Source organism: Ambystoma mexicanum, chromosome 7q (assembly GCF_040938575.1).
Source record: "Ambystoma mexicanum isolate Mex_15411 chromosome 7q, UKY_AmexF1_1, whole genome shotgun sequence".
Taxonomy (NCBI): Eukaryota; Metazoa; Chordata; class Amphibia; order Caudata; family Ambystomatidae; genus Ambystoma; species Ambystoma mexicanum.
Window position 1 is genome coordinate 328913266 of NC_090941.1, and position 1153433 is coordinate 330066698.

The window sequence follows — 1153433 nt, forward strand, 5'->3', positions numbered from 1 at the left end:
TCGAACCCCCTGTGCCTCTCAGTAGGGACGATATTTGCCTCGAGGGCCTGAAATCGGAACTTCTGAAGCACAGGTCTCCAGATCCTCTATCCACCGCCTCCTGCTGTACGGCCTCAAATCCTACGTCCCCCTCTAGCGCACCCTTTCCTGCGGTTCTTTATCTCCAGTTACATGGGATGAAACATCACCTAATCCTGGGGCCCTGTAGGACGACTCTCCCAGGCCAAGTGCGCTTCCTGGAGTAGGTCAGGCACGCGTGACGCAGACAGTTGGTGGACACTTTCTCCCTGGGGAACGGTAGCTTGTTCCAACAGGACACTATCCCCCTGTACTCTCCAAAGTGTGACAAAGGGCCCTCGGGCAAGGAGTTTATGGCTCTGTCCACTGAGAGAGCTCCTGGTAGTGCTTCTGGGAGCACCGGCTGGTGGGATGTCATGTTGAGGATTCCCAGGTGGACTATACAGCCCAGCCCCCACTCCAAAGTGTTACATTCATGTCATAAGATGGCGGACCTCACTCGTGGCCCTCAATTTCAGGTCATCTCTTCCTGTGGGGACCAGGCAACTCCCAAAAGTCTGCACTTCACTCTTTGCAGGGGATCAATTGGGGCCCATGCGACCACCTCCGGACCTTCACTCCCCGCTGCATTAGGTTATACCTCCATGTCATGCTTCAGTGCGCAACCTCCAGATTGTGAGCCGCATTCTCAGGGGGCCCATGACCTTACCTCCTCTACTTGGCCCACATTTATTTCACCTCCACTTGACCGTCTATCGGCGTGTTCTCTCCGGCTGTTTGTTTGTTTTATTTATATGGCGCTCCAAACCCAGAGGTAGAAGGGCGCTTAAGAATTTGGTTACAGCGTTGAGAAGTATCTTTGTGTTGCATACTTCGTACAAGTTTATAATATATACATATACATACAGTGATCAATAAACAGAGCATATGCAGTGCGTACAATATACAATTTTCAGTATAAATACAGTGTCTAAGCCAGTTACCGCATGGGTCTGGTGTTAATGGTGGGTGCAGCATCTCAGAGTTCATAAAGCCCTAGAGACTGTGCACCGTTTACCCCCAAGGAGCCAGCCAGGTCTGATGTCTGAGCCTGTGTTCAGGGTAGTTCCTCTTTCTCCAGCCCCCACTCTGATGAGTCTGACAAGACCGCCCCCGCCACTGCCCAAGGAAAGAACCAGCACCTCGCCGCCCAGGTCGAAGCACAGACAGGCCGCCTCAGGGCATCTCTGGAGTGTCCAACACTGACTTGCATGTCTGCTCCTCACATGGAGCTCTCGCTGGGGGGTTAAGGGGGGGAAGAAGATGACCCCCCCTGCACCCAAGGGGATTCAAAGGCAGAGAACTTTCACTAGGGCCCTACCACTTCCATGAAAATGCCTTCCAGGCTGTGATGATGCACCCCTGCAGCAGCACAGACCTAGGCACAGTGGATGATTTAGTCCACTGTGCCCCTGGGTGTCCCACCATAGGGGCAGTGTCCAGTGCACCACCCCATGCGGCAGCGCCACAGGGTATTGCGTTGGCAGCCACCATTGGGGTCTCCAAGCCTCAGCTTTCCCCAGAGCTCCCTCTTGTACCTCACCCCTGCTCGTTGTACTTGGTGAAAGTCAGCAGCGGAACAAGCACCATCTCCTCCCCATAACTAGATGCTGGCGGTGGGCCTCAGAGCATCTGTGCCTCGGAATCTGAGGCAGCATAGACCCTGCACCAGCGGGGCTCTTCTCTGCCTTGCAGCCTCAAGTGTACGTTGCCTGGTCATCTCGGCGGACCAAAGGTTCTCTCGCTCCCGCGGGAACCTGCCACATGGCTAGCTCTGCTTCCCGGCCTCCAAATTGCTCCAAACTTGGACCTTCTTCTCAGGGTGGTAGAAGGGGTGGGGGGGGGGGTTGCAACATCTGGATCAGCACTTCATGGGAGTTAATGGGGGCTCGGGGCCCTTTACAATCCCTCAGTCCGGGAGCATGAGGAAGCTTTATCTTTCCTCCAAGCACCCCCCTGGTGGCCTCAGCAAAACCTTCTACTAAGGTTAAAGGAATAGTGCACTCCCGAGCGTTCATGCATGTAGTGTTAAGCAAACTGAACGATCGTAAAAACATTTCCTGTGCACCTTACCATAGTTTTCCGCACTTTTACACATGCGAAATCAGGCAGCGGGGGCGTGGCCATCTTATGCAAATCTTATCCGTTTATCCATCGCCCTAAGTTTAAGTTCCCCTGCGGCACTAAATCATATCCCCCGCCCCTGAAGCTGACATCACTGTTCCTAACGATATTCTCCACCTATATTCATGACGTTAGTGGGCAGCATAGCCAAACGCCCACAGTCATCACCTACGGCTTAAAGAACCCGGAATATCAACACACATCCTCTTACAGCACACCGCGTCGTAAACTGAATAGAAAACACAATTTTTAAAAGGTAACATTAATACTCTGCAATTTATAATGAGCTTTTATTTCACAATCAACGCTCTTTCGAACGTCAACTGTTTATCATGAGGCACCATCAGCTTGGTGAAGACCCTCGGGAAGAGGTCAATCCGAACGGCAGGACCCGAAACTGAAAGTGCAAGTCGCCAACCGCAAACCTCAGATACTTCTTGTGCTTTGGATGGATCGGCACATGAAAATAAGCGTCCTTGAGGTCGAGAGACACCAACCAGTCCTGAAGTTGAAGGGCCTGGAGGACTTGAGAAAGAGTTACCACCTTGAACTTGTCTTTCCTGAGGAGCTGGTTCAAACCGCGCAAGTCCATGATGGGTCTCAATCCCCCGTCTTTCTTCGAAATCAAAAAATAAGGGGAATACCATCCCTTGTTCCTCTCCGCCACAGGCACCAGTTCTATGGCGCTTTTCACCAGCAGGGATTGAATTTCCTGCGCAAGGAGCGGATCTGGACTCTTCAAAGAGATTCCCTGGTGGATTGTCGTGAGGCCACTGCCGGAAAGGAAGACAGCCGTGGGTATTGATCTCCAGAACCCACACATCTTAAGTAATGGCACGCCATTCCACAAGATGCTGCGCCATCCTTCCCCTAAGTGGAGAAGCATTGGCCTCATGACTGAGCTGAAGCGGCTGCAGCAGTGCCTGAGGGCAAAGAGGCAACTGCTCGCGCGGCCTTAGCACCTCGAGTACCTTGTTTTCCACCTCTGGCACTCCTACGGTTGCCCCTTTGACTTGTAGCTCCTCTCGATTTACTAAAGGACGAGTAATATCGAAAGGAACCTCCCCTCCATTGCTGTCCCCTAGGAAGAAAAGGCAGAGGTTGGCGAACTGCAGCGCCAAACAACTTTGCTGCAGCTTTGGAGGTCTGCAACCTCTCAAGGCTCTCATCAGCCTTGCTGCCAAAAAGATGGTCACCATCAAAGGGCATGATGAGGAGCCGGGCTTGCACATCAGGAGAAAACCCTGACTTCCGCAACCACGCAGACCCGACTGAACGATTCACACATGGCATCCTTGCCGTCCTGCACAATAGCAAGGAAACCATCCCGTTCCTCCCCTTCAGGGATATGATCAGCCGCTAAGGAAATACAGTTCCACAGAGTGCACGTGAAACGAGACAGGCACAAACAGAGTTGGCAGCCTGAAGCACCATACCCCCAGAAGAAAATACCTTCTTCAGCCAGCCGTCAAAACGTTTGTCGTCCCTATCAGGAGGGATGGTAGGGTACGACAACTGCTTTGCTGGGGGGCCTTAGCTGCCTGCACCACCAAACTCTCCAGAGTAGGGTGCCTGTTCAAGTAGCAGGGGTCGCCACTTGCTGGGTGGTATTTCTTCGGCAAGGACTTGCTCACTGTCGGGAGACTCTCTGGAGAAGTCCAAGCCGCAGCCACCCTTCTTCTCTGCAAGGCCATATGGAATGGCAGTACCGGGTCAGTTGGGGGACCTTGGCCGAGGATATCAGTCAGATCATCCTGCTGAAAATCCCCAGGGGGGGTGGGGGCAGACCAGCCCAGGTAATCCGTGACCCTCGACATCAGGCGCCGATAAGAGTCGGCATGCGTGCCAGGCTCAGGCCTACCAAATTCCACCTCCAGAGAGGTGTCGAGCCCACTGGCATCATGCAATGACTGGCGCAGGTCCTCAAGGTGGCTATGACCAGAAAGGAGGCCATCAGGAACCTCTGCAGGAACCTCACCTTCCTCAGACCCCTCATCCACCTCAGAAATAAAATCCAGAGGCTGGAAAGAGGGAACTGAAAAAGGAACAAAGACATGTTTTGTCTGAGCCAGAGCCTTTCTGGGGGGTTCCCCTGTACCACAAGGCATCCCAGACAAAGCCGCCTCGAAAGGCGTCGATGGAATCGGTGTTGAGCGTGGCGCCGAAGCTTCCACGGCGTCGACACAGGCCTCGAGGGCAGAGCCCCGAGTGAGTCTCTCGACAGCCTGGGCGCCGATGGCGTTGACGACTTCCTCAGAGGCGGGGCCTCGAGAGAGTCCGTCGACGACCTCGGCTCCACCGGTGTCGAAGTCTTCCTCGAAGACTGCACAGGTTCTCGCGGTCTCGAGAGTGTCGAGGACCGGGACCTGGACCGGGCATGTCTAGAGCTACCATCCTTGTCGGACCGGGACCTCGAAGGTGCCCGGTGGTCGCGACGACTGCTCGAGCCCAAAGGCGGACGAGCAGTGTCTCTAGCACGGCCACGACCGGGTCCTTAGACGGCGCGGACAGATCGGAGCCCTGCGATTGAAAAATTGCCAACATCTCCTTTCGGAAGGAATCCCATTCCGCAGGAGTGGAATGCTTGTTGGGGCAAGCAACCCGCCGACGGGCGGAGTCCTCGGAAAAGGCCGGGGAAGGCAACCTGTGATAGCGCTTCCTGGAGTGCCTCGACGAGGCAGAGGAATGGCGGGACTGACTCCCAGACCGAGAGCCCCCGGACTCACGACGACGATGCAGAGAGCCGCCCCTCGAATCGTCCGTCGAAAGACCAGTCGAACGCGACTTCCGGGGCTTGGCCACCTTACCGACCGACAGCTTCTTCTTACACTAACGCAAGGCCTTCGATGTGAGTGATTGGCAGTCGACACAGTCGTCCGTATCATGTCCTCCCCGAGGCACCAGAGGCAAGCGTTGTGCGTATCCGTTAGCGACATCTTGGACCCGCACACCCGACACTTATTAAACCCGGACCGCGGGGTGGAAGAAGCCAAAGACATCATGAAAAGTAGAAACGAAGAAACAGGTTCGAAGAAACGAAAGAACAGGATTCAGTAGAATGGAGGCGCGCCGAGATCTCCGAAGCGAACACGGTCGCGGAAAAAATGGAACTGAGGCTATGGGCGTCATGCATCCTACTTATAACATCCGGTGACGTCGGCTCGACGGAGGCCCTCGAGGACAGCGTATCGACGTCATTGACGCAAGATGCAGAAAGATTGGTGATTACTGTCATAAATATGGAATACGTCGGAGGACCCAATCCCCTCGAAATAGAGCTGCTGAACACAGTAGATTTACAGCTGGCCCTTTGCCCAGCATCGGTTGAGCAGACCACGAAAATGTATGAGGTGAGCACAGGTGGCTTGGATTTTCAGGTTAGTGCCTTGTACTACATGAGTCACTATTGCCAATGGCTCCCCGCATATTTTGCCCTTTGCTGCATGCACACATTTCAGCATCAGTATAATCTCCACCAGGCAGCTGTCGAATACAATGTATTTATGCTCCTTTATTAACGAATCGTCCTGCATGATTGTGGATTGTGACTCAACTGTGATGGACATTTAGACCGAACTAGGCAAACTGAAGTCGAGATCTTTGCAAGTTCATCTGACAGTTGCGTTGAATCTTCAGTCTGTGTTAGTTCAGTTTGTGTTATTCGCACATGAATTGGAGAAACCGTCAACAACAAATATTTATTGGGTGGACCTTTTTTGCTGGTGTAGATTGAGTTAAGTGGTCCTCGAGGAAATGCAATGCATCTTCACTATATTCAGTTTCATCTTCATCTTGTAGAGCTCTCACATTGTAGCAATGGTCCAACAACAATTTTGCTGGCTTCGCCAGTCACATTCAATTCATTTTCTGGCCATTGGACATAAGCATCTTGAGTCGGATTATTGACTGGACCACGCTGCGTCTCAAATAGTAGGTGCTCCGTGGTGAAATCTGTTTGGCAAGCTGCATCTTTGGTTTCATTTGTTGTCGGTCTTTATACTTCTTTTCCTTCTGGGACTCTAGGAGATGGGTTATAAAAACATGTACAATGTGAATCACACATACAGCAGATGGCACATTTAATTAAAAAAAACATGTTATGGAGAAAACACCAGACCAAAACTAAAAAGGAAAAAAGTTCATTTGCCCTTGTTTTCTTGATTTTCTGTGAAACCGTGGTCCTCTCTGTAACCACCACAACAGCAAGCTGGTCCACCACCTCTTAACCATGTGCCTTCTCTTCTAATTCCCAACCTTATACACATTGCTTAAATAGAGCATTGATTAAAAAAAAAGAATCAAACATTTTTTAAATTAAAATCTTTCATTGCACACATCACTTACATAACCTTGTAAACAGTGTATGCCATTTAGTCAAAATATACATTAGGATGTTCGCCTGATTGATGGCAAGTGTACTCGATCAGAAATCACTGTGTGAAACATACTGATTCTAATGTTGCCCTCAAACATTTTGCAATGTATTCAGCATCAAGGAGAATTAGTAATGTTGGGACTGACATGATAAAAGTATGAAAGAATGCAAGTTTATATGAATGTCACTGTCTGATAGTATTCCATGTAGGATTTACTTTCATTCTTGGGAACTTTCAGTATGCATACCTCATATTCTGGACCAGCTCCAAAGGATGATGCGATTGTAGTCGAGACACCAGCATCCCCCTGTAACAGTACTTGTTTCAGTATGGATGAAAACCGCGAAATGGAACAGAGACAATGGAACATATAAAAAGAAACACTTCAATGACACAGTGCAAACAACCGACCGGATACATAAACAATTACATATTATTTGAAATTCAAAGCATAATGCATTCTCGTAATTGAAAAGTAAAAAAAAAAAAATGTACCTGGTAGGCGCTAGAAGTTGTTGACGACTCAGGAAAAGAAATGGGTGCAGTTTCTTGCTCCTTCATTTTCAGTGCATTGTCATGAAGTCGCAAAAAGGGAAAATTTGATTTGCATTAGACATGTGGGAATATCCAACCCTTGATAATATGATCTCGTGCAAATCTGTAGGGCTCACCATTGGTATACTGGATGTGTTGTATTGTCGTCACTTGCAAGGGTCTGTGCTCCAGTCAGTATGGTCTCCTAAAAATAAAATAAAAAAATAAAAAGACATGTCAAGCACGCGATTACAAAAAGATTATGCTTCTTTTGAAGGGCATTATCGCATTGTTTTCTATGGTCATAAATCCTTTCTATAATGCTCCATAAACAAGGGACAGATGTGCAGTAAAATGTGGTATAGTTACTAAGTAATACAATATGGTAAATATGCAATTCATCATCCGGGACTCACCTGAGGCAGCGTGTGAACCAATAGAGTTGGAACTGCATTGGGAGCCAATTTATGAGACGTTCTGAGTTAATGCTTTTTGTGGACTGCGATTGGTCATACATATCAGGGGTAAAGTGCAGACTTCAGATGCAGAATTGATTGGCCCTCTTGTCTCCCAAGACAGCCACGACTCTACTTTCAAACTCGTCCACTGGAAATCCACAACGTCGAACCCATTCTCTTATTAAATTGATTGTCGGGAATGTATGCATGATAGTGCCCATACTTTTGACATGGCTCCTAGAACCTCAACCGAAAACCATACAAGCAGGCATTCTTGGAAAATCTGTATTAAAAAAGTACACAATTACTAAAAGATTCCACAGAATACATGAGATTGATGGGATTATATCAAACCTTTCTATAGACATGGCTCGAGAAATATGCTATTCTATATCACTGCTGACACTGACAAAATGTGCTATATATCGAGATCACAACACTTTAAACAGTAGACAATGGTAAAGTCATTTGAGATGAATGAACATTACACTACTAGGTACATTTGTTCAAAATAGATAGAAATTTTGAGATCAGAAAGAGCTGATTAGGTGACCTGCACTTACCTTGACTAACAAACAATAAGATTCAGCAAGCAGGGTAGTTAGTAGCAGGAGAACAGGTAGCACCATCTCAAGTTGACTTACCGTGCTCACAGGATAACTATCAAGAGGTTTATAAAGAATTAGAAAAGTGGGTGTGTATGTCATGCAGAAAAGGGCCCAAACACTGCTGAATGGAGACACTTATGTGGATGAAGGGGTGTGGCCTGCTTCATGGAAGCCATCCTGGAGACACTGGGTCTGGCTATGCCATGTGTACAATGCCCCCTGCGTGGAAGATACCTTTGAAGAGTACATGGTGTTTGGCACCTTGGCTGTTCCCCTCCTGCCAGGACAAGTGAGCGTGTCCTTGATTCAATAAAAAATGGAAACAACTTGTTAGGGAGAATTCTCATCTATGGCGGTTTACCCTCACCTAGTGAGTCCCCCAGCAGCTTTGCTGGACTTCTGGAGTTTATTTGTTTTCCACTTGGTAAGAGAGAGCTTTTCCACCCCTCTTACCTGCGTTTTGCTATGTGTTTCTACCTGTTTTTGTAATTGTGGACTCTGAAGTACACCACTTCAGTAGCCCCCTTCTTTTTGTGTGTCACACAGCACCTTGAGTGCCATGGCACAGGGTTGTCTTTGAGACTTCCCTCGACTCCATTTCTGAGGCGACTACCGTCCCCCAGGAAAGGGTAAAGTTACCATTAACTTTACTTAGTCAATCTACCACAGATCCAGTACACCCCATCTTCCATGGAGTACTGGAAAGGGTTAATTTGAATCCCTTTTTTCGCTCTTACCATTTAGACATGACTGGTGGCAGTGGTATCTACCCTAACTTTTCTACCGCGATTATATTAGATAAACGTGGTACTGTTCTGGGCTATTATATTAGCTTTGAACATAAACCCGCTTGACCAAATCGTCTTTCTTTTGGCTCCGGTTGGGTTTATTCGCCATTTCTTTTTGTTAAAGTCCTTCTTGTGTTTTACTTTCCGCGGCAAACTATGTTCGCCTTCTTTGTTCACTGTCTTTTGGCGAGCTTCTGCTCAGAAGCCCTCCTCAAGGCGCCTGGGTGTCTAGGTGGGCTGAATGTGAGGGAGGGGTGTAGTCACCCCCTGCACAGGGTATCCTAGGAAACCCAAGTCACACCTTGTCATGATTGGCCAGGGTAGGTGTCCGGGCTGGACAACCCCCCCTGTGTAACGCTCACCTGATTCCCACAGAGGCGCTGACCCGTTCTGGACTGCTACCAATTCTTCTACAGTAAAGCGCAGGGCCCGGAAATGGACTGGACTGGCCCTCCCCCGAATCTCGTCTGTCTGGCTCGTAGGATAATTTTTCTGTAGGTGGGAAAGAGGGAGTTAATATCTGCTGGAAAGAGTATCTGCTCCACCCTATCTCCCCCTTCTAAATCCCCTTGTCGCTAGTTCGGTTTTTGTGGGCTCTCACCTTATTTTCTGTAAGGATGAGCCCTCCATCCTGCTTCTGGTGCAGGGGCGCGCTGATTCCAGTTACTTCACTGGGGTATTTAGTGGGCGCGATTCCTCTGGCTGTTCGATCCCACTTCGGGATTGCCGTAAGTATGTAGTCTTTAGATTATATTAAATGTCTTTTCCCCTTCGGGGCCGGGGTCTAGAAAAGGCAGAAAGGCCCTTCTGACCCGAATGGAGGATTGAGTTCAACCTAAATCTGGTAAGTCCTTAGGTGAGTATTCCCTCCTGTATCAAGTCCGATGCTCACCTTCTCCCCTTTTGCAGGAGCCGATTAGCTGCCGGCGTCGAAACCGCTGTTGTTCGTGGTAAGGCCTTGTAAAGGTAAGTGGATTAGGTGTAGCACCGGGTGAAGCGGAGCGCTTCTAATTGTGTCTTTCCCCTTTTTGCAGGTGCCGAGGTGCTGCAAGCTTGGTAGCCGTTTCTGCACGTGGCGCGGCCACGATAAGGTAAGAGAAAGCGGCGCTGCGGCGAGCGTTGTGGTGCGCTGCTAACCTTGTGCTTTTCTTTTGCAGGATTGTCTGAAAAAGGTTTCCCGAGTGCAGGATTCCGGTGAGTAAAGCTTTGGATGCTTGTCTTTTCTCTCCTTTTGTCTTTCAGGTGTTCCAGGAGCCAGGATGCAAGAGCCGACTTGGTGAGCGTCCTGCTGCTGATGCAGAATAACGCGATGCACGTGAATTCCTTTGGGCGTGGTTTAAATAGCAGAGGAGTGCTTCAGGTGAGTATCCTTCCTCCGTCCCCACCCAGGTAAGAAAAAGAGTTCCTGAAGAGGAAAATCGTTCCTCCCAGCCTAAATGGCTGGAGACCTCAGCCAGACTGGATTGCTCTGGGTGAGTAAGCAGCATGGTCTGCCTCAGGTAAGTCCACCCAAGCATTATGACATGTTTTGACCAAATGAGCCTGGCGCCTATGGAGCCAGGACTGAAGCCTTTTATGAGCCTGGCGCCAAAGGCGCCAGGACGTGGTCCAAAGGGCCCCAGTAGCGGTCTGCTGGATCCGGTGATGTGGGTGATCGGTCTGCTTCCGGGGATGCTGGGCCTGGCCTAGCTCCCCGGGAGCAGCCATCATGACACCCTGCTGGGTGATTGACAGCCAGGCTGTGTAAATGGGGGTTTTTCGCATTAAAAGGCAGGTCTCTTGGGCTAGAAGTCAGAGAGTCGCCACTGGAACGACAAGGAACCGAAGAGAAGCGGAGAGAACGACGGCTGCTGCAACTACCCCATCCCGGTGAAGCCCTGCTGCAGTCCTGAGCTATCTTCCCTTCAACGACTTAGAGACGATCCAGTCTGGGGTCTTCTTCCCTTGAGCTTGGTGGGGATAACCAGCTCATCTTCTACAGCCAGAGGATCCTCTTAAACCTGAAGAGCCTCTCCTGTTTTTAAGGAGCGCACCTTTTATTCCTCATCGCTGCTGCCAGCTTCCTCCCTGTGTGGTGCAGACCCCCTTCAGACGTCCTCCTTCACAACGAAGTTCCAGGAATCATGGGTCTGCGGGAAACTAACAGGAACAACTGCCAGGGCACCAGCTGCACCATTGGAACAAGGTACTGTGTTCTACTTGAGGAAACTGGGTGAATCCCTTTTCTTCATTTCCAAGGCTTGCCCTCGTCTTCCCTCCTCCTTATAACCTTTGCTTCCGAACATTGACAATATCTTAGTACTTTTGGCTACGCTGAATCATGAACTGTCTGACTGTGTGATCTTCGGCAACAGGGCCCGGTGTCTCTCGACCCTGGCTCTGGCCCTTTGACTTTTGAACTCCTGTCTGAGTGTTTCTTGATTCTGCCTGCCTAACCAAAATATTGCCTGTGATTTTTGCCTCCAACTCCCTCTGGGTATCTCAAGTGCTAAGTATGTTTTTGCCCCGGTAGCATTTCATGTCACGGATACGTGTTTATTTAGTAGACCGAACTGTCAAAAAGTGATCGCGATCGTATTCGCGGTAACATGTTTTGTTCATGACACCGGTTCATTCAAACACAGGTTACTTACCTTGAGACTTACTGTACAAAGTGAATTGGTTAGTAGTAGTATATTTAACGTGTGGTTTTTTATTTAAGTTTAATAGAAGTGTTGTGTTTATAACGAATGGTTTAAAAATAAATGTACTTATATTTTTCTACCTGAAACCTTGAGTCAGTGTTTGCTTGAGTCACAGTAATTGTGGTCCCTTTGTGTAATCTCTGCTACTGCTCATATACTCTTGAGATAAGCCTGGCTGCTCTGCCACTGCTACCACTCTGACATAGTAGTATGGGCTTGTACCAAAGGTAAAAGTTGTATTGCCACCTGTAGTCTTAATTGTGTGTAGTGGTCCCTAAGGGCACTGCACAGGATTCTGCCTAACACAACTATTCATAAAAGATGAATATTTATTTCGTTGCTGATTTTGATGGCAAAATGTACTACAAATTGTATACTTAGGGTTGCAGCACAGTGTGGGAAAATCCCCTGAACTGACCGCCGTCACTGGGGAATTTGGCTCGAATGGCACCAATGACACAGGTGGGTATTACTCGTCCAACGTGGTATCCAAGAGCCTCCCATGAAGTCACCATGTAAACGCACGATAGGCCACCAGCCTGTACCACCTGTGGAAGAGAAACATACAAACTGTATTTAAATGAACATGATAAGTGTACAAACCTTAGTTGAAAATGCAATCTTGTATCCTATGGCATAGTTGCCAGTACAAATGTGACTTCATGGATCAATCGACTTGGGCTTTAAAGTGTAGGCACATTACAAAAGTGAACACCCATGCAATCCATAACGTTTGGGGGACAGAGAAATATTGTTTCATGGTTGTACGTGAAAGATACATAAGATGACCAGTATGATTTTCCCAAATCACGAGAGATGCATTGAGTTGCCAGAATACATTTATTTGGCAGTGATGGATCAAAGTTACGATAATATAGGAGACAAACCTAAAATGTTAGGTTTCCTAAGTTACATTAGATCTAGAGTACACTTACTCATTACTTGGATTGCGAGGGTGAACTGCGCGAAGTTCGTGCATAAGCACCATCATAATCCTCAAGACGGACCTTATGAGGCAAGCTGCTCTGAAGTCATGCATCTGGGTAATACGTAGCGGCCGTGTCTCATCTTCCGATATGTAGGACAAGCATCCAGAGTTCTCAGCAGCAGCCGTTCTCCTTGGTAGGCATGACCTTGCACCGATTGCAGGCACAATAGGTGGAGACGTCTTCCATGCGACTAGGATCAGGCTCATGATCCGGTAATTCGTCCTCCCCACTGTCCTCCAATACCCCATTGTTTTTGCATCTTTCTCTTTCAACTAATTCCGCTTCAGAATACTTTGGCTCATACTGGTAGGGCTGTATTGTTGCCATTATACGACAATTAAAATCAATAGTAATGCTAGTACTAGTATCGGTTCGCACAGGCTATGTGCAACGAAGATAGCTCAACAGAGCAGAAACGAGTCACAGGATATACAAAAAAAGACAGTGAAACGATTGAAAAAGCAACTCTGATGTTCTCTAATGAGAAGCGGTCTGTTTATACTTGATGAAAGAGACGTCCTGCCATTTCCATGGAGACACGTCATTAGCTGGCGCACAGAGAACGTTGACACGAGACGTACATTCGCATTGTGGAATGGGCCGTACACGACTAGTGATATCAGTTTCAGGGGGTGGGGGAAATGATTTAGTGCTGCCAGGGCAGTTCAACTTAGGGCGATGCGGCAATGGATAAGATTAGCACAAGATGACCGTCCCCGCTGCCCGATTTCACATGTGTAAAAGTGCGGAAAACTATGGTAAGGTGCATAGGAAATGTTTTACGATTGTTCAGTTTGCTTAAAACCCCATGCCCGAATGCTCGGGACAATAACATTTTTGAGCACACTATTCCTTTAAGTAGGAGCCTAAATTGTGCAATAGACACGTTTGCTGATGCCGGGTCGAGGGAGGGAGCTCAGACGACCCCATTGTCCCGTTAAGGAAATACCATGGATACTTTCACTCTTGAAGTGAGTCACAAGCACTGCCAGCAGATTGGTGAAAACCATGGGTGCCAAAGAAAGGCTGAATAGCAGGTCCATATACTGAAATGGGAAGAACCCACTGCAAGCCTCATGCACTTCCTGTGCTTGAGATGTATAGGCACATGGAAGTAAGTGTTTTCAAGCTAACACCAGCTAGTTCTGCCTATTGTGGAGCTGAAGGATCTGGGTTACAGTGATCATCTTGAACTTGTCCTTGCTCAGGTACAAGTTAAGGAGCTGTACATTCATAATAGGAAGCAGGCTCCCAGTCTTTCTTTGGAACCAGCAAATACATAGCATAACAGCCGGTCTCATTAGGAGCAGGAAACCAGCTTTGTGGCACCCTTCCCAAGAAGCAGACAACAATCCTACCAAAAGGAGAGGATTACAGCGGCAGACAGGGGCTGCTAGGGGATGGTCTGGAGAGAGTTGAAGAAAAGTGAGGCAATAACCCTGACGCAGCAACACCCGGAGGATGACCTGTAAAGCCCAAGCCTCGGGCGTGGTGCAATTCCACTACTCTTTAAACAGGAATATTTCTCCCCCCACTGGCATTCAGCGTATGAAGTCCTCTTGAGGGGGGTTTGCATCTGGTGGCGCAGTGGGCACTGCAGCAGTGGTGATGCCCCCTCTCAGAGTGCCACAAACTCTACCATAGCAGGAAGGATGGCATAGCTGTTGCTTATCCAATGATGCCTGGCCTCTGCCCGGGTGGGTGTAGAAAGACCAGGGAGAAACCTCTAGTAACTAGCAGCAATAGACGAGGGCTGTTGAACAACTAATCCCAAGGCTTTGCTGTGGCTTTGGACGACTGGAACATTTGCAAGAAGTCATATGCCTTAGCCCTCAAGTGGCTTGCCCATCAAAAGGAATGTCCTGGAGTTTTAACTGGATGCTTGGAACAAACCATGAAGTCTTCATCGAGGAGTGCCTCTTGATGACTGTAGCCATTGCATGCACCACACTGTGTCCAGGCTAGTCTAAGATCTGATGTGATACCTCTATGCCATTCTTAACAAGGACGTTAAAACATGTCAAGACATCACAGTCCAAAGGGAAATGTGACCAGGGTATGGGATGAGTTCACCACTTGCAGGGCAGGGCTCCAAGAGGTGAACACCTTACGCCCTCAGGCATTGAGCCTCTTGCTTTCCCTGTCAGGAGGGCAAAGCTGGGAAGGGCGAGGTCCTCAGACTGGCAGTAGTGGCCTGCACTACCAAGCTCTCAGGAGAGGGATAAGAGGAGAGCAGATATTGAGACTGCCTTCTCCCAAGACTCGAACAGTGTCTCAACTGCCAATTTGAAAGGCAGTTTCTCTTGGTGGGTCCACCTCCAGGACGTCAGTGAGTTTGAACTGCACTTGGGTCTGGTGGGGGACGACAAGCCCAGTGTGTCCACAACCTTCCCAATTAGCTTTTGGAAAGTGGCTTGAGGCTTCCTGGCAACAGGAGAATGTCCTACTTCGGAGGGGTATCAAGGCCACTGTCCTCTTGCACATCAGTGGTAAGTTACAACCAGGTCCTCTCCTTCAGCATAGAATTCCTCTGGGAAATCTTGCTTCACCCATGAGTCAAGTGGCTCCAACCCAAAAGGAATGCAGTCATCTTCCTTGTCGAAGCTTTCAATCATCCTTGGCCCAACAGAAGGGGGTGTAGTCATGAGGTGCTCCTGCACAAACAGCGTTAAACTATGTGGAGGAGCCTGGCTCGAGGTGCAACTTCTCTGAATCCTTTTCAGTCAGGGCTTAGCCCATCAGCATGCTGTTGTGGTCTCTAGAGAGATTGCTGCTGGCTCATCCAAGCACAGTGGAGCCTGACAGCACCACCAGCACCAAGTTCGAAGAGGCTGACACCTTGGCAAAGATGTCCAATATCTTTAGCTTAAGGTCTCCTATTCCTCTGGGGTAGGGTGGAGGGGAGGGATTGGGTGGGAAACCGTGCCTGCTGGTCCAAATCCTCACAGGAGTTCCTGGATTGGTGTTTAAAGTACCACTCTGGGATCAAGACATTTACAGCACTGCTGCTTCTTTTTCCAAGTCGGACAACAGTATTCCTTTCTGATCTGTTCCAGATCCCAAGAGTTCGAAAGAGTCTTCTTGTCCTTGTGACAAAAGCTGAAAAACTTTGGAACACGCTCCTGCAAGGCTTTTGGATGCATGGATTGGAAAGATCTGCAATCCTGTAGATTGTATTCAGGCAGTAGAGGCAAATCCTGAGGTTGTTGGAGACAATTTGTCTCCCACAATCTGTGCAGGGCTTAAAGTCCAATGTCTTACCGGAGTGGGGAATGACAGTAGAAACGTTCTAGAATGGCATGCTCAAAGCATACTGAATGCACAGAAAAAGGAACTGATGCCCTGGGGCTCAGCACCTTGATATACCCTGGCCCGGACATCATGTATGGCCACAGGGTGCCTAGAGGCATTGAGAGGCGCTGACGGGGAGCTGCGCTCCAACCCCCGATGGTGAAATAATTTCTGAAGGACAGCTTAAAGATGAGGAATCCGTGAGAGAAAGGAATGCATTAGAACAAGTTTGCATGAATCAAACAATAGTGTCAGAAATGAACCAAACAGACATAAGAATGTACTTGCCAATTCATGTCAACCTTAAGCCAAGGCAACCATAAGAAATTGGCAATCTGTCCCCGAAAAGAAAAAGCTACTTGTAAAGGTTCACCAGTTGAATCCCATCCCCAAAAGAACAAGCACCAGGAGTAATAGTTTCATCATCACTTTGTAACATTTGAGAGAGCAAATCATTCAGAGCTACAATGTCAAGACAAAGTAGGAAATGTGGATCACAAAGATCTTGGGCGGGTGTGGTGAAGGAGATAAATATGATCGACCAAAGCAGTTCTCTCTTGCTCTTAAAGGGTGGATTGTTCCAAAACCTCTCCTAAATATTTTTCATACATTCAATATTGCCCTTTTAACCAGGTTTACTTTTCATTTATCAATAAATATGCACCCATATCATAATATCACACAGAACTCAGGACACTGATCACTTAGAAGAGTTGATGATGCAGAGGTTTTCTGACTGGATAGGGATTTAAATATTCTCAGATCATCTATGGCCCATATTATACCATCAGTCTTGATTACCAACAGCAGCAAAGATTTAACAGATACAAAAGTAACAAACAAAATCCAAACACCGGAATATCCAATAGGTGAACCAATATAGCTAGTCCTCTTTCTTTGCTGTCTGCAGCTGCATGTCACATATTACCTTTGTGTTTAATTAAATATTTCATACCATTGGGTGTATTTGCATATTTATCAAAGTTTGAGTTTCTCACCTCACTACATAATGAGCTTTGTGATCCTCAGAGTTAAGTGGATTCCTCTCCTTTCCGGCCCGTGGCACTGTTCTTTGCCCCTCATACAGCTTCACAGTACAGTCCGGTCCGCGCCACCGATCCATGTGGAAAACTGCTAAGAGACAGTGATAGCTGAATTGATGTCTGTGCTTGTAGCATATGTTCCATAAGGGTACAGCTGAATCCTTCGCATGTACAGTAATCTGGAAATCCCAGGGTCCCTCAGGCACAGGTTGACTCTTCCTCTCACAGTAACTGTTATCAGATGTTTTTTAGCAACACTGCCTATAATTCAACAAACAAAGTCCAGGGATTGTGTGCCTCTCCAGAGGAAAAAATAAACAAAAGATTGATTCAATGGTTAGTGCCGCGGTTTAACATACAGTGACGGCATGTTCAAGGAATAGATGCACAGGCTATATGTCTTAAATGGTGAGTATGAGTCTACCATGTGAATGCAACTTGGAAAAATGTCACACAAACACTAAAGGACAATGTATTAAGCCGAGGAGAGTAGGCTGGGACACAAGGCCACACTCCTCCTCTGCAGACTGGGATTGCCCAGCTTTTTTGCTGGATCAGCTGTGCGCATTACGTTCGGGGCACCAGAGTGCCTGAGGAAGTATGCTGCCGTTGGCATAGGAGGCCACGAGGATGAGATGAACAAAATGGCCCCAGCGGTTACCGTGGTAACCAGGAATCAACACGTCCCTTGTCAGAGCTGTCATAGGCCCTGCTGCGCTGCCCGTCCCTCCCCTCCTACTTTAAATGGAGGGGAGGTGCACCGGGAGGCAAAGCCGAGTGAAGGCTGGGAGACAAGGCCACACAGCCTCTCTACAGCTGTCCGCTGCTCGATGCTGTTGGATGCCGTCTGCCAGCCAGGTCAAGTTAAGTATCGTGCTGCAAGCCCGTGCACCACTAGATCCCACTCCTTTACATTTGCGGTAATCCCCACTGCGACACAGCTTGTCCTACCCAAGTCTGCTTTAAGTATAAGAAAGAAGCACCTTCGTGCATACCCCCTCAATGGTTCATCCCTCAGTCACTAGCCTTCTGCTCACGAAAGAAATGCGCGCCTTGGGACCAGGTTCACGCCTTTTCTAAATCATAGTCATGCCCCATCGAATGCCAGACCAGCACATCTCATGTACCACGCTCCATCTCAGGCCAGCGCTTACACAATGCGCAGCCAATATACGCTGCCCTCTGATCTAATCACAGTAGCTAATCACCCAGAGAAGTCCTCTACATCAGAGACCCTCCTGACATTTATGCTGCCCAACCCAGCTGCAAACTACTGTGCACCCTGCACAGACGACAGAGTTGCACCGGATTCCACCTCCTATGAATGCTGCTTGCGTCTCCCCTCTAACATTGCCCAATGCAAATGTCACCAATGCCAAGTCAGACCTGCTTTGTCACTCATTGCACACTAGTTGTGATGTACCTATGCAAATGGGACCCCCCTCTTCCAGGGGTTGCCAGTTGTGATATTGTTATGCCTCATTCCGCCATAATAGGAACCCCCAGTGCCAGAGCCTGCTAACCTTGATCTGCCCTTAACCAAGACTGCCATTGATGGTCACATTGGGCTAGGTATGCTCAACACCCAGGATCCACTAAATGTTATAACTCCAACAAGCACTACTTCCAGGCCCCCACTGGGCGCACACATTAAGTGTGCTATGATTAATACCTGTTCCCTCCCAGCCCATGCATTAGACATCCATGATTTCATCACTAGGAGTAACATTGATCTACTGATACTCAGTGAAACATGGCTGAGTTGAACCTCAGGTCCAGCCATTGCCCTTGCCATATCTGTGTGCTACACCATCTTTCAGAAAGACAGGACCTTCCAAAGAGGGGGAGGGGTATCCCTCATTGTGAAAAATCTTTCTCGATTAGAAGGGTAGAAGGGGAACTTTGCAATAACTGACTACCTTCATCTCAAAGTCAACCCCAAACCTAACTGTACCTTTACACTCTACCTCATCTATTGGCCACAAGGGTCAGCAGTGGATTTCCAAGACGCCATCATCCACGCTCTCTAACAACTTGAAGAAAACGTCCAAATCAGTGCTCCTGGGCGATCTTAACCTAGGGCTCTGTGACCCTAATGATTCCCAAGCAGCTGCCCTGGATAAAGCCCTTTCCTCCCTATGGTTCACTCAAGTTATCACTGAGCCAACCCATATTTAAAGGCCGTACCCGAGAATGGATGGCCCATCATAACTGTACTATCTCGGTCACAGGCATATCCCCTATTCCTTGGTCCGATCACCATTCTATCCAATTTGACCTGAATATTAAGAAAGATCCTTCCAGGGTAGTGACTCCGCTCCCCCCGGCACACACCAGAAGCTTACTAAGGAGAAGATTACTCCCTACCTTATGGTGCCTAACCTTCAGCCCCCTTTCGCGAGTGACCCAGAAACTCTTGCCAGCGTTTACAAATCCAGTATCTCCCAAGCGGTTGATAAATTGCCCCACTGACCATTAGGAAAGCTAAGCGGATCAAGCACTCCAATGCCTGGTTCTCTCAGGAAATTCTTGAGCTACGCGCCAAGAAGAGGATAATGCTGTCGGCCTGGAAAGCTAAACCTAATGACACCTCCAAGGCAGCTTTTCAATCCATCTCAAAGGAGTATAAGGATGCAATAATCTCACTTCCTATAATACTAGGATAGAAAAAGCCAAATCTAGGACTAAAGAAATCATTGCAATTTTTAGAGAGCTGGAGAGTCCCATCACCCCACATCAGACTCTCTTTAAAGATGAAAATTGGTGTAATCGGATCCAAACTGCTATGCTGGAAAAACTAACTACTCTACAAGATAATATATTTGCACATCAACGGGCCTTAAGCCACCGGATAGCTCATGTCCAAAGTACCATGGCCACTGAATCTGGTGAACGCAGACCCTTCGACTTTAAGGACATGACTGAACTAGAAGCCATTGCCCCCCTTAATTCCATTAAACCCACTCATTGCAAAGGGGGACGCCTGTCCTGCACAGTTCATCAAACACTGCACCCCCATCCTGGCCCCCTTTACAGCATTCATTAATGCATCCTTCCAGTCTGGCCATGTCCCAACCGCACTTAAGGAAGCATGAGTACGCCCTCTCCTCAAAATACCCTCACTTGACCGCAACGTCCCAGGGAACTATATACCCATTACTACAGTTACATTCCTATTAAAAATCCTGGACAAAGCAGCCTACCTGCAGGTCCAAAAATTAAGTGATAACAGCCTCCGGCAGTCTGGTTTCCATCCAGGACACGGTACCGAAACTGCATTATTAGACCTAAAAAAATCAAATGGACGACTTCCGAGATGCCGGCAAACCTGCACTCCTGTTGCTCCTTGATTTATCCACAGCATTCAACCAGGTGGACCATAAGACACTTTGCCATCATCTCTCCACTGCCACAAACCTCTCCCCTAAGGCATGTGCTTTGGACACTGTTTCTTCAAGAAAGGGTTATGAAAGTATTTTCTGACTCAGCCTGTGCCAACCCAAGTGACATAAAAAGTGGAGTTCCACAAGATTCCTGCAGATCGCCTACTCTCTATAACCTTTTCACGAGGCCACTGTTCAACATCTTGGATACCCTGGGCATCTCATACACTAACTATGCTAATGATAAGCAGGTGCTCATCCGTCCTACTGGTGATTACAAGTCCGACATGAACACCGTTGATGACATATACCCAACCATCCAATACGGATGGCAGGAAACTGGTTATGTCCTAATAGTGAGAAAACCGAACTTCTGCCGATTGGATCTCCAGACCCCCTGGGTAGATTGGACAAGCAATATAGTTTCCTCCTGCTTGATAATATTCACATCAAGGTATCCTAATCTGTCAGGACACTGGGTGTATTTCTGGACTCTAACCTCACCATGAAAAGGCAGGTTAATGCCATTCCTTCTACCTTAGCATATAATGCCAAATTGCTTAATGCAGCAAGACCCTTTCACTCAGAACAGAACGGTCTCACCGTTGCAAGAGCAATAATTGGCTCCCGACTGGACTACTGTAATGCCCTTTTTATACGGACCTCGGCCAGTAAAATGTCCAAGCTCCAAATAGTACAAAATAATGCGATACGCCGCCCTCGAGGACCTCCTCTGACGGCACTGGATTTTATAAGTAGGACGCACAACGCCCGCAGCCTCAGTTGTAGTTTTTTCCCCAGAACGTGTGGCACCAGTCTTCTGCCAGTCTGACCACACAAAGCCTTGCGGAAACGTAAGCTGCAATCGCATAAGAAATTCTGTAGTGGGGAAGGCAGGGAGGGAGCGATATGGAATAAGTCATCGGACCATCCCATTGAAAGAACATCACCAGGTAAGAGAGTAACTTGTTCTTCGAGGGGATTGGGTCCTCTGACGTATTCCATATCTATGACAAACTCCCAAAGCAGTACCAACTTAAGGAGGTGGGAAAAAGAATTTAGAAGATAGAAATTTAGAATGCCCAATCAAATTGCAGAGTAAAGGACCGCCTTGCCAAAGGCCAGATCCTGCCCACGGATACAATCTAGTGAGTAGTGACGTACAAAAGTATGGACCGAAGCCCAGGTGGCTGCATCACAGATGTGACGAATAGGAACACCTCTCTGCAGGGCAGTAGAGGCAGCCATACCCCTTGTAGAATGGGCCCGCAATCCTATCGGAGGGTCCTTACCCGCCAAGCGGTAACATTCAGAAATTGCCAGGATAATCCATCGAGACAAAGTCTGCTTAGTAACAGCCTGTCCCAAACGCCATCCAGCGTAACCAATAAAGAGTTGATCGTCCACTCTGACACGGGACATGCATGAAATATAAAAGCTCAAAGCTCTCCTAGGATCCAGCCCATGGAGCCTCTCCTCTTCCTTACCAGGATGCGGAGGAGGATAAAACGCCGGAAGAATAACTTTCTGGCTTAAATGAAATTCCGACACCACCTTCGGAAGAAAGGAAGGGTGAACTCTAAGGACAACTCTGTCCTTGTGAAACACAGTGAAGGGTGGCTTAACTGAAAGTGCCTGTAACCCACTCACTCTGCGAGCGGAAGTGACTGCAAATAAAAATACAGTTTTCAGAGTTAACAGTCTCAAAGGGCAGGAATGCAAAGGCTCAAACAGAGCACCCATTAGAAACTTGAGAACAAGGTTCAAATCCCAACCGGGCACCTGGAAAGGTGACAGAGGGAACACATTAGTGAGCCCTTTTAGAAACTGAGAAATTAAAGGAATTTTAAAATAAGAACACTTCAGATGAGCGCTTAAATATGGACAGCGCCGCCAGGTAACCTTTAACGGTACCCACTTGCAGGGCCTTGTGGGCCAAAGAAAGCAAAAAGACAGAACCACAGGAATGTCAAATGAAAAAGGATCCACATTCTTAACCCTGCACCAGTCGCAGAACTTTCTCCAACGGCACTGGTACAGGGACTTTGTTGCCAGCCGTCTGGCCAAAAGAAACACCCCCATCACGTCTTCAGGAAGGTCCCAATCCTTATACCTCAACCTTTCAGAAGCCAAGCATGAAGGTTGAGGGATCTGACCTCTGGATGGAGAACCTGACCCCCCTCCCGTGAGAGCAGATTGTCTCTGTAGGGAAGACTACGTGGAGGGCAGATGGACAAGTCGCGAAGGTCTGGCTACCACGTCCTCCTGGCCCATGCCGGAGCAATGAGGATCAACCGGGAACCGAACCTCCGTAGCACTTGCGGAATGACGGGGACTGGAGGAAACGCGTACAGCAGTGGGAATGACTACTCCACCACTAACGCATCTCCTAAGGCTCCTCTTGGAGGAAATTCCCGCGAGCAGAACCTTTCGCACTTCCGGTTGACACTGGAGGTGAAGAGATCCACTTGAGGGGTCCCCCAAAGGGTGAAGATCTCCAGGAGAATCTTCTGCACCAACTCCCACTCGTGAGAGATCGCGCTGTGCCTGCTCAGAGCGTCTGCCGTCTCGTTTTCTTCACTGGCCAGATGAACTGCAGAGAACAAAATTTTATGCTGGATTGCCCAGAACCAGAGCTGCATCGCCTCCCTGCACAGAGGAAGTGACCCTGCCCCCCCTTTTTGTTGAGGTAGTGCATGGTCACTGTGTTGTTTGTCAGAATCAGGACATTCTTTCCTCGCACAGTTGGCAGAAAAGCCTTCAGGGCAAGCCTGACGGCCCTCAGCTCCAACAGATTGATATGGAGTCTGGACTCCGTCAGAGACCAATGACCGCTGACTATCAACTCGTTGGCATGAGCTCCCCATCCCGTGAGGGATGCGTCCATCACGATCGTCACCTCTGGCCAGGGTAGCCAAAATGGAGCCCCCTTCATCAGATTGCCTTCGACGGCCCACCATAGAAGGTCCTGGGCGACCGAGGGTGGCACCTGAACGGGGTCCGACATCCTGCCGGAGGACTGAGACCACTGGAGCTTGAGTGCCCATTGTAAAGATCTCATCCGCAACCTGGCCTCTGGCACTAGAAGAATGCAGGATGCCATGAGGTCGAGCAATCTCAAGAACTCGAACGCAGGGAGACTCTGGGCATGTTGGAACTTTTGCCCCATCTGCTGAATGTGATGAGCCCTTACCTGGGGAGGAAAACACTGCCCCAGGGATGTGTCGAGCACTGCTCTGATGTACTGGAGCCTCTGAGTTGGCGTCAAGTGGGACTTCTTTAAGTTGAGGGAGAAGCCCAGCTTGTGGAGGCAGTGGCAGGTGACGGACAGATGATCCAGGACTTGCTCGGGAGAGTGTGCTCTGATCAACCAATCGTCCAGGTAGGGGTAGACATGAATCCCCCCTTTCCTGAGATGCGCTGCCACCACTACCATGAGCTTGGTGAAGACCCTCGGGGTGGAGGTCAATCCGAACGGCAGGACCCGAAACTGAAAGTGCTAGTCGCCAACCGCGAACCTCAGGTACTACTTGTGCTTTGGATGGATCGGCACATGAAAATAAGCGTCCTTGAGGTCGAGAGACACCAACCAGTCCTGAAGTTGAAGGGCCTGGAGGACTTGAGAAAGAGTCACCATCTTGAACTTGTCCTTCCTGAGGAGTGTGTTCAAATCGCGCAAGTCTATGATGGGTCACAATCCCTAGTCTTTTTTTGAAATCAAAAAATAAGGGGAATAGCATGCATTGTTCCTCTCCGCTGCAGGCACCAGTTCTATGGCACCCTTCTCCAGCAGGGATTGAATTTCCTGCGCAAGGAGCGGATCCGGACTCTTCAAAGAGAGGTTACCTGCTGGATTGTCGTGAGGCCTCTGCCGGAAAGGAAGACAGTAGCCGTGGGCTATGATCTCCAGAACCAACACATCTGAAGTAATGGCACGCCATTCGACAAGATGCTGCGCCAGCCTTCCCCCAACCGGCAAACCATGGGACATGGCCTCATGACTGAGCTGAAGCGGCGTTGCCTGAGGGCAAAGAGGCAAAAGCCCGAGCGGCCTTGGCACCTCGAGTACCTCGTTTTCCACCACTGGCACTCCTACAGTGGCCCCTTTGCACCACTAGCAGCTCTTTTCACTTTATCAAAGGATGAGTAATAACGAAAGGAACCTCCCCTCCATTGCTGTCCCCTGGGATGAAAAGGCGGAGGTTGGCGAACTGCAGCGCCCAACGACTTCACTGCAGCTTTCGAGGTCTGCAACCTCAAGGCTCTCGTCAGCCTTGCTGCCAAAAAGATGGACAACATCAAAGGGCATGTTGAGGAGCCGGGCTTGCACATCAGGAGCAAACCCCGACTTCCGCAACCACGCAAACCTACGTATTACAGTGCTTGCCGACATGGACCAGCTGACGCAATCTGCCATGTCCAAACCCGATTGAACAGCCTCAAACATGGCACCCTGGTCCATAGTGTTGTATTCAGTGCTTGCAGATGGATGGAATGCATGTTGTATTCAGTGCTTGCAGATGGATGGAATGCATGCGCGTGTTAGAATGTATTGATGTCATCTAGTGACGTGTGTGTGTTCGGGGAGTTGTCAGTTGGTGAATACCTGCCGGGTGGGATAAGCCGGTGTCTGTTCTCCTACATGTTAACTTATCTTGGGAACAATAAAGACGTGTAAAGTAACTTACCTGAGTGCGGAACCTACTTTACTACACATAGCAAGAAAACCATCCCGTTCGTCCCCTTCCGGAATATGTTCAGCCGCTAAGGAAACAGTTCCACAGAGTGTGCGTGAAACGTGACAAGGCACATACGGAGTTGGCAGCCTGAAGAGCCATACCCCCTGAAGAAAACACTTTCTTCGCCCAACCATCGAAACGCTTGTCGTCCCTATCAGGAGGGATGGTAGGATATGACGCCTGCTTTGCTGGGGCCGTAGCCGCCTGCACCACCGAAGTCTCCAGAGTGGGGTGCTTGGTCAAGTAGCAGGGGTCGCTACTGGCTGGGCGGTATTTTCGCGGCAAAGATTTGCCCACTGCCGGAGACTCTCCGGAGCAGTCCAAGCCGCCGCCACCCTCCTCTGTAGAGCTATATGGAACGGCAGTACCGGGTCAGTTGGTGGACCTTGGTCGAGGATATCCGTGAGGTCATCCTGAAGAAAATCCCCTGGGGGAGCAGACCACCCCAAGTTCTCGGTGACCCTTGACATAAGGCGCCGGTACGAGGATTCGGCATGGGTGCCAGGCTCAGGCCTTCAAAACTCCACCTCCGGAGAGGTGTCCAGACCACTGGTGTCGTGCAGTGACTGACTTAGGTCCTCAATCTGACTATGTCCCGAGAGAATCTCATCTGGCACCGTATCAGGAACCATGCCATCATCAGAGCCCTCATCCTCCTCCGAAATGTAATCAAGATGGTGGAAAGTGGGCACAGAATGGGGAACAAAGCAATGCTTGGCCAGAGCCTTTCTAGGGGGTTCCATCGTACCCCGGGGTACCCCCGTCGAAACAGCCTTTAAAGGAGTCGAGTGAATCAGCGTTGAAACCGAACGCGGCGCCGACAGCATCGACACAGGCCTCGAGGGCGGAGCCCCGAGCATGTCCTTCGACAGCTTGGGTGCCGATGGCGTCGACAACTTCCTCGGAGGCGGAGCCTTGATAGAGTCCCTCAACGACCTCGTCGCCACAGGCGTCGACGTCTTCTTCGAAGACATCACAGGTGCACACGGTCTCGAGCGCGTCGAGGACTGGGACCTGGTACGGGCATGACTAGAACGATTCCCCTTGTCCGAGCGGGACCTTTACTGCGAATCGTGCCGACCACCCAAGCCCGAAGGCGTATGAGCGGTGTCTCTAGTACGGTCACGCCCGACCCGACTCAGAGGCGTGGACGGACCGCTGCCCTGCGATTCAAGAATCGCCAGCATTTTCTTACCGAAGAAAGCCCATTCCTCGGGAGTCGCATGCTTGGTGGGATAAGCGACCCGCCGACGGGCGGAGTCCTCGGACGAGGAAGGTGACCAATGATGGCGCTTACGGGAGTGCCTCAAAGAGGCAGAGGAGTGGCGGGACCCACTCTGGGACCGAGACACCCTAGACACCGGAGAGTCGCCCCTCGAATCGTCAGTCGAACCCAGTGGACCTCGACTTCCGGTGCTTGGACACCTTACCGACCGTCCGTTTCTTCTTGCGCTCCCGCAAGTCTTTGGACGCAAGCGACTGGCAGTCGACACAATCATCCGTGTCGTGGGCCTCCCTGAGGCACCAGAGGCAGGCGTCGTGCAAGTCCGTCACCGACATCTTGGACCCGCAGTCCCCGTATTTCCTGAAGCCCAGACGCGGGATGGAAGAAGAGGAAGACATCTCAAAAACTTCGTACAAACGAACAGGTTCGAAGAACCGAAAGAACAGAAATTCCAAAGAGTCGAGGCGCGCCGAGATCTCCGAAGCGAACACGATCGCGGAAAAAACGGAACTGAGGCTACGGGCGGCCTACTTATAACATCCAGTGACGTCGGCTGTCGGAGGAGGTCCTTGAGGGCGGCTCATCGAAGCAGAAACATTTTCCGAAGCAGCACAGCTGTGGTGATTACTGTCATAGATATGGAATACGATGACCCTATGCCCTCGAAAGGATCATCTTTAAAACACTTGCCCTTGTGCACAAAATGTGTCCATAACCGGGCACCTACCTACCTTGTGCAAAAGATAACCAAACTTTATCTCTGCAAGACCCTTTAGAACGGCCTACACCAATCTAATTGCCATCCCTAAAACACACAGAATTCGACTAGGAGACACTATCTTCCCCACCATGGCTGCAACCCATTGGAACTCTCTGCCCCCTCACATCAAGAGGATTGATTCACAACTAGTATTTCGTAAAGCAATAAAGACCAGGCTATTTGTATAACATAGTAATGAATGCTCTTGCTGTTGCTACCGTAAGAGACATTACAGCTGATAAAACCCTAATTTCTATGTTAAACTACCCAGTGTCAGGTGATTCACACTTCTATCAACTTTGCTCTACCGTATGAAATGTTTATGTAAGTTTCCCAAATGAAGTAATGAATTCCCTATGTTCAGAATGCCTATGTATGTAACAACCACAACCATGAACCAAATCTCCTTAAATTGTACCCAAGACAATCATATGCAACAGCGCCTCGATGCCTCTGGGCTGTAATGCGCTTTATAAATGTAAAAAAATTTTAATAAATTAAATTGGCAAAACCATTGATTTCCAAGACTTTCACGCTCTACTCCAATCATATACTACTTGTTATATGAAGCTTGTTCTAGCATATTTTATTTGTATATGCACTATAGAGTGTACATGATTCAAATACAAAAAAAGCTAAAGGAGCATACAAAGATTTTTCAGCACGCCAAAAAGTACAATAAGGTACAAATCCTAATGCAGTATGCCACCATAATTATGAATAAAACGGGATGGCACAAACAAATGTGCCTGGGATCGCACTTAGCAGAACCGTAGAACAAAATTAATAGCCACTAATTATAGTAAATCCCAAATTGACTTTAATAAGAAAAAAGCAGGACACAGGGGAAACTACAAGAGACGCATTTCGCACCGGGTTCTTGTTCACAACACAAGTGAAACGCAATTTACAGCAATTAAATAACATTAACCATGCAAAAACATTTCAGCATCTAGAACGTTCACATAGAAATAGCCAGCACACAAACAGCAGCCATATTGGAATCTAATGAACATTCATCAAGATAGAAAATATTGTCCCCACATCTATGATTGCCGTCTTGATGAACAATGTTCAAAGCTAGATATTGAAATGCATGGCGTATCGGTGCAAAAGAAAAATAATGTATAACGTATGCACCAAAACATAAATGCCCACATCATGGATTCCCTCCAAGGGTGCCCAAATTACTATGAATCAACGTATTCTCATAATAAAGTGCAATGTGCTCAGCTGCCAGAAACTGCATATAAATCAGTCTGTCAATGAGGTAGAAATACATAGCTGCCAACAAAAAAAAAATAAACAGTGAAACAATGACTGACCCAAGTGCTAAATGCAAATAAACAGATCACAGGAATAAATACTGCCGGTGAATCTGAAAGCAGTAAAATCATAATCCAACATTCTGAACAGCCTGAAAAATAAGCACAAGGACCTGGGGACATATTTAATACATGATGGCATTACACTAACAATAACATGCAGTACAAGATAGATGTTAAGACTTTACAATAAAGTGCAAAATGCCCCAATACAAAAAATAAATACATAAAAGGGAATACATACAGCCTATATTCCTGTCAATCGTACCACAACTGCCGCAAGTGTATACATTCTCATAATAAAGTGCGAAGTGCTCAGCTGTTAGAAACAGCAAAAAAATTCAAATAAATCACACTGGCAATAAAGTGCAAAATGCGTAGCTGCCAATGAGTTATAATTATCACTTGGGAAAGTAAAATAATGAGTAATGTAGGAAAGTTTAGTTGAATTATTATTGGGGTTGGTGCAAAAGATACTGCTTTGAGAGAGTTAACCAACAATGGCAAACACTAAATGGAGTTATCCTAAAGGGTGAGACCAGCTCTATCTGGAAAGTGCTAAATAAAGTATGAGATAGCACTGTACCGCAGATTCTGAATGCCATTGGCTGAACTCATCTGGACTCAATTCCTTACCGATTATGTTTGATAGTAGCATGGAAGATCTTAAAAGCCAAACATTAGTGCCTTGGCCTTTAGCAATGACCCAAAATGACATTGCTATAATAAAAACTTAAATAATTCGAGCTTCGGGTCCTAATGGTCTTTCTTCGGCTGTGGTTAAATCTGATCCTCAGACCTGGTCAACTGTGCTGTTTTCTTTATTTAAAAAGGTATGTTATGAGAAATCTATTCCCAAGTCTTGGAAAACTTCCATACTTATTCTGGTTTTTAAAGCCAGGTCTCGTACTAATCCCCAGAATTATAGATCGCTCTCATTATTAGACAGTACGGGCAAGATTTTTGCAGCAAACGTCTTCAAGAACCTCAAAGACAGGTCTAGTTCCACTAACATAGTGCACCCTTTCCAAACAGGTTTTAGGGCTGGTTCTAAAACATCAGACTACTAGATGCTATCTTCGACAGGGCTAAACAACGCAATAACCCTTCGATTTATGTAACATTTGTTGATTTTAGTAGAGCTTTCAATAATGTTAACAGAAATAAACTTTGGGAAGTTTTACGAGATCACAAATGTCCATTATGGTTCCAGGAAATTCTAGTCAAACTGCATCAGAATAACAGTACCCGAATACGACTGGATAATAGGCGGTTACTTGTCGCGCCCAATTGAGATTAATAAGGGCGTGAAACAGGGCTGCTTACTAGCGGCCTTCCTGTTTAATTTATAAATAGTTGAACTGATACGCAGACTAGAAAGATTTACCCAAACCCCAGCTAGATTCCTAACCACAAGAGTCACTGCTCTATTATACGCTGATGATCTTGTGCTCGTGGATCACTCTATACATGGTATGAAAGCCACACCTGGAGCTGGGTCGCTTTTCAGAGGAATACGGAATGACTTAATTTGAAGAAAACCAGTCATGCTTGTATCCTCTAGAAAGATCAATGGGCCAGCAATGTGTGTTAGCTGGGGGAACTATTCAATACACAGATTCATATAAATACTTGGGAGTCAAAAGGGACAGCAAATTAGGGTATACATCATTGATAGTAGGATTACACGCAATCGTCACATAACCATGTTAGTGAGAAAGTTTGTTAAACATTATGCTGGATATACGCTCAAAGGAATAATGTCCCTGTATACTCAGTGGTTCATACCGGTTGTATCTTATGGTCTTGAAGCACCTACTATGCGAAACCTTGCCTGGCTCAATAGGGTTGAAGGATTCTTTTGGCAGACTGTGCTGTGTTTACCGCCTTCATGTCCAATCAACTATATAAGAGCTGAATTTGGCTCGACTTCCTTGAGATCAATAGTACAATACCGCAGAGCCCTTCTCCTATTAAAAGCTTGCTGCCATCCTAAGAGCGAGATGCTGAAAATGATAGAAGATGTAGTTATATTGGAACCCAGTAAGAAAACAGTATCATCCTATGCCACTCTTTGTTTATCCTATGAAAAGCTGAATTGGTCACTTAAATGATCTACGTGTGCTAAATATGAGATAGTAAAAATAGTTTTTAAACAAAGCAAAAAGGAAAGATTGGGAAGATCGTTTTAGTCTATTTAGTTTACTACATAACCTTCAACACATAGGAGGAATTGCTGCTTAAAAGTATCTTGCTCCCCAATCGTACTTGATAGTGTCCATTTCCTAAAGGGCGTAGGTTTCATCTTATGTTGTGTCTTAATCAATTACCAGTTTGAGCAACACATGGAACAAGGTGGAAAATTGCTCCAGACCAAAGTATGTGTCGGATATGTGAGATAGGATCAAATTTGGAAATGGTAAAAACACATTGACCGTGTGTCCGAAACTGGAGGCTGTATATCGATCCTTGTACAGTCAATAGTGCCATCAGTTTGATTTCATTGTCACAGAGCATTTCTGGAACTATTGTTTGAACACCTTCTCACAAGCCATGATAATTGCCCTGTATAACGTCTGGCAGATTGCGTTACCTTGTCTCAATGTTGATGCCCAAATTTAGAATATATATGGATATTATATAGAGATGTCGATATGTGTTATTTTAATATAGCGCTGATGTTTCGTTTTGTGAAACTAGTTCAGCAATTTTAATAAGAGATAAATGTTGATGATGATTTTGGCCTGTTCTTTAAGACTTTAATGGTACAAAGAGATGAGAATTCTGTATTCTGATCATTTGAATATGTATGAATTAGTATGGTAAAAACAAAGAAAGTAGTTGATATTTTATTGTACTATTTTGTTGTAAAAGTTATATTAACGGAAAACAACAATAAATAATGAGTAACCCTAATGCACCATGCAAAAAGCCAGATCAAAGGGATGGTTAATAACCCTGAATACGGTAGCAGTAAAACATAATACAAAGCACTGAAAGCCTGAAAATGAGCATAGTGCTAACCTCAGAAAACACAAATGCAAAATCCCATAACAGTCACAATGACATACAGTACAGGATAAATGCGTGCAAATTAGCAGTGCAAACTGCAAACATCCAAACCAACCACAACATACATATTGGATACAACACTAATACCTGAAGAAAAGTGAAACACAAAAATGTCAGCACAAGAAAATAAAAACAATGAGCCAAATCACAGGACAAATGCAAGTAATGCTCAGGCATCAATAAAGTGTATAATTCTTTGTCAATATTGTGACCGCTAGGAGCTACAGTTTCAAAATCCCATATGGTCCTTGTTTCCAGATGATGTAACTCAAGAGTTCTATCTCCACCTCAGGGGTGCAGGGACACATGCAAAACTCAAGAGAACGTAAAGCCATCCCAACACCCCCCATGAAGTTCGTGAAAGTGTTTGGCAACAGGATGTGCAAAGTCTATGTTCTTTATGGCTAATAAATGTTGTAAGATCCAAATCTTACATTTACAGGTAGTGCTACCCACATACCACTTTTTGCAAAGACAACTTAACAAATAGACCAAAAATTCAGTATTACAGGTGATAATCCCCTAAATAGTGCATGGAATCCTAATTATAGGATTCAAGTAAGTGGAAAGCGAGAGGGCAAATTGACAAGCATTTAGTGGATGTAAAAAAACCTTTTCTTCATTTTTTTAACCATGTACTGCCACCTGCATTACCATTGCTGGGAGATTAAAACTGGAAACAAGTTTATATTTTAAAGCTGGAGCCTTCCTGAAAGTTAAAGATGGATTACTGGGTAGAACATGTGTAAGATATTTGTCAGTTCTAAGTACATGCCAATGCTTGGACATAGTCTTGCTCAAGGATTGGGACTGCACACTGAAAGGGAGAATGAACCTAATGTTTTGTCAAGACTTTTTCCCCTCCTTAGTCAATGCATCAAACTTAAGGTTCTAGCATTGGAAAACACCCCTTCAATTATATTTTTAGGATATCCACGAGATACAAAGCTGGATGCTGCTGCAGAAGTTCCAAATCAAAGGTAGACACATACGAGCAATTTCTGCGTAAGCGAACACTTTATCTGTATGGAATGCTCCTAATACATGTAGCAGGATGATTAACTGTGGTATGTAAAACATTTGAGCTAGTATGAATTCATATTGACAGTAATCTGAAGAACTACATCAGTTAGCCACACATCAAGAAAAACAATATTGGTAAGACTATGGGTCTCCGTGAATTGTACATTGATATTATTCTGATTCAGAACTCGTACTCAATCTAACTAGTCGTCCACATCTCTCCAAATGATAACAAGATTGCCAATAAAATGGAGTCAAGTGATGACATGATCTGCCATAGCTTCATTTTCTGGTGACCAAACAATGATGTTCCCACCAACCCATAGTGAGTTTGGCATACAAGGGGGTTAAACATAGCCCCCATCATTGTTGCTCTTACTTGCCGGTAGTAAGGCTCATTAAAAAGAAAACAGTTAAGCAAAAACATTATTTCAAAATAATTTGTGAATGGCTCAGATAATTCAAATAACGTGTATTAAGAAAAGAGTGTGGCAAGTAGAAGCCCTCTTCACATGGTACCTGATGTACAAGATGCAAACTATGTTTAGTATCCCTTAAGAATGAAGGAAAAGTAAACCAGTGGATTGCGAGCCTCAATGAATTTGGACACATTTTCAAGAAGTGAACCAGAAAAAAAAGGTCTGCCTGGAGGTTTAATAATAGCCTTGTGAATTGTCATGAGAAAATAAATGGTGGGAGTAAAATAAGATGACAAAAATGTGCAGATGTCAAGATCCAAAATGCCTCATGTGGACCATTTCTGAAGCAAAACAGAGATCAAACTATTTCATAAGCCGAATTGATTAAGCAGGACTAATTTAGAACCTTTATCTTACAGTGTGATAACCATGCAAGATTTTGAAATTGTGCCAAAACATTTAATCATTATTTGGACAAATTATTAATTTAGCTTTAGAATGCCTTAGTCGTTTAAGATCAGCAATGACCAAGGCTTAAAATGTCTCCAGACAACCCACCAATATGTGGCAGATTTAATTTGGAATTATAGACATTTAGAACTCCTAGATCAATCTGTATTAACATCAAAATCTGATAAATTAACATTATTAGAATGAAAGGAAGTATCCGCTAAATGAGCCAAATCTGCTAATGTTGGCAAATCCGCAATAGTGCGATTAGTCTTACCAACACGGGACAGACATGAAACATCCTCCTTTGGATTCAGCTTGAAAAATGTATGTTTTAACTTTCTCATATTGATCAAAATCCAACTTAGTTTGAATATAGTCAAAGACTCCTGTGGGAAAAAAATTATATCTCAATAGTAAAAGTTGCATTTGATTGCCAGTCAATTCATGTGTAAACAACTTGCTTGAAAGAGGGGTATATAATTTCCGACCCAGTCTTCCAAATCGTCTCAATCTTTCTGGAGAATTTGTATTCCGCTTGCCCAGTTTGTCTCAACACATTTTCAGCATTGGGAAGAACTTGTTCCCCCCCCCCCCCTCTGTCCCAGCCCCTCCCCCTTTTTTAATCTTGCCATCTTGGAAAAGGAGCCGCATTTCCTGTAAAAAATTCAAACGAGTCAGTGGTTCCTCAGTCTCATTGTTAGAAACATCTGACTCAGTTGAAGAAATGTCACTGGGTGAAGCTGTAGAGGCCTTAGCAATACGGACTAAATTCCTTAATGTGTCAAACCTTTTGGCGAAAGTATAAACGTGTCCCGTTTCGTAGTACAATTTATCCAGCAAAAATGTGCAGTTTACACCAGTTAATTTCCTCTAGATAGGCAATTAGACCCAAAAGATGTGTGGGCAGTTTGGTTCGCTCGTCAGTAGTAGGAATGTCTACATTTATTTTCACTTTCTTCAAGCTGAGTTAGTACGATGGCTCATTCGGAATATTTCACCAATAACAGCTGAACACCCATTGGTTGCCTGACCACATTCCTTAAGCAAAGCTGGGTCCTGAACCTCAAAAGAGGGAGTAATCGTAATGCGCAGCCCATGTGGAATGTGCCCAACAGCTAAATAATTCTGAAGAGAGCACTCGTCCCATCACTTCGAAAGTTTCTTCGAAAATAAAAGTTTTTCAAGTTCCCTTAATAGTGCAATTTCTGAATGGTGGGATAGCTGTATACACAATAGCAACACACAGGTTTGCAATAAGGTTTCAAATACAATAGAACCATGCCGAATTCAATAGTTCAATACATGAATGGTTCACAAACAAATACGATAATATATAAATTGACTTTAGGTCATGTAGACTTTCACCATTGCGATATATATATATATATATATATATATCAGTGAAAATACTTTGTTAAAAGGGACGTTATGGTTCCAAGTACAACCGAAAAACCCCTGAAATTTGCCAGTTATGGTAAGCTAAGCAACCATAACTCACGCCACCACCGTGCATTGCGAAGCCTAACACCCAGGACATCAAAGTTGACATCACAAATGTCATTGATGACATCACATGTGCATTTACCTTTCATGAAAAGTCTGTACAAGGGATTCTTAGTGTAATGTTAACAAAAAGAATTCAAAGATTATTGGAATAAATATCCAGTGCTAATCAGTGCATTAAGCTATGCATTGATATAAATAGCATTCTATTATTAACTTCAATCCAGTATACTAAGGTACTCATGTACAAACATAGGCATTGTGTGCAGCATACATGATGGAGGTGCAATATTCATAAGCTTGCCATGTTGAATAGTGAAATGATAACTATTTTCATATTAGAGTTTTGCGTACAGTGAAACTTGTGATAAGTAGGTAATAAAACCCACTTACTACATAATTGCATTATTATAGACAAATCACAAAGAGAACACCACATACAAATATGAATATATACAAGGGAATTGAATTAAGAAAAAAAACAGCAATAGTAGCAGAAAGTGTTCATAACCTAACTGATTACCTTTATGCAGAGAAACAATTGCTATGTTTCAAAGCTGTTACTTACCCTATCTATATATATCACATGATGTGTCTGAACCCTAAGAAAAATAGTGTGAGTACAACATATAAAAATATGAGCATATACAGGGAAAGTACAGTAATAAAAAAAAATCAAAACAATCAGAAAGTGCTGATAACTGATAATTTTAATGCACAAAAAGGATTGCTGTCTTTCAAGGTTGTGTCTTCCCCTATGTATATGTTTCATATGATACCACTGGACCATAAAGGAATTATTGTAAGAACATACTTGAAGGATAAGTCTACAAATATAGTACATTTACAATTTTTAGTTCCCGACTGTTACTGAAAAAAAATCATGTGGCCTAGATATGTCAGGAAAGGAAAAAAGGGGGCATCAGACATGTGATGTCATCAGTGATGTCATCAATGACATTTGTGATGTCATCTTTGATGTACTGGGTGTTAGGGTTAGCAGTGCACAGTGGTGGCGTGAGTTATGGTTGCTTAGCTTACCGTAACTGGCGAATTTCAGGGGTTTTTCGGTTTTACTTGGAACCATAACGTCCCTTTAACAAAGTTTTTTCACTGAATTTCATAGGTTTTTAATAGCGCAACTTAACCATAACGTCCCTTTAACAAAGTTTTTTCACTGAATTTCATTGGTTTCTATTAGTGCAACGTAACCATAACGCCCTTTTCAATGGATGAAGACCACTAGCATCCTAGGTTCTCAAAGTGGGAACCCGGGGTGGTAAAAAAGATTTTTCTTCCCAAACCGGAACGCCTGCGGCGTCCCGGTGTAGGAAGGAAAATCTTTTACCAAGATGGACACCATGGAAAGGGAAGGCGGGGTGTATAAAGAGAACACAACAGGGTAGGGGGGACCAGGAGGGAGACACGGGGCATGAGAGGGGTGGGGGGCAACAGCAGGGAGACACGGGGCATGAGCAGGGGGTGAGGGGCAACAGAAAGGAGACACAGGCCATGAGCGGGGGGTGGGGGCAACAGCAGGGAGACACGGGGCATGAGCGGGGGTGGGGGGAAACAGTAGGGAGACATGGGGCATGAGCGGGGGGTGGGGGAACATGAGGGAGACACGGGGCATGAGAGAGGGTGGGGGTAACAGAAGAGCGACACGTGGCATGAGCGGGGGGTGGGGGCAACAGGAGGGACACACAGGGCATGACCGGGGGGTGGAGGGCAACAGGAGAGAGACATGGGACATGAACGGGTGGGGGGCAACATGAGACACGGGGCATGAGCGGGGGGGTGGGGGGCAACAGCAGGGAGGCACGGGGCATGAGCGGGGGGTGGGGGAACACGAGGGAGACACGGGGCATGACCGGGGGTGGGGGGCAACAGGAGAGAGACACGGGGCATGAGAGGGGGTGGGGGTAACAGGAGAGAGACATGGGGCATAAGAGGGGGGTGGGGTAACAGGAGGGAGACACGGGGCATGAGCAGGGGGTGGGGGTAACAGGAGGGAGACACCGGGCATGAGCAGGGGGTGGGGGAAACAGCAGGGAGACACGAGGCATGAGCGGGGGTGGGGGGCAACAGCAGGGAGACATGGGGCATGAGCGGGGGTGGGGGGCAACAGCAGGGAGACATGGGGCATTAGCGGGGTGGGGGAACACGAGGGAGACAAGGGGCATGAGAGGAGTGGGGGGCAACAGGAGGGAGACAGAGCATGACCAGGGAGTTGGGGGGCAACAGGAGAGAGACACGGGGCATGACCAAGGGCTGGGGGGTAACAGGAGAGAGCCACGGTGCATGAATGGGGGTGGGGGCAACGAGAGACACAGGGCATGAGCGGGGGTGGGGGCAACAGCAGGGAGATACGGGGCATGAGCGGGGGGTGGGGTAACACGAGGGAGACACGGGGCATGAGCGGGGGGTTGGAGTAACAGGAGAGACACGGGCATGATAAGGTGATGGGGGTAACAGGAGGGAGACACAGGGCATGAGCAGGGGGTGGGGAAACAGCAGGGAGACACGGGGCATGAGCAGGGGGTGAGGGGCAACAGAAAGGAGACATGGGGCATAAGCGGGGGCAACAGGAGAGACAAGGGGCATGAGCGGGGGTGGAGGGCAACAGCAGGGAGACACGGGGCATGAGCGGGGTGGTGGGCAACAGCAGGGAGACATGGGGCATGAGCGGGGGTGGGGGAACACGAGGGAGACACGGGGCATGAGAGGAGTGGGGGTAACAGAAGGGAGACACGGGGCATGAGCGGGGGCGGGGGGCCAACAGGAGGGAGACAGGTCATGACCAGGGGGTTCGGGGGGCAACAGGAGAGAGACACGGGGCATGACCAGGGGGTGGGGGGCAACAGGAGAGAGACAAGGGGCATGTGAGGGGGATGGGGGGTAACAGGAGAGAGAGACACGGGGCATGAACGGGGTGGGGGGGCAACATGAGAGAGACACGGGGCATGAGAAGGGGATGGGGTAACAGGAGGGAGACACGGGGCATGAGCAGGGGGTGGGGAAACAGCAGGGAGACACGGGGCATGAGAGGGGTTGGGGGTAACAGGCGAGAGACACGGGGAATGAGAGGGGGGTGGGGGGTAACAGGAGACACAGGGCATGAGCGAGGGGTGGAGGGGCAACAGCAGGGAGACACGGGGCATGAGAGGGGTGTGGGGGGTAACAGGAGGGAGACATGGGGCATGAGCGGGGGTGAGGGGCAACAGCAGGGAGACACAGGCATGAGCGGGGGGGACCTTCACAACAATAGGTATAATCTACCAAGCAGGAGCCACAACCAATTCAGGGCACTACACTGCATATATAAAAAAGAAATGTGGATGTTTGAATGTAATGGTACCATTACTCTAAAGCAGAGATTACCAGCAAATCTTACAAACGCTTATTTAATGTTCTTAAAACCAAAATTTGATAACTAAACTGTACTTAAACCTTAAGTAAACTTATAGTAAAAAAATATAAACTGTTAGAATATTCCAAAAGTTATCTAACTGCCCAAAGATCCTACAACAACTAATCAGATAAATGAATACCACTAAATTAGAGCAAAAAATAGACAGTTAGAATACGCCAATTGGTATCTAACTGTCCCAAAATTTAACAATATCCAAACAGATAAATCAATACCACTAAAAGATATAAAAAAAATAGACAGAATACGCCTGCTGGTATCTAACTGCTCCAAAATTTTACAATATCCAAACAAATAAACAACATGTTACTGCTCCAAAAAACTGCAACTAGCCAATGTATAAAGCATTAGCCAGAAACAACAAGTGAACACTGAAAACAAACAAACAAACTGTAGCATAACAGAAAAAAGGTTTTTTTTTTTAATCCAACATGGATTTTCTTTTCTCCCACAGACCCAATGATTTTAGCAACAAACACAGAAACTGAGCAAATTGCACAGTACTCTGGTTTGTAATCTACTAAATATGAGGGTCCAAAAAAAAAAAAAAAAAAGAATTGTTGATTATACAATGTAATGAGTCATTACAAAATACTAACGTGCTATTTTCTTTCATCACAGAAATGAACAAGAAATACATGTACTCCAGTTACTAAACCAAACAGTAAGTATATTATAATAAGTACAACCATCGCAGCATATCACACCCATAGTGCCTTATAACTTTGTTCCTTATAAATTTGTTTTTGACTCAAAGTTATAAGCCACTATGAGTGTGATATGCTGCGGTGGTTGTGGCCAGGGCATAGAGTCTTGGGTGCATGGCCAAGGGGCCATGCACCCAAGAGACGCTGCTCTGGCCACAACCGCAGCAGATCGCACCCATAGAGTCAAACATTTCAACTATGGCCTATGGAAACTTTTAATGTCCGCGGACATTACGAGTGTTCTTAGAACACTTTCAACTTGCCAGCGAACAATACCGACAGCGTCCTCAGAACACCCCCGAACAATACGGACAGCGTCTTCAGGACACCCTCTACGAACATTTCAGGACACCGCGAGGGTTCTTAGAACACATTCAACTTGCAAGAGAACAATACGGACAGCGTCCTCAGGACACCCCCATTTTGTTTCTTTGCGAACATTTCAGGACACTGCGAGAGTTCCTAGAACCCATTCAACTTGCCATCAAACAATACGGACAGCGTCCTCAGGACACCCCCATTTTGTTTATTTACGAAGATTTCAGGACACCAAAAGTGTTCTTAGAACACATTCAACTTGCAAGAGCACAATACGGACAGCGTCCTCAGGACACCCCCATTTTGTTTATTTGCGAACATTTCAGGACACCACGAGTGTTCTTAGAACACATTCAACTTACCAGAGAACAATATGGACAGCGTCTTCAGGACACCCCCTACGAACATTTCAGGACACTGCGAGTGTTCTTAGAACAGTTTCAGCTTGCTTGCAAACAAAACGGACACACATTGCGTCCTCAGAACACCCCCCCCATTTAGTTTATTCAGAACATTTCAGAACAGCCATGTTGTCCGCAGACAAATCGAACACAAGAGGGTCCACCACATAAAAAAACAACATTTAACCCATCTCATACTCTCCCACCCTCCCCAAACACTTTTACACACCAACACACTCTACTAAATACACATTTTAAACCAAGTTTCACCGCGCTGTCCGCGGATGTCTGCGAATTCAAGATGGCGGGCGCTACCGAAAATCTGAAGCGCTTCATGCTCCACGCCGTCCAATCAGCGAACACATCGCATGTCCGTGGACATCACGCAAGCCGACTGGCCAATCAGGACACTGCCCGCGGAGCGAACAGGGAAGTGTGTCCGCGGACCAAACACAGATATCACTAATATTTTATGACCACCTTTTTGGTCATTTTAAAAAAAACTACTGGACGGATTTTGTTTCACCAAATCTGCAAAAGCACGCTTTCGGGACCAAGCCGCTACTCCTGGTCCAAATTTGGTGAAAATCCATCCAACGGTTTGGGCTCTAGGCGCGAGCAAAGTTTTTTCCCCATTCAGTCTATAGGAAAAAAAAAGTTTTGGGACCCCCCCTATAACTTTGGCCCCCCTGGACGAATCCTCACCAAACTTGGTAGAAAATTCGAAGTGGGCCATATACTTTTTTTTTTGCAAAGTTTGGTGAGGATTCGTCCAGGGGGAGCGAAGTTATAAGCCGCCCAAAAAGTGCTCTTCCTATGGAAACAGCAACTTAACCATAACTACTTGGCCACTACCGTGGCCATGTAATTAATGTGTATATATATATATATATATATATATATATATATATATATATATATATATAAATAATGAAAAAGCTTTGTTAAAGGGATGTTATGGTTACAAGAAAAACCAAAAAACCTCAGAAATCAGCGAGTTATAGTAAGCTAAGCAACCATAACTCACGCCACCACCATGCATGGCTAAGACTAACACCCAGGACATCAAAGATGACATCACAGGTCATTGATGACATCCCGCTGTAGGACGGACAATCCTTTTCCAAGATTGCCACCGTGGAAAGAGAAGGTGGTGCTCCGTACAGAGCCCCTCTTCCCTTTCTATAGCAGCCTGCAGAACCCTACGACCATATTACCACAAGCACATTTTTTTCCCTTTCAAACCTATCCTACTTTCGAATAACTTTACCACTTAACCAGGTGGACATGGCCACTTAAACACAATTTTTCTTCCGCAACAGGGGATAACAGCTTGGCAGCCCAAGCTATTGGCACAAGCGAAGTGTGTCTGTGTGCGCCCTGATGTCTGCGGGCTTCAGCGTGTTATAAATAACCAGGACTCCAGACCATTATCTTCCATTGCAGCTCTGCAATGGGGGATAAAGGCCATTAGCAACCCTGGTGCCCAAAGCGGGAAGCTTGGGTGCTAAAAAAAATAGATTTTTCTTCCTGTGCCGCTGTAGGAAGGACAATCCTTTTCCAAGATGGCCACCATGGAAAGAGAAGGTGGGGCTGCGTACAGAGTGTCGGGGTGAAACACCACGTTTTTTGGCTTCTTATGGCCATATCCATTCCATCCTTATCACCCCCACCTCTCCAGAGATTGACTGTTTAACAAGTGCAAGTTGCTTTTTTTTTTATTTTTGTTTTTTAAATCGGTGTGCTGTCCGCGGACCCTAAAAAAGTCTGCGAATCCAAGACAGCAGGTGTCACAGAAACCAACGCATTTCACGTTTTCTCACCACCCAATCAGCGGCCGCGTCCCGATGTCAGTGGATCACGCAAAAGTCAGCAAATTTTTCTGGGCCAATCAGAGGCCAGTTCGCGGACCAAACAGGGAAACGGATCACTAATTTTTTTGCCTTACGTTTTGGTCGTAAAAAAAAAAAAAAAACTACGTTACTGGCAGGATTTACACCAAATTAACAAAAGCACGCTTTCGGGACCAAGCCGCCACTCCTGCCGCAAATTTGGTGAAAATCCCCCCCCTACAACTTTTTCCCCCTTGAGGAAACCTCCCCAAACTTGGCAACAAAAAAAAAACTGAGTGGGCCAACTACTTTTTTTGCAAAGTTTGGCGAGGATTCGTCCACAGAGAGCGAAGTTATAAGGCGCCCAAAAAGTGCAAGTGCTCTTCCTATGAGTTGAGCAACTTAACCATAACTACTGGCCAGCTACCGCAGATAAATATATATATATATATATATATATATATTATCTATTTGCTGGTTAGCCAATCTGGCCACCTAATATTCTGGTCTCTTGTAGGTCTGGCCACCTAATACTCCAATCCCCAGTAAGCAGACACGTGTTTTCGCCCAACAGAGGGCTTCTTTAAGGCTATAGTGGATATACTTACAGCAGCATTGTCAGCCGGTGGTTCATCCAACAGAAAAACCTTTTAATGTGGTTTGAACAAGCCTAATATGAGCCTCTGCACTCACCATAAAATGCTGATTATTCCAACATGTGACAAAAAAAATTCAAAACTTTATTGAAGTCAGAAAGATAATTGTTATCCCTCCACTTCTCCTCACCCAGCTCCTAGGCTGGTTTTCCTTCAGCCGTGGCACACTTCAAATTATTTCAGAGTTCAAAGATGCTTCTGGGCAGATGCTGTTGCACCAAGTAATACTTTCTTCTTCAGGGATTGAACTTAACTTGAAGGTCTGCTGTTTTCATATTGCTGTTGCTTTAGCAGCTCATCAGCAGAGAAAGACTGATTGCATAGCAGTTGCAGGTTATTTCGTAGAGCCGTAAACTACAGTGCCTACTAATTGTTCCCTTGCTGGGGACTTCTGGTCTTTGTAGTTTTTTCTGTGACTTCAATCAATGTTAAATCTTTGCTACTGCTGGAAAAAAAGTAATATTGAAAGCATAATAAACCCCACTATGCCTTTACAAAATTTGATTTTACATTGCAACTACACAATCGCAATCCATTTCTCAGGTAAAGCGAGTAAAAAAAAACATTATGGGGGAAAAATCGGCTCATCTTTATTGCGATAAATAGGACTGCCATGATACTATTTACACCTCACATAAGAAAAATCACAACAATCATTTTGCTATTAAAAATGAACAAATTTGAATTTTGAAAACAAATGTTAACTCTAATGCACTCATTATGTAGCTGCAAATGAACAAGATCCTTCAAGTATTAACGCACAATTTAATCAGCACAGCTAGCCTGTACGAATGCTGTGCATTGGTCTACAGAACATTAACTACGTTTCAATACCCCATGATAAACACATTTCATCTGAATATGCATTAACCAGCAGTGTGAACAATTAATGACCTGAACATTATACTTTCAAAAACGTGTGTTTTTGCAATAAAACGGATGTTACATGGGTAGTGATGAAACAGTTAAATAGTAGCTGAAAACACTGACAAACTTTAAAAGTGCACCACAACTTTAGAAAAGAGCACTGACAAAAATAGTAATATTTGTAAGGTTCTGTTGGGAGAATTAAAGTTACAAGACAACTAGAATTCAAATTCACACCACAAAGGCCCTGCAGGTGGTGGTTTCAGCTGTACTGTCTAGAGATTGCCTATTGGTTTCAAGGTCCAATATGTTTTCCTTTAATTTCATAATGCACAAAATATTGATGAGAAACTTTAAAAAATTGAGGTACACGCGGTTTCATAATTTTTCATAAAAATTTAAAATACAAACAGTACCATTTGAAGCTTGATTAATGAACATGGGTAATTTTACATACATTTCATTTATCAATAAATAGGGGGCAATGTCATAATATCGCACACCACGCTGAAGGTTTTATGAACGCGGGCAAATGCTCCCTTAGGCACCAAAAACAAAAAGCACAAATAAAGCAAATAATTACCAAGGAAAAAGATGTATAGTCATGGTGCTCAAAAGAACCACAATTATGTTAGTTTTGCATCAAATGATAACCACATCATTGGTGTAAACGTAATGCCACATGCTAAACCATACAATTAAATAGCATTTTTTTTTAAAGGTCCAGGAACATGACCGTTTCCAAAGATAATTGATTGCAGTTGATAAAAAAATATCTTCAATAATGCTATGCTAGACAAATCGGGAAATACTGCCCCTCACCCTTAAAAAGAGCAATTAAACAGTTATACAAAACAAGGTATTACTCGATGGGTAACATTTTTTTTATTTAAAACAACCCAATTGATAAAATATTTTAGACTAAAACATTAATAGGAAAACCTGTGTTGGGAACAGTCGGAAAATAGAAGAAATCACTTGTATTGGTGTTAGGTTTAAAGTGTCGACAGCAGAGTCGGGCGCACTCACAAACACTTGTAAATCATTGAATAGGACATTAGTGAAAATACTGGGCTACGAAATGCAGCAACCTTCACTCAAGTACATTCTTTCTATTTTAACAGCGTTGATGAATGTTCGTTTGTCAATGCAAGATGTACTATTGCTTTGTTGTTGAGACGTCCATATTTTGCGGCATAAAATTAGATTTCACATCTAGAATTGTTGATGGGCTGTGTATTCGTGCTGCAAAACAAAAACAGCAAATTGCGCAATAAAATTATAAACCAATTTTGTTACAATTAAATCTTGGCTTGAGACAGTTTTGTGTTCGCTTTTTGATAAAACCTTGTTTCGAACTTTTACTTTGGATAAAATGGTTACCACAGTCACTCCAAAAATGACAACCTAGTGTGTTACTCCACATACCAACATGATTTGTCACATCTCAAGGCATAAAATAAGCAGTGTCGCATAGCAATTTGCTATGCAGTTCTGTTCATTTGCTAATTAAACTGACACTTGTGTAGCACAGCTTGCTATTTAAATTTCCCTGTTCAATAAAAGCACATCTCACCCTGCATTTCTCGCTTGCCCTCAGGGCTCTCCCCACCCTCTTTTCCCTGTCCACTGCAAGTTCAAATGGGCTAATGGCGAGAGACTGCAGCAGTAATAATCTCCTCCACTCTTAAAAGTAGCAAAGGCCCTAAACAGGTTTAAGTACCACAGATGATGGCTCTGAGTACCAATGGTGATAAATACCACGTTCATGGGTGTACAGCACTGTGCTTGGGTCTATCTGGCTTGGGGTTGAAGTTATTAGCAGCCCTGACCTTCCCCGAGAGTGGTATTTAACGCTATATTGAAAATCACAGGCAAGAGCGACATTGTCCACCTGAAGTTGACAATTACCCTGCCTGCCGCAACACTATACTACATACTTAGTCTCAGGCTGTGACTTTCCTTTAACATTGTGAACTTTTTCATTCATGAAACATTTGAACTTCTCCTTACAGAGCAAATCATGGGCCAAACACTTGGGTCAAACAATATACAGACACCACCCTGTGCAACACCGACGGTAGCAGCTGCACAGAGTCTTGCACTGAAATCCTGTTTTCAGAGCCTTTTTATCATAATAATAATGATAATAATAATTTGGCACTTGTATAGCGCTACGAACCCTCCGGTATCTGAGTGCTGCTTATTATACCCACGGTGTGTGGTGCTCTTGGTGCTCATTTATCGACCTAGGAAGGATGAAAGGCTGAGTTTGGCCCCGCCGGGATTCAAACCCGCGTTAGCAGGCTCTGCACGGATGTCAAAGCGAGCACTCTACTCGCTGTGCCACTTGACCGGCTATATCTATCTTTATGTCTTGGTTACAAATAACTTCTGGTGACAGTACAAAATAGCTAATCAAATAAGCATGTTTGCTTATCAAGAAATGTTTAATTAGCAAACTCTGCTAATCAATTTTTGAAAACTAATTTATGCCTTGCATCTACATAGCACAGGAAAACTGCACAAATACTCCCAAAAAAATATATGACAGCGTTGTCCAACTAGGTGATGTATGTGCCTTATGTTTATCAAGTTACATTTTTTTTTACTGAACAAAAGAATCGACTAAGCGTAGGGATGTTCATAATTTAGGCGCACGTAAAGTAAAATACCACAACAAAAACAGGCACTCGGGGCACGAAGTGGATAGAATGACATGTGATCTAGAGGAAATATCGAAGCCTACATGGAAAACGTATAATTTGCTAGATGTTAGCCTTAGTGCAACAAACTCGCTAACTGTATAACCGCCATTGCCACTTACCACATCAGACCACAGTTCTACCCCCATTTGAAAAGGCACCACCTGCCTTCTTCCCACACAGGCCTTCTGCATCATCCCAAATCTTATTGTTGCTGTGGCAATCACCCCAACAAATTCAATAAGTACTTCTCCAAACGAACACTAACCCCTAATCTTAATTTAGATGCCTCCAAAAAGGGATTGCCCAAGAGCTAAAAGAAGCTGTGACGAGAATTTGATTAGAAACAAGTAGTTAGCAGATAAAATGCGTTCATATGGTTTACCAAAACTGAAGTGCGATGGCTTGAGGGTTTTAAATGATTATAGTTGTTCAGCCTGCCGGGCCATTACAGATGGTGAAAGGTCATATGCCTAGTAGGCTCGGGCCCACCACAAAAAGGGGCAGTCCAATCCAAATCTTGAGTGTTGCCCAGATAAATGCCTATGGTTATGATCTATTCAAAACATTCCAGCCATCACCTTTTAGTTTTAATTCGGTCCCCCAGGGTGGGATTGGTTGCACAGATGTGGGTCCTGAGCCAGCTGGGCCTATAAGCCAAGCTAAATATCACTGATGACGCTCAATGAGGCTGAAACATATCTGGCATTGCTTGTGGTCTTGTACAGAAGGGATGTGACCTAGCAATTCGGGCTGGACTGACCCTTTTGGGGTGGGGGCAAGCCTGATTTGCATATGGCCTGCCCCTTCTGTAACAACTTTCCAGTCTGATAGACGATAATCTGGAGGGTTTCCCCAATTAATGCTTGTGGTTATGATTAATACAAAACTTTCTAGCCTTCACCTTTTAGTTTCACTTATGAGATGTACCAGGAAAACAATTTTAAAACGCTTTCAAGAGCGCCTTGCCAGGCTAACTCAACTTGAAAGGAGATTTCCCTAATATCTTAACTGTGTAATCACCTGCAAGGAAAACTTCTAATAAACACAGAAACTGTTGTACTTACACTATTAGGGCAGAAAGCGATCTGGGTTTTTGCCCACTAACTTAGTGGATTTGAAAAAGATTGTTCTTACTTCCAAGTTTTTTTTGTTTTAACCTTTTTCTAACACGATGTTAATGTTAAAGGATATTTGTACCGCGCACCATCACCACTGGAGTGGTCCCCTGGCGCCCTTGCAGATCTGAAAAGGAAAGGGGGTGGAGGGTGAGTTAGTGGGAACGAATGGGATAAGTGCAAGAGAGCAGTGATGTTGGCAGCATCAGTTTGGTTAACACTGTTCGCTGAGCTTGGGGTGCTTTCCGGTTGGAAGCCATCATGTGCTGTTGTGCAAAGCTGTGTGTGGTTTGTTTTGTTGTTGCGGTGTAGTAAAGTTTGTGCGGTTTGTTTTGCTTTAGGGTTGTGGTTGGTTAGAGTTTGAGAGGTGTATGCAGAGGGCTGAAATTGTTAGTGGTTTGGTTATTGGCCTCTATCTAGAAGTGATTTGAGATAATTTTCCACGTTCTTTCTAGATGTCGCAAATATCTCCGCATTTCTATCTAGATCCGGCACTGGCTAAAATTTACAATCTTATCTATACATGACGCACGCCAATATTCTCAATTATATCCAAATGTGGCACTGGCTCACCTTCAAAATCCTGTCTAGATGCGAAGCAAGCCAGCATTCAGAATTCTATCTAAATGTGGCATTGGTAATATTCCCAATGCAGTCTAGATGTGGCAATGGCTAATATTCACTATTCTATCTAGATGTGGCACTGGCCGATATTCACAACCCTATCGAGATACGATGCAGGCTAATGTTCACAATTCTATCTAAGTGTGGCACTTGCTAACATTCACAATTCTAAGTGTGGCACTTGCTAACATTCACAATTCTAAGTGTGGCACTTGCTAACATTCACAATTCTAAGTGTGGCACTTGCTAACATTCCCAATCCTATCTAGATGCGACGCAGGCTAGTGTTCAAATTTTATCTAGCTGTTAAGCAGGTTGGTGTCAATGTCCTGGTCTGCTATGTTCTGAGGGCAGGCAAAGTGGCAGGGCTTCTGGTGTAGAGTGATTGCTCTACTCCCCACCCAGGCCACACCTACTTTGATGGTTGCGGCTGGCCGCATCTGCCGACACAATCTGCAGCCGCCTCAGTGGGAGCCGCCCTTTGCCTTGGGCCCTTAGCCGTAGGGGCTGCACGGGCAGCGGGCTGCCCTGGGAAGGACAGTCGTGACCAGGTGGATGTACCAATCAGGGGAGGTGGGAAGGCTGGGAGGCGAGAGGCAGAGGGCGGGACTGGGAGAAAGCCAGCCACAAACAAAGGACTACACCACAGGGACTGCATAATCTACATGCAGGCCAGCACAGAAAAACAGGGTCAGAAGCTACAAAAACACAAGAGACACCCATCACAATACCACAAGTTGGTAAAAAAAAAAACGATTGAAAAAAAACCACCTAAACCCTTGTCACGAGAGGACATGAAACATGCCAAAAAAGGATTACAATCAATGTACAACCGCTCACTAATCATCAACCAGCCCCTAAAGCTGTTGACCCAAGTGGTTTCCCTACCAGATCCTTCGAGATTGCGGTCCAGACGACAAAGGGAAAATGGCTCCAGGTGAGCTGCCCCAAATGGCCCATACGTTTATAATTATAATATATTCCTCTCTCCACTCCTCTCTCCTGAGTGATCACTTTCTCCTCTCCTCCCAGCTCACCCTCCCTACCCCCTCAGGCAAAGCCACCCTCATCACTGCCACCTTCCTTCACGGTCATCCGACCCATGAAGCGCGTGTCAGTCAAGGCTTTTGCTGCCACCTTCTCGCCCCTCCTCCTCCTTCGGTTGAATCCCACCCTGATACAGCCCTCTCCACTCTGCTATATCTGATACTCTTGATATCCTTGCACCTGTCATGAGAATCCGCCTGAAGCCCAAAGCCAAATGTAACTCCTGGTATGACTCGGATCTCGTTACCCTTAAACGCAATTGCAGGGTGGCAGAGAGGAAATGGCATGCTTCATGTTCATCCCCTGACAAACTGGCCTGCCGCCTGCTCCAAAGGCAATACCGGCTCTCTGTTCTCACCAAAAACAGAGCCCTTATCCAAGCCCGCATCTCCGTGGCATCTAACAATTCGGCCGAACTCTTTAAAATCTGCAAGGAGCTGGCCAACCCTGCTGCCGTCTCTACCTCTCCTGTCCCCTCCCAGGCCCTCTGCACGGCACTGGCCTCTCACTTCATTTCAAAAACTCAGGACATCCTGTCCTCACTCTCCTCCTGTCACCTCCCCTCCTCTATTCCCTGCCCCTCCTCTGGCCCTTCTGCAGCCACCCCTCCTCTCTCCTTCGCTGCCTTTCCCCTTTTCTCTGCTGACGAGGTTTCGAGACAAGTCCGATCTATGAAAGTCTCGTCAAAACAGGTCCACCCCTGTTCCTCCAAAACTATCAAGGACCACATCGACTCCTTGGCTCCTGCCCTTGCTGACTTCTGCAATCACTCCTTCGCCTCTGGAGTTTTCCCATCCCCTCTCAAGCACTCCCTTGTGCACCCCCTTCTTAAGAAACCCTCTTCCAACCCTTCCTGCCCAGCTAACTATCGCCCAAACTCTATCACTCCCTTCATGGGCATGCTCCAGGAGAAACTGGCCATCGCCATGCTGAATCTGTTGGTAGTCTCCATGACCATCAGTCTGGCCTCAGAGCTGCCAGAAGCACGGAAACTACCCTCCTGAACATCCGTGCAGACCTGCTCTTGAACCTTGACTCGAACATTCCATGTGTTCTCATTTTGCTTGATCTCTCTTCTGCCTTTGATACTGTCAACCATAGCATCCTGCTCAACCGTCTCCGTGATAACCTGGGTATCACTGGTCAGGCTCTGGCGTGGTTGACCTCTTTCCTCTCCAATCGACCCTCCCAGGTCCAACTGGGGCCTTTCCTCTCTGACATCTTTTTCTCTACCTGTGGTGTCCCCCAGGGATCTAACCTCCCTGGCTTTTCAACCAGTATCTGGCACTTCTCGCCCACCGCATCGCCGCTCTCTGCCCCAACTTTCAGTGCTATGCGGATGATACCCAGCTCATCTTCAGGCTACCCTCGGCCTCCTCTTCTCCTTCCCTCATCTCTGTCTTTCTGCTATCCAGCAATGGTGTGCCGCCAACGATCTCTGCCTTAATGCCAGTAAGACTGAGATTCTACTCATCGGCACACCCACTCCCTCCTTCCCTGCAGCTCTCTGGCTGGCCTCTCTTGGCCCTCTTCCCGCTCCTACCTGCAAGGCAAGAAACCTTGGGGTCATCTTCGACTCTACACTCTCCTTCTCTACTCACATATCCGACGTCTCTAAGAAGTCACACTACCAGCTGCACCTCCTCAGAGGTATCCTTCCTTTCCTCTCCTTCCCCCAGACGCTCACTGTCTCTAGAGCCCTGGTTCTCTCAAAGCTGGACTACTGTAACAGCCTCCATCTAAATCTACCCGCCTCTACTCTCCGCCCTTTGCAACTCATCCAGAACAGGACTGCGAGACTTATCCTTGGCCTCAAGCCCAGGGACTGTTTCTCTCCAGGACTGAAATCACAACACTGGCCCCCAGTGACCACGAGGATCAAGTTCAAAACCCTCTGCATTGTCCACAAGGCCGTCTGGGGCCTTGGGCCAAAACACCTTCAACTCTCTCTTCCTAAATATCTTCCTTCTCGAGCTCTTCGCTCATCTGCCTCCAACTCCCTAAGGGTCAGCCGCTTCTCCAAACAACAAGTTGGGGGCAGATCTCGCCTCTGCAGGGGCCTCCCTCTGGAACAGCCTTCCTGCCTCCTTGAAACTTGAGGACAACCATCTCCGGTTCCGGAAGCACCTCAAAACCTTCCTCTTTGCCTCCGCTTTCTCTCCCCCTCTCCCCTGCTAAAATTACTGAAACTGCACTGAATCTGCAACTGGGCCACTCACCGCTCTCGGTCCCTGCCCAGCCACTCTCCCCTGCACTGCCTCCCGGGCAACCCCTGCACTGCGGGACTGTGTCTGTATCCCTACAGCCCCCCTTCCCTAGCACTTGTCTGCACTTACCTCGCACTTGCCACCAGTTGGCCCTTTTTATAAGGAAAAAGTTACTTACCTGTAACTGTTGTTCTCCAGCATGGGTCTGGCATGGATTCACATGCTCATGAATATTCCCCGTCGTCAGGCTGGGAATCCTCGGTAAAGAAAAAACCAGTATCAGTTTCGATTCTGATCTGTCTTTCCTAGTAATAACCAATCACTGGTCTCTGCGTCATACTGACCACAGCCAATGACTGCCCTCTACCTAAGCACTGCCTCTGGCAGCCATCTTCAGATTTGGAAGCACGTGAAGTGGCAGTATGACCAAGTGAAGAGCCGCAGAGGGGTAGGCGGGAGGGTTCGCATGTGAATCCATGCCAGACCCATGCTGGAGAACAACAGTTACAGGTAAGTAACTTGTTCCTTCTCCGGGATGGGGTCTGGCATGGATTCACATGCTCATGAATAAAGAATACATAGCAGTACACACATGCACAACCACGGGAGGTGGCAAAGGCTCAACATTAAGCATTACATCAAACTCAACATTAAGCATCTTACCTCCTCACCAGGCTCACCTCAGGCGAACAGGTTGCGCAGCACTGCTTGGCCGACCCTGGACTCCTCCCTGGAATCCTGATCGACGCAGTAGAATTTCGTGAAGGTGTGCGTCGACCTCCACGTAGCAGCCCTGCATATGTCCAGCAGGGGCACACCAGAAAGGAACGCCGTGGTAGCTGCGATCGCTCTAGTGGAATGGGCTCTCGGACGGCCAGGCAGCGGTCAGTTTGCCAACCGATGACAGTACATGATACAGCCGGAGAGCCATCTGGAAATGGAAGCCTTCGAGAGAGCCTTCCCCTGATTGACAGGACCAAGATTCACAAAGAGTTGTGACGTCTTCCGAAAACACTTCGTGCGGTCCACGTAGAACTTCAGCGCTCTAGCCACATCCAGCGAGTGCAAAGTCCTCTCAGCCGGCGACGAAGGCGACGGGAAGAACACAGGCAACACCAAGGGTTCGTTGAGATGGAAGTCCGACGGTACCTTGGGCATGAAGGAGGGGTGCGTCCTAAGCACTACACTCGTGTCGTGAAAAGTCAAGTACGGGGCCTTGCAGGAAAGGGCCTGGATCTCTCCCACCCGTCGTGCGGAGGTGATGGCCACAAGAAACGCTGTTTTCCACGACAGAAACTTCAACGTGGCCGAGTGCAGAGGCTCGAACGGAGGTCCCATGAGCTTGGTCAGCACCACGTTGAGCTCCCACGCCGGGGCCGGAGCCTTCACCGGCGGGAACGATCTGAACAGTCCCTTCATGAACTCTTTCACCAGACGATGAGACCACAAGGACGTCCGGCCCGTGGTCCTGGTGTATCGGGAGATCGCAGCAAGATGAATCTTGATGGACGCGCGTGCCAGTCCAGCTTTGGCCAGCGTCGGCAGGTACGGCAGTACCTGGGGGGCCGTAATCCGTAGAGGGTTAATCTTCTGTGCGTGGCACCAGACAGAGCATTTAAGAGTCGAGGACGCCCTGGCCTTTGCAAGAACCTCTCTGCAGTCGGCCGGTATGTCGTATCCTCCAAACTCTAGCGCTGCAGGAGCCAGGCCTGCAAGTTCAGCGGTTTCGGGTCGTGGTGGAGGATGGCGCCTCCTTCCCTGGAGAGTAGATCCGCGTCCACCGGCAGCCTGATTGGTGGGGACGCTGATAAGTCCAGAAGGTCCGGGAACCATATCTGCCTCGGCCACGCAGGTGCGACGAGGATCATCCTGCACCGTGACCTCTTGAGCTGGTTGACGAGCCGGATTAGCAGTGGCAAAGGAGGGAACGTGTAGAGGAACAGGCCCTCCCAGGGGAACGAGAAAGCATCGCCCATGCTCCTCGCCTGGGGAAACCTGCTGGCGAACCTCCGGCACTTGGAGTTCGTCGCCGTTGCAAACAGGTCGATCTGGGGTGTGCCCTACCGTCGGAAGAGGCGATCCACTAGATCCTGCCGTAGTTCCCACTCGTGGCACGAGCGCAGCTCCCTGCTGAGTGAGTCGGCGATGGTGTTTTTTATCCCTGCCAGATGAAACAGCACCAGAAACATCCTTTGGGCGACGGCCCAATGCCACAGGTCCTGCGCCTCCTTGGACAGTGCTGGGGACCTGGTTCCGCCCTGTTTCCTGATGTAAAACATGGTGGTGGTGGTGTCGTCGGTGAAGATCCTCACCACCTTGCCCTTGAGGGACGGAAGGAAGGACCTGAGGGCCCAGAACACTGCACGGAGCTCCAGGACGTTGATATGGAGGGACTTCTCCGTCGGGAGCCCGAGGCCTCTCGCGTGCAGATTTTCGGTGTGCGCTCCCCACCCTTCCAGGGAGGCATCCGTGGTCACTGTCTCCTGGTGGTCTGGGGTCTGGAAGTCCATGCCCGCCGTCAGATGCGCGCGGGTGCCCCACCACCTGACCGCTCGGCGGAAACTCTCGTCGAGTGTGATCCTCTCCTCGAAGCCGCCCGTCGTTTAGATCTAGCACACGTCCAGGAACTCCTGCAACGGGCGCATCCGGAGCCTGCACATGGGAATGAGGTAGATGCAAGAAGACATCATTCCGAGGAGGGACTTGATGGACCTCACCTTGGCCGCGTAGGAAACCAACATCCGCTGTACCTTGCCCAGGATGGACCTGGTCCTTTCCTCCGACGGGGAGGCCAGAAGGGACACTGTGTCGAGCTTCGCTCCCAGAAACAGTGCGTTTTGCGCGGGTACCAGGTGGGACTTGGCGTAATTCACGGAGAATCCCAGGTCCGTGAGAAGCTGGACGGTCCTTGCCGTGTGCTCCACGGCGAGCTCCCTCGTCTTGGCTCGGATGAGCCAGTCGTCCAGGTAGGGGTAGACGTGGATCCCCTCGCGGCGTAGCTGCGCCGCGACCGGTGCAAGGCACTTGGTAAATACCCTGGGTGCCGACCGTAGTCCGAAGGGGAGGGCTCTGAACTGGTAGTGACACCCTTGGACCACAAACCTGAGGAATTTTCGGTGCCCCCTTAGGATGGGAATATGGAAGTAGGCATCCTCCAAATCCAACGACGACAGGAAGTCTCCTTCCTCCAGCTGACCCAGGACGTGCTGGAGGGTAACCATCCGGAACTTCTGCGCCTTGATGAACTTGTTCAGACGTCGCAGGTCTAGGATGGGGCGCCATCCTCCCGTCTTCTTCTTCACGAGGAAGTATCTCGAGTAAACTCCGGAGCCCCGAAGCCTCTTTGGGACGAGTTTGATGGCGCCCTTCCTGAGCAACACCTTTACCTCCAGGAGAAGCTGAGGGATGTGAAGCTCTTTCCTGGCCACGGGGGGGACGCGCGGGCACCTTCTTTGAAACTCTAGCGCGTGGCCCCGGGCTAAGGCGTCCAGCACCCGACGGTCGGTGGAGATGAACTCCCACACGCTGACGAAGCCCGCCAGCCGGCCTCCCACCGGGGTGCTTCGGTGGGGGCCCGACCCCACGGCCGGTTCAATCCTGTTTCGACGAGGCTTTGCCGCCTTGACCTCCTTGGCAACGACGGCGGGGTCCGCCAGACTTGCCTCGTCCTCTGTAGGCCTCCTGAGACGACGAGCGGGCCGCTTGACGGTAGGTGGAGAAACCGCCGCCGGAACCTTTGGAGGCGCCCTTGCCTCCACTGCTCCGAAAGGGCGTCCGTCGTTGCAGAACCCCAAGGGCCCGGGCCATCTCAGTGTCCGCTTTAATGGCCTGGAGGGAATCGTCCACTGTTTTCCCAAACAGGTTGTTCCCATCGAACGGCATGTCCAGGACTCTGGTCTGTACGTCTTGACGGAAGTCCGTAGCCTTGAGCCATCCACGCCGCCTAAGGCACACGCCGTTGCCCAACCGCGAAACCCAGTGTCGGCGATGTCCGTCGCAATAGTGATGGCGTGGTCCGACGCCACCTCACCTTCCTGTAGGATCTCCAGGGCATCCGCCCTCTTGTCGTCCGGTAGGAAGTCCAGCAGGGGAGCCAGTCTGTACCATAGCTCCCTGTCGTAGCGGGCCACGATAGCCAAGGGGTTGGCCGCTTTGATCGTCGTCACTGCCGACGAGATGACCCTGCGTCCCATCGCGTCCAATTTCTTTCCCTCGCCGTCCGGTGGGGAAGTCGATGTGGAGGCCGCACACCCCCCCGCGCTTTCTTCCTGGCCGCCGCAGAGACGACGGAGTCCGGGGTAGGCTGCGCCCGGAGGCACAGGGGGGCCGCGTCCGGGACCTGGTACTTCTTCTCGTACCGGTCTCTTCTAGCTGGCGTCGTGGAAGGGTTCTTGAGGAGGGCGAGGCCCTCATCCCAAATGTCGTCCAGTAGAGGCACCGCGAGGACCGTCTTCCTCTTGGCCTCGCGCCATTGATAAAGGAATCCTTCCTTTTTCTTCTCCTCAGGGCAGAGCTGGAAAAGCTCGGATGCCCTGGTGATCATGGAGTGGAACGATCCAATCTCGTAGGGCGGAGAAGCCCTGGTGGCAGGTGACGACGGGAGATCCTCGTCGTATACCTCGTCGTCCGTACCCGTCGCTGCCGTGTCAGTCCCCGTATCATCCCCTCGGGTGGACAGGGAGGTGGGCTGGACGGGTCGCGACGGCTGAAAAGGAGGTGGAGGGTGAATCCTTCTCTTCTTGGGCGGGGGAACACCCGAAGGTCCCGGTTCAGGATCCCCCGACGGGAGAGGTTCCTCCGTCGGCAACGGTAGTCTCGTCCTTATCTCTGAGCTTAAGGACTGTATAGCCAACAAAATGGCCGCCGAGTTGTCTTGCGGCGCTGGCAGAGGGGAATCCGACGGGCGATCAGGGGCCCCGTCGTCACCCTCGACGCTGTCGTCGTCACCTGCATCGGGATCCATCCCGACGGGCCGGTCTTCATCCACGCCAAGGCTGTGGCTTAAGACCTCGATCAGCTCTTCCTCTGAGGCCGAATCTACGACGACGCCCTGCCCCCCCCCCCTTTTTCTTCCCCGCCGGGGATTTCACGGGGGTCCTATCGATGGGCACAAAAGAGGACTCCCTCCCAGGTGGCAGGGAGACTCTGAGCCCCAAGGTCGCCACCACTGGTGTAGCCTCCACAGGCTGAGCCAGGGCCGCCGCGACAGTATCGATAGAGGGCTTGGCCGGATGGATTAAGGCCTTCACCACCTTAGGTGCGCTCACCGCCTTATCCTTGAGGGGGGGGGGGGGACACTGCCTCGCTCCCCCTCCGATGGGGCCTTCGAGCTCGACCGGGGCCTCTCCAGGAGCTTCACCGGGTGCTCGCCCTTCCTCTTACCCGACCCAAAGCGTTGGCTCGTGGCTGAAGGTGCCGGGGAGGGTGCGCCCTGCCTGGCGCCCGTAGAGCCCGACCGTTCGGCGCTCCCGGTGCCAGCGGACTCGCGGTGCTTGGCCTTGTGTTGGACCCCCGTCGCCGGGGCGTCCTCAAAGGTCTTAGAAGACCGCTCCGATTTCTTCCTCTTCTTCTCGCCTGACGGGCTCTTCCCTTCCAGCCAGTTGGCGAGGCGTTGGTGGCGGTGCTTCATGGTCCGCTCCGACATATTGCCGCAAAACGCACAGTCCTTCGCCACGTGCGTCTTGTCCTCATGTAAGCAGTTGAGACAAAAGGAGTGTTCGTCCTCCTTAAAGACGTTCTGCAGCTGGCATCCAGGGCAGACCCTGAACAGCTTTCCGGGCGTCGAGCTTCCCTTCTCCTGGGCCATGTCCGGGCCTGAGAAGCTTCTGGAGTCCTCAAAACGTAGCTCGACGAAATCTTCACCCTTAAGGGGCGCAGACTAATCCGACACGGGTCCCCGTTGATCAGATGGAGTCGGTGGAGCTTGAGGCTCTTTTGACCGGAAAAAACGAAGTTTTTGAGAAAAAACATGAAAAAATAGCACTAACGCTCGAGAGCAATAGCACGAGGATCCCAACACATGAACGTGCGGTAAAAATCTGAAGATGGCTGCCAGAGGCGGTGCTTAGGTAGAGGGCGGTCATTGGCTGTGGTCAGTATGACGCAGAGACCAGTGATTGGTTATTACTACGAAAGACAGATCAGAAACGAAACTGATACTGGTTTTTTCTTTACCGAGGATTCCCAGCCTGACGACGGGGAATATTCATGAGCATGTGAATCCATGCCAGACCCCATGCTGGAGAATGTTTGCTTATAACCCTGTACTGCACTTTCCCTTCTCCCTTTCCCCTTTTCCCTTTCCCTCTACCCCTGCACTTGCGCGATTTGAATGACACCTGGCCTAGTAGGATCGTTGTCTGTCTCCTCCTTGTCCCACCCCCTGCCTCGTCACGCCTTGAAACACTTGTGTATAGGCGCGTTACAAATGCCATATCATATAAGGGCATGGGTGCTTTCTTACACTCCATAGTTGCCTCTTGGTGATTCGATCCCCCTGAAAGTGTTTTGTGTAGTAGGGTGGTGGCAGCTGTGAATTAGTTTTGGATTCTCCGGGGTTGCAGTCCTTTTTACCATATTAGTAGACCAACGTGGTAGACATTCTATCAAGTTTTGCTATTGGGTTTCCAACAGCATCTAGTGGTGAACTGGGACCGAATTAGGCTCAATACATTACACCAAATTTTACCAGATTTTTGGGTGACCATATAGGACGATTTCGGACCGTTTTAACCCTTTCACTCCGATGCAAAATTACTCTACTTTTATAGTGTGCCAAATCACCACTCTAGTCATTTCAAAGTGCATGATCCTTGACCATTTGGGAGGAGAGCAGGAAGAGGTGAGGGAGAATTACGCACAGGGAAATGCTTTTATGTTGGGATGGATGCATGTTGGTTCATATTAGAACAATTGTCTTATGGAAAAAGTTGCAAATTGATATACATGTTGAGATAGCATAATCATTGGGATTCCAAGGCAGAAATATGAATTAAAGTTTGGGAGGGCTTAGGTGTATGAGGGGCTCAAGAACAGGTATGGGCAAACCTGATAGAAGTGTAGGCTTAATATTTTTTGCGGAATAAATGTACACATTACCACAGATATTTTCCAAATAGTAATTCTGTGATTGCCAAGCCATTCTCTAAAAGTGGCCTTATCCACAAGCAGACGAGTTAGAAAGGTGAATGTTGATGGGAGGCAGAAGAGAACGAGGGAAGGCAGGGATAAAATAAGCTCGGAGCAAACCATGTCTTGAACATAATCTTACATTTCATTCAAAGGCTTTCTTCTAAGCAAGAGCTATTTGGTAATAAGAAGTACCAGATGTTCATTTGAATTGGGAGGGTAAATAGTCTTAAATATTTTTTTTTTTTATTAATTCAGTTGGGTTCGATCGCGCTTCATCCAGCCTCTTTGCATGGGACTGTTTTTCGAACCAGTGCTGCTCAGCCTTGTCTTGCTTCCAAGGCAACCATGTTGCCCCCTGAGCTATCCTCCTGGCCCCTCCCGGATTTGTTGACGAGTCGCTGCCAGAGCTAACAAAACTGAGACCTAGTGAGCTGGCTCTAATGAAGTCCTAGTTAAACAAGTGATTCAGAGTTGAAAAGCTTCCAGTATTCCAGTTCTCAGCATAAAACACGGTTCTGTGAAGCCAAGGCGTTCGTTTTGATCTTACTTTACATTTGAGATGTGTGTGGCAGTTAGCCACTTCGCTCGGTTCAGTTTTGCTAAAAGTAAAGATAAGAAATCTGGGAACCAGACTTCGAGGAGTCGTCGTCATCTACTTTGCCTGTATAAGAATGCCACCAAACGCAGTTTAACGTATATAGTTACTTATTACACAAATTAAATATTACAAATGCATGCTTACAATGATAATTCGATAGGTACTAGTTATTATGAATAAACCTACAAGTGATGCATACATATTGTAAGTGATGCGTCCAATATAAAAGATAACTAGCGCAAAGCCGTTATTTATTCTATTGATTTAAACCTAAAAGCCATGTATCAAACACATTGTGGTGGGAGGATGGTTATAGAAAAGCACTTTTGTGGATAGTAGGGAAATCACTCTACGAAGTGTATAGGGTGATTAACAAAATGAATCGGATTAAAATGTTACAGGTAACTGTTAAACATAGCAAGCAGTGCTGAAATGCACAAGTATAATAATATATAGCGTTATCTCTAATGTATTATTCGGCATGCAGAGAAAGTTTTTCTGTTCATTTCAAGAACATGTGGCGAACCAATATTAAATAATACAGTTTTATCAACCGTTGAATCTAAACAAGTTGCCCTAACCACTGAATATAGCAAGGATTGACTGAATTATAAAATGAGTTGGTAATATATTGAACAATCGGTGAACTATGAGAAACACAAGGGTATTCACTCCGAAACCCCCTGGATCCTCTTCTCAGGTAGACAGGGAAAGGCCATCACTCTTGGATCCCGACCCTGGGGGCGGAGGGGCGAGGAAGGATCACCTGGATGGAGGGTCCTTGGGGATTGGGAGTGCGGTGCACACAGGTGAGATATGGTATCCCCTTTCCCTATTGACGAACAACCTAACCTTCCCCACATTGTAAGCCATTTCACCTCATGTGACACTTGACAGTACTGAGACAAGGAAGAGGCAACTAAGAGTGATGAACACAGCCATGTCACCACTTTAGAACTGGGACGAGCAAGATGCCTGCAAGTTTTGTGAAGGTCAGGCATGTCCCCTTAATCATAGTCGGGCAATCTCAATTGAGAAAGCACACCTGCAATCTGTTAAATGGTTGCAGGTGTATAAAATGAGAGGCAGAGAACAGGGAGGCCTGTGGGCGGGAGTCTGACAGGGGACCTTATTTGAGAGGAGGCGAGCCGTTAGAGGGAATGGCTGTGAGTCGGTCTGCCGTTTCCAGAATGCTGAGAACTGCTGAGAGCAGTTGTCTCATAAAGCATGGCGTGGGAGCTGGGGCTCGTTGGGGTAGAGAGAGGGCAGAGAAGGGAGCCATGTGGTGAGGCCGTCCCCTTAAACGAAAGTGCTTGTTCTCCTGTGTTGGTGAGCAGAAACAGGAGTGTCCGAGGGGCAGATGTTGGACCCCTATCATCATAAGCAGATGTTTGTGTGTTGCTGTGAAAGTTATTGATGGGACCGGTGAGTTTCTGACAGATGAGAAACCCAGTATAACTTGGTGCGCGAGTGCATTAGCAGGAACATTTCCATTGTTGAAGTTTGAGAAGGAAAACTTTGTAGAGTGTTCGTGTGTCTCAGACAAAACACATGCATATTAAATACCAAACTGAATGGAAACTTAATTAAACGGCATGAATGCACATTTAACGCTGAATTAAACAAAACTCTGAAGTTAAGCATATTAAGTGTGGAATGGAATAAAACTATGGCCCAAGCAAATAAAGAGAACAGCCAAGGTGCCTATGTGCAAACAAATTATGGAAAAGGGGTAACGTGTGACCGTGTCATAAGAAGGTGGGGTGCAAACAAAATACCCTCAAAGTGAACTTTTATGAATGAATGCAGTACATCAAGGTCAAAGAGGTGTACGACACGTGATGGCAGAACCACGAGGCTGACAAAGAGAAGCCAGGAGTGTAAATGAGCACATAAAGCTTAGAGGCCCATAAAGAGTATCTAAGTGAAAGTTACCTGGTGCGCCGGAGCCAGTGTCAAAGAACCTATGTGGGATGAAGAGCCCAGGAATCCTGGTTGCGCGACCTGTGATGGCTGGACCATGAGGTCTGACAACTGCGCATATACCAGTGAGCCATGAATGTTGAAAACCAAGCACATTGTGGTGGTGAAGTTAAAGTCTTGGGGAAGGGAACCCTGAGACATGAGGCGCTACATTTGTTGTCTTGAGAACGGAGACTCGAGACCTTTTTGTGTTTGAACTATGTTGCTTGGAGCTTGGGGAAGGGAACCCCGACGATTATTAGGAACTATAACCTTGAACTTGAGAAAAGTAATCTTAAGACTTTTGTGGAACTATCTTACACTTTGGGAAGGAGAGCTGTGAGCTGGAAGAAGCTCAGAACTTTGAGTTAAACACCATTTCTTTTATTATTGACATCCCTACACGTCGTTTAGCTTTAGTTGGTTTTGGACACAGGCTTAAGTTGGGATGGTCCTCTGGCCAGGGATCCTTTTTGCCTCTCCAGGCCTCCCCAAAACATTGTGCTTGCTTTTTCGACTCCTAGATCCACCCCACTGGCGGCGCCTGCTCCCAAGGTAAGTCTGTCGAGGGTTTGCATTCCTGTTCTGTCAAGGATTGTGTTGACTGGGTAGATGTTGCCATGGTGTAAGCTGTGTGCTTGGTCTTCCAGGCACTGCCTGGGACTGTGTTGTGGTTCAGGTGGGGGTTGACGCAGTGTGGGCCATGTGCTTGCTTTCTGGGGCACACGCCTGGATATATACGCATCAGCTGGTATTTGTGTTGAGGTTCGGCCGGGTGCTGCAGTGCGGGTTGAGGGTTTGGCTTTCCAGGTTGTTTCTGTTCCTCACATATCCCCAACAATCGGTCAGGAGAAGGAGTGGCAGAGAAAGTCAACTTGAGCCATCTATCGGCACGGCATGTGAATAGCTGAGAAGGAATATGGCTGGAGAGCCAGGAACTAATGAAGAATCTTGATGTCGCAAAGCTATCGCAAAGGGGCATGGTCGGTGACCAGAGTGCAGTAACGCCGAAGTAAGTAGTAACGCAAGTACTGGAGAGCCCACTTGATCACCAAGCACTGTTTTAATGATGGCATAATGCCCTTTGTGTGGCAAAAGTTTCCTGTTGGTGAAGGGAATGGGCTGTTCTACACCTTGAACTTAAGAGCACAGCCCCCAAGCATATATTCAGTGAATCCATATGTAGATGGACAAAGAGGCAGTCATGCACTGCCCTGGCGTCTCTTGATTTTTTTCGAACGCCGTCTCCATTCCTTCAGAGGCTCTTCTGGCCCTATCCAATTTCTTAACTGCTGGATCTGTGTATGCTCCAGTCAGATTTTGGCACCATTGCCATCAGGCAATATCACGGACTAGACTGATTCGATTATTCCCCCCGCCCCCTCTCCCCATGGTCTTCACTTGGTTCTCTTTCTCAGCTACTAGAGCCTCAGGAATCCTGTATGATCGCAACTGAACAATGCTTCCTGGCTGCTTTTTAAAGGGATGATTGAACAAGTTAGTTTGTCCAGGATTAGCAGAGTAGATGTCCTTGAAGATCTTTAGTAGATTCTTCAGTTCATGCTCTTTCTCTGGTCTAGTGCCTAGTTGAGGCCTTCTTTGGTGATCTCCGAGGTTTCTGGATGCCTATCTGGCAGAGGGGCAGTTTCCTCTGGACAAATGAGGGCACAGGTGGGGGAAGGTTCATGCCATTTCTTAAGCAGGTTTACATGATAAGTCTGCACTGTGTTCGTCAGTCTGGTGCACATACGTCACAGGCAAGGGCTACTGTGAAACAAACAGCGGCTGTTTTAGCTTGTACCAGGATACCAACCAGCTATCAATGGGGATGCAATATTTATAACTTAAGCTACGAAGAATTCTTGGATGTTGTAGGTTGTCAGACCCACCCCCCTTTTGCACGTGCATTGTATATAAAATTCAGGATGAATACTTTGAGTGTGGCCAAATGAAAACACCAATGGAAGGTCAATGGAACAAGTCCCTCTCCAATGTGTGGTTTAGATGAACAGCCCAGAAGTCATTTTGTGCTCCACGTGTTGGTTTTAAAGATTTGATCATTAGAAACCTGAAGCAGACACCAAATTATTTTAAGGTGCGTGGTCCTGTGCAAGTCATCACAGGCCTTAAATGTTGTATACTTTATTGCAAAAACCGTACACCGAACCTGAGGAACTATTGGTTGAAAGGGGCATCTTTGAGTCCAGAGAACCAAATTCAATGCATTTTTAAGAAGAGTATAATGCTTATTGTATATTATTTTGCACAGTGCATTATTAAGAATATTGATCTTGATTGATTTGTTCTACATGTCTATGTACTGTATTGTACGTACTTTGACACCCAGCATTGGTTGCTAGAAGAATTTAAGCACTCTCACCGAGGAATGTCCTTAGTTGTTATAAAGTTAAGGATCCATCTGTATTACTATGGTGACAATGTTAGGTATTAATAGATGTTTTTAATTTGATGTGATTGTATTATTGTAGGTTTTACCTAAACGATTTTTATATTGAATAAAAGACTAATGAATAATAGATGTGTCACAGGTCCTATGGCTTTCAATGTCATATGGACGGTAACCGCACCGTAACTTTCTCCCCGGACTGGAAGGTGCTTAGTCGGGTTCCTTTATTGTAGTAGCGTTCCTGTTGAGCCTGCTGTAGGTTTGTTTGGGCTATATCCTGCAGCTTGCTGAGATGATCTGCCAGGTTGTGAGCATATTTGGTTAGAATTGCTTCTGCACAGGATTGTTCTTCCCACTCCTCTCTTAATATGGCCAAAAGGGAACGGGGAATTTTTCCGACCAGCTCAAATGGGGCAAAGCAGGTAAGTAGATGACTGCAGTGTGTTTCGTAGGGTCATCAACATCAGAGTGAGTAATCAGTCCCAATTGCAGTCTCCTGGTCCAAAGGAGAGGAGGGATGACGATCAACCAATCGGGGCCCAAGTGAATTTCCCATCCACCCGGCCTCGCCAACAGATAAAATAAGGTTGTGCTGTCTTTAGCAATCTTAAGACCATCCACTTCTGATAGTGTTTTGTATGCCCCTATCTCCATTGGTTCAGCTGTGCTCTCCTAGAGCACACGCTGGCTATCACCAGTTTCCACAGTCGTACCAATGAGGAGTTTTAGGAAAGGCCTCCGGGACCTGTAGCATCAGGCCCCTTGATTCGCAATGTTTCAGTCTTTGGGGGGGACCCCGCCGGGCACTTCAAGGGGCAGGTGGAATGCTCTCCATAGGAGGGGTCTGGGTGTCAAGCTTGGCAGAGCAACACTGGACCTTATCACGCTGTGTGGTGAAAAGATGTGTCTGGCCCAGGCCTTTTGGTAGGCTGAGGTTATATCTATTATGTGGCTTTGGCCACACTAGGCCAATGATGTTCGGCCCATCGCTGAATGGGCAAGTGACTAAATGAATTCTTCTAAAATAATCATGTAGACTATTTCCGCTGCTACACTGGGAGTTTTGCACCCACTTCTGAGCGATATGACATGCATTACTCACCGTAATAGCATTTCCGATGATTCTATCTTCTTGGTTTCACATGCTGTGCATATAGTCCGACGCCCAGTGGTAACCGCAGAGTATTGCATCTTGTCTTTTGAAAATCGAAAGGTGACGTCGACATGGGTGTGCCCGTAACACTATCCCTAACGCGGCGTGTAGAGTACCCAAAATCCCTCACGCGTCGAGGTCCCTCTGATTGTATTTTTTCTGCCATGAGGGAGCCCAATGACTATCATGAGTGAGTACATAAAAGAGAAAGTAGTAAGACGCCTATGTTCCTTCCACTCGAGCGGGGAGGCGCATGTGAATCTAAGCAGATACAATCACCAGAAATGCATGTCTTCTGATGCTGGTTAATCTGCTTAGAATCACATGCTGGTCATAGACTAGCGAGCAGTACCCAGAGCTGGGTAGTGAGAAGGAACAGTAGTGAAAAGAGGTCTTAATACTGCTTGTCCCACCTGAGAATCAGATCTAGAATGAGTGTCTTGTAGTAATAGTGTTTTGTAAAGGTGTGTACAGAACTCCAGGTTGCTGCTTTGCAAATGGACTCTAGGGGAACATTTACAATGAAAGCTATGGAAGTCCCAGTGCCGCGAGTAGAACGTGCTCTAGGCTTGAAGGGCATTTCTCTCTTAGCAAGAGAGAAACAGAGTGTGATGCATTTGACAATCCACCTTGAGATGGCTGATTTAGAGACAGGATCCCCTTCAGTACCAGCTGCCACTGAAACAAAAAATTGGTTTGTTTTCCTCAGTGGTCTAGTTCTTTCCAGGTAAAGCATGACTGCCCTGCGCACAACTAATGTGTGTAGGCTTCTTCGGCCACATTAGTGGGATTCTGGAAGAAAGTTGGCAGTTCTATAGATTGGTTCACATGGAACTTGGAAATAAATGTAGGTGCAAATCGAGGGAGAGTGCGCAGAACCACCTTCTCTGAACTGTAACAAAAGGGTCTAGAACTGAAAGGGCCTGTAGTTCACCACTCTCCTTATAGAAGTGATAGCAACTAGGAAGGCTGTTTTATAGGTAAGATCTTTGAGACTTTCCTTATGCATAGGCTCAAAAGGACCTCAAATCTAGTCAATACCACATGTAGGTCCCATCAGGGAGCCGGGAGCCAGGTTAGAAATGGGTGGGGGTGAATCCTTTTAACCTCTTGCATGAAAGTTTAATAACTGGTATTTTCCACCACAACACCGTCTTGTTGTGATGTAGTGTAGGCTGAGAAAGCAGTTAAGAAAACCTTCAGGGAATTAAAAACAAGGCCTGAGTCTAGAAGGTGAGTCAGGTACAACACAATGTGAATAGGAGAGCAGTCCATAGGATTGACACCCTTGGAATTGCACCAGATAACAAGGCGCATCCATTTACTGGAGTAGCAATATCGCGTGTTCGGTTTCCTCGCCTCCCTAAGTATGTCCCATGCATCTCTGAGGGAGTTGTAGGTGCCTGAACTTAAGACCTCAGGAGCCAAGCCGCTAAATTCAGTGTTTGCGGGCATGGGTGAAGAGTCTCACACTTGTCCTGAGATAACATGTTGTACGGGCAAGGCAATTTCATTGGGGGAGATAGGGACATCTCCATCAGATGAGAGAATTAGGGTTGGCAGGCCCACATGGGGGCCACCATTATCATGACTGGTTCCTGGTGCATCTTGTGCACGATCTTGTTGAGTAGGAGAGTTGGGGGAAAAGCGTAAACAAATTTCCCTGACCATGTTACCCAGAGACCCATCCCCTTCGATCGGTTCTGGGGATACCCGGAGGCGTAATCTTGGCATCGAGCGTTCTACAGAGTTGCAAACAAGTCGATCTTTGGGAGACCCCATTGTGCGAAAACGTTGGAGACAATGTCTTCGTATAGTCGCCATTCGTACTCTACGGGCAGTGGGAAGTCTCTGCTGCGCACGTCCGCTAGAAGATTAAGTTCCCTTGGAACGTGTAGAGATAACAGGAACATCCTGTGTTTGAGAGCCCATTTCCAAATGTTCTGGGGCAGCTTGGATAGCCCTGGAGAGTGTGTGCCCCCTTGCTTGTTCAAGTAATACGTGGCTGTGGTGCTGTCCATGAGAATCATGACGGTCTTCCCCCGTAAAAGGCTTTCAGTGCTTTGAATACGGCCAATAGCTCCAACAGATTTATGTGGTTGGATGCCACTTCTGGGGACCACATACCGTGCGGTGTCTGTTGAAGCAGGTGAGCCCCCCACCCTGTGAGAATTGCATCTGTCGTGAGAGCGGCTTCAACTGCGGGGGTGGTGAAGGTTTTCCCCTTCAAGAGGTTTTCCCTCGACCACCACTGCAGAGAGAGAATGAGGGCTGGCGAGACAAACGCGTTTAAGAGTCAATAGGGGCATGCACTGGATCAAAGCGCTGGTGGCGCTCGTGCTCGTGGTGGCCCTTCTAGTTCTGATCGCTCTGAATGTGAAGCTTATCGTCGACTACACTGGTTGATAACTCTTCCCTCACTGGAGAGTCCGAGCTCCAGACCCACTCACCTGATTTCACCAATTAGAACCCACTGGAGACCAGTGTGTTCGTTTTGAAGGTTGGACCCTAAAGAAAAGTGTGATGGGATCTCATTGAAAGCTGACCGCGCAAGAAATTAAGTCTACAAGAAGACTGATACGATTGTGCATTTAATTGAATGTTGTGTAAATTTTACCCCTGAAGAATTTCCTTCTCAATAGTGTGTAAGGAATGAAACATGTCGGGTATGGTATGGATGTGGTATGAAAGTAAGCATGATTTTTAGGAAGAATAAGTGAAAGGTTTTTATGGACTGGGTTGCTTGTCTCGACGATAGGGGTGAGCAACTTGTAGATCCAGGTTAAGAGATGAATTTTTGTTAATTGTTAAATGGTCAACTGTTACATGAGATTAAATGTACACAACGATAGTGCATGGTAATGGTGCAGATATTGTGATCAGAAATAGTCCTTTTTAAAAAAGATTAAAAAAATTGGAACTGTGAAGAAAAGAAAAAAAAAAGTTTTTTACTGTTGAAATATGAAAAATAAAATACTATTTTTTGATACAATGTGGTGTAGTATGAGAATTTAATGGCTATTAACCTCATACAGTAAGGTTCAACCAAATATGGACTTGGGGAAGCAAGGGACCGAGTGAACATTGTGTATTGTTTAAGAGTTCTGTTTATAGAGGGCTGTTCACTATCGGTCATAGGAAATATTACCTCTAGTCTCTCTTAAGCTTGTGTGGCGAGACAACCACCAGATCTTCTCATTGTCCGCTGGCCTGACACCACTGGCTGTTAAGCCACTCTTGCATTGGACGCATGTGCAGATGCGCGTGAAGAAGTAAATGCAGGACACCATCATTCCCAACAGTCGCATGGATTTGCGTACCGTCACCTCTCGATGGCTACATATTGAGGGATCTGAAACATATTTTGAACCCTCTGGCTGGACGGGGAGACGAGGCCGTATTCTGCCCGAATTAGAGCCCCTAGGAACTATTAGACTTGACTTGGGTCCAGGCTGGATTTCTTCTCGTTGATGGAGAATCCCAGGCTGAATAATAGGTCTATCGTCTTTTGGGTATTGAACAGGCATGTTCCGAAGGAATCCCCTGTTATGAGCCAGTCGTCGAAGTAACGGTAAACTGGAACAGATTCTCTGCACAGGTTCGCTGCTGCCACTGCCAGTACCTTTTTAAACACCATTGGCGCTGAGGCAATGCCAAAAGGGATTACTTTGAACTGATAGTGCTTGTTCTCTATCATGAACCTTAGGTATTTTCTGTGTGCCGGCAACATTGGAATATGAAAGTATGCATCTTTCATATGCAGTGTTTCCATGTAATCCCCCTGTTTCTGCAGAGGGATTACCGCCTGCAACGTGACCATATGAAACTTTTGAGGTTTGACAAATTTGTTCACTGGGCGCAAGTCTAGCACAGGACACATGGTGAGATCCTTTTTGGGTACAATGAAGTGCACTGACTAAATACCCTTGTTTACCTGTAGAAGGGGGACGACTTCTATGGCACCCTTTTCCTGCAGGATCTCAACCTCTTGCAACAGGATGCGTATGTGTTCCGGCATCAGGCATCTTTATTTTGGCAGTCTGAATTGAGGTGGTCGGCAAAATTCTATGCAGTACCCGTGGGCGACGGTCTTGAGCACCCACTGGTCTGATGTTATCCCCTCCATGAAAGGGACGAGAGCCTCCCCCTCTCTGTTGTGAAGGCCTTTGGGTAATCTGGATTAAGGTGTGAGAGTCTCATGGTCCTTCTCAGTCGTCTCAAGCGCTTTGCCCACAGCCTTGCCGAACAAGTTGGTATCTTCAACTGGCTTGTTTATTAAGACTGCTTGAGTTTCAGGCTTAAAACCAGAGTTTCTCAGCCAGGCGTGCCGTTTTGGTAGTGTACCCTGAGCCAATGTTCTTCCCGCTGTTTCAGCAGCGTCCAAAGTGTTCTTAAGACTGTTGTGGATGATTTGCTTGCCTTTGTACACCATCGCGAGCAGTTTAGCCAACATTGGTTCGGGTTACCTCTTGAAGACCTTCTTGCAGCAAATTCCACTGTACATCGGAGTAGTTAGCCACCAGAGTGGTGGTGTTGGCTATTCGGGTGGAGACTGCAGCAGCAGTCGTAATCCTTTTTGCCAGTCCATACAACTTTGTGCCTTCTTTATCAGCTGGTACCTCACCTGTACACAGGGGGACACCTGCCCTCTTTCTCGTAGTCTTAACTACCAGGGAATCTGGAGTGACATGCCCTTTAATGTAAAGGGGGTCAGTAGGAGAAGGGTAAAACAACTTCTCTACCCTGGGATTAACCGCCCTGGTCTGGTGTTACCAATGAAGGTGCCAGATGTCTCTTGATACAGTTCAGTAAGGGAATGGCCTGACTGGCAGGAGGCTTTTCCTTCAGTATGTCCTCTACAAAATCCGAATCCTGCACAGCCTTCTGTGTGGCGATTTGGACATTTTCAGCCGCCTTCTTTAAGATGGCGTTAAAATTACTTTGATTATTCACCGGCGAGGCCTACCGGGCCAGAGTGGTAGGAGGGGAATCCATACACAGAGTGTCAGGGACCAGAGTAGGAGTAGGAGACACCCAAGGTTGATTATCAACCAGATGGCTGTCCTCCCAATTGTCCATGGGATCAGCAGGATTATCAATAGGGTGCCCAAAGGGATCATCATCCTGTATGTAGGCATTGAAAGGAACTTCGTCATCAGTAAGGTCAAACACGTTCTCCTCATGAGGATCCTCAAAGGTCCTCTGAAACTTAGCCATAGGCATATAAGGAAGCTCCTCACGAGGCCACTTGGGAGCAAACCTCTCTGAAAAATCAACAAACTTCTCCAGTCTGTCCATGCACCCCTCAAATTCTCCCTGGTCTACGATGATGAACCAGAGTCGTCCAGGGGAGGAAAGGGGTGTTCTAGATGATCATCCTCTTCAGAACAGCATGATTTACCTTCTAAATTCTTGGATAAATACAGGGCTCTCAGAGTACTCTTTTCGAGATTCCGGGCATAGTGACGTGTCTCAAAATGCGTCTTTCGGCCGTTCTTTCTGTTTCGACTGTTCCTTTTGTTTAACCGCCAAAGCTTTCCACACAATACTATCAGGGTTTGTAGGAGGTGTGACGGTTGAGCCGGTGGCTGCGTGGTAGATTTCAGTGCCACTGGGGCCCTTAAGCGGTATCAGAGCCTTCTTCTGAAGCATCTCGACGTCCACGTGTGATTTGGTGCTAGCACCCTTACTTTTGGATTGCCCAGACGCATGCCGCTGTTGCGGGGAGGATGGCAATCATGAGGATAAGCGAGCACCGCCTAAGTACTTGTCGTGCCCGATGGCGCTTTGGAACGCTTCGACTGGACTGCCAAAGCAGCACCGTGGGTTGTGTGCTGTGTGAGATTCAGACATTCAGAGTCTGTCAAGGGAAACAGTATTTTCATAATTGAATTACTACAACTAATACTGTTTAACAAGTATTTTAGATACAGAGGAACTTTAAGCTCAGGCATCAGGAACCACAATGGGATCTGATATGGTCCCCTCATATGCTAATGAATTCATGTACTTGTTTGAGAAGAAATATGTTCTAGACCACTCTAACTGGTCAGACAAAATCCTATTTTGGCGATGTTACATTAACATTTTTTGCGTGTGGGGAGGCACTAGGACTAAACTCCGTGAGTTTCTACTATTCCTCAATAATGTACACCCAAGAATTAAATTCACCATGAAAGTTGGAAGTCCCATTATCCATTTTCTAGATGTTCAGGTTCAAACTGTTAATGATCAAATTGTAACAGATATTTACCATAAAACTACAGAGGTCAATAACCTACTACATTTTACAACTGTACATCCCAGATCAATGACAAAGTTTACTGCAAAGCCAAATTTTGAGACTGAAAAGGATCATTTCTGACACCATTACATTCCAACTAGAACGCAACCATTTTGAAGAAAGATTTGCAGAGAGGCTATTCTAAAGAGGTCTTCGAAGAGGCTGTTGAAATGGCAAACTTAGTTGACAGAGAATCCCTTCTACACGATTGAAAACCCCCTGAGGATATTCCACCGTTACGTCTCCAAATATTCAAGACAGAGTGCCCACATCTCTAGGATCATCAAAAGACATTAGAAATGCTTACACTTAGATTCCCAATTAATAAGATTATGCCCTAATCCACCCATGATGGCATATCAAAACGGGGGTAACTTGAGGGACAGACTGGTTCGGGCTGAAAAACCTCCTGCAGAAACTCAAAGGTTGATCAGAACACGAAAGAAGGGTACTTTTCCCAGTCTCTTGTGTAGCAATTGTAACAACGTTATTAAGAGTGGCACCATATCGCATCCCCACACTAGGGAAAAGATGGCGCCAAGAGACTATGCCACCTGTGCTACATCAGGGGTTATTTATTGCATCAAATGCCCCTGTGGACTTCACAAACAGCAAGGGAACATCAAGTACGCGCTCTAAGTAGCGCTGTTTGCTGGTCCGGAACGCTGCCCCTGCTTGAGGACGTTGTGGGACAGATGCGCTTTCATCTAAATGTGGACTTCTTTCTTTGAACTACAACTGTATTTATATACTGTACTTTAATAGGATATCCACTATAATATATCCCAATATATATCATATACATCCTCTATATTTACCAACTTTTACCTTCTTTGTAGGTGACTCCGCCCCTTTTCCCTAGAAACCCTCATCTACTCACACCCGCGCGCATCTGCGCGCGCGCATCAAGTACGCATTCTAAGTAGCGCTGTTAGCTGGTTGTCAGTTGCTACCAATTACTCAAAATTGTGCAAAAGGGAGGGAACTCGGAAAGGGAGTGATTAATTGTTGTCCATTGTCTGCCCGGTTACATATCCATTCAGCCATTTGTTCGATGACTTTGCTTAATTGTTGTTCATTGTCTGCCCGGTTACATATCCATTCAGCCATTTGTTCGTTGACTCTGCTACCTATATATGTGTTGTGGAACTGGTTAGCACACACACTGCTTCTATTCTATTACTGTCAATGCGCTTATAACTTTAAATTCAAAACGCCACTCACCACCATTACCTCCTCTTTGAGCTCACTACGTTGTGCTACTGTTGATGCAAATATGGCAAGCGGATTAAGAAGTGTCAAGGGAAAACTACTCACCTCTTTCCCACTCTCAGCCAGTAACAGACTCGCTTGTATGCCTTGGGAAAACCGCATATATTGAACCAGCAGCTTCTGAAGCTCACGCTGTGACACCTCTTAAAGAAGAGTTACCCACGTCCTGTCCTGCTGCACATACTGTTCAAGTACATGCGCAGAGAAATTCACCGATCCCCATACACCCTCAGTCTCACGCATCTTCTGTATCTCCCATTTCTCCTCCCTCCATTAGCCCCGAAGTACGTAAGGCCATTGACGATTTCAAAAGCTGTTCTGAATCACCTCTGGCCCTCGAGACTGATAAAAGGCAATTTGATCTAACAATGGAGAAGTTAGACAAGGCTGTTTGTCGCTCTATTGGCACCTTGACACCAATAGTATTTAATTCAGTAAAAAAGCGCATGGCCTTTCAATCGCACTTACCGCATCACTCAAAGTCTTTTGGATATGAGTATTGAACTTGTTGATGATATAAATAAAGAGGAACTTCCATCGCAAATCACCTTTTCTCCTGAACCAGTGTTAACATATGACAAATCTGCTCACCCATCACCATTCCCCTGGTTCCTTCCCTATGATTATTCGGATCTTAGATTTACTTGACAAAGGCCATGATCTGACTCGCCTTGAACTGAAGGACATTAAATCAATGCTCTTACTCATGTCCTCAAAGATGGATCGCAACAAAGGGTTCATTATAGCAGCCGAAACACTAAACGATCTTAATCCAGAACCTACTTTAAACCATCCATCTGTGACTAATCCGATGCTAAAAAAAAATAAAAACATCCAGTGTTGTCTTGAACAAACTCCTATATCTTCTTTATCCACCATGGAAGCATCGATAAATCCTGTTACATGCAAATGTCAAAATCTTTCAAACGAGCTAACAGCCATAGAAAAAATGAATACTATCATAACACTATATACCCCAATAGCTACCCGTTCCAAAAATGGCCCCGATAGCCCAACTGCTCTGCTCAAAGTACTTGAAAAAAATGCAGTCAGACCCACAGGAACACCCTCCGACTGAGAACCCTCCTGGTTTTATGTCTCGGAGAGCTAAAAAACTCCATCAAAGGGCTATTAAAAGGAACGCTAAAAGAAGAAACTATGTACTAACGAAAGGCTCCGATTTACAAACTGATCCAATTAATCAGCCTCCATCTATTAGTGTTGAAACATCAACAGATGAGGATCACATAGATCTTCGGCAACTTTCAAAAGAAAGTCAAGAAGCCTTAATTTTATCTATAAAACCCAATTTGAAACTAACCGATGAACCAACAAATACTTCAAAAACGTCGACGATGCCTGCTAAAGTAAACTCTCAAGAGATTAAACCTGTTGACTCCGACAGTAAAGAAATGGAAACAAATCCTAATGAGTTTAACGACGTACCAACATCAACTAAACGAAGAAATAAAAAAATAATGTGATATCAAAAAATTCACCTGTGTGCTTGGAGCCCCCAAATGAGCAGGTCTCGACACAACTGACGGGAGTTAAATCGAACCTGGCCAATTATTTCCCAATATGTGGCAGAATTCGAACTACCCATCATGACGATACTCTGTCTTTGGATCCTTCAATCACTGCAATGACAAAAACCTATAGTGAAGCCTGCACAAAATTCTAATTCGGTTCCAATCTCTACAGGAACAACCGACCTCCCTAACACCATTGGTCGAGAAAATGAGCTACCTGCACCTCCACTGTTACCTTGATTTAACAAGGGGGTCCTGGGAGTCCCTCTGCCAGACATTAGTCCTGGTTACGAGAGACTTAGCCAGAGTCTTTAGCTCACTATCTTTCACAGAGAAGAAATATCCCAAACATATCAGTCTTTGTCCTGCCCTGGGGCAGTCCAGCACGGAAATGCTAGGCAATTCTCCTCTGAACAAGAGTACCAACAGCATCCCCAGACACGTGTTTCGGTCTGGTTGGACCTCATCAGTAGGGTGGATCTGTGCCTCTCTAAGAATAGTGAGCAAGGGGTCCACGTCTGGATTCCCCATTTAAGTAACTTTGGGTCTCACCCTAAGTTACTAGGGGAATCCAGACGTGGACCCCTTGCTCACTATTCTTAGAGAGGCACAGCTCCTCCCTACTGATGAGGTCCAACCAGACCGAAACACGTGTCTGGGGATGCTGTTGGTACTCTTGTTCAGAGGAGAATTGCCTAGCATTTCGGTGCTGGACTGCCCCAGGGCAGGACAAAGACTGATACGTTTAGGATATTTCTTCTCTGTGAAAGATAGTGAGCTAAAGACTCTGGGTAAGTCTCTCGCAACCAGGACTAATGTCTGGCAGAGAGACTCCCAGGACCTCCCTTGTCAACCTCCACTGTTACCAGCACAAATACCATCCTTACATTTGAGCAACGCAAACTATCAAGCTACCACCATCTGCTCTTTTCAAGCCTAGTATTGAATCCAACTGTTCCATTATCGGGACTGGTAAAATAGATCTCTCCAGTATAGCTCGACCTGAGGTAGTAGTCAATGGCCTAGGAAAGGCAACATTACTTTCATTGTTACCTTCCATGGACTCACTTTCTCTGATCACAATCAGGATCTGCATATTGCACTTCCATCCTCTGATCAGAACTGTACACTGGTGCAGATATGTTTCAGAACCTCAAACTTCTACAATGCTAACTCATCACGACATCCTAGACATCCTGAGGAAAGAACTCAGAGATCCATGAAAGCTAATCCTGATAACGAACTACCAAGTGGAAATTCGATCAATACGACTAATCACGTCCCTTCTTCTGATAATGCCTCTGACCCTCACATAAAATCATTTGATCGCATACTTGAAACGCCAGAATACACTATACTGAAAAACATCATCTTATAGGATTCGAAGGAAAGCGTGACTTACTTGGCACTAATCGTATTAACCGAGCCTGCCTCTTGACACTCTTTAGTCGAATCCCCCCAACTACGGATGTTTAAATCAGAAGACATCCTGAGAGTATCTTTATCCACGGAAAACAACTACCGTGCTGTGTGTTACTTGTCTTCTGAGGCTCTCAAGAAATACCTATGGTTTAATAGGGAAGGCATCAAAGAAGAAGGCATTGTTCTAAATTCAATGGAAAATGAACAAGAAGCAATGACATTCATCCAGTATTAATGTGCTCAGGCTTTCATCGCCGACTCACAATCTATTGCACAATCTAAAACTAATGAGGTTGGAAATGGAGCTATTAATGAACTGATTAAAGCAGGCATTTCACATAACCTCCCGTGGCTTGCTCCAATGCTTAACTCTTTCTTCAAATCTAAGGACTTACTGTCCACATCGTAACTCCCTATAAAAACTTCCCTATCTTTTCAATTTTGGAATTCGTGTGGATTCCTCAATCTTATGAAATGGCATTCAATGTTAGACTGCCTTAATCGTCCATCAATAATAATGATCCAAGAAACTATGAAAACTACTGCCTTTTCTCTACTTGATTATACAACGTATTGCATCCCTGCCATACAAACTTCTGCTGGGCGCCCCTTTCGGAGGTATCTTGATAGCAGTAGACAATGCCTTAATGTTCAATTCGAAAATTGTTTGGACGGCTAACAATCTGCTTGCGATACTGCTAGAGACAAATATCCATGGGTATAGTTACTTAATTGTTATTACAATTTATTGGAATCCGGTCCATACTTCGATCGAAGAGATGATTGATATAGTTGAGAACTGTTTAGAATTTGTAACTCATGAATATGAAAACATTGAAATAATACTAGGCGGAGACTTTAACTGTGACTGCAGGGCTAATAATGAGCTTAGCGGCTCTACAAGCAACTCACTATCGAAACGTAGAGGCACAATATGGAGGACCTTTTTAAAAGATTGGGATCTGGATATTATTGCACCTGATCAAAAATCAAATTGGACCACATGGTCAAGAGATGCAAAAACCTCCACGATTGACTTTATATTTGTCACTCACAGTTTGCTTATAACATCACTACCTCTAAAAATCACTAAGATGCCATTTGGAGATCAAGCACAGCTATTGGGCAATCTAAAACTCAACTTCTCCATCACAGCAGTTGATCCTTCTAATATGCTGTGCGAAATAGATCGTCCACAAATCTCCCTTAGATGGACTCAAGCTCTATGCAAACAATTCATACAATATGTAAAGTTGGCTATTGCAAACCGCCACATTATTGAAGGAATCTCTGAGTGCTATCGAACAGCTTTATGCTGAAATAATCCATGAAGCATTACTACACTTCAGTAAAAAAAAAAACAAAATGTATCATCAAAAATCGGCACCTATTTGACCCCCTCTGTAAAACACAGAAGTGGGCAAAAAAATAAGGCCCTAAGAGCTTTGAAAAAAAACAACCAACTCCACCGTGAAATGTATTTAACACAGCGAAATCGTATTGTAGCTTCATACAAACAAAATCTAAAACAGATAAGGTTACGAAGAAACAATGAACTTAATTGTAATCTTTTTAGAGCCATAACAGCTCACAACACACGAACCATCTGGCGAAAAATTAAAAGCAATAACGCCCAAGTGTCACTCTCAACGCCCAACGCTATATCTGAATCCATTTGGCACTCCTATATCACAAACAAATTTCGGATACCAGACCAATTTTTGAATATTTCCACTACTCCACTAATTTATCAAGATCTTCCATGTTTAAACTGGACTTTTGCCGATATTAAGTGGGCTATATCCAAACTTACCTATTCTAGATCAGCTGGTCCTGATGGCTTCCCTCCATGCCTGTATAAAGCGGACCCGGATCTATGGGCAATGATCATAAATATCAAATTTCAGGCCATTCTTAACTCGGGAATAATTCCTGCTTCATGGCTTTCGGCTAACATACCGATATTTAAAAAGGGAGATGCTGCCCTGACACAGAATTACCGGCCCATTGCCTTAATTGACACTGTAGCGAAACTATTTGCAATTCTCCTTCACGATCTTGAAAAACATATCGAAATGCACAAACTATACTCCAAATACCAAACTGGGTTCAGGAAAGGAATGAGCACCTTGCTTAATGCCATGATAATGGCATTTGCCATCACAGGAGCAAAAAAAGCAACATCGAATCCGGTTTACATCGCCCTCATCAATATGTCTTCAGCTTTCGACACTGTGATACAGAACTTATTGTGGGCTAAACTAACTGAAATGGGAATTCCTCCGGTGCTAATTTATTGGTTTATAGCGCTACACACCAATACTTGTTATAAAATCAAGCTTACTTCAGAAGGGCGTACAACAAACCTATCACCACTGAAATAGGCTTAAAGCAAGGTTGCAATTTAGCCGCTACCTTTTTCAATTTATATCTTGCAGATCTTGACAAAGGATGGGATGCAAAAAATGTGTTCTCTGTGAAAATCGGCCTTATTCGTTTAAAATGGCTCGCCTTCGCAGATATTATACTATTTGATCCCACTCCGGCAGGCCTTCATATCAAACTACGGTTATTTGAAGAATTTGCAATAGCACATAACTTAACGCCCAATCCTGCTAAAACAGCAGTAATGAAATTTGGCGTCCAGAAGCGAACTGGAAAGTTCCAATGGCATATTATACGAACTACCATCCCCTCTATTGTAGAAACGATCTACCTAGGGTATTACTTATCAGAGAAAAATTCCATCAAATTGTGGACTGATCATCTAAATAATAAAATTAGACCACTCACATCGCAGTTAAAAGTAATATATGTGAAATACTGCAAGTTCTCAATAACTCCTTTTATCGAGTTTCTTACGTTGAAAATTGAAAGCGTTATCCTCTATTCGCTCGATGTAGGTCTGGTTGAAATGGGTACGATCTTGGACCAACTGCAAGGGACAGCCTTGAAACGTGCTATGTCCCTTCCAATGTCATTACCCAATGCAGTTCTAAGGCATGAGCTGGGTCTAGTAGCGTTATCCACTCACTGAAAATGGCGACTAACAAATTTTGCGAAAATTATCTATCCTAGGGCAAATTCCCTATATGTTGAGATGAAGCAAACAATTGATCTAATGCCAACGACCTCGATGGTCCAATATTTGACAAGAATACATGTTATTCTCAATGAGGCCAATATCACAGTGGATGACGTTCATACTAGACTTGCATATGCTAAAAAAAGCTGTTTGAACTTGATTGGTGCATAACCATCAATCAAATAGGATCTTACAAACTCTATAAGGAATATTACCTATTCACACAAAAACGTATACCGAGATATGATCACATTGTGTTATTTCCTTGTAACCATACCCGTAAGGTCTTCCTACTGTTCAAATTTAATCTGTTAGATACCAAAGAAAGAATTTCGAATTGGGCTGGTTACAAGATGAATGTTGTAAATAAGCATTGCAGATTTCCTACCTGTACTGAAACTATCGAAACACTAAAGCATCTGATTTTATACTGCCCTCATTTTAAACATCAAAGAACTGTTTTACTTATGGAATTTGTAAACATCAATTTTACTGATTGCTTGGTATTTCTTTGGGCCAGAATGATGCAAGACAATCATAAACCTCTTATATATGCATTAACAAGTCTATGTAAATCGATAGAAAAGGAACTAGACAACTATGCTAACATCATTGCTTGATAAACTAAATAGGCTAATTCACCAATTCAGGTGAAGTGATATACTATCGATGTTACATTCCAAACCTGTGTATGTTTGTATCTTTATTCCTTTCCCTTTTCCTTTGCAAAATTCAAATTTTGTCCTTTGTTATAGGAAATGTTTTATAATGACATTTTTATCGAATGATGATTTTAAATTCAGGTGTTAAGTATATTGCAATGTTTATTTAACATTTTTATTTAACATTGCTATTTTGTAAAGATGTTGTTACTTTGTAATAGAATCAAGCACAAATAAAAGTAAAAAAAAAAACAGCAAGGGAACTTTGGTTGGAGCACAAATCCAATATTCTCACGTACAATAGCAAATCACCTGTTGCAAGACATTTTAACATCAAACACCATAACATCACAACTAAGATTTCTGATACCGGAAGTAGTAAAAAAAAAATTAAAATTCAAAATTAAAAGAGAATCATACGGGTGGAGATACCACTAAACGACTATTCTATTACAAATAGAATGTATTGGATAGAACGTCTGACACATTGTTCCCAAAACAGCTCAATGAGGAATTTAGACTACAATGTTTCTTGTAACCTCATGATTGACAGGGCCAGCACAGAAATAGGCTATGGGGTAGTTACATAGAAATATCCTAATGATGTAAATTTGTAATGAAAGATCACATGAGTTATTCTAGAATACTATCCCCCAATTACATAGGGGGACACACTCCTTTGTTTGTATTTACTCCTTTTTTTTGGTTATTATTTTTCAAATGATTTATTTTTACACTGTTTGAAATATTATTAGAAGCTTAACAGCTCGATGCCCATCTGTTTGGTAAATCCATTTTGTGATTTTTTTTGTTTAAAGTTAACAGGGATGTGTTAAGGAATCAAGTACTACCACATTCTTGTTCAATATGTACATTATTTTTGTTTAGACCGATATGTACAGAATACATGAAATGTAATCAATGAGATTGGTATCATTCCTCCTAACACATACTATCTAAGGAGCAGGCAACTATGGACTTTTCACATCTTTTGAACTTACTTTCACGGTCTATTTAACATATGCTCCATATTTTCTCTACATTGTCCTTTGAGCCTTCTACTCTGCGGTCACATGAACGGCAAGATCTATCACAACAGTACGTCTTCTGTGTTCACGGATGGGGACATTGTGCGGTTCCCATTCTTTATTGTCCTTTGTCGAGTTTCGTTTTACTTTACGGTCATATGATCGGCAGGATTTATTACAATAGTCTGTTTTCTATCTTTATGCATCGGGACGCTGGGCAGGCCCCATTTAGATTGACACTTCCGGCTCGAATTCGAACCGGCGTTGTATCTGTGACAGTGCTTCTCAGTCCAGCTGGGAAATCCTTTAGCAGTGTCTAACCTCTCATTCTGGAGAGTCCCTACACTAATGACCTACTGTTTGTTGTTTCCAATAGATACATTTCATCGCCATTGAGTTGTATGTTTGTCTTTCACGTTTACCCCATAGTGAATTACGAACGCTATGAGACAGTGTTTATCTGAGCATTTGATAGAGTCGGAGGAACAGTGTGCCCTTGGTACATATGAAATGGTGTCTTCTGACGCAAGATTTACAGTGTATGGATACACTTTCTGACTCAAGCAATTCAAATAGGTATATAAACATTGACGCACATTTTTGAAGAACATTCCTTTTTTTTTTACTTCTTTTTATTGTTTTCATCATATAAACAGAACAAATCATCATCAAATTGACCCCCCGCCTCAATCCTCCCCTCCAACTTCTGCCATAGCGCCCGTGGATCCTCTCGTCCCGTTCTTCCCCTTCCAGTCGATTAACCATATATGTCCAACAGCTTGAGTATGTGAAGGCACCACTGTTCTCTGAACTCCGCTTTCAAATAGGCCAATGTCTCACCTCAGTCAGCTGAGAAACTCCCCAACTTATTGTTGGCCGCATACGTTGCCCATTCCATCGAGACTATGTTCCACATTTTCCCTAACCAATCTTGCTCCGTTGGGATGGTTGGGCTCTTCCACTTCTGTGTAATAAGGGCCATCGCTGCAAGGGTGAAAATAACTTTCGCCTTAGTACTCCCTCCCCTCTCCACCCCCTGGTGCCTGCTTCCCCGATAAGATCTCCCGGGGATCTTGACTGACCCCCTCCCCTAGAGTCTGAGACTGAGCTTGTGCGATATCACACCGAAGGGCCTAATAACGGGGCAGTCCCACCAAATAGGAGCTGCTGTAACTTCTGCCCTGCAGCCTCTCCAGCAATCCCCCGAGGTAGCTGGGTACATCGCTCGCAGGCGGGCCGGGGTATAGTGCCAGCCGTAGATATACTTGTACCAGGCCTCCTACACTGGACCGCTTTTGCCACCTTCGGAATCATCCTCCACAACCTCTCACCGGTCCGCTTTCCATTCTAGCCCCCAGTTGCTGATCCCATCCCCTCATATAGGCCCAATTAGCCTTTGGGCCTGCGTTCTCTCGAAGCCTGTAAAGGTCCGAGATCAAACCTCTGGACCCCTCGTGCGTCAGGAGAAACCTTTCAAACTGCGTTAGGTCGCGTACAGCAGCCTTCCATACCTCCGCCGACATAACCCAGTGTCTAATCTGGAAGTATCTGTGCCTTTGTCCCTCGCCCACCCCGAACTCCTGCTTGCATTCCTCAAACGTTTTCACCTTTTGGTCGCGGAACATGTCCCTAACTGTCCTACATCCCCCCCTCCCACTTCAGGAACGCCCCTTTCTTCAACCCCGGCGTGAAGTCCCCGTTATTGAAGATGGGGGTAAACTGAGATGGAAAGGTTGTGATCCCTTGCCTCTCCACCGTGCTGTCCCAGATATCCACCATTCCCTTTGTTATGGCGCTCAGGTAGAGGTGAGGCGGTCTCAACCGTCGTGGGAGCCATAGTACCTCCGCCAGGTGATGTCTGGCTACTGCTCTGTCCATTTTCACCCAATGCTTATTGTAGTCCTCCGCAAACCATTCCCCAATTACCCGGAGCTGTGCAACCTCATAATAACGGTGGAAGTCGGGAAGAGCCAGGCCTCCCTCCCCCCTGGATGCTACCAGTAGTCATCTGGACAAGCGCAGTCTCTTGCCCTCCCAAATAAACTCCTTAACCGCCCTGTCTAATTCCTTAAAGAAGCTTGTCGGAACAGATAGCGGAATAGCCTGAAATAGATAAAGCACGTGGGGGAGAACCATCATTTTCAGGACTGCTCCCCTCCCCAACCAGGATATTCTTAGGGCGCTCCACTTCCTTATGTCTTTTTTAATTGGCGTTAACGTGGGGGCACAGTTCGCTCTGTACCACCCCGCCAGAGAAGGGGTGATCCTGATCCCCAAATATCTTAACTTGCCGAGACTCCACTTGAACGGGGAAATTGCCCTCAACTCCTCGACCTCATTCTCCCCTAGGGACAAGTTCATCAGTTCCGACTTCTGTAAATTGACCCGCTGACTTGATAACTCCCCGAATTTGGCCAGCAGTTCCATGCTTGCCTTAATTGACTCCGTTGGGTTCGTCAACATGAGCAGCATATCATCGGCAAATGTCGCCACTTTATGCTGACATCCCCCAAATGGTATACCCTGGATATTGTCCGTCTCTCGTATGGCCAGGAGAAGGGGGCTCCAAATATATCGCGTATAGCATCGGGGAAAGGGGGAACCCCCGTTTCGTCCCCCGCCTTAGATTAATTGGGCGAGACATCTCTCCATTAACTAAGATGCGCGACGTGGGATTCTTATGATTTGCTCTGACCATATTAATGAACCCTGTCCCCAATCCCATCTTTTCCATAACTTGAAACAGGAACGACCACTCCACCCGATCAAATGCCTTTCGGCGTCTAGCGCTAGGAGGATCGCAGGAGTGGTCGTCTTCTGTGTAGTTTCCACCATGTGGGCCACCCGCCTAATATTGTCAGCGGTCAGCCTCCCTATCACGAACCACGTCTGGTCTTGGTGGAAAGGTGCTTCTCCAGGCATTTCACCAATATTTTAGTGAAAATGTTCACCTCTGTTTATAAGGGGGATAGGTCGATAAGATGTGCATTCCTCCGGATCCTTATTTGCTTTATAAATAAGTGTTGTTTTGGCCTCTTCCATCGAGGGGGTAATGCTTCCCCTGGACCCAAACGTATTCAATAATTGCGTTAGATGCGGAACCAGTAGGTGGGAGTAGGTTTTGTAAAAGGAAGCTGGGTAGCCGCCTGGGCCCGGGGCCTTATTGCAGGAGAGTGACATTATGATAGCTCTTACCTCGTCCTCTGCGATAGCCCGACCCAACTCCTCCACATCCTCCCGAGATAGTGTGGGAGGGGCAAAGCCCCCAAAAATTCCCTCTGTGGCCGAGGCTGCGGGTTCTGTGAAGAATACAGAGCTTCATAAAATTCGGCTAACCTCCCCTTTATCTCTTCTGTCCGGGTGAGTCTCTCTCCCCTCATGGCCATTATAACATTCTGTTCCCTACTTCCCCTCAAAAGGCGAGCCAAGAGTGAATCTCCCTTTTTGGCCTTTGCATAACATTTTTGCCTGACCCTCAGCATCGCCCTTTCCACCTTTTTGGTCCTTAAGATCCCCAGTTGGCCTTCTGCTAACCTATATTCCCTGTATAGCTTCCTTGTGGGGGTCTCCCTCACTCGCATCCTCAACCTCCCTTTCCAGCTGAATTTTCAGCCCTCTCATTTGCCTATTTCTCTCCGTCTTCAGAGCAATGAGTTTCCCCCTCAGAGTAGCCTTGAACAGATCCCACCTTGTGGCAAGGCTCGTGCCCGAGGTATTGTTCCTCTCGAAAAGATCCCAGATCTTGCTTCCGATATCCTCCCGCATTAACTGATCCCTCAGGAGTTCCCCAGGAACTTCCAACTCCACACCCACGGCCTTCGCCTCCCCAGCTGCAACTTCATCTGCACAACTTTGTGGTCAGCAATCCCCATGGGGCCAGTCTGAACAGACTCCACGCCCCTAGATCAGGATTGCAGACACACAAATAGTCAATTCTTGATTATGTTCTATTAACGTCTGAGTGGAACGTGAACCCCCCTATCCCCAAAATTCCCTCCAGACGTCGCAATCCAGCTTCCTCCCACCGCTACCCCCTGCCCCCTTCATGCTGAGTTTGGTCGCACCGCCTGTCCCAAGCTAGATTGAAGTCCATCAATATTACTTGTCCCCTCGCAGAATCCTCCAACGTGCCCCTTCCTGAATGCCAGAGCTACACCTCCCTTCTTTGTAGGACCAGATGCAAATAATATCTGTGAGAAGCCCTTCAGCCACAAGCGGCTCTGGTCCTTCAGTAAATGGGTCTCTTGCAGTGCCAGCACATCTGGCTTATGGGACCTGGTGAATTGCTCCAGTTTTTTTTCCATTTAAGGGGGGAGTTTAGCCCCCTTACATTATGTGTTAGCCACCTAAAGACTGGGCTGAAGTCCAGTGCGCCTCCCTTGCCCATCTCCCCCGCTCCCCCTCCGGGTCTGCCCTGGGTCCCCCCCCCTCCTCCTGCGGGTATGTTTATCCCCTCCCTCTCCTCCTCTGCCCCCCTACCTCTGTCCTCCTGTTCAACAGAGCCTGTGCTGCTCCCTCGGATGCTATGGCTCCCCCCATTCATCCCCCACTCCCCCCCCCTCTCCATCTCCCACCCTGAATCCCCAATTTATTTAGGGTGAGATCGTCCCCACCCCCTCTCCTACTACCTCTCCCCAGACACACCTGTCCTTGCCCGTTCCAGGATGTTTTCAACTCCATCCTCCTAGGCCCTCGTGAAAAGCCCCTGTTCCTACCACCCTCCGAAGAGCCTTCTACCGGGATTCAAGTCACCCAGACACCCCCGTGCCACTGCCGCCCTTCCCCTCTTTGGTACCACCTGTCGTCCCCGCAGCGCTGTCTTCCTCCTCCCCAGTTCCTCCCACTCCCCCACTGTGGTCCATTCCCACCGTCTGCCTCTCTCCCTTTGCCTACCTCGGGTTGGCAGCACCCTCCCCCCATTTTCCAGTTCTAGTTGAATTATACCGGCTGCCTCCTGGCGGGTAGTTGCACGCCTCTGGCTCCCTTCCCACTCAAACACCAATCCAAATGAAAAAAAACATTTGTACTTTATCCCTTTCTTGGCCAGCTCCTTCACGACTGGGCCCATACTTCTTTTCAGCAACATGCTAGTGGCCAGATCCTTTATAGAGAACTGGTTCGCTGTCTAGCCGCTCTTAACACAGCCTCTTCTACCGAGCGAAAGCCGCCAACACATCTCGTGGTCTGGTGTTAGATCCTCCCGGGGTCCGGCCCACCCTGTGGACCCTGTCCAGCTCAATCGCACCCAGGGATTCCTAGCCCAGGAGCCCCGCGTAGACCCGCTGGATCTCTTCCTTCAATTGTCTGTCCGTGACAGTCTACGGTAGCGATATAACCCTGATGTTAACACTTCGGGATCTGTTCTCCAGATCCTCCACCACTGCTTCCATGCTGTTACGACCCTTACCCCAAACCCCCCACTGGTAAGTCAACCTGCCAGGTAAGGTCAGGGCTCGGGGCTCCATTAAGGCCTTGGAGGCCTTACATCCTTTCCCAAGACTCTCTTGGAGTCAGTCCTGGCGCCTTTGGCGCCCGGCTCATATTCAGTATGGAGAACATCTTTGAATGGGGACTACTTTTCCTTCGGCCAGCAGTCAACATGGAGGCACTCACATAGCCTAGTTCCCAAGAATTAAGCTATGCGATATAGTGTTTTGGGTGTTTTGGCCTGGAACTACTTTACCTGGACTACTTTGCTGGGAGGCTATTTAAACCACACCCAGGCAACAGAACACGCTTTGCGTTACTCTGCAGCGTAACGCTCACCATGTCCAGTGTCCTTGATGCCAGCGATCCTTGGAGCAACAAGCCTGCAGAGGAGGAAAGAACATTAATAGAATCTTACCTGCGAACTCCATCCTGTTATCCGCCAGACGTTTGTTCCAGATTCTGCTTGCTTGCGGGCCCCATCTATCCAGTGAACTGCATCTTCTGGGTATCGCATACTTACCGGAACGAAACAGCCTGAAAAGGAGAAGGAGAAAGACAACCTTAGAAAAGGTATACTCACGGCATGATAAAAGCCACGAACATCACAAGAACCTCACCTGGCTAGTCACCTCTTGGCCGGCCTCGTTCCGGAACACCACGCCCGCCGGAGAAGAACATTGCGAACTGTAAGGAAAGAAAACACAGGTTAGCAAATACAAGGTGAAGCAGCGCCACGCATATCGCATTACTTACCGGATTGCTCTCGCGCCATCCATTACCGGCGGTGCTCAATCCAACCAGCACGTCACACCGAATCTCCCGCATGCCTAGGGAAAAAGAAAAGACATTATTAAGCACAGAAAGAAAGGAAGGCAAGAACAGTACTATACAAAGACTGCTGCAGTAATACCTACCTTAAAGATACTTGAATGGGCACGCACCCTTGAAGTAACTCGATCGCCACGCCCCTGTAGAGTACTCACCCCTGTTAAGAAGGCAGGACGGAGAGCACACCTAATACTGCAACAAGGCTCGACTTCCATCGAAGACACCACCCGGGATCGGGGAGAGGGTTCCAGGCGTATAGCAACCAACCAGGGCTGAGTGGCATCCCTGTGGATACTAGGTGAGCGTAACATATTCCTCGTTGCAATGTCCAATCGGTCTATGGCCTCACTGTTTGCCATGGTGTCCTTTTCACACTCCTGGAGGCCTCTTTCCAGTAGATCAGTCCTTTGCCCCAGCTGGGCCGTTTCTTGCCGCAGTTCTTCTAATGCCGCATTGAGGTGTAACGCTCACCTGGTTCCCACGGAGGCGCGGCGTCGAAGGCGCAGAACTCTGAAGATGGACAGGAAGGGCCCCTCTATTCTGGCTTCCCTGGCTCGTTGGATACCCTCCTGTGCGTGAAAAGGGAGTATTACCAACTATGGAACAATGCTCAAGCCTCCCACTCCCTTCCAACCCTCCACGATACCTCCTCCACGATTCCCTGTGAAGCCTCACCTTAGGGTTTGGAAGGATGAGCTCTCCATCCTGCTTCTGATGCAGGGGCGCGTTGAAACCCAGTTACTTCACTGGATTGAGGATTGATGGGAGTTCAGGTAAGCTTGACTGTTCAGGTAAGGCGCTGTAAAAGTTCTGTTCAAAAGTTCAAGCTTAATAATAATGTTCGTTGTCTAATTGCAGCAAGCGCTAATGCTCATGTCTTTTTCCCCTTAGGGGCCGGGGTTCGGAGTGCCGGAGATATGGCGCCGACCCGAAGTGAAACAGTTCTGGATGAGCGCTCAGGTAATGTCTTTGCATTCGCTCATTCAATGTCTTTGTCTTTTTTCCCCATAGGGGCCGGGGTCCGGAGATGCCAGGAAGCGGCAGGACCCGAAATGCAGTGGGAATAATCCAACAGGTAAGACTTAAAAGGAAACTGAGCTTTCCTTATTCCTTTTCTCCCTCTCACCTTTGTTCTTGTCTTTTTTCCTCTAGGCGCCGGGGCGTAGCTGAATCCGGAAGATCGCTGCTGAAGATGGAAGCGCCTTGCAAAGGTGAGTAAAATGCAGCGCTGCAGCGATCGAAACGAAATGCCGTTAAAATGATGTCTTCCTTTTCAGGGCCGTTGGAGAAATGACTGCGGGATGCAGATTTAGCAGGTAAGGGCTTTTCTTCTCCTATTCTCTTACTTTCTCCCCTTGCAGGTGTTCCAGGGTGCTGGCAGGCGTGGCTGAAGTCAGGATGCTGGAGCTCACACGGTGAGCGTCCAGCTGCTAGGTGCAGAACAACGCGAAGCATGTGTGGCTGTTCGGGTGGGATTTAAATAGCCTTGGAAGAAGTTCCTGGTATGTATCCTTCCACCAATCAGGTATGTATCCTTCCCCGACCACACCCGGGTGGTGAAGTAGTCCTACAGGTTAAGTAGTCCCATTCAGGCCTCAAGAGGGCCTGGATGAAGCAGCAAGGTCTGCATCAGGTAAGTGTGCACCCAAGCACTTAAACACATATCCTCTTCTATGAGCCTGGCGCCTAAGGCGCCAGGACTGAGTCCAAAGGGCCCCGACTTGGGCCCGCTGAGACTTCCCTGGGGAAAATGATGTCTGCCTCTGGGGTTGCTGGGCCCGGCCTGGCTCCTTAGAGGTAGGCATCATGACAGTACCCCCCCCCTCAAGGCCCCTCCCAAGGTCTTTTCCTCCGGGGGTTTTGGTTTGTGCGGGAATCTTCGATGGAATCTTTGAATTAATCGTGGTGCGTGAACATAGTTACTGGGTTCCCAAGATCTTTCCTGAGGTCCATATCCTTTCCAATCAACAAGATAGAAGAGTTTCGACTTAACTATCTTGGAATCTAAAATGTCTTTCACTTCGAATTCTAATTCTCCATCAATTTGGACAGGGCCTGGGGGCTCAGACAGTCTGGTTCCAGGTTGTACTGGTTTTAGAAGAGATGCGTGAAAAACGGGATGAATCCGCATGTTGGATGGTAAATCGAGTTTAAAGGCCACTGGGTTGATAATAGCTTTGATGGGGTAAGGCCCAATGAATATGGGATTAAAAGTTCGCTGACCCTTGAGGGGTAGATGTTTAGTTGCTAGCCATACCTGATCTCCTACTTGGTAAGGAGGAGTTTTACTTCGGTGCAAATCAGCGTTTTCTTTATACTGTTTCTTGGCTTGCTGTAAGTGGGTTGTAGCTTCTTTGAAGGGTTGGGTTATTGTGGAATGTAGGTGATTTACTGCAGGCATCTCCAGGGTCAGAGGTGGATCTAGGTCAGAGGTCCGAGGATGGTGACCATACAGGGTATAAAAAGGAGTCTGTCCGGTTCCAGAATGCACTGAATTGTTGTATGCATATTCTGCAATCCAAAGGATGTCCTTCCAATTCAACTCGGATTGGTGTAACATGCACCGCAGATATTGCTCGAGAGTCTGATTGGTTCTCTCGGTTTGTCCGTCGGTCTGGGGGTGGTGGCTGGTGGATAACCGCACGTCTATTTGTGCTAGTTGGCAACATTTCTTCCAAAAGTGGGAGATAAATTGACTTCCACGGTCTGAGACTAATTGTTACAGAATACTCGAGTCTAGGTCTAGGTTCAATGGATCTTTAAGAACCCCCGATAAATAGGTCTGGAGGTCTTACCTGAGCAGACTGATATGTTCAACGGGAAGCAAATGCTGAACTCAAGAATCTCCCCGACCCATGCGTCAACCTCTCAACTGGTAGGGAAACCCAGAGTAAGAGGTACGCACCAGTCAGGGAAACCCTCTGGGGAAGAAAACCCTGGTCGAGCGCCGGATCCGAAGATTGGAGCGTGGTTTGCAGGTTGATGACGCCTATTCGATCGTGGTGTAGAGTATTGGAAGACTGCTTCTGGAGCGGGAAGAAATGAGAAGCGAAGTAAGGAATAGCAGAGCTATAGGAAGAGGATAAAAAACAGGAAAGAGACTAATTCCCCTGACCTCTTAACCAGCCGGATTGTAAATACCAGAAGAGAAGCTGAGAATATGAGGAACGGAGAGGGCGACTGGAACACAAGTCTGTCAGAAGAAAGTAAAGGTGAGTAAGCCCGCAAAGGCAATTCCTACAATACCTGAAGACAGATTCAGAAAGGGACTGGGACGGGAGTATTTAATGTTACCCAGAATGTAGTGACTCGAGGCAGCGTTTCCGAATGAGACGCGAGATGAATCCGGGGGATTTGTGTAAACAAAGAATGCTGAAAGGAGAATCTGGAATATTAAGAGGAGAGGGGTTAGTATTGATCAGAGGTAAGAGAGTTATGCTGAAGATTTGAGATTGCCTGGTTGCGAACTCACGGAGCATCCACTAGTACAGTAGCGACGCGAAGAGCTGGAAGTCTCTGTGTCCTATGAAGAGTCACGTGAGCGGTACGCCGTACCTCTGGCGAACGTGAGAGGACTGGAACGGTGATAGCGGAATCGTCCGTGCTGCGATCCACCATCTTGAAGGTACTTTTCCGAATGGAGCCACAGAGCCGGCTTCTAGACCAAAGGGACCAGCGCTTCGTGAGTGTAACAGTATGCCCCCTTCTCCTGGGGGGCGACCCCGGCTTCCCAGGATGTAACCTAAAGAAACGTCGGATCAGACGTGGAGCATGAACACCTGAGGCAGGCTCCCAAGTCCTTTCTGCAGGGGAGTACCCCTTCCAGTCCACCAAGAACTGTAGTTTCCCCCTCCGATAACGGGAGTCACAGATACAGGCGACTTCATATTCTGGGCCAGCATCAGTAGAGACAGGAGGAGGAGGGGTACAGTCCGACCGGTGAAAACGGTCCGGTACTGTCAACCGTATCTGGGAGAGATGAAAAACAGGATGGATCCGGGACCAAGACGAGGGCAATTCGAGCTTAACTGCCGCAGAACCGACCATCGATAGGATCCTGAAAGGACCGAAGAACCTAGGGGATAGCTTAGAAGGGACCAAATGCCGGGGAAGAAAGCGAGAAGCCAACCAAACAGTATCTCCCGGGCTTAAAGGTGGGACGTCTTGGCGATGTTTATCAGAAGTCCGCTTGGCCCTATCTTGAGCCATACGTAAAGAGACTTTGGCCAATTTATGTCCTTCTTGTATTTCAGAAATGAGGCCATCCACTCCTGGACAGTTAGAAGGGGATACAGCGACAGAAGGAACAAAGGACGGATGAAAACCATAAGTACAATGGAAAGGGCTAGTATGAAGGGCTGTATGAAGGGCATTGTTGTATGCAAATTCAGCTAAGGGCAACAAGTCCAACCAATTGTCTTGGGCTGCTGATACGAAACACCGTAGATAGGTCTCCAAGGTTTGGTTAAGGCGTTCTGTCTGTCCGTTCGTCTGTGGGTGGTACCCCGAGCTGAGAGCCCGCTTGATTCCCAAGACATGGCAAACCTTTTCCCAAACTCTGGAGGTATATTGAGGGCCTCTATCGGAGACCACAGTGTCTGGTAGACCATGTCTGGAGAAGATTTCCGAAAGAAAAATCTTAGACATCTCCCCAGCCCCCGGCAGCTTGTTCAAGGGGGTAAAATGTGCCAACTTTGTAAGATAATCTATGGTGACCATTATAGCGGTCTTGTTGAGAGAGGGAGGAAGATCTACTATAAAGTCGGTAGAAATCACTTGCCAAGGTTTCTCTGGAATAGGCATCCGGGTGAGCAGCCCCAAAGGTGGGGTCCTGGGATTCTTGGATTGGGAACAAACGATGCAGGCTGCTACATAATCCTGTACATCATTGCGGACTTCTGGCCACCAAAAATACCTTAGTACTAGGTCTAAAGTGCCTTGAACGCCTCGATGCCCAGCGGCCCGAGAGTCATGACACATTCGTAATACTTCATGCTGCAGCTCTGAAGTAGGGATAAAAACTTGTGATTTGTGAAAAAAGAAAGAATCGTTCTGGGTAAGATGATAAGTGCTGGCTGTCTTCTTGCAGGCGTCTAGGTTAGAGACCGATGCAGTCCTCAATTCACTCAAGAAGTCGGTGATGACAGCGATGAATCTTGCTTTGGGAAACAATCGTTCAGAGCAGAAGTGGGGGACAGGAACGTCCTTGCGAGAGAGAGCATCCGCCCTCTGGTTTTGCTTTCCTGGAAGTATGGTAAATTCGATCCGGAATGGAAGGAAGAAGTACGCCCAACGTGCCTGTCGACTGTTGGTTGTCTGAGCGTTCTGTAGGACCCTAAGATTTTGATGGTCTGTGCGTACCACTATAGAAAAAGGAGAACCAAGTAGTAAGTGTCTCCACTCTTCAAACGCCCTTTTTATAGCCAGCAATTCTTTTTCGAGCACCGAGTAGTTAAGTTCTGAGGCACTGAAAGTTTTAGAAAGATATGCAACTGGTCTTTCATCTCCTTGGTCGGTTTGTTGAAGTAAGACTGCGCCGAGAGCATGATGAGATGCATCCGTTTCCACAAAAAACTGTTTGTTCTGATCGGGGGTTATCAAACAGGATGCAGAGGTGAATAAGGATTTAAGAGTCTGAAATGCGAATTCGGTGGATTTATCCCATATAAATGGAATTCCCTTCTTTAACAGCCGAGTAAGAGGCAGAATAATATCCGAAAAGTTAGGGATGAATTTCCTATAAAAATTAGCAAACCCTAAAAAACGTTGAATCTCCTTAACGTTAGAAGGTATAGGCCATTCAACCACTGCAGAGATCTTTCTTGGATCCATAGAAATGCCTTGGGCCGACATAACAAACCCGAGATAGGTAACCTGTCTTTGGTGAAATTCGCATTTAGATGCTTTACAGTAAAGCTGATTTGACTGCAGTCGTTCGAGTACAGTTTTTACATGTGTCAGGTGTTCTTCTTGAGAGTGGGAGTATACTAAGATGTCATCTAGATAGATGATTACAAAATGGAATAGAATATCTGCGAATAGATGGTCCATGAAACGCTGGAACACAGCAGGCGCGTTCACCAATCCAAAGGGCATGACGTGATACTCGAAATGCCCAAATGGGGTTCGAAATGCTGTCTTCCATTCGTCACCAGGGGCAATGCGGATGAGATGGTAAGCTCCGCGAAGGTCCAGCTTAGTATAAAAGGAAGCTCCTCGAACTGCCTCCAGGATGTCAGGGATTAACGGCATGGGATATTTGTCTGCCACTGTGATCTTGTTAAGACCCCTGTAGTCGATACAAGGTCGAAGTTCATCGGTCTCCTTCTTTGGGATGAAGAAGAGTGTGATGATTCCAAATGTGTTTCTCATCCTCCACCCGACATCCAACATGGCCGCCGATTCTGTAGCCAGAAATCGCCCACTCCGTGATCCTGAGGAAACCAATTCCAAGATGGCCGCCGCAGCGGTAACCATCGCAAACGCACAGCACAGGCTAGTTGTTCTCTCCCAGGAAGCCTCTCAATCTTCCACCTTAACTTCCTGTTTACCTCCTTATAACCCAGCAACTTCAGAAGGAAGAGGCGTTGCTACTCTCACAGGAGCCGGCACACGCTTCGTAAGTCCGCTTGCTAGAATTACGAAAAGCTCTCTCTTCCAAACAATTCCTCTACTCCATACTCACGTTCTTGTTTTCCTCTCCTCCCTTTGATTTCAGAAGGTATTACGGAACCCTTCTTTTTCATTTCCGGGATCGGATTTTCATCTAAGCACGCTTAGAACCGGAATCCTCTTCATACCTCCTTCTAGTGAGTTCCTAGGTACAATCTGTGGTCCATCTTGTTTTCGGTGATCAGACTTCGGCTCTTCATTCTTCATCCTTCCTTTCTAGCGATATCCTGTTGGAATTCTTTGGACGCTTCTTTTCTACTCAGGCTGGCTCAAAAAAGACTTGAAAGAGAAAGGGTAGGGTTACCTCCTTATCCATCCCGCTATTTCAGGACTATATTCATTTATCCTAATCTTATGGGTTCTCTCTTTCTACCATTATAGAATCACTTACCTTTTACTTTCCAACGGAGATCCTTTACCTCTCCGCACTCTTCCTGTTAGACGCATGGTAAGCTTCTAAAACCTTTCTATAGGTATTCTTTTTTTCACCAGACTATCAGGATTAACTGTGTTTCTTTTACTTACTACATGTAGCCCAGTAACTAAAACAACTCGCCTAAATCAGCAGGAAATCAGCCAGAAGAATACCCAGATCAACTTTCCTCGCCTGGTCTTCACAGGGAAACAACGTACCCCAGCAGCTCTTCAAGGGTTTTATTCCCCACGAGGGTTTCCCTCAGGGTTTCACTGAGGACAAGCTCTTGCAGGTCCTTTGAGAAATCCTCAGGAGAATTTCTCTTATTCTTCAAAGGATCACACCTATTCGTAGAAACACCAGGGGTTCCTCGGGTACCTGTTCATCCTGCAAGATCCCAGGTAGGTGGTCTTTGCTTCTTTTCCAGAGTATTTTGGAACAAATTTGTTGTCGATTCTTAAACAACCATAATAGTCATAACAGTTAGCAACGCCCGAGTGTACATTTGTTCCTTTTACGCTGGGCAAGAGGCATAAGAATCACAAATCATGGATTCACAACAGCAGCAACAGCAACAGCAAATCCAACAGCTGATTGCTGCCGTTCAATCCTTAACTACTGAAGTACAGCAGTTAAAACATGAGAATAATTCCTTAAGACAACTCCAACAGCAAACGGCCCAACAGGCTGCAGCCCCTCGTACCCCACACTGCTCAGAAGTTCCTCCAGGACCCTTACCTGGAGGACAGTTTGATGGTAACCCGCATAAGGTTAAGGAGTTCTTAGACTCCTGTACTGTGCAATTTGCCTTTAAAGCAGCGTATTTTCATACCGATAGAGATCGTGTGGGATATATGGTCGCACAAATGACTGGACCAGCACTGGCTTGGGCCACACCATTAATCACTAACAATAATCCCATTTTAGATTCTCATACTGCATTTTGCAATAGCATCCGTACCATGTTTGGCCGTCAAGAGATTCGTGTGGCTTCACAGGAACACCTCCTAGATCTAAAACAAGGAAGTTTAGACATTTTGGCTTATATAACCAAATTCAAGCAGATGGCAAGTGAAACCACATGGTCAGATGACGCTCAAGTCACACTCTTCAGAAGGGGATTATCTGAAGACCTCAAAGACGAGGTGTCTCGGGTCCCACGCCCCACTACACTATCTGAATTCATTGCATTGGTAATGCAAATTGATTACCGCATGAAGGAAAGAGTACTAGAGAGAAAGAAGGGAAGGAATACACGAATTACGTTCGCTCCTTCTTCCCGTTCACAGTCTAACGATGAACCTATGCAATTGGGTACAACAGCTCGAGGTCCTTTGACTCCCGAAGAAAGAAACCGTAGGAGGACCTTGGGTTTATGTATGTACTGCGGTTCGAATAACCACATGGTACAGGATTGCCCAATTACACCACCTAGGCGTTCGGGAAACGCCAGCTCCCGGCCGTAAGAGGAACCACGGTACGGGAACCAGCATGTAAACAAGGTTCCTCTCCAACATCCTTCTCATCCTTCTGTACCAGTCAGAGTAATTCTCAGATGGTGGTACTCATGGTATCCTTCTCTTTTGGTAATCGTCTGCTTCAAAACATACCAGCTCTAGTGGACAGTGGAGCAGCCGGAAATTTTATTGATGATCAATGGGCCATTTCACACGGTATTCCTAGGTCCTCAAAGGTAGAGCCCATTCCAGTGGAAAGTGTGGATGGTAGTCCCTTGATTTCCGGGCCCATCAAGGATCATACCAACCCCTTCATGATGATCATCTCAACTCATCAAGAGATTCTTACATTGGACATTATTCGAACAGCCCATCATCCGGTAATTCTAGGATTACCGTGGTTAAAGAAACATAACCCGTTTATTAACTGGACAGCTGGATCTTTCTTTCTGGGATCTGAATACTGTATCACCCATTGTGTCAAGAATCAGCAAACGGTGAGGGTTGATTCGGCTCCAGTACCCTTGAACAACCAATGGGTAACCTCTCTTAACCAGGTTTCTGGTCTTCCAGAATGTTATCATAAATTCCAGGAAGTTTTCTCTGTCTCAGAATACACTCAACTACCCCCTCACCGTAGGGATGACTGTTCAATTGAGCTGGTTCCTGACCAGCCATTACCTTTTGGACGAATGTACATCTTGTCTGAGAACGAAAAGGAGGTTCTTCGTGAATATCTCAGAACCCATCTAAAAAATGGACTGATTACCGAATCCACGAAGATTGGAGCGTGGTTTGCAGGTTGATGACGCCTATTCGATCGTGGTGTAGAGTATTGGAAGACTGCTTCTGGAGAGGGAAGAAATGAGAAGCGAAGTAAGGAATAGCAGAGCTATAGGAAGAGGATAAAAAACAGGAAAGAGACTAATTCCCCTGATCTCTTAACCAGCCGGATTGTAAATACCAGAAGAGAAGCTGAGAATATGAGGAACGGAGAGGGCGACTGGAACACAAGTCTGTCAGAAGAAAGTAAAGGTGAGTAAGCCCGCAAAGGCAATTCCTACAATACCTGAAGACAGATTCAGAAAGGGACTGGGACGGGAGTATTTAATGTTACCCAGAATGTAGTGACTCGAGGCAGCGTTTCCGAATGAGACGCGAGATGAATCCGGGGGATTTGTGTAAACAAAGAATGCTGAAAGGAGAATCTGGAATATTAAGAGGAGAGGGGTTAGTATTGATCAGAGGTAAGAGAGTTATGCTGAAGATTTGAGATTGCCTGGTTGCGAACTCACGGAGCATCCACTAGTACAGTAGCGACGCGAAGAGCTGGAAGTCTCTGTGTCCTATGAAGAGTCACGTGAGCGGTACGCCGTACCTCTGGCGAACGTGAGAGGACTGGAACGGTGATAGCGGAATCGTCCGTGCTGCGATCCACCATCTTGAAGGTACTTTTCCGAATGGAGCCACAGAGCCGGCTTCTAGACCAAAGGGACCAGCGCTTCGTGAGTGTAACACTAATATGGAAGGGAAATCATGTAACCGCACTATATTTTCCATAAATTCCTTGGCCAAGGTGGAAGCTGACGGCAATCCTTTTAAAGGGATAAAATGGGCCATTTTGGAGAATAGATCCACTATTACGAGAATCGTGTTGTAACCACCACAAGGAGGCAGGTCAGTTACAAAGTCCATTGACAAGGTGTGCCAAGGTGCTGGTGGAATGTCCAAAGGTTGAAGTAGGCCGGCTGGCCTTTTCTTTTGACTCTTATTTTGGGCACAGATTCCGCAAGACAACACAAATGACTTTATGTCTTTTCTCCAAGAAGGCCACCAGAAGTGGCGTTTGATCTTTTCTTCTGTTTTCGCGATACCAGGGTGTCCTTCCATTAATGATTCATGATGACGGGTAATGACAAGTTCCTGCAATTCTTTACTTGGCAGAAATAACCGCTCTTGGAAGTAGGGTAAATCATCCTTAACGGTGTAGTGAGGACCCTTTTGACTCCATTCCAGTAAGGCAGAAGAGTCAAAAAGCTGTTTTACTTGAGCTTGTATGTCCTCAATGGTTTGCAATGAAGTCAAGCCCAGAATTCTTTGTTCCGGTATGATTGGCACAGGTTCTAAACTCGAATTGGGTTCTTCCATGCCTATCCGGGATAAGGCATCTGCCTTACCATTCTTGCAGCCAGGGCGATAGGTAATTACAAAATCAAATTCCGCAAAAAATAAAGCCCATCGGAGTTGTCGCGAAGATTGAGCTTTGGCCGTCTTTAAATACTGCAAATTTCTGTGGTCCGTAATTACGGTGATGGTGTGTCTTGCACCGAGAAGATAGTGACGCCAAGCCTTGAAAGCTGATTTAATAGCCAGTAGTTCTTTGTCGGTAATTGCGTAATTGAGTTCAGGTGGAGAGAATTTTCTGGACCAAAAGGCTACATGGTGTAGTTGGTTAGTTTCTGTGTCTCTTTGCGACAGGACAGCTCCCATGGCCGAACTAGATGCATCGGTTTCCACGATGTAAGGGAGATCTGGGCGCGGGTGCTTCAATACAGGTGCAGAGGTGAATTTGGTTTTCAGGTCCTGAAAGGCTTGTTCAGCCTCAAGAGTCCATTCAAAGCGTTTGTTTTTCTTTAGGAGAGCTGTGATGGGTTGAACAGTTCGAGAAAATTCCGGGATGAACCTTCGATAGAAATTGGCAAAGCCAAGCATGCTTTGCACTCCCTTCACAGAGCTAGGAGATGGCCATTTGAGAATGGCGTCCACTTTCCGCGAGTCCATTCGGATTCCTTGAGGTGTCAGGATGAATCCGAGAAACTCCACTTCTGTGGTATGAAAAACGCATTTTTCGAGCTTGGCAAATAATTTGTGCTGGCGCAATTTCTCAAGAACTGCCCTAACATGGTTTCTGTGATCAGATTCTGAGGAGGAATACACCAGGATGTCGTCAATATAAACGATGACACAAACATCGATAAGTTCCCGACGAACATCATTCATGAAGTACTGAAAGGCGGCAGGTGCGTTGCACAAACCGAAGGGCATTACTTGATATTCGAAGAGCCCAAATTTGGTGCGGAATGCAGTCTTCCACTCGTCGCCCTCTTTTATACGTACCAGGTGGTAAGCTCCTCGGAGATCTAGCTTGGTGTACACACGAGCATCTTTTACTTGGTCGATAAGCTCAGGTATCAGGGGCAAAGGGTAACGATTCTTAATCGTTATCTGATTTAGGGCGCGGTAGTCAATACAGGCCCTAAGGTCTCCTTCCTTTTTAGGTACGAAGAACAAAGCGGAAGAGACTGGTGACTTTGATGGGCGAATGAAACCATTGGCCAGGTATTGATCCAAATACTGGCGCAAATGCAGGTTCTCAGGTTCAGTAAGAGCATAAATCCTACTACAAGGTAGTTGTGCATTGGGTACCAAGTCGATTTGGCAATCGTAAGACCGATGGGGAGGTAAGGTGTTAGTCTGCTCTTTCTGAAAAACGTCTTGGAATTCTTGGTATTCAGATGGTAGCTGTACAGGGGTGGAAGTTACAGAGGCTAGACCCATAGCAGGATTCCTTGGGTAACAGGTTGGTTCACAATCAGGAAAAGTTATCTTCTTTGATCGCCAGTCTATTCTCGGATTATGTGTTTCTAACCAAGGGATTCCAAGAAGTACTTGAAATTGTGGGGCCTTGATCACATCAAACACGATTGCTTCCCGATGTCCGTCCTGACCCACCAGAGTGATTTCAACTGTGGAATGCGTTACAGGCCCTGAGGCTATTTCGGTTCCATCAACTGTAGTAATTACATCTTGGGTTACTTTCGGGCGGAGAGGAAGCTTAATCCTGGAAGCCAATTCACGGTCTATGTAATTTCCAATAGCTCCACTGTCTATGTATGCTTTTATAGCATGCAACTGCTGAGGCTGTTTTGGGTTCACAAGCACCATTGGCATGACAAAATGCGAGGTCAAAGAGTTTGTTTTCAAGCTCGGCAAGCGGACCCCTACGCTTGTCGGGCTGAGTCGTTTCCCGAACCAGGTGTCAATAACTCGTTATCAGTGGCTCCAACCACCTTCTTGGGTGGTTTAACTGGACAACTTTGAAGAAAGTGACCGGAAGTTCCGCAATACAGACAAAGTTGCATTTGTCGCCTTCTCCCTCGTTCCTTCTGCGTTAATGGTCCTTTAACACTGCTAATTTGCATAGGTTCGGAAACGTCAGTACTCTTGGAGTTAACGTGGGTCTTGATAGGTACTCTGGTTTCATACTTGAGCCGATCTGCTTTTCTATTTTGAAGTCTGTGATCAAGTTGAACCACTAAGTCTATGTAGTCTGCGCAGGCCTGGGGTGGATCTACTATCTGAGCTATAACATCTTTAAGCTCTCCGCGCAGGCCTCGATGAAACAATGTGATCCTTTTATTTTCAGGCCATCCGGTTTCCACAACTAGTCTATTAAAGGTGGCGATATAGGACAAAAGATCCTGATTACCTTGTCGTAAGGATAGCAGTTTGTTGTCAAGGGCCTGTCCCTGCGAGTGTCGAGCGAACAATCTTTCCATGCTGGCCTGGAAGCCCTGGAAATCCCGGAGAATGGGATCATCCTGATTTACCAATGGAATAGACCAATCGGCAGCACAGCCACTGAGGTAAGATAGTACAAAGGCTACTTTGGTCTGGTCGTTGGGGAAGGCCCCGGGCCTGCATAAAAAGTGTAAACGGCATTGGTTCATAAAAACGGCATATTTCTTGGGATCCCCCGCAAAACGTTCCGGCGGGGCCAAAGGCATGTGTCCAGGTAGATTGATTTGTACCGGGTTATTCGAACCCATCGTTGTAGAAATATCTCCGGAAACAGGTAAAGGAGTGTGCTCTGCCTGGCCCTGCAATAACCTTTTGGCCAGATCATCAGTTCTTTCCTTGGATAGGATTAGTTCCCTTCTGAGAGCATTAGTCTCCTGGCGGGCTGAGTGCACTTCTGCCCGTAATTCCCCTAAAAGATGGGCCAGCTGATCTGTCTCGGAAGTCTCCATAGCGCCCAGGTGGGAAATTGTGGTAAGGCTTCGCGTTCTGTAACGCTCACCTGGTTCCCACGGAGGCGCGGCGTCGAAGGCGCAGAACTCTGAAGATGGACAGGAAGGGCCCCTCTATTCTGGCTTCCCTGGCTCGTTGGATACCCTCCTGTGCGTGAAAAGGGAGTATTACCAACTGTGGAACAATGCTCAAGCCTCCCACTCCCTTCCAACCCTCCACGATACCTCCTCCACGATTCCCCGTGAAGCCTCACCTTAGGGTTTGGAAGGATGAGCTCTCCATCCTGCTTCTGATGCAGGGGCGCGTTGAAACCCAGTTACTTCACTGGATTGAGGATTGATGGGAGTTCAGGTAAGCTTGACTGTTCAGGTAAGGCGCTGTAAAAGTTCTGTTCAAAAGTTCAAGCTTAATAATAATGTTCGTTGTCTAATTGCAGCAAGCGCTAATGCTTATGTCTTTTTCCCCTAAGGGGCCGGGGTTCGGAGTGCCGGAGATATGGCGCCGACCCGAAGTGAAACAGTTCTGGATGAGCGCTCAGGTAATGTCTTTGCATTCGCTCATTCAATGTCTTTGTCTTTTTTCCCCATAGGGGCCGGGGATGCCAGGAAGCGGCAGGACCCGAAATGCAGTGGGAATAATCCAACAGGTAAGACTTAAAAGGAAACTGAGCTTTCCTTATTCCTTTTCTCCCTCTCACCTTCGTTCTTGTCTTTTTTCCTCTAGGTGCCGGGGCGTAGCTGAATCCGGAAGATCGCTGCTGAAGATGGAAGCGCCTTGCAAAGGTGAGTAAAATGCAGCGCTGCAGCGATCGAAACGAAATGCCGTTAAAATGATGTCTTCCTTTTCAGGGCCGTTGGAGAAATGACTCGGGGATGCAGATTTAGCAGGTAAGGGCTTTTCTTCTCCTATTCTCTTCCTTTCTCCCCTTGCAAGTGTTCCAGGGTGCTGGCAGGCGTGGCTGAAGTCAGGATGCAGGAGCTGACACGGTGAGCGTCCAGCTGCTAGGTGCAGAACAACGCAAAGCATGTGTGGCTGTTCGGGTGGGATTTAAATAGCCTTGGAAGAAGTTCCTGGTATGTATCCTTCCACCAATCAGGTATGTATCCTTCCCCGACCACACCCAGGTGGTGAAGTAGTCCTACAGGTTAAGTAGTCCCATTCAGGCCTCAAGAGGGCCTGGATGAAGCAGCAAGGTCTGCATCAGGTAAGTGTGCACCCAAGCACTTAAACACATATCCTCTTCTATGAGCCTGGCGCCTAAGGCGCCAGGACTGAGTCCAAAGGGCCCCGACTTGGGCCCGCTGAGACTTCCCTGGGGAAAATGATGTCTGCCTCTGGGGTTGCTGGGCCCGGCCTGGCTCCTTAGAGGTAGGCATCATGACATGAGGTCGCTCCTCAGCATTTGGAATTGTTCTTGAAAGTTTTAGCCAGGGACTCCCTCAAGTTCTGCATTTCCCCCCTAACGTCTTGTCTAGTCAACTGCGGCAGTTCCTCAGCTCCTTCCTTGTCCCGTCCTTTCGGTTGTCCACCCCCCTTTTACCAGAGTCCTTGTTCTCCATTGTGGGCCAAAGCGCAATCAATGTTCCCTGGGGCTCGCCCACGAGATGACCAGCCTTCCCTGTCCTCGACTTTGGAAGACATCTATGGTAGGCCCGCCCCGTGACTCAACTGCGTCGCTCACAGACGATCGGGGCCAATGCAGTCTCCTCAGTTGCTTGGGGGCCTCTCATTTCACGTATGCAGTGTCCTCCTCACTGTGGGTGGCCGTCTCAGCCACTATGCCATATTGCACAGCATCCTCCAGCGGGCTTCCACTCGCCCCCACCTTCCGGGCCCGTGGGCCGCTCCTTCCTGGTCGCCCAGTCCTCGCCATTCCTAAGACGGGGTGCCACTATGTACCTGCTTGTTGAGCTTGGCTCTCTTCAATCTCCTGGCCTCCCCGCCTGTGTAGGCCCGGGTGTATGCTCCACCGCCTGCCTATGGTGTCTGGAGTTGTTCCAGTACAGCTGCTGCACCCCTAGATCTCCTACATTAAGAGAGGGGTTTAAACATCCTCTTCGCTGTTGTGTGATCTGCTGGGGCCCCTCCCTCGTTAGAGGGCCTCACTGTTCTCCGGGCCTCTCCTCTCTCTCCCCTTGAGTGGGGATCTATCGCTCGGCAGGGGCCTACACTCTTGCCGCCGCCACCTCTCACCTCCACTACTGCTGCTGGTACTCACCTTCCCTGCAGCTCCTCTGGGGGCACCCCACACACCTTCCTTCCTCTGGGGCTCACACTCCACACTTGCTCCGCTATTCTTTTCGCTCCCCTCCTTCTCCCCACTGTGCTCCTCACCTTAGCTTCGGTGTTGCGCCCGATCCGGGGGGTTGGGGGGTATTCGGGAGGGAGGAGCCTCCAAGCCTTGTCCACTGCTCTCCCCCTTTATCTGTTTACTGCTACTCTCCAGGGTCTGCCGCCCTCAGAACGCTCCACGCCATGTCGCGGGGCTCCTCCAGCAGCCCTCCCCTGGCCTCCGCGCTGAACACTCTTCCGGGGGGTGGGCCCACTCCTCCAGTCCGTTTTCCTCCACAGGCGCTGCCAGGGCTCCAGTGTGCCGCCACGGGCTCATCCTTTGGTTCTCCCCAGGAATCCCGTTACCCGAGGCCTCGCTTCACCCAGGGGGCAGGGAAGGGTTTACCGCGCCTCCTGTCCATGCACTGCCGATGGCGCCGCCGGAGCCGCAATGCGCCACCAAGGGCTCCTCTACTGGGCCATCCGAGGAGTCCTTCCCCCTGAACTTGCGTCTCGCTGCTCCGCCTGGGGGGAGGGAGGAGTTTCCCACTCCTCCGAACCGCGTCTCACTGGAGGCACCACAGGGGTCCTGGTGCACCGCGGGCTCCTCCGCTGGTCTCCCCAGTGCTTTCTTCCTCCAACGACCTAAGCCTTGGTACTGGGGGGGGGGGTGGGGCCGCCCGGACCAGGCCACAGTCACGGAGCTACCGTCGGCATGTCTACTCAGTGCCGGCGGCCATCTTGGAATGCTCAAACATTCCTTTTTTGATCAATACATCTGTGCTCACAAGGTGTCTGCTTTTGTTTTGACACAAATTCAGTGTTATAGTTGACTGATCTTGGTTTTCATGAAGCGGACTTTATTTCTTTACACTGTATGGAGAGAAGGTTTGATATATAGTCTTTCAGTTATGATGTATGTAATGTGAAAGTGCATATTATCAATTGAGAAATGTTGTACTATAAGTTGTTTGAACAGTTCTTCATTTATATCTACAATTATCTTTTCTGCTTCTGAAAAGGGGTCGTTAGCCCGAAACTCGTTAAGCAGCTCAATACATGAAGAGTTTATGGATGAGCATCTGGAAATCTACGTGTGAAAAATATTTTGTTATAATAAAAACATTTCTTTTGATTACGAGATACATCATTGACACTATAATGTAAATGATTGGCTGTTATTACAACATAGAAGTGTGCAGGGGACTTTAGTCATAATCATAGGACACCATCTATACTGCATGCCATTATCTATCCAGGAGTCAATTGCGATACTGGTCCGGGTTTACATTGTCCTGTGCACAGTACATTTCTACTAAGTTGGGTTGCTCATGCCCAGTTGAGCTGCACACGCGTGCTGCTCTTTACGCCCCTGAAGCTCAGTCTTATACGGGTTGATTTAGGTGGCACTTTCAAGTTGGGGTGGGCAGTGTGTTGGGGGGCTGGTGTAATGTTATTGTGGTTTCTGTTCCACAGTTATTTATTATATCAGTGAGGTGCTATGGCCGCCAGACCCGGTTATCACCTACGGCAGGATACACCCTGCGTAAAATGAACTGTAATCTTTTTTCTTTTTACAATAAACTTTTTAATTGTTTTCAAATTAAAAAACAACCAAATACCATTGCTTGACATAATATCTCTAAGAAATTACCAACAACGCAGGTGAGGGCCCAAAGAAAGTCCCAAACGGCTATAAAATGTCAAGGAATACCAGATAAGACAAAGCATTACTTACCGTAAAAGCATTCCTGATGGTTGTATCTGCTTAGATTCACATGCTGTGCATAGGTCCGACATCCAGTGGTCACTGCGGAGTATTGCATTTTGTTTTTCGTAGTTGAAAAGGGGACGTCGACAAGGCGTGTCTGTGACACTATCCCTATAGTGACGTGCGTTGTACCCACAATCCCTCACGCGTCGAGGTCCCTCTGTTTGTATTTTTCTGCCCTGAGGGAGCCTTCTAGACGTGAGTGAGTACAGAAAAGAGAAATATATAGAAAAGGATGTCTATGTTCCTTCCATCCGAGCAGGGAGGAAGGGTGGGCGCATGTGAATCTAAGCAGATACAACCATCAGAAATGCTTTTACGGTAAGTAATGCATTGTCTTCTGATGTTTGTTAATCTGCTTAGAATTACATGCTGTGCATAGACTAGCGAGCAGTACCCGGAGTTGGCGGTGGGTTATGAGAAGGAACAGTAGAGAAAAGATGTCTTAAAACTGCCTGTCCCACCTGGGAGTCAGATCTAGAGTGTGTATCTAGACAGTAGTGTTTTGTAAAGGTGTGCACAGAACTCCAGGTAGTCGCTTTGCAGATGGACTCAGGGGAACATTTGCAATTAATGCTATGGAAGCCCCAGTGCCTCGAGTGGAATGTGCTCTTGGCTTGAAGGGTAGTTCTCTCTTAGCAAGAGTGTAACAGAGAGTGATGCATTGAACAATCCATCTAGATATAGTGGACTTTGAAACTGCATCTCCTTCTCTTCCTGCTGCCACCGAGACAAAGAACTGATTAGTCTTTCTCAGTGGTCTGGTTCTTTCCATGTAGAACATGACAGCTCTGCGTACATCCAGTGTATGCAGACTTTTTTCTCCCAAGCTGGAAGGGTTTTGAAAGAACGTTGGTAGTTCTATTGACTGGATTACATGAAATTTGGATATGAATTTTGGTGCAAACCTTGGGTGTGTGCGTAGAATCACTTTATCTTTGTGAACTGTTACGAAGGGGTCTAGTACAGAAAGAGCCTGTAGTTCACTTACTCTCCTAATGGAGGTGACAGCTATTAGGAAAGCAGTCTTAAGAGTGAGGTCTTTAAGAGTTGCCTTGTGCATGGGTTCGAAAGGAGGGCCCATGAGTCTTGAAAGTACCACATTTAGGCCCCATCCGGGAGCTGGGTTAGCTATTGGAGGATGTATTCTCTTTACTCCCTCCATGAAGGCCTTGATAACTGGTATCTTCCACCACGACACTTTAAGTTGGGAAGTGGTGTATGCAGAAAGTGCCGCTAGGTGGACCTTAATGGAATTGAACACTAGACCTGAATCCAGTAAATGGGTCAAGTATAGGACAATGTTAGTGGGAGAGCAATCAACTGGCTTGATGTTCTTAATTCTACAACAGATGACAAATCTTTTCCACTTGCTAGAATAGCAGTGGCGAGTATTCGGTTTTCTGGATTCCCTGAGGATGTCCATACATCTTTGCGGGAGTTGTAAATGTCCAAATTCTACGATCTCAGGAGCCAGGCTGCTAAGTTCATGGTCTGAGGGCATGGGTGCAGTGTCCTGCCCTTGTCCTGTGACAGCATGTTGTACGGGCAGGGAAGTTTCACTGGGGGAGATAGGGACATCTCCATCAAGTGAGCGAACCATGGCTGCTGGGCCCACATTGGGGCCACTAGTATCATGGTAACCTGCTCGTGGTGCATCTTGTGCACCACCTTGTTGAGAAGGGGAGTCGGGGGGGAAAGGCGTAAACAAATTTCCCTGACCATTGAATCGACAGACCGTTCCCCTTGGACTGGTTCTGGGGGTACCTGGAGGCGTAACTTTGGCATTGTGAGTTTTCTATAGTTGCGAACAGGTCTATTTCCGGGAATCCCCATTGCGTGAAGACGTCTAAGACGATGTCTTTGTGCAATTGCCATTCGTACTCTTCGGGCAGGGGGAAGTCTCTGCTGAGCTTGTCTGCTAGCATGACTACATGTTGTGATAGAAGGAACATGTAGTGTTTGAGAGCCCACTTCCATATATTCTGGCACAGCTTGGACAGTCCTGGAGAGTGAGTGCCCCCTTGCTTGTTGAGGCAGTACATGGCTGTGGTGCTGTCTGTGAGGACCATCACTGTCTTTCCTTGTAGGTGTTTCTGAAAGTCTTTTAGTGCTGTGAACACCGCTAGAAGTTCCAGCAGGTTTATATGCTTGGATGCTAAACTCAGAGTCCACGCTCCGTGAGCAGTCAGATGGGATAGGTGAGCCCCCCATCCCGTGAGGGATGCGTCTGTGGTTAGAGTGGCTTCCACTGCGGGTGTGGCAAAAGTCTTCCCTAACAACAGGTTTTCTTTTGTCCACCACCGCAGCAAGAGAACTAAGGCCTGCGAGACCACCACTAGATCGTCCCATTGTCCGCTGGCCTGACACCACTGGCTGTTGAGCCACTCCTGCATTGGGCGCAGGCGCGCGTGAGGTACCAAATAAATACATGACGCCATCATCCCTAGCAAGCGCATAGCCTTGCGTACTGTCACCTCTTGACCTGCTACATAATGGGGGATCTGAAACAGCATGTTTTGGAACCTCTCGTTGGAGGGGAAGACGAGGCCTTCCTTTGTTTGAATTAGAGCCCCTAAAAATTGTTTGACTTGGCTGGGGTTTAAGCTGGACTTCTTTTCGTTGATGGAGAAGCCCAGTTGGTACAAAAGGTGTACGGTCTTTTGGGTATTGGAGAAGCATGTCTCGTAAGAATCCCCGGTTATGAGCCAGTCGTCGAGGTAAGGGTATATTGGGATGGATAGCCTGCGCAGGTGGGCCGCTGCTACTGCCAGTACTTTTGTGAATACCCTCGGTGCAGAAGCTATCCCGAAGGGTAGTACTCTGAATTGGTAGTGTTTGTTCCCTATCTTGAACCTGAGGCATTTCCTGTGTGCTGGCAACATTAAAATATGAAAGTATGCATCTTTCATGTCTAGCGTTGTCATGTAATCCCCTTGTGATAACAGTGGGATTACTTCCTGCAAGGTCACCATACGAAACTTTTGGGGTTTGACAAAGTTGTTCGCTGGGTGCAGATCTAATACAGGGCGCATGGTTAGGTCCTTTTTGGGTACAAGGAAGTACACTGAATAAATACCTTCTGTTACCTGAGATAGGGGGACAGCTTCTATAGCTTCTTTCAGTAGTTCTTCTACTTCTTGAAGAAGAATGGTGTGGTGTTCCGGTGTTATGCGTTGGTTCCATGGGGGTCTGTACTTCGGGGAACCGTTGAATTCTATGCAGTATCCGTGGGCTATGGTGGATAGTACCCAGCGGTCTGACGATATTCCCTCCCATGCTGATAGGAACGATGTTAACCGGCCCCCGACCGGTGATGCATGGGAGGGGACCCGAATCTTCGGGTCATTTGTTGGTATTGGTTGTGGAACCTCTGGGGCTGGAGCCGCGACCTCTTCCTCTGCCACGCCGTTGGCCTCTTTGACTGAACTGGGTGCTACCCTGGTTCGAGGGCCAGTTGGTAGCAGAGTAAAATTGTTGTTGGTTCTGCTGCTGGCGTTGGCCACGAAAGGAGCGTCTATTGCCATAGCCGCGTCTGTTAGGGGGCCTAGAAATTTGGTCAAGAGTCTTGATGGTATCAAACTCTTTCTTCGCATGTTCTAGGGCCTCATCAACTGCTTTTCCAAACAGATGTGTCTGTTCTATGGGCTTATTTATGAGGGAGGCTTGGGTTTCTGGCTTAAAACCTGAATTGCTTAGCCAGACATGGCGTTTGAGAAGTATTCCCCGAACCAGGGAGCGGCCAGCCGTCTCAGCGGCATCTAGGGAGTTCTTCACGATGCCCTGGTTTATAAGCGTTCCCTCTGATATTACAGATAACAGGCGTGAACGCAGGGGTTCAGGTGCGTCCTCTGCTTCGCTGCGCAGCTTGCTCCACTGTGCATCTGCGTAGCTAGCTAGTAGGGAATTGTTATTAGCAATTCTAGTAGAGAAGGTGGCGGAGGTCGTGATTCTTTTCCCCAGTGCGTAGAGCTTCTTGCCCTCCTTGTCAGGTTGTGCTTCACTAGTGGATAGTGGTACCCCCGCTCTTTTTCTTGTATTCGTAACTACAAGGGAGTCCGGAATAGAATGTCCTCTGATGTACAAAGGGTCAGAGGATGAAGGGCTGAAGAGCTTTTCTATTCTAGGGTTGACCCCTCTCACTAAGGCTGGATTGGAAAGGGAAGGAGATAATCTTCTCTTAATAGAAGCCAGGAGCGGAATAGACTGGCTAACAGGGGCTTTTTCTTTGATAACTTTTTCTACAAAGTCTATGTCAGGAAGAGTTTCCCCTGTGTCTATCTCAAAATGCGCTGCTGCCTTGCACAATAGTGCATTGAGTGAAGGTTGGTCATCTATGGGAGAGGAGTTCCCAATATGTGAATCCTTGAGAGGAGAAGGGAGAAAGGCATCGGGGTCTGAGTGCACTGAAGGGGATTGCCAAGGCTGCACTGACGGGGATTGCCAGGGCTGCGAGGTAGCTGTATCTTCTTCAAAAGCTCCTGCAGTAGTGTAAAGATCTTCTTCAAACCCCTCTTCCTCATGTTCTTCCTCTCCACCCAAACACTCCTCATCTTCCTGTAGGTATTGCTCCTCCTCAGTGAGGTCATATACATCTGTGGAAGGGGGAAACAGCCTAGGAATCTTGACTCTAGGGTCATCCTGGGGCCATTCTCTTTGTCTTCTGTGAGTGGGTGGGTCTTGGCTTCCCAGAAACCTTTCCATCTTCTCCATGCAAGAATGGAGTCTTTCAAGGGTCTCATGGGGTACCCCTGAATAGTCTAAAGGGGGGAAATCAGTGTTTTCACCCTCAAAACGCTTAGAACGCTCCCACCATGTCGAGGAGAGGTTTCCGTCTCCCTCTGAAAAGCCCTCCGGTAGTTCAGAAGTGCCCTTAGATGAAAGGGGCTGTTCCTGGCTACTTTTGTGCTTTTTCGGCGCGGTATTCGACGTTTGTTTCGTCGTCCGCGTACGTTTGTCTTCGGAGACAATTCTCGCTAGGCTCTCGACAACGAGTTTGTCCGTCGAGGGCTCTGTTGTCGACGTTGCCTGCGTTGCGCGTTGTTCGACGGCCGCTCTATGGAGCGTTACGTCGGATGATTTTGGGGTAGCGCCCGTGTTTGATGAAAGCCCAATCGCTGGTCGCGGCTGCGTTTGCGGGTGGGGCTTGAGACCTTTACGGTCAGAGGTAGACGCCGGAGTACCCTGCGTCCCCTTCGGCGCTGATGGATCCTTCGTCCTCGACGAAGAAGAGCCGTGGGTTGTGTGTTTAGTTTTATGGGGTCTATGTGCGTCCTTGTCGCCGGGGTGTTCATCCCCATAAGCAGGGCGTGAGCCGAGCCCGTCGGGGCCGGGGACGGACATCGAGGAGCGCGAGCGCTCCTTCTGGGGGTTCATGACTTCCGTGACGGACGTCGAGTTATCACCCTCCTCGTCACTTTCTGTAACAGCGGCGGCGGGTGAGGAAACTGACTTCGACATAGCGTAGTCCGCCCACCTCTTGACCTTTCGTTCTTTGAGAGTTCTTGGTTTCAAGAGCTTGCAGGCCGCGCAGCTGTCCTCTTTATGATCGAGGGGCAAGCAACGATTACAGAGCTTGTGTTTATCCTTCCAAGTGTATTTGCCCCTACAGCGTGGGCAAAACTTAAAAGGTGTCCTCTCCATAGCTGAGGCAATAATAGCTGGTGATAACAACCCCAAGGGAAAGATAGGGGAGAAAGAAAGACATTCTCAAAGAGAAGATAAAAGTTCGAACCCCCACTCTCCCTACTGTATGTTGGCCGTCGAGGCCAGGCCACATGTTCGGCAGCGCCGAAGAATCTCCTCCGCCTCTTCCCCTCCGTCGAGAAGTTGTTCGGCGGAGAAACAGCTTCACAGCTAACGTCGAGGGGAGGGATCGTTAACAATATAATAAGTATAATTAAGGACCGAGGTCCGTGGTAAGTATTAGCAATGTCTCTCTAGGAGCTCCGCGAAAGGCGACCAGAAGCTGGGCGGAAAAAAACAATCTGAGGGACCTCGACGCGTGAGGGATTGTGGGTACAACGCACGTCACTATAGGGATAGTGTTAGACACGCCTTGTCGACGTCCCCTTTTCGACTACGAAAAACAAAATGCAATACTCCGCAGTGACCACTGGATCTCGGACCTATGCACAGCATGTGATTCTAAGCAGATTAACAAACATCAGAAATATACATACTTCCTTCGGCCCTCCCCATCCCGTTCACCCCAAACTTTGCGGACAACCACGTGCATGGTAGAAGCACTTCTACAGGGCTATTAACATGGCTACTTCAGCTGACCATCAAGCAACCCAGGGACATTCCGCAGCGACCCACAGTGAACTTTTTTTTGTTCATCGACCCCAACACTATGGACAAAAACACCTTTGCGCATTTGGTAAACGCAACCTCCCCCCCATATTCCCAAGAGCACAAATTTCATGTCTCTTGGGACCTCCGAACCCAATACAACAGACAGCTTGTCGATACATTTTGCCCTGAAAAGTTAGATTTGAGAACACTCGATAATGTGTGGAAAAATGTGCTCCCTGGTTTCCCGCATCGTAAAAAACAATCACGGTCTTTCTTCCCCCATTCATAAAGCATCGTGCAAGAGTAGTAGACACGATGTAGGATCTTGTATTACATGAGACAAAGCCTGGTGGACAGTCAAATCCTCCTGGGGAACATCAACGCCGCCACCCACTCCTCAGGGTCCAGAGAACTTGCATCCAGTTAAGATCAGTCGCTGAGGCGGTTCAATTCCTTGGCCCCAAAGGCAGACAATACTTGATAAAGAGAGAACGTTAACTTGGTCTCAATGTGTGCAGGGAGCATATTAGCCTTCAGGGGACTGCACTGAGGAACGTTGTTAAAGGATGAGAACTGTAATCTCATAGCATGTGTCAGCTGCATATACCTAAAGTGCACACTGCTCAGGAGACCGAATACCACCTGTAAAGACTCAAGGGAAGAAGAGATCCCTCACACACCACATCTGCTATGGTTAAGATGCCATGGTTCTCCCCAAGTACTAAAATGACCCATCTTGAGAAGCTCTGGAAGATGAGATGTTCCAGAGCGGCAGATCTAGAGTGGGTCTCCCACCCCATCCAATGTGCCTGTACGCCTCATCCCATAATGGCTGTATATGTCGTACCATATGGGGGAATGCAGCCCTAATCCCGCTTGCACCCTGGATCACGTGCACAGGAGTGCTACCCACCATCCAACCCTTCTCCGATGCAATGTAAAGTAACCTGGGGTCCCCATGCAGCCAATCATTCACCGCTCATAACTGCGGCGCCCAGTAGTATTGTTACGAGCTGTGTAGGCTAATGCCCCACTCTCCCACACCAAAGCGCTGTACGTATTTCAGGACAATGCGCGCCTTCAGCCCCACACCCAATAAAAGCTCACCAAGATCTATGTCAATCCTTACAAAAAACTCTGTGGACCAGGAGAGGGGCGTTTTGCAGCATGTACAGAGATTTGGATAGAGAGCATCTTAAACAGGGCTGCTTGGCCCAGCAAATTCTGAGAAAGGGACTGACAATGCATCAATATCAGACACAAGTTTAACGTGAGAAACTCAGGTAGATGACAACCCAACTGGTTGCCAAAATATCTAAACCCCATTGTGGAGATCTGGTAGGGGCAGTCCCGAGGAACTGCTGCGTCCCCGCTGCCCCCAGACCTCTTTCTGGGAAAGAGAACCCATTTCTGCCAGTTTACTTTAAGACCACTGACCACCTGATAGTCATTTCGGATTTGCGTCACTGCATGGCAGGAGACAGAGGGATTACCCATGTAGATCAGTAGATCATCCACATACAGTAACCCCCCTCCTCAAGGCCATTTAAATCCCTCCCAGTCGGGGCTCGATCTAAGCTCCACAGCAAGTGGTTCCACTGTCAGAGTGAAGAGAGTGGAGAGAGGGGACAGCTCTGCCTTGTCTGTCATAAGGGGAATGTCCACGAGGAGATCCCTTTAACAGTAACCCCTGCCACTGGTAAGTTATACAGCAGACGTGCCCAACTCAAGAAATTCTCCCCATACCTTTCATAATTCCCAACAAGGAATCCCAGTGTACTGAATCAAAATCCTTCTCGAAATCCAATGAGAGGAGAGCTAGGTGACCCGAGATCGTGGAGGCTTGACTTATAGCCATATGCCATATGCACTCCACACAGATTCATACGTGTGGATTTGGAAGGCATAGGACTCTATAAACCCCAATAAGCAGCTTGCCAGAACCATTTATAAGTGAAATCGGCCTATATGAGGCACAATATTCTGTTTTTTACCTGCTTTGGGGAGAACTACAATACATGCTTTCCACGGGTCCAGGCCAAGGAATCCCTTCTGCCTACTCCACAGAAATAAACGATTTAGTGGCCCAACAACCGCGTCTACCAGTCTCTTCCAGACCGCCACTGGGAAACCATTCGGGCCCGGGGACTCCACTGATTGAAGCAGGGAAATAGCTGTTACTATTTCTTTCTCTGGAACTTCTACTTCCAAACCCAGTTTCTGCTGTTCTGTCAACTGTAGAAGGATTGCTAGGTTGATGACCCTGGGCCTATCGTACCAGGGCTGTTGCCTCAGAGGACTGCATAAGGACTCTTAGTATGCAGAAAAAGCATTAGCAACAATAGCGTCTTCTGTCAGAAACTTTTCAGTATCATTCTACAGAGCTCTCACATGATTGTTACCCTCCTTTCCAGCAACTCTGTCCACAGACCATTAATGGAAAAGTATACCAAGGTAGTGCATCCAAAACCTCAGGGAAACCCAAGAAATAATTTGTCTCCATACCGGTGAGCGCTTTTATAGCCCTCTTAAGTGCAATGAGTAATGGTGAGTGATCCAACACCCCTCTAGCCAAGAACATTGCAGAGAGGAGCCTATGATTGCTACCCTGTGGGATGAAAATATAGTCTAGGCCGGAAATAGAGGAATGGAAATCTGAAAAGAATGAAAATCCTTTTCCCCAGCATGCAACAGACTCCAAGTGTCCATCAAACCCATTGCCATAGCAAAAGAGCACAAAAGTGGGCGAATTCGGGTTTCTGCTACCTACATGGGACCTGTCCAACCCTGTGTCCATGATATCGTTAAAGCTCCCCCCATGACACTCTGCCCCAAAGACCCATGAGTCAGCACTATGCATTTCTGGAGATCATTAAGTAACTACAGCGCGAGAGGAGACGGTGCGTAAATCGGCACTATCCCACAGATGGCTCCCCAAATTAACAACCTGGACCAGTACAAACCTCCACCTGAGGTCCCAGCGCAACTCAATGAGTGTAAAGGGAACCCTCTTGTGTATAAAGATAAAGGTGCTCACCTCCGCCCGGCAAATGTGGCGTGAAAGGCTGTTTATTGTTGCTTCTCATGACAAACTAAAAATTCATCCCTGCTATATGAGTCTCTGTAAAAAAGGCAAACTATTGCGAATATATGTTGAGAGACTGCAGTACCAGCCTACGCTTGAAACTGGAGCACAGCTCACTCACATTCCACGTTAGTAAGGTCACTCCCTTGCCTCCCCGAAAAAGCAATATCAAAGACCATGTAATGAAAGAGCCCCCACCTAATTGGGAGTAAAATAAATACCTTCCACACTGAAACCTCAACCATCCCAGCCAAGAAATGTAAAACAAAAAAGTAACAACGTCCCAACCCACCCCCCGCACTTCACCTACAACTCTGAATCACCAGTCACCCTAACTCTGTGCAGAACATACACGGACTAATTGAATCAACCATGTGCAGAAAGTCTGCTGAGGAAGCTAGTGCACAATAGAACGCATCTCTGGGCGCTCTGTGGCTCAGATGTCAAACTTGTTGGAGTTACATCCGCAATAAGAGTTAAACATTTCAGATACAGCTAATATCAAAGGTAACACGTTGCAAAGTGTCAACCATCATCCACGCGCATAGGGGGGGGCGTTGCCAGAGTCCTCTGGAATTGCTGGTTCGTGCAATTACAATGGGGCCGAAGATGGAATATGTTCCAGCACCTGTCGCTATGCTGCCTTCCGTGGTGTGGAGACTAATGCAGGCTGGATAGGAGTCTCAAACCATTTCCGTGCTGCCTGTGGATTCTTGAAGAGTTGAGTCTTCGCCCCATGATATACTTTGTCATATTGAAGCAAAGGACTGTTGTGCCCGCTGTACCTCCCTGTTATAATCTGGAAACAATCCAATTCGGATCCATTAAACGTGATCAGTGCGGTGGCCTTCCCCATTTGTAACAGAGTGTCTCTATCCATAATTCAAGAGCCTTGTGATTACCATGCATGGATGGGAGCGCAGTATGAGCCTGTGCGGTATGGGCCTGCATGTAGGAATTCGATGGGCTCTTACTATTGTGAAGAAATTGGACAGTTTCTTTGGCACCATGAGGTCAGAAAGCCATTGTTTCCGTCAGAGATCCATGCAGGCGTCCCAGCTTTCTCCGGCAGCCCTAAAATACAAAGGTCAGGACCTCCCCTCACTAGTACTGCCCGGCTTTCCAGGGATTTAAGCTTCTGGGATACTGACACCACTTGTTTCTCCATCGTTGCAGAATCCTCCGTATCAGATATCCGCTGTTCAGCTTCCCCCACCCGCGTAAATAACTTAAGGAGACCTCAGAGGACAACCGGTCAACGTTCTCCACTGAAGATCGAGACTCAGCAGTAGCCCCCATAATGTCCCTAAGCTATACAGATCCTGGGTAGTAGCCCTGACAATAGGGATGCTCGGGGCAGCAGGCTGCCAAGATGTAAGACTACTCACCGCAAACTGGTCTGCAAGCCTTCGCCGCTGCTGCCCTGTTTATTGAAAAGACCAACTCCCTAGTACAGAGGTCATCCTGTAATGATTGAGGTTCCCCTGCTGTGTTGTCATTATTGCTTAAATGTAAGACAGCATGTGTCATATTCCAGTCTCACCAGATGTGAAAAGTTACTTATTTCTGCCGCCAATGTAACTTTGAATCGCTGTCCAGTTCTGAATGCTGCACACTTGATGCTCTTTTATAACGAGGACGGTTAATATTGTCGCCAGCACCACGGTAGCTGCAGAGCCAAGTGAGTGAGAACCAAAACGAAGGAAGGACGAGAAGTTCTGTTAAGTACCTGTGAGGAACCTGAGGGCGGCCTCACTTCTTTTCCCCCTGTATCATCCTCTCAGGTGGTTAGGTAAAGGCCATCGCTTTTGAATCCTGACCCTGGGAGTGGGTGGGGGGGATTGGTATGCGAGGGAGGATCAACTGGGTGGAGGGAACTTTGGGAGTGGAGAGATGACGTCCTTGGTGGAGACATTTCCTTTCCATAATTAAACCTCCATCGCAAAAACCTTCATAGGCTATTGTCTGCCCTTTCCCTGTCCTTCCCCCAAGAATCAACAGTATTCTGAGACAATGAAGAGACCAACTTGAGCAACACATCATTCTAACACACACCCATATAGACCTCAACGGAGTACTGAGACGAGTAGGACAACAGCAAGAGCAGGGCAGGACTACTGCTTGAGCGGTGAGCGTTCTAATACTTTTTGGTACAATCATGATGACGGGAACTTAAGGCGGAAGCCTTACAGAGAACGAGATGAGTCGGAAGAGCCAGAAGACCCAAGCTACTCCTCACTGATGAGGCCCAAAAAGAGTGAAACATGTTTGAGGATGCTTGTGGTCTTGTGCAGAAGGGATGTGGCCAAATATTTGACCGTATGGCCCAGTTGACCGAATTTAGGCTATACGAAATGATTGTACAGCCAAACATTCTGTGAACTAAGCCATACGGTTCCATTATAGTGAACAAGGGGAATAGGGGTTGCTGGGGTGTCCCCCTCTCCTCTTGCTCACTATAATGGGAACGAGGGTTGCAGGGGTGTGCCCCACTTCCGGGACATTGGAAGCAGGGTACTTTATTATGAAGAAAAAAAAAAGAATGACTTTTTTAAAAACAGAAAGGGACCCCGCGTTGTCAGTTCTAACCCGCGCTGCAAGGACGAAACTGACACCGCAGGGTCAAAATGAAGGCAGACTATGAAAGGTAAGCGTGGGGATGTATTGGGGGCAAGAGTGGCATGGATTAGTTGATTTTGGCTGCTGCAAAATTCGGTTCACAGCAAAATTGACAACGGTCAATTCCGCCACAAACAATTATGCCACGGTCAAATCATACCAATCCTGCATATGGTCTTTGCCCTTTTGTACTGGCTTGGCAAAGAACGGTGGTCTGGAGGGTTGCCCGGAGCAATGCCAGAAGTTAGGATTAATTCTAAGCCATCATCTTGTTTTGCAAGAGCCAGGACAATACACAGACAAGTGCATGGTGGCCAACTAAGCCACTGTACAGTGTCAGGAGAGTATGACACAGGTGAATAAACCAAGCATCACTGTCGAATGGAAGCAGTGGCACATTGTTGATGGGAAGCAGTCCAGAAGGGGTATTGGTTGCGTGACCTGTAAGGGGTGGACCGTGTGGTCCGACAACTGCACCTAGACTGAGGGCACCTGTATGGAAAAGCCACAAAGTGTTTTTCAACAACCTCTTATGTGATTTTTAAGTTAAGAAACAGACCTGCCTATGTGAATTAGCGAAGAGTGCCAATATCCGAAAAGCTGGGAAGTATCCCAATGAACCGTGTGTTTTTTTGGAAAGCTGCAAGATTTTAACGCTTGGGGAAGGGAACCTTGATGCCTTGCGAACTGTTTTGAACTTGAGGAAGCTGATTACAAGCCAAGAGCTGGAAGAAGCTCTGAACTTTATTTTGAACACTGCTCATTTTGATGCTGACATCCATACACATTGTATACAGTTAGTTGTGAGGGCCAGTATAGGTTTTGGACACAGACCGACATTTGATTTGGACTGCCTGACACAGACTATCCTTACCTTTCTTTAGGTAGGGATATTGCAACTTACCATAGGGTAAGTTAGGCCTCAATCCATCCTGCCTTTTGAGTTGATCAAGCTTTTTGTGAATCAAACAAACTTGAACCTGTAGTCTGCGTCTACTTCATGATGCATTCACATCTACACAGACCAGACCTCAGATGTGAACCAGCGATTGACACCAGGTCCAACATGAGTGGGCAAGAGACCACCACCCTCCGCAGGTAGGCAAGCATTTATTTGAATGTAAACTTATGGGGCGCTTTGAAAAAAATTGTACACATGGGACAGTTTGCTAGTAAACTAACTAAAGGCTGCATTATTATAATTTTTTTTAAATGTGCAACTTGAAAATTCATGCAGTAGCAGTAAGGAGACCGGACATCATGGCATGTCCATGCGAAGCAGACACATTTAGTTGAAATAGCATGCATTGTGTGCTATAGTCATTGTGAAACCTTTCCCTCGCCTACAAGAACAAGGTATTCATACCAGAGTTAGAAGGGATATTGCAAATTAGCTAATTTTGAGAACTAGCATTAAATGCAACTTTTTGATTTTGTGTTACAGATGTGGATTTTTGTTTACCTCCGATTTCTTCTTCGAAAATAAGATAACGCTGTTTCAGTCCATGACGAACATTTCATTGCAAACGGGAACAGAAACAGGATATATTTTGTAGGGCATTGAAGCACACATTTGATTGAGCCTCCAATGTACAGTATCTACTGGTTGTATGTTTTGTTGAATAATGACGTTTGTAATAAAGTTATGGATGTAAATGAATGAGTGAGGGATGACCTACGAGAGGTATTTGCAATAACATGACGTATGAAATGCTTGTCATGATTTTAGACTTAGTTGTGCATTAATTATTGTATCAATTATTTTAATAAAGATTTTTATATGTTCCTGATGTAAATATAAGTTGTCCCATCTTCACATATCAAAAGAGATCCGACCCTTCTGTTGTGTTTGTCAATGTTATGGAAACAGTCTTAACAAGAAAAAAAAAAGATAATTTGGCTAAGGCAGAGAAAGCACTTATTGCCTTACAGTCAATACTTCCTGAGGCTAAAACCTTCTTTCCCAGTTTGTCCAACTTCTTGCTCTCACGGTCTGGCATTAGAGAAGGGAATGTGGAAGTTTTTAGGCTGGCCATCACAACCTGCACCACCAAGCTCTCAAGAGAGTCACAGGTGGACAGAAAAGCGGGGTCAAAATGTGCTGGATGGTACTTCTTCGCCAGGTCCCGGTCAACTGTGGGGGTGGAGGCAGGTTTATAACATCGTAACTTCTACTGCTGGGTTAAAAGGCGGCAAAGGTATCCTTGCGTGGACCTTTATTGAGGGTGTCCATAACTTTGAACTGAACCTTTGGCCTCGAAGGGGTTGGCGAGCTCAGGGTCTTTGACACCTTGGCCACCACTCACTGAATGAAGCCCATGTATTCCCCTGGAGTTGGCGCTGGTAAAACGTCCAACTCTGGGTATGTGTGAAGACCAGTGACAACCTGCAACAGCCCCTCTCCTTCACAACAGAACTCCTCCAGGAAGTCCCCTCACTTCTCTAGGGCACAGGGGTTCCATCCCAAAAGGGATGGAGCCTCCATCTTCAAAGATTTTCCCATCTTAGACATGAAGGCCCCCATAGGAAGCAGAGCGAATTCCATAGAAGTCTTGGCATTAACTTTTTTTATTTTCTTTTTATTTGTGTTTGGTTATACAAAACATTATACAAAATAGTTCTTACTAGTAATTCATATTAATACACAGATAAAGGAAGAATGAAAAAAGATATACAATGTATGGACATTAAAACATAATATCACAGTAGTGCTACAAGCCAGATGACACATTTCAGTCTTTTTTTCTTTTTCCCTTACTTGTCTTTTCACACATGATATAAAAAGAAAATTAAAAAATTCCATTTGAGTGTCAAAGTTCAAGGGAGCTGCAAACATTTTAAGATCTTTCTAAACTTCAAATAGAGAGGGAATGGAGGAAAAAAGGGAAAAAAATGGGAGAGAGTGAGGAAAGTAAATTCCCCCATAGCAGCAGTTAGTATTTATTGGTGGTGTTATTACCTCATTAGGTTCCGTTACTTATTTAAAAAAAACTGAACTACAGCTATGGTAAGGGCTGTGTCATAACCAGAGATCATTCTATCCCAAAACATTTGAGACTACACCATCCTCTCTAGCTGTGAATCTGGCAAAAAGAGAATCTCAGTTGCCAGATACCCTCACATTCCAACAAAACATGTTTCAAACTTTGCTTTTGCAGTGTGGTACATGTATCGCATAGTTTAATAGCTACGTCCCTCTCCCCTCTTATGTCGAGGATTTCTCCAGTGTGGTCTAGGTTAAGGGGAATTCTCAAATAGTACTTTCTAATTCTCCATTCCCAGCATTTACAAAGGAGAGATGGAAAAAGGGGACGCTGGCCATTCGATGCCTGAAGGTGGAGTTTCAGTACAGTGTTGGGTTTTCACACAGGCGCTGGGGCTGAGCCCTTAGGTGTGCGGTCATTGTTCTTTGCAGGATCCCCGTGGGCTTAACCAAGCACAGTGGGTCCAAATGGAGACAGGATACTGACACCTCCAATAATTCCATTTGGGCAGAGAAGTATCGAACTACACACTTATTTATTAGGCTTTTAAAATACACACCAAGCAATGGTAAGTATTATCACACAACTATCAAATACATATATACATTCATTATTGGGGGGCTCTGAAGAGAACCTGTGCACTTTACCTTTAAGACAGTTAAACAAGAAGCTAATCATAAGCAACACTTTCAATAACTGTGTGGTAAAGCAGGAGTAAGAAAAACCGATTCAAAACCAGTAAACATAGGTTAAATACTCAAGTATAGAAATACAGTTAAACACTTATTACTAATCCTCGAATTGAACCCCAACCCTTGGTAAGTCCATTCTTGAGATGAAATGGAGCCTAATGCCTTAGAGTCACTGATTTGACAAGTAACATTGTTCAGGTAGGTTTACTATTGGATTGTGCAATGGCAGAGGTTGCAATTAAGTGTTGCAGAAATCAGGAAAAATTCAGGCAAGTATCTCTCCCAGTACCACCAACATACATAAGGCTCAGCGGAGTGGGAGTCCTTATAGTGCTAGAACTTAATACCCATGAAACCCTATGGAGGAGGGGAGTGTGGGGCAGAAACGGGTATGTCAACTCCCCCCCCCCCACTCCAATTTTCCAAGAGACTACTTCAGAAGTTACGGAATACACTGGGCCTACTTCAATGCTTGGCCCGGTTGGGGGAGGTCCAAAGGTTGAGGGTGCAGAGGTAGTTAACTGACATGGGATTTAGTTTTGGTTGGTCACAATAACTGTATTAGGGTGCCAGCTGACCACCCTTGACAGGACAGGTAGAAGACATCTGCACAGCAGATGACTACAGGAGGCCTACATGAACAAAGATGGGATTCAACAGGATTCACTACAATCAGGCTGTGACAGGCGATCTTCGGTTAGCGAACAAAGGAGCATGCCTTCTTTTGGGACTCGAATGCTCAAAATGCAGGTGCAGTGGACTTTTAGCCTCAACTGAAGATAATCCAAGTTCCAAGGATGCACTCGGAACAGTGAAAGCTGCAGCAAGGTAGTCCAGGAGAGAGCTGGTCAGTCCACCTAGTGATCCAGGGACACTACTAAAGACTCAGCAGGTACGTTCATCTGGCAGGGGTTGAGACTGGTTGTTCCCACCTGTCGAAGCACTGCGGAGGACCTTTGTGAGATCAGGACAGGGGAGCAGAGTTTCACCAGGACTTGACCTCTGGCAATGCTAGCAAGTTGCCCACAAGTCTTCAGCGGACTGTACTTCTTCATAAGGTCTTAGCTCCAATGATGATCTGACTACAGGAATCCTCCTTGTATGCAGGATTTGGACTGGAGTAGCCACCAGGTCCATCAATGGTAAGGATCTGCACCATTCAAACTGGCAGAATCTGTGCAATCAGACAGCCACTGGCCACACATTCTACCCTGAAACAGACACTCTGGCTTGAAAATCGATTGGCACCAGACATTCCCAGCCCCCATATCCAGCAACACACAGACTGACGCTTTGCCTTGAAAAACAGAGGCTTTGCCCAGGAAAGGCCTTTCCATGTGTTAGTTCAGGGCGCAAGAGTTCGGGGGAAAAAGCCAAAAGAACTAAGTGGCCAAATGACAGGCAAAAACCTGGTGGCCTGGCCATTTTATAGAGAGTATATGGTGCAGTGTATAGCATTGTGTGGTCAAATGCAAATGTGCACAAGGGAAAGGTCAAAAACATGCTAGAACAAATCTGCTGCCCCCAGCCCATCCTGGACACATTGTATTTGTAACAACAAAGTTATAAAAGTTTAAGTTAGAAGAATACAAAGTATCCTAACTGCACTTCACTTTAAAGGTGATGTGTTCAGCTTTAAAAATACAACTAAATTAACTAAGGTCGACAGTCTCCCAGTACTGTTAGTCTTATGGACTGAACAGTTTCACCAAATAAATGGGTGCAAAGCAAGAGAAGTAAAGCCATGGGCTTACTTGCATCCAAAACGTCAGGGTAAATGTCAAATAGCAAAAACAAATTATATACACTTTAAATGGTTTTAGCAGTGATTAATAAATCAGGGAGACATTGCTCTAACAAAAGAAAACATTTTGTTACAAAACATCTTTGTAACCATTTGAGTTAGGTTGAAAATTCATTTTTGGTTCCCCTTTTGCCAACTTTAGTAGACCCCAAGGCAGTTTGGTGCCCTGACTTTTTCAAAAGACTCAGAGAAGAATATAAAAAATACAGTTGTAGTCTAAGTAGCATAGGAGGTCACAAGGTCTGGCTACTGTAGAAATCACCATTTTGGCACTGGTTGAGTTTCCTCACACAGGAAGTGGGTAAAAAACACAGGATGATGGCATGTGTATACTTCTATTTTGGTTGCTACACACTGTAGCTTTTGTACTGCAATGGTAGCCACTTGCTCTCTGAAAAGAGCAAAATGGCAACCATGTTTTTTAAGTCCTGTGAACCCAGCTATTTGATTTTAACCCTCTGGATGCAACATAAACAGTACAGTAGATTACAATCAGCGTCTACACAGGTGAGTTATTACAAACACAGCAATTCACTTCAGAACCCAGACAATAAAGCATCTGATGAACACAAGATACAGTTCTCCCTGGCAAATCATAACCACAAACAGTTCCATTGGACCGTTAATCGGTAAGGGGACTGTTGGCTAGGTAGGTTTTAAATTCGGACCATGCATCACTAGGACGGGCTGTGGGAGGTAATGCTGCTATATACACAACTCCTCTGAGCTTTGGGCCCAGGTGAGTGCTAGCAACCACGCTTTACTATTGGGCGAGATGTTACTCTTCCATCTTTGCAATGAACAAGTTACTTCTTACCTTGTAACGTTCTTTCGATGGGATGTTCCTCCGACGTATTCCTTATCTTAGATATCTCCTTCCAGCTCTGCTGGCCTCGGAAATTTTTTCTCTAGAGGGCGCTGCGCGTCGACATCCGCCGAGTCGATGTCCCTCGACAGCCGCCGTATCGACGTCGACGTCATCCTGCCTATAAAGGCCGCTCGCAGCGTCCGTTGCTCAGTTCCGTTTTGTAGCCCACAGTATTTCTGTCTGGACTACACTAATCACCCTGAAGGAGCGTAAGCTGTAACAACAAGGGAAGTAGAACTGCGGGGATGGATGGGAGGGTCGATAAGGAATACGTCGGAAGAACATCCCATCGAAAGAACATTACAAGGTAAGAAGTAACTTGTTCTTCGAAGGGATTGTGTCCTCCGACATATTCCTTATCTTAGATAGGCTCCCATATCAGTATTCTATTATTGGAGGTGGGAGTACTGACTTCATGCTGCCTTCTATTGATGAATAGAGTGCAATACTGCCCTTCCAAACCTAGTCTCTTGACTGGAGGAGGAATCCAAGTTGTAAAATCGTGTAAAGGTATGGACGGACGACCATGTGGCGGCCGCACAAATGTCTTTAACCGGCACTCCTCTTTTGAGGGCCGATGAAGCTGCAATACCTCTGGTCGAATGAGCCCTAAGGTTTTGAGGGGGCTCTTTTCCTGCCAGTTTATAACATTCCAAAATGGCTAGAATGATCCATCTGGAAATGGTCTGCTTAGTTATCGGTAACCCCAGCTTGTGACCTGTGTAGCCTACAAACAGCTGGTCTGCTTGTCTTATCCTGGCCAGTCTATTGATGTAAAAACTTAAAGCCCTTTTAGGGTCCGGCCTGTGTAACCTCTCTTCCTCTTTCCCCGGATGAGGAGGAGGAGGATAGAAAGATGGCAGGGTAATCTTCTGAGTGATATGGAATTCAGAAACCACCTTTGGGAGGAAATTAGGCTTCACTTGCAGGACAACTGTCTTTGTGAAAGATTGTACGATGGGGTTTACAAGAAAGAGCTTGTAACTCGCTCACCCTTCTAGCAGATGTAAGTGCTATTAATAAAACAGTTTTAAGGGTAAGAAATCTTAACAAACAAGAATGGAGTGTTTCGAAAGGTGTGCCCATCAGGAAAGTTAAGACTAAGTTTAAATCCCATAGGGGAACCTGGAATGGTCTTGGGGGATAAACGTTGGTTAACCCCTTTAGACACTGTATTACCAAGGGTAACTTGAAATAGGATGGTGCTTCCGCAGTGCGCTTAAAGATGGATAGCGCTGCGCGATAGCCCTTAATGGTGCCAACTTGAAGGCCTGAATTCGCCAAATAAGAGTAGGAAGGACAAAACCATTGGTGTACCACATGAAAAAGGGTTGATATTCTTTTCTCTACACCAGCTGCAAAATCTGTTCCAACGGCAGCGGTATAAAGACTTTGTTGCTGGCCTCCTTGCCGAAAGCAACACCTCCATAACATCATCAGGGAGGTCCCAATCCTTGTACCTCAGCCTTTCAGAAGCCAAGTGTGAAGGTTGAGGGTTTTGATGTCTGGATGGAGAACCTGACCTCCCTTCTGTGAGAGCAGGTTCTCTCTGAGTGGAAGTCGAATTGGAGGGCAGATGGACAAGTCTAGAAGGTCCGGGTACCACGTTCTCCTGGCCCAATCCGGGGCAATTAGGATCATGGTTTTCCGGAATCTTCTCAACCTCCTGATCATTTGAGGAATGACAGGGACCGGTGGGAACGCGTATAGAAGTGGAAACTCCCAGTCCACTATGAATGCGTCTCCCAGAGCTGCTCTCGGGGGAAAGTCCCTTGAGCAGAACAGGTCGCACTTCCTGTTGACACTGGTGGCGAACAGATCCACCTGAGGGGTTCCCCAAAGGGACTTCCTGAGCTAGTTCCCACTCGTGGGAGACTGTGCTCTGCCTGCTCAGAGCATCCGCTGTCAAGTTCTTCTCTCCGGCTAGGTGAACTGCCGATAGAGATTCCTTCTTGGATTGCCCAAAACCAGAGCTGCATCGCCTCTCTGCACAGAGGTAGTGATCCTACGCCTCCTTTTTTGTTGAGGTAATGCATGGCCACTGTGTTGTCCGTCATTATCAGGACATTCTTTCCTTGTACAGATGGCAGAAAAGCCTTCAGCGCAAGTCTGATGGCCCTCAGCTCTAACAGGTTGATGTGTAGTCTGGACTCCGATGGAGACCAACGACCGCTGATTGTCAAGTCATTGGCATGGGCTCCCCACCCCATGAGTGAGGCATCCGTGACTACTGTTATCTCCGGCCAAGGTTGCCAAAACTGCTCTCCTTTCAGAATGTTCTCCTGACAGGCCCACCACTGAAGGTCTCGAGCCACCCTGTCGGGAACCTGAAGAAGATCTGTCATTCTTCCTGAGAATTGTGACCACTGTGTCCTCAGTGCCCACTGGAGAGATCTCATTCTTAGGCGAGCCTCTGGCACTAGGAAAATGCAGGATGCCATGAGGCCTAGCAACCTCAAAAAGTCGAAGGCTGGGAGACGTTGGGCATTTTGGAACTTGGTAACCATCTGTAGAATATCTTGAGCCCTCACCTCTGGTGGCGAGGCTTTTCCTAGGGAAGTGTCCAGGATCGCTCCGATGAACTGAAGTCTCTGTGATGGTATCATTTGTGACTTCTTTAAATTGAGGGAGAAGCCCAGTCTGTGAAGGGAGTGGCAAACGTGATTTAGCTGGATCTGAGCTTGTTCCGAAGATACGGCCCTGATCAACCAATCGTCTAGGTAGGGGTAGAGGTGAATCCCTTCCCTCAGACTTGCCGCCACTACCGACATTAACTTGGTGAAGACCCTCGCGGCGGAGATCAACCCAAATGGCAGTACCCGAAATTGATGAGTTGCCAATTGCGAACCTCAGGTATTTCCTCTGTTTGAGATGGATAGGCACATGGAAATAAGCGTCCTGGAGGTCCAGAGATACCAACCAGTCCTGGAACTGAAGGGCCTGAAGGATCTGAGAAAGAGTTACCATCTTGAATTTGTCTTTCCTGAGGAATTTGTTCAATTCTCGCAAGTCCAAGATGGGTCTCAGTCCTCCGTCTTTCTTTGGAATGAGAAAGTAAGGGGAGTACCAGCCCTTGTTCCTCTCCGCTACAGGTACCGGTTCTATGGCACCTTTCTCTAGCAGGTCTAAAATTTCCTGCAAGAGGAGCAGATCTGGAGTTTTCTGAGAGCTGATCCCCGGTGGTTGACTCTGAGGTATGCGTAGGAGAGGCAGGCAGTAACCTTGGACAACTGTTTCCAATGCCCAAGCATCTGACATGATAGCCTGCCATTCCGCCAGATGTTGAGTTAACCTGCCTCCTACAGGTGTCCTGTGAGGGAAGTCCTCAGAGTGGTTTTGGGGCGGCTGATGCAGATGGCAATGGTAAAGAGGCACCTGCTGTTGCTGCGGCTTTTGAATATCTACCCGGTCCACCTCGGGTAGTTCTTTGTCCCCTTTGAGCCGGTCGTCCTCTACCTCTTCCGAATGCGGAGTAGAAGCGAAAGGACTTGCCCCTCGCAGAGGTTCCTGTGGGACGAAAAGGTGTCTGACGGATTGCAGCGCCTAGGGATTTTGTTGCTGCTTTTGATGTCTGCAGTTTTTCTAAACTGTCATCCGCCTTTTTCCCCAAACAAAGAAGAGCCATCGAATGGCATGTTCAAGAGCCTGGCTTACACATCTGGGGCAAAACCAGACTTTCTCAACCAAGCGAATCTCCTGGTTGTTGTACTTGCCGCCATTGCTCTGCTGATACCGTCAGCCGAATTAATGCCCGTCTGGAGGGATTCGCACATAGCGTCTTTACCGTCCTGTATGATATTTAGGAACGCCTCCCTTTCTTCTCCCTCTGGGATGCAGTCAGCCGCTGTAGAAGCACACTCCCAAAGTGTATGGCTGAATCTAGCAAGGGTGCAAGTAGCATTAACAGATTTTAACGCCATGCTACATGCCGAAAAAACTTTCTTTGCCATAGCATCATATTTCTTATCGTCCCTGTCCTGTGGGACGGTAGGGTAAGCAGTCTTGACGTCAGTAGAAGATGCTGCCTGTACCACCAGACTTTCTGGGGATGGGTGTTTTGACAAAAACTCTGGGTCTGCAGAAGATCCCCTGTATTTTGTAGACAGCTTTTTATTTACTGCCGGGACGACATCTGGGGTTTCCCAGTTCGTCATAATCTTCCTCTGAAGAGCTTTATGAAAGGGCACCACAGGATCCTCCTGTGGACCTTTGTCAAGAATATCCGTGAGGTCATCTTGTTGGAAAGCCTGTGAAGGTGTTGACCACCCCATAAATTCTGTGATCCTGGCCATTAAGGCTCTATAGGGGGTTTCAGCATGCTCCCCCGGGTCTGGTCTAGAAAACTCCACCTCAGGGGAAGTGTCTAACCCACTTGCCTCATGTAAGGAATCATGAAGATCCTTTAACCTGCATTCTTCTGAGGATAACTCCTCTCTAACTGGGGTTGCAGGTCCCTGCAAATCAAATGTGTCTTCCTGTTCAGATAGTTCTCCGTCTTCCAAAATTGAGGACATAGTTCTCAATTGTTCTGAACTCACAAAGGGTGTAAAACCCATCTCCAAGGCAGAGGGTGCCAAACTTGTCATAATCGGCCTCGAAAACGTCAACGCCGACATCGAAGGCTTCGGGCGTGGCGTTGAAAACAAAGGCGGAGGCCTCGAGGTCCTCTATAGAATTGGGATTCTGCTCGAGGAAGTCGACAATCTCGACGCCATCGAGGACCTGGGGATAGTCACTGGGTGCGTCGTAACCGTGACTTTCCTTGGCGTTGACGCCGGTGTCGAAGATTGTGTCGAAGGTCCCTTCGACAACGACGTTGAGGACACCGACCTCGGCGTCGATGGAACCTTCGTCGACGGAACCTTCGAAGAAGGTTTCGAGGTCATAGCTTTACTCGAGGGTTCGTGACGCGCTCGAGAAGCTTCCTTCGCCGGGTACTGTGACTCACTGCGTTTTTGACCTTTGGGTCTTTCGACCAGAGCATCGCTCTCGGCAGTCTTCGAGGGGGTCGGGGCCGCTTTCTCGAAGACGCTCATCATATTTTTGCGGAATTCCTCCCATTCAGCCCGGGAACTATGTTTCGTGGGGCAAGGGATTCTCTTAGGAGAAACAGACGAAGAGGAGGACGGAGAAGGGGATCTTCGACGTCTCCTCTTTGAGTGCTTCGATCTCGAGGAGTGACGGGACCCACTCCAAGACCTGGAGCGTGAATGGTGACGAGGAGACGAATGTCTCTACTTCGTCGAGGAAGAAGAAGCTTTTGAAGTCTTACCTTTCTCCAGCTTCCCCCTACGCTCCTTCAGGGCCTGTAACGCTCACCTGATTCTCGCAGAGGCGCCGGTCTTGACTGGGCGACTACCGTATCTTCAAAGGTGATGTGTAGCACCCGGTTGGCTCTTTGGGCTGGACCTCTGTGCACTGTATGCCTGACGTGTAGAGTAAGATGTCTGCAGATAGAAAATATGGGGTTAATGAACTGGGGTTATTGGGGTGTCCCTATCTCTTTCCTCTTCTCCTCTCCTGTAGACCCCCAAAGGTTAACGCTCTCACCTTAGGTAAGTGAATGCCGAGCTCTCCATCTGCCTCGGGGCAGGGTGCTGTAACCAGTTTCTTCACTGGATAGGTAGCGCAGGCCTCTTGACTTCAGAGGACTGCTGTCCGTCGTTTACTGCACGAACGGTAAGTTTCGAGTCATTCAAATGTCTTTAAAGTCTTTAGTAATGAGGTCTCTTGTTTTGCAGGGTTCCGGCGATGGCGGATGACGGGCTGAAGTGAGTTGAAGATGGAGCCCGTGTGATGAATAGAAGCGCCTGGAAGCACGTAAGTAAGCGCTTGTTGCCTGCTTCACTATGCGCTCTAACTGTCTTTTTATTTTGCAGGAACGAGTTCGGAGCGGCTGCAGGGTGCCGGAATACCCACTGGATTAGATGTGGAAAGGAGTAATGGCACGTGAGTATTAAAGTTCCCCAATGTCTTTAAACGCACCTTGTTTTGTCTTTCAGATGCGGGATGCAGCGCCGAAGGCCTCCGGAGCGTGCGAAGAGTTGGTAAACTTTTGTCTTTCAGATGCCGGAATGCAGTGTGAAGACCTCCGGAGCGCACGAAGAGTAGGTAAGCCTTTGCCTTTCAGATGCCGGAATGCTAACCTGTTCTTTCTTGTCTTTATAGGTGTTGCTGAAGACTGGATTCAGGATGGTAAGCCTTTGCCTTTCAGATGCCGGAATGCTAACCTGTTCTTTCTTGTCTTTATAGGTGTTGCTGAAGACTGGATTCAGGATGGCAAGCCTTTTTCCTTAGGCCCAGGACCGGATGCAGAAGACACGATGAGCGTTCTGCTGCAGAGGTTGCAGAATAACACAAAGCAAGATTCATCCACCGGGTGTGGTTTAAATAGCCTCCTGTAGTGCTTAGGTGTCTCCTTCCACAGCCACGCCTAAGTAAGAAAAGAGTTCCTGGTAAGAAAAGAGTTCCTGCCTTCCAGAAGAGTTCCAGTGTTCTGAATCTAGGGAGTGGCTCCAGCCCCACCCAACAGGAAAAGTAGTTCCAAACAGAAGAGGATCAGAGGCTCAACTGGCAGGCAAGTAAGCAGCAGGGTCTGCTGAAGGTAAGTCCACCCAAGCATTATGAGCCCGGCGCTTCCAGCGCTGGGACTGGGCATATTTATGAGCCTGGTGCCACTGGCGCCAGGACTGGGTCCAAAAGGTCCCAATTGGGACTGGTTGGCACTCGGAACCTGGGTTATGGATCTGCTTCCAAGGGAGTTGGGAAAACCCTGACCTTTTGGAAGCAGAGATCATGACAGGGCCTTAGCTGTCATGGACATACAGTCCTCGCACTCCGAACAATGGTGTTCAGCTCCCAAACACCACAGACAAACTCTGTGAGGGTCAGTCAGCGACATCTTTTTACCACAATCTCGGCGTTTTTTGAAGCCGGACCGAGGGGTCGTCAGTTCCGACGAGGAAGCCATCGAGTACGGATCGACTATCTCGAGGTAAATATCTACGAAACTGAGCAACGGTATTCCGAGGCACTGAGTAAGCGAGGAAAAACGGAACTGAGCAACGGACGCTGCGCGCGGCCTTTATAGGCAGGATGACGTCGACACGGCGGCTGTCGAGGGACATCGACTCGACGGACGTCGACGCGCAGCACCCTTTAGAGAAAAATTTTCCGAGGCCAGCAGAGCTGGAAGGAGATATCTAAGATAAGGAATACGTCGGAGGACACAATCCCTTCGAAATACATCTTTTGGCCAGCATGCAACCTGTATTCACAAATGAACAGTCTATTCTCTTAGTTGCGAAGTTCTCCCACACACCCAGGGGGGAACGTTCCAACAGATTGTCAACAACCTCAGACAGAGACTTTAACACAGAGTCCCAGAACGCCTCCAGATGACTACAGGACCAGAACACGTGCATATGGTCAACCTGGGCACAGTGTTCTACTGCTTAGTACATTCTACTCAGTTTCATGGGGTTAGAATACAATCTGTTCAATAATTTATATTTCCTAGATCTAAATCTAAAATTTAGATTAACATTATTGGTATGTACACACATGTGCTTCCATTGAGCATCAGATAGTTAAATCGCTACTTTTCCGGACCAGCTGTTCCAAGCACCTTAGGACAGGGGCGGTCGTTTGTTCAAAAGCATTTTGTATAATGTCAAAAGGAGCTGTTGGCTGCCACTGGAGATGGCAATATATACCACTTCTTCAGTTTCAGGGGGTGGGGGTTCAGCTGGTAAACCCGGCCATTGTGCCCTAACAGCCGCATGTATTCTGTAATATTGTATAAGTTCCACCCCTGTGCCGACATGTTCCTGACGCTAGGTTAGTGGAGAAATAAATGTCTCATCTGGAAACAGATCGGCCCTTGCCCCGTTACATAGCCGACCCAAATGTGCTACCACCGCAGCGTCCTATGTAGGTCCAAGACCTGGGAACCTCCACAGCAGAAGCCATCTATAGTAGTCCGATCTACCTGCCGCTAAACGCTTCAGTATGACATGGGGAGGGGGGTTTACATCTTCTTGTCATACCAGTGCGACGCCAACTGGGCCTGTGGCGCCACCCACTATAGCTCGAGGTGTGGAGTTGCAAACCCCCCCCTTGTCAAAAGAGGGGATCATATCAATCCACTTTTTCCGGACCGAGTGCCATAAAAATTGTGCGCATTACCCATGCATTCTAGCGAAGAAGGGCTTGCCAGGCCAAACTGGAACATTAGCAAATATGTAGTTTGGGGACTAACACCATCTTTACCAAGGCCAATTTGCCAGCAATCGTGAGTGGCATTGCCCCCCCCCCCGTCCCAATCTGTTCAATCTGCCCTTCTCATAGCCCTCCGCCGCCAGATAGTTATTCAGAAGGGTGGATTTCGAACCGGTGACCATCACACCCAGATATTTAATCCCGTTCAGGGACCACCGGAAAAGATACATGCCATATGGTTTATTAGTACAATTGGTCGGCTGGAACAGCTCCGATTTTGTGCAGTTTATTGTGCACCTGGAAAAACCACCCAGCTGTATTATGCACCGGAGAATCGGATCTAGCTTCGCCTGTGGGTTCCTTACGTGTAATAGCAATAGTACGTCATCCACATATAGCGAAAGAATCTCGGGAAAACCGCTGAGGTGAATACCTGTGACGGGCACGGATCATGTCCGCCATTGCTTCAATGACTAGGCCGAAAAGGATCGGGGAGAGTGGGCAGCCCTGCCAGATGCCCAAACCCAGTACAAAGGGTTCCGACACACATGAATTGACCAAAACTCTGGCCGATGGACATGTATACAGCAGCTTGATATAGAGAAGCATTTCTGGCCCAATGCCCATCTTTTCAAGCACCAACCACAGGTATTCCCACAAGACCATGTCATGGGCTTTTTCAGCATCGACTGTCACAACCACCGCCTGTGCACCGGGTCTATTCTGGCTATCACATTGAACAAGCGCCTAATATTGAGCTACGTGGATCTACCTGGGCCAAAGCCCGCCTGATCGTCATGGCTTAGGTGGGGCATCAAAGGGAGAAGCTTAATCGCAAGAGCCTTAGCAAATATTTTGTTATCCACATTCATGAGTGAGAGGGGACTGTAGGACCCTACACTCATTGCTCGGCTTGTCAGGTTTGAATAGGATGGTTAGAGGTGCATTGCGTAGGGATGCGGGTAGGGTGGACTAGTGAAGTGCCTCCTCCCATGCCTCCAAGAGCAAAGGGACCATCAGGGCGGCATGTTCTTGATAGAAATCTGACAAGTCATCTGGGACTGGGGCCTTACCTCTGGGCAAGTCAGTAACTACTGAGAAGATCTCCTCCATGGATAGGGGGATCTCAAGGATCTCCCTGGTTTGGGTTTTAAGACGCTACTAGGGTATCCCCTCAAGAAGGGAATGTATGGCCTGCGGACCGTGCAGAGGGGTTGAGGCATAAAGATCGTAGAAGTCACAGAATACATTGAGTATCTCTTGGTCAGCCCTTTTGGGATTCCCACATGCATCAACGATGCAGTCCACTTGGGTACGACCACATTCTACTTTTGCCAGTCTAGCCAGCATCCTCCCAGGTCTCTCCCCTTCCCCATACTTCCTGGCTGCTTGTGGCCAAGAGAAGTAACAAACCTCCCTCAGGGCATGAGCTTCGAACCGCTCATCCAATTTGCCTCCGACCACAAACCACCCTGAGCTTTCACCCTCACTAGAGACTTGCTTGTGACTTACCCCAAGAATGGTCAACCTGATGAACAAGCCCCCGTGAACTTGGGTGTGCCGCACACCAGCCCCTCGCCCGCCGCCACAATTACGAACAATATATTCACCTATGAAGACTGTGGTAGTTAGTTAGTTAATTTGTTTTAGTTTGTTTGTTGTGTTACCGTTTGATGGTTGTGTTGTATTCATATAAATGCCAATAAAATACTTTAAAAAAAAAAATGAGCTTCGAACTGCTCAAATTCAGAACGAATTTGCGCCAATATATGCGGATCTGGGAGTCGGGAATACTCCACCTCTAAGGACTTTAGCTTGGTTTTGCACCGGTGTAGGTCACCCCTGATGGCTTTCAAAACCATGGCTTCTCTGGAGATCGACATCCCCCTGATTTAGACCTTGAAGGCTTCCCACCTCACACCAGCTGAGGTTGCACCGCTGTGTCACATGCAAAGAAGGTCTCTATATCCGACCTAATTTCGGCCTTAAAGACTATGTCCTTCAGTGCTTCCGTTTTAAAACGGCAAGAGCAGCAGTACAACAGGGTTACGTCCGTTTTCAGCATCAGTACCACTGGGGAATGGTCAGAAGGGTTGCAGGGAAGAATTACAATGTCTACAACCCTGCCCATCATTGACCCAGATATCAGACACATCAATTCAGGGAGACATGTCATGCACCGAGGAGTAGAATGTATAATCTCGCACAAGCGGGTGCAAGTGGCCCCCAATTTCAGATGCTCCATGTGGGCCACAAGCTATCGAGCCGCCTTTGACTGGGGCCTGGGAGTTACACTCATCCTGTCCATGGTCTGGTCAAGGATCAAATTCATACCCCGCCATAGGATCGCGACCCCTACATAGCCAGTAAGTATTGCTGCCATCCCATCATAGAATTCTGGTGAGTCAACGTTTGGAACATACGTGTTCACCAGTAATAACTTGCTCCCTTCGAGGACACATTGAAGGACATATCTCCCCCTGGGTTCCAGATACTTCTGTAAGGTGAATTCCATAGATTTATGGTTTCCATCCCTCCTCAAACAAAATGTTCAACAGGCACTTAACCACTTGGCAGGATCTGTTTCTGGTACAGATACCAATTCCCACCATCACTGCCCTCCCCCAACCTTCAGTGTGAAATCCCACCCCAGCCCCACAACCACTGTCCCCTCAAAATGGGCCACAAGAACCTGCAATGTGTCAACATTAACTAAGCAGCTGCTATGGGTCCAACTGCTGCCGTATCAGTCTGCCTCCTAACAATAACAGGATCAAATATCAATATATATAGGTGGGGCGGTAGATTACACTTTAGGTGCTATGTACTCCCCCCGACAGGCGGAAGTAACTGACATGCAGCCAAAATCGGTCCGATCAGCCCGGCTGCTGCGCGACCGCATTAACCTTCTCTTGATCCGGGGTCAGTATCTGAGATTCAATAAACTTCACTGCCTCATTAGGGACCATCAAAAATACAATTTGTCCGGGAATTAGAATTTCAGCCAGGCTGGAAACAGCATTGCATATTGTATGTTACGATCATGCAACATTTTTATGACCCCAATAAACTGGCGCCTCTCCTATTGTACTGAGAGAAAAATCTGGATAGTCGGAGCCTAAGCGCAATTCCTTCTTGACCCTGGTGAGGCAGAGTAGATGGTCTGTCACGATAACTCAGGATCTTTGCGATAATGGGGCGAGGAAAGTCCCCCAGCTTTTGGCTGGGGCTGGGTAGACTCGCTCAACTGCAAAAAAAGGGGAACAACATCGGGTCACCTAGTAAATCTTTGAGGAGATTCTCCACAGCCTGTTCCATGCCCCCCGTAAATGCATCTTCAGGGACCCCCACAATTCTTATGTTCCTCCTTGATCGTGATTTCAGGTCATGACATTTATTCTTTACTACTTCCTTAGCCAGGTTTGCCGCCGTGACTTGAAGCCCCTGCACTGTGTCTTCCGTCATCCCAATCCTTGCTTCCGCCTCAGTAATACACACACCCTCCTTTGCCAGTTGTGTGCGCATGGATGCCACGTTAGCAGTGATGTCGTCCAACTTCCCATGGACTGCCGCAAAGCACTTGGCCATGGCTTCCATCATGTGCATGAGGTCCGCAGGTGGTGCAATAATGGGTTAGACCCGATCAGGCTGAGAGCTAGATAAGCAAACAGGGTCTTCCTGGGAGGCCACTTTGGCAAATTTGTCCATGGCCCCTGTTTTCTTCCCGCTGCCAGCACCTCTGGTCATGATGGGCAAAAATGAAAAACCTGCGCCGGAAGGAGCACAGGTGTGGCAGTTTAGTGAGGAACCCCACCAACCGCCCTCTTTGTCCATGTACCTCAACCAGGTCCCAGACCAGATTCACCCACAGCTAGGGGATAGGAGCACTCCCTCAGTGACTACGGCAGGTCGCCCATACAGTCTTACTCCAGCCGCCACACATCAAGTAGGCATCCAATTGTGTAGTATACAGCCCCTGGCGAATCTGAGACCAAGTGGTCAATGCAGCCCGGGCAGCACCCCCGATCCGGTAACGTCCCTTTATTTGGCACGTTAAATTTAGCCGTTTTGTGACTGTAACCTCCAGTTTTACAATATTTCAGTTAGCCCATTATCTGAGGTAGGGCACTGTGTGGCCTGAGGGCCAAGGCATGTGGGCCCAGTAGCAGGCAGGAGCGCTGGTTGTTGCTGCCACACACTCCCAGCCAGCGGTGCGCCAACAGGTGCCACCCGCCCCTAGGGGCCTGCCACTTGCCACCAATGTTAGTACTTTAACACCAGCTTCACTGCGTAGGTGCGGCCAACGCCGCCAACACAATCAGAGGCGCAAGTCGGCACCAAGCCGCAGGCTCCCACATTGGCCCTTAGTCAACGCAGCCCGGTGCGATGCTTTGTTGAAGTCTGCCCCCAACAGCGAGGTCTGTGCAAAGAAGGTTTCGGCCACCCGCCTGGTCTGTGCAGTGCTGCACCAGAAAGTATCTGCGGCCCAGTCATTGCTCCTCAGCCGCCAAACTCAAGATGGCACAGCACATGCCTAGCTCCTCCTCCGCTGTCGCCGCTCACACTGAGCGTTTCACTCAGCTGGAGAGCACCATACACAGGTTTTCAGCAATAAGGATTAAATAATACCTTCTCCAGCAGCAGTTTTGTCGGCCCGAATTGCGCAGCCGATATATTGCGCAGCCAATATACTGAGCAGCCATCTTGTCGGCTGCTCAACAGCACCCCCCACTACGTGAGTTCTAACAAAGAGCTCACATGTTCCTCTGTGAAAATTTGATCCAGACACCAATCAACACCCTATTTGGCTGTCCAAGTGTATGGTTGCCAAAACTTTGAATGGCATACAGATGGTGCTTAGGGGGCTAGGACAGGCCACAGCCCTTTAAGTGAAGATCTGTATAAACACTAGAGCCAATCTTATGCCTTATGATTCCGCAGGCATAGCGTGACCCCTTCAGTGTTGTGCCATCCCCTAACGCTCCAGATTCATGGATGCCACTGGAACAGAATTTGGAGTCTTTCCTCAAAGCCAAACTAGTTGCTGCCTTTGCATGAATGCCTTATTTATCTTCAAGGTCCAGACCTCTACTGATGTCCTTCCTTGAGGGACCATCCAGGACCCCAACATTCAGTCCTTTGTTCTGCCCAAGCAGCTTTTGGCCTTTCTAAGGGTCATCGTTGAGCTTCCTCGCTGCTGATGTTGCGTACAACATTTCATGGATCAATTGAAGGGAGTCTTGCAACGTTACAGATATCACATACCAAGCAATTGTCATGGCCTCTGGTTGCAGACCCTGCTAAAAGAGCCTGCATTGAGACCAGAACTAAATCCTGACACCAGAACCAACCTATGTTAAGTGTGACGCCTGGACTTGGACCTCTTAAAGCAGACTGGCCCCCATCCTGGGAGTCTTTAGCCTTCCATCCCATCACTGGCCGGATCTTCTGTGTCTGCGGGCTGTACATGTAGTCCTTCCTGGGAACCCAAAATGCAATTTAAACTGCATCCCAAATCTTCGGTTTTCTAGGTCTTTCTTTTAAGAGCTTTTGCTTGTTGAACCAGGGCCTGGATCCTCTTTTTGGGGTCCTTGATCCTCATCAGCCTGAAAGTTGCCACATCTGCAGTTCTCCCTGCATTCTGGCTACTTGCACTTGCCTCTTACCCATAACTAGGAGGGATTACTGACTCTGACCTGTTCATTTCTATGCACAAACATTCTTAAACTGTATAAATACATAAGGAACAAGTTTTGTTCTCCAGCATGGGTCTGGCATGGATTCACATGCTCATGAATATTCCCTGTCAGGATGGGAATACTCAGTAAAAGAAAAATCGGTTTCACTTTCACTTTAAAACTGTATTTCTCCTTTAAACCAATCATTGTGCTCTGGGTCATACTGCCCCCATCCAATGACAATTGTCTCCCTAAGCCCCTCCACTGGCATCCATCTTCAGATTTGGTAAGCACGTAGTGGCAGTACGAACAAGAGCCACAGAGGGGACGGAGGGAACGGAGGGAGGGCTCACATGTGAACCCATGACAGACCCATGCTGGAGAACAATGGTTACAGGTATGTAACTTGTTCCTTCTCCAGCATGGGGTCTGGCATGGATTCACATGCTCATGAATAACGAATACATAGCAGTACAACATTAAACAATGGGAGGTGGTAAGGCTCAAAAGAAGCAATCAACTCTTACCTCTGGAACAGACTCACCTCAAGTGAACAGGTTGCATAGCACTGTTTGGCGACTCTAAACTTCTCCCTGGAATCCCTGTCGACAGTAGAATTTTGTGAAGGTGAAGGTGTGCGTGGACCTCCAAGTAGCCGCCCTGCAGTATCTGTAAAAGATAGTGAGCTAAAGACTCTGGGTAAGTCTCTCGTAACCAGGACTAATGTCTGGCAGAGGGACTCCCAGGACCCCCCCCATGTTAATTTGCATATTTAGGTGACTTTGGGTCTCACCCTTAGTTAATAGGGGAATCCAGACGTGGACCCCTTGCTCACTATTCTTAGAGAGGCACAGATCCACCCTACTGATGAGGTCCAACCAGACCGAAACACGTGTCTGGGGTTTCTGTTGGTACTCTTGTTCAGAGGAGAATTGCCTAGCATTTCGGTGCTGGACTGCCCCAGGGCAGGACAAAGACTGATATGTTTGGGATATTTCTTCTCTGTGAAAGATAGTGAGCTAAAGACTCTGGGCAAGTCTCTCGTAACCAGGACTAATGTCTGGCAGAGGGACTCCCAGCAATCAGCAGGGGCACACCAGACAGGTACCCCATTGGCGCAGCAATCGCTCAGGTGGAGTTTGCTCTCGGACGGCTGGGTAGCGGTCGGTTCGCCAACCGATGACAGTGCATGATGCAGCCGGAGAGCTACCTTGAGATGGAAGCCTTGGACAAAGCCTTCCCATGGTTCACAGGACCGAAGTCTTCTGGAGACTTGTGCATGCCATGTAGAACTTCAAGGCACAAGCAACGTCCAGCGAGTGCAAGGCTCTTTTATCCGGTGACAAAGGCTTTGGGGAAAAAAACGGTTAACACCAAAGGGTTGTTGTGGCGGAATTCCAACAGAAACTTCAGCATAAAAAAAGGGGGTGCGTCTGCAGCACCACCCATGATTGGTGGGAAGTCAGGTATGGCTGTATGCAGGATGTCTGGATCTCACCTACCCTCCTGGCAGAGGTGACGACCCCAAGGAAAGCCGTTTTCCACATGAGTAACAAGAGGGGCCTGATGCATAAGCTCAAAGGGGGGACCACCCCCCATCCCCCATGAGCCTCAACACCAGTTTGAGTTCAAATGCCGGGGCAGGAGTCTTCACCGGCGGGAACGATCGAAATAGTCCTTTGAGGAACTCCTAGATAAATCTGTGAGAACAAAGTGAAGATCTTCCTGGAGAGCTGGTGTAGCGAAAGATAGCCGCCAGATGTACTTTGATAGAGGCATGTGCCAGTCCGACCTTAGCCAAGGAGAGAATGTATGGAAGAATCTGCAGGGCTGTGACCTAATCTTCCGATACCACGTAGCGAAAGTCTTCCACTAGTGACCATAGTACATCGAGGACGCCTTGGCCTCGGCGAGGACCTCCCTAGAGCCCTCATGCAACTTAAAACATCCAAACTCTATGGCTGCAGGAGCCAAGCCCTCTAATTCAGTGACCCTGGGTTGTGGTGAAGGATTGCGCCTCCTTCGGAGAAACATCCGGAACCATTGGCATCTTGACTGGAGGCAACGCGGACTGGCTGAGGTGGACAGGGTAACAAAACAGGATTTCCATTCCCAAGACCGATAGAGTTCGTGCAGGCGGTACCAGTTTCCCCGCTATTGCCTCTTCACATTGGAACACTCTACATACGCACATTAGGCCGAATGATTCTCACATAGCCTTCCGCAAAGCAATTAAAACTAGATTATTTGTATGATTGTACCCTGTACCTGCTCCCATCACAATAGCTTGCCAATGTGAATGTGAGCACCAGTTGAAAACTTACATGATCACTCGCTGTATATACCAATGTTGTAACTACCTATGTATTCATTCATTCAACATGTATCTGTAACTAAAAATCTATACTGTTGGGCCGCTTTCAATGTAACCCTGAGCCAAGCCTTCTTACATGTTCCTGTAACAGCGCCTCAATGCCTCTGGGCTGTAGCGCGCTCTAAAAATTAAATAAATAAATCTGCCTCGGCCATGCCGGGGCGAGGAGTATCATCCTGCATTGGCCCTGGCCCTATCGGAGTGTGTTGATGACTCGTAGCAGGAGAGGCAGCAGAGGAAATGCATACAGAAACAGACCTTACCATGGGAAGGAGAAGCCGTCCTCCTGGCTCCTTGGTTGGTGTAATCTGTTGGCAAACTTTTGGCATTTGGAGTTTGCCACCATCACAAACAGATCGACCTAGGGCCTGCCCCACTTGAAAATGCGGTATACCTGGTCCTGCCGAAGTTCACACTTATCGCAGGAGCGTAATTCCTTGCTGAGGGAGTCTGAGATGGTGTTCTTGACTCTCGCTGGGTGAAGAGGAACATCTCTTGTCGGACGGCCCAGCACCACAAGTCCTGCGCTTCCTTGGAGAGCGCTGGGGATCAAGTGCCCCCTTGTTTCCTTATGTAGAACATTGTGGTGTTGTCTGAAGATCCACACCACCTTGCCCTTCAGAGACTGAAGGAACAACGTGAGGGCCCAGAACACTACCCGTAGCTCAAGGATGTTGATCTGGAGATCCTTCTCTTCCGGCAGCCATAGGTGTGGGCTCCCCAGCCTTCCAGGGAAGCGTCCATGGTGAGTCACCTGGTATGGAGGGTTTTGAAACCCTGTGCCCTGGGCGATGTTGGAGCGGATGCCCCACCACCTTATCACCCGATAAAACTCCCCTCGTCGAGCGGGATATTGTCCGCGAAGCTATCGGGCACCTGTATCCAGTGAGCGTACAGGAACTACTGAAGAGGTTGCATCTGTAACCAGCAGAGCCGTATAAGGTAGATGTAGGATGACATCATGCAGAGCAACGACTTGATGGTCCGCACCATGGCAGTTTTCATCAACAACAGCTGCTGTGCCTACCCTTGAACGGCCGCTACCCTCTCCTCCGAGGGTGGCACCAGGCTGGACACCATATGGAGTCTATCTCCTAGGAACTGCACGTTCTGCGATGGTGTCAAGCAGGATTTCTATAGATGGAGAATCCCAGATCCGTCAGCAGCTAGACGGTCACCTCTGTTTCCGACAGCCAACTCTCGCAGGCGGGCCCGGATGAGCCAGTAGTAGAGGTATGGGTATACGGTTCTACCCCGTAGAGGCAGATAGGCCACCATCAGTGGCAGGCACTCTGTGAAAACTCTGGGGGCCGACTTGAAGCCGAAAGGTAGGGCCTTGAACTGGTAGTGCAGGCCCTGCACTACGAAGCGTAGAAACTTTCAGTGTTTCATGTGAATGGGGACGTGGAAGTAGGCGTCCTCCAGGTCCAGCAACATCAAGAAGTCTTTTTTCCAGTTGCCCGAGCATGTGTTGCAACGCGACCATCTTGAATTCTTGGGACTTTAGGTATTTGTTGAGACGTCGCAGGTCTAGAAGGGGCCTCCAGCCCCCGGAATTCTTTCTGACCAAAACGTATCTGGAATACACTCCGGAGCCCCTGTAGAAGTAGCTCCATTGCCCTCTTGTTCAGCCCTGATGAGGTTTCTAGACAAGTCTGATCTATGTACGACTTGTCAAAACAGGTTCTTCCCTGTTCATCCAAAACCATCAAGGACCACATGGACACCCTCGCTCCAGCCTTGGGGGACTTCTGCCACCACTGTTCCGGCACTGGAACCTTCCCTCACACCAACCCCCTGAAGCACTCTTGTGCACCCTCTTCTCAAGAAACCCTCAGCCGACCCCTCCTGTCCAGCCAACTATGTCTGATCTCCATTACTCCTTTCCTGGGCAAACTCTTGGAAAAGCAGGCCATCTCCCAGCTGAACCGCCACACTGAGTCCGTTGGTTGTCTCCATGCCCATCAGTCTGGCTTCAGAGCAGCCAGAAGCACGGTAACTGCTCTCCGGATTATCTGTGAAGACCAGCTCTCCCACCTTGATGCAAACCACCCATCTGTCCTCATTCTACTCAATCTCTCTTCTGCTTTTGATAAGGTCAAACATGCCATCCTGCTCAACCGGCTCTGTGATACTTTGGGTATCACCGATCAGGCCCTGGCCTGGCTGACCTCCTTCCTCTCTGACTGACCATTCCCAGGTCCAACTTGGGTCCTTCCCCTCTCCTCTATCTCACTCTCTACCTGTGGTGTATCCCAGGGGTCTAATCCTTCTCCCTGAATTTTCAGCCAATACCATAGCTGCACTCTGCTCCAACTTTCAGTGCTATGCGGATGACACTCAGCTGGCTTTCAGGCTCCCCTCAGCCACCTCTTCACCCTCTCTTTTCCCAGCATGTCCGTCTGCAATCCAGGAGTGGTGTGTCGCCAATGAGCTCTGCCTTAATGCCAGTAAGACGTACATCCTCATCGGCTCACCACCACCTTCCGTTCCTGTTCATCTCTGGCCGCCCACTCTGGACCCTCTTCTTGTCCCACCTGTGAGGCAAAGAACCTCTGGGTCATCTTCGACTCCACACCCTCCTCACATCTCTGACGTCTCTAAGAAGTCAAACTACCAACAGCACCTCCTCAGAGGTATGCTTCCTTTCCTCACCTTCCCCCAGAAGATCATTGTCTCCAGAGCTCTGGTTCTCTCTAGGCTGGATTACTGCAACATCCTATTTCTAAATCTACCTGCCTACTATCCGTCCTCTACAACTCATCCAGAACAGGACTGCAAGACTTGTCCTTGGGCTCAAGCCCAGGGATCGCATCTCTCCAGCCCTGAAATCTCTCCATTGGCTCCCAGTGGTGGCAAGGCTCAAGTTCAAGACGCTCTGCATTGTCGGCAAGGCTTTCTGGGGCTTGGGACCACAATACCTTCAACTCTCACTTTGGAAATATCTTCCAACTCTAGCTCTTCGCTCCGCCAACTCCTTGAGGGTCAGTCGCTTCTCCAAGCAATGAGTTGGGGACAGATTTCTTTCTTTGGCTGGCACCTTCCTCTGGAACAGCCTCCCTGCCTCTCTGAAACTTTGAGCAGAACCATCTCTGGTTCCGGCAGCACCTCAAGACATTCCTCTTTGCTCCTGCCTTCTCTCTTGCTCTCCCCTGCTGATCTCCTGTACCCTCAGAACTCGGGCATAGGTCCCTGCCTGTCCAGTTGCACACCGCACTGCCTCCTGGCATCCCTTGCACTTGTGGTCTGTATCTGTAACCCTAAAGTCCCCTTCCTGCACTTATTAGAGACATATTGTTTGTACTTTTCACACTCATACTTGCCACCTCTTGGCTGTACTACTTGTATTGATTCCATGACCTGCACTTGCCAAACCCCCCCCCCCCCCCCGGCACTTCCCACTCCCCTGCACATCTCAATGTCACTAGGTCTAGTAAAATGGTTGTTTTTTTGTTCTCCCTCTGTTCTACCCCTCTCTTGCCTCGTCGCTCCTTGAAACACTTGTGTATAGGCATGTTATGAATGCCAAATCATAATGGCCCATACCTCCTCTAAGCTGAGGGATGTGCTGCTCTTGACAAGCCACCAAGGGATCCGCAGACACCTGCGCTGAAACTCCAGGGTATGTCCTTGGGAGAGAGGGTCCAGCACCCATCTGTCGGTGGTGATCTTTTCTCACTTGCTGACGAAACTCGTCAGCCGGCCTCCCACCAGGGTGCTGGGTGGGGGCCCGACGTTCGAGTCGTTTCAGTCTTGCTTTGGCGCCAGCATCCTGCCCTGCGGGCGACGCTGTCCTCTGCCACTGTAGGCCTGGGAACGGCCACTGTAGGCTTCCTGAGCCGTGAATCTGGAAGGCTGACGGTACGATGAAGAGAAACCTTTTTAAGACCTGCTAGACTTTCCTCTGGAGGAGCGAAAATAAGAGTGGTGCTGCTGGAGGGTGCCCAGGGAACAGGCTGTCTATCTGCCTTGATGGCCTGTAGGAACTCGTCGACTACCTTCCCAAAAAGGTTATCTCCGCCAAAAGGCATGCCCAGTACCTCCACTTGGACCTCCTGGCGGAAATTCGTGGCCTTCATCCAGCCTTGGCGACAAAGGCAGACACTGTTACGCTCACCTGGCTCCCACAGGGGCGTCAGTCGGACCCGGACTGCTACAGCCTCCACCCACGTGATGCGTAGTGCAGCGATGACTGACCGGATCTGCCCTCCTAATCTTGTCTGCTTGACCCGTAGAAATATTCTCCTGCAAGTGGAGGGATGGATCTAGCCACTTGTGGATTCAAGTGATAGCACCCCCACTGTCCTCCCCACTAATCACCTCTGAAGTGCCCTCTCAGCAATCTCACCTTATATTCTTGAAGGATGAGCCCTCCATCCTGCGAAGTACGTAGGGGCGCGTTGATGACCAGTTACTTCACTGGCCTGAAGATATTGGAAGAGTTGTAGACGAATCCTGACTCCAAAAGGTCCTGGCGAAGAACCGTAAATATATAGTTCGTAAGAGTTCCAAATGTCTGGAATTCACTCCTGTCCAATTCCTCTTTTTATCTTGCAGCCTTGACCCAATAAGAAGATTGACAGCTGGAATTGCTCCGGTAAAGGTCTGTTACACCCAACACTGTCCGGTAAATAATGGCAAGGGTTAAACTTGCTGCTTTCTCCTTTTCTTACAGGTGTGGCATAAGAAGATGTGGCGTGCTCATGAATAATACCTCCGGCGGTAAAATCAGTTAAGCATATGGCGGCTAAAGAGATTGTCTCTGTCTGTTCTCTCTGCTCACCTTGTTGTTTCTTGTCTCCCTTAGGTGCCGGGATTCGGCGATGTAAAGATGGAGACAGGGCCGGATCGAAGAGATGCTGCGTGGAACGGTGAGTATGGCGCGGCACTGCTGCTGGCGATGCGACTCGTTTTAAAACAAAGTCTTTCCTCTGGTTTGAAGATGCGATGAATCCGGGATCAGGTAAGGAATCAGGTAATACTCTTGTTCTAACCTTTGCTTCTTTCCTTCTTTCTAGGTATTCCAGGTTTGAGGCGGGCGTGGCAGAAGGCTGGATGCTGCTGCTGGCACAGTGAACGTAACGCTGCTGGATGCAGAATAACGCAAAGCGTGTGCTGCTTTTCGGGCGTGGTTTAAATAGCCCCCAAAGTAGTCCCAGGTAGGTGTTCCTCCCCGACCACACCAGAGTAACAAAATAGTCCCTAAGGTAAAGTAGTCCCTTCCAGGCCTCACATGGGGTTGGATCTCTTGCACCATGGTCTGAACAGGTAAGTGTGCACCTATGAGCCTGGCGCCATAGGCGCCAGGACTGAACCCAGAAAGCCCCTAGCAGGGGTTGCTGGGTTTTCTCAAGGCAACATGATGCCTGCTCCCGGGGCTGATGAAAGCCCGGGGGTATGCATCATGACACACTGTTCGCCATCTGCCAGAACCCTGTGTCAGCAATGTCCAGCACCACTGTGGTGGTGTGATCCGACGCTACCTCCCCTTCCTGGAAGAGAGCGATTGCCTCCATCTTGTCGTCGGGGAGGAACTCCGAAATCGGCCCAGCCTGTACCTGGATAGGATCGCCAGTGCGTTGGCCGCCTTGGTGGTGGATGCCACAGTGTAAATCACCTTCCTTCCCATGGCGTCCATCTTCTTCCCCTCGCTGTACGGAGCGACTGAAGACGAGGACAGGTAGCCTGCTGTAACCACCAAATCCGGCAATGGTTCCAATCCCAGGCACTTGGGTGTGGATTCCGGCACCCTGTACTACTTCTCCAGCCTATCCAGTTTTCCCGGAGGCGTGCATGGGTTCTTCAAGAGTGCTAGGCCCTCCTCCCACACGCCATCCAGAAGGGTCACCGCCATAATTGTCTTCGTCTTGGCTTTGCACCTCGGTTACAAGAAACTCTCCTTCCTGGGTTCTTCGGGCAGAAGCTGGAATAGCTCGGAGGCTCTGGCGATCATGGAATGGAATGACCCCACCTCGTCCGGTGGGGACAACCTAGGCCAGTGGTCTTCAAAATTCTTTGGCCAGGGCCCCCCTGAGCAAAATTTGGGCAGGTCGGGACCCCCCAGAAATGCCAAATGGACAGTATATATTGCGCGCCGTCACCTGCTCCCATCAAAGTCGCTGGGCTCCCTCATCCCACTCCTACCCAGTCGCTGGTCTCTCCCCACCCCATCACACACCCAGGGCTCTCCCCACTCTGCTCCCATCACTATCCCATGGTTCCCGCCCATTGTGCTCCCACCATAGTCCCTCGGTTCCCCCATCCCGTTCCCAACACAGTCTGAGGGCCAGTGGCGGCTGGTGAATCTTTTTTAAGTGGAGGGGCATTAAGGGGAGGTTCGGGGGGTTTCCCCCTGTGAATTTTTTTTTAAATAATAGGTTAAAATGTTGCATTGTAGAGCATACTTTTAACAAAAAATGGGTAAATAGCCAAACAGTTTGCAATTGTTGCTGGGAGTCCAGGGGGCAGGCATTGATATTTTATTTCTATCGCGCTCGTACACAAGTGTTTCAGAGCGTGACAAGGCAAGGGAGGGGAACAGAGGAGAATAAAACAGCGATCTTACTAGGCCCAGTGACATTGAGAACGCGCAAGTGTGAGGGGAAAAGTGCATGGAAGGGGGGAGAAGTGGAAAGTGCGAAGCAGAGGAGAAACAGATAAATAACAATAAATAAATAATAAAGGCAACAAACAGTGGTAGTGCAGCCAGCAATTTGCAAGTGCTACGTTTAAGGCAGCAGACAGGGTAGGTCTGATAAGTGCAGGAAGAAAGATGGTTCTCCTCAAGTTTTAGAGTGGCAGGGCGCTGTTCCAGAGGGAGGCCCCAGCCGAAGACGGAGATCTACCCCCAGCTCGTTTCTTTGATAAACGACTGACCCTGAGGGAGTTGGAGGTAGAGGAGTGAAGAGCTCGAGAGGGGAGGTATTTGCGGAGGAATAGCTGAAGGTATTTTGGACCCAGGCCCCAGAAAGCCTTGTGGACAAGGCAGAGGGTTTTGAATGATAGATGTCCGGTAAAAAGATACCATCCCTGTCCCCTGGGCCCCACTGGTCCTAACACAATGAACATGATTATGTGTATATGCAAGGCGCTGCACATTCATACAGCAATCACTATCATTCACATGAGCATCCATCACCATACACTCACTCATAACGCATCCATACACATGTTTAAATAAAAACAATGAACATAAACGTACCTTCTGCATTGGCCTGTGTGTGGGTGCTGAAACGGCCTGCTCCAGCTGCTCTGTCCGTATGTGCGAGGAGGCGCAGGAGCTCCCCCTCGGACATACAGACATGCAGTGCCCCAGCCAGCATTTCCAATGAGCTATGCAATGCTGGCGAAGCAAAACGCCCCAGCACTTGCATGGCTCAGTGAGCATGTGCGGCTGGGGAACTAAACTGAACTGTCAAAGGGAAACAGTGTTTCCCTTTGACAGTTCAGCCAGCCCAGGAGCACTCCATTAGCTGGATAAAGCAGCTGAGGGAGTGCTCACTGTTTCACTGGGCTGGCTCCTTAGCTCCTCCATAATGGGTGAGGGGCCACTGGGTGGGCGCCTCTTGCCATTATGGATGAGCCGCCAGGCTCGGACAGGCCTATAGGGCAATGTCTGTACCAAAAATGTAAAATGGGCTTCATAACTACTCTGGCGGTAGCTGTGCCGGTAAAACCGGCACGGCTGCCACTGGAGTTGCATCCGGGTCTGGCACCCGCGAATGGGCAATTACTAGGTCATGCCGAGTTAGGCGGACATGATAATTGCCCTTTCGAAGGTGCCGGTAGATCCCCATTCCCATTTGAGCCCCATATGGCTCAAATGGGAATGGGGAGCTCGGATGCACCGGCACCGTTAATAATGGTGCTGGTGCATCCGACGAGCTGAGGTCAGACCTGGCGGGGGCTGTCAAGCACCCACGAGCACAACTCTTACTATGGCGGAACGGTAGCAATGGTGCCGGTAGCTTACCAGCACCGTTGTTACTGGTCCGCCATAGTAGTAATGAGGCCCAGTCTGTGACTAAAGGAATGAATATCCATTTACAACTGTGGGCCACTTTTTCATTGTTGCCTGAGACAGTTTCATGCTTCAGCCCGCCCATGTGGGCCACCCCTGCCCATTTCTTCCAATCTAAAAAAAAAAAAAAAAAAAAAAAATCTTTTTTCATGCTGAGCTCTCAGGGCCCCCCTGGGATGCACCCGCGGACCCCTAGGGGGTCGCGACCCACAGTTTGAATACCACTGACCTAGGCTGCGGATACCCCGCAGCGCCAATATCGTAGTCTGTCGTATCCATCCCCATACCCATGTCTGGGTCTGCTGGAGAAGAGGGGGCCCGACATGGTTGTGGAGGATGAAATGGGGACATTGGATGACACTTTCTTCTTCGCTGGCGGCTAATCAGGGTGTGGGGGGCCATAGGAACAGGGCCCTGTGGCATCCTCTTCTGGATCTCTGACATCAAGGGGTGGAGGGTCGACAGGATGTCCAGAGGCAAAACCGTTGGCTGGGCTGGCGTGATCAGAACACTAAATCCCATGCCGTCGTCGTCCTCCTCCTCCTCTTCCATGTCCTCATGGACCGTGTGTAAGGACTCCAGTTCCTAGTCATCCGTGGACAAAACCTCCATGGTTGGGCCACAGCCTGGGACTGATTCTGGGCCTCCTTGCTCCACCCTATTTTCCACCCCGAGGGCAGGAACCGGGTTCTGAGACTGTGCCCCCTTCTCTGGTGTGCCAGCAGACTTTGCCAAAGCCACTGCAGCGGTTTCGTGCCTCGGGGCAGGGATATCTTCTGCACTGCGGGTGCTACCTTCACAGGGTGAGCCCCCTTAACCTTCGTGAGAGCAGTCCCCATCTATCGTAAACTAAGTCGTATCCTGTGCCGATTGCGTCTTTGTGGGCAGTTCGGCCTTCTCCCTCTGCAGCTTCGTGGGCTCCTCCCGCAGTATAGCAGGGATCGAGTTCCTTTTTGAGGAGCTCGATTGCCAGCTGGTAATGGAGGCAGAGGGTGAGGTTGATCGTGCCCTGTACACCGTGGGACCCACTTTGCAGCAACCCCAGTGGACCCGGACTTGCGGTTCTTTGTCTGGTCTTGGGCGCCCACAGATAAGGCACCCTTAAAGGACTTAGAAGACCGCTCCTCAGACAAGCCAGTCCTGGGAGAGGCATGACCCTGCATGGAGCACGGGGCAGAGGCCTTGGCATTACGCCACAAGGCAAGTCTACAGTGCCTATCCTTTGTCGTCTTCTTGGAGAAACCGAGGCATATCTCGCATTTTCCTTCCTTTTTGGATTTGGATGCAGGCACTAGAGGCATTGCCGTGCTCGTCTTCAACAAACATTCCGTAGCCTAAACTTGGTGCAGGACCTGATGAGGGATCTTCCTTCTGCTCAGCATTGGTCGGAGGGCGCAAAGTAGGCCTGATGGCCATCTGATAACTTGACTTTCTTCGCCCTTGAGTGGTGTCGAAATTCACCAACAACGGATCCCCGCTGTCTGCAGATGAAGAGTGCACACAGACTCTTTCAGAACAAAAATAAAACCTTTTTCAGGCAAAAACACAAAAAAACGTAGAAGTAGCTCGCAGAGCAAACTCTAGGACTCCCAACACTGAAGCGTGTGGTAAAAATGCTGCCAGGGGAGGAGCTTAGGGAGAGGACAGTCATAGGATGGGGGCAGTATGACCCAGAGGACAGTGATTGATTTAACAGAGAAATACAGTTTATAAGTGAAACTGAAACAGTTTTTCTTTTACCAAGGATTCCCAGCCTGACAGAGAATATTCATGAGCATGTGAATCCATGCCAGACCCCATGCTGGAGAACAAAATGTTATTTGTAAACTTGGCTTTCATATGTGTAGATAGTGGTTATAATTCTTAGGGAATAAGTACTGTTTTATTGATCTTACGCGTTTCTATTTTTACCATATCTAGCTGTGCTTGCAGATCTCTCGGATGCACTTTGCATAAAGAGTACATTTGCAGTATTATACTGCTTGGACCTTCCTTTGTGTGCTAGTTTGAGTGTAATCGCTGCTTTAAGACTAGCTCTCACACCTCCCGAGTGACGCCAGCCTCCTCGGTCACAGTTCCCACTGGAGTCAGGAATATCTCATCAGAAATCCTGGTTTAACTCTACTGAGGGCTTCTGAAGATCAGCCTGTAGAGAACTTCTAGAGACTCACCCTAACAATTTCATTGGGAGGATACAACATATACTTAATGCAATTAAGCATTTTTGGGTATTTAACATGTTTTCCGTGCCTAGACTCAAAGTCAGAAGTGCTAGTAGTGGCATGATTTTCACTTAGACCCGAGTCTAGAAAATGTTTGTACATCATCGTCACCATCACATTTTCAGCAAGTATATGACCCAACAGCTACATACCGTTTTTGTTAACTCTGTAGAATGGCAGTTCGTTGCCAGACTTCCATGCTGAAACATTGTGTGCAGTTTGGCTACATGACCTACATGCTGTTGATTTAAGGGAGAGTGGAATGTTGTCTAGTGATTGCATCTCCAACAGTTGATTATTGCCATCAAAAGTAGGAAGTTCCTATAAAAAAATAAATAAAGTCATTAGATTTGTTTTACTTTCTTTAATGTCAACTCTCAAGAAGCCTTTTTAATTACTTTGATCAGTAGCGATAACTAACCACACAGATCAAATGGCTAGCAGTTCTTATTGCAGCACAGTGAAAGAGTACAGAAAACACAAATCACTTTCTTCAGTAATGTTTTTTTGAGACATTCACGCTTTACCAAAGAGATTCCTCACCTTATAAAAACTGTAGATGCACACGAGGTTCCTAAGGCTTAAGCGGAAAAGGTGTTGGTAAGATATTCAGATTTATGATAAATCTTCCTTACCTGTGTCAACACCAGAAAATTTAGCTTGGACTTGGTAGGAATCCTATCCCCTCTCTCACCTAGTCTTTTACTCTTTATGGGTGACCTGTTTATGTCTCTCCATAGTGTCTTGTTGGAGTTATAGTTTCCTATAACTTTTGGGCTTAGGCTGGGTTGCCCCTTTGAGCTCCCCTGTTAATTTCTCTTTCATGTACTTGGGTGAACTATTGTTCCCAAGTACTAAAGAGGGATTTTCATCCCCCTTTACTTTTTATATAGTGAGCCAATACACCCCATCGTATGTGAAGTGCTGGGGGGTTACATGCTTACTTACCTGTAGCATTTTTCTTACAATGGCAAGTTTACTTGAATGGCTGGTGGCAGTGGTTTTACCTTAATGACGTTTACTTTTATTACTCGCAGGATGTTAAATCAGCCTCAGTAATGTCAAAAATGGTAGGCTCCTTTTTTCGCCATTTCTTGTTTGCTTGTAGTTTCTGAAAGTCCTCCCCTACAATTCTAGGTGGGAACGACCACCGTAGAAGCTTTTGTCTTCAGCTGGAATCCTTTGTATTTCCTACCCAGGCTCCAGCGTGTCTGGGAAGGCAGGAATCGAGGGTGGGGGGACTTTCTCCAAAACACTGCTGCCCTTTGTCGTCAACCTTGCCTGAAAAGAACCCTATCTCAATGGGGGGCTGGCTGTCCTTATTGGGCAGCCAGACCGCCCCTTTCTGTAAACTGCAGGGAGAGATTGCAGAAGCTGTACTGTAAGTTCCTGATAAATACTCCGAACCTGGAAGCTGCTGACAAGTCAACCACTGGAGCTGAAATCAAAGAGGAAAATTAAGAAAAGTCGGCTGCATCGATTTCCAGAGACCGGAGAGCCTTCTGTGTAACTGGAGCCTGCTGTAACCCTTCCTTCCAATTGACCTGGGGGGTACAGAACGCAACAGCTCCTACCCAGAGGCTGGTGGGATCCACTGGTTTCAAGAAGACCTGCATTTTGAGCCATTCCACAACGTGCTGCGACCTTTTTGAGCTGCAGTACCCCCAATACCCTGGGACCTCGAGCCATTGTGCAGTGCATGGTGTTGCAAAGTCTGAATCCATCCGAAACTTTGGTGGCCTCCTCCTGGCTCTCCAGAGACACGATTCGAATCCCTGAAGTCCAATCACCAGAGTGCAGTACCGAGCAGGTGAAGAGAATCAGACCAGCAATATTAGTTCATCTGGCTGCTGTAAAAAGGCACCAAATCCACACAGCCATGAGAATACATGAAGTATATGTTGCTGGAGGCATCCGCTGATGACTGCTGTCGCAAGTTCCCATCCAGTGTCCAGTTCTTTCGTCTCTAAACCAAGAATCGAGAGACTGGGTCCTGTGCTGCTGGATCCTGAAGGCATCCACTCTAAAGCTCTTAACTCCTAAGGTACAGTGTGGGCTTGGGTAATACTTACCTTACATCTGATGTGCATCCTGTGAGGCTGAGTGGGTGATTTGTGTTGTTGGGAGTTTGCCCATACCACTTGCACAGGCCTATTGCTGGAACACACATAGGGAGCCACCTCAGAAGTCCTTGAACACTAACTTTGAAAGTGAATACTTATTTGTTTAAAGAAGATCTCCTATGGAACTTTGACTTTCCTGCAACTGAACCATATCTCAACCTTCTTACACCATGCACCTAGACCACTAGGGTGCCGCTTCTGCCTGTGAGCGAACTTACGCAAAAGGCTAGGGAAGGACTGGATAAGAAAATGATTCTGTCTTGAACAGTATAACAAGAATTATTGTCGTAACTGTATCTCTGTGAAAGAAGTAGGTACAAAGTGTCCTTAAGTTATACTTACCTTTGAGTTGCATTGTGCCCCCTAAAATGTATATAAGTAAGTTACTTTGAATGGTGTTTCACCCCTTCTGAAAAGCAATACGACTTGGTACGGTTTTAACATTTCTTCACTGAATCAGTGTAAAAGCTTACCAAATAGAGTTTACCTACCTTGAATAACATGGTATTCTTCTTAAAGTGTAATGGGGGTTTGCTTTCCCTGGTTCACTCCGTGCATTCCAAAATAGTTACTGTGTGTTCATACTTGTCATTGAGTAGCTTAAGGCCCCTGCAGAAAGTATATGAGTTGTTTTACTAGCTCTGACCAGAGTTCTAAAAAGTAATGTTGCAAGGTGTATACTTGTAACTGGGTTGGTTTATTATGCAAGTTCATAACTGAGTATCACTGCATGATTGACAGGGTCTACTATCCTTGAAATACTGATTTTATTCAAAACTTATATCTAACCTGGTCTTATTCCCCAAGAATATTATATTACTATCCTGAATGTATAACCTTAGGTTTGACTCACCTTGACTTGATTCATGCTCTTCTAAATAGGGTTATACCTTTGTTTGCATACCACAGGTATTGAATTTGTTTTTATCATTGTGTGCATATGATGTGCTAGTACTTACTTATCCCACGATTTATCTGGGCCTACTTGTATTTAAATAAACCATTTATTTTTACAATACATAGTTTTTCATTGTTTCTTAGGACCATATGTATGCTACAATTTCTTTGTACCAATGTACAGCTCTCTCTCCCGCCTAAGATAAGCCTGGTTGCTCTGTCCATGCTACCACATTCTCAGTTGGGACAGCCTTATACTAAGAGTAGAGCTTATGTACAGCCTGAGATGTACGGTTTTATGAAGCCCTTGGTTGGACTTTAGAAAAAAACTGTCCTAACACAAGGCTCTGAAAGTGACGTCTGAAGTGTTTACGTTTAGCTGGCCCATAACACAGCTCTATCCAATTTGTAGCTGCTCCATAGAGACCAAAGTAACAGTAGAACACTCTTTAACAGACAATGAAACTATGCAGATGGTTAAAGGAGCAATACACACACAGCAGGACACACTACTTAATTCTCGCCAACAAAAAAACGGATCTCAACTGCGCCACCAATACAAATACGGTAGAGCGACCACCTCATACTATCCACAAGACATTCATTTATTTTCAAAAATTGATTAGCATAGTTTGCTAATTAAAATGTTCTTGATTAGCAAACACACCCCTTTGATCAGAAATGTTGTACTATTATTTTTAATGTCATCAGAAGTTATTCGGATCCAAAACATCAAATGAGCATCAATACAATACAGCATTTTTTTGTACCGCTGAAGGAACAAGTTACTTACCTGTAACTGTTGTTCTCCAGCATGGGTCTGGCATGGATTCACATGCTCATGAATATTCCCCGTCGTCAGGCTGGGAATCCTCGGTAAAGAAAAAAACAGTATCAGTTTCGTTTCTGATCTGTCTTTCGTAGTAATAACCAATCACTGGTCTCTGCGTCATACTGACCACAGCCAATGACTGCCCTCTACCTAAGCACCGCCTCTGGCAGCCATCTTCAGATTTGGAAGCACGTGAAGTGGCAGTATGACCAAGTGAAGAGCCGTAGAGGGGTAGGCGGGAGGGTTCGCATGTGAATCCATGCCAGACCCATGCTGGAGAACAACAGTTACAGGTAAGTAACTTGTTCCTTCTCCAGCATGGGGTCTGGCATGGATTCACATGCTCATGAATAAAGAATACATAGCAGTACACATGCACAACCACGGGAGGTGGCAAAGGCTCAACATTAAGCATTACATCAAACTCAACATTAAGCATCTTACCTCCTCACCAGGCTCACCTCAGGCGAACAGGTTGCGCAGCACTGCTTGGCCGACCCTGGACTCCTCCCTGGAATCCCGATCGACGCAGTAGAATTTCGTGAAGGTGTGCGTCGACCTCCACGTAGCAGCCCTGCATATGTCCAGCAGGGGCACCCCAGACAGGAACGCCGTGGTAGCTGCGATCGCTCTGGTGGAATGGGCTCTCGGACGGCCAGACAGCGGTCGGTTTGCCAACCGATGACAGTACATGATACAGCCGGAGAGCCATCTGGAAATGGAAGCCTTCGAGAGAGCCTTCCCCTGATTGACAGGTCCAAAGTTCACAAAGAGTTGTGACGTCTTCCGAAAACACTTAGTGCGGTCCACGTTGAACTTCAGCGCTCTAGCCACATCCAGCGAGTGCAAAGTCCTCTCAGCCGGCGACGAAGGCGACGGGAAGAACACAGGCAACACCAAGGGTTCGTTGAGATGGAAGTCCGACGGTACCTTGGGCATGAAGGAGGGGTGCGTCCTGAGCACTACCCTCGTGTCGTGAAAAGTCAAGTACGGGGCCTTGCAGGAAAGGGCCTGGATCCCTCCCACCCGTCGTGCGGAGGTGATGGCCACAAGAAACGCTGTTTTCCACGACAGAAACTTCAACGGGGCCGAGTGCAGAGGCTCGAACGGAGGTCCCATGAGCTTGGTCAGCACCACGTTGAGCTCCCACGCCGGGGCCGGCGCCTTCAACGGCGGGAACGATCTGAACAGTCCCTTCATGAACTCTTTCACCAGACGATGAGACCACAGGGACGTCCGGCCCGTGGTTCTGGTGTATCGGGAGATCGCAGCAAGATGAATCTTGATGGACGCGTGTGCCAGTCCAGCTTTGGCCAGCATCAGCAGGTAAGGCAGTACCTGGGGAGCCGTAATCCGTAGAGGGTTAATTTTCTGTGTGTGGCACCAGACAGAGAACCTCTTCCATTTGTGTCCGTAGCATTTAAGAGTCGAGGACGCCCTGGCCTTTGCAAGAACCTCTCTGCAGTCGGCCGGTATGTCGTATCCTCCAAACTCTAGCGCTGCAGGAGCCAGGCCTGCAAGTTCAGCGATTTCGGGTCGTGGTGGAGGATGGCGCCTCCTTCCCTGGAGAGTAGATCCGCGTCCACCGGCAGCTTGATTGGAGGGGACGCTGACAAGTCCAGAAGGTCTGGGAACCATATCTGCCTCGGCCACGCAGGTGCGACGAGGATCATCCTGCACCGTGACCTCTTGAGCTGGTTGACGAGCCGGATTAGCAGTGGCAAAGGAGGGAACGCGTAGAGGAACAGGCCCTCCTAGGGGAATGAGAAAGCATCGCTCATGCTCCTCGCCTGGGGAAACCTGCTGGCGAACCTCCGGCACTTGGAGTTCGTCGTCGTCGCGAACAGGTCGATCTGGGGTGTGCCCCACCGTCAGAAGAGGCGATCCACTAGATCCTGCCATAGTTCCCACTCGTGGCACGAGCGCAGCTCCCTGCTGAGTGAGTCGGCGATGGTGTTTTTTATCCCTGCCAGATGAAACGGCACCAGAAACATCCTTTGGGCGACTGCCCAATAACAGGTCCTGCGCCTCCTTGGACAGTGCTGGGGACCTGGTTCCGCCCTGTTTCCTGATGTAAAACATGGTGGTGGTGTTGTCGGTGAAGATCCTCACCACCTTGACCTTGAGGGACGGAAGGAAGGACCTGAGGGCCCAGAACACCGCACGGAGCTCCAGGACGTTGATATGGAGGGACTTCTCCGTCGGGAGCCAGAGGCCTCTCGCATGCAGATTTTCGGTGTGCGCTCCCCACCCTTCCAGGGAGGCATCCGTGGTCACTGTCTCCTGGTGGTCTGGGGTCTGGAAGTCCATGCCCGCCGTCAGATGTGCGCGGGTGCCCCACCACCGGACCGCTCGGCGGAAACTCTCGTCGAGTGTGATCCTATCCTCGAAGCCGCCCGTCGTTTGGATCCAGCGCGCGTCCAGGAACTCCTGCAATGGGCGCATCCGGAGCCTGCACATGGGAATGAGGTAGATGCAAGAGGACATCATTCCGAGGAGGGACTTGATGGACCTCACCGTGGCCGCCTCGGAAACCAACATCCGCTGTACCTTGCCCAGGATGGACCTGGTCCTTTCCTCCGACGGGGAGGCCAGAAGGGACACTGTGTCGAGCTTCGCTCCCAGAAACAGTGCGTTTTGCGCGGGTACCAGGTGGGACTTGGCGTAGTTCACGGAGAATCCCAGGTCCGTGAGAAGTTGGACGGTCCTTGCCGTGTGGTCCACGGCGAGCTCCCTCTTCTTGGCTCGGATGAGCCAGTCGTCCAGGTAGGGGTAGACGTGGATCCCCTCGCGGCGCAGCTGCGCCGCCACCGGTGCAAGGCACTTGGTAAATACCCTGGGTGCCGACCATAGTCCGAAGGGTAGGGCTTTGAACTGGTAGTGACACCCTTGGACCACAAACCTGAGGAATTTTCGGTGCCCCTTTAGGATGGGAATATGGAAGTAGGCATCTTCCAAATCCAACGACGACAGGAAGTCTCCATCCTCCAGCTGACCCAGGACGTGCTGGAGGGTGACCATCCGGAACTTCTGCGCCTTGATGAACTTGTTCAGACGTCGCAGGTCTAGGATAGGGCGCCATCCTCCCGTCTTCTTCTTCACGAGGAAGTATCTTGAGTAAACTCCGGAGCCCCGAAGCCTCTTTGGGACGAGTTCGATGGCGCCCTTCCTGAGCAACCCCTTTACCTCCAGGAGAAGCTGAGGGACGTGAAGCTCTCTCCTGGCCACGGGGGGACGCGCGGGCACCTTCTTTGAAACTCGAGCGCGTGGCCCCGGGCCAAGGCGTCCAGCACCCAACGGTCGGTGAAGATGGACTGCCACACGCTGCGGAAGCTCGCCAGCCGGCCTCCCACCGGGGTGCTTCGGTGGGGGCCCGACCCCACGGCCGGTTCAATCCTGTTTCGACGAGGCTTCGCCGCCTTGACCTCCTTGGCGACGACGGCGGGGTCCTCCAGACTTGCCTCGTCCTCTGTAGGCCTCCTGAGACGACGAGGGGGCCGCTTGACGGTAGGTAGAGAAACCGCCGCCGGAACCTTTGGAGGCACCCTTGCCTCCGCTGCTCCGAAAGGGCGTCCGTCGTTGATGTAGAACCCCAAGGGCCCGGGCCGTCTCAGTGTCCGCTTTAATGGCCTGAAGGGAATCGTCCACTGTTTTCCCAAACAGGTTGTTCCCATCGAACGGCATGTCCAGGACTCTGGTCTGTACGTCTTGACGGAAGTCCGTAGCCTTGAGCCATCCACGCCGCCTAAGGCACACGCCGTTGCCCAACTGGCGAAATCCAGTGTCGGCGATGTCCGTCGCAATAGTGATGGCGTGGTCCGACGCCACCTCACCTTCCTGTAGGATCTCTAGGGCATCCGCCGTCTTGTCGTCCGGTAGGAAGTCCAGCAGGGGAGCCAGTTTGTACCATAGCTCCCTGTCGTAGCGGGCCACGATAGCCAAGGCGTTGGCCGCTTTAATCGTCGTCGCTGCAGACGAGATGACCCTGCGTCCCATAGCGTCCAATTTCTTTCCCACGCCGTCCGGTGGGGAAGTCGATGTGGAGGCCGCACCCCCCCCCGCTTTCTTCCTGGCCGCCGCGGAGACGACGGAGTCCGGGGTAGGCTGCGCCCGGAGGCACAGGGGGGCCGCGTCCGGGACCCGGTACTTCTTTTCGTACCGGTCTCTTCTAGCTGGCGTCGTGGAAGGGTTCTTGAGGAGGGCGAGGCCCTCATCCCAAATGTCTTCCAGTAGAGGCACCGCGAGGACCGTCTTCCTCTTGGCCTCGCGCCGTTGATAAAGGAATCCTTCCTTTTTCTTCTCCTCAGAGCAGAGTTGGAAAAGCTCGGATGCCCTGGCGATCATGGAGTGGAACGATCCAATCTCGTCGGACGGAGAGGCCCTGGTGGGAGGTGACGACAGGAGATCCTCGTCATATACCTCGTCGTCCGTACCCGTCGCTGCCGTGTCAGTCCCCGTATCATCCCCTCGGGTGGACGGGGAGGAGGGCTGGACGGGTCGCGACGGCTGAAAAGGAGGTGGAGGGTGAATCCTTCTTTTCTTGGGAGGGGGAACACCCGAAGGTCCCGGTTCAGGATCCCCCGACGGGAGAGGCTCCTCCGTCGGCAACGGTAGTCTCGTCCTTATCTCTGAGCATAAGGACTGTATAGCCAACAAAATGGCCGCCGAGTTGTCTTGCGGCGCTGGCAGAGGGGAATCCGACGGGCGATCAGGGGCCCCGTCGGCACCCTCGACGCTGTCGTCGTCACCTGCGTCGGGATCCATCCCGACGGGCCGGTCTTCATCCACGCCAAGGCCGTGGCTTAAGACCTCGATCAGCTCTTCCTCTGAAGCCGAATCTACGACGACGCCCTGCCCCCCCTTTTTCTTCCCCGCCGGGGATTTCACGGGGGTCCTATCGATGGGCACAAAAGAGGACTCCCTCCGAGGTGGCAGGGAGACTCTGAGCCCCGAGGTCGCCACCACAGGTGTAGCCTCCACAGGCTGAGCCAGGGCCGCCGCGACAGTATCGATAGAGGGCTTGGCCGGATGGATTAAGGCCTTCACCACCTTAGGTGCGCTCACCGCCTTATCCTTGAGGGGGGGGACACTGCCTGCTCCCCCTCCGATGGGGCCTTCGAGCTCGACCGGGGCCTCGCCAGGAGCTTCGCCGGGTGCTCGCCCTTCCTCTTACCCGACCCAGAGCGTTGGCTCGTGGCTGAAGGTGCCGGGGAGGGTGCGCCCTGCCTGGCGCCCGTAGAGCCCGACCGTTCGGCGCTCCCGCTGCCAGCGGACTCGCGGTGCTTGGCCTTGTGTTGGACCCCCATCGCCGGGGCGTCCTCAAAGGTCTTAGAAGACCGCTCGGATTTCTTCCTCTTCTTCTCGCCTGACGGGCTCTTCCCTTCCAGCCAGTTGGCGCGGCGTTGGTGGCGGTCCTTCATGGTCCGCTCCGACATATTGCCGCAAAACGCACAGTCCTTCTCCACGTGCGTCTTGTCCTCATGTAAGCAGTAGAGACAAATGGAGTGTTCGTCCTCTTTAAAGACGTTCTGCAGCTGGCATCCAGGGCAGACCCTGAACAGCTTTCCGGGCGTCGAGCTTCCCTTCTCCTGGGCCATGTCCGGGCCTGAGAAGCTTCTGGAGTCCTCCAAACGTAGCTCGATGAAATCTTCACCCTTGAGGGGCGCAGACGAATCCGACACGGGTCCCCGTTGATCGGATGGAGAGCCGGTGGAGCTTGAGGCTCTTTTGACCGGAAAAAACGAAGTTTTGAGAAAAAAACGTGAAAAAATAGCACTAACGCTCGAGAGCAATAGCACGAGGATCCCAACACATGAACGTGCGGTAAAAATCTGAAGATGGCTGCCAGAGGCGGTGCTTAGGTAGAGGGAAGTCATTGGCTGTGGTCAGTATGACGCAGAGACCAGTGATTGGTTATTACTACGAAAGACAGATCAGAAACTAAACTGATACTGGTTTTTTCTTTACCGAGGATTCCCAGCCTGACGACGGGGAATATTCATGAGCATGTGAATCCTTGCCAGACCCCATGCTGGAGAAGTAAGAAATTAGTCAGACGAATTAGGTCTTGCAAATTCTTTAAAATTCCAGTAGACCTGCAGGTTAATTTAGTGTACCTACTCTACTTAAAAGAAATGCACTAGGCCCATCACAAAGGGTGACAAAAAATGTGAATACACCTTCTGTAAAATGGTGCATGTCATCACAAACTCACTTTGTTTGGCACACTGCTACCACCCAGAAGCCAGCTATACACAGTGAAACTTCCTTTGATATTTACTGCATAAAAAAAGTAAATGTTACATCAAAGTTTCAAACATCCCCTGCAAATGGTACTCGCCATTCATAAAATCTACTGGACTATGCCAGTGAGTGGACTTTGCAAGCTCTGGCTGAGTGTCTATAAAATGTAAAAGGTTGGCTACATCAATGGACACAAATAGATTTGATAAAAAGGCTCTGAAAACAATTTGGCCAGCTCTTTCTCAGAGGTGCCAATATATAATTCAACCATAATCATAGAGCAACGCAAGCTCTGGAGGCTAACTACAGTGTGTGATATTGCAGTAGATGTGTTGATTTATAGTCTAGATGAAACAATTGGTCATTCTTTTGCATAAACATCTAGTTAGCCTTGTGTATTCATTATGTAAGAGGAAAGTAAGAGACTAAGCAGAGTAGTAGGTGTAGCAGGCAGAGAACCGGTCAAAATAGGTGGAATATTGTACTCTGCTGCAGTCACACTTTCAGAGTAACTGGTATAGAACCGCTCATGCATTGAGCACCAGTTGCACAAGTGCAACCAGCAGGTCAGGTCACATTAGATTTGAAATTAGAAGCAGTTGGCCGTATGACCATGTACATTTTCAAAAGTGTTCAGTCATCAATGTGATGCATCTTCCCAACAAAATAAAATCTAGTCGACAGATTTAGATACACTAACCTAAACTTTAGTGTAAAGCATGGAGACAATGCAGTGTTTTACAGAAGCAATAATGCAGTTCTGCATTATGCAACAACTTACATTGTTAGGAATGAAATTGAATGACCATTTCTTTTTTCAAATAAGATTTATTAATGGATTGTCATAGTTGAATAATAACAGTACATAGTTGCACATTCACTTATTACACTGCTCTCCACGACAGTATTTGAGAAATTTTCCGCCCCACTCCCTTCCTGAACCAGTCAACAAAATTACCCCACCCCGTTCCAGTCCCCCTACCCCTACCCCCCTTTGAACAAAATGGCTCTCAGTTTTGAGTAGTGTCCAGCTGACTGGAACCAGCCATGGCAGGTTCCTACTTTAACTCCTCCCTCGTTTGGTTTAGAGTTTGTTCTCCGCATTCGCCGAGTTTCTTCATATTCCTACCCTCCCGTTCCCATCTCACCTGCCCACAGTGTCTTCCCCTTCCACTGCCCCTGCATCCCCCTTCTTGATTCCTGGTCTGCTTCCGAGCGAGGACTCTCGGGGTCATATCTTTCTTAGAAGGGCGCCCCATTCCATGGCCCTCGAGGGTGTCTGTCTGTCTGTCTGTGTGTCTCTCTCTCTCTCTCATATATATATATATATATATATATATATATATATATATATATATATATATATATATATATATATATATATATATATATATATCAAGGGCTTTGGCAGCCCATTGCTTTTTTCACTAGTGAGTTCTGCTCTTTTCCAGCCTCCTGCTAAACAGGCCCTGGCCGCCAACAGTAGGAAGTGTGGCATGTGTGGGAGCTTAACCCAGTCCCCTTCCAATACCTCTATCCCAAATAGTACCAGGAGGGGATCCAGTTGCCTATCCACCCTTTCCAGGTTCCTCACCTATCCCATGATTTCCTTGCAGTATCTCTGCACCCTTTCACACACCCACCACATGTGCCAGTAGTCTGCTCTCAACCCACAATTTCCTCCAGCAGTGGGGGTCTGCTCACAGGTACATCTGTGAGAGCCTTGCTGGGTCCCACTGCCACCCGACAAGAGTTTTAGCCCATGTAGTTTGTATTGGCAGGCCACTGATGTGCGGTGCACATTCTCACAAAGCCTTTGCCACTGCTCATCCTCCATCTCCATGTCCCTCTCCCACTTCATCCTGTGTGTCTCTATAACCCCTCCCTGTGCATCTAATAAAGTCTGGTACACTTGGAGATGAAACCCTTCGTCCCCTTTCCTGCATCCAGTACCTTCTCTGTGCGTGTCAGTTCCCTTTGCAGGTCTTCCTTCCAGTTCTCTGACATCAGTACTCCTTTGAGGTGCAGGTATTTAAATACCGAGATCCCTTTCCCTCCCAAATGTTCTTCCAGCTCATTCAGTTCTATAAACACATCTTTCCTTAAGACCTGGCCCACTCTTTCCACCCCGCTCTCAAACTGGTCTTGGAATCAGAGCGGGCCCAGGATCCTATGTACTCTTAACTTTTGTGTGGCGGCTTCTCGTGGTGCCCATAGCCATTCTAGTGTGACTGGCCGAAAGAGGTGGTTCTCAATGCCCACCCATTGCTTTTGTTCATCTACCCTTAAGTGGGGGACTAGAGCTCTGAAATGGGCTGCCCTGTAGTATGTGCACATTTCAGGTAGCCCCTCTCCTCCCTTTTCAGTGGGTTGTACCAGTGGTCTATAATCTACTCTAGGTTTCTTTCCCTGCCAGAGGAAGTATAGGTATAGTACTCTAGGGAGGAGGACCATTTTGAGTGCATTCAGTCGTCCTAGCCATGAGATGGTAAGTTTCAACCAGGTATCTAGCTCCTCAAAGAGCCGGTGCATTGGGGCGGGGGGAGTCTTACCCTCGTATAGTTTGCCCAATTTTCTAGGTATCTTTACTCCAAGGTACTTAAAGCCAGTACCCTCTACCTGTATCCAAAACCCTTACCAATCTGTCTCATGTCCCTCCGTTGTCTCCCCCAGAGGGAGGAGGATCGATTTATTTACGTTTACCTTGAAGCCTGATAAGCGTCCATGCCCTTCTACCACCTGGAGCACCCTCGGCACGGTTTCCTTCACTTCTGAGAGGTATATCATAATATCATCCACATACATTCTTAGTTTATGCGACTCCTCACCCACCTCTATTGCCCTTATGTGTGCGTCCCTGTGGAATTCCTCCCCCAAGGGTTCCATTGAAAGAGCACAAAGTAGGGGGATAAAGGGCCGCCCTGTCTCGTGCCCCTACTGATCACAAGTTCTCTGGATATTACCCCATTCACTACGACCCTTGCCGTCCGCCCCAAGTAGGTGGCCCCAATTGTGCTACACATTCTGTCCCCCAATCTTATTTTCCTCAGTACTGCAAACAGGAACCCCCATTCGACACAGTCAAAAGCTTTTTCCGCGTCTAAGCTCAGCAGTGCATAGTCCCCTGAGATCCCTACAACATGTTCCATGAGGTCTAAGGTTTTCCTTACCGTGTCTGGGCCCGGTCTACCTGCTATAAACCCTATCTGGTCTGGGGGAATAATTTGTGGCAACTTCTCAAGGCGTGTTGCTATGATGTGTGTGAATTTTTTTCTCATCTACGTTCAGGAGCGAGATAGGGCGGTATGAGACACATTGAGTGGGGTCTCTACCCTCCTTAGGGATTACCAATATCAGCGCTTTGCTAAAGGTGTCTGGAGCCTCTCCCGCCTCCAAGATGTGGTTATACAGTTGGAGCATGTGCCGAGACAGGATTCCCAAGTACTTTTTATAGAATCCGATAGTGAATCCGTCTTCCCCCGGGACTTTAATAGGAAGACACTAAATTCCTCCTCCGTTGTTATAGGGCCCGCCAGGTGTTCCACCTCCAGACTCGTAATTTTGGCCCTGTCTATCCTGCCTAAATATTCTCCCACAGCTATATCTCCCCAGTCGGCTTTGGATTTGTATAGGGTCACATAATATTGGGCGACGCCCTCTGCCATCTCCTTGGGAGCACCTCATGTGTCCCCTGTGGGGTTCTTAAGACAAGTTACCCATCTCTCTGCCCTCTGTGCTCAAAGTCTTGCGGCCAGTAGTGCATCTGCCTTATCTCCCTTCTCGTAGTATTTCCGTTTGAGGTATCTCAATTTACACAGTTTACTCCATCCCCAGAGCCATTAGTTCCGTTCTTTTGGTGAGTATCTCCTCTCCAATCCCATCTATATTCCACTCCGTTGCATACATCTTCTCTTCTCCTTCCACTATCCCTTTCCTCAACTTATCTCCTCTTAGATTCCTCTCCCTTTTGCGTCTCGCCCCCTCTCTAATGAGTAGACGCCTCCAGGTCGCTTTTCCTGCATCCCAGACCATCCCTTTACTCACTTCCCCAATATCATTCAATTTAAAGTATTCAGTGATTGCCTCCCCCAGTTGGTCTGCAAAGAGGGGGTCTTTCCAGAGCTTTCGTTACAACTCCAACTACTGTCTGGTCTGTAGAGCCCTCCGACATCTAGGGACATGAGGAACATGTCATGGTCAGTCCAGTCAGAATGTATACCCCTCTTCCCTCGGGTGTTGCACTCTCCACACCTCTATTAGACCTTGTGTCTCAATCATTTGTCCCAGGTACCCAGGTATACCCTCCATCTCCCCCCGCACTGTGCTCCCGTCAGGCCTTCTGTCCCTGGTTTCATCTGCCCAAGAGTCAAAATCTCCCCCTATTATGTACAAATTGGCTTCCTGCTCCTGTATTGCATTGAGCGCATTTGATATGAAGTGTGCTTGTCCCTGGTTGGGTGCGTACAGCACTGCCAGAATCACCCTCGCCCCTTCAAGGGTTCCCTTCAGTATCAGCAGTCTCCCTCCCAGCAGGCGGGTAGCCATACAGTCCCGCAGCTTAAATTGCTTATGCAGTACTATACCGACCCCCCCCTTCTTGGAGTCTCCCCATGCCTGCCCAGTTGGCTTGGCCTATCCCTGTCCCTCATAACGTTTGTTCTTCTCCATTTACTAAACAAGTCTCCTGCAGGAAGAACACGTCTAGGGTTGCCTTGCGGAATTCTCTAGCTACCAGTGATCTTTAGGTTGGGGAGATTAGACCTTTCACATTCACTGTCCCCACCACCAGACCCCTTCCAGCTTCACCGCTCCCCATAGCAAAGGCACCTCCTCCCCCATCTCTCCTTCATCCGTTTGGTGTATGACTATTCTTTCATCACCCCCATTATCTTGGGGGATCATTTCCTCATCGGTGCTGTCACTATCCTTGGAGCCATAACCTTGATATATACACCCCACAACAACACTTTAACCTGTAACAACTGTAACTGAAGTTCTGTAAGAGTCTTGGAGGTTCCCTTTCTCTCACCGAGGGCCACTTTTGGGCAAAGGTGTTCACCTCCACCTGGCAATTTCTTATTCGTACTTGTGTTTTCATTCCAGAGTACCAGTTGCCCACTCTTCTCTCATTTCGGTCCTTCTCTCGAGTCGTTCTCCTGCAAGTGTTCCGGCATTTTGAACATCTTGTGGGGTGAAGGTCCATTCAGCCTCATATTTTATGCCCGTCTGACCCCCTCCTCCTCCTCTCTGGCCCAGGCCCTGCGCTCGGTCCATTTCTGCTCATAACAGGTCCTTCAGTGTCCACCAATACCAACTCTGCATCCGATGTGAGGTGTTCTCAGGCCTGCTCCTCCTCCTGTGCACACATTATGCGGTATTCCACTGAGTCCACTTCAAACTGCTGCGAGAACGGGTATCCCCATCTAAATCTGATCCCCTTTACTTGGAGACATTTTGTGAGTGGCCTACAGGCTCTGCAGCAGGAGAGAGTGAGGTTGGACAGGTCCTGATATATCGCCACCGTGGAGCCTTCAAAGTCAAGTTGCCTCTGCTCTTTTGGCAAGAAACAAAGATTAGGTGAAAACCCAATCATACAGCCGCTCTCTGGAATCCCATACTGGGTTCTGTATTAGTTGTAATTTCACTATGTATAGTTCCTTCGATCCAATTCTTGAAAAAATACAAAAGTCAAATATATAGTGATTTTTCAATGTTGAAAATTATTTTATAGAAAGAAGTGACTAGTAGCCACCAAAATTGTTCTTCGTGAGGAAGAGATTGCCATAAACCACTCTATCTGTAGACTTATATTGTGCCAATGCATTTCGGAATATAACAAATTCCTTCATCAGGGCAAGTCTAAAACAATAAACACATAACATTCACATGCAATTGTGCCAACCATCCCAAGATTAATATCCATATAGAATAATTCCCATATTTGAAACAACGTAAGTATATAAATATCAGTATGAACAGTCATCATCCAAATAGTTGAAAAAATATGAAGGTAAACACATACCCGACAATGTAATGAGCCGGATCAGAAGGCAGGTCAAAAGATATAAAATAAGAAACAAATCAGTACAAAGGCAAGTAAAGTTATCCTATAACAAAATGGAGGGAATCGGGTCCATTACCTGATGTAGGTGAGTAATGGCGAAATCTATGTTTCAGAGGTCAGGCTGCTCCACCGTGTACGGCGAGCAGGTGCTGTGAATGGTAAAGTGAATATATATAAAGGACCTATCCAAAGTGTAGCTAAACGCTAAATAGAAATAAACAGGCGTGGATTGTAACTCACCATATGTAAAGAACGAAGCGGAGAAGTTCTCTCAGCGTCTGCTCAAAGCAGACTGTCTTCGTTGCATCGGCGCGTTGCCGAGCAACCTGGTTTAATAAGACACGTGATTTAAGGCAGAATGTCCTCCTTGCATCGGTGCGCAGCCGAGCAACTCAGTTGTGTAAGACACGTGATCACGGCTCTATGAACACGAGCCGCGACCCGTGTCCGAGAACTGGTCAATAAACTAAATATGATCAAAATATCTAATTACTGGACCTCCTGGGGCAGTAATGATAAAAGTCATCGCCTAAGAATCAAAAAAGAAATAAGTAGTCTTTCATCCATGGACATAGAAAAAATACTAAGATTGAATGAACCCATTTGGATAAAAGTAATGGCTGTTATATGAACACCTCAGATGAGGCTATACTAATTATGAACGTGCCTAAGTAGGATGGATGAAGCCTAGGGAGAAACCCTAGGGCTGTACCTTATATTAATAGTATGTGCCTTAATGCCGCTAGTGGTGTCGTCTAGACAGACGGCACCTCGGGTCCTGGGGGAACTCCAGGATGCGCAGCATGCAGGACATCTGTTAAACATGGGAAACATCTCTTATTCATATACATTCAAGTGACCCTCAACATTCAGGTCATATGCGTACTGGTGTCAATCTAAACCAAATGATGCTAAATACAATGTAAGAAAACAATTAGAGAAAACAATTAGAGAAAACAATTAGAGAAAACAGTGAAAGTTGATCTCCTCATTTAACCCATTGGGTGCCAGACTGCCAAGTTTGTCAATCCAATATGTCTCTCTGCGACTCAAACGTTGGCATAAATCCTCATGAGGGCTATTCTTGGTTAAAGCTTCCAAAATCACAAATTTTATTTGGGACACGTTATGTCCATTGGCCATCCAATGTCGTGCCACAGCTGAATTGATGTTTGCATTACGAATACAAGATCGGTGTTCACCCCACCTCAACTTGGCTGTTCGGGTTGACTGTCCCACATAAAATTTCCCACACAGGCATTTAATGCCGTAGATGATATTACTACTGTCACATGTGGCAAAAGTCTTAAGCATAATCTTCCGGCCCGTCCTTGGATGGTTAATGGAGTTTCCTTTAATAACAAAATTACAGTTGACACACTGTAAACAAGGATATGTCCCAGTTCGCTGTGTCATAGGTTCCCTGACTGTAGGTTTCGTCTGCACCAGTTCATCCGTTAGGTTCCTACTGCGTTGGTATGCAAAGATTGGTTTTTCACTAAAAATATCTTGAACTCGAATATCATTCTTGAAAATCTCCCAATGTTTCATAATAGTTTTCTTGATTTTGTTACTTTGCGTAGAGAACTTGGATACAAATACTGGTGACTTCAATTCTCTCTTACTTTTGGGATTCTGTTCTGATAATAGAGTCTCTCGTGATATGGCATCAACTCTGTCAGATGCCCGATCGAGTTCACCCTGTTTATATCCCCGGGCCAGAAATTTTTCTTTCATTTCCATCTGTTGCATTCTGTAGTCTTCAGGATCACTCACTATTTTCTTGACCCTAAGTAATTGGCTGTATGGTAGATTCTTCAGTAGGCTCGGCTGATGGAAGCTGAGTCGGTGCAGGAGATTATTCCGATCAGTCTCTTTCCGAAACAGTGAAGTGCTGTAGCTAGTGAGTTGCTTTCTGACTTGTACATCAAGGAATGTTATGATTTCATATGAGATCTCTCTAGTGAACTGTACCCTTTGGTCGATGCTGTTTAGATACACAAAAAATGTTTCAAAAGACTCTCTGGTTCCTTTCCAAATTCCAAAGATGTCGTCTATGTATCTCGTCCAGATGCGGATGTCCTTGTTCCATTCCTATTTATTCAATACATGGTCTGTTTCAAATTTATACATGAAACTGTTGGCATATGAGGGTGCCATGGTAGCTCCCATTGAAGTCCCTGCAGTTTGTAGAAAAAATTGGTTGCCATATTGAAAATAGGAGTTCTCAGCAACGAATTGTAATAATGCCAGTATGAATTCCTTCTGGGCACGTATCTCGGGTGCTTTCAGTAACAGCCATTCTACAGCCTCTATCCCCAGGTCGTGGGGTATAGAGGTGTATAAACTCTTCACGTCTATAGTAAACAGATCTTCAGGCAAAGGTGTCAATGAGCTAAGCTTTTGCAGGAAGTGGGTGGTATCTCTTGTGTAGGTGTTGGTCTCTTGTATCAATGGCTGTAGGAAGAAATCTATATAGATCCCTAAAGGTTGGTTGATGCTCTCTATCCCTGCAACAACTGGTCTACCTGGTGGTTTGATGGCATCTTTATGGATTTTTGGCAGCGTATAGAAATTAGGTATTCTAGGATGTTCTTTCAAGAGAAATTTTTGTGTATGCTTGTTGATCCAATCCAATTCAAATGCTTTATCTAGGAGGCTCTTCAAATTCTGTTTAATCGAAAGGGTGGGATCATGGTCCAAACTAGCATATGTAGTCTGGTCTTGGAGCTGTCTTCTACATTCAGCATCATAGTCACATGTATTCTGAATAACCAAGGCCCCTCCCTTATCTGCAGGACGAATGGTAATACTCTTGTCACTAAACAGGTCTCTAATCATTCTCATCTCGTGTGGTTTTAAGTTCCTGTACGGAGGATTTCTATAGCTGATACGTTCAAGGTCCCGAGTGACTAGTCTCTGGAATATTTCTATGGATGGTACTGTAATGGGTGGAACAAACCCACTTTTGACTCTAAATTCTTGAAAGTCTGGAATCTCGGTCGGACTCTCTTGTGTCTCCAATTCGTTAAAGAAGACTAAGTTTACGAACAAACTTGTATAGTTCTATCTTCGTGTCAAACAAGGTGGTACCGTAAGTCGGTACGAAACTGAGACCTTTCTGTAGAGTCTCTTTCTCTGCCTTGTTGAGTCGCCTCCCCGAAATGTTAACGACTAACTTTTCTTCTGCTGTAATCTCGTTAGGGGTTTGTTTCTTGTGTTGCCTCCTCCCCCTGCGGGTTCTTTTCGGCGGGCGCCTAAAAATGATACAGCAGACGGAGCTCGTGCCAAAGGGCTTGTTGTCTGTGCAAGGTTCTCTGTGGTTTGTTCTGCTGGATTTCAGACTCTCTCTGGGCTTCTGAATCGGAACTGGAGGTATTGTCGGATGTGTATCCAAAAGGTTTCTTTGGTGCTACTCGGCCGTATTTGTCCATCCAGGTGTATACCTCGTCATTGATATAATCATAGGTATCTCTCTTGAATTTTTTAATCTTCTTTTGCTCCAATTCAGACTGGTAGTTCTCAAGTTTAGTGTTAATCTCTAGTAGTATGGTGTCATATTCCTCTCTTCCAAGTGTATCAACTAATTCCTTCTCTATCTCCTGAATTTCTGTACCCAGGGCTGTTAAATTCTTTGATAACTCTTGGATAGTTAGCAAGATGAGGTCCAGTGAACATTTATTCAGTATAGATTCCCACCTTCGAACAAACTCTCTACTCTCTTTGCACAAGGTCGGTCGGAGCTGTATGCGAAGCCCCCTTGGGATGCGTTGGTTTTTGAAATATCGTCCGAGGGTAATTGCGTGTAATTTCCTGTTTATCTCCTTTCGTATAAGATACTCTAATTGTTTAATTCGTTTTGCTGTTTTGGCCTGTTGAGAACTTCTGTCTTGCCCTTCAGCGCAGAAGTTTTGCTACAATGGAGCATGGCCCGCTGTCATGATCTCTGCTTCCAAAAGGTCAGGACTTACGCAACTCCCTTGGAAGCAGACCCATAACCCAGGTTCCGAGTGCCAATGGGGACCTTTTGGACCCTGTCCTGGCGCCAGTGGCACCAGGCTCATAAATATGCCCAGTCCCAGCGCTGGAGGCGCCGGGCTCATAATGCTGGGGTGGACTTACCTGCAGCAGACCATGCTGCTTACTTACCTGCCAGTTGAGCCTCTGATCCTCTTCTGTTTGGGACTACTTTTCCTGTTGGGTGGGGCAGGAGCCACTCCCTAGGTTCAGAACACTGGGACTCTTCTGGAAAGCAGGAACTCTTTCTTCTAGGCGAGGCTGTGGAAGGAGACACCTAAGCACTACAGGAGGCTATTTAAACCACACCCGATGGATGAATCTTGCTTTGCGTTATTCTGCATCCTCTGCAGCAGAACGCTCATCGTGTCTTGTGCATCTGATCCTGGGCCTAAGGGAAAAAGGCTTACCTTCCTGAATCCAGTCTTCAGCAACACCTATAAAGACAAGAAAGAACAGGTTAGCACTACGGTCTTCAGTGACAGCGCATCTCTTACCTGGTCCATTGGCTGTCACCAACGCCTCGCGCTGCATTCCGGCATCTGAAAGACAAAAGAAGGTCCGTTTAAAGACATTGGATAACTTTAATACTCACGTGCCATTACTCCTTCCCACGCCGAACCCAGTGGGTTTTCCGGCACCCTTCGGCAGCTCCGAACTTGTACCTGCAAGATAAAAGGACAGTTAGTCCGCATCGTGAAGCAGGCAACAAGCGCTTACTTACGTGCTTCCAGGCGCTTCTATTCCTCACACGGGTTCCATCCTCAACTCACTTCGGCCCGTCATCCGCCATCGCCGGAACCCTGCAAAACAAGAGACATCATTACAAAAGACTTTTAAAGACATTTGAAATGCTCGGAACTTACCGTTCGTGCAGTAAACGACGGACAGCAGTCCTCTCAAGTCAAGAGGCCTGCACCCTTATCCAGTGAAGAAACTGGTTACGGCACCCTGCCCCGAGGCAGATGGAGAGCACGGCGTTCACTTACCTAAGGTGAGAGCGTTAACCTTTGGGGTTCTACTTGAGAAGAGAAAGGGAAGAAGAGAGAGACACCCAATAACCCAGTTCATTTCATTAATCCCATATTTTCTATCTGCAGACATCTTACTCTTCGAGTCAGACATACAGGGCACAGAGGTCCAGCCCAAAGAGCCAACCGTGTGTTACACATCACCTTTGAAGATCCGGTAATCGCCCAGTCAAGACCGGCGCCTCTGCGGGAATCAGGTGAGCGTTACACCCGCTCCCGTATGGTCTACCTCCTCTCAGTGCCCTTTCAAGCTGCACTTGCTTTCTGCCGTTTGCCTCAAACAGATGGTGTACCAGGGCGTGGACCTTCTCCTCCACTTGTCTCTGGGTCTCGCTCGCTGTTCCTTTCAGGCCCAATATTCTTATTTTGTTCCGTCGCTCCATATTTTCAAAGTCATCTATTTTCAATATGACTTCCTCTTTTGGGAGTTCCAGTTCGGTTGTTCTGGCGTCAAGTCTCATTTCGACCAAGTCCGCATTCAATTGGTTATGTTCTAGGCCTTCCACTTTGCCTTCGACTGCTGTCATTCAGCCAATTAGGTCAGTGAGTGAGGCCTGTAGATCCCCTCTGAGGGCTTTGATTTCAGAAATGATGTAAACTATGTCCTCTTTTGTTGAAAACAGACATGTCAGTTCCTGCCGTTGCTCTCAAGTACTTTTTCTGCTTCTACCACCATCGGCCTAGGCCGAAGGGTCATGCTGGGCACCTCTATTCCACTCCCATGTGACTATGGGCGTCTCTCCTGTCTCCCTGTACAGCTGCTAAACTCTCTTCATCCTTCACTTCTCTCAGTTGTTCCCGGGGAGGGATTTTTGCTCCCCAGCCTGCTCCTTCCACAGGGCCCTTGGGAAGCTCCTTGGTCCACTTAGTGGTCGCTTTCTGTGCAGACTCCTCTCTTCCCACCGCTACAGCAGTCTGGGATTCTATCCCTTTATGAGGTCGTTATCAACTTGGGTCGGGCTTCAGCTTCCGTTACACCTCGTCCCCTCTTTTCTGGCAGCAGGTTTGTGTGGTCAGAGGGTCCTTGATCTCCGATATTACCACTGTTCACCCTCCGTTCACTACTTCCACGCGTCTGGCGCTTTAGGTGGCTGCTTTTACCTGGGGACTGGGTCCTTATTTAACCTGGGAAGTATGTTTCGGCTTTGCACTACTGCTCTTCAGTCCATCGCTGTGCATCCCGGCCTGTTACTGCCTTCTGCATATGTAGCGTGTGTTTCTGTAGCTACCTGATGCTGGTACAGGGTTCCCTGTCCCTGCTCTGTCTTCTTGGACTGTCTTTCACTGGTTTAGGCACTGTGTAAACTATTAGGCCTGTCCGCTCCTCCTTCCACACTTGTTTTCTCCGGTGTTGCGCAGCTCCAGTGCCGGCAGTGGTCGACTGTTCCTGCGTAGTCTTTTTTTTCATATTTTAGTTACGGTGGCTGGGTTAACTCATCAATGGTCTCTCCCTGTGCTGTGCTATCCGCAGCATTGTTCCTAAGCGGGGGGGGAGGCTCTGCCCTCCTTTCTGCTTGCGGTCCCGCTGGGCCTGTGGGCTCTGCCTCACTCTCCTTCCTTTCACTTCACTGTCCTGGTGCTGGCTTAGGGTGGATCGGGTGTGGGGGGCCGGCAGGGGTGTGCTGCAGCGATATGGGTTGTGCCATGTTTCACTACAGCAGGTTGCACTCAGATCTGGTGGCCTCTCCTCGCTCAGTCCGCAGTGCTATACCTGGGAGGGGCGCTATACCTGGGAGGGGCGCTATACCTGGGAGGGGCGCTATACCTGGGAGGGGCGCTATACCTGGGAGGGGCGCTATACCTGCTTTCGGGGCGGCGCTCACCTCCGGTCTTCCTCTTTGCCTGGTGCACCGCCTATCTGCTCCTCAGTCTCGCATTTGCATGGCTTGCGGGGACCTTCTCCTGCTTCCCTCACCCGCAATTGAGACCGAAGTTCTGTTCCCGATCCTGCGGGAGCCTTGGCTGGTTCCGCCATGCTTTTCTGCCTTACCAGCCTCATTTCTCGGCTCCCGCGTGAATTCGGCTCCTCCATCCTTTCTCTCTGGGGTCACCGCCTCTACACGCTATGGCCGGAACTTTGTGGTTTAGTTTCTCGTTCTGCACTCCGTATGTGTTTGCCCACTGCCGTTCTTGTACGTTTATCTGGGTATTTTCATGGTTTTTCAAGGATTGTGCACATTCTCATTGCTTTACTGCCGGGGGGAAGCGGTAGCCACACATTTAAGCAGCTTCCATCTCTGCGCCACCTAGCGGTTTCCTGCATGACCATTTTTAATAAAGGTACACATACTGGTCTTTGCCACAGAGAATAGATCTTTGCCAAAGAGGATATTGTTAGCTTAGTAAAAGTATCATCCAGATTACTTCCGGTATTCTAATGTTTGAAGAAAAAGAAAAAAAAAATCTTGCCCAACAGGTGTTTGGCACTTAATGTTAGGGAGAATTCTTACTTATGGCTAATTTAGCTTACCTATAGAGTCCCCCAGCAGCTTTGCTGGATCTGAAGGGTTATTTCTTTTTACCTGCTAAGAGTGAGACTCTTTTTCCCACTCTCAGGCATCTTTGCTATGTGTGTTCTAGGCTATTTTTGTGTTTAATGCCTATGGGATCTTTTTCTCTCACCCATAGGAACCATCTTTATGCACATGTGTCGCACATCACCCTCCGTGCAGTGATACAGGGGTGTCGTAGCGACCCCCAAACAGACTCCATACCCTGGGGCTGACTGCCGTCTCCCAGGCCATGTAAAGTCCCCATTGACTTTACTAGTCAATCTCTATGAACTAAACCAGTACAACCATCTTAATATGGAAGTACTGGAAGGGGTTAATAGTTTTTCCCCCCCATGTTCATTTTCGAGAGGGTACCTTAAAGTCCCCCTCTACAAAGTTTCTGGCTGGTGGCAGTGGTTACTGCCTTTTATATTCGACCGCAAATATTTCCCTATGGGATTTTCCCATTGTTCGAGGCCAACACTTTTACTGACAGCCTCTAACATACCGCCGGTTTATTTTTATTAACTTTACTCCGGTAGGTTTTATTTGCCAGAACTTTGATATAACTTCTTTCTCGAGTCTTACTCCATATTCCTAACCCAGGTCGGGGATCCTTTGTTCGCTCTTTTGGCGGGCTTCTACCAAGAAGCCCTCCTTTCGGCACCTCTGAGTCTGGGGTGGGTCTGTTTGGGAGGGGGAGTAGAACCCCTGGACAGAGTTGCCACAGCAACTCAGGTCGCACTCTAACCTGATAGGCTGGAGGGTCTCCCGCCAAGAAGACCACTCCACTGTGTGAGTGACAGCTAGGCTGTATGAATGGGTCTCTTTCTGCATAAAAGCGGGGTCCTGAGGACTGGAAGAGCAAGATGTCGGAAGAGCAAGACGTCGCCACTGGAACTACGGAACCGAAGGGGAGAGAAGCCACAGACCGCTTTAGCATCTACACCACTGGTTAAGCCCTGCCGGATCGTCTCACCACTTTTCTTCCACACGACCAGAGGAGATCTTCAGCGAAAGAGCCTCCTTCCCTTGAGCTGGTGGGGTCAACTAGTTCACCTATCACTTCCTCGGACCTGTCTTGGTCGAATCGACAGAGCTCCGCACTTGGAGACCGGATAGCCAGGCAGCTATCGACCAGGACCCCGATTAAAAGGAGCGTACCTTTTAAACTTCGTTTGGCAGCACAGCGGCTGGTTTCATCCCTGGGTAGTGCAGCGACTCGAACCTTCCTTCACGACAAGAGACCCTCTTCCTCTGTTGGACCCCTCGACCTGCAGGAACAACTGCCAGCGCAGGAGCCACTTCTTCACGTTTAAGGTACATTGTTCCGCCAGGCTGCCCTTTCTCCGTGGTAGCCCTAAAGGCGTTTGAAATCCTTTAACTACTTGTGAGGTCGGCTGCCCTCTCTCTTAACATTGTCTTTCGCCTCGCATCTACCTCTTCAATATTTTTCTACTAAAGACTTGACTGCAGCTACAAGAATATTTTTGCTCCTAAGCGCTTGGTTCCGTACCACTGACTCTGGCCCAGGCCTATTGACCCTGGCTGATTTGTTAGATCTGCTCTCACTAGATTGGTTTTCAATGAGAAATGTGTTGATGCACCTAAATCTTCTAAACCCCTCTTCATTCCTACTGTTTTAACTTGTGGAGTGCCATTTTGCTCAGTTTTCATTCACTTATCTTTCTGCTAAAGTGTTACTGTGCATTACTTGTTCACAAAACTTGAGGGAAGTATTGCTATGCTAGGGGGCGTCTGAAGATATTTCAGTTGAACTTGTGCTTTCCCTCCCTTTTGTTAAATTGTTAGAGTGCCATTTGTAGTTGGTTTTCACTGTGCCGTTTTGCTCAGTTTTCACTCTACCGCAAACTTGTCTACAATTGAATAGAGAGTTGTATATGCTTTTCTTTGACTAAACTTAATTTACTTTATCAACTGTGATCTATGTGTTGAAACTAGATGTGTATAGAATAAATGTATTCTCTTTTTGATACAAAGCTTTGGTCAGTGTTTCCTTGCTCCATAGTACTGTACTGCCTATTGTGTGAACCCTGAATACTGCTCATCTCCCTCTTGAGATAAGTCTGACTGCTCAGCCACAGCTACCAACTAAATCTTTGTGGTACAGACTGATGCCAAAGGTGATTTATTGCTCTCACCTGTAGTACTAATCTGGTGTAGTGCTCCGTAAGGGAACTGCACTGGATTCTGCCTAACACTTAAGAGGGAAGATGACTACTATTGCACTCTCTCCATTAGCCCCTTTGAACTTGCAGTGAACAAAGAGGGTTGCGAGAGCATTGAGAGCCAGAGAGGAATTCCGGGTGAACGGTGCTTTTATTTAACAGGGTAACTTAAATATCTAACTTTGCTACCCACTTTTAATTAGCAAACCTACAGAATTGCATAGCAAATTGCTATGCGACACTGCTTATTTTATGCCTTACATTCGTGATCCAACTACCAGCCAAAGCACACAAACAGCCCAAAAAGCTCCCCGCGATCTGGAAAAGAAATGGTAATATCATAAAAAGTAGTAACTTATGAACAACTGGAATCTCTAAACCATCAACTGCAAACCTGGACGGAAACGACCCAGACGAAAAGAGACTTAATCCAGTAACAGATTGCTGAAACAATTGACAGCATCTCCCCTGAAAAACCCTCCATCCCATCACAAAAGAAAGCAGTGGCAAGATGGTGTACACCACACCCCAATACAATTAAAAAACAACCTGGAAACTTGAACTACAATTGAGGAAAAACTATGACCACGCAAAAGGTGCACCTGTTCCCATGAGGTACCGTACTAGACTAAGGAGAGAGATGGGAGCATCCTAGGATAAACCACAGATAGAGGGCATTCCAGTTAAAGGGGAAAAGAGTGGTGACCAAATCGATAAACCACAGGGTCCGGGGAGTTCTAGGGCACAAGGAAGAGCACTCCCCATTTCCCCCAATGGGGCCTAGGGAGGCGATGGTGGCTCCACACCAGGACATGCCAGTGGACAAAGCACTGTAGACACCCATTAGTCTAAACACAGGCGGGGGGGAAGGTTTAGGGGGTGGAAGAGGCATCACCACTAAACAGCCCTGCTGAGAATCCACAACTCTGCACATAATATGCGAGGGAGACCACAATGCACGACACTGACGGGGACACATGCCACAGGTGGACAAAGCAGAGGTGGTACTGTTGAGCGCCACCACTAACCAACCCACAAAAAAAAACTCATCCCTCGGTTAACACCTCTCAAACTCTAAATAAAACACTATCCTACCTATACGGCACAACAAACCGCATGCACGTCACTACACTGCAACAACGAAATAAACCACACAGCCTCGCACAACAGAACATGACAACTACCGACCAAGAAAATCACACCTACGCTCAACAGACAGTGTAAACCGAACTGAAAACAGCACACCACAGCTTTCTTGTGCTTTTTCCCAGCTCAGTCCTACTAACTTACCCTAGCCCCCTGCTATTCAGATCCGCCAGAGGACCACTCAGGTGGTGATAGTGCGTGGTATAAATATCCTTTAACATAACGTAATAAAATAAAGACTCACAGGGTTATGGTCGATAAGGATTTTTTGCGAGAAAGATTTTATAGGTTGAGAACGAATTCCTATTTTTGGGAATTCTAGGACCACTTTCTAGGAACCCACAACCTTTCTCTTTTTCCGATCATGGACCTATTTTTGGTGGCCCAAGGGCCTTCTCCTGTTACTCCTTGCCATTGTAACCTTATTTGTCTTACTTAAGGTATATGGTACTAGGTTGCCCATAAGGCTCCCAAGTCTTTCCTCTGAGGGACCCCATGTTTGCCCTATGATTTCATCACCAACAATTGGTTTTAGAGAGTAGGTTGGTGGCAGCTGTACTTTAGTATTAGCTTCACCAATGGTGCAAGCCATTTTACTGCATTGATAGCCCAATGTACCTTTTGGTAGCAATTGGGCACAAGTGCATTTTAGTTTGAAATCCTACCCTCTGACCTTTTTTTGTAGTTTACAGCTCCCTTTGCTCAGTGCAAACACTGGGTAGTCTTAAAATTGCCGTTCTGACCATGCAGGCTCTTTCTGAGCCCACAATGGCAGCCTCTATGTTGGTTAAGTCCCTGAGCTCTTCCTTTTACTTCTTGTGGGGTTGGTCTTTGCCAGGTGGCAGTCCTACAGACCAGCTATAAGGGTTCATTATCTGATCCTTTGCTCCCAGGCTGCACTAGAGATTGGTGGGCTTGCTTTTAACCAGCATTTTCTTGCCGTAGTATTTAGGCTATGCATGGTCCCTGCTGCTATCAGTTTCCTGTTCTGTTGCTTGGAGGAAGCGGTCTGCTGACCTACTTAAGGAGATTTGTCAACCGATTCCAGCATTTTCCCCATTTAAAGCACTTAATTGTGATACTGATGGAGTACTTGCATGGGGATATCCCGGTCTTGGATTTTCTGCCTCTGGAGGTCCCATTCTAGGCTTCCCACATCTGCTAGGTCAAGCCCTCCACATTGGAACCGTTGCCATGGCCATTTACCACTGCCACCCACTGCTTACCACCAGAATCTTAGGTTTGAGAGTGAGTCACTGACGCCATCCACAAGGGGGTTAAGGCTTCCAAACCCTGGTAGATTCTCAGCTTGGGATGTCAGAGGGCACCTCCAATTATTATCACAGTCCTCGGATAGTCTCCTGTTGTGCTGCTTCTTATTTTGTCTTCCACGATACGTAGGTGGCAGTCTTAGCAGGTTACATAGACTTCTAGTCTTCATAGGCTTTTTTTTTTCAATACTTCAAGGTTGAAGGTAGACATTGTAGGAAGACCCTTTGTTCCTTTCCTTGGCTGATGAGATCATCACTGGCTCAGGGTGGCAAGACCGTGGGTGCCAAATCCTTGAAAGCACACATACGAAAGAATGTTTTAATGTCCCTGGAGCAGTCTTCATCAAGTACTTAACTCTGGTTTCTAGGCTGGGGGATTATTTGAGATACTCTCACTCTGAGGACCCCATGGACCAGGGTTGAGCTTGTTTGGCGTTAAATCTACTGTATTTCTCGCAGAGTCTATAGGGGGTTCTCCTGCTCTGCTACATCTTCCCCTGGGGCTTCTGAAAGTTCTGAATCTCTTTTATGGGATTTTGTCTGACCTTCTCTGGTTTTTGGCCACGGAAACCACACATGTAGGGTACAATGGACTTCACACCATTAAAGCAAATGGTCTTTTGAATTTCCTCCCATTGTTTCTCATGGAACCTTCAACCTGCTCTGTAACTCTCCTAAATGGGCTATTTACCTGCCACTGGACATTTTTCCTTTACCCAAAAGGGGTTCACTGTGCTCTGGACCGAGAAAAATCATTTTAGTACTTACTCTGCATTTCTCTAATGGTGAATGCATTTTAACATTGTAGTTCATTTTGGTGACACTAAATAGTTTCTCTGAAATATATTGCTAAAGTAACTAGTACTTCAATGTGATCTTAATTCTTTGAAGCCTTTGGCTACAGTTTGAAAATGTTTTCTACCCTCTGTGGCTAGGATTATCATGTGTATGTGTATCATTTTTTTAAACAGTGCCATGGAGAGCAAGAAATTAACATGTAGTGTTAGTAAAGGCCTTCAGGATTTTTAGAATATTGTTCCTGTTGGTAAAACTGTCTGGGTCCCGTTACTGCCTACCCCAACCTACATGAGTTAGGTGCTGACCACTAGGTCTGGGGTCTTCCACATCACTGGGTGTCGGCTGTGTATTTAGGACACTGCAGGCCCCAAGAGGTCTTTACCTGCTTGTTAGTTTGTGTGGTTATGTGTTCTCCTCACTCCCCTGTTAATTCATGGTGGGTGTTGTGATGAATCTGATGAGGTCATTTCTCCTTTCCAGGGGATAGCCTCACCACATGTGGCCAGGGAACGGCGGCAGCTCCCTTATCCTAAACCTGGGGTTGGCTATACCAGGTAGGATAACATGAGGAAAGGCTACCCTCAAGGGGGGAGGACAGGCATCATTAGATGAGACGTGGTATCCCCCTTTCCCGTTTAGGGGCAGTCCCTCCATTACTCATGCCATGATGGCATATGGTAGTAATCCCCTTAAACAATTTACAAAGTCTGCTGACAGAATATTTCAATACCCATCCTTTGTAATTACTGAGACGAGGAAGAGGCATGGTGGAAAGAGCACCAGAAACAGCAAGCCAACACAGCGGTCTAGTGTTAGGAAGAGAGAGAGCAGAGAGGGGAGACACAAGGGAGAGGGGAGACAGAGGGGAGTGGGCAGAGAGAGGGGAGTGGGCAGAGAGAGGGGAGTGGGCAGAGAGAGGGGAGGGGGGGAAAGAGGGGGGGAAAGAGGGGGGAAAGGGAGGGGGAGAGAGAGGGGGGGGAGAGAGGGGGGGTGAGGGGGGGGGGAGAGAGGGGGGGTGAGGGGGGGGGAGAGAGGGGGGGAGAGAGGGGGGGAGAGATAAGAGAGGAGGAGAGAGAGAAGAGAGGGGAGAGGGAGAGAGAGGAGACCAACATATGCGGATGCTGAGCAGAACATGAAAGAAACACAGAGAAAGACAGCAGCGAGGCTGGCGCAAGTGAGAGAACCTTCCAACTTTATTCCGACACCGGTCAGAATCCAGAAAACAGACAAAACGGGGACCGCAGCACAAAGGTTCTCACCGAGACTGAGCACAGTGATCGAGCCAACGGAACTGCCATCTTTAATACCTACAGGCAGACGAAGCATACCGAAAGCAGAGGAAGGCAGTGCAAAGGCTAACTGGCTAAATCGATGCCTTGCGAACTAGGAGTAAGGACAGATGCGAGGAGTACCCGAACCGCACTGTGAGCACAGAGAGCTAGTAGGGAACCGCAGCGCCTAGTGTTGAATGCTGTGTCGAAATTGAAGGAACAAACAGTGTTGAACAATGGGTCAGGGAACGTCTTAGAAGGCGGAGGGAAGCCAAGTACGAACTTTGTTACTAAAAGGGCACTGGCCCAAACGTGTAGATATAAAGATATGGATGAGAGAGAGTGAAGAGAGAAAGTATGGCAGGCTAGTGAACCAAGCTGTGTACAATTTGGAGTCAACCAGGAGAAGGATATCATTCCTCCTAAGGTAATCCAAAGGGAGGAATGTACATTCTGGAGCTGTGACCAAGTCCTGGCAGGCGAGTATACCAGGTAAAGCCAAGTGAAATCAAGTGTGTGGAATAAACTGCAAAAGAGAATCACAAAGATTAATGCCCTTAGGATTTTGAGCTACAATGATGGTGAAAGAGAACCTGGCAGGAGAGTATACCAAGTATTATGAGAGTCCGAGACCCACACCTAAATTGTGGTATCTTGAAAAGAGAATCCCAAGGAAGACTAATGCCCTTAGGATTTTGAATTGCATCAAATGTGGAAAAAACCTGGGGAAGTGAGTCATTTCCCCAGGAGTGGACTGCTATACCAGGAGGAGGGGGTTATTCTCTTGGGTTATAAGGAACTGGAATATTCTTTTAACTTGTTTTGGTGAAGAGGAACCTGGGGAAGGGAGTAATTACCTGGAACTTTGAACATCCTGTTGGAATTATTTTCGGATGTATACTGTTTATTGAACATGCATATGTGTGCACTTTCAGAGCCAAAGACCTTAGCACCCTTGGAGAGGTTTTTAGAATGAGAGGGCTAGGATAGGATTTCGGAGATAGGAAACTTGTGTTTTGGATATCTTGACAAAGGACAGACTTCGTTTTGGTTGAGTTAGGGAAATACCTCAGATTAGGGACTATGAGGTATTTTCCAACCCCTTTATTCTTTAAATAAAAGTTTGTACACCAAGGATAAGTCCTGTGTCCAGATCTCATTCCTGCTTCCTCACAGTATCTCTATGTGGTAGTAGGCCCACATATAGGCAGTGGGGTAAGGAGAATCCTCCCTGCTGGCGGGGTCAGGATTCCCATGCTTTGACCATTTTCTGGGCTGTTTTACCTCAGCTTCAGGTCTTTATTGCCTCAGACTCCTGCCTTGGTATTGAGGCAGAGGCAACCTGGAAGGGTATAAGAACCAAAATACCATGCCTCATCTGCTCGTCTGGGACATCCTCGGTTGCCCTCACCAGAGTTTTTATTATTATTATGGTATTTGAGCGCAGACCTAGCTTCCAGAAGCAAAGGAGCACTTTACAGAGGAATGGTATACAAGAATACAGATAGATAACAGAGCGCTTTTCAGGAGGTATACAACAGCACAGATGCATAACGAGTGCTTCTCAGAGGTAGCAAATATACAACGGGGCGGGGGATACAGACTGGCACAAAGGAGGGGTACAGCAAGTGTTACCTCTTGTGGGACCGTAGGCTGTCATAGTTTGTCCTTCAAGCTGCCAGAACCTCCTTACTGTCCACACGGAGCCACCACTTGTAAAGACCGGAGGGGGAGGAGGGGGTCTGTACTTTCGCTCTCTATATGGTAGAGGAGAGACACAGAGAACCCCAGCCAAGATTCTCTATTATTGGTATCGTGGTCGAGCAATCAAGGCCTAGCTTCTCAGGAGGTGATGCAAGCTGGTTCTTAAGTACAGTGTAGTCCCCAAGCACCCACAAAGAAAGGTCCACACACTGTATCGGTTAAAACACAGTCTTTATATAATTTATATTCAAGGTCAAGTACACTATCACGATAACTCACTTTGTACTCAGAAATCAACAATGGTAAATATATACAGTTCTAAAGTGGTACCACTAACGTTCTCAGATCTCATTAAAGTGCATACGGTCAGAATGACACAGATCAAAATAAAGAGGAAACCAGCAGTAGAGAGGAATGAAAGCAAGACGGTTGAGCAATTGGCAGAATACTGCTCCCGCTACCTAGACACAATTCTGTGTGGAGATTTCCCCCCCCCCCTGGGCAACCTGTAGAAGAAAGATACAAGCCCAGTCCATATATAGTTCACACTAGACTTTCCAATAGTTTTGCAACCCCAAAGTACCTGGCGTAGCATTTCGCGTCGGGGAATCGACGGCCCTTCTTGAGTGTCCTCCCTTTCAGGCAGGAGTCACGGGTCGAACGTCTGACTAAGAACAGGTGGAGCTACGACAGTGAAGTGGCTGCGTCGTTCCTAGCGGTGCTCGTTGACGGGGAAGTGTAAACGTCCTGCAAAGAAGAGGCGTGCAGGCCACCTCGATGTCAATAGTTTTGGACCGCAAAGAGTTAAATAACTGCGGCCCAGCAAGGGCGTCGAGTCGTCGGCGTCTGTGGTCTTTGGGTGGCAGGAAACCCACTGGTGGATGCTTCTCGGCGCGTCGATGGTCAGGCCTTCTCCAGCAGGATACAACGCGACGATGCGGACGAGAGCATCCTTGGATCAATGAAGGTTCTTACGTAAACGGGAGCACAGCGGCTAGAGGTCGACGACGGCGGTTGTCGACAGTGGCAGACAACGGTCCGGGTGCTTCTCCTTGGAGTTCTGCAGAAGTACCTGTATCAGGTCAGCAGCCTGTCGAAGGTCTGTCTACCAGGGAGCTTTGGCAAAGATCAGCTGTGCACGATGGTCCTTCATAGCTCGGGAAAATGGCACCTTACCAGGTCCTCTCTGGGTCAGTCCTTGGAGACACAGCAGCTTTCAGATTGTGAAGGAGAGCAACAGCAATTCTTCTCGTCCAGCAGGGCTTCAAGATCAAGCTTGCATTATCCAGTTACTCGTCGTGGTGGACATCAGCTTCTGAACACAATTCCTAGCAGTGAGAGGTCCCCAGATATACTGTTGATCTCCCATTCATTCTGCTGGGTCACACTCAAGCATCCAATCACGACTAAGGGCATTCATGCAGGCAGGCAGCCAATCAGGCACATAGAGCATTCAAGCAATTCATTTCTCTCCAGACACTCACAACAAGTTGTGTATTGGGACAAGTACTGAGCCATTCAACACTCCACACTGCATTCATACCGGTTTCGGGCAGGGCGGTCTCAGTCATTGTGGCAAACACCAGATACTAGACACACACAACATAGAATGCATATTCGTCACACACTCCATTCACCCGGGTCCCACCCACAGGCGCACCCACAACATACAGACGTTCGGAAGGCTCCAGCCAGTCTGGTCGGCACTTCCCCACACTACCATATATGGAACTTCCACCCAACAGCCAGTCAGGGGGAAGGACAGAGGCAGGGCTTCCCGGGACTTTGGGAAGATCAAGGTAACAGGTGATGGAAGGTGATGGAAGGCAAGAAGCCATGGGGGCCATTTTGTCTGCATCCAGAATCTACCGATTCCAATGACAGGGCCTGGGCATCCCAAATTATACACTAGGGGCACAGGGTTGTACCCTCACCCAGGGGTGCCATAAGGGTATCCCATGGGTCTGTTCAGCAAACCAAAAGAGAGTTGCACCGCCAGAAGTCCCACATGAACTCCTGCTCGAAAACACGACAGAACACACGATAAAAAGCAGTAAAGGACAACGATACGGAGGCCCTGTCCTTCCGATGGACTTCCAACATCACACCGCTGTCATGTCAAGTCTAGCTGGTGGGTCCTACTTTAAGTATGAGGATTGTTCTTTTTGGCTCACAGGGTCGTTGGTGCGGGGTTCAAGTCCCTAGGTGACCAGATCCATTAACTTGCTCTGCAATAGAGCTGTACTCAACAGGTTTCATTTTCCTGGAACGACCAGGAGTAGTTCCTGCTGGGTCCTTGGGTTATTCTCGCAACATACCCTTAGGGGTCACCATGGTTTGTGGTTGAAGATTTCTGCAGGTGTCCTTCATTCATGTTTTCCTATTTGTTTTTGATGGGGATGGCTCCTGCTTGGCTGCATCTCTTCCTGGGACTGCTAGGTCTCAAACTTGGCGCTCGATAAATTCAAGGGAGTTTTCTCTGGTGTTACCTGGGGTTGGTCGCTGCCCTTTCCGCACCTGTGGAAACTGGCACTTAGCTGGATTTTCAGAACAAATGCAGAACTACCGACAGTTTTTTCATGCATTGCTTATGGAACTTTGAACACTTACATGGAACTCTTCCCAAAGTGGCTTTTACAGGAACTTAACCTGGATGTCAAGATTTTCCTGGGTCCCACTGGGTTTGTGGAGTTTTAGCTTGTGTTCCTAATTTTCTTCGGTATGACACGCATTACCTACCGTAAAAGCATTTCTGATTGTATCTGCTTAGATTCACATGCTGTGCATATAGTCCGACATCCAGTGGTAACTGTGGAGTGTTGCATCTTGTCTTTCGAGAATTGAAAAGGGGACGTCGACATGGGCAGGCCTGTAACACTATCCCTACGTGACGTGTAGTGTACCCAATATCCTTCACGCATCGGGGTCCCTCCGATTGTATTTTTTCGGCCGTGAGGGAGCTTTATGACTATTGTGAGTGAATACAGAAAAGAGAGAAAGTAGTAAGACGTCTATGTTCCTTCCATCCGAGCGGGGTGGAAGGGTGGGCGCATGTGAATCTTAGCAGATACAATCATCAGAAGAACAAGTTACTTTCTTACCTGGTAACGTTCTTTCGATGGGATTTTCCTCCGACGTATTCCACATCTATGACAGTAATCACCACAGCTGTGCTGCTTCGGAAAAAATGTTGGCGTCTGCGTCCTGCGTCGATACGCTGTCCCTCGAGGGCCTCCGTCGAGTGCCGACATCACCGGATGTTATATGTAGGATGCACGACACCCATAGCCTCAGTTGTAGTTCTTTCCCGAGAACGTGTGCCACCAATCTTCTACCAGCATGACTACAGAAAGCCTTGCGGAAACGTAAGCTGTAATCACATAAGAAATTCTGTAGAGGGGCTGGCTGGGAGGGTGCAATATGTCAGAGAAACATCCCATCGAAAGAACGTTACCAGGTAAGAAAGTAACTTGTTCTTCTCGGGGATTGTGTCCTCCGACGTATTCCACATCTATGATAGACTCCCCAGGCAGTACCAACATATGGAGGTGGGAAAAGAATTTAGAATTTTAGAATGCCCAATCAAATTGCAGAATAGAGGACCACCTTACCAAAGGCCAAATCTTGCCCATGGATAGAACCCAGGGAGAAGTGTTTTACAAAAGTATGGACAGAGGCCCATGTGGCTGCTTCACAAATATTACGAATGGGAACACCCCTCTGCAGAGCAGTGGAGGCAGCAACACCCCTAGTAGAATGAGCCTGTATGCCCACCGGAGGGTCCTTACCCGCCAGACGGCAGCATTCAGAGATTGTCAAGATGATCCAACGGGACAGGTTCTGTTTAGAACCAGCTTGACCCAAACGCGTTCCAGCGTATCCTACAAATAGCCGATCGTCCACTCTGAACCGGGACATGCGAGAGATGTAGAAACTTAAAGCTCCCCTAGGATCCAACCTATGGAGCCTCTCCTCTTCCTTACCAGGATGCGGAGGAGGATAGAACACCGGAAGAACTACCTTCTGGCTCAAATTAAATTCCGACACAACCTTCGGAAGAAAGGAAGGACGAACCCTAAGGACAACCCTGTCCTTATGGAACACCGTGAAAGGTGGCTTGGCGGATAGTGCCTGCAACTCACTCACTCTGCGAGCGGAAGTAACCGCAACTAAAAATACAGTCTTAAAGGACAACAGTCTCAATGGACAAGAATGTAAGGGCTCAAACGGAACTCCCATAAGGAATTTTAAAAACGAAGTTCAAATCCCAACTAGTCCCCTCGAAAGGTGACGGAGGAAACACATTAGGTAGCCCTTTCAGAAACTGAGAAATCAAAGGAATCTTAAAATAAGAACACTCCTCAGACGAGTGCTTAAATATGGACAGCGCTGCCAGGTAACCCTTAATGGTACCCACTTGAAGGCCCTTGTGGGCTAATGAAAGCAAAAAAGACAGAACCACAGGAATTGAACACCGAAAAGGATCCACATTCTGTACCCTGCACCAGTCGCAGAACTTTCTCCAAGGGCAACTGTACAGGGATTTTGTTGCGGGCCTTCTGGCCGAAAGCAACACCTCCATCACGTCTTCAGGGAGGTCCCAATCCTTATACCTCAGCCTTTCATATGCCAAGCATGAAGGCTGAGAGACCTGACCTCTGGATGGAGAACCCGACCCCCCTCCTGTGAGAGCAGATCGTCTCGGTAGGGAAGACAGCGTGGAGGGAAGATGGACATGTCGAGAAGGTCCGGGTACCACGCTCTCCTGGCCCACGCCGGAGCAATGAGGATCATTCGGGAACTGAACCTCGGTAAGCTCTGCAACACTTGCGGAATGACAGACTGGAGGAAACGCGTACAGCAGTGGGAAGGACCACTCCACTACGAACGCGCCCCCTAAGGCTCCTTTTGGAGGAAATTCCTGCAAGCAGAATCTTTAGCATTTCTGGTTGACACTGGTGGCAAAGAGATCCACTTGTGGGGTCCCCAAAGGGCGAAGATCTCCAAAAGAACTTCCTGAGCCAGCTCACTCCTGAGAGACCGTGCTCTGCTGGCTCAGAGGGACCACCGCCACGTTTTCGTCTCCGGCCAGATCAACTGCTGAGATCGATCTTTCCTGCTGGATGGCCCAGAACCAGAGCTGCATCGCCTCTATGCACAGTGGGAGAGATCCTGCCCCCCCCCCTTTTTGTTGAGGTAGTGCATGGCCACTGTATTGTCCATCATAATCGGGACACTCTTCCCCTACACAGACGGCAGAAATCCTTCAGGGCTAACCCGACAGCCCTCAGCTCCAACAGATGGATATGGAGTCTGGACTCTGACGGAGACCAACGACTGCTGTCAACTCCTAGGCATGAGCTCACCATTCCGTGAGGGATGCGTCGTCACAATCGTTCCCTCTGCCCAGGGTAGCCAAAACGGAGCCCCCTTCATCAGATTGCCTTCCACAGAAGATCCTGGGTGAGGACTGCAACCGTTGGATCTTGAGAGCCCACTGCAGAGATCTCATCCGCAGCCTGGCCTCTGGCACCAGTAGAATGCAGGATGCCATGACGAGCAACCTCTGGAACTCGGAACGCTGGGAGACTCTGGGCATGTTGAAACTTGTTGTCCACTATCTGCAGAATGTGACGAGCCCTCACCTGGGGAGGCAAACACTGCCCCAGGGATGTGTCGAGCACTGCTTCGATGGACTGGAGCAGGACTTGGCTACTAGGTGTCAAATGAGACTTCTTTAAATTGAGGGAGAAGCCCAGCCTGTGAAGGGATTGACAGGCGACCGACAGATGGTCCAGGGCTTGCTCGGGAGAGCACGCCCTGATCAACCAATCGTCCAGGTAGGGGTAGACGTGAATCCCCTTTCCTGAGATACTCTGCCACCACCATTAGCTTGGTGAACACCCTCGGGCCGAGGTCAATCCGAACGGCAGAACCCAAAACTGAAAATGCGAGTCGCCAACAGCGAACCTCAGGTACTTCCTGTGCTTGGGATGAATCGGCACATGAAAGTAAGCAACCTTGAGGTCGAGAGATGCCAACCAGTCCTGAAGTTGAAGGGCCTGGAGAGAGAGTAACCATCTTGAACTTGTCCTTCCTGAGGAGCTTGTTCAAACCACACAAGTCCATGATGGGTCTCAATCCCCCGTCTTTTTTCCGGATCAAAAAATATGGGGAATACCATCCCTTGTTCCTCTCTGCTACAGTCACCAGTTCTATGGTGCCTTTCTCCAGCAGGGATTTGATTTCCTGCGCAAGGAGCGGATCCAGATTCTTCAAAGAGCTTCTCCGGTGGATTGTCGTGAGGCCTCTGCCGAAAAGGAAGACAGTAGCCGTGGGCTATGATCTCCAGAACCCACACATCTGAAGGAATGGCACGCCATTCCAATAGATGCTGTGCCAACCTTCCCCCAACCGGCGAACCATGGGACATGGCCTCAGGACTGAGTTGAAGCCGCTTGCTTCAGTGCCTGAGGGCAAAGAGGCAACTGCCTGAGGGCAAAGAGGCAACTGCCCGAGCGGCTTTTGCACCTTGAGTACATGGTTTTCCACCTCTGGTACACCTACGTTGGCTCCTTTGACTGGCAGCTCCCCTCGATCTACCAAATGAAAAGTAGTATCGAAAGGAACCTCCCCTCCATTGCTGTCCCCTAGGATGAAAAGGCGGAGGTTGACGTACTGCGGCGACTTCGCTGCAGCTTTGGAGGTCTGCAACCTCTCAAGGCTCTAGTCAGCCTTGCAGCCAAAAAGATGGTCCCCAGCAAAGGGCATGTTGAGAAGCCGGGACTGTACATCAGGAACAAACCCCGACATCTGCAACCACGCAAACCTGCGCATCACGATGCTCGCCGCCGTGGACCGGCTGACAGTCTGCCACGTTCAGACCCGACTGAACGGATTCAGACATGGCATCCTTGCCACCTGAACGAGGGCAATAAAACCATCCTGTTCCTCCCTTTCGGGAATATGTTCAGCCGCCAAAGAAACAATTCCACAGAGTGAGAGTGAATCTTGCCAAGGTACAAACGGAGTTGGCTGCCTTTAAAGCCATACCCCCAGATGAAAACACTTTCTTCGCCCAACCGTCAAATCGCTTGTCGCCCCTATCCGGAGGGCTGGTAGGGTACGCAGCCTGCTTTGCTGGGGCTGTAGTCGCCTGCACCACCAAACTCTCTGAAGTGGTCATGATGCCTACCCCCGGGGATCCAGATCAAGTCCAGCAACCCCGGAAGCAGGCATCAAGTTATTCCAAGCAAGCCCAACAACCCCTGCTAGGGGCTATTTGGGTGCAGTCCTGGCGTCTATGGCGCCAGGCTCATATGGAGAGTCAGTCGTGGCGCCATAGGGGCCAGGCTCATAGATTAAAACTTACCTGATGCAGACCATGCTGCAAGAGCTCCAAGCCAAAAGAGGCTTGGAAGGGGCTACTTTACCTAGGGACTATTTTTTTTACTCGGGTGGGGTTGAGGAGGAATACTTACCTGGGACTACTTTGGAGGCTATTTAAATCACGCCCGAAGAGCAGCACACGCTTCGCGTTATTCTGCATCCAGCAGCGTAACGCTCAACGTGCCTGCAAGTCTGCATCCAGTCTTCTGCCACGCCCGCCTCGAGTCTGGAGCTCCTAGAAAGAGGGAGAAAGAAGGAGAAAAGGTTAGAACAAGAGCAATACCTTTAATCCTTACCTGAATTCCCGATCCACTGCGCCTTCGAGCTGGAAGAAGGAACAAGTTACTTACCTGTAACTGTTGTTCTCCAGCATGGGTCTGGCATGGATTCACATGCTCATGAATATTCCCTGTCAGGCCGGGAATCCTCGGTATAGAAAAAAAAAAAAGTATCAGTTTCGTTTCTGATCTGTCTTTCTTAGTAGTAACCAATCACTGGTCTCTGGGTCATACTGCCCCCAGCCAATGACTGCCCTCTCCCTAAGCCCCACCCCTGGCAGCCATCCTCAGATTTGGTAGTACGTAAAGTGGCAATATGACCAAGTGAAGAGCCGCAGAGGGGTAGGCGGGAGGGTTCGCATGTGAATCCATGCCAGACCCATGCTGGAGAACAACAGTTACAGGTAAGTAACTTGTTCCTTCTCCAGCATGGGGTCTGGCATGGATTCACATGCTCATGAATATAAGAATACATAGCAGTACAAACATGCACAACCACGGCAGGTGGCAAAAAGGCTCAATATCAAGCAATACAACAACTCAACATTAAGCAACTCTTACCTCCTCACCAGGCTCACCTTAGGCGAACAGGTTGCGCAGCACTGCCTGGCCGACTCTGGACTCCTCCCTGGAATCCCGGTCGACGCAGTAGAATCTCGTGAAGGTATGCGTCGACCTCCACGTAGCAGCCCTGCAGATGTCCAGCAGGGGCACACCAGACAGGAACGCCGTGGTAGCAGCGATCGCCCTGGTCAAATGGGCTCTCTGGCAGCCTGGCAACGGTCGGTTTGCGAACCGGTGACAGTGCATGATGCAGCCGGAGAGTCATCTGGAAATGGAAGTCTTCCAGAGAGCCTTCCCTTGATTCACAGGTACAAATTTCACAAACAGCTGTGATGTCTTCCGAAAACTCTTTGTGCGGTCCACGTAGAACTTCAGCGCTCTAGCTATATCTAGTGGGTGCAGAGTCCTCTCAGCCGGCGACGAAGGCGACGGGAAGAAAACTGGCAAAACCAAGGGCTCGTTGAGGTGGAAGTCCGACGGCACCTTGGGCATGAAGGAGGGGTGTGTCCTCAGCACCACCCTCGTGTCGTGAAAAGTCAAGTATGGAGGCTTGCCAGATAGGGCCTGGATCTCTCCCACTCGTCGTGCAGAGGTGATGGCCACGAGGAATGCTGTCTTCCACGACAGAAACTTCAACAGCACTGAATGCATAGGCTTGAATGGGGCCCCCATGAGCCTAGTCAGCACCACGTTGAGCTCCCACGCCGGGGCAGGGGCCTTCACCGGCGGGAACGATCGGAACAGTCCTTTCATAAATTCCTTCACCAGCCGATGAGACTACAAGGACGCCCGTCCTGTAGTTCTGGTGTAACGTGAGACGGCAGCCAGATGCACCTTGATGGAAGCGTGAGATAGGCCAGCCTTGGCCAAGGACAGTAGTTACAGCAATACTTGAGGGGCTGTAATCCGCAGAGGGTTAATCTTCTGTGCACGGCACCAGACAGAGAACCTCTTCCATTTATGTCCGTAGCACTTGAGAGTTGAGGATGCCCTGGCCTTTGCAAGAACCTCTCTGCAGTCGGCCGGGATGTCGTATCCCCCACACTCTAGTGCTGCAGGAGCCAGGCCTGCAAGTTCAGCGACCCTGGTTCGTGATGAAGAATGGCGCCTCCTTCTCTGGAGAGAAGATCCGCGTCTGTCAGCAGCTTGACTGGTGTGGACGCTGACAAGTCCAGAATGTCCGGGAACCAGAACTGTCTCGGCCACGCCGGTGCGACGAGGATCATCCTGCACCGGGACCTCTTGAGCTGGTTGACGAGCCGGAGTAGCAACGGCGGGAACTCATAAAGGAATAGGCCGTCCCAGGGGAACGAGAAAGCATCGCCCATGCTCCTCAGCTGGGGAAACCTGCTGGCGAACCTCTGGCACTTGGAGTTCGCCGCCGTCATGAAGAGAACGATCTTGGGTTCACCCCATCGTCGGAAGAGTCGATCCACTTGATCCTGGCGCAGTTCCCACTCGTGGCACGAGCGTAGCCCTCTGCTGAGTGAGTCGGCGATGGTGTTTCTTATCCCTGCCAGATGAAAGGGTACCAGAAACATCCCCTGGGCGATGGCCCAATGCCACAGATCCTGGGCTTCCTTGGATAGGGCAGGGGATCTGATTCCGCCATGCTTCCGAATGTAAAACATTGTGGTGGTGTTGTCGGTGAAGATCCTCACCACCTTGTCCTTGAGGGACGGGAGGAAAGACCGGAGGGCCCGGAACACTGCACGGATTTAACGCTCACCTGGCTCCCACGGAGGCGCTGGTCTGGGTTGCTGTGGCCTCTTCAAGCGTGATGCGCAGAATTCGGACCACCGATTGAACAGGACCCCCAAATCTTGCTTGTCTGGCCCGTAGGAATATCCTTCTGCAGATGAGAAAGGGGATTAACTGTCTGTTGAATAGTGTGCTTGCTCCCCCCTTTCCCCCTTCGTTCTCCTCTGACTTCCTCCAAAAACCCCCGGTTTAAGCTCACCTTATGGTTTGGAAGGATGAACTCTCCATCCTGCTTCTAGTGCAGGGGCGCGCGTTCGTCCAGTTACTTCACTGGTTTTCAGAATGGCGCTGGCAAATCCACTTGACTTTTCTGAGCGATACACCGTAAGTATGAAGATGCTAAAGTTCAAGTGTGAGCCTCCTTTAATGTTGTTTCTCCTAACCTGTGATCTGTCCTTTATTTCAGGTGCAGAACCAAGGCGATGCGTTGAGGGGTTAAATTGCCGGTGGTAAAATCAGGTGAGTTAGTGATGAGGGCGACCCCTCTAAATGTCTTTATAATTCCCCAGTAATGTCTTTTGTCCTTTCCCCATAGGGGCCGGGGTGCGGTACCTGCCAAAGATGCGGCGCCGACCCGAGATGTGGAATGGTTCACCAAGAAAAGCCGGTAAGTAATATGGCTGAAAATTCGGCCTTCCTCTTGTGTTCCCTTGCTCACCTTTTGTCTCTTCTTCTCTCCCCTAGGTGCAGAGATGTGGCGACTGGTGCTGAGAGCCACGATGGAGCCGAGCGGCGTCTCGGGAACAGGTGATTGAAGCGCGGCGTGCAGCGAGCAACGCAGTGCTTTTAAATGAAAGTCCTCCTTCAGGAATGCTGGCGTGAAGATTCCGGATGCAGGTAAGAAGGTTGAATAAGTTCTTGGTTTTCACCTTTCTCTTGTCTTCTTTCCTTACAGGTGTTCCAGGTTCGAGGCGGGCGTGGCTGGAGTTCAGGTGCAGGAGCTGACACGGTGAGCGTTCAGCTGCTGGGATGCAGAACAACGCGAACCACGTGTGGCTGTCCGGGCGTGGCTTAAATAGCCTTGGAAGAAGTTCCAGGTGAGTATTCTTCCACAGCCCCACCCAAGTAACAAAATAGTTCCCTCAGAAAAATAGTCCCTCCTAAGCCTCATTTGGCTTGGTTCTTCATGCAGCATGGTCTGCATCAGGTGAGTGTGCAGCATGGTCTGCTTCAGGTAAGTGCACCAAACACTTCCCCTTATGAACCTGGTGCCTATGGCGCCAGGACTGATGTCCAACATGAGCCTGGCGCCAGGACAGAGTCCAAAGAGCCCCTATAAAGGGCTGCTGGGCTTTTACCCGGGGGCGTGATGCCTGCTCCCGGGGGTGCTGGGCCTGGCACTCCCCGGGTAGGCATCATGACAACGGAGCTCCAAGATGTTGATTTGGAGTGTCTTCTCCTCCAAAGGCCGTCAGATGAGAGCGGGAAACCCACCATCGTATCCCCTGACGGAATGCTTCAGCGAGCGGGATCCTGTCCTCGAAGCTGCCCGTCGACTGGATCCAGTGGGCGTCGAGGAATTCTTGCAAGGGCCGCATCCGAAGTCTGCAGTGGCGCACGAGATAAATGCAGGAGGACATCATTCCGAGGAGGGATTTGATAGACCTCACTCTGGCCACGTCCGTGGCCAGCAGACGTTGCACCTTTCCCAGGATGGTCCTGATTCTTTCCTCCGACGGAGAGGCCAGTCGTGCCACTGTGTCGAGCTGTGCTCCCAGAAACAGGGCGACTTGCGACGGGACCAGGTGGGATTTTGGAAAGTTGATGGAGAATCCCTGGTCCGTGAGCAGCTGGACGGTCTTCGCAGTATGTTCTACGGAGAGCTCCCTTGTCCTTGCCCGTATGAGCCAGTCGTCCAGGTAGGGGTAGACGTGGATCCCCTGTAGGCGCAGCCGCGCCGCCTCCGGTGCTAGGCACTTGGTGACCACCCTGGGTGCCGATTTTAAAACGAACGGGAGGGCCTTGAACTGGTAGTGCCTCCCTTGGACCACAAATCTGAGGAACTTTCAGTGTCTCTTTAGAATCGGGATGTGAAAGTACACATCCTCCAAGTCCAACCACGACAGGAAATCGCCCTCCTCCAGCTGTCCCAGCACGTGCTGAAGGGTGACCATCCGGAACTTCTGTGCCTTGATGTACCTGTTCAGTCGTCGGAGGTCCAGGATGGGACGCCATCCTCCTGTCTTCTTTACGGGGAAGTACCTTGAGTAAACTCCGGAGCCCTGAAGCCTCTTTGGAACAAGCTTGATGGCACCTTTTCTGATCATCGCCCTTACTTCCAACAGCAGTTGAGGGACGTGATTTTCCTTCCTGGCCACGGGAGGAAAGCGGGGGCACTTCTTCTGGAACTCGAGGAAACCGGTGTTGGCGATGTCCGTAGCCACCGTAATGGCGTGGTCCAAAGCAATCTCACCTTCCTGTAAGATTTCCAGGGCTTCGGCCCTCTTGGCGTCCAGAAGGAAGTCCAACAGAGGGGGCAATCTTGAACCACAACTCCCCCCGCTTTCTTCTTGGCGACCGCCAAAACGACCGAATCCGGGGTAGGTTGCGCCCCAAGGCAGAAGGGGGCAGCGTTGGGGACCCGGTACTTCTTCTCGTACCGGTCCCTCTTTGCAGGTGCCATGGTAGGGTTCTTGAGGTCGAGCCCCTCATCCCAGATGTCATCAAGAAGCGGTACGGCGAGGACCGTCTTCCTTTTAGCCTCGCGCCGTTGGTAAAGGAACCCTTCCTTCTTTTCTTCGGGGCAGAGCTGGAAGAGCTTGGATGCCCTGGAAATCATGGCATGGAAGGATCAAATCTCGTCGGGCGGGGACGTCCGGGCAGGGGGCGACGGGGGGGGGGGGACACGTTCCGTCGTCGCCTCCGTCGTCATCCGTACCTGTCGTAGTCGTGTCCATGCCTGTATCCTCCCCGTGGGTAGTAGACTGGGGGGGAAGGCAGAGAAGGCCGCAGAGGCGGGAGAGGTGGCCTAGGATGCATCGTTCTCCTCTTAAGCGGTGGACTCTCCGAAGGTCCTGGCTCCGGTTCCCTCGTCGGGTCTGGCTCAGGTACCTCCGTTGGGGGAAGGGGCAACCTAGTCCTCATCTCCGAGCATAAGGACTGAATGGCTGACAAAATGGCCGCCGAGGTGTCCTGCGGCGCCGGAAACGACGGGAGAGAGGGCTCTTGAGGAGCTTAGTCTGCGACACCGTCGCCCTCGTCTGGATCCCCTCCCAATGGGCTGGGCCTCTTCCACGACTTGGATGAGCTTCTCTTCAGAGGTCGTGTCCGTATCCACGATGGCCACCAGCCCCTCCCCCACCCTTTCCAACGAGGACTTCGTTGGTGTCTTCTCGATGTGCCTGAAAGACGACTCCCTCTGCGGTGGCAGGGAGACTCTGGCTCCTGAGGGCGCCTCCACTGGTGTAGCCTCCACAGGCTGAGCCAGGGCCGCGGCGACATCCTCAATCGAGGTCTTAGCAGGGTGAATTAAGGCCGACGTCACCTTCTGTACGCCTGGGGCCTTCACCTTGAGGAGAGGGTCCGAGCCTCGCACCCCCTCTGCCGGAATCTTCAAGATCGACCGGGGCCTCTCCAGAAGCTTCGCCGGGTTCTCGAACTTCCTCTTACCCGAGCCAGAGCGTTGGCTCGTGGATGATGGCGCCGGGGAGGGTGCGCCCTGCCTGGCAGCCAAGGAGCCAGACTGTTCGGCGCTCCCGGTGCCCGCAGACTCGTGGTGCTTAGCCTTTTGTTGGGCCCCCGTCGCCGGGGCACCCTCACAGGACTTAGAAGACCGCTCGGACTTCTTTTTCTTCTTCTCGCCTGACGGGCTCTTCCCTTCCAGCCAGTTGGCGAGACGGAGGTGGCGATCCTTCATGGTCCGCCCCGACATATTCCCACAAAACGCGCAGTCTTTCTCCTTGTGCGTCTTGTCCTCATGGAGACAGTAGAGGCGTAACGAATGCTCGTCCTCCTTGAAAACGTTCTGAAGCTGGCATCCAGGGCAGGTCCTGAACAGCTTACCGGGCGTCGAGATTCCTTTCTCCTGGGCCATGACCGGAAAGGCCTCGGAACTTCTGGAAACCTCCAAAAGCGTAACTCAACGAAATCTTCACCCTTGAGGGGCGTAGAAACTCCGAAACGGATCCCCGTTGATCGGATGTAGACACGGTGGAGCTTGAGGCTCTATTTAACCGAAAAATGAGAAAATCTCCTGAAAAAAGTGCAAAAACGCAGCAAAAGCTCGAGAGCTACAGCACAAGGACTCCCAACACTTGAACGTGCGGTAAAAATCTGAGGATGGCTGCCAGGGGCAGGGCTTAGGGAGAGGGCAGTCATTGGCTGGGGGCAGTATGACCCAGAGACCAGTGATTGGTTACTACTAAGAAAGACAGATCAGAAACGAAACTGATACTGATTTTTTCTATACCGAGGATTCCCGGCCTGACGACAGGGAATATTCATGAGCATGTGAATCCATGCCAGACCCCATGCTGGAGAAAGAAGTTATTTTATGTGCGTCGCCTGCTGCAGCGTCGCGCTGAACTCACCGGCCTTCGCAGCATCTTCACTATCCACCGCATCCTTCTGCATGTTCCCGCCGCACTCCGGCACCTAAGGGGAACACAAGAACAGCAAGGTGAGCCAAGGGTATAAATAGAGGCAATATTAGTTACCCCCCACAGACTTACCTGATTTTATCGCCGGGGGTACTATTCCTCTTCACGGGTCGGCGCAGCCTCCACCGCATCTTCGCCGCACCCCGGCCCCTAAGGGGAAACAAAAGGACAGCAAGGTGAAACAAAGGGACAGACAAGGGGAATTATCCTTACCACAATACTTACCTAATTTTACCGCCGGAGGCATTATTCCCCGAGACTTCATAATTTCTCTAAGCACCTGAATAAGGGAGAAAGCAACAGGTTACATACTGACATTATTTTATCGAACTGTGTTGGATAATACAAATCCTTACCTGAATGTTACCGGTTGCCACAAGGAACTCTTCGCTAGGGTCAAGCTGCAACCTGCAAGGAATCGGACAAGAGTGAAAGCAGACATTTCAACTCTTACGAACTATATACTTACGGCGTCTCGCCGGAAATCTCAGAGTCAATATTGTTCTGGAATTCACCAATTTCTTCGAACCAGTGAAGCAACTGGTTATCTACGCGCCCCTGCGCTCAATGCAGGATGGAAAGCTCATCTTTCCAAACCATCAGGTGAGACTATAAGAGGGGACATTAAAGGTGATCAGTGGGGAGAACAGAGGGGGTGGGGGGGTTAACACTCAACTCCACGGGTGGTTAATTCCCTTTCTCCATTTGCAGAAGAATACTCCTACGGGCCAAGCAAACGTAGCTAGGTGGGCCAGTCCAGTGTCATCTCGGCACTACGCTTCACATTGGTGGAGACCACAGCTGTCCATTTCAGATCGACGCCCCTGTGGGAGCCAGGTGAGCGTAACAGGAGTGGAGTATGTAGACAAGTAGCAGGGGTCGCCACTGGCTGGGCAGTATTTTTTCGGTAGCGTCCAAGCCGCCGCCACCCTTCTTTGTAAGGCCATATGAAATGGCAGCACCGGGTCAGTGGGTGGACCTTAGTCCAAAATATCTGTCAGGTCACCCTGCAGAAAATCCACAGGTGGAGCAGACCACCCCAAGTACTCCAGTCACCCTCGACATGAGACGCCAGGTACGATGACTCGGCGTGTGCGCCAGGCTCAGGCCTGCCAAACTCAACCTCCAGAGAGGTGTTCAAACCACTGGCGTCATGTTAGGATTGACGCAGGTTTTCCAACTGGCTATGACCTGATAACAGGTCATCAGGAACCTCACAAGGAACAAACCCTTCCACATCTGACCCTTCATCCACCTCTGAGATGTAATCCAAAGGCTGGAATAAATCACTGGATGAGGGTACAGAAAAAGGCTCAAACACAGGCCTCACTGATTTACTCAGGGCCTTCCTCAGGGTTTCCACCGGTCTCCGGGGCACCTCCGATAAAGCCTCCTCAAAAGGTGGCGACGGAATGGCGGTGGAGCGAGGCGCTGACGGCTTCGACAACAGCTTCGAGGCCGGAGCCCTAAGCTTGTCCTTTGACGGCTTCGGCGCCGATGGCGTTGATGACTTCCTCGGAGGCGGAGCCTCAAGAGAGCCCCTCAACGGACATGGAGCCAATGGTGTCGATGCCTTCTTAGAAGGCTTCACAGCTCCCGATGATCGTGCCGACCGCCCGAGACCGAAGGCGTGCGAGCGGTGGCCTTAGCGCGTTCCTTGCGGGCCTCTCTCGAAGGAGCAGCCGGAACAGAGCCCTGCGATTCGAAAATCGCCATCATCTCCTTGCGAAATGCGTCCCATTCCGCCAGAGATGAATGCTTGTTGGGACAAGCTACCCGCCGTCTGGCAGAGTCCTCGGACGAGGAAGGCGACTGGTGACGGCACTTCCGAGAGTGCCTAGAAGAGGCAGAGGAATGGCGGGAACCACTCCTGGACCGTGACCCCCCCCTGGACTTACGCCGACGCGGAGAGTCGCCCCTCGAATCATCGGTCAAAAGCCCAGCGGATTTCAATTTACGGGGTTTGGAAACCCTACCTACAGATAACTTTCCTCCGCTCCTGCAAGGCCTTCGACGTCAAAGACTGGCATTCACCACAGTCATTGGTGGCGTGGTCCTCGCTGAGGCACCAGAGGCTGAGGTCGTGAGAGTCCATAAGCAACATCTTGGAGCCGCAGTTGCGGCACTTCTTTAAGCCCGACCTAAGGGTAGAAGACGACGAAGACATGATTCTCACAAAAAACCAAGTACGAAGAACCGATTCAACAGGGGAAGAACCGAGGCGCGCTGAGATTCCAAAACGATCACGTTCGTGGAAAAAACGCAACTGAGGCTAGGGCCATCGTGCGTCCTACATATAACATCCAGTGAAGTTGGCGCTCAACGGAGGCCCTCGAGGGACAGCGTATCGATGTCATCGACATAGGCCGCAGTACAATTTTCCGAAGCAGCACAGCTGTGGTGATTACTGTCATAGATGTGGAATACGTCGGAGGACACAATCCCCTCGAAATGCTGTTACGGTAAGTAATGCATGTCTTCTGATGTTTGTTAATCTGCGTAGAATCACATGCTCTGCATAGACTAGTGATCAGTACCCGGAGTTGGAGGTGGGTTGTGAGAAGCAACAGTAGTGAAAAGATGTCTTGGTACTGCCTGTCTCACCTGAGACTCAGACCTAGAGAGTGTCTAGGCAATAGTGTTTTGTAAAGGTGTGTAAAGAACACCAGTTTGCCACTTTGCAAATAGACTCAAGGGGAACATTTGCAATGAATGCTATGGAAGCCCCAGTGCCGCGAGTAGAATGTGCTCTAGGCTTGAAGGGCAGTTCTCGCACCTAGAGATAGTGTATTTGGAGACCGCATCTCCTCCTCTTCCTGCCGCCACTGAAACGAAAAAATGATTAGTATTTCTTAGTGGTCGAGTTCTTTCCATGTAGAGCATGACTGCTCTGCGTACATCAAGCGTGTGCAGGCTTCTTTCTCCCATGCTTGAAGGGTTTTGAAAGAACGTTGGTAGTTCTATTGATTGGTTCACATGGAACTTAGAAATTAATTTAGGCGCAAACGTAGGGCAAGTGCGTAGTACCACCTTATCTTTGTGAACTGTTACAAAGGGATCTGGGACTGAGTGCTTGTAGTTCACTTACTCTCCCAATAGAGGTAATAGCTATTAAAAATTAAGTCTTGTAGGTGAGATCTTTAAGACTCGCTCTGTGCATGGGCTCGAAGGGACGCCCTATAAGTCTAGTGTAAGTCTAGTCAACACCACGTTTAGGTCTCATCGTGGAGCTGGGTTAGAAACGGGAGGGTGAATTCTTTTCACTCCCTCCGTGAAAGCCTCAATAACTGGTATCTTCCACCACAACACTTTCTGTTGTGATGTAGTGTAGGCTGAAAGCGCAGCTAAGTGAACCTTTAGAGAGTTAAAGACCAAGCCAGAGTCAACTAAATGAGTTAGGTACAAAACAATGTGTGTGGGAGAGCAGTTAATCAGGTTAATGCTCTTTGAGTTGCACCAGATGACAAACCGTTTCTACTTACTGGAATAGCAATATCGATTGTTCGGTTTTCTTGCCTTCCTGAGAATGTCCATACATCTCTGAGGGAGCTGCAGGTGCCCAAAACTCTATGATTTAAGGAGCCAGACCGCTAAGTTCAATGTCTGCGGGCATGGGTGAAGCGTCTCTCCTTTGTCTTGTGACAACATGTACGGGCAAGGCCGTTTCACTGGAGGAGGTAGGGAAATCTCCATCAGATGATCGAAACAGGGTTGGCGGGCCCACGTATGGGCTATCAGTATCATCATGACTGGTTCCTGGTGCATCCTGTGCACTATTTTCTTGAGAAGGGGAGTCTAAAGCGTAAACAAATTTCCCTGACCATGTTATCCAGAGTCCGTTCCCCTTGGAACGGTTCTGGGGGTACCTGGAGGCGTAATCTTGGCATTGAGCATTCTCCAGAGTTGAGAACAAGTCGACCTCTGGGAAGCCCCATTCTGCAAAAACGTTGGAGATGATGTCTTTGTGTAATCCCCATTCGTACTCCATGGGCAGCGGGAAATCTCTGCAGAGTACGTCTGCTAGAAGATTGAGTTCCCCTGGAACATGTGATACATGTGAACATGTTTGAGAGCCCACTTCCAAAGGTTCTGTGACAGTTTGGACGGTGTCCAGACAAATGGTCGAATAAAAACTGGTCGAAATTAATTTGGTCGAAAAAATATGGTCGAATTACAATTATCTCGAAATGCATTTTGGTCGTTAGTATTTTTTTTGGTCGAAATGCAGTAAACTAAATATGTAATTATATATATGTATTGTGCTTGTCTAATTGCGTTAAACATTGTACATTGTAATTAAAATATTGTACTCCAATACAATGTGTATTTGTAAATTTTTTATTTATTTTTATTTCTTAATACAATTCTTTAGTGATATTTGATAAATAAATAAATATTTGCAATGTAATTTAAAATGAACTAGGTATAACTGTGTTTCCAACTTTTACCGCTAGATGGGGCTATTTCACTATTATTTACTGCTATTGTAAATTCAACTTTCCTAAACTTTGTAACGCATGACGTCGTACGTACGCGACGTAGACGCCATTTTAGAAGTTCCTTCGTTCCTGTTGGATGCATGCTGCCCGCGCTCCGGACCTGCTTATGGATTATTATTTTTTTTTACTGGATGGATTTCAATGGTTTTTTTTTCTCCTGGTTGGATTTTATTGCGTCGGATCGTCTTTTTGATGGGTTTTTTAATGGATCTGCTTTTTTCACCAACTGATGTTTTTTTTTTGCAAGTTCCGGATCACAGTGTTTATTTGGATTTTAAATGCGATTTTCACTTTCTGGATGCATCCTTTCGTTTCGTTTCCTGGATGGATGTTCAAAAGGACTTGGTGGATTTTACATTGGATTTTTGCCGTCTTTTTGTACTTTTTTCATGGATTTTTTTTCGATGGAGTGATGCATCAGCGGATTCGGTGGATTTTATATGGATTTTTTGCTTTCTGGATGTATGCTTTCTTGCATTGAACCGGAGTTCTCTGTTTGGTGAGTTCATTCAATTTTTCTTTAACATTTTAGATTATATGCTACTGTTTCAAGATATTGTATTGGCTCAGTTTTATCAAAATTTTGAACTATGCTCGATATCCTCTCTTCATGGTCTCTGTATTTTCTTTTTGCCATTTGTCGGTTTTCGAGTGACAGTGTCTGGGACACCTTTATTTCTTGTAAATTTTGTTCTTTTTTCAGACTTTTAAGGAAGTGCCATAATGTTGGGTTGTGTGAATTAAATTCTTTATTTATCCTGCTGTGCCATCCCTCCTGTACGTTGTTCGTTCTTGGGGTTTTCTTAATGACCGATGTGTAGCAATTCCAATTTTTAATTTCATATTTCCCTTTGCGCCTTGTTCCATGTCGTGTAAGTTGCCCAATCCATGTGTTTTCCATGTAGTCTAGTAATGTGCTTAACTGTTCGTCATGATTAGTATAGTAACTAGAAGCAATCAAAGTGTCATAATACGTAGAAACCATGTCCTCTCTTACAAATGCTAATGCGTATAATCGTTTGATTTGGTGCTGAAATTCGGTATCACTTATGTACAATGTTCTTAACCCTAATTTTTGAATTCTTTTCCACACTGATTGACTAAAATGAAAAAAGCACCCTTGAATATGTGTCTCATTATATACTTTAGCAAAAGCGTTCATTTGTCCCTGTTCATAGTCCATGATCATAGTTTCCGGGTATTTTTCAGGCATTGATTCGTGTATTAATTTATATAAACAGCTGTACATTTCTTCGGTTTTTCCTGGCATTAAAACGTAGATTAGAGGTGTTACGGTTTCATTTACTGTGCCGTGGACGCTATAAAATTGTTGAAATGGAGTTGGGCAGGTTTTGAATGTAGCGTCCCCATGCCAAGTCTTCGAATTGCCTAAATGTGTTAAGTTTTGAAAAGTAGTAAAAACTAACATTTTTTCCTTTTTAAATTCCAAAGTTTTCCATAAAAAATGCTCTCCCCTTTCAGTTATCTGTAATACCTCTGGTATAACCATATTTTCATAACTTACTGGTGCCATGGGTAAGTTTTCCTTCTGTTGTTTTTGGCGATTTATAGTGCGTTTTATAGTTGTCGTGTTTGGCATCTGTGCCGTTATATGTAGTGGCAAACTTTCATACGCCTTGTTAACCTGAGAAGTCGATGCTTCATTTGTATTTTTCTCAACATTTTCTTTCAATATGTTCAGTGTTTTCTTTATGAAAACCTCCGTATTGTCCGGCATGTGGTTATGTTCGCACGTTAAATGTATGTTTTCGCCAACCGTAATCGCCCTTCCTTTGCAGTTATTTTTTCTGTACTCTTTACATTTCCAGTAGTTTCTTTCCTGCTTTGTGCTTTCTTTATTGTATATGTAGCCTTCATGTGTTAACTGATCGGCGCCTCTTTGTGATTTTACGAATTCCATTTTTCTCTCGCAAGTAGTATCTGAAATAGCAAAATATTAAAATGATTTTAAATAATTCACTTGTTTTTCGGTACATGAGTTTGTAATTATAACTTTGCCACGTCAAAAATGCAAAATCGAATATATATATGTGCCGAAAAAAATGTGTGATTACTTATTCAATTGGTCGGAAGGTTCGTATTTCTATAAAAAAATGTATTAAAAAAACAGGGGGTTGGGGGGGGGAACCCCCCCATTAGTAATATGAAATTGTGTGAACCACTATGCAATTTGTTTATTTAACGTGTGTAACTCACCGCTGTTTTATGTACGTATACGTTGTACCAGCGAACGTTTTTATCAGCTGTGCTCTCTGTCACCTTCATGAAGTACTGACAGTTTGTTTTTAACCGTCATCTGTGGTCACCGGTGTAACATGAGGTTCTTTACTCGTGTGTCTATTTTTTTTCCTGTGAACCTTTTCTATGTTCATGCCATCTGTAGCTCGCGCATATGCTTCTCATATTAGTCACTCGTTTGTCGACCATTTCATTTTCGATAATTTGTTTTCGACCTATTGACCTATTTACATTATTTATATCTGTTGTCGACCATTTGGTTTTCGATCAGTTTCATTCGATCAGTTTGTTTTTCGACCATTTTTTTTCGACGAAATGACTGGCAACCAGTTTGGACAGCCCTCCAGAGTGAGTGCCCCCCTGTTTGTTCAAATACTACATGGCCGTGGTGATGTCTGAGGATCAGGACCGTCTTTCCTTGCAGTTGTGTCTGGGAAGCTTGTAGTGCTTTAAACACTGCCAACAGTTCCAACAGGTTTATGTGGTTGGATGCTATGTCTGACGACCAAACTCGCTGTTTGTTGAAGCAGATGAGGTCCCCACCCTGTGAGAGATGTATCTGTAGTTAGAGTGGCTTCCACTGCGGGGGTGGTGAAGTATTTCCATTACAAGAGGTTGTCATTCGACCACCACCGCAGCGAGAGAATGAGGGCTGGCGAGACCACCACTAGATCGTCCCATTGTCCGCTGGCCTGACACCACTGGCTGTTGAGCCATTCCTGCATTGGACGCATGCGCAAGCGTGCGTGAGGAACCAAGTAAATACATGACGCCATCATTCCTAACAGTCGCATAGCCCTGCGTAACGTCACCTCTCGACTGGCTACATATTGAAGGATTTGAAACAGCATGTTTTGGACCCTCCCGTTGGAGGGGAAGACGAGGCCGTCCTTTGTTCGAATTAAAGCCCCTAGAAACTGCTTGATCTGACTGGGGTCTAGGCTGGATTTTTTCGCGTTGATAGAGAATCCCAGACTGAATAAAACATCCATCGTCTTTTGAGTATTTAACAGACAGGTTTCATAAGAGTCCCCTGTTATGAGCCAATCGTTGAGGTAAGGATAGACCGGGATGGATTGCCTGCGCAGATGTGCTGTTGCCACCGCTAGTACCTTTGTAAATACCCTTGGTGCAGATGCTATGCCGAAGGGTAGTACCTTAAACTGATGATGCTGGTCTTGGATCATAATGAGGTATTTTCTGTGCTCTGGCAACATTGAAATATGAAAGTATACATCTTTCATGTCCAGTGTTGCCATGAATTCCCCTGTGATAGCAGGGGAATTACTTCCTGCAGAGTGACCATGCAGAACTTTTGTGGCTTTACAAATTTGTTCGCTGGGCGCAGATCTAATATCGGGCGCATGGTTAGATCCTTTTTGGGTACAAGGAAGTACACTGAATAAATATCTTTTACCTGTGACAGAGGTACAACCTCTATGGCTCCCTTTTCTTGTAGTGTCTCGACTTCCTGAAGGATACGAAGATGGTCTAGTGTCAGTCGTCTTGCTCGTGGAGGTCTGAATGTTGGGGACCAGTTGAACTCTATACAGTACCCATGGGCCACGGTCTTTAGCACCCACTGGTCTGTAGTTATCCCCTCCCATGCCTGAAGGAACTATGTTAGCCGGCCCCTGACCGGGGAGGCATGGGAGGGGACCAGAATCTTCGGGTCATTTTGAACCTGAGGCCAGGGAGCCTCTGGGGTTAGAGTTCCAGCCCCTTCCTTTCCCTTGACACAGACCCCTCTGGGGATACAGGGTGGTGTATCCGCTGGTTTCCTGTGGAGAGGACCAATTGTTTCCCGAGGTGTACTGTTGTTGAGGGAAGCGTTGGCCATGAAAAAGCCGTCTGGACCCAGATCCTCGTCTTGAGGGTCTTTGTGTAATTTGGTCTAGCCTTTTCAGGTGTCCTGCTCCTTTTTTGCAGTCTTGAGGGCCTAGTCGACCAATTTTCGAAACAGGTTGGATTCTTCCAAGGGTTTATTTATAAGTGACGCTTGTGTCTCTGGCTTGAACCCAGAGTTCCTTAGCCACGCGTGTCTCTTCAGGAGTGTGCCCCGAGCCAGAGGTCGACCAGCTGTTTCGGCGGAATCCAAAGTGTTTTTAAGTATGCTTTGGTTCATTTGTCTGCCCTCAGTCACTGTGGCCAGGAGACGAGTTTGAAGTGGTTTGGTAACCTCCTGTAGGCCGCCTTGTAGCAAGGTCCGCGTAATAAGGTGGTATTGTTGGTAATACGTGTTTAAAAAGCTGCTGTGGCTGTGACCCTCTTTCCAAGGGCATAAAGTCTTTTACCTTCTTTATCAGGGGGTTCCTCGTCAGTTGACAGAGGGACACCTGCCCTTTTTCTTGTAGTGGTCGCCACCAGAGAGTCTGGGGTGGAGGGACCTCTGATATAAAGGGGGTCTGAGGGAGAAGGACGAAAGAGCTTTTCTATCCTCAGATTAAGACCTCTTGTAAGAGCAGGTGTTGATAAGGAGGGAGCCAGATGTTTTTTAATTGAATTGAGGAGAGGAATAGCCTGACTGGCCGGTGGCTTCTCTTTGAGGATGTCCGCCACAAAGTCAGCTTCAGGGACTGCTTCATCTGTGGCAATTCTGAAGTGTTCAGCTGCTTGGAGTGGTCTGGGGGGAATCCAAACACAGGGCATCAGGATCTGGAGACTGCCATGGCTGAGGGTCACCCATATTCAGGTTTCCCCCCCACCCCTCTATGAGATCATGCATGTCCTCAGGATTGGTGAATTGATCATCATCCTGAGTGTCTGCAGGAATCTCCTCCTCAGTGAGTTCATAGGTGTATATATCCAAGAGTCTTGGGAATTTTTGCTACAGGGTCCAAAGGGCTCCCATGCCGTGGTCTTTTAGGCGTGGGTTGCTCTGAACGGGTACCAACCCTGTCCAGCCTTTCCATACAATTTTCAAACTTCTCTCTAGTCCAAACAGAAGACCTAGAATGATCTAGAGGTGGAAAAGGATCTTGAAAATGCTCTTCTGTCATAAAACATTGAGATTTTAGTCTCAAATTCAAAGACATCCCTTCCTCGCTGTCCGAAAACTACTCCTGAGGGACCGACAGAGGTGGTGCGTCCCTGTGGCATTCTTTCGTCTTAGGGGAGGGTTCCGGTACCCCCTTAGGCTATCCTTGGATTTCAATGGATCCTTGGCCTTTTCTGTAGGCCTCATAGAATCTCTTGACTGCCGTTTATGAGAGTCGGTGGAAACTTTTCTCACTATGTTGTCGGCAACGTCCTCCGCAGACGGGAGGCGCGTAGCCTCTGCCTGCGATTGTGAAGGAGCCGTTTTCGGCAGAGCCGGGGCCTTGTCGTCGGCGGATGCCTTCTTTGGCGGTGCTGGGGCCTTGTCTTCGGCAAATGCCTTCTTCGGCGGAGCCAGAACCCTGTCGTCGCCGGACACCTTTGGATGCGTCTCGACGGAACTCAGGATATTAGAGATTGCGCCCTTTGTCTTTGATGGCCCGGTAGCAAGGCGCATATACGGCTGCGGGGAGGGCTGCCTATCCAGACAGTCGGCAGGTGCCACCAGAACTTCCGGTGTACACGTTGGCACCGAGGTCATCTTCGACTTGGTCGAAGATTAACTTGAGGTTGTGTGCTTAGTGCTATGTAACTGTTCGTCTTTGTTGCGGGGGTGTACCTTCCCCATTGCAGTGCCTGGCTGTTACGCTCCGGCAGCGCTGTTCTTGCCAGTCTCCCTCGGCAGTTACACCGGCTCAGACCGTCCAGGGAAAGACATTGCTGTGGCAGCGTTATCGGTTTCCATGGAGACTGTATGGACGTCGGCATCAGTATCGGCCGTGTCAGCTGACACGTGCAATAGGCACTACGCGTACACCGATGCCCCGCCCCTTTCCGTCTTAATCCAGTTCCTCTCGGGGCTCGGTGCTGCTAATTGTAGTCTACACATACTCTTACGTGTTTAGCCCTCGAACTAAATTCCTTCTTCAAACCTTCCAACTTAGTTTCCCAGGTTTTCGACTTTGCCTTCCACTCGGACTGTTCACGGATTGCCCTGCTGATTTTGGTTCTACACACTGTTCCGACTCGGAACGTTTCCTGGATTGTTGACGGCTGTCAGAAGTCGTTTTCCTATGCTCTGTAGCCTTTTGGTTCCTTCCACAAGGGCTGCATCGGAACATTCATCGCCTGACACTAATTGCTTTCAGTAAGTGTGTCTTCATTTCTAGTTGTCATAATTTCCTGTGATTTGCTTCTTGGATAAACACTGCCTACTCCCGCTGTGAAGAAAAATACTTTTGCTTGGACATTGTGTTGGATTTGTACTCTTATCTTACAAGTGTAGTTCAGGACGCTTTCCAGTTACCTGCACCAACCCGTACCTAGTGCATCCCTCGTGCCGTTCGGGTGGTTCCTCCCTTACTAACTGTCCTGTTTATTATTTTCTCCTGTCGTGTCCCTTTCAACTGGATTTCTCTCTTGGCTCCTCAACCATCTCCTTCCAGGTCAGTTGTGCATTCCCTAGGGGCTCAAGGGGAGTCCTTAACTCAGTAAAGCTAGTTCCTTATTGTCCTTTGCATTGTTCTTTTAGGCTCTGTATCTACTCTGCTACTCCAACCAACTTGTTATTCAGGTATTCATGAATAGTTGATTGTCTTACAATTATTATTCTTATCCTTACCGCTTATAACCCTTTCTGTGGTTTTTCAGCTGTTGGTCTAGCGGTGTATGTGTCACCCCGCTCTTTTATTTGATTGATACCTCTGTCTGTCTTAACACAGCAGAGGGATACATCATAGAAAAGAGCCCCTCTTTTGAGGAAGCCTGATTTACTAAAAACAGGGTAGCTGAGGTCGAGACTGGTTGCTCCGAGAGTTCCACAACTTCTGTTTTCGAGATCCGGTTTCAATCTTCCGAATCTTGGTGTGGTGAGTAACACTGGCGGGGTCGGGGACAGACTATGTGGAGCGGAAGCGCTCCGTCGAAAGGTCAACTTCTTACCTTGTAACGTTCTTTCGATGGGATGTTCCTCCGACGTATTCCTTATCTTAGATATCTCCTTCCAGCTTTGCTGGCCTCGGAAAATTTTTCTCTAGAGGGCGCTGCGCGTCGACGTCCGCCGAGTCGATGTCCCTCGACAGCCGCCGTATCGACGTCATCCTGCCTATAAAGGCCGCGCGCAGCGTCCGTTGCTCAGTTCCTTTTTGTAGCCCACAGTTCTTCTGTCTGGACTAGACTAATCACCCTGAAGGAGCTGCAACCACAAGGGAAGTAGTAATGCGGGGAAGGATGGGAGGGTCGATAAGGAATACGTTGGAGGAACATCCCATCGAAAGAACGTTACAAGGTAAGAAGTAACTTGTTCTTCGAAGGGATTGTGTCCTCCGACGTATTCCTTATCTTAGATAGGCTCCCATAGCAGTATTTTGTTATTGGAGGTGGGAGTACTGACTTCATGCTTTCTTTTATTGATGAATAGAGTGCAATACTGCCCTTCCAAACCTAGTCTCTTGACTGGAGGAGGAATCCAAGTTGTAAAATCGTGTAAAGGTATGGACGGACGACCATGTGGCAGCCGCACATATGTCTTTAACCGGCACCCCTCTTTTGAGGGCCGATGAAGCTGCAATACCTCTGGTCGAATGAGCCCTAAGATTTTGAGGGGGCTCTTTCCCTGCCAGTTTATAACATTCCAAAATGGCTAGAATGATCCATCTGGAAATGGTCTGCTTAGTTATCGGTAACCCCAGCTTGTGACCTGCATAGCCTACAAACTGCTGGTCTGCTTGTCTTATCCTGGCCAGTCTACTGATGTAAAAACTTAAAGCCCTTCTAGGGTCCAGCCTGTGTAACCTCTCTTCCTCTTTCCCCGGATGAGGAGGAGGATAGAAAGATGGCAGGGTAATCTTCTGAGTGATATGGAATTCAGAAACCACCTTTGGGAGGAAATTAGGCTTCACTTGCAGGACAACTTTGTCTTTGTGAAAGATTGTATGAGGGGGTTTACAAGAAAGAGCTTGTAACTCGCTCACCCTTCTAGCAGATGTAAGTGCTATTAATAAAACAGTTTTAAGGGTAAGAAATCTTAACAAGAATGGAGTGGTTCGAAAGGTGTGCCCATCAGGAAAGTTAGGACTAAGTTTAAATCCCATAGGGGAACCTGGAATGGTCTTGGGGGATAAACGTTAGTTAACACCTTTAGAAACTGTATTACCAAGGGTAACTTGAAATAGGATGGTTCTTCCGCAGTGCGCTTAAAGATGGATAGCGCTGCGAGATAGCCCTTAATGGTGCCAACTTGAAGGCGTGAATTCGCCAAATAGAGTAGGAAGGACAAAACCATTGCTGTACCACATGAGGGGTCGATATTCTTTTCTCTACACCAGCTGCAAAATCTGTTCCAACGGCAGCGGTATAAAGACTTTGTTGCTGGCCTCCTTGCCGAAAGCAACACCTCCATAACATCATTAGGGAGGTCCCAATCCTTGTACCTCAGCCTTTCAGAAGCCAAGCGTGAAGGTTGAGGGTTTTGATGTCTGGATGGAGAACCTGACCTCCCTTCTGTGAGAGTAGATTCTCTCTGAGTGGAAGTCGAATTGGAGGGCAGATAGACAAGTCTAGAAGGTCCGGGTACCACGTTCTCCTGGCCCAATCCGGGGCAATTAGGATCATGGTTTTCCGGAATCTTCTCAAACTCCTGATCATTTGAGGAATGACAGGGACCGGTGGGAACGCGTACAGAAGCGGAAACTCCCAGTCCACTATGAACGCGTCTCCCAGAGCTCCTCTCGGGGGAAATTCCCTTGAACAGAACAGATCGCACTTCCTGTTGACACTGGTGGTGAACAGATCCACCTGAGGGGTTCCCCAAAGGGCAAAGATCTCTTGAAGGACTTCCTGAGCTAGTTCCCACTCGTGGGAGACTGCGCTCTGCCTGCTCAGAGCGTCCGCTGTCATGTTCTTCTCTCCGGCTAGGTGAACTGCCGATAGAGAGATCCCTTCTTGGATTGCCCAAAACCAGAGCTGCATCGCCTCTCTGCACAGGGGTAGTGATCCTACGCCTCCTCTTTTGTTGAGGTAATGCATGGCCACTGTGTTGTCCGTCATTATCAGGACATTCTTCCCTTGTACAGCTGGCAGGAATGCCTTCAGCGCAAGTCTGATGGCCCTCAGCTCAAACAGGTTGATATGTAGTCTGGACTCCGATGGAGACCAACAACCGCTGATGGTCAAGTCGTTGGCGTGGGCTCCCCACCCCGTGAGTGAGGCATCCGTGACTACTGTCATCTCCGGCCAGGGTTGCCAAAACTGTTCTCCTTTCAGAACGTTCTCCTGACAGGCCCACCACTGAAGGTCTCGAGCCACCCTGTCGGGAACCTGAAGAAGATCTGTCATTCTTCCTGAGAATTGTGACCACTGAGTCCTCAGTGCCCACTGGAGGGATCTCATTCTCAGGTGAGCCTCTGGCACTAGGAAAAAGCAGGATGCCATGAGGCCTAGCAACCTCAAAAAGTCGAAGGCTGAGAGACGTTGGACATTTTGGAACTTGGTAACCATCTGTAGAATATCTTGAGCCCTCACCTCTGGTGGCGAGGCTTTTCCCAGGGAAGTGTCCAGGATCGCTCCGATGAACTGGAGTCTCTGCGATGGTATCATTTGTGACTTCTTTAAATTGAGGGAGAAGCCCAGTCTGTGAAGGGAGTGGCAAACGTGATTTAGCTGGATCTGAGCTTGTTCCGTAGATACAGCCCTGATCAACCAATCGTCCAGGTAGGGGAAGACGTGAATCCCTTCCCTCCTTAGACTTGCCGCCACTACCGACATTAACTTGGTGAAGACCCTCGGGGCGGAGGTCAGCCCAAATGTCAGCACTCGAAGTTGATAATGAGAGTTGCCAATTGCGAACCTCAGGTATTTCCTGTGTTTGAGATGGATAGGCACATGGAAATAAGCATCCTGAAGGTCCAGAGATACCAACCAGTCCTAGAACTGAAGGGCCTGAAGGATCTGAGAAAGAGTTACCATCTTGAATTTGTCTTTCCTGAGGAATTTGTTCAATTCTCGCAAGTCCAAGATGGGTCTCAGTCCTCCGTCTTTCTTTGGAATGAGAAAGTAAGGGGAGTACCAGCCCTTGTTCCTCTCCGCTACAGGTACCGGTACCGGTTCTATGGCACCTTTCTCTAGCAGGTCTAAAATTTCCTGCAAGAGGAGCGGATCTGGAGCTTTCTGAGAGCTGATCCCCGGTGTATGACTCTGAGGTATGCGTAGGAGAGGCAGGCAGTTACCATGGGCAACTGTTTCCAATGCCCAAGCATCTGACGTGATAACCTGTCATTCCGCCAGATGTTGAGTTAACCTGCCTCCTACAGGTGTCTTGTGAGGGAAGTCCTCAGAGTGGTTTTGGGGCGGCTGATGCAGATGGTAAAGAGGCACCTGCTGTTGCTGCGGCTTTTGAATATCTACCCCGTCCACCTCAGGTAGTTCCTCTTTGTCCCCTTAGAACCGGTCGTCCTCTACCTCTTCCGAATGCGGAGTAGAAGCGAAAGGACTTGTCCCTCGCAGAGGTTCCTGTGGGACGAAAAGGTGTCTGACGGATTGCAGCGCCTAGGGATTATGCTGCTGCCTTTGATGTTTGCAGTTTTTCTAAACTGTCATCCGCCTTTTTCCCAAACAAAGAAGAGCCATCGAATGGCATGTTCAAGAGCCTGGCTTGCACATCTGGGGCAAAACCAGACTTTCTCAACCAAGCGAATCTCCTGGTTGTTGTACTTGCCGCCATTGCTCTGCTGATACGGTCAGCCGAATCAATGCCCGTCTGGAGGGATTCGCACATAGAGTCTTTACCGTCCTGTATGATATTTAGGAACGCCTCCCTTTCTTCTCACTCCGGGATGCAGTCAGCCGCTGTAGAAGCACACTCCCAAAGTGTACGGCTGAATCTAGCAAGGGTGCAAGTGGCATTAACAGATTTTAACGCCATGCTACATGCCGAAAAAACTTTCTTTGCCATAGCAACATATTTCTTATCGTCCCTGTCCTGTGGGACGGTGGGGTAAGCAGTCTTGACATCAGTAGAAGATGCTGCTTGTACCACCAGACTTTCTGGGGATGGGTGTTTTGACAAAAACTCCGGGTCTGCAGAAGATAGCCTGTATTTAGTAGAAAGTTTTTTATTTACTGCCGGAACGACACCTGGGGTTTCCCAGTTCGTCATGATTTTCCTCTGAAGAGCTTTATGAAAGGGCACTACAGGATCCTCCTGTGGACCTTTATCAAGAATATCTGTAAGGTCATCTTGTTGGAAAGCCTGTGAAGGTGTTGACCACCCCATAAATTCTGTGATCCTGGCCATTAAGGCTCTATAGGGGGTTTCAGCATGCTCCCCGGGTCTGGCCTAGCGAACTCCACCTCAGGGGAAGTGTCTAACCCACTTGCCTCATGTAAGGAATCATGGAGATCCTTTAAACTGCGTTCTTCTGAGGATAACCCTCTTGAACTGGGGTTGCAGGTCCCTGCAACTCAAATGTGTCTTCTTGTTCAGATAGTTCTCCCTCTTCAATAATTGAGGACATAGTTCTCAATTGTTCTGAACTCAAAGGGTGTGAAACCCATCTCCAAGGCAGAGGGTGCCAAACTTGTTGTAATTGGCCTCGAAAACGCTGATGTCGTCGATGCCGACATCGAAGGCTTCGGGCGTGGCGTCGAAAACGGAGGCGGAGGCCTCGAGGTCCTCGATAGAATTGGGATTCTGCTCAAGGAAGTCGATAATCTCGATGCCATGGAGGACCTGGGGATAGCCACTGGGTGCGTTGCAACCGTGACTTTCCTTGGCGTCGACGCCGGTGTCGAAGATGGCGTCGAGTCGACAGACCCGTGTGTCGAAGGTCCCTTCGACAACGGCGTCGACGGAACCTTCGAAGAAGGTTTTGAGGTCATAGCCTTACTCGAGGGTTCGTGACGCGCTCGAGAAGCTTCCTTCGCCGGGTACTGCGACTCGCGGTGTTTTTGACCTTCGGGTCTTTCGACCAGAGCATCGCTCTCGGCAGTCTTCGAGGGGGTCGAGGCCGCTTTCTCGAAGACGCTCATCATATTTTTGCAGAATTCCTCCCATTCAGCCCAGGAACTATGTTTCTTGGGGCAAGGGATTCTCTTAGGAGAAACAGAGGAAGAGGAGGACGGAGAAGGGGATCTTCGACGTCTGCTCTTTGAGTGCTTCGATCTTGAGGAGTGATGGGACCCACTCCGAGACCTGGAGCGCGAATGGTGACGAGGAGACGAATGTCTCGACTTTGTCAAGGAAGAAGAAGCTTTTGAAGTCTTACCTTTCTCCAGCTTCCCCCTACGCTCCTTCAGGGCCTTAGCTGTCATGGACATACAGTCCTCGCACTCTGAACAATGGTTCCCAAACACCACAGACAAACTCTGAGGGTCAGTCAGCGACATCTTTTTCCCACAGTCTCTGCATTTTTTTTTTAAACCGGACCGAGGGGTTGTCGGTTCCGACGAGGAAGCCATCGAGTATGGATCGAATATCTCGAGGTAAATAGGATAAATTGTCTAAGAAACTGAGCAATGATATTCCGAGGCACTGAGTAAGCGCGAAAAAACGGAACTGAACAACGGACGCTGCGCGCGGCCTTTATAGGCAGGATGACATCGACGTCGATACGGCGGCTGTCGAGGGACATCGGTCTGCGGACGTCGACGCGCAGCGCCCTAGAGAAAAATTTTCCAACGCCAGCAAAGCTGGAAGGATATATCTAAGATAAGGAATACGTCGGAGGACACAATCCCTTCGAAATGGTTTATTTAAATACAAGTAGGCCCAGCTAAATCAAGGGAAAATAAGTACCATCACATATAAACACAACTATAAAAACCAATGCAATACTTGGGGGAAACCACCCAAAGTATAACCTTATTCAGAATGCTATCAGCTATTCTTGGGGAGTAAAACCAGATAAGATATAATGTTAGAATACAGTCAGTAATTCAAGGGTAGTAGACCCCGTCGGTCATGCAGTGACAGTTCTGAAATCACATAATAAACAAACCCTGTTACAAGTATACTCCTTGCAACATTACTTTTTAGAACTCAGTTCTGCGCTAGTAAATCAACTCATTTACTTTCTGGAGGGGCCTTAAGCGACTCGAGGAGAAGTATGAACACTAGAATGCACTAGGCAAATTAAGGGAATGCAAATCTCAATGACACTAAGAATGACACAATGTATTTCAAGGCAAGCAATTGACACTATTTTCCAAATGCTCTAGGCAGTTTCAGGAGAGGCACAACTCAGTGTGACAAGTTTAGAAGAGCAGCAGCTATTCAAGGTAAGTAACCATATATTTTTTAAGAGGGGCTTCAAGCAACTCCTAAGACGAGTATTAGCTTCACAACTGTTTTAGGTCTGTATAAATGTATGAAGCAGACCAGGAGGAGCAAAACCCAATTACACTTTAAGAAGAATACAACGTTATTCAAGATAGGTAAACCCTAATGGTAAGCTTTTACACTTATTCAGTTCAGTTAAGTAATAATAAAACAGTACCAAAACGTTTTACTCTTCAGAAGGGGGGGGGGGGACCGTTCAAAGTAAGTAATTTATATGCTTTTTAGAGGGCACAATGCAACTCAAAGATATTACTTAAGGACACTTTGTAACTACTTCTTTCACAGAGATACCGTTACCAAACTGTTTCTTTCAGCAAGTAAGTACTGTTACACTTGTTAGACTTTTCAAGACTGATGCCTTTTCTTATCCAGTCCTTCCCTAGTCTATTGCACAAGTTCTCCAAGAGGCTGAAGTGGGACCCTAGTGGTCTAGATGCCAGCTGTAGGCAGGGTGAGATAGGTTTCAGTTGCAGGAAAGTCAATGTTCCATAGGAGATCTTCTTAAACAAGTAAGTATTCACTTTCAGATTTAGTTAAAGTGTTCAGGGACTTCTGAGAAGGCTCCCTATATGCGTTCTAGCAAGTGGTATGGGAAAACACCCAACTACATGAATCACCCACCTATCCTCACAGGATGCACACCAGACTTAAGGCAAGTAATACCCAAGCCCACACAGTACCTTAGGAGAAAAGAAGCGCTTTACACCCTAATGATTGTCTTGAATAGGTCAAGTCCCTGATGTTGGCAGAAAACCCAAACTTCAATGCTGCCAAAACTGAAATTTTCCTTTGTTCATCTGGCTAGGCCAGGGAAGTGATTCACTCTGGTTCAGCTACTTTGAGCAAGGATGGTACCTTTCCATTGGTAGTTTATTCACCCTGTTCTTTTTTTTGTTTAAATATTTTTATTGATTTTCGGTATAAAACCATATAACCATTAACAATCCAGAATTTCATTTTGTACAACTCAATAGAACATTCATATCACGACAATTCTTCAACATTTCATGTGCTCAACATCAATATCAGCGTTGAATAATAAAGTGTACAATGCATAATTTCTTGGTGCGTTCATTTGGTATAAGAAAGGGGAGTAAAAAAAAAAGGGGGGGATTAATTCACTAAGTTGAGTTCATTGGGTCAATTATCTCTTTTAACCAGACTACACCATAAATTCATTGAGGAGTAGGAGATGTCAACAATTCATTAACACAGTTACCATTGCTGCATCTCCTCCACTCAAAGTGTGTAAATGCAAAGTTAATGTGGAAACGGTGCAATACAAGAATTGATAAAGTGCTCTAAGAGTTGTGGTTGGAAGTACATATGTTCTTTATCAGAGACAAAGTCTAGAAAGGGATGCCAGATCTTCCGGAATCTCGAGAGTTTCCCATCCATTGCTACTGTAAGTTTTTCTAAACCCAACAATTCCTATAATTTTAACCACCAGTATGCTAGATGTGGGCCTTCCACCGTTTTCCAAAATCTAGCTCTAGTGATACAGGCATCCACTAATAAGTGGGAGATTAGGCTTGCTTTATGCCCTGACATAGTAAAGGACCCATCTTCTGGGGCATCCCCTAGCAGGAACACCCTAGGGTCCATAGGGAGCAAGGAGCCCGTGATTTCCTTAATTCTAGATCTCACATCTGGCCAATATGATTGGATAATCCGGCAGTGCCACCACATATGAGCCATGTCCCCCAGTTGTATATACCGAAAGCGTTCCGTTTCTGGGAGCCCAAACTTTTCTTTGCATGCCTGGAAAGTCAATGGTTCCTGGTCTACGTACAGATCTCTCACGCACAGCGGTTTGTCTCGGCACCAGGTTCGGTACGCTGTGGGCGCAAGACCTGGGGTGAAAGCCGGATTTTGGGTGACAGGAGACAGTGGCCCTAGGCCTAATGGGATACCCCTCTCTGATCGTGCTTTATCCCAACTCATCAGGGTGGACAAGGTGGTTGGTAGTATTCCAGTCCTAAAAGTACGTGCTTCTTTCTGAAGGAATGGAAGATGAGCCAAAGGAAGTGCGGCAGCGGCTTGTTCTATCTCTAGCCATTTGGGAGGGTCTGGGGAGTCTCTCCAGGAGAGCATCACAGCTACCTGCGCAGCTCTGTGATAGCGTGGTAATGAGGGAGGACCTAGTCCTCCTAACATTCTCCCCCTTGACAAGAGTTTGCCAGGAATACGTGGCTTCTTCTTCCAGATAAACTGGTATATCTCCTTTTGGGGATTTATAACTTCAAATTCTGGGATGGCTTTTGGTAAGGAGTGAAAGGCGTATAATAATTTCGGGAGAAGTGTCATCTTAACCGCATGAATACGGCCCAGCCACGAAATTTCCTGAGAGTCCCATCGCTGCAACCATTCCTTCAGTTCTTTAAACAAGGGGGGGGGAGGGATGTTCACCCTGTAGAGGCCCGCATATGTTGGGGTCAGCTTTACCCCCAAATATGGAATCTCCATTGGAGACCAGGGGAAATTCGTCAGTGTTCGCAACTCCTCTAGTCTGCCAGAGTCTTCAGACAGGGGCATATCCACCGATTTAGCAGGATTTATCCTGAAGCCAGATATCACGGCAAATTGGTTTAAGAGACCAAAGAGGGGCGGGAGTGTGTGGGGGGAATCCCGTAGGAAGCAAAGTAGATCATCCGCGTATAGCGCGATTTTATGGAACTGCCCCCCCACCTCAAAGCCTCGGATGCATTCTAACATGTTGGGCAAAAGGCTCCATTGCTAAAGCAAATATCGACAGGGACAAAGGACAGCCCTGCCTCGTGCCCTTGGCTGATTCAATTAGGGGAGTCCAGTTCCTATTTACTTTAATTTTAGTCGAGGGAATTTGAAAATTTGAGATTATTAGTCTGGAGAATTCCGGGCCAAAACCAAACCCCTTTAGCACTAATTCCAGGTACCCCCAGGACATACTATCGAAAGCCCTATGGGCGTCCAGGGACAGGATAGAAAAGTCACCTGGGATCTTTGGGGCAAGGGCAATTAGGTTAATGGCACGGTGTATGTTGTCATAGGTGGATCGATTATATATAAAGCCTGTCTGATCATTAGTTATCAATGACGGGAGAACCGGGCCCAGGTGGTTCACTATTATTTTCCCCAACAATTTGGCATCCATGTTTAATAATGCAATAGGCCTGTATGAGGCACAATCTGTAGGGTCTTTCCCAGGTTTCAACACTAGTGTCGTAGCTGATTCCGCCATAGATGTCGTGACCACCCCCGCCCTCCATACTGAGTTGAACAATTTTGTTAAATGGGGGGTTAATTCCTCCCGAAAGGTTTTATAAAACTTATTGGTAAAACCATCTGGCCCTGGAGCCTTACCCACTGGGAGGGAGCGGATTGCCCTCTGTCTCCTCCAAGGTTATTGGGGCCTCAAGACATTCCAGAAACTCTGCAGATATCTGTGGAAGGTCAGCCTTCTTAATAAATTCCCCAGCTAATTGTGGGTCAGTTATATGGGCGGCCGAGTGGTTCCTGAAGAATTCCTCCACAATTCAAAGTTTCCCTGATTCAGTGAAAACCTGTCTCCCCCTGTATCTTTTAGAGCATCTATATGGTTGCGCTTTATCTGCTGTCGAAGTTTGGCTGCCAACAAACGATTAGCCTTGTTTCCTTTAGAATAGTAGCACTGTTTTGTGCGCATTATACCTAAGGCTGCTCGGCTCATATGGTGGGCTTCAAGAGCTTTCTGTGCTATGCGGACCTCTCTAAGTGCCCATCTAGAGGGCTCCCTTCTATGTGCCTCTTCCGTTCCGTGGACCTGCGTCTCCAAATGTGACTGGGTCTGTCTGTGGACTCTACTACGTTCAATTGTTTGAGTTATGACCTGACTCCTGATGACCGCTTTCGCCGCATCCCACACTGTCGCATATTCCAGCTCCTCCGTATCATTATCTGCAAAATATTGATCTATACAATCAGCAATGCGGGAGCGGGCCTGAGCATCTAATAACAGCATCAGCTGGTATGAGCCGAGTCGCTGCTTGAGATCCACCAAACAAGGATTGATCAACCCCAGTCTCCCAGGCAAAGCCACCGGCCTTGGTCGAGCTTTTCCAAACCTGGCGATCTCTCATTGGAATAAACTGCCTTGCAGCCTTAGACTGGAAAGCAATATTCAACTCTTCAGGAAGCAATTGAAGACCTTTCTCTTCAAATAACTAGGCTTCTACTACATCATATTGGGTCGCTACTTTTACTTCCCCTCTCCTTTCTTTTGTGTTGTCCTGTGAATCTCTGGTCCCGGAGTCTTTTCGTCGCGCCCTGATGCTTGCGAGCTTCGGCGCGTAATAAATAAATAAATAAAATAAACACAAGTTTATTCAGCCGCCAGGTTCGAGGAGGTACTGGAGACACGTCAGGCGGAGACATGGAGATCAATACTGGGGCATGATCAGATAGAGCTTTTGGGAGGATCTCTACTTCCATGACATGGGGGATAAGGGTATCAGAAAGGAGAAACATGTCCAGCCTAGAAAACCCTCTGTGTACGGGAGAGAAGAAAGTATAGTCCCGCTCACCCTGGTGAAAAAATCTCCATCCCTCAATCAACGAATGTTCCCTAAGGAGAGAGGTCAGTGTCCACCATATTCTTCCTGTCTGTTGGGATTGGAGGGAGGGACTTGTCCTCCAAAGGGTTATCCACCGTGTTAAAATCACCCCCAATTATAAGGTCACCCTCAGCATGCTCATTCAGCATTCCCGATACAGCGGCAAAAAACTGATGTTGGTTGACATTTGGTGCATACAGTGATAATAGGGTCACCCTCTTTCCATATAGTGTGGCTATCGCTAGAACGTATCTTCCCCCCCTCTATCCAACCAAGATCTATGAATTGTCTACGGGGTCCCCTTACGAATAAGAACTACACCACATTTCTTTGTCCCCGAAGAGGCGCAGAGCTTGGTTGGGTACAGTTTATCATTCAGGCGAAATTCATCCGCCGGCAACAGATGTGTTTCCTGTAGGAATATTACTGTAGGATTATATGTCGCCAGCCTGTGAAATAACGCCCTTCTCTTAATCAGGGAATTTAGGCCCTGGACATTGAGGGTCAAACCGATTATATTTGGTGTCATTATCTCAGTATACTCCCCTGCAGTACACATCTTTAACATGGGTAGCTGTTACACACCATCTTCCCCTCAGCACACTCCCAGCCCAGGTCTGAGGCCCAAAATGTGACTTTCAATAAAAAAATTCAGATCACCCCAGCTGAGCCACCCATCAAAGCACTCTGTAGATATTGCAGGTTTGAAACCGATGTTATACAGATTGCCCCATCACTGGTAGCCTCCACCCGAGGCAAACTCAACCTTAGTGTACCAAAATAGGGAAAAATGATAAGTTTTGGAAGACAACCAAATCAAAAGAAAAACAAATAAGAAAACAGGTTGCACTGTTGAACAATATACTGTAACATCTCGAAGTGTAATAAACCAGAAGTTGCAAGTGGCTTTCGTTAACCTCAACTTCCATTGAAACCATTGTTAACCTTCAACAATTTGTGCGTTTTAAGACTTAGGGCCCCCACTTTGAACACTGTGTGCAGTCCCGCACATTGCATTAGCCCCCCTCAAAGATGATCTCTCTTACAATTATCCAGAGTCACGAATCCCATCAGGGACCCGAACAAGGCCGCATGGCCCTTAGTTCTATCCCGCAGGAGCAGGCTCACTAGTATTTCTCAAACCTGCCAGGATTCCAAACCGCTCCGGGCTGTGTCAATCATTCGGGTTACAGTTCCACCTCCACGTGTTCTCTAGTAAGGCTGAGGGTGCGCCCCTGTTTCAGATTTATTTCCATTCGCCTTCAGACAGGGGCTTCGTCCACTTGCGGGAGGTTAGGTGAGTTAGAGCGGCTGTCTGGGCTGTTTAGGGACAGACTGGTCTGACCCTCAGCCGTAGCTCGTTCACTGTGAGAGGTGGGACTGCCTACTCGCCTCCAGCCCCTAGGCTTCCTTCTTCTGTCTGACGAGGCAAATCGCAGGCTGGGATCTTTATTTGGAAGAGCCTCAGTATCCAGCGTGGATATCGCAGTAGTCTCCATCATCAATTCCCTCGCTTCGATCTCCGTAGAGATCACATAGTGTTGGTTGCGGAAGTTAAAGAGCAGTTTACAGGGGAACCCCCAGCGGCAGTGGACTTTCTGGGACTGAAGCCATGTGGCAACTTTTTGGAGATGGCGACGGCAGGCTAAAGTATATAGGGAGAGATCCTGGAACAGGCAAACCATAACACCTCGAAACTGAACAGATTCTGTTTTCCTGGCCGCCATCATAATCTCTTCTTTTTGGCGGAAGTAGTGGACTCTGGTGAGGACCTCTGGGAGAAGATTCCTTCTCTGCTGTATAGAAGAGTACACGCGGTGGGTTCTGTCCAGTATCAAGGTGTCAGAGGAGGACAGCTCCAGAAGACCTCGAAACAGGTTGCTAACATATTCTAGAAAATCTTGATCAGTAATGTGGCGGGGAATACCTCAAATGTGCACATTATTGCGCCAATATCTATTTTCGAGGTCCGCCTGTTTGGCCCAGATCTCCTCGAGATGGTCCTCAATCACTCGAACTCGTTCCGAGAGCACCTCCGTGTCATATGTTAACTCGCAGGTAGTGTCCTCTAGGTCGTTCACTCTGGTCTCAATACCGCTTAGATGGGAGGTGAGTTCTGCTAAAGACTTGGCCAGTGTGTCCTCAGAGGTAGTTATCTCAGTCTTGATGTCCTCCGTGATCTCCTGTTTGAGTGCCCTCAGCATAACTTCTAAATCTGATCTAGAGAGGGCCATGTCCGCTATAGGATCTGTAGTAGGGGCTGGGTCAATGTCCACTGATATTGTATGCTTTTGGGGTTTAGGAGCCGCTTGGGATGTCAAGAGAGTCTTTATATCTGGCACTTGGATCCCTCTTTTTAGATCCCCGCCTTGGGCATAGCTGGGGAAGCGGATCTCGAATCTCCAGATGGAACGTTACGAGAGGGCCGAGGGTTCTCAAAGTCAGCATCCAGCATTAAACGCACAGAGGGACGTGCAGCAAAGCGGGGGACCTTTATAAGGCCCACCGACGGCCGACACAGGCAGAGCTCATGAAGCCCAGCAGCCTCCGCGGGCACTACCTCTCCGCTTATCACAGGGCGCTCCGGCTCCGCTTATCGTAGCGAGCAGAAGCCCAGCGCCAGTCCCCAAAGCCCACTCCTTCTCCGGATGCAGCGGTCGGAGTTCGCCTCCCCCTCCAATGGGGCGGGGGCTCTCCTCAAGTCCCGAAACAGCACCGACTGTCCCTCCGGGTGCTCAGCTCCGCACCACCCGTCCCTCCTGCGCTAGGGTCAGAGGGCGGAATCTCACCTTGCAGAAAGGCCATGGTTATTGGGCTCCGATGCAGGGCCCGAAGGTCCGCACCGCTCGCCAACACCAGCGGGCTCCAGTCTTCTCGGCCCCACTCCTCGTCTGCGGCCGCTCACAGCCTCCGTCTTCCTGCACTGATTCAGGGCTCGATCCGCTCCTCCTCCGGAGCCTCTGTTACGCCGACCAAAGGGCGAGGAGGATCTCCTTCCCGCCAAGAGCGCAAGCGGGCAGCTGAATGAGGCCCCCCGAGGGTAATGGAACCCAAGTCTCACCGTCCCAGCAGTGGCCCGGGCTGCGTCGCAGGCACTCTTCCCGTCAAGAGGCAGGGGGGGGCTCTCAGGGTCTCCTCGTCCCAAAGCAGAGGGTCACAGCTCGAAGCAACTGAGTCTCCTCCAGTGTAGCGAAATGGCGAAAGTGCTGCCATCTTGATTGCGGCCGTTGTCGCCAGGGGGGTTCTAGCTTGTCTCGGCGAGTTCATCCGCTCCCTTGCTCAGTTTGTTCGGAACCACGATCCATGGGGTCCTGGCCACCTTTGTCTTCAGTTCTGTGCGCTTGGAGGCAATACCAATGCACAAGACTGCTTAAATAACGCTTAGAAGGGGGCCCATCGGCAGAGCTCACAGCAGACACGTCTTCGTGTGCTGCCTAGCCACGCCCCCCAGTTTATTCACCCTGTTCGAACGGCAAGGTGTCCTAGAAAGTGCATATGCCAAAATAAATAAATAAATCACATACTGCACGTTTACTGATTTCTTTGCCAGATTAAAACGTTTATTCTGGCTGACCTTTTTTGTTCTGTGATTCAGGCTCTTGTACTTTTCCATATTGATGGGGGAATCACTTTAAAAAAAATATATTCTTTCATAGCACAGCTGGTTTTGCAGCAGATGCCAAATAATTGTCCTGCATTTCCCCAATTCTTGCCTCACTTCACTGGCCCCAAACAAAGTCTCATATGCCTTTAAAGTTCTGCTGTGCAGCTTTTAAGATTTTTCACCTGCAACAACCATCCTACAAGGCAGTGCAGCTTTAGATCTCTAAGCTTGCAGAATACATGCAGCGAATCCTTTGCGCCCACCTAGATATTCCCTGTGGGAGAAAGGAATCGGCATACAAGCATGGCTTTTCCAGCAGTATAAATCACAATAGCATAACATCTTTGGAATATCCTTTTTCTACATTTGCATGTTGCACCCTACATTTTCTTTTCCTAAATTGGGTGTTAACAATGAGCTTATTATCTTCTGTGTTTTAGTCCACGTTTTTAGTCTCTATTTTGAGATTGTATATTAAAAGTATTTGATCAGATTCCAAGATGGCCGCCAAGAGTAGAGGAGTGAGAAGCGGGTGCTCCTCCTGCTTGCCTCCGGGAAAAAGATCTGATGAGCCCGTCCCCCACTTTGCAGATAAAAAGTACCACATTGCTTCTCATAACCCCAGTCACTGTGGAGAAACTCTACTCAAACAAAAGGAACGTCAATAACAGACCTCGACCACCGTGAGGAGCTTCTTGGGCATGGCGAGCAGAACGCAGTGCAACGCCCACGGGAGCAAAACTGATCCGAAACCTAATCCAGCAGCCGCCTTGGGAGTCCCCGACCCAGCATATACTTTGGGTCTCGTCGTTGGTTGCGGAGCGGGTGACAGACTGTCACACAAAAACTTTAGGGATGGTGACTACATTTTACTGGGATCTGCGAACCTCGACTCCCGGTCACCGGAAGGAGCATGCCCCATTGACAAAAGGGGTGAGGCCATAGAAACTACCAGCCCACCGATGGCTGTGCATGATTTTGAGTAGAGCCTCAACGATTGACCGCACGATAGTTCCACTATGTGGAAGCAAGGGTAGGAACGTGGACTATAGGACATCAACAGCAGGCAGGTAGGCTGCTAAGCACCCAGTATAAGTCAGCCTTTATATTTAGGGCGAGCATAGGTGGCGAGAAAGACAAGAGTGTGCAAGCAATAGAGAGGTACTATTACTAACAAAGTCGAGCCCCACGAGCAACGGACCCATATTTTCCTTTGTCAAAATCTTTATTGAAATATTGATTAAACATTAAATTCATCAAATATCACTGCAAGTGGCAACATGGTTAATCTCAAAAGCCATGAATCAACAATCTAATTCAGCATCTTTTGCAATTCATCAGTTATATCGACTTTGGGACTATGTGCAAAAAGGCTAAATTCATAGTTTGTCACTGCAATTGCAACAATTAATCTCTCAAACAATGCATCAACATTTAATTTTAACATCTTTGTAATTCATCAAGTAAATAGAATTTCATAAACCTCCTCTGGGAATAGGATAATATAGCTTAACATTCTGTAGCACTCTTAAATACGAAAAAACGGGAAAAAGAAAAAATAAAAAAAAATACCCAAAGTTGCCAACAGTTCACCGCGTACCCCTATGAGGAGCTGTATCTCTCCCACTACCAGAGTTCAGTCTTTTGGCTACTTTCATCATGTCAGGGGCGTGTCAGGGCTGGAAAAGGTACTTAATCTAGGCTGGAAAAACATATGTTCTTTTTCTGCAACGTTATCCAAAAATGGGCCCCAGATGCGTGAGAATTTGGGCGTCTGTCCTATCGCAGCTGTTAGTTTGTCCACTCCAAGGAGTTCCCAAGCCTTTACCCACCAGTATGCTATATGAGGACCCTCTATTTCCTTTCAAAATCGAGCCCGTGTAAGGCAGGCCGCCATAAGTAAATTGGGTAATCAGACGAGCATAAGGGCCAGAGCGGGGGGTAAGACCCATCATCTGGTGTGTCACCTAACAGCATTACTAGCGGGTCCATGGGGAGCAGGATTCCACATATGTCCTTGATCTTTGACCTAATCTCCAACCAATACGTTTGGATGACAGGACAGTGCCACCACAAGTGACCCAGATCTCCCTTCGCCCCGCAGCCGTATCAGCACATATCCGGATATTACGGGTTTATCGCGTGCAGCCTCTGCGGGGAGAAATACCAACCATAGCAGATCTTTAGTGCACATTCCCTCACAGCCGTGCAATCTAGAGGACCTATGTGCTCTATCCCAGATTCTTTGCCATGACTCTGGGGGTATCTCAATTCCCAGTTCTCTCTCGCATGCCAACATGTAAGGGAGTTTCTCATCTTCTGGGATGTTTTCTAGGAGGCGATAGCAAGTTGCTACTCTATGAGTTTTGGCCTTCCGAGACTGTTAATTCTAGGCCTGAGGGGGGCCTAGTGGCAGCCTTTTTGGTGGTCGGATTGGTGATCCAATGCTGTAATTGTATGTATCTAAATCTCTCGGTCTCTGGGAGGTTAAACTTCTCCTTGCATTGGGCAAAGGTCAGTGGGACATTGTCAGCATAGAGTTCCTGCAGTCTCGGGGGTCCTTCTCTTGACCAGTTTTGATAGTAGTTGGCCTGGAGCCCAGGGGTGAAAGCCAGATTCCGCGTGATTAGGGAGAGGGGTCCTAATCCAGGGGGGAATCCCCTTAACTTGCACTGTCTGTCCCAACAACGAAGGGTTGACCGCATAGTCAGAAGGAGGGGCTTCTGAGAGGCACACGCCTCTTGTGGGATGAAGGGGAGATTAGAGAGGGGAGCTCCAGAAAACAGTTGCTTAATGTCCTGCCACTTGGAGGGAGAGGGGGGAGGGTTCAACTGGGTTAGTCCAGCTCAAGATAGGGGCAATTTGGGTTGCTCGGTAATATCTTAAAATAAAGGGGAGCCCAAGGCCTCCTAGCTGCCTGCCCTGAGTGAGTATCTTACGCTGAATTCTAGGTGTCTTCCGCTGCCAGATAAAAGGACTTATCTCTTTCTGCAAGTTTAGTAAGTCTTGCTCTGGAATTAGCACAGGGAGCACCTGCAACGTGTAAAGGAGCCTAGGGAGCAAGGTCATTTTAACTGCGCTGATGCGCCCCAGCCATGATATCTCTTGAAGGGCCCACTTGTGTAAAGATTCCTTGTCATCTTTTAGTAGAGGAGGGATGTTGGTTTTCACTAGGCTCAAGTAGGTCGGGGTCAGGTGCGCCCCAAGATACGTAATTTTGGAGCTTTCCCATCTAAGGGAGTAGGTGTTCTGTAAGGCATTGAACACATGTGGCGATTCAGACAAATTCAAGCCTATCGATTTTGTCATATTTATCGTGAATCCAGAGATCCCCGCAAATCAGTCAAGCAGATTCATAAGCGGGGGGGACCGAAGCCCGAGCCTCCCTTAGGAAACAGAGCACACTGTCTGCATAAAGTGCAACTTTGTGGCATTGGTCTCCCACCTCGAACCCCTGAATTGCTGGCTATGTTGGGCTAAGGGTTCCATCGCTAGTGCAAAAACCAGTGGTGATAGGGGACACCCTTGCCTGGTCCCCCTACCAAGGACTAATTGCAAATACTCCTAAGACATGCTATCGAATGCCCTATGGGCGTCTAGGGATAGCAGGAATAGGAGACCCGGAACTGAGGGGGCCACGGCTGTCGGATCCATTGCTCTGTGAATGTTGTCGTGGGCAGACCGAGCCTGGATACAGCCCGTCTGGTCCCCATCAGTGCAGGTAAGATTTCCCTCAATCGCAGCGCTATGATCTTGCTAAACAGCTTATCCTCTGTATTGAGCAAGGCTATGGGCCGGTAGGATGAGCATTCTGCCGGGTCCTTCCCTGGCTTCAGAATTAGGGTTGTGTTCGATTCTGCCATGGACTGTGTAACAGTACCTGTTTCCCAGCATGCATTAAATAGCTTCGTGAGATGCGGTGTGAGCTCTTTACAGAAGGTTTCATAAAACTTATTTGTGAAGCCGTCTGGGCCCAGAGCCTTGCCAATAGGGAGTGATTTAATAGCTAGTTCAACTTCCTCAGCGGATATTGGATCTTCTAAGGGCTCTTGTAAGGATTTCGGCAGTTGTGGCAAGTCTGCCGTGGCTATGAATTCCTTGGCGGATTGTGAGTCACCCCCGTGTGTGAGGCCGCGTGTTCCCTCAAGAATTCTTCGACAATATGGCATTTGCCCTCTTCAGAGGAGGTGCTTTTGCCTTTCTTATCCCGCAGGAAGTCTATCCTATTTTGTCGTGTCCGTTTCCCTAGCTTAGCTGCTAGTAGTTTATTAGCCTTGTTTCCCTTAGTATAAAAAAAATTGTTTGGTACGCACCATGCAGTAGGCCGCCCTCCCCATATGGTGTGCCTCAAGCGCTTTCTTAGCCATTCCCAGATCCCTCAATTAGCGCTGTGAGGGTTTCTTCTTGTGTGTCTGCTCTAGTCTACGGGCTTCCCCCTCCAACTGTTCTTGTAGTAATCTCCTGGCCCTCCCCCGTTGTGCTGCCTGTTCGATAAAGTGTCCTCTCTAATCACTGCTTTGCTTGCCTCCCAGACCGGGCCCCAGCTCACATCGTCAGTGTCGTTCTCTGTAGTATAGTTCCATGGATTCTCGAATATGGGCACAGATCACCGGGTCCTTTAGGAGGAAGTCATTTAATCTCCAGGGGGGGGTCTCATGGGGAGAGTAGCTTGTGAGGGAGCTATAGTTAATAGAACGGGAGTGATCTGCAAGCGCCTCAGGGAGAATATCTACATCCACCACATCTTGGATGAGGGAATCCGAGATAAGAAACATATCCAATCTTGAGAATCCCCCATGAACAGCTGAGGAATAGGTATAGTTCCTCTCATCTTGATGGCAGTACCTCCACACTTATCAAAGAGTGTTCTTTCAGCAGAGAGGTAAGAGCCCTGAAGTTGTTCCTGTCATTTAATGTCGACGGGAGCGTCTCGTCAACCGGGGGGGTTAATCACAGCATTAAAATCCCTGCCAAAAACCACTTCCCCCTCTGCATGCTAAAGTAAGGCTTTAGACAATTTCATAAAAGACAGATCTTGTTTAGCGTTTGGGGCATATATAGAGACCAGTGTGATTTTACGACCAACAAGCATGGCGTTGATTAACAGGAACCTCCCCTCCTCATCCCGTACCACTCCTAAGGTTTTAAGGGAAATCCCCTTGCGCACCAGGATGGCAACCCCTCGTTTCTTCAGTCCACTTAAGACAAAGAATTTGGTGGGGTAGAGCCTATCATTGAGGCGGAATTCATCTGCCAGTCGTAAATGGGTCTCCTGAAGAAATAGAAATGATGCATCCAGCGACCCTAGTCTATGAAAGAGTGCTTTCCGTTTCAAGGGGGAGTTCAGGCCTTGCACATTAAGGGAGATACACCTAAAACTCGGGGTTGCCAAAGTACAGTCTCACAGGTTTTCGCTTTAAATGGGCCCACTCAAGAGGCGCAGGGGCCGGGTACAGTCAGGCAAATCATTGCAGTGTAACCTGTAAAAGGTCTGTGGCCAGTGAAAAAATAACACCAACTTAATGGCTTCAGGTTAAACTCAAGAAAATAATTTAAGTAATAACAGACAAAATTAAATAACCAAGCTACTTTCATCAAGGATTGTGCTGTTCCCACACGCAGAGTCAACTTTAACCAGGTATGCAGTATGTCGGGCGCCATCCACTCAGGCGCACAAGCCGGTTACCATATGGAAATTTCCATTGCCCTTAAGTACAACCAAACAAAGTATACAGGGGCGTTGGGGAGCTGCATAACGTACAAATGTGTGTTGAGATAATCCAGTCTCCCCGTGGTCTCTCGGCACAAGGCTGAAGATAGGGCGCTCGTGGGTGTGTCAAAGGAGAGGGAAAGAAGAGACATTCAGAGGCCCAAAATCCCCAACCTGGCCACAGGGAGTTTGCTTCGCCAATAAGTGTCGGGGGCCTGGTAGAGACCCACGAGTTGGTTGTATCTTCTCATTGAGGGACATTAATATTCACTGCAGTCAGGTCAGGTGGCCGCCCAGCCCTCCTCCGGATTCTGGGCCGGTGTTTCCTCTGGGATAGTGGTTGTTTATTCTCGACCAAGTTCCTGGCCCTGATTCGTCACAGATTGGTGCCGCTGCCGGGTTTTCCCTTATCCAGTTTTCGGCAAGGGGTGTGGAGTAGTCGCATCCCTATTCTGATTGTGCGGGTTCAGATCACCGTTATCAGACGCCTCCAACATCAGGCTTCTTGCTTCTTCTTCAGAGGAAATTACATAATGTTGACTGTGAAGGTCAAAGATCAGCTTGCAGGGAAACCCCCAGCGATCGCGGATCCTCTGGGTTCTTAGCCAGGATGCTACCCTCTGCAGTCGCCGTCTGCTCCGCCTGAGTGTAGGGGGCCACGTCCTGGAAAAGTTGAATCTTCGTGCCTTGGAATTGTATAGAATCTGAATTCCTGGCTGCCGCCATGATCGCTTCTTTCTGGCGAAAAAAAGTACCCTAGTTAGCACATCTGGTATCAGATTCTTTTTAAGCTGAGCTGAAGAGTGTACCCGGTGGGTTCCATTTAGCTGTAGTTCCTCATTTGGCAAGAGGTCGAGAAGGGATCTGAACAGTGTCTCTACATATTCAGCTAGATCCTGGTCGGGGACCTGTCGGGGGACACCACAGAGGCGCACATTATTCCGTCTCGACCTATTTTCCAAGTCGGCCTGCTTTGCCCATATATCCTCGAGCTGCTCCTCTATGGCCTTCACCCTTTCTGCTAGGACCTCATGGTTATGGGATTGTTCACAAGATGAGTTTTCCAGGTCGTTAACCCTGGATTCTATCCCCCCAAGTTGGGAGGTAAGGTATGCGAGGGACTGGGCCAAAGAGTCTTTAGAGGTCTTATTTCTTCTTTAATCTCTTGGGTAATGTCCTGTTTAAAGGGTCTGAGCATTCCCTCGAATTCCTCTCTGGACATCGCCATGTTTGGGGTCAGTTTTGGAGATGGAACCGGGTGAACCTCGGCCGCGCCCGTGTGTGTGGGTCCACAGGCTGTGACGCCAGGTAGGCCTGAATGAGGTGTCCCTTCTTCTTTTACTGCTGTTTTGGGCATCCCTTGGGACGGTTGTTGGGGTCACCTACGTCGCTGGGGGAACGTGAGGCGAGAAATGTGCAGGGTCAGCCTCTTATGTTTTGATATAAAGTGATCCGATAGGCCCTGCAAAGGCTAAAAGGTCTCCCACCATGTTCTTATAAGGATTTTGTTTCAGGCCCTTGGGAGATCCTCGAGGTCTCTTCAGTGTTGAGGGTATTCCCTTGATAGGAGAGGGGGTTCAATTCCCTGCCCGGGGTGTTGCAGCTCTCACCAGGGTTCTGTTCCAGGTAGGCTTCCACGTTGTGGATGCCAGCCGTGTAGTGGGGACTGCCGCTCCTCTTTCACGGCATCCCCGCACCTCTCCACCAAGCTCCAGCCCGGCGAGGAGAAGGTTCTGGGGTCCCCACTCAAGGACAGGTCGGTGTCATCGGGGGCCTTCTCAGCCCCTCCGGCTTCGCTGAATGCCACAGCTCGTGGAGGAGTTCTCGCTCAGGTCCGCCGGCTCCCTGGAGCTCCGACGTTTATCATACGCTCCGCACCGAGCGGGCTCCCAGGGGCGGCGCTGAGCAGCAGGGACCGGCAAGCAGGACAGAGCCCCTCGCTCGTCTCGACTCTCCAGAGTCTCCAGAGCTCCGGCACCCCAACTCTGTCAGAGGGGCCGCCCTGCCTCCAGACCGGCCGGCGTGCGGCCTTCGCTTGCGGCGCTGCTCCTCCCCCTCTTCAAGGCTCTCCGTCAGCGGGCTCCCCCATCCCAGCCAAGCTGCTGCGGTCTCCCGAGGATCTCGGCGGGGGCCGCTGGAAGCTCCCGCCATGCTGCAGCTCCGGATATTTAGGTCAAGGGAGTCCCAGCACCGGAGCGGCGATCCCCTCTCTTAGCGGCTGCTGCGGATGGCGTGCGCCACCATTTTCTTCTCTGTCGCCGCCGGAGTTCACCATCAAATTTACTGCTCCATATGGTGCGTTTTGGTCCACAAAGTTCACCGCTGCATTGGTACTTCTTCAGAATCACCCACAGGGTGATTTCAGGGAGGAATTTTGATGTAAAGGCTGTAAAGTTTCATGGCTTGGGCACCTTGAAGAGGAGTTCAAGGGAAACAGCTGCATGGTGTGCTGCCTAGCCACGCCCCCGACCCATATTATAAAAGAATGATCAGCAATTATGACTTGTGAGGCTCTAGCAATAATAGCACACATCGAAAGCTTTAAGTGCACCCATCTACGAGGAAAGAATACATTGTAATTCTATCATTGAGGAGGATCTCCCTGAGAAGTTATTATATGACGGCTGACAGATCTCACTTAACAACTAAGGAACAGCGGACCCAGGAAAAACATGGGGGAGGAGATCAACACCACAAGGCAACTGCCATTTGTACAATTGGGTCAAAACGCAAGCATGGACAAGTGAAGATCTAGGCACAAGCTGAATTTTGGTTCCTATCATAGTATTCAAAGATATCGGGGGTAAACCCAGGTACAGTGACTGGAGGAATTTATCAGCGAACTGGAGAAAGATCACAGAATTGCTGCTAGAAGTGAGTATACAGTCATAATAGCTGTATGGTAGGAGAACAACGTGGCATCTCACAGTAGTGGTTACTAAAAGATAACAAATGAACTTTTAACGGGTGCATGTATATGTTTTGCTTGAGAACAGTGAGAAAGGCACAAGTGTACAAATTGTGAGCGGACTCTATCACTCCCCTCAACAATTGCAGCAATTCAGCTCGAGACTCAAATCAACTATACAAGTTGAGGATATAGTGAGCAACTTGCGACTATAGATCCCCCATACAAATGTCCTGCAATAAAACTAAAGAATCCACCCCCAAGACGCATAAGAAAAAACAGGAGGGGGCTCTTTAAAACTATGGCCACAAAGAAGGGGGGGGGAATAGGGGTCTAACCAAGGGATGTCCGACAACTCATCCAGAAGCTGGTCTGGCTTCAGTACCAAAGACGCCATCGGAGCGAGATTCAACAGAAAAAATTAAGCAATGGTTTAATGACTTTAAGGATCAAATGATGGAAACGCTTCAATCTCAACTCGCCCTCATAAGAACTGAACTCGCACAATCCCTACAGGAGGTGAAAAGTGATAAATAACCTTGCGGAACAAGTACAAACAAATCAGACGGCGATCCAAGAAATAGCAGAAGACACTTGAAAAATAGATCTACTGACTGATCAGTTGTCAATGGCGACTCAAAATTTTGAATTACAACTGGAGGGCCTAGAAAATAGATCGAGAAGATCCAACACCAGGTTAAACTACTTCCGGAAATGATTGAGGACAGGGAATTGAGATCAACTATGCAACAGGTGTGCGTTGACCTAATGGATTTGGAAAAGGGAGAAGATGTCCCGATCGACTGTATACATCGGGTACGTCCGAAACATAAAGAGCCAGGAGCAAGACCTAGGTATGTGGTTGCTGCAATTCAAAAATCTGATCAGAAAGAGGCTATGAAGAAATTACCAATAAGGTTAATGGTACAGAAATTCAACAATTCCAAGACGTAGCACAAGAAACCTTATTGAAGCGATGGGTCCAGTGGTACAAGCCCCAATTAAAAACCAGGTTTGTTATAGATGAACATTTTCCTTTGAACTCTTAAACATCGGATGGACAGCAGCATCGGGTCATGTCATGCGAAGGTTTGCGGATGTTGAAAATGGCAGACGAAAGGAATCAGCAAAAAGACACTCTTAAAGTTCAACAAAAAGGGAGAATCAGATGATGGAATGGACTAAACCATCTTGAGATAAAACATTGTGAGAAGGTTTCGAAGGAATTGATGACTGAATACAACTTCCACGGCTGCAGTGAGGGATGTGTAATTTTGTTAATAGTGGTATTATGTGTAATAACTACAAAGATTGAATTTTGCAGTGTCAAGGGGGTGGATGGAAATGCTGAAGGGGGAAAGATGTTTCAGTTGGAGACGGCAGGAGATAGGTACATTCTCAGTGCTTGGAATCAGGGGGTGCAGGGTAGAGGTAGACCTGCACAACTAAACTCCAGCTGTGAAGTGGGGCTCGGCCTCCACGGTATGATATGTGAAAGGATAGGAAATATGTTGGGCTTGACTGGGGAGAAGGGAAGGAACGGGGGTAAGTTAGAGAGGGTTTGGGGTTGTGTTGGGGGGAAAACTTTCAGAGGGTTAGGGATTCTAGGGTTGGGGGCAATGGAGGTGTGGGGGGGTGGTCAGCTCCAAAAGTATGAATGGTGTAATTCTACTGTTTCCATGTAATAATTTTCCCGCCAAAAAAAAAAAGTCTGACAAAAAAGTCAGTTTTTTGTGGAGACATTACACTGAACATGCAGGGACACCCCTGCAACACCCGACATGTTTAAATGTTTTTTTTACAAGGGGAGCAGGGCGCAACCCGTCCCCATACATGTCACCATGCCAATGGCTTTTCCCGGTGACATTATGTATGGTGACATTATTACCAGATACCATTTCACTCAGATGGGAGGAATGAGAACTTTACAAGTCCTGTCCTTGAATATAAGGGGCTTGAATTCCCTGGTCAAAAGACATTAAGTTGTATAGTTCTTGAATCGGGAGAAACCTGATTATAGTGGCGTTTCAGGAGACACAAGTGTCAATGGGAGATGCAAATAAGCTTAAATTATACGGTTACTCACATATTGTTCAATCCAATGACAAGGGAAAGACGGGAGGTGTTTTAATAGATTTCAAAAGTTGGGTAGGTCAGACCAAATTGGCACAAGAAAACGATAAAGAGGGTACATACTTAAAATACAGCTGGGCAGAATGCTCTACACGATTGCAACGATTTATGCTCCAAATATGAGGCAAGGTGTGTTTTTACAACAAGTAATAGGTCAACTAGAACGGTCGGTTTGCAGAGGGACAAATCATTCTCGTGGGGGATTTTAATATGGCTTGGGATCCCCAGATTGACAGGAGCAAGGTAACTCAGACATTACAACAACCCCAATGCAAAAACAACAAAAAAATCTATGGCTGGCCTATCGTTGGTAGATGCTTGGAGAGAAACTCAGAGTGGGGACAAGGGGTATACATTTTACTCATCAGTATATCGGACATTCTCAAGGATAGATTATGTGTGGGTCTCTATGTCATTGTTGGGGAGAATACAACAGATGGAAATGGGCCAAAACACTTTATCCGACCATGCACCATTAAAATTAATAATTGCACACGGAAATGAAGGGTCAGGGATAGGGCGATGGAAATTCCAGGAGCAAATAATCAAAGACCAGGTGATGGGTGAAGAGATTTGTGAAAAGATTAAAGAATATTTTTAACTAAATGGGGCTCAGGATACCCTTGATAAGTGGGTTTAGGATACTTTCAAAGCGACCATAAGGGGTGAACTTATCGCAAAAAAATCTCAAAGGGATAAAGTATTACTAGTAGCCCAGCATGAGCAGAAGACCCAAATAAAATCAGTTATGAAGGGAAATGGTAAAAAAAAATCAAGGGGTACGAATTTGGAAAAAATACAGGTAATTTCGAGGCCAATTACATTTATTACAAGCAAGGCACGCAGATAAGGCCCTGTTATACTATTATATTTAAGGCAGCATTACTATATTAAAGCTAACAAGGCCAATTCCCTGCTGGCACGCCAGTTACAAATGAAGGATGAAGCTAGAACCATCTGTACCATCGAATCAGCACATAATAGATGCTTTTACTGAGTACTACTCAGCCCTATATACGTCGGATTATCCTGATCCCGAAGTGCAAAAGGCATGCCTGGAAAAATGCCAGTTAAACTAGAATTAGCTGACAGGGAAGAGTTGGAGGGTCAAATAACACCAAAGGAAGTTCGAGAAGCTAAAAAGTAATTGCCCCTTGACAAGGCACAGGGACCAGATGTTTTTACGGCAGTATTTTACAAGGCTTACATTGAAGACTTAACCCCAGTTTTGACTTCACTATTTAATTCTTTCTGGCGTGAGGGTATCATTACACCCTCAGTGGAAGCAGCAAAGGTGGTACTCTTCCCAAAGCCAGGGAAGGATAGGACCCAATGTGGTTCCGACCGACCCATCGCTCTCATCAATATTGATGCTAAGTTATATACTAAAATACTGGCAACTAGATTGGGAAGACTAGTACCTTTGCCGATAGATTCCGATCAATCTGGGTTTGTGACGAATAGACAAACGTTTGACAACACTTGACGGATGGCCCATTGGATAGAAAAAATAAATAAGGTGGAACTAACAGCAGGGGTATTAACGCTAGACGCCAAGAAGGCGTACGACCAAGTTGAATGGTCCTTATTATTCTTAACAATGGAACATATGGGATTCAGTACAGGGTTCCTGCAAATGGTAAAAGCAAACTATCAAACCCTGAATTTGCGATTAGCTATCAATGGGGATCTTTCCAAAGAGATTTGTGTTATGAAAGGGACCAAACAGGGGTGCCCGTAATACGCGATTTTATATGCATTACATCTCGAGCCATTACTGTCTAAAATTAAAGAGGAGAAAATCAAAAGGGATTCAATTTGGGGGAGAAGAGCATAAAGTTATGGCCTTTGCAGATGACCTATTGCTGACATTAGTGGATACATCTTTACCAGCTTTAACAGCAGAGTTGACACAATTTGGTGAAGTAGCAGGCCTAAGAATTAATATGCAAAAATTAATAATCATGAAGTTTCAGAAGAGGAAAATTACAGACCAGAGGGAAAGCCTCGACAAACAATTTATAGTAACAAAACATGGTATGAGATACCTGGGTATACAATTATCAGACTCCTTCGAGTCGACGTACAGAGCAAACCATCTCCCTCTCCTGGTGTCAATCAAACATTGGCTTAAAGAACTAAACTTTATGACAATATCGTGGATGAGAAGAATAAATGTAATTTAAATGATGATTCTCCTAAGGCTGTTGTACTTTTTCCAAGCATTGCTGAATATGGTTCCACAGAACTTCTTTAAGGAATTTAAGATTTTGAGGGAATATATTTGGCAAGGCAAGAAAACCAGAGTTGCCTGGAAGTTATTAACCTCAGTACAAATAGGGGTACCTAATTTTCTGATCTACAATCAGGCTGCCTAATTGGAGATTATTAGGGAATGGTTCGAAGGGGAATCATAGAAGATTTGGGAACAAATGGACAGAGCAGTAGTTGGTAAACCCCCCAGGAAGTGTTATGGTGTCAAAAACAGGATTGTCCTGTTTATATGTATGGAAGTAAAATAACAGCGTTGATAGCCCAGATATGGGATACAGTGGTGCGACAAGCATGTATTACCACATTTCTCTCTCCTTTCTCACATCTCTTTAGTAACTCCCAGTTTACTGTGGGATTAGAACAGAATGCATTTAAGCAATGGGAGGAAGTGGGATGTTCGAAGATGGGTGATATGTTTGAAGGAAAGGAGATTAGAACTTTCCAGCAATGCAAACAGGCATTCTTATTGAACGAAAATGAAAGATTAAGATATGCTCAACTACACCACTGGCTGATGGGTAACAAACATCACATAAGGGATTCATCTGCTTTCAAGACGTACATTATTACTAATGCGGGAGACAGGCATATGGTGGGGGCACTATATAGGATAGTAGGAGAGAACTTTAGTCGAATACAATGGAGTTATGGGAAGTTGTGGGAGAAGCAGGAAGCAAAGTGAGTGGGCACCACTACGGAGTGAATTCACTTATTTCTGGTCTTCAAAATTTGTAATTGGAAAAGATCCTTTCAAAAAATATTCGTGCATAAAACTTATGAAGGAGCAGGCTGTAAAAGGTTTGGAGACACCCAAGCCAAGAAAACAAGTGAAGCAAGAGACAAGGTAAACTACCAAGTCATACGGCCACTCTCTAGTGTACCCAACCTGGGTAGTGGTTCCTTTCAATTTGAACTAGCACAAATCTTGTATCGGTTTCAAATCTCAAAGAAATTCGAAGAATCCGTTATTTTTTCAAAATCATATTTATCTGCAACAATGATAAACGTCAAAAAAATTAATAGTCACTAATAATTTCTTAGTGAGGAAGAGTTTGCCACAATTGACTAATCAATCAGACCAAGTTATGCCAATGCATTTCGGAAAAAAATCCTTCATCAGGGCCAGTCTAACCATGATTCATACCAAAACATGTATTAAGTTAGCAGTGCAGAATAAAAACAATGCAGGAAAAACAATACGAAGAAACAATTGTAAGAAATTATAGTGGTAAAATACATAAAATGGAAAATAAAAATAAAAAACATACAAACAATTCGTGGTTGCAGTAGCAGAAGAAGAAAAAAAAAAGAAAGCAAAAATGACTAAATCAATCGCTATAGCCCAACAGTATGTGTGTATATAACCATAACCATAGGTATGGTGCCAAGAAGTAATAAATTACCTGGGGCAGGTGGATATAAGGTAACACGTGGCAAACTAAAGTGAGGCTTGTCAGATGGTGACCAAATGAGCTGTCCGATATAAATCAGCGCAGTTTGTAAGCCTGCAACGCAATCCCTGTAAGCAGGAAAAAACCTATTAGTGTCAGTAAATGGCATCCGTGGTTAAAAAGAGCTAGGAGGAGTAAAATGGGCTCACCGTCTGGAAAGCAGGAGCGGAGCAGTTCTCTCAAGGTCTGCAAGCAGCAGACTGCCGTCCTCAAATCGGCGCGTTGCCGAGGCAACGTGCATAAATACGACAATTGACGCGCTCAAAGGACGCACTAGAAACTAAGGCAGTATTCCGGCCCTAGGGCTTGGATTAAGAGCTAAAATTTAATTATCAGGTCTCCTAGTGTGTTAACAGAAAAATAGGTGATGAAAATAACACTAAATGTAAAAATATCATAGGGAATAGAAAGAGAAGAAATACTGAATTGTGCACAGGCCAAAGGGCTAAAGCATGGCTAGATAAAATAATTATAGGGCCTCTCCAGGAAAAAAGTGGAATAATCAGAGTAAAAATACAAAAATTAGACAGTGAATACAAAAGAAATACTATGGTTGGAAAACATACTAGTAAACAAAAAAAGGCAGATAGAGAACCATTCATAGCATCAAACCTCGCTGCTACTGGTGTCGTCAAACAGGCGACACCTTGGGTCCTAGACACAAGGTCCAGGAAATGCAGCGTTTAGGTCAAAAGTGGTATACATCCTGCAACAGTGTACATGATTCGTAGTATCAAGTGGTGGTACCATGGGTCCAAGTTTAACATTATGATACATTACTATAAACCTTCACATTCAATAGGCCCAGGTCACACTATATCAAGTGTGCTCAGGAACATATCAAATAACAGTGAGTGTAACCAGAAATCACAGAAAACAATGATAATTGATCTCCTCGTTGAGTCCATGAGGTGTCAAGCTGCTGAGTTTGTCTATCCAGAAGGTCTCCCTACGGTTGAGCCGTTGGCCCAAGTCTTCATGTGGACTGTTTTTCACCAGTACCTCTAGGATAACAAATCTTATTTGTGTCACATTGTGTCTATTCTCAGCCCAATGCCGTGCTACGGCCGAGTTGGTATTAGCATTTCGAATGCAGGATCGGTGTTCATTCCACCTTGTCTTTACTGTTCTTGTCGATTGCCCAACATGAAATTTGCCGCATGGGCACTTAATGCCGTAGATAGTGTTGATGCTGTCACAGGTATCAAATGTCTTGAGCGGAATCTTCTCCCCTGTTCTGGGGTGATTGATGGTGTTGCCCTTAATGACAGAGTTACAGTTAACGCAATGGAGACAAGGAAATGTTGCCGTACATGGAGTTGTTGGTCCTTTGGGTGAAGGTTTCGTCTGAACCAATTCATCTCTCAGGTTCCTACTGCGTTGGGTAGGCAAACACCGGTAATTCACTGAACAAACTCTGTACTCTGATGTCATTTTTGAAGATCCCTCAGTGTTTTCTGATGGTTTTCTTAATTTTGTTATTCTGAACGGAGAATTTAGATACGTATACCGGTGACTTCAATTCTCTTGCTTTTGAGATTTTGAGTCGATAGTAGGGTCTCATGTGACAGGGCGGTAACCCTGGCAGATGCCATCTCCAGTTCATCATTTTTATAGCCCCGTGAAAGAAATGTCTCTTTCATCTCCATCTGTTGTGTCAGACAGTCCTCAGGATCACTCACTATCTTTTTGACTCGGAACAGTTGGCTGTATGGCAGATTTCCGAGTAGGCTGGGTTGGTGAAAGCTGAGACGGTGTAGAAGGTTATTGCGATCCGTTGTTTTGCGAAACAGAAGTACTGTAGCCAGTTGTTTGTTTTTTAACCAGGACATCCAGGAAGGTGATAGTGTCGTGCGAGATCTCTCTTGTGAATTGGATCCGTTGGTCTATGTTATTGAGGTATTCAAAAAAGATCTCAAAGGATTCCTTGGTACCTTTCCACACTCCAAAGATATCATCAATGTACCGCGTCCACAGGCGGATACCCTTGTTCCATTCCTGTTTACTTAATACATTATCAGTCTCAAACTTGTGCATAAAACAATTGGCGTATGTGGGTGCCATGGTGGCCCCCATTGACGTCCCTGAGGTCTGCAAGTAGAATTGGGTAATATATTGGAAGTACGAATTCTCAGCGATAAACTGTAGGAGAGCTAGTATGAATTCCTTCTGCACTCGGATTTACGATGTCTCTAACAGTAGCCATTCAACTGATTCAATCCCCAAATCGTGTGGTATAGAGGTGTACAAGCTCCTTACATCGATGGTGAACATCAAATCGTCCTGTTGAGGCGTGATGGAATTAAGTTTCTGCAGGAAATGGTAGTGTCACGGGTGTAAGTGGAAGTTTGTTGGATTAAAGGCTGCAAAAAGAAATCAATGTAAACACCCAGAGGTTGGTTAATACTCTCCATCCCTGCAACAATAGGTCTGCCTGGTGGTTTGGTACTATCCTTGTGGATCTTCGGTAACGTGTAAAAGTTTGGGATTCTAGGATGGGTTTTCAGGAGAAATGTATGTGTATGCTCATTGATCCATTCAAGTTCAAGTGCTTTAGCCAGTAGGCTTTCCAAATTTTTTTGATGGAAAGTGTAGGGTCATGGTCCAAAGGGGCATGTGTGGTGTGATCTCGGAACTGTTGGGTGCATTCAGCATCGTATTCAATTGTGTTCTGGATAACCAAGGCACCCCCCTTGTCAGCAGGGCGGATGGTGATGTCTTTGTCGCTAAACAGATCCCTTATTAGTCTCATCTCGTGGGGTTTGAGATTCCTATGTGGAGGAGTTTTGTAGCTGATACGTTCCAAATCACGGGTTACTAATTTCTGGAAAATGTCAATAGATGGAACTGTGATAGGTGGGACAACCCCGCTTTTTATTCAGAATTCCTGGAAATCCGGGGTCTTAACCGGACTGTCTTGGGTTTCCAATTCTTCAAAAAAGACCTCAAGTTTAAGTTTTCTAACAAACTTATAAAGTTCGATCTTTGTGTCAAACAAGGTGGTTCCGTAAGTGGGTAAGAAACTAAGACTTTTTTGAAGCGTATCTTCCTCGGACTTGCTTAATCTCCTCTCAGATATGTTAATAACTAAGTTTTCTTTTGCTGCAGTCTTGTATGGGGTTTGTTTTTTATGTTTCCTCCTCCCCCTGCGGGTTCTTTTCGACGGGCGCCTGAAAAAGCTGAAGTGGAAGGTACTTGTGATGAGGGACTTGTTGTTCGAACTGGATCGTCTGTAGTTTGTTCAGTTGCCGTTTCCGAGTTTCTCTGGGCCTCTGAATCAGAGCTGGAGGTGTTGTCTGATGTGTTCTTAAACAGTTTCTTAGGTGCTACTGGGCCATATCTTTCCATCCATGTATACATCTCTTCGTTGATATAGTCATAGGTGTCACGTTTACATTTTTTAACCTTCTTCTGTTCAAGCTCTGATTTGTAGTCTTCAAGCTTCGTATTGAACTCTAAAAGTATGATTCCTAGTGAACCAACTAGCTCTTTTTCTATATCCTGAATCTCTTCACTGAGCGTCGTTAGATTCTTGAAGAGTTCTTGGATAGTTAATAGGATGAGATCCAAAGAACATTTATTCAGTATAGCCTCCCATCTGCGGACAAACTCCTTGCTTTCCTTTCAAAGAGTTGGTCAAAGCTGTATACGTAGACCTCTTGGGATACGTTGGTTTTTAAAGTATTGGCCGAGAGTAATTGCATGCAATTTTCTATTAATCTCGTTGCGTATAAGGTACTCTAACGGTTTGATACGTTTGGCTGGATCCTTGGGCGCAGTTCCATGGGCACCAATAGATGTTTCGCTAATGAGTTCGAGAACGGCAGATGCTTCCTCAGATGTGAAACCTAAAGTTTCTGCGCACTTATTTGATAATCCTTCGATATCTTCAAACCACATGTTCTTTCATGTATTTATGGAGATTATAAAATGTGTGCCTCCACTGCTGTGTGTCTCACCAAAAATGGGGAAGGAAAGAAGCAGGAAGCAAAGTGAGTGGGCACCACTACGGAGTGAATTCACTTATTTCTGGTCTTCAAAATTTGTAATTCGAAAAGATCTTTTCAGAAAAATATTTGTGCATAAAACTTATGAAGGAGCTGGCTGTAAAAGGTTTGGAGACACCCAAGCCAAGAAAACAAGTGAAGCAAGAGACAAGGTAAACTACCAAGTCATACAGCCGCTCTCTAGTGTACCCAACCTGGGTAGTGGTTCCTTTCAAGATTTGGGAGAAGGACATGGGTATTGCAATGTCAGAGTCTCAGTGGTTGGAGGTTTGGAAGGGAATCCCAAAATTGATGCGGGCAATTCAAATACAGAAATGTGGGTGAAAGTGAAGGTTCAATGGCACTGAACGCCCGATAAGTGGCACAAGTTCTATACAAATGTTTCAGATGAATGTTGGGGGGATGCAAAGAAAAAGGAAGTGGGGTACATATTTGGTGGGATTGTCCGAAAATTAAACCCTTCTGGGGAAAAGTGAACAAAGCTATGCACAAGATATTTGGCCTCCAGATACGAAGAGGCATAGGTGAATCAATGCTGGGTTTGGGTGATGTTTTGGAGATTTTAACCGAAAAGGAACAAAGGAAAGCCTATATATTATATCGTCGGTGGCCGCAGTGTCAATTATAGCGCAAAAATGGAAGCAACTTGAGACCCCATCAGAACAAGAGTGTTAACAAAAAATCTGCCATTATATCTCCCTAGAGTGGGTCACCTATGTCGTACAATGGGACCAAAAGAACTTCAAGAAGAATTGGGAGTTTGTTTTAGACTTTCTGAACAAAGACTTCCGTGAAAACTGGAGCCCGCAAAGGTGACGGATTTTGGACTTATTTAATTAAAGAGCACACCATCTGGATTGTCAAATATTATGTACATCAAAGGTAGCTGTCCGGGTGAGGGAGGTTAGGTGGGAAGGGAGCTTGGGGCGGAGAAGGGTGATTGTATTTTTCGGTTTTATTTGGGAGGTTCTGTAACAAATGAATACTAATAAAATACTTTTTTTAAAAATCGTATTTTTATCATAAATTGTACCGACCTACACATGCCATGAGGCAAGGATCGCACTATATCAAATGTATTAAATAAATACAAAGTAGAGCGGCAGGCCTACCAAGTAGGCAAAGAGAAGCATGTTTAAAGAAGCACATACCTATGGGCCCTACTGTATCTTTAAGTGCTGTTGGCCTGAGTAAGATATGGCCACTATTAAGGGGGCTGCCATCTAAACTAGTTGACTATTACATTTATAAATGAGTGTTATGTTGGCTTTTTTTGAATACATGAGTTTTCTTTTGGTGTATGATACAGCTGAAATTGCGTTTGTGGTCCTTTAATAATGTTGTTCTTTAGATGTATAAGGATATTAGTACACATTTGTGTATGCTTTTTTGTGCTTTAGAGATGTTGCATTATGTGAAATTATCTATTTGTCTTAATCCATTTTCTAATGAATTCTTGCCACACCAATTGAAAATAAAATAAATGTATTCATTCGGCAGTGTGATTTATACTCCAGTGAGGTTAATGACAGACCTTATTAGAGAAAGTGTGAAGATTAACGCTCAGTATGATTTATCCCATACTACACAAAGTTTTCAGTTTTTTATTTTACACAGTTTCCCGTTTGTGTGTCTTAGTCATTGGGAATCCTACCCTACCATTCACACCATGATCACGGACAGCAAAGGCTTGAGGGTTCATTTTATGGGCCAGAGCTCTGGTATGTTCATGTGTAGAGCCTTTTCTTGAAATCACAAGCCTTTTCCCATCAGATTGTCCAACTCTGTGCCCCACCCCAAGAGGAAGGAGCCTGTTGTGGCAACGCCAAGCAAGGACAAACGCCATATATGAATGTGGTTCAACAAATAGCTTTATGAGCTATTTATTCAGGAAAGGGGGTAGAATACACCATATATAGGGTCTAGGAGACAGTCATGATAAGGTAGATTCTAAATTAAACAGTGTCAGGTTTGTGTCAAATTAAAGTGGGGCTTTTTCCAAATGTCCAATACCTACCGAGGACAGTGTGTCAATCCAGGTTCTTAACCTACTATTACATGTCCTCGCCCCTCCTTGGGGCACCCTATTGTACTACAAAGAAAAGTCCAAACAGCATGGCCAACAGAAAACTCCAAAGCAATCTTAACAAGTCTCATGACTACTCTAAGCTGTCAACACAAAATGTTGTACGATTTATACAACAAGAATGTTTACTTCAAGTCTCTCTGCGTCCCTCGGTTCAATCACCCCCCCTGCCCCCCCACCGACCCCCAGTACCACCTCACTCAGGGTCCATTTCAGGCAGATACAAATTAGGTCACTACCCACCCATGGTTACCTCTGGTCAAGGAAGCACTTCACATTGAGGCCCCATTCTTAGCACAGGAACATACTCTAGGTCCACCCCTCTCTTCGAGCAGAGTCTTGTAGGCTCTAGGTACGCCCTTTCCAGAGGAGCTGCTGCAGACTGGCTAACACATGGACTACCTCTTCCCAGGTAGTAAGATTCAGGTGTATTCAGGGATGGTTTGGAAGCATCTCTGCTTCTTTCCAGACATCTCCATTTCTCCCCTACTTGCCCGCTCTTGAATAGAGCTTCCTTGGAACTGGTATTTATTTTGGCCCTTCGCTGTTTAGTTGGTCCCATTATTGTACTACCCCTTAATTAATGTTTAAATCTCGGTAGTGGGCTAGCCTTACATCGGTTAATTGGGAGATTTCCCTCACTTTCCACATCTACATACACGTCTTGCAACCATCTTGAAATTCCTATTTCGTGCAAGGGCTTCCTCAGCTCTCTGTGTGCACCGGAGAGTGATCTACAGCTTCTGGTGGCAGCTCTGCCCAACCACAAAGACAGCAGTCATCCAACCCTTCAGTTTGTAAGTATTTCTGGCGTTTTGTTTGCAAACGCTATGCCGGATAACCATTGTGATTTTCTATCAGTCGCTGCCATGCATATAACAGATGGAGCAGCTGTTGTGTTATGCTCCTGCTTTCTTCCGGATACTAAAGCAGCACTAGGCAAGTTTGCCCGAGAGTGGTGTTCTGGCTCTTGCACATAAAGTCCCAATATTATTCCCTTCGGGTCTTTAGGAGCCGGTATATTTAACACTTTTCTGGGTGGAATACCATGGCTTGGTAGGGAGCCTGCAGGATCTTGCTACTTCCACATTCACGGAGGCCTATCAGGTAACAGTCATACCATCCCAGTCAATAGCAGCTTGCACCCTCACATGACTAGATGGAGTTCTTGCAACTCAAACTGTCCAAAGGGTTTAAGTCGATAATGGGCTTTGAAATTGCATACTGTTAGAAAACATTCATCTTTTTACAACTTTGCATCCATAGATTCTATGCACACCCTTTCTTAAACCGATTCCGACTTTTTGAAGAGAAGTAAAGCCTACAGCTTCCGTTTTGCTCATTTGTTATGGGGAAACTGATCAGTACTTAGGACTATCAGTACTGGAAAACTAGGTTTCCATTTTGAATTCTTGTACATTTTAACATTGCACACAGCACCTTAAAGTGCAGTGGGGATACTTTTTTTTTATCACTGTAGCCTTTTACACTTGGGATTTTTTGATTGCTTGTATATGTGCTTAAAGACAAGCTGGTGGAAGCAGATACATTTTTACAATGTTTTGCATTATTGTGAGTTTGCACATTTGTGCAAGATTTTCGCTTGTTCTTTGGTCATTGTTTGGCCTTCTTCCTGTCTTGCCAGATCTGGAAATCCCTTATAAGATCATGCACTTGCTGGGAAGGCTGCTGCTTTCAAAGGATAGTGCTGCCTTTGTGTGTATGTGACCCAGGAAGGGGGGTATAGCCGAGCATTACAGTGAACAAGTGGAGCAGGGATTGCGGGGGTGTCCACACACCCTTCTTCACTGTAATGGCCCAGGGGTGTCCCCCGCTTTCCTAATTATAAAGTAAGAAAAAGAAAAAAAGAACGACCCTGTGGTGCCAGTTCCCAATCACAGAAGTGAAGGGATCAGGTGTTGCAGGGACAAAATAGGTCGCACACAGCGAAGTGTGCCCATGAGGGGGTAAGTAAGGGGGTGGGTAGAGTGGGTTATTTGAAATGGCCAAGGGAGGAAAAAAGTTATTTTCGAAATAATTACTTTCATTTTTTTCTCCGTGGGTCCCTTCAGCTTCGAACAAATATCAGTAAATCCTAAGACTAGTGGAACCAACTTGTCTCGATGCCTTCTCAAGGATCGAGCTGTCATGAGCCTTCTGACGTGTCCCTGGACCATCCGGTGGACTGACCAGCTGTCTCGTGGGCTACTTTGCCAGAACCATTGCCGCCTTTAATTGGACTAATCAGCTGGTCTGTCATTCTTCGATGACTAGTGGTGTCAAAATCTACCTTTCGGAGGTATGACTTCGAGAGGGAAATTGAGACTGCTCTGCAAGGTACATTTCCAAATAGCTGTGGTAAGATCCGTTTTTCATTGTTAGCATACTATATGGAAATTAGTCAGTAATGATTCATCTTTCCCACGACTTATTATCCCCATTTCACCCTCACAGATGTTTCTGAAAAAAAAAACCTACATTTCTTACTATACCTTCATGTATTGAATAGAAGGTAAGGCAGCACTTTTTAAATTTATATTGACTAGTACTATTTTAATTAGGCTAACTCAACTGACTATATATTTTCTCTTACACACAGATTACTCCAGTGGTGCTAAGAAACGTTTTTAATTTGGGAGCTTCCAAGATTACAAGGTAGCGATTTTGACCTACTTATAACTTCTTGAATTTCAACTGACATATTAGGATTACATAAATCACATCTTTATTATATAGTCTCTTTACCTATTCAGATTTAATTTGAATGATTCAACTCTGTTGGGATTTTGGAGTTCAATCATTACCTTGAAGTCAAATTAAATTATTACAAACAGGCTTAAAAAATATATTTTAACATGGATACCTATATGGGTCCTAAATCAATTTTTTTCTTTAAAAACAGGCATTTTGAATTTTGCTCCTGAAGGGATTTGTCCCGAAACACGTTGAGCCATGAATGGCAAGATTGTACTGAACTCCATAAAAGACTTACTTTTTACTATATTAATATACAACCAAACTAATCATGTCCATTCAAATGTGTCAAAATAAAACACAGTGTTTACCATTATAGTGTGCATGGGACATCCCTACCTTTAGGATACTTATTTTTTCGTAAGGTACAAGAAGAATTCCAGAGTGACAAACAGGATAATGGTGCTCTCCAGGCCTTCTTGACAAGATCTTAATTGACAAGTCAACCAGATTGGGATAGATAATATCTCTTTATGCTGATGATACCTTGCTTGATATCTGCAACCCGAAAGATAATCTAGAGCCTATTATGGCAGACATTCATGTGTTCCCTGAATATTCCGGGTATAAGATCAATGTCTCAAAATCTTAACTGTTTCCATTAACCCCCAGTACTGGAGATCTATCTGATATAAGTGGGTTTAAATGGTCCCCTGAACATGTCCGCTACCTAGGAATTGTATCCAGAGATAAAAACACGCTATGCGCAGAAAACAATGGTGAACGCTTGCAGACCCTAACCACTAAACTACAACTGTGGTCCAAGCTCCCCATTTCCCTATATGGCCGAGTAGCCCTCCTTAAAATGGTAGTCCTCCCCAAACTGCTGTAGTGTTTTAGCAACATTCCAGTTTGGCCTGGAAAAGCCTTCTTTTCGAAGCCTCAATCACTCACCACATCTTTTGTTTGGGGAGGAAAGACAGCCAGATTGAAATGGGCCAAACTAGTGGAACTTCCGAGTTATATTATTTAGTTTCCCAGGCACAATTCACTAAACACTGGTTTGATCCCAATGGCACAGCCACACACATCCCTTTAGAGAAATCTGCTGCTTCCCCTGCCGATGTACGATCGGTCATCTTTTGCCGTAAGCACAAAGACCCTTGTGAATTTGACCCGATAAGCACCACTACACATGCATGGTCCAAAATATCAAAGAAGATTGGATTGGCGACCCCATATGATCCGGAAATCCCACTGTGGGACCAAATAAACAATTTAAAATGCATGATATGTTTCCGTACATTCTATGAACTGGGGGACTTTGTTGAAGCGGTGAGAGATGGCCAGCTCAAACGATTCCAGTTCCACCGGATGAAGGCCGCATTTGCTTCTAAATGGCCAACATTCCCCATGGAACCCCCTACCCACGAATGCATAAGGGCCATAACAATAGCCAAAGGGAAAAAGAAAGGGGTCTCAATATTATATACCCTGGTTCAATCGCATTCTACTTCATGTAACACTATTAAGGAGGCCTGGGAACAGGACTTAATTCTGGACTACGACTAATCCAATTTAAAATACTCAACCAACTGCACTACACCCCAGCGAAGTTAGCCAAATTTGTGAACGGTTGCACAGGTAGATGGTTAAAATGTGATTCAGCGAATGCAGATGCATACCACATGTACTGGGCGTGCCCCTCAGTGGCAACATTTTGGGGGTGAAGTTGCACACATCCTTGAGGAAATCACATCAATTCCTGCATCCCGCCTCCCCATTGAAATACCTGTTTGGGGACATTGGTATGGTGGCAGAGATCACTAGTAGGCTATTTAATATTGCATGTCTGATTGCAAAACGTTCCATCTTTAAGTGCTGGAAATCCGTTAATGCACCTAGCAGGGAAGAGTTCCTTAAGGACCTCACGATGGTGAATGAATGTGAGGAACAATTTGTATTGACTAGATCATCAACCTGTCGGCACAAAGACATCTGGGCGCCATTCCGATTCTATCTATGTAATATGCTATCGGACAATGACTATCTCTTTTCTTCCACAGGACACGTTAATTTGTCTCTTCATTTAGGTTCAAGATTTTCCCTTCACTCAATGTCCACTCTATCTTGACTGATTTGAGTTTGAGGGTTCCAGTATTGATTCTCACTCTCCATTTATTCTTAACACCATATCTCTACTGGGACGAGCATGAGCGTTCAAGTAATGATCATCATTCTCCTAAGGTACTCTTGATATTACTCGTCTCGACTTGGACGAGTATAAGCGTTCCGGCAAATATCATCGGTACACATCCCAGGTCTTCTGCTCTTCCAGTTACCTGGAGAGTGTCAAATGGGCTTCTAACAGGCTGGGACCCTCTTCGTGGATTGTCAGGTTGGCTTCTCGTTTTGGTTTCTTCTTCGTTCGATTCGCTCTGCAGTACCTTAATGGAAGTGGCGTCAGCATTGTTCCCAGACCCCCAGGTCCACCACGACTTGCTTGTGGTCATGACACCACTTGTCTCTTGCTCAGGATGCCTTTCGTCCACCTCGGTCTCTCACACGTCAGAAGCTGTTCTCAGATGGGTAAACCCCCTTTTGGCGCGGCCGTTTCGCCGCGGGCCGGTTCGGCGCGGCCAGTTGGCCGCAGCGGCCAGTTCGCCGCACCCATTTCAGCGCGGGAGCCTTTCTGGCGCCGCCGATTTGGCGCGAGGGACGTTTGGACGTGGCTGACATTGCAGCCACATCTAAACTCCCTCACGCCAAATTTAAAAGCATAATTATTTTCAAATGTAGCACGTTGACAGGAACTGTGCCCGACAACGTGTTGCATTTGAAAATAATTTGGGGTCAAGTGACTGGCGTGAAGTGTAGTATTTTTTATTGTGATTTTCCCAAATGCTTTATTATTATTTTTTTATTAGACTGTTCAATTATGCGAGTTAAATATGCAACTTTTGGTGCCTCAGGTACAAGGCCAGTTTGGTCTTGTGGTTAAGTTCCAAGCCTCACAATCTTGCAGGCCATGGTTCGTGGCTGGGATAAAGCTTTTAATTTTATTCTATTTGGAAAAAAAAATAATGTAATATTTTGCAAATAGAATTAAATTAAAAGCTTTAGCCCAGCCACGAACCATGGCCTGTAAGATTGTGAGGCTTGGAACTTATCCACAAGACCAAACTGGCCTTCTGCCTGGGGCTGCAAAAGTTACATATTTAACCCCCATGATTGAACAGTCTAATAAAAAAAAAATAATAAAGCATTTGGGCAATTCACAATAAAAAAGAACCCTCTGCCCACTAACACCCCCCTCCTCCCACCACCTGCCAGCTACCACCTCTAACCCCCTGCCAGCTACCACCTCTCTCCTCCACTCCCTGCCCACTACCACCTCCCACCACCTGCCAGCTACCACCTCTAACCCCCTGCCAGCTACCACCTCTCCTCCACCCCCTGCCCACTACCACCTCCCACCACCTGCCAGCTACCACTACCACCTCCTGCTTCCCACCCCCTGCCCACTACCACCTCCCCCCTCCAACTCCTGCCAGCTACCACCTCTAACCCTCTGCCAGCTACCACCTCTCTCCTCCACCCCCTGCCCACTACTACCTCCCACCACCTGCCAGCTACCACCTCGCTCCTCCACCCCCTGCCCCCTACCACCTCCCTCCTCCCACCACCTGCCAGCTACCACCTCTCTCCTCCACCCCCTGCCCACTACCACCTCCCACCACCTGCCAGCTACCACCTCGCTCCTCCACCCCCTGCCCACTACCACCCCTCTCCCAGATTTGCTGGAGGTAGTGGCCTTGCGTTAAGTTCTCTACCCCAGAGTCTTGCAGGCCATGGTTTGTGGATAAACTGAACCTTTCGTTAATTTCCCCTTTTAAATAAAAATAATGTGATATTTTGCAAAATAGAACAGCCCAGCCACGAACCATGGCCAGCAAGATTGTGGGTCTTGGAACTTAACCACAAGACCAAACTGGCCTTGTCCCTGGGCAGCAAAAGTTATATATTTAACTCCCATGATTGAAGAATTGATAAAAAATAATAAAGCATTTATATTAAATTCACAATACATTTAAAAATACTGAACCGGCAGAATCTCCCCAAACCCCTATGATAATCTCCCCAAAACCCTGCACCCCGCGCCTAAACAGAATATCCCCAAACCCCTATACGAATCTCCCCCAACACCCCCACCCCGCGCCAAAACATCCCCGCGGCCAAACGTCGCAGCACCGAATTGGGCGCGCCCAATTGGCTCCTGCGCCGAATCGGTCGCGGCGAATCGGCCCGCGCCAAACTGGCGGCGCCTAATCGTCCTGCTCCGTCTCAGACTGCTCATCGGATGCCACAGGTTCAAGTTTCCTACAGAGCAACCAGGCTTATTTTAGGAAGGAGAGAAGGCTGTAGGTCAGTACAAAGAAATTGTAGCATACATATGGTCCAAAGAAACACTGTGTATTGTACAAATAATGGTTTATTATAAATACATGTAGGTAGAGATAAATATTTGGGAAAGTAAGTGCTGTTACATATTATATAAACACAATCATAAAAACCAACTCAATACTTATAGTATACAAACCAAAGTATAACCTAATTTAGAAAAGCATTCAGCAATCAAGGTGAGTCAAACCTAAAGTTATACATTCAGAATGGCAATATGCTATTCTTGGGGGAATAAGTCCAGGTTTGTTACTTTTAGATTACATTAAATAATTCAAGGGCAGTACACTATTGGTCCCAATATACAGCGGTATTCAGTTACATGATCACTTAATTAGGCCATCACTGTTACAAGTCTATTTGGCAACATATGTAACTTTCTTCTGTTAAGAATGGATACAGTTACAACTGTAGAACACAGCTCAGAGCGAGTAATGTAACTCATAGTTTCTAGAGGGGCATTCAGCTATTCATGGGCAAGTAAGAACCTAGTGAAAATATTTTAGACGTGCACTAAATAATTCGGGAAAAGCACAACCCAGTTACACTTTTAAGAATGGCAGCAGCTATTAAATTAAACCTATTGGTGTTAAACGGGAAATCATATTGTGCCTCCTTTTAATTTATATTGGCCTAAGCCTAGTTGCTCTATGAAGAAAACCACGTTGCAAAGTTCCGACTTTGGATCAACTTTGCCACCATTTTAGAATCATCTGCCATTTTGATTTCTGTTCGTATGATTCTCTGTTCTAAAATGATGGACTGTGTTTTCAACTTGCAACCAAGCCTCCCGACCTTTGAGTTACGTTAATGTTTAGATTGTGAAAAACCCGACTGTTTAGACTGAGCAAAGAGACCTTGTGCTCCGTATGAACTGCCGATTGAGTATTGTCAGCGCACATAAGATTCATCCCTGTGTAAACGTTGGGACAATGCAGAGTAAATCTCAAGCATGGACACAAGCCGAACTACATTGTGAAGGGATATAGATTAAGGCTTACAGCAGATCCGAGAATATACATCACCATTGTAACATTGAGGCAAATGCAAACTCATGTAATCCTTCTGCATATTATTGTATAAGCTGTATGTGAACAAGGCACAAACTCAAGACCACAGATTATTAACATGTAGAGGGGCTGGACAATATTGCTGAAATTGTATAAAAACACAAATCTTTAGATGTCCAGCACTCTCTCTCCTCTCTTTGACGGGCTGGTACTCATTGCGGGGTGTTGAGAGCCAGATCGCTATCTGTATCTATGTTTCTTTGTAAACTGCGCAGAATAAAAGATCTGTGAATCTTTGTAGTCCGTGTTTGGTGCATTTCCTTTTGTGGTACTAGCCTCGATATTTCCTTGTTTTAACATTGGTAGATAAATGTATTACGCTATTTCTATTACAGGAATAGTCAGTTTAACCAATGATACTTTTCAGACGTGTAGTATACAATTCTAAGTAGATATTGTAGCAGAATTAGAAAAGCAACCAACATTTCAAAGTAAGTAAAGACCCACATACTTTCCAGAGGAGCAGTTAAGCAACTCTAGAATAAGTAAGAACTCCAAGACTGTTTTAGAAATGCACTAAAGCAGATAAAGGGAAACAAAATCCAATAACACATTTAGAAGAGCACACAGCTATTGACGATGGCCAAATCCTATTGGTAAACTATTCCACTCATTCACTTTAGAAATGACTAGCTGATGTTCCCGGTGTTGCCCGGACTTTCATTCCCTCATAGGTACAAGCAACTCTGCAAAGTTTGGTGCAGATTGGTGAAACCTTGTGGAATTGCATAGGGAACATACTCAAAGCCACAAACCCACACCCACATTTTCACTTTTGCTGAAATCCGGGGCAAGAGGTGGGGTGACCAGATGTTATCTAGCCAGTAACGTTGAGGGTCCTAACAGGTGACTGCAAAATTTGGTGCAGATTGGTGAAAGAGTGTGGAATTGTACTTCCATACTTTTTAAAGGAGCAACAAGCAACTTAAAAGGGAAGTATCAACTTCAAGGATGCTTTGTAATTTATTCTGTATACGAAACAACGTTGCTTACTAGCCGTTAGGGAGATTTATCTGTTTTATGCTTAATCCCCTCTCCTAGAGAGGCCCCCAACACTTTTTTCTGGACTTCTGGACATTTTTATTTATTTCCTGAATGAGGGGAGCCATTTCCCCACTCATTAATTCTCATTTGCTCTGACTTTTTGGGAACTCTGTTCTTCTGTGTTACCGTGATGCATGGAGTCTGCTTTCCTTCATATATCTTAAAGGAATCTGTGTTGCACGTTTGCAGCACACAGCACCCCATGTGCAGTGTTGCAGGGAACCCTTAGGGTTCTCCTTTTTAATACGTCTTTTATATTTACTTAGAACTAGTGTTCTTAAGGAAAGAGGGATACTTTGTAGAGGAGTGAATGGGAAATCTGAATAAAAGGTGAGGTTCCTGAGGCAGAAGGCAAGTCGATCACTGGAACAGAAGATTCGTACCTGAAAGCGACCAGACTCGCCTGCAGACCCTTCCAGTTACCATGAAGCAGCCACTTCTGTCTTGACCCATTTTCTTATCGACAGAGGAGCTCCGAAGAGGTCACCTTCCCTCTGGCTGGTGGGACCAACCAGCCTTAAGGCGAACTGCAGATCAAGCCATCCCACCACGTGCTGTGATCTTCCAGGGCTGCAAACTGCAAATACCAGGGGACCTCTGACCCATTTGCAGTGCAATGTCTTTGCGAGGCCGAATCCGTTCAGAAGTTCAGTGTGCTCCATTTGGACCTCGAGTGGCACAATCCCACTCATCTACGTCCCACAGAGAATCGAATAAGATCGACTGGGTGATAACCGTCCTTTGTTGCAGCCGAAAAATACGTGCCAAAACTACAGGCCGATCCGGGAGACATAAGAAATCCGTACTGAGGGGCAGCTGCTGCAGCATCCCATTCAGGCTACTTTCTTTCGTCACCAGACTGAGGAATCAGGAGACTCGGTATGTCGCCGCTGCATAGGTGAGAATCCAGCTTGGTTTATTTCTTCTAACCTAAGGTACTGTGGGGCTAGAAGTACCTTAAGTGGAAGAGTCGCTCCACTGTAACTGGAGTGAGATACAAGGTGTTTGGGTGTTCACCCATACCTCTGGCCCTGGCTTTACAGCTTGTATCCTTCAGGGTGTTTTCGCAGGGTCCCTATTTGTGTTATCTTGCTAAGCATTTTATTCTAGTGATTAAAGTATCCTGAGGAACTTTGCCTTTCCAACTGCTACATAACACTTTTATTCCACTTCAAAACTGACTTTTTGCGAGTTCGAGATAGGACTTCCAAAGCGTTGGAAGCCTTGAAAAGTGTTACTAGAACATGTACTTAAGTGTGTATAACCATCCCTTTATCTTCCTACAGACTTTGTCTGCTGTGATTTTACTGAATTAATGAAATTACTGTTCATCTGTAAATCAATTCAAGTGCGCAGCAGTAACGATAATATAGTGGAACTGTCATTAGTGTCATTCTCTGTAACAATTGCAATCGCCAGCAACTACTATTGAAGCAGTCACTCATGAAAAGTATTGTTATTAATTCCTATGTGTTGGTTACATGAAATACCTACCATGCGTATGCAAAACAAATATTTTGATGTAACTTTCAGTGTGTTGGAGTTGATTTGGGCAATTGCATCAACTGGGTTCAGTGTACTTACCTACAGCTCCCATCCTCCTCCTAAGATAAGCCTGGCTGCTCTGCTATTCTACTAGATCCTTTGGGTAGTACAGATTTATACTAAGAGTTGGGGACCTGTAAACTAAGGGATAGTTTTATAGAGTCCTACCTCAAGTGGACTTTAGGAAAGCTCCCCTGACACCAGCACATTTATAAGTAGGTACTTTCAATACCTGTTATAAAATCAAGACAGAAGCCTTATTTTTTTTTTCAAGATAGACATTTTATTTATTATTAACCAAAGAAATAACAATTAGACATCGGTATTGACATAAGCTTAAAATGGCATAGTTCATTGTAGTGATAATAAAGTCATAAAATTAAGGTACATTTCATTGTGTTGCTTGGCCGAGAAACCGGGTGTGGTTGAGGAGAGCTCCGTGCGGGGTGGAGGAGGTTGGGGGGGGGGGGGGCGGGGGGTGCGTGCCTCAATGTGCGATTCAGTCTAGCCAGCCGGCCCTGGGTGGCTATTGCGTGTTGCGTGAGGGCCGGACGCGTTCTGAATAGTCCATGAATGGGGCCCAGGTGTTCGGAAGGGATTGAGCTTGCCCAGGCACAGTGCAATGATTCTTTCTGCTATGACGATGTCCCAGCACTTGGGATAGAGGGACCCTCAGGGTGCTTCCAGAGACGGGCGAGGGCTATCTTGGTCGCTGTTGGTATGTGTGCGCACAAGCGGGCTGCATTTCCTGACAGCGGCAGGTTCCCCCCCAGCCCCCCCCCCCCCAAGTCTCCCAGCAGAATGATTCCGGGGTCCCATGGGATATTGAGACCTGTGATTCCTTGGACATACATCAGTACCCCTTCCCAGTAGTGCGCAATCCCACAGGAGATGGGATAGCGTTCTGTCCTGCAGACAGCCCCTCCAGCAGTTCGGTGATGGGCTTACGCAGAAGCCTTATCTTTTAAAGTCATTCCCTTTTCTAGAGCATGAGTTTTCTCAGTGGCAGAAGAGGGACCCAAGTGGTCTTGCAGTTGCAGAAAAGTCAGCGTTCCAGAAGATTTCTCTTCAAACAAGTAATTATCAGCTTCACAGTTAGTGAAAAGTGTTCAGGGACTTCATAGAAGACTACCTGTATGCGTTCCAGCATTAGGCCTGGGCGGATGGTATGGGCAAACAACCAAACCACACGTATCACCCACTCAGCCACACAGGATTCACGCAAGGCTTGAGGTAAGCCTTACCCAAGCCAAAACAGTACCTTGTCAAAGATGAGTTTATGTGTCGGATGTCTTCACGCTGCAGCAGCCCAGGACTCGGTACCTGGATTCTTGGTTGGGAGACTGAAGAAATGGGCACTAAAGGGGAAACTGGCACCAGCAGTCGAGAGGAGAGGCTTCCAACAAAGGATTCTTCAAGGCTTCTAGCGGCTCTGCAGTTTTGGCACCCTTTTACAGGTACCTGATGAAGCATGAATATTGTTGGTCGGATTCTCTTCACAAATCTGGTCCTGCACTCTGGTGGGGGGACTTCAGGGATACAAACCAGGTCTCTGGAGCTCCAGCAGGAGTCCACCAAAGTTTCGTCAAGAATCGGACATTGGAAGACCATGCACCTCACTCAGGCCCGGGGTCCTTGTGTATTGGCGGTTTGCAGCCCACCAAGGTCGCAGTTCGTCGAGGGATGGCTCGAAATGCAGATCTTCTTGAGACAAGTCTAGTAGATCTCACCAGCCTCTCGGTAGGAGTCATTTTCAGGAGCCCCCAGGTCACTTGAAAATAACGGTTAAAACAGGCTACAGTTACACAGCAGGGTCTCCGGCCGCTGGAATTTGTTTCTGCCATCTTTTCTTCATTTTCCTCTTTGGATTTGGTTCCAGTGGTCCACTTAGCAGTTGCTAGGATTGGTCTTTTATACAGGAACTACACTTCATAACTTCTGCAAACTCTCCCTGCAGTTTACAGAAAGGGACGGCTGGCTGTCCAATCAGGACAGCCAGCTCCCCAGTGGGAACTGGCTCTTTTCAGGCAGACTGGAAGACAAAGGGCTGCAGAGTTTAGGACTGCACCCTTGCTTCCGACCACCACAAACACTCTGGGAGCCTCAGTGGGAAACACAAAGGGTTCCCGCCAAAAACAAAACTTCAACCAGGATCTTTCCCGCCTAGGATGGCAGAAGACGGCCCACGAAACAACAAGCATACTTAAAAATGGCTAAAAAGAAGGAACCCACTATTCTAGCAGAAAGGTGATCCTCCTGTGCATTACTGTGGCAGATTTGACAGCCTGCGAGAAATATGACTAAAAAGTCATTAAGGAATAATCACTGCCACCAGCCATTCAAGTTATCTTCCAATTGTAACAATCATTTTACCAGGACAGGATGAAGGGGATACAGTGCATCTCCCCAGCACTCCACATAATGTGGGGTGTGCTGGTCTCACTTATAAAATTTTAACGGGGATGGGAATCCCACTTTACTCTTGGGAACAGTAGTTCACCCAAGCTATCAAGAGAAATTAAAAAGCGAAGCCCAAAGCCAACCCAGCAACACTGCACATAAGAGGCTATGTGTGCCACAGTAAATTATAAAAAGCCCAAAAGTTAAAGGGAACTATAATTCCATATGCACACTATGGAGAGACATTTAAAGAGTAAAACACAAGGTGAGAGGGGAGGCGGGGGGATGAAGACAAATAATCAACAAACCTTTCCCTTAGTTGATTAATCTTTGGAACACTAGAATTCACCTGAACCGCTGTTGAGGGTAGTCTGCCCCAAAGTCTTCTGTCAGAGGTGAAGACAGAGCACTCCAATGCAGAGGCAAGCTCTTCTCCCCAACCATGCCAAGGGCCTATTTGGGATGACAAGCTGGCTGGTCAGGGATTACTGCAACAGAGGTACTGGCACGAGGACCTGTGCACTGGAGGTGATCAAATCCTGCAGGTGATCTGTACAAAACCTCCTGGTTGGGAAGGACAGAAGAAATGACTCACTGTGCCCAAGGCCCTGGACTAGGTCTCCCAATGACCGCAAAGCCTGGAAAGCAACCATTTTAATGCCTCAAGAGGCATTCTGAGCCGGCTCAAATGTGCTGAACACATTTCAAGCCGCTACAGGAGCAGCGGTGTCACCTTTGCTACTTCAGGAATTCACTTACCTGCTCTTCAAGCAGTCTCAACGCTATTTGATCCATTGACGCGCATTGCACAGTCTTGATTCAAACGCCTGCTATAATTGTATAAGTTTGAATACTCTTTTAGACATAATCTACCAGTTTCCCCAAATAGGTCCTTGCTCTGGTACAGCAAGCCTGGCACATAAGCTTGAACCTCAGACCTGAAGGAAGCGGACTAATCGTAGGCCTACCAAAACAGAGCCAGATAGAACAGGTGATGAAATAAGATGTCAACTGTGCAATCAATGGTAGAGTTAGAAGTGGTTTTCCCCACTATCACAACGCGTCTGGTCTATTCGTATGAATCTTGAAGATGTTGCATAACATGTGGTTACTGTCATCACACTAGCTGCCCTGGTTATAGGCTGTGGCAGAGGCTTTTCGACCCATGGTCTCGAGGGTCCAGCCTTCTTTATCTGGAAGTTGTCACAGAAAGCAGGACAACAAAGGACTTTAAACTAAGACTGGGTTTAGGCTTCAGGTTTACTGCACACAATAGAAGGATGGGAGTAAGTTCTTAAAAGAGAATCAGGTCTTTAAGCAAAGCATACGTTTCAAGAAAAACACACAAGCTTAGAGACCGCTTCCCATAAAAGGACAGCAGTCTTCAGTTCAAGTGTCTTGGGTTGCGTCAGTTTAGTCTGGGTTGTCCACCCTAAAAGGATTACACAAATTCACTCATAATTTTCCTGGGTACTTCAGGACCCTGGACCCATTTTGCAAAGGTTACTAGAAGCATGGACGCTCCTGTGGTTGGGTCGCTGTACGTCGAGATGAATATTTCCTCCCCATGCTGCAGTTACCTGTTGTCTTGCCCACAAGCAATGACAGTTTGCACGATTCAGGTTTCCTGGTAGAAGTCCTCAATGGGCCACCTGGTCTCAGTACCATAGAGCAAGGATCATTCCCTTTGGTGGGATTGCCCATCCCACTAGATTCTAAAATAGCTTTCTGCTTACTGAGCTCTTGCACCCAGTGCATGCTAGCTCAAGCCCCACTGCTCTCAGCTCTTGCTTATCAGCACCCTTCACATCCATTTGTTCTAGTTAGGAAAGATTTATCTTTTAGCAACTTTCCTCTACATTCATGGATCCTCCAAACTTTTTGCTTTTGTTTTTCATCCCGACCTATCTTTTTACAGTATTCAGGTTCACTCCACTGTGCTTCTGCTCACATATCGCGAAAACGATAAGTCTTCAGGCTGCCAGTACTGGGAAACTGTTTCCCTTAGTCTTGACTTTGTTGCTTTTTTTGGTAGCTTTTTATCATTGCACAATGCATCTTAAAATGCAGTGATATGGGGTTTCTTTTTGTATGACCATAGACTACACTTGAAGGTATTTATTGGTTGCCTAAGATCTGTTAAGGGACAAACTGGTGGCAGCAGGTACTTTTTCCTGCATTTTTGGTTAGCCTTACTGCATTTGCTACTACTGTGTTTGGCTACCAACACTGGCTAGTGTCCCAAACATGGGCGTGCCACACAGCATTGAGGTTTGTGACTTTAACAGTACGCATATTTCTGTTAAGGCCGAGAGGATGTGTATTTGAATAACATAGTATGACATGGGGCATGCCAATGTACGTTTCAACAATACAGTAGATGCCAAAGTATATTTGTTATTTTCACATATTCTCATTACATTATTGGTTTCTTTTGGTTCCGCCCCCTCCCATTTTTCTTCTTTTCTAACCTCTTTCGATTAATTTTGTTCACACTTTCATCTGGATACTTGATATGGAATTTACTTGGTTCTTCTTTGTGTTAATTAATACCAATATGCTCAATTGTTTATGCTGATGTAATATCTTGATTAGAGATTGAACTATTTGCCTTGAAAGACAGAGGAGGTCGAAACACGTGTCAGCATAGTTCTTGTTTACCAATGACCATGGAATAAATACCGACATTTCAAACGACTCATGTTGATCAGTACTGTTATGTTATATTATCTATTTCGTAAATATCAGCGCATGCACATGAAAGAATCTTGTAATCTGTTTTGTCACATTAGGCAGCGGTAGCCTAGAGTTCCATAGTCTGCAAGTGAAAACAGATTTGACATATCTTCTCCTCACCCACTTCTCTAGCCACAGCCCCATTCATACCTTGTTTACCCAAACTTACTGGCCATGCCACATGGTTTGTCATTTGTTCCTTGGCCTTTTTGCCTTTCAGCCTTCTCCCTGACCTGCCAGGTGAAGATAATCCTTTTATGGTCATGCACTGCCTGGGAAAAGCCTGGCTTTTTGCAGACTAGTGCAGGGCTTGGGTGTGCGGTCACACAAAATGGATGGAAACCGTCTGTTGCCAATCGACATACTGGTGCCTGAATGTCTGGCTTGTATGCTTGCATAAGACCCACAGTGGTCCCTGATTAGTCCACTGCGGGTGTGCATGCGTGGGGCAGGTCTTGCCATTGGAGGGCTGAGTTTGATCACTCACCTGCCTTTGGAATAAGAATGCGTGTCCTACAGTCATTCCAGGAAATCAGAAGAGGAACCAAGTATCCTATGCAGATGTGAAGACGGAAGGAAGACCTATGGATGATCCCTGATTAGGCTGGCAACCAACTCCTGCTGAAGTCCCAGTGAAGCCCGATCGGGCTGCTGATCCCAGAAGACTCTTGTTGGTGCTTCGACCTGCTGGACCGGTGGGAACAACTGTTCCAGATGTCTCCAGGTGGCCAAGCCAATAGAACTGACCTCTTCAGAAGTGTCGGGCCATCAAATGTACTGACCAACTAAATAATTGGGCTACCACGATAGGAGCAGTGTGGTTCCACGGTTTGTTCTACAGAGGTCTTATCACCCAAACGTTGCAATTCCAACATCAAAGGGGCTGGAGATACAAGGCTAACTTCGACCATGACAACTCTGTCCCCTCCAGTCGCCCTGTAATGGTGACACTCACAGAAACTGCTTTTCTGCATCCTGTCGTGTGCGGAGAGGAGGCCTGTACCCGAGTGAGCTACATTCTTCCACTGGAACATGTTGCGCCAGCATCTGTGACCAGCCGGGAACTCACTTGAACCTGCACTTCCTGGGCACCGACATCCAGAAGAACCAGGGGAAAAAAGCGTCCAACAATCATCGGAATCCATACCAAGTGAAACTGGAGTACAGGGGCGAGTTACAGTTGTATTTACTGGAACTCCCATCTCCCCTTTTAAAGGTGTTCCTACTTTTGAAACTTTTACTTCAGTTTGGCTTTGCCACTGCTTGTTGGCGCAAGCACTCCAAAAGCTACGGACAGTTTTATTCTCTAGAATACTATCTTACCTAACTTTTGGACCCATCTCCACGTCTCCAGGAACCCTCTCCCAACTTTTTCCCCCCCGACTTACAAAACAGGGTTGGACTTATAAAGTTAGGATTATAAATAGTGTAGACAGTTGCTGCTATCTCCAATATTTGCCGTTCGTTTCAGGTATTGGGGGTTGCAGTTTCAGGTGATGGGAGAAGTTATTGGATTGTTCTACACCAACTACAGTGACTGTACATATGTTGAATAGTATTTTAGTATTGTGTGATAATATTACTTGCTAGTAGACATTTTCATGTGTTTTCTGGGCCTACAATAAATGGGTTACTTTTAAAATTAACTGTCTAAGTGTAATCCTTGGCATTGTACTGCCTTGATTAATTGTGGACCTCCGACCACACTCATCTCCTGAGATTTTAGCCTTGGCCTCTCTCTCCATGCTACCTTGATTGGTTTGGCTAAAATCCTAGAAGTTGCTCCCTGTTCACAGCCCAGAGTTTAGAAATCCATTCTAACAGTCCTTTTAGCTTGGCCAATATCTGGTATGCTTTCCTGGACCCCTCTGGCCACTGCTTCCTACTTGAAGACCTTCCTCCAGCTTTGTTAGGGAGGTTTTTCCTAAAGCGCTCTGGGTAGGGTTTGAAGACCAAATCAGTAATGTGTGCATATGGTGTCCACCAAGTTTGTCCAAACTCTCAAAATGGTATTCGTGATCGAGAAGTAGGGTTTCACTTGTGGGAGAATAAATGGTTGGCATCAACATATGGTCAATTCAACACAACAAAATAATCCACATAGCATATGTTAATGTTAAAGGACATTTGTACCGCGCACTATCACCACCGGAGTGGTCCACTGGCGCTCTGGTGGATCCGGAAAAGGAAAAGGGGGTGGGGGGGTCGGCGTGAGCTAGTAGGACTGAGCAGGAAAAGTGCAAGAGAGCAGTGATGTGCCGTTGGTAGCTTCAGTTCGGTTAACACCGTTCGCTGAGCTTGAGTGTGCTTTTTCGGTTGGTAGCCGTCATGCTCTGTTGTGCAGAGGCTATGTGCGATTTGTTTTGTTGCGCTGTAGTGAAGTTTGTGCATTTTGCTGTGGTTTAGAGGTGCGGTTGTGTTTGGTTAGAGTTTGAGAGGCGTATGCAGAAAGGTGAGATTTGTAGAGGGTTGGTTAGTGGCATCGCTATCTAGATGTGATGCATGCTAATTTCCAAATTCTTACCAGATGTGCGTGAATAACTACATTTCTATCTAAATGTGGCACAGTCCAACACTTGCGATCCTATCAGGATACGATGCAAGCTAACCTTCAACAATTCTATCTGAATGCGGCACTGGCTAATATTCATACTCCTGTCTGGATGCAACGTAAGCTAATATTCACAGTTCTTTCTCGCTGTGGCCCTGGTTAATTTTCACAGTTCTATCTGCATGAGGCAGTGGCAAGTATTCACAATCCTGTCTTGATGCAACGCAAGCTAATATTCACAGTCCTATCTGCACAAGGCATTGGCTAGTATTCACAATCCTGTCTAATATTCCTCCCTGTCCTTCCACCTCCTTGCCTCTCCTTGAAGTCTGGAACCTACTTTCTTCAAAACTTCCTCAAGGTAAAACTCACTGTAGATTTGTATAAATGGGCAGGTTACATTATTGGAGTAATCTGTTTGGAGTAAGCCGCTTGGGCCCTATTGGGAATTAACCTAGGTGAGTGAGTGACGATGGGTAGGCCCTCCTTCCTTTGAGTTGTGTCTTATGGTACCCATTTCACTTGTTGCCACCAAACAGCTCTGAGGCTTCAAAAGGTAGACCCCTCCAATTGAAACACAATTTTAATCACCTAAAAAAGGACATGTATAATAGCTCAATGTCCAACAAAATTGAAACGCAGAAATATGCAGTAAAAAAACTAAACACACATAATAGAGCTGCCACTCAAAGAAGGTGAACTCAAATCAAGTTTACACACACCAACCATTTGCCTGAAACTGAATTAATCACAGTTACAAAGACACACACAACAAATTGCACCCCATTTAGGGGGCTATAGACCCAGATAGAAGCTCAGGGGCTACAACTAAAAAGGTTAGCTAGCCCTTAGTCCCGACATTAGTGTAGCCCCACATCTTTTCCAGACCTATCAACACCCCTGGTCTCCTATGCTGCATCCAGAATAGGAATGGTTGGGATTGTGTCCCTCTGATTTTATTTCAACCAGGAAGATGCATTTCTTGCTGCAACAACTTGCAGGTAAAACATTTTTTAAACAAGGAGGGACAATGCCTCAGCTACAATCTGGTGGAAAGATGCCAGGTCATCTGGCAGAGGCGTTCTATATTGAGAGTTAACTCTACTCATGTTAGGGTTTACAAAATCCTTCCACTTACCTCCTGCTACTGGATCCACTGCCAGAAACTTCCATTCCTCCCGCTCCTCCGAAACAGTTTCACCTATTTTATAGGCGTAAATGTGGTTATTGGATTCCTCCCACAAAGACGATTAATGAAATTGTAGACCTTTTCATAATATTACGAGAGTAATGAGGCTTGAGGGGGATATGGTCACTGCACCCCTTGGTTTGCAATCAATTATAGGCTGCAATAAGGATGTGTGTTGGCCCCTCTACTATTTTCCATCTATATCAACACACTGAATGGCACATTGTTGGACACTAAAGCAGACGTTCCCAGGGTTGGTGGAACCTTCATACCCATGCTGGCCTACATAGAGGACACCCTACTCATTGTCCGAACACCAAAATCTCTACATGTATTGATAAATAAATATACTGAGTTCATGAATGCATTTGACATGCATGTCAATTCTGCCAAGTCGGCTATATTAGTGCGTTGAATAGCTAGGTGGTGTGAAGGCATCATGAAGTAATGCACAGACAACAGATTCACTTTTTCTAAAGTAAAGGATTAATTTCTTATTTGTCAGGATTGAGTAAGGCCTAACTTGCCCTATGCTAAGGTGGGATTTCCCTACCTAAAGAAACTAAGGCTAGTCTTTGTCGTTAAGTTCACCTCCAACGTCCGTCTGTCCAAAACCCATACTTTCCCTCACAACTAAAGACATACAATATGTAGTGATGTCAGCAACCAAAGAAACAGTGTTCAAAATAAAGCACTTCTCTTTGGCTTGCGTTTCAGCCCCTTTCCCAAGTTCAAACACAAAAGATGTCGGGATTCACTTCCCAAAGTTCAATCACAGTTCCAAAAGGCCACAGGGTTCCCTTCCCCAAGAAGGTAGCTCTTTTAGCTTCCCCATCAGTCAGTTCTCTTGACTTACAATAAGTATTTCAAACCTACTTTGCAACCTTTCAGGCTTTTCAACAATTCACTTAGCTTGCTCTTTTTCTTTAATACTGGATAGGTACAACAGCTTCAGCTTAACTTGAATGTTCCTGGTTCACTCCAAGTAGGGGTTACACAGTCTAGCCACAGTTGTCGGAAAACACGGTCCACCCACTACAGGTCACACAAGCGATAACCCTTGACACCGTTATATTCACTTGTACTCAATGGACTATCTCACCAACACAGGCTCCGTCTTTGAACCAGTGTCAATTGTCCAGTTGCAGTTATTTTTGTTCTTGGCAGTTTCTTGCCTCTGCCATAAAGTGACTTTCACACCATTCACGTTGTGGGGTGTTTTCCTTGCCACAAGCTTGCTTTCACACTTCACAATAAGCGTATAATTTGCTTTTCCACTTGCTTCATCAGCCCTTCTTACTGGCTTTCATTTGGTTCATATTTTCACATTGTCCATCAATGCTTTTTACTTGCTTTCACTGTATTCAAAATTGCACATCACTTTCATTTCACTTACGCAGTACTTTGATATACTTTGCATAACATTTCTTTAGTTCGGTATTCAATAATGCATGAAACACTCTGCAGACCATTTGACATTCACAAATCTTTCCTTTGGTCTCCCGACCCTTTAATCATTAGTTTTCATCTCATTAGCATCTCCTTGTGCCCAAACCCAGCCCCTGGAGCTCCCCAGCGTGACTATTCCTTCTCAGTCACTCACCAGTATCCAGCAGCTCCTCCAGGTGCCTTCAGTTTTCTCTTCTGCAGTCTCTTGCTCCCCTTTCACTCACAAGGAGCTCAAACGAGCAGCGCTTTCCTCTTCTGAACCTTCCTGCTGCTCCTGGCGAATCCCTGGAGTCTTAAATGTCCCCTAGCTCCAGTGGGGAACACACAGCACTGGATTCTGCAGGGCTCCCGACGACCACACTGCCAGTCTAGGTTGCAATGTCTTTCTCGCTCTTACAGCGCTCAGCGCCCTTTCACATGCCACTCTCCAGCCTGCTCTGTACCAGGTTGCTGTGTCCTTCTCCCCAAGCAGGTTTCTTCCTCCAGGCGGGACTCGCCTCTTGCTTGCTTGAACTGGCTGCAGGTTTAAGTCCTTAGCCTGACCCCAATTAGTGGGACATGCATGCAAAAGGGTAGGGGGAGGGCAGGGTGCACTCTGACATTTTCCTGTATTAACAATAGAAGGTGGATGTAGGTCTAACTTGCTCAAATGAGAAGGTGTCCTGACTGATCACTTCTTTATCCATTTATACTGATGACATATCAGAGGGTAATTTTTGACAGAAGAAAAAGGTGGGGTTTGACAATATTCTACAAAGATTTCTTGGACGGAAGCTTAATCGGTAAAAGCTCATTGGAAATCCTGTCGTCTGATGACATCATTTCCCGAATCCACAAGGCGATCCTACCTAGCATATCCACCCCCAGCGATGGCCTTTCCCTAGCCACCTGAGAAGACGATCCAAGGAGAGTAGATGGGAGGATACCACCAGGTTCCTCAGTGGTTGAAGTAATTACCTATGACTAATAATGGGAACGTCATTCCTAGAGTGAGTTTGACTATCTAGGTATTCTCAAGTTTCCTTTCACCAAAACCACACTGGGTGAAACAAGGGACACTTATGAAACAAGCACTAAGGGGGATCGTTTGTTTTGAAAAAAATGCATAGAACCCAACCCATTGATATATCATCTAGGATTCATACAACAGACAGCAAAGCTACAGTGAAATATGGGGCTGCTTTGTGGGGTTTTGACCAGATACAAGATATACAAATATTGGAAAACTCCTCAAACATTTTTTGGGGATTATATAAATCAGCCCCAAGCTTTGAAGTACATAGAGAGTTGGGTTTAAAACTATCTTCAAGATGCGCTGACCCTTGACACCGGCCTTCTTTGGCTTCATATACGGGCAAATCCTCACACATCTTGACACAATTCCTATTACCAAAGTGGGGCGAAAACAGGGGCAGAGAATATACACTGGCTTACACATGTTAAACAACTTCTCCATAAAATAAATGGTGACAGTTATTTTAATAACCCAACTCAAATTTCACCTCCGATACATACATATCTTGTAAGGCATTTGAAAGACTGTCTATAACTATAGACAATCTATTGAGCTAAACCTTTCCTCCATTCAAAGACATCTGACATTTGTTCAACCTAAAGTTCAAGACTACCTTCTATTATCGATAGAAGCCTGATAACTCAAGCTTGCTTTAATTGTATACACTTGGAAAATGTGTTGACAGTTACAGCTGGCGTTTGGACTGACCAAAGATGCACACGGTTTAATAGAGATACTGAAGATCTTGCCCATTTCTTGTTTTTCTGTCCATTGTATGCGCATATTGGAGCAAAAACCTTATTGCCTCGCCCAGCCTTATTTTAGATCATGAAAGCTGGCCCATGGTCCATTGGTACCATGGGCCCTTTTATTATTATATTAAAACAAGCTTGGATATTAACGAATTTGGCGACTAACTTTTATAAAAAGAGACATTACTTTTAGAAAGATTTTCAACTATTGTTATCTTTTTACCAATTTTATTTGGTTTCATGTGAATATCGCATGGAAAAAGTTTCCAGATAGGCAACTTTTTTCCTGGCCCCTAAAATGCTTTCCCCAAATATTCTAGGAGGGTTATAATTTTATATTATGAACTCCCATCGTATAATATTTGGGGAAAGTGTGATTTTAATGAGAGTGTATTTTTGGGAAATTATGCCCCAGGGGCCATCTCCCAGGCGACTATCACTGGACACCTTTTATTCATAGTTTATACAGCACAGCTGTTTACTTAGTTCCCACTTTTTTTACATTGGATGCTTTTGCACTTTTTCAAACTAATTGCAAATTATGTCATATGTATAACCTGTTTTTATATTTAGTTTTCTAATGTTTATATTACACATGGTACTTTTGCATAAAAAACAAATTCTCACTTGAAATAAAACGAAATGCGCACGCAGTACAGCTGCACAGAAAAAGTAATTAGCTTGCCCATAATGCATATTCGGATTACGATGTTAAAACTCAAAATTAAGGCCACCAGGGGGTGCGCTGATGGAAGCAGTAGCTGCGTAGCTCTCCCGCATCAGGGCCCTGAAAAGTGGAATGAGCCCCCACTTACAGGCCTCCCCAATGCCTAGACTTTACCCCCAGCAAGGTATACCCAGGCGGCAACCGTGGACGAAAGAACGGTGGAAATTGGCCCGATTCCGTGGAGACTGGAGCAAGAACGCCACAAGCAGTAACAAAAAAGTTTCACACTGTTGCTGGTGCCTCGGGAGAGGGACACAGCGAAGTGGGGAGCCGGCTCGTATGAGGAGAGAGGCTGAAGCGAGAGGGACTGAGGAGCCGCCGGGATTGGAGGGAAGGCGACCCAGCCTCCGCCTCCCCCAGCGGGTTGGCCAAAGGAGAGAGGAATGAAGGCGGTGAGGACCCCCGCCCAGCTGTCAGCTGGGCAGCCGCCCGAGGAAGGGGTTTCCTCCATCGAAGCAGCAGTGGGACCGGCGGCACGCTCCGGGCCGCCGACGTCTGAGGAGGTCTGCAGGAGTTCAGAACATGGGGGACGGAAGAGCCGTCGAGACTGGAGGGGAGGCGACCCCTTGCCCCCTCCTCCCCAACCCCCTTGACGTGTTGGCCCAAGGGGAGAGGAGTTGGGGTGGAGAGGATGCCCCCATCCGCAGAAACGAGCAAGGAAGGGGATGGGGTGAGTAGGGCTGAGCCCAAGCGAGCCCTGTAAGGGGCCCCCACTGCATAGTAAAGTGAGCGTGAGGCCCTGTGAACAATTCAGAGGCAGGTGGTTCCTCTCTGGAGGACCTAGGGATTGTGGAGCCTGTGTCTAGGCCCACATAAGGCCCCCCCACCCGTGGGGTGAAGCACTAACACTGATAAGCAGGTGCCAACATAGCCTGATACAAGGCGTTATACGAAGGAGGGGGACTTCCAAGAAAACCAGCAGGACAAAGAGGGGAGGATAAAGTAAACTAGGGCCATTTAGAAAGAAGAGGCCCTCCCACCCCCACGGGGGCCCTGGTGCACAGCGCTGTGCCCTTCCGGTGGTGAAGATGACAGCCCTCCCTCCCCGGCCAGTCGAGGACTCCGTTGGGTGGCCATAGGGGAGGTCCCAACCCCCCCATCGTTAGAAGCGACCCACAAGAGGTGCCTGCGGCATCCACCCTGCCGGGGCTTGAGATGGGCAGAACCTTGAGAGCCCAGAACATCTGGGGAGCATCTGCAGAGGTGTGGGCCCCCCGGGTGCGCTCCCGGGGCGTGTGCCAGCCTCGAGAGGGTCCCACAGCACAGCTTCTACCCACTGAGGGAAGCAGCCACACGGTGTAGGAAGAGAGGACGCCACAAGGGAAGAGGGCTGTGTCTGAGTGCACCCTACTCCCCCTTTCCAAGCCCTGTGGAACCCTGGCAGGGCTATACGCAACTGGGCAGGGTGAGGGCCCACAGGATTCACTCCTGGGGGTGTGCCCGCCCTATTGAGAAGCCAGTTGCCTAGTCTCGTACACCTAGGGGAAGAGTACGGGAATAGATGATAACCCAACCACCCAAAACCGAGTAAGGAAAAAGTTGGCTGCAGCACCCAACCCCCCCCCCCTCCCATACAACGAACATTCAGTGGATCCGGACGGTAAGATCAAAAAGACAGCGACTGAGTCAGGCGACGGCGAGCGTGCCCTTGGAAGGGAGCGAGCTGGTCCTCAATAACAAGGAAGACAAATCACGAGGGAACTGGGATTGCGCTATGCCCGCATAGCACATTCCCTTGTCCCCGCTCATGGACTGGAGGGCAAAACTGGAATACTTCGAGTACCAGAAATCACAGGTAGGGAGTGCAAAATCCAACCCCCGCATAACAGAGGAAGGGAGCGACACCCTGTCCACCAAGCAAGATATTACCTGCTTTCTGGAAGAGATTAGAGGAATGAGGGCAAACATTGGCGGGAAAGTAGACAGAATAAATGTGAGAATTGACAACATGAACGAGAGGTTACAGGAGGTCTAACATAATCAGACAGCCCTCGATACTTTGGAAACACAGATGGACATGAGGTTAGCGGAATTGGAGAGGAGGGAGGGCGAGGTAGCCCTAAAGATGGACGATTTCGAAAATCGAGAGAGAAATAACAACCTGAGGTTTTTTGGGATTATGGAAAAAGAAGGTGAAACAGAAGGAGACCTGCAGAGAACCATTCATGAGGTGGTCAAAATGATGTTTGGTGATGAAAACATGGATGAGCCCCAAATTGAGAATGTCCATAGGGCAGGAGCGGCTCGGCGGGGCCCCCGCTCGCACGGTTCCACAACTACCCAGATAGACAAAAAATACTCAAGAGGGTTGAGCTCTGTGACCCTAGGTGCCAGGAAGGTGGCAATATATCAAGATTTATGAGCACTTACCCTGGCTAAGAGGCACCTATGTGCCCCCTCACAAAGTGGCTTAACGAGAAGGGGGCGAGATATCGCTGGGGGTTTCCTTTCTCCATATCCTTTGATGTCGAGGGCTACAATTACAAACTGGTGACTGAGGAAGATATAAGGAGCGTTCCATAACATTTTTTGGGCTAAGACAAAGGCCAGGAAGACAGATGTTGGAGCATAGTAGTAAAGTCCCGGGATCGAGAACATTTAGGATGCTTGGATCGCCCCAGGTGGGCCCCTCCTGAGCCATGAGACCAGTGGGGGAGTATTGTATAGTGTTTCCATGTTTAAGAAGGGGGTGGAGTAAGATCTGTGGGTGAAGTAGACATAGATAGTAGAAAGAACAGTGTTGGGCCTCGTACTATAGAGCTTGGTTGAGTCGGTCCGAGAAGGGGGAGGTCCGCTGGTGATGCAATCTCGTCTGGGGAGATGGTTCCGGGCTGGATTGTATCCAGAGATGGGTGGGGGTGTCAGAGGGATTGGGGATCGGGAGAAGAGGGGTTTATGTTAAAAATGTGCACGTTCTATGTGACTCCCTCCACCCGGCACCTGAAGGAGACATGCCATTCACTTTCTACTCTGCGGTCCATGATTCTTTCTCTCATATCGACTTGATCTTGGTGGACGTGACACAGAGATCAGGTCTTACAATCCTGAGTAACACGGATGCCATGGTTGGATCATATGGTAGCAATTTTGGTTGACACAGGGGTACTGAAAAATCCCTGGGGGAATTTGAGATGCAACAATTTCCTGCTAAAGGGTAAAGTGGTGCAACATGAATTGCTTAGGGGGAATCAAGGAGTACTTCCTGTTCAACAACATGGGAGAGGTGGGGATTCAATCTGTTTGGGATGGTTTTAAGGCAACCATAAGAGAGACCCAGATGAGAATAGGCTCAGAGACAAAGAGAGAAAGGGAGGAGAAGATGGTTAAGCTCCATAGGAAAACAGGAGATGCAACCGGTAGGGGCAATATATTTTACTCACCAAGGCGAAAGAGCTCGGACGATACAAGACCCAGCTGAAAGCAATATTGATGCAGGATACAGAAATAAAACTCCTGTTCCTGAAACAGAAATATCACAAGAGGGGGGGGGGGAGGATCCTGGCATGGAGAATGAGGGAAGAGAAAAAGAGTAGGATGATTGGGGTTATTAGGACAGAGGATAATAGGTCCCTATAGGAAGCCCAGAGTATAGGAAGTGAATTTGTAGAGTATGATAGAACCCTCAACTCGTCGGAATGGGGGGCATGAGACCCAAATAGATGAGATATTGAAAAGGCTACCAATTCCAGGGCTCCCCTAAGAGATAGCGGAAAACCTAGAGAATCCTATAACCGTAGAGTAAGTCACGTCAGCCATCGCAGGAATTAAATTGGTGTCTGCCCTGGGGGAGGATGGATTTACAATAAAATGTGCTAAACTATTTAGATCCCTGCTAGCTCCATGTTTAGTTAAGGTATTCAATGTGTGCTTGGGAGGGCAAACCCCTCCCATACACAATGATAGCAGCAGTAATTGTGATTCCAAAGGAAGGGAAGGATCCTACCAGATGCTGCTCCTATAGGCCCATTTCCCTCCTTAACAGTGATGTGAAGATATTGACAAAAGTCCTAGGAACAAGACTGGAGGAGGGGGGGGGTGTATGCCGCTATTAGTACATGGGGACCAGGTGGGATTTATAAGGGGAAGGCAAGGATCAGACAACATTAGGAAGACACTCAACACGATTCATGGGGCACAGATGGGAGGCCTGGATCCAGGTTTAGTGACGCTGGACTCGGAAAAGGCCTTTAATAGGGTTGAGAGGCCATTTATAATGAAGGTCCTGGGGAGGATGGGGCTGGGAGCAAACTTCCTAAAATGTGTGACAGAACTATAAAACAGTCAAAGAGCGAAGGTTTGGATAAATGGGGGACTTTCAGAGACCTTTGAACTCCCGAGAGGGACAAGGCAGGGATGTCCCCTCTCACCGCTACTGTACGCCCTTGCTATGGAACTGTTGGCAATTGCAATCCGAATGAATAACCAGATCAAGGGTATCGTGGGGGGAGAACTAGAATGTAGAATCTAGCTGTTTGCGGACGATATATTGGCTTACTTCACAAACATTCAGGTTTCGCTTCCAGCCCTGATGGCCCAGATTGTTGAATATGGCTGCCTCTTGGGGCTCAAAATTAATGTGGGTAAATCTGCTATCCTGCCACTAATGGCATGTAGGCCCCTCCTAGACACGAAAAAGAGTTACCTGGGTCTGATGGTTAATCAGAGAAGCCTTCAATACCTGGGCATATGGGTAACAAGGAATCTAAGAGAAATGGTGGCAGCTAATTATAATCCCTTCTACACTCCGTTCACGGCAGACGAAGAGGTGGCTCCCTTTGATACTGACCTGGTACGGAAAGATGACCTCTATAAAAATGAAGGTCCTCCCCAGACTGTTATACCAGTTTGCAGCCATACCGAGTCAACTCCCACAAAAGTTTTTCGTAAAACTTACAGGAGAACTCCGCAGATTAAATGGGGAAATAAGACCCCAGGGTGAAAATGGCAACCCTTACTCTTCCAAGGGACAAGGGGGGATTTGGGTTCCTGGACATCCGCCTGTATTACAAGGCGGCACAAATCATAGGCATGCTGGAACATATGAGGGAAGATCTGAGGACATACTGGACCTACTTGGAGGATCTGGCAGCGCATCCCCTGAAGGTTAGAGACTACTTTTGGTCTCCACCCAGATCAATACTGGAACGCATGCAGTCCCCTCCTACGTTGTGAGTTTTTTGGTCAGTCTGGCGGGACTCCATAGATGCACAGGGTTATATATAGTGGCCATCCCCCAAGTCCTAAATATGGGGGCCACTGTTTGAGATGGGGTGCCAGGGATTCAAGCACTCACAGAGGTGGTCAGATGCAAGACTTGAGAGGGTGGGGCAATTCTTCAAGGGAAGGCGCTTTCAGGAATGGGGTCAGGTGCGCGACATACTGGGAAGGGACTCAATTACAATATTTGAATCTCTCTGTATTAAGGGTATCCTGGCAGACCCAAAATGGGGGCAAGAGGTGGCCAGAGCATTAACACCAGTGGAAAAGGTTCTAGACCAGGCAGTGTCAAGGAAGGATATACTGTCCAAACTATACATGGCTATGAATGAGACCAGCCTACAGGGGAGGCAAACTTTCCAGAGATATTGGGTGGAGTTAGTGGGTGAAGAGATCACTCAGGAGGAATTGGCACAAATATGTAGAGTGGTCTTCCAGGGGGGAGGGGGTCACCTCTACGGTAGAACAGAACTTCAAACTGTTATTGGGATGGCACAGGGACCCAGTGAAATTGTCCAAAATGTTTGCGCGAGTATCTCCTCTTTGCCCTAGGGGTTGCGGTAACCGGAGAACCCTGGGCCACCTGTGGTGGCGATGTCCCAAGTACAAGTGTTTTGGAAAGAGGTGCTGAGCTGGATGGAAGAGGTAACAGGCATAGGATTAGACCTTGACCCACTGCAGTGGCTACTGGGGCGCCCGCAAAAAGATAGGGTGGAACAGAGACTTCTGAAGATGTGGGAAGCCATGTTAAGAGCTGGGAGGCTGGCCATAGCCCAATGGTGGAAAAAGGAAACGCTTCCTACGAAAGGGGTATGGGAAGGAAAAGTGCAAAACATGATGGTTATGGAAGAGCTCACTGCGGTGGTGAATGACGGAATGGAAGAATTTCATGCCGAGTGGTCTGCCCTACTTCTCAAATGGGGGCTGAGGAAGGTAGCCAAGTAGACCTATCCAGAGGGTGTGTGGAGTGGAATGGGGAATAGTGGGAGGGGAGGACGTGGGGGGGGGGGGCTGGAAGGGAGCCAACAAGGGCTAATATATAGACATTTTGAGGACCTTTGGATCTGAGACAATGAAAGAGGCAACTTGTACCACTGAACAAACATTTTGTTAGACAAGGGGTTGGGGGTAGTGGGAGGGTGAGGAGGGATTGAGTGATCTAAACTGTTCTTGCCAAAGTTGGTTACACTTGTAATTGTTGGTTATATTGAAAATGTCTGATCCTCCTATAAATGCTAATAAAATCAAGTTTAAAAAACAAAAAACAAAATAATCAGTTTTAAACAGTGCAGTACAAAGCAGGGTGCATCAACCTGTAGCTTCTACATTTTTGCTAGTCCGTACCGCAAAGTACGGCTAATCGGCACCACCTTGAACTAAGTTCCAGTGAGCTTCTCTAAATTTTCTTGTGCTCCACTCATCACCGCCTCAAGTCTCTCAAATATTAGCACCAGAAATGTTGTCAGTGCCTGCGTGAGTGACAGATGGGCAGTCGCCATGAGCCTATGCCATAGATCTACAGCTATGATCTCAACCGGAGAATTAATAAAGGGTTCAAAGGTTGGGATCGTCCGATCCCAACAGCCTTGGGCAATGCATCACCAGATGCTGCACAGTCACAACTCCATAGGAATCCCCAATTTGGGCCCAATTAAATCTAATGTCGGTAGGCAGAAATTGAAATACCAACCTTGAAGTTTTGCAGTGGGAAAGCTTTGTACATACAATCTGACTTCCCTCGTTGGTAGGTACAATAATTCTTGCCCTCTTTGATATATGATATTTATTTATTTTTATTTTTTGAATTTGTAAAACGCACAAACAGCCCGCAGACATCGAGGGGCTGAATCAAAGCTTAAGGAGGCGTGCTTAAGGGTTACAGAGAAGCCGCCCTAGAAGGAACTTAATTACATTTTGGTAGTTACATGTTACAGTATATTGCAGGTTTTAAGAAATCAAACAAAGAGGTTGGTCTTGATGGCTTTACGGAAGAAAGTGTGGGATTCAATGGCTCTGAGGTGGGGAGGGAGCGCATTCCAAAGGGTGGGGGCAACTGAAGGGAAGCTCGAGCCGCCCGCACGCACTTTGTGAGTCCTAGGGACAGACAAGAGGTTAGAGTATTGTGATCTGGATGGTTTGTGCAAGGGGGGTTTGATAATCCTACGAGTTGGGTAGGGAGGAGCAAGGTTATGTAGACATTTGTGAGTCAGGGCCAGGGCTTTGAAGATAATTCTTTGTTTAACAGGAAGCCAGTGTACTTGGCTTCTGAGTTCAGAGATGTGGTCTTTACGGGAAAGAGTGGCGTCTCTGAGTGCGTTATTTTGAACAGTTTGGAGTTTAGCGATATTCTTGGCAGTGGTATCAATGAATAAGGCATTACAATCGAGTCTCGAGCCAACGATGGCCCTTAGCAATGGTGAGGTAGTTTTGTTGGGACAGGAATGGTCGGGTAGCATTGATAAGTTTGGAGTAATAGGCGGACGTGGAGGTTATGGCATTGATCTGTCTGTTCATGGACATGTCTGGTTCTAGATACACTCCAAGGGTTTTGATGGACGGTGAAACAGTGATAGGGATATTGTCAATGACGAAGGAGGAGTACTGTTTGTTCAACTTAGAGTGGATGGCGAGCCAACCAGCAGGAGCTGGAATGGCATTTATAATGCGCCTATAGACAAGTGTTTCAAGGCGCGACGAGGCAAGGGAGGGGGAACAGAGGGAAGACTGACAACGATCCTACTAGGCCAAGTGTCATTCAGATCGCGCAAGTGCATGGAAAGGGGGTAGGTGGAAAGTGCAGGGGGGCGGGGGGGTCGAACGGTGAGGGGACAGTGCAGTACATGGGAAAATAGAATAAAAAACAATAAGTAAAAGTACGGCCAGCAGGTGGCAAGGGTAAGTGCAGATATCAGGTGTCTAGTGCTGGTAGTGGGACTGTAGGGAAACTGAAAACAGTCCCCAAGTGCAGGGTTTGCCAGGAAGGCAGTGCAGGTGTGCGGGAGAAGGGACCAGGGACTGAGATCAGAGGGTGGCCAGATAACAAGTGCAGTTTCAGTTAGGAAGTCAGCAGGGTAGAGGAGGAGAAGAAGCAAAAGCAAAGAAAGGTTTTGAGGTGATTCCGGAACCGGAGATGATTCTCCTCAAGTTTCAGGGAGGCTGTTCCAGAGGGAGGACCCAGCCGAAGAAAGATCTACCACCAACTTGTTACTTGGAGAAGCGACTGACCTTGAGGGAGTTGGAGGCGGATGAGCGAAGAGCTCAAGAAGGAAGATATTTAGGAAGGGAGTTGAAGGCATAGAGGACCAAGGCCCCAGAAGGCCTTGTGGACAATGCAGAGGGTTTTGAACTTAATCCTTGCAGCCACTGGGAGCCAGTGCACAGATTTCAGTCCTGGAGAGATACGATCCCTGGGCTTGAGGCCATGGACAAGTCTCGCAGTCCTGTTCTGGATGAGTTTGAGGGCAGAGAGTAGAAGCAGGCAGATTTAGAAAGAGGCTGTTGCAATAGGTGGGAGCAGGAAAATGGCCAAGAGAGGCCAGCCAGAGAGTGACGGGAAAGGAGGAAGCGGGTGTGCGGATGAGGAGAATCTGGGTCTTACTAGCATTAAGGCAGAGATCATTGGCAGAACACCACTCCTGGATGGCGGACAGTCAGAGATGAGGGAGGGAGAAGAGGTGGATGAGGGTAGCCTGAAAATTAGCGGAGTGTCATCCGCATAGCACTGGAAGTTGGGGCAGAGCGCGGCAATCCGGTGGGCAAGAAGTGCCAGGTATTGGTTGAACAGCCAGGGAGAGAGGTTAGACCCCTGGGGGACACCACAGGTAGAGATTAAGGAGAGGAAGGGCCCAAGTTGAACCTGGGAGGGTCGATCAGAGAGGAAAGAAGTCAGCCATGCCAGGGCCAGACCAGTGATCCCCAGGTTATCACAGAGACGGTTGAGCAGGATGGCATGGTTGACTGCGTCAAAGGCAGAGGAGAGATCAATTAAGATGAGCTCACATGGGGTGTTGGAATCAAGGATGGAGAGAAGGTCTTCACGGATGTTCAGGAGAGCAGTTTCCCTGCTTCTGGCAGCTCTGAGCCGGACTGATGATCATGGAGACAACCAACAGATTCACTGTGAAGATTGAGCTGGGTGATGGCCAGCTTTTCTAAGAGTTTGCCCAGGAAAGGGGTGATGGAGATTGGGCGATAGCCGGGCAGGACGAGTCGGTAGAGGGTTTCTTAAGAAGAGGGTGCACAAAGGAGTGCTTCAGGGGGGAGAAGGGAAGACTCCAGTGGCAAAGGGGTGGTTGCAGAAGTCGGCCAGGGCAGGAGCCAGGGAGTCGATGTGGTCCTTGATGGTTTTGGAGGAACTGGGATGAACCTGTTTTGACGAGACATTCATAGATCGGACTTGTGACTTGTCTAGAAACCTTGTCTGGGGAGAACAGGGGAAAGGCAGAGAAGGAGGGAGGAGAGGTGGGCGAAGAAAGGCCAGAGGAAGAGCAGGGAGTAGAGGGAGGAAGGGGAGAGACGGAGAGAGAGAGAGGATATATCTTTTTAGTCGCCTATATTTTGTCAGTCTGCTATGTTGTCCCATCTTAACCCATTTTTAATATATTGCTGCTTAGTTGCTTTGCGATATGGTATGTTGAATTTCTTTTTGTACACTTTTATCGCAATCTGCTGAATAAAGTTGATTTGACGATTAAGGTTTTCTTCCAAGAACCTAGCCAAAGGTTTGGAGCCTATGTGTTAACAGTGTGTGTTCCAATAATGTGGAGATGCATGCTCCTTCAAAGGGTTGTTTGTAGACAGCAGACTTATGTTGGCTGTAAGTACCATCTCTAATGCACGCTCTGTTTCGATCACCATAAATGCACATTTTCTTGGGAATTTTTAGAGGCTTTCATTTGTGACTGCATGAAGTCTTGTTAAAAAGATCATCCTCCACAACCTTGCGGTGTCCAGCGCTCAATTGCATAATGTCCTGTGAAGGTAGCAGAAGCTTCATCTCAACCTCCGATACTTGAGGCCTGACAAATAGCTAATCTGCAAGAAAACAGACAAATCCCTTAACACCTCTGTGTTGATAGTGGTGGCGATTATCTTGTGGATGTGCACCGATGCACAGCTAAGCAGTAGATGACAAAGCTGCTACTGATGGGGATTTTTCCATCATTAAGGGCTATGTAAGGGTGTAAGAGTAGCCACAGGCTGCTAAAATGGCCTGGGGGTGGGGGGAGGGAGACAGAGGTCAAACCTGAAGTAGGATGGGGGGATTTAATTTTTTCCTACTCATTCATTCTTGTGAGGAACGTGCTTCCTTAGAATTTCAATTTCTGGAATGAGGAAGCTATTGCAGCTCTAACAGACTCCTCAGCTGAAGAGGGTATGCCCCAATCCAAGGAGTGTTAACAGGAGTCTTATCCAATCTCAGCGTTTTGTGGGAAAGTCTCGTGTAAGTTGCAAACTGTTGCAGTGTTGGAGTTGCAGACAACAGATGCAATCAGTATGAGGCTCTTTTGCAGAAGAGTCTTTTTCTAGATTAAAAGCGATTTTTATTTATTTTTCGCTCCCATTTTCAGATATGGATAGATTATGTTTAAAGGGAGTCAAGCGGAGGCTGCAGCAAACCACCACCATGCAGGAGCACAGCAGGCAGCTAAATATTGCAAATCTGTTTCTGAAATAGGAGAAAAGATATAGCTCAAAAGTGCTCAGGACTCCTCCTCTGTGCAGGACATGGAGTAAAGTATCAGAAAAAGGATTACAGAGAATTCAGAGGTGGAAAAGGGACCAAAAGGAGAACTATAGGTGAAAACTATTTTGTACATGATCATGCAATTTATGTAACAAGGATTCGCAGGCTGATGGGGAAAGATCAAATGTTGGGGATCAAATGTTGGGGAAGAAGGTATTATCTGTGCACAATGGACATCAGAAAGACTTCTTACATAAGCATGAAACCTGCAAACAAGAAACTTTAATGAAATTTGATAAAAGTAATATTTGTTACAAATTACATACCTTTGTTTTTACGTGTCGACATTTGTTCTGAACCTCGCAGATATGCATTTCACTTTCTCTGCAACTGCTTTCGGATCCAATTCCATCCATGATACTAGAAGCACAAGCCTGAGTATTGTAACCACTGTCCACCTAAGGGGAAAAAGCTGATCTAATCAACAGATATCTTAACAACAAATACAAACAGCTGCAAACCTAGAATATCAAGACATTAGAATGACATAGGCGTTAAAGTAGGTTCTTACAGGTTAATCTATTTCCACCAGTGACATATTCCTTGAATAATGCGGCATTGCTTTCTGGCAGCACAGAAAAGACCAATATTATTTACCAGTCACAGTCTTTCTGAAGCTTATATCGGCTTAGAATCACATGCATTGCAAAATCTGCCATCTAGTGGTCGGCTTGGAGTAGAACAGTTGTTTTTTCGAAGTAGAAAAAATAATAAAAAGCGTACAAAGGGGCATTAATGTCACACTATCCCTTATCCCAAGTGTACAGGTACCCATAATCCCTCATACGTTGTCTTCTCAGATGGTTGCTTTTTCTGCCTGATGCTTGTGAAGGTTGTGCATAATTTGTTGTTCCGTACTCCTACGGTGAGGCAGGAAGGGCACATTTGATTTTAAGCAGATACAAGTTTCAGAAGGGACTAGTTTCTTACCTGTAACGCCATTTCTCCAGCGTTGGTATCTTTCATGGATTCACATGCTGTGAATATTTCCGGTCGTCAGGCTGGGAGGCCTCAGTAACTTTAACATAGTGTTTTCCTAAGGAAAACTTCGACACTTTAGTGTCCTATCAACGTTATTTTTGGGTGCTGCAGGCTACACCAATAGGATGTCTGGTATAAATAGTCCCGCCCCTGCAGCTTCACTTCAGATTTTAACCTCCCAATTAGAGGAAACCCAAACCAAGGTTTGCCTGCAGTGGTGGCCGCTGGTCGCATGTGAATCCATGAAAGTTACCAACGCTTGAGAAATGGAGCTACAGGTAAGAAACTACTCCCTTCTCCAGCATTGGATCCTTCATGGATTCACATGCTGTGAATACATTATATAGCAGTATGACAACATGGAGGTGCATGAAAGGAAAACCACACCCCCTGCCCAAAAACATGACAAAGAAATCAACAAAATGACATGTACCCCAGGCATGATAAACACAGTAAGGCAAAAACCAAATAAAACAACCCCTGAGGCTGCAGGGCCTATCCTTACTGAAACAGGCGTTGGAGGACTGCCCGCCCAACCTGCACATCTTCCACATGCTGCTGCCTCAGACAGTGCCTGGTGAAGATATGCAGCACCGCCCAGGAAGCCGCCTGGCAAATGTCCATGAGTGGTATACCAGACCATAGCGACACTGATGACGCAGTGGACTGTGTAGAATGGGCCCTAGGAGTTCCCTTCAAAGTTTGCCAGCTTTTGCGTGACAAAATGAAACTGTAGAGGAGACCCCACGGGAAAGTTCTTGCTTGGAAATAGACAGCCCCTTGTTGGAGGGACCAAATGCCACAAACCGCTGTTTCGACCTCCGGAAGTCTTGCATACGGTTCAGATAAAACTTCAATGCCCTCTAAACGTCCAGAGAATGCAGGGCTTTTTCTGCCGGCGTGGACGCATTAGCAAAGAACGAGGGTAAGGCAATGGAAGCAAGTTTGTGAAACGCTGAAGGCACTTTCGGGATAAAGTGCAGATTAGTAGCTAGGAGAACCTTATCTCTCAAATCTCAGATACGGCAGGTCAATGACCAGTGCCTGCAATTCTGACACCTGTCTGGCCGACCTGATCGCAACTAGAAATGCAACTTTCCACAAGAGGAACTTCAAGGAAGCCGTCGACATGGGTTCAAACGGTGGTTTCACCAGAGCAGAAAGAACCACATTGAGGCTCCACACCGGTGCAAACCTCGTCTCTGGGGGAAATGTTCGAAACAGTCCTTTCAGAAAAAGAAAAGGTTTAACCAACCGATCACTAAACAGTGGAGTAGCATGGCGCCGTCTTGTGAACCTGGAAACCGCCGCCAAATGCACCTTAATTAATGATAACGCCAGGCCCCCTTGCGCAACATGAAACAAGTACGGGAGAATCTGGGCCAGAGAGATGTACAATGGCTTTACCTCTTGGTGCCCCTCACAACAGGCACAGAACCATGCCTACTTAGGAACATACGACACATTGGTAGAAGGGGCCCTTGCCGCTTCCAGGATCAGACGACACTCCTGCGAGATACCTAGATTACCAAACTCAGCGTGGTCAGGAGCCACGCAGCCAGGCTGAGATGCTGGATCGTGATGCCACACTGCCTTCGTCCTGCGACAGGAGATCCTGGTCCGCTCCTCGACGAAACGGCTCTTCCACCGCTAGATTAAGGAGATCTGAGAACCACGTCTGCCTGGGCCAGAATGGGGCTATCGAAAATCACTCTGCACTGATACTTGCGCACCCACTGGATCGTTCTCCGAATCAGTGGAAACGCATACGCGAAGAGGCCCGTCCACGGCAACAAATCCCCATTGACTCCGGTTGAGCCATTCTGCTGGCAAACCCGGACACTGCTTGTTTTCCAGTGTGGAGAACAAGTCCAGCAGGGGGAGACCCCAATTTTCGGAACATTCTTGCACCCTGCTCCTTCACCCGCCACTCGTGCAGCTGACTGGTGTCTCTGCTGAGCGCGTCTGCCTGGACATTCATAACCCCTGACAGATGGAAAGCTACAATATGGATCCCCTGAGCCAGGGACCAATGCCAGATCTCCCGAGCCTCCTTGGACAGGATACGGAATGCGTGCCACCCTGCTTCCTCAAATAGAACATCGTGGTGGTATTGTCCGTCAACACCCGCACCACTGCTCTTCTAAAGCGGGGGAGAAACGACTTCAGAGCCCAGTGCACCGCTCTCAACTTCCAGCCCGTTGATATGCAACAATAGTCCACAGGTCTTGTACCTGTGACTTGTGAAGGCACGCCCCCCAACCCCACCTGGGAAGCATCTCCCACGATCGTGAACTGAAACTCTGGTTCCAGCAGGGGCTTGCCCTGTACGAGATTGTCTGTGCAAGTCCACCACCGACCCCCGACTACCTATCTGCGAGGAATTCCTGCACTGGTCTCATGAACAGGTGGCAATTTGGATTGAGTGGAATGCAAGACGCCATGGCTCCCAACAGCGACATGGGTAACAGTAACTTCAGACCGAGACCACCGTACCACGGCCCCACTCGCCAGCTTTGGACTGCAACTTCACCACTCCTTCCCTGGAAGGTTTCACCAGATTGTCCTGGTTAAGAAACTGAGCCCTGAGAAACACCAACTCCCTTGACAGCGTCAAATAGGATTTTCTGAAGTTGACGGCGAATCCCAGCTGTTGCAACAGGACCATGGTCGCCATAAGAGACTCCCTTGTCTGTTCCGGCAACAGACCCGTTACCAAGCAATCGCCCAGGTAGGGGTACACTTGATGGCCTTCCCTGCAGAGGAAGGCAGCCACCGGAGCCAGGCACTTTGTGAATGTCCTGGAAGGCTACTTCAGGCCAAACTGAAGGACACAGAACTGGTAATGATCCTCCCCGACCACAAATCGAAGGAACTTGGTGTTTTTGCCTCATTGGGATGTGAAAGTAGGCGGCTTCCAGATCCAATGACGCCAGGAACTTGCCCGGTTGCACCGAGCGGATGACATCCTGAAGTGTGAGCATCTTGAAATTCAGGCATTGCAGATTCTTGTTTACCACCTCCTGCCGCAAGACTGGAAGATGCGGTTGCGCCACATACACAGACAGAATGGGGACGAGAGGACACCGAAACTCCACTGAGTGCCTGAGACGTACTGTATCCAGCACCCAACGGTCTGAAGTGATAAATTGGCACTAGTCGATATGGTTCGCCACCCTGCCCACCAGCAGATTGCCCATATGGCAGTCATTGTTGAGACTACGACTGCCTCCTTTTAGCAGCCGAGGCGGGTGTACCCTGCTTACGCTGTGCTTGAGTCTCTGCTCTTTTGAGCAGACTGGAACGAGCAACTGTAGCCTTGAGATGAATAGCTGGAGCGCCCGTAACCTCTGTCTTGGGAGGCGGCAACCCGGGCATTACCAGAGGCTCCACAATAGGCCAGAAATGAACAAAAAGAGCAGCCACTCTGCAGGGAACCTAAAGACTTTTCCGTCACAGTACCCTCTTTCATCCCCTTCAGGGCTTCGTCGATCCTTTTCCACGAAAAAGTGTTCACCCTCACATGGCATATCAACGACGTTATGCTGGACTTCTGGGCGAAAATCTGTGCACCTCAGTCAAGCCTGCCATCGGAGTACAACACCATTATTGATTTGCTTAACCCCCTCCTCCCTCACGAACCAGCAGCATTGCCTCCTTGTGGTGTTGCTCCGGCAGATGATCAAGTATCAGGGCCAACCTGTGCCACATCTTGTCATACCTGGCCATAATAGCCAAGGAACCTGCAGCTTTCACCGTGGTAGCCCCCACAATCAGGACCTTCTTCCCAAATGCGTCCTACTTTCTGTCTTGACTGTCCGGGGGGTAACATTTGTGTTGGCTTCTGGCCTTACGGCTAGCAGCTGCCGAACCTCCGACTCGGGCATGGGTTGTGACACGAGACATTTGGGGGTTTATTCGGGAGCCATTAACTTCTTTTCCAGTCTGCCCTTCACCGCAGGTTCAGAAAAGGGGTGTTGCATTGTGCGCAGACCCTCCTGCCAAACGTGGTCCCGAATCGGAACCGAGAAGACCGCCTTCTGTCGCTTTCCCAAATGGTCGAAGAGAAAACAGTCTTTATGTCGTTCTTCAGGACCCAGGCCAAACTCCTGACACGCTTTTGCCTTCATGGCGTGGAACGCCCCAACATCATCCGGTGGAGACGGTTGAGCTGGGCTACTATGCTGTCCCTGCTCAGGATCCGTAACCCATGCATCGTCCCTCATTGGTGATGAAGACACCGTCGACAGGGTATCACGCGCAGCACTCTCCTGATCAGAGTCCGGCAATTCCCCTTCTTCAGGATGACTTCATGGATGGTCCAACCAAACCGGCAATGGCAACCGCGCCAGAGGCAACTTCCTAGGGGCGTCACCAGGCACACTCAACCACCGGAGCCAACGGGCTCTGAGGCGATGGAAGCCTTGCATCCAGTTGTCCAACGACTGCAAGGATAGCAGGAACTGTCGATTCACCAACGGGTAAAGGGGCGGAACGGCCCCCACCATACTTGACGTAGACGGGCGTGCACCTTGTAGGCACAGAGACGATGGATTGAAAATCAGCTCCTGTTCCTCCTCCATTCCCGAGGAAACCGAATACGCAGCGGATCCTGTTGTAGAATGTCCACTGGAAGCATGGGCCCAAAGCCGGCAGATTGCCACGGACTTCCCGTTGGCAACAAGCCCTCCGAATTTATTTGCGCCGATGACAACAGTGGACCACTGTCAGTCACTGCCGTGGACGGAGCCGACGACACCACCGTCGATGACGGAAGAGCAGACTGTACCACCCTCGTCGAAGAGGGAACATCAGTCGACGACACACTAGTCATCGGAACCGACTCCACAGGCTTAGCCTTCTCCAGTGAAGCAGACTTTTTGGAAGAACCGGAACGGTGCTTCGACAAGTACAGGCTGGACGATGATCTATGATGATCTTTAGAAGAGCTTCGAGGGGGAACACTCCCTCTGCTTTTCCTGGCCTCTGTATGACGCTGCCTTCTTCTCGGGCCTACCACTGGACCCCTTTGACTTGTTGGCCAATCTGACTTGGACAGCGAGGCCACTTTTGAATGCTGTGACCTGGACGTAGAGGACTTGCTACCTCTCCCCACCTCTGTTGCTTCTTAGCGGGGGTTCTGCCGATGCCGCCCGTCGGTGTGCAGAGGCCTTTCCTGCCGTCACCGAAGACTGGCCCCCCAGGGCCGAACCCACCTCCGAAGCCGGGTAAGTGCCCTCGTTCAGCTAAAAGATGAGCCGGTGGTTGTGGTCCTCTTCTGCGAAAACCCTTGGCATATCTCGCAGGCATCTGTCGAATGATGGGGGTACAGACACTAGAGACAATCCGTATGACAATCCCCTTCGAAGACCTTCTTTAGGCCGCAGGTAGCACCAGGCCTAAACAGCGATTTTATTCTGGGTCACAGATGACATACTGGCCGGATACGAAAAAGCATGTGCAAAACACGAAGAGAAACACAAGGTGATCCCAAAAGTTTGGAGACGGTTGAAATCTGAAGGGAAGCCGCAGGGCTATTTATACCAGACGTCCTATTGGCATAGCCTGCAGCACCCAAAAAGAAAGTTGATAGGACACTAAAGTGTCAAAGTTTTCCATAGGAAAATGACAAGTTAAAGTTACCGAGGTTTCCCAGTCGGACGACAGGAAATATTCACAGCATGTGAATCCATGAAAGATCCAATGCTGGAGAACAAGTTACTTACCAATTGGTAACGTTCGTTCGACTGGATGTTCCTCCAATGCATTCCACATCTTTGACAGACTCCCAAAGCAGTACCAGTAAATGGAGGAGGGAAAAGAATTTAGAATACCCAATTAGATTGAGGAATAAAGAACCGCCTTCCCAAAGGGCAGATTCTGACCATGGATTGTATCCAGGGAATAATGTATGGATTGGAGCCCAAGTAGTGGCATCACAAATATTCCTAATCGGAACACCCCGCTGGAGGGCAGAGGAAGTAGCCACGCCCCTAGTAGAATGAGCTCTCAACCCTTCAGGAGGGTCTTTACCTGCCAACCGGTAAAACTAATGGTAAGGATAATCCACCTGGACAAGGTCCGTTTGGTAATAGCCTGGCCCAATCAGTATCCAGCATATCCTACAAAGAGTTGATCGTCCACTCGGACCCTGGTCATCCTAGAAATTTAAGAGCTCTCCTAGGATCCAACCGATGGAGATTCTCTTCTTCCTTACCAGGAGGAGGGTAGAAAGATGGAAGAACTACCTTCTGACTCAAATGATATTCAGAGACTACCTTAGGTAGAAAAGAAGGACGTAATCGCAGTACAACCCTGTCCTTGTGAAACACAGTAAAGGGTGGCTTAGCTGAAAGTGCCTGCAATTCACTCTGCGAGTGGAAGTAACCGCCACCAAGAACACAGTCTTGAAGGACAGTAATTTCAAAGGACAAGAGTGCAAAGGTTCAAACAGAGCACCTATGAGAAATCTCGAAACCAAATTCAAATCCCAAACCGGCACCCGGAAAGGGGATGGCAGGAATACATTAGTCAGTCCTTTAAGAAACTGAGAAATCAAAGGAATCTTAAAATAAGAACATTCTTCAGACGAGCGTTTAAAGATAGACAGCGCCGCCAGGTAACCTTTAATGGTACCCACTTGAAGGCCTCTGTGGGCCAAAGAAAGCTAGAAAGAAAACCATAGGACTGAAAACCATAGCACTGAAAAGGATCAACATTGTGATCCCTGCACCAGTCGCAGAACTTACACCAATGGCAACGGGACAGGGATTTTGTTGCAGGCTGCCTCACATGGCATATCAGGCTGCCTGGCCTAAAGCAACACCTCCATCGCGTCATCTGGGAGGTCCCAATCCCTATACCACAACCTTTCAGATACCAAACATGAAGGTTGAGAGTCTTGACCTCTGGATGGAGAACCTGACACCAAATCCCCCCACCCCCAGCTCCCCACCCTCACGAGAGAGCAGATCCTCTTGGCGGGGAAGACGGCATGGAGGGCAGATGGACATTTCCAGAAGGTCCGGGTACCATGCTCCTGGCCCAATCCGGAGCAATGAGGATCATGTGGGAACCGAACCTCCGTAACCTCTGCAACACTTGAGGAATGACGGGGACTGGAGGAAACGCATACAGCAGTGGGAATGACCAATCCACCACAAACGCGTCTCCTAAGGCTCCTCTTGGAGGAAATCCCCTTGAGCAGAATATCTCGCACTTCCGGTTGACACTGGTGGCGAAGAGATCCACTTGCGGGATTCCTTAAATGGCAAAGATTTCCTGAAAGACTTCCTGAGCCAACTCCCACTCGTGAGAGGCCGTGCTCTGCCTGCTCAGAGCATCCCTCCTTAAGCACACCCTTGTGCACCCTCTTCCTAAGAAACCCTCTTCCGAACCCTCCTGCCCGGCTAACTATCGCCCAATCTCCATCACTCCCTTCCTGGGCAAGCTCATGGAGAAACTGGCCATCTCCCAGCTTTATCTCCATGCTGAATCTGTTGGTAGTCTTCATGACCAACAGTCTGGCTTCAGAGCTGCCAGAAGCACGGAAACTGCTCTCCTGAACATCCGTGAGGACCTGCTCTCAAACCTTGACTAACACTAACAATCCTGCTCAACCGTCTCCGTGATAACCTGGGCATCACTGGTCGGGCTCTGGCGTGGCTGACCACTTTCCTCTCCAATCGACCCTCCCACGTCCAACTGGGGACCTTCCTCTCCGACATCTTTTTCTCTACCTGTGGTGTACCCCAGGGATCTAACCTTTCTCCCTGGCTGTTCAACCAGTATCTGGCACTCCTTGGCCACCGCATCGCCGCTCTCTGCCCCAACTTTCAGTGCTATGCGGATGATACCAAGCTCATTTTCAGGCTACCCTCGGCCTCCTCCTCTCCTTCCCTCATCTCTGACTGTCTGCTATCCAGGAATGGTGTGCCGCCAATGACCTCTGCCTGAATGCCAGTAAGACTGAGATTCTACTCATCGGCACACCCACTCCCTCCTTCTCTGCAGCTCTCTGGCCAGCCTCTCTTGGCCCTCTTCCTGCTCCTACCTGCAAGGCAAAAAACCTCGGGGTCGTCTTCGACTCCACACTCTCCTTCTCTCCTCACATATCTGACGTCTCCAAGAAGTCACACTACCAGCTGTACCTCCTCAGAGGTATTCTTCCTTTCCTTCCCTTCCCCCAGAAGCCCACTGTCTCCAGAGCCCTGGTTCTCTCGAAGCTGGACTATTGCAACAGCCTCTATCTAAATCTGCCTGCCTCTACTCTCCGCCCTCTGCAACTCATCCAGAACAGGACTGCGAGACTTGTCCTTGGCCTCAAGCCCAAGTACCGTATCTCTCCAGGACTGAAATCTTTACACTGGCTCCCAGTGGCTGCGAGGATTAAGTTAAAACCCCTCTGCATTGTGCACAAGGCCTTCTGGGGGCTGGGGCCAAAATACCTTCAACTCTCTCTTAATAAATATCTTCCTTCTCGAGCTCTTGGGGGTAGATCTCTCTCCGCGGCAGGGGCCTCCCTCTGGAACAGCCTTCCTGCCTCCCTGAAACTTGAGGAGAACCATCTCTGGTTCCAGAAGCACCTCAAAACCTTACTCTTTGCTTCTGCTTTCTCTCCCCTGCTAAATTACTGAAGCTGCACTGAATCTGCAACTGGGCCACTCTCACCGATCTCGGTCCTCGGCCCAGCCACTCTCCCCTTGCACTGCCTCCCTGGCAACCCCTGCACTGCGGGACTGTGTCTGTATCCCTACAGCCCCCCTTCCCAGCACTTGTCTGCACTTACATTGCACTTGCCACCAGCTGGCCCTTATTATTTTTCTTGTGTTCTACTAACCCTGTACTGCACTTTCCCCTCTCCCTTTCCCTTGCACTTTTCCCTTCCCCTCTACCCATGCACTTGCGCGACCTGGAGGCCAAAACCGGCCTCACCGACTTCGTGGATCCTCCGAGGAAGGCCACATCGATGTCTGGGTACTCCAACGGCAAATTGAGAAAAAATCGCCAAAGGCGCCAATAGTGCCGAAGGCTTAGACGTCGAGAGAGTGGACAATCTCGACTTTGGGAGCGCCGAAGGCATCGATACAGGTGCCGACAGCGCCGTAGGCTGATACGACGGCAAAGCGTCGATGCCGGCCCAAGCCCGCAATAAGTTGCTGCTGTCTCGCAGGAGACGAGGCCCGAGACCTAGAAACACATCTCTTGCGACCTTTTGATTCCTTGTCTATATGGGACCTCGACGGCTCCCGATGAGTGTCGTGTTGCCAACCCGAGCCCAAAGGCGTGCAAGTCACATAACAAGACCGATACAGGCTGGCTTCGTCAGAAGGCACAACCGAACCAGTGTCCAGAGATTGAAAAATCGCCATCATAGATTTCTTGGACGCTGCCCATTCCTCTGGAGACAAGGACTTTGTAGGGCACATAACCGTCCTCTTCCGAAGAGGACAGGGAAGGCGACCGGTGACGGCACGTACGCAAGTGCCGGGACGAGGAAGACGAGTGGCGGGAACCACTGTGGTACCGAGATCCCCGTGATTCCTTCCGACACGGAGAGTCGCCCCTCAAGTCATCGGTGGAAACCCCCTTGGACTTGGAAGTCCGGGACTTAACAGGGTTCGAGTGCCTACCTACCTGGAGCTTCCCCTTCTGCAAGGCCTTTGCAGTCAGCGACGGGCATTTTCGAGCAGTCGTCGGTGTTGTGCGACTCGCCGAGGGACCACAAACAAATGCGGTGGGGGTCTGTGAGCGACATCTTAGACTTGCAGTCCCGGCAGGTCTTGAAACCGGACCGCAGAGTTGGAGGGGTCGAAGAGAAAGACATCTTCAATGAAGAAAACACACGAGGTGCACCAAGTCTCACAAAGTTAACAGGTTCGTGGAAAAAAAAAAAAGTAACAAGTTACTTACCTGTAACTGTTGTTCTCCAGCATGGGTCTGGTGGATTCACATGCTCATGAATATTCCCCGTCTTCAGGCTGGGAATCCTCGGTAAAGAAAAAAATCAGTATCAGTTTCATTTCTGATCTGTCTTTCTTAGTAGTAACCAATCACTGATCTCTGGGTCATACTGCCCCCAGCCAATGACTGCCCTCACCCTAAGCCCCTCCCCTGGCAGCCATCCTAAGATTTGGTAGCACGTAAAGTGGCAGTATGACCAAGTGAAGAGCCGCAGAGGGGAAGGAGGGAGGGTTCGCATGTGAATACATGCCAGACCCATGCTGAAGAACAACAGTTACAGGTAAGTAACTTGTTCCTTCTCCAGCATGGGGTCTGGCATGGATTCACATGCTCATGAATATAAGAATACATAGCAGTATACACATGCACAACCACAGGAGGTGGCAACAGGCTCAACATTAAGCAATACAACAATTCAACATTAAGCATCTCTTACCTCCTCACCATGCTCACCTTAAGCTAACAGGTTGCGCAGCACTGCTTGGCCGACCCTGGACTCCTCCCTGGAGTCCCGATCGATGCAGTAGAATCTTGTGAAGGTGTGCGTCGACCTCCACGTAGCAGCCCTGCAGATGTATTTATTCGGATTTGTATTTATTTATTTGTATTGCGCACCTTGCCCGGAGGCTTGCGGGCGCATGTTTAGTAGGCAGTTACAAGTTGCAGAGGAGAAGTTACAGGTTCCAGGAGAAGAGGATAACAGTTACATAGGTAGTGATACAGCATAACATGAACGGTGAAAATGACAATGATACAGTATAACATAACGGGTGAAAATGACATAGATAATAACAAAGTAGCAGTACCCAAGGTTACAGTAGAAGGGTACGCGCTGTGAGCAGTTACAAATTTACAAGATGTCTTGTTCCCGTAACCAAAGTTTAGCTTTGGTTTTGAATACGTGGCAAAGCGGAATGTTCCTTAGTGCATTGGGGAGTGAGTTCCAGAGCTTGGCAGCAAGGACCGGAAAACTTGACCCTCCTGCCGAGCGTAATTTGAAGCTGGGGATGTCCAAAGTGTGCACCTGGGCAGCTCTCAAGGGTCTGGTGGCTGTGTGATGCGAGAAACGTGATATTAAGTAGGCTGGAGCTGCATTGTTCAGCAGGGGCACACCAGACAGGAACACCGTGGTAGCAGCGATCGCTCTGGTCGAATGGGCTCTCAGACGGCCGGGCAGCGGTCGGTTTGCCAACCGGTGACAGTGCATGATGCAGCCGGAGAGCCACCTGGAAATCGAAGCCTTCGAGAGAGCCTTCGCTTGATTCACAGGTCCAAAGTTCACAAACAGCTGTGATGTCATCTGAAAACACTTCGTGCGGACCACGTAGAACTTCAGCACTCTAGCTACGTCCAGCGAGTGCAGAGCCCTCTCGGCCTGCGACAAAGGCGACGGGAAGAAAACTGGCAACACCAAGGGCTCGTTGAGGTGGAAGTCCGAGAGCACCTTGGGCATGAAGGAGGGGTGCGTCCTCAGCACCACCCTCGTGTCGTGAAAAGTCAATTATGGAGGCTTGCAAGATAGGGCCTGGATCTCTCCCACTCGTCGTGCAGAGGTGATGGCCACGAGATATGCTGTCTTCCCGACACGAACTTCAACAGCGCCGAATGCATAGGCTCGAATGGAGCCCCCCATGAGCCTGGTCAGCACCACGTTGAGCTCCCACGCCGGGGCAGGGGCCTTCACCGGCGGGAACGATCGGAATAGTCCCTTCATAAATTCCTTCACCAGGCGATGAGACCACAAGGATGCCCGTACTGTAGTTCTGGTGTATCGGCAGATGGCAGCCAGATGTATCTTGATGGAGGCGTGAGCCAGTCCAGCTTTGGCCAGCGACAGTAGGTACGGCAATACTTGAGGGGCCGTAATCCGCAGAGGGTTAATCTTCTGTGCACGGCACCAGACAGAGAACCTCTTCCACTTATGTCCGTAGCACTTGAGAGTTGAGGACGCCCTGGCTTTTGCAATGACCCCTCTGCAGTCAGCCGGGATATCGTACCCTCCAAACTCTAGTGCTGCAGGAGCCAAGCCTGCAAGTTCAGCGACTCCGGGTCGTAATGAAGAATGGCGCCTCCTTCTCTGGAGGGAAGATCCATTCTCCACGTGCGTCTTGTCCTCATGAAGGCAGTAGAGACATCTCTAATGCTCGTCCTCATTGAAAACATTTTGCAATCCGCATCCCGGGCAGCTCCTGAACAGCTTCGATCCGGGCGTCGAGCTTCCCCTGTCCTGGGCCATGTCCGTTGAGGTAGGCCTCAGATCTTCTGGAATCCTCCAAGAAGCATAACTCGACGAAAACTTCACCCTTGAGGGGCGTAGAAGAATTCCAAAACGGGTCCCCGTTATCAGAAGTAGAAACGGTGGAGCTTGAGGCTCGATTAAACTGAAAAAATGACAAAATCTCCTGAAAAAGCGCGAAAACGCAGTAAAAGCTCGAGAGCTAAAGCACGAGGACTCCCAACACTTGAACGTGCGGTAAAAATCTGAGGATGGCCGCCAGGGGAGGGGCTTAGGGAGAGGGCAGTCATTGGCTGGGAGCAGTATGACCCAGAGATCAGTGATTGGTTACTACCAAGAAAGACAGATCAGAAATGAAACTGATTTTTTTCTTTACCGAGGATTCCTAGCCTGATGACAGGGAATATTCATGAGCATGTGAATCCATGCCAGGCCCCATGCTGGAGAACTGAGGCTACGGGCGCCCTGTGCGGCGTCCTTATAATATCCTGCAACATCGTCCTCAACGGAGGCCCTCGAGGGACATGGACCCGATGCAGGACGCCCTCTGCCGAAAAAGTTTCCGAATTGCACAGCTGTGGACATTACCTGTCAAAGATGTGGAATGTGTTGGAGGACACAATCCATTCGAAAGACCATTATTGGCAAGTAATATTTGTCTTCTGAAGCTTGTGAATCTGCTTAGATTCACATACTTTGTATATATAGCAACCAGTACCTGAAGCAGAGGTGGGTGAGTTGGGACAGTTGAAAAAAGATGCTTAAGTACTGCCTATCCCACCTGTGAGTTTGACCTTGCCTGTATGTCGACACAGTAGTGTTGGGTGAACTGAGCTCCATGTTGCCGCTTTGCAGATTTCTTCGTGGTAAATGGACTATAAATGCCAGTGTAGCCCCTGTGCTGCATGTGAAGTTTGCCTTATGTTGAACGGTAGTGTCTTTTCTAATAGCAGATACACTTCACAATCCATCTTGAAATAGTGGCCTCGGTAACTGAGTCACCCTCCCTACCAGTAGCAAAGCACACAAAGAATTCCCTTGTTTTGCATATTTATTTTGCCCTTTGTAGGTAGAACCAGACTTCTACCCTTTTCCACTCCTTTGAGGGTTTTGAAAAATGATGCAAGTTTAATGGATTGGTTAACACAAAATTTTGATATGAATTTAGGTGAGAATAACATGGGTGCTTTGTTCTTACGAATGGGAAGGAAAAGGCTCAGTTACTGATAATGTCTGTTGTTCACTAACCCCTCTCATAGATGGGACCACTATGAGGAAGGCCACTTTGTAAGAGGTCCCTTAGTGTGGCTTTATGCATAGGCTCAAAAGGTGCAGTCTGTGCAGCACAATACTTAGGTCCCACCCCGGCAGTGGGTGAACCACTGGATGATGCAATCGTTCAACTCCCTTCATGAAAGCCTTAACCACCAGTACTCTCCACCAGGATATATTTCGTTGTCAAGTGGTAAAAGCTGCTAGTGCTGATAAGTGTACTTTCAGTGATTTATATGCAAGACACAAGTTAAGAAGGTAAAGTAGGTAGACAGCAATGTTTGTAGGGGTGCATTCAATGGGGTTAATATTGTCCCTCTTGTACCATATCACAAATCGTTTTCCATTTGGTGCAGTAGCAGTGTCTCGCGTTTGGTTTTCATGCCTCCGTTAGTATTTCCATACACCTTGTCATGTATGGGCACTCGTTCCTTTCCAAACCACGGGCTCGTGTCCCTTTAAGAAGCACGAAACCTGGTGCCTGGAAACTGGCATGGTAACGCTGGCGTCCGCTCTACTCCTCCCACGGTCCACGCAGAGTAGCGCGCCGCGTTGTCATGTGACTTGCCTCCTTATTAGCACCTCCTTCACCTAGATTGGTGCTTCTGATTGCTGATTAGTGGCGTTTCAAAATCTGTTCAGTGGTTTTTCCTTGTATCTTGTTCATTCTGTTCCTGTCCTTGTTACCCTGTTTTCCCCCCTTCAGTTTCTGATTTCCTTGGCTTCTCGACGCGGACTGCTTATTGGATTGCTCTTCCTTAACGCTTTGCCTTGATTTGCCTCGTCTCGTGCCTTGACCACAGACCGTTACTGGACTTCCCCCCCTTGCCTGCTCCTTGGATGCCACGTTACTTCAGGCCAGACCTCGTCTGCATACGCTTTTCCACTTTCGGATTGTCCCTGGAACTTCTGGTTTTCTCTCGATAACTTGGACCTTTTGGAGTTTAGAATTGGTACACGGACTAGAGACTCCTTGTGTGTACTATCGTCCTCGTGCCTTCGGGTCAGGGTGTTATTAAGCGCCCTCGTGCCGTCGGATTAGGTTTGGACTGCTTTCTTTGTGGATTGCTTGGAACTTAACTACGCGTGCCCACCCTCTCCTGCGACAGAACCACCGGTAAGAGGCAAACCTTTTCTATTAAGTCTGGGGGGGAGAAGGGAGGTGGCTTTTGTATCCTATGCTAACCATTACCTGTGGGGTACGACTACTGGGACTGCCTTTTTGCCTTGTTTGGTTGTTGAATCTTTTTGGCGCAACGCAAACTCAAACCTTGCTGCTGTGGTGTGTTGTTATATCTCACATTTGCAGGTCTGGCCTCAAATTGCTGTTGTGTTACCCACCTCCAGTCCTCCTTTGACATACAGCGTCTCCACCTGTGTTGTTCCATTGGTACCCCTGGATTTCCATCGGCATCCATTCTTTTCTCCAATTGATCGCTCTGGTTCTTTCTAAAACAAAACCAGAGGGGCACATTGGGAAGACTAATTCATCGGCTACACTACGTGGGCAATCTGGCATCTGACACACCTCAGAAGTAATTTTAAATGACCAAATTCTATGCACTCCGGAGCCATGCTGAGAAGTTCAGTATTTGCGTGAGGTTATATATTGGGTTTAGTTTGAGTGGAGGCTGCCTCGCCATCTTTAGGAGATGAGGATACCAGGTTTGCCTGACCGACATTGGTGCAATTATAATTGTTGTTGTGCTCTTTTATAGTAGTTTGTGGATTACCTTGCGTAGTACTGGTGTCAGAGGCTGTAGAGGGAGGAAAGTGTAACAATAAATCTACTGGTGGCTATCCCCACATTTTGAAGAATAGATTGTGTGGCCTTGCATTTACTTCCCACTTGTGATTCTGCTGAAAGGATCTGTTCAGACTGTCCATCAGGTGGTTCTCCTCCCCTGGGACGTTTTGCGCCTATGTGAATTCTGCTTCGGATATACCATTGCCATATTTCCTGTGCTAGTAGTGTTGACAGTGTTAGGGAATGAGTTCCTCACTGTTTATGTATGCAATAGCTGAGGTGTTGTCTGTGTTGATTACCACACTCTTGTTGCATAGCCTTGTTTGTAAAGCTAGCTGTGCCATCTTTATTGCTAAGATCTTTAGGATGTCTGTGTGGTCTTTGTCCATGTGCCTTGCGCCATGAGTTCCTGAAATGGGCCCCCAGCCCAACATCGAAGCATTGGTTATTGTCACCTGAATTATTGGTAATTTGAAGGGCCTACATTTTAAGAGGTTCTCTCCTTTGTCCACTACTGCCGCTTGCTTCTTCTGCCAAGGTGAGTGCGAGTGACTTGTGACCGATAGAGCAATACTACATACCAGCAGAAAAACAACAAAATGCTAGATTTGAGGGAGGAAATGGCAAATCACTTAACTACCCTTGACTCTAATTTCCGCGTTGCAATCGATTCTTGGGGTTCTAGTCTTAACTTCCCACAGGAAGGTGATTCATTTGAAGAGATTCTTCCGCAAGACTCGACCGCTTTAACTGCATTCGATACGGCACAGAGAGCCTCTTCCATGATTGATTGTAATCACACATCTCACGCTCTACCACCTATCCCAGACTTGGCGCGCAAACTTTTCCTGCTCTCTGTGCCCCGAAATAGCACTACTCTGTCCGCCGATGCCACAAATATTTTGAAGAAAGTGGAGGGAGGCTTGCCAACTAAACGACGGGTAGCTGAAACCATTCTGTCTGCCGGTGTAGAGAATATGTTGAACACCACAGATGGAGCATCTCAAAAAGCTTTTGAAATATGGACACCTGCAACAACCAAACAGGACTACTCGATGAGTAACGACAGTACCCCTGTCAGCTCCTCGCCTATTAGATCTCGCGTGCTTACCAATAGCATACGTGCAGAGACCTGTACACCTATTGACCAAGGAGAAGTTTGAGGATTTTTTCCCTTTGACTGCTCCAAGGAGCGTTAAAAAAAGGTTGGGTGAAAGCGCGGCACGATTGTCTCTCGATATTGTAGAAAACTAGGCTCTCGTGTATGACCAGCAAAAAAGAAATGCGGTCTTTGAAACTTGCAAGCAAAATGACTATCGAACGAAATGTCATCAATTCCCGTCAAGCAATAAGACTACCACTCCTAAATCAAAAGTGCTATTGCCACCAGTAGAGCGGAATGTCTTAAATTCTACTAAGCAACGAGTAAGGGAACTATCACATCGGGCTCTTCCAGATACTCTTCTACCTCTAGCAGGTTCCCATGAGACAGATGAAATTGCACAGTCATATTTCCATGGATTTGCCTCCATACCAACGAACAATCTTGGTGACCCTGTCCAATCATCCTCTGACAGAAAACCGAGCTTCATGGAAAGATTCACCCACACAGCAAATCTTAAATGGGGAAAAAATACAGGTGAAACACTCCTTACTCCAACATTGATGGACTTACAAAACACAGTGATGGGTTCCTTAACAATCTTTTTAGCTCCATTCCTAATCCTAAAGATATACAAGACCTTTAGCGACACCATGAAAGATCAGGCGACTTTATTAGCCATGGTCCATTCAAAACAAATATACTTGTAAGCATTTGTGACAAAAATGCAATCTTGCCTCGATAGAGAGGCAGAACCGACAGCTCAATGGCAAGCTAGACTCTGACTTAGCAAGCGGAGAACATGCGGAGAAAACAAGAATGCGGACCTCGATCTTGGATATGATGAATGTGCTACGCTGTGAAAGACAATACCCCAAGTCAGAATCCATCTTTGAAACGCCATATAGAAGACCATCACTTCTTGTTCAATACACCTACTGTAAATATACAAGAATTAGCTCAGATCCCAACCAAACCCAACCAGAAACAAAGTACAAGCTCCTGTTAGTTGAATGAGAACAATTATTATTCGACCAAATCCACATCCATGGACTAGAACTTTACAGACTCTGGACACTTCTTAACATCCTACCTTAGTGGAGCCTGTTGTACACGACTTATCGAGACTCGGATGCTCCCCTGGATGCTAGACAGGGAGAAATCCAGATTTCTTCGATCTGCTCAGACAATCTAACCTCTTTGTTGCAACAAATGGATCAAGAGGTGGAGACATCAGATGTACTGAATAAGCAACTTTATACCATCTTTGAGAAAAGAACCTCTAATAGTAAAGGCGTGAATCCACCAGATAAGAAATCAAACAAAAAAATCCACCTAGAAGTATACCAAGCATAGGACAAACTCATCAAGAGCCTTTTTACGCACTCTAAGAGTCCCAGCAGAGAAGCAACACATACTCTCCAAACCAATACAGATGAATAAGAAGGAACACTCTGCCTCAATCACAAGAAGAAAAATCAGACAAAAATAAACGTACTGATGAAGAATTGGAACAGAGCTATCATGGACTTATCTTTATATCTATCAGAAGAAGAACATGAAGTCACTCCTGTGCAAAACCCTCAAATTTCTGTAGAAGAAATTTCAGAAGACGACTTGGAACCATCAAATCTAGTCGGTTGTTTCGGCTTCCAGAGACAAAGTTTCTCATGTTAAATCAAACGCGCCTGAAAGCGCTTAATGAAGAAGAACCACCAGAGAGGAAAACTCCTACTCAAAAAACCAAAGAACCAAGTATAAACTTTACAGATTTTGAGCTAATGAGACCTTCACGGCTACCCTGCACCGTAGTAATTTAACGCATACTTAAATCATCAGATGGCCTGATTTTAAACCGCACCAACGTAATCAAGCTTCTGCAATTCATTCCTGAAATGAAACATCTAGATTCTAGAGACATTAAAATCATCCAGTTTGTGGAAGAAAAAAGAAACAACTGTGTGATTGTACACCTCTTCTCAACTGCAGTGAAAACAGCAATTCTTAACCAGAGTGATGCTTTCCTCCCATTAACCATTATCATACAAGAAAACACTGGTGCCTTTAGTGACTAAGGAATCAATGAGACAGGGAAGGGTAGCACCTGACCGACGAAATGCAGTTATCCCATCCAAATGACGACTTACCCAAGATCAGCCTCAAAGAACCTGAACGATTCTGCAAACTATTAGTGAATTTTGATAATGGAGACCATAAGACCCATAGATCAGTCAGGTTGGCAGACAATATCATGCCACGCAGAGACTTTAATTATACCAACATACAGGCTGGACAAAGAACAGTGACCCAGGTAGACTACCAGCCAGGAATTTCTGGGCTCGTCCACTGAAATTGTGCTGTTCGAACATACAAGGTTTCTCTCATTTGTTCGCAGAAGTTAATGGAGTGCTGCAGATGTATGATATTGTCTGCTTTCAAGAAACGTGGATCCAGACGTTACAGGCAGGATGGGTATTTTTCTTATTTAGGAGGAAAAATTGGGCGACCATCTTCAGGATTGCTCACCTTATTAAAGTCAGCCAGAAACTTAGAAGTCAAAGAGGAGTTGAGCCCTAACCCTTTACTCAAATTGTGGTTATCTTGAAAATGTCATTGAATAAGGAATCAGCTAAACATCTGGATATTTGCAACCTGTATTGGAATCCTGCAGGCATTAATGACTATTTATCAAGACGCTCCTCTCGATAGATGATTTACAAATACAATACAAAAATCTCCAACTTATCGTATGTGGAGATTTAAATATCCATCTTTGATAATGCCGGGACCTTGATACAAACTCACAGGTTGCCTAAGAAAGCCCAACTATGGATGAAAGAACTTCAAGCATGATCTATTTTTTTGATCAATTGTCAGCTTCCAGAAGATATTTCCCCCAACTCCTACTTATCAGAAGGGGAATTCCCTTGTGTATCTGGATTACATCTTTTCTGTGAAACTGATTTCAGAGCTCCATACCTTGAAAGTTAGTCTAACTTCAAAAAGTGACCAGCACCTACTGGCATTAGCCTAGAAACACAATCAAAGCGGCTTGACTCCAAATAAATGGCCGACATTGCAGCTCACTAATGGGCAAAACAGTCCTCGAATCCATGCTTCAGATATACCGATCATGACAGCAAAGTTCCTAAATTGTCCCAAAAGCGGCACAGAGGGGCTAGATTATGATTAATGTTGATTCCTTGCAAAACTACTGAATCAAAAAAATCCAAAACGGCTCATACCTTAACCCATACTTACAATGGGGAATTGGTTGATGAGAGGAAAAAATATTGATTGGACACAAGAAAATAGAAATAATGTCATTTGAAAGACTGGCTTCTGCTCATTTGGAAAAGAAATTATAAGTGACTCACCGTAGTGACTAACGTACTCATATAGTCCTGCCTCCATACTGCATGGACGTTCCTTCCAAGGGACGGGAGACGGAACCTTTTTCACCAGAAAAAACCTTCCCCTTAAAATTTAGAGGCACGAAGGGGTGTGGCCCTCAGAGCATGTGCTGCCCTGACTGCGCCCTCCGGCGCCACACCTCAGTCCCCATAGAGGCGTTGACAATAGATTAACATTACCTAATGACACCAGTTTTATTAGGGTTGGGGGGGAACATATGGAGGAAAGGGGACTCATCTACTCTTACGTCCTGTCCCCTTTCCTCCATACGGCATGGGCGATTACAACTGAATATAGCCCCAGGGTGGAGAGGAGACCCTCCCCCTCCTTAAGCAAAAAGCTTCCCGAGAACAGCCTGTCCGAAGGCCGCATCATATCTAGAGCCGGAGTCTAAACAGTAGTGCTTTCAGAAAGCCGAAGGGGTGGCCCATGTGGCCGCCCTGCTTATGACCTGCCAGGGGACAAGCCGCTAGAAAGCGATGGCTGTTGCCATGGCTCTGACCGCACGGGCCTGCATCTTGGCTGGCAGTGGCTTATGCTGTCCCTAATAGGCATCTTTGATGGCCGAGACCATCCAACGGCTATGGAGGCCTGATACGCCAGTCTTGATCCGCCAAAGGTGACAAAAAGTGCGTCTAACATGCGGAAGAACTTGGCCCTGCCTAAATAGAATTTCAGGGCACGTCCGACATCAAGGCAGTGCAGAACTCTCTGTGCTTCGTCTTTGGGCTCAGCAAAAAAACGTAGGCAGCACCATTTCTTTGTTCAAATGGAATGCAGAAGGCACCTTATGTAGGGATGCAGGGTGTGTCTGTAGGACTACCTTGTCCCTGTGAAATGTAGTATATGACTCTGAGGCAACCAGCGCCTGGATTTTGCTGATTCTGCGAGCCAAAGTGAGGCCAATTAACAAGGCCGCCTTAATGGTGACCAGCCTGATGTCCGCGGACGACATTGGTTCAAATGGTTTGTGTGCCAGGGCACTCAAGACTATGTTGAGGTGCCACATGGGGTGCGGCCTCTTGATGGGCGGGTAGAGCCTGGCGAGTCCCATCAAATGTTTGACAATTGAGTTGGAAGAGGAAAAGATCTCCTCCTCCGAGTTTCAGTACGCCCCAATGGCTGCCAGGTAGGCGCAGTAAGTGTCCACCTGCACGCCAGAATGGGCGAGGTGTGCCGAAAAGGAGAGCACGTCGTCCAGGGTACATACAGGGGATTGATACCCTTAGAGTCTGCCCAGTGGCAGAACCTGGTCCACTTGCTCTCATTCTCGGCCCAGGTAGACTTTTTCCTGGCGCCCTATATGATCTCCAGATTAGCCTGGGAAATGCTGAGGTGACCTAGTGTGACCTGTATAGGAACCAAGCTGTGAGGGCTAGTTTCTGTGGAGCAGGGTGGATGACTCTGCCCCCCCCCTCCGGCTGCGCCAGAAGATGTGCTGGGCCCGTCGGGAGGCTAATGGGGGGGGGGGGGGAGCCTTTCCGAGAGGCTGAGCAGCTCCAAGAACGATGGCCTGGCTGGCCACCATGGTGCTATTAGACTGATGCAGACGTGGCAAATGTCCTTGATCTTGCATATCACCCTGTTTATCGGCAGAAAGGCGAATGTGGTGATTCCGTCCCACCGGATCTGGAATGCACCGCCCAGGGAACCCGGGCCCCGACCATGCCAGGAGGCGAATAATTGGCACCCGAGGGTGTCCCCATTTGTAGAAGTTCTTCTGCAGTACTAGGTTGTTCAACTGCCACTTTCTGTCCGCTCCCAGTCTGCGGAGCCTATCTGCCTCCAGGTTGGATTCCCCCGGCAGGTGGACAGCCATGAGGTAGATGTTCTCCAGGGCCAATTCCGACATGCTGACTGCCAGTCTGCACTGTGGGGGAGGGGGGTGAGCTGGTACCTCCCTGCTTGTTGAAATAGAACATGCTGGTTGAGTTGTCAGTCTGAATGAGAACGACCTTTCCCTCGATAACCGGGAGGAAGGCTTGGAGTGTCAGCCAGATGGCCTTTAGTTCCAGCCAAATGATGTGGTACTCCTGCCAGGTCCAGGTGCCATGGACGCAGTGGTTGTCCAGGGTGCCCCCCCCCCAACCCTTGAGAGAGGAGTCTGTGGTGATGGTGACCTGTGGGGTAGGCTGCCGAAAAGGCTTGCCGGTCCACAGGTTGCAGTGCCTGGACCACCATGTGAGGTCCGGGTGAAGCAACAGAGGAACGTTGATCATCTCTGACTGAGAGCCCCGTTCCTGGTTCCAAGATGCTGCAAAGTGCAGTTGTATCCTCCTCACCCTGAGTCTCGTGTGGGGGCCGGCCAAGAGGACTGCTGCCATGAGACCCAGTAGGTGTTGGTACCACCAGGCCGAGGTCACTTCTCTGCTGAGGAAGTGCACCGTGGCCCTCTTGATGGCCGTGATCATGTCCTCCGAGGGGAAATCTTTCTCGGAGCATGTGTCCCAAATGAGGCCCAAGAAGGTCAGACTCTGTGTAGGCTGCAGCTGCGACTTCTTGAGGTTGAGTGAAAAACCCAACTTGTGCAGTGTGTTGATAAGAGCGTGGGAAGTGTGTTGCACCGCTTCCGGAGATGTCGCCCTGACGAGCCAATCATCGAGGTACGGGTAAATGTGTGGTGGCCCTGCTACCCGAGGAGAGCAGGCACAGTATTCATCAGCCTGGTAAAGACTCTGGGGGCCGAGTTGAGTCAGAAAGGAAGCACCTTGTACTGAAAATGGTAGCCCATGATCCTGAATCGTAGAAACGAATGAGAAGACTGCTAGATCGGGACGAGTAAGTACGCGTCCTTCAGATCCAGGCAGCACATCCAGCCTCTCTTGCACAATGTCTCTGCTATCAAACCTGGCGTAACCAACTTGAATGTTTGTATAGGTAGGGCGAGGTTGAGGGTGGGAAGGTCCAGCACAACTCAGGCCCGCCAGGTTCTTTTTCTGAATGGCAAACAACCTGGAGTAAAAGCCCAAGCCTCGCTGGGACTTCCGCCACTGCCTGGCTCTCGATGAGCAACTGGATCTCTGCCAAAAGAGTTGCTGTCCTAACCTGTGGGAGTGGAGAGGAAGAGGAAGAAGAGACTGGGAAAGGGAGGCGGTACCCCGTGGATACTACACAGGATCCAGGGTCCCGTGAAATTCTGGCACCAAAAATGTGCATGGAGAGCAAGCCTGCCCCCCCCCCCCAGCCCCTCCTCCCACTGGAGACACGTTTGCCCGAAGGGGCTCGTCATGGCTTCTTTCCCTCTGAGGCTGTTGCGGAGGAGGGGGAACTGGAAAAAGCCTTTGCCCCACCCACCTTTTTGTTTGCGCCGATGCTGGGTCGGCGAACGGTCAGGCTGCCTGGACGCTCTTGGAAGCAGCAGAACCCTCCGTACGTACGCCCCTTGTCAGAGCGCTGCTGTGACTGTGTACGTTTTGAGCGTGGTCTTTGTAAGGATGGCCAAAGACTTGGCCGTTTGGGAGCAGTTTATCTTTGTCCAGCTCCTCATCGATTGTGGAGCGGAAGAGGTCACTGAATTTTTAGCACGGAGCCAGGCCGTTCTTCTCATGTCCGTGGCAATGCAGATGGCATGGCCAGAGGTGTATGTGGGCCATGGTGGACTATATAATGTCTTGTGCCACCATCTTGGCCTCTGCCAGTCCCGCCTTGAATCGTGATTGGCTCTGTGTACGGAAGCTCGGAGGAAATCCGCCATTTCTCACCAGAGCATCTGGTTAACGGCTGCCAGCATGCATCCACAGTGGCTTGAAGAAGATGCAGGGACATGTTGGAATACAGCTTCTTCCCATACGCCTCGAAGAACTTCTACTCCTTGCCTAGCAGAGCCGCAGGAGGAGGAGGAGGATGACTGAGGCTTGAAGTATAGTGATGCCGAAGCGATCACCGAGGAGTGTGGCTGAGGGTGGGCCGATATCAAGAGTATCCCCCCTCCATCTGCCTGTACTTGGCATCCAGGCGTTTATTCACCGGCTGGAGCGAGTGAGGCTTGAGCCAACCCTTCTTTCCCAAGGCAACTATGTCTTTCTGCATCAGGATCCCCGTTTTGGAAACGGAACGTAGCGCGAGGACTTCTGCAAGGAGCCCCTCTGCTGGTTGCTCGACCTCGGGTTGAGGAAGGCCCAAGTACTCTGCCTACCCTGCAAGACGTTTGTGGAAGGACTTGGCTGAAGATGGTGTGTCGGGGTACTCCTCATCTGTGTCCACCTGAGGGTCAGGTTGGTCCGGCATCGGAGGAGGGGTGCTGGGAGCCGAGGGATGAGACCGAACTCAGAGGCTGCAGCGGCAGCTGGAACAGAAGCGCCTGTACAATCGGTTGAGGGCCGGATCGGGCTCCTGCAGCCCCGGAGCCATTGGCGGGAGCACGTCCCTGATAGCGTCCCCGAGGATGACTCCCATCTGAGGAGATTTCTCTGAGACCGAGGAACCTTTCAAAGAACCTGTCTTCGCAGGCCGGAGTGGTGGTACGCGATATTGACAGGGTAGCAAGCGGATGCTGGAGCCGTTGCGTGCCATGCCCGAATGTACGCAGCAGGTACCTGCCTTGCGCGAAGGAAGGGTAAGCTGTAGGCCACATACCTGGTTGACACCAGTCCCACCTTGACACGTTCCTCTGCCTGCTGCCTGCCCTGGAGAGGTGTCGGCGGGATGTCTGGAATGTCTGACACGGTGGCCATTTTGTCGAGCTGCCCCCCACGTGCTTGCATCGTGTTGCTCGGCTCACTGGGCCCCGCCCTGTCCAGGACTCTGTAGTGTGGATCATGGGGCCTACCCTGTTCCTCAGGCCGAGGCCCGGTAGGCGTTGCACCCTCGACAGATCTGCCGGGAGAACTACGGATAGGCGTTCTGCCGGTACTAGGGCGTAGCCCCACGAGTGAAGACCCGGTAAAAGAACCTTCCAGTCCCTCAGCATTGTCACCTGGAGGATCCACTGACAACCTCGGCCTGCCGGCCGATAGCTGATTCGCCCACGGTTCTTGTGCTGGTACCAGGACCTGAGCGGTCCCTCCCATGCGGGCGAGTCCTTGGGAAGGAGTCTCCCTTGCGGGGTGCGCTGGAAAAGAGCAGCCCTGCCTTGGGCTTGGATCGATGATAGACAAAGACCTTTATGTCCTTTTGAGGTGATCTCTGGAAGATCTCCGTCCACCTGGCTAGTCTGTTCTTCAGAGATCTCGAGGAGAGCATGCTGCATGCGGTACAAGCTTGCCAGCTGTGGTCTGGTCCAAGGCAACGTAGGCAGAGGGCGTGGGGGTCTTTAGTCGGAACGAGCCCGTCTCAGGAAGGACACCTGCTGAACCCTGTAGAAGTCGACATGCGCCAGAGAGGAGTGTGACGCCGGAGGACAGAGTACCTGAATGATTAAAAAGACAAAAAAGACAAAAGAGAAGAAGTATCCACGCGTGGAATTGCATGGCCGAAGCCAAACGCAGGAGCACTGGTGATTTTGGCCTGTTCCTGTCGACGCGGAAAAGGGGACTGAGTTATGGCGCCGGAGGGTGGAGTCAGGGCAGCGCATGCTCCCAGGGCCACACCCACGCACGCCTCTAAATTTAAAGGGGAAGGTTTTTTCTGGTGAAAAAGGTTCCGTCTCCCGTCCCTTGGAAGGGACGCCAATGCAGTATGGAGGTAAGGGGACGGGACGTAAGTAGAAATAATAAAACTGCCTCCTCATGTCCAAGGCACACTGACTCCAACTAGATGCAGAGATGATGCTTAAAACATTGGGTAATCAGAATACCCGTGAACCTTGGGCTCAATTGAATGGCCAAAAAAGACCATCTCTGTCTTTAACTGCGGCAGTCCCCGAAGAAGAATGGGTCACTAATTTCTGTGCATTATATGCAAAGAGAGCTAATGGAGAAGTTTTCCAGGAAAATAGCACAACCATAAAATGGAACAACAAATGGGACAGAGATGACATTTTGACGCTAATAAAACGTAATACATCACAGGCACAGACCTTTTAGTAGCCATATGGTCCTATACATAGCCAGGTTGATTCAGGTTAGACTCTCGATTCAAAGCACTTTATCAAAGAATATGAAACCGTGGAATAGCCTTAAGCAGGGATGCCCTCTGGCGGCAATACACATAATATATTATACATGGCCGTGGAAAGGAACAATATGAATACCAACTGGCTTTCCACAACAGGAGTTGGTTTCTTTAAATGTACCAGGTGTAAGATTTGCAAATACGCAAGGAATTGCAAAAGCTATGTGCATCCAATATTGAAACATCTGGTCCATATCAATAGCAAAACTACATGTGAATCAGAACTGGTGGTGTATGTCTTAATGTGCCCATGTCTTAAATGGTACGTGCGGAGTACCAAATGTAAGCTCAAAGAACGGAACCTGCAACACGTTAGAGCTATTACTAACAGGGACTGCACTTACCCCATGGCAAAACATTTCTCTGAAACTCATAATGCCGATCCAGCCTATCTAACATTTCTCGGCATACATAAGGTTATTGCAGGTCCCACGGGAGGTGATAATGAGAGAACACTCTGACAAGAAGAGACTACATTTATTTTAGACTTTGAGAGCAAGACCCCGGTGGGGCACAACATTGATGAGGAGCTCTACACCTTTTTGGTGACATAAGGACTATACTTAATATGATATAGTAACCCCAATCAGCTCATCAATCTTAATGATCCTACATTGTAACCTTATGTGTTTGACCACTTGTGCAAAGTTTTCTTTCTTTCCTTTTTTACTCATCACTCTATCTTTCACTTTTTATGGTGACTTACAATATGACTCAAAATCTTAATTTACTTGGCAAACCAGTGTACACAAGGGGCATTTATATTCATGACCACACGATTTTAGCATGTTATCTGAGCAGTGGTATCTTTTATACATCTTTTAGATATCTGATGTTTTTACAATAGTGCGATTACAAATGTATTTTAGTGTTAGGACTCTGTTATTCTTTGTCTTATATATGCACATGGCACTTTAGAACATACTTCTTTTTTATACCCATTTCGACACTACTATGCTTAAAATAGCAACTATAGGATTGTATTATTGCAAACTTATTATTTGAGGTAGATCCTATGTATGTGATTCTGTAAGAAATTTGGTTTTTAGTGTTGTATTATGTAATTTTGAATGTATCAAAGCAGTTTAGAGAACGTCAGTAGCTTGCACTATGCACTTTATACTATGACAATGTTGTTCTTTTTAATGTGAAATTATCCCTATCATAAGAATGCCTTTTTTGCACATAAAAATATCTATGTATACTGAAATATCCTTGAATACATTAGGTATGCACTATGTACTTTATAATTTTACAACACTGTCCATTAATTGAGACACTAATTTGAATCACATACATATATCTCCATGATTATGGTGATACATATATGTAATGACTACCTTGGTCTGTAAACATTTTTTGCAGATTTTAATGCTTTATACAATTTCTGTCATGGCTCAGGATAGCGATCGTTCCATGTCTATGCACTTGGCAAATATTTTTTCTTAAAAATCATTTATGATGATGAATTCACCAATTTCAAAGTGATTTTGTGAACATATCCCTGGCATCCAATTTGGAGAAATGTCTCATTTTTTAAAAAAAGTAGGTCCATAACACCATACTAACGTGTAGAGTGCACGACCAGGCTCTGCTTTTTTACCACCGACCGAGCAATATGCAATTGTCCAGTTTGTAAATACTAAAATCTAAAGACTAGAAATTGTGTTTTCATTACTTTTGTTTAAAAGTCATGTTTTACTTGTGCAATACAAACTAATCAGGTTTATTGGGCGTTGCTTTACGTGATTAGTAATGAGACCTAGTAGCCCAAGTCAAAATGGCTTACAGCCATCATGTTGATTTTGTAAGTCACCTTTTCTCTGTGTTCACTGAGGTGTGTTTTTTTTTTTTTATAAAAACGATCTTCCTGTGGGTGATGAGTGACTGAACAAGCCACTGGGTAGTGGCGAAACGCATCAGGCTGCCGTCTGGCAAGAAACTCTCACTGGGCAAATCTAATGGATTTTTTAACTGCTGCAAATGAAAAATAAAGGTTGTTTTATAACATACAACCAGTGTTGCAGTGTTTGCTGTTGGCTGCCCGTGATTACCATCTGCCATTTGGAACACACTTGTGTGTGGAGTGCTGCTCGCCTGAACAGTGTCTTTTGATGCCATTCTCATTTGAAATAAATATATATATATATATATATATATATATATATATATCCTGAATACTACTCAAGGAGATGCAAGAACACATCCACCGATTTTAAATAGCACAGCTGTACTCTGGATGATCTATGCAAATGACCTAGTTTTTCTGGACAAAATGCTGATTGGTCTGCAACAGAGTTTCAGAGCCCTACTTTAGTATTTTGAAGAAAAAGGCTGATCTGTCAGCTTTGCAAATACCCAAACCCTATCTTTTTACAATCTTCAAAGCCGAAACAAAGACATTTTCCTTGTTCTTGGGAGCTACCAAGCTGATGAAAGTCAAAACTATTAAATATTTAGGAGTCTGTATTAACTAATCTCTGGATGAACATGAGTGGGGAGATGCCCAATGCACAAAAGTTCGCTCTTTAGGTCGACAAACCCTTTTCTTAAACAAAGTTTGGGAAACTCCTTACGCGCAGTATTACTCTTATCGCCAGAAAGTGATTCCGATTCTGTCATTTGGGGCAGAGGCTGCCTTGAACCTATCATGGAAGATATGGGATCATTTAGAAGGAGTATTTTGGATGAAAGTCCTCTGTTTACCCAAAGCTTTTCCAACTCCATGGAAAAGGTTTGAACTTGCTATCCAATCAATCCACTCAATTTTGGGGAGGTCAATGGACCTCTCTCGGAAAATACTCTGAGGAAGATGTTCTCCCACTGGGCATTTTGAGATCAAGCCCTAATAAGCAACAAAATGAAATTATGAATCTTTGGAAGACCAGATGCTCTAAGTGCTTAGAAGCCTTAGATTCCTCGGAAGAAGTCTTAACAAATCCCACATTGGTTAAAAAGAAAATCCAGTAGAATGATTTCTAGCAATAAACCAATTGCCTCTGTATTTGTACACATTCCTGTGTCCAAAGTTCAGAGACTTGTTTCTACGTCTAAGACTGAATCTTCTCCCGATTAGGGAAGTATTGGCATATTGGAACCAACTAAATTGGAAGCCGAACTGTTGTTGATTTGGTCTTGATCTTAATCAACAGGAATTGCGCTGTCATTTTGATGGAATGCAATGCTCTTTCTCAGATCAGACTTAAATATCGGGATGTGTTTCAATCCGGAACAGTCTTTCTCAATCCAGATGACCGTTGGACTTCTTTGCTATTGGGCGAACAAAAATAATTTATTTTTAGGATCCTGCAATTTTGGTTAGAGCCAACTACCTTAAAGAACTTTCTTTTATGATGGGAACATTTTTGTACTAAACCAAGAAATTGTGATGAGATTAAGTAAAAGGTTTGTAATAAACCAAAGTACTAATAATAATTTGAAAAAAAATTACAGAGCATTTACCACCTCCTTGGAAACAACCACTATATCGTCCCATTGGCCTGAAACATGGGACTGTTGTCTTGACATCCACCATTGCTGGTTTCTCATGTTAGACTTGCATTTGGTACTATGTATATGCATGATGCCACCACACCAAACAACCTTATGACTTTACTCACCATTACCCCGGCTCCTGTCTTTAAGCAAGGTATCAAGAGGAGAAATGCTTGTACCCTGTCTGGGGATTTTTTATGTATTGTGTATTTGTAAAGTGCCTTTAAAACAAATTGTGCTTCTAGGTGCCACATGGCCCAAAATATGGGTGGGTGAGCAAGGGCGCGAAAGACAACAAAAACGATCCTAATACGCCTTGTGACATTCGGATCGTGCAAGTGCAGTAACAAGAAGTACGTGGGAGAAGGGGGCGGGGAGTGCCGGTCAGCTGTAAGTGAAGTGATGGGGTGGGAGGGGAAGTGCAGGGCAAAGAGTGCAAGAGAAAAAAGGGGATAGAGGAGGGAGGGGGGGAAGCCACAAGGGGTAGGCAAGTGCTCAGGAGATGCCATGAGGGCAAGTACGGGGAACTGCATGAGATAAAGGGTGAGAGGACCCACATGCTAAATGCGAGGAAAGGGTGGACTGAGCAGGGGACTTCGAGTCCCGTAGAACTCAGAGGGAACCAGGTAGCCAGTCACTAAGGCAGAGGGTGTGTCAGCAGGGGAGAGGGAAGGAAAGAGAAAAGGAGGGTCCGGAGGAGCTTCTGGAATTTAAGGAGATCCGGCTTAAGCATAAGAGGTGTAGGGAGACCATTCCAGGGGGAGGCTCCTGCGGAGGAGGACAGATCTACCCCCCCTCCTCTCCCCCACTCTCTGCTTTGAGAAGCATCTGATCTGCAGAGTTCGAGCTAGAAGACCAAAAGGCTCTAGCAGGGAGGTATTTAGGAAGAGGGAGTTGGATGTAGCAGGGTCTCAGCCCCCGGAAAGCCTTGCGGCTGACAGAGGGTCTTAAACTTGATCCTATCAGCAACCAGGAGCCAGTGAAGATATTTTAGGGCTGGAGAGATGCAGTCCCTCGGCTTGAGGTCAAGGATAAGTCTTGCAGTCCTATTCTAGATTAGTTGAAGCAGGTGAAGGGAGGATAAAGGAAGATGGAGTAAGAGGCTGTTGCAGTAGTCCAGCCTAGAGAGAAATAGAGCTATGGAGACTGAGTTTTTGGAAGAAGGTGAGTAAAGTCGGAAGGCCTCTGAGGAGGTGCAGCCGATTGTGTGCTTTCTTGCAAGGTCTGCAATGTGAAGAGAGAAGGGGCGAGGGGAGTCAAAGATGACACCAATGTTTTTAGCCACAAAAGAGGGTGAGGGGAGGGGACCCATAAAGGGCAGCCTGAGGGTGGGAGGGAGCTAAGGTCCCAATGAAAAGGATCTCTGTCCTACTGGCAATTAAGGAAGAGATCATTAGCAGCACAGCAAGCCTGAATAGCAGTCAGTCAGGGATGAGAGAGGAAGTAGAGGGAAGTCTGAAGGAGAGGTGTGCGTCATCTGCATAATAGTGGAAGCAACGAGAGAAGGAGATCAGATGGGTCAACAGGGCAAGGTAGACATTGAAGAGCCACAGCGAGATGAGAGCTTTGAGGGATGCCACAGGTGGAGAGTGTGATAGGGGAGAGAAAAGGGCCTGGAAAGGACAGTCGCAGAGAAACAAGGTCAGCCTGTCAAGTGCCAGACCGGTGATGTCAAGTGTGCCACAGAGCTGATTTGACACGGTCAGACATGCCACCCTGACTAAGGCAGAGGAAAGATCCAGAAGGCTAAGAACAGATGAAGAGATGGAATCCAGATTTGAGAGCAAGTGTTCACGGGTGTTCAGCAGAGTAGCTTCTGTGCCTCTGGCAGCTCTGAAGCCACACTGGTGGTTGTGGAAACAACCAACAGATTCAGTGTGTTGATTAGTTGGGAGATGGTCATCTTCTCCAGGAGTTTGCCCAGGAAGGTGGTAATGTAGACAAGACTGTAGTCAGCCGGGCAGTAGGGGTCAGCAGAGGGCTTTTGGAGGAGAGGATGCACAAGGGAGTAGCAGGAAGGAGCCAGTGGGAAAGGAGTGATTACAGAAATCTACCAAGGCTGGCGCAAGGGAGGCAATGGTGTCCTCGATAGATGTGGAGGAGCAGGAGAGCACTGGTTTGGAGGAGACTTTCAAAGAGCGGACTTGTCTAGAGACCTCATGCAGGGCTATGGGCAAGAAAGAGGAGAGCAAAGGGGGGTGGCGAGGGAGGCAAGGGGAGGATTCAGAGCTGGGGAGGGAGGACAGGATGTCCTAAATTCTGTTTATGAAGTGAGAGGCCAGTGAAGTTCAGAGGGCCACAGAAAGGAGGGCAGAAGTGGAGACTGCCTCAGGATAGGCAAGTTCCTTGTAGATGTTAAACGGTTCGCAAAGTGGCAAGTTTGAATCATGTTCAGTGAACTGTGAATGAGCGGTGATAAAGTGTTAAAGGGAGACCAGCTGCAGAGGCAAACCGGCACCACGTGGGTGCTGACTCGTGCAACACTGGTCGATTCCCATCAGAGCGAAACAGGTACCAGAAGGCCAACAAAATAGGTCAAGTGGTCATACTGAGGGTCAAGCAAAAATCCCTGTACAATTGAAAAGTCTTTGATCTACAAGCTGTTAAGAAAAAGCCAGGGAAGTGAATCCTGCATTGAGAGAAAACAAGCGAAGTGAATCCCACCAAGATTGAACTGTGTAAAAGAGACTGCAAGAGTGAACCCAATCGATTGATGCCAGTGAAGAGGGCAAAGTCTAAAGTCCCAAGAAACTGTTGACAGACGTGAACCCGACCGAGGGATGTGCACTATGAACTGTTTGAAAAGACATTGAGAAACCAAGGGAAGTGAATCCCGCAAAAGAGAGAAGAGCACGCCATAGTAAACCCAGAGGAGGGAGGCTAAAAGAGGGTTCAGAGCCCGAACAAGGGAGATCCAGGGGTGAAGCTATCACCCAAAGAGCATTGGGAAAACAACTTATATAATTTATGGAATACGAACTGAGAAGTGTCAGCGCCCAGAAGAGGGGGACCCAACGGCTGAAGAATCCTCACCCTAAAGTGAAGCCAGGAAACAAACTGTCATTTCATTGAAAGAACTTTTGTTTGTTATTTTGTAAACCTATCGGGCCCTAGGAATCAGAAGGAACACCACGGAAGGCCACGATACTGATAGGAACTGTTTTGGGGACCCAGATCCGGAAGACGGAGATCCAGAGGGTGAAAGAGTTATCACCCAAAAGCGCACGGAACAGGGGTCAGCGCCCAGAAGATGGGGACCCAGGGGTGAGTCCCTCACACAAAGAACATTTAAATCTTAACTTTATTTTGTTCTTTTCCGACCCTCGAAGGCAAGAGACTTTTTGTACAAGAGACTTGGCCATCGAGGCTCCTAATAAACTGGAACAGAACTGCCAACTCGTACTGGGAATGCTCGAGTGTGCGGTTCTCTAAGATCCCACCTTACCCTGTGCTTGAAGCGTGGGGAAGGAAGATTGAGGCTATCACCTCCTGACATTATTTTAGAACACTTCCTTTTCTTCTGAAAACTATCCCACACCCTTTTTGTATAGTTGTAAGGTTTGGCAATAGGTTTCTTAGTATAGGCCCTTTTATTTGACACAACACAACTAGGACTGCCTTATTTTTCATTTGATGGTCGACTCTTGCTCCCATCTTAGATTTAGGTTTAGATTAGGCATTTTATCAACCTGCATAAAGTATTAATTGTTCAATAAACACCCTTGAGCTGTGATCACTTGTGTCTGTCTTACTTGTTGACATCATGAGTTCCTTACAGGTGGTGCCAGGCTTAAACTTTGTCTCGTTTATGGTGAACCCTAACTGAAAAAGTAAGTCTAACACTTGAGTGTTTTGTAGGCATCTGTCTCTGATTCCCCGGTTATGAGCCAGTCTTCCAGGTAAGGGTAAACAGGAATGTATTTCCTACGGTGGTCGGCTGCCACCACCACTAGCAAATTAGTGAACACACAAGGTACAAATGCGATCACAAAAGGAAGTACCTGGAACTGGTAGTGCATTTTAGGAATTTCCTGTGCAAGTGGAACATGGAAATATGAAAGTATGCCTCTTTCATGTCCAGTGTTGTCATGAACATTTCCCATTTTCAAAGCGGGATGACTTCTTGAAAGATGGTCCTCCTGAATTTGAGGCTTTCAGAATTTGTTAGTTGGCCTTAAATCAAACACTGGTCTCATTGTTTTGTCTTTCTTTTTGTAGGATTTCCTCGTGTTCCTGCGGCAGCTTTGTTGCATGGTGGTAATTTCCTGGAGATCCTCCAATTTCGATACAATATCCCCCTCTGTACTGTGTCTAGCACCCACTGATCTGATGTAATCCCCTCCTATTGAATGATGTTATACGACCCCCCATGGGGGGGGTTGCTTGAGAGGATGTGGATGCTGACGTCACTACTTAGAGGCAGAGGATGTGCCCCTATAGGTCTGTCCTTTCCCTCTGGGTTTATCTCTACAGGTGGACAGGTAGGAGTGTTACTGTTGGTTTCCTGAAAACCAGTTGGAGCCCTGATTTTGTGTGAAGTGACCTTGTGGTTGAGCAAAAGATCAAAGGACCACCAATTTGAACCCCCCCACGCAAGACCTGCCTCACATTTGCCCTAGTGATTAGAGTGTGTTATGGTCCTCGTTTGCTCTTTCCAGAGTTCTCTCAACTTGTTTCCCAACCAGGCACGCTTCCTCAATGGGTTTGTCTAGCAATTTGGCCTGCGTTTCAGGCTCGAAGCCTGAGACTCTTAGCCATGCATGATGTTTTATCACTGTTGCCCCTGCAATATTTTGGCCTACTGTATCCGCTGCATCATGTTTTTAAATAATTGTGTTTGCTGACACCGCCCTCTTCAATAGTTTCCCTAAAAGATGACTGTACATATGTGGTGACATGCTTTAGCAAGTCCTCCATGTCATCTCACAGTGCCCGGTTGCATCTGGATATGAATGCTGCAGCATTCATGATTCTTCGATTGTAAGCCGCATTTGTTGGTCCCTTCCTTCCAAAATTGTATAGTCGCCTACTCTCCTTATCTAGGGGATATTCTGTATTGGTCATCAGCATTCATCCTCTTTCTAGTGGTAGTGACCACTAGCGAATCTGGTTTCAGTGGACGCTTGATGTATGGTAGGTCTGAATTGAAAGGTTTGTTTTCTCCACCCTTGCGTTCACTGGTTTTATAGAGACTGGTTTTTACAAGCAACGTGTTGACCCCTCTTTTTAATGGCTGCTAGAAGAGGGATGCAATGTGTCACCATCTTTTTCTCTTCCAAAATATCCTCTATAAAGTCCTTCTCATAAGCCTCTTCTGTGAAAATGCCAAGCCTTTCAGCAGCTCTTTGTAAAATATCTGAATAAAGGAAATTGCCCTCTGTTGGTGTAGAGGATACTCGGGATTCTAGTGTGGGGAAGGTATTAAATATTCATCAGGGTCCACATCTTGAAACACCCGGTGAGTGTGTCAGCAGTACCCTCAAACTCCTCCTGCTCAGTGAGGTTTTCAGATTTCAGTTCCCCCTAGGGTAGAACCTTTATGCCTTTTTGAGGGTGGTTCCTCCCCTGCCCTAGTTACCCTTTTTCCGTTAGTTTCCTAGCTTACCATGTAAGCCATCATTTTCGGCAGGCTCTTATTTCCTGCATTGGCCATTAGTTTTCATGTTTCAGTGTTGGTTCTGATGCAGTAGAAGTCAGATTAGAACATTTTCCAAGAAATGGCAGCGCCGACGTCACGCATGTTGGATAAGTTTCAACATAAGGTTCCGTCCTCTATATCTATTAACGTTTTCCGTTTCAACGTCTGAGTTTTCTCCACCGGCATTGAATGTGTGAAATGGTAGGTGTTGTCTGTTTCGATAGACCTTTCTGTGGGGTCGACTGTTTCGAAGAATGTTGAGTCTTGTCGCTAACCGGGTGTGTAGTGTCCTTTAGCCTTAAGTGACGAAGTCAGGGACTCAAAGCTTTTGCTACACTCATGGTGGTTTTATGCTAGAGTCTTTGCAGTTTCTAGATTGGCACGGTTTATTCTCCATAACTCACCCTGAGGAATCTTACTGCCAACAGGTGGCAGAAAAAAAAACGAACAATCTGGGGAGTCGACAACTCACAAGTGATTATGGTACCCGTACACGCAGTGTGACCGGAACACCCCTGTTGATGCCCCCTTTTTTCGACTTCGGTTACACACCAAGCCAACCACTATATGGCAGACTATGCAAAGCATGTGAACGTAAGCAGATTTAAGATCATGGCTGTTTAACAATTTTGGGCCAACTCAAATCTTCCAAAAGTGAAAATAATGAATGGAATTTCTTTTATTTAATTGCCTATTTATATGATCTATTTTGTGTGTATAGTGTATCAGTCAAACCTATTGCCTTAGAAATACAGTTATTACAAATAGTATCATAATGTGCAAGATTATTGATTTAACCAATTCACATTTATAAAAAAAATGTGAAAAAAGGATTCACAAGCCCATGAAATGAGGCACTGCCTTTTTAATCTAAAATAACAAGCTCTCTTTTGTTGCATGTTCAAGGTTCTTCCACCAGGCATTAGAGCAGGGGCCTGCAATCTTTGGCTCTCCAGATGTCTTGGAATACAACTCCTATGATTCACAGTTGCCAAACATGCTCGGTAGGGTTCATAGGAGTGTAAGGAAGGCATGGAATCAATAATAAGACAGACAAGGCGTCTCGTATGGGAAACATCAGGCGCATCGTGGGCTCATTTATATGAGGGAAACTGCTGATAAAACAAACATTGAAAATTAATTGGCTTAAGGATAAACCATATTGAAAAATCATCGTTATTACACTGGAATACAACTATAGGACAGCTCTCCTGATGAGTCACTGGTAAGATTGGTGAAACGTGTGTTGAGAGAGAGTAAATTGAGACAGTTAATTAACACATTGACAATTTTATATGGCAAAAATAAAACTGAAAAAGGTGAAAAGCATTTGAATATTTTTTTAAATAAGCAACCCAGTTGGTGCATAAGGACAATTCCTTTTGATTTAAAAGTGTTTTTGCTATGAGGCAGTCTTAATAGCGGTATATACCTTTGCTTGACAACTGATGACAAATACAATACTGTGGACTCGCCGTGGAAAGCTTCTTTTGACTGAAAAACTTAAGATGGAGAAGTGACCACAGTTCAAGGGCGTTTATTGAACTTTAACAAGGGTGTGCCATCAAATAATAATAATGCAGGCCTAGTGGAGTCTCGGCAAAATAAAAGGGCCTATACTAAAACTATTGCCAATCCTTACCTCTAAATACAAATAGTGTGGGTAGAGATGAGGAAAAAGAAAGTAGTGATCACAAAATGATATGTCGGGATGTTCAGGCCGTTGGCCTCCCTTCCTCACGTTTTCAGCATGGGACAAGGCGGTTCATCAGCAAAGCATACACTCTGGCTTCTACGGCACGAGGATCCAGTTCCATTACCAGCATTAGGGCCTTCTGTACCCAAATTTCTTTACTCATCAAAGTCTCTTGACTCAGAGGGCCTGATGTATAAAAAACAAAACAAAGTTATTTTCCTCTCACAAGTATTAAATTCGGACAATTCACTCTTCACCCTGGATCCCCCTCTTCCAGGCTCAGATCCCGTTACAATGTTCAGAGAATATTCTTTTTTCAGATGACTCCCGGTTCACCCTGGATCCCCCTCAGCCAGGCTCAGATCTTCCCTCTTATACAATTAGTCTCCCTCAGCCGGGCTCAGACCAATTTCAGTTCGCATCAAACTATTGAAGACTTTCGAATGTGCAACAGGGTTTAGCTTGACCCATTGCAGGACCACTTAGATTCCACAATTTACAATTGCCACCTCTCAGATGTATACCTAACGGAGAACTTTGAATGCACTCCCACGTGGTGCCAGACCACTCCATATGGTATCTGTATTAGCTTCAAAAGTTTAGTCACTTCTTGGATGGTCAATTATATTTGGATTGCTTATCACATACGCTTCACACACTGTTCTCTTCAGATTTCTTCATACAATGTTGCCGCTTGCAATCTTGGTTCTAACACAGACCGGTCTGCTATTAGTCTCCCAGACTCACCAGCTGTTTAGTTGTAAGAGCCAAGGACAGTACCACGGCAGCAATCGCTCCTCCCCGCCATTAGTTATCGATGCAGAGAGCCCCGGGTACCTCCGGCACACAATGCCCCTTTCTTCAGCTTTAATTCCAGGTCTTATGTTTCTTGTTCTCGAGAGCTCGTGAAAGTAGCAGTTTTTCTCCAAAAAGGTCAAGAGCACTTCCTCCTTGCACAACCCCATGGTCTTGCCGTCTTTCTCCTCATATTAAACTGTCATTTAATACCGATAGTCTCTTCCACACTTCTTTGAATGACCTTTCTGTTTTGAAGGGGGTGCCATGGGTGTTTTTTTCTAAGGACTCCGCAGTAGGTTCTATACCTGCGCTGATGAACCTCAGTTCCTGCGAACGTCTGCCTGCGATTTAAGCTGAGCTGCTGAGGTGGGACCTCTTACTTTTAAGTTGATTTCTGCTTTTGTTTATTGGACTGATTCTGCGGCAACCCGCGTGCATTCCTCTTCATATACAGACTCTGTCTCCCAGTCTTCGCCGCCATTGTGGGTATTGCAAGTTAAAATGCATATGCCCATGCCTATATGAAAGTGGCTGTTTGCTGCTACCCCATTGGTGACTGTTGATTTTATATCTTGGAGCAAATTGGGAACTGTGTGTTACAGCATTATTCTTTGTTTTGTTCCCCTGTTGACTGCGGATTATATATTTGAGCCAATGGGGACATTACACAGAGTGGTGAAATTCTTTTACTCATCTGCATCTGGGTATTGAACTACGAACAATGAAACTCCGGAGTAAATTGAAGGGCAATAAAAAGAACGGAAGTGGTAAAGGAGATGCAGCCATGGTGGAAATAAGTGCTCAGACTATTGCCTCAAAATAAAAATAAAAAGATTACAGATTTCTTTGGGGGACAACCGGTTGTGGTTGAAATTCATGCCGAGCCTGTTGACCTAGGTCAACCCTTTAGTGAGGTTGCCTGTACCTCGGCAGAATTTGATAACTCGCTTTTAAATCTGTGCTTCATCTGGAAGGTTAAATTTCCAATATGGAGCGTTTAAGATCGGCAGGGACTTCATCTAGCAACAAAAATCCCTCTACCTTGGACTTGTGTGCTCCGACTGATGTATCCGCTAATATAAATGTGCCTGCTTCGGACAGACTCTCTTGCTCTCCCTGACTCACGGGCCTTGTGGATGGCTCTATTGGTGCTAGTGTTGAAAGCCAAGATCATATTCCTCTAAGTAGTAGTCATGAATGTGCAAATTGTACTTTTGGAAACAAATTTAAGGAGCTTGATGTACATATTACGGCGACTAGTTTTGCCCTAAAAATGATGCTAAAGTTGTGCCATAATATTGCCTGTCTAGTTGGAAAAAAGTGCAGAAATGCTTAAAGGTATGGTGAATGAGAATATAGCAGCAGGATCTAAGGTGCCTATGGCTTCAAAAGTAGTTTTACAGCTGAAAACTAATACTGCGACTCTGCCCCACTAATTTAGAGTCTACATTGGTGGAGATTATGGCAGGGAGTGATTGGGAGAGTATGGAGCTCTGTCAAAAAGGGAGAGGAGAATGAAGGAAGCAAAAACTAGTGGCTGAGTCTAAATTAAATCAGCCTCTAGATGGTTTGGAGGGTGAAAAAACAGATCCTCTAAATAAACAATCTGTCTAAACGAGAAGAAAGAGGGCAGTTAGAAATGCCAAAAGGATGGCCCTTAAAACGAGCAACCTTACAACATAGCTGATTGGGTCATCAACAAATAAACAAAAGGCTAAGAATAATCCCACTTTGCCTGCTATCGAAAGTTTGGATGAAGAATCCAGTTTTAGTTCCTTGGTTCAAACTGACACTACTCTTGATCGTAGTATTGTGTCAGACAAACCCCCCCCCCAAAATTAAGATCACAGGTTTTGCCCAGGAAGTGCCTACGGTACTAACCAATAAGTATATTCACTATAATATTTGAAAAGATAACCGATACCAGTATTATTCGGAAATCTTGTAGGATGTCTGACATCACACCAGTGTTCAAGAATGATCCTTGTAATCTCCCTGAGAATTATCGCCTTTTGGCGTTAACAGATGTACCGAGTAAAATCTTCTGTACACCGATTCTCAGAGATAAATGCTTGGATTAATAGTGAGAACATATTGGATAAGGCCCAAACAGGGTTTCGTAAAGGCTGCTACACTAATGATAACATTGTTAACACCCTGATTGAGCAAGCCAATGGATTGGATGAGCCCCCTTTATACATGTTGTTCGTGGATTTTACTTCCGCATTTGACATGGTTGATCGTACAAAGTTATGGGCTAAACTTAAATTACTTGGCATGACTAAACATCTTTAAATGAGGACAATACAGCCAGGGTCCGGCTAAATAATTTAGGCTTAATAGCCTCCATATCAGCCAGAAAGGGTATCAGGCAGGGTTGTGCCCGGGCCCCTATACTATTTGTTTATGGCTGGCTTTGGGGGTATTTTTTAAGGAAAAATGTAATGCGCTCCCAAGAATCAGAACCTTTACGGTTGGGTGAATTGGCTATGCCGATGACCTCATATTTGAGAACACCTGTATCGGCATTTGCCATACTGCCAAGGCTGTCTGAATATGCTGACATAAATGGTCTAAAAATACATTTGGCTAAAATCCAAATTATGGTTGTTGGCCATAAATGTTGTAAACACTGTTATCCCATGTCTGTCCTCTGGGTGATATAAAAAAAAAGTAAACTGGTATAAATATTTAAGCCATGAGGTTTGCTCCGAGAGTAAAAGAGTAAATGAAAGGGTAGAACAGAACAAATGAGTAAAGATACTGTCCGTCCACTTTGACTGCAATGATGTCTTTTTCAAAGAGAACGGCAGGATATAATTAGGCATCCTTAACATCTATAAACAGACACTTTCTGCTGCCTTTCTATATGCACTAGAGACATTTTACTCAAACTTGTCTGCGTGGGCCGATATTACTGAGGATATTATTTGGAGAAGACTACTGGGGCTTGCGAATTATACTCCTATTCAGGCAGTCCGACTTGAGATGGGTCTCATCTCTTTGTCTGCTCTTATTGAATATAATAGAGCTAAGCTGTACATCATTTGCCCATCCCGATTCCCTTCTGTTCATCCTCTGGGCTTTCTTGGAGGGTGGTAAAGCTGGGGCATTGAATACATTTCAGGAAAGAAACCTATATTTTTTTGGGAAAACAGGATGGACTCCGTATTGGGAGTATAGTGAAGGAGTATTGGTTAAATCAGTGTCTAGAGAAATGGGACTGGGTTATGAGCCACGATAAGGTGGCACATACGAGATCTTTGGGTTCCTTCTCTAGGGTGGTTTTTGAGTACAAAAGCCGCAAATGTATCTGAAACCTCTGCCTTCCACATGCGACACGAATAATATTTCTTGATATAAGGCTCAATCGTTTGGAAATACTTGAGATTAAGGGTGCATGGACTGGTATCCCGGTTGAGAAGAGGAGGTGTGGACTTTGCCTTGATGGCCATTCGATTGAATCGGCCAGACATGTACTAACATGCTGCCCAAAAATGAGCCCGGTATATGAAAGCAATTTTGCCAAGTTTGAGAATGATCTGGAGTATATTACCAGTGAAACTATCGGGCGGAGATGTTTGTCTGGCCATAACAAATGCCTTCCTATCGCCATTACTCCGGTCTGGAAGAGTGTTAATAGCTACTTGCGTAAATATGAAGAAGTGAAACTGTTAGTAGATGTAGGATCCTCTGAGGTGGTGATGTTTGATGTAACTTTGAAATTTGTATGTGAATGACACTTTCTAATGTGACATTCTATTTATATAGAGGAGTCTTATGATATGTTTTTTCCTCAACTCCCTTTTTAAAAAAAAAATATTCTGTGATCATATTTTATAATGTGTTCTGAGCATGTTTCCTCTTATTTTAATGTAGGTACATATTTATACTTGGACTTCTGTTATAGTTGTACAACTAGATACACAAAATAACTGCCATCATGGAACTGTTGCTTCCTCGTGTGTTTCGCCTTGCTCAGAGTGCACTTTCATGCTCTGCTTTTTATCCGTGTAGGGAAGTGTGATGGGAGTCAGGTGTGTGTAATTATCAGCAATTGCCTGACCCTTGTGTTGGAACATGTCAGGTATAGAGCTCGGGTGTTAGTCTGTTTTCTCTCAAAGTGAGCTGTCCATGGGAAAGGGTTTGTGTCGGGAAAGGGGGCGGTGGGTTGAGTTCGTAATTATACTACCTGGTAGGATGGGGAAAATGTGTTACAAGGAAGGGGATACTGCGTCTCACCATCTGGTGTCCCACTCCGCGAAGACCCCTCACGTAGGTACCACACTGGTTCACCCCCAGGAACTGGATCCAAAAACGATGGCTGTGTCCTGGCCACCTGGATGACAGATCGCCAGGGACTAGCAAATGAGCCACCTTCTGGTTTCTCACAGGAGTATACGTCCAAAGCATCTGCAGTCAAAGTTTGTAGACACCTGCATTCAAGCATGTCTGGAAAGACGTGGTGTTTCTTGATAAAACTAAGATCGCTCCCATAACATGTGATAATTAGTACATGCCCCCCCACAATCATGCTGGTTAGTCATGTGCCAAACCCAGTTAAAAAAAAAAAGCTACCAATGGCAGAAAGTCCTGGACTCACTATTCCATCCATTTTAGTTGTTTGCTTTGGATATTCCTAATATGAACATTACTAGGAAGAAGTGCCCTAGCACTTTTCAAGGTTGGAGAACAAGCTCAGCGCTCAAGAGTAATGGCTTCACCAAACTCCCACTCTTTCCATTTTACATCCACCGAGATACATTTAACTCAATTCTCTCATCTGTTAGCAACTAAGGGTATACTACGGCCAGAATGGAGGTGAGGGGCCATGAGGTTGGTCATAGAACGTAGGTGGCTGAAATAGTACATGTACACAACTTACAAAATTGAGCAACTCTTACTCCCTACCATTGCAAAGTCCTCTTAATAACTGTTAATAACTGTGCGCTACTATTCACAAAAATGCAAAATGGGAAACGGGTCAGAAAATGTCAAAACAAAGCAATCTAGCCAAACCTATCCAAGCATAGCCTCAATGAATGAGAGATTGGGCCCCAAGACTAAAGTCTACAGCATAATGCTTGCAAATTCATGGTTGTTTTTTACGGTTTCATCGTTTATAGAAGGTTTCCATCATAAAAGTTGCATTTAAGATGTTGTTTATGGGGTCTTGCGAGAGAGCCGCCGGGCCTGGCGTAGGGTGGCGGACTTGCCGGGGAAAGTCTGAGACTATCGGAGAAGGCGGCCGGTTTCCGCCCGCGGCCTGGTGGAGTGTGGGGATCGGGCGCTTCCCCTGCGGCGGGCTTGTCAGTGTGGCTGCGCCAGTGCTTCCTGGGCTGTGCTGCCTCTGGGGATAAGAGGTGGGCGGACTGTGGAGGTGTGTGAGGTCGCCCGGCGGGAGCCCCGGGAAGGGCTGTGGACGAGGTTGGGGAAGCTCAGTACGCAGCCTGGGCCCCCAGCGGGGGGGAGGAGAGGCTGCTTCGCGTGCCGATTGTTCGGGCCTGAAGCTGTGCAGAAAGGATTCCGGGCACCGTGTGTGGTCTGCAACTTGCATCCATATCTTGGACATAGTACAGTGGAGAGCACCAATCATCACACTGTTGTTCTTGCGGTCTGCAATGGTCTGGGACTCTGAGGCTTGGTGTGGACTGGCACCCTAGGATGCAAGTGATCTTTTCAGCACTGCAATTTGGATCTGTATGCTGCGTTTGTGCTCGGCTCGGGGGGGGCACTGTGGCAGGGCTGGTCGTTAAGACACATCTGGGGTTCACAATTGCCCTGACTTCCAGGGGATCTGTGCGAGTTCTAGTTTGGTCCTCCGGACGAATACTGGTGTCTCCGGCACTCGGGATGCTTGGGTATACGTGGACTGGCTGCAGGCGGACCAGGCTTCTGTCTGGGGTTGCGGACACCCTGCCCCTGAAGGCGTAGGGGGGGGCTCAGGTGGAGACCCCTGTGGACTGGGGGAACGGCTGTATCTTCATAGGAGCCAGCGAGGAAGGTATTCGGCTTGGCCGCAAGGTGAACTGGGAGAGTGGTAGCGGTTGGAGGGGGGTCTGGTGTCCTTGGCCTCAACACAGGGGATTGCTTTGGTGACCTGTTTGCCTGTGTATAATGTCCAAGTCCAGCAAAGGGGGCAAGCAGCAGTCGAAACTGCACTTTGAGTCGGCCACTCCAGCCAAAAACAGCGACCAATGGATAACGCAGCGGGGGCTGAGCCGGACCCTGCGACGGGGTTTCAAGATATAAAAGTTATGTTTACGCAGCTGCAATAAGGGATACAATCCTTAGATGGAAAACTGGACACGCTCACCTGCAAAGTAGACCACATGCAGGTACGCCTGGATAAACATGGGGAGAGGCTGCACGAAGCGGAGGGGCGAATATCCGGAGTGGAGGATGTGGCAGCCTCAGTCTCGGGAGAGATGTCTGGTCAGGAAGGCGCTGAGGGAGCTCAAGGAAAGGCAGGAGGACCTTGAATCGAGATCCCGCAGAAACAATGTAAGGATTATCGGTTTACCCGAGTCGGTGGGCCAGGGGAGCTTGGAGTGCCTGGTGGAGGATATCCTGCGTGAGGCACTGGGGTCTGAGGGTTTCTCCCCGCTGTGCATAGTAGAAAGGGCTCACAGGATACCGAGTGGGAAAAGACCAGTCGCAGGGGCCCCTCCGCGTCCATTGATTGCCCGGTTAGTGAATTACCGGGATAGAGATGTGGCTCGCCGCAAGGCAAGGGAGAAAGGTACGATGTCCTATAAGGGCGACGTGATAACGTTTTCCCCAGACTTTTCAGACAAGGTGCAAGCGGCTAGAAAAACATTCATGGATGTGAAAAGGAGGCTGCGGGACAAGAATATAAAGTACGCTATGTTGTATCCGGCCAAGCTGTGGGTTGTGCATGGGGGAAAAGGTGTTTTTTTCTAACCCCGGATGAAGCCGCCTCCTTTCTTGATATGATGCCGAACTCTCCCAAGACAAGGAAGGAAAACAAATTACTGTAATGGGGGGTGAATGCGTTGGATGCGGGTGGCCACGCAGCATTTGGAGCTTGAGACTGCTAGGAGACTAGGCTCCTGGTTGGTGCGGGGGAGGGTCAGGCTCGTAGTCGCCCTCTGAGCGAAAGCAGCTTGTGCACATGTTGGGGGTATTACAAGTGCTGGAAATTTGGGGTATCCAGTGGGGAAGGGTGAGGGCTTTAGGTATGATGCATTTGAAGGGTGGGGGGTATGGGAGGAGGATTCACCGACGAGTTGGGGAGTTGATGGTAGGGATGGGGATGGGGGAGGGGGGTGTGGGTTCTGCGGGGTGCCATGTGGAGGGGTGTTGGTAGGCATCAAAATGTTCCCTGATGGCAACGCTGAATTGTATGACATGGAACGTCAGGGGCCTTAATGGCCAACCTAAATCCCGAAAGGTTTTACAATATTTGAGGAGACACTGTGTGGAGGTGGCCTTCCTCCAGGAGACTCATCTGACGCCTGCCACGGAGTCCAAATTCGGTAGGAGCTAGGGGTGTCATAGGTATTTGTCCTCCTATTCCTCTTACACGAGGGGTGTTTGCATTTTAGTGCACAGGTCGGTGGGCTTTAGACTAACGGTGGTGGTGAAGGATCAGGAGGGCAGGGGCCTACTGGTACAGGGGATTATCCGAGGGAAGCCCTATACCTTGGTGTGTTACTATGGACCCAACACTGATACTACAGATTCGCTAGATTGGGTGGAAAGACTGTTGGGTGCGCTCCCTGACGGGGAAATTTGGGCGGGGGATTTTAATTCCGTTTTAGACCCTACCCGGGATCGGGCAGGCAATACGGCACGCTCAAATAGCTTTACTGCCGAATTTTATAAATGTTTTGTTGATAAACTGGCTCCATACTCATTGCGAGTGTATCAGGAGGCGGTGTCGGTGGGCCGGCTGCTGGACTCTCTTAGAGAGGCCGGGTGGTGGTATTATTAAAACCAGGGAAGCCTGGAGGCGATTGTTCCTCTTACCGCAGATTTCGCTCATCAATTTAGATAATAAGACCTTGGCGAAAATTATAGCGACCCGGCTGGCACCCTTGATGTCGATACTAGTGAGGGCTGATCAGGCGGGTTTTGTACCCGGTCGGTCAACCTCGTTCGGGCTGCGGACGGAAGATGTTTGGTTTGATGTATGCGCTCCTGAAGGACGATCCGGTGGTGGCGGTGTTGTTGGACGACGCTAAGGCTTTTGATTCTGTTGAGTGGCCCTTTTTGTTTACGGTTTTGCGTAGGATTGGTTTGGGGGGGGGGGAATTCTTTATTTCATTGGTGTCGCTGTTGTATACTAATCCAGTAGCCAGGGTGAGGGTGAATGGGCTGACCACGGGGCTGATATCACTTGAGCGGGGGACTCGCCAGGGCTGTCCCCTATCCCCTCTGTTTGCCCTGGCGATTGAACCGTGGGCTGAGAAGGTACGGGATCAACATTTGCATCGGGGAGTTCAGTTGCACACACATAGGGTGGCGATTTCGCTTTACGCGGACAACATGGTCCTATTTGTTCGGTCACCAAGGGATCAACCTGGATCCCATTATGGTAGATGTGCAGCAGTTTGGCGAAGTCTCAGGACTTAAGGTGAATACCAACAAATCGGTCATATTCCCGTTGACGGGTGGATCGAGTCAATTCCAGGACGCCTGGGGATTTCAGTGGGAGCTGACCAGTACCCGCTATTTGGGGGTCACTGAGGCTAGGGAGGAGGAGGTGGTGTTTCGTAGGAATTATGGCGAGGCTCTTGAGTTGGCAAAATCGGCGATGGGACTCCCTTTCGATTAACCTGTTTGGCAGAATCGCTCTTGTTAAAATGTCCATTCTGCCCAAGCTATTGTATGGGTTTCTTAATGTGCCTGTTAAGGTACCCCAGAGGTATTTTCGGGATCTCCGCTCGCTGGTGTCGAAATTTATCTGGGCCGGTAAGAGGGCCCGTGTTTCCTGGGCTAAGCTCGCAGCACCCGTTCGGGAGGGGGGACTAGCATTACCGGACCTGGAACTGTTTTATATAGTAGCGCAGGCTAGTTTTCTCCGTTATTGGTATGGTATGGCAGCGGAGCGTCGCTATGTGGAGATAGAGGTCAATCGCGTCACCAGCTCTGCTACGGTCGATTATTCTGACTGCTCCGGCCCGTTCGCAGGCGCCGAGGAATCTGGTGGAGTTAACATGTAGAGCCTGGTCCCTCTTGGAACGTATATGTCTATGGGCGGGCTTCTTTATTCACCTGAGCTGCAGGTTATATTTATTCCTGGAGTTCCCTTGACCAGCGAGGCTAGGTACGTGGCAATGGTGAAGAGGCTGGGCGTAACTAAATTTGGGGATCTGTTTCCGAAGGGATTGTTTGTTACACTTGACCAATTGAAAGAGAGGGGGACCCTCTTGGGCTTAGATTTTTTTTTTGTATTAAGGTTGTGGGTATCGCTGCAACAGCTGTTTCCCTCCTTCCCTGAGTCATCCCCAGTAGCTGTAATGCTTGATAAAGTGGTTGGGGGGGGTATTGGGCGACGTGTCCTCTCGGGTTGTATGCAATGGGCTTGAGGAATAGATTGGGAGCTGGGACATCGTCCCGGGAACTGTGGGAGAGGACATTGAGCAAGGAAATACCGGTGGCCACTTGGGATTATTGCTGTGAAATGACACGTAAACGGGCTATTGATACAAATTTCAAACTGATCCATTTCAAGTTCCTGCACCAATGTTATTACACCCCAGCTCAGTTGAAGAATATTTTCCCCAGAGGTCGGGGGATTGCATCAGGTGTGGGAGTGAGGGCACAGGGTTCCTTCATGTGGCCTGGGAATACGGGGAGCTTGAGACTTCTGGAAACAGGCGTTTGTTGTGATTGGGGCTATTGTGGCGCAGTTGATCTTGCCGGATCCTGTAATGGCTCTGCTGCGTTATACCAAGCAGATACCTAAGGCGACCAGGAAGCCGATAGGTCTTCTGATCCTGGCTAAAAGCTGAGTGGCCATGGGCTGGGGTAAAAAGCAGAGTCCAACAATCGCCCAATGGTCTGCTGATATTTTATACTGTAATGATATGGAGACTAAGTGGAGTGCAATGAAAGGACCGAGCTGGGCGGACAGGCAGATGTGGGATGCGTATACGATATATCTTATTCAACAATCCACTGATTGGGGTTCGGACCCTATATCACCACAGGACGATTTGCTCAGCCAGCCTGGTGGGAAGGTATCCGGTCGTTAATTGCTGGTGATTGCGCCATGGGTGGCCCGGGGTAAGTGGGTGTAGGTTATGGGCCTGCAGTTGCAGAGGAGACTGGACAGAGACTGTACCGGGCTCGGTACCCTAGAGCGGGTTGGCTGTGGACGATTAATTTATCCCACACATTGTGTCTTATTTGCCTCTGAGGAGTGCTTTGTTAAGAGGGGACTCTACACCTATACGTCAGGGGGGAGGTGGGAGGGTGGGAGGTTTTGGTGGTTTGCATTGCTTGTAAAATCTTAAGAAAGTTAACAAAAAAAATGTTGAGATAAAATGTAATCTTTTTATAAAGCAACAAGCCAAAATGTAAAGTCTTCATTGCAGGTGTCTTGCATTTGACATGGAAGCACGTTTTCTGCTGATAGACAGCAGCGTCTATCAACGCAAGAAAGCAATAACGGCTTTATCCCAGGCTACATGCACACACATTCCCGCAAGTTAAGTGTCCTGTTGGGAATGAACCTCCAAAACCCAGAAGATAACCAAGTGGGCTATGGGCTGTATAGTAGGGTTAATTTGTCTCGGTCCAAAGAACCATAAAGTGACAAATAGCCTCAACAGGTGATGCACTTCTTTAAATATGTCAAAAAGAGACCCCCTCCCCCATATGTATAAATTATAAAAGTTATTTCTGAACCTAATATACGAGTAATAGAAACACGGAAGCAAATTTGATTCAGGTGAAACTAAACAATGAAGGCCCTACACCAATTGGGCATTTGCCCACATTCAATAAGATAGGGTAATTGCAGTCCCAAACCCCTGCCAAAAAATCACTCCCCCTCCCCAAGAAAGATTTTCAGAACCAGCCCTGCAAGACCACCCTAGTTGATGAACAGAGTAAGAAATACTTGGGTCTAGCCAAATTCTATCAAGTATCAAGGTAGTGTAGCACTGCAGTAATGCAATACTTCCAGATTATTGGGGGTGATGTACTAGTACAATGGGCCACACCCCAAAACCTCAAATAAATCAAATTAGACAGAAGAACAAAAATATATGAGCCCCCTATCCCTCAAGAAGTCCTTCTCTGAAAGGTAAACAGGCCTACTGCCCCAGAAAGAGTCAATGTCACAGGAAAGCACCTTTTGCAGGGAGCTGGAAGTCTTTGAACGTGAAGAACAAGCACTGGGAAAGTCAAAAGGTAAGTTAATGTTTCAGAAACAAGGTAAATCATCTAGCTTAAGGGTACCCGCCACGCCACAAACTCACCACTACGGGGAAACCAAGCCTAGGGGGCGGGGAGAGTATGTTGGTCTAGAACGCCACTGATCATGACCAGACAAGAGAATCAGGGTGGGGGCGATATAGTTATGTAATATTCATCCCCCAGCTCAGGGCCTATGAGGGACCATCCCTACAATCTTCCAAAACACTGGCCCAATTTACTTGAGTTGTTGGTCCATTGGCAGGGGGGGGTCCAGTGGCTGTGGTAGTTTTGTTTTCGGCATTGGGTATGGGTTCAGCCAGACTGTTTCTGCGCTCTGGTGAGACGGTTCCTTATGTCTTGAAGCAGGATGGCCCAGGCACCTCAGGATGACTAGGACTACAGGTCCCACAACATGAGAACCCCAGCGCAAGTACATCCCAATCAGGGTGGCAAGAAGACCCTCTTTGTGAAGAGACTGCTCTAGAAAGGCCACGCTTCGCGTTGGAAAGCAGCAGCTGCCCGAATATGAGACTTGGGCCACAAATAGTTCAACCGTGAAGTTCCAAGTTAAAATTTGGAACCAGGACATTGCACCAAAGAAGCTCGTCCGCCCATTGGATGTTCCGAGATGCTTCTGAAGTCAGGATCTTCATGGAAGGGTTCAGACAGGGTGGTCCCACCGGCCCAAGGATTGAAGCATCATTGAGGGTCGTCGTGAGATTGATGCTGAGAGTCCGAGCTTTATCCAGACTTGGCTGGAACCAATGCTGGGTGTATTCAGCAGTTTTTGGATCTTCAACACAAAGCTACCTCTTCTTCAGGGTCTAGGCTCCAGTCACAGTCTGGTGAACAGCTGCAAGTCTCCCTTTTATCCCAAATTTGGACTGGGGGTTATCCCAGTCGACCAATGTTAAGTATCTGCACCATTCAGACTGGCAAGGGTTGTCCAGTCATGGAGAGCCCATCTAGCCCCACATTCGCCCAGCAGCGGCCATCCCAGGCTGGATTGGGACAAGATGGTCCCATCCTCGATTTCTGGTCAAGATGCACATACCTACACTTTGCCTGGGAACTCAAAGCAGGAGTCCACAAAAGTGTAAACCATAAATGGCATTTCCAGAAACAAAAGAGCAGGAAGAGGGTCAAGAGACAAGACGGCGAAAGGACAGGGTGAAAAACGCACTGTACTTTTAATTATATGGTATTCAAAATTATATTATGCAGTAAAGCATAAACATATACGCGAGTAAAACGAAAAACATGATGGAAAAGTATCCACTGCCAACAGCGCATCCTGTATACATCTCAAAAGTAACAAATGTTATCAAAGAAAAAGGGGACACATAGTACAACTGCAGCACTTCAATGTAAGGTGATCTGTGTTCCACTAAAAAACAGGCTGTATTTGCATGCTGTTTTTCGCTCTGTTTCTTGTAACTAAGTAAGCGCTGCTTGCAACAGTGCCACGATGCCAGAGGGCCTCTTTGTGCGCTTTATAAATGTAAAAAATAAATAGTAATCTCGCAAAGTGGACAGAGTCCACCTGCACTTGTAACAATAAGGGCTGACCAGTGCCCCACCTCCAAATGTTGTCTTGACAGGGTCCAAGCCATGGCAAAAAGTTGGGGGTTTCACGGATGTCAATGGAGGATACGTTGCAGAAAGAGAAATCTTTTGTAACAGTGTGGCATGTTTAATGTCCAGGAGGCGATCCATCATATTTATGCTTCATCCCCTCTCCTAGACAGCCAGCACTTTTGCTGGACTTCCGGACCTTTTTCTTTCTATTTCCTGTGTTTTACTGTTACCATGAAGTCTACTTTCGTCCATATCTCTTTTAAGGCATCTGTGTTTTACTTTTGCAGCACACAGCTCCTTATGGGCAGTGATGCTGGGAACCCTTTGGGTTCTCCTTTGAGATGCTTTTCCTTATCCTTACTAACTACAGTTCTCAAGGATAGAGGGATACTTTTTATCCCTCCTAAAATGTTATACTATGAGAGATTGGCACACACTACCTTAAGTGGTGTGCCACGGGGATACTTAGTATCCACCTTCTCTCTGCTCTTGCTCCTATGACTTCTTAGTCACAAACTACCCTTTAGTTATGGCTGGTGGATGTGTTCTACCAACTATTTTGCTATTGTTTACCACAGACTGTATTCACAGTCTCAGTTGTGCATAATAGGGTCACCTATGTTCTAACATGGCAATACCTTTCTTTTTCTCTCCATTTCTAGCATGGTTGTACTTTGCTAGCCCTTCTACCAATCTGGGGGCTAGGGGGTTTGTGTGTGTGTGCTTTGCCTCTGATGGGAACCCTTGGGTGTCCCCGCCTAGGCTCCAGTGTGTCTGGGCAGGCAGGAAGTGGGGGAGGAGTTATCCACTTCGCTGCCCTGTGTCTGTCCGAGCGCCTGAATGGAACCAGTGCCCACTGGGGAACTGGCTGCCCCGATTGGACAGCCACCTGCCTCTTATTGTAAAATGCTGTGAGACTGCAGAGGAGTGTGCTGAAAGTGAATAAAAGGTGGGGTTCTTGAGGTGAAAGGCAAGTCGACCACTGGAAACTGAAGTAACCGAAGACTACCAGAGACGCCTGCAGACCCTTTGCATCACTGAAGCAACCACTGCTGTCCTGACCCAGATGTCTACACCACAGAGGATCTCCGAAGAGACCACTTCCCTTTGGCTGGTGGGACCAACCAGCCCTGAGACGAACTGCAATTTGAGCCATCTCCTGAGGTGCGGTGCCTTTCCAGAGCAGCAGACCGCGAACACCAGGAGACCTCTGAACCATTTGCAGTACAATGTCTTTGCAAGGCCAAATCCGTCCAAGTCTTTGCCGAGCTTAAGAAACATGATCTAACTCATCGAACTCCCCTCACCAGAGTGTAGGAATCGAAGATCGACTGGGAGAATCGTGTCCTTTGTTGGCACTGCAAAAAAAGGCACCAAAACCGCACACTGGCCAGAGAAGAAGAAGAAATCTGTGCCCAGGGTCCTCTCTCGAGACTGCTGCTGAGGCATCGCATTCACTTCCTTTCATCACCAGACTGCGGAATCAGGAGACCAGGTCCGTCGCTGCTGCACAGAGGAGAATCCAGCTACAAGCATTTCTTCTAACTTAATATACTGTGGGGTGAAAGGTATTGCTTACCTTGAACAGAGAAGTCGCTCCAGAGTGTTGGAAAGTGTGAAGACGTGTCCAGGGTATCCATTCTTACCTCTGACCCAAGCTGCCGGCTGGTGTCCATTTAGTGAGACTTTTAACAGGGTCTCCATCATTGTTTTAACTCTTCTAGCATCTTGCCCTAGAGACTGAAAGTATCCGCTGGAACTTTTGCTGTTCTGCTGCTTCGGAAGACTTTGAGCCCTCTCCAAACTGACTTATGCATATAGTTAGGGAATCAGACTTTAAAAGCTTTTGATTGCTAAGAAAACAACTCTAGAACATTAAGCTCTGCTACTGTAGGACTAACCAACCTTTTCCCTTCCTAAAAGACTATCTTTGTTAACTAAATACAATTACTATATATCTTTGTCTTAACGCAAGTGTGCGGTTGTACCAATAATATGGTAGAACTGTCATTAGTGTCAAACTAACAATTCTACTGTGAGCAACTATCACTGAAGCAGTGGCCTTATAAATACTTTTCAAAGTATTCCTAAGTGGCTTCGTGATTTGAACTAAGTATCTTTCTGACTTCCTTGTGTAAATATAATAAATGACATATTTACATATAACTTTACAAGTGTGTTTCTTTGGACTACTTTAATAACTGGGTTCAGTGTACTTACCTACAGCTCACATCTTCCTCCTATGATAAGCCTGACTGCTCTGCCAAACTACCAAGGTTCCTTGAGTAGTACAAGCTTATACTAAGAGTTGGGGACCTGTATGCCAAAAGGGATAGTTTTATGAAGTCTTACCTCAAGTGGACTTTAGGAAAATTCGCCCAAAAAAGGGCTTGAACTCAATAACCAAATAACTGTGCTTCAGCATGAGGCTCCACACCTGGATAGGCTTTCTTATAAAGTAAGAAAGAATTAAAGGCAGAGAAACTGAAATAGGCTCAGAATATAGCTCTGAATGGGTGAATTTGGGACAGAGCAAAAAAGAGAAACTTAAGCGGTCGACTGTCGGGCTCAGGTGCAAGTATGCAACTCAATCACACATTTAAGTAATGGAGAACTTAATTGGTGCGTGAAATGTTTTTCTATGCAGCCAACTAAAAACCCTGTCAGATGGGTGCCACAACAAAAACAGAATCAGCCACCAGTTTCGTTTGGGGCCAGGCCGACAAAATGGTTCTCATTGGAAAGCACTGTCCAGAGTATCTGCCAGAAAAGCCTTTGTATTCTGGAAGTAACCAAAATAAGGCCACCTAGATTGCTTTAAAATTTCAACCACTGCATCTGCAGAGCCCAGTCCAACAACAAGAAAAATGCACAATTGTAAGCAGTGTAGGAATTGTGAAGCCAGAATCTGAGCATCTAGTTGCATCAGAGACTGCTTGACAGACTGCTGTGATGTGGTAAGGCCTTCTCAGCCTGAATGTCCACTATCACAACCTAACATTTAACCTGTTGCAGGAACATAGAGGACCTTTTTGAAATCCAGAGAGAAACCCAAGTATTGGAGGTTGCAAGTCTTCCTGGGATCTTAAAAAACCTGATCTGCCAACTCAGCCTTGATCAGGCAGTTGGCCACAAAAGGGGGACATGTGAATACTCTCCCTCTTCAGGTGAGCTGTCCCCTCCACAAAAACCTTTGTATGGACGGGCAGGAATGTTGTGCTTTACGTAAATAAAGTGGTAGACAAACCCTCTAAAAGACATAGGTGCCTCTTGTGTGTCACATGGAGGGGCATGTGCATCTTGGAAGTCCACACAAAGTAGTACTGAACAACCTGGGCCTAGAGGTCCCTATAATCATCTCTTATCTGCTGTTGTCTGCTGCTGCGGCTGGGAACTGCTCCTTCTTTCAATTGTGCTTACCTTGAGACTCTGTATCCGAAATCCATCACACGCTCCAAATCGCGTAAGAATGTCAGCTGACAGCAGTTGAAGTGAGCGAGCATTAGACCAGAGCCTCGTACATTGTCACGTGACTGGCGTCACGTGGCCCTTGTTGGACACTCCCCCGGATCACCGGCATATAATCAGAGCAGCGCGACCCTTGCAGCGTGAAGCCCGCATGGAGATAAGGGTGCGCTGTTGTCTGCGGCTGGTTTCGGCGGTAAGTGCTTGATTTCTTGAGGTGATTCTTGCAAAACAGATATATTAGAGACTCGTCTGTTGTCTCTGACCGTAATATCTATGGAACCGTCTAAACCCAGAACTAGACTGCAAGGGATGTTAGAGGAATCCACAGCCCAAATGAGCAAAATCCCCATTTATCATATGACACCCGGAGAAGTCACTCCAATAGATCGCCCCAATGAACCAATAAGAACTGAAAGCTGTAAAGAAATAGCAAATTTAGAAACCATACCTAAAATTGTAGATTCTACTGTACTGTCACCTCGGAAATGTCTATCGCCGAAACAAGATATTCTGATGTCAAATCATGAAATAGAATTGAAAATCACAAGTGAAAATAACACTATAAAATCTATTAAACTGATTGTTTACGCAAAGGATGTTGCTCCCCTCCAAAACAGTTGCTCACTGAAATCAAAGCAAATGGGTATAGTTAACATGCAAGACAATTTGGCATGGGTTCACACAATTCCTTCTGCGGCTATACTACTGCCAGTGCAATCTATACCTAAAATGCCTCAAAAACCGACAGAAGATGCCAGTTGCTTCACGCCATCGTCACAAGATCGAGCAAAAGCAGCAAAATCACACTGGCAGTCAACATACTTGCCAACGTTCTCAAGAAACAATGATCATAACAAACCTATAGCAGTCAGAATCGCTCGTCTATCTCTTGATATCACGGAGCTAGACGCTATTATGGGTTCTCAGGAAAAAAGAAAAAGTATTCAGTGGAGTATTTACACCGAACCCACTGAGCACTATTGACACATCTACATCAATTGTACAATCAAGATCTCAAAATGATTCTTTGGAAACTCAACAAAGACTGCCCACGACAATGTTCGACCTACAAAACACACTAGTGGCGGTATTATCTACTGCAATGATTCCATTTCTAAAGATTCAAGAATATATGGTCGATTCCACAAAAGATCAAGCAACGTTGCTAGCGATAATGACTAAACAAACTTACCTGTAAACTTTTACAAACACCATCCAGGAACGCCTAAAACATGAAGCAGAAACATCTAGATGGTGGCAAATGCGATTAGCAGAACAAGCAAGAGTGGATCGATTAGATAAACAGAATCTTTTGGAACTGTCTCATCAATTACCAAAAAATTGATTGATCACAAAGCAAAAAAAAATTACAAACGACAGACCAAAAACCATATGCAACAAATCAAACACAAACTGAGATTTCAAATAATGCAGATGTTATGAAATTGGATCAAAGCACACAATATGAAATTCAGTCAGTTTTGACTGTACCAAGTATTTTGACAATACCGACACTGCAGGATAATGTTGAACCACCTTCTTGCACTCCGTTTGACATCTTTGATCTTTCAAAACGTGGGATAGTCGGTCAAGAAATAAACAAACCGAAGAATAAGAAACTTACAAAAAACCCTCAAAACGGTTCTCGTGCATTCCGCAGGAAAATGCAGTCAGTTCAGAAACTGTTACCGGAAGGGTCAAAAAAGAACAATGACAAAATTGCGAACAAAAAAAAGTGTACACAACAAACGTCTCAAAAATTAAAAATGTCAAATGCACAAAAAATGTTGCTATTGTAGACAAGCAAGCATTGTTGGAACCATTGGACGCGCTGTTGGAGGTAATCAACCAAGAAACGCTTTGGTATAGAATTTACCGGATCGCAATGATAGATTTATCAACTGCCGATGATGTAAGTGAGTGTAACTCAATCTCATTAAACTCACAAGATGCCACTTTGATCATCGTTGACGAATGTCAAGCTACAGTGATAGATCAATCTCAAAGCAAACATGACGAAGAAGATGTTTCAAGTAACCTCTCCTTCGAATATTCAACAGAATCCAATGATGAATCTTGGTCATCAGCCGATACGCATGCTGACACCATTGACAACAAAAACCCTACGGCTCATTCAAGTTCTTTATTAGTTAGACCAATTTTCCAAAACCTGTCGAAGGCTTCTTGTGCCTATAGAATAGCAGCGTTTTCGACTACATCAAACACAGAAGAGCCGGTAATAATGAACAGATATAACATTCTACGATTGTTCAAAGCTATTCCTCAACTGACTAAAATCAATTCTGATGACCTAGAAGTAGTATTGTTTCCAAACAAACGATATATGGAAGAATCACATATTCAATTTTACAAACAAGACACAATGCAACGTGTCTTAGCAACCAGACATCAGTTGCTAACATTGGGTTTTGAAATAGAAGAAATTTGTTTTAAGACTGGTGGCCGACAAAAAAGCAAAGAACCTTGCATTATTCAGGCAACAGGCACTTAACAACAATCTAGAACACTGCAGTGATAAGATATGCGCAAAATGCAAATGATTCAAGAACAAAGTTGCAGGCACAAGATTAAACACACACCCAAATTCTATGGCGTGATTATCGTGAGACATCACAGCACAAAACAAACTTGACGGTCGATCAAAGTGAAAGGAAAACTTACCTATAACAACTAAATGGTAATGATTTCCAAGAGAGTAAAATATCTTTATGCTCTTGGAATACGAGAGGACAAACATCTCCTTGAAAAACATTTCATCATGCTTGGATGATTTGGACATCATCTGCCTCCAGGAAACTTGGCTGAGCAATGAGGTAATATGCGATGGGTATAGTACCTTAATGAACCCAGCAATACCCTGACAACAGGGAAGACCAGCAACTGGAATGTTGATACTAATAAAATGACTGCCGGCGTGGAGAATAATCTCAAGTAAGAACATACATCCATGGGCACAATACTTAACTATTAGAATGTCAACAGAGAATAATAACGAAGTGTCTTTGCCTAAGGCTGCTGATCTTATATCCATCTTTAACATCTATTGGAATCCAAACGCTGTGTCAGACAAGATTCATAGATTCAATTTGTGAAGAAATTGACAACCTGGCCTTTTCCAATACTGGAATTGAATTCATTATAGCAGGAGACTTCAATTTTCATCTCTTTAATAAAGGAGGTGATAACTTAGCCCCTAGCGAGATGTCAAGTAGAGCAAAATAATTGACTAAAGAAGTAAATCTTCGAAACATCTTTCTGAGTGAACAACCACTAAATAGCAAAGGTAAACCACTACTGACATGGTCATGAGAAAAGTCCAATTCAACTATTGATTATATTTATATATCAGAAGGGATTCGAAAAGTAATAACGTCGACTGGCAACTCGATGCAGCCGGACAGTGATCACCATTTGATACAGATTGAATGGGCTATTCATGCAATAAATGACCAACGAATTACTCTGCCTGAACTTGAACTTAACGGGCTGAATAGACTCCGAATAAAACATCAAATATTGGAAATATTCTCAATCTTTGAAGATGCACCAATTCAAGACAAACACATAGAATTATGGATGGATCTTTGAAAAATATCAACAAGTGGGATCAAACCAGAGACAAAAAAAAAAACTCATTCCCATTATTTTAACATGGAAATTCAAACGATAAAAAAGCAACACCATAAATGCTTGCGAAGACAGAGAAAAAAAGAGGGAATTAAACTTTGAATTTGAAATAAAAAAAAGGAAAAACACAAGTATTCCAATGCAATAAAATAAATTCAAGCCTCCATAAAGCAGAATGATGCAGAAGCAATTTTGAAAGCACTGAATCAAAAAATTATGCGGCAACTATGGTCCCTGTTGAATGGCTCAGCCATATCACAAAATATGATTCAAGAAGTAGAAGTAGATAGATGGGTGAATCACTTTTCAACTTTATATAAAAAGACACTACAACCAGACACAAATGAAATAGAAAAAGATGATAATCCATGGGATCTTAATTGGGATATAAAAGAGATTATTAGTACTATCAAGTCACTCAACTCTTCGCGAGCCCCAGGCCCTGATGGCTTAGCAAACAGTAATTTAAAAGCAGCGTCAGAAGAGTGGGCTAAATTCTTTGTTTTCCTTTTAAGATTAATACAAAAGACGAAAGAGATTCCTCATACGTGGACAACAGCTGTTCTGATTCCGATCTATAAGGCAGGAGATCAAAAAAATCCGGCTAATTACAGACCGATAGCCTTATTAGATCCCCTGGGAAAATTATTTGCTGGTTACCTCCAAAAAAACCTGAATGCATGGGCAATAGATCACGACAAAAAAGCTAAAAGACAAACAGGCTTTGTAAATAGAATAGGCACGAATGTCAACCTTTTGTTGAAGAATATGATAAAATCATGAAGCAATGGCAAAATCATACCAAGTATATGCAATCTTTATAGATTTAAGGACTGCTTTTGATTCAGTCAATAGGCAATTACTATGGGTTAAACTAAGATCTTGGGGATGCCCTTAAACATTCTAAATCCAATAAAACAGGTATATTCGAACACCTCGATATGCGTCCGACTCACGAAGGACGGAAGAGTGACAGAATCCATTCCTACTGGGAATGGGTTAAAACAACGGTGTCCCTTAGCCGCGTGCCTCTACAATCTCTTTACCTATGACTTTGGTGATAAAATTCAAAATAACATGGGCAATCCACCAAAGCTCAACAGTGAAGCCATTCAAACATTAATTTATGCTGACATTATTATCCTAGATAAAACTGTGAAAGGACTTCAACAAACAGTGAACAAAGCCCAAATCTACATGACAGAGAATAACTTACAAATTAACATCGACAAACTAGAATAATGAAACTTACTACCCAAAAAAAATAAGTTCCAATATAATATAAAGATTCAACTAGAAAATAAAGTGGTCATGGCAACCAAAACAACAAAATATCTAGGTGTTTTAATTAATCCTTCAGCGAATGAAGCAGAATGGAAACATATTGAGGAGAAAGCGAGATCTGTGGCAAAATAAGGACGCTTCCTTCACTTAAAATATGGGACATATTCAGCAAAAGCCACAATTTTGCTCTATAAACAAAAAGTAATTCCAATCTTCACATATGCGAGTGAGTCACTCATTAATCAACTAATGAGATGGCCCTATTAAGAAGCAATATTTTGGAGGAAAATCCTTGCATCGCCTAATGCATTTTCTATTCATAGAATATGATTTGAATTAGCTTTACAATATGTCCAATCCATAGTACTGTGGAAACAAATGGATTTGTTAAGAAAAATAATTTCCGAGTAAATAATACCAGCGTTGGAAATCTTGAAGGAAAATAAAAACATTTCAGACATCTGCTCTCTTGAAATGGTCTATTGAGATCAAATCGAAAATAAGAGATTGCGGAAGAAATGTTGATTAATAGACCGCAGTATGCAAAACGGAAAGTTCAAATGAATGACTGGATAAGAACCGTAGAGGAACAGAAACAATATAAACGACATCTTCATGCAGAAACTGAAGTAAGAGCACTTTATGAATTACCATCATACCTGTCACAGTTTCCGTGTTGTCATACCCGTGATCTTTTTTTACGTTTTCGATTAAATATAGTGCCCACCCGAGACTACCTATCTTTGATAGATAAAACAGACACCAGGCCCTCGGTTTGTCGATTTTGCAAAGATCGAACCAGAGTGGAAACTATTTCATTTGATTATGGTTTGCCCAGCTCTAAAAGCAAAAAGAATTATACAGAGACTTCTTCAAAATTTCGGGAAAACAGTCGACTACCGAGGAAAGATGGGAAGAACTTCTTGAAGGCAAAAATCAACGTCTTATATTCACGGTGATTACATTTTGGAGTGAGTTCACTAAAGAACCTTAGATGAACAGTAAGAATATATTTTTCTAAACCTTTTGGAAAAGTGTATGTAAATATAAATGAAAGGTTTGTCAAATCAAACAAAGCATTTTAATTAAAAAAAAAAAATCTCTGCGTGGCGCCTCGCACTCTTCGATCGCGTGTGCCTCTGCGCCACTTCTATCCTTGACTTTGCTCGTGCTGCACGTCCACGACTTGCATGTTCCCTTGCAACCTCTGATCGGTTGTGCCTCAGCGCATCTTTCATCCTTGCATGTTCATGCTGCGCTTCATGGCCCTGCGTAGTTCCTCGCAATCCTGTGTTTGCGTGTGCCTCAGCGCCCTTTCCATCCTTCGCTACGCTCACGCCTGCGCATCCAGTGCTCACGTGGTGCCTTGCATTCCTCGATCGCGTGTCCCTCCCCCTTCCATTCTTGCCACGCACACGCCTGTGTGTCCTTAGACTGTGTGGTCCCTTGCAACTCTCGATCACATGTGCCTTGTGCCCTACCTTCTCCAGCTCGCCAGCAACCACGACCCCCCCTCCCCTGGGTGTCCTTACTCCCCTGCGGGTCTTTACCCACCTTCACCTGCCATAGCCTCCGTCCCAGCTGCTTTCCTGCCCATTGGTGTATTGCTCTGTGGTCTGCTGTGCTCTTCCTTCTACGTTTTCTTCGACTGCTCTGGCCTGATCCTTCTTCTAGGTTTTCTTTCGTCGAATGCTCGGTTTCTTGTTGCCCTGGTAACCGGATTGTTATTCGCCTTACTGTTGTGCTCTTCCTTCCAAGCTTTGTCTCATTCAGTTTAAATATTTTCTACTTGTTTTTGTCTCGTTCCATCTCGTCTGCTTGTACCCCCCTGTGTACGCCCTGTGTCCCCCCATACTTCTTTCCGCACTCCTCACCCCCTCCTTTCTCTTGCCTCTTTCTCCCACCTCCTCTATAGTTCTCTCTGTTTCACCTTACTGTTTCTCTATTGACTATCCTGCCCTTCTCAATACGTCTGGTAGGAAGAAGTTCAAAAAAGATATCCTGGTGTCCTACACAGGACCCCCTATCGCTGATAGCTATACCAGTGCTTCCTCAAGACAGAGCCTCACCAACATCCTCTGTCGTTCCTTCGCCAGACCATGTGGTCTCTGTGCTCTCTCCTTTTTCCAACTCTCCAATTAATGGTGGCACCCGGTGGGAGGCCCTCCTGGCCCCCTTCCACTCCTCGAAGGTCATCATTAACGTTTACCTGAATGGCACCGTCTTGGTCCAAGGCCCTCCGGCCAAACACCTCCTCTTTGATAGACGCTTCCTGGGCCTTATCAATTTCCTTTCTTCTCCTGCTGCACCCTCTCTCCCTTCTTCGGCTTCCTTGCCTCCCCCCCTCTGCCACATCTTTGGCACCCTCATCATTGGCTCCCTCGCCTTCTCCTTCCTCTCCCGTCCTCCTTCAGGCTCCTTATACACCTCCGCAGGGAGTACCTTTGATTTGTACCCCTCCCCGGAAGTATTTCAAGGGTGGCAACCTGTTCCGTATTGCCACTGTCGTTCAGCTGTCAGACACTCCTCCAACATCGGCCGTCTCCTGGAAGAACTCGACCTAGATGACCTTGGTCTCACTGAGACATGGTTCACGGCCCGCTCCGTCACGAGCTTTGACATTCTCCTCCATGATGGCTACAAAATTCTCTCTGCACCCAGATCCAACCGTTCCGGTGGCGGTGAAGCCTTGATCTTCTCGGAGTGAATTCCTGCATCCATCATTCCTATGCAGGCCTACGCCTCTTTCAAAGGCCTTGTTTTCAGGGTCTCCACTCTCCTGACCACTCTCTCATCATGGCTACTATCTACCAGCCACCTGGTCAGAACACCTCCTTCCTCTTCAAGTGGGCGGACCTCTCCTCCTCCCTCCTGGCCTCGACCACACAACACCTCCTCCTTGGAGACTTCAACATCCACCTGGATGCTTCCTGTCCATCCTCTGGGCTCTTTTGCGACCACTGCAACTCTCGCTCTCCTTCTATTCTACCCTCTGGCCCGATTCACTCTGCAGGGCACACTGTGGGTGTTTTGATCTCCTCAGACCTGCCCCTCTATAACCCTCTCACCATTTCTCTCCCTCTCCCACCCTCCCCCACCCCTCAGGCCGTGCCAACCCACACACTGCCACCAACCTTCTCGATCATCCGACCCATGAAGCATGCGTCTCTCACCCTCCTCTACCTCTGGCTGACTCACATCCTGATACAGCCCTTTCCATGCTCCACTCTTCTATCTCTGATACTCTTTATGTACTTGCCCCGGTCATGAGGATCCGCTTGAAGCCGAAAACCAAGGGCAACTCCTGGTAAAACTCAGACCTAGTCACCCTTAAACGCAGGTGTAGGGTGGCTGAGAGGAAATGGCTGGCATCTTGTGCATCCTCTGACAAACTGGCCTGCCGCCTGCTCCAATACGAGAGACTGTCCGAACAAAGAAGAGAGCCCACATTCAAGCCCGTGTCTCTGCGGCATTCAACAACTCTTCTAAACTCTTTAAAATCTGCAAGGAGCTGGCCAATCCTCCTGCAATCTCTACTTCTCCTGTCCCCGCCCAGGCCCTCTGCATGGTCCTGGCTTCCCATTTCACTTCTAAAACCCAGGACATCCTGCCCCCCCCCCCCACACCCCTCGCCCTCTCCTCCTCTTCCCTCTTCTCTCTTCGCTACCCCCAGCCCCTCTGCAACCACCTCTCCTCCCTCTTTCTCTTCCTTTCCTCTGTTCTACACTGACGAGATTTCGAGACAGGTTTGATCTATGAAAGCCTTGTCAAAACAGGTTCTTCCCTGTTCATCCAAAAACATTAAGGACAACATTGACACCCTCGCTCCTGCTCTGGCCAACGTCTGCAACCACTCCTTTGCAGCTGGAGCCTCCCCTCCCACCCCCCGAAGCACTCTTGTGGACCCTCTTCTTAAGAAACCCACTGCCTATCCCTCCCGCCCGGCTAACTATCGCCCGATCACTCCTTTCCTTGGCAAACCACTCCTTTCCTTGGCAAACTACTGGAAAAGCAGGCCATCTCCCAGCTGAAACTCCACACTGATAATGTTAGTTGTCTCCATGACCATCAGTCTGGATTCAGAGCAGCCAGAAGCACGGAAACTGCTCTCCTGGACATCCATGAAGACCTGCTCCACTATCTGGATTCTAATCTCTCCTCTGTCCTCATCCTACTCGATCTGTCTTCTACCTTTGACACTGTCAACCATGCCATCCTGCTCAACCGTCTGAGATCACCTGTGCATCACCGATCAGGCCCTGGCCTGGCTGACCCCTTTCCTCTCCAACCGACCCTCCCAGGTCCAACTTGGGTCATTCCTTTCCTCCATCTCCCTCTCCACTTGTGTTCCTCAGGGGTCTAACCTCTCTCCCTGGCTCTTCAACCAATACCTGGCACCCCTTGCCCACTGCATTGCTGCTCTTTGCTCCAACTTTTAGTGCTATGCTGACGACACTTAGCTCGTTTTCAGGCTCGCCTCTGCCACCTCCACTCCCTCTCTCATCGCTGTGTCTCCAATCCAGGAGTGGTGTGCCACCAACTTCCTCTGCCTTAATGCCAGTAAGAGATCCTTCTCATCGGCACTCCTGCACCTTCCTTTACTGTCACTCTGGCTGGCATCCCTTAGCCCTCTTCCTGCTCCCACCTGTGAGGCTAAGAACCTCTGGGTCATAGTCTACTACACACTCCTTTTCATCACACATCTCCGACGTCTCTAAGAAGTCAAACTACCAAATGCACCTTCTCAGAGGTATTCCTCCTTTCCTCTCCTCCCCCCCCCCCAGAAGCTCACTGGTTCTCTCTAGGCTGAATTACTGCAACAGCCTTTTTCAAAATGTGCCTGCTACTACTCTCTGCCCTCTGAAACTCATCCAGAACAGGACTGCGAGACATGTCTGTGGCCTCAAGCCCAGGGATCACATCTCTCCAGCCCTGAAATCTCTTCAATGGCTCCCAGTGGCTGCAAGGATTAAGTTCAAGACCCTCTGCATTGTCCACAAGGCCTTCTGGGGCCTGGGTCTGCAATACCTTTAACTCTTGCTTCGGAAATTCCTTCCAACTCGAGCTCTTCGCTCCTCCTTCTCCTACTTAGTCAGGCTCAGTCGCGTCTCCAAGCAACAAGTTGGTGGTAGATCTCTTTCCTCGGCTGGGGCCTCCCTCTGGAACAGCCTCTCTGAAACTTGAGGAGAACCATCTTCGGTTCCGGAAGAACCTCTAGACCTTCCTCTTTGCTTCTGCCTTCCCTCTTCCTCTCCCCTGCTGATCTCCATCTGCAATGGGCACGTGGCCACCTTTTGAATTTGGGTACAGATCCCTGCCCACCCAGTTGCACACTCGCACTGCCACCTGGCAACCCTTGTACTTGGGTCTGTATCTGCAACCCTACGGTACCCTTACCTGCACTTATTAGACACCCATAGTCTGTGCTTAATTCTTGCACTTGCCATCTGCTGTCCGCTCTACCTGTTTGGATCATGTGTTCAGCACTGTCCACTCCTCCCTTGTACTCTCCCCCTTCATTCTCCCCTACACTTGTGCGTTCTCAATGTCCCTGGGCTTAGTAAGATCGTTGGTTTTGTCTTCCCATTTACCCCTTCCTTGCCTCGTTGCGCCCTGAAACACTTGTGCATGGGCGTGGTATAATATATCACGATAAATTACATCACAGGGGTGGATATACCAAAGCCCAGGAATTATCAGAAGATAACTACTAAACAAAGGTCTTATTGAACATGAGCTTTCAAACCTTTTGAGTCCCTGGTGGTTTTTCTCACCGCTGAGAGAAGGCGGGAGCTCATTTCAGAGGCTGGCCACTGCAGCAAGTTTTCGCAGTTTTTTTTTTTTTATTGAGCCCGCCAGTAAGGGACCAGGGGCGAGAGAAAGCATTCTCGCTGGGCAATACCTAGTCACTTTGTGCTGAACGTAAACTGGGCCCAAGCCCCAGTAAGCCTGATGAATGATGCAAAGTGTCTTGAAAGAGATCTAGGTACCTGTTGGGAGCCAAAGGCTCGATTAGAGAGCAGGGGAAATGTGAGAGCTGGATCCAACCCAAGGACAAGCCTAGCTACCTTGATTTGAATGACTTTCAACAAGTGTAGGAAATTTAGGGTGGCCCAGTAAAAGACTATTACAGTAATGAATTTGGAAAAGGATCAGAGCCCTGGTAACTTCGACCTTGTGGTAGAAGATAAGGAAAGGTAGGAGCGCTTACAAATGTGTAGTTGGTGGGCACTTTTATTTAGAGACTGGACCTTAGGGGCAAAGGAGTGGGAGCCATCAAACATGAGGAGGTTCATACTTGCTGGGACTGGAAAGTGCAGAAGGCGCATGGAGGAGCACATGTACATTTCCTTTTTTACTGAATTGAGGTATAGCTCAATGGAAGACCTCCAGCTCGGGACACAAGTAATGAAGGCATCATCAAACTGGAAGAAAAAGAGGGATCTCCACCCAACTTGAAAGTGATCCGACAGTCATCTGCAGGTCTGAAAAGTGCAGTGAAAAGAGGCAATGAGCTCAGCAAAGCGTTGAAGTTAAGTATTGATGATGGGACCGTGTGGAGCTTTGCGGTACCCCACAGTCGGATCTTAGGTTCACAGAGAAAAAAGCCTGATCTGTCTCAGAGGATGGAGGAGAACCACTTTCAAGCATGGTTGATTGATGGCGAAGACTCTGTCAAAGGCACAGAACAAATAGAGAGGAATGAGGACAGCCGGTTGGATGTAGGTATGGTAGGAGGATATCATCATATATTTAGAGGAGAACAGAATCTGTATCCCTAGCAGGTCAGAACCCCGATTGGTAATGTGAAATAGCCATTCTCAAGGACTTTGCCCATGATCAATGGGTTGGTGGTTCATTAGATTAATCGGATCATCAGAAGGGTTTTTGATAAGGGGGAAGATGTGCATCTTTTGTTCTCGAGGGAAGATACCAGCTTAGAAGGAGCTGCTACACAAGGCAGTTTGCTAATGATCCAGGACAACCATCTTGAAGCAGGAATTTGCAGAGTGGACCACTAGGATAAGTGACAGTGTAGGTTGCGATGCTTGTCTTGATTAGGTTGACCTTGGCATAGAAGGAAGACAATCTCTCAGGCAGGGAATGCAATGGGGCTGGTAGAACATTCTGTACATCATCTGTCGAGACTTGTTCGTAACAGGAGTGAAGAGTTTGTTCAAGGCAGACTTTTCTTTTTAATGGTGGTGCAATATTCATTTAAGTAGCAAAGGCAGGCTACCTTGTAGTTCATATATTTAGGTTTATATCAACAGTATTCAAGAGCTCTGTAGGTTCTCTTCATGGTAGCCAGGTCTGTGTTAAACTATTACATTTACTGAAGGGGTTTGCTCTACTTAATAACCAACAGTGACCTCACTGTGGAGGTGGTCAGGCAGGATATGGAGAGGAGAGAGAAAAAACATCTGCAGGACTAGTGCAAGGGGCGGTAAACGGGTCTTACGATGAGTACTTTAGCACCAGTGACCACGTTAATAAGCAGAGATTTTTCCAGCATAGTCCAACAGGTACAGAGTAACATGTGGTCAATACAGAAGTCTTAGTTACTTACCTGTAACTGTATTTCTCCAGCATTGGTATCTTTCATATGTAGCAAGATAAACGTTGAGAGATCATATTGGGGCTCAGAAGGCTGTATTCATTAGAAAAAAATGAATATGTACATTCGCTAATTACTTACAAATCAAATTTAGGACATGATTTCTTGGTCACCAAAGTAAAGTCTTATTTATTCTGTATTGTTTCATGAAACAAAAAACAGCCGACACGTGTTTCGACCAATTTTGTCGTTCTCATGGCTGATGAACTTGTTGGAAGTAAACAATGTTACAGATAAATGGAATTAACAGAAAAAAAGCAAATTATTAAAATGTAAAACAAATAAAAAATGAAAATAAATCAAGGAAACATTTAAGAAAAATTTGCCATACCACATAGGATGTCACATACGGAGGGGACCCACATCGTGGAACAAAAGTTTACAAATGGTTGAAAGAGAATGACATGTATTTAGAATAATGTGCTTATATTTTGGCATATAGCAAAGTCAACAATATTCTTATGCAATCCTGCCTCAAAAGTATCTCACATTAGATGATATAAGCACAGTATTCTAACTACATGTAATTCTCTTTCAACCATTTTGAAACCTTTTGTTCTACGATGTGGGTCCCCTCCGTATGCAACATCCTATGTGGACATTTTTCTTAAATGTTTCCTTGATTTATTTTCGTGTTTTATATTTTAATGATTTTTTTTGTTCTGTTAATTCCATTTCACCCAAGCTGTTGATAAAGTCGCCCCTCTTACCTTAAAAAAACCAAAAAAACCAAGCACGCCAACACATGGTTCACCCAAGAACTAATGGCATTTCGTGCCAAAAAGAGGGCAGCACTCGCCACCTGGAAAAAACACCCCACGGATGCTTCCAAAGCAGCCTTCAAATCTCAAGAAACTACAAAATCTCCGTCATTCAGGCCAAGGCAGCCTCCTTTAACACCAGAATTTCAAACGCAAAATCAGTGACGAAAGAAATCTTCTCCATTTTTAGGGAGCTCGCGTCTCCTGCTCCCCCCACCCCCCCCACCAACCATGCTAAAGTGACAACATGGTGCAATAAGATTCAAACAGCCATGCTGGACAAACTTGTAACATTGCATACCAAAATCCTAAACCACCAAAAAGCCCTTTCCGACCTACTACCCAAACCTCACGACACGGCACCTGACTATCCCAGAGAGCCCCACTCCAGTGTTGAACTTCAGGGATATGAGTGAATCGGAGGTCAATGCTCTCCTCAATTCCATCAAAGCCTCGAACTGTAAAGGGGATGCCTGTCCAGCTCAGGTCATCAAAGACACTGCATCATCTCTCACCCCATTCATCAATGCTTTTATCAACTCCTCCTTCTAGACAGGCCGTGTCCCTCGGACACTCAAAGCAGCATGGGTCCACCCGCTCTTGAAAAAAACGTCACTCGACCCACTTGTCCCAGGGAACTACAGGCCTATCACCACTGTGCCGTTCTTACTAACAATTCTGGACAAAGCAGCCTATCTGCAATTCCAAGAATTTATCAAGAACAACCACCTCCTCGGTCTGCGGCAATCCAGATTCCGACCTAGGCCTGGCACGGAAACTGCCTTGCTCGACTTAAAAAATCAATGGACGTCTCGGAGACATTGGCAAACCCGCGCCCCTTCTCATACTGGACCTATCCGCTGCTTTCGATCTGGTGGATCATCAGACCTTATGTCACCACCTCTCCACCGCAGCCAACTTCTCCCCGAGCGCCTGTACCTGGATAACCCCCTTTCTGAAGGACAGTCATGAAGGTTTTCTCTGAATCTTCTTGTGCCAACCCGAGTTTCATCAAATGCGGGGTCCCGCAGGGCTCTTGCATTGCCCCCACACTCTACAACCTTTTCACAAGGCCACTATTCAAAATCCTGGACTCACTGGGCATTTCATACACCAACTATGCGGATGATACCCAGGTGTTGATCCCCCTCTCAGGTGACTACCTGGCCGACCATGACACCCTCAATGCCATCTACTCTACAATCCAATCCTGGATGGCAGAGAACTGGCTATGTCTCAATAGTGAGAAGACCGAACTTCTGTTAATCGGATCCTCATGTACCTTGGGAAAATTGGCCAAGCAATACTTTTCCTTTACTGTTGACAACATCCCTATTGCGGTTTCCAAAGTCATCAAGACTTTGGGTGTGTACATTGAACCTGACCTAAACATGAATAGGCAGGTCAATGCTGTCGCCTCTGCATCAGCGTACCACTCCAAACTTCTCAATGCAGCCAGACCGTTCCTCACCCAAGAGAACTGCCTCATTATTGCTAGGGCGATCATTGGCTCTAGGATTGACTACTGCAATGTGCTTTTTGTAGGGACCTCTCCCAAAAACCTGGCCAAACTCCAACTAGCTCAAAACAATGCCCTGAGAGCTGCTTCGGGCATTTTTAGATATGACCCCATTTCGGAAATCAGGAGAAAGGTTCATTGGCTTCCAGTCAAGGAAAGGATTGTTTTCAAAACACTGGCCTTGACGCACAAATGCCTTCACGGGTTGGCACCACCCTACCTAGCCCACAGAATTATCCCCCACACCACTTCCAGACCATCAAGAACGGCCTATGCCAACAGAATAACGGCGCCCATCACACACAAATTGCGGGCAGGTGGCACGAGCTTCCATAACATGGCTGCCACCTACTGGAACGCTCTCCCACCGGAACTTTGTCAGATTGACTCTTACGCAGCCTTCAGGAAAGCTATCAAGACTAGGCTCTTTGTATGACATGTCTTCTTGGGCACAGCCATAAGCGACTGCACACACTGTATGCTTCCTTGTAATTTTTGATGTAATTAATTACTATGTATTTGCTCACTATGCACCAAGTACTTTTGTGGGGCCGAATTCTTGTAAGCCTGAATCATGCCTTCATCCATGTCCTTCACAGCGCCTCGATGCCCGAGGGCTGTAGTGCGCTTTATAAATAAATAAATTTCATCTGTAACATCGTTTACTTCCAACCAATTAATCAGCCTTGAGAACGACCAAATTTGTCAAAACACTTGTCGGCTGTTTTTTGTTTCGTGAAACAATAGAATAAATAAGACTACTTTGGAGACCAAGAAATCATACGTCAAATTTGATTTATAAGTAATTAGTGAATGAACGTAAAATGTTTTTTCTAATGAATACAGCCTTCCGAGCGCGAATATTATCTCTCAACGTTTATCTTGCTACATTTATATCATATGAACCTTTGGGTGGGTTCATTGTTTTGAGATTTTTCGCTGCCAAGTTTCAATCATTTTGGACATGGGAGATTAGCGCACAGTACTACAGTATATAACCCATGTTCTTCGGATAACTGTTTGGTATCTTTCATAAATTCAGATGCTTGAATATTCCCAGTCTGAAATCCTCGGTGATAAAACTTAAAACATTTTTTTAAGATATACACATTGCTACATAGCCGATTATGGCCTATGAGCCATTCTATTGTGTAGTCCCTTCACCTCACTTTGGTCTTATGGCCCCAACCAATGAGGTGGCAGGGCCTAAGCTCTGCCCCTAGCAGCCATCTTCAGATTTTGAACCATAGAGAATACAGTAAGATGGATGCCGAGCATAGGAGCAACCTCTCAGGGGAGGCGGGCGCATGTGAATTTATGAAAGATACCAATGCTGGAGAAATACAATTACATGTAAGTAACTAAGACTACTCCAGCATTGGATCTTTCATAGATTCAGATGCTTAAATAGAATACCAAGCAGTTAAAACATGTGACCATCATATACATATATGCATAAATACAGAAAACATATTCTGATCAAACCTTTACCATGCAGCAACACAACGGTTACATACTTTGGGAAAGGTGGGAAAAGGAGGCTGATCCTACCTTATTCAAAGAGACGGCAGAGCACTGCCTGTCCAACTGCAATTTCTTTGTTGGTATATTCAGTCAGGCAGTAGTGTTTTGCGAACGTGTGCAGAGTGCTCCATGTGGCGGCTCTGCATATGTCCTTCAAGGCCACCCATGCATGGAATGCTGTTGATGCCAGCCTCCCTCTGGTGGAGTGCACTGATGGTGATCTAGTTAGAGGGTCGCCTTTCATCGGATGACAGTGAGTGATACAGGATGACACCCAGAGTGCCAGAATTTGTTTAGAGATATGCTTTCCCTTGGTACGGCCAGAGAAAGCAATGAACAGTCTGTTTGAGGCGCAGAACTCCTTTGTTCTCTGCAAGTAAAACTTCAGAACTATCGCAACGTCCAGAGAGTGTAATGCTCTTTCTGCTTCAGAAGTGTCATTCTGGAAAAAGGTTGGCAAAACAACGCGTTCAGCAATTGTCATTTCCGACAGTACCTTGGGAAGGAACTTAGGATGTGGCCTTCAGAGGACACAATCCTCCTAGAACAAAGTAAACAGAGGTTCAGAGGACAAAGCGTGCAACCCACTGATCCTTCTGGCTGATGTGATGGCTATCAAAAAGGCTGTTTTCCAAGACAAGAACTTTAAGTCGCATCTGTGTATGGGTTCGAAGGGAGGTTCCATGAGGGCTGTCAAGATAGTATTCAGGCTCCAGTTCGGAACTGGCGTGGGCGAAGGAGGATAAGTACGCATCAGCCCTTTCAGAAACACTTTAACCGCCGGCAAAGAGAGCAAGAATTGCATCTCTGGAGTTGTTGTGTACGCCACTATGGCTGACAAATGGACCTTGATGGCGGACAATGAAAGCCCTGTTTTAGGTAGGCACAATAAGTAGGTTAGAACTTGGTCCACCGAAACGGTGAGAGGATCGAGGGCAGCTCTCTCGCACCACTTGGAAAATCGAGTCCACTTCGTGGTGTAGGTGACTCGTGTCGACGGGGCCCTCACGGCGATGGTAGCTTAAGATTCATGAGTTTGCGCTGCTCAGGAACCATGCCTTGAGAGATAGGCTCCTCGGGTCGTGGTGGAGGACCTTGCTGTTCTGTTGAGTCAACAGATATTGATACGCCTTGAGGCGAATCGGGGCCGTCGGGAGAGATGCTTCAGAGTAGAGTACCAGACTTGTTGCGCCCAATCCAGCGCAATTAGGATCATTGAACAATTCTGTTCCTTCAGTCTGCGCAGTACCCTCGCAATGAAGGGAATGGGGGGGGGGGGGGAGGCATAGAGGAACCTTCCTGTCCAAGCCACTGGGAACACGTTTCCCAGTGATCGATACTCCAGGTACCTCAAGGCAAACCTTCGGCACTTCTTGTTGTCCTTGGTGGCAAAGAGGTCGATCTGCGGATGGTCCCATAAGGCAAAAATCCGCTGGATTTCTTTTTCGTCCAGCTCCCACTTGTGCGACAACGTGTATTCCCTGCTTAGCTTGTCCGCTAGGACATTGTCCACTCCTGGAAGATGTTCTGCTTTGATTTGCACCCCGTGGTGCAAGGCCCATGCCCATAGCCTTTGGGCTTCTTGTGACAGGATCTCTGACCTCATGCCTCCCTGCTTGTGTGTGTAGTGCATGGAGGTTGTGTTTGCCTGGACTCCGAGTACCTGTCCAGCTACCACCGGTAGGAAAGCCTTCAGCGCCCACCTTATGGCCCTGAGCTCTAACACATTGATGTGGAGTTGGGACTCTTGCGCCGACCAAGTGCCCTTGGTTTGGAGGTCCGCAAGGTGAGCAACCCAGCTGATAATGATGTGTCCGTCCTCAGCAGAAGGGTCGATGTTGGTGCTTGAAACGGCATCCCTTGTTGAAGATTCCGCTGAACATTCCATCATAAAAGAGCCTTGTGTAACGTCCATGGAATCTGGATGACATCCTCCCAACATCCGATAACTTGTTTCCATTGGTGGTCCAGGGCCTCCTGAACCGGTCTCATGCGAAGCCTGCAATTTGGTATGAGGAATATGCACAAGGACATCATGCCCAGAAGGGATTTGTAAGAACGTACCGATGTTGTCTGTTTCTCCAAGATGCACGAGGGTGAGCGTAAAATCGCTGCTACCCTTTCTGCCGATGGTTTCACCCTGTGAATGCTGGTATCGAACTCAGCGCCCAGGAAGAGAGCTGTCCAGCTGGGAACGGGGCAGGACTTCTTGTTGTTTAAGGAGAAACCTAACCCTTTTAGAAGGTTGATCGTCCTTAAAACTGCTGAGCGAGCCCTTGTGGCGGAACATGCTTTTATCAACCAGTCGTCCAAGTATGGGAAGACGTCCGTTCCTGTCCTCCTGAGCTTTGCAGCTACTGGTGCCAAGCATTTTGTGAAAACTCTCAGAGCTGATCCCGAACGGGAGCATTCGGAACTGAAAATTAAGCTCTCCCACCGTGAGCCTGAGGCACTGTCTGTGAGCTGGATGGATCAGTGTATGGAAGTAAGCGTCCTCCAAGTCTAAAGTTGCCAAGGAAGCACTACTTGCAATGCTACCATCTTGAATGTTATGCGTTTGATATATTTGTTGAGCGCCCTCAGGTCCAAGATGGGTCTCCATTGTCAGTTTTTATTTCTGAAGAAGAAGCGGGAGTAGAAACCTTTTGCCCTCTGGGGGTATGGCACCAGCTCTACCGCTGCTTTCTGGAGCAGTTTTTGAACATGACCTGTTTTAACATGTGCACCCTGCGCAAAGATGGAGGCAGGGAAGTAGGATGGTCTAGAAATTCTAAGGTGTGACCCTCTCTGATCACATGCAACACCCATTTATCCGATGTAATTGACTGCCAGTGTTGGAAGAACTGGCTTACCCTTCCCCCCCACCGGGGTGACACGTTGAGGGGACAGAATCGGACAGTCAGTTTTGTTTGCCTTGTGACTTCCCCTGGGCGGAGCCACGCCTGCCTTTATGGGAGTGTCTGTTGGAGGATTGATACTTGTTCTCTTGGTACGTGCTAACTTGCGCCTTCTGAACATAAGAGGAGCGGCTGTACCCTCTGTATTTAGAAGATGAGCCCCTAAAGTCCTTGTGCTTGTCCTTTAAAGAACCGATGGCTCGGGCCGTGTCTGTGTCCGATTTGATTCCCTTCAGGTGGTTGTCTATTTTCTTCCCGAAGAGCTCTTGTCCATCAAAGGGCAGGTCTAATATCTGCGCTTGGACTTCAGGCCTGAAATTAGTAGCCTTCATCCAGGCCTGCCTTCCGAGTACTGTGCCATGGGCCATCTGTCTGAAGCCCGATTCGGCCACATCAACCGCTGCATCGATCATATGATCAGAGGTTGCTTCACCATCAGTGATTATCGATTTAGCCTCTTCTTGAAGCTCTGGTGTTAACTGCTTAGCCAATTTGGACATACGTAGCCAAAGCTCGCGATCATATCTCGCAGTCATGGCCATCGCAATACCCGCTCTGATGGTAAGTGACGCCGAAGCAGATAACTTCTTGCCCATGGCTTCTAGCTTACGCCTGTCCTTGTCTGGTGGTGCTGACAGCAGCGAAGCGGGATTGGCAAGCTTCTTTCTAGCCGCAACTGTGATAACAGAGTCCGGTTTGTATGACCTCAAGCAAAGCGGCGCAGACTCAGGCGCTTTATATTTCTTCTCTGGTCTGGACACCAGAGCCGGGGGAAACAAGGGCATAGATGAGATCTTGGATCCGGACTCCCAGATGGTGTCAAGGAGCGGAATAGTGGTAATCGCCCTCCTGCGTTTGTCCCTGTGCTCAAAGCACCAATTTCTTTTCCTCTGATGTAACCTGAATTTTGAACAATTCTGCAGCCTTGCCAATTATGGTGTGGAAAGAAACCAGATCATCCGGAGGTGAAGCATCTCCTGGAGAATCTCTCCTCCTGGGCTTCTCGACGATGTACTCGTCCCACTCACTGGCTGTGTCAGGCTCCATTGTAATTTCGCCTTCTTCTGGATCAGAGAATTCTCTAAACGGATCCTCCTGCCAATCCAAGACTGAAACAGAGGATGGCACTGTCATGATGCCTACCCCCAGGGATCCGGATCAAGTCCAGCAGCCCCGGAAGCAGGCATCAAGTTATTCCAAGCAAGCCCAACAACCTCTGCTAGGGGCCATTTGGGTGCAGTCCTGGCATCTTTGGCATCTATGGCTCATATGTAGAGTCAGACCTGGCGCCATATGCTTGGCGGCACTATCTTCTCAGTGCCAGGCATACCATTACTGTGATCACCGATCATCGGAACTTACAGTATTTAAAGACAGCCAAGGCCCAATCATCATGCCAACTCCGATGGGCATTATTCATTGCCGAGTTCGATTTCGTGATAACCTATCAACCAGGTTGCAAGAACGGTAAAGCAGACACCTTATCCCGAATAGGGATGGGAGAGGCAGAAGTGAACCCAGAACCAGTACCTATAATTTCCGAACAAAGGATTCTTGGCATGACTACTCTCAGACACTAGAGGACATTCAGGTAAAGATCCAGCAACTCTGATTCCACAGCCCTGCGGGACTGGGTAAAGAAAGGCCCGGACTACTCTGTCACCAATGACCTGCCTTATTACCAAGGCAGCTATTTCTGCCACACAAGGAACTACAAGAGCTAGTCATTTCCCATTATCATGACACCCTAATGGCGGGGCACCCAGGTTTCGCAAAGACTGAAGCTAAAATTAAGAAACAATTCTGGTGGCCCACCTGGCGAAAGGATATTAAATCATTTGTAATGTCTTGTGGGATTTGCGCCCAAAACAAAAGTCAGAAGAGAAAACCAGCTGGACTCTTACAACCTTTGGACATTCCGCCTACACCATGGCACACCTTATCGTTAGACTTTATTACTGATCTACCTCCATGCAATGGTTTTAACACCATTCTAGTTATTGTGAATCTTTTTTCCAAGATAGCCCACTTTATTCCTTTAAAAGGGTTACCTTCAGCTTCAATCCTGGCCAAGGAGTTCCTCGAAAACATTGTTCGCATACATGGATTTCCGTCCGTATTGGTCTCTGACCGGGGCGGTGAATTCATTTCACATTTTTGGAGGAAATGTCAATTGGCGCGAATCGATGTGAGGTTATCGACCAGTCACCACCCCCAAACTGATGATCAAATGGAGAGGACCAACCACACTCTTGAACAATACCTGCGTTGTATGTTACATCAGACAGAGTAATTGGAAAGACATTCTTTGGATCGCCGAATATGCATACAATAATTCAGTACATTCTGGAACTGGACAAAGCCCCTTTTAAACTTTATATGGGCATCATCCTCGAACCTCAGACCTTGACTCACCCCAACACTTGGAAATGCCCGCAGTGGACCATCTGCACGCTACGATTACACAAGCCTTTAAGGAAGCAACTGCACATTTAAAACAAGTGAAAGAAAAATACAAGAAAAATGCTGATCGGCATAGAAGTGATACTCCACAATACCAGATAGGGGACCAAGTATGGTTGGCCACAAAACACATACCTCTAAAGGGAACACTGACCTTTAACCCCAGATATTTGGGACCTTACTCTATTAAGGCCATTATCAACCCAGTGGCCGTCAAGTTGGACTTACCTGCTAATATGCGAATTCACCCAGTCTTTCATGTGTCACTTTTGAAACCAGTGCACCCAGGGACATTACTAACCAAGCCACCAGACCCCATCCTTATAGACGGGGAACCCGAGTTTAAGGTTAAGAACATCCTGTACTCCAAGCTGGTGAAGTCAAAGCTTTTTTATTTAAATCGACTGGAAAGGTTACGGACCACAGGAAAGGTCAAGGGAACCTAGTGACCACGTTTATGCACCCCGATTGGTGAAAAAATTCCCCCGAGATTTCCCAGACAAAAGCAAACCACGGGGAGGAACGACTTTAGGAGGGGCCTTGGGAGGGGGTGCTGTCATGATGCCTACCCCCGGGGATCCAGATCAAGTCCAGCAGCCCCGGAAGCAGGCATCACGTTATTCCAAGCAAGCCCAACAACCCCTGCTAGGGGCCATTTGGGTGCAGTCCTGGCGTCTATGGCACCAGGCTCATAGATTAAAACTTACCTGATGCAGACCATGCTGCAAACTTACCTGATGCAGACCATGCTGCAAGAGCTCCAAGCCAAAAGAGGCTTGGAAGGGACTACTTTACCTAGGGACTATTTTTTTACTCTGGTCGGGGAGGAATACTTACCTGGGACTACTTTGGAGGCTATTTAAACCATGCCCGAAGAGCAGCACACACGTCGCGTTATTCTGCATCCAGCAGCGTAACGCTCACTGTGCCTGCAAGTCTGCATCCAGTCTTCTGCCACGCCTGCCTCGAGTCTGGAGCTCCTAGAAAAAGGGAGAAAGAAGGAGAAAAGGTTAGAACAAGAGCAATACCTTTGAACCTTAGATGAATTCCAGATCCACCGCGCCTTTGAGCTGGAAGAAAGAAGTTATTTTATGCGCGTTGCCTCGCCTGCTGCAACGCCGCGCTGACCTCACCTGCCTTCGCAGCATCTTCACTATTCACTGCATCCTTCTGCATGTTCCCGCCGCACTCCGGCACCTAAGGGGAACACAAGAACAGCAAGGTGAGCCAAGGGAATAAACAGAGGCAATATTAGTTACCCCCCATATACTTACCTGATTTTACCGCCGGGGGTACTATTCCTCTCCACGGGTCGGCGCAGCCTCCACCGCATCTTCGCCGTACCCCAGCCCCTAAGGGGAAACATAAGGACAGCAAGGAGAAACAAAGGGACAAAGAAGGGGAAATCCTCCTCATCACAATAGACTTACCCAATTTTACCGCCGGAGGCATTATTCCCCGTAACTTCATAATTTCTCTCAGCACCTGAATAAGGAAGAAAGCAACAGGTTACATACTGGCATTATTTTATCGAACTGTGTTGGATAATACAAATCCCTACCTGAATGTTACCGGTTGCCACGAGGAACTCTTCGCTAGGGTCAAGCTGCAACCTGCAAGGAATCGGACAAGAGTGAAAGTCAGACATTTGAACTCTTACGAACTATATACCTACGGCATCTTGCCGGAAATCTCAGAGTCAATATTGTTCTGGAACTCACCCATTCCTTCGAACTAGTGAAGCAACTGGTTATCTACGCGCCCCTGCGCTCAATGCAGGATGGAGAGCTCATCTTTCCAAACCATCAGGTGAGACTATAAGAGGGGACATTAAAGGTGATCAGTGGGGAGAACAGTGGGGGTGGGGGTTAACGCTCAACTCCACGGGTGGTTAATTCCCTTTCTCCATTTGCAGAAGAATACTCCTACGGGCCAAGCAAACGAAGCTAGGTGGGCCAGTCCAGTCTGTCATCTCGGCACTACGCATCACATTGGTGGAGACCGCAGCTGTCCAGTTCAGATCTACGCCCCTGTGGGATCCAGGTGAGCGTAACAGGCACCATTGTGGGATCCCTATCCGGAGATCGCAGTCTATGCGATGATGGTGGTGATGGGACCCTTGTCAGTGAAGCACTGCAAGTCCTGCTCCTAGACCTTCGAGGAGGTTCAGATGATCGTGCCCTCTTCTGAGGTCTACTCCTATGAGGTGAACTTCTTGATGTGCCTTGAGTTGGAGACGTGTCTGTCTGACGGGTTTCCGGTTCTAAGGGATCAGACAGCCTGCTCTGCTCCCTTTGACGCCTGTAGAACTAATCCATGATCCTCTGTACGGACAACATCAGTATCGGGTCATGAGGGTAGTCGGCAGCCCTCTACGGAAGAGGCTAAGGGAGACTGCTGCATCTGAAAATTCCTCCTGGATAATTACATCAGGAAGCTCTGCCATGTCCCCCAAAGGAGAAACTTGTGCTACCATTGGTTCAGCATCTTCAGCAGCCTCAAGGAAACTGTCCTCAATGACAGGTGTCACCCTGGCGTGAGTGGAAGGTGCCTCAGGCTCCAATTCCTCGGTGCTCGATGGTACTTTCGTCGACGAGCGTCCCGCCGATGGTAGTTCCATCAACGAACGCGGCTTGGATGGTTTCTCCCCCGTCAACGAGTGTTCCCTCGACGAATGTGTTTTGGTCGCTCCCCCGTCGACGAGTGCTCCGTGGACAAGCGTTTCGTGGAGTGCTTTGCGGACGAATGGCGTTTCCTTCATGGACAACTGTTTCGTGGACGATAAATCCGATGACAAGGATCTTGCCGTAGACTATGTCTTATGTGTAATTGTCGTCGATGAGGGTTTCGTCGACGGTGTGGCCGGCGACGGGCCTTTAAGCTTCACATCGCTCGTGGACGGTTTGCCCGACGACAAATGTCCCCCCCGTCCCCTCCTGGCTTTTTGCAAACTCCTCCTTACCTTTGGAGGTAGATTTGGCTGATGAATGACTTTCTGGCTCGAGGAGTCCAGTGGAGGTAGCGTTAGGCAGAAACCTGTGCAGTTCCCTTAAGGAACACTGCAAAAGATTTAAGACTACAGGTATAGCAGTAAACCCACTTGGTAGCAGTCTGTACCACCCAGATTTACCTGGTAGCTGTGGCTGAGCAGTCAGACTTCCCTCAAGAAGAGTTAGGCAGTATGCAAAGTATACACAATATGTACTCAGACACAATAGCACAAGCAAACACTGACCAGAGCTTGGTTTCAAAAGTATATAGTTATTTATTTTCAAGAACACATAAGTTGAAAACACTCTAGCAAAATATAGTAAAACACTCCAAACACAGTTATATGGAAAGCAGTCCCAATCCTTATTCCTATCTAGACAACTCTAGGTTAACACCACATAATTCAAACAGAGGTGAGCGCTTAACGTTAGATGACACTCTAGTAGGTAAAAAGAAGGGAGGGAGAAGGAGCAGAATTAGGATAAACACACCACTCTAAGGTTAAGAACACTTTTTGTAAGCTCAAAGAAGCACAAAGTTACAGGTGAGCAAAAGTCACTAAGCAGGGCCCACTCTTAGAGCAGACAGAGCGAAAACGTGCCCAAGATCACACAGTTGGTAGGGATTCAGAGTCTTGCAAAAGAGTTCGGAAAAGAGTTAGAGAGGCTTAGAAAGTTTAGCCAAAGTGTCCCAGGCAATCCCAGGATCGAAAGCCGGGGGCTAAAACTACCCCGTACAGTCGGTGGCAAGGGAAGCCAGGCGGAACACGGTACCTTAACGGAAAGGATCCTGCAGCGGGGGCAGTTGTTCCAGGCAGTGGCAGCAAGGCTCGACGTCGGTCAGGGGAGAAGAAGATCTCGCTGAAGAGCAGAAGAAGAAGGTCGTTGCACTGCCCGGGAAGAAACCAGCCGCGGAGTCCTCCGGTTAAAGGGTTGTACCGACTTTTGCGGTTGGGGTAAAAAGTGGTGGGTATTCCGGTTGCCGGGGTGCTTGTCACTGGCAAGGCGGCCACGAGATACCTCGAAGAGCGGAAAGAAGGTGAAAACTGGTTGTCCCCACCAGTCAAGGGAAGGAGCCACTCCGTTAAGAGTTCTCCTCGGTCGTCGGGAAAAGTGGTGAGATGGTTCAGCAGGGCTCCACCGGCGGTGTCGTCGTAGCAGATCAGCTCAGCTCGTCCCTCGTTGGATTCTTAGGTCCTGTGGCGACTTCTGAAGTTCCAGTCCCCAAAGCCCTGCTTTTATGCAGCAAACCCCCATTCACCCAGCCTAGCTGTCACTCAAACATGCTAAGTGGTGAGCCGGCCGGCTCACCACTTGGGCCAATCAGGACGGAGTGCGACTTGAGTTACCTAGGTAACTCAGTCCAGGGTGCCTAAATCCCCCTCCACCCCTCCTAAGTACCCCAGACAGAGTGGCACCACTTTGGAGGTCTTCTGTGGAGAAGCCCGCCAAAAGTGGGACAAAGGGCTCCACTTTGGGTCAGAGTTACAGAGGCGAATTCCAACGCCATTTTAGCATCAAGTTTTGGCAAAAAATCCCAACCGGAGTTATAATAATAAATATATAAACCGGCGGTATGTTTAAGGCTACCGTAAATAAATAATTAAATGTGTTAGCCTAAAACAATGGGAAATCCCATAGGAAAATATTCGCGGTCGAATATAAAACGTAGTTTCCACTGCCACCAGCCAAAACTCGATCAGGGGGGACGGAGACGTGCCCCCTCGACTAACAGACCCTGGGGCAATCGAATTGCCCCAGCCAGTACATCCACAATATGATGGTTTGTACTGGTTCTGTTCAGGATTTAAGACTAGTAAAGTCTTTGGTGACTTTACATGTCCTGGGAGACAGTAGTCAGTCCCAGGGTATGGAGTCTATGTTGGGGAGTCCCTAGGACACCCCTGGGTTACGGCACAGAGGGTGCTGTGTAACCCACATCACAAAAATATATGAGGCCCTATGGAGTAAAAGACCCCATAGCCCATTCAACACAAGGTTTAACCAAGAAAACACACTTCAACATGCCCAAGAGTGAGGGTAAAAGAGTCTCACTCTTGGCAGGAGAAAAAAAAAGAAACCCTAGAAATCCAGCAAAGCTGCTGGGGGACTCACTAGGTAGGGAAATTCAGCCTAAACAGAGAATTCTCCCTAACAGGTAGAAAGGGTATCAACTCCAGCTTCCTCTTACTTTTGGACATGGGAGAGGAACTCCTTTCCACTGAAGAGGACCTTCTCTTCGAAGTTTGCCTCTCGGATGGAATGCTGGATTGGACAGGAGCTGTTCTGACAGACTCTTCGTCCGAAGATTGATCCCTGGCCTCCAGATGTAAAAGAAGTCTTCTGTCCGTGTCCTGAAGAGTCTTGTTGGAAAATGTCTTGCAACTATCGCATTTCTGACGGATACAAGCAGTAAATGCAATGTTCAGGGGGGTCCTTCATGTAGACTAACTTCATCTTGCACCTCGTGCAGTCCCTGAACAGGGAAGGCTTCTTAACAGCCTGAGATACAGCCATTGAACAGAAAGGGAGATCATATGGCAAAGGCATGTAAAGTTGACCAAATCGTAGCCTGGCAAAAGTTAAAGACTGGCCCTCCCATCTGCACGCCAGAAGTAGCAGATATCCTTCTAGCGGAGTCTGCCCGAAGGCCTTCTGGAAACCTCTTGTCCACTAAAGAGTAGCAATACACAATGCAGAGCATGATCCAGTGAGTCTGTTTTGCAACTGCCTTACCAAGTTTCATCCCTGTGTAGCTGACGAGAAGCTGGTGGTCTTTCCTGAACTCTCTGGTCCTAGCCACATAGAAGATAAAGGATCTCTTTGGATCATGTCTATGAAGTCTCTGTTCCTCCTTAGAAGGGCTAGGAGGAGGGTAGAACACTGCAGGTTGTATTTTTGCATTTTCTGCAACAGATGAAACGCCACAATGACTTTCTGCAAAAAAGATAGTCTTACCTTTTTTCCTCGAAAAGACGAGTTAAGAAGGCTTGCAGGAGAGGCCTGTGACTCACTCTTTTTGCAGACGTTTTTGCTACAAGAAAGACTTTCAAGTTGGAAGCCTAAGAGGACACGAAGGGATTGGTTATCCCACCAAGATAGTTAGGGCTGTTAAGGTCCCAGGAAGGACCTATGAGTTGTACAAGTGTAAACATGAACTAACCCTCTGGTCAACTGCATGATAGTGGGGAGTAATTAGTAAAAGCCCTGTTCTGGTGTGCATTTAAACACTTAAAAGTGCTGCTAGGTAGCCCTTAACAGTTGATATTTGCACACTCTGCTGGGCCAGGGAGCACAGAAAAAGCACCAAACATGTACTACATGGAAAAGGGACAAAAACTCAGACAACAATAAATCAAGAATCTTTTCCAGTGGCAGCTGTAAATATCCTTTGTGACTGAAGGAAATACCTTCAATAAATCATTTGACAATCCCATTCCATGTACCTCAGTCTTGCAGCAGCCAATAACATAAGGATCTGAGAAGCCAACGTAAGGATATCCCCCCTCAAGTGAGCCTCTGGCACAAAGAAGGAACAAGTTACTTACCTGTAACAGTTCTCCAGCATGGGTCTGGCATGGATTCACATGCTCATGAATATTCCCTGTCATCAGGCTGGGAATCCCCGGTAAAGAATGAAATCAGTTTCGTTTCTGATCTGTCTTTCTTAGTAGTAACCAATCACTGGTGTCTGGGTCATACTGCCCCCAGCCAATGACTGCCCTCTCCCTAAGCCCCGCCCCTGGAAGCCATCCTCAGATTTGGTAGCACATAAAGTGGCAGTATGACCAAGTGAAGAGCCGCAGAGGGGTAGGAGGGAGAGTTTGCATGTGAATCCATGCCAGACCCATGCTGGAGAACAACAGTTACAGGTAAGTAACTTGTTCCTTCGCCAGCATGGGGTCTGGCATGGATTCACATGCTCATGAATATAAGAATAGATAGCAGTACACACATGCACAACCACGGGCGGTGGCAAAGGCTCAACATTAAGCAACTCTTACCTCCTCACCAGGCCCACCTTCAGGCCAACAGGTTCCGCAGCAATGCTTGGCCGACTCTGGACTCCTCCCTGAAATCCTGGTCGATGCAGTAGAATCTCGTGAAGGTGTGCGTCGACCTCCACGTAGCAGCCCTGCAGATGTCCAGCAGGGACACACCAGGTAAGAACGCGTGGTAGCAGCGATCGCTCTGGTCGAATGGGCTCTCGGACGGCTAGGCAACGGTCGGTTTGCCAACCGGTGACAGTGCATGATGCAGCCAGAGAGCCATCTGGAAATGGAAGCCTTCGAGAGGGCCTTCCCTTGGTGCACAAGTCCAAAGTTCACAAACAGCTGTGACGTCTTCTGAAAACTCTTCGTGCGGTCCACGTAGAACTTCAGCGCTCTAGCTACATCCAGCAAGTGCAAAGTCCTCTCGGCCGGTGACAAAGGCGACGGGAAGAAAACTGGTAACACCAAGGGCTCGTTGAGGTGGAGGTCCGAAAGCACCTTGGGCATAAAGGAGGGGTGCGTCCTCAGCACCACCCTCGTCTCGTGAAAAGTCAAGTATGGAGGCTTGCAGGATAGGGCCTGGATCTCTCCCACTCGTCGTGCGGAGTTAATGGCCACAAGAAATGCCGTCTTCCAGGACAAGAACTACAACGGTGCCGAAAGCAGAGGCGCGAATGGCGGCCCCATGAGCCTGGTCAGCACCACGTTGAGCTCCCACCCCGGGGCCGGAGCCTTCAGTGGCAGGAACAAACAGTACAGTCCTTTCATTAATTCCTTCACCAGTCGATGAGACCACAGGGATGGCCGTCCTGTAGTTCTGGTGTATTGGGAAATCGCTGCCAGGTGTATCTTGATGGAAGCATGCGCTAGTCCCGCCTTGGCGGGCGACAGTAGGTACGGTAGCACCTGAGGAGCCGTAATCCATAGGGGGGTAATCTTCTGTGCACAGCACCAAACAGAGAACCTCTTCCACTTGTGTCCGTAGCACTTGAGAGTTGAGGACGCCCTGGCCTTTGCAAGAACCTCCTTGCAGTCCGCCGGGATAGCGTACCCTCCAAACTCTAGTGCTGCAGGAGCCAGGGGAACGAGAAAGCATCGCCCATGCTCCTCGGCTGGGGAAACCTGCTGGCAAACCTCTGGCACTCTGAGTTCGTCGCCGTTGCAAACAGGTGGATCTGGGGTTTGCCCCATCGCTGGAAGAGTAGATCCACTTGATCCTGGCGTAGTTCCCACTCGTGGGACGAGCGCAGCTCCCTGCTGAGTGAGTCGGCGATGGTTTTTTTTTTATCCCTGCTAGATGAAAGGGCACCAGAAACATCCCCTGGGCAACGGCCCAATGCCACAGATCCTGGGCTTCCTTGGATAGGGCTGGGGGATCTGGTTCCTCCCTGCTTCCGGATGTAGAACATTGTGGTGGTGTTGTCGGTGATGATCCTTACGACCCTGACCTTGAGGGACAGGAGGAATGGCCTGAGGGCCCAGAACACTGCTCGGAGCTCCAGTTTGTTGATGTGGTGCAGCCTCTCCTCCGGGAGCCAAAGGCCTCTCGCGTGAAGATCTCCGGTGTGCGCGCCCCACCCCTCCAGGGAGGCATCTGTCGTCACGGTCACCTGGTGTGCTGGGGTCTGAAAGTCCGTGCCCACCGCGAGATGCGCACGGGTGCCGCACCACCGGATTGCTTGGCGGAAAACCATGTTGAGCACGATCCTGTCCACGAAGCTGCCCGCCGCTTGCATCCAACGGCCGTCGAACTCCTGTAGGGGACGCATCCGAAGCCTGCACAGGCACACCAGGTAGATGCACGAGGACATCATTCCGAGAAGGGACTTGATGGACCTCACCCTGGCCAAGTCCGTGGCCAGCAGACGCTGCACCTTGCCCAGGATGGCCTTCGTCCTTTCCTCTGACGGCGAGGCCAATCGCGCTGTGTTGAGCTTGGTTCCAGAAACAGTGCAACCTGACCAGGTGGGATTTGGGGAAGTTGATGGAGAATCCCAGGTCTGTGAGCAGCCGGATGGTCTTCGCTGTGTGTTCGACGGCGAGTTCCCTTGTCCTTGCTCGGATGAGCCAATCGTCCAGGTAGGGGTAGACGTGGATCCCCTGCAGGCACAGCCACGCCGCCACCGGTGCTAGGCACTTGGTGAATACCCTGGGCACCGACATCAATCCGAATCGGAGGGCCTTGAACTGGTAGTGCCGTCCTTGGACTACGAACCTGAGAAACTTTCGGTGCCCTTTTAGAATGGGGATGTGAAAGTACGCATCTTCCAAATCCTACGACGATAAGTTAGTTGACGCAGGTCCAGGATGGGACGCCATCCTCCTGTCTTCTTTCTGATGAGGAAGTATCTCGAGTATACTCCGGAGCCCCGGAGCCTCCTTGGGACGAGCTCGATGGCTCCTTTGAGCATCGCCCTTTCCTCTAACAGCAGTTGAGGGACGTGGTTTTCCTTCCTGGCCACGGGAGGAATGCGGGGACACTTTAGAAATTTGAGAGTGTGCCCGTGGGCCAGGGCATCCAGCACCCATCGATGGGTGGAGATGCACTCCCATGTGCTGACGAACTTCGTCAGCCGGCCTCCCACCAGGGTGCTCCGGTGGGGGACCGACGCAACGGCCGGTTCAATCTTGCTTGGCAGCGGCCTTGGCCTCCCTGGCGACAATGGCGAGATCCACCTGACGCTTGTCCCCTGTAGGCTTCCTGCGACGAGGAGCGGGCCGCCTGACAGTATGTCGAGGAACCGGCGCCGAATCCTTTGGAGGCACCTTGCTTGCCTCCGGAGTTCCGAAAGGACGGCCGTCGTTGCTGCAGAACTCCCAAAGCCCGAGCCGTCTCTGTGTCGGTCTTGATGGCCTGCAGTGACTCATCCACTGTCTTTCCAAACAGATTGTTCCCGTCGAAGGGCATGTCCAAAACCTTGACTTGCACGTCTTGGCGGAAATCTGTCACCTTGAGCAACCCCCGCCGTCGAAGGCAAACGCTGTTGCACAACTGGCAGAAACCGGTGTCGGCAATGTCCGTGGCTACCGTTATGGCGTGGTCCGACGCCACCTCACCTTCCTGTAGGATCGCCAGGGCCTCCCCCCTCTTGTCATCCGGTAGGAAGTCCAACAGGGGGGCGATCTTGTACCACAACTCCCTGTCGTAGCGGGCCACAATAGCTAGGGCGTTGGCCACCTTAATCGTCGTCGCTGCCGACGCGATGACTTGTCGTCCCATGGCATCTAGTTTATTTCCTTCACCGTCCGGTGGGGAAGTAGAAGTTGAGGCCGATGCCACCCCACCCCCTCCCTCCCTCCCTCCCCGCTTGCTACTTGGCTGCCACCGAGACGACCGAATCCGGGGTCTGTTGTGCCCTAAGGCACAAGGGGGCGGCCTCGGGGACCCGGTACTTCTTTTCGTACCGGTCCCTCTTGGCAGGTGTCATGGACGGGTTCTTCAGAAGAACAAGTCCCTCGTCCCAGATGTCATCCAGCAACGGCACCGCGAAGACCATCTTCCTTTTGGCCTTGCGCAGTTGGTAGAGGAATCCTTCATTTCTTCCTTCTGTTCTTCGGGGTAGAGCTGGAAAAGCTTGGATGCCCTGCCAATCATGGCGTGGAAGGAGCCAATTTCGTCGGACGGGGAGGCCCGAGGAGGTGGTGGTGGGAGGTCCGTCCCGTCACCACCGTCGTCGTCATCCGTCCCCGTCGTGGCCTCATCTGTTCACGTGTCATCCCCAGGGATAGGGGAAGGAGCAGGAGAAGGAGACAACGGCTGAGAAGGCCACGAGGGCTGGAAGGGTGGGGGTGGATGAACTCTCCTCTTGTTTGGAGGGCTTCCCGACAGGTCCGGTTCCGCTGGGTCATCCGTTGGGGGTAGGGGCAATCTTGTCCTTATCACCGTGCATAAGGTTTGGATTGCCATCAAAATGACCACCGAGTTGTCTTATGGCTCGGGTTGCGACGGGGACGTTGGTTGCTCCTCATCCACGGGAGCCTCGACATTATTACATGGAACCCATGAGGCCTGGCAAATAAAGAAAGTCTGAGTATTGGCTTTCTAGAAATTCATGACCATTTGCCTGATGTTCAAAACCCTGTGCTTGGGAGGAAAAACCTTCCCCAAGTGGGAGTTTCAGACAACTGTGAATAACTGGAGCATTTGTGAAGGTGTTATCTGAGACTTCTTGCAGTTATGGGGCAGTCCAAACTAGGTAGGAGATGGTCAAGTGCCTCCCCCGGAGAATGAGCTCTGAAGAGCCAATCAGCCAGGTGGGGGAATATGTGTACACACCCTTTCCAGAGACTCGCTTCCTGAATCAACATCTTAGTGAAGACCTTCACAGTGAGGGTTAGGCTGAAAGGCAGGACCCGAAACTGGTAATCGCTGCTGCCGATCTTGAACTTCAGGTGCTTTGAATATATTGGTACATGAAAATAAAAGTCCAGAGGGTCCAATGACACCAACCGATACTGCGACTCTAGAGCCTGGAGGACCTGTGCCAAGGTCACTATCTTGAATTGGAGTTTCCTGAGGAACTTTAAGTCCTCAGGCCCTCCTTTGCCACCGGAAAGAAATGAGAGTAACACTCTTGGCCTTTCTCTGCCCAAGTCATCAGCTCCCTTCTAAAGAAAACAGCCAGATAGCAGATCTGCAGGAGGAGGTGATCTTGGAAGGATGCAAAGAAAACCCAAATGTTAAGGAGCGCAACTATATTTAGTAAAAAATTATTGTGATTTGATAGAGGGTGCAGGGGAGAAATACAACAATGGAACTAGGATGAGGACAATGAAGACAGTGTCCACAACTTGTGGAACACTCATGTCCCCTGCACACCTATCAGACTGTATGACAGTCAAACCTTAAGAATGTATCAACTAAAATGATCAGCGGTCCTGTAGAAAAGACCAGTATTCTTCAGAAACAGATGTTTTCTCTTTGTGCACATCTGCACAGTAATCTACAAGCTAAATAAAGAGTAGTCTACTTTAGTAGGGTATGTTTATGCATAATTACAAGTTAAGAAATTGTGCAAGGAGTGTCATGGCATATCCAAATAATCATTCACCTGGTATAAGTTAAGGTCAGACAGTCCAAGCTGTTCACATGTGTTTCATAGTGTAAGATAGTGTAAGATAGTTGTGTATTTCTCAGGCGGGAATGTAAATCCTGGTAAGTAAAATGAGATCTGTGCAAAAGAATAATAGTATGATAGTCTTACCTACAAAGAAAGTCATAATATATATTCTCAGAACAGTTTAGAAGATAGACTAGTTAATGACGAAATCCCTGTCTGAGGGGTATTCAGATATTGTAAAAAAAATTGTAAAACCTCTACCGGAGTGCAGAAAAATGTTCAAAATCTGTGGAAAATGCAGAGGTATTCTGACAGTGACTACACTATCATCACGCTGTAAAGGGCCTTTAGTCAGTCAATTAAAATAAAGTGAGGTAAACTCTCATATCCATGTAAAAAAGTGTTAACTTGCTTGAATTAGTGAATCTGATGGTCCCCACTCTTACCTTGTTAGCCGCCGTCTAACCAAGATTAAAAATGCACCGTTGGAGATGCCAGAAGGCATGTCCAAAATGGCAGCCTAATTTGAATGCATCAGCGAATGACGCCACCACGCAATGACGTCATATGTTTAGATTAGTGCAGAAGATGCACGCTTTAGTGATTCGTGAACGTCTTCAAGTATTAGTACTGAGATAATGAAGGGGAGGTCAGGCTGCAAGGATTTTAACACCTGTGTCGAAAAATGGTATACTTGACATTCAAGGATGCCGCCAATCAGGACAGAAATCTACATGTGTGGTACTTTTTTTTGTTAAAAGTAAAAAGTTATAGGTGTGTACCACTTACTAATAGGAAATGGTCACATGAAATAGGTGGTCATAAACCCTCACATCCAAATGTCTGGTATTTGTAAAAAAAGATTTAGGTGTGTACCACTTGCTGGTAGCAGGTCACATGAAATAGTTGGCCATAAACCCTCATTTGAGTGAATATATGGGTAACCTAACTTATCTGAGCTATCTTTCACCTGGGCTATGCAAAAAAAAAATAGCTGCCTTGCAAACCACAGGTTAGAACAATTTTATAATGTCTAAATAGCGTTTAGTGTGCAATAAGTACAAAGAGGAAAAAGTAAAGCAGAGTCAAAGACTTCTCCAGTTGAATGATTCTGTGGAAGAGGCCTTATTTACATTCTAGTGGTCTTTGTCTTGACATCAACATAGCAAATTAATTTATTTAGTCATTTGTAGAGCGCACCAAACCCGAAGGCATCAAGTCGCTGGTTACATGAAGCACAGATTGGATATTATCTTAGTAAACTATCCAGCTTTGTACATTTGTACTTAGTTACAGTGGGGGAATCAAGGCGCAGGTTACATGAATATTGGGTTTTACCTTAAAACTGTTGCAAGCTTCGTACAGTTTGACTTAGTTACAGTGAGCTTCATCCCGCAGAAGCGGACGCTTGTGGGTGTTCTACATCTTGTATCAAGAGCCAGGTTTTGAGACCTTTTTGGAAGGACCAGTAGGGTGATTCTGATCTCAAGTGGGGCAGGAGTGCGTTCCAGAATTTGGTTGCGATCACCGGGACGCTGTAAGCCCCTGCTTTTTGAATCTCGGGGTGGTTATAAGGTGGGATTGGGAGGATCTGGTAGGTCTGTTAGTCTGGGCTTACTTGAATTTGTTGGACAGGTATCTCTGGGCAGTATATGACAGGCGTGTGCCAAGGTCAGGGTTTTGAACTGAATTTGATTGCGAATGGGGGGGCCAATGCACGTTTCATTTGACAGAAGAGATGTGTTCATTTTTAGGGATGGTGAGGGCTGCTCTGAGAGCATTGCTTTGAATGATCTGTAGTTTGTTGATGTTGCCCTTGGATGTTCCTGCAAAGAGGGCATTACAATAATCTAATCTGGACACGATGAGGGCACTAGCTAGCGTGATGCAGCTGTCGGTGGATAGAAAAGGTCTACCAGCGTTGATGAGCCTGGCTGTGTAGGCTGAGGTTATGGCATTGACCTGTTGGAAAAGGGCGAGGGAGGAGTCCAGATAAAACCTTTGAAGTTTAACTTCTTTGAAGACAGGGATCGAATTTCCGTTGATCATGAATGTAGTGTAGGCACTGGTTTGTTAGGGAGGTTTTGGGAGCCGATAAGCAATAATTCAATTTTCTCATCTTTCAGGCACTTGGAGCGAAAGGCCATCCAGGTTTGGATAATTTGGTATGTTGAGTTTAGAGAGATGGAGTCAGTGGCGCAGTTGCCTGTTATGGGAAGAAGGATGTGGGTGTTGTCTGCGTAATTAGTGTTGAAGATACCCATCGAGTCAAGGAGGTCGAAGAGAGGCGTTGTAAAGATGTTGTAAAGTGTGGTGTGCGACGCAGGAGCCTTGAGTGACACCACAGGAGACTAAGGCTGGGGGAGGGAGGACTGGGGGGTGGCTGAGGCTGTTGGCAAAAACACCCTCATGGTTCTATTGGACAAGAAGGATTCCATCAAGGTTAAAGCTTTAGGGAGAAGTTGGCTGATGAGACAAGGTACTGGCAAAGAATGTTATGATCCACCAAATCGAAGGCGGCAGAGAGGTCTAACAGGAGGAGGAGGAGGAAGGCTAGTTTGCCCTTGTTTTTTGATTCATCCATTTGGATTTCAAGGTTGAGGAGAGCAGATGCAGTCCCGTGTCCTGGGCAGAAGCCCAATTGACGCAGCGCTAGGAGATTGTAGGTTTGAAGATACTTTTGGATCTATTACTACGCTACTTTGTCCAGAATTTTGAGCAGGAAAGGGATGGTTGTGATGGGGCAATAGTTGGTCGGTATGCTCGTGTCGAGTGTTAGCTTCTTTAGAAGCAGGAGGACCCATGCGTCTGAGATTGGTGGGCACTGTTCCTGTGGTGAATGAAATGTTGATAAGGGAGGCGAGAAAGGGAGCTAATTCGTTGGCGCCGTCTTTGATGACAGCTGCCTGGCAGATGTCGCCTTGACATATCAAAGGTTTAAGGCCTTTGATGATTTTGGCAACTTCGAGGTCGGATACTTTAGAAAATTCAAAATGGGTGTGTACCATCAACTGGCGACACCAGGGATTGTACAGAAGTGTGCCACTGGATATGAGTTTTTTTTTTATTATGATTTTGGAGCGAGGAGATTTAATCTATTAGAGCGTTTTGGATGTTAACACACCATGTGCTGTCTTTGTGACAGCTGACGGTGGGAGGGGGGGGGGGGGCACTGGTGACTCAAGCTCTCAATATGGCAAAATAGCTTTTTTGTTCCAGATCTTGATTTAGCAATCCTCTCGTTATAAGAGGCAGTTTTTGCTTGGTGTATAGCTTGTTTGCAGGTTTTACAAATAACAGTGAAACAGGCTTTATTAGTGTCTGATGGGCCTAATATTAATATTTACCATCTGAGTACAACGTCTTTCATCTCAATGCACAATTCCACGCAGATCAGATGCCTTAATAGACAAGTTTAAAGAAAAGCCCCCAAATAAAAATCCTCATCCATCCCATTCGGGGTAAGGCTGTCCAGTTTCTCTATCCAGTAGAGTTCCCCCTGGTCTAGCTTCCTAACCAGGTCACCTCCTCTGTGGTTTTTGGACTGCCTCCAGGATAGGGAGTTTCAGATTACACCGGTCTTTTAGGGCCAACTGAAAATCCACAAGAACAACAATAATAACTGTTGGGGAGATGTATCCACTTTATGCCTCATCTCCTAGTGAGACCCCCAGCACTTTTTGCTGGACTTCTGGACTCTTTTTTGTAATATCCTGAATGAATGGAGCTTTTTTTTTCTCCATTCTTATATGCTCTGAATTTTGGAACTCTGTTCTCTGTTTTACCTTTGCCATGGAGTTTACTTTCCTCCATATCTCTTAAGTCAGCTGTGTTTTACTGTTGCATCACACAGCACCTTATGGGCAGTGTCGCTGGGAACACTTTAGGGCGGTCTCTTTTGAGATTCTTTTCTTTATCCTTAATTACTACTGCTTTTAAGGATAGAGGGATACTTTGTGTCCCTCCTAGAACTTTATACTATTTGAGATTGGCACACACCACCTTAAGTAGAGTGCCAAGGCGATACCTAGTATCCCCTATTCTATCTACTCCTGTAACTTTTTAGTCAAATAAACAACCTAGTTATGGCTGGTGGCAGTGGACGTGTTCTACCAACTATTTTATTTTTGTTTACCGCAGACTGTACTTACAGTCTCAGTTGTGCACAATAGGGTCACCTATATCCGAACATGGTGGCGCCATTCTTTTTTTCACCATTTCTAGTGTGCTTGTTCTTTGTTGGCTCTTGTACCATTCTCCCATACCTTGGGTGTCCTTGCCTAGGCTCCAGTGTTTGGGCAGGCAGGAAGCGGGAGAGCAGTTATTCACTCCCCTGCTATTGTTCTGCCCGAGTGCCTGAATGGAACCAGTGCCCACTGAGGATCTGCTGTTCTGATTGAAAAGCCACCCACCCCTTTCTGTAAACTGCTGAGAGAGATTGGAGAGGGGTATATGCTGAAACAGAATAGGGAGATGACGTTCCTGACGTGAAAGGCATCTAGACCACAGGAACTTAAAGTAACCGAAGAAGACGAGACGCCTGCATACACTTTGCAACACTGAAGCGACCACTGCTGTCCTGACACCATTTTCTATGTGACAGAGGAGCTTCTAAGAGGACGACTCCTTCCCTTTGGCAGGTGCGACCAACCAGCCCTGAGACGAACTGCGAACTGAGCCATCTCCCGAGGTGCTATGCCTTTCTAGAGTTGCAGACCGCGAATACCAGGAGACCTCTGCCCCATTTGCAGTGCGTCTTGCCGAGGCTGAATCCGTCCAAGTCTTTGCAGAGCTCCAGGTGAACCTCCACAGACATGATCAGACTCATCCAAGCCCCTTCACCAGTGTGCAGGACTCCAGGAATCTAAGATCGTCTGGGCAAACACTGTCCTTTGTTGGTGCTGAGAAAAAGGCACCAAAACCGCAGACTAACCAGAGAAGATGAAGAAATCCGTGCCAGAGGTAGCTCCCTCGAGACTGCTGCTGAGACATCCCATTCAGAGTCCTTCCTTTCAACACCAGACCGAGGAATCAGAACACCGGGTCCGTCGCTGCTGCAGAGAAAATAATCCAGCCACAAACATTTCTTCTAACCTAAGGTTCTGTGGGGTGGAACGGTATTGTTTACTTTTAACCAAGAAGTCGCTCCAGGCTGTTATAGTACGTGAAGAGGTATCCAGGGTGTCCACCCAAGTTGCCAGCTTGTGTCTCTTTAGTGAGTCCTTTAACAGGGTCTCCAACATTGTGTTATTTCTTCAAGCATCCTTACCTAGAGACAAACTATCCACAGCAGCTTTGGCTGTTCTGCTGCTTCGTAAGACTTAGCCCTCTCTGAACCGACTTTTGTATACAGTTAGGGACCGGACTTTAAAAGCTTTAGTACGCTAAGAAAATACCTCTAGAACGTTAAGCTCTGCCCTACTGTATGACCAACCAACCCTTTTCCGCCCTAAAATGTGTTTTTGCTAACAAAATTCAATTAATGTATATCCTTGTCTTAAAGCGGGTGCTCAGTTGTATCAATGATACGGTAGTTGTATCAATGATACGGTAGAACGGTCAAACTAACAATTGTCATGACGCATTTAAATTAGGTAGCTATTTTGGACATGCCTTCTGGCATCTCCAACACGGCATTTTTAGTTTTGGTTAGATGGCGGCTAAAAAGGTAAGCGAGGGTACCATCAGATTCACTAATTCAGGCAAGTTAACATTTTTTAAATGGATATGACAGTTCACCTCACTATTTTAATTCACCGACTATGGGCCCTTTACAGCGTGATGACATTCTAGTCACTGTCTGAATAACTCATTTTCTACAGATTGTGAACATTTTTCTGCACTCTGGTAGGGGTTTACAATACCAGATTCCCCCTGCATACCGCTGAGACAAGGATTTCGTTACTAACGGCTCTATTTCTTCTATAATGATCTGAATATATATATATATATATATACACATATATACACATATATACACATATATACACACACACACAACCGTCTGCCCCTGACCTACACCAGGTGAATGGTTTTTTCGATATACCATGACAGACTCATTGGGCAATTTCTTAACTTGTAATTATGCATCAACATACCCTACCTAAAGTACGCTTTATAGCTTGTAGGTTACTGTGTGGATGTGCACAAAGAAAACTCGATTGATAGCTCCTGAGGAAGTCAATTTGAAAATAAATGTTTTAGAAAAAAGGCCGAGGAGCGAGGCGTAGGGCCACCGAGTGGGGAGGAAATCACTCTGTGTCCCAAACCAAAAACTCCCAAAACTGCCCCAGCCGCCAGTACCAGCCATGAGCCAGTTTTGGGTGTAGCAGTTAACATTCCACTAAGCAGCCTGAACTCGCAGCCACCAACCTGCCTTACGACCACCTGCCCGCATATCACCGCTCGGGGTCCTAAGTCGCCGACCCGGATCCTCGTGGAGGCCGTGGCGGCGCGGAGGTCGCCCGGGGAGGAGCTAGCGGGGAGTGGGGAAGCAGACGCCTGGCCGTCAGAGAGACCGAGCACGGACGAAGAAACTGTCGGTAGCCCAGCAGAGGGCCGGGAATGTGAGGAAGATCTGCCAGGAGGGCCGAGCACGCCAGCCGAAGACGGCGTCGGGCCTGGGCTTGAAGTTCGAACAAGGGTGAGGGTGGGAGAGGGAGAAGGAGAGGGGAGAGACTTCAAAGCGGTCGGCTTGCCGGCAGCTGAGGAGCGCCCGAGCGACACGCAGGGAGCGCCAGCGGCAGGCAGCGAAGAGAGCAGGCGGCCAGCACTGTCGGTGCTGGCAATGGTGCACGCCCCTGCCCAAGGGACTAACAGTGACTTTCTGCCTGGCTCCCAGGAAGGAGGAGAGGGGACAGCTGATTCCACAGAACTGAGATTGGGCACATCTAATCCACCCAGAGTCAAAGCCAAGAGAAAAAGAAATGAGAATGCACGCTCTTGGGCCTCCAAAATAAGGACGAAGGAAGGCACAGGTCACCGCAGACTGCCTCGAGCGAAGCCATATAAAAATCAAGAGGCAGCGGAGGTGGATCAATCTCCACAAAAGACACCAGAGATTAAAACTACAAGAAAACCACCAGTAACTCAGTCTAAAATACTACTTTAAGCCATCTTCAGCACATAGAAGTAGAAACACTGTGGAACTGTCAGACACGGAAATCCTCCAAGCATTACAGGATTGCTGGCCGCAGGCGAAATGCCGGAGAATAGACGATACATCAAGATTGCCCACCAAGGCGCAGCCTGTCGCATATATGAGCCCTCCCTCAGAAGGGACTGCAGGAAGGACAGGGCAGCCCGGCGGCCCCGAGACAACGCAGGAAGACAACCATAGAAAAGAAAGGGCCTGGGCGACACAAGCTAACGAAGAGGAAGGCCTAGGAAAGGTCTCCTCTTTAGAGGCGATCGTATTAGACCCTGAAGAGACTTCCGAAGAGACACGAAATGGAGAGTACCCGAGCCCAGTGGTGGAAGACACACAAAGATGGGGAAGCGGTGGAACCCACACCTAACATCTACGGGTCACACGTAATCGATCCCGCATCAGAGTCAACAGACGTGAGCACGGATGCAGAACGAGAGAAAGGTGAACCCACACTCCAACAAGCAGAACTTAGACGGACAGCCACAGTATCCATTGGTGAAAAAAGCCCTTGTAAGGGGGAGGGTCTCTTAACCCCGAGGAGCCCGTGGCCGTCTGCCCCTCCATCTGAGGGGGCCCAATTGCACCCGGGCGGCGACATAACTGATCAGGGGAGCAGGGAAACATGGAATAGTCCAATAACAGGACCCTCAACTAGCAACATCCCAAGGTACACGGGATCGGCAAGAGCCTCTGCAGTGAACGAAAATCAAAGAAGGCCAACGGACTCTTCTTGCTCAGAGTCCGGGCCAGGGTACAAAAAGCAGCACAAAGTGCTAGAAACCCCTGCAAAAACAAGAACATCGACTTCGTCAAATCATACAGGCGCTGAAACCCCTTCAAAAAAAGCAGACATTCTGGCAATTATGTCAACAACAACAATTGCTTTGGCGCCCTTTATGAAGCTTTACGAGGCCATGAGTGACAACTTAAAAGATCTCAGCACAACACAAGCCATGATGTATAGCAAACTGATATTTCTAGAGGCTTATACCATGGCCAGAGATAAAGGCTCTCCCAATCCACCTACCGAGACAAGTATACCAATCCTGACAACGGAGCAGAACATAACTACAACAGTCTCAAAGAGGCATGCAGTATCCACCGCGACGCAAACAGACATAACTATAGATCTGACCAGTGACATCGGTCAGGACCAAGAGAAAGAACCACACTTAAAGAGACCTCAGACAGGCCTCGACAAGCAGGTGCAGGGGCGGGGCGGTGAAACCTCCAAAGAGAATAGTCAAGCCCAAGAAGCCCCAAGCAAACCCCATAAGAAGCAAACTCAATTTTTTAAACAGTCAACCGGAAAAGCAAAAGGCTCAACTGTGCTCAGTTACCTGATCGAGAAAGAACCCCCCTCATCAACAACAGCGATGAAAGCCAGGCCTCCCACTAAGCAAAATAAAAAACAGCAGGGGGCCGAAACGAGACAGAAGACCCCAGCCCAACAACCGTCCACCACAAGTGGGAGCCCTAAACCCGGAACAGCGGTGAGCTCGCCCAAATCTGCTGAAGACTTCCTTGAAGATGACTCAATGATGAACATGAGCCAACACCTGGACGAAGAGCCAACCCAAGTACAAAACGAGTGTGCTCCGCTCATGGCAACAAGAGACATCCATAGGGAGACACACACGGGCACAGGGTTCAACTTTGAGGATGAAGCATTTAGCTCAGAATTCCTAACACTCGAGGATCGCTGTAAGAAATTGAATAAAAGGGCGCAGTGGAGAGCAAAGAGCCCGAGGGGATCAGCGAGCAAGGGCAACCAGGAGTCTACAAACCCTCCACACGAGAAAGAAAACCGACACGTGTCCAAGCCCCAAAGTCATACTTCTGCCTATGCAGAGCCGCACTACACAAGCAAAACGAGCCTCCGACCTAGCACAGATTCTTGGAAACAGAAAGCGCCGCACTTCACCTCCAAGACGGAAAAATACCACAAGGATGAAAAAAACACAAAGGAAGAAATGGATACTGAAGCTGGAGCAGATCCCTGGAAACGATGACGAGGTAGTACTAAACAGAGGCGCGGTGCTAGAACTACTGAGCTTCGTGCCTAATCTCAGATCTATAAACACGAAAGACCTGCTGATAGTAGACCCCAGCCAGAGCCAGCACAAATCCATCTCACATCTCTACGTGGCTTCCAAATCTGTGTTTCGTCTCCTGATAGCCGAAACGAAAGCTTTGCTGAAACTTGGATACGACATCATAGAATCAACTAGATCAACACGGTTCAACCGACCAAGCCCAAAACGCGATCATTCAGCTGCTCTGGAAACGAGAAGCCCCTCATCAAAACATTGTCAGTACACAAAAAACCATCGGCACGAGACAAGAGGGGAAAAATCAAATCATAGATACGAGCCACAAACTACTACTAAGGAGAAGGCCTACAAGGACCAGGGAGGCGGGAAAGCGCCGGCAAGAATAAGCCAAGAACAAAATAACAGAAAAATGGACCTCACGATTACAAAAACGATCTTGGCAGACCAAATACAACCTTCGCTGAGGCACAACTCGAGACTCAACCTAGTCCTGGGTCCAGAGTCGTGGTTATCCAAAGCACCGACTGGTGCACCAAGGAAATAGCAATCCAAGTACCATGAGTCCGGTTCAGCCTTCACGACCGTCAAGAAAGCTGAGAGATCCTGCATCCGACTAGGCTCATGGAACACCAGGGGACACTCGCATCTAACGCGACCAGGAGTCATTGAACTACGAGATTATGACTTTCTATGTCTACAGGAAACCTGGCTCACAGAGGTCCCGACACTTGAGGGATACGAAATCATCCTCTCACCGGCCACAAAAGGACAAACAGGACGTCCATCCTCTGGAATATTGACAGCATGTCGTCAAGGCTGTGGCTTTTCACTCGACGCCACGCTATTTAGCAGTCCCTCCATTCTGATGACCAAAGCAGTTCAGACTGATCGCGAAGAACACCCAGCCAACCAGCTACGGGAGCCACTGATCATCATAAATACGTATTGGAATCCAGCTGGAATCAGTGACGCATCCTTTCTGGAACAAATGGAAAGAGCGATCGATGATGTACTGTCGGCCCAGTTAAACCCTAACCTCGTGATCTGTGGAGACATCAATGCCACATGCCAGTCCTCAGACAAATTCACTTCCCGTTTGGACAAGAACAGCCCGGGTGCGAAGAGAGGAGTCCAGTGGACGAATTTGATGAACTCTTATGAACTCCATAACCTGGACGCAGCCTTTCCAGACCCAAAACGGCTGCCGACTTGGGCAAGGCGAGAAGCGAACGCCACAATAGACCACATATTTGTGTCCACGCCGTTGTTGGCAGTGATAAGTTCTTTTGACGTGATCAATGCGCCGGCTAGTGACCACAACTTGCTGGTGACAGTTTGGTCAACAACACAGGTGGAAAGAGACTACGCGTTGCCACAGCTCTCCACGAATAACCAGCGAACAAGAGTGAAAATATCGGCTAAAGCAATAAAAGAACTAGGACACAAATACCAGGCACAGGCAGAACGGGGGACAAGCGAGCAGATCGACTACTTACCTTTATTGGTCGCATACAAAGTCAAGGCCACCAACAGAGCCAATCACAACTGCTCGCACCACAGATTTGACAACATCGTGGTGCTAAAACGCAAGGAGATGAGAAGGCTAAAACGACAAGCTAAAGTGAGAGGAACTGCGGCAGCAATAACCGAGGCAGCAGAGGGGTGCCGACAGTACAAAAACTGGCTCAAAAACTATCGCCTGACCCTATATCAACAGGACTCAGAAGCTATTCTGAAAACAATAGTATCCAACAACAGCAGAGAGTTCTGGAGCCTCCTGAATGCAACACACTCTGACGGAAAAACTGCTTTTATTTCAAACATCGGCGAAGCTACCTGGGTACAATTCTTCAGCGCATTGTGTAGGAAGTCCGAAGAAGAGCAAACAGAGAAGCTGGCAAAGACACCATTACCATGGATCAGAGTGGATGACATCGAGGACATCACAACACAAATTAAGAGACTGAAAAACTCCCGGGCCCCAGGCCCTGACGGCATCTCGAACGTTGACCTGAAGTCCTTCGAGGAAAATTGGGCCCCCCTTCTCAGTAAAATCTTTCAAAGATGTGCCCAACTACAATCTATTCCTCCATCATGGAAAACGGCCACAGTCGTTCCAATTTACAAGAAGGGAGATAAAGAAGATCCAAAAAACTACAGGCCGATCGCCCTTCTCGACTGTATTGGTAAAGTGTTTGGTTCTCTCATTCTGAGAGAATTCAACAACTGGGCCAAAACGGCGGGTTGCCATGACTACCTACAAACAGGTTTTAAAAAAGGACTGGGCACAGCAGCCAACATACTGATGCTCAGCGTGTTCAAAGGGAAAGTGTTGGAGGGTGGACCGCGACTTTACCTAATCTTCATCGACCTCACCCAGGCGTTTGACAAGGTGGAGCGCCCGCGGCTCTGGCAGAAACTCAAAACCTGGGGCTGCCCTACCCCGATCCTGGAGCCGATCAAAGCACTGTACACCGGCACCACCATGCGAGTAAGATTAAACCAACACGGCCTCCTGTCCCCAGCGATTCCAACCGCCAGAGGGGTGAAACAGGGGTGCCCTTTGGCCCCGGCCCTATTTATCTCCTTCCTGGGGGACCTGCAAACAACGTTCGAAGAAGTCCACTGCTTCCCACCAAAGTTGGGCGATACACACGTGAATAGAATTCTATACGCAGACGACCTGGTCCTCCTAGACCACACTGTCGTGGGCCTACAGCGGCAACTAAAGGAACTCTCGGAATACATGGCTGACAACAAATTGGAGATAAACGAAAAAAAGACAAAATTTATGATCCGGTCTACAAAACCAAAGAAGGTGGAAAAAACCGCTCTGTTCTTGGGAAAGCAGCGTGTCGAAAAAGTCGCCGAATTTAGATACCTTGGAGTGACACTCGATGGCTCAAGAAATGAATTAGCAATGCAAGCCCACCTCAAAAGAACAACGAAAAAGCTGATTGCACAAGCCAAAGCAATTAACAGAAAATTTGGTCGCTTCTCCCTAATTCCTGTTGTAGACTTCTACAAGAAAAAGGTTATTCCGACCTTGACCTACGGCGTCAACGCCCTTCCGAATTTACCCACTGTTGTGTGGCCGAGACTGGAAGCGATGTTTTGGAGAGGGACACTGGGTCTCCCTAATTCCACCTCGGTGACCGTCATAAGGAAGGAACTCAGCCTACTATCACTCGAGGGAACAGTGAAATCCAGCATGTTTATGCTTTACCGCAAAACCAGAATTTCGCCTGACCCATCAATTTACAATCTAATCAAGAAAGAATGTGAAAACGGCCAAAGTAAATTGCTAAACCGTTGGACAAAAATAAACCAGGCTCTGCTGGCTATGACAGAGTGCGACGAAGAGACACTTGTCAGAAACCCTACAAAAATTCATAACAAGCTGAAAGAAATCGACTGGATCCATACCAACGAGGCAGCTCTAAAGAACAAACTGACACAGCACCTCCCGCCAAACAGCAGAAGATTCAACGATTTACAACCGTACATCAAAAAGTTCCCTTCTAGACACGCTCGCGATTTAATAATGAGAGCGCGGCTAAACCTCCTGTTAACTAACGAAATTTTAGCATCAGAGGGCTTTCCCTATCGAACGAGTGCCGATTCTGCAAAACGCCAGGAACAATAGAATCGATTAGGCATTTGCTCTTAGCATGTCCTCGCACAGCCAGGATCCGAACAGTCTACCTGTCGAAGATCTTTTCGGAGCACACTTTAAGCGACCAGGACGTTTGTTGGTCCAGACTGATGGCCGGAGATAGACCCTCGTGGCGGCTGGCCACCTACAAAATGTTGGTCTATATAAACACTGAACTTCTCAGCCGACCGGTCCGTCCAACGACCTTCGATGAGTTCCGGCCTCAACACAATTCAACATAATACAATACAATACTTCTCCCGTTTTAATCATCACCGATGACACTACAGCTTCGCACTGAAAATGAAAAGTCTTCTATTGTAAAAATCTTATTGATTAAAAGCAATAAAAAAAAAAGTTTCTAAAAAAAAAAAAATTATATATATATATATATATATATATATATATATATATATATATATATATATATGTTGTTATGATCTTGATTAAAATGTTATTTGATTGAATTCATAACCATCTGTTTCTGAAGAATACTGGTCTTGCCTATAGGACCATTCATAATTTAGTTGATACATTCATAAGGTTGGACTGTCATACAGTCCGATAGCTGTATGAAAGGATGGCAATACTCTTTGGCCTTCATCTATCGGAACCATGCGCCCGAAGTGATGGCAAACCATTCTCCAGAAATCAGCGCCAGCCGTTCCCCTATTGAAGAGTCCTAAAAGAACACCTCAAATCAGCAAAAAAAGAGGCAAACGAACAGTAGAAGATGTGGACAGAGCTTCATTTCCAACCCTGCATCTCCCAGGTCTTGTGTAACCCTGTTTTAACAGTATGCCCGGTCCTGCCTCTACCCATTTGGTTATTAGGCATTTGGCCATTAGGGTCTTCGTGGGCTGAGGGTTTAAATCTCTGGGTGACAAGACCCTTCATTTCTCGATGTATAAAGCAGCATTTGCTTACCAGGTTGTTCAGACGTCCTGTAGCAGTTTTTCAGGAAGTAAAGCTGCAAGTACTTTCTTCTTGGTCCTAGGTTGGGAAGATGTTCCTGATAATCAACTCGAAAGGTCCCTGCACTAAACAAAGGGCACCCCCCCCAAAAAAAGAAATGGCAGATCGCAGGATTGAAAAGTACACATCTGTGTCCCCTACGGATACCAAAAAAAGATATATTGGGCTACCAATGCAGTAAAATGGCTTGCATCCCTAGTGAAGCTAAAACTAAAGTACAGGCACCCCCAAACGACTCATAAAACCAACATAGGGTGATGCACTGTAGGGCACAAATAGCTTGGCTGAGTGGCACCGCTGGAACTGGGTGCCTTCGGGGCAACTGAAAAACCATATACCTAAAGTAGTGTAAATAGGGTTGCACTGGCAGGGGGGGACTTCTCGAGAAGTACTTCTAGCCACCAAAAGTTAAGTTAGTGATCCAATAAAATTAGAAGGGGCGGGGGGGGGGGGGGTGCGAATCAGAAATTAGGGGGCCTTACGAAAAGGCCCTAGAATCCTCAAACACAGGATTTCTGTCTTAACACAGGCACACAAGGCATTCATGGCTTTTAGAGCAATGCTCCCAGAGGCAAATGCCTTTTTTGCCATGAAATATATCTTTTTAACACCACTCGGGAAGTAATATATGGAAAACTGCAGCAGACTTCCCCTTCTAAGCTCTTGGCGATGGGATGTTTTGACAGAAAATATGGATATGATTCAGATGTGCGCTTTTAAACCAGCTCCTTATCAACCACAGGAAGTGAACATGGGTTATACACAGGACCATAATGTTCAGAGCAGCATTGAACAGTAAAAGGTCCTTTTTCAAGGATATTAGTGAGATAGGACTACGCAATAGTCCTTGACGGAGCACCCTATGTGAGAAACTGTGCCACCTTTAATGAGGATTAACATTTTTAAAAACCTGAAAATAAATAAATATATATATATATATATATATATATATATATATATATATATATATATATATATATATATATATATATATATATATATATATGACAATGCATTACTTACCGTAAAAGCATTTCTGATGGTTGTATCTGCTTAGATTCACATGCTGTGCATAGGTCCGACATCCAGTGGTCACTGCGGGGTATTGCATTTTGTTTTTCGTAGTCGAAAAGGGGACGTCGACAAGGCGTGTCTGTAACACTATCCCTATAGTGACGTGTGTTGTACCCACAATCCCTCATGCGTCGAGGTCCCTCTGTTTGTATTTTTCTGCCCTGAGGGAGCCTTCTAGACGTGAGTGAGTACAGAAAAGAGAGAAATATAGAAAGATGTCTATGTTCCTTCCATCCAAGCGGGGAGGAAGGGTGGGCGCATGTGAATCTAAGCAGATACAACCATCAGAAATGCTTTTACGGTAAGTAATGCATTGTCTTCTGATGTTTGTTAATCTGCTTAGAATCACATGCTGTGCATAGACTAGCGAGCAGTACCCGGAGTTGGCGGTGGGTTATGAGAAGGAACAGTAGATAAAAGATGTCTTAATACTGCCTGTCCCACCTGGGAGTCAGATCTAGAGTGTGCATCTAGACAGTAGTGTTTTGTAAAGGTGTGCACAGAACTCCAGGTAGCCGCTTTGCAGATGGACTCAAGGGGAACATTTGCAATGAATGCTATGGACGCCCCCGTGCCACGAGTAGAATGTGCTCTTGGCCTAAAGGGCAGTTCTCTCTTAGCAAGAGTATAGCAGAGAGTGATGCATTGAACAATCCATCTAGAAATAGTGGACTTTGAAACTGCATCCCCTTCTCTTCCTGCTGCCACCGAGACGAAGAACTGATTAGGCTTCCTCAGTAGTCTGGTTCTTTCCATGTAGAACATGACCGCCCTGCGGACATCTAGTGTGTGCAGAGTCCTTTCTCCCAAGTTGGAAGGATTTTGAAAGAACGCTGGTAGTTCTATAGACTGGTTTACGTGGAATTTTGAGATGAATTTTGGAGCAAACCTTGGGTGAGTGCGTAGAACCACTTTATCTTTGTGAACTGTAACAAAGGGGTCTAGAACAGAAAGAGCCTGTAGTTCACTTACTCTCCTGATGGAGGTGATAGCTATTAGAAAAGCAGTCTTAAGAGTGAGGTCTTTAAGAGATGCTTTGTGCATGGGTTCAAATGGTGAGCCCATGAGTTTGGTAAGTACCAGGTTAAGGTCCCATCCAGGAGCTGGGTCAGCTATCGGGGGTGTATTCTCTTTATTCCCTCCATGAAGGCCTTTATAACAGGGATCTTCCACCACGACACTTTGAGTTGGGAAGTGGTGTATGCAGAAAGTGCCGCTAGGTGGACTTTAATGGAATTGAACACTAGACCTGAATCCAATAAGTGGGTCAGGTATAGAATAATATGTGTGGGAGAGCAGTCAATTGGGTTGATGCTCTTTCCTCTGCACCAAATGACAAATCTCTTCCATTTGCTAGAATAGCAGTGGCGAGTGTTAGGTTTTCTGGCTTCCCTGAGGATGTCCATGCATCTCTGCGGGAGCTGTAGATGTCCAAATTCTATGATCTCAGGAGCCAGGCTGCTAAGTTCATGTTCTGGGGGCATGGATGCAGAGTCCTGCCCCTGTCTTGTGACAGCATGTTGTACGGGCAGGGGAGTTTCACTGGGGGAGATGGAGACATCTCCATCAAGTGAGCGAACCATGGCTGTCGGGCCCACATTGGAGCCACCAGTATCATGGTTACTTGTTCCTGGTGCATCTTGTGCACTACCTTGTTGAGAAGGGGAGTCGGGGGGAAAAGCGTAAACAAATCTCCCTGACCATTGAATCGACAGACCGTTCCCCTTGGATTGGTTCTGGGGGTACCTGTAGGCGTAACTTTGGCATTGTGAGTTCTCCAGGGTTGCGAATAGGTCTATTTCTGGGAACCCCCATTGCGTGAAGACGTCGAAGACGATGTCTTCGTGCAGTCGCCATTCGTACTCTTCGGGCAGGGGGAAATCTCTGCTGAGTTTGTCTGCCAGCAGATTGAGTTCCCCTGGTACATGTTGTGACAGAAGGAACATATTCTGTTTGAGAGCCCACTTCCATATGTTTTGGGCCAGTTTGGACAGTCCTGGAGAGTGGGTTCCCCCCTGCTTGTTGATGTAATACATGGCTGTGGTGCTGTCTGTAAGGACCATCACTGTCCTGCCTTGTAGGTGTTCCTTGAAGGCTTTTAGCGCCTTGAACACTGCTAGTAGTTCCAGAAGATTGATGTGTTTGGATGCTACGTTCGGAGTCCACTCTCCGTGAGCAGTTTGATGGGATAGGTGAGCCCCCCATCCTGTGAGGGATGCGTCTGTGGTTAGAGTGGCTTCCGCCGCGGGTGTGGCAAAGGGTTTCCTTTTTCTAGGTTTTCTTTTGTCCACCATCGTAGCGAGAGAACTAAGGCCTGCGAGACCACCACCAGGTCGTCCCATAGTCCGCTGGCCTGACACCACTGGCTGTTGAGCCACTCCTGCATTGGGCGCATGCGCAGGCGCGCGTTAGGGACCAAATAAATACACAACGCCATCATGCCTAGCAAGCGCATTGCTTTGCGTACCGTCACCTCTCGACCGGTCACATATTGAGGGATCTGAAACAACATGTTTTGGACCCTCTCTTTGGAGGGGAAGACGAGGCCGTCCTTTGTTTGAATTAGAGCCCCTAGGAATTGTTTGATTTGGCTGGGGTCTAGGCTGGACTTCTTTTCGTTGATGGAGAAGCCCAACTGGAACAAAAGGTCTACCGTCTTTTGGGTATTGGAGAAGCATGTTTCGTAAGAATCCCCTGTTATGAGCCAGTCGTCGAGGTATGGGTAAACTGGGATGGACAACCTGCGCAGGTGGACCGCTGCCACTGTCAGTACCTTCGTGAATACCCTCGGTGCTGATGCTATGCCGAAGGGTAGCACTCTGAACTGGTAGTGTTTGCCCTCTATCATGAACCGGAGGTATTTTCTGTGCGCTGGCAACATTAAAATATGAAAGTATGCATCTTTCATGTCCAATGTTGTCATGTAATCTCCCTGTGATAGCAGTGGGATCACTTCCTGTAGGGTCACCATACGAAACTTTTGGGGTTTGATGAACTTGTTCGCTGGGCGCAGACCTAATACAGGGCGCATGGTTAGATCCTTTTTGGGTACAAGGAAGTACACTGAATAAATACCTTCCGTTACCTGAGATAGAGGCACGACCTCTATGGCTCCTTTTTCCAGCAGTTGTTGTACTTCTTGTAGAAGGATGGCAAGATGTTCCGGTGACATGCGTCGTCCCCTCGGGGGTTTGTATGTTGGGGAACTGTTGAATTCGATGCAGTATCCGTGGGCTACGGTGGAAAGTACCCAGCGGTCTGACGTTATACCCTCCCATGCTGGAAGAAAGGATGTTATCCGGCCCCCGACCGGTGTTGCATGGGAGGGGACGCGAATCTTCGCATCACTTGGTGTGGTTAGGGGCTTGGGAACCTCTGGGGGTGGACCCTCGCCCTCTTCCTTTGCCCCGGCGCTGTCCTCTTTGGCTGTACTGGCCACTATTGGTCTGGAAATTGGCTGCTGGTTTTGTTGTTGGCGTTGGCCACGAAAAAAGCGTTTGTTGCCATAGCCGCGCCTGGTAGAGGGCTTAGAGATTTGGTCAAGAGTCTTGATAGTATCAAACTCTTTTTTTAGCCATCTCCAGAGCCTCATCCACCGCTTTCCCGAAGAGGTTTGAGTCTTCAACAGGTTTATTTATTAAAGACGCCTGTGTCTCCGGTTTGAACCCTGAGTTGCGCAGCCATACGTGTCGTTTTAGGACTATTCCCTGAACTAGGGAACGTCCCGCAGTTTCTGCCGCATCCAGAGAGCTCTTTACAATACTCTGGTTGACCTGGGTTCCTTCGCCAATAGTTGAAAGCAGGCGTGTACGTAATGGTTCCGGCGCTTCTTCGGCGTCTTTGCGCAGTTTGGCCCACTGCGTGTCCGCATAGCTAGCGAGCAAAGAATTGTTGTTGGCAATTCTTGCCGAAAAGGCGGCCGAGGATGTAACTCTTTTTGCAAGGGCATATAACCGCTTGCCCTCCTTGTCAGGTGGTGCCTCACTGGTGGAAAGTGGTACCCCTGCCCTCTTTCTTGTGTTGGTTACTACCAGGGAATCCGGAATGGAATGTCCCCTGATGTACAGCGGGTCTGAGGGTGAAGGAGTGAAAAGTTTTTCAATTCTAGGATTGACCCCTCTGATTAGTGCGGGTGTGGACAGCGAAGGGATGATTCTTCTCTTCACCGAAGCGAGGAGGGGAATTGTCTGACTGACCGGGGGTTTCTCCTTAATTACCCTTTCTACGAAGTCTAATTCAGGGGAGAGCTCCCCAGTGTCCAGTTCGAAGTGTGCTGCTGCTCTGCGCAACAGGGCATTAAATGTGGGTTGATCGTCAATGGGAGACGTGTTTCTAACAGGTGAATTGTCAGGAGGATTTAGGTTCAGGACATCAGTGTCGGAATATATTGATGGGGATTGCCAGGGGTGAGAAGGTCCTTCTTCTGGATTTTCTCCGATGCCTTCTCCTACCGAGTCTGGGCTGTCTTCCAGACCTTCCTCCTGGTTCCGTCCCTCTTCCTCGTCCATAAAATCATCCTCCTCCTCAAAATAATGTTCTTCCCCAGTGAGGTCATACACACTATGGAAGTCTGAGGCTGTGTCCTGGTGGGGATTGACTAATCTTGGAATTTTTGCCCTGGGGTCCTCCTGAGGCCCTTCTCTTATTCTCTTTGGAGTGGGAGGGTTTTGGGAATTCATAAACCTCTCCATTCTTTCCATGCAGAGATGGAGCCTTTCCATGGTTTCATGGGGTACCCCTGAGCGGTCTAGCGGGGAAAAATTGGTGTCTTGTAGCTGAAAACGGCTCGACCTCCCACAATGTCGAGGAAAGTGTCCCGTCGCCCTCCGAAAAGCCTTCAGGTGTGCTGGGAATCCCTTTGACTGAAGGAGAACGCCCCTGTGTTTTCGGCGTGTCTTTCGACCTTTGCGTAGCGCTTGACGTGTCTTTCGGCGTACGCTTGTGGGCGTCGGCTACCACGATCCTCGCCAAGCTCTCAGCGACTCGTTTGTCAGCGGAGAGCTGTGGTTTTGACGTTATGGGTGTCGAACGCTCTACGGCGGCCTGCGCTTTCTGCTGATGCGCTCCGGCCGGCGATTTGGGGGCGGCGCCCTTATTTGCCGAAAGCCCAGTCGCTGGTCGCGGCTGCGAGAGGGGCTTCGAACCCGAACGGTCCGAGGAGGCCGCCGGTGAAACCTGCGTCTCCTTGGGCGCTGATGCTCTCTTTGCCTTCGGCAAAGAAGAGCCATGGGTTGTGTGCTTATGTGTGGTCTTGTGTGCGTCAATGTCGCCGGGGTGTTCATCCCCATAAGCAGGGCGTGAGCCGAGCCCGTCGGGGCCGGGGACAGACGACGAAGCGCGTGTGCGCTCTCTAGGGGGGGTTTTCGACTTCCGTAGCGGAGGTTGTGGTATCACGTTCCTCGTCACTGTCGGAGGTAGCGACGGTGGGTGGAGCGTCGGCCTTCGACATAGCGTAGGCCGCCCACCTCTTGACCCTACGGTCTTTTAGAGTCTCCGGCTTAAGAAGCCGACAAGCCGTGCAACCTTCCTCCTTGTGATCGAGGGGCAAGCAGCGGTTACACCGTGAATGCTTGTCCTTCCAAGTAAACTTGCCCTTGCAAAGCGGGCAAAAACTAAAGGGTGTCCTCTCCATAGCCGAGGCAATAAAACGTGATAACCACCCCAAGGGAAAGGAAGGGGAAAAGGAAAGGCATTCTCAGAAAAGAATTAGAGATGTCCCACGACCCCCACTCTCCCTACTGTATTTGGCCTGCGAGGCCAGGCCACGTGTTCGGCAAAGCCGAAGGATCTCCTCCGCTCGTACCCTCCGTCGAAGATCTTGCTCGGCGGAGACAGCTTCACAACAGTGTCGAGGGGAGGATCGATATGTTCTATATTCATATAGGAAAACGACCAAAGGTCGAGGAGATGAAATCTGCAATGTCTCTCGAGGAGCTCTGCGTAAAGGCGACCAGTAGCTGTGCGGAAAAAAACAATCTGAGGGACCTCGACGCGTGAGGGATTGTGGGTACAACACACGTCACTATAGGGATAGTGTTACAGACACGCCTTGTCGACGTCCCCTTTTCGACTACGAAAAACAAAATGCAATACTCCGCAGTGACCACTGGATGTCCGACCTATGCACAGCATGTGATTCTAAGCAGATTAACAAACATCAGAAATATATATATTTGTAATTGGCTTCACAATATCCAAACATATATATATATATATTTTAATCAAGTGTTACAAGATGCTGCAAGTAGGCACAGCTATTAGTTTCATATAAATATTCATGAAAATACCATGATGGAGAATTAAAGTAATGCATATTGTTCTTTATTTAAAACGAGCAAGGACGAGACAAAAACCACCTGAAAAAGTAAAGACAAAAGGCTCTTGGATGCAACACAATCCCGTATTACAATGAAAATCTTACCTGAATACTGCTGCTTTCGCATGGTATCACACTGCTTTCAGCTAGAGGCGACAAGCACATATGAGAGTTTTCAGCACTTAGCCTAATTCCAGTTATAAAGCTAGTCGTTGGCATACATTCAATGCCAGCTGTCTCTTTTACCCAGATGGCATCCTCTTCCACCTCTACCGGGTCAACCATGTCCACAGTGTTGTTCTCCTTTAAAGCGTCAATGTTCTGCAGTGATACTGAGCCGTGCTCGCCATTATCAGACTGCAGTGCTGTGATGAATTGTACTTCCATCCCCAGTGGTGCAAGACAAGCGAACCCATTCGTACTATTCACCTGCTGCAGGTCTGCTGGAGCATCACGCGGCATTGTCTCTTCTGGCAAAGAGTTCTCTTTATCCGCTTCTTCATGATAGCAAAGCGCCGAAGGTACACGGATATTAGTCCGATACTGGGCAGATCCTCGACATGACCTGGGTCTCAGGGGGAAAAAGCTTTTTATTGGTGAACAGCCATGAATGTAAGGACTTCCGGAATGTGAGCTTGTACTACAGCTTGGCACAGAAAAGACATCAGGGGATGTGAAAGTCAGCTTTCTCTGCTCTGTGCCTACAACAGAAAAAATAAAATAGGCACAATCTGAACATTAATAATGGACATACAATTCATTATTGCTTTAGGTTTAATGCATGTATGAAAAATAAACTCAGAAAATTGAACAGAACTATCCACTAGCAAACATCACCTATGGGCTCTCATACAGTGTCCATTCAATCTAACGGACACCAGGTGCGAGGATGGTAGACCAGTTTTAGGAGGGTGGACAAAGCATTATACTGTACATGTTCACACCCATGTCACTACGTGTTCATATGACATGCTGCGTATTTTGTTTTTTACCACATACATACAATGGATCAACAGACGATTTAAAACCAATTTGAGGTTCTCTGGTCACTTTTATTCTCGTTATCAAAGGGATTAGGATTGACAACTGATAGTGATGGGTTTTGAAACTGCACAATAGACAGCTTGTCATTTTACCAGATTCTCTGCTTCTTTTAGGACTGCGATCCTCAGTTCGGCTCCCTCCTCCTCAGTTTGAAAATTGCTCCCAGACTATTTATTCATCAGTCTCTAGGAATCCATCAAACACTTTCTTGGCTGGATGAGTCATGTTTCACATTAGCAGTCCTGGACTTTGCTACCACTACAGGGGTCGTGCGTCAGAAAATGCTTGAACTCCAAGGTACTACCAGGCCTCCCAAATTACTAGAAATCCGCAATAGAGCCACAGGGCGAGTAATTTAGTTTACACAATCTACCTAGAGAAATGCACTTGCCTCATGGTGACAGGTGACAAACTTATTTACCAGTCCTTTTGGTAAAATGGTGCACGTCACCGTAAGCACACGTCATATTTGGTGCAATGCTGCCACCCACAGGCCAGCCATGCACAGTGAAACTTTTTTTTTTACCATTTACTGCAAACAAGGTTTATTTGCAGTAAATGTCAAATAAAAATTGGTATTCGCCATTCATAAAATCTCATTGTCAATGAGAGTGGGCTGCTTTTGCAAGCCCCACTGCAAACTTTACCCTCCTGTTCGTTCTCTGGTGAAAAAACCGTTCAAATTAGGGTTGAACGAGGAGTCATCTCCCTTCTTCTCTCATCTCTAATGTAGACATGGTCTGTTTCCCTTCCTCCCAGTACTTGGCTCGCTTTCACATTCCCTTCCTGCCCGCGTTGTTTGTGCCCTCATCCTCGCTCGCACTTCTTCCTGCTCCTTCCCTCCGCCCCTCTCCTCCCTGATGCTTTGCCACCTCTCAGAAGTTTATTCTCTTCCTCCCCATTCACGCTCCGAAGAGGCTTTACCGCCTTGCATTACTCTTTATATACATAGCTCTCAACCATTTGTGTCACAAAGGCGGGTGAAAACACCCGATTTTATTTTTGGCGGGTGAGAGGCCCATTGAAATGAATGGGCATGCAGGAGGCTTGACGGGTGAGTCAACTGTTTAGAAGGCGGGTGACACCCGCCAAAAGCGTGTGAGTTGAGAGCTATGTATATATAAACACACACACGTTCCTTCCACTACCTCTCTCTCTGATCTGTGCTCTGCCTTCCTCTTTGCTCAACTGGCTCCGAGCTCTCCAACAGCTCTTCCAACTCGGAGCACTCTTCTTTTGGTTGACTTATTATCTACTCTGCTTTTTAAATGCGAGTGCGAGAAGTATTTCAGGCGTTTCCTCTAATCCCTGTTGGAACCGGCACTTTTGCAATCAGCGAAGTCTGTCAACTGTTTCTACCAAAGTGGATGCTGGAGAGGCTGTACTTCCCATACATAGTTCAATCCTCGCGCAGCGGGCGGAGTGTTTCAGGTGTTTGGAGGGGGTGTGGGTGAGGTTTCCCCAGACTGCCGAGTTAGCTTTTAAGGACCGGCTTATCATTATGGATATACCATCCGCGTCCCACACTCTACTGTGACTAATATTCACCAGCTTCTCTGCCCCAAGTCAACTTGTATTTGCAGCCGCCCAGATTCCAGCACTATTATTTTACGTAAAAGCCTCCTATTGTCTCCACTATTGGTCCATCAGTCTGTTGTCTCTTGATACGTTCTGAGCAAAGTGTTTTGCGCTTTCATTAATTTTCTGGACACTGGATGTTGGGACGTGGGGTCCCAGAAACAGGGATAGCTGTGCCCCCATCTAATTAAGGAACTAGAATTAACTAGTTGTGTGCCTGGTGTTTCGGTGAACGTTGGAGGGGTGGAGTTGTGGAGGAGGTGCAATGGAGATACAGTTTTTAGAGCCTCCGCGCCCCCAAAACGCTGTTTGTGAGGGTGATTAATCCGCTTACTCCGAATTTTGATCCCCAAACTATTTATATCAACCGGAACATCCTACACCGGACCGTCTAGTATGTCTGGATTATAATGGAGTACTTCATGTGCTCCGTAATGCCTTGGCAAAGACTGTTACCGCAAGATGCTGGCATGTTCACAAAAATGGAAATGGTGGCCAAATATTTGAGTAATAAGATCTGTGAAGGTGAGAGAGAACTGATGAACTTGAACAATACTCTGAACATTTATCAATTAAAACTGCCCACATCCTTTGTGGAAATTATTTGCAGGACATTTGAACAAGGAAGGACACTGCTGTCACCATCCTCCCCTAGAAAACTAATCAATACCCGGGCTAGTACGTGTACCGTCCAACTTGAGGTGTCTGCCCAGAATTGTTCAGAGGAGTCATGTACATTGTATCATGTTGATGTGGAGGATTGGATAAAATGCCCCCATAAAGACCTCATCACTGATGTATCCATGCTGGGGCCCATCATCTCCCATGAGCAAGCAAAACAGGTTTGGCTGTCTCTGGGCGGGTTGAGTGACTGGCATGGGACAAACAAGAGAATGTTTGTCTGTTTAGAACTCTAGTGGCTGTAGCAGAATCTTCCCTGAATCCGCAAAATAAGGCTCACTCTGAATTTCTAGGCCCTCTACAGCTTGGTTTCCCAGTTTCCATGCCATCAGTAGCGTAGAAGAGACACTTTCTCCTTCCCTGTGCCCCCGTGTCTATACTCAATGGATAGAGGTCGTGAATTGGTATAATATGAGATCAGATGTTCGACATTCCTTAAAAGAACTCTTGACAAAAATGTCTAACTTGGAACGTTTTATTCTGGATTCTAAACTCACCATCTCAGTTACCTAAGCTTGCTAAATTGTCCGAGTGTCAGTGTAAAGATTCTGTTGGAAATGTAAACCCTCAACTTCAATTAGGTCTTTGGGTGGGGGGGGGGGGGTGAGGTGGTTTGGGGGTTTTCCAAGGGCTATAGCCTTGAGCAATGGAAAGACCTTACCTAAGGGAACCCAAACGGAAAAATTGCCCTCAAAATCACTGAATGTTATCTCTTTGGCAGAGCAGAATTTTGACCAAAGATCAAGCCAGGCCCTTAATAAGCCTCCAACCTATTTGGAGGATAGGAGTTTGATGGCGGGAGAGTTGGTCTCGGATCAGCAAGTTAATGAGGTCTCTGATGATAAGCCCATGGCTCTGCAGAAAAGAAAAAAAAATACATTTAAAAAAAAAAAAAGAAATCTTACCAAAAAATCTACCAGGGGTTCCTGTCGTTTTTTTTGCGGAAACTATCAGTTGTCTGTTTAAAAAAAAAAACGATGCAACAGAGCAAGAGGGTGCTAAAGGAAACAATACTATTGAATCTGCTAAAGTGGATGTGTGTGGGGTGACCAGGGTAAGGCGCTTTGAGGCATGGAAAGTTAATGAGGTAAGGATATGAACTACTGACGTGGTGAATGCTGCGGTTAATATGGAACTTTAGGTAACCCCAACCTAAGGTTAAACAAGAAAACAACTATTGTTCCATAAACATGCATTGTCACACGACACATTACAATGAGTCTCGTCAGATCAGAATATCCGTAGTATTTTATTCTGTGGTCGATACTGTAATTGCCGACAAGTGTTTCGACCAAAGAATAAAATCCTATGGATATTCTGATCGGACTAGACTCATTGTAATGTGTCATTTTACAGTGCATGTTTATGGAACAATAGTTTGTTTTCTTTTTGCATCTGCTATTTCACCTGCTGTTGGGAAAAAAAGGAGGCAAAAGGAACAAGTTACTTATCTGTAACTGTTCTCCAGCATGGGTCTGGCATGGATTCACATGCTCATGAATATTCCCCGTCAGGCTGGGCATCCTCGGTAAAGAAAAAAAACCAGTATCAGTTTTGTTTCTGATCTTTCTTTCTTAGTAGTAACCACTCACTGGTCTCTGGGTCATACTGCCCCCAGCCAATGACTGCCCGCTCCCTAAGCCCCGCCCTCGGCAGCCATCCTCAGATTTGGTAGTACGTAAAGTGGCAGTATGACCAAGTGAAGAGCCACAGAAGGGACGGAGGGAGGGTTTGCATGTGACTCCATGATGGACCCATGCTGGAGAACAACAGTTACATGTAAGTAACTTGTTCCTTCTCCAGCATGGGTCTGGCATGGATTCACATGCTCATGAATATAAGAATACATAGCAGTACACACATACACAACCACGGGAGGTGGCAATGCTCAACATTAAGCATTACAAAAAAACTCAACATTAAGCATCTCTTACCTCCTCACCAGACTCACCTTAAGCAAACGGATTGCGCAGCACTGCCTGGCCGACTCTGGACTCCTCGCTGGAATCCCGGTCGACGCAGTAGAATCTCGTGAAGGTGTGCGTCGACCTCCACGTAGCAGCCCTGCAGATGGCCAGCAGGGGCACACCAGACAAGAACACTGTGGTAGCAGCGATCGCTCTGGTCGAATGGGCTCTCTGACGGCCGGGCAACAGTCGGTTTGCCAACCGATGACAGTGCATGATGCAGCCGGAGAGCCATCTGGAAATTGAAGCCTTCGAGAGGGCCTTCCCTTGGTTCAAAGTTCACAAACAGCTGTGATGTCTTCAGAAAACTCTTCGTTCGGTCCACGTAGAACTTCAGCGCTCTAGCTACATCCAGCGAGTGCAAAGTCCTCTCGGCCGGCGACTAAGGCGACGGGAAAAAGACTGGTAACACCAAGGGCTTGCTGAGATGGAAAAAGTCAAGTATGGAGGCTTGCAGGAAAGGGCCTGAATCTCTCCCACGCGTCGTGCATAGGTGATGGCCACAAGGAACGCCGTCTTCCACGACAAACTTCAACGGAGCCGAATGCAAGAGCTCAAATGGCAGGCCCATGAGCCTTGTCAGCACCACGTTGAGTTCCCACGCCGGGGCTGGAGCCTTCACCAGCGGGAACGATCGGAACAGTCCTTTCATAAACTCCTTCACCAGGCGATGAGACCACAGGGATGACCTTCCTGCAGGTCTGGTGTACCGGGAAATCGCTGCCAGATGTATCTTGATGGAAACGTGAGCTAGTCCAGCTTTGGCCAGTGACAGTATGTATGGTAGTACTTGAGGGGCTGTAATCCGTAGAGGGTTAATCTTCTGTGCACGGCACCAGACAGAGAACCTCTTCCACTTATGTCCGTAGCACTTGAGAGTTGGATGCCCTGTCCTTTGCAAGAACCTCTCTGCAGTCAGCCGGGATATCGTACCCTCCAAACTCTAGTGCTGCAGGAGCCAGGCCTGCAAGTTCAGCGACTCCGGGTTGTGATGAAGAATGGCGCCTCCTTCTCGGGATAGAAGATCTGCGTCCGTCGACAGTTTGACTGCTGGGGACGCTGACAAGTCCAGAAGGTCTGGGAACCATATCTGTCTCGGCCACCTCAGTGCGACGAGGATCATCCTGCACCGGGACCTCTTGAGTTGGTTGATGAGCCTGAGCAGCAACGGCGGGAACGCATACAGGAACAGGCCGTCCCAGGGGAACGAGAAAGCATTGCAAATGCTCCTTGGCTGGGGGAACCTGCTGGCGAACCTCTGGCACTTGGAGTTCGTCGCCTTCGCAAACAGGTCGATTTGGGGTTTCCCCATCGCCGGAAGAGTTGATCCACTTGATCCTGGCATAGTTCCCACTTGTGGCAAGAGCGCAGCTCCCTGCTGAGCGAGTCGGCGATGGTGTTTTTTATCCCTGCTAGATGAAAAGGCACCAGAAACATCCCCTGGGCAACTGCCCAGTGCCACAGATCCTGGGCCTCCTTGGATAGGGCTGGGGATCTGGTTCCTCCTTGCTTTCGGATGTAGAACATTGTGGCGGTGTTGTCGGTGAAGATCCTCACCACCTTGCCCTTGAGGGACGGGAGGAATGACTTGAGGGCCCAGAACACTGCTCGGAGCTCTAGTATGATGTGGGGTGGCCTCTCCTCCGGGAGCCACAGGCCTCTCACGTGAAGATCTCCGGTGTGCGCTCCCCACCCCTTCAGGGAGGCATACGTTGTCACAGTCACCTGGTATGCTGGGGTCAGAAAGTCTGTGCCCGCGGCGAGATGCGCGCGGGTGCCCCACCATCGAATTGCCTGGCAGAATATTGTCTGGCGGAATACTTCGTTGAGCGAGATCTTGTCCTCAAAGCTGTCCGTCGCTTGTGCCCAACGAGCGTCGAGGAACTCCTGCAGAGGATGCATCCGAAGCCTGCCCAGGCGCACCAGATAGATGCAAGAGGACATCATCCCAAGAAAAGACTTGATGGATCTCACTCTGGCCACGTCCGTGGCCAGCAGACGCTGTACCTTGCCCAGGATGGCCTGCGTTCTTTCCTTCGACGGCGAGGACAACTGCGCTACTGTATCGAGCTTGGTTCCCAGAAACAGTGTGACCTGAACGGAACCAGGTGGGATTTGGGACAATTGATGGAGAATCCCAGGTCCGTGAGCAGCCGGACGGTGTTTGCCGTGTGTTCGACGGCGAGTTCCCTTGTCCGTGCTCGGATGAGCCAGTCGTCCAGGCATGCCCCCCCTGCAGGCGCAGCCGCGCCGCAACTGGTGCTAGGCACTTGGTGAACACCCTGGGCGCCGACTTCAATCCGAATGGGAGGGCCTTGAACTGGTAGTGCCACCCTTGGACTACGAACCTGAAAAATCTTTGGTGTCCTTTTAAGATGGGGATGTGAAAGTACGCATCCTCGAGATCCAACAATGCTAGGAAGTCGCCTTCCTCCAGCTGTCCCAGCACGTGCTGGAGGGTGACCATCCGGAACTTCTGTGCCTTGATGTATTTGTTTAGCCGACGCAAGTCCAGGATGGGACGCCAACCTCCTGTCTTCTTTCTGAAGAGGACGTATCTTGAGTATACTCCGGAGCCCCAGAGCCTCTTTGGGACGAGCTTGATGGCTCCTTTCTTGAGCATCACCCTTACCTCGAACAGCAGTTGAGGGATGTGGTTTTCCTTCCTGGCCACGGGAGGAATTCGGGGGCACTTCTTTAGAAATTCCAGAGTGGGCCAGGGCATCCAGCACCCAACGGTCGCTGGAGATGGACTTCCACACGCTGATGAACCTTGTCAGCCGGCCTCCCACCGGGGTGCTTCTGTGGAGGCCCGACGCGACGGCCGGTTCAGTCTTGCTTGGAAGCGGCCTTGCCGCCCTGGCGACGACGGCGAGATCCACCAGACTTGCCCCGTCCCCTGTAGGCTTCTTGCGACGAGGAGCGGGCCGCTTGACGGTAGGTCGAGGAGCCGCCGCCGAATCCTTTGGAGGCACCTTGCTTGCCTCCGGAGTTCCGAAAGGGCGGCCACCGTTACTGCAGAACTCCCAAGGCCCGAGCCGTCTTAGTGTCGGTCTTGATGGCCTGCAGCGACTCATCCACACTCTTTCCAAACAGATTGTTCCCATTTAAGGGCATGTCCAAAACCTTGGCTTGCACGTCCTGGCGGAAATCCGTCGCCTCGAGCCACCCCCGCCGTCGAAGACCAACGCTGTTGCCCAACTGGCAGAAACCGGTGTCGACAATGTCCGTGGCCACAGTTATGGCGTGGTCCGACACCACCGCACCCTCCTGTAGGATCGCCAGGGCCTCTGCCCTCTTGTCTTATGGAAGTTCTACATGGGGGCGATCTTGTACCAAAATTCCCTGTCGTAGTGGGCCACGATCGCTAGGGCGTTGGCTGCCTTAATCGTTGTTGCTGCCGACGAGATGACTCGTCCCACGGCGTCCAGCTTCTTTCCCTCGCCGTCCGATGGGGAAGTTGAGGATGAAGCCGATGCCCCCCTCCAGCCCCCCCCCCCCCTCTTTCTTCGTGGCCACCGGTGAGACGACCAAATCCGGGGTCAGCTGCCCCCTAAGGCACAACGGGGTGGCGTCGGGGACCCAGTACTTCTTCTCGTACCGGTCCCTCTTGGCAGGTGTCATGGATGGGTTCTTGAGGATGGCAAGTCCCTTGTCCCAGATGTCATCCAGCAATGGCACAGGAAGCCTTCCTTCTCCTCAGGGCAGAGTTGAAAAAGCTCGGATGCCCTGCCAATCATGGCGTGGAAGGAGCCAATCTCGTCGGGCAGGGACGCCCGAGGAATCGGAGACGGGAGGCCAGTCCCGTCGTCACCCGCCCCCCCCGTGGCCGTGTCGGTTCCCGTGTCGTCCCTCAGGATCGGGGAAGGCTACAAAGGCTGAAAAGGCCGTGAGGGCTGAAGGGGCACTGGATGAATTCTCCTCTTGTTCAGAGGGCTTCCATAAGGCTTAGATTGCCGTCAAAATGGCCACCGAGTTGTCCTGAGGCTCGGGTTGTGACAGGCGTGCCGGGAGCGACGGTTGTTCCTCCACCGGAACCTTGTCGTCGTTGCCACCCTCGCTCTCGTCGTCCCCCTCCTCGGGATTACTCCCGTGGGGCTGGGCCTCTTCCAAATTCTCATCAGTTCCTCCTCGGAGGTCGTGTCTGTAACGGCCACCACCCCCCCCTCTTTCCTCCGGGGTTTTCACGAGGGTCTTCACAATGGGCTTAAAAGAGGATTCCCTCCGCGGAGGCAGGGAAACTCTGGGCCCCGAGGTCGCCTCCACTGGGAAAGCCTCCACAGGCTTCACCAGGGCCACAGTGACTCCCTTGATAGAGGCCTTAGCCTGGTGAATCAAGGCCTTCACCACCTAGGGCGCGCTTGAGGCCTTCACCTTAGGGGGAGGGTCACTGCCTCGCTCCCCCTCGGCCGGTTCCTCCGAGTTCGACCGGGGCCTCTCCAGAAGCTTAGCCGGGTTCTCAGATGTCCTCTTCCCTGAGCCAGAGCGTTGGCTCGTGGTTGATGCCGTCGGTGAAGGTGCGCCCTGCCTGGCAACTGAGGAGCCCGACCGCTAGGCGTTCCCGGTGCCCGTGGATTCGCAGTGCTTTGCCTTTTGTTGGACCCCCGTCGCCGGGGCGCCCTCACAGGACTTAGACCGCTCGGACTACTACTTCTCACCTGCTGGGCTCTTGCCTTCCAGCCAGTTGGAGACGGGTCCGGCGATCCCTCATCGTCCGATCCGACATGTTAAAGCAAAACACACAGTCCTTCTCCACGTGTGTTTTGTCCTCGTGGAGGCAGTAAAGGCATTTCGAATGCTCGTCCTCCTTGAACACATTGTGTAGGTTGCATCCAGGGCAGATCCTGAACAGTTTGCCGGGAGTCGAGCTTCCCTTCTCCTGGGCCATGTTCTTCTCGTCTACGAGGTAGCCCTTAGAAACTTCTGGAATCCTCCAAGAAGCGTAACTCGATGAAAAATTCACCCTTGAGGGGCGTAGATAAATCCGAAACGGGTCCCAGTTGATTGGAAGTAGAAACGGTGGAGCTTGAGGCTCGATTAAACCGAAAAATTAGATAAATCTCTTTGGAAAAACGCAAAACGCAGTAAAAGCTCGAGAGCTATAGCACGAGGACTCCCAACACTTCAGCGCGCAGTAAAAATCTGAGGATGGCTGCCGAGGGCGGGGCTTAGGGAGAGGGCAGTCATTGGCTGTGGGCAGTATGATCCAGAGACCACTGATTGGTTACTACTAAGAAAGACAGATCAGAAACGAAACTGATACTGATTTTTTCTTTACCGAGGATTCCCAGCCTGACGACAGGGAATATTCATGAGCATGTGAATCCATGCCAGACCCCATGCTGGAGAAACATTGATTAGCAATGTAACGAAGAAATCCACGAAAAAGGGCCTAAAAGCCAAAACAAACTCACTGCCAGTGGAAAAAGGGGTAATCTTAACATTTTTTAAATCTGTAAAAACGGAATGAATCCCTGGATCTGAGTATTCTCACGATCCGTTAAATCTCATAAAATGGGGATGAAAGTATAAATGAATATCGGGACAAGGGGCTTTTGTCTGATCTCGAGGAGGAAGCTTCGAGTATAAAATTTAAAAGCATAAACGCATCCCTAGAATCCACTGCATGCAAATTTGTTCCTGGAAATATTTGTGACCGTGAGACGAGTATTAAACCTATGGTTCAAGTTGAAGATACATTTGTACCCAAAGGTTCCTTTAAGTCTGAGAGAATGAACACTTACCCCAAGGATGGGTCGTCCTTTGTGGCTGTACCCAATCAAGGTGTGGAGAACGTTTTTCCTGCATTTCTGTCACTGGAAGAAATAAGGAGATTAGTGCCTGAGAAACCCGGGTGTGAGAAACTAAAAGAGGGAAAGGTGACCAAAAGATCTCTTGGTGACCTAGCAAAGGGGGACACACATGTAGCCTCTGAAATGACCAATGGGAAAGGAAAAATGAACTGGCCACATAAAAAGTTATACTTTCTAGAAGTGAAAAGAAAATTTAAAGTGCGAGAATTTCTTCACCTGAATAGATCTTGTGTTGGCTCTACTTGAAATGACAAAATCAAAAAGGTAGTCAAATCTGGTGATTTAGTCCAGGTTCAATTTAGCTACCCAGGGAAAATTGATACAGTGAGGCTGAGATGTAAATCCGAACTAATTAGAAACTAAGTACTGGCTGAAAGTCAGGCCTTTATAGAACTGGGATATGAGTTGTATTCTTGGGAGGAGGGAGTGAGCAGTGGCAAGGGTGACCATTTGGTGGAAAGTACAGAACTACTGGTCGTTAAAGTTAATTGTGAAGATTAAAGCCCCAGTAGGATGGCAAACGTGTCAGGTCCCAACAGAACCGTTACGCATGATTGGCCATCGATATTGAATACTTTGCATACGAAGAGTGGTGGGGTGATGGCAGATTTGGAGGTAAAAACTTTCAAATCTTTACAGGAAACATGGATTTTAGATCAACCAATATTAGAAGGGTACACTGTTTGCTATGAACCAGCACGAAAAAAGGGCCGACGGGAAGGCCTGTTGTATGCTGTTCGCAATGATCGTAACCTGTTAATGGAAAACTCCTGCTGGAATAAAAGGACACTAGCGGGTAATTTAAGAAGGCAGGGGAAGGGGGAAGCTGCACCACGTTTGTTTGGTATTGAACGTCTATTTGAATTCCAATTCAGATGATTTAATAACATTTTTAGCTAGAATAGATTGTATGATGGAGACACACGGACAGAGGATAGCAGCTGTATACTTTTAGGTGATTTGAATAGCGAATGTCTACATGAGAAATATTACTTGGGACAGCATGCAAAGGCTGGGGAAGCCCGGGAAAAGGGGCGTATGAGGAAAGAAGTTTTGGGAACTTATTTTAATCAACAGCAATGTTAAGGGAGATGTTCCCTCAAAATTAACAAGGAAGTCTGAGGGTGGGCGTTCGACCCTAGATTATATTTTTTATCAAGCGGAATCCTTGATGCTTGTAGATATGGGGGGGAACGACCACTGTTTGACCTTTGTGCTCCAATGGAGAATTTAATATGCACCTATCTTTAACGACTTGTGTGTTAAAATAAGTGGTAGAAACAGAGTCCTCTGGAGAAAAACATTTGCATACAGGTTTAATACCATTATGGCAGAGTGTTTACTACTAAGAAACAGAGAAATACGAACCCCTTTGAGATTTGCCCCATTTATTCAAGATACCCTAATGGGTTTGATCCCCTTTAATAGGCTTGATGGATGTGGGAGATTTGATTTTAAACACTGATAACGAAAAGAAAAATGATTGATGACAGATTAGGGCAATTAGGAAAATGAGTGTTTAGGTTTTCCAAAAAAAGTAAAGCTTGAATATGCCAACTGGGTGAACGCAAAGCGACACCTGAAGTATCAGCATGATGCAGAGAGAATGTTAGCCTCTATGAATGAGTAAAATGAGGCCTCTTTTTGGTTCCTAATAAAAGAGAAGAGCTCACAATGGTCATTGTAGGCCAATCCCATTGCGGCCAATATTTGGGTTGACTTCTTTTCAAGACTCTATGAGGATGTTGCCTGTATAGCTGTGGGGCATAAAGAGGTCTTCAGAACGACCATAATTGATTGGGAGTGATTCAATATCATTCTAGTGGAAGTTCACTCAACTATTATGAGATACAAGAATTTGAACGCTTCAAGTCAGGAAGTCCTGTCAAATCTCACTTTAAAATTGGACCCTGTCTTGTGGTCACATCCACTCCTGGAGGTAATCAATAATGTGAGAAAACCGAGGATAATTTCTTTGACGTGCGAGAGGCCATGTTGATACTCATAAGGCATGCAACAGACTGGACCCAATCAATTACCGCCCAATATCTTTACTGTACAGTTCATACAAGATCTTCTCTTTGGTGTTGAACTACCTCCGCAATGAAACAATACCTATGTGAAGTGAAATTTACCAGTCTGGCTTCAAATAGGGTGTGAATGTCTCACTGAATTGCTTTACCATCTCGCTTGTGATGAGACAGGTGAAGGAAGATTGGAGACTGATATTTGCCGCCTTTTTAGATATAAAAAAAGCATTCAACTGTCAATCGTGGCCTTTTGTGGTCCAAACTAAAGTCCCAAGGCTGTCCACTCCCTGTACTAGGCATGTTAAGAGCCCTACACGAAGAAGACTTAGCGTGAGGTTGGATGGCAACAGGAATTCTTCGGGTTGGATAAAGCGTGAGCGGTGTGTGCGCCAAGGATGCGTTTTGGCCCCTTTCCTCTTTAATGCCTATATAGCAGACCTGGGCAGCTCCTTGGTACAGGTGAATATTGATCTGCCGAAACTTGGAAATTTGGCTATACCATACCTTCTGTACGCAGATTACCTGGTTTTATAAGATTATACTCCAGTAGGTCTCCAGAGAGAAGCTGTGAATGTGTACTTTAAGGAGATGGGTTTGGAGATAGATTATGACGCCAAGTCCAAAATTATTGTCCTAGATAAAGAAAAAAAAGATAATTACCTTATCTGGTAACGTTCTTTCGATGGGATGTTCCTCCGACGTATTACACATTTATGACATGTAATGACCACAGCTGTGCTGCTTCGGAAATTTGGAATTCCGACACAACCTTCGGAAGAAAAGAAGGCCGTACCTACAGGACAACCCTGTCCTTATGGAAAACAGTAAAGGGTGGCTTGGCGGAAAGTGCCTGCAACTCACTCGCTCGGCGAGCAGAAGTAACCGCGACTAAAAACACAGTTTTAAAGGACAACAGTCGCAAGGGAAAAGAATGTAAGGGCTCAAACGGAGCTGGCTTTAGGAATTTAAAAACCAAATTCAAATCCCATCCCGGCACCTGGAAAAGCGACAGTGGAAACACATTAGTTAGCCCTTTTAGAAACTGAGAAATCAAAGGGATCTTAAAATAAGAACATTCCTCAGACGAGCGCTTAAATATGGACAGCGCCACCAGGTAACCCTTAATGGTACCCACTTGCAGGCCCTTGTAAGCTAAAGAAAGCAAAAAAATACAAAACCAAAGGAATGGAACATAGGAAAGGATCCACATTCTGTACCCTGCACCAGTCACAGAACTTACTCCAACGGCAACGGTACAGGGATTTCGTTGCGGGCCTTCTGGCCGAAAGTAACACCTCCATCATGTCTTCGGGGAGGTCCCAATCCTTATACCTCAACCTTTCAGATACCAAGCATGAAGGCTGATAGCCTTGACCTCTGGATGGAGAACCCGACCCCCCTCCCGTGAGAGCAGATCGTCTCAGTAGGGAAGACGGCGTGGCGGGCAGATGGACATTTCTAGAAGGTCCGGGTACCATGCTCTCCTGGCCCATGTCGGAGAAATGAGGATCATCCGGGAACTGAACCTCAGTAACATCTGCAACACTTGCGGAATGATGGGGACTGGAGGAAACGCGTACAGCAATGGAAAGGACCACTTCACTACGAACGCGTCCCCTAAGGCTCCTCTTGGAGGGAATTCCCGCAAGCAGAATCTATCGCACTTCCGGTTGACACTGGTGGCGAAGAGATCCACTCGTGGGCTTCCCCAGAGGGCGAAGATCTCCACCAGAACTCCTGAGCCAGCACCCACTCGTGAGAGACCGAGCTCTGCCTGCTCAGAGCGTCTGCTGCTGCGTTTTCGTCTCCTGCCAGATGAACTGCCGAGATTGAAATTTCCTGCTAGATGGCCCAGAACCAGAGCTGGATCGCCTCACTGCACAACGGGAGTGACCCTGCTCCCCCTTTTTTGTTGAGGTAGTGCTTGGCCACCGTATTGTCTGTCATAATCAGGACATTTTTCCCCCGCACAGATGGTGGAAAAGCCTTCAGGGCTAGCCTGATGACCCTCAGCTCGAACAGATTGATCTGGAGTCTGGACTCCGACGGAGACCAACGTCCGCTGACTGTCAACTCGTTGGCATGAGCTCCCCAACCTGTGAGGGATGCGTCCGTCACGATCGTCACCTCCGGCCATGGTTGCCAAAATGGTGCTCCCTTCATCAGATTGCCTTTGTCGGCCCATCACAGAAGATCCTGGGCGATCGAGGTCAGAATCTGAACGGGATCCAACATCCTGCCGGAGAACTGCGACCACTGCATCTTGAGAGCCCACTGCAGCGATCTCATCCGCAGCCTGGCTTCTGGCACCAGGAAAATGCAGGATGCCATGAGGCCGAGCAACCTCAAGAATTCAAACGCCAGGAGACTCTGGGCACGTTGAAACTGGTCTACCATCTGCAGAATTTGATGAGCCCTCACCTGGGGAGGCGAACACTGCCCCAGGGATGTGTCGAGCACTGCTCCGATGTACTGGAGCCGCTGGGTAGGTGTCAAATGGGACTTCTTCAAATTGGGGGAGAAGCCCAGCTTGTGAAGGGAGTGGCAGGTGACAGACAGATGATCCAGGGCTTGCTAGGGAGAGCGCGCCCTGATCAACCAATCGTCCAGGTAGGGTTAGACGTGAATCCCCCCCCCTTTCCCGAGATTCACTGTCACCACCACCATCAGCTTGGTGAAGACCCTCGGGGAGGAGGTCAATCCGAACGGCAGGACCCAAACCTGAAAATGTGAGTCGCCAACCACGAACCTAAGTTACTTCCTGTGCTTTGGATGAATGGGCACATAAAACTAAGCATCCTTATGTCTAGAGACACCAACCAATCCTGAAGTTGAAGGGCCTGGAGGACTTGAGAAAGAGTTACCATCTTGAACTTGTCCTTCCTGAGGAGCTTGTTCAACCAACGCAAGTCCCTGATGGGTCTTAATCCCCAGTCTTTTTTCGGGATCAAAAAATAAGGGGAATACCATCCCTTGTTCCTCTCCGCTACAGGCACCAGATCTATGGTGCCTTTCTCCAGCAGGGATAGGATTTCATGCGCAAGAAGCGGATCTGGATGATTCAAAGAGCTTCCCCGGTGGATTGTCGCGAGGCCTCTGCCGGAAGGGAAGACAGTAGCCGTGGGCTATGATCTCCAGAACCCACACATCTGAAGTAATGGCACGCCATTCTCCAAGATGCTGTTCAAGTCTGCCCCCAACCGGCGAACCATGGGACATGGCCTCATGACTGAGCGGACGCGGCTGCAGCAGTGCCTGAGGGCAAAGAGGCAAATGCCCGAACGGCTTTGGCACCTCGAGTACCTTGCTTTCCACCACTGGTACTCCTACGGTGGCCCCTTCGACTGGCAGCTCCTCTCGATCTACCAAAGGTAGAGTACCACCGAAAGGAACCTCCCCTCCATTGCTGTCCCCTAGGACAAAAAAGCAGAGGTTGGCATACTGCAGCGCTCAAAGACTTTGTCGCAGCTTTGGAGGTCTGCAACCTCTCAAGGCTCTCGTCAGTCTTGCTGCCAAACAGATGAACACCATAAAAGGGCATGTTCAGAAGCCGGAATTGCACATCAAGAGCAAACCCCGACTTTCACAACCACGCAAACCTGCGTATCACGGTGCTCGCAGCCATGGACCGGCTGACACAGTCTGCCGTGTCCAAACCCGACTGAACTGATTCGCAAATGGCATCCTTGCAGTCTTGCACGAGGGCTAGAAAACCATCCCGTTCTTCCCCTTCGGGAATATGCTCAGCCGCCAGAGATGCACAGTTCCACAGAGTGTGAGTGAATCTCGCCAAGGCACAAGTGGAGTTGGCCGACTTCAACGCCATACCCCCAGATGAAAATACCTTCTTCGCCCAATCACCAAAGCGCTTATCGTTCCTATCAGGAGGGATGGTAGGGTACGCAGCCTGCTTTGAGGGGGCCGTAGCCGCCTGCACCACCAAACTCTCTGGAGTAGGGTGCGTCGATAAGTAGCAGGGGTCACTACTGGCTTGGACGGTATTTTTCCGGAAGCGACTTAACTGCCAGGACTCTCCGGAGCAGTCCAAGCCGCTACCACCCTCCTTTGCAAAGCCATGTGAAATGGCAACACCGGGTCTGTGGGTGGACCTTAGTCCAGGCTGTCCGTTAGATCATCCTGATCGAAATCAACAGGTGGAGCAGACCCCCCCCCCTCCCCAACAAGTATTCAGTTACCCTTCACATGAGACGCCTATGGGAGGATTCGGCAGGCGTCCCAGGCTCAGGCCTGCCAAACTCCACCTCCGGAGAGGTGTCAAGACCACTGGCGTCATGCAAGGACTGACTGTGTTCCTCCATCTGACTGTGCCCCCGACAAAAGGTCATCAGGGACAGCAGGAGGCACAGCCATCTCCTCCTCTTCAGACCCTTCCTCCACCTCTGAAATATACTCCAAAGGTTGGAACAAATCCAATCTGGGAGGAGGAACAGAGTAGGGCTCAAAAACAGGCCTCACTGACTTACTGAGAGCCGTCCTCGGAGGTTCCACAGTCCTCCGGGGCACCTCCAGCAAATCCTCCACAAATGGCGTTGAGGGAATCGACACCGACCGAGGCGCCAACGGCGTCAACAACTTCAAGGGCGGAGCCCCGAGAGTGTTCCTCTAAGGAAACGGCGTCGACGCTTTCTTCAAAGGCTTCACAGGTTGACGGTCTCGATGGCGTCAAGGACCCAGACCTGGCATGGCTATGGCTATCTCCCTTTTCCGAGCGGGACCTCAAAGGCTCCCGATGATCGCGCCAACCTTCCGATCCCGAAGGTGTGCGAGTGGTGGACCGACCCCGTTCCCTGCTGTCTTCTTTCGAATGCACGGACGGAACCGAGCCTTGCGATTTGAAAATCGCCATCATCTGCTGGCGGAATGCATCCCATTTGGCCGGCAACGAAGACTTGGTAGGACAAGTCCACCGTCTGGTGGAGACCTCATCCGACGGGATAGGCAACCGGTGACGGCGCTTCCTAGAATGCCTCGACGAGGCAGAGGAATGGTGGGAACCACTTCTAGACCGGGACTGCCTGGATTTTCGCCGACTAGGAGTGTCCCCCCTTCGAGTCATCGGTCAAAAGCCCAGCGGACTTTGATTTATGGGGCTTAGACACCCTATCTACCTTCAATTTCTTCTTACGTTCCAGCAAGGCCTTAGACATCAGGGACTGGCAATCCTCGCAGTCGTCGGTGGTGTGGCTTTCACTGAGGAACCAGAGGCAGATGTCATGAGGGTCCGTGATTGATATCTTCGAACCGAAGTCCTGATACTTTTTAGAGCCCGACTTCCGGGTAGTAGAAGACGAAGACATCGCTATCAAAGAGAAGAAACTAGCGCGCCGAGATTCCGAAGCATACACGCCGTGCGTCCTATACATAACATCCAGTGATGCTGACCCTCGACGGAGGCCCTCGAGGGACAACGGATCGTCATCGACGCAGGACGCCCTCTGTCGAAATTTTCCAAAGCAGCACAGCTGTGGTCATTACCTGTCATAGATGTGTAATACGTCGGAGGACAATCGCCTCGAAGGAAGGAGACTAAGAAATTTTAGTGGCGGATTAACGTCCAAAAACTAGCACAAGTTCAATCTTTGAAATACCTAGGAGTTTCTAATTGTAGCACCAAGAAACTCTATGAACAATGCTCAGTAACTAAGACAGCATTAATTCCTTCATCACAGTTAAAACTACTGGACGGAAAATTCGGGCGGTTCTCTGTCCTCCCACTAAAAGTAAAAGATCATTCCTCGGGTCATCCACAGTGATGAAGGAGGTTTTAATGAGGAATAGTGGCCTCTTTCAAGGGTAAGATTTGGCGCAGAATACTTTCCTTGCCCCAAGGTAACCCAGTACCAGCTTTAAGACACATACTGGGTCTTACCACAATCCAGACGATGAGACTGGAGAAACCTGCAATTGTACAGAAGCTTTCTTTTGCCTCTGGCCAGATCTCAGTTTGTGGAGCTACAAGGTATGTTATCTTCAGGTAGTTGTAAACCCCTGCAATTATGGGCAGAAAATTGTACTAAAATGATGGTGCATGGTTGTATTACTGAGGAAATATTGTGTAGCCCAAACACAGCAAAGAAGCACCTTTTTGAAGAAGATTAATCAGATAATAGGCTTTGGCTAACCACTTCTAGAGTCTTTGATTACATCTATGATATAATATCTGTGGGCTCCATGAATGTAATATTGCAAAAATATCCTTGAAATTAAGACGAGCCTGGTTATACCTAAGGCTGAATCTGTTTAACACTCAAAGTGAAAGGGGCACGTGAAAACATGGCCCAGAGTGAGCGATTGTGCCGTCTCTGCGCTACCAAGGTTGAATCCCTACACCACCTTGTAGTAGTGTGCTCTCAATTTTCTAATCTATGGGTTAAAACATTTGCCAAATATCTACCATGTGAAATGCTTGTATTACCAGAAAGAATATGGCACACCCTACTCAGTGACATGCCAATATCCATGATTGCTGCTATGAGATTTCTATATATGATATTCACTGATCAATTGTGTTTTTATAGTAAAATTAGGTGAAAACAAATGATGATTTTTACCCATTCTCTTTAATGTCTAGGAAATATGTTTGACTTTTAAGAGACACTACATGTAGGATGATTTTAAAATGGGGATGATGAACTCTGACATGTTTTTTTTCTTCCCTTCTCTTAAAGTGTGCCCTTTTTATCCTTTATTCTTAAGCCTGTTGGGTGATGATAGATCATTTTGCTGCTATATGCACACTTTTCGATTTTTGATCTGTTTTGTGTAGCGTTTTTGTGTGCATTGCTTGACTGTGTGAAAAGTTTGATTTTAAATTATAACAAATCAAAGAGTTTATGAATAGGAAACCTTTGACAGCTGTGCATTGATCAAGAGCTGGCCTTTGTATTGGTGAGGTGAGCTGAGTAAATTACAATTTCCACATGAGTGTTCGCACAATGCGGGTCAGGCAAGCAAGGGATATGGATATATATGGATATATATATATATATATATATACATACACACACATACATACATGGGCAGTCTGCCATCCTTGAGTCAAGTGGCCTTTCCTTAATGGCCAACCCCCTAATGGGAAAGATTTTTCTTTTTGCAACTTTCCCTCCATAGTTTTCTATGGAACCCCATTCTTTTTGCTTTGTTTTTTATCTTGCCCTAATTTTTTGAAGGAAAGTAAAGCCTTCATCTTCGCTTCCATTGCTATTTGCTCATGTGTTATGGGGAAATCGACTAGTTCTTCAGACTGTCAGTACTAAGAAACGTTGTTTCTCTTTTGAATTCCTGTATCTTTACATTGCACCCAGCACCTTATAGTGCAGTGCAATGGGGACACTTTGTATGCCCCTAACATTTAAGATTTGGGATGTTTGGTTACTTTTATATATGCCTAAAGACAAACTGGTGGCAGCAGTTACATTATTACCATTGTTGCTTCGTTTTTCCTGTGCCGCGAGAGGTTTGCTTGTTCTTTGGCAATGTTGTAGTTTGGACCTCCGTCTGCCTTCTTAGGTAAGGAAATCCCTTATAAGGTAGTGCACTTGGCCGGGAAAGCTGCTGATTTTGCAGGCTAGTGGGCCTTTGCATGTGTGTGCCACAGGAAAAGGGCTGGGACTGTCCAGTTAAAGTCCACATCCCTGGTGCCAGAAAGTCTGCTGCTGGGGAGGATGTGAAACCAGTTTCTGTATCCGATTGGGCAACTACTGGCTGTTTGAATGGTACAGATCCTTTTCATTGATGAGCTGGGACTTCTTTCAGCTCCCGTTTTGGATAAGCGGAGGACTTCTGCATCCATTGTCCAGATCTACATGGCCGAAACATGTCTGGCATTTGTTGCATTTCTGTGCATAGGGGCCCTGGCCTAACAGTTCAGGCTGCGCTGCTCCCTTTGGTGGCAGTACCCGACTGATTTGCATATGGATGGACCACCTTTGCAATAGTGCAGATGGGCTACAAACAATGGTGTGGAAGGTTGCCCAGAGCAATGCCAGTGGTTCAGATTAATTCAAAACCTTCCACCCATCACTTTTCTGGTTACAGATCTACTTTGGAGCAAATAATTCTTTGAAGAGCAGCCCGTTGAGAATTCAAGGTCAATTTCTGTAGTGGACAAGCATCCCCTCCAGTGAGTGGTCTCCACACAATCCATCGTGACCCCTGGGAAAATCAGTCAGGGGGTAAGTACGCATACCTGTCCCTGCCCCCCCCCCCGTCCTCCTTAGGATAACATTGGGTAAAAAGCCCTTTGTCTCCTATCTTCCTGTTACTTACTTATGGTCGTCAGACCCGGGTCAAGTATCATGTCCCTGGGTTAGCCTTGGGTCAGAAAAAGAGTAAAACTTACCAGTCTTTGAACAAATTGTTGCTACACTTTGAAATACTGTTGAACTGTTTTGAATCACTACCACAAGCCCATTGCATCCCTTTAGAGAATACCTTCCTGAGAGAAATATTGTATTGGAACCTGTGACTTTTGGGAACTAGACCTCATACAGCTTAGGGCAGGACTTCTGAAGTAAAGGGAATTTTACTTTTGATTGTCCTAATCATTTTCCCTACATCTGTTTATTTACCGGTTTCAACATCTCCCTGCTTACAAGCACAGTGCTAGGGGCACAATAACAAGACAGACCACTGGGAGGGTACCGACTAAGTGGGGCTGAAGAAGCAGAGGTAGGAAAAGTCAATTAACTAGGCTACGTTGGCTGACTGATAATATACCATCATAACCCCTGCTCACAAAAAAAGCCACATTGAAAGACGATAAGGTAGGCAGATGTCGTGGATATACCATCCTGAGGACTACTGCAACAGACAAGTGTTGTGTTTTTGAGTAGAGGGTGCTAGGTAGGTGAAACCTCCCTGCAGCCCAAACAATAAGGTCAGAAAGACTCATCGGGGTGCTGGGATATTAAAGGCTACTTATCAGTAATGAAAGGGGCCCACCAGAGCGTGAACATGGTGAAGAGCTCTACAGGAGTGGAGGTAGTCTGATAGCAAACCACACAATGACAAGCAGATATGGAGAATTGTTTTGAGGAATCCTCAAAAAAAAGTTCATGCATTGTGTCAGAACTTTACATTGAACTGGCAGATGAGCTGAAACCGGTTCAGAAGGTGCACTGAGAGTAAAAGGTTTTGAGAACTGAAAAAAAAAATACAAAATATGGGCGCCTAACATACAAATACTCCACGAGAAGACAATCACTCAAACAGGTACTCTCGATGGAGCTTAAGTGGAAAGACCTGGAAAACAAGTTGCAACAGACTATTCAAATTAAAGACTTGGAAGGAACTAAAGGCCCAAACATTAAAATGTTTTTAACATCTCTTTGCCTGCATTGGAATATTCCAGCAGACACCAAAATGGACTGGGGGCACAAAGACGCCACAAACATCCTGCAGACTGCGAAACGCAATTGCAAAACATCACAGGTATGCACAAAAAATGTCATCTTGTCAGCATGAAATAGGACTACGATCTCACAAAGATTAAACATACTCCAGTCTTCTAGTAAATCCCAATGACCATTCTCTCAAATGATGAGCGAAATGAGACCAGTAACAAACAAACCTGTAGCAAGACCAGATTGCTCTAAGGGGACACACATGTTGGGGCTAGATATTTGCAACAAAGATAAAAATCATCATGCCACCAATGGTCTCCTCTTTGTGTAGAAACAGGATTATTGCCCCTTACAGGTTTTCCCTTTTGGGGAAGTTCATGTATATCATGTTGCAGTTTCTATTGTCTTCTATCAAGGGGTTAGGTGGAGGGGTCTTTTTTCTCTGTACCTTTTGCTAGCCTTCCAGGCTAGCCTTTCCTTTTTCTGCCCTTCTTGGAGGAGTCTGGACTGGTCTTCATCCTCCAGCAGAACTAGTATCTGGCGGAAGCTTTGCAGGTACGGCACAAATGTGCTGATAACAGGTCTGGACTCCTGTGAGCAAATCGTCCCGGTAGGGAGTGAATCTTATCTCTCCTGAGATGACCTGCCAACAGTTTGGTGAAGAACCTGGTTGCTGAGGAAAGGTCGAACGTCAAAGGCAGACACTGCCTGACACAAAAATATTGTTCTTCCAATCTAGGAACACAGAGGGTAAATGAATGGGCCACAAACCCTCCGTAGAAGCCTGCATGACCACATTTTTCCAGCAACAGATGTGTAGGAAGGAAGCCTGAATCTGAGGGCCATGGAAGATACTTTCGGGCAAGGTCTAAGTTCACAGCAGGGATAGAAGCCAGCTTCTCCCGAACAGTCAAACTGAGGGGTTGCCAATGCTATGTTGAATGAACATGGTCTGCCGTGGAAGACGCCCAGCCAAGAGATCTGGAAGGTCATCCTGGACATTCACCTTAGTGGGGGCAGACAACCCAAGTGTTTTCACCACTTCTACAATTGTCTTCTGGAAAGAACAACGAGAACTGCCAGGCACTAGTGTATGAAGAATGTCCATCTCTGGGGACGTATCTAAGGCAGAGGCCGCGTGCAGATCTGTAGCCATTCTACCAGACCCTCCCCTATGGCGTGGAACTCCTGAGCAAAGTCCTCAGCCCCACGAGAGTAATGGGTTCCAACCCAAAAGAGATGTGGTCTGCTTGCTTATCTAAGATATTGGACATCTTTGATAGGAACTTCCCCCCTCCAGAGGGACGCACTCATGTAAGATAAAGGTGCCTGGCACTGAGGCCTCAACACCAGAGGGCAGAGCAAGGCAGGCTCCACAGATGGACCCACAGAGTCAGCACGTGTGCAGTTGCGCTCCAAAGACCTGTCTTCTAAGTCAAGCACAGTGGGTCCTGTAGATTCCTCAGAAGCCACCAGGGATTTGGCAAAGATGTAAAGCACCTGCTTCCCGAAATGCTGCCACTCTTCTGGAGAATAGGATTGTGTTGGGAAAATGGTACTTGCAACAACAGAGCAGAGCGCTCTGAGGCATCCCTTGAGCAGGTGTAAAGACTCAGTTTCTTGGAGGATGGCAAAAGAATTGAGTGTAGAGCAATCATTGGGGGAGCACAACCTCTCCTCGGACTGCTGCTTCATGTCTTTTCTGATGCGAGACTGCTCCTATAGGCACTTCCACTGCAGCCTTATTAGACTCCACCTGGGGACTTAGGTGTTCCCTTACCACCTTTGCAGTAGTAGGTGAAGAGCTTTGCAAAATGCTGCCGGGGGGCCTTGCATGGACTGACGGGAACTGCAATCCTGTGTTGTGGTCCTCCCTGAGGCAGTAGAGACATTCCATGTGAGGTGTTTACACCGAAATTAGCCTCTGGCAATCCAGGCAGGGTTTGAAGCCAGAGGCGATCAGAGGTTTAGGGAACACTCAGGAAACTTTGCAAAGCTAATTGGCATTCCCAAAACATACGGCATGCACAGAGAAGTCATGGGCGGGGTAGCTGGATATATTCTGGCCCAGACGTCACATTCAGCGCCTGGGTTTGTGTACCCTGTGGGTTGACAAAATTCAAAAGATAGCTTGTGCTGGAAATATTCAAGATGAGGAACGTCACAGATGGCCTCAAGAACACACTAATTCTTGAACATAGTTTGAAGGTTTTTATAGAGATAATTGTAAAGGGACTCACTAAGGGTTGTCCCCCTCTTGTCTTTCTCGGGCGGTTCCCTTTCTAGCCCAGACGGATCCCTACTGAGCAGTAACCCCTACAGTCTACCACTTTACTGGCTGGTAGTGATGGCGTAAGGGGGAACACCCTTTCTCAACCTCAGGGAAAAATATGGGCAAATCCAAACCTATCCCCCGCAATACGATAGTAGAAGAGATGCCTTGCAGATACTCGGGTCACACTGTCATTTTTGTTGGACACTTTGCTTACTCAACTTTATTTTGGTTTTGAGATACAAAGTATACGAATAACAAATGAAGCCAGCGTTGCAGCAACCATCACTTAAATTAAGTAACAAGCCAGTAGGGGACTAGGGAGTGGAGAGAGGGAGCGCTATAAAACCATGGAATGCAGGTGTATTAGAGAAACACTTGTCATAGGGCCGGTCCACCGGGCACTGCCCCGGCTGCAAGTCTGGCCCTGATGTTCTAGCCTTCCTGGTCCTACTCTCCTCACACTGTCTCTCCATCTCGCTCTTCTCTTCGGTCCCTCCGATGTGCTCTTGCTCTACTCACCACACTACTACCACAACACCTCCCACACCTCCTTCTACAGTCGCCCAGCTACTCTAATAGTCTCGCTCACTCACCTGGTAGTCCTCCCTTGAGCTCACCTGAACAAACCATACCTTCTCGTTTCCTGTGCCCCTTTTCATACTTTCCAGTTCCTCTCAATTGGCTCCCTCACTCATGTTTTTCACAGAGTAAACTGCTGATTTCTCTTTCCTCAAGGGCCAGGTTACAGGTATGCAAGACTATATGAGCATTACGGCGCACCTCGTCTTCGTAAGCAGGTCTGGCAGCATTTGGAAATGGCAGCCCGCTCAATGTATAGACAATTTTAGGGTTTGTGTCAGATTTAAACTGAGTTACCAGATGGCTGGTTTGATACATGGACCGTGGTGTGGGCCTGCTGAAAGTATAATCAGGATTGCAGTCTGGATTGTTTGTTAGACACATGTATCGTTTAGGACACTTCTTTGAGCATTGGGCTTTTAGAATTCTTAAAGGTTTTATCTTATGAGATTATGCATTTTAACTAAATGTTCTTAAACGTTCTGATTGTCTTGGTGTAATGGTTTTAAAAAAACCTGCAATTACATTTTGTTAATGGACTTTTTGATTAAGTGGATGCAATGATTTTTAAAGTATTATCGTATCGTGTTAATGTGGCATTCACCTCCGTGGCAGGGGGCAGATGACCGCTAATGGGCCGCCAACCCCTTGGCAAGGTAGGCACGACCGACTCGAGGGCCTCGGCAAGGGCTGTGGCCCGCTAACGGCCATGTCAGCCCCCCACCAATGGGTGAAAGCCATTTGCACTACGGGATTTCACTGGGCTGCGAATGGTTCTATTTTTTACTCTGTCTGGAGATGACCTCAACATGGAGTGCAAAAGCCCATCTGCCGATGGAAAAAAGAAGGTACAAAAAGGGCCACCGGCACTAAAATGGGAAAAGGGACTATGTCCCTTTAGAGATATAGGCAGCCAAAAAAACCATGGCCGCCGTCATCAAAAAAGGGACCTAGTCCATTATCTATTTCATGCCGTGGGTGCAGGCAGCGATTGTAGAATTGCATCCGGGAAAGGCAGATGGTGATTGGTCAATCTGTCTGATCTCGGTATGCAGCAATTATAACGAATAGCAAACTAACTAATACCATTCTAACAAAGCTAAAATAACTAATTTGGAAAAAAACAAAAAAGAAAAGGGTTTAGAGAGGAGATTGTGATTTTGGGGGTGGGTGAAAGTATCAAGAACAAAAAAAGGGGAGGGTTTGAAGGGGGGAACCCCCAAAACCAACAAAAAGGATTTAGTTATTTTGGAATTTGTTATTGGATTCCTTATAATCCCATGTAACCGTCCATCTTGGGTGGGAATGTACTTTCTCTCCAGTGTATTTGATGCTGCAAAAGGTTTGTAGTAAACCATAAATATAAATTAGTCTGGGTCCTGTAGAGCCTGCTTTGCTAGCTGGATGTGTGGGTAGTACAGTGGTACTGTCGTTCCTCGCCAGCTCTCCCACTTGGGTTGGTCACTCTCTCCACCGCCAGGACTTCTGGGTGATATAATCATGCGGAACAAACAGAAAGAAACTGGCCAGCATTGTGCAATACAGGTATGAGGCAAGAAAGGATGGTACTTATTTAAGTCATGCAGACACAAGTAGGAGAGACTGGGGTCCAGGTCCTTGACCCTGCCACAGGAATTGGTGGGAGGAAGGAATCCATTATACATTCAGTTATAGCCTAAGATAATGGATCAAGAGTAGCTCAGATAGCTTTTCTTAAGTGAGAAATCTAATTTCAGGTTGCTAGGGACACATTTTAGGGCCTCCCCACGCATATATTTTTTCCCCTTATGTGTTTTGGATCATTGACTTCTTTTGGCGGACAGAGGCACTTCTCCTGAAGTCCCCCTGTCAATTAAGTTCTTCTTTACCTTAAAGTGTATGGTTCAGGGTTGCCCCTAAGGCGCCTAGTCCCAGGAGTGCATCTCAGGTCCCTCATTTTTGCCCTAAGGTGATTTTATCACACTACACAGGTTTTAGGGAGTAGGGTTGGCAGCAGTTAGACTTCAGTTTTGGCTTCATGAGGGATGCTAGTCTTAACCGCATTGGTAGCCAAATGTACCTTGTTAGCAGGAATTGGTGTACCAATGGACTTTTTTTTAAAGCCTGATCTTGGCCATTTTGTATTTGAGGTGGCCTTAATATGATTGTTCTGACCCTTTAGGTTCTTTCTAAGCCTGCAATGATAGCCTTGGTTTAGGCCAGTATAGGTCTCTGGGCTCTCCCTCCACTTCCTGTGGGAGATGGCTATGGCTAAGCGGCCATACCACTGACTAACCACAATGGTCATCTGACCCTTTTCCCAGAGCTCCCTCTAGCGATTTGGCCAGACATCATTTGTAGTGGTATTTGGGCTCTGTCCTGCTCCTCTTGCAACTTTGCTTCTGAAACTTGAAGGTGGCAGGTCTGCTGATGGAGTTTTACTGTGCTTAATGTTGTTTTTGCTCTTTTTCAAGCCCTCAATTGGTGACAATTGCCAAATGCATTCGCCTGAATTTATCCTGGGTTGTTTTTTGTTTGCCTCTGAAGCTCTTATATGGGCTTCCTGAAGACTCCTGCTGACTCTCCACATATGCTGAGTCGAGACCTCCTGGCTGGGTCTGTTTTCTGAGACCTTTATCGCCGTTTCACATGAGGATCTTCCACTTGGCTGTGGGTCGCTGCTGGTGTCCAAAGGGATTTGTGAGGCTTCCTCATCCCGCCAGTTCTTCAGGTTAGGATGTACGAGGGTGCCTCTAGGAGTTCTACCCATCCTGGAATTGTTTGCTGCTGTGCTGCCTTCAACTTTTGTCCACAGAGTCACAGGGTGCCATCTTTGCAAGTTCCCACATTTTCCTAGCAAGTCTTCTAGCCGAGTTTTCCACTTCAGGCTTAAAGTGAAGGCCCTTTGTTAATGTTCTTGGTTTTCTGTATTATTACATGTTTAGGGTGAGAGCCCTAGGTGATCAAAGCCTAGAAACCGCACCCAATGAAAGAAGCCCTATACTTAGTGGGTTGTTTCATGGTCCTGGAGTAGTTTTCACAAACTGCCAATGTAAGTATATACCTTTAGGTCCTGGGGTGAACAATAACTCTGATACTCACCCTCAGAGGACCCTTTGGTCCAAAGCAGAGATTCTTTGGAGGAGGATCTCTACCACACCCTGTATAGACTTCTATTGGGGTTCTTCTATCCTGCTTCTTCCTCTGAGGTTTCTGGTCTGTCCAACCTGTGGAACACTTCTGTGGCTCTCCATGTGGTTAGCAATGGAATCCGCACCTGTGGGGTAGTACTGACTTACCTCCACTAAAGTGGATGGCCCATTGACTTCCCTCCCTTTATTTCCTATGGAACCTCCAACCTGCTTGGGAACTCTGTAAAATAGGCTCTGGGGTACCCACCAGCCCTTTGACATTTTTATTGCATCTACAACGGGTTCAGTGAGTTCTGGACCAAGTATTAGGATTTTGGTACTTAGTTTTGCTTTTGAATCCATTTTAAAGTCATGCTCTGAATTTCGCCAATGGGACTGTATTTTTACATTGTAGCTAATCCTGGTGACACTAAATATTTTTCCCCGAAAAGTATGACTAAAAGGTAGGTTTTTAAAATGTCTCTATAATCCTTGGACACCCTTGGCTTGAAAGGTGTTCCTGCTCCTCAAAGCTTGGATTTATTATCATGTGTGCAATAACATTCACTTCAATATTATGCCCTAGAAATACCAAATAAATGTTAAGTATTGCTATAAACCTTAGGGACTTTTAGTATACGAATCTCCTCACTGAAAATTGTCTCCCTTTTTCTCCCATCCACTACCTTATTTGTTAAGTGCTGACCACCAGTTCCTCCTCCACATATACCAGGGGTGGGTTGCATCTGTAGGACACTGCACACACGTGTAGAGGCCCATTACCTGCTTCTTAGGTTTTGTGGTTCTTTTAGCTGCCATCATCCCCTGTTCATTTATGTTGGGCGTTTACCTGCAGTAGTGGATCCATATATAGACAGAGGGGGATTAGGAGAGTTCTGTTTAGACACTTAGTGTTTTTTATAATGTACTTGGTATCTTATTAAGTACTTATTTTGACCGGGTGGATTTTGATACGGGCCTTAAATTATATTTTATTTCAGTATATCAGTGTAGTGTATTTTCTAGAGGTGTGTGGACTAAATTGTAACGCTCACCTGATTCTCGCAGAGGCGCCGGTCTTGACTGGGCGACTACCGTATCTTCAAAGGTGATGTGTAGCACCCGGTTGGCTCTTTGGGCTGGACCTCTGTGCACTGTATGCCTGACGTGTAGAGTAAGATGTCTGCAGATAGAAAATATGGGGTTAATGAACTGGGGTTATTGGGGTGTCCCTATCTCTTTCCTCTTCTCCTCTCCTGTAGACCCCCAAAGGTTAACGCTCTCACCTTAGGTAAGTGAATGCCGAGCTCTCCATCTGCCTCGGGGCAGGGTGCTGTAGCCAGTTTCTGTACTGGATAGGTAGCGCAGGCCTCTTGACTACAGAGGACTGCTGTCCGTCGTTTACTGCACGAACGGTAAGTTTCGAGTCATTCAAATGTCTTTTTAAAGTCTTTAGTAATGATGTCTCTTGTTTTGCAGGGTTCCGGCGATGGCGGATGACGGGCTGAAGTGAGTTGAAGATGGAGCCCGTGTGATGAATAGAAGCGCCTGGAAGCACGTGAGTAAGCGCTTGTTGCCTGCTTCACGATGCGCTCTAACTGTCTTTATTTTGCAGGTACGAGTCCGGAGCGGCTGCAGGGTGCCGGAATACCCACTGGATTAGATGTGGAAAGGAGTAATGGCACGTGAGTATTAAAGTTCCCCAATGTCTTTAAACGCACCTTGTTTTGTCTTTCAGATGCGGATGCAGCGCCGAAGGCCTCCGGAGCGTGCGAAGAGTTGGTAGGCTTTTGTCTTTCAGATGCCGGAATGCAGTATGAAGACCTCCGGAGCGCACGAAGAGTAGGTAAGCCTTTGCCTTTCAGATGCCGGAATGCAGTGTGAAGACCTCCAGAGCGCACGAAGAGTAGGTAAGCCTTTGCCTTTCAGATGCCGGAATGCTAACCTGTTCTTTCTTGTCTTTATAGGTGTTGCTGAAGACTGGATTCAGGATGGTAAGCCTTTTTCCTTAGGCCCAGGACTGGATGCAGAAGACACGATGAGCGTCCTGCTGCAGAGGGTGCAGAATAACGCAAAGCAAGATTCATCCACCGGTTGTGGTTTAAATAGCCTCCTGTAGTGCTTAGGTGTCTCCTTCCACAGCCACGCCTAAGTAAGAAAAGAGTTCCTGGTAAGAAAAGAGTTCCTGCCTTCCAGAAGAGTTCCAGTGTTCTAATTCTAGGGAGTGGCTCCAGCCCCACCCAACAGGAAAAGTAGTTCCAAACAGAAGAGGATCAGAGGCTCAACTGGCAGGCAAGTAAGCAGCATGGTCTGCTGCAGGTAAGTCCACCCAAACATTATGAGCCCGGCGCTTCCAGCGCTGGGACTGGGCATATTTATGAGCCTGGTGCCACTGGCGCCAGGACTGGGTCCAAAAGGTCCCAATTGGGACTGGTTGGCACTCGGAACCTGGGTTATGGATCTGCTTCCAAGGGAGTTGGGAAAACCCTGACCTTTTGGAAGCAGAGATCATGACATAAATGTTCTTGTGTCAGACTTCTACCCTTACCTGAGAGTAAATCCTGGTCAGTCTGCCCCTGTTACCAACCATCAAATATTTTCTGCTTCCCTTTTTGTCAGGTGTGTTTGCCCCAATTAGTGCTAGTAGTTGTAGTGCCCTCACCAGAGGGTGGTACAAAAACTGCCCTAAAAGCTTCACATATGGGTTTCACAGACAAAGTCTGAAACGAGATAAGAGGGAGTCTATGAGTACAGTAGGATGGGATAGGAAGGTAGAGGGGGATGGCATTTGAGGTTTAGCATGCTAGGTCCAACATGATGGGTGCGGGTAGGGTTCTTGGGTAAATTAAGTCGGAATCCTAGATTATCCCCAAAATGACCAACACCCCAAAGCACACTTTCCATCAGTTTGAAAATATATTGTTTCTTCCCACAATACTTGAGCAGCATGTTTGGATGTTCCACATATCCTCATTGTACTGGTGCGAATAAGATTGAAGGATCAGCTCAAATAATCAATTTAATCCTAAAAAGGGTCTCCATTCCATTATCCAGGGAATGAGGACATGATACCTCCTCATGGAGAGTAGGCCTGGTGGTATATTTATTCAATGTATGTCTACTACACAAAGACCAAATCTGCTTCAAACCTAAGTTACTCGTAGATCTTCATGGCTTCTGCTCACACTAAAATGTGGTGCTGCGGGTGCTATAATTAGGCAATAAGCCCAGAGCAAGGGGACATTACTGTGTCTGGTAATGCCCCCAGGGGCCATGCGAGGGCCTCCAGGAAGGCCCTGGGGGCATTATACTTGATGCAGTAATGCACCCTCTCCCCCCTCCACTCCCAGCTCAGGGCTTATTGCCTTTAGTATTCTGTGGTGAAAAGCCCCAGGATACTAATAGTTTTGTACCGCGTTAAGATCTTCGCTGCTTTGGTTCTGTAATGAACGCGGCAGTTGCCGTATGCATTAGTCTGGAAAGACTAGAGTGGGTTTTCAGGTTCATTGATCTGGAGCGGCAGGGAGCCATGTTGGAAGGAATGCTTCCTGCCACTCCATAGCAGACTCATTTTTAAAAAAAGCTGCATTTAAGTAAAAAGTATGAGATTCAGGTTGGATTCAGATTTCTTTTAATGTAGATCTGCCCCCATGTTAATTTAATCACAGATTAAACTGTGGATCCGTAGTACGTGAGGCGACAAGAGAAGAAATGGCAGCCGAGATGATAAAACTCTCAGCGGACCGGGAAGGAATGCTCGGAGCGGTCATGTGCCAGACGCAATGACGGGAGATTCATTAGCTGCGAGGTAAGGCTTGGAAAGGCACCAATGGGTGCGTGGACGTGTGAGAAAATAGGCAGCCGGGGGAACTAATGCTCCATAAGGCCTACCTTCATCATAAGAAATGATAAAAGCATCAAGTTAATCATTCTCAAAGGAACAATTAACTAGAGACAGCAGACGCACTAACATACGGCCTCAAAACCAATCAAGAGGCCTTTCTATACATAGAGCCTACCAGAATTTTCAAACGAGGGTCTGGTGGAGGATGGCTCCTTAGGCCAGAAATGTCTTTGTCAACTGAGATGGTCCACCAGACCTTTTTCTTGGCTTTTTGGTTTCCAATCTTATTTTTGTCAACAATGAGACCATTGCAAAGACTCACTGAAGCCCAACTCCCTTTTCTAATATGCTGCTCTGACTGCCAATAAAGCTACCAGAGCAGGGATATTTTCAAAGTGACCCACCCACCCAGAAAAGTCAGAGTTGCAGGCTGGCGGAAACTATGTACTTTTTATTTTGTTGTACTGAGTTAAGAAACAGTTTCTGACCATAGTGCCTAATGTACTTGGTCCATAGCCCCCTTTCTGCCCTACTAAATGGGATACCTCGTCCCACTGGGATGGGACCAGAGTTTTTTTGTATTGCAAAAAAACTTTTCCTTTAAACGTATGCCAGCCCACGCTGACTCCGCCACTACTTTTTTCCCCGCTCATCTGAACAGAGTTAGCCAGGGGGGTGGAGGGAGGGTCGCATGGAGGAAAGGGGACTATGGACTAGGTGTACAGTAGTCACTACGGTGGAGTAACTATTTCTTACTCCTGCATCCCATCCACTTTCCTCCATACTGACTGATGGGAGATTTCATGGCACACTCACAGTGGAGTTTAACTGGGAGCAAACAAGTTTTGCACGACTACCTGACCAAATCTGGCATCAGCCCTGGAACTGGTATCCAAACAATAGTGCTTGAAATAGGCTGGCTGTGAGAGCCACAACAGCCCTGCTGCTAACTTCTCATGAAAAGTGATTTTGAAAAGCTACAGCAACGGCTTTTGCTCTCATTGTGTGTGCATGTATATCCTTAGGCTGAGTCGGCTTCTGATGGTAGGAACAGTAGTTATAGGCAGATAAGCCCCCAAGTGATAGTGGCCTTCAAAGCATTGCAGCCTGGGTTGTCCTTTCTCCTAAAGATGAAACTTAACCTCCAAGACCTTTCTTCTGCTGTCCTGTGGAGAGAGAGAGAGGTCTGGTTGTCAACCATCAACCAGGGCCATTGCTTAAAAATATAGAAAGAAATACACTGCTTAGATTTAAACCACAATGGAAACAGATAAGGCCATGCCTTTTCTTTCAGCAGAAGTGACCTTGAGGTCACAATTCCCATAGTATGTCGATTAGTGTTACTGCCTGGGCCATTACAGGCCAAGAAGGGAGTGGTGAACATAAACATGAGCCAGTCTCTGGTTGATCACATGCAACGTAAGAGAACAAAGGGTAAGGCTGGAGTTTAATTAATAGAAAAATACATTATTGCATAAAAAGGGGAGCGTATATGCCACAATGGCCATTCCAGACTTTTAGTAAAGGTGACAGTAACCTCCTTTGAACCATGACAAAACGGTTTTGGTGTGATAAACCTAATTAAAGTTATTGATAAAAATTTGAATGTTGGTGCGAGGGTGAAGGACAAAATTAACATGGGAACTATCAAGTGGCATATTTTTCACTGATACGGCTCCTGAGTAAATTAAGATAAAACGTATCTCTGCATAGGAAGGGCGTGCCAACTTTAGACTATCATCTGATTTGCCTTAAAATGTAGTTCTTAAAAATATATCCATATATGTAAAGATTTGAAAAATTAGGACTCTTGCCATGTTGATAGATTTGTAGAGTTCGGAACATGCCGAGCACACATGTCAGTTTGGGATGACAAAGCTTTCTCCTCCCACAGTTTTCCTAACTCACACCCCTCATTCTTGTCCTATTAGCACACAGGTGGGAGGTGGGTAGAGAAAACCAACCAACCCCTTTTGCAGGAATCAAGACAAGTGTGTGATGTCATTTGCCCTATAAAGAAACCAGTTTTCATTAGAACTGGGCCTTTTCACTTATTCCAAGAGGCAACCTGCTGCTGAACTCTTGCGTGAAACATCCAACCAGAGATGCCCCAAATCATGCATTGGAGACAGGGATCAGGAGACACAGAAGCTGACTGGGACCCCTTTGAGGATTCAGCGGTGACTATGCTTGACTTACACCCTTGCTGTCCCAGAGGTGCACTGCTGTTCCCTGATGCTCATTACAAGGCATCTCCTGTAAGTAATACTATCCCCAAAGCCATAGATTGTGAAGGCCCTGCATTTTCAAGCAATTTTTTAGTTATTTACCCATAGCAACATATCCTGCTGTCTGCGTAGATCCTTAGCATATTTAATTAAAGTAAATCAATTAATTCCCCTATAAAATCACAGGACGTGTTGTGTTAGCATTCGAAACCAGCAAGCTCTTTCAAGTGCGCTTTGATCCGGTATAGACAAAGATTTCCAAAAATAATTAATCCCAAAACCTTGTTTCCACGTGACTGTGCAGAGTGCAAAACAAAATTCCCCATTGATCCCCTTCATTTTAAATCAGAAGTGTAAAGCTTTGCATTTCCTTTGCATGCGTGGTAAAAAAACAAACAAAATTGCGCCTTTGTTCCCATTGTGCGCTGACCAAAACCACAAAGCCCTGCCTGTTCTTTTTAAGTGTGGCAAAACCAATTTTCTCATCACTTTTCTTTCCCTCATACAAAATACAGTGATATCACTTTGGGGCCTGAGGCTGACCCTTATTATGTATGTTCAACCACACCTCATCTGGTTAATAAGTAAAAAAAAAAAAAAACGATTTTGCCCTTTGAATCCCTTTTTCCAAAGAGTGTATTTTATAAGAATCCCAAAACGATTCTCCCATTTTGTTCCCACTCTCTGCCACTGGCCTTCAATTCAGAGGTGCAAAGTCTAATTGACTTTTGGAGGGTGGGGGTTGCTGGGAGAAAAGTATAACCAAATCAGCCATCACAGTCTTCAATTGTTCTTTTCCTGTATTGGTGGGTGATTTGAAAAGAAATCTGCAGGAAATAGTGACTGCATATTTCAGCATTATCTCTGTGTTGGTGCCGTTACGGAGGTCATTTTTGTTCTTGTGTTGCCACAGCATTGGTGGCTGATGTTAGTCTATTTGTAAAATTTGGTTTAAATAAATTAATAAACTATATTCTTACTACACACCGGCCTGCTTCCTAGTAAATTGTTGTACCAGGTATTTGTTGGGGTTGGGTGCGAGACGGGTTGAGGCATTACCAAAAAGGAACTTGAAACAAAATCAGTGATTTCTCGTGCGCCATTTTGATTGGGAGGAAAGGAACTCCCCAAGTTGAGTGTGACCGCATAATAAACCGTGACAGTGCAGACGCAGCAGGCCTACCAAATGTATGTGAACCACTGGATTAGCCGTGGAGAAGGACAACCGGGGTTCTGGTACACCCCAGTAGCCATCAAGTAGGTGCCATAGATTTAACCAAGAAGCCTGAAGATACCAGGTGCGAGATGAAGGTAAGTACCTCCAAGCCGCTTGAGAGGGTAGGGTGTTAATTCTGTGGTAAATCGTGGTGCTGTGACCTCCACAAGAGACTCACCCTGGACCACCTGGCGGTGCTAGCAGTGCTGCCGGATGAAGAGGGACAACAACAGCAGTGGCGCAGCAGCGCACAGCACATAGAGCATGCCTGTGCTCGAACACCAGGAGCCGGGACGGTGGCGTGCTCCACTCTGAGGGATGGTACTGGATGAGAGATACTGGCAAAGGCACGCTGCAGTATAGAGGAAAGGCCCTAGCCTTATTCTTCGGCAGTGCTAGTACAACTTCAGGACGTTTGCAACACCATAGAACATGTGGGAGGACCAAGTTTGAATCCCCATAGAGGAACAGAGGAATGTAAGGGTACACCTAAGTTTAATAAGATAAAAACCTGAGCCCCAATGATCAGAAAAATATTTTTTCTAATTATAGGCCCAAGATAAAAAAAATTATAAAGGAAATAAAGCAAGTGCAATCGTGATTAACACAGAATTAGAACTGGCAATCAGGAGAGCGAGAGACCAACACGAGATCTAGAGGGGAAACACCCTGTCAGCCAATACAGTAAGCAGGGCTTTCCTCCAATCAGCAGCCAACAGGGTGAGGAGTCCAGTTATAAAAGCAGAGCCAGCTCACTCTGAACATCTCAGTCAACGACAAGCTCCCTGCACTTCTCTCCAGATGGTGGGGAAGGGAAGAGGAGCTGTATCATGAAGGAGGAGTTGCTGCCTGGGTGAAGGAGCCTAGATTAGCCTGAAGCACTGCCTTCCTGGAAGCAGTCTCAAGAGCCTGCAGGAAACTGATTGGCCCAGGGGGAAGGAGAGGACCCCCCTAGCCCCCCACCAAAGCCTAAACTTGGAAGAGATGACCTGCCAGAGAAGAGGAGGAGGATACCAACTGACCCAGGTGGGGAAGAAGGGTAGTACCCCTGCAGCCCACCTAAGACCAAAAGGGTGGAGAGCGGACCTGCTTTAGAAGAGGCTAAGGCAACATTTCGATGAGGCCCTGGTAGAGTGACCAGGACAGAAGCAAGTCCCCTGCAGTGAGGGGCCAAGATTAAGAGAAAAGGGCCACCGAGTAAGAGGTGGGAATCTTCTCTGTCACACCAAGAGGAGTACTGAAGACACTTTGTTCTGGAGTATTGCGCACAGTTAGGAAAGGCCCCACTGCTGGAAGATGGATGCAGAGCCAGGGGATTTATCTCCCACTTGTGGTTGTCATGGTGCAACCTGCTGATGAGATCCGCTTATTTGTTCATAACATGCAGTGGCAGACCCAGGGATGTGTGGAGGGGGTTGGGGGATTTAGGGTGAGGGTAGCTGCCCCCCACTGGTGCCCACTGAGCCCCCAGTCTCCCCCTGGGCACTAATTAAGGATTTCGTGTTTATGCTATTTATTTTTCTGCCATTTCCATCTGTATTTATCCATATTTATTTTTTGGCCTTTTCTTCTGTATTTATCCACCTTTATTTTTTGTCATATAAAAAGGATTAACAACTAGTATTTTTCTGCATTTATTCTAATTAAAAATGCATTTATTAAAGCACACATGCAGCCATAATGGAAAGAAATGCGAGCTGCATTTTTTCTAGAACAACAAACGGTTACTCCTGTTACGGCTGCTGCCTTAAGATACATGCTGTCAGCAATTTACAAAGTTTAATGCAATTTGTATAAAACTGTTACACTCTCCATGCTGCCAATCTGCATTGCGATTAACCAGACAGAAAGACCTGGTTTTCATTTTGTTTCCATTTTTATAAATAAATACAGACAGAAGATTGATTTCTGTCTGCATTTATGCGTAAAAATCAGTACAAACAGAAAACTGGAAGCCTTACCTATAATCCACCCCGCGGCACAGCAAGTTGCCCTCTGCTACCGAGAACCCCTGCCAGATGGCTTACACCGAGCAGTAGATAGTCTGCCAGGCCCATTCCCAGATCAATGAGGACTGATGACATAGCAAAGGGGACCTCATACCACCCCCCTTGCTTGTTGAAATAGAACATCATGGAGCTGTCCATTTGCATCAGGACTGATTTCATACAGATGTTCGGCAAGAACGCTCTTAGTGCATACAAGATGGCTTGCATTTCCAATGCATGTGTGTGTTGTGTCCTCTCCCGCTCGGACCACAGCCTGTGGGCTTTCAGGTCCCCCAAGGTAGCTCCCCACCAGCTGAGGGACGAGCCTGCTTGGTAGGACAATCTCAGCCAGAGGCTCTGTTAGGGAAAAATCTCTGTAAGGCTAATTTCCCAAACCTAGTGAGTCCCCCAACAGCTTTCCTAGATTTTTGGGGTTTATTTTTGTCTCCTGCTAAGGGTGAGACTCTTTTTCTCCCACTCTTAGACATGATTTGAGGTGTTCCTTTGACTTTGTATGTGTTTTATGGGCTATGGGGTCCTTTACCCCATAGGGCTTCATGTGTTTTTGGTATGTGGGTTACACAGCACCCTCCGTGCAGTAACCCAGGGGTGTCGTAGCGACCCGCAAACATAGACTCAATACCCTGGGACTGACTACTGTCTCCCAGGGCATGTAAAGTCACCATTGGTTTTACTAGTCTCAAATTGTGAACAGAACCAGTACAAACCATCATATTGTGGACGTACTGGTCGGGGCAATTCGATTGCCCCGGGGTCTGTTGTTCGAGGGGGCACTGTCCAGTCCCCCCCCCCCCCCACGACGAGTTTAGGCTGGTGGCAGTGGATACCATTTTTTATATTCGACTGCGAATATATTCCTATGGGATTTTCCCATTGTTCGAGGCTACCACTTTTTATTATAGACTCGAACATACCGCCGGGTTATTAAATTAATATAAATTCACAGGTTGGTATTTTTTGCCGAAACCTGGTTCCAAAATGGCGTTTGTGTTCGCTTCTGTCGAGCCCTTTGTTCCACTTTTTGGCGGGCTTCTCCACAGAAGCCTCCAAATGTGGTGCCACTCTGTCTGGGTACCACAGTGGGTGTGGGAGGGGGTTTAGGCACCCTGGACTGAGTTGCCTCGGCAACTCAAGTCGCACTCGTGTGATTGGCCCAAGTGATGAGCCGCCCGGCTCACCACTTAGCATGTTTGAGTGACAGCTAGGCTGAATGAATGGGGGGTTTCTGCATAAAAGCAGAGCTTTGGCGACTGGAACTTCAGAAGTCGCCACAGGACCTAAAGAATCAGAGGAGGGAGAAGCAGAGCCGACTGCAACAACGACACCACCGGTGGAGCCCTGCTGGACCGTCTCACCACTTTTCCCCGACGACAGAGGAGATCTCCAGTCCGGAGAGTCTTCTTCCTTTGACTGGTGGGGATAACTAGTTTGCCCGTCTTTTCGCCTTCCTGGACCATCTCGTGGCCGCCTTGCCCGTGCCAAGCACCCCGGCAACCGGAATACCAAGGTTTACGACTACCGTGAAGAAAAGGGTAGTACCTTGTAACCCGGGAAACTCCGCGGCTGGTTTCTTCCCTGGCAGTGCAACGACCTTCATCTTTCCTCCACGTCGAGACCTCCTCTTCCTCTGGACGGAACAACGACTTGCACCCGCTGCCAGGAACAACTGCCTCCGCTGGAGCGTTCTTCCCATCTCAGGTACTGTGTCCTGCCTGGCTTCCCTTGCGACAGGTCGTTCGGGGTGACAGTAAATCCTCGACTTTCTAACCTGGGTTAGCCTGGGGCCTGTTAACTAACTTTTCCTGACTTGATCTCAATCCTTAGCGAACCATTTACAAAGACTCTTTGGGCATAACCCCACTGTGTGATCCTGGACACATTTCGCTTGCTCTAAGAGTGGGCCTGGCGTTTGAACTTCCTTGCTCTCCAGTAGACTTTGCCTAACCTGCCTCACTGTGGTTCTTTGAAAAGTATTGAAATTTGTGTGCTTTCATAACTTTGCCTTTTCCCTCCCTTTTTCTATAACTTATTAGAGTGCCATCTGATGTTAAGCGCTCACCTCTGTCTGAAAATAAGTGGTGTTTCTCATTAAGACTTGTCTAATAAGTAATTAGGGATATAGATATATATATATATATAGTAGTGACTGTGTTGAATTTACTTACCTCTTTTTGTGCTAGTGTAATTTACAAGTGTGTCTTTAAATAAAAAATTATATACTTTTACACCAAAGCTCTGGTCAGTGTTTGCTTGTGCTACTGTATCTCTGTACCTATTGTGTATACTCTATATACTGCCTAACTCATCTTGAGAGAAGTCTGACTGCTCAGCCACAGCTACCAGGTAAATCTGGGTGGCCAGACTGCTACCAATTTGGTTTACTGCCAACCACCTGTAGTCCTAAATCTTTTGCAGTGGTCCCTAAGGGAACTGCACATGTTTCTGCCTAACGGGCTCCCTGATGGGGACTCTTTGCAACAGATTCCTCATCTCATCTTCAATCTGTCGTGAACGACACAGAGGACGCATGCAACCATAACTCCCACAGTTTCTGGTAGAACCGTGACGTAGTTGCATTCCAGGAAAGAAAAAGCCCCACTGTCAAATGAATATCCAAAAAGCGCTGGGGTAAAGGGAAAACCTTGGATGTCTTCGAATCTCAGACAAAACCCAGGAAGGTTTAAGTAACTTGGCTGTAACAATTGTTCTCCAACATGGGTCTGGCATGGTTTCACATGCTCATGAATATTCCTCGTCAGGCTAGGAATCCTCGATAAAAGAAAACAGTTTCACTTTCACTTTAAAACTGTATTTTTTCTTTAATCCAATCACTGTCCTCTGGGGGTCATACTGCCCCCCTCATCCAATGACACTCCTCTTCCTACGCCCCACCTCTGGCAGCCATCTTCAGATTTGGTAAGCATGTAAAGCGGCAGTATGACCAAGAGCCGCAGAGGGGCCAAAGGGCGGGTTTGCATGAGAATCCATGCTAGAGAACAATAGTTACAGGTAAGTAACTTAAACCTTCTCCAGCATGGGATCAGGCATGGATTCACATGCTTATGAATAACGAATAAACAGCAGTACCATATTACACTAACACGGGAGGTGGCAAGGCTCAACAGAAGCAATTAACACTTACCCCTGGAACAGACTCACCTCAAGCGAATAAGTTGCGTAGCACTGCATGGCCAACTCTGGATTCCTCAGTGGAATCCCCGCAGACGCAGTAGAACTTTGTGAAGGTATGCGTGGACCTCCACGTTGCAGCTCTGCAGATGTCAAGCAAGGGCACATCAGAAAGGAATGCAGTTGTCGCAGTGATCGCTCTGGTGGAATGGGCTCTTGGACAGCCCGGCACAGGCCTGTTTGCAAGCCGATGACATGATGCAACCGGAGAGCCACCTTGAAATGGAAACTTTGGACAAGGCCTTCCCATGGTTCACAGGACCAAAGTTCACAAACAATTGAAGTCTTCCGAAAACTCTTTGTGCGTGTTACATAGAATTTCAAGGTACAAGCGATGTCGAGCGAATGCAAGGCGCTCTCCGCCGGCAGGTGAAGGTTTCGGGAAGAAAACCAGCAACACCAAGGGCTTGTTGAGGTGGAATTCAGACAGAACCTTCAGCATGAGGGAGGAGTGGGTACGCAGTAGCACCCTCGATTCGAGGAAAGTCCGATATGGTTGCTTGCAGGATAGGGTCTGGATATCACCCACACGTCTGGCAGAGGTGATGGCCACAAGGAAAGCAGTTTTCCACAAGAGAAAATTGAGAGGAGCTTGATGCACAGGTTCAAAAGTTGACCCCATGAGCCTCGTCAGGACCATGGAGTTCCCATGCCGGGGCAGGAGCCTTCACCGGCGGGAAAGATTTGAAAAGCCCCTTGAGGAACTCCTTGACGAGTCTCTGGGACCACAACGAGGATCTACCCGGGGACCTAGTGTAGCGTGAGATGGCCGCCAAGTGCATCTTGATGGATGCGTGGGCCAGTCCAGTTTTTGCCAAGGACAGCAAGTATTGAAGAATCTGTGAAGCCGATACTATCAGAGGGGTAATCTTCTGCAACTGGCACCACACAGCAAACCGCTTCCACTTATGGCCGTGGCAGTCGACGGCGCCCTGGCTTTGGCACTCCCCCCCTCCCCCCCTGCAGTCCTCTGGCAACTCAACATCCAAACTCTAAGGCTGCTGCAGTCATGCCCTCAGGCTCAACGATCCTGAGTTGTGATGAAGGATTGCACCTCCCACTCTGGTGAGCAGATCTGGAAGTACCTGCAACTTGCCTGAGGACTACGCCGACAGGCTGAGAAGGTCCGGATACCAAATCTGCCTCGGCCACGCCAGGGCAATGAGTATCATCTTGCATCAACATGTCTGAGTGTGTTGATGACACGTAGCAGGAGAGCAAACGGGGGGAAAAGCATACAGAAACATACATTGCCACGTGAAGGAGAACGCGTCCCCCAAGCTCCTCGGTTGGTGGAATCTGCTGGCAAACGTCTGGCATTTGGAGTTTGCCGCTGTGGCAAAAAGATTGATTTGGGGTCTGCCCCATTTGACCAACAGGCGGTCCACCTGATCCTGACGAAGTTCCCACTCGTGGCAGGAGCGCAATTCCCTGCTGAGGGAGTCTGCAATGGTGTTCTTGATGCCTGCCATGTGGAGAGGGACGAGGAACAAACCCTGCCTGATGGCCCAATGCAACGAGTCCTGAGCTTCCCTGGAGAGCGCTGGGGTATCGAGTGCCCCCTTACTTCCTGATGTGAAACATGGTGGTGGTGTTGTACGTGAAGATCCTCACCACCTTGCCCTTCAGAGACGGTTGGAAAGACTTGAGGGCCCAGAACACTGCCTGTAGCTCCAGGATGTTGATGTGCAGATCATTTTCCTCTGGAAGCCACAGACCTCTGGCATGTAGAAGTCTGGTGTGAGCCCCCCCTCTCCCCGCCAACCTTCCAGAGAGGCGTCCGTGGTGACAGTCTCCTGGTATGGCAAGGTATGAAATCCCACCCCCTGGGCGATGTGGGAGCACCCCCCCACCACTATCGCCTGCCGGATCTCCTCGTTGAGGGATCTGGTCCACAAAACTCCCTGACACTTGTATCCAAACGTGCATCCAAGAATTCCTGTAGGGGTCGCATCTGCAACCTGCAGAGATGGACAAGGTAGATGCAGGACAACAAAATGCCCAGCAACGACTTGATGGGCCGCGCCGTGGCGGTCTTCGCCCACGACAATCGCTGCACCTTCCCTTGAATGGCTGCTAGCCTCTCTGTGGGTGATGCCAGACAAGCCACCGTGTTCAGTCTGGCACCGAGGAACAGCACATTCTACGATGGCGTTAAGCAGGACTTCTAATAGTTTACGGAGAATCCCAGCTAGGTCTATAGTCGAACGTCTCCTTTATGTGCTAGTTGGCCAGTTCCCGACAGCGGGCGCTTATTAGCCAATTGTCCATGTACGATCATACGTGTATGCCCTGCAGATGGGCCGCCCACCGGGACCAGGCATTTTGTAAACATTCTTGGGGCAGATTTCAAGCCAAATGGTAGGGCCGTGAATTAGTAGTGTTGGCCTTGCCCCACGAACCGTAGGAACATTTCATGCTTCCTGTGGATGGGGACCTGGAAATACGCATCCTCTAGGTCCAACACATCAGGAAATCCCCTTACTCCAGTTAGCCAAGCACGTGCTGCAATGTGACCACCCTGAATTTTTGAGACTGCAGGTACTTGTTCAGACGGCGCAGGTCCAGGCTGGGTCTCCGACCCCATGTCTTGTTCTTACCAGAAAGTATCTGGAAAAGACTCCACCGGAGCCGTTGGGGAACTCTCATCGCTCCTTTCCGTAACATTGCTCGCACTTCTTCCAGAAGCTGAGGGATGTGAAGCTCCCGACAGGGAACCAGTGGAATATGTGGGCACCTGCGTTGGAACTCCATGGTGTGTCCCTGGACAAGAGCGTCTAGCACCCATCTCTCAGTCACGATCATTCTCTCACTGACAAACCTCATCAGCCTGCCTCCCACCGAGTGGGGGCCCCGATGTCCTGGCTGGTTCAGGCTTGCTTGGGCACCCTGCGGGTGACGGCAACGCTGACCGCTACCGTAGGCCTGGGAGCGACCCCTGTAGGCTTCCTGCATGGAGGATCAGGGAGGTTGCCTGTACGATGTGGAGAATCCCTTGGATGATTTGCTCGATTTACCCCTGAAGGAGCAAAAAGACGACGAGCAATGCTGCTGAAGAGAGCCAAGGGAATGTGCCATCTCTGTATGTGTCTTTATGGCTTTAAGGGATTTGTCAACCGCCTTCCCGAACCGATTTTCTCTGTGAAAGGGCATGTCCAGCACCTTCGCATGAAAGTCCTGACAAAAGTTAGTGGCCTTGAACCATCCCTGCCGACGGAAACCTGTGTCGGCGATGTCCACTGCCACAGTAATGGCATGGTCCGAAGGCACCTCCCGAGGGCGAGAGCTTCCATTTACTTGTCGTTGGGGAGGAATTCCAGGATAGGGCCCAGCTTGTACCAAAGCTTACGGTCGTATCAGGCCAAGAAAGCCAGATTTGCCGCCTTGATCGTGGATCACGCATTGTAAATGACTCTTCCCCCATGGCGTCCATCTTCTTCCCCTCGTTGTCCGGGGAACTGGTGAAGCCAGGTTAGCCGAAGGTTTCCTTGCGGCAGCCCACACTACACAGTCTGGCGACTGTTTAAGTACTTGGGCGCGGAGTCCGGCACCCTATATTTCTTCGCCAACACGTCTTGTTTGGTTGGAGCCGTTCATGGGTTCTTGATGAGGGCTCGGCCTTCCTCCCAAATGTCGTCCACAAAGGGTACAGCCATGATAGTCTTCCTCTTGGACTCTCGTAGCTGATACAAGAAGCCCTCTTTCTTGGTTTCCTCAGGCACCAGCTGGAACAGGTTGGAGGCCCTGGAGATAGAGTGGAACGATCCCATCTCGTCTGGTGGATAGACTATGAGCGACGTCCAGGTGCAGTGATTCGTCTTCCGGGACGAAATCCTCAACTTCGTCTGTTTCCGTGGCCGTCTCCATAAAAGTGTCCGTATTGGGGTCTGCTGGTGGAGTCGGCACCTGACGTGGTGGAGGAGGCTTATGTGGAGGCTTCGGATGATGCTTTTTATTACGCGTAGGCTGATCAGGGGCCTGCGGCACCAGAGGTGTTGGTGCTGGGGGCAACCTCTGCTGGATCTCTGTCTCACTAGTGTGTAGAGCCCCTTGGCTGCGGAGGGAACGATTGAGTGCTATGCCCTGTGCGCCGCCATCCTCGTGGACCGTATGGACGGATTCGTCGTTGTCTGTGGATAAAATTGCCCATCACTTTAATGCAAAACTTGGAGGGCTGTTTTGGGGCCTACTTGCACCATACTCCCCAATGGTTTTGAACAGGGATCTGGACCGCTGTCTCCCCCCCCCCAGGGGTGCTTGCATCCTTAACTGCTGCCTCAGTAGCCATGTCGTGCCTTTGAGGCAGGGATACCCTTTGCGCCGTAGGAGCACCCTCGTCGGATCGGCACCTGTTGCCGTGGTCTTCACAGCAGGTGTTGACGAAGTGGTCGACGAGGACTTTGGTTGTGCCGGTTGAGCCTGCTTGGGCTGTGCAGCCTTCTTCCTCTGGCCTAGGCTTTGCTGAAAGGGAGCAGCTGGTATCTGGCCTCCAACATTTTGTTCATCGGCTTAAGGCATTGAGGTTTTCCCCAAAAATGTCTATATCTCAGCAAGGACATCTTTTGCAAAGGTAGCCCCGATCTGTTTGAGGAACGTAGGGCCAAAATCTGACAGCACACTGGCCTCTGGCTGAGTCTGCTCAGGCTGAGGCACACCCACGAAGTCAGCCAAACATATCATTCTTTCATGGAAAGCCTTGATGGAACGAGGGTCCTCTTCCACTGTATTGCAATCAGAACCTGTGTCTTATGTGTCCCGATTGCCCTGGTCTATAATAACAGCAGCTGATGTTTTTGGGGCCTCCAATGTTGGTGTAGGCAGAGGCTGCACTGCCGGTGGGAGCAGCGCTGCCAGCTGTGGCAGTGAGAATGGGACAAGATGTGGCAAAGCCGGGGCCTGTGTGCCAAACTGAGGCAGTGGCAAAGGGCGCCGTCGGTGGGGCAGGAGCGGTGGGGCTATTTATTGAGGCATCAGCTCCCGTATGAGCCCCTTGAAATATTCTGTCAAAGTCCCAGATGTTAGGATAGTCTGGAATGGATCATTAACAAAAATGTGTCCTCTTGCGCAGCCGTCGCAGAAGACAAAGTTGAAGCGTCCAAGTGTGGGTAGCATGCATCCTATTGACTGGTGCTACTGGTATCCCGTACAGTTGCTGTGGCTGATAATTCCACAAGGGTGAAGGCATAGCGGGCTAGGCTGGATAAGCCATGCTCTGCAGTGCCGGATTCCATGCAGTCTTCAGTACCAATGACTTGTGAGCGTCCAATGGCCGTAAAGCAATTGGAGGCGTTACGCTCACCTGGTCTCTGCGGGGACGTTGGGGGCACGGTTGGAGCCCTCCCTGGACTTGGCTCCCCTGGATCAGCCTCTTTCCCCAGCTGCTGCAGTGTGGGTTGCTCTGGTTGCTGGCACTGCCCTTGGGAGAAGACAAGAGGCAGTGAGAATGCTGCGGTTGAATTGTGATCCCCCTCGAACCCTTTGTTCCAGAATGAGGTGAGCATGCGTTTTCCCATATAGTCTCACCTGTTTTCTTGTAAGGATGAGCCCTCCATCCTGCTTATCATCGGGGGCGTCGTTGATGGGCCTAGTTGCTTGACTGGTCCGTGTGCGTGGCGGCCCAGACTGGCTGTGACCGAACCACTTGAAGGTAAGTGTTCGTAACAATGATTATTGTCCGTAACAAATATTATTGTCTGTATCCTTTTGCAATGTCTTTTCCCCAATGATTATTGTCCGTTACTCTTGTAATGTCTCCCCAATAGGTGTAAAGATGGCCATGCGGAGTTGCAGTGCTGGAAGCAAGTCCAAATGGTGCCAGAGGGGATTGAGCGGTCCCCACTTAGAAGGCAAGTAGGGTTTCAAGATTGTATGAAAGGCTTATGTGTGGCGCGGCCAAGCGTTAAGATGTTCATGCAGTTTCGAACCTTGTGCGTTCCTTTTCTCTTGCAGGGATGGCCTGGCGGCGTCTGATGGAGAGCGTCTATCCAAAGACCTGCCGGCGGGTGCAAGATTGATGGGTGGATGGATGGATCCGTGAGGATGCTGGGCGAGAGCAAGACTCCAGCGTAATTGGACGCTCGGAACAGGTGAGGATGCGCCCCGACTCTGATGACTCGGGAATCAGGTAAGATGCAATGCGCTGCAGGCAATGGGATTGCAGAGACAGGTAAGATGCGCGCTGAAGATGCAGTGTTGGAATCGGGTAAGCTGCGCTTCGAGCGATGGTGTGGCTGTAGTCAGGTAGGTGCGCGCTGAAGAGGATGTTCCGGAACATGAGATGCGTGCTGAGATGATGATGAGCTGGAAACAGGTAAGAGCTTCAAACGGCAGTAAGTGTTACGCTGCAGACAGCAGACTAATGCGAAGCACCTGCATGCGGGTGGGGCTGGCTTAAATAGCCTAGCCCCAGCCACTCCCCTTTAGCCCCGCCTTGTGGCTCAACCATGTCACTCCCACAGACTTCTGCATGTGCCTTCCAATGCTTAATGGCCACGCGTGGCTTGGATGCACGTTCCCTAGACACAAAGTGTGCAGAGCACACTTTATGAGCCTGGTGCCAAAGGGCGCCAGGACTGGGTCCATTTGGACCCTTTGGATGATGAAGGTAATGGCCCTTGACTAGTGGCCATGACAAGAGGTCTGTCCCTTGCAGGTGGGGTCTGGCTGCTGGCTCGCCCGGGAACTAAGACACGGGGGACCACACTGTCCCCTCACTGTTTCTGGAGTGGTCTGGAACCGTTGCAGCATGGGCCTTAGTCCCAATTTTACCTGTCCAGCACAGCCCATTACTTTGGGGTCCACTATTTTGGATTTAGAGGACTGCACCCAGCTCGCCAGCATTTTAGGTCTCAGCACGTGGACAGCTTTGGTAAGGACACACAGGCTACTGTGTCAATGTGGTGACCTGAGTCAAAGGTGTTTGATGACCCTCTATCGAGGCTGTCGACAAGAGCTAGTGGAGTGTCTGACCTATGTCCAGAAGGCACCACCGTACTCTGGCTAGATCACTGGTAGCTCTTGCCTCCTCAGGCAATTACCTGGCGTTATGACTGACGAGTCCTCGACCCGTAAACCGGTAACTACTCCAAAAGGCCCTGAAGAGCACTTGGCTGGCCTGTAATGGGCTTCGTAGAGTCCTTGACTCGTGGGTCAGTACTAGCTTTTACAACCTCATGGGAGACCTCGGTATGGTGAGCAGGGTCCGCCCACCCAAAACCACCACGGAAAAGGAGTCGGCTGGGCAGGATGACTGCAAAAGGATAGAACTTACATGAGCAGGCGTGAGGATCTGACCCCTTGTGTTCCCACAAAGTCCTCAATCCGGCAAGGAGGAGAGTCTCTGAAGAAGGGAACTTCCTGCCAGAAAAGGAGCAACGAAAACCAATCACCACCGGTGGGCATGACATTGAGCTAGGCTAGCGTACAAAAAAATAATATTATGGAAAGTAGCGACAACAAACAAAACACATCGCAGCAGGTGCACGGTGTCCAGTCCCATTGAGCGGTAGAAAGGACTTGCGAGGGGACTGAGCCAGCATGGGTGGCCATTCTCTGCATGCATTAATGTAAAGGGAAATGTTTTACCGCAGTGCAAAAAAATGCTATGGTCCTGTGCCCGTGGGACAAGGTATCCCATCAGTATGGAGGAAACAAGATGGGACGTAGGAGTATGCCAGGTTTGCTGCTAAGGTGGGCATGTGTTCATTGATAAAGGAGGGAAAAGGCTATTGTGTGAACGGTCCATTGTCTTTGTGATACTTAGTGTTTCACAGAAGGGGAACCGCCATATTGTCACTTTTGCATACGTGAGCTCAAAACGGCCTTCATACATGAATGAAATTCGCGACTGTGGTGAACCAGAAGAAGTCGGACTATGACTAAGCATGTTCAAAAGGTTTTATTTCAATAAAAAGACAAAAGACCATCTAGCCCAAATGCTCACTAAAACCAAACTAAGGGTGCTCGTCAAATGTCCAAATACATGTAGTCGTCCGTCCAAAACTTACTTGTTATCTGGCTCCACCACTAAGAAAAAAGAAAATGGCCAAGATAATGGCCTCTCCACCCGGCTTTGCTTGACCAAACTAATTCGGGGTTCTCCCAAAAAAGGGTTTTTAAAATGTTCAAAATTTAGTTCTTCAATCTACAGGTTTTTTAGGGCAAGTCATAAGTCTTCCCACATATCCAACACTGTTTTTTTTAAAGGGAAAAAGGATTTTTTAGTGCGATTACACTATCCTTGCTCTTCTATTTGATAGTGTTCTTGTTTAGAGTGTATGCTATGGAACCCTCCAGGTTCTCTCTGGTCCCAGTTATTTCCTTATTGTTTGTATTTTTAGGGCCCCCCAAACCCTCTTGCCCTTTGATGTGCATACTTAAGCAGGGTCTTCTTTGGGTCTCTGCCCGTGTCCAGTATTCGGTTTCTTTGGCTCCAATTGCCCTCTAGGTTTCCCTAGCATTGGATGTAAATGTCAGTTCGAGGGCTCCCCAAAGTCCTCAAATATATTGTTGCTACGGGCCTTGGTTGGGCATCTGGCCGTGGGTCCTGTAACCCTTTTGGCTTTTGCAACTCTCTGGGACAATGCTGCTCGCCCCGCTCCCTCGTGTTATCTTCTTGGGAGTGTCCACTTCCCTTTTCCGACCCGGCTTTGCAGTCGGCACACTTGTAATGCGGAGGTCGGTGATCCCATCCCTCAGTGGCGGTCTAGTTTAGGCATTGGTTAACGGGCCCCTGGCCCACCACAGTTCAGGTGGGTCACACCACCAGTCACGACTGACTCTCCCGCCTCAGTCTCGTTCGCGGCTCTGGCTTTGTTGCGGCTAGCCTTCCTATTTTTTTTTTTATCAATCTTCTCGCTCTCAATGCTACCGCCGGCTCTAGGGCCTACCGTTGCTCTGCTCCATGAGGACGTCTCCTCATCAGAGGCTCACTTCTGCGTGGGATTCTCTATCCTCCATTTAGGGTTCTTGGACTTTTTAGGTTTCGTTACCAATAACGAAAAGGGTGTGAGAAATTATATCCAGAGCTGGCGGCATTCGCAGACAGTTAAAGGCGACCCTGGAGGCACATGAAGCAGAGATCACCCGCATGGAATCCACCTCAGACATCTCTCCAGAGGTTGAGGGGAAACAAAGTAGCACGAGAAAAATGTCAGAAGTCCTGGGACAGATTGGAGAAATTTGACTTTGCAACATATGCCACTAGATCCCACAAAGAGTCAGACAAACCGGGCAGATTGCTGGCCTGGCTGTGCAGGCGAGAACACCCCAAACACCTGCCTACGGAGATAAGGGACGAAGAAGGAGTATCCCACAAGACGCAAATGCGGATCAACGAGGCATTCGCTAAATTCTACTCAAAACTGTACGCTCATGAAGCCCAGATACCCACCGCGGCATTAATAGAAACCCTACAGGAGATAGGCCTACCCCAAATATCCAGCGAGCAGAGAGACGAACTGGAGTTGGAGATCACTGCCGAAGATGTGAGAGGCTATCGGGTCGCTCGCCACCAACAAGGCCCCTGGTAGCGACGGCCTTCTGCCGGAATTTCATAAAACATGAATCTATTCTCACCCCCATCCTGCACGAAGTTTACCAGGAGGCCTACGCAAACGGGATCTTGCCCAACACTATGATAGAGACTATAATCATCCCCATGCTAAAGCCGCACAAACCACCCACTGATTTTGACTCCTATCGACCTCTGGCCATGCTAAATTATGACAGCAAGAGTCTCACCTCGATATTGGCCAGCAGACTTGCTAGAGTGATGGGGTCCATAATTCACGAATTCGTTCCCGGACGCAACACCGCAGCTAACCTGAGGAGGCTACAGCGATATTGTCACTTGATGCCATCAAGGCCTTCGACTCCATCTATTGGGAGTGGCTTGTGGAGGTCTTGAGGAATTTTGGTTTTGGTAAGGGATTCATTAGATGGATCCAGGTACTCTACAATTCTCCAACGGCCAGGGTCAAGACAGGCAGAACATTCTCGGAATCCTGGGAAATACAGAGGGGTACGAGAGAGGGATGCCCACTCTCGCCCATGCTGTATATACTGGGTCTAGAACCGATCGTCATATACTTCCGGCAACAGTTCTTCGATGCTGGCATTAAGGTGGGCAATGTCTATAATATAATATTATATTATATGCAGATGACGTCCTTCTCTACCTAAGGAACCCCGAGATCAATGCACCGACAGCACTGGAGGTACTTGATAACTTTGCGAAATACTCTGGAATACAGTTTAGCAGACACAAATCCTCTGCACTCCCTCTAGCCAGATTGCGAGACATTCCAACAAACGATCTCCCGCCTACAGGGATAAAGTGGCAACTAGACAAGTTCTGGTACCTAGGAATCAATGTGGGCCACACTCCGCAGCTCACACATGAGCACAACACTGAAGTTGCAGTCACCAACCTCCGGCGATCTATAAAATTCTGGTCCAAACTCCCACTAGCGATGGTGGGAAGAGCGGCGATTGCCAAAATGATAATTCTCCCCTGATTCCTGTACTTCTTTGTGAACATTTCCCACTATGTTCCGCCGCACTTCTTCAAGAAACTAGAGGCTATCATCGGGGACTTTCTGTGGGGCCCCCACAGGCACAGACTGTCACTGGCCACGTTAACTCTGCCACATAAAGAGGGAGGAATAAAACTCCCCGATCTCCAGCTCTACTACCTCCCCGCCCAGCTCAGCCATATCACGAAGTGGTTGTCAGATGAACCATCAGCCGAATTAGGGCTACTGAAGCAATATCATATCACCCTAATCCCCAAAGAAACTCTATGGTACCCTCTCCGGCAACCCTTGGACATCCCCCTAATCGTTGAGCTCGGCAGGAAGATATGGGCCAGGACCTGCTACATAAGGAAGGTGAAACACCTGTACTCTCCTGACAACCCTATAATGGTTGATGTGTGCAAAACGAAGGCAGAGCTCCCCATAGCTAGGAGATGGGAAGAAGCTGACATATACACGTGGGGGGACTTGTTCAGAAAAGGGGGATTCAGGGACTTTGAGTCGCTACAGGACAATGAAGGACTATCCAAGGGCCAATTCCTCTGGTACCACAGGCTCAAACAGGCCGCCAAGAAGCAGTGGAACAGCTGGCCAGAGGAACCCACCCCGGATCCGCTGCTGCAGGAACTGCATGACCTCTCGGATGGATGGAGACCAATCTCCAGGCTTTACAACAAGATCATCGATAAACCTAATCCCAAAGGAATGGCACTGAAGGCGAGATGGGAAGCAGATCTTGAAACACCACTCACCGATAAGGAATGGGAGACGGCATTAATATACCCCAAGAAAGTGTCGAGAAAAGATTTGGTCAAGTACAACTGAATGTCCTTTACCGGACATACATGACTCCTCAAAGGGTTGCTTCATTCAACGAGGTGGTCTCACCGGTGTGCCCATGGTGCGGGAACGACAAGGTGGATATGATCCACAAGTTCTGGACCTGTACTAGGGCGATGTCACTCTGGTCCAAAGCTAAACAGTCTTGCAAGGACTCTGGAATGGAAAGGTACGACTGGACACCCGGAGAATGTCTACTAGGAACTTACCCCAGACCAAGTAAACTCAAACATATTGTGAAGTTGATGGACATTTCATGTATATTAGTTAAAAGAACCATAGCAATGGACTGGAAGACACCTGCAGGTCCCAGGCATGAACGGTGGTGAAACGAAATGGCGAGATGGACGGCTGCCGAAACCAGAGCCTGGCAGGAAGGAACCATAACCAGTGGGGACGTCGCAAGTGGCACTCTGGACTCCTGAAAGGCCCTCCTGAGAGACATGCGCTTCAACGCAGACCATAAGCCTGCCTGAGAACCCATAACGCTTTGTAGTACTGATCTCTTGCACCATCACAGAGTCGATGCCCCCTGAAACTGTTTCCCCTCACTTCCCGAGTAACCAGTATTTCGTTTTTCACACGCCATCCCGGATTCTAACCGTATCACCACACGAAGACTGTTGTTTATGATGTTGTTCTCTCTTTTTTGTTTTAGTTCGTAAGTTTGTATTGCTTTATTTTTGCCCCAAAACCAATAAAATACTTAAAAAAATAAAATAAATAACGAAAGGGGTGTGTTGCTCCTTTTTGGCTATTGGGTTCAGGTGCAATCCAGCATTACCTGAAGCCAAAGAGATTGAAGTAATGTCACGGCTATTTGAATTCAAAACAGAAGTAACATCAGTCCTTTTGATTCACATATATGCAGACAATGTATTCTAGATGGGGAGCTCCTTGTAGGAATAGAAGTCCTTGTCAGCTAGAGAGGAATCACTCCCCAGTGAGGTTCCCATTTTCCCAGACCCATAGGGAGGGTCTTGCTGACCAGCGTTACCTCCATAGCCTCAAAGGGGGTGGGTCCATTCTGGGGAGAAGGGATGAATAGTCAAGATTTGTCACAAGACTCTCACCTAGCCTAAATGAGATGTCTCAATACACAACCCTGTATGTGTGCCCACAAACGCAAGAGTGAGGCTTGCCGTTCCTGATTGGGAGGTAAGGGAAACTTTGAATCTTTCACAGGTGACTGGAGGGATGCAGTTCTCCCAGCCCTCTGTGTGCATGTTCAGTTAAATAGGCGCCTGTACTGCACTCGTCACCACTCTAGTGGTGTTGCAGCACTGAGGCTTGTCCTGGTAGCATTTTAAAGTCTCAAGCAATGAGTCAGAACCTACCTGGAAATGCATCCTGGTAGCTGGAAGAAGTCACAGATGCTTTCTCGCTATACGCTCTCGACTGGACTCCTGATAGCAAAGATCTGTCTCTCTCAGTGTAGACTGCTCTTGATTCAGGATCTTCCTCCCTTTAATACGATGAAAACCACTGTACCCGCCATATCAGCAGTGTGTGCTATGAGGGGTCAGAAATGCGAAACAGACACAAAGGTATAGGTTTCTCAAAGTTTGCCATTTTATTAAATAAGGGGTGAGAAATGCCCATCTTGCCCTTTCCTAACAAGGATGTCCTTGCCTAGCAAACTAAAACTAAAAAAAAAATGACCTAGTGTCCACAATGTTTCTGACCGTCACACGAATACACAACAAAATTATACAAGGAATGTTTGGCTGTCTTCAGTTCAACACAACAATATACCAATCCAAACTGCAAGGTTTTTATAAAGTATTCCTTGTGACCAGTGTTGCACTCCCTTCCCCCTGAATCAATTCAGGAATACCCTGAGCAAAGTTCTGATTCAACAAGGTTCTGTTCGGTGTAACACAAAAGTCTTTTCCATTCACTGCATCCTTCCACTTAGTAAACGTATATTTCACAGATGCTCGGTCGACAATCAACACAGTCGTTAACCTCCACAATATTAAACTTGGTAGGGGCAATGTCTCTCCTTCACTCTTCTGTAGCCTTTTAGCAATGCAGGTTACAGGTTTCCCCCAGTTGGTGTCCAATACAAAGAGAGTTGCTCCCCTGCTGCCTTTGTCCTGCTTTACTTGTTCGGTATTCAAATTAGCTTCTGCTAATAGTCTTGTTTCGAGCGCCCCGGGGTCACCTGTAGTCTCAGGCCAATTTACCGGTCTTCTCTGGCACCTCCTTTTCACTCACTGGTGCTACGGAAGATCTGCTGTTGTCTGGCCACTCTTCTACCAGCTCCCACATAACTGTTAGTTCTTCGGTGGAGCTCCGACAGCTCTGTGGGGGTCTCCGCTTCCACCTCTTCACCGCAGCGCACAAACGCTGCTTCCTGCTGCGCGCTCTCTCTGCACTGCCACACGCCTTCTCCCAAGTTGGCTTCAGCTGGTGCCGCTCCTGCTTTCACGGCAAACCCTGTATTCTGAGCTGCTGCTACCACTACTACTCCTTCAGCGTCTCCTTCCCTCAGCTGCAACTAATGTCTGAAGGGGTACAGTTGGCCAATTATGCAGACGATACCCAGATTGCGATTGAGTTGTCTGGTCTATATCACAAGGACATGGAGAGGGTCAATGACATCATTAAGGCCATTCAATCTTGGATGGCAATACATTCCCAGTCCTTAAATAATGCAAAAACAGAGCTGCTAATCCTTGGTACCCAACAAAAGTTGAAAAAATTACTTGCTGACCGTAGTGAGTAACATACTCCTAATCCAGTCTTCTTTCCTCCATACTGTATGGGCGTCCCTCACCAGGGACGGGAAACTGAACATTTTTCACCAGAAACATTTTTCTTCCCTCTTAAATTTAGATGCACGTGAGGGCACAGTCCTGGGAGCATTCACTCCCCTGACTCCGCCCACCAGCACCACTCCTTAGTCCTCTAACGCATGGACAAAATTATGATTGCCTAATGACACCGAGATGCTACGGGGGAGGATGGTGGGATGTATGGAGAACAGGGATATGGACTAGGAGTAAGTTAGTCACTACGGTGATTAAATTATTATTACTCCTATGTCCCGTACCCTTTCCTCCATACTGTATGTGCGATTACAACTGAATGCAGCCCCAGGGAGGAGGGTTGCCCCTCTTAAGAAAACACATTTTCAAAACTGCCTGGCTGAATGCCGCGTCAGACCTGGCGCTGGCATCCAAGCAGTACTGGTTGCAAAAGGCAGAGGGGGTAGCCCACGTAGCCGCCTTGCCGATAGTCTGCCATAGTATACCTCGTTCAGGTGAAAGGAGAAGACTACCTTAGGAAGAAAAGCAGGGTGCGTTCTAAGCACCACCTTGTCCCAGATATTGTATAGGGCTTTGAAGCCACCAGGGCCTGAATTTCACTGATACGGCGTGCCAATGTAAGGCCCATCCGCAGGGCCATCTTAATGGTACCCAGTCTGATGTCCGCGGATGCCATGGGATCGAATGGTCTGTGCGCCAGAGTGCCGAGAACCATGTTAAGGTCCCAGACCGGATGTGGGCGTTTGACAGGTCGATATAACCTGGTTAGACCCGCCAGGAGTCTCTTAACCACCAGATTGGAGGATGAAAAGATAGTCACGAGAGTTCTTGTAGGCCCCTGTAACCGTCAGATACATACGGCATGTGTCTACCTGCACACCTGAATGAGCCAGATGCGCTGAGAAAGACAGGACATCGTCCAGCGAGCATGTTAATGGATCTTTGTTTTTGCCGATAGAGAAAACCTGGCACACTTGCTCCTGTATTGACTCATGGTGGAGTCACTTCTAGCCCCCCTGTATGATAGGCAGGTTATCCAGTGCCAGGTGCAGATACTTCAGGGCAATCTGTTCAGGAACCAAGCTGCAAGGGCTAACTTCTACTGAGCAGGGTGAACCAAGGTTGCCCTCCCCCCCCCCCCATGCTGGGAGAGTAAGTGGACTGGGCCCAGCGGGAGGTGTACTGGGGGCTGATCCGACAGACTGAGAAGTTGCAAGAAGCAGGGTCTTGCTGGCCACCATGGCACTATCAGGACGAGCCGAAGGCTCCAAGACTCCCCGACTTTGCAGATTACCTTGTGAACCAGGGGAGAGGGGCACTCTTAGTTGTCCATCCCCAGCCTGGTGAGCCTGTCCGCCTCCAGGTTGTATTCCCCAGGAAGGCGGACCACTGACAGATGTCGATCGAAAACTTGCAGAGAGGTGGGGACCTGGTACCGCCCTGCTTGTTGATTTAACACATGCAGGTGGAACTGTCTGTTTGCATGCAGACCCATTTGTTGCTGATCATGGGGAGAAAGGCCTTGAGAGCAAGCCAAATGGCCATCATCTCGAGCCAGTTGATGTACCCCCATCAGACTGTCCTGTTGGAGATGCTGTGGTATACCGACTGGCTCCGCCTGAGAGCACTTCCCCCCCCCTTCCTTCTCCCCCTGCGTGCTCTCAATGTCACTGGGCCTAGTAAGATCGTTGTTTTGTCTTCCCTTGTTCCCCTCCCTTGCCTCGTCGTGCTCTGAAACACTTGTGTATGAGCGCAAACCAAATAAAATATATCAGAGACCTCCTGATTCCAGGAAGCTGAGAAGTGAAGTTGCAGCCTCCTCATCTTGAGCCACATATGCGCAACAGCGAGGAGACATGCTACCATTTTTCACAGCCAGTGTTGGTACCACCAGGCTGAGGTTACAGCTCTGCTGAGGAAATGCCTCCTGGCCTTTTTGATTTCTGCGGTCTTGTCCGTTGAGGGGAAGATCTTCTTGGTCCTCGTAGCCCATATAAGACCCAGAAATGTCAGAGTCTGAGTGGGCAGTAGTTGTGACTTTTTGAGATTGATAGAAAATCTCAGATTGTATAGTGCATGCATGAGAGCAGAGGCCATGTGATGTACTGCCTCCGGGGATCCCGCCCCGACTAGCTAGTCGTCGAGGTATGGATAAATGTGGTGGCCTTGCGCATTGAGTTGAGCTGCCATTGCGTTCATTAACCTTGTAAAGACCCTTGGGCCGAGTTGAGTCCAAAGGGTAGAACCGTTCTGGAAGTGAAAACCCATGATCCTGAACTGTAGGAAGGACCAATGGGGTTCTCAAATCAAGACGTGCAGGTAAGCATCCTTCTGATTCAGGGAGCACATCCAGTCTCCTGCGCACAAAGTCTCTGCAATGAAGGCTAGGGTAACCATCTTGAGCTTTTGGAGGTTAAGGGAGAGGTTCAAGGAAGAAGGGTCCAACACAACTCTCAGGCCAGCCTGGTTCTTTCTGTATATGGCTAATATCTGGGAATAGAAGCCCCTGCCTCGCTGAGAAGCTGGAACTTCCACCTCCTGGATCGCCACGAGCAAGCGCATTTCCACAAACAGAGTGGTGTTCCAATCTGCAGAAGTGGAGGGGAGGAAGGAGGAAACAGGAATTGGTAGCCGTAAGCCTGAGGACACCACTGAGAGGATCCACGGGTTTGCAAACTTTGTCCTTCAGGAGTGTACGTGAAGGGCAAGCCTGCCCCCACCGGAGTCTTGTGGATACGGATTGCCCTGTCACAACTTCTTTCCCTCCGAGACTGGTGCTGAGGAGGGGGACTGGAAAAAACCCTTGCTAGCCGCCTTTTGCTGTTTGCGCCTGTGTTTGCTCGGAGACCTGTCAGGCTGCTTCGAACGTCTGTCCTGGAAGCCCCTAAAGTCTCCAAAGGCCCAACCCCTTGTCTGAACGCTAGTGAGCCTGGCTGTAGGTCTTGAAAGTGGATTTTGTTAAAATAGACAAGGATTTAGCTGTTTGGGAGCCATTATTTTTCTTGTCTAGTTCCTAGTCTGTCTTAGAGTCGAACAAGTGGCACTCCTCAAACGGCAGGTCGAGGATGCAATCCTGCACATCTGGGTTGAAATTTGTCACCTTGAGGCGTCAATGTGAGCCACCGTAAACTATGTCCTGGGCTACAATTTTGGCCTCTGCCAACCCTGCCTTAAACCGTGCCTGGCTGTGGGCAGGAAGCTCAGGAAGGAAATCTGCGATCTCCCGCCACAACTTTTGATCAACATGGCATCAGCGTTGGCCTGACGCAGGTGGAGTGTGGCATTAGAGTAGATTGTTTTCCAAACGACTCCAACAACTTTTCCACCTTGCCCAGGAGTGAAGTAGCGGATGCAGCGGAGGAAGACTGCGGTTTGGAATATAGCAATGCGCTACTATAACAGAGGAATGTGGTTAAAGGTGCACCGACAATAAGAGAGAATCCACCTCCGTCTGCCTGTGTTTGGCGTCCAGGCGATTGTTGCTAGGCTGGGTGGAGTGTGCACATCTTTCTGAAGTGTGATACCAGTTCTCGTAGGAGGACGAAGTGAAAGTACTTCAGCCAGGACCCCCGCCTCAGGTATCCCTCAGCCGCAGGCAGAGCAACCAAAGTACTCTGCCAGACCCGCCAGCCTCATGGAATGCTTTAGCCGACGATGGTGTGTCTGGATCTTCCACCTAGTCCATGTCTGCCACGGTGACCTGCAGATCTGGGGGTACAGGAGGAGTGCTGGGCGCAGACATGGAGCCGGGGATTGAGCTACCGTGATTGGAGCAGGCATGGGAGTCCAGGGCTGAGCTGGACCCAAGGCCTGTACACCAGTTGGAGCTGGAGGCAGTATCTCCTTTATTACATCCCCGAGGATGGTACTCATCTGTTGCGATCTCTTGAGGGTGATAAACCTTTCGAAGAACCTATTCTTGCAAGCAGGCACCTGATGGTGTAGGGTTGCCTGAGGGCGTAGGGGCCGGGCCCTGAGGCTGCAGTGTCCTGGGCGGTTTCCTGTCTCCCCAGACTGGGGGATACATAGCTCCCCTGCGAAGCGGAGGGTTAAGACGTCGACCAGGTAACAGGAGTTGCCCAACCCCATCTGGATGTGCGCTCCCCTGCTAGATCTACGTGCTGAAAAGGTGCCGGGTGAGCCGCTATTTTGTCTTGCTCGGTGCTTGAGGCATGGGGCTTGCTGAGCTGGGTCCAGTCTCCACCTGCATGTTGAATAGTGAAGGCTGGGACCTTCGCTGCACCTCAGGTCGAGACCTGGGAGGCGGAGTGCCCCCAGCCATGGTGCTGGTAGAGCCGAGTACAGGAGACCTCTCGTACATGGATCCGGTAGTAGGGCAAAGCCCCTCGGGTCGGAGCCCGGTAACAGAGCCCTGCGGCCCCTCAGTGGTGGTACTGCTAGGATCTTTCTACCCACTGGCCGGTAGCTAGTGTAGCCTCGTTCCATTGCTGGTTTTAGGACATGGGAGGTCCCTCCTGTTTGGGCGCTTCCCGGGGAAGGAGTCGCCCTTACGGAGTACAGAGGAGAACAGAGCACCAACCTTGGGCCTGGTCTTCCTCATCACGTATGCTTTGACGTCCTCTGGAAGTGATCTTTCACAGAGCTCTCTCCACCTGGCCAACCAAATCTTCAGGGCGCGCAGTGTCAAGGCGTTGCACGCAGTACAGCCATTCCAGCTGTGGTCTGGCCCAAGGCACCGGAGGCATAGTGAGCGAGGGTTGGATGTAGGGAGGGAACCTTTGCATGCCGTACACCTGCTGAAACCCACTGTTGTCGACATGTGCTGGGGAGGAGTGTGGCACCAGAGAGAGCAGTACTTGACAATTAGAAGAGACAACTTCTTCCAGGGAAGAGCGCGTGGAATTACAAGGCCAGAGGACTAATGCAGGAGCGCTGGTGAAAGCGGTCCATTCCTGTCGACGTGGAAAAGTGGACTGAGGAGTGGCGCCGGTGAGCAGAGTCCGGGCAGTTCATGCTCTCGGGGCCATGCCTCTGCGCGCATCGAAATTTAAAGGGGAAGACCATTTTTTCTGGTGAAAAAGGTTCCGTTTCCCGTCCCTAGCGAGGGCCGCCCATACAGTATGGAGTAAAGGGGCAGGACGTAGGAGTAACTTGACATACGTTAAAAAAGGAACAAGTTACTTACCTGTAACTGTTGTTCTCCAGCATGGGTCTGGCATGGATTCACATGCTCATGAATATTCCCTGTTGTCAGGCTGGGAATCCTCCGTAAAGAAAAAAATCAGTTTTGTTTCTGATCTGTCTTTCTCAGTAATAACCAATCACTGGTCTCTGGGTCATACTGCCCCCAGCCAATGACTGCCCTCTCCCTAAGCCCCGCCTCTGGCAGCCATCCTCAGATTCGGTAGCACGCAAAGTGGCAGTATGACCAAGTGAAGAGCCGTAGAGGGGCAGGAGGGAGGGTTCGGATGCGAGTCCATGCCAGACCCATGCTGGAGAACAACAGTTACAGGTAAGTAACTTGTTCCTTCTCCAGCATGGGGTATGGCATGGATTCACATGCTCATGAATATAAGAATACATAGCAGTACACATGCACAACCACGGGAGATGGCAAGGCTCAAGATTAAGCATTACATAAAACTCAACATTAAGCATCTCTTACCCCCCCCCCCCCCAACCAGGCTCACCTTAAGCGAACAGGTTGCGCAGCACTGCCTGGCTGACTCTGGACTCCTCCCTGGAATCCCGGTCGACGCAGTAGAATCTCGTGAAGGTGTGCGTCGACCTCCATGTAGCAGCCCTGCAGATGTCCAGCAGGGGCACACCAGACAAGAACGCCGTGGTAGCAGCGATCGCTCTGGTCGATTGGGCTCTCGGACGGCCGGGCAACGGTCAGTTTGCCAACCGATGACAATGCATGATGCAGCCAGAAAGCCATCTGGAAATGGAAGCGTTCGAGAGAGCCTTCCCTTGGTTCACAGGTCCAAAGTTCACAAACAGCTGTGATGTCTTCCGAAAACTCTTCGTTCGGTCCACGTAGAACTTAAGCGCTCTAGCCACATCCAGCGAGTGCAAAGTCCTCTCGGCCGGAAACTAAGGCGACTGGAAGAAAACAGGTAGCACCAAGGGCTTGTTGGGGTGGAAGTCAGACGGCACCTTGGGCATAAACGAGGGGCGCGTCCTCAGCACCACCCTTGTGTCGTGAAAAGTCAAGCATGGAGGCTTGTAGGATAGGGCCTGGATCTCTCCCACTGGCTGTGCGCAGGTGATGGCCACAAGAAACGCAGTCTTCCACGACAGGAATTTCAGCGGTGCCGAATGCAGGGGCTCGAATGGCGCCCCCATGAGCCTGGTCAGCACCACGTTGAGTTCCCATGCCGGGGCCTTCACCGGTGGGAACGATCGGAACAGTCCCTTCATAAATTCCTTCACCAGGCGATGGGACCACAAGGACGCCCGTCCTGTGGTTCTGGTGTATCGGGAGATCGCAGCCAGATGCATCTTGATGGAGGCATGAGCCAGTCCAGCCTTGGCCAGCGACAGTAGGTACGGCAGCACTTGAGGGGCCGTAATCCGTAGAGGGTTAATCTTCTGTGCACGGCACCAGACAGAGAACCTCTTCCACTTATGTCCGTAGCACGAGAGTTGAGGATGCCCTGGCCTTTGCAAGGACCTCTCTGCAGTCAGCCGGGATATCGTACCCTCCAAACTCTAGCGCTGCAGGAGCCAGGCCTGCAAGTTCAGCGACTCCGGTTCGTGATGAAGTATGGCGCCTCCTTCTCTGGAGAGAAGATTCGCGTCTGCCGGCAGCTTGACTGGTGGGGACGCTGACAAGTCCAGAAGGTCTGGGAAACAGATCTGCCTCGGCCACGCTGGTGCTACCAGGATCATCCTGCACCGGGACCTCTTGCGCTGGTTGACAAGTCGGAGCAGCAACGACAACGGAGGGAACGCATAAAGGAACAGGCCTTCCCAGGGGAACGAAAAAGCATCGCCCATGCTCCTCAGCTGGGGAAACCTGCTGGCGAACCTCTGGCACTTGGAGTTCGTCGCTGTGGTGAACAGGTCGATCTCGGGTTTTCCCCATTGTCGGAAGAGTCGATCCACTTGATCCTGACATAGTTCCCACTCGTGGCTCGAGCGCAGCTCCCTGCTGAGTGAGTCGGCGATGGTGTTTTTTTATCCCTGCCAGATGAAAGGGCACCAGAAACATCCCTTGGGCGATGGCCCAATGCCACAGATCCTGGGCTTCCTTGGAGAGGGCTGGGGATCTGGTTCCTCCCTGCTTCCGGATGTAGAAAGTCGTGGTGGTGTTATCGGTGAAGATTCTCACCACCTTGCCCTTGAGGGATGGGAGAAAGGACCTGAGGGCCCAGAACACTGCACGGAGCTCCAGGATGTTGATGTGGAGCGTCTTCTCCTCCGGGAGCAAAGGCCTCTCACGTGAAGTTCTCCGGTGTGCGCTCCCCACCCTTGCAGGGAGGCATCCGTCGTCACCGTTATCTGGTGGGATGGGGTCTGAAAGTCTGTGCCCGCCGTCAGATGAGCGCGGGTGCCCCACCACTTGATCGCTCGTCGGAAGGTCTCATTGAGCGGGATCCTGTCCTCGAAGCTGCCCGTCGCTTGGATCCAGCGGGAGTCGAGGAACTCTTGCAGAGGGCGAATCCGAAGCCTGCTCTAGGGCCTCGGCTCTCTTGTCATCCGGTAGGAAGTCCAACAGGGGGGGCGATCTTGAACCATAACTCCCTGTCGTAGCGGGCCACGATCGCGAGGGCGTTTGCCGCCTTAATCGTTGTTGCCGCCGACGAGATAACTCGTCGTCCCATTGCGTCTAGCTTCTTCCCTTCGCCGTCCGGCGGGGAAGTTGACGCTGAGACCAACGCCCCCCGCCCCCGTTTTCTTCTTGGTCGCCGCTGAGATGACCGAGTCCTGAGTAGGTTGTGCCCTAAGGCACAGAGGGGCCGCGCTTCGGGGACCCGGTACTACTTCTTGTACCGATCCTTCTTGGCAGGCGTCGTAGAAGGGTTCTTGAGAAGGGTGAGACCCTCGTCCCAGATGTCATCCAGCAGAGGCACGGCGAGGACTGACTTCCTCCTGGCCTCGCGCCGTTGGTAAAGGAAACCTTCCTTCTCCTTGGAGCAGAGCTGAAAAAGCTTGGATGCCCTGGCAATCATTGCGTGGAAAGATCCGATCTCATCGGACGAAGAGGCCCGGGCTGGTGATGGGAGCTCCGTCCCGTCGTCACCGCCGTCGGTACCTGCCGTGGCCGTGTATATGGCTGTGTCTGTTCCTGTGTCATTCCCAGGGACGGGGGACATGGGTAAAGGACGAGCAGGCTGCGAGGGCTGAGAAGGCGGGGCTGGGTGGATCCGTCTTCTCTTGTTCGGGGGGCTTCCCGCCAGGACCGGCTCTGGTTCCTCCGCCGGACCTGGTACCGGGTCCTCTGTGGGTGGTAAGGGCAATCTCGTCCTTATCTCTGAACATAAGGATTGTATCGCCAACAAAATGGCCGCCGACTGACTAGGACCCTCGCCATTGCCGGCCTTTCATCGTCACCCTCGTCGGGATCCCTCCCGTGGGGACAGGCCTCCTCGATGCCCTCGTCGAGGCCCTCTAGGACTTCTGCCAACTCCTCCTCGGATGTTGTGTCTGTGTCCACAATGGCCACCGCCCCCCCCCTCTTTTTCCGCCGGGGTCTTCACGGGGGTCTTTGATAGGTCTGAAAGAGGCTTCCCTCCGCAGAGGCAGGGAGACTCTGGGCTCCGAGGTCGCCTCCACTGGTGTAGCCTCCACAGGCTGCGCCAGGGCTGCCGCGACTCCCTCGATAGAGGCCTTGGCCGGGTGAATCAAGACCTTCGCCGCCTTAGGCGCGTTTGAGGCCTTCACCTTGGGGGGAGGGGAATGTCACCGCCTCGCTCCCTCTCGGCCAAATCCTTCGAGATCGGCCGGGGCCTCTCCAGAGGCTTACCTAGGATCTCGGATTTCCTTTTCCCCGAACCAGAGCATTGGCTCGTGGTTGATGGTGCCGGAGAAGGCGCGCCCTGTCTGGCAGCCCAAGAGCTCGACCGTTCGGCGCTCTCGGTGCCCGCGGTGCTTTGCCTTCTGTTGGGCCCCCCGTCGCCGGGGCGCCCTCACAGGACTTAGAAGACCGCTCGGACGACTTCTTCTCACCTGACGGACTCCTTCCTTCCAGCCATTTGGAGAGACGATGGTGTCGGTCCCTGATGGTCTGTTCTGACATGTTCCTGCAAAACGCACAGTCCTTCTCCCCGTGCGTTTTGTCCTCATGAAGGCAGTAGAGACATTTCAAATGCTCGCCCTCCTTGAACACATTCTGTAGCTGGCATCCAGGGCAGACCCTTAACAGTTTTCCGGGCGTCGAGCTTCCTTTCTCCTGGGCCATGTTCGGGTAGGCCGCAGAAACCTCTGGAATCCTCCAAGAAGCGTAACTCGACAAAATCTTAACCCTTGAGGGGAGTAGAAAAATCCTACATGGATCCCTGTTAATCGGATGTAGAGACGGTGGAGCTTGAGGGTCTATTTGAACTAAAAATTAGAAATTCTCTTTGAAAAAGTGCGAAAACGCAGCAAAAGCTCGAGAGCTAAGCACGAGGACTCCCAACACTTGAGCGTGCGGTAAAAATCTGAAGATGGCTGCCAGAGGCGGGGCTTAGGGAGAGGGCAGTCATTGGCTGGGGGCAGTATGACCCAGAGACCAGTGATTGGTTACTACTGAGAAAGAGATCAGAAACGAAACTGATACTGATTTTTTTCTTTACCGAGGATTCCCAGCCTGACGACGGGGAATATTCATGAGGATGTGAATCCATGCCAGACCCCATGCTGGAGAAGTTTATGATTGCAGGTAATGTTATTAAAGTGTCTGATTTTGTTAAAATCATGGGAGTCGTCTTTGATTTGCACTTATTTTTTAAGAGAAATGTCTCATCGCAAATCTTCTTGCTCCTTTTACGGTCATTTGTTGTAGCAGATCCACCCTTAAGAAAAGAGCCTCGATTGCTGCTTCCATTAGAAATACAAAATGTCATTATTGTAAATAGCCGGCTTGTTGTTATTTCCCAAACCAACATACGTAATCTGCAGGTGACACAAAATGGAACAGTGCGGGCTGTATGTGGATTGAATCATCGATCACATGTAGCTGAGGCAGGCAGAAATTTGCACTGGCTTCCAGTTGCCCAGAGAATCCAGTTTATGGGCTGTCTTGGTATTTAAGTGCCTCAAAGATTAAGCCCCAGCATACTTTCAGCTCGTGTTAAAACCTCATTTAGGCGAACTTTACATTCCAACAAAAATGTCATGCTTTTTGAACCTAAAGTTACTCTTAAAAAGATTGGTGCCGCAAGTTTCAATGCATGGGCTCGGGAACGCACTCCCTCCAGATCTTAGAGGTTGTGCTACAACTGCCCAATTCAAGAAACATCTAAAGACACTTCTACTTGATAAAGGAATAGGTTAATGTACCTGTCTGTTCGGCTGTTTGATCTAAGCGTGCCGGCTCCAGCATTCTTTTTGTTTTGTATTTTGTGAGCACCGCGAGCCACTTGTGCGAGTGTGCGCTATATAAGATTTGTATAGATAGTTTAAATGTCCCGCTCACTTGCCTCACACTACAACTAGACCACTCATTAGGTTTAATGACACCTGTGATTCTCATTGACTCAGATTCCCTCTTCCTCATCCCAGTAGCACAGGCATTATGGGCCATGAAGTCCATAGTGGCTTTGGTCTTTTAATATTCATTTAGTTTTAACTGCTTTGTGAACCGAGATTTGTCAGTTTTAGGGGAGGTTGTAAAAAAGAGTTTGTTTTTATTTATGTAGTTGTAACGCGCCGAAAGCTCGCAAGCATCAGGGCGCGACAGAGACACAGACGGGAAGTTCACAGGACAGTACGAAGAGAAAATAAAAGGAGGAAGAAAATAGGCTCTATATGAGAACCAGCGTGGCGGAAAAGCTAATTATTTGAAGAGTGTGATCTTCAACTGTTTCCTGAATGCTTAAGTATTGCTGTCAAGTCTGAGATTGCCGGGTAACTCATTCCAGTGGAAAATGGCCTTCCTGGGAAATGCTCGACCTAGGCCTGTGGATTTACTAGGGTAGCTAGATTTGAGCAGTCCTTGTTTTGCGGATCTTAAGCTCCGGCTCGGCTCGTACCAGCTGAATACCTTCTTCAGGAACGCCGGGGCCGTTCCGTATAGACAACGATGAACACGTGTCAATGATTTGAAAATAATACGTTCCCTCACTGCTAGTCAGTGGAGGTCGTTTGAGTCTCAGCTCCTAGTGATGACTGTAAGTAGATGTCGAGGGTTTTGACTTTGTTTGACACTGTGATGAAGAGTCGTTTATACAGAACGAGGAGTAGTCTGGGCCTAGGTTATTTAAGACTTTTGCAGTGCCAAATGTCATAAGCTCAGACTTGGAGCTATTCAGGCACATCCAATGTGTTATCATCCAGTTTTCTATTGTATTGTAAATGGCGGATAATCTGTCATTATCGGCGTTGTGGTTACCACTTCGCTCCAGAATGAGCTGTGTGTCATCTGCAAAGTTAGTAAAAAAAAAAAGATCCCCAGCTGTGAGAGAAGGGTGCAGAGACAATGGATATACAAATTGAAAAGCAGTAGGGAAAAACTGTCTCCTTGCGGAACACCACAATCCACTGGTTTATGATTAGTGGAATGTCCTCCAAGTGATTTTAGAGTTCCTATCCTCCAAAAAGGATGATACCCATTCGATAGCATCTTGCGAACAATTTCCAGCTGTACTTAGTGCCTCTCAGAGCTTCCCGTGATCTAACAAATCGAAAGCAGCCGAGAGGTCCAAAAGGATTAGTAAACCTGCCTTTCCTTTCTTTGTCAAGAATACCAAGCATTTTAGTTTGCAAATCCAACAGTGATGATTCAGTGCTATGCGCACTTCTAAAGCTTGATTGTTGCGGGTGTAAAAGGCTATGTTGGTCTATGTATTCTTATAACTGTTTTGTTGTGATTTTATCGAGTACTTTTAATAGGAATTTACAGTTTGTAATAGGCCTGAGGTTTGTCGGGTCTTGTTGGTCCAGTCCAGGTTTTTTCACCAGGGGAGTGAATGACTATTTTTATTCCTTTCCGATCCCTAAAAGAAGCATTTGTCATACGGCATAGAAAAGGGACAAAGATTTCTGCATTATCTAGGATGAGTTTAGGAGGTAAGATGTTTCCAGAACAAGTAGTGCAGTTAATGGATGATAGAGTATCCAGCAGGTCTTCAGCCGAAACTTGCGAGAATGTAAATTTGGGAATGTTGGGCTCTAGATTCACTTCATTAGGTTGATGCAAGTGTAATGAATCTATTACTTTACAGTTAATTATGTTGTTATCTCTAGCTTTTTTGATTTTATTTGAGAAAGCCGTTTGGACTAGTTCGCAGTCGACCATGGTTGGTTGGAATGGCGAAGAAAGCGTAGGTGGCTTTTCGAAGGATTTTAGAATTTGAAACAGTTTGCCGGTAGAATTTGAGGCACCAACGATTTGATCATTATAGTAATTCTTTTGGGGGCGTGGCCTGGAGCTCATGGCGAGTGGAAGCTGAGTCGCCGTGCTCCGGCCGAGACGCCGTATCTTGATCCTTTTGCCTGCCTGAAATCACACCTGAGACAGAAAGAACCGGTTCCGAGGGAAGGAGAACCGACCCCGGACACAATCCTGTGGTTTTCTCCCGGGTTCGGACCTCCAGACCCACGGATGCTCCCCAGCAGAGCCCCTCCCCCCCACTACTGGCAGGACCCAAGATGGCGGCCATCTCTTGAAGCCGGTGCCGGAGGAAAACGCTAGCCGCCTTCACAGCGAAGCCGATCCACAAGCTGTCGCCACGACCGAAACAAGGAGGAGCCGCCTCCCCCTCCACCCGGGTCCGATCTTCTGTTGCTGCATCGACCGACCGGGGACAACCGGGCGCTCCCGTCCCAGGAGACTGGGCCCGGGCCCAGGGCTACGGCACCGTGAGTGGACACGCTGACCCCTTGGTGCGGAGAGCCCCGCCATCGACAGCAAAAGAAGGTGGAGGTGAGGAGAGCACTGGGTGAGGGCATAAACCAATTGAACATGTGCTGTTGTATGCCCCTCCGAGAGCTTGAACACTGATCCCGCGAAAAACGGACCACCCCACCCCCGGAACCATAAGCTCCCCCAGGCCGCACACCAAAATCACTGGGCTGGTGGGGGCATTTCTGAGGAGGTGACGTCCACTACCATCTACCCACACACAACCAAGTGGCGTTTCTGAACACCCCTCATCATGGCGGCCAGGAATAAGACGAAAACAAGCACCATGGACACATATGTATCTGCTAAAGTGAAAACTCCTCTGCAGCCGCGCACTTCCACCCCCGAACCTCCCCAAGCAAAACCGGCGGACTCCCCCGAAAACCAAGCCCAGGTACTGGAGGCAATTGCATCACTGCGCACATTTATAGATTCCAGAATCGGGGAGTTCAAATCCGAGCTACAACTCATGCGCCAGGATGCCAGCAACCTAACAGAAAGAGTGACCACTGCCGAAACAACCATAAGAGACGTCAGACGACACAGCGGAGCTGAAAGCTAAGGTGCTGGACCTGGAACGGAAGGTGTTCACACTTGAGGCCAGGGCTGGGGAGACTGAGGGCTGGGCCAGACGCGCCAACATCAGAGTACTTGGGGTCCCGGAAGGAAGCGAGGGCTCGAATCCGACAGCCTATATAGAATCCCTGATACAACAGGAGGTGGGTGCTGGAAGACTAACGCAAGGATTCTCGATCGAAAGGGCGCATAGATCACTTCAGAAGAGACCCCTGCCGGGCTCACATCCTCGCCCTATAATCGCTAAAGTACTCAACTTCCAGGATAGAGGGACCATCCTCCGGCACCAGAGAGGAGGGCCTCATTGAACGCGGGAGCTCCAGGATCACAATCTACCCCGATTACACCCCGAAAGTCCAACGGGAGAGGAACTCATTTGTGCCGATTAAAGCCCGGCTCAGGCAACTGAACCTGAAGTACATGCTGCTATACCCCTCCAGACTGAAAGTGATCCACAAGGGGAGGGCGATCTTCCTGGAATCCCCAGCAACTGCAGACATGTGGCTGGAAGACAACAATCTAGCCGCAGAAAACTGAAGAATCCCCTGCGCTTGAGGCATGGACGAATCCATGACTCATAAAGCTAACTCAAACGTAAGGCAAATGACCAAAGAGAAAGTAAAATCACCCAACAGTTAGCTACGTAGATGCAGCCCTCACTCGGCCCACGCCAGGCACAGAGCTCTACCCCCACGAACAGTTCGGGACAGGCCAGTTGCCTGACCGACCTCCCTCGTGCCAGACACCCGGATGGGTCCTGACGGTACGAGAGCGCCTGAGCACCAGCAGGAACTTGTCATTGCTGGGCGCACCATTTCCGGTTTTGTTACTCGTTTTGTTCACACCACAGTCCTCGAAATATTAAGAGAGGGGAAGCATGAGACCAGAGGTCCTCGGGGCCGAGGATGAGAAAACACCAGAACCCAGGGGGAAAGCCTCACCACCTGGAGAAAGGGCCGCCCCGTGAAAACTAGGGCGTCCGGAAAGATGAAACCAAGACACCAACTCAATGGCACTCCAACTTAAGTGATGACGTGGAATGTGAGGGGTATGGGCACGTACCTGAGAAGGAATCGGATCCACTCTTACCTGCGTAGGAAAAAGGTATCGATGGCGATGCTTCAAGAAACTCACCTCACGGAAGAATCCATGGCCAAATTATCCGAAAGATGGGGTGGGATCGGAAGAGGGGCGCCATACTCCAAATTTGCTAGAGGAGTGTTCACGTGGGGGAACCCGACTGTGCCCTTCCAGCTACTGGACTATGAAGCCGACAAAGAGGGCAGATATCTAATACTATGGGGAACTATCGAATCCACGCCAGTCTGCCTGGTGAACTCATACTTTCCGCAACACGGAATACCCTCACACCTCGAAATGCTCAGTGCTAAAATGATTCTTCGCAGAGAGAGTGCCTTCATATGGGGTGGCGACTTCAATTGCATTAGGAACGGAGCTATGGACAGATCAGACCCCTTCCCCCGTCTTTTAAATAACTCTGCATCTAACGTGCTAAACACCACAATAGAGCAGCTCGACCTAGTGGACATCTGGAGGGACAACATCGCACCGAGAGGTGCTATTCTTATTACTCGGCCCCGCACAAGGTCCATACGAGGATAGACTATTTGTTCATAGACCGTGAGCTGGCTCAACAAGTAGACTCCACATTGTATCTAGGCAGAACCATATTCAATCATTCACCGCTGATTATGCAATAGGCTCCTAGAGGACCCAGACCGCCAATCCCGCTATGGAGAATGCCACCGGCAGCACTCACAGACCACGCATTTAAGGAGGAACTTGGTGCTAAACTTGAGGAATATCTAGACATTAATACAGGCTCAGTGTCAAGTTGGAGCACACTATGGGAGGCCATGAAGGTTGTGACACGGGGAGAAGTCATATCCGGAGCTGGTGGCATCCGCAAGCATCTGAAGTTGGAACTGGAGAATAAGATTACACACCTGGAATCTGAAATCGACATCATGCCGGACGCTGAAACAGAACTGAAGGGCACCCAGGAGGAATGCCTTTTGGCCTGGAATAGACTGTCTAAATTCGACTACACGACCTACATAGCCAGGGCACACAAAGAAGCAGATAAACCTGGTAGAATGTTGGCCTGGCTATGCAAACGCGAGTTCCCAAGACACCTCCCAACTGAAATAACTGACGAAAGGGGGACAACCCACAGGACGCAACAAGATATTAACTCTGCATTTGCGGCCTTCTACTCCAAATTGTATGCCCACGACACCAAAATACCAGTGGAGGATATAAGGGCTACACTGCCTGAGATTGAGCTCCCAAGACTGACGGAGGCCCAAAGCGAGCTACTGGACACGGAAATCACTCCAGTAGACGTGACGGAGGCGATTAGATCGCTATCCACCTGCAAGACCCCCGGAAGTGACGGGCTTCCGCCAGAATTCTATAAAGTGTATGAAGCGACCCTCGCCCCAATACTCCACAAGGTGTATATGGAGGCATACGAAAATGGAATCCTACCCAACTCCATGAAAGCAACAATTATCATCCCCATACTTAAACCCAACAAACCTGTCGACAACTGTGAATCATACCGCCCAATCACCATGCTAAACTATGACTGCAAGATCCTGACCACAATTCTGGCTAAGAGGCTGGCGAGGGTGGTAGGAACCCTGATTAACGAGGACCAGAATGGTTTCGTTCCAGGACGCAATACTACCGCAAACCTGAGGAGGCTCCAACCCATCATGGCAGAGACCTATGATCGAGATGAGGACCTAGCAGTGCTATCGCTAGACGCTATAAAAGCCTTCGATTCCATCTACTGGGAGTGGCTGATCGAAGTGCTAAGGGAATTTGGCTTTGGCGAGGGCTTTGTGAAATGGGTAGAGGTATTGTACAATACACCGGCAGCGAGAGTGAAGACTGGAGGGACGGTGTCCGAAGCCTGGGCGATACAGCGGGGCACGAGGCAAGGATGCCCGTTGTCCCTGATGTTATACATACTGGGCCTGGAGCCAGTAGCTGCCTATTTCAGGAAACAACACTTCGACGCGGGCATTGAGCTGGGCAGTGACCATGCCATAATATCCATGTATGCAGACGACGTCCTCCTGTATTTGAATAACCCTCAGCTCAATGCACAAGTCGCGTTGGACATCCTAGACAACTATGCCCGATACTCTGGGATACCATTTAGCAAGCTAAAGTCGTGTGCGTTCCCACTGGCCAGACTCAGAGGTCTGGATAAGTCTGACCTTCCAGACGTCGGGATACAATGGCAATTAGAGAAGTTTAAGTACCTGGGAATCGAAGTGTGTCATACCCCTGCGCTCACGCATGAACACAACACTGAAAAAGCAGTAGGTGCCCTCTGCAAATCCATGAACTTTTGGTCGAAGCTACCACTGGCAGTAATGGGCAGAGCGGCAATAGTCACGATGATAGTTCTCCCCCGTTTCTTATATCACTTCACGAACGTCTGTTTCTACATCAGACCTCCCTTCTTCAAGAAACTGGACTCTAATCAAGGACTTCATATGGGGGTCATCCAGACACAAGCTCTCTTTACCTACACTTACGCTCCCGTACAGGGAAGGAGGGATACAACTACCCAATCTGCAAAGGTACTATCTAGCTGCACAGCTCAGCCACGTGACGAAATGGCTCTCCGATGACCCGTCAGCTGAAGTGGGGCTCCTGCGACCTCCAAGCTATTCCCCAAAGAAATGCTTTGGAATCCGACGAAACAAACATCCGCAGTTCCCATGATTGTCACCCTGGGCAGGCAGATATGGGCCAGAACTGGCTTCCTTCAACAATTAAAACATCCCTACAATCCCAACACCCCATTCTGGCGGATGTATGCAAAACTCAAGCAGACTTAGCGACAGCCAGGAAATGGGAGAGAGCCGGAATCTACACATGGGGTGACCTGTTTGAAGACGGCATGTTCAGAGAACTTGAATCGCTACAAGCTAATGAAGGCATCTCGAACACCCAATTCCTGTGGTACCACCGCCTCAAGCGGACAGCCAGGACACAATGCCCTGTCTCGCCAGAGGAACCCCCCACGGGACCCCCTCCTCCAGGAGATGTACGATCTAGCAGACGGTTGGAAGCCGGTCTCCCGCTTATACATCAAACTGAATGATAGACCCAATCCAAAAAGCGCATCCCTGAGACAAAAATGGGAAACCAAATTAGGGACCACACTAACTGACAGTGAATGGGAGCGAATACTACTATACCCCAAAGAGGTGTCGAGGAACATTAGATTCAAACAAGTTCAACTGAATGTGCTATACAGAACATACATGACCCCACTAAGAGTTGCTACCTTTAACAAACAAGCATCACCGAACTGCCCCTGGTGCGGAAATGAAAAAGCGGACATGATCCACATGTTCTGGACCTGCACCAAAACGGCGAAATTCTGGTCCATGGTGGAAAGCACTTGCACCAAAGCGGGACTCAAGATATGAGTGGAACCCAAATGAATGCTTACTGGGAGCCCATCCCAGACTCAGCAAATACAAACACCTGGTCAAACTAATGGACCTAGCCTGCATCCTCGCAAAAAGGTCCATAGCTATGGCATGGAAATAACCAGGGGGCCCGAGGCATGGACGTTGGCTTAAGGACCTGGAAAAGTGGACAGAGGCAGAGATCAGAGCCTGGCAGGATGGAATCCACTCAAACGATGATGACTCCAATGACACCCTAGAATCATGGAAGGCCCTGTTGCGCGATATCCAATATGCTTCGGATCACAAACCCCCCTGAGCTCTCACCCCTGCCAGAGACTTGCCTGGGGTTTACCCCCAAGAATGGACAACCCGGAAACCCATCCCCCGTGACCTTGGGTACACCGACTACCGGCCCCTCTCCCCCTCACCACAACTAAGAACAATATGTTGAGCTATGAAGACTCTGGTAGTTAATTAGTTGTTTGTTATGTTACCGTTTGATGGTTATTATGTACTTATATAAATGCCAATAATATACTTTTTTAAAAAAAAGTAATTCTTTTTAACTTCTGTCAGTTTGGCTCTGTACAGGAGGTTGCATTTTTTCCAATTTTCTTTGTTTTGTTCAGAGGGGGTTTTATGCCATTTTCTTTTTCTTTTCGCTGTTTTGAGTGTACTCAATTCGGCCGTATACCAGTTTTGGTGGTTTGGGTTTGGACAGACTTGTTTGTTCTTAAGTGGGGCCTGTCTATCTAGTAAGTCCTGGAAGTGGTTACCGAAAGTGAGAGTGATAAGATCACAAGGATCCTCATCAGAAGTTTTGTTCATAATATGTGTAATTCCTTCTTTTAGAATGTCTGGTGTGATTTTCTTGAGATTCCTACTTTGGATGGTTCTTGGGGAATTGTCAAAGTAGTCGGTCTTGAATTTTAAACAGTGTAGCTTCAAATTTTGTAATGGTCCGACCAGATGCAAGGTAGGGTGTTTGTCACTGTTCGTTGAACATTGTTAACAATCCAGTCGAGTTGGTTACCAGAATAAATAGTGGGGCCCTTGTTTGCTATGGAGTAATTGATGTTTTCCAGGTTTTTTTTCCAAGGCTTATAGCATCCTCATCGCTGGGGTTTCCCTCACCATAGGGTTAGAGCACCTATTAGTACAGTTCCCGTGTTGGTTCCTTTTAGGTTCTTTAAAATGTGGCGGAGTTCATAATTGAATTCTGAGGTTAATGATGGGGGCCTGTATACGGTGAGGAGGTTGATGCAGTGATTGTGAGAGGGCGTAAGTTTAAGGTGAAGGACCTTGCAACCAGTACATTGAATTCTGTTAGTGAATACATTTAAATTCTGTTTTGCTATTATGGCTACACCTCCTCCCTTTCCTGTCGTTCTGTTCTCAAAGTAAATGTTATAATTTGGAGGGACTGCACTATCAATGGTTGGGCCTGTAGGTTCGTGTAACCACTCCTCAATAAGACATAAGATGTCCAGATTGTCATCAAGGATATAGTCATGTACGTGTTGAGTGTTTATTCAGTGATCTTGTGTTTAAAAGTGCAATTTTTAGGTTATCTATTTCCGGACAAGGGGGTATTTTTAAGTTGGTAGCTGGCTCGGTTTCACTTAAACTGATATAGTGAGAATGTGTTTCAGTCGGTGAAATAGCTGTGTTTTGTTCCTTGCCTGAGATGGATGACTAGGTGATGTGTCTTTGTTGCATAGAAAACCTTTAACTAATTGTTCATTTTGCAATTTGTTAGCTTTAGAGAGCAGCTGCAATCAATTGAGGTAACCCATTTCTTACGTGTCTTGTTTACCCTGTGTAGAGGAAAAATGGGCAAAGTGGGTAGCCGACAGCCAATGTCCATCGTAGACTGGCTTCGTCCCCGAAGCGCCGGCGCTGAAGCGCCGACGTATTCTTTTCAGTAGCACAAGGGCTGCTGGGAATTGTAGTGAAATATAGTTGCAAGTTCAAGTTTCAATGCAAAGATTCAGCAAAAGGTATGTTTTAAAGCAAACGGCTGAAATATAGTATAGGTTCAGCTCACGCTAGTGTCAAACACACGCAACTGAGCGTTCCAAACTGCTAAATGCAATCAGACAAAAAAAGTCATGCAGCGTAATTAGGGTGTTTTTTCTTAAATGCGGCAAGGTCTAATACTTAGCAACACATTCTTGTTGTGATTTACTCTTGGGAGTTAGGACCTCCATTTAAGACCATCATAATTACAGGTGGTCATATTTACTTCCTGAACTCCCAAGGTACCAACTTTATTCTGTTTAGCAGATTGTTTAAAGCATGTGCTTTGAGTAGTTATATGGGATGGACTTGTACACCGACAGCATGCCATTAAGTAATCAGGAATTATGGGAGCTCATCCTCAGAAGATTAATACTGACTCTCTCCTAAAGGAGTCACAACTTCCCCGACAGCCATCTCCTACCATGTGATACTCCCTCATGTTACCACCCCCAGGATTAGGATCAGGTAGCGGCTGCCTTCCCCTGGCCACTTGGGAGGAGACTTTAGGCTCTGGTTCCGTGATGACTCTGCAGGATTCGTCACAGTGCGCTCCTCTGGATGTGTACATTACGGGAATAGGAGCAGGAGTCACAGTTGCTCTGCTGGAACCCTAACAGCATTTTTTCCTCCTGTTTAAAATTGAGCAAATGCTCCATCATGAGACTCACTGAACAGAACCTCCAAGTGGTCCTTCCTTAAAGCAAACTTCCTGTTCCGGGTCCTGCCCTCCTGCCCCCCTGGACCAACTGACAGATCTGGGACTCACATGGGCTCCGTGCAGATTCCCCTTGTGGGATTTGATGGCACGGACAGAGGGACCCTCGCAACATACCGGGCCCACTGGGAAGCCAAAGGAGTAGCTCACATCAGGGATTTGAGGAGCAGAACAATGGGTGGATTTCCAAAATTTGATGGAGGAGAATGACATACATGGGGCCAGTTCATACTACACAACAGAATAGTTCAGGCAATTGCGACCAGGAATGGTCCAGAGTCCTGCAATACCCCAAGAAAGTGTCCAGGAATGCAAGATTTAGGCAGGCACAGTTATAACTCATGCATAGGTCTTTTTCAGGGAAGAGACAAGCAAAGGACACACCTGGCTAAGATGAAGGATTTGGTGCGCATTCTGGCAAAGCGCCGCATAGCAATGGCATGGAACTCCAGTTCGGGTCCAGGTCCAAGCATAGACTTAAGGTGGGCCGACATCAACAAATGGTCGGTAGCAGAGACAGTGGTGGGGACAAGGGCGGTGCAGAGGGGAGAGGGGGGGAAAGCGGACATAAGATACTTGCATGGAACTCCCTGATACAGGACTTATTTGGACAAAGGGAAGAGAGCAGCACAGATGACCCCCGGAGTACTGGAAGATGCATAAGAGAACTAGCAAACAAGCAGAGTATCCCCGACAAGAAAGAGCAAATGATATAGACCTGAGGCTGGACAGGATGTGAGGCCACTCATCAGTGTAGCACGGCCACAGAACTGCACCATGACGAAGGATGACGCAGGGCGGAATCCACAAAGGAGTGCCAGAGTGATTATGTTTTTGTTGTTGGTTAATGTTGTAAAACTAAGTTTAAAAAAAAAAAAAATTCACAAAACCTCTTGCTTTTCACCATTTAGGGCTTCCTGGTAAAGACGCAGTTGCCGGACCATACAGTCCACCCATCACAGGTCACGCAACCAGAGGCCCTGTGTTTCTCCTTGATACAATTTGAAATGACTGATCTTCACAGCGGGGAACTGCCAGGTCTTGGCGCAAAAGTCAGAAAACATTGCCCACGCCCCCCATTACAGGCCGTGGAATCATAAGCTCTCCCTTGGCCTTGTGCAACTCCTCCACAGCCTCTTCAGGATTCTGAATTAAAACTTACATTCTCCTTAATTGCTGCAACACTTTTGTGTGTCAATCTTTTGCTTTTCCCATTAACCTGTCACATTGGTTTATCAACCCATTTGCTTTAATTCTTCAGTGCTGCTTCCACCCAGTCTACCTACCTGGTCAGTATTGTGTCCCAATGTTCATTCAGTACTTATTATATCTTGGTTTAGATTCAGAAAGTACTTTTCATTTTGTTCAGGATTCAATATTGTGCAATTTCCTTCAAACAGCACGTTCAGTTAGTCATTCAATATAGTTCAGCTTCATTCATTTTTATGAACCGCTACTTGCCAGCGGTTCTCTGGAGAGTGTGCCAGTGTTTCTGTCCTCTGACGCTCACCGGCTTTTCGCGTGTCTCCTTCGGCGGTCCCTGCTGCTCCCGCTAATCTTCTTGACAGCTGGGATGCAGGCTGCTTCGTCTCCACTTCTGTGCCGGGCACTTTCTTGCACACGCCGGCCTCTGGAACAGCTGTGGATTGCAGCCGTTCTGCTTTTCAGTAGTGCAACAGTTCCAGCTGTCCGCCTTCTATTTCCCCAGGCTCTCGGTCCTGCACCCACCACGCTACTCGTTCACTCCGGGTCGTGCAGGCCACCCGGGATCATTGCCAGTCACCTGACCTCCTGGTCTCGTTCCACCAAAGCAGCTCTCTCCTCACATGGATTTGGGCTCCAGCTTTTATACACCTGAGCCTTGTTAAGGGGCATCAGGTGTATCTTGTTGACCGATATTGCCCGAACTTCACAAAAACAATTACTGGGCCATGCCTGATTTTTAGTAATAGATGCCTCCATATCCCTCTTCTTCGCCCCGTTACTAGAAAGGCGTTTCATATAGGAAATGTGCATTACTCCTAGTCCCTTCTTCGTCTCAGTACTAGGTAGGAGTGACTAGGGGTGAAAAGGGAAGTATGCGCTGGGATTGTGTATAACCCATAAAGGCTGAGTGAGGGTAAGGTAGGCGAGTACTGGGAAAGGGAGGATGGGGGAAGATACCATGTCTAGCCTTCAGGTGCTCTCTCCCAAATTCCCAAGCACCCTCCACCCAGTTGATCCTCCCTCACTTGTCCACTTGCAGGGTCGGGATCCAAAAGCGACTGCTCTTCCCTGGCCACCTGAACAGAAGATCCCCGGGGGAATAAATGTGAGAGCACCTTCAGGTTTCTCACAGTAAGTAATTTGTTCTTTTAATGGACTGTGTTCTCCCACATATCCCTCATCTTTGATAGACTCCCATACTAATATGTAAGATGGTGGTGGGAAAGAGAATTTTTTTGATTTATGCTGAGCAAAACAGCCTTTCCACACTTCACCTCCTGACCCGATACTGAATCCAGGAAGTAATGCTTGGTAAAAGAATGATGCAACGACCACGTTGCATCACTAGAAATGTCCTGCACCTGTGTTCCACTTCTCTAGTGAAATGTGCTCTCAAACCAACAGGGACTTCCTTGCCTGCTGAATTGTAACATTCAGTGATATATAAGATAATGCAACAAAATATGGTCTGTTTGGAAACCAGCATATACAACAAAGAGCTGGTCATCCAGTTTTATTTTAGCAAACTTGTTGATATAGAAGTGCAACGCCTTTTTAGATCAAAGTAGCGTAGCCTCTCTTCCTACTTGGAAGGATGAGGAGGTGGATAAATATTAGGCAGAACGAACTTCTGCGCCAGGTGAAATTCAGAAACCACCTTAAGGAGAAAAGAGGGGTGAACCCTCAAAGCCACTTTTCCCTTGTAAAGGGCCATAAAAGGAGATTTGGTAGATAAGGCCTGAAGCTTGCGGGCTGAAGTGATCTCTGTTAAAAAGACAGTCTTAAGAGGCAGCACCCTTAAAGGACAGACATGGAGCCCACCTTGAGGCATTTTAAAACCAAATTAAGATCCCAAACTGGGACAATAAATGGAACAGGAGGAAAAATGGTCGTTAGTCCCTTCAGGACCTGAATAAGAACCCTGTTCCTGCAGCTGCTTAAAGATAAACGCTCCCAGATATCCCTTTGCAGTAGAAACCTGCAGCCCTTGATGTGCTAAATGCAGTAAAAAAATAAAAAAAATAAATAAACACTACTGAAGGGGTTTCACAAGAAACATTTTCAAGATCTCTAGCTTTACACCAGCTGAAAAACGTGCGTGTTCCAACAGCAGCGATACAGAGCTTTAGTTGCTGGCGTTCTGGTCAATAGCACAACAAGAAAGGGAGGCTAAACCACAAATTAATTTAACATTGACCTGACAAAAAGTGGCATCAACATTAAACACAAAAGGCACAGTACAGGTCTCCAGTTTCACAAGAAGATTTTCAATTCTCAAGGGAAGAATTGTTGTAATCAAAATATATATTTTTGTTTAGCCGAATGGACTGCAAAATGTTTATTTTAACAAAACATTAAACATTCGACATAGACAAACAAATTGCACATGTATCTCCATTGTAGAGATGCACCGCCTGGTGCAAAATGCAAAATAGACAAATCCCAAACCAAAAGAACCAAAGCAAGCGGAGGAAAGAACGGGATAGCCACCACAGTACTGCCGACAGGTACCAGTGCACTAAATCAATAAGTTGTGGCCAAGAAAGAAAGGAAAGCAATCATCAGCCCTAACAGAAGATACACCTTAGGCCACACTTTTGTGAAAAAGTGTCTAAAATACAACATCCACTTTAACCCATAATCTAAAAATGTTAGGATTTTAAAAAACAAAAACAAATGCCAACTCTAGTTTCGGCTTGACTGACCAGACATGTTTCCAAGGGCCAAGCCTTCCTCAGGGAAAAAAAAGGGGAGGATAAAACACTTGGGTGGGAGTTGAACGCCTGTTGGAGATGCAAAAAACAGTGATTGGAATGGACATTCACCAGAGGACAATGGATCAAACTATAAAACAAATCATACTTAATTAGTTTATGTATTTCTTGAAATGTCTTCTCTTTCCTCAACAAGTACATAAATATTTGTCACAACCAAATATTCAAGTTTCCTTTATCCTTCTTTGGCAGCGTTGCCAAAGCGCTCTGGTGTCCCAGTTCCCCACTGTAGGAGTCACAGGTTTCTCGTGGCGTTCTTCGGTTCCTCTGGGGTAAACGGGAAGCAGGGAGGTGTCCCATCTCCACCGCACAGGCTTGGTTCGGCGGCTTCAACGTCCTTCGCAGCACCCACTTGCCTCCTGATCCTCTCAATCTTTGGGCGGTGCAGATGCTGCTCCCAGGTTCCCATGAGCAAGTCTACTTTCCTTCCTCCTATGGTCTCCACCTGGCGAACCGGCTCTCAAAGTCCTCGGTCTTCTGCCTTCTCCCTGAGCCGGCTGGCTCCACAGACATCTTGGTTCAGCGGTCTGTCAAACACAAAGGGCGAAACTTCCCCAAACAGCGTTTCTCCCCTGTCAGCTAGTTAGCGTTTTTTGAATGGTCTCCCTATTGTACTTTTCGCCTTTGCTTATCCTCATCACTCCAGTCAGCTTTTTCATCACAGTACTTTCACATGCATGGAAATGACAGTCAGGACCAAGTGGCTGTTTGGCTGGATTCGCTGCGTGCTCCTCGTTTCAGCGCAGTTCTCAAGAGGATGCCCCTCCCGGGTTGAAACGCAGCAAATTCCTTGGGAAACAACCATCTGCAAATATACTTTGTTTCCTTCACCTCAAGAGTTGTGGACTTTACATCTGGACTTTATGCATGGACTTACAGCTATTTTCACTTATACTCCTTCGTTTCCTCACAGCGTCCTTGACGCTCTCTGGGCCCCACCCCCCACTACCCATCAGTCCTACTTTGGTTCACTTGCTTGCGCACCTCAAGTGGACTAAGTGGTTGTTTGGCTGTTCGGGTGGGCGGGTGAGGCGAGTGAGCTAGTAGCATTCCTGTTTGATGACTTGCTTTTATGATCCACCAATTCTGATTTATACTGTGTACTTTACAATCTCAAAGCTGGCGTTTGGTTTGATTAATCCACGCTGTTTTGTAAATTTGCGAAAGGTTGACCTTGTTACATGCTTATCTGAAGCCAGTAAGTGCAAAGCTGATAAGTATAACTTATACGAAAAGCTCAGCTACGAAGGCCTGAGTATAGACTAACAAGTTACTTTCTTACCTGGTAACGTTCTTTCGATGGGATGGTCCGATGACGTATTTCATATCTATGACAGGTAATGTCCACAGCTGTGCTGCTTCGGAAAATCTTTGGCGTCTGCGTCCTGCGTCGATGAGCCGTCCCCGAGGACCTCCTCCGACGGCCGACGTCACCCGATGTGATAAGTAGGACGCACGACGGCAATAGCCTCAGTTATAGTTTTTTCCCAGAACGTGTGCCACCAGTTTTCTGCCAGTATGACCACACAAGGCCTTGCGGAACGCAAGCTGCAATCGCAAAAGAAATTCTGCAGCTGGGAAGGCAGGGAGGGAGCGATATGGAATACGTCGTCAGACCATCCCATCGAAAGAACGTTACAAGGTAAGAAAGTAACTTGTTCTTCGAGGGGATTGGGTCCTCCGACGTATTCCATATCTACGACAGACTCCCAAAGCAGTACCAAGCAAGGAGGTGGGAAAGAATTTAGAATACAAATTTAGCATGCCCAATCAAATTGCGGAATAGAGAACTGCCTTACCAAAGGCCAGAGCCTGCCCTCTGATGGAATCGAGGGAGTAGTGACGTACAAAAGTATGTACTGAAGCCCAGGTGGCTGCATCACAGATGTGACGAATAGGAACTCCCCTCGGCAGAGCAGTAGACGCAGCCACTCCCCTGGTAGAATGGGCCCCCAAGCCAGCCGGAGGATCCTTACCCGCAAAGCGGTAACAATCGGAGATAGCTAAAATAATCCAACGAGACAGTCTGTTTCGTCACAGCTTGTCCCAAACGCTTTCCAGCGTAACCAATGAAAAGTTGATCGTCCACTCTGACCCGGGACATGCGCGAAATATAAAAGCTCAACACTCTCCTAAGATCAAGCCTATGGAGCCTCTCCTCTTCCTTACCAGGATGAAGAGGAGGATAGAACGCCGGAAGAACAACCTTCTGGCTCAAATGAAATTCCGAAACCACCTTCGGAAGTAAAGAAGGACGAACTCTAAGGACAACCCTGTCCTTATGAAACACAGTGAAGGGTGGCTTAACTGAAAGTGCCTGTAACTCACTCTGCGAGCGGAAGTAACCGCAACCAAAAACACAGTTTTCAGAGTTAACAGCCTCAAAGGGAAAGAATGTAAAGGCTCAAACGGAGCACCCATAAGAAACTTAAGAACAAGGTTCAAATCCCAACCTGGCACCAGAAAAGGTGACGGAGGGAACACATTAGTGAGCCCTTTCAAAAACTGCGAAATGAAAGGAATTTTAAAATAGGAACACTTCAGACTAGCGCTTAAATATGGACAGCGCCGCCAGGTAACCTTTAATGGTCCCCACTTGCAAGCCCCTGTGGGCCAAAGAAAGCAAAAAAGACAGAACCATGGGAATGTCACATTCAAAAGGATCCACATTCTGAACTCTGCAGCAGTCGCAGAACTTTCTCCAACGGCAACGGTACAGAGACTTAGTTGCCGGCCGCCTGGTCGAGAGCAACACCTCCATCACGTCTTCAGGGAGGTCCCAATCCTTATACCTCAACCTTTCAGAAGCCAAGCGTGAAGATTGAGGGATCGGACCTCTGGATGGAGAACCTGACCCCCCCCCCTCCCGTGAGAGCAGATCGTCTCGGTAGGGAAGACGACGTGGAGGGCAGATGGACAAGTCTAGAAGGTCCAGGTACCACGTCCTCCGGGCCCACGCCGGAGCAATGAGGATCATCCGGGAACCGAACCCCCGCAGCACTTGCGGGATGACGGGGACTGGAGGAAACGCGTAAAGCAGTGGGAATGACCACTCCACCACGAACGCGTCTAAGGCTCCTTTTGGAGGAAATTCCTGCAAGCAAAACCTTTCGCACTTCCAGTTGACACTGGAGGCGAAGAGATCCACTTTAGGGGTCCCCCAAAGGGCAAAGATCTCCAGGAGAATCTCCTGAGCCACCTCCCACTCGTGAGAGATCGAGCTCTGCCTGCTCAGAGCGTCCGCCGTCTCGTTGTCGTCTCCGGCCAGATGAACAGCCGAGATCGAAACTTCCTGCTGGATGGCCCAGAACTCGAGCTGCATCGCCTCCCTGCACAGCGGAAGTGACCCTGCCCCCACCTTTTTGTTGAGGTAGTGCATGGCCACCGTGTTATCCGTTAGAATCAGGACACTCTTTCCGCGCACAGTCGGCAGAAAAGCCTTCAGGGCTAGCCTGACGACCCTCAGCTCCAACAGATTGATATGGAGCCTGGACTCTGACGGAGACCAACGACCGTTGACTGTCAACTCGTTGGCATGAGCTCCCCATCCCGTGAGGGATGCGTCCGTCACGATCGTCACCTCTGGCCAGGGCATCCAAAATGGGGCCCCCTTCATCAGATTCCCCTCGACGGCCCACCACAGAAGGTCCCGGACTACCGAGGACGGCACCTGAACAGGGTCCGACAGCCTGCCGGAGGACTGAGACCACTGGAGCTTGAGTGCCCACTGCAAAGATCTCATCTGCAGATGAGCCTCTGGCACCAGAAGAATGCAGGATGCCATGAGGCCGAGCAGTCTCAAGAACTCGGACGCTGGGAGATCCTGAGCAAATTGAAACTTGTTCACCATCTGCTGAATGTGAAGAGCCCTTACCTGAGGAGGAAAACACTGCCCCAGGGACGTGTCGAGCACTGCTCCGATGTACTGGAGCCACTGCGTTGGTGTCATATAGGACTTCTTTAAATTGAGGGAGAAGCCCAGCCTGTGAAGGGAGTGGCAGGTGACGGACAGATGATCCAGGACTTGCTCGGGAGAGCTCCCCCTGATAAACCAATCGTCCAGGTAGGGGTAGACGTGAATCCCCCCCTTTCCTGAGATGCGCTGCCACCACCACCATGAGCTTGGTGAAAACTCTCGGGGCGGAGGTCAATCCGAACGGCAGGACCCGAAACTGAAAGTGCGAGTCGCCAACCGCGAACCTCAGGTACTTCTTGTGCTTGGGATGAATCGGCACATGGAAGTAAGCATCCTTGAGGTCGAGAGACACCAACTAGTCCTGAAGTTGAAGGGCCTGGAGGACTTGAGAAAGTCACCATCTTGAACTTGTCCTTCCTGAGGAGTTTGTTCAAACCTGGGTCTCAATCCCCCGTCTTTCTTCCATATAAAAAAATAAGGGGAATACCATCCCTTGTTCCTCTCCGCTACAGGCACCAGTTCTATGGCGCCTTTCTCCAGCAGGGCTTGAATTTCCTGCGCAAGGAGCGGATCTGGACTCTTCAAAGAGAGGCTCCCTGGTGGATTGTCGTGAGGCCTCTGCCGAAAAGGAAGACATGAGCCGTTGGTTATGATCTCCAGAACCCACACATCTGAAGTAATGGCTTGCCACTCTACAAGATGATGCGCCAGCCTTCCCCCAACCGGCGAACCATGGGACCTGGGCCTCATGACTGGCAAAGGGAAAAGAGGCAACTGCCCGAGCGGCCTTGGCACCTCGAGTACCTTTGTTTCCACCTCTGGCACTCTTACGATGGCCTCTTTGACTGCTAGCTCCCCTCGCTTTACTGAAGGACGAATAATAGCGAAAGGAACCTCCCCTCCATTGCTGTCCCCTAGGACGAAAAGGCGGAGGTTGGCGAACTGCAGCGCCCAACGACTTCGCTGCAGCTTTGGAGGTCTGCAACCTCTCAAGGCTCTCGTCAGCCTTGCTGCCAAAATGGTGTTCACCGTCAAAGGGCATGTTGAGGAGCCGGGACTGCACATCAGGAGCAAACCAGACGTCCGCAACCACGCAAACCTGCGCATTACGGTGCTCGCCACCATGGACCGTAATCCGCCAAGTCCAAACCCGACTGAACGGCCTCACACATGGCATCCTTGCCATCTGAACCATAGCAAGGAAACCATCCCGTTTGTCCCCTTCGGGAATATGTTCAGCCGCTAATGCAACACAGTTCCACAGAGTGTGTGTGACAAGGCACATATGGAGTTGGCCGCCTGAAGCGCCATACCCCCCGAAGAAAACACTTTCTTCGCCCAGCCGTCAAAATGTTTGTCGTCCCTATCCGGAGGGATGGTAGGATACGACGCCTGCTTTGCCGGGGCCGTAGCCGCCTGCACCACCAAACTCTCCGGAGTGGGGTGCCTAGACAAGTAGCAGGGGTCGCTACTGGCTGGACGGTATTTTCGCGACAAAGACTTGCCCACTGCCGGGAGACTCTCCGGAGCAGTCCAAGCCGCCGCCACCCTTCTCTGCAGAGCCATATGAAAAGGCAAAACCAGGTCAGTGGGTGGACCGAGATCAAGGATGTCCGTGAGATCATCCTGAACGAACTCCCCTGGGGAAGCTGACCAACCCAAGTACTCGGTAACCCGAGACATAAGGCGCCAATATGAAGAATCGGCATGACTGCCAGGCTCCGGCCTACAAAACTCCACCTCCGGAGAGGTGTCTAGTCCACTGGCATCATGCAGCCACTGCCGCAGGTCATCAAACTGACTATGGCCCGAGATAAGTTCATCGGGAACCGGAACCAAGCCTCCATCAGAGCCTTCATCACCCTCAGAAATGTACTCCAGGTGGGGAGAGGAAGACCACTGGGGACCAAAGCAGTGCCTGGCCTTAGCCAGAGCCTTTCTAGGGGCAAACCCCGTGCCACGGGGCCCCTCCGACACCACCGCCTCAAAAGGCGTCGAGGGCGCAGAACGAGTCGGCGTCGACAGAAAAGGCGTCTATGTCGAGCGAATCAGCGTCGACGTCAGCTGCAGCGCCGCCAGCATCAGCGGCATCGACACAGGCCTCGAAGCCTGAGCTCCGAACGTGTCTCTCGACGACCTATGCGCCGACGGCGTAGATGACCCCCTCAGAGGCAGAGCCTCGAGAGAAATCGTCGACGACCTCTGCGCCACAGGCATCGACGTCTTCTTCGAAGACAGGACAGGTTCACGCGGTCTCAAGCGCGTCGAGGACCGGGACCTGGAACGGGCATAGCGAGAAAGGCTACCCTTGTCCGAGCGGGACCTCTCCCGCGAGCCGTGCCAACCACCCGAGCCCGAAGGCGTACGAGCGGTGTCTCTCGACCGGTGCCGACCAACCCCACTCGGAGGCGCGGACGGACCGGTGCCCTGCGATTCAAGAATCGCTAGCATCTGCTTCCCGAAGGAAGCCCATTCCTCCGGTGTCGCTTGCATGGAGGAATAAGCGACCCGCCGACGGGCGGAGTCTTCGGAAGAGGACGGGGAAGGCAACATATGCCGGCGCTTCCGGGAATGCCTCGAAGAGGCGGAGGAGTGGCGAGATCGACTCCTGGAAGGAGACCCACAGGACTTCCGACGATGACGCGGAGAGTCGCCCCTTGAGTCATCCGTCGAAAGCCCCGCAGACCTCGACTTCCGGGGCTAAGACACCCAGCCTACCGACAGTTTCTTCTTGCGTTCCTGCAAGGCCTTTGCCGTGAGCGACTGGCAGTCGACAAAGTCGTCCGTATCGTGGGCCTCCCCAAGGCACCAGAGGCAGGCGTCGTGCGGGTCCGTGACCGACATCTTGGACCCACAGTCCCCGTAGTTCTTGAAGCCCGGACGTGGGGTAGAAGATGAGAAAGACATCGCCACGAACAGGTCTTCACACAAACCGAACAGGTTCAACAAACCGAGAATTGAAAACAGCAAACTCCGAGTCGAGGCGTACCGAGATTCAAGAAGCGAACACGTTCGCGGAAAAAACTGAACTGAGGCTATGGGTGTCGTGCGTCCTACTTATCACATCGGGTGACGTCGGCCGTCGGAGCAGATCCTCGGGGACGGCGCATCGACGCAGACGCCAAAGATTTTCCGAAGCAGCACAGCTGTGGACATTACCTGTCATAGATATGGAATACGTCAGAGGACCCAATCCCCTCGAACTAATGATTAGACTGCTGAACACCTCTGATTCTACCACGTAATGGTGAAAAACTTGGGAAACGTCTTCAAGACGGAGCCCAAAACAAACTGCCTGTCAGCAATCCAACAATCTGAAGTATTGACAAGGCTGAAAATTCTTCACCAGCTGGAATAGATGAACAGGCTGGCATGGACGAACAATCTCATCATACCAGCTAAATTGGCACCTGGCACAAAAACATCTATTCATGCTATACCCATCCTAACTTCAGTACACACTGCGATCGGGCAGCCTCAAGCAATAACTCGCAATGACTCTGCGATTGAGCCATCCGCCACTGCTAAGCCACATGTAAAACCCTTATCTGATGTACCGATTAATGACAACAACTTACTTGGAATTTCATGTGAAGGTTGTCATTCCCATAACGGATACATCTTTAGTGGCACCTGCGGTACTAGTGGAATTACACAAATGAATACGTCTGTCCAATGGGCCTTCGACTCCGGTCTCAAGTTCCCACAGATTCTGGGAACAAGTTCATTTTCATGTGACAGCTGCATCTCATCAAAAACAACCTACCATGAATAGGGATGAGGAGCTAATGGTTCCCTTGGGACCCCCCTCAGCTCAATGCAAGTTCTCCTATGTCTGAAGTGATAGCTAGCACTAAGGAGGCAACTTACCCACAATCACCAGTATTATCACATGGTTTGCAGTATCCAAATCTGCTAGCAGAAACAAGTTTTCCTAATTCATCCCTCCCACTATATCCATTGGAGGATACGCTTATTGATTTAAATGAACAAGAACTTCAAAATGTTCCTGTTCTAACACGAATACGTAACTTACTAGACAGAGGAAATGAGCATAACCATAGAGCCGTTAATGCCCTCACTCTACACATCTCTGATATTTTGATTAAACTAAGCAAAATAGAGGGTTTTACGGTTTTAAGAAAAATGCCACTCTTTTTGGGTGACCCAGTCATCTAAAGTTTACTTCCCTCAAAAGAGGCATGAAGTAGCTTCTATTAACACCCAAGCACAGTACACGCAAAATACACCATTTATGGAAGTTCAGGAACCTCCGCTTAAAACTTTTGCCCAAATATTACAACAAAAGCACATGCCAAATATGATCAGTGCTATATTTCAGCCATTATATGGAAGTTACTAAACTTCAGCACGAGCGGATCTTGGTCTTAGAAAACATTCTATTTAAGGCAAATACCCCTCGATTTATTCAATGGGGAACAAGTACCAAGCAACTTAAACAGTGAAACGGTTGTAGATACTCCTGACAGCCCTTCAGCTTTAACGGATCTAATAGACTGTAATGCCGTATTAGAAAATGATCCACAATCACCGCCATAGGAAGAAACCTTGCAGGGTGGAGCCCAACAGAACATCCAATTCATGTCACGTAAAGCGAAAAAACTAATGGCGCAAAAAAGGGCGCCTCCAAGCCAAGCTGCCAAATATGAACTCTTCAGGTTCCTTACCTCTTAAAGCCAAACCCAAAAACTTGCCAAGTATAAAAATTAGAGGGCATAATAACACTATAAAAAAGAAAAAAAAAAACGATCGGACAAATCCCATCAGAGGATGCTGTTAGACAAACAAAACTCAGCCAAAGAAGCAGATGAGCTTGTCCCCACCCCCATATCAAGCGAGTGGGAACTTGTCAAAAGGGCCACTAACTAGATGTCCAAAATCCAGTAATTCGATTGGCTGATGTAACAATTCAACAAAACGGAGAGCCCAGTCAGTTGCTGATACAAACACATTTACTCAAATTCTTTGAGAAAACTGAAAAGAAAAAGACTACAGTGTCTTCTCAAACAATGCACTAAGCCTTCCTCCCGTCATAGTTCAGCTTAGCGGTACTACAGGTCTTGGATAATATCAAAGAAAATACTGCAAATGGATCTAACCAGTCCCTGTTGCAGGTCATTCTGCTTCTCAGGAGCAGGTTCTGCCTTGTGTAACTTTGCCAACACAGGATAAGAAGCCTACAGACAGCCTCTGAATCTATTTGAGGCCCTGTTGCCCCTCCCATAACACCAGAAGAGATCTGGTCAGAGATTAAACTGGTGCTAAGATGGGGTGCAAATCGAACCAAGAAGGAAAAAGCCAATACAAACCGATCATCACTTGTGAGAATCTTTTAAATTCCAGCATTACGGAACTTGATTTCAGATGATGTCGACTGGATTAAACTTCCCTGATTTCCCAATAATCGAATGCTCTGCAAACTTCAGACACTTATTATAGCAAAGCTATTATGGGAGTATGAAACTTAACTTAAAGCCTAAAAAAAAATCAAATCAAGTTATTTGCGTTTCAATCCAGGCAGGAGGCGATAAATGTTACCGAATTTCAACCACCGGTGCCGTCCCCGACCATTAAATTAAATTTAACTGACCAACACATCTGTTTTGAATGATAAAATAAGGGAACAATGTGAATCAGTTTCTCAAATATTTAATGGGTTGGCTCCGTTAGAACCCCTTATAAGATCCATAGCCAATGCCTATCCACAGGTAGAAAAATCATAAAATAGCTTATTGTCATGCTCATGGAATTGCTGTGGCTTTAATAATCTGTTTGCATGGTTTACTTCACTGGCCCTAGAAGACCATCAAGCTCTTTTTCTATTACAAGAAACAATGTCAATAGAATAATTGAATAAAACAGCAAATGTAAGCCTCTGCTGAAATACTGGCAATTGAAGTTTCACTTCACTCTCCCTCAATTCACACTATTTTGGTTGTTTCCTTGTACTGGAACCCCGGATTGATGCTTTTACACTCAATGATACATAAATTGAACGCAGTTCTCACTGGGGTTTTCATTAGGAATCCAAATGTAGAAATCATAATTGGTGAGGATTTTAATTCAACACTGGAGCCAGACATTGCAACAAAAGCGGTTAGAAAAAGCAACCAGCATTCCATTATTTCACATGAGAGAGGCTTACTTTGAGTTCAGTTTTTAAATGAGTCGGACATCCATTTGGTACCTTTGAAGTCCAACATGACGCAAACTACTTGGCACTGGGGGAATTATAGCTCCTGCATAAACTACATTGTGCTCTCCCGCACCTTAGCAGGGAAATCTAGTCCTTGTTCCATCTACAACCCTAATACAAGTGATCATTGTATTTTAAAATGTTCCATTGACATCACAATTCCGATATAACGTGCCATACCAACACTGGAGCTATCAGTTATTGACAGACATATGCTGTCCATACGGTGGAAGCCCTCGTGTGTAGGCAATCGCGATCTTTTGATCACGGATGAGTTACATATGCCAAATGAGGAGTATATATTCTCTGAGACATGGAACGAGCAGATGATTCGGCAACATCTAAGCCAATAAGCACTTTCTAAAAATCTTTCTAACTTCTGTTGATCAGAACACATTTAGTTCAGCAATTAATATACTGAAACGTCATAAAAATGCATTGATTCGCACTCTAAATACAACAGATGTGAATTGTGCTGCCTAAAAAGATGCAAAGAAAGCAATCTTATCGAGATTTAAAAATGACATTAAAACCCTCAAATTTGACCAACATCTACGAAAGAATCAAAACATGATTAACTTGTTATGTAAAAGAAAGACCTGAGAAACGTGGGCTCTTCTTAGGAATCCAATGGGTAAACCATCTCTTGACCTACAAGCATCCATTAGTGGTCACATGTGGGTAGAGTACTTTCAAAATAAATGCTCTTTGCCACAGATTTATGACCTTTCAGATACAGTAATTAACCCCCTCTATGCTTCCTTCTTGTCCGTGGAAAATTGAGGATGTGTTTGTAGTTATCAAGAAAATCAAATACTCTAAGGCGGCAGGCCCTGATGGCCTCCCGCCATGTGTTTTAAAAGATGATCCTTACGTTTTGGCTGTTTTGAAGCGCCATTCTGATTACATTTTCCACTCAAGGAAGATTCCAGAATCTTGGGCGTCATCCATAATCGTACAATTGCATAAAAGGGGTTCCATAGGAAGTCCAGTGCATTTTTGACCAATCGCAGTAAAGGGTTTTACGTCCCTAGTACTTAATGATCTGAATCAATTTATTTCTACCTATCAAATTCTTTCACGCTTTCAAACAGGATTTAGGAAATCGAAAGGCACTCAGTTGAATGGAACTATGCTATTGCACATCTTGGCATCATTCCACGAGTCAAAACAAAAAACAGCTATTTTTATGGCCCTAGTCCATCTATCTACAGCATTTGATATTGTTATTAGAGGTTATTAGAGGTCTCTTGTGGGAAAAAAGGGTTTCACATTCTGCCTCACATTATTGCAATGATTGCCCTTTTACACAACCGTACCAATTACAGGGTGAGAATCGATCAAACTGGGTTATTAACTGACCCGATTCCCACTGAGATTGGCGTAAAACAGGGATGCAACTTAGCAGCCATACTGTTTAACTTATATCTCGCTGATATAGATGCACTGTGGTCAAGCCTTGATCCACTCCTGGTAAAACTAGTAGCACTTTGCGTAAATTGGCTCACCTTTGCCGACAAAAAAATTACACCATTTTTGTAAATTCTGTGACCAACACAATCTGATCCCTAACCCTGTTAAATCAAATATATTGGTCTTCACAAATAAAAGAAAGGTTATGACATACAAGTGGAGCCTTGAGAGCAGTCCAATTCAGTGTTCATTTGGTGCATTATATTTAGGGTATGATCTGACCAACACCAAGTCCATCTCAAAATGGCACAATTCCATAAACATCAAAATTGCCCCGCTAATAGCCCAGATGCTATCTTTCACAAGCTCTGTAGATTTTCCATATTACCCCTCATAGGATTCTACCTATTAAAAGATAGAAGCAATAATTCTGCATGGCCTTGATCTTTGTCCCTTATCAATCGGTGTTGTCCTTAATAAACTCCAAGGCATAATTTGGAAGAATGTTTTATACTTACCTACATTTTTTCCTAATGCAATAATTACACATGAACTTGGACTGTTCTCCTTGGCGTCCAAACCCGCATGGAGAAGACTAGGCAATCTCGCAAAAATGTTACAGCCCCCTCAAAATTCGCTATATGAGGACCTAGCAGTGATGCGGTTTAGTGGTAATTCTGCATCTCTAATCTTATACTATAATCAAATGCTAACGATCTTAGATACAATCTCAATGAGTCCAGGTGATTTGATAACGCGCCCCCAGATTGTAAAAAACAAATTGTATCAACGTGACTGGGCACGGACATCAGATCGAATTGGTAGCTACAAGTCCTAGTATGCAAAATTCAGACAAACAAAAACCCTACCTCCCTTACATAATTCAGCTGCCATGCAGTCAAGTGAGGAGACTATACATATGCGATTCAGACTTATCCTATACTAAAGAACGCATAAAACATTGGAAATATAGTACTGGTGCATTGAATGACGGTATTTGTAGATTTTGTGGAACTGACCTGGAACTTGAAACATTGAAGCATTTGACTATATTGCAGCTTTTCTTCTCATGACAGGGAGTTGTTTTTGAGACAATCTGTAAGATGTGAGTCATTGTCTCCTTTAGAAACACTCTGGATGCATAGTATGTGGGGGAACAGCAAAACACCGATTCTAGCACTAGGTCGTCTTTTAATGATTATTGAAACTAAACTCGGCTCATGGGAAGGCTGTACCGAGACAGAAGTTGGAGACATGCTGAGCAACTCGGTATAGAGGCTTCATCTATCTCAATAGATGCTATCGGTCTAACAATGGGGAGCAAAATCTTTAACCATCTGAATGCATGTTACTACATTTTAAGGGGCTTGGTAAGACTACATTAGGCTATTAAGACCAATTAACTAATAGGTCAGATGAACAAGTTACTTCTTACCTTGTAACGTTCTTTCGACGGGATGTTCCTCCGACGTATTCCTCATCTTAGATATCTCCTTCCAGCTCTGCTGGCCTCGGAAAATTTTTCTCTAGAGGGCGCTGCGCGTCGACGTCCTTCGAGTCGATGTCCCTCGACAGCCGCCGTATCGACGTTCAACGTCATCCTGCCTATAAAGGCCGCGCGCAGCGTCCGTTGCTCAGTTCCGTTTTGTAGCCCACAGTATTACTGTCTGGACCAGACTAATCACCCTGAAGGAGCGTAAGCTGCAACCACAAGCGAAGTAGAACTGCGGGGATGGATGGGAGGGTCGATGAGGAATAAGGAAATCTACCCCTGCAAGACAGCTCTCTTTGTCCAAAATGAAAAAGACTGTCGAAATATGAAATCCATGCGGACATCCGTAAATACTGCAAGGATTTTGACCCAGAGTCTGAAGATTTATCTGACCAACAAGCAGTGCTGCCCGTGCCCCTAGCTGGCGAGCCGCCTCTGCCTGAACTGCCAGTGAAACCCTCCGATGCTAATTGTTCACCAAAAGAGCTATCAAAGTCAGCGTCTCCTTTGTCACATCTATAGCCCACGGATAGCATGTTACTGGACTCCAACTAATCTGCATTCTGTTTTAGTTCCTTCATTGGAGGTACAGCAGCATGAGGGTGAACGGGTTGTGATTGATATTGATGCACCTACTTCGAGTTTCAATAATGAGGTAAACCATCACAATTTATCAAGGTCACCTGTCCTGTTTTTGGACACAAGTCATTCTTCTATTAGTTTTATCACATCTTACACTGCGCCAACTCTGCGCAAAGTAGGAGAGATGTCGGGTGCCCAAAGGTCTCCCAACCCAGACTCAATTTCAAAAGTGCTTGAGATCACCTTTACTACCATGAACCTAGCACTACAAACAATGACCAAACTTTTTGAAACTCTAGAGGGGAAAATGTGCGTACAACATACACAAATAGAACAAATCCTGCAGTGGCAACGGGAAACTTCAGTCCTTCTGTAAAAGAACCGGATGTGCCACGTGGAAAATTTAGAAATCTGGCCAATATTGGTGTCTCAGTGTTCAGACACCTCTTGAACCATTCCCAAAAATATCAAGTCATTCCGCTGTTCCTACGATCCAGGGCCCTATTCAAGAAGTTTGCTCCAATATAAAATCCATGGAGGCTCCCGCAAACTCACCCTTAGTCATCTCTCACGATTCTCAGTTGGCTTTAACCAAACTGACCTCTGATTCTCAGAAAACACTGACAAAATCCACTAAAAACAAAAAAACTGCATACACCATTTTTTACAAAGCCAAAACAGTAGTTACTGATTTACCACACGTGTCCAATCTTCCAAAAAATCAGAAGATCCAATAAAAAAAAGTGGATCCAAAACTAAGCAATTTTTCAAAGCTTTACCGATGCCAAATGTAGCGAAGAACTTAATTTCATTTTCCAAAGCAATATCTAAAAAGTACCACAGACTTGATTTGGCTAAAAAGGTGAGCACTTCCACATTTCAGTGGATAACAAGGTTATAACATATGCACCATTAGATAGCCTAGTGGAAGAAGCCACAAAACTACAATCCCTTCGGCTCTGCAAACAAGCGCTCAATTACAGTCCAGCGATTCTCAAGCTCAACAGCGAAGAGAGATTCGCAAAGCTGTAGACGTTTACATGTCTGAACGCCTGCCATCCAATAAATCTCTCGGTACCAGATCTAATATAAATTTAAAAGTGTCAAAGACAGCAATTGGTTGCGATTCTGCCATTTTGACAAATCAACATAATCATAACTAAGGTGTAACAAATATTTATAACAAGGTCAAGGGGCCACCTCTGACAGCGGAAGCGTCTAAACCTACTAACCAGCAGTGTAATCCTGATGTGTGTGAGGTAGTTCCCTCTGACCCCCTGGAATCTAAAGACCGTGTGTCTGCATTAATGAGTTCGAGCGAAGTCATTCAATTACTTCAGACTTCATTGGTGGGGCTCATGAATCCTGTAGAATTGGAGGCGTCCTTTTTCCTCCATCTTTGAAGCGGCCTGCGACTTATACTTTGACTTTAACCTGTCGCCCTGCACCGCAATATGTGCTGAACAGACGCGCGGCCTTAGCAATCTTCTCGGACCTGCCCCAATTGGAAGACATTAGGTCATCTGACATTGCCCGTTTTGAATTTCCGAAAAACAGATTTGTTTCAGCCATAAAACCCTGGATAAACTCTAGAGTTGTGCAGAACACCATGTGGCTAGCTAAAGAAGCTCTTTACAATTTGGGCTTTGTTATTGCAGTGGAAGTTGCCCAAAATGTGCAATTATACCCAAAACTGAATCCATCTAGTGGAAAGGTGTCCAATCCCATTTCCACCAATAGAGCTGTCACCCAAATACAATCAGTTGAATGTTCATGCTCCCGAGCTCATACTCAAAAGTAGCCAATATAGTTTGAATTTACAGGTAGCTGTGCGGTAGTCAGTTGGAACACGAGAGGTTTTAAGCATTTAGTGGTCAGTGTTCAGGATGTTGAGAATTATGATTCCGGTGCAGAGTCCAGTCTGCCTCCAGCTTCTGTTGCAAATTGTTTTGTCTTGAGGAGCTGCACTACGTGATCAGTCCTCTTTCTATCACTATTGGGTCTGCCTTCAAATACCCCTCCAGCGCGCGGAGCGGACTCCGGTGCAGAGTCCAGTCTGCCTCCAGTCCGCCTTCGCCGCTGAAGATCTGTGAATCTCTGACTGCTGGTAAGAGTCAATTATGGTACCTGATATTCGCCCACAGACACGGCAAACATTGAATGCTCGTATTCGCGGCAAGCTTCCTTTTTCAACTGAACCCGCGATGTCAGCTGCTAGCGTTTCCACCAACATTTCCCCTCCTCTCTCCCCTCTCACCGGGTCTTCTCTTTCTTCCCCCGTTCCTGTACCTCCTCTCTCTCCCGTCCTTGCTCGTCCATGTTCTCCCTCTTTACCCCTCTTGGCTCAATCTGTGACAGTAATTCCCCCCCGTTGGTCTCTCACTACCTGATGCTGGCGAAATCAAAGCACCAATTATCGCGGTATATATAGCCGATGTGTTGGCTGACGCAGTGCAGGATCAGAATGTGCTTCACCAAACACTGACCAATGATTTGCACACAAAGCCGGGAAGCACTGCTGTAATCAACGTATCTAAGTTGAATGAAAGTGCTGACACACTTGCAGTATTGGACATTGCCAATCAGTCACTGGCTAACGTATGTTGCGGCGAAATCGAAGTAGTCTAACAAATTGTGACGGCTGAATGTTCCGACTCAGAACCCAAATTCTAATGAGCCGGCTAACGCTTCAAATGACATTTCAAAGGCAGCGAAACTGAATATAGCACCACCTCAATCAAATCCGTTTACACTCTCGAATGTGAATCATGGACCCCAGACACTAGAGTCAACTGTGTTGGTGGAAATTGATACTGCATCCTTTTTATCCCCGTTTGATGTAGCAGACACAGATCTCTTGGCCTTAAAATTACCAAATGGGTCAGGAACTCTGACAAACTTTTCCTTTGTTCCACCAACAATTAGAGAAAAAAAACAACTCTTCAGTCAGAGGATTGCTATTGGGAACATGGTCTCTAAAGACAGACGTGCAAAGCAGAGACTCAGCACGTCCATTGGAAACTCTTGGTCTTCTGACTAACATTCCCTCCCGTCCAATTAATAGCCATAAAAATCATCTGGGAGTGGATCTGGCTGGACGAGAAGCGCGGCTGACGGAGCGGTTGACAGCTGACTATCAAGCTGTAAAAAACAAACTAATCAATAGTTTTTCTATGGCTACGTAAAATACATCAATTGCAAAAGAAAAGCAGACTAGCAACAGCGAGAATGGAGTAAAGTCCGTTCACAAAACGTCACACTTAAATCATGGACGAGTACCCCGCATCAAAAAGATGCTCAGAGTACACTAAATACTGACATTGCCTCGTCGAGAAACTCATACTCAAGCTCCTCAAAGGAACAGACTGAAAACTTATGATATCATAGCAACACAAAAGCAGCTCATCAATTCCATAGAAATGAACGACGTTCAACCAAATAGGACGAACCGTGTATCCTAGAGTCCGAGTCAGACACTCAAAGAGAATCTGTCAGTGGCAGCTGGGATACAGATTCATAACAATGTTCTAGCGGCCACATCTTTAGCCTTAATCCCATTCATCAAACTCTACAAGACCTTAAAATAGACTGTAAATGACCAAAATGCCTTGATACACAACCTAATAAATAAAGTCTCGTCACTGGAAGAACATAATACTCATCTATTGACTAGAGTTGAACGTGAAGCCGAGATCTCTTTTCAATGGCAAAATCGCCTAGGAGATCTTGCCATGAAAGACCACACGGACAAAAACGATCAAATGGAGGCGATTTTGGAAATAATGAAGTGGTGTCGGCACTCCTTCTCAATAAATATCGCGGCCAGTGTTGGTCCCTCAAATGAGACGAATCTACAATGTTCAGAAAGAACAAATGCAAAGACAAGAAAAACCGTAATTCCACGCGGACCAACCAACACTGCAATGTGCACCACTGCCCCTGATCAGAGTCTTGATACACCTCAAATCGCTGAAGCGAATAACGTGGCCACTGTGATATCCGATCCACAAGTTGTACCCACAACAGAAGATCAGTCTGACTGTAATCAATCAAGTAAAGTACAACCTGGATCAGATGTGCCACCGCGAAACACCATTTCCCTGGTGGTTGTTGTGGAGAAGAATCAAAACATAAATGAAGCTACTGTACCTCTTCCTAAAGGAAATGTGAACACCTTTGGTATTTTTACTGGGGCTGCAAAAGCTATCGTTACCACGGCTCCGTTCAAACTGTGTACAAAACCTAAAAAAGCCCCTGGTAATAAACAAATAGCGAACAAGAGGACCACAAACACGAGCAAAGCTCGAACGAAAACCAAACAGTTTGTGAGGAATCTTTCCACGCCTCAAAAGCTTGGTCTCTTCTCGCGTAACGCATTGAACGCTCAACAGGATGAGCCAGAAAGTGTGCCACTTCGAAAATCAGCGTCGAAAGAAATACCAAAATCAAATGCGACAGAAATATCAAATCCTAATAAAAGGCGAAGAATTGAATCTCACTCTGGTTCGAACATGACTGATTTAAGTGTCACTGACTTATGTGATATTTCCACATACTCAGTTGGATCTGAGGAACGCGAGCAGCCAGTACAGGTGGCTAAAAGTGTTCGTCCCGTCATAAAGAGGTCTCATAGCATGAGGAAAACTCACCAACTACATAACACCAAAGCCGGTGTAAATAACAAGCCAGCAATGACTAAACTCCAATCCCTCGTGTGAGAGTTCACAAAGTCACAAACAGATGATGGATAAAGTTGGTGCCCATCCAAAAAGATTGATTTCAACAAAGCTAAATCCTAAGATGACGACGGCTCAATTGAAAAAGCATGGGCTAACAAACCTAAAAGAAATTACGCCTTTGAAATCGGCACTGAAACAAAAGCTTTGGAGAATCAGACTCGTGAATATTTCCTCCGATGCAAACAAAGTGAATCTAAATCGCAAAAATGTGATGCGGTTGCTACATAACTTTCCATCTCTAAGAACGATAACACCCAATGACATTGCCATTGTGGAATACATCACTGAGGACTCTCTGAATATGGTCTACTTGCACATAAACTCTCAGGCAGTCGAAAATGCTTTACTCGCAGACAGAGACGAACTGCTGTCGTACAGTTTTGATTTGACATTAGAAGCCAAACAACTGAGAGAAGGAAGTGCCAAAGCAGTGCCACATGATCGGGAGCAAACTCCCGAACAGAGACGAGAAGCTCTAAGAAAACAATTTAACATAAAGGAAGGAACAGTTGGCAATCAAAAAGCCTCCCTTAAATCTGCTTCACAAAATATTTCCAACTGAGCTTAGCTATCGCAATCCATCAAGGAAGACGTGAACGTGCTACTATCATGGAACACAAGAGGTTTTCGGCATTTGTTCCAGAATTTTGAAGCTTCTCTGGAAAACAATTTTGCAGTATGTCTCCATGAGACATGGCCGCGGGAAGTACCTTCCAGAGATGGGTATTCGATAGTTTTGAATCCGGCCGGAAAAAAAATCAGTTTGGTCGACCGTTCTCTGGACTATTGACCATGATAAACAACGCCTCCGGATGGGACATTCTGCAGTCTTCCTCTCCAAATCTGTTTGTGCAGGGAACAACTCTCCAAAACAAATGTGGACCCAGTGCATCGATTAAGTATTTGCTGCTGATTAATATTTACTGGAACACAGCAATCTCCTTACGTCACTTTATACAATCGATAACAAAATTGATCGATGACCGTATGGAACAGCTGTCTGAGCTACAAGTGATAGTGTGTAGCGATCTGAACTTTTCGTGGTTTAATGACCACAGATCCATGATATAATATAAGCATCAAGCACTCGCCACCTGTAGAGACTATCAATTCCAGTGAGCAATGAATGCCAGGAACTGTCATATGTTAAACGGTCAAACAAAAGGTGATTGTCCCCCTAACTATACATGGCAGCGTGATGGCCGTGAAAAAATCATTGATTACTTTTGGGCATCAAATACTATGCCAAACGAGATCGTACAGTTGAAGATTCAGAAATCAACACTTAGCGATCACAATCTACTCGAACTAACTGTAAAGGCGTCTTCGTCCACTAAGGAAGAGCGATTCCCTCAGCCAGTCGAGGTAAACCAACGAGGTAACCGAGTAAAAATAAACACTAAGCAAATGAAGAGAATAAACAATATGATGTCCTCAGAAGATGTGACACCATTCGACAAATTAAACTGCACTGCTCTGTTGGTAGACTTTCAAACAAAGTTCAACCATCCAAACAGTAGCATATACATAAAAAAAATACGAATTTAGTGCAATGGTGTCCCAAAAAAAACAAATCAATTGCAACGTGACATGAGAAAATTAAAAAAAAGGCTCAGACCCAAATAAATTGACGCAAATGAAAAATTTTAAGGCGAAATATCGTAACTGGTTGAAATGTTTTGTAACTATGAGAGACCAAGAGTGAGGTGAGCAAATGCTAAAGCTAATTGTCATCAGACAAAGGAGTTATGGAATATCATAAACAAAGCTATATTCCAGAATGCTAAGATCCATCATGGTATTTCTAAGGCCAGTTGGGAACAACACTTTGCTAAGGTTTTTGGAATTATTGTAAACCAGAAGAGCGATTAAATGGCCGCAGTCGTCCATTCCTGGAATGTAATCGAATCAAGAAAGGACATATCAACATCAATTAAACATCTAAAAAACTCTCGAGCAGCTGGACCTGACGGCCTAACCAACGTCTTACTAAAAGCAAATAATGACATTGGACAACCTTTATCACCTGTTTCGAGCGATAGCTAGCACAAAGTCGATCACCGACTCTTGGAACTCTGCTATCATAGTTCCTATTTTCAAAAAAGGCAGCCGCGATGACCCGGTGAACTACTGTCCAATTGCCCTATTGGACATTGTGGGCAAGATTTTTGCGTCCTTTTTACAGCAGAAGCTGTCAAAGTGGGCTATTACTTCGATATACGTCAGACAGTTTTCACTAAGGGCGTTGGAACAGAAGTGAACCTGACTATACTAAATCTATTGAAACTTGAAGCTATGAAACAAGGCAAAAATCTGTTTATCGCATTTGACATGAAACAAGCGTTCGATACACTTCACCGATTAAAATTGTGGGAAAAATTGAAGAGCTGATCATGTCCGCTTGAATTATTGCAGCCAATAATGGCTCTTCATAAAGAAACTTCGATTAGAGTGCGAATCAACGAGGCTGGTGAGCTCACTGAGGAAATAAGTACCCACAAGGGAGTTAAACAGGGATGTCCCCTGGCTGCCCTTCTATTCAAATTATTTATATCAGATGTTTCTGAAGCTTTTTCTCAGACACAATGTTTTCCTCCAAAGATCAACAGTCACAGTATCAGTTGGACAATATATGCGGACGATATCGTCCTAATGGACTCAACACCAATTGGCCTTCAGAGACTTCTATTGGCTTTAGACAAATATTTAAGTGACACCTCTCTGCAAATCAACGTGGAGAAGACCAAGATAATGTCAATTGGAAACACCTCAAAAAGACTAGTCAAAATCTTCAGATGAAAACTTGCGGAAGTACAGCTACAACACGTACCAACTGTTCGATATCTGGGCATTCTATTCAATACATCAATTAGAGAACATGAATGGATGTCCGACCTTAAACAACATATGTTGACCTTTTCACTGCAAGGGGCTAAGCTTCATGCCGAATATGGGAAGTTCACTCTAAAACCGGTATTAACTTTCTACATTCAAAAAGTGATCCCATCGATAACATTCGGAGCTGAGGCCGGCTGGAATTTAGATCATCATCTATGGTCAACCCTTGAAGGTCTGTTTTGGAGACGTATTCTCAAGCTTCCAAAAGGTGTCTCAATGATTTCCATAAGGTACGAATTGGGAATTGAATCCATGTACAACATCGTTGTTTCGAAGTCAGTGGCGATGCTATGGAAGATGTCGCTAACGGAGCTGGCACCGGCATACCAAATTATTTCAACGGCGAGCCAAACGCAATATCGTGGCATTCTGCAAAATTGGTCTATCAGACTAAAAATTATCCTAAAAATTGTAGATATAAAATGGGAAACACTCATATCAACGCCCCAAATCGCCAAACAGAAACTAAGAAAATGGAACTGGATTCAAAACTTGGAACAAAGAAATCTTCTGTCTTCGTCGATTGACCTTGGGACTTTAACTAACTGTTTGGATCAACTGCCTAGATACCTTCATACATTTCTCCGCCGGGGCTTTCGTGGGGGTTCTTTCGATGGGCTTGAAAGATGCCTCCCTCCAAGGTGGCAGGGAGACTCTGGGCCCAGAGGCCTCTACCACAGGTGTAACCTCTGCAGGCTGCGAAAGGGGTTGGCGCGACGTCCTCGATAGAGGCCTTGGCTGGGTGAATCAAGGCCTTAGTCACCGACTGCGTGCTTGTGGCCTTCACCTTGAGGGGAGGGCTCCCCGCCTCGCTCCTTCTCAGCTGAAATCTTCGAGATCGACCGGGGCCTCTCCAGAAGCTTGGCCGGGTTCTCGGATTTCCTCTTACCCGAGCCAGAGCGTTGGCTCGTGGTTGATGGCGCCGGGGAGGATGCGCCCTGCCTGGCAGCCGAGGAGCCTGACCGTTCAGCGCTCCCGGTGCCCGAGGACTCGCAGTGCTTAGCCTTCTGTGGGGCTCCTGTCGCTGGGGTGCCCTCACAGGACTTAAGACCGCTCGGATTTCTTCTTTTTCTTCTCACCTGACGGGCTCTTTCCCTCCAGCCAGTTGTCGAAATGAAGATGGCGGTCCCTCATGGTCCGCTCCGTCATGTTCCCGCAAAACGCACAGTCCTCCTCCACGTGCGTTTTGTCCTCGTGAAGACATTAGAGGCATAAGGAATGCTCGTCTTCCTTGAACACATTCTGCAGCTGGCATCCAGGGCAGGCCCTGAACAGCTTCCGGGGCGTCGAGCTCCCTTTCTCCTGGGGCATGTCCGGGGTAGGCCTCAGAAACTTCTGGAATCCTCCAAAAGCGTCGTTCGACGAAATCTTCACCCTTGAGTGGCCTAGAAACGTCCGAAACGGATCCCCGTTGATCGGATGTAAAGACGGAGGAGCTTGGGGCTCAAATTAACCGAAAAATGAGAAATTCTCTTTGAAAAAGCACAAAAACGCAGTACAGCTCGAGAGCTAAAGCACGAGGACACCTAACACTTGAATGTGCGGTAAAAATCTGAGGGCTTAGGGAGAGGGCAGTCATTGGCTGTGGGCAGTATGACTCAGATCAGCGATTGGTTACTACTAGGAAAGAGATCAGAAATTGATATTGATTTTTTTCTGTACCGAGGATTCCCAGCCTGACGACGGGGAATATTCATGAGCATGTGAATCCGTGCCAGACCCCATGCTGTAGAAGAGTCGCTAACATCGATAATAATCTCTGTAGATTCTGTGAACAATCAGTGAAACATCTGATCACAGAATGTCATAATTTAACGCAGTCACGAAACCGCCACCTTGGATCGTTTGCCCCGGTAGATGAAGACATGGACAAATGGTGGTATTAGATTTTGTCTGGTACCAATGTACCTCTCACATGTGCAGTATGTGATTTTTTGGAAAACAATCGGAGAGGAACTGTCGTAATTAGGAAATGGTTTTTCCTTATGTACATTCATGTTAATGTCAAGATCGTTTTCGCGATGTTTTCTTGTGTGTTGGTGTGAAAGTTGGAACTGGTTTTTTCTTCATTGTAATTGAAGTTTATATATAAACTAATTGTTACAATTAAAATAAAAATAATAATAAAAAAAATGATTTTGTAATGCTTCAAGAAACCTGGCTCCTGAATACTCCTTTGTTAGATCATTATGATGTTTTTCTAAATGCTGCCACCAAGTCGGTGAATGGTCGCCCGACATCAGGCCGCCTTACCGCCATCAAAATTAATGTGGGAGCTGCTTCGGTACAATGGCCCTTTGCTAATGGATTCATACAAATGGTTAAAGTCACAACATTGTTGCATGTATATGCTCTATCAATTTGTATTGGAACCCTGCATTTCAGACTCGCGATTCATTGAGGATCTTTATGATCTAATGCTTACAGTCTCACAAGACAAGTCAATTAAGTACACCCTCATTGCAGGTGATTTAAATCTGAATTGTGTGGGTAAAGTAACACCAAAGTCTACCCTGAGACTGGAAATGTGGAACAAATTTATGAAGTTTCATGACATGGTAATGCTCAATGGTTCCTGCTCAACTGACATGCAAGCAAAACCGACGTGGTGTCGGGGCGGTTCCTCTGCCTGGATTGACTATATTTATTTAAGTGCTTCCCTTTTTCCATCAGTTAATGAGTTTCAGATTGTGAATTCCCATCAGTGATCACGAACAATTGACTGTCAAATGGATGACCAGTGTAGCCCCTATGAATGTAGAGAGGGCTGCATCTCTAACGAGCTTATCCACGAATGCAAGCGGTAACAGGCTGTGATATTCAGACCAACATCTGTATGACTATCACAATTTTTTGCTACATCGTCTATCTTTAATAGACCATGGTCTTCCTTTAGATACCTCATATTACACAAAGATGCAGTGTTTTCTAGCTGGCAAGCCTAGAAATGTAACACATTTGAGCCAGCCTCTGCATCATTATGATAACGAACTAAAATTAAGAAAAAACAAGTTTAGGGCGGAGAAAAGAGACATCTTAAAGCTACCTGTGGAAACAAGAAGTCTTGCTCTCACCAGGGTTAAGACCAGATATAAAAATTGATTAAGAGCTAGATGGGCTTCGCTATATCAAGAAGACGGTTTATATATATGCTAAAACTGATACAATCTAAAAACACAAAGATAACATGGGCCATCATAAACGGCATTCACAAAGGGCCGCAAGGAATCATCTAAGCTAACAGTGTAACTGAAAGCAATTGGATCGCTCACTTTACTAGTCTTTATGCTCATCCGGTAAATAATGCGAGTCCCGATGTCCTTACTCTCCCCACAAAATTCCATCTAAAATTCGACCTTCTTGATATACAACTATGTATTAAATCACCCAGCCGTTCGAGAGCTTGCGGCCCGGACGGTCTTTGCAACTTTGTATTAAAACAGAACCAGACTTTATGGGCCCAAATTCTTTTCAATATTTTCTCGTTAGTGAATAAATCACAAAGCATCCCCCAATCCTGGAGACACACTGTAACAGTCCCTATATACAAAAAGGGAGATCGCCAGGCCCCAACCAGCTATCGCCCGATAGCATTGCTGGATACTCTGGGTAAAATCTTCTCGCGCATCCTCTTAAAAGAGCTTAATCGGTGGACTACCAACATGCACCAGCTCGACCCCTTCCAAGCGGGACTTGTAACTGGTGTTGGCACCATTCCAAATATCATGATACTTAATCTCATCAAAACGAAATATGCAAATCGTGGCCAAAGTCTTTATTTAGCATTTGTAGATTTTAGAGTTGCATTCCACTCCATTGATCGTCTATTGCTCCATCAGAAGTTAAGCAACTACAATTGCCCTCCCTCACTCTTCGCTTTAATTATGGTTTTGCATACTCACACATTCATGCAAGTGAGGTTAACATTGGATGGGCTCCTGTCTTCTTATATTCGAACTCAAAGAGGACTTAAGCAGGGGAGCATTTTGGCATCAACATTATTTAACCTCTTCGTATTAGATATCGGATATGCTTTTCAAGACGCCATCTGTGATGCCCCAAAATTAGGTATGCATACAATTAGCTATCTTTTATATGCAGACAACCTAATCCTTCTCTCACAAACACCTATTGGTCTGCAAAATAGGTTATACACGTTAGATGTCTATGCATCATCAAACAATATAGTCATAAATACTTCTAAAACACAAGTCCTGGTGTGTAAAACTAAATCCAAGTCTAGCGCCAAATCTTTCCAATGGCATTTGGGAATAGAAAAACTTAAATTACAATGTACAAATATTTGGGAGTGACTATTACAAACTCATTGAGAATTAACAATGGCGCAACAGAACTACAACAGAAGTTGCAATCACTAATCAACCAAGCCAAGCTTTTAACGTATACATTTGAAAAATTCTCGTATACCCACATTGCAATGTTTTATAAACAGAAAGTGGTACCAATAATCACGTATGGTGTGGAAGTCTTAGTTACTTACCTGTAACTGTATTTCTCCAGCATTGGTATCTTTCATAGATTCAGATGCTTGAATATTCCCCGTCGTCAGACTGGGAATCCTCGGTGATAAATTAAATACATTTTTTTTTTAAATATATATAAATATATACACACTGCCACCTAGCAGTGCATGTGCATAGCCCATTATAGCCTATGAGCCACTTCATTGTGTAGTCCCTCCACCTCACTTTGGTCCTTTATGGCCCCAGCCAATGAGGTGGCAGGGCTTAAGCTCCGCCCCCGGCAGCCATCTTCAGATTTTGAACCGTAGAGATTACAGTATGATGGATGCCGAGCATAGGAGCAGCCTCTCAGGGGAGGCGGGCGGGCGCATGTGAATCTATGAAAGATACCAATGCTGGAGAAATACAGTTACAGGTAAGTAACTAAGACTTCTCCAGCATTGGATCTTTCATAGATTCAGATGCTTGAATAGAATACCAAGCAGTTAAAACATGCCACCATTATAAACAGATATGCATAATTACAGAAAAACATTTCTGATCAAACCTTTACCATGCAGCAACACAACGGTTACATAATTCGGGAAAGGTGGGAAAGGAGGCTGGTCCTACCTTATACAAAGAGATGGCGGAGCACTGCCTGTCCAACTGCAGTTTCTTTGTTGGTATCTTCAGTCAGGCAGTAGTGTTTCGCGAAAGTATGCAGAGTGCTCCACGTGGCAGCTCTGCATATGTCTTTCAAGGCCACCCCTGCGTGGAATGCTGTTGACGCCGCCCTTCCTCTGGTGGAGTGCGCAGACGGCGGTCTAGTTAAAGGGTCGCCTTTCAGCTGATGACAGTGGGTGATGCAGGACGATACCCAGCGTGCCAGGCTTTGTTTGGATATATGTTGGCCCTTGGTACAGCCAGAGAAGGAAATGAATAGCCGGTTTGAGGAGCGGAACTCCTTGGTTCTTTGCAAGTAAAACTTCAACACCCTAGAAACGTCTAGAGAGTGTAATGTCCTTTCCGCTTCCGAAGCGTGATTCTGGAAGAAGGTTGGTAAAACAATGCGCTCAGTGAACGACATCTCCGAAAGTACCTTGGGGAGGAACTTAGGGTGAGGCCTCAAGATGACGCGGTCCTTCTGGAACAAGGTAAACGGAGGTTCCGAAGACAAAGCTTGCAACTCACTGATGCTTCTGGCCGATGTGATGGCTACCAGGAAGGATGTCTTCCAGGACAAGAATTTCATATCGCATCTATGTATGGGCTCGAAGGGAGGTTGCATGAGGGCTGTTAAGACTGTGTTGAGGCTCCAGTCCGGAACTGGTGTAGGTGTAGGCGGATAAGTACGCATCAGCCCTTTCAGGAAGATCTTGATCGCTGGTAAGGAGAGTAAGGCTTGCGTCTCCGCGGTTACTGTGTAGGCCGCTATGGCTGACAGATGGACCTTGATAGAGGACAGTGAGAGCCCTGATTTAGCCAGGTGCAACAAGAAGGCAGAATTGGATCAACCGAGGCCGTGAGGGGATCGATCGCAGAGGTCTCGCACCATTTGGAAAACCTGGTCCATTTTCTGGTGTAGGTGAGTTGCGTGGACGGGGCTCTAGCGGCCCTGATGATATCCCAGCATTCTGATGATAACTTTAGGTGCATCAGTTTACGCTGCTCAGGAACCATGCTTTGAGGGATAGGCTCCTCGGGTCGTGGTGGAGGACCTTGCGGTTCTGTTGTGTCAGTAGATATTGATGTGATTTGAGACGAATCGGGGTTTTGCAGGATAGATGTCTCAGCGTCGGGTACCAGACTTGCCGTGCCCAATCGGGTGCAATAAGAATCAAGGAACAATCCTGTTCTTTCACCCTGCGAAGTACCCTCGACATGAGGGGAATGGGTGGGAAGGCGTAGAGGAGCTTCCCCGACCAATCCACTGAGAACGCGTCTCCCAGCGATTGGTGCTCGGGGTATCTTGACGCAAATCTCTTGCATTTTTTGTTGTTCCTGGTGGCAAAAAGGTCGATCTGCGGATGGCCCCATAAGGCAAATATCCGTCAGGTTTCTCTGTCGTCCAACTCCCACTCGTGTGACGCTGTGTATTCTCTGCTTAATCTGTCCGCTAGGACATTGTCTACTCCTGGAAGGTGCTCTGCCCTGATCTGTATCCCGTAGCGCAAGGCCCATGCCCATAGCTGTTGGGCTTCTTGCGACAGAATCTGAGACCTCGTGCCTCCCTGCTTGTTTGTATAGTGCATGGAGGTCGTGTTGTCTGTCTGGACCGTAAAAACTTGACCAGCTATAACCGGTAGGAAGGCTTTCAGCGCCAACCTTACGGCCCTGAGCTCCAACACGTTGATGTGGAGCTGGGACTCTTTGCCGACCAAGATCCCTTGGTTTGGAGGTCCGCAAGATGAGCGCCCCAGCCTGATAAGGAAGCGTCCGTCCGCAGCAGGAGGGTCGATGTCGGTGCTTGAAACGGTATTCCCTGTAGAAGATTCCTCGGAGCGTTCCACCATCGAAGGGCCTTGTGCAACGTCGATGGAATCTGGACAATGTCTTCCCAGCATCCGAAAGCTTGTTTCCATTGGTGGTCCAGAGCTTCCTGAACCGGCCTCATGCGAAGCCTGCAGTTCGGTATGAGGAATATGCATGATGACATCATGCCCAATAGGGATTTGTAAGAGAGTACAGATGTTGTCTCTTTCTGTAGGAAGTTCGAAGTTAAGCGTAGAATCTCTGCTATTCTCTCTGTGGATGGTCTCACTCTGGGAATGCTGGAGTCGAGCTCGGCTCCCAGGAAGAGAGCTACCTTGCTGGGAACGAGGCAGGACTTCGTCTGGTTGATGGAGAAACCTAACTCTTTTAGGAGGTTGACCGTCCTCGACACTGCCGAACGAGCCTTTGCAGCTGAACTTGCCTTTATCAGCCAATCGTCCAGGTATGGAAAAACGTCCGTTCCTGCTCTCCTGAGACTTGCCGCTACCGGTGCCAGGCATTTCGTGAAAACTCTTGGCGCCGATTTTAGACCGAACGGAAGCACTTGAAACTGAAAGTGGAGCCCTCCCACTGTGAACCTGAGGAACTGCCTGTGTGCTGGATGGATCAGAATGTGGAAGTATGCATCCTCCAAGTCTAAAGTGGCCAAGAAGTCGTGCTTGTTTAACCAAGGTAGCACCCCTTGTAGAGCTACCATCTTGAAAGTTATGCGCTTGATGAACTTGTTGAGAGCCCTCAGGTCCAAGATGGGCCTCCATTGACCGTTTTTCTTTCTGACGAGGAAGAATCGGGAGTAGAAACCTTTTCCCCTCTGAGAATAGGGTACTGGTTCTACTGCTGCCTTCTCGAGCAGTTTTTGCACTTCGGACATGACCTGTCTTAGCATATGCACTCTGCGGGGAGTTGGAGACAGGGAAGGAGGTTGGTCCAGAAATTCGAAGGTGTGACCCTTTCGGATCACCTGTAACACCCATTTGTCCGATGTAATTGACCACCAGCGCTGGAAAAACTGGCTCACCCTTCCCCCCCACCGGGGCGTGGCGAAGGGGGGTGGGGGGGGAGAAGATTGGTCGTCAGTTCTGCTTGCCTTGCAACTTCCCTTGGGCGGAGCCACGTCTGCCTCTATGGGCGTATCTGTTGGATGACTGATATTTATTGGCTTGGTACGTGCCGCCTTGTGCTTTTTGACCATAGGAGGAACGACTGTATCCCCTGAACTTGGAAGATGAACCTCTAAAGGGACGAAAAGACCGATGGTCCTTACTTTTGTCCTTTAAAGAACTGATGTCTCTGGCTGTGTCAGTGTCGGTCTTGATTGCCTTCAAATGGTCGTCTATCTTTTTCCCAAAGAGATCTTGGCCGTCAAATGGCATGTCTAGTATCTGCGCCTGAACTTCAGGTCTAAAGTTAGTAGCCTTCATCCAGGCCTGCCTTCTGAGCACTGTGCCGTGCGCCATCTGCCTGAAGCCTGATTCGGCCACATCAACTGCTGCGTCGATCATGTGATCCGATGTTGCTTCACCATCCGCGATTATGGATTTTGCCTCCTCCTGGAGCTCCGGTGGTAATTGTTTCGCCAAGTTAGACATGCGGAGCCAAAGCTCGCGATCGAATCTTGCGGTCATGGCCAGTGCATTACCCACTCTGATTGCAAGTGATGCAGAAGATGATACTTTCCTGCCCATGGCTTCCAATTTACGTCCGTCCTTATCCGGTGGGGCCGACAACGGTGAGGAGGGGTTGGCGAGTTTCTTTCTGGCCACCACTGTAATAACTGAGTCCGGTTTCGTATGACCCCTTAAACAAAGCGGTGCCGAATCCGGAGCTTTATATTTCTTTTCTGGCCTGGACACCAACGATAAGGGCGTAGATAGGATCTTGGATCCGGAATCCCAGATGGTATCGAGGAGGGGAATTGTGGTCATTGTCCTCCTTCGTTTGTCCCTGTGCTCGTAGAGCACTGATTGCCTTTCCTCCGAAGAAACCTGAATTTTAAACAGTTCTGCGGCTTTACCTATTATGGTGTGGAAAGAGACGAGATCATCCGGTGGTGAGGCCTTGCCCGGCGAGTCTCTCCTCCTGGGCTTTTCGACGACGTAGTCATCCCAATCACTGGGTGCGTCTGGCTCCTGAGTAATTTCTCCTACTTCTGGTTCCGAAAATTCACCAAAAGGATCCTCCTGCCAGTCTGATACCGAGATGGTGGACGGTACCATGGTGGGATCTACGTCCAGAGATCGCGGTCTGTGCGATGACTGTGGTGACGGGACTCTTGTAGGTGAAGCACTGTGGGTGCTGCTCCTCGGTCTTCGAGCAGGTGATCTCATCCGTTTTTGCGGTCTACTCCTGTAAGGAGAGCAACCCGATGTGCCTGGAATCGGGGATGACGCTCTAGGAATGGGATTAATCGGAATTTGCTTCTCCCTTTGCCGTTTGTAAAATTCTTCTACAATCCTCTGCACGGATAACATGAGCACCGGGTCATGAGGATATTCGGATTCTCCCGTGGAAGGGTGCCAAGGAGGGCTGTATTGTTTCGGTAAGGGACCGATGGACTCTTCCACCACTTCCGCATCGGAGAATTCTTCCTGAAGAATTATATCCGGAAGTTCTGCCATGTGCCCCAAAGGTGAAAATTGCTGCACCAGAGGTTCAGTTACAGTATTCTTCTCAATGATATTGCTTGTAATGACAGGAGCTTCAAGAGTGAGAGGCAGTAATTCCTCTGTAACTGCCGAAATTTGCGGTGCCTCTGAAGGCGTTATGGATGATGTTATCCTCGTCGACGACTGAGATTTTCTCGTCGACGAGGGCTTCGCCGCCGACCGAGATTGTCCCGTCGACGACTGAGATTGTCCCGTCGACGAAGGCTTCGCTGTCGACTGAGATTTTCCCGTCGACGAGGGATTCGTTGACGAATGTGGAGTGTGTTCCGTGGACGACTGCGTCATGGACGAATGCTTCGTGGACGAGTGGTGTTTCTTGCTCGTCGACGATTGCTTCGCGGTCGACATGTCCGCTGACGATGATCTAACTGTCGACGATGTCTTAAGCGTCGTCGTTGCTGGTTTCGTCGACGGTATGGCCGATGACGGGCCTTTACCTTTCCCTTCATTCGTGGGCGGTTTACCCGCCGACGACTGCCCCCCCGCGTTTTTTGCAAACTCCTCCTTACCTCTGGAGGCAGATTTTGCTGACTTTTTCTGGCTTGACAGGTCAACTGGAGGCAGAAAGGGTATCAATTCCAGCTTCCTCTTTTTGGATTTGGAAGAGGAACTCCTTTCCACTGAAGAGGCCCTTCTCTTTGAAGTTTGCCTCTCAGATGGAATGCTGGATTGGACAGGAGCTGTTCTGACAGACTCTTCGTCCGAAGATTGATCCCTGGATTCCAGGTATGAAAGGAGTCTTCTATGCCTGTCATGAAGGGTCTTGGTGGAAAAAGTTTTACAAATCTCGCATTTTTTAATGTCATGTGGGTACAGACAATAAATGCAATGCTCGTGGGGGTCCTTGTAGTAAACCAATTTCTTCTTGCACCTTGTGCAGTCCCTGAACAGGGAAGGCTTCCTGACAGCCTGAGGTGCCTCCATTCCTGAAGAGAAGTTCAGTCGACGATTTTGAGAGGAAAACAACAAGTTTTGCCACCAAGGTTAATTGGAAAGAAAGCCCCTAAGAAGGGGAACAAGATGGAATATATTTTACAAATATATTCCACACAAAAGTAGAAAGAATTTGAAAAAGCTCAGAGAGCTTGAGGATTCCCTGTGTCTGATAGACTGCGGTGAAAAATCTGAAGATGGCTGCCGGGGACGGAGCTTAAGCCCTGCCACCTCATTGGCTGGGGCCATAAAGGACCAAAGTGAGGTTGAGGTGGAGGGACTACACAATGAAGTGGCTCATAGGCTATAATGGGCTATGTACATGCCCTGCTAGGTGGCAGTGTGTATATATATATATATATATATATATATATATGATACATTACTCACCGTAATCGTATTTCTGATGCTTGTATCTGCTTAGATTCACATGCTGTGCATAGGCCGACATCTAGTGGAAGCTGCGGAGTATTACAGTTTGTTTTTCGAAAGTCGAAAAAGGGCGTCGACACAGGGCGTGCCAGTAATACTATCCCTAGTGTGACGTCCACTGTACCCATGATCCCTCACGCGTCTAGGATCCCCAGATTGTGTTTTTCCTGACATGAGGTAGCATGAGGAGTAGCGTGAGTACAGATAGTCCAAGCAGATAGACAGAAAGGTAAGACTACAAGCAACCATGCGCCTTCTCTCGGAGGGGAGGAAGGGTGGGTCGCATGTGAATCTAAGCAGATACAAGCATCAGAAATACGATTACGGTGAGTAATGTATCCCTTCTGAGGCTTGTGGAATCTGCTTAGATCACATGCTGTGCATAGATTAGTGAGCAGTACCAGAAGAAGGAGGTGGGATGTGAGAAGGGTCATGAGCAAACAGGTGTCTTAGAACCGCTTGTCCCACTTGTGTATCTGTCTTGGAATGAGTGTCAATGCAGTAATGCTGAGTAAAAGTGTGAATAGAGCTCCAAGTAGCTGCTTTGCAAATGGTGTCGAGGGGAACATTTGCAATGAAAGCCAGAGTGGCCCCAATGCCTCTAGTAGAGTGGGCCCTTGGTGTAAACGGCAGAGTCTTTTCAGAAAGAGAGTAACACAGCTGTATACAGTTGATAATCCACTTAGAGATAGCGCCCTTAGAGACGCGATCCCCCTCTCTGCCTGTAGCTACGGAGACAAACGGTTGATCTGTTTTCCTTAGCGGTCTGGTTTTATTTACATAGTATAAGACCGCCCTACGCACATCTAGGGTGTGTAGTTTCACCTCAGCCGAGCTTTGTGGGTTTTGGAAGAAAGCCGGAAGCTCGATGGACTGGTTTACATGGAACTTGGATATGAATTTAGGTGAGAACCTAGGGTGTGTGCGTAAAACCAGTTTGTCCTTGTGGATAGTAAAGAAAGGATCTTGCACTGACAGAGCCTGAATTTCACTGACCCTTCTTATGGAGGTAATGGCTACTAAGAAGGCCGTTTTATAAATCAGGTGTTTGAGACTACTTTTATGCATGGGTTCGAAGGGGGGCCCCATGAGCTTAGCTAGCACCACGTTGAGGTCCCATCCTGGCGGTGGGTTCGAAATAGGAGGGTGAAGTCTCTTTACTCCTTCCATGAAGGCTTTAACCACTGGTACTTTCCACCACGAGACCCTGTTATGGGATGTGGTGTAAGCCGAGAGGGCTGCCAGGTGTACTTTCAGAGAGTTAAAAACCAACCCTGCATCCAGCAGGTGGAGCATGTATGTTACAACGTTGGAAGGAGTGCAATCAACCGGGTTGATTTGTTTATTCTGGCACCAGATAACGAATCTTTTCCACTTGTCAAAGTAACAGTGTCTTGTATTTGGTTTCCTGGACTCTTTTAGAATGTCCATACACCTCTGTGGTAATTTGAGATGTCCAAACTCTATGACTTCAGGAGCCATGCTGCTAGGTTCATAGAGTTGGGTTTCTGATGCAGTGTTTGACCTTGTTGCTGGGACAGAAGGTTGTACCAGGCTGGGAGTCTGATGGGGTTGCACACCGCCATCCTGCGTAGGTGTGGAAACCATGGTTGTCTCGCCCACATGGGAGCAACTAGGATGAGCGTCATTGATTCCTTGTTCATCTTGCACACCACCTTCCTGATGAGGAGTTGGTGGAAAAGCGTACGCAAACCTCCCTGACCAGTTCATCCACAGGGCATTCCCCTGGGAGTCCGTTTGGGGGAACCTGGATGCAAATCCTGGGCATTGTTTGTTTTCGCTTGTGGCGAATAGGTCTATAGTGGGGAAACCCCACTGAGAGAAGAGATGTTCTACTACGTCTCTGTGAAGGACCCATTCGTGTTCTTCTGGGAGGGGGTCTCTGCTTAGAGCATCCGCTAGGGAATTGAGCTCCCCTGGAACATGTTGCGATGACAGGAAGATGTTCCGTCTGAGTGCCCATATCCATATTTTCTGGGCAAGCTTGGACAGATTTGGCGAACGAGTCCCTCCTTGCTTGTTCAGATAGAACATGGCTGTCGTGCTGTCCGTCCTGATTTGCACCGACAAGTTCAGTGGATGGGGCTCGAACGCCTGCAGCGCTCGGAATACTGCCAGAAGCTCTAGCAGATTGATGCGGTTCTTGGCTACTGAGTGAGACCAGAGACCCTGCGCTGTGTGGTGGAGATGGTGAGCTCCCCAACCAGTCAGGCATGCGTCTGTAGTAACCACTGCCTGTACTTCGGGATCGTAAAAGGGTTTCCCCTTTGCTATATTCTCTCTTGTCCACCAGTGTAGGCTCTGTACGAGTGTTGGCGAAACGACCACTAGATCGTCCCACTGACCACTTGCCTGAGACCACTGTTTCGCCAACCATTCCTGCATGGGACGCATGCGCAGACGCGCGTGGGGGACCAGGTAAATGCATGACGCCATCATGCCCAGTAACCGCATAGCTTTGCGTACTGTTATCTGTTGACCTGACTGATAATGCGGAATTTGCAGAAGTATATTCCGAATTCTTTCTTCCGAAGGGAAGGTCAATTCTCTCTGAGTATCTAGGATCGCTCCTAGAAACTGTTTTGAGGTGCTTGGCACCAGACTTGACTTCTTCTCGTTGATAGAGAAGCCTAATTAGTGGAGGAGGTCGATAGTCCTCTGAATGTTTGATCTGCAGATTCCTGGGGTTTCCCCCGTTATGAGCCAGTCGTCTAGATAAGGGTACACTGGGATTGCCTCCCTGCGTAGGTGTGCAGCTGCCACTGCCAGTACCTTGGTGAATACCCTTGGTGCTGAAGCTATCCCGAAGGGCAGTACCTTGAATTGGTAGTGGCGACTGTCCACCTTGAAGCGCAAGTATTTTCTGTGCGCCGGGAGCATGGAAATATGAAAATAGGCATCTTTCATATCCAAGGTTGCCATGTAATCCCCCTTTTTTAGGAGTGGGATTACCTCTTGTAGCGTGGTCATACGGAATTTTTGGGGCTTGACATACTTGTTGGCAGGCCGTAAGTCCAATACTGGGCGCATTGTTAAATCTTTCTTTGGCACAAGGAAGTAAGTTGAATAGATACCCTTGTTTACCTGGTGTCCTGGGACGAGTTCTATCGCGTCCTTTAGGAGCAGATTGTAGACTTCCTCGAGGAGGATCTTTTGATGTTCCAAAGAGTGGACCTTTTGTCTTGGAGGGTGGTTTCGGGGACGTTGCAGTAATTCTATACAGTACCCCTTGGATACTGTCGACAGCACCCATCTGTCGGATGTTATCCCTTCCCATGCCTGGGTGAAGCTGGATATTCGTCCCCCTACTGGGGTTGCATGGGAAGGGACCCTGAAATGAGCGTCACTGCTTCGGTGGAGGCGTGCCGCCTCCTTTACTGGGGCTGCCTCTGCCTCTACCACGTCCTCTTCTACTAGCCCATACCCCTGGGTAGACTGTTATGAGTTGGTGTTCCACTGTGTACCCTGGGTGTGGGAATAGCTATTACCTCTATTGGAATTTTGGCCGCGGGGGCGACGAAAATTGCCGTTCCCTCTTTGGTTAGGTGGTTTAGTAGTTAACTGGCCAAGGGATTTGAGGGTGTCGAATTCCTCCTTAGCGTTTTTTAGTGCGTCCTCGACTGCCTTTCCAAACAGGAGATCACTTTCCACTGGTTTGTCTAAGAGTGCAGCTTGTGTTTCTGCTCTGAATCCCGACTGCCTCAACCAAGCATGTCTTTTGATGACAGTCCCCTCTGCTATAATTCTACCCGCATTGTCTGCGGCGTCTAAAGTTGCTTTTAAAATGCAGCCTGAGACGTTTCTTCCCTCTGCACAAATGCGAGCTAGCTGGCCTTTAAGGGGTTCGGGAGCGGAATCTATTAGTGCTGCCACTTCTTCCCACTGATGGCAGTTGTAGCTGGCCAACAGTGTGGTGGAATTCGCGATTCTGGTTTGGTAGGCTGCCGTGGAAGCTACTTTTCTACCAAAACCATAGAGTTTCTTACTTTCCTTGTCGGGGGGAGCCTCCGAGGAAGATAATGGGGTTCCAGCTCTCTTGCGAGTGTTAGTTACGACTAGAGAGTCTGACTTAAGTTGGCCTCTAATATATAGAGGGTCCGACTGGGCTGCTTTAAACAGCTTCTCTACTCTCGGGTTTACAGGTCTTGTCAAGTTTGGGTTGACAAGGGATGGTGCTATTCTGCGTTGAATAGATTTCAGGATGGGAATGGTCTGGGCTACTGTCTTCCTTTCCCCTATTAGTTCCTCCGCGAAGTCCCTCTCTTCTTGGACACCTTGTGTGTCTATGTGGAAGTGGTTAGCTGCCCGAGAGAGCAGTTCATTTAGGAGGGGCTGATTATCTATTGGGGAATCAGACACTGGGGCTTCCCTTTCGACTGGTGAGTCCATTCTGAAAATATCTGGGCTATTTTCTGGCTCATCCTCGTCTTCGTCCTCCCCGTAATAGTCTGACACTGCGAGATCTTCTGGTGTCTCAAAATCCTGGCCCTCTATAAGGGAAGAGTCTCCTTGGCCTGTAGGGAAAAGGCAAGAATAGGGTTGGACCTCGAAGAGTTCTGAAGCCTTTACTGGTGTCTCGACCCGGGGCCTTTTATTTGAAGGGATAGGGTCCCTTGAACCTGAGGGAGAAGATTCCTGAGGGTTTAAAGCTATTAGTTGGTCAGGGTGTCTTTCGAAGAAATTTGCTAAGGAGGACATCCTTGACATTACTCTGTCAATGTCCTCGCATGACCAGAGTTTAGAGCTTGGGGTGACCCTGCTGGAACTCTCTAAGGACTGTCCCTGAGAAGACTTGGACGGGGAAGTCAGTTCTATTGTTGTGGGGGATTGCAAGGGTTGTTTCCTTTGTTGCTTACCCCCTTCCCCGTGGGTGGAAGTGTGTTTACCCTTTCCCCTATCTTTCGACGCCTGGCGTCGAGGATCGGATGTGGAATCCCTGTGTTGCGAACTAGGCTTCGAAACTGGGCCCTCCTCACTCCCAAGAGATGTACCCTTTCCCTGGGGTGTGGGCTGGGGATGGAAGCCGTGTTCGTCTCCGGGCGAGTGATCTTCCGTGATGTTAATGGGCGAGGCACTCTGTGCAAGTGTGGAGGCTTGCTTGACGTCGTGCGGCGACCTCGACCGGGACCGCCCAGAGGACGTCCTTTCGGACCGCTCCTTTTGTGCCTCTTTCCGAGGTTTCGACGACGTCGAATCTCGGGTGGGTTTTTTGTGTTTAGTGTGTGTATGTGTAACGCTCTTGTCGCCGGGGGACTTCCCCATAGTCGCCGGGACGGACGACCTTCCGAGGCCGGGGACGTGCGTTAGGCTGTCTTTCGACGCCTTGGTGCCCTCGCCGTCCGAAAGTCCGGCGTCGCTGAAGGTACCCTCCGCCTCCATAGCTGCTAGCTTGGCGTGGTGGGCCCAACGCTTGGTGGAGCGGTCCTTAAGAGTTTTTGTCTTAAACCTGCTACAGGCCCTGCAACCCGCCTCGGGGTGGTCTCTGGGCAGGCAAAGGTTGCACGTAGCGTGCTTATCTACCCAAGGGTATTTTTTATTACACTTGGGGCAAAACTGAAAGGGCGTACCCTCCATACGCGCCTGTGGGCAGCGGGCAAGTGTGTGTAGGTAAGAAGGTGTTTCTAACCGAGTGTGGAAGTGTACCACCCCCCACTCTCCCTACTGTAGGGCCGAGGCCAGCGGCCCAGGCCCGAGCCGAGGCGGAAGCCTCAAGGCCCAATCCGTCGGGTTTCGACGTTGATCTCCTCCCCGGTTCGGCGTCGAGATGCTGGTCGACGTAGGGGTGAGAAAATGGGGCAAATTAGAATTAGTTTTAAGTGTAAATATGGCAAAGCCAGGGAACTCCGATGAAGTGCTTCCGACCAGAATGGCGGAAAAAAACAATCTGGGGATCCTAGACGCGTGAGGGATCATGGGTACAGTGGACGTCACACTAGGGATAGTATTACTGGCACGCCCTGTGTCGACGCCCTTTTTCGACTTTCGAAAAACTGTAATACTCCGCAGCTTCCACTAGATGTCGGCCTATGCACAGCATGTGATCTAAGCAGATTCCACAAGCCTCAGAAATATATATATATATATTTAAAAAAAAAAATTATTATTATTATATTTATCACCGAGGATTCCCAGTCTGACGACAGGGAATATTCAAGCATCTGAATCTATGAAAGATCCAATGCTGGAGAAACATCATTGCCCCGAGAACGTGAATTTTGGGATGTCATCGAAGCCAAATTTTGGAAGAAAATCTTGCTATTACTGATGTGAACATCACAAGGGATGGTACATTTTGAAGTTGGCTTACCTTCATTACATTCCCAAGTCAAATGAAAAAGATTCGCGCTCCTTAGAAAACGCTTATTAAATCTTACATCAGTAAATGTAGTAGGTATGCTAGCTCGTTATTTAACATCCTCTAATGGCTCTTTTTCCAGCAGATGGCTCCAGAACACTCGAAATATTCTTGCTGATGCTAACACCCCTTTGGTAAACGCTCCTTTTCAAGCCCGCCAGAGCTAAAACGAAATTGTTTCAAATTGATTGGATCAACACTATTGACCAATGCTCACTTGCAAAGGATTTTGATATTATTCTATTTGTCCACAAAAAATTAGGAACCATGGCTGGCTATCTCCTCAAATCCGCAGTGAATACGTACGCTTCAGATTTAACCTCTGGGACACAGGAGAAGTTTTAGTAAAAAGGAAGCTTATTCCAGAAAATCAGAATTTCTGTGGGTGGTGTAAATTACAATCTCAGAAAGAAACGTTACAACATTGTCTAATAGAATGCCCCAATTTAGCAGCTTTGCGAAAAAATACTTCGCGAGGGCGACACTCTCCTTACTCCCTATGAACCAGACTCAAGCTTGGCAATGGCTATTGACCAACACTAATCTGTCTGTCCGAATTGCAAGTGTTCAATTTCTTAATGCATTATTTAAAACTGAAGGAAAAAGGGCCATTATTATATTGAAAGTGTTTTTTCGTTTTTTGTTTTTGACTTTGATCCCTGGGTTTCAAGATTTTGTAAAAAATATCCGTTTTATATGTTCTCTATCTGATTTTTATGTATTTGATCTGTTCTTTACATCGACGACTTAGTTTTAATTTCGTAAGGAGATATTAATGTGTTAATCAGACTTGTAAATAATAAGGTATTTGTTTTGAAAGGTTCAATATTTTGAACAAACCAAATAATAAAAAAATATGTCAGGTCATCCTTTTCATATACAGAAAACGGGTCTTCCCCAGCCCAGGTATTCTGTCACCTTACCCATGAAAGACCTGTATGACACATCTGCATGTGCAGAAGGTTCTCGGGCGGCAAAATCAATCTGAGGTGAGGTATCAAGCCCCCTAGCATCCTTCAAAAAACCTACTAGGTACTGTAATCTTCATATTGGGAGCTCCAAACTCCCAGCCAAACAGAATTACCGTCCTCAAAAATCAAGCCCGTGCACTTAAAGTCCTTTCTTGCAAGAGGTCTGTAATCCTTCAACAAATCCAAAGACGTCAATGGCTTCGACTTAGATGGTCTTGGCATCGAAGAAGTTGACGTGACTTCCGTCAAAGGAGTTGAGGGTGGAGGCTTGGGATTCGGTACGCCTTGCGCCTTCTTAGGCTTCGGTACATCTCGCACCTTAGAGACTCAATGCTTCGAGGAAGCTTTACTTTCTTGGCCGGGCTCGTAGACACATGAGCAGAAGCTTCAACTGACTCCCTGTTGGCCTTATGAGGCGCAATGGGGTCTTAAACCGCCTTTGGCTTTTTTGAAGGAGCTGCCTTCTCAAAAACCATCATTTGGAGGCGAACTTCCTCCCATTTGACTTTTGACACCGACTTACCAGAGAAACTTAAGTGTTTTCTAGCAGGTGAGGTGTCCAGAGAAAAAGAGTGAGGTCTACAAGGCCTCCTCTTCAACTTTATGTGAGGCTGACGATGACTTGTGTCAAGCAACTGAGCACGTACTATGTTTGGAGCGCTTTTTCTCCTGCCGAGGCAAGATACCCCTCAAGCTTCTCTAGTCAGAAGATCTTTTCTTGAAAGGAGTAGTAGAAGGAGACTTTGATGGGGGCCTACCCAGGATGAGCTTCCCCTTTCTCTCCTTTAAGGTCTTAACTGGCATGAGCCGCAATCATCGATTGTGATCGGTTCCAAGACAACGAAGGCATAGCCGATGCGGATCGGTGATAGACCTCTTCAACCCACAATCGGTACACTTTTTAAACACTGTCTTCAGAGTAAACATCTTTGATGAAAGGGATAAACTCAATACGAAAAAAATCAGAGGCAATTTTGACCCGTTTAGAAGCATGCAGAGCATGTGGAAAAACAGTACTGAGGAAACAGGCATGAAGGAAGCTGCCATGGGACGTCAAGTCGACAGCACACTGCGCCCTCAGCTGAGAAAAGATTTCCTCAACTGCACGCAGGATATCTGAGAATATCAAAGATAAGAAATACGTGGGAGAACACAATCGATTAGAAAGTCTTTTCTTTGAACACTCAGGTTCTTAGCTTGAAATAGTTCATATCAAAAACAGTGGGTCATTGAAGTTTATCAGAAAATCCTAAAGAAAAACAGTTGTGTGGTTCAGCTACAACCCTCATGGTGGTTCCTGTTTATTTTATGCGTTCGTTACCTCCTCTCTAGGGCATATATTTTGTATTCAGCCTTTCAGGGTGGTTTGCTCGCTGTCCGGGTTCTAGTAGCTCCCACTGGGTCTTGTGTTCCATTTCATCTTCTTTGCACCTTTCTTCAGGTACTCCGGACCACCTTTTCCTTTATTTCTCTTTCATAGACTTAGGCTTCTCCTACAATGCTCCACAGAGCTTAGCCGCCCTGCTACCTCTCCTTGTTTTGACCCGCATACCTGTGCTCTCGCAGGGCCCAATGTTGGGGGAGGCAGCAAGTCCTTCTGGCTTGGCACCGTTCTTCTCGGTTCGCAGGTTTCCTCAGTATTTTCTTGGGTAACGTGTTTCAGCCCTGTCGGTCGGCCACTGCACAGAGTGTCTTTCCCAGAGACCTCAGGGATCAGAATCCTCAGTGTTCCTTAAATTGAGTTGAGCAGGCTCTCTGAAACTATATATACATTGTGGTCCTGGCTCCAGACAACCTCAGCTCTGCGTGGCAAAAAGCAGCTCCTGCTCTGCGCAGGCTCGCTCGTGCTGGCATCCTTCCAGAAGTAGGAATGGTCAAGCATTTTCACAAGTTCTATCCAGAGCCCAGGTAGGACACCTGTGAGCTTGGAAATGGTTTGGTCTAGGTACAGGTCCCAGGCACCTCAATCCATATACTGAGTGATGTCATGAATCTGAGCTGGTGATCCAGGATTGGATAACCACTCATTTTGAATGGAACAAGTCTCCAGATAACTGGGATGGGGTAGTCCCCAACCCAGCTTTTTATATATTTGGGGAGATTTTGGAGCCATTCAAGAGTCGACCACTGGAAATAGAACCTGCGGCACCAAGGAAATTAAGAAGACTGCTGCAACCACCAATGCCAAAGCCCACCTCAATAAGGGGAAGCCTTTATAGGTTTTTCCCTCCCTTGAGCTGGCAGGCATTATTGGTGTTACTCTTACCTGGTCTTTGCAGGAGCGCCTGGAGCCTCAGGATGGTCGATACTGCTAGGGCGTCTGGTTGAAGCTGTCTGTAGGGACTGCACCTAATGTGAGGGAACAGATATCAGCTTATGAATCTTCTCCCAGCCTCTCCCTAATTCCCTTAGTGTCACAATGGGTGCTCAGCTCACCTGAGAGTATAAGATGATGGGCTCTCCGTTCTGTCAATCGCAGGGGTGCCAATGTACACTACCAGTTTCCTCACTGGTACTCAAGTCCAGGCCGGCTGTGGCTCAAGGGTGCACCTTAACTGCCCTTTAGTGGATAAGGCCTGGCATAGTGGCCAAATAGGGTTCAGTGACCTTGTATTGAGCTAATAGTTTTGTCCACGCTGTTCTGTGCTGTCTTGCGTGTTCCCACGCTGTTCTGAGTTGCTCCACAAGAACCTGGGCACTGGTAAAGTCTTAAAGGGAATTGCGTGATGCTCCCTGTATGCGGAGCACGTGCTTCCCTGCGTTTAAATCAGCTGCTTGCTGTCAAGGTTCGGCTAACGGAGCGGCTTGCTGTCAGTGCTTGAGGCAAGACTTTATGGGTAAGCTCTGTGGAATGCACTGCTTACGGTATACTTTTATTGATATTTTATTTCTATCGCACTCGTACACAAGTGTTTCAGAGCGCGACAAGGCAAGGGAGGGGAACAGGGGAGAACAAAACAGCGATCTTACTAGGCCCAGTGACATTGAGAATGCCCAAGTGCATGGGAGAGGGGGGAGGGGAAAAGTGCATGGAAGGGGGGAAGAAGTGGAAAGTGCGAAGCAGAGGAGAAACAGATAAATAACAATAAATAATAAAGGCAACAAACAGTGGTAATGCAGCCAGCAATTTGCAAGGGCTAGGTTTAAGGCAGCAGACAGGGTAGGTCTGATAAGTGCAGGAAGAAAAAGGGGGGGCTGTATGGGTACAGATACAGACCCCAGTGCAAGGGGTGGCCTGGAGGCATTGCGGGAGGGTGGCAGGAGGAGCAGGTACCTGGGCCCGAAGGACAGAGGGTGGCCAGGTGCATGGTGCCAAGAGATAACAGATCAGCAGGGGAGAGGGGGAGCGAAGGCAGAAGAAAAGAGGAAGGTCTTGAGGTGCTTCCGGAACCGAAGATGGTTCTCCTCCAGTTTTAGAGTGGCAGGAAGGCTCTTCCAGAGGGAGGCTCCAGCCGAAGACAGATCTACCCCCAGCTTGTTTCTTAGAAAACCGACTGACCCTGAGGGAGTTGGAGGTAGAGGAGCGAAGAGCTCGAGAGGGGAGGTATTTGCAGAGGGATAGCTGAAGGTATTTTGGATCCAGCCTCCAGAAAGCCTTGTGGACAATGCAGAGGGTTTTGAATTTAATCCTTGCATCCACTGGGAGCCAGTGGAGAGATTTCAGAGCTGGAGAGATACGATCCCAGTGCTTGAGGCCAAGGACAAGTCTCGCAGTACTGTTCTGGATTAGTTGCAGAGGGCGGAGAGTAGAGGCAGTTAGATTTAGAAAGAGGCTGTTACAATAGTCCAAGCTAGAGAGAACCAGAGCTTGGTATACCATGAGTTTCTGGGGGGAAGGAGAGGAAAGGCAGAGTACCTCTGAGGAGGTACAGTCGCAAATTTGACTTTTTAGAGACTTGGTTTGAGCAATCTACTGTGTGCGCGTTGGCTGCGCTCTGTGTGCTTGCCCGTCAGCTTGCCTGCTAAAGTTGTCTTTGCTTCTCTTTTCAGGAGTGCCGGTCTGATGAGGGATGGTGAGCCGACGCTGCTGCGGGTGGATCTGGAGCTCAGAAGCAAAGGGAAGTGAGCGGGATGACGGATGAAACGCAGGAAATGCCGCCAGAGGTGCAACAGGATTCAAGAGTTCTATGCAACATCAAAAGGTAAGTCTAGAGTTCTCCAATGAATGCTTCACCCCTCATATGCTGTTTCTTGTATTTCCATGTCAGAGACTCGCCGGTAAGAGTTACCCTGCATTAGAAGAATAACGCAAAGCACGGATAAAAGTCTGGGTGTGGCTTATATAGACAGCTACTCCCCCCCAACTATCAAAGCACCCTCCACATGATATCTATGGCCTGCTGATCGGCCATCTTAAGTGAACCAGGAAGTCCATAGCAACCTCATACCTACAATGTCTAATTGGGATAAATGCCAGGTGCACCAGGAATGAGCCCAACTTGCCCTCATACCAGTCTTCATGGGCCTGAGAATAACGCAACCTATCCCTAAATGGTGAAGGGGCGTGTACCTGCAGGATAGTTCTGTTGTAGTCATGACAATTGGTTTACCAGCTATGGGCTCCTTCTTGAAACTTGTTGGACACAAAAGTACGCCTTATGTGCTGGTCCATTGGTGGCTTTAGGTTGGGCATCTTGGCTCATTGCACTGCTGCTGCTCTTCAATACCAGGCTGAGTTAGTCTGCTGGAGTCAAGTCCCTTAGTCCATCGGTTCTGCACGCAGGCACTGGCTCAGTCATGTTGAGAGTTGCATCTTCAGCCATTCTTCACCTCTGCACCCATAACCCCTGGGCTGGCTTGCTTGCAACCTTAAGGAAAGAGTGGTCTCTCCCAAGTCCTCTGTCCTACCTTCAGTTGCTTATCTTTCTCTTAGAGGCACCTGGGGCTTGCTTGCATAGCCTTTTTGCTTCCGTCCTTGGACAGCAACTCTGAGGGAGATTTGTCTAAAGCCCGCTAAGGAAAACAGAGTGTCCACCAAGGTAGACCAGCGCTCTCTCAATTGGTAACTGTTAAGAGCATTTGCCTTAAGCCCTGTGGTCAGGTCCTTTAGGTGCATCTTCCTGACTTGGGTACTATTAGTGATTCTTTCAAGCTCACCATGCTAAGTGTTAGTTGTGACAGAACAACCTGAGCCTAACTCTCAGGAGGTGGAGTAGGAAAGTTAATATGTACAGCATACACTTTTCATTAACATGAAATGAGAGAATGTCCAACACTATAGTTTTATAAAGTTACAATATTTATAATAAAAAAGGCAAGAGATGAATTGCTACACTTACAGGCAAGTAAACTTATAACATGTGTCATAACGGCCAGGGAAGTGAAACAGTTTCAAGAGTTCTTAGATTTCAGTTAAGAATCTTTTCTAAAAGTAGAAATTTTGAAGCAAGCAACACTTTTCTCATCTAGGCCGGAAAGTTGAGAAGAAACAGAGGACCAGCTGCGCAGAGTTGGGGCAGTCTTTGGGAAGAAAGCTACCTTCCACGAAAGTGTCTCAGTGAGCAGCTTGAGGTTGTGTAGAGTGAGAACCACAGAAAACATGATAATTGAGTCTAGGATGGAGAAAACAAAGAAAAGGTTCAACAGAAGCACTGGAGAGCCAGGAGAGAAAAACCCTGGGAATTAAAACAGCAGTATTGCAGAAAAGGGGCACCAGTTTCTGAATCTTGCAATGCAGGCACCATCAGCTTCAGGGCGACTAGGCATTAGAGCAGGGATCCAGTTGTTCCCACTAGTTCAGGCAAAACAAACCCTGCAGTATGTTTCTTCCGAAGAGGCAGAGCTTCACCATCAGCTTTGGTGTAGCGTCTTGTGTAGGGCTTCATCTCATCGAGCAGCAAGTCCTCCAGGAATCCAGGCACAGGCTTCTAGATGGACAGTGACTGGGTAAGGGAGTCTGCTTTTATCTACCTCGTGAGGCAGTAAGTGAACAGCACCCAATCACACATCAAGAATCATTCAAACCAAGGTGTGGTCAGCCAATGTCTACAAATGCATCCAGGTATTCTGAAAGGGCCTCCCACACAAAGGAATAAAACCACATTACCCAAGACAGGGATCTGTATATGCCAGTACTGTTTTCAGGCCGACTACAAACCCCAGTTATGGGGATACAGGCTTCCAGTGGCCATGTCCTCTCAAATACAGAGAGTATGTTTATAAGGGATAAGGGATAGTCATGTGACTTTTCCGGACTTCGAGCCAAACCAAGACCAGCACCCTTTTGGGAAATGGATGAGGGGGTTTAAACTGATTCAGCCAGGTAGATTCCACCCAGTAGAGCTTAACCAAATTATAAATAAAGCAGGGGTACCTTCTTTGGGACACAATGGGGTACCACTGCTTTAGGAGTCATAATGTCTCTTAAGGCAGAGCAGATACAAACAGAGCCACACTCTCATTTTGGCTTTGGATTAAGCCTGGCTGAGTGAAAAACAACCCAGAAAAGCCAGCAAAAAGTACAGGGGCTACCTCATTAGGTAAAAAGCTGCATTTCTAGCAACCAATGTCAGTCTTCACTCATAAGGAGGGATGGACTGGCAGCTAGTTACATTTATGCATGACAGATGCTTAAGAGAGGACACTACTGCCATAAACTGAAAAATATAACACTATTATGTTATCGGTTAAGACAATTCCACTTTTGAGAATCCGGATGATCCTTTAGGGACCCTTTGAATTTTTGCTTTTCCCCTGCTTATTTGTTAGGATCTCTGATCTATTCTTGTGGCGAGAGGAGCCCATTTACCCCTGCCCTTACCACTGCACATCTTTTAGACCCAGGATTGGTTTTAGGGGGTAGGCTGGTTGCAGCTGTAATTTAGTTTTAGCTTAACCCAGGGTGCAAGCCAATTTACTGTGTGGGTAACCCAATGTACCTCTTTGGTAGCCATTGGTGTACTAATGTCCTGATCGCTGCCATTTTGTTTTAGGGTCTTCCTTTGTTGAGGGAAAACACAAGGCAGACCTAAAATGCTGGTTTTGCACACAAGGGCCCTCGTTATAACACCGGCGGTAACCAATGGCGCTATTAGCACCATGGTTGCTGCCGGTTTTGTAACGAGTCCGCCATGGTGCAATGGGGAATTACCACCCCATTCTAAGGTTGGCGGGGCGGTAATTCCCCATGTACCATTGGCCCTTCCACATTCCCATTTTTGCCCCATAGGGCTCAATGGGAATGGGGAAGGCGGTAATTACGGTACCGCAAATTGCGGTACCGTAATTACCTCCAAGGTCCCTTTGCGGGTCCCTACTTTAACTTCTGGTCCAGACCAGCCGTTAAGGTCAGGAGCCGCAAAGGGACCTAGTAATTAGGCGCTAAGGGGTTAACGGCGCTGCAGCCTTTTACGGCGCCATTAACCCCTTAGCGCCAGGGTCGTAATGAGGCCCAAGGTCTCTTTCCAACACCAGCCTTGAACCCTCTATAGTGGTTTGAGCTGTTCTTAGATTAGTTCCTGACCTGGAGTCAGCATTTCACATCCTATGGGGTGGTCTTGTGCGAGTGTCAGTTTTACGGGCCTACCAGATTGCCTGGACGCCTAACCCTTTGTACTCCACTCCTTAGTGTAATCGGTGGGTGGGCTTAGGCCAGCCCCTGTGAGTGTGGGTAAACCTAGGGGAGACCATGATCATACATTTAATTCTGATCAGATGTTCTTGGAAAATTATACCTGTGGGAGGATTCCTGCTATTTGTAGGCCATTGCTGCATTTTAAGGACCAAATCTGGACATACTGGCTGGATACAGTGTCCTGGACTGATCTCCAGTGCTCATTTGCGGCAGCTAGATTTCCTTTCTGGGAATCCCTCATCCTGCTGACCCCATTTGTTGGCTGGGCCAGGCCTTTCATGCTGGGACCGCCTTCAGGCTGTTTGCCACCTCCAACCCCCCTCAACACTGCTTTTGGAAGCTGATGTTGCCTGGAAGGCTATTGAGACCCTAATACCCCACCAACATTTGCTCCTCTGGTCCATCCTGGGTCAACCCCTGCGTAGTCCAGCCACTGGAACCTGCTTTGCCAGGTTCTCCCACTTTTCTGGAGTCATTCTCACTGTTGCTTTTGTTTCTGGCTTGAGGTTCCCACTCGTAGGAAAGGCGATTGCTAATTTCCAAGCTCATAGGCATGAGATGTGCGTAGAAAGGGTTCCTTCATCTGCCAGGCAGAGTGCAATAAGGGGGAAGTCAGCACTGCTGCTTCTTCTTATCCTTATTGGCCTCACAGGACAGACTCTTCTGGCTCCATGGCCTTTTCTGCACGACAATGCGTTCAGTGGAAGCCAAAGGCTCCAAAGAAGCCAGTGGAATGGAGGTTTTCCTGCTCTAACAAAGAGTGATGAAGACCTTTGCGTTAAGTTCAATTGCCAATAACTGCAATGATCGGTCATCAAGTCCAAAATGTAGTTCTTGAGACTAGAGAATATTTTTAAGATGAGGAATTTGTGCAAGGAAAGAATCCATTGTAAACAGATTTGAAAAGAAGTAAAAAAAATATGTATTATCGTTAACTTTGAGATGTAAACTGTATGGAGAAGACAAGTTCTAAATGAAAAATAAAACCACTTTAGCGGTATTCCGCCTACTAAAAAATATGTTTGATATAAAGAAACAAATATTCTTAAATCTGTTGTAAATTCTACAAGGAAATGCCAAAATATTGATTTCATACCTGTTGGTGTTCTTCCCAATTGTTGAGCTATCGGAGAGACCGTAGGCGACGCAATGTTGCAGGGAGATCGCTCCAGAAACGTAGGGCTATTTGTGCTTCCAAAGCTATATGCTCGGCTTCCTCCCTGAATCGGACTAGATGAAAAGTGACCCTAACAGAAATAAACAGTCCACATTTATCACAATGACACCATTAAAACAATCAGCTAAAATGGGTTAAGAATTGGTGAGAGGTTACATTCTTAATGGAATATCTCTCTTAACCCATTGTAATTTAAAGCAAAGTCTTTCTTTTTTGTTTAATAATTTTTTATTGATCATTTAATAGTAATAACAGTGCAACAATGATTAGATCAATCTATTGATCGGTTTAACATGAATAAGTGAAATTACCAGTAACAAGGGTATTACACCAATGTAATACAAATAAAGTGGTCAGCGAGATAGATGATCTAACCAGCATGTGATAATTATGAATGGACGAACAAGGAGAGGACATACAAGAACAAAGAGGGAACAGAGGGAGAAGGGGAGGGGTGTTCTGAGTATACAAAATTGGGTATATGAATATACATGTAATCAAATATTTGGAACATTAAAGCAATAGATATTCACGAACCATGCGTTGACATATTGTGGAAGGAGAGATATTCAGTAAAAAGGGACCATTTAACATGTTTGAATATCATATAAAGACTCGTTGTCATACATTGTTCTAATCTGTGAATGTGACACATTGTTCCACCAACCGTTTACTGGTAAATTTTTGGATTCTTTCCAGTTGGCTGTAAAGAGTTTAGTGGCGACTGCGATAAATCAATTGTAGAGATTATAGGCGGGATGTGTTTTTTTCCCCCATTTTCGAGGGCAATGCTCCCTAGGAGAGAGTATGTTTGAGAATGTTAGGGGTAGATGGACCTTGAAAATGATGTTCAGGAGAGACCACACATCTCACCAGAATGATTGAACTAAGGGGCACTGAAAAAACATATGATAGTATGATCCATAGGTGTCACTACAAGTCCACAGCTTACATCTGAGAGAAACCTAGTTTTCAACAGACGCATTGGGGTTATGAAGGTGCTGTGGAGAAAGAAAAATAAATGTGATATATTGGCTGCAGTGCAGATGGTTTTTACCCTAGACGAGAGTAATTCCCAGGTAATGTCATCAAACCGCTTCCCATAATCTGTTTCCCATTGAACTTGGATAGACAATCTGTCAGAGAGTTCTTGGCACCTAATAGTTTATAAAATTAAGCCGCTGTGACGTTGGGAGAAGAGGTCATGAGCAGGATTCTTGTGGGGTTTGGAGTGAGCTTATTCTGGGTGAAATTATCAAAACTGTTGAGGCAAGCATTAACTCATTTGTTATAGTAGCTAATGTCTGATGAATGTAAGGAGTATTTTCTTTTGAGATTTTGGAAGGATTCCCAGCCTGTAGTATGATAAATTTGATGAATTAATCTAATACCCTTGTTGATCCAGGACTTCCTGTAAAGTGTTGTTATTGTGTGCGACAGGTGTGTTATTCCATAAAAAAGGTGAACATTAAGACAGCGAGCAAGTAGGTTGGAATAAGAAGGTTCTGAGGGCAGAAACAGCAGCCTTGATCGGTACGGAAGCTTAGAAGATCGAGATCTGAATATATATATATACCAGATCTTGTGTTTTGATATGCGTCATTAATTCCCTTTCAAGAACAAACCAGGAGAGAAGGTCTTCTACTTCAGAGGGGGTGAGCCAAATACATGATGGTTTAATTAGGAATGCATCGTGGTAGGATTTAAAGTCTGGAAATTTGATACCACCGTGCTCAAAAGGGGGCTCTAAGCTTACTGAAGGCAATTATTTTGTTTTTGCCGACACCCAATAAAATGTTGAGTAGGATAGAGTTGATTGCTGAAAAGAAGGATATGGGGAGCGGAATAGAGAGCATTTGTAAGTGATAAAGATTGATGGTGACATCATCATCTTGATAGTTTTCAAGACGTCCCCACCAAGAAAGATATAAGGGTGACGAGAGGGAGGTAAGTTCCTGGAGTCTAAGAAGAAGAGATGAAGAGTTCAGTTTAATAGTGAGCTTAGTGGAAGAGGCACAAATAAGGCCAATGTACTTGAGTGAGTTGTCAAAGCATTTGAAGCCGAACAAACCAATCTCATGTTTGAGGCAGAATGAGTCAAGAGGTAAGATCTCGGATTTATCTTGATTTCATTTTTATCCAGAGGCTAAAGAAAAATCATTTTAGACTGACAGTAAACCTGGAATATGAACTTTTGGGTTTTTTAAGAGAACAAGAATATCATTGGCGTATGCCCCTATTTTGAATTCTTGTTGGCTAAAAGTTACTCCTGTGATCTGAGTGTAGTTTCTTATACGTTGTAATACAAGCAATACAGGAGATCGGTCATCAGGACCAGGTGCTCTGATTTTTTTTTGAGATCCTTAATACCTGGAGTTATTTCATGGGTGGCTATGTGGCAATCAAGGCTACTGAGATCTACCTGGGGATAGGAGTCTCTTAATATTTTGAAAGAAAGAGCAGGTTATCAGGAGTGGTAGTGGTAGTAGTGTCCAGGGAGTAAAGTTCAGAGTAAAAGGTCTTGAATACTTCAAGAATCCCATCAGAGTTAATAATGGTGGTGCCCATATTGTTTTTGATATGCGAGATGAAGGTTTTCTCTTTGTGTGATTTGAGGCAAGAGGCAAGAGCTTTCCCAGCTTTATCAGAGTTTTGATATATCTTGTATTTTAATCTTAGTATGGTATTAGATGCCCATTCTCTAAGTTTCTTATTGATTTGTCTACGTAATAAGACAGAGGCGGATTGGTAGTATGTTTTCTCGATTTTAGAGTTCAAGAACAAAAACGTCCAATTCCTTTTTGTATTCTCTCTTCCGTCTACTAACGTACTGAATAACATGGCCTCTCAGTGCTGTTTAAATGAGTCCCAATTATTACCGATCGAGGTGTCTTCATCCTCGTTAATCACAAAGAACTGCGGCTGAAAGCTGTTAAATGACTCAATAAATTGATCATTTTATAGGAGTAGATTTTGTTTCCCAAATATACTTTATTGGTGAATTTGCATTTTTTACAACATGCAAAGTCAATCTCACATTTTTCAATAAACTTTCACCATATGAATTTTCTATTTTCTCCCCACCTCCCCCAACAACTTTTAACTCCATCTCCCCACACCCCACCCTCTACCCCTTCTGCAGTTACATCTTGTGTAGCTCTGGGACTGCCTTATCAGGGATTCCTTTGGAGCCTATATTCCAGCTCCTGCATTAGTCCATTCCGCCATTTGCTTAGAGTCCTCCTACCATGGTCACACATGGGGTCTATACCCCCTCCTCATGGTCTAGATTGGGGCACATCAGTATTGCTTGTTCCCTCTTCCCCCCGATGTCCAGCGCGAGCCACTCCTCTCCACCATCACACTGCCTATTCACAACCAGGCTGCTCCAGCCACGCCTTTCCCGCTAGGCCCCCCCCCTCCGATTCCCCATGTCCTCCCTTTCACTTTCCATCTGTGGCCTCTCCAGGTCGTACTTCTCTAGAAAGCCGCCCATTCCATTGCCTTTGTCGGGGTCAGGTTGTTTATTTGTCTCGTTAGTTGCTCCATCCTGTACATGTCTAGGGCTTTCGAGGCCCATTCTCTCATTTGGGAGCCCCTCTCTCTTACATCCCCCTACTGGACATGCCCTGGCCGCCAGCAGCAGATAATGTGGCACATGTTGGCATTTCACCCAGTCCCCTGCCACAGTCTCCATTTCAAACAGTACTAGTAGGGGGTCCAGCCACCTGTTCACTTCCTGCAGGCCCTGTAGCCACCACAGGATCTCCTTCCAGTGCTTCTGCACCTTCTTGCAACCTTACCACATGTGCCAGTAGTCCGCCATGTGCCCACATTTCCTCCAGCAGTGGGGATCCGCCCCTGGGAACATCTTAGATATCCTCACCTGGTCCCATTGCCACCTATACAGAAGTTTGAGCCTGTGTAATTTATATTGGCAAGACACCGATATACAGTGTGCACTTGCACAACCTTTCCCACTGTTCTGTCTCCATTTCCAGCCCCAGGTCACGCTCCCATTTCTTCTTAAATATATCAATTACTCCCCCATGCACCTCCAATAATGCCCAATACATTCTGGAAATGAGTCCCCTTGTTCCCCTCTCTGCGTATGGTATTCTCGCTGTACGCTTCAGCTCTCTTTGCAGCTCGCTCTCTCATGGCACGGTATGCGGTCTCGTATCGGGGGGGAGGCGGAGAGAGGTGCGGGGGCATATGTGACTTAGCGATGACGACCAGGTTGTAACTCCCACCATATCCCTTTTGACCCTCTGCAACCTCCAGAGTGGGCCTAGAATCCTGTGTGTGTCAGGGCTAAATCCAAAACCAAACCAAGACAAGGGACACAGAGGTGTGGTAGGGGATTGCGACGCCTAGACAGGGTCTAAGGAATGTGCCTAGGAAGTAGAAGCCATATAAGAGACTGCTTTGCCGCTGTTAGGGAGAATTCTCTTAAGGCTAATTTCCCAAACCTAGTGAGCCCCCCCAGCAGCTTTGCTGGATTTTTGGGGTTTATTTTTTTCTCCTGCTAAGAGTGAAACTCTTTTCCTCCCACTCTTAGACATGATTTGAGGTGTTCCTTTGACTTTGTATGTGTTCTATGGGCTATGGGGTCCTTTTCCTCATAGGGTTTCATGTGTTTTTGATATGTGGGTTACATGGCACCCTCCGTGCAGTAACCCAGGGGTGTCTTAGCGACCCCCAAACATAGACTCCATAGTCTGGGACTGACTACTGTATCCCAGGGCATGTAAAGTCACCATTGGCTTTACTAGTCTCAAATTGTGAACCGAACCAGTACAAACCATCATATTGTGGACGTACTGGTCGGGGCAATTCGATGTTACGCTCACCTGGCTCCCACAGAGGCGTTGATCTGGACTGGACTGCTGCGGTCTCCCCAAATGTGACGCGTAGGGCCGAGATGACGGACTGGACTGGCCCACCTAACTTCGTTTGCTTGGCCCGTAGGAATATTCTTCTGCAAGTGGAGAAAGGGAATTAACCACCCGTGGAGTTGAGCGTAAATTCCCCCCACCCCGCTGTTCTCCCCACTGATCACCTTGGATGTTCCCTCTTATAGTCTCACCTGATGATTTGAAAAGATGAGCTCTCCATCCTGCATTGAGCGCAGGGGCGCGTAGATAACCAGTTGCTTCACTGGCTCGAAGAAATTGGTGAGTTCCAGGACAATATTGACTCCGATATTCCCGGCAAGACGCCGTAAGTATGTAGTTCGTAAGAGTTCAAATGCCCTACTTTCACTTTTGTCCGATTCCTTGCAGGTTGCAGCTTGACCCTATTGAAGAGTTCCTCGTGGCAACCGGTAATGTTCTGGTAAGGATTTGTATTATCCAACACAGTTCGATAAAATAATGTCCATATGTAACCTGTTGCTTTCTCCCTTATTCAGGCGCTGAGAGAAAGTATGAAGTCTCGGGGAATAATGCCTCCGGCGGTAAAATCAGGTAAGTCTTTTGTGGTGAGGAGGGTTCCCCTTGTTAGTCCTTTTGTTTCCCCTTAGGGCCCGGGGTTCGGCTAGGATGCAGTGGAAGCTGTGCCGACCCGTGAAGAAGAATAAATACCCCCGGTGGTAAAATCAGGTAAGTCTATGGGGGGTATTCCTCTGTGTATTCCCTTGGCACACCTTGCTGTTCTTGTCTTCTCCTTAGGTGCCGGAGTGCGGCGGTAACACGCAGGAGGATGCGGTGAAATGTGAAGATGCTGCGAAGGCCGGTGAGTTCAGCGCGGCGCTGCAGCAGGCGAGGCGACGCGCATAAAATAACTTCTTTCTTCCAGCTCGAAGGCGCGATGGATCGGGAATTCAGGTATGGATCAGAGATATTGCTCTCGTTCTAACCTTTTCTCCTTCCTCTCTTTTTCTAGGAGCTCCAAACTCGAGGCGGGCGTGGCAGAAGACTGGATGCAGGAAAGGAAAGGCGTGTATTACTACCTGCCAACCCTTAGTGCACTCCAGAGGGAATAAAATCCCAAAACGTATTAGTGTTGCAGGCACGTGGGCTATAGGAAGGTTCCCACTGCTTGCAATTCAGATTTTGACTGAAGGTATGATTTCTTTTTTTAGGTTTTAAATTCCTAAGGTACGAGGTGGTTAGGCAAGGTGTACAGTCACCGCTTCACTGTTGTGTTATATCCAACAATAGTATTTTACTTTTTTGGATTCAATTCACAGGGTGTCACAATTTCGCAAATCCGTTATTTGATACAAAATATTACAACCTTAGTGAAAGTAGAAAAACCCTTCATGGGTTATTTTAATCAAAATATATAGTTTTTTTCTTTTTTTTCTCAAAGCCTTATTGTTAAATACATTCTAAATCATAAAACTTTGTTTTCATACATGAATTCACCAAATCCCTTTTTGGGTAATGACAAAATAAAGTAAGACAAATTTCTTGGTTAAAGTCACCAAACCAAACTAGTATCAAGATTTATCAGTGTGTTGCCAACACGTTTCGGACTTTTCTGACAGTCCATCTTCAGGGCTAATGACACTATTTGTTCCAACAATACATGTGTTTCTTGAATTCAATTCCTACGATAAAAACAGACAATATTTTCACTATTAGTGTTTCATCACTTATTCAAAAAAATGGGAAACTCAACAGTAAGAAATAACTTGAAAGGTTGCCTTTCAGACAATTCAAAACATTACTTTTAACGCACCTTTTTCTATTGCCTCTGGCACCTTGCTTCCTGATTCTTTGACACTATCTTGTTGATAGGTTAAATACACCTAATCTGCTCTGTGTGTGAACAATTGTACTTCAAGGAGAATTCTTCTCAAAGAGTTTCTAGAAAAAAACCAACAGGGGGAGATTATTTTTTGGATACTTGGTAGGCTCCACTGAGAATTATATTTGCAAGTTATAAAAGTGAACCGCTATGTGTTAGTAGAGTAGATCCAGGGGTATACTATTCCCCCATAATGTTAATCTGGCTGTATTCTTTTAACTAGATGCACATTGTGCATACTATTTATCTAGTCAAATGATGTAGGGACCAGGGCTGCGCCTGTTAAATCTGTTCTAAATATCTTTCTCACCTCTAGGTGCAGCGTGTGGGTGCCTTGTAAGTCCTTGGGTATCCGGAGCATCGAGCGGAGCTCTTCGGTTCGTAGCCTTGCCTGGTGGTAACTGTTCTAAATAGTGTGGGGAGCCTGTGCGCATGCCCGTGAGCGGACCGGGCCGCTTACTATTCGCGCATGCGCACGGTGGAAGTTCGTGTCTAGTCTGACTTCGTGTGCGCGTGGGCGGGCTGTGCCACTGATTCCACGCGCATGTGTGTCGACAGGAGCTCGGTCCGATTTCGTTTGGGCATGCGCGGGTGCATTGTGTGAACCTCTGTTGCGCAGATGATGTGCCCGTCTAATCGCAACTCGGTTCAGGACCACTGTGCCTCCACGCATGCGTATGCATACCTGATGTATCTCGGGGAGGGGCGAGCCCTATGCTGACTTGCAGTTTAGTGAGCCGGTACTTGCTAGGTAAGGCATCTTATCCCATCCATTTGGGAAGATAGGATAAATTAATATGGTCAATCTCGAAAAAATGACATATATTTTTTATAAAAGAAGGTTCTGCCAAAAATCTGTATCATAGAGCCACAGTGTGAATGAGTGGGGAGTGACGCAGACAGCTAGTCTGCTTGGGTCCCCTTTCATTCCACACTGTGGCTGAAACGTGACACGATAGTCTCTCTCCTGCCTCTCTGCTACCTGAAAGACCTGTTGTTTCAACATTTTAACAAGTTGGTCTCTGCCAATTAGATGGCTCACATTCTGTGTGGTTTATGAGCCAAATTTTGCTTTTGCATATAATCAAACGTGGCTGACATCAAGGCATTTTAGACATGTACATTAGTCAGTTGGAATTACAAAGTTAGGTGCCCGGAGGTAGGGTAGAGTATATTTAACAGAAGAGACATCTGTACATTTACATACTTGTGACCCGAAACATGCATACATTCAAACATAACACATTAGATCAAACTCTATGTTCATGCCTCTAGGGCTAAGGCAGTCAAGGGTGTCAATCCATATTATCTCCCTCTGGTGGAGAGTTCTTAGCATGTCTCCGCCTCTAGGGCCAAGTTTTACATGTTCGAGTATAACACATTTCATTTGTGCTACCGAGTGTCTAGCTTCTGAGAAGTGTGTGGCCACGGGTGATTTCTGACTTTTTGTTCTGATGTTAGACTTATGCTCTGACCATCTGGTTTTTACTTTTCTGGTGGTCATGCCCACATAGAATAGGCCACAAGGACACTTGAGTCCATAAATGACATTTGATGCATCACACGTGCATGAGTGTTTCAAGGGGATAGGTTTTCCTGTGTATGGGTGGCTGATGGTATTGCCTTTTAATATATTGTCACAATGTTGGCAGTTGTGGCAGGGGACAGTACCCTTGAATGTAGTTTTTCCGGTTCCCATGGTAGTTATGTCTGCTTTAATCAGGCTGTTACGTAAGGATTTATTGTTCCTGTACGCGAACGTTGGTATATCTGGGAAGAGTTGTAGCAATTTCGGATCCATTTGGAGCAGGTGCCAATGTTTCTGAAAAATCCTTTTGATCCTCTTACTCTGGGTGGAGTATGTCGTAACGTATACCAATTTCTGTTGATCTTGGTTGGTTCTGGGAGTAAGTAGAGTATCCCTTTGGGTTGAGTTAACTTTGTCTTTGATTTCAGAAATTAGATTTCTATCATATCCTCTCTCGATAAACTTTGTTTGTAAGGTTGATGATTGTCTGGAGAATTCTGACATTTCAGAGATGTTTCGCCTGTATCGTAAAAATTGGCTCAACGGTACACTATCCAGTGTTCTTTGAGGATGAAAGCTTGTTGCTAGTAGTAAGTTGTTCCTGTCTGTCTCCTTTGTGAAGATCCTTGTTTCTAGTTTTCCTTCTTTCGCGTAGATTTCGACATCAAGGAAGTGTATTCTAGAGTCACTAGTGACTGATGTAAACTTGATTCTGGGGTTCATTAGGTTCATCATGGTAAAGAATTGTTCCAACTCGTCTGCTGGACCTGTCCAGATACCGAAGATGTCATCAATGTATCGTGTGTAGAGTGATAGGTGTCGAGACCATCTTGGGGGGGTGAGGACATTTTCATACTCTAGGTAAAACATGAATATATTAGCATAGCATGGTGCCATGGCGGCTCCCATGCTGGTTCCTGATACTTGTAAGAAATAGCGCTCTCCAAATTTGAAAAAATTGTTCATTAGAACCAATTTTAATAAAGTCAGTACAAACACTCGATCTGCCTTGCAATCTGCTGTTCTTAGGAGCATCCACTCTACTGCCTCTAGACCGGTCTCATGGGTGATATTAGTATAGAGGGATGTGACATCCATGGTGAAGAGCATGTCACGGCCCGCTACAAATTCAACATTTTGTAGTTTTTGTAAAAAATGTGTTGTATCTTTTAGATACGTCTCTGTGTTCTGAATCAAAGGTTGCAGTATTCGGTCCAGATACTGTGCTAGGGGTTCTAAGATGCTATTTGTAGCTGCAATGATTGGTCGACTTGGTGGTTTCAATAATCTTTTGTGAATTTTAGGCAGTATGTATAGTACTGGCATAATTGGATGTTTGTTGTTAAGGAACTTATGCGTTTTCTCCGAGATTTTGCCCATTTCTTCAGCTTCGTCGAGAGTTTCCTCGATTAGTGTCATGATCTGATTTGTAGGGTCGGAGTTGATTTCAATATAAGTTTCTGTGTCGGCCAGTTGTCTCTCAATTTCCTCCAGATAATCGCTCTTGTCCATTAAGACTAGCGCGCCTCCCTTATCAGCGGGTTTGAAGATTATCGTCTGGTTGTCCAATAGATTTTTTAGAGTCTGCTTTTGCCATTTCGAGAAATTCCCATAGCCCCTGTTCTTGAATTCCAGTTTTTTGAGGTCTTGGAGTATCATTTTTTCGAAAGTAGAGAGCACATGGTTCTGTACTTGAGGATAAAAATGGCTTTTTGGATTAAACTCAAGAAATTCTGGTGTTTCTTTAGGGTCTTGATCTTCTTCGAGGTCATCGAAAAATATTTTTAATTTCATTTTCCTCAATAGTCTAAAGAAGTCTATTTTTTCTTTCAGAAGTGTGCTGTTGCTCTGGGGGACAAAGGACAGACCTTTGCGGAGTACCCGAAGTTCTGGGTGAGTCAGGGTGTGTGACGAGATATTGATTACTAGGTCTTTTTCTGGGTCTTCTTCCTTTGCGCGTTTCTTCTTTTGTCCACGTCTTGTTGGCCTATTTCTAAAAAAGGCGTTTCTTCTGTAGATGGTATTTCTTCCTGTGGGACAGTTGGTTGGGAGGTTTCTGGTATCACTGTTGGATCCATTTCTGTACTTGATGCATCTGAGGTTGTAACTTCGGCTTGTGGTGTGGCTGGTTTCAGTACCTGTCCCTGGTATGGCTTGTTCGGACGTTGTCCATAGTATTCCTGCCATGTGTACACTATGTCCAACTTATAATCAAGTGTATCCCTGCGAAATTTACGTATCTTCTTGGTTTCTAATTCCTGTTTGTATTTCTGTAGTTTCTGGTTGGTGTCGTCCAACACTTCTTTGAGTTGGTCCTCTGTGTAGCATTTACTTAGTGAATTTTTAAGGATTTCCACGTCTTCACTTAGTGTTTTCAGATTCTGTGCCAATTCTTCAATGGTGAGAAGTATGAGGTCCAATGAGCATTTGTTTAAAATCTGGCGCCACCTCTTCACAAAAGTGGGGTTTTCCTTGCATAAGGTTGGTTCCAAGTTGACTCTAAGGCCACGAGGTATTCTCTGTGCCTTATAATAACGTGCTAAGGTAGAGGCGTGTAGTTTCAAGTTAATTTCACGTCTTATTTTCCACTCTAATTGTCTAATGAGTGCCTCTGGTTTCTCTGATGTGGTTAGGTCTTCGGTCGTTAGTTTGATTAATGCTAAGATGCGTTTTGCTTCTTCTTCACTGAAGCCTAATGTTTCGGCTCTTCTGTCTGTACTTTGTTCGATTTTGTTGAAAGACATGCTGTTTAGGTGGATTACTGGATGGTTAAGTGTGTGTGCTCTCCCAAGAATCGTGGCCGATGGAACAACAAGAAGACTGGATGCAGACTTGCAGGCACGGTGAGCGTTACGCTGCTGGATGCAGAATAACGCGAAGCGTGTGCTGCTCTTCGGGCATGGTTTAAATAGCCTCCAAAGTAGTCCCAGGTAAATATTCCTCCCGAGCCCCACCCGAGTAAAAAAATAGTCCCTAGGTTAAATAGTCCCTTCCAAGCCTCGTTTGGCTTGGAGCTCTTGCAGCATGGTCTGCATCAGGTAAGTTTGCAGCATGGTCTGCATCAGGTAAGTTTTAATCTATGAGCCTGGCACCAGGACTGACTCTCCATATGAGCCTGGCGCCATAGGCGCCAGGACTGCACCCAAATAGCCCCTAGCAGAGGTTGTTGGGCTTGCTTGGAGTAACTCGATGCCTGCTTCCGGGGTTGCTGGACTTGGTCTGGGTCCCCGGGGGTGGGCATCATGACATTCGATTGCCCTGGGGTCTGTTGTTCGAGGGGGGCACTGTCCAGTCCCCCCCCAACCGAGTTTTGGCTGGTGGCAGTGGATACTACTTTCTATATTCGACCGCAAATATATTCCTATGGGATTTTCCCATTGTTCGAGGCTACCACTTTTTAAAATCGCCTCAAACATACCGCCGGTTTATTAAATTGATATAAATTCACCGGTTGGTATTTTTTTATTCCAAAATGGGGTTTGTGTTTGCTTCTGTGACTCCAACCCAAGTCGAGCCCTTTGTTCCACTTTTTGGCGGGCTTCTCCACAGAAGCCTCCAAAAGTGGTGCCACTCTGTCTGGGTACCACAGGGGGTGGCGGAGGGGGTTTAGGCACCCTGGACTGAGTTGCCTCGGCAACTCAAGTCGCACTCTTGTGTGATTGGCCCAAGTGCTGAGCCGCCTGGCTCACCACTTAGCATGTTAGAGTGACAGCTAGGCTGAATGAATGGGGGTTTTCTGCATAAAAGCAGGGCTTTGGGGACTGGAACTTCAGAAGTCGCCACAGGACCTAAAGAATCCGAGGAGGAACAAGCTGAGCCGACCTGCAACGACGACACCACCGGTGGAGCCCTGCTGAACCGTCTCACCACTTTTCCCGACGACAGAGGAGATCTCCAGCCCGGAGAGTCTTCTTCCTTTGACTGGTGGGGATAACTAGTTTGCCTGTCTTTTCGCCTTCCTGGACCATCTCGTGGCCGCCTTACCCGTGCCAAGCACCCCGGCATACCACGGTTTACCACTACCGCGAAGAAAAGGGTTGTATCTTGTAACCGGGAAACTCCGTGGCTGGTTTCTTCCCTGGCAGCGCAACGACCTTCAGCTTTCCTCCACGTCGAGACCTCCTCTTCCTCTGGACGAAACACCGACTTGCACCCGCTGCCAGGAACAACTGCCCCTGCGGGAGCGTTCTTCCCACTTGCAGGTACTGTGTCCCGTCTGGCTTGCCTTGCGACAGATCGTTCGGGATGACAGTAAATCCTCGACTTTCTAACCTGGGTTAGCCTGGGACCTGTTAACTAACCTTTCCGGACTTGATCTCAATCTTTTTGTGAACTATTTACAAAGACTCTTTGGGCATAACCCCACTGTGTGATCCTGGACACATTTCGCTTGCTCTCTCTAAGAGTGGGCCTGGCATTTGAACTTCCTTGCTCTCCAGTAGACTTTGCCTGACCTGCCTCACTGTGGTTCTTTGATAAGTATTGAAATTTTTGTGCTTTCATAACTCTGCTTTTTCCCCTCCCTTTTTAATAACTTATTAGAGTGCCATTTTATGTTAAGCGCTCACCTCTGTCAGAAATTAAGTGGTGTTTCTCATTTAGACTTGTCTAATAAGTAATCAGGGTTGTATATATATAATAGTGACTGTGTTGAATTTACTTACCTCTCTTTGTGCTAGAGTAATTTACAAGTGTGTCTTTAAATAAATAATTATATACTTTTACACCAAAGCTCTGGTCATTGTTTGCTTGTGCTACTTTATCCCTGACCCTTTTGTGTATACTCTATATACTGCCTAACTCATCTTGAGAGAAGTCTGACTGCTCAGCCACAGCTACCAGGTAAATCTGGGTGGTACAGACTGCTACCAATTGGGTTTACTGCCAACCACCTGTAGTCCTAAATCTTTTGCAGTGGTCCCTAAGGTAACTGCACAGGTTTCTGCCTAACACCCCCTTACGTAGGAAAGCAGCTATTAAAAACTACATTTCCCAGCTGAAGCTGCCTCCCAACTACAATCCCCAGCATGCCTGTGGTCGCTATGGACCAATCAGGAGCCGAGCCGGGTGTGGCGCACCTACGCGCATGCGCAAGCCCCGAGGCATGGGGCTTGCACTTGAGACTTCAGGGAGAGAGGACGTGCAGACTGCAGCTCCAGCCAAATCACTCGTGAGGGGCCCAGCCCCATCGGAGAACTAGCCCACCCCCTCGCTCTCACAAGATAAGTCCATTTTACTTCTTGGGAATCAGAGGGATCGGGGGAGAAGCGCAGTGGGCCATCGCTCGCCCATCCCAAAGCCCCTGCGCCATCCAAAGAGATAAGTGGGGGTGTTTATCACGCACCGCCATATCACGCTTGCATTATTGTGGGGAGTAAAAAAAGTGTTTGGAAATACCTGCACCAAACCTCTGTGTTCCCACCTCCTGGGACCTGAAAAGCAAGGCGTACATGCGGCGAAAACAAACGTGGCGATTGCCCGCGGCGGTCTGAAGTAAGGCCACTGTGGGAGACCAGCACTGGCAGTCACATTATCAGGCATAAGAGGAAACACCCTGAAAAGAGTGGCGCAACCTTGGCATAACCATCCATGCACGATACTGCGCACGGATGGGCGCAAATGAACGTTGTATAGTGTGAATGTGAATGGCGCATGAGTCTGAATGCTACCAGAACTTAGGACAAATGTTAACATGTGTCATTTCTTTTAGCTTGCACCGGCTGTGAAACTCTACGGACCTGCCACAGGACTTGACGGCTCCACCACGAACTGGACACTGAAAGCCAGAGCTAAGTTTGCATACTGAATAATAATGCTGTTTATTTGTGGACTGATCTATGTGCATGGGTTAGACATTTAGGGTTAACCAGTGAGGGGGCTAATTCCTAGCAATGTGGTATTGATGTGCAAATAGCTACTTGGTACCAAGTACATCAAAAGTGTGCAATAGTCAGCCCTTTCCCTAAAATCCCCCTTCCAACCCACAACCTCCACCTCATCCTCAATCTGGTTTTCCTAACGCCTCCCAACCTATCCAATCATCGAGACCCTAACCCTCCTTCCCTGCTCTGGTCTAGGTCGCCTGTGTAAGCTTTGACTTGCAGGCTCCACGACCATAGTGGAGGTGGTTGGTATTGCGTCGCTCCTGTGCCTTGGACCAGAGTGCCTTGACAGTGTGAAAGAACCCTTCTAGGAGCTGCCTTCGCCAGTGCCCAGACCCATTCTCCCAGCGTGACTAGCCTAAATAGGTGGTTCCATATGCCTACCCATTGCTTATCTCTGTCCATTCGCAGACGAGGAATCGGGGCTCTGAATTGGGCTGCTCTGTAGTAAGTGCACATCTCAGTTAGCCCCACTCCACCTCTCTCTTTGGGTTGCACCTCTAGCCTGTAGACAACCCTTTCTTTCTTCCCTTGCCACAGAAACCTTACTGTGCTCTCCTTCAGTTCTGCAAAATGTGAATCAGGCAACTCTATTGGCAGCGCCTGGTATAGGTAGAACACACTAGGGAGAAACATCTTTTTTTGGGCGTTTAACCTTCCTAGCCAGGAGATCGTTCATTTAGCCCACGTTTCTAGCTCACTGAAGAGTCTGTGCAATAACGGAGGGAAGTTCCACTCATGAGTTCTCCAGGTATTTTATGCTGTCCCTTTCCACTGGTATCCCTAGTTCTGCCCACTCCCCGCTTTGCTCTCCTGTTTGCACCTGTTGGGGGAGGAGAGTGGATTTACTGACGTTCACCTTAAAACCCGATACCTTCCCATAATCTTCGAGTGCCCCCTGTACTGATCCCGCCACCCGCGAGAGGTATAGTAGTATATCATCAGCGTGCATGCTTAGTTTCTGGCCGTCTACCCCCACCCTAATCCCCTTTACCTGGTCGTCCTCATTTTTTTCCCCCCAGTGGTTCCATTGTCAATCCGAATAATGAGGGCGATAGCGTACATCCCTGCCTAGTACCTCTGCTTAGCTCGAACTCCCTTGACTTTGTCCTGTTCACAACCTCCTGTGCCGTGGGTCCCGAGTAGATTGCCCCAATCACGCGACACATTCTCCCATCCCTACCTTTCGTAATATAGCGAAGAGGAAGCCCCACTCGACCCCATCTGAGGCCTTTCCCGCGTCCAATCTTAATAGTGCCTGCCCCCCCAGTTTCCCTTAATATGATCCATGAGATCTAGTGTCTTCCGAATCGCACTGGTGCCCAGTCTACCCGCTACATACCCCATTTGATCCGGGAGCACTATGCGGGGTAATTTCACCTCAAATCGTGTTTCTAGGATTCTCAAATATTTTCTCAACCACATTAAAATGCCAGATGGGGCGGTATGACGAGCATTGGGCCGGGGGGGTCCCTCCCCTCTTCGGGATCACTGATATGAAGAGCTTTACTGAATGTTGCTGGCGCCTGCCCAGGGTCTAGAATGTGATTGTAGAACTTCACCATATGCTGTGATAGGACCCCTGCATACTTTCTCTAGAACCCTATGGTATATCAGCCCTCCCCCGGAGCCTTTCCGCTAGGGAGACGCGATATTGCGTCCTGCACCTCTTCCGCAGTTATAGGACTCTCCAGATCCTCCACCTCTGGGCATGTGAGTTTAGTCATATCGACTCCCCTCAAGTATTCCCCCTCTACATTTTCCTCACCAGGGGCTTCAGACTTGTATAGTGCTTCAAAGTATCGAGCGAAGCCTTCAGCAATATCTTTTGGCGAGACTCGGTCTCCCCCTTCGGGCCTCCCAAAGTGGACACCCATCTCTCCGCTCTCTGCGCCCGTAGCCTTGTTGCCAGTAACACAACTACCTTATCCCCCTTTTCATAGTATTTCTGCTTAAGGTAGCTCAATTCCCATACCGTTTCTCCCATCCCCAGAGCTTTCAGCTCCACCCTCTTTGATAGCAACTCTTCCCTAATCTCGTCTACTTACCCATCTGTAGCCTGTGCATCCTTTCCTCAGTTATCTCTTTTCACAGTCTTTCTTCCCTCAGTCCCCTCTACCTTTTCTTCTTAGCCCCCTCCCTGATCAGGAAGCCACTCAAGTTGCTTTCCCCACATCCCAGACCACCCCTGTGCGTACATCCCCGGTATCATTTAATTCAATGTATTTCATTACTGCCTTGGTTAGCTGGTCTGCAAAGAGTAGTTCTCCTCAGAGTGATTCACTACAACGCCAGGTACCCTCTGGTCTGTGAGGACCTTCTTCATCCAGGGTCATAATCACCATATCATGATCAGTCCGACCCATTGGCTTGATATTACTACTCATCACCCTCGAGCTCCTGATCCTTGTTTATGAGAAGGTAGTCAAATCCTGGTGTATGTTTTGTGCGGTGCGGAGAAAAAAGTGAAGCCCTCTTCCCGTGGGTGCCGATTTCTCCACACATCTACTAGGCCGCGCGTCTCCATAGCCCTTCAGAGGTGCCCCACCTTGTCTACATCTTTTTCCCGGCCCTTCACCCTTCGCCTTCCTGTCTCAGGTTTCATTTGTCCATGAATTAAAATCCCCTCCTATGATGTACACGTCTGCATCGAGCCCTTGTATTGTATTAAATGCTTTAAGTAAGAATTCTGCTTGCCCCTGGTTGTATAGGAACCTATGTGATATTTGGGCACCGGAATGGTTGTGTCTGTTTAGCTAGAAACTGGGATATTAGGACACCAGGAAGTGTGTCGGGGTGTTAGAAACAGGTACCTTAGAGCAAGGGGGAAGTGTCAAGAAATGAAATGAAATGCAAGCAACGAATGGCCATGGGTAGAGAGAAGCTGGCAGCAAGGGCCGGGCTCAACCGGAGGTGTCCACCAAACGCGGACGGTGGGAGGGTAGGGAGCTTGGGGAAGGGGGGGCATACCTAGGAAGCCTCACACAGCGTAGAAGAATCTGTGGTGTGGTGAATTCACAGATCGCCTGTATGATAACTCCTTGACTTTATGCAAAATAAAGCACATCTAGCGAGGCTTTGCGGATCTCCCTCACAACTAGGGTCCTCTTCGTTGGGGAGTTAAGACCTTTCACGTGTGCCCAACACCAGACCCTTCTTAGCTTCACCTTTCCACATTGTGGTTGTACCCCCCCGCCCTAGTTGTCCACCTTCGCATTGGTTAAGGACTCTCCCCTGTTTTCATCTGCCTTCACACGGAATCCATTTTCACCTTGGCTGATGTGTGCTTCCCTGGAGCCAACCCCTTCTTCAAAACCGCAACTTAACTTTATAACTATTCGTAACCCTAACTTGTTGTGTAGAGTAAGTCTGAGAGGTACTCTCTCTCACAGAGGGCCACTTTGGCGCGAGGTCTTTTACCCACCTACAGCAATTAATCTGCGTTTCTTTATCTACCCGGTATGGTCTTGCGGCGGAAGTGTTCCAGAAGGACGGATCATGGTTGCAGTTAGAAGCGGCGGTCCAAAGGTAGTGCAGGACGAAGGTACGAAATATGACGGTTACAGCAGTAAAGGGTGGAGGCCTGTGGGCGAGGGCTGGCGCGTGGCCGATCGTTAAGATCAAGGCAGGGACAGAAGGTGGGCCGCGCAGAGTCCCGTGTCGAACATGAATGGGGCCTCGTTGTATGGGTACGGATGCGGAAAGGCAGCATGGTCACATGTTTGGCACGGGCAGCAGCGAGGGCGCCGATGGGACGCAGGCTGCGCCTAGCATATGCACAAGAGGCCACCTGAGGGGGGGCCATGGTAAATTTAGCAGGGTCGCTGCATCTTGGGCGCCGGGGGTCGGGCACAGCTGATGGTCCAACGAAGCCCCGGGAGGCATGGGGTGCAGCGGAAAGGAGAAATGCATTCAGGTTGCGAAGCCGGGCACGTGCGACGGTCCAGATCAGGGGCCACCTCCTGACTGCCTCAACCGACACGTGAAACATACTGAACCTGCAGTCTTTACGGTCATAACTCCCCCATGGCCATACTAACCCCATCCTAGGGAACCTGCTATGCGCATACACCACAAACGTGGTGAAATACATTGTCTGGCCACCATGCAGGTTACTGCCCCATGACTAATGTAGGTGATCGTAACTGAACACCTTCCGCCCATGCGGGAGCTGAACCGAATCATAATACCCCACACACGTTCTAGCTCCTCCATCCATGCTGCAACCCGTTGCGTTGCCCCTCTTGATGCCACTGGAACGTGGTACCTCTCCCCGATAGAAATTAAGCCACACAAACGTAACTAATAAACTGATGGTGATACCCTCAGCCACGGATGCCGACCATCCTGCATCAGGTGAAGCCTGACATTTTGAATAAGTGGCACACCAACAACCGTCTGCTTCCCCCAAGCTGGATTTATCACACATGTGTCCCTCTTTAAGTGTAACCGCTCGGGGCACCTTGGTTACCGTTTCCCCTTCATATGGACATACCTCTACACGCTATTGTGCACTAAAAGCCTGTTCCTCTAATAAACTTGCAGTTACTGAATGGTAACATCGCTTCTGGAACAATTGTCAGATTGGCCCAAAAGTTTTATTTCCAAATGGTATCACGCATAATAATCGATTTTAGCGTGCACAATTCCCCTATCCCTACAACATTTTTTAAACACACCAGTGCCCTAGAAACCGTTTGTTTGTTAAAACCAAAAGGGCCATCCACCAAGCTATGCGCGTCCTCAAGGAACTCCCTTTCTCCTGCATACCTAATGTGCAGCCTAGCGCCATATAGCCGACAATTTAGCCCCACGACCGCACTGGGAATGAAATAGTAAAGCGCCCTATGCACAAAGGGTAACATGGAGTGTACATCGTAGAGGCCTACCTTCACAACACAACAACGACTGTCCGCTACCCCAAGATGAATTTAGAAATCATTTAAAAAATGTATCAACCCGCATTATAAATGCACCAAATGCGCAGACGCATTTTTCTCATGAACCAAGCCGCACGTTCTAATTTAATCACCACTTGAAGTCACTGTTTGCTTCAACTCCACACAGTCATCCCCATCCGTTCCTCATCAACTTCTGAAACTGCATGTTACGAGGACCGGCATCCTAGTTCACATTCACAATCACCCATGACATGGTCCCCCAATCAGCACCCGCTGATTTATGAAACACCTCGTGTGTGGCGAAGGTCATCGCTCAAGCCCCTTGCAACCTTTCTCATATTCGCGGCAAAAAAGACTTGCTTGATACCAGTGGTGCTCCACGTACCTGTGGACCGCATAGGGCGACATCTTCACAACTTAATTTAAGATGTTGCCCCGCGGTGATACAGTGTGACTGGATAATTCCAAAATCGCACATTACAACAGCGCAGGGTCATTTCGGTAACTCATGTCATGTACTAATTTGCGATTCTATGAGCTGTTTATATTAGAAGTGCTCCATAGATTTACCACGGACTGCATTTCAGCAACCTGTGCGGGGTAATTACATAATTTCATGCCTTGCAATACTGCAGCCTTCACACATTCCTTTCCCCAGAGTCTTGTTCCAGCCATTGTTCGAATGTCGTGGGCATTTTAGGAGGTGATGGTCCATTTACTTGCATGCATTTCCTCTCTGTTGGCCCTCTTCTCCTCCTTTGTGGCCCTGGCGCCGGTCTCATTCTTTCTCCACTTGTGGATGGTCCTTGGGGGCTCCTTGGGGTGGCGTCAATATCTGCTGTGAGGTGACACAGGGCCTGCTCTGCTTCTTCTGCTGATGTTACACGGTAGTCCACCCCTTCCACCTCAAATTGCAGTGAGAAGGGATAGCCCCACCTACACCCAATTTCTTTTTCTCAACCACTTTGTGAGGGGCCTAAAGTCTCTGCGCCTGGCGGGTGTGAGGTTTGAGAGATCTTCGTATATCATGACTATTGAGCCTTCGAAGTCCACTTCCCGTTGTTGCTTAGCCATGTTCAGGACGTCCATTCCGTCTTTGCAGCTCAGGAATATGGCCACTATGGAGAGGGGGCCATTTCCATAGGGTTTACCTCCTCGGTGCGCTCTTTCAAATTGCACAGTCTTTCCCCCTTCCACTAAGAGTTGATGCACTAGAGTCTGGATCTTTTCCTCCACTTGTCTCTGGCCGTTTCTTTCAACCCTAGTATCCTTATGTTATTGAGTCTTTCTCGGTTTTCCAAATCATCCATTTTAAGCATCACTTCCTCTTCCCCCCAAAGCTCCAGCTCTGCCATCCTGGCGTCCAGCCTCATTTCCACCATGTCTGCATTGAGTTGGTTGTGTTTAAGCCCATCGACTTTGCTCTCCACTGTGGTCATTCTGCCAGACAGGTCGGCTAGTGAGGCTTGTATGTCCCCTCTGAGAGCCTTGATTTCGGCCACGATTTGTCCAGAGTCCTTTTTTGTTGAAAACAATTGTGGGGGTGGAGGTGCACCGCTTGTTAGAACTGAAGTAATTTATACAGTTTCAGAAAAAGCAACTTCAGAATATCTGTTTAGGGATTACCAAGGGGTATTTAGATAATATTTCAGGTGCAGGCGGGCTAGAGTCACAAGACCACTTGGGACAAAAATAATGTACAAAACCGAAACTGGGTATTGTTATGCAGTAAGCCCAAATGCACTCCAAATGGAACCCAAGTTCAAATGTTCAATTATTGTCATACGTAGATTTTTGCAAATTCATAAAAATAACATAAGCCAGTCTTTTTCTGGAATAATAAACGTTATTCTGTACTGTTTACGGTAGGCCATTCAATGTAAATTGGCCATTTGTCGCACCTCGATTCCCTGATTGTGGCATCGTGCCATCCATTTCTCTCCTGCCTTCCGGTGTGGGTGCCCCCTTTATCTTATAGTGCGTGACCCCTCCTTCCATTTCCTTGAGTTTTCTCCTTTCTGCTCTCCCATTCTTCTCTGTGGGTTTCTGATCTGGTTTCTCCTCACCTGCTTATGGTCTCGAGCCCCACCACCCTTCTCCAGCTGTGGCAGTTCCCCTCTCCCTTTTGCGTCAGTGCGCTCTCTCACCGCTCCGCCAGTGTTCGGATACCTCCCGTTTTCACCACTTCGCTTGCCAGTGCTTTCCTATGCCTCCTTAGGTTGCGCAGTGGTTATGCCCTCTGCACTGGTTTACAGTCTGCATTCTCTACTGCCCGGGCCTCTGCCCCTCGTGTTTTACTTCAGAGGTATTGGGTAGCTGCTCTTGCCGAGCCCCCAGCTTTTTCCTCCCACTGCTTCTGTACCTCGTATGATCAGCAGGGTTTGAGATTACCAGGGTTATTTCGGCTCCGCTCCGGTGCAGTGCTGCAGTGTTCTCCATCAGTTTACTTCTGAGACTCAGTTTCTGCTGTGCACTTCTTTTCAGGCCTCTGTTCAGGCTAGGGGATTTTTTTCCACTGTATTCCTCTCAGTCGCCTATTAGGCTCATCCAACTCTTTTTACTTGTCCCGTTGACTGGCGGCCTTCCCAGGTCCGGGGAGCCCAGTTGGAGTGTCCCCGCTATCCTCTCAGCGTCTATCCACCCTTTTCTACCTTCTTCACTGCTTCTATGTGGGGCTGGCTTTGCCACTGGTTGGTCTATCCTGGCCTGCTGTACAGATTGCGACGTTCCCTCCCTGCAGAGTCTCTAAATCGTTAATGGCCTGTACCTGTGGGCCTCAAAATTTCACAGCAGATGTGGCATACTTGCACTGCTCACCCAAGTTCAATCGGGCCCCAGGGAAGCATTCATCTAACTGTGCATTGTCCTCTGTGAGTGGGTAGGGGGACGGTTGCCCCTACTTTATGAGGCTGTTGGGCCTTCAGTGGTCAGTGCACTTAGGTTGCGCCACTCAGGTCGGGTTGCCCCCTAGAGAGCGTGTATTCCTTTGGCTCTTGTCCCGCCCCCATTGCGTGGGTTTTCTCCACTGTCGATGGGCTGGGGTTCCATCGTGCCAATTATTTGCTTCCCCCGGTTACACCACTCCCTGGGGCCTTACTCAGTAGGCTGCCGTCTCGGGCACGTTTATCTGGGCTCTAGCAGCGGGTCCAATCATACCTGAATTATCCATTGGCTGCTCCGTCCTTGCTCCGGGCTCCTCCCTCGGCACCCGCTTCGCCCACTCCGCTGCAGGGCCACGTCGCCACCACAGAGGTTGCTTGTTCCTTCCCTTCTGTCCGGCTGCTCCTCCAGTGTTGCCTTCGCTTCGTTGCAGCGTTTCCTGGCCGACTCGCTGTACCTCACTGTATCCCTCTCTAACCAGCGAGGTGCCCTTCCGGTTTTCTGCTTGGGGGCCTGTATTCAGTGTCGGAACTGGAGGTACACGCCTTTCTGGCTTGCCCTGTTCTCCCAGGGGTCGCTGCTACGTTTCCTCGCCACATATAAACCTTCTGCACACCCGGTGCGGGACCCGGCCTCACCACGCAGTTGCGTCAGTCACCGACTCCAGGCCGCTCCTCTGCTTTCCTTTTAGGCGGGCCCCGCCTACTCTGTGCTGCCAGATTCTCTCCTGCCGTCCATTTTCCTCGCTTCTTTTTCCGCCTCACTGACTCTTCTCGTCATCGCCTCCTCACAGATGTGTTTAAGCACACATTCACTGGGTAAATTCTCTATCATTGCCGTTTTGATGGAGGGAGCGGGTACTACGTGCCCATGCAGCCATCTTCTCCTGCACCCCCTAGTGGTACAGCAGTAGATTATTAAAGCACCATCTGCTGGAGCGTTTGTGGATATTAAGAAAGTCGAAGGTGGCAACAGGGGCATGATCAGATATAACTATGTTGCCAATACGAGAGTCGAGAATAGTGTGAGACAGTGATTTGGTAGCAAAGATAGTCTAGCCGTGAGGAGGAGTCATGGGGCAGTGAGTGAAACGTGAAGTCAAAGTCTGTGGGGTTTGAAAGTCTCTGTGTATCTACCAAACCTGTCTGAAATACAGCAGATGAATGAGTCGTGGAATTGGAGCTTTGGAAGACACATTTGGATCTCCTGTCCATGAATGGTGTTAGGCAGAATCCTGTGCAGTTCCCTTAAGGAGCAATACAGAAGATTAGGACTACAAGTATATGCAAGAAATCCCCTTTGGTATCAGTCTGTACCACACAGATTTAGTTGGTAGCTGTTGCTAAGCAGTCAGACTTACCTCAAAAGGGAGCTGAGCAGTATTCAGGGTTTACACATTAGGGCCTCAGTACTATGGAACAAGGAAACACTGTCCAAAGCTTTGTATCAAAAAGAATATATGTATTTGTTTTACACACTCTGATGTTCACACACAAATCACTATTACTAAAGCAAGTTAAATCAGTCCAGAAAAGTATTCACAACTCCCTATTTAAATTGTAGACAAGTTTGAGCAAGAGTGAAAACTGAGCAAACCGGCACAGCACAGTGAAAACCAAGCAGAAATGGCAGTCTAACAATTTCTCAAAAGGGAGGGAAAGGACAAGTTATACAGGTTTAGACTTTTTAACACACCAGCAACACTTCCCAAGTAGATTGTGAACACGTTAGGCAAGGCAGTACTTTAGCATATGCATTACTGAGGTGAAAACCGAGCAAAATGACACTTCACAAGTTTAAAAAAGGGGGAGGAAAAGGTGGTTATAAGCGTTAGGTGCACCAACACATTTCTAGGTGAGAAGCAATCTAGAGAAGGCAGTTGTAACAGATTTAGCCAGAGTCAATAGGCCTGTGCCAGTGTCAATGGGACAAGGCAAGGTGCCCAGGATCAAACTGTTCTAGTAGCTGCAGTCAAGTCTTTGTTTAACGATTCGAAAAGGCGGTTGCAGAAGATGAAAGACAATGTTAGATGATAGGGGCGGCCAACCCAGTAGGTAAGTAAAGGATTTAAAACATCTTTAGCGATACCAAACGGAACGGGAGGCCTGGCGGAACAATGTACCTTTAAAGTAGAAGAGGCTCCTGCGGTGGCGGTAGTTCCTGGAAGTTCCTGCAGTTCGGGAGATCCATCAGAGGAAGAGAGGCTCTCGTCGTGGAGGAAGGTTCGAGTTACTGCACTGCCCAGGGATGAAACCAGCCGTGATGCTACCAAAACGAATAAAAGGTACGCTCCTTTAAATCGTGGTCCTGGTGGACTGGTGCCTGGCTATCCGGTCTCCGAGTGCAGGGCACCGGTGATTCGACCAAGTCCGGTCCTGGAAGGCGATTGGCAAACTGGTTGGCCCAACCAGCTCAAGGGAAGAAGACTCTTGCAGGGGAAGAGCTTCTTAAGTCGTTGGAGAAAAGTGGTGAGGATCTGCAGCGGGGCTTCACCGGTGGTTCAGTCGTTGCAGAGGTCTTCAGCTTCTCTCCTCTACGGTTTCTTAGTTCCAGTGGCGAAGTCTTGTCCTCCAGTCCTCAGGACCCTGCTTTTATGCAGCAAGACCCCATTCATACGGCCTAGCTGTCACTCACACAGTGGGGTGGCTCTCCTGGCGGCAGAACACCCCAGCATATCGGGGCAGAGTGCGACTTAGATTGCGTAGGCAACCCTATCCAGCGTGCCTATTCCCCCTCCCACACATTCTGTCTACCCCAGACTCAGTGACGCCGATAGGAGGGCTTCTGTGCAGAAGCCCGCCAAAAGGACGAACAAAGGATCCCCGACATGGGTTAGGATAATAGAGAAAGACACGAGAAAGAAATATTAAAGTTCTGGCAATAAAAACCTACTGGAGTAAAGTTAATATAAAAATAAACCAGCGGTATGTTAGAGGCCGTCAGTAAAAAAAGGTAGCCTCCAACAATGGGAAAATCCCATAGGGAAATATTTGCGGTAGAATATTTACGGTAGTAACCATTGCCACCAGCCAGAAACTTTTGAGAGAGGGACTGTACGGTACCCCCTTGAAAATGAACGTGGAGGAAAAACTATTAACCCTTTCCAGTACTTCCATAGTAAGATGGGTTGTACTGGTTTAGTTCATAGGTATTTACTAGTAAAGTCAATGTGGACTTTACATGCCTTGGGAGACAGTAGTCAGTCCCAGGGTATGAAGTCTATGTCTGGGGGTCGCTACGGCAGCCCTGTGGTATGGCACAGAGGGTGCTGTGTACCACACATGTTAAAAAGATGATTCCTATGAGGGTGAGAAAAACCCCATAGACCATAAGCACACAAAATAGCCTAAAATACACACTAGCAATCTGTCCAAGAGTGGGGAAAAAAGGGTCTCGCTCTTAGCAGGAGAAAAAAATAAACCCTTCAAATCCAGCAAAGCTGCTGGGGGACTCTATAGGTAAGGGAAATTAGCCTTTGAAGAGAATTCTCCCCAACAAATGGCTCAAGAACATTGTTAAATCACCACATACAATCTAACCTCACGAACCTGGTTGTAAGATGTTTTCTTTCACCAAGTCCCAGAAATTAGGATCTGGACCGGTGGGACCATATATATTAATGATAGATCGAACATTGGCCACAATCTGCAGCTTAACCCACACCCACTGCTCATCGTTGCAGTCTTTTGGTCAGTGATCTTGTGGGGGAGGTTCTTATTGATGAGTATGGGGACACCATTTTTCTTTGCAGGGGCAGGGCTGGCAATTACATCTTGGACTCGGAGATTTAAGTTTCGTTGATTTGATCATAGAGAGGTGGGTTTCCTGGATGCAGGCAACAGAGCTACCAAGTCTTTTACGATGTGAGAGAACTTTACACCCATTAATGAGATTCTTGATCCCTTTCCCTTTCCAGGATTTACATTTAAATCCTTTCATTAACTACTACAGATGTTTAAAAGGAAAATATGAACAATACATGTAAAACATAGCAATTGAATAGGAGCAATATCCATCGCAGAATCATAAGCATGTAAATGTTTTGGTGTGCATAACATGCTGCTTGAGAGGCAACTCAACACATATGGAGGATACACAAGGAAACTGGGGAGACAAACAGACCCGACATTTATGTAAACATACCAGAGGAATAGGAAATCGAGAGAAAGTTAAGAGTTAAAAGTGCCATCAAGTGGGAGATAAGATAGATGTCAGAACATACCGAGAAATTAACCACTTGACACTGGCTCTGGCCTATTGACTCTTGTATTTCTGTCCACGAAGTGTTCTCTGATTCCGTCTGCCCTGACAAAAGTATTGCTTATGATTTATCCATCAACTCTCTCTGGTTAACTCAGGTGCTAAGTGTGTTTTTGCCCCGGTAACATTTCTTGCTGTGGATACGCGTTTCTTTACTAAGACTGAACTGTCATTACTGTCAAAAAAGTAATCGCACATGTATTCCGGTAACAGATTTTGATTCACAAAATCTTCTCTGTTAAAACATAGGGTACTTACGTTGAGTTATACTGTACCAAGTGAATTGGTTGTGTGCAGTGTATTTTACATGTGGTTTTGAATTTATAGAAGTGTTGTGTTTATAACAAATGGTTTAAAAATAAATGTACTTATATTTTTTTACCCGAAACCTTGAGTTAGTGTTTGCTAGAGTCACAGTAATTGTGGTCCCTTTGTGTAATCTCTGCTACTGCTCATATACTCTTGAGATAAGCCTGGCTGCTCCGCTACCACTACCACTTTAACAGAATAGTACAGGCTTGTACCAAAGGTGAACTTGTAGTCTTAATTTCGTGTAGTGGTCCCTAAGGGCACTGCACAGGATTCTGCCTAACACCGTCACCTCTCGACTGGCTACATATTGAGGGATTTGAAACAGCATGTTTTGGACCCTCTGGTTGGAGAGGGAAGATGAAGCCGTCCTTTGTTCGAATTAGAGCCCCTAGGAACTGTTTGACCTGACTGGGGACTAGGCTGGATTTCTTCTCGATGGAGAATCCCAGACTGAATAAAAGTTCTATAGTTCTTTGGTTATTTGACAGACATGTTTCGTAGGAGTCCACCGTTTTGAGCCCTTCGTCGAGGTAAGAATAAACTGGAATGGATTGCCTGCGCAGGTGTGCTGCTGCCAGTACCTTTGTAAATACCCTTGGTGCAGAGGCTATGCCGAAGGGTAATACTTTGAACTGACAGTGCTTGTCTTGTATCATGAATCTGAGGTATTTTCTGTGCGCCAGCAAAATGGAAATATGAAAGTATGCATCTTTCATGTCCAATGTTGCCATGTAATCTCCCGTGTGAGCAGGGGAATTACCTCTTGCAGAGTGACAATACAAAGCTTTTGGGGCTTCACAAATGTGTTCGCTTGATGCAAATCTAGTCCCCAGGGATCTAATCTCTCTCCCTGGCTTTTCAACCAGTATCTGGCACTTCTTGCCCACCGCATCGCCGCCCTCTGCCCCAACTTTCAGTGCTATGCGGACGATACCCAGCTCATTTTCAGGCTACCCTCGGCCTCCTCCTCTCCTGCCCTCATCTCTGACTGTCTGCTATCCAGGAATGGTGTGCTGCCAACGAACTCCGCCTTAATGCTAGTAAGACTGAGATTCTACTCATCGGCACACCCACTCCCTCCTTCCCTGCAGCTCCATGGCCAGCCTCTCTTGGGCCTCTTCCTGCTCCTACCTGCAAGGCAAAAAACCTCGGGGTCATCTTTGACTCCACACTCTCCTTCTCTCCTCATATATCTGACGTCTCTAAGAAGTCACACTACCAGCTGCACCTCCTTAGAGGTATTCTTCCCTTCCGCTCCTTCCCCCAGAAGCTCACTGTCTCCAGAGCCCTGGTTCTCTCGAAGCTGGACTAATGTAACAGTCTCTATCTTAATCTGCCTGCTTCCACTCTCCGCCCTCTGCAACTCATCCAGAACAGAACTGCGAGACTTGTCATTGGCCTCAAGCCCAGGTACCGTATCTCTCCAGGACTGAAATCTCTACACTGGCTCCCAGTGGCTGCGAGGATTAAGTTCAAAACCCTCTGCATTGTCCACAAGGCCTTCTGGGGCCTGGGGCCTAAATACCTGCAACTCTCTCTTCCTAAATATCTTCCTTCCCGAGCCCTTTGCTCATCCGTCTCCAACTCCCTCAGGGTCAGCCGCTTCTCGAAGCAACGAGCTGGGGGTAGATCTCTCTCCGCGGCAGGAGCCTCCCCCTGGAACAGCCTTCCTGCCTCCCTGAAACTTGAGGAGAACCATCTCCGTTTCCGGAAGCACCTCAAAACCTTCCTCTTTGCTTCTGCTTTCTCTCTCCCTCTCCCCTGCTAATTCTTCACTAAATTCTGCACTGAATCTGAAACTTGGCCTCTCTCACCGACCTCGGTCCTGGGCCCAGCCACTCTCCACTTGCACTGCCTCCCTGGCAACCCCTGCACTGCGGGACTGTTCTCTGTATCCCTACAGCCCCCCCTTCCCAGAACTTACCTTGCACTTGCCACCAGCTGGCTCTATTTATTTATTTATCTATTTATTTCTATTCTACTTACCTTGTACTGCACTTTTCCCTTCCCCCTACCCCTGCACTTGCGCGGTCTGAATGACACCTGGCCTAGTAGGATCGTTGTCTGTCCTCCCCCTGTTCCCCCCTCCCTGCCTCGTCGCGCCTTGAAACATTTGTGTATAGGCGCGTTACAAATGCCATATATCATACAGGGCGCATGGTGAGATCCTTTTTGGGTATAAGGAAGTACACTGAATAAATACAGTTGTTTACCTGTAGAAGAGGTTCGACCTCTGGCACCCTTTTCCTGCAGGGTTTCGACCTCTTGTAGCAGGATCCGCAGATGTTCTGGCGTCTTGCTGGTGGCGGTCTGAACTGGGGGGGGTCTGGCAGAATTCTATACAGAACCCGTAGGCAACGGTCTTTAGCACCCACAGGTCTGTAGTTATTCCCTGCTGCAGGGAACTGCAGGTAATTTCCAGCCTGAGGAGCCTCAAGGGGTAGAATTCCGACCCCTTCCATTACCAAGTCGTTGCCCCCTTGCGGGATATGGGGTGGTGTAGCTGCTGGTTCCTTGGAGAGAGGACCAGTTATTTCGAGAGCCGTATTAATTTTGAGGGAAACGTTGGCCACGAAAGCAACGTCTATTCCCGCTCCCCCTTCTTTGTAAAGGTATCTGGGTGATCTGATCCAGAGTCTTAAGGGTTTCATGCTCCTTTACAGTTTCGAGGGCTTCATCCACTGCCTTTCTAAATAAATTAGTTTCTTCCACTGGTTTATTTAAAGTGAAGCTTGTGTTTCTGGGTTGAAACCAGAGTTCCTTAGCCATGTGTGCTTTTTCAGGAGGGTACCCTGAGCCAAAGACCTTCCGGCTGTCTATGCTGCATCCAAAGTATTTAGCATAATTTGGTTAACTTGCCTGCCCTCTACCACTGTTGAGAGCAGACAGACTTGCAGCGGTTCAGGGACTTCTTGAAGGCCCTCCTCTACCTTGGCCCATTGTGCATCCGCATAGCTGGCCAACAAAGTTGTATTGTTTGCGAGGCAAATGGAGTAAGCTGTTGCTGCTGCAGTGATCCTTTTCCCCAGAGCGTAAAGTCTCTTAGGCTCCTTGTCAGGGGGTGCCTCCCCGGTAGATAGGGGACACCCTGCTCTTTTCCTGGTAGTTGTCATAACCAGTGAATCTGGAGTAGAATGACCCCTGATGTAGATGGGGTCAGAGGGGGAGGGTCGAAAGTTTTTTTTACCTTCGCATTCACTGCTCTAGTAAGTGCAGGTGTCAATAAAGAAGGGGCCAATCGCTTCTGGATTGAGTTTAGTAGAGGAATAGCTTGGCTGGCAGGTGGTTTTTCTTTTAAAATGTCATCCACAAAATCAGCCTCCGGAACGGCCACCTGAGTAGCAATGTTGAACTGTTCCGCTGCTTTCCTCAATATGGCGTTGAAAGCCATTTAATCGCCAACTGGGGAGGCCTGTTGAGTGGGGGTGGTTGGAGGGGAGTCCAAGCACAAGGCATCAGGTTCTGGTGTTGGAGTTGGTGACTGCCAGGGGCGAGGATCAATGGGGTCTGGGTCTACTCCACAACCCTCAGTGGGGTCTAAATGAACCTCCCCAGAGCCAGCAAAGAGATCTTCATCTTGAGCTTCCTCCTCAGTGAGGTCATGAATATATTCCTCTTCTTCATCTTGAATAGGGTTAAAGGCACTCTGCAGCTTAGCCACAGGGAGGGGGGATTTTCCTCCCTAGATCTCTTGGGTGTGGATTTCTCAAAGAGTTCCACAAACCTCTCTAGCTTGTCCATGCATCCTTCAAATTTTTCTCTGGTCCAATCAGATGAACCATAGAGGTCCAGGGGTAGAAAGGGCTCTTCTAGTGGATCTTCTATGTGCAACTGTCAAGATTTCTCCTTTAACATCGAAGAAATCCCTTCAGGAGCTTCCGAAAAGTCTTCCCGGGGTTCCGACGGTTGACGCGTGTCCTTTTGTTGGTCTGAGGGCCTTCCATAGGTTTTCCGGTAAATTCTTCGGCCCATCTCTGGATTTCGACAAATCCCAGCGCTTGTCCTTGGGTTTCGATGAATCCTTGGACCGATGCTTCTGAGAATTTGCCGAAATGATCCTGGCAATGCTTTCGGTAATCACATCAGAATCGGGAAGTTCTAAAGGTCGGGCCTCTGGTCGCACGACTGCTTTCGGCGGAACGGGGGCCTTTTCAGCCGTGGACGCTTTCTTTCGATGCGTCTCGACAGATTCCTGAGTATTGAAGGCAGTGCCCTTCGATTTAGAGGGCCCAGTCGCAAGATGCTTCTGCAGTTGCCGGGAGTGCTGCTGATTCTGATGGTCGGCAGGCAGGCCCGAAGTTATCGGTGTGCCCGTTGGCGCTATGGATTGTTTCGACTGTCGAAGACGTCCCCTGGGTTGTGTTTTTAGTGTGTAAAACGTGTGCGTCTTTGTGGCTGGGGTGTCCCCATAGCAGGACCTGAGGAGTCTTGCCTAGCGGGGCCGGGGACAGACGGCACGGAACGAGAGTGCTCTGCCGAGAGGTCAATTGCCTCGGAATAGGAGGCTTGTTAGTCCCTCAGCCCCTCGTCAGAATCGGCGGTAGTTGCAGCGTGAGAGCTAGACTTAGCCTGTGACATTCCGTAGGCCGCCCACCACTTAACACAGCGCTACTTCAAAGTTTTCAGGCGCAGGAGCTTGCAGGCCGCACAAACCGCCTCGTTGTGGTTAAGGGCCAAACACTGATTACATTTACGGTGTTTATCTTTCCAAGGGAATTTGGCCTTACAAGAAGGACAAAACCTAAATGGAGTCCTCTGCATAGCTGAGGGAGAAGAAAGTGACGGAGACCCAGTGAACAAAGAGGAAAGGGAAAGGCATTCCCAGAAAGGGAAATGTCCACCCAGACCCCACTCTCCCTACTGTGTGGCCGGCCAGAAGGCCCGGCCACTTCTCTGGACGAGCTCTGCATAAGGCAACCAGTATGCTGGGGGGAAAAGAACAATCTGAGGGACCTCGACGCTTGAGGGGTTTTGGGTACACTAGACGTCACGTTAGGGATAATGTAACCGGCACGCCCATGTTGACGTCCCCTTTCGATTCTCGAAAGACAAGATGCAATACTCTGCTTTGATCACTGGATGTCGGACTATACGCACAGCATGTGATTCTAAGCAGATTAACAAGCATCAGAAATGCTATTACGGTGAGTAATGCATGTCTTCTGATGCTTGTTAATCTGCTTATAATCACATGCTGTGCAGAGACTAGCGAGCAGTACCTAGAGTTGGATTTGGGTTGTGAGAAGGAACAGTAGTGAAAAGATGTCTTAGTACTGCTTGTCCCACCTGAGAATCAGACCTAGAACGAGTGTCTAGGCAATAGTGTTTTGTAAAGGTGTGTAAAGAACTCCAGGTTGCCGAATTGCAAATGGACTCTAAGGGAATATTTGCAATGAATGCTATGGAAGCCCCAGTGCCTCGAGTAGTATGTGTTCTAGGCTTGAAGGGTAGTTCTCTCTTAGCAAGAGAGAAACAAAGTGTGATGCATTTGACTATCCACCTGAGATAGCTGACTTAGAGGATCAGGATCCCCTGCTCTACCAGCTGCTACTGAAATGAAAAATTGGTTGGTCTTCCTCAGTGGTTTTGTTCTTTCCAGGTAGAACATGACTGCCCTGCGCACATCTAATGTTTGTAGGCTTCCTTCAGCCATGTTAGTGGGGTTCTGAAAGAAAGTGGGCAGTTCTATTGACTGGTTCACAAGGAACTTGGAAATAAATGTAGGCCCAAATCGAGGTGAGTGCGCAGAACCACCTTATATCTGTGGACAGTAACAAAAGGGTCTACTACTGAAGAGGCCTGTAGTCCACTAACCCTTCTAACATAAGTGATGGCCACTAGGGAGGCGGTCTTAGAGGTAAGGTATTTTAGACTTGCCTTGTGCATAGGCTCAAAGGGGGGACCCCATGAGTCTAGTCAGAACCACATTTAAGTCCCATTCGGGAGACGGCTTTGAAATGGGGGGGATGAATACTCTTAACCCCTTCCATGAAAGCCTTGATAATTTGTATTTTCCACCATGACACCTTTTGTTTTGACGTAGTGTAGGCTGAGAGAGCAGCCAAGTGAACTTTTAGGGAATTACAAACCAGTGGTCAGGTACAATACAATGTGATTATGAGAGCAGTCAATGGGATTGACGCCCTTGGCATTACACCAGATGAACAAGTTACTCTCTTACCTGGCAATCTTCGATGGGATGGTCCGACGACGTATTCCATATCTATGACGGTAATCACCACAGCTGTGCTGCTTCGGAAAATCTTTCTGCGTCCTGCGTCGATGACGTCGATACGCTGTCCTCGAGGGCCTCTGTCGGGCCGACATCACCGGATGTTATAAGTAGGACGCGCAACACCCGTAGCCTCAGTTGTAGTTTTTTCCCCAGAACGTGTGGCACCAATCTTCTGCCAGTATGACCACAGAAAGCCTTGCGGAAACGTAAGCTGCAATCGCATAAGAAATTCTGTAGCGGGGAAGGCAGGGACGGAGCGATATGGAATACGTCGTCGGACCATCCCATCGAAAGAACGTTACCAGGTAAGAGAGTAACTTGTTCTTCAAGAGGATTGGGTCCTCTGACGTATTCCATATCTATGACAGACTCCCAAAGCAGTACCAACGTAAGGAGGTGGGAAAAGAATTTAGAATATACAAATTTAGAATGCCCAATCACAGTGCAGAGTAAAGGACCGCCTTGCCAAATGCCAGATCCTGTCCATGGATAGAATCTAGGGACTAGTGACGTACAAAAGTATGGCCCGAAGCCCAAGTGGCTGCTTCACAGATGTTACGAATAGGAACACCCCTCTGCAGGGCAGTAGAGGCAGCCATACCCCTAGCCGAATGGGTCCGTAAACCTACTGGAGGGTCCTTACCCGCCAGGCGGTAACATTCAGAAATTGCTAAGATAATCCCTCTAGACAAAGTCTGCTTCGTCACAGTGTTAGGCAGAAACCTGTGCAGTTCCCTCTGGGACCACTGCAAAAGATTTGAGACTACAGGTGTTTGGCAGTAAACCCACTTGGTAGCAGTCTGTACCACACAGATTCACTTGGTAGCTGTGGCTGAGCAGTCAGACTTCCCTCAAGAAGAGTTAGCAGTATACAGAGTATTCACAATAGGTCAAAAGAACATAGTAGAACAAGCAAACACTGACCAGAGCTTGGTGTAAAAGAGATAATTATTTATTTAAAACCACATCTAATAAAAACACACAGGCACTAATATTAAGCAGTTCAAAAACACGGTCACTAAAAGATATACACTCCCTTAAAAGAATATTAGACAAGTCTTAAGTAAAGCTCCACTTATTTTCAGACAGCGGTGAGCGCTTAACGCAGATGGCACTCTAATAATTCGTTTTAAAAGGGAGAGAAAAGCAGGATATAAATTGAAACAGATCCCAACACTTTCACAAGAACACAGCAAGAGAGGAAGGCAGAGTCAAACCGTGAAATTAGAGTTCAGAAAGCCGGATCCACTTTGAGGATCAGAACGAAATGTGTCCAAGGTGTCACGGTTAAAAAAGTGCACAAAAGTCTCGAAAAGGTTCAGAAAGAGTTGGACCAAAAGAAAGGGGACCAGTTAGATGGTCAAGGCGGCCAGGCCAGTCCAGAAAGTTAAGGGATTATTATTACCTTGTAGCAATCTTTAGAAAGGGAGGCCTGACGGACACGGTACCTTAAAGTGGCGAGAATACTCCAGCGGGGGCAGTTGTTCCTGGCAGCGGATGCAAGTCGGTGCTTCGTCTGGAGGAAGAGAGGATCTCGTCGGGGAGGAAGACAGGAGTCCGTTGCACTGCCAGGGAAGAAACCAGCCGCAGAGTTCTCAGTTAAAAGGAGCGGACCTTTGGATCGCGGTCCAGTGGTAAGTGGCTATCCGGTTGCCGGGGTGCTTGGCACGGGCAATTCGACCACAAGACGTCCTGGGATGTGAGGAAAAGAAGGTAAACTGGTTGTGCCCACCAGTCAGGGGAAGAAGACTCTCCAGCAAGGAGATCTTCTCTGTCGTCGGGAAGTGGTGAGTTGGTTCTGCAGGGCTCCACCAGTGGTGTCGTCGTAGCAGGTCGGCTCAGCTTCTCCCTCGTTGGATTCTCAGGTCCTGTGGCGACTTCTGAAGTTACAGTCCCCAAAGCCCTGCTTTTATGCAGCACACCCCCATTCACTCAGCCTAGATTTCAATCAAACATGCTAAGTGGTAAGCCGGCCGGCTCACCACTTGGGCCAATCACACAAGAGTGCAACTTGAGTTACCAAGGTAACTCAGTCCAGGGTGCCTAAAGCCCCTCCCACACCCCCTGTGGTACCCAGACAGAGTGGCACCACTTTTGGAGGCTTCTGTGGAGAAGCCCGCCAAAAGTGGAACAAAAGGCTCGACTTGGGTTGGAGTCACAGAAGAGAACAGAAACGCCATTTTAGAATCGAGTCCTGGCAGAAAATACCAACCAGCGAATTAATATTGAATAAATAAACCGGCAGTATGTTCGAGGCTATGAGAATTAAATGATTAAAGTTGGTAGCCTCGAACAATGGGAAAATCCCATAGGGATAGGTTTGCAGTCGAATATAAAAAGTAGTATCCACTGCGACCAGCCAAAACGCAATCAGGGGGGACGCAGACGTGCCCCCTCGACTAACAGACCCCGGGGCAATTGAATTGCCCCGACCAGTATGTCCACAATATGATGGTTTGTACTGGTTTCTGTTCATAATTTGGGACTAGTAAGCCAATGGTGACTTTACATGCCCTGGGAGACAGTAGTCAGTCCCAGGGTATGGAGTCTATGGTGGGGTGTCACTATGACACCCTTGTGTCACTGCACAGAGGGTGCTGTGTAACACACATAGTAAAAACACATGAGACCCTATGGAGTAAAGGACCCCATAGGCCATAAAACACATTAGCAGTCAAAGGAAAACTATAAATCATGTCCAAAAGTGTGAGAAAAAGAGTCTCACTCTTGGCAGGATGGAAAAAAACAAACTCCAGAAATCCAGCAAAGCTGCTGGGGGACTCACTAGGTTAGGAAATTCAGCCTAAACAGACAATTCTCCCTAACACACAGCTTGTCCCAAACGCCTTCCAGCGTAACCAATAAAGAGCTGATCGTCCACTCTGACCCGGGATATGCGTGAAATGTACAAACTTAAAGCTCTCCTAGGATCGAACCTATGGAGCCTCTCCTCGTCCTTACCAGGATGCGGAGGAGGATAAAATGCCAGAAGAATGACCTTCTGGCTCAAATGAAAATCCGACACAACTTTCGAAACTGTCCTTATGAAACACAGTGAAGGGTGGCTTAACTGAAAGTGCCTGTAACTCAATCACTCTGCGAGCCGAAGTAACCGCAATCAAAAGTTTTCAGGGTTAACAGTCTCAAAGGACAAGACTGTAAAGGCTCAAATGGAGCACCCATTAGAAACTTGGGAACAAGGTTCAAATCACACCCGGGCACCTGGAAAGGTGACGGAGGAAACACATTAGTGAGCCCTTTCAGAAACTGAGAAATGAATTAAAGGGATTTTAAAATAAGAACACTCAGACGAGCGCTTAAATATGGACAGCGTCGACCAAATAACCTTTAATGGTACCCACTTGCAAGCCCCTGTGGGCTAAAGAAAGCAAAAAAGACAGAACTACAGGAATGTCACATGAAAAAGGATCCACATTCTTAACCCTGCACCAGTCGCAGAACTTTCTCCAACGGCAATGGTACAGGGACTTTGTTGCCAGCCGCCTGGCCGAAAGCAACACCTCCATCACGTCTTCAGGGAGGTCCCAATCTTTATACCTCAACCTTTCAGAAGCCAAGCGTGAAGGTTGAGGGATCTGACCTCTGGATGGAGAACCTGACCCCCCCCTCCCGTCACAGCAGATGACTTGGTAGGGAAGACGACGTGGAGGGCATATGGACAAGTCGAGAAGGTCCGGGTACCACGTCCTCTGGGCCCATGCCAGAGCAATGAGGATCCGCCGGGAACCGAACCTCCGCAGCACTTGCGGGATGACGGGGACTGGAGGAAACGCGTACAGCAGTGGGAAGGACCACTCCACCACAAACGGGTCTCCCAAGGCTCCTCTTGGAGGAAATTCCCACGAGCAGAATCGCACTTCCGGTTGACACTGGAGGCGAAGAGATCCACTTGAGGGGTCCCTCAAAGGGTGAAGGATCTCCAGGAGAATCTCCTGAGCCAACTCCCACTCGTGAGATCACGCTCTGCCTGCTCAGAGCGTCCGCTGTCTCGTTTTCGTCTCCGGCCAGATGAACTGCCGAGATCGAAATTTACTGCTGGATGGCCCAGAACCAGAGCTGCATCGCCTCCCTGCATAGAGGAAGTGACCCTGCCCCCACCCTTTTTGTTGAGGTAGTGCATGGCCACTGTTGTCCGTCAGAATCGGGACATTCTTTCCTCGCACAGTCGGCAGAAAAGCCTTCAGGGCAAGCCTGACGGCCCTCAGCTCCAACAGATTGATATGGAGTGTGGACTCCGATGGAGACCAACGACCGCCGACTGTCAGCTCGTTGGCATGAGCTCCCCATCCCGCGAGGGACGCGTCCGTCAGGATCGTCACCTCTGGCCAGGGCAGCCAAAACGGAGCCCCCCTCATCAGATTGCCTTCGACGGCCCACCACCGAAGGTCCTGGGCGACTGGGGGCAGCACCTGAACGGAGTCCGACATCATGCCAGAGGACTGACCACTGGAGCTTGAGAGCCCACTGCAAAGATCTCATCCGCAATCTGGCCTCTGGCACCAGAAGAATGCAGGAGGCCATGAGGCCGAGCAACCTCAAGAACTAACACTGGGCATGTTGAAACTTGTGCACCATCTGCTGAATGTGGTGAGCCCTCACCTGGGGAGGAAAACACTGCCCCAGGGTTGGCGAACTGCAGCGCCCAACAACTTCGCTGCATCTTTCGAGGTCTGCAACCTCTCAAGACTCATCAGCCTTGCTGCCAAAAAGATGGTCACCATCAAAGGGCATGTTGAGGAGCCGGGCTTGCACATCAGGAGCAAAACCCGACTTCCGCAACCACGCAAACCTGCATATTACGGTGCTCGCCGCCATGGACCGACTGACACAATCAACCATGTCCAGACCCGACTGAACAGATCACACATTACATCCGTGCCATCCTGCACGATAGCAAGGAAACCATCCCGTTCCTCCACTTCGGGAATATGATCAGCCGCTAGGTAAATACAGTTCCAGAGAGTGCGTGAAACGAGACAAGGCACAAACGGAGTTGGCAGTCAGAAGCGCCATACCCCCAGAAGAAAATGGCTTCTTCGCCCAGCCGTCAAAACGTTTGTCGTCCCCATCAGGAGGGATGGTAGGGTACGCCTCCTGCTTTGCCGGGGCTGTAGCCACCTGCACCACCAAACTCTCCGGAGTAGGGTGCATGGTCAAGTAGCAGGGGTTGCCACTGGCTGGGCGATATTTCCTCAGCAAGGACTTGCTCACTGCCGGGAGACTCTCTGGAGCAGTCCAAGCCGCAGCCACCCTGCTCTGCAAGGCCATATGGAATGGCAGCAACGGGTCAGTTGGAGGACCTTGGTCCAGGATATCAGTCAGATCATCCTGCTGCAAATCCCCAGGGGGGGGGCAGACCACCCCAGGTAATCCGTGACCCTTGACATGAGGCGCCGGTATGAGGATTCGGCATGCGTGCCAAGCTCCGGCCGATCAAACTCCACCTCTGGAGATGTGTCTAGACCACTGGCGTCGTGCAGCGACTGATGCAGGTCCTCAAGTTGACTATGACCAGAAACAATGTCATCAGGAACCTCACCTTCCTCAGACCCCTCATCCACCTCAGAAATATAATCCATAGGCTGGAAGGAGGGTACAGAAAAAGGCACAAAGACATGTTTAGCCTTGGCCAGCGCCATTCTGGGGGTTGCCACCGTGCCACGGGGTACCTCCTACAAGGACGCCTCGAAAGGCGTCGAGGGAATCTGTGTCGACGTCGAGCGCGGCACCGACAGCTTCGACACAGGCCTTGAGGGCAGTGCCCCGAGCGCGTCTCTCAACAGCCTGGGCGACATGGTCGAGGTCTTCCCCGAAGACTTCACAGGTTCTCACGGTCTCAAGGGCGTTGAGGACCGGGACCTGGAACGGGCATGTCTAGAGCGACCATCCTTGTCCGACCGGGACCTCGAAGGCGCCCGGTGGTTGCGACGACTGCTGGAACCCGAAGGCGTACGAGCGGAGTCTCAGATGGCGCGGACGGACCGGAGCCCTGCGATTGAAAAATCGCCAACACCTCCTTTCGGAAGGAATCCCATTCCTCAGGAGTGGAATGCTTTTTGGGACAAGCAACCTGTCGATGGGCGGAGTCCCCGGAAGAGAACGAGGAAGGCAACCTGTGACAGCGCTTCCTGGAGTGCCTCGAAGAGGCAGAGGAATGGCGGGACCGACTCCCAGACCGAGAACTCCCAGACTCTCAACGACGATGCAGAGAGTCGCCCCTCGAATCGTCAGTCGAAAGACCAGTGGAATGCGACTTCCGGGGCTCGGCCACCTTACCGACCGACAGCTTTTTCTTACGCTCCCGCAAGGCCTTCGATGTGAGCGATTGGCAGTCGACACAGTCGTCCGTATCATGGTCCTCCCCGAGGCACCAGAGGCAAGCGTCATGCGTATCCATGAGCGACATCTTGGACCCGCACACCCGACACTTCTTAAACCCGGACCGCGGGGTGGAAGAAGCCGAAGACGACATACAATAGCAATGAAGAAACGGGGTCGAAGAACTGAAAGAACAGGATTCAGTAGAATCGAGGTGTGCTGAGATCTCCGAAGCGAACACGTTCGCAGAAAAAATGGAACTGAGGCTACGGGCGTCATGCGTCCTACTTATAACATCCGGTGACGTCAGCTCGACGGAGGCCCTCGAGGACAGCGTATCGACATCATCGACGCAGAAAGATTTTACAAAGCAGCACAGCTGTGGTGATTACTGTCAGATATGGAATACGTCGGAGGACCCAATCCCCTCGAAAAAGTATTTCCATTTACTGGAATAGCAATACCGGGTGTTGGGTTTTTGTCGCTTCCCTGAGTATGTCCATACATCTGAGGGAGTTGAAGGTGTCTGAACTCTATGACCTCAGGAGCCAAGTCGCTAAATTCAGAGTTTGCAGGCATGGGTGCAGTGTTTCTCCCCTGTCCTGCGATAACATGTTGTACGGGCAGGGCAGTTTCATAGGAGGGGAGAGGGACATCTCCATCGGATTAGAGAACCTTGCTTGGCGGGCACACATGCGGGCCACCAATATGGTGACTGGTTCCTGTGCATCTTGTGCACAATCTTGTTGAGTACGGGAGTTTTGGGGGTCTCAGGGGGAGAATCTTAAACAAAATTTCACCGACCATGCTATCTAGAGTCCGTTCCGCTTGGAGCGGGTGTGTGTGTACCTGGAGGCGTAATCTTGGCATTGGGCGTTCTTCAGAGTTGAGAACAAGTCGATCTCTGGGAAACCCCATTCTGCGAAAACGTTGGAGATGATGTCTTCGCCATTCGTACTCTACAGGCAGTGGGAAATATCTGCTGAGCATGTCTGCCAGAAGATTGAGTTCCCGGAAGGCATTGGGACAACAAACAGCCTGTGTTTGAAAGCTCATATCCAAATGTTTTGGGACAGTTTGGATAGCCCTGGAGAGTGTGCCCCCTTGTTTGTTCAGGTAGTACATGGCTGTGGTGCTGTGTGTCAAGATCAGGACTGCCTTCCCCTGTAACTGTGTCTGCAAGGCTTTCAGTGCTTTGAATACTGCTAATAGCTCCATAAGATTATATGGTTGGACGCTACTTATGGAGACCACGGGCCATACGCCATCTGCTGAAGCAGGTGAGCCACCCACCCCGTGAACGATGCATCAGTCGTGAGAGTGGCTTCTACTGCGGGGGTGGTGAAGGTTTTCCCCTTCAAGAGATTTTCCCTAGACCACCACTGCAGAGAGAGAACAAGGGCTGGCGAGCCAACTGTCATATCTTCCCATTGCCTGCTGGCCTGACACCACTGGCTGTTGAACCACTCTTGCATAGAACGCAGACGCGCGTGAGGAATTAAGTAAATGCAGGAAGCCATCATCCCCAATAGTCGCATGGCTTTGCGTACCGTCACTTCCCGACTGGATACATATTGAGGGATCTGAAACAGCAGTTTTTAAACCCTCTCGTTGGAGGGGAAGACGAGGTCGTCTTTCGTCCGAATTAGAGCCCCTAGAAACCGTTTTACTTGACTGAGGTCTAGGCTGGATTTCTTCTTGATGGAGAATCCCAGACTGAATAAGAGGTCTATTGTCCCAGTGTTCAATAGGCATGTTTCGTAGGACTCCCCTGTTATGAGCCAGTCGTCGAGGTAAGGGTAAACTGGGACTGATAGTCTGCGCAGGTGTGCTGCCGCTACTGCCAGTACCTTCGTAAACACCCTCAGTGCTGAGGGAATGCCGAAGGGGAGTACTTTGAACAGACAGCGCTTGTCCTCTATCATGAACCAGGTATTTTCTGTGCGCTGGCAACATTGAAATATGAAAGTATGCATCCTTCATGTCCAGTGTTGCCATGTAATCCCCCTGTTTCAACGACGGGATTACTTCCTGTAAGGAACAAGTTACTTACCTGTAACTGTTGTTCTCCAGCATGGGTCTGGCATGGATTCACATGCTCATGAATATTCCCCGTCGTCAGGCTGGGAATCCTCGGTAAAGAAAAAACCAGTATCGGTTTCGTTTCTGATCTGTCTTTCGTAGTAATAACCAATCACTGGTCTCTGCGTCATACTGACCACAGCCAATGACTGCCCTCTACCTAAGCACCGCCTCTGGCAGCCATCTTCAGATTTGGAAGCACCTGAAGTGGCAGTATGACCAAGTGAAGAGCCGCAGAGGGGTAGGCGGGAGGGTTCGCATGTGAATCCATGCCAGACCCATGCTGGAGAACAACAGTTACAGGTAAGTAACTTGTTCCTTCTCCAGCATGGGGTCTGGCATGGATTCACATGCTCATGAATAAAGAATACATAGCAGTACACACATGCACAACCACGGGAGGTGGCAAAGGCTCAACATTAAGCATTACATCAAACTCAACATTAAGCATCTTACCTCCTCACCAGGCTCACCTCAGGCGAACAGGTTGCGCAGCACTGCTTGGCCGACCCTGGACTCCTCCCTGGAATCCCGATCGACGCAGTAGAATTTCGTGAAGGTGTGCATCGACCTCCACGTAGCAGCCCTGCATATGTCCAGCAGGGGCACATCAGAAAGGAACGCCGTGGTAGCTGCGAGCGCTCTGGTGGAATGGGCTCTCGGACGGCCAGGCAGCGGTCGGTTTGCCAACCGATGACAGTACATGATACAGCCGGAGAGCCATCTGGAAATGGAAGCCTTCGAGAGAGCCTTCCCCTGATTGACAGGTCCAAAGTTCACAAAGAGTTGTGACGTCTTCCGAAAACACTTTGTGCGGTCCCACGTAGAACTTCAGCGCTCTAGCCACATCCAGCGAGTGCAAAGTCCTCTCAGCCGGCGACAAAGGCGACGGGAAGAACACAGGCAACACCAAGGGTTCGTTGAGATGGAAGTCCGACGGTACCTTGGGCATGAAGGAGGGGTGCGTCCTGAGCACTACCCTCGTGTCGTGAAAAGTCAAGTACGGGGCCTTGCAGGAAAGGGCCTGGATCTCTCCCACCCGTCGTGCGGAGGTGATGGCCACAAGAAACGCTGTTTTCCACGACAGAAACTTCAACGGGGCCGAGTGCAGAGGCTCGAACGGAGGTCCCATGAGCTTGGTCAGCACCATGTTGAGCTCCCACGCCGGGGCCGGAGCCTTCACCGGCGGGGACGATCTGAACAGTCCCTTCATGAACTCTTTCACCAGACGATGAGACCACAGGGACGTCCGCCCCGTGGTTCTGGTGTATCGGGAGATCGCAGCAAGATGAATCTTGATGGACGCGTGTGCCAGTCCAGCTTTGGCCAGCGTCAGCAGGTACAGCAGTACCTGGGGAGCCGTAATCCGTAGAGGGTTAATCTTCTGTGCGTGGCACCAGACAGAGAACCTCTTCCATTTGTGTCCGTAGCATTTAAGAGTCGAGGACGCCCTGGCCTTTGCAAGAACCTCTCTGCAGTCGGCCGGTATGTCGTATCCTCCAAACTCTATCGCTGCAGGAGCCAGGCCTGCAAGTTCAGCGATTTCGGATCGTGGTGGAGGATGGCGCCTCCTTCCCTGGAGAGTAGATCCGCGTCCACCGGCAGCTTGAATGGCGGGGACGTTGACAAGTCCAGAAGGTGCGGGAACCATATCTGCCTCGGCCACGCAGGTGCGACGAGGATCATCCTGCACCGTGACCTCTTGAGCTGGTTGACGAGCCGGATTAGCAGTGGGAAAGGAGGGAACGCGTAGAGGAACAGGCCCTCCCAGGGGAACGAGAAAGCATCGCCCATGCTCCTCGCCTGGGGAAACCTGCTGGCGAATCTCCGGCACTTGGAGTTCGTCGCCGTCGCGAACAGGTCGATCTGGGGTGTGCCCCACCGTCGGAAGAGGCGATCCACTAGATCCTGCCGTAGTTCCCACTCGTGGCACGAGCGCAGCTCCCTGCTGAGTGAGTCGGCGATGGTGTTTTTTTATCCCTGCCAGATGAAACGGCACCAGAAACATCCTTTGGGCGACGGCCCAATGCCACAGGTCCTGCGCTTCCTTGGACAGTGCTGGGGACCTGGTTCCGCCCTTTTTCCTGATGTAAAACATGGTGGTGGTGTTGTCGGTGAAGATCCTCACCACCTTGCCCTTGAGGGACGGAAGGAAGGACCTGAGGGCCCAGAACACTGCACGGAGCTCCAGGACGTTGATATGGAGGGACTTCTCCGTCGGGAGCCAGAGGCCTCTCGCGTGCAGATTTTCGGTGTGCGCTCCCCACCCTTCCAGGGAGGCATCCGTGGTCACTGTCTCCTGGTGGTCTGGGGTCCGGAAGTCCATGCCCGCCGTCAGATGCGCGCGGGTGCCCCACCACCGGACCGCTCGGCGGAAACTCTCGTCGAATGTGATCCTCTCCTCTAAGCCGCCCGTCGTTTGGATCCAGCGCGCGTCCAGGAACTCCTGCAACGGGCGCATCCGGAGTCTGCACATGGGAATGAGGTAGATGCAAGAAGGCATCATTCCGAGGAGGGACTTGATGGACCTCACCTTGGCCGCGTCGGAAGCCAACATCCGCTGTACCTTGCCCAGGATGGACCTGGTCCTTTCCTCCGACGGGGAGGCCAGAAGGGACACTGTGTCGAGCTTCGCTCCCAGAAACAGTGCGTTTTGCGCGGGTACCAGGTGGGACTTGGCGTAGTTCACGGAGAATCCCAGGTCCGTGAGAAGTTGGACGGTCCTTGCCGTGTGCTCCACGGCGAGCTCCCTCGTCTTGGCTCGGATGAGCCAGTCGTCCAGGTAGGGGTAGACGTGGATCCCCTCGCGGCGCAGCTGAGCCGCCACCGGTGCAAGGCACTTGGTAAATACCCTGGGTGCCGACCGTAGTCCGAAGGGGAGGGCTTTGAACTGGTAGTGACGCCCTTGGACCACAAATCTGAGGAATTTTCGGTGCCCCTTTAGGATGGGAATATGGAAGTAGGCATCCTCCAAATCCAACGACGACAGGAAGTCTCCTTCCTCCAGCTGACCCAGGACGTGCTGGAGGGTGACCATCCAGAACTTCTGTGCCTTGATGAACTTGTTCAGACATCGCAGCTTTGCCGCCTTGACCTCCTTGGCGATGACAGCGGGGTCCTCCAGACTTGCCTCGTCCTCTGTAGGCCTCTTGAGACGATGAGCAGGCCGCTTGACGGTAGGTAGAGAAACCGCCGCCGGAATCTTTGGAGGCGCCCTTGCCTCCGCTGCTCCGAAAGGGCGTCCGTCGTTGCTGTAGAACCCCAAGGGCCCGGGCCGTCTCAGTGTCCGCTTTAATGGCCTGAAGGGAATCGTCCACTGTTTTCCCAAACAGGTTGTTCCCATCGAACGGCATGTCCAGGACTCTGGTCTGTATGTCTTGACGGAAGTCCGTAGCCTTGAGCCATCCACGCCGCCTAAGGCACACGCCGTTGCCCAACTGGCGAAACCCAGTGTCGGCGATGTCCGTCGCAATAGTGATGGCGTGGTCCGACGCCACCTCACCTTCCTGTAGGATCTCCAGGGCATCCGCCCTCTTGTCGTCCAGTAGGAAGTCCAGCAGGGGAGCCAGTTTGTACCATAGCTCCCTGTCGTAGCGGGCCACGATAGCCAAGGCGTTGGCCGCTTTAATCGTCGTCGCTGCAGACGAGATGACCCTGCGTCCCATAGCGTCCAATTTCTTTCCCTCGCCGTCCGGTGGGGAAGTCGAAGTGGAGGCCGCACCCCCCCCACTTTCTTCCTGGCTGCCGCGGACGGAGACGACGGAGTCTGGGGTAGGCTGCGCCCGGAGGCACAGGGGGGCCGCGTCCGGGACCCGGTACTTCTTTTCGTACCGGTCACTTCTAGCTGGCGTCGTGGAAGGGTTCTTGAGGAGGGCGAGGCCCTCATCCCAAATGTCGTCCAGTAGAGGCACCGCGAGGACCGTCTTCCTCTTTGCCTCGCGCCTTTGATAAAGGAATCCTTCCTTTTTCTTCTACTCAGGGCAGAGTTGGAAAAGCTCGGATGCCCTGGCGATCATGGAGTGGAACGATCCAATCTCGTCGGGCGGAGAGGCCCTGGTGGGAGGTGACGACGGGAGATCCTCGTCGTATACCTCGTCGTCCGTACCCGTCGCTGCCGTGTCAGTCCCCGTATCATCCCCTCGGGTGGACGGGGAGGAGGGCTGGATGGGTCGCGACAGCTGAAAAGGAGGTGGAGGGTGAATCCTTCTTTTCTTGGGAGGGGGAACACCCGAAGGTCCTGGTTCAGGATCCCCCGACGGGAGAGGCTCCTCCATCGGCAACGGTAGTCTCGTCCTTATCTCTGAGCATAAGGACTGTATAGCCAACAAAATGGCCGCCGAGTTGTCTTGCGGCGCTGGCAGAGGGGAATCCGACGGGCGATCAGGGGCCCCGTCGGCACTCTCGACGCTGTCATCGTCACCTGCGTCGGGCTCCATCCCGACGGGCCGGTCTTCATCCACGCCAAGGCCGTGGCTTAAGACCTCGATCAGCTCTTCCTCTGAAGCCGAATCTACGACGACGCCCTGACCCCTGTTTTTCTTCCCCGCCGGGGATTTCACGGGGGTCCTATCGATGGGCACAAAAGAGGACTCCCTCCGAGGTGGCAGGGAGACTCTGAGCCCTGAGGTCGCCACCACTGGTGTAGCCTCCACAGGCTGAGCCAGGGCCGCCTCGACAGTATCGATAGAGGGCTTGGCCGGATGGATTAAGGCCTTCACCACCTTAGGTGCGCTCACCGACTTATCCTTGAGGGGGGGGGGGAACACTGCCTCGCTCCCCCTCCGATGGGGCCTTCGAGCTCGACCGGGGCCTCTCCAGGAGCTTCGCCGGGTGCTCGCCCTTCCTCTTACCCGACCCAGAGCGTTGGCTGGAGGGTGCGCCCTGCCCGACCGTTCGGCGCTCCCGGTGCCAGCGGACTCGCGGTGCTTGGCCTTGTGTTGGACCCCCGTCGCCGGGGCGTCCTCAAAGGTCTTAGAAGACCGCTCCGATTTCTTCCTTTTCTTCTCGCCTGACGGGCTCTTCCCTTCCAGCCAGTTGGCGAGGCGTTGGTGGCGGTCCTTCACGGTCCGCTCTGACATATTGCCGCAAAACGCACAGTCCTTCTCCACATGCGTCTTGTCCTCATGTAAGCAGTAGAGACAAAAGGAGTGTTCGTCCTCCTTAAAGACGTTCTGCAGCTGGCATCCAGGGCAGACCCTGAACAGCTTCCCGGGCGTCGAGCTTCCCTTCTCCTGGGCCATGTCCGGGCCTGAGAAGCTTCTGGAGTCCTCCAAACGTAGCTCGACGAAATCTTCACCCTTGAGGGGCGCAGACGAATCCGACACGGGTCCCCGTTGATCGGATGGAGAGTCGGTGGAGCTTGAGGCTCTTTTGACCGGAAAAAACGAAGTTTTGAGAAAAAAACGTGAAAAATTAGCACTAACGCTCGAGAGCAATAGCACGAGGATCCCAACACATGAACGTGCGGTAAAAATCTGAAGATGGCTGCCAGAGGCGGTGCTTAGGTAGAGGGCAGTCATTGGCTGTGGTCAGTATGACGCAGAGACCAGTGATTGGTTATTACTACGAAAGACAGATCAGAAACGAAACTGATACTGGTTTTTTCTTTACCGAGGATTCCCAGCCTGACGACGGGGAATATTCATGAGCATGTGAATCCATGCCAGACCCCATGCTGGAGAAAGTGACCATATAAAAACTTTGAGTTTTGACAAACTTAATGGGTGCAAGTTTAGCACAGGGCGCATGGTGAGATCCTTTTTGGGTACAAGGTAGTATACGGAATAAATACCCTTGTTTACCTCTGGAAAAGAGATGGCTTCTATGGCATCTTTTCCTACAAGGGTCTGCACCTCTTGCAGTAGGATTTGCAGGTGGTCCGGTTTCAGGCGTCTTGATCTTGGCTGTCTGAATTGGGGTGGTCGGGCAAATTCTATACAGTACCCGTGGGCTACCGTCTTTAGTATCCACTTGTCTGAAGGTATCCCCTCCCATGCAGTAAGGAAAGATGTTATACGCCACCCGACCGGGGTTGCATGGGAGGAGACCTGGATCCGCAGGTCATTTTTGACCAGAGGCCGGGGCACCTCTGGGGTAGGAACCTCGTCCTCTACCTTTCCCACGCTGCTGTCCTTTGGATGGATGAGTGGCAGAAGTATAAGACCCTTGTCCCGAATTCCAATTTCCTGCATTATACTGGTTCTGGGAAAAACGAGATTGGCCACGAAAATGCTGGTGGGAGCCGCTTCCTCTCTGAGGAGAGGATTTTCTGGTTAATCTGTTGAAGGGACTTGAGTTTCTCATGCTCTTTCTTGGCTGTTTCAAGAGCATCGTCCACTGCCTTGCCAAACAGGTTGGTCTCCTCAGCGGGTTTGTTAATCAGTGCTGCTTGGGTCTCTGGCTTGAAACCAGAGTTCCTTAGCCATGCATGTCTCTTGAGCAAGGTACTTTGTGCCAGGGTTCTCCCGCTGTGTCAGCAGCGTCCAGAGTGTTTTTGAGCACATTCTGGTTCACCTGCTTGCATTCGAAAACAATGGCGAGCAACTTGGTGGTTGGAGGTTCTGGCACTCCCTGAAGGTCTTCTTGTAGAAGGTTCCAGTGGACATCCGCATAGCTGGCCAATAGCATGGTGTCATTTGTTATACGGGTGGTAAAACGCAGCAGCCGTTGATATTCTTTTGCCCAGTGCATAAAGTCTCTTGGATTCCTTATCGGGTGGTGCCTCTCCTGTAGACAGGGGAACACCAGCCCGTTTTCTAGTGGTGGTAACCACTAACAAATCCGGAGTGGCATGACCCTTGATATAGGCAGGGCCGGTTGGAGAAGACCGAAACAGCTTCTCCACCCTAGGGTTCACCGCACTGGCCAGGGCCGGCGGCAAAGAAGGTGCCGACCTCCTCTTGATGGAGTTCAACAAGGGGATGGACTGGCTGGTTTTTCTTTCGAGTATATCCTCCACAAAATCAGAATCTGGTAAGGCCTCTTGAGTGGCGATCTGAAAGTGGTCAGCCGCCTTCTTCAAGATGGCGTTGAACACCATCTGGTCGTCCACTGGGGAGGCTTGCCAAGCCGGAGTGGAGGGGGGGGAAGGGGAAATCTAAGCACAGGACATAGGTGTCCTGGGTGGGAGTAGGGGACGTCTAGAGTTGAGCATCAACCTGACGGCTGTCCTCCCAATTGTCCATAAAACCCATCCGATCATCCACATTGTAGTTTTCTAGAAAGGTGGCATCTTCATGCTGATCATAAGTGTCCATAACATCCTCATCTGGGAGGACACAAGTAAACTCCTCATGTGGACCCTACAGGGTCCTTTGAAACTTAGATACAGGAGTAGAAGGAAAGTCCTCGAGGTCTCTTGGGAACAAGGGCCTCAGAATAAGAGGCACATTTTTCTAATCTGTCCATACATCCCTCAAATTTCTCCCTGGTCCATGAGGATGAATCAGAGGGGTCCAGGGTAGGAAAGGGTTCATCTTCTACACCGACGTCGAGATTTTCCCCCCAATGTGCCTGACAAAGGCACAGGACTCTCAACGTAGTCCTGGCAGGGTTCGGGCGCTGTGGAGTGTCGATCGACACGTCTCTGCCGTTCTTTGTTCTTCGCTGCCTCCTTCGAAAGCTCCTTCAGTTTAACTGCTGAAGTAATCCTCACAATGCTTTCGGCAATGGTAGGAGAATTCAGGCAGTCTACCGGCTGAACAGGAGGCTGAGCGGTGCTTTTCGACGCCACCGGATGAACCAGGGGGCTGAGCGATGGATTTTGCTGCTGCCCGGGCCGGCCTGAATCGATGTCTGCGCATCCTCCTGGAGCACCTCGACGTCTCCGTGTCTTATAATGTTAGCACCCTTTACTTTGCCCAGTTGCAGGCTGCGACTGCGGTTGTGGGGAAGGCTTCCGATCATAGGATCCCGTCAGAGATTTTGACGGTTCCGTTGGCGCTTTGGTACGCTTCGACATAGCCGCCGAAGCAGAACCTTGGGTTGTGTATTATGATCGTGTGCACCCCTGTCGCAGGGTGTTTTCCCCATAGTGTGAATCACGTCAGGCCTGGTGGCATTGGGGACGGGCGTTGTGGACAGAGAGCGGTCCGCAGTTAGGTCAATGGCTTCCGACACGCAGGCCTGGTCATTGCTAGTTGCCCCCTCACTTTCGGCAGTTGCAACAGCGGGGGAAGAACATTCGGGCTGCGACATCCCGGAGGCCGCCCACCACTTGAAGCGGCTCTCCTTAAGAGTCTTGGGTGCAGGAGTCTACAGGCCGCGCAACTTGCTTCTTTGTAGTCAAAAATCTGCGACAGTCTCGGTGTGGTTTCACAGGATTCAATCGTCAGTGACTTAACGGGAATAACGACAAAGTCGATAATAATGACAACGCTATCTCTATGCAACAGCTCCGCATTAGGGCGACCAGTAATCAGGGTGGAAAAAACAATCCGAGGGACCTCGGCGCATGAGGCATTTTGGGTACACTACATGTCACGATGGGGATAGTGTTACAGACACGCCTACGCAGACGTCCCCTTTCGATCCTCGAAAGGCAAGATGCAATACTCTGCGGTTACCACTGGATGTCAGAACATATGCACAGCATGTGATTCTAAGCAGATTAACAAGCATCAGAATATTTATTAATTTCCACTTTATTTGGTGCTAATTGTTTTCTGCCCAGAATGTGGCGTATGCAAGAGGCCCGACTCCAGAGAAGAGCGGTGTTGCCTGAAGAGGTTGCTGAGATTCTCTTCAGCTGTGTCAGCTGTTGTCGAGCTCAGGAACAATAAAGTCGGCGAAAATGCCAGTAATACTGAAGAGAGTCGTATCTCTTGAAGCCTCGAAAGAAATGCAATTTCCTGCTATAATTTACCTTTTAAAATAGTTAGCGGAGTGCCGCGGGCATTTACGGAAAGGTGTTGCGGGCGGGAGGTACAGGATAAGGCAGCCATTAGTCTCAGCGTCAAACCACGCACCCAGCAAAGTCCTTTTCAACTTGGTGAATCAACTGCTGAATTTGGTGTAAGTTTAAAATCGGCTTCAAGATATTTTATTAAGCAATTAATTTGCAATGGAGCTGGTCAGGTCTGCTTCTTTGTCATGTGATAAAACCACCTTATTAATAGCAGACTGGGAATTAATTATAAGTTTCAGAGAATTTACCAATGAGAGAATCTAGCACTCCAACCAGGATCCCAGATTAGGAAATGATCCGCTTAGAAAATAGTCAACAATCTGATTTTGTAGAAGATGCCAAACACTTTTTATGGTGTCCGGCATTGATCACTGTTTTCCACCAGTTATGCCTAGTTCATTAAACTGATAGTGTAAGGTCTTGCTGATTTGTTTAAAGCCTAAACATTTACACCACTGCAGGATATCCATTCATTTGGTAATATTAGCAATAAGCAGTATATCAGAATCTGTAACTCAATTCAAAGAACATTGGAAGAGTTTTAGAATCGTATAACCCTTTTTGGCACAACTAAACATTTATTTTCTCACTAAGCTGCTGCTCATAGTAATAGTGCTAAAATGTTTAGAAAAATAAACTCCTAAAGTGGAACAATTAAAACTGATAATCTGCAGGGAGCATTATACACAAAGAAGGGCAAACACTTCTTACTGAGCCTGGTGTTAACATTGGACTTCTGCACCGGACTGGTGACAGATCTACTGCACAGATAACATCAAGCTGCGTTGGACTCTTATCACACACTACTTCTTGGGGAGAAGGAGGTGATGAACACTCAGATCCACTTCCATTTCCATCCAGAAACAACTTGCGTCTAAGCGACGAGGAGCTTAGGCTCTCTTGAGATTGGTCAGCATTTTCATCAGATTTAAAATATTCACCTGACAAAATGAAAATAATTGAATTTTAGTTAACCACCAACCAAAAAGTTTTAAAAACAAGGAACAAACTAAATTCTAGCACAAGGTCTGAGCAGAAGTATTTTTTTTATGTCTTTATTACCATTTAGATAAACCTAACAATCAACTCCCCCACATCCGCCCTCCCAGCTATCCTTCATATCTGTCAACACATGTAATCTGTCCATCAATGCACATTCCCAGTCCTATTCCTCCAAGCATCATCCCTTCCCTTCTCTTGTTGTAGCCTTCCAACAGCTGTCCCACCCTTCCGAGTAGAAGTCTTTAAAGTTGGTACTACCATTTAAAATACGTACAACTTCTTTCGATCAGTCGATTAGTCAGATACAAATTAATTAGGTTAAAAACTGCTCAGGCATCAGAAATGACTAAATTAGCACCAAAAAAAAAGCATAAATAAAAAACATATCTTTGAACTGGTTTCAGCCTGCTCACCCACAATTGCAGGCAACAAATTGTCAAATTAAGTTCAAGTAAGGAAAAAACTATTTCTTCCTACAATTAGTTTTGTTAGAAGAATCAGTTACAAATTCACTGTACATTAGAGAAACATTCGAGAAACATTCAAATACTGTCAATTTGTTTTATTTCAGTGGGTTGGTACAAGATTCAAAGGAAACATACCCAATATGGCTTCTAAATTAAAATCCAAGGGCAGCGATAGCAGCGTCTGACAAGCAACTAAAAATAAAAATGATAATCATGAGCGTCAATATATCTATTGTAATAGATCAATTTCACAAACGCAAACAAAATTACACTAGAATAGTCCGAGTTACTCCTTTAAGATTAACCTACTACATAGATCACTAACTGAATCCCAAACAGCCCCCATGACGCAAAGGAAGGGTAGGTTACTTACCTGAAATTATAGTGCTTCGGGTCAGACTGCAAAAACAATAATAATCCATTCTCTTTTTAAAACAAAAAAGCTTTCGAAAATAAAGTAGCTCATGGAGCAGTCTGTGCCTTGGAAAGAAATCCTGCAACCGATTTGCCTTGTGTAGACAAAGGAATTTTTTAATCAATGCACATTAGTTAGCTTAGCACCTTATAAGTACAGCCCAGGGGCAACCTTTCAATAGAGTCTATACCGGTGACATCAAGGTAGGAGGGTTTAAAAAAAAAATTAAAAAATGCAGGCGGTGATAAGATACTTTTTTCCACTACAGTTAACACTAAAGCAAAACTATGCGAGTTTTTTGCACCACTTTCCTTCCACTGACAGCTATTTTGCTGACATGAAATCTAACCAGACTTTAGAGGTACACAAAGACTTTTTCCAGTGCAAGGAAACTGTCTCCTTTCATGATTTACTGTCTTAATATAGAACACAACTCGACAGAGGATTGTGGCATGGGTAATAAGTATCCCTTTTTCATTTATTTTCTGTGACATTCATTTTACCTTTGTGATGTGCCTCTGAACGGCTAGCGGCAGAGAACAGGGCTCTTCCGATGAATTTTTCTGTACAATGCTATTTTGAGTATCATATATTCAAAATTGCTGTTCTATGTGGTTTAAATCCTGCCCTTTGGTCATCTTGAATTTTTCCCTGCCCTCTCAGGTGAGGAAGTGCCATATAAGGGCATGTAAGGGCATGTACTTTGGGGGAGGGTGTGGGGGGGGGTCTTGCTCAGTTTTCCTGGGTTCATGCTTTGTATGTCTATGTCTGAACTGGCCAAAATGGCGGTTGGGACCGTATAGTCCCTATTAACTTTTCAGCCAGAGGAAGTCTGTCGGAAAATAAATGCAGGGATTGTAGTGGCCCATGATTGGACAGACCTTACCGGTTCAATAATGCAGTTCCTTTCCATTGGTAGGCTGGGGGAGCAGCCAGTCCAAATTTTTAAGATAAGAGGATTCTTACAGCCGTTTCCTAGGTGGACGTTTGGAGCCAAGCATCCAAAGAAGAACCTGCGCTGAAGACCCGGAAGAGTGCTGCCGTGGACAATAATTATTGCCAAAGCCATATCCTGATCACAGAAGAACTTTGTACTTCGGACTGGCCGGTCCAACCAGCTCCATGGCCTAACCCAATGTCTGAAGTGTCCCGGAACTATCCTGTGGGCCAGCCCAGTGTTGACAAAGCCTCTACTGCATCAGTGGCCATCTCGAATTGGAGCTTGGTACTCTGCAGGTCGTCAACTTGTGGCCCAATATGGTATCTGCTGATATTGCTTCTCTCCAGGACTAAGAGTGGCCTTCCTAGAGTCCAACTTTCACTGTAGTCATGAATCTTACCTTCTGACCCCCCCCGCCCCGGGTTACTTTGTTGCTGGAGGCCTGACTTCACGTTGTGGGACCCACTGTGGCTTCTGTCGTGAGGTGTCGGACCTGTCCAGCTGCAAATCTGTCAGAGCCATCCCAGAACCAGAGATCAAACATCTGCATAGCTGGACCCATTCCCAGCACAGTCTTCGGCCACTGCCCCTGCAACACCAGGTCCTCAATCAACAGAACCAATAGTAGAATCAACTGTCATCACAAACAATTAGAGGAATGGTCACTTGGAAAATCTGTTTAAGGGGCATGTGTTTACAGTCACAGAAGGCCTCAAGAACAAACAAACTTCTAGATGAGTTCAATGGGTTTTATTTCCAGTTTCGCAATGGGCCCTGTGGCTGTCCTCTCTCCAACATAGGGAAGGGAAGTCCCCACCCTAAACCAGGCTTCCCTCGACCCCAGACTGGTTCTAGTGATCGCTAATTCCTACTATCTAAAAAGGTATTGGTCTATAAGCAATTGCCTAAACACAACTGCCTTCTTGGTCTAGACTACTTCCGCAGATAATCTAGGTAACACCTATCAAGAACCCCTGTTGGATATGCCTTGCAATGGATCTGGCCACTTGCCCGAGTTTCCACACAGTTGTACTCCATTCCCTGTCATTTTACTCTGTCGGCTTCACTACACTCTCCTCCCCCTCTTCTCCATCCATTATCTGTCCCTCCGATGGTATCACTCGCGCCCAACTCTCTACTACATCTCCTCTGCTACTACTGTCCCGTCTCTACCCCACAACTCTCTCCGACACTCTCCCCACACACATTCCTCCCATCTCCACTCCACTACTTTCCCTCCACACCACTACGACTCCCTCCTCTACTCTACCACTCCTCACACAACTACTATTCCACCTGTCTGCCCAATCACCTTCCTTTCACTACCTTAGTCACCCTTCACTCAGTCGCTACTCGTACTTTTACTTCCACACCTTACATGCACACTCGTAACACGTACCACTTCTTCCACCAGCCAATATCCCACCTTCTTTATAAACTGTCTCCATGCTCTTTTCCACTGCCCTTCCTCCTTCTGGTCTCTTGGTCCGACGCATCCTCTCCTAACCCAAGCAACCCACACCTTTGTTTCCTGTTGCTGCTTCTATTCTCCCTTGGTTCTCACTTTCTGGTTCCCTGGGCCAATCTCTCCCTGCCTTCACTGTCGGGGTGGTGTTACACATCAGAAAACATAGAAGGGGGTTTAAACACTGCCCCTTTATCTTGTGCAGGCCCGCCACGATCATCATAGGCGGCATACTATGATCAAGGTTCCAGTTTGTGTGACGGTCTAAGTTCTTGGTCTGGCTGTCTTTGTTAGAGTCGTTCTGCAGCTGCTACCGATAAGTAGTTGCTCTGTCTCAAGTGACAGATGGTCTTGTGTCGAAACACTTCTTCGTAGCTATGGAGCAGGTAATCGTGTTTTTGTAAAGAGTGGATGCCAGGATTCTGGATGCAGACAATTGGTTTGGTTGTGTTTTCTGTGTCATGCAGTGGTTCCATGGTGTTATGCTGCTGGTTGGGGTGTGTGGATACCCGGCACTCCCTCGAGAAGCTTTTGTGGGCTGTTGTCTCTTCGGTCTACCACTGGGTTTGCTGGCAGCTATAGTTCCCTGGAATAAAAAGAGAAGCTAGCCAGCATTTGGGAATGGAAGCATGAGGTGATTCGGAGTGGAAAGGTACAATTTTCAATCACACAAGAACATAGTGCTATGCTTCCATTGACTACCTCCCTGTCAAATTACCAACTGCAGGGTGTGTGGAAACAAACTAGAGTCTGTCCACTTTCAGGTGGAGAATACCCTGGACATGCACTGCCACTGGAAAAAAGGGGTTTGCCGAAGCCCAGCACCAAAGCTGCACGGCCACCATGAGCAGCAGGCAACTGTCGGTTTCTCCTTGCTTGTTCACTTATAACACTGCAGTGGTCTTTCCCGGCCTTTACTTTGAAAACGTTATGCTCTTTCTTCCTGTGTAGATCAAAGGCTGTGCACCTGGAAAGCACTGCAATGGACCATCCAACCAAACTCTGAAGCATCAATTTTCAGAAATATGAGGGGAATGTGTCCAGAAGGTGACCCAGAGGAATTCAAAACGGAAGAGATTTTAGGTGGTGTTGGGAAACCTGCTGCAGCATGTAACGATTTTCTTGAAGTTGCTACCACTAAATGGATAGCTGAAACTGGAAATCCCAAAGGATAAGAGATGAATACCTGAGGCCTTGGATCGTGGTTCTTGTAAGAAAAACCTTGATTGTCCCACTAATGGTAACAAGTTCATCCAATGAAGAGTCCAGAACTGAGACTAGCATGGCACTTTATAGTTCACTAAAAACCCTGGAATAAACTGAGCACCACACACCTTCTGAACATGCTCCAAAAGAAGGGTTCTGTAAGGGGTGTTTATCAACCTGCCATCCACATAGGGATACAAGTGAATCCCCTAAAGCTTGAGATGTGCTGCCACTGGAGGACCTTGGTACAGACCCTTTAGGCATCTTTCAAATCGAAAGACATTTATACAAATAATTATGTATTCCCATTGTAAAACTCAGGCACTTACATATTCTCCTCTGGAAAAAGCATTGTAATTAGGCAACAAAAAGATCAAGACACCACCAGTTCTCTTCTTGAAGAGGCTCAAAGGGATCTGGAATCTTTACCACGTGGAAGGTTTTCAACCGAAAGAAAAGATTTAGAAATTACAAGTCCAGAATGAGTTCTATTTGATGATCAAAAAGTCCCGGGAATAACATCCCCAGTCACATTTGTGGACCAGAACATCCTCTATGGCATCTGGAGCGAAAGGACATTTGACTCCTGAGGAGGCTGGAGATCACTGTCTGATAAGAAGGCAATCCAGTGGAGCTTGTTTTAATTTCTCAATTCGTCCATGCCTTCAAAGCATACATCCAAGTTGAGGTGCAGATGTTAGAAGTGGACCTAACAGTTTGCAGGTCTGACTTGCACTGTTGCATGACCTTGCCCGTTTGGTGAAAACAATGTTTTCCTATCAAATGGCAGGTCCAAACCTTCGCCTGCATGTCAGAATAAGTTGGACGCCTTAATAAAGGCATGGCATCACATTAACACCCTGTGAAACATGCCCAAATCCACCATATCTCTGCAAATGGATAGTTACTGCAACAAGGTCTCCCCTTTGTCTGATTTAAAACAAAGAAAAGTCTGCAGACACATTTATCCATCTCTTCAAGAATTTGTGGCGAGAAGCAGGATAAACTATAGGACATTTTTCATCTGCTTTAGAGCCAAGCTAGAGTTCTGTTTTTCCCTCAATATGCTATGCTCTGTTGCCATATCAAAAGGTATGGGATACATGGGGTGCACTGACATTAATTTTCCCCAAAAGAAACAGACCAGATGACTCAGCTGACAAATTGTTTTGAACCATCATAGGTCCCTTTTTAGAAGACTTGAATTTAACATCCAAGCCCTTGGGTTAGGGTAGGAACAGTAAAGTGCTTTTTCTTAGATAGAGCAGCTGATTCAACAAACTTACGGGAGCAGGAGGGGGCGAAGGAGGAAGACTCCTTAAATCAGATTTCAGCCAACAGCTCCAGGCCCGAAGTATTTTCTGGGAGAGCTAAAACCTTTCACCAGCAGGCCTCTGTACACGTTCCTGGTCAGCTAGAACTGCTCCCTTTGGAAGGCCCTCAGACACATTTGGCAGCAAAGGTCCAATAGGAAGATGGCAGAGAAGTTTTGGGACCAGTTGAAAAGGCTGGGCTGAAGTTGTGTCGCTGAACTGGACTGCCAAATGGTGCAGAAATCGGACGCCAACTAGGAGGATGTCAAGACATACACCGACCTCAGATCAGCAATGGAAAGCCATGGGTTAGCATTAACAAAATAGAACGAGGGCTGGAGGGGACATCTGGAAAATCAGAGGTTAAGACATTGCAGCTAGTGCTGGCTGTGAATAATCACAGGCTAGTGGCTATGGTGTTGAGACAGTTTTAAAAAACATTCTCAGCTAAGGATCTAGTAAGAAGCAAACTAAAGGTGCAACCAGTTTACGCTCTAGTCTTCCAATCTCTCAACGGTAACTGCAAATGAGTTATCGTGGGACTCAGCAGAGGTAGGTGTGAAGAACAGTTAACAAAGGCAAAGTCTGTTTAGGAACAGAGATCCACACAGGCAAGTACATAAATACACCATTTATAAAGGCACACAATCAACACACTACTGAGGCGATGTATGCCCTGAGGTGGTGGGCCGATCCTGTAAGTAACATGCCGCCGTCCAAGTTTAGGGCACATCAGGCAGCTTGGAGCATGGGCCAACACTACCAGTGTCAGCCTGCGTGACGTGCCGCCTGATTGGCTGGCTTCCCGCATAGGGTGCTAATGGTAACTAAAGTCACTATATAAAAAAGCATGCACCAGTTTCCAAACCTCAAAATGGGGTACCTACCACTGTAGAATGCAACAGTTCAGTTAGAATGTATACTGTAAATGGCAAAAGTGGGGCACAGATCTAGCTCTCAACATATACCGGACTGACACCCACACACGCTAAGATGATCACAATATTTATTGTAAGAGAGTAATAACAAAGAAACAAGAGACAAATGATGCATAACATATGAGAATATCATACGTCCCTAGTTGTGTCTAATCAACCCACTGATCAATGGAGAAAAAAAGAAAAAACAGCAGAGAGGCGATGCTACTGTGCACGCCTGGCCAACCGCGAACAAACACCTACACCTGAAAGATTCCCTGGTATGCCTAACACACGTTTACATTTTTTATAAACATATTTGGTAAACATTCCTCTGCTGGCAAAATATGGCCCAATCTCTTAAAGCTGGTCCCTCTCCATGCAGAAAAAACTTCTACAAAATCATAACATCTCAATTTCTCATGAAGATATGAGATGTACTACAGACGGGGAAAAACATGCTTTCAGCTACACTGAAAGCATACAGGTGTTCAACTCTAGCGGACTCTCAAAGTTCAGAATGCCTAGCCTACTACAATGCAATTCAATGGAAAGGAGGATGTGAAAAGAGATGCAAGGTATCTTGACACCCTGACTCTGACTTCCAACACCAGACACCACGGGACATGGAATCAATGGGGACAATGAGGCTCAATGTAGGCCTTGTTTTAGAAGGCACACCATTGTGGGTTGGAGGCTACCGGGTTTGAGGCTTCCAGTGATGGTTAGGGCAGGCTCAGGCAGAGACCACAGGACAGGGTAAAGACTGCCCAAATTTGGTCACAGGAGAATCTCATCAGGCACAGAAGATGGGAGCAACCATGGTTTGATTCAGGACATGGTCGGCAGGCTCTCACGAGCAGCAAAGTCAGACCTCAGGTTCCAGCAGGTTCCTACTCGTGGGAGCAGCAAGTTGTTAAGATCTGAGCAGAGCTGTGATGATTCCATTCCAGCAACAAACCAATAAGGGGTGCAGTCCAATACTAGTCAGGTCATGCCAAATGCAAGCACAGAGACAACACAGAACTTCCAACAGCGCTGGATGCAGAGCACGGCTTCAGACTGGTTGGTCCACCAAAAGTGCAAAGCAGGAAGGCACCCTATTCAAGTCTTCCCAGATGAGCTGATGGCAGGTGTCCGAAACACAAGGGTTGGTTTACCCAATGCTTGTTGCAGCAGTCCACCAGGTCTCGGTTGGTCCTTTGGCTTAAGATGCCTGCATTTGTTGTAGACTCAAATGGTTCCAGGTCCTCCGCTTTTATCCAGATCTCAGTCCCTTCCGTAAGTGGGGGCTTGCCACCCCCACCGCAATGAAGGTAACTGCAACATTCATACAGATGGAGACTGAGAGTCAGCCTGCGACTTTACATTTTATCTAGCAACAGGACGTACCTAGGCTGAAGTTTTGTATGGGACCAGATACTACCAAAACGCAGTTTCAGTCAGTGCCCTCTCTTGCAAGTGGGCATGTCCTTATTTGGCAATTTCCCATATGAGAAGTGTTAGGAAAGATTTCCCGTAGGTGCAATTTTCCCTCCTTTTTGAACCCCCCCCCCCCCAAACTTTTTGCTTCGAGTACCTAACCTGACTTTCCTGTGGAGCACAGCCTTCAGCTGCCCTCCTCTGGGCTTTCGCTCATTTGTTTTGGGGAAACTGACACATCCATGAGGCTGTCCTGGGAAACCATGTTTCCCTTATTCTTCGACTTTGTGAACATTTCTTGGCAACATTTTATCTATGTGCCAAGTACCTTACAGTAATACGCATGGGGCCATTTTGTTTTATGCCCCTAGCCACCCTATAAGGATTTTTTGGTGTTTGTACAAGTGTGCCTAGGACGAACGGGTGGCAGCAGTTTACTTTTATAGACGTTTTACTTCATTTTTATGGACCATACCTAGTTTACCGCGTTTGCCCCAAGACTCTGGCCAGTGCCGAAAATGGTTGTGCCACGAAATCTTCTGTTCTGTCCTTTGGCCATTTTGTCTCTTTGCTTCCTCAGGTCGCGAGACCTGGATATTCCTAATTTGGGCATGCAGCCTCTCTCGGAAAAAAAAAATCAACTTTCGCAGGTTCCTGCATGTCACGTGTGTGCTAGTGCCCAGGAAGAGGGTTGGGACTGTAAGGTCCCAATCCACACTACTGGTGCCAGTATGTCTGTCTGGTAGGCCTGAATGACTGAAACCACCGTGGGCCACAATTGGCCCACATCTGGCATGCATGCAAGAGAGCAGATCTTCCATTGGCTATCTATTTTAGCGTGAACCAAATCTTGGATAAGATAAGGGGCTCTGCATCCATTCCAGGTTGATCTACTGAGGTTCACACTGAACCTCATAAGGAGCTTAGTATCCTCAACAAGAAAGCAGGCTTGAGGAACCGCTGGCGACGTACTTGGAAGGTTTGGCACCCTGACACCGCTGTTGTTCCGTCTGACCCGTTTCTTCATCGTACCAAGAAAGCCTGCAAGGGCGCTTCACCCCTTTGGAGTAGTGGGAACAACTACTCTCGGCTTCTCCTACTTACCCTAGAAAAGAGCCTCTTCAGAAGCGTTTTTTGGGCCATCTAGTGAACTGACCGTTCGAACCCAGGGTAGCGCACAAGAACGCCGTCGTCCCAAGTTGAGACTTGAGACGCTGGGAATCGCCAGCTTGTGGACATAAGCCCTCTCCCACCAATACCCGTCCTAGCTCCTCTGGGTCGTGATTTACAAGAGTGCACCACGCCGCAAGCATTTGAGGTTCCTGCATCGCCCCGCTGTGGTGACCATCGGTGAAAGTGCCTGCATTTCTCGACGCCCGGGTGCTGAGACATGCTGCACCGGAACTATCCTTCCTTGAAGGGCTGACAAAAAGCAAACATCCTGCCATGGCCGATCATCCTGTACCGCAGCTGCTGAAAGCCGGCGCGTCCTGAAACTGCAGCGTTAACACCTACAGGCGAAGTGGGCTAGACTGCCAAAGTTTGGTCCGGACTGGGTCGAGGGTCAGTGAGTACTTTCCTAACTTACCGGTGGCCTCCTGGCACATCCATTCATTCATTAATTTTTACGCATGAGTGGCCCTCAAAAGATAATCACCTTGGCTGGGATAGCTTGCGCTCCCCAGCTATTCCTGAACTCCAAAAGTCGCTCTATCTGCAAGGGTTGACCCTCTTCCAGGAATAGGAACTTATTCTTCATCACCTCAAACTCTTTCTAGAGCAGCTACAGCCCCATGAAGAGGTCCCGCTGTTTCGTTTACGCACGACTGCGTATTGTTAATACACAACTGTACTTTGAGCGCTAGGCTCCTCTCTTCGTAGGGCTGGACTACATAAATTAGGGATTGTTGATGAAGGACTGCCCAAACTGATATCTGTGTTGATTTAATCCCTTTCTGTTACAGGTTGTGGTTATTTTCTCCCCCTTACCCCCATCATCAGCCTTAGGCTGATCGCATTATTGTATACATGTTAGATAGTGAATGATCGTGTGTGGTATTGTTTCTTCATAACTGTGGTTTAATTGTGTTTTGATTATAAAGGCCTATAATAACTGTATTTTTGATATACATCTGCCCAAGGGTAATCTGTGGAGTTTTACTGCGTGCTCATTGTGGGCTTCTGATCACTCAGACCCCCCTGAGACTTAGCCTTGACCGCCTACCAAGCTACCGCAGATTGGTCTGGTTCGTCCAGAAGGTTCCCCTGATCCACTAAACTAGGGTGGCCTCCTAAACTTCTGCCCACCAGGTCAGAGTTTAGAAATCAAGGTTAACAAGAAGGAGGACATCTAGCACAAACGATGGCACATAAAAAAAGGTCTTGTATCACGAAAAACAGCCATTTTGTGTCTATGGTTCAAAAGTGTGGCAGTGAGAAGGAGGACGCAGACACGGATGGCATTTCAGCTGATTTTATTAAACAATGAAAAGGCCCATCTTTCCCTATTGCGATGGGGTATACCCTGCCTATATATAAATAACTAAGGTGCTCATCAGTAGGGTACCAAAAAAAATTAAACAAAACAAAAAAAAAAAACACACCAAGTCTGCTGTCCAAAAACTAATACTACTGACCCTACCACTATTCCACCCAAAAATAAAGTCAGGAGAATGTCTCCCTTCTCCTGATGGTCTTTTGCAGAATTCTCCTTTGCTTCAAGGATATTGCTAGTAGGCTACTTTTAAACCGTCTTGTGTCACCTCCTGTGCAAGTTCTTGCAGCTCTTTCATAAGGTCTTTAGGTTTTCCTTGTTCCCTCCGGATTGACTTCCAGGAGTCCCGTGTAGCCCTGTCTTCTCCTTTGTCCTAGGCCGATATGCCTTTTGGATTTTTTCAACAGACACCTTATGGAGAGAATCTGCTTTGGACGAATCCCGAGATGTCACTTCACCACGGGGGGCGGGGGGAGGGGGTGTTGCCTTCCCATGAGGCCAGGCTGGTGAGGGGTGGTACTCAGCTGGGGGGATCTCATGGGAAGAGGGAGAATATCTCAGGAGAACACAGTATTATTCACCCATACCCTATACACCCCTTCACTCCTCAAGCCCCACTCCCATCATAAACTCTTACATTGAGAGTAGGTCCATGTACTTCTGTAACATTTAAGATTGACATTCAAAAAAAGAATGGGACGAAGATCTTTAAGAACCCAGAGGGCTTGCCTGATCCAAGTACTGGGACGAGGTGGTCCGTAGGAGGAATAGGGACTGAGATGACGACTACAGCTACAGGTATTGCCATTGCGACAGGGTGGAGCCTGTGCCATAAAAGTGAGACAGAAGGACGACTACTGGTCTTTAGCCTGCGGTGAACCCAGGAGTTTTGAATCGCGTCCACAGAAAGAACCAGGCAGAGCGGCAGATGCAGGCGAGCAGAATGGAAGTCCAGAGGAGGTTGAGCTAGAAGTCCCGACAGTGTGGTGGCACATTGACCAGGTCGAACGGGCGGTCTGGTGACAGTCAAGACCATGAAGAAGAGAAGAGGAGCGCGGACACAAACTGACGACCGACGAGGAACGCCGGTGCTACCGTCGAGACATCTGATCCCAGGAAGAACCAGAGAGCTACCCGATTCCCGTGATGGGAACAGGGAAGTTTGGGAGGTCCGGTATGGACACGAGGCAGGCTGCGAGAGGGTCTTGCATCCAAAGAATACTTCCTCGGCCCAGTGGCCCAATGAAAACCACAGACTACCAGAGAAGGGTCTGGGACCCGAATGTGAAGATTAAGTCGGTGGAGAAGGGAAATGCATTGAGTACCACACTGTGGTCTGGGGCCCATATCAGAATCCTCTTAAGAGCCATCTATCTTGTGGAAGAACTTAGTGTAAGTCAATGTATTCATTTTTCTCTGACCGTTAGGAACGCTGTTCATTGTGTTACTTTATTTTATGGAGACATGCTTTCCTCCATACCTTTTTAAAGGATCTGCGTTTCATTTATGCAGCACACAGCAGTGTATGTGCAGTGCTGCAGAGAGCCCTTTGGGTTCTCCTTTTTATATTCTTTTATTTCTCCCGAAGAGGGATTGGGAAGTTTGCCCCCCTCCTATAAAATACATGACACGGAAGAAGGCCAGGAGACACTGATCACCCATACTATTTTGGACCAATTCCCAGTGCTCCAATGATCGACAAGTATGTCAAGCGGTACCCCCTCAGCCAGCCCTATAGACGAAATGCATAACAGATCTACCCCAGAGTGGAAAAGGCGCCCCTGGTTGCAATTAAAGACACCTCAATTGACAGTATTGATTAAGCACCAAGAAGCCACGTTACTGACGTCGATGGAGACACCACGACAGCAGTGTTAGACATGAAGCACACGTGCCATCCGCACTTCGGTACACGCACTTGAATACATGAAGAACACAAGCATACATTTGTATAGTTGGAGGACAGATACGTATACATACTGTCATTGCTTTTATTATTTTGCCATGAGCTAAATGCAGCAACGCAGAAACCGCAAGAAGCAAGAGATCCTGAACAGAGCTAGCAGATGCTTCCATGCAAATAAATTTATGGGACTCCAGGAGCACCTATGGGACCTGACAGAACCAAGTGTGGCTAACCTATGGAGAATAAACAATAGCACGAACATTGTAGAAGCCGCATTATGGTTTAGGAAACTTACAGCAGGACACAGGCCTCGAGGCAAGAGCTGAGCTGACTTCAGGCTGGACAATAGCAAACGTGTGAGACAGGACTCGTCGCCAAGGCCACCAGATATGGATGACATTCCATTCCCTGAACAGTAGCACCAGCTGTAGTACATGCAAATAATTCCTCATAATTCAGAGCTGCTCCAAATCATGGTCTCGGAACACGTGACCCGGCCGACGCAGACAATGAACAGCAACCAGCGCTGAGAAAGGGAGCAGATTTCACGCTACCAGACAGAATCTTGCAACAAAGATGCTACAATGTGAGACAAGTGTTGCACTGAGCAAAAATGCACTCAGACTAAGGTGGTACACACAAGTTACAATGCAGACACAGTCATTCTTGTTACCTTGAAAAGGTGCACCAAGAGAGGAGAACCTTTGCAGATCCCAGGGGACGTCATCTCTAGCTAATCACAGTTTAGTATCCTAGGGGTGGGTAGTAATGGGCAAGAACCAATGGTAAGACCTTCACACTGCAACATTGTTATAGATATTGACTTGGGGATGGACCAGGCCAGCCACCTGACATGGGAGAGCAAGTAGAACAACATATAGGCAACCATATAGGTTATTAGGCTCCTGACGACCAATCCCAGATGTCGATAGGTTTTCTAGCAAAGGGCCCAGGATGTAGTGTCACTCTGATGTCATTTGGGTACAAAACTGGCCTGCGAGCCAGAAAATTGAGACGTTGATGGATTTCTTCGGTCCCTGTATTTCTTTTTGTAATAAACCGCAGTTTGAACTTGCCGTTTGACTGAATCCTCAGTTTGCCCTGTGGAAGGTGTTGGGCCTTTCGAGAGTCTGCAAACTCCTAGTGGCCCTATGGTATACCTGGGAGTTTGTCCCAACAAGTTGGTAGAAGAGGAGGGTTGGCTGCGCCAGCCCGGCACCAAGTCATCTCCTTCACTGCCAAACCGGAGAGGCTGCGGGACCCTCTAATATTTCGAGAAGACGGGAAAACGTGTGTCCGTTTACAGGTTGTCTGGAGCCCCTTGTGAATCATTCTGCCCAATGTCAGCGAGTTGTCCAGGCAACCCAGGACAGGGAAGCGAGCGCCTTGACGGGGAGCTGGCAGCCGAGCAGCGCTAGCAAACTATGGAACGTAGGTATTGATCCAGTCTAGTGGCAACTGTGGGTGTGAAGGAGGGTACTGAGTATTGTTTAGTAGTGTTATAGTGAGTAGGGGCGGAAGCAGAGATAGAAGTCCTTTTTCTATCTTCAGGGCACATTCGGTCTTAAAGGTAAAAGGTTCTGGTGAATAACCTAGACTATTGACTCAAGGGCTTGGATGACAAAATTTATGTAAATAAGGTATTCCTGTGGGTTGGGCGTTTTAGCTCGGGTCATAGATGGCGGTATCCCTGTGAGGGTTCGCAAGGGAGCTAGCCTAGCTTGTGAAAGGTGAGTCGACTGTGTAAGTCTCCTAGAGTGAGGCATTTCACATGTTACGCGACGCAGCATGTGGAGTTCGATCACAAGAGAATATTGGTATACTCTGCCTGGAGCGAAGGAAGACCACTGTGGGTTTTTTGTGTGGTTTGTGAGTAACAGGCTATTACTGTGTGCGCGCAATATTTTATTTTCCTATGTTGTTCTCGTAGCTTGGCGACATCACCCTTAGATTTACATATAAAACACAGAGTTGGAGACGGTGAGGAGCTAGTATTGAGAACATGAGATTGGTAGACGAGGTGAATGAGCGGAGGTGCGCCGAAGGCGCATGTGTAAGATTGTGGGTGTGCCAGAGGAGGCGGTGGTTGTAAAGGCAGGGCGGTGTGCGGAGCACTCCTGATAAGTTGTGGAGCCAGAGAGGCTCATAGAAATTGAAAAATATCATCATTGCATTGTGACTTTTTATCCGTAAACAGCGGATTAACGAAACCCTCGACTTGACGTCAGGTAAAAGGTATTGAGATGCACCAGGGCAAGTGGAAGGGGACGGGGGGGCAGGAAACAGCCGTTCAGCATTTGTGTAAGACATTTGCCCCTCACAGAGAAAATATATGTAAATATAGCATGGAATGGTCCAAAAGTACAGATGGGAAATTGAGTTTCTCCAAAGACGTGCAGCAATCACCATTGACACACATACAGGATACCTATAAGGGCAGAAATTGACCAAACGCATGGCCATATTCGAGTTGTGGCGCATGTTTCAGGAGTAAGAGGGGGATGCCGCGAGAAGTCAGTGGATGCTAAGCCAGCAGGAGGTGAAGGACCAAGGGACCCATCCTTCTGCACCTCCACCGGCCCCTCCAAGTGTAGCATCCAATGATAGACGATTAACAGGGAATGTATCCAATGAAGGAACTAAGGGAAGCAAAGTAATATTCAAATCGGGCATACAAGCCACCACCATAAACCAAGGAGGAGAAGCCGAAAGGCGTAGGGAAGCCAGCTAGTGATTCAGGGGCGAGCAGTGAGGCGCAACAGCGCGCAAAGGAGGAGGATGATGATGGCATAAGCGCAAACAAATGGATAGCAGCGCAGGTACTTTTGAAGCTTCAAGGGAAGACAAAACGGAGAGGCAGAAGAGGCGACTGAGGCAATAGAAAGCCTGAAGAGGGACAGCAACACAACAGATTTGGCAAAACTAATGGACAAGGAGGATGAAAGGGAGAAGGCCAGGGAGGTGTGAGAAGAGCGCAAGGACAGACAGAAGCAGAGAGGAGAAACTGGAGCGGAAGGACAGGGAATGAAGACAGGAGGAAGAGAGGGCACACTTGGAAAGGGAGCGGGAAGAAAGAATCGAGAGAGATCTCAAGGAAAGGAAGAGAGAAGAAAGGGAGATGAGGGAGAAGAGGGAAAGGGAACTGGAAAGAGCAAAAAAAATGGAGAGGGAGAGATAAAACAGGAAACACAAGTTAGCAGAGAGAGAACAGAGAAAGTCGCAGTTGGCCAGATTGGCAAGGGAACGAGCGCGGAGGGAGGACGACGAGCGAGCAATAAGGGCGGTGAAGACACAGGCAGCACTGGATAGGGAAAGGAATAGATTTGAGGAGGACAGACTGACAGAACCACAGATAGCACAAACTCTCGGGGCAGGAGCGCAAATGAGGAAGATGGAACAGGCCTAGGAGCCTGGGCAGGAGGCAGCAGGGGCAACATGGATCTTAGCATGAAGCCCAACACAGACTTGACATCGAGAAGACCGTTTCACAATTTTTTGTAGCAACATGGATGGACACGGGGTCTGAAAAAGAGGACAAAAATAGTGGGGATGAAAGGGGGGGAGCAGTACCAATCATAGTCCACGGGAACGGGGACAAACGGGTGTCATGGGAGCACAGGACACATACACAGGGAGAAGAGGGGGGGTGACCCAGACAACAGACTGGTGACTTTCACCTCAAACAGCACCTATGTTAACAGACTAGAAAGGGTGGGGGTGGGGGGGGGGGGGGGGGGGGTGTGTGTGTGTGTGTGTGTGTGTGTGTGTGTGTGTGTGTGTGTGTGTGTGTGTGTGTGTGTGTGTGTGTGTGTGTGTGTGTGTGTGTGTGTGTGTGTGTGTGTGTGTGTGTGTGTGTATATATATATATATATATATATATATATATATATATATATATATAGAGGAGACAGCCATAGCTTGTTCAAGAGGACATTTGTCTCGAGCTTATGACGATAACAGGAGCGCCTATATTGGAACAAGCAGATATATGTGAAGACATTGAGGACGAGAGGGGACATCAACAAATTAGATTAACCCGAAGGACACATGAGAAGGTGACAGCATACACACAGATGCCTCTATTGGAGAGAGGAGGGGCGAGACCTCAGTATGTGCCATGGAAGCACACTGACAAGGAAAATGTGAAGTGTAAATTATCATCATTGAGCACGGGAGCTGGTAAATGGATTTATGAGATGGAGAAAATGACAGCTGGCCATAGGCTAGCAGCGGGTGACATAAAGGGACTGTTTGTATCGATATTAGGAGAAGCAGCTGATGTATGGAGGACGACGGGGTTCCCAGGGGTGACAACACAGAAGACAGCACACAACTAGGCGTCATTTGCAAACTGCAGGGCAGCAGTATGGCCAGCCTTAAGGACAATACCCAGACACATCAGACATTGTGGCAATTACGTCACGTAAGATGAAAGAAGATGAATATCCTGTGCAGTATATCCAGGAGATGCAAGAGCATTGGCGCCTCGAAACTCGAGAGCCTTGGGAGGGACAAAAAAGTAGCAATTCCTTACCACACATTAGTGCAGGGACTACTAGAGCCAGTTCAGATGAATTTGAAGAAACTGGTGGAGGTGGAAGCAAAAGGATGGCCAGAGATACAGCTCACAATCATGTATCATTGTAGACTAGCAGGAGAAGGTTAATCAAAAAGCAGAAGACAGGAAGGCAGATGAAGCGAAATTAGTACAGAGGAAGCTATCAAAGTATGCAATGGAAGGGACGGTTATAACCAGACCCACCCCACAGACACAGCAGCAGATGCAGCATCAGCCACCACAACAGTTCGCACCACCCATGGGGGGGAGGGTACATGGGGCGGGGCAGCCCACAGCAGGGTTTTCGAGTAAGGGGAGGATTACAAAGGGTACAAAGGGGGCGTGGCTTCAGGCATAGTTGCATCACTATTAAGGCGGGGTTTCCAGGAGGATTTCGGGGACATGGACAACAGATGCAGCAGAACCCAGGAGACTTTTCGGGGGGTTTTCAAGGACAAGGGAGGGAGCCACCACACTGCTGGACCTGTGGGCAGCTAGGGCACATCAAGGCTATGCCGATTTAGAGGGACAACAGAATTGTGGAGAGCAGGGCCAGCAGCCATTTCAAGGGGGCAAGAAGATTATTATGTACAGGACCAACAGCCACAAGGACAGATGCAGGGTACATATCAACAGATGCCACAAGCACAGCTGCATGTACCATAGATGCCAGCACCACTACCACATTATTTACAAGCACCACAGATCAGAGGGAGCACACAACAGCTAGCACAAATACAGACTGTTGATTCACCAGCACTCGCAGACACAGTGGCGACAGTACCCGTCAGGCGACTGGGAGGAGTTACCATGGTAGAGAACAACCCCTTCACAGGAAATGGATTGTCCATGTACCAACAATAGGACAGCCCACAGACAAACTTCATGTGTCCCATCCTGTCGGTCACACCCAACCCTGTGGAGGAACCTCGCATAGGGGTGGCGATACGTGACAAAACTTTTTCCTTTCTTGTTGACACTGGATCGACTAGGTCAAGCATTAGGGAAGGAAAATTTACTTTGTCAGGTGAGGTCATGAACACTCAAGGATTCTCTGGGGCTCGAGAAGTAGTTCCTTTTATTGATAACATCTCACCATCTATAGGAGATCATGACTTATCATTACCTCTACTTTATTCTCAACAGACACCTGTAAATATATTGGGACGAGACATGAGCAGAATAAACATGTCAATTTCATCCACAAACAAGGGCATAGTGTGCTCAACACAAAGCATATGCATGTTAAATGTAAGGCAGATAATTCAAGCCTATTGTGGACGTACAGCACAGAGGGTGGTGCCAGTAGACCCAGAGATGTCTCGATATGGGACTAACATTCCCATTACATGGATGGCAGGCATTGCAGAAAAGGTGTGGCGAGATCCAAACTAATACCTGTTCAGGCCAGAAACACCATTGGACGAGCCAGAAGGAACGATAGTGTCCATAGAAATAGAGGCAGTGTTGGCAAGAGAGGATTGGATTGCAGTACACGAGATGGATGACACTGGGAGGGCATGGAGAGCAATAACTGTAGTTGCAAAAGGGTGCAGGCAGTTGCAAAAGGGTGCAGGCTGACTACAGTGACAGATTAACTATTTCAGGAAGAGACAGGAACTGGAGATGGTGTTCGAAATGAGTAAAACCTACTGGTTACAGATACACTACAGAGCAGTGCCACAGAGAATGGCGATGGAGGTGCCTCCCTTATTCTGGGAGGAGGACATGATATGGCATTTATAACGCGCCTATACACACAAGTGTTTCACGGCATGACCAGGCAAGGAAGGGGGAAGACAGACAGTGATCTTACTAGGCCAAGTGACATTGAGAAAGCGCAAGTGCAGGGGAGACATGGCCAAAGTACCGCTGTCATGATGCCTACCCCCAGGCATCCGGACCAAGTCCATCAGCCCCGGCAGCAGGCATCTAGACATTTAGTAAAACCTCAGCAGCCCCGGCTAGGGGCTATCTCGGTTCAGTCCTGGAGCCTTAGGCGCCAGGCTCATAGTCATTATTTACCTCAGGCAGACCATGCTGCAAATGACTCCAATCCAACATGAAGCCTGAAAGGGACTATTTTACTACAGGGACTATTTTTTACTCGGGTGTGGTTCTAGGGACTTCTTACCTGGGACTACTTTTGAGGCTATTTAAACCATGCCCGACCAGCAACACACGCTTCGCGTTATTCTGCATCCGGCAGCGTAACGTTCACCGTGCCTGCAAGTCAGCTTCCAGACCTCTGCCACGCCCATCCTGAATCCGGAGCTCCTAGAGAGAAAGGAAAGTAGAGGCAAGGTTAGAAAACAAACTTTATTCCAGTTTCTCACCGGATTCCGGAACCATCACGTCTCAGCACCTGGAAAGGACATTCTTTCTACACGCGTCGCATCGCCAGCTGCAGCGCCGCGTCATACTCACCAGTCCTCACAGCACCTTTCGATCCGGCGCTGCCTCCATCATTTCTTTGCCAGGCTCTGGCATCTGGGAACAAAAGAAATAACCAATTGAGCCGAGAGAGCCAACAAATACAATCTCTTTTACCACCATAGACTTACCTGATTTACCACCGGAGGCATTATTCTTCAACTCTTCACATCTTCAAACGCTGCATCTGAAAACGGAGAGCAAACGCGTTAAATACATGCATCATTTACCGGACAGCATTGGGTTATACAGACTCTTACCTGAACGCCATCTACCGCCACAAGACCATCTTTTCTCGAACTCCACTGCAACATAAGAAAGGAATGGGACAAGAGTGAACATCGACATATTGAACTCTATACTTACTGGTCTTTGCCAGGAACCTCAGAGTCAACTCTCGTCCGGAACTCCCCAACGCCTTTTAACCAGTGAAGCAACTGGTGTCTACGCACCCCTGCAATCCACGCAGGATGGAGAGCTCATCTTTCAAGAATATAAGGTGAGAGTGCTGGAAGGGGATTTCGGAGGCGATTAGTGGGGAGAGCAGGGAGGTGCCATCACTAGAATCCACGGGTGGCTAAATTCCTCCCTCCACCTGCAGGAGAATCCTTCTGCGGGTCAAGCTGACGAGATTAGGAGGGCCAGTCCAGTCGGTCATCTCTGCACTATTCATCACATTGGTGGAGGCCGCAGCAGTCCGGGTCCGACCGATGCCCCTGTGGGAGCCAGGTGAGCGTAACAACCCAGCAGTTTATGGAACACAAGCCCTTCTGAGGTGGGGTGCATAAAGAGCATAGGAGGGGTGAAGATTAAACTGAAACCAGAGCTATTTGCCAAGAGCAAAACAATACCCCCTAACCAACGAGGCAGATGAGGGCATTTATGAGAATTACAGCCCCGATTGAGAAAGGCATTCTGGTACCATCCGAATCCCCATGTAACACAGCAGTGCACCCTGTTCGCAAGGCAGATGGGGGATTCTGGCGTTTTATTCAGGATTTAAGACCTCTTAACCATATTGTAGAAGCACAGTATCCTCTAGCTGCAAACCCTGAACGACAGTAGCCCCGGCTGCAGTAAATGCAAATAATTCAGAGCTGCACAGCTCCAAATCATGGTCTCGGAACACATGACCCGGCCGACGCAGACAATGGACAGCAACCAACGCTAAGAAAGGGAATCGAACTCAAGCTACCAGACAGAAGCTTGCAACAAAGATGCTACAATGTGAGACAAGTGTTGCACTGAGCAAAAGAGCACTCTCAGACTAAGGTGGTCCCCAGAAATTACAATGCAGACAGTCATTCTTGTTACCTTGAAAAGGTACACCAAGAGCTGAGAACCTTTGCAGATCCCAGGCCTGGGGATGTCAGCTCTAGCCAATCGAGTTTAGTATCTTAGGGATTGATAGCAATGGGCATGAACCAGTGGTAAGACCCTCACACTGCAACATTGTTCTAGATTGTGACTTGGGGATGGACGAGGCCAGCTCCCAGACATGGGAGAGCCAGTAACAAATAAGCAGCCATATACGTTATTAGGTTCCTAACGGCCAATCCCAGATGGTGATAGTTTTTTTTGGATAAGGGTCCAGGTTGAAGCGTCACTCTGATGTCATCTGGGTACAAAACTGGCCTGCGAGCCAGAAGATGTTGAGACGTCCATGTATTTCTTCAGTCCCTGTACTGATCCCTGTTTTTCTTTTGTATTAAACCACAGTTTGAACTTGTCGTTTGCTGAGTCCTCCGCAGAAGGTGTTGGGCCTTCCGAGAGTCTGCAAACTCCAAGTGGCTCTCCAGCATACCTGGGAGTTTGTCCAAACACTCCTTCAGAAACACTTATCAAGGTTAGGATACTTTATCCTTCTTAGCTTTTCCTTCAGAGAGATCAGCACACCACACTAGGTGGAGTGCTAAAGGGTTACCCAGTATTCCCTTTATCTCTGCTCCTGTGACATTTATGTTACAATAACAACCCTATATTTATGGCTGCTGGCAGTGGACGTGTTCTACCGACTTTTGTGCTATTTTTCCCTGCAGGCTGTATTCACAGCTGCAGCTACGCACAGGAGGGCCCACCATTGTTCCAACATGGTGCCTCCTTTATTTTTTCACCATTTCATGTGTGGTTGGTTCTTTCTTGGCCCTTCTACCACCCTGGGAGGGGGAGGTCTCGATTTGAGTTTTTTCTTCCACGGGAACCCTTTGTGTAGCCCGTCAAGGCTCCAGTGCGTCTGCGAAAGCAGCAAGCATTGGAGGATTCCAAAACACTGCTATCCTGTGTCTTCTGGTGCGCCTGAAAGGGTTTATGGTCATTGCATCGAATTCCTTGCATTCAAATGCATTTGCATTGAATTTATTCCATCTAAAAAATGTATATCGAATCCATTTTCTTTTTTTGGGGGGACCCCCAACCAAGCCACTGATTTTAACCCTTTAAAATCCTCCTGAACAAAAATTAACCCTTTACCCCCCAAAAACATGCATTCAATGCATTTTTTAGATAGAAAAAATTTGATAAAATGGCATTAGATGCAATGACCAGATGCCCCTGAAAGGAACCAGTTCCCACAGGGGGGGCTGGCTGTCCTTGTTGGACAGCCACTCGCCAGTTTCTGTAAACCGCAGGGAGAGTTTGCAGAGGGTGAGTGTATGAAATCCTAATAAAAGGTTAGGTTCCTGAGGCAGAAGGCAAGTCGACCACTGGAAGAGAAGATCTGAAGACAACAACCAGAGGTGCCTGCAGCCCCATGCAGTAACTGAAAAGACCACTGCTGTCCTGACCCCGTTTTGGAATCGACAGAGTAGCTCCAAAAAGGACTCCATCCCTGTAGTTGTTGATACCAACTAGTCACTAGACGACCTGGTGAACGAGACATTCTCCGAAGTGCTGCGACCTTCCTGGGCTGAAAACAGCCAATACCAGGGGACTGCCGACCCAATTGCAGTGCATGGTCTTCCTGTGAACAAATCTTCCCAGAACTTCGATGAGTTCTAGTTGCACCTCCAGAGGCAAGATCCCCCTTCTCAAAGTCCTCTCATCAGAGTGCAGGACCGAAGGAATTGAGGAGGATTGGCCAGGTTGTAAACATTCATCCTTGGAACCCATACAAAGGCACCAAAACTGCAGACCGACATGGGCATACGAAGAATTACATGCAGAGTCCCTTCTCTCAACTGCTGCGGAATCCCTTGCAGGAACCCTCATTTCGTCACCAGGACCAAGGAAACAGAATACCGGGTCAATCGCTGCAGCACTGTGAAACAACCCAGCTGCTGCAGCTTCATCACTCCTCAGGTACTGTGGGACTCTGGGTACCTCAAGCCATTTTGTCGCTCCTGTGCTGACGTGCTGATTCCGGTGTTTCGGTGTTGACCCATACCGATCCTCCAGGCCTAATGCTTGTGCGTTTATAGGGACCCTTTTCCAAGGTCCCGGATAACTTTCTGACCAACAAAAGCAGCCTATTGGTAATCCAAGCATCTTTTGGAACCTGACCTTTTCTGCTGCTGTGACTTATCTACATTCCCTCCAAACTGACTAACAAACTCAGAACTAGTTAGGGATGGACTGCTAAAGCTGAAAAGTCTTACATGTCAATGAAAGTATTAAACTGCTATTGCTGGTGCCGACTAACCCTTTTTATTCCTACAACAGAACATTTTCTGAGCCACTATAACAAGTGATGTTACTTACCATTGAACTATGTTCATGTACTGTATATTTCCTTACTAATGTTTACTCACCTACAGTATTGCTCGTGTTTAGTGTGTGTTGATTAGTTGAAATAGTACTTACCCGAATATAACTTTGCCTTGTGTATATAAAATAAATGTCTATTTTACTATGTTTGTATAAGGTAAGGCAAGGAACCCTCTTTTTTTTTATAAGGGGGCTTGACTCCAGAGGGTAAGGCGAAAGTTTTGAGAAAAGAGTGGAGTCAGCAGCTACCCTGGTCATTGATGCTTTATGTTAAGAGCTAATAAATATGTGCTAATTTAGCTCCACTGCCTCCCAAAAAAGAATCCTACCAAAGCGTCAATGACCAGGGTAGCTGCTGACTCCACTCTTTTCTCAAAATATTTTACTATAACTCCAAGTGTGTCAGAGCTTCTTTGGGCCTATGTATTTACTGAATTCATTGTGAACAGAGGATAGCACAGGGGCAACGCGCTGGTCTTGAAAGCAAGACCACGCAGAGCAACAGAGGTTCAAATCTGGGATCCGCGCTTAGAAACCAAACTCAGGTACGGTATTAGGCGCGTTATTAAAAAAAGAAACAATTAAAATAAATACTTTACAGCTCACATCCTCCTCCTAATAAAAGCCTTCTACCAAACCTTTGGGTAGTACAGACTTATACGAAGAGTTGGGTCCTGTATACCAAGGGATAGTTTTATAGCATCGCACCCGTTGGTAGACTTTAGGAAAACTCCCCTAACACTCAGTAGCACTCACTTCAGTCACTCCTTACACACTCAGACTCACTTGCCACACTAACATGCACACTCACACGGTAGTACCACTTTCTCTCTAGCAATACTCACCTCCAGAAATCACCTCCCTACCCAGCTATTCCTTTCTCCCTTCTGCTGGTTGCTTGGTCTTCCACCTCCTACTCTGATCTAACCCAGATAACCCACACTTTCTGTGGTATCCTTATATTTGCCTCCCTCTCTTGGCATTGGTTTGCTGTCCCTGGTCAATCTTGCGCTTCCTTCCCCACCCGGGAGTGTTGTAACCACCAAACATTTCAAGTAGCTTTCTTGGTGCAGATCCACCACTGTACAACCATGGTGTGCTAAGCAGAACATATTTCGTGTTCACATCCGGGGGACGGGTTTGGGATGCTCCCACGATACGTCCTATGTTGAAGCAGAGTTTTCCCCCAAAAATAATTCCTTCTAGTCTAGTGCGTCCTTTGGCCATTGCGGGTGCTTGCCGCCATCATTCGGCTGCACTGCTGGTTCCTCTGCCATCCACATGGAACAGCTTTTGCAGCATCTCAGTCCCCGCTTGCTTTCCTTGCTCGCCATGTGTATGCTAAAGAATGGTGCTTAGGGTTTTTGGTGGTCGAGTGTTCCTTCATATGCAACTGATGTGGGGCTCTGGAGATGGACTTTCTCTTGCCTCCTTTTTTGGCTTTGAGGTGTTTTTCTGAAACAAACAAAAGAACACTGGCAAGCATCTTGTATAAGGAGGCATGGCAACAGTTACGTGGGGTCTGCTTAGGAACAGACTGGCGCAAGGGGAGGGCAGGAATCGGGGTCCTTTCAACTGCCCCGTCCCCTCAGGGCTAGGACTGGCACTGGTTTTCTTCCTGATGGGCCGGCCACCCACAGCCGAGAGAAGTTAACACCCCCTCTTGACAAGGCCAGGTTACCGGCCATAGTTAAAAAATGGACTTGTATAAGTCCCCATAAGGCCATAGGCAGTCCAGCGAGGTACCCTGGGTGACATTCAAAGACCAGGATAATGCAAATACGCATTTTTAAGAACACTTGTGAGGCACCACAACAGAACGTCTTATTTTATACTCTGTTCATTCTATGGAAGTCTGAATTATTTGGAGCAGGCCACAAGATGACAGGACCACTGCAGCACCAGCTTTCCACGAGTACAACAATCTTTTTGCCATTACACACTGCTCCACAATGCCTAACAAACATGGAGCTGCATCATCGCAGAAAGTGGACCTGTAGATACATCTGCTTGCAGTAGGCATTCAATATGACCATTCTAATCACCTCTCACCCCCCCAACCCCGCACATACACCCACACCTAGATTCAGATGCTTTCTCGCAGGGTAATGGGGCTGTAATAAGGTTGTAGGCAGAGGTAAGGAAATGCAGCATTAGTCTAGGCATGGACTAGCACCTTGGGGGCAATAGGGCAATGCTCTTATGTGCAGGCCCAACAGCTAAAGTATGCAATTTGTGTTGGTCAGAGTGGTCCAATTTGATCAGTTGCTTCATTGTGCAGCTAGTAGATTTGATCAGTATTCTTCTCAGTCTGTCACAAAGGGAACAAAACACTGACAGTCTTGGGCTAGCACAGTGCACCTTTGGGGGAAGCTTTTTTTTTTTAGCACTGGCTGACAAACGAGCATATCACAAATGAGGGACCTGGATTAAGTAAATGGTATTTGTATTTTCTTTTACAGACAAGACTTGACTTGCTAACATTAATATTTTATTTGCCAGAAATGTAATGGTGTTCTGGTGAAATAATGGCCTGTTGTGATACTTTTCCAGGTTTGGTGGTCTATATGGGGCAAACTAAGTGACACACTTGCTCAGGTTATCGTTTTGTTGAGGAATCATACTTTAAAGTGCACAACGGATAAATAAGTGGAATGCATGCCCAACTATGCTTTGCTTGAGTGCAATCAATGGAAAGATTTTTTATGAGCCCTTAACCCCTTAACTGCCATGGGTTTCCCCCCCCCAGTGCCAAGGGCTTTTTATTAATTTCAGTATTTCACCGAGCAAAATATTCCAACTTTTTCTCCTTCATTAACCCCTTAAGTGCCACCGACGAGCCGGCTCGTCGGTGGCAACCTGGAGGGGTTTCCACTGACGAGCCGGCTCGTCGCTGGCATTTAAGGGTTTAAATAAATACTGAAATATACACAAATCTCAGACCTTGCTGAAAATTCTTAGGTGTAGATCCCCATAGCTGCCTGTAAAGTAGCTCAGCCTTACTGAATGTTGCTCAGTTATTGGTCTCTTAAACTTGCACCTAGAAATGCCAAAGAATTTCCCAAGAATTACATGAGAGAAATGGCAACCACTGCCCCACCCGTAAAGCTGTGTTTAAAGCTCAATTTAAGGCTAATCTTGCTAGCCTCCCCCCCGCCCTGCTTATGAGGATCCAAACTGCATTTGTCAAAGTTCTTCAAGGTGAGGCTCAGAAGAAACTCCAAAACCCTTGGTAAATGTTGTTCCGATATAGCAAGCTTTGAGCAATGTTCCTGATCTTTTAAGTTTTAAAAAAAAGTTTTTATTTAAATATCTAAGACATTGGGGCAGAGCCCTCAAATTCTGCAAGTACCATGATTGCAAATGAATGTAAACACTGTTGAAAGTTAATTTTGCAATTACTGTTAATTGCAGGCCCCATTTGTCATTTTATGTGCATTATAATTTATGTTGCATTCATGTTACCAGCACAGGACTACTGATATGCTGTTCAAATATCTGTTGTGGCTCACCATTTCACTTTATTTCACAATATTCTTCATCCCCCATATGAGAATGCGGACCCCCTGATTTAATCGGTTCCTATTAAGTGTACATGCCCCTTCAAAGCAGCTGATCTACACAGTGTCTCATGCTGGGGAACGTGCATCTGGTGCTGTCCTGCTCGTTCTGTGCCAGAATTGTTGCAATATCTTTATGGATCCACCTTCAAAACAAGGCAGGTCATGGGAAGTCATCCAGTGCCACATTCAACAGTTTGCCCATAACAGCCGACAATCTGACATGGGCTGTCCGTATGGTGCCCGGGGAGGGTGGTGGAAGTTTGTTCGTACCTGCAGGAAAGCCCTCCCCAAGATGTCAGATTTCTTGGGGACCGTCCCGTTAGACACTGGTAGCCTCTGAGCTTACCAAAGTACATGGTAGAGCCACTTGCAATACTTCAGCGGCAGCAACACTTTTCCACCCTGAAAGGTTTACTGCAGGGCACCAAGACCTTTTTTCTGCTCCGGTCATGCCAGTTTTGTGGGTGGTTCATTAGTCTCCAGCAAAATATCCAGAACAAGCAGAGCTGGTTTCTTCGGTCCCTCATTTGGTGGCTGAGCAGTTCTCCTTCCATAAATCCTTTTTCAGTATTGTAGGCTCCGGGGTCATACAAGATACCATGGCTCTGCCCGAGAGCTTCATCCTCCATGGATACAGTGATGTCTAGTACTGGAGTCTCACAAGAGGAAGCACGACACCAAGCCTACCAGCCCTGACTCACTGGTGCCAAATTCCTAGTTTCTGAAGAAGAGGCAACACAAGACAAGTGGAAGTCCAAAATCACCGTTCCTCCTTTGTGGACACCACTTCATCTCCGATACAAGACCTGGTACTGGTGGATGCATCTTCAGTTCTTGAAAGGCCAGAGCATTCACTTATCGTTATCATGGACCTTCTTTCACAAACTGCCTAGATTATTGCTTCTATAATGGGGTACAAGCCACCTTCAGTGGAGTGCTGCAAGGGGAAAGGGGGGGGGGGGGGCTTTTATTTTTCTTTAAGTAAAATCTCACTTTTGGGATGTGTACTGAACAGGCTGGCGGGGCAGTACAAAGCCATGCACCTTTAATTTTTACCAGGATAATGTCTTTTGTGTCATAGTTGAGAACTGGAATGTAACATTTTTTAAGTGGGGCTGTAATATTCTAAGAAGGAGCGTCGTCTTTAAGCTTGAAAGAAGGGAAAATACCAGATACTTTAAAGGCAGAAGACCAAAGTGAATCAGAGGGATAAAATACTCAAAACGAGAGAATTATATGAAGTAAAGGCAAGTGAAAGCCTACAAGAGCCACAAATCGAATCCCCCAAGGAGAGGGAGAACATTAATGGTCAAAAAAGCTGTAAGGGTGCAGAAGGAGGAGGCCAACGCATAGGTGGCATGGTGATTGCGATAGACTTTTTTTTTTACTAATAAAAAAGAGAAAACCATAGCTTTCCCCAACTCAGAGGGGTTTCCCTGCCTCATCTAAAACACTAAGGGTTCTGTCAGAATGTGTGTGTAAATCAAAAGTCGACAGGCCTGTGTCACAAACCAAGCTTCTGTCCGCTACACTTAAAACTGAACTAGAGATGAACCAGATCACCCTCCCTAACCTCTTCCCCCTCTACCCTCCCCTGTCCCCACTTTCCCCCTCCTCCGAATAAATTGTTCTACATATTGTTCTAATGACTTGTTTCATGTTTGTAAATATGCCCCGCTCACTTTTGTACCTGTTATACTGTAAAGCGCTTTGGCTTAAAGCGCTATATAAGTTCAATAAACAAAGTAAATCTTCTTGGTACAGAACAATGACTCCCTTCTTCTGTACTGGTGATAGAAGTCAACTTCTTAAAGGAATGACCCTCTTCCCCAGTTCAAAATTGTCTGTATCAGAACGTCTTTATAACTTTGGTTACCAGGAGAAGGATTCCCTTTTCCTGGTATCTTTTACTTAGTTTCACAGTTGAACATTAACAAGGTGGAATGACTCTGTTGTAATGTATGTCTCCCTCTTATCCCCGAGTGTGGTGATGTTGGTTTAGAGTACACGCTATTCTGTGATGTCACTATGGAGTGTTAGTGTGATCTGAATGTATGTTCCAAGGGGGACAGTTTGAGAAGGAGAGCTGGCCAAGAAGGATGTGCCAGTGTTTGCTGTTACTATATTGAACAATAAACCCACAGTAACTTACCTGCTGGCTCAGGGTGTCTTTCTGTGGGACCACAATACTTCACTGGCGACGAGCATGGGATCCGGTCATGGAGGGGGCAGCAGCTGAGCAGTACACCACCCTCCAAGTATCAAAGTCCTGGGTTTCAGTTGGCAGTGCAGCTCTGAGTACGGACCGGAATTGTGGCACAGCAGGCCGGGCAGTGCTGAATGAAGGTGGCTCTATGACGGTTGGAGCAGGGGCCCGGATGGCGTGCGGTCCTGTATACTGAGTTGGAAGTATGTCCGACTGCAGTGGCGTCTGAGTGTCCACACTTAGCCTGTTCTGCTGGGGTGCACAAGAGCTTCTCTGCCAGGAACTGTTGGTGAGCAGAAGAGTTTTATGCTCGGCCAGTGGTGCAGCTGGAGGCCGGGTGATCCACTCAGCTTGGCGAGGAGGAACACCGTGATTGCAGTGGACACATGGCGGGGCTGGATTAAATATGCGGCCGCAACCGCAACATTATTGGTGAGGAGTGCCCGCGGCATGGAGAGCGCCTATGTGGAGGTTTCTCAGCGTTTGTGTATCCGAACTGGATGCCTATATGGAGGGCGTCGGGGATGTGTTAGGAGCACAGAGAACGTACTCGCGTTGTTTCAGTTGCCGGAAGAGAACCACGTCGGTCCGGCAACCAGGGCAAGTTAAGTTCTGCATCGGCAAGGGGATTGTGGACTGGGGAGAAGAGGACCCCAGCAGCGGGATGTCCGGGAAGTGCGCAGACCACCCTGAGACGCTGTGTGAACTGTCATCAGGATCACGTAGCGAAGAGGATTCAGAGGATAGCGTTCTCATTCACCGAGGCGGAGGAAGGACTTTGCCTGGGTTTTGTGAGTGGAGTTAGTGTTTTCGGAGCCCTGGAGGAGCGGCATGTGGCAGCCCGATGCGAGGAGGACGTTCTAATGTTCGCCGGACTTGTGCTGTAGCAGTAAGGCCAGTGTGGGTGGTGTCACATGTATGTGTTGTGGCCTCCATGTGCAGATCTAGTAATTTAGTCACGTGTGTCGGGCCGGTATGGGAGTGCATGTTTATGTTGTGGCCCGTGTTGCGTCCCTTAAAGGAGAATATTAACTGAAAGTTAAAACAATGTACATTCATTATAGTGTAATGTTTTTCTTTCAGGAGAGGTTTGGAGTGCGGCGTTGGAAGAGAAGTTCCTCTTTTATGTAATGGTGAAATTTATTACAATGTAATTGAGGGCGGTTGCAGTTTCAGAACTTGTGGGGGAAGATGTTTTAATTGGTCAACATGGAACTAGGATTTCGGGTTCTACCTAGTTTCTGAGACAATCTTTTCAAAAGTCGTCAGTGAGAGCACTCAGCTGTGTTGAAGGACCTTTCTATTTAGCTGTGTTCTCACAAATATCTGTCCTTGTGTATGAGGTGTGTGAGTGGGCGGGTGTTGAGAGTGTTTGTTTCATACCATGTTAGGGTATGACTATGACAAATTTGGCAGCCTGGTGGGTACTAGGGGTCCCATATTATTGTAATGGTGATGTACCATGGTGTTGTGGTGGCAGTGTAGTGACTGTCGTTGTGGTGTTAGTGCTGTACTGTGTGTATGGTTATGTTAGAATTGGCAGCTTAGTTTTGTTCTGGGGTCCCATATTTTTAGAATGGTATGCCGCAATGGCAGTTTGGCTGGGACCAGGGGTCCTGTTGGGGGGTTGGTGTAGTGTTATGGTGCAGTAGAGGAGTACTGCAGTTGTTTCGTTGCATTTTGGCAGGGACTAGGGGTCCTGCTTGTGTGGAAGAGTACTGTAGGCGCAGTTAGGGGTGCTATAACGCATTTTGGCTGGGACTAGGTGTCTCGTATTGTGTGGTGCTTTATTGGGGTGTGGTTTGACGCCATCAGGTTAGGAGTCGGTTGGTCTTGGGTGTGTTGTGTTCTGTGTTGAGAGCAGTTTCAGGGACTGATACATGTAAGTTCTGCATGTTGTTGCTCCGTTGAGCTGGGTTAGTGCCTGGGGGTGGCAGCCAGGGTGGAAGGTTGTTGGTGCACAGATGGGTGTTGTCAGTTAGTGTAATGTACTTTTGTGGGCCGCTGGGGTGTGGCATGCTCCAGGTTTCAAGTGGCAGCTTGAAACTAGTTGAGTTCATTATTAATTGTTTTTGTTCCTCAAGTGTTTTTCCAGTTCAGTTTTTTTGATTGATTATTTATATAGTGCTTATACACAATGTGTTTCAGGGGAGGTGTTAACCCTTACTCCATTTCGGTGGTTCTTTTGTGTTGTGATTTTGGGGGAACGGAGTGGAGTTGATTGTATTGTTTGGCATGGTATTGTTTGGGTTTAGAACCATTTTGTGTGCTTCGTGGGGTTTTATTGTTGTAGCTCAGTGTTTTCAGTGCGCTTTTATGCATGTGTAGGGCATTCTATGTTGGTGCCCATTGGTGGTATTTTGGGTGTGAATGGGCTCCATGCGACCGTTTCCTAGGGTTGGGTCATGTGTCCATTTGGCGTTCTTGTGTTGTTGGTGCAGGTACGTGGTGGCCACACGTATTTGTAGGGCTGTATGGGTGTAGAATTGTACTAAGTGCGGGAGTAGGAATGTACTAATTGCTTAAAATTCTCTAGGCGTTCAGAAAGGAAAGGAGGGAGAGGTGTTATAATGTAGGTCTCCCTCTTATGCCCGAGTGTGGTGATGTCAGTGTAGAGTGCATGCTATTCTGTGATGTCACTATGGAGTGCTAGTGTTGTGATCTAAATGTATGTTCCAAGGGGGACATTTGGAGAAGGAGAGCTGGCTAAGAAGGACGTGCCAGTGTTTGCTGTTTCTATCTTGAACAATAAACCCACAGTAACTTACCTGCTGGCTCAGGGTGTCTTTCTGTGGCACCATGATACTTCAGACTCCCTTCCCCTAGTCTAGACTCTTGTAGCCTCAAACACACAGTTCTCGAATGTTAGAATGGTCCATGACCCTGGATTCTCCTCTTTGATTGGACTCACTTGGTATCCCTTTCTACCAAGTGCTGTGATGAGAGCGATGACTTGTTCTTACTGATTTTTGGGTCACAGACCAGAGTTTCTCCCTCTTTGGTTTGACCCTCTTGATTCACTGTCCTACCAAGTAGGACTGCGAAGAAGATACCTTCCTTCTTGATTTGGGTTTCAGCCATGGTTCCTCTGACTCTTTGGTTTGGCCAACTTGGCTTATCCTTTAAGAAGGATAAAAAGTTTCTTAACCTTGATAAGAATTACTGTTAAGGAGAAATAAAAGAATATAAAAAGGAGAACCCAACGGGCTCACAGCAACACTGCACATAGCGTGTTGTGTGCTGCAAAAGTGAGAAACAGATGCTTTTAAAAAGGTATGGAGGAAAGCATGTCTCCATAAAATAAAGTAACACAATGAAAAGGGTTCCCCGGGTCCCAGCAAAATGAATTAATGGGGGGGAGGGGGATCTCCACTCATTCAGGAGAGCAAGACAAAGGCCAGAATACCAGCAAAACGTGCTGGGGGTCTCAATAGGAAAGGGGATCAATCAAAAAAACGGATCATTATCCCCAACACTGAGCGGAAGGAGGGGGTCTGAGAAGTAGCAGTAGTTGGAAGGAGCAAGTAATGATATGGAGGTGGGAATATAAAGTCAGATAGCAGGTAATAACATCAAAGGGTGGAGACACGTGAGCAAGTTACCACAGGGTTCAGCGCGCGGTATAAACTAAACTAAACGTCAGGGGACAGGAGTTAGAAGGGAAGAAAGAGGGTGAAGGAGAGCAGCAGGAGGACAAGAGGCAAGGGTGAGCGTCTTAGACCTAACAGGGTGTATTGGAAGGTACCCGTTACCACAAACAACTGGTTAAAGTAGGGAAAGTTAGGAAGCCACTTAGAGGTTCATCATTCTGTATATACTAAGCTGTGTTAGGGGACACCTATCTTTGGAAGAAGTGCAAAAATAAGACGAGAAACGGATTGCCTTGGGGCCCACGAAAAAATAAATTACAAAAAAATAAAAAGGTAAAATCCGTTGACCAACCAACCACATCAAAGCTGGAGTGATTCTTGTGTCATGTGTGACATAACTCAAACCTGAAAAACAGAAGGTAGGAAAACTACCTATATTTTGTAAGTTTTATAAGCAATACCTACAGGAACATTTGTGAAGTAAGATTTCTGTCGTCACGCAGATTTTATCGATTGTTCCAGGGTTATGCCAGCTGTTGCTCACTACGCAGAATAGCATGTGCAAAACATTAAGTGAGCATATTCTTTTATGTTTGGCACTATAGATTGCCAAGCAACATTTTAGGGGCTGTGAGCAAGACAGGCTGAGCATAATGGCTCTAAACCATATGGCATGCGGCAACCGCAGGAAACTCATTTTTTGCAAAAAAATCAATTGAATACTGAATGTTTTTTCTTTTATAGAACTAGGGAAAGGGCAAAGCAAACGGAAGAAACTGTAAACCCAGTTTATTTCGGACACAAAAAGTACTGAAAAACCGAAAGAAACAGAACACAAAAATGCAATGCAAGAACGGCTCGCCGACCAGACTGCTAGTCGGAAAACTAATAACGGCACTTGTGGCACAGAGCAGTTATCTAGTAGATTGCCAGTACATGGGTGCATAACCGAGGATTTGCCTACCAGGGGGTTCTGTATTCTAACTTGTATTGCTCCTCTAAGTAGCATCTTTAGAGCACTTCAACTGCGTCCTCTCGCGCAGGATCCTGTCTCCCAAACAAGTTGGTGAAAGAAGGCGAGCCCAATGAACGAAATAATACTCCAGTTAATAGAAGAGTGAAGGGTCAACTTCTGCCATGGAAAAGATCAACCTGCCAAAAGTTGAGGTGAGAAGAACTCTCCCACCGTGAATTTAAAAAGGCCTTGGATACACACCAGTTGCCAAAACATTTAGTACATGCGGGTAGAATCAGAGACGATGCAAAGTCTGTATCAAAGTTTACAAGAAAATGACAGACGGTGTGGGACTGAGCATCTTCGTTTCAACTAGGTTTGTGTTAGTTCTAATTCTTCAAAAAAGGTGCAGAATTTTACTAAAGCTTTTTTTACTACATAGCTTGCTTTTCAGTTGTGCTTTTTGCGGCAGAGGATTGGAGGACATTAAAGAAAGGTAGGCAACGGTTTAACATGATGCAACCTCCTGTCTGCATCAAATGGTGTCCTTTTCACCACAGAAGTACCAGCCAGATAGCAAAGAACAAGTTACTTTCTTACCTGGTAACGTTCTTGCGATGGGATGGTCCGACGACGTATTCCATATCTATGACATGTAATCAGCACAGCTGTGGTGATTACATGTCATAGATATGGAATACGTCGGAGGACCCAATCCCCTCGAAGATGTAATACAGTTGTTCTAAAAAACATTATCAAAATACAAATTAAAAACTCACCATTATTTTTTCCAGATTGCACAACTGGGTCCTTTTTATTTGGAGATTCCTTATAAAAATCGACACCTGTAGAGAGATTGATAATAAACGCTAGAGTTATATTCACTTGTAACTCAAAAGAACATTACTGTATAGCTATATTTGATACCAAACTGTTGGCACACAGTACTCTGAGCATACACGTGTATACGTGTTTCCTTGAACTATCAGTTATAGAAAAATAAGCATTTATTTTATATACACTGAAGCTTATAATCTTTAAGTAAGGCAAGTACTAGCACACAGTAGTATTAAACACATAATATATGCAATATAAAAGGATAAAGAATACTTTAGAACCCTTAATGTAACAAAAAAGTGGTAGAAACATCTGGAACAAGTATGCAAACTATAGACCAACTTGTATAACTTTAGTTAACCCCTGCTTAACCAATCTTAAAAAGTACAACCCTATTCTAGACGAGTCACACAGTTAAGAGCTGAGGAAGGGAAGGCAGGCAGGCAGTAGACAAGGCAGAGTCTCTGAAGAGTTCTTCAAGTTTACAGGTGAGTAACAGTTAAGCTTCTTTTGTAAAGAGCACAAAGAGTTGTCCACACCAATGTAGCTCAAAGGACGCCTAGGAGGGGATGCAAGTAACAGCTTCACTGCAACCCTTCGAAGCACAGGAACAACAAAGCAGGTCCCAGGTAAGTATTAGGGGCTGAACAGTACTTTATCAGTGAAGAAGCTTGTGCAGCAGGATGATCCCCAAGGAGCGGCGACAGCACAGAGTCCCGTTTCAGGTTGTTGCTCTCGAGTAGTTGGACACTGAGGGTGCCGAGTTAAGAGATGGACTCAGTGGTGGCATGTTTTTGTCTATAAACCTTTATTTATGAGGTTGGAAAATACCCATCTTCCCTACCTCGAAAGAAACTAAAGGGTCGGTCAGGATGTCAAATAGAAGTCCACTGTTATGTCCAAACACATTTCCTGCCCTTACACTATGAACTAAAAATAAGGTGAGAGGTGAATCCCTTCAAAGTTCCTTAATAAAACAAAGCTCCAAGGGGGGAGGGCTGGCTAGCAAGCCATGCGATAAGTAAGCTCTTCACCACACTCCTAAATGATCCGGCCCAAAGAAGAGGATCTCACAGCAGTTATGAGCCATGTGTCAGGGTATCAACAACGGAATACATAGAGAATGCAGAGTAGGACTGTGAACAAGAATCAGAGCCGGGATACAAGGTAACTCTCTGCAGCGAGCGAGCCTGGTGGCGTGTACAGTGAAGCAACATGGCGGCGGTCCAGGGTAGGAGATGCCCTGCTTGTTGCAACATCAAGACCCTCAGAAAACACCAGCGCTGCATGCTGCACCAGGTGGACTGACCCGAAATCGTGCGTGTTAGCAGCGGGACAAGAGTCGCTGTGGCGATACCTGAGGGACAGCGCCGGAGGACCGTCACGGGAGCCCGATACAGTGCAAGGAGCCACGGCAGTGCCTGCGCAAGCCAACCACGCAGTGTGTCAGGGGAGCCTGCAGGACTGCAACTGAAAACGGAACAGCTACAGTTAATGGCAGTGGATCCTCCCATATAGTTGCGACGCAAGGCAGCAATCCAGGGGCATGATTGCACACAGCAGCTAGGCAGCGAAACAGGAGATCAGCAGCCTGGATTTTTCGGCGACAGCAGTCTGGAGAGACAAGGACCTGTCCGCTCATGTTGCATGCAGAGGAATATACACCACTAAGGCATGTCATTAACAACACAAAGCCTGCAATACACAGGAAGCAAAGTGACATATGCAGTAGCGCAGCGCTGCAGCAGCATTTAGGCAGTGGCATAGGACAGCAGTGGCAGATACAGCGTCCCCCGCCTTGCAGACTAAATAAGTAAAGGCACTGATCCAACTGCAGGAACACTGCCATATGAAGCAATAGCCACGGGGAAGCTGGAAATCAGCACTGCGAAGCAGGTCAGACACTACTGGCACTAACAGGTGGATGCTGCCACAGCTGAATTATCTGGCTGTGTGTATAAACAAGGGCAGGACACATCCTGCCACCCGCAAGGCCATAGCATCCGGACGCAAGGTAGCGATCACTGCGTCCCGGGGGCAGGCTGTGCAAACAACAAAGCGGGCCCCCACTTGGGGCTAAACAGAGCAGGAAAACCGGACAACATTGTATGCTAGAGAGGGATGGAGACTCACGCTGCAGGCATCTGAAAGGAGGCCAAGTGACCACCAGGAAGCGGTGCAGGAAACATGGCGGCCAGACAACCCAAAAATAAGCTTAAGCAGCCCACCCTAGACACATTTGCGGCTCTCTCAAACACTAGTGTGCACACGAAGACGGGGCCGCCAGGACAGCACTCACCACTGGAGCGGACCCAAGAGGATCAGCAAATACTTGCGGCAATAGCAGCTCTGAAAATTGCACCAGAAGCAAAGATGGACATTATCAGTATTGATATGAATGTCCTACGGCAGGATGTCAGGGCGCTGGCAGATCGCCCTGGCACACTGGAAAAACAAGTGAGCGCGAACACCACAGATTTGACAAGGACCACAAAAAACATTGATACTACAACAACAAATAAAGAACTGGGAAGGGTGCATGCAGAAGGACGCGCAGGAAGGAATAATGTACGTATTATCGGGCTGCTGGAGGGAGAAGGTACAAACCCAACCAACTTTGTGGAAAACATGTTACACGACATAGGTCCTGGAAACCTGTCTCATGGCTTCACAGCAGAGCGTACTCAAAGCTCTTACCAGGAGACCACCTCCCGGAACCCCACCACGGCCCATCATAGCCCGCATATTAAATTATAAGGACCAGGAAAGAATTCTTAAACATTTCAGAAAAGGAGGCACGATACTAAAAGCATCAGCGAGAATCGCAGTGTTCGCGGACTACACCCAGCAGGTGCAAAGACAAAGGATGCAGTTCAACATGGCGAAGAAGCGACTCTGAGGCCGGCCTACAGTATATGTTGCTCTAGCCAGCAAGGCTAAAAATAATGCATAATGGTCGTACAAGGTTCTTCGATACCTCGGAGGATTCACAAACATGGATGGATGCCGAAAACCTACAATCGAAGATGGACGGCCAGGTAGAAGCCAAGGCAGACGTGTAAACGAGATCTGACAGGCTGGGCAATCCCATGGAACAATGGCATGATATATCAAACACAGTCAATGCTCCGATACCATACTTTGGCGACACCACCCCTGGGAACTCAGGAGTACCATACTCAGATCCTAGGCTACAAAAAACAGGGGACAAAGAAGCAACCTTTACCCACAGTAGTTTGGTTGACCAGGATACTAGCTGTTACGTATCCAGCTGCCGCAATCTCTGGACACTGGACGAAGATACTAGTGCAAAGGTAAGAAGGGGGCATGCCAGAGCCTGAGGAATTGAGCTGGGTGTAAGTTGGGACTGGGGTAATTAGCAGGGGAGGGAGGGTCAGTTGGGAGACAGCCTATGTAACCGAATAGTGCGCAGATGTTTGGACCATACCATGGCTTCGGCAGACTTGAAAAAGCTCCATTGCTAGGTGAACTCAAAGTAGCCTCTTGGAATGTAAGAGACCTAAATAGCTACATTAAGAGGAACAGAGTGAAGACATACCTACACCGCCAAAAAATAGATGTAGCGCTCCTACAGGTGAGACGCATCCACCCCCTGCGGCTAAAACTAAAACACCTTATTATGGGGGCTTGGCTTAGTGGATCTATGGCGAGAGCGCCACCCAGGTGACTCGGGATACTCACACTATGCAGCCCCACAAAACTTTTCACTATGTTAGATTTATTTACAGGAGCAGAAACCTCAAGAGAGATGCCTTCAGCAGAATATAAGGCGAGGGTACCATCGGATCACTCCCAGTTAATAGTATCATGGCGCGCTCTACCACCTAGAGCGTGCATCCCAACCTGTAAGATAAGGAGAGGCCCTGTAAGATGAATTCTGGGAACATCTCAGAGAGGGGATTAAAGAGCAATTCAAATACAATACTGGTAGCGTCTGCTCAGACGCTATGGGAGGCCTTCAAAGTAGTAATCAGAGGCATAGCAATAGCCAAAGTAGGAGGTATACGAGCTGCAGTAGTAAAAGAAATAGAAGCGGAAGAGAATAGATAGAGAAGGAGATCAGAAAGTATATTCGAGAGGGACCGTTTGGGGCATGAATGTTTAAAGCACTGGGACAGGTCAGCTACCCTGAATTATACTAAATACATAGAAAGACAACATGCGATGGGAGACAAGCCAGGGCGCTTGCTGGAGTAGCTATATAGAAATAAATCGAAGCGTGAGCTAATATAGGAAGTAAAAGACCAAAATGGAATAGCACATGCGACACAAGGGATAAATACCTGCTTCCTTAAATACTACCAGGGGTTATATGCAGATCCGGCAGGGACACAACCGGGGACATAGAAGTTCTAGCATACATAGTCCTTCCAAAATTAGACAAGGACACAGCGGCACAGTTAGAAGCACACAGAATGCTGGAGGCGATGGGAATGATTGTTAGAGAGCTACCAACAGGGAAGACACCAGGGATGGATGGGATACCCAGCGAGTTCTATAAAGAGTATGGGGAGGAGGTCCTGCCCTCGAAGTTAGTAACTTAACTATTAACGAGGCATTTGACAAGGAATCTCTTCCGCTGTCGCTGAGAGAATCCCCAATCATACCACTGCTGAAACCAAAAAAGCCTGACACAGGCTGCGGCTCGAATAGACCCCTGCCGCTTTTCAACCAAGATGGTAGGATATTAACAGCCCTGTTGGCTAGCAGGCTTAAATGAGTGATAGCCAGGTTGGTATACCCAGATCAAACAGGATACGTCCCAAATAGGAATATCACAGGAAACCTTCGTAAATGACACCATGTCATAGACCAGACCAATGATTGCAGTAACCTCTACGCTATAGCTTCATTAGATGCAGTGAAAGCCTTTGACTCGGTCAGATGGCCATGGCTGTTTTCTACGCTAGAGAACTATGGCATAGGCCCTACATACATACAGTGGGTGCGTCTTTTGTACAATAAGCCAGTGGCCAGAGTACAAATGGGCAACCTGATTTCGGAGCAATATATTAGCCCTAGAAACTCTAGCAGTGTAACTACGGGAGGAACACGGGGAAGCGGCCATTGATAAACAACAGGGGACTGGGGGGGGGGCACTTTATTTCCCTGTATGCCGATGACATGCTCATTTACTTACAAAATCCAGAGACCAACTTGCAATACATTTTGGATGCATTGGAGCGATATGCAGCGATCTCAGCTATTACAGTTAGTGAAAACAAATCATGTCTATTCCCATTAGCGGGGTACACAAGGTAGAAGCCAAGTACATTACTGGTGCTGCCGGTGCAATGGGCGACAGAAAAGTTGAAATATCTGGGGGTGGACATATATCACGACCCCAAAATAGAATACTTCATAATGCAGACATGGCCCACATGTTTTGGGCTTGCCCGGGGATACATCAATTCTGGACAGAAATAGCATTTATGCTGGCAAGGGCAGATATAATACTAGATGTGGAGTCACCAACGGCCTGCCTACTGGGCATATTCGTGCACCCGAAGAAGAGGAAGCGCATTAGCAAACTGAAAGACCTTGCATACATCCTGGCTAAGCACAGGATAGCAATGAGCTGGAAGGCAAGCAGACAAGAGGTGAAGGTGTTGTGGAAAGACATCCAGAAATGGGCACGAGCTGAGAGGTATGGCAAGATCCTGCCCAACGGGGTCAAAGTGAGCAAAGCACAGATTTGAATTCATTGAGACAATTGCTGCGCGAACTGCAGGCTTCAGTGGCAACTGCTACTAAAACACAAGTGGGAGCCAATTAAATCCATTAAGGAGCGTGAGACCGCTGCATGTGAACAGGATTTACGCACACAAGGTCAACAAGAGACATGGGAACATAGGCTGGGGGAGGGCAGGAGTTTGGGGAGGGAGGGGTACGCAACACTACTCATAAGTACATTGTCAAATGCAAAAGATGACTGTACTTTGAGTGTTTGTTTGAAAACCAATACAACAAACAAGTTCCAAAAGGTGCACAAACTAAAGTTCAATTTGGGTTTGCCTTGCCTTTCAATGTAGTCAGTTTCATATATCCAAATGGTTCACCAGACTTGACGTTAGGGGGGGTGACTCCCCCCTCTCCCCCCTAACCTTTCCAGAGCCAGAGTGCTAAGGGCAACAAATCCTCTTCCCCTGGTCATTTCCATTTTAACATTGGCTAAGAGGATGCCTCCCTCCTCTTAGCTCTCACAAAGTCCTCAATCCACAGCCCTGGCATACTTTTCTGTCAGGGGGCGTCCCTCCTCTCTTAATGTATGGGTCCCAAACCCATGTCTCAGTTCCACCTTTGGCAGACCTGGCTCACTCGTCTTCCATGTACTGTGACTATGAGGATCATGAGTACAGCTCTCCTCAAGAGAGGAGAGTCCCACATTCACCTCCTTATGTTGCTAAATGTCTACTACTTCTTCCACTTCAAACACTTTTACTTCTGTAGACTTAAACAAGTATTTGCCCCTTTTAAGTATTAAACTGCGGTTTCCCAAACCTTTTATGGGCCCCCAACCCTTGTCTCAGGTTTTGTAATGCTGTACTTTGGTTGGGGTGCTAGGTCTCCTTGTGCCTTCCTGCTCCCACCTCCCCCTGCGTAACTTTATACTTAGTCCACAAGGGTCCTGGGCCTAAGTCGTTCTGGTAAGAGTCTAGGGCTTCTAAGGTTTTCCTTCAGCGGCTTCAACAGTTGCTCTCTTCCAGTGAGTGAGTCTCCTGGTTACCTCAGTCCCTTGAAGAGTGTTGATTGTCCAGGGTCTTCACAGAGAGCGACTCCAGGCTTCCTCAGTTCCCCACAGACGGCCGGGGACTAAGGGTTCCCCTTCTCTTTGGATATGGTAGTGGTCCAAGCCCCTTCTGCTCCTGCACATGATTCCGGTTCACTGTACCTACAGGGAAGGCTTGATAATACTTCCTGGTTCTCTTCCTTCATTTCCATTGGGAGGGAACCAATAGTAAATCAGCAACCACTAGAATGTTTAAAGTGGTTTGTGGAGGTAATCCGTGTTCCTTTTTTCTTCTCCCTCGTGTCAGTACCTACAAGGCAATCTACAGGAAGGAAGGTTGCCTGCTTCCTCGTACCAGTACTTTTTAGAGCAACGGCAGGATGGCCACCATTCATGAATTTATTAGGGAGGAGGTTTCTAGGGCCAGGATATCTAGGGATAGGTTTCAGGATATCATAAGAAGTTCCTAGCCCTTTCGGAGTGATGATAGCTTGTGCTTCGTCGCAACACCCAGCAGAAGATAGTAGCAGCACTGGCTCGCAGGCGCCTTTCTCAAGGCTTGAGGGACGGTTGTCATGCAGTAGACTTTTCTCCGGTTCTTAATCCTAGTCTCGGCCGAGGGGACTTTCAAGGGCAGGGTCCAGTCTCTGGAGTTTCAGGAGGATGCCTGCAAAGTTTCGGACGAAACTGCACGTTGGTGGACGTTGCACAGCAAAATGACACAGGACCCCAAGTTTTGGTGAATTGCGGGCCGGGGAGATAGCAGCTCTTCCACGGAGGGCGCAAAATGCAGTTTATCATGGGACTGGTTATGCCCACCAGTCCAAGGAACGACGCAATCTGCTTCAGGCTTCCCTGTCGCACAGAATTTGAGGTCGGGACTGCAGCCATTACGCAGACAGCTCTGGGGGTTGCTGGCAGTGGCTGCAGATGTCCTCCTTTGGAACTTCAATTCCAGTGGTCGACAGTTTCTGCTCCAGGACCCTTGTCTTTTATGCAAGAAAACTGGCTGAGCCCACCAATCACAACACATGCATTCAAACTTGGGGGCTGGGTGTCCAAAGGGGACCGCCAGCCTCCCAGCACAAACTGGTTCCAGGCACAGCGCAGGACAAAGACCAGGGGAGTTGTGTCACCTCCACCATTTCCTGTCCTCTCAGGCACTCGGAGAGCCTTGGCAGGCTTTCCAAAGGAAGCCAGCATTAGGCTGCCATCTTAACAGTAGCACACACCTCACAGTACTGCACATAAGTATGTGCATCCACTGGAATGAGTGCTTGGTGAGGTGTTGAAAGATGCATGTTTGAGAGGTTAGCGAAATTGGAGAATTGTAGCGGCATTCCGAGCAGACACGGGGATCGGGTTCCAGAGAGTGGGTGCATGACAAGAGGATTGTCTGCGGGTCCTCTCTTTGCGGACAAGTTGTGAATCAAGCCGGTTGGTCGATTTGCTGTGCAAGCAGCTTGTGCCACCAGATATGTGGAGCTTACCCACAGGTACGCAGGTGTGCTTCTCACGACTGCTTTGTAGATATATGCAGTCTTGAACAGTATCTTGGCTTGGCATGGAAGCCAATGTAGGTAGCATAGGATGGGGGTAATTCTGATACATTTCAGTGCTCCTGTAATAAAACATGCTGCAGAGTGGTGGACTGTTTTTAGGGAAGCCAAGTGAGCAGCTGGGAGCCCTATCAGGAGAACATTTTCACCATAGTTGTTTGCGACAACAAGGGCCTGCACAACAGTCTGGAGGTCCTGCGGCGGGATGAAGGGTTTGACTTTTCAAAGGGTAGAGATTAAGAGCCAGCTTATTTGGGCCCTCTTGGCTATATGTTTCTGGAAGGACAGGTTGCTGTCCATGGTGAAGCCTAAGGATGTTGCTGAGTCAAAGTTGTGGATCAAGTCCTTCTAGGAACATATCATTGAGCCATTGTTGGACATGTTTTTTAGCGGGCGGACAGAGGAGGACAGATTCCGTCTTGGATGGGTTTAGTTTTGTTTGAGGTAGGCAGTTGAAATCCAGGACTGGATGATGGCTAATTAATCGCGGAGACTAATGATGTCCTGCACGCTGTTTACTCATGTACAACTGAGTATTGTCTGCATGTTGGTGGATGACTATATTGGGATCTTTGAGGAGAGTGCCCAAAGGCTCAATGTAAAGGTTCAAAAGGATTGGTGAGAGGATAGAGCATTGTGGGATTCTGCAGGACACCTGCAGTCTGTTAGAACGCAACTAGTTCCAGTGAACAGCCTGGTGTCCGCCTAAGAGGTAGGAGGTTAACCAATTCCGGACAGTGCCAGAGAATCGCATCCTGTCAGCAAGGAGGTAGAGAGGGATGCAGTGGTCGCCTGCAGCCGGGAAGACAAGGAGGCATATGCCGCTCTTATCTATGATTTGGAGGGCCTCATCCACCACTTTGATAGTGGCTGTGTCTATGCTACACAACCCTAACATATGTAGTTGTGAAGCAACTACTTTTCCCAAGATTTTGCCAATAAACGGGTTGGTTCGTAATGGGTCTGTAGTTGGCTAGGTCGTCTGGATATGGAGTTGGTTTTTTCAAAGGAGGTCGTATGAGACCAGTTTTGAGGGTTTCCGAGAATTATCTTTCTGCGAGGGAGGCATTTATGATGCTGAGGAGCGCAGAGTCCGTCAATTGTTTAATGATGGTTGGGGTAATTATATCGTAAGAGTAGATTTGAGAGAGGCAATTATTTTTAAGAGATCCGGGGGGAAAGGGGAGATAATTCAGTCCAGAGGGGCTGTGTGCATGCAGGGGTGCAGGGGGATTCTAAAGATGTGAGGTTTATTCAATGGTCTCTCAGATTTTGTCCATTTCTGTAATAATAAATCTGTTTCCATCGCATTTCTTCCGAGATACTGGTCCCTCGGGGTCGGATGAGGGTTTGGTACAATGCTTTACTAGTTCAAAGAGGGCTTTGCTCCTGTTGGCGGCTGCTGCAGTGCTGGTGGAGTAGTAAGCAGCTTTGGCCTCTGTAATCAAGAGTCCTACGGTTTGTGCTGAAAGATTTGAGGTTGGTGAGGTCTCCAGAGTTATGGTTTTTGCGCCGCAGTTTGTCTAGGGATCCGATTGAGCGCTGGTTGCAGGCTAGCTCGGGGTGTACCATGGGGCGGATGGTTTGATCTTTGGCCGCAGGATTTTAGGGGGGGGGCATGAGTGTTCACCAGTTTCATAGCCGAGTTGCTTAATAGTTCCAGAATGCTCAAGGCATTCCCTGTGGTGGGGAAGTCTATAAAGTTTGCTTTCAGCTCATTGTCCGGGAAGGTTTATTTATTTTTTTTTATTTACAATTCATGCATTTTACAACAGTTCTAAATCATTCCCCCCCACCTTCAGTAATCGCAAACAGTCAGTGTAGATCTAAAAATCTTCCCCAGATGTTCTCAAATTGTGCACTCTTTTTCTAGTGCTTGTATATTATCCTTTCCTTATCTGCAGGTTTTGACATTCCATCTTACCAACATTCCTCCTTGGGAGATGCCCTTGATTTCCACAATCCTAATACCAGTTTTTTCACCATCATGGAACCCCTAAACAACCACATTCTTTGGGACACACATAAGTTGTCCAACTTTTCATCATCGCCGAAGATTAAAGTAAAAAAAAAAAAAAAGAAAAATTGTAGTCCAGGGAGAGCCCCCGTACATTTTTGAAAATAGTGCAAATTATTCCCCAGAAATCTCTCACGCTGACACATTCCCAAAGCATATCCTCTAATGTTCCCACTCTGTGAGAGCAGCCCCAGCAACTATCCGTGTCAGACATTCCTCTTTTGTATAACCTCTCTGGTGTCCAGTAGACCCTGTTTTAAGATCCTAATCGGTCGCTATCTTTCCCTAAAGCTCACAGACAAGAAACACCTTCTTACATACATTTGCCCAACGCTCCAATGTCATTTCACATGGTATTCTTCTCATCCATTCCTCTAACAAGTCGGTATTGCATGTTGCCCTAGACCCAACCAGTTCATAGTATTTGCTTGCCACATGACACTCAATTTTGGCCTGTGCATTGAAACGCTTGAAATCAGCCCCCCCCTTCCGCTGAGACGTCTCCAATAGCCCTCTTCAGTTTTAGGAAATCACGTTGCGTCCAATTCCGTATCCGACAAGTTGCTCGTATTTGATCTAAAGTCATCCACCTACCCTTTCATCTGTGGTCTCCAATCCATTGCACTCCTCCGATAAACCAATCCAGCCAGAACAGGGTCTCAACATGCTCCCTTATTTCAGGGTTGTACCAAAAGGATGAGCCAAGACCATTTTAAGACCATTGACCTCCTTCCCCCCACCCCCATAAGGAAAGTTTCAATAATTTCCACCCCTCCAGATCCTGTTTAAGGTCCACAGGCAAAACCTTGTCTGCCAAACACCCAAGTACTTCAGCTTCTCTCAACACCATTTGAATCCAGAGTCCTCTTAGTATTCGCTGTAAGCGGCATTGCCTCAGACTTTGTCCAATTGATCTTATAACCAGAACTAATATTCAAGTTCGCTACCAGCCCCATCAATTTCAGGAGCGATACCTCCAGATCTCTCAACACCAGCAATAAGTCATCTGCATAAAGCCACAAAAAACATAAGAACAGGGACACCAGGTATATCACACTCCAGTCATACCTGGTCAACACCAATGTATATGGGGTAAAAAAAAAAAAAAAAAAAAAAAAAAGGAGGCCAGAGTTTATATGATTCTGTAATGGGAAATGCAAGGTAACAAGACTGTCTATTGGTAACAAATAATCACATCTAATCAAAACCAGACAACGATATGTTAGAACATGAAAGAATTCAATTCACATCCTGTATGTCAATTATATGGTAAATGTATTACTCTTAAAACAATCCATTAATGGAATATTAAAAATTTGCAAAGTGCAATTTGTAAAACACGATAATTGTCCAACACACATCTGTTGTAGATAGTAAATGTCTGATACAATAAATGTAACAAAATACAAAGAAAAAGAAAAACTGCATACACCTCTAAAAACGCTCACACACATTCACACAGCATACCCATAACCAAATAATCACCTAAATCGAATTAAACAAAATTAATGGCAATTGGAAATAAAACAAGCATGAAATTCATATCTAAATTCAGCTATTAACAAATCCTGAATATAATACTCCAGAAAAACAAAACAGTTAAATACATTGATACCATAACTAGATCGGTTTCTTTTTATATCCGCCCCAATCTTCTATTGTGTGGAAATTCGTCAAGGGTTGGTTGACATAAAAGTCTTCAGGTAATAACAATTCTTAACAATTGCTGTACAACAGTCATGTATCTTGGATTTCACCTATATGTGTAAAAGAAGCATAATATTACTGAACTGTGATTATTAAAACAGTTCAGACTGCTCAACACAATGCTATCAATGCGTCATGGGCAAATGGTCAAAGGACCAAATCAAGGAACTCGCACTCACCCTATAGACAATTCATTAGTCTTGCTCGTGGAATAGAAGTAATACAAATGTCTTTGTGGTACTGGAATGATGTCATACAAGCCACAGTGTGTCCAAAGGGGGGTTGGTAAGGTAGTTTACAACAGGACAAACATGAGCCAAAAAAATAATAAAAGGATAAGAAAAAAAGAAAAGTATAAGAGAAAATCATCCAGTGTTACCTCTTATAAACTAATCATAAGTCAACATAGAGAGTGTAGTACAAAGCACTCAATAAGAGTGAATGGTCAATTCTAAAAATCGAATACTCGCACTAAAAATTGTCACATGAACCACATAGACCACAATGGTTGGTTCATAAAAACTTGGGAACCGAATTCGCAGTCATGGGCTACTGGTAAGTCACCAATCACAAATCCTGGTCTTGACCATGTGCAAACTAAAACATCAATAAACGCACCAGTCCATCAGTACCTCTGACCATTATTCCAGGTAAATTACTGGCCGCCTAATACCGATAATCCATTGGTGCTCCAGTCCGAAAGCTTACTTGTGAATGGTATCCTGGGCCAGACAGATAAGGAGTCTCGGTAATCCTTAATGCTCTGGAAACTAAATGTGTCTCGTAGGAGTGCTAAATGCAGTTGTGGTCCAGTCAGTGCTGCAAGAGGACACAACAGGCAATCAATTGCTGTGCAGGTGTGAAGCTTGTTGCATGTACAGAACAGAAAATATATCTTTCGGGTGTGTAATATTAATACGCTCCGTATCTATACCAAAGTGAATGCACATGCCGCCTGGTAATTGTTATATAGTCGGGTCCGGTACTGATACGGCTAACGCCAGTCCACCAGCTCTTATCGGATATAGTCTAAGGGTATCAACATAACTGTATGCGAATTAGGGCACTGCAGCTCATTCCATTGGCAGACCAAAACACAAACTATTATTATGGTTCACCTACCCGTCGGTGAAGCCATATAAGTTAAAGCCACATCGTAGCTCTTACCAGGCATCTTGCTGTGGGGATCGGCACCATACTTAGTCACAAATCCATACCATCACAGTGATTAGAGGACGGACTTCGAAACTTGTTTAAATATAGTCCCCTCCTCCAATGAGAGACTCCCTCAGTCGTCTCGTTTTAATGGCAGTCATGATACTGGCGCACCTGCCACTGGTACCTGGATGTCTCAGACAATTCCAGTCACGCTTACTTCTCTTCCATCAATATTCTCTGTCCAGAACGCTAGGGACACTACAATGGGGGTAGCAGTATCGTTGTCAATTCACATATAGACTACCAATAGACTATTCAAAATCAGTGGTGGACATCATAGAAATTCAAAGAATGTATAGGCGTCCAGATATATTTTTGGGAGGAAAAAGGGAAGGAACTGCTAGATACTTCATCATACACATGCCATCATCACCAGCCTCTATGGAAACCAGGCCACCTGTTCATTCAGACAGACCATATGGCTTTTTGTGAGAAATATCCATCTCATTTCTTCCTTCAATAAGGTTTTCTCGTCTGTGCTCATATTATTGGAAGTACAAACTTTTTTCAAGATGGACCATGTCAATTCCTCACATCCATGGTTGTTTGACACAAAGTGTCCAACCATCGGAGCTGTCATTACTTTGTTTCTGATACAACTCTTATGTTCGCCGATTGGCAAAACTGAACGAAAAATAAAAATTCCAATGTATAATTTGTGTCACGGGCACCAAATCGCGTAAACACCACCACCCGTGTTGCATTTCGCAAATGGTTTCTGCTGCCATGGTCTCGTAAGGCCAATGTCTACACTTGTACTTTGAGTTTGGGGGCAACATTTGCACATGCCACAAGGGGCATGTCCGCCTGTTTTTTTCACGCCCCATTGTTCTGTAATGGTTTGTTGTGAAATAGACCCATTAGAAATATCATTGATGGTCACCAATTTCTTCAAGTTTCTTCCTCGTTTGAAGGCACATCTTGGGCCCAGAATCGGATTGGTCCCTTTTAACATATGCCAATTCCTTTTCATAATCCTGATGACTTTATTCGAAAGAGGATGAGAAGTTCTCCCAAATAGCAATCCGTCTGATTCTTGAAGGGGCAATTTTTTCTTGTATTCCAACAAGGCGCCACAATGATTATTGGTGGCCTTCTTCAGAGACTGTTTGACAATTTTCCTGGGATACCCTCTGCAGATCGGATTCTTGCTCAAGGTTTCTGCAGCATCCAGGAACACATTTCTATTGGTGCTGTTCCGTTTCAACCTAAGAAATTGCCCAAAAGGCAGGTTTTCTCTTAGAGTTTTCAGATGAAAACTGTCTTATCTCAGCAAAGAATTCCTGTTGGTTTGTGGAAAGGTCTTATTTCAAAAGTGTTAGTGTTTGTATTAGCCACAGTGTTTAAGTCTACAAAATCTATCTTGTGCCTATTATAACGAATAGTACATTTGCGGAAGGGATCGATCCCATTCAGCCAGTCAAAAAAAGCCAAAAGTTCTACTTCAACTCTGTGCCAAATCACCAGCACATCATCGATGCATCTCTTCGAGAGGGTTTGTGATGTAGAAATAAATTGGTTACACAAAAAATGCTCTTCTGTTCTACACAGTCAACGTAAAGATTGGCTAATGTGGGAGCCACTGCTGACCCCAAGGCAGTGCCATGAATTTGTTGGTAAAAGTTATTGTTAAACTTGAAGTAATTTTCTGTCAGCAAAATCATAGTGCACCAAAGTATAAATGAGTTTGGCCTGACATCTGACTCTTTTTGCAAATAGCAATTCCTCAATCGTGTCCAGCGTGGCCATCTCAGAAATGTTGGTCTACAGGCATACTATATCAAGTGTCACTAGTATATCCTCCGTCATTAAACTGGAAGTTCTCAATAAGATTAGTAAAACTTGTGGCATCGTGTGTATATGATGTAATTTCTTTCATATATCCTTTCAGAAAAGAATCGGCACATTTTGCCAGTGGTTCTAGTAATGAGTTAGTGCCAGAGACAATAGGTCTTCCCGGAGGATGGATAAGAGCCTTATGTACCTTGGATAGAATGTAAAATTGAGGTATGCTTGGATCAATTTTGACCAAGTACTCTGCTTCTTTTTTTAGTTATCCACTTTCTTTCCCTAGCTTTTTCTATTTATTTGCTATGCGGGACTTGAGGCGGATAGTCTGATCACTTGCCAAAAGCTATCTATCACATTCTGTGATGTAATCTACGTGGTCTGCATAAAGCCACCATTTTTGACTGACTATGCCGTATCTTATTCCTTGTATTTTTTCCTCTTCTCAAATTGCAGTGGCTAGAGTATCGATAGCAATCACAAACTATAGTGGTGACAATGGGCACCCCTGTCTGGTGCCACGTTCTAATACAAAAGACTCAGACCCGATTCCGTTTGTTCCCACATCCACAGTAGGGGTACAGCAGCATTCCCCAATTAACATGACTCCCCAGAATCCATCCTTTCTCGTACAGCATATAAATGGTCCCAGTTAACCAAATTAAACGCTTTATCTGCATCCAATTAAAAAGTTGCATCATCATCACTTCCATCATCAATGTTATCGTTTGTAGTAGCCTTCTCCTATGGTTTGCGCATGTCGCCCCTTTACGAAACCCATCTGGCTTGTGTGAATCAACCATGGCAGCAATATTTCTAATCTGCTGGCTTGTTTTAGCCAGAACTTTATTATCTGCATTCAGCAGGCTAACGGGTCGATAGTTTGAAGGTAACGTTTGATCTCTATCCTTCATCATCAATGAAATGGACACGTGACAGGTCGTCTGTTGTAAGACCCCAGTGGCCAACAAAGCCTTCTACATCTCGCCCAAAAGTCAGAATACTGAATCCGGCATAACCCGGCAAAACTCCATAAGAAGCCCATCTGGTCCTGGGCACCTCACCGAATTCAGGGACAAGGCGGATTCTTTCAATTGCTCTAAAGTAAAATAATCTTCCAGGGATGGCCACTCTATGTCAGACAGTTTCTTTAGGTGTAAATCTTCACCAAATCCCAGCATGTTTCCGGATACAGTATTCTCAGAGTAAAGAACTTTATAATATAAATTATCATGAAGACTTAATTTATCTCTTTTGGGCTGATAGTTATGGTGCCATCAGATTTAGCAATTAAAGGGATTGCTCTCTCCACTTCTTGTTTCCGTAAGCGATGAGCTAAACATTGGTCACATTTTTCACCCTTAATACACAAGTGTATGTTCTGCTTTCTCCAATTTTTTTTTTTTTTTATTAAAGTAACTTTTAGGGTGACTTAGTTCCCAAACTTTCTAACTTTTTGGATTTTGCATCACTTCCTGCTCATTTTTTAATCTGTAAATCCAACTCATGGGTATCTGTGGTGGGTTTTCTTTTCAGACTACTGGACAACCAGATCAGTAGACCTCTCATGGAGCACTTGAAGGCGGCCCAGACCAACCTCCGTTTCTGCTCTCCCATGTGGTTCTCTTCAATGAAGTGGTTTGCTTTGCTAATAATCTTCTCCACAAACTACTACTCCTCCACCAAAAGCAAGGCGTTCATTCTCCATGTTGATTCCCTTGCAGCACTGAAACACAAGGCCAAAGTCATCTCCAATGGAGCATGATCCTCTAAATGGATATGCCTAATCACGGCCCCATTATAGTTTGATGTTGCAAATCCCGCCGACAGTAGCATATTAATCCTTGAATAAGTTTTGTGGGCACTCAAAACTCATCTCTAGTAGGAGGTTGAAGTGTCCAAGTGTGAACTATGTTGTGTTCCTTGAGCAAGTTATTTAAGGCAGCTGATTGGCCGCTTTTTAACCGTACTGAAGAGTTATTACTTCTGTCCACCATACGGTCCATTATATTGAAGTCCCCTCCCAGTATATTATTCATGTTATTCAAATTCTGTAATGTCTAGGCAACGTATCTGAAGAATGATCCATAATCCACTGTTGGAGCGTAGATGTTACATAGAGTCAGAACTTCTCCTTGAATATTCATCAATAGCATTACCAGTGTGTCCTCCTTATACCAGTATTGCTTCAGCACCTGAATTGCAAGATTCTTCCGAATTAGAATAGCTACACCATGTGATAGTGAGTTAAATGAAGAGCCATATACTTTTCCAACCCATCCCTTCCTCAACTTATCCGTCTACTCTTGCGTCGGGTGCCTCTCCTGTAACAGGCACACATCCGCCTTAAGATTCAAGTGACTAAGTATCTGTTTCCGCTTTAGAGGACTATTGTTTCCCTTTACGTTCCTGGAGATGAATCGCAATTCATACTGTACAGTAGCCATATTTGCGTCATGTGGGAATCCCCAGAGGATACCAACCTGGTCTGCAATGTGCAAAATAAAAGAATTAGTCCACACCCTCTTACGGTAGTACTGGCCTGAAGATGCACCAACCTAAGAAGAAAAAACATTCAAATAACACCCCCCTGCCCCCCCCGGCTCCCTCCACCGGGAACGAGTTTGAAGGAGTAGTGTTGAATGAACAGGGTTTACAAAAGTGCAGCCAACATTTTAGGCAAATGGTGACCCAGTTGTGTCCCTTACCGCAGCTGCAAAGGCAGCCTGCAACAAAGGCCCACATGTCATGCAAAAAGGTACACTGCCACCAGCCTGTCAGGTGAACATGTAACAGTAAGGGAGACAAGTTACCCCTCAGCACTCCACATAAGGAGGGGTGTGCTGATCTCACAAAATAAAATGCATGAGGGACAAAAGGGTGTCCCCCCCCTTCCCTGGTAACTTGTGTTAACACAGGTAAAGTAAAAAGGAAAGCTCAAGGAGCTTCCAGCAACACTGCACAGAAAGTGCAGTGTGCTGCAATAATAAACTGTAGATGCCAGAAAACATGGAGGAAAGTACCAAACAGGTAAAGAATAAAGTTCCCAAGGTTAAGATAAAAGAATAGGTGAGTGTGGAAAAAGGTTCCCACTCACTCAGGAGAATCAGTCCAAAAAAACAATAGTCCAGCAATAATACTGGGGAGCTCACAAAGTGGGGAGAATTTCACTCAAGGAGGAACATCTACCAACACAAACTAAGAAATATAAGAATCTAATGTTATTGCTTACACTTGATAGGTCATGCATCCTTAGTCCACACCAGCCAAGCCCCTACCACCTGAACTGCATCAATAAGACTCCCACACTCTCCCAGTTTCATACCAATAAATCCCACAAGATTGATTAGTCTATGCGTCTCTGCATTTGTTAAGTACAAGGTAATCAAGCAAATAATCAAGGATGTTGTGATAAAACAACAGCCCTACAGCACTTTGATAGACTGTGGTGTCTGACAATGCATTGCCTTTGGAGGAATTGTGTGCCATGACCATGTTTCACGCCTGAAGTGCAGGTGGGGATTTTCTCATTTATTGCCCCTGGACGAACTAGGGAAGTTGACCAGAATGTCAGTGGGAGCAAGTGAGGGGTGGCCAGGTATCGCGCCTGGTTGAACGGTTAGGGTTGGCCATTCATGGTACTTGTACCAATTGTGAAGGTTTAGCACATGGCACCATATTTGTGAAGATTCACTGTGCTCTCCACCTGGAAGAGATTGTAACTATAGCCCATGTTCTACTAGTGGTAATTTGTATTGCTAACAATATGTTTCAGCTGAATAGAATCAGAGGATGACACTTCCTAAACCAACAAGTGCATCTACAACAAATCTCCATCAGAGTTTCTAGATACGTATAAACGCACCACTTGGTGGACACTGACTGCAGACATGGCTACCCGCACACATCGGAATACAGCAACGACTACAACTAATTCTGTCTCACTGGTCACAATTGTTCTGCCTACTCACACCAGACTATGCCTCCACCCTACCCACACTACAATGGATACTATAGAAATAAGCAGAACCTAAAAGCTGAACGCCTCACCCCAATCTTGAAGGAAGCCTTATCCACCAATATCGCCTCCATGGACAACCCAAATAACCTTGCAGGCCTCTATCATAACTGTCTCAAAACTACTATTGACACCTTAGCGCCACTCAGAACTAAAACACGACGTCCAGACAAACGCACACATTTCTGGTTAAACGAAAGAACTCGTACTACTCAGACGCAACAAAGGAGCCCTGGAACATATCCACAAAAAGACCCTCTCCCCTGACTCTTCCAAAGCATTCATAGAAGCCAAAATCTACGAAGTAGCCATGATAACGCACAAAGCAAATGCCCTGAATACCCGCATTAGTAACGCGTCCTCAAACACCAAAGAGATTTTCACAATACTGAACTGGAAAACCCTGTTCCATCCTACACTCCAGTTACCTCTAGTAAAGCCTGGTGTACTACTATACAAAATGCCCTACCATCCAAAATACAATTACTCCAAGGTAAAATCTCAGCCAAAAGAAAGCTCTTGGCCAACAAGAACGCCCTACTGCCCCCATCAACTTTAGATCGTTCCAGCAAGATCACCAACACCCAATTCAAATTGACTCCAGTATGTCAAGACCAAGTGATAGACACCATCTCCAATCTAAAACCCTCAAATTTTAAAGGAGACAGCTTCCCAGCACACCTAGTTAAATTGTGCGCTCCCACGCTTACTCCCATCACCACCAAATTTGTCAATGCCTCACTCACCCCAAATACTGTCCCCACCAGTATCAAAGAAACCTGGGTGACCCCTCTCCTAAAAAATACCCTGGACACAACAGTTCCCACAAATTACCACCCCATAACTGTTCCTTTTTTGCTAAAAATCATTGACAAGACAGACTATGCACAAATACAAACCCGCCTCGAAAAAACCATCTCCTAGGAGCCAGCCAATCTGATTTTAGGCCTAACCACAGTACTGAAACAGCACTTCTGGATCTTAAAATCCAGATGGACTCCATAAGGGACGCAGGCAAACTCTGTATTCTTTTACTATTAGATTTGTCAGCTGTATTCAATCTAGTGGATCACAACAAACTATGCGCCACTTTGACAAACTATTTCCAATTCTCACATGAAGCCACCCTCTGGGTCAAATCCTTCTTTGCTGAGCGTACTTCCTGAGTCACCATTGGTAAGGAAGCTGCAAATCCTATTCCAGTACCAATAGAAGTCCCACAAGGCTCCTACTAGTAACCCACTCTTTAAAAAGCTTACACCAAGCTACTATTCGCTGCTCTGGATGCCATGGGGGTCAACTCTGCAAACTTCACCGATGACAAACAGATCCTTATTCTCATAACTGGGGACTATGAACAGGATACCAACATGATCAACAAAATATATGTGATAATTCAAAACTGGATGGCTATTAACAGCCTTTGCCTTAATGAGAAGACCGATTCTTATTGTGGGTTCCCTGGCTAAAATCAATGCCCTCTATTCTGATCACTCCGTAATCAACATTGATGGAAAGTCCATTCCAGTCCTAAAGCAGGTTAAAACCCTAGACGTCCACCTAGATGCAAATCTAACAATGACTAAACACAGGAAAGTCCTTTCATCGGCCACGTCCTATACACCTAAACTTATTGCATTAAGCCGCCAATTCCTCACGCCACAAAAATATATTAGCCCGTGCCCTCTTCTTATCGAAGCTAGACTATTGCAATGCACTACTAGGCACCGCGAATGCCAACCTAGCCAAACTACAATTGTTGCAAAATAAAGCTCTGCGAGCGGCCCTAGGACTAACAAAATCTGACCACATCTCCGACATCCGACATTAGGAGCGAAGCCCACTGGCTTCCCATCAAAGCCAGAATCATCTTCAAAACACTGTCACCCACAAATGTCTTGCTAAGAAGGCCGGGATAAGCTACCAAGGAGTTGGGTGGTCCTCTTTTTTTCAGGGGCTGTGTGGATAAGGACCAAAATATTGTGATCTGTAAACATAGTCCACAAAACAGCTACCCCCTCCTTCACACACACCAGGTGTGATAATCCACACTAAGCAAGAATAGAGAACGTTCTTAATTTAGACAGAGGTACATGATCTTATAAAATACATATTTAAATATCTACAAAAAATCATTTGTAAACATACAAAAAGACATAAAACAAAAAACACAGTTTGATGTTTACCAAAATGCATAATCACAAAACATATCTAACCTAGACACGTCGCATGTTCTTCTCAAAGTAAGAGTGAGGTTAGTATAGGGAAGTGAGAGGTATAGTTGTAATGGTCAACCCTCTAAATTCTCTTCCTCAATTTAGATCTTATATATCTATATGTCAACACTTAATGGTGTTTCTGGGTCCAGAAAGAGAACCCCATGTTTGAATAAGTTTAAATAAAGTGATCTAATGGACCCATCTTCAGGACACTTCTCAGTGGTACAACTTGATCAGAAATGACATGCTGCATGGCATCTATTCTTGTTCATATGGCCAGCTAAAAAAACAAAACAAAAGTATTGGTTTCTAAAAACTACAGGTACCATCATCCTGTCTCCAACTCTTGCGTGGTGGATATATATCACTAACCTTCAATTTCTTTGATGGCAGCGACATTGTTACACACTGCAGGGAAAATATGAATGTATATTTTAATTTTTACACTGCACCTTTCTACTATGGCATTTTTCAAGTAGATTGTCTTCTTGATATCTAATTCAAGTACGACCATAATATTAATGATAGCATTTTATTATTTGTCCAGATTACACGTTTTTTGTTGCGTTTTTACATCGATATTAGGATAAATCAATGACCTTGACCACGAGGAATACATCCTCGTTTATTATTCTCTGCCGTGGATCATTTCACTGTCACTTCCTCAGTTGGAACTTATTGCGCACTTTGGAATCTTATGTTCACTTTCAGGAATATTATATATATATATATATATATATATATATATATATATATATATATATATATATACACAATGAAAAAACTTTGTTAAAGGGACGTTATGGTTCCAAGTAAAACCGAAAAACCTTTGAAATTCTCAAGTTATGGTAAGCTAAGCAACCATAACTCGCGCCACCATCGTGCACTGCTAAGCCTAACACCCAGGACAAAGATGACATCACAAATGTCACCGATGACATCACATGTGCATTTACCTTTCATGAAAAGTCTGTACAAGGGATTCTTAGTGTAATGTTAAAAAAGTGTCAAGGATTTTTGGAATAAATATCAAGTGCTAATTAGTGCATTAAGCTATGCATCGATATAAATAGCATTCTATTGTTAACTTCAATCCAGTATACGAAGGTACTCATGTAGAAACATAGGCCTTGTGTGCAGCATACATGATGGAGGTGCAATATTCATAAACTTGCCATGTTGAATAGTGAAATAACTGTTTTCTTATTTGAGTTTTGCGTACTGTGAAACATGTGATTGTAGGTAATAAAACCCACTTACTACATAATTGCATTATTAAAGACTAAACACAAAGACAACACCACATACAAATACGAATATATATGTGGGATGTATTTACCCATGCATCCGAGCCGTACCTCAAAACTGTGCAGTATTGACATGGAAAACATCATGATGGCCAGAGTTTCCCAGAAAATGCCCAGGGAAATGCATGAAGAATAGGCTGTCACCCATTTTTGCCGATGTTATGGGCACAGAAGGGCACTGCCTAAAAACCCCATTGGACTACCCGCACAGTAGTCTGAAACCATTGGGAATGGCAATGCTGATTGCCAAAAGCCACCTAGAATTGTGGGGAATTCATTTCTTAAATCCCAAAAATGGGATCAGTACCAGTACTCACCACTATCCAAAAGTCGGCGTTTTAAAACCACCAGACTTTTTTGTGTAAAACTGAATGAACCCAAAATAGGCCAAAGAAAGACTTACTGAGAGGTGGATCCAATGTAAAGTTATATTCTGAAGTGACTTGAAGGTTTATAACAAGACTGGCTGAGCTGTGGATTTCAGCAGTTTAAGTAAATTTGGACTGAAGGACACTAAAAATTTAAATGTTTAAAAGAAATGAGTGACCTATTTCTGAGTGTCACATAGGTTGCAATTGTTTAAATGTCATAGTTTTGAACTTAGAATCAGCATTCTAGCTGCATATGTAAAAAAAATGTCTTGACTTAAACTGGGGAACAAAAAGTGACATTTTATCTGAAACCTGGCTTAAGGAATTGAATTCTGCCCACCAGCTACCCCCGACAGGAGATGAAACTTGAGTCACAGCTGTGTTCCCAGGCCTATCTGCCTTTTGCTGGCCACACTAAGGATATGCCATCTCTCTGATAATTGAATTAAGGGGAGCCCCACAGAATACAGGAGCTCTGAACAAAGCCCTCTCCTGACTCAGGCAAAGGTTTTATTACGGGGGCTGTAAAAGTAGCTTCCTCCTGAAGCAAAGGGGAGGAGCACTGCCTGTGAGAGCAAGCTGGCTTGGCAGAACTGAAAAAACCAGAAATTCAACCTTGTGCTGGAGGAAAACCACACCCCTTTGGGGCCAGAACATAACTTTAAAAAGATGGATCATTCATAGAGCGGACATGTGAAAATTGTATAAATGACACCATAATTCTTGTGATTTTTCTGCCCACATTTTAAGAGGTTTTTAGAACCGGTGGCATGTTCAGGGGGGTTTTAGCGGAAAAGAGGATATTACTCAAAATGTGTGCATGTGAAAAATCTGACACTTCATCAACTAATGTCCATACTCCTTGCGCACATGTGTATAAATTTGGGTCAATGTCAGAAATTGCAAAATCCGTTAAAAAGTGAAATATGTGCCATTTCTCAATGCAAGCTCTTAGAAACATCAGATTTGGGACAGAGTATACCTCATGTGATCTGTGACATGGGTATGTAATTTCAAACAACTGTGTAACTGTGAAATATGTGTTTTGATCATATATAGATTTGGGTGCACAGATGACAGGGGAGTTTTTTCAAGAGATCATAAATGGCTGACATCACTCTGACACAACTTAGCTCCCCCAATCAGGGGAGAAATGAAAGCTGGACCAATGACAAGTGGAGAGGGGCTGGCTAGTGATGCTGCTCACACACACCCATTTTGAAAACACATAAAAGCAGACAGGCAGGACAGATAGGGACCTTCAAATCCATTTGCTGCGGGACGCTCTGCTGGAAAATCCATACTTTACCTCCATCAATCTTTAGAGAAAGCTGTGCAGAAAGATCCAGACTTTAAATCCCTCAATCTTCAGAATCCAGAGAGAGAGCTGATCCAGACCACTGTTAGCAGAACCAGAGAGAGCAGACCCAGATCACTGAAGTGCAGAGACCAGAGTCCAGTTTAAAACCTGACCAGATCCATGACGAGGCCCATTTCACTCAAGAATATAGTGTGAGTACCTAGAAAACTGTGCAGAACCAATCTCTTAGTTAAAATAATATAATTCAATCCTATTTTAATCTAAGTAGAACTGTCTCCTAACTGTCAACTGTCATTTGTAAAGCTGTCACATTTTCTAGTTGCAAGCTGCACTTGTCTTTTTGAACTTTAAAATTTCAAATCTGAAAAACGACCTTTATTTAAATCGCTCATATCTCCGCGACCGTTTGTGCTAGAGACTTGCAGTAACTTTCATCTGGAAGCTGAGATCCTAGGCTTTCCTAGGACACCAACACGATATTGCTAGCCCTTGTAGTTCCTCTGTAATCGCACCAGACGCATTCGCGAATTTTACCGCGATTTGCAAATTTCTCCACTTGCAAAAAGATAGCTGCTTGCCTTCCATTTGCCAAAAATTCGTTTAACCTACCAATTACTCCTAGATCCTTGCTAAAGTGAGCCTGGACTAATATTAACTTGATTTCACTCACCCTGAACCTCCTAGAGGGAATTAAAAGCATTTTAACATATTTTCACTCCATTGCCAGCACATATCAAAGCATTTTGACTGTGTTTTAAACTTCTGTAGTCTAAGTTGCTGGGGTGAACTGAATCACATTTAATTGCATTTCTGAGAACTGTGTGCCTTCCTTCCATTTCCTTGCATTGCATTGCATAAAAGGGGGGGGTGAATTGTACAAGAAAGTGATTACATTGTCTTTGCTGAAATCCTATCAAGTTATTTTCTTTACTGCATTTCATTCCACATTGCACCCATTTGAAACCATAAAAGTATTGTTGCTATCTTATCCATTTCATGTCAACTCCTTAGTGGTTATCAAGAAGTGTGCTAGTGCCAGATTCTCCGTTGTTAATCTTTATCATACCAGATTAAGTGTGATATCCAATTATTAATTTATTATAAAGCGTGATATAATATATATTGTTTAAATTATCAAATAAACCTTTTAACTTGCAAAACAGAACTACTTCTTGGCTCAGTGGGGTCAGGGGGATTCCAACAGAGGGGTGTTATATAGGGGTAGTCATCCAGAACGCATGAACTAGACAAAGATATATCAATAAGGGTTTTCATTCAGTATTCTAGACTAGGCGTTGACTTGGCTGTAGCGCTGAATTGAATCCTCTTACAAATACAAGGAAATAGAAGTTAAAAAAAAACAGCAGTAGTAGCAGAAAGTGTTCATAACCTAACTGATTACCTTTGTGCAGAGAAATGATTGCTCCGTTTCTAAGCTGTTACTTACGCTATGTGTATATATATCACATGTTGTGCTTGGACCCTAAGGTAAATAGTGTGAGTACAACATATAAAAATAGGAGCATATACAGGGAAAGTACAGTAAGAAAAAAACATCAGAACTATCAGAAAGTGCTGATAACTACTGATTATTTTAATGTACAAAAAGGATTGCTGTCTTTCAAGGTTGTGTCTTCCCCTATGTATATGTTTCATATGATATAACTGGACCATAAGGTAATTATTGTAAGAACATACTTTAAGGATAAGTCTACACATATAGTACTTTTATAATTCTTAGTTCCCAACTGTTACTGAAGAAAAACATGTGACCTAGATATGTCAGTAAAGAATAAAGGGGGAGCCAGACATGTTATGTCATCAGTGATGTCATCAATGACATTTGTGATCTTTGATGTCCTGGGTGTTATGCTTAGCAGTGCATGATGGTGGCGCGAGTTATGGTTGCTTAGCTTACCATAACTTGTGAATTTCAAGGGCTTTTCAGTTTTACTTGGAACTAAAAGATCCCTTTAACAACATTTTTTCACTGAATTTCATAGGTTTTTATTAGTGCAACTTAACCATAACGTCCTTTCCAATGGTTGAAGACCACTAGCATCCTAGGTTCTCAAAGTGGGAACCCCGGGTGGTAAAAAAAAGGTTTTTCTTCCCAAACCGGAACGCCTGCGGCGTCCCAGTGTAGGAGGGAAAATCTTTTACCAAGATGGACACCATGGAAAGGGAAGGCGGGGTGTATAAAGAGAACACAGCAGGGCATCGGCAGGGGGTGGGGGGTGGGGGGGACCAGGAGAGAGACACGGGGCATGAGCAGGGGGTGGGGGGAACAGGGGAGAGACACAGGGCATGACCGGGGGGAGGGGGGTGATCAGGGGAGAGACACAGGGCATGAGCGGGGGTGGGGGGTACAGGGGAGAGGCATGAGCGGGGGTGGAGGGAACAAGAGAGACACGGGGCATGACCAGGGGGGTGAGGGGGGGGAAACAGGGAGGAGAAACAGGAGAGAGAGACGGGGCATGAGCGGGGGGTGGGGGAACAGGGGAGAGACAGGGGGCATGAGCAGGGGGTGGGGGGAACAGGGGAGAGACACAGGGCATGACCGGGGGGAGGGGGGTGATCAGGGGAGAGACACAGGGCATGAGCGGGGGTGGGGGGGGTACAGGGGAGAGGCATGAGCGGGGGTGGAGGGAACAAGAGAGACACGGGGCATGACCAGGGGGGTGAGGGGGGGGGAACAGGGGGGGGAAACAGGGGAGAGAGATGGGGCATGAGCGGGGGGTGGGGGAACAGGGGAGAGACAGGGGCATGAGCAGGGGGTGGGGGCAACAGCACAGATACGGGGCATGAGCGGGGGGCAACACGAGGTAGACACGGGGCATGAGCGGGGTTGGGGGAACACGAGGGAGACATGGGGCATGAGCGGGGGGTGGGGGAACACGAGGCATGAGCGGGGGTGGGGGTACAGGAGGGAGACAGGGCATGAGCAGGGGGTGGGGGTAACACGAGGGAGACACAGGGCATGAGCAGGGGTGGGGGGGTACAGGAGGGAGACAGGGCATGAGCGGGGGCACACGAGGGAGACACGGAGCATGAGCGGGGGCACACGAGGGAGATAGGGGCATGAGCGGGGGTGGGGGGTACAGGAGGGAGACACGGGGCATGAGTGGGGGGGTGCGTGGAAGACGAGGGACACGGGGCATGAGCGGAGGTGGGGGAACACGAGGGAGACACGGGGCATGATCGGGGGTGGGAGCACACGAGGGAGACACGGGGCATGAACGGGGGTGGGGGGAACAGGGGAGACACGGGGCATGAACCGGGTGGGGGAAAAGGAGGGGGACACTGGCATGAGCAGGGGGTGGGGGGAACGGGAGCGAGACACGGGCCATGAGCGGGGTGTGGGGGGGGAACGGGAGAGACACACTGGCCATGAGGGGGGGTGGGGGAAAAGGAGGGGGACATGGGGCATGAGCAGGAGGTGGGGGGGAACAGAGGAAACACGGGGCATGAGCAGGGGGTGGGGGGAACGGGAGGGAGACACAGTCATGAGCGGGGTGTGGGGGCGAACGGGAGAGAGACACGGGCCATGAGCAGGGGGTGGGGGGAACGGGAGAGACACGGGGCATGAGCGGGGGGTGGGGGGAACGGGAGAGACACGGGGCATGAGCGAGGGGTGGGGGGGAACAGGGGAGACACGGGGCATGAGCAGCAGGTGGGGGAAAAGGAGGGGGACACGGGCATGAGCAGGGGGTGGGGGGGAACAGGGGAAACACGGGGCATGAGCAGGGGGTGGGGGGAACGGGAGGGAGACACGGGCCATGAGCGGGGTGTGGGGGGGAACGGGAGAGAGACACTGGCCATGAGCGGGAGGTGGGGGGAACGGGAGAGTCACGGGGCATGAGCGGGGGGTGGGGGGGAACGGGAGAGACACGGGGCAAGAGCGGGGGGTGGGGGGAACGGGAGGAAGACAGAGCTTACTATGCAGCGCTCTGATGCAAGCGATAAACATAGATGCCGGGCGTCTCCCACAATATGAAGCACTGCACGCTTCACTGCAGCCAATAGGAAAGCACGTCAGATGTCTGCGGACATCATGCAAGCCGCTTGCCCAAACCCCATCCTGTCCGCGGAGCGAACAGGGAAGTGTGTCCGCAAAGTGGACACAGATATCACTAATTTTTTCACTTACATTTTTGTCATTTTTAAAAATAAAAAAAAAACTACTGGACGGATTTACACCAAATTAAAAAAAAAAAGGACGCTTTTGGGACCAAGCCGGCGCTCCCGCCACAAATTTGGTGTAAATTCGTCCAGCGGTTTGGGCTGTAGGCGTGAGCACAGTTTTTTCCCATTAGGTCTATGGGGAAAAAAATAAGTTTTGTGTCCCCCTCTATAACTTTGCCCTCCCTCTCCCCCCATGGACCAAACCTCACCAAACTTTGCAAAAATATTCAGAGTGGGCCATATACTTTTTTGCAAAGTTTGGTGAGGATTCGTCCAGGGGGAGCAAAGATATAAGCCGCCCAAAAAGTCCTTGTAGGGCATGCGTCTGGCGCAGAGGGATCGTGAGCCAGCCGCCATTCAGGCGCATTTGCAGCCGTGGCGCAGTGAACATCCAGCAGTGCCAGTTACGCCCCCAAGAATGCCCCTTGTGCCAGAAAAAGCCATAGAAATCCCCAATACGGCACAAAGGGTGGCGCTAACCCTGGCCCAGCGTACAGGCCCCCTACACTGCAATCATGTGAAAAACTACATGTACCCTGCTCGCGGCAGCCAAAACGTGTGAAAATATCCAAGCACACCCCCTTGAATACCCGTACCCTGCACGCGGCAGCCAAAACACGTGAAAAGGCTGTGCGTGTGGTGACAGGTGTTGGTGTCCCCCCCTGTGATGTGGGCTCCCTGCCAGGTCACGTGAAAAGTGCACTCGCCCACCCCGGAATACATGTACCCCACTCGCGCCAGCCAAATCGCTTGAAAAGCACGCTCGCGCACCCCCTGATTTGTGCACCCACATGGTGAGGAGCCGCGTGCATTCCCTGAAGGCAGCCGAACCCAAAGGGGACCACCCATCACCCCTGGCCATGCCCCGCAGGCAGCCCATCACCCCGGACCATGACCCGCAGGCAGCCCACACCACAGGGGACCACCCAATACCCCTGGCCATGACCTGCTGGCAGCCCACATGGCACCATGCACATGCAAGCCCCAGCTCATGACCCCCCCACCCCACCAGTGATAGGCTCCTGCCAGCAGGCCCCGACTCATGTCCACCCAACCAACACATTGTCACTACATACATGCATGTAGCAAATGTCCACCCAAATGCCACCCCACGCTGCCCCCACAGTGCAACTCCACACCCATCCATTGTCCCCACTTCCCAGTACAGGCCCCATGGCATGTCATTCACAGAAGCACACATGCATGCACCCAAAGACATGCCCAACATGGCTACACAGCAGCAACACATGACTGAGGCAATGACGACTGACAAATGCACCAAACTAATGAGAGCAGACAACACAAATATGTGAACTGATGAAAATGTATAAAAAAATTAAATCAACCAAACGAAAAGCAACCATGCCAAGGAAAAATAATGAATGTGAACATAACTGAAATACAAAATCCATAAAAAGTGTGATCCCAAAAAAATGCAAATCCTCAAAGTGGTCCATGTCCAGAAACAAAAAATCTGAATCCAAAGTGTAAAAAAAATAAAAAAAGCATTCCATCATGGGTGTGAAAAAAACATAAGAAAATCTGTAGTTCCAGTACTAATGACAATGACAGTTCTTGGGGTCCATGATCCCAAAACCAAATGAAACCTAGCGAAAACCCTACAAAATACAACTATGTACAAAATGTGGAGCAATATCCATCGACTCCAAAATAAAAATAAAGGAAACCTAAGACTAATAAACTATATACAATGGCGGCGGGCTAGTCCTATGGCTCACCGTTCTTACCAAGAGTCTTGGCTAGGGCATCATCGAACTCTGAGTCTATGTCCCGGAGGCGGGACTGGGCTGTGTCCTTGAGGGCTCGCAGGGACAGTGACATGCTCTCTACCAACTCCCTGCGAATCTCCTCGAGAAACTGTGCCCGACTCAATGCCCGCCCCATGGAGTTCTCCGCCCTGACCATGGTGAGCCGTGCCCTCTGCCTGCCCGCTGCCGCTCTGCATCCATTTGCTGGCCCATCCGCTGCCACACGAAGACATATGGCCCAGGGTCCTCCTGCCCTTTGGCCGATGCCTGCCCCAAGTCCGGACGCCTCCTACGTGGAGCCTGTGCTGCTGGCTTGATGACATCTGCCTGTGCCACCAGGACTGGCTCCGGGAGGCCGACGGCCCCCAGGGCTGTCGTGGACGTGCCCTGCTGGAATTGCCTGTACATCCTGCAATGCCAGGGATCCTGTTGATTGGGTGACCACCTCTGCTGAACCTCCTACTCCCGACTGTGGCAGGGATGTGATCTCCACCAGCCTGGCCACGATGGATGAGGAAGGTCCACAGGGTGCCCTGGTGGCATCTGGGCCGGAAGACGGCATGGAGGACAACTGGCGCATAGTGGGTGCAGAGAAGGAGAGGATTGCAAGAGCGGCCAGCACATGGAACCTGGCGACAATGAGCCATCCTAGCCAGCTCATGATGGCACACAGCTGTTAGTGATGATGTGCGTTGTCCTTCCTGGAATCACGCGTGTGTGCATCGCGACACTGACTAGGACGGGCTCAACCCCGTCACGGATCGCTTTGTCCACAGGTAGAGGAAGGGCAGTTGACGTGGACACATCCTCTACCTGCGGACGGGCCTGGAATGAGGCATCCCTGCTGGTGCAGAGTGATGCAGTCACAGAATCAGGGACAGGATTACGCACAGGTACCTCCGCTGCAACCTGTGCTCCCTCCGGCCCCTGGGCTGCACCACTTGCACCAGTGGAATCACCCCCGCCAGGCCCCACGTGTGGATCTAATGCGGCCTCCTCCTCCTACAGACCGACCACCCACCTGGATGCCTCCGCATTGTCTCACACATTGTCCTGCCCCTGTGGGTTCTCACTTGCCCCTTTTGCTGCAGAGGAGCCCACTCCCAACCTTGGCCTCTAAAGCCTCCTGTCGGCAGCTGTGGTCGTAGTGGCGGACGCAGCACCAGTCCCCTCGCTCCCAGAAGATGGCATAACCTGGGAGGGTGACTGGGCCTTGCGTCTCTGGCCGGTGGAGGCATCCCTGACGCTCTGATCCACAGCGCTGTCTCCGCCCTTTTCTTCACTCGCCGCTGTGGAAAGGGAGACATTGAACACAAGCACCAGGGTAGAGAACGTAAGTCTGCTAGACAAAGCAAATGCACATGAGTGGCCCCGTCATATGTCATAGCCATCATCACCTTGCACAACACAAGTGTCCTTGCAAGCAACACACATTCACTGCACAGTCATGCATCTGTCCGTGTCCACCTATCACAGTGCAATCATGGACAGCTAGGCCACAACAGTCAATGCACGCATCGAGATGTGCATGTGTCATGCATCCATGGCGTTTCCCAGTCTCACACTCACCACTCAGTAACATGTACATGTACACCATGTATGTCCATGAGGGTTACATCAGCACAGCCACGACGATATGTTTTGGTTTTCTCCAAACAGCCAAGAATCCTTTCAGAGGGGGCGACAGATTTAGCCCTTCGGAAATTAGAATAATGCATTTTCCGTCTGAATTTAATGAAACAAGGTTTAAAGATTGCAATCGAATGGAACCTTTTTTTCCAGATAGAATCCTTTACAACCATAACACCTATAGACTTCGATGTTGTTAACCACCTCCTGTAATACAGGGTTCAATACTACTGCCGAAATTGGTTGAAAAAATATGACCAGGACCCTCATATATTAGTGAAATACAATTTTGTACCAAACCCTTCTCTTCTGGTGTGGCACATTAACTAATAATGTACAACTGTTTATGTATCTCCTATGCAGTATAATGTACCACCAGCAAGAATGAAACAGTAGCACATCAAAACTGTGTGCCCTGTCATTGCTATTTATGTACAGCTATTCATATGTGACTTAATATAGCTCCATCTATAATGAAAAAGTGACACATCCACTTTATGTGCCCTGTATGTGTTAAAAAATGTAAAAATGTAAAAAAATACACAATTGTTCAGGCGGCTTGCTATGTAATTCAATGTACTTCCAACAACAATTAAACATTCCGTAGCAGCGCAGTTTACTCATGATTTAACTGTTTTGTACTAGCAAAACCCTTGTTATCAATTGTGTTTCACTGGCTATACAATTAAGGCACCCAATCCCGGAAGTTCCTTTAACATAACACCCAGTGCTCTGCGTACGTGCACTGCTCTTTCTCAAAGTATCTCTCAAGTCAAAGCATTACCAACCATGCATGTACGTCTTTTCCTCTGATTGTGTTTACACGTCGCATCCCGCGGCTATTAAGCACGCACGCGCGACGACCAGTTCACTGTTCTGCAAGTCACCCAACAGCTCGCTAGATGTACAGACGCTCCGATCCCTGTGACTAGGTAAGATCAGTTCACTGGCTCACCCAGATGTTACGAGCCCTAGGAACCCCACCATCCTGGTTATTACTTGCGCGTTCTAGACACAGGAACACCCACTGGTATAAACCGTTTTTCTAGAATCAGACAGTAATAATTTCGGTTTACCCTCTGTGCACCATTCTACCGGCTAACCCTCTGTAGTGCTCAATCACGGTCATCTCTTTAAATCCTCACTCGGCTCAGTTTTATCAGAGCTTTCCATTCTGCACATCGTGTATCTTGTGCTCACTAGCCCATTAAATAGCATCCAGAAATCGGCTCATTTTTATCAGAGCATTCACGATGCATGTTTCATACTCTAGTGCTCCCTAGCTTATTAACTAGCAACCAACTCTTCTCCCACTCTGAGCACCTACAATCCAGCGTGTCACCCAAATAAAGACATGCACTAGCTTTACTTACCCAGACGCTTCGGTTTCTATTTTCTGTATGGAAGGATAGGTCAAAGAGATCCCCCTCCCCTGCAGTCCCCTCCTTGTGATGTCTATGTCTCGTCAGGGGATCCCCTGCCACCAGGCCCCAGGTGGTGGGTGGACCACTGGCCGACACATTGACCAAACGTACTGTATTAGGCTAGGTCCTGGAAACCATTTTGAAAACCAGAACGCCATCTTAAGACATGATTCCTCGTGCACTGCAGCACGGCCCCCACCTTCAGAGAGTCCTCGCCTGCCCCTGTTGCCTCCGCTCCCTGGCAGATCCGCTGAAAGCCCGTTCCCACGAACAGTAGGACATGAGCTAGTGTTAGAGCAAACACTATCTTTCACCTTCCGCAGTGCATCATTATCCTCAGCGTGACCCGGGTAGCGGGGCTGGTTTGGAAAATAACTAAATTGTGCTTGATGAAACAAAAGCCTTGATCTTATACCAAGAAACTGTTTATACAGATATGTATACATATAAATATATATTGCATTAAAATGATATTTCTTCTGCACGACCCCCTTGCCAAAAATCTACAAACACTAAGAATGGAAGAATGTGTTGTTGTGTGACAAAATGGTCATGATACTCAAAACCCCTCAGTTATGTGCAAACACTCAGTGCCCCTGCCCTCCTACTATGTGCTCCTCTAGGGGTAATGTAAAGAGAGTGATTTCAAGTCCTTATGCCATGATTACCCTGATGCTGCTAGAGTGCAAAGGAACACAAGCGCGACAGTATTGTTAGCCCATGCAAAATGTTTAAAAAGGTACATGGAATGCCATCAAATGTGAATGTACGTGTTTAACGTGTATTACTGCTGTCAACCATACTGGTCTGTTGCTCCTGCGTGCTCCACCAACCCTAATGCTACCTCACGTATCCTGTTTACCATATAATGCAAGAGCTGCTAATTTTGCAAATACTTACCCTGTAGTGATTAATAGAAATGTTGATATAGTTAACATGTTTTGAAATTACTATGTACTGGTGCAAAGAATAAAGACGTGTTACCCTTTAGAAAACCAATAAGCATTATACATTAGGCGAATCCCTTCGTTTTCAATATAATTTGCAGCATACGAGAAGAATATCATCGTGGGCATATCCAAGGTCACCTCCCCTCCCTTCCCTTCCCATTGAAGCCTGCCAGAGAAAGCAAAAGGCCCGAGCTACACCGCCTCACCTCCCCCAATACGGCTGGAGCCGCTTCAAGCATTCATGTTCCCCCGCACCTCACATGGCCACAAACAGCCACCTGAATTATTTACAGCCCAGCAGCAAAATCCGGCCATAACCAGAGGCCAGAGGTGCACCCTCATGGGTCCCACGACCCATGAGGGGGACAATGTTGGTCCCGGCTCCTTACACTGAGGCAGCTGTGGTGCTTGGTCCTGGCAACAGCACCCAGCAGCCACTGCCTGCAGTGAGATCTTTGGACATTATGCCATTCCCTGCCTCCAGTGGCCAGTACACCTGCACTTCAGCCCCTACAGACTGGAGTGGCGTAAGCCAATCTGGGTCCGCACCACCTCTCAAGAGGAAGACCCGTGCTCTTGTGGAACAGGCTGGGATCCCAGACACGGCTGGACCCTCCGGCATGTCAAGGAAGCAGATTTTCAATAATGTGGAACTGGACGCACTTGTGGGCTACGTGTCGGAACACGGCCGCCACATGCTGGTGATGGCAGGGTCAAAACTACTCCTGCTCAGCGTAGGGCCCACTGGCAGTGCATCGCGTACCACATTAGTTCCTTGGGATTTGTGAAGCACACGGCTGATTGCTCGAAGCGTTGGAATGACCTCAAACGCTGAGCTAAAAATAAACTGGCTTCTAATTACACCTCTACTCTGCTGACTGGCAGTGGGTCACCACCAGAGGAGGATGAACTCACAGAACATGAGGCAATCGCTGGAGAGTTCCTCGCAGAGGATCAGATCCAAGGCGTGGGAGACCTCCCAGATCTTGAGACAATGTCCGGTGAGTATCCATGCGTGTGTCCAGACCATGTGTATGTTGCTTGGGTGATGTGTTGTGATCGAGTGCCAGCAGGCTATGTAGTCATAACTGCCACATGTGAACCATGTAGTGCCTCCAAGCCACTGCCGGCCTTGGGTTTCACTGTATCCCTACTAACCACTGCAAACACACTGCACACGATGACTGCACTTGCCCTTAAACTGCCATCAAGACACGACATTGTAATTACGGTTTTTATCTCTTTATTGACTGCTGAGGACCTAGACATGTACTAGACCCGCTCACTTCAGAGCCTTGTTTCAACCTTCAACATGCCAATTGACTTGTGGCATGTCAAAGTGACCTACCATTGATGTATCCATGTGCCTCCCATCACTGTATTTCAACACACTGGCGTTGTTGCAGAATGTGACACATGTTTTGTCACACTCTTTTGCATGTTCTGTTTGATGAAATGCAGTTTACATGGATGGGGGATAGTAGTCAGTTCTGCCATGGCTATGCTACGTGCCATCGATGTGCTGGCATCTGTCATGTTTGTGGATGGTCCATGCCACTCAGGCATGTGTGACGCAGGTGCTATGAACCATGCAGCACGTGTTGCTTTTCCATTTTAGACTAATCAGTGTCTGATTCCAGGGTCCTCTTCCACTTCATTGCCACTGCATGCATGGCTGAGTTTGTGTCATGTGTGACATGTCTGATTAATGTATTGGATGTCAACATTGTGATGCCTATGTGTGTGGGCTATGCGGTTCACGTATGTGTTCATGACCTCTTTCATTTTGTGCAGTTATGAGGCACTGGAAGCTGAGGAGGAGGAGATGGCGCAGGGGCAGGAGTACTCGGAGCCCCAACCAAGCACCAGTGGAGGACGTGGGGTTGTGCCGCACAAGAATCCATTACTCCTACAGACCATCCTGTCCACGGGTGTCTGAGTACACCTTTGAGGATCTCTATGGCTCAGGTGCTGAATCAGACATTGACACATGTCCCGTCGCAGGTGAGTGTTTCTGGCAGGGATGCTGTTCTGTCCAACGCACCTGCACTGGGGGTAGACCCCTCAATGGCCCATTCAGTGTTGGAATGTCCACCTGTGGCGGTTACGGTTGCAGGTTCACACTCCACACCATTTTCTCCTGGGGCAGCAGATCAAAGGAGGAATGCAGTGCTGCAGCCACAGGCAGCGACAGCACAGCAAGGTGCATGTCTCCTTGGGCCCGACAGGTGTCGTGTCTGGCAATGCAGTGGCCGTGCACCACCGGGCAATACTGTGTGGGAGAAATCCATTTATGCCATTGCACAGCAACAGGGCGCATCATGTGAGATGATGGCTCAGGCTGTGGAAGGGGTGGCCATTTCCATTCTCCCCTCCGAAAGGCAGGTGGAGCTCCAGCAGCAGGCAACGCGGTACACGTGCTGCTCACACAGACGGGACATGTTGGCCCGCCAACAGGGACCGACGGGCTGAACTGGGGCTCTGCGCACAGCCATATCTGCAGAGGCACAGGCCCACAGGGATGTCCTGATGGAAGATAACAGCTCCCTCAGAGCTACTCTGTGTGCACTTGAGATGGCCCGCAGGAGAAGGTCAGAACAGCAGCTGGAGCAGCTGACATCTCTGCTGAGCTCCAGGCAACCCGTGAGGAGATCCGTGCATCAAGTGAGGCCTTGCAGGCAGAACTCTCTGCTACACGTGAGGTGCTGCAAGGGGACCTCCGGACCATCATCCTGCAGAACCAAACCTTTCAAACCTGCATGCTTGTTGCCATGGAGGAGCATGCCAGGGTTTTGCGTGGTCTGCCTCCCGTACCACGCACACCTTCTCATATTGCACCAGAGGGTGATGACAGCGACGGCAGTTCTCCCACTATCGGCTCGCCTTGCAGGCCATGAGCCCATGGAGGGATTTTTTTTTCCTCAACATCCACGCATGTGGGTGTTGAGGTTCATCCACCTCCCCTCCCAGAGCCCCCCCACCCACCCTGGTCAACCATGGCCATTTTTTTCTCTCTATTGTGCCTTCACGTAACAGTGTGGGGCATCCAAAGGCATCCATTGCGTGTTCCAGCTGGGCCCATACAGGCTTGTCTTGTGTTTGAGCCTTGGGGTCCAGACACATATGCCACTGCTGCTTCCCCTTTACATGGGCTTGCAGGGAGGGCACCGTGTGACAGTAACTTACACAGAGGCATTGGGCTTCCATTAGTTGTGTGGCCAGTCTGTAGTCCAAACTGTGTACACACCCCTAGTGGGGATCCCCAATGGTTTCTCCACTGCATGGTTGATATGTATATTGTATTTAATATTGCTCATTATGCATATTTACATGTTGCTTCTTCATATGTTACCTTGCCCGTCTCCATTGCAGATGCAGTTCATGCTGTATGCAGTACCCTTAATATAGGAGGGAATCCCATAGGTACCACACACGTGGTTGCTCTATCTTATATTGGGTAGTAAGAACTAGTGTAAACAGAAGATGGATAGCTCCTTTCAACAGTTATCAACATTAAACATTAACTGTTCTTTATCATTCAATTAAGATTTTATTGGGATATAAAACAAATCATTTATCAACATTACTTTTAAAACACTATGAAAAATATTTTACTTGAACTGTGACATACTTCGTCTATTGGACTAGGCTCCGATCTACACAAGATCGGTATTCAGTAGGGTTTGAAAACGTCAAATTTGACAACAAACAAAATTGTCAGAAACTTGACAGATATAGTCTCAACAGTTATATCATGAACCATTGTCTAATGCTCTACACATGCTTCAGTTCTCTTTGATAGTCAGCAGAACTTTCATCAGGAGAAATGTCACTTGTTAATCTTAAAAACCGTAATCACAAAATATACTCTGATTGCATAGTGCTGAAGCAATCCTCCAGCTTATTACAAACAGTGTGCTCTCTATTATCTTCTTAGTTTAAAACCGTTGTAACTGGTTTAATCTGTGGAGTTCGAGAGAGGTAGACTTGCATAAAGCGCTAGATGTCTTCTCTTCGGTCTGTTTCCCTCAAATATGTAGGGATACTCGACCTGTGATCTTTACTCAAGGCATCAGTTAGGTTGATCCACTGGCGGTAGGGTGTGGCACCGTCACATTGAGAACCCTACTTAGTGGGTCTTCTGTCTTCTTTACTCTGACCTAAAGGTATTCTGTACTGTTCGAAATACTAGGAAGCGTGTAGTTAATCTCGGAATTTATTTCGAGTCGCTTGCCCCTCGGTAACTCAGTGAGACCACGACCCGGAGCTCTTTCCGTTACTTTCACTCGCGTCGGATTCCTCAATGCTATCATCATGGCGGTACTTAATTGAATGATAACGAACAGTTAATGTTTAATGTTGATAACTGTTGAAAGGCGCCATCTATCTTCCGTTTACACTAGTATGCAGGACCCTGCCACATTTACCTACCAGTAACACACTGAAGATGGGCGGGTTCAATGTGGTGGTTTTGTCAGATTGTGACACTTGGGCTATTGTGATTGGTCACTGTCTGACGTTGCCACTGTTGGGTGCTGTATTCATGATTAGTCATGCTGGAAAGTATATGTTCATGTGTGCAGTTTCATTTTCATATGTGAGAGGGAATGGTCTGTGGCCCGTTTCCATTTGTGACGGTGCACTTTGTGACAGTTGGGTCATGTGTTGTGCATTTATTTGGTTGCTTTCACATTGCATGCCATGTAGTGTCGGGCGGGTGTTATGGGGTTTGGGAGGGGTTAGGTGACATACCAGTATTAGGGTGTGCTGTTTTGCAAGGGGGTAGTCCATTATGCAGCATGACGGTGTGGCTTTTGGTCACACAGCACTGGGTTTCTTTAAGTAGCTACAATGTAGCACTTCCAGGGACACTATCAGGGTAGTAAGGTTGTGACAATTGACTGTCCCTTTCTCATTATCGATTGTCACCTGGTATGTGCCAGGCCTGTGTGCACTCAGCAGGGGTGGGATTTTAGGTGAAAAATGTAGCCACGAGCTGGGTACGGGCTACCTCGCCACGTGCCCTTTCCCCTCCCATGCGCAGCGGCCGTGCGTGTGGTTGGGGAAGTGGGGGCACCACCATGTCCACCGGTACGCCCCGCCGGATTGAAACGTTGTGCAGGACACATGCTGCCACAATGTTCCTGCACACTACTGGGGGCGCATATAGCAGCTGGCCACCATACTCAAGGGAGTGGAACAGTGACTTGAGCACTCCCAATGTGCGTCCACTATGCCGCGGGTTGCAATATGGGCTGCGTTGTATCTTACCTCGGGTGGTGTGGTGAGGTTCCGTATTAACATCATCATGTAGGTGCTCGGAGGGTAGGCACTGTCCCCTGGGGAGGTGAGAATGGTTGTGATTAGTTGGGTTTTGCCATTTCTCTGTGACATGCATGTGCACAGGCATTTGTACTCACCAATGAGCCCTGTGTCGCCGTGCCTCCCAGCTTCCAGGTCCTGGTTTAGGGGTGACATTCTGAATATGAAACTATCATGGGTGGCCCCTGGATAGTTTGCGTAAACAGAGGTGATTATTCCCTTGGCATTACATACCACCTGCACGTTGAGGGAATTCCAGTGCTTGCGATAGATGTGCTCAGTGGCCCTAGGTGGACGTAAAGCCACATGGGTGCAATCAATGGCACCAAGCACTTTGGGGAAATGTGCCACCTTGTAAAAGTCCTGGACCACGGTCTGCCTTTCTGCAGGTGTTCTGGGCATGTATATGTGCCTGCGGACTGAGGGGCGTGCAGTCATGATTGCCAACACCTGGTGTAGGCAGCGTGACTGCGTGGGCCGTGAGACGCCCCCAACTATGGCAGTTGTCCGCTGAAATGACCCAGTGGGCAAAAAATGCAGTACATTGAGCACCTTTTCCAACAGGCTCAGTGCTTGGGAGCACAGGGTGGGTGATGTGAGGTCATCCTCCCACTCAACAACCAGGTCTAGGATGATATGAGGTGGAAACCTGTACCTGCCATAGACCTGGTCATCAGGCATCATAAAATAAAGCTGGTCCAGGGTAAACAAAAATGTGGGGCCTGGCCATCCTCCTGCAGTGTCCTACGACCACTGCTGCGAGGAACGGTACATTAATCGTATGACTGGTCCTGCACATTGGTCCGCAGAAGCTGCTGAGCCCCCACAGTCCCCCACAGCTGTGCAGTCAACTACTGAATAAAACAGCAGAAGTCTTAACAACCCCAAGGGAAAGGGGGCGTGGAGAACACAGGTTACACTTCTAGTAGTTGAGTACCTGCAAAGGATAAAAACAAATAATGTTATTACCTTCGTCACTTAATTCGGTTTCCCACTTTAAGTTCCCCCTGAAAACTAGAAGAGCTGCAGACCCGAGTAGAAGTTTCTTCAAAAGTTGATGTGCGGAAGTCCATTGGAAACTTCTTTGATTCAATTTAACTTGAGTTCACTTTAGATTCATAAATCCAGTGTAAATTGTTCATGAAGTTACTGGAGAGAACCTTTGTTGAATATCTTTGACTGATGAATGTAAAACATTTATTTCATCCTGAAAAGAAATTGTTTTCTTTAAATAGGAAATTATGAATTAGTTAATTGTTCTATTACTTCAATGAGTTCATTTTCCTAGTGAACTAGAGATCAAATTGTTCTGTTTTCTGTAAAGCTTGAAAAATATATTAATGACTTTTTCTTATATTAGAGCACAAGTTTCTTCTGTAGATTCAAAGATTGAAATGTTTACTTAACTTCTTGTCTTCACACAAATTGCTTTGGATGATTGCGCATGCATAAGAAACTATTTTATTTCACAAGTGTATGGCGAATTCACTCGACATCACTAAACGAGTACACTACTCCAAAAATACATGCGCGCGTCGAGCAATAAACCCACTCAACTGCACGCTATGTACTAGTCCAACACGCATGCGTGCGGCGAGTACTAGAACTTACTCGACGGCACGCAGGAGAAACACTTTTCAATTGAACATGCACGCAACGAGTATAACTCAATGCACTCCTAATATTCACGAGGATACTGATCCTCTAAGACAATTACATGCGCAGCTGCATAGGATGATTGCAGTCACTATCGCTACGCACATGCTTACTGAGACGCTCTCTACTGGGCATGCGCGAACAAGTACTTCGCTAATAGTTTCACGCGTAACCCAAGTTAGTTCTTTATAATCATAAATGTTCTGAACTCTAAGGTTACATTTAGTTTTTAAACAAAAATATACAGTTTCAGTAAAATTTTGAACTTAAAAGCAGCGCCGTTTTACCTAAACTAAATTTATATTTTAAAGGTTAAAAAAATGAACAGTTCCTTGACTGACTGGAGTCTTATTGGAAATAAAGGACTGTCTCTTCTTTAGTGAAACCAGAGCGCTGCGCTCCCACCAATCTGCATAACTTGTCCCATGAAGATCTGACTTCAATCCCGTTTCTTGAGCATCTCCTGATCACCATCATATCAGAATAACATAGGCCATAACTCATAACAGTAAACACAGGTCCTTCATGATGAAGGTTGGACAATGAAAGGCAGTTTAGAATCCTGTAATTGCCACCATGTCACCTCGTCTTCCAATCATCTTGCAGTATCTTGATAGTCAATCATTTCCCTGCTTCATTCCCTCCTTCCTTCCCTCCCTCCATGCTGGATTGGGAATGTCTCCCTGAGAGATAGTTAAGGATCACATAACACAGAAAACAAGAAGCAATGAAAGAAGCAGCATAAAAGAAGCACAGCATGAAACCCGAGAACCAGATCTAGGTAAAGAAACAAGGGAAAAAGAAACCCGACATCGTAGCAGTATGAGCTGGTTTGTTTGCGAACACTTATGCTGCGCGGGGGCGCTTATGCCAGCTTTCGCCTGGCATACGTGTTTCCGTCTTAGCGCGTCTTTTGTGGCACGCAGGTTTTCCCTGTTTGATTCCATGAGTCGTGTTCTCAACACGTGTGGGCTTTGCGAGGATTTTTCGCAGCGGTTTTTCACCCACCCCCCATAATGCCCACATTTTCACATGTTGTTCCCCATTCCGCGTGATCCACCTCCTTTTTAGGTGTGTGCGCGCTGGATGGTGTGCGCCTTCACTGGGCGTCGCGCGCACATTCTTCGGGATGTCGCAATGACATGTGCCACACGCGGATTTGGCACAGGTCCCAGGTAAGCCACGCGCAGCGCCTTCCATGAATCGCCAAACGGGCGCATGCACGGGTTTCGCACGCTTGCGCCCCCGTTTTCGGCGCACATTAATTACCCTCATAATCACAGTAGTGCTGCCATCAGGATTGGTGAGCCAGTAGACAGAAGTTCTACTAACAAGTTTAAGCCCATCTTAAATAGCAAGGGTTAACAACTAAAAGCCTATTGCTTCGAAGAGCAATTACACAAAATGTGTATAAAGCCATGGATTAAAAAGGTAAAATCGTTACAATTCACCAGCTGGATTGCTCTCTTCTATCCTCTAGTGCACATCTGGGTCCATTTGTCTTGGCCTGAGAACTGCATGGAGCAGCAGAGGTATTTTTAAAGTGCTTTGCCTAGACGTACCACACCACAGTGCTTAACCACACAGAAAATTATTAGAAGCTATCCTAACGACAATAAACCATGGCCCCTGCTGGCTAGCCAAGGCCAGGAAAAGAAAAACATGAATATGGGCAAATAGGCTTAATTGGCCCTCAAAATACATAAGCAAGCATAAATGAAGAATTTGGGAAAGAAATTGGTGAAGTGATACTTATGGGACCAGTAAGAAGATTCACTCTGCTTTGGTAAATGTTTTAGAATGGCTGCTGATGCTGCATTTTCTTTAAGCCAGTTGGGAGACTTTTCCACGTCTGTGGTTCAATTCTTCCTGCCAACGCTGCTTCTCACATAGGATCTGCTCAGTGTTTCAGCTTCTCTTTGGGGTATGCTTTACAGGGTGAATTCGGGCTGATCTAAACCCCACCAATTTTACTGACTGTCAATACTGACCAGGGGTGCATACGTGTCTAATCTTATTTCTCTATCTTTTTAGCAGGCAAGACCAACCTTTACATGCACAAAAGCATTATGAGCTAAATCAAGCCTTTCAATGGAGACAGGAGTGTGTTTGTGGGAGCAACACTTTAAAGTAGTTCGTAGTTTAAATAAATTCAGACAAGCAGCTTGCAAGGGGTTCAGTCCCAGTTTACATAAAATGCGAGTTTCGCCTATTCAAGCTAAGCTAACTGTTCTGAGGTGAAAGTGGCCCACAAAGACTGTCACCTTTGGCTCCCAATGCCAGGATAGTGCATTCAACGACTGCCCAGTTGTGGATCCACCCGCTGGACTTGTGGCCCATGAGGACATATGGAGCAAATAAATTAATGAGAAAGACCCCTGCATTCCAGACAAGTTAAATTCAAAGAAATATATAGGAGTCCAAAAGTAACATCCTGCCCCTCTGGCGTGAGAACCTATGTTTTTCCAATTTCCCCTCCTTTGTTAATCCACCCAACCTTTTCCTTGATGCAGCTTCATCTAAAAAGGTCTCAATAGAGGACCCAACCCCCATTGTTCCTCAGTTAGTTCCTCAGGAACACACTATACCAGAGTTTCCAGCAATGCTAGTGCAGGGAACTTTGGGGTTCCCATCCCTCAAACAGGTACTCACCTGAACATTGACTCTGAGGCACTGAATTAGTTATTTACCTGCTGGGGAAGGACCGATCAAGTGCAGCATCTGCCACAACTTATGACTAGAGGGCAATGATGCTCCAGTGAGGACAAAGCACCCCAGAATAAAATGCAGTAAGGATCCTTGAGGAAGGCCAGCTGCACCAGCCTAAATCAGGATTTCCCATGAAGGAGTAGGCCCATCAGAGCAGCAACAGTGCAGGCAGCAACAGCACCAGCTTCAAAAGGTCCAGGAGCTTATTGAGGTGCGGATAGGGCTACAAAGGAGGATCCAGCCCCTGCCCTGTACCAAGAGGAAGAGTCTGAAATGGGAATAGCCTAAACAAGCTGAAGCTCTGATCCTCTTGGAGTCAATAACAAAGGCTTCTAGCAAGAAATCCTCAACAAAACCTATCCAGTACTCGCGCATGATTGCAGGTAGGTTCTGTGGAACGAATCCCTGATACACACAAGCACAAGGCTGGGTGCTACCCAAACAAAATCACTTGTGCACTAAAAGCTAGCCAATCAGAACTTAATATGGATGCTAAAATATTTACTAGGGTACTGTAATCAGCTGGACAAATAGATTGGTGATTTGATTGATCACTCCCAGGTCGGGTTCATGCGGGAGAGACTTATGACCACATCAGAACCATCATAGACATTTTGGGACTCCCAAAGAATGAGGTGGGAAAAATGTCTATTGATCTTTATGGATGCAGAGAAAGCATTAGATTGTGTTAATATGGAAATTCCTAGACTCTACATTGATCAAGATGGGGTTTGGAAATACATTTTTGAGAGCAGTTAAAGCCTTACACAAATAATTGGTGTCAGAGAATGGGTGAATGGGGAACTTTCATCTCCTTTCCCTTTATCTAGAGGCACTAGGAAGGGATGTCCACTGTCCCCTTTCCTCTTTAACCTGGCACTAGAACCCCTTGTGACAAACAGGAACATTGAATTTGAGGTCCAAGGGTGGGAGATAGTGAAATCAAAGTTCTGTGCTATGCAGATGACATATCAGGCCACAAAATTAACTGGGGGAAGTCGGTGATCTTTCCTCCACGCAGTGACTTGGATGCTTGGAACTGTCAATGGACTAACAAGTGCGAGACTTGGGAGTTTACCTTGTGTGGGATCTGAAGAGGATAGTGGGTTTTAATATAGTCAAATTGATAGAGGTTCAACGAGATGTGCAAAAATGTACTCGCTTAACACTTAATATTTGGGCCAAAATCAACGCAATTAAGATGGTGCTTTTGCTCAAACTTCTCTATATTATTCAATTGCTCCCCATTAAATTTCCAAAGAAGGTCCTTAGACGTATTGACAAAGTCTTTCAGAATTTCCAATGGGGAGAGGGCAAGAGGCCTGGGATTCTGCAAGAGGGGGTTTTGGGTATCCCAATCTGCAACATTATCACAAGGGATTTATATTGAAAACGTTATTACTTTATTTCACTGAGTGGGATAATTGCATGCCATCAAGGATGTCTATAGAAAAAACTAAAATGTTCACTGTATTCCTTGCGAGATGTATACTCTATGGTGAAAAATACCCATCGTAGCCACAAAACTGAGGCAATTAGAGACAATTATTTCATGGATGGCCAGTTGTGGCTAAAATGTATGGATTCATTATGGAACATACTCGTGGTACAACCCAAGACTACAAATTGAGAATAAGACCTTGTGCTGGTGGAGCTGGTTGATGAGTTTTAAGAGTGACACACGTTTGGAACGATAGGCGGATCGTTCCTTTTGACTCTCTAAGAAGCGACTTTGGTTTAGGGAAGAGGGAACAAAGGCGTTTTACAGAGTTGGAGTCTCTTCTTACGCAGAGACAGATGATGCTAAATGGACCAATGCAAGATAAACCGGTGGCCTGTAATATATTTAACTCGCCACCACATATGGTTTCAACATTCCTCAGAATGATGCCTATTGAGGTCTCATGTATTGCCTCTTGGGAAAAATTACGGCAAGCATGAATGAAAGTGCTGGGCAAGGACATAACCGTAAAAGAATTGGATATTTTATTATGAGTGGGTACAAGATCAAAGATGGATTTGAATCTGCGAACCGTTTGTTAGAGGATTTTGTGTAGTCTATATTGGACTCCAGTACAGATGCTTGATTTAGGTATGACAAATGAGGAATCTTGCTGGGGATGTGGCCATAGGGTAGGTATCCTGTCACACATGTTACGGGACTGCCCAAAAGCGACCGATTTTTGGGGGGCCGGGGTACGTTCTGGAGAGGCTGGACACAATTTTGGGAATAGGGTTTCCTAGATCACCTTATCCTGTAATCCTGCTCTCAGATACCGGGAGATGTAATGTAGCTCAAGACTATGGAAGCTGGACAAATAAGGCGCTGGTGATGGCCCCTAAGAGAATCTTTAGGGTTGGAAACAAGAAAAAAAGCCAAAAGGTAGAGGGAGGTTTGTCTGATTTGCAGACAATGTCCAGTTATGAGAAACTCCTGCTACAAAAGCAGAAACGAGATGATGAATATTTGGAGATAAAGGGTGTATTCAATTAACTGTATAATTGAGGCTAATCTATCATTGCAACAGTTGGATGAATTGGGGTGAATGCGTGATTTGTGAAGATGTGAGTGAATAGGGTAATAGTATGCGAGTTGTGTTGTATTGTCTATACATGTTTGTTTTGTGTTGTAGTTTCTCTCTCACAGATGCACAAATGCACACACCAACACTTGCCTAAGCCCCAGCAACTTTCCTCTCCAAGCTCAGTCGTGCCAGTCAGCCCCTGTGCGCACTTGTGGGCGTCACAGGGGCTGACAGTTCGATTTAGAAAGACGACTCTGAGCAGCGTTTCTAAATAGGTCATTTCAGAGGAACAAGTTACTTTCTTACCTGGTAACGTTCTTTCGATGGGATGGTCCGACTACGTATTCCATATCTATGACATGTAATCACCACAGCTGTGCTGCTTCGGAAACTTTTCGGCGTCTGCGTCCGACGTCGATGCGCCGTCGTCGAGGACCTCCTCCGACGTCATCCGATGTGATAAGTAGGACGCACGACGCCCATAGCCTCAGTTGTAGTTTTTTCCCCCAGAACGTGTGACATAAGTCAACTGCCAGTCAGACACAAAGCCTTGCGGAAAGGAAGCTGCAATCGCAAAAGAAATTCTGCAGCGGGGAAGGCAGGGCGGGAGCGATATGGAATACGTCGTCGGACCATCCCATCGAAAGAACGTTACCAGGTAAGAAAGTAACTTGTTCTTCGAGGGGATTGGGTCCTCCGACGTATTCCATATCTATGACAGACTCCCAAAGCAGTACCAAAGCAAGGAGGAGGGAAAGAATTTAGAATCAAAATATAGAATAGCCAATCAAATAGAGCAAAGGACCGCCTTGCCAAAGGCCAGATCCTGTGCTCGGATGGAATCAAGGGAATAGTGACGTACAAATGTATGTACTGAAGCCCAGGTGGCTGCATCACAGATGTAGCGAATAGGAACACCCCTCTGCAGGGCAGTAGACGCAGCCATACCCCTGGTAGAATGGGCCCGCAAGCCAGCCGGTGGGTCCTTACCCGCCAAGCGGTAGCACTCCGAGATGGCCAAAATAATCCAGCGAGACAAAGTCTGCTTCGTCACAGCTTGCCCCAAACGCTTTCCAGCGTAACCAATAAAGAGTTGATCATCCACTCTGACCCGGGACATGCGTGAAACATAAAAGCTTAAAGCTCTCCTAGGATCAAGCCTATGGAGCCTCTCCTCTTCCTTACCAGAATGCAGAGGAGGATAGAATGCCGGAAGAACAACCTTCTGGGCCAAATGAAATTCCGTCACTACCTTCGGAAGAAAAGAAGGACGAACTCTAAGGACAACCCTGTCCTTGTGAAATACAGTGAAGGGAGGCTTAACTGAAAGTGCCTGTAACTCACTCACTCTGCGAGCGGAAGTAACCGCAACTAAAAACACAGTTTTCAGAGTTAACAGCCTCAAAGGGCAAGAATGTAAAGGCTCAAACGGAGCACCCATAAGAAACTTAAGAACAAGGTTTAAATCCCAACCGGGCACCAGGAAAGGTGACGGAGGGAACACATTAGTGAGCCCTTTCAGGAACTATGAAATCAAAGGGATTTTAAAGTAAGAACACTCTTCAGACGAGCGCTTAAAGATGGACAGCGCCGCCAGGTAACCCTTAACGGTTAACGGTACCCACTTGCAAGCCCCTGTGGGCCAAAGAAAGTAAAAAAGACAGAACCATGGGGATGTCACATGCAAAAGGATCGACATTCTGAACTCTGCACCAGTCGCAGAACTTACGCCAACGGTACAGAGACTTTGTTGCTGGCCTTCGGGCCGAAAGCAACACCTCCATCACATCCTCAGGGAGGTCCCAATCCTTATACCTCAACCTTTCAGAAGCCAAGCGTGAAGGTTGAGGGATCTGGCCTCTGGATGGAGAACCTGACCCCCCTCCCGTGAGAGCAGATCGTCTCGGTAGGGAAGACGACGTGGAGGGCAGATGGATAAGTCGAGAAGGTCCGGGTACCATGTCCTCCGAGCCCACGCCGGGGCAATGAGGATCATCCGGGAACCGAACTTCCGTAACCTCCGCAGCACTTGCGGGATGACGGGGACTGGAGGAAACGCGTACAGCAGCGGGAAGGACCACTCCACCACGAACGCGTCTCCTAAGGCTCCTTTTGGAGGAAATTCCCACGAGCAAAACCTTTCGCACTTCCGGTTGACCCTGGAGGCGAAGAGATCCACTTGAGGGGTCCCCCAAAGGGCGAAGATCTCCAGGAGAATCTCCTGAGCCAACTCCCACTCGTGAGAGATCGCGCTCTGCCTGCTCAGAGCGTCCGCCGTCACGTTTTCGGCTCCGGCCAGATGAACTGCAGAGATCGGAACTTCCTGCTGGATGGCCCAGAACTCGAGCTGCATCGCCTCCCTGCACAGAGGAAGTGACCCTGCCCCCCCCCCCTTTTTGTTGAGGTAGTGCATGGCCACTGTGTTGTCCGTCAGGATCAGGACATTCTTCCCTCGCACAGACGGCAGAAAAGCCTTCAGGGCTAGCCTGACGGCCCTCAGCTCCAACAGATTGATATGGAGTCTGGACTCCGACGGAGACCAACGACCGCTGACTGTCAGCCCGTTGGCATGAGCTCCCCATCCCGTGAGGGATGCATCCGTCACGATCGTCACCTCCGGCCAGGGAAGCCAAAATGGAGCCCCCCTCATCAAGTTGCCTTCGACGGCCCACCACAGAAGGTCCCGGGCGACCGAGGACGGCACCTGAATCGAGTCCGACATCCTGCCGGAGGACTGCGACCATTGCGTCTTGAGTGCCCACTGCAAAGATCTCATCCGCAGGCGAGCCTCTGGCACCAGAAGAATGCAGGATGCCATGAGGCCGAGCAACCTCAAGAACTCGAACGCTGGGAGCGTCTGGGCATGCTGAAACTTGTACACCATCTGCTGAATGTGAAGAGCCCTCACCTGGGGAGGAAAACACAGCCCCAGGGAAGTGTCGAGCACTGCTCCGATGTACTGGAGCCGCTGTGTTGGCATCAAATGGGACTTCTTTAAATTGAGGGAGAAGCCCAGCCTGTGAAGGGAGCGACAGGTGACCGATAGATGATCCAGGACTTGCTCGGGAGAGCTCCCCCTGATCAACCAATCGTCCAGGTAGGGGTAGACGTGAATCCCCCCTTGCCTGAGATGCGCTGCCACCACCACCATGAGCTTGGTGAAAACCCTCGGGGCGGAGGTCAATCCGAACGGCAGGACCCGAAACTGAAAGTGCGAGTCGCCAACCGCGAACCTCAGGTACTTCTTGTGCTTGGGATGGATCGGCACATGGAAGTAAGCATCCTTGAGGTCGAGTGACACCAACCAGTCCTGAAGCTGAAGGGCCTGGAGGACTTGAGAGAGAGTAACCATCTTGAACTTGTCCTTCCTGAGGAGTTTGTTCAAACCGCGCAAGTCCATGATGGGTCTCAATCCCCCGTCTTTCTTCGAAACCAAAAAATAAGGGGAATACCATCCCTTGTTCCTCTCCGCTACAGGCACTAGTTCTATGGCGCCTTTCTCCAGCAGGGCTTGAATTTCCTGCGCAAGGAGCGGATCCGGACTCTGCAAAGAGAGGTTCCCCGGTGGATTGTCGCGAGGCCTATGCCGAAAGGGAAGGAACAAGTAACTGTTGTTCTCCAGCATGGGTCTGGCATGGATTCACATGCTCATGAATATTCCCCGTCGTCAGGCTGGGAATCCTCGGTAAAGAAAAAACCAGTATCAGTTTCGTTTCTGATCTGTCTTTCGTAGTAATAACCAATCACTGGTCTCTGCGTCATACTGACCACAGCCAATGACTGCCCTCTACCTAAGCACCGCCTCCGGCAGCCATCTTCAGATTTGGAAGCACGTGAAGTGGCAGTATGACCAAGTGAAGAGCCGCAGAGGGGTAGGCGGGAGGGTTCGCATGTGAATCCATGCCAGACCCATGCTGGAAAACAACAGTTACAGGTAAGTAACTTGTTCCTTCTCCAGCATGGGGTCTGGCATGGATTCACATGCTCATGAATAAAGAATACATAGCAGTACACATGCACAACCACGGGAGGTGGCAAAGGCTCAACATTAAGCATCACATCAACTCAACATTAAGCATCTTACCTCCTCACCAGGCTCACCTCAGGCGAACAGGTTGCGCAGCACTGCTTGGCCGACCCTGGACTCCTCCCTGGAATCCCGGTCGACGCAGTAGAATTTCGTGAAGGTGTGCGTCGACCTCCACGTAGCAGCCCTGCATATGTCCAGCAGGGGCACACCAGATAGGAACGCCGTGGTAGCTGCGATCGCTCTGGTGGAATGGGCTCTCGGACGGCCAGGCAGCGGTCGGTTTGCCAACCGGTGACAGTACATGATACAGCCGGAGAGCCATCTGGAGATGGAAGCCTTAGAGAGAGCCTTCCCCTGATTGACCGGTCCAAAGTTCACAAAGAGTTGTGACGTCTTCCGAAAACCCTTCGTGCGGTCCACGTAGAACTTCAGCGCTCTAGCTACATCCAGCGAGTGCAAAGTCCTCTCAGCCGGCGACGAAGGCGACGGGAAGAACACAGGCAACACCAAGGGTTCGTTGAGATGGAAGTCCGACGGTACCTTGGGCATGAAGGAGGGGTGCGTCCTGAGCACTACCCTCGTGTCGTGGAAAGTCAAGTACGGGGCCTTGCAGGAAAGGGCCTGGATCTCTCCCACTCGTCGTGCGGAGGTGATGGCCACAAGAAAAGCTGTTTTCCACGATAGAAACTTCAACGGAGCCAAGTGCAGAGGCTCGAACGGAGGTCCCATGAGCTTGGTCAGCACCACGTTGAGCTCCCACGCCGGGGCCGGAGCCTTCACCGGCGGGAACGATCTGAACAGTCCCTTCATGAACTCTTTCACCAGACGATGAGACCACAAGGACGTCCGCCCCGTGGTTCTGGTGTATCGGGAGATCGCAGCAAGATGAATCTTGATGGACGCGTGTGCCAGACCAGCCTTGGCCAGCGTCAGCAGGTACGGCAGTACTTGGGGAGCCGTAATCCGTAGAGGGTTAATCTTCTGTGCCTGGCACCAGACAGAGAACCTCTTCCATTTGTGTCCGTAGCATTTAAGAGTCGAGGACGCCCTGGCCTTTGCAAGAACCTCTCTGCAATCGGCCGGTATGTCGTATCCTCCAAACTCTAGCGCTGCAGGAGCCAGGCCTGCAAGTTCAGCGACTTCGGATCGTGGTGGAGGATGGCGCCTCCTACCCTGGAGAGTAGATCCGCGTCCGCCGGCAGCTTGATCGGCGGGGACGCTGACAAGTCCAGAAGGTCCGGGAACCATATCTGCCTCGGCCACGCAGGTGCGACGAGGATCATCCTGCACCGTGACCTCTTGAGCTGGTTGACGAGCCGGATTAGCAGAGGCAAGGGAGGGAACGCGTAGAGGAACAGGCCCTCCCAGGGGAACGAGAAAGCATCGCCCATGCTCCTCGTCTGGGGAAACCTGCTGGCGAACCTCCGGCACTTGGTGTTCGTCGCCGTCGCGAACAGGTCGATCTGGGGTGTGCCCCACCGTCGGAAGAGGCGATCCACCAGATCCTGCCGTAGTTCCCACTCGTGGCACGAGCGCAGCTCCCTGCTGAGTGAGTCGGCGATGGTGTTTTTTATCCCTGCCAGATGAAATGGCACCAGAAAAATCCCTTGGGCGACGGCCCAATGCCACAGGTCCTGCGCCTCCTTGGACAGCGCTGGGGACCTGGTTCCGCCCTGTTTCCTGATGTAAAACATGGTGGTGGTGTTGTCGGTGAAGATCCTCACCACCTTACCCTTGAGGGACGGAAGGAAGGACCTGAGGGCCCAAAACACTGCACGGAGCTCCAGGACGTTGATATGCAGGGACTTCTCCGTCGGGAGCCAGAGTCCCCTTGCGTGCAGATTTTCGGTGTGCGCTCCCCACCCTTCCAGGGAGGCATCCGTGGTCACAGTCTCCTGGTGGGCTGGGGTCTGGAAGTCCATGCCCGCCGTCAGATGCGCGCGGGTGCCCCACCACTGTATCGCTCGTCGGAAACTCTCGTCGAGCTTGATCCTTTCCTCGAAGCTGCCCGTCGTCTGGATCCAGCGCGCATCCAGGAATTCTTGCAACGGGCGCATCCGGAGCCTGCACATGGAAATGAGGTAGATGCAGGAAGACATCATCCCGAGGAGGGACTTGATGGACCTCACTTTGGCCGCGTCGGCCACCAACATCCGTTACACCTTGCCCAAGATGGTCCTGGTCCTCTCCTCCGACGGGGAGGCCAGACGGGACACTGTGTCGAGCCTCGCTCCCAGAAACAGTGCGACTTGCGCGGGCACCAGGTAGGATTTGGCGTAGTTCACGGAGAATCCCAGGTCCGTGAGGAGTTGGACGGTCCTTGCCGTGTGGACCACGGCGAGCTCCCTCGTCTTGGCGCGGATGAGCCAGTCGTCCAGGTAGGGGTAGACGTGAATCCTCTCGCGGCGCAGCTGCGCCGCCACCGGTGCGAGGCACTTGGTGAATACCCTGGGTGCCGACCGTAGTCCGAAGGGAAGGGCTTTGAACTGGTAGTGACACCCTTGGACCACGAATCTGAGGAATTTTCGGTGCCCCTTTAGGATGGGAATGTGGAAGTAGGCATCCTCCAAATCCAACGACGATAGGAAGTCTCCTTCCTCCAGCTGACCCAGGACGTGCTGGAGGGTGACCATCCGGAACTTCTGCGCCTTGATGAACTTGTTCAGACGTCGCAGGTCTAGGATGGGGCGCCATCCTCCCGTCTTCTTCTTCACGAGGAAGTATCTCGAGTAGACTCCGGAGCCCCGAAGCCTCTTTGGGACGAGTTCGATGGCGCCCTTTCTGAGCATCGCCTTTACCTCCAGGAGAAGTTGAGGGACGTGAAGTTCTTTCCTGGCCACGGGGGGGGACGCGCGGGCACCTTCTTTGAAACTCGAGCGCGTGGCCCCGGGCCAGGGCGTCCAGCACCCAACGGTCGGTGGAGATGGACTCCCACACGCTGACGAAGCCCGCCAGCCGGCCTCCCACCGGGGTGCTTCGGTGGGGGCCCGATCCCACGGCCGGTTCAATCCTGCTTGGACGCGGCCTTGCCGCCTTGACCTCCTTGGCGACGACGGCGGGGTCCGCTAGACTTGCCTCGTCCTCTGTAGGCCTCTTGCGACGACGAGCGGGCCGCTTGACGGTAGGAAGCGAAACCGCCGCCGGAACCTTTTCAGGCGCCCTTGCCTCCGCCGCTCCGAAAGGGCGTCCGTCGTTGCTGCAGGACTCCAAGGGCCCGGGCCGTCTCAGTATCCGTCTTGATGGCCTGAAGGGAATCGTCCACTGTCTTGCCAAACAGGTTGTTCCCGTCGAAGGGCATGTCCAGGACTCTGGTCTGGACGTCCTGCCGGAAGTCCGTAGCTTTGAGCCATCCACGACGTCGAAGGCAAACGCCGTTGCCCAGCTGGCGGAACCCAGTGTCGGCGATGTCCGTCGCCACGGTGATGGCGTGGTCCGAGGCCACCTCACCTTCCTGCAGGATCTCCAGGGCCTCCGCCCTCTTGTCGTCCGGCAGAAAATCCAGCAGGGGAGCTATCTTGTACCAGAGCTCCCTGTCGTAGCGGGCCACGATAGCCAAGGCGTTGGCCGCTTTAATCGTCGTCGCTGCCGACGAGATGACTCTACGTCCCATAGCATCCAATTTCTTTCCCTCGCGGTCCGGCGGGGAAGTCGATGTGGAGGCCGCACCCCCCCCGCTTTCTTCCTGGCTGCCGCGGAGACGACGGAATCCGGGGTAGGCTGCGCCCGGAGGCATAGGGGGGGCCGTGTCAGGGACCCGGTACTTTTTCTCGTACCGGTCTCTTCTAGCTGGCGTCGTGGAAGGGTTCTTGAGGAGGGAAAGGCCCTCATCCCAAATGTCGTCCAACAGAGGCACTGCGAGGACCGTCTTCCTCTTGGCCTCGCGCCGCTGATAAAGGAAGCCTTCCTTTTTCTTCTCCTCAGGGCAGAGTTGGAAAAGCTCGGAAGCCCTGGAGATCATGGAGTGGAAAGATCCGATCTCGTCAGGCGGAGAAGCCCTGGTGGGAGGCGACGACGGAATATCCTCGTCGTATGCCTCGTCGTCCGTACCCGTCGCTGCCGTGTCCGTCCCCGTATCATCCCCTCGGGTGGACGGGGAGGAGGGCTGGACGGGGCGCGACGGTTGAATCCATCCACCACCAAAGGAGGTGGTGGATGGATCCTTCTTTTCTTGGTAGGGGGAACACCAGAAGGTCCCGGTTCTGGATCCCCCGACGGGAGAGGTTCCTCCGTCGGTAACGGTAGCCTCGTCCTTATCTCGGAGCATAAGGACTGTATGGCCAACAAAATGGCCGCCGAGTTGTCTTGCGGCGCTGGCAGAGGGGAATCCGACGGGCGAGCAGGGGCCCCGTCGGAATCCTCGACGATGTCGTCGTCGTCGTCGTCACCTGCGTCGGGGTCCATTCCGACGGGCTGGCCTTGTTCCACGCCTAGGCCGTGGCTTAAGACCTCGATCAGCTCCTCTTCTGAGGTTGAGGCCGAATCTACGACGACGCCCTGCCCCCCCTTCTTCCCCACGGAGGGTTTCACGGGGGTCCTATCGATGGGCACAAAAGAAGACTCCCTCCGAGGAGGCAGGGAGATTCTGGGCCCTGAGGTCGCCACCACTGGTGCAGCCTCCACAGGCTGAGCCAGGGCCGCCGCGACCGTTTCGATAGAGGGCTTGGTCGGATGGATCAAGGCCTTCACCACCTTAGGTGCGCTCACCGCCTTATCCTTGAGGGAGGGGGCACTGCCACGCTCCTCCTCTGCCTTAGAGCTCGACCGGGGCCTCTCCAGGAGCTTCGCCGGGTGCTCGGCCTTCCTCTTACCCGACCCAGAGCGTTGGCTCGTGGTTGATGGTGCCGGGGAGGGTGCGCCCTGCCTGGCGCCCGTAGAGCCCGACCGTTCGGCGCTCCCGGTGCCAGCGGACTCGCGGTGCTTGGCCTTATGTTGGGCCCCCGTCGCCGGGGCGCTCTCAAAGGTCTTAGAAGACCGCTCGGATTTCTTCTTCTTCTCGCCAGACGGGCTCTTACCCTCCAGCCAGTTGGCGAGACGTTGATGACGGTCCTTCATGGTCCGTTCCGACATGTTGCCGCAAAACGCACAGTCCTTCTCCACGTGCGTTTTGTCCTCATGAAGGCAGTAAAGGCAGAAAGAGTGTTCGTCCTCCTTAAAGACGTTCTGCAGCTGGCATCCAGGGCAGACCCTGAACAGCTTTCCGGGCGTCGAGCTTCCCTTCTCCTGGGCCATCTCCGAGACCGGGCCTGAGAAGCTTCTGGAGTCCTCCGAAGTGTAGCTCGACGAAATCTTCACCCTTGAGGGGCACAGACGAATCCGACACGGGTCCCCGTTGATCGGATGTAGGATCGGTGGAGCTTGAGGCTCTTTTGACCGAAAGAATCGAAGTTTTTTTGAAAAAGCGCGAAAAAATAGCACTAACGCTCGAGAGCAATAGCACGAGGATCCCAACACATGAACGTGCGGTAAAAATGTGAAGATGGCTGCCCGGAGGCGGTGCTTAGGTAGAGGGCAGTCATTGGCTGTGGTCAGTATGACGCAGAGACCAGTGATTGGTTATTACTACGAAAGACAGATCAGAAACGAAACTGATACTGGTTTTTTCTTTACCGAGGATTCCCAGCCTGACGACGGGGAATATTCATGAGCATGTGAATCCATGCCAGACCCCATGCTGGAGAAGACAGTAGCCATGGGTTATGATCTCCAGAACCCACACATCTGAAGTAATGGCTTGCCACTCTACAAGATGCTGCGCCAGCCTTCCCCCAACCGGCGAACCATGGGACATGGCCTCACGACTGAGTGGGAGCGGCTGCGGCGTTACCTGAGGGCAAAGAGGCAACTGCCCGAGCGGCCTTGGCACCACGGGTACCCTGTCGTCCACCTCAGGTACCCCTGCGTTGGCCTCTGACTGCCAGCTCCTCTCGCTTTACTGAAGGATGAGTAATAGCGAAAGGAACCACCCCTCCACTGCTGTCCCCTAGGACGAAAAGGCAGAGGTTGGCGAACTGCAGCGCCCAACAACTTCGATGCAGCTTTTGAGGTCTGCAACCTCTCAAGCCTCTCGTCAGCCTTGCTGCCAAAAAGGTGTTCACCGTCAAAGGGCATGTTGAGGAGCCGGGACTGCACATCAGGAGCAAACCCCGACTTCCGCAACCACGCAAACCTGCGTATCACGGTGCTCGCCGCCATGGACCTACTGACGCATTCAGCTAAGTCCAAACCCGACTGACCGGACTCACACATGGAATCCTTACCATCCTGGACCATAGCAAGGAAACCATCCCGTTCGTCCCCTTCGGGAATATGTTCAGCCGCTAACGCAACACAGTTCCACAGAGTGTGCGTGAAACGCGACAAGGCACAAATGGAGTTGGCCGCCTGAAGCGCCATACCACCAGAAGAAAACACTTTCTTCGTCCAGCCATCAAAACGTTTGTCGTCCCTATCAGGAGGGATGGTAGGGTACGACGCCTGCTTCTCCGGGGCCGTGGCCGCCTGCACCACCAAACTCTCCGGAGTGGGGTGCCTGGTCAAGTAGCAGGGGTCGCCACTGGCTGGACGGTATTTTCGCGACAAGGATCTGCCCACTGCCGGGAGACTCTCCGGAGCAGTCCAAGCCGCCGCCACCCTTCTCTGTAAAGCCATATGGAACGGCAGAACCGGGTCAGTTGGGGGACCAACATCAAGGATGTCTGTCAGATCATCCTGCACAAACTCCCCTGGGGGAGCAGACCATCCCAAGTACTCAGAAACCCTAGCCATAAGGCGCCGGTACGAGGAATCAGCATGAGAGCCAGGCTCAGGCCTACAAAACTCCACCTCCGGAGAGGTGTCCAGTCCACTGGCATCATGCAGTGACTGTCTCAACTCGTCAAACGGACTATGGCCCGAGACAATTTCATCCGGAACCTGACTAGGAACCAGGCCATCAGAATCCTCATCCGCCTCTGAAATATAGTCCAGGTGGCGAAAAGAAGGCACTCGAGAGTGCTTGCTCTTAACCAGAGCCTTCCTAGGGGGTCCACCCGTGCCCTGGGGTACCTCCGACACGAAAGGCGTCGATGGCGTCGAGCGAATCGGCGCCAGCGTCGAGAGAACCGGCATCGGCGCCGAGAGGATCGGCGTCGACGTCAGATGCAGCGCCTCCAGAATCGGCGGCGTCGACACAGCCCTCGAGGCCGGAGCCCCGAGCGTGTCCCTCGACGACCTGAGCGTCGATGGCATCGACGACTTCCTCGGAGCCAGAGCCTCGAGAAAGCCTGTCGACGCCACAGACGTCGATGCCTTCTTCGAAGACCTCACAGGTGCACACGGTCTCGAACGCGTCGAGGACCGGGACCTGGAACGGATACGTCGAGAACGAGTCCCCTTGTCCGAACGGGACCTCTCCCGTGACTCGTGCCGACCACTCTTGCGAGCGGTGTCTCTCGACCTCACACGACCGACCCCACTCGGGGGCGCGGACGGCTGAGTACCCTGCGACTCAAGAATCGCTAGCATCTTCTTCCCGAAGGAAGCCCATTCCTCCGGCGTCGCACGGCTGGAGGGGTAAGCGACGTGCCGGGCAGAGCCCTCCGAAGAGGACCTGGAAGACGACCGGTGTCGGCGCTTCCGAGAATGCCTCGAAGAGGCTGAGGAGTGGCGAGACCTACTCCTAGAAGGAGACCCACGAGACTTCTGACGATGACACGGAGAGTCTCCCCTCGAATCATCCGTCGAAAGCCCCGCAGACTTCGACTTCCGGGGCTTGGACACCCGACCTACCGACAACTTCTTACGTTCGCGTAAGGCTTTGGACGTGAGCGACTGGCAGTCGATACAGTCATCCGTGTCGTGGGCCTCCCCGAGGCACCAGAGGCAGGCGTCGTGCGAGTCCGTCACCGACATCTTGGACCCACACTCCCCGCACTTCTTGAAAGCCGGACGCGGGGTCAAAGACGAAGTAGACATCTTCAGAAGGATTTTCACAAACGAACAGGTTCGAAGAACCGAGAAGAACAGAACTCCAAAGAGTCGAGGCGTTTAAACCGAGAAACACGAAGCAACACGTTCGCGGAAAAAACGGAACTGAGGCTATGGGCGTCGTGCGTCCTACTTATCACATCGGATGACGTCGGAGGAGGTCCTCGACGACGGCGCATCGACGTCATCGACGCAGGACGCAGACGCCGAAAAGTTTCCGAAGCAGCACAGCTGTGGTGATTACATGTCATAGATATGGAATACGTCGGAGGACCCAATCCCCTCGAAATCACTTTTTAGCATGAGATTTCTTCACTTCGTACCCAATGGATGCCATTTACTCAAAGGACCTATTGTGGGCCCTGGAGAGACCATGAAAGTGAAAAAGATCAAAAGAGCGTTCATCACTAACACATCCAAGGTGCGGCCACAAACAAATGGTTAGGTCATAGGACTTTGTAGTCAGTTTGCTCCTATTCAGAAACAAGCGTCTAACCAAAAGCAGCCAAGAGAACAAGCATGCACACTTTTGCAAGGGGTTTCCGGCCAGTACTGCAAAAGTCAATGTCAAAGTATCCTCCAGTGTCGAAATTACATTACTTTATACAAGTCAATTACGTCAGCTTATCTCCTCCTCTTGCACTCATAAGGATGGTGACTTTCTTGTCCAAGTCTCTGAATAGTCATGTACCACAGATCGACAGCTCTGTGGCTGAGGGAGGTTTTGACACTATCTGAACTTTGCATTATAGGTCTCTTTCCCTATCTTTGCTTTGGGCCACTCTCATAGGAAGATCTCGCTGGCCCTGGTGGGCCATGATGGAAAAGTGAAACCATGCGCCTCCCAGAACGGCCTTTACCTATCACCTTCCTAGTTTTCTCCTCGTCTTCAGCCACAAGATTGCAATCTCAAACCACCTTCTGCTAATACACTCTCTGCTGGACTAATGTGGAACCCACCATTCTGGTCTCTGGGCCTACCCCTCTCCTGGTCCCTGAAGGTTTGATGCCATCACTCAAGAGTTTCTGCTTTCTCCTCCATCTCCCACCTCCCAGATCTTTGACTTCCTCTGGAGTCACAACCAGCAGCTTCAGCAAGTTTATTCATTTGCTCCCTTCTCCCATCACCAAACCTCTCCCTCTGGCCTGTTTCTTCCTTTCCATTGCCTCCTTAGGCTCACCTTTGTCGTCCTCTGTTGTCTGTCCACTACTCTTTCTGGCAGATGTAAGCTCACTCGCTTGATTATCTGTTCCTCTTCAAAAAGGAATTACTCTTCTCACTTTCTTCCCAGATAATCTTACGCTCTGTACACTTCAGGCATTCCTTCTGTTACTCTCTCTTCCTGCCAATAAACTCAACCCCTCCAAGACCGAATTCCTATACCCAGACATACATATCTAGCTGTCAACCATGAATCTGAAAGTCTCTCGGGTTCAACATAGACAAACACCTTTCCTTCAAGACACACATAGCTAAGAACACTCAGCCAGCTTGCATCATCTCTCCCTCCTGCGGAATTAAGCCCTTCCTACTTCTGGACAGCTTTAGATAGACTGTTCAAGCATTGGTCCTATCCCACCTGGATTAGGGGCAATAACTGCCTCGAAAGCATCCAGTCGTCCTCTTTTGTGCCCCAGAGAAGTGTCCTACACACGGCCGCATGCGTCATCAAGGGTCTACGCAGATACAACCACATCCCCCTGGCCCTCACTGGCTCCGAATGCACGTACAAATTACTGTCAAGTCCTGCTGCATCACCTATAAAGGCAGTCGGCCTCAAGTCACCCATCTACCTAGAGGAGAAACTCTGCATCTGTCGGACAGCTTACCACCAGAAGCCACGACGCGTGCAGACTTTAAATCCACTGCTGCAAAAAGGAAAAGACCACAAAACAAGCCTTCTCTGTCTATGCCCCAAGACTATGACAACTCCTCCCCGTCAGCATCAGGCTCGCCCCTAGAGTCCTAAAATTCAGAAAAGAACTCAAGACCCACCTCTTCAAGAAGTCTCTCGTCTTCAACAACTAGGCCATTGCATTGCCCCCCCCCCACGCACCACCTGACTCGCTAGACTCTGTCTGCCCTCTCCTCCCCGCCCATCACAGTTGTCCAGAAGGACTGTGGATAGAATTTCCATACTTGGCTCTACCAACACAATCCCGGCCAAGGAAGCTGTAGAACAGACTTTGCGGTTTTGTAATGAAATGATAACTGGGAGACATGCACTGTGAAGGGACGATAATGTGAGGCGGACAACTGCATGTGTTTTTTTTCTACACAATTGGACATTTTATTAAGAAACAAATAATAAAAACTTGCTAATCCTACTCTATCAGGGAATTCCCTGCCTGGTCTAAAGGTGAAGGGAATAACTCCTAACATGAACAAATAGCACTCACACTAAACACAACATGCAAAGGAAATCATAAACATAAAAGGATAAACCGTATTTAACCAGTATTTTGGTTGACCTTTGCCTGTCCTCTGTAAATCCGTTCCCCAGGGTGTTTCAAACTCAATTCTCCAAATGTTCAAAGGAAAAGAAAAAAGTCCTGAACCAGTTCTTATGAGTTCTGAGTCAATACGAAAAGTTCATTAAACAAAAATCCACTGGTAACAGTTCTTCAGCTTTCACTTTAAAAGATTAAAAGATTGCCTTCCAAGTTCAGCCAAATAAATGGCGCCAATGGGAATTCTGGACATCCTCTTTCCAAGATTAATAGCCACAGTTCAAAGATTAGGTTAACAACTTCTTCAACAACTTTAAGACCTCTGAAGTACATTTGGAATAATTGTCAGGATTCTTCTTTTGGGTTGCTTCTTTCCTCTTTATAACCACTACTACTATTGTCACAGTGGGAACAGTCTTTGTTCCACAGTATACTACTACTTCAACCAACTTCAATGTGACCTCCACTGACTGTTTATACACCAGTTCAGGTACTTCTGCTTCTTATACAACTGTGTACTTCAGAATTATTAGGCAAATAACTACTCTGACCTCTACAGGTAGGCAAGGCACTTTTCTATACTCCAAGAAAAAGGCAGCCCCTTTGCCTTCAGTCTGCATTACTGCCACAGGTATATCCTGCAACTGCTTCAAGCCTGGCTTTCTCTCAATTTCAACAGTCCTCATCATTACAGATTATCTTCTTCTGCACAACTCTTCTACAAGCACCCAACTCCCTTCACAAGCTTTGTTCACACCTTCTTGGTTCCAGTAACTACCCTGAAGTTGTATTGCCACTCTTCCAGTTTCAGGTATTAATGCCAGCCTTGTATCAGAGGACGGCGAACCTTTAACAACCTTGTAGAATACATGGATAGTTCTTAATAGGACTCGTTTCACTTTGGAAAGGTTTTGTCTCTTGGCATGGCCAATGCTTGTTCCAGTCAATACAACTTCTGGACCTAAAGAGTAAATGTTCCAAATACTACAAGGTTCAGTCTTCAAAGGAAAAACAGTTCACGTATAAGCGACCACTCTTTCAAGTATGTTTTTAACTTGATACCAGCGATTGTATTCCTGTTCAATATCACAGAGACGATTTCAGACTCCTTTAAGGAAATACAATTGGCTACATGCGACCTTCCTTTGATGCTGCATTTCTTGTAACACTTTTGGAAGTCAACATTATGTTTTTGGAACTGTTTATAACAGGCATTCCCCTTTAATGAGAGACAGGCAACCACTCCGGCAACAATAAATCACTTGACAATGGAAATAATAGGCTTTTCTTCTTAAGCATGTACTATTGCTTTCACCAATAGTGCACGTGATACATTTCCATTATGAAAAGGAACTTCCATAACAACAAACAGTTGATACTCGCTTTAGAACTTATGCAAGTTCCTTCTGAGCTGGTAACAGTGATAGTCAATATTTGCTGAGTGAACCTGAATGTCAAGCTTCACTCACTGGCTAAAGAAACAGTGCGGTTGCGGGCTGCTTCACTTTCCTGACTTCAACTGCTACTACTACTACTACTACTACTACTTCTGGCACTCTTGGGACCCACGCCTCTGCAGAACGGGTGTCTCTGGCCTGGCCACGCTAATTGTCCCTCGGCTTGCCTTCTACTATGGGCCTCAGGCTTCAGCACGGTCACGGCTCTGCAATCACAGCTACGGGGTGCACATGGAGAAAGCTCCACTCTCAAGTCTTCCACAGTGCAGCCACGGCAATGCAGGGTTGAAGACCACAGGACCAGCATCCTTTCTGTAATGACACTTCCTTGTGAATTGCCTCTCTCCTCTCCTGCTGCAGCCTTTAATGCCTCACAGTTTGTGCAATTAGCTTCAGGTGTGAGCCATGGATTTCAATCGCCTGACCTGTGCAAAGGCTGGTAGGCTTAATTGCCTGACTACATCTATATGCCTCTTCAGCCCTCTTCTTCGTCAGTCCCTATAGGATTCTGGGACATGTAGTTTTTCTTTACGAAAGTCAGGGTTGTCTACTTCTTGAATATCTTTAAGGGTAGATTTAATTCCCTTAGTAATTGTAAAAGAGGGGTTGTATGTTTTATCTGTGCTAGAGGAAGAGGATTTAGAGAAGACACCATTGCCACCATTGCTTGTAATGTACCTTTGATATTGAGGAGGACATTTAGGAACCAAAAAGATTCTCTCTTGGTGTAGTATGCTTTGGTGTTACAACTTTAGGTTTTAACATTTTAGTTTAAATAGGGGGCTTAAAGACATTAAAATGACAGTTCAGCCAAAACCTCTTCTAGTACAGTGGTAAAAGTCACCCCGTTAGAGGAAAAATACTTTGTCTCATCCCACGGAATCTCCTTACTTCCCTGGGCCTTCATGGTTACATGTCTTTATAACAACATATTTAATAACAAATGCACATATCCTGAAGCAATGTTAATGAAAAAAACGTTTCCCAGCCCTAAAAACCCAACCGTTTCCCCACAATATTTAACCCTTTACCCCACCCCCACATACATTTTCGTTATGGTTGGTCTTAACATTTTCAGTATATGTGCATGTCTTCATAAACATTTAGTTATTCTCTCGACTCAGGTCATTCTGCCGCAGTACATCACCCCCAGGGTTGGGATCAGGAAGAGTATGCCTACCCCTGACCACCTGGGAGGAGACTCTAGACAGGGTTTCAGTTGGGGGGGGGGGGATCTGCAGGAGTCTTCACAGCACCCAGGCTCCTCGAACCCTGATCAAGAAAAACACCCGGCAAGTCCAGGCAGTTGGGGACTACTAGGGAAATTTGTGTACAACCCTCTTGTTAGGGTTGTGTAACCAGCAAACCTAAAGGCGGTATAGTGCTTTGCCCTGAACGCAAAGACCTGACTCTCTTAAGGTATAAGATGTGAAAGAGCAGAAATTCGCAACTCAAAAAGAGTGAGGAAGGCTGGTAGTGAAGTTTATTCCACACAGTTCATGTCACAGGTGGCACAAGGAAAAATCGTAGACAGTTAAAGGGTTTTGGGATGAATCCTTGGATAGCGTCCATTCTCATGGGGCCAGTGCGGTGTGGCCACAGTCCAATAAACCCCCTGGGGGGGGCGCAACGTGGGAGGATCGCACGAGGAGGGAAACCTCTTATGGGACGAGAGACGACATTCTAGGGAGAACACAGTATTCACCTACTCCATCACAACCTCCCTCACCCCATTACCCTATTCAGGATCTCATAGTCCCCTACAGTTCCATTTACCTGTGCAAGGCAGACATTTCTACCTCCTTAACAAGTACTGAGACAAGGAAGAGAAGGGACTACCCTTGTGAATCATGTAGACAGACATAAGAATGTCAGTACCTCAGTGAGCCATAGCAAGATGGCAGAGCGATGAGGAACACTCCAGAGAAACAACAAACAGTCCAGTCAATCTGGGCAATTGATTACAATGTGCACTTTAAAGGAAAGCATGGACTAGTCATTTCGACCAGCCCTCCCTGGAGAAACTAGGAAGTTCAAGGAAGCTGGAGAAGGAAGAAGCTGGAGAAGAATGGACTGGGACGTCGCAAGAAAGGAAAGAGTCCATGAGCGGGCTGGTATTGAACAGACACAAAAGAAAGACGGAAGAAGAAAGTGAGGCCGAACAACAAGGGAAGCAGAAGTTCGGCCGCCAGGAGAGACGCTGCCCCTGCGGAGCCGCTGCAGACCGAAGGCAAGCGGGCAACGGCAGGGAAACCACAAGGCTGACAGCAAGGGAGTTGAGCCCAGACACCGCCGCAGAGATGGGAAAAAGGTATGTGGGAGGTCAGGAAGGCACAGAGGGCCCAAGCCAGTGGGACAAAAGTTGACAAACACAGAAAAGCTGCCTATATAGCCCAGGGGGCCCCTGGGCAAAAACCATATCGGGCTGCAGCGGCATCTAGAGTGCTCCTCTTAGTCACAGTACCTTGCAGAAGAGTATACCAGGTAGACTACCCAAAGTATCAAAACATGCAAGTGTGACCCACATCCATAACATATCAAGGCATCAAGAGTGCTCACAATACCTGGCAAGAGGGTACACCAGGTAGGGCAAGCAGAGAAACAGTTGTTCATCATTGTAAAACCTGGTAGTGAAGCCGCCGAGGTAGTCAATCGACAAAACAAGCGAAGAAGCAAAAGAAGCCAAATACCTCTTCATCGGTGCAGTTCTTGAAGAGAAGAATAAACCAGCAGGAGGGAGTCATAAGCAATTGCGAACACAAAGAAAGGCAGGGAAAGACGTCCTTTTTCCTGGAACCTTACCATGAACTAGCAAAACCCTCCGTCCAGAAGGACCTCACAGTAACGTTATCTTTAGTTGGATACAAGTCTTAGTGACAGAAGTAGGTTTGACACAATAGTTGACTTTTTTTGATTTGCTGGACATTCTGACATTACCTCATTTCTCATTTGAGGTAGGGAAACACCTTTGCAATAGGGATAGCTAAGTTTTCCCCTTTTGATAATAAACGTTTATAGCCAAAAGCATGCCACCTTTGCTCCAGTCTCTTACTTCTGCACCATTACGTTTTTTTATTTTCAGAACAGAAAATGGAGTTGCTAAAGGCCATACTAATCTCTCTGTTCGCGACAGACTCTCCCTATCCCAGCCATCCCTCAACCCCAGCATGGAATCTTGAAATTGATAACCCCCATCTGGAAAGCTGTCCGTCTAGTTGTGTCAAGTCTTCTCTCTTTAACACACCTGGGAAACAATGTAGGTGGCCCCTGACCCAAGTTCTTCAAAGTAGTATAATAATGTGAAAAACCAGAGGGTGTTTCGCAACCTAATACCCGGGGATCCCAAACCCAGGTGGCCAGGGAAGGGCAATCGATTTTGGGTACAGACCCTGGGGGCGGACTAACGAGGGAGGATCACCTGGGTGGGAAGTCCTCGGGGAGTAGAGAAGAGCCATGGACATGGTTAGACATGGTATCCCCTTTCCCAACCACTGCCATTTGGGATAGGGATTTCCCTATCCCTACTTATTTTCTGGGACACTACAACTCTCATGATCCATACCCTCTCTATGCTGACAAAGCTACCGAGCCAAAGATGAGGATTGAGGCTATGAAGATTACCCCTAGCACTTCCCAATGGCCCTGCCCCATTAATCAAGTCAGGCACTCCATTTCAATCACACACCTGCCATACATTAGTTATCCGTGTGAGGATAAAGGTGGAGCACAGAGGCACACTGAGCGAGGCTGGGTACGAGAAGGAACAGCTCTTCCTGAGCTGCCACAAACCAGGCAGTGGAGATCGGAAGGTCAAGGGGCTGTTCCAATGCTGAGAGAAGCGTTAGAAATCCAGGCACACAAACCGTATTTCCAAAATGCCACAAAGGTTCGCAAAGTGAGGCCAAGAAAATGGAGCGAGCCTTCCTTCCAAGTATTCTAAGATTGCCTGTTCTCCTCCCGGGTGAACGACAGAGTTGGGGAGGAGCAGATGAGTCATTGGTTAAGACCTTAATAGTCGCATTCCAGTCAAAGAAGAAAAAACCGAGATAAACACAACCAGTGACTTACCAAATTAAACAAAAGTCTGGTTTGTGTTGCAAGCGCGTGAAACCATATCAAGCAAAGGTTACGCGAACAAAGTTAACCGCGTGAACGATTGGATTGTTGAAAGCAACGTAGGTTATTACAAAGTAACAGAGTGGTCCTGCGGAGGAGAATCGCATTATCGAAAGTCTCGGTGAAATGTGTTTAAACTAACGCGAAGCAAAAGACAGAAAGCTGTGAAATATTTTGAAAGCGTGTTGTTAACAAAGAAATGGAAGGCGTGAGCCTAGCGAGGGAAGCCTATGAAAGTTTTTGAAAGTAACTACAAACACTAGAAAGCTTTAGTATGTTTAGAAATCACATGTGAACTGTGAATCATATTGAACAGGACGAAGTGGTCATGCATAGGAGTATCTAAAAACTGTGCAGTCTTGAAAGTCTGACACTAATGAGATAACGAGAAGAAACAAGGGGAAGGGAACCCTATAAAGTGAATATTGAGAACCAGAGTCATGAAGTGAAAATAGAAGACTAGCGCCCGATTGAGGGAAGCCAAAGTGAAAGTGTCTTATGAAGAAAGGGATTGTAAACCTGAGCCCAACCGAGACAAACCTGCGTGAATTATAAAGTGATTACAAAGTGAACTGTACAGAGCCAAGACAGACTCGAGCCCTAAGGAGGGAAGATGGAGTGAACTGTACCAGAGTGAAAGTGTTAAGAAAGACCCAGGCTTGGTTAAGAGAAACCCGAGGAGTCTGTGAGAAAATGTTGAACTGTATTTGCGAGTTAAGGCAGAAACTGTTTTGAACTGAGAAACGCTGGATGCCTGAGAATGAACTGTTGAATCGTACCAGCAAGCCAAAGTGTGTCACATTGAGAGAACTGTGCCATACATGTATCTTTTTCTTAACTCTTGAGACCCTGTGCCTTGAACGTGGGGACGGGAGTCATCACCTGCTTATAAAAGCCATTCTGACTTTCTTATTGCAACACCATTTTCTTTTGAAGCATATTCCCATTTCCCACCCGGCGAGAGAAAAAGATAGCAGCGCTTAACACGCTTAATAGTAATCATGTACATTGCTAATTTGGAATTTGTATACGTTTTCTAAATAAAACAATGATTTTCTCTCCCCCCACTCTGCAAAGGGAACTAGGGTTGTCATACGCATGAAGTAATTTTAGTTTTTTATCCATATCATGGCAGCACCTGCAGACAAGTCTGCCTAATCTGCAGCTCGAGCTCATTTTCTTCTACGAGATGGCTATAGTTACTACTTACCAATTTATGGACAGCCAAGTTAGCTGCCTCGAATGAGGCAGTTGCATCATATTCAGGACTATTTATGAGGAGACCTGCATACCTATTGGAGGACTAATGTCACATGTTAGTGACCTCTGAATGAACTTTAAGTGAAGTCCCCTGGGAAATGGAGTTCTTGTTTTTTCCCCAGAGACTAATAGGCATGGCCGAATGTGTTTATTATGTTTTTTTCATATGTATTGTGTTTTATTATATTTTGAAGTGTACCTTCTTTATGCATATTACCTGCTGCGCTCAGGTACACAAAAAATATCTTGCTGCTGAGCTTTCTTTACTAGTTTGATTAAAGAAAGAAGCACAATGCTCGCCTCTTTGTCTTTAATAGAATTAAGATGGTCTAGTAAGCTATTATGGAAAATCTTTATTCTAGACTCTTTCCACTCCGTGCCGCTTTATGCTTTTTCTTTCACCAGCTCCGTTTCATTTAGCCGCATGCTCCAGAGTCTACCTCTCTCTTTCACAAGACTCACAAGGGCAGCAGCGCAGTGACGAGCGGTCCCTTCCGATTATGCGGGCCCGAGGTCAGGGTCTCAACACCTGCCCCTCAGATACCTTTGGGGCCAGCTCTTTGGAGACAAAGCTCACTAGCCATGCTGCAGCCCCTCAGAAATACTGGGCCTGGGTCTCGGCACGCAGTTCTCCTTGGGGCCGTAGAAGCTGCTGGTCTCTGCACTGTGGCTTGTCTGGTCCAAACAGCGTCCCGAGCTCGCTCAAAAACCTGTGTAGGACCACACCTTTTATAGTTGGAAAACCAGTCAAGTGGAGTCCGGTGTGAGTTATCATTGGTAAATGCCCGACTAACAATGGGACAGCTTAAGTTCTTTCTACAGCCGGCTTCCCTTATACTCACCATATTATTCCTATGGGAAATCTTCATCACTCCTGGTTGCCTCTTCCTCGTCCCAGTATTTGTTGGCAATGTGGAGGGGGTAACAGAACGGTTTTGAAGATAGGCTTATTTCCCCCTATTCTATCAGTGAACCGACCATGAACAAAGGGAAATACTTTGGCCTGATTTTCCCTCAAGGGGTTGGTTATCCCCTTCCATATTCCCGATTGTTAAGGATGAGATTAGATTTAGGGAAAATAAAACCTGGTGAGGGGAATCGACGTATCCCATGAAGGCATCCAGGACTTCCTCTTCCTCCTCCCCTGTTGCCCCGTCAGAATAACCGCGTCTCGCCTGGGGCATTCCCACAAAGGGGGCCCTGGATTCTACTACCCAGGTGATCCACCCTTGCTTGTCCACCCCCAGAGCTGGCCCTCCCCTGGCCACCTGAATAGAGGACTCTAGGAGTCTTAATTGGAGAATACCCCTAGGTTTCTCAATGTCTCGGCAGGATGCCAGAACAAGGGCATATCTTTGTACTGCTGACTCCCCTACTCTTCACATTTGACTTGGATACCTCCGTCACCATGACAACAATACCACTACCAATGATTGGACTATAGCACCCCCTACCGTACACCTATTATACTAACACACCTCCATAAGCTTAATTGTGAAAACCACCATAAATCCTTAATGCAAACACGCCAGGATAGTAGGTTGAAACCCATAGACAGTAAGTTGCTCTATTTGGTATATTATGGAAATGCACTTGAAGCAGCAGTGTTTTCGAAAGAGCAAACGCAAATCGCAGTAAGAATGGAGTCCTAACATTAGGTATTACTTGAAACAAAGCAATAGCCACAATAGTCCAAATAACCATAACCTCGTGACTGCTGTTCGCTTAAGGATGCATGCAAATTAAATATACCACACCGTTTGTGTCAGCAGCAGAATTGCAGACTTGTCCAGCACCGGTATGGATGCCAGCAGAAGACAGAATTGCAATAAAGCCAGGAAGCAGGGCAAGGAGCCCGGCTGCTTTCCTTGTAATCTGATCTGCTGCCATAAAACATACATATACGCACGTGTAAATCAAGCTGGTGCTAAACCCTCTGCTGTGGGCAAGCCACTGGACCTCGAATCACTGAACTGTGCAGAGTTTCATCTGTAAATTGTGAAAGCCAAAGGGGCTATATTATATGCCAGTGGACAGTGCTAGAAATGGAAATTATCTCCACCCTGGCCACAATATGGGTTCATAACCTAACTTCAGGAACGTTTAAAGCAGTAAAAAGGAATCAATTCCAATACACTTACACAATGGGGCTGGGAGGATAGCTCATCGGCAATGTACTCTGTGTAAGAAAACCGGGCATCCATCCCTCTCTCCATCCCCCTCTCCCTCTCCCTCTCCCTCTCCCCCTCCCCTCCCCTCGCCCCCCCCTCCCCCCCCCAGGGCACAGCCATCGCCTTTGAATACAGACCCTGGGGGTGGACCAGTGCAGGAGGATCACATGGGTGAGGGGTCTTCGAGGAGTAGGGGTGAGGCAGCCGATGGTGTGACACAGTATTCCCCCCTATTTTGTTTATCCAACCCATCCTATGTTTTAGGATGCTCCGAGGTCCCAACTCCCCGCCCCACTTTTTAAACAAACACTGGGCTGAGGAAAAGGGTGACAGAGTAACATTAACTTTCACACATCGTATTGGACAAGTCCCACTAATTGGGTCAGGCAAATTCAGGCACTTGATTCTAAGTGCATACACCGGATACCAATTGCTCTCCTCACACAAATAAAAAGGCATAAAAACCAAAGAGTTCCCTACTGGAGGTCGTGGACTCGGACAGGCCGAGTAAGACACGTGGAGGAGGCCCGATCCCCACAAGTGAAGACTACATTGTGTTTCAAGGATGCCAGCGACCCTTCCGGGTGAATGGCAGAGTTGGGACGTGAGGCCACGTCTGTGGTACTAACCTTGACTCGTGAACCGGGAATTGCAAAACCAAGAAGAGACGCACATAGCCGGTGAGTTGGCAAGCGACCTAAAAGACCAGTGTGTGTTAAAGTTCGAAGTAGAAACTTTATATCGCAAGTGAAGGCTGCACACATGTGAATGAAACGCAAGGAAAGGCAGACCTGTGAATGCACTTTGAAGTAAAAGATAGCTGCGAAAACAGCAATACTTAGTAACTGAGTGGTCGGGCGAAAGGAAATAGGTCAGTCTCCATGAAAAGTAAATTGTTGGAAGCGATAAAGCGTATGAACAGCAAAAGGGAAACCAAGAAGTTTAACTCCTAGAGAAGGGGAAAGTGAAAGTTGAACTGTAAACTTTGAATTGAAGTGGTCCGTAAAGAAAGCCACGCACATTTGAAAGTCTTTGACATCTGAAAGTAGTCAAAGCCTGAAAGATGGGGATCCTGAGTGAAATAAGCTTGGGGAAGAGAGCCCCTCCTTGCAAGTTTGTGTTTAACTTTTTCATGAAAGGTCTATGCCTGACAGAGGGGTCCTACGTGAACTTTTTGGTTTAAACATTTTCTAAGTCCAGAAAAAAGACAAACGTGGATGGCCAGATCGGCCTCGATCCACGTTTTAGAACAGTTTATTGTGTTGGAAGTCGAGCCAGAGTGCGTCATCCTGCCTACAGCGACATCCTTACTCTGCGAGGTCCAACGTGGGGAGGAAGCTGGTTCAACCACATTTATTCAATAGAACACTGATTTTTCCTTTTGCATACATTTTTCCTTTCTACACCTTTTTGTATAAGAGATAAGGCAGGCATTAGGTTTTGTTAGCATAGGCCATTTTGATTAGGACTGCACTATTTATTATTTGATGGTCAAGACTAGTCCCATCTTAGTTATAGGGCAAAATAGGAGTTTCTCCAACCCCAACAATTTAATAAAGGTTTTACAAACTGTACCCAATATGTCAGTGTCATACTTGTGATACCATGCCTCCCCTACATCTGTCTTAGTTGAACAACAACACTGATGATCGATTCAAACCCCACTTCAGCACTTCAAAACTGGGTGGTGATTAATCGATTCAAATAAAATACCAGTGTTGATCACATTCCCCTGAGAAAAATAAAAATTACAGGGGGGTCTTTATGTAGATTTGTTTCGGAATTTACCGAAAATTGGAAACCCTATGTATAATCCATCTTCAGTGAGATTTTGGTTGATGTGTCGCCTGAGAATCGCATTGACTAAGTGCACCGCATCGGCCCATAATTACCTTGTCTGAATGCTAGTCCAAGAGACACATTCACTGCACTGTCTTCTTATACACAAAAGGAGAACATCTTAATGGTAGCGAGGAAAGGGGATACCTATCCTATGTGACAAATTGCAAGGTGTTGTCACTCCTCCATGGGCGAAACCTTTCCCGCAAGGCTAGGAAGGTGTAGCTGCTACCCAATAGTCCCCCTAGAGCTGGTTTAATGCGGGAGGATCTCATGGAGAGGAAGGACGATCACCTAGGGTGGAGCACGTTGAGCCACGTCACTCCCCAACATTCCCTACCAAGCCATTTCACCGAGTAGGCCATTTATTTTTTTGTAGCACATGGAATATTGCCAGAACAGAACATACTGAAACGAGGAATAATACAGCAATCATGAAGAGTGACCAGATCTTAAATACTGCTACAGGGGTGGCTCAATGTAGGCATGGGGAATGCTAAAGAGACATTATCTGCAGTTGTTTTGATGCTGTGCCAGGGCAGAGTCCCCAAGATAAAAAAGGAAAGAAGAGGGATGAAAGAAAGTAGGATTGCAGGGAAGCAAGGAGCTTGCTGAAGCTGTGAGTTTCTAACTCCGAGTGAGGGCTAGAAGAAAGGCTGTGTAAGGGATGCCGGCAGCTAGCTGCGAGAGTCCATTGTGCGCCTGAGAGAAGCAGACCCCAACTGCGAGGCTGAAGGGACGAGGCGTGATCGTAACCACGCAGAGCGTCACCTCCTAGAGCAGAGCCAAGACCGCAAGGAGCAGAGGGCCCCGAAGGTGCACCAAGACTGCTGAAGCAGAGAAGAGCAGCGGAAGCCGCCAACAATAAACCAGGACTAGTGACATGCAGCATCCCATGAGAAGGTAAAGGGAGGCATGGGACACCCAGTAGGGGTACAGGGGAGACGGACACAACATAATGTTCCTCACCCCTGTGGTAGTTATAGGACTCTTGGGGAACAGATCTACCTAAAGCGTATAAGGGAGGATCTCCCTCGTCCTAGTAATAATGAAATAGCTAATGGACACTGGAAGAGTCAACCAAGCATCCAAGGAGAACCTCCTTGTCGCAGTGGCACTAATAAATAAGCCCACCAACTACCAGAGAATTGTCTGGAACAACAACAAAAAGGAACTGAGCATCCGAGGAGAACTTACTCTTTGCAGTGGCAAACATAAGCACAATGACCAGCAGAGCAGGGTCTGGTATGTGGATACAAGGGATCTGAGAACCAGAGGAGAGGCAAAGAGAAGACCATTGACCAGCAGAGAAGGGTTTGGGGCTTTGCTGGTACAGAGAGCGGAAAAACATACAGCATGTTGAAAGACACAAAAATTATTTTTTTCAAATACCAGGAGAAGGCAGTCATTCTCCTGGGGACAGCACACAACCCCTTTGAACATATTCAAAAGATGCTAGTGGAAGACAGTCATTGCCCTACCTTATTGTTAAGTGTGCAAACCAGTATCATGAGAAGGGAGTTATTCTCCTGGTCCAGAATGTGGAGTTGTGCAGAGATTGTGTGGAACCTGCAAGTCAGAGGAAGGGAGTCAACCTCACCCCGCCCCACCCCACCGCCCACCGCCTCCAGCAATCTTTTTTCAAGAGAACATTCTTTTGAACATCCCCCGAATACCAGGAGAAGGAACTTTCTTTTGGATTATATTAGTCTTTAGTTGTAGTGTAAAGGACAGAAGTAGGTTGTGACACAGGACAGTGGACTTTGATTTTGAAGGATCCTTTAGCATTAGTATGAGGCAAGGAAACCCCTCTTAGATTATAGTGAGGGTCTTTTTCATAAATAAAAGTCTATAACCACCACCTTGCCACCTTTGTGTCCGCTTCCTTTCTCAACACCCTTACACCAAGTGAATTGAAAACCGGTCCAATTATATTAGGATTTGGTAGCGAGCACTCGCCATAAACGCAGAGAAATGAACCCATTGGTGACAGAACTTTGGGGGAAGAGAACAGGTATAGATGGACCTTTGCGTTTGTCCACCTGTGTACATGTAAGGGAGCTCAGCTACGCATTACAATTCCTTAGGAAGGAGCAAGCCTTTTGTGATAGGAATAGGTAGAGAATGACATGACACGTATGGAAGACTAGGATTTGGGAGTGGTCTTCAGTGGCAACAAGCACACAGAAGGGCCCCTTGGGGTCCCTCCAACCAAACTCATTTATTTTATCTATGTAGAGGGCTCGGGAGGAAGGGCACAGGGAATAAGGCTGCTGTAAGAAGGGAACATAGTTGCGGTCAGAGGAAAGGTGTTGGATAGGTAGAGGTAGAGGTTGGAAAAGGAGCACTGTACATGGCTCAGGTGCAGGCTAGTGATGGGCGCCTGATGAATCTACATTTACACACAGGACTATAGGAATGGGTGATCGACGAGGCCTTTGAGCGTCTGTTCACTCCTGGGCTGTTTCTGGGAAAGGGACAATATACCTAAAGTTTTGCGTTTTTAATGTTTGCATTTTATTTTATTTTTTGTTCAGGGCATGGAGGATGTTAACTAGTGTACAGGAGGGCGGAGCGACCTTTGACGGGCCAATGGGATCAGGCTCACCCTCCAGTACTTTTAAGACTAGATAGCTGCACCTTGAGGAGGATTGGGTGCAGGATTCTCTTACTCCAACACCAATCAATAAGGACAACTCAGTAGTTTGGCAAAGGGAAGTCAGTTTAATGACAAGTACAAAAAACGGGGAAACAATGGAAATCAACAGTGATGCGATCGCCCTTCTCGCTTCAACTCCCAAATTCTTCATTCAAACAGCAATTCTTATAGGCAAAATTCGTCATCATTTGACGTATAAAACTCAAAGTTTGTCATGCAATTCTATTGGTTGGAAAAGGTAACTTAAGTATAGGTGCTTTATCTGTATATGGTAACAGAGCGTGAGGATTGGATAACTTATCGGGTGGGCGTCTATGTCCATCCCTCTACATCACTCGTGATGGACGTCACTACAAGTACAACGTCTCATTGGTTCTACTAGCTATAGGACCCCAGATTATTTGGTCCATTTTGATTGGGTAAGTTACACCCCTAGACATAAATCTCCATTTTAATTAGCAGCATGCAGAATGGACACCCAGATGCGGTGTGCCCCAAGATTCACCCTGCCTCCCTTTCATCAATCAGTACCTTAGGGCTATGTGTCAATTAGTTGGCTGAGGATGGCCTCGAAACTGTAGCTTCTCATCAGGAAAAGTTATGGCATCCTCGGGTTCTGGGTGACATCAGACGTTGGTACCTCTTTGCGCCTGGCTGGTCACGTGTCAGTTCACTGTGAATATGCTTCATTTTCCTTCTTTTCGTGTATTTGATTCTTCCATTAGCCTTGCCACCTGCCTGGGGCCTCCTTATCTCGACCTTCACGGGGCAGGCTGATATGCTCTGGAGTTTCGGTTCTTCGATGTTGCCGCTCTCCTCCCTTCCTTAGGTTGACCTCGAATTCCCAGGCTTGAAGCTGCTTCATGCTCAGTTTCGATTCTGCTCTTTCCTTCTGGCTTTAGCTGGAATATGAATTTCGGCCTGGTTGGCCCCTTGCTGCCTGGGCTTAATTCTGCTTTTTTAAATGGAGTCACACTTGTATAATGTGCTTTTGAGGTAGATATATAGTTGGCGCTTGCCGCTCTATTCCTCTACTAAGCATAGCAAGCTGTACTGTTTTCTTAGCTTCTTGTGTTCCAAGCTTCTTTACAGGTGTTAGCTGGTTGAATACTTCCATTCCGTTTTACAGTTACGTTTACTTATATTTCGACAGCGCCTCTTCTTCTAAGTCCATTACTTCTCTATTTATAACTTTTCGTCTTTGAGTGTCATCTTTTGGTTGTCGTTTCGTTCATCTGTGAGTCTGTACGGGCCCTTGGGTCATCATCACTCACCTTCCATTAAGGCTCTTTGGGTCTCTTCGGGGACAGTCTGTAAGTAGTCTTCATTTCCTGTTAACTGCTGGTACGGTTGTCTCAGTGGGTACCGTGCAGCCCATGGTTGTCTGGTTGTAGGAACTTCAACAGGTATTTCTCTTCTGCTGGGCACTGGGCAGAGTCCTAGTGCTGCTCTCTGTTGGTTTATTTGTTCCTCATATGTCACATATCTTGGCGAGTATGTTCCTGGTACCTCAAAATGGGGGGCTGGAGTGCAGGCCGTATCTGGGACCTCCTCTACACTAGCAGTGACAATGGGACGGGAGGAGGGCCTAGCTTCAGCAATCTGACAATACACAGGATCTGGGGGTCGTGGGAAGGAGGAAAACATCTAATTCATGGGACGGGCCCCCCGAAAAAAATACTACATTATGTGCAATATTCAAGGTCCTTGGCCAAAATATTAGGGGACTGAACTCACCCAGCTAAGAGGAAAAAGCTGGGCTTCATGCTGGGAGACGGGAAACTTGATTTGGTGGTTGTCCAAGAGATCCATCTACTCATGTGGCACATGGGCAAAGTGTTGTTTAGGCACTACATTCACATTTACCATGCCAGGGCACAAAACAAAGCAGCAGTGGTATTATTGGCAATCAGGGAGGGATCCAGAATAGGGGTAGCAAAGGTAATGAAAGAGAGGGACGCTTTCTTGCATTAGAAAAGGGACCTGGAATGGGAGCCCAATCACAATTGCTACGATATGCTCACCGAATACCAGCAAAATGTTTGTGCAAGAACGCTTAACCATATAAGAAGAATTTGCGAAGGGTGAGGTTATTTTGGTTGAGGATTGTATACTTTTTTGGTCTTCACCCCTTGAAAGGAGCGCATGGAGAATCTCCGGAGTGCAGCCGCTTCAAGGGCTTTGAAGGCGGCTATGGAGTTGATGTCGCTCGGGCATGCTTGGAGGGAAGTACAGTTGATGGTTACAGTACATCATGAGCATGGTACAATACAATTTGTGTTTACATTACCAATTTACGAACACCACAACTCTCTCAGGCCATTACTACAGATCGGATGATGAGGCATCACTCTCAGCATCGTCCTGCGTACCACTGAGATACCGGCGTACAGAGCCCAAAAGTCCTTTGGCCTACATACAGTTGCGACCCCTCCAACCTAATTCCTGTGTTGAAATCAAGTATCTGAGCCAAGACTGAATGGACAAGGTCTGCTTAGTTTTCCAGCAAGTTAGAATGTTCCGTTTGGCGACTGCGCCTGCCACCGAGAAGAGCCTATGCAATTTGATTGGAACATTTCCGATGTCACCTAAAAAGTATTTCAAGGTTGTGGCCGGGATTGGCATATCCAAAATGTCGCCGAGTGTTACGGACACTTCCTCCCAAAATTGCCTAATCGGGGGCATGACCAATACATATGTAGCGAGTCTGCTTGCGGGGAAATCACATTTCGAGGCGAGAGCTTGTTTGGTATGATCAAATTTGTTAAATCTTACTGCGTGTGATATGTAGACGGATCAGCACCTTGAATTGTATTAGCCTGAAATTGGCGCAGAGAGATATATCCTTGGTGAATTGGCAGTATTTTCGTCTATAGTTATATTCAAGGAGCAGGATGGTTTTCTACTTCAGTGTCCATGAGATGCACTAGAGGATAGATCATATTTAAATCACAGCTCTGTTGCAAGGGAGAATACGGCAAGCCAATATAGGTACCATTGCTCTCTCAAACTACACTGCTATTACTTTAAAAGTTTGGCACACTGCTACTAAGGAGGAGAGTATAGAATTGGGGCTTCCCAAATGAAATCAGATGAGGAACAGATTAAAAAGATAAAGGAAAGGATTCAAAGATTCTCGTAGGAAAACAACAACACAAACCTCCAAGTGTTACATGGGATGCGTTTGAGGCAGTTTTCAGGAGATGCCAATTTCCATGAAAGCCCAAATTATTAAACAGATGAGAGGTAATGGAACAAGACCTGGAGGTAGAACTGAAAGACAAGCAGAAGCTCTTTGAGCTTTCTCAAGTTTTTCCTAGATGGATTTCTGAGGGATAGCAGGTCAAATTGGAGAATATTAGGCAGATGGGAGAACTGAAAAGGCCCCTTCATACACTAAGCAACCTTTTACGTGAATAATAAGGTGGACAGCTTATTGGCCGAGACCCTCAGAGGGGCACCAAGATGATCAAGATGCTCTCTGACAGGCAGGGTTATGCAATAGACATGTTCGCCAAATTCTATGGTTTGCGATACAGGTCCAATTACCCAATAGCGGAGGATCAAATTATTTTGTAACAATTCCCATACCACAGATTGACTACGCTAACAGGGAAAGGTTAGAGAACGAAATGACTGAGGTCAAAGTCCAGGAGGTCATAAAACAGCTTCAGCTCAATGAGGCTGTGGGACCAGACTGTTTTCCATCCCTTTTTGGTTTTTATTAGGAAGTTAATCAACTTACTGTTCCCCACGTTGTCCCCCTCCCCCCCCTATATAACTCGTTCCATTTCTCGGGGGCAAAAACAGCTACGATTGAGGAAGCTAAGGTAGTGCTTATCCCCAAACCAACCAAAGACCCCTCCAGGTGCGGGTCGTACCACCTTATAGCTCCGATCAACAGATGACAAAATATATACAAAAGATGTCAAACATGGATCCTCTCCTGCCAGAGCTGATCCCACCAGACCAATCTGTTTTCATACGGGGATGCCAAACATTTGAAAATATGAGTAGAGCCGCTCACCTGACTGAAAAAGTGGAGAAAAGGAACACTCACGCAATCTTTCTCTCACTAGGCTCGGAGAAGGCGTTTGATCCTTCATGTTTGGCATCCTAAACATATGAGGTTTGGGGGTCAATTTAGACAAAGGATACAGGCTCACTATGTCTCCCCTTCAATTAATTTAAAAAAAAAAAAAACACCTCTCCAAATGGTCCCCACTTTCAATCTCCTGGCTATGCAGAATAGCAGAGATGAAGATGGTTGAATTGCCCAGGGTGGTGGTCTAAGTCGTAGGCCCTACTGGTGCCCACCCATTTTTTTCAAAACTCTGACAAAGCTAGCATTGATATGATGCGATAGGTTTATAACGCGCTTAATACCCAGAGGTTTCTAAGCGTGGACCCCAGGGATCGAACCTGTGGTGCTCTGCGTCATCTTGCTTCCAAGGCGAGCACTTTGCCCCTGAGCTATCCTCCCTCCCAACTTTATATGGAAGAGGAAAAGACTGAGGGCCGACGGCAGAGTTCTGATGGCCTATAGAGGAGGGTTGGCCTTTCTGAACTTTAAAGCTTACTATGAGGCGGCTCAGATTAGGCTTATGAAATAATGGTTTGGCAAGAGAGATGGGAAAATATGGGTCAAGATGGACGGAGTGGTGATAGCTCAGCCACTAGGCAACGTATTATGGCTTCCGAAAGCCAATTGCTGTGAGGAACCTGAGGGCATCCTCACTTCTACTTCCCCGTGGTCTTCCTCTAAGGTGGCCTGGGAAAGGCCATCGTTCTTGGATCCTGACCCTGGGGGTGGATATGCAAGGGAGGATCACCTGGGTGTCGGGAAATTGGGGAGTAAGGAGATTAGGTCTTTGGGTGAGACATGGTATCCCCTTTTGCTCATCAAAAGGCACCCCATATTTCCCCTGCCTTTGTAGGTTGTCAGTCTTTGCCTCTTTCTTACACACAAAATGTCTCACAGCCATTTCACTTTAAGACCGGGACGAGGAGGCAGCAACTGGGAGCTATGCACACTTCTTCATTCACACCACTTTGGTACTGAGACGAGGAAGGCCCATTGTATGGAGGAGGCCCCCTGTAAATCCCATTGTAATAGCCCAGCATGTCCAGCTAATAGGCTTAGTGAAGATCTTGCACCTGCAACCATTTAACAAGGAATGTGTGCATCAAAGGAACGGCCACCCACTAATGGGAGAGAAACAGCCTGGAGAGAAGGACGCAATGAACAGAAGTGTAGTGGGCTGTAGAGGAACCGGCTGGAAGGAAGCCGTGCTGAGCAGGAGTGTGCAAAAAAACGCCAAGGATGGCTGTGAGAAGGTAGAGAAGCCAGAGTTCCCCGTGCCCATAGCAGGAGCTGTGGGACACTGAAGTCTCCTGATCGCCGCAGGTAGCTTCCGCTGTGGAAGAGCAGAGCTACGTGCAGCAAGACTCGACGGTGAGCACTACTCGCTGTGACTCCTGTGAGAACAAGCAGTGAAAAAAGAAGACGGAGAAACCAGACACCTGGAGGAGCGGCAGCATACTGGTGGGTGTAAAGAATGAACACTCATTCCAGGGCTCTACATAGGCTGGAAGCAGGCATATTTGAACACTGAACAAACTGAAAATTATTACAATTACTAAGGAAGACCAAATACCGAATTTTTGAATGTTGAACAAGCTGAAAAGTGGTATAAGTACTTTTGAGAGAGCAAAAAGCATTATTGAATACCGAACTGAAGGAAAGATGTGATGAGCATATTCTAATACAGCAGAAGACAAAAGCAAGTGATCAGCATGTATGAACAAAGTGAAAAGCAAGTGATGAGCACTTGTGAAAGAAAGGTGGTGGAATAAAGGTTGAAGATGCACATTGTGGCAAAGCCAAAAGACTGCCAAGCATCATCAGAAAGAATACAGAAGCATAACAAAGTGCCAAGGGTCATTGGTTGCGTGACCTGTGATGGGAGGACCGTGTGGTCTGACAACTGCGTCTAGACTGAGTTACCTCTGCTTGAAAAGAGCCAAGGAAAGCAAATATAAAGAAGCTGTATTTTATAGCAGTTGCTGAAGTGTATGATAAATATGAGAGAGCAATCTATGTGAACTATTGAAAAGCCTGAATGATTAAGAAATTGAACTGGAACTGTTTTGAAATCAAGGAGATTTGAACGGATTGTGTTACAGCTGGAAGAGAGGACTTCTTGGGGAAGGGAACCCTGAGACTTTGTGATGAACCCTTGTGGAAGGGAACCCTGAGACCTTTTGGAACTGTTTTGAACTGTGGAAGGGGAAGCTGAAGTTGAGCCTGAAGCTGGAAGAAGCTTGGAACTTTATTTTGAACACTATTTATTTTGCTGCCGACATCCCTACACATTGTATAGATTTAGTTGGGAGGGCAAGTATAGGTTTTGGACACAGACACACATTTGAGTTGAAATTACTGACACAAGACTATCCTTATTTTATTTAGGCAGTGTGAAGGCATCATGAAGTACGACACAGAAAACAGACTTAACATTCAAAATAAGATTTGTATTAACTTAATTGTCAGGCTGGTTGAAGGCCTAACTTGCCTTATGCTAAGGTGGGATTTCCCTACCTGAACGAAACGAAGGAAAGTCTGAACCAAAGAATTCAATTTAAAAGTCTGTGTCCAAAACGTATCCTTGCCCTCACAACTACAATTAACCAATGAGTATGGATGTCGCAGTCAAAGAAAATGGTGTTCAACTTCAAGTGTCGAACTTCTTCCAACTCACAGCTTACTTTCAGCTCTCCTTCGTCACGTACAAGAAAGTTCCATTAAAAAGTCCAAGTTCAGGGCAGCACAGTTCTTAACCAATCCTTGGGATTCTCTTCCCCAAAGGTCAAGTAACACAATCCAAAAGCAAAAGGGGGACTTCACATTCCACTCTCACACAATAAAGGCGGTTGTTGTAAGCCTCAGGGCTGCCTTCCTCAAGACTTCAATTCCACTGCCTATACTTGTTATAGTCTTTTCAAAGGAATATTTCGACAGGTCGACCTGACCACCTTTCTGGCCCACTTTGCCAGCTCGGTTGCAGTTGTTTCCTTATGCTGTGGTTTAGAGTTCTTCTGGTTTACTATGCAGGGCTCTCTGGTCTAGGCGCAGTTGTTAAACTACACGGTCCACCCATCACGTAACCAGTGGCCCAGGACTCCTTTGAAAACACACAGGTTTACTTGGCACTGGCTTCTGTGCATCAAGTCACCGTCAAATGGCTCCTTTTGTTGGCCTCTCGGCTTTGGGGTTATTTTGCACTTCCTTGGCTTCTCCGCATGGCGCTGCCACCATGTGTCTTCTCCCCCAACCCTACTCCTGCGAAGCTGTGGCCTTGGTCCTTTTGTTGGCCTAGGGTACCTCTTGCCTTTGGGATAATCTGACACTTCTTTTGGCTTTTCCTTATTAGCCTTGTGGCCCTCCACCATGTGTTACTCACCCCCTGCCAAGCTGTAGCCTTGCCACAGTGCATTCACTCACAAAAGGTTCACTGGCTTCCAATGTGCACTTTTATTGTTCAAGATTTTAAAGTTCTATTCAGTTCAGGGTTCAATGTGCACCTTTATATATCAATATTTAAATATCCCTTTTGATCGGGAATCAATGAGCCTTTAGTTGCTCAAAGTAACATTTCTCACTAGCTCGGTATTCAAAACCACATCATGGTTTCTATACTGTAGACAGGAGTTCATTCGTGGAAGCCTCACTCCCCTCCCAACACTCACCGGCCTTCTGTACATTACCGGCACGATCTCCACTCACCAGCCTTGTGATTCTCTCTGCACGCTGGTAGCTCCAGTGCCTCGATCAGCACGTGGGAAGCATCCTCACTGCTCCTGCTTCACGGCAGCTCCTGCTGCGCGTTCAGGGATCTGGAAGTTCCCAGGTTTGGAGAAGTCACACAACCCACTTGCTTCGGGTCCCCCAAGTCTGCTGGGTGTCTTGCCGACATCCTGGCTTGTGCTGCTCAAGTTCCACCATGCTGCCTATTCACACGTTGCTCCCCACCTTGCACGCCTTCTCTCCTCCCCTGGCTGCTTCATTTGATTTTCATTTATACACCTGCAGCCCATGACAGGCTGCAGGTGTGGTCGACTCATTAGTCCTGTCTGACGATAAGAGGGACATGCCTGATCCTCACACCTCTTAGTAGGCATTGTCCTCGTCTCATTCCCAAAGTGGTGAAAAGAGGTAATCCTCTCTGCTCTTGATGGTTTCTTCGTCCCAGTATTGTCAAGTGTTATTTGTAGAAGATGGAGGGGCATTGGCTTATAATAGCCCATAAAGGTTGGGGGGAGCATTTTGTTGGTTGTCAGAGTAAGGGGGATACCATGTCTCGCCCAAGGGCACCCCACTCCCAATCTAAGGACCTTCCACCCAGGTGATCCTCCCTCGCTTCTCTGGCCCCAGGATCACTTTCCAAAAGCAATGGCCTTTCCCTGGCCACCTACCTAGAGGGTGCAAGGGGAGTAGGAGTGAGAAGACCCTCGGGTTTCTCACAGTAGTGAAATCCCACCTTAGTATAGAGCAAGTTAGGCCTTACTCCATCCTGATATTTAAGAACAATAAACGATTTAGAAAGTTGAATCTGTCGTCACTATGCCTTCACATTGCCCAATGAACTTTGTGAGAGCCAAGTCACGAGGTTAGTTGGAGAGGTATGGGATTCCCAGATCAAAAAATATGGTACTACTTGGTTTCCCTCACCATTTCACTCCAATATTCAGGAATCCACAATTTTACCCAGTATTTCGCATTGGGGGCGTTCTGTGCTTGGAGATAAGGAGGGAAAATCAGATCCTTCAACAGCTGTCAGCAGGCATTTAATTTCATCGAAAAGGAATGACATCAGTTGAGACATTGGGTGCTGAGCCCTGTCAAAGAAGTAGTGCTTCGAACGCTCACACCCTTTCGAGAATGTTTTGACATCCCATTCGGGGTGAAAGGATAGAGAACGGCCCTATACAAATTGTTCCTCAAAAGGTAAACCAAAAGATGACTGGTCCTACATGACCAAATGGCAGGAGGATCTGAACCAAAGTACCTCAAGGGGCCAGTGGTAAGAACTGTGGAAAAACATCCCTAAACTTAGACAGGCAATAATGCTGCTGCATTGGCATTACACTGCAGCAAAACTGTACAATATATATGCACATTCCTCAGATAAATATTGCAGGGGGTGTGGAGAGAGGGGGAATTGGTTGCACATTTGGTGGAGTTGCCCAAAATTGGGGGAATTCTGTGAGGGGATACACAATGCCATGCAACTCATTTATAAAGGACCACCCGATATTTCACGGAATGCTTGCCTATTTGGGAGCCGGCGTTAAGACCTCCAGACAAACCACTTAGAACGGAGTTAAGATTATGCTAATCGCTGCACTGCAGGTGATTGCCCAGAGGTAGAAAGGTGCAAGGGTATCTATCCCACAGCACATGAGTGGCTATGGACATTTTGGCGCTTGGTGCTGCTAGAATGGATGACGTACACAAAACAAGAATATGTCGGTTTCTGCACTACGTGGAGCCCGGTAATGCCGTATTTGAAGGTTGATTTCAGAGCTCCGTGTGTCCTCAGACTTACTGGTGGACATTCAATAATTTCTAGACAGGCTTGATACTCGGTGCCCTTATATTGCTGCTATGGAGAGCTGGGGTTGGAGGGGAGGTTTAGAAGGGGGTCAATTTGTTTTGTTGTCTTTTGTGATGTTTGCTTAGAAATACAAAGAAAAACGGAATAATAAGATGTTAAAAAGAAAGGCAAAACAGTAGGAATCTGCAAAGAAAAACCTTCTGCAGGTCAGCAGAATTCCAAGTTCCAGAAGAGAGCAGAGAGTGGGCACAGACCAAGCAGAGCCTTAAGTATCCATGCAAAAACAGTCTTGCCAGAGGCCAGCCCATCAGTTACTGGAGAGGGTTGGGAGCAAAGAGTCAGAAGACCAACCATTCATTGTTTATTACGAAAAGAATAAAGAAACACTATCTAGTTTTTAATAAAAAAGGCATTTCCAAGATATAACTGTTAATGCTTGCAATTAGATGCTTGATCTAGAACTGTTTGTAAAGATTTGGTCATTCTTTTATTTCTTCATTTTATTATGCCTTTCAAGTGATTGTGATACTGTCTTCATAGCAATAGAGGTTTTCGGGACAATACTTGCCTGCCTGTAAATGTTTCACATTCTTTACATTATTGAACAATAACCCTAACAGGTTTGACTATATTTGAAGTGTCTCTCTTTGCTAATGTGTGCAGTTTAATCTGGTTCTACTCTTGTGAAGTTTATTTATTGTTTGCTTTTTAGGCACTTATACAATGAGAAAATGTTGTTTCAAAGCGTCCACAGGGCAGGGAGGGAGCAGGGGAGGGAAATACATTACAACACATTATTTAAGAACAGAGGGGGAGGGACGAACCTACTATGCCTTGTGAGTATTTAGAACATGCAAGTGCAGAAAGGCAGAGGGAAGAGGTGGCAAGTGCTGGGCAGGGTCCATGCTTGAGGGAGAGCCATAGACTTAGTTCTAGGAATGTTGAGTGCTACATGGCCTGGACCTCGGGAGGTGCAAGTGTGAGCCTCCAGAGCAAAGGGTGTGTAGATGCTAAGTGCTGTGGATAGACAGGAGCTGGGAAGAATTGGTGTGGGAGGTCAAGGCCATTCAGGATGCATAAGGGCAAAGTACAGTGATTCAGCAACTGTGGGATTGGCAGAGTAGAGAAGGCGGGAAAGAGGAAGATTTTAAGGAGCTTCCAGAATTTGAGGAAATCCTGCTCAAGGCGCAGAGGGAGGGGTGGACTGCTAAGCAAAATGCTTTACACACAGTTGGTGCCAGAGGAAGGAAGTAGTCCAGAGAAAGAGTATTTAGTGAGATATAGTTGTGGATAGTGTGGTCCCTGAACCCAGACAGACTTGTAGATGATGCAGAGGAATTTGCATTTAATCTGTGCAGCAACCGAGAGCCAGTGAATACTTTTTAGTGCAGGCGAGATGCCATCCATGGGCCTAAGGCCAAGGATAAGTTTGCTGCCCTATTCTGGATAAACTGGAGGGGGTTGAAGAGGGAATGTTCAGGAGGAGGCTGTTACAGTAGTCCAGTTTAGAGGGAACCAGGGCTTGAGTCACATTGAGCCTCCGAGGGAAAGTGAGAAAAGGTAAAATTCCTTTGAGAAGGAAGAGCTAATAGTTGGACTTCTTGGCAATGTCCTAGGTGTGAAAGATGAAGGAGAGAGATAAGATGAAGATGACTCCAAGGTTTCTAGCTTCAGTTGAAGGCAAAGGGAGAGAGCCCAAGGAGGAAGGCCAGAGTGAGGGGAAGACGGAGGGAGCAGGGGTCCCAATGGGAAGGATCTCAATTTTACAGGCGTGGAGGTAGAGATCATTGGAGGCGCACCAGGACTGGATGAAAGGTAGGCAAGTCTGGGTTGATGGAGGGTGCAAGAGGGTCAGCAGGGAGTCTGAAGAAGAGCTGTGTGTTGTCTGAGTAACACTGGAAGTTGGAGGAGATGAGGCAGGCACGGAAGATGTTAAAGAGCTAGAGGGGGCGGGGGTGGGGAGGAGGCAGTATTAGAGCCCTGGGGGACATCACAGATGGAGATGGAAGTAGGAGAGGAGAAGGGGTCCAGTGCGACTTGGGAGGAGCGGTTAGTAAGGAAAGAGGATAGCCAATCTAGTGCCCGTTCCGGGATACCAAGTGCATCATTGAGCCTTTGTAGGAGGATGGAATGGTTTACGGTTTCAAATGCAGAAGAGAGATCAAGAAAGATGAGGACAGCTGGAGAGTTGAGTACAGAGATGCGATCAGTTCTTCACTGGTGTTCAAAAGAGCAGTTTGTGCCTCTGGATGCTCGGAATCCAGATGGATGGTCATGGAGGCCATCAACAAGTTCAGTGTGAGAGTGGAGTTTAGGCGAGGCCAGTTTCTCAAGCAGCTTCCCTAGGAAGGGGGTGATTGAGATAGGGCGACAGCTGGCAGGGCAGGTAGGATCAGAGGATGGTTTTTTCAGGAGTGGACACACCAGGGAGTGCTTGAGGGGCAGAGGGGGAAGGATCCAGTGACGAAAGAGTGCATAAATCAGCGAGAGCAGGGGCAAGAGCGCCAATTATATCCTTGCTGTCCTGGAGGAACAAGGCAAGACCGGTTTAGAAGAGACCTTCATGGAATGGAAAGCTCTAGTAACTTCTTGAGGTGCAAACAGGAGAGCAGAAGGCAGAGGAGGGAGGGGAGGGTTTGGTGTGGGGGCGGTGTAGGATGGGAGGGAGTGTAGAAAGGGAGGTCAGAATGTCCTGAGATTTGTGGCAAAAAGTGAGGCCAATGTATTGCAGAGGGCCTGGGAAGGGGAGGAGGAGACTGCGGAGAGGTTGGCTAGTTCCCTGCAGATTTCGAAAAGTTCAGCCGAGTTATTGGATGCGCCGGAGACCCATGTCTGGTTGTGGGCTCTTTTCTTTGCACGGATGGCCAGTCTCTATTGCCTTTGGAGCGGGTGGCATGCCAGTTTGTCAGAGGATGAGCCTGAAGTAAGCCACTTCCGTTCTGCTGCCCTGCAATTACATTTCAGGGCTGCAAGTTTGGTGTCGTACCAAGTGTTACGCTTTGAGGCAGGTTTCAGACACATACTCAAGACTGGGGCAAGAATGTCAAGAGTGTTGGTGATAGAAAGATATATATTGCTGAGGGCGGTGTCGGAGGTAGAGTCAGAGGTGGGCGGGTGAGGGGAGATGAAGGTGGAGGCAAAGGCTGCTGCAGTCACTCGTTTCGTTGGGCGGACATTAGAGAACGAGATTGGTGGGACCTTTGGGGGGACGGTCAACAGGCCAATGGGCCGAACATGTGAGGAGAGGAGAGGAGAGAGTGGTCTGACCACGAGAGCGGGGTGACTGCTGGGGGTTGGGGAAGAGAGACAGGTCAGAGTGAATGAGGGCATCAAGAGTGTCCAGGTGTGTGGGTTGGCCAGGAAGGGAGAATGAAGAGGGACAGCAAAGTGCAGAGTTCAGTGAATAGAGTGGATGCAGGGCCAGGGGAGTACAGTTGAATGTTGAAATCACCCAGGAGGAGAAGGTTAGAGGTGGAGGAAAGTAAAGAAGAACAGAAGTCGGCCCATTCAGAAAGGAATAGGGAGGTGCGCCTGGAGGCCGGTAGATGGTAGCAATGGTTAGGGTGGTGTTGGGAGAGGTGACCAACTTACAGACTAGGCATTCAAAACAGGAGTAGGGCTGATGGAGGCAGGAACTCACTCAGGGAAGATTAAAGCAATCCCCCACAAGCACAATGAGGTCGAGGCTTGGAGATGATCTTGAAGCCATCAGGGAGTGACTGAGCTTGCATTAAACCAAGTCTCTGTAAGAGCAAGAATGTCAAGGTCAATGTCTTCAAGGAGACGGATGTCAGGAGTGTTTGCTGGCTGAGCGGGCATTAAGAGTAGACAGGTGCAGGTGGTCAGTGCTTTTGAAGGTTTTCTGATGTGGGGTACAGGGGCGTGGTACACCAATGAAGGGGATGTTGAGAGAGTAGCAGGTTGAAGGAGGAAAGTTAATGAGAGAAGGCAGGATGCAGTCGAAGAGAAGGAGGTTGGGTTGAGGACCCTGAACCAGAATGGTGCCAGTGTGATACATTAACAAAACAAGGAGAGGATGTGAAACCGGCCAAGAGGATTTCCCACTTGGTTCTACTGTTAATAGAGGAGATTGTGGAAGGAGATAGGGTGGAGATGAGATAGGGGGTTCAGGGGGGGGGGTCCAAAGATCAAGAGGTGGGACAGAGAAAAGGCTATCAGTGAAAACCTCTCTAGAGGATGCACCGACATAGGTGTCTGCAATGGGAAGTCCAGGGTTTGCACTCAGGATGTCTTTTTTGTGCTTTTTCCTACCGGACTTGCAGAGGGATGGGGGATAGGTGATAGTGTAGCAGTTCGAGAATATGGGCGAGATGGAGAGAGCCATAGAAAGACCGAGAATTAGCCAAGGAATGAGGGAGGAGTGGCAGCACCGCACAGTTCTGGCTCAACTCACTAGGTGGCCTAGTAGAATATGTCGAAGAGAATAAGAGACAGACTCACTTTCATGACTGCAGGAGTCGTGGGAAGCATTCATAGCAGTGATGGCAGTCAAGTAACCTGTCCAGGGGATGGATCATAGAGTTGTGTGTCTGTGGCTGTCCAGGCCCGGACACTAGCATACAGGGCTTTAGGTGGGGGCCGGCTGGATTCTTGGCCAGCAGGTAGCCCAATCACAGACGAGCAGACCCCTGGGCAGGCTCTCCAGTGGAGGTTGCAACGGCGTCTGCCATGATTGAAGGTGGCCGGGATCCTGTGAAATGGTGTTAAACCAGGAATAATGCTGCTGTGTGCTGCAGTGTTCTCACATTACGGAGCATTTCTATTTTTATTTTAAAAATTAATTACACTGTTGTGGCAATCTGCCAGAGTTTTTGTCGCAATCCTAGTGCACTGCCTGACTTAGTCCCCACAATAGCCTCCTCGGATGGTTGTCCTTGGGGAATGGAATTATGGACTGCCACCATCATGTAGTTTGATGAGATCTGTTGTGTCACTATAATACTGACCTTTCGAGTTTAGCATATTACTTGGGGATATTACTGGGAGGCCCGGTTCTTATTTTGTTTTGTGTTTTTTTAATCTATTTAGATTATATGCTGATTCAAAGCGAATAGGCTCATTACTTAATGTGACTGGAGCAACTCTATGCCTAGGTTTATTACTCTCCTGTTTTTGTTATGTTTTTTGTTCTACTTGCCGCTATAGTCCTGTGGTCATAAAACTACTGTTTATAGTACTTTTTCCTTTGAGTTCTGCATGGCATGACGTTCCGAAGTTGGTGGTTTGCATTATGCCGGTTGGTCTCAGGGCCAAGATGTGGGATCTTGAGGCGACTATGCAGCTGTATTTTCACTGTCGCTGTGGCGAATCATTGATGTTATATAAATCTTTTTGTGCCATTGAGGCATGTTTCCTTATTATATTTCATTGGGTGTATTTAAGTCCTGTTGGCAATTTTGATTTTTTTTTGTAGGATAATATTGTATTAGGTGTACTATTTGGAACAAGTTTTTTACTTTTATTATATTATTTTGTCTTTTGTGCAGATTGGTATTTTTGTGTTTTTTTTGGGTGAATCACAACATATGTATAACTCTACACATGAAACTAGGAAATTTTCTAGCATGATGCGTTTTATTTCTGGTTATGGTTTATTGAGATTTGAGCTAGAGGCACAGCGCGGAGCACTGAGTGCCGAATTGTTGCATTATAGATTTTGCACTGAAATGTACCAAATTTCTTTTCATTACCCATACATCTTGGGAGTCTGTCAATTGACTTATTTTTGTAGCGTTACTATACAGACTAATTTAATACTTCAATGTTACCCCATCTATATATTCTGTGTTTGTTTGATCTAGATGGAATTTCATGAGTTTCTAAAACTCAAAATGCATCGGAAAAGCAAAGTTATCCTGCTCATCTTGTACAAGAAATCTTTCATTGCTCGGTTATACAAATAGGACAGAAATCATGATTAATAAGATTGATTTACTATACATTTTATGTAATACGATTGGAATAAATGGACCCTTATGTTACCCAAGTTTATACTCTACAGTACTTTCCTCTTTTGAAGGAGAACTATGGGCAGTGTGCAACAATTGTCCACATCCATTCCTCGATGCAGCCTTTTTAGATATGTTGCTCTAGGTCTTGGACCCATTTGTTTGCCTCCCTCCCCCTTAAACGCATTAGACACAAACTTCTTTGTTAAATTGTTGTGAATATTGGACTTCTTGTAAATACGGTGAGCAGGGATACCCCTCGCCTCCCTTTTTCTGTGGTCAGTATGGAAGCTTCTTAGTCTAGACCACCCTCACAAGGAGCACCCAGGAACCTACACTACACAAATGGAGGCTGCCAGGTGGGCTCACAAAGGGGTCCCTAAAACACAAACTGGCCAAGAGCAGGACCCACACCCCAGTTATATCACATTTTATCTCAATTTCTTTTTCCACCAACATGATTAAATTATGATCCTCATGAAACATTTATCTCCAGGATTACAAATCGAAAACAAATGTAAACACTTCATTATTCTCATAGTATCATAAAAACAGTGGTTCCAACAGCACATCACAGTATTGAACAGCTTGCTCCTGTTGCATGCTACAGCCTCCTTTAGGACGTGCGCCACACCCCAGAGTGGCCCCCAATCTGATTCTAGGGATAGGACCAGCATGAGCAGCTACAGCTAGTCTCTGCAGAGCTTCAATGTAGTTCAACAAGGTTCAGCCCAGCAGTTCTCTTTAGGAGGCAGCTCACAAGTTGTAGTCTTGTTCGTCCGCCGTGATGGTCTGTAAATATGATCGAAAGACACCCCAGTCGATAATTCCTACAGGTGTATTGCCTGTAGGCTTCTCGAGTATTGCGCCATGGCATGTGTTTTTGGGCGAGGAGGCTGACCACCAGTTAAGGGTCACTTTGCCAAAATTGGAGCTATGGCTTCCATTCTTTGGTATTTCTTAGATAATGCGACATCCCAATAAACACGTTTTGATGTCAGGCACAAACTCCATCTCTAACATCTCAGAAAGTAGACACTACCTCAGCCCATAATCTGCCCACTTCTCTACAGTTCCAAGCCATATGAATGAAACCAGATACATCCATTCTACAACTTGGGCACTCGCCCAGGGCAGTGGGATCCAATTTTCGGATACGGCTCTGAGTGTAGTATACACGGTATGTATGCACATGTATGCCCACACCCGGCTGTTAATTTCCTCACCAACATCCTCCCAACCCCCATATGTACTCCTAGAGCCCCCAAGACCCATCAGCCCTCTAGTCTCACACCAGTTTGTACAGCTGAGAGACAGATTACACTGCAGGTCCTCAGCTGTGAAAAGTGTCAGGACTGGGCCACTCTCCAGAGTGATCGTGAAGGGACAGTGTGTTTGAACTCCTTTCATATTCTGGTGTATAACATCTGATAAATGAGTGTTCCTAACTATCTCTGAGAATTCTTCTTTTGAAAGAAAAGTGTTATTCCTGAACCAATGCTCAACCCTAACTATGCCAGTTTAGGCAGTTCCCAATGCACACCCCCATTAAAGAGCTGACATCCCTTTTATAATTTTTAATTATATGTTCATAGGGGAGGGAATGTGGTCTTTGAAATGTGCTGTTCACTTGGCTGAGTGCGATCCGAGCAGCATTTACTGTGTGTGCAGGTTCTTGCAGGTGTCTTGTCTGGCATACCATCGATGCAAATTTCAATGGGGCGACAATGGCTCTCTCCAGAGCCACATGCTCAGAGTAAAGCCCTTGACCATACCAAGGCTTAATGTGACTCATATGGGCCACCAAATTGAATATCCCCAAGTCCGGGACTCCCAAGCCTCCTTTCCTGACTGGCCCTCCCCACATTAATCTCGACTGTTTACCTGCCCAGATCAGTTTCAACATTAGGGTTTGCAGATTTTCCAGGTATTCCCTAGGTAATCTGATTGGTCCGTTTAAAAATAAATTTGTTTAGAGAGCACGATCATCTTAATAAACGTTCTAGAAATCATGGAGCGTGCAAGCTGAATCCAAGTGTTGACTTCATGCGCTAAGGTATTTAGCGTCTGTCTGTCCGTGTCTCTCCGTCTCCGTCCGTGTGTCTCCGTCTCCCCGTCTCCGTCCGTGTGTCTCCGTCTCCCCGTCTCCATCCGTGTGTCTCCGTCTCCCCGTCTCCGTCCGTGTGTGTGTGTCTCCGTCTCTATTTCTCCAAGATATTCTGCCCCATTCGGACACCATCTGCATCCGTGACTCACTGGGGGTTTGAGAGCCTGCACAGTCGCCAGTAGCAGCTAGGATCCTGTTAATTTTCAACCCAGAATACTTGCCAAATTCCATTGACGTGGACATTATTGACCCTATGTTGCAGTCGAGTTTCTGCAAGTAGATGAGCAGGTAATCTGCAAACAAAGACAGGAGTACCCTGTACTGGGTGATCTCCAGCCCTTTAAGATGAGTAGCAATACCCTGAAGATGGATGGGGATACATACTTCATTCATACATCAATAATCAAACCACTCTGGTAGTTGGCATCCCCTAAAACAGGGAGCACAAGGACTTAAACGGACGTCTCAGCGCAAATTCTCTCAATTCATCTTAAAAAACTTATATAGCTAAAAATTGTCATTGATGCAGTTTACCTACGTATTACTAACGGCATCCTACATGGCAAACTACAAAAACCTACTGAAGAAAGTGATTGGGTCTAAAGGAATATCTAGGTGCAAGTTCTATACTAGTATGGGAAAATGAATGAAAGTAATTGGTTTCTCATCAGGTGGGGCAACTAAACCCTCCCATCAAAATGGCCACTTGGAACATTAGTAAATACACAACGTCCCATTGGTTCTACAAATTATAGGACCCCTAAATACATGGTCCCCTTCAATTGGTTGGCACTTTAACCGTCAGTACTTTTCCACCTGCGTCTAGCAGCACGCAGATGGGATCTCCAGGTGCTGGTGAGTTCGTCTAAAACAGAGCTTCCCACCAATTAACATATCCATCTATCATCACCTCAGTGGTCTGCTGGCAATTAAGACTTTCTTGTCCTTGGGAGTGTTCTTAGCTCTGGAGAATTCAGGGACGTGAAGCCACGCTCTGCCCTCATGCATAGGTGTGATAGTCCTGTTTGTCCAACTTCATCTGTCTCCAAGTGACTGAAGACCACAAACTCAAGCCTCTAGTATATTAAAATAATACTATTTTCCAATAGACCTCCGACGTCTTGTTTTGTTCATGCCTTCTGAACAGGAGCTTGTTTTTTCACATGATTGTGTATCAAAGGTCAGTTCACTTCAGCCTGATAAGACCTTGGCTTCATAGCTTATCCAGTCTCACCTTTCTGAGATTCACTTGGTAATTCATTTGTTTTCTTACTGCGACACACTGAAAACCTTGGTCCCAAGATGTCACTTATGCTTGATACTTTCTTGATGCCTTCTAGAATATTTGAATTCTCTTGTCTCTGCATCTCTTCTATGTACTTCAGCTCAACTGCATGACGTCACCATTTGTCTTGATCATTCATTTGCTCTGCTTCTTCCGGGATTTCATTCAAATGGCCATCATATTTTCTCATATGTAGGTATGGTTTTCCCAATGGGAACCTTGCTTCAAGGATTCTCTTTGGTATGGGTATTCTTAATGGTACCGCATGTGTCTCATACTCTGGCTCCCAACATCAAGGCAATATGGGTGAAGTGGTTGCGGTGGGGGTACTAGGCTCCTTCCCTACAACCCTTTTAGAATTGTATTCCCCTGTGGATGTGCTCCGACCTTAGGATGCAAGCTAACGGTTCTATTGCCAGTGCGAATATATTGGTGACAGAGGACAGCCTGGTCGTGTGCCACGATGCAGCTGAACTGTGAGCGACAGCACACCATTAATTACAATTTTGGCTCATTGCTTACAGTATAATAATCTGACCAATGATAAGAGGCTTTCTCCTATCCCCATAAGGGTCAAGATAGTAGAGAAGAATTTCCAGTTTTTTGAGACAAATGCTTTGTCTGCATCCAGAAACATTGCAGTGGCTTGGACTTAAGGGCAATTTGAGTAAGAATGGGAAACGGGTGGCAGAGATTCTTTTGCGTTAACCTACCTATTGATCAACACCTGTGTGTTGCACTATTTTACTATGGAAATGCTTACTAGCAAAGAACAAGTTACTTACCAACTGGTAATGTTCTTTCGACTGGATGTTCCTCCAACGTATTCCACATCTTTGACAAGTAATGTCCACAGCTGTACACTTCGGAAACTTTCGGCAGAATGAGTCCTGCGACAATGACTTCGGGTCGATGTCCCTCGAAGGCGAAGTCACAGGATGTTATAAATAGGACGCACGGTGCCCGTAGCCTCAGTAAGTTTTTTCCCTCAGAACATGTGGCACCAGTCTCATGCCTGATTGACTGCACTTAGCCTTGCAGAAACGGAAGCTGCAATCGCATAGGAAATTCTCCTGAGGGGCAGGCTGGGAGGGCGATCTGGAATACGTTGTCCGCCAACGTTTTCCACATCTTTGACAGACTCCCAAAGCAGTACCAGTAAATGGAGGACGGAAAAGAATTTAGAGTACGCAATTAGATTGCTGAATAAAGAACCGCATTCCCAAAGGCCATATCCTGACCATGGATTGTATCCAGGGAATAATGTTTAACAAAGGTGTGGATGGAAGCCCATGTAGCGGCATCACAAATATTCCTAATAGGAATACCCTGCTGGAGGGCGGTGGAAGTAGCCACGCCCCTAGTGGAATGAGCTCTCAACCCTTCAAGAGGGTCCTTACCCGCCAATCGGTAACACTCCATAATGGTAAGGATAATCCACCTGGACAAGGTCGGTTTGGTAACAGCCTGGCCCAATCGGTGTCCAGCATATCCTACAAAGAGTTGATTGTCCACTCTGACCCAGGACATCATAGAAATGTAAAAGCTCAGAGCTCTCCTAGGATCCAACCGATGGAGTCGCTCCTCTTCCTTACCAGGATGCGGTGAAGGGTAAAAAGATGGAAGACCCACCTTTTGACTCAAATGATATTCAGATACTACCTTGGGTAGAAAAGAAGGACGTACTCTCAGTACAACCCTGTCCTTGTGAAACACAGTAAAGGGTGGCTTAGATGAAAGTGCTGCAATTCACTCACTCTGCGAGCGGAAGTAACCGCAACCAAGAACACAGTCTTGAAGGACAGTAATCTCAAAAGGTCAAACGGAGCACCCATGAGAAATTTCAAAACCAAATTCAAATCCCAAACCGGCACATGGAAAGGAGACAGCGGGAATACACTGGGAAATCAAAGGAATCTTAAAGTAAGAACATTCTTCAGACGAGTGCTTAAATATAGACAGCGCCACCAGGTAACCCTTAATGGTACCCACTTGAAGGCACCTGTGGGCCAAAGAAAGTAAGAAAGACAAAACCATAGGTATGGAGCACTGAAAAGGATCAACATTGTGATTTCTGCACCAGTCGCAGAACTTAAGCCAACGGCACAGGGATTCAGTTCCAGGCCGTCTAGCCAAAAGCTACACCTCCATCACGTCATATGGGAGGTCCCAATCCTTATACCTCAAGCTTTCAGATACCAAAACGTGAAAGTTGAGATTCTTGACCTCTGGATGGAGAACCTGACCCTCCATCCCTCCCTCCCTCCCTCCCTCCCTCCCTCCCTCTTTCCTCCAGAGCAGATCCTCTCGGTAGAGAAGACAGCGTGAAAGGCAGATGGACATTTCTAGAAAGTCTGGGTACCACGCTCTCCTGGCCCAATCCAGAGCAATGAGGATCATGTGGGAACCGAACCTCTGCAACACTGAGGAATGATGGGGATTGGAGGAAACACGTACAGCAGTGGAAATAACCAATCCACCATGAACGAGTCTCCTAAGGCTCCTCTTGGAGGAAATTCCCTTGAGAAGAGTCTCTTGCACTTCTGGTTGACACTGGTGGCGAAGAGATCCACTTGCGGGGTTCCACAAAAGGCCAAGACCTCCTGAAGGACTTCCTGAGCCAACTCCCACTCGTGGGAGACCGTGCTCTGCCTGAAGGCAAAGAGGCAGCTGCCTGAGCGGCTGCAGCACCACGATTTCCCAGACCACAATGGCTACTTTTTGCAGGCCCCTTGACTGCCCGTCTCGTTTTACCAAAAGAGGAAGAGTAACGAAAAGAACCTCCCCTCCACTGCTGTCCCCTAGGACGAAAAGGCGGAGGTTGACGCACCGCAGCGCTTAAGGATTTCGCTGCAGCTGGGGGGCGCTGTTGCGCACAATCAAGATGGCCGCCTGATTTCGGAGCTCCCGCTCCACCGCAAGATCCGTATCTAATACATCCGTCTGTAGGCCGTTTTAGGGGCAGTGAGGCGGCTCTAGCAACATACTGGGTGGCCGGGCACAACGTGTGAAAATCCTGGTGGAAAAAGGCTTCAATCCTTCAAGTTATGGCCGTGTGAAGTTTGACCGCCGCCTATCGCTGTGTAGATCCGGCGGCCGGAACCACGCGTATTCACCCAGGCGCCGGGGCTGTGGAGGAGCCGCAGGCCGCAGGAGCCTCGCGTGGCGGTTTCACGCCTGATCGGGGTCTGGCTGAGACCAGTGGAGGCGGCGAGAGCTGCGGATCCTTACCTCTGCTCGGGCTTGCGGTGCTGTGCTGCGAGCGGGCAGCAGAGGATAAAATTAAGAAGTGCGAACTGCTGCCTCCTTGGTGCGACGTCTGAGCAGGATCAAGGACGGATCCTGATCGGAGATGCGTACGCCCGGCTCCCTTGCAGGGACTTGGCACACTCTGAGGTACCGGAGGGCAGGCGGGTGTGAGCATCGGGTACATGCCTAGCACTGGTGCCCCCAACTCCTCCCCCCTGGCCGTGACTCGCCCGGTGTGGACGCTCGGGGACCGCTGATCTCCGCCGAGGGCAGCTGCCATTCCTTCCGATGGAAGAAACATCCTGGGTTCTGTGACGGCAGAGCCCGACGGACGTGGATGGGCGCTGCGTCAGCCTGCGGGGAGAAGTGCTGACCTCCCGGGTACTCGTGCATTCTAACGGGATCCCCGGCATCGCGAGTCAACACTTCCTGACTGACCTGAGGGACATGGGGAGCAGCCTCGGGGCCTTCAACTCCTGGAAACCGGGGTACGTACCGGTAATACACGTGTACTACAAGCACGGCCGAGGAATAATATGATAACAGACTGTATACGTGGCAGAACACAGTCCATCCGAGCTAACGAGCGCTGGTGCACTCCTAAGTGAGGCGAAGCACAGAAACATTTAAACCTTCACTTTTACCTGAACAAGTTAAGCTCTAGGGGACGGGGGGGGGGGGCTGCCTCCATACCAACACTCCTACCCGAGATAGACATACACTGCTCTTTGCTGACATGGGGGAACCACATCCAAGACCCCTGGAAGTAAAAAGAAGGGCCCGATGGACACTTACACGAACACTCAGAGCCAGAATGCTACGGCCATTCACCCAGAACCCGGAGGGACTGGGGAACATGACGACAAATTAGCGATGTTGGTACAGAATGGGTTCTTGGAAGTAAATGTGAAGCTGGACGAAATAGTGGCAACCATAGGCTCCATGAGGACCAGGATCGACAAGGAAAGCGCTCTAGTTACAGAAACTGAAAATAGAATATCCGTCAATGAAGACACTATAGCTCGCCATACCCAAGATATATCCCAGATCAAGGAAACAAATAGTAAATTGCAAAAAAGTGCGAATACCTTGAATCCCGATCGAGAAGGAACAACGTACGTGTGGTCGGCCTGTCGGAATCCTTTGGGAAGAACCAAATGGAGAAGAAACTGGAGGAGCTTTTCAAATCCTTATTTGTTCCTGATGCATTTTCAGAACATTTCTTGATTCAAAGGGCTATTCATACGCTAGCGCCTACCCCCAAGCCTTGGGCACCTCCACGTACAATAATTGCCCGTCTCCTGAACTATAGAGACAGAGGCACGATTCTTCGACTAGCTAGGGAGGCCGGCACGCTTCAATTTGAGGAAAACCGAATACATATCTATCCAGACTTCTCAGCTGCGGTTCAGGCGAGCAGACGATCATACAAACCTGTAAAGAAACTCTTGAAAGCTCGCCAAATCACATATGCCCTAATATTCTGAGCAAAAATGAGGATTCAACATGCTGGGAGAGCACACTTTTTTAAAAAAAATTATTTTTTAAAACCCCACCGATGCCCTAGCAGGCATAGAATCCTCCATACCCCTGTCTCCTCTGGGAGGCAGACCTACTCAGAACAGACCCTGTTCAGCTGAGATGTAAGGTTGCATAGATTTGTCCGAACTTCTCTGCAGTCTAGTTTCTGGCCTGTGATTATTTAGTACTATAGACGGCCTCACAATCTTATGAGCAGGTGGGGCGCTGGAGGGACGGAATCTTCGGCCATGTGAGGCAACATGTCCACCCCTGGAATGCTCCACAAGTTGCAGTGGGAACACTGTCAAGTTGGGGGAGACGGTGAGGGAGGGGGGGCTGGTTGAAGGGAACCCAGTAAGTTGTTGTCGTTATGCAGCCCTGTAGTTTGAAGCGGGCACTGGGTTTCATGTTGCGAAACCCAGTCTTGGTAAGGGGAGGGGAGAACCAGGCTGTTGTTTAACGGTTAATAAAGTGGTCTCTGAGATGCTGGCGCAATGCATGTTCCACGAGAAGTACACTACTACAATATGTGACATCCGATCATTTCTCTGTAAATGTTGGTTGCGGTCTGAAAATGAAGCTGCTGTCATGGAATGTTAGGGGTCTAAACAATCTATCTAAAACTAGGAAGGTGGGGAACTACATTACCAGACATGGTGCCCAGATTGTCATGTTGCAAGAGACGCACACCATGGATAATACTAATGAATGCATAATGCCTGGTTGGGGCAAATCAAGGTTCTATATGAATTACTCATCCCAGTCCAGAGGGGTCGTCACCTTAATACACCCAGGGTTGGGATTCAAACTGGAAAGCCAGAAAATTGACCCCCTTGGTAGGTATGTCATTGTGTGGGGTGAGATCACGGACGACAAATATTACTGGTCAACACGTATGGTCCTAACATTGATGACCCAGCTTTTTATACCGATGTATATCAGATAATCACTTCCATTGATGTGTCCACCATAATGTGGGGGGGGGGGGGGGGGGATTTCTAAAGGGATAGTCTAGTAAAACATTTTATGGTGCTGTACGTGGAGGACGGGGACCGGAGAACAGAGTAGGAAAGCTGCAGCTTTCCCCCCGTGGGGAGCCCGAGAGCCCCAAATGGGAAATCAGCTGTAGGCAGAAACACCGCGGCATGTAAACACAACCGTGTTGTGTTTCTGCCTGCCTTGGCTTTCACTTTGGGTCTCCGGTGCTCCCCTGGAGGAGCACCGGAGACCCAAAGTGATAGCCACAGCAGGCAGAAACACAACACGGTTGTGTTTGAAAACGCTGCGTTTTTTCTTACCGAGTTTCTCAGGCTCCTTCGAGCCGGAGGAGCGTGAGAAACTCGGAAAGAAAAACTGCAGCATTTTCAAACACAACTTTGTATTTATGTTTGCGGTCGCTTCAAAAGCGACCGCAAACATAAATACAACGTTTTTAAAGCTGCGGTTTTATTTCTAAGTTTTCCGGGCTCCCGGAAAACTAAAAAAAACACAGCTAGTGCTTATTTTTTTAAAAAAAAAAATGGCACTTACCGAGATTCAGCTGCAGCTTTCCTGCTCTGGTCTCCGGTCCCCGTCCTCCGCGTACAGCACCAATGAAGGAAAAGCCACCCAGCGGTAGCTTTTGTTTACTACAGCTGGCTGGCTTTTCCTTCATTAGTGCCGCAAAAGCAAAAGCCAGCACAGGCGGGCATCGATTTCACAAAATGGATGCGCCCATGTGCTTGCTTTTGCGAATTTTGAGCTTCAATAGCTCAAAATTTTACATAGGAAGTTTTAAAAAAAAAAAAGTGCTAGTATTTTTTTAATGTTGCCTATCTATTTTTAAAATACATTTTTTTACTAGACTATCCCTTTAATGTTGCTCTCAACTCCAGGCTAGACAGGTCCAGTACAACTATAAGGCCACCCAGCAAAACGGTCCTTAACTTACAAAATATCCTACCTCAACTCTCGCTTAAAGATGCCTGGCGGGTGCTCCACCCAGAAAGTAGAGGATATTCATACTACTCTTCGGTACACGATTCGCAGTCTAGAATTGACTACTGGTTTGTCTCCCCCGCTGTACTTACTGCGGTGCAGACATGCGAGATATTGCCCCGCACACTGTCTGATCATTCCCCGATTGTGATTGAGATTGATTTTCGTGACTGCCCCAGACCTATCAAAAGATGGAGAATGCCCGGATGGTTGCGCTGTGATGCCGGGGTCGTGGAAGGATTGCACATTGAAATTGCAGAGTTCCTAGACAGGAACATAGGCTCTGTTGACATACTCTCCACGGTATGGGAATCTTTGAAAGTATGGGTAAGGGAAACCCTATTGTCCAAATCAGTGGGACTCCTTAAAGGGGTCTTAGCCAAACTAACCCAAACTGAACTCAAACTGGGGGAATTGGAGGGGGTTTATGCTCAGACACAAGACAAGGCAACATTGGCTGAGATACAGACATTTGCAAGAATATGGTAGGCTGGCCACTAGGGAGTTGCAATATATGGCTGCCCCGATTCGCGCCCATAGATACGGCGAGGGTAACAAGGCTGGCAGGACGCCATCTAATCTATTGAACCAGGATAGACATCCCAACCGGATCACGAGCATACAGACGCCACAGGGGGAGGCCCTTCTGGGTGAACAGGAAATCAACATTGAGTTTGCTAAATTCTATCAGCAATTATATAGTAACAAGGATACCAAAACATCCACCGAAATTAAACATACTTAGAATCACTGAGGTTGCCTACACTCACCGATGAGGCACGACTGGCCATGGACCAGCCTGTTACAGCTGAGGAAATCATCGAGGCGATTAAAGACTTGGCTTCCAATAAAGCTCCAGGATCCGACGGAATAGGAGCTGAATTCTACAAGGAATTCCACGAAGAACCAGTACCTGTGCTGTTGCAGATGTGGGAGGAATCACTGCAGAGCAAAACACTGCCCCCCACAATGAGGGAGGCCATTATAACCGTGCTCCCTAAACCCCGGCGTCCACCACAGGACATTTCGTCCTATAGGCCGCTCCCCTTATTAAACACTGACGCCAAGATATTTGCCAAAGTGTTGGCCAACAGGCTTCTGCCTGAGGTCCCGAACCTTGTACACCCTGATCAAAACGGGTTTATCCCAACCAGGTTCACGGCCCTCAACCTCCGCAGACTCTTTGGGATTATGGCTCAGATATGGCTCAGATAGATCCGGAGGACAGCAGTGGCCGTATCCTTGGATGCCGAAAAGGCCTTTGATTGGGTGTCATGGGCCTATTTGTTGGCGGTGCTGGAGGCGTTTGGGATCGGTCTTCATTTTATTGCATATGTGAAATTGCTATACACGGAACCTGGGGCGCGAGTGCTGAACAATCAAACTATCTCTGATCGGTTCCTGTTGGGGAGAGGCACCAGGCAGGGCTGCCCATTTTCACCTACATTGTTCGCACTGACAATAGAACCTATGGCGATTGCGATCAGGCTTAGACACTCGGAAAGGGGTATTAATTTGAAGGGTGCCACCCAGCTGATATCTTTATACGCGAACGACACCCTTCTGTATGTTCGCGAGCCGGAAAACAATATCACTCCCCTTATGACTGAGATTCAAGAATTTACTGCCCACTCGGGATACTCCATAAATAAGGCCAAGTGCGAGGTATTCCCACTTACACCAACAACCATATGCCCCAACTCTATATATGGACTCAAGTGGTCTGCAGAGTGCATTAGATACCTGGGAATAGTGGTCTCGAGGAATAAACACGCTTTACACAGACAACCACGAAAATACACTTCAAGCCCCGAGCACTAAATTGCTCTTGTGAGACCGCCTCCCGATATCACTGCATGGAAGAGTAGCGGTCCTTAAAATGATAGTTCTACCCAAGCTGCTATATCTTTTTGTTAATATCCCCATATGGCCGGGCCGGCTCTTTTTCAATAGGCTTAGGTTAATGGCGACAACCTTTGTTTGGAATGGAAAAACCCCTAGAATAGGGTGGGGGAAAAACTGATTGAGCCATATTCCTCTGGAGGAATAGCCGCACCCGATTTTGAGTTATACTATTACACGGCCTAAGCCCAATTTTCGAGGTACTGGTATGACGAACCTACTAGGCACCCACACACAGATAGAAACACTCACCACACACCGTACTAATATAAAGTCTGATATTTGGCACATGCTATATAGATACATGTGAGTTCAACCCGGTGAGTTGTACAGTTGGTGCATGGAAAACCATATTTAAAAAACTGGGTGTTGTGTCCCCCTATAACCCAAAGGTTCCCCAGTGGAACTACCCTGGCATACCACCTACACATGACGGCGTCTTACGGGAGGCCTGGGATCCCAATGAAGAGATGAAGATGGGTGACCTATTCGTTGATGGGAGGTTCGCGACCCAGCATGAAATTACAAGAGCTTTTGGCAGGGGTCCGCTTAGGGTGCTGCAACATCATCATATGCGATCAGCCTTTCAGAGACACTGGTCATCCTTCCCAGAGGAACCCCCTACTCATCCCTGTATACAGCTGGTAACATCCGGTGATAAACTGGGGATATCAGGACTATATGCTGCGGCCCAAACACACTCCCCCTCGACTAACATGGTTAAAGCCAAATGGGAGAGGGATCTGCAGAACTCCATAGATGACCAGACCTGGGAAAGGTACTGCTCACTCACTAAATGAGTCTCCCTAAATGCTGGCCTGCGTCTAATTCAGTTCAAAATTGTAAATAGACTACACTTTACTCCAGTTAAAATAGCACAGTTTGTACCGGATGGGTCGGGAGAATGTCCCAAATGCAAGGCAGATGGGGCGGGTGCATTTCATATGTATTGGGGGTGTCCGATAGTGGCAGGTTTCTGGAAGGAGGTGGCGGAGAGGTTAGAGGAAATCACACAAGTTCCCCCTGCACTAACCCCGCAAAAATACTTGTTTGGAGACATAGGCAAATGCTCTGAAAGGACCAGAAGACTGTTTAACGTTTCATGTGCAGTGGCTAAAAAAATGCATTTTTACAACAGTGGAAGAGTACTGGGCCGCCCACCATGAGACATTTTCTTAAGGAACTAACATATGTTAATGAAGCTGAAGAGCAGTTTGTCATCACACAACCATCGACAAGCAGGCCCAAAGACATATGGGAGCCCTTCAGAATGTACTTGTGTGATATGATCCCAGAGGAAGATGATACTGTGTAACCCTGATGTCTATTATATATGTATTCAATCTGATGTTTCTGTAATGTTGTAACGATGTAACTGAGCTATGTATCTCTTAATCACTAATAGAAAGTTAAAAAAAAAGATTTCGCTGCAGCTTTTGAGGTCTGCAACCACTCATGGCTCAACAAATGTGCGCCATCAAAGGGCATGTTCAGAAGACGGGCCTGCACATCTGGAGCAAACCGAGACTTCCGCAACCACGCAAATCTGCGCATAACAGTGCTCACAGCCATGGACCGGCTTACACTGCCGGCCGTATCCAAACCCGACTGAAGGTATTCACACATCGCATCCTTGCCATCCTGATAGAGAGCAAGGAACCCATCCCTTTCTTTCCCCTTGGGAATATGCTCAGCCGCTAAAGAAACAATTCCACAGAGTGTGTGAAAACCTTGCCAAGGCACACTTCGAGTGGCCGATTTCAAGGCCATGCTCCCAGCAGAAAATACCTTCCGGGCCCAACAGTCAAAGCACTTGGCGACCCAATCCGGAGTAATGGTAGGGTACGCCGCCTGCCTCGGGGTGGCCATAGCCGCCTGACCCACCAAACTCTCGGGAGTGGAGTGAGTAGATAAAAAGCTGAGGTCGCTAATGGAAAAAAATATTTCTTGGTCAAAGACTTAACAGCTGGAAGAGATTACGGGGACTGCCAAGCAGCTGCCACCCTTTTCTGTAAGGCAAGATGAAATGGCAAAACCGAGTCAGAGGACGGACCTTGATCCAAGATGTCCATTAGATCATCCTGCACTAAGTCTTCAGGAGGACTGGATCAGCCCAGATACTCCGAAACCCACGCCATGAGCCTCCTGTATGAAGACTCTGCATGAGCCCCAGGCTCAGGTCTTCCAAACTCCACTTCCGGGGAAGTGTCCAACCCACTGGCACCATGGAGGGTCTGCCTCAACTCCTCCAACTTTCTCCAGAAAAATGTGGAGCTTCATCAAGTTCACCAGGGTCCTCAAACTCAGACCTTTCCTCCTCTTCATAAATGTCAGCCAGAGGGAGTTGAAACCCAGGTCTGATGACAGAAGAGGGCCTGGAGTCCAAAACTGGCCTCAGACTTCCTTGCAGGATCCACAATATCCAGGTACTCCAAAAGGCAAATTGCGAGATAAAATCCCTTAATGCTCAGATATCGCTGAAGGCTTCGACGTCGAGTGCATCGACATCGTGACCGCCGAAGGCTTCGACATCGACACAGGCGCCGATGGTACCGTGGGCTGGTACGATGGTAAAGCGTCGACGTCCGAGTCAGACGGACACGGCGTCGACCAAGTCGACGCCAGCATCGAGCCCTCAGTAGGTTGCTGGGGACGAGGACCGAGACTAAGAGACTCTTGGGGCTCTTTGAATCCTTGTCCGTACGGGACCTCGAAGGCTCCCGATGCGAGTCGCATCGCGGACCCGAGCCCGAAGACATGCGAGTCACGGTACGAGACCGATCCTGGCCGGCTCCCTGAGAAGGCATGACCGGACCCGTGCCCTGCGATTGAAAAAAAATGACTAACATCGATTCTTTAAACGCAGCCCATTCCTCCGGAGTCGAGGACTTCGTTGGGCACGTAACCTTCCTCGAGGCAACATCCTCCGAGTAGGACGGGGAAGGCGATGGATGACATCGCTTCCTAGAGTGCCGGGACGAGGAAGAAGAGTGGCGGAAACCACTCCGGGACCGAGATCCCCAGGACTCCTTCCAACGTGGAGAGTCGCCCCTCGAGTCTTCAGTGGAAACCCCTTAAGACGTGGATTTGAATGTATGGGACTTAATAGGCTTAGATCCTTAACCTACCTCAAGCTTTCCCTTCCGCAAGTTCTTGAAAGTCAGCGACTGGCATTTTCAGCAGTCGTCTGTGTCGTGCGACTCACCCAGGCACCACAAACAAATGCCAGCAGGTTTTGAAGCCAGACTGCGGAGTCGGAGGGGTCGAAGAGAAAGACATTGTAACGATGAACACACAAGGCGCGCAGAGTCTCACGAAGTGAACCCGTTCGCTGGAAAAAACGGAACTGAGGCTACAGGCGCCATGCGTCCTATTTGTAACATCCTGTGACATCGCCCTGGACCAAGGCCTTCGCGGAAAATTGACAAGACGTCATCGACGCAGGACACCCTCTGCTGAAAAAGTTTCCGAAGTGCTCAGCTGTGGAAGTTACATGTCAAAGTTGTGGAATACATTGGAGGACACAATCCATTCGAACAATCTGTACTTGTGCCATGTCTGATGGGCTTCCGATCTAGATGAAACTCTGCGAGAGAGCCACAACTTTCCACCATGGACTGGAGGTTCGCCCACTCAGTGGTTGATGTATGCAGATGATACAGTCCATAAGGACTGTACACCCAATTGGATTTCAGCGCTCAATGCGCTCCAGAGCTATGCCACCATCAACCAACTTGTCATTAATACAGCTAAAACAAAAAGGCAATGATTGTTGGTCGCAGGAGCAGAGGGAAAAGCCCCTTTGTTTGGAAACTTGAAAATTCCGCACTAGAAGTGGTCGAGAAATATGTACATCTGGTTTTTGCCATTTATGCAGTCCCAACCAACATGGGGTAGGAGGAGCAGGTTATGACAAAAACTATGCGCAAGGGGTCTGCGATTAGACGCTATGTGGCCATCCATGGCGGGAATAACAGAGGGGCTGCTGGTTGTGTATACCTCTAGCATTGTTCCCGGGTTAACCAACAGATTGGAACTGCTTTCAGAATCTCAGGATGGATGGAAAAATTAGAGGGGAATATCCTAATCTTGGGGGTCCCCAGCTCAGTTCTGGTAGAGGCCAGCCGCCTGAACTGGGCTTGCAATCACTGTGGGCCTGCTGGTGCGTAAAATGCAGCCAGCTATATCTTTCTTTGACTACTGCCCTTAACAATGGCCGAACACTTGCAGGACTGCTATGCGCCAGGTTCCAAGCACCTTTGTTCCAACTCATTGCTGTTCTTTTTAAAGGAATGGTTCGCCCAAAAATTTTTATTTCAAAAATAGATGGGCAATATAAAAAAAAAAAAGATTGGCTTTTTGAAGTCCCTATGTAAAATTTGGAGCAATTCAAGCTCAAAAATTGAAAAAGCAAGCACATGGGCGCATCCATTTTGTGAAATGGCTGCCCGCCTGTGCTGGCTTTTGCTTTAGCGGCACGAAGAAGGAAAAGCCAGCCAGCTGTAGTAAACAAAAGCCACCACTGGGTGGCTTTTCCTTCATTGGTGTCGGGACTCGGAGGACGCAGACCGGAGACTACAGGCAGAAAAGCTGCAGCTGCATCTCGGTAAGTGCTATTTATTTATTTTTTAAAATAAGCACTAAGCTGCGTTTTTTTTTCTAAGTTTTCCGGGCTGGAGGAGCCCGGAAAACTTAGAAATAAAACCGCAGCTTTAAAAACGTTGTATTTATGTTTGCGGTCGCTTTTGAAGCGACCGCAAAACATAAATACAACGTTACTGTGTTTGAAAACGCTGCGTTTTTTCTTTCTGAGTTTCTCAGGCTCCTCCGAGCCTGAGAAACTCAAAGAAAAACCGCAGCGTTTTCAAACACAACCGCGTTGTGTTTCTGCCTAAATCTCTTTTCCCATTTGGGGCTTTAGGGCTCCCCATGGGGAGCCCTAGAGCCCCAAATGGGAAAGCAGATTAGGCAGAAACACTGCGGCATGTAAACACAAGCGTGTTGTGTTTCTGCTTGCCTTGGCTTTCACTTTGGGTCTCCGGTGCTCCCATGGGGGAGCACCAGAGACCCAAAGTGATAGCCACGGCAGGCAGAAACACAACACGGTTGTGTTTGAAAACGCTGCGGTTTTTCTTTGAGTTTCTCAGGCTCCTCCAAGCCGGAGGAGCCTGAGAAACTTAGAAAGAAAAACCGCAGCATTTTCAAACACAATAATGTTGTATTTATGTTTGCGGTCGCTTCAAAAGCGACCGCAAACATAAATACAACGTTTTTAAAGCTGCGGTTTTATTTCTAAGTTTTTCGGGCTCCTCCAGCCAGGAAAACTTAGAAAAAAAACGCAGCTAGTGCTTATTTTAAACATTAAATAAATAGCACTTACCGAGATGCAGCTGCAGCTTTTCTGCCTGTAGTCTCCGGTCCGCGTCCTCCGAGTCCCGGCACCAATGAAGGAAAAGCAACCCAGTGGTAGCTTTGGTTTACCACAGCTGGCTGGCTTTTCCTTCATTAGTGCCGCAAAAGCCAAAGCGAGCACAGCGGCGGGCATCCATTTCACAAAATGGATGCCCCCCATGTGCTATCTTTGAGCTTGAATTGCTCAAAATTTTACATAGGGACTTCGAAAAAAAAAAAATGCCAATCGTTTTTTTTTATATTGCCCATCTATTTTTGAAATAACATTTTTTGGGCGAACCATTCCTTTAAAGCCAACTGCATGTGTGCACTTCAGAAATATTCACTTCGATGCAGATATTAGTTCTGTTTCGCCTGCAGGAATGATTGGTCCTGATGCGTTTAATAAATGGAGATCGAAAACACAAGTTTAGGATAGAGGGTGCAAAGTTAGTCCCCTTAGTAAGGAAAAAAAAAAGGTATGTAGAAGTATAGCAGATAAGGATTTTTGATCAACAAGCCTTGTACCTATGTGATTAAGACCTGCAGTAGAGATCTAAGGAAATTGGCCAGCTACCTGCGCTATATTACCGATTTATGAATATACTGGGGCCTGGATTAAGGTCCCCTATGACAAGAGGTTATGTATGCAGTGCCGAGATTGAGACAGCTAGACATGCATTAACACAGTGCCCCTATCTAAATTACCAATACCAAAAGGGATACCATACCTTAGTATCGCAAACAAGTAAACTCGATGGTGAGCAATTTGGGAGCGCATTGACAGGTGCTGCCTCATTGGTGACCACTAGTGCAGCATACTACAGATGGAAGGAGGCATTGGAAATGATGGGGCAGCCGTACCTGATTTCTTTCAAATTAGATCTCCATGCAAATCACGAAGTAGGACATCAGTCTCCTCTTTCCCTCCTTTTTAATAATGTCTTTTTAACATATATTATGCATTGAATGTACTGCTATGAGAAATGTTTATATTTTATTATTATTATCTATTTCATTCTATTTGTGCTTCAGGTTGTTTTTTTTATTAACCAAAAGCGCGCACAAAAAAAAGAAGAATGCAGCTACCCAACGCACTGGCTGCACACATACGGAGAGCACCCAAGCCCTTATACTACCCTTATACGACATGGACTACGGTCCCCGAGGGCGTTCAGCATACAGTGCTTTGAGATCCTACCAATGGTATATAAAGCCTATACAAATGCACAATAACATAACTACTTCAAAGCATAGCGTTCTCTGCAGGGCTACTTGATTATCCAACGTTGAAGGCGTGGTCAGCATGGGCTTCGGGTCCTTTGAGCTTTGATTTAACTATGACAACACTTTCTAGAGTGGAAGTGGTGGCTGAGTCATAGGTTTGACACCGCCTTTCCCATTTTGGTGCAGCATCTGGTCCATTGACAAATACAGCTACGATTAACAATGTGAATACACTCCATTGGAGTGCAGGCACTGCAGCAGTGGCACCAGAGAACACAAACGTTACAGGTATCTTTTCAGATGTTACTATGTATGTGTCACTTTTTAGGTCGCAACAGTGACCAGGTCACACAAGGCTTTCGGAAAACAATGGTTTGGAACTTCTGGCTTGGTTTAGCTTACTGTTGTGCCTTAGGCCTTGGCCTCTGTGGTGGCACTGCATAGTGAACGGCCAAGCACGGCATTCCTGAGAGTCAGGGATCCTACAGAGCTTGCGACTCTGCTTTGCCAAGAACGTCAGAGGAAGGGATTGCCAGCTCTCTGCATGTTTGCAGCTCAGTACCGGCAGATACGGGGTTTCGCATTAAGAAAAGTTCCTGGAGAAGGGCGGGGAGCAACAGAGGTTTAGCACAATCCCCATTTGGGTTTGTGTCGACTTCTATGCTCTGGGGCCCTTCCCTGATGAGCCCTCATCCTTAATGTGTCACACCTGGGGATAAATCGAGTAAGCCAGGCCAGGGAACGTTTAACAATACTGCACACTTTATAGAGGATCGAACTTGGGTCTGAGAAAATATGTTTCCCATATAATCGTTTTGATTCACTAAAATCTGCAACAGACTACCTCGACCTACAAACCCCATTGGATCAACCACGGGGCTTGGAAAGTGCAATTTGGTCCTAAAGCAGCAATTAAACTGACGTTCTTAGCCATGATCCAAAACAAACCAATCATTTCGTGCCTTATTTTTCAAGGCACTAATGCATACACATTAAAGCACATATGTATGCACACACCAAAGTCATGCAAATGCTGACACAGTCTTCATGTATTAATTTGCATATTAGGCATACAGCAACAATCAACGTTTTTAGCATGTTAAAGTGTTTTCATCGGCCACCAACTTGTCCAATATTTTTTACTTTGTTTTTTTACTACTGAAACTGGATGCTGGTTTGGAGGACAGGCAATATTGGATCAGGATGGGAGGACCACTTGGGAGTGCGGTGAAAACATGCATAACCTTAAACAGCACTACTAAAAACTTCGAATATTCAATGGAGGTACTGAAATAAAATGTTTGATGTGAATAAGAAAAATGCAGGTTATCAGGATACACCAGTAAGCAGTAGCCATCTATGGAGAACAAGGAGCTGGTACATTATTCCATTCCAGAAATATAACTTCTACGAGATGCAACCTAAAACCTTTTGTTCATCATAGATGTCAAATTATTCTTTAAAATGTATTCTAGGTGTAAGCTAATACTTTGAATACACATTGACAACACACAGACAATGGCAAATAGAAATTTTGGCATGGCAGTAGCTGGCATAAGGGGTCCAATGTAGCTAGCATAAGGGGTCCAATGTAGCTCCTTATAGCGGTTGCCATCAAGCTAACCAATCTCTCCTAGGTTGCAGGTAAAGCTAAATAGCTTCCCGCAACTTCAAAGCCTTCGATGCTTCGTTAATAATCAAGGTTGTCCATTTTTCCACTACTACATTTGCAGATGAAGGGAACATTTAAGTGATACATTTAGAAACATCTAGATTTGTGATAACATTTGAGTGGGAAACTTACATTTAGTTGAGTGGAACTGTGAAATTTGTTTCCCTTCGTGCCGTGTCCAAGGAGAAGGAACTATGATACTTTTGGTAAAGAACTAAAGAAACCAAAAAAAAAGCAGAGTGGATATCAAAATATTATTACATGATCTGAAAGTCTTCAAAGAAGAAAGGACATTTACAGGGGCAGTGGAAATGTGAAGTGGATTTTGTCTCGATAAGGGAAGATTTTTAGAAATGTACAGCAGATTCTCAGACTCGAGCCAGGGAGCCGTTGTGTCCACACTACCTTTAAGAATGTAACCGATGGATCAAGTAATGAAGGTCCAATTAATTGTAGGGATGGCGCAACAGAGGTGCAGGATGGGTGCAGAAGTGAGCACCTACAAAATTAGTCTCACAGGGAAGTCACATGGCCAAGTCTATTCATTGTGGTAGATAACCTGCACTGCCAGCCACGAATCTGACTGACGTGTAGTGTGCGAATCTACTCATGGTCACAAACGCATGTGTTAATGAGAGGAGAGTACATGGGCAAGAATGATATCCGCAGAAAAAGTCAAAAAGAAAACATCGACTTTCGAAATTCTTTTTAGCAACCCTTTTGCCAATTGTGGGGACTTTTTTTTTATAGAAATAGGGTTGGGGTAGGAAATAGTTAAAGTAGGGGAGGAACCCCAAACAAACGTGGTCATTTCGAAATTCGTTGTTTTCAATTATATCTGGCAGAACCACTGATCACAACACCAAGAGATGAATAAATATGCACTAAGGTGGCACTAGATCAAAGAAATAATACACAAATTGCCAAAGCATGGGTTTGTACCAATGGGACAGAAACGAAACATTACAGAGGGCTTGACTTATAAACATTCAGGAATGGTTAAAAATTAATCAGTGAGTGCAGAGTAAGGTGTGTGCTGCCGTTTTAGGATTTACAGTGGCAAGCATTTAAACATCCATGCAGGCATTAAGCCTTTTCTTGCACACCTTTAGCAAACTAGAAAACAATTACAGATTTTGGCTGCCCGTAATGAAATGTAGCCCTGCAGAAAATTATACTTAAGAGCTCCAGAATTATATGCAGTACCCTTTGGGAACACCACACACAATTAAGACTACAAGTGACCGTACAAATTCACCTTTGGTACAAGCCTGTACTACACAGTAAAGTGGTAGCAATGGCTGAGCAGCCAGACTTATCTCAAGAGCAAGTGAGCAGTATCAAATAGTTACACAAAGGACAGCAATTACTATGATTCAAACAAACACTGACTCAAGGTTTCCAAGTAAAAGAATATACTTTTATTTACTCTTTAGTTATATAACATTTCACTATCATAAAGCAGTTTGAAAATCACAATCTTAATACACCACACCACTCCCAATAAGTTCCAGACATGTTAAGCTCACAAAATGAAGTGGGAGCACAATGGCACCCCAGCAATTTAAAAGGGAGGGAAAGACAAAGTTAATAGAAATTGAACCACACCACACCAACAGGTAAGTACTCAGGGCAATTTAGCAAGAGGAACTACAGTGATAGAATCAGGTAGAAAAGGCTTAGGGCCTAAGTCAATGGGTCAAAAGTCTTTTGCTCAAGATCGCACGGTTCAGGGTAGTTCGCAGTAAAGTTCGTGCCACAGATTCCGGACGAGTTTGGTTGGCAGAAAAGTTAGTTCACAGAGAAAAGGACAAGCCCTCGGATTGGAGAAAGATTTCAAACACTTTCACTGCAGTTGAATGAAACTAACAACTGGATTTGCACAGTACCTTAAAACGGAGAATAAGCTGTAGCTGAGGCGGACGTTCAGGGTAGTTCCTGCAGGCTCACGGTTCCTGAAGCGACTGGCGGATTGACAAGGAGGAAGACTGGAGGGTCCTGCACTACTGCCCAGGGAAGAAACCAGCAGCAGAGAGAAACAACGAATAAAAGGTGCGCTCCTTAAAACCCAAGCAGGGTCCGATCTTCTTGGCTATCCGGCCCACTGTAGCTCTGTACAGCGATTTCGACCAGAGGAGGCGTCCTGGCTTGCAGTTTGGGCGAACTGGTTGGTCCCACCAGCTCAAGGGAAGAAGTTTCCTGGAGGATCTTCTCTGTCGTCGGATTCTGAAGATTCGGACCTGCAGCAGGGCTTCACTGGGCGGTTCAGTCGTTGAAGGGGTCTTCTTCCATCAGCTCCTCGTTGGTTCTTTTGTTCCAGTGGCGACTCTGCCTTTCCAGTCCCAGAGACCTGCTTTTTATGCAGTTTTCCCCCATTCACACAGCTTGGTGGCTTGTCCTGGCAAGTACAGTCACCCAGCCAATCAAACAGGAGTGTGACTTGGGTTACCAAGGGAACCCATGGCAGGGGTCCCAAGACCCCTACCTCACATCCTGCCTACCCAGACTTTCAGGCACCTTAAGGAGGGCTTCTGTGCAGAAGGCCGTGAAAAGATCGTGAGCAAAGGGACCAAACCTGGTTTGGCGCGCAGAGTAAAACACGAGAAAGACTAACAAAAAGAAATAGCGAATAAACCCAGCCGGAGCCGAAATAAAATATATTTGGTCAAGCGGGTTTATATTCCAAGCTAATAAAATAGCCTAAAACAATACCATGGTTATATAAGATAACCGCGGTTTGAAAAATAGGGTAGTTACCACTGCCACCAGCCAAGTCTTGATGAAAAGGGAGCGAAACAGTGCTCCAAGAGAAACAGACAAAAAGGGACAAGAATTAACCCTTTCCAATACTCCATGTAAAATGGGTTGTACTGGGTCTGTGACTTAAAGAGACTACATAAAGTTAATGGAATTTTTAGATGTTTCTGGGAGACAGTAGTCAGTCCCAGAAAAATGGAGTCAGTGGGAAGTCTAAAAGACAACCCTCTGTCACTGCACTGAAGGCGCTGTGTAACATAATTATGCTCATGGAGTAGGTGAGGCTCCAGAGCCCAAGATCACACAAATGGTAACACACACAGCTTAACACATGTAAGAGTGGGAAACAAGGCTCACACTCATACAAGGTGAAAAAAATAAACCCTAGAAATCCAGCAAAACTGCTGAAGGACTCATTAGGTAAGGGAAAATCAGCCATTTGAGAATTCTCCCCAACAGCTGCTCCCCCTTACCAAACTGAACATTTTTCAAACATTCTAAAACATTTCAAGGAACAAAACGACTTGCCTCTCGCCAATGCTCTTCCGGTTATTCCTTCCTAGCACAGATTCTTCATATGTGATATTCCATCTGCAGCAGCGTCTGGTTTCAGACATTTTTCCCGTATCCCAGTGCACAGCACGGCTACACCCTGCGCAGTTGTGTGCCCAATATGATGCCAGGGCCAGTATATATTGAGCCAAAGTGCCCTATGACCTCTGCTCCGCCTTTACACCTCAGCACTTAACAGTTTGAAGAATGGCAGGAAAACACTAGGTGCCATCTGCCAAGTCGGGAGTAGGTTAAGAGGTGATGAGGAATATGTGGGATCAAAGACTAATCCATCAGAAAGAACATTACCAAGAGGTGTTCTTCAAATGGAATCCCCCATCCCCCACACACATATTCCTCATCTATGATATACCACCATAGCAGTACAGAATTCTGGAGAAGGAAAAAGAATGAGAACCACCACCTACACCAGAAAACTCTGAGACCGCTCGGCTAAAGCTAACGTCCTGACCGGACAGGGAATCCAGGAAGTAATGTTTGGCAAACGTGTGCAAAGAAGCCCATGTGGCTGTTTGACAGATGTTCAAAGCAGGAATCCCCCCTCTGCAGGGCAGAGGTGGCAGCCAGCCCTCTATTGGAATGAGCCAGATCGTAGCATTCCATTCCAAGATGCAGACGTTGATCTATCGAAAGGGACTGTTTAGTTACAGGTCTGCCAAAACGAGCCCCAGCATAACCCACAAAGAGATGATCATCCTTCCAGACATCTCTCGTCTGAGAAACACAGTAGCAGAGAGCCTGTAAGGGTGAGGTAGAGGGAAGAACACAGGAACATGGATCTTATGGTAGATGAATATCCAACACAACTTTGGGCAGGAAGGACAGCCTTACTCTCAAAGTCATCTTCTCCTTGTAAAACACCCAGTATGAAGGCTTAATAGGCAACGCCTGGATCCCACTCCCTCGTCTCGCAAAGTGATGGCCACCAGGAAAATCACCTTAAGCGTGTGCAATCTTAACGAACTTTAAACACTGGGGCTCTTTTGGAGCACATATGAGGACCGTCAAAACTAAATTCAAATCCCACGCAGGAACAACAAACCGACATGTGAGAAACTGGTTGCACAAACCACACAAAAACAGCATAACAGAGGGGATTGTGAAGATAGAGCCATGTTCACAGGGTCTCTTAAAAACCAAAATGGTTGCCAAATACCCCTTCATAGTACCAATCTTCAGGGCCATTCCAGCAAAGCAAAGCAGTAAATTGAGAACAGAGGAATAAGGACAAATTAAAGTCCAGACCTCCCACCCTACACCAAACCAAAACCTTATGCCACTTGAACACAAATGGATTTGACAGCTGGAATTTGAGTTGAAACAAGTACATCCAGGATATCTTGCGACAAGACCCACTCCTTATATCGAAGCCTCTCAGCAGCCAAGCCTGAAATTTCCGACTGCTGAAGCTCGGATGGAGGACACGTTACCCCCTGCCCTCCCAAGTGGGAGAGTAGGTCCACCCTCACACATGGAGATGCCAATGAGGGGAGGTGGGCATGTCCAGAAGCTCCAGGAACCATGTATTCTAGTCCAAAGCAATCAGAATTAACATTAACCTTGAGAACTAGCGGGATGACCAGTAAAGACAGAAATGCATAGAGGAGATCAAATTTCCATTTGCCCATTAATTCATACCAGAGCTTCCTGTCGAGAATACCCGGTTCCATGTTTTAATATCACCACAAAAATATCGCCATATTTTTGCGCTATATTGACCCATGGACCCTGCGGGGGACACCCCCGCATTATTTTAAATATGAGGGGGCACCCCCGCTTCCATAAAATATCTTCCCCAAAAATATCGCCTATGGCGAGACAAACGGCTATATGAACGGCAATATTTTTGGTGGAGATATTTTGTAGGGATACTGAATACCCTCTAGAACAAACCAACTCACACTTCTGGTCACATTGAAAGTGAAAAAGTCCACTTGAGTTTTCCTCAAAGAGAAGATCACCTTTAGAACTTCCTGGCATAAAAGGCACTTGTGGGAGGTGGAAGGGTGTAGAAATAGGAGAATAGCCCACAGGTGGCATGCTTTTGGTTATAGGCTTTTATAAATGAGGAAAATAAAAGAACACCCTGCCTGACCCTAGTTCTAAGAAGGGTTTCCCTGCCTCAACCAATACTAAGGAATCTGTCAGGATGTCAGTCTAAAGCAAAAGAGTTCACTGTCCTGTGTCCAAAACCTATTTCTGACCTTTACACTGGAAACCCAACTAAGAAAAATATATGGCCTCCTTGGTGCAGAAGAAGGTCTTCCTTCTTCTGGATGACAGCCAAAATTAGAGGATTCAGAAACTAAATATTCTAAAAAATAGCAAATGTTTTTCTAAAAGGATTCCTTGGGTTAGGTTTTCCAGCAAGGAACTCTGAACAAAAAGTCTTGCATCTCCACAGTGTTAGGGGGATGACTCCCTCCCCCCCTTTGCCTGTTTCACATTTTCTCAATGCCAGGACAAGTGCTTTTCTTCTCTCCTGGCCTCTTTGCCAATGCTCACTGTGCCAAGGGAATGACCCCATTATCTTGGCTCTTTTGCACTGTTCAACACCACCAGAGGGTATTTCTCCCTTCCCATGGTTTCTGGCCAGTTCTTCACAGTGTTCACCAAGGTCACAGCCCACCTGGTTCACTATCCTGCTAGGTACTGTGCCTTTACGGGTTGATCTCGGAGGCAGTTCATTATGGTCTCTTCTGGTTTCCCAGGACCGATACCCGGTTCACTATCCTCCCAGGTATTTCCTTTGTTGAGTCCCAGACCCTCTTGCCATTGGCTTCTTTTTCCCCCTTCAGTCCCAGACCACTCTGTATGGCTTTCTTTCATGCGAGATCTAGGCAGCACTAGTGTCCAACTCGGCCAGGACTAGCACGAAGAAGAGTTCCATGTATTAATAAGGTTGTCACTTCTTACTGGGTGCGGGTCCCAGACCTGCATTTCAATATGGCATGGTCCATCTGAGTTTCCAGGAAGCCTCCCGGTTTCCCAATCTTTCTGTGGCAGCTCATCGGTCTTGTTTGCAGCTTCTGGTTCTCTCGCCTCTGCTGCGGCACCTCCTCCTCTGCCTAGACTCTAGGACTGTTTCGCAGTGGCTTCCTACTTTTGGGCGGCATGCTTAGAGTGGATGACCCACTGAAGATCCTTCGTCCAGCTGGTTGCCTGAGCTCTTGCTTCCTTCTACTCAACCATGGAAGATATGTCAGGGACACTTTTGCAGTTTGTTGCACTTTTTGCATCCCAGTCCCTCTAGCAGCACACAAAGCTTGGATCTTCATCTCGGTTCGGATTTCCCTCTTCTATTTCAGGTATGTTCTGACCAATCAAAAGTCTCAAGACTAGACCGCTCACAATGGTTTCTGAAGGTGATCTTCATTCTTCCGCTCTTCTCCCTCGTCACAGTACTGATCTTGCATACTCTCAATGGGCCTCTCCTTCGTCTCAGTCCGTAGTGGATACAAGTCACTTTTGGAGTTGTGATGAATCCTGCAGAGTCATCACTATACCCCAGCATAAAGCCTCCTCCCATGTGCCTAGAGGAAGGCAGCCGCTACCTGATCCTAACCCTGGGTGTGGTAACATGAGGGAGGATCCCATGGGCAGAGACGGTTGTCATGGGAAAGTAGTGACTCTGCTAGGAGAGATGCAGTATTCATCTTCGGAGGATGAAATTTCCTTAATAGCCAAACACCTAATGGCATGCTGTTAATGTACAAATTCCTCTCCTAGAATTACTCAAAGCAGACTATGACAAATCTGCTAAACAACAAAGTTGATATATTGGAGGCTCAGGAAGTAAATATGACAACCTCGAATTGCTCGGATTCCGCCTTATGCCAAGGTTCCAAACCCAAGGGCAGATTACACAGCCTCCCATAACCTCGACAACTCAGTGCGCAAATCAGCTGAAATTAACTAAAAAATAAAGACTAAAAACATTATGGACTTCAGAACCCATAATGTTTGTGGTACTGGGACGAGGAAGAGGGACTCAGTTGATGGAGATTAAAAGTAACATGAGTGGTCTAGTTGTAAAATGGAGCACCCGAGCAGGACATTTAAATTCAGGTCTGCTTTTCAGGTGAGGGAAGGAGACACTGGAGTGGTAGAAGCAGCAGCAGAATTAAATGTGGGACAAACAGAAGAAGCAGCAGCCGACGCGAGAGAAGCAGCGTGGCTGTGCAGAAAACGCGCAGCTGGAAGCAGCAGTGAGGAAAGCTAAGCAATGTGGAAGAAGAGCTCCCAGCATGCCGTGAACTGCTCCAGTCGAGAAGCAGAACCGGAAACCACACCCGAGAGGTCAGAGCTCCCAGGAGGACTGCACTTACTGCGGCAGTCATTCCGGAGCTGGCAGCAGCAGAGGAAGACCCGAGGCGATCCTCTGCAGTACCCGCGAGTGAGATGGAGATGCAAATGAAGAGCAGCAAGCTGGCCGGAGAGCCCGGGGAGATCGCAAGCAAGCGGATGGCGAGCCAGCAAGAGCGGGGGGCAAGCCAGCAATAGGGGGGCAAGCCAGCAAGAGAGGGGGGGCGAGCCAGCAAGAGAGGGCGGGGGGCGAGTCAGCAAGAGGGGAGAGAAGAGAGAACAAGAACGAGAGTGTGACTCGGGCCACTCTATTCAACTGGTGAGCAGCGGGGGATGGGGCCTGAAACACCACACCATTTCAGGCCACAAAGGACACCCTGATAGGACAATTAACAAAATACCCAGGGGAAAGTGGGGAGGGTGGGGGTATTTCACAGATGGGACTAACTGGCAGGAATGGGGAATTACATAGGGAGAAAAAAACAATAGCGTTGCAATAGAATCAAGTAACGTACAGTACAAATATATATGCACAGTAGTTTTAATACAAGGCAGTGTTGCATTTAAGAGTAGGCCTAAATCCTCACAGGCCGTGTCGAAGACACAAAACAATGAGGCTTGAATACCTTGTTTACCCATTGCATTTATATTGCCAGGCGCGGCAAGAAACGTGCACGTACACCCACATTAATCAGGCTTTTGAACTATTAGGAGGGAATGCACAGCTGAACAGACGAGGGGCTGCGTCGTAGCATGAAGGTCAGACTCTTGGGAAACAAGGCAGAGGTCCCATGTTGGCAGAACATGAAGATTTAAGACACTAGCGCCCCAGAACGATGGTCATACTATTTGAACTACCAGATGTGGAGGAAAGTGGGTCCTAAATCCTTCACAAATTGGATTAGTGGGACACTAGGTTTACTCTTGGGGGGGTGGAGGAGGACTGATAAAGAGGAAAGCAGAGTATATGATCTATGATTTGTGCCAGGGAAAGCCAAGAGGGATCCCCTTACAGTGGGGAGGGCATGATGTGGGCGCCAACATTTCTGGGATGAGAAAAGGGATGCTTTGTTAGCAAGGACCAGACTGGCCTTGAAGTCCACCGCAGAGTTCATGTAGACATGTAGATAATGAGGTGTACATCACGTGTTCGGATTTAAGGCAAGGTGGTGCCAGTTGAAGGCAATTAATTATTCTGCAGTGATTCAAGATGTACAAGAATGCTACCCACGTGAGGCGGCTAGGGATGAGAAGACAGTGAAACCAATCGGGGAATGTGATTAGCATGTCCATAGGCGGTAGCCAAAGCAGGTGGCGGATTAATACTGATAGAGTGCATCACACCTGTGACAATTTTTGTGTTTATAATGTGAGTTTTGTACAAAGGACGGCAGAGAGCTCTACGGCAGTGGAATCAGAATACCCTATCGCCTTATTTTCTTTTTGCAAAATAAAAGCTGTCGACTTTTTCGAAAAAGGGTGCACCTAGCCTTTTCTCTAGTGGGTTATATTTCTTTGGTCTGAAGGCTGGGGAGTTGACCTACACGAACAGAAATGGTACCATTTATGTTCCCCAGTCTTACACCACAAGTTGTGATGGCAAAAGGTCCCAAGAAACAGTTTACTAGCGTTACTCAATGTGCATTGTTTTCAGACAAGCTAAATATTTATACTTACCAACCACTTGCAGCAAGCACAATTCGGCATTGCAAACCTGCCCAAAACCACTTTTCCCATTTCCAATTTCTTTTCATAAGGTGCAGAGTCTATTCAAAACCTGTAGTATCATAAAACGAGTAATACATAGCCATTTGCTTGAGGTACCCCAACTCATTTATTTATTGGGTATGTATATCACACTTAGTACTAGACACCTCCAGCAAGGCATAAATTAGTTTTAAAAAATGGATTAGCAGAGTTTGCAAAATAAAGCAAACAAACCCAATTGATGCACAATTGTGTACTAATATTTTTAGTGTCACCTGAAGTTATTTGTATCCAAGATAACAAAAGAGCAACAATACAGCAGTCTTCTGTACCGCTGAAGTAAGACATTAGTGAGAGGAGTCGGGGCTTGCAAATTCTTTGAAATTCTGCTAGACCTGTAGGTCAAGTAACTCAGTTTACTTGCTCGGCCTAAGAGACACAAACTCGACCCATGGCAACAGATGAAAACAAATTTAAATGCGCTGTCTGTAAAATGGTGCATGTTACCACAAAGACTTTGTTTGGCACGCTGCTGCCACCCAGAAGCCAGTCATGCACAGTGAAACTTACATTTACTGCAAACAAAGTAAAAGTTACATAAAGGTTTTGAACACCCCCTGCAAATGGTACTCACCCATCATAAAATCTACTTGACTATTCGAGTGGGTAAAAAGACTTTGCAAGCCCTGAATGAGGGTCTGTAAAATGTAAAAGGATAGCTGTATGAATGGACACACACAAATAGATATGATAAAAAGGCTCTGAAAACAGTTTGGCTAGCTCTTTCCTGCAGGTGGTAGCATATAATGTAATCAGGATTATAGAGCAAAGCGAGCTCGGTGGCTAACTGCAGTGTATGGTAGTGCAGTAGATCTGTCGAAGTACAGGCTGGATGGAACTATTGTTCACAACTTTGCATAAACATCTAGATCGCTTTCTGTATTCATTATGTAAGAGGAAAGAAAGTATGACACTAAGCAGAGTGGGTGGCGTAGCAGGCAGAGTACTGGGCAAACTAAGAGGAATATTGCAGTTTGCGGCCATCTCACTTTCAGGGTACCTGGTATAAAGCACAAGGTGATCTAGAATCAAGGGCATGAGATCAGCTCATAGGTTGAGCACCAGCTGCAGATGTATGCAACCAGCAAGCTACAGAACTAGGTTTGCCATCAAAAGCAAGTGTGATCATGTACATTTTCTAAAGTGTTTACTGTCAATATGGTGCATCTTCCCAACAAAATGAAATCTAGTTTGACACTGAGATTTAGATACACTAACCTGACTTTACTGAAAAGAGTGGAGAGGATGCAGTGTTTTACAATATCAATATTGTGATTATGCATTATGTAAAAACTTACATTTTTAGGAATGGAATTGCATGACAAAAAAAAATTCAAAACACTCATGCTAGTCTTTGCCGGAAAGGATATAGTTAGCTTAATAAAAGTATTATCCCCGTTACTTCTGGCTTGCAATTCTTTGAAAAAGAAATTCTTGCCTAGCACTCCCACACTGGCCTTTAGTACTTAACAGTGGATGAGATTATTTTGGCTGCACTCACTATCCCTTAGCCCCTTTGAACTTGCAGCGAACAGAGATAAGAGGGTGAAGGGAGCCCACATGGTCAAGAGAAGATTGCAAGGCAAGCTGTGCTTTCATTGAACAGGGTAACTTATATAGCTAGCTTTGCCACACAAGTGTGAATGTTATTAGCACACCTACAGAATTGCACAGCAAATTGCTATGCGAAACTGCTTATTTTATGCCTTGACCGGACAGAAGTTAAAACCCATGCAGGGAAATTATCCTGAAAGCGCTATGAAAGAAATATGGGCACAAATGCACAGACAATCACTGAAAAACAAAAACAAGAAAATAAAAGCGAACAAGTCACCTCTTCAATGGCTCTTTGCTTCCTTTCCTCCATTTCCTTATCTATACTAAACAGATAGAAAAAAAGTGCAGTATCAGTCACGGTTATATATTATCTTTTTGGAAGATGCGTACATTTACATTTTTAATAAAATCCACAGCAAGCATCCTTAAGAAAAAGACAATAGGTCAAACATGTACTTGGAGAAAGTTTGGCTAGCTATGCATACTAGTCCTCTATGGGATCAAATATCCTTGGTCTACTTGATATTAACCAGGAAAAACCAAAAAGAACAAAGCAAACAGAATTCTGGTGAAATGGCAAAAAGGACATAAAAATACAAGTATCCGAATCAATGGCAAGGACTAACATACAGCTAGGAACTGAAGAATGTTTGTATGAAAAAGCACAAAAGAAGTGCACATATACCTTAAAAGCAGCACCTTAAGCTCACAACAGGTGAAGATGGAAGAGGAAAATTATGTTCTTCTCGAACTCAAAATAAACCATGCTAAAACAGACGAATTGTTAACATTCCATAAGATTTCTTTTGAAAAAAGCAGATGAAGTAATTTCTTACCAGTGACTCCAGTTATCCAGGATTGGTATCTTTCATAGATTCACACACTCTGAATATTCCCAGTCAGGCTGGGAATCCTGAGTTACTTCCAACTTTACAGTAAAGAAACAAATTGCCTAATGAAGACTATCCAGCTTGTTTAGGGCCATTTTGCTACGAGCCAATGGGATGTCTAGTGTTGAGCTACACCCCTGGAGGCCATGTTCAGATTCTAACCAGGCAGATAGCAAACACTTATATACACATCTCCCGCTCCGCCAGGTGGAGCCTTTACCTGGAGGTCTGAGAAGGTTGCATTTGAACCTATGAAAGGTACCAATGCAGGAGAACTGGAGTTGCAGCTAAGAAACATACTCCTTAGCTAGCACTGGATCTTCCATAGGTTCATATACTTTGAATAGATTTGAAAGCAGTGTGCCCACAATAAGGCTCATCTTATTAGAACAGTGGCTGTAGCAAAGCTCACTCCTGTGTTGGGGAGTACGGGAATGTTGGGGATTACAGCAATGTTGGAGAATACATCCAACGGCCTCAACATGCGCTAAAGTACAAGCTGCAAAAGTCACTATGAAAAAAGGTACACAGTGTAGAAGCAAGCAGACCCATATGAATAAGGCTTTTCTGCACAAGCCCAACAAGGCAGTAGCAGCCATGATTTATTGAGCCATAAAGCATGCACCTTATAGATGAACATACCATGTGTTCCTAAGCAGATACAGCATCATTTAACATTAGTTAGGGAAACTTTGAATAAGTATTCATAGTGATAACGAATGACTAATCCTTTACATTCACTGAATACACAGTACATGTAGGCCTCGAGATCTAGCTAGCCATCCTGAAGCATGAAAACCCCCTACCCCCGCAGCAGAAAACATTAGCCAGGCCCTTGCAGAGAGACGCACACATTTGAAGTTACACATTCAGAGTAAAAGATTGGGTAAGGCAAAGGGGGTGGGGGTGAAGGGGAGTGGGACGGCAAGCATTTTCCCAGGCCCGAGTTGTGGAAGTGAGGTAATGAACGACCAACAAAGTTATCAGACCCCGGAGCTAAAGGACAAGAAACTGCACACTGATTGGTCAAAACACATCAGCTTAGCTGGGTTTCCAAGCCTCTATTCAAAAGATGCACCAGTTTATGTTTGAATGGCCTGCCTAAGAACATATCAGAAATTAAAGTTAGTCACTGTAGTGACTAGAGCACTCAGTCCTTAGTCCCATTTCCTCCATCCTTGTGGCGTCCCGCAACATGGGGACGGTACCAGAACCTTTGGCAGCGAAAAATTTAGCTTCCCCTTTAAATTTAGTCCGGGGTGCTGCCCTTAGCGTGGCAACGCCCCTCAATGCTATGAAAATGGAGAAAATGAGAGTGCACAGCTGCTTGAGTTGTTTGTTGTATGCTTGTCTTAATGATTCTTCTTGCAATTGGATGTTTATTAGTGGGGTGCAGCCCACTGTCCAGTTCCACCATGTAAGGCACTAACAGGTAAACTGAAAAGAAGAGACCTAGGCTCATTAGCCTTCGGTGTGGGCCGCACACCCCGTTTACCCACTATGGGTTTAAACACTTATTTTGTACTTGAAGTATACACTTTGAGGCCGTTATAACTATTTAGCTTTGGATTTATTTTTGAGAATAAGCTGTATCTTCGTATCATCAAGTTAGTGTTTATACTTCTTCAATTAGGCTAATACTATAGCCGAGGCAAACAGTGAATTAATGGGCTAATGCATTTCAGAACCGATTCCTTCTTCAGAGCCCGCTCATAATTTCTATTAGAATATATTCAAATGTTCATTTCATGTTGAACGTTACACAATTGACAAATCATATGTCCCTATAGAAATAAAACATAACATCATTTCATGTATGACAACAATTCACACAGGGCGCCCACAAATACAAATAAACATATAACAAATAAAAAGAGAAAAATAGAAAAGATTGAAAACATGGATACTTCAAAAATGAATGAAATAACTAAATTAGTCAGGGTCTATCTTGGGATCGCCAATTCGTTTTACATGTGTTCCACCACTTTACAAATGGTTTGCAACGTTTGTTATATCCTCTCCATGCATTTATATGTCTGAATCACTAAACGAGTTATATACCATTTCAGCTGTGTTTAGTAACTATATCGTGTGTGACCATATGTGTTTACACAAAACTCACAACCATGCAGTGCGTCCCCTAATGTAATCTTTAGACAATATATCATTTATATGAGTTAGTATGCTCGTGACTATGTGCGTTTCCATATATTTCCGAATCACTAACCTGTTTGCCGTACAATCTCATCCTTGTGAGAAATACCATGTTCTGTGGTTCGTGTTGTGCAACTATACCGCAATTGATTAAAATTAGAATTGTTTATATTATCATTTAGCTTATCCCCAGAATCCACTCGATCTAATTTTTAGGTTGACTGTCCAAATCCCCAAACTCAAGTGCGATTGTGAGTATTTCCCCATCCCATAGCCACACATAGCCTACCCCATCTTGATACTTTGTTCCACTTTTTAAATAATCCTATAAATACCCTAATTCCTTGTTAAAACTGTCAGAATTCTCTGTGCATCTTGTCATTGATCGGCAAGCGTTAGCGCCACTTTTCTATTAATTTCCGTCTTGCATAGATCAAAAGTCCTTAGTCATTTTTGGAATAATCAAATTAAATTCCCACAAAGTTGAATGCGGGGTGAAAAGGTGGTTGTTGCGAATCAATCTTGGAACGTACCGTGTCTTTCTTTAACAGTACAGTCTAGATAATTTAGTTTAAGTAAAACTTGCCACTCCTTTTTAACCTTTTAACTGCCATGGGTCCCCCCCTCACCCCCCCAGTGCCAAGGCCTTTTTTGGTGATTTTGGTATTTTGCCATTCAATGCCTTCTAACGTTTTCTGTTTCATTAACCGCTTAAGTGCAAAGGACGAGGTATCTCGTCCTTGGCACTTGGAAGAGAAAAATTGGTTTTAACCCCGTAACTGCTTTATTTTACCGAAACTGAACCTCATTCCACCTTGAAAATCTCATCGAATTCTTCAGCTAGTCACTCTTTCACTTCCATAGTGTCCTTGTGATGTGCATCTATCCCCCAGCCTAATAACCACATTCCGAGTCTGTGTATTTCACCCGTTTTTATAAGACAAACGTTTTTGACATTTAAAACTGAAAGAGAAAATTGCAACTTTTCAACGTGTGAATGTGGCTGCACGGTTTTCATTTCAAGTTGCTTTTTGAACTGTATTCCTTTTGTGATACCTTACCTTATAGTTGCTTGTGATATAACATCCCTGAGACTGATCAAACATATGTACATTATTTAAACACAAACAATTAATTGTCAAAATCCAAGTGTCATTTTAGGCCTGCTTCTTTCGATCCACTCAGAATTCGATTAATTGGAGTTTGAGGGAACATTGCAGGGGGAAACCTTAACTTGGGTGCCATCTATCCAAATTGAAAAAGTGTTCCTATTCACTAGTGCTTTGGATATGTTCTTGTATAAGGTTACCCAAGTGTATTTCAGTGGTTTTCACTGTAATTATCACCCCATTGGTGACTGCTGCCCAATATAAAAATGGTGCGATTTTCTTTTAAATTAAAATAAATAAATGTTGTGTTATCACCCACCGGCCTGGTTCATGTTCCATTGTGACATGGGGTATTTGTAAAAGGGGTTGTGAGACGGGTTGGTATACGCTTAATTTGAATTCGTCGAAAAGCAAGAAAAAGCATTCTTATCGAGCGCTACATCTAAGGCTAAGGGTGAAGGTCTGGGTCCGGTGTGCGACGCCCGACTGGAATCCTTCACAAATCAGTTTGCCCATGGTTGTATACGCCTCCGAGATGGTCTGGACCATCCACTGGGCGATGGAAGCTTTGGAAGACTGGGAGATGTGCCCCTAAACATGATGAACAATGCCTCAGACTTCCTGAAGGATTTAGTCAAAAGAGGTAGAACTTGAGGACTCTCTTTAGGTCCAAGGAATGTAAAGCCCTTGCGGCATCTGACTGCGGATTCTGAAAGAACACCAGCAGGCAGTTCTCCCGATTCAGATGGAAGGGAATAGTTTCTTACCTGTAAATCCATTTCTCCAGCATTGGTATCTTTCATGGATTCACATGCTTAGAATATTCCCCGTCGTCAGGCTGGGAATCCCCGGTACATTATATAGACCCTTTCCCGTAGGAAAACTTTCGACGCTTATGCGTCCTATCCACCTCGTTTTGTATCATGCGTGCCCGCGCCGTCGGGACGCCATGATATAAATACAGGACCCGCCCCCGCGCTCCCTCAGATTTCGGCCCCCAAAGTAGTGGGGGAACCAGTTTGCATGGCCAGGGGAGGCAGGCGGGCGCATGTGAATACATGAAAGATACCAATGCTGGAGAAATGGAGTTACAGGTAAGAAACTATTCCCTTCTCCAGCATTGGATCTTTCATGGATTCACATGCTTAGAATAGATTACATAGCAGTACCATCCCGAAAAGAGGAGGCGTGCATGCAAACTCACATACTTTCCTCACAATGCCAGTTCCCTATGGTTGTATACCCATCGGCAATAGTTAACAGAGAACGAACAATATTCAATCATAATTGCAACCAGATCAAACCCCTCAACCGGGGCTTACCTTATTGGAATAGGTGTCGAAGCACCGCCTGTCCCATCCGAGTATCTTCGGCATGTTGTTGTGACAGGCAGTAATGGCGGGTAAAAGTGTGTGTAGCCGCCCAGGTAACCGCCATGCAGATGTCCCGCAGAGGGACTCCAGACCACAGCGCCGTCTACTATGCCGCCGCTCTAGTGGAATGAGCTCTTGGGCGTCGCAGAAGAGGCTTCCCAGCCTTGGAATGGCAGTACGAAATGGTAGACGATCGCCATCTTGACAGTCCTTGCTTTGAAATGGCTTTGCCTTTAGCACCCAGACCATAGGCCATGAACGATTGCCTCGTTTCCCTGAAAGTTTGCGTGCGATGAAGATAAAACTTGAGAGCCCTCTTCACGTCTAATGTGTGTAACGTGCGCTCCGCTCCCGAGCATGGCTCTGGAAAAAACGTAGGTAAGACAATAGAGGAATGTTTATGGAACACTGAAGGCGCTTTCGGTATGAACTGTGGGTTAGTGGCAAGGACCACCTTGTTCTTGAAAAATCTTAAGTATGGTGGGTCTACCATTAGAGCTTGGATTTCCGAAATACGTCGGGCTGAAGTGATGGCCACCAGGAAGGCCAATTTCCACGACAAAAACTTTAGAGACGATGATGACATTGGTTCAAAAGGAGGTTTCATAAGAGACGCTAACACCAGATTGAGGCTCCACACCAGAGGAAATCTCTTCTCGGGAGGGAAACTCCTGAACAAACCTTTAAGGAAGTGCTTAATCAGGCGGTCGCTGAATAATGGTGCGGAATGCCGTTGACGCGTAAACCTGGAGATGGCGGCCAGGTGTACTTTTATCGACGACACCGATAAGCCCTTTTGAGCTAAGAACAGCAAGTATGGAAGGAGCTGTTCTGGCGTAATCGACTGCGGAACCAAACCTGGTTGATCCACACACCACTGACAGAAACTCCTCCATTTGTACGAGTAAGAAGTGTTTGTGGAAGGTGCTCTTGCCGCTTGCAGAATACAACGACACTCCTTCGGAATCGTTAGCCGACCAAATTCGGCGAAGTTAGGAGCCAGGCCGTCAACTTGAGGCTGTCCGTGTCGTGATGCCAAACGGTACCCTCCTGTCGAGACAGAAGGTTGGGGATCTTCCTGAACCTCATTGGCTCCGCCGCCGCTATGTGCAGCAGGTCTGAAAACCACACCTGTCTGGCCCAATACGGGGCCACCAGAATCACCCGACATGGGTACTTGAGGATCCATTGCAACGTCCTCCGGATAAGAGGAAATGGAGGGAATGCGTACAGGAATTTGTTCGTCCATGGGAAGGAAAACGCATCCCCCAGTGAGCCCTGCTGAGGCCATCTGCTTGCATACTGCGGGCATTTCCTGTTGTCCTTCGTCGCGAACAGATCGATGGAAGGATGTCCCCACTTCTTGAATACATGTTGCAGTTGCTGGTCGTTCAGCACCCATTCGTGAACTTGGTTCATTTCCCTGCTGAGGGCATCTGCCTCCACATTTCTCACACCTGGCAGGTGGAACGCCAAGATTAGCATGTGTTGCAGGGCCCAATGCCAGATTTTCTGTGCCTCCATCGACAGGGACCTGGAACCTGTTCCTCCTTGTTTCCGTAAGTAAAACATTGTAGTCGTGTTGTCCGTCATGACACGCACCACAGAGTCTCTCAGTTGAGGAAGAAAAGATTTTAGAGCCCACCGCACTGCTCTCAGTTCTAGCAGGTTGATATGCAGGGAGGACTCTTGTAACGACCACCGGCCTTGTACTTGTAACGTCTCCAGATGAGCTCCCCATCCGCTCAGCGATGCATCCGTCACCACCGTCTTCTGGAACTCCGGTTCCACCAGAGGCATTCCTTTCGTTAGATGAGTAGAAACTCTCCACCAGCGGAGTGCTTGTACCAGTTGTTCGTCGATGACCAGTCGATCGGACCAGCGACCTTGGCTCTGCGTCCAACGGTCCGCTAGAAATTCCTGGCAAGGTCTCAAACAGACGGCAGTTGTTTATCAACGGAATGCAGGACGACATGGTCCCTAGCAGGGACATGTATTTGCGCACCGACACCCTGGTACCGCATCTCCATTCCGACTCCTTGCTTTGTAGCTTCTGTATTCTTTCGCTGGATGGTCTTACAAGGCTTGTGTGCGTATGAAACTCCGCTCCTAGAAAGACCAAGGTCCTCGAAGGCTCTACGGAGGACTTGCTGAAGTTTATCGCGAAGCCCAGTTCCTGTAAGAGGGACATCGTGGCCTCCAGACTGTTTCGAGTTTGTTCCATGGACGAGCCTCTGACCAGCCAGTCTAAATATGGATAGACATGGTGACCGTCCTTCCTTAAATGGGCCGCTATGGGGGCCAAGCACTTGGTGAACGTCCTGGGGGAGGACTTGAGACCGAATGGGAGGACCTTGAACTGAAAATGCTTTCGCCCGACGACTAACCTTAAATATCTCCTGTGTCGTGGACGTATTGGGATATGAAAATATGCGTCCTGAAGATCTAGCGACGACAGATAATCCATGGGTTGCACTGACCTGATAACCTCCTGGAGTTTTAGCATTTTGAATTTTGAGCTCTTTAGCCATTTGTTGAGTACCCTCAGGTCGAGAATGGGCCTCCATTTTCCATTTGGCTTCTTGACTACGAAGAACCGGGAATAAACCCCTCGTCCTTCCTGTGCCACAGGAACCCGTTCTACCGATCCTTTTTGGAGCATAAGCGCCACCTCTTGTCTTAGAACCCGAAGGTGGGGCTGGGCCGAAAACACTGGCGGAAGACTTGGAGGCTTGTTTTTGAATTGCAGCGCATGACCCATGCGAACCGTGTCCAGAACCCATCGATCTGTGGTGATGCATTCCCATTGGTCGATATGATGAGAGACTCGACCCCCCAGGACGTTCCGAAGGCCGTCATTGGTTGCTGGTTTGCTTGTCCTTCGTCGACGAGGGACCCGAGCTTCATCGTCTGGAGGCTTGATTATCTCTGCCTCTACGTGCCGACTGGGATGCCCGTCTGTAACCTTGTGAGGAGTATGAGGGCCTGTTAAATCCACGGTCCCTAGAGGCTCCAAAGCGGGAGTTTCCGGAGGCACCCCTGAAGGGGCGAAAAGAGCGAAAACTTCTACCTGTCTGGAGGGCGCCAAGAGACCTAGCGGTATCCGTGTCTTCCTTCATCCCCTTCAAGGCTTCATCAACCTTGTCTCCAAACAGATGTTCTCCTTCACATGGCATGTCTAGAACTTTGTACTGGACTTCAGGTCTAAAAGTAGTACATTTGAGCCACGCTTGTCGACGAAGTACTACGCCATGATTGATTTGTTTGAACCCCGACTCTGCTAGGTCCACCCCAATATTAATTGCATGGTTCGAGGCCTCCTCACCATCCCGTACTAGTAACATGGCTGCTTTGCGATGTTCTTCCGGCAGGTGTTCTAGGATAGGGGCTATTTTATGCCACATCTCCCTATCGTAACGCGATACAATCGCCAAGGAGTTGGCTGCTCTTACCGTCGTGGCGCCGACTGAGAGCACCTTTTTCCCGAAGGCGTCCTGTCTCCTTGCCTCGCTTTCTGGTGGGGTTGAACATTTTTGCTGTACTCTGGCCTTCCTAGCCGCTGCCGCCGATACCACAGAGTCTGACAGTGGCTGTGATGTTAGACATTTTGGAGTGGACTCCGGAGCTTTAAACTTTTTCTCAATACGCCCCTTAATAGCCGGTTCCGAGAACGGATGACGCATCGTCTTGAGGCCTTCTTGCCATACGTGGTCCAGGATTGGGATGGCAAATACCGATTTCCTCCTTTGACCCATGTGATCAAAAAGAAAACAATCTTTATTTTGCTCCTCAGGAATTAAGCCGAACTCGGAACACGCTTTCCCCATCATTGCATGGAAGGCTCCCACATCATCCGGAGGAGATGGTTGTGCCTGGCTCCTCGTAGACTCTACCTCTACATCCGAATTCCATGTTGGGTCTCTCGACGGTGACAGGGAGATGTCCGACCCTGAGTCACCTCGTATAGAATCGGACTCCGATAGCTCACCCTCCTCCTGCACTCGAGGACGATCCTTCACCACCTGGGAGGCCGAAGGGCTTTTGGTCGTCGTGCGAGCTGCTTGAGCTTGTTAGTCGACGGAAGGTGCAGAAAATATCGACGATGAAGTGCCAGGCTGAGGGATCTGCGTATCCAGACGCTGCAGGAGCTTCTGAAGTGTATTAAGCACATCCAGAGACAAAACCGTCTGGGGGGTCAGCAACGTAGAGGATAGAGGGACCACACCTCCACTCGCACTCGTCGTCAACGTATTGGAAGGCCGTAGGCCCAAGTCCGACGGCTGCATAACCATGTCACCTTCTCCTTCCACCGACGACCCCGGCAAGGCCGTGTCTTGCAGCAGGACCTCAGGGGGGGCCGGGTCACAAACCTCTGGCTGCCAGGCCATAAATTGAGTCCCCGTCGACGAAGGAATCCCCACCGCTGCTGCCTGAATAGTAATAGGCATCGTCAGCGATACCGGGGTCGACGAGCAAGTCGCCGGCACCGAGCCTTTAGACTTCGTAGCAGATTTCGTTGCTGACTTCCCTGCTGAAGCGTCTCGACTCACGGAAGACCTAGGACGGTCCCCTGAGGAGGATTTTGATGCCGCTTGCCTCTCCGTCTTAGAGGATGAGGAGGAGGACTTTTTGTGTGATGAGGAAGACCCAGCATACTTCCCCGCATGCTTGTCCGCAGGGCATTTTTCGACAGGCCTCACCTTCTTCGAGGGAGGTTCCGACTTGCTCCTGGAGGCCGTGGAGCCAACTTCTGATGCCGGGTAGGCACCCCCTCCGTCATTAAGCCAGTCGACCAACCTTCTTTTCCGGTCTTTAAGGGTTTTTTGGGAGAAACCCTGGCATATCTCACATGTATTCGCCGTGTGGTGCGGGTGGAGACAGTAGATACAATCCATGTGGGCATCACCTTCATAGACTTTTTTGAGTCCACATGTCGCACAAGGACGAAATAAAGCTTTTCCAGACATTCTTTTTTTTTTTTCCAAAACGTAAACTTCGCCGAAGCGAAAACACAACCTAACTTCAATTAGCAGTAACCGCGAGGATCCCACTACTTTGAAAGACGGTTGAAATCTGGGGAGCGCGGGGGTGGGTCCTGTATTTATATCATGGCGTCCTGACGGCGCGGGCACGCATGATACAAAACGAGGTGGATAGGACGCATAAGCGTCGAAAAAGTTTTCCTACGGGAAAGGGTCTATATAATGTACCGGGGATTCCCAGCCTGACGACGGGGAATATTCTAAGCATGTGAATCCATGAAAGATCCAATGCTGGAGAATGGAGGGACCACCTTGGGCAAAAAGTGTGGATGAGTGTGCAAGATGACCTTGTCGTTATGAAACACAGTGAAGGGCTTGCATGATGATAAAGCCTGCAGCTTGCTGACCCTGTGTGCCTAAGTCAACACCACCTGCAATACTGTCTTCAGAGTCACCTGTCTGATGTCCACCAAGGCCATCGGCTCAAAGGACTTAAGCTGCAAGGCCACCAGAAGCACATTAACGTCCCAGACCGGATCCGGCTTGTGTACCGGAGGGAAGAGTCTTAACCACTGGGTTGGCCCATGAAAAATGCACTCTCGAGATTTCTGGTATGCCCCAATGGCTGCCATATAGCTGCGGCAGGTATCCACCTGCACTCCGGAGTTATTTTGACTTTTGAAAGTCTTCAGGTGAGGCGTGAAACATTTGGGGGGGACGGTCCTTTTGTGAGGTTTCAGGACATGAGGGGGTGAGAGGAATTAGTGTTTCCTTAAGCCACAAGTCTAAGGATTCGATGGTCAAGGGTCTACCACAGGTCAGCGCTGCTGGGTGACAGAGTAGCATGGCTTAGGCTAGGTCGGGAAGTACCTTGACTGTTCCAGCATTTATGATCAAAAGTGGGCACAGGGGGAGCCGTGGGAGGATGGGCTGGTGTGTGGATAGAGAAAGGGATGGCAAAGTGGTCTGTCCTGATAGGGACTGGATATAGAGACTAGGTCTTAGGAGCTGAAGATCGCATTAAGGGTGTGAGCACCAGAGTGAGTTGGACCAGTGGTATGTCGGGAGAGGTTGAGTGCTTCAAGACCGACGTCCAGAGGTTGGGTCATGGGGTTGTTGGGCATATCGAACAGATATTGAAATCTCCCAATAGTGTGAGATTGGGCGATTTACCTGAATGGTAGCTTATTGAGTCAGATATTTTTGGCAAAATGTCTGGTCATATCCAGGTTGTCTGTATATGAGTAGGAAGCTGCGAGTGTTGATGGTAGCGAGAGTTTTACTAGAAAGGATTCACAGGTAGCATTGCATGTCCGAGTTTCTACGAGTGAGATGGAGAAACAAGGATTGTAGAGGATTGCAACTCTGCCACCTCTTGTTATGTTGTGGGCGATAAGAGTAGCCAGAGGGAAGGCCTTGTGCACGACTGGTGCAAAGTCGGAGAACCAGGTTTCAATGATAAAAATGAGGTCAGGATTGATAGGCGGTCAAAAATGCTGTGTGTTTCTCGCCACGGAGCGGGCACTGAAAAGGACGCATGCAACTTCATGAGGGGAGGTGATTTTCATGACGCTCGTCGATGGGAGTGCTCGGTGGACATGGGAGGTGTGGTAGGATCAGACTGGGTGGTTGAGACTGAGGGGGCTAGTGGAGGATCTGGATGCATGTACTCTGAGGGTCAGGTGAGTGCTTTAGTTCGATGGGGAGTGGGAAGAATAGGCGGGCAGTGGTAGGTATGCGAGAGATGTGGTGGGAAGGATCAGGGGGAAGGGTGGTGAGTGGTGCACGTGTAGTATGAGGGGTTAGGCAAGTTGTTTATGGTTCGAGTCTGGAGAGCGCTAGGGGTTTAGGTCTACTGGGTGAGCGGTCGAGTACAAGGGGGTGGAGACGGAGGGAGAGAGGGTCTGATGGTAGGGGTGGGAAAGGATGGGAGGTTGACCGATGGAGAAGTGGGGAGGTATGGAAAGACTAGGGAGAGGGCTGGTCACCCTTTCCACATTTTGTGGGTTTGGCTGTCTGAGGGGTGTGAGAGGGTAGGAGGGTCAGGAGTGAGAAGAGGATGAAGTAACTGTTTTAGAATGGGCAAGACGTATTACTTTCAGAGAAGGGAAAGCTTATGAAGGGGGAGATTGGTGGGTGGGGGTCAAGTAGGAGCTGGGGGGGAAGAGGGCAGTGTGGGAGGTAAGGTGAGGGGGTATCGCAGGTGGGGTTGGGAGGCAGTGCAGAGTTTGTGGGGTGCGGTTGTCCTCGAGGGATCGCGCGGTCAAGGGGACGCTGGGTTTTCGAGGGAGAGGTGTTGGGAGAGAGGAAGTGTGGGACTGAGGTGGGAGGCGTGGATGGGGAGCGTGTTGGTAGAGGGATGACTGTTGGAGTGACGCGTAGCTCTATACGAGTGGGTTTGTGTTAGTGTGGGTGTCAGAGGGGGATTGGCTGTGGCAGGGAGGGCTTGAGGTGGGGCGGTGGCAGCGCGGGGTTCGATCTGAGGGAGGAGTTCCTGAGTGAGCACAGAGATGCTCCGGTAGTGGCGGGAGACTCAGGATGTTTGGAGCGCCAGAGATCTCCTCTGGCTTGTGAGTTTCATGTTGCGCAGGGTGTATGACAGGGATTGGGGGGGGGGGGGGTCGTACTCCATAGATGCCAGGGGGTAGAAGGAGGACAATATGTCCAGGTGGGTTGAGGTTTGGGGAATGAGCGTTTGAGGACGCCAGAGTGCTCCTCTGATCTTACAGTTAGAGGTAGAATGATGATTGGGTGGGCAAGGGGGGGCTCAGAGTATCAGTGTTTGGGGGGGTCATAGGTGGCGACCCGATGTGCGATATAGGGGGGGTTCATTAAGTTAGGTGCTAGAGCGGAGGTTATGCGCTGGTATGGGGGAGTGGTTATAGTGCAGAAAGGGCAGGGATGGGGGGTTCGGAGAGGAGGTCTATGTTGATATGGTATCTCCATCCGGGAGGGGAGGTCAGTCGCGGTCGGATGGAGTAGTCTAGCAGCAGAGCAATATGGGGGTCAGAGTGGCTGCTCGTCCAGAGGGCAGTGACAGGAGGTATCTTTGGCGCGGTACCAAGACTAAGATGGCAGGGAGGTGTGCTGAGTGGTAATACAATAACAGAACCTAGAATTTTGAGCCACCTGGATAAAGAGAGAAAGGGCGTAATATGGGTGGACCACAGTAAATGCAAAGGCAATAGATGTAATAGCAGCACCTAGATTTGGGGACACCTGGGTAAAGGGAGAAAGGGCCTAACACAGGGAACAACGGTAAGCGCAAAAGCAGTAGATTTAATAGCAGCACCTAGATGTGGGTCACCTGGATAGAGGGAGAAAAGGGCCTAACGCGGGGCAATTACAGTAAATGTAAAAGCAGCGCCTAGATTTGAGACACCTGGAATAGAGGGAGCAATGGCCTAACACGGGGCAAAACGGGAAATCCAATGACAGTAAATGTAATAACCCTAGGTGTAATAGCAGCACCTAGATTTGGAACACCTGGATAGAGGGAGAAAAGGGCCTAACGCGGGGGGCGGTACCGAGTACAATAGCAGTAGTAACAGAAACACAAAAGGCAGGTGGTAATCTGAAAGACTGTTTTAAATTTCTGGATAGTGCTAGCTGGCCCTGTCAGGCAAATTTTGATGTGAGGCTGTCTGTCTCAGTGCCATTGACTGGGACAGTCAGGCTAGATGTGAGAGGCTTTTGTGTGCCAGGGGTACAATCTGCTCAAAGCAATGTTAGGCTTAGGGTGATCAGAGAACAATAGATCTCTGGATTAGATAGTACATGGCTAGGGGTTACAGGCTAATTTCATGCAGAATATGGGTATTGGCAGGTGGTCACAATGAAGTTCAACGAGCTTGTACACTTCACAGGAGCAGCAGGTGTAGGTCTCTTACCTGGTCGGACGCTGCTGGTTGCAGGCACCACATGCTAACATGGGCCACCACGGTCTGGAACTGTCACTTCAGGAGCTGGTGTCCTTCGCCTTGGGGGCTGCAAGGGCTCCCCTGGGTGTGTGTGCTCTAAGTGGGTTACTGAAGACCAATTAGGTGAGGTGGGGGCAGGATGTGAGGCGGAAGGGAAATGAGGAAGTGGGGCTGGAAGAGATTGCAAGGGGAGCGCGATTGGGGGCTAAAAAAATATATATATCTAAACAAGCAAATGGGGCCCAGGAGGCTCAGCACTGCCCCGCAGACGCAAAGAAAAAAGTGTAATATTGTATTTTATCTTTTCTCTTGTCACTTTACTTATTTGTGCATTTCTTTTTTTTATTTGTGTTGGAGAATAAAGTGATGTGTAGACCCATTTAGTGATTTATTAACAGTGTAAATATTTGAGTCGAGGGACATTTTTTAAGCACACTTAAGTTTAACCTGCATGCGTTTTTAAGGCTTAATAAAAAGTATATTTTTAAACTTCTGTGGGCTGGCTTCACTGCCATGATCCTGAAGACTCTCCAAGACGAACCCGAGAATATTCACCACGGGACTGTAGGCAAGCGCACTGATTCAGTCTCCCAACACATGGAAAGCTCTAAAGACCGTGCTGCCTCGACTTCTGAGACTACACCAGCAAACTCAGCTTGCCAGCCCTCCTCCTGTGGCTGGCTCCTCCCTGGCAGAGTTGAACATTTTTTTCAACAGCTGTTCTTCCTTGGAGTCATCAAGCTGACCCCATCCTCGCTAAGGGCGACACTGAAACCATCAAACACTGGAAACCACAGGTATCCTTCTGATTCTCGGTCTTCACCCACTAACCTGGAAATCTCCATATCGACAATAATCACACTTCCTAAAGATCTCTGGGGTCCCTTCAGCATTAGTGTAACGTTGAGAAGACTTTCACAAACCCATTACTGCAGCAATTTGTTTCCAGAAGAACTTGGATACTGAAAGTATTTGGTTAAAATCAATACTTACATGATACATTGTGAGCTCTGTTTTACTTGCCTGGTAAGTATTATTTTGCTCTGTCTTTTCTTAATATGAAAATTTTTTCCAAAAAATCTAGTGTGTGGACCTACTTGTGCTTTTTCTCCAAAGTGGGAGCCCCCCCCCCCTCACGAGGCTAGGCAGGTGAGCCCACTCGCAAAACACCCTCCGATAGAGGTAATGGCAAGTGGGACCTCACTGAGAGAGAATCCCCCCTCCCTATTGGGGATAAGGACTCCCGTTCCCAAGAGGAACTCTAGAGAACCTGGCAAAGGATGATCTTTAAGACTTCCTTATAACAATATCTGTGAAGAAAAAGCCAATGTGTTATTGCCAACCTACAATGGAAAAAAATCCTTGATAACTCCTGTTCCACTGAAACGAAGAAGATGATGTATGGAGGTGACCATCATCCACCAAAGAAGGACAGAAAGGACCAGATTCCTATGCATATGCTACATCAATCAAAAATGGGGAGGAACCTGGGGAAATGAAAACAGCCTGCGAACTACAATCAGAGACACACGCTTGCCAAAGAGAGCAGCAACAGACCTGACACGCAGCGTCCTACAGTTGTGAAGAACGGAGAAGTATCAGTTGTACCACTAACGGTAGCAAGGATGCCAAACGGACTGAAGCAAGACGCACAGCATCCCGAAGCCAAGGAGGAGGAGGAAGCTGCAGAGATTGGTGGTCATGACCACGGAAGGTCCGTGGTGGATCAGGGATCCAGATAACACTAAGACCATTCAACATATGCCAGTACCCGATATACCGGAGCACCATCCAAGACGAATGAAGGAAGACTAAACAGATGCGAGAATACAAGACACCCAACTGAGAGGAAAGGAAGCCGATCCTCACCAAACGAGAAACCCACTGATGTTAACCCTAAAAGCTGAAGGTTATTGGGATAATGGGAGACTTTGGGGCGAGAGAACGATTTTTGGAGTGTGCATACTCGTCACAATCAAGAGAAAGAAAAGCTAATAAGAGTGAATGAGAATAATTGAGTCCTCTTTGAGGGGTCAGAAATGTGAGGCGGACGGAGGGGGCGCTGTTGCACGCAACTAAGATGACCGCCTGATCGGAGCGCTCCGATCCCACGAAAATCCTATATATAAATAAATCCTTTTTGGAGCTGCGGAGAGAAGAAACTACTACACCGTCTGTTTCCCGTATTCCTGCTGCACATTGTGTGCAAATCCTTCTCGAAACCGCGGAGTTCGCAGCTCCCTTTGGACTAAAGGCTTGTCCAGTGGACCGCGAGCCGCCCCTGGACTCCAGGAGAATCCTACGCCAGACCGAGGCGCCGTCATCAGCACAAGGCTGCATGGGGGAGGAGCGCCGATCACCGCGGTGCAGCCCCACAGCACGGGCCTGAGGTCGGACCGTGTGTGCAGGCATCAGGACCCAGGGTGGACGGGGGATGGTCTGTGGTTCCGGCCCACCTTCCGGATAACGACTGGGTCGGCACACCATCTCTCACACAGGGCCCCAGCCGACTCAGGCCTCGGGTCTGCCGCCGAGCGAGCCTTCGTCCGACGTTGCGAGAGCAGGTGAGAGATGTAAAAGCGTGCGGACCCAGATACATTGACTGTGTCACGAAGTAAAGTTTGAAGAATCCTTTCTTTACTGGCTGCCACTCAGAGACAGTGTTAACGTGGGGGGACACAATACATCCGTGAAGTGAACTGGGCATTGTACTAAACCTGCAAGCTTCGGTGTGGGTTCTCCAGAGGGCACCGCCCCACCGCTGGTCACCGCTGAGGGGGCCCACACAAGACTATTGACCCCTTAACACAGCCCACGCTGCCGGAGGATGTTTGAGATCCGTAGCAGGGCCCCCCCCCCCCCCCAACGCAATTGGCCTGATTGCGCAGAGTTCTGGTCGCGCCAGGGAGCTGGGCATCCAGCGCCACGAAGACCAGGGCGCGGGGTACGAGCGCGGGAGGTGGCGTGACAAAGTCGGTGGGCCGCTCTGTGCCTGTGTGGGGACGGACCGATGGTGACGGCAGTGAAGCTCTAATACGAAGACTTGTGACATCAAAAACACAGGAACGCCGTCACCACTTGCTGCAAAGGACCTGAACCAGTATTTGCTTCGACCCGAGCTCAGCCTCAATTCAGTTTAATGCTCAAGTTACCCGCCTGTAGCTACCACCTATAGGAATCCGAAACACTGCCAAGCGTGACCAGTATGAGAACACTGCCACCACTAGCTGCACAATACCCGAACCAGCATATGCAGCGGCCTGAGCTCGGCCTCAATCCAAGTTAATACTCTGGTTAACCGCTCTTACAACAGACGCGGCCCTCGCCTGCAGCTACCACTGATAAGAACCCGATATACACTGCGGGGCGGGACAGTGGGGAGCATTCCCTCTCCGCAGAACAACCGAGGACCCGTGTGGCAACATCATATACCAGACATAAGATTCGGTACACTGGTACCCAACAGGTTGCACAATATAGTCATTAACGTTGTTCTGTACAGGCTATACTAATCCTGTGTGGACTGGCCTGACCCGCGTCATCGACCCTTGCTCTGCACGGGCGACTCATGGGCGCAACAAGGAAAAAAAGCACATGCGTGAAAGAAACTGGCCCAATGGACTCCTATGCCAGCTCACAACCTCAGGGGATGCCGGCCGCCATAACCATGGGGGATGACAATCCTGCTGGGATTGAGCATGACGACAGAGAAGACCGCCTAATGACCATGGTACAGAACGGCTTCATGGAAGTGAACGTCAAGCTGGACGATATTGTTTCAACTATCTGCTCCCTTAAGGCTAGAGTGGAAAAGGAGAGCACTTGCGTTACAGAAGCTGAGAACAGAATCAGCACAAATGAAGATATGATAACACAACATGGTCGAGACATAGCACAGCTGAAAGGGGAACTGCGTAAGACTCAAGAAAAATGCGATGACCTGGAATCTCGATCTAGAAGAAACAATATCCGTATGTCATGATGCCTACCCCCGGGCAGCTGGACCAATCCCATCCGCCCAGGAAGCAGGCATCCGGACATCTGTTTAAACCTCAGAAGCCCCGGCTAGGGGCTATCTGGGTTCAGTCCTGGCGCCTTAGGCACCAGGCTCATAGTAGAAATCAGTCCTGGCGCCTAAGGCGACAGGCTCATAGTCATAACTTACCTCAGGCAGACCATGCTGCACACGCATCCAGGCCAACGTGAGACCTGGAGGGTCTATTTTTTCCACAAGGACTACTTTTCACTTGGGTGTGGTTCTAGGGACTTCTTACCTGAGACTACTTTCAAAGCTATTTAAACCACGCCTGATCTTCAACACACGCTTCGCGTTATTCTGCATTTAGCAGCGTAACGCTCACCGTGTCAGCAAACCTGCATCCAGCCTTCTGCCACGCCCGCCTCGAACACGGAGCCCGTAGGAGAGAAAGGAAAATAGAAGAAGAGGTTAGATTACAGACATTAATCCGATTCCTCACCCGATTTCGGATCCTGCATCACTCCGAGCCTGGAGGGACATTCTTCCAACTTGCGTCGCATCCCAGCTGCAGCGCCGCTCCATTTTCACCAGCCCACAGCATCTCCGACTCGGCGCTGCCTCCGTCACTTTTTCGGTGATTTTCAACACTTGGGGAAAACACAAGAAAAAGCAAGGTGAGCCTAAAGAGACTAAAAAGACAATCACTTATATTACAAGACTTACCCGATTATCACCGGAGGCTTTATCCTTCAATACGCCGCATCTAGGAAAAAGGAAAAGACCGTGAGCTAATATCACGCACCTTTACAGGACAGTTTGGGTAATACATACTCTTACCTAAACGCCGCCAGCAATCTCCAGACAGAATTTGCCGCCGCAAATCAACAGGGGAGAGCAAGAGTGAACTTTGGACATTTTGAACTCTTCAAAAACTTGGCAAATTCAGGACTCAATAATCGTCCAGAATCCCAACACCTAAACCAGTGAAGTAACCGGTATCTACGTGCCCCTGCATGCCACGCAGAATGGAGAGCTCACCAATCAAAAATATAAGGAGAATATGTCTACGAGTCAAGCTTACAAGTCTGAGGGGGTCCGTCCAGACTGTCATCTTTGCCCTACGCTTCACACTGGTGGAGGCCGCAGCTGTCCGGGTTCGATCTACGCCCCTGTGGGAACCAGGTGAGCGTAACACCGTATTGTCGGCATTCCAGAATCTTTCTGCAAGGGTCCGATGAAGCGACAAGTAGAGGTCCTTTTGAAAACTCTTCTGGGCACGGAATCCTTTTCTAACCACTTTCTCGTTGAGAGGGCTCACCGCACCCTAGCGCCGCCACCCAAGCCTGGGGCGCCACCGCGCACAATTATCGTGTGCCTCCTGAACTATAGGGACAGGGATACGGTCCTAAAACTTTCAAGGGAAAAAGGCTCCCTGCAATATGAGGGAAACAGAGTCCACATTTATCCGGATTTTTTGACCAGAGTCCAAATGCAACGCAGATCCTATGAACAAGGCAAAAAAGCTTCTGAGGTTGCGGCATGTCCCATACACCCTCATCTTCCCGGCGAAACTACGGATTCAAAATGGAGGCAGGTCGCATTTCTTTGAGACCCCTGCGGAAGCCATAGCGTACATTGAGGCGTCCATCCACATTCCTCCCAAAGAACATCCACGAGATCGTAACAGGCCACCACGACCGGGAGATGACGTCCCGGACTTAGCCGACTGAAATGGATTTAGGGAAACATACTTACTCAAGCTGTGAAGACGTCTCTCCCGAGAGCAACGGCTCCAATTGATATTGTTTGAAAAGGGTGGGATCGTGAGCCTCTACTGATGGAGGCCCTGCGACTGCAACTAGCGACCCTCAGGAAAGTTCCACAGGTTATGGGGAAAGGGTTACATCATCAGGTTGGGGTTGATGGTGGGGGTAGGGTACAAAGTTTTGCCACGGTTGGCAACAGTTCTAAAGTGCAGAGACGGGTTGCATCGGGTTCAACTGTTAAGGTTGGTGGCGTAAGCGAATCACTTCGCACATATAGTAACAGAATACCATGGTACTGGGTAAACTTCTTTCATGGAATATCCGGGGTCTAAACAACCCGATTAAGGCCAGGAAAATCGCAGCATACATGACCAGACATAACCCCCAGATCGTGTTACTGCAAGAAACTCATGCACTGGGGCAGGTCTGTTCCAATTTCCTCCCTAGATGGGGTGCATTGCGATATTATACGGAATACTCCTCCCAATCCAGAGGGGTCCTAACCCTAATACATAAGAATCTGGGCTTCCGTATCCAGGACGCTAAAACGGACGCACAAGGGAGATATGTTGCAATCTGGGGCGAGTTGGCGGGACAGAAGATGGTTATAGTTAACACGTATGGCCCCAACATAGAAGACCCTGAATTCTGCAATGCTATATATAATATGTTGGTTGAGGCGGAGGATGCGGTGGTGATTTGGGGAGGAGATTTTAATACAATCCTTGACACGACCCTCGACAGGTCTACAACTTCTCATAGAACCTTGACCAAAACCGCATTAGCTATTCAACCAATAATGCAACAGATTACTATTGTAGACATCTGGCGAGAACTACATCCCCAAGAACAGCGCTTTACTTTCTATTCATCAGTGCATGACTCTGAATCTCGAATTGATTACTGGCTTATCAGCTCAACACTCACGAACATGGTCCAGCACTGCGAGATGTACCCCTGTACCCTCTCGGATCACTCCCCTGTGTCAATTACTTTGGGTATCAGCAAAGCTGCCTCCAGGGCTAGACGCTGGAAAATGCCCCCTGTTCTACTTCGAGACCCTAATGTTTGCGAATCACTGCACACTAAAATAGAGGAATTTTTTCAACTAAATGAGGGGTCGGTAGACCGGTGCGCCACACTGTGGGAAACATTTAAAGTATAGGTACGGGGTGCAATTATGGCCAAAACTACGGTCTGCTGAAGGCAGTTAGGCAAGAGTTGGACACAATGGAGGCCAAACTTGAGCTCCTGGAGTTTGAATACACCTGTACACATAGTAAAGAGGCCCTTCTGGATATTCACACTACATTGGCAGAATTTAATACACTTGCTGCAAGGGAGGTACAATACATGGCTGCCCCGGTCCGAGCTTGTAGATGCGGGGAAAGCAATAAAGCAGGGAGATTCCTAGCCCAGATGCTTAGGGCCGAACACGGCCATCCCCCTATAGCAACAATCCAGACACCTAGTGGCGACAGTCAATGGTGACCAAGAAATTAATGATATGTTTGCTGCATTCTATAAATCACTATATTCCAATAGGGACACCAAAACTAAAGAAGGAATAGTGGAGTATCTGAACGTGATTGATCTCCCAACCCTGACTCTGGAGACACGCATGATATTAGACACCCCCATATCACTCGAGGAAATTATAGAGGCAATGAAAGCATTAACATCTGGTAAAGCCCCCGGTCCCGACGGTCTATGTGCCAAATTATACAAAGAATTCCATGACATACGAGCCCCGGTCTTACTGAAAGTGTGGGAAGAGGCGATGGAGTGCGGCATACTGCCAGACACCATGCGAGAGGCAGTGATAACGGTTCTTCTTAAACCCTGTAGACACCCCTCAGGACATGGGGCCATACAGACCCCTCTCACTCATTAATACCGATGCGAAGATTTTCGCAAAGGTCCTAGCTACCAGGCTCCTGCCCTATATGCCTATATTGGTGCATCCCGACCAGGCTGGCTTTATACCAGCAAGGTCCACTGCTCTTAATCTGCGCAGACTCTTTGGAGTGATGACACATATGGACCCAGCGGCGGATGCGGTGGCGGCGTCCCTTGATGCCGAGAAAGCTTTTGACTGTCTCCTGGGTCTATCTGTTTCTGGTCCTTGAGAGATTTGGGCTGGGAAGACACTTTGTGTCAGGTTACTGTACACTTGCCCGGGAGCGAAGGTACTAACTAATCAAACCATGTCATCCCTGTTTCGCCTGGGTAGAGGCACTAGACAGGGCTGCCCCTTCTCCCCAATCCTTTTTGCACTTACAATAGAACCCATGGCTGAATATGTCCAACAAAACCATGCATGTAGAGGTCTTCGTATGACTGGGAGATCACAAATCATTTCCTTATATGCGGATGACACCCTACTATATATTAGGAACCTGGAAGTAAATCTAGCACCAATTATGGCTGAGGTTAAGAGGTCCTCTGAATACTCGGGGTACAGGGTTAATGTTTCTAAGTCAGAACTGTTTCCGCTTACACCTAAAACTAGAGATATGTCAGACACACAGGGATTCAAATGGTCACCAACACACATCCGTTACTTGGGGATCAGGGTATCGAGAAACGGGAGTACATTGCTCGCAGAAAATCATGGTGAAGTCCTACTATCCCTAACAGTTAAACTACAAGTCTGGAACAAGCTCCCACTATCCCTGTATGGGCGAATATCGTTACTTAAGATGATAGTGCTACCCAAACTCCTATACCTTTTTTGCAACATACCGATTTGGCCGGGCAGAACATTCTTCACCAAACTCCCCAAACTTTGTATGGGGAGGGAAGACGCCCAGGTTAAAGTGGTCCAAAATGACAGAACCCTTTGCAAAAAGTGGGATTGCAGCACCAGACTTTGAACTTGATTACCTAACGTCACAGGCACACTTCGCGAGACACTTGTTCAACCCAGAGGACACAGCACCACACATTACCCTGGAAAGATTTGCGGCATCCCCCTCAGACCAGCGAGCGGTTACGTTTGACCTTAATCGTAAAAGTCACGTGCAAATATGATGCTGTAAGCGCCACTGCGCATGCATGGTCCAGGATATATAAGAGACTTGCCATTACAACCCCGTATGACCCGGAGGTGCCATTGTGGAACTTCCCAGGCATAAGCCCCACATTTGATAAGGCATTTCAGGGTACCTGGGACCCACAGAAGCAATTTAGAATGCGAGACAAGTTCCCGGAAGGGAGATACTGTGCATTAGACGATTTTGTCAGAGCAGTGGGTGGAGATCACCTTATGCGATTTCAGTTTCACAGGATGAAATCTGCCATCACCGCCAAATGGCCCTCCTTCCCAGAAGAGCCACCCACACACGAATGTATTGCAGCCATGACGGAACCAGGGGAACACAGGAAAAGTCTGTCTGCACTATACAGCCTTGTTCAGATGCACTCCAAGCCATGCAAGAACATTAAAGGGACCTGGGAACGAAATCTGGGTGTGGAGCTGTGTGAAACCACATGGTTGAGATATTGCCAGTTGACTAAATGTGTATCCATGAACTCAGGGCTACGTCTCATTCAGTTTAAAGTTCTAAACCAGTTGCACTACACCTCAGCCAAGTTAGCTAAGTTTGTGCAGGGCCACACGGGAAAATGCCCTAAATGTGATGCCCCTAACGCAGACTCCTATCATATGTATTGGGCTTGCCGCCGATAACTAAATTCGGGGGGGAGGTGGCAGAGATTCTGGAAGACATTTCGGCAATACCTGCTACACCTTCCCCACGGAAATACCTTTTTGGGGATATTGGTAAGGCTGCAACTACCACTAGACGATTGCTCAATTTAGCATGTGTGGTTGCGAAACGAAATATACTGAAATGTTGGAAGTCCATAGATCCTCCCAGGCGACTGGACTTTTTGAAAGACCTGTCGATGTCAATGAACTTGAACAATTATTACATTGCCATCGAGATGCAGCCCCAAAGACACATGGACGCTGTTCAGACTCTAATATGTTATCTGATGAAGAGGACAATCCATCGTCACCGCTCTAGTACTGTCAAACAAAGTGCAAATGTGTAGTGTATACTGTAAATGTTCATCTATGTTATATCATGGTGGGATTCCCTAGCCGCTGGCCAGTTTGGTCTTGTTGTACCCCTCTCTGAAAAAAATTAAAAATAAATTAAAGAAATGTGAGGCAGACAACTTTTAGATGACATCTCAAAGTTTGCCATTTTATGAACTCATAAGCCTCACTCGATCCCTACTCTGATGAGCATTTCCTTGCCCAACTTGAACTAAGGAAAGTATTCTAACAGAGAATCTCTGATCCTCACACGTATGCATAAAATACACAAGAAAATATATATATGGCAATTCACAACAACGATATTCTGTTATGAATTCACAGTCTTTTAGAAACCTCTGTGATCTTCCCTTCCCCAGGTTTTAAGTTGGATTCAGTGTCATTGTTCAACAAAAAGAAACAAGGACATCCAGGTTTGCAACAAAGTTCCACTTTAGTTGTTAACACCTTCAACTTGTCAGCAGAAAAGTTCCAGTAATCTAATGTCCAAAATGAAAGCCTCTTTTCCTTAGAACAGATATTTTAGTCAAACAAATAGCATCAATGATATTCTGGGTCAGGATGTTTTTGTTACAACTCCATAAATGTCAAAGACACACAGCTTCTTAACATCAGCTTTTTCGGGTGTGCTGTCGAGCAGCCGGTGTATGGATACACGAGTCTACGGGGTAGTTTTAGCCCCCGGCTTTCGATCCTGGGATTGCCTGGGACACTTTGGCTAAACTTTCTAAGCCTCTCTAACTCTTTTCCGAACTCTTTTGCAAGACTCTGAATCCCTACCAACTGTGTGATCTTGGGCACGTTTTCGCTCTGTCTGCTCTAAGAGTGGGCCCTGCTTAGTGACTTTTGCTCACCTGTGACTTTGTGCTTCTTTGAGCTTACAAAAAGTGTTCTTAACCCTAGAGTGGTGTGTTTATCCTAATTCTGCTCCTTCTCCCTCCCTTCTTTTTACCTACTAGAGTGTCATCTAACGTTAAGCGCTCACCTCTGTTTGAATTATGTGGTGTTAACCTAGAGATGTCTAGATAGGAATAAGGATTGGGACTGCTTTCCATATAACTGTGTTTGGAGTGTTTTACTATATTTTGCTAGAGTGTTTTCAACTTATGTGTTCTTGAAAATAAATAACTATATACTTTTGAAACCAAGCTCTGGTCAGTGTTTGCTTGTGCTATTGTGTCTGAGTACATATTGTGTATACTTTGCATACTGCCTAACTCTTCTTGAGGGAAGTCTGACTGCTCAGCCACAGCTACCAGGTAAATCTGGGTGGTGCAGACTGCTACCAAGTGGGTTTACTGCTATACCTGTAGTCTTAAATCTTTTGCAGTGTTCCCCAAGGGAACTGCACAGGTTTCTGCCTAACAAAGCCCGGAGGACAAAGTAAGAAGGCCAGCAATGTGGCACTGAACTCAGGCCAGTGATCAGGCCCTGGTGGGGCCCACAGCAGTTGGGCGTGATGGAGGCCTGGGGAGGGTACTTGGAGGAATAAGTGACAGTGCCACGGCTTCACAGCCAGTGGGCCCAGAGAGAGAGTCAGGCTTGGAGATCACCCCTGGACTGGCCTGGCCACGGCATAGCACTGCTCACCTGACTGTGGTAAGGTGGTGTTAAACAGTGTTTGGGGATTTGCATTGACCGCTGGCACGGTCTGCTTAGGGCCAATGCATATTGGGACTCAATCTGCGGAGTGGTGTACGCAAGGGATGTTGAAGGACAAGATGCGGAAGGTAGCTACCCAGAACAAAATGCACTGCTACACAGCAAGTGGCCCTCCCCTCCCCCCACCCCACCCCGTGTTGCATGAACCGCTGGCAGCCAGCCCTGGTGCGGTGGGTGGTGATCCCCAGCTCTCGCTCATGGATGTATTAAGCGCGATTGAGGACTCCAGATCCTCCTTGTAGGGGACAATTGACAGCCTGATATCCGAGGTGTCCTTCCTGCGGCAACACCTCTGCCAGCTTTTCCTCGCAAGTGGGGGAGGCAGAACAGCGCATCTCTCCGAAGACGCTCACTCAAGAGGATGGAGAAGCAGCTGACGACCGCCTCACAAACTCATGTCTTGGAGAGCAGAGCAGGACAGCGAAGGACGTTTGAGGCACAACAATCTAGGTACCCATGGGCTGCCATAGAGGGAGGACGGGCCCAGCATGGAACATTGTCCTGGAATGATGGCTAGCAGACCTGATGGCGCAGAAGAAAGTTTCAAATTTCTTTTCTATATAACGAGCCCACTGGGTTTCGGATGGGTCGCCCTGTCCCTGGTGCTCCACCACGCACTTTCATTGCACGGCTACTCAACTTCAGGGAACCGGACACTATCCTGCACATGGCCAGGGCAATGGGCCTGATCACATACAACGGAACAGCATTGGTTTCTTCCCGGATTATACAACAGGAGGCCCGCCAATCCTTTGACCCGGTCAAGAAGAAACTGTTGTCTCTCGGCATCAAGTATGCCCTCTTCTTCGCAGCACGGTTCAAGGTGTACTACAATGGAGCGGTCCACTTGTTTCATAATCCCAAGGACACATGGGACTGGTCGGAAACATACGTTTTGTCAGAGCCTCTGTCCAGATTGCCGAGAGATTGCCCCAAATGGTGCCCTGAGCGGGGGTCCTTCCCGGTTCGGTGGGAGCCTGAGGTGTTGGACCCACCCGAAAATACTGGCAATGCTCCTGACCGCAGAGGCACTGGGTGAGGGGGAGGGAGTTGTTCCCACTGTCCCCACCCTGCCCCCCCCCGACATGTTTGACTGTGGTATTCAGCCAGTTGCCAAAGGTTTGACGCCTACATCTGAAACCTTTGTTCACGGTGCGGCCCGAGCAGGGGTTTCGATGAGGATTTGGCTGTTCTTGCAACTACCCTGTTCATGGTTAAATGGGTGTTTTCGTGCTCCGTTAACAATGGGTTCAGGCAACAGGTGCTTCTGGTTGGGGAGAGTGCACGAGGGTACAGGCAGGTGTGGGTTATTGGGGAAGGTGGAGGGGGGTGTGGGTGTAAAGTTGGGTGGATGGGTAGTATTTTTGGAAGCTTTGGTTTCTGGTTGCTTTGATTGGGTCACAACTTTCACAAGTGAATGCACAGTGGTTGGTGCTGTCTTCCATGTTGCCACTGTGCAGTTAGGTGCCGGATGCTAGGGCACTCACCTCTGCTTACATGGATGACGCATCAGTGAAAGCGCTCAAGTACCTCAACTGGAACGTCAACTTGCTTTGCCCGGGTATCAAAAGAAGATTGGTCCTGCAATTCCTCAATAGGTGCATCCCTGATGTAGCCCTTCTCACTAACACACATGACGGGGTCAACATGCACACTCTTTGAAAGATCACACTACAGAACCACATTCCACTCTGGCTTCTCTATGGGGGCCGGGAGAGTTGTGGATTTGATTCATAAGCGCCTTCCCCTCAAGCTGTGGTCGATGCAGCAGGATCACAGAGGCAGGTTTGTTCTACTAATCTGCGAATTATGGGGTACCACCATTGACATACTGGCAGTGTACGCCCCTACACCACTGTTAGCAGAACTGCTAGATGATATTCAGGGTACACTAACGAAATCATCAAGCGGACCTGTGGATCCTTGGTGGGGACTTCAATGTAGTCATGGCTGTGACCCTAGAATGTTGCACCTGGGGCGGAGGAGTCCTGGTCCCACTACAAAACTGTCAGTCTTCTCAGGCGCAGTGGGCTTTACTGATGTCCGGCAGGACTTAAACCTGCAAGAATGCGGATACTCATTTCACTCCGCAGCCGATGCCTCACCATCATGGTTGGACTACTTCTTGCTTCCCCTGCAAGATGCACATAAGGTGATCTCTGCATAGTTCCTTGCCCATGGGGTCTCGGACCACTTGCCGCTGCTAAACTAGGTCCACAGTGACAAAATAGTGCATGCCTCAAGCTGGCATCTAAATGGGTATTATTTGGGTTGCCCCAAATTCATAGACTGCCTAATGTCCAAAGCCACTGAATACTTCAGCCTCAATACCGGCTCGGTGGAAACCCCTGCGACACTCTAGGAAGGATACAAAAGGGTTCTTCGAGGAGAAATGATCTTGTGGGGGGCTGCCTGCTAGAAAACTCACCTTCAATGGGTATGTGATTTTGAAGATGAGGCCGAATATCTTATTTTAGGCCCTCTCCAGGCACAATCACTCTTCAAGGCCAGAGATGCACTGCACAATATTTCCCCGGATTATGCCAAACAGGGCCACTGGGAGTCGCGCCCTACATAATTGGCGCCAATTGAATGTGCCTCCCCGGCTATAGTGTCATTGCTGTGCACCTATGCAGGAACACTTCAAAAACGCAGGTTTCAAACTCACAGTATGTCACAAACAAACAGTCAGCAAGCTGATCTTTTTCCATCCAGCCATCCATCCATCCATCCATCCATCCATCTGTTCAACGCCCATGATTCTATAACTGTGCATGCTGCCGAGCGATCTAAATTGCGGGCTGCTCTATATCACCTCCCAGTTAATCCAAAAACTGTTAAAGAAATTATTCGCTGTGTCCTGGATTCCCTGGACAGGGACAATTATTGACAATATACTCCATTGAAATCAATCAAATGGACCTGTTGGAATACGCATAGATATTGTTCATTTTTGGTCTACCCCAGGATTTGTCCTTTATTGCTTCTTGCAGAGTCTTTATCCTACAAGAAACCTGGACAACGAATCCTGTCGCACTTGAGGACTACACCATTCCACATCACCCGGCTACCCGTGGGTCTAGGGATTGGCCAGCAGGAGGCCTTGTAATAGGAGCACAATCTGCCTTCGAGCTAAAACACTTTGGTGATAACCCCATTTTCCCGCATATCCTGCTGCACATTTTTTTCTGACCCTCACTCATCCCTGATCATTAACGTATATAACCCTCCAGGAGCACCTGCCACTGCTCTATCCAGCACTCGATTGACAACATTGTTAATAGCATTATATTGGCAGGTGATTTAAAGGCCTCTTCCTTACATCTATTTACTTACCCTGATGACTAACATGAAGTTTGTTGGACAACAAACGTTCCATTAGCTGGGGGGGATTTCGGGCTGGGTCAAACTTTTCAACACACTACCTACTATGCCTAAATCATAAAATACAAACAGGTCCCGCCATGCATGGACAAAGCTTTGGGTATCAAGTGGCATCTTGTGGATCGTGTTCACCTCCCTAAGTCACTATGCTTCTTTATCTTGGAACCTTCAATTTCCCTCTTGTTGTATCCCCTACATTACCTCTTCCATTACCATAAATACTCAGAGGAACCTATCATTTGGAGCGACAAGAATGTTTCTAACATTACTAATTGTGTGCACACAAACGAAACACTTGTTCTTTGGCTGGGGACGCACAACTGGAACCTCCACTTTTGATGCAACTACTGAGAAAGTTGTTGCACCTAGACTATCGTATAGCAGTAGGTTTGACACACAAACATGCCATATTCAACATAGCAATCCAACAGGCCAAGAAGGCCCATTGTAAGAAGTGCATTACCATTCATCGCAATCCCATAACCCAATGAATCAAAAAAAGAAACGTATAACGCATGAACACACTATAGAAGAACTGGTTCAGAAGACATACATTCTCCATCACTAACGCCGATTGGAAATTTCTCTTTGGCGTAGCAATGATAATACAAAATTCTGTTTGATGGAGAGAACTTCATTAATGGGCAGGCCTTACAAGAAATAAATCCCATCTGCGAATCCTTGGCTATTTCTGAGATCCATTATAATTCCTCTGTTCCTTCTATGAAGACTGGTTCTTATGTGACCTCGGCATTCCTTTTGTCGGGCTTTGAAAGCGAGGACATCCTCTCCATAATTCAAACTCATAACATTTCCGGCACTCTCAGTCCCGACTCGCTGGCAAGTGTTGTTATGAAAGGAAACTCAATTTTGGGCCTGTGTGCTGGAGCATCTTTTTTTTTACAACATCTTAAGTAGCGGCTGCATACCTATGAGCTGGCGGAAAGCAATTGTATTGCTCGTTTTTAAAAAAGGGTAATCGCACCAACTCCCAGGATTATAGATACTTGGCAATGCTTGACACCAACCAGAAAATATTTACTGCCATTTTATGAAAAAACATTCCCGTTGGGCCCTAGATAAAGGACTGCTCTCCCCTTTGAAAACAGGCTTCCGTAAAGGGCACAGCCCCTTACACAATCTTTGTGCACTTTACTGTATTATGGTGCAATGTAAGAGCAAAGAAAAGCGTAAACTATCTCTCCTTCATAGATTTTACGAAGGCATTCGATACGGTGTCTCACCCTTCATTTAGGAATAAATGAACGGACTGGGGAATAGATCCCTATTTTTTTTTTTTTAAACCACAGCACATAACTGATGTGGTGGTTGCTATACGCACCAATCGGGAGGGGGAATATCACGCAGGAAATCCCCGTGAATATCGGCCTGAAACAGGGGTGCCCGTTAGCCCCCTTACTTACTTACTCTGCATGTGGCTGACATGGGTATTCACATCAAACCGGCATGCAATTCCCTCCTCCCCCATCCCCATCCCCATCCCCACCCCTCTATTGGCAGCTCCAGACCCATGGCTCGGATATGCCAAGGACACAATTTGTCTGGACCAAACTCATCTGACTGCAGCACTCATTGGATGCCCTGTCCTCCTACACCACCGTAAAACATTTGAAAGATAATGTCATGAAAATCCTAAATATTGGTAGCAAATCAAAAGTATCAGAGTATCATTGGACGTTAAACGGTGGCCATCTGGAAAGGGTGGACAGATCTAGCTACATAGGCACCCCAATCAGCTAATTTCTCTCAGCTGACTTCTGTGGTGATTTCATTCGACCTAAAATCTTAAAGAAATGTCACCATTTTAAGAGATTCATTCGTAAAAAGGGGGACCACAACATTGAAGGGTTGACTGATTTATCATAGGAGCATTCATTCTCACAGGGCTTCTTTATGGCTTGGCAGTATTAACATAATCCAAATTGACCTGGGTGGGGATATTTGAAGGCAAGCTCTTGCGTTCCACTTTGGGACGCCCCCGCTCCGCGCCGGTTGAGGCCATTTGGACTGAATTGGGGGTACCATATGTCCGTTCACTATGGCTCCATCAATGCTGTAGCCTTTATTTTCATATCGTGGTCTGCCCCCGCCTCACCCAGCCACCCTATAGGCTACAAGGTGGGTGCTGAAGGCCTCCTTATACCTCCCTCCTTCACCCCGCTGGGGCCCCCTAGCCTACCCAGCTACTTGCAATTCGCCTAGAGGGCCCTGTTACAGCTAAAGCTAGTATGCCTACACTGGGGCCCGCCTTGCTCCCCCCCCCAGCTTACTTGCCCACTGTGCCTGGGGCCTCCGTGGCATTCTCTGGACCTCCCACTCGTTGCGCTCCCCACCTGCTCCTGAGCTTAGCCGATTGGGAGCCTAGTAAGCCAATGGGGTGTACAACGACAGAGAGCTGAGCCTCCGATTTCACGGCCCCAACGGATATCTTCTGCAGCTTCCCTTCCTTCAAGGGCCTCCCACTACTGGACCGTGACCGGAGGGGTGCCCCTGAGGGGGAGGGCCTCATTCTTTCAATATACATAACCATAGACAACGCCGTCTCTTCGCCCTGGTGGGCCCCCCCCACCCAACCTACTTCTAGCTCAAGCCCAGCGTGCCCAAACATACCTCTAAGCGGCACTACTGCACAGGAGCTTACCCGACTTCCCCCGGCTCGCTCTGTCCATTGTGCTTGCGTCTGCAGCGCTGCGCCTGCGGAGTCCATCACTAAATAGCCCGACGGGCTGCTCCTCGCCCACGGTCTCTCCGCTATCACTGCCCAACCATAGACTGATCACCTCCAACCGTTTGGGCCAAATACTAGTACCACCAAACTTGAGCTATCTACGCGTTGCATCCTCTGGCCTGTTGCCATCCCCTGTACGAGACGCCTGGCTCGCGGCCGCCACCAACCCATCAAGCTAGGTGCTGCTCTCCACCAGAGCAATGTCCAACAGATCGCAGGGGGCTGGCAAGGTAGGCGCCATGGACAAGTTCATCAAGGCGGCGCCCAAGGCAGACCAGGCATCCTCCTCTGCAACACAAGAAGACAGTGATGTTATGCCGGACCCCCCGCATTCGGACTTGACCGCGATGGAGTCCAAGGCCAAAAACTTTGCGGCTTTCCATGAAAATCTGGATGATATCAATGCGAATGTAGCCTCCTTAAGAGCTAAACTCGACCATCATGGGTCCAGGATTGCTGAGGTGGAGCAAAGAATAGGAACCAATGAGGACAATGTTCATACCCTACAAAACACAGTCACTGAGCTTGTCCGTGACATGAAACAGGTCAAAGCTAAGTGCGATGACCTCGAATCAAGGTCGCACAGAAATAACATTTGCATACTAGGGGTCCCTGAATCCGCGTTAAAAGGTCGTATGGCACTCGCGGTCAAACAACTTCTCAAAGACCTCCTCGGCAACCCCGAGCTCTCACCATTCTTCACAATTGAAAGAGCACATCGCTCACTGGCACCACGGCCTAAACCAGGTGACTTCCCCAGACCAATAATTGCTAAACTGCTGAGTTATAAAGACAGAAATCACATACTCCGCCTGGCCAGAGAGAAGGGGGGAGTTAAGGCTGGACTCACAAATCATTAGGATTTTCCCCGACTTTTCGGTGGGGGTGCAGATGGAGCGACGCCAATTCGGACGTGTGAAAAAAATGCTGAGACACAGGAAAATTGAATACGCTATGCTCTTTCCGGCTCGCCTAAAATTCACCCACTGCAACAAACTACTTTTTCACATTCCCAGAAGAGGCAGTCAAATTTATTGAGGCGCACATCCCCCTGGTGGATCCCCCAGAGGAACCTATAGACAGCGACTAATACAAGGACTCCCGACCCCCTACTGTGGACCTCAACGGCTGTGACCAACCTATCGACTCCCTCCCCGGTGGGTCGATGATCCCCCCTCCCCCTCTCGGTCCTACTTTGGGCCTAACATTGGCCATACACCAGCGAATCAAGAACACAACCTTTGTGAGGGGATACATCCTCAATTCCCCAGACACTAACATTACACGCTGGGCCTGATCTTCGAAAAGCCAAGCCGCGCTGCAATACACTGGCTTAGGCCAATTTCTGCTTAGTTCTCTCTACCTAATAACATAATTGTTCTTCTTTGTAACCCGAGTTTCATTTGCCGTTTAACAGATTGTTGATGTTTCATCATAATATGTCTCAACAAATGTGGGTCAGACAGCAGCAGCAGCAGCCCCCACTGCAGCTGCAATGCCTTTTAAGGCGGAGTATCTACGTTTAAGCCCCTGTTGGGCTATGGTTCAAGCGTCGCCGAGTTGGGGATTGCACGCAGTTGGTTGCTCCCAGGGTGGGTACTATCACACTGCTAGTTTGCACTGGGTGGTGAGGGTGGGGGGCTGACAGGTTGGGGAATGTTGCACAAAAAGCGGCAGGAGGGTAATGACGGGCTTTAAGGAAAGGCATTGTATCGCCTTCACAGCACACATGGCGCTAGACTGAGACAAATCCTATACCTGGGATGTTCCATAACTGATCAGCATGGCTATTAAAATGATGACTTGGAACGTTCGGGGATTGTCAAATTTCACAAAGTCCCGTAGGATCACGGCATATGCACAAAGGCATGCAATAAAGGTACTCCTACTGCAGGAGACACATGCTCTGAAACTCCTACCATTAAACCTAGCTCAAAACTGGGGCCCCAACAGGTTCTATACTCAATACTCCACTCAAGCCAGGGGAGTCCTCACTCTTATCCATAAGTCGCTAAAATTCAAACTCCACACATCTCACATCGACACAGAAGGTAGATATGTGATTCTCCACTGCACTCTGGCTAACGAAGAATGCTTGCTCATTAACACTTATGCACCCAACACAGATTTCCCTGAATTCATTGACGCTGTGACTGCTATCCTCATAAGCTATGTGGAAGCCCCCATCATATGGGGGATGGGGACACATGAACCTTATACTCGACAATGTCCTGGACAGAACAACCACTACTTGCAGGGTCGCAACTCGAGGTGCCAAGCGGCTCCATACACATATGAGCTCCCTTAATTTATACGATGAGTGGAGAACGCTCCATCCCCAGGTAAGAGACTATACCTTCTACTCGACAGTGCATGATAGCTCCTCAAGAATAGATATGTTCCTCCTATCGGGCTGTCCAGTGGGCAGGGTTTGGGAGGCCAAGATCCTCCCACGCACACTCTGACCACTCTCCTGTGAGGTTACAAATCCAATTGGGTAACACACCGACGGTTCGACCCGCCTGGCGCTTCAAATCTAAAGCTCTATCTGACATGGTCTTTAAGGCTGAGATCCTGGCGGACAAACTCGTTCTTTGAGAATAAAACGCCCGACACACCCAAAGGGACTCGATGGGAGGCATTTAAAGTATACATCAGGGGGATGTGCACCTCGAGGGAGGTGGGGGTCCTCAAAGCCATCAGGCACGCCCTAAGCAACTCCAAAACCAAGCTCAAAACCATAGAAAAGGAACAAGCTTCCACTCCAGCAATCCTAGCAAAGATCAGAACAGAACTGGAGCTGTTTGAGTCCCATGCCCTGAGCGAGGTGTGATATTATTCCCGCCCCGTCGCAGCCCATAGGTATGGTGAGGGGGATAGACCTGGTAGAACCCTGGCTAAATTGGTGCGTGTGGAAGGAGGCAGGACCCGAATAGATACCATTCTAGACGGGCAGGGCATAAGACATTGGTCGGACCAAGCTATCATTGACACCTTTGCTAACTTTTATGCCAATCTTTATGGCCCCCAGCCTGAACACACTGCCCATGATCTGGACGACCTGCTAGAACACATTCCTATGACCCTCATCTCCCAGAACACCAAGGAACAACTAGATGGCCCGTTCACCTTAGATGAGACAGTCCAGGTAATTTCAGACCTCCCAAAGAACAAGGCCTCTACCAGGAACATGTTACCATTTTAGCACCCATATTGTATGGGGTCTGGACCGAATCACTCCGGTTAACCACCTCCCTCCCTCCCTTCCTCCCTAAGGGAAGCTCTTATAACCGTCCTCCCCAAACCAGGGAAACCCCCAGATGAATGTGGCTCCTACAGGCCCCTATCACTCATCAACACGGACATGAAGATCTTTTCCAAGATAATTGCCAATAGATTCCTCCCGTTCATGCCCCATGTGGTCCATGCTGACCAAAGTGGATTTGTCCCCAGCCGTTCTACTACAATTAATATCTGCCGTCTATTCAATGTGATGTCCAGAATAGATCCGAAGGCTGATGCATTGGCGGTCACACTAGACGCCCAGAAGGCATTCGACTTGGTCTCTTGGCAATACCTATGGGCCGTGCTGGAGAAGATGGGAGTGGGACCGAATATGATCTCCTATATAAAACTACTATATACAGGACCAGTGGCCAGGGTGCTGGCCAACTCAAATGTGTCCTCTCCCTTTGCACTACACAGGGATACCAAACAGGGTTGTCCATTCTCCCCCATCCTTTTTGCACTCGCCATTGAACCCATGGCAGACCACCTCCGTGATCGTCACACCGGCAAAGGTATCCGATTACAAGACGCACCGAAAATCATCTCACTGTATGCTGATTATGTACTCTTATACGTCAGAATCCCCTCTACATTCCTAGACCCGATAATTTGTGACATAACAAAAATAGGTACATACTCGGGTTTTACCATTAACTACTTCAAATCAGAAATATTCCCTCTCACTACAGCAACCCAGCAACCGTCCTGCGAATTCCCCCTGCGTTGGTCCCCTGGTGGAATCAGGTACCTCGGGGTGCAAGTGTCACTAACCAAAGCTTCATTGCTGGTGGACAACTATGAGTCAACGGCACGGCTCATTGAATCCAAGATGCTCAAATGGTGCAACCTCCCACTGTCCCTTGCGGGCAGACTGTCCCTAATAAAAATGATTGCGGTTCCCAAGCTCCTCTATATCTTTTCCAATGTGCCTGTACCGAGAAACTACATTCGGCGTGCGCCCAATTCCTCTGGCACTCTGGAGCTGTCCGCAGGAAGTGGCAACATATGACCCCATCCTATGAAAAAGGGGGTTTCACAGCCCCAGATTTAAAGCTATACTGGAAAGTGGCACAGGCCCAACATGCCACACACTGGGACAATCACATTAATGCGCCTCCTCACGTCAAATTAGAGAAAATGGCAGGCGACGGGACCAATATCATGACCTTATTACTGTACTGCACATTCCAGACAGACGCCCCATCAGACCCTGTGGCCACTACAACCAGAGCATGGAATAATATTCTGCACTCTAAACAAGAGCATGGCCCATACTATAAATGGCTTCCCATGTCGCAATTTCCAGGACTCTCTCCTACATTCGACCAACACTTCCTGCGACACTGGGAAGACCAGGGCTACCGGGCTCTGGCTGACCTATACCCCGACGGGAAATTTATCACCCCTCAAAAATGGCGGCACAGGCATTCCAACTCTGTGCTTGAACTACTACAATACTTCAGGCTGAGAGCGGCGGTCTGGGCTCCTATCCGAAGGAGCCCCCCCGACACACCAGAACTCCAATATATAGCCAACTCCTCAGGGAGCAAGGGCATAATATCCTCTCTGAATAAAATGCAACTGGAAAACCTGGAGGATGCATCCCTTAAACCACGGGAAGCGTGGGCCAGGGAGCTGTAAATGGAAATCACTGATGAGATGTGGAGCAAAACCTGTGCACGCACGCATAAAGTCTCCCTCAGTGCCAGAGTCCGTTGCATACAATATAAACTCAACAGGCTTTACTATACACCGCACAAAGTAGCAAGATTGACACACGCCCGACTCGCACATGCCCGAAATGTAAACACGAAGAGGCTGATCATATATATATATATGTTTTGGTCCTGTGCTGCGCTAAAGGTGTTTTGGAAGGAAGTGACAAAAGCGCTCTCGGAGATGGTTGGGTCCCCGGTAGACCTGGACCCATTGGCCTTGTTGTTCGGAATGTGGGCTGGGGAAAAGGGAAAAATAAATTTCAAAGTTCTTAAATGTGAGTGCTATAGTTGCCAAAAGAAGCATACTACAATGCTGGAAGCGCCGCACCCCACCCTCCCTTGAGATGTGGTGGAAAGCCCTCACGTGGATACAAACGTGTGAGGAAGAGTATATTGGATCCCTCCCCTTGCCATCCCGCCCAAAAAATGTGTGGACTGAATTTTGCAGCTATTTGAACAATAGAGACGAAGTTGGATGGAGCTCCACTCCCCCGCCCGAGCTGCCCGACCCACCATAGGCGCTGGGCGCTTCGCGACCCTTCGAGATGTCAGTCCTCCACCCTTCCCAATCTGAGCAGTTTGTAATTGCTATGATGTAATACCTATGTGTGAAACTGTGATGCTTGTTTGCCTCTGTGTAACTTAAGCTGTACCCGTCTTAACTTTCTGCCAATAAACAAGTTTCAAAAATAAATAACCTTACCTCTCTCCAAAAACCACCTTGCCATTGCAAGAGCTACAGTAGGAGCGAAGCTCGACTACTGCAACGTCCTATTTCTAGGCACCTCCACCAAAAACCTAAAAAACTTCAAACCACACAAAACACTAACACTGAGGACCTCCCTCAGCATCCCTAAAAGAGAACACAATATCCGAAGCAAGACGAAACACACACTGGCCCCCCTTTAGAGAGCGTATGCTCTTCAAATCACTCTCCATCATCCACGCCTGCCTTGCGCTAACAGCACCACCGTACCTCAGAACGATCCTCAGACAGCTCCACCAGACCCAAACGCACCCAACACTGCAACAGACTCTCCGTCCGAACCTTCAAAAGACAAAAAGCTGGTGGATCCAGATTCAGTGTTCTTGCACCTAAGAACTGGAACGCTCTACCACCGGCCCTCAGAAAAGAACACTCCAGCACCACCTTCCGTAAGGCCCTCAAAACACAACTTTTCCAATAACATTCCAATGAACCTATGCCAATATGGCATATAGACTTAGAGAATGTCACAGTGATCAACACCTCATCCTATCCTGTACTCTGTATACTAATCCATCTCATGAATATTATGTTTACTAAACCACTATGTAAATCTATCCCTGTATAGATACGACTGTACCCTGTATGGATACGACTGCACCAGACTCAGAAATGTAATGTCAATGTATTAAACTGTATCCGCAACCAAACCTCCTTGTAACAGCGCCACGATGCCCCTTGGCGCTTTATAAATCCAAATAAATAAATGGGAGCACAGTCTCAACAGTAGCTCCAAAAACATGTCAGAATTACTTGTAGAGCACGCCACAAGAGAGCATAAGCAGATAACGGAACAAATAGAAGAAATCAAAAAGGACATCAAGGAGACCAAGTGATTGGAAGTGACCAAAGAAATAAACTTCCAAAAAATGCATGAGATATTAAAAGAATATCAAGATGAGATCAAATTAAAAAATTACATAAATTCTTTAGGGCCGAGCAGGATTATAGGGAAGCCGAGTTTACAGATTTCAAGAAAAAGTCAATCAGTACATGAAGCCAACTTTTAAGGGAAGCACCCCAATACATCATCTGCGAGTTCTGAGGTAGACTCAGACACTGAAAAGGAACCATTGGAGGAAGGGGACAAGAATAAGAACAAGGAACGCTCAGGCTTCCTCAACCAAATTCGAAGGTATAAAAAAGGAACAAGAACAATCAATACTAAACAGGTCTGTTTTCGGTTAACAGCACAACAAGACAAGAGCCAACATTTACAAGGAGGAGAGGAAGGAGGGGGAGTGGTTGACAGCGGGAATCCAGATGCTTTGGGAGACTACAGACGCTTAACGAGGGCGAGCGCCCGGGAAGCGGAAAAGAGGACAAATAAACAACCTTGTAACAAATTTATCGGACAGGTCCCTTACAGATGATGAGATCTCCTTATTGAACAAAGGATTGTCTTTCGCACCGACGTGCAACTTTAACATGATTGACACACAAATTGACCTATTCAAATTTGTCAGCAAATTAAAACTCAAAAATACTTTGCGACAGCAGCAAGCAGACAACAAGTAAATGTTGAACCCATTGAAAAAAGTTCATGATCAATTATGGACATAGAAAACATACGTATTCTAAAGAATTGAGGAAACTTAATCTGATGAAATACATGAGACATTACATGAATTACATATAACACCAGTGGGCCTAATTCAAGGAGGAACTGAAACAAAAGTCTAAATGTACACCTCAGTTTGCACCTGACAATATGATTGAAGTCTTTTACAAAGCAACAATAAGACATCAATAATCTTAAAGAAAAAAAGAAAAGCAACAAGACAACGGACTTCAGGCACAATTTAACTCCGAATGAACGCAAAGCACTTGAAGATCTTAAGAATGACACCCAAATAGTAATTAAGGAAGCAGATAAGGTGGCAACATCATTATAATGAACAGGCAGGATTATATATTTATGGCTAATAATCACTTAACACCACCAGACTGTTAAGAGGAAGTACTCGGCAATCACAAAAAAGTATAATGAAATCCATGGAGGAATCAATTGGTAACTGGCACAAGAAGGGCCTAATCACGGACAATGAAAAAAAGATTTTACATGTCAAGCAGCCCATTTTTCCAACTATATATTTTCTGCCAAAAGTGCACAAGGCAGTCGACACAATCCCAGAAGGACGTCCAATAGTGAGTGGCATAGGATGGGCCACTAAGAAACTAGCAGAGTACATTGATCAAGTTTTACAGCCTAGGCGCCGGAGCTAAAAGCTTACATCAAGGACACAACTTACACAATCAGGATAATTGAAGAAATTGTCTGGAAGCCAAAATACCTCTTACCCAGCAGGGATGTACGAGCCCTCTAAACATTAACACGATGCAGCAGTACAGACCATTGATTACGTATTTAGGAATGACTCCGTCTCACACTACCATTTTGTACAAATGATCAAAGAAATGCTGACAGCAACATTGGAATTTAATATTTTTGTTTTCGACAACCAATACTATCATCAGAAAAGAGGCATTGCTATGGGTAGGAAATACACCCCCGCCAACTTATTCATGGGCATGTACGAGGATCAACTTGTATACAAGGACCAAGCATTTAAAGAACAAGTGGTCTTATGGGCCAGACAAATAGATGTTCTCTTAATTTGGAATGGCACAGCTGACGAATTAGAGTAATTCAGAATCAGAATGAATCACAATGAACTGGGTGTGGAACTTACAGGCCAAAGCAGCAATTCAAGAATAAACTTTTTTGAATTAACAATATACATCAAGGACGGAGCAGTGTACACACAAACTTACAGGAAGGAAACAGAGGTGAATTCAACGTTACATGCAACAAGTTGCCATCACAAACCAGTAAAATGTAATGTACCAACAGGAGAGCTTATTAGAGCCAGAAGGAACTGTAAAGACCCAAAAACATTGGCCAAAGAGTGATCTACTTTACAGCAGATTCAGAGAAAGGATATTCGTCAAGTTGCATCCTTTCGGCCAGTCAGAAGGCATTGAATATGACCAGAGAGCAAACACTTCTAACCAAAGACAAGGGTTCAACTCAGAATTTTGATAAAAATCAGATTTATCCCAACATTGTGTGTGGACAATCACGATTTGATTCAAATTTTGAAACGCAACTCGCACCTTTTGAAGTTAGACCCCCCCATTTAGCTGAATTCATTGAAATCAGCCAAGACTAATTTTCAGAAAGGCTAAGACCATCAAAATGAACCTTAGTCCATCATTACTTCCCAAGACACAGACTAAAGCCAAGGACACCTGGTTGCACAAAGAAGTGTCAGGATTCAGGAAACGTGGATCATGCACTATGTGTAATTACGCACACAAGAGTACAACAGCTTTTCAAGACAGACGGAGAACCAAAATTACGATTCGTGAGAACTAACTGCAGATCCAAATAGGCAGTTTATGCATTAATGTGTATGCCGGCACATACACATTGGAAGCACCATTCGAGAAATCAGAACCAGAATCCGGGAACATATTTCCACAATAGGTAGCCAAGATGCAGCGTTACCTTTGGCCCACCATTGGCAACAGATGCATCAAATGGACATTAAACAAGACATAAGATTTATTGGACTTCAGAAGGTCAAAGATGGAAGACGAGGAGGAAATCTAGAGACTCTTAAGAAAAGCAGAAGCTCACTTAATATGTAAATTTAGATAAATAGAATTTGGATTAAACCAAGATAATGAAATGGTGCATTTTTTGTAACTGTGTAGACAGGGTCATCACTGAGGAAAAACATTACAACATTTCTTTATTTTCAAATATAAAGGATTGTACCAGACTCAGTGCATTCCCCCCATCTACTAATGTGTTTCAATTCTTATGCGCTGAAAATTCTTATGCGCTGAAATTTTATTCATATACTTACCAACAATTGACATATTATTAGGCTTATGATCAGTTTTTCTTTGAATTGTTAATTTATGAGTGAATAGTTGGATTACATGATTATGTGGGCCGCAGTTCGTCTTTACATGGACCATCAATTGACATTTTACTATGCTTACACCTAGTATTCTTTAAATTGTTATTCTAAAAGTGCAATGTCAAATTATATGTTCTATTATTTGGTTAAAAAGTTTGGTCATTTTACATTCATTTAAATACACATACTTCATGCAAACAAACGGTGCAAACAGCAACGTAATGTTTATTTAATTGATCGAACATTTAGGAACTAAGATTTCATTGGTACGGGGGCGTGGCTTGGAAGCCATGTGAGAGGACGCGCTCTTGGGAGAGCTCCCGGAGATCCTACATTCATCCTGTGCAATAGTGCATTGGTTCTAACTCCCGCAGGCCAGAAACGAGAGTAACCGTCCATGAATGTGAGCTGCACAACTACTGAAGAGCTGAAACCTCCACAAGTCCGGCAACGGTAGATAAATACCATCGAAGTTCCTGGAGTCGCGGACCGGACGGAGAGAAAATGGCGGCCACACCGGACAATGGAGGGGACACAAACGTGTTGAAAGGTACACCCTCGAGATGATCGGCGGCGACGCGGGCGGTGTAGGCCGTGGAGATAAAGATAAGCCTTTGGGAGAGCGTCGGCGCGTCTCTGTGGGCACCGATGACCCAACGTGGGCCTGGGAAACGGTCGGCGACGGTCGGCGGTCGGCACTAGGACCCGCCTGAGCTGACCGGTGTAACGGACCAGGTGCTCTGGCCCTGACCTTTGGGGGACACTCGGATAGCGGCTGATCCCACGACGGGGTCGCGTGTACGGGCCCACGGCATACAGTGGCTGTGGAATGGCGAATAAGGCCGTCAGACAGAGAGCAAAACAGCCCACATTGGACGAGTTTACCAAGACACCGACGGGCCCAGAGAGTGTTCGGACTAAGGAGAAGCCACCCATGGCCGCGGCTAGCCCAAATCAGGACGTGTTAGCTGCTCTCGCTGAACTGAAAGCGGACTTGAAAAGCGCTTGGGAGGCCAAGCTCGAAATGGTGGTGGCGGACTTGAAAACAGCGCTCGACCTCAAAGTCGGAGAAGTTCGGGAGGAGGTGAACCTGCTCCGACAGGATGTGAAGGCCCTATCGGAGCGCACAGAGAGTCTGGAAAAGGAGGGCAGCGCCAACACGGCAGATTGTGCCTCACACAAGGCCGAACTGCATATTTTGGAACAGAAAGTACGCAACTTGGAGAACAGGGCCGAAGAAGCGGAGGGGCGCGTCCGAAGGAACAATATCCGTGTTGTGGGCATCCCGGAAGGATTGGAGGGTCATAACCCCACGGACTTTATTGAAAATATGTTGCTCCAAGAGATCACCGGGGGTGCGCTGTCGCAGGGTTTTGCGGTGGAGCGAGCACATAGAGCACTGGCTAGGAGGCCTCCACCGGGCGGTCCGCCCAGGCCAATGATAGCCAAAATCCTTAACTACCGTGACCGGGAAAGGATTTTAGAGCATTTTCGTAAAGGTGGAACCATCAAAAGGGGGGAGGCCACTATAACGGCCTACCCAGACTACACCATGATGGTGCAGAGGAGTCGGATGAACTTCGGGGCGGTCAAGAGAAGACTGAGAGACGCAGGGAAGAAATATATGCTCCTCTACCCGGCCAAATTAAAGGTGATCCACAATAATAGATCCCTGTTTTTTGAATCACCGGAGGAAGCCATGGGTTGGCTGGACATGCAGGGCAGCCCCCAGGAGTCGGGGGTCCAGGCGGATGAAGGTGGCAATGAGAGATAAGTGCTCTGTGACGAGAGAGGGTGTTGCCGGAGACTGTGGGATTTGACTATAGCTATTGCTGTGGCCTGGGGAGGCCGGGCTTGGAACCGGAACTGGATGTTAAATGCACTGTTTGCGTCGTAATTGTTGTCATACAAGGGAGCCTTTCGGGGCTGGTCCAATCACCCCCGTTTAGTATTTCTTAGTTAAGTGGCCGCTAGGGCGACTTTACCCTACTGGGCTCTGGGTGTAACAGCCGGAACTAGATGTGGGGGGGCCTGAGTTCCCGGGATGGAGCTGGGCAACAGTTGGGGAGGGAGTTGGGGGGGAGGGGATGGGCAGGGGGAATGGGGGGTGTGGGGGTAGTTGGGGTGTACATAGTGTTGGGAGGTTTTAATGGGATCGCGAGCCTGGAGGGAAGATTTTGGATGAGACTTCTGGATAGCATGAACGAGCGGGGATGGTCGGGAGGGAGAGTGCAAGATATCAGTACATCATGGGGGAGCTAAAATTGCTGACATGGAACGTCAGGGGCCTCAATAGCTATCTTAAACGGAACAAAGTTATGTTGTACTTGAGGCGACAAAAGATAGACGTCGCATTACTGCAAGAGACGCATTTGACCCGAGACAAACTAGAGCTGGTGAAGAAAAAGTGGGGTGGAACGGTGGTAGGATCCGCGTACTCAGCTTATGCTAGAGGCGTGCTGATCTGGGTGGCGCCGCATGTCCCGTTTCAACTGCAGCAGGAACTTGTGGATACTGATGGGCGTCTGGCCATGATGAGAGGGGTAGTCGAGAACAGAGTGATGTGTGTAGTGAACAAGTATGCCCCGAACAAGGGCACGGCAGAGTACTTCCGGACCATGAGTACCAACTTGAGCTGGTGTGTGGGGAGTGCGGTGTTCTGGGGAGGGGATTTTAACTGTGTGTTGAACCCGGGGATGGACAGATCCGACGATAAGGTGATTAGGCCCGCCCCGGCAGCCCGGGCGCTGCGGACGCTGTTGCGGGACTTTGAGCTCGAGGACGTGTGGAGGACCAAGCACCCCAATGAGAGACAGTACTCGCATTACTCGGCCCCGCAGCGGTTGCACACTAGGCTAGACTATATTTTTGCCACGTCGGACGTCTTGGTGGATGTGTCTAGTGCGGAATATAGAGCGAGGGTCCTCTCGGACCACTCGCCTATGGTGGTGGGATGGCAATATGGCCGCCCCAGAGCGCGGATCCCGACGTGGCGCCTGCGCGCAGAGGCGCTTAAAGACCAGGCTTTTAGGGAAGACATGCGGGAGGAAATAGTTAGCTATTTCGATACCAACACTGGCAGCGTTGACTCGGCGGGGACTCTGTGGGAGGCCTTTAAGGTTGTGGTACGAGGGGTGGCGATTGCTAAATCGAAAGGTTTGCAGAATGGGGCCCTGGTCGATTTACAGAAGGCGGAGAGAGAGCTGGAAAAGGCGCTGAAGAGCGAGCATATAGATAACGAGCTGGTGCTTAAACTGCAGCAGCAGTGTACAGAACATTGGGGGAGGCTCTGTAATCTAAATTACAAAAAGTATATTGAGAGGCAACATGCGGGAGGAGATAAAACGGGTCGTCTTTTGGCATGGTTATATAAAAGAGAAACCCCGAGTCCCCCGATTAGGACAATAATTAGAGAAGATGGGGAGCAGATAGATACCCAGGAGGGTGTCAATGAGGAATTCGTAAATTACTATAAAGCATTGTATGGGGATCCGGGCGGCGGCGACCGGGAGGAAATGTTAGAGACCCTGCAAGATATTGGGCTGCCCAAGATAAGCACGGAGGAGAGAGAGGAACTAGATGCCCCAATAACACTAGGGGAGTTGGAGGCGGTCGTCCGGCAGCTACCCACTAGCAAGACCCCAGGAACGGACGGCCTGCCAAGTGAATTTTATAAAACTTTTGGAGCGGAGGTACTCCCCCCGATGCTTGATATGCTCAATGAGGCGTTCGAGAAGGGGAGGCTGCCGGAATCGCTCAGGGAAGCGATTATTGTACCGCTCCCTAAGCCTAACAAGCTCGGGCATAGTTGTGGGTCGTACAGACCAATATCTATGCTGAATCAGGACAGCAAAATACTTACGGCTGTCCTGGCCAACAGACTGCGGAGGGTGATAGGCAAACTGATACACCCGGACCAAACGGGATATGTCCCGGGGAGGAACATTGCCCAAAACCATAGACGACTCCACCGGGTGATTGAAATGGGATCTAACAGCGATGGGGAAATGGCGATAGTGTTGTTGGACGCTGTTAAAGCCTTCGACTCGGTTAACTGGAAGTGGCTGCTGGCGGCCCTGAGAGAATACGGACTGGGACCAGGATATATTAGATGGGCGGAGCTGCTGTACAGCGCTCCGCTGGCTAGAGTTCGGACGGGCATGATTATATCCGAGAGATGGCAGCTTAGTAGAGGCACTAGACAGGGGTGTCCTTGGTCCCCGATGTTGTATATCCTGGCCCTGGAGCCTTTGGCACTGTACTTGCGGCAGCAGTATGATATCGTGGGCATTGAGGTGGGGGGAGAAAACCATCTGATATCCCTGTATGCGGATGACTGGTTATTGTATTTGAGTCATCCGGAGGAGAATTTACAATGTATCCTGGACGTGATGGGGAGATATGCGAGGTTGTCGGGCATAGCGGTCAACCCCCAGAAATCGTACATTTTCCCGTTGGGCTGCTATAGGGGTATTCCCACGGAGCGGCTGCCGGTGCTCCAGGTGCCCTGGTCAGTCAATACATTCCGTTACCTGGGAATAGATATCTACCATACGGTGGAGGAAGAACACAAGTGTAACACGGAGATGGCTGTTGAGAAGATACGCGCATGTATGAGCTTTTGGCAGAAGTTGCCCCTGGCGATGATGGGGCGTGGGGCGATGATTAAGATGGTAGTTCTGCCTAGGCTGCTACATTACTTTAGCAATATCCCATACATGATCCCTAAGGGCTTTTTCACTAAAATAAATGGGGTTTGCAGAGAGTTTCTGTGGCATGGTACTCGCAACAGTAGCGCTCTGGAAGTTACAGAACTTTCATGAAAAGGGGGGAGTCAAACTCCCAAACTTTGAGGCGTATTACATAGCAAGCCAACTACAGTTTGTGTCTAAATGGCTGTCCGATGAGGAAACCCCAGAACTTAGACTATTCGGGCAAGATTGTGCCCCATTATTCCTAAAGGAGGTCATTTGGTTGCCCGAGGCTGTCACGAGAAGGTACCCGGCGATGGTGAAGCTGGGGTGGAAGGTGTGGAGACGGGCATGTACAATGATGGGTGACCCACTTCCGTGTTCCCCGCAAATCCCACTGGTGGCCCTGGCGGGGGTGGATGGACAGCTGAGGGGGATTATTAGGGCCTATTGGGAATCGGTGGGGTTGGTGACATTGGGCGATGTGTGGCAGGAGGGTGCCATTAAGGGGTTTGTAGAACTTAGCGAGGAGACTGGATTGCACGAAGGCCAATATGTTACATACCATAGATTGGGGAGGAAAATTCGGGAACTGTGGCCTGAGAATTCCGTGGCAGATGATTCGGAGGTTACGATGGCAGGGATATATGATACAACGGAAGGGGGACATGAAATTTCTAGGCTGTATGAGATGGTGATGTCGAAAGTGGGGAAGGAACTGACAAGCCTACGATTGGAATGGGAGAGCGAGGTGGGGATCGCAATGGGAGATGGTACGTGGGAACGGGCTTTGGGGTACCACAGGAAAGTGTCTCGAAATGCCAGACTGCAGCAAATACAACTGTACGTTACGCACAGAGCGTACATGACCCCCCTGAGGATATCCAAATTTCGGAATGCAGGCAGACAGGCGTGCCCCAAATGCGACGAAGAAAATGCGGACATGACGCATATGTTTTGGGCGTGCCCAGTGATAGAGGGGTTCTGGAAGGAGGTGGCTCGCAAGCTGAGAGAGAGAGGGGTCACGCTTGCCATAGACACCGCCTGGGTATGCCTTTTGGGTGGGTTTCCCAGACCTCGGCAGCAGAAACATGCAAGCAAACTGAAAGACTTAGCGTATGTGCTGGCCAAACGACGAATTGCCATGGGCTGGAAAAAATGTAGCAAGCCACGGGTTGAGGCGTGGTGGAATGACCTACAGAAATGGGCGGAGGCTGAGACAGCGGTGTGGCAGGAGGCGAGTTGTATGTCTTGGGAGGAGGAACTGGGCTCTCTGATGGCATGGAAGGCATGGATATCCTGCATATTCGGGACAGGGGTTTCGGGAGATCCAGATGATGATGAGGCTCGCTCATGTGTAACAGAAGCGGAATAAGACATGGAAATGGCTCGCGGGGGGAGGGATCTGGGGAGTAGTGCGCACTAATGCTTAAATGTTTATTGGAATATTGTTCATGGCACTGCTGTTTGGTTTGTATTGTTGTTTGAGTTGGAAAATTAATAAAAATCTATTTAAAAAAAAGATTTCATTGGTACACTTAATCACTACTACTACGTCGGGCCATTACATCAATTTGGGCATTTTTCATTGAAATACACAACCAATTCATCATATGAGCCCAAAACATGGCGGCCGTTGTGGCCGCGATGTAGAAAGGAAAGTAGGACTCAATTCATTACCATGACAGCGATTATCAACACTAACGCGGCACCCGGCTTGGCGTTCCATACTGAGAAAGCAGACACGAGTGAAGGAAACACTGCACTTTGCAGGTAAGCTCTTGTAAACCCGTCTACGTGACCACATTGGTCCAACATTGACACCGAACATTAGATATCAACCTACGGGAATATAGAGTAAAATCGAGCAACACCCGAAACCAATTCGTTTTTATATTTCATACGGTGAACACACGCGGACAGCATCAGATGAGAGGCTTACTGGCTGCTCACGTTTTGCAATAAACCAAATGTTATTTTCACTGAATACACGTTAAACAGGCGTTTTTATATTTTAAGAGAAGATTAGATCAGCGGCTTGCTCACAATAGAATTGGATAACGAAAATCACAGAAACAAACGGGTCACCGGGGTACTTATAGATTCTTTTATTTGGATTCCGAAAAAAACAAGGGGATTATTTTCTGGACATTAATGGAGACCTACTTTTTAGAAGTGAATGTGGAATATTGGCAAGACATTTTTGGATGATATAAAAAGCCATACTTTACAGGTGGGATTCAAACCCAGAAATTCAAGAAAGTGACTACCATTATCTTCGGTGTTACACTTGCACACGAAAATTCATGGTAACAGAACCTTTCTTCTATATTGAAAAATGGAATGCACTTATTCTTGGAGAAATTATTGCATCAGGAAAGGATAGAATGATTAATTGGAAGACATTTTGCATAATTAAAAAGTTACAAACATGATGTAAATTTTATCATTAACAGTGAATCAATTGTACTGGTAGTGAAAATGTTTATTTTGGCACAGGCATGGTGATAATTTACATGCATATAACTTTGGCTTTCTTGCGTCTTCTCTCCCTTCCTTCCAATCGTACCCATCACCCCTCCGTATTCCCTGTCCACACATACCACCAATTGTTTGTTTATATTGCCTTGTACATTTTTAGTGAACATGAGATATGCCCTGTTTTGAAAAAGGCTCAGGTAGAGCCGAAACACGCGTCACTAGAAGGGCTCTCCCTCTGGAGATGTAGGATTTTTTGAACGCTTAACTTGTTCAATAACATAATACAGAATTTTGCAACTGAAACCAAACAAGTGTGGCGCAGACATTTTGTGGAACACCAACATATTCTTTGTGAAGAGAGGACCTACCAACACCACCTCACTAAAAGCCCCAGACTAAGGCCATATTATCTATAGAGCAACTCCAGCTACATATCCAACATGAATTTTATCAAAACCAAACTATTCTGGAGCAGCATCTTTGGGGCCGAATCTATTGTAATATCGGCGGTGGCTTCCCACGTCTGGAAAGATTTCCTCACCCTGAGGAATCCTTTGGAAGTTTGAGACAGAGGATACATTTTACTTTTAGCTTGCCACAGTTCTCAATCTGCTTGGTTTTTCTTCCCTTTCAGCGAATTCTTGGTATCTACTTATTATACATATTAGCCATTATAAATATCAACCTATGTCAATACAGGTTGTAATTTATTTGTGGTAATCCATTTGGTCTATTGATATTTAGTATTGTGATTTTTTTTATGTGCCCAAGATTTGCATAATTATAACCAATGTGCAATTTAACAAAATAATTGTGGTTAGCAGGCGTGTGTTCAGATGACTGATGCAAGTTGAGGGAGGCGTGCAGGATGTGGGAGTCACGGGTTCTATGTTTGGAGATGTGCTTGGGTGCCTGTAGTGTGTGCGAGAGAGTTGGTGGGTCGGCTGGGGACGGGGTATTGGTGAAGGCTAATCGAGCGATACTGGAGGACGGGAAGGCAGAGGTACAGGATGGTCTGGAGAACAGGGGAGTCACTGCGAGTAGGGTGGGGATGTGCAGGTGTTGTGGGTAATGAGTCTCTTGAAAGTAGTGTGGGGGTGTTGAGCGTGGGTGTGTGGCTGGGAGTGAGTGGGGGGTTATTTCTCTGGAAAGCAGGATGGGTCAGGTGGGAGAGTGGTGGGTGTGTAGGAGTGGGTTGGCCAGTGGGTTTGCGTGCCAGAGTGCTCCTCTGGACAGAGTTGGATGGCGTGGTGAGGGTGGGTGGGCCAGTGGGGAGGCGATGTATTTTTCTGGAAGGAAGTGCCTGTGTAGAGGGTGAGTCAGGGGAATGGGTGGGGTAGTTGACTGGGCCTCTGGTGTGCCAGAAAGCCCCCTGGACTGTAAATTGGTTGCCATGGTAGGTACAGGTGACCTCCGATATGATATATATGGCATTTATAACGCGCCCATACACAAGTGTTTCAAGGTGCGGCAAGGGAGAGGGAGAACATGGGTAAGACAGACAACGATCTTACTAGGCAAGGTGCCATTGAGATTGCGCAAGTGCAGGGTAGGGGGGGAAAAGGGAGTGCAGGGGGTTAGTGGGCAGTGCATTACATAGGAGAACAGTAAAATAAGACAATAACGACAATAGATAAAAAGTGCAGCCAGCTGGTGGCAAGTGCTGATAGGGAGCTGTAGGGATACAGGGAGTCCCCAAGTGCAAGAGTTGCCAGGGGGCATTGCAGGTGTGCAACTGGCGGGGAGGGAACATGGGCACAAGACCAGAGGGTAGCCAGGTGACCAGTGCAGTTTCAGCCAGGAGATCAGCAGGGGAAGAGGTGGAGGGCGAGCAATAGCAAAGAGGAAGGTCTTGAGGTGCTTCTGAAGCGGAGATGGTTCTCCTCAAGTGTCAGAGAGGCAGGTAGGATGTTCCAGAGGGAGGCCCCAGCAGAAGAAAGATCTACCACCAACTTGTTGCTTGGAGAAGCGACTAACCCTGAGGGAGTTTGAGGCGGATGAACGAAGAGCTAGAGAAGGAAGATATTTAGGAAGAGAGAGTTGAAGGTATTGAGGCCCCAGAAGGCCCTGTGGACAATGCAGAGTGTTTTGAACTTAATCCTCGCCGCCACAGGGAGCCAGTTCAGAGATTTCAGTCCTGGAGAGATACGATCCCTGTGCTGGACGTCAAGGACAGGACTTGCAGTCCTGTTTTGGATAAGATGCAGAGGGCGGAGAGTAGAGGCAGGCAGATTTAGAAAGAGGCTGTTACAGTAGTCCAGCCTAGAGAGAACCAGAGCTCTGGAGACAGTGGCTTCTGAGGGAAGGAGAGGAAAGTAAGAATACCTCAGAGGAGGTGCAGCTGGTAGTGTGACTTCGAAACGTCAGAGCTGTGAGGAGATAAGGAATGTGTGAAATCGAAGATGACCCTGAAGTTTTTAGCCTCACAGGTGGGAGAAGGCAGAGGGCCAAGAGAGACCGGCCAGAGAGTGACAGGAAAGGAGGGAATAGGTGTGCCGATGAGGAGAATCTCGGTTTTACTGGCATTAAGACAGATCAATGGCGGCACACCACTCCTGGATAGCAGACAGTCTGAGATGAGAGAAGAGATGGCGGAATGGAGCCTGAAAATTAGTCCAGTGTCATCCGCATAGCACTGAAAGTTGGGGCAGAGATCGGCAATGCAGTGGGCAAGAAGTGCCAGGTATTGGTTGAACAGCCACTGAGAGAGGTTAAAGCCCTGGGGAACACCACAGGTCGAGATAGAGGAGAGGAAGGACCCAAGTTGGACCACATAGTGTCGATCGGAGAGGAAAGAAGTTAGCCAAGCCAGGGCCTGATCAGTGATACCCAGGTTATCACAGACTGTTGAGCAGGATGGCATGGTTGACCGTGTCAAAGGCAAAAGAGAGATCAAGATGAGGACACAGGGGGTGTTGAAATCATGGTTGGAGAGCAGGTCTTCACAGATGTTCAGGAGAGCAGTTTCCGTGCTTCTGGCAGCTCTGAAGCCAGACTGATGGTCATGGAGACAACCAACAGATTCAGTGCGAAGATTAAGCTGGGAGATGGCCAGCTTTTCCAGGAGTTTGCCAAGGAAAGGAGTGTAGGAGATTAGGAGATAGTTAGCCAGGCAGGAGGGGTCGGCAGAGGGTTTCTTAAGAAGAGGGTGCACAAGGGAGTGCTTCAGCGGGGTAAGGGAATACTCCAGTGGCGAAGGAATGGTTGCAGAAGTCAGCCAGAGCAGGAGCAAGGGTGTCAATGTGGTCCTTGATAGTTTGAGGAACAGGGGAGAACCTGTTTTGTTGGGACTTTCATAGATAGGACTTGTTTAGAAACCTCATCTGGAGAGAACAGGGGAAAGGAAGAGAAGGAGGGAAATGTGGCGGAAGAAGGGCCAGGGGAAGAGCAGGGGGTAGAGGGAGGAGGGGGAGAAGAGAGCGGACAGGATGTCCTGAGTTTTTGAGATGAAATGACAAGCCAGAAGGATTGGCCAGCTCCTTGCAGATTTTAAAGAGTTAGGCCAAGTTGTTAGATGCCGCAGAGATGCAGGCTTGGATGTGGGCTCTCTTAGTGCGGACAGAGCCGGTATTGGCTTTGGAGAAGGTGGCAGGCCAGTTTGTCAGGATGTACCTCAAGCACGCCATTTCCTCTCGGCCAAGTTGTACCAAGAGTTGCACTGGGCTTTGGGCTTCAAGCAGATCCTCATGACAGGGGCAAGAACATCAAGAGTATCAGATATAGCAGAGTGGAGCACGGAAGGGCTGTGTTAGGGTGCGAGTCAGCCAAGGTGGGAGATGGGGGGGGGGGGGAGAAAGTGGCGGCGAAAGCCTCATCTGACACACGCTTCATGGGTCGGATAACCGAGAAGGTAGGTGGCAGTGCTGGTGTTGGCTTGACCTGAGGGGTAGAGAGGGTGAGCTGGGAAGAAAGGAGAAAGTGATCACTCCAGGAGAGAGGAGTGTTGAGAGCGATAGAAAGGGGAAGGTTTGAAGAGATCAGAACATCCAAAGTGTGCCCTGCAGAGTGAGTCGGGCCAGAGTGAGAGTCTCGGAGGTTGCAAAAGAGTCCAGAGGAAGGACAGGAAGGATCCAGGTGGATGTTGAAGTCTCCAAGAAGGAGGAGTTGAGTGGTCGAGACCAGGAGGGAAGAAGAGATGTCTGCCCACTCAGAGGAAGGAGATCTGACCAGGTGGCCCGATAGATGGTAGCCACAGTAAGGGAATGGCCAGAGGAGAGAGCCTGCAAACTATGCATTCGAAAGATGATTAGGCCTGTGTAGGAATGACAGAGGCAGGAATCCACTCGGGGAAGATCAGTGCTACACCCTCTCTGTAACGGTTGGATATGGGCGTGGATGGGATCTTGTAGCCACCAGGGAGGAGAGTGTCAAAGCTCGTGACAGAGATGGCCGTGAACCATGTCTCCGTAAAACAGAGGACATCGAGGTCAAGTTCCTGTAGGAGGTGGCAGATGTCAGATGAGTGTTTCACAGCTGAGCAAGAGTTTAGAGTGGCAATATGGACAAGGTTGCCGTCCTTGAAAGACTTCCGGGTAGGGGTACAAATCAGGGGTACGCCCTGCAGAGGAAGCTCGAGGGGGGGGCAGAAGAGGAAGGAGATGGCAAGGTAGCCAAGGATAGTACAGCCGTAGGAGGCAAGAAAGCCGTGGAGGGAGGAGAGTAGACCGCAGGTCAATAAAGAAATTGAAGAGGCGCAGGAAGTGTATCAAACAGGAGAAGGTTGGCTTGAGGGCCTTGGACCAAGACGGTACCATTCAAGTAAACATTAATGATTACCTAGAGGAGTGGAAGGAGGCCAGGAGGGCCTCCCACCGTGTGCCCCCATTAATGAGAGAAGAAGAGAAAGGAGAGAGCACAGAGACCACTCTGAGCTATATGCACTACAGGGTAGGTTCAGGTAAAAATTAGATGCACTAGAAAGTAACATTCGAAAATACGGCTAGATGCAATACAAGGCTAAAATCAAAAGTCAACAAATGCAGTGGTCTACGGTCATCTGAAATGTGACATGAGAGTATGCATGGGTTCACAAAACTGGAGAGTAGAACAATGGAAGACTAATACTGCTACTTACTATGTTGTTGGTGGTAGTTTTGTCTGGCTTGGCCACACAGGGAACTAGAGCCGCTTCTGGATGGAGCTGCCCTTTGCTGTAGCCCTTCGCTGGCTGCCCAGGCAAGGCTGCCCTGGGTGCACCTTTGAAGACAGGTCATCCGGTCACGTGACTATGGGAGGCTGGGGGGCAGGTGGGAGAATAGAGCAGAGAGGGAGGACAGAGGGTGGCAATGGGAGAAGGGAGTTGGAGGGAGCTGGAAACAGAGAAAGGAAAGAAGGAAAGAAACAAGATGGATGGCAGGGAGTTCCGACAAAGGGCACAAACGCGTAATAGAGGGTCAACAGCATTTACCAAGGGCGGATGGCTGCGGGAAGTGTGTTGAATGGCAGCAGCCCATCTTCGTAGCAAATCCTCCAGCAATCTAGATAAGAATCAACTGATTTAAGGAAAGCAGTGTCTCCCCTAGATATACACATTCACTCATCGGCTGGACTAAGCTAGCCCTTCAATCACACAAATGGCAGACACAAAATTGTAAATCAGGCTGTCCTAAAAATTGCTAAGCACTTCGGGTCCACCCACACTGGATGTGAACTGGGGCTCTCTGGAGTAGGAAACCAGCCCAGGCCAGTTTAAACCACTGCGGAGAAAAGCCCATGTTTGCACAACACCCATTTTAGACCTGCTTTGTGATCCTCACAGAAAAAGATGCTCGGTTAGATTTTTATTTCTATGCTAAATCTCCATCACCCGAGAGATCCCCAGAACATTTCGCTGGATTTGTGGATTCTTTTTCTTTGTTCCCGAGTGAGTGGGAACCTTTTTCTGCACTCACCCTTTCTTTTACTCTTTTCATGGGTGTCATTTTGCTGACTCTTTATAGTGCATTTTCGATAACATCCTTTATGGGCATCTACATTTATTCATTGCAGCACATAGCACTTTGTGCCGTGCTGGCCCTTGGCTTCGCTTTTTATTCTCTCTGGATTTACATTTTATGAACTACTGTTCCCAAGGGTAGAACGGGATTTCCATCCCCTTTACATTTCATACAGTGACACCAGCACACCACACCTTATGTCAAGTGCTGGGGAGATGCATAGTATTGCCTTTCTCATGGCTCCAGTAACATTTCTGTTACAGTGGCAAGCTAACTCTTATGGCTGGTGGCAGTGGACATACTTTAATGACTTGTGTTACTACACGCAGGCTGTAAAACCAGCCGCAGTAATGCACGAAGGGTCACCATTATGCTCAAATGGTGGCTATTTTCTTTTTTTGCCATTTGTAGTCTGCTTGTCCTTTTTTAGGTCTTCTGCTGCTGTGTGGGAGGTCCTGTAGAACCCTTTGTGTAGACCGCTGAGGCTCCAGAGTGTCTGTGAAAGCAGGAAGTGAGGGAGGAGTCCAGAACTCTGCAGTCCTTGGTCTTCTGATGTGCCTGAGCGACCACCAGTCGGGGGCCGACTTTCCAGATTGAACAGCCACAGACCCCTTTCTGTGAACTGCAGGGAGAGTTTGCAGAAGTTGTGTGTGGGTTCCCGTAGAACTGTCAGAATCTAGAAGTTGAAGACAAGTCAACCACTGGAGCGGAATCCGAAGAGGAAGAAGAGACGGTGGCTGTAGCGGATTCCAGCAACCAGCGATGCCTGCTGTTTAACCAAAGCCTGTTCTGACCCTTTCTTTCATGCGACCTAAGAGTTCCGAAGACTACTCCAACCCAGAGACTGTCGAGTCCCTTCAGTCTTGAGAAGACTTGCAAAACGAGCCATCCCACGACGTGCTGTGAACTTCCTGAGCTCCAAAACCGCCAATACCATGGGACCTCGAGCCCCAGTGCTGTGCAACATCGTCCGAAGTCAGATTCTTAATGAAACTTGGGTGGACTCCTGCTGAAGCTCCAGAGACATGATCTGAATTTCTTAAGTGCCTCACCAGAGTGCTGGACCGAGAGAGTAAAGAGAATCCGACCAGCGACAACAGTCATTCATGTGGTACCTTTAAAAGGGCACCAAATTACCAGAGCCAAGAGAAGCACCAAAGATTACTTAGTTGGGAGCCTTTTCTGTCGAGTGCTACTGCAAATTCCAATCCAGCGACTGTTCTTTCATCAACCCGACCAAGAATCCAAAGACTGGGTCCTGTACTACTGCATAGGTCAGGCGTCAGTCTACAAGCTCTTCTTCACTGCTGAGGTAATGTGTAGGCTTTGGTAATACTTAACTAAATTCTTGTGTCAATCCTGTGTGGCTGAGGAAATTTTTCGTGCGTTTGGGAGCTTACCCAGGCCCAATGCTGACACAGTCTTTTAAAAAGTCCCTGAACACTTTCTACTACATCTTAAAGGCATGGTCTAGTAAAAAATGTTATTGTCCCTACGGGTCGGCCATGTTTTTTTAAGCCTAAGTGGCTCGATTTTAGAAAACTTTCCTATGGACCATACCCGAATTTTCGTCCATTAAACGCATGCGAAAACAGGCACCAGGGAGCCGCCATTTTGTGATAATCCTATCACTTGCCGCATCACCCTGGCTGACCTGCTTTTGCGATACTAAATCAATGCCCCTGAGCCTGACATTATCCAAACATTCATATTCCCCGCCTCTCTCCGTGACGTTACTGTGCTGCGTAGGCAAACGCGCCCAGTCGTCTTCTACGCGACTTCACACAGAACCCGAAAACCAACACAGACCATCTCACAACACAGCGCGCCACAATTCCGAATATGAAACTGTAATTTAAAATCAAACAGCAACACGGTACATTTGGTAAAGTACAATTATTATACATTAAATGTTTAGAGAATATTCAGCAATTGCCATATGAACTCCGAAAGCCATTTATTTTCTTTTAACTGTATCCGCAATGGTACACAGTGTGTTGCTTTTCGTTAAAAGAAGCACTTTGGAAGCACGGTGAACCGCAAGACTGTTCCATCAACTAGGCACCAGTCCATTGTAAAGGTTGATATGTTGCTTCTAGCCACTAGTACAGCGTAAGGGCATGTGGGCCCTTGGCGATCGTCCCATAAAATTGTCAGTGTGCTCCAGTTGTTCACACGAAGCTGCAGGTGTCTCACGAAGAAACCGTCTGCCGGTGTCTCAAACCGATGACAGTAGCAGAAGGGGACCAAATACCTGTTATGAAAACAAAAAAATTATAATTAGTCTCGCCAGCCGATCTTCATTAATATTACTCATTTTATTTATTACAGCCGATCAGAAACTATTTGCTTGCAAGGATAGTTCAATGGAGTATGTTCGGCTCTAAAATCAATGCGAAAAGTAACAAAATAAATCGAGGCCAACACACAATGATAAACGACAGTCTACATGCGTGTGGAATGATATGATATATGATATGGCATTTGTAACGCGCCTATACACAAGTGTTTCAAGGCGCGACGAGGCAGGTGGGGAACAAGGGCAGACAGACAACGATCCTACTAGGCCAGGTGTCTTTCTGATCGCGCATGGGGAAGGGGGGAGGGGGTAAAAGTGCTGTACATGGTTAGTCGAATACAAGATAAATAATAGGGCCAGCTGGTGGCAAGTGCAAGTTAAATGCTGGGAGAAGGGGCTGAAGGATACAGAGACAGTCCCGTAGTGCAGGTAGGCAGTGCAGGGAAAAGTGGCTGGGCCAAGGACCGAGATCGGCGAGACCAGTGGACCTGCATGCCCATGTGCCCACTACGAACACGTTTTCCTTGCTTTTCCTAGCTCTTCATTCATTCATTTATTCATGCATCCATTCATTAAATCTTCAATCCGGTATAAAAGCGTCTAAAGATTTACTCACATTATATTTGAAATTTCCATTGTGTCTCTTCGGAATGCAGTCTGTAAAACGGACCGTGCTCTTGACAACGATTTTTCGTATACTGAACTAAAATGAAACTCGGTCTAGTTTCTGAATTTTCTGCCTTATCGTCTCTTATGTTATTGCGCACCCCCTTCAAATGTAGTTCTTTCGGCATGGCCCTGTCTCAAGGTCAAAAAACAATAGACCCTTATACTTCCAGTGCGACTTGTGGGCCTCTTCTGGGCGCGAGCTGAAAATCAAAGCCGCTGTCCTTCGCATTCTTTCTTTGCAACATCACGTAGTAAAGGCATCTGTGAGAACTTGAAGTTTAGAATCCCTCTATGTAGTGCGCCTCAATGTGCAAATGCAAACTGGCTTCTCTCCCAAATGCCACGGCCCGCTTGGCGCGTTCTAAGGCTCCCAATTTTGTCCCCGTTGTCTGCGAGCTTTGCAGCCCAAATGGAGACATTTAATTTTTGGCGGAAGGTCAGGGAAAGTATAAAGTACCACAGGAGTTGAGTTAAAAGTGAGATTTATTGTTTGTTTGTTTTATTATTTGCAGTACGCAAGCCTCCCCTCCGTTAACAGTGCGCAGCATTTACATTTACATGAGATGAGACATGAGAAAAATATATACATACACATATGTGAGGTGAATAGAGAGAATTCAAAGATGACACCCAGCTTGTTCGCCACCCATGATGGTGAAGGTAGGGGTTAGGGTTAGCATACTTTGTATGTACACTGTACAATAACATTTATTTACAAAAAGACAATCGTATTACAATTATTTAAACTGGAATTTGTACTTCACAACCAGCTGTGCTTCGGGTGGGCATGGCACAGTTGCAATGTTCCGTGGCAATGGATCACTGCTCTGCACAGAAACGTCCACAATTCCATATCTGTGCTTCTCTAACACAGCAACAATAAGGCCTTTCACAAAGTCGAACTGCATTTCATCATAGAATGGTTTGAAAACACCTTAGTGTAGCGAGGCATCCTTACTTTACCCCTAGTCCTAGATTGTTCACGTCCGACATTGCTGTTATGGGCCAAGACCGCTAGTAGAGTGCGATGTTTTATGCCCCGAAAGCTAAAATGCAAGCGCTTTGGCCTGTACTTTAGGCACATATTGTGGAACACCTCCAAATCTCCTGTGTGACAGAATTCTGTCAGTCCTCTCAAACCTCTTGATAGAGTTTTGTCGAAAACAATCTTCTCAATGGCTTAGTGCGTCGGTGAAGATGGAATCAACCACTTCTTTTTCCGTGCCTCCTCTGGGGACAAAGGGCCATGTTCACATTGGTGGAAATGTTGATTTTCTGTCCAGCGGTGAACGTTGGTACAGTGGTGCATCAGTGACCGCCATTTTTCAAGTAGTATTTCCACTGACCCTTCACAGGTTTTTGAGCTCCACCAAAGATGGTTGGTGATAGAATGGGACCACTGCAAAATACTTTTTTCCTGCAGCCGAGATTTTCTTACTGATTGATTTAGCAAGATGCCATACGTCAAATTGATGATTAATATGTGGGAACTGCTCTCTCACTGTCTTGGCAATTGAAACGTGTCTGTCCGTGGCTATGAGGTTGATGTGCATTCCCCTCGATTGTAGATATTCCACTGATTTTATAAATCCTAGTTTCTCCATGGCCACTGAGGATGTACATTGTGTTACCTGCACAACCACCAAACTCACAATTTTCTTACTATCCATGTCCTGAAAGTGGTAGGTGCAGTACTTGGCAGAAAATCCAGGGCTGTCGCACTGTCCATCGCCAGCTAGCCTGAAACGTTTCCCTTCGAATGTACTTACTAGAGAGAATTGTTCAATTTTCCAAGCATCACTAATGGCCGGAAACAGATAATCACATTGGTATATGTAGTACAGCGATTTAGAAATGAAATGGAGTCCCACAAACTGAAAGAAAGCCTCTAACTTTCTAAAACTGGAGCCACTAAAAAGAGATGCAGCTGCACATAGTAGATTGCCTGCTGGCATTTTCCCCAGCATCGTTTGTGCAGACCATGAGAACCTATGATTTAATCTACAGGCAGCATTTATTTTGACGTTACTGGCTTTTATTTGACGAGTCACATCAATCAATGGCTTCCCACATACTTTCCCTCTAACGGAATGCACGCATTTCAGCATACTTATAAATTCCATCAAACAACTGTCGAATACAATGTATTTGCTCTCTTTCATTAGACTGTCATCCTGCGTCAACGTTGTTTCGGCCTGCAACGTTGCGGAGATTTCAACACATTGGAAAGTAACATCGCCGATATCAAGTTCTGATGCGTCTATGGATGCTGCGGCTGGTTCATTCTCTGTCATTTCGACATCTATTACTTCAAAATTGATGGGAGAACACAACAATGTCGACAGGTTTTTGGGTGGCAAATTTTTGGTGGGTGTAGATTGTGTGAATTGATCTACAACTACTTCAGAGCTATCTTCAATACATTCAATAGCATCTTTTTGTGGTGGTGCGGTCGCACCTTAGCAATTGTCCAATGCAACTTTGCTGTATTCTCCAAACACAGTTAATTCATGTTCTGGCCATTGGACATGAGCATCTCGAGCCTGAACACGCCTCAATTAATAGTTCCTCCATAGTGTACATGGTCTGGCAAGCAACATCTCATTTGCTTCACTGTCAGTGTATGTATAGTTCTGACACCCACGGGTAACTGGAGGAGAGATTGAAAAGGGATGTTCAGTTTAAACACAAGATAAAGTGTAGTCCAATTGACTGGAAAAAAACATAATAGTCCCCAGCACAAACATTTTTTTAAAGTTATAAACTGTTTGTAACTAACCTTTTTTGTTATTTTTTCTTTGCAACTTTTTTGACTCGACCAACATCTGCACGCTGTAGCTCCGATTCGTATCCGCATGTCTCCCCTTCCTCTTGCGCTGCAACGGCTACATTTTCTGTATCCGCATAGACAGCACGGAATGAGGCTCCATCGTCTCCCTGAAAACATAGTACTTTCATTACTATGTATCAAAATATTGTTAGCATAAACCACATGTGAGGACGAACACACAGGTACATCTCAATAGCCAAACACGATTTAAACATTGTGTGCAACAATCAAATGACAAGTATTCGACCAGTGATGATCTATTTTGATGAAGCCGTCAGTATCCATACCTCTGGCTCTGCATGGACTGCCATGAATGGTTGTATTGGAGAGGAGGCATCCGCATCTCCCTGAAACACAGTACTTGCATTAGTATGCTTTTCAATATTGGAAACACAACACACACTTGGGGTCGACGGCACAGGTACATATAAAGAGATAACCACAAATGATGCATTGTCCAAAAGAATCAAGGAAAATCCAAATATGATCACATTTCATCGACTTATTTCAACGATTCGTTTACATCTGCATCATCTAAATGAGATGTTGTGATTGTGGTGGAAGCTCCGTCGTCTCCCTGAAACACAGCACTTGCGTTAATAGGGAAGAAAGTATAGCAAATGGAATCACGTTATATGATCACGCATGATGGAGCTGTCAGTATCCATACCTCGTGCTGCTGAAGAATATCTATGGATGTTGCAAATGTAGTGCGCACTTCCGAAAGCTGTTGCGCCGATTCATATACGCATGGTACCGCTTCCACTTCCCCTGGAATTACTTGAATGTCAGGCTCCGCATCAAGTGCAGGGGTTGTCGCTCCATCAACTGCCTGAAACATAGTACTTGCATTAGTGAGGATTACAATAGTGAAAACACAACACACCCCTGGGGTCGACAGCACAGGTACATATCCACGGATAACCACGAATGAAACATTGTGTAGAACAATCAAACGACAAGAATTCCAGCTCTGATGATGACGATCGATGGAGCTGTCAGTATCCATACCTCCTGCTGGTGAAGAACATCTAGAAATGTTGTAGATGTGGTGGACGCTTCAGCATCTCCCTGAAAGACAGTACTTGCATTGGTATGGATAACACCAATTATAACTGAAAACAAACACCAGTGGACGATAACTAAGGTGTTTATCAATTGGAAAGCACTAACCAAACATTCGGTAAAATAATTACACGATAGAATAAAACTATTACTTGACATGCATAAAACAAGTCTGTAGCGGATTAGCCTAGTAAGATTACCTGATACGCGCTAGAAGTGGTTGATAGGATGTAGAATGTTCTTGCTTCAGATCCAAGGGATAGTCAAGAAGTTGTAAAGGTAAATTAATGATTGATAATGAAATGCCAATATTAAAAATAGCCATGTAAGGCGACAGAAAACTTGACTCATATCAATATCGAAATTATTACAAGGGATAGAACACCTACAATATCAATTAATCCATTCGGCTACCTACACACTACCGCAAGGCCTAAAGCTAAATCCGGACACTTGACTCATCGGTGGCGGAATCTGGACGAATAGAGTGGGAATAGCGTTTTAGCAATTTCTGTGTCGTTCGCCGTTTATTCTTCTTTGTTAGCCAAGATGTTGTGTACATGTCCAAGGAAAAGTGTCGGCTGCAGATGCGGTATCGATCACCCCTCTTGTCCTGTAAGACTTGTTGGACTCTACTTTTCAGCTCATCCAGTGGATATCCACAATGTCTGACCCATTCTCTTATTCGATCAACAGTTTTCGGGAATACATGCATTGTAGCCTTCAGAGTTCGCATGGGTCTTCGAAGGGCAACCGCTAATCGAACAGGCAGGCATTGTTGATAAATCTGAAGAGTAAATATCGATATTATTATACAATCTTCAAGAATAAAGATTTGATACAAAAGTAAATGAATCATACAATGATCAATGCAAGGTTTGTTTTGGTCACAGGAACTATACCAGTTCATTATGTGCGGCTTAGTATTTGCATAAGTTGCAGAAATGTATAAATGATGTGACTAAAATCTGAACATGTGACTCGTCCCTTGGATGTTCTGTCTTGCACGAGAAGGAAACATGCTTACATTATAGACTGGACCCCCGAAGGTTGCAATTCGATGACAATAGACAGATGAAAATAAATAGATCTATTGATAGCATAGCAATGTAAACTCAAGTCAATAGCAATGAGACCAATGAACATAGCACTATTGTGTACTCTACTCGCAAATAGATAGAAATTTAAAAATCTGCGAAATATGACTAGGATACATGGCCTTACCTTGACCAACAAACAGTTGGATTCAGCAAGCAGAGCAGTATGTTGCAGGAGAATAGGTGGGTGGCCACAGGTAGCACACTGATGGGTTTGCTCTAAGCGGTCACAGAGGTTCACGGATAGCACAACGACGAGCAGATTAGCGTAGATCTCAGTGGTTGCCAGGTAGCACGTTCAGGAGTTGACTTGCAAAGCACAAAGATGTTCTCATGAGACATATCAAGTGGTTTATAAAGTATTAGAAACAGGGGTGCGTTTGTGAATGAATGACGTATGTATGTCGTGGTATTAGGGGGGCGGCCTGCTTCAAGGAGAGGCCTGGCTGGAGACACGGGGTCTGAGGAGGCCATGTGACCGATGGCCCCTTGGCGTGGGATACCTTTTGAAGTGTACATGTAGTTTGGCACCTTGGCCGTTCGCGCCCGTGACAGCCCCCCATGCCAGCGCTCATCCCCGGGTGCGAACCGCCTTTGATAGTATATTGTTGCTTATCAATAACAAATGCCACATACCGGAGATTCTTGTGAGCACAGACCCACACTTCAACCGGTGTATTATAGTGGTCAAGACCCCAAGGCCTGTATAATCCAAATGAATTGTTAGTATAGCTATATGTGTGACTTTTATAGAGACATAACCTACTGAAAGACTTTGAACAAGTGGTATTTAGTGCATGCATTATCGAGAATATGATATTAGCTTAGATAGTGACCACCCTGCTTCACAGCGACCAGACCTTCATCCATTCGTAGCACAGATGTCTGACGTCCATCCTAGAATGGAGACACACTTGATTCATTTAAAAAATCGAAACAACCGTTGTTAAAATATATGTGGTGTTTTATTTTGTATCTTATTCTCATGACACAAAAATACAAGACTTTATAGATTATACAGGTCAGGTTGCAGCACAGCGGAAAAAATCCCCTGTACTGACCGCTGTCACTCGGGAACGTTTCTCTTATGGCACGAACAGCACAGGCGGGCATCACTCTTCGAACGCGGTGTCCAAGACTCCCGTGGAGCCACCATGTAAAGGAACGATAGGCCACCAGCCTGTACCACCTGTGAAAAGTAATGAAACAAACTGTTTTTAAATGACCAAGATAAGTTTAATAAATGTTTGTTGTCAATGACAATTCTTGTAACTAATGGCATTCTGCACGGACAAATGCTATCTAGACAATGCAAACTATTGAGACTTTCATGCGTTACTATGATATGAACATATAATTTTGGATATAGTAGAAGACCATGAAATAGGAGTGGCATGACAAGCAGAGTATACTTACTCGGATTACGAGGACAAACAGTTGCAAGAAGTTCGTGCATAAGCACCATCATTATTCTCAACACGGCCCGTGTGAGGCAGGATGCCCTGAAGTCTGGCAGCTCAGTGATGCATTGCGGTCGTGGCTCGCCTTCCGAAATGTAGGCCAGGCATCCCGAGTTTTCTCGGCAGCAGCAGTTCTCCTCCTCGGTTGGCATTAGCTCGCACCGATTGCATGTGCACCAGGTGGAGATGCCGTCCATGCGACTAGGCCCAGGCTTTTCATCTGTTGATTCGTCCTGCCAACTGCCGTCCGAATCCCCATCGTTTTCGCGTGCTTCCCTTTCCAGTAGTTCCTCCTCGGTATACTCAGGCTCGTACATATAGGGCATTATTGTAGCCATTGTGTGGTAAACAAAGTAAAATAATTTACTGAGATGGTACAGGTGTTCACACGGGCTACAAGCGGCGAAGGTAGCTGACCAGAGCACAGAAACAAGTCACAAAATACTCTAAGTAACACAGAGGGAGGAATGGAATCGAAAATCTGCTGCTGTGTGTTGTGAAACGGTCTGTTTATACCTATTGAGGAAAGAGGCGTCCTGCCATTTCCATGGCGACACGTCATTAGCTGAAGCGCAGCGAATGTTGACACAAGACGTGCTTTGGCGTTGGGAAATGGGCGGTACGAGTCTGCTGATGACAAGCTCAGGGGCGGGGGAATTGATTTAGTGCCGCAGAAGCAGGTCAGCCAGGGCGATGCGGCAAGTGATAGGATTATCACAAAATGGCGGCTCCCTGGTGCCTGTTTTCGCGTGCGTTTAATGGACGAAAACTCGGGTAAGGTCCATAGGAAGGTTTTCTAAAATCGAGCCACTTAGGCTTAAAAAAACATGGCCGACCCGTAGGGACAATAAACATTTTTACTAGACCATGCCTTTAAGTCTGTACTTACTTGTCCGACAAGATCTCCCCTGCAACTCTGGACTTTCCTGCATCTGAGCCCTATCCTGACCTGCCTACTGTTGGCTCCTAGATCACACCAAGGTCCCTTTTCTGCCTCCGAGATCACTCTGCCTTAGAATAGGGAAGGACTCAAGTACAAGGACTCCGACTCAAAAATGTAACACGTGTTGCAAAGTACTTGCTTGTAAAGGTGCTATTGTGTAAATTTGATTCCTTTAACAGAATAAATTACGTGTCGCTAAATTCTTACTTGCGTTGGAGTGGCTTGTTGCCCCTTTGAAAGTATAAGAAGCTATTTGCTTACCTTTGAATTGTGTTCCACTCTTCTAGAAAGTAATTTTTTTTTTTTTATTAAGTGTATTTGGTTTATTACAAACCTTTCACCATCAATAAAACATTTCATTTTACAAAGAGATCTGTCATAGCCAGTCAACATCAAGCAGATAAAAAAAAAATTGGATTAATTCACAATACAATGTTCAATAAAATATTTACAACAACACTGCACGGTGAGTCCTTTTATCCATTTCAGTTCAGTTTTTGTGATGCGTTTCCTTCATCAATAAGGTCTAGCCTTTTTAGTGTGTTTTCCAGAAATGTGACTGTTATGAAATTTATTTTTGAAGATTGGCAGGCATAGATTTTGCTCCACCATTTTTCTGCATCTAGGCCGCATAAGTCAGTGATGTTACTGGTTAAGTATAAATTTCGCAGTTCTCTCAGTTCTGTGCAAAATAGCACTAAGTGATGTAGTGATTCTTCACCTTTGTTGCACAGTCTGCACTTTGTACATATTTTTTCTCTAGTATATCTTGCCTTTGTTGTTTTGTTTCGCAAGGTATTTAACCTGAAGCGTAATAACAGATCTCTTTGTTTGGGGTTCGGAAACTTTCTCATAATCTGGTATGATAGTCATCGCCCCACAGTTAGATTTCAAGAGTGTGTGCGTTTTTGACCGAGCTCTTTCCATTTCAGTTTTCGACCAGTCCTCAGCCCAAAGTGCTCTCTTTATAGCTATCGGGTTTTCTGCTAAAGTTTGGGCTTTGAGGGTAAATTCTGTCAGAGTTTGTTCATTTTCTCGTTTCCAATCTTCTACCACTTTTTCTTCATAGTTGTTAAATTTTGTAAATAATTCGAATTGGGGCGGCATTGTATTATTCGTTATCTTTCTATACAACATTAGTTTATTGTAACAAATGTGTATATATAACGATGTTAGTCCCAGTTCGTGTCTAATTACCGTCATTGGAGTAGCTTTTGGTATCGGTAAGATTTTTTTCCAGAACAAACCTTCGAGCGTGGTCCAAAACTTCTCTGGGATATTCATACAGGTTTCTGCTCCGTATATCAATGTCGGAATTACTTTCAATCTGTAAAACGTGATCACTGGTCGAAGGGAGAATTTTCCATATCTTTTATTGATAATGGACGCTTGAGCTGTTAGCTGTTTTGTCTTTGCCTTTAACATCCTTTTCCAGGGGTCTTCGTTTTTTATCCCACTTATTTGTGCTCCCAGATATCTCATTTCGTCACATGGTTTTATCCAGGTTTCATTTACTTTCCATTCTTCGTTTTTTGTCTTTTTCCATCTTTTATCACCGAATATTAGTATTTCGGTTTTTTCTGCGTTTATTTCTAGGTCATTGTTTTCTATATATTTTTCGACCTGATTTAAAGCTCTCTGCAGACCAATTTGTGTATGATCTAAAATTATCAGGTCGTCTGCATAAAGCAGGTGGTTGATTGGTCTGCAATTCAATTTCGGTGGAAAAGTCCTGCTATTTCCAAAGCAGTGTTGTAGGTCTTCAATGTAAAAGCAAAACAAAGTAGCTGCTAACGGGCATCCTTGTTTAAGGCCTTTTGTTGTTTTTATCTCCTTAGATAGATTACCGTCTTGATCTAATTTGACTCTCATTGAGGTTTTAGCGTACAGTTCTTTGATAGCTTTCAGGAGATCTGTCGGGCAGCCTTTCGAGGCCAGTTTTTCCCAGAGGCGGCTTCTTTTCACACTGTCAAATGCTTGCCTTAAATCAATACTGACTGTGTACAGTTTTTGTTTATTTGTATAGGCTCTTCTTTTCATCAGTCCTAGAATTAGCAGATTTAAGTTGCATCCCACGTTCTCAACAAAACCTGATTGTCTTTTATCATATATATTAGAATCCTTAATCCACGTTTTCAATTGTTTTAACAGGAGGGTGGCAAAGATTTTCCCAACACAATCTAATAGGGCAATTGGCCGATAGTTTTTCGGGTCCATCCTATTGCCTTTTTTGAAGATCGGGACAATAATGGCCGATTTCCATGATTTTGGTATTTGTCCCTGTTTCACAATCCTCTTAAAGAGTCTTTCGCAGAAAGTTGCCCATTTTTCTGGGTCTTCTTTTAGCACTGCATTTGATAGACCATCAGGTCCTGGAGCTCTCGAGGAGCTTGCTCTTAAGATTAGGGACTTTATCTCTTCCTTATCGAAATGGATTTCCCAGGGGCATGGTCTTTCTTCTTTGGTATTATTTTCCATAACCAGCGTTTTTGGTTCGTTAAACAATTTTGCAAAATGCTCAGTCCATACGGCTTCTGATATTGGATTCATGAGCGCTACTGTTGATTGTTTATCATTTAGTAAGTCCCATAATGTCCTGCTATTTGCATTGGATATTGCTTTCTGCATTGCTTCAGCATCTTGTTGTAGCAGTTGTGCTTTATGGGCTTTCTGCCACTTTTTGTATTTTTGTTTTCTTTTTTGTATCATTGCTTTCGTGTCTTTGTTCTTTCCATTTTTTAATGCACGTAGATCTTTTCTTAATAATCTCTTTTCTCTCGCTACTACTGGGTCATATACATGTAGTTTTTTAGTTCTTAGTTTTAGGTATTTTCCAGAGTATTGTCTAAATATCTGTAGCGATGTATCATATTCTACAGACTTTTTTTCTTTGGATTGCCACTTTTCTAGATTTTCTAATACAGCGTCAAAGTCACTTTTTTTCAACCTTAATCGATTTAGGCCATGTTCTAACTCTATTTTTACGTTCCATTTTTGCTTTATTCGGGTTTCCCAGTGTAGAAATTCGGCGATGATTGGTTCATGATCGCTATAGTTTGAAGGTGTTATTTTGAAACTTTGGATTTTCGTTAATAACCGTTCACACACAAACATGTAATCTAGTGTGTTGCTTGCAATGCCATTTGACCAGGTCTTTGCTGGCGGTATATCTCCATTCGTGTTCCCATTTAATCTATGTAATCTCCTTACATCCATTTCTTCATTCCATTTTTTTCCACGTTTGCATTTTTGGTCATTTTTTTGGTTTGTATCATGTTGGGTTGCTTTATTTTCTTCAAAGCAATCTGCATTAAGGTCACCACAGATGATTATATTTAGGTCTTTGTATGCTTCTATTTTTTCGTCTAAGCATTCCGTTATTTGATCTATGAAGCATTCACTTTCGATGTTTTGGGGGTTCCAATAGACATTCAATATTAGCATTATTTGCTTAACTTTTGAGGCTTCGAGCTGGAAATTTATGACTGTTGCCTGTATATACGGGTTAATATTCTTGGATTCGATTACTTTTATTTCTGACCCGTTTTTGATTAATGTTAGGAGACCTGCAGACGGTCTTCCAAGTGCACTTCCTTTGGCGGGGTTGCATAGCACAGTGAATCCTTCCTTAAATGGGGCAATTTTTAACCATGATTCTTGTATACATATTATGTCTAGCTCGTTTAGGGATGGATTGAAATCATTAAAGAGGTGGCTGTGACCTCTGGTGTTCCAGCTTCCTATTTTCCATCGATCAGTGTAAGCTTTTTTGGATGGCTATAATTTTGGTTTAGTAGCAAGGGTGCCAGCTAGCCAATTCCAATATTTCGGGTCCTCTTTTGTTGTTTGTTGGGGATTTATTGATTCACTTGTTATTTGGGTTCTTCTTATGGTTATTTTTATTTTGTTTAAATGCTCTTTTTCGTGCTTTTGAATCTGATCTTCATTTCCATTTCTTTTTAGTATTCCATTTGATGGTTCCGTGGTTAAATATATTGTGTTTTTGCTTCCACCTGGATCACTCTGATCATACTGGTAGTTCTCTCTCTGATTTGACTTTCTATTTTCAATTTTCGATTTAATGTGGTGTGCTTCTTCATCTTCCGAGAATTTCCTCTCAAAAAGCACAGTTTTACTTTTTTCACTGGTTTCTGGTTTATCATTGGTGTTTTGGTAGTCTACTGGTTCTGAGATTTTAAAGCCCAGTACTCGAAAGTTCTCATGTGCCTCTAGCATAATAGTGGCGAGCAGCACCGAGTTCGTCGTAATTTCTACCAGGTCGACACGCGTTTCTTCAGGGAAGCTTACTGTCAATATTTCTTCTGATTTTATTGTTTTCAGTTGTGGAATCTATTGTAAAAGTTTCATTACTGCTGATCTATTGAGTATCAGACCATCCGAATTTCTTACTATTTTTTCGAGTATTACAACCCTATTTTTCGGTGGTTTAGGTTTTTGTTTCATCCATTTATGCTTTATGTCGGTAGTTCTAGCGTTTCTTTGTTTGTCGCTCAAAAGCCAGTTCTCTTTTCTTATTTCATTTTGTTGTGTATTGTTCGAATTCAACAGTTGTACAAATTTTTTTGTGGAGAGCATTCATTCATTTCTTTTGGTTTGGAGTATTTTGCTGTACATTTTTTTAATTTTTCACTTAGGGTTAGAAAATCTTCTTTATTCACCACCCTAGGATCAATGCATACTTCTTCAGCTTCATAAATATTGTAATCCGTTATTACTCTTTCCTGTATTTCGTTTGTATATCCAAATCCGTCGTCATAAACAGAGCAATCTATGAGTTCTTGGATAGTTCCATCATGTGAATTGTCGTTTTCTGAAGATACAGAGACTGTTTGGCTTTTTTCTAAGGTCAACTGAGGGTGGTTCTCTATTAGTTTGCTGCATAGTATGGTATTATGCAACTCTTCTTCTGTTGTATCTTTTGTGTTTCGCAAGCAGCTCCTCGGCCCGCTAGTCTTCTTCTTTTCTTTGAGGGTCGTATTTTTTGTTTTGCATGTGCTTTTTTGGCCTTTCTTTTGTGTGATATTTATATTTGCTACTTCTGTCTTCTTGCTTGTATTAGAATAAAATATACGAAAAGCACTTGTTTCCACTTTTCCCGCATTTTCCATTGTTTTCCCAGCAGTCTCGGATGTAATATTTTGGCTCCTTTCATTCTCGATCTGTGTTTGTTTCGGGATTAATCTCATTTTTGAGGGCATAGAATCTTGGGCTTCATGATCTCCATGTTCCTCGGACTGTGTTAGTTCCAGTCCGGACACAGATGGAGCATGGTGAACTTCTCTTTGCTCTTCATGTGTATACTCTCCTGTTTTTGAATCAGTCCTGATCAGGTGGAGAGCTAAGGTTGTGATGATTTCTCGAATCCCTTCTAGAAAATGTTTATCGGTTTTTGCGTCTTGCAATAAATCAATCAGTGTCTTTAGGACCACTCCCTCCATTTCTTTCTCGCGACTTCGCTTTTCTTAAATATGATCGATGACTGATTCCACGTAGATCAGTTTGCTGTTCATTAGGGCAATCATTGTCGATTGATCTCGTTGGTTTTCAGTTAAAGTTTCATATAATTTTAGGAAAGGAGCCATAGTTATCGATACAGATGCTATGATTGCTTCCTGTGCCTCTTTTAACCACTTTTTTTCATTTGTCGTTCCATAATTAATACCATTTTTTCGTCTTTGTAAGATTTTTCCATTCTTCATATTTCTCTCATTTGAGCTGTATTCCGATGAGGTCGACGAATTTTCCTCTGAGGACGTCAATTCTTTTGTGCTTTTTTTTGTGTTTGGTGAAAAATTTTTGATGTGGTCTTGTAGTGCTTTTATTTCTGAGGCACGTTGTTTATTTATCTCTCTCTCTTCAAAAGGCCGTTGTCTGTGATTTTCTGTTTCAGACGTGACTAATTATGTTATCGCTGTTCGTGGGTACTTTAGTTGTTGTACTTAATGGATCTTTCAGATTATTATTAATTGAATTTTCCAGAGTATTGTTCTCTGGTGAGTGCATTCGAGGGCGTTTGGAGGCCCAGGACTCGGTTTGTACATTTCCACCGCCTTGTTTTGCTATATTTTCTTTCCGACTTATTTCGTATAGACTTTCTTTTGCATTAATGCTCATGGCATCAAGTTTCCCTACAGATGGATTTTCTTTCTGAGTATCTATGATCATCTCTGCTGTGTTTGATAATAGGTCATCATCTGTTATTTCGGAGGTCACGTTTCTTATAAGTGGAGTGTCATTTTCCTTTGACACAGTTTTTGAAATGTAGCTTTCATGTGTATTTTTGTTCGGTTGAATTTTGCCACTATTTCTGGCTTCGCTCATTTCTGGAGGGGCAGGTTTTCTATTGAAATGCCATCTTAGCGTACCAATCTCGGATGTAGAGTAGCATCTTTTTTTTGTCTGTTTCTTTAGATTTTGTAAATTGTGCGATTCTAAACCTTTCTCTTGATCATCCTCTGCACCAGTATTCATCCTTTTTATGCTGGTGCTTTTTTTTTGAACTTCAACTTGTGTTTTGGGGACTTTATTTTTGTTCGATTCGTTTGAAAGTGTGGGGCTAAAGGTGACTGCCTGGTTTCCCTCAGGGGCCAGCTGTTTGGCCATGGCGCGCTGGTTGCAGGGGCTCAACTGCCCTAATCCTCCCGTGGAAGCACACCCTTCAGCTGGGCCTTCCACGTCTCCAGACAACAGAGGGTTAACTCTGTTCTCTGTGCGTTCTGCATCCGCAGTCCACTCAGGCTCCCAGCAGTCTCCACCCACAGTCAGGAGTAGCTCTCCCGGCTCCTTGCTTCCGCGAGTCTCAGCGCTCGCTCCTCTCGTGTCACCTGCTCCCTCCCACCACGGGGCCGCGGCGGAGCACGGAGCTCCAGCACCCTCGCCCGTTCCACAGTTCGGCTCCCCCCGCCCGCGGCACGCCGCATTGGGGCCGCTGCCATCCGCGCCCGCCATCGGCTCGGCGCGTGCAGGCGACTCCTGCACCCCGCCCACTTCGGCCCCCCCGCACCATCCATCGCGCTGGTAGCTCCGGACATCAATCACGCACCATCCATCGCGGGGGGGGGGGGCAGAATCACAATGGCAGCCACACGTCTCCCCAGGGCCCAGCAGCGACTCCCCAGTCACCGTACAAGCGCTCAGCAGCGGCGATGAACAGTCACCCGATGGGATGGGCGAAAACATCTCATTTGTGAGTGTCTTACTTGTCAATTTACATTGTTTATTGGAATGTGGATCTACTGGCAATTTTTTACATTGCTTTCCAATGTTTTTAACAGCTATCTTTGGATTAGCTGAACTGAATGTGGTGACTAATAATGAGTTAAAGGGCTGTTTCTCACCCAGGTCGTCTAATGCACGTACCTTGCTCCGTGTTCTTGGATGTAATTCTCCTGATGTTTCAGGGTCCATTTGTTCACACATCGGCGAACACTCGGCAAACACTCCGCTATGCTCCGCGTCTGTGGGTGGTTCTTATGGGTTCCAGGTGTAGAAACAAAGAACAGACTCCAGAGCAGACTCTAGCAGAGAGTATGAGTAACAGGGATTCTCCTTCTTCTTTGCTGCCAAACACTCGGCAAACACTCCGCACTCCGAAAGTAATTATAATGGTATTTATTATTCCTGAAATAGAAGTGTAAAAGTCTACCGGATTTACTCACCTTGAATAGCTGCTGCCATTCTAAAAGTGTACCCCTGGGATTTGCTTACCCTGAACTGCTAAGTTCCTTAAAAAAAAAGTTCACTTATCCTAGAGTTGCATTCTGCCCCTCTGGAAAGTATACACAGTTCCTCACTAACCTTAGAATTGTGTTCCACTCCTCTGAAAAGTATCATTGGTATAACGGACTTTCCTGTAATAGACATTGTGTTAGAGTTCATGACGAATAGGGTTTTAATCACCTTGAATAGCTTCTTGCCATTCTAAATGTGTAGCACAAGTTCCTATTTATCAGTGAGTAGCAGACTGCCCCTCTGAAAACAAGTTATTTACTTACCTACCTTTAAACTGTGTTGCAGAAAGTAATTTGTGTGCAAGTGTATCGATTCTGAAAGAATAAAACAGATTAATGTAGGCAAGAGGCCAGGTATACTTGTAACATTGTTGGTATAACTATAGTATTCCTGAAACAGAATAACACTATAGGTTATTACCATTAGGATCTGCTCCCTTGAATTACAGGGTCCCATTCTAAAAAGTCTACTAATGTTGACATTCTAAATATATCATTAGGTTTTACTCACCTTAAATTGCACACTGCTCTTTGGAATAAAGGTTTATACTTTCGTTTGCATACCCTAAGTATTGTGTTGGTTTGTATGATTTTGTTTATGGATGATAATAGTACTTGCCTTTCTAAAGAAGTCTCTTTGCCTGTGTATTTATTTAATAAAGAAACACGTTATTTTTATTGTGTATAAGTGATTATTTCGCCACACACACACACAGGCTGCTCAGTCATTGCTACCAAATATCTCGGGTGGTACAGTTTAAGAGCTGGGGTTCCTGTATTACTGAAGGTATAGTTTTATAACGCCCTGGGAGGACTTTAGAAAAACTATCCTAACAAAAGGGATGGCAAGACACAAAATGGCTGGGAGTCATACATACATTTAACTGCCAATATATTCAGTCCTCATGCATCCAAGTGAAGCAAAAATAAATTACAGTCGTCACCCGCTTACTCCACAACACCATCGTAGGGTGATAGATTCAGGCCAAAATGTGATGTTTAAAAGCACTCTTGCCATAGGAGCCATTTAGGGTACCATATGACAGCACATCAAAAGATTCTGCTCTGGCAGGAGGCCTTCAGTAGACCCTATGACTACAATTAATAAGAGCCAAGTAATTCAACAGGAAAATAAAAACATTTAGCTGTCCCATAAAGTGGGACTGCAGAACCTTCAAATATTCACTATTGAAATTTGGAGGTCTGCTTTGACTCATGGCAAGCCAGAGGTAGGACTCGAGCCAGAGGACATCATGCAACTTCAAGTTTATTTAAATGAAAGAAAATGCCTCACTTTCCCTACTGCAAAGAGGGGATTAACTCCCTAGAAAACTAAAAACTAAGGTGCTCACCCAATACCAGAATAACCAAAAACAGTCCTCCGTCCTAACCTGTCCAACTAACTTGCCCTACCACTACACCAAAACAAACAAAATAAAAGAAGCAGGTTTTCACCCTCAGGTCGATCAACACTTCCCACCTGACAAACTTCGTTCAGACTCTTTCTCGTAAAAATTTGTCAGAGGACATGGTTCCTTGTAAGGGTTGTGTAAAACAGTTCTCACAAAGAAAAGTTAGTTCATATAAATATTTCCTTCAGAAAAAAAACAAACAGTCACTAAATCCTTATTCATTGAAGCTTTCATCCAGTGGCTTGTTTCGCATCTCTCCCCAAGACTGACGTATTCTGGGGCCCAACCTTCCTCAGTCAAGGTTCTCCACTCCTGGGTAGCATGGATCTTACATTTCTTAATTCAGTGTTCTCTTGACTTTCCATATTATCAGAGTTTCTCTTTTAGGACCCCTCCTCTCTGCTCTAGGCTATTTGCGGGCTCTCTAGCCCCTGGATTAGCCTTACAGCCAGGGTTTGCGTGCCTTTTATTATGGCGATTTATCATTTTTATGCTTCATCCCCCTCTCCTAGCGAGAGATCTCCTGTACATTTTGCTTGACTTAGGGACATTTTTTCTTTCTAGCCTGAAAGAGGGGAGACTTTTCCCCTGTTGTAGCTCCCATTTTATGTGCAGTGTTGCTGGGAAACCTTTGAGATTACTTCACTATCCTTAAAGGAATGGTTGGGTAAAAATGTTTTATTGCCCCTACGGGTCGGCCATGTGTTTTTAAGCCTAAAGCGCTTGATTTTAGAAAGATTTCCGCATGGACCTTACCCGAGTTTTCGTCCATTAAACGCACGTGAAAACAGGCATCAGGGACCTGCCATTTTGTGATAATCCTATCATTTCCCATCGCCCTGGCTGACCTGCTTTTGCGGCACTAAATCATATCCCCCGCCACTGAGCCTGTCATCAGCAGACGCGTACCGCCCATTTCACAACGCCAAAGCACGTCTCGTGTCAACATTCGCTGCGCTTCAGCTAATGACGTGTCGCCATGGAAATGGCAGGACGCCTCTTTCCTCAATAAGTATAAACAGACCGTTTCACAATGCACAGCAGCAGATTTTCGATTCCATTCCTCTCTGTTACTTTGAGTATTCTGTGACTCGTTTCTGTGCTCTGGTCAGCTACCTTTGTTGCTTGTAGCCCGTGTGAACAGAGACCAGTACCACCGCTATAAATTATTTTAGTTTGTTTATCACACAATGGGCCTCATTACGACCCAGGCGGTAAGTTACCGCCTGGGTCGTACCTTTACCACCATGGCGTAAACTACGTTTGGTAAGTCCGCCACCACGCCATGGTGGTTGGCGGACTTACCGCCCCATTCCGAGGTTGGCGGGGCGGTAAGTCCCCAATCCCCATTTACCCTTCCCCATTCCCATTTTTGCCCCATAGGGCATAATGGGAGTGGGGAAGGCGTTAATTACGCCACCGTAAATTACGGTGGCGTAATTAACAACAAGGTCCCTTAGCGCCATGGATTTTAACACCTGCTTAAAGCAGGTGTTAAATCCTCCATGGCGCTAAGGGACCTCGGAATCAGGCGGTAAGGGTCGGCGCTGTTTACGCCGCCGTAAAACCCTTACCGCCTGGGTCGTAATGAGGCCCAATGGCTACAATAATGCCCTACATGTACGAGCCCGAGTATACCGAGGAGGAACTACTGGAAAGGGAAACACGCGAAAACGATGGGGCTTCGGACAGCAGATGGGAGGACGATTCAACAGCTGAAGAGCCTGGACCTAGTCGCATGGACGGTGTTTCCACCTGGTGCACATGCAATCGGTGCGAGCTAATGCCAACCGAGGACGAGAACTGCTGCTGCTGTGAAAACTCGGGATGCCTGGCCTACATTTCGGAAGGCGAGCCACGACCGCAATGCATCACCGAGCTGTCAGACTTCCGTGCAGCCTGCCTCACACGGTCCGTGTTGAGGATAATGATGGTGCTTATGCACGAACTTCGCGCAACTATTCGTCCTCGTAATCCGAGTAACGAGTAAGTATACTCTGCTTGTCATGCCACTCCCATTTCATGGTCTTCTACTATATCCAAAATTACATGTACATATCATTGTAACGCATGAAAGTCGTTCAATAGTGTGCAGTGTCTAGATATCATTTGTCCGAGTAGAATGCCATTAGTTACAAGAATTGTCATTGACAACAAACGTTTATTAAACTTATCTTGTTCATTTAAAAACAGTTTGTATCATTCTTTTTCACAGGTGGTACCGGCTGGTGGCCTATCGTTCCTTTGCATGGTGGCTTCATGGGAGGCTTGGACACCGCGTTCGAAGAGTAATACCCGCCTGTGCCGTTCGTTCCATAAGAGAAACGTTCCCGAGTGACAGCGGTCAGTACAGGGGATTTTCTCTCGCTGTGCTGCAACCTGACCTGTACAATGTGTAAAGTCTTGTATTTTTGTGCCCTCAAAATAAGATACAAAATAAAACGCCACATATATTTTAACAACGGTTGTTTCGATTTTTTAAATGAATCAAGTGTGTCTCCATTCAAGGATAGACGTCAAACATCTGTGCTCCGAATGGGTGAAGGTCAGGTCGCTGTGAAGCAGGGTGGTCACTATCTAAGCTAACATAATATATTCTCAATAATGCATGCACTAAATAACACTTGTTCAAAGTCTTTCAGTCTGTTATTTCTCTATAAAAGTCACATCTATACTATCAATCAACATTGGATTATACAGGCCTTAGGTTAAGGGTCTTGACCACTATAATACACTGTTTGAAGTGTGGGTCTGCGCTCACAAGAATCTCCGGTATATGGAATTTGTTATTGATAGGCAACGATATACTGCAGTAGGGGTCTAATGATAGTTGGGGATCTGCTAGGTGGGCATCATGGCGTGGTCAGTGGTCTGGCACATGAAGAGAATACCTTGCAGGGACACAGGGTCAGAATGGCAGCAAGTCTCCCCTGGCGAGGGTGCGTGGGCAAGGACACGTTTGTGGAGATGAACGAGCTATGTGCTTAGTTCAGGCTGATTCACATGCAGGACAGTAATCTCAGAGAAGAGTGATGCGTTACATTTATTAGCTGTTGCAAATACCTCTGGAGTTTTCCAATCAGAGTGGGAACGAGGGTGGGGGCCATGTGCTCGGCGCAGTGATGCCTGGTCACCAAGATGGAGTGGAAAGGGGGTACAAAAATGGATGCCGTGTCCTGCTCAGTGGTCCCATCTACACGAATGTCAACCAAAGTTATCACAACATAAGGGCAAGGGGCGAACTCACTACTGGAGGCACTTGGTCCGAGATTCTACTGAAGTAAAGGAGAGGGGCCTGATGGCCCCTCGCTCCCACACACTTGCCTGCATGCCCACCAGCCCATCCATCCCACCCCCCTCTATCAAAGGCGGTTCGTACCCTGGGATGAGCGCTGGCATGAGGGGCTGTCACAGGCGCAAACGGCCAAGGTGCCAAACAGCATGTACACTTCAAAAGGTATCCCACGCCCAGGGGCCATCGCTCACATGGCCTCCTCAGACCCCGTGTCTCCAGGCAGGCCGCCCCCCTGCAAACCACATAATACCACGACATACACACGTCATTCATTCACAAACACACCCTGTTTCTAATACTTTATAAACCACTTGATGTGTCTCATGAGAACATCTTTGTGCTTTGCAAGTCAACTCCTGAACCTTCTACCGGAGAATCACTGAGATCTATGATAATCTGCTCGTCGTCGTGCTATCTGTGATCGCTTCGAGCAAACTCGTCAGTGTGCTACCTGTGGCCATCTACCTGTTCTGCAACATACTGCTCGGCCTGCTGAATCCAACTGTTTGTTGGTCAAGGTAAGGCCATGTATCCTAGTCATATTTCGGTCATTTTTACATTTCTATCTATTTGCAATTATAGTACCCAATAGTGCTATGGTCATTGGTCTTAATGCTATTGACTTGAGTTTCAATTGTTATGCTATCAATAGATCCATTTATTTTCATCTGTGTCAATTGTCATCGAATTGCATCCTTCGGGGGTCCAGTCTATAATGTAAGCATGTTTCCTTTTCGTGCAAGACAGAACATCCAAGGGATGAGTCACATGTTCAGAGTTTAGTCACATCATTTAAAAAATGTCTGTAATTTATGCAAATACTAAGCCGCACATGATGAACTGGTATAGTTCCGGCGACCAAAAGAAACCTTGCATTGAACATGGTATGGTTCATTTACTTTATGACATTTTTATTCATCAATGTTTTATAATAATCTTGATATTTACTTTTCAGAATTTTCAACAATGCCTGCCTATTCGATTAGCGGTTGCCCTTCGAAGACCCATGCTAAATCTGAAGGCACTACAATGCATGTATTCCCGAAAACTGTTGATCGAATAAGAAAATGGGTCAGACATTGCGGATATCCACTGGATGAGCTGGAAAGTAGAGTCCAACAAGTCTTAGAGGACAAGAGGGGTGATCGATACCGCATCTGCAGCCGGCACTTTTCCTCGAACATGTACGCCACATCTTGGGTAACAAAGAAGAATAAACGGCGAATGAGACGTAAATTGCTCGCAAACAATATTCCAACTCTATTCGTCCACATTCCGCCACTGGTGAGTCAAGTGTCCGGATTTAGCTTTAGGCCTTGCAGTAGTGTGTAGGTAGCCAAATGGATTAATTGAAAGGTGTTGTGTCCCTTGTAGTACTCCCTTGAAATACTTTCGATATTGATATGAGTGTATAGCTTTTTGAATAATGACATTTATCAATAAATTATATTTCATTTTATAAACCCCAAAGGAAATCTATTTATGGGCACAGGGAACTGTACCATACTGCGCATTTTCAATAGCATTATTATCAAGTATTCTGTCGGTTTACATGGCAATTTTTTAATATTTGCATTTCATTATCAAACAATAATTTACCTTTACAACTGCTTGACTATCCACTGAATCTGAAGCAAGAACATTCTACATCCGTGACGTGCCCGCAGTTATCAACCACTTCTAGCGCTTATCAGGTAATCATACTTGGCTATTCCGCTACAGACTTGTTTTATCCATGTCAAGTAATAGTTTTTATGTATCATGTGATTATTTTACCAATTGTTTGGTTAGTGCTTTCCAATTGATATACACCTTCGTTGTCGTCCCCTGGGGTTTGTTTTCAGTTATAATTAGTGTTATCCATACTAATGCAAGTACTGTCTTTCAGGAAGATGCTGAAGCGTCCTACACATTGACAACAGCCCCAGATGTTCTTCAGCAGCACGAGGTATGGATACCGACAGCTCCAACGACGTGATCATCAGGACTGAAACACTTGTCGTTTGGTTGTTTTACACCATGTTTCATTCGTGGTTAGCCATTGATATGTACCTGTGCGGTCGACCCCAAGCTAGTGTTATGTTTTCAATATTGTAATCCTTAATAATGCAAATACTATGTTTCAAGCAGTTGTTGAAGCGTCAACCCACGCACTTGATGCGGGGCCTGACATTCAAGTAATTCCAGGGGAAGCGGGACCATGCGGATACGAATCGGCACAACAGCTTTCGGAAGTGCGCACCACATTTACAACATCCATAGATATTCTTCAGCAGCACGAGGTATGGATACTGACAGCTCCATCGAGTGTGATCATATAACATGATCACATTTTCTATACTTTATTCCCTATTAACGCAAGTTCGGTGTTTCAGGGAGACGATGGAGCTTCCACTACAATCACAAGATCCCATTTAGAGGATGCAGATGTAAAGAAATCGGAGAAATAAGTCTATTAAATCTGATCATATTTAAATATTCCTTGATTCTTTTAGACAATGCAACATTTGTGGTTATCTCTTTAGACCTACCTATGCCGTCGACCCCAAGTGTGTGTTATGTTTAAAATATTGAAAACCATACTAAACACAAGTACTGTGTTCAGGGAGTTGCTGATACCTCCTCTTCAATACAATCATTCGGGGCAGTCCATGCAGAGCCAGAGGTATGGATTCTGACAGCTCCATCGAACTAGGTCATCGGAGCTCGAATACTTGTCATTTGATTGTTCCACACAATGTTTAAATCGTGTTTGGCTATTGAGATGTACCTGTGTGTTCGTCCTCACGTGTGTTTTATGCTAATAATATTTTAATACACAGTAATGAAAATACTATGTTTCGGGAGTCGATGGAGCCTCATTCCGTGCTGTCTATGCGGATACAGAAAATATAGCCGTTGCAGCGCAAGAGGAAGGGGAGACATGCGGATACGAATTGGAGCAACAGCGTGCAGATATTGAAGGTCGAGTCAAAAAAGTTGCAAAGAAAAGAAACAAAAATAAGGTTAGTTACAAACAGTTCATAACTTTAGAAATGTTTTTGTGCTGGGACTATATTATGTTTTTTACCAGTCAATTGTACTATACTTTATCATGTGTTTAAACTGAACATCCCTTTTCCAATCTATCCTCTATTTACCCGTGGGTATCCGAACTATACATACACAGACAGTGAAGCGAATGAGAGATGTTGCTTGCCAGACCATTTACACTATGGAGGAACTATTAATTCAGACGCCGCGTGTTGAGACTCGAGATGCTCATGTCCAATGGCCAGAACATGAAATGAATGTGTCCGGAGAATCCAGCAAAGTTGTATTAGACCATTGCTACAGTGCGACCGCACCACCACAACATGATACTGGATGTATTGAAGATAGCTCTGAAGTAGTCGCAGATCAATTCACACAATCTACACCCGCCAAAAAATTGCCACCAAAAAAAGCTGTCGACATTGTTGTGTTCTCCCATCAATGTTGAAGTAGCAGATGTTGAAATGACAGAATGAACCAGTAGCAGCATTCACCAACGCATCAGAACTTGATAGCAGCGACATTTCTTTTAAATGTGGTGATATGTCCTCAACGTCACAGGCCGAAACAACTTTGACGCCGGATGACAGTCTAATGAAAGAGGGCAAATACATAGTATTCGACAGTTGTTTGATGAATATTATAAGTATGCTGAAATGTGGGCATTCCGTTAGAGGGAAAGTATGTGGGAAGCCATCGATTCATGTCACGTGTCAAAAAAAAGGCAGTAACGTCAAAATAAATGCCGCCTGTAGATTAAATCATACGTTCTCATGGTCTGCACAACTGATGCTGGGGAAACTGCCAGCAGGCAATCTACTGTGTGCAGCTGCATCACTTTTTAGTGGGTCCAGTTTTAGAAAGTTAGAGTCTTTCTTTCAGTTTGTGGGACTCCATTTCATTTAAAAAAACGCAGTACTACAAAGACCAACATGATTATCTGTTTCCGGCCATTAGTGATGCTTGGAAAATTTAACAATTGTCTCTAGTAAGTACATTCGAAGGCAAACGATTCAGGCTAGCCGGCGATGGACAGTGCGACAGCCCTGGATTTTCTGCCAAGTACTGCACCTACCACTTTCAGGACATGGATAGTAAGAAAATTGTGAGTTTGGTGGTCTTGCAGGTAACACAATGTACATCCTCAGTGGCCATGGAGAAACTAGGATTAATAAAATCAGTGGAATATCTACAATCGAGAGGAATGCACATCGACCTCATAGCCACGGACAGACACGTTTCAATTGCCAAGACAAAGAGAGCAGTTCCCACATATTAAACATCAATTTGACGTATGGCATCTTGCTAAATCAATCAATAAGAAAATCTCGGCTGAAGGGGAAAAAAAAGGTTTGGAAAGTATTTCAGAGTGGTCCCAGTCTATCAGCAACCATCTTTGGTGGAGCTCCAAAACGTGAAGGGTCAGTGGAACTACTACTTGAAAAATGGCGGTCACTGATGCGCCACTGTACCAACGTGCACTGCTGGTCAGAAAACCTATATTTCCACCAATGTGAATATGGCCCTTTGTCCCCAGTGGAGGCACGGAAGAAGAAGTGGTTGATTCCATCTTCACCGACACACAAAGCCATTGAGAAGATTGTTTTCGATAAAACTCTATCAAGAAATTTGAGTGGACTGACAAAATTCTGTCACACAGGAGGTTTGGAGATGTTCCACAATATGTGCCTAAAGTACAGGCCAAAGCGCTTGCATTTCAACATAAAGGGCATGAGACATAGGACTCTACTTGCCGTCTTGGCCCATAACGAGAATCTCAGCCGTGAACAATCTAGGACTACGGGTAATGTAAGGATGCCTCGCTACACTAGGGCCTTTTCAAGAAGAAGCAAGCAATGGATGATCAAACCAGTCTATGAGGAAATGGAGTTAGACTTTGTCAAAAGCCTTATTGTTGCTGTATTAGAGAAGCACAGATATGGAATTTTGAAAGTTTCTGTGCAGAGCACTGATCCATTGCCACCAAACATTGCAACTGTGCCATGTCCACCCAAAGGAGAGCTGGTTGTGAAGTACAAATCCCTGTGTAAATAATTGTAATACGATTGTCTTTTTGTAAATAAATGTTATTGTACAGTGTAAATACAAAGTATGCTAACCCTAACCCCTACCTTCACCATCTTGGGTGGCGAACATCCTGGGTGTCATCTTTGAATTCTCTCTCTATTCACCTCATATGGCTGACCTTGTCTATATGTGTATATATATATATTTTTGTTGATGTAACTAATTTTCGCAATCTCATGTAAATGCTGCGCACTGTTAACCAAGGGGAGGCTTGCGTATTGCAAATAATAAAACAAACCTCACTTTCAACTCAACTCCTCGGGTACTTTATACTTTCCCGGACCTTCCCTAAAAATTAAATGTCTACATAGTTATGGTTCTTTGGGGCTGCAAAGCTCGCAGACGAGGACAAAATTGGGGGCCTTAGAACGCGCCAAGCGAGCCGTTGCAGATGGGAGAGAAGCCAGTTCGCATTTGCACGTTGAGGAGCAGTACATAGATGGAGTTCTCACAGATGGCTTTACTACGGGATGCAAAGAAAGAATGTATGCTTATTTCTAGTGAAGGTCAGCGGCTTTGATTTTCAGCTCGCGGCCTGAAGAGGCCCACAACTCGCACTGGCAGTATAAGGGTCTATTGTATTTTGACCTTGAGAGACAGGGACCATGCCGAAAAAACTTCATTTGAAGGGAGGGTTGAAGGGGGGGTGCAATAACGCAAGAGACAATAAGGCAGAACATTCTGAAACTAGACCGAGTTTCATGTTAGTTCAGTATACGAAAAATCGTTGTCAAGAGCACAGTTGGATTTAAGGACTGCATTACGCAGAACCACAATGGAAATTGCAAATATAATGTAAGTAACTCTTTAGACACTTTTATACCGGAATGAAGAATTAATGAATGGATGCATGAATAAATGAATGAATGAAGAGCTAGGAAAACGTTTGTGGGATCGTCCTTGTAGCGGGCACACGGGCATGCAGGTCCACATTCCACACGCATTTAGACAAACAGTTGTTTCTCATTGTGTGCTAACCTCGATTTATTTTGTTACTTTTCGCATTGATTTTAGAGCTGAACATACTCCATTGCACTATCCTTGCAAGCAAATAGTTTCAGATCGGCCGAAAGAAATAATGAATAATATTAATAAAGATCGGCTGGCGAGACTAATTATAATTTTTATGTTTTCAAAACAGGTATATCCGACCCTACTGCTACTGCCACCAGTTTCAGACCCCGGCAGACGGCTTCTTCAACCACCAGCTGCAGCTTCTTGTCAACAACGGCACCACTTTGACGATCTTATGGGACGATCGCCAAGGGCCCAATATGCCCTTCCGCGGTAGTAGCGGCTAGAAGCAACATATCAACCTTTACGCTGGCCTAGTGCCTAGTTGATGGAACAGCCTTGTGGTTCACCGTGCGACCAAAGTGCTTCTTTTAACGAAAACCAACACCCTGTGTACCATTAAGGAACAGCGTGTGACTCACGATAAAACGGAACAGTTTTTGCGGATAGAGATGGAAGAAAATAAATGGCATTCCGAGTTAATATGGAAATTGCTGAATATTCTATAAACATTTAATGTCAAATAAATGTACTTTACCAAATGTACCGTGTTGCGGTTTGATTTGAAAGTACAGTTTCATATTCCGAATTGTGGCACGCTGTGTTGCGAGTTGATCTGTGTTGGTTTCCGGGTTCTGTGTGAAGTCGCATAGAAGACGACTGAGCGCGTTTGCCTACGCAGCACAGTAACGTCACGGAGAGAGGTGGGGAATATGAATGTTTTGATAATGTCAGGCTCAGGGGCGGGGGATATCATTTAGTGCCGCAAAAGCAGGTCAGCCAGGACGATGCGGCAAGTGATAGGATTATCACAAAATGGCAGCTCCCTGATGCCTGTTTTCGCATGCGTTTAATGGATGAAAACACGGGTAAGGTCCAATGGAAATTTTTCTAAAAATCGTAGGGGCAATAAAAAAAATTTACTGAACCATTCCTTTAACTACTGTTCTTAAGGAGAGGGATACTTAGTATCCCGCCTAAAACGTTATACTTTGCAAGATTAGCACACACCACCTTATGTGGAGTGCTAAGGAGATACCTAGTATCGCCCTTCTCTGTGCTCCTGTGACTTTCTAGTCACAGGGACAACCCTACAGTTATGGCAGGTGGCAGAGGACGTGTTCTACAAACTATTGTTCAATTATTTTACCGCAGACGCACGTCTGTGCGTCTATGTGTGCGTGTGTGTGCGCACGTGTTTGCCTTTGGAGGGAAACCTTGCGTGTCCGCACCTAGGCTCCACTGTGTCTGCAGAGGCAGGAAGTGGGAGAGGTTTTTTTGACTCCCCTGCCAGAGTGCCTGAATGAAACCAGTTCCCACTGGTGGGCTGGCTGTTCTGATTAGACAGCCACCCGTCCGTTCTGTAAAATGCTGAGAGTTTGCAGAGGAGTGTGGTAAAACCGAATAAAAGGTGAGGTTCCTGAGGTGAAAGGCAAGTCGACAACTGGGACAGAAGATCGCAAGCTGAAGATATACCTGCAGACATTTCCAGTACCCGTGAAGCGACCACTGCTGTCCTGACTCCATTTTCTCATTGACAGAGTTCGGAAGAGGACAACTCCTTCCCATTGGCTGGTGGGACCAACCAGCCCCGAGACAAATTACAAATTGAGCCATCTCCTGAGGTGCTGTGCCTTTCCAGAGCTGCAGCCCGTGAATACCAGGAGACCGCTGACTCTTTTGCAGTGCAACGTCTTTGCGAGGCAGAATCCACTCAGAACTTGGTGAGCTCAACAATGCACAGGGTCGCCATTCGGAATGGTGGGCTCCTTTTTTGCCATTTTTCATTTGCTTGTCGTTTCTTGGGTCTTTTGCCATCCTAGGCATGAAAGGTACCCTGACGTTTTGTCTTTGGCGGGAAGCCTTTGTTTCTCCTACTGATGCTCCAGAATGTCTGCAAAGGCTGAAAACAAGGAGGAGTCCAAAACTCTGCAGCCCTTTGTCTTCTAGCTTGCCTCAAAGGAAACAGTTTCCTCTGGGGGGGCTGGCTGTCCTGATTGAACAGCCAGCCACCCCGTTCCGTAAACTGCAGGTAGTTTGCATATGTTATGCTGTAGTTCCTGATAAATAGTCCGATCCTGGAAGCTCCAGACAAGTCAAACACTGGAACCAAATCCAAAGAGGAAGATGAAGATTAAAGAAAAAGACGGCTGTAATGATTCCAGCGACGGGAGAGCTTGTGTTGTAACCAGAGCCTGTATTAACTCTTCCTTCCAAGCGACCTGGCAGTTCCATGAACGGCGGCTCCTGCCAAGAGGCTGGTGAGACCAACTAGTATCAAGAAGATCTGCATCAATCAATCAATCAATTTTGAGCCATCCCTCGACGAGCTGCGACCTTGCAGGCTGCAAACTGCCAATACCCAGGGACCTTGAGCCAGTGTGCGGTGCATGGTCTTCCCAAGTCATATTCCTGACAAAACATTGGTGGACTACTGCTGGCGCTCCAGAGACACGATTTGAATACCTGAAGTCCCCTCAGAAGAGTGCAGGAACGAGAGAGTGACGAGAATCCGACCAGCGATATTCGTTCTTCATAAGGTACCTGTAAAAGGGCACCAAATCGGCAGAGCTGTTAGAAGCCTTGAAGAATCCTTTGTTGGAAGCCTCTCATGTCGACTGCTACTGCCAGTTTCCCTTCAGTGTCCATTTCTTCAGTCTCCAGAACAAGAATCCAAGGACCGGGTCCTGTGCTGCTGCTTCAGGAAGACAACCATCTCCCAGCTCTTCTTCTTAGCTGAGGTAATTTGTTGGCTTGGTTAATACTTACCTCAAGTCTGGTCGATCCTGTGTGGCTGAGTGGGTGATTCGTGTGTTTGGGAGTTTGCCCATACCATTCGCCCATTTTCAACTCTGGAATGCCTATAGGGAGCCTTCTGTGAAGTCCCTGAACACTTTCAACTAACTCAAGTTAATGTTTGCAGAGATATTCTCTGGAACCCAGACTTTCCTGCATCTGAACCCTATCAGGACCTGCCTTCAGCTGGCTCTTACACCACTGGAGTCCCTTTTCTGCCTCAGAAAACGAATGCTTGAGAATAGGGAAAGACTCTAAAAGATAAGGCTTCTGATATGATAAGTCTGAAAAGTATGTTCTTGCTAAAGATGTTAGTGGGGTAACTATCTCTGGAATAAGTTACAAAGCATCCTTATGTTAAAACTTGCCTTTAAGTTGCTTTTAGCTCCTTTAAAAAGTATATAACTTACTTTAAATTGTGTTTTTGCACTTTTGAAAAGTAATGTGTTGGTACTATTTAATCCTTTCTAAAAAGGAATGTGTGTAAAAGCATACCAATGGTTTACCTACCTTTAATACTTGTGTGCTCTTCTTAAAGTGTACTATTGGGTTTTGCTCCCCCTGATCTGCTTTAGAGCATTTCTAAAACAGTCTTTAAGTTCTTACTTGTCTTAAGAGTTGCATTCTGCCCCTCTAAAAAGCATATAAGTCGTTACCTTAAACTGCAGATTGCCTGCTAGAGATCTTACTTAACCGAATTTTAACCTACACTTCTGAAAAGTATACTTGGTTAAACTGCCTATTCCTGTATTAGTAATAGTGTAAACGTTTATATGCCAATAGGTTATACTGACCTTGAATAGCTGTTGCTCTTCTTAAACTATAACACTGGGTTATGCTTTCCATTAACTACTTTAGTGCACTTCTAAAATGGTTTACTGTGTTCATATTTATCCCCGATTAGCCTAATGCCACTCTAGAAAGTATAGGAGTTAGTTCCCTTACTAGCTCTGAACTGTGTTCTTAAAAGTAATACTTGTGGTGAAACTGTACCCATTCATAATAGAAGAAAGTTACATATGTTGCAAAAAATACTTGTAACAGTATTGGTCTAATCAAGTGATTCTGGATCTGAATAATACTTGGTTAGGACCAGTAGCTGCCCTTGAATTACTTATTCGATTCTAAAAGTCTACCTACTGTGGGTTTACCCACCAAGAGTTGCTTAAAGGGGAAGTTCACTCAAAAATTTGATGGTCTCAAAAGATGGGCCAAAAGAAAAAAAATGTATAAAAAATATTTTTAAAGAAAGTTCCTATATAAATTTTGAGGAAATGAGGAGAAAGGTTTTGACATGGGGGCATCCATTGTGTGTAATGAAGCAGACTCCTCTGTTCATGTAAAGCTCTGCTCTGGCGGCAATAATCAAGCAAAAGCCCCCTACTGGGAGCTTTTGCTTACTGCTGCCAGAGAGCAGAGCTTAACATGGAGAGGAGGCTGCCACAGTGTTTACAATTGCCTTGGCTTTCATTTTACATTTTCTGTGCTCCCCAAGCCTTGGAAGCACAGAAAACGTAAAATGAAAAGGCACAGCAATTATAAATACTTTGCCAGCCGCCGCCAGAGTTTTCATAATTGCTGAGACTTTCTTTTCTAGTTTCCCCGAGCACGTGAAACTGAAATAAACGAAAGTCGAGGCAATTATGAATACTCTGCCGGCGGCCGACAAAGTATTCAGAATTGCCTGGACTTTCTCTTTAAGTCTCCCGGCTTCCCCATTGTTGTAAATGCAATTGCAGGCACTTTGGTTTCGAGCCAGGAGAGACTGGGAGACTTGAAACGAAAGTGCCTGCAATTAAAATAACGTTTTTATGATTGCTGTGGCTATGTTGAAGTCTCCCGAGACACTGCAATCATAAATACAATTCTGTTGCATTTATAATTGCCTGGATTTTCGCTTTAAGTTTCAAGGGCTTCCCCAGCTGAGGGGAGCACGGGAAAGCAGTAAACCAAAGAAGCACTCACCAGCAAGGCAGGAAAGAGCCCGAGAGCATTCTCTGCTCTCCGGCTGTAATAAGCAAAAGCTCCCATTAGGGGGCTCTCACTTCATTTTGGCTTTAAGAGCAGAGCACATCACAAGCACAGGAGGCTCATTAATTTCACAAAATGCATGCCTCCTAGTGCTTGACATTTTTGACTTTGAGCCTCATATGCTCAAAATTTTACATAGGAACTAGTTTTAAAAATATTTTGTATATATATATTATGGCCCATCTTTTGAGACAATAACATTGTCCCCTTTAATGCTCAACCCACATTGAACTGCTTATTGATATTCTTAACAAAATTATACTTTATATTGTATAACATATGTATTGAATTGGTTTTTACGATTGTGCCTATATAATCTGTAACATTACTTACCTTTCCAAAGATTTGTCTTTACCTACATGTATTCATAATAAATCATTAGGTTTACAATATATAGTGTTTCTTTGTACCATATCTATGCTTCAATTTCTTTGAACTCATCTACATCTCTCTTGCTCCCAAGGTAAGCATGGCTGCTCGATCTACGCTACCAAATATATTCAGGTGGTACAGCCTTATACCAAGAGTGGAGCCTCATGTAAGGTTTTATAAAGTCCTTAGTTGGACTTTAGAAAAACTGTTCCAACATAGTACTTAACTTTAGCTTAGTGTATATGTAAAATAAACCAATATTTCTATATATATTTAGTGGGTCAGTGTTTCTTTAGGCCTATGTGTATACCCGAAGCTCTTTGTACCACCTACAGCCCTGTTCTCCCTACTTAGATTAGGCATGGCTGCTCAGACATTGCTACTAACATACTTGTTTGGTTCAGGCCTATACTAAGAGTTGGAGCCCTGGACCCAAGTGCACGTTTTCACAAGTCCTACCATTGGTGGACTTTTGTCAAACTTTCTAACTTGCACTCATAAAAGTAATTTTTCACTTTCTCTTAAAAGGAGAACTCAAAAGGAAATGTAAAGTTTACAAACCTATTCAATTGGAGATTTTAGGCACACCTTACTATGAAGTTGTCTAAGCTTCAAAATCTCAGCCAAACTCGATATTAATTTATAAAAAAAATGAACCATAAGCTTAACACTTACGATGCTTCAAGCATTTGAATAAGCAGAACACTAGTAATGTATATTACAATCAAAAGGATACAAATAAGTAGAAGATGGTTAATGTCCTATATGAATACACAAAAAGGTGCATACAATAGGGCACTATGTATGTGCAAGTAAAGGCATAGTGCAAAGCAAAAGAACTCCCATAGTGAAACTACCACAAATATCTGAATAAAGAAAATGTGCAATATCACAAGTATAAGCACACAAGCCCCCCCCCCACCCTTCCCCGGGCATGATAATCTGTCCTCATTGCCATGGCTTCCTACTCATCCTCCCCTCAGTCCCTTATTGCCCCAGCATCATTATTACAGTCCATTACGCCTACATCGTTCATCCTTGCCACAGTGCGTCCATCATTACAGTGCGTCCATCATCTTCGTCACAGTCCCTCATTACCACCGGATCTACTCCTATTCACAATGCCAGACTATGCTCACACCTTCCCACCTCATCACAAGCCCTCATAACCCTAACCCTGGTATACCTCCTCTTCATAGCAGTACCTGTTAACCCCAGCATAGCCCATCCCTCATCACAGTTCCACAAATGTTAAATTACATATGTAAGAATAGGTCGTTTTAGTCAGTCATATGCGCAGAAACATTATGAAATCCCTAAAGTTATAAAAAACCTTTGAAATTCAATGAAAAAACACCATTAAAAAAGGAACATTATTGGTGGCTTTAAGGAAGAATTTCATTTTTTTGTTGGTACCCATATATTTCATAAGACTGTTTCTCTACAGCCCAGGTGAGAGGCACTCCCCCGTTCCACAGAGAATTACCAGGAAACCAGTTTTCTTGTGTAGAACAATGTCTTCTTTATTCAACAAGTCATGCACATAACAATTACATACCTTCTGGGGACAGTAATTTCAGACTTTGTGAATGCATATTCTGCTTTTTTGTCTTTTCATCTCTGGGTTCCTTAATTTTTGTTCACTTTTTTTCAAATTTTTTTACTTTTTAACTTCCTGCTTTACATGACTTGCCATGGGCAATTTCTATTAATCCATCTTTCATTTTCTAATTTTAACTTAGATGGATAATGTTCATGCCTATATACAATGAGATTGGTAACTATCTCGGTTCCCATTTCCTCTCTTCCTAGGTCTCTGCCTCTCTATAGATTCAAATTTTTCTTTTCATTTCTCTCCGTTTCTCTTTTATTCGGTATCTATAAGGATGAGGCAGCAGCCTGGTGTGGGGACAGTTATTGGGGTCTCCATTTTTTCTCTTTTATGCACTTAAGGTGATCTTGTTTTAATGGAGAGACATGTGACAGGTTTTTTTTTTTTTTTAAAGTAAGAAACTATGGCATTGTTACAGCAATTTCTTTTGACAGTGTAAAGTTGTATTTTCTAAATCAGAGATAGATTTGTATGATATAGTATGCCTTTCATATATGAACCAATACTGTTTTGAACATTAGCTTCTATTGATAGCGAGATAGTAACACAACAAATTTGGGACTACTAATGTGTTATTTCCATACAGACAGATCGAGATATATATATATATATATGTTTTCAGAATAGTTTGCTAATCTATATCGAACCGGTAATGTCTAAGTTGATAGTCTTCTCTGTTAAATAGACATATGAATATACAGGCATTACGGTCTGTCCAATGCCACTGCTCAGGGAGTTATAGCGACTTTAGCCATTGTATACACTATGCTTGGACAGTTGCCAGATATCTTCCTGATATTTTCCTTTGATAACTCCAAAAAAGAGACTGGTTAGCCATAAATAGAAGAGATTGGGCCACTAACATAGGAATTTCATTGATAATGATTAGGGTGAGTCCATGGAGATTCAACGCACGCACCCACAAGAGATAAACGGAGCATACATGTGACAACAAATAAAACAGATGCATTAAGCATTTTATAAATTAATGAGCACTATGCACTTTAATGTTGCTGTATTTTGCACAAGTTGCACTAGACACTGAGCGAAATGCATGCACAAGGCACTTTACAAAGCTTGTGATTATGTTGAACTATGTATGTTCCTTTTTATACAATTTTGTATAAATTTGATCTACATTTTAACATTCTAGTGGGGGTGTGTTAAAGAAATTGAAAGTGTTACGTATTAAAACTGTTATTTTATCCGTTCCAAAATGGCCGATATGTTCACAGTTACCTGCTCAGTCCATCTTTTGTGTCAATTTTATGTCAAACTTCCTGTCACATGAAGTATTTTAACAATATGGTGTTTGTGTATCACTTGTTGTGATCAAGCGGTGAGGTTTATTTTTTTATTTTGGAGCTTGTGTGACGACTCTTGAGGTATCGTCACTGCTTTAGATGGGGGAAGGCCATTTTTCCAGCAGGACCGGGAGGTGAGGCAGCTACCAGATAGTGGTACTCCGTGGCAGGATCTCATGGAAAGGGACGGAGGACCCCATTGAGAGCAGTGACCACTCCCGGAGAATGCAGTGTCCCTGCGCCCCCCACCCAAAAGAACCCTCCTCTTCCCCCATTACTGGTTACTTCAATGTGCTAGTAGCACCTCCCCAATGCGAACCACTGGGACGAGGAAGAGACCAAGAGGGATGATGATCACTTGTCAGAACGATAACACGCGTTTAAGTCTCCCAGACGCTTCCATTGGTCCCCTGATGTAGGAGAGGGAACAAAACGATGGGATCTTCAACTTCGGTCCAGCACGGACCAAGGACTCAGCGAGGCCCACGCAGGCTCAGCATGCAGACTCTGCAGACAGTGTCCAGGAAGGCAGGACGCCTTCAGAAGCATTCGTAGAAGCCTCGCGACTCAAGAGGCAGACCGGAGGGGAAGCAGGAGACTCAACGGTAACCGAGGCTGCTGGTGTGTAAATATAACTGCAAGGAAGGGACGCGAAAGACCGAGTGAAGTCCCGAGAAGCCAGGAAAGCTGCCAAGCTAGAGGGCAACGGTTCAGACCGTACAGATGGCTGGTCACAGGGCTGGGGAGACCCAGAGAATGAGAGGGGACCCAAGCAAAGCAGGAACGCAATAACCAGAGAGGCAGAGTAACCTAATAAAGTGAGTCTGGGACCCACTCAACAAAGGCATACCCCTACCAGTAGCTAAGGGGAACACAAACTTTACAAACATAATTGGCATAAAGAGCCCTAGGCATGGGAGTAAACCAAAGCTGTGGATTAAAGGACGATACGGGGTACAACAGCCAGTAAAGGGGGTCTGACACCCACATAAGTTAAGCATACAGAGACGACAAAAAAGGGGAACACGAACTGGGCAAACATCAGTGACCGGCACAGACCTTGTCAGGAGAGTAAACCAAGGCTGAGGAAGGAACAGACTAAACAAGAACATTGTGAACCATCAGGTGAAAAGGATCTGGGACCCAGGCTGGGGAAGAATACTGCATGTTACATATAATATAGAAACTGCATGTACAAGGGAGACGAATACCTTGGCAGAAGAGAAAGACAAGGCTCTGGGTGGGAGCAAATACTGGGAGAGAGAACTGTGAAGCCAACAGCGTGGCGTACCCGACTTGGCAGGAGAGGGCACCAAGGCGAAGGGTACTGAAACTAGGGTCCGGGACCCTCAAACCTGCTTGGCCAAGGTGACCAGGCTATTCTCTTTTTTTGCAGGATCTGGGAGGCCGGCCTATCAGGGAAAGATAAAGACTATTATTTTTCATATAGTAAAGAAACAGATACTAAGTTGGATAAAGCTGGAAAGACTCTGGGAAAAGGGAGACAAACCCTTGAATTAATTGTAACATTTGTTTGCTTTTCTACAAACTTTTGTTGTGAACTACAAAGCAGTCAGACCTTTCCCTTTGCACCTTTTGTTGAGTTGAGCTTGTGGGGGATAGGTTAGGATTTGGACACAGGGCTGCACACTTTTTGACACGGACAGTTTCGTTAGCTAGTTTTGTTGAGGTAGGGAAACAACTCTTAATGACAGGGCTAGTTCGAATTTCCTCCAATCCCACCTTCTCGGTTATTAATACAAGTCTTTGACAATAAACATGCCACCTTTGTGTCCGTCTCTTACTTCTAGACCCTCACACTTTTACATATGTACTCATATACACAGATCTCAGTGGTACCCACAGCTAAATACCTCCCCAGGTTTCTCAACCTAAGGGTACTGGTGCAATTTATATTTATTTTTCCGTCTCCTTCAAGGAAGAGGATGCAGAAAATAGCTCATCACTTTGGCGTAGGGGGCATACAGGGCCAGTAACTGCCCATTAACCTTAGCCTCTACAAACAAGTTAGGAAAACATACAAATAGATTGCAATAATAAAATGGTCTAATTCAATAAAACAAGGATAGAGGTGAACTTACTGGGCATGACTTAAATATAAAGTCTGACGATGAACATCTTCTGGATCAATGTCTACAGGATTATGTGTTGCAATTTGATCGATAGACCATCGGAATTTCAGAGGAGTCTAAACAAAGTTAAGACAGGTCACAGCTTAAATAAGTTACAAAAAATATTTGCATTGCAGTAACATGTCAAGGATGCACCATTTTAAAAAGATGAAGAAATCCATTGCGCCTCCAGCAGGTTCAAACAATTCAAACTTTTGCTCTATGGATTTCTATCCATAACATTTCACATTTATACAGAAAGTAGTCTTAAATGTTATATATTACATATTATTTGAAAATAACGACATTTAATGCGACCAGCTCAGTAGTCTGACCTAGTTAGAAGGATGTGGGAACCCATCTCAGCCTGGGGTGGCAGGCCTGCCAGGGTGGAAACCAGAGCAAGTTCTACCCCAGAGGTGCAAGGCGACAGCCATTTTTCAACGCAGGCAGCCATTACCCAGGCACAATATTATCTCCCTTTTTATACACTTTGATACCCGTAACATTGACCTGGGAGGGGGGGGGGGTGGAGAGAGACAGGGCGAGATTGGCCCAGAGAAGCAGACAAATGGGAGAAGGAAACAAGAGGAGGGGCGAAGAAGGAGACAGGAAGAAAGTCGTTTTGGGTTGTTCAGTTGAGATCAGAAGTGAAGGAGCCGGCAGACCGAGACACCCGAAGTGGGAAGGATAGAGGACAGGAGTGTGGAGAGGTTTTACAGAAAAGGTCATTTTGGTTAGTGAGAGCAAGTAGTATTGTGTGGTGCATGTAAGAGGGTGATTCAGTGTTACTGAAGCGCAGAAGATGCGTGAAAGATGGACGAGGAGTGAATGGGGAGGGAGCAGAAGGCGGGTGGAAAGGGGAAGAGTAGCAGCGCAGAGGGGAGAGTAGTTCTGGAGTGGACAGGGGAGACTAGTAGTTAAGTGGGGGAACAGAGTAGCTGGAAAGGAGGGCGTAATATTGGAGGGTAGAATGAAGTCATACATGGGAAAGGGACAATGGAGGACGATGCAAAAGGAGAGATCAAAGTGGGGGGGGGGGTGGTCGAGTTGGATGAACGAGACTAGCAAGATGAGAATACAGTGGTCGGGAAACCTAGTAAGAACAACATCAGTGTGTGAAAGATGACAGATTGGTTCTCGAGTGAGTGGAAAGCACAATCCGACAAGTCCTGTAGAACTAACCTTAGAAGTCCCAGAGGAAGGTTAGATGGAGAAGGTGGCTATCTTTAAGAGAGAAAGGACTTAGTAAGGGGGTAAATAAAAGCATTGGATACTAACTTGGGGAATAGGGATGCATCGATTAGTGAGTGAGGGGCGGCCTTTACAGCCGTTCAAGAATTTTAATAAAAACTCTTGAACCATGACTGACAGTGTGTGTTATTAAGGGCATCTGTGACATTAAACAGTAACTTGCTTTATCCACAGAGTAAAATAAAAATTATAATAATGGGTGCAACAGATTGGGGATTCATCTTTCCATAGGGACGGCAGGTCCCATCAGAGGCTTTTTTAGCATAAAATGCAATTGCAACTAAGGCACAAGATTTCAATTTGGAAACTACGCCAACACCTGAATGTCACTTTTATGCTGCTGCTGTTGCTACCGGGCCCTTCACTTCACACCCCCCTTGTAGGCAGATTTACTCCCCATACCCCACCACGTGACCTCCACCCTCCATGACCTTGCCGCCTGTGTCCAGCATTAGGGAGTTTTTGTTCTAAAGTCCACCCAAAGACTCTCTACTTGGCAATACAGAGCTCCAACTTCTAGTATAAGGCTGTACCGCTCAAGGTAAGTAGCAATGGCAGAGCAGCCAGGCTTTTCTTAGGAGGGAGTGTGGCCTGTAGGAAGGTGCAAAGGTAGCATACATATGGCCCAATGAGACACTTCTACACTGATGTATTGTAGAAAGAATGGATATATATATGTATACATATACACACACAGATAGATATACATATATACACACACAAAGGCAAAGAGAATACTTCAAAAAGATAAGTACTATGATAAGTCAAAAATACAATAATTATAAAATTTTGAATAGCAGCATGCATTTCAAGGGGAGTAAAACCACATTAGTAGACTTTTGGAATGACAGTATGTAAATCAAGGTAAGCAGACCCTATTGATAATAAACTATGCAACTTATGCAGTTACAGGAATAATATAAAATGTTACCATTAAGTCCACCCCCTACCCCCCCAATCTCCCAACATCCTCTGCTCAGGTGGCCAAGGAAAGCCCATCGCTCTTGGATCCGCACCCTGGGGTGGAGGAGACTTCGGGAGTGGACAAGAGGATGTCCTTAGGTGAGACACTGTATTCCCCATTCCCTTTTCACAATGAACCATCAGTCCAAGCAGCCTTTATAGGGTACCCTAAACCCTTCCCCTTTCCTTCCTTTTAAAAGCACCCTCTGAAATGCCATTATTATACTGGAACAAGGGAAAGATCAACTAGAAGGACCCCTTTTTGGCCAGGTTAAACACACATTAACCTCCTCTTAATACAGAGAAATATCAGATCAAAGACAAGGAAGAACAACTGGGAGTTATGCACCATTCCAGCCTTTACCTCTTTCTTACACACAAAATGTCCCACGGCCATTCCCTTTAAGACTGGGACGAGGCGGAGGCAACTGGAAGTTATGCATACATCCATACATCCATCCATCCATTCATTCATTCATTCACACCACTTTGATATTGAGACAAGGAAGAGGACAATGGAGGAGTACCATTGCAGTAGCCAGGCCCGTTAAGCTAATAGGCTTAATTATGGTCAGACAAAATAACTAAAGGACGTGCACCAGCAATCAGTTAACAGGCCCCAGGTGCATGAAATGGGAAACCGCCAGGGAAACGGAGAGAAACACGCTTGGAGAAAAGGACGTGACTGGCAGACGTGGAGCAGGCTGGAGAAGGGCTGGCGGGAAGGATGTTGTGTGCGGCAGAAGGGTGAAAGACACCAGGCCCGAACAGGCCGCCAGAGGGTCGAGACACCTGCAGTCCCCTTTGCGGTATGTCCACTGCCAAAGCTGTGGGACACAGAAGTTTCTCGATTGCTGCAATAAGGTTAGACGGCGGCGATTGCTGCTCGCTGGGGCTCCCAAGTAGCACAGGCAGAGCGAAAGGAAGCCGGAAAGGAGAAAAAAACGCCCAGAGGAGCGGCTGCAATCGGCGAGTTTAATGAAGGGAACACTCATACAGGGGTGCTCCGGGGACTGGCGTTAGGTAAGATTTTCATAGTAATGATAAATGTTCCTGACCTGTGTCAAACCCAGATCTTTTTGATTTTACTGGTGGATTATTTTTCCTTATACCGCTGTGAGTGGGAACCTTTTTCCACACTCAGAAAATTGGGTTTCATTTTTAAGACTCTTCATAGTGTCTTTTAAAAGTTATCCTCTTTGACACCTTTTTGGCAATAGGTGCCTATTGTTGCTGGGTTGCCCCAACTTCCTCTGGCTAACCTTGTGAGAACTATAGTTAACCAACTATAGAAAGGATCTCAGGATCTCTTACATTTTATTAGGTGAGACCAGCATCCCCAACCTTATGTGGAGTGCTGGAGAGATACGGAGTATCCCGATTCTCATTTTTTATAAATGTATTGTTATTCGGTTAACAAGTAACCTTCAACAAACACAATTAAAGTAAAAAAACTAATTAATTTCATTTGTAAAAAATTAAATTTAAAAAAAGCAAAAAACTAAACTAAAAGAATGCATTGCAGTAAGTATTCAAGTGTTTCGCAAAGAGTTAAAACTTTAGTGAACTAACCATTATGTCTAACAATTAGTCCTTTCACATCCATCTAAAACTTCTTTAAAAATGAATCGTGGCAGTCATCGATTTGTTGCATCCATAAGACTTCATAATCAACTGCCATACTCTACCGGCATGAATCTGAATGTATGGGTGGCCTAAGTGGCCAAAATATGACATTTGTTTCCCCTCTAGAGATTTACAGTGCAATAATATGAGGCTTAACGTCTCAAACTCCTCAGAGTTAGCACAAAATCTGCATACTCTTTGCTCTCCCTGAACTTTGCTCCTTGCCCCCATAACTTTATTTGTGTCTATCAAATTTAGCCGTAGTCTCCTCACCTTTGACTACCATAGTGCACTAGGGGATCTGCGCAAATATTCTGAGGAAATTCTGGCTGGTCTGGCGTCAACAGGTCAGCATACAGATGAAAAGTTCTGACCTTGCTGATTGTGTCTATCCAGTCCCATTCCCTTAGCTTCCTTTTCAGTTTGGTTAGATAGTAGCATAACTTATCTTTCGAAGCAACCCAAGAATTCTTAAGCGACAGTTGGTTCGATAGCCACCAGATTGACCCTGCTTGGCAGAAATTATCTTCATTAATGATAGGTGCTTCCGCTAAAGGTGAAATTTTATGAAAGTCTGCCCCAACTCATAGTGGATTACTGCCGTTTGGTAGGTGCAAGACCTTCCTCCAAAAGAGGCCCTCTCAATCCACCAGAAGTGGCAAGCCCCAATTCTCTCTCCCATTAGTTATTGATGCAACAACCTTTGCCCTGTAGAACTCAAGGACCGGAATCAGGGAAAAATTGCCAAATTTCCGGTTTCCAGCACAAGCTTGAGTTGCCAGCTTGAAGATCTTGGATCGCTGATGAACTTGGAGCTCAGTTTCTTTTGAAGTTCAGATATTTTACATCCCAAATATCAAGAATGTGATACCCTTGCCAGGGGCAAAACACCCAATAGTCCAATGGACGCTTGCATATTTTTGCTTCATTCCTGGCCTTAATATCAATATCTGTGATTTTATTACGTTAGTGCTCAATTGATTGAATTCAGCGTATTTGGCCAGGTTATCAAGCTTGCGCTGCAATCCGATTGGCGTGTAATAAAAAGCACACTGGCATTGGCAAAAAGCAAGTAATCCAGACGCGCTGTGGTGAAGTTTGGCGAAAAGCTACATGTACCTTCAAAGATCTCGGCAAGGTCTGATTGAAAAAGGCAAATGGCAAAGGGGCCAGAACGCAACCCTGTTTCAGGCCACGCGTTATAAAGATAGGAGAATATAGCTTTCCCTGAGAGTTCAATCACACTCTGATGGAGGCGTCTGCATGGAGTGCTATCAAGATCTGGGCATCCCCATTGTCTTAGCTTTGTCCATAGACGTGTTGGATCAATACTAATCAAATGCCATTTCAAAGTCAATAAGCGCCATATAGATGGGTCTTGCCCTCGCTGTTTAAGAGACCTAAGATGAACAAGTTTGCATTTGTTCCTGCGCCTTTCCTGAACCCTGTTTGAAACGCACCTAGTATGTCCGCACCCTGCACCCAGTTTGTTAGATCTTTCAACACTACAGATGCATAGATTTTTGCTGGGATGTCAAGTAGCACTATGGGTCTATACTTAAGGCTAGCCAGCATTGTACCTTTTTAAAATTTGGTACAATGATGGATTGAGTCCAGGTTTTTGGTATAGTGGCCGATGATGTAACATTCCTGAAGGCTAGACGCAATATATGCCCCCAGAGGTGGGGGTTAAGTTTGAGGACTGCATTTGACAGGCCGTTCGGCCCTGCGGCTCACGAGTTGTTACTCTGACGTATAAGAGAGCTTATTTGGCTGAGAATGCTAAGTGCCAAGAATCGCATGAAGGTTTCGAGCAATAGCTTTCCTCCCCAGGTACACCCGTGTATACTTTCATGAAATGGTCGATCCATCCTTGTTCGCCTATGTGGTTAATTAGGCAGATGATTGGGTCACCAAGTTGTTGATTGCTCGACAAAAGGAGGATACATCTTTTGAATCCACCAGTTGCAGTCTCTTTTGGGTATCCAACATTGCTTTATACTCAATTATGAAAGCAAAGCCATTGTCTATATTTACACCAGAGCGCTTTTCTTGGCGAACGCTCTGGTGCAGGGCACAGTTTAAGCGCCCGTCTCAATTCCCTTTGTGGGATGTTTTAACCCACTAGGCTCTGCCCTGCGGCATAACTGTGTGCTGGTGGCACCAGAATCAGCGAAATGGCCGGAAAAGCCCTATGCGCGCCAAACCTATTAAAATTGAGTGTTGAAACCGGAAAAGATGGCTGCCAATCTACTTTGCTTGTTGTCAGTGGTGAAAGGAGACCACACTGCTGAAACCTGTCACTGGGCTGCCTACCAAGGAAAAATGGAAACTGCATGAAAGGCAGTGCTTTATTGCAAGAAACCCAGAAATTGCTCTTAAATCCCTTTTTCTTGGTTCCTGAAAATACAGATTACCGGATCAAAACACCACAAAACACCCAATACCTTTGCTGGGTGTTACCCGCCACTTCACTTGAGCAATCAATATAAACCCATAATGTCAGGAAAAGTGGAATCTATCATCAGAATATCCACAGTCAAAAGTGTGCTTGCCTGTGAAAATCTGTCAAAAATTGGCGCAATACCAACGGCCACCTGTATGACAGCTCTCATTTATTGCATCAGAAGCTTAAACTTATGCAATTGAAATCAAATGGCTGGAAATTAAGTGACCTGGTATCAATAGTAATATAGGTTGTAACTATACAATCTCCATGATTTAGAGACTGGAATTAGAGTTGCCCGTTTTAAAAAGTTTTATTTTCAAAGAAAAATGTAACAAAACTGACTTAAAGTAGCCTGACTCACAAAACTACAAAGCACATTCCCCACTGAGCAAGGCACCGCCCTTCTGCTCTCTGGCCCAGGAACTCACATTCAGGTGTTGATTAAGAGGGGAGGGGCACTGGTGCTGCTCCTGGAGGAGACTATGAACCTTCCTTGCCTGAAAGAATATGCAGATTGGAAGAGTCAAGAGTGGCCTCTGCCAGAGGAAGAAGGCAGTGATTGCTCTTGAGCCACAAGAAACCTTTGGAGGCGGGGATAGACATTTTTGTGTATTGTCAACGCACAGAAAGCATATTTCTAAAAAGACTGACAAACGACTGTGCGAATTTGTAAAAATTGTAAAATTACAGTATGGTTAATGTGAACTTTTTTGGGCACATTTTAAAAGGACCCAGAACTCTGTGCGATGTTCTGAGACAGCACAGTGAAAATTCTGGTTTTGTAGCAATTGTATTCATGTCAGAAGCACAAAACTTCATACGATTATGCCCATATACAATGCGCACATATGTATAAAATTGTGGACAAAACCGATATGTCCCGGATAAAAAGTGTGAAAAATTGTCCAATCCAGACCCAAGACCTCACAGCTATGGGATTTGGAAGAATATGTGCTCCAACAAATATGTGATCTATGTATGTCATTGGCATAAAGATTGTACACATGAAAATATGCTTATCAAAAATAGATTATGTGCAAAAGGCAAAGGGGAGGTATTCCCCGTCTCATAAACCGCATCGTCATGGTGACACTCTGTTTTCCCCTCCAATCAAGGGAGAGAGCAGACTTTAGCCAATGGACTACCTAGGGGGTGCGCCTAGGATAATTCAGCTTACCCACCCCTTTATGAAACACATAAATAGAGACAGTTTGGGACCTAGAAAACACACTGATCCATCCACCATCTCGAGACTGGCGAAGAACTTTGAAGGAGATACATCCATACTCCTTGTTCCAGACTCCAAAAACTTTGCAAGCAGAAAGTCCCATTTCCACAGCATAGCTGAACCACTTTCAGCTGGGCCTAACTTTCAGAACCCATCCCTCAATTTAAGGGGAAACCAAAAAGAGCAGCCAGACTGTGCTGTAGCTGCTTGCCTGCCCAAGGAATCATTTTCATAACCAGAAGGGCAGATTAAACCCAGTCGGTGCCGGGCCGTGCAGACCAGAGAGCCATTGCAGCTCCAGTCCAGTCCTGCCGTGTGGAGTCTGGAACAAGGAGTATGGATGTATCTCCTTCAAAGTGCTTCACAAATCTCGAGATGGTGGATGGATCAGTGTTCGCTCTCCTTCCATCTATTTATATTGCATATTGGGGGGATTGAAGAGTGTGCAGGGGAAATAGTAACTACATTGCCATTTGATTTGAACATACCCAAAGTATTATTTCTGTGCTGCATTATTTTCCCCATCATTGCTCCTTGTGATTAAAGAGATTGTTAGTGTGACATTACCTCATTGGTGGTCATTGGTGTCATGACCCTTGCCCCTGGCCCTCACTGGCAAGTCAGCCTTCCAGTTAGGGCCAGGCCAAAGGCCTTAAAACCTCATCCAAGACTCTTGGAGTCAGTCCTGGCGCCTTTGGCGCCAGGCTCATAACCATCATGAAGACCAACATTAGAATGGGACTATTTACTTGGGACTATTTAACTTGGGGGGGGGGGGAGGGGGGTTCAGGCAACATGGAGGCACAGACATAGCTCAGTTACAAGGAACTGAGCTATGCGATCTAGTCTTTTGGGTGTGGCAGGCCTGGGACTATTTTACCTGGACTACTTTACCTGAGACTATTTAAACCACACCCAAACAGCAGAACGTGCTTTGCGTTATTCTGCTGTGGGCAGCGTAACCCTCACCAGTTCTTTGATGCCAGCTTACCTGAAACGAAGGACCTGCAGAGAGAGAAAGAACACTACAAAACTTACCTGTAACAATCCATCGCCGACTTCAGTTCCACTCACCTGAAGGTACGAACTCAATCATCCGGCACTGCATGCATCCTGGAATGCCATAACCTGGAAAGAGGAGAAAGAAACACAGCATTAGTAAGCGTTTACTCACGTTTCCTTCCGAATGAAGAAAGCCACACAATTCTTACCTGGGTAGTCATCTCCTGGTCAGTATCATTGCTGGAACATTACGGCGCGCGGCGAGGAACAACGCAACCTGCAAGGAGAGAAAAGACACAGGTTAGCAATATAAAAGGCGAAACAGCGCCGCACATCGTGCATGACTCACCGGACAGCATCGCGCACACCATGCTTTCGCCTACCGGACCATGCTCATCTTCAAACTTCATGACCACTCCAAAATACCTTTCCAGACCTAAAAGGGAAGAAGCAAGACATTATTCGACCTAAGAGGAACATAAGAACTTCGTAGGTTTGCTGCTTTACAGTCTTTATATGGAGTCGCAGCAGGCCTGGATTCCTACAGGGGGGGGGGCTTGCACCAGTGAAGTAACTTGTTCACTGCTCGCCCCCCACATCTACGCGCCCCTGCCACGAGGAGCAGGACAGAGAATCTACCTTCTACAATATTAAGGTGAGGAGAGGGCCCAAGGGGGAGGAAGGAGTTGAGGCCAAGGAAGGTGGGAAAACAATAAGACAATCTGGTATTGGATCCAGCTCTCCTATATTGCAGATCCATCTTTAACCAGAGGCCTTACCAAGGGACCGGGAGAGGGTTTGAGTGCGCAAATCATCCAACCAGGGCTGGGTGGCGTCCCCGTGGATACCAGGTGTGCGTAACAATTGTATACCCATTAAAATATTGTGATATATATATATATATATTGTGAAATCTATAAAATAAATATTTTTAACTTTGCAAACCAGCCCGATTCCTGGTTCAGTGTGACCGGGGGGCGGGGGATTAAAAGAGGGGCGTGAGATAAGTGGTACATCGTTCAGAAATGAAATAACAGACACAAATAAATAATTAAGGGTTTCAGTTGCACATTACATGCTAGGCATTGACTTAGGTGAAGTGCGGATTGAAATCACTTACACCTTTTCCTTGCTTGCACAATGGGGTCAAAGGTGTGATTTTTTAAGATTAAGCCTTTATTTCCAGGCTGGGGCATTTCTTTGTAGGCCTGTCTAAGACATCTTTACAAGGGGTGGTTAACAGGGCCTGCTCCAGTTTTTCAAGTGGAAACAAGCGATAGAGGATACCGTGGAACTTCGCGAGACTCCCCACGTTCCCGGTTTGGCCTCCATTTCGTGATCATATAATTTGACCTTCTCTCCCAGTTTCACCACCTGTAACTCTAGGGATAATGATCACTGAGGTCCGATTTGAATATTGACATTGATTTTACAAGTTGCAGCATTTCACCAGTCGCGAAAAAGTAATCCAAGATGCTGGTGGAGCTACCACGATGCCAAGTAGGATTCGGTGGCATGTCACCTGTTGTCACACCATTCAACACATTCAGATCCCAGGCACTTATTAGCTTCAACCATGCATTCCCCCGCTTCTTAACCATAACAGTAGCGTCTAGACAAGGAGCATTTAGGTTGCCACATAGCAAGATGGAATTTCCACTATTGGCCTCCTGCCACTCAAATCAAATCCTACATAGCCCCAAGAAAGAGTTCATTTGTTATTGCATTTGGATTCCAGTAAAGGTTAATCACTAGAGTGGAGGACATGTTAGCATACAGGGACCTATTCCAAGTCAAATGGACTTCTTGGATAAAGACATTCCGGTGGCATTTGGAACTGCAGTTATGACAATGTCATTTCGAATGGCCAGTCTGCCCTTAGGGCCTTTGATTGCCAGGTTGAACAAACACTGGATTCCATCTACACTGGGGGGCTCGAGGAGCCAACATTCCCGGATGCAAAAGAGGTCGGCCTCAAGGATTGGTGAAATTCATAAAGATAATAAATTAGCATAACCTCTAGAGTCCAATGACAAGCATTTAATTGATACAAACAAGGCTGGTGTATTCAAATTTGGTTGCTAGTTATTGCATGCGTTCAAGCACGCCGCCACCCAATTCCCGTCCACATCATCCCCATCATCCATATTTCCCATTGAGTGAGTTAACAGCGAGTCTCTCTGTCGAACCGTCACTTGGACAGGTGATCGTTAAAATCGGTTGAAGTTATGCTGCTCTTACAGGCTCAGTAATGGAATTAACGGCATAAATAGTCATAGCAGGGAGGGTGGTAGAAAGATGTTGAGACCCCACATACAATGTTATGGAAAAGCCCCACGATTCCAATTGGGCCGAGGCTGCCAAGACCTGGTTCAAGACTAGCCATTTATGTTACAAGGAAAAACTTGCCTTTAATGGCTGGTGACAGTGAACCTTTTCATTAGTTCAGTGCACCTTTACCGAGGGCTGTTTCCACAGCCCCAGTAAAGGCACCAATGGGTGCTCATTTTACCAAAATGACCCTGGTCGTCTTTTTTCACCATTTTAGTGTTCCTTGTTCTTTCTTGTTCCTTTCCCTGACATCCAGGGCGGGAAATTCCTTAGTGTGACATTTTTCTTTCTTCGACCAGAGTCCTGTGGACTCCACGCCCAGGCTCCAGACTGTCTGTGAAGGCAGCAAGCAAGGGATTAGTCCAAAACTCTGCAGCCCTTCGTCTTCCATCCTGAGTGTGAGATTTCTGTTCAAACTGGAAGGCTGGCTATCCTGAAAGGATTTCCAACTCCCCCCCCTGCACTCCCCCAAGTTTGAATGTTGCAAGGCTGTTTGGCTGGATTCCTGCATACAAGTCTGAACCTGGAAGCTGAAGAGGTAGTCGACCACTGGAACCAAAACCCAAAGAGGAAGATTAAGACTTCAAGGCTGAAATGAGTTCCAGCACAACCGGAAATCCTGCTGTGTAACCGGAGCCTCCTGTAGCCCTTCCTTCCAATCGACCTGGAGACTCCGAAAATGATGACCCCAAGCCTCGTGAGACCCACTAGACTCAGAAGACCTGCATTTTGAGCCATTCCATGCTATGCTGCGACCTTGCAGGGCTGCAATACCCCCAATACCCTGGGACCTCGAGCCATTGTGCAGTGGCACGGTTCTCCAAATCTTGCAGAGACTTAGTGGGCATCCTGCTGGATCTCCAGAGGCAAGATTCCAGTCGGAAAAGTTCCCTCACCAGAGTGCTCGACCTTGCAAACCCCGAGAATCTGACCAGTGATATTCTGTCTTCTTCTGTGCTTCTGAAAAAGAAGCCAAAGCCACAGAGCCGTATCCAGCCGCAGAGAGCACTTTGCCTAGAGCCTTCCCCGTTGATGCCTGCTACAAAGTCCCTTCTCTGAGGTCCTGTTTTCAGTCACCACGACAAGGAATCCACCGACCAGGTTTTTGGCTGCAGAAACCGATGTCGTCCTGCTGCAAAATCCTCTGTGCTGAGGTACTGCGCTGGCTTGGGTATTTACTTACCTTAAGTGTCTTGTGATTCCTGTGTAGTTTTGGGGTATTGTCTGTGATTCGGAGTCTTCTCATCCAGTGCACCCAGGCCCCTGCTGGAATCCTCCTAGGGCGTCTTCTGTGAAGCCCCTGGACCCCCAACATACTCTAAAGTAAAATATTCACTGGTTTGAATACCATGGACCTTTGCTACTTAAGAACCTATCCTGACACTGCCTGTTGGACACTAGACCCTAGTGCTCCGCCCACCCTCCCACACCCCTTCTGCCACTGAGAACACTCATGCTCCAAGAATAAGGGCAAGACTTTTAAAGGATTTGGTCTTTTACCTAGAAAAGAGAATAAGTGTTTAAAAGTTACTTACTTGTAAAGGAGTTGGTTGGTAACTAACAGAGTGAACAGTTAAAGTTATTACTTGGGGGCGTGGCCTGGAGCGCCAACGACGTGGACACTCGTTTGATGGCCTTCGCAGTATAATACTGCTTTCCCGAGATATGGTACCCCTCCTTGAGGCATTTTGGTCGCCCGAGCTTAGGCAGGTCCGAAGCGGACGTTGGCGTGGTGGCGAGGGGCTGGAGCCCCGGGAAGACCCAGTCTGAGCTAACTGAGCACTGAAGACCCGCCGCTGTGTCAACCCAAGATGGCGGGTATGACCGACTTCAGCAAACTCCCGCATATGAAGACCCGACAGCAAGACTTAATAGGGTAGCCATGCCGCTGTGTCTCGTCTGGACCACAAAGCCTCTCCTGCTCCTAACACCATCTCCGGGCCGAAGGAGGATTGTACGCGATTACGATTCGGGAAGACAGACACTGCAGCAGACGGATCGGCGTGTCCGGGATCCCGTATTTACTACAGACAGGACATTTTACCCTTAGGTCCAATTTACGGTTTCTCTGGGAGAATGTCAGGTGCAACCCAAAAGGGAAAAGACAAGCTACTTCATCAGCTGGGACTCTGCCTCATCCCACTTGGGTTAGCAGCCGGATAGACGACACTCATACACGAAGTGTGTCGATTCTGATCAAAGGAGAGAATTCATATTTAATCTCAACCCGTTTGTTTACAGCCATCGATTGTTTTTTTTGGCCACAGGAAGGGCATCTCTACAAAACAGTGGACCACCTCAGGTTGTCTGCGACACACCAGCAGACAGGCTCTGCCTTCATACCATATGAGGATACAACTTTTTATCGACATGAGCATGTGGTGAGACAAGACCGCCACTCTTTGACAATCCGGACCGTTTTTAAGGGGAATATATCTCCTGTAGTCCTCTCTTCACAACTCCATGAAAATAAGATTGGAATTATCGCAAAATTCAACTTCTCTGGTCCTTGACCAGACCAGACCAGTACTATAGTACTTAACCACTGCCTTTCTGTGCAAGTTTCATTTGTATGCTCGCCCCTGATGAATTTCCAAGGATTAATTCCCCGAATAGATTAGGAAAGAAACATGTTGGGCTTTTTTTTAGCATGGTTTTGGATTTTGTTGTGTGTGTGAATGAATATATGAGCAATTGATTGGAACGAATGAGTATTAGTGGAGGAGTGATGATTTTATCAAGTATGATTATGTGATGTTGCACGACACAAGCCACTTTACTATCCAGCCCCACATTTTTTTGGGTCTCGACTATGGATCTGTTTTTGCACACACTTCTGCAGTGAAGTTTGATCTAGTATTTAATTAGCTCTATGATCACACCTGCCTGTAAGAGACTGAACTGTTTACATGACTAATGTGATATGTACTTTTGTAAAATACTAATTAAAATATGTATTTTTCTAGACCTAATAGTAATGTCTTATTCAATGTTGAATGTTGGTTGAAGTCTGAGGACATGAGTTAACCCTTCCCAGTACTGATAGAAAGCGGCATTTCAGAGTCACAAGCTCTATTTTCTACTATACAAGTAGACATCCAGGGCTCTATTTTCTACTATACAAGGGTTAAGCCCCTTTTTTTGAGGGTCTGCTTGAGACTCCATTTGATTTCCCTCAACCTCTCTGTGTTTTGAAGTGGCTCTCCCCCGGAGCCTACTACTGCCGCGGCCATTCTCCCTTCCCCTGCCAGCTTTTGCTGAGGCGAGGCGCTGCGGCTCTCAGCTCTAAGGTATCGCCGCAGCAGACTGTGCCGCCGACTGGACGGTGCGCCCCTGGCTCTTGGTCATCATTGCTGATCAGCCCACAGAGAGGCCCGGGGCCATTGGGGGGATGGGAGGGCCCGGGCCTCGTTAGAGGGCCGCCACCACCTACTCACAGTACAGCACAGCATCACGGACAGCCTTACCTGCTTCGGCAGCACCATCCCGGGCCGCACCAGGCGGCTGGAGCAGTTGGGGGGTCCACTGGGATCCACGGACTCTCAGCAGTGAGACATGCAGCCGGAGCATCTGCCCGAGTCATGCAGCTGGTCCCCCCCCCCCCCCCCCCCCCCCCCCCCCCCAAGAGCCCACATCCATTCCTGGGGCGCCCGGGCCCATTCCACAGCCTCCGCCCCTTGTGCTTAGTCAGCCTGGTGCTCCTCATCAACAACAGCTGTAGCAGGTGATTAGGATCATTACCCACTCCCCCTGTGGACTTTGGACCCTCAGCCCTAGCAAAACAAAGCACAAGAAAGCTGTGGCCAGCACTGCCCCCGCTTCTCTAGACCACTGGGCTCTCCCTCCTCCCCACTAGCTTGATGGAGATCCGTGCTGCCACGCAGGCAGCAGGTGCAGCCATCTAATGGAAACCCTTCCCTCGTGAGACTAACAGCAACTCCTCTCTCAAGGCTGCCTCTGTTTCCTGGGGTGCCCCGGCCCACGTATCAGCCCCCTCTCTCTATGCTGGGTGGCCCAGTGAGTCCTGCCCACAGCAGCAGCTATATCAGGTGGTGGGGGTCCTCCCCCATAGCCCCCACCCCCGCCTTGTGATTCTGCCTCTAAATCCCACCTGACCGCATCAGCATACCTCAGGGCTCCTCAGCCCTGAGTGAAGTGGAGTTGTAAAAAAGACCTGGCCCACGTGTCCCTACCTTCCTTCACCCTGAGGGTCACTGAACTCTCCCTCCCACTATTCTGGCTCCACCATGGCCACATAATCTAAAACCACCAAAAACCCAGACATTGCCACGATGCTACTCACTGCCGACAAGGGTAAGAAGCTCGATCCCCCTAAAATCACGCCTCAAAAGACCCCGGATGACAGAGGGTCCCTGGCTACTAAGGAAGACATTCAAGCTTTTATGGCAGACATCAAATCGGAATTTAGATCATGCATGACTGAACTCACCACAAAACTAGAACGGTCCGACCAGAGGGTCACAGAGGCAGAACAGCGACTATGGGAGGTGGAGGACCGATTTCAGGACCATGCTGCCACCCTGGGGGAGATTCAGCTGGCGATCCAGTCCCTGCAGGAAAAATGCGAGATCCTCGAATTTAAACAAGACGACCTTGAGAACAGGGCTCAGTGCAACAATCTCCAAATTCAGTGAATTCCATCCTCAGTCACAGACAAAGACCTAGCCGAATATGTGGGGGACTTCTTCCAATCTCTCCTCCCGCAACTGGACAAACCCCAATTGTTATTAGACCGCACTCATAGGCTGCGCCCACGACGAGGGGTAGAATCATAATTTCCCCCCCCCCACCGATGTTATAACAAGAGTACACTTTTACACCACAAAGGAGGCCATCTCAGCAATAAGTCGCTCTAAAGACGAACTGTCCTTCCAGGGTTCTCCCCTTCAGATTTACCAGGATCTATCCGTCCTCACACTACAAAAGAGAAGATCCCTCCGCCCATTGACTCTTCCTACAGGATCACCAGATCCGATACAGATGGCTGTTCCTGACTGCACTCCAATTCTCCTACAAAGACTCCCTTCGGAAAATCAGCCATCTCGAAGACGCCAAAAGGATCCTGCACTCTGGCTCGCCTGGGGATGCTGCTGAGCCGGTCTCTGCGGGCACGAGAGGCAGCTCCCCCACCTCCTCGCCAAAACCCAGCCGAACAACCGGGTCTAGAGTATAGAGGGCCAGAAGGAAAAGATGACCCATGGTGATTGCATATGAACTGGGGGGGGAGAACGGTGGACTCCTGGTCGCTGTGGAGCGGGAAAGAGCTAAGGTGCCTCCGGGCCAGCTCCGAGCTTACTGGGTGGGGCCCAGCATTTACCCCCCCTTCCTCCCGTTCAACCCGCCTCTCTGATGGGGTTTTGCCATTCCCAAAGCGAACAGTTGCTAATAGTGTCTGTGGGCCCCCCACGGCTCATGCCTTTTTCCAAGATACATACCATCTATTAGTTCTTGGAATAGAACACGATTTTGGTTACTTGCCTTGGCCATGTTGGCTGAGGGCTCTGTTTTGGCCCGGTTGGCAAGGGGGGGGTGCCAGTCCCTAACTTACACCCCCCCACCGGTTAAAGTTCCGGTCTCCCGTTGGAGGCCAGTTTAAATCCCCAAGGACAGGGTGCAATACCGCTGCGGACCCCACCCCCTGCCAAGGGGGTGGCTGATCCACTTCCGCTCCGACCCCGCCATCCCGATTCCGCATCAGCTGAGAAACCCACCCCGGACTGCCAGACCCTGAGATTTGTTTCCCTCAATATCAATGGTCTGAACTCTTCACCCCCCTCCCCCCCCCCCCCCCCCCCCCCCAAATGCAAATCTATGCTACAGACACTGCAAGATGAAAACGCTGCAGTGGCGCTTCTACAGAAAACTCATCTATTGCCAGCAGACATTGGGCGGTTACGATCCAGATCCTTCCCACTGCAATACGTCGCATCAGGCGTTACCGGGGGGAGGGGTGGGAGGGCACAGCAGTCTTCTTTGCAAAAGGACTGGACCCTCAGATTTTGGGTACAAAACTATGCCCCGAAGGACGATATGTGGCAGTTAAATGCCTTCTGCTAGGTCAGCTGTATACTTTCACGTCTGTGTATGCTCCCAACGATGGACAATCCGCTTTCTACGACTCACTAGGTCCTATTCTCTCCTCCTTTGTCGAAGGTCAAACGGTGATTAGAGGGGTAACTTTAACGGAGTCCCAGGCCCCACTATGGACAGGTTGCATCCCCCCTCCCCAAAGACTTTAATACAGCACTGGCTCTTTTATGCCGCTTTAGAACCTTAGAGGTGGTAGACTCGTAGCGCGTGCTTCACCCCACTAAAAAGGATTTCTCCTTTTATTCCTTTGTACATAGGACCTTTTCAAGGATCAACCTCTTCCTGACATCTCCTCAACTACTAACGTACATCAATGAGGAGTCCATCGGAACTAGGACCCTATCCGATCACGCATCGATAATCCTGGAGCTCTGAGCGTGTCTTCCACCCCCCAACTCACCCCGAAGATGGGCCCTATACAACCCCATGCTCAACGAAATGCTGCTGAGAGACTCAGTCGCTACAACGATTCAGAACTTTAGGTAAAGCCCAAGCGCAGACACCTCGCCAGCAAACACCTAGGACGCCATGAAAGCTGTGGTCCGCGGGGAACTAATAGCTCATGGTGCGGCATATCATAGAAGTAAACGACAGACCCGCCTGGCCCTTGAAGCAGACCTACAGGAAGCCGAAAGAATACACAAACTAAAAGGCTGGACGCCAAAGACCTAACGGGCCGTCCGCACAGCCCGACAGAATCTAGAAGCCCACTACGCCGAACACACAGCACACCTCATGCCTAAAGCCAGACAGTTTTACTATGCTAAGAATAATAAAGCAAATAAACGGTTGGTGGCTAAATTAGCTAAGGCAAGGAGGAGCAACACAATCCTAGGTCTGCAAGACCAAGGGGCGTAATTCATTACACCGAGCAAGAAAAACAGCAGCTAGCGGCAGCCCACCTGGCCCAGGTAATGTCTGCACTCCCACAAGACCAAAGGGAATACTTGCAGGAGACAAGGGTTCCCCCTGCTGAAAACCTCGGTCTGAGGTAACCTGGATGCCTTAATCATGAGGGAGGAGGTTGAAGACGCCATAAAATCCCGAGCTTCTGGCCCCGATGGATTCTCCACCAGATTTTACAAGACTTTTCAGCGCCAACTAACCGCCCCTCTGTTGGATCTCTAACTCTTTTATAGAGTCAGGTACTGTGACCTCCTCCATGCAAGAGTCAATCACCATTCTCCTACCCAAACCAGGGAGACACACCCCCCCCCCGCCCCCCCCCCCCCAAGGACCCAGCCTCTTCTAGATCCATTGCCCTAGCCAACTACCTGTCCCCGAAAGCTCTCCTTAGAATTAATGGCTTGCGCTCTGCTCCAATACCTCCGACCTGTGGAACTAGGCAGGGATGTCCACTAACCCTGCTTCTCTCCGCGCTCGTCATGGACCCCTTGGCCCAAAAATAATCAGACTGAAAGATAACATTGAAGGATTCCGGGTTGGCACTTCCCAACACAAAATAGCCCTCTATCAGGATGACGTTCTGCTCACTATCTCGAAAGCCGATTCCTCGTTAATGCACACCCTCACAGAAATAGATTATGGGAGGGTCACGGGGTTCTCCATCAACTTTGATAAATCAGTGGACATGGGAATCGGCCTAACCTCGGGTGAACGCGAGTCCCTGGCCCCGGTATGCTCAGTCAAATGGGAGGAGAAGGCGATTTCCTACCTAGGAATCCAGCTCCCCGCACACCCAAGGGAAGTTTATTGTGTAAACTTCCCCACGCTGTTCAAAGAGCTGGAATCGGACCTGAAGCGATGGGCACCACTGGAAATCTTGCTAATGGGGAGTATCACAGCATGCAAGATGGACCTTCTGCCCAGGTTTCTGTATGCCTGCACCTCCCTTCCCGTCAAGATTCCGCCACCAGCACTCCGGGGACTTCAGGAGGTCTATGCTCCGATTCGTCTGGAGGGGTAGAAGAGCTAGGATCCCCCTAAAAACGATGTTAGGTAGCCCCCGGCTGGGAGGCCTAGGAGTCCCTGACCTACAGAGCTAGCAGGTGGTGGCACAGCTAGAGCCCACCCATGCCTGGCTCATGTCCTCGGGCCGTCCTAGATGGGTCGAACTAGAGCAATCCCGCCTGCCCCACCCCCTGCAATTTCTTCCATACATTCCGCCCCTGCTACGGCGACACTGGAACACTTTACTGGCATCCAGAAAACATACGCTTTATGTCTGGGACGTGGCCCTAAAGCGCAAGGGGATTCAGAGGGGTCTTGGGCCATTCTCCCGAGTCTTCCATAACCTGATAACCTGGCTTTCTCACACGGAGCCTGCCCCCGAAATTTCAAGAGCTAGATCGCTGGGGGCCTCGAGACCCTGGTCCAACTTTTTATGGGAGGCCTCCCCTGCACTTTTGGACAATATAAGAAACTTTCCGGCTGGAGGAAACGGACAGGTTTTCCTACGCCCAACTCCGCCACTGGTGCTCACATCCACTAACCCTTCAGGCAGCAACCCGCACCCCCCCCCCCCCTGAATTGACCCTAAAAGATCTGCCGGCCCAGGGTAAGATTTCCACTTTGTACAGACGCTTCCTAAGGGACTTTCTTACCTCCAAAACTCTATAGATGGCGCAGTGGGAGACTGATCTAGGACACCCCATAGAGGACCAATCCTGGGTGGACATTTGGACCCGGACACACTCGTCATCCTCTTGCGTCACCAACAGGAAATGCGCATACAAACTCCTATTACGCTGGTACTAGCCCCCCACCCCACCCTTCGGCTACATCATATGAACCGGACGTTAGACCCCGCCTGCTAGAGACTCTCCGGTTAACCAGAGTTGTTCTTCCATATGTGGTGGGCATGCCCCAAAGTGCAACTATTCTGGAAACAATGCTTAGCCACCATCGAAAGTATCACTCGGGTCACTATCCCACTGGAACGTGAGCCTATTCTCCTGGAGTCCCCGGTCCCGGGGAGCTACTCGAAATCTGGGAAAAGGGCCAAATTGCTGACCCAATGTCTTCTGGCAGCGAGAATAGTGATCGCCCGTTCATGATTCTGTGGTGGGGGAAGATGTGGGCCATCCTGGTGGCGGAGAAGGTAACGGCCGGCCAAGGCAGGCCTACTACACTGCTTTCAAAACGTCTGGGCCCCATTCCTGGACTTCGACAGAGTTCTCAGCCCTGACTTTTAAACCCTAGGGAACTAGAAGTGTCTTGGACATCAAGGGGCCCCCTCAGGGGGCAATAGGAGCTGAAGGGAAGGCGGAGGAGGCAATTTGCTGAGATTCAGATCTAAAAGTAACTATTGGTTTTGACTTCCTTAGAACTCCGGGTAGGTGTTCCAAATAAGGTTATATGCTTTGTCTGTGCACCTTCAAGCATAGTGTTGAGTCTTTTCTATAATTGTGGTTATATATAATGCGATCGTACTCACTCCCCCCCCACCCCCCCAAGATGTATCTGGGCCTACTTGTATTTCATAGTAGTGTAGATGTTTCTTTGGACCATGTGTATTACAATTTCATTTGCACTGATTCTACAGCACTCTCTCCCTCCTAAAATAAGCCTGGATGCTCCATCTACGGTACCCTGAATTCAGGTGCTATTTCAGAGTGCTGGACCGAGATATCAAGGCGTTATCGTTCGGACGACAACCGTTCATCTGTTGTCTTGAAAAGGGTGCCAAAATCAGAGCCGCGAGATGCAATGAAGAATCCTTTGCTTGGAGCCTTCCACTTCGTCTGAAGAACAAGCACCCAGAGACTCTGGTCCTGTATCCACTCCTGTTTTTTTCTTCTTTGCATTCCGGGACTTGTAGTCTGAGTTTTATAATGGAGAAAAGTGGAACTACAAACCCCAGAATGCAAAGAAAAAAAACAGGACTGGTTAAGCAGCTACAGATTGGAATGGGTCATGTTGGCAAGTATCCTAACTCAAGTCTGTACTTGTTGGACGAGAAATACCCGCAATCTGACTTTACTGCATCTGTGCCTATCCTGACTGCCTACTGTTGGCCACTGGAACACCAGTGCCCCCTTCTGCATCTGAGAACACTCATGCCCTAGAACAGGGAAGGACTTCTAAAGTACAAGGCCCCCGTTTAGAAAATAGAACAAGTAGTGTTGCAAAGTACTTTCTTGCCATGTATTAGTGCTGTAACTCGTCTCTGAAACGGTTCTTACTTACCTGTGAATTGCTTACTGCCATTCTGAAAAGTATACATGCACACCATTGGCCCAAAATGGTGGAGATAGATATATATGTATATATATCTATCTCCACCATTTTGGGCCAATGGTGTGCATTAATAGGGCTCAGAGTACAGCCTACAGGTAAAAGCAACAATTCGGTAGAACACATTCACTGCCACCCGCCATTGAGGCATGCTGGTCTCTGTAGCAGAAATGTTACAGGAGCAGTGAAAACAGGGATACAGTGTACCTCTGAGCACTTCACATAAGGTGGGCTGTGCGGATCTCACAATATTAAGTGTAGAAAGGATAAAAAGGATCCCTCTACTGCAAGGTTGTAGGATTAAGAGACAGACACATGGGTGACATGTTAATTGGCAGAGACTTATTAGTAACAAAACAAGTGGTGGTTGGATGAAATCCTAACTAGCCTTACCTCGAAGAGGGGTTTCCCTGCCTCAATAAAACTAGCGAATGAAACTGTCAGAATGTCCAAAGTAAAGTTTGCTGTCCTGTGTTCAAATCCTAACCTACCCCTCACAAGCTAAACTCAACATAAGGTGACAAGGGAAGTCTGACGATCTGCAGTGCAAAACAAAAGTTCCAAAAAGGTGTATAAAAGCAAGCAAAAGTTCCACAAGACTGAAGGGGTGGACTTCATTCCACAGCCTTGGTTTACTCACAAGGTATCTGCAAAGTTTGTATTCCCCTTTGCTACTGGTCAGGGTATGCCTCTGTGTTATGGGTTCAGGTCCTCTTCACTAGGTCGCGGTGAGTATTCCTTCTGTTCCCCGATTTGGGCGTTTAATTCTCTCTGGGTCTGCCCAAACCTGGGACCAGCCATCCTTGTACCTGTAGGGCCTTGTCATCACTATCCGGCTGTTCGCGGGTCTCCCAGGAACGACTTCTCTGTTTCAGCTGGGCATTCCCCTGTCTTCTGTGCCTCTCCTCTGTCTGAAGTTCAGCAGCGATTTCCTTTCACTCCAGTGGCCTCAGTCACCAGCAGGTAAGATTCCTCTTCTCCGGTCTGCCTTCCGTGTTGCGGACCTTCTGCAAGTAAGTTTCCCCCTCAGACACCGTCTGCCTCTCTGCTTTGCTAGCTACGCGTACCTGGGCACTTTCCTGGATCATGCTGAGCCGACAACAAAGACGCCATAATTCTCTTCCCTCGGTGCCTTTGGATGGCAGCTGACCAATAGGATTATTTCAAAGACTAGAAATCATAACTTTGTTCTTGACAGTGATCTTCATTACTCGCATCATCTTACTCGCCCCAGTAGTTCTTGTCCAAGCTATATTGCAAAAACATATGGGGACATTGTGAAGCGTGGAATTGGATGAGTTTTGAGAGAAGGTGGGATGGTCAAAGGGATACGGAGTTCTCCCGAGACAGTCACTACTCTCGATGGGGTCCTCCATCCCCTTGAGAACCTTCTGCTTAGTACCACCGCCAGGGGGACTATCGGGTAGCAGCCTCACCTTTCTGACCTCATGGGAAGGGGCTCTCCCATCTGAAACAGTGACGGTATGAAGAGGCACACAAATGACTCCCATAGCTAGAGTCGCACGCACAAAAACACACACACACACACACACACACACACACACTTGGATGTAAGCAGTCCATGGTGCAGGCCACTGCTACCCCCTCCCCCTCCCCCCCACTCTTTAAAACAAAGTGGTCCACGACATCCCTGCCCTAAATATGGGTGAAAGGGTGCCTGTGGGGGCAGGCAGCCACTGCTGCAGGCCAGTCTCAAGAACAGTGTGTGTATGAGTTTTTGGGCAAAAGAATGTGCAAATGTTCACTTGCAATGTTGGTGAAATTAGGCCTCAACGCGTGTTGAGTGGTGCAACTTTGATGATAGCCTGAAACCAAGTAAAGCATTTGTTGCTCTTAAGTTGCAAATAATCATATAGCAGAAAACAACTTAAAATACCACTTCTACTCCTGAAAGTTCACTGAAATAGTCTTCTGATATTGCCTGCCTCCTCAACAAAAACAAAACTCCTTTCATGGATGCTGAGAAAGCGGTACACCCAGCAGCCATAGATACGTGCATAAGAATGTCTACTGACAGACATCTCCTGTGCGTCTGTGTGCAGTTACATGAGACAACAGACATCCAAAAGAAGCACATTTAATAACCTATTCCAAGTACTGTTATGTCATAACAATACTAAACGACTTTTTATTTTTAAAACAGAGTAAGCCACAGTCAAAGGCCCCAAATATATTTGAAATTTTAAACAATTGCCCGAGTGACCACAGCTTGAAGACGCATGTGTAGGAATCTCTACAGATGGTTCGCCTTCAATGTGTGGAGATAGGACAGGATTGAAGATCAAAGTGTTGGCAGCAGCTCCACATATTGCCTGGACAAAATGCATAATGCAATGTGAATAACTTGCTGCTAGAACATGGACACAGAACGTGTGTCTGTGCAGAGGTCTGCTGTGAAAATTGTTAAAGCCATCAAACGCAGCCCACAAGATCATGCCTCTGCTATCTTGGGTGCAGAAATTGGGGCTGAGCAGCATGGTTTGCTCTTTTACACAAAAGCGATATGCATATCCAGGGAAATTAACTAAGGAATGAAGGGCTGCAATTTGCTCTAGGTTCGGACACCTTCAAATCAAACCAGCTGTGGAACCCCGCTTGCTTGCGCCCTTGCCATACCTTGCAGATGTCTGATAAAAATAATTGCCTCAATGTGTTCGCAGAGACACAATAGCACTCGTTTTACCATGAATAATAAAGCTTTTGCATTCAAGAGGAAGTTGCACGGCCTGGAAAGATCACGAAGAGAAATTACTTTTGGTAATGTTCTTTCCGATTGATGTTCCTCCACCGACGGATTCGCCTTCTAGGAATGCCCATCTCCAGTCCCGCTGCTCATAAGAGATCATAGATGAGCAATCAACTAGAAACAGGGTACCATGCCATTCCATTCCTGTGTTGAACAGAGGCGTTGGGTAGATTTTTTATTTTTATGCCAAATCTCCTTCAACTAGGAGTCCCCCAGCACGTTTTGCTAGTACTTGTGGGTTTTTTGTCTATGTTGTTGAGTGACTGGGCACCCCCCCAACTCAACCATTCTTTTGAGTCCCTTTTGTGTCTTTTTGCACTTTACTCTTAAGAGTCATGCTTTCCTCAAACGTTTTGAGCATTTTTTATTTACTTCTTCAGCACACTGCACTTTCTGTGCAGTGTTGCTAGGGAGCCCCTTAGGACTTCCCTTTTCGTTTGATTTTCCTTTGCAGGAACACATGGTTCCCCAGGGTACGGGGGTACTTTTTATCCTTTCCACATTATATATATTGAGAGATCAGCAAACACCACCTTATTTGGAGTACTGAGGGTTTACACTGTATCCCCTTTCCATCTGCTCCTCTAACATTTGTTACAGTGACAGGCATACCCGAATGGCTGATGCAGTGGACGTGTCCTACCGACTTGTGTGCAATTTTTACTCGCAGGCTGTGATCACAGCCCTGGTAATGCACAGAAGGGTCAATATTGAGCCTAAGTGGGGAGTTTTCTTTTTGAGCCATTTCTTGGTTGCTGTCTTTTACTGTTCTTTTTTCTGCTGTGCTCGGTGGGGGAGGTCCTGGTTTGACTTTTGTCTTCAGCAGGAATCCTTTGAAAAGATTGCCAAGGCACCAGAGTGTCTGTGACGATAGGGAGCAGGGGAAGTTCCCGACACTCTGTTGGTCTGTCTCTTCTGGCATGTCTGGCTCAAACTAGTTCCAACTGGGAGGCTGGCTGTCCTGAAAAGTACAACCACACCCCCACCCCCTAAAGTTCAAAGGTGGCATGACTGTTGATTGGCTGGGTTCCTGGATAAACAGGCGAGGATCCTGAGGCTGAGGGAGAGTAGAGCACTGGAACTAAAAATGAAGAGAAAGAAAAGTAGACTATGTCTGTAGCTACTTCCAGCGACCGGAGATGCCAGCTGAGTAACCACTGCTATGCTGACCCTTTCTTGAATGCAACAGAGGAGCTCCAAAGAGGACTCCATACCTTGGGCTGGTGGGAACAATCAGCCTTGGGATAACCTGAATTTTAAGCCATCCCATCACGACCTGTGACCTTCCTGGGCTGCAAACCGCCAATACCATGGGGCCTGCGACCAATTTGCTGTACATCATCTTGCCACAAACAAATTCTCCTGAAACTGTGGTCGACTCCTTGCGGAACTCGAGCAACAGTATTCCAATCCTCAAAGTCCCCTCATCAGAGTGCAGGACCAAGCAAGCAAGGAGTATCGACCAGACAGTAACTGCTCTTCATTGGTGTCTGTGACAAGGCTAAGCGCCACACTAAGAGGTTGAGGGTAATTACAAAACCAACAAGCGAACCCTCAATAAAAAGAGGGGAACTCTTTAATATATAACAAAACAAGCTTGTGGTTTTGGAGATGTTTGTTATTAAGGGGAAGACATTCACAAAATTCAACACATAAAACAGCATTAACCAGAGCATAACTCCACATAGAACTAAAAAACATTTAAATTTTTTTCCAACTTCCAATAAAAATCATACCAAAACACAAGTGTTACACAATATGCTAGTATTTCATTAAACTAGTAAACATTCTGGGTCCAAGGTGGACTTGTACAATACACATTTCTTGAGCAATCTCTACACATAGCTTGCTCCTGTGACAAGGTGCCAAAACCAAAGACCTGCATTGGAGCATGAAGAATCCTTTGCTGAGGGGTCAACTGCTGCTGCAAAACCCCTTCCAGGGTCCCTCCTTTCGTCACTGCCACCAAGGAACAGGCGACCGGGTCTACAGCTGCAGCATCGTAAAGGCGTCCAGCTTCATCATCTTCAACAGCTCCTCAGGTACTGTGGGAATCTTGGTAATAATTACCTCAAGTCTTTGTCGCTTCTTTACTGCTGAGTGCTGATTGCAATGTTTGAGTGTTCACCCGTACACGTTTGCCCAGGCCCAACGCGTGTGTTCCTTCAGGGAGCCTTCTGCGAAGTCCGTGAACGTTTTACCAACAAAAGCTTGCTACTACTTGTAACTGAAGAATCCTCTAGAACTTAGCCTTTTCTTCAGCAGTACCTTAAGGCCTCTGAAAGTATTACAAGTCTTAAAAAGTGCTTACCTGCTTTTGTTGGCATCGTTCATTCCTTTTATTCTACAAAGTCTACTGCAAAATGGTTTTTACGGACCTTGCATTGCATACAACCATTCTATAAGTCTTTTACACTGCAGTTTTACTTACCAGAAGTATTGCATTGATTTTCTATTGCCTTTGAAAATTGTGAACGTACTTACCTTTCTGAAGAATTCTCTTTGCCTGTGTGTATATAAAATAAACCATTTGTGTATAAAGCACAGTGTGTGCAAGTGTTTGTTTGGACCATATGTATGCTATACTTTCTTTGTGCCTTCCTGCAGCACTCTCTCCTTCCTAAGACTAAGCCCGACTGCTCAGCCATTTCTACAAACCTCGTGTGGTACAGGCCTGTACTAGTAGGTGGAGATCTGTAAGTGGAGATCTGTATTGCCAAGGGTACAGTTTTATAAATTCCTTTTGGTAGGGGAATTTTAGAAAAAAAAACTCCCTAATAAGAGGCAATTGAGTAAACTGAATAGAACCTCTTGCGTGTCTTGGTGCCAATCAAAGTCACTTGAAATCATTGAGGGGTCAGTTCGATAAATATTTCCCAGAGGAAAATTCGGCCATGCATTACTAGGTGATGTTTTCTGGCAGAGGAAGGGATGCATCAAAAGGTTGACATTCAAGAGGAACAGATTGAGCTTCAGGCTAACACACTAAAATCTGAACTTTAGAACATGCCCGGGAATGTTGAGGACCAATGGAGGGAATTTGGGTACTCTCTTACGTTATCACTGTAATATTATACGAAGATACTCTTGAATCTACAAGATTTTCTTTTTCCTGTGTGTACCATGTATATGTGCAATGCTAAAAAAAAAAAAAAACTACCGGACCATCGGACAGTTAAGAAGGCGGCGAGGCCGTCTGGTGAACTGGAGCAGGTGGAGGGATAAGGCAATCCATATCTGTGGGCATGCAGATAAGCGGAGCGCAGTGGACGGGTCAGAGAGTGAAGCGCTCCTCGCCCAGCTGGGATACCTCTCGGCAGCAGTGGAGGCAGTGAGCAGCCGGCGGATAGTGCTGGTGGCCCCGGCAGCAGTGAAATAGGGTGCTACACAAGGCAACCTCCAACTTTCCCCCCTGCCGAATAACCTACCCCCCACCCCAACAAGCCGAGACACGTGTGGCCGTCCTGGCCCTGGTGGCTGAAAACACTGGAGAGCAGCAAAATTTCCCAATACAGGGCACATACTGAAAACTGGGGGCCCTGAAGGAGACACTGGGATTCGGGCAACAAACTGGGTAAAGGGTCAGCCACGGTGGGAGCCGGAGTTTAAGGGAGTAATCCCCCCCCCCCGACCCCCGCTCCCCTCAGAGGAACCCAAGGGTGGTAGTGACATACTGAAACGGTGGGCTCTGGAGGATACTGTGCCACACAATATGAAGGTTGACAGATGACCAGTGCCTGGCGTGCTGAAGAGGAGGTGCAGACATTTGGCACCCAGTCCCACAGCTGAGGGCACACGTCACGGGCAGCTGCAGGCCAGCGGACGTGTTTATGGTCGGGTGAGTGGCGAGCCCAGTCAACAGCATAGTGGATACACCAGAGAATCAACTGAGTGCAAGAACTATCCTGCCTGGCGCAGCCAGCAAGCATGGTGAATCCTAAGAACAGGCTAAAATCGATACGTTGGCAAAATCCCCAGCAATGGTTGACACTCCCTCGGGTACCACTACACTGGATGCTCCACCCTCCTAAATCATGAAGGACAGCACAGACACGCTGGGTACAAAAATATATGCCCTCACCATCAAAATCGATATTTCGCCATACAGATAAAAAAGCTGTGCGGTAGAATGTCCAAAGCCGAACAGAAGATTAGTGATGGGGAAGACAATTTCAACGATGCAGAAAGAGATAGCACACCAACAAATGGTAAAGAAAGTAGTGGCCAAAACCGATGACATGGAAGGGAGATCCAGACAAAATCAGCAAATACTGGAGAACCAGAGAGAATGGCTAAAAACATGGAGAAATTTGTGGGAAAACTGCCACTAGACATACTGGAAGGGGTGCCTGTCTCGTCTCATGACGTAGAGGTTACATAGCTCCCTGGCTCAAAGTCTCCCCCTCCCCCCACGGGCCTCCATACGATCTAGAATAGCAAGAATATTCTGCTATAGGACAGACGTGCAGTGAGAAGGGGGACTTGAAATTTGGGTTGGCAACAATTACATCTTCCCAGATTTTAGTCCACGTGTGCAAGAGCAGAGGAAGACCTTCCAAGAGGTCAAAACTGGCCTGCGCAAAAAAAGGTAATATGCCATGCTGTATCCAGCGAAAAATGCTAATTATGATAAGAAGACTATATTCTTCACGGACCCTAGAGCAGCTGAGAGGTTGGAAATGGAATTGCCCTGATACAAGATGTTCACAGCCAAGATCTCCATGCTGACAAGGCGGCTATGGGGCAGACTACTTATTCAATTTTACACTGCTGCGATGTGCACAATGGTATGCACATACAAATTCTACGTAAGGGCCGGGACCTGCTGTGCCTTACATGCAAGAGAAAACGTATGCGATACTACCTGTCACAAGGAGCTGTAGCAGTCGACAATTGTTCCTCATTTATGCAGTATCTGCATGTGTTAACCTGTTTGAGTGTTGAGCTTATTGGAGGGGAAGCTAGCCGGTATGAACTTCTGGCGTGGGTGGTTGCAGGGATTGTACGGGGGGGGGGGGGGAATTGTTTCTACGCGGTGTTCACGATAGATCCTCATACGAATGACATAGCTACATTACCCGATAATACCAAGGAAAATGGTGCTGCTCCTATACCAGGAGGAAAGGGGTAAGATATGAAATGGGGCACAGACTGGTGTATACATATATTCATATAATTGTTGATCCTTTTTCTGGGACCATACTTTGGGGCAAAGTAGTTTCTCGCTTATGGGTCCTCGATCGTGGGAACTCCCTTCCACCTAAGGTATGTCAAACTGAATCATGTCTATTTTTAGAATAAAATGGAACATATCCGTTTAAGTAAATTCCTCTGCCCGTCTAAAGCAAGTAATTAACACCTATGTGACCTCTGATCTACATTTTGTTTCCACCTGCACACAGATGCAGGTTCTGCCAAGTACCCCAAGGGGATATGGGTGGCCTTGCGGCAGCTGCAGCGTATGGAGAAGGGGACAGGCCTAGCAGGACATTGGTGTGGGCGATTAGACAAGAAAAAGAACGTGAGTATTGTGGAGGTGGACGATGGGACGGGAAAGATGGTCATGGATAACCAGTGTTAATGCCATATTTCTGAATTATTACACCTCTCAAACGCAAGCCGGAAAACGAGAGGTGGGGGAATTCCTGGATATGGTGGCCCGCGGATGGTTAGACACAGAGCAGGAGATTGCCCTGAATGACCCTCTGACGGAAGAGGAACTGAGACAGGTGATAACTTCTTGCCTAATAGTAAGGCACCTGGGATGGATTGCATAACGGCTGCATCATATAAAGGATTTGCTGAGATACTTATACCTCATTTGATTGTTATCTATGAAGCTGCACTTGGGATGTGCGTGCTGCCCGAGTCCACTAGAACCACCCTGGTGGCAATCCTTTTAAAACCTAACAAAGCTCCTGCAAACTGTGCCTCCTACAGGACTCTGTCCAAATACGGATAATAAAAAACCGGCGCGGCTCTTAGCGGACATACGGTTACCCTACATGGCAGCATTGGTCCTTCCGGAAAACAAGCAGGATTTATCCCTGATGGATCAGCACAGAACAACTTTTGACGGCTGTTCACTGTGATGCATAATATAGATGACGAATTACCAGTTATAGTGGCCTCCCTTGACGCCGAGAAGGCTTTTGACTCAGTGGAATGGCCATTCATATTTGAGGTCTTGCACAGGTCTGGTCTGGGGTTGGTGTTTCTACGATGGGTATGACTGCTTTATTCCTCACCTAGGGCAAAGATATTAACAAACGAGGTGGTTTCTGATACCATATCACAGACCAGGGGGAACAACGGAGGGTTATACCCGGTCCCCCATTTTTTTCGCCCTGGCCATGGTACCTCTAGCGTGCTACTAAGCCCATATGGGAGTGAAGATATACTTGCATGTCTCAGTTACATCTCCCTATGTGAAGGACATATTATATGTCAAGAAACCCAAGCAGACCCTGTAACCCATGGTTCAAGTGGTACAGTACTTTGATTTTGAGGCCAGATAGCTCACCAATCAAGTTTGACGTGCTCCTTTAACACCCGGAACACGGCAAGTAGATATCGGCGAGGCTTTTAGGTGGTGTCCTTAGGGCATCAAATATCTTGGTATAACAGTACCATCATCAATTGCGTCTCTATATACTGAATATTACTTGAGCATTTGGAGAGTAGGCTGAAGCCTGGATTCTCATCCTTTATCTCAGGCTGCAAGGATCTCTTCAGCCAAGATGCTTATAGTTCTCAAAATCCTATATACATTTTTTTAATAATGTCCCGATACCCCAAGCCAACTTTTGGACACGACTAAAACGGATGTTGGTCAGACTGGTGTGGGCAGGCAAACAAGCTAGGATCATTTATGTTCTCACACAATCTTATGAAAAAGGCGTACTGGACTACCCAGATAAGTTTATATATTACTTGGCAGCCCAGATACAATACAGTGTGAGGTGGTCGTTCCAATCCCCTGAATTGGATCATGTAGTATTAGAGAGGGGAACCACATACCCAGATCTGAAAACGATTCTAATGGGGAAGAGAAGACTAGTTGAAAAACGGGTGCAACGAGTGGATAACACTTGCAGAGCATGGGTCAGAGTTGCGGCCCTGACAGGGGAGAAATATTTATATGCGGCCAGCTATTCTATATAGCGGGTACATGGTTTGGGGGTGACATACAAAATCTCTTAAAAATTAATTTTGAGCGACTATGGATTTACACCCGAGAGATAGGATACATGAAGGGAGATTCATTACATGGAAGCAGTTGAAGGGGCAAGGAGAGTGCAACGCTATCACCATGCTATTGTTTTATAGATTTAGGGAGGTGCTGCGGGCCAGACGGTGATGCTATGCAGGTGAACCCGCGATATCCCAGCTAGCACAATATGTGGTAGAACCACCTAGGTATACACAAATTGTATCTTCTATACAAAATGAAAAAAACTTTGAGAGTAGAAAGGGTGACTAAGTCTAGGTTAAAATGGAATGGGTCATTGGGAATGGTCCTGTCTGATCACAGTGGAGAATAGCATGCATGCCGACACAATGGTTATCTATGAATAATAGATTTGGACTGATTCACTTGAAACACCTGCAAATACATTGCACTCAACTACTGTTCGAGAAGTGTTATCCCGACAGAGAAGTGCAACGTAATAGATGCTCTCAGGACCGGTGGTTTTTATAGATGTGGTATGAGAGTATATTTACGTATGCATATTCTGGGCACAAATCATATCAGTTATGGGTGTGAGGGTTTCACATCAGTTACAGAAAATCCTGGGGCATGGCTACTGGCTATCTTTGAGGTTGGGAGCCGAGAGGATAAACTACTGCTCGGTATGGCCTGTATTGTGGCAGGTTATCCAATTGCTAGGACATGGCTAAAACAACATGCCCCAGTTTTCAGGAATGGTGGTATCGTATAAATGATTATGAGACAAGTGAGACACAGTATGCCCCGATGTTGCCGAAAAGGAGGAGGCCTTAGGAAATTTGGGGCCAGTTTAGGGAACATAGCAGTGGCACAAGGAGAGCTAGATAGTATGGACGATGGACTGGCTAATGCCACAGAGAACACTGTCCTGGATACCCAAGTAATGGGGTAGCATATGACAGAACTGTTCTATTTACTCGGGTGGGAGTCAGACAGGGTCATCAAGGAAGGAGGGGCACACTGTGTGGGGGAATGGATATTGGGCTACAAATTATGATTACGGAAATGTGAATGCTGTGTATTGGTGTTGGTTATATGAATTATGATGCAACAAAGAAAAAAACAAATAAATGTAAATAAAATGGAAGCCTTTACCTTGGGGTTTCGGAGCACATAAGGTTGATGATGCCCCATAAGAAAAATAATTGTAAAATGTTTTCTGTAATTTGTGACCAGGTGCATGCACGGCTTAAATATATAAAAATAAAGGGTGCACCCCCTTTAAATTTATCTTGTAAATTTATCATCATATGTTTGGATAAGGGTTTACTATTTTTTAGGCAATAGCCTCGATTTTTTTATATTGAACAGTTTTTAAATGACATCACTTGTGAACTGTTAAACACTTGTAAAGTCTCCATAAATAACATGCAAATTTCCCCTACATTGTGGTCCTCTTTTTACATACTTTACTGTTACTTTTAATACGACTTCCCCCCCCCATTTTAAAGTACTGGACTTTCTGTGAATATTTCTGAATAGCAGAATATTTCAGTAAATACAGTGTGTGGACTTACCTTTATTCTGTGTGTATGCGTGAATAGCTGTATACCATGATCCTCCCATAGGACCTCCTAAAAGTGAACTTGGGCTTCTCCGACACATTTAACATTGGGCGAATACAGGTTTGTGGTCCAAAGCAGTCACCAGAGGACACTCAAAAAATCTTAAGAGCAAGAATGGCAGCACAGTACCAGCAGTGTTCTTGCCTAAAGAACACCCTAAAGGAGCACATGCTATCAAGTGAAAACATGCAATGCCACAGCTCGCCTTCAAAGCAGTCTAAATGTCTTACCGCAGCTGATTTGCAGGCTTTAAAGATGGTAGGGCTGGATACAATTGGTTCATGCAGACTGTAGCAATCGCTTGGACTTTCAAAAGGATTGAGAACTGCAGTCCAGTCAGCAGACTCTGGCGTCGTCCGGTCACTAGGTTCTTTAGTATCACTCATCCTTGAAAATGTTCAGACGCACGTCCTTCAAGCTCAATGCAGATTCCCTAGAAAAAAACAATACGTTTTTAAATCTCATTTGTCAAGCAACTCCCCTACTTGAACAAAAAAATAATAACTACTAATAGTTCTATTGTGCACTGAACAAACAGAATAACCGCAAGGCGCTTTGAAGAATCACAGGGACATTGCAAGCTGCAAAGGCACTGTAAGGAAACAGGAGTGGGGAAGGCTTACCAAGGCCACATGAATCTTCTCTCCTGCTTCCTTGTGTCCTGTGGGATGTATTGACCCACTCCGCTATACTATGCGGCATCACTCTGCTAGTTATGGTGCAAGAAACAGCAATAATGGCGGCAAAACTCTTGTGCGCGCCAAAATCCTTCAAAACCGCGTTCCTCTACACACAAAGAGATGGATGCGCAACCTGCCACCCATGGTGCATGTGTGGGGGAAATGGAGCACACCCTGCAGAAAATGTGCCAGTGGGCTCCATGACAGGCAAACAGAGTGCAGAGGGAGAAGCAGCGCTTTGCAAATGAAGCTCAAAAATGTGCCTGTATATTACATTTATTTTGTGCTAAAAACTCCAAAATGCCTGTACTCAACCCTTTTCAACATTCAAAATCTTGCTTGGCACTAAAATTCAGAAGTCATGAAGCATGGTGAATGTAAAAAGCCTGTGGATGAAAGCCCCTGTCAAAATCTGGGTGCAGCACTCTGGGCTGCCTGTGAATGACAGCCCTGTCAGATGAGCTCTCCTGATGAAACTTCAAAGTATCTAAAATACAAGGCTGCCGGATTAACAAACATAAAAGGATTGTTGCTGAAAGTAATACAGATCTCATTGTGTTTTTGATCCCATAGGTTTAAAGCTAAGAAAGTAATTTATTCATGTCATTTGATGCAACAAGTTTGGTTTCTGCTGGATTTTAAGAAATTAAGAATAAATTAGCCTGGCTGGGCCTGCAAGGAGTGGAAAAACAGGTTTCTCACAAGGGGAGGGAAATCCTCTCAGCAGAAATTCACTGGTAGATTATAATTGTGCGTTAGGCCAGACTTTTGTCTACAGCCAGAGAATGAACAATGGCAGATCCTCCAGCCCAGGAAACAGACGCGTGAAGGGGTTGTAAACTGCTCCTTGAAGGAATTCCCAAAGGAAGGGGCTACGCCTTGATCTCCAGAGAAAGACAAAGGGCGGACCATTTAAGTAGTGAAAAATGTAAAAGTAAAAAAAAAAAAAAGACAGATTTGTTAGTCTAATTTTTGATTTTACGTTTGAAGAGGCGGTGGCACTAACATATTCTGGACAGGAATGGCAATATATGTGGTTTTATGTGAACTGTATTAATGCTAGAATTGTTACATTTTGCACAAACCACTATGGTAAACACAAACATGTGTGGAAATTTGCAGAGAGTTTGGAAAATGTGTTCATGGCGAAATGGACAAAAGTCTACAGAAAGGTGAAACAAGATCCCACAGCTGCAGGATTTTGAGGAACGCTACCACATTAAATATGGAATCATTTTGTGTGATTTTTGTAGACGGTACCAATGTATAAATATGTATTTAAGACAAAATTCGATTTTAATATTAGTGGCTAGGGGAGGTTTCGAAGGACTGTAAAAGCAAACCATAAATGTGACATCATCCGTCCTTGACCCAATCACTCAGATGCAAGGCGGAGATGAGGTCCTGATCCAATACCAGTTCACAGGGGCAGACTAAGTTAAGCCGGCCCATACACCCATTTTGTGATGTCATTTGAAAGGATAAAGACAACTGACAACACATAGGGGGACTGACTGACTCTCCCGATTCCAGCGAAGCACTTTGTTCCAACATTCTACATCCAGCCTTTAACATCCTTCCAGATCCAGATGCCAAGAATCTTGCCAAGCAGTAGCTGAACCATTTTCAGCAAGGCCTCTATCCTCAAACCTATTCTCACAACCCAGAGAAGCGCTGTGGTGTGGGAAATCATCAAGGAACTAGCATCCTGAAATTATCTGGTTTGCTACCATAAGGATTGCCTGATGAACTCGCCATCCCGCTGATTGAAATACCCAGAAACAAGAAGGGCAGATCCAGTGCAAATCCGGTGACTGGCCTAGCTGATCCAGTCCCGCGCCTGATGTCCTCTCCTTCCTTGATAGACCCAATCCATTGACCAGAACCGTGACTGTCCAAAAATCTTAAATCCCTGTGGATTGCGAGTATTAATAGGACACTAGATAACTATTGTATACCTTTCTTATCTTGTTCTACAATCTCTGAACTATCCCTACTTTCATAAAATAAACAGTGTCAAAATCTATAGTGCCATCTTATTCTGTCTAGTTGCAAAAAAGGGCTTTTTCATAGTCATCTTTATTGTGTAACTCGGATCCATAATCCCACTTTGAGTCTTTGGACTGGTGCAGCCGGGAAAGTGATGGGGATCTGTTACTGAAGTCATGAATCAGTCTCAGAACTTACTGTACCCCGACTTGGTCGCCCAGCCAAACGCTCTAGTCTTGAGTAAAATCACAAGCCATATTTTCCGATTCTAAACTGAAGTCTTATCCAAATCTCGTGTATTTTCGAAAAACCACCCTTACTAAAAACTCCAGAACTCCCTCAAATTTTAAGATAGAAATGAAATTTCAACACCCACTTGTACCTAACATCCTTAGCCATCTCTAGAACCCAAAACGCGATTGACCCGTTATATCAACAATCGCATAAGAAACAGTTTGCCGCAAATTGACATTGAGAAAATTGAAAGCTAATTCACCCGTGTAACCTTATATCCCACTTTGACTTGATTTCAAATGTTTTCTTTTGATTAAATCATTGCTTTTGTTTGCCTGCATCTGTTCAAAGCAGCTCCCATAGAAATGTATAATAATTTAAGCATTTTAGACCACATTTGGTGTTTTTTGCTCAGCCAATCTCAAAGCCATCCTGACAGTTGAAGTAAATTCCGTTTTGCTCGTGTTTAAAGGTGGGAGTGATATTCTGTTTGATCTGTGTTATTTCTGAGTACCCGATCTCTCCTCACATCTATTAAATTGCCTGTTGGTGGGTTGAGGGATGTTGCAGGTAGGACCCTTAATCATAGTGCTATCTGTTCAAAACCAATTCAAAATTTCTTTGCTGCATTTGTTTCTGTGCTCATTACTGGATTCCTAGGCTCTTAAAGATATTATTCAGTGTTCGGTCACCCCATTGGTGATTGTTGTTACCTATTAAAACATTGTGATTAAATTCTGAATACATAAATATTTACCTTTGCAAAACTAACCGATTCCTGGTTCAGTGCGACTGGGGGGGGTCTCAGGAGAAGGGTGTGATATGAGTGGTATATCATTCAGAATACTGAACTTATAGATAAAAATAAATAAGTGTTTCATTTGCGCACTACATGCTGGGCGAGACTTGAAATCACTTACAGTCCCTCTATTGAAGCCATTCATTCAACCACTCAAAGGCAGGGTTTTAAAAAAAGAACTTATGTGGGGTCCCACCAAAAGATAGTAGTGCTTATATTTTCTATTAAAAACTCCCTCACAGTGGCTGCTTTAATGAGCTGTGGCAGAATACTTTACTCCAGCAGCAGGAAATTATGTTCTGAAAGTAGAAATCAGAGTCTTCGGCAATGTTTCAAGCAAAAATCAACTAGGGTGCATCAAGTACGACTGAACTGTCAAAATAACATCACTGGTGTCAAAAACTTGTTTGCAAAGGTCAGTAAATGGCTCCTAGACACCACGGCTCCTCTACAACCAATCATTGTCCTTTGGGTCATACTGCTCCCAGCCAATGACACTCGTCCTCCTAAGCTCCACCCCTGGTGACCATCTTCAGATTTGGTAGCACAAGTAAAGTGTCAATATGAACAAAGAAGAGCCACAGAGAGGAAAGGAGGGTGGGCTTCACATGGGAATCCATGCCAGATCCATTCTGGAGAACAGGAGTTACAGGTAAGTAACTTTTCCTTCTCCAGCATGCTCATGAATTCAATTACACAGCAGTACATAAACAACCACTGGAGGTGGCAAGGCTCAACAGAAGCAATACACTTTCCCCTGGAACAGACCCACCTCAAGCAATCAGGTTGTATAGCATTGCTTGGCCAACCCAGGACTCTTCCCTGGAATACCTTTCAACGCAGTAGAATCTCATGAAGGTGTGGGTGGACCTCCACATAGCAGCCCTGCAGATGCTGAGCAGGGTAACACCAGAGAGAAAAGCAGCCCTCGCTGCGATGGCTCTGGTGGAATGAGCTCTCGGGCAGCCCGGAAGAGGTCTGCTGGCTAGACGATGACAGTACAGGACAGCCCGAGAGCCACCTGGAAATGGAAGCCTTAGACAACGGCCATCCCGTGTCCCACAGGTCCAAAATTGACAAACAATTAAAATGTCTTCTGAAAAATCCATTTGTGCGTGCCACATAAAACTTCAAAGTGAAAAAAAGGAAGATACTCTGAGGCGCAGGCAATATAGAATATCAGTATTCCAGTCAATAAATTACTGCCCAATGAGGTCAGCTTAATTTTTTATTTTATACACAAATTATGAAAATATCACCAATGTGACTATTGTATATCACCACCAAATCATAACAGGCTGCAATAGTTATATACAGGTAAAAATAAACTGATATCTTGTCAAATATAAAAGGAACAAGTTACTTACCTGTAACTGTTGTTCTCCAGCATGGGTCTGGCATGGATTCACATGTTCATGAATATTCCCCGTCGTCAGGCCGGGAATCCTCGGTATAGAAGAAAAAAAAAAAAGATTCAGTATCAGTTTCGTTTCTGATCTGTCTTTCTTAGTAGTAATCAATCACTGGTCTCTGGGTCATACTGCCTCCAGCCAATGACTGCCCTCTACCTAAGCCCCGCCTCTGGCAGCCATCCTCAGATTTGGTAGCACGTAAAGTGGCAATATGACTATGACCAAGTGAAGAGCCGCAGAGGGGTAGGCGGGAGGGTTCGCATGGGAATCCAGGCTAGACCCATGCTGGAGAACAACAGTTACAGGTAAGTAACTTGTTCCTTCTCCAGCATGGGGTCTGGCATGGATTCACATGCTCATGAATAAGAGAATACATAGCAGTACACACATGCACAACCACGGGAGGTGGCAAAAGGCTCAACATTAAGCAATACAACAACTCAACATTAAGCATCTCTTACCTCCTCACCAGGCTCACCTTAAGCAAACAAGTTGCGCAGCACTGCTTGGCCGACCCTGGACTCCTCCCTGGAGTCCGGATCGGCACAGTAGAATCTTTTGAAGGTGTGCGTCGACCTCCACGTCACAGCCCTGCAGATGTCCAGAAGGGGCACACCAGACAAGAACGCCGTGGTAGCAGCGATCGTTCTGGTCGAATGGGCTCTCGGACGGCCAGGCAGCGGTCGGTTTGCCAACCGGTGACAGTGCAAGATGCAGCCGGAGAGCCCTCTGGAAAGGGAAGTCTTTGAGAGAGCGTTCCCTTGATTCACAGTCCCAAAGTTCACAAACAGCTGTGATGTCTTCCGAAAACTCTTCGCGCGGTCCACGTAGAACTTCAGCGCTCTAGCTACGTCCAGCAAGTGCAAAGTCCTTTCAGCCGGCGACGAAGGAGACGGGAAGAAAACTGACAACACCAAGGGTTCATTGAGGTGGAAGTCCGACGGCACCTTGGGCATGAAGGAGGGGTGCGTCCTCAGCACCACCCTCGTGTCGTGAAACGTCAAGTATGGCGGCTTGCAAAATAGGGCCTGGATCTCTCCCACTCGTCGTGCGGAGGTGATGGCTACGAGAAACGCTGTCTTCCACGACAGAAACTTCAACGGTGCCGAATGCATAGGCTCAAATGGGCCCCCCCCCCCATGAGCCTGTCAGCACCACGTTGAGCTCCCACGCCGGGGCAGGGGCCTTCACCGGCGGGAATGATCTGAACAATCCCTTCATAAATTCCTTCACCAGTCGATGAGACCACAAGGACGCCCGTCCTGTAGTTCTGGTGTATCGTGAGATGGCGGCCAGATGCATCTTGATGGAAGCGTGAGCTAGTCCAGCCTTGGCCAATGACAGTAGGTACAGCAATACTTGAGGGGCCGTAATCCGCAGAGGGTTAATCTTCTGTGCACGGCACCAGACAGAGAACCTCTTCCATTTATGTCCGTAGCACGAGAGTTGAGGACGCCCTGGCCTTTGCAAGAACCTCTCTGCAGTCGGCCGGGATGTCGTACCCTCCAAACTAGTGCTGCAGGAGCCAGGCCTGCAAGTTCAGCGACTCCGGGTTGTGGTGAAGAATGGTGCCCCCTCCTCTGGAGGGAAGGTCTGCGTCCGTCGGCAGCTTGACTGGTGTGGACGTTGACAAGTCCAGAAGGTCCGGGAACCAGATCGGTCTCGGCCACGCCGGTGCGACGAGGATCATCCTGCACCGGGACCTCTTGAGCTGGTTGATGAGCCGGAGCAGCAATGGCAGCGGAGGGAACACAAAGAAATAGGCCGTCCCAGGGGAATGAGAAAGCATCGCCCAGGCTCCTCGGCTCGGGGAACCTGCTGGCGAACCTCCGGCACTTGGAATTCATCGCCGTCGCAAAGAGATTGATTTGGGGTTCGCCCCATCGTCGGAAGAGTCGATCCACTTGATCCTGGCGTAGTTCCCACTCGTGGCACGAGCGCAGCTCTCTGCTGAGCGAGTCGGCGATCGTGTTTTTTATTCCTGCCCGATGAAGAGGCACCAGAAACATCCCTTGGGTGACGGCCCAATGCCACAGATCCTGGGCTTCCTTGTATAGGGCAGGCGGATCTGGTTCCGCCCTGCTTCCTGATGTAGAACATCGTGGTGGTGTTGTCGGTGAAGATACTCACCACCTTGCCCTTGAGGGACGGAAGAAAAGACCTGAGGGCCCAGAACACTGCGCGGGGCTCCAAGATGTTGATGTGGAGTGACTTCTCCTCCGGGAGCCAAAGGCCTCTCGCGTGAAGATCTCCGGAGTGCGCTCCCCAACCTTCCAGGGAGGCATACGTCACCACCGTCACCTGGTGAGCTGGGGTCTGAAAGTCTGTGCCCGCCGACAGATGAGAGCGGGTACCCCACCACCCTGACTGGATCGCCTTACGGAACGTCTCGGAGAGGGATCCTGTCCTCGAAGCTGCCCTTCGACTGGACCCAGCGGGGGTCGAGGAACTCTTGTAAGGGGCACATCCGAAGCCTGCAAAGGCGCACCAGATAGATGCAGGAGGACATCATCCCGAGGAGGGACTTGATAGATCTTACCCTGGCCATGTCCGTGGCCAGCAGACGCTGCACCTTGCCCAGAATGGTCCTGGTCCTTTCCTCCGATGGCGAAGCCAGCCGCGGCACTGTGTCGAGCTTGGCTCCCAGAAACAGTGCGACGGAACCAGGTGGGATTTTGGAAAGTTGATGGAGAATCCCAGGTCCGTGAGCAGCTGGATGGTCTTCGCAGTGTGCTCCACGGCGAGCTCCCTTGTCCTTGCCCGGATGAGCCAGTCGTCCAGGTAGGGGTAGACGTGGATCCCCTGTAGGTGCAGCCGCGCCGCCACCGGTGCGTGGCACTTGGTGAACACCCTGGGTGCCGACTTCAATCCGAACGGGAGGGCCTTGAACTGGTAGTGCCGCCCTTGGACCACGAACCTGAGGAACTTTCGGTGTCTTTTTAGAATGGGGATGTGGAAGTATGCATCCTCCCAAGTCCAACGACGACAGGAAATCGCCCTTCTCCAGCTGTCCCAGCACGTGCTGGAGGGTGACCATCCGGAACTTCTGTGCCTTGATGTACTTGTTCAGTCGTCGCAGGTCCAGGTGGGGCGCCATCCTCCTGTCTTCTTTTTTACGAGGAAGTACCTTGAGTAAACTCCGAAGCCCCGAAGCCTCTTTGGGGCGAGCTCGATGGCACCCTTCTTGAGCATCGCCCTTACTTCCAACAGTAGTTGAGGGATGTGATTTTCCTTCCTGGCCACGGGTGGAACACGAGGGCACTCCTTCTGAAACTCGAGGGCGTGCCCTTGGGCCAGGGCATCCAGCACCCAACGGTCGGTGGAGATGGACTCCCACACTCTGACGAACCTCGCCAGCCGGCCTCCCACTGGGGTTCTTCGGCGGGGGCCCGACCCCACGGTCGGTTCAATCTTGTTTGGAGGCCGCCTTGCCTCCTTGACCTCCCTGTCGACGACGACGGGCACCACCTGACTTGCCGCGTCCCCTGTAGGCTTCCTGGGACGAAGATCTTGGCGCTTGGCGGTACGTGGAGGAGCCACTGCCGGATCCCTTGGAGGCACCTTGTCTGCCTCCGGAGCTCTGAAAGGACGGCCGTCGTCGTTGGAGCACTCCCAGTGCCCGGGCAGTCTCTGTGTCTGTCTTGATGGCCTGAAGGGACTCATCAACCGCCTTCCCAAACAGGTTGTTCCCGTTGAAGGGCATGTCCAAAACCTTGGTTTGTACGTCCTGGCGGAAATCTGTCGCCTTGAGCCATCCTCGTCGTCTCAGGCAAACGCCCTTGCCCAACTGACGGAAACTGGTGTCGGTGAAGTCCGTTGCCACCGTGATGGCGTGGTCCGAAGCAATCTCACCTTCCTGTAGGATTTCAAGGACCTCAGCCCTTTTGGCGTCCGGAAGGAAGTCCAACAGAGGGGCGATTTTGAACCACAACTCCCTGTCGTAGCGGGCTACGATAGCCAGGGCGTTGGCCGCCTTGATAGTCGTCGCTGCGGATGAGATGACCCGTCGTCCCATCGTGTCCAGCTTCCTGCCCTCGCCGTCCGGCAGGGAAGTTGATGCCGAGGCCGATGCCCCCACAGCTTTCTTCTTTGCCGCCGCCGAGACGACCGAATCCGGGGTAGGTTGCGTCCGAAGGCACAAGGGGGCAGCGTCGGGGACACGGTACTTCTTCTCGTACCGGTCCCTCTTTGCCGGCGCCGTGGCAGGGTTCTTGAGGACGAGCCCCTCATCCCAGATGTCATCAAGAAGTGGTACGGCGAGGACCGTCTTCCTTTTAGCCTCGCACCGTTGGTAAAGGAACCCTTCCTTCTTCTCTTCTGGGCAGAGCTGGAAGAGCTCGGATGCCCTGGAAATCATGGCATGAAAGGATCCAATCTGGTCAGGCGGGGACGCCCGAGCAGGGGGCGACGGGGAACACGTCCCGTCGTCGCCTCTGTCGTCATCTGTACCTGTCGTAGCCGTGTCCGTGCCTGCATCATCCCCGTGGGTAGTAGACCGGGGGGGAGAGGGAGGGAGAGCGGGCCGCAGAGGTGGGAGAGGTGGCGTAGGATGCGTCGTCCTCCGCTTATGCGGTGGACTTTCCGAAGGTCTCGGCTCCGGTTCACCCGTCGGGTCTGGCTCAGGTACCTCCATCGGGGGGAGGGGCAACCGTGTCCTTATCTCCGAGCATAAGGACTGAATCGCTGACAAAAAGGCCGCCGAAGTGTCCTGCGGCGCCGGAAACGACAGGCACAAGGGCTCTTGAGGAACCTCGTCGGCGACACCGTCGCTCTCGTCGTCGGGATCCCTCCCGATGGGCTGGGCCTCTTCCACAACTTCGATGAGCTCTTCTCCAGAGGTCGTATCCTTATCCTTATCCACGATGGCCACCTGCCCCTTCCCCACTTTTTCCAATGAGGACTTCGTGGGGGTCTTCTCAATGGGCCTGAGACTACTCCCTCCGCGGTGGCAGGGAGACTCTGGGTCCTGAGGTCACCTCCACTGGCGTAGCCTCCACAGGCTGAGCCAGGGCCGCTGCGACATCCTCAATCTAGGTCTTAGCAGGGTGAATTAAGGCCATCGTCACCTTCTGTACGCCTGGGGCCTTCACCTTGGGGGGGATGGGGGGGGAGGTCCGAGCCTTGCCCCCCCCCCCTCTGCCGGAATCTTCGAGATCGACCGGGGCCTCTCCAGAAGCTTCGCCAGGTTCTCGGACTTCCTCTTACCCGAGCCAGAGCGCTGGCTCATGGTTGATGGCGCCGGGAAGGATGCGCCCTGCCTGGCAGCCAAGAAGCCCGACCGTTCGGTGCTCCCGGGCCCCGTGGACTCGCGGTGCTTGTTCTTTTGTTGGGCCCCCGTCGCCGGGGCGCCCTCACAGGACAAAAGACTGCTCGGACTTCTTTTTCTTCTTCTCGCCTGACGGGCCAGTTGGCGAGACGGAGGTGGCGATCCTTCATGGTCCGCTACGACAGGTTCCCACAAAACATTCTGAAGCTGGCATCCAGGGTAGGTCCTGAACAGCTTCCCGGGCGTCGAGCTTCCTTTCTCCTAGGCCATGTCCGGGGTAGGCCTCGGAACTTCTGGAATCCTCCAAAAGCGTATCTCGGCGAAATCTTCACCCTTGAGGGGCGTAGAAAACTCTGAAATGGATCCCCGTTGATCGGATGTAGAAACGGTGGCGCTTGAGGCTCTATTTAACCGAAAAATGAGAAAAATCTCCTGAAAAAGCGCAAAAACGCAGTAAAAGCTCGAGAGCTACAGCACGAGGACTCCCAACACTTGAACGTGCGGTAAAAATCTGAGGATGGCTGCCAGAGGCGGGGCCTAGGGAGAGGGCAGTCATTGGCTGGGGGCAGTATGACCCAGAGAGCAGTGATTGGTTACTACTTTTTTTCTTTATTTTCGTTCAGTTTTTACAAACTTTTTGAAAACTTTTTAGACACTTTAACTTATTAAAAACACTTTTAGAATACATAAAATTGAGTCCAAAAACAAAAATAGGAAGTACAACTAAATGGCAAACTTTCTCTTATCTTAGCGCAAATGGACCTTGGTATATCTCCATTCGGGAGATTCCTCTAATTCTTGTTTATTTCTGTACTCTTTACACCTTCTGTTTTCAGATCTATGCGTATATAATAAATGGCTTTCTTGTTCAGTGTCTTCACTATTCACCAAGTCAATCGTTTGCAATTGTCTTATCCTCGCAATATGGAGAAGTCTCCTCCAACCGAATTTGCATTTGATCAAGGAATCGCATTGTTGCAATCAGCAGGGATTTACTTTGGCCAATGTGAAGATGTATCCACCATTCTTCCAGACCATACGACAGGACTAGACTCCTCTCCTTCCTTAAGCAATTTTCTCATTGAACTTTAAGTTCGGGGCAACGCAGGACCAGATGTTTTAAGTTTTCGTCTTCCTCCGCGCAGAAACTACATTTAGAGTTTCCAGCCGCAATCTTCCTTCGATGGATTAGGATCTCTTTGGTTTCATAAATGTGTAGGCGAAATTTTAAGTATAGTCTTCGTAATCGTTTACATGGTGATAGCGTTAGATATTTCGCATGGTGTTGCGTCTTTTGGCTTCAGGTGGAGTGTTTAGCATACACATTTGCGAAGATCTTTTTTCGTTGATTTCTATCCAGTCCCAGTCTAATAGTTTTCGTTTTACTAGATCTGGATTCTGCCATAAAGTATCTTCGTCTGAACCCAATTGTGCTAGAATTTCTTTGAACTGGCGCTTCCACTCACACAATGCTGATTTTCCTTGTCCTTTGTCTTCTATCAAGAATTTAACGGAGGGTAAGTTTGCTACTTCGTGTGTTTTCCTGAACAGAGCCAGTTTGTTCCAGGTGATTCTCGCGTTAAGAGTAGAGATTCCCATCTCAAACAGTACACATGCTGTAGGTGTGCTTAGTGGGATCTGGAGAATCCTTTTCCAAAAGATGCTTTCGCAACGGGCCCATATTTTGTAATCACACCCAAACATATTCTCGGCACCATAGGTGAGAATTGGGCTTACTTTACTTTGGTAAAATCTTCTTACCGCTTCATAAGAAAATTTGCCATATTTTTGCTGTAAAATGGTACCCTGTGCTGTTAATAATTTGCAGCTATTTAGTTTTTTTTATCATTGGGGTGTCATTTATGCTGGAGTTAATCATGGTTCCTAAATATCTTGTGTGCGGCACCTTGTTTAATTTATTTGTTCCTATTGACAAAGTTTTTTTTTTTTTTTACTTGCAGTTCTTCCTCTTTGGTTTTCCACTTCTAAAATCTCTGATTTGGCCACATTGACCTCAAGACCCAAGTCTTCATCAAAAGTTCTTAGTGCTGTAAGTTTTCTTTGGAGCCCTATGGGTGTCTGGTCTATAATTACCATGTCATCCGCATACATGATATGATTTATTGGGACTCCATTTATGAGCGCCAGAAATGAAACAACAGATGACAGTGCTGTTCCAACTTCCGATATATAAAAGTTAAACAAGGTAGCTCCCAACGGGAACCCTTGTTTCACACCCCTCTCCGTTGGTATGGGATTGGTTAGATTTCCTTCACGATCTAGTCTCACCTGTATATAGGTGTCGGAGTATAGATCTTTAATAGCATGGGTGAGGCTTGTGTTGCATCCTCTTTCTTTGAGTTTTTCCCATAAGGTTTCTCTGTCTACACCATCGAAGGCATTCGCCATGTCGATAAAGGCCAGGTATATTTTACGTCCTGGTCTGATGGCATCGATTTTTAGCAGGTTCAATATCAACAAGTTTACACTACAGCTTACATCTTTGACAAAGCCCGACTGGCGTTCATCATATACTTTATTTTGGTGGATCCACGTGGTCAGTTGAGCTAGCAGCATCGATGCAAACACTTTACCCACTACATCGAGTAGGGCTATTGGGCAGTAGTTCGAGGGCTCTGTGCGGATGCCCTTCTTGTAAATCGGAACGATAATCCCCGATTTCCATGTCTCAGGGATTTTCCCTTCCTTTTTTATTGCTTTGAAAAGTGTATGACAGAAATTTGACCATTCTTCGATATTTTCTTTTAGGTCTGCATTTGACAGGCCATCAGGTCCCGCTGCACGGGAGTCGTTACATCTCTTGGTGGTCGCTCGGATGTCTTCTCTTTCCATGTCGATTTCCCACAGCTGTCTAGTGTCTTCATTTGATGGCTCAGACGTTTTTCTCCTTTTGAATAACATTGTGTAGTGCTTTACCCACTCTTTTTTGTGCACCATGCTTGATAGCAGTGCCTTATCAGAGTTATGTGTGTCGTTAATAATGTCCCAAAAGCCTCTGGTGTTCTTTCGATTTAGCGCCTTCAGCATTGACTCTGCGTCTCTTTGTTCAAATATTGCTCTACGCTGTTTATACCAGTTGTTATACTGGTTTTTCACCTTTTTTATCGGTATTTCCATGTCCACTGCGTGTAGGGCCCTAATTTTCTGTATTAATTTCCTTGATTCTCTTTTTCTTCGTGCTACTTCCGGGTCATACTGGTGTTTTCTGTACTCCGATCTCGTCAAAGACGTTCTCTTTTTGACTTTATAGATCTCAAGGAGTTGTTGGTATTCTATTGACCTCGGGAGGTTCTGTTCTTGAGATTTTTTTACTGATTCAGTGATTGACACAATGTCGCGTTGTTTCAGACGCAGTCTATTACGGCCAGGAACCACAGATGGATCTTGTCTCCATTGCCTACGCTCTTATTCCATTCGGCTGCCACCATGTTGTGGTTAGTCATAACCACGTGGAAAGAGTCGATTTCCTGGAATAGATTGTCAGAAACTAAAATGTAATCAAATATTGACTTTTGACTTCCTCGTATCCAGGTTGGTTTGGCTGGAGTATCACCCTTTATCGCTCCATTCAGCATTACTAGGTTTCTTAGAGACATTTCATCAAGCCAGCGATCGCAGTTTGTTTTTTCTCTGTGATTCACTAATGCCTTAAGTTGAGCGATCTCAATCAGTTTCATATTAAGGTCTCCACACAGTATTATTAGTGTGTTTGGATCTCCTTCTAGTATGCTGTTGATTGCATCGAAGATATCATCCTCAAATTTTAGATGTAGTTTCGCGGTTGTATTCCAATACACATTTAAAATGTAGATGGTCTGATTGTTAGTTGTTGACGGACACACTGGTTCAATGCAAATCGTTTGTAGATGGGACGATAGATTCCAAGCTTCTTTAATTCTCAGACCGCTTTTTCTTTTAATCAGGGTTAATTGTCCCGACATTGGGCGACCTTTTCCTTTGCTAATCGCTGGATTGAAAGCTACTTCATAGCCTTCTACACACGGTGTACATGTTAACCATGTTTCTTGCATGCAGACAATATCGGCTTTTCTCAAGAACTCTGGTGTTGAACTCAATAAATGGTTGAACCTCCTCGTGTTCCAGGAGGTTATCACCAGCTTTCCCATTTGGCATTAGCTCATTGATGACCCATTTAAAAATGTTGCTATCCATCCCCAAGATTGGGACTCATCTTCAGTATTCAGTGCGTTTTTACACTTCATCCTCTTTAAATCCTGGGTGTTCTCTACTATTATTCTGGTTCATAGTGATAATACCGAATACCAAAATCTCGAAAACCAAAATCTCGAAAACAAAAGGCCGAAAAAAAAAATAGAATATTTTTTTATGACGTTTTTTTTCGAAATGGGGGGGTTCCCCCCCCAAAACCCCCTTTTTTTGTTTTTTTTATTTTAACCATTTTTTTTACTTACCTGACCCCAAAAACATAAATAAATTAATAAATAATTCGATTTTTTTTTCCGAGATTTTGGTTTCGAGATTTTTGACATTCGGTATTATGTATTCGGCCTTTTGACTGACCACCATTATTCTGATTTTATTCTGCTTTCTCTCCTCAAACGAGTGTTGTATACCCCCACCTTCTTCGTCCCATCCATGTTTGTCTAGTTCTTGGGCTTCATTTATTAGACTTTTCTCCCGATAGCTTTTCAATTGTATTTCCTTTTCGGTTCTCAACTGAGCACCTTTATCTTTTGGATTATCACAGTCCTTTCCTCCCAGTGCATTATCTGCCTCATACACTTGGTAACCTGCGTTCAACAATTGTCTCTCGCTCAGCATTATCAGTTCCACAACTTTTTTCCCAGCAATGTGAAGCAGTATAAATATCTGGTTTGAGTCTGCTTTAATTTCAACCCTATCAATTTGTGGGCTCTTTAAAGTTCTTAGCACCGGGATCTTTTGGAATATCTGCAATATCCTGTATCTGTTTAAAGCGGGGACACTCTTTTTGAGCTCAATTATTTCACCAGTACCCTATATCGGGTGGAATTCTCATCTTTCTTAGATTTGCAGCTTTGATCGATAGGTTTAGCTCTTTTTCTTTGATTTTTCGGAGAAAGTGCTGTAATCAATTGGGCCCCCCTCATCGTTTGGCACTTCATGTCATTGCTTATTGGTTTGGTTGATAACCCACTTGGACTACACACAGTATTTTTTTTTGTTGTTGTATAATCCTTGCACGTTTCTCCTCCAACGTGCAAAAGCTTTTATCATTTCCCTCTTTGGGCTCTTTATTCTTTAACGTTGACTCTGCGAAGTTGGCACTCCTCTCATCATGTCTTGCTGGGTTTTCACTTCGCGTTCATCAGCTGTCTCAGTGGCGTTGTCTTCCTCAACATCTCCTTCAGTCCGTGAGCTACAGGTTGACATATTCAGTAAATGTTCGTCATCCTCAACATCCTCCTCAATCACCAATGATGTTTTTGTTTTTCCTTCTTCTTAGCTTGTCTCCATCTGTCTGGTCTTGCTCTTAGCTGGATCTTCTGTGGCCGTTGTTCTTGCGGCCTCGCTGGAGTCTGTGCTGCATTTTTTATTAGTCACGCCCGTGGGCTCAGTATTATTTACTGTGATGGTTAGCGCTTTAATGTTTCGGAAGAAGTTTGCAGAACTTCGTGGATTTTTGTTCTTCTGCACTTGCTGATTTTTAGATTTCTTTTTATGTTTACTCTGATTTATGTCGACAGACCTGCCTTTCACACTTTGACCCGCGCTCCCTTTTGATTTTCTAGGCTCGAAAATGTCAAACCATTCATCTTCGTTCTTCTTTTCAGTTATGACATTGACTTTGCTGTTTAAAGTCGTCTGTCTCGCATCTTTTTCTTTCATACTCAGCCTTGGATCATCTAAAACTTCACTCACTTCCTCCCTCGTCATTTTCAATTTGTACAATCTCAATTAGGTCCGTTTCTTCGGCCCCCATTTTTTTTTGTTGGGGTTTTGAGGGTATTTTCCTTTGTGACCTTACCACTATCTTTGATCTCTTTAGTGGGTTCCTTTTTTTTAAAATTGTTTTTCTCTTTGCTGTTTCTTTCACTCACTTCGTCAGAGGAGTCCTTTATCTTATTTGTTTTCTCTGGGCTGTCCCTCGTCAGAATTTACATTTCCAAGTCTGCTTCAGAGCAGCAGTTCTTATTCTTCTTTGCTCTTATAGGCACAGATTTTAGTTTTGACGTTTTCTCATTTGTTAGTGATACAATGTCGCTGTCTTTTGGGGTCGTGGCATGTGTTTGAGTTCAGTTGGATTTTTGATGGAAGTCGATTTTCACTTGCATCCGCTCTATATTCACAATCTTTTTGTAAGTGCGTCAAAGCTTGTTTCGTCACTTCTGCCAAGAGTCTTATCTTCGATTGTTGCTTTTAAGGACTCTCTTAGCGCTGTTAAAGATATGTCATTACCTCTTCTAGTTTCCACAACCTGTGCTGTCATGTCCATCAAATCGAGTTTTACAATTTGAGTTCAGCAGGGCGACCAATGTTGTTTGGTCGCAAAGGCTCTCGTTTAGATTTTCATAAAGTTTCAACAACGGGGCCACCGCTATCGTCGTTGCAGACATTAAAATAGGGCTCAACCTTCCAATTGTCATCTCAACGAGTGTCGTGACTTTGTAAGAATTTTGAGGAGCCATCAGAGCTGGGGGTTGCTCGACCGTTGTCTCACCTTTCTTGGATGGAGAGACTTTGCTTCGTCCTCAGACACAGATGATGCCTGACTCAGTGCTTCCTCACTTAATCTCTTCGGTGTGGGCGTCAGAACTCGAAGGAGGACACAAAAGATTTAAAAGTAACACAAGATAGAGTCTAAGTCAGAGCTTAATTTTCTTCGGCTCCTTTTTTGTGAAACTACAATCTCTTAGTTTCTAGACTCGAAGGAAGGAGTGTTCGCTTCTAGCGTCATCACGTCGTGTAGGCTCTTTTCCTTAGTTCCTTGCCAATCTACTTGTGGGGATGTCCTTCCACATGAATGTGTTACTGAATTCATTCGTCGTTTCGATAGATTGGAATTAATTTCCACTAGGTCTCTCAGGACTTGGTCCGCGAGCCCTACTGAGTCTCTTCTACGTGGTGCCTCAACAGTTCTTTCCTTTGTAAGTCTTTCTTTCCATCTCGCAGCGCGAGTGCGCTCCTCATTGGAGTCTCCTTCGGTCACAGCGATACTGGTTTTCTCGCTTGACTCTAGGAAGGAGGAATCAGAGTCCGATGTTCTTTTGTTGTTTATTAATACATGTTCTTTTCCCTTTTGAGTTTGTAGATTTAATGTTTTGCGATCCTACTTGTGCATTGTGGCCACTCTTGTCCATGCCAGTATCTTTAGAGAAGAGCCTGTGTGTATTGGTTTGGATAAAGTCTCGGAGGGGACAGCCGCGCGACCTGCTGGGGACACACTTTATCCTCTCACTCCCTGGAGATGACGCTTTTGTTAGATCAAACGTCTCTGCTGCTGTGTCCTCTTCTGATGCACAAGTCGTTTTATTCAGTTCTTTCCTCCGCTTATTGTAGCGTCAATCGTCCTTAGGTAAATCCACACTCTCCTTGACTTTATAAGAGTGGTCTCTAAGTCCTATCTGGGCATCCATGTGGATAGGGTTTGAGGTAACGTTCATAGACCTTCTCCGCTCGTGGGTCTGAAGAATGAATTTCCAGCACTAGATTTTGTCGCGGCAGAGCCGCAGTGTACCATAGCAGTGCAGATATTCAGTCTCGACTCAACCCCCATTTTTCTCTCCTCCTCCGATTGTATTTGCAACTCTTCTATTTCAGTCCTTATTGTGTCTGTGGTTTCCTCAGTTTGCATAGGAGCGAAGGGTGGGGGTGAGGGGGGGGAATCCCTTCTTTTGTATCACTCTCACGTCCCTCGCTCACGTAAGCCCACTCCCCTGAGCCACCAGTATCCCCCTCCATAGATTCATCAGCGCCATCAGTGTGCTCTGATTCACTTGTCCCCTCGCAGTCACTTACAATGCTCAACTCATCACTAGCTGAGCTAGCGACTTCTACCTCTTGGGTTAAAATTGAGCCGTCTTTCCTCACATTTCTTGATCTCAATGATTCAGCGTGGGGCTCAGAACATGCAGCGAGGTGGTACGGTGAGATTGTGCTCGTTGCATGTTGGATCTCTGCTCCCGCTGCTCTTTCCTCTCTCACCTCCGTTGATGACTTTCTATGCGTCGCTGTGATAGTGGTATGTAAGCCCTTCATCGGGGCATTTAACATTACTTTCCCTCGCTTTGCGTGTGCTCGCGTGTTGGGTGGAGCAGTGTCTCCGGTCCTCATCTTTGAGACTTCCGGATCTCTCCAAACGCTCCTCACGCAAGGCGCACTTCTTGTCTTTTTTTCGTCAGAGCTCACTCGCGGTAAACGCGGCGCAGCGGGCAGGAAAATAGGGGGAAGGTGCACGCGCAGCTGCTCTTAACCGTTCTATCCTGCGATCGTGTCACCTTCCGCTGGTGAGAGTATCCGAACCTCTCCGGACCTCCACGGACCACCAGGGAACACAGGAAACTGTCCGCTCCGCTTCGTTTTGCTGGGGGATTTTAATGGCTGGCTCCTCCTCTCCAGTATAGCAATGGATGACAGACTGCCCCACACAGGAAACACTCTGTCCACTCCGCTCTCTTGGTTACTACTAAGAAAGACAGATCAGAAACAAAACTGATACTGATTTTTTTTTCTATACCGAGGATTCCCGGCCTGACGACGGGGAATATTCATGAGCATGTGAATCCATACTGGAGAACAATACGTATACGTACCGGTCAATGTCCAGGCTTTTTTAAACAAAAGTCCTCATACAAAAACAAACACCAACTAGTTTAGGCGACAAAAAGATGTGGGCTGCCGCCCCCCTCCACCCACAAGAAGAGCCAACAATGGAACTCGATCTTCGCCAACAACGGGTCCCCGTAGGTCGGCAGTCAACCTGCAACGGTTGATGATGAAAAAGGTCAAAGAAAACTATCCAAGCTATCTCAAAACTTCTTGAGGAGAAAAACAAGACTCCTGACACTGAAACACTCAGTAAAAATCTGAAGATGGCCAGCAGGAGTCAAGCTTAGGAGGAAGAGTGACTTTGGCTGGGGCAGTGCAACCCAATGGACAATGATTGGTTATTAGAGGAAACAAGCAGTTTTCAGTTTAAAGAAATTTTTTTCTTTCTTTTACCAAGGATTCCCAGCCTGACAACAGGGAATATTCATGAGCATGTCAATACATGCCAGACCCCATTTTGGAGAAAAGTATATTTTTTTGTGAACTACCAATTTTGGAAAGCGTGTATATCCAATTTCGGGAAGGAATTAGAATCTGGATGCAAGCAAGGGAGGTCTGACTAGCAATGTACCTTTAACCCAATTACAGATTGAATCTCATCAATCTTGATGAAATATTTTCCCTCAGAATCTTTTACAAAATGCAAATGAGAGGACAAAGGTAAGGGGGTTACTGGAGTAGCAGTGTATTAAACAAAGATTTTATATGAGAACAAGCTTGCATAATAGTTTTCTGGTAGTACACCGTTTTGGCCATTTTAATGGGAGCGTTTGGGCCATTTTAATGGGCGCTTTTCTTTTAATTCTCCTTTCCATTAATGGAGTTAAATCTGTTGACTTGGACTGACAATTATTTTGTTACTGCCTAATCAGGAACTTATTTGCTTCAACTCCTGGAAAGCTAAAAGGTGGTCCATCAGAGTTTAGCAACTCGATTTTAGAATGTGTGCAGGGATTACATTTTACAGTTTTACTCCTTTTTAGTGGCAATTAGGTGATGCTTCAGCACTACTTATAAACCGAAATGTTTGCATTGAAGTAGAGCTAGGCAGAAGATGGCATGTGAGGAGGTATTTTACAGCTAGTAGGAGTTTAGTTATTTACCCACCCATTGTTGACTGCCTATTGCCATACTCCTTCGTTTGGCCATTTTTGCCCAGTACATGCCCCTCTCAACAATACATCCTCCTTGGACGTTACAGCTTGATAGGAATTATGCAAACTTTGACCTGTAGGGGTCATTTCAAAGCCGTATGCTGAGAGTTAATGACTTAATTGCATCGGTCATATGCGCTACTGGTGAAACAAAAATGGCTTAACCAAGGGTGCCTTCAGCCCCTTCATTTATCTGGTTAAAAACAAGCATTGATATAACTGTTTACTTTATCAGACTTTCTCAAACTACTCACTCCTGACAAGGGGCAGGATGGGAGCAGCAAAGTAATGCAATTTCATTTGACTATTATCCAAGGCATATTGCCCACCTAAAATGTGCTGAGCCAGCCATGTCCGCAGGGTAGAAAAAAAATGTTCCACTGTGTGAGCAGCATTAAACCGGCAGTGCCCATTGCACACCACAATTAGATTTAATGAATATATTCGATACTGCAGACATTTTATTAAGTAGCTGTCACTTTGTTTCTCAACAATAGGGTGCAGCCAGTGAAATATCAAAAAGTTCTTATTCATGAAGGAAATACATTACATGAACATCTTTGGTAATTATTGGTCCAAGCTTTCTGTAGATGGGTAAGAAAAGTCATGATATTCTTCTTCGAAGAGAATTATTCACTTGTAATGTTACTGCACTAACTGGGACATTTGCACAGTGGCAGCTTTCAAAAAGGTAAATACTACTGCGTCTTTGTTTATTTCATAGTTTAATGCAAAACTATGTATTCTGCATGTTGCATGCTCCCCTACCAGTTTGTCCAAGCCTACGGACAGGGGGCAAAAATTCAAATAGTCACTTGCCACCTCATTTCGATGCATAAACACAGCATACCATGTCTTACTCGCCAAGAGTCAAATATCAGTAGCCATTGGCTAGTGCACATTTTGCACCCTGCCTACGCATACCTTTTTCTGCTGGCTTTTTGAGGGGGGCCACCTCATCCTTGCATTTCCCCATTAACAATCCTGAAATATTTGAGGGGCGTGGCTACAGGTCCATGTGAGAAGACGTGACTCTGGGAGAGCTCAGTTCGATCCGACCTTGATCCGAGTAAAAAGTGCACATGGAGGTGCCCACCACTGAAGAAAATATACATGCCGGCAGATGAATAAGAGAGGCGTTGATGTAACAAGTTTGCAGCTCAAGGAATGACGGGGTCCTACAGTTCGGGAAGGAACTGAAGTCGCGGTGGCTGTGAATGCAGAGACTCAAAATGGCCGACCAGTGAGAACAAAAAGGGGCTGGAATATCAGATTCCCACAGCGGCCCTGCGATACACCGGGCGGTGGTGACAACACCCGAGAAGGTCCGGGGTTGTGTCTGCCCAGTGTCCAAGTGCCCCCCCCAAAAACGTATGCGGGCAGGACGGGGGGCTGCTGGACCCCCAGAGCACAAGAGCTGGAGGAGGCTGACGGCGGCACACATAGCGTATTGCGCTACCTGCAACAGACAGTGGGAGGACGACAGCCCGCTTCCGAATTTGCTGGGGAAAACATTGATAAAAAGATACATTGAACCTGCAGATCGAGGCCCAGAGGACGGGCGCAGAGCCCGACTACAGTAGAGCGCAAAACCGGCAGAACATTGTTACCCAATCCTCTGTGGCAGACGAACGGGAGGGGCCAGCTCACTAGATAGCCCCTGAGCTTCTTTCCGCAAAGCTTGGAGCAGGGGAACTGCAGAAGAGACACACCAAGGCAAATGAAAGGAGCAGCAAAACGAGCTACAGACCATGAAGTGAGTGAGAAGACCTCGGCACACGGCCCTACTCCTTGAAGTGCCTTTGCTGCCGGGACCCACAAGCATATCCTACCTTCAGCATGGTTGAATTGAAAGGCACGGCCACATTGCATTGCAGCACAATACGGAGGGGCTCAGGACTGGAACGAGAGGAACAGTGACCCGAATAGGATCCCCAAACACAGAGCTGCTGCCTCCACTTTAGTGCGCTCATCACAAGAGACGAGTCGCCCCAGGCGCACCAAATATATTTTCACCAAGCATTACGAGTGGTGCACATTCCCAGGGGCCAGGACATGCGTGATGAGCCTGAACAACCGAGCATAAGGAAACAGCTCCACTGCAGTGTCCTGGAAGGCACGGAGTAAGAGGAGAAGTGGAAGACACACGAGCCCAGGAAAGGGATGCGTCAACGAGAGGGCAGCACAGTCTTGCACACAGGCAGTGGCGCCAATACTAGAAGACAAGGAATACGATATCCTGAAGCCAACGCCAGACCTGAAGGACTGCCCCCGGCCGGACACCCTGAAACTTGTGCCGTTGCTACCTCCTGACATACCTGCTGAACAACGATGGAAAGCAGGCCCCCCCATCCTCATTGGAGCAGGGGTGCTACCCAACATATGAATATAAAGGGGAACCCCAGCTGCGGTTCCGGTTGGGTCCCATCTGGAAGGGACCTAGCCCACAATAATCAGAAGACGAGGCACCCGCCCCCCCCCCCCCACCCCCTGGGGTGCTTGGAACATTGAAAGGGGGCTGCTGTGGAGTGTAACCTGTGGCAAACGAAGGAACTATCCTAGCGCTGCATGCACGTGGTGAGAAACCATAGCTTTGTACAAAAGGCACAAATGCCCTTTTCTTTAACACGAACCCTGTGTTGTATGCACTGGAAGTAAAATAAGGTTATGGAGCTCGAGAGCGTATAGAGGCCACAAAAGGGTACCGCGGAGGCCCGGACTCCGATAGCAACACGAGATACATATATAGATGTGAGGCCAGAAGTCTCCCAAACATAAAGGAGAACCAAGCACATACCGAGACAACCAGAGTGACCACAAGCCGAACCGGGCCTCATTCTGCTGGGACGCCCAAGCAGCTATCCACTGAAGAAAACCCAAACCCACGGGTCACGGAGGTAAGGTCACCGGCACAGATCACAAACACAATGACGTCCAAGGTGACCAAAACAAAAACGAAGCAATCCTCGCTAGATATTTTCGCCAATCCCAATCAAGTTGGGGAAGGTACAAGCTGGTGGTGACAAAGCACGCCAGGCAAAAGCGAGCCTCCAAGAGGTGATCAGCTGATCCTAGAAGCATTAGCTGCTCTGAAAACCGCATGGGAATCCAAACTCGAAGAACTGAAAACTTCCCTGGAAGCCAAGATGGACACAGTCAGTATCGATGTCAACCTCCTGCGGCAGGACGTTAGAACCATAGCTGAACAAACTGGCACATTGGAGAATGAGATGAAGGCCACTACGGACACGAGTAAAGCAAAGAGATATATATCTTACAACAGAAAGTGGAAAACCTGGAAAACCGAGCTGAGGAAGCAGAAGGAAGGGTGAGAAGGAATAACATCCGAATTGTGGGGCCTCCGGCAGGGGAAGAAAGCCCCAACCCCAGAGTACATAATAATGCAAGAGATTGGGGCAGGAACGCTATCCCAGGGATTTGCTGTGGAAGGGGCACACAGGGCCCAGACGACGAGGAAGCCGCCGCAAGGAGCCCCGTCCCGACCGAGCATAGCCAAGATCCTGAGCTACAGAGACCGAGAGAAAATACTGGAGTACTTTTGAAAAAGCAGAACTATCCCAAGGGCTTCAACGACCATCACAGCATTCTCGGATTATACATTCCTGGTGCAAAAGCAACGTCTGAACTTTGTGGTGATCAAGAGGAGACTGCAAAACTCCAACCTGAAATAAACTGCTTTACCTGGCAAGACTTAAAAGTTCTACACGGAGGCAAAGCACTTTTCTTTGAGACCCCGGAAGATGCAGCGCGGTGGATGGACAAGATGAACTGTCCAGACGAGGATCAGGAGCAGACTGAAGGATAAGTGACCAGCTGTTTTTTCTCATCAAAGAGCAGGGCCCAGTGGGGTAAATCAGAGCATCACCCCAATATGGGACATGAGGGAGGGAGCACATGGGACTCTGCTAGATTTGGTATGAGAGGAATGATAAAACAGGAGAAGCTGGGCAGATAAAGGGCAATCTGTTACAAAGGACAAGGAGCACTGAAACTCAGCAATACCATGGAGCATGACTTCACCCCCAGTATAGTATTCACCCGCAGCAACCTCTACTCCAGTGACACAGGGTGGAGATTGAGATGCAGGGAGCCTGAGATCCAAGGATGGAGCTGGGCAACAGTTGGGAGAGGTAGTTGTAGGGAGAGTTTGGTTTGGAGGAGGGAAGTGGGGGAGGGAGGGAACGATTAAGATGACACAAGAGCACAACACGGGACGTCTACAAACACAACTAAATTTGTACAGGAAGAGGTTGGGGAGGAGGGTGGGTGGAGTAGGATATAGCTGAAATGGGGGATCTTAGAATTGCAACCTGGAATGTTTGTGGGTTAAACACTTATATTAAGAGCAACAAAGTTATGATGTATTTACACCGACAAAAGATAGATATAGCGATGCTACAGGAAACCCACTGAACTAAAGAGAAGCTAGAGTTGATGAAGATGAAAGGGACCACAATAGGGGCCACATACTCAGTATTTGCTAGGGGGGGGGTCCTTATATGGATTGCGCCCCACGTCTCGTTCAAACTGCTACAACAGGAAGCAAGAGAAGATGGGAGAATGGTGCTGGTAAAGGGGATAGTGGGCAATAAAGTAGTTAATCTGATTAATATCTATGCCCCGAACAACGATACTGCACCTTATTTCAGGAATCTGTATGCCATTGTCAGTCCATACATGGAAGGAGCGGTCATAATTGGAGGGGACCTTAACTGCACACTAGACCCTAAGATGGATAGATCAGACGACAAAAGAACCAAGCCTAACCCGGCCGCAAAGGACCTGACCACACTCCTACAAGATTTCCAGCTCACTGAGATATGGAGGAATCTTCACCCCAAATGTAGGGGGTACTCACATTATGCAGCCCCACATGACTTATACACCAGGCTAGACTACATACTGGTGTCTAGTTCCATGGTGGAGGAGATTAAGGGTCAGAGTACAAAGCAGCAGTACTATCAGACCACACGCCATGGTTAGTGACATGGCAGATCTCGCCACCTAGTCCTAGGATACCGACATGGAAGCTTCGAGAAGAGGCACTTAAGGATACCATGTTCAGGGAAGACATTAGGAAAGGAGTACTTTGAACTAAATGATGGGAGTGTTGCATCAGCGGGCACACTTTGGGAAGCATTTAAGGTAGTAATAAGATGGCAGCGATATCAAAGTTGACTGGGCTATTGGGGGGCATAACGGCAGACCTGCAAACCACAGAAAGGGAGATGGAGGATAAAATGCAGGAGAGGCTAGACTCCCCAGAAAGGACTGAGGCGATAAACCCCGTCAGGATTCGCCCCGGGAAGATATGGAATGCCTGGCGATTCTAATCCCTTCCAAGGAACAGACAACGGTCTAGTCCTCATCCAATATGGCGGCAAACCCTATAAATCCTGACCTTGCTCGGCACGTTGTATCTGTTTGTTTCCTGAACTCTCAACGCTGCTTTACACCACCGAGTTTCTCTCCACCTTGAATTCTACTTATTCTATTTGTCTTCTCGGTTTCCGCCGGCTTGTTTTCTACTTTCTTTACTTCTCGTTGTCCTTCTTTGCCTCCCGACTTCTCTTCCCGGTACTGCGCCGGGAGTTTGTGTACTTCCAGGTTTTCTGCCTATTCTGTCTGCTCTCTTCACTTACCTTTCTGTCCTCTTGCTGTGTTCCCTTCACGCTACGCGGCCTTGTTTGTTCTGTCTCCTAGGCTATCGGGCTTTCGGTTCTTGTTCGTGCAGCGGATGTGGCACAGAGCCCTTCCTTGCCTCTTCCGCAACCCTCCTCTCAAAACTCACCTTATTACACTCGAGGCGGCATCTAATTCTCTCAGGTACGTGGGTTCCTTTTATTTGCTGCTTACCGCATGCCATCTGTTCCGTTTGTTCATACTTTCACATCTACACAGCATTACCCATTTCCTCTGGTGGGTCTCTGCCATCCCGTTCCGTTTGTCCTTCTGTACAGATACTTTGTGTCTGCCTGTGGACGTTTCATCCTTCCCTGTGCAGTCAAGTACTAGTTCTGTACACGGCCCACATCTGCCCTGGTGCTCTGTACTTGTCATGTCAACCATTCTAAGGATCATCTCTACCCAACAACATTTGCTACCTTCTGGAACTATTACTAGCCTTTCTGAGGATTGGATTCTGTGCTTCACCAACCTTCTTCCTTCTACTACAGAATAAGACCACACAGTACGATTTGAAACCTATCAAGGTTTTTTATTGCCCAGAGGCTTTTTCCCTGTTCATTGTGGTTTAGCTCCTCAGGGTTCTCCTTAGGCAGGACACATTCCCTGCCAAGGTGGCCTCTGAGGAAGCTAGACCCTACTTGCACGACAAGAAGACGACAGCTAAGGAAAGACTGATACCAGACCACAAGAAATCTCGGAAGAAGGCCACCGCAGATTCAAAGGAGAGTTCGTCTGAAGGTTCAGGTGAGGAGGTGGTTGGGGAGGTACGACCTTTATCTGTGATTATTAGCCTGGTTGTGTAAGAGCGAGACCCTGAAACTGGTGATCCGAGAAATGCACCGCGAGGATGGCATGCTCGACGACACACAAGAAGAGGTAAATGAGTGCTTTCAGATATACTATCGTAAATTGTACACCGATAAAACAGAGGAAGAAGAAATTGATATAAACGATGCGCTGGAAGACATTATGCTACCCAGGCTCGAGGTAACCGATAGAGAAAGGCTTGAGGCGCCACAAAAATTGGAGGAACTGGAATATGTAATCTCTAACCTACCTACTAATAAGACACCAGGGGCCGACTGCCTCCCTAGTGAATTTTATAAGACATATATGGCAGACCTGCTTTCACCACGGTTGGCCATGCTAAATGAGGCATTTGAACAGGGTAGGCTGCCAGAGACTCAGAAGCGCTCATCATCCCGCTCCTCAAGCTGGGCAAAATGGACACCGACTGCGAATCTTACAGACCGTTGTCAATACTAAATCAGGACAGTAAGATCCTTACCGCAGTGATGGCAAACAGATTGAAACCAATGATAAGTGCCCTGATACACCATGACCAGATAGGATATGTGCCTCAGCGGAGCATTTCTGATAACCTCAGGAGATTGCACCATGTCATAGACCAGACCGCTGGAAGCTCCCAAGAATTGGCGATAGTCTCACTAGACGCAGTCAATACTTTTGACTCTGTTAAATGGTCCAGGTTAATAGCGGTCCTAAAAAAGTTTGAAATGGGACCGGTGTATCTGCAGTGGGTGAAATTATTGTATAGCGCGCTGATTGCCAGAGTCCAGACAGGGTTGGTGGTCTTGGAAAGGTGGACACTAGGCAGAAGAACTAGACAGGGCTGCCCCTGGTCCCCGATGCTGTTTATTTTAGTGCTGGAGCCACTGGCAGCATCTCTCAGATACCAATATGGAAAGGTGGGCATTACAACGAAAGGAGGACAGCACTTGATATCACTGTATGCGGATGACATGCTATTGTATCCAAGTTACCCTGAAGAAAACTTACAATATATACTAGAGGTGCTAGATCGATATGCACTATCGGGTATAACAGTAAACCCACGAAGTACATATTTCCCACTAGGGAGATATATAGGAATGCCTCAAGATACGTTACCAGTGTTACAGATTGAATGGGCGCTGTAAGGGAGAATTCTCTGTTTAGGCTGAATTTCCTAACCTAGTGAGTCCCCCAGCAGCTTTGCTGGATTTTTGGGTTTTATTATTTTCTCCTGCCAAGAGTGAGACTCTTTTACCCTCACTCTTGGACAGGATTTGAGTGTGTTCCGCTGACTCTAGATGTGTTTAATGGGCTATGGGGTCTTTTACTCCATAGGGCTTCATGTGTTTTTGTGATGTGTATTGCACAGCACCCTCAGTGCAGTAACACAGGGGTGTCATAGTGACCCCGCAGTATAGACTCCATACCCTGGTACTGTCTCCCAGGACATGTAAAGTCACCATTGACTTTACTAGTCTTGAAATCCGAACAGAACCAGTACAAACCATCATTGTGGACGTACTGGCTGGGGCAATTCGATTGCCCCGGGGTCTGTTAGTCGAGGGGGCACGTCTCCGTCCCCCTGATCGAGTTTTGGCTGGTGGCAGTGGATACTACTTTTTATATTCAACCGCAAATATTTCTCTATGTGAATTTCCCATTGTTCGAGGCTACTATCTTTATTTAATTACGATAGCCTCGAACATACCGCCGTTTTATTTAATTATTATTAATTCTATGGTTCGTATTTTTTGCCAAAACTCGGTTCTAAAATGGCGTTTGTGTTTTCTTCTGTGACTCCAACCCAAGTCGAGCCCTTTGTTCCACTTTTTTTTTGGCGGGCCTCTCCACAGAAGCCCTCCAAGTGCCACTCTGTCTGGGGTACTTAGGAGGGGTGGCGGGGGGTTTAAGGCACCCTGGACTGAGTCGCCTAGGCAACTCAAGTCGTACTCCGTCCTGATTGGCCCAAGTGGTGAGCCGGCCTAGCATGTTTGAGTGACAGCTAGGCTGAGTGAATGGGGGTTTTCTGCATAAAAGCAGGGCTTTGGGGACTGGAACTTCAGAAGTCGCCACAGGACCCAAGAATCCGACGAGGGAGAAGCTGAGCCGGCCTGCCACGACGACACCACCGGTGGAGCCCTGCTGGACCGTCTCACCACTTTTCCCAACGACAGAGGAGATCTCCCGCCGGAGAGTCTTCTTCCTTTGACTGGTGGGGATAACCAGTTTCACCGTCTTTTCGCCTTCCTGACGCATCTCGTGGCCGCCTTGCCTGTGCCAAGCAACCCAGCAACCGGAATACCACGTTTTACCACGACCGCGAAATAAAGGGTAATACCTTTAACCGGAAAACTCTGCGGCTGGTTTCTTCCCTGGCAGTGCAACAACCTTCAGCTTTCCTCCAAGTCGAGATCTTCTCTTCCCCTGGACGACGCCGAGACTTGCACCCGCTGCCAGGAACAACTGCTCCCACTGGAGGATCCTTCCCACTTAAGGTACCGTGTTCCGCCTGGGTTCCCTTCCCACCGACTGTACGGGGTAGATTTAGCTCCCGGCTTTCGAACCTGGGTTAGCCTGGGACACCCTGGCTAAAATTTTGAGCCTCTCTAAACTCTTTTCGAACTCTCTGCAAGACTTTCTAAGCCTAGTGTAACTGTGTGATCTTGGGCACATTTGTGCTCTGCTCTCTCTAAGGGTGGGCCCAGCCTATGGACTTTGGCTCACAAGTGACTTCTGCTGTTCTGCCTTGCTAATAGTGTTCCTAAATCTTAGAGTGGTGTATCTGTCCATATTCTGTCTTTTTCCCTCCCTTCTTCATGAACTTATTGGAGTGCCATCTATAGTTAAGCGCTCACCTCTGTCTGGAAATAAGTGGTGTTAACTAACACTTATCTGATAAGGAATAAGGGTTGTATATATTATAATAGTAACTGCGTTTAGAGTGTTTTACAATAAGAGTGTTGGAGTGTTTCAAACAGTGTGTTTTTAAATAAATAATTATATACTTTGATACCAAAGCTCTGGTCAGCGTTTGCTTGTATTATTGTATCTGAGTGCCTATTGTGTATACTTTGCATACTGCCCAACTCTTCTTGAGGGAAGTCTGACTGCTCAGCCACAGCTACCAGGTAAATCTGGGTGGTACAGACTGCTACCAAGTGGGTTTACTGCCAACACCTGTAGTCCTAAATCTTTTGCAGTGTTCCCAAAGGGAACTGCACAGGTTTCTGCCTAACAGGCGGTAGACACCTTTAGCTACTTGGGGATAAATGTATATCACAAGGTTGAAGATGAACACAAGAATAATACAGAGAAACCAGTAGAGGGGATTCAACGCAGTATGACATTCTGGACAAGGTTGCCCCTCACCATGATGGGGAGGACGGCATTGCTTAAAATGATAGTATTGCCCAGGCCGCTACACAATTTTGCAAATGCCCCGTATTTGATACCAAAACGCTTCTTTAACAGACTCCACAACTTGTGTAGAGGGTTCATCTGGCATAACACTAGGAATCGGGTAACCCTATGGAAATTACAAAATCTACACGATCAGGCAGGGATTTAACTACCCAGGTTTGAGGTGTACTACCTAGCGAGCCAATTGCAATTGCTAGATGGCTTTCTGAAGACACCACATCAGAGTCCAGACTATTGAGGTCTGAATGTACACCATACTACTTGAATTAATGGATGTGGGTAACTGAGCCCCCGAAATGTAGGAGAGCGGCATTACCGACCCTGGGACGGAAGATCTGGCACAAGTCCTGTGGAATGCTGGGAAGCCAGACACCATGCTCCATGGAGGTCCCTTTGGTGACATTGAAGGGGATAGACGATCAACTGAGACGCGCCATAAGGGAACACTGGGAACCGATCGGGGTGACAACAATAGGGGATGTGTGAATGTGTGACAAGGAGATGGCAGAATAGAGTTTGATAGCTTAAGGGAGGACACAGGCCTACATAGCGGGTAGTATATCACGTATGTCAGGTTGATGGCAACACTAAAAAAAAAGACGTGGTCAGAAGTAGAAGTGGCCCAGCAGCCAGACGAGGCAATAGAAATGTTACAAGCAGTGTCAGACGGGGGTCATGAGGTCGCCAGAATTTACAAAATACTGATGTCTAAAGTGGGAAAGGAGGTGGTTCAGACGAGGCGAGACTGGGAAGAAGAAAGTGGGGAGACAATAAGTGATGGACTATGGGAAAGAGTGCAAGGGTACCACAAAAAAGTGTCGAGGAACGCCAGATTACAACAGATTTGATTGTAAATTACTCAGAGCATATATGACCAAGAGAATTGCCAAGTTCACAAATGCGGCTACACAGCGCTGCCCGAAATGTGGGGTAGAATATGCCGGGATGGTACATATGTTTTGGGCTTGTCCTGAAATTGCGAGATATTGGAGGGAAATAGCAGACCGACTGGCCTCCAAAAGGGATTGATCTAGTGGTAGACTCCTTGTGGGCATGTATGCTGTGGGGCTTCCCTAGACCGCACAAACTCAAGCATGTGTGCAAGCTCAAAGACCTGGCTTATATTTTAGCGAAACAAAGAATAGCCATGGGATGGAAAGCTCAGGCGAGACCCAATGTAGATACCTGGTGGAAGGGCCTCCTGCAGTGGGCAGAGGCTGAAACGGTGGTCTGGAGGGAGGCAGCATGTAGAGGGGGTGAACAGGAGGCAGAAACATTGATGGCGTGGCGGCATCTGATTGCATCTCTGACAGGCCTGGGACCCGAAGAATTGTACATGGATAGCTCCCTGGATTATGGAGAAGAAGAGACAGTTGTGGACTGTGTGGGCCTTTATAGAGACTCTAAAGAGGGGGAGGTGAAGAAAAAGCAGGGTTTTTGGGTTCGAGTAGTTTATGCACCAGGTTAAGTTGCACTGTTTGTTATGAAACTAATAAAATATTTACAAAAAAAAACAAACTTTCCTGAAATATTTATAGCAACTTGAACTTGTATTTTCAGTTTGCCTGGAGGGGAAGAGCGAGTAGGGGCCAATCACTAATAGCACCATAGCCATTGGTTTAGAGAGGGAGGCAAATCGAAATGCTTGCCAACGGTAGGTTTGAGCTCAGTGATAACATTACAGTCTAAACAACTCTGCTGACATGGTATGGGAGGCACAATCAAAGCCCTCTATCCCGTGACCATGTGTGAGAAACTCATCCAAGTCCTGCTTAGGAGGAAAAGGAAAACTACAAATCCTAGGATCCGCAGGGGGAAATCAGGACAGGGTGGCATTCTTACGCATTACTACTTGCAACCTAAGAGCTCTGGAATCACAAATGTAGTACAAAACGAGATCAAGGACTTTTGATTCTACAAACCTTTTCAAGTTTTGGCCATAGAAAGGCTCTATAAGCATTGCTTATAAGCCAACAAAACTGGCATGGGAAGAGAAGCTAGGAGAGGAGACACACAGATGCGGTGGGTATGGGCCATGCTATTCCTTATGACTACTCTAACCAATTACCTGCTCCTCCCCATCTAAAAACACCCTTCCTGTCACAATGCCTGCCCCCGGAAAGCCAGACCAGGCCCAGCAACCCCGGAAGCAGGCATCATGCCACTTGAAACATGCCCAAAAACCCCAGTTAGGGGCTCTTTGGCTACAGTCCTGGCACCTATGGCGAGAGGCTCAAAAATAAAGTCAGTCCTGGCGCCATGCTCATTACAGAAATCTTACCTGTTGCAGCCCATGCTGCATACCTACCTGATGCAGCCCATGCTGCACAAAGCCACAAGCCAAATGAGGCTTAAAGGGACTACTTTACCTCAGGGACTCCTTTCCTCTCGGGTGGGGCTGTGGAAGAATACTTACCTGGGACTTCTTCCAAGGCTATTTAAGCCACACCCGGACAGCCACACGTGCTTCGCGTTATTGTGCTTGCTGCAGCATAACGCTCACCGTGTCTTCAGCAGCTCCAGTCTTCAGCCAGGCCCGCTTCAGCCCTGGAACACCTGGAACAAGAAAAGGAGAAGGAGAAGAGGTCAGAACAAAACTCTTACCCGGATCCTTGATCCAGCACATTGTCGATCTGGAAGAGTGAAGCCTTCTCAGGTGCATTCCCACGCACCTCGCAGAGCTGCGCTGAACTCACCAACCGGGGCTGCATTCCTTTACTCCATCGCGAATCCAGCATCTCCAGGCCATTCTTCAACACCTGGGGGAGACAAGAACAGATAGGTGAGCAAGGGCAATACAAACCACCCCCAAAGACTTACCCGATTTACCACAGGGGGTACTCACCTCATCTCGGGTCGGCATAGTCAATTCTGCATCATTACTGCACCCTGGCCCCAAAGGGGAGAACCACAATAGACTTACCAGGATCTTACCAATTGCCACTTGGACCTCTTCTGGTAGTTACAATCCGCAACCTGCAAGGAATTTGGCAGAGTGAAGATCAGACTTTTGAACTCTTACGAACAATTGGACTTAGAGTCAATACTGGAACTCACCAATTCCTCCACGCCAGTGAAGTAACTGGTCGTCTATGTGCCCCTGCGCTCGACGCAGGATGGAGAGCACATCTTTCCAAATCTTCAGGTGAGATTAAGAGGGAACTTCAGGAGTGTTCTGTGGGCAGACAAGGGGAGTGGGAAGGCGGGTTGTTAAGACGGATTTCTGAACTCTGTCCTGGCGGCGCAGAAGTTCAGAAGGCCAACCTAATTACTTGGAACAGGATAACCTCTGGACAAGCCAGACCAATCAGGGTAGCGATCGCGGCGGTCAAGACTAGGTCTCAAGAGGGGTGAGGGTGACTGAAAGCCCGCAATGAGCACACAAAGCAAGGACACTTACAAACTACTCCAAACAGGTGTTATATTAAAAATATATACACATTTATTCCGAGGCCTTTAAAACAATGACCGTAGCGAGAAATCAAAATACAACTCTAGTAAACCAAAACATACCATACCAATACAATATATATACAAATACAAACAAGTCTTAAGCGTTAGATGCACGAAATGTGTAGTCCACCTAAAAGGGAAGGAAAACAGGCAGTGCAAAATAATGCTTAGACCCAGTCCGCCTTCAGAGGCACCTAACTAAAAGGAAGTCCAAGCCCTACGAAGAGTGGAGCCTTCTGCTCAAAAGTACCTGCACACGCTGGTGCCAACGGGCAAAAAGGGGAGTCTCTTCGAGGGCAATCAGGCAGTTCAGTTTAGTGCACAAAAGAAGAACAGAGTTCCGCGACTCACGCGCAGCCTCCACTGTGGGCAGAAGCAGAGCGCGAGTACGGAAAGGCGTGCTGTTTTGACACAGCGGGGAAAAGCTATGGGCTCCTGCAGGAGGGCGACCAGTTCCTAGCTATGCTACTCACCGGTCCCCGATGCAAGCAGACCCAGGCTTCTCTGCGTCAGTTTCAGTCGCTGGCAGGTTCAGGAGAGCAGGGGACGTCTCGTCGTCGTGTTGAGTCTGCAGCAGCAGAGTTGAGTAAAAGACGTCCCAAACGAAATGAACCCGCACAGTTTGTTACCACAGCAGGGCAACGGAGCGGCCGTGTGTATCTGAGCCAAATGTACACTACTCACTTCAGACCTGGGACCGTCAAGTGTACGAATCTTGTGAGAGAGACAAGGACTCAAAATACTACACAGCCTGGCAGCAGTTACAGAGCAAGACTCCTGTGTAGGCTGGTCAGTCTGCTGGATGGCCCAAGACACTTCCCAAGGCTTACGAGCAGGAGATGGTGAAGATGCCGAGAATAGCTGTCCCCGCTATTCCAAGGGTTGAAGTACCAGTACAGGCCTTCTGGTTCGATCAAAGGTGAAAAGGGTTTCACAAGGCGACAGCAGTGCAGAGGAGCAGTCCTTCAGCGGGTCACCAGCGATTCCTCGGTTCAGCCTCTTGGTTGCAGGATACTTGGCTCCTGTATTCCTTTGTTCGTGAGAACTCAGGAGATCGACATGGTAGTGGTGTTTCCAGCCCCCTCTTATCCACGGTTCCCTTCGCGCCAAAACGGAAGGGACCCAATGGGAGATCCGCTCATCAACACTCACACCATACGTGGACCCATCATGGACCACGGTGGTCCCAGGCATTCACACCACCCTAGACTCTCTGGCACCCAGGATGTGTATTGGGACCAGACATCCCAGCCCACATCCTGGAGGCACACACAAGGCATGTAGAAGCCTGCGAAAGCATCTGTGTTTCGCGGGAAAGTACATGCCCAAATAAGGAAGGCCCCGGGTCGGCTCAAACTGGGGAAGGTGAAGGGAGCAAGACGGTCAGCGGACAGTACAAAGGAGCCTCATGGTCTGGCCATTTTGGGAGCCAGGCCACCATTTTGGGCTAAGCGCGAGAAACGCGCTTAAAACGCCAAAAGGAGCTCAAAACACAAGAAACAATAGCTGCCACCATTCCCGTCCGTGAATCACTTGCACCGATCAGTTACAATCCTAAAAGGGTATCTAGGGTCTGTAGAAGGCTAGAGACCCAAGAGAGCAGTAATTTAGCTTACAGTGCCCTCTTGTGTCATGTTGCACGAAAGCCGCAACATGATAAAAGAAATTACGGAAAACAGCGTTTCCCGGTACTAACTGTCTTAAGGGCATGTCAGTTTCCCCTTAAGAATGGAGCGAAAGCCCAGAGGAGTGCGGCAGAAGGCTGCACTTCTCTGGCAAAGTCGAGAACAAGGTGAAAAACAACAGCAAAACGTTTAGGGGTTGCCACAAGGAAGGAAAATTACCTACAATTATGAAATCTTTCCTAACACTCGCCCCTCCCAGACTATGGACAGGGAGAACTAATCCACCCCTGGATGAGTCTCTTGTTCAGGTCGGTTAAACATTCTGGACAACCCATCAGCATTGCTATGTTGGACACCTGGCCTATGCTCAATAGTGAAGTCGAAGCCTTGTAGACTTATGGACCACCTAAGCAACTTTGGATTCTCCCCCTTCATGTTCATTAGCCACTTTAAGTGCTTATGGTCAGTTTGCACAGTGAAGTGGGCCCCATAGAGGTAGGGCCTCAGCTTCCTTAGGGCCCACACAACAGAGAAACATTCTTTCTCTACCGTGGACCATCTGAGCTCTCTGTCCTTAAGCTGGCGACTAATAAAACCAATAGGGTGTTCCTTACCCTTCTCATCTACTTGTGATAGTACAACTCCTATCCCAGCGTCGGAGGCGTCCGTCTGCACGATAAAAGGTCTTTGATAATCAGGGGCCCTGAGGACAGGGGCCTGGCACAAGGAGTCTTTTAAGCCATTGAAGGCCTTCTCACACTCGTCGGTCCAAGTTACCTTCTTGGGTTACTTCGGAGTGGTGAGGGCAGTCAGAGGGGCAGCTATGGTGCCATAGTCTGCCACAAAGTTTCGGTAATACCCCGTGAGTCCTAAGAAGGCTCTCACTTGGGTTGGTGTAGTGGGAGTAGGCCAGTCTTGTACTGCTTGTACTTTACTGGGAAGAGGCTGTATCCTCCCTCCACCTACTTCATGTCCAAGGTAAACCACTGAGCCTTGTCCAATCTGGCATTTACTAGCCTTTATGGTCAAGTGTGCTTTCTGAAGAGCCTGGAGCACAATCCCGAGGTGTTTCACATGGTCTTCCCAGGTGGCACTGAAAACTGCTATATCGTCCAGATATGCAAGACAGAATTCGTCCAACCCATTCAAAACATGATTCACAAGCCTCTGGAAAGTGGCAGGTGCATTTTTCAACCCGAACGGCATTACCTTGAATTGGTAAAGGCCGCCTGGAGTAGAAAACGCTGTCTTCTCCTTGGCATGTTCTGCTAAAGCTATTTGCCAATAGCCAGCAGTGAGGTCAAACGTGCTGAGGTACTTGGAGGCACCCAAAGTATCCACCAGCTCATCTGTTCGAGGCAAGGGGTGTGCATATGTCTTGGTGACAGCATTCAGAACACTGTAATCCACGCAGAACCTCAATTCAGAAGTGCCTGCCTTTGGAACCAAAAGCACAGGGCTGGACCAAGGACTACTAGAGGGTTCAATCACCCCAAGGTCTAACATCTTGTTGACCTCGGTCTTAATATAAGACCGTACTTTGTCTGACATCCTGTATCCCCTACTTTTGGTAGGTACACTGTCTCCTGTGTCTATGTTATGTTTGCACCAAGGTGTCAAAACAGGCGACTGTGAAAACAGGGGGGGAACCTACCTAAGCAAACTTTTCACCTCAGCCTGCTGATCAGAAGTCAGGTGAGGGGCCACTCGGACACCCACAAAGGAGCTATCTGAAGGACCGCTTTGGAACAGGTCGGGGAGAGGTTCAGACTCCTCTTCCTCAACATCTGAAGCCAGTAGCAGTGCTGCGATTTCGACTCTTGGGACGAAAGCCTTCAGCCTATTTACGTGAAACACTTGGAGCCTGTCCAGGCCTTCCAAGGTCCACTAAATAGTTAACCTCACCCAGGGGCTCCACCACTGTGTAAGGGCCTGACCATTTGTCCTGTAAAGCTCGAGGCCTTATGGGATTCATGATCAGGACTTGCTGACCAGGTGTAAAGATGATGAGGGAAGCTTTCTGGTCGTACAAATGTTTCACCAGCGCTTGTCCTGCCTTCAATTTATCACTAGCCAAGCCCATCAGAAGTACCATCCGTTTCCTGAGCCCTAGCACATAGTCTACTACGTTGGTAGTAACAGGGGGAGTGGGCATCTCCCATCCCTCTTTCACTATGGCCAAGGGTCCCCGTACAGGATGACCGAACAGAAGTTCGAAGGGGCTGAAGCCAACAAACTCCTGTGGTACCTCTCGGTGGGCAAACAGTAAGCATGGTAAAAGAAGATCCCCATTTTCTTCTCCGAGGTTCTTCCAGAGCCCCAATCATGCTCTTTAACGTTCTGTTGAAACGTTCCTCCAGACCATTGGTCTGGGGGTGGTATGCAGAAGAGAACTTGTAGGTGACCCCACATTCTTTCCACATAGCCTGCATATACTTCGACATAAAGTTGCTGCCACGATCCGACAACTTCTTTAGGGAAGCCAACCCTAGTAAATATGCCAAGTAACGCTTTTGCAACTGACTGGTCAGTTACAGTTTTCAATGGGATGGCCTCAGGATATCTGGTTGCATGGTCGACCAGCACCAGGATAAACCTATTGCCTGAGGATGTTTGCGGGTCAAGGGGACCAACGATGTCGATCCCTACCCTTTCGAATGGTACCCCCACAACTGGGAGTGGTACCAATGGAGCTTGGATTGTCGAGCCAACCTTACCAGATAACTGGCAGGAGGCACAACTCCTGCAGTTACTTTCTACTTGCACCCCCATCTTGGGCCAGTAGAAGTGCATGGATAATCTTTGCTTGGTCCTCTTAATACCAAGGTGACCAGCAAGGGGCACTTCATGCGCCAACTGCAGGAGGAAGGGCCTAACAGCAAGGGGAACCACCAACCTCCTGTAGACAGAGCCCACAGAGTCTGTAGACTCTGTGGGCTCACTATACAGGAGTCCACCTTCCCAATAAATCCTATGAGTCCCAGGAGGTTCACCCTCAAGCTGGGAGCAGGCCTGTCTCCTTAGGCCTTCCAGAGATGGGCACTCACGTTGGCCTTTACTGAATTCGTCCCTATCAGGACCACCTTCTACTAACAAGTCTTTTAGTTCAGGATGGTTGTTGGGGTCAAATACTTCAGGCATCGCCACCTCCTCGTCAGGCCCGGGCGATTGACCAACTTCCTCCACCGCAGTGGTAGTCGAGCTCGGGGAATATTCTCTTTCCCTCGTCTTGACTGGTTTACTCCTTTCGCCTTGGGTTTCCCCTACGGCTGGGGCGGCGTATTGGTCTTGGCCAATGCTGCCCGTGCTTGAGACCGTGTGTAGGGTCTTTCGGCAGTGTCTCCTACGAGCCCTAAAGCTCCGAGATCATTACCTAACAAGACCTTTCCTGGGACATTTCTCTGAATGCTCACTGGAATCCTAACTGCTGTACCATTTAAAGTAAGATTTACAGGTATTACTGGGAACATACGGAGTGGGCCGTCAGCCAACTTAGTGGGCATCAGAGTAGCTCTGGCAACTTCCTCTGAGTCTACCAAGGTAGAATCCACTACAGTTCAACTGCACCCACTATCCCTAAGAGCTGGAGTATCTACTCCATTGATCAGCACACTGTCTTTAAAGTAGTGCTTGGTATTATCTGGAAGCCTCTGCGACTTTAGGCACCCAGGAACCCAGGGAAACTAAAACTACCTCAGCTTCTATCCCGCTGGGAAATGAGTGAGGAGAAGGATGCTCCTGTAATCTCTTCTTCCTCGTAGGAGGAGAAGGCCAGCGGAGTGGACCCCCAAAGGTCTAACCTTACACCGGGGATCCCCCTTCACGTGGTCAGTTGCTCCACAAGCAAAACAAGATCCATTGGGTCCGTTTACATAGGGAGGCTTATTGTAACCAGAGTTTGGTTTCGGAGGCTGACCTCCACTACCCTGTGAGTTCTCTTGTGTCTTGAGTTCTCTTGTGTCTTACCCTTATTTTTCTTTTTGTGGCCCTTTTGAGAATAAGATTTATCAGATTTATCAGATTCTCCACCCTCCATTTATCATGCCTTCGAAGGTAGAAACCTTATAACCTTCGACCCAGCCAGTTAAGTTTTTCAAGGATTCAGTGACATAAGATACCCAAGTACCACCTTCCTTTTTCTTCTACTCTCTGAATCGTTTCAAATATTGGGCCGGAGTCTTCCCAAACTTTAAAATGAGAGTTTGCTTTACTATTGCGAAATCAGCTCGCTCAGCCTTCGACATTTCCATAATGGCACTACAGCCAGAATGGGGCGGTCTGCTGAGTAACCAGGTAATCTTATCAGCATTGTCAAATTGTTGAACTTTGCATGCATACTCAAACGCATTCAGCCAGTCCATAATGTCATTCCTTTCCTCATACATACTGAGCAGATCTTTCGGAAACCGTGGATGAGAGGAGGTCCCGGACCCATGTCCAGGACCCTTGGACCCATTTGCAACCTGAAGCTTGGCCAGTTCCAACTGGTGATCCCTGTCTCTGTTTTTCTGCCTGTTCGATTTTTAGTTTGGCTATGCTGAATTCAAGCTCCTTCTGCCTAAACCGCAGCTCTTGCTTCTTGAATTCAAGCATAGCCTCACCATCAGCACTGGCAGAGGAAACATTAGACATCTCATCCTCCCTGTCCTCGTGGTCACGGTGGATCAGTGCAGCGGCGGAACCGTCGGTTCTACCAGTGAGAGCAGCCCCACCTCCTTCCGCACTGTCCTCAGAAGTTATAGCGTCAAGCTGCGCTTCTTGCCACGCCACGATTCTTTGGATCATATCCAATTTCGTGCCTTGAGAGGAAACACCTCTCTCCGCACACATCTTTTTCAATGTTTCTGATTTGGAAGCATTTAAAGTTAACAAGGTATTTGTTTCCATACTGTTAGATAGGACTATGGCCTTTTTAAAGCTATACTACAACAATTCACTACGTGTCCTGGTAGGAATAACTTGAAATGCCTTAGTTCGTGCGCAACACTTTATACCTTCAGTCGTATCCCACCGCTGTACACCAATTTGTTAAGACGGATTTCTGAACTCTGTCCTGGCGGCGCAGAAGTTCAGAAGGCCAACCTAATTACTTGGAACAGGGTAACCTCTGGACAAGCCAGACCAATCAGGGTAGCGATCGCGGCGGTCAAGACTAGGTCTCAAGAGGGGTGAGGGTGACTGAAAGCCCGCAATGAGCACACAAAGCAAGGACACTTACAAACTACTCCAAGCAGGTGTTATTTTAAAAATATATACACATTTATTCCAAGGCCTTTAAAACAATGACCGTAGCGAGAAATCACAATACAACTCTAGTAAACCAACACATACCATACCAATACAATATATATACAAATACAAACAAGTCTTAAGCGTTAGATGCATGAAATGTGTAGTCCACCTAAAAGGGAAGGAAAACAGGCAGTGCGAAATAATGCTTAGACCCAGTCCGCCTTCAGAGGCACCTAACTAAAAGGAAGTCCAAGCCCTACGAAGAGTGGAGCCTTCTGCTCAAAAGTACCTGCACACGCTGGTGCCAAAGGGCAAAAAGGGGAGTCTCTTCGAGGGAAATCAGGCAGTTCAGTTTAGTGCACAAATGAAGAAGAACAGAGTTCCGCGACTCAAGCGCAGCCTCCACTGTGGGCAGAAGCAGAGCGCGAGTACGGAAAGGCGTGCTGTTTTGACACAGCGGGGAAAAGCTATGGGCTCCTGCAGGAGGGCGACCAGTTCCTAGCTATGCTACTCACCGGTGCCCGATGCAAGCAGACCCAGGCTTCTCCGCGTCAGTTTCAGTCGCTGGCAGGTTCAGGAGAGCAGGGGACGTCTCGTCGTCGTGTTGAGTCTGCAGCAGCAGAGTTGAGTAAAAGACGTCCCAAACGAAATGAACCCGCACAGTTTGTTACCACAGCACGGCAACGGAGCGGCCGTGTGTATCTGAGCCAAATGTACACTACTCACTTCAGACCTGGGAACGCCAAGTGTACGAATCGTGTGAGAGTGACAAGGACTCGAAATAATACACAACCTGGCGGCGGTTACAGAGCAAGACTCCTGTGTAGGCTGGTCAGTCTGCTGGATGGCCCAGAGACGCTTCCGAAGGCTTACGAGCAGGAGATGGTGAAGATGCCGAGAATAGCTGTCCCTGCTATTCCAAGGGTCGAAGTACCAGTACAGGCCTTCTGGTTCGATCAAAGGTGGAAAGGGTTTCACAAGGCGACAGCAGTGCAGAGGAGCAGTCCTTCAGCGGGTCACCTGCGATTCCTCGGTTCAGCCTCTTGGTTGCAGGATACTTGGCTCCTGTATTCCTTTGTTCGTGAGAACTCAGGAGATCGACATGGTAGTGGTGTTTCCAGCCCCCTCTTATCCACGGTTCCCTTCGCGCCAAAACGGAGGGGACCCAATGGGAGATCCGCTCATCAAGACTCACACCATACGTGGACCTATCACGGACCACGGTGGTCCCAGGCATTCACACCACCCTAGACTCTCTGCCACCCAGGATGTGTATTGGGACCAGACATCCCAGCCCACATCCTGGAGGCACACACAAGGCATGTAGAAGCCCGCGAAAGCATCCGTGTTTCGCGGGAAAGTACATGCCCAAATAAGGAAGGCCCCTGGTCGGCTCGACCTGGGGAAGGTGAAGGGAGCAAGACGGTCAGCGGACAGGACAAAGGAGCCTCATGGTCTGGCCATTTTGGGGGCCAGGCCGCCATTTTGGGCTAAGCGCGAGAAACACGCTTAAAACGCCAAAAGGAGCTCAAAACACAAGAAACGATCGCTGCCACCATTCCCGTCCGTGAATCACTTGCACCGATCAGTTACAATCCTAAAAGAGTATCTAGGGCCTGTAGAAGGCTAGAGACCCAAGAGAGCAGTAACTTAGCTTACAGTGCCCTCTTGTGTCATGTTGCACAAAAGCCGCAACATGATAAAAGAAACTACGGAAAACAGCGTTTCCCGGTACTGACTGTTTTAAGGGCATGTCAGTTTCCCCGTAAGAATGGAGCGAAAGCCCAGAGGAGTGCGGCAGAAGGCTGCACTTCTCTGGCAAAGTCGAGAACAAGGTGAAAAACAACAGCAAAAAGTTTAGGGGTTGCCACATGGAAGGAAAATTACCTACAATTACGAAATCTTTCCCAACACAGGTTAACGCTCAGATTACGGGAGGTTAATTTCCTTTCTCCATTGCAGAAAGAAATTCGTACGAGTCCAACAAACGAAGCTAAGTGGGTCTGTCCAGTCTGTCATCTCGGCTCTACGTGTTACTCTGGTGGAAGCAACAGCGGGTCAGTACAGATCGACGCCCCCGTGGGAATCAGGTGAGCGTAACACTTCCCAACGGTCTCTGAGCGAGCTCTGTGCTTTTAAGCAGTCCTATGTAAGGTAATGGCATATTAGCCATTACCATTTAGCAACTATAAACTAGCGCCTGATGTAATTAAAAAAAGTCTCAGCGAAGACTCGATTTAGAATCACTCCTAGTGCAACAGCCCGTGTACACGGGCCAAAGTGCAGGTTCATTAACACAACAGAACCACTATATATCCTAAGACAACAGCTCCCTCTAGCAGTGAAAACAGGCGAAGCTTCACACAAACATACATCTAAGATTTTATTATATTGTTAGATCAGATGTGTGTGCATTGGTTTGTTGCACTGAATTTCCATCAATAACAAGCATTGGCAAAGCCACTAGACTTGTCTTTTCTAAAGGGCATTAGATAGTCTTTTCCCCAGGCACCGTCATAAAATACTGAGGCGCCACCACCATTTGCTAGCTGTTGCCAACTTATTTTTTTTTTAATTATTATACTTGGTTTAACTGAGTTATCAGTTTTTACAAGTATTGCGTCAGAACAGAGTTTGAAAGACGGCGTGCAGAGCACCTGTTTGAAGTTTGATCGTTTGGATGAATGGGTAAGTAGCTACTTGCCCAGATGATCGCCTAGCATTTGTTTACGTTATTTGGCATCTATATAGCGCTCTATATATCATTGGTATGATCTGAAAGCGCTGGTAGGTTGAATGCCCTCGGGGACCGCAGTCCAGGTCAGTAGAGAGAGAAAGTGTCATAGGGTGTGTGGGTGCACCAGTTGTGTGCAGCTGATCTAATTGCCAGATGGTAGCTGCATCCTTGCATTGGGTGAAGACATCAGCTGAATGTGTGCAACCTGGTGGGTGGACAACCAAACTGGGTTCTGGCTGTGTTAAGCCTGCAGGACGCTTATGTGAGCAGCTAGGCCGGATTGTCATGGGATAGCTGCATTCTAATTGTGTGATGGTGTAGAGTAGAAAGTAAGCGAAATGATATGGGATGGGAGTGTTTGCGGGGGTTTATAAACCAATGCATCAGGAGCAATTTCTAGGTTGAAGTTACTGATATTTGTTCTTCTATCTAAGTGTGGTACTTGCCGACATTATACCATCCTGTCTAGATGTGATGCAGGCTAATGTTCTCAACTTTAAGTGCAGCATTTGCTAACAATCACAATTCTATCTGGGTCTGGCACAGGCTAATGATCGTAGTTCTATCTAAATGTGGTACTTGTTAATATTTGACAAAATGTATCCAAGTGTGGCAATTGTTAACATCCATGTTGCATCTAGAGCCCATCTGGCGCAGGCTAATGTTCAAAATTCTAGCTAGGTGTGGCATTGCTAACATTCAGACAAATTGTATCATTATGGCAGTGCCTAGAAAGTTTCTTTCCCATGTCTACATAAAAGCCAAAACTGTTGGCCTTGCCTATACTCGTTTCACCTGTACCCGTCCCAGGGTTCTATGTTATTTTACCAAAGTCTCCTTCATCAAAATATATTACTTTGTGGAGCCCATTTCGAAAGGCATTACTGCGATGCAGTCAGCGTCGAGCATTCTGAAAGTGAAAGCCACTGAACGGCAGCAGTGGGATTCACAATGTAAATAGACATGTTCTCTTGAAGTGCAGTGATCCATTTGTTGTCATGGAACCAAAGTTGCAAGGAAGCTGGACATTTGATGTCTGGCTCAATGTAAACTTTTGGGCTTAGCTTTTTTGTTTAAATGTGCATGTTGAATCTTATGATAACTGGGGGTTCCACCCTATATCCCCGTTAGTACCCTCCCACCTCCTCCTCCCCACCAGTTCAGATTTGGCAGTTCAACTGCACCTAAACTGCAAGTCGGGGTTCGTGTGATGGAGCCATCACTGCATTTACGGGTAGAAACTGAGCTGGTGCTCCTACACAGGTCTGCAGCAGGTGCCTAAACCCGTGGGCTATCTATCACACCATTACAATTGAAAGCCTCTTAATCCACAAATGGCAGTGTAGGGTTGTCTTATAACATGTACACAGTCATGCTAATGAGAGTGCACCGAGACCAGCTTGCAAGGCTTTCAACGTGTCGCAGTACGCATCTCAAAGCGGCTGAGATCACACAATGAGTTGGCACTGAATATTTTGTATCAAGTGAATTGGATATAAAGAATGGAACTAGTAATGTATGATGTTTGTGCATTGTTCTATTCTTGTTAGTTTTAGTTTTCTTTTAATGTTTTTATTATTCATCATGTATGATTTTTGTTTTTCCATCTTCCTGGTTTATATTGTTGTGTAAGGTTTCTTGTAAACCACAAATGCAACAATTTAAAAAAAAATAAAGTTTTGATCCTGATAGCTTTCAATGGAAATTGAGGGAATTTTGAAACGTCCAATATGGCGCACATGTGGGCTACGATAGCTTAATTCAAATTCTAAATCCATACATAGCGTGGTGTGGTAAGACGCTCCACTAATACTTTAGAGCAGATCACTCTGCGCCAGAGCGCACCCGTGAGGGGAAACCAGGTGAGAGAAGTGAGTAGGACAGCATTTAAGCTATTCAGTGAGTCGGGGTACTTTGGAGTGACAATAGCGAGGTTGCCAATACCAGACCAAGGTGGCGTTTTTAGCGCGCTCCGAATGACCAGAACTGGCATGTCAATTTCTGACGGTTTTCCCTTAATGAGAGTAGTTCAATGGGAGGATTGGAATATTTTGCAGTCCTAATCAACTTCGTTTTGATTACTGAATGCATGGGGGATACATGACATTACTGCACAAGTAACTTTCATATAGGATAGCAACTTTCTCCAAGGAAGATGTGTGTTTGAGGTTAGTACCTCTATATGGTAAATCACATCTGCCTAGGAGTACATTTTCAAATTTGGGTATGAAAGCATTTTCTTTTTTTAAAAAGGTTTTATTTATTTTTAGGCATAACATGTTTGATAATAAGTACAATTGTGCATCTTCTGTTGTAGGAACTGAACAAGGAGAAACCCCTGAAAATGGGACCTTGTTCTGAAACACGCCGAGTTGAACATATGATCTTTGTGATTTGGAGTTCAATAGGCGGTCTTGTGAAGAACTTTGGAAGATCATTTTTTTTTTTTACGAATGTTTCTTTACTATGTTCGGGGTACACATTTACCATCATTTTCTGAGAATAAAATGTTCTTTGGAATATATTTCATTTATGTACAATGTGTGCAGTCTAGTTCTGGACCTGTGAACCCAGACAATTTTGTGTACGTTATGAGTTAAGCATTAGGGCGTGTCGTGTTTCAACATTTCACCTTGGGAGAAGCAAGGTGTGTATGTTATAAAGTTCTGGTGATTATATGGAGTGTTTTATTGCTCCTAAGAGTGCAGTCTCCATTCGTTGAAGGTCATCACACTAAACCATCCCTTATGTGCTCATTGGGCATATTAATGAAGAGGGCGGTCTAATAGGTGCGACTTGTACACCCAGTTTATCATTTTGGGAGATTTATACATTAAACAATTGGAACTTTCTAGAAGATCATATTCCTCAAATGTTATGCTAGCACCTTTAACCATTGTTATGGTCTCAAAGCGCTGTATGTTGAACGCACTCGGAGATCACAGTCCAGGTAAGTGTAAAGTGTGTGTGTGTGTGTGTAAGTGTGTGTGTGTGTGTAAGTGTGATATATATATTTATTTATTTATTTATTTATTAGGTATGTGTGCAGCTAGGCCGGGGGATAGCTGCATTCTAATGCTGGAGGTGGTGTGCAGAGTGTGCGAGACAGGTAGTATGTGTACAGCTATGCTGAATATGTCGTTGGGGGATGGGTAGCTGCTTTCTAATGAATGTTGCGCTGTGCAGTGAGTAGGGTATGTGGGATGATGTGCACAGCTAGACCGAATTGATCATGGGGGTAGCTGCATACTAGTATTTGAAGTGCTGTCCAGGGCTAATCTTCACAATTCTATCTAAATGTGATGCACAGCGGCTAATTATTGTGCGCAGCACAGTTCATCACAATGGCCAACTATAGGGTTACCATACACAATTAGGCTAAAGGCAAAACAATGCTACTTTACACAATTAGGCTATATTATAATCGGTAATGAGAGCAAGGCTTGCAAAATCTACTAGCCCACTCGCATTGGCGAGGAGATTTTATGAAGGACGAGTACAATTTGCATGGTACTAGACCCTGCTGGCAAGTATGGGGATGTTTGAAACTTATTTGACATTTACTGCAAACAAACTATGTTTGCAGTAAATGGCAAATAAACATTTTAGTGTGCATGGCTGGCCTTTTCAATGGCAGCATTGTGCAAAATATGAAGTGTGCTTATGGTGGCAGGCACCATTTTGCAGAATACCCTGGTAAACATTTGGTCTCCAGGCACCATTGGGCGAGTGCATTTCTCTTAGGTCAAGTACGTAAACACAGGAACTCACCTTGCAGGTCCAGTGGGATTTTTAGGAATTTGCAAGGCCTGAAGAATGGTGGGGTTTTAATGAAGTACAGTAATGGCTGTACACCCCACCCACAATACACTTACCTTATCAGTTGCTGTAGGTGGTCTGTGTGAGGCATCCCAGGTGAACATGGGCAAACAAAGAATGGAGCTGCTCAGTAAGGAACTGCCCTTTGCCTCTGGTCCTTAGCCAGATGCCAACCTGGGCAGACACTGCCCTGGGGCCCTCATTTAAAAGGGCTGCTTCCTGGAGTAGGTCACCAAGCACAGGCAGGAGGGAAGGAGGCACAGGGGGCGCCAAGAAATGGAATACTAAATAGACAAAGGAGGAGTGGGAGATGGTGAGTTGGGGTCCGGAAAACAACCAAAAAAGTACTAAAAGAAATTAAAAGGAGATGGCGGGCGGGTGCAGCAGTGAAGGGGACTAACATAAGTAAATAAAAGGGAAGCGGATGGTGGGCGGGAGCGGGTATAGGAGAGGCCCTGCAGCCACTTACCCCAACAGAGAAGGGTTCCCCAAGCAGGCACAAAAGGCACGCTCTACTTCATGCACATTAACTACCTTACGATCTGGGCACCCACAAAGCAGACACCATTTCACACCACCTAGTCGGAAGATGGGTGCAATCATGCGCACAGAAACAGTTACATGCGCCAATCCTGGGGAAGCATTGGACAGGGTGCCAGTTCGCACATAGTTTTGTGGAGTTAACAGCCAGGGCACCCATGCACAAAAGTGTGTGTATGTCAAGGTTCCATGACAACACACAAGATACACTGCGTCAATGCATGTAACAAGAGCACATAGGAGACCAGACACCAATAGTGGTGGGATCACAGAAAGGAACAAGAGTGTCTGTACACTAAAATGCTGCTGGTATCCAGAAAGGATGCAAGAGCACCAGGACAGCACAAGAGTTAAGATGATGAGGCTTGCACAAGCTGCGTTGATACAGCATAAGAGGACAGGTGCAAGTAAATAGTGAAAGAGCGTAAGGATTCTGTACAATAGTGTCCATCTCAAGGAAGGAGAGGTTTTAGTTTTATGGTATATTGCAATGAGCTAGCTGCCCAAAAAGCACCATGAGAGGCACAATAGCAAATACTGGCATTCGAAATGTAACGTCTTGGCTTTTGTTTCTAAAAATCTGTTCTTTAATATGCTGAATGTATGCTGTTTTTTAAATTTTAATGATCAATTGTAGAAATTATGTAGTTTAGTTTTGAAAGCTGAATGAAGACCAACGCTGAATAAGGCTCTTATGACTGAAATATTGATTACATTTAAAGCAGCAGTGCGCAAAACTCGGAAGCATTTAGACGCTAGTTACATTACAAGTGCAGTAGTACAGTCCACAGTGCGTAAGCCCGAGCAGGAAAATCACAACTTAAGGGCGGGTCATGAGTGAACACTCCAGAAAGGCCACACCTCATGGTACGGGGGCTATATCAAGTGTGTAGGTAAGCATGTATTTCAAGAGCAACATTCATATGGGTGCACAGTCCGGCAAAGCATATGCTGAATCTCCCAGGGCACAGCACTCCAATGTCGGAATACCAAATGTTCTACACAAGGCACTACCGTCATTTATATCCAAAACGACAGTGGTGCATCAAGATCAAGCTCATGCGGGTCGTGTCATTTGCAGGGGTTTCTCAAATAAAAAGGGAGCAGAGTCTTAAAGAATTCTGTGCATCAGTGTTAAGAACTCAAAGACAACCAAGGCCTTTGCAGGGAACAAGTGAAGCCCTCTTAGCATCAGAGGCAGATCTGCTCTGGTCTAAGGGTATTCATTGCAATTCTATGACAAGACTGGAGGGGAGCATTATGCTTCATCTTCATTTATTTCTACTCTTCAGCAGTTCAACAAAACATATATAAAACCATGAAAAGTGTAGAACAGACCTTTTCTCTTTTCAAAACTACAATATCCATGAGTCTCTGTAGTCCATGCCCTTTCCACCAGTCACAACCCACTTCCTGTGCTTGGGCTCCTCCTCTTCTTTTAATGCTCTTCAAGCAGATAAGTACCATTTCTTCCCTCTCCGCATGTCAAGATTGGAATGACTGGGTTTGAGTGGAAGATTAAGATTATGCCTAGCACAGTAGGTGTGTGAAAGAGCAGATTCGTTTATGTAGCGTATAAAAAAAAAGAAATAATAATTTAAGTAATAATTTATCCAGAGTATTATAGGCGCGTAGTCTAGTAACACGGACGTGTGCTCTGGCGAGAGTGTTTTATCGTAGCTACGCGTCGGAGTAGATTCCGCAAAGTTTTCGTGAGGCAGAGATTTTGTTCGCGAGACTGACGGCCCTGTGTCGTAAAACCGGCACTGCAGGGGTTTAGTCAGCCTCGCGAAGACTTGCAGAGCCGGCCGCGCTGGCATCCCCGAGCCAGCCCCCACCCTTGGGAAGGCGGAGCCAGCACCCGCGAGGCCCAGAGCGCGGCCGGAGAGCTCGCGAGCAGCAGCCCCCGCCCGTGGGTGGGCGGAGCTACCGCGAGCCGTGTGTAGCCTCGACGCTCTGAAGCGTTAGCCCCCACCCGCGGGTGGGAGGAGTTAGGCGCGTTACGCGCGCATCAGGACACCGCATTTGTGTGATGTGAGAGTTTTCCTTACACACCAGCAGCAGAGTGCTCGGAAGAGCGAATGGCTTACATCGGCTTGATCAAGGCCCTGATACCAGCGATCTTACGATCGCGAGAGCCGTTGCTCCAGGAGAGCATATTAGGAGACTGCAGGTCCACGTGGAGAGAGCTGCTGAGCTAAGACACTACATATCCTTATATGGTTACTCAACAGAAGATTGGCGCCTTAGAGGCAAAGGCTAACTAGAGCCTCAGAGCTAAAGTCATAGGTGCAGCCACTGAAAAAAAAAAGAAAGAAAGAAAAAAAAAAAGAAGAACAGAGTTAAGAAGTAAAAATGACTTTTACTGACTCCGATTTATCAAGCAGGAGCAGTGGGCTTGCTAAGAGACCTGTCTCAGGTATATTAGGCACACAGCACTTCAGAAAATGTCAGAGTTCGAGTGGAGCGAGGAGGAGCAGTCGCAAGACCTCGCTGCCAGCTTTAAGCAAGTGCTGGGGAGCTCTCTGGTTGATGCAGTGGCAGAGGGCGTCAGGCCCCTACATGAGGCTGGAGACACTGGAGGTTATGTTTTCGCAGCCTAGTAGCAGCACCAAGGACTGGAAGCGCACGCCCACAGACCCCTTAAAAGGGGAACTCAAGGGGAGTAAAACAGCCCTCAAGAGGAACGACCCCCAGGGCGCTTCGGAAAAGGCAGCGAACAGGGCCCCAGAGGTGCCCAACGTGTTTGCTAAGCTGAAGGAAGCTTATCTGCAACGGCAGGCGGTGCCGGACCTCATGACCCCCTCTCCAAGGGATGAAAATACAGGAGATGACCCAGGCTCGGAAGATGAGCAGGCTGACGATCAGACTTTTCAGGAAGACGAAGAGGTCGAGGAAGAAGACTGGGCAAAACCCAGTGGAGGCAAGAGAGCACAGAAGGAGAAGCACCTTCTGGAACCTCAGGAGGATATGTTTGACCCGGAGAGCATCCGGAACCCGAAGTCCACCGAATGGCAGCCATACACACCCCCCCCCCCACCCCCCCCCCCGAGTGGCACAGTATATGACAGCAAGACTACGCAAGCCTTTGGACAAGGAGGTGAGACAACGACTGCGAGCAGAATGCCCGCGTCCAGATCTCCCGGGGAAAGTAGCGGAAGCCCCAGAGCTCGATGCGAAGATGCTCACCTTTGTGTCAAAACCAATAAAGACCCCCGTAAGGGTATCGATAGGTCCTGGAAAAGTTGCCAGGAAAAGGTTTTAGATTTGGCAGGCCCTCTTGCGAAAATCATGGACCTCGCAGAGAGAGCTAGGGACACAGGAGAAGAAGTGGACCCCAAAGCTCTCGCGGGATGGGCCCAGAGAGCAGTATGTCTTCTTCGGAACGCCAATTGCGCCATCGCTTCGGAGAGGAGGAAGGGCCTTCTGCTCAAGATAGATTCGAAACTTTGCGACCTCTCCTCATATGAAGCGGGAGAAGGAGCCCAGGGTCCTCCTGTTCGGTGAGACCTTTGGGAAGGAGATGGGCCGGTTTGTCGGGACATACGCTTCCCTCGAAAAGGCTGAGGCATCGATTTGGAAAATATTCCCAAGTAGAGTTTTTGGAGGGACCGGCCGCTCCAGAGGTCGTGCAGCCGGTCGCAGTCAAGGAGGCAAAAGACCTCAGAACCCCAGAGCGCAATACTGGGAGAACAAGAGCCAGGATACATTCTTTCCATCCAGAGGGAGATTCCCGAGAGGCCGCAGATCCAGGGGATCAGGACGAGGTCAAGGATTTACGCCAGGTGAGAGCGATTCAGTATCCTCCTGTAGGTGGGAGGACGCGCATGTTAGAGAATTGGCGCAAGCTTTCAAGCGATTCCTGGATATTGCAGACCGTCAGAGGCCTGCAGCTAGATTTCATAGAGAGCCCAGTTCAGCGGAGCAGACCACAGAGTCAGAGGCTAGCGCAAGCGGAACAAGCATGCTTAGACAGCAAGATAGCGCAGCTTGCCCGCAAACAGGCGATAGAGAGATGCGAGATGGCCCCCAAATTTGTGAGCAATATGTTCCTAGTGCACAGGAAGGAAAAGGTGCGTCCAGTCATAAATCTCAAAGAGCTGAACGGATGGATAGTATACCGCCACTTCAACATGGAGGGCATACATCAGCTCAGGGACTCTCTAAGAGAAGGAGACTGGCTAACGCGTTTAGATCTGAAGGACGCCTACCTCACAGTCCAGGTCCTCAGAGTACAGACCATACCTAGCTTTCCGCTGGCGAGGACAATTCTGGCAATTCAAGACAATGCCATTCGGGCTTGCTTCAGCACCCTGGGCATTCACGAAGCTGATGAAGCCAGTAGCGGCGGCAATCAGAGAGAAGGGCGTCAGACTGATCATCTATCTGGACAACCTCTTACTCCTGGCAGAAGATCGAGAGGTGTTAGTATACCAAACAAGATGAGTACACGAACTTCTAGTCTCACTAGGATTTCTGGTGAACACAGATGTCAGATACCATTCCAGCACAGAGATTAGACTTTCTAGGGTTTGTACTGGACACAAAGAAAGCGACCCTGGAGCTGCCAGCTCGAAAGCTCAAAGATATAAAGAGGGAGATCAGGTTATGTTTAGAGAAACAATGAATAGCCCTCAGGACATTAGTGAGGATAGTTGGGCTGTTAGCAGCATCTATTCAGGCCATATTCCCAGGGCCCCTGCACTACCGGGCTTTACAGAGGTTGAAGATAAAACATCTACAACAGGGTCTGAAGTATCACCAACAGGTGCCTCTAGATCAGGACTCCATTACAGAACTAGAGTGGTGGTTAAAGAATATGGAAGCTTGGCATGGGCGAGCCATATTCGGAGACAAGCCAGATCTGATAATAGAATCGGATGCCAGCCGGAAGGGCTGGGGAGCCAGATGTGGGACCCTACACACCGGAGGCAAGTGAAGCGAAGAGGAGCTCCGTCTCCACATAAACTGTCTAGAGCTCCTGGCAGGATCATTCGCGATCAAAGCCTTCACAAGAGGAAGGGTGAAATCTTGTGTACTGCTGAAGATGGACAACATATCAGCAGTAAGGTACATAAACCACCTAGGCGGTACAAGGTCCAAGATGCTAGCAGAGCTAGCAAAGGACTTCTGGCACATTTGCCTACGGACAGAAACGTCAGTGACTGCAGAGTACCTACCAGGCTCGCTGAATGTAGTAGCAGACTGGAACTCTCGTTACCCGACAGACTCCAGCGATTGGAAGCTGGATCCAGCAGTGTTTCAGAAGCTGGACAGGAGATGGGGACCGTTACATATGGACCTCTTCGCCTCTCGGCTCAACACACAGACGAGCCTCTATTTCAGCTGGAGGCTGGACCCGCGAGCGCAAGGAACGGATGCTTTCCTGCAGGAATGGGCAGGAGGCCCGCATTACGCTTTCCCTCCATTCGCGATGTTGAGCAGAACGCTAGCGAAGTGTCGGAGGGAGAAAGCGGAACTGGTATTAGTAGCACCTTTGTGGAAGTCACAAGTGTGGTTTCCAACACTAATGGAACTAGTAGCGGACGTCCCCAGAGTCCTCCCCGAAGGAGAGCGACTGCTCACGGACCCAGTCGTGTCATCCTGTGAGAGGGACACTCCCGCTAGTCGCGTGCAGGATATCAGGAGACGCTGGGCGCTGCCAGGAATTTCAGCGCAGGCTGCTCAGCTTATCGCGGAGTCCTGGGCTCCATCCACTAGGAGGAGCTACGACGCTGCTTGTGCAAAGTGGACAAGCTGGTGCATGAACAGAAGTGTTCATCCCGTTTCAGCACCTGTAGTAGAGATACTGAATTTCCTGGCGCACTTATTGCAGAACGGGAAAGCTTTCCGGACAATGGGAGTATACAGATCAGTCATATCAGCAGGGCATATGCCAATAGAAGGGGTGGTGGCAGGGGAGCATCCCGCGGTAGTGAGGCTCATTAATTAGAGGAGCGAGATTCAGAGTGCCTCCAGGGCCCAAATATAGTACAACATGGGACGTGACGACGGTATTGCGATTATTATCAGATTGGCCATCATATAAATACCTTTCTCTTAAACAGCTATCAGGTAAACTAGCTATGTTATATCTGATTTCATGAAAACGAGTGTCAGACGTTAGAGCGCTAGAAATTAACAGATGGTCCTTCGGTCCGGAGGGAGTCACATTCTCCACAGCCAGGAGGACCAAGACAGGCACCTCCACAGTGCATTATCCGTATTTTCCGAACAATTCGAAATGGTGCGTTGCACGATGTATTAAAGAATACGAGAATAGAACAGCAGAGAATAGAGCAGTAAATACTACTCAGTTATTAATAGCGCGCAGGAAGCCTTACCATGCAGTGGCATCAGCTACCATAGCTAGATGGGTCAAAGAGGTCATGCAGACAGCAGGTGTGAATGTGGACACGTATGGAGCTCATTCAGTGAGAGGAGCAATGGCATCGTCAGCCGCAAGAGCGGGAGTGCCTTTGAGTGAAATAATGCTAGCAGTAGACTGGTCAAGCGATCATACTTTTAAAGAGTTTTACTTTAATCCAGCAGAGGGTTTGGCTGGTGCGGTGCTGGGGAAGCTTTGAACAATCATAATGCTCGCCTCCAGTCTGGTCATAGAATGAAGATTACCCCTGCTAGCTGTGCAGGGAGTATTAATCCTATTAAAGACTAAGAAGGCGAGCATTAAATTCCCACCCAAGTACTGTAATGTATATAAATGTTGATGCATTATATGAGTGAGGACATTACATACACACCACCCTAAGATCTCTTATTATGTTTTCATAGGGGAAGAGAAGAACAGCTGAAGGCAGTGTCGTAGCTGAAGGTATCAAGAGTCCGGGAGAGCACCGGCAGTTGAGTTTAAAGTTCAGAAGACCCTCCGCACCGTTGGCGAGGATCAGTTAAAGAACATGAGTGACTGTCAGAGCGAGTAAAAGCAGAGGAGGAGCCCAAGCACAGGAAGTGGGTTGTGACTGGTGGAAAGGGCATGGACTAAAAAGACTCATGGATATTGTAGTTTTGAAAAGAGAAAAGTTCTGTTCTACACTTTTCATGGTTTTATATATGTTTTGTTGAACTGCTGAAGAGTAGAAATAAATGAAGATGAAGCATAATGCTCGCCTCCTTAGTCTTTAATAGAATTAATACTCCCTGTGTAGCTAGCAGGGGTAATCTTCATTCTTCCCACAACATTCTGAAAGACATAAGCAAGGGAAGAGGGCAGGTGAGCTCCTAGAATAGCAGTTGGCAGTAATCAAGTGTCGTTCCAATAATAGTGTGGATAAAGGTGGTGCAATTTGACTCCGACATCAGGGTCTAAGTTCTCCAAGTAGCTTAGATACTAAATAGCGGTACTTGCTGTTATTCACCTAAATTCATGGCCAAAACTGGGTTTAACTGGACCCCAAGCATTTTGACATTTTTTCTGAACAAGGGTAAGAGGATATGCAATAGGGCTATTGCGGTAGAGTTCTCAGATCTGGTTTACGGCGCAAAATGCAGACACCACCAGTGGTGGACTGGCCTACAGGGTACTCTTGAGATTTCCTGGTGGACCTCTGCATCATGGGTCTTTATTTCCAGTTGGGCATAACATGGTGCCACTTTGCACATTATTTCGGGGGGTGGGGGGGTTCTTTTGGTTCACATCCCTCCCCTGGATACCAACATATGATCAGGTTACTAAGCAGTGCTCTCACTCGGGTGAATCCCCTTGTGCGATTCTCATTTCTGTACAACATATGGATTTATAGATTTTGGCTTTTTACACACATACTTTTATACAAAAATGTAATTTCCAGCACACATTGCTAGGATGTGAGAAGCAGCGACACATACCGTTTCTGCACGAAAATATCTATTCACCTAAATAAAAATGTGAAAAAATATAATTTTATATTCCAATGATATAGCTTGGAACCCTGAACATTTTTTTTAAAAAATGAACTCCGAGATTTCGTTCAAAAGGTTACAAGCACTGAAGGGATTCTATATGTAAAATTCATATAGGCATTTTTTCTCATTTCCAAAATATTACAAAATGATGAATGAAAACTAATATTGCTTTCCAAGTTAGAACAAGGTATTGTCCAAGTTAGAGATTTATAGTCTAGGCTGAAGATATTCCCTATTTTTTGGTCGTTCCCATTTTGATATATTGATTGCCATGCATAGCTGTAGCGTTTTGCTCTAACTTTTAAAATGTAAAAAACAAATTACTCTAAATGCACAGTGTACTTTATGGTTACTAACCTCCCTCACACACACACACACGTGTAAGCCGTTTCATAGATTTGTGTATTTTTAAATGATAAAAAAGTATATTGATTTTTAATAAACTAACTTCAAGGTTTGTATATTTGGAAACTGCATACATAGGATACAATTCATAAAATAAATGTGGGTTGGGACATGATGTAGAGGTACTTTCCGCCCCCACCCCCTATTTAGAGTTTGAGAGTCAACCTTAGAAGCAGGCATCCCTGCTCCTCATTGGAGGTAAAATGGGGTGAAAATGTATTGAGATTTTGCAAAATATTACAAGGCATTACCAGTTTCTCTGCCCAGTAACTGAACATTTGATATCATATAATGTAAGTTCCAGTGCATATGAGATGTGGGCCATTTATGACTGCTAAGAAGTACAGAACTGGCTGGGACATTTGTAATCTAGCCCCACTCCCTAGAGTAATAACAGCCACGGTTTCTATCACTTTAGTCAGACTACAAGTCTTCAACAGACTTTCCTTCGCCATGGAAGAGCTTGCTGATGGGAAGGTCAGATTGAGAAGAGACAGTTGCTCAGAATAAATTCTGTATATTTTTAAGGCCTTGAGGTAGGCTCAATGACAAATGGGGTTGCTAATAAGTAACATTTGTTCTGCTTGGGAACGCCTGTCCCCAGAACAAAAGGCCCGGGCAGAGTCAAACCTTTCTAGTGGAACTTCAAAGCCAGTTTTCACACTTTTCTCCTGAGAAAGCATCCTCATATCCTGTAGCTTGTTGGGGGCGGAGGGTTGTTTAAAATGTTACCTTGCAGACCCAAACGCTGCGGTTTAATTCAGAAATGCAACCTTTTTTTGCTCATTGCAAGTGTAACCTTATACCCAACAACTTCATAACAAACTCCCATCAACATTTACACATTTAATTCTTCTGTATTTATAAAAAAGCCGATTCTCAGTCCTGTAAAAGAATATACACAGTGCATGGTCCCAATCGGTTTTCCCTCATGATGTACATTTCATCTCAGATTGTACAGTTATCCATTTAACAAAACATTGATGTATTCTTCTATGTGACTGAAAAGATACCATTTTGTGACTCGTCACATAATGTTGAATATATACTCTTGTTGTAGATTGGCTGATAACATTGCACTTTTCCACATGTGTCATTTTTCAGATGCAGTGTGCAGGCTGCAGCAGGTTCGTTTTAAAGTGTAAAGTTTGGCTTTGCATCCTTTTCTTTTGCATAGATTTCCCCGCAAGCAAATAACCATCCACAAAAAGGTCTTCCATAATGGTTATATTTGGCTTAATAATTTTTGCTGGTCCCACTGGGAATTTTCTTCCTTTTTGTTCCAGATAGGTGAATCTCTCAACTTTCGGAAGGCAGTAGTGTGGACTATGGTCAACACTCCCACTGGCTTCAGCTCTCCGCATCGGACTGGATTTCCACTTTCCCTCGCTTTTCTTTCCACCCACACACTTCCCTGGGTCGTCTAGCTTAGATGGGATAGGGCTGGACCCTGCTGATTCACAGGAGTCACCTGACCCTTCTGAGAGGTTGCCACGGTTAGGAACTCGATCCTCCAATTTCCAGATCTCGCTATCGAAGGGGTTCATTGCTTAGATTAGCCAGGAACCTTCGGCTTCCAGTCTCTCTTCTGGCAGAGTTCTTATTTCTTGCAGGACGGCACAATCCAGAATATAACACGGCAGCGGAAAAAACACAACAAGCAGATACAGGCGCCAAACATGATGCAGACCATGAGACTCCCATGCACGCCTGCCACCAGCAAACCAGCATGAAAGGCAATTTACCACAGGGAAAGAATAACGAGATATCGAATTACCACAAAACTCCAAAGCCTACACGAAACCACGGACATGGGATTGAGACGAGGAAAATGGATGCTTTTGAAAGCAAGCTGCGCGATGACCAAGCCCTGGAGCAAAAGCATAGGGCTAGAATTTCTTAACAGTTAGGGGAGGCACAGAAACCTTGGGGATTAGGGGAGTGGGTGGAGTGGGTGCAGGAGGAAAGAACCTAGAAGGCACGGGTATGAAAAGCCAAACGAAAACATGACCGTGAAAGGTGTTAGTGTGAAGTCAGGAGGTGTGGCTGAAAAATATATATTTATTGATTCTGCTAGGGCAGCACAATCAGTCTAATATTCCTGATGTACAATTCTGGGCGAGGAAAACAAACCGTGTATTCTAAAAGTAGTTCAAGAACTAAGTCAACATCAAACAAAGATGGTCTCCAGCTTTATAACAAAAAGCACCACGAAAGCACCGCAAGCACCGTTTACTGGGCTGAAAGGCTGACTGAGGCTGTCTGTATCCCCTCGCACGCCGCTGTAAGCCCGCGATCAAGACTGCGAGCAGGAGGACGTCTTTAAATGCAACACGAGTGTTGCCTGAAGTGAGCATCATTGGCTCCGCCCCCTGGCTCCTCTGTCCATTCCCTACATCTACCCATGGTGCAGCGCACGCACCACAAAAGCACCACAAGCACTGTTTACTGTTTTTTGTTTATTTTACTGAGCTAGATGTCTTTGTAGAACACCGGTAGACAGACATACTGCATTACTGCGGCACTACTAGGTAAGAATTTTGCCCGTGATAGTGTGTCCTTTGACAACTTTCTAACTCGGTTAACTTTACATCTGTTGAATTGAACTGCGATATCCTTTCCATATCTTAGCTAGCAAGTTAGACTTGCTTAGACATCTCTGCCATACCGATATGAAATTTAAGAAAATGAAACCGGGTAATATGTTGAAGGACCCCCAAGCCGATTTTTTCACGTCAGTCTCAAAGAGGCGGGCTAGCCTAGCGCACGCAGCAGCACTCCCTCTGTCTTCCCAATGTGGGGAGTAGGATGAGTTGCTGTTGTGCGTGCAGGAGTGCTCAAATCAGCTAAAGTTAAACAATGATCTTGAAAATAATGATTTGCAATCCAATGAAACCTCGCAATCCCTTTATGCCGAAGACTTAGTAATTCACCCTCAGAAAGATATTCTGAAATCGCTCTGGGCTGAAATATCTGTAACTCAGATGGAATCTGACCTGGCCAATCAATCACTTGACGATACCCCTACTATTTTCAAAACGGCGAATGTAGACATATTTCAACAGGAAAACAACCCGGATTGTATAGACAAGGGGAATGATGTTATTGCTGACGGGATTGCAACTGATAATTCCAAAAACTCTGATCTATGTACACTGATGGGAATCTTTAATAGATTAATTTTGGGTGAATTAAGAAAACACACTGATTTGCTGACACAAATACATCAGTATTGCAGGTTCCCACAAAATGTAATGATCTACTCTGTAAGAACTCTAGTAAGACATTAACAGCAATAAACAACGAAAGTAATGACAAGCTAAGAGTAGAAACTACAGATATAAATAGCACCGCTGATGCGGGAAAGGTCTCTTCTGCAGAAACTATTATGATAGATGACTCGCAGATTGAGGGTGACTACACAGACTACACAGACCAAAAGTTCTGAGACTCAGGGAGGCAATAACTCACCCTTAGACCAATAAATAGAATATAATTGGCTCTTTACAGGCCTTTTATACACTTAAAATCAGTGCTCCAGATATGATTTTGTGGTGGGAGTATGTTACTTTCTATTTTTAAACTTTGAGAGTAAATGTGATTTTAAGAGAGTAAAAATTACTTTTCTCCTTTGCAAGAGAGTAAAATGTATGCCGTATGCGACATCCAGCTGACATGTGAATGAACTGTATGGAAATCATACTATGCAGCAGCTTTCAGAATTGTGACAGAATACACCTTTCATTATTTCTGGCCATTTGATCTCTCCTGTATATATTTAAATGTTGAAATCACAAAAACCTAGCCAATTATATAGTAAAGCATACATTAATTTGTATTGTGCGTTTGAGATTCGATAGCAGAATTGTCTTTTGATGTTTAATGAAAGTCCTAATTTCCTGGAGCTATTACTACCTAATGGTATGCCGATGTTATGATACAACAGTGCAAAGAGGCAAGGACTTCTTGCTAAATTCTATATCTAATCTAGTGGTCAAATGGTTATTTATATAGCTCTTTTGGCAAAGCGCTGTACATAGAACATATTTATCACAATTACCACCAAACCAAAGTCGGTATTCCTTTATCGACCTCAAAAGGATGAAAGGCTGAGTTGGACTTGCCGTGATTCGAACCCGCAACCAAGAGATCACGCAGAGATTGCAGCAACGAGTCTTTCAGAGGTGGGTTAACGGAGTATCGATTGAGGTATGATCATAGTACCTAGATGTATGGTGAACCATTTATGAAGCGCTACATAAAGTTAAATACCTATCTGGATTATCACAGGGACAGGTTTTGCTGAGTTTCTATTTCAATCACCAATGTAACTTTAATTTGTTTGCATTTGAACAGCGCTTGCGTTTTGGATGTTTTATTTGTAGTCTTGAAGATTTGAGAGGCTAGAACACCTGTGATCAGTGTAATGACAATTACTCACCCTTGAGCAAAGACTCTGCTGCCACTGACCAGTTATAGTAATGTACCCCATTGACTGCAAGGTATAATGGATGTAAACAAGACTGTGCATAGTCATCATTTTACAAACTGTTTTTATAATTAGACTGTAAATTAAATTAGAAGTGTAAAAATGATCTGCCTCTGCATGATTGTGCACACAGCACCGGAACTCTGAAAAATACAATTGTGCAATACTGGTTTGGTTTCACTGGAAAAAAAGCATAACTTGTTTAAAAAAATTAATAATCATAATAATTCTCAATTGCAACTTAGTTTTCCATCTTATTTATTATTCAATCCTAAAATTCTAGGAAAATATGCAGTGCTTCTGAAGCTGAATGGAAAGAAACAATTCCTTTTATCAGTGGGCAGTTTATTTTTTTTTAAAGCTTCAGAGAAATACATTCTCTTTCAGAGGTGGCTTGCAATTACATCCATGTAGATAAAAAAAATCACAAGAAGCCTTCTGGTTTCTGTCAAGTTTGCACTGCCCTCTGCTCTAACCCCTGTGTAAATGTACCCAATAAAGCTGGTTGTCTTTACAAGATTTTCATGCGTAAAAAGGCCTAGTACTCGCCTTATCTGGAGCCCTGCTTAAAATATAAAAAACGCACACACACACCAGAATAAATTAATAAGGTTGGTTATGCATAAACATACACAAAAGATACATAGAAATGGACGGGGTAGGTCACCATTAGCGTAGTCGAAGAAGAAAACCTAATCCCGGCCACCGCGACACCACCCAGTCCCTAGGCAGAGAGAACACACGTACTAACGGGGTCTTGAGCGGAGTGTCCTCCCTCTCAGCAAGACTTCTTCACCCGTGGTTCCAAATCTGAATCTACTACCTGCATGCCCCCTGTCTTATGAGGAACGGATCCCCGCCCACCTTAGGTAGCTAACCGTCCCCGGCCGTAGGACGGCTGAAATGGGGGAGCAGGGGGTCATAGTGGGAATTTCCAGTTAATCGTGGAAAAACCCAGCTTGCCTCTTGCACGCTCGCTCGCTCCCAGCACCCCTCACCACTGCACCTGCAGAGCTCAGACTCCCTTTTTTGCACGTCCTTGATTGAAAAATGCACCAACTATCCCCCATAATGAGCTCATCTGCTTCCAAATTACACATCGCAAAAGTGGCAGAATTCATACCTGCCAATCGAGCCCACAGAAACGTAGACTTCCATTGGAAGTGAATGTCCAAAACGGCCGCACACCGGCGCCATGTTTATTAGATCATTTTCGCTCATGCATTACAGGGTTGCGCGAAGCATTAGACCGATTCAATAATATGGCTGCTCGGCAGGTCAAATACCTGGCACGGCCAGTGGTGGCCCGGCGGTACGGGGAAGGCAAGCAGGTCTGGTCAACTTCTGCAGCAATGCTTCACCGTAAAGTGGGCGCCAAGGATATCGCAGCCATATGCACCACGGGTGACTTTGTGGTGGTACAATCCAACGCCATCTTGGAAGCCTTTCATACAGATTACGAACAATTGTATGCGTACAGGGGAACCTTGGCTGTAGAACACCTAGTGGGGTTTGTGGAGGAAGCATCCCTCCCTACATTAGCGCAGGAGGCGGTTGAGGTGCTGGCTAATCCACTTACGCATCAAGACATTTTAGCAGCGATACAAGCATTGCCCACGACTAAGGTGCCAGGCACAGATGGTAGAACAGCAGAATTTTATATAGAACTGGGTCCAGAGGTAACTAAATACCTGCTGTGTGGGAGGAGGCAATGGAGGTGGGACAACACCCCCCCCTCCACCCACCCCGAGAACGCGGGAGGCGGTCGCGACTTTGATCCTAAAACCTGAGAAAGATCCCCAGGATTGTGCCTCATATCATCCAATTTCATTACTAAATCTTGACGCCAAGCTCTTTGCCAAAGTGTTGGCGGACCAGCTGCTCCCATTTGTGTTGACTCTTATCCATACAGATCAGTCTGGTTTAATTCCAGGGAGGTCTACTTCCTTAAACGTGCGCAGGCTTTTTGCTATGCTGGCCCAGATTGACCCTAAGGTACAAGTAGTGGCAGCACTGCTAGACAAGGAGAAAGCATTCGACTCTGTGGAGTGGAGTTGAGGGTTTGAGTCAAGTGGGCACCCTGGAATATTATTTGAAGGAGGTGCAGCTGTTGTATGCGGGGGCAAACGCTAGTATTGGGCTGGGTGGTAAGCGGTCCAGGCCCTTTGACATGGGCCGCGGTACCAGACAGTGATGCCCATTGTCGCCACTACTTTTTGTTATTGCGATTGAGCCGCTGGCGGCCCGACTGCAGAGGTTCCACCTTACAAGGGGGTCTGGCAATGGGTGGTGCTAGAGAATTGGTGACCCTGTAGGGGGATGACGTGATTTTGTTTAAGGACCCGGCAGTTAACCTGCAGCCGTTGTCACAGGAGGTGGTGAAATTTGGTTGCTATTCAGGGATTCAAGTAAACTGGTAGAAGTCGATTCTGTTCCCACTGAATGATTCTACTGTTAAGCCCCTTGATATTGGAGGGTATAGATGAGAACAGACTTGGGTGACGTATTTGGTGGTGTGGGTAAGCTGGAATGCTCAATCTCATTTGGAGGATAACAACCTAAGGCACATCCATACTTTAAGGATGAGAGTAGAAGGTTAGTGCAGGCTCCGTCGGTCGCTATTGGGCCGGATTGCGGTCACCAAAATGGTAGTGGTTCCCAAGCTGCTCTAGATCTTCCAAAACGTCCCTGTGTGGCGGGGGCGAGTTTCTTTGCTGAGCTAAAGGCCCTATTAATCCAGCTGGCATGGTATCATCGGATCAGTTGGGACACTGGTTCTCTCCTGCGAATGTGGTGGTGTCGGTGCACCGCACATGGAGTTATACTTCCTGGCGGCGCAGATGCACGTTGTGGCACATTAGATGCCAGGGGCCCTCTCCTACCCCACGTATGTATAGAGAAGTGATCTGTGCGACCTTTCACACTACAAGGTGTCCTGGTGTCAAGGAGAGTCTCCGTTTGCTGGAAACGTAACCCAGTGGCGTGCACAGTGTATGCATGGAATAGGATTTTGAGGCAGTTGTGTTTTGATATCCCCTTTGACCGGGCCTTCAGTTCTAGAATAATGAGTGTCTACCACCGACATGTGATGACGCTTTGGTTCAGGAGTGGAGGGGCACGGGGATACACATGGCTGATTTATAGTCTGATGGGGTGTTTGTCTCTGAACAGTTCACTGCTAGAATGAGTGAAGGGTTCTGCCATAGGCTGCAGTATTTTAGGATGTGGGACAGTTTTAGAGAGTGGTCCCCAGCTTCCCGTCAACCCCAGCCCCCCCCCCCCCGACATGCCCCCCAAGCTTCCGTTATTGCAATATCTAATTAGGTCTCGCTCCGCAAGGAAGGTGGTCTCCACGCTGTATGGGCTTATTCAACGAGAGTCCCCCCCACAGGTTCCTGAAGTGTAGGCCACGTTAGGAAGAAAATGTTGGGGCTGCATTCACAGAAAAACAGTGGGCGCTGCTCTGCAAGCAAATGCATAGCGGCGTTCAACACAAGGCTACAGCTGTTTCAACTTAAGACCCTACATAGGGCATAACTTGCTCCAGCTCGTCTTCGTTGGTTTAATCGCACAGACAGACGCCCAAGATGCAATGCTGAAACTGTTGATTTTTTTCACATGCTGTGGTTGTACCCTAGGCTAAGGGAATTTTGGGAGGGTGTGATGTAAACAGTCTCATGTATGCTGGGCCGAGGAGTACCCTGTGAATTGTTGTGTTGCATGTTTTGATGGCACCCGGGAGCACTAATCTCTACTAACAACATGTATGATAGCTGCACGGAGATGTATTCTCATGCGATGGACCAGCACAAATCCCCCAGCTATGCGGTCTTGGCTTGAGGACTTGGTCTGGCTTAGTGACACAAAGAATATGGGTCTATATGTGGTCAGCGGAACAGACCCAATAACATTTGGGGCCCCATCGTGACCTACCTGTTGACACAACGCTTCGAGTTGGGTCCGGCAGAGACTGGGTCTGCAATGTATGCAACTGGCTATGTGGTCTGCTAAAAAAAAAAGATTCACGGCACGCCACCGGGCTGCGAGTGAACTAGGCCACACTGTGATAGTCAATTGACTTCCCTGCTGTTCCTATTGTGGCAAATGTAGTGTCCTGATGAATACGCTTTGCTTTTTCTCTACATTGTTGTACTATTGAAAAGTTTGAGACATTAATAAATTAATAAGGTTTTTAAAAAAAGAAACATTTGTTCAACTTAGCTACCCTCTATAAGCATGGGGTTGTGAATGTATTGCCCATGTGCAGGTCATTTAAATGTAGACAAGAAAATTACAGCACACTTCTAAAGGTTTGAATAAGGATAATATTCTCAAGGGTTGTGCACACTTCTCTGAACACGTGTGTGCAGTCTTCTCAGAATTATGTATGCGCAGCGTCTCTGAACATGTGTATTTAACTTTGAACCTATTTAAGTGTGCAACTTCACTGTACATGTGTGTATTTTTCGACCTATTCCATTCATTTGTTTCAGCTTTGCATGTTTGGGCCCGAGATGCAATGTTCTCCAGTAAAAGCTACTACCTACCTTAAGGCACCCTTTTCCTTGCACATTACACACAGGTCTCCATGTGCAGTTCAAGATAAGGGGTTTAACACTTTGCATAATTTTCTGTGAATAGAATGAATTCTCTGTGCTCATTTCTGTTGCGCCAACATAGAACTTGAGACTCACAACGGCAGCAAATATGCCTGGTGCCACATTAGATAATAGGGTGATATGAAAAAAAACTATTGTCTGGATGAATCTACACATGCACGAGCCAAGGATTCTGTTTTAACTTGGCATAATTCTACAAAAACAATATGCATTAAGTGCAAAAATTACAGTCAGTTTTACGTTGCGCCTCTCAATACAAAAATGCATAGGGTTTTAAAGGAAACCACAGCTCACTTTGTACTCTATGCACACGGGAGAGCAGATTTAACACTGCACCTGTATCTGTGTTATATTGGCATTCCCCTTAACTCCCAACCCCTTATTCCCAGGATTTAACATAGACGGTCTATTGGGACAATTTAGAGTTATATTGGTGTTTCTACTTCCATATTAAATGTGGTTTCTCATTTCGGGAACACATCTTTATTTTTTAGAAATATGTTATTTCCTTTGAAATCCATGAACAACCTTCACCTAAGGATCTCCAAGCAACACCAGCTTTCACCAGAAATAACCGCCTAATCGCATTAGAAAATATACTCCCCTTAATTCAACCCATCACCAGCTGGCCTCTGACTCAGACCCTTCAAATATGGTAGACCTATACAATCAGAATCTACTTGAGGCCCTAGACCAACTAGCTCCACTTAACTAAGGAAAGCCAAACCTCTGGCACACCTTAATAAATAATTCACCCGAGCTGAAAATATTACGTCAATCTAAAAGAGGCAGAAGCGTCCTGGAAAAAAATAACCATCAACTCAGAATAAGGATAAATTCATAACTGCCTCCACCGCATACAAAACTGCTATCCAAGAAACAAAAGTGAAAACTACAACAGAATCCACAATGCCAAATCTAGTACCAAGGAGCTCTTCACTATCCTCAATGAATTGGAATCTCCCCTCCAAACTCTTGCAATAAGGATGCCCTTTGGTGTGCAAACATCCAGAAGGCCTTACTTTACTTGAATCAAAAATTGAAGCAAAAGATCTAGCTTGGCGGCCATTGCCAAAACTAGCAACTCAGACAATACACAGCCTAATCTGAGTTCCCAGCTCCACACGCCCCCTAATCAAAACAAAAACTTTGAATTTACACCTGTCACTATGTCAGAGGGATAGTCCAACATTAGAAGTCTCAAGCCGTCCAGGTGCCAAGGATATATCTGTCCAGCCTCAATCATAAAAGAGGCAGCCAAAGAATTTGCCCCTTTTATCACATCCTTTTTAAACTCCTCATTTGCCTCCTGCACCGTCCCCAAAATTCTCAAAGACCCTTGGGTCATGCCCCTCATCAAAAAACCGACACTCGATCCCAATATTCCCACCAACTTCAGACCAATCACCACAGTGCCTTTTCTCCTAAAAATCCTAGACAAAACAGCATATATCCAGATTCAAATTCATCTAAACCAATAACCTCCTAGGCCTCAGACAATCTGGTTTCAGACCAAGACATGGGACAGAAACAGCCCTCTTGGATCTAAAAATCCAAATGGAGGAGACAAGGGACAATGAAAAGCCTGCTTTACTACTCCTACTCGACTTGTCGGCAGCGTTCGATTTAGTCGACCACAGCATCTTAACTAACCACCTCACTGCAGCTGCCGGTTTCTCCACCAAAGCAGCAGCCTGGGTCATCCTTCCTTTCTGACAGATCTACGAGGGTTTTCTCCCCCACCGCTTCAGCTGATCCCTCCCCAATCACATGTGGAGTCCCTCAAGGTTCATGTGTCTCCTCTACAACATTCACCAAGCTCCCGTTTGATCATCTAGGAGGACCTTGGCATATCATATACGAACTATGCAGCTGATATGCAAATACTCATCATTCTATCAGGCGTCTATCATTCAGACTCTACACTCCTAAATGACATCTACAGTGCTTATGTCTCGACGACGATAAAACGGAGAGTCTACTCATTGGATCCAAGTTAAGACTTAATAAGCTAGGCCCTCAATATTCCTCCTTCAATATTGATGGTAACCTCAGTTGACAAGAAAGCCAAAACCTTTTATCTAGATTCTGCCCTAACTCTACAAAGACAAATTAACGCCACCTCATCCTCAACGGCCTAGACATCAAAACTGAAAAATGCTTGTAGACCATTCTTGTCCACAAGTAGTTGTATCACCCTTGCAAGAGCCCTTATATTGTCCAAACCGGACTATTGCAATACTTTCTACCTTGGCACCAGCCAGAGGAACCTCCACAAGCTACAAGTATTGCAAAACAATGCACTCAGAACTGCCTTAAATATTCCTTGCTCCAATCATATTTCACAAATCGGACGCAACACTAACTGGCTCCGAGGGGGCGTGGCTACATGGACGCGCGAGTGGACGTGTTCTTGGACGGCTCCCGCGGATCCGACATTGATCCTTGGAAATGGATGTGCTTAACCCTCGTCATGTATGCCTGCAGCACGCCTATAGAAGCATGAATATCAGGGGAACGTATAGAGCGCTATGATGGCCCGATCTGCAGTGTGACGGGCGTGGAATGGCTGCCGGAAGATTTGGGGAGTCTGAGTCTCAGAGCTGCACAAGATGGCGGACAGCGAACAAAGGGCCATAAACTTAGCGCTGCGTCGCTGGGAGAGCTGGCAGGCGAGGCGCAACGGAGACCGAGCCCGTCGTGTCCTGGCGGGGCAAGAAGAGTCCAGCGTATGCGCCAACAAATGAGGACCCTTGCGGATGGGAGGGGGTCCTGTCGGTTCGGGAGGTCGGGACCGAGGTCAATGGAACGTGAGAGTGCGGCGTGAGGTCGTGAGTGGCACTGGCAGCGGGACGCTGCGCGGGGCTAGGGAGGATCGGCCCGTGGTGGCGCCTGAGCATTGGACAATGGAGAAGTTGCAGCTCCGTGTCCAGTGCCCGGTCATCGGGCTTTGATGTTGCCAGTAGAACGGGGGGCCCTCGTGACGCCTGGACCTGGAGGAGTGCAGACACGGCAGGAGGCACCAGCCTCTGGAGAGGCTCTAACTAGCGCATTGAGGGTTGCGAGGTCTGCCCTGCACCGCCTCAGCAGCAACAGATGCATCCGTGTCAAGAAAGTGCCAGAGCCATCTCCGGTGGGGCTCGTAGCACTTGGGACCAGCGCTGGAGGAGCACACAGACCCCCAGCATTGCGGACCTCATCCAGCAGGTGGGGACCTGAACAGTTAGAAGCACGCCTGGGGAACAGCATGCGATCGGTCTCCCGTTGGGCACCCAGTAAGCGTGGATGAACGCGCGCCCACACCTGAGGGCTGAACCCGAGTAAACAGGCCTGAAATACTGCCGCACCCACGGCAACAGGGCTGCATCCAGTGGATTGCACCAGCGTAGGTGAGGATGCTAAGAGGCCATGGCCCACTGACATGAATAGGCCGCACTAGGGCCAGTGACACTGCGCACCCGACGAGGCCACGTCCCGACCTCCAGCGGGAGTTGACGCGGATGCCCATTACACAGTGTCGGGGCCCCTACACAACACCCTAGAAGGCTTGCACGTAGGCAGAGCCACTGAGAAAGGGCTCCAGCTCTGAGCAGACCAATTAGCCCAAATAACAGCGTTGAACGATACAGCCCATTCCAGGGCCTGTACTGGAAACTAGTGGGCACTCAACACAGCCTGTTCGTGGACCGTTCGTGGCGGGAAGCGCCACAGACACCACTGGCAGGTGGGAAGCGACAGTAACTTATCAGGGCACAGGGTTGACGCGCATGGGGCCAGGAAATACGCCTGGGGAGCCCTACAAACACTGAGGGTGCGCCCGAGGACCCGGGCCAACTGGGGCCCGGGTGGTCGAGAGGTTTGACTAAACCCACTTAATTACGTGGGAGGACAGAGCCCACTCCAGGAGCAGAACAAGCAGCCTGCAGACACCCCTGAAGGCCTGTCTGGGCCCTGACACGAAGTGCAGCCTAGCTTTATTAGGGCTGGGGGCCACAAGTGGCCCACGCTCGACGACTACGCCAGAACATCACCGGGTGCAGAAGGAGCCAGGAGCAAAGACAAGACCCCCGCTGGGGGCACAGACAACATGGGTTCGAACCAGGAGATCCTTGCCGCAATTGCTGATCTGAAAGTGGCCTGAGAGTCCAAATTGGGACTGGCCATTAACGAATTAAAGGTGGCACTAGAGCTCAAAGTTGGGGCAGTGCAGGAAGAGGTGAACCTTCTTCGGCAAGATATCAGGACACTGGCGGAACGCACGGGGGACCTAGAAAAAGAGGTGACCCCGAATACAGCAGCCTGTGCAGCCCATAAATCGGAACTTTACACCCTAGTGCAGCGCGTGGGAAGTAGGGCAGAGGAGGGACGTGCCCGAAGGAATAATATCCTTATCGTTGGATTGCCGGAAGGAGCTGAGGGATCCAACCCCATGGAGTATATTGAATCTATGCTGCTGCAGGAGATAACCGGAGGAGTGTTGACCCAGGGGTTTTCTGTGGAAACAGCGCTCAGGGCCCTGATCAGGAGGCCACCGCCGGGAACCCCCCCCCCCCCCTAGGCTGGTGATAGCCAAGATCCTGAACCCAAGATCCTGAACTACCGGGAAAAGAAATTTGAACACTTTCGGAAGGGCGGAACAATACAAAGGGGGCCGGCAAACATAACTGCATACCCGGATTACACCTTGCAGGTGCAGCCCAGACATATGAACTTTCGGACTGTGAAAAGAAGATTGCGGGAAGCAGGCCACAAGTATATGTTGATTTACCTGGCTAAGCTGAAGGTGTTCCACAAGAACAGAACCTTGTTTTTTGAAACCCCGGAGGACGCTATGGGGTGGCTGGACACGCAGAGCTGCCCCCAAGAATCCAGACAGCCGAAAGAGAAGATCAGTAACGTGTCTGCGGCACCTAGGGTGTCACAGCCTAAGACAATGGGACTTGAATATAGCATAAGACATAGCCTGTGGGAGGGTGCTGCTAGGGCTATGCATGCACGAATGATCCTTTAGCACCGAGTAACCTTGATAATAGCGCGGGAGCCTTACAGAGCAAACCCTCATACCCCCCACAACGCGAAGTTTAGTTAGGTCACCGGTAGTCTGGTGACACCCCGCCGGGTTTCCTGACCTCGGCATCCCAAGGCAGGACCAAACGCGGGGGGGGGGGGGCCTGAGATCCAGGGATGGAGCTGGGCACTTGTTGGGGTTGGGGTTGGGCTGGCGGGAGAGAAGGGGTTCTGTGCAGTGGTTTGGAGTTGGGAAAAGGGGGAGGGGAAGTTTGTTGGGAGTGGGAGGGGAGCGAGCCAAACTTTGTGTGATAACAGGCGGGAGGGGAAACTGCGTGGGGAAGCGGGATACCAAATAAATGGCGCTCGGTAGCCTCAGAGTGGCGACGTGGAACGTGAGGGGCCTCCATAGCTATCTAAAGTGCAATAAAGTAATTATGTACCTAAGAAGGATGAGGATTGATATAGCATTATTACAGAAAACCCACCTAACTAAGGAGAAACTAACTGGAGGTGGTCAAGAGAAAATGGAGGGGGGAGCATTACAGGAGCCACATACTCAGTTTACGCAAGGGGAGATATCATACGGGTGGCACCGCATATACCATGGGTGCACAACATACGACCCGCCATGCCGTCTTGTCCGGCCCGCGAAGCACAAAGACTTTCCTAATGGAGGGCGGCCCGCAAGCAGCATCGGCCGCCCTCCATTAGGAAAGTCTTTGTTGTTTTACGGGCCGGACAAAACACTGGCCCTCATTGGTTCAGTGCACACGAACCACGCAGTGCGTGTGTGCTGCACCAATGGCGTGCCAGCACTACGGCTGGCGTGGCCAGTAAGGCTTGATGCCGGAAGGCATTTCAGCCTTGCTTGCCACGCCAGCCGTAGTAACAGAGACCTCGCCAGCGTTCCGACAGAGACAGAGACAGAGACAGAGACAGAGACAGAGAGACTGTCTGTCTGTCTGTCTCTCTCAGGTCCGTCCTGACTGTGTTTTTGCGGAGGGGGCGTGGGGGTCGGGTCTGCCTGAATGTGTTTGTGTGCAAGTTCAGTGTATGTTGAGATGCTGGGGGGGGGGGGGGGGGAGGAGAGAGGTTGGGTCGGGTCTGCCTGAATGTTGTTTGTTGTTGTGTGCACATTCAGTGTATGTTCAGATCTGGGGGTGGGGGGGTCCGGGTCTGTATGCGTGCATGCTTGTGAGTTTGTTTGGTGAGTTGGGGGTGGGTTCGAGTCTGTATGGGTGCATGGTGTATGCTTGTGGGTTTGTGTGCTGAGTTGGGGTGGGGGGTTCGGGTCTGTATGGGTGCATGGTGTATGCTTGTGGGTTTGTGTGCCGAGTTGGGGGGGGGTGGTTCGGGTCTGTATGGGTGCATGGTGTATGCTTGTGGGTTTGTGTGCCGAGTTGGGGGTGGGAGGGGTTCGGGTCTGTATGGGTGCATGGTGTATGCTTGTGGGTTTGTGTGTTGGGGTGGGGGGTTCGGGTCTGTATGGGTGCATGGTGTATGCTTGTGGGTTTGTGTGCTGAGTTGGGGGGGGTTCGGGTCTGTATGGGTGCATGGTGTATGCTTGTGGGTTTGTGTGCCGAGTTGAGGGTGGGGGGTTTGGGTCTGTATGGGTGCATGGTGTGGGTTTGTGTGCCGAGTTGGGGGTGGGGGGTTCGGGGTGCATGGTGTATGCTTGTTAGTTTGTATGCAGGGGTGGGGGGGTTGGGGTCTGTATGAGTATGTATGCATGGTGCATGCTTGGTGGCATGGGGCATAGTGTTTGCTTGAGGGGTGGGTGTCTTGAGACACAGTGTTTGCATGAGGGGTGGGTGTCAGTGGGGCATAGTGTTTGGTCGGGGAGTGGGGGCTATGGGGCATAGTGTTTGCTTGAGGGGTGGGTGTCTTGGGGCATAGTGTTTGCATGAGAGGTGGGGGCTATGGGTGTCATGACTACTGGGTTCCCCCTCAAAAGAATTTCCAAAATGTCCTGGGTGGCCGCTTACAATTCCTGGTCTAAGGATAGGTAGGGGTGGGCTATGCTCTTAGGGCTCTTCCTCATCAACCAACATGGCCGCCTGATGTTACAACCCCTAGATTGGGCAAGCGGTCTAGTTTTCTGTCACTCTGGCGTACTTAAGCCCCTCCCCTTTGTTCAACGGCGCTTCGCGTCTTAAGCTGTGTTCAGCAGACACTTACCGCGGTTCATCCCTCTGACAGGAATTCCTCAGTTCCCTTGTAATTCATAGATACCCCCTCTATAGTGCCATGGTCATTGTTTTTCCCGTACCATTCTGCAACTACTATTCTGTGAGCTCTGTGTGGAGTTGGCGGGAGACGCATTCCTTTTGGCGTTTCGTTTGTGAGGAGTTTTCAAGACACTCATTCCTGTTCTGTCTCCTTTCCACAGCAAGTATCATTTACCTCATTAGCTGTCTCCACTGATTATTCGTTCTTAAATGGTGAGTGCTCTGCTTGCATTCGTTCTCCAAGGGCAAGTGTATGTTTTAACCGCCCAGTAATTGCATTAGTATTACGGAGCAAGGGGGTTTAGTGTGGAGATTTTGTTTCTAGGAACAGAGGTGTTCCGCTTTTTCTGTCACAGTTAGGTACACTAATTCTACACATGAAGGTGCCTAAAGGTTAAATGTTGCGCACGTTCAGTTTTAGACACATTAGGGTGTTTCTTGCAAGGAGTTTGTCAGCAATATTATTTCCGGCTGGGAATGGTCAGGAATAACACTTATGAGGTATTTCCAGGAGAACCGGAGAATAACCTTACCTCCCCAGCCACAGTTGTGTTGTTGGAATAGGTTGAATGTTTTTTCCACCTCACCATTAGGCATTTTCTCTACACCCTACATTACATATAGGGCTGTCCTTCTCCCCTTGTTTAGGCCACTCCTAATTTAGCCCTTCTTCAGAACACGCACCCCTGCGCAGAAGCAGGATGGAGAGCTAACCAAATCACCAACTGAGGTAATTGAACAATACAGTTGTTGGGATTTTTTACCTATAATATTTTCCCTACATTAGGACGCATTCCAATTGTTCTCGTGTTGTAATTTGTTTTCTGTGGTATAGAAAGAGAGTCCAGTTGGGGTAGTGAACAACAGATAACTGCGCACCCTGAGAAGTTTCAGAATATCACGTGGTGTCCCCGAGGAGTCTAAGGTAAGCGTTACAATGGGGCATAGTGTTTAATAAAAATTAGGGGTTGAAAAAGCCTCCCGTCAAGCCACGCCTACCGCCCCACCCACATTTACTTTTCGGCCCACTATAGCCATCATGTAGGGTACTTTCGGCCCTCTGTCAAAATCAGTTGTGCCCCCTGGCATATACCGTTTCAGCTGATTCAATCTACGGTGGACCCGGAAGGCAGAATGATTGTAGTACGGGGTGTCCGGTCAAATGGTCGAAAATAAATGGTTGAATGACCATTTGATCGAATCAAAATGGTCGAAATTTTTTATTTATTTATATATATATTTTTTAAGTTTTGGTTGCTTAAAAAATATTTTTAATAAAGAAAAAGGGGGGTTGGGAGAACCCCCCCCCAATAAAATGTTTTAAAAAAATAAAAATGACCTTTTTTTTCTGACCACTTTACTTCGATCAAATGGTCATTCGACCATTTGGTTTTCGACCAAATGACTGGTAACCGTATGGGGGATGTTGGAAAACCCGGAAGTGAGCATCATAAACTTATATGCCCCCAACCAAGATACAGCGGCTTACTTTAGGACTCTATATGGTAAAATTAGCCTCCTGCTGGGTGGGGAAACTGTACATTGAACCCCCAAAATGGATAGATCAGACAGTAAGCCAGACAAACCCACCCCGGCCGCAAAGACGTTACAGGCCTTCCTGAGAGATTTTGAACTCGAAGATGTCTGGAGGCAGCTGCACCCAGCGGACAGGCAGTACTCACACTACCGGCGCCACATGACTTGCACACGAGGCTGGATTATGAGTCTGCTGCTGCTGAGTTAGTAGGAAAAATAGTGGGCGCGGAATATAAGGCCAGGGTGCTTTCGGACCACTCCCCCTTGGTCCTGGAGTGGCGACACCAACCCCCTAGAGCGCAAATCCCAACGTGGAAGCTCAGAGCTGAGGCCCTGCTGGACTCGGGATTCCGGGAGGACATGAGGGAGGCGATCAACGAGTACTTCGACATTAACACCGGAAGCGTTCAATCTGAGTGAACCGTATGGGAGGCATTTAACGTAGTAGTGCGGGGTGTAGCCATATCAAAATTCAGACGGCTCCAAGGGCACATAGCACGGGAGTTTCAGGAAACGGAGAGGGAGTTGGAAGGCATAATGCGTAAGGGGCGCACCTCTCGGGAGGATGGGGTAAGGATGAGGTTGCTGCAACAAGCCTGCAGTGGGCACTGGGATAGATTATGTAAATTGAGCTATAAGAAATATGTGGAAAGGCAATATGCGGGAGGAGACAAGCCGGGTAGATTTCTGGCCTGGTTATATAAAAACGAAATTACAACCAGTGATCAGGGAAGTCAGGGGGAATGGGGGCCAGATCTGGGATACCCAAGAGGGTTCCTTAGATACTATAAACGTCTGTATGAGGACATAGGGGAAGATATGGATCAAGAGATCCAGGAAACATTAGAAGACGTAGGTTTGCCTTCTTTAGACGATCTGGAACGGGCAGACCTGGATGCTCCAATCACCTCAGATGAACTAGAGACAGTGATTCAGCACCTGCCCACATGCAAAGCTCTGGGGTCAGACGGGCTCCCCAGCGAATTTTATAAAACATATAAACAAGAGATGCTCCCGCCGCTGCTGGCCATGCTCAATGAAGCGTATGAGCGTGGTAGGCTGCCGGAGTCCCTACGGGAGGCGGTGATCATCCCGCTCTTAAAACCAGGTAAGCCAACCACAGACTGTGGGTCATACAGGCCCCTATCGATGCTTAATCAGGACAGCAAAATCCTCACAGCAGTGCTAGTAAACAGGCTTAAGCGAGTCATCGGCAGACTGATACACCCTGACCAATCGGGTTATGTCCCTTGCAGGAACATAACTGATAATCACAGGAGACTTCACCACATTATTGACCAAACAGTGAAGGACCCCGGCGAATTGGCAATCGTCTTGCTAGATGCGGTCAAGGCCTTCGATTCAGTGAGGTGGCCTTGGTTGCAAGCGACTGAAAGGATACGGAATGGGGCTGGGGTATCTGAGGTGGGTCAAAATGTTATAGTTCCCCAATTGCAAGGGTTAAAACGGGCACCACAATTTCAGATAAATGGCAATTTAGCAGCGGCACTAGACAGGGTTGCCCCTGGTCGCCCATGCTATATATCCTAGCGTTAGAGCCACTGGCAGTCTGTCTCAGACAACAATATGGGGAGATAGGGATCCACACTGTGGGACGTACACATCTTATATCATTGTATGCCGATGACATACAATTATATCTGCGCTTCCCAGAGGAGAACCTACAATAGGTCCTGGAGGTGATGGAACGATACGCTACCCTCTCGGGCATAGCGGTGAACCCCAAGAAGTCCAGTGTGTTCCCCCTGGGAGGTATAGAAGCGCCTTACCGAGGAACCTACCGGTTTTTATAATACCCTGGCGAACCATGACATTTCGATACATAGGCATTGACATATACCACACGGCAGGAGAAGAACACAAACACAACACGGAAAAGGCGGTTGAAGGCATTAAAAATAGCATGGCATTTTGGTCTAGACTACCCCTGGCTATGATGGGGAGAGCGGCTCCGATTAAGATGGTAGTCCTGCCCAGATTGTTACACTTTTTTGTAAACATCCCGTATGTAATCCCCAAGCGCTTCTTTGCCAAATTCCACAGCCTGTGCAGGGGTTTCATATGGCATAACTCCAGGAATAGGGTGGCCCTATGGAAACTACAAAGCCAGTGTGACAGGGGAGGTATAAACCTGCCGAATTTTGAGTTATATTACCTGGCAGGACAGCTGCAATATGTGGCTAGGTGGTTGTCTGATGAAGTAACGGCTGAGGCCAGGCTGTTATGCAAAGATCCTGCTCCCTACTTCCTCAGAGAGACAGTGTGGTTACCTAAAACAAAGATACTAGGAATGGCGAGATTGCTGGTGCTTGGCTGGGAAATGTGGTACAGAGCATGGCAGACGGCGTGATACCTAGCCCCGTTCTCTACACAGGTGCCGCTAGTAGCGCTATGCGGAGAGGACTCCCAAATGATAAAAGGGGTCCGTAGATATTGGGAACCGATGGGCCTGGCTACCCTGGGAGATATATGGCAGGAGGGGGAGGCATTGGACTTTCAGAGACTAATAGAGGACACTGGGGTGCATAGGGGCCAACACATTACCTATTCCAGAATCATTAAACGAGTGCGAGAAAGATGGCCTGCGGCAGTGCTTGCGGAACTACCTGATGCTACCATCGAGACGATGTATGATATCTCAGAGGGTGGGCATGAAATATCCTGCATATATGAGCTACTGGGGACTAAGGTAGGGAAGGAGCTGCTCCAACTGAGGCGAGATTGGGAAGAGGAGGTGGGAGAACCTATGTTGGATGGGCAATGGGATAGAGCCCAAAGGTATAAGAAGGTGTCCCGAAACGCGAGACTCCAGCAGATACAATTATATGTCACTCAGAGCATATTTGACCCCCAGTAAAATAGCCAGGTTTGGTGGTCCGGTGATACAGAAATGGCCTAGGTGCGGGGAGGCGGCGGCTAGGATGCTACATATGTTCTGGGCTTGCCCGGAGGTGGGAAGGTTTTGGACGGAGCTGAAGATACGCTTAGCAGGAAAAGGGATCATGCTGAATGTGGAGTCAGCTTGGGCATGCATGCTTGGGGGCTTCCCCAGACCACGTAACCAGAGGCATGTCAGTAAGATGAAGAACCTGGCCTACATCCTGGCCAAACAGAGGATTGCAATGTGCTGGAAAGCAGCCTATCGGCCTAGAATTGAGATGTGGTGGGCAGACCTCATGAAGTGGGCAGAGGCAGAAACGGCTGTTTGGTATGAAGCAGTTAGCAGGGGGTCGGGGGGTGGGGGGGCGGGGGGAGGAGGAGTAGGAGGAGGAGGGACCCCTAATAGCATGGAGACAATTGGTGGCCTCAATGGTGGGTCCCTCCCAGGCCGACCATAGTGATGATGACACGGAAGAGATGATGGCAGTAGACACGCCTGAAGACGAACAGGTCGATATACAGATATAGGGGCTCGAGTTAAATGGGTGGGAGGACCGAAGAGTGTATTCAGTAATGTAATGTTGTGAAACTTAATCACGCAAGTCCTAATTGTTTGTAATGTTTGGAGTGTTTATAAAATAAAAAAATGTTTTATTAAAAAAATATTTTAAAAAAAAAACAAAAAAAAAAGAAAAAACACACACTAACTGGCTCCCAAGTACCTAAACAACTCAGTACCCCTCCGCCCCCCTCAAGTATCTGACAGACACATTCTCTAGGAAAGAGTCCACCAGACCAGAGCCAACAATGCCCACTGTCTCAACATACCTAAATTCAAACTTAGCAAAGCTGGAGGATCCAGTAGGCCGGTGCTCGCGGCCAAGTCCTGGACCATGTTACCACCTGCACTAAGGACAGACTCAGTGTTCCTTTCATTCCGGAAAAAAGTAAAAACCTGCCTGTTTTCTCAAAATAATTAACCACCACTATGTACTATCGTGATTCTACGACCTAGTTGCCCTATCCACCATGCCCATAGCTTAGGTATGCCCCACCAGCTGGCCGCCTTAAGCCTTACTGCAAGTTTGTCCCAAGCTATGTTATGAACCCTGTACATAGTGTATATTTCCTCATCCTTTGTATATATCTCACATCACTGTTGTAACCTTGTTGTATTCCAAATTAAAGCGCCCCGATACCTTTGGTGCGCTACATAAGCAAATAAAAAATAAACATTTTGAATTTAAAAAAAAAAAATCTTAGAACCTCAATTTCGAGCTGCTGCCTCAGAAAGGTCCCTTTTGAGCTGGCCGTCTGACTGAAACCCAGTTTCAATATGGGCTGATCACCTCTCTGAAAGGGCTTCCGTCTCAAGCTTGCCTAGGACAGTCATCCAAATGGCTTGCGCTATGCTCCCCCAGCCACATCATTTCAGTTGGATCCATAAATATTCAAATCCCAATATTCTTAAATAACACTAAGCACTCAATTCTGTGTATTATGTATTATATAATCCTCAGCTCCTCCCACATCTTGTGACTTTGGAAGAAGAAGCTCTTCCCCCTTGAGTCCCAAGACTCCAAAGGTGGTAGGGAATTTCCCTTATGGAGAGGCTTTTTGGTTTCATTAATATGTGCTAGTTATACAGATCAATGAAATTCTATGCATAAGGAAGAATAAATAAAATGCAAAATGTCACTGTGCATTTGATATGATGCCTACCCTTATGACCTCACCTACAACGATGTTATAAACTCAAATCAACGGGTTCAGACAGCTGTAACAAACTGTATGAGGCCTTAGAGAGGCTCAGCTTTACCTCACTGAGGAGGCCCAACAAGGCTGAAACATGTGTCTGGGGTTGCTGATGGTACTCTTGTTCTGAGGCAAATTGCCTAGCATTTCGGTGCTAGACTACCCATGTGGGTGGGACTAAGACTGATATGCAAATGGTAATTTCTGCTCTGTGAAGGGTGCAGTGAGCTAAAACGTGGTTGGGGTATATAATCCATGTTCGTTCTCAGTAGAGGGGCTCCCACAGTACTAAATAATTACCACCAGGGATTTTAGGTTCTCAAGCAAAATATTATTCGGAAATGTTGTGCAAATGCTTGGACAGTTAAATTGGTCACAAATGGAGCACAGATTTTCAGGTGCACTTTGGGATTCTGCCGGGGGATTTTCTGGGAACCTTAGATCAGCAATACAGTTCCACATTCACAAATTACTGGATTGTGGATTGTTTTTTCTTCAGGAATGTTATGAAATTTCTAATTACCGATTGAACAAAGTGTGAACACTATCCTCGAGTTAAATAGTCAATGGACAGGATAGGCACCACAAATAAGATTTGACAGAGAGAGGGGCTGGTTGGTGGTGCCTAAGCTCAACCAGGGGGCATTGGAAAGAATGACTAATTCACAAGAAATTACAATGATCTCTTTAAACTGTTAATCAGTTCAGAGACTACAAAGGAAAGTGTCACTTTGTTTGAGTCTTTGGTTGAAACTATCCGGGATAGAGCTATTGGCAAACAGCGTTCAGAAGGTCCAGGTTATAGAAAGGGATGCCCCATGGCTCGGTGCAGAATGTAGAATCTCAAAATGAAAAATTGAACCATGATTTAAATGAGTGGTGTGTGTGTGTGTGTATACGGCTGGTCACATTTATAGTTTTAAAACGGCATATAAAAAAGAAATGAGAAACAACGGTAGCTTTTTCAAAAGGACACCACATTGTTTTATGTTTAATGCAATAGTTGAGACAGGCATTAAGCAATCTACTTGGACCACCAGCCCCCCACGCTTATAGACCAATTTCTTTACAGTACATTGCTAGTAGGATCTTCTCCAAATGTGTTGCTCCGACTGGAGGAGTGGACTCAAAGTAACAATATCTTGAAGCCTTCCAAACAGGTTTCAGGGGAGGGTTTAGTACAGTGGGCCACTGCTTCACTCCGAGCACCATCATGAGAAATATAAGGTTAAGGGAGGGAGATTATTTTTGGCTTTTTGTAGAAAGCATTTGATTTGATTGATAGAAACATTGTGGCATAAATGATATTTTATTGGGGTCCCTAATGGTTTATTAAATCTTATCCAACTGTGATACGCAGGCATCTCAGCATCTGTCCGATACACAAGATAAGAGAATTATACATTTTTTTCCCGTGAAAAAAGGTGAAAGCAGGGATGTCAGTTGGCCACAATTTCGTTTGGGAGTTGATTCTAGTACTTCTCTTGGGAAAGTTAATCCAACCTCTCTGATGGGTGCACTTTATAGCATTCTTCTTTATGCCAAAGACACACAGCTACTTTGGACTTAGCCCTGGCAGGTCTCTAACAGGGCCTGCTAAACACAAATGACTAATTTGGGAACTATAGTTTGAAAATAAACATTATAAAAACAAAAATGATGGTGTTCAGAAAAGGGTGAAACCTTGTAGCTAGGTTTTAAATTAATGTAGAGATGAGGGGGCAGTCTCATTTTTATTTGAGCCTACACGTCTCAAAGAGCGGTGCTTGGGTCAGTCATTTTAAGAAGACAGCTGAAAAGTCATCATTAAGGATTAAAGGGATTTGAAAATGTTAAATTTGGGGCATTCTGATTGGACAAGTGCCTAGAGGTATACAAGGCAAAGGTCTGTTCCATGATTTTTATGGCACCAAAATCTAGGGTGGTTCAAACTGTCATGCCCTGGAGGGGTTACAAAATAAATTCCTGTGCCAAATATCAGGTCTCCCTGTAGATACACCTGATAGTGCCTTATGCGCTGAATTGGGGTGTTCAGTGAAGGTGTCGGGCCAGTTAAGATTTTTAAAAGCACATCTGGGATTTTCTGCTAATCATAAAGTGAATTTCAGTAGAAGATGTCTAAAATATACCTAGGCTGCCCTCTTTAGCTTTATATACAGACCTAGGACACATAAGATGGCAAGAAAGATCCTCAGAATGAAGGAGGCTGATGCTAATTGCATTAAATATGATACATATTTTTAAATGTACTTAATGGAGAAATATGATTAAATAAACATCGAGTATGCTGGTAATTACATGGTAGGCTTTAAAGATCACTTCACTAGTGCTTTGGAGGTTACCTCCTAAAGATCACTTTGGCACGTAATGGCAAATAGTACATTTTAAAGCTCCCGAGGGCTGTTACATTGGTGTAAAAGTGGTTAGGAATACATATAATACTTCCCCGAAGGATTTGGAGCCTCCTTTCGCTGCAAAACAGGGATTTTATAGAAGACCTGGTGGCAAACATTGGTCAAAACTTTGAGCATTTGATAACACCACCACACTCCTCTATGAAGTGGTTAACTATTTGGATTAATTAATTAATTGGTGGGTTCATGTAAAATTATTAACAGTAACTTAATCGTATTTGAATATAGGGCAAATTAATTATGAAAATTGTGGCATGCATTTACCTTATCTGCCCATTATCCAGGTGCTAGATGGTCAGTATCAGAGGATTACCATTTTTCCACTAGGACACTATTTAATAAGAGATATAGGTGACACAAATTAAATGCTAATAAATAAAATGCATGGTGGCATCAAACAAAGCTCACTTGTACAAAAAGCAGTGCATACAAATTTAATAAAGTGAAGAGGGATGGCCAAATTCGTCCCCTGTTCCTCCCCCTATCATAAGGCGCGAAGGAATAACAGGAGGGAAATAATGTCGCCCCTATTCGTGCACCCCCAGTCACTGCGACTTGTGGGGGCACAAAATGCTGACTCCCATTCCTGCACCCAAGCAGAGAAGGGGTTGCAGGGATATCCCTCGCTCTCCTTGGGGGCAGTAACGTGAGTCGAGGCAGCGGGGGTGTCCCACCGCTTACCATTGTGGTAAGCGGGGGGACAAGTAAGTTTAAAGAAAAAAAATAATAAAAGAACCCTGCTGCGCCAGCTCCGACCCACGCAAGAGGTAGGAAACGACGCCGCAGGGACAGCAGGGAGTTGGCGGCGCACACAGAAGTGTCACTGTGAAGGTAAGTGGGGTGGGTAAAGTGATCCATTTGATCACTGCACCGTAATTAGCACGGATATTTCCGTTGGCGCAGTTACGGGCAGCGCAATGATCGGGAACACCCATATTATTTTGGACCAATTCCGAGTGCTCCAATCATTGGTAAGTATGTCAAGAGGTACCCACTCAGCCAGCCAGCCCTACAGACCAGGAGCGGTAGAAACCTTACCCAGAGTGGAGGACCCCCCTCAGGCTGCAACAAAGGAGACCTCCATTGACAGTATTGATTAAAGTGCCAAGAAACAAAGCCTCATCGTTAGACACACCACGACATAGCCACGTTAGACAGAAAGCAAACGTGCAAATCGCACATCAGGACATAACCTCACACCAGTCTACACAAAGAACACATGCCTAACAGTTCTATAAGCTAGAGGACCGATACATTTACACACTGTCATTGCTTTATTATTTAATCATTAGCCAAACGCAGCCACGCAGAAACCGCAAGGAGCAAGAGATCTTGAATGAAGCTTGCAGACGCTTATATGCAATTAACCCTATGGAACTGCAGGAGCACCTAATGGGACCGGACAGTCCAGTGATTAACACATGGAGAGATAGAATAGTATGAACATGTAGAATCCATGGCATGGCTTAGGAAAATTACGGCAGACCCAGACTTTCAGCAAGAGCTGAGGTGTATTCAGGCTGAACCACAGTGCAAGTGTGTGAGACAGGCCCGCTGACAAGGACACAAGATACGAGTGAACTGACATTCCCTGAACGACAGTAACGCTGCGGCAATGAACAGAAATAAATGCTCATAATTCAGAGTAATTTGGAGATGCAGAGCACAAAATCACGGTGTCCGAACACGTGTCAGCCGATGCCAATGATGAACCGAAACCAGAAGCTGGGAAAGAGGAGCAATCTCACGCCGCCAGACAGTGGCTTGCAACAAAGATGTTACATCAAGAGTCAAATGTTGCACAATGTGAACGGGCACTCTCAGACTATGGTGGTACACACAAGTTACAATGCAGACAGATAGTCGTTCTGATTACCTTGAGAAGGTACATAGAGGGCTGAGAATCATTTTGATCCGAGGCCTGGGGACGTCAGCTCTAGCCAACCACAGTTCAGTATTCTAGGGATAGGTATCAACGGGCGAGAGCCAATAGTAAGACCCTCACACCGCAACATTGTAAAAGTAACAACTTTTGGGAATGACTAGGCCAACCACCTGAAATGTGAGAGCCAACTGTATAGGGTCCACTATAGGTGAACTATCACTAAATACCCAATCCAGTAGTACGATACGTTTTCTGGAGAGGGACCCAGATTGCAGCATCACTGACGTCAGTTAGATACAAAACTGGCCTGCAAACCAGAGAACACGAGAATGGTCTTGGATTTCTGTTATCCTCTTAACTGATCCCTGTTGGTTTTGGCTGTTATAACCTGTTTGAACTTGCCGTCAGGCCGGACCTGCGTTCCTTCGGGGGGGAATGGGGAGGGAGGGGGGTGGGTGTGCAGGAGGTGTTGGGCCTTCGAAGAGTTCGAGTCTGCAAACTCGTAGTAGCCTTCGACCTAACTGGGAGTTTGTCCCCAATAAGTTGATAGCGAGAGGATGGTTGGCAGCGCCAGCCCGGTACCGAGCCGACTCCTTCACCGCCGAACCGGAGAGGCTGTGGGATCATTGCATATTTCGAGAAAGACAGGAATTTGCATGCCTGTTTAAAGGTCGTCGGGAGCCGTTTGGAAATCATCCCACCTGATATCAGCCAGCCGAGCAGCGTCTGCAAAGCACAGAACATAAGTATTGGTCCAGACTAACAGCAATTGTGGGTGTGAGGGAGGGTATGGAGTATTGTGAAGTATTGTTGTGTACTATTAAGTGTTGTTGGAGTATTGTTTACTAGTGTCATAGTAGTGTCTAGCACTGTTCTAGTGAGTAGGGACTGGAGCGGAGGTAGTAGTCCTTCTCTGTTTAGGGCATATTCGGTCTTTGAGGTGAAAAGGTCTGGTGAGCAGTATAGACTAATAGCCTAAAAGACTTTGATGAAAGAAGTTGTGTAACTAAGGTATTCCTGTAGGTTGGACGTTTTAGCTTGGGTCATGGTTGTTGGTATTCCTGTGAGGGTTAGCTGGAGCTAGCCTTGATTGCCTAAGGTGAATGGACTGGGTTTAAGTCTCCTTGAGAGAGGCATTTCACACATTATGCGACGCAACAGATGCAATTGGATCACAAGAGAATATTGGTATACTCTGCCTGGAGAGCAGGAGGACAGCTGTGGGGGTTTTGTGTGGGCTTGGAAGTAGCAGGCCGTTATTTTGTGCGTGTGAAAATCAGATTACCTATGTTGCATTTGTAGCTTAGTGACGTCACCTTTAGGGTTTTTGCACATAGGACACACAGAACTTGGGAAGGAGAGGAGCTAGTATTATTATTTTATAATTAGTGTTGATAACTTGGAATTGTCAGACAAGGTGAACCAGTGGCGGTGCGCGGAAGGCACATGCACAAGATTGTGGTTGTGTGCCTTAGGAGGCAGCAATGGTGAAGGAGGGGCTGTGCACAGAGCATGCCTGACAAGGTGCAGAGCCAGAGAGGTTCGTAGAAATTGGAACGCATCATTGTTGCCTTGTGATCTTCCATCCCTAACCAGCAGATTATCGAAACCCTCGATTTTAGGTCAGGTTAAAGTTATCACAATGTATCAAGGTAACAGTGGGGGGATTACTCCCCTCCAGCATTTGTGAAAGACGCTTCAACCTTAAAAAAGAAACTGTAAATACAGTATAGAATGATCCAAAGGTACAGAAGCTAAATTAACAAAGCCATGGCCACCTTGTGGAATTTTCTCCAAAGACGTGTAGCAATCGCCATTGACACACATACAGGGTGCTTACAAGGCAAAGAAATGGACCAAACGCATGGCCGCCATATTAGAGTTGTGGTGCAGATCCAAGGGCGGGGTGGGGGGGGTAAATGCCGCGAGGCGTCAGTGGATGCTAAGCCAGCAGGATGTGAAGGACCCAGAGACCCATCACTCCGCACTTCCCCCTACCCCTCCGAGTGTAATATCTGATGATACAGACTATGAGCAGGGAATGTATCCTATGAGGGAACTAAGGGCAGCAGAGGGGTACTCAAATCCGATATATAAGCCACCACCATAAACTAAAGGAGGATAAACAAAGGGGAGCAGAACAGCCAGCGACTGGTGCAGGGGCGAATGATGAGGGGCTGCAGCACGCAAAGGTGGAGTTTGAGGGTGTAAGCACGAACAAACGGATAGCAGTGCAGGTACTTTAAAATATCCAGGGGAAGACAGATGGGGAGGCAGAAGGGGCTACTGAGGCAATACAGAACCTGAAGAGGGACAGTGACATGACAGACTGGGCAGAGCTGATGGATGAGGATAGAAGGGAGAAGGACAGAGAAGTGAGATTGGAGTGCGAAGATAGAGAGAGGAGAGAGGAGAAATTGGAACGGGACGACACGGAGCAAAGAAGGGAAGAGGAGAGGGAACATTTGGAAAGCAGAAAGAAAGGGCAGAACAGGATCTGAAGGAAAGGAAGAAAGCGGAGAGGGAGAGAACTTGAGAAGGCAGAGAGGAGAAGAGCTAGCTGAGCAAGAGAAACACAAATTATTAGAGCGGGAACAACGAAAGTTGCAGTTGGATAGATTGGTAAGGGAGCGAGCATGCAGGGAGGAAGACGCACAAGCAATAAGGATGCAGGCAAAGTCGGATAGGGAAAAAGCACGAGGACAGGTGACCAAAGTCAGATCGCACAAATTCACGAGGCAGGTGTGCGACAGAAGGGAATGGAGCAAGTCAAGGGGGCAGCAGGTATAACTTACGACACATCGATTTTAGCACCAAATCTAACGTAGACTCGACATCGAGAAGACTACGTTTTGCCGATGATGTTTGCAGTAACAAGGACACAGGATCCGCCAATGGTGACAAACAGTGGGGACGAGGAGGGGGAGCAGGACAGGTCACAGTACACTGGGACAGACAAGTGGACATCATGGGGAGATAGGACCCAGGGAGAGGGAGGGGCCGATTCAAAGAGGCAAGCACAGCAGACAGATATGTGCACTAGGCACAACACATACGTAAATAGACTAGACTAAGGGATCTCCCAGGACGTAGGAGGGGGAGACAGCAAGAGCTTGCTCGAGAGAGCGACTGTCTAGAGCTTATAGCGATAAACTAAGGTTACCCACGTTGGAACCAGCAGACATTTGTACCGACACGGAGGACAAGAGAGGGCCCCGGCAAATTATATTGTATGGGAGAACACCGAAAGAGAGTGGCATATTCACAGATGCCGGTATTAGAGAGAGGGGTGTGGGGGAGAGGCAAGACCTCAGTATGTGCCTTGAAAATACGCAGACAAGGAGAATGTGAAATGTAGGCTACCATCACTAAACGCAGAAGCTAGTAAATGCATTTACGAGATGGAGAAGCCGACAGCTGGTCACAGTGCAGTGGGGGAAGTAAAAGGACTATTGGTATCAATACTAGGGGATGCAGCTGATGATGTCTGGTAAAGGGCAGGGTTCCCAGGTGTGACTAAATAGAACAGAGCACGATGGGGCACCATTCGTGAACTGCAGGGCAGCAGTATGGTAAGCATTGCGAACACAATACCCAGACACATCAGACATTGGGGCGATTACGTCACGCAAAATGAGGGAAGATGTGTCAGGCTGAGATTCTGGTCTTACGTCTGAGGAAGCTGCTGAACCCCCGATAATCCACCTAAAATGTAGCACTCCGAGCCCTGGACAAATTACTGCTCAGTTTGCCACACTTCAAGGGGAAAGGGACAAATTAACAAACTCCAAGCTGGAAGCTATCGACTAGCTGGTTCATCTCCTGTAGTTGAAACATAAGCATATAAAAACACCTCAATTTCTCATTGAGTCAATGACCTTAAAATACTATATCCTTTACTAAAAGGTTGTAAAAACCATACCTGGTACTTCTCTTCAAAATGCCCAGAGAAGTGATTTAGTAGAATAGACTTCCTTACTAGTTTCCATGAAACTCCATGATCATTCTGCCATCTTTGTTTGGTCCTTGAATGAATTAGAAGTCTTTTCCTGTAACTTCCTATTCTTCCATTTACTTAAACAAAGTCTTAAAGTTTTCTATGAAGTAAAGGAAGTTCCAATAAAAACCAATTTTGTAGTTTCGTCTTTTCTTTTTTATGTAAAGATAGTCTTTAAAAAATGAAGAGCTTGAAAATTCATGTGGCGAAATTACTGCACAAGCGCTAAAATCCAAGTCGCGAAAAAACACGCACACGCGCTATTAATCCAAGACGCGGAAAACACGCACACGCGCTAAAGTCCCACGTAGAAAAAACACACAAACGCGCTTTAGTTTCACGTAACAATGTTCTCGCACACGCGCAGTAGAATCCACGTAGCAAAACACTTGCGCACACGGGGTTAGTTCACGTAGCAATGTTCTCGCACACGCGCAGAAGAATCCACATAGCAATATACTCGTGCACCCGCGGTTAGTTCACGTAGCAATGTTCTCACACACGCGCAGTAGAATCCACGTAGCAATGCGCACGTGCCGTTAGTTCCACGTAGCTCAAAGTACACGCTCGCACTAACACACGCGCTGAAGCTTATTAACGACTCGAACACGCGCAGCTTTGAAAAGACACATAGCTTATGAAAACATATGCTCGCGATTCAGTTTATGCGTTCATAAGAAGATCGTGTTCGTGCTCTTGAACCTTTAAACACAATTTAACCTTTTTACAAAAAATTAGTAGAAAGCGAGTTCAGAACTAAAGTAATCTTCCACTTTGAAATAATTTAAAGGCACTGATCCCTTGAAAGTCTTGAATAAGTTCTTCTCTCAGGAAAATTGAATTTTCGCACTCCTGTCCTGTGTCCCAAACAGCTCCAAACTGAATTCCTGTTATTTTCTCAAAGACGCTGCTCGACCGCTTGAAACTTGAAGCCCCTGATCAAGTTAAGCAGGAGCAGCTTAACACACGTCCTCTCAGCTGGGCTACGACGATGAAAGGCAGTTTAGAATGTTCACTGTCCTCGCTATAAACAATCACCAGCCAATCAGAACTTAGGCTGAGAACTTCCATCTTGGCTTGGGGCATTTTCCATAGTCTGCAAATAAGGTTAAGGCCAAATTGTCTGTTTCAAAATAAAAACCCATCATAACTCACCCAAACCCTTCCATACTATATATGTGTCACACCTGACCCAATGTATGTGAAAATATGTCAATGTATGTAATGTCAATGTATGCAACACCTGACCCAGAGTATATAAGGATATGTCAACCTGACAGTATGAAGACCCCGTTCAGGAGATTCAGGAGCTTTGACGCCTCGAAACTCGAGAGCCTTCGGACAAAACAAAAGCAATATTCTATCACATTTTGGTGCAGGGATCCATCACATTTTGGTGCAGGGATCCATCACATTTTGGTGCAGGGATCCATCACATTTTGGTGCAGGGATCCATCACATTTTGGTGCAGGGATCCATCACATTTTGGTGCAGGGATCCATCACATTTTGGTGCAGGGATCCATCACATTTTGGTGCAGGGATTACCAGAGCAAGTACAGAAGAGAAGAAATTGGTGGGAAAGGAAGCGAAGGGTTGGCCAGAAATGCAGCTCACAATAGTGCATCATTGTAGATTGAGGCAGGAGAAGGTTAAACAAAAGGCGGAAGAAAGGAAGGCAGATGAGGCCAAACCAGTGCAGTGGAAGTTATCAAAGTATGTGATGGAAGGGGCGGTCATAACCAGCCCCACCCAACAGACAACACCAGTATCAACAACCACAACATTTTGCACCGCCCATAGGAGAAGGGTATATGGGGGCAGGGTAGCAACAGTAGGGATTCCGAGGAAGGGGAGGCTTACCGAGAGGGCATGGTTTCCGACCACACATGTAGGATTTTCAGGAGGGTTTCGAGGATATGGATAGCAGATGCCGCAGAACCCAGGGGGGTTTCCCAGGACAAGGGAGGGAGCCACCACAGTGCTGGACCTGCAGGAAACTTGGACACATTTCAAGAGCATGCTGCTTTAGAGGGGCACAACAGAATTGGGGAGAACAAAGTCAGCAACCATAGCAATGGGGGCAAGGAGATCATTATATGCAGGATCAACAGCCACATGGGCAGATGCATGGCACACATCAGCAGATGGCACAACTACAAACATCCACAGGCACAGACGCAAGCACCACAAATAGCAGCACCAATACCCCAGTATTTAAAAGCACCACAGATCAGAGGGAACGCACAACAGCTGACACAAACACAGGATGACGGCATACAAGAACCAACGGACACAGTGGCGAGAGTACCAGTTTGACAACTGGGAGGGGTTACCATGGTGCGGAACAACCCCTTCACGGGAAACAGATGGTCTATATACCCATCCCTCCCAACCCACCAGGACAGTCCACAGACAAATATGATGTGTCCTAGCCCGTCGATCACACCCAACCCTGTGGAGGAACCTTGCATAGGGGCGGTGATAGGTGACAAAATGTTTTCCTTTCTTGTTGACACTGGGGCGACTAGGTCATGTATTAGGGAAGGAACATTTAAGTTGTCAGGAGATGCCATGAACAGTCAAGGATTCTTTGGGGCTCAAGAAGTGTTCCTTTTACTGATAACATCTCCTAATCATTATCTATAGGAGATCACGATTTACCACTACCTTTACTTTACTTTCAACAGACACCTGCAAATATATTACGATGAGACATCATGAGCAGACTAAACATGACCATTTCATTCACAGACAAGGACATAATATGCTCAACACCAGGCATACATATGTTGAATGTAAATATATTGTCCAGGCATACTCTGGATGTACAGTACAGAAGGGGCCGACAGTGGACCCAGAAATGTTTCAGTATGGGACAATCGCCATTGCATGGATGCCAGGCATCGCTGGAAAGGTATGGCGAGTACCAAACTAATACTAGTTTAGGCAAGAGACACCATTGGACAAGCCATAAGGAGCGATAAGTGTCCATCGAGATAGAGGCAGTGTTGGCGAGAGAGGACTGGATTGCTGTGCATGCAGTAGATGACACAGGGAGGGCACAGAGAGCCATAATTGCAGTTGCAGAAGGGTAGAGGCTGTGACATATGAGCTTTCCAGAGAAGAGAGACTGGAATTGGAGATGGTGTTCGAAATGAGTAACATATTGGTTACAGATTCACTACAGAGAGGTACCACAGAGAATGACGATGGCACTGGAAGTGCTGTTGCCATATTGGGAGGAGGACCTGGCCAAAGTACCAGACAGTTTATGGACCACAAGTCCTTATGACGTGGGGTGCATAAAAAGCATAGGGGAAGTGGGGGCGTGGCCAGCAGTGCCACCGATGGGGCAGCTCTGCTGAGGGCCTCTGTATGAAGCATGGATTATTTAAAAGGTGAAGTGGCCAGACACCAGATTCCCCCCCCCCCTTATGTCTTCTGCCCACTAGAATGGCCGCAATGTTTCCCTGAGGCACCCGAGTCCCGGCGCCGGATACTGGTACCTGAAGCCCACAGCTCTCCCTGGGAGGGACAAACCACAACGTGAAAGGAGCCCACAGCCATGACACAACGTTGAGCCGCCAACAGCCACTCCCTCTGAGGCGGGAGGCACCCCTCCACCACCTTGGGGGCCGGGGGAACCCTAGGCTCCCTAGCAGGAGAGAGACACAATAAGTGCCTGGAACGTTTTTAGAGCCTGGAAGCTGGCTCTCACCCAAACAGCTTGTCTTCTCGGGATCCCGGGACAGCGGATCACTGATCAGGCCTCCAGCCACCATAACTGGCCAACCAGGAACAGAACCTTTCCCCCCTTCCACTCAATGAAGGGATAATCAGTCCTTGGAATCGGGCCTCCCTCCAAGTAATACACAGGTGATATGGTTCCCCGTAGACCCACTAGCTTGCTGTGGCAGCACTCGGGTATACCAGACAGTGTAAAATGTAAAAGGGATCATCAGTAAGCGCACCCTCACTCCCAACAGCTCCCTGCTGGAACCACTATACACAGTGATGGCCATCTTACTCGCACAAGGGTCTTGGTCCCACCGGAAGCCATCCAACACTATGTCTAAACATCTAAAAGCCCAGAAGAGCGGGGATATTACCACCATGCTGCTCCCGGCAGAGAAAGAATGTCTTAACTTTATTTGTTTTAAAAAGACTGTCATGCAATTCCATTCCTAAAATGTTTTTACATTATGCATAGTTACAGTATTGATGCTGTAAAACACTGCATAATCTCCATGCTCTACAGTAAAGTTTAGGTTAGTGCATCTAAATCTCACTGTCAACTATATTTTATTATGTTGGGGAAGATGCATCATATTGACTTGAAGACTTTTGAAAATGTATATGATCACACGACGAAATGCTTTTGATGGAAAACCTAGTTCTGTAACTTGCTGGTGGTAACAACTAGTGCTCAACTCATGAGCTGATCCTATACTCCTTGAAATTCTATTCTATCCTGTTGCTTTGTACCAGCTGCTCTGGAAACGAGATGGCTGCAAACTAAAATCGTCCCCCTAGTTTGCCCTGTTCTTTGCCTGCTGTGCTATCCACTGTGCTTAGTCTCGTACTCTTTCCTCTTACATATTTAATACACAAAGCCAACTAGAGGTTTACAAAAAAAAGCGATCAATAGTTTCATCCAGTTTGTAGGTCTACAGACCTACTGCACCACCATACACTGTAATTCGCCCCCAGAGCTTGCTTTGCTATATGACTGCATTATATATTAGTACCTGCAGGAGAGGTAGCCAAATGGTTTTCAGAGCGTTATCATCATATCTATGCGTCAATTCATGCAGCTAATCTTTTACAGACAGACACTCATGCAGGGCTTGCAGTATTTTCACCCGCTTGCATAGTCGAGTAGATTTTATGAAGACCCATTTGAAGGGCCCGTTTGAAACCTTTAACATTTACTTTGCAGTAAATGTCAAAAAGTTTCACTGTGCATGGCTGGCCTCTGGGTGGCAGCAGTGTGCCAAACATCAAGTGGGCGTGTGGTGGCATGCACCATTTTATAGAAAGCATATTTAAATGTGTTATCTGTTGCCATGGCTCGAGTGAATTTCTATTAGGTCAAGTAGGTAAACAAAGTTACTCAACCTGCACGTCTAGCGGAATAAATAATTTGCAAGGCCTGACTCCACACTAATTTCTAACTTCAGTGTAACACAAAACTGCAGTTTTGTTTCTCATTTTATGTCTTGGGTACAAATAACTTCTGGTGACAAAAATATTAGTACAACTTTGCTAATCAAATAGGTTTGTTCGCTGTTAGGCAGAAACCTGTGCAGTTCCCTTAGGGACCACTGCAAAAGATTTATGACTACAGGTGGTTGGCAGTAAACCCAATTGGTAGCAGTCTGTACCACCCAGATTTACCTGGTAGCTGTGGCTGAGCAGTCAGACTTCTCTCAAGATGAGTTAGGCAGTATATAGAGTACACACAATAGGTACAGAGATACAGTAGCACAAGCAAACACTGACCAGAGCTTTGGTGACAAAGTATATAAATATTTAAAGACACACTTGTAAATTACACTAGCACAAAGAGGTAAATAAATTCAATACACAGTCACTATATATATATATGTTCCTAATTACTTATTAGGCAAGTCTTAATAAGAAACACCACTTATTTTCAGACAGAGGTGAGCGCTTCACATAAGATGGCACTCAAATAAGTTATTAAAAAGGGAGGGAAAAAGGCAGAGTTATGAAAGCACACAAATGTCAATACTTTTCAAAGAACCACCGTGAGGCAGGTTAGGCAAAGTCTACTGGAGAGCAAGGAAGTTCAAATGCCAGGCCCACTCTTAGAGAGAGCAAGTGAAACATGTCCAGGATCACACAGTGGGGTTATTTATTTTACATTTATAAAGCGCTCACACAGCCCGCAGGCATCGAGGCGCTGTTACAGGAATTGTTTGTTTTTCTTAGTTGCGCAATTGTGGGTTTTTTTTGTCTTAGTTACGTATTTATAACGCGCTTAAACACCCAGAGGTTTCTAAGCGCGGACCCGGGGATCGAACCTGTTGTTGCTTCGTGTCGTCTTGCTTCCAAGACGCGCACGCTGCCGCTGAGCTATCCTCCTGGGATATGGCCAAAGAGTCTTTGTAAATAGTTCACAAAAAGATTGAGATCAAGTCAGGAAAAGTTAGTTAACAGGTCCCAGGCTAACCCAGGTTAGAAAGTCGAGGATTTACTGTCACCCCGAACGATCTGTCGCAAGGGAAGCCAGGCGGGACACAGTAGCTGAAAGTGGGAAGAACGCTCCAGCGGGGGCAGTTGTTCCTGGCAGCGGGTGCAAGTCGGTGTTCGTCCAGACGAAGAGGTCTCGACGTGGAGGAAAGCTGAAGGTCGTTGCGCTGCCAGGGAATAAACCAGCCGCAGAGTTTCCCGGTTACAAGGTACCACCATTTTCTTCGCGGTAGTGGTAAACCGTGGTATTCCGGTTGCCGGGGTGCTTGGCATGTGCAAGGCAGCCACGAACTGGTCCAGGAAGGCGAAAAGACGGGCAAACTGGTTGTCACCACCAGTGAAAGGAAGAAGACTCTCCGGACTGGCGATCTCCTCTGTCGTCGGGAAAAGTGGCGAGACGGTTCAGCAGGGCTCCACCAGTGGTGTCGTCGTTGCAGGTCAGCTCGGCTTCTCCCTCCTCGGATTCTTTAGGTCCTGTGGCGACTTCTGCAGTTCCAGTCCCCAAAGCCCTGCTTTTATGCAGAAAACCCCCATTCATTCAGCCTAGCCGTCACTCAAACATGCTAAGTGGTGGGCCAATCACACAAGAGTGCGACTTGAGTTGCCGAGGCAACTCAGTCCAGGGTGCCTAAACCCCCTCCGACACTACCTGTGGTACCCAGACAGAGTGGCACCACTTTTGGAGGCTTCTGTGAAGAAGCCCGTCAAAAAGTGGAACAAAGGGCTCAACTTGGGTTGGAGTCACAGAAGCGAACACAAACGCCATTTTGGAACCATGTTTCGGCAAAAAAATACCAACCAGTGAATTTATATTAATTTAATAAACCGCCGGTATGTTCGAGGCCATTTTAAAAAGTGGTAGCCTCGAACAATGGGAAAATCCCATAGGAATATATTTGCGGTCGAATATAAAAAGTAGTAGCCACTGACACCAGCCAAAACTCGGTCGGGGGGGACTGCACAGTGCCCCCTCGAACAACAGACCCCGGGGCAATGGAATTACCCCGACCGGTACGTCCACAATATGATGGTTTGTACTGGTTCTGTTCACAATTTGAGACTAGTAAAGCCAATGGTGACTTTACATGTCCTGGGAGACAGTAGTCAGTCCCACGGTATGGAGTCTATGTTTGGGGGTCGCTACGACACCCCTGGGTTACTGCACGGAGGGTGCTGTGTAACCCACATACCAAAAACACATGAAGCCCTATGGGGTAAAGGACCCCATAGCCCATAGAACACATACAAAGTCAAAGGAACACCTCAAATCATGTCTAAGAGTGGGAGAAAAAGAGTCGCACTCTTAGCAGGAGAAATAAAAATAAACCCCAAAAATCCAGCAAAGCTGCTGGGGGACTCACTAGGTTTGGGAAATTAGCCTTTACAGAGAATTCGCCCTTACACTCGCTTATCAAGAAAATGTTAACTAGCAAACTCTGCTAATCTTTTTTGAAAACAAATGTATGCCTTGCATATAGAAACCATTCATAACCATATAAAAATATAAATACATATCTCCTTATACACATCAATATCAGTGGGTTAAGATACCATCATTAAAAAAAAATAAAGTCATAAAAACAACAATTTCATAATCAAATTTACACGCAACCAAATAACACCTTTGATCTAACAGTTCAGTGGGGAAACTTCTGCATCATCCTAATCTTTCACACCTTGGGATTTTTGGTTACTTTTATATGTGCCTAAAGATAAGATGGTGGCAGCAAACATATTTCTACAATTTTTGCGTTATTTCCATTGTGTGCATTCCTGTTTACAGCATATGGCTAATGCTCCAAAATGAGCACGTCACAATATTTTTACTTGCTCTTTGGCTATTGTGTTTGGCCTTCTTCCTGCCTGGCGTAGGTCAGCAAATGCCAAATAAAAGGTCATGCACTTGCCCGGGAAAGCTGCTGCTTTAGAGGGCTAGTGATGATGGGGGAAGAGGAGGAGAAGGGAGGGGGGGGTGAGAAATAGAATGGGGGTAGGGTGTGTGCGCTTGTCTGTCCCAGGGAGGGGGTGGGACTGCCTGATCCCATGTTACAACCATGGTGCCTGAAAGTCCAAGTGTGTGGCATGAGTGAAACCCACAGTGTTCCCCAATTGGATCACTAGTGGCAGAAGTTAGACAGTGCCAGAGAGCCGAGAAAGCAGATCACATGCAGGAATGCAGTGTGTCAGGACTGCTGTCCTAAGGCGAGCAGTACAATAGCAAAACGTTGGTTTTACAGCCATCAACGTATCAATGTTATAGTTGCCCATTGTGTGCACGATCCCCTTATTTGGAGACCGCACCAGCAGTTCACTCGGGTTTGGAGAAAAGGAGCCACACCTCAGATTCCTGCGACCATCCAATGGGAAGTCGGACCAGGATGTTGATGTGTGCCTATCCGCATTGATTATTTTAGGGGTTGAGTAAATTGTGCACTACAATTTGAATCGTCAGCTGCTGCAACAAAGATGTGATCACACATAGGCTATAAATACATCAGGCAACATGGAGCTAGGAAACCACATGCTGCAAGTCTAGCCTTCACATGGCTATGGATTCCTGCCCATTTTTTTATGGCCCTACATGCTTACAAAAATCTTTTGGATTGGTCTACGTGATCCTCTGCACATTCCCATAACAGAGTGTCATTTATGTTAACCACACGGTAAAGCAAATCCTCCTGGATAAAAAGCAATAAAAAGGGAACTTCCTTTGAAGCAAGGGCTTCCATCTCACATTGTGTTTTTCTTTAATATTCCAGTACACCAACAAGGAGTATGTGCATGAAATCTTCCTTAAGAAAAAAAAAGCCACACTGTTTAAGCCGAAGGTCAGTACACTGTCGCAGTGAGGGCAGAAATAGAAGACCTTGTAAAGAAGGGTATGACCGGACCTGTCAAAACTACCAAGTGTCTCAGTCCAACTGTCACCAAAAAAGTATTTAGATGAACAAGAAATCGTCAAGGCTGTATGTTGACACGCTCCCATCTTTCTTCCTTGGTTTGTAACATCAACCATGCAAAATATTTTGTTTTTCATAAAAATATGTTTTATTATTTTGGTACTAACAAGTCTTGTATAATTCTCTCTTTACAAGGAACACATTTCTAAACAGTTCATTTATACACATTCATTTGGCCACACAAAAAGACCTCCAACGCAATATTTTGTACACTAAAAACATATAGCTTTTCTTTAAACACATAATCTGGACACTTAATTGGCAGTTATTCCCTGGACAGAAGGTCCCATCAATCACGAGACCAACACTCGTATTGGCAGGACAGAGCGGACACCTTCTTCCCCTACAGAGGAAGAGGCAGGGTCGCAGCTGGAGATGAGGTGCAAGGCATCTAGCACAGCACACTCCAGGTGAGTGTCAGCCATAAAGCACCAGCACTGCATGTGCCAATAGGAGGCAGGATAACACTATTCACGCAAGTGTGGCACTCCTTGTAAGGAGATGCCTGGGTCAGAGACACCGTAAGGGGGTTTCACAGACTTTTTTGCTCAGCCCTTCAAGCGCGTCGCCCAGCGCAGATATCGTCACATGCAGACGCGCTAGCCTTAGACAAGGTTCGCAGCCTTCACCTCAAGGACGCCATACGTCCATGCACAGACCTCAGCGGATTCTTCAGCCTGATCTGGCTGGTGCGCAGGAAGCAAAAGGTTCATACGATAATAAACCTCAGAGACTTGCACGACTTTATTCTTTATCACCATTTCAAAATGGAGGGAATACATATGCTCAGGGATATCCTAAGGCCATACGACTGGCTGATTTGCCTGGACCTAAAGTACGCCTACCTAGCAGTGCCCGTTCATCAGCGACATGTGATGTACCCGAGATTCACATGGAGGGGTCAAGACTGGGAATGCACGAGCCTGCCCTTCGGGCTCTCCTCAGCGCCTTGGGCCTTCAAACAACTCTTGCGACCCGTAGTAGCCCATCTCAGGGAGAGGGGAGTAAGGCTCATCGTATATCTTGACATCATCCTCATGGCTCAGACCGAGGACCTGGCCAAAAAAAAAAAAAAAAAAAAAAAAACTGCCATAGATCTGTTCCAGGACCTGGGATTCCTCATCAACTGGGAAAAGTCTGTTCTGACGCCCTTGAATAACATTGAATTCATGGGACACGAGATTCGCAGGTTCCTGCAGAAGAACACCATCTTCCTGCGGGAGCTAGCGAGAGTGATCAGCCTGCTATCATCATTCATAAAAGCCATCTTCCAGGGCCGCAGCACTACCGCAAACTGCAGAGGCTAAAAGGGCAGCACCTCTGACGCAATGTCTCTTACTCCCAGCATCTAGCCCTCTCACCCGACGTAAGGACGGAGCTCAACTGGTGGCTCACACATATGGAGGTCTGGAACGGCAGAGCGATCTTCGGTTCGACTCCCGACATGGTGATAGAATCAGACACAAGATGTTCAGGATGGGGTGCGAGATGTGGTCCGGTAGCCACAGGGGTAAAGGGTGGTCTCGCCAGGAGCTAGAGATGCACATCAACTGCCTGGAGCTCCTTGCGGGCTCCTTCGCAGTACGGTCATTCAACAGAGGCAAAGCGTGTTGCTGTAGATTACTCAAGATGGACAACATCTCTGCAGTGAGATACATCAATCATCTGGGTGGCACCAGATCGAAACTTCTGGCAGAACTAGCCAAGGACTTCTGGCACTTCCGTTTGAAACACCAGATATCCATTACAGCGGAATATCTCCCCGGACTGAGGAACAAAGTAGCAGATTGGCACTCGCCACTCAGACCATAGCGACTGGAGACTCGCCAGAGAGATCTTGCTTTGTCTGCAGCAAATATGGGGCCAGCTTTCCAGGGACCCATTTGCTTCTCACCTCAAAGCCCAGCTGCCAATATTTTTCAGCTGGAGGCCGGACCCAGCAGCCGCAGCGACAGACTCTTTTCATCTGAGGTGGACCTGGGGTAGAGGGGGAGGGGGCAGATGGTCTTTTACACCTTTCCCCCTTCGCTATGATTGCGAGGAACGGGGCAAAGGTCCGTCAGGAACAAACAGAGCTGGTCCTCGTAGCCCCAGTTTGGACCTCTCAGACTTGGTATCCAGTTCTTCTGGAAATTTCTTTGGATTTTCCAATCCTACTACCCCAATCTCAGGATTTTCTGTCGGGTCCGAGAGGGGAACGCCATCCCCTCCTACTTTGCAGGTCTTGGAGCCTAGCAGCCTGGACGATCTCAGGGCGGGATAAGTCCCCGGCATGTCACGCAATGCGGTCAGTCTCATTGAGGAGAGCTGGGCTCCCGCGACCTCCAAGAGGTATGCAAACTCTTGGGGCACATGGGCTCACTGGTGCTTGGAGCAGGGCCTCCATCCAGTTTCAGCATCTGTAGAAGAGATTTAAAACGTTGTTGCTAGCCTCATAGAACGCGGTCAGGCTTACAGAACAGTGAACGCCCACCGTTCAGCGATTCCAGCCAGCCACAAGTATCCAGCAGGAGAGCATCATCTGGTATGCAGGATGCTTAGGGGCGTCCGTCTAACAGTACCACCGCCTTCCCGCTACAACAAGTTGTGGGATGTAAATACCGTACCAAACCTTTTTCTTTCCTGACCACATAACAAGAAATTATCTCGTACAGCTCTCTCAGGCAAGCTGACCACCCTACTATGCCTAGTATCGTGCAGAAGGGTGTTGGACGTCAGAGCTCTCGACCTGGCATACAGGACCTTTTCCCCGGACGGAGTAGTTTTTCACATGTCCAGAAGGACTAAGTGCCACTCAAGAGTGATTTCATACCCGTCCTTTAACGATCAACCAAAGCTATGCCTAGTGAAATGCCTTAAGGCTTACAAGGGGGTAACTTCGGCACTCAGAACAAACAAAAGAGGTCAGCCTCTGATAGCACTCCGCAAACCGCACAAAGCGGTCTCCACCCCCACCCGAGCTCGCTGGGTACACTGGACCCTCACCAGGCTGGGATTGATGCCACACAGATTGGCACACATCGGTGAGAGGGGCTATGGCGTCCAAAACCTTCCAAGTAGGGGTTCGTCTCAAAGACATCATGAGAATGGCCGACTGGGCAGGAGAGTCCATTTTACCTGAAACCGGTGGAGCAGCCCGCTACCGTAGTGGTAAGTAAGCTTTAAACTAGCATAATGGGAGCCTCTGGTCTTGACATAGAATTTTCCAGAATAACTTTAAGAAAAGTCTTGATTCTATTAAAGACACAGAGGCAAGCATTACCCGCCCAATTGAAGAAATTAAACAGCTAGGTAAAAGAGGGGAGCGTGCATTTGTGCAATCTAGTACTTCAGAATGTTATTATGGTTTATTGCAAAGAATGTGCAACTATGGATTGTCTCTGCTAATTTCTTTCCTTCCCGCACATCTAATATAGGGCTCTTATGCACACCCAGTAATGCTCTGATATTTCTCATTTTCCAACAGGGACATCAAGGAAGCCTGCTTGAACGGAGCGGGATTGCAGCAGGTGCCGAGCAGTTCCGCACAAGTGCCTGGTTGCATGGTCATCACAGTTTGCAGCACAGAAAGAGGAAGTGGTCCTAGGATTACTACTATTTGGAGGAGCGGTTCGTACCTTTAAGGCCGTTAAGAGTCACATGTTTGATGACTAGTTTATGGGCTGTTTCAAAGACTTGGGAAACAGTTTCTTAAGGACCGTTTTGGACAAATGTTTTCAGAACTTGTTTAATTGTGGGATTTATTATTAATGTTACCAAATTACAGTGCTAAAATCTTGCTGCTGAGCTTCTATAGTTATTTTAAAATTAAAGAAAGAAGCGTAATGCTCACCTCTGTGTCTTTAATAGAATCAAGACTTTTCGTAAAGTTATTCCGCAAAATCTTTATTGTTGCCATGTATGCCTTGACCTGGCACAGGAGTGTACGTACACACGTAGGGTTCCAATGCACCAAATGTATTCATTCAGACAGTTTGGCAAGCCAGAATTGCAAAGCCTTCATGGCAGAGTGGAACTGTGAAGGATAGGATTCAGAGAATAGTATAAAGAGATTGCATAACATAAAAGAGCATGATTGAGCAGCCGTGTCCCATCACTGGCCCTCCTCCTGTAATTTTACCTCAGTCTAGGGATGTTCGAGTTTTGTCCACCACCATGTGCGTCCCCTACTAATCCTGCCAAGCGACAGGTCAGGTCCATGTCCACAGCCCCTAGGCCTTAAATGCTCACCTCTCATCTGTTCCCAGACCACAACTTTTCACTGTTACCGCCGCCACTGTAATCACTTCCATAGCCCTTCTCATGGTTCATTGCCAGGCTAAGCTAAGCTGTAGCTACCGGAGCCCACAATCCCAAGTCCCAAAATTCAAGAAAGGTTACTATCCAGGGATCTCCCGCTGGAAGCTGCTGTGGAGATGGCACGAAGTATTGAGCTAACCAGCAAGGAATGCGTGCAACAGTTCGGAGTGCGCGCAACAGATTGGAGTGCATGGAACTGTTTGGAGCGCATAGAAGTGAGCGACATGCATGGAATGGTTGGAGTGCATGTAACGTTTGAAAGAGCGTGTAAACCAACATATCACATCACCATGCTTACTCTCTTCTTTACACCACCATTCAACTAGAACACAGAGATACTATGACACCATTCGGTATAACTGTTCTCATACCAACATCTGCCTCATACTCCACATCACTCTAACTAAACACTGCTGGTTTCACACACTCCAGCCAGGCGTTCTCCTCAGGCCTAACGCAGCCAGAACCGGTCTGGATAAAACTTGCTAGAACAAACACATGCTCGTGATCTCTCAACCACCACACCTACCGCTATGAAGCAGCTATTACACGAAGGCCGCACCAGCTGCACACATATCCGGTGCTCACAGGCACCTTTGACCCTCTCTACTGACTTGAACTTCGGTTCCCGAAGGCGTTCAACCTACCAGCGCCTTGAGACCATACCAATGGTACATAAGGTGCTATATAAATGCAAAGTAACATAATAGAACATATGTTGAACATGAAGGCAGATAAGTCAGGATGTGAAGTGGCAGCAGTCAAGAATTTAAACTCAAGGAGGCCCAATACCTTCAGGAAGTAAAGTTCTTCAAGTGTGGCAGCAATCGTCATGTTGCCTGGAGTATGTTTTGCACAGCAAGGAATATAAATTGAAGTGCAAGAAGAGGGGACATTTTGTGAGAGTTTGCAAGGAGGCTGGGCAAGTTAACAGTGTAGAAGTAGGATTTCCCGAACAAGAAGAAAGTCATACGTTTCCATTCCAAGGCAAACATGTTCTAGAAGTTGCCGAGCTGTATCCCAGAGGGAAAGGACCGACTGATGTTTTCTTAATCGAAGGCAGGGCTGTGACCATGAAGGTTGATAGTTGTTCACCGTGGAGTCTCACATCTAGGAAGACATTTGAAAGATGTGTACAAGGAAAGGTGGAACAACTAGATGAACACATGATTGAACCATATGCCTATGGGAATGTGAAAATCGAAGTACTAGGAAAGTTCCAAGCATCCATAAAAAACAAAGGACGTGGTTGTGATGCCTTTGTGTACGTTACACAAGAAGGATCCTCCCTATTAGGGTGGGCAGAACAAAGGAAACTGGGACTAAGGATACAGGCTAACGCTGAAAGTCCCATATCTGTTGCTGAGGTGAAAGATAAATGGGAACAGGAATATTCCAGAGAATTTTCGGAAGATTTGGGAATGCTGAAAGAATTCCAGCACGAGATTGTCCTCAGAAAGGGGGCTGCGCCAAAGGTGCATACAGTCAGGCCCATCCCACATCATTTGTATGAAAAGGTGAAACAGGAAATACAAAAACTGTTGCAAGGAGGCATCATTGAGAGAATAGAAAGCTCTGAATGGCTTTCACCGGTGGTAGTGGCAGCAAAGTCCAATGGTGAAATCAGATTATGTGTGGACCTAAGAGACCTGAACAGAAACACCATTGTTGAAAGGCACCCCCTCCAACATTGGAGAGAAGTTGACAACACTCGAGTGTGCCAGTGTATTTTTTGTGATAGATTTATGCCAAGCATTCCACCAGGTGCCATTACTTGGAGAGCCAACAATTGACGGCATTTGTAACCCCGCTGGGAACATTTAAGTACTGCAGAATGCCATTTGGGCAGGCGTCGGTGGCCGCTGTATTTCAACGAGTAATTGAGACTGTGTTGGAGGGGGTGCAAAATGTATCAATATTCCAGGATGATATTTTGGTCCATGCTAGCTCAGAAAAGGAGCACGATGTAATTCTTTCAAAAGTTTTAAGAAGGTTGGATGAAGCAGGGTTGACTGTGAGAAGGAGCAAATGCAGAATAAGTGTAGAGAGTGTGGAATTTTTGGGGCATGTGGTATACAAAAATGGTGTGAAGCCTAAGGAAAGTTTGTGGAGGTGATTAGGAATGCACCCCAACCGGAAATTAAAGAACAAGTAAGATCATTCCCAGGGCTTGCAGAATACCATCACAAATTTGTCAGATTTTGCTAGTCCATTGACATTTTTGAGAGTACTACTGGGAAAGGGGGTGAAGTTTGCATGGAGGGCAGAATGTGAGGAAGCAATAAATGGAGTCAAGGAAGCAATAGTGAATGCACCCTCAATTGGGAAATGTATGACTTACGACAAGTGTGTTCTACTGGTGGATGCCAGCGGCATTGGGTTGGGTGCAACTCTAGTACAGTACGACAAGGATAACGTTGAAAGAGTAATCGCATTCGCCTCACGTCCCCTAAAAGGTGCGGAGGCTAACTATTCTGTCATTGAGAAAGAAACACTGGCAATGTTTTGGGCTATCCAATAAGTATTTCCTGTGGGGGAGAAAATGTGTAGTTAGATCTGACCTCAAGCCCATGGTTCAGCTGTTTGAGACTTCTAGGTGGGCAATGGGACCCCCCAAGAATCAACAGGTGGGGATTAGGATTGCAGATGTACAACTTTGAGGTGAGCTACCTGCCTGGAAAGAAGAATGTAGTAGCAGATTATTTGTCTAGACTACCTGTAGAAAGGGAGGAGGAGGTTGGAGATGTTTTGGATGAAGGAGTAGTAGCAGAAGTAGAGTGTGCAGTAATACAGGAAGCGTGGTTACAAGAAGAGAAAAAAGATGAGAACATGAGATTGTTGAAACTATGGACTGTGGAAGGGTGGTCAGAAAAAGACTTAGATAAAAACTTCCAGGTATGGTGGGAAGTAAAAGAAGAGTTATATCTGACAAATGGTAAGCTGGGGAGAGGACAGTTCTGTGTACGGCCGGAAGGAACTAGAGCCATGTTGATAGAGTTGGCACACCAGGGTCATCCAGGAGAAGGAGCTATGAAAAGGAAGTTGAGGCAGAGTTATTGGTGGCTGGGAATAGACAACATGGCAGAAATGAAAGTGAAAAATGGTATGACCTGCCAGTCCAATGATAAGTGTAAGGTGGTACGAGAAACCCCAATGATTCCCAACATCATTCCAGGTCAACCATGGGTGAAATTAGCAGTAGACATTATGGGCCCCATTGCAGGATTCGGAGAAATTTTAAGTACCTGCTGGTGTTGGTGGACTACCATTCTAAATGGATAGAGTGGGAATCAGTGAGAGAAGTGACGGCAAATGACTTGATTCAATTTTTGAAGGGAGTTTTTATGAGAGAAGGAGTTCCATCTGAGTTGGTAACAGACAATGGAGTGCAGTTTGTGTCCGTGAGAAAGAAACATTTTTGGCGAGTTATGGTATAAGGCACACAAGAACAGTACTAGATCATCCCAGAGCGAACGGCTTAGTAGAGAGAGTGAACAGGTACTTGAAAGAAGGGACCCAGATGACGTTAAACATGGGGCAACCATGAGAGAGAAGTGTTGAAACATGTAACGTGGAGCTATGTAACAACTCCACATTCTGTAACGTGAGTTGCTCTGTATCTCTTAAAGGGAGGGAGCCTGGCACCAAACTGTGCCCGGGGTGGCTTGGAATGGCAAAGGCTGTTGATGTAGATAGGAAAGAGATCATGAGGTTGATTGAAGAAGGGCAAGAGAAGAATAAAGAGCACTTTGATACGAGGAAGAGGGTAAAAGTACGTGAATGGAGTGTGGGTGAGGAAGTGTTCATAAAGAATCCCCGATTTGTGGAAAAATGCACAGAGCAAATTCCTTGGACCAAAGAGGATATCTGCTGTTAGGAATGGTGTTGTTGTTCTAGAAGGAAGTATGGTCAAAAGGGAGACTTGCGAAAGCAAATAAGGCACAAGGAGTTGGTGCAAATGATCAATGGATGATGAAGCGAACAGTCAAGATCTTGATTGTGATGGTGTGGATGGAGAGACCAGTATGTGTAATGAGAATGTTACCACAAAAGGAAGGGTAACTAAAGAACCAATTTGGCTGGGAGACTACGTGCATTGAATAATTATTCTACTGTAACTTTAGTTATGTATATAGTTGTGTTTTGAGGTTCTTTTTAATTTTGTAAAATGTCAAAGTACAAACCTGTTTTGATTGATTGTTATGGGGGAGGAGGAGAGATATGTAGTGATGTTAAAGTTTCATGGAAATCGTACGGAGTGTCATTATCCGTCTCGCGTCTGCCTCGCGTCTGTGTTTACATTCCAGTGACTGCAGGCGCGAGGCAGGGCGGAGACGGTTGGCGAAGGTTGCTTTGGTCGAGTCCCCTGAGCAGGCCTGTGTCAAAGCTAAAGCTTTTAAACTTACCCTAGTGTACCTCGTCTTTACACACTGGCATCATCAGGTGACATTCTAGTATCACTGCTGTTTGCTGCTCGAGTGCAAGATCTGTTGCCATGCAATGCAGTAAACCTGCACCACAGTTCTCCATGGGCAATAGTTTTTACTATTGCCTTCATGTTTATGCTATAATACACTGCATTCCCAGAGATCTCCTCTCGACAGTTCCAGCAGTTGGAGCCCTGTGTAGGGAAGCACACAGACACCAACCCCTGTTCTGGCCCCATCCATCATCAAGCACCTTTGACAGGCAGACGCCCATCCCTGGAGAAGAATGCACCTGCCCCAGACACCTTTGTCTGTACCACTCAGGTAGTTGGATACATGTCCATTATACACAGACAGCATCTAGCACCCTTGCGAGAGAAGAGCACTGGGAAGAACTGTCCCAATGCCCCACTCTGGGCAGAGTGGGAAACGGGGAGGCAGTTGCATGACGGCTGCAGTACGTCTCGGATTCATCTACACACTACATGAGCCCTTGGCATCCATGCCGCTTTACCCAGGGCACAGAGATTAGTGGGAGAAAGACACTACTTTATTGTGACCCATTCACTGTTCTTTTGTGGTTAGGTTTGACCTGGGCCCAAAGATCATCCCTGTGCCCATTCTTCTCGGATGCATTAGATTCCAGAGACATTTGGGTTGAGGCCTACCAAATGGTGAGAGGGGAGGCAGGAGAAGAGATGGTTTGGGGCAGTCATTACCATCAGCAGGCTTTTGAAACAATGTTCACCAGATCGGATTCTTGTGCCATGGATAGTGTGGCCAGAAGGGTCCCATGAGCTCATTACCTCAGTAACTATCGTAGCCACTGTCTGGTTAGATAAGAGAACGGATAGTCCAACATCACCTGAGGACAGCCCTCTTCTGCAGACATTAGTAGTCTGCACAAAACATTGGCATGGAGAACTACACCTCTTAGGTTAAGCCTTGCTGATCGGTCCACTGCTAGAATACTGCCCAATTTGGTAACATGCAATAACTCTGATGAGAAGGATGCCAACCATGAAGGTCTACAAGTAACACTCCTTGGGGAAAAGGTTATGTATCCTACATAGGGACTGTTAGCAACACTACTGTTCCGGGAACCGCTCAGACATTGCTGGTTCTGTACATGCAGTACACTTCACTGGAGGTGAACCAGAACGGGCAGAGTACGCCAAGTGCACACGATGGTCACAGTGCAGTTAGTTCCCATGCAATGACGTTGAAACCGTTTTGAACATACTGGAAAATAACAATGCTGATAACAGAATAAAAAAGTATTTACAATAATGTTCTTGTGAAATAAATCATTAATTCGTTTGCAAAGAGCTTAACAATATCCCTTGCTATGCCTCATTAAAGAGAACCAACCAATCCCAGCAACATCTCAGATTTGATCCGCCTGAATAGGTGCAATCTGTACCGCCTTTTTTTTAAGTGTATATAGGTCTTCATTTGTATTTTTCTAATTTAAATGTGCAGACTTTTTAATGAAAAGGCAAAACTCAACCAGAAATCCAAAAGGATGAACTAGAACGAGATAGGAAGTACTTGCGCATATCCTATACCACCTTGAAGCTCTTGGACAATACTTTTAATGAACAATGTAATCCGTTGCAACATAAAGCATCACCGTGTTGGTCAATTTTAGCAAGATACGTTTTTTTTAAATAGTTTTTTGTGATACTTGGAAGTCAACCGTGAATTTGCTAGGCAATTAAGGAACCGCACTCTTCCCCCCGGTTGGTTTCATGTAAATTTACGATGACTGTATACCAACAAGCAGACGGCGGGTTGGACACAAGACAGTTCAGTCCTGCTCTAACAACGCCCGAGTGAAACTTGCGGGCACAGCAGACCGCACGCAACTGCGCGAGCCTCACTCTGACGCCAGCCCAAGGGACCTAGCAAGTGGACTTGCCCCCAAGGTACGACATTGCAGACTGCACCCAAACGCTCGGAATACCAACTACAGTCTAACCGGCACCTTGATTTCTCTGGCTGTAGGATCCTCCGCGATGCACAACCAACGACAGCTTTCCCAAATGCGTTTTGCCTTCAGTAGTTTAATTTTTCCACCTTTTCTTCCGCTCCACCCCATTACCAATCAAAGGCAGGCGTCTAAGGTAGTTGGCCAATCAACTTTCCAATAGCGATTATGCTAACCAATAGTTTCTTCGCTGTGTCCTCAAAACCAACCTTCTTCCTGGGGAACTACGCTGCAGCGTTCAAATCAATACAACTTTATCAATAATAACAAATAGAAGTCCAAGCAATGCGCGTGCACTCGAGGATTGTTCTGCGCCAATGCGTGCTGGGTACGCGGTAGACGTCAGGTCGTGGATGTGTTAGCACCATGCGTAGTTTGCTCTGACTGCTTGCTCGTGCAAGTAGCAATAGCATACAAACTGTTGAAAAAACCAAAACAATTAAGTACATTACAAACAGACAGCTGAGGACATATTTATTTGTGTACATTAGAGAACGCATATAATTAAATATTGATGGGCGAAGCTCGAGTTCAAGTTAAAGATAGTGTTGTCAAGGACCTCTGATTCATAACAACGTAACCTTAATGTAAACAAACACTGCGTGATGTCAGCGATCTGGTGAGGTTTTGCATAGTACATCATCCAGGCCGTGATGTGGAGACGGGTGTTCCATACATCAAATGCGACCAAAATAAATATATAAAAAAACGCACTCATTTTAACAATAAGGGATGCTGTGCGTCCTTTGCCAGCGTTCTTTTATTTCAATTCAAGGAAACCCGAAGACATTCCAAGATGGCCGCCGGCGAACCTACTGCTTGAGCACAGGGCTGTTAGCACTTGACAGTTGCCTAGCTGTACCGTGGGTTTTCTGAGCGTCCGGAGTCACAGAGCCACAGAGAACGTTCCTGCGATGGCGAACGCTGGTCCCAGCAGCTTGACAGCTCTAAGGGAGACAATGGACGGTGAGTGTGGCGCTGGTGGCCCACCGGAACATCTGGCATTGCATAGCTCTCATTCTGTAGGAAGCTTAGACAAGCGCCGCCTGACCACACTGAATTGGAATGTGTATGGTCTCCTCGCGCCCTGGCATATGAATGAGAGTGGGTAAGGGCGGCTTAGTCGGCATGCTATTAGTGTAAGTGCTAGATGTCTAGTGGGCAAGATAACCAGGGCTTCAAGCGGACCAGGGTGGAGTCTCCGAAAACTTCCCCACAGCTGGACCCCTTCAATCTTGCACTAATAAGGAGCGGACTGCAATTGCTCCTGCGCGCACTTTGCAAACCATTACTCTCTCAAGCTTCTGTCTGTGCATACGTCGCATGGATTTTGGGAACTTAACATCCTCTTTGACTAAGCCAGGACAGTTTGGGCATGAGCACTGACGCTGTCCAAAGGTTTATGTACGTCTTGTGGTATGCAAACATGTAGCTGTGAGTGTTGTGACAAATTGACCTCCACCAAGGCCAGTGTGCATTGCATGCTTGAAATATGTACACGCGTTAATTACTATCAGTCACACTTGACAAACTCGTGGTCATTGTTATGTTCCCTAAATGCACTTTGATTTTATGTAAAGCAGCTACCCTTCTGTAGATGGTTGCCGGTGTGCTCCCTCAGCACACAGAACATACCCAACACAGTGTTCACTGTCCGGGTCCCACTGGCGATCCCAGGACCACCCCGTTTATTACACACACGTGGCAGAGTTACGCCACTCCGCTCTGTGTGTGCCCTTAAAAGGTACAGTCAACACACTCTTCCTTTTTCATAGCCAACACATAAAATAGAAGGCACACACATATAGTTTCAACACTTCACTGTAAACTTATCAAACCCCTTTATTTACTTCCCTCCCAGGCCCACAAGTTTATGCTCAGCCGGGCACTGAGTTGGGCAGGCTTCACCGTTGTTGCCCTCTGGGGGTGCCTCCTGGATCGTGCTCTCCTCACCTGCGTCCCCTCAACCCAGGGTACTCGGCGGTTGGACCAGGCCACTGCCCTCGTCAGTCTCGTCGCAGGGTTGCCTCGGGCCTGGCATCCCCCACCTTCTTAAAGAAGCTTGCATTTCGGGTGACAGTGGCAGTTCCATCCGACGTAGTCACCATACATACACACACAGCTATCACGTCCATGGGACTAGGCTCATATGTCGGTGAGCGCTTGCCTTGTGGATGTCGTTTCCTCACCAACATTTCATCGCCAGGGATCAGCTAATGGGGTCAGATTTCTGTTCTGATGTTCTCCCCTTATGTCCTCAACCTCCTTTCTCGCTCCACATGAGCGTTGTCGATCACTGCTGGTTCTCGCTCTCGCACTTCTGGTATTAACCCCCTCAGACATCATCAAAACATTGCTTCCGCTAGTGCCACTCCAGTCGATGCAAGAGGGTGACCCTGTACTCCCTCAGAAACTAGTACAGCACCCATTGCAGGCATTGGCCCTGTTGATGAGCAATCCGGAACACTTTGTTAAGGGTCCTCATGAACCGCTCGGCCTCGTCGTTGGTACGGGGACAGACTAGTGTGGTGTATGCCATACTGCTCCATCAACTGAGCAAAACTGTCCCCTGGGAACAGTGATCCATTATTGGAGCACAGGGTCTGAGGCAACCCATGCTTGGCAAAGATCTTCTCCAGGGCGGTTGCCACCTTATCAAACGACACTGACTCAATGAACTCGACCTCATGGTATCGTGACCACTCGTCCACCACCACTAAGAATTGAGTGTCTCTGCCGGTGGAACCATCACAGGGTCTTGTTCCTCGGGGCATGGCTTCAATGAGGGGTTCTCTCTGTAATGGGGCAGCTGCCTCACACCACACACAGGCTGACCCAAACTCCACCCGTTTCTCGAGGTCAGGGAACCACACTTTCTGGCGTAACCTCTCTTTCGTCTTCGCCGTCCCTTGATGGCCCTGGTGCGTCAGTTTAATAACTTGCAGGATTTTACACGTTGGTATCACAATGCGGTCTCTCCGGAGTAAAAGCCCTGACTCGACAAACGTCAGCTCATCCTTCACCCACCACAACTGTTCCACCTGTGCCTCTTGGGTTCTTTGTGGCACAGTGTCCACCACCAACTTCCACGACCTCTGCTGAAGGGCTGCCTTCAGTATTAGGAAGTACTGTCACGACCCTCAGCCCTGATCCCCACTGACAAGCCCATTGGCCAGGTGGAATCTGGGCTCGGATCACTAATAAGGCCTGGCATCCACTTCTCAGGCCTTTGGCGCCAGGCTCATCAGTAAGGAAAGACATCTGCTTGAGGAACTACTTTATTTAGGCTTTCAGCCAACATGGAGGCATCCACATAGCTTGATTCCTAGAACCAAGCTATGCTGTCTAGTGTTTTGGGTGTGGTGGCCTAGGGACTACTTTACCTGGACTACTTTACAGTGGCTTTTAAACTACACCCAAACAAGACAACACGCTTCGCGTTACTTTGCTTCTAGCAACGTGACGCTCACCGTGTACAGCTTTCTCACAAGCCTGGTGAATTACGGACCTGCAGAAAAACCAAGAACATCGTTACCAGCAGAATCTTACCTGCAATCATCATCCTTCACCGATGCAAAATCCTATCTCACCATCTTATACCCCCACACCAGTACAGATCACGCTGCCTGGAACAGTTCCCCTGGCACCACCAGAAAGGTTTTCGGGCGACCCACGGAAGTATGCAGCATTCATAAATCGGTGTTGCCTTCACTTCCTTTTGTCGCCCTGGGGCATTTCCAAATGACCAAGCTCGGGTAGCTTTCATCCTATCATACTTGAGTGGAAGTGCAGCGGATTGGTCGGTGCCGCTGGTGACCCATAATGATCCATTGTTACAGGACTATGAGGGGTTCCAGAGAGAAATGGAAAAACTGTTTGCTCGCCTTACCCAGGAACAAGCAGTGGATAACAAACTTTTATCCCTCCGGCAGGGGAACCAAGACTTGTTAACATACATTGCGACTTTCAATAGACTGGTTGCTGAAGCCAGGTGGTGTCACAACCCAGAGGTTGATTTCTGGTCGTTGCAGATAATCCTTCCCCACTCTTCTAGGGAAGTTCCTTTCTTTCAAGGAATCTGGGGTCTTTTTGGTGATGTGCCAAAGACTTCCCTCCCAAGAGCTCAGCCTACAGGGATCAATACACCTGGCAGGCCGGGGGCTTGAGTGAAAAGGCCGGAGCAGAATCGTCAGAGCTAGAGGAACAAAGAATAAAACCGTTGTTCAGGAAATGCAGCCAAGTAGTGCCGCAGAATAAACATCCGACACCGCCCACAATTACCCACTCTTACCTGCTCCGTAGGAACGATATACCAGTAACCTACTAGTATCGAAGTGCCGAAAACAAGGAGGATGAAGAGTGAAGGGAAGGTGTGCCAGTATCCTAGGAACACCACGGTGAAGGCAGCAGAGCGTCCCAATTAGGTTCAAAGCAATCCGAAGTGTAAACAGCAGAGCGTCCCAAATTAAGGTTCAAAGCAATCCAAATTGTAAACAGCAGAGCATCCCAAAAAAGGTTCAAAGCAATCCAAAATGTAAACAGCAGAGCGTCCCAAAAAAGGTTCAAAGCAATCCACAGTGTAAACAGCAGAGCGTCCAAAAAAAATGTACAAAGCAACAGGAGTGGACCAGGAAAGAAATGAAATGATCAGGGAAGCGAGCGTTAATCTCACGCTATTTCCCTTTTCGGAAATGTTCGGGTTATCGGGTCATCAAAACTTAAGGATTTAGAAGTGGGAGGTCAATAATGGGTAAGCCGGGTTCATATAATCCAAGGGGAACAATCGAGGGAGGCAGGCGTCGGGAGACGGACAAGGCAAGGACAATAACGTGATTCAAGCGCCGGGTAGTCAAGAAGTCAAACAGGAATCCGGGAACAGAGCTCGTAACTAACAGCAGTTTAGGAGCACTCGATCTCCGGATAGATGGGAGTTAAATGAAGTTCCCAACCAATGAAAACACAGCAACGTCATGCGTGTACGTCACGTGGTTTTAACAGCAAGAGTTGTGGGAGCTGTGGTTCCAAGATGTTTACGTGCCGGATAGCGCTCAGACAATCGCCAAGGCAGCTTCCAATTTAGCCGAGACGTGACAGGTGGCCAGAAAACAAAAGGACCATGTTATTCCACCGAGGATTACTAGGAGACTTAAAGGACGTCTTGGCCAAGGTAGTTGATCCCCCCCCCAGAGACTGTACCGAATTCATCAATCTGGTCGTGCAGCTAGACCATCGGTTGCAAGACCGTAAAGCAGACCGGTCCAAAGCAGACTCTTGAGTAGCTTATGTTCAGCCTAAAGACAATGCGCCACGGGGGGCCAGACAACGCCGTAGAACCCATGCAGATCGAAGGGATACGACCTCCATTAACAAAACAAGAGCGGGATAAAAGAAGACAACAGCAACTTTGTTTGTATTGTGGAAAACCAGGACATTTTCTGAAAGACTGCCCAGTAAAACCCCCAAGGAGGACAGTCGGGGCCACAGAAAAGGATGAAGTTAAGGAATCGGAAAACTACCAAGCTCGGCAACCGTAGAGGTCAGTTTGTTGAGTGATGAGAAAGAGCCACTGACCTCACACTTTGCGATACCTGTGATCTTAATAAATCACCAACAATCGTCAAAGATGCATGCCGTAGAAGCGTACATCGACAGCAGAGCAGTTGGGAACTATATAGATCAAGAGTTGACAGCAGAGATGGGGTTCCCTCTGTGTTCTAAGTCTACCAGGGACAAGGTGACTACCGTGGATGGGACAGAACTCGCCTCCGGACCAGTAACCCAGTGCACAGCAGTAGTAACCTTGCTGTGCCAGGGACAAGGTGACTACCATGGATGGGACAGAAATCGCCTCCGGACCAGTAACCCAGTGCACAGCAGTAGTAACCTTGCTGTGCCAGGGACAAGGTGACTACCATGGATGGGACAGAAGTCGCCTCCGGACCAGTAACCCAGTGCACAGCAGTAGTAACCTTGCTGTGTCAGGATGGACATCGGGAGTGTATTTCATTCGATCTTATAAAGGCACCTCAGTTCCGGCTGAAACTAGGGATGCCATGGTTGGTTGCTCACAACCCTTTGATAGACTGGCGGGCATGAAAATTAACCTTCTCCAGCAACTGCTCCCTAACTTGCTACTCTCCTGACCCGGAACCCGACTCCTGTGTCTCCAAGACTTCCAATACGAGAGCCTCTACTCTGGGAGTAACTAATACCTTGCCAGATGAATATCGTGACTTTCAGGACGTATTCCAGAAAGACCAGGCTAACACATTGCCGCTGCATAGGCCTTATGATTGTCAAATTGTCTTTATTCCTGGGGCACAAATCCCTTGTGGCAGGATCTACGCTCTCACCGAATCAGAAAACCTTCACCTGAAATCCTATTTGGACCAGTACCTTGCAAATGGATTTATCTGCCCCATCTAAGTCCCCAGCAGCCAGTCCTTTGTTCTTCGTACCAAAAAAGGAAGCAGACTTGAGGATCTGTATTGATTACCGCGGACCCTTCTGAGGAGCAGGAGCTCCATCAGCACTGCAGGAGCAGTGCCCTCCGTGTCTCGTTGAGCGGAGATACTCGCCGCCTTGTAAGGTAGTCCTGCGGGCTTATTACACACCTTCTGATGATCTTTGCGCGCTACGGAGCAATCGCGCTGAATATGCGCCCTACAACGCAATTCACTACCGCTTGCATCCCGAAGCCCTTATCTGAAGCATCATCCCCGTTGTGGATGGATGCACCCTGCCATCTCCATTGCAAACCACGAGGTGTTTGCTAGTTCCAAGATGGCCGACCGTTTTTCTGCAGCTACTCCTCCTACACTCCCTCACTCAGCTGCCCCATTATTGGCTGGAGTCCTCCTCAAGGCAGCCTATCCAGCACCGGTAGGCGTCTAGCCGGCCCTGAAATCAAAGGCTGAGTCCTGTCTTCAGCCTGCGCAGCCTTCCTCGCCGTTCGCCTAGAATCTATGCCCGTTGCATACACCACAGATATCATGGTGGAACTCACTGGATGATTCAGTCTGCACACGCCGACCTACTTCGCAGAGGCGGTCTCCTTGCCTCGCTACAGTAAGACTCTTAATCACCATATGCATAGTCCGTTTGTTAGCCTCAGCCAATACCACGCAGGATCGTTGCACCTCCTACTATTATGCACATTCCCTGTTCAATGCCTCCCACAAGCCACAATATTGTTAGACACACACCTCCTGTCTAGCTTCCATGTGTGCCTCTAATTGCCGCATTCAGTATATATAGCTGGTCCTCTGGCCTCATTGCAAATATTCAAATCTATGTGTCCCCCAGGGTATGCATTTCTGAACTGCTATTCTCTGGCACCACTGCAATACTTAAATCTAGGTCACCTGAAACTACTATGCAACGGTGTTGTGCCCTATGGTCGCTTAGAGACCACTGTGCTATTGTGTTGTGCCCTTTGGTCGCTTAGAGACCACTGTGCTATTGTGCTGTGCCCTATGGTCGCTTAGAGACCACTGTGCTATTGTGTTGTGCCCTCTGGTCGCCTAGAGACCACTGTGCTATTGTGTTGTGCCCTATGGTCGCTTAGAGACCTCTGTGCTATTGTGTTGTGCACAATGGTCGCCTAGAGACCACTCTGCTATTGTGTTGTGCTCTATGGTCGCTTAGAGACCACTGTGCTATTGTGTTGTGCCCTATGGTCGCTTAGAGACCTCTGTGCTATTGTGTTGTGCCCTATGGTCGCCTAGAGACCACTGTGCTATTGTATTGTCGAACCCATATAGCATCCCAGCTCTCACCGCCCTATCTCAATATGTACACTGCTCACACACTAAACTTCCTCTCAGGTTTAGTCTACATCTTACTCACTAGTAGTATTGCCTACTTCGTGCCCAAAGGGCAAGCCAACAGCCACATCATGGAACTCAGGCACTCCACCACACACACTACTCCCCCCAAAATGCCCGAGACCATACTTAGGCAGCACAGACTCAGAACACGCACACTGCCATTAGCACTCCCCTCCACACCCATGCAGGTAACACTCAGAAACTCACGCCTAGGTTCACGCACGCACGCAAAAACCTGCCGCCCGCCATACACCACCACTCTCAAGCGCCTTAACAAGGCTCCGCCCGCTTCTCCCATACCTCACAGGTCTAACAAGCCTACTCATACTACCAATAAACTCACTCTAACCACCAACCCCAAGCCACTACAATCTAAAACGTTCCAACACCTTAAGTGTGCGCTTCTAAATGTTTGCTCACTCAACGCCCACGCTTTAGAAGTCAATGATACTATTACCAGCCAAGACCTAGATTTGTTAGCCATAACAGAAACTTTGTTGCATTCCGCTTCTGGCCCTACTATCAGCCTAGCTGTACCACCAGGTTACTCTATCTTAAGACAGGACAGAATAGCTAAAACGGGAGGTGGGGTTGCACTAATTTTCAAAGACTCCCTAGCACTAAGACAAGACTCCCACTACCGGGGAAGACACTACTGACATCCTCTCAGCCAAACTCACCCTCTCCCCTAAAGATACAGTTAACATTCATGTCATATATAGACCCCCAGGCCCTGTCAATAACTTCACAGGCATAGTCAACCATCTCCTTGGTAAAAACATCAAACAAACTTCCAGAACTCTGCTCCTAGGAGACCTAAACCTTGGTTACAATGATAAACTTGAGAAAGCAGCTACCACTCTCGCCAGAAACCTCACAGATCTAGGATTCACACAGATGGTTACTGTCCCTACCCATAATAAAGGCCGTATCTTAGATTGGGTGGCAGATCACAACTGTGGCTCCACCCTCAACTCCAACACATCCCTCCCATGGTCTGATCACAACTGCCTTCAATTCTGCATCCCCATATCCGTATACTCCAAACCACTTATTTCCGCACCAGCCAAGTTAGCTAGAAGTGCCAAAAAACTTACAGCAGACAATATACGTCCCCTTCTCAACAACCCATGCCTAGCACCTCCTTTCTCCTCTGACCCCAACATTCTAGCAGATATCTTTAAAGGCACTCTCACCCATGCCATCAACTCCGCAGCTCCTCTTGAAAACAAAAAAGAAAAAAAATCGTTTCATTCCAACTCATGGTTCACTGAGGACCTATTAAAGCTACGCCAATGTAAGCGCCAAGCCCTCAAAACATGGCAGGCCAATCCCTGTGATGCCACCAAAGTAGACTTTCTTTGCATTTCTAAAAAATACAAAAGTGCCATATTTAAGGCCAAGTCAGAAACCTACAATAAACGTATCCTGGAAGCTAACTCCCACTCAAAAGAGCCTTTCATCATCTTTAAAGAGCTCACCGTCCCCCCAATCTGCTCAGATGAGATTGTTAAGGACGAAGCCTGGTGTAATAGCATCCAAACAGCGATGTTAAATAAAATAGACCTTCTTCAAAACAAAATAGCAGAACACTTTATGGCTCTGCACCCCCAACAGACCCACTCCGCCAATACCGCTAAAGGTAAGAACACCCCCCAATTCAATTTCTCTCCAATCCCCGAATCAGATACCCTCCACATCCTCAAACAGCTCAAACCATCTCAATGCAAAGGCGATATATGCCCCCCCAACATCAGTGTGCGGCACCCCTCACACCGATCATCACAGCTTTCATCAACGCCTCATTCAAGACGGGCTTAGTCCCTGACAGCCTTAAAGAGGCATGGGTGCGTCTGCTCTTAAAGAAACCAACCCTGGATCCTACCCAACCTAACAACTACCGGCCCATCACCACGGTCCCATTTCTTTTGAAAATCCTAGATAAAGCAGCACACATGCAGATACAGTCCTACCTGGAAAATAACTCTATCATAGGTAAAAGGCAGTCTGGATTCCTCAAAGGTCATGGCACTGAAACCGCTCTACTAGATCTGAAGAACCAAATCACCCTAATTCTAGACAAAGGCAAGCCGGCCCTTCTGCTCCTCCTAGACCTCTCGGCGGCATTTGATTTAGTCGATCATGCCACCCTTACGAACCATCTCACTCAGGCGGCACATTTCTCCAAACAAGCCACAAACTGGATGACCTCCTTCCTCGAAGGAAGAGTAATGAAAGTGTTCTCTAATACAGCTAATGCAGAGCCTACCACCATCAGGTATGGAGTCCCACAGGGCTCATGTACGGCTCCTACCCTTTATAATCTGTTTACCAAGCCATTCTTTGACAAACTGGACGCTCTTGGGATTGCATACACCAACTACGCGGACGATACCCAAGTACTCCTCCCGCTCACAGGACTTTACCATCAGGATGCAGCCACCCTCCAGAACATATACGCCACCATCCAAGCATGGATGGTTTATAATGGCCTATGTCTCAACGGAGACAAGACTGAAATTCTCATCCTGGGGCAAAAATCCACTCTCACTAACCTCGACCCACTTTACACCAATTTCTGCATAGACAATTGTGTCATCCCAGTCCTACCTTCTATAAAAACACTAGGAGTCCACATCGACGCCTCTCTTTCCATGGACAAACAAGTCAACTCCATTGTTTCAGCCTCCGCCGTGAGCACTAAGCTCATTAATGCCATCAAACCTTTCCTAACCAAAGATAATTGCCTTTCTATTGCCAGAGCCGCCATTGGAGCCAAACTAGATTACTGTAATGCGCTACTGGCTGGCACCTCCAACTGCAATCGCAAACTCCAAACCACATAGAATAATGCTCTTAGAGCAGCCCTCAATATACCTAAAAGGGACCACATTGCGCAAGCCAGAAAGGCAGCACACTGGCTTCCTGTCAAAGAGCGCATTACATTCAAAATACTTACCACCGCACACAAATGTATCAACCTGTCCGTACCATCATACCTGTCTGATACGCTAACCAAGTCTCTCTCCACCAGACCAACTAGGCAATGCCACTCCAACCAACTTAAGGTCCCACGCATCAATCGAGCTAGAGCAGGTGGAATAAGTTTCCTCTACATTGCCCCTAAGCTATAGAACACACTACCTAGCACACTTAGAGCAGAAACCTCTCTCTCTGCCTTCCGAAAAAAGCTGAAAACCACCTTGTTTAACTAACTCCCTCTCCTCTTGTTGTTTTCTCTCTCCTCCTCCTCTCCTCTCTCCTCCTCCTCTCCTGTAGCTACTTCTCTTCTCTTGACTGCAACTAAGAAAGTATTTCAATGTATGTACAACTAGTCTTCTTCATATCTTCTGTTTCTTCTCTTGCAACTAAGTAATGACTTCAATGTATGTAAAACAAGTCATTTTCATTTCTGTAACAAGCGCCACGATGCCTATTGGGCTGCCTGTGCGCTAAACAAATGCGAATAAATAAATAAATATTGTGCAATAAACCAGATAACCGTGAAGAACCGCTACCCCTTGCCTCTTATCCCGGAAATGCTAGACCAAGTCAAAGATGTCCAGATCTATACCAAATTAGACCTTAATTTAGCATACCACCTAGTCCAGGTCAGAAAGCAGAGATGAGTGGAAAACCGCTTTCTGTACCAAGTATGGCTTGTTTGAATATAAGGTCATGCCTTTTGGCTTATGTAACGCTCCCGCAGCGTTTCAATATTTCATGATTGATGTCTTGAGAGAACTGATTGACGTTTGCATCTTAGTGTACATTGATGACATCTTGCTCTACTCCGCCTCAAAACAAGATCATATCAGGCATGTTCGTTCAGTCCTCACCAAGCTCCGCCAACATCGTTTGTATGCAAAGCTGGAGAAATGTTTTTTTCATGTCACCGAAGTAGAATTCCTTGGTTTCATCCTTTTGCCGAAAGGCATCAGAATGGACGTACATAAGGTTGACCCTATTCTAAAATGGCCATCACCAACATCTCTGAAGGGGATACAGAGCATGCTAGGCTCTGCAAACTTTCACCGCCGGTTTATCCCAGACTTCTCTCAGGTGGTGCACCCAATAACAGTACTGCTACGAAAATGCAATAAAAAGTTCGCTTGAACTGAGGAAGCAGAAAGAGGCTTTCGGGAACTGAAACAAAGGTTCACCTCCGCTCCAATCCTGCGGCACCCACGTCCAGACCTCCCTTATGTCGTAGAAATTGATGCTTCCAGTATGGCAATGGGAGTGGTCCTTTCACAAAGGGACCCAGAAACTGGCCAGCTACATCCTATGACCTTCTGGTCAAAAAAATTCTCACCCCCGGAAATTAATTACGCTATCACGGACAAAGAACTCCTAGCCATCAAGTCCGCTTTCAAGGCGTGGCGACATTATATGGGAGCTAGACACACCATTACAGTGATCACAGACCACTGCAACCTGCAATATCTCAAAACAGCCAAAGCCCAGTCTTCACGGCAGTTACGGTGGGCCCTCTTCTTCGCCGAATATGACTACGTGATCACCTTTCGACCAGGGGTCAAGAATGGGAAAGCTGACGCCTTATCTCAAATGAGCATCGATGAAACGTTGTATACAATTCCAGACCTGGTACCCATCATACCTGAAGACAAACTCTTGGGTATCACAACAGCGTTATCACAAGCCGAATTACAAAACAAAATACGACAGTCAATGAACCCCGATGCTTTCCTCGCATGGCAAACTCAAGGAGAACAATATTGCATCAAGGATCAGTTACCTTAATTTAGGCACCGGCTATATGTACCCGAGAAGGAGTTACAACAGCATATCATTTCAGGTTATCATGACTCTCTGATCGAAGGACACCCTGGAATCGCTAAAACTTTAGCCAAGGTAAAAAAGAACTCTTGGTGGCCTACCTGGCGTAAGGACATTGTCCAGTATGTTCAATCCTGCGGCGTCTGTGCACAAAATAAATCACAGAAACCATTGGGTCTCCTACAACCACTGGCCATCCCTCCCTCTCCATGGCACACTCTTTCCCTCAACTTTATCACTGATCTGCCACTGAGTCAAGGCTTTAACTCCATTCTTGTAATCGTGGATTTGTTCTCAAAGATGCCACATTTTATTCCTCTCAAGGGTCTCCCGGACGCATCCACCTTAGCAGAAGTATTTCTGGAAAACATTGTCCAGCTGCATGGCTTTCCATCAGTTCTGGTCTCTGATTGAGGCAGCCAATTTGTATCCAATTTTTAGAGAAAATGTTGCGCAATGGCACAGATTGATGTCCGGCTATCCACCAGTCACCACCCCCAGACAGACGGCCAAACCGAAAGGACCAACCAGACACTCGAGCAGTATTTACGGTGCATGCTGCACCATGAATTGAGAGATTGAAAGGACTTACTGTGGATAGCCGAGTACGCATATAACAACTCTGTACATTCTAGCACGGGCCAAATACCTTTTTACACCTTGTATGGCAGACATTCACGTACATCAGAACTTGACCTTCCTGCCAGCTTGGAGATGCCTGCAGTAAAGACTCTTCATACAACCATCACTCAGGCATTCAGAAAGGCGAAGGAACATCTTCTTCGTGCTAAAGAAAAACAAAAGCATTTCGCCGACCAGCATCGGAAAAAGGCCCCAGACTATCAAGTAGGAGACCAGGTTTGGTTAGCCACCAAATACTTACCCATCAAAGGGCCTGGGACCTTCCATCCTCGATATTTGGGACCCTATACCATCAATGCAATTATCAACCCAGCAGCCGTCAAATTGGATTTACCACCTAATCTACGAATCCATCCGGTATTCCATGTGTCCCTCTTAAAAGCAATGCAACCCGGTACACGAATCGAGACGCCACCTCAACCTATACTAATAGATGGAGAACCAGAATTCAAAGTCAAGGGAATCCTGGACTCTAAGTACTCTAGAGCCAAGTTGTCAAGTTGTACTATCTCGTCAATTGGAAGGGGTTTGGGCCTGAAGATAGATCCTCGGAACTCAGTGAGAACATCCATGCACCACGTCTAATCAAGAAGTTTCATCAGAACTTCCCAACTAAACCTGGACCAGGCAGGAGACACACCTTGGGAGGGGCCTGGGGGGGGGGGGGAGTGCTGTCACGACCCTCAGCCCTGATCCCCACTGGCAAGCCCATTGGCCAGGTGGAATCAGGGCTCGGATCACTAATAAGGCCTGGCATCCACTTCTCAGGCCCTCTTGGGGACAGTCCTGGCGCCTTTGGCGCCAGGCTCATCAGTAAGGAAAGACATCTGCTTGAGGAACTACTTTATTTAGGCTTTCAGCCAACATGGAGGCATCCACATAGCTTGATTACTAGAACCAAGCTATGCGGTCTAGTGCTTTGGGTGTGGTGGCCTAGGGACTACTTTACCAGGACTACTTTACAGTGGCTATTTAAACCACACCCAAACAAGACAACACGCTTCGCGTTACTTTGCTTCTAGCAACGTGACACTCACCGTGTTCAGCTTTCTCACGAGCCTGGTGAATTCCGGACCTGGAGAAAAACCAAGAACATCGTTAGCAGCAGAATCTTACCTGCATTCATCATCCTTCACTGCTCGCAGCTCCTGAGCAGCTCTGTTGGTGGAGTTCACCGCCCGGATCGAAGGACCTGAGAAAAGAAGGAAGACATCATTAAAGGAAGTAGTGGAGACATTGCAACCACAAAGCGCTTAAAGACTTATCTGGTTGGTTGCTTTTCGGCCGGCGTAGCACCGGAACTCCATCTGCGCTGGGAAAGCGCCTCCTTACCTCATCATAGCGCGATAGCGCGCCATCTCCCGGTGAGAACCAGCATATCCAGTTCTCCAAGTGGACACTCCGCGCTCCAGGGAGATAATCAAAGAGACATTTAATAGATGGCGCTAGAGCGCAGCCAAGATGGCGGCTCTGAAGTGAGCTCTACGAGCGCACCGAATAAATCCTGTGAAAAAGCGTGGTGGCAGGGGCCATACACCCCTCCCCCCAGTGACCTAACTGGCAGTCCTGGGCGGTACACAGCGGACCGAGAGACAGCAACGGCAGCGAGACGTTCCACAACCCCCGGATAGGCTTGGGGCCTGCGAGGTGCGGAGAACGCCGAAGCGGTCACCCGCAACGACGTCCGAAGAGTGGCCGGAGCGGGAGGTGGGGCACTGGCGCCGCCGTATGCCGTGGGCACCACCAGCATCCCGCCCGTGGCTTTTGTGCCGGCTGGAAGCCCCCACCTGGCGGGGCGGTTTTCACAACTGCCGAGCGGATGCCCCAGGAGGGCACACAGACCCAGCGTCTGGCACTCCCCTGCGGGAGGACTGCGGAGGTGGGGACCGGAGACCGCTTACCCTGCCTGCGGCTCCCCGGCATACCTCGCGATCAGAGGAACAGACGAGGCGGCGGAGGAAAAATAAATTTAATCGGATGAGCCGCCACCCCTCCTTTCTCCCTCATCAACCGTAACATAGCAATCAGTCCCCCACCAAGGAATCGACTAGCCCTTTGGCGGGTGGCACCACCCGGGGGCTACAAACAGTGATTGAAGCCACATACTGCAGAGTCGTGCTCGCCACTACTAGACCCACATCGCTCAGCGGATCAGCGCATAAGCCACCAGGGGAGGGCAAGAGCGGAGGTGGACTGGGTCGGATATCCCTGCCTCTGGACAGCTAAAACAGCACGCCAAACCTAACCACACAATCAGTCTCCCTGCGTGGATTCACCGCACCCTTGGCATGGGCCCCACCCCCTTCCAGAGGTAGAAACAGCAATTAAAGCCACACAGGGTAGCAGAGACTGGCTCACTAGCGCTGTACCCACATACCTCGTGAGGTCTGCGCGTAGGCCACCAAGTGGGGGGGGCAGGGGGACAGACTGGGTCGGACACCCCGGCCACCGGACCATCGGCCCTGGTTCTAGCCCGCTGTGACCCTTAAACCGCCAGCAAAGTCCAAAGTGGAAAACAGTTCCTCGTCTGCCCCCAGCAGTCACAACAAACCTACTGCATCCTGCCAAAACTTACACGGGGGTCAGGCAGCATACGCTCCAACTGAGTACCAGCGATCCCGCTAACCGGGGAGTCTCGAATCCCCCCCCCCCCCAAAAGGGAAAGGGCCAAAACGCCAAGTAAATTAGCAACCCGGAGGCGGGGACGTGGAATTGGCTGGTTGACTTCCCCTGTCTGCTGCGGTCGTCCTTCGCAGGGCTAGCTCTATCCGCAACAGCACCCTGACGGAACCGCCCGACACCTCACCAAACCGGCATTAACCAAAGGAAAACCCTAGTCAAATCAACATCAAAGCCACCAACATGGGGAAATCAGATAAGTCTCAAAGAAAATTGACTTTCGAGGCAGGATCCATAATTAAAACTCCAAAAACAAATGGCAGACCACAGAGCTCCGGAGAGCTCCCACCCCAAGACGGGGACCCCTCCCAAGCCACAGATATCAGAGAGATCCTTCTGGAATTAAAGGCAGGCATAGGAAAAATTGACTGCAAGCTGGACTCCCTATCCACAAAAGTTGATAAACTACAACACCGCCTAGATGAGCATGGGGACAGGCTAGACATCGCGGAACAACGAATTTCAGACGCTGAAGACAACATGGCCTCCATAACCACCAAAGTGACAACACTAGAAACTCAAATGAAAGCTGCCCTAGCAAAGAAAGAGGACCTCGAAGGGCACTCCCGCCAAATTAATATCTGCATCCTCTGGGTGAGAGAACCACAAAACACAAGAAAAATTGAAGACTTTGTGGAGATCCTGTGCAAAGACATATTTGGTATCCCCGCATTCTCCAACATATTTGTGGTGGAAAGGGCCCACAGTGTCCCAACCAGCAAACCGATCCCTGGGACTGCTCCGCGTCCAATAATCGCTAAAATGCTTAACTTCAGAGACCGGGACACGATCCTCCACCTAGCCAGGGAAAAAGGGAAGTTACAATATGATGGAGACGACATTCAATTCTTCCCCGACTTCTCCCCTGCGGTTCAAGCACAGCGTAGAACATTCACTGAAGTGAAGCGTCGGCTGCAAGATAACAAACTACTGTATTCAATGCTATAGCCAGCCAAACTTTGTATTCAACATGACGGCAAATCACAATTCTTTAGCACGCCGGATGAGGCGAACACATTCCTTGACAAAATAGGATGCAAACAAGTCAGTAACAACCCAAGACTCCAAAGAGGAGACCGGGACGTTAGAGACCCGCCATGACACCCTCTTGTGTCCACGTCCAGGCCATCTCTCGCTGCTCCCTGAAGAGCCCCTGGACCTCTTACAATCACAACAAACCTTACGGTGCGCCACCCTTGGATCTCCCTAGCGCCCCAAGCGCAGTTCAGTTATGTTTTTGGGGAAGGGGAAACTTGATGGGCATGTTGGGGGGTTGCCCGTGATTGGGAGGAATTCAGTTTACAGTTATGGAAGTGTGCTTGCGTGGGGTCCGCGCCCCCCTCGTATACACCCGAGATCACCGAGTTGTTGCATCAAAAACGGCCTCCGCATAAACGGCCACAACCTGGACACATTACAGTTGCATCCTGGTTAGCTACAATCGATCCCGTTCAAGTTCCCAGAACCAGCAAACAGGCTACCAACAGGTACATTCAAGTTAGCCACATGGAACATTAAAGGGGGCAACAACCCAATGAAGTCCAGGAAGATGACGCAGTACCTCCGAAGACATAGAGTAGACATTGCGTTGATTCAAGAAACCCACCTGCTTCCCGGCACAGAAAACCGCTGGGCCCGTGATTGGGGCTGCCATAGGTATTTTGTGTCATATTCCTCATACGCCAGAGGAGTAGCAATCCTTATACACAAGTCCCTAAAATGCAAAATAATCCCGGTCAAAAACGACAAAGAAGGAAGGACACTCTTAGTACATGCGACCCTGGAAAATACAGAATTTCGTAATCATAAATTCCTACAGGCCAAACACTGATGGACACAACAATTTCGATTGGGTAATGACACACCTGGGCGCAGTGAGATCCGCAACAATCATTTGGGCTGGAGACATGAACACTACATTAGATCCTCACTGGGATTGGTCCCACCCATCATCCGCGACCATCCCGAGGGCAGCCCTCCAAGTGATCGAAATCTGCAAAGTCTACGACCTAGTCGACATTTGGAGACGCCAACATGGCGAGACCCGCGACTACTCCTTCCATTCTTGAGTCCACAAAACAAGTTCCTGGCTTGATTACATCCTGGTGTCTGAACATAGCCACGTACAATGGACGAACAGTCAAATCCTACCTAGAACACTATCTGATCACTCAGCTGTCACAGTTGAATGTACTCCACCAGATCCATCAGAGGGGAGAAGACACTGGAGGTTCAAAAAAATGGTTCCCTTCAGGCCCAAGTATTCGCGGACGAACTCCGTTCAGAAATTACATCATTCCTTGAACTCAACCAAGACTCAGTGTCATCAGCTGGAACCCTATGGGAAACCCTGAAGTGCTACGTCCGAGGGATTTGTCTCACCAAAGAACAGGGCATCCTCAAACTCATAAAACGCACTCAAGAAAGAGCTTGATAACTACAGAGCGACCGCCGACCGTGAACTAAAATTTCTATCATACGGCCACTGCATCCGACAATATGGAGAAGGACAGAAACCAGGTGCTCTCCTTGCAAGATTAATAGCTGCTGACCGCAAACCAACACAGATAGAACAAATCCGAAACCCCAAGGCAACATGGTTCACACGGATAAGGAAATAGCCGAACATTTCCGCAATTTCTACCAAAACCTGTACAAATCCAACTTCACCGCCTCCCAGGAAGGATTAAAACAATATCTGGCAGATAAAGAACTGTACTGGGTGTATGCAACATTGAGAGAACCCCTAAATCTACCAATCACACTCGAGGAAATCCTCCAAGCCATCAAAGACCTACCTAGCACCAAAGCACCGGGCCCCGACGGGCTAACAGGTGAATTTTACAAAGCATTTGCATAGATTCTTGCACTATTGCTGCTACAAGTCTTTGAAGAGGCAACAGAGACGGGCTCATTGCCCCCGACTCTACGCAAAGCGAATGTAATCCTGCTCCACAAAGCCAACAAGCCCCCCGAAGAATGCGGCTCCTATAGGCTGATCTCATTGATCCATCTTGACAAAATATTAGCGAAAATTCTGGCCTCCAGGCTGATCCCCCCCCCCCCTGATGCCTGCAATGGTGATAGCAGACCAAGCCGGGTTCATACCGGGCCGAACACTACATTCGGCATCAGGCGCATGTTCGGAGTCATGGAGGCACTCTATCCCTCGCAGCATGCCGCAGCAATCCTCCTTGACGCCGAGAAGGCTTTTGACTCTGTTGAATGGCCCTTCCTCTTTGAGATCCTTCATCGTATGGGGCTTGGCAAGTGATTTATCCAGCCAACTGCCCTCCTGTATAACCGACCCAGGTCACACATCACCCTTGGGAACACTAGATCGACGGCAATTGACATTCAGAGGGAACCAGGCAAGGGTGTCCACTATCCGCGGTACTATTTGCACTAGTAATGGAGCCTCTTGCTTCCGACCTCTGGGCTAAGCACATACAGAAGGGCCTCTCCTTTGGCCTCTGGGCTAAGCACATACAGGGGGGGGGCCTCTCCTTTGGCCCCCATAAGTTAATAGTTTCCCTATACGCCGATGATATCGCCCTCTTTATCAGAGACCCGGTAACCAACCTGAACCCTGTAATCCGTGACCTAATCAAATTCGGCAACTACTCCGGCTTAAAAATCAACCATAGTAAATCAATTATATTCCCGCTTACCCCCGCAACCCAAGAATTCCCAGATGAATATGGCTTCAAATGGGAATACACAAACGTCCGGTATCTTGGCATCCATCTGGCCAGAGACTACCCAACCCTCTTCCAAGACAACTATGCTAAAGTACTCCAATCTCTCCAAGAGAAAATCGCTTGATGGAAAGCACTTCCACTCACTCTCTGGGGGAGGGTGTCACTGGTGAAGATGGTGATTCTCCCCAAACTTCTCTACCTTTTTGTAAATATTCCCCTTCTCGTACCTCAGGCCCATCTCCTACGCCTACGGAGCTTGGTCCTAGAACTCCTATGAACGGGTAAACCAGCCAGAATAGCATACAAATCACTTATTCAACCAGTTAAAAAAGGAGGTATGGCACTACCCGATCTCGAACGCTATTACTGGGTGGCCCAGGCACAATTCCTAGGTCACTGGTACGCCACCCACTTCATACGACCCCACGTCCAGCTCGAACTAGCTCTCGCCTCTCCCTTTCTACTCAGAGCAGTTATTTTTGACCAAACACATACGCCACACAACACATTAAACACAGTCCTCTCCACCATAGCAATATGTAAAAAAAATTGCACACAACTGCGATGTCCAAACCAGATTCTCTCCCATCCCACCGATAAAATTCATCCCCGGAATCCCCCATCCACCGAGAAGGTATACCTAAACTGGGTTGACAAACTAAAACTAAAAACCCTGGGCGACCTCTTCATCGAAGAGACCTTTCCCACTCCCCAGCAGGCCAGAAACTGTGGGGCCACCACTGCACTTGACACATTTATCTACTTCCGCCTCCGACAAACCCTTCAGGCTATACTGCCCTCATTCCCACAACAACCCGCCACCTGGCAGCTACTGCATGGCGTCATTCAATCACAAGGAGAGGGTAAACTAGTCTCGATGTTATACAACACATTGCTAACTGAAACTGCCCCGAACCCGATAATACCCAAAATTAGATGGGAGAGATCCCTCCAGTTGTCATTTCCTGATGAAGGGTGGGAATATATCCTAGCACAGACCCAAAAAGTATCATTAAACACAAGATATAAACTAATACACCTAAAGTTCACCCATCAAACATATCATACCCCCGCCAAAATCCACAAATACCATCCCTCTGTTCCTCCGACATGCAGCCGCTGCGGTGCCCGGGCAGCAGACTTCGTACACCTCGCCTGGCATTGTCCAACAATTCAGCGATTCTGGGGATCAATACTAGAAAAAACAGCCGCAATCATAGGTGTACCCATAGAACCCAACCCCAAGACCACACTCCTAGGACTTACCAAACACTTTCGCCACTATACACGGAAACTCGGAGGGCTGCTGCTGTTGTTGGCGCGCAGGAGGATTGCAATGTCATGGGGGGAAGGCCCCACACCGATCACACAACAGTGGATGAAGGACATATCCTACTGTCAAGACACAGAATCAAACTTTCCTAGACTATTGCCTTTACATGCACGACCCTCTGACATCTGGGGCCCATACATCACCTATCTGATGTCCACCGGAGAAAATGACTCCTCACAGGAAGCATCCCCAGGGCTTCAGCAACAATAACCCAGGCACTATGCCCTGTCAACATCGACAGGATATTGATAATGAACACCAAAACCAAATGTGGATGCAGCATGGTGGTCGAGATGGGAGTGGGGGTGGCGGCGGAAGGCCGAGCACAAGTTACTTCCAAGTTTCTTTATGATGTATATTTTTTGATTATGTTTTAACATGTTGAAAACACCAAAAATAAAGATTAAAAAAAAAAAAGAACGAAACAAAAGGCTGGACACAAATCTACTAAATAAATGGAAGCACAAATGTGATGATTGGGTGAAGTCCCTACATACTACGACGGAAACTCTAAAAAAACAACCTTTTGTCAATCAAAAAGAAAATACAGTTCCAAGATTGGATACAAACACAGGAACTAAAGGCTCAATACACTCTCAATCAACTGTGTCCAGGATATTCGAAAACTACCAACTCCCAACATACCTCAGGACATTCCCTTGGCCGAACTTACGTAACCTCTACCTATGCTTCAGACTAAATTTATTACCAACCAGAGAAGTCTTGGGATCCAGAAATCAACTAGGGGAAACTCCTAACACATGACGTCTCTGTAAAAAGCTGGAGTCCTTCTACCATTTAATAACAGAATGTGAAGCACTGACTGATACGCGAAATAAATATCGGAGCCGGATCCAGTAACCATCAACAGTGTTAACTCAAGACGATAGATGGACTAATATTCTGCACGGCCATCACAAGTCTGCTATATTCACAGTGCTATTATTCTGGAATGACTTCTCTACCTCTAAAGCATGGAATGTTTTTTTCATAAGCCGGAACCAGATTCCGTTCCGTGTTTTAATCAATTGGACTTGAAATTGGCCAATGAAAAAGTTTGTAACAAACTAAATCATTCAATAAAAGAAATTAAAAAAATAAGAGAAATGCTAATAAAAAAAATTAAAAATTAAATTTTTTTAAAAAAAGAATTTAGAACAGAGAAAAGGCATGCAAGAATTAGGACGCCATCAATCGCAATAAGACCCATCTGAAAGACACTACAAGGACAGCAGTCGGTGAAGTAATTGGACCGCCCGCGCCCACAAAAGACAACGCGCCCCTGCCCAGAGAGCAGGACGGAGAGCCCACCGATTCCAACAACCAGGTGTGAAGAGAACCTGGAGGGGCTGGAAACACAAGGGAGGTGGGGGGAAAACTTACCTTGGTCGCCCAGTCCTAATATAGTCTTCATTTCCAGGCGGAATCCCATCGACACAGAGACCACACCAGGGAATCATTGGGAAGGGCACCAAGGACCAACTGGCTGGGTGGCGTCCCCGTGGATACCAGGTGAGCGTAACAAGCACTCCTCCATCGCCGCCTTTTTGAGCTCCTGTAGCAGCACTGAGTTGGGGGTTGCCGATTCAACGAGAAGCTGCACATGATCTTCGGCCTCCTCCTGTCATGATCCCTGCTTCCAAGGGGTCAGGACTTGCCCCACGACCTTGGAAGCAGGCCCATGACTCTGATCCCAGGAACCAGCCAGTCCCTATAGGGACCCTCTGGACCTTGTCCTGGCGCCGGTTGCGCCAGGCTTATGATGGTGACTGGTCCCGGCACAGGAAGCGCCGGGCTCATATTAGATAAGAGTGCTTGGTGGACCTACCTGTAGCAGACCATGCTGCTTACTTACCAGCTAACTGGTCTCCTGATCCTTCTCTGCCTGGAACTACTTTTTCTGTCTGGGTGGAGCAGGAGCCACTCCCTGGAAGCAGAACACAGGAACTCTTCTAGAAATCTGGAACTCTTTTCTTACCTGGGTGGGGCCGTGGAAGGAGACGCCTAAGCACTACCTAAGGCTATTTAAACCACACCCGATTGGTTTCACGTGCTTCGCGTTATTCTGCATCTGCAGCAGGACGCTCACCGTGTCAGCTCCAGGAAACCTCCAGCTCCAGATCCGGTGAACACGAAATAACCTGCTGGAATCCAATCTTCAGTCTTCTTCAGTCTTCTGCAGCTCCTGCAAAACAAAGGCACAGGTTAGGCTAAAGTAAAGGCAGCAAATCTACTTACCTAATCCAACGGCAGCATCCAAGGCGCCTTTTTTCTGCCTTTCTCTTCCGGCATCCGACATCTGCAAAGAGAGAGAACATCGGTCAGTAATATTCAACTACAAGTTCTGCTTACCTGTGTTACGCCTGTTCCAACTCAGCTCGCGCTGCATTCCGGCACCTGCAAGGCAAGATACATCGGTTAGTAACGCTTAGTTACAAGACTGCTTACCCGTCGCTTTCAATCTGTTCGCGCTGCACCTCAGCACCTGCAAAGACAAAAGGGACATTACAGAGCATTCTCCAGCGCTAGTGCAGTCTTTCTACTTACGTGCCATTAGAAGGATAATCTTCATCGTCCCAGCATCTGAAAAAGGAAAGACATAGACTTTACGGACTTAAGACTTTTGAAGGAGAAGAGAACAATGCAAAAGGAACTTTAATACCTTCAAGGCACGCTCGTGCATTAACGGCGTCTTCGCTCTCAGCAAATCCTCTGCTATCAAGAGGCAGAGCTCGCATCCAGTGAAGCAACTGGATCCAGCGCCCCTGCACAAGACGCAGGATGGAGAGCCCGGCATTTACCTATATAAGACATCTCACTCTTCAACTTAAACTGTCGGTGGGAAGGGGGCCCAGTCCGGGAACAAAACGAACCCTGCGCCTAACACTGAAGACAGTATCCTCGCCAGATCAAGACCGGCGCCTCCGGGGGAACCAGGTGAGCGTTACACCTCATCACTGATGTCTTCCACACCACATCTCGGGTGCCTTGACAAGTAACCTGCCACATTGCCGTTGCCCGGCCGAAACACCAGCAAGACTGCATACTCCAGGAGCGCTAACATCCATCTTTCAATGCGGGCTGGGGCTTTGATGACGAACCGGCCATGATCGGCAGCAGAGGCTTATGGTCAGTCACCATCGGCTGGCCGAGCACATAGAGTCGATAGTGCCGACACCCCCACAAGACCGCCAGGGTCTTCCGCTCAATCTGCGAATAGCGCTGCTCTGTCTCAGACAATGGCCTGCTCCCATAGGCAATCAGTCGGCGTACGGATAAAGACCAGACTGGCGTCCACCACCACCTCCGATGATGAGGGATCAAAAAATGCAATGGTGTCTTCTGCCATTAGTGCCCCTTTCACATCCTCAAACACAGCTTGTTCTAGCGGGCCCCACTGCCACGTCTCGATCCCCTCGGATGATGTTCCAGAACACTTCTGCTGCTGATGACGCACCAAAGCTTAGGCATTTGTAACGGAACAGGCCCCAGTGTGTGGTAAAAGTGGTGATATATCTCAAGTCTGGGTGTAACACCACTTGATGATAGCCAGCACGCAGGTCGAGTTTAAAAAAAAAACAAACCTCTTGCAGTTCCGCGATGATGTCGTGGGCGTCTCTCTCGCTTTATGTCCATGTTCGGGGGCCTCATATCTACACAGATCCTCACAGAATCAGTCTATTTCGGCTTACGCACAATGACTATAGGCAACACTCATGGGGTAGGTCCATCCACCTTTTCTGTAATGTCCAGCAACACTAGATTATCCAATTCCTTATCCACCATGTCCTGCAGATGGAATGGGACTCTGCGGTGCTTGAGTGCTATCGGCTGTATGGACTCGTTCATATCAAGCCTCACAGGTTCGCCAGCCATGCAGCCTATCCCCTCAAACAGATGACTGTACTTTCTGAGAAGTCCCTGCACGTCCTCCACATACACCACATATGCAAAGCTTACAATGTCCAACGCCTCAGCCTCTGCACAGCTGGGGAGAGTGTTGCTGCTTCTTACACTCGTCACCTAGAAACAAGCTTTGATGGATGGTCCTTCATGCTTGAGTTTCGCCACAAACGCTACGGCCAAGGGAATGGGCTGCTCACCGGCAAACGTGAAGATCCACGCTCTTGGCTTCTGCAGCGTGGGCGGCACCAACCTGGCATCATAATGCACTCTTGCCATCACATTCACTGATGCCCTCATGTCCACCAGCACAGGTATCGTTGACTCATTGACCTGTACCAAACACTGCGGTTGCATTCTGGTGGTGGCGGGCAGCGCACTGACGCTGGAGATGAAGAACATATATTTTCTTCCTCGACTTCCTGAGTCAGACCGTCTTCCCCTTGGTCCACCCGAGAGACGTTGGGCGGGCGCTACTGTTGAAAGAAACCTGTCCGTACTGACCCCCTCTGCAACACCACTGGCACTGGTGCCCTGCACATATGGGCATAGTGATCAAGTGTCCCACAATGTCCACACGCCTTCCCTTGCACGGGGCATTCTGCCTGGTGCGGGAGATCATAACTGTACTTGAGGCACGACTCCAGAGGACTGCCCCCTCTGTCCCACTGGCCACCACTCGGTCGTCGGGCACCTCTCCCTCCTTGACCTCGGCCCACAGCACACACCCCCTCCATCTAGCCCCGGCCGAATGGCCACGTCCATTTTCTATGCCCTTACTTCCGACACCTCATGGGACCGGCCCAGCTCCGGTATGCGGAGCAACGAGAGGCCAGGTTCCCGCAGCACCTGTCTTCTCAGTGTGCCAGACGAACAGCCCTGAATTAGCTGGTTTCTGATCCTGGTCTGTGCGTTCTTCCAGGCACACAAAATTGACATCCGCCGTAGACGGCCATAGAACGTGTGCAGAGACTCATCATCTTTTTGTTTGGTGCTACACATGATAAAACACTCATAGTCCGCGTTGGCTAGTGGCATGAAATGTTCGCGCAAAGCTTTCTTGGCTTCTGCGTGTGATGCATCCACTGATTGCAGGGATTGAAACATTTTGTACACTGCCGGGCCTGCCGAGTACAGAGGTGTGGCCACTTTACTGTCATCAGTCTCACCCGTGGCCTGGAAATACATGTCCAGACGGTCTATCCAGAGTCTCCACCTTGGTCCAAGGCTCGACTGGGCCCCAGAAACATCAAATTCAGGCATCAGTGTAAGCGCCCTTTGCTGTCTTGGCGCTCGCACCCACTGTGGTCGCGTGCCCTGCCGCTGCCTGAGCTCCTGCACCATCCTCCTTGTCACCCATGGTGGTGAGCGCACAAGCACCTGAAGTTGAGTCTGTGGCCGCAACTCATGTTGGCACTCCTCCAGGCAGACTGCACCCAAAAATTGAGCGTGCTAAAATGGCCAACACTCCACCCTCGGGCTTGCTGTAATAGTTGACTCCTCTCCTGGTGTCCAACCCGCCGGGAAAATCCTCCCCAGCGCACAGACCAAAGTCTCAAAAAATTGAGCTGGATGGGACAAAAGGACAGAAAAAAAACTTCATGGGCCTCACCTCTCTCCTCACCTCAATAATAAAGAGAAAATGTCCAGAAACACTTTAAACCCAGTTTCCAGCAACAGAATGTTACTGTCAAGAACCGAGGCGTCCTCTCCCAACTCCTCACCTGATTCTTCTGGGAAGGATTCTTTAGAGTTGGCCTCTGGCTTCTTCTGATCCCTTCTCCTTGAGGGAGTCTTGTCTTTTGGAGTCCGGACCTTCTTATCGTGTAGGTAGGGTCTGGCCCCTCCGGAGGCCACCTTGGCAGAGATGTGACTCTGACCTCGGGGATCCCCAGAGGGCCAGTCCTAATTTCCAGGGAAAAAGCACAAATGCAGAAAAAACCCTGTTTCCGAATGGGCTGAGATGGGGGACTGTCGGTTCCTCTCAATCGACAAGGAAGGCGTTGTTTACTCCACACCAAAAAGGAATGCTGGTTGAATAGATGTCTGATTCCACAATTGTCCAGACTGTAGGGAGTATAAATGGAAGAGAACACCAGAAGTTCTCCAAATTGAATGCTGAGAAGAGTAAAGGATATAAGGAGAAAAGGCAACACCACGTGATAAGTGACAGAAGATGGATATAAACACGATTAGGACGAAAAGAATATCCTGAGCAGGTTGTGAAAGGCTGACTGAAAGGAATAGAAATGTATACGGATGTAGTCCAATAAAGCAAGAGCTAAAGGTTCCCAGGGAGTTGTCTGAGCAACAGGGACCCAACCAGTGAAAGGCAAAGGCAGCGCTGATAGAAGTATGAAATACCGGCGCCTACAATTCAAAATGAAAAATTAGAGGAAAGGCAGAGTAGCGAATGGAACGGGAGCTAAGAAAGACAAACTAAGGGCAAAGGCACAGAACCAGGCGGCGCCGAGACACCGTGAGTAGAAGGAAAAAGAAGATAAGGCGGAGAGCAAAACAGAATAAACAGACAAAAAGAGGCACGGGCAGCGAGGAGGAGGGAGACTAGGGTAGGATTCAAGGCGGTCAGTAAGTTCGCTGTAGGCACGGAAGGATCCACAGAAGAAACTCCAACACACGAACCGAGCGTTGACAAACAGATACAACGCACCGGCTTGTGGGAGGAGCCAGCCTGTTAAAGGTACGGCGGCCATCTAGGGTGAGGACTGGAGCACCCGCTGATCATAGACTCCAGCGCTTCCACAATCTCCAGTTCCTGACAGTTACCCCCTGCGTGAGGGGAGTCCAAAAATTAACATGGGAGGCTCACAAGCACTCCAACGGGAGCCGCAACCTTCTCCACCATGTGTAGGCAAAATGGCAGCGGTCCGCTTTGAACTCACTGACTCTGCGGCCTGGAAATCGTGAGAAACACCCTCAAGAAATCTCACCGCCTCAGCCTTGCGGGTTGGATCAACCATGCAACCTCGTCGCCAATGTAGATGGTTACCGGTGTGCCCATCCGGCCCTGTGTGCCCCCCAGCACACAGAACACACACAACACAGTGTCCATTGTCCAGGCTCCACGGTACTGTCGATCCCAGGACTGTCCGGTTTATTACGCACATGCGACAGAGTTACGTCACTCCGCTGCATGTGTGCCCTGCAAGGTACAGGCACCACACTGTCCACATTTAATTCTGGCCGCAGGTATGTGTAAATTGGCTGCCCAGGGCCATGTGCTCAGCTATGCCATGCAATGGCATGTGAAATTGCACTGGCTACCTGGCTACCCTCTGATCTTGTACCCAGGTCCCCTCCCCGCCAGTTGCACACTTGCACTGCCCCCCTGGCAACCCTTGCACTCGGGGACCGTCTCTAAATCACTACAGCCCCTACCAGCACTTGACACCTGATCTCGGCACTTACCCTTGCACTGGCCACCAGCTGGCCGCATATTGATTTATTTATGGTCTATATTGTCTATATTTACTTACTTTATCCTATATACTGCACTGCCTCCTCTCCTTCACCCCTCCCATGCACTTGCGCAATCTCAATATCACCTGTCCTAGTAGGATCGCTGTCGGTATTCCCCTCACTTGTGTATAGGCGCGTTATAGATGCCATATCCTATCACCAGCTGAACATTTTCTTGGTAAGTTTGTGCAGCCACCTCCCAACTGGCAACCCTGTGTGTATGTATATATATATATGAGAGAGAGAGATTTATTGTCCCTCTACAGGTTTTCGTCCCAGGCTTAAGTAGTCCCTCCTGTTCCTTCCTCATCTCCTGCTCAAGTTCCACATTTATCTCTCTCTCGGCTTACCTTTTGTGGGGATCATGTTTCTTCTGCTTGTTTCTGGTGCTTCCTGATTATTCCTCACACTTCTGCTAACTTCATCTGCTCTGTAATTTCTGGTGGTCTTTGCAGTATTTTCCTTGGTCTTCCACTTGTTGGTTCTTTTCCATCTTGCACCCTACACTGAAACCTCTGTCACTGCCCTTCGTTTCTGCAAGCACTTGTGTATTTCGTATGCAAGGTCTAGCAGCTAATTCGCTTCCTCTTCTTTCAACCTCTGATCCCATTCCTGAACACTTTCTATAGCCCAATATTCAGTCAGCCATGGTTCCTGTGACCACTCGCTATGTCTCAAACTGGACTGAACACTAACGCGAAGTGATAGTGTCTGCCACTTTTCTTTATTTACCTTCTCAGTGAAATGTACATGTTCCTCGTTCACCCTTGGAGTGTTAGTCACTTTGTCCTGTGCTTTTTCCCAGTTGGTGCCAATGCTTCCATGTTTTTTTCAGTTTCCATTGTGTAGGTTGTTCCTCGTCCTCTTGCTCAAAAAGTCCAATCATCAACACATCTCCTTTGCACTGGATATCTCTTGGACCTGCTCGGCCATCGGGTTCAGAAGCACTTCATGTCGTTTGTGCTTGTTGCGATCCTCCTCTGTTCTTGCTCCTTTATACCTTTATTAGCCTTCAAGGATTCCTCTGTTCCCATAGCCTTTCTATATTTTCCATGGGATACTTCATTTTGCTCAATATCGCTCTTTCCTTAAAGCCTTCACGCCATCCTTTTTTACTGTTAACTTGTATGGGCCCATATTCACGTGACCCTTCCACCGTCTTCATGTTCACATCTACTTCTTGTATCCTTGTTTCCATCTGTTCCATCCCATCTTTGTGAAATTTGTAGTCTTCCCTGTTCTTTGTGAGTCGTAATCCCTCTTCCAGCGCTCTTCTTTTCACATCTTTGGCATTACTTGTTATTTGCGTTTGTGTTCATGCATTGCCACCGGTCAGCTATTCCATCAGTTCCAGAGCCTTACTTTTAGTGCATTTCTCTGCTATTCTGTTTCCCTCATGTTGCATGAGGTGCACCACCTTCTGCTCTAGCTGATGCGTGGACTTCATTGTACCCATAGACTTACTGTTCATGTTTGGAACATAACTCTCTTTTGCTATCAGAGTGGTATGCATGTCTTCTTCTTTCTTGGCCATTATATGCATTTCAGCTAACTGGAGTTTTTCTGTAACTGTGACATTTCCTGTCTGGCCATAGGACCCTCCGCTTCCTTTAAAACTGCACAGTTCTGTGTTCTTTCCTTCATGTGCCACCACATTCTCTTGTTTTATGTTCCTCCATGGAACTCCTCTGTTTCTCTTCCACTAGTTCCTGTGTGATTTGTTTGATATGCTCGTTTGTAACAGCAGCCAGTTCCTTTCTCTTCTGTTTTTTATTTCCACATGAAAAAGCGGCTTGTCATGTTTCTCCGTGATGGGCAACAGGTGTTCCACCTTTGATTCCGGGGTATGTGGAGCTTCATCTCTCCATTTATTTGACTTCTTTTGCCCATGGTCTTTCTTGGTTCCAGTATATTCCGATGGATTGCTCCATTGGTCTGTAACATCAATATCGTTATTTCCTTTCACCGTCCACTTGTACTCACCTGCCTATTTTGTCCTAATTTTGCATATATTTTGACAATTTCTTTTCCTTTGTCATTCTTACTTAGATGTGGCTTGACTGCTCAGTTGCCCTCCCCTTGCCCCGTGGCGGTAGTGGGGAGTTCTTACTGACATACCTCTTTCCCTCAGGTTTAGGCATCTTGCCGTCCTTCCGTGAGTGATCTGTTTCCTCCACTTTTAGTTGTCTGTGAGTTTTCAGTTTCTTTTCTTGATCCGTCTCAGTCACAACTTTAATTCTTTGCTGTCATTTCTGACCGACTGATGCGCTCAATCGTGCTGCATAACTTAACCCCTTTCCTGTATTTGTTTGATGATCACTCAATTGCTCTTCATTTTCAGTGTCATCCAGTCTCTTCTGCCTCCTCTTGGTTATCCTTCAAGTCATTCTGTTTCCCTGAGTTGTGTGAAGACTTCATGAAGCTAGACACAGACAACATACTAAAAGTTCAATAATAAAATGGTTTATTAAATCAAATGTTAGGATGATGGAAGAACTAACTTTCCCTCTGCTAAGGTCGGTTATCCCTACCTCAACGAAACTAAGGCAAGTCTCAGTCAAAGAGTTCAACTTCTGTCTGTGTCCAAAACCTATCTTTGCCCTCACAACTAAAGCTAAACAATGTGTAGGGATGTCAATTATGAAAGAAATGGTGAACAACACGTTTCAGAGCTTCTTCCAGCGCTTAGCTTCCTTTTCAGCTCCCATTGCCCAAGTTCAAGAAAGTTCCACAAAAGTCTCAAGATTTTCCAAGTTCAAGGCAATATAGTTCCACACAATTCTCGGGGTACAAGTTAAATGCAACACAGTTCAAACAAAAAGGAGTCTTGAGGCTCAGTGCTCAGGTATAAGATAAAGTGCTCCTGGCAATTCCCTGATCAGTCCAGGTGGGAGGGTAGATAATAAGCACAAAATTATAAGAGCATGTCCGACTGCATTAAGACTCGAGAAAAAATATTTTGAATACATTTTACTAATAGATTAGTTGGAAAATGGACATCACAATTCCATATGTCGTCATAGTGGAAGACCTATATTAGCAATGGTATAAACCTAAAGTGTCACAGGTCAGGAAAAAGTAATAAAGAAAACAAAAATACCGGCGGCGGTCCTACAGGCTATGCATGAATACTGAAGTGCTGTATGGTATATATTGAATTCGGAACTGAATGAAAACTCGAAGCAAAGCAAAGTTACACGTGCTGAATATCGAATTGAAGGACACTTTATGGGCATAGCTAATAGCTGATGAAAAGAAAAGTGACCATTTGAAAACAACCTGTATGAAAGAGTGCAACATGAAGGTGGAGCATGAACAAGACCACCAAGTAAACTTTATGAATGGACACAGTGCTGCAAGACTAAAGACTGGCAAGAAGTGTGTGACACGTTATGTAAAAGCCAAGAGGCTCAGCAGAAGACTGTAAAGTTGCGCATAGAGCCAGGAGGCTGATGAGGAGAAACTAAGTGAATGTGAATCTGTGCACAGGGGCAAGTACAGAAGAACCTGTGTGAGCTGGAGAGCGTACGGTTCTCGGTTGCGCGACTCTTGATTGGTGGACTGTATGGCCCGACAATTGCCCCTAGAGCAGTGAGCCCTAAACTGTGAATTCAAAGACATGTGAAATAAATCAAGAAGGAACATTGTGAGTGAGCTGGTAAGACGAGGCAGAAGGCGGGTCAAGTGGACCTAGATTTGTGTTGAACCTTTGAAAGATTGAAGCCAGTACAAGTTGCTTCGCTGAAATCTTGGGCAAGCGAACCCTGAGATTTGATGAACTGCAAATATTGTCTTGAGGACTGAGCCTAATGTGTCACAGGACAGGGAAAATGTATAAAGAAAACAAAAATGCATTCTGGACCTAGTGCAAATAAACATATAAAGACAAAATGATAAGCATACATTGTTACAGAAATAGTAGGGTACCATTACATCTATTGGGAACCACAAGTCATTCTAATTGGTGAGGAAAAACAGCTTAATGAACAGTATGAACACTATACTGTGTAAAAGTCGACACAGTTGTGTTGCGGCCACATGTAGCAGTTGGAAGATGCTGTTAGTAGGGCGGCCTTCATCAGGACGGGTATGAATTGATAGATGCTCAATTAATGGGAATTCCTGTATGTGTCTGCAAAATGATCAAAAACAGTTCTGTGAGTGCCAAAGAGGAGTCTATATTCGAGTTTATTGAACAACATGATGTATGCAAAGCTTTTACTGCTATTGATCATTCTAAATAAAATCCAGTAGAGGTTTACTGTGCACATTTGACTGGGGACTTCTGCCACAAGGTCTGTTATGTTATCCTTATTTCTTAAGCGCAAGTTCGCCAAAGGCGGCATTGCGCTGGCATGAGGGGCTAGAAGAGATGTGCCTTCAGAAGACGGCGAAAAGCAAGATAGTCTATAGTTATTCGCAGGGCACGTGGGAGAGCGTTCCAAGCCTTGGCGGCGGCCACTGAGAATCACCGGTCCACAGACACAGGAGAGTCTAACACGAGGATATGAATTGATAGATGCTCAATTAATGGTAATTCCTGTGTGTGTCTGCAAAATGATCAAAAACAGTTCTGTGAGTGCCATAGAGAGGAGTCTGTATTCGAGTTTATTGAACAAAGTGATGTATGTTAGGCTTTTACTGCTATTGATAATTATAAATAAAAACCAATATGGGCTTACCGTGCGCATGTGACTGGGCATGGCTGTCACAAGATCTGCTACTTCTTGTTTGTAGGAAACCGGGTTGAGTGGATCTTGATATTCACAACATACACTGCCAAATTCTTGGTGATCTACCAGAAAAAAGAGTGGGGAGAGATCCAGTCAATTGGTCTAACCCTCAAGTGAGAGCATTTGTGCAGTCAAGAGAATCATGGGGACCATTAAGCCAAAACATTAATTAGTTAATGATGGTGTGACTTGGTCATGCGTGCCATGGTATAAATGCGGAGAGTGTACCATGATGACATGGTTTGTGGCGCTAGAATGGGTGCTGAAATTTATCTGGCGTGTGGTGTGCGCATAAAACAATCAACCAAATGCTGGATCGGCATAGGTGTCGTTCGGTCGTGTTTGCAGCCGAGAACTAATAAGTCATAACTAATAAAAGCATAAGTTCATTTGTAGACCCTGTCCTAATAAGGAGAACATTGTCAATATATCGACACCAGGTGAAAATGTGAGTCTTGGAGGGGTGGGGTTCGGCGTTGATATAGTCTGTCTCGGCCGCACGCCGTTCCTTAGGGAACCGTACTAACAGGGATATGCACAAGGCCCAGTGTGCCGCCCCAGTAAGCACAGACACAACCGCTCAGTCCAGGAATACATCCAGACCATGATTCTCAGGCTCAGGAATACATCCAGACCATGATTCTCAAGCTCAGGTAAGAAGAGTTTCTTGATCACCAAGGGTCTCCAACAACATGGTGACACAGGTTTATGCATGCAGACCAGCGATATTACTATTTTTAGTTTCGGCTCAGGCGGCACTCTGCCTTTTCCTTTCAAACGCATGTACCCGGCTCCCTCTACAAGAGACTTCTGACAGCGCCCATAGTTGACTTATTAGTTCTCGGCTGCACACACGACCGATCGACACCTATGCCGATCCAGAGTTTGTTGGATTGTTTTATGCACACACCACACACCAGATAGATCTCAACGCCCATTCTAGCGCTGTACACCATGTCATCATGGTACACTCCCTGCATTTATACCGCGGCACGCATGGCCAAGTCACACCATCATTAACTAATTAATGTTTTGGCTTAAAGGTCCCCAGGATTCTCTTGACTGCACAAATGCTCTACCATTACACTTGAGGGTTAGACCAATTGATTGGGTCTCTCCCCACTCTTTTTTTATTTCTGGTAGATCACCAAGAATTTGGCGGTGTATGTTGTGAATATCAAGACCAGCTCGTCCAGGTTTCCTACAAACAAGTAGTGGCAGACATATTTTTTATCTCTTATGGATGACCTTGGCCTTCCACAGCCTGTTAGTGAGCCTACTCACCAGCTAGGAAATACACTTGATTTTATTTGTGCACCTCAGGAGTTTATCTCTCCTATGCTTCCTAAGATATGGTCGGACCACATCCTTGTTTCTTTTGTGATCCATCAGGCCATTCACAGTAACCCTCCCCTTAAACCTGCCATCCCCAGACACAGTTGGAATAAGGTTACAAACCAGCAACGAGTAACCTCATTGACATCTCACTGCAAGTCAGCCTTTTCCTGCTCTCTGGCATCAATAGAAGCCTCATTCACTGCAGCAGATGACCTGCTTGCTCCTTTAAAAACTGGAAAACAAGGGAGCCATGGTGGACGGACTGGCTCTGTGAGAGCTCCCGGCTGCGGCCACGCAACCACCACCAATGCCCCAGTGATGGCGAGATTCGTGAGCAACTGAGCAGAGCAATCGATCGGTGAAGTATGCAGGCACAATCTGTCCATGTTTCGCGGTCCATAGTGGTGCAAAACCCATTGTTTAAAGAGGCTCTCCACGACGCGGGAAACGGACGAGTCCCACCATCAAAATGGCAACCGGCGTTAACCCAACAATCGAATAGGGCTGGAAACTACTGCGACCCGAGGAGGCAGGCACCCAGGAGTCAGAAGTTCTCACCAGCTACTGGGGGCCGGAAAACATTGACTGCAGCCCCCGACCGCACGCCGGTAATCCAGCAACTTTCAACGGTCCCAGCACGGGCTCCGTCTATCCGAGCCCTAGGGATCCTATCCGAGCGCTAGGGATCTCGGCGACTCCTTCAACGAGCCGAGGCAGACTTTCGGCAGCGGCGACCCGTTCCCCAGGAGAAGCCCCAGAGCTGAACCCATCGTAGAGACCCACAGCCCTAACCCCGCCTCGCCCAGAGAAGCACGCCAAAGATTCCCACCATCCCCAGCAGCAGGGGGCACGCAAGCCGAGCGGCCCCCCCACCTTATTATACCTGCACCCACTCCTAAAGACTAAACACCCCGGAGGGGGCCCGGCAGTGCCCCCCAACCCCCCCACCCAGCAGCAGCTACTTAGGAACAATCTGCAACAGAGAAGGGCCCTCCCATCCTCGCAAAGTGCAAGACAGGAGCTAACATCGCAGTTCCACCTGGACGCCAGGGGGTCCTTGCAGCTTCTCAACGCACCAGAGCTAAAGCACCCCCCAACCTGAACCTTCCCTCCCCCACTCGCTGAAGCAGGAACCAGCACCCCACAGCCAACTGAATCTGCCCAAGCCTCTGAGTCTGCCAGGGTCGTGCTCCCTGTGGCGGCGGAACCCTGGCGCATCCCTGCGAGCGGTGCCCTCCCACCCCCCGAACACCATCAGCCCTGCAAGGAGGCCTGTGATGGGGCCAGCGGCCTGAGGCATCCTCCACTCAGTCTCCTCAATAACAGCTGAAGCTTGGGGCCGGTGCCTGCCACACTGCCGCCGCAGCCCCTTCCCAGCCCAAAACACGGTTGTGACGAGGAACGGAGGTGGACCTCCAGAGGCCCCACATCACAGGTGCTTCACCCGGACTAAGGTAGGGTGCACCTGCCGCGCCATCCCTAAACCCCAACAGAACAACAGCCTACCAGGAGTGCCCCACAACCACCATCAACTTGGGGAGGCAGACATCACCCCTCTCCCAACGGGACATCAAAGGAGGCCCGACGGGCCCTGGACCCACACGGAGCCAGCCAACAGCCCCAAGTCGGCCCACAGCAGTGCAGCTGCGCAGGGCGTGCGTCTCACCCCCCCCCCCCCCCCTGGGGACCAAAACAGGGAAGCAAGATTGGGACGGCTCTCCCCATCTCCACCCGCTAATTACAAGAGCCCGAGGTCCCCCACCCAAAGGGCTGCGCATCTGACAGGGGCAACAAAGGCAGGGGGGTCGATGGCCCAGGAACACATTCCCCCTTATGCCCCCCACCTCCAACAATCTCACTGCAGAGTCGACCCAGCAGGGTGCTGCCAGTGTTCTTTGCAACTCCGGGGTAGGGGCCAGAGACTCTCCAACCACGCAAGTGACCCTCCGGGGCCCCGGATCAACATTGGGGCTCTGTGGGCCCCCATGACCCAGCACCCCACGTAGAGTGTCCGGCTAAACCCTTTCTCAGGAAACACCAGCACACTGCTCTCTGATCCACGTGAGACCCCACAACTCGCCATGGCTAAAAAGTCTACCAAGCAAGCGGACATCGCCACCCTGCTATCCACCCCTGCACCAGACAGATCCAGAAGAAGGGACCGCCTGGAGCTATGGGTAACGGGCACTGGGAGCACACAAATGGAACCACCTCGGGAAACCCCAACCCACAGGGTCACAAAATCGAACCTCCAAGACCTTCTGACGGCACTAACTAAGGAATTTCAGAGGGGCACTGAAGGGGTGAAGAACACCATCACGGCTCTGGAGTCGAGAGTTGGGGAACTGGAGACAAGGACAACCGAGATCGAAACATCCATATGCAAACACAGCTATAAGATAGAGAAGGGCGCGGACAGGCTGACCGTGTTAGAAGCCAGGTGTGAAGCCCTGGAACTTAAACAGGAGGACTCAGAAAACCGCTCCCGCCGCAATAATATACGCCTGAGAGGAATCCCCACATCTATAACGGAGGCAGACCGAGAACACTAGATAAGCAACCTCTTCCGCTTTATCCTGACTCTACCGGACGACTCCCCACTGGTGCTTGACAGGGACCACCGAACGAGAGTTGGGCCCAACTCCTCGGCCCCGCCAGATGTCCTAGCCAGACTACACTATTTCAAAGTGAAGGAAGAAATTATGTTGGAAGCGAGGAACTTTCTGCGAATATTGTTCCGAGGTGCCTCTATCTCCCTATACCAAGACCCCGCCTCAATCACACTCCTGAAAAGAAAAGCACTAAAACCAGTCACAGAATGGCTAAGGGAGAAAGGCACTCCATATCACTGGGGCTTCCCCACAGCCCTAATCTTCACCTGGAACGGGAGAACCTGCCACGTACGAAAAGTGCAGGAAGCGGAGAAACTGCTGAACCCAAACGCAGAAGATGGAACCAACAACAACAGACGCCCCTTCTGAAAAGGAAGAACCACAGGACCCTAACCACTCATGGTTGCGAGTGGAGAGGCGTTGTCTGAGAATCAGGGGCCCCCCACTCGGAGGCAAACGTCCAGGTAAAGTTGGCTAAAGCGGGGCGACACCAACATCCCGAATCCCTGGGCGCAATAAGCACAACTAAGCTCCAGCCGCCAGCCACGACCGCTGGCCACACAGTGCATGCTTGAAACAAAAGCAACACTCTAATCTTACAAACAGCTTTCACCGCCAAACAGCTGAGGCCCAAGTGCCTCATCCTCAGCAGGTTGAGTTGGCCCAGACGGAGTCCCCGTTGGTCGAAGGCTGGCCCAAACAACCAAGTTTGACTCTAATAGGGTGGAAAGCGGGGTGGAAACTGATAGGGGCATACATCACCAATACAGGACCCAACTCAAGCAACGACCGCACACATGGGCCGGCGAAACAGGGAGCATAACAGCATCCATCATCCGCATCCAGATCACCCCAAAATGGGCTCAACCATAAAAAATCTGTCTATGATCACCTAGAATGTCCAGGGCCTAAACACCCCCAGGAAACGCAAATCTGTGGAACACTGCCTTGCTCAGCTGGAAGAAGACATAGCTTGCCTACAAGAAACCCACCTCTTGGCCACGCATGAGCAATGTGTCAAATACCAAAGATTCCCTAAAAGATACTTCGCTTCCTCGGGGCGAAAGAGAGGAGGAGCGGCGATCCTGCTCAGCCAAGCGGCAACTCTATCAAAGGTCACGGTCAAACGGGACCCCGAGGGCAGGTTCTTGCTAATCAGAGTCCTCCTGGTTGAACTCCCAATAACCATCATAGCGATATATTGCCCAAATGAAGCCCAGGAGCGATTCATGCACAAGACTCCCAGTGATAGCAACCTTTGCAGAAGGTAAACTGCTAATCGGAGGCGATTTCAACCACACTCCAGACCCAACCATGGACAAAACCCTACCACTCACAGGAACAGACTTCTCGAAGGCACTGGGGTTTGCGGAATTTCTAAGAGAAACGGGTACGGTGGACGCCTGGAGGCTGGCAAATGATAAAGCCCGAGACTACACCTTCTTCTCGCATGTCCACAAAGGCCTCTCCAGAATAGACCACCTACTTGTATCAAGTGAACTATTCCCCTGCATCACAGACATCCACATAGGGCTGAGGGTAATCTCGGACCGTGCTCCAGTGATCGCGCAGCTCCAACACCAACGCAAAGAACCTGGAAGCTGCAGGACTATCTCCTGGTGGACACAGCAGACAGCCAAGAGCTAGCGGAAACCCTAACCAACTATTTCACGGAGAACTCGGGCAAAGGACCCTTGGAGGCAACAGTGTGGGACGCCATGAAACCAGTGATTAGAGGGGTAGCCATGAACTGCGCAGCAGCACACAAACACCAGCTCAAACTAGAAGAACTGGAGAAGGAAGTAGCACAGAAAGAAGCAAACCACAAAACGCGTCAATCAACAAGTTCATGGAATGAGCTACGCAAAGCTAAAGTAATCCTGGAAATGCACCTGGCAGACCGAACAGCCCGAGCTCTAACATACACGAAGCAGTACTATTACCTGAACAGCAACAAAGCCAACCGTCTGCTCGTACACAAGCTCAAGAAAGTACACTCCAGAAACAACATCACGGTCCTATGGGATCGAGACGGGACTCCATGTTGCTCGGAACCAGAAAAGTTAACCATCATGACCGAACGCCACCGAGACGTGATGTCAGCGAAGTCCACAGAGGTGGCAGCACATGCCACCTACCTGCGAAAGGTCCCAAGACTACCCCACCAACTGCAGATCGACGCCCTGGAAGACCCCATAGCCCCAGAGGAGGTATCAGAAGTAATCTGCGCAATGAAAAACACAGCCCCAGGACCCGACGTACTGCCTGCACCATTTTACAAGAAATATAACCACATCCTGGCACCCCACTTAGCCTCACTCTTCAACTCCTTCCTGATAACGGGCTCCACCACCCCCTCAATCGAGGAATCAATCACAATCCTGATCCCGAAGGCTGGCGCAAACCCAGAACTCTGTTCGTCATACCGTCCCATCGCCTTGCTGAATGTGGACTCCAGAATCTTCTCGTAGCTGCTAGCACGCAGGCTCGCCAGACTAATCCCAGACCTCACCCACCTGGACCAAACTGGCTTCATCCCCGGCCGCAACACCATGGACAACATCAGGCGCACCTTAAACATCATTGAAACTGCCAAACGAACTGGAGGGGAACTAGCGGTGGTATCACTCGACGCACATAAGGCGTTCGATATGCTGGACTGTGGCTATATAGGGGAAACACTGCAACACTATGGGATTGGCCCAAATTTCTGGAAATGGACACTAGCAAATTACCAGCACCCCACCACAAACCTGAGGATCAATAGAGCAATGTGCTCTAGGGTCAAGATCACCAGAGGCACCAGCCAGGGCTGCCCGCTGTCACCTCTTCTCCTTGCCCTATCAATGGAGCCATTCCCTGCCAGGATCTGGCAAAACCCTGCAGTCCAGGATCTCCAGTTCAAGAACGAGACTTACAAAGCGGCCCTATACGCCGATGATGTGTTGCTGACACTATCCCATCTGGGTTTTCGATCAACCTCAAAAAGTCAGTAGCACTGGGCATCGACATTCCGAGAGCATCGCTGGACGCATTATCAGCCAGTCTCCCGATCTCATGGGCCAAATCCCACCTAAACTACCTAGGCATCCGCCTACCCAAGCTAGCAGAACGTACCTACAAGCTGAACTTCCCGCTCCTGCTGAAAGACCTGCTGTCGGACATGTCTTGCTGGCAAGATCAAGAGATATCCTGGCTGGGAAGGATCACGACACTCAAAATGAACTTGATCCCCAGACTACTCTACCACTGCCAGGCCCTCCCAGTAGCAATCCCCAAAAAAGCCAAACAGAAACTTCAAGCAAAAATGCTAAAATTCGTTTGGGGGAGCAAGAAGCCCTGGGTGACCAGGAAGGTCTTACTCAGAAGCCCCGGGTCGGGAGGCTTGGGAGTCCCTGAAGTTGAGAGGTACTGCCTAGCCGCACAGCTTACAGCGGCATTCATGTGGCAACAAGGCACCGACAGACCCTGCTGGTTGAAGTTGGAGGCGGTCTGGAGCCAATACCCATTAGAAGCCCTCCGACACATCTCACGGCCTAAGCATCCCATAAACGCCGAACCCTTATCATCCACGAGGAATACGGTAAACTGCTGGAAGCAGGCAGCCAGGAGGTGGAAATGCAGAAGCACGGTAGGCCCGCTGTCTCCGATCTGGGAGAACCCGGACTTCATCCCAGGCCAGGGGAAAAACGCCTTTCCCAAATGGAAAGCGGGGGCCTGAAACACATAGCAGACTTTTAGAGGGGGACACCCTACTCCCTTTCGAGGACTGCAAAAGGACATTCCAGGTGCCAGAGGGTGAGAGGTTCCACTACGCCCAACTCCGACACTGGCTATCCCACAGCACGATGAGGACGTGTGGGCACAGGGAACTCCCAGCTCTGGAACAAACGCTAACAGCAATCCCGCCCAAGGAGAAGATTTCGACCCTTTATCGGCTACTGGACAGATCAGACTCCGAAGCCACGGAAACCTGCATGAAACGGTGGGACAGAGATCTGGGCAGAGAACTAGATGGGTCCAGCTGGGACCGCATCTGGATGAGAACCCACAAGGCCTCCAAATGCGTGACGAATAAAGAGGGAGCCATTAAGGTCTGCTACAGGTGGTAAATGACACCAGAAATTCTTCACAAATGCAACCCTGCCATACCACCACAGTGCTGGAGAGGTTGCGCAGATATAGGAACACTGATTCACCTCCTCTGGTCATGCCCGAAAGATTCTGGAGGGAAGTTCTGGAACAGATCACAGGCCTATCAATCCCGTGGGACCCTGGCATCATCCTTCTAGGAGACACAGGAGAAGGACAATCCCCATTGACTGGCAACCTTGCGGACCTCTGCACGCACTTGCTAAAATATCAATTGCCAAACTATGGAAACTCCCGAGGGCCCATCAATCTTGGTGTGGTGGGTAAAGTGCTAGGATATCGCGGCAGCTGAGAAAATCACCGCCATCCGCCAGGGCAACAAAAACAAGATTCACAACATCTGGGATCCCTTTTTTGACTTTGTGCAGAGATTCCCAGGTATTGGCAGACAACCACCGTCGCTCCGATGGCTGACGAAAATGGACTATCAGACTAATTTCACCCCAGCCCATGTACACGGCGGCCCAACCAACCGCGTTAATTGAACTAATGCCCTGTAACACAGACATGAGACGGTTGCAATCCCCTCCGGGCCACCCCGGAACTCTCTCCCCACCCCTGCAATGTTTACATTCACCTCAGTTGAGGTTCTGTTACTTTTTGTTGTTACACTTTAACAGCATGTCACAAAGTATAAAAAAGCTGTTATTTATAAATGCCAATAAAAAGACAAGTTGAAAAAAAAGAAAACTGGAAAAAAATAAATTCCCCCTCTGAACCTTGGTTCTCAGAGGAGCTTAAAGCAGCTAAACTCGGATGTAGACAAGCTAAGAGGAAATGGTGCATTGATTACCCTCTTGAGGTTAGGCGTATCTTCCGCATCACCCTATCAGCCTATCACAAAGCTGTTCTTGAAGCTAAAAAAGCTTTTTTTCTCCCACAAGGTGGAATCCGCTATAAATCAGCCCAGAGTCCTGTTTGAGCTGGTGCAGTCCCTTTCTGCCCCAGCCAAAACTGGCCCTCAGGCGCCACCGTCTCAGGATGTGTGACTCACTTTCTTCTTTTTTTCACACAAAGATTGAGGCCATCCGGAAGAACATTGAAGAGGAAGCCGGCCTATCGGCTACAGTCTATACTCCTATGGATCCCTCTCCCCCCCAGTGATATCTGGTCGGACTTCCCAGTATTCTCAGAGCGTGATGTGTTGGCAGCTATTGGGTGCCTTAAATCTGCCTCCCCGGCTGATCCTATCCCTCTGACCCTTCTCAAAGAAATCTCTGCTGACTTGATCTCTTTACTCATCACTGCTGTTAACTCCTTTTTGTGAAGGCATTATCCCCACGACTCTTAAACATGCATTGGTGATACCTCTTCTCAAGAAACCCCCTCTTGATCCTGCTACACTTGCTAATTTCCGTCCCATCTCACTTCTCCCATTCCTCATGAAGTTATTGGAGGCTCTTGTATCCCCACTGCTCTCCACTGTCCTCGAGACCTCAGGGTTCTTTGACCATTTCCATTCTGTTTCCCGCCCCAGGAGAGGGACGGAATCGGTCCTAAACTCTGATGGATGACCTAGTCTCGTCTGGTGGACCAGGGTGGGGGGTGTGTTGGAGTAGTACTGCTGCTCGATCTGTCTGCTGCGTTTGATACGGTGGACCACCCCATCCTGATCTACCGTCTATCCTCGGCCGGGCTGTCTGGACAGGTTCTGAGATGGTTCACTACATTTCTTTGCGATCACTCTCAATCTGTCTCCTTGCCCCCCTTTCGCTCTAAACCTTATTTCCAGCCTCTTCTGTCGCTCATCTACTCTCATGGTTTCCGCTATTATTCCTACGCAGACGACACTCGGATCCTGTTGTTTCTGGATCTTAACCGCCCTGACACTGTCGCTCATTTTAGGAAGTGTCTGGAGGACCTGGGGGCGTGGATGACCGCCAATTGGCTTAAGTTGAACAGTAATAAAACTGAGGTCTTGGTTGTAGGCACAAGCACCCCTCTGTTGTTCTGGACAAGCGTCTTCTGGCCTACCTCTCTGATCCCTTTTTCCCTTGCCGCCCCCCTCTGTCCAAAATTTAGAGGTACAAATGAAATCCTCTCTTTCGATGCATGAGCAGGTTGCGGCTGTATGCAAAGGCGGTCATTTCAAAATACGTATCCTTCGGAAGGTGCTTCCCTACATCCCTGAAAAATGCCAGGCTCCTGTAGTGGCAGCCCTTGTGCTGAGTGCTGTTGACTATTGCTCTTTGTATTTGGCCCAGCCACGGTTTCTTATAAAAACGCCTCCAACCCCTGTAAAACGCAGCTGCCAGGGCCATTCTGCAATCCCCTTACGGGGCACATATCACCTCCTTGCTCCGACAACTTCATTGCCTGCTTGTTGAACAGCAGATTCTTTTTAAGTCCTTATGTCTTGTTCATTGCGTGTTCTCGGCAATAGGGGTAGAATATCTTCAACAAAAATTCTCACGGTGTGTGCTTTCTCGCTGCCTCCGTTCCCGGTCAGCCTTTGTCGTGGCAGTTCCTCGTGTTAGACTCTCCCGTGTCTGCGGACGGGCGATTCTCAGTGGTCGCCGCAAAGGCTTGGAATGCTCTCCCACTTGCCCTGCGAATTACTATAGACCATCTTGCTTTTCGCCGTCTTCTGAAGGCACTTCTCTTCTAGCCCCTCATGACATGCTACTGTTGCCAGCGCAATGATGCCTTTGGCGAACTTGCGCTTAAGAAATACGGATAACATAACAGACCTTGTGGCAGAAGTCCCCAGTCAAACGTGCACAGTAAACCTCTACTGGGTTTTATTTAGAATGATCAATAGCAGTAAAAGCTTCGTATACATCACGTTGTTCAATAAACTCAAATATAGACTCCTCTTTGGCACTCACAGAACTGTTTTTGATCATTTTGCAGACACACACAGGAATTCCTATTAATTGAGCATCTATCAATTCATACCCGTCCTGATGAAGGCTGCCCTACTAACAGCATCTTCCAACTGCTACATTGGCAGTAACACAACTATGGCGACTTTTACACCGTATAGAGCGTTTTTTCATACTGTTCATTAAGCTGTTTTTCCTCACCAAATAGAATGACTTGTGGTTCCCAGTAGATGTAATTGGACCCTACTATTTTGTAACCATCTATGCTCATCATTTTGTCTTTATATGTTTATTTGCACTATGTCTGGAGTGTATTTTTGTTTTCTTTAATAATTATCCCTGTCCTGTGACACATTATGCTCAGTCCTCAAGACAGTATATGCAGTTCATCAAATCTCTGGTTCCCTTGCCCAAGATTTCAGCGAAGCAACTTGTTCTGGCTTCAATCTTTCAAATGTTCAACACAAATCTAGGTCCACTTGACCCTCCTTCTGGCTTATCTTACCAGTTCACTCACAATGCTCCTTCTTGATTTATTTCACAATGTCTTTGACTTCACAGTTTATGGCTCACTGCTCTAGGCATAGTTGTCGAACCACACGGTCCACCCATCACGGGTCGCGCAACCAGGAACCCTAGGCTCTCCAGCCCACACAGGTTCTGTGCACAGATTCACATTCACTTAGTTTCTCCTTGTTAGCCCCTTGGCTCTATGTGCAACTGTACACTCTTCTGCTTACCCCCATGGCTTTGACAAAACGTGTCACACACTTCTTGCCAGTCTTTAGTCTTGCATCACTGTGTCCATTCATTTCATAGGTTGCTTTCAAATGGTCAGTTTTCCTTTAATCAGCTATTAGCTTTGCCCATAAAGTTTCCTTCAATTCGATATTCAGCATGTGTAACTTTGCTTTGCTTCCAGTTTTCATTCAGTTCGGAATTCAATGTATACCATACAGCACTTCTGTATTCATGCGTAGCCCTTAGGAGTGCCCCCAGCTTTGAGTGACATTTCTTTCCAATCACCGGTCCTCCGTGTTCCTCCTCTGCCGGCTACACGGCTTCTATTCTGCTTCACATGCAAGCAGGCTGAGCTCTGCGAGCCCCGCTAGCACTCCGGGTGTCTCATGGCAAATGCCGGAAGCTCTGCTCACCTCCACAGACGCAGCCAGCGTATTTTCTTTGTTTTCCTTTGCTCACAGCTCCAGCTGCTTTCTTTGGACGATGGAGGCTCCTACACCTATGGCAGCCTAGCAGCCCGACTCGCCTTGGGCCCTACAGGTCTTCTAAGACATCGGCCGGAATCCTGGCTTCCTCTCAGGTCCCACCACGGCTGCCTCCTCACAATACAGGTCCCCTACTGGTCTCTTCCACACAGGCCTCCCTGTTGCTTTCTTTGCTGCTCTTTGGCTCTCTTTTCATATACCTTGCAGGTGTATAAACACTTGACAGGTTGCAGGTGTGGATTCTCAATTGGGCTTGCCTGACTATAGGGAAAGAGACATGCCTGACCTTTTTAAAGCTCTCTACCGGCATCTTCTTCGTCCCATTACTAGAGTGGTGAAATTAGGTTTTTAGTGTTCAGCACTGCTAGTCGCCTCTTCCTCAGCCCAGTACTGTCTGAGGTCAAATGTGGAGAAATAAAGGGAGATGTTTTACAGTAGCCTATAAAGGACGGGGAGGGTTCGGTTGTTTTTGAACAAGGAAAGGGAGATACCATGTCGTGCCTGCGGGCACCCCAAACCCCAAGGACCCTCCACCCAGGTGACCCCCTCTCATTGCTCATTGGGTCAGGATCCAAGAGCAATGACCTTTCCCTGACCACCTGAGAAGAAGATCCAGGGGGAGTAGGAGTGAGGATACTATCAGGTTTCTAACCTACCCTTCCCCAATGCAGGTTGGACCGGGGTGCTTCACAGGGAAACTGGGAGAGGAAGTCCACGCTACCTTGCTCTCAGCCTTTCTGGTGTTCAACTGTGAAGCAATATGGTTGAAGGTCCAGGAACCGCTGCATTACCCGAGGGTTGGATTCCTTCCTCAGACTGATCCAAATTAGAGGAGAGTGGTTGGTTATTAGGCAAAACCTACGACCCAAAAGATAATACTTTAGGTGAGTCACGAACCACTTGATTGCCAATGCCTCTAACTCAATGACTGAGTAGTTTTCTCTCTGGGGAAGAGCTTTCTGCTAATGTATAGAATTGGGTGTTCTTTGTGACAGGACAGCTCCTAATCCCATTTACGAAGCATCGGTCTGCAGGATTAATTCTTTGGAGAAATCTTTACATTTTAAAATGGGGCTTTGGCATAGGGCTTGCTTTAAGGTTGTATAACCAATTTCATCTTTCTCTTCCCACCAGATCTTTTGGGGCTCGGCATTTTTCAATTTGTCTATCAGTCTATATATTTTGCTAGAGAAATGTGGAATAAATCTGCGGTAGTACTGGATTAGTCCCAAAAAGGCCCTTAGATCTTTTCGTTTTTGGAGTGGGTTTATCGAGAACAGCCCTAACCTTCTCTTGTTGTGGTTGGACAGTGCTGTGACCCACAAAGAACCCCAAATCCTTTATTGCATATTCAGCCAGTTTGCACTTTTTGTGATTGGCGGTCAGTCCTGTTTTTCATGATCTCTGTGTATAAAGGTGGTACAAATGATCTTCCCATGTTCTGCTATGTATCGCAATGTCATCCATATAGGCTCTGCAAAATTCCGAGTACGGTTGTAAGAATTTATCTGTCAGTCTTTGGAATGTTGCTGGAACACAATGCAGCCCAAAAGTGAGGACTTTAAAGAGATACAACCCTATGGGAGCGGCAAAGGGAGTTTTCTCTTTATCAGGCTCGTGCAAAGGAACTTACCAATACCCTTTTGTGAGATCTATCGTGGAAAGGTAGACCACATTACCCAGCCGATCTATCGGGTCGTCTATACATGCCTGCGGTAAGCCTCAAAGGCAGAGATGGCATTCACCTTTCAAGAATCTATACAAAACCTCCAACTTCTATTGGATTTTGCCACCAACATGATGGGGCAAGACCAAGGGCTATTGGAATGTTTGATGATGTTAGCCTCTAGCATGTTTTTGACTTCCTAAATGATGCTCTCTTCTAGCTTGAGGTCACTGATAAGGTTTCAAGTGCACCACTTTACCTACGGGAGTGCAGATGTGATAAATACCCTTCACTCGTTCAGGCACCTCGAAACACATCAGTGAATTTCCTGATGAGATCATATAAATCTTGTTTTCTATTGTTTCTGAGGTCACGTGAAATTAAGGCTTTGCTTTCTGTGTGTTCGGGTAGAAGACAGGATATATTGTAGCCTGGGACTCTGAAGAATTTTTCTTCCATTCCTTCAAAAGGTTCACGTGGTAGACTTGGGTTTTAAGACGGCGGTCGGGTTCTGAGATTTTATAATTACAGGGACCCGTTTGTTCCAGTACCTTGTATGGATACCGGCATATTTTCAGAAGTAGGCAATAGTACCAGCACCTTTTGACCTATGGAGAAGGAGTTCAGTGCAACTTTTCTATCATAGGAGGTCTTTTGTTGTTCCTGTGCTTTAACCATGAGTCTTGACTAAAGATCTAACAGCTGTCATGTGTTCTTTCAACCTATTTTCAGAAAGTGTAATCTGGGCCTCCTCTCTCTCGTCCCATGTTTCTCTCAACATATCCAGGACATCCCGCACTTCTCATCCATAAAGGAGTTTGAAAAAGGGGAAAATCTGGTCGAGGCCGGAGGGGTTTTCCGGACTGCAGACAAGGCCCAGGGTAATATATCACCCCAGTTCTTGCCATCCTGCTCAACTAACTTTCGTAGTATGGTTTTTTGAGGGTTTTATTAAATGCATTTAATTTCAAAAACCTTTATTCGACAGTCATCAGGATTATATACATTACACAATAAATTAAATGCAGAGCAGCTTCCAATTTTAAAGCTTCTTCCAGCTCTTAGCCTCATTTTTACCTCCCCTTCCCCAAGTTCAAGAAAGTTCCACAAAAGTCTCAAGATTACCTTTTCCAAGTTCAAGGCAATATAGTTCCACACATTCCTCGTGTTCCCTTCCCCAAGTTCAATGCAGCACGGTTCAAACAAAAAGGTGTCTTGAGGCTCCATCCTCAAGACAGTATTTGCAGTACATCAAATTTCAGGGTTGCCTTCCCCAAGATTTCAGCGTAGCAACTTGTGCTGGCTTCAATCTTTCAAAAGTTCAACACAAATCTAGGTCCACTTGTCCCTCCTTCTGGCTCATTTTACCGGTTCACTCACAATGCTGCTCCTTGATTTTTTTTCACATGTTTTTGACTTCCACAGTTTAGGGCTCACTGCTGGTCTAGGTTTAGTTGTCAGACCACACAGTCTACCCATCACAGGTCGCGCAACCAGGAGCCCTAGCCACTCCAGCCTACACAGGTTCTTCTGCACTTGCCCCTGTGCACAGATTCACATTCATTTAGAGCCAAGAGGCCGACAAGGAGAAACTATGTGCAGCTTCCCACTCTTCTGGTTAGCCTCTTGGCTTTGACATAACGTGTCACACATGTCTTGCCAGTCATTAGTCTTGCTGCATTGTGTCCATTCATAAAGTTTTCTTTGTTGTGGTCCTATTCATGCTCCACCTTCATGTTGCACTCTTTCATACTTGCTCTCTTTTTCATAACTTGTTTTCAAGTGGTCACTTTCTGTTTTTCCTTTCATCAGATATTGGCTTTGCCCATAAAGTTTCCTTCAATTTGATATTCAACATGTGTATCTTTGCTTTATTTCAAGTGTTCATTCAGTTCGGATTTCAATATATACCATACAGCACTTTGATATTCGTGCGTAGACCCTAGGAGTGCCCCGTGACATTTCCTTCCACTCACCAGTCCTTGCCATTCCTCCTCCGGTATCTACGCACCTTCATTTCTATGTAAGTATATGCTCTGTAAAGCGCTTTGGATTAAGGCGCTATATAAATAACACATCATTATCATCATTCTGCTTCACAGGCAAGCGGGCAGCTCTGCTTTCCTCCCTGGATGCGGACAGCATCCTTTCTCCGTTTTCCCCTGCTCGCAGCACTAGCTGCTTTATCTGGACAATGGAGGCTCCCACACCTGCAGCAGCCTAACAGCCCGACACGCCTTGGGCTTCACAGGTCTTCTAGGACATCTGCTGGCGTCCCGGCTTCCTCTCGGGACCCACGGCTGCCTCCTCACGATACCGGTCCCCCGGTATCTCCCACACAGGCCTCTCTGTTGCTCTCTTTGCTGCAGGTGAATGGTGTCCAGACCATGGAAGCGGCAACCTGTGGCCAATTGAGTGTGACAGAGCGTCACGGGTGAAGGGAGTGACTGACTCTGGTCAGTATGCCTGGAGTGTGGATGCAGTGGTGACCAGAGGTAGAGGGTGTTGTCTGGGCTGCTTTTGCACTGGGAAGCGTGTTGATGATCCTGTTCATGGTGGAGACACCGCTCAGTCCTTGTTTGGCCCTGGTATTTGGTGCATGACCGAGGGGGGCTCCTAGGGCGCCCTCTGTCTCCTCGCCAGGTCGGCTGGTGGAGTGTACTAATGTGGCTACCTGTAGTGGAGGTAGGAGTCGCGGGTGTGAGTGACTGGGTCCTCGCAGCAGCGCACTTCTTTGAGCGATGAGGACAGCTCAGTATTTCCGTTTGTGGGGCAGGCGTAGGAGTGCGGTGTGCTGCCTTGGCGGTGCGGTGAGCGGGAAGCAGAGAGCTATGCACTACAGCCTCGAGCTGCGGATGGCCAGGTAGGGTGGGCTTTATTTTCTGTGCTGCAGTTGGGCTTGGCGGATGCACTTTAGCCGGGAGGCCGGTGAGTTTCTTGTTTTTGCCCCGGCAGAGGAGAGCCGTTAATGCAGTGCAATATGGATTGGCCGAGCCTTTCTGCCTCGGTTGGCAAACAGTTGGTGGTGGGCAGCTATTTATTTATGCTGGTATCAGCAGAGTATTTGTTGCCAGAATCAGCGGTGTGTCAATAGGGGATGTGATGAATCCTGCAAAGCCATCTCTAAACCCCAGCCTAAAGCTGACAGATGTCAAGGGAAAGTGGTGACTGCATTAGGAGAGACGCGGTATTCATTCTCTTCTGAGGTTGGGATTTCTCTGATGCCTCAATATCTAATGGCATGCTGACATTGTACAGTTCCCTCTCCCAGAATTACCCAGAGATAACCAGAGTACTAAACCTGAAGACCTTTCTAATAAGCATGAAAATGGTACACTAGGGGAATTGGAAGTTAATATTATAATTTCTAGATGTTCTGATTCTGCTGTATATCGAGGTCCTAAACCCAAAGGAGAACAATCAACTCCTTTTAATAATCTTCCCTAAGTATTAACACTCTTGTTACCCAATCAGATTGGGTTAACTAATAAACAAGAACATTTTGGGCTTCAAGTCCCATACTGCCCATGCTACTGAGACGAGGAAGAGGGGCTCAAAGTCCACGAAGTGTTATGAGCGGTCTAGTTGTTTAATTGGAAAGCACCTGAGCAGGACCTTTTAAAAATGTAAAGGCCTTTCCGGTGCAAGAGCAGCAGCAGCCGGGAGACTCTGAAGCTGATGTCGGCATTGTGGCGGCAGCAGGACACTGTGTTGGAGATGTGGCAGAAGTCGGGGAAAACAGGGCCATGCAGAGGACGCACACTGGGAAGCAAAGCTGAAGCAAGCCAATCTGTGTGCGGAAAGAAGCTCCTGACATGCAGTTAAATGCTCCGGCATTGAATTTGTACTGGATTGTGCGAAGCTGTGAGGATTCCATTAAAGGTTAGGTGCACACTGCAGCATATCAACAGGAGCTGTCCAAAGCAGAATAGGTCCCGAAGAGACCTGCAGCAACACCAGCAATCAGAAAGAGACGCAAAGGCATACAGGTGAGTTGGCTTGAAGCTGCTGACCCCGGGGCTAGGTGAGAATAAGTATTTTGAATACTGAACCATTGAATTACGGCAAACAGGGCGCAACTCTCCTAATGAGGGATTCCAAACGGGGGACAATTTTAATCAGAATTACCAAAGCCAGAGAAGAATGATACAAAGACAAATTGCATACAACTCTCCCAGAAAGAGATGTCAAGTGGGAGACAGTTGTAACCAGCATTGCCAGCAGCCGAGTGGTTGCACAGCCTGAAAACCAAGTCTGCAGAAGCAAAGCCCTCCTTGTATGAGAGACCAAGCGGGAGAGAACTGTAACCTGCATTGCCTAAAGCAAGAAACCATTATACTTTTGCGGAATATCAATTTGGGAAGAAATGTAACGCATTCTGTTAAAAGCCAAAAGACTGTCAAGAGGAGCAGTTGTTGATTCAAATCACCTCACATATGGTTCTAGTGTGGAGAGTTTGGAACACGCGCTACCACAGAGTACACATTGTAATAGTGGCAGTTTTATCCTGGCAGGCGAGTACACCAGGAGAGGGACACATTTTAGTTGGTCCTGGCAGGCGAGTATATGAAGAAGTAATGTGGTTGAGGTAAAAGGTTGTGGTGGAAAAGAAGTATACTCGTAACCTGGTCTCGATAAACTGTTGCATTCTGTGTTTGTTGAACCATCCTGACTAAAGTGTTTCTTTTGAAGAAGTATGATGCACTAACAAGTGTTTGGCCTTTTGCAAAAAGAACACTTGCATTTTGATTTTGTGAATTTGTTTGGAGGGGGAAGACTTTTGTTTTCCAAGCAGGAGGTTGTGGCAACATTAACAGTTGCTTTATATTGTGAGCACGCCTTTGGAAGAGAGATGATCACTTTGTCAAGTGAAAGGATATTGGATGAAAAAGAGTTTGTAAGCTGTAACATTGAACAGAACTTTATTTCATCGAACTTTCTTGAAACTGAACTTTGGTCTAAATATTCCTTAATTGATCCAGAGGCAAGGAACCCACCCCTGGTCACAAGGATTGCTGGTCACAACTATTGAGTTCTAATTGATATGGTATTTTGTGGGATTTAAGACAGCCAAACAAACCTAGTATAATTTTGTTGTGTACGTTAGTGTGAGCGTCAGATACCTTTAGGACCCTTGGTCATTTTTCATTAGCCTTAGTTTGTTGGGCAGGGACATCCTTGTTAGGGAAAGATAGGCGTTTGTATCGCCGCTTTTGTATTTAATACAAATGACAACCTTTGAGAAAACTATACCTGCGTCTCCATCTCTTGTTTCTGACCCCTCGCAGGGAGCTCCTGCATATGCAAGTGGTGGGTGGTTACTCGCGGGCAGCGCCTTATCCGGTTAAACTTATGTGGTGCTGGTTCGGCAGAAAACAAATCTTTTGTTGTGGCACCCATGGTCTGCAGGTTGTCAGTACTGTGGCGGCTTGTCGGTTAGGAGAATTGCCAGTAATGTGTTGTGGTGGGTTGCCATTGAGGCGCTGGGATAGCAAAGTGCCTGCAATGATTACTGTTTCTGGATGGCGGATGCCTTCTTGTGGACAGCGGATTGTCGTTGTTCGCGGACCTCAAAGTTCCTTAATGTATGCCACGATCGGTAGAGTGTGTTCTCTTCTGTTGCAAGGAGGGGATGAAACTGGCTGAATGGGTCTTCCCGTTGCTCCTTTTTCTTTGTGCCTTGGACGTTGGGATCGGCAGAGGGCGGAAAATCCTTTCCTTTTCTGGACGCTGAGATCAGCGTAGGGCAGAACACCCTTTTCTTGTCTCCTTGTAAGCGGATGGATGCTCCTAAAACAGTGTCGTCCCACGTGGGGGCTCGTTTCCCTTTGTCGCCAGATGTTGTGGTGTGCGAGGATGGACCGAGCGATGCTTGAGGATCAGTGTGGGCGGAGGGCCCAAAGGAGAGATGGAGCCAAATATATATTAACCTTTATTGTCCCTCTACAGGTTATTGTCCCGGGCTTTAGTAGCTCCTCCTCTGCCTTCCTTCATTCCCTGTGCAAATCCCTTCCTTCTGACCCTTAAGGTTGTATCTTCTTTAAGGTGGTCTGCTCAAGTTCCACATACAACAGTGGAAATGCCTAGAATTTCGGTGCTGGACTGCCCTTTTGGGTGGGACCAGACTGATATGTAAATGAGTTTCTCCTCTGTGAAGGGTGCAGTGAGCTAAAACATGGTTGTAGACACGCCTGAGTGGAAGAAATTACATAGAACAGGTTATTTCAAACATGTTCGTTCTCAGAGGGGTCCCACACCCTTGCTTAATTTGTAAAACTTGGGGTTTCACCTTAAATAACACAGGGTAATCCAGATGCAGGCCCCTTGCTCACTGTGTCTTAAAGAGGCTCAGCTTCAACACACTTGGGACACCCAACAAGGCCAAAACAGACATTTGGGGTTGCTGATGGTACTCTTGTTCAGACGAGAATTGCTTAGCATTTCGGTGTGGGACTGTCCTTGTGAGTGTGACCAGAATGATACGCAAATGTATTTTTCTCCTCTGTGAAGGGTCCAGTAAGCTAAAACGTGGCTGCAGACCCTCCTGAATGGATGAAAGTCCATAGAACAGATTTGAACCATCTATGTTCTTGATAGAGGGGCTCCCACACCCTTGCTTTATTTTGTTGAAAGCCAGTATGAGCATAAGAGGAAAGGGGTGAAGGCAAATAAGTCACTATGATTCACCAGGATGTGTGATGAGGTGTTGCTGGCTTGGAGGATTTCCCTGGTCCGGCCCAGTGGTGATTTTGTTAGCATTTGAAGACGTGGGAAATGTCTTGCACTCAATGCCCTAAGACCTACATCATACCTTAAGTAGAAGCATTGTGCTAGGTCTGCCCCATCCCATGCTCTGATGTCCTTGGAATCTGCAGCAAAGAGACATCGGTTAGGTATGCAATAATAGTATAGAATAACAATACAGTACATGTGACAAGCTATTCATACAGTTCCCCATACCTTCTGAAAATACATAATCCATTGTGTTCATGACAAAATGGTGTCCCACAAAAACAGACATTTTAACATATCGCGTTTAATCAGACGTCCCATTAAAAACGACAAAATAACATATCACGTCTAATCAGACAATCATAATATTCAATTCCTACATTACATAAAAATTAGACATGAAATACATCAACATTATACTTATTAAAGTACATATGGACACACATGTTTGAAAACCTCCCTAATATACAACTGGCTTCTATGTGAGACTCTGGACTATTTCTGTGAGCACGCCTCTCAGTCAGTTGCGCAATTGCCTGGAGAGAGTGGGTTCTTGGATGGCAGCTAACTGGCTCCAGTTAAATGGCAGTAAGACTGAAGTGCTCTCTGGAATGCACAATACTGTCCAGAATCCCTAGGCCCCTACCCAGTACCTTGTGCTTATGTTAAAAAGCTTGGGTGTAAAACCTGTACCTGATAGGTCGCGTGAAGCCCACATTTCTGCCATTTGTGGGGCGGGGTTTGGAAAATTGAAAGCCCTGCGTAAAATCTTCCCTTTGCTTCCTCTCGAAAATCGCACCACACTTGTAACCTCTTCAATAATGGGCTCTGTAGATTACTGTAATGGTATCAGCTTGGGGCAACCGAAGTATCAAATCCATAGACTAAGTTCTTCAAAATGCAGCGGCCCGACTTGCTCTCCGAGCTCTGCGCCTGACCTCCTCTACTGCTTTACTTCTCCAGCTCCATTGGTTGCCGGTGGGAGCGAGGATTGAGTTCAAGATATTGTGCATCGCGCTCTCCATAATGTGGGGCCTCATTACTTGAGAAATAAATTGGTGAGGTATCATCCCGCTAGAAATCTCTGGTCGGAAACTCAAATCCTACAGAAAATTCCTAAATTTCGTTGCAAGCGCTTGGGTGGTTGATCCTTCGCAGTACTGGCTCCCTCCCGGCCACCCCGTATGGAATGCCCTGCCATTCCATTTGAGAGTCCAGACTGCATACCCTCCCTTCAGGAACTCTTAAAGGCTCATCTTTTTGGTTCCTTTACTGCTCATTAGGCTGTAGGTTCTCTTTTTGTTAAACTGCTCCCTCCCAGCGCCTTGATGCCTTCGGGCCATAGTTTGCGCTCTATAAATCATAAATAAATAAATGTCTTAGTTGCTACTGGACATATGAGCCTGTGCCTTCAAGTTCCCTTAAGGAAAGTACTGCATAGGTACAAAGAATAACCTTCACCTCCAACTTTAATATAGAATCTGCCAACTAGTGAACCTTACATTACACATCTTCCTACAGATACCCAAGTGCTGCTCGGTATTGTGGAAATACGGCAGCCAAACATTCTTTAACTTTATGGGGTACTAGTTTCAACAGAATGCACAAATCCTGGTCTTCATTAAGACATAAAAAGGTCTAGGACGGAGGGAGGGAAGAAAAGAGAAACGGGGGATGGGGGGGGACTGTGTAATAAGGCCCTCTACAGTACACGCTACATACATGTAAAACGTAAAAAAAATGCCTAAACTTGAATGAGTACATGGTAACTCCTAAGTGAGGTTCCATGGTGTTATCAGTCTCCAGTTTCTCAATGCCTAGAGAAACTGGAGACTGTCAACTACAAGATAAATGAGCAATACTTGTATTCACTATATTACCTGGTGTATAGTATATCGATTTATTCGGAAATTAACTTCAAAGTTATTTGTTTTGGAACCAAATTCTCTTAATTAGAAAAGCTGCAGCTATCAGTGGGCCAAAACATAACTTATTCAATTGGATGAAAGCATCTAAAAATGTGAATGAGCATTGTCGACAACTGTATATTCTTCTAATATCTTATATGAAGGCACTGAGTTCAGCAACGCTAGAAGCGCTTACTTTCACATTAGCCATCATCAACTCGTTCAGGTGCGCATCCTAAATGCAACTATAGCATCCCTGTTTCATTGGAACAAATCCTCTCTACGCAATGGTGTCGTCTGCATTTTGTTTAGAGGCACTTAGTGTTTGTGCAGCCACTAGACTGTTAAGCCGATTTACATTCAACAGGTGACTGTGTCAATAGAAACTGAGATGCAGCTGTTTCAAAAACGAAGCACATTGTTTATTTACTTTCGACTGTCCAACACCGGCTGTTAAACTCAGCATATGTCACACCACAATGGGATCCTACTGTTTTTTTAAAACAATTTTTATTAACTTTTACAACATCTAATCAACAAGAAGAAAAACACATCTAGCAGTGCATGTTGTACATCTTTAAGCATCCTGTACCATATTGAAACATAACCGCTGCTTACCCGTTACCCTCCCCCCTAACTTGAGCCTACTCCACTTCGCCTACTGCCATTATATCTACTAGGGGTACTTCCTTCTCTGTATTCCCGGAGGTATCATGTTCACTTGGGCATACCTGGGTGGACCCAGACGGTGTGGCCACTAAGTGCCTCCAGGCCATCAGCGTATCTGCTTCTTCCTCCAGCCCATTTCTTGAGATCATTCCACCAAACCTCTACTTTTGGTCTGTTTCATGCCTTCCAACCCATGGCAATTCTGCGCTTGGCAAGTATATAAACCAGGTCCTTAAGTTTGCTCACGTGTTTTAGTTTGCGTGGTCTAGGGAAACCCCCTCCATACATGCCCACACAGATTACACGTCTAGCATGATCCCTTTCCCTGTCAATCGGTGGGCTACTTCTTCCCAGAAACTTCTAATTTCCGGGCATGCCCAGAACATATGCATCAATCCTGCATTCACTTCCCCACATTTGGGACATGTTTGTATTTCTGCGCTCTTGAATCGAGCAATCCTCTGGCGGGGTCATGTACGCTCTGTTGGTTACGTATAGCTGGGTTTGTTGCAGCCTCGCGTTCCTGGACACTTTTTTTATGGTACCTTTTTGAGCCCTCTCCCAGAGCACATCATTCATGAGTTCCCCTACTTCCTCTTCCCAATCCCGTATTAGCTGGGTCACTTCCTTCCCCACTCTGGACATCAACAGTTCTAGATTCGGGAAACCTCATGCCCCCCCTCTGTGTTATCATACATTGTTTCTATGGCCGTATCAGGTTGGTCTTCTATTTCAGACCATGTTTCTCTCGCCTGCTGCACCAATATGGTGTATGTGATATACTGCCCTAGGTGTAGACCTGTTTCCTCTACCAGTGCATTATCTTCCTATCTTGCCATATATCTCCCATTGTTGCGATACCCACCAGTTCCCAATGATTACGAATAGTCTGCCTCAGTTGCTCATCCCCTCTGGGCAATGCCACTAGCGGCACTTGCGGAGAACACGGAGTCGGGTTCTCCATGGCCTGACAAGCCTTCCGCCACATCTTCCATCCCAGTTCCAGCATTCCCAGATGCCCTTTTAGCTCTGATTTAGGCAGCCATATCCATTCTTTCAAGAAAAATGGAGTACATTCAGACCTCAGCAGTCTGGACTCTGTTGTTGAGTCTTCTCTTAGCCACCTAGCCACATATTGTAGTTGGCTGGCCAAGTGATAGATCTCAAAGTTGGGAAGTTTTATGCCCACTTTATCGTAAGTGTTCTGTAGTTTCCACAGGGCTATTCTATTCCTGATATTATGCCAAATGAAGCCTCTGCATATGCTCTGAAGTTTAACAAAGAATTGCTTGGGTATTTTGTATGGTATATTTCCCAAAATGTGTATCAGCCTCAGCAATAAAACCATCTTCAACGACGCCACCCTCACTACCATGGCCAAAGGGAGCTTAGCCCAGAATCTCATGCTATTCTCCATGTTTGCCACTGCCTTCTCTGTGTTATGTTTGTGTTCATCCTCCACCGCGTGATAGATATCAATCCCTAGGTATCTAAAAGTTTTGGTTTCCAAGGGTATTTGTAGTATAGGTAAGTGTTCTCGCGGAATCCCCTTATATCTCCCCAGGGGGAATATACACAACCTTTTAGGATTAACTGCGATGCCAGAGAGCAACGCATATCGCTCCAGTACTTCTAAAATGTATTGCAAGTTTTCCTCCGGGTACCTCAAGTATAACAACATATAATAGGCATACAATGATATTAAGTGTGGCCCTCCTTTCGTGAAAATCCCTACCTCCTCGTACTGTTGCCTCAGGTATATCGCTAGGGGTTCCAGTGCGAGAATGTACAGCATCGGAGACCAAAGGCATCACTGTCTTTTGCCCCTGCTGAGTTGCCGCCTCTCTGAAATAATCGCTCCCGTCTTGACTCTGGCTAGTGGTGAGCTATATAATAGTTTCACCCACTTCAGATACCCGGGCCCTATTCCATATTCCTTTAAGGCTGCTATCAACCAAGGCCATTTAACAGAATCGAAGGCCTTCACTGCATCTAATGAGACAATTGCGACTTCCTGCGCATCTCCTTCTGTTTTGCTCTAGGACCCGGTGGAGCCTCCCAAGGTTGTCGGATATGCTTCTGTGCGGAACATATCCGGTCTGATCAGGATGTATAAATTTGCTTATGACCTGTCGCAATCTACCGCCAACACAGCCGTGAGTATCTTGCTGTCCTTGTTCAGCATGGATAGCGGTCTATATGACCTGCAGTCCATGCTCGGCTTATTAGGTTTAAGAATCGGAATGATGATCGCCTCTCTCAGGGATTCTGGCAATATCCCTGTTTCGAAAGCTTCATTTAACATTGCCAGTAGCGAGGGAAGCACTTCCGTCTTATATGTTTTATAGAACTCGCTATGGAGTCCGTCCGCTCCCGGGACCTTGATGGTGGGTAATTCCTCAATCACTGCTTCTAGTTCCTCCAATTTGATTGGGGCGTCTAGGTTCCCTCTCTCTTCAGCACTCAATTTGGGTAGGCCAATATCCTCTAGTGTTTTCACTATCTCACCCCATTCGCCCCCGTCTGTGTCTCCATACAATTGTTTATAGAACTTGAACTTTCTGTTCATGCCCTCTTGGGTATGAAGCGTCTGTCCTCCCTCCCCCTGTATTGCTCTGATCGTTGGTTTGGGTATCTCGCTTTTATACAACCATGCTAACAACCTCCCTGACTTGTCCCTGCCAGCGTGCTGCGCCTCTGTATTTCTTGTAATTTAAATTGCATGGTCTATCTCAGTGCCCTTCACATTCTTGCCATAATTGGCTTATAGTTTCGGCATCCTCCAGGGAGTCCTGACTTCTGCACATGACTGCCTTATGGTTCTCCTCTGCCTTCTGCAACTCTTGCAGTATGCCTCCTTGCAGCCCTTTATATTTGCTATCGCTGATCCCCTCACCGCCACCTTAAATGCCTCCCATAGGGTGCCGGCCGAATCTACGCCTCTAGTGTTCTTTTTGAAGTATTCTACAATTTCCTCCCTCAGGTCCCCTCTGAACACTGTGTCTTTCAATGCTTCGGCTCTGAGCCGCCACTTTGGGATCCTAGGTCTAGGGGCCTGATCCTGCCATGTTAAGACCAGTGGTGAGTGGTCTGAGAGGACCCTCGCTTTATATTCAGTCTGCACTATCTCTCCTGTCCTCTCAGGAGAGGCAAACATATATAATCTAGCCGTGTATACAAATTATGTGGGGCCGAGTAATGCGAATAGTGTCTGTCATATGGGTGGTGTATCCTCCATATATCTTCCAACTTAAAGTCTCCCAACAGGGTCCTCAAGGTTTTAGCTGCAGGGGTGGGTTTGTCTAATTTACCGTCTGACCTGCCCACCCTGGGATCCAGCGTACAGTTGAAGTTGCCTCCCCATATAACCGCACCCCCCAGGTTCAGGCTTATTTTACTATATAAGGTCTTGAAATAGGCCACAGTATCTTGGTTCGGGGCATATGTGTTAATAATACAGACTTCTGTTTTCTATCAATCCCTGTACCGCCACCATCCTCCCATCAGACTCTTCTGTGGACTGCAATAACTGAAAGGGACCATGTGGTGCTACCCAGGTAATTACCCCTCTGGCATATGCCGAATACGTTGCCCCACGGTGGTCCCTTTCCATTTCTTCCTTATCACCTCTTGTTTTTGTTTCGTTAGATGGGTTTCCTGTAGTAGAGCGATATCTATTTTCTGCCTCCTCGGGTACATCATGATCTTATTCCTCTTCAAGTAACTGTTGAGCCCCCTGACATTCCAGCTAACTATTTTAAGGTCTCCCATCTTTCATCCATACCCAGTCCCCCCACTGTCCTCCTTTATCTCCTGCATCTTGTGCAGCGGCACATGGACGTAAGCTCGCTTCCTAACTAATACCACTGCAAACCCCCCAACTCCCCAACCGCCCCCCACCCTTCCCATTCCCAACTGCTTCCCAGCTCCATCCCTGGATCTCAGACTATCCCGCATTTAGTCCTTTCTCGGCAAAGCCGGTACTAGGAACTCAGCAAGGGGTTACCAAACTACCAGTAACCCAACTAAAATATCTATAGGGGTATAAGAGTGAGTCCACTGTATCTCCCGCAATTATGCACTATTACGCTATGCCCACCCGTATCTTCCCGCTCAAAACAAAGCTCATTTCTCAGCTTACATTGCCCTATCTTATATTCAAGTCCCAATGTCAAAGTTTATACAACACCTCAGTCACTTGTCCGTTCTGCTCTCCTTCTGATTGTCTGTTCCCAACGGACAGTTTTTATTTTTTTAACACTTTCTTTATTAACATTTCAAATAACAATCCAACGCTCTCGCCCACCCATCCAACCCTCCCGTGACTGCCGGAAGGTACAGCAATGGAAGGAGGTTGACAAGCAGCAGATTAAAGAACATGGCAGCAATACAGTTTAAATTGCAGGTCCCCAAGTGCATGGAGAACAACCCGACCACCCGCATCTCAGCAGTACAACCGACTTGGTGTGCCTCCCCTCTCACTCAGGTTCTCCCGCTCTCCCCCGGCGCAGTCAGGACCACCACCCCCATGAAGAGCGCTATGCCAGCGGTCTATGGCGAGGAGAGTCCGGCAGTTACCGCAGTCGATTGTCGAAGAAGATATGAAATATAAATGTCCCACATCTTGCGGTCCCTTCCCCACTGAGGTTGCATCGCCCCCCACCTAGAGTCCATATCATAATAGTACAAAACGTCTTTTTCCCCACTGGACCACCTTAGGACTGTTCTCCCCGCCCCACTCCATAGCCACTCTACGCTTCGCCAGTATCAGGAGAAGGCCCATCAGCTTCCTGGTCCCAGCAGGTAGCAACTTGGTATACCCCAGTAGGGCCATCACAGGATCAAGGTCCACCTGTCTTCCCACTATGCCCCCGAGCACACCAAAGACATGAGTCCAGTACCGTGCAGCCTTTCGCATTCCCATGCCACATGTAAAACCCCCACATTGGACGACCCACACCTGACACAGGCATCAGACCGCTGGGGAAAATATTTTTTCAGTTGAACAGGAGAGTAAAAGTACTGATGTAAAAACTTAGTGAATCAGTTTAAACCTAGTGCAGACCGCCCCCTTTCTAGTCATTTCACAGCAATAGCTCCATACGGCCCCTGGTATCTCTCTGCCTAGCTCCCGCTCACACCGCTCCCGTGATGTGGTCACAGCCCTCAGCTCACCCTGAACGGCCGCTGCATGCAATTCAGATAACACCCGGCGTCCCACCTCCCCTCGTATCAGCTTATCCAACATATCATTTATGCAAGGTTGTGCAGGGAACGACGGAAATAGTTGCTTCAATACCACCCGCAGCCTAAAATATAGAAAGACGTCCAATGCAGAGAGCAACCCCTCTCTTTCAGCTGATCAAGAGTTATAAACCGGCCGCCCGGAAACAGATCCCCAAATTTGTGTACTCTCAGCCTCTTCATCAAAGTAACATACCTCCTCTCACTGGTCAGGGGGACACCCGGGATAAATATGACCGGTAGCTCCGGAGAGTATATTGCCTCCCCCTTTGTTTTCCGCTCCAGGCGAGACCAGGACCTGCACGTCAGAGCGACCATGTCCCGGGGTGTGCCCGGCCGGCTTGGTGCCAAAAGGATAACGGCCCACGGTAAGGCGGGGGACGCAAGCGCCCTCTCCACTTCCACATGTTGCTCTGCCTCCATTCCGAAACGTCCACCTTCCCGGACCGGCGCCACCAACTGTCTCCAGGATACCCTGGCGTGTTTACCCGCCCACATAAAATTTAGTACCGCCGCCCGACCATCCCGGAAGGATTTCCTAGGCACTGGAATCGGAGCATTCAGGAATACATAGAGAAACCTAGGGAGGATGACCATCTTAATCACCGAAATCCTACCATATAGGTTAAGCGGAAGCGACCCCACCTGAGCAGTGCCATTTTAGCCGACTCCAGCGCCTCCAGATAATTCCTATGGTAAACCACCCCTTTCTCGCTTGCTATTACAATCCCTAGATATCGGGTACTAACCAGCTCCCACTGAAACCCCCAATTATCAGAAAACTGGGTCACCGGCGCCGTCAACGGGAAAATAACCGATTTACAAGTGTTAACTGTAAGCCCAGATACCTCCCCGAACAGCAAAACATCCCTCCTAATCGGGTCCAAGTTGGTCTCTGGTTGACGAATTAACATAACCATATCATCCGCGTACAATGAAATTACCACCCGGTGAGTATACAGTTGAACACCTCGGTGTATATGTTGGTCTCTCACCCGCTCCTCCCAAGGCTCGATCGCCAGGGCGAACAACAATGGGGACATCGGGCACCCCTGGCGTGTACCACGCGCCAGTGAGATAGGTTCAGTAGTAAGCCCATTCACCCTAAGCCTAGCAACTGAATCCTTGTATAGCAAGGATATACAAGAAATAAACATGTTCCCCAACCCTAACCACCTCAGAACCGAAAAGAGATATGGCCACTCTACAGAATCGAATGCTTTATTAGCATCCAAAAGGGCCGCTATCACCGGCTCTTCCGAGGGTAGCGCCGCCATCAGACCAAACATTCTTCGCAACCCGAACGACAGGACCATCCCGGGATAAATCCTGCTTGATCGGCCCTTACCATCACAGACATCAACGGCGCCAACCTATCAGCCAGTACCGTGGCTAATATCTGATTATCAAGATTGAGCAACGAAATCGGGCGATATGAGGAACAATCGTGGGCTGGTTTCCCAGGTTTCAACAACACAACCACCACCGCCTCCCGTAGGGACTCAGGGAGACGCCCCTCAGACACCGCCCGCTGGTAGACCCTCAATAGGTGCGGCGCTAGCTTATCGGCAAAGCATTTATAAAATTCGGCAGTAAAGCCGTCCGGGCCTGGAGATTTCCCCCCTTTCAGCGATTTAATGGCCCCAGTTACCTCCTCCAAAGTGAGTGGCCTATTCAACCATTCCCTTTGCTCATCAGAGCACCAATATAAGCCCACGTCGTCCAAGTAAACTTCTTTCGAAGGGATTGTGTCCTCTGACGTATTCCTCATCTTAGATATATCCTTCCAGCTCTGCTGGCCTCGAAAAATTTTTTCTCTAGAGGGCGCTGCGCGTCGACGTCCCTCGAGTCGATGTCCTTCGACAGCCGCCGTATCGACGCTCGACGTCATCCTGCCTATAAAGGCCGCGCGCAGCGTCCGTTGCTCAGTTCCGTTTTTCCGCGCTTACTCGGTGCCTCGGAATACCGTTGCTCAGTTCTTAGTCAGATTAATCCTATTTACCTCGAGTTATTCGATCCGTACTCGATGGCTTCCTCGTCAGAACCGACAACTCCTCGATCCGGCTTCAAAAAATGTCGAGATTGTGGGAAAAAGATGTCGTTGACCGATCCTCACAGAAATTGTCTGTGGTGCTTGGGAGCTGAACACCATTGTTCGGAATGCGAGGACTGTATGTCCATGACAGCTAAGGCCCTGAAGGAGCGTAGGGGGAAGCTGGAGAAAGGTAAGACTTTTAAAGCTTCTTCTTCGTCGACGAAGTCGAGACATTCGTCTCCTCGTCACCATTCGCGCTCCAGGTCTCGGAGTGGGTCTCATCACTCCTCGAGATCGAAGCACGCGAAGAGGAGACTTCGAAGATCCCCTTCTCCGTCTTCCTCTTCCTCTGTTTCGCCAAAAAGAATCCCTTGCCCCACGAAACATAGTTCCCGGGCTGAATGGGAGGAATTCCGAAAAAATATGATGAGCGTCTTCGAGAAAGCGGCCTCGACCCCCTCGAAGACTGCCGAGAGCGATGCTCTGGTCGAAAGACCCGAAGGTCAAAAACGCCGCGAGTCGCAGTACCCGGCGAAAGAAACCTCTCGAGCGCGTCTCGAACCCTCGAGCAGGACTATGACCTCCAAACCTTCCTCGAAGGTTCCGTCGACGAAGGTTCCGTCAAGGTCGATGTCTTCGACGCCGTTGTCGAAGGGACCTTCGACACACGGGTCTGTCGACTCGACGCCGGCCTCGACACCGGCGTCGACGCCAAGAAAAGTCACGGTGACCACCCATCCAGTGACTATCCCCAGGCCCTCGACGTCGATGGCGTCGATATTGTCGAGTAGAATTCCAATTCTGTCGAGGTCCTCGAGGCCTCCACCTCTGTTTTCGACGCCATGCTCGAAGCCTTCGACGTCGGCATCGACGTTTTCGAGGCCAATAATGACAAGTTCGGCACCCTCTGCCTTGGAAATGGGATTTACTCCCTTTATGAGTTCAGAACAATTGAGAACTATATCCTCAATTTTAGAAGAGGGTGATTTGTCTGAACAAGACACATTTGAGTTACAGGGACCTGTAACCCCAGTTAGAGAGGAATTTTCCTCTGAAGAGCGCAGATTAAAGGATCTTCATGATTCTTTACATGAGGCAAGTGGATTAGACACTTCCCCTGAGGTGGATCTTGCTAAGCCAGACCCGGGGGAGCATGCTGAAACCCCCTACAGAGCCTTAATGGCCAGGATTACAGAGTTCATGGGGTGGTCTGCACCTTCACAATCTTTCCAGCAAGATGACCTCACAGATATTCTTGACAAAGGCCCACAAGAGGATCCAGTGGTGCCTTTTCATAAAGCTCTTCAGAGAAAGATCATGACAAACTGGGAAACCCCAGATGTAATACCAGCAGTAAATAAAAAACTGTCTGCAAAGTACAGGGTATCTTCCACAGACCCACAGTTTTTGTCTAAACATCCATCCCCAGAAAGTCTGGTGGTACAAGCAGCATCCTCTACCGATGTCAAGACGGCTTATCCTACAGTCCCACAGGACAGGGACGATAATAAATATGATGCTATGGCAAAGAAAGTCTTTTCAGCATGTAGCATGGCGTTAAAGTCTGTTAATGCTACGTGCACCCTTGCTAGGTTCAGCCATACACTTTGGGAGTGTGCTTCTACAGAGGCTGACTGCATCCCAGAGGGAGAAGAAAGGGATGCGTTCCTGAATATTATACAGGACGGTAAAGACGCTATGTGCGAATCCCTCCAGACGGGCATTGATTCGGCTGACAGTATCAGCAGAGCAATGGCGGCAAGTACATCAACCAGGAGATTCGCTTGGTTGAGAAAGTCGGGTTTTGCCCCAGATGTGCAAGCCAGGCTCTTGAACATGCCATTCGATGGCTCTTCTTTGTTCGGGAAAAAGGCGGATGACAGTTTAGAGAAACTGCAAACTTCAAAAGCTGCAGCAAAATCCCTAGGAGCTGCAATCCGTCAGACTCCCTTTCGTCCCACAGCAACCTCTGCGAGGGGCAAGTCCTTTCGCTTCTACTCCGCATTCGGAAGAGGTAGAGGACGACCGGCTCAAAGGGGTCAAAGAAGAACTACCCGAGGTGGACGGGGTAGATATTCTAAAGCCGCAGCAACAGCAGGTGCCTCTTTACCATCGGCATCTGCATCAGCCGCCCCAAAACCACTCTGAGGACTCCCCTCACAGGACACCTGTAGGAGGCAGGTTGACTCAACATCTGACGGTATGGCAGGCTATCACGTCAGATGTTTGGGCATTGGAAACAGTCGCCCAAGGTTACTGCCTGCCTTTCCTACGTATACCTCAGAGTCATCCACCGGGGATCAGCTCTCAGAAAGCTCCAGATCCGCTCCTCTTGCAGGAAATTTTGGACCTGCTAGAGAAAGGTGCCATAGAACCGGTACCTGTAGCGGAGAGGAACAAGGGCTGGTACTCCCCTTACTTTCTCATTCCGAAGAAAGACGGAGGACTGAGACCCATCTTGGACTTGCGAGAATTGAACAAATTCCTCAGGAAAGACAAATTCAAGATGGTCACTCTTTCTCAGATCCTCCAGGCCCTTCAGTTTCAGGACTGGTTGGTATCTCTGGACCTTCAGGACGCTTATTTCCATGTGCCTATCCATCTCAAACACAGGAAATACCTGAGGTTCGCAATTGGCAACTCTCACTATCAATTTCGAGTACTGCCATTGGGCTGACCTCCGCCCCAAGGGTCTTCACCAAGTTAATGTCGGTAGTGGCTGCAAGTCTAAGGAGGGAAGGGATTCACGTCTACCCCTACCTGGACGATTGGCTGATCAGGGCTGTTTCTCCGGAGCAAGCTCAGATCCAGCTAAATCACGTGTGCTACTCCCTTCACAAACTGGGCTTCTCCCTCAATTTAAAGAAGTCTCAAATGATACCATCGCAGAGACTCCAGTTCATAGGAGCGATCCTGGATACTTCCCTGGGAAAAGCCTCGCCACCAGAGGTGAGGGCTCAAGATATTCTACAGATGGTTACAAAGTTCCAACATGCCCAACGTCTCCCAGCCTTCGACTTTTTGAGGTTGCTAGGCCTCATGGCATCCTTCATTTTCCTTGTGCCAGAGGCTCGCCTGAGAACGAGATCCCTCCAGTGGGCACTGAGGACTCAGTGGTCACAATTCTCAGGGAGAATGACAGATCTTCTTCAGGTTCCCGGCAGGGTGGCTCGAGACCTTCAGTGGTGGGCCTGTCAGGAGAACATTCTGAAAGGAGAACAGTTTTGGCAACCCTGGCCGGAGATAACAGTAGTCACGGATGCCTCACTCACGGGGTGGGGAGCCCACGCCAACGACTTGACCATCAGCGGTCGTTGGTCTCCATCGGAGTCCAGACTACACATTAACCTGTTAGAGCTGAGAGCCATCAGACTTGCGTTGAAGGCTTTCCTGCCAGCTGTACAAGGGAAGAACGTCCTGATAATGACGGACAACACGGTGGCCATGCATTACCTCAACAAAAGAGGAGGCGTAGGATCACTACCCCTGTGCAGAGAGGCGATGCAGCTCTGGTTTTGGGCAATCCAAGAAGGAATCTCTCTATCGGCAGTTCACCTAGCCGGAGAGAAGAACTTGACAGCGGACGCTCTGAGCAGGCAGAACACAGTCGCCCACGAGTGGGAGCTAGCTCAGGAAGTCCTTCAAGAGATCTTCGCCCTTTGGGGAACCCCTCAGGTAGATCTGTTCGCCACCAGCCTAAACAGGAAATGCGACCTGTTCTGCTCAAGGGAATTTCCTCCAAGAGGAGCTCTGGGAGAGGCGTTCATAGTGGACTGGGAGTTTCCGCTTCTGTACGCGTTCCCACCGGTCCCTGTCATTCCTCAAATGATCAGGAGGTTGAGAAGATTCCGGCGAACCATTATCCTAATTGCCCCGGATTGAGCCAGGAGAGCGTGGTACCCGGACCTTCTAGACTTGTCCATCTGCCCTCCAATTCGACTTCCTCTCAGAGAGAACCTACTCTCACAGAAGGGAGGTCAGGTTCTCCATCCAGACATCAAAACCCTCAACCTTCACGCTTGGCTTCTGAACGGCTGAGGTACAAGGATTGGGACCTCCCTGATGATGTTATGGAGGTGTTGCTTTCGGCAAGGAGGCCAGCAACAAAGTCTTTATACCGCTGCCGTTGGAACAGATTTTGCAGCTGGTGTAGAGAACAGAATATCGACCCATTTTCATGTGGTACACCAATGGTTTTGTCCTTCCTACTATATTTGGCAAATTCAGGCCTTCAAGTTGGCACCATTAAGGGCTATCTCGCAGCGCTATCTATCTTTAAGCGTACTGCGGAAGAACCATCCTATTTCAAATTACCCTTGGTAATACAGTTTCTAAAGGGGTTAACCAATGTTTATCCCCCAAGACCATTCCAAGTTCCCCTATGGGATTTAAACTTAGTACTAACTTTCCTGATGGGTACACCTTTCGAACCTGTCCATTCTTGTTCGTTAAGATTCCTTACCCTTAAAACTGTTTTATTAATAGCACTTACATCTGCTAGAAGGGTGAGCGAATTACAAGCTCTTTCTTGTAAACCCCCTCATACAATCTTTCACAAAGACAAAGTTGTCCTGCAAGTGAAGCCTAATTTCCTCCCAAAGGTAGTTTCTGAATTCCATATCTCTCAGAAGATTACCCTACCATCTTTCTATCCTCCTCCTCACCCGGGGAAAGAGGAAGAGAGGTTACACAGACTAGACCCTAGGAGGGTTTTAAGTTTTTAGATTAGTAGACTAGCCAGGATAAGACAGGCAGACCAGCTGTTTGTAGGTTACGCAGGTCACAAGCTGGGGTTACCAATAACTAAGCAGACCATTTCCAGATGGATCATTCTAGCCATTCTGGAATGTTATAAACTGGCAGGGAAAGAGCCCCCTCAAAACCTTAGGGCTCATTCGACCAGAGGTATTGCAGCTTCATCGGCCCTCAAAAGAGACGTGCCGGTTAAAGACATATGTGCGGCCGCTACATGGTCGTCTGTCCATACCTTTACACGTTTTTACAATCTGGATTCCTCCTCTAGTCAAGAGACTAGGTTTGGAAGGGCTGTACTGCATTCTATTCATCAATAGAAGACAGCGTGAAGTCAGTACTCCCTCCTCCGAATATAGAATACTGCTATGGGAGCCTATCTAAGATGAGGAATACGTCGGAGGACACAATCCCTTCGAAGAACAAGTTACTTCTTACCTTGTAACGTTCTTTCGACGGGATGTTCCTCCGACGTATTCCTCATCGACCCTCCCATCCATCCCCGCAGTTCTACTTCCCTTGTTGTTGCAGCTTACGCTCCTTCAGGGTGATTAGTCTAGTCCAGACAGTAATACTGTGGGCTACAAAACGGAACTGAGCAACGGACGCTGCGCGCGGCCTTTATAGGCAGGATGACGTCGAGCGTCGATACGGCGGCTGTCGAAGGACATCGACTCACAGCGCCCTCTACGCACAGCGCCCTCTAGAGAAAACATTTTCCGAGGCCAGCAGAGCTGGAAGGATATATCTAAGATGAGGAATACGTCGGAGGAACATCCCGTCGAAAGAACGTTACAAGGTAAGAAGTAACTTGTTCATCTCAGCCTGAGTGGCCCGTGAATGAGAGGAGTACAAACCGCCATAGAATTTATGAAATGCAAGGGCTATTTTCTCGTCCTCAAAACAATCCCTCCCCTCTTCATCAGTGATTGCTACCACTCTATTCGCCCTCTCGAGTGCCTGGATAGTCCTGGCGAGCGACAGACCGGCGGCCTGCCCTTCTCCATACCGTCTAGGAGCTACTCTGTCCCACAGGTACTTAACCTCCCTCTGAGCCATTATTTCCCCCTGCTGGTGCCTCGTAGGAGCGGGGGCTGCCTCCTGGAGTAGGCGCACCTCCTCCTTTTTATCCGCCAATTCCCTCCGTATCCGCCTTAGAATCCCAGATTCCTTAGCTATACACAGCCCTCGCATCATGCACTTAAATCCTTCCCACAGGGTGGCAGCCGAGTCTACTGACCCCTCATTGTCGACAAAGTATGTGTCAATAGCAGCCGACAATTCCTCCCTTAAAACAACATCTGTGAGCTCCTGGCTTCGAAACCGCCAGGGTGGCCGCGTCCCCGTCAGCCCATGTATATGAATGGACACCAAAACCGGAGCATGATCAGACTGGGTGCGAGCTAAAAGTTCAGCCCCTCGGACTTGTCCCAAAAGTGCCTGAGATACTAAAATAAAGTCCAGCCATGCTGCGGAACCATGTGGAGCAGAAAAATGCATAGCCGCGGGTCCCCGAGTGCCTCACCCGCCATGGGTCCCCCAGCCCCCACACCTCCAGCATACCTCGTATTTTCCCTGAGCACTTACTGCCCGAATGTCGGCCACTGCCTGTGCAATCCTGGGTTACATCCAGGACCGAGTTAAAGTCGCTGGCCCACAGGATTTCCCCCTCTGAAATATCCCCCAACTGCCTCTCCACCCACTGCAACGAGTCCAGGGTGTCCGTATTGGGCCCATAATAACAAATGAGAGTATATGGTTTCCCCTGGATGATCCCCTGCACTATCAGCGCCCGGCCCTCTTGATCCTTCCGGACCCTGGTCAGTCGAAATCCCACCGAACTGTGTATCATAATGGCCACCCCCCTGGAGTAGGAAGAGTAGGAGGAAAAATATCGTTGGCACCCCCAGCCCCTACCGAATCTAGACTCACTCTCAGCCGTCAGATGGGTTTCCTGGAGAAACACCACTCCTATCTGATGTCGCTTTAGATACTACAAGACCTTCCGACACTTAGGCGGGCCGTTAAGACTCCTGACATTCCATGACATGAGATTAAGAGCTGCCATCAAAAACATTGTGCGCCCTGGACCTCCCGATTATCTCTCACAGTAAGTATTCCCGCATCCACCGCCCTGCTGCACCTCCTTCCCCCGACCCCAGTAACACCCCATCCCCCAACAAACCCTCCCCCCACCCCTGCCGACAACCCCCTAACCTGTCGGCGATCATCCCACCCACAACCTCCCTTCATCCCCCTCACCCAACAAGAAACACCAACCATCCATCCAAAGAACCCCAACTACAAAACCCCAACACCCCCCTAAGCAACATAGCTTCTGCTTCCGCTCTAGGGGTAGCTACAAGCCCGACCCTCCACAGCACCACTATAAATGTGTTGTCTCCCAATCCGTGCACAAACTGAAACACAAATGGAGATGAATCTGTATCATGGCTGAAGCGTAACCTGATGGCTAATCATTCATTGTTCCCTCTTGATCTAGTGGCTCACGGCAACATATCCAGGAATGAAGCCGCCTCATCAGGTGTTTCAAAAAACAGCCTCTTGCCGTTGTGTTCAACCCGCAGCCTAGCAGGGAACAACATTGCATATTTAATATTTCTGTCCCTGAGCCTCCTCTTAACATCCAGGAATGTTTTCCTGCTTGCCTGCACCCTGTCAGAAAAGTCCGGAAAGAATTTTATGGTGTTGCCCTTCTATGAGACCGTCCCCTTCTCTCTGGCCTTCCGAAGTATGGTGTCCCAGTCTAGATAGTTCAGCAGGCGGGCTATCACAGGGTGTGGTGGCACCCCTAGAACCGGTTTCTTCCCGCTCGGCACTCTGTGCGCCCTTTCCACCACACATTATTGGGAGAAGCCGTCCGACCCCAGAGTCTCCTGCATTATTTCCTCCACCAGTTTCTCCATGTTGCCCTGGTCTCCCGACTCGGACAGGCCCACAATCCGAACATTGTTCCTCCTCGACCTGGATTCAAGATCATCAAGTTTCTCCCTAAGCTCTTTAAGAGCTTTCCTGACTCCAGGCGTTTCACTCGAAATGGATGCCGTCGTGTCCTCGACCCCAGAGATCCGCCCCTCCGCCTCATCCAGCTGATCCCCATGTTTATCCAAGCGAACTTGCATATGGTCGACCTTACACGTCAATGTGTCAAGCTTCCCATCCAGCGATTGAATTCCGGACTGCAGCTGCAGGAGCATGCCTTGAAAGGCAGCCGCTGGGTCCGAATCCATCCCCGAAGCACAGGGAGCAACTGAATCCTCCACCGACCCGCCGCCTTTAACCTGACCAGACTGCTCGAAACTGAGCTTTGACTGCTGTTTCCCACCTTTACTAGATTTAGACATGATGAGCAGAGCGGCAGAGTCCAGGCACAATTTGCGTTCAGAACCGCCCCACTCCTTCCCCCAGTAGGGCGCGGGTGCAGGCCCCACAACACCAGCACCGCCGCACAGTCCCGTAGAGCTGCCGGAGGCGCCCCGCTCAGCCACCGCCAACAGCGCCGCAGAACTCCTCAGTTAGGCACAGACCATTCACACCGGCCAGGCGGGGCGGCACCCAACCATCAGCGCCCCAGAGTGCCCAGAAACACACAGGGGCCCCGACGACGGGCCTCGGGCCAGAAGAGATCCAGTGCACCCCGACGGGTCACCCCCGACCCCCGGGACCAGAGTCGGGATGCGGGCGACCAAGGGGGCCAACAGACTCGCCCCACCCCTCCCAAAACATTCACTTGGCAAGTTTAATATTGGTCGTGCTCCATAGAAATTGCTGGTGTGCACAGTGTTATACGCCCCAGCAAGAAAGGGTGCAGTACCGATGAGTACACCGCACTGCCTCCCAGTTCATCCCAGGCCGAGGATCGGTGCATGCCTAGGGTGGGGGCCCAGCGAAGTGGAATGTGCCCAACCTTCCACGTAACACACTCAATGGCAATAGATCAGCTGAGAAATGTCAAGTAATCCTCCGGAGTGTGCGAGGAGCAACTGCCCAAGAATTTCAGGTGTGCGGCCGCTATGTACCCACAACAGTTCGCCTGTGGGACCTGCCCGCCACGCGGGAGCAATTACACAAACATCGGGCCCAGCGCTGTCTTCAGGCCCAGAGCACCGCCGAAGTCCGCGCAGCACTGCGTTGTGCGTGGCCCAGCTCCAGCACCGGCAGAGCCTCCAGTCTCCTCCCGTGCAGGTCCTCCAGCAACGGGCCGCGCCGCCCCAGCGCAGACCCGCTCCCTCCTCCAGGCGCCAGCTCTCCCTCTCTTCTCCACTACCGGCGCTCCAGCGGCCCGCCAGGCAGGCGCCTCAGGTCTAGCAGAGGGGCCGCCCCCCGATGCAGAGCCCGGTCCACAGCTCCAAGCACCCGGCCACACACCAGCTCCTCACCGCTCGTCCGACACAACACAGAGGATCGCCCTATCCTCCGAGTGCCCACGGGCTCCGAGTCTCCACCTTCCTCCGCCGGAGCGCTGCAGCTCCCCCCCGGGGCCCGACACAGGAGCCGGGCACCACCGGAGTCCGCTCGCCAGGCCAGTCACAGCTCCCCTCCGCTGCTCGCTCCAACACCGGCACGCACTACGGCCAAATGTGCTCCCCACAAGACACACAGCGGGGGATCAGTTCACGTAATCATCTCTCCCTAGATGTCGCAGAGATTAGACCGGATTTGCAGGGTGCTGAGGAGTTTCACAAGTCCGCGGCCATCTTGGTCGGGCTCCCTAGCACCCCCCCGTTCCCGACGGACAGTTCTGAGCATCCAACCACTCTGTCGCATCTTCTGGGGTCTTGGAAAACAGGGCCCTGTTCTTGTGAAACGCATTCAGTTTCGCCGGGTACATCAGCAAGTATTTGTAGCCCGCCTCGCGCAGTTTCCTCTTCACCGTCCCATAATTCAGTCGCCGTCTCTGCGCCAAGAGTGTATAGTCCGGGTACACCGTAATAGACGCCCTTTCTATTGTGCCCCCTTTCCGGAAGTGTTCCAGGATTTTCTCCCTGTCTCGGTAATTCAGTATTTTGGCAATTATTGGTCTCAGGGGGGGTAAGAGGGGTGGAGGGGGGAGGCATCTCCTGGTGGTGGTTTCTTTGTCAGGGCTCTGTGTGCCCTCTCCACCGCGAACCCTGGGGTGAGTGCCCCTCCTCCGATTTCTTGCAGCAACATGGTCTCAATGTAGTCCATAGGGTTAGGTCCTTCCTCTCCTTCCGGAAGCCCCACAATGCTTATGTTATTTCTCTGAGCACACGCTTCGGCTTCATCTGCTCTGTTTTCTAGGTTGTTTACTTGTTGTCGCAGTGTGTGGATCTCCGAGGCATGTGATGTGCAGGCAGCTGTGTTTGAGTTTACTTCTTTCTCCAGTTCTCCTGTGCGTTCCGCTATTGTTCATACGTCTTGTCTGAGCAGGTTTATATCCACTTGCACTGCGCCGATTTTAAGTTCCAGTGTTGCCTTGAGTTCGGCCATGGCTGCCTCTAGTTTAGTTTCCCATGCTACTTTCAGGTCTGCAATCGCCTCCAGGATCTGCTGATCATTGCATGCTGGTGTTGTGTCCATTTGCACGTTCCTCTCCTTACTTCTAGCCCCTTCCGTTGGCTGCGGTATCTTTGCAAATTCCTCCATTGTGGATTGCTTCCCTTTTGTCTTGGGCAACTTGGATGCCATCACGGTGTAGCTGTGTGTCTCCGTTTAAGGTGGCTAGGGTCAGGCTTTCCGGTACTACAGCTTACACTAGCGCGCCCGGTGCTTGGGTCCGGTTGGGCACTGCCAGATGCGCCCGCGGAGGGTGGGGCTTGTCTCCGGTTACTCGTGCACCTTAGGGGGCCTCTTCTTTTTCTATCCTCTGTTGGGTTGCAATTCAGTGACTATCCCTCCTTGCCTCGGCAGGCAGTAGCGCCTCTGGTGGGGGCCCACTGTCATAGCCTTCTGTGTGTTTTCTGCTACTGCAAGCCACTCAGTGACCCTCCATATCGCTGCTATTTAGTCCCTGGGTCGGGGGTGGTCCTGCATCTGCTCGGCACACATATGCCTGTACCATAGGGCTTGCGTCAAGTTCGTCTCCAGGTTGGGGCAACGTTTGGGCCGTGGGCCGGAGTAGATTGTTTGGGCCCCTCTTCTTCCGGAACTCCCTTATTGCCCTGGCTTGCTGGGTCCTGTCTCGTCCACCGTGTTACGCTACGAGCTGTGCATCGGGCTGCTTCCTGCAAGGCTCACCATGGCTTGTTGATTATTCTTATCATGCGGCTGGCACTGCCGCCCGTCTCTGCCTGGTTTACGCAGGGTCCTGCTTGCTCCCCCTTGGGTGCAACTCCTTCGTTACTCTCTATGAGGGCCCTCTTAGGGAGTTTCCTTTTCTACAAGTCCACATCCACAAGGATTAATTTCCCAGCAGAGCACTATTCCGCTCATAGGCCTGTCCCGTCGAGTGCCAGTCTTGACCTTGTTGTCTTGTTGCAGGGTGCACTCTGCTTTTTTGTTTAAATATTCCTGGCCCCTCGGGATGTGGTGATCATTACTCCTTCATCCACCGAGTGGGGGCTCACATGTGAGGTCCGGATGCCCCCAAGGCGATGCCGTCTGCCCCCAAAGTTCAGTTCAGGCGGGCCTCCTCTCCATGTGAGCCAGGGGATGGGGGGGACCCAAGGCTTAAGTTACCAGGTGTGGCTGGCACCCTCTACGTGTGTGACCGATGTGTACCCACCGGCCCCCACTCCACCTCCGCTCCTTACCCCTTACTGCCACTGCTTCTCCCTCCTTTCTTCTCTGTGTGTCTCTCTGTTATGGCTGTTGCTCTTCCAAGCGTTGCTGACCCAAGCGTGCTATTTGTTCTCCCTGCTGTTGCATGGGGCCGGTCCCTGCATGTGGGCTCCTTACCCTTGTAGTTATGTAGCAGCTGCCAGCCGGGGGATGTCTAACATGTTGTGTGCGCTCTGTATACGCCGTACAGCCTCCACTGGCCTCCTGGCCCGCTGGGCACTGATCTGTGGGTTCTCACTAGTCCCAGCCTGCAGTGACTGCAGAGAGGACCTCAGGTGCACTCAAACTTCCATTCTTTGCTGCTCGCACCCCTCCACTGGGGCTCCGCCCCACGTGTCTTCCAGGTCTCACTGGCTGCACAGCAGGGGCCCACTGCGGTATAATCCACTCAGCTGCGCTGTCCATTGCAATGCGGTGGGCCGTCCCTCCCCCGGTCCTCCAGTATCCGCAGCCACAACTGTGCGCAGGCCTTCCAGTCCTGTGATGCAGCTGCGAGCTGAGGCTGCTCGGTTCCATCCGGTCCGTGCGGGCCTTCTGTGCCCTTCAGCAAAGTGGTCTCTCCAGAGCTGTGCTCAAGGACCGATTCTGTGCAGTCTGAGTTATTTAGCTGGGTCTACTCCGTCCCCCACAATCCATTTCTGGCAACGTTTGGCATTTATGCTCGTGTCCACTGTTTCCTGCGGGCGTCCCGTTTCCTCTGATCCTTCGTTTTGAATCGTTTGAGTCCATTTCCACAGGGCGCGTCTCCTCTTCGCCGATTGTTTCACAGGTCTACTAATTATCCCCTGGCTTCGCTACATTCCTCTCGCCAGTGTGACAAATTAGCAGGTTCCTCGCCAGGTGCTCTGGCCTGTATCACTTGTTCCTTCTCCACAGCCCTTCGCTGTGTAGACCCCAGCAATATCCCGTTCGTTGTCCTCTTGGAACACACACACACACACACTCTCCGTTTCCAAGCCTCTGCACTTCCCAGCTGGCAGTCCCGAAACTCAGCTTTCCTCCCTCGAGATGTCCCGTTCCTACTGCTTCAATGTCACGGTCAGTCTGCACTGCAGCCCCCCCCCCCCACTGTACTCTCTCCGGGGTCTGCATCAGCCTTCTTCTAGCCTGCAGGCTGCCTCCCGACGCCGAGTGTTTAGTATAGCCTCGGCCCTTTGTTTTCACTTAGCTGCCATTTTGGCTACCGTCTTCGTCGCCTCTGCAATCTTTGCAAGCTTGATCTGTCCGAGTCCCCATGCAAATCATTCCTTCGTAGTGCTCGAGACCTGCCCCAATCCTTCATCTGTGGGCACTCGTATTTCTGGCCATATTATGCATTTTAATACGTGGCTTCTTCCAGGATTTGTGGGAGCTCTACAGTAGGCACGTCCTCCTACATGGCTCTGTAGCCAAGCCCCTGGATCCTACTGTTAATTTAGTTTAGTCATACAACATCCATTGCCAACTTTGTCTCAAACGTCGATTGCACCGTGTAACTGAACATTATGTCTTCATGTTGGACAACGCTCAAGTAATGGCGGGCTTTGAACAAGTTACAGTACTATTATCAGGTTAGTGCCAATTGTGCGCTCACAGTCCTTCAGAAAAGATTCACTTTCAGACTTGATTGAGGTATTTGGATTAGGTTTATTCCTTATGTTGTACAGATTAGTTGTATTTTATTCCATACAGTTTTCTGTTATTCAAACAAATCAAAGTTGGTTTTACAAATGGATTGTATTTCCTAGAGTCAAAATATAGGTCTGTATTCATTTCATCCATTGTATACTGTCATCCCTCTCAAAACGTGTTTCCCCATAGATCATATTATGGTTCATCAGGAGAGCAAAAGCTGTAAATAAACAGAATGATGAAAGGAAAAAGGTTTTTTAATAGATCCTTTCCCATCTTAATTCTCTTGCCCATGCTCGATTTCTCTTTCCTCACCTGTACCGTCTCCCTTTTTCACGCCCTTTCTCTTTTTTTCTCACTGTCCCTCGCACACCTTCTCTTCCTTTTATCCCTTCAAACAATGTCTCTGCTTGCTGCGCCATTCTGATTTTTCTCTCCTTTCACTCTTCCATTCTGCCTCTTATTTAACCTGCTTCCACCCAGTCCGTCTTTGGAGCTTCAATCACCCTGGATCTGTATCTTCTCTTCCTCACCCTCCAGTTATATCTCCTCCTTTTTATTTCCTCATTCTTTCTTATCCCCTTCTGTCTCCTCTTGTAGTTGCCCTCCCATTTTGCCTATTCCTTTTTCCTTTTCTGTCTTTTTCTTTCATTCCCTCTACTCCAATTTAATCTTCTGTACACTTTCATCCCTCCTTTTTAGCATATTCCCTCTCCTTTCTTTGACTAAATTTCTCTCTTCTTTCCCACTTTTATCTCTTCCTCTTATCCTGTATTCCACTCTGCCTCCGTTCTGGCTGTTTTGTCCTCTTAGGAATCTTTGTGCTAGGTGTTTATACTATTAGACACCTACTTACGAATTGTAACAAACTAACCGAGCTATACTATAGGGGATACAAAGACTTGACTAGTGATCTAAAGATGATAGAAACTGATCAGTTTTGGTCGAGTATTTATATGACGTCTTCTTTGATATATGTAGGTGCAGCGTTTTATATTTGGAAAAAGATTGTTAAGAACTGGGAGAATGTTAAAACTTCTTGAGTAACCTCACTTTGGTCCACCTAAGGAGATTGGAGGCTCGAAGACCTAAATCGACCAATTGCACAACCTAATATAATCTATACGGGAAATCTGATAGTATTGTAATTCCCCTATGCTCTTATAAAGTTTCATAATATGTAATTTATGCCTCTATTTTAGTATCTTAGCACTTTAGGTATCCTAGGATTTGCTAATTGATTATAGAATATATATTTATATGTGGATTATGTTAAATGAAATTGAACATTTGCACTTGATCACATAATTGAACAACTGACATAGACTATTATCAATTTATGCCTATATGTTCAAATGCTTTTTTATTTTTTAATATGTATCTGTTTAAATGACATTATATTTGTATAAGTGTTTAAGGTTTTAATTAACCAATTACACTACAAATAAATAAGTATCTATACCTTTTCTCCCCTTCTGTTCAGTCTCACTGTCTTCTCTTCTTCAGTTTTGTCACCCCCCTCGTTCCTTTTTTTTCACCTCTCCCTCACATTCTGTCACTTCCCTTTTTCCTGTTCTCTCACTTCCTCACACCCTCTATTTTTCTTCCACTCTAGTCTCTTGACCCATTCTCTAAGACCCTCTTTTTTCCCTCTGTTGTCTTTCTCTCTCTCTCTGCCTGCATGTTCTCTGACGACTCTTTTCCTTCCTTGTAGTCTATCTCTGCCCCCACCGTTTTACTTCTCTCCCTCCATTACACCTTGAAGTCGACATGTTTGCTCTTCACTGCACTCGTTTTAACAGGTGTCATCTCTCCCGGCTTCCTTTTGACTGTCTGGTCTCATCTGGACTAATGGCCAACTGCACATTTGTATGCCCGCTAAGTCTAGCGTTTTTGTTATTTTAATTCTACTTGTTCACTTAAAGATCTTTTCCTTGTACACCGGTAATGGAGGGTGCCTGGCCTCGCAAGGACTCCAAGGCTTGCGGTCGGATTCAGCAGTCCTCTTTATTTCTGACCTTCACACACTGTAGGGAGGTAGTCCTTCTTCTCGGCCTAGTGGCAGTACAAGGGGATTGGCTACGGTAATCGAATGTGTGTATTTGGGAAGCCGGGGTTTAGACGGGACAGCGGTTTCACCGAAGTTAAGTCTGGGCCTGGCCGAGCTGCTGACTGGCTCAACGGGCAGGGCGTTGCTTTAACCAAATACTCTTGCTCTGCACTATTAAGGCTGGCACCGGTAAGCACGTGATTTCCTCCTAACTTTAATGCACTTGATCTTGTTGAAATCTCTCCTGTTGTGAGTGCAAGCCCAATTATAAGTGCCTATATGTTCAATGCTCGTTCCATGGTTTCTCATGCTGATCATGTTTACGAATTCCTGAAAGAAGTAGGTCCTGATATAGTATGCCCTACAGAACTTGGCTCCGTGAGACTTCAGTCCCGCAGTTTCCACATATGCGTTCAGAGGATTGCAGAATCATCCACCAAGATAGTTTCTTGCAACCCGGGGGGTGGGGGTTTGGTGGCCTTGCGGGTATTGCCATCATTTTGAAAGAATCCTTGAATTTTTCTATTATTCTACTGCCCCATGGCTTGGCTATGGGGGCTGTTTTGCTATGGTTGGCGGTCTCTGCCTCCTATTCCATATACATTGTCTATCGTCCTCCTGGACCTTATACTAGAGTTCTGCATGCTTTTTTGAAATTAGCAGCCTAGCTTTTGGTTAAATATTGTAACCTTATACTATTAGGCGATTTCAATATTGGCTCACATCTGCCTCATGTTTCGAGTTTGCGTAATTATTTTGAAGCACTCCTTGACTTCGTTCTTATTCTGTGTGTTTTGCAATCTACTATCCTACACCTGATATTTCCAACCGATTCTAGTTTGTTTCTACCAGTTAACAGGTTCTTTGGTCGGACCATCATCTAGTTCCTTTTCTAGTGTTTGAGGCACCTCCTTGGGACACATTTCGCCCACGAGTTGCTTTAAGGAGAAATTGGCGAGCTCTGGATTCCATTCGGATGGCGACACTCGTTAAGGCCGATTGCCCTATGGATTCTCCTGTGGATTTTACCACCTTATCTCGGGGGGGGCGGGGGGGCTTTTGGTTGCTGCTAATCAGCTGACGGCACTTAAACATACTCTGGTATGCAAGCACCCTTCCCAGCCATGGTTCTCTGAGAAACTTAGGATGGCCCAACTGGAGCTAAGACCAGCAGAACGCGGGTGGCGCTTGTCCTATGACCCCAATGAAAAAGCGACTTTTCACGCACTTTCTAAGAAATATCACATAGCTATTCAGCTGGCTAAGCAGAATTTCTTTATGCATAAGGTTGAAACTGCCCTCAACCTCTCTAAAGAGCTATTTGCAGTAGTTACATCTTTTTCTTCTACAGCACGGTTCATGCCATTAGCAGCCTCTTCTCAGCTGCGTTGTGATGCCTTGGCTAATTTCTTTCATACTAAGAGCAAGGTAATTCATCATTGTATCATATTGGACCAGGCTACTATTCATCCTGTTTTAGATCAGCCTGGTCAGCAGGCTGTTTCTAGTTGGTCAACCTTTCCTGTTGTCTCTAACGAGGCCATTCTCACAGCCATGTGTCAGCTCAAATCTGCAGATCCTTCTGACCTCGTTCCGCTTAGTATCCTGAAGGACGTTCTGCCGGAAATTATCTCTTGGGTCACACAAGCTGTAAATTTATCTTTCCAATCGAGATGTATTGCTGATATATTGCTGATGAGTTTAAGCAACCGATTGTGGTGCCCCTTTTAAAAAACCCATCACTGGATGTTTCTGATCTGGCTAACTTTCATTCTATTTCTTTGCTCCCTTTTTTAATGAAACTTCTGGAGGCTTTGGTATCCCCTTTTTTTTTCTTCCTTTGAGTCTGCTTCCTTGCTTGACCCCTTTCAGTCCGGTTTCCGGCTGGGAAGAGGCACTGAGTGTTTTGGTATCAGTTGTGGACGATCTGGCCAGGCTGGTTGACGGAGGTGGTGTGGGTGCCCTAATATTGCTTGATCTGTCAGCCGCTTTTGACACGTTTCACCACTCCATTCTCCTGTCCCACCTGCCTTCAACTGGCCTCTCTGAGCCATCCTGGCCTGGTTTACCTCTTCTTTTTTTTTTTCTACTGGCAGGGGCCAATTACTATCTTTACCTCCCTTTCACCCGCTTTCACTTTGTCTTGTGGTGTTCCTCAGGGATCCGCCTTGTTATTTAACATCTATGTTCAGCCCCTGGTTGGGCTCATCAGCTCTCATGCCTTCAGGTGCTACTCGTATGTGGACAACATGCAGATTCTGGTTCATTTAGATCTCCACCAGACTAAAGTGTTGCATTTGTGTGAGTGTCTTAAGGGCTGTGAAGGGCTCTATGAGCAAGAACTGGCTTAAACTCAACAGAGATAAAACCACGGTTCTGGTGGTGGGTGCTTCTTCCTCTGTTTCTGGTTCTTGGCCTTCTTCTTTTTGGCCCACTGCACTTGGTGATTTTCCTATTCCAGTGACGATTGTGAAAACTGTGTGGGTTTGTCATTTTTGTGGCTTCTCCGGTTAGTGCAGTTTACAAACGGGCCATTTTTTTATTGAAGGTGCTTCGTAGAGTTTTGCTGTTTCTGCCTACGCATCTTGATTCAGCTGTGGTTTCTTCTCGTCACCAGTCGCCTAGACTACTATAAAGCCCTGTACCTAGCTCAGCCTAGTGGCCTGATCCATCGCCTTCAGCTGTATTAGAATCCGACACTAGTCCAGTCCTTAGACTCCTTCACTGGCTTCCCGTGGATAAAAGGATTGTTTAACAATCTTTATGCCTTGTTCAATGAGTTAAGCTTATTATAAGGTAGGTGCACATTTCCTTCAGGATAGGTTTCTGCCATACGTCCCAAGCAGGGCTCTCCGTTCAAGCAACAATTGCTTGGTTGTGGTCCCCAAGTTTTGTGTGAGCATAGTGGGAAGCTGGGCCTTTTCAGTGGCAGCTAGCAAGCTGTGGAATGCTCTTATTGCCAGTCTGCGACTTACTAAAATCACCTTCTATTCTGCAGTCTCGTCAAAACTGCTTTTTATAGCTTCGGGCCTGCTTTTGTCTTTAATGTGTTATCCTCATGCCACTGTGCCTTTGGGTGTACGTGTGTGCTATGAATGTTAATAACATAACACATTTAAACATGGCTTGGGGAGGACACAGAGGCCACTGTGTTTCTCATCAGCAGTGTGCTACATGCAAACAAAATTAACATGAGCTTCAATGCTGTGTTCATTAGTGAAACGCCTAAAGCAAAATGGTGCTCTCAGCGCGCAGTCCCTGCAGGCTGAGCAGCTTATAATTGTTTCCAGGCTGTGGGTTTCGTGGCGCCCCAAGCATGCCGCCGGGGCCCATTAAGGGGGCAGCTGTACAGTTCCTGGCTGTATGGAACTATTGACACCTGACATTGGTAAACACGAGTTGTCTGTTAAATAGGGTGGTTTCCTCTGACTAGCTGTGCGGTAATAAATGAAGAGTAACACCTGAGCAGTGCCTTCTGACACTGAGCAGCTACTGAAAGGTAGGAGGCACATAGTGTACTAAGAACAGCGCACCTGTGCAGCTCACAATTTACTCAAAGCTTCCTGTATGACTAGCTACGCAGGCATTTGTTTAACAATTTGGAAGTGGTGTACAGTGCATTATCGGGCAATGGACACTAGTATACAGTGAGCATGAGCGACATTTGATGCTATAATTGTGGTATTTGCTAGTGGACTTGACAGCAAAACATATTATGGTTTTGCTTTTTGCATTTAGCCTTAACGTTTTCAAAATAATTTGCTTCGGTGAAACCAAGAGCTATGTGGTGCCGGGAAAAAAGGGCATCCTTTTTAAATACCACTTTCACCCTCAAGGTCTTTCTGTTTGCTGTTCCTCAGCTCGGCCTGCTGCTGCCTGGTCTGTTCCGGCTGAGTGAAGCCTGGTTGAGATTATGCTCTAATAGCAGAGGTGGTGCTGAGGCAGGCCGATCCCACAGAAGCAGAGGGTTTGGGGAGGAGGTAGTAGGACACTGTTTGTGCAGTACTACTGTACTTCCATGGCTAGCCTAATCTTGCATTACAGTCTGCGGGCTCCAGTTTCACAATGGGGTCGGTGCCAAAGGAAGAGAAGCCCAAGCCCCTGGCAACGGGCAACCTTTGCTCCAGGCTGTTTTTCTGTTAAGTGAGAAGTTGTTGGTGCTGCTATTACCCCACTAATTCCCTGGGAGGCAGTCTGTCGGAGGGAGACCACATCACCGATTAGGACAACTATTGGTATGATTTGACTATATATTTCCCGTGATCCGGGGCACCCCAGGGACCGTTTGGACCATGCTCTGCTTCTTGGTGTGGATGCCAGCTTTTCTAAAATTTATATTTGGAGTAATTGTCTTGCAACGTGGTCTTACCAAACTCACAAGTGATGTTTGCATGGATATCCCAAACTTCATTTTTAACGTAAAGTAGGGGTGTACCAACATTCAGCTTTGAGTAAGTATTGGTCCGAAAAGCTGATTTTCAGCTGAAATTCGGCCGAATACTTGCTCGAAGCCAAAGTTCGGTACACCCCAATGGAATGGTATATTTTTCCATAGGTCGACTGGATGTTGACTCTCATAGTGGAGGATAGTGTTCTTATCAGAGTTTTCGGAACGGTCACCTAAAGATTACCTCCAACTGCTTTAATCAGAAGATTGAGAAAGGACATTTCTCTATGGCCGAATGTAGCTGTACATTTCATATTCTCATTAAGAGAATTCATCTACACCAGGAAGGATTTTAGCTGTTCAAAATCATTTTGCCATCCAATCAAAATGTCATACGATCAAAATGTCATCAGTATAGCGACGATACAAGATAATTGACAGTAAAAATTGATTATTCTGCTTCCAAATTTGTGGTCTCAAACTTTTCAGCAAACTGTTTGGTGAGGCTTGGGGCAAAAGCTGCCCCATAAAGATGCCTTTTGATTTGTTTTAAAAACATGTCCTTGAAGATAAATATAGTACATCTGGTTTTTATATAACCCCATCTAGTCTTGAACAAAACCTATGTATTTCTTTAGAAGGTATGTGGGCACAGTATGAATTACTTGTCAGGTGCACTGCACTGTATTGTTCTATTAAAAAAAAAGGCCTGATTGCATGTTCCAGATTTAGTTTTCTTTACACTGTATAGTAGTCTTTTGCATATAATAAAAAGGTTTGAGACATGAGTTTTCAGTCTAGTCAAGAGTGTGTAAATAATGTTTTTCTTTACTGAATTTTATACATATGTACACACATATTGTGTTCCTATATAGTTTAATGTATCCCTTCTCGTCATGATGATTCAGGAAACCCCGGTGTAATTCATTTTAATGAGGGCTCCAGCAAAACTGTTATGGATTTGGACTTTGGCTGTTTTTTGTGGTGAGTGAGGTCTTTTATCTGCTTTCAACTGATGGACTCACTATGTGTGAGGTGCACAGGGCAGTCCTTCTGGCTCCATGTGCAGGTAGAACTCCCCCTTTGTGACTGGCAGTTAATCTAATGACAGCCTCTACCTTTTCGAATTGTGACAATCCTTACCGGTGGTGGTGGCCGTTGCCTCAAGTCTGAATTAAGGATAAAAAGAGACTATTCTAAGCTATTCAGGAGCTCTCCTACTGAACCAAAGACCGAAAACCGCATGCAGTAACGTCTGTGGACCAGCATTGCCAGAGCCATCAACCCTGGAAACTGGATCTTCTGCAACGAGTAGAGGCTCTCTGGGCACCTTCCCCACACCCGTCGAACGGTGTCTTGTTCTGTCTTAAGTCCTGCCCTCTCTGGACCTTGGAAGCATTACAAACTTCACAGGGCCTGAATATCCTCAACAGGGACACTGTTGCTGCTCAGTCGTGCATGTAGGCTTTTCATAAAGAGATTTTGTTTTTAATTGAGAAGGCTTGCAAAGCTGTACATAACCCAAAATGAGAAATGTAGAAGGAAAGCATCAATGGGCATCTAAAATATGGAAAAGAAGGAACATTAGCAACAATGGAAAAATCAGAACGAGTAACCCCAGAGGCACAATTCACCCCAATGGTGCAAGTACAGCTTGAACAAGTTCACATAGGGTACAGAAAATGAGAAGGTGCAGGTTCGTGTTGGATAGTGTTCTAAGAGGAGGTTCTCAAGGGGGAGCGAAGGTCGATGTGTACCCAGAAGGCCCTTTGCTTGTGATTTTGTTGAAGCTTAGCTGTACATGGCTAGAAAGTGGTCACATATAAAAATGTTCTGTCTGCCTTGTATTAATAGATGGCTTGTCCTAAAGTCAAGACAGGCGGCAGTTCATTGATCCAGTTGTCCACATTTAGGCCTGTTGGGGGACTTCAGTTCCACAGTATCATCTCTTTGCATCGTGGCACCTCAGGGACAGATCTTAATTGGTTTGGTCATGTTTCTACAAGTTTTGTCATCCCGTAGTACAAAAATAGATTTTGTTGGGATCTCTGCCTTAAATACATGGTTAATTCTCTCCCTCCCTTCCAGAGGTCTTGAGTCCAAAGGCATGACCCTTAGCACAGGACTTATCAATTTTACCTCCATGTTAAATTCGCATCAGTCCCCACTATGGATACAATCATTTTGTGCATCCAGGCAGGTGGCCAGACTCCCTTTAGCAGAGTGGTCTGCAGCCTATAGATCTCCATATGTTTTGGACTTAAACTAGTCGGCATAGTCAATGGGGAGGAATCATGCAAGTCATTGTCCAAACCATCTGGCGAGCTGCAAGTTGCAAACTCCTGCCTTGGAGGCTTGACCCTCTGAAGACCCATCCGTCATGGAACTCAAACTGGTCATCTGCTGCTGCTCTCCACCATGAAGAAGGGCCTGCTTGGAGCTTGTATTCCACTGTCCTGTGACCTGGAGCCTGCCAGTCTATCCAGGGTCCCCCAAAACTATTCCCCATACTTGAAGTGTTCTGGGGGTCCTCAAACGTTGTGGGGCTCAAAGATTCACCATTATCAGTCATGTACAGCTAGCTGGTCACCTGAACAGCTTGTCTTGCAAGCAACAAGAAAAACTGCTAGTGGGACTCAAACAAGATACTCAAAATGACCACTGCAATAGCTCCTACTAACTTGGGTAGGTGTTACTTCAAGCTTGAGTTTGGTGTTCTGAGCTTAAATACCACACACTGTTCCCAAACAGATTCAATGGCCATAAAGTCTTATTCCTGCAACTGCCCTTACCTGATTGTGTGTGGTGGAGTTGTGGTCTAGGGTTCCTTCCTGGGGACCTCCGAATTGGCAGTTGCAGTGTCCTTTTGTGGGAAACCCTTTATTTGAAATTTGTTTTTTCCAATATCTTATGACTTACTTATTGACCTCGGCCGTATCATGACTGCCTTTGCCCCGTTTCCAGGTACTTGCCTTTGAACTGATCCCATTGTAGCTCTGGTGGCTTAAATGAAAGGGCATGGAAGGCTTCTGTATGTTTTTAGTTATCACCTTAACAGAAGTACAAATTTCAATTTGCATACTACTAGCCAGCCATAAAGTGTCACTTGCCACCTCAATCGTACATACAGACACACACATTTCTTTTTAAACTTGCCAAGTGTCTATTATCAGCAGCCATTGGCAAGTGAACATTTTGAACCCTAACCATATAATTGTAGGTATTGACAGCATAATAATTCTATATTTCACAGTCTCAATTTGGCTTGAATGGTATTGCATAGCTTGCAAAATCTGCTCGTATATTCAAGGAGTTTTATGAAGGTTGAGTGCTATTTGCATGGTACTCAACTTTGCTGGTGAGTATGGGGGTGTTTGAAACCTATTTGCCATTTACTGTAAACCCACTGTTTGCAGTAAATGACAAGTTTCACTGTGTGTTGTTTGTCTCTGGGTGGCAGCATTGTGCCAAATCTGACTTGTGATTTTGGTTGCCTGCACCATTTTACAGAAAGCACGGGTACATTTGTTTTTTGTAACCATGTGGCAAGTGCATTCCTCTATGGCCGAGTATATAAACTAAGGAGCTCGGCTTGCAGGTCTAGAGTGATTTATGAATTGGTGAGGCCTGTATTGGTTGTGTTTTGCATTGCCACACTTTGCATACTAAAGTGTGTAGTAGCCCGTTGTTTAGGTTGCCTAACTTTGTATGTATACATGTAGATTCTATTTTGCTTAGTCAGTAGTAGTGTTGACCTTTTTAATGCGTGTGTTTTTTAACTTTTATATTTTTATACATCTGTATAGATATTCAAATGCTGGTCAACTTTGTTAATAACTGTACCTGCCACCAAAACCCTGATCTCTTCCTTTGACGCCTTACTGTTCAGCATGTGCTCCCCAATGAGTTTGCTTACAGCAAAGTCTGAGAACCATTACTGCTCCACTAGGTTGGCATTCAGAACCCAACACCAGTCTTGGTTCTGAAAAACCCTCATTCGTGTCTCTTAGAGTATGTGGTTGAGTTCATTTGTAGTCGCAGAATCCAGATGCAAACATCACAAGAAAGCAGATGTAGTAGGTAATTGCTTGGATCATAAAACTATGCAAACATTACACAGCATAATACAATTTATAGCCTTAAACACTACTGGAAATCGAAATATTGTATATATGTGGGGGACCTCAAGTAGCTGTCCGCATACACACAGAATACCATTTCACTCGCCAAGGGTCAATTCTAACTACAAAATAGAGGGCACGCGTTTGAGGCCCGGCATATGTGAGTTAAGGTCCTCACTCTACCTCTTCCCTAGATGCATTGTGTAACGAGGATCAGGGACAGGTGGAGGGCAGGGCGGTTTCTTGTGCAATCCCTTGTTTGCTTGAGCACCTTGCTAGGGGTTCTGGGAAGCATTTGCCCAGTGTTCGCATGGTGATCAGGTGTTTGCTGGGGACATTGCGCCTGGTTATTTGACCCTTTAATCCGCCCCATATGCTTCAAATTATAGGACGAGGGATTCGAGGTAACTGGGTCACTGAGTATGAGTGGATGGCTAGCAGGGAACAGTTTGCAGGATTTGGTCCTGACACCTGCCTGTCGGGCAAGAGCAGGATTGACAGAACGGAAATCTCTCGGTAATCACTGGCCGCTATTCCCTCCTAATTTGAAAGGATAATCCTATTCAGCTCTAAGTACAACACGACATGGTAAATCCCCCAGGCCAGGAGTGCTTAAGGATACAACCCCTCAGAAATAGTACAGAGGAAATTTTACAGGAGCTGGATTAGGATGACAAGAGAATAAAATTCTAGTAGTCCCTTAGTAGGTAGACAACATTAGAAACACAAGATGGAATACTCTTACCACTGTAACGTGGTGCTCCTGGCAGGATGGGAGCCTTCTGGAGGTCTTAGGCGTTCTGCGTGGTAATGGATACAGAACTAAGAAGAGAAGAAAACCAAGACAGCTATGTACTGAAAAAGAAATATCAAGGAACGGGGTCTCAACAACATGAATAATTACTGTTGCGAGAATGCTGACTGTTTGCAGAGTTTGTCCTTATATACTTTTAGCTGCCCTGTAGTTCTCAGAAACCGAAAGATGTAAACTGGAAAAAAAGGCCTTGCTATGTCATGACGTTCGCGTCACTTCCGTCTGAAGACTGGTTATCGGCTATCAAGACAGTAGTTTTTAGCTAGCTTGCCTGTGGACACCGAACTTCCAGGAGCTGGTATAGGCATTGCATTAGTACTCTGGATATTTACAGGTAAGTCTGGGGTTTGACGGGCAAGTGTTCCTAATATTGTCATTACAAAAGGTGGTAAACCTTGAACCTGCATATGTTATCCTCCATGCCCAAAATAATCTCACGCAATTTAGTCGCCTGTTGGAAGGTGTGTAATCTCAGTTTGAGTTGACTAGTCTACTCAATTGTCAAAATTCATCTGCTGACCGCTTCATATTTCTTCAAAATTGGGTGAAACGGGATGAACTGAGGTAGCCAGGGTGTGGGGATTTAAAAGGATAAGATGGGCGGACTGGGTGTATTTATGTTCTGGGTTCTATAGTGTAGAGCTAGCCACTCCCAGCTTGGGTCCGAAAAACGAAGGAAAAAAGCAATTCACAAAAAACGACGAAGGGGTGCATCACAGGCAGTAAAAAATACAAACGTATTGGTACACTGCGGTTAGGAAGATGCCTAAACAAAGCCAATTTCGACCCGCCCCTTGAGGGCCCAACATTTTATAGCCACATTAAGAAAATTAGCATATGATAATAAAAGTATCATTCAAACAAGGTGATTGGCTAGGGTATCCAGTGATAACGAATACATGTTGACAAATAATTTTTTTAACAAATAGAAAATAATGAAAAAACAATGTATTGTGTATTAAAAATATGATGAGGGATGGGATCAGGGATTCAAACGGGTTGGGGACGGGTTATAATCATAGGACAGGGGGTTTGACATTTTCGTTTCGTAAAACATTTTGCGTTAAATTCACACATCCATTGTCACCAGCCACCTAAATATCTCTATGCATTGTTCAATAAATACTGGTGGTTTCCATCTCGTCATGAAGAGATGACCAGGGCTCAAGTTGAGGGTACCCACTTTTTTCAGAGGGTGAATGCAGTCCCCCCCCCCCCCCCCAAAGCCTTGTGTAAAACGAGAAACATTTCTTGGCCTTCTCAATTCATGAAAGTTATGGGGACTCCAAGCGAAGTCGCCTGGTTGGCAAGTAGGGTACTTTGCCCCTGCATCATATAAAGGACCATGAAACAGTCTGCTCCTAGCATCCTATACATCTAGCGCACCTCAGAGATGAAGGGGAAGTGAGCATGCATTCTCTGAGCTAATGAGGAAGGGGCTTTTCTCACCAGTTTCGTTTACAAGGCTATCTGTCAAAACCTTTGATCACAGCGATTCTGCCACCCGCAAACCCGAAGTCGTGTGTAAAATGTGAAAGAGTCACTGCTTTTTTTTTTTTTTCTTACACCGCAATCGCCATGTTCGCAGGCAGGGAACTTAACCCCTGCACCACATAACCTGAGGAAAACAAACGCGACTAAAGGTGAACATTTTGGAACTGCATGTTCCAGAGAAAACATTATTGGTTTTTGGAGTTTAAAACATGCACACCGTTTAACCTTTTCAAAACACTTTTAGAAGAAATTATCCTCCCTTGGTTTGTTATTGGGTTGATTTTTTAAGAATGGCAAATGTCATTCGTCCTGTGCAATTTGTATGGTTATGCAAAGTCGGATGAATGACATTTGCATATGTCACCTTGATATGCTAATTTCTGATGACATCACATCACATTACGTATAATAGATGTTTCCCTCACTACCCTACTAACCTCACAAATTTGGTTGTGATCAGTAGAATTGTTTTTTGAGTTATTATGGTTTCCTTTAACCTTGTCCACGAAGCCATTGTTCATGTTGCTTTTTTAATGTTATTTTTAACTACTGAACTTTTTGTATACACTTATTAAAATATGTGAATTCTTTATACCTTTGTTGAATCGATTTACAAACTCATGTTTGGCGATCTTTTGTAAGCTATCGAAACCTAATACATGTGAGGGTGGGAAGCTGTTTTCGTGGATTTTTGTATACACATGTTATTTGTCCTCCACTCAGCCCCCTAAAAAAGAGGACATTTGCACTCGTTATTATACCTCGCTTCCTATCTTGTTACATGTTGCCATCCCTGGTGTTGGGGAGATTATCATTATTGTGCTTCATCCCCTCTCCTAGTGAGACCCCCAGCACTTTTTGCTGGACTTCTGGACTTTTTCTTTCAATCCTGAATGAGTGGAGCCTTTTTCTTGCAGGCTTTGTCTTTTGGAACTCTATTCTTTGTATTCACCTGTATTACAGAGTTTCTGTTCCAAAGCTCTTAAAGGCATCTGTGTTTTTCTACTGCAGCACACGGCTCCCAATGGGCAGTGTTGCTGGGGTCCTTTCTTTTAAGATTATTTTTCAATATCCTTAAGTAGTTACAGTTCTTAAGGAAGGATAGAGTGATACTTAGTGTCTCTCCCAATTTGAGAGATTGGCACACACCACCTTCAGTGGAGTGCCAAAGGGATACCTAGTATCCCCCTTCTCTCTGCTCCTATGACTTTTTAGTTGCCTAGACAATCACATAGTTATGGCTGGTGGCAGTGGACGTGCTTTACCAAGTAATGTGTATTTTTTTATTTTCTTTTAACGCAGGCTATGTCCATAGTCAGCGTAAGTACACAATAGGGGCACCCAAGTACCACCTTGGGGACCCTCCCTTCTTTTTTCCCCCATTACTATCGAGGTTGTTTTTTGTTGGCCCTTATTCTACCATTCTGGGAGGGGGGGGGCGTGTGTGTGTGTGTGTGTGTGTGTGTGTTTGCCTTTGGCGGGAACCAGTAGGTATCCCTGTCTATTTCCGGGCAGGCAGGAAGTAGGGGAGGAGCTATCCACCCCCCTGTTCTTTGTCTGCCAGAGTTCCTGAATAGGTCTAGCTCCCACAGGGAGGGTCTGGCTGTCCTGATTGGACAGCCAAACACCCCTTTCTGTAAAATGCTGAGGGAGATTGCAGAGGAGTGTGCGCTCTAACTGTATGAAAGGTGAGGCTTCTGTAGTGTAAAGCAAGTCGACTACAGGAAACAGAAGTAACCGAAGAAGAAGGCGACCAGAGACACCTGCAGACCCTTTGCAAGACTGTGAAGCAACCACTGCTGTCCTGACCTTGTTTTCTATGCGACTGAGGACCACCGAAGAGAACGACTCCTTCCCTTTGGCTGGTGGGAACAACCAGTCCCAAGACAAACTTTGAAAAGAGCCATCTCCTGAGGTCCTACGGGCTTCGAGAGCTGCGGAACCCCAATACCAGGAGACCTGCTGCCCATTTCGAGTGAATCATTGTGGAAAGGCCGACTCCATCAAAATCTTTGCTGAAACCGTAAGGACACTCCAGAGATCCGATCCAACTCGCCCAGAACCCCTCACCAGAGTGTGGGACTGCAGGAAGTGAGGTAAATTGACCGGGTGATCCGTGGCCTTTGGTGGTGCTGTTGAAACGGCCCCGAAACCGCAGAGTGAACCAAGAAGTTGCTGAAAGTCGGGCTACAGGTCCTCCCTCGAGACTGCTGCTGATAGACACCGTCCATTGTCCTGGCTTTCATCATCAGACCAAGGAATGCGGAGGTCGCGGGCCAGAGCTGCTACATTGCGGAGCAGCCAACACACACTTTCCTCAAACCAAAGGTACTGTGGGGGAGGGGGGGTATTGCTTACCTGATTCAAAGAAGTCGCTCCGAGCATTGAGTGCACATAGAGGTGTCCGGTGCAACCCCCTCTGACGAAAGCCGCTGCTAGTGTCCCCTTCTCGAGTCCGTTTTTAGGTCTCCTTTGTTAGTTGCTAACTTGCTGCTTCAATATTTTTAGACACTGGAAGAAATCCGCAGGAACTCTTCATAATTCGCTGAGTGTCAAGACTTCAAGCCCTCTCCAAACTGCCTCTAGATAGGGTTGCGTTTCTGAATTTAAGACTTGCCAGGCAACAAAACCGCCTCTAGAACTTTGAACTAAGCTCATGTTGCACTAACCACTTATTTTCCTCCTTTTAAGTGACTTTTCTACATGTGTTTGCAGAGTAAATGCATTACCGTATGAACTGTTGAGAACCGCATGAGTGCACAATAACCGATAATACAATAACATTGTCTTTCCCCTTTCTAACGTTGCTACAAATGTATCCGCGAACAAACCTAAAAGTGGAAGTGCCCTTTGAAATGTATTATCTAGTATTCCTAAGTGTTCAATCGTAAATGTCTGAAGTATTTGAAGTGATGCTGGTGTAAATATAATAAATTATATATCTTTTATTCAAATATATGTGTAAGTGTTTTTTTTGTTGTGCCTGTCTAGCTACGATTCAGTGTATTTACCTACAGCTCACCTCTTCCTCTTAAGATAAGCCTGACTTCTCTGCCACACTACCAAGGTCCTGAGCTAGTACAGACTGGTACTAAGAGTTTGGGATCTACAAACTACTGGGATAGATTACTAAATTCTAACTGCCAGTAGGACTTTAGGAAAACTCCCCTAACACCTGGTACACTGCCTTCTAGCACTCTTCGTGCGATGAATGTCCTAGAAAAAAAATGTGACTGGCCCAATGCTGATCACTGCTCCTGGACCATAATTTCAGCTAATGTCCCCATATTATTCAGTATATTTCTTACTATGGCTGCCTGGGAACGCTCGATGTAGCCTTCACAAACATATATTCCTTCCCAATCTGATGAGACCGTACTTGTTGGCATTCATCCCATGAGAAACACTTCCCTTGCACTAAAGAGCTCTTAATTACCTCACACTCCTCCTTGCTTGTCCATGGCCTCTGTCTGCTGGGCGAGACAACATTCAATCCTGTGCTTCCTTCTGACAACTGTGGCCTAATGCACTACAATAGCAGCAGAAAAAAAGTTCTGCTCATGACATCTAGCACCCCTACAAACAAAATACCTTATAATAGTGTGTCATATGCATCACACTGTGTTCTAAACCTAAAATAAATGCACATGCCCATCATGTGTAAAAAAATAAATAAAAACAAAGCAGGCTGTAGTGTTATGCAAAAAGGGAATAGTGGTGAGCTGTGGGTATTTGCTGTGCCAAATAATGAAGGTACTTGTCTAATTGTGCAGCTTTTTAGTCTGGTGCCATGCAAGGGACTGCAGGCAGGTGTGACACTCAAGGTCCCATGTGTTCCTCATGAAGTGTGATACATGCAGATTTGTGGTGTCATGCTTAAGGTCTTTTCTGCCGATTTTGTACTGCAAATATGGGGTGAAGAATATAGTGTCATGCTGTGTGGTGTTGGTCGTGTTTGAGCTCAAAGCAATGTGTTGTATAAAAAATATGTGCTGCACCCTCCCTATGGAGTGCAGTGCATTCGAGCGGTGCTAGGTTAGGTGCCTCATGGCTTTACAAAAAGCAAAGTGCTATCCCTGCCTATGTTCTATTAGAAATAAAAAGCCACATATCCAAGACCATGCCTCCGCGCTAACGGCGGTCCAACGCTCAATCGGACTAGTGCAGGACAAGTGCGACATCCTGGAATACAAGCAAGAAGACCTCGAAAATAGGGCCCGGCGCAACAACCTCCGCATTCGGGGGGTTCCCACCTCGATCCCAGACAAGGGGTTAGCTGAATATGTGGGCCTCTTTTTCCAATCTCTTCTCCCTGACCTCGAATATTCGCTGCTTCTCCTAGATCGCACCCACAGGCTGAACCCCCGACGTGGAGTGGAATCGGATGGCCCCCCCCGACGTCATTACTAGGGTGCACTTCTTTACTACGAAGGAAGCCATCTCGGCAATTAACCACTCCAAAGACGAAATTACATTCCAAGGAACTTCTCTCCAGATCTTCCAGGACCTTTCTCCGCTTACTCTTCAAAAGAGGCGAGCCCTTCGCCCTTTAACCGCCCTTCTTCAGGCTCAAAATTTCGCTACAGATGGCTCTTTACCACAGCTTTGCAATTTTCCTACAAGGGCTTGCTCAGGAAAATTGGCCACCTGGAAGATGCTACTGACATCCTGCGCCCAGATGCTTCCAAACCCTCGTCTTTCCCGCCCTCTGAAGCAGCGGCTGATTCAAACCTGGTGGCCTCCCCTAATCCCACACAAGACTCTTGGTCGAGGGTTCCCAGATTCCGGAGGAGGAAATAGCCAGATGCGACCCCATGATGGAGCTTCCACCTCGATCCCGGCTCGCAGCCCGGCACCATGATCCGATCTGCACCCTCAGGAACACAGATAAGCTTTATTCTTTAAGCAGCGGGCATTATTCCACGGCCCATGCCCGGTTCCAAGGCACAATCCATCTATGAGTCCTTGGAACAAACCACTAAGATTACTCATAAGGTTAGCCATGTTGGCTACACACTGTTCGATGGCCCTGTTGGCCAAGGGAGGCATTAGACCCGCAAAAGGTCAGCCACCCTCAGTTAAAACTCGGTCCTCCCGTTGGCGGCCCGAGAAAAAGCATCACAGGCAGGTTGGGGAATGGCTACACACTGTGCGACATGGCTGATTCCTCTACATCTCCCCCTCTCTCCCAGAACTCGTCAACCTCCCCGGACCTGGCCCCGGAACATCGAACTCTGAGGTTCGTCTCCCTGAATGTCAAGGGACTAAATTCACCCGCCAAACGCAAGTCTATCCTACAGAAGCTTCAGAACGACGGTGCAGCTGTGGCTATGCTACAAGAAACCCATCTGCTGCCGGCAGACCACAGCCGCCTGCACTTCCGAGGCTTTCCGAAGCAACTTTTCGCGTCTGGGAACTCCAAGAGGGGTGGCACAGCTATCCTATTCGGGAGGGGCCTGAACCCTCAGATGCTAGACTCTATAAGCTGCCCGGAGGGGCGGTACATGGCGGTGAAATGCCTACTACTAGGACAACTCTATTCTATAATCTCTGTATACGCACCCAACTCAGGCCAGGCGCTGTTCTATGAATCCCTGAGTACAACCCTCTCCCCGTTTTTGGAAGGCCAGATAGTGATTGGAGGGGACTTCAATGGGGTCCCGGACCCCTCGTAAGACAAGTCACACCCACCCAGTGCTGGAGACCTCACCATAGCCCTGGCTCTCCTACAACTATTTAGAACCTTGGGGGTGGTGGATTCATGGAGAGTACTCCACCCATCCGAAAGAGACTTTTCCTTTTATTCTTATGTCCACCGAACCTTCTCCAGGATAGATCTTCTCCTAGTGTCCCCACAAATCTTCACGTTTACTAACAATTGGCTCCAGAATCTTGTCTGATCATGCTCCGGTGACCCTGGAAATCCGAGTGCAGGAACCAGCTAACCCCCAACAGCGCAGATGGACTCTATATGAGATGCCACTCAGGAACGCAATCATAACCACGATCGCCAACTTCTTTAAGGAGAACCCCAGTGAGGACACCTCTACCGCCAACACTTGGGACATCATGAAGGCAGTAGTGCGGGGTGAACTGATTGCGCAAGGAGCGGCCTATCATAGACACAAGCGTCAAACTCGCCAGGGCCTTGAGGAAGATCTTAAAAATGCAGAAAGGACCCATAAGGAGAAGGGCTGGACCCCTAAAACTCAGCGGGCCATCCGGATAGCACAGAAAAAGATCGAGGCCCACTATGCTGAGCACACTGCCCACCAAATGGCAAAAGCAAAACAGTTTTATTATGCTAAAAACAACAAAGCAAATAAACTACTAGTGGCCAAACTTGCCAAGGCGAAGAGGAACAATACAATTGTGGGCCTGCGGGACCAATAAGGCAAGGTCCATTACGCTGACCAGGACAAACTGCAGCTCACTGCGGCCCACCTGACTCGGGTGATGGCCGGGACATGGAGGAACAGAAGGAATACTTACAGGGTGCAGCGCTTCCCCGGCTAAAAAGAACAGCCCGTGACTCTCTGGAGGCGCCGATTACTGACGAAGAAGTGGACGAGGCAATAAAAGCTCTTAAATCCCGAGCCCCTGGCCATGATGGCTATACAACCAGGTTCTACAAGATTTTCAAACCCCAACTATTAGCACCTTTGGTACAGTTGTTGAACTCGTTCAGGACCACGGGCACAGTAACCCCGTCCATGCAGGAGTCAATTACGGTCTTAATACCTAAACCTGGGGGCGATCCGAAGAACCCTGCATCATATAGACCCATTGCCTGCTCAACATAGATGCTAATATTTACTCTAAAATCCTGGCATCTCGTCTGTCTCGATTCTTGCCGGAGATAATCAGTGCGGATCAGAGTGGCTTCCTCAGACACAGCTCCACGGCCGACAACATTCGAAGAGCTTTGGATCTGGTGGAACTCGCCTCCTGAGATTCCTGGGAGTTGGTGCTCTTGGCCCTGGACGCGACCAAGGCGTTTGACAAAGTGGATTGGACTTTCATGAGGCTCACCCTTGAGGCTTTTGGATTTGGCCCGGAGTTCTGAACCATGACGCTGGCAAATTACAAAGCCCCCAAAACCCTTCTCAGAGTTAACGGCACCCTCTCCTCCCCCATCAACCCAACTTGCGGGAACCCGACAAGGATGCCCGCTGTCGCCATTTCTCTTCGCTTTAATTATAGAACTGTTTGCCCAGCGGATCAGGTTGAATCGTGCAGTCGAAGGCTTTCAATGGCGCACCACAAGCTGGCCCTCTATGCAGATGATGTCCTCCTGACTATCACAAAACCCGGCTCCTCCCTCCCTCAAGCCCTTGCTGAGATAACGAGCTATGGCAGGGTCACAGGCTTCACAGTCAACTACCGGAAATCAGTCGCCATGGGAGTGGGCTTGACCCGAGAAGCCCTGGTTCCGCTGTGCCCAATACAATGGTCGACCAAAGGAATTATCTACTTAGGAGTTCAGATCCCGGCCAGTCCAAGCGGGACTTATCGGGCTAATTTTCCCCCATTGTTTACAAACTTGGAGGCAGATTTGAGACACTGGCGACACAGGAGATATCGCTGATGGGCCGTATTACAGCCTGTAAAATGAACTTACTACCGAGATTTCTGTATGCATGCTCCACACTCCCGGTGCCGGCGCCAGCCCTTCAACGCTTACAGAAGAAAATGCTGCAGTTTATTTGGAGGGGGAAAAAGCCCCGGGTCCCTAAATCCATGATGCTGGGCAACGCGAAATTGGGTGGGCTCGAGGTCCCTGACTTGCAGAAATACCAAATGGCGGCTCACCTGTCTTGTATCCAATCTTGGCAAGTCCTCACCAACCGCCCTAGATGGGTGGACCTCGAACAAGCGCAGTTGCCCCTCCCGCTAGGCTTTCTCCCACATGTCCCCCCCTCCGGGACGGCAACAGTGGCGGAATCTCCTGGCATTCACCAAACCCACCATTTCGATGTGGGACAAGGCGTTGAAACAGAAGAGGATCCCGACGGGGCTCAGCCCCCTCTGCCCAGTGTTCATGAACCCAACCTTCTCTCCTGGTCTGTCTCCCCGGAATTTTAAGGCCTGGATTGCAGGAGGCCTAGAGACCCTGGGTCAACTTTTTGAAAGAGGCCAACCCTGCACCTTTGAGCGATGCAAAGAACTCTTTAGGATCCAGGAACGAGATAGGTTCACATATACCCAGCGACGCCACTGGTGCATCCATCCACAGACTCGCCAGGCGGCTTCTCGTCCCCCCACAGCCATCGAATTGACCCTTAAGGAGCTTCCGCCCCGAGGAAGAATCTCCACTCTATACAAGCGCCTCCAAACGGACTTCCTAACCTCCAAGACCCGGTATATGGACCTATGGGAGGCAGACCTGGGCCATCCGATTGAAGACCAAAAGTGGGTTGACATCTGGTCCCGGGCTCACACCTCCTCATCATGCATCACGAATAGAGAGTGCGCCTACAAGATCCTCCTCCGGTGGTACTACCCTCCTCTAAGACTCCATCACATGAACTCCACGATCAACCCTCAATGCTGGAGGCAGTGCGGCCAAATAGGCTCCTTCTTCCACATGTGGTGGTCCTGCCCCAAGGCCCAAGCCTTTTGGAAACTATGCCTGGTGACGATAGCGGACATCACTCAGGTGCGACTGCCCTTGGCCCCCGAACCTATCCTCCTTGGAGCACCGATGCCGGGGATCTACCCTAGGTCTGGCCCCAAGGCCAAACTATTATCACAATGCCTACTTGCGGGCAGGAACGTGATAGCCCGCACCTGGAAAACGATGGAAGGCCCTCTCATGCCTTTCTGGTGGATGAAAGTCTGGGACATCCTGATCGCCGAAAAGGTGACGGCTGCCGGAGCAGGCATCTGGCATCGCTTTCGCAACATCTGGGGTCCGGTATTGGAGTTTGACCAAAGGTTCCCAGCCCTGACTTTCAAGCCCCAACTGGCCAGGAGATCTATTGAGGATGGAGACCACCTACAGGGAAGTGAAGAAGGAACTTGAGACCGAAGGGTGGGGTGGGAGGAGCGTCAAATGGTATTACTGTATGCTACATGTCGCAAGTGATTAAGCTTTGTATTGCCATAACCTGCCTGTTTAAAATAAACACGTTTAAAAAAAAAAAAAGAAATAAAAAGCCAAACCTACATTCATGAGCCATGCTACTGTTCCACTGACACATTGCCTTTGCATCACTGCCAGGGGCCCTGATGCCCTGCTAGACGATTGTTCTGAGGTGGTACTTACGCTCCAGTGGGAGGCGGTGCACCTGCAAATGAACATTGGCCCAAACCTAGCTGCAAAGTACCTATATGCAGTATAACTAGGGGACGTAGTAAATGGTGTAATTGGAAGAATAGATTAAGGGTACACTTGACTGGAATGGGCATGCATGGAAACCATAGAGGGTTAGAGACAGGCACTTCGCTTTGGGAAGGAAAAGGTGGACCCAGTCTAGATTTGTTGAAGGCTCTGCATTTGTGTGTTGCTTGGTAGTGGATTTGAACAACACGTTGACAGCTTCGACAGGGAGAATTGGTGCTTTCTGAACAGGGTCGGACTGGGACAAGAAATGGGCCCGGACACCTTAAAAAAAATAATATCCCTCACCTAAAGAAAAGTGGCACTCAAACCCTCATCTGTGAATCATGTCAATTCACAACTTTACAGAAAATGCTTCTTATGGAGGGTTAATGGTGTTTGTTGCATGTAATGTTTTGTGTAAACACTTGAGAAAACGAGTGATAACATTCCTTTTCCATGGCCCCGGCATTTGATAATGATTTATTGATATAGCACATTTTCCAAAGCACTGTACATATCACATATATACATACAATCATTCCCAACCGAAGTAGTTGGTACTCTTTTATTAACCTCTGAATAATGAAAGGCTGAGTTGGCCTTGCCAGGATTTGAACCTGCTGCCTGCAGACCATGCATAGATCGCAGCAGCGCCTGCGAGCGCTCAACCTGCTAGTCTATAATACCGGAGTAAGTTAGGAGGAGCAAGCAGTTCCTTCCTTCTTCCCTCTCATGATCCATCACTCCCTTATCCCTTCCTTCCTCTTGATTTCTGCTTTCTTTTTTCTTTCATTCCTTCCTTTTGTTCTTGCTTCCCCTTCCATTCTCTCCCCTTTCTTTCATGGGCATCTTTCCTCTCCCCCTTTCCTTCCTCACATTGTTTCCTTCCTGTCTCCCTACCATCTTACCCCATTGTTATATTGGAAAAAAGCAGTTAATTATTGTGCATGGGTCAACATGCTAGGAGAGTGCAATGATGGGTTCTACAGCATTCTTGAATCGCAGCTGATACCTAAGGGCAGTTGCATCACCAAGCTACTAGTCGATACAGCATGAGAGTGTGATAATAGACAGAAGCATTTAATCTAAGCATGCATGAGCCCCACATCTGGGTCTGTCTAGGTATATATCTCACAGGATTTGGGGCCAGGAATTACAATGCTTATGTGTTGTCTAGTCCTGTAGGTAAGGTGCCAGGAAAGGGTGATGTCCGCAAGCATGCAGTTTCAGCTACGACTTAACAATGCCACAATTCACCACAACCATGGGGCCACCACACACCTCATGCCGCTCAGACAATCCCCAATCTAAAGCAATGCCACAACACGGTTACCATCTCCCCAATTCTACAGTGTGAGAACCATCCCTCGTTAAATCAGGGTAATGCACCTAAACTACCGAGGTGCGAATTAGGAAAACCGGTCCTCGGCGCACCACGTGATGCTCATACCAGTATGACACAGCGTGCTGCAGAACTGGCACTAGTGATAACCTGGCTTTAGATCGGTGTATTTAGACTTTAGTGAAGTGAGAAGCTCTCACTTTCCATAACTTCCTGTTTTCTGTTCAAAAGCCTGAGCAAACATGCCCTACACCATAAAACACTTATTCAAAGGAAACATGGTGCAATAAAACTTATGTACCTCGTGCTCCCTTCCAGGCACGCAAAGGGCCCAAGAAAACAGGCCTTTATGCAACTTCAAAAAGGGTCCTTAACCCCTTAAGTGCCATGGGTATTTCTCCCCAGTGCCAGGGCCTTTTTTGGTGATTTCGGTATGTGGCCATTCAATGGCTTGTAACCTTTTTGTTACATGAGGTATCTCGGCCAAATTTGGCTCCTTTTTTTCCCCACATGTAGGCGGTCGTAACGCCACCCAGGAATCCTAGGTTGCTGTAGGGGGGTGAGAGAAAATAAGCAAAAAGGGCGAATATTTGTTTTTTTTTTCAAAAAATGCCAATAAAATGATGTACAAAGAAGCCTGTGGTTTTTTCCTTGTAAGAGCTAGGAACGAATGGTTTGCTGTGCTGAATTCCCCAATATCCTGGCTTTCAAGAACAGGTTGAGTGGAAACGAAAAAAAAAATATTTTGATGTGGTTTCAACCGTTTTGTGAGAGGTAGGCGATTTTTGCCATTTTTGCCAATTGGACATGCATGGACGGAATGGAAGAAAAGGGTAGGAAAACCGAATTGGAGGACAGAAAGGCAAGTATTTCTGAAAAGTAGACAAAATTCCAAGTTTAGGAAGGGGTGATTTGCATAGGTCAGGCAACAACTAGGAAGGGGAAACTGCCATAGATTGGGGGAAAAGCAGGAAAATGACCGAAAAAAGGTATGTGTTGGACATGGTTGGCTTGGTACGGCAATGGCTTCTATGAATTTTGAGAAAAGCAATGCTACGCTACGTTCCCCCGACTCTTGCAGTTAGGAGAGCACACATTTTCTGTAGTGTTTTACAAAACAAGCAATACCACAAGCCAAACACTGAGCCATGGTACACAGGAGTTTTACGCTCACAACCTGAACAGACGCATTTAGCATGTGTAAATCGGGAAAACCAATGTGGTGAAGAACGGCAAGCATACATTTTCTGAAAGAGCACAGGCAGACCATTTCAAGGGTAGGTGACTTGTGCAGGTTACAAAAGTGTATGGTGCCTAAAGCGGCGACTAAATGTAGGTCACATTTGGAAAATGAAAGGGTTGTGTGACAAAGACCACCAGCAAATGGGTCAAAATGTTATGAAAACCACACAAACGCAACACATGGCCTACCGTCCTGCATTCCCACAGGTGTCCCGATGAAAACGGTACCTCACATGTGTGGTAGGGATGTAACGGTACACCGTTAAAGATACCGTGAACCACTTAATTGAACAATAATAACCGTCACATTGTTTATACCGTTATACCGTTCATACCGTTAAGTGTGCTTTTCAATCTGATTTGGAAAGGCTGCAGTAAGCAATTGCTGTGCAGTCTTGGTTTTGCACTGTTGGATGTGCCGTCTATCAAGTAGTTTCAGTTGGAGCAGTTTTTAATGCCATTCCATAAACCACACGTGCCTTACACAAAATCAATATGTTAGCAATAGGAAGAATAGATACAGTGCCAAGAAGGAATAGGGTTTACTTTGGGGTGGCGGCTTTGGGGTTTATATATTTATAATGGATAATATTCTCTAAACATATGGCAATGGGGGATTTCGCTGGTTCTATCATTGAATTTACATATAAGTCACACTGCGAAATTCACTCATCTCTGTGGGTATTCCCTGCTGCCATACCAAAGGGTAAAAGTCAGTGATTACTGAACACCTTTTGGCCTGCAAGTAAACAAAAGGCTGTAACGTAAAGAGAAAGTGCGTGTGTGTGGGTGTATGTGCACAAGCGTATACTACATCAGCCTCCATTGATCTGTGGCATGCAGGTTATCAAGATGGCAACATGTTCATCTTCACCAGTAGCCAGTGGGTAAGCAAAAAGCCTAAATGACCACTTAAGAAAAGCTATTCAGTTTGCTTTGCCAGTTGCAGCAGGCCTGCACCCCACCCCCTCCTCTCCACACATGTGTTTGTGTTTGGTGGAAGCAAGGCATTTCAGTGGAAAGTATGTTGAAAAGCCCAATTCTGGCCTTGGATGCCTGGTTTTGTTTGTGATGATACATCCGTCAATTTATGACCTTTTAGAAAATATTTGTTAAGATCAGTTAATTCCACCTGCTATATCGCGATAACCATGATATACCGTCATTTGGCAAGAAGGTTATTGTACCGTCATAAAACGAATACCGTGACACCCCTAATGTGTGGGTGCACCTACCTGGCTGACAAGGGGAAAGCCTAAAACACAAGTAACCGCAAGTCTGTTTTCAGACCGGAATTTGAGACGCTCTGCCGACCGGCACAACATACAGATATGGGCCTCGGGTGTCCAAGCCACCAGGGAAAACGGGGAACCCCATGCATTTCTGAAAAAGAGGACACCCGTGGGAATCCGCAGAGGTATGATATGCCCAAATCGCCCCAGAATTTATTAGCCAGACACCCCCGCAAAGTCCGAAATGTGGGGAAAAAAACACATTTTCCGCACATTTCGCTCGGCTCACCCATCGAAACACGCCACCAACAACACATGGCCTACCGTCCCGCGTTCCCACAGGTGTACCGATGAAAACGGTACCTCACATGTGTGGGTCCACCTGCCTGGCCACCAAGGGGAAATCCTAAAACACAAGTAACCCAAAGTCTGTTTTCAGACTAGAATTTGAGACGCTCTGCCGACCGGAACAACATACAGATATGGGCCTCGGGTGTCCAAGCCACCAGGGAAAACAGGAAACCCCATGCATTTCTGAGAAAGAAGACACCCGTGGGAAGCCGTAGAGGTATGATATGCCCAAATCGCCCCAGAATTTATTACCCAGACACCACCGCAAAGTCCGAAATGTGTGAAAAAAACGCATTTTCTGCAGATTTCGCTCAGCTCACCCATCGAAACAACAACACATGGCCTACCATCCAGCATCCCCACAGGTGTCCCGATGAAAACGGTACCTCACATGTGTGGGTGCACCTACCGGGGGCGCAAAAGGAAAAGGGTAACCCACTGGGAACCCCAAGGCTTTCGCCACTGCCCATTTTGTTAATGTGGGCAACGTACAGATTTGGGCCTAGGGTGTCGAAGCCAGCAAGGAAAACAGGGAGCCCCATGCATTTTCCAAAAGAGGACACCCGTGGGAATCCACAGAGGTCTGCCTTGCGCAAATTGCCCCAGTTTTTATTAGCCACAATTCCTGACAAAGTGTGATATTTGGTGGGGAAAAAACACAATGTTCACTTTTTCTGGGGTTCTGGGTAAGGGCGCGCGATCCGCGGGCAGCAATGCCACCGGATCAATACAGATCCGTTTGTGATGCGGGGAGAGGGGGGCTGCTTACTAGGTAAGCGGCACCCTTCCCCCCGTGGCCCCAAAGCATGGGGCCACAGCGCCAGAGACCCCTGGGGGCAGATGATCACTGCCCCCAGGGTTGAAAACAAAACAAAAATAAAAAAAATCGAGGGATGGGGGAGGTGGGACGGGGTTTGGGGCCCACTAGACCACCAGGGATATGACAAAAAGTGGTGTCCCTGGAAAGAGGAGGTGACCAGCAACCCACTGGACCACCATTGATTTGTTTTTGAGTTGGGGGGGCAGGAGAGCTGCTTCAAGTAAGCATCCCTCTCCCCCCCCCAGCCCCAAAGCATGGCACATGGGCACATGCACATGAACCCTGGGGGCAGATGGCTGACCATCTGCCCCCAGGGAATGTAAAAAAAAAAAAATGATGGGAAAAGGGGGTAGGGGTGAGGGTGGGGGGCCACTAGCCACCATGGTACCTCACATGTGCGCACCCACACATGTGAGGTACCTTTTTCGTCGGGACACCTGTGGGAACGCGAGAAGATATGACATCTGTTGTTGGCAACGTGTTTCGGTGAGTGGACACAGCGAAATGTCTCTGAAATTGGCTGGAAATTAGGACAATTCTCAGACATTTCGCTCTGGCCACAATGGGTATCGTTGGAAAGGGGAGGAGCCGGCTCGTCGGTGGCACTTAAGGGGTTAATGCAGCCACTGAATCTGAACCATACACCGCATCTGAGAGGTCCCTTACTGAGGGGCCTGTAACAAAACTCCCAATGCACAGGGAAGCACAGAGAAAACATTGTTTCATATCATTTTGTGTATTGGGCCCCAGCTGTGCAAGTGCACAGGCACAATAAAAGGTAGGATCTGTACATTCAACCATACATCCAATATATATAGAAGCAGGCTGTTTGAAATAACGGCCTGCGTTTAGATGCCAGAGACCGTGACTAACGTTGGAATAAACAAAGGTGAGCTTTTAAGAGAAAATGATCATACACTTCGGGTATCAGCAAATGCAACCGTCTGCCAGCACAAATGTTCTTTTTATGTCACTTGACCTGCAAAGGTAAGGAGGAAGAAGTGTGCAAAGCATTCTGGGAAATGTTTTAAAAACAATTTAAATTAGTTTTGCTGATTGCCTTAATCCCCATATTTTGGATATAAAGTACATTCTGAAATACAATCATAGGATTTACAGAACGCGACAGCCGTATGCTACAAAGTTTGGAAGCAAGGTCAAACACTAGGCTCCAAAGTCAACCGTTTGGACTGAGCGAAAGGACCACATTATGACAAATTATAGTGCACACTTGTGCTTGCCACACTTTATACCTAATGCAGAAGTACAATTGACTGTGTCATATAATTGTACACTGGAGTTTAGTAAATTAGCTCTTACAAGAAGCACTGTGCATTGGACAAGCCTAGTCAACGGGCATGCACAAAATACACATACATGCAGCAATATTTACTACAGTTTAATGGAAACTTCAATTTCTGTAAACAAAAATTATAAAGCTTTGTCCTGACCTGTAGCAGTTTGTCCATGTCGATTTTCTGGCATTTTTAGAAGATGAGAGTTTTCGCTGATGAGTTAAAAAGACATGTAGCGTGGATGCAGTTCGTTTTCAGTCTGGGAGAGCTTTCAGAGAGGCTTGATCATGACCTGATAAGTGTGACATACATAGATACATACAATCTCACTGCATGAAGGAGCCAGCAGGTACGATAACATACACCAAGGTCAGCCCAGGTTGAAACATAGAGCTTCCTGCACATATTTATTGTGACACTGGAGCCACCTAATACTGAATAATCACCACTCCCTCCTAGGCTCACCCAATTTAAACCTTTACAATTAACCGTCTTCACCGTGCTTTTTTAACACTGACGCACTGAGTAGCATCAAATTCCTTTACCACTGGGCAGCAGTAAGTGTTTTCACCACAGAACACCATCACATTCACATGCCTTTAACACAAAGCAGCACTGACAGGAGCGTAGCAACTTTGACAGCAGCGTAAACATCTGTTTCGCTGAGTAGCATCACAAAGCAGCATTAATGTTTTATACATTAGGCTACACATTTGTTAACTCTGCCTGATTTAGATGCAGCAGATAGCCACTTCAGAACCAGTCCCGTCTGATTCACCTAAACTGTAGTCGGACCTCGTCCATTGGTGGAGCCCTCCCACCAAGTAGTACCCCAAAGAATTAGGGCTCGGGCTCGCAAGCCCGGGCTATCTAAAAATGGATAGACAAGTGCAGACTGTCTCAGACTTGCGACCAGAAACCCTGTGCCCATTAGTAAGCATCAGTGGGGCTGCTTCCAACTGACCTGCACCATAGACTCCTTATTTACAGACGAGCAACATGGACAGCCAGGTCCCTAACACCACCTGGGCCCACATTATGAGAAATCGGATTCAATTGAATACTTGGGGCCATGCTTGATAGAATATGGAGGGTGGAGAGGGGAAGATAAAGTCAAATGGGATTTTGGAGCAGGTCAATGATACTATTTCCAAAAACTTCACATCAACCAGGATATCTAGGCCCTGTATGCGCCAACAGTACAAGACCTTTCACCTTTCCCTGCACCCAGTCTGTCCAGGGAAGCTCTTCCATGTGGGCCGAGTCCACACTACTTTAAGAGTGGTTCTGCATTCATTGAAATTGGCAATCCTGCACGCGCACATTAAAGTACACACATATGGGTCGTTTTAGGATTCAGTGTTCCCCTCTCCCACGGTGCACTTTTGTAAGGACTAGGACTAATACAAAGGCTGGCCCTCCACCGCTGTCTAGCCCACACTGAGCCAGGTGTTGCAAGCATTGACCCACACAGACCATGACACGGCTCCCTTTCGCACAAGCTCCGGATACAGCGCCAGGAACAGCATCGAGTTTAAGTAATCTCATGCTCCCACCACCACATGCCATGGATGGGCGGGATGCTGCTGCCTGCAAAAGGTGTTTGAGGAAACCCGGTCTTCACTCAAAAGACACTTATTTAGTCTGATTGGAAATGTGATTTATTTTATTTATTATAATTTTTTTTCATATTTGTTTTTGTCTGTGCTCAAACATCACCTTGCAGTTTGAGTTGCATGTGTTGTTAGTCATGCTGACACAGTGATTGCATGGCCGTGACACACACTGACTGAGTGGCAGTGCTCTGGCCCTTTTCTCGACTAACCGATATATACAATTAATTACAAGCGATTCACTTTTCCTTTTTGGGAGTGACTGCCTCTTCTCCGACTCCCGCTGGCCCATTCAATTTTATGTTTTTATTACTTACTGTGTGTAACCCCGTGCACAAATTCTGTCTCCAGAGGCTCTCCATTGCAGTTTACTGCTGGGCCAGGCAGCTCAAATAGGTCCCTCATCGTTGTCTGGTGTGCTTTCTTGAGGCCTGCTCCCTCCTCTGTCATCAACACTTCCTTTCGAATATCTGCACATTGTGCTGTGTGTGGCACCCAGCAACACACCAATACGCATGACGGCCCACATGTCTTGAGCATGATTGGCTGCCACTGCCAGCCTGCTACATATCAGCAGGCCCCCTGACCCTGCCCTGAGTGTGCGAGGCTCAAGATTCATCCCCGGGTCAGACCCGCCCGACCCACCCCAAACCCCTCCCCACCCACCCAAGGCAGGCAAAAGCAGACTTGATGTAGAGCACACACCCCATGACCGGAATTGTTGGTGTTCTCTAAGAGAACATGAAGCTGCTTGCCTGGCGCCAAGCCAGTGGATGGCTGGGGTACTGGCAGCCCTACGACTCATGCTATTGGTGCAGTCTCGGGAGGATAGATCAGCGGCAACGTGCTCGCCTTGGAAGCAAGATTACACGGAGCAACACAGGTTTGATCCCCAGCAACACAGGTTCGATCCCTGGGTCTAATATGATTGGTATCAATACTTAACATATAATTTAATCAAAGCAAAGTTAACACTTAGTAAGTGTTAACTTTTCTTTGATGTTTTCCGACTGACACGGTGTGCATTCTAATCATAAATACATCCGTTTGCCGCTGTGCGGCGAGCTGGCGGCAGGCTGTGTGAGGCAACGTAACAAGTACAACTTCTGTTACAACAATCCAGCCCAGCTACATGGATATTAATGTGGCTCATAAAACCAGCACCAGAGTATCTTATAAAATCGGCCCCAGGGCCATCCAAAGTCCATTTTGATTCGGCCGGTGGCAGAATAGCAGAAAGGCCATTCCGCCCATGTTTCTAAAAGATAAACCGGAGCTAGAATGAGCATACACCTTGGTGATCTCAGTCTGAGTGGGTGGGATTGTGTACTTCCACTCTAAGCATACGTGATGAGAGAGTGCCTTCCTGAGATGTTGGGGCAAACTGCAGGAACCCACTGATCAGGAATGGCAAGCTTTGGCAAAGTCAACAATTCTGGCTTTTGTTTAGGCCTGGGTAAGACATTTGCTAGGCACCGACATGGTGAACTTCCTTGCCATCAAATGGTAACGACTGGAAAATTGAATAAATTGACCTATAACAATAGTGCCTGGCAAATGAGCATCCATCAAGAATTTAGTGCAGGGAGTAGATGCGAGGACACCTACTGTTTATGGATGAAGTGGCTGAAGGCAGACTGGGTTAAGACACCTTCATTACACTTGTAGACAATTTACATATGTAACTAAACGATTAACTCTCAGAAAACAAACTGCTTAGAAATAACATTGGAAAGGCCTACCATCAGAAAGTGTGTTCCTTTTCTTTCGAACTATTGCAAAGATCCGTGAATGATCTGTTTTTATGCGCAGGGCAAATAGTCAATGTGAGTTCCCATAAGGATGGACATTGGCGGTCAATGGGTGGGTGGATAAGCAAACACTTAAATATTGTTTTCATTCTTTCTCCCTCTGTGTATTTCAAAACAATAGTATTTCTTTATGGTTGGCAGTTAAGTAATCAGGTGTTAACACGCGGCAGCTCATCTCGATATAGACTAAAAAATGCATACACTGTAGGAATGCCTAGCGCTTGAGGGTCTTTTATTTGGCACGGCAAAATTTACCATCAGACAACATGTGGAGGTAAACTGAAGTCAGAATGGCAGTTGAAACGGGTACTCGCGGTCTTTTAGCATAAATTACTGTGCAAAGTACACGTAACTAAAGTGTGTTGCGTTAACATACATTGAACTCCCAACGTTAACCTCTAAATACAAATTATGTAAAGCACAGTAAATTCCTTTCTTTGCAACGTGACCCACCTGTCATTCAGATCTGTGCAGGATGGAAAGTGTTTGTTGCATGATTCAATCCGTGTTATAATTTTCAGCCTTGGGACCTCATGTGACATTATCCATAACTTTAAACTGCCTATGATTTGGCTTAATTTTTATAAGGATTTTTCAGTCAGACATTTTAAATGTTTATGAAATAATGAAAGCTACAGTTAACCGCGTTCTCAGATACACCATGGTTACACTGCATAATGCAGTTTTCTGCATGCTTATGTATTCCGTTAATGAGAAGGGATTTCGATCGTGACCAGACCCGCGTTTCTGACTATAATGAAGTATGAAATTCGAGCAGTTTGTGCAAATGAAAGCTCTTGGACCTATGTACTCTTTAGAAGGGTAAAAATGTTGTAAACTGCTAATCGGTCATGGCAAGTCCTTCACACCTTATTTTATTTATTTATTGGGGATTTATAATGCGCCTGCACAGCACATGGTGTTTCAAGGCATTCTCCAAATGAACACACAACCCCATTTCGTACTCGCCGGGGCCAATTATGTGTGGCTAGTACAAAGTTTGAGGCCAGCCAATATATATATTTGTCCGTTTATGAATTTCTACTACCCTTTGTCTCCCCATCACTGAAAGGAAGCCCCCACCACCCCACTTTTTCTTCTATTTGCAACCCCTCTTTTATAAACCTCCAACATGCGCCCCCTCTGGCAGTGCTCTGATGCAGGCACATGATGCAAGTGATAAACATGGTGAATAATGATCCACCCCACTACAAAGGGTGCCCTGAACTTGACCATGAAGGTAAATGGCACATTCTTGAGGGATGTTGTCACCCAATTTCTGGCCTACATGTATTTGTAAATATCCTAAATTTAACTCCCAATGTTTTTAATTCCGAATCCTAAATGTGGGCTTCGAAGCCATAGGGGTTAGAACCACTTGGGCTTACTTTTTTAAGAATATTAATTGTACATATTGGGTAGACAGCATGACATCAATGTTTTTTAAGATCAACAACCTGATTTCAGTAAAAACTCCAACACGTTCTACTACACTGTTCATAAGTAGATAGGAACAATCCAAACTCTTCAATTGCCCATTACGTGAGTAGCTAATTCAGTGAATCCATGACATTTCCCGGCAGGGGGGATTTTGACACATTTATATGGTGGGCAAATGCCTGAACCGTCATCCTCGAAACTATTTTTCCTTACTCCTTCACCATGCAGCCCCTAAAATGCAGCAAAAATATGGTTAAACGTCCCTTTACCAAACGAGGAAAAAGGGCTGTGGGCAAAATAGGTCGGAGGGGGATACCAATTCAGTCTTGAATTTATTCTCTTCGTTCTTGTTCTTGTAATTCTGCCTTTCCAACGGAAGTTCTAATCTAAATATTCTGTGATAGAATTAATAAACATAACTTGAGCTCCTCCCATGAGGAGGGGTGTTCTTGATGCCATCTAATGATCCTCCATGCCCACATCTAAATAGACCCTACCCCACAGTACGCTCTACTTGCACCTCTAACTTAACTTGTGCTTACAGGCATGACCAATACTAGACCACTTCATAGGACATCGTTGCACAGTGCTTAGAAACTGTTTGTCAATCATTTTATGTTCTATTTCACTTTGAGAGACGGAGGGCTTTGTTGGCTTTCTTATAAGATGGCTTTCATCTCGGTTGTCCTATGATTATTCCAATCAACGCAACACAAACATGCTTTTATAATTACCTCTTCGGATAACATTGACTTCTTGTGACTGAAAATAATGACAACATTGGTGGGCCTATGAATTGGATTGCTAATCGTGAAACATGTAATTAATGAAATATGTATATTAGACTGATGTATGCCTTCCACTGGCACTTGTAATTCTTAAATGGACCCAAGAGCACTGGCCTACCTTATTAGCACAGATTATTTTACCAGAAATACCAAGAAAAGCTTAACTGTTGCCCAAGCCATCTTTGTCCTTGTCGACTCTGGGGGTTGGGTCTTGGGCAGTTAATTTCAGTCTGTCTGTAGCAGCTGCGCGCAACGCCCCAGCAGAGTTGTGTAGTTGCATGATGCTCCTCAGTCAGGCTTTCAGCCGGAGACTGGTGAGTAGAACATATGTGCAGGGTCTCTCAGCCACTAGCATTTACAAGCCTGTGGGATCTCACTTGGAAATTACTGCACCTGCTGACAGAATGGGGGATGCCACTTGATCGCGGTGACTGCTGGTTTTTGTTTGTGTGTTTGTTGCTGATTTCTTCATGGCATCAATTTAAGGGAAGTGTCACAAGTGGGCATTGTTGGAGATACTACACCTTGAGAGTCGAGTGTGTCAGCTGAAGACTCTCCTCACCCAGACTAACAGATTCCTCTTCCCACTGAAACCTTCAGTTAAATCGCCTCTTTTAAATTATAGCTGGCTTCCTTGAATACGAGTAGGCTTTGCTCTGGGTAGGACTTCACAGCAAAACCCCAAAAGCAGAATTGAGCAGGCCATTACAGTAAAATCACACAACCTGTAGAATGTAAACATGTCTGTTAAAGTATAGTCCTATAACATAACTTTTGACATTTTTCCTCCTTTACATTATCATGCCGTCCAGAAGCCAACTGGCTTTTAAATCAACCCGATCTGGTGAGAGACCACTACCAACCACTGAAACCTGACCAATCTATTCAAGAAACATTCAGGCCAAGGCAGCCCCTCAAAGGGATGCCATATGCTTTATCCACCCAGACCATTGAGTAACAGTCATGCCCCCTCTGGATGGATATTGCAAATGTCTTTCACTAACCCTCCCACTCTAACGTCTTTAAACAAACTACATTGCTACCTAGTGAGTCACTTGCACATGGTAATTGAGGTCTGTTGGCAGGGTTATTCAAACAGAACACTACGTCCATACTTCCATCTTGCGTGATACGCTACTGCCGGCTTCCAAATGCACTCGGCAATAGCCTTTGGCAAGTGATAATTGACCCTCGACGACTAAGATATGATTGGCTTTGTGCATTTAGCGTATGAAAGGGAAGACTTACATTTTACACCTGACTGGTCACTTGCATCTTGACATTTTCACCCCTGCAGTCCTGGCCTACGCGTTGTAGCACCATAGGCATCCAAAGCTTCCCTCTGAAATCAGGACACAGAAACAGAACTGTACACAGAACTCAGGATACTTCTGGTTCCGGATTCATCAACTCGACAGCAGCCTTGCATTTTCTCTCTTCCCACCAACTCCCAACCTCCCTTCGAACCCCACCCCCCTTTCAGATCCTCCAGGGCAGCTGGCAATGATGAAAATAGCAGAAGGGCATGGTACATATCCCTATAATCTAACATGTAAATTCCCCTTTAACAGATTTTCACTAGGCATATATATGTGTAAAGTTCTCTTCCTCATCTACTAATTCCTCCTTTCTTTAGAGTTACATGTGCTCGCAGTCAAACTATAATCCTGTGATTTTTCACCACTGACTGGATCTGCATCCACCATCCTTCCCTTTCCCTCTTCTATGAGAGAGAAATCAAACTGTTGCCTTTAATCCCTTTGAAAAACATGAAAGGTGTGGAAGGAGGAGGCTGACAGGCTTTGGGCAAATACTTTTATTTTCAAAGAAATCAAGAGGAATACCTATCTTTCCCTAACTCTGAGGGGTTTCCCTGCCTCATCTAAACACTAAGGAAAATGTCAGTGTCCAAAAATTAAGAGTCCACTGTCCAGCATCAAAATCCTTCTTCTATCCCTTACGCTCAAAAGGGAGCTAAAATGTTTTTCTGTTCTCTAGGTCCAGAAGAATGACTCCCTTGTCGGGACTGGCACAGTTCTGTATACCGGGGGCAATGTCTCCCTTCCCCTGACCTTTCTCTGGCTTTTCTTGGAAGTTCAACAAAGGTGGGGGGAATGTCTCCCTTCCCTTGGCTTTTCTCAGGATTCAACTTGGAGCCCTTTCAGTGGCTCAATGTGCAGTCCTGGTATACTCGCCTGCCAGGTACTTCCTTGAGTCTAGACCCTTCCAAATTGGTTGCTGTTATTAGGTCTCGGATCTGTTCAATATAATTTCTCATGCTTCGGTCCCAGACCCCTTCACGGACCCAGCCAGCCCCCATATCTTTTTGTCTGGCTCCTGGTGCATGGTGTCGGTCTCTAGGTTCTCTGAGTCTCCCAATGGCTTTTCTCCGCCTCCTTTTATGTTTGCGCTGCCTGTGGTGGCTTTACCACACTTCCTCAGAGCTTTGCGGCGCACCAGCGTCAAACAGCGTTGTCCTGCGTGTGGACTTCCTTCTCCTGCCTGTCTTGGTCTGCCGATCCTCGGCAGAGCAGGTAGGGATGTCTGGTTACCACAGTCCATGTCCCGGTCAGCTGTTTATCTCCCAGCCTAGATGTCTGCAGTGTTGGAACTTCGCCTGTGATGCCTCTGGGAAGGTACTAACCGTTCTGTTAGTCCTCCTTCTATCTTTAAACTGCTTGTGGTCTGATGACTAGAATGTTCAATCCAGTTCTCAGAGCATTTGTTCAGGTCTCTGCACCTCGTCTTAGTCACAATAGCTCGACTTAGATATCGAGTATAGTCAACCCTGTTCTTCCTCGTCCCAGTACTATATGTATTAAAGGTTTGCCATAAGTACATAGGGATGTTGGTAGAAGTATAGGAAGGTAAGGGAGGAGGTGGGTGGGTATTGGTAATACCGCTTGGGCCCATGAGGTCCTCCCTGTATCCCGGAGGGGGAATCTCTCCCCATGAGATCCTCCCGCTGAGTACCACCCCCAGGGGGACTATCGGGTAGCGGCCTCACGGACCTGGCCTCGTGGAAAGAGTCTCCCACTCTGGGAGAAGGGACGACATCATAGGATTCGTCACAGGTGGCAAGCCATTAAAAAAAAAAAACACATTTGTCCTGCCTTTCTTTTCATATCTTCCCACAATACGCCATAGATGGCAAGTCCTTATGAAACTTTTCCCAAATTGTCCACCCTTTTCTTTGCCAATGATTGCTAGCTATAGCAAGCAATCAAATGTTTTTTTTTTGTGGTTTTTCCGCCAGATACAGAAGCACTTGTCTCCTGTATTTTATGAAATAAATACATGTGAATTCATTGAAACCCCCCCCCCCCCACACAGGATTTCTCACTCCAGAAAGGCCTCATAACCTGAGGATATCTTTACTAGATTAGGACAGAACTCGACAATATAGACATTAGATGAAGTGCCCGAAACATCCCAAGGAGAGACCACATATCACCCGCCAGAAGAAAAGTGCATTGGCTCCCCATTAAAGAAAGGCTCATTTCCAAAATCGATGGCTCACACATGTTTGAGCAACTCAACACTGCAATACATAGCTCAGATAATGGAGGGATCCAAATCCAATAGACCAGTAAGGTCCACCAATGCCCACCGCCTCACCCTACCTCAAACCAAAAGAGCGAAAGGAAGAGGGGCGAGCTTCCCAACTATAGCAGTCAACCACTGGAACACTCTCCCTACTGAACTAAGAGCTGAGAGCGCCTACTGGACATTCGCAAAGCTCTAAAAACATTGCTTTTCACCTAACTGATAAACACCCACTCTGGCCTTCTGGCCTCTGAACACTGTTTTCTGTCCTTAATCTGCTATTCATGCTGTTCTATCCTTTAATGTGAAATGTACGATTTAGTTTGCTAAGATTGTATCATGTAACTGGTCTCACAACAGCACCCTGTTACCTCAGGGTTTGGGCGCTTTACAAATGTAAAAATAAAATATATACATTCTGTATTAGTCCTCAGTACTTCCTCCTCCCCATTTCCCCTCCTTTCCTCTTTAATGCTCCTCTGTTACTGGTTGGCTGGTGCATCCTGGTTTCTCTCCCCCCCCCCCTTTCCCTCCTTAATACAAGATGTGACACACAACTGAGGTTGCGTCGGGAAGTACGGGAACAAAACCGAAGGAGAGTCTGTTTTCGTTCTCTTAGCTGTGGTAAAGGTGACACCACCCAGACCGCAGGCAATCAGGCAATGCAGCATAGACCGCTTCTCTGAGAGTTGTGTGACTGGCAGGTAATTATTCACCAGCTAATGCACCAGGAATTGTAGAATGACTTCCACATCCCACAGATGTGCATATTTGGGAAGAGGGGAGTCCTAAACTTTGTTCCTCTCATGAGCCTGATTAAGGCTGGATGATCGCCTACCGGTGCGCCATCTATTACACTGTGGATTTCACAGACCTGTAGATGCCTAGTGTCCTGAAAGCTTTCCCTCCTTTCAGGAGAGAGGCTAGGAAATTGAGGGCAGTAACAATAGTGGCAGAAATGGGTTGAAGACCATGTCCCCTACACCAGTCCTCCCACTTGCTCCATGCCGCGTCATAGCTCCTGCGTGTAGAGGGCACCCACACATCTTTGATAAGCTGTACAGCTTGGCACGAAATGCCAGGTATGGCCCATCTACTCTCGACACCCTGCAGGATGCCCTTACTCTGAGGTGACACACCCCAGTCTGGTCCGTGAGCAGGTCTTTTCCCCTGCAAAAGAATCTGTGGAAAATCTGCAGAAAGTTCCATCAGAACTAGAAGTCAAGCTTGAGGTTTCCACCGGATGCCAACTCCACCACTTCCACTCTGTGAATCTTCGCTAGAACTCTGCTCAGAGTAAAGAAGAGGGGAAAGGCGTAATATAAGGCTCCCGTTCCAGCTTTGCAGAAACAAGTCTGTCCCTAGCGCTGTCAGATGTAGCCTCCAGCTGAAAAAAATACTTGTTTGCGCATTCAGTTGGGAGTCGGAGGTGTATGTGCAACGGACCCCACAGCTGGTTCCGCTGCTGGAAAACTCCCCTGTCGAGTTTCCACTTGCTGGAGTCTGTCAGATATCGGGAATTCCAGTCTGCTACTACGTTGAGAGCCCCCGGTAGGTTCTTCGCCATGACCGAGATCCTGGCCTGGAGGCATTGGTGCCAAAAATCCTTCACCAGTTCCGCCAGTAGTCTGGATCTCGTGCCTGGTCTGCACAGCTGAGATATTGTCCATCTTCAGCAGAATGCAGCAGTCTACCGTGTCCTTCGTAACTGCTTTGATTACAAAGGACCCAGCTAATAATTCTAGCGAATTAATGTGTAGCGATAGCTCCTCTGCCGCCCATTTGGTCCCTGTCTCTACGGTACCGCACCTTGCACCCCAGCATGCCTGGCTGGCGTCTGATTCTATGACCAGGTCCCGAAAATAGCGTAACTGTGCCACGCCATTGTGATCTGGAGCAACCAGTGCAGTTCTGTCAATGATTCCTGATCTAAGGGAATCGTCTGATACCGTGACCCTGCTACAAATGCTTGATTTTTAGCCTATGCTGGGCCCTGTAATGGAGGAGGCCCAGGAATATTGCCTGAATCTAGGACGCTAATCGGCCCACTATCCTCGCTAGAGTCCATAGAGAGAATGGCCTTCCTGAGGCATTCTCTGATCTCTTCATATCCTTTGCTTTCCTCACTGGAAGCACCAGTGTCGCTCTCCTCATGTCTACTATAAACCCCAGAAAATCCATTCTCATATCCAATGTCTCCTGGTTGATGAGAAACCCGAGAGATGCTGAAGGTTTCCTTACACACTTGGTTTGGGATACTAGTGTTTCTCGGTTGTTTGCGAATAGCAAGATATTATCGAGACTAGGATTCTGATGCCCTTATCTCTGATGGCAACGGCCACCGGTCTCATGACCTTCTTAAATGCCCATTGCGCCGATGATGGACCGAAAGGTAGAGTCTTGAATTGCCAGATCTGACCTGCCCATTGGAAACACAGGTAGGGCCGGTATTGTTGGGCTCTCTGGATCGTTTGGTACGTGTCCTTCACATCTATCCTGGCCAGCCAGTTGTCTTTCCTGAGAATGTCCCTCACAAGATGGATACTTTCCATCTTGAAGTGCCTGTAAGTGAGCCATCCGTTCAGCTCCTGTAGGTTTAGTGGCCGTGCCTTCTCTTTCCTGTGCATCGGGAATATATTGCTTATAAAGTTTGGATGATGGCCCCTGAACGGTTCTATGGCCTGTTTGTCGCATTGCTCCGCTTATTCGCTTTCTAGCAGCTCTTTCCCCTCTGACATGTGAATGGGAGAGGGCGCTTGTTTGCATGGGCTCTTGTAGGAAATCTAAGTGAAACCCTTGAACTGTCTGCAGGACCCACGCATCGCTGCACAGCTCGCGCAAGCTTGGCAAGAATTGACATGTTCTCCCCCTACTCCGGGGGCACACCACAGGGTTTGGACTCGCCTGTGGTGACTCCTTGAGTTCTAGTGGAACTTCTTCCTTGGTGCCCCCTGTAGTCCCTTCCTCGAGCTAAGGAGTCTTGCTGCCAGGATTCCCAATACTGGGCTCTGGCACCTTTGAAGTCTCTGAGAAGAGGAATATTGTCCTGTCGGGCGACCTCTATAGCGACCGGTCCTGGCAAAAACTCTGCCTCAGAAAATCTTCTTTATGGAGCCTTGGGCTTTCTCCAGCGATGCATAGGTGCCAATGAAACAGCCAGTTTCTTTGCCAAATGCTTCTCCGAAGAGCAGCTCCTGTGCTGCTTCCCCTGCTCCATAGGACGCAAGGTCGCTTAATTTTGAGTCGATCTTCAGGAGTAGGCCTCTATGAGGAAATAGCACAATTTGCGTTTCCCAAGAAACCACTTGCTGAGCTCAGTTTGCCAAGGTATCTGGATCTATGGCCTTGCCTTTGTCGCTGGCTCGTTCAGCCAGATCCATGATCTTTGCGATTGGACCTGTGAAGTCCAGCAGCTTCTCTTGGCAGCTCCTCCAAGACCTATGAATCCCTTTTCGCAGGTCATTGGACGTTTTCGTCAAAAACATTCTCATCCACGCGTCCAATTCTGGGGAGTCGGCCATCTTCCATGCTAGGTCAGGCCATGGGCACTGTGCTTTCATGCTTGTCCTCATCTTTGTCCAGAGGTTTATGTATCCTCTAGAATGGTCTTTCTGCAGTGCTAATATAGTGTTAAAGTGCACCAACGCAGTTATGTGGGGTCTGGGTAACCAGATTAGTAGCAAAGTCAAAGGGAGAAAAAGCCTTTCATTGTTTATGAACCATTCTCTTCTGTTCCCCTGTGCGCAAAGTCCCACTGCATTCCATATCCCAATTGTTGTATATTGAAACATCAAACCATCCCAGGTCCCTGAGTGTTGTGAAGCACATCAAGGGCTAACTGCCCTTTGTTGCTCCTGAAAAAGAAGCCCAATGCCATATAATATAACAGCATTGCCCTGTTGTCAGCCACATAACCTTTGTTGGAGGGGTCCAGCACCCACCCCACACACAGTTTAGCGATGCACCATTTCTCAGACAATCGTAATTGCGATTTAAGATGTATGTCAAAGGGCAGTTCTTTATTTTAATCCTCTCCTATAATAGCCAACAGAACAAGAGATATTAATGGTTATGTGGGAGCCAGCCCATCCCCTGTATAGCGATCTTGTTTCCTACCAAAGTTGTCCAGGCAGCTGGGCATGCCCCCCCCCCCTGTAATGATATGTCCCCTCTTCTCCATGACCTCTCTAGCATTCCCTGTTTGGTCACAGTACATTTCTATATGTTCTAGTTTGGTTTTGGTACCATCTAATAGGAGCTTGTATTGTGCATAGTGCACTTAGACGGTGGTGGATGATTCCCCAGTCCTTCATAATTCATAACCAATACTTTTACTCTAATTGCATTCAAGTCTCCAACCCGCCAATTCTTCTTAAACCCCATCCGTTCCAAGGCCAGGACACAGCTTATGTTATCAACATCAGGGAGGCCAGCTCTTTATTAATAGCTGAAACGAGACCTTTCATAGAGGATGCCCCCTGCAAGAATGTTTACATGCCTGTTGGAGATCTACTAGCACCTGCCTTATTCCTTAGTTGTAGTAGGCATTGATTTTACTGGAGGCACCCCATATAGTCCGTATTAACTGGAGGCACCTGAGAAACCTGAAGGTGTCTCACCGACTAGTCCCCTTGAGCAAGGCAAGGGGGGCGTGGCCAGCGTGCATGCTGTGAAGACGCGCACTCACGGAGCTCCTGCCCGAGATCCTATAACGGGCGCAATCGCGCTGCATAAGCAGCATAAAAAATAACAAAAATAGCATCTGCAGGAAGGGGAATCTCTTCCCCTTAACTTGACGCCACCTCGAGAAAAATCGGAGCTGGCAAAGCCCCAAACGAGAGGAAAGAAGAGGCGCCCCCCGGATACCCAAGATGGCGGCGCCCATCGTATCCCCCGGCACCGACAGGAGCTGGCGCTTTTGAATAGTGGGACCTGCTCGCGCCAGAGGGAGTCGCTCACGCTTGCCTGTGCCCTGAACACTCGGCGAGCGGACCCGGCCCCGGTGTTCGTGAGAAACTGGAGCCGGGTCGCTGCTGGTACGTGTGGTGAGGAAGACTCCTGGACCTGGCGGGGCCCGACTCTGAGGAGGCGGGAGGCTCGTACCGGGCAAAGCAATGAGCGGAGCACACCCGCCCACGCCAGACCAAAGACAAAGCTGAGCGGTCCTGCTCGTCGGGACCTGCGGGGAACAGAACTCCCAAAACTGGAGTCTCAGACCGGGCCCCCCGGACACACAGGAGGTCCCTGAACCGGGCCCTCCCTACTGCGCACTGGCGCCGTCGGACCGGGGGCAGGAGGGGCTGAACAATCAGAACGCGCGAGAGGTGGAGACACCCGCGGGAGCTATTATCAAAGGCTTGCACGACAGGAAAGACGTCCGACCTGCGCTGTGGGGAGACTGACACAGCCCTGCACCGGCATCTGAGACCCACACACGCAGTTTCAACCAAGTGCGGCCGGGCGAAGAAGCAGCAGAGGCCTCTTGGTGAATGCAGGATGGGGAGGAACAGACATATCTAGCGGGAGACCGAACCACAACACAACCTGCTGAAATAAAACGCTGAGTGCCCCGCAGCTCACACACTTACTATTGAAGATCACTTTGACCCGTATAACGCTGCGCCTGCCACTAAAGCCACAACAAGATAAAACAAAGCGCCCATAACAGCCAGGCACGCATCCAGCCTGAAACAAGAAGAGGTATCAGGCGCAAGATCTTACAGAGCACAATTTGCTTAGCACGTGACACCGACTAAATTGAACTGTAAAACCATCTATTGCACAGGAAGGACAGTATATTGGACCTAGGGGTAGAGATGTCCCCACCCAAATCCAAAATAAAAACAGCAACGATGGACTCCTACATGACAGACCGGCCCAAGCAGCAGCCGCAACAAGAAACTGCAGCTACAGCAGAATCACCACAACTAGAAACAGACCCCAGGGACACGCAGGTCCTCCAAGCCATCGCAGCACTGCGCACTTCCATCGAAACCAAGATAGAAGAGGTAAGGGCGGACATGCAATTTATGCGCCAAGATGCCCGTAATTTAACCGAAAGAGTCAATGCGAACGAGGCCACCCTAAAGGACAATGTTGCAAACACCTCAGACCTGAAAACAAAGGTGCTGGACCTAGAACTGAAAGTAGCGAGATTAGAGGCTAGGTCTGAGGATGCCGAAGGGCGCGTATGGCGCAATAACATTAGGATTTTGGGTGTCCCTGAAGACATGGAGGGCCCGGACCCAACAGAATTTGTGGAGACAATGATACTACAGGAGGTGGGGCGGGGAAACTCTCGCAGGGGTTTTCAGTGGAACGTGCTCATAGATCCCTCCAGAAGCACCCCCCCACCCCCGCCAGGCTCATACCCAGGCCCGCTAATAGCGAAAATCCTGAATTTCCACGACAGAGAGACAATATTACGGTATTCCAGAGAAGGTGGGGAGATCAGAAGACAGGACTCCAAAATAGTTATGCACCCCGATTACACCCCCACGGTCCAGCGAGCCAGGAACTCTTTCATACCAGTGAAAGCCAGATTACGAGACCTCAACCTCAAGTACATGCTGCTCTATCCATCTCGCCTCAAAGTACTGTGCAAAGGTAAAGCCATTTTCTTAGAGACCCCTGATGCAGCAAAAAATGTGGCTTGAGCACAACAACTTGGCAAGTGAAGAAGAAGAAACACAAAAAAGCAGATGAAAGATAAATGTGTAGCATGATTGCGAACACCAACGGAAGGTCCCACACAAAAGGAACAACGAACAATCTTACAATACAAGGGACCATAACAAGAATATAGCAACACCGGGCAGGAGCACAAAGAACCACGAGCAGCTACATCACTGACCCACCCCCACGAGGAAAGCGCAGGTTGAATGCCTATGCACCACCCGTACCGAAGGGCCTGGAGTGGCCCAGAAGGCTTGGGAGCCCCCGAGCGCTGCAAGTTGGAAGCAACTGCTGGGGCAGTTTGAGGTTAAACGTTTTGGTTTCTTCATTCACTCGAATGAAAGTTTAAAAAGTTGGTAAGTCTCCAGTATGCATTAAGATGGAAGCAGGGATGAGGGTGAAAGATGAGGATACAACGGGCATAATCTCCCGGGGAGATAGCCAAACCAGAAACACCCAACCTAAAGTGGAATGGCGGGAAGGATAAAAATGACATGGAACGTGAGGGGCCTCGGCACCTACCTGCAACGGAACAGAATTAACTCCTACTTACATAGGAAAAGGGTGGGAATAGCGCTTATACAAGAAACGCACTGCACTAAGGAATCTATGGCCAAACTCCAGGAACACTGGGGCGGACAGGGGTTCGGAACTGCTTACTCCAAGCACGCCAGAGGGGTATACACCTGGATCCACCCTCAACTTCCTTTCCGACTATCTAAATTTGAAAGCGATCCAGAGGGCAGGTATGTGATACTGTGGGGACACATTGAACAACAAGAACTCCTATCTGCCAAACAATAACATCCCAGCTTATGTGGCCTCGATGCATCCAAGAATCTCACAACATAGGCATGGCCTTTTCATCTGGGGTGGGGACTTCAATTGTGTAAGCGACCCAGCGCTGGACAGATCATTACCACCACCAACAACCATAATGGCCGCTGCAACCACGCTAAACGCCATAGTAGACAGGTTGGACCTGGCCGACATATGGAGAGAGCTCCACCCCCCAGACCCGAAACTACTCCTATTACTCATCCCCACACAGCCTCCATACGAGGCTCGATTATGTTTTTGTGAGCAGGGCACATCTACCCCAGATATAAGAAGCACAATATCTGGGTAGAACGATCTCAGACCACTCCCCCTTAGTGATAGAATGGAACCACACTGGCCCCAGACCCCCATCCCTATGTGGCGCATGCCGGTAAAGGCCCTAAAGGATCATGCATTCAGAGATGAATTGCAGACCTCGATTGAGGATTACATAGAATTAAATAAGGGCAGCTTAGACCATTTGAGTACAGTATGGGAGGCCCTTACGATAGTAACCAGGGGGGGTGATTATAGCAAAAGCAGGAGGTATTAGAAAACTGCTGTGCGAAGAACTGACTCGGCGGGGGGGGGGGAGATTGAGAGGCTCAGCACCGACCCTACAGACGCACACCCACACGAAGATCGGCTTAGAGCACTTCGAGATGTATGTTCAAATGCCTGGAGTAGACTCGCCAAGTTTGACTACGCCACTAAAACGAACAAGACACACATAGAGGCAGACAGACACGGCAGGATGCTGGCCTGGCTCTGTAAAAAGGAACACCCCAGACACACCATCACCACAATACAAGACGCTCAAGGCAACACATATCAGACTCAACAAGACATAAATAACACCTTTAAGAATTATTACGCACACTTATACTCGCACAAGATTGAAGTCCCCATAGACCAGATAACGGACACCTTGGAAGAGAGAGGGCTGCCCAGGCTCTCCCCAGAACGAACTGAAGCCCTAGAGGCAGACATCACCACAGAAGACATCGCTGATGCAATTAAGGCACAAGCTACATGCAAGGCCACAGGGAGCGATGGGCTACCCTCGGAATTTTACAAAACTTATGGTCCCTCCCTGATACCACTCTTACATGAAGTCTTCCAAGAAACGTAAGAACGAGAAATTCTGCCTAATAGCATGAGGGAAACCCTGGTGGTCCCAGTCCTTAAACCAAACAAACCGGCTGAGCACTGTGATTCATATCACCCGCTAGCTATGCTTAATTACGATGCCAAACTACTGACCACAATCCTAGCACAGAGACTATACAGGATGATTGGCGACATTGTACATGTAGACCAATGCGGGTTTGTCCCAGGCCGAAACACGACCATGAACTTACGCAGATTACAGCACATCATAACACAGACACATGCACCGAACCCGATGCCCTACTATCGCTCGACGCCATTAAGGCGCTCGATTCTATATATTAGGAGTGGCTGCTTGCGGTCCTTAAGGAATTCGGGTTTGGCCCAAGATTTATTAGGTGGATTTACATACTATACACCAAACCGAGCGCAAGGGTAAAAACCGGGAGACACGTGTCAGAAACCTGGGAGATATGCAGAGGCACTCGGCAGGGATGCCCATTATCTCCCATGCTTTACATACTAGGCTTAGAACCCATCGCCATCTATTTCAGGAAACAATTTTTTGATGCCGGGATAGGGCTGGGAGGGGTAGACCACATCATCTCGCTTTATGCGGACGATGTCCTCCTCTGTCAAGGACCCGCACCTTAATGTCCCGACCATGCTGGATGTTCTAGACAATTTCTCCAGAGTTTCTGGTATCCAATTCAGCAGGGCGAAGTCCTGTTTATTCCCGCTAGCAGGCCTTAAGAACAAAGACGTGACGGATCTCCCAGCACTGGGGATACAATGGCAGACCGCCATGTTCTGCTACCTGGGCATCCAAGTCGCACACACCCCACAACTGATGCATGAATACAACACAAGAGCAGTAATACCCGCACTGCGCAGATCCATGTCCTTCTGGGCGAAACTTCCACTATCAGCGATGGGGAGAGCCTCAATAACCAAAATGATTATCCTACCTAGACTCCTATACAGATTCCAAAATGTCCAATATTATATTAAGAACTCTTTCTTCCGACTATTAGAATCGATAATTTGTGAATTTGTCTGGGACAGAGCAGACATAAAATGGCACACTCCACACTAGTCCTAAAATATGCCTAGGGTGGAATCCAACTACCGAACTTTGAAAAATATTAGTTAGCCGCCCAACTCAGCTTTGTGTCCAAATGGCTAGCTGACGAGACCACGTCCGAGACTCCCCTGCTACAGGTTATGATCCCCCCGATGCGATGGAAGGAACTCATCTGAGCGCCACACCACCTATTGAAAAATGTACCCTTCCTGGCCACCCTAGGAAGACAAATATGGCAAAGGGTGAAGACACTACAACACCCAACACACTTGTACGCTCCAGAAATACCAATGAACTGGGACTTATATAAAACAGACTCGGATTTGCTACACCTCAGGGTTTGGGAGAAGAAGGGGGTTTACACATGGGGAGACCTGTATGAAGAGGGTACATTCAGGGAGTTCAGCACACTGCAAAGCAAAGAAGGGATACCCGCTGACCAATATCTATGGTATCGCAAGATACGTGAAATAGCACGGCATAAGTGGGACACCTGGCCAGAAGAACCCGAGCCAGATCCCCTCACAACTCTACTATACAACCTGGGTGAGGGACAGAAATTGCTCTCCCAGATATACAGCCACCTCAGCGACAACCCCAACCCAAAGGGAGGGGTAATGAAAAGCAAGTGGGAGACCGACATAGGCCGAGAAATGTCGGAAGGGGAATGGAAAAGGGCACTCACATTCCCCAAAGCTGTGTCCAGAAACCACAGATTCCGCTTCATAGAACTAAATATCCTGCATCGGACCTACCTGACCCCGTACAGACTAATGACATTCAACAAGCAAGCAAGCTCTCATTGCCCATGGTGCACACAGGACAGGGCAGATCTCATACATATGTTCTGGGAATGCAACATAATACAGTCTCTATGGGCAAAAGCCAAGCAGACATATGAAGCAGCGGGCACTTCAAATTACAGATGGTTCCCCTGAGGAATGCCTCCTGGGGACATACCCCAGACCGGCCAAACTCAAACACTGGGTGAAGCTAATGGACCTAATATGCATAGTGACCAAAAGACACATCGCCATGTCCTGGAAAAAACCTGCGGGGCCCAACCACAAGGCATGGCACAACGAAATAGAAAGATGGATTAACGCAGAGACAGAGGCATGGGAGGACAGTGTTGCCAGATCAACCGACGAATCGAGCGCCACCTTACAGGCATGGAAGGAGATATCTAGAACTGTACTCTACCCCTCAGATGATAAACCTCCATGAACAAACATGGCCAGAGCTACACAATACTGCAAAAACACAAAGGTCCCTTAAGGGAGACCCCTAAAACCCACCGGACCCACTGGATTTAGGAACTTTCCCCATCCCAACATCATGCCCTGCCAAGAATTTGAAGCCTGATTGATGTACACCAGATAAGGAGACAGTTAATGTTAATATCAGGATTGCCAGAGTCTTTTAAGGCTTCCCTCCCTTCCTCCTCACCTGAGGTATCCGTAGGGTAGTCTTGTGCCGCCGACCTTCTTCCTGGACGTCTTCGGGCTTGATCCTGGCCATCTTTCTTGCCTTCCTTCCTTTGACGTAAGTAGGGGCGAGCTCCCAGGGATGCCACGCTGTCGGGTGATTGGGGGTACCAAACAGCGGGAACTCCCGGGAGCCGGCTCCTGAGCAGGGAAAAAGCCACAATGGCAGAAAAAACCCTGCAATGAGAGTCCTGAACAGGAAGATGTCCGAAGTAATATCTTGGGAAGCTGAGAATGACCGGAGTTTCAGACTTGGAGAGCTGAGAGTGGCCGATTGACAATAGGGGAATATCCTAGGTAAACAGATCACCGCCAGAGAGGGCGAGGATGGAGGGAAATAAGACCAGGAGAGTATGCAGGGAATTCCAGAGGAATGAAGTGGAGCACACAGTCCCAAAGGAAGGGAGAACCAAGGCGCCAATGAGGGAGAGACGAAAGGAGCCAGGCAGAGAGGAGGGAACACAGAGAGACCGGTCAGAAGAACCGGAAAGCAAGCAAATGCAGGCAGCAGGAGCGGGAGAAAAAACAATGTCCAAAGGAGGGAAATCAAGGCAGAGTGGCGATAAACAGCGTTACCTTCGAGCCGGGAGAAGCAGAGAAGGTGCAACGCGAAGAAACGCTGCTCGAGCCCGACACTAAATTACGTCGGCAGCCATCTTGGAAAACACTAGAGCGGTGCTTCCAGACGACCGTCGAACGTAACGGCACCTGTCAATGGCGTCTCCACATATCCAAGAAGCGCCGCCCGACAGGAATCATGACAGTTAATATGTTGACTTTGAGAATGTTTTTTGTTTATTATAAAACACTGATGGTTTTTGTAATAGATGGCAAGCTCAATATGACAAGCACGACGATGCGATGATAAGTGCCAATAAACAAATTTGAAAATAAAATTGAGCAAGGCAAACCACACAAGGAAACAGTTATTCCAGGACGGCAGTTCAAATGGCGGAGGAGAAAGGCGACAACGTCTGAAAGGATGACAAGGAGGGAAGTGCTCTTGCCCTTTTCGACCCAGATCCACAAGCCTCTGTTGTTAAGTGTTGAGAGTCGTGAAGATATAGGAGACCTCCGTCCCCAAGTGCCGCACAGGGAGAATCACTTATCACTCCCTGTGCAACCTTTGAGGCCACAGGTGGAGAAAGAATCCAACGCCGGAACCGAAGTACTAGGAACCCCAAGGCAGCTGTGAAGAAAGGCAATGGTTATAATTCAAGCAGGCAGGTACTACATGTATATTTAACAGAGAAGAGTTTAAGCCTTACCGGGGTCTTTGATGTAATGGATGTTGGACCTAAGAGGGGAATGGTTCCGGGACTCACGCAGACAAGGAACCCCTTCTGGACCCAAAAGTATCCGTCTCCACCTGGAGTGAGTAGTATTTGAGGAAGGGCCTCAATTAGTCCGATGATAGCCACCAGGGGGAGTGTGACCAGTTAGTGCAGAGAGGCAATCCGGGAAAGCCAAGAGGTATCCGTTGAACAAAATTGGGTCTGTAGCCAGAGAGAGCTGTCCGTATCAATGGGAAAACAAGGAGCAGAGGAAGTCCGTGATTCAGTCCGAGGTCAGGAGCCGTGATGAATAGAAGAGCCAATGTCGCCGTAGCCAAACGTGATCCACAAGGAGTCCAAAAAACAAGAGCAGGATTCGAGGAAGCCGGGTGAGTAGCACAGGTAAATCAGCCAGACAGAGTCTCCGAGGAATACAGCTGTGAAGCGTGGTGTATAGGCACTGCACCGTTTAAATATCATTACTTCCTGGTCACGTGACACTGAACGGAGTCACGTGACCGTAAATCAGGGTCACGTGATCGCGTAATCAAGTCACGTGACCGGGCCACAACGGTGCGTGTGCTACCGCTCGAGCGGCTGCCTAATCTCCATGGCAACTGCCAATGGAGAAACGGTCGTAAGCGCGACTGACAGGCATGTGGTGATTGCCTTGTCAGCGCGCGAGCCAAACTGGGTTGCCTGCGTGAGCCCCGGGAGAAAGGTAAATGGACGGGGGTGGTCATGTGATTGGGTGACGGGACGTGACCGGGGAGACCCCTTGCAGGCATGACATCTGTGAAAAGAATCGTAAGACTGGGAACTACAGCTGGCGTGTGGTGTAACAGATGTCACTGGTGCACAGGGCCCTCCCGCGCTGATAACCAAGGCAGGGAGATGCGCTTGCTACCGTGGTACCGTCCTTGACTCCAGAGACAAACGCCAAGGAGTTCAGCACAGCCGGTGAGTCGGAGGGAGAACACGATACTTAACCGGACTGTGTTGAGCGCAGGTTGCAAATGGCAACATGATATGAATTGAAAGAATTTATGAACAAAGAACTTGTTTTTACTGAACTTTTAAAGCCCAAGTAAAGACTAGCTGCAGAGTGGTCCGGCGCCATATGGGCGCTCATTCGAAAGACTCTAGCTGGTCACCTTTTGTTGAAAGTACAAATGCCAGGAGGCTCTAGGAGAGCCCGATGTAAAAGGGCAAAGTGGTCATACAAGGGTCGAGTAAAACCCCTTCTACAAGCGAAAGTATTTGACACGTAGTCAAGAGGAAAGCTAAGGGAAGTGAATCCTGCATTGTGATAAAGCAAAGTGAACAGTGTATCCAGCCGCACTGAACCCGACTGAGGAAGGCTAACATTAAAGAAGGATCGGAGCCTGGTTGAGGTTAGGCAGGGGTGAAGTAATCACCCAAAGTAAGATTACGGAAAGGAACTTTTGTTATTGTTGACACATCAGGCCCTTGGTGGCAAGAGACTTTGTTGAAAGAGACTTGGCCACAGAAGGTCCTGATATAGCTGAAAAGAACTGTAACAGTGTGCTGGCGAAGCCCAGGTATGTGTTGTGCTCAGGAGTCCCGCCTTGTCCTGTTCTAAATACGTGAGGAAAGGGAGACGCCAGTTGTACCATATTGAGCTATCATTTTGTGAACACTTCTTACTTTTTGGTTGAACATTATCCCACACTATTTTTTGTAATTTAGCGGTAAGGATTTGCAATAGGTTATTTTAGTGTAGGCCCTTTTTATTTGCTAAACTGCCACTAGTACTGCCTTATTATTTGATGGTTGTAGTTTGACCCATCTTAGATTTAGGTTTAGATTTGGGATTTTTCTAACCCATTTATACATGTTAATAGACACTTTGAACTGTGCTCACTTGTGTCTCTTTACTGTTGCCACCATGAGTTCCTTACACATCCCATATAGTCTGTATCTCTGAAACCAATCCCTAGCTTGAAAGCCAATGTTGTTGATTCCTTTCAGTGAACTCCGGATTTCAAAGGTTTAGGCAAAAGGTGAAGGAAACTAACTGTGGGGAGTTTTGTCACATGTTTCCTTCCTATAATATAAAGGGTTGGGATCTGGTTTTTTAGCATGGGTTATGCTTTGTGGGGGGAAACTAGCCATGGCCTCCTCCAGATATGACCCAAGGATGTCCTTCTCAATAAACAGCAATGGCATCTCAGGCTCCCTTTGTAGCTGCACGCCTAGCACCCTCTGCTGTGAGGCCTTATAATATAGTTCAATATCTTGGCATCTCCGTTTCTCCACCTCCCCCTCTTAACCCTTGATTTGAGAAGTACCCTTCTGTGAATCCTGGATCTGTGTCCACCACACAAAGCTAATCACTTTTTGGAGTATCGCAAGATCAGATTTGGGAATCTGAATGTGAAGAGCCTGAAGAGGAACATGGGATTGATGCGTATTTCTACTATGGTAATCCTCCCCTGCTTATTTATATTCGATATAAATCGCAAACTAGCAGCATGTCACGTAAACCTCGCACAGCAACCAACCACATGTTCCTCTACCCCACCCCAATTGGATTTTGACTGTTTTTGAGCTGACGAATTCACTTATCACTTTGAGCTCACTGGTCCTTGGACGGTCTACTAATCCTACGAAGACCTGGTCTCCCGCCTCGGAGAGCAAACTACACTTAGTCTTATCCCAGCTGCATCCAGTCACATAGCACATCTTCTCAATGTCCAGACTCTGCAGTAACCTTTAGGGCCAATTGTCGCTTTCCTCCATTGCTTGCCTCTGAAGGTATATCCCCACATTGGCAATGAATTCTATATTGCTACTTTATTGCGGCACAGTGATAATTTTGTCACAGACTTCTGTAGTTGCAGCGAAGTAATTATCATGAACAATATACTTTGTGTTCCAATAAGTACAATTCCACACGGTTTTCCAGTTACTATTTTAGTCACACACTTAATCTTTTTCTTTTTTCTTAGTGCTGCATGAGATATCACGATTATTAAACACAGGATTGGATATGGAGACTCTTACTATTTGTGTGCGACTGTGTGAACAAGGAATCAATCCAGAGGCCCTGTCTTCAGTTATTAAAGAACTGAGGAAGGCTACGGAGGCATTAAAGGTGAGTGAGAATATTCATTGCTGTTTTGGGTTTAATGGCAAAAGTCAAGCTTTTGTTAAACTACTGGATGCACTTGGGGGAAATCATTTTTGCATTGCTCTTACATTTTCACCCAAACACTTTCTCTGAGAAAAGTACCTTTCTACAGCATATCTAAACGATCAATTCTAGAAAGCCTTTAATGGCCCGAGATGATTGTATTCAGAAATATTCATGCTACACCCCTACACCCCTCATGTCGCACTTTATTGTTCTGTGTAAAATCTTCAGGAAACAATTGTCTTCAGAGGGTATCGGGTAATATTATCCCCACCAAAAATATCACTGTATATATGGTCGGCGGGAATGCCATAGGTGATATTTTTGGGGGGGATAATTTGTGGGAGCGGGGTTTGCGGGGGTGTCCCCCCGCACATTTAAAAATAATGCGGGGGTTGCAGGGGTGTCCTCCGCAGGGTCCATGCCTCCAATATCGCTGCAAAAATATTGTGATATGTTTATATTGCGATATTTTTGCGGGGATATTAACACATGGAACCCTTCAGAGGTGGACCAATGGATGGACGACCTTTATCATGGCAATTCCTGATTACCAGTTTGCTTCTAGAGTCTAGAGGGGAAAGTAAAAAGTATCATAGAACATTGCTAAATTTTTCTCAAAGCAAATCGTGTGGTCCTCAATGCATGTTGTATTGATATGAGATTACTCGCTGACACCTTGGACGGACAAAGACCTTGAAGGTGTAAAATGCTGTGGCATGATTCAGCTTCTGTTCTTGACCAGTTGGGAAGGAGAAATGCATAATTATAATCCTTTAACTCTCAGAAGGGAGAAAACTCGGTTACACAGATGCCCAGGTAACCTACCTCCAACTGCTGTGCAAGGCCTTGAGATGTGGCCTTGCAAGAACAGCGCCCTTGCCATTGCTAAACTGCAGCCACCAATTTGCTGGTTCAAATTGAAAGTAGGGGGATTGAATTTGATGATCAGGAATACAAGGTGGCATTATATGCCGATGACGTGCTGCTATTCTTACACTAATACTATGTGCATCTAAAATTGACATACCGACACCCACCTTCTTAAGGATACGTGTGTACCATGATCTTCCTAACAGACTGAGCACAATACCGTTCTGGGTATTGGTGAGATTATTAGGCCCTCTGTTGAATTGTGTGTATGTCTGCCCATTTCTATGATGTGCAGGGTCGCTTAATCTATAATGGTGTTCATGCCCTGACGGTTTTTGCTGGCGCAATACCAATTAAAATGTATAAACTGCTTACACGTGTGCATAAGCAGGACATTCATAACTTTCAGACTTTTTATGCTATTCTTTAGGGGGCTTACCAAGACTGCAAGGGAGTCGCTCTATTTGCACTGGTTTGGTTTCAGCCCCCAAAAAGATATCTTCATTATACACAGTGGAGTGGAATCTGAGCGATCCTTTTCACATCTAAAATGTCAGGATAAGTGGGACTATGACCTGGGCCGAGAATTCAGTGACGTAGAATGGCAGGAAACATTTACTCACATTCGTTTCCCACAGCGCTTGGTTGAAATAAATCTGTTAGAACTAGATTGACACCTCTAAACAAAATACTTGCCCTAAGTAGCTGTGCAAATATGCTCCCTTTATTCACCTACTCGGGACATGCACGCTACTTTGGGGGATAGTGTGGCTGAGCAGTGACACTTGGCAAATGGTTAATCGTCGTCATATTATTATTTCGGCCTACTAAGACCATAAAAGACTGATGCAACAAGATTACAAAACATAACAAATTACTAGAGTCAATAAGTAAGAGCTGATAGATAAAAATAAGATGTAAATACAATTGGCAAAATACAAATGAGTAAAAATCATCATAGTTACAGTTTGGGAAATATGTGCTCTGAATCCCCTGTTAATTTACTAAAAGACACTTAATGAATAAGTCATAATTAGAATTTAGTACAAGCTAGAAAATGAATAAAATATGAACTTTAGTCAAGATTAGAAACCTTAAAAACAAATAATACAACACAATTGTCATTTAGTTGTCCCCATGATCTATCGATGGGGACGACTAAAAGAATTTAAGATGCTACAAACCTCAGCCTCCTCCGAGCTGCAACACATATTGCCCCATGCTGTGGGTGGCTAATTGGTTCTCACCCGCCGAACACAGAAAAAGGGCATCATTAACTCCTCTTTACAGTATTTAATAAAAAGAGGTTTCAAATACTTTCTTCTGATGTCCGAATACTTGTGGCCAAAAAAAATAAAGTGGATTACACTTTCCACAGTATTCGGGCAATGCAGACATTCTGTAGAACTGCCTGAATTCCATTTATTACACAGGCTTGCAAGCAGAAGGGTGCCTTCATGTAGTTTCATATGAAGTGCTCTCATGAGTTTAGGCTGCATCGCATCCAAATACTGTTCGAAACTATAGTTTCTCTTTAGAAGCAAATAGCCGTAGAGGCTATTTGAATGGGCTAGTTTGACAAAGATTTCCCTTTGCCATCTTCTAGTGTCTGCAATTTTCAATTTCCCTTTGAAATTAGTAGGAATTGATTCTGGGTTCTGCCATAAGTTATCTCACCCCATCATGGTTATTCATTCTTTATGACCACAAATCAAGCGAGGTTCGAGCCACCGGCCTGGGATAGTAAATCCCTAATAACTCTGTAAATTTACCAAGGTTGGGATTTGCCCAAATACGCCCTAAAGATGTACTGGTTTTGCGCAGCAAATATATCCGATGTATTCGTATCCATGAAAACTGGAATATTGGATGCATTCACTGGTAATCCCAGGATGGATAAAATATATCTGCTCAGCAACCTGCAGTTTTCTTGTGTTACTCATGCCCCACAGCTCCGCTCCATACTGTGCAGCCTGCCTTTTTTGACCAGTAAAAACTTTCATAGTGACACTCACCGGCCCTGCCCAGTGTTCCTGTGCAAAGCTAGAAATGGCGCCACAGTATCCAGTTAATTTAAGTGCAGCAGGCTCATTTTAGTCACACTGGTACAATTGGCTTCCACTCTCATCCCTAGATAATCATAACAGATGTCTTTGTCAATAGGCCCATCTTTCAGGTCGATCACAAGTTTAGGGGTTTTCTTTGCGATGTGTCTACTAAGAACCATTACATTTATTTTCTGGGTGTTTTGTGCCAGACCATTGCCCACACAGAATTCTTCAAATATGTTTAACTGCTTACAAAAGGCCCATAGGAGTTAATCAAAGCAAAACAGGATGGGGCATCTCTTGACCCAGCTAACAATTTTGTCAATTTTCCCATTTATAAATGAACAAAAATAGGCTGGGGGCGAGGACGCAACCCTGCCTTATGGCAATTTTGACATTTACACTGCGAGTTGTTCACCCATCAAGGGAGTGTCTTATTACAGCACCATTATCTGCATACAACAGCTGGACAGCTCTCGAGATGGATGGTAGTATCCCGAGATCGTTTAGTACCGTCCATAATTTAGCTTGCAGGACACTATCAAAAGCCACTCTCAAGTCAGCAAAGGTAGCATATACATTCATGTTCCTCAACATGACGTATTTCTCTGTGATTAATTGAAGCCGGAGACATTGGTCCATAGTGCTAACGATTTGCCGAAACCCAGCCTGTAAGTGACTTCGGACCCCCACCTCTGTGATCCAGGCCTCCAAGTGTGCCAGAACTGCCATGGCAAACACCTTGCCCCTCGCATCAAGCAGGGAGATGGGTCTAGAGTTGGCAGGAGATGCCTTTCTTGAATATGGGGACAAGGACGGCCTGGATCCAGGACGATGGCACCATACATTCTGCTAAAACCATATTAAAAAGTTTCAAGAAATATAGGCCCCAAATATCCACCTCGTAATTAAACATATCAATTGGGACCATATCTGGTCCTGGGGTTTCCCCAGCTTTTTGTGACTTGAGCGCATCCCTGACTTCTTTCAGAGTAAAGAATAGATGGCTTTCGTCTCCATGGGGTGCACTCCTCAATTGGTCCTCACTACTCTTGCTAAATACAGTTCTAGATTCTTTGTACACATTTTCGAAATGGGCAATCCACATTGCTTCTGGGGTACTGTCTTGGACCAAATTCTGTGCTCTAGTTTTTCCCACCCCTTTGAACTCCCCAAAAAATGTGAATTGTTTGATTAAGAAGCCATGAGGAGGGCATCCCATAGACGCCCAGTGTTCTAATTTCTTGGTTTTTAACAATGTATAATATTTACGTCTAATCTCTGCTAAGGCCGGTGAGTCCCCATCCTGGACTCCCTTAGTGTGTTTGATTAGCATAGTCTTGGCTTGTCGACATTCCCCATCGTACCAAGGGGTGTTGCGTGTTGCTGCTACTTCAATGGCAGACCAAGGCTTGCTAAAACAGCCTCCCAACACCATAATTAAAGCCTCATGCAGGGCTAGCAATTCTTTGCCATCCTCTTGGTTACTTACCCATGAAGAATACCTCCTAATAATGATAAAATACCTAAATAAATGTCGGGTAGCTTTGTCCCTAAACCAAGTGCTTTCCATTTTAGTGCGCCTAGCTCCACGCCTAATCTCAATTAGAATCTTGTTCTTGCCATTAGTATCCAAGCCCATACCTAAAAGGGATCCCATCTCCATTGCCACAATCTGATCATGGTCACGATATGGTCTGGTTACCCCCCTAAAGTCACACACCAATTTCCAGATTCTATATTCAATAGGATATAATCAATCAAGCTGGATTTATTGTGAGCTCCAAATGTATTCTTAGCCGGGCGGTCACTCATGAATCTTCCATCACATGTCCTGAGACCCAAGTACATTATCACACTGGCTGCCGCTTCTCCATTTTAGTATTTCCGTTTGGATCGGCCAGCAGCAAGGGCTTCTATGCCCCAAAGCTCATCTTCATCTCCCAGCCCATTCATAATCTCAAGGGGTTCGAACTGGAGGTTGAAATCTCTTATAATAATCTTCACACAAAAAAACTTTTGTTTCTCCCTCCAATCCCCAACTCCTTTTTCCAGGAGTAAAAATACAGAGTGGCGCACACAACATTTCTGTCGATTATACAAATTGATGAGCAAGATATTAGTCCCATCCACACCTTAGATGAAGTTCCAAAAAGTAATTTGACCCTGTGGAGTGTGTGTGGGTTACAGAAGGAATTTGTGCTCACCCACAAGATTAGACCTCCATTGGGCCTCCTGCCCCTGGCCTGGGATGTTGGGGCAGAAAAAGTGGCATAGCCCAGCAGATTAGGGGCAACCGGTGCCCATGTTTCTTGGAGAGCAATGATGGAATGAATTCGCATACCTTCTATCCACCCCTAATCCACCATATATTTCTGGACACCAGCAATGTTACCTGATAATAATCGTATCACCTCACCTGTGGAACTCACAGACTCTATGGGCGATAGAGCTACAGGAGAAGCGTCCACAATGTTGGTATAGGCATCCACTCTTTCTGCCAGGGCGACCTTCTGTCAATCTACGGTTAATGTTGTTAGTGGTTGATTCTGATTCCCTCTTTCTTAAGGAAGAGTTGGGCCAAATGCATACTGGTTCAAGGCGATTGTTTAGAAACAGTCTTTCTCATGAAAACTGTGTCAAGGGCGAGTCAATCTAATGTGGGGTCTATTTTGGTGTTCAGCATCTTTGCATGTTCATGTTTTAAATCAGAATCAAATTGTCCTGCCCACGACCTGATAGTGAAAAATAATCTCTGGTGCTCAAATATCCAGGAGGCCATGTTCAGCAAACTAGAGAAAATTAAAGATTCCATTGAAGAGAAAAAATTATCTCTTAGTAAAAATGATTTAGAAGTTAATGTCCTTACGCTACCAAACAAGGACAGGGTGTTGAAGACATTTAACTTTTTGCCCGTATCAGAAGCTGAACTTGGCAACATTATTGCTCAATTAAAAACTATGAGCTGCAAGGGTACCCTCGCTCTTCAATCATGATTAAGGAGTGTTCGCCCATTTTAATTCCCACGCTCACGAAATTTGTGAATGCCTTCTTCGGACAGCATAGTGTGCCAGACGACATAAAAAATGCTTGGATCACACCTTTACTAAAAAAATTCAACCTTTGCCCCCTGACGCCTTCTAATTATAGAGCGATAACAAATACCATGTTTCTCTTGAAAATTCTAGATAGAGTAGCGTAAAACCAAATTTTGTTCTTCCTAAACAATCAGATTCTACATAAATTTCAATCTGGATTCCGCCAACATCATGGGATGCAGACTGCCCTTTTAGCCTTAAAATCCCATCTACATCAAGACCTGGATGAAGGTCCAACTGCCTTACTGATGATCCTAGACCTCTCTGCGGCTTTCGACCTGGTGGATCATTCCATTCTGTCCACCGGGTTGAGGGAAATTGCCAATTTCTCACCTCAAGCCGTCCAATGGATTACATCTTTTTTGAGTGGTAGACAGGTTAGAGTGGCGAGTGACCTGGCATAGGAAAATCCAGTTCCTTTGCTGTTTAGGGTTCCACAAGGAGCCTGCGTTTCCCCATGCTTCTACAATATCTTCATGATTCCGTTCTTTTTCATGCTAGAGCAAGAAGGGATTTTCGAATGGATTGTGTCCTCCCACGTATTCCTCATCTTGTGATAAATCGTTATCTCCAGCTTCGCTGCTTCGGAAAAATAATTTCTCGGCAGAGGGCGCTGTGCTCGAGGTCACAGTGTCGATTGTCCCTCAACGTACTCCGTACTCTGTCGACGTCACCGATGGTATAAGTAGCTCAAGCCGCGCCTGTTGCTTCAGTTCTGTTTTTCCGATCGCTTCTCTATCGAGAACGGCGCTCTATTTTGTGTGAAGAAAATGTTATCATCTTCGACACCTTCGACACCCAGAACTGGGTTTAAAAAGTGTGCAGATTGTGGGTCTAAGATGTCGATTACCGATCCCCACCGGATTTGTCTCTGGTGTCTCGGTTCCAGTCACCGAACCGACGACTGCGGCTCCTGCCAATCGATGACCGAAAAAGCTCTTCGTGAGAGGAGAGGTAAACTGTCGGTGGGGAGGGAGGCCTCAAAAAAGGTTTTGTCAAAAGAAAATAAGAAAGCGACCGATTCTAAGGGATCGGATCGCCATAGGCACTCGAAGAGATCTCAATCTAGAAGTAGATCGAGACATTCGTCATCGAAAAAAATGAAGAGACATAGATCTCCCTCATCATCTTCTTCTTCAGAGTCGACCGAAGAAATTCGTTGTCCGACTAAATCGGATTCTCCCAGTAAGTGGGAAGAATTCCGCAAAAAGATGATGGAGGTTTTCGAGAATGCGGCCTCGACCCCCTCGAAAGAACCTCGAAAAAGCCATACCCCTAAGGTCGCTCCATTGGACGACAAAGGGAAGTCCAAGGCTACTATGGCTAAGACCAGTAGCGTCGAGGAATACAAAAAACCTCGATTCGACGTAACACTGTCGAAGAAACTTAGAGAGTCGAGCACCTCTCCAGTGCCGGCCAAGAAACACAAATCGTCGACGACTTAATCGACCCCCTCGACGTCGATAATTTCAACAACAAAACCACATGCGTCATCGACGCCATTATCAGTCATCTTCGAAAACTTCGAAGACACCCTCGAAAACTTCGAGGGATTTGCCATTTCCTTCGAAGCAGATGGAAGAGGAAGAAAGGAGATTCACTCCTTTGCCCAGATCAGATTTTTTCAAATCTATGTCTGCAATCTATGAAGAGTCTGCTTCAGAAGAAGACGACGAAGTTACTCCTTTGGGAGTTACTTATGGTACTAGACACGTTCCTGAAGAACTTTTTGACCAGGAATCTAGAATGAGAGACCTGAGTGATACTCTACATTCTGCCAGTGGAGTTGACACATCCCCAGAATTGGAGTTCGCCAAACCTGATCCTGCAGATCATGCAGATGCTGGGTACAGGGGTCTTATGACCAGGGTAGTTGAATACATGGGTTGGGGTAGTACTTCACCCATTTTTTAACAAGATGACATGACGGATATTATCGTCAAGGGACCCGAGAAGGATCCTGTTCTCCCTTTTCACAGGGCCCTTCAAAGGACTGTGGAGAAAAACTGGGAAAAACCAGAAACCATTGCTGCTGCAGACAGCACTTTTCCAAGGAAATACAGACCAGCTGGATCGGATCCTGAATATTTGAATAAACATCCGACTCCAGAGAGTTTAGTCATTCAAGCAGCACCCACTTCAAAACAAACTGCTTATCCAACTATCCCTCCAGATAGAGAGGATAAAAAAATTGACGCCTGGGCACGTAAAGTTTTCACGTCAGGCAGTATGGCACTTAAGTCGGCAAATGTCACCTGTACCCTAGCCAGGTTTACCCATACCCTGTGGGACTGTATTTCGGCGGCGGCTGATCATATTCCAGAAGGCGAGGAAAGGGAAGGCTTCCTGAATATAGTCAAAGACGGGAAGGAGGCAATGGGGGAATGCCTCCAGTCTGGACTGGATACTGCTGATAGTATCAGCAGATCCATGGCTGCAAGCGTTGTGCTACGCAGATTTGCGTGGTTGAGAAAGTCGGGATTTGCACCGGATGTGCAAGCTAGACTCCTCAACATGCCCTTTGATGGCTCGAGGCTCTTTGGCAGGAAGGCTGATGAAAGCCTTGAAAAACTTCAGACCTCGAAAGCGGCAGCTAAATCACTTAGCGCCTCTTTGCGCCAGCCTCTAAAACCCTATTCCGGCTCATCTTCCTGGAGGGGTCGTTCTTTTCGATACTACTCCTCTTTTGGTAGAGGAAGTGGACAGGCCTCTCAAAGGGGCAAAAGGAACTTCCCTCGTGGAACACGGGGAAGAGGTGCAAAATCAGCCTCGGGAGCGGCATCTGTAACCTCAGCCACTCCTGCAGCCGCCTCCAAATCCCTCTGATACCTTGTTAAACAAAACACCAGTGGGAGGCAGGATCTCTCAACATCTGAAGGAATGGCGGGGCATTACCTCAGATGCTTGTGTAAGAGGATTCAATTCAACACTACAGGTAAGTCAATGCCTAGTCTGGGATACTGAATGGAAACCCTTATTGATATATCTTTATGTCCAGTTCATGAGTTCTGGATGACTACCCCTATATAACACCCCTCTCTTAGAATCCCCCTGACCCCATTGAGCCAAGAAGTAGTTCTGTTTTGCAAGTTTAAAAGGTTTATTTGAGAAATAAAACAAAATATAGATACCACGCTTTTATAATAAATTAATCGATATCGCCCTTATAAATATAATGTTAATCAACAATGGGTAATCTGACACTAGCACACTTCTTTATAATCAATGAGGAGTTAGTATAGGATGGATAAAGTAGCAAAAATACTTTTATGATTTCAAGGGAAAAGCAATGAGGAATAAAATGCAGTACAGAAATACTTGATATGATTTTAGCAAAAGATAAGATAATCACTTTTTCTCTGGCAATTCACCCCCCTCCCCTATGCAATGTAAGAAATGGAAGGAGATGGAAGTAACACACACAGTTCTCAGGAATGCAATCAAATACAATACGAAATTCAATTCCCACCCCAGCAAGCTTAGAGAAAACTGGTATGAGTTTTAAAACACAGGCCCAAGTGCTTTGAATGTGGTGGCAATGAAGTGAGAAATATGCTGAAAATGCTTTTAATTCCCTTTAGGAGGTTCAGGGTGAGTGAGAGATACTTCGGATGAGCTCAGGCTCACTTTAGCAATGATTCAGGGATGGTTATTAAGAGACAAACGAATTTTTAGCACAGGAAAGCAAAAAGCTGCTATCTTTTTACAGGTAAAGATATCAGGCCAAATCGCAAATCGCGGCGAAATTCGCGAGTGCGTGAATCCCTATTACGGAAAAAGTATAAGGAGTAGGAAGTCAGTTCTAGGTTCGTTGGAAATTTCGTTCCTAACCCAAACGGTTCCAGAGATACGAACGATTAAATAAAGGTAGTTTTTCGGATTTAAAGTAAACTCAAAATGACAGGTGACAGCTTGCAGCTGCAGAATTGACAGGTGACAGTTGTGCAGCTTTAACAATGACAGATGACACGATTTCTAGGAGGCAGTTCTACTTAGTTAAAATAATCTAATCCAAACTATTTTAACCTAAGAGATTGGTTCTGCACAGTTCTGCTAGGTACTCGCAATATAAATTTGAAATAGTCCTTGCCACGGATCTGGTCAGGTTTTGGACTGGACTCCGGTTCTGGTCTCGGCACTTCACAGTGATCTGGGTCAGCTCTCTGGTTCTGCTCACATCGGTCTGGGTCACTCTGGATCTCTGGTCTGGTCTCTGGCAATTGTTCTTGACAAAAGAATTCAAACAGCTCGCCCGGCTGTGGAATAGTTCGCAAATGATTTTAAGGTTGCTGAGGCCTGCTGAGAAGAGTTCTCAGTTTGTGGGTTTAGGCCCTTGCTTTAAGTTCTGAAGTTAAGTTCTGGTCTTTGGAGATTGATGGATTTGAAGTCTGGATCTCTGGATGTGAAGTCGTCGGTCAGCATGCTCCGCAGCAAATGGAATTGAATGCCTCTACCTGTCCCAGCAGTCTCTTTTTATGTGTTTTGAAAATGGGTGTGTGCCTGGGCCTAGCTAAGCCTGCCCCTCTCTAATTGTCATTGGCCCAATTCTCCCCTCTCCCATGATTGGGGGAAGGAAATGGATTGTCATCATGATGAGGTCTGTTTATGGGTCAGAGGATCCTCCCCTGGTCAGTTTGCCCACAAATCTATATTTGATTCAAATACATCTTTCCCAGATATACAGTTTGTTGAAATTACATGTGCACATTATATATTCCTTATGGTCCATGCTTGTCCGCCTCTGATCTTCCTGGGGGCTTGCATACAAAAATGACAACATTTTGCGCTTTTTAACTGGTTTTGCAATATCGGACATTTACCCAAAATTACACACATGTGCGCAAGGAGTATGGACATTAATTGATGAAGTGTCAGATTTTTAACATGCAAACATTTGGAGTGAGACCCTATTTTCCGCTAGCAACCCCCCAGAATACACCACAGGGTCCTAACGCCTCTCAAAATGTTCACAGAAAAATCACAAAAATAATGATATTACTTATATAATTCTGACAAGTCCGCACTATGAGTTATCTATCTTTTTAAAATTATGCCCTGGTCAAAAAGGGGTGCGGCTTCCCACATCACAGGGTGGAATAACTGGTTTATCCACTTCCCCCAAGCTCAGCTGCTAGCAGAGGCACTGCCCCTCCCAGTTTCCCCTAAGAGGAAGCCACTTTACTGCCCCCAATATAACATTTGCCTGAGTCCAGGACAGGCCTTTGTTCAACTCCCTGTAGTCCCCAGCTGCTCCACCCCTAATCTAATCAGAGAGGCGACAACTCCTTTTGGCAAGGGGAGTGGCTGAGCAGGTTTCAACTCCTGTCGGGGGTAGTTGTCAGGCAGAATCCAGATTCATTAAGCCAGGTTTCAGCTAAATGTCACTTTTTGTTCCCAGTTTTCTACATTCCAATCAAACTGACAATTTTTACATATACATTAAATAATTACTTCCTTCAAGTCATTTCAGAATATAGTTTTACATTGTATCCACCTCTTAGCAAGTCTTTCCTTGGTCTGGTTTTGTTTCATTTGTTCAGTTTTACACAAAAATCTGGTGGTTTTAAAACGCCGGCTTTCTGATAGTGGTGAGTACTGGTAATGCAACCATTTTTGGGATTAAGAAAATGAATTCCCCACAGTTCTGAGTTGCTTTTTTTGGCAATCAGCATTGCCATTCCCAATGGTTTCAGGCTACTGTGTGTGTAGCCCACTGGTGGTTTTAGGCAGTGCCCTCCTGTGCTCACAACATAGGCAAAAATGGGTGGCAGCCTATTCTTCATGTTTTCCCTGTGCACTCTCTGGGGATTTCTGGCCATCATGATGTTTTCCATGGCGGTACTGCACAGTTTTATTGTAGGGCTTGGATGCATGGGTAAAAACACCCCACACTTGGGCACTGGAAACATTAGCCCAAGGTTACTGTCTCCCCTTTCTAAAAAGGCCTCAGAATCATCCACCGGGAGCCAATTCCGGCAAAATTCCAGATCTGCTCCTGTTGCAGGAAGTTTTAACCCTGCTAGAGAAAGGTGCCATAGAACTGGTACCTGTAGCGGAGAGGAACAGGGGTTGGAACTCCCCATATTTTCTCATCCCAAAAAAGGACGGAGGACTGAGACCCATCTTGGACTTGAGAAACTTGAACAAGTTCCTCAGGAAGGACAAGTTCAAGATGGTGACTCTTTCTCAGATCCTTCAGGCTCTCCAACTCCAAGATTGGTTGGTATCATTGGACCTTCAGGATGCTTACTTTCATGTGCCAATCCATCCAAAACACAGAAAGTACCTGAGGTTCGCGATTGGCAATTCTCATTATCAGTTTCGAGTTCTGCCATTCGGGTTGACCTCCGCCCTGAGGGTTTTCACCAAACTGTTGGCGGTTGTGGCAGCAAGTCTCAGGAAAGGAGTTATTCACACATATCCCTACCTGGACGACTGGTTGATCAGAGCAAGTTCTCCAGAACAAGCTCAGGAACATCTTTCGATCACCTGCCACTTCCTCCACAAACTGGGCTTCTCCCTCAATTTCAAGAAGTCCCACATGATACCATCCCAGAAACTCAGTTTATCGGAGCAGTCTTGGACACTTCATCGGGAAAAGCCTCGCCTCCCGAAGTGAGAGCTCTCCACATCCATCAGATGGTAACAAAATTCCAGAATGCCCAACGTCTACCGGCCTTCGATTTTTTTCTCAGGTTGCTCGGCCTCATGGCATCCTGCATTTTTCTAGTACCAGAGGCCAGGTTGAGAATGAGATCCCTTCAATGGGCACTCGAAACTCAGTGGTCCCAGTTCTAAGGGAATATGTCGGATCTTCTGCAAGTCCCGAGCGCAGTTGCTCAGGATCTTCTATGGTGGGCTTGCAATGACAACATTCTCAAGGGAGAGTCTTTTTGGCAACCACGGCCGGAGATAACAGTAGTGACGGACGCCTCACTGACGGGGTGGGGAGCACACACCAACGATCTGACAATCAGCGTTAGTTGGTCTCCATCGGAGTCCAAACTACACATCAACCTACTAGAGCTGAGGGCATTCAGACTAGCTCTGAAGGCCTTCCTGCCCTCTGTACAGGGAAAGAATGTTCTGATAATGACGGACAACACAGTGGCCATGTACTATCTCAAGAAGAGAGGAGGTGTAGGGTCACTGCCACTGTGCAGAGAGGCAATGCAGCTCTGGTTCTGGGCAATGCGAGAAGGAATCTCTCTGTCGGCAATTCACCTAGCCGGAGAGAAGAACACGCGGCAGACGCTCTGAGCAGGCAGAGCACGGTCTCTCACAAGTGGGAGCTGGCTCAGGAAGTCCTTCTGGAGATCTTCGCCCTTTGGGGAACCCCTCAGGTGGAACTGTTTGCCACCGCGATCAACCGGAAGTGCGATCAGTACTACTCAAAGAGGAGTTCTGAGAGAGGCATTCGTAGTGGAGTGGAAGTTTCCACTGCTGTACGTGTTTCCCCCAGTCCCTGTGATTCCTCGAGTAATCAGGAGGTTGAGAAAGTTCAGGAAAACCATGATCCTAATTGCCCCGGATTGGGCCAGGAGGACGTGGTACCCGGACCTTCTAGACATGTCCATCTGCCCTCCAATACGTCTTCCGCAAAGAGAGGATCTTCTCGTAAGAGGAAGGTCGGGTTCTCTATCCAGAGGTCAAGAGACTCAACCTTCACGCATGGTTTCTGAAAGGTTGAGATACAAGGATTGGGATCTTCCGGATGACGTAATGGAAATCTTGCTTTCGGCCAGAAGACCAGCAACAAAGTCTTTGTACCGATGTCGCTGGAATAGGTTTAGTAACTGGTGCAAAGACAAGGATGTGGACCCTTTTCAGTGTGGCACCCCAATGGTGCTTTCCTTTCTGCTACATCTAGCTAATCTGGGGCTCCAGATAGGAACAATAAAAGGATACCTTGCTGCGCTGTCCATTTTCAAGCGATCCTCGGAAGAGGTTTCATATTTCAAAATACTGTTAATAATTCAATTCTTAAAGGGGCTCACTAATGTATACCCTCCAGTCCCTTTTCATGTACCAGCCTGGGACTTAAATTTAGTAAGAAAATTCTTGACTTGCATACCTTTTGAGCCTTTTAACTCTAAAAACTGTCCTCCTTGTGGCCCTATCATCAGCCCGCAGGGTTAGCGAACTTCAGGCTCTCTCATGCAAACAACCATATACTATTTTTTTATAAAGATAAGGTAGTCCTTAAAGTTAAACTTTCATTTTTGCCAAAAGTAGTCTCGGACTTCCATTTGTCACAAAAAATAGTACTTCCAATGTTTTATCCTCCTCCTCACCTGGGCAAAGAAGAGGAGAGATTACATAGATTAGATCCCAAGAGGGCTCTTAGTTTTTACATCTCTAGGATGGCTAAATTGAGACAAGATGACCAACTGTTTGTGGGTTACACTGGTCAAAAATTAGGCTTATCTGTGACAAAACAGACCATTTCCCGCTGGATCATATTAGCCATAGTTGAATGCTACAGATTAGCGGGAAAAGAACCACCAGATGGGCTTCGTTCCCATTCTACAAGGGGAATGGCTACTTCTGCGGCTCTAAAGAGGGGAGTCCCGGCAGCAGACATTTGTGCAGCTGCAACCTGGAAAACAATACATACCTTTGTTAAATATTATTGTTTGGAGACTGCCTCCTCTAACGAGGGTTTATTTGCAAAGGCAGTTCTGCATTCTGTCCACGAAAACTGAAATGGTACTCCCACCTCCAAAAATTGATACCGCTATGGGACCCTATCACAAGATGAGAAATACGTGGGAGGACACAATCCATTCGAAGAACAAGTTACTTACCAACTGTAACGTTCTTTCGACTGGATGTTCCTCCCACGTATTCCTCATCGACCCTCATCCAACCCCACAGTACAGTTTACGTGTTCTTACACTTTCCTCTCACAAAGAATGTATCGGTCATGGGACACGCCTGGGTGTTCCTCCTATATATATTTCATCGAAAAAACAGAACTGAAACAACGGGCGCGGCTCGAGCTACTTATACCATCGGCGACGTCGACAGAGTACGGAGTACGTCGAGGGACAATCGACGCCGCGACATCGAGCACAGCGCCCTCTGCCGAGAATTTTTTTTTCCGAAGCAGCGAAGCTGGAGATAACGATTTATCACAAGATGAGGAATACGTGGGAGGAACATCCAGTCGAAAGAACGTTACAGTTGGTAAGTAACTTGTTTGTTTTGGCCAATTAGGCCGACGATACGCAATGTGTTATTCCTATTTCGGGATCACATTGCGAGGATAAATTATTGATCAATCAAATATACCAGAAGATTCAACAGTGGATGGTGGCAAATGGTTTGTCAATTTTTGCATAGATTAGTGCGTCATTGAGGTAAAGAGCAAGGTAAAGTTGCTAGACATTATACTAGACAAAAACCTCAATATGAATGCTCAGGTGAGCAGCTTGGTTTCTTCCTCCTCTTACTCGATCAAGCTCTTGCGCCATATTCGGCCTCTGATCTCAGAGAAAAACACAGACTCTGGCCAGAGCTATTATCGGCTCCAAATTGGATTATTGTGGCAGCCTCCTGGCAGGTATCACTGTGACAGATTTTCAGTGCCTTCAAGTTGTACAGAATGGGGCAGTGAGGGTCATTAATGGACTTCACAGCAGAGATCATATGTCGGAGGCGAGACAGAGTCTGCACTGGCTCCCGGTACAGTGAAGGGTGTGCTTTAGGCTGCTGCTCATAACACACAAATGTATGAGGGGTAAGATGCCATCCTATTTAATGCAAGCCATCCTGAAGAAACCTAGCACTCGTCTTTTGAGATCGGACAATACAAATTTGTTGAAAACGTTACGTTGCAACATTAACAAAGCATGTAATGGAGCCTTCAGCATAGCTGCCCCAGTAGCATGGAATTAATTGGCTCCCGCTATTAGAAGCATTGTCTCGACAGAAGATTTCAAGAAGAAACTAAAGACCTTTCTTTTTTTTTAAACTCGGCTAGCTAGCTGTTTGCCTTCACGCACCCATTCCTCCAGGAATTATGTTTGTCTTGTATTTGTTTTATGTCTGCGCCCTTAAGGACTCTGGTACCGGGAGCGCCTTATACATTGATAAATAAATGTCATATAGTATTACCAGTGTATCCAACTGGTTCAGGAACACATGGACTGAGATCGAACATGAGGTGCAACAATTTATGGTGATGGGCCCTGTGGTGAGTGGTGGGTCTGTGGTATGTGGTTTGCTTCTTAATTCACCCTTTGCCCAATAAGTACCCCTATTGAGGCATGCTTTTGTTAAATATTTTTACAACGATGGAACTCTTCTCATAATGTCAACAGGGTACATAAATATCTGCTGAATTAGTAAGTTTATGTAGACATTGGCCCTCACAATGACTATTTAGAGTTCTATGCCTTACATCGGCTTTTGACACATAAGGTCATTACCTCCACGTCCCTCTTCCTTGTCCCAGTACATAGTTGTGAGTTGACATCCACCTCCCGGAGGAAATTCCTTTTATTTTTACTCTCCTCTAATACGCTCTGCCTCCTCCACAAGAGCATAACACAGCCCAACCTGACACTTACTAGTCTTTTTCTTTCCTACCTTCAGCAGGGATGCTTCATGTTCAATCCTCTCCTGGCTGGTCTGCTGTGGACGGCACCATTCCTGGAAGCCCTGCATGGCAGGTGGGCCCTCCCTTCCTGGGGTTCATGCTCCCGGAGGTCGTGCTCAACTGAGGCCTTCCGGTTGAACCAACAACCGACTGCTGATTCTTCTGGCACCCTCGCAGAGCAAGTTGGGCGCCAGTCTCGCGGGTCTCGCGGAAGAGAGACTCTGGCTGCTGCGCTACTAAGCAGTTGTTGCCGGCCCTGCTAAAACCTGGTGTCTACTACCCGGGCACAGTTAAGCAGGAGCCACACGGCAGTGGCTCTCCTGAAATGTCCGCGGGTGTTGCTATGCAAAGAATGCTGCATGCCTCACACAGGCCTGGTAGTGGCATCAGCTGCCCTGGCAAGGCGCACTGCGCTGGCCGGAACCTGTATGGAGGCATGCTTTTGGTAGTTGGGGAGAGGAGGGACAGGATCATGTCTTCACCCTGCTAACTGTTGTCTGTAAACATGCAGAGAAGTGCTGCCATCTTGGGAAGCCAAGATCTTCCTCTATCTTTCCTGGCAGATTGTGTAAAGGTCATAAATGCAAAAGGATTTCTGAGGACCGCTCGATGGAGGTCTTCCGTAAAGCCATCGAGGAAGTAGGGCTAATGGGAAAGGCTAGTCACAGATGCTCCTCCTCGGAAGGTTCCTGCTCCTCCAGGGATAACCTTAAGGAGAAATAGCTGGACACGGAGGCTGTGACTAATGTTTTAATTCGCCCACTATATGGGGTTTCCTGATTCTGAACCCCCGCCTCCTGTTGCAGGGGCTACAAGAGCACCCATGCCGCAGTTCAAACATACCCTGAACACCCCCCCAACCCCCTTGACCCTCCCCCATCCACCACTTATGGAAATAGTGAGGAAATTCTGCATGAATGGAGAGAGTCAGACAGGACTGCTATTCCCTGGTTTCTGGCTAAGCTTTACCCTCTGAGTGGCAAAGACGAAGCAATTCAGCAGGCTATCCAGGTTGATGAAATCCTCCCTGTGACAAATTGACTTACAAGGATGAGTAAAGGCTAGAACGCGCACACAGCCCTTTGTAGAAACAAACCAAGAGCCAACACAATCATAAAGGTAAAACCGGCACAGTGAAGAGATATACCTCCTTCGCCTTTTGTGGTAATGTGGGCCAAGGGAAGGCTATACTCTCAAGAGGGGTTGTTCAGTAGCAACCCATACAGTGAAGTATAAAAATATGACAGCCAAAAATAAAAGGATGTCCAATCAAGGTTCTATGAAAATGTACACTTTAATCAGACACGCTATGTATAATACTAACTAACTAGAAAACACTGTAAAAACCCACCTCTGTAGAAGAAGCGCGGAATATGCACAGATAGAATAGATGCAGCTCTCTGGGTAATGAGACCAGGGGAGCAAGGCAATCAAAAGAACACAGGATATTTCTTTGAGTTTCAAAAGGGGATTAAAAGGACCTATCCAGTCTCTAGGGCCCAAAGATGGACCGGTGGAGTGGGGGGGGGGCAGATATCGGTCAAGAGTACCTTTGCAAATGACTTGGTGGTTCAACAGTTTTTAACCAGGATTCTCTGTGCTGATAGCAGCGTTGGCTCAGGGCAAGGATGCAGCAGTTGCAATGGCCCACCAGCAAGGTTGCGTGAAGTCTGGGCGGGACGAAAGGTGGCTGCGGTCTACAATAGTGTATTTGCACTGTGCGGATCGGTAGGTCCCCCACGTTCAGTCTGCAGTCGAAGTTAGGCAGCAGTGAACTGGTACCAGGATGCGCTGGCGAGTGGATTCTATCCAGAGGCTCGGAGGTTGCTGTTCAGGGAACACCAGGGTCAGAACGACCAATTTACAGGAGCAGTGATGAAGAAGCTGGTGCTTGAGACGCCGGCTCAGCAAAGCAGCAGTACTTCGTGGTTCAAGCCAGGTCAACGGCTGCACTTTTGCTGGCACGGTGCAGTAGCAAATAGAGTAGGACAGCGGTTCAAAGAACAATGGACAAAGTGGTGATTCAGAAGAACACACTCTGATTTTCCATTTTGCTATAGTGATTTATTAAATGAAAGGTGTTAACTCCTAACTCTCCCTAAACTGTGAGTGTTACCTACCTAAGGTGCTCGTCAGTCGTCGGTTAGAGTCCCATCAGATTCAGTCCACTGTCCAAAACGAACCTATGCTAACCCTTCCACTGTTAGAACAACTAAAGTACAGGAGAATGACTCCCCTCTCCTATAAGCTGAGTTTTCCCCAGGTTCAGTTCAATCTAGTATTCGTAGCTAGTTCTTGTAAACTAGTCTCAAGTCACAGAGTTCAGATACTGGATTCTTCCAGGTCTCAATGGTTTCCTTCGCTTACTTTCTCATCTTTTCCTTTTTATTCTCTTCTCCTTTTATTCTATTATTTATCATCACTTTCTTTTTCCATGATATGTCAGCAATTTTTTCTTTCTCACACAAGTCCTTCCAGTAGTTTATTACCCACTCAGTATCTTGACTGGGACAAGTATGAGTGTTCCAGTAATGATTCTCACCCCCTCATGGGTCTCCTGTTTCCCAGTCACCTGTATTCAGCAGAGATAACCTCAATGGGTCTTGTTAGATTGGAATCTTCTGCTTTCTGTGTCAGAATGGCTTCACGCCTCTTCAGGAAAGTCAGACTGTGCCTCTTTCGTTCACGTCACTCAGCGACACTTCTGCCGGTGGGGCATCAGCGTCTTCCGTGGGCCGCCAGGTCCACTGCGACTCATCTGCGATCACACCATCACTTTTCCTCTGCTCAGATGTAGGACACCTTTTGCTACGTGTTCCCTTCACCACGGCATTCAGCGTTTCTTTCCTTTCCCAAAACATTGGTCTCTTTCTCGCATCGGACGCTGCACGTCCAGGACTCCTTCTGCAGATCTCGGGCAGATGACTTGAAACACCCAGCTCTCTCTCGTTCCAGGGCCCTCTCTCTGTTTTATGACGTTCTCATGGGGTTTTCTCAGTACCTTGTCAAAGTATTTCTTTTCTTTTAGATTCATACTCTGAATGTTTCCAGTGATCTTCGTCCCAAGTTTCCTTTTAGTTTTCTTTCATAGACATCAATGATGTGTTTGGTTGACATTTTCAATTCCTCCTCATGTCTTCCTTCATAGGATGTTAAAGAAGGAGTAGTGTTACTTTGTCTATGGAGTTCCTCACATAAACGGGACTCCTTGTCCCGAGAGGGGTAGTCTCTTCTAGTGAGTTCCTGCTTGCCTCTACCGATATGGAGGGTATTGCGTAGCGGGCTCGCCTCCTTAGCCTCACAGAGCAAGGCTTCCTCCTGTGGAGAACTGACAGAATCTCATGATTTGTCACAGTACCAAAGGGCAGCGTCGAAGGGTCCTGCTAGATTGCTCGGCGTCAAGCACTCTTGAGTCATGGCTCATAGCAGGTCGTCATTGACAAAAGGAGCATTGGTTGTTCTGTCTTCCAGGTGCTCTGAGACCCACTCCAGGGCCAATTTCAGTCCTTTTCCTGGGCTGGCATACACCTTCAGGGAACCCGCAACACAGTGAGGCCCTAGTTAACAGTCTTGGGCATAGAGGCAGGCTTATGGTCCAGCAGCAGAGTTCACCCACAATTCCCTGGGGATGGTTAGGGCAATTCATCACACTCCCCAGTAGGGTGGAAAGGTCTTCTATGGCACTGAAAGAAGCAATCAGGAATCCCACAGACAAAAATGCGGATGGTGCCTTGAAGAACATTTATGGAGGATCTAATTTGGCCCTCTGGGCTGCCACTTATTCCTCATACATGGCAGAGACTGTTTTGGGAAGTTTACGAGCTGCGACTAAAGCCATAGAGGACAGCACAGATCTGCTTCCTATATTGCAAGCAGTGGGCTCACAGGTGGAATTTATGTCTGATCTGGCAAATGACATTATCAAGACTTCAGCGATAGCCATGAGGTTGGCCATTGCAGGGCGTAGGCACCTGCACATTAAGGATTGAAAGTTGGATTTGCATTTGAAGACTATTGCTATAAAGATGCCCTTTGAAGGCCAGGTGTTATTCGGAGTGTCGCTTGAGGACAAGCCCATTGTGTTTTTAAGGCAGACAAACGTGCACAATCTGCGTAAGAGGGCAGACTACAAACCGAGACCCTCCTTTCCATCTAAGTGGTATTCGTGAGCCCGCTCCTCGGGACATAGCAACAGCCCACTCCCCTCCCTTCTATAGGCCGAAAGTGGATGCCCATACCTGCTAAACAGAAGTCCTGATGCCAGACCAGTTGGGGGTCAGCTGCAAATGATCACAACCCAATGGAGCCGTCTTCTGGGGCTGTCTGTGTAAATTCCCTGATTTGCTGGGGTTGCAAGTAAAAATTCTACTCACCTCCACAGCTGTCTGATCCCGTGGCCATGCCACTCCCCAGAGGACGAGACAAATGGACAATGATGTGCCTAGCAATCCAGGAACTATGGTCCAAGAAGGTCATCAAGAGCGTGCTCAGTGAAGCGAAGGGAGTTTACTCCACCGTCTTCCTAGTTCCCAAGCGTTTGAAGAATTACTGCATCATCTATTTGAAACACCTGAACTGAAAGGAGACCTTTCAAAATGGAATGCTTCAGAGTATAATTCCTCTGGTTCAGGAGAAGGACTTTATCAAGACCTGGATCTCAAGGACACATATTTCCATCTTCCATTCTGGGGCCCACACCAGCAGTTCCTGTGGTTTCTGGTGGAGGGAGAGCATTTTCAGTTCAGGGTCCTTCCCTTTGGGCTGAAGTCTGCTCCGAGGATTTTCACCGAAGTCCTGGGACTCATCTTCAGAAGATCCAGGTGTTCCCATATGTGGATGATTGGCTCCTCGCGGCACCATCCCAGGAGCTACTGGTGAAACATATGAACACGACCAGCACGCTTCTCAGGAACCTGGGCTTCACCCTCTTCATAGCCAAGTCCAGACTTCAGCCATCTCAGGACTTAGTTTATATGAGCCTGCTTCTGGACGTTGGAGACGAGAGGGCCTCTTCCAGAAGACAGAGCTTTCAAGCTTCAGTTGGTGCTCTGCCAATTGCTGTCCACCACACAAACCCCAGCAGTGGATTTTCTGCAGGTCCTGGGACATATGGCCTCTTGGGTATTCCTGGTGCCCTGGACTTATCTTCATCTGCAGCCTATACTTCAGCACCTCCACAGATTCTAGTTGGAAAACTTGTTGGACTTTGATGCCTGGGTACTAATCCCACCGTCTCTCGGCCAGCACCTGGGCTGGTGGTTATACCCCTCCCAAAACCATCTAAAGGGGTTCTCCCTACCGCCTTTCACTCTGATCATTGTTACTAGAGATGCAAGTCAGGGTGGGGGGGTGGTGATGCAGCGGTGCACACATAACCCATTATGGGCTGCTTGAGAAGTCTCACACTGTTCCATTTGGAGGGAATTGGCGGGCAGCTGGCAGAGCCCTCTGAGCCTTTCCCCCCCATCTCGATTGGAAATCTGTTCTGCATACGAACACCACAACCACGGTCTCTTATATGAACAGACCTGGGGAGGCGGGGTCTTCGGTCCAAATCCCTGTGCAGCCTTGCCAGAGACATGACGGAGAGTGGGAGAGATGTGCCAAATCAAACCTCATGAGTCTTTCTGCTCTACAAATCAGGGGGCAGGACAACCGTAGCAGGATTTTCCCTTCAGCCAAGTGGGGAAACTTTCTGGCTGGTCTACCGCAACCTGGGGCCCCCCGACGCTGGATCTCTTTGCCTCTCTGCACAGCACCAAAGTGGGCAGGTTTTGTTCCTGGTTCCTACCCCAGGGAGCAGGGTGGGGGGCAGAAGCAATGTCACTTCCTTGGCTGGTGGGCCTCCTTCATGCGATTTTTCTCCACTTGCACTGACCCCCGCGTGTCCTTCTCAGAAATCATCCTGGTAGCTCCACCTTAGCCTCAAGGAAATATAATGGGGGAGGGACTGAAATTGAGTGAAAGGCTACGCAGGGTGGGTCTCCGGGGTATTGTTCCTTTCCATCCAGCATGACGACGACCCTCCACGCTAAAATCCTACAACAAGCATTGGGGGGATTTTGATACCTGGTACCAGGCTAGCGCCATCTTTCCTGTTTTAGGTCCAGAGCACTGACGTAACAGGGGCCCCTGCAACCCCAGCGGTGCGGCGGGGGGCCCGCAACCACATGTTCTGGAAGGGGGCCCCACTTGGAGGTAAAAAAAAAAAACTTCTTTTTGCAATTTCTTTTTTTTTTTTTTTTTTACCTTTTCATTTGAATTCACTCTGCATGATTTCTGTAACAGAAATAATTTCTTTATGAAGGCAGAGTGAATACAAAAAGTCTGGTGGCTACCCCCACCCCATGACATGAAGACCCTAGGCTGGAGGCCTCCATGTCATGGGCGGGGGAAGCCCTATGACTTCAAAAATAAATGGTTTATTTTTGAAGTCACTCTGCCTTCATAAAGAAATTATTTCCGTTATGGTTCAGTCCTTAACTGAAATAATTTCTTTATGAAGTCAGAGTGAATTCAAAAAGAAACAATGGGCCCCATCACGAGCATGGCGGTAGCCGTGCCTGTATGGCAGGCACGGCTACCGCCATGCTCTCTACCAGCACCGCCTCCCGCCATTGGGCAATAACCGGGCCATTACGAGATGAATGTTGACAACGGTGCTGGCGCAATTACGAGTTATGCTCGCGGTCGGGCTGTCGGGAACCCGCAAGCAGAACACATAATGCGGCGGGGTGGTATGAATGGTGCCGGTGCCTTACCGGCACCGTTCATACCGTCACCGCCAGGGTCCTAATGAGGCTGACTGTATTTTTGAAGTATTATGGCTCCCCTCAACCCATGACGTGTGCGTGTGCATTTGTGAATTTATGGTGAAAGAGTGCACACAAATGTATGGGTGGTTGGGTATGCACGTGTGCGTGTACGGTAAAGGATGCACACTTAAATGTATGGGTGGCTGCCTGGGTGTGTCTGTATGGTGAAAGTGTCCACACTTAAATGTATAGGTGACTGTCTGTGTGAGGGTATGGTGAAAGGGTGCACACATGTATGGGTGGCTGGGTGTGCGTGTACGGTGAAAGGATGCACACTTAAATGTATGGATGGCTGCCTGGGTGTGCTTGTATGGTGAAAGAGTGCACTCTTAAATATATGCATGGCTGGGTGTGCGTGTGTGTGTGTATGGTGGGTGTGCTTGTGCTCGGGGGTGAAACAAAACCTACATTTCAGGGGGGCTAACCCTTCAAATGTTGGGAGAGGTGCTAACTTCACGTGTGGTGGAGAGGAGCAAACTTATTTGTGTGGGGGCATCTGACTTCTTTAATGAGACTATTCTAGTGCAGCTTCAATGTTACAAGCAGTTAACTCTCTCCTTTAGGTTTGAAAGCACCCACTTATGGGCTGCTGTGAGAATGACTGGTCTCCTGTTTCCGCTCTTCCCTTCCAATCACTCCCCTGGCATGCAAGTACTAAACCCACATCACAATGTCAATTGCTTTAAAAATGTGGCATTTGAATGCAGGTACTAACCGTGAAATGCTGTACATTAGTAATTGCTGGGCCGGGCCCTTGTTAACGGCAAAACCCAGGTGCCGTTTAACATCTGTGTCCTTTTCTGTCCGGGCTCTGCTCTGTAGGTCAGCCAGGTCAAGTCAACATAGCCCACAATTTCAGTGGGGGGGAGTGCTGAAGCCCAATCAGCTCAATCGTGTTGCACCACTACTTGTGTTTAATGCCTTGATTAATTATTGGTAATCTTCTTTACACCTAGCCCTATTCTTCCTCATCCAAGTACCTGTTTATGAGGCAGTACTTGTGTACGGGGCATTATGCCTCATACACAAGACCTGGGATAAGGTAGAGGTACATGAAGGTAATGCCTGATTTAGCTACCTGTAATCTTCATTACTCCTAGTCCAACTCTTCCTCATCCCAGTACTTACCAGTGAGGCAAGGAGCTTCATACGTAAGCACTGGGACAAGGAAGAGGAGGTAATTATGGGCCAAAGAGCTGATTTTGGAGGTTGGGGTAGGGGATGGGAGGGAGAAGGGATGTGTGTGAGTGGGGGTGGGGGTTGGGGTTGTGCAATAAATCATAATGGTCGTCCATGTCCATGCTAAGCAGGCATGATATGTGGTATTGGTGGCTAGAGAGGCATTTTGGTGCTGCCAGTCTAGTCATTCCTCAGTTTGGTATGACTTTTTAACTGGGCATTTCTGATAAAGCAGTCCTAAGTGTAATTACCTGGCTAGACTGCCATTTGGGCTCTGCCAGTCTAACCGTTTCTTACTGCGGCACTGTATATTTTTCTGGGCATCTGTGATAAAATGATATGTTATGATATGATAAGTCATATATAACGCACTTGTACACAAGTGTTTTTAGGCACGACAAGACAAGGGAAGGAAAACTGAGGGGAGGACAAGACAAATGATCTTAATAAGCCTTGTGTAATTCAGATCGTGCGAGAACGAGAAGTGCATGGGGAAAGGGAGGGGCGAAGTGTAAGAGAGAGGGGAGGGGAAAACAGGGCAGTAATGCTCTGAATAAGTGCCGCCAGGGCAGTGCGGCTCTGTGTAGTGCAAGGAGAACAAGGGCTGTAGGGTTACAATTACAGCCCCTAACTGCGGGGTAGGCCTGGAAGCAGTACACGGGTGACTGATCAAGAAAGAGCCTGGATTTAGTGAGACAGAGGGTAGCCAAGCAACCAGTTGGTACAGCTGACAGGTAGGTCAGGTAGGTCGGCAGAGGAGGGAGCGCGAGAAAGCAGAGGAGAAGAGGAACATTTTGAGCTGCTTCCAGAACTTCAGGTGGTCCAGCTCAAGTTTGGGAGGTTCAGGGAGGCCATTTCAGAGGGAGGCACCTGCAGGGGTGAAGGATCTACCCCCCCCAACCCCCTCACTCTCTGCCTGGAGAAGCATCTAACCCTTAGGCCTCGAGAAGGAAGGTATTTTGGAAGATAGCGTTGGATGTAGTGCGGATCCTAGCCCCAGAAAGCCTTGTGGACAATGAAAAGGGTCTTGAACTTGATCCTTGCAGCCACCGAGAGCCAGTGGAGAGATTTCATGGCTGGAGAGATAAAGTCCCTGGGCTTGAGGCCAAGGATAAGTCTTGCAGTCCTGTTCTGGATTAGTTGCAGAGAGTAGAGGAAGGCAGATTGAGAAAGTGGCTGTTGCAGTAGTCCAGCCTAGAGAGAAACAGAGCTCTGGACACAGTGAGCTTCTGGGGGAAAGTGAGAAATGGAAGAGTCCCTTTGAGGAGGTGCAGCTGGTGGTGGGACTTCTTGGCGATGTCCGAGATGTGAGGAGAGAAAGAGAGAGTGGAGTTGAAGATGACACCAGGAGTGAGCGAGAGAGGAGAGTAGGCTTAGGGGAGCCTGAAGGAAAGCGGAGTGTCATCCGCATAACACTGTACGTTAGAGGAGAAGGTAGAGATCAGGTGGGTCAAGGGGGCCAAGTAGAGGTTGAAAAACCAGGGTGAGAGGATAAAGCCCTGGAGAACACCACATGTAGAGAGAGGTGGCGGAGGGAAAGGGACAAAGTTGGACCTTTGAGGGGCGGTCCAAGAGGAAGGAGGTCAGCCACTCCAGCGCCTGATCCATGATGCCCAGGTTCTCACGGAGTCAATTGATCAGGATGGCGTGGTTGACCGTGTCGAAAGCAGAGGAAAGTTCCAGGATGATGAGGACAGAAGGAATGCTGGAATCCAGGTTTGAGATCAGATCTTCACAGGTGTTCAGGAGAGCAGTTTCCATGCCTCTGGCAGCCCTTAAGCCAGACTGATGGTCATGAAGACAACCAACAGATTCAGTGTGGAGAGTAAGCTGGCAGTTGGCCAGCTTTTCCAAGAGTTTGGGAGAGGGGAAAGTTCCAGTGGCAAAAGAATGATTACAGAAATCGGCCAAAGCTGGATCAAGGGTGTCAATGTGGTCCTTGGTGGTTCTGGCGGAGCAGGCGAGCACCTGTTTCGACAACACTTCCATAGATGGGACGTGTCTAGAAACCTTGTCAGGTTTTAGAGAGAAAGAGGAGAAAGGAGGAGGAGAGGGAGAGATGGCCAAAGGGGGCAGAGAGAGGAAGAGGGGGAGGAAGAGGAGATAGTAGACAGGCTGTCCTGAGTTTTAGCGGAGAAGCGAGAGGCCAAAGCCGTACAGAGGGCCTGTTGAGGGAACAGGAGAGGTAGAAACCGCAACAGGATTGACCAGTTCCTTGCAGATTTTTAAGAGTTAGGCTGTGTTGTTAGAGGCCGCAGAGACGCGGGCTTGAATGTGTGCTCTCTTCTTGATGAGTCTTATTGCTTCGACTGTCATTTTGGTGCAACAGTCTAGCTATGTCTTAATGTGGCCTGGCATGCTTTACAGCAATGTTATGATGTGTCTACACTGGTCTATATTGTGCAGCCAGTTGGACATGTTTTCATTGTGGCATGGCATTTTTAATAGCAAAGCATAAATGTTCATGTGCACCATTGGTGACTTGCATGTATTGGATAGCTGTTACCCTACACAACACTAGCAAACACTCTGGCTTTTTAGTCAGTTTTTCTCAAAGTTTGCTGTTTATTGCATTAAAACACATATTTATATATTTCTCCTAGTGCAGTATGTGGCATACCCCTTCAGCAACACGTTTGTGCGTATTGCGCAAACGTGGTAATCTAGGTTGGCCCAGAGTGTGGCGCGACTTGTGATTTGTTGCCGAGTTGGGGGGGCCCTCGATCTGGTCCGAGGCTAGCATCCCTCAGTTCTTGCAGGAAGGGTTTAACTTGGGGTTTTCTGTATCTACCCTCCAGGCACAGTGGAGCGGCTACCCGATCCTTCTGTTTCCCTGGCAGTTCCCACTCAGAGGTCCCTGGTCTAGTGGTTAGACTCCTGAAGAGTTTTTCCATGTACAGACCCCCACAGGGATCGGGTCTCCCTCCCTGGGATCTACCTTTGGTACCTAGGGCGCTTCAATACCCTCCCTTTGAACCCCTGGGGGAGGTCCACCTGATGTTCCTCACATTTAAGACGATTTTTCTGGTGGCTACCACATCGGCTAGGGGGAGATTTGTGCACTATACTGTGAAGCCCTGTATTTACTCTGTACACAGGATGTGCTGTTCCTCCGTCGTAACTCCTCTTTCATTTCCAAGGTGGTGTCTAAGTTCCACTATTCACAAGTCTGCCTTTTTCCCAATCCTTTTTCTCCTGGGGAAGTTGGGGACCTTCGATGTCCACCAGGTGATCTTGATGCAGCTGGAGAGGAGTCAGCCTTACAGAAACTCGGGTGGCCTTGTTCCGTTTCTTTTGGGAGTTTATCTCTAAGGAAAAAGGCAACCGTCCCCAGGGTCAGTCGATGGTTGCGTGGCACAATCTCCCTGACCTATGCGGCAGAAGGTGCCCCCATGCCTTCAGGGGTCTAGGGTTGTTCCACTAGAGGCATGGCTGCTTCTTGGGTGGAGGCAAGGGGGTGTTTAGCTCGGCCGTTCCAAACACCTTTATAACTCACTTTCGACTTTACCTCTAATGGGCCAGGGGGAAGCAGACCACCGGAACAGATCTTACTAGGAGTCAAAGGGGGAAAGGAAATAGGAGAACCCAAATCCCAGGAAAAAGCGAGAGTGGTTCTAAGATTGGCAGCAATGACAATAATAGCACAGAGGTGTTAAAGCACAAACATACCCATGGTGCAGGATTGGCTGCAGAAAATATGGGAAATCATAGCCCTGGAATGGGCGACGTACGCCATGAACGACAACATGCACAACTTCGCAAAAGACTGGGGAGAAACCCTATCCTTTATCAAAGACGATTTTAGGATTGTATGGTGCCCCCAGCGCCTAAAACTCTTGGAGCTGCAGTGAACCACAGCGACCTGTCCATGAAAGGAATGGGCCAGGGAACGTCTCTGATTTTCCTCTCAGGCGTGGGAAGAGAGAGGGGGGACTGGTTGGGGAAATGTTTAACATTTTGTAAAACCAATAAAAAGAGTTTTAAAAAATATATTAGGGCTGGTTGGATGACTGCATATGATTTCCAGTGTGTTTATTTTTCACATTAGGAATTGTCAGATGGACACGTTTGGAGACGGGTTTTGTTGTATGCACTGACTGCACGCATGTTTTTATTGGTCGCCTGAGTGGCTCTGTGGCTGCACAGACAGCTGTTGTTTTGTAAATGGGGATGTGTTTTATGGCAGCGCCAGCCCCATGTTTTGCGCCTCCATTGCTTCGAGTTGCCGTCCCTTTGTTTGGTCCAGTCCCTCTTTACATCTTTTCCCCGTTGCCACCAACCTGGAATGCCACCATTCTTTGATTAAGCCCCGTTTACCATAGCAGCAGAAGTGTCTGTGGGCAGCGTGACCTTTGCCTGGATGCAGAGCATGAAGGGAAATGTAAAGGCCTTCTATTTCCAAGTCCAGCCGTACTCGCAGCAGATTATTTCATAATGTGTTATTATTCTTTATTATGCAACTTTAAAGCGGCGCTGCTATCTAGATGCCTTAAACTAAATGCACACTGTTATTAAACAGGGTGCATGAATGGAATCAGATGTGATCTAGTATTGGGTTTTCTCTTTCTAGTTGTAAATGCACCTACCCTATAAACCCCCTTCAGTGGGCAACCAGGAGCATGGCAGAATAAGGTAGAAACACATGCCCACCATTGTTGTGGGTCCTTTTCTTCATAGGAGAATTGTCTAGCGTTTGGGTGCTGGATATGGTTACCATCCCTTGTTCTTTCACAGTACTGTCATGGCCCTTGCCCCTGGCCCTCACTGGCAAGTCAGCCTTCCAGTTAGGGCCAGGTCAAAGGCCTTAAAACCTCATCCAAGACTCTCTTGGAGTGCGTCCTGGCGCCTGCGCCATGCTCATAACCATCATGAAGACCAACATTAGAATGGGACTATTTACTTGGGACTATTTAACTTGGGGGAGTTCAGCCAACATGGAGGCACACGCATAGCTCAGTTACAAGGAACTGAGCTATGCAGTCTAGTCTTTTGGGTGTGGCAGGCCTGGGACTACTTTACCTGGACTACGTTGGGTGTGGCAGGCCTGGGACTATTTTACCTGAACTACTTTACCTGAGACTATTTAAACCGCAGCCAAACAGCAGAACATGCTTTGCGTTATTCTGCTGCGGGCAGCGTAACGCTCATCGTGTCCAGTTCTTTGAGGACAGCTTACCTGAAACCAAGGACCTGCATAAAGAGAAAGAACACTTTGAAACTTACCTGAAACAGTATCCTGTCTTCAATCCATTGCTGACTTCAGTTCCACTCACCTGATGGTACGAACTCCATCATCCGGCACCGCATGCATCCTGGAATATCATAACCTGGAAAGAGGAGAAAGAAAGACAGCATTAGTAAGCGTTTACTCACGTTTCCTCCTGAATGAAGAAAGCCACACAATTCTTACCTGGGTAATCGTCTCCTGGTCAGTATCATTGCTGGAACATTACGGCGTTCGGCGAGGAACATCGCAACCTGCAAGGAGAGAAAAGACATAGGTTAGCAATATAAAAGGCGAAACAGCATTGCGCATTACTCACCGGACAGCATTGCGCACACCGTGCTTTCGCCTACCGGCCCATGCTCATGTTCAAACTGCATGACAACACCAAAATACCTTTCCATACCTAAAAGGAAAGAAGCAAGACATTATTATTCGAACTAAGAGGAACATAAGAACTGCATATAAAGACTGTAAAGCAGCAAACCTACGGAGTCGCAGCAGGCCTGGATTCCTACAGGGGGGCTTGCACCAGTGTAGTAACTTGGTCGCTGCTCGCCCCCCACATCTACGTGCCCCTGCCACGAGGAGCAGGACAGAGAATCCACCTTTTACAATATTAAGGTGGGGAGAAGGCCCAAGGGGAAGGAAGGAGTTGAGGCCAAGGGAGGTGGGAAAACATAGACAATCTGGTATTGAATCCAGCTCTCCTATATTGCAGACCCATCTTTAACAAGAGGCCTTACCAGGGGACCGGGAGAGGGTTCGAGAGTGCAAATCATCCAACCAGGCTTCTCCGTGGATACCAGGTGAGCGTAACAAGTACACAGACGCTCACAGTGGTGGTGATAGTGTGCGGTACAAATGTCCTTTAACATTAACATTCCTTCTTGGTTGTGTGTGCCTGTGTGGTTGTGCTTGTTAAAACTAGAGATGAAACAAATCCATGAATGGCACTGATGATGGGCTTCCCCACTTCCTCAGCATTTTAAATTCTGTGCAGCCCTAGTGAGGCAAAGGCCCAACAGGGGTGGGAAGAACAAATCTAAACAAATCTGGGGACCTAAAAAAGTGAGTATTTTGACAAAACAGTTATTTGCCAATGGCAAAAACAAATGATACAAAGGCAAAATAAGTCAAAGGTTAGTATCTAGGAGTGCATAATGAATCTTGGTTGGTGAAATAGGTTGCTAAATTGAGTGTGGTGTAACAATCTGATGGTAATTTTGATGCTGGGGGTCACAGTACAGGAGGTAAACTGGAGCATGTTTGCAATTTGGAGATATAAAACAAGGCTGTGGTCACAATACTGCTGAAGGTGCAGTGTGGATGTCAATATGTCGAATTTTAAATGGGTAGTAACTAAGGGGATCTATTCAGAGGGGGTTGGAGTGCTGTATGATTGACAACTCGAGCTTTGCTCTCCTTGTCATTGTGATGCTGGAAATCATGTGTCTTCTGTGTTATTTTCTGCACAGGAGTGCAGCTCTTCCTCTTTTTGGTTTGTGAACAGACCCTTGGGATACCCTTATGGCACCCAAGGGTGGGAGTACAACCCTGTACCCCCAGTGTATGTTTTTGGGCACCTGTGTGTGGCCCACAGAGCAGGGTATGGGCTGGTGGCAGCTCGATGCTGAATTTGACAGGTGCTCTTGAGTATCCGCCATTTTGGGATAACAAGGCACTGCCATTGGAATCGGTTGATTCCTGATAGGAGACAAGATGGCCCCTGTGTTTTCTTGCTTTCTGTTGCCTGTTGGCATGTTTCCCCAAGTCCTGGGAAGCCCTGACTCTGTCCCGTCCCCCCACTAGTTGTTGTGTGAAAGTTCCATATATGGTATTGTGGGGAAGTCCAGGCTAGACTGGCTGGAGCCTTCCCAATGACTGTATGTTGTGGGTACACCCTTGGGGTGGGACCTGGGTGAATGGAGTGTGTGACCAAAATACATTTAATGTTATGGGTTTCTAATTTCTGGTTTGTAACACAATGAATGAGACAGCCCTACCCGAAACTGGTATGAATGCAATGTGGAGTGCTGAATGGCTGGGTGCTTGTCCCAATCCATATTCCTTGTTGTGAGTGTCTGGATGGAGAAGAATGGCCTGAATGCACTGTGAGCCTGATTGGCTGCCTGCCTGCATGAAAGCCCTTCTGAATGATTGGTTGCCTGAGTGTGACCCAGCAGAGTGAATGAGAGACCGAACAGTATATCTGGGGACCTCTCACTGATGGAAATTGTTCAGAAGCTGAAGTCGCAACTTGATGCTTACTCTTAAAGCCGAGCCGGAAGAAGAAGAATTGCTGCTGCTTTCCTTCAATGCAATCTGAAAGCTGTCGTGCCTTCGGGGACTGATACAAGAGAGGACCTGGCTAGGAGACCTCTTCCCGAGCTACAAGGGACCATTGTGCACCAGCTAACCTTCACCAAGGTTCCCTGGATGTCAGTCATCGAAAGGCTGCCGACCGTAGACGGGGACCGCCGAGGAATCTGAAGTAAACTTCCCGGACATTGAAGTCCATCTCCGTCAACATCCATCATCGTCGACCGGAGCCTCAATGTTCCATTGACTAAGACATTTGAATCGAGGACTCCCTTTCTGATCACCGTCAACCGCTCTGTCCTGCCAGAGAAAGTCAAGGTTGCGGACAAACCGAGGAAAATCCGCAGGTGGGTTTCGCGCCACCCGAAGTCCACAAAGACGCAGACGAAGATCCAAAAGCCGGCCATGGTGGAGTCCCATTCGCAAACGCTGACGACCGGACGCCCTTGATGGGCCTACGTTCTTCATTGATTCTTTGTGGCAACAAATTACCGTTGTCGAGGTGCACCGCATGCCTCCTCTATGCAGGATGTCCACAACCGATTGTCGACGGGCACAGCCAGGACCGAAGATGCTGCCTCCACGCCATTGTTCAACCTTTTTCTTCGATGGATCTCGACGATCCGTGGCTCCTGCCTTAAAGGGAGTTCACTCGAGAAGGATCCATCGACGACCCAATGTCGAACTCTGCTAAACCAGGTACATTGGGGTAGTTGAACATTTGTAGAAGGAAATAAGACTCTAATAGACAATATATGAACTGGGCTTGTTTAATATCTTATTTACTGGTTGCCCAGGTTGGGGGGATCCTCACACAGAACTGTGCCTACTGGTAGGGGCCCAGTATTCTGCCAATTGTTTAACCAACTTGTTTTCCTCCCAAGTGTATGGTTGATACCTTTTGCTATTGATTTGTATGCCATTTGAAACTGTCAGCAGTTGGTGCATTTCAATGGAGTCAAAGAGTAATTGTGGTACCACATAGAAAGTGTACATTTATCATCATTATAATACTGCCTGAGCACAAAGTATATGTATATAACGTGAACCTTATTTATATAAAGAACTGTGTTATCACTAACATAGTTTGTGGACATTCCTTTGTGGTGGCTTGGGGACTACACTGTACTTAAGAACCAGCCTGCATCAACTCCTGAGAGCTTAAGTCTTGATTGCTCGCCCAACGTTACCAAATCGAGAATCTTGGCTGGGGTGCCCTGTACTTCTACTCTGCCATATAGAGAGCAAGCGTACAGATACCCCCTCCATTCTTTACACTGGTGGCAGAGGTGGGATGCTTATGGTTAAAGAATCAGTGTGTAACCTTGCCACTTAAAAATATCCAAACTTTGTGAATTTGATGTTTAGTTGCAAACTAGATAACTACATTACAAGCCATTGCATCTATTTCAAATGGTAGATTCACTAGGATGAGCTTAGATGCTCTCCAAAGTGCTTGTGAAGCCAGGGTGTTAGACTTTGAAGCTACGTCTAGGGCTGAGTTGATAGCTGCCCTTGTGGACTACCAGACTGATTGTGAAGCTCTTGATGGAGGGGTGGGGGATGCAACGATTGTGGGCCCTGCCCCTGGGGTTGTTACTGAATCTGTTTGTCAGAATGCCACCACTCCTCCTGCCTCTATTCTGAAACCCAGCAATGTTTCTTCAGGGAATCCCTTGGAACTGGAATTATTGAGGGTGAAATTGCACTTTGAATATAAAAAGTTGGAAAATGAAGCTGAACTTAAGAAAGAGGAGTTGGCACAACAAGTGATACTAAAAATTGTGATCTTGAACTCAAAGACAAGGACACTGAATGTCAGAGAATCCAGCTAGAGAAGGCTAGAGTGGAGACTTCAGCCAGACCAGTTGAGTGTCGGGTCCCCTGTCCCCAAGTTTATGAAAGATTTGGTTGGTGTGTATGTGGAGGGTTCGGATATCCTTCAATGGATTGAAGCATTTGAAATGGCTTGTGGAATCCATGATGTTGACAAAAGAGATTGGGCTAAGTGTTTGTTAAGCAGAATGCCTCAGACTGGTTATGACTGTATTTTGAAACTGAGTGTGGAAGAAAGGGGTCATTATGAGTGCATGAAGTCTGCTTTGATTGCCATGTTTGGCAAGACAACTACCCAATACCTTAAAAGGTTCAGCGAATATAAGAAAAGAGAGAATGTGTCTTGGATTGATTGGGTGAGTGCTGCCCATATGAACATGATGGGGTGGATTCATGGATACAAGGTGAAAACCTTAGTTGAATTGTCCTACCTCTTGTTTTTTGAGCATTTTTCTGAAGCCTGTTCACCAGAGCTGCGTCAGTATGTTGCTGACCTGAACATTTTGGATCCTTTTAAGCTGGCCAGGCTGGCTGACAAGTGGGTCTCCCACCGGGTGTCCCCTAAGGAACCCAGTGGGATGGACGAAGGCAAAGAGTACGAGGAGTGCCAAAAGCAGTCAGTCGACTTAAACTGAAACCTTCCTCTAGTGGGAATACGTCCTATGTGGGTGGGAGTAACAGTGGTAACAGTAACAGTGGTGGTCGTCTTGCTACAAAGCAGGCTCCCAGTGACTCCAGTCCAGTGACTCCAGTACCGTACCCTGCATTCCTGGCATTGTTGGGACTGTGGGTCTCTGGGCCACAAGAAGGGTGACCCCCAAGTGTAAAGGTAAGGCACTTGGAGTCCAGGCTGTCAGTCTTACCTACCCTTACTTCATGTCTGAGGTCGATGCCACTGTCCTCCCCTCCTCTGCAGGAATCACCTTTGGTGCTCCTGCAGAGATTTCCCTAGTGTCCCTTGGGACCTGGGACCAGTATGCAGAAGTACTCGCTACTATCCCACAGAACACCCGCAGATTTTTGAGAAGTGTCCTCCTGAATGGCCAGCCTTTTAGTGGTTTGAGAGACACTGGGGCAAGCATGACAGTGGTGGATAGGACCCTGCTCATGCAATAGGACTATGTAGGTGCTCCTCTGAGAACTACCAGGTTAGCTGGTGGGCCTCCAAATTATTTTCTGTATCCCTAGTCACAATCCTGATTGGAGACAAGACAGCAAAGCTTCCTGTCCTGGTTCAGGACAATGTACCTGCTAATATTTTGTTAGGCCATGATCTTGTAGATTTGGGGTTGCTGTATGATGATCTCCCCCTGACTGCTGCTGCAGTCACTAGGTCACAGGTAACACCGGGTCTGACTGAGAGTCATGCACCCAAGCCAAAGGGGAGACTCCAGGCAAGAAGGAAGAGCAAGAAGGCCCCCTCTGCAAAGGGGGCTCCTTCTATTCCTGCTGCTTCAGCAGCACCCACTGGGATTCATGCTCCGACGGGCTGGGTCCTACCTGAGTCTCAACTCCTGAGGGAGAAGAGTCAGAAGGCCCTCCTGCGGGAGAGGTGCTCAACTCAGAGGATCAACCTGACCTTCAATGCCTGCTGGCTGAAGGGGGGGCCCTCTAGGGGAGACTTCTGTAAGGGTCAGAGAGAATGCCACTCTTGAGGGTCTGAGAAAACAGGTCCAGGCACAGGGTGAAGTGCCTAGGTCTTTCAGGATATATTGGGAGGGTAAGCTCCTTTGTAGTGAGCCTACTAAGCCTGAATCTGGCGCCTTCAAGATGTTGGTGGTACTCCAGATTTACAGGCCCTACTGCAGTTTGTGCATGAGGTGCCCTTAGCTGGTCATCTTGGGACCAAGATGTCAAAGCAGAGGCGCTCTGCCCATTTCTACTGGCCCCGGATGGGAGTAGAAGTGGAGTCCCACTGCAGGACCTTCCCCACTTGTCAGTTGTCTGGCAAGACTGGAGGCAGTGCCATTGCCCCACTGCAGCTGTTGCCAGTGGCTGGCACACCATTTGAGAGGGCGGGCATCAACATTGTCGGTCCCCTTGACCCTCCCACTTCAGGTGGACATCGGTTCATCCTGGTCTTGGTTGATCATGCCCCCAGGTACCCTGAGGCTGTACCCCTTAGGATTGTTACTGCCAAGGTGGTTGCCAGGGCTCTTATGGCCATCATTTACCAGAGTTGGGTTCCGTAAAGAGGTTGTCTCTGACAGAGGATCCAACTTCATATTGAGTTACATGAAAGCAATGTGGAAAGAGTGAACTACAAGTTCTCCACCTACTACCATCCCCAGACCCATGGTCTGGTTGAGAGATTTAATAAAAATCTCAAGGGCATACTGGGTGCTTTGGAAGAGCCCCTATTGAGGAAATGGGATATCCTCCTGCCATGCCTGCTGTTCACTTAGAGAAGAACCTCAAGATGGTGATCGTTTTCAGCCCCTTGGAGTTGCCCTTTGGACATCCCGTGAGGGGGCTCCTTGCCTTGATCAGAGAAGGTTTGGAAGCCACCCCTCCAGGTCCTTCCAAGCAAGTGGGGGACTATGTGTTAGGCCTCAGACAGAGGATGACACAGATGATGGCCCAGGCGACAGCGAACCTCAAGGCCAGCCAGGAATTAATCAAGCACTGGCATGACCTTAAAGCATCGCAAGTGGATTGGACACCAGGACAGGATATCCCTCGGATGGAGCCTACTAAGCCTTGAGCTTTGGCAGTTAAGTGGACTGGACCCTTCTGGAACATCTCCAAGATGGGCGAAGTCAATTATCTGGTTGACATGGGAGTCCCTGGGGTAGCCCCTCAGGTATTCCACGTCAACGGGCTCAAGCCTTTCCACAGGCGAGCAGAAGTCTCATGTCTCTTGCTGGCTTCAGAGCAAGAAGAGGAGGAGTGAGCCCCTTCCTGATTTGCTCCATAGCAACCCTCAGGATGGCTCAGTGGAGGGAGTGCATCTCTTTCCAGATCTGACACCAGAGCAGCAGAGGGCCTGCAGGGCTTTGCTCCGGCAGTATGCCCCTCTGTTCTCACTGACACCAGGCCTCACCCCATGGTGCAGGAACGAAATTGACACTGGTGACAGTGTATCTGTCAAAAGCAGATGCTATCTGATGTCAAATACCGTGAAGAACCACATCCAGGCTGAGGTCGCCAAGATGTTGAATCTGGGTGTTATTGAACCCTCAACCAGTCCCTGGTCCAGTCCGGTGGTCCTTGTCCCCAAGGCAAGTTCCCAGGCAAGTACCAATGATTGGCGGTTCTGTGTGGACTACAGAGGGGTCAATGCCGTCACCAAAACTGACGTGCACCCATTGCCCAGCGCTGATGAACTCATGGACACCATATGTGCTGCGAAATTTGTGAGCACCTTTTACCTTACCTCAGACTATTGGCAAATAGCTCTGATGGACCATGCCAAGGAAAAGACTGCATTCTCAACACCTGAGGGACTCTACCAGTTTAGAGCCATGCTTTTTGGGTTGAAAAATGCACCTGCCACCTTCCAAAGATTAATCCACCATGGACTCAGTTGGCTGGAGGCTTTTTGTGTGGCTTACTTAGACGACATTGCTGTCTACAGTTCAACCTATATTAAACATTAAAGGGCGCCTGGCGGAGTCCTGATATGCCCAGGAGGGTACCTGTATACAAAATGCTAGAAATCAGGATGAGAGGACCAACAACAGCGATCTGGTTTGGGAAACCATTTTATTGGGTCACCAACCAATTTTTTTGCCAGATAATCAATTTAAATATTTACATAACTTTCGATAAGCACGAAAGTAGCCCGGACAGGTGTCATTTATAACATAGGAAATACAAGTGTGTATCAACCTCATTGTTATCAAGGTACAATTTCCAAAATGATGCACAAGTACCGAATACAGCTGGGTGAGGAAAAAATGTACACAAGGTGCTGCCCAGGACTATGGTAGGTCCGGAGATACTGAACAAGACAGTGTACACAACACTATCTACAAACATATATACAAAGGGGTTTGACTAGTTGTGTCACGGAATATTGACACTGAAGTGTTTCGGGCCATGTAGGGCTGGTTGAGAGCCAGAGGTGGTGGAGGCCTTCATCAGGATAAACGATGAGCGTGGTCCTGTCCGTGTGAGAGATCTGTGGGGAAAGGGGATAGCTGTCAGGATCTCTACGGGGTAGTTTGTGATTTAAACATTATTGAATAATGGCTGATTGGTGCCTGAATACAATAGGCCGTGTACTGGAAGAACAGCTTACCGTTTACTGTGGTTGCAGCAGAAAAACTGTGCTTGAGATTCCTTGTTACTTAGCAGGATTCTAAAATGCCCATTGCACTGGTTTGCTTGGACCGACTTAAATGATTTGTGGTCCTTCAGGCTGGAAAAGTTGGCCTTGTAGATCTAGGCGCTGTTGGCCACACACATGCACGTCTCTGCAGGACAATAAAGCACTGCACCAAATCCACGTGTCGGGTTGCCTTATGGCTGCAGCACAAGTCTGTTCTTGTTGGCCTCATTGATATCCTGCCATCACGTCCTCTACTGGCTAGCCATCACTCATTCCAGTATCCAGGGACCACTGCCAGCACCAGTAGCTCCATCATCTATACTGGGGCACACAGGTTTTACGATGTCCCTCACTTGTGGGCCACAGTAACCTCCAGACCTCCCATGCTGTTTGTTGATAAATTAAATTTTCACGGTTCGGCACCCCATCCGCCGGTATTTGGCGTTCACTATAATTCACGGAGACTCGCGCTCAATCATTATAGTTACACTTTAGACCACGTGACACCAATACCATCTAGGGCTTTTTGGATTGACGGTTGTTTAACCTTCCTTCCAACAGCGCCTAGATCTACCAGGAGACTCCTACGACACACTGGCCTAGTGACGCGTTCAGTCTGACACACACCCCCAGCCCCATTGGGTCTGGCCCCTTAGGCGTTCTTTTAATAGTTGCATTGTCATTACCCCGACAGCAACCATTGCCGCAAGGAGTACGGCTACATTAACAGCGCTCCGGTAAGTACACTTTTACTGCCTTCTCCGCGATGGGGTAATGGGGGGCATTCCCCTACTGGTGCTGGCAGTGGGTCAGCACCACCAGAGGCACTCCCATAGCTACCGCAACGCAGACCACTAATGCTCCGCTATCGCTGACCACACACATGCACGTCTCTGCAGGACAATACAGCACCGCACCAAATCCACATGTCGGGTTTGCCTTATGGCTGCAGGACAAGTCTGTTCTTGTGGGCCTCATTGATATCCTTACAGTAGGGCTGGACAACTTCCAACCCTGGGTGAGCTCGCTCTCACTCCCCTCGACGGGTTTCAATTCACTCTCATCAGTAATTTATATTTCTTTCATTAAGTAATCCACCATTCTTGGTATGATATTACGAATATTTCAATTGTTTATTTATTCCTGGCCAATCAGTATTTCAAAGTTATTGCCAATGCATTTCGGACCTCCGTCCATCTTCAGGGCTATCAACACTATTATTTACCAATCAGTGACATTCCCATCATCATGACCCATTCCCAATGATTCACCAAAAAGTGAAATTAATAAAGTAAATACATGCACATACCAGGTTAAAGTTGTGTTCCATCATGGCGTTCAAATCAATATGACAAATCAAAAAATACAAAAACATCCATTATAGATCATTGTTAAGCCTCATTTCACAATATAATTTCATAATATACCAAACGCTTTCTACCGGTTTGGCTTTTTGTCCCCAGAATGTACGTTCACCTCTGTTGTCAGTATCCTTATCTAGCGCGTGTTCTCTGAAACAGATATTTATATGTATGTATAGTTATTTCCTCGTCTGTGGTCTCCACCCTCCTGTATTTCCACTTAGCCTCCTCCTCCGTTGTGCTTACCTCTACTCTCCTGCTCTCCGTATGCGTCAGCTATCCGAAAAGAGCTGCCGCCACTCGTAATAGCGTTTATAGACGCTACTCATTCTCACGCATGCGCACAACTGCGCGCAATGTCGTATTACGTTTCACTAATCTCCTCTGCGCATGCGCGGATGTGTCTTCTCCACAATTCGGAAGTGTATTGCATATATCTGCTCATGTGACTGTCTGTCTATTTTAATAGACTTGACTCTGAGACTCAAGGTCTATTTGGTTACGCAACAACCGGTACAAACTATGAAATCACATCTATTTAATGTGCGTACATTCGCATTAACAACTTGGATCATTGGGACCCCCGCTTACGCTGTGGTCCCGATGGTAGTGTCTCTATATTGTGTAGTGTGTAAATGTAAATGGTATGCTTATCAAAATATTAATTATATATCAAACAACTGCCATTACAACTTTAATAACTTTAACCGGAGAATCCCTTACCGGTGGGTCAATTTTCAATACATACTCCCAAAGGGGGGTGTTAGTAAGTGAAAGTGTGAAAGAGTCCACCCCATCTCCTAATTGTATATTTGCTCCCAGTGGCACACTAATTGGGTGGAGGCAAGCAAGAATATGTCCTTTGAGGATATCGAACAACTTACAAATGTAAGAGCAGAAACCTTAGGTTTCACATCGGCAGAAGCCGAGGCAATCCTGACACAAATCAGTGACCCAACATGGAAAACAAAAACTGATGATCCTAACCCCACAAGGAGAATAAAACAACTGGAATATTTGATCCGTAAGGAAATAAACAGAAAGCTTCATGCAACAACTTTGGGACGATATTACAAAAACCAGAGAATCCCCAGGGGACTAAGAATTAATTTGAGACCGAGGTTATGTAAGGAAGATAAAGAATTTGTGCACAAATGGGAGGCGATTCTGAATAAGTGCTTGCTAGACTTGATTCTTCTAACTATTCAAGAGCATACCAAAAACGTTAAGACCTTAAACGAAGAAATAGGAGAAATAGAAAAAGAATTGTGTAAAGCGATTGCAAAGAAGAATTAGGAGCAACATTGGTCGACATCAACCATAAACTTGAATCATACAAAAGTGATATTGAATCCAAAAAAGTGAGGAAATTTCGACGGGACACCTATGACTATTTGAACGGAGAGGTTTATACCTGGATGGACAAATATCAAACTCCATTCCAGAAGAAACAACACCAGGGGAGTACAGATAATACCTCCAGCATGGATTCTGAAGACTCCAGAGTAAAACAAGGTACAGCTGAAGGGAGGAGGACAACAGAACAACAAGCAGAACCTACCATATCTGCAAGAGATTCTAGGGCTGCACCGACTTTTTTAGGACGAGAGACAGAAAGAAGAGAACGAGACGAGGGAAAAGAAAAAGAAAGTCAAAGAGTAGAGACCCGGGGAGCGAGACAGAAGAAAAGTTAGTTGTGAACATATCATCCAGAATACTAACCAAAAGTGAAGAAATGTTACTTCAGAAGGGGCTGTTATGTACCCACACACAGTACAACTTCATTCGAGACTAAGATTGACTTATTCAAATTGGTGAGAAAATTAAAACTAAAAGTGTTTTTTGATGAACTCGATACGTCACAACTTAAAGAACAGGACCCAGAGGAACTACAAGAGTTCAGAAAGAAAAGTAAGTACCACCCATTAATGTTCCATCTATTGACATTTTACATCGACAAGTACTCAAGGATCTTAGGAAAGTGTCATCTAAACGAAAGGGTTATGGAAATTTGAAACCGAATGAGTTTAAGTTATTGAAAGATTTATATGGAGATGACAAGATAACCATACGCCCAGCGGACAAAGGCGGAGCACTTGTAATAATGAACAGCCAAGATTACCATGACGAATGTATGAATCGGCTCAGAAACACGGATGTATATTCTGAGCTAGATAGTGACCCAACCATTGAGATAATGAAGAATTTGGAAGAACTCCTGGGGAAAGCAGAGGAACTAGGATGGAGAAGTACCAAAACACGATCTTTTCTCACAAATAAACACCCAAGAATACCGAACTTCTACACGCTGCCCAAAATACATAAAAGTTTTATAAAACCACCAGGTAGACCAATAGTCTCTGGAGTAGACAGTGTGATACAGCCATTGGGCCAATATATTGATCAGTTTTTGCAACCCTTGATACAAAAAACAGATACCTACATTAAAGACACTAATCATTTTTTTGGAAACACTGGAGAAAAATGTATTCACAGAAACCTCAACCATGTTCACGATCAACGTAAGGAGTCTTTACACTTCTATTCCACACAACCTGGGTCTAGAAGCAATAGAATGGTTACTCCTCCAAGAAGGTGACTTGAAAGCTATCAAGGAATTTATTTTGGTATTATTACAGTTTATATCTGAAAATTCATATTTTCAATATAGAAACAAATTCTTTATCCAAACATCTGGGACAGCGATGGGGGCCTCAATGGCTCCCACATATGCAAATACTTTTATGCACAAATTCGAAAAGGAACATGTACTTGATCATGCAGTATGGAGAAACTACATAACGATGTGGGTTTGATTTATAGATGATATTTTTGGAATATGGAATGGCCCAGAGGAATCTCTCAATTACTTTTTTACCTATCTCAACAACATAGATCAACGCATACAATTTACAAAAGAAACTTCAAAAACACGTATCCACTTCCTAGATGTAGAAATACGTATTCACAACAAATTTCTGACCAACATCTACAGAAAAGAAACAGATCGCAATAATCTACTTCATCGACTAAGTTTCCACCAACCAAGTTTAATCAGAAATTTGCCCTACAGTCAAATGATGAGAGTAAAAAGGATCGTCAATGACCCAAGAACGTGCGCGGTAGAAATTGAGAACATGGGGAGGAGGTTTGAAGCAAGAGGGTACAAACCTGCAGAGATAGAATCAGCCAAAGAGCGAGTAATGGAACCCACAGCCAGTGGCACAAGGAGAGAGAAGGAACCAAATATTGTATATGTGTCATGTTACTCAGTACAAAGCAACAAGATAAAGAGTGTAATCAAGAAGAACTGGAATACACTGACCAATGACATGCGAGTTGAACACTTGTTCAGGGAATTACCTACTTTTGCGTACAAGAGGAGTGCAAACTTGAGAGATAGATTGGTCAAAACAAGACCTGAAAAGAGAGCATTAGACACATTGAGAAAAGGAACTTATCCCTGCCTGCATTGCAGTAACTGTAACTTTATAACTAAAGGGGATACAGTTGATCATCCTCGCACAGGCGAAAAAATAAAACTGAAGGGATATGCAACATGTGACACTTCGAACATAGCATACAGTATTAAATGTCCGTGTGGCATTTACTTTGTTGGACAATCTAAAAGACCTGGCAAGTTGCGATGGAACGAGCACAGATTGTGCATTCGGAATAACAATCCGAACTCGGCAGTAGCCAGACACTGGAACACAATGAAGCACAACATCAGCCAGATGAGGATTCAAATCTTGGAGGTCATTAGACAAAACAATGCACATGAGGATTTGGGAAGAAGATTGAATCAACGAGAATCATTCTGGATTGACCGGCTTGACTCCCTGAGACCAGGGGGCATCAATGAGGAGCTGAACTTTCTGTTTTCTATGATGAAAGATGTGAGTCGCATGAGAAAGATCTGTTAATGAAGGGAATATTATGACCTATAGACATGGAGTGTCGAATGTTGAAGTTCACGGTATGTCCCGCAGGGGTTTATTTCCCTGTGGGACGTAAGGCAGCTAATCACTGCCTAACAGTGGGCTCTTTCACTTACTAACACCCCCCTTTGGGAGTATGTATTGAAAATTGACCCACCGGTAAGGGATTCTCCGGTTAAAGTTATTAAAGTTGTAATGGCAGTTGTTTGATATATAATTAATATTTTGATAAGCATACCATTTACATTTACACACTACACAATACAGAGACACTACCAACGGGACCACAGCGTAAGCGGGGGTCCCCATGATCCAAGTTGTTAATGCGAATGTACGCACATTAAATAGATGTGATTTCATAGTGAGTACCAGTTGTTGCGTAACCAAATAGACCTTGAGTCTCAGAGTCAAGTCTATTAAAATAGACAGACAGTCACATGAGCAGATATATGCAATACACTTCCGAATTGTGGAGAAGACACATCCGCGCATGTGCGGAGGAGATTAGTGAAACGTAATACGACATTGCGCGCAGTTGCGCGCATGCGTGAGAATGAGTAGCGTCTATAAACGCTATTACGAGTGGCGGCAGCTCTTTTCGGATAACTGGCGCGTACGGAGAGCAGGAGAGTAGAGGTAAGCACAACGGAAGAGGAGGCTAAGTGGAAATACAGGAGGGTGGAGACCACAGACGAGGAAATAACTATACATACATATAAATATCTGTTTCAGAGAACACGCACTAGATAAGGATACTGACAACAGAGGTGAACGTACACTCTGGGGACAAAAAGGCAAACAGGTAGAAAGCGTTTGGTATATTATGAAATCATATTGTGAAATGAGGTTTAACAATGATCTATAATGGATGTTTTTGTATTTTTTGATTTGTCATATTGATTTGAACGCCATGATGGAACACAACTTTAACCTGATATGTGCATGTATTTACTTTATTAATTTCACTTTTTGGTGAATCATTGGTAATGGGTCATGATGATGGGAATGTCACTGATTGGTAAATAATAGTGTTGATAGCCCTGAAGATGGACGGAGGTCCGAAATGCATTAGCAATATCTTTGAAACACTGATTGGCCAGGAATAAATAAACAATTGAAATATTTGTAATATCATACCAAGAATGGTGGATTACTTAATGAAAGAAATATAAATTACTGATGAGAGTGAATTGAAACCCGTCGAGGGGAGTGAGAGCGAGCTCACCCAGGGTTGAAAGTTGTCCAGCCCTACTGTATGGATATTGTTTAGAACCTAGTGCCTAGGCTCAAGGGTGAGCCCCCACAATTGACTGCAAAATAAGTAATAAATAGAAATTTAAGCAGTGCCCACCCCATCTCCTAATTGTATATTTCCTCATTGATATCCTGCCATCACGTCCACTACTGGCTGGCCATCACTCATTCAGTATCCAGGGACCACTGCCAGCACCACTAGCTCCATCATCTATACTGGGGCACACGGGTTTTACGATGTCCCTCACTTGTGGGCCACAGTAACATCCAGACCTCCCATGCTGTTTCTTGATAAATTAAATGTTCACGGTTCGGCACCCCATCCACCGGTATTTGGTGTTCACTATAATTCACTGAGACTCGCGCTCAGTCATTATGGTTACACTTTAGACCATGTGACACCAATACCATCTAGGGCTTTTTGGATTGACGGTTGTTTAACCTTCCTTCCAACAGTGCCTAGATCTACCAGGCAAATTTTTCCAGCCTGAAGGACCAGAAATCATTTAAGTCGGTCCACGCAAACCAGTGCAATGGGCACTTTAGAATCCTGCTAAGTAACAAGGAATCTCAAGCACAGTTTTTCCGCTGCAACCACAGCAAACGGTAAACTGTTCTTCCAGTACACTGCCTCGTGTATTCAGGCACCAATCAGCCATTATTCAATAATGTTTAAATCACAAACTTGCCCCGTAGAGATCCTGACGGCTATCCCCTTTCCCCACAGATCTCTCACATGGACAGGACCACGCTCAGCGTTTATCCTGATGAAGGCCTCCACCACCTCTGGCTCTCAACCAGCCCTACATGGCCGAAACACTTCAGTGTCGATATTCTGTGATACAACTAGTCAAACCCCTTTGTATATATGTTTGTAGATAGTGTTGTGTACACCGTCTTGTTCAGTACCCCCGGACCTAACATAGTCCTGGGCAGCACCTTGTGTACATTTTGTCCTCACCCAGCTGTATTCGGTACTTGTGCATCATTTTGGAAATTGTATCTCAACACCAAAGAGGTTGATGCACACTTGTATTTCCTATGTTATAAATGACACCTGTCCGTACTACTTTTGTGCTTATCGAAAGTTATTTAAATATTTAAATTGATTATCTGTGCAATAAAATGTGTTGGAGATCCAATAAAATGGTTTCCCAAACCAGATAGCTGTCGTTGGACCTCTCATCCTGATTTCTAGCATTTTGTATACATTAAACATTAATAGACAAATAGAACCGTGTTAGCTTGCTGTAAATCCCTACTGCTAAAATTGGCAATTCAGACACTTTCATTTCTATAGGTGCATTCACTAAGATTGTCGGATAAGGACACATTGCTCACTGAGTTATTCAAAGGCCTGGGCAATTCCTTGTTTGTTGATTCTTTAACTATTAGACCTTTTGTGTAGCATTGCATATTTTCATCCTAGAAATAATTATTGAAGCAATGCAGCCCTTAGACACAATGTTCAGATATGATTATGATTTTAAATATTGTCTAAAAAATATCTGTTTCGTCTAATAATAAAGGCAATAGGTGTATGTGATGTAACTGAGTATCTTTAGATCCACGCGCCTTTAAATTGGTTTTAGTGTAATAAATTGTGTTTTCCTCTTTCTAGACTTCTGAAAACGTGACAAGCTGACGTCAAAGGATTGAGATCTAGTAGGATAAATGGGAAGCTCTTCTGATAGGAAAGCACTGGAAAAGTCACCTGCAGCAGAGATACTTGACGGTGGTGCTGCTGGGTGCAGCTGACCGTTTTCTCAAGCCTTCCACAATTGTTTTGTGTGCTTATTTTTCAGAAGTATTTTATTCATTTTAACAGGGTTTGTACATATGATATTTACAAATCAAGTACTGTTCAAATTGAATTCTAGAGTGCACTCAGATGCTTCATTAGCTAAAATATTAAATTGCAGCAAACGTGACAGTGTTTTCTTTGTGTTCAGGTAACTTAACAGAATCGTACATGTTAGCAGGTTGTCTTGTTGCCCCCACAAATAAATACAAATACAGCCATTGGCCATTTGTGTTCTGTTGAAGGCTGTTAGACATTTTACTTGGGTTGTAAGCTCTCACACTGATGGAGCCAACTGTATAGTGTGAAAAATAAATCATTTTGTTAGTGTTTGTGTTCTCTGAACCCTCACCCCCCACTTTGCCACCACCCCTCTCCGTTGACATTCTATGCCGCTGTGAACAATGTTGTTGCCGTGAAGGAGACGGGCTGTTTCTGTGCCCAAGACCAAAATGTAGCCTTGTTTGTGTTGGGACTGTGTCTTATTGTAAAACCATTACTTACTTTTTTAAAGTAATAAAACTACTCTCACTTGTTTTTCCCTGTTTCTTAACATATTTTAGTAGCTCATTACTTTATTCTTGCATCATCAAATTTGGACTCTGCACATCTTCCCTCTGCTTTTTGGTACCTACAGGCGTGTTACAGTGTAAAGCTGTCATGGGCATGTATTTGACCCTGCTTTATCGCTAGTATTGGTCACCCGAGCTGAGGTGGCATAAAAAGCATATTGGCTATACACATGCAGATATTCACAAAGCCTACATATTCAGCAAGCTGTTTCGTTGGGTGACATAAACAAACAGACATTATCCTATTAAAAATAGGAAAGGTAAGCGCCATATTTAATTGCTGAAAAATGAAGTGGGTTCATCCCTACAGCAAAACAAAAGGGGTGATGGCTGGAAGGTTTAGAATTAATCTTAACCTCTGGCATTGCTCTGGGCAACTCCACAGACCATCGTTCTTTGCCTGCCAAACCATTACAGAAGGGGAAAGACCATATGCAAATCAGGCTGGGTCCCACCCCAAAAAGGGGAGTCCAGTGTGAACTATTTGGCCACATCCCTGCTGCGCGAGACCACAAGCATCCCCAAACATATTTACATTGCACCTCTTGTTATTCAAATAATTTACACTGCATTGGGAACTCTTGAGCATGCTGACAATAGCGGAACTGCATGTTCTTGCTCAGTGTGGTATTTTAAGAAAGCAGCCCAGAACCATCTCTTGTTTTCGGCTGCTCTCAACATCTGATAGATCAGATAATGCATGATTTTAAGAGAGATTGGTATGGGAAGTTTCTTTGAGCGGTTCCAGATGAAAGTTTGATTTATTAATCCTCTGGCTCTGTATGAACAGTAGCCCATATACATTCCTATTGCTTTTTTTGTGTAAATATTTTTATTGGCTTTTTGCAAGTATAAAGAGCAGTAACATTCCTTCACTCCCTTCCCCCCACACCCCATGGCAGCGGTATTCTTCCCAGCTCCTCTCTCTTCCCCAGCGTTACTTGAATTATCACACAAATTCCAATATCTGCAGATTGTGCAGGCACCATTGCTTCATATAGTCCCCCTGCAGGTATGCCATTGCCCTCTCCCAGTCACGCTGGAATTTCCCCAATCACCCTAAATGCAATATGTGACCCACTCAATTGCGAGCAGCCCCCACAGTTTCTGTAGCCAATCCAAATGCTGCCTCTGTTTCCAGCGTTTCGCTAACAACTGCCATGCTATCGGCATCATCATGAAAGTCTTCTTCTGGGTTTTGTCCGGTGGACTAATTCATGGATCAAATAGCCCACACATCCACTTCCGGGGGTTTGGGACAGCACCAAATGTGATAATTGTATCTGGGAGGTAATGTCTGCCCAAAACTGAGCATTCCCATCATATGTGCTTCCAATCCCCTCTTTCCGAGCACCCTCTCCAACATTCCTGCCAACTAGCCACACATTTTATGTAACTTTCCTAGAGTATAGTGCCACCACATCATAACCTTTTATCAAGTTTCTCTCAATTGTATTGATCGCGTCATTTTAGGAATGTTCCTCCATACATTTTCCCAGTGGTCCATAGGGATGTCCACCTCTAATGTGGCCTCCTGTTGCATGTACTCCCAGTGTGCCATCGTCTCCACCTCCATTAGTACTTTATATAGCATAGATAACATATGCTTAGTCCCCGAGTGAATGACAATGAATTTTTCAAACTTGGTCAGCTCCCTCCCCGCTGCTTGGTTGACCCCTGGGCTCATTATCCAGTCTCTCATTTGGTAACACTCCTTTCTGTCCGCCTCCGTGAGCCCGATGTGTTTGCAGTTTTCAAATTGTGCATATTGTCTTCCCCTGCATCATATTCCCCAACTTCCAACAACCCACTGTGCGCCATTGCTCAAATGATCCATACGCCATCCTAGGCGTGAACTGCGGGTTCCCAAAAAGCAGAGTAAAGGGGGACGGGCACGACGACGGGGCTCCCTGCTCCACAGTCAGTCCCATACCATTGACACTACCTGGCTTAGGAGTGTTCTGGGGGTTGATCTTGCCTACCAAGCCATAAGATCTCCCAAGGGTTTCCCTGCCACGCCCTATCCATCCGCACTCAAAACATGGAGCTTTCCCAGAGAACCACTCCTGCACTACCCTCAGTTGTGCTGCCTCGTAATACTTTATAAAGTACGGAAGGCCCATCCCTCTTATCCCTAGGAGCCATCAAGGTCTGTAGAGTATTCGCGGATGCTTATTCTTCCAGATTAATTTGGAGACTAATCTATTCAGTGCCACAAAGAAGGATCCTGGGACAAGAAGAGCCTGAAAGTAATACAGCACTCTCGACAATGTGACAATTTTCACGGTTGCAATACGGCCGAGCCGTGATATCCGTAACTGGGTCCACTTTTCCAGGTCAGTCTTAACCTGTCGCAGTACCTCAGACTAGTTCCTATCATATACCTATGTTATGGTTCCTGTGATGTTCACCCCCAAGTACCTTATACTCCCGTCAGCCACCATAAAGGTGGAATATTGTGGTAGAGCTGAACCCTGTTCCGGGAGAGCGCCAGGTTCAGAAGTTCTGACTTCTGCATATTGATTTTGAGCCTGGCAACTTGTTCAATGACACCTATTTCCACCACTAGAGCTGGTATCGAAGTCTCCGGCTCTGTCAGAGCCATCAACATGTCATCGGCAAAAGCGACATCCTTATGCTCCTTTCCGCCAAGCGGTATGCCCTTCACCGCCAGATTAAGCCTGACCGGGTTTCTATAGTTCGCTCTCACCATCTGCACATATTTGGCCCACAGTCCCATACATGTTGACGGTAAATTAGAATGACCACTCTACATGCTCAAACACCTTTTTAGCATCTAATGGTATTGGCACCAATGGTACCTGGTGTTTGGTGGCCTTCTCTACCAAGTGGGTAATTCTTGTATTATCGCAAGTCTGCTGCCCTGTAATAAACCCTGTTTGGACGGGTCAACCAGTTTCAGGAGTAACAGGGATAGCTGCCAGGATGCCCATGTACAGTTGTGCATTGATGTTCATCAATGCAATTGGCCTATAGGACCCACATTGTGTCTGATTTTTATTCGGTTTCTTAAACATGACCATCTTGGCTTCCGTCGTGGTCTGGGTCACTCTCCCCTCAACTGCTATCGCATTAAATAGGTGCGTGAGCCTGGGGACTAGCTTCCTACTAAATTTCTTATAAAACACTGCCGGGTAACCATTGGGTCTGGGTGCCTTAGTCAAAGGTAGCGACTCAATTACTGCCTCCACATCCTCTCTTATGTCTCCTTCTAACATTTCCCTTTCCATGGGCGATGCCTTTGGCAGTGATAGCAAATTGCGTTATTCCTCAGCCGCTCCCTGAGGTGTATAAAGATTCATTGTAGTTTGCAAAAGTCTGTTATAGCGCTGACTCTGTTACTCTTGCCCCACCCGGCTGCACTACTTGTAGAATGGTCTGGGCCGCAGCTGTTGTTTTTAGCTGCCGCACCAGTAGCCTGTCCGCCTTGTTGGCTCTCGCATAACTTTGCTGTTTGGCCCTCAGCAGAGACCAGTTTGCTTGGCAGATGTGCACACCGATCCAGTTGGCCTCTGGTGTGTTTCAGCGTCTTCTGTAAGGCCCTTGTTTGCTATTTGGCTATGGCATGCATATCTTCCCCTAATTCTTTTTCCAAAGCTCCCCACTGCTTTTCCCTCTGTGCCATGAGCGCTATTAGTTCTCCCTGCTTCACTACTTTAAATGCATCCCAAACCCTTTCCTGCGTGGCATCGTGAGTGTCATTAATCGCAAATTACCCTTCGAGGGGATTGGGTCCTCCGACGTATTCCATATCTATGACAGTAATCACCACAGCTGTGCTGCTTTGGAAAATCTTCCTGCGTCGATGACGTCGATACGCCGTCCTCGAGGGCCTCCGTCGAACCAACGTCACCAGATGTTATAAGCAGGGTGCACGACACCCGTAGCATCAGTTCTGTTTTTTTCCGCGAACGTGTTCACTTCAGAGATCTCGGCGCGCCTCGATTCTACTGAATCCTATTCTTTCGGTTCTTCGAACCTGTTTCTTCATTGCTATCGGTATGATGTCTTTGGCTTCTTCCACCCCGCGGACCGGGTTTAAGAAGTGTCAGGTGTGCGGGTCCAAGATGTTGCTGACGGATACGCACAACGCTTGCCTCTGGTGCCTCGGGGAGGACCATGATACGGACAACTGTGTCGACTGCCAATCGCTCACATCGAAGGCCTTGCGGGAGCGTAAGAAGAAGCTGTCGGTCGGTAAGGTGGCCAAGCCCCAGAAGTCGCGTTCCACTGGTCTTTCGACGGACGATTCGAGGGGCGACTCTCCGCATTGTCTTCGGGAGTCCGGGGGTTCTCGGTCTGGGAGTCGGTCCCACCATTCCTCTGCCTCTTCGAGGCACTCCAGGAAGCGCCGTCACCGGTCGGCAGGTTGCTTGTGTGAAGATACTGGTTGGGGGTGTCTGTACTTGCGCTCTCTATATGGTAGAGGAGAGGCACAGAGGACCCCAGCCAAGATTCTCTATTATTGGTAACATAGTCGAGCAGTCCAGGCCTAGCTTCTCAGGAGGTGATGCAGGCTGGTTCTTAAGTACAGTGTAGTCCCCGAACCCTCCACAAAGGAATGTCCACACACTGTATTACTGAAAACACAGTCTTTATATAATTAATATTCAAAGGTATGTACACGATCACAATAATGCACTTTGTACTCGGAAATCAACAATGATAAATATATACAATTCTAAAGTGGTACCATCAATGTTATCAAATCTCATTAAAGTGCATCAACTGTACGGTTTAAATGTCACACAGATCAATAACGAGGAAACCAGCAATAGAGATAGGAAGGAACGTAAGATGGTTGAAACAATAGGCAGAATACCGGCCCCTACCGATGACACGGTTCTGTGTGGAGATCCCCCCCACCTGGGCAACCTGTAAAATAAAGATATATAGCACAAGCCCAGTCCATATATTGTTCAATAGCCTTATTTCCTCCTATTAAGGTTTTACCCCCCCAATGTACCTGGTGGAGTAGAGTTCTTCGAAGACACGTCGAAGGATCCTTCTTGAGGGACTCCCTTTAAAGCAGGAGCCACGGGTCGTCGAGAGGCGTCGAAAATGGTGAACTTGTCGTCGAGGGCGGCGATGAGAAGTTCAAGGGTGCAGAGACCCCGATGTCGATCCAGGCGGTGCGAGGATGAGGTGTGCGGGGCACCTCGGCGATAGATTGTTCAGGACCGCAAAGAGTTTCAGAAGAGCTGTGGCCCAACGAGGGCGTTGAGTTGTCGCTGTATTTGGGGCCTTTAGGTGGCGGGAAACCCACCAGCGGATTCTCCTAGGCGCGATGGTCGTCCTCGACTTTCTCCGGCGGGACAAAGCGGTCGACGTTGCGGACAAGGGAGTCCTTGGATTCAAAATGTTCTTAAGCAAAGGAGCGGGCAGCTCCGGTCATCGGCGGCACGGCGTCAAGTGGTCCCCATGGCTGGGCAACACAACTTCGACGTGCCTCCAGCGGTTACACAAACCTGCGAACCTTAGTCGACGGTAATAGACTTCGACAGCGGGAGCTTCGGCGAAGGTTAGCGGTGCTCGATGGTCCCTCGGAGCACGGGAAGAGGGCGCCTTACCAGGTCCTCTCTCGGATCAGTCCTAGACGAGTTCGGCAGCTTTCAGATCAGGTCGAAGCAAATGCAACATCAAGTCTTCGTCTTCCAGCTGGGCGTCGAGGATCAGCAGTTCCAGTTACCCTTCAAGTGTAGACACAGCTTCTGAACAATTTTCAGTGGTGAGAGGTCCCCAGATATACTATCTTGTCTCTCATCCACACTGCTGGGTCACTCTCAGCAGCCAATCATACAGAAGGGCATTCATGCAGTCAGTCAGCCAATCAGGCACACAGTGCATTCAGGTCATCCTCCTCCCTCTCAGACACTCGCAACAAGGAATGTGGATTGGGATAAGTACTCAGCCATTCAACACTACACACTGCATTCAGGCCATTTTCAGGCAGGGCTGTCTCAGTCTTTGTCTCTCATACAAGAAACCAGACAGCCACATCAAGAAGTGCATATTGATCACACACTCCATTCACCCAGGTTCCACCCACAGGAGGTACCCACAACATACAGTCACTGGGAAGGCTCCAGTCAGTCTGGACTGAACTTCACAACAACACCATAAATGGAACTTCCACCCAACAGCCAGTCATGGGGAAGGGACAGAGTCAGGGTTTCCCAGGACTTTGGGAAAACAAGGTAATAGGTAATAGAAAGCAAGAGGCCACAGGGGCCATCTTGTTTTCCATCAGGAATCAACTGATTCCAATGGCAGGGCCTGGGGATCCCCAAAATGGAGGATACTCAGCGCACCTGTCAAAGTCAGCATGGAGCTGCCACCAGCCCATACCCTGCTCTGCGGGCCACCCACAGGTGCCCAAAAACATACACTAGGGGCACAGGGTTGTACCCCCACCCGTGGGTGCCGTAAGGGTATCACACGGGTCTGTTCACCAAACCAAAATAGAGAGAGCTGCACCGCCAGGAGTCCCACATGAACTCCTGCGTGGAACATATGACGGAACACATGATAAAAAGGCAGTAAAGGACAAGGATAAGGAGGCCCTGTCCCTCCGATTCATTTCCAGCATCACAGCTTGTCCAAACAAGCATTTGACTCCTGAGGAATGGGATTCCTTCTGAAAGGAAATCTTGGCGATTTTTCAATCGCAGGACTCCGGTCTGTCCGCGCCGTCTGAGGACTCCGGTCGTGGCCGTGCTAGAGACACTGCTCATCCGCCTTCGGGCTCGAGCAGTCGTCGCGACCACCTTGCGCCTTCGAGGTCCCGGTCGGATAAGGATGGTTGCTCTAGACCTGCCCGTTCCAGGTCCCGGTCCTCAACGCCATCGAGACAGCGTGAATCTGTGAAGTCTCTGAGGAAGACATCGACGCCGGCGGCGCCAAGGTTGTCGACAGACTCTCTCGGGGCCCCGCCTCCGAGGAAGTCGTCAATGCCATTGGCGCCCAGGCTCTCGAGAGACACGCTTGGGGCTTCGCCCTCGAGGCCTGTGTCGACGCTGTCGTTGCCGCAGTCGACGCCGATTCCATCGACGCCTTTTGAGGCGGCTTTGTCGGGGATGCCTCGTGGTACGGGGGAACCCCCTAGGAAGGCTCTGGCTAAGGCAAAACATGTCTTTGTTCCTTTTTCGGTTCCCTCGTTCCAGCCTCTGGATTATATTTCTGAGGTGGATGAGGGGGTCTGAGGAGGGTGTGGTTCCTGCAGAGGTCTCTGATGACATTGTTTCTGGTCATAGCCAGCTTGAGGACCTGCTCCAGTCATTGCATGACGCCAGTGGGCTCGACACCTCTCCGGAGGTGGAATTTGGTAGGCCTGAGCCTGGCCGCATGCGACTCCTCTTATCGGCGCCTGATGTCGAGGGTCACGGATTACCTGGGGTGGTCTGCCCCCCCTGGGGATTTTCAGCAGGATGACCTGACTGATATCCTGGACCATGGTCCACCAACTGACCCGGTGCTGCCATTCCATATGGCCTTGCAGAGAAGGGTGGCTGCGGCTTGGACTTCTCCAGAGAGTCTCCCGGCAGTGAGCAAGTCCTTACTGAAGAAATATCGCCCAGCCAGTGGCGACCCCTGCTACTTGACCACGCACCCAACTCCGGAAGGTTTGGTGCAGGCGGCTACGGCCCCCGCAAAGCCGGCGTCGTACCTTACCATCCCTCCTGATAGGGACGACAAACGTTTTGACGGCTGGGCGAAGAAGGTATTTGCTACTGTGTGGGTTCTGGAGATCATAGCCCACGGCTACTGTCTTCCTTTCCGGCAGAGGCCTCACAACAATCCACCAGGGAACCTCTCTTTGAAGAGTCAGGAACCGCTCCTTGCACAGGAAATTCAATCCCTGCTGGAGAAGGGCGCTATAGAACTGGTGCCTGTAGTGGAGAGGAACAAGGGATGGTATTCCCCTTATTTTTTGATTTCGAAGAAAGACTGAGGATTGAGACCCATCATGGACTTCCGCGGTTTGAACAAGCTCCTCAGGAAGGACAAGTTCAAGATGGTTACTCTTTTTCAAGTCCTCCAAACCCTTCAACTTCAGGACTGGTTGGTGTCTCTAGACCTCAAGGACCCTTATTTTCATGTGCCAATCCATCTCAAGCACAAGAAGTACCTGAGGTTTGCGGTTGGCGACTCGCACTTTCAGTTTTGGGTCCTGCCGTTCGGATTGACCTCCGCCCTGAGGGTTTTCACCAAGCTCATGGTGGTGGTGGCAGTGTATCTCAGGAAAGGGGGGATTCACGTCTACCCCTACCTGGACGATTGGTTGATCAGAGCGCGCTCTCCCGAGCAAGTCCTGGATCATCTGTCAGTCACCTGCCACTCCCTTCACAAGCTGGGCTTCTCCCCCAACTTAAAGAAGTCTCACTTGACGCCAACTCAGCGGCTCCAGTACATCGGAGCAGTGCTCGACACGTCCCTAGGGCAGTGTTTTCCTCCCCATGTGAGGCCTCGCCACATTCAGCAGATGGTGCACAAGTTTCAACATGCCCAGAGTCTCCCAGCGTTCGAGTTCTTGAGGTTGCTCGGCCTCATGGCATCCTGCATTCTTCTGGTGCCAGAGGCCAGGTTGAGGATGAGATCGTTGCAATGGGCTCTCAAGCTCCAGTGGTCACAGTCCTCTGGCCGTCGAAGGCAATCTGATGAGGGGGGGCTCTGTTTTGGCTGCCCTGGCCAGAGGTGACGATTGTGATGGGCGCGTCCCTCACGGGATGGGGAGCTCATGCCAACGAGCTGACAGTCAGCGGTCGTTTGTCTCTGTCCGAGTCCAGACTCCATATCAATCTGTTGGAGCTGAGGGCCGTCGGGCTTGCCCTGAAGGCTTTTATGCCGACTGTGTGAGGAAAGAATGTCCTGATTCTGACAGTGGCCATGCACTACCTCAACAAAAAGGGGGGGAGGGGCAGGGTCACTTCCTCTGTGCAGGGAGGCGATGCAGCTCCGGTTCTGGGCCATCCAGCAGAGAATTTCGATCTCGGCAGTTCATCTGACTGGAGACGAAAACGAGACGGCGGACACTCTGAGCAGGCAGAGCGCGACCTCTCACGAGTGGGAGTTGGCTCAGGAGATTCTCCTGGAGATCTTCGCCCTTTGGGGGACCCCTCAAGTGGATCTCTTCGCCTCCTGTGTCAACCGGAAGTGCAAAAGGTTCTGCTCGGGGGAATTTCCTCCAAGAGGAGCCTTGGGAGGCACGTTCGTAGTGGAGTGGTCATTCCCACTGCTGTACGCGTTTCCTCCAGTCCCCATCATCCCGCAAGTGCTGCAGAGGTTACAGAGGTTCGGTTCCTAGATGATCCTCATTGCTCCGGCATGGGCCAGGAGGACACGGTACCCGTACCTTCTCGACTTGTCTATCTGCTCTCCACGTCGTCTTCCCTACCGAGACGCTCTGCTCTCACGGGAGGGGGGTCAGGTTCTCCATCCAGAGGTCAGATCCCTCAACCTTCACGCTTGGCTTCTGAAAGGTTGAGGTATAAGGATTTGGACCTCCCTGAAGATGTGATGGAGGTGTTGCTTTCGGCCAGACGGCCGGCAACTAAGTCCCTGTACCGTTGCTGTTGGAGAAAGTTCTGCGACTGGTGCAGGGTTCAGAATGTGAATCCTTTTTCATGTGACATTACTGTAGTTGTGTCTTTTTTGCTTTCTTTAGCCCACAGGGGCTTGCAAGTGGGTACCATTAAAGGTTACGTGGCGGCGCTGTCCATATTTAAGCGCTCGTCTGAAGTGTGTTCTTATTTAAAAATTCCTTTAATTTTTCAGTTTCTGAAAGGGCTCACTAATGTGTTCCCTCCGTCACCTTTCCAGGTGCCCGGTTGGGATTTGAACCTTGTTCTCAAGTTTCTAATGGGTGCTCCATTTGAGCCTTTACATTCTTGTCCTTTGAGACTATTAACCCTTAAAACTGTATTTTTAGTTGTGGTCACTTCGGCTCGCTGAGTGAGTGAGTTACAGGCACTTTCAGTTAAGCCACCCTTCACTGTGTTTCATAAGGACAGGGTTGTCCTTCGAGTTCGTCCTTCCTTCCTTTCTTCCGAAGGTGGTGTCGGAATTTCATTTAAGCCAGAAGGTTGTTCTTCCGGTATTTTATCCTCCGCATCCTGGTAAGGGCGAGGAGAGGCTCCATAGGTTAGATCCTAGAAGAGCTTTAAGTTTCTACATTTCACGGCTGTCCCGGGTCAGAGTGGGCAATCGGCTCTTTATTGGTTACGCTGGAAGGCTTTTGGGACAAGCTGTGACTAAGCAGACTTTGTCTAGATGGATTATCTTGGCAATTTCTGAATGTTACCGCCTGGCGGCTAAGGACCTTCCTGTAGGCTTACGGGCCCATTCGACTAGGGGTATGGCTGCCTCTACTGCCATGCATAGGGGTGTTCCTATTCGCAACATCTGTGATGCAGCCACTTGGGCTTCGGTCCATACTTTTGTACATCACTACTCCCTAGATTCTGTCCATGGGCAAGATCTGGCCTTTGGCAAGGCGGTCCTTTACTCTGCAATTTGATTGGGCATTCTAAATTTGTATATTCTAAATTCTTTTCCCACCCCTTACGTTGGTACTGCTTTGGGAGTCTGTCATAGATATGGAATACGTCGCAGGACCCAATCCCCTGGAAGAACAAGTTACTCTCTTACCTGGTAACGTTCTTTCGATGGGATGGTCCAACGACGTATTCCATATCGCTCCCTCCCTGCCTTCCCCGCTACAGAATTTCTTATGCGATTGCAGCTTACGTTTCCGCAAGGCTTTCTGTGGTCCTACTGGCAGAAGATTGGTGCCACATGTTCTGGGAAAAAACTACAACTGAAGCTACGGGCGTCGTGCGTCCTACTTATAACATCCGGTGACGTCGGTTCGACGGAGGCCCTCGAGGACGGCGTATCGACATCATCGACGCAGGACGCAGATGCCGAAAGATTTTCCGAAGCAGCACAGCTGTGGTGATTACTGTCATAGATGTGGAATATGTCGTCGGACCATCCCATCGAAAGAACGTTACCAGGTAAGAGAGTAACTTGTTCATCTATCTTGTCCCCTATGGTCTCCGCAATCAGTTTGTCATTTAGCAGCTTCCCTGTGAACGTCCAAGCCCACAATCCTCTCTGCTCCCCATGGGCCCTAATCTATTACCAACAGGGTGTGATTTGACGATGCAATTGACCCCAGTATCGCCTCCATCACATCCCGAATCAGCTTGGCCGCCACTGATATGTAGTCTATCCTGGACAAGGACTTTTAAATATGTGAAAAGCACGTGTACCACCTCTCCTCGCCCTTCAGCGTCCGCCAAACATCCTGCAGGGTTAAATTATCGAAGCTGTCCATTAGGGAGCGAGGGGGCCATGCCATGTGTGGGTTCCATGCCAAATTAAAATCCCCAGTGAGAATCACTTCCCCCAGCGCAAAGCACTCGAGTCTGGTTGCTGCATCCCGCAGGAACCCATCTTGCCCAACATTGGGTGCATATACCGTCACCAGTGTGACCTTTCTGTGTCTCATCTGCACCCGCACAAATAGATACCTGCCTTCTGGATTGGCCTGTGTTTGTGTAACTTGTGCTTTGAACAAATCCTTAAATCCAATCAACACCCCTGCCGTCTTCCCCTGGGAATTGGCTTGGTAAATCCGCAAGAACTGTCTCAGCCAGATCCTAGTTTTATCCGCCTTCTTGATGTGTGTTTCTTGGAACCTTATGATGTCCACCTTCTCCCTTCTCATTTGCACTTCTACCTTTTTGTGCTTGACCGGGGTGTTCAGCCCCCTCACATTATGTGCCAACACCCTGAACTCATCCCGGGGGAATGCTGTTCTCTTTCCACACTGTTATCGTGCTACAACTTTCCTGCCATATATCTTTTCCGCAACGCCCACTTCCCACCCCCAACTGTATTTCTCCACATTTCCCTGGCCCACCCCCAAGCCCCCACCCACCAACCCTTTCCAGATCCGTATCAGAGATTCTACGATACCTTTGGGGACCGACCTGTGGCCCTAATCCGAGTAAACACCTGGGGCACAACCCCTTTGGAGGTTATTTATACCTCCCGCCATATTCCAAGACCTCACCCAGACTTCCCCTCCCATGCCAGGTCTACCTCTCTGTGTGATCTTGGTTGCCCACTCCATCCTCCACTCGCCCCCACCCTCGACTCCTATCTTTTTGACATATTCTCCTCTATAATCCAGTCACCATTCCTGTCTTTCCCTTCTTATCCCCCCTTGTCATCCTTACCTATAGACCAGCAGATCTGGCAGGGTTTCCTCAGCTTGCCCCCTCCATAGCTTGTGTCTGCGGCCCCCTCAGTTGCACCCCTCTTCCTGCCCAGATTTCCCCCTGGCACCTTGAACTATTCCCTCTATCTACTTCCTTGTGTGGGGGTGGGGGGACGTCCTGGCCACCGCTCTGTATCGCCCTCCTTCCGGATGCAAGAGAGTCTGCCCTTCTGCACTCTTCGTTATACAATGCTGTCCCATCTAGCGTAAAGTGCAGGCCAAAGGGGAAGGTCCACTTATATGAAACGTGCTTGGGTTTGAGCGTCCCTGGTCACTGGACCCATTGCCCTTGCACTTCTAAAGTGTCGACTGCACCAGGTCCTGAAACAGCTGTACCTGTGAGCCATTTATGGTGACACTCTCCTGTCCCTTCACTGCTCGCAATATACCCTCCTTCTGGCCGTAGGATGACAGGGCCACCAGTACATCTCTTGGTCTCGCTCTGTTTATCTGGTCAATCTCCACAGCCGTCTGTGACGTATCTAGCAAAAGGTCCTCAAAGCACTGTTGAATTGTTCCTCTCAGCTCTGCATCTTGTACCATCTCACTGAGTCCTTTACCCAGATGTTAGGTAGGAGTGAGCGATTCTCCAAATCTTCCACTTGTAGCTCCAAATTCTGGGTTACTCTGCCTAACTGCTCCAGCAGCTCGCTGTTTTGCCTCATCTTCTCTGACACCTCTGTTAGTCTGTGGACACTGTGGTGTCCACCCAGTCTCTCAAGCTCCTCACTTCTCCCCTAACTTCCTTCAGAGAGCTACGTAGCTCTTCTTTCGGTGATGCAAACTGATCTTGGAAGGTCGCCATCATCCTTCCCTGCAGATCCCAGAGGCATTCTTTTAAGTCGTCTTTGCTGAGGGCCATGTTATCTTTTTCTTGCTTATTTTTCCTCGCTCCCCAGCCTTTGCCTTTCATGAGTGGCTGTTGCCCCTCTACCTGTTGCTTCCAACAACGCTTCAGTTGTCCTTCTTGGAGCATATGGTGTGGCTTTTGACTGGCTGGGATACCATTCCCCTTTTGTCCTGGCATCTGGGAGTCACTACCCCCCCACCCCCCCTCTCTTTTTGTTGCTCCACCAGGCTTGACGCCGCCTTCCGTCTCAGTAGCGATCACGTGCCTTCTCCCGTTCAGGCTCACTCCCAGTCTTCCACTTGAACAGGGTCAGATACCCTGGTGCACCTCCTGGATCTGTTGCCACAGTTTCTTTATGATTCTGCCCCTGCTCTCACCGGCACCCCCATGGCACCACATTGTCTCCTCCCTTCAAAGCACCTCCTTGCGTTCCTGTTCTGTGAAAGGGGTGGGAGAGCAGCAGCCCCAGGTGCCCTCAGCTATCCCTCCTGGTATTTTGCTGCTTCCACGATTCTGTGCTGCTCCTATGGGCTCTTCCTTGCCTCCACTTACTATATGGTATTGGATGTGGCCAGCCTTGGGGCTTCTCCAGCTTCAGTACTTGGTGATCTGCTTCTCACTGCTCGTGGGCCTGGTTCGTTTTTTGCCTCACACGTTTGTCTGTTCATGGTGGGTTGGACCCTGGACCCCCCTCCGTCTTCTCCTTAGGCCTCACTGGGACCACTGCTCCTCCCCGTGGCATGGGATGTTGCTTCACTCACCTCCCAGGTGCCATTATTGCTGCCCCCGGTGAACCACCAGGTCTCCCAGGCATCCCTCGCTCCTACTTCCACGTTCCCCAGAGCCTGCGCTCTTCTATGCACCTTCTTTGTTGGTAGCAGCGCTCCGGGCGGGAGGGGGTGAGGGGGAGGGACGCCTGCTTCAGACCTTCTTCAACGGTGCGGCCTGGTAGGTGCCCGGCTGGCCCCGCAATCATCTTCCATAAACCCTGCAAGTTCACCAACTCTGTCACCAGGGCGCCGCACGCTGCTGGAGTCGCAGTGGGTGCCCCACACCGTTTGCCGATCCCGGTGTTCTCTTCCACCAACTCCCATGGGGGGCTCCTCTGCTCTAGTGGACTGGCCCCCGCTGCCTTAGAGGGACCATATTGTGTCGCCTTGCAGGTGAGCTCAGTGCATTGCTTCTTAGCCCGGGACGGAGCGCAGGGCTGCTTCACGTCCTCTCTCGTCGGCGGCCATCTTGGAATCCCTTCCTATTGCTTTTTATTAAGAATGCCATCTTAACTTATTTCTTTCAGTTGTGCTTTTTTTATTGTAATTGGTTCCTTCACCCTCTACTTTTCCTCGTTTCAGTTCTTGTCATCTTTTATTTAAGCATGTTGCACCTAGAGGTAGTTTTGGATGATGGCCTCAATAGGCCCTGTGGATGCTGCTCTGTGTTTAGAACGCTAGCCTGGCTTTAACGAGTATGCAAGGAGACAGATTCTATTGCATGTGTCATGTGCTCACTCAGACCATGTATGAGCCCTGCTTCGTTATTCTGGATGATATGCGGCAGCTGGAGTTAGGACTTAGAAAGGGCCAAATAGTGACTCTTGCAGTAGTCCCTTCTTGGGAGGACCAGTCACCTCAACCCTCTGAGGGAAAGTGATGAAAGGAAAAGTGTGTTGGAGGTGAAGCTAGAAATTATTTTCCGTAGCCAGCTTAAGAATTTGAGGAGTAAAGGAGAATGCACTGTCAAAGATGACCTCCGCGGTTCCTAGCAGATGAAACCAAGTTAGGGGAGAGCAGGCCTATTGAGGTATGTAAAAGAGAGCCAAAAAAAAGGTAGCAAGGGAAAAAAGGCAGCGCCCATGTAGACAATCTGGCTCGTAGGCATTTGGCAAAGGCACTTGTAGAACATACAGGTCTGTATTGGAGGGAGACTGGATGCAATCAAATTGGGAGCTGAAAAGGAGTCGCCAGCAGCCTGAAGGAGTCTGTGTGTGTGTCACTGAAAGGAGAGAATTTCAGCTAGCGGGGTAAGTGATACTGAAGATGTAAGGGCGCAACACTGATCCTTGGGCACCAGACCTTTTGGAGTTGGCAGGTTGTGAGGGAGAGTCATTTCTGACCTGGATCACTAGCCCAAGAAAAGAAGTAAGCCATCTGAGGGCTGTGTCCTTAATGCCAATCTGCAGTTCCCAGCAGTTAAGCAGGGTATCCTGGTGGATGGTGTTAAAAGCTGCAGAGATTGAAGAGGATAAGGATAGATGGACTGTTCTTGAGCGGAAGGAGTTTTCCCCCCTCCTAAAGCAGGTAGACTCTGTACCCCTTGAAGGCTTGAATATTGATTGGTTGGCATGTAGCAACCCACTGTCCTGAAGAACAGGAGTTGGTGGTTTTCTCCAGAATCTCGCCAATGGGGAGATAGTTGGCCAAGGTAGCCAGGTCATCCATTATTTTTAACTATATATATTTTAGAAGGAGCAAGACCGGAGTTTCCATTATTCCTTGAGGGGAGAACAACAGAATTGAATGAGCTATTGCACAGGGCAATCAATGCCGGTGCCTGGGTGACCATGTTCTTTTATGGTGGGCATGGGAAGTTGTGTTAAGGGGATGCCTTAATCTTCTTCATGCTTTTATGCCTGTGGGTAAAGGCCTGTTGCCAGAGGTGGGCCCATTTAGTGCCTGGGGAAGCAATGGTTCACCAAATAAGCTCAAGTGTATTGGTGAAGGTGGAGAGATTATACACTAAGGTCTGGGAGACAGTAGGAGCAATGGAACATATCAATGGCACACATTTCCTTGTATATTTCGAAGACTTCAGCTGATTTGTTAAATGCTGAATTATGCAAGTGTGGAGGGGAGCTCTCTTCTTGCCTTTTTGTGCCAGCAGGGTAGTTCTCTGGTAGTGGAATCAGGCCAACTTGTCCTGTCTGGATTGTGACTTGGCCCAGTGTCTTCCAAGAGCTGTGTTCTTCCTATTTCACAATTGCCTGATCACACCAGTTATCAAACATTTGTATTGGGGTCTCCTTTCTGACATGGGGAGTCAGGATGAACAATGTGTTTACCAGAGCATTGTGCAGGTTGGCTGGTAGGTTGTGTGGTTCACTTGAGGAGGAACTCCAGGCTAAACACCGGGGAAGAGGGGAGATGAAGGTGGAAGAAAGCTGCTACATGTTCATAGGACTTTGGAGAAGGTATTCATTTTTAGGCAAAGACTGATCAGGAGAGGTTGGGGGCAGTGGTGGAAGTGGTGGTACTCTGGCTGCATCCAAAAAAGGAAGGCGTGGAGGTTGGGGGCGGGAGGGATTAAAGGGAGGGTGTAGGGCAGACCACCAGACAAGATAAAAATAGTCCTCTGATGAAAAAAGCTTGGTGCATCTCTTCCAGCTGCCTCTCCCTGGAGCTCTACCTGGGCCTCACCAGGACACCACGGATCGACTAAATTGTGAAGAATTAAGATGTTCTGCTAATGGGTATCTGGCAGTTCAAATAGGAAGGCCATCATTCTGGGGGGGGGTGGCTAGTGCCTTAAATCTGGGTTGGGTTGTTTTGGCAGCTCAAGACCTCTGCCCTGGCTCTCATGGGTTTGCCCTTTGGGATGGGTGCGGCCCTACATTCCTTTCTAGTTTCACATGCCTGCAACACAATACAATTCTATTTTATCTACCAGGCCTGAAGGCATCCTTGTTCAGCTCCCTTGCTGGAGAATAGGATGGGAAAGTGCTTTGGGACTCATTGCCATGTTGTACTACTACTTACACCGTGGTTCGTGGCCCACTAGGCCTCATAATATGGCAGTGCTTCGGTATTTCCTACGGCAGAGAGGGACTGGGCCTAGCTATTACATTATGCTTTGTCTCTTCACGATTATATGCTAGTGACACACACACTATACCTGGGTCAACTTACGATTCTGCAACTTACTACACAGCTGTCCCATATGCTACCCCTTTAATTGACATGTTTCACCCCCTTGCATTCACACGTCTCTTGCTGCGTGCAGTTAATATGTCTTCCTCAACCTTAATTGCTGGGGGGGGGCATGGGAGCTGGACAAGCATCCCAACATTCCCCCCTTTAGTTAATCCTACATTAACTAATCCTGCTGCCTCCCGGGCTCTGTACTCTTCATCGTTGGATACCCATAGCCTGTACACATGACATAAGCTTTCCCCTGCTTGGGCATATTTCTCTGGGGTACACGTGAGGTAAATACAGCCCATCACCTAAGTCAACCAATGTTCTACATAGTTTTCTGGATCTTTTAGGGGTGAAGATAGAGTCCCTGGGGGGGGGGGGGGGGGGGGGGGAGTCTATGGGCCTTTCAATCCTCATCATGCAAGGTTTATTTGGGTCATCTATTTGGGCATGCCATACTTGCCCCTAACAAGACCATCATCATAGCACTGTTTGGGAGTTTTTTACACAGCACAGGACTATCATTTGACACGTATAGAACATCACCAGCAGCAGTAGCACGATAGGGACCAATATCTTCACCACTGCTCCAAGCCATGTTGGTGCCCACGAGAACATTGTATCGTACCAATCTTCAGTTTCAACTCCTGCTTCACTTTCCATGCTTGTCTTTAGCTTGTGGAGGCACCTATGATGTGTGACAGACCTGTTTTTGGGGGCGTGGGTGTATGTGAAACAGGACAATCCTATCTCCTTGAAAAAGCCCTCTTCCATGGCCGTCACCAGGTCTTGCACATATCGGCTCTGAAGTGTCATCAACCAGATTGCACTCATTTTGCTCTTGATCGCATTCATTCAAACCTTGCTCCGTGTCATTTGCCAACTGGATCGTTTCCCATCTCATGAGGGATGCGAAAAACACCTCCGTCTTAGTATACAGGCAATACTTGTCTGGAATCTCGCAACAGTTTGTAGGAATCTTCAAATCGATAGTTTGATATCTTCTTCTATCTTCTTAGTAAGTGCTTCTCTCTTCTTACTTGCGGGGGCTGGGATGAAGGTTGTTTCGACTGGGCTGTGACATGTGTTGGTGCTATGGTTCAGTGGGCTTCTGGGACCATGAGAATAGCTGAATATAACGTTGCCAGAGAACATGTCCATCTCCATGATGGTGAGAGATGCATGTATGCTTGCTGACCATACACCCAATAAATGTCCACGAGGGCTGTTGTTCTTGGCTGTGCCCTTGCTTAGATCAGGATTATACAGTGGCTTGTTGCATTTGCTGGTAGATCCCACTGAAATAGTCCCATGAACTTAAAAACCAAACTCCTATTCTTTTGCCACCTGCACCTTCACCAGCATTTCTTTTGTTTCAATACATGTCGATTTCGAAATGTATGTGGCCCATTTGGTGACCGTTCTTGTTGACATTCCATATAACTTCTACTGTGAACCCATTCAGCCCCCCTGCCATGCAGTTCACTACTAGTTTTCGCCACCTGTTTGAGTCGAGCAACACACCATCCATGTTTAAAAGTGGGCGCGACTTAGATTGCAGGTATTCGTTGTTGTCCGCACACCTCTTTTTGTCCTTGTCCATCAACACTACTCATACTTTGTGCCTCTGAAACAAGCTGCAGACCCTGCACAGTGCTAGATGAACTAAACACTGGGCATCGAGAGATGGCATTTCTTGGGGTACTAACATTTTGGGTGCTCCCGATGCATGGAGGACCAGAGAGCAAACATAGCAGCCCCATTCACCCTCTGCACACCCACTGAGCGCATATGGCTATACCATACATTACTGAACTGGATCACATCAGACATTGTATCGAATACAACCCCTTTATGCTGGCCATATTCCCTTCATCACCTCCCTTTTACCTCGGTTTCCATTTCCATGTAAGCGTGTCAATTACCTGTGTTTATCAGATTGTCTGAGAGCCCTTCAGTGCGGCTGTACCATACCCAAAGAGATAATTTTCCTTTTTTGTACACCCCCCTATATTACACACCTCCTTTAAATGCCTCAACCATATGACCTTGCTGAATGTATACATTCAGAGACCTACTATTACTCCAACATATATATAGCAACATGTTGATCAATCGATACACAAACTCTAGTGGGAGCGTGGCTAGACAGCCATGGAATAGGCTGTTGTTCCTCTGAGCTCCTGGACATCCTATAACGATCCTGCCAGCTCGATGTGCTGAATCCACGATAAGACATATTTAGCTTTATATTGACCAGAAGACTTGGAGCACGCATTGAGCTCCTCGCGGCTGGAAACAGAGGGAATCTGAGGGAGAAATCGCCTCGGAATGAAAAAGGATCTTGGAACGAATCCCCAAGATGGTGGCCCTCCATAGACAAAGGGAGGCGAAGATCGAGACGTACCCCAGAGAGGATTAGGCAGAAAAGCCTCAACGCTGCAGTGCCTGCAGGAATGGGAGCAATCTGAAATGTCACCATAAGAGACACTTTGTATAGTAGGGTGTGCAGTGATACAGTTGCTAGTGCGGCGGGCGGATCAAAAGAACTGCAAGACATGCAAGCTGCAGTCTTGGAGTGCAGCATGCCCAAGAGTCCAGCACACGGCACAACGTGGCTTGCCTCTGCGGTGCTACGGTGGGCGCGTGCGTGTTGGGAGCCTCCCCGAGAGGAGTGAAGCACTGGCTGCAAGAACGGTGACCCTAAGGGACACTCCGTAACCAATGAGAGGTGCAGCAGCTTGAAAATTACAGTGGCACGCGGACCGAAGAAGCCACGATATGTCAGTGGTGCTGACCTTGCATACGGCGTGTCGGTGAGCCAGCACAGGATACGACGGGACCCAGGCTTGTAGTGCGGCTGTGGGCCCCTGGGAGGGAAGATACCAATACGTGGATGAAACACGCGACCACGAACCCCTGCACACCCGCGCCTACTACGACCGTGTGCCGAGTGTCGCAGGCTGGCCCCAGAGACCCACAGGAATGAGGACTAATGAGAATCCATAACGGATGTAACACGGCTATCAATGCCCGGCAGCCGTTAATGCCAATGAAGCAGCTGATGCCCAGGAACAGGAGAGGACAGCAGTAGGTGGGCCCTGGCACACACAAACAAAGCAGGCCTGACCCAGAGCTGGGACATCAATAATGCGACATCAATAATAGCAGGCACGATTTCACCCTGAGGAGCCACTTTAGAGGAAGTACACTAGAGAAGGGGATGCCAGACTGATGAGCAGGCGTGAGTGCCTCCAAGGAGCCTCCACGGGAGACCATCTCTGCACAATCAACACAGCTGGGACGCCCTGAGTGATCACTGGAACACCCGGGTGTGACGCCCGATGGACATTGCCATAACCTGCAGACACTGATCCGATATCAGTGAAGGACCCCCATTCGGGCCCGTCTCAAGACAACAAACGGACAGCCCCAATCTGAAAGCGCACTGGTAAGACACCCGGAGAGCTCTGCTATGAACTGTACGAAATCAACTGAAAAGCAGTAGAGAAGCTCCACGGGACCCGCCAAAAGGCAGTACGGGTCAGCATGCCAGTGGGAATAAGGCAGCAGACCGCCACAAATACGAAGGAACTCCTCTCCCCCTGGGAGGGGAAGAGGATAAGCAATCAGGAACGGACCCACCGGAAGCCTTGAACATCAGCAATAAGGGGTCTACAGTCCACCAGAAGAATAGCAGTGCAATAAGGGCATAGAATCCAGAGGGACAAGCCAACAGGCAGACAGCAGAGATCATGGTGCAAAAGAGTGGCAAGAGCAAGGGTAAGCAACCAACGATGGATATCTTCATGAAACCATCACAATCCCCTGCCACGACAGCACAAGCAAAAACGGACCCGCAGGACACGTCCACTCCGCCGCGAGAGGATCAGTTGATCCTGAAGGCCATTACAGATATGAAATCCTCGTGGACAACTACGATAGCGGATCTCAAAGCGGCACTGGAATACAAGATCGATGCGCTGGGCGTGGATGTAAAGCTTCTATGACAAGACGTCCAGAAGCTGGCGGAGCGCACTAGCACTCTCGAGAGCTCGGTGAAGAAAAACACAGAAGTCAGCACTACCAACGCTGAGGAGGTCAACATACTGAAACAACAAGTACGCAATCTGGAGGACCGAGCGGAAGAGGCAGAAGGGCGTGCGAGACGCAACAACATCCGCGTGGTGGGACTACCAGAAGGAGAAGAAGGACCAGACCCCACTGCCTATGTCGAAAATATGCTGATCCAAGAAATTGGGGCTGGCAAGCTCTCGCAAGGGTTGCGGTAGAACGTGCCCACAGAGCCCTAACAAAGGAGACCACAACCAGTAGCCCCCCCCCCACGAGTGATCATTGCAAAGATTTAAATTATAGAGATGGGGAAAAGATCCTGGAATTTTTTCAGAAGAGCGGAACAATTACCTGACCGACAGCGACTGTCACTGTATCCTTACTACACCATGTTGGTGCAGAGACAACGCTTCAGCTATGCGGCAGTGAAAAGGCGACTAAGGGCGGCGGGATTTAAATACATGTTGTTATATCCCGCAAAGCTAAAGATCTTACACAAGGGCAAAGCACACTTTTTTCGAGGACCCAGTGTCACGATCCATGCCCCTGACCCCCTGAGGTATAACAGCCCCCTGGCAGCAGTGGAGCTAAAGCCCTTCACACTGGCCCCAAGGGCCTTAAAACTCCGTCAGAAACATACATGGAGTCAGTCCTGGCGCCTTTGGCGCCAGGCTCATTATCAGGAATAAAGCAATACCAGTTTTGGACCTTAATCCAACATGGAGGCCTATTGCACACCTCAGTTCTTTAGAACCAAGCCATGCGGTCTAGTATTTTGGGTGTGG

The 1153433-nt window shown here is 47.5% G+C and overlaps 1 protein-coding gene across 3 annotated transcripts; it reads right to left on the bottom strand.

The window, feature by feature from the left end:
• Positions 1–42763: 42763 nt before the first annotated feature.
• On the bottom strand, positions 42764–954577 carry BORA (BORA aurora kinase A activator). 3 transcript variants are annotated; one of them, XM_069639408.1, is made up of 15 exons: positions 954396–954577; positions 936367–936503; positions 847919–848121; positions 814935–815041; positions 721193–721238; positions 710089–710170; positions 621296–621331; positions 599589–599654; positions 565860–565916; positions 564967–565196; positions 514095–514245; positions 386092–386687; positions 276443–276574; positions 148192–148360; positions 42764–44310 (listed from the first exon to the last, which is right to left on the bottom strand). In XM_069639408.1, the coding sequence occupies exons 3-15, from the start codon at positions 848072–848074 to the stop codon at positions 44225–44227; spliced, it is 1914 nt and encodes a 637-aa protein (XP_069495509.1). In that variant the 5' UTR covers positions 848075–848121; positions 936367–936503; positions 954396–954577; the 3' UTR covers positions 42764–44224. The 3 variants fall into 3 exon arrangements, with proteins under 3 accessions (XP_069495509.1, XP_069495508.1, XP_069495511.1); XM_069639407.1 differs by lacking the exon at positions 936367–936503; XM_069639410.1 differs by lacking the exons at positions 621296–621331; positions 936367–936503 and having other exon boundaries at positions 954396–954576.
• Between the last annotated feature and the right edge of the window lie 198856 nt (positions 954578–1153433).

Bases quoted from the DNA above. Each gene is read 5' to 3' on its own strand.
- BORA (XM_069639407.1), bottom strand. From the start codon at position 848,074: ATGAGTGATACTAAAGAACCTAGTGACCGGACGACGCCAGAGTCTGCT. The intron at 815,042-847,918 runs GTAAGACATTTA...AACTTTGTTTAG, and splicing joins AAGCCTGCAAATCAGCTGCG to ACTCCTCTGAAATTCCGATG. The intron at 710,171-721,192 runs GTGACTTGTTCG...TGGTTTCTTTAG, and splicing joins AGCAAAGAGCCATTGAAGAG to TTCTTTACCAAAAGTATCAT.